Here is a 1,051,782-nt window from a genome sequence, read left to right on the forward strand (position 1 = left end):
AGACTACACAAATGGGTTCCCTCAAAACACTGGCATTCTGTTATCAGAAGAAGAAGAGGAAAAGAATTATTGGCCAGACATTTCCCTTGCCAATATATGTGGGTGTGTATAAGTATACATAAATGTATATATAAGAATGTATATACACACACATAGATATATATATGCATACACACATATATATGTATGTATATATACATACATATATATAATTTTTTTTTGTCTTACAGAAGGTCTCTTTAAACTCTCTCCAAGTGTGAGGATTTAAAACATGGCAATTTCTTACACTTCTCTGTTATCCATTCCAATATTTAATAAATTTCCAGCTTTCAGAATTATCTCCTTATTTCTAATGAAAATCATTCATGTTTTAATTTATAAGCACATTTACTTTGTCATAATCATTTTTTAAAAGATTTTTATTTGTTTATTTGAGACAGACAGAGAGCACTAGTAGGTAGAGAGGCAGGCCGAGAGTGAGGGGGAGGCAGGCTCTGCGCTGAGCAGAAAGCCCGATTCAGGGCTTGATCCCAGGATTCTGAGATCATGACCTGAGCTGAAGGCAGAGGCTTTAACCCACTGAGCCACCCAGTGCCCCTACTTTTGTCATAATCTTGATAGAGAAGTCAAACAGCAGTGACAAACTTTGCTTTGATAACTTTATAACTTGGAAAAAGAGAAAATTAGAAAAAAAAAAAAAGAAAATCAAGAAGGAAAAGCACAAATACAAAAGATACAAAGTAACTCCAAGAGTAGAGAAACATGATTCTAAGATAATCAATAGCCTTAGTTATCACTGGAGTGAGTGCTGGAGATGACTGAAGTTAACACTGGGATATAGAGCTCATTATGGAAATTTTGCCAAGTTTGATTTCTTGTCCAGTTGAGTTTGTGGTTTGAGATTTTTACCCACCACATATCCCAAACTGAGCTCATGATTTCCATCGTCACCTAACCAATTTCTCTGCCTTGGTCTCCTAACTCAGGGAATGTGACCAACATCAACCCAAGTAACTAAACTAGAAAATACATTTAATATAATTAATTAACTGACTTTATTCTTGTCTTACCTTCACAAACATTTCAACACTCTTGAATCCGTTCACATCTCTCCCGGCCCATTCACTTACATATTCCTCATGAAATCTAGAGTCCAGGGGGTGAGATATATCCAATGAATAATCATGTGAATAACTGTTTAATTTATAACTATTTTCAGCAGGGAGCCTGCTGCGGGACTGGACCCTGGGACTCCGGGATCATGACCTGAGCTGAAGGCAGTTGCTCAACCAGCTGAGCTGCCCAAATGCCCTGTTATATTCATATTTTATTCATTCATTGTATTTAACCTTATTTCTTGTATGCATATTGGTTTTTTTTTCTTTAAAATTTTGGGATACAATTTCACCAACAGATCAAAATATATCCTAAATCTAGTACATGGCTTTGTTCTAGTCTCCCACCTGATCACATTCTTTCCTCTTTTTTTTTTTCAACCAACTTCTAATCTCATCAATTCCTTTTTTAGAATCTTTTAAAATTTTCATCTTTATAGCCATATTCCATCCCTTCATTGTGTTTACCCTTATTTCTGTGTGTATACACACACACACAGACACACACACAGACACACATATTTATTTCTTTAAAATTTTGGGAGATAGTTTCTTCTAACAGACTAAAATATACCCCAAATCAAGTGTGTGGTTCTGTTCTATTCACCAGTCTAATATATATTCTTTTTTTCTTTATTTCCCCTTTTCTTCTCTTCCTGGTCAGGACTCTTCTGATTTGGTTAGTGTATATTTTTCTGGGGTTGTTGCTACCCTTTTAGTATTTGGTCTCTCATTCTTCTACTCTTCTTCTTCTTCCTCTTTTTTAAAAGATTCCATTTATTTATTTGACAGACAGAAATCACAATTAGGCAGAAAGGCAGGCAGAGAGAGAGGAAGGGAAGCAGGCTCCCATCAGGCAGAGAGCCCGATGGGGGGCTCGATCCCAGGACCCTGGGATCATGACCTGAGCAGAAGGCAGAGGCTTTAACCCACTGAGCCACCCAGGTGCCCCTCATTCTTCTATTCTTAACTGGATAAAATGACAAGGCAGAAAAACTCACCACAAAAAAAAAAAAAAAAAGAACAAGAGGCAATAGTGACGGCTAGGGACATAATCAATACGGACATTGGTAATATGTCAGAACTAGAGTTCCCATTTACAATTGCACCAAAAACCATAAGATATCTAGGAATAAACCTAACCAATGAGGCAAAGAATCTGTTCTCAGAAAACTATAAAGTGCTCATGAAAGAAAATGAGAAGACACAAAGAAATGGGAAAATGTTCCATGCTCATGGATTAGAAGAACAAATATTGTTCTTTATGCTACCTAAAGCAATCTACACATTTAATTCAATCCCTATCAAAATACCATCAAATTTTTTCAAAGAAGTAGAACAAATAATCCTAAAATTTATGTGGAACTAGAAAAGACCTTGATTAGCCAGAGGAATGTTGAAAAAGAAAGCCAAAGTTGGTGGCATCACAATTCCAGACTTCAAGCTCTATTACAAAGCTGTCATCCATCAAGACAGTATCATATTGGCACAAAAACAAGCACACAGGTCAATGGAACAGAATAGAGGACCCAGAAATAGACCTTCAATTCTATGGTCAACTAATCTACGACAAAGCAAGAAAGAATGTCCAGTGGAAAAAGGACAGTCTCTTCAACAAATGGTATTGGGCAAATTGGACAGCCACATGCAGAAGAGTGAAACTGGACCATTTTCTTAGACCACTCACAAAAATAAATTCAAAATGGATGAAAGACCTGAATGTGAGACAGGAATCCATCCAAATCCTTGAGGAGAACACAGGCAGAACCTCTTTGACCTCAGCCACAACAACTTCTTCCTAGAAACATTGCCAAAGGCAAGGGATGCGAAGGCAAAAATGAACTGTTGGGATTTCATCAAGATCAAAAGCTTTTGCACAACAAAGGAAACAGTCAAAAAACCAAAAGACAACTGACAGAATGGGACAAGATATTTGCAAATGACATATCAGATAAAAGGCTAATACCCAAAATCTATAAAGGGCTTAGCAAACTCAACACCCAAAGAACAAATAGTCCAGTCAAGAAATAGGCACAAGACATGAACAGACATTTCTGTAAAGAAGACCTCCAAATGGCCAACAGACACATGAAAAAGTGCTCCACATAACTTGGCATCAGGAAAATACAAATCAAAACCACAGTGAGATACCACCTCACACCAGTCAGAATGGCTAAAATTAACAAGACAGGAAACAATAGGTGTTGGCAAAGATGTGGAGAAAGGGGAACCCTCCTACACTGTTGGTGGGAATGCAAGCTGGTGCAGCCACTCTGGAAGACCGTGTTTTTGGAGGTTCCTCAAAAAGTTGAAAATTGAGCTACACTATGCCCCAGCAATCACACTATTGGTATTTACCCTAAAGATACAAAATGTAGCAATCCAAAGGGGCACATGCACTCAAAAGTTCATAGCAGCAATATCAACAATAGCCAAACTATGGAAAGAACCTAGATGCCCATAAACAGATGAATAGATAAAGAAGAGTGATTGATATATATATATAGTGGAATACTATGCAGCCATCAAAAGAAATGAATCTTGCCATTTGCGATGACGTGGATGGAACTAGAGGATATTATGCTGAGTGAAATAAGTCAATCAGAGAAAGATAATTATCATATGATTTCCCTGATATTAGAAATTTGAGAGGCATAGTGGGGGGTTTGGGGGTTAGGGAAGGAAAAAAAATCAGGATGGAGACAATCCATAAGAGACTCAATCTCACAAAACAAACTGAGGGTTGCTTGGGGGAGGGGGGATTAGGGAGAGGGTGGTTGGGTTATGGACATTGGGGAGGGTATATGATATGGTGAGTGCTGTGAAAGTGTGTAAGCCTGATGATTCACAGACCTGTACCCCTGGGGCAAATAATACATTATATGTTAATAAAAATAATTAATAAAAAAATGGAAAAACAAAAACCAAAACCTCTGACAGTTTTCTGCAGAGGATATCAGGAAGCCAGGTAGGTTTTTTTTTTTTTTTTGGAAGCCAGGTAGTTTTTAGAGACAAACATAACCCGAGCCTTAACAACATTCTTTTAATCGTTGAATCTAGTCCTCCCTGAAGCAGTGATGGTCTCTGGACTTCACAGTAATATAAGCAAATGAATTCCCTTTATTGCTTTCCTAGTTTGTGTTGGGTTTCTGTCTGTTTCAGTCTAAGGAGTACTTGTGAATTTAGAATCATTGTCCTGTAAGGTGACTGATACTATGCAATGTTTTCTTTCAGCCATGATATTCAAGTCATTTGTGAAAGACTTTCCATTTCTGGTGAAGGAACTGGCCATTCGAAACAACCAATGGGGTAAGTGTAAGAATTCTGGTGTTTTTCTCTCCTTTTGTATCAACTCTATGACTAGCCCAAAGAAAAATCAAATCCACTTATTCTGTCTATAAATAAGTTTCTCTTGAAAGCAGGATTTCTTTTGTGGAAAGCAAATTGAAAAGGAAACAAGTTATCGTATCCAATTTTCCTCTATCATCCAGGGCAGATGCTCTTTTCACTTCAGCAGAATGAAAAGGGAATCTGGGAAGTCTCCTTACAGCGAGCCTTTTTAAATTTTTCTACTGCAAAGGATGAATTCACCCAAACTTCTAGAAGTGCAAAATGGATAGGCAGTGAAGAAAGGCAATCACTTTGTGGGGAAAAATAGTGGTGACTCAAAGAGTGTAAGAAAAGTAGAAATTCAATGAGAAAGTAAAATTGGTTAAAAAAGAAAACTAAAACTGGAAAATAACCTTACTCAGTATTTTCTTTGTTGTTCTTTCCTTTAACTTACATGAAGTGTGCTTTCCAGTGACATAGTCGTTCATCCATTAACCAAATAGATACAAAGTCTCCTCTGACCTAGGCACCAAGTGAATGCTGAGGATGCAACAAAAGAGGAAGATACCTATACAGTCTATCTGTTTATAAGAATCCAAATTTGATGGGGCACCTGGGTGGCTCAGTGGGTTAAGCCGCTGCCTTCGGCTCAGGTCATGATCTCGAGTTCTCGGAATCGAGTCCTGCATCGTGCTCTCTGCTCAGCAGGGAGCCTGCTTCCTCCTCTCTCTCTCTGCCTACTTGTGATCTCTCTCTGTCAAATAAATAAATAAAATCTTTAAAAAAAAAAAAAAGAATCAAAATTTGATTCTAGGAAGGAAAGGAAAGGGATATCAAACACCCACTTTACTATCGTAGTAATGTTCTCTAGGCTCCCCAAACACCCTGGGCAATGGGCAAGGGGAGAAGGGTACTTAGTATATCCTTAAGCCTGTGAGGAAGGAAGACTGGAAGACACTGGAAGACACAGGACACCTAACTCAGTCCTGATTCTCAAGACTGTGATGACTTGCTTTTATGACAACAGAGCTAAGCAAGGGGATTGTTGGGAAAGAGCTGCATCCAAAGTTTGGTGGGGTAGAGGATGCATGAGTTATCCATGAGCCAGTTCTGGACTCAGTGAAGGAGGCTGGTCTTACCCAATGAGACCCCTTGAAGGATGTGGTGACTCCAGCAGAGGTGTGGGTTACTGGAAATTATCAAAGATAGACAAAGCCAGACTGATTAAAATGGTAAGGACAAATTTTAACCAGTAATACACTATCCCAGTAAGAAAAAGAATTCACTGTGAACTGACCTCAACCTCAGTTAACAGAAGGGACTGGGCATTTTTTTTTTTTAAAGATTTTATTTATTTATTTGACAGAGAGAGATCACAAGTAGGCAAAGAGGCAGGCAGAGAGAGAGAGAGAGAGAGGAGAGCAGAGAGCCCGATGCGGGACTCGATCCTGGGATGCGAGATCATGACCTGAGCTGAAGGCAGCGGCTTAACCCACTGAGCCACCCAGGTGCCCCGGGACTGGGCATTTTATAATTTTTTTTTTTAATTTATTTGAGAGAGAGAGAGAGAGTGAGAGAGAGAATGAGCGAGGAGAAGGTCAGAGAGCGAAGCAGACTCCCCATGGAGCTGGGAGCCTGATGTGGGACTCGATCCCGGGACTCCAGGATCACGCCCTGAGCCGGAGGCAGTCGTTTAACCAACTGCGCCACCCAGGCGTCCCAGGGACTGGGCATTTTAAAGGAAGGATAAAGGAATAGGGACAGGGGGGAGCAGGGGCTCCACAGAATCAGGGAAATGAAAACTGACAAAAAGCTTGTCTGTGTGAAACACATCTGAGTTCATTAACGGGCCCTTATCAAAGTTAGAGTTCTACTTTTCCACAGGGTTTCTATCTTCAAGTGTTGCCTAGAACAAGTAGTAAATTCTGGCAGCGTTGAGTTTTCTTAGGCAGGCGCTTTAAGCAGGGAGGAGGGGTGGGGGGGTAGAGGAGTGAGGGGCTGGAGGGGGAAAGCTCTCATCATCCTACGAATGGAGCTTTGGAATGTTAGCAACTGTCAGTGTTTGTTCAAGTCTTTACAGATTAAGGTTGAAGCCTACTTTCTCCAGGCTCAGGGGCTCAGAGGAGCCTGGCCAGAGTTTGGTCAAGGAGAGACTCTTTGTCAAAACCAGGAGCTAAGGAAGGCTCATACGTGGCCAGTTGGAGGAGCCAGTAGGAGTCCACAAACACAGAAATTCTCAAAGTAGGAAGGGTTTTCTAAGTGTCTGGACCAGTACTCTGTGGAAGAGAATCATTATTTGGAATGTGTCCGATCTAGAGGGCACCAGAGCCAGATTACAACTGTGTGAGAGCTGTCTGCTCCCCATCCTTGTTTCTTCTCCCCATCCGCTGTCTCAAAGAAAGAGGAGGCAATGAAATCCACGGCAGGGAAATAGTAGGAAAAACACTGATCACACCCCCCCCCCCGAAGGTTTAAAACCTGAAACGAGGGCACCTGGGTGGCTCAGTGGGTTAAGCCGCTGCCTTCGGCTCAGGTCATGATCTCAGGGTCCTGGGATCGAGTCCCGCATTGGGCTCTCTGCTCAGCAGGGAGCCTGCTTCCTCCTCTCTCTCTGCCTGCCTCTCTGCCTACTTGTGATCTCTCTCTGTCAAATAAATAAATAAAATCTTAAAAAAAAATAAAAAAATAAAACCTGAAACGATTAAAGTTTGAGTGAAGAAAAAAAACATGAATTGGTGAGAGCCTAGAATATAGATGATCTGAAAGTGATGGTGAAAATAGTATGGAATATGCCCGAGATTTTTTCCTGAGAAAGACAAGAACCATTCTAGAGAGAGAGTTTAAATGCAGAACACTGAGCGGGAATAAAGTTGTTTTCTGTTTGCACTCTACAAGAACCATTCTGGAAAGAGGGTTTAAATGCAGAAACCTGAGCAGGAATAAAACTTTATTCCTGTTTTCTGTTTGCACCCTACCAAGTCTAGTTTATTTATTAAACTATTTACACACCCTCCTCTACTACTTCATCTCCCAAATATTCCCCTAAGAGAGACTCTATTTGCACAGGGTGCAAGGGTGCTGAAGCACAGGGTGCTTATGCAAATGTTTATGCTTATGCATGGGTGGGAGGTTTCCTGGTGTCCATTATATTTTTTTTTTTAAAGATTTTATTTATTTATTTGAGAGAGAGAGACAGTGAGAGAGAGCATGAGAGGGGAGAAGGTCAGAGAGCGAAGCAGACTCCCCATGGAGCTGGGAGCCCGATGTGGGACTCGATCCCGGGACTCCAGGACCACACCCCGAGCCGAAGGCCGTCGTCCAACCAACTGAGCCACCCAGGGAAGGGGTCTGTTGATTCCAAAACAGGAAGCTCTTACACTAGACCACTGGGTCTCAGCTCCACATACCTACATCCTTCTCCTTTTGCTAATCAGAAATATTTTATGTTGCCCTCTTTACTGTAATAAACTGGAAGTAGGTTAGAATAAAATGCAGTTCAATGTGTAAATGCTTAGTTCCAGTTTCACTGAAATGCATAATGGAATACCCATATGTTGTACTCATCTGTTTGTAGAGGAAAACAAAAAGACCAGCAACAACAACAACAAAAACCAACAAACAGGCCCCACATGGTACCCTAAGTCCCACCTCACCAGAGACTTAACTTGATTACATTTGACTCTCCCAGAAATGGAATCTTAAACCAGTCACTTGGGAGTTGTCGGATGAGCACTGGTTAGGTAATCTGCCTGATGCACCCTGCCAACCCCTAAGGGCAAGTAACCTTGCAATAACCAATCCCCTTTATTGTCTAGTATAACTTCCTTGTTCCTACTCCCCTTTGCCTGTACAAGTCTTCATTTTCTTCAGCTCTTTGGAGCAGTTCTCTCTGCTAGATGGTATGCTGCCCAATTCGAATCCATTTTAGGTCAGATAACTCTTAATATTTTTAACTATGCCTCAATCTTATCTGTTTACAGTCCCACATCTGGAAGCATTGACTGCAAAAACTACAGATGCAGTGTAAACCAAGTGCATTTTATTGACTTAAGTAATTTTAGCTGACGTGTTGTTAGCAGTATTATTTCTTAAAGTTCTGAATGTTTCTTGGTAAAGATTTTCCATGAAAGGAAGTACAGTTTTCTTTCAGTTTACTTGGTAATTGTATTCAATGTGCATTATAGTTGCATAGGAAATGGCTAGTTTCAGGCCCTTGGGTGGCTCAGTCAGTCAAGTGTCTGCCTTTGGCTCAGGTCAGGATCTCAGGGTCCTGGAATAGAGCCTGGTTCCCAGCTCAGCGGGGAACCTGATTCTGCCTCTCCTTCTGTGCTTCCCCCCTCAAGCTCTTTCTCTCAAATAAAGAATTAAAAAAAAAAAAAGAGGTTAGATTGATAAAATTTAGGTTTACTAAGTGCTATCTTTTTAACAAACAAAAACAGGCTCCCAGATTCCCAGGTCACCCTCAGGGCATGAGCCTGCCATTTAGTGTTCGGGGAACTGAGCAGGTCCATGAAGGTCATCATCCCACCTTTCCCTGAGGCCTTCTGGGTTCTTTCCTAGTCCACCTTCCTTTCTTTTCCTCTCTGAAGGGAAATTCGTGGACTGGATGGAAATCTCTTTACAATAGTTTTCTTTTAGAAATGCTAAGGAATTGAGGAAATTGTTAAATCTGATTACTTAATAAAGGGGTGTGTGTGTGTGTGAGAGAGAGAGAGAGAGAGAGATATCCTGGGTGGGCACAAACTAAAGAGAAATCTTGATTGAATTTTGGAAGCGCTAATACTCCCCAAGTCGCTGCGTACTCATCACTATAAAAGAGTAAAAGAGCATTCTCCACCATTCCTTTATATGGATTTTCTTTTCAGAGGATTCTCTCTCTATATTTGAGGACTCTCCTGTAGAACCATGCTGATTGGCCCTATTTATTGCAAGTTTACAAACATCTAATTTCAGTTCTTATGGATCTGTGTGCTTTCCTGGGACCAGCTTCTCCCAATTCACTAAGCCCTGGTTCCTTCTTTCTTCAGACCTTCTAACCAACCCATCACTCTCCTGAAAAACTCAGTTGCTTTTCTCACTTGTCAAGAAAACTTTCTGTATCAGCCTGCGTTCTGGAATCTCATTAAGGAGGAAAAATAACAGAGACCAGAGATGGAGTGCTGAATGAAAAGAGTTTTTACTGCTGAGCAAGTGAACCCCAATCCAGCTGAGTCTAGCCTCTAGGGGATGCAGTCTGGGGAAAGGGAAAATGGTGTCATGCTTTAAAGTCAGAAAACCACAAACTGACTCTTTCCTGTATTAGGACAGTTGCTGTGAGCAAACACCAGGCAAGGCTAGAAGGGATCACCGACTGAGACTTTGTGGGGTTCCTGCCTCAGAGGCATAACCTCCAAAGCCTCAAACCCCCATTTGAGAACCCTTCCTTCAGGTGAAATCTCCATGCCATTGGCTCTATGTAGAAAGAAATAGAAGTATAATTTTAACCACTCAAGAAGTCCACCTATGTCAGTGGGAATAAACAAACCAGCAGGAATTCCTGTAGAGATAACTTTATGACTTATAAGTTGGGTGAAGAAATAAATTTACCAAAAGCATTCTGCTACCTGCAGACCCAAAGGAAAAGTAAAGTTTTATGAGAGTGGATATTTTATAAGTGAACGGTTCTGCCTATTAGAATAGTGACGTTCTGAAACATGCTCACATGACATTAAAAGTGTTGCATAAATTATTACCATTGTGTTGTAATGTTGATTGTCTTCAAATGTTACCTTTCTGCCTTTGTGTCCAAGTATCCTTTTATGCTTATTTTGAAGGACCTGAGGACACTTGTTCTCAAGAGCAATGCTCCCTCTACTTTCCGATGCTACTTCCTTAACCTTTCTAAAATTTCTGGAAGATTGGTTCATTTTCCTCTTGTTAAGAAATGGGTACTGAGGGGCGCCTGGGTGGCTCAGTGGGTTAAACCGCTGCCTTCGGCTCAGGTCATGATTTCAGGGTCCTGGGATCGAGTCCCGCATCGGGCTCTCTGCTCTCTCTCTGCCTGCCTCTCCGTCTACTTGTAATCTCTCTCTGTCAAATAAATAAATAAAATCTTTCATAAAAAAAAAAAAAAAAAAAAAAGAAATGGGTACTGACATTTTCAGAGTAATTACTTCCAGGCTGTTAAATTATGGGTGATTGTTTTGCTATTTTGTATTTTCCAGATGTTGAACAACAAACATCTGTTTTTATCTTTTTTTTTTTTTTTAACTTTGAGAGCTATTAAAAGTACAGACAAGGGCTGACAAAAACATGATACGTGCATCCCCATAACCTAGAGCTCATTTATAATGTTTATCATTTACAGGGTAATACAAAATTAGTATATGTTACAGAATGGGATGCACGAGGTTTGCCTACAGGACAGCTTCAAATCTAATCTGCGACCCTTCAGCCTAAGCTTCATCTCTTTGTGCTGCTCATTTTTTTTTTTTCACTTTTTCTGATTAGAAACAGTATCTTGTAGAGTGTAAAGAGGCAGACTGATACTGGAATCCTAAAAGAGAAGTCATTACTAAATGTGTAAAAAGCAGGATAGGATTTTCTCAAGCTCAGCTGCTCTAGAGAGAGCAAAATCACAGGTAAGGGATAATTTAAAAAGATGAAGATGCCTTTTCTGTGAGAGGAGGCAGAGCCTGGAAAACTACTGCAATATTTGGGATGTCATTTGCAGTTAAATTAAATTTAAAAAATTATTCTATTTTTAAATTGGATGGGATATTTAATAGCATTATGAGTTGCAGTAGACATTCTCTAACTGGCAGCTCTCTTTCCTAACCCTGTCACTGTTCGATGTTCTGATTTCTTTTTCTTTGTCTATGCTGTTTAGTTTAAACTGAGATATACTTGACATTTAGGAATGCCCAAATCTTGAATGTATAGCTCAATGACTTTTTAACCTATGTCTACATCCATGTAACTACTACCTAGGCATGATATGGAATATTTCCTTCACCACAGAAAGTTCTCTTGTGTCCATTCCAGGTAACCACCAACCTCCCACCAGGGCTTGCCACTATTCTGATTTCTGCTACCTTAGAATAGGTTCACCTATTTGTCTTTTCTGGAACCTCATAAAAATGGACTCAAACCGTGTGTATTCTTCTATGTCTACTCTGCACAGTATACCCAAGTGTTGTCCACGCTGGTTGCAGCTGTTCTTTTTTTTTTTTCTTTTCATGTTGCTGGTGTTCTATTATACAAATGCATCAGAATATGTTTAGGGGCACCTGGGTGGCTCAGTGGGTTAAAGCCTCTGCCTTTGGCTCAGGTCATGATCCCAGGGTCCTGGAATCAAGTCCCACATCGGGCTCTCTGCTTTGCGGGGAGTCTGCTTCCTCTTCTCTCTTTGACTGCCTCCCTGCCTACTTATGATCTCTGTCAAATAAATAAATTAAATATTTTTTTAAAAAAGAATATGTTTATCCATTCACGTGCTAATGGACATTTGAGTTGTTTCCAGTGTGGAGCTATTATAAATTAAGCTGGTGTGAACACTCTTATACAAGTTTTTATGTAGACATTTGTTTTCATTTCTTTTGAGTAAATACTTAAGAGTGGAAATGGCGGGTCATATTTTACTTGAGTAGAAGTTGCCACAGCCGGCCAAAGTACTTACACACCACCAGCAATGTATGATAATTCTTTTCTTTCTCTCCTTTTTCTTTTTTGTTTTGCCCCCTTGTTTCCCAGCCTCGTAATCATTTCCGTATAATTGGAAGAGTGCTCCTAATTTAGGGTTGAACTGTATTCGTAGCTAGAATACAGAAAGAATTGAAGGTCTGAAGGTCCTAAGCAATTTAATTCCTAATAACATTTCAAAGAAAATGAGTGTGTGTATGTATGCATGTGTGTGCCAAGGGAATGTTCTTAGATAATTCGTGGGGCAAATGGGAAAGTTGGAACTTCAGGAATACTAAGTGTGTTCTTTTACTCTGCATATTTCTATTTACTCTAAAACCAAGCTGTTTCACAATAGTGTCAGAGATGATTTTTGTTTAAATTTTGAGATATTTATAAATGTCTATGATGTTCAACCTATATGCGACATTTTTGGAAGAGATGGTTTAACAGATAGTGCCAGATAATATTACCTATTTTTATTGAATTTACTTAATGTTTTACTACCAGAGAGGCCTTCGCATTTCTTTTTCTTCCCCCCCACAAAATCTTCCTTGTTGTTCATTTCTTAAAGGAAAAAATATATGTGTAGGTAAAATAACATTGCTAAGATTCTATGGAAGCAGAAGAGAGTTGTAGAAGCCGCTGCACCTGTGGTTACTCCACCTATCCCAGTTCAAATGGGAAGCTGGGACTTAGAGGGTTGCTGGTCAACAGCAGTGACTGGCTTAGGGACCTGATCCAGAAGAGGGCAGCCAAGAGCTGCCTTAACTACTGCAGAGAGAACCAGCTGAGACCTTCAGGGGTGATTATGAAAGTGTTTCTTGTCCCTTGTGGAAATTTCCAGAGAGATTAAACTAGTTTGGGGCCTGCTGAGCTCAAACTTGACTAGACTAGGAACTGCAGTTAATAGAGGAGGCTAGGAACCAACTCAGATACTCTAGAGTGAGATTAAGGAAAAGCAGAACGTTGCTGGCCTGTGTCAACGTCAGGAACAAGAGATGATGAAAGATCGAGATCCATGAAAGGAACAGGTTGGCTGGCAAGCTTTTTCTGTTTTTTCAAAAATATTTTTCCTTTAAAAATATTCATGATCATTAGGATACACTGGAAATTACAACAAAAGTTTGTTTTGGGGAGCCTGGGTGGCTCAGTGGATTAAGCCACTGCCTTCGGCTCAGGTCATGATCTCAGGGTCTTGGGATCGAGTCCTGCATTGGGCTCTCTGCTCAGCAGGGAGCCTGCTTCCTCCTCTCTCTCTCTGCCTGCCTCTCTGCCTACTTGTGATCTCTCTCTGTCAAATAAATAAATAAATAATATTAAAAAAAAAAAAGTTTGTTTTGATAATGAGGTTGGGGGCCCTACCACGGCTCAAAGCCAGAAGGAAGTTGTGATATACCATTGCACCAGGTCTTCAGTTTCCTTTGGAATATTTTCAGGAGTAAGGACTAATGCTTAAAAGCTCTCCAGATGCTACCTGAAGTCTCCTGTGTCATGAGATCCAGACAGGATTGGCCTGAATGCTCACTACTTGCTGTGAGAAGTCTAAAGCCCTCTCTGAGATTTTTGTGCCTCACTGGGAAAGAGAGGCAGGTGTTGGGTGTTATGTTCTCATGGTCACCATTACCTGCCGAAAGCTAAACATTTAGAACAAATTCTGGCACACTTTATAAGTGCTACCCGTGTCTCTGTCTTCATTCTTCTTTCTCCTTCTCTTTGTTACAGTTGTGACTTCTGGCTGCTCTGAGTTCCTGCTTCTACTGAACATGGTCAGTTAATGGATTATCTCACTATTTCTTACCCAGGTTGTCCCATTCCGCACCATGTGAATCATTTTGTCATTTCCATCCCCTTTCTCAATTGATGCGCACTCATAACACCATTACTCTCCTCCTTCTGCTCAATACACACAGATGAGTATATCTGTTAACACGAAATACTTTTGTTTTTCTCAGAACTCAATGAAAATTTGGGGAGACAACTGGGGTGTGAATATTTATAGTTCAACAATGTAACTGTATTCTACTTGAAAACTGGGCACTCTTTTTTTTTTTATGACTGAACTAATGCTTCCATGAGGCTCAATTTTATTTTTTAATTACTTAACTAATTAATAATTATTTATTTTAAGTAAGTTAAACTTAAATGTACGCCCAATGTAAGCTTGATCTCACAACAATGAGATCAGGAGTCGCACAGTCCACCAACAGAGCCAGCCAGGCGCCCCGAAAATTAGGCGTTTCTTAAAAGACCTTTCCCTGGGAGTTGTTCTACTCAGTTCACACCCATACAGGAGCTCAGCAATACGCTAGCTGGCTTGTTTCTGTGCTTGTTCTCTCCTGGTTCTCTTAGGTCATTATCACCCTCTCCTTCCTGGACTCTAGCCCCTAATGCAAATTCCTGTTCTTTATGCAGAGCACAGTGGTTCTTGGTAGTGTCTACTTCCAAGCTAATGTCCAGACCCACTTTTGCATATCCAAACCCATCCAAATGTTCAGCAGGACAAAAAAAACCCTTATTTACCATGCTCCATTCTCCTTCTAAAGACATGCTGGTTGTAAATTTCATTTTTTTTACCTTTTCTTTGAACAAGGCAGGAAGAGTGAGGGAGCTTTAGCAGGAAGCTACCTGGAATATAACAAAATGGTAGAGAAGTCACACATCCTAGGGAAGAGATTAACGTTAGGAGGACAAGAATCTGCAGTAAACATGGCAGTTTCAGTCAGTCAACTCAAAACCTAGAGGAATTCAGTTTGTAGGGAACTGGGCACACTAAGAATTATATCCAAAATAAATCAAGTCAGTGGGAGTATAGAAACAAGTCCTTTTCCACCTCCAAATGAGGCTAGTGAGATAATCAACTAACTCCATGCAATTACTAGGGGACTGATAAAGCTCACCCATATCTGTAAAGAACGTGGGGCCTCAAGAGGGTTAAGAAAGAAACCCCAAATGTGAAAAATCCATGTGAAAAAGATTTACATAAGCATCCTAGCTAAGCAGCAGTTATGGACCTAAAGATGCTCTGACACTCATGGTGTAATTAATAATTTTTCCATTCTTGGGGGAAACAAATGTGATTAAATACAAGTTATTGCTTCCTGTCACTATTAAGGGAGTCACACTAATCACTATGTGCCCCTTCCAGTAAGACAAATTGTACCAGTTGCTACAAGGGAAAAGAAAATGTAATGGTATTATAACTTCATTGAAAATGTGTTTAAAAATTGACCAAGTACAGGGGCACCTGGGTCATTCAGTCAGTTAAGTGTCTCCCTTGGCTCAAGTCATGATCCCAGCGTCCTAGGATTGAGCTAGACGTCGGACTTCCTGTTCAGTGGGGAGACTGCTTCGACCTGTCTCTTTTCCACTTCCCCTACTTGTGCTCTCTCACTCTTTCTGTCAAAATAAATAGATAAACAGCTTTAAAATTAAAGAAAAAAATTGACCAGTACTACACAAATGTAAAATCAGTCATGTTTATCCAAAGTCATGATAGTTACAATAGTATAGAGCTCATGTAGGAAGACAAACAGACCAATGGAACAGAATAGAGAACTTAGAAATATGTGGAAACTTGATATTTGATCAAGACAGCACCACAAAGTGATGTAGAAAGGATTATTTCTTAGATAGCATTAGAAAACTGGCTCACTATACAGGGAAAAATCAAGTTGGATACTACATTGTTACCGTATGCAAAGGGGATTCAAAATGCATTTTACAGTCTACTAAGGTAATAGAAAATACAGACTATCTTTATGAACCAGATGGAAAGCTTGGTAAGTAAGACCCAAAAATACAAACACGAGATGAAAAATGGTTATTGCAGCTGCATGAAATTTAAGGACTCCTGTTCAATAAAGTACAAACTTAGGAGACAGATGACTGACTAGAGGAAGATATTAGCAATGACTCAAATTTACAGGACATTTAAACTAGAATATACAAAGGGCTCCTGCAAATCACTAGGAATAAAACTGGACACTGAATAGAAAACTAAATGGAAGATATGAATAGGAAATTTGAAGTAAGGGAAGACCAGAGGGCTAACAAATAATGAAGAGGTACTCAACCTCACCAGTAAGTAGATAAATAAAACATTAAAGCAAAAATGATACACATTTTTACACCCATCAGATGGGCAAAATTTAGAATGGGTGATACACATCAGTTTGGCAAGAATATGGGGAAGTAGTATAAACTGATACAGGTATTCTGGAAAGCAATCTGGCAGAACTCAGTGAAAATGAGTTAGTGTGTGTCTCGGACTCACCTCAAAGCATGCATATCAGAGAAATTCCTGCATGGATCTAAAGGAGAGTTATACAATGATCTTCATTGAAGTGTTTTGGATAATTTTGAGCCAGACGCACATTAGGGATGGGTACATAAAATGTGGTGGATATAGGATGCTATGCAGGTATAAGCCGTTTTATACACACATAACACACAAACACACACACACAGCAATATGGGTGGATCATAAAAAAACATAATGCTTGAGGAGGAAAGAAAGGAATAGAGCAGAATATATAACATATATCATTTATGTGAACTAAAACTCAGAGACATGCAGTGGAAAACTACATATTTTATAAGAACATTAGCATGTTTTATAACATGTACCAAACACATTAGAGTGGGGGAAAGGAAAATGGGTTTAGGAATGGAGAGGTTTTTGCTCTTCTTTTTTTCGTTGTTTTGTTTTGTTTTGTTTTTAGTGATAGCTGTTAAAAGAAACTTAAATAAACCAGTAATCAACATTACATATCTGGTCTCAATATTAGGCAATGAATTGGGAGGTATGATGAACTAAATTTTCTACAACTGAGGTCTGATATGAAAGGTAATAAATAAGTAAATGAAAAAAAAACATGTATTTACTGGAGACCTGAGTGAGATCTTTGGGGTCTGCAAGACCTTTGTTTTAAAGATTTTATTTATTTATTTGACAGAGAAAGAAATCACAAGGAGGCAGAGAGTCAGACAGAGAGAGAGGGAGAAGCAGGCTCCCTGCTGAGCAGAGAGCCCATTGTGGGGCTTGATCCCAGGACCCTGGGATCATGACCTGAGCCGAAGGCAGAGGCTTTAACCCACTGAGCCACCCAGGTGCCCACCTTCAGGTCTTTTCTAAAGGAAAAAAATAGGTCTGCTTGAGGTCCTCTCATACAGAATTTAGTTTTGTAAACTGAATTTGGCAACTGAAGAGGTTTGTATGCTTTTGTTATGACAATTAAAAGAACCAACTCTATCATCCTTCACGAGATCCAGAAACAATGTTCTTTTAATTTTATTGCTTGGTTTACGCTTTTCTTTTTTAATTTAAATTCAACTAATTAACTAGAGTGTATTATTAGTTTCAGAGGTAGAGGTTAGTCGTTTGTCAGTCTTACATAAAATCCAGTGCTCATTACATCCCCCTCCTTAATGTTAATTGTTTTTTCTGCCATCCCCCCCACCCTGTTGTTAAAATCTGTATCTTTTTGTCTGGGTGCTGTATGAGTTGTATATGTGCCTTCCACAAACAGATATCATGGAAACATGTCTTCAGAGGAAGAAATGATAGCATCATGAACATCTCACAGTTCATGGCCTCTGTTTCCCAGAGGAAACTTCTCTGTGTAGTTAAGTTTGCTTCCAGAAGTAACTGCTTATAATTTTAAAATATGGAAAAGTAGAGATGCCTGGGTGGCTCAGTTGGTTAAGTGTGTGCCTTCAGGTCAGGTCATGATCCCAGGGTTCTGGGATGGAGCCCCACATAGGGCTCCTTGCTCAGCAGGGAGCCTGCTTCTCCCTCTGCCTGCCACTCCCCCTGCTTGTGTTCTCTCTCTTTCTTTCTCTGACATATAAATAAATAAAATCTTTTTAAAAAAAGATTTTATTAAGGGACGCCTGGGTGGCTCAGTTGGTTAAGCAGCTGCCTTCGGCTCAGGTCATGATCCCAGTGTCCTGGGATCGAGTCCCACATCAGGCTCCTTCCTCGGCAGGGAGCCTGCTTCTCCCTCTGCCTCTGCCTGCCATTCTGTCTGCCTGTGCTCGCTCTCTCCCCCCTCTCTCTGATAAATAAATAAAATCTTTAAAAATGCTATTTTTAAAGCTAGAAAGCTAAAAAAAAATGCTATTTTTAAAGCTAGAAGCTAAAAAAAAGATTTTATTAAAAAAATCTTTTTTAAGGGACGCCTGGGTGGCGCAGTTGGCTGGACGACTGCCTTCGGCTCAGGGCGTGATCCTGGAGTCCCGGGATCGAGTCCCACATCAGGCTCCCAGCTCCATGGGGAGTCTGCTTTGCTCTCTGATCTTCTCCTCGCTCATGCTCTCTCTCTCAAATAAATAAATAAAATCTTTAAAAAAAAAAAACTTTTTTAAGAAAAGATTTTATTTATTTATTTGACAGAGAGAGATCACAAGTAGGCGGAAAGGCAGGCAGAGAGAAAGAGAAGTGGGGGAGAAGCGGGCTTCCTGCTGAGCAGAGAGCCCGATGCGGGACTCGATTCCAGGATCCTGAGATCATGACCTGAGCCGAAGGCAGAGGCTTAACCCACTGCGCCACCCAGGCACCCAATAAATAAAATCTTAATGAATAAATAAATAAAGTATAAAGTGTGGAAAAGTAATAAATTTAACCAAGCAGTTTTCAGGTACTACTGAAATTGCAGATTTCAAAATTCTCTCTCTTTTTCTCTTAGAAGACAGATTAAAGTGAAAGTTTTTTTTTTTAAAGATTTATTTATTTATTTATTTGACAGAGAGAGAGAGAGATCACAAGCATACAGAGGCAGGCAAAGAGAGAGAGAGAGAGAGAGAGAGGGAAGCAGGCTCCCTGCTGAGCGGAAAGCGGGATGCGGGGCTCGATCCCAGGACCCTGAGATCATGACCTGAGCCGAAGGCAGCGGCTTAACCCACTGAGCCACCCAGGCGCCCCTAAAGTGAAAGTTTTGTGGTTAAAAACTAGAGCAAGATACAGTTGACCATGAACAGTGCAGAGGTTAAAGACTCCAATATCCTTCTCTCCACCCTATGCAGTTACAAACCAAGTATGGGGCAGCTGGGTGGCTCAGTGGGTTACAGCCTCTGTCTTCTGCTCAGGTCATGGTCCCAGGGTCTGGAGATGGAGCCCGCATCGGGCTTTCTGCTCATCAGGGAGCCTGCTTCCTTCTCTTTCTCTGCCTGCCTCTCTGCCTACTTGTGATCTCTGTCTGTCAAACAAATAAATAAAATCTTAAAAAAAAATCCAGGTATACTTAACAATTAATAACCTATTGTCCAGAAGCCTTACTGATAACATAGTCAGTTATGTGTCATATGCATTATATACTGTATTTTGCAATAAAGTAAGCTAGAGAAAAGAAAATGTTACTTGAAAATTACGAAGAAGAGAAAATATATTTATAGTACTGTACCATATTTATGGGAAAAAAATCCCTGTGTAAGTGGCAGTTCAAACCCATGTTGTTCAAGGTCCACCTGTAAAAAGAAGTGATTTGAATAAGATCAGTGAAGCTAAATCACACATTCACAGGGATCACAGCACGGTACTTCCCAAATTAAAATTAATGAAAAATGAAATTAGGTAGATTCAGAATTTAACAGATGAGTTCATCCACTTGTACAAATGATACGACAAAAGAAATTGTATACAAATACTAACTGAAGATGTGGAAAATATCTAAAATCTAACCAAGGAGACTTGTGTTAACTTCAGGGACGCATGTTAAATGCTACATCTAAGAGAGTGTCAGCGAGGGATCAGAAATCCAAATGCCCAAAGGGACCAGGCAGATGATATAAATATGTCTATCAAGCTGAATTTAAACAAACAAACAAACAAAGCCCAGGAACCTATGGGATGGAATAAAATATTTGCAAATCATAGATCCTGTAAGGGACTAATAACCAGAATATATTAAAAAAAAAAAACAAACCTTCTATAGCTCAACAATAACCAAAAAAAACAAAAATAAAAACAATCTAAAAATGGGTAAAGGACTTGAGCAGACATTTCTTTTTTTTTTTTTTTTTAAGATTTTATTTATTTATTTGACAGAGAGAAATCACAAGTAGACGGAGAGGCAGGCAGAGAGAGAGGAAGGGAAGCAGGCTCCCTGCTGAGCAGAGAGCCGGATGCGGGACTCGATCCCAGGATCTTGAGATCATGACCTGAGCCCAAGGCAGCGGCCTAACCCACTGAGCCACCCAGGCACCCCTTGAGCAGACATTTCTCCAAAGATCTACAAATGGCCAATAAGCACATAAAAAGATATTTAACATCACTAACCATTAGGAAAATGGAAACCAAATCCACATTGAGGTATTACTTCACGCCCATTAGGATGGCTACTATCTGAAAAGCAGAAAAAAGGTGTTGGTGAGGATGTGGAGAAATTGGAATTTTTGTGCACCATTGGTGAGAATGTAAAGTGTAGCCACTGGGGAAAACAACATGGTAGTTCATCAAAAAATTGAAGATCGAATTACCATGTGATTCTTCTTCGGGGTATATACCCCAAAGAATTGAAAGCAAGAACTTGAAAGATATTTTTACACATATGTTCATGTCAGCATTATTCACAATAGCCAAAAGGTGGTTAGAACCAATGTCCATCATCAGGTGAGTGGGTAAACAAAATGTGGTATATAATTTTTTAAGATTTTATTTATTTAGTTGACAGAGGGAGAGACACAATGAGAGAGGGAACACAAGCAGGGGGAGTGGGAGAGGGAGAAACAGGCTTCCCACTGAGCAGGGAGCCTGATGCTGGGCTTGCTCACAGGACCCCTGGACCATGACCCTACCCGAAGGCAGACGTTCAACGACTGTGCCACCCAGGTGCCCCACAAAATGTGGTATACTACGACAACATGAGGCCACTGAGATAATCCAGGATAATCTCTGTATTTTAAGTTTAGTTCATTAGCAACCAAAATCTATTTTCCTTAATTCCCTCTTTCCAAAGAATATAACATATTTATAGGTTCCAGGGGATAGGATATGGACATCATTGAGGAGCCATTATTTTGCTTTCCCACAGACTTAAGTTGATACCATGTCTCCCTATCTCAGCAGCAAAGAGGGCGCACCAGCTAGCCATGGAGAGGATCCCCATAGTGTCGACAGGTGGACCTGTCTTTCATATGCAGGTGTGTCTGTCTTTCATAGGGTATCTTTTTTACATAGATAGGTGTATCAGTCATTTTAATGATAACAGATATTAGAGCCATCTAATTTCCCCTGTCCTAATTCCACATTAACCAGTTAACTTCTGGTTTTACCCAGGTGTTTATTTTTTCAAGATACAGAGTACTCTGACAGGGCAATATAATGGCTTCTCCATTTGGCAGTTAAGTTTTTCTTCATAAATTAATACCTTTGGGATGCTGGTTTAAACTTCTTGTTGATTTTGTGGAGAATGAGATGCTGATTCTCTAGGTTGGTAGAGTTTTTTAACTTGAAGACTCAACTGTAGATAGTGGTAAACACAGTAAAATTCTATTTTCTGTCACCCTTCTCCACATGGCTTGTCTCTTTCTCACTAGGCATTTGTTTCTTTCTTTCTTTCTTTCTCTTTTTAAGATTTGCTTATTTATTTGACAGAGAAAGAGTGAGTGAGTGTGGGGAGGGGTCGAAATAAAGGGGAGAGAGGAACTTTAGCAGATTCCTTGCTGAGCTCAGAGCCTGAGGACTGGGCTTGATCTTAAGATCCTGTGATTATGACCTGAGCTAAAACCAAGAGTTGGACGCTTAACTGACTGCATCACCCAGGGGGCCCCTCCCTGAGCATGTCCTATAACCATAGCAAGGGTTGTCAGTCATCATAAATGGAAATTAAAATGAGTTATGACCTTTATACAGAGATGGCATCGTAGGCAAAAGAGAACCATGTCCCTTATGATATCAAAGCAAGAGCAAAGGCTTTGAAGATTAAGAAGGCTATGCTGAAAGGCAACTACAGCTCCCAAAAGGCCCAGTTGTTACCTGCCTCCCATGGTATTATGCACTGTGATTCCAAGGGAAACCGAAGGATCCAAGAATAAATTAGATCACAATGCCATCATCAAGTTCTCCTTGACTGTAAAGAAGATGGAGAAGAGCACATTGGTTTTTACTATAGATATCAAGGCCATCAATCCTCAGATCAAGCACTCTTTGGAAAAGCTGCACGACACTATGTGGCTGACCTCAACACCCTGGTCAGGCCTGAAGGAGCCCAGGAGACATATACTAAACTGGTCTCTGACTGTGGGGATTTGATGCTGCCAGCAAAATCGAGGTCATCTTAACAGTTCTAAACAATTTTATCATCCAAAAAAAGTTGCAGAAGTGCCCATCATGAACAGAAACTGTTATCCCCAAAAGAAAAATATCCAAACTCTTTAATATATGCAGCTGATGATAATTTGAATATTAGTTTCAAATTTCTACCCTTCTTTTCCACTTGTTCTTCCCTCATTCAAGCAGGCAGCTGGCTCTTTGCCTCTGCAACTGTGCAAAAACACGAGCTTTTCAGATTTCCTGTCTTTATCTCCTAAAGCTTAATCAATCCCATAGAAGAACTCTGACATTTTTTTAAACTTTTTTATTTTAAAATATTTTATTTATTTATTTGAGAGAGAGAAAGAGAAAGAGAGAGCAGGGGGAGCAGAGGTAGAGGGAGAAGAAGGCTTCCTACTGAGCAAGTAGTCCGAGGGGGCCCAATCCCAGGACCCTGAGATCATGATCCAAGCAGAAGGCAGACACCCAACCTACCACGCCACCCAGATGCCCTAAGAACTCTGGTATTTTTGAGCAGTAGAGAGCCTCATGGTTCACTTGGATAGTACTCAGAAAATGCAGCAAGCCCTCCAAGAGGAATAACACTGCATGGGACGTGTAGGACAGGGATTGCAAACTCAATACTTAGCTCTGGCCTAGACATGTCAGAAGAGAATGTAGATCTAGAGTTACCATATCTCTCCATTTTAAAAAACAAATAAATCTGTATGTTGTAGGATAAATCTCCTGATGTTACATGTTGCAATTCATTCACATGTCTGAATGCCACTATGTGGACCAAAATAAAAACATCTGCAAAGTCCTAGGTCTTGAGTGTGATGTGACTGCATAGAGTCACTGGACTGGATTGAGTTATATGGACAGAAGCAAGGGCCATCTCCACCAGCGCCTGCAGAGATGGACATGACCAGAGGACCCTATCCCACCCCTGCTTCTTTGACTGTGTTACAACTCCCTTTTTGGCATATCTGAGGGGAAACATAAAGAGTGAATGAGATTCTTTTTTTTTTTTTTAAGATTTTATTTTTATTTTTTTGTCAGAGAGAGAGAGAGAGAGCACGGCAGGGAGAATGGCAGGCAGAGGGAGAAGCAGGCTCCCTTCGGAGCAAGGAGCTGGATGTGGGACTTAATTCCAGGATGCTGGATCATGATCCAAGCTGAAGGCAGCTGCTTAACCAACTGAGCTACCCAGGCGTCCCTGAGATTCATTTCTTATCAGCCCAGCAGGATAGGACTCAAAGAAATAATTAAACTCATTCATAAGAAGTAACTGGTTGTAACGTATCTTTCAGATGTGAGTCTGTGGACTGAGACTCTTGCCTGTTACCCAGCTATAGATATCTACAACTTCCGTGATCAGGCCTATGTCCTATCTTATAACCTCTTTTTCACTTCAGTCCACCACATGCTAACTGAACTCAATCCCTCCATGTTCTTTGATGATAGAGCCAGAAGTGCCCAACTATAATCCATCCCCTTTCTGTGCCCTCATATTCCCTTTGTGCTTTGCTTCCTTAGTTCCCTCTCCTGGAATTGTAGTCAGAATTCTAGTCAGAATCCATCTTTCCCCTTGTGTTCTCAGAATCACTTTGCCTTGCCTGTGCTGTGGCTCTTCGCAGAATGCTCTTGTACTACCCGTGGTTATAAGTATGTTTCCTGCTGCTCGATGGAGTCTCTTTTCAGGATCTTTGCTTCTGCCGTGGTCTCAGCATATGGTTGAAAAAAAAGACAACTGACTGCATTTGACTGATGAAATGTGTTGTTGCCGAGGAGATTCAGTGATGTGACTTTTCTTAGAGTTTGAAAAACAAGCAGGGAGTTACATTTAACTAGTTTCTGTGCTGGACATTGTCACACGACACCTAGGTCCCCTTTCAGGAATGAAGACCTGATCCCTGCAACTGCCTGGAGCAGCTACGAGGAGTCAGCCCTCAGGTGTCAGCTCTCTTTGGTGGTTGCCTGGGTTTCAAGAAAATTCCTTACCTAAGAACACCTGTCTCTTCAGGGCTAGTCTGCTTCCAATGACTAACAAATGTGAGGAGATAAATGCCTGGTTCCCTCTCCTCAACTCAGGACAGTTCTGAAGAGTTCTCCGTCTATAGGACAACCTTGTAAGACTAGCTGAGTCCTTTGTTGGGCCTGCGTCTCAAATCGACTTCCTAATTCTGCCTTGCACCCCTCCTCCTCAGGTATTGGTCTTAAGAGCATTCATTCCCTAATGGAATCACAGGCTAACTTCTGTCACAGAGTCTATTTCTAAGAAACACAATTCGGAAAAAATGAAACAAGATGAAACTAGAGGGGGAGACAAACCATAAGAGACCCTTAATTTTAGGAAACAAACAGCATTGCTGGACGGGAGGAGGGTTGGAGAATGGAGTAATTGGGTGATGGGTATTGGGGATGGTATGTGTTGTCATGAACACTGGGTATATATAAGACTGATGAATCACAGACCTGTACCCCTGAAACAAATAATACATTATTTGTTAATTAATTGAGTTTAAAGTAAAAAAAAAAAAAAAGAGGGACGCCTGGGTGGCTCAGTGGGTTAAGACCTCTGCCTTCAGCTCAGGTCATGATCCCAGGGTCTTGGGATCGAGCCTCACATCGGGCTCTGCTCGGCCAGGAGCCTGCTTCCTCCTCTCTCTCTCTCTGCCTGCCTCTCTGCCTATTTGTGATCTCTGTCTGTCAAATAAATAAATAAGTGAATCTAAAAAAAAAAGAAAGAAAGGAAAGAAACATAAACTGGAAAAGGATTTCATATTAACTAATATTTTCTTATAAATTGATTGTTGTTTATACAAACAACACAAGTATAAAATTCACACTAACTGTGTTTATTTTGTAATATAAATTCAGGAGCATTACCTGGCCGGTGTAGTTGGTAGAGCATGCAACTCTTTTTTTTTTTTTTAAGATTTTATTTATTTATTTGTCAGAGAGAGAGAGGAGCAAGAGTGAGCACAGGCAGACAGAGTGGCAGGTAGAGGCAGAGAGAGAAGCAGGCTCCCTGCTAAGCAAGGAGCCCTATGTGGGACTCGATCCCAGGACGCTGGGATCATGACCTGAGCTGAACGCAGCTGCTTAACCAACTGAGCCACCCAGGAGTCCCGGGCATGCAACTCTTGATCTCAGGGTTGTGAGTTCAAGCCCTGCAACGGGTATAGAGATTACTTAAAAAAAAAAAAAAAAAAAAAAATCTAAAAAATAAATTCAGTGAAAGAATAAAAGGGGGAAAAGAAAAATGTGTAGGGTGGGAAAATAGTAATTACTAAATTCGGAAGAAACATAAATTAGTGTCATGAATTTAAATATGAGTTTGTTACTATTTTGGTTACATTAAATAACTTGTCTTAGCAGTTGTTTCAATAAAATTAAGATTGTGCCTGGCAGAGATTTGCAGACCATTCTAGCTTCTGTGCTGCTTGCTTTATATCTCTCTCTTCAAGCTTCTTTAATCAACAGCTCTTTGCCATGAAACTTTGGGTTTTGGTTTATTTACCAGGAACATCCATGTGTTCTGTGGGGAAAAAATAAAAAATAAAAAGCTGAACTGAACTCCCTTTCAACAGCTTCATCTCTAAATGTGCCTGACAAAGATAAGGAAGTAAGACTCATCTATGTCAAGCAGGTAGGCAACAGAGATTCTGGAAAGAAACTGTCACTTTGTTTTGCTCTTAACTGTCACTTGTAACAGCAGAGAAAACGTGAAGATGTCCCTTAGGCTCAATGGTGAGCAGGGAAGTGCAGAACTACAAGAGGTGGAAAGAACAGAAAAGGGCAGGGTGGTCATTTGGAAAATTGTAAGCTCTTCATTATTAATATTTGAGGGTACAGGTTCTGGATCACACTGCTTGGATTCAAAGTCCTGGCTTTCTCTCTAGCTGTGTGACCTTGAATGCATTCACTAAATGCTTCTGAACTTCAGTTTCCTGAAACTTAAAACAGAAATAGGATGATTTGTATCCCATAGATTTGTCATGACAAGTAAATGGTTTATTATGTGTAAAGCATCTAGAACAAAGCCTGACAATGAAATTGCTTAATACATGTTAGGCAGAGCCCTTCTAGACTGTGAGTTGGAGGCTAAGCATCCCAACCCCACAGGGAACCAAAGTACATTGGAAAGAGGCTCAGCAAGAGTAGAAGATGGCCTATTGTTTATTAATTAAGTCAACAAACATTGATTAGCACCCAAGAAATGGGTTGTCCTGTGGAGACACAAAGGTGATTCAGGCAGAGACTCTAGGACCCAAAAGTCTATTGGCAGAGAAGAGTCATATGGTCACCTGGTTCCCAGTGAGCAGAGACCCATTTTGGGGGATTCACAGTGGAGTGAATGTTAGGGTGACACTCCGTTGGCCAGTGTTCATTCCATGCAGAAAGCCCCTCTTGCATGAGGCCACTGGTATTGGGCAAGGAACGTATGTTTTAGACTAAAACAGGCCAGAGTCTCTAGTCTGCTTTGGGCAGGTTGGAAGATTGCTGAGCCTCAGATATTCTCATCTATAAAATGGGGATGATATTTACCTTATAAAACTCATGAAACAGGTGTTCTTCTCAGGGGCCAACCTCACTGCCTGTTACCTGATTTCTAATCACTGGTTAAATGATTCAGAGGTGGGATTATCAGCAAGGTCAGGTCTGATCTGGTTTCTGTAAGACATAAGCCAGTTGACCTGATACTATAGATTTACCCTTTCAAGACTTCACTTTTTTATTTCAGAGATGTGAAAAAAATCAGAAAGTGGAAGGCTGGATTGTAGTAGACAACATTTGTTGCTTCTGTCTCTATTAGACTTCCTCCAACCTTTCCTTTGGTTAGCACCTACTTGACAAATCCCATTGTTTATCCATAGACCTTCGCTCATGGGACCCCCTAATCTCCTCCTAAGACCAGAAATGGCCTTCTGGAAAGCCTTTGGCTTCACAGCTTATGTTTCCCTCACACTAGATATCTGCTGTAAATGGGACCTTTGAACACACTGCCTGATGTGGGCCAGCCTGTTTTGTTTCAATAATGCTGCAAGTGCTTACACACACCTAATGTATCTTTTTTTACTTTTTATTTTATCCCCTTCTGATTTTTAATTTTTTTAAAAAATGGTTCACTGAAAATATGAAAGTTGCCCAGATCATGGCTTCTCACCCCTACAGCATGTAAATCCTAAGAACAAAGACATTTAGATACCTAACTACTGAATGATGACCTAACTCAAAAAATTTAATACTGATAAAATACTATTATCTAATATATACACCATATTCAGTTTTCACTGATTGTCCCCAAATCATCCTTTATAGCAACTTTCCATCCCACTCCCCCAATCTAGGATTCTATCTATTGCTTCAGAGCAATAGGATATTCTTCAGAGAAGAAGAATCTTTTCTCCTCTGAGAAAAGACTTTTCTCAGTCTTTCATTGACACTAAGGTATACTAATAATTTTTATTAATAAAGAAACTGAATACAGGGTCCAAATAATATCAGTAATGAAACATATGTTAGGGGGTGAATATTTAAGTATCATTTCATTTTATAACAGGAGGCCTTTGCAAAAGTCCATGTAAGAGATGATGAGGAAGTTAAACCAAATGAATAGACATCACTTTCAAAAGAGGCACTCAGAGGACTCAATTAATTTTGTGTGGGAGATAGGTGAGGAGAAGAGGTCTGTGATGACTCCAAGGTTTCTAACGCAGTAGTCAGCACAGACGGGGTGCTGGGTATTGCTGGAGAGAATACCGTGAGCAACTGTGTTGAGATGGTCAGTGACTTTTGGATATACTGAGTGTAGGTCACCTCAGGGAGAGTTATTCAGTAGTAAGGTGTAACCTGTCCCAGTGTGCTTGGGCCCTGCCCAGTTAGAGCACTGAAAACCTGCCTCCAGAAAATCCCCTCATTCCTAATAAAATGGGACAGTAGGTTGCCCTATAAATTCGTAGGCCGTTGGTGATGTGCATCGGGCTCAGAGAGTGAAGAAGTTCATGACAGAAGGGCACACACTCATGAAAAGTGATTGTTTGAAGCTTTGAGAGAGATTGAAGCAACCCAAGAAGAAAAGCCAGGTGAGAAGGCCTCAGACCTTCTGCTGGAAGCTGAGACCCAAAGCATTTCTCTTTCTGGGCCAGCAATTTCCCTAGCTCAGCAATCCTAAAACAAGCATTGATTAACTTACTGTGTATTTCAAATTACTTTCCATGTCATTGTGAGCTGTTCATTAACTTGCTGTCTTAGAAACAGAAATGCAGTCAAATTCATCCTCCAACAAGGTGGTTATTATCACCCCTTCAGTCTGTGACTTCTTTACTAGACTCATTACTAATTTGGGAAATTTAACATCCTTTTTAGCGTTACTCATTTTTCATTCAGATTTTTTTTTTAAAGATTTTATTTATTTATTTGACGCAGAGAAAGAGATCACAAGTAGGCAGAGAGACAAGCAGAGAGAGAAAGGGGAAAGCAGGCTCTCTGCTGAGCAGAGATGCGGGGCTCCATCCCAGGACCCTGAGACCACGACCTGAGCCGAAGGCAGAGGCTTAACCCACTGAGCCACCCAGGTGCCCCATCATTTATTATTCAGTTTTTTACAATCACTTTCCATAGTGGCTTGTGATCGTTACTTTTCAATTTTCAGTTTCCCAATAGCCTTTTCTACAATATGGTCCATTTTCTGCATTATGAAGTTCAGTGGAGTGGAACATTGATTAAATAAAATGAGACTAAGTTTAAAAGTTTGTTAAGCTCTGGATCTATAAAAATGTAGAAACTATTCTTCTTTATTATTTTCCAAAAAAATGAGTATACTTGGATCTCTGTTGATCTACAGATTTACTGTATCAATGCCTTAAACACGGTTTAGTCATCTAATTGTTAGTTGGTCCTCGGTTGGTTAAAAATGTTTTAATTGAGTAAGTCAGGTATAAGTAGTTTGGTTCAAGGTCTTCATTACAGATCTGATAAGACCTCAGAGGTAATCTACACTGCCTTCCCATCCAAAGATGTTTCTGTCTTTGCTTCTGTACTTAGCCTTCTTGAAGATAAGCACATGTTAAACTTGACATATTTATATAATATAGTAGTTTCATGCTTCCACAGTAGTTTCTCATACTTACCTTATTTTTCAAGATTTTATTTATTTATTTGGGAGGGAGTGAGAGAGAGAGAGAGCGCGTGCACTAGCAGGGGGAGGGGCAGAGGGGGAGAGAGAAGCAGACTCTCCCCTGAGCAATGACCCAAAGCAATGCTCTATCCCAGGACTCTGGGATCATGACCTGAGCTGAAATCAAACATTTAGCCGACTGAGCCGCCCAGACACCCTTCTCAAAATTATCTTATTTGATTCCTATAGCTTTCAAGTGAATAGGTCAAGCATTGATATCAAGATAAATTGGTTATTTAAAAAATGAGCCACCTAAGACACAAAAGTAACTTGACCAAAGTCACAAGATGAAACACTGGAGATGCCAGTGGAAGGAGACAGAATTTCTAATTCTAAGCTGATAGTCTTCCTACAACATCAGGTGGCCGGCCCCCACTCTGCATTCATATAATATCACCAATGTTATAAAGCACACCTGAACTGTGGACAGATGGGCTTTCCAGCCACATTGTTCTCTCTATCATAATTTTATGGAAATCCAGCCCATATTAAAAAACCTAAAATTCCCAGGACAGAACTGGATCCATGAGATGCATGAGATAATGAGAAGCACTTAAGAAGATGGTTTCTTTCTCTTCCCCTGACCACTCCCCACCCATCACCTGTATGCTCAAGTCCTTGGGGATATCTCAGTGCACTCTGTATAAAACTGTGACAGATTGTATTTTCCAGAAATGGCCACAACAGTATCTCCCATCCTACCCACTCTTCTTACAATATGCCTTTTTCCCATGGAGATGTGGTACTTAGGGTTCTCCTCTTTGAATCTGGGTGACTGGGTGATGCTATGTAACATCTGAGGCTAGACCATAAAAGGTGACACGCTTATGTCTGGTTCTCTTGGGGTATTTACTCTTGAATTCAGCTACTATGTGGCAAGGATTCCCCAGCAGCCTCATAGACAGTTCATGTAGAGGTGTTTCAGTGAATAACTCCAGCTAAGTTCCCGGTCAGTTGTCAGCATCACCAACCAGATGTTTAATAAGTGAGCCTTTAGATGATTCCAGTCCTGAGTCAAGAGGGACTGTCCTGACACCACCACCCCGTCACAGGCAAACCAAGACAGTTGGTTGCTCATACCTCATATGGTAATGAGCCATATCCCCTCTTTCCTCAAAACAACTTCTGAGGATTTAGGATCCTCCACTAGCTCCAGGCAAAATACCTCCTTCAAAGTGAAACAATTCAGGAACAACCCAAACTCAGAGATATGATCGCAGGAGACTGAAGTGTCCTCCTCAGCCTAGCAGTCTGGCACTTAACTTCCATAGTAGGAAATTTACTCCATAGTCCAGTTGAAGGGCCTGGGAATGCTAACAGCCAAACTGTTGTCAGTCTTTTTATGCATTGTGATGAGGAACTGGAACATATGACCTCAAATGGTACATCCAATCCCTGGAACTTCCATGTTAATGTAAATGAGTTGATTATTTTGTCTTCTGGAAATAGTTTCCTATATAAGATCTGGGAGAGAGAAAATGTGAGAATTATAAAGATAATTTCCTAAATTACTATCTAGAAACTTTACTGTTTTGTCTTTTACACTTAGAACCCAAATCAATCTGGAGTTAGTTTTTGTGTATTGTGTGAGATGGGGGTCAAGTTTTGTTTTTTCCTATAAGGATATCCAACATTGAAAACACTGTCTTTCCTCCACTTCTCTGTATTTCTACCTTTAATGTAATGCAAGTGTCAAAATGCATATGGGTCTCTTTTTGGACTCTGCAGTTTTCTATTCTTGCACTGATGCCTTATAGACTTTGTTATTATAACAATCATTGATATCAATGATTGTTGATACAGCAAGGCCTCCAATTTATATTCTTCAACATTTTTTTTATTCTTAGCTGTTTGCATTTTCATGTAAATTTTACTATCACCTTCTCAACTCACAATTTTCTTTTTTTTTTTTTTTAAAGATTTTATTTATTCACCCGACAGAGAGAGATCACAAGTAGATGGAGAGGCAGGCAGAGAGAGAGAGAGGGAAGCAGGCTCCCTGCTGAGCAGAGAGCCCGATGCGGGACTCGATCCCAGGACCCTGAGATCATGACCTGAGCCGAAGGCAGCGGCTTAACCCACTGAGCCACCCAGGCGCCCCTCAACTCACAATTTTCTGTTGAGATTTTTAATGAGATCACATTGAACTGAAAGTCAATTTATAAAGAATTGACATTCTTTCAACATTAAGTCTTCCAATCTAAGAACATGTTTTAAAAATTTATCCTACTAACATCTTGTTTGCTAAATTTACTACTATGTATTTTATATTTTTGAAAGTATCAAAAATTTTATCTTTTTAAAAATTTATTTTCTATTTGTATCTGGGATATAGAAATAGAATTGTGTTGGGTGCCTGGGTGACTCAGTTGGTTGAGTGTTGGGCTTTTGGTTCCAGCTCAGGTCATGACCTCAGGCTCTGGGTCTATGCTCAGCATGGAATCTGCTAGGGATTCTCTCCTGCTCCGCCCCCTCCCCCATCCCAGCCTTTCCCTGCCAGCCCCTCCCCCAGCCTGCACTCTCTCTCTCTCCACAAATAAATAAATAAATAAATAAAATCTTAAGAAGAAATAGAATTGAGTTTCATATATTGTCTTTGCACCCATCAATTTTAATGAAGTCATTAAATACAGTTATCTATAGACTATTTTGGATATTTATGTTTAAAATAATATTACTTGAAGTTAATGGCACTTATATTATTTCATTTCCAATCTTTATACCTTTTATTTCTTTTTCTTGCTTTATTGTACTGGCTGGTACAATATTGAATGAAAAGCAGACATCTCTTTCTCATTTCTTATCTCAGAGGGAAGTCTGTCAACATTTTACTATTAAGTATATTGCTGCCATAGATTTTTTGTAGATATTATTTGTTATATTATATAAATTCTCTATTACCTCTAGTTTTCTGATTTTATCATAGATATATGGATTTCAAATCAGAGGCTCTACCCACTATCAATTGTTATAAATTACTTAAGAAATAATAGCGTTGGGGTGACTGTATTTACTGTATTTATTTGGTTTTGGCTCAGGTCATGGTCTCAGGGTCCTGGGCCTGAGCCCCATTTTGGGCTCTGCACTAGTGTGGTGTCTGATTTTCCCCCTCCCTCTGCTCCTCTTCCTGCTCGCTCGCTCTCTGTGTAGAATAAATAAAATCATTTTTAGAAAGGAAATAGTAGTATTTATTTTTTTTATTGAAACTTTACACAGAACTTCAGTGTGTAGAGGATAAAAGTTAAACTCCTAGGTGAGAGATTTGGAGCTCCACTCATACAGTTGTTTTTAGTTTTGTTTCATTTGTTTTTTTGCCACTAAGCAGCAGCCTCAGCTGCAGTACTGCACCAAACCAACTTGCTTACTTCGAACCATGTCCTTACGCTCCAAAGCTCTTACATATGCAATTCAATAAAAATGAAATAATGAATTGCTAACATCTATCAAACATTTACCCTGTGCCTGATATGTTTGTTGTTAAGTGGATTATCTTGTTTAATCGTCATAACCATCTTAGGAAGAAAAGAAGACTGAGTCTTGGAAAGTTTAAATAACTTAGCCCAAGATCACAGAGCTAGGAAGTGATGGATTTTATTTTATTTATTCATTTGACAGAGAGAGAAATCACAAGTAGGCAGAGAGGCAGGCAGAGAGAGAAGGGAAAGTAGGCTCCCTGCTGAGCAAAGAGCCAAGGGGGCTCAATCCCAGGACCCTGAGATCATCACCTGAGCCTCAGGCAGAGGCTTAACCCACTGAGACACCCAGATGCCCCATCTATTACTCTTATAGGTAATCTAATCTGTTTTCCAGTGCAGACATCTTTCATCTCTAACCAAGGTAGCTAGCCATGTTCGAAAACACCTCATGGCTTAAGTTCTCGGAGCATCTGTTACGTGTTTATTTCTCCCTACATAGCAGCACAGCTGGCTAATAAGTGATGAAAGACACATAATGGGAGGTGACAATAAGAAGTGCTGTTTGTTATTTGAAAATTTGTATCCAGAGTAACACATTCCTTCTGGAAATGTATTATCCAGGTTAAACATATTAATTATTCAGATGTCATCTCAGATGTTGTACTTGTCAAGAACAGAGACCTGTTTTCCCCCAACACCTCACACTTAATGTGTCTAGTATCAGAAGCTGTTTGTGTTGATTCTAGATTACCACAGTGCTTCACGTGGGGCCTTTTCTATTAAATATGCATTGCTTTGGTGAGTTATTCATTGTATCAAAGTATCTGGGGACTGAGTTACCAATTTATTTTATGTTCTGATATGCTGCCGCATAGGTGACATTGAGCCTGGACTTTCATTTCATTGATTTTTTTTTTTTTTAAGTAATCTTTATACCCAATGTGGGCTTGAGCTTACAACCCTGAATGAGTCACATGCCCTACTACCAGCCAACCAGGCACCCCATTAATATATTTTCTTGGAAATTTATGAAGGATTACTTCCTCTTTCTCTCTCTGATCTTTCTCTCTCTGAGTGTCTCTCTCTCTCCCTCTAAAAAAATCAGTTACTGTATTTTCTTACCAGAGAATTATTCTTCGATTTAACACACTATAGTTTGGAGCTATATGAAGCTGTATACTTAGACATTATACATCAATAGCCTTTTTCTATTTATTAACATTCATGATCAATATTTCTCACAAGAAAAGGCAGTAGCTCTTCCTTCTGAGACAGAAGTATGCTGATGGAAGCCCCCCAAAGGAAATTCCATTTGAGCCCATCTAGGGTGCAACCTCTCTTAACTGACATCCTGTCTCATTTCCTCCCCTCTTGGGACAGACCTGGCATTCCTAGTCCTACTGCCCCTCTTCTGCTCCTTCCTTTTCTTTACTTTCATGAAGTTTCTCTTGGTTTATCCTGCTCTTTCCATTCCCAGTGTAGATCAAGGCCAAGAGAAATCAAGACCATAGAAAATGAATCATGTATCCCTTGGTTGGAATAGGCAAGGTAGAAGTATATACAGAAATACAGAAGTATATACAGGCACAAATATTTCTTATTTATTTATTTATTTATTTGACAGAGAGAGAGATCACAAGTAGGCAGAGAGGCAGGCAGAGAGAGAGGAGGAAGCAGGCTCCCTGCTGAGCAGAGAGCCCAATGCGGGACTCGATCCCAGGACCCTGAGATCATGACCCGAGCCGAAGGCAGCGGCTTAACCCACTGAGCCACCCAGGCGCACCGGGGCACAAATATTTCTAATCCAAGTCTATATCAGACTTTAAAATTAGATTCCTTACAGACCATTGGCCATTCAGACCTTTATCCTAGCTTTAGAGGTGACTGTATCTTTACTGCTTAGATGCCTAATTTGTTGTGAATTTAATTCTTTTAATGTCCTCCATGAAAGGAAATTATTGCTTTCATTAACAACTCATGTGTCAAAGTTTAATGGTCTTTTTTTTTTTTTTTAAAGATTTTATTTATTTATTTGACAGAGAGAAATCACAAGTAGATGGAGAGGCAGGCAGAGAGAGAGAAGGAAGCAGGCTCCCTACTGAGCAGAGAGCCCGATGCGGGACTCGATCCCAGGACCCTGAGATCATGACCTGAGCCGAAGGCAGCGGCTTAACCCACTGAGCCACCCAGGCGCCCCAAGTTTAATGGTCTTAATGGTTCTTCTACTTCAGTCAGAGATAACTATCTTCATGAAACACTTGGATCTGCTTTCCAGTTCATGCATATGTGTGTAAGAGTCAATCTCTTCTATAGGTTGTCTGCCTTGGCTACACCTGGAGAATTTTTTTTTTAAAGATTTTATTTATTTTTTTGTGAGGGAGAATGGGGAGAGAGAACGAGCAGGAGGGAGAGGCAGAGGCAGAGGGAGAAGCAGGCTCCCTGCAAAGCAAGGAGCCCACTGAGCAGAGAGCCCAGTGCCGGGCTCAGTCCCAAGGCCCTGGGACTATGACCCAAGCTGAAGGCAGACACTTAATCAACTGAGCCACCCAGGCATCCCAGGGATTTTTTTTTTTTTTAAATATTGCACAAATACCTGGGATGCTAGCAAATAAGAGTTCTAGGAAAAACAAGGCAGATAAGAAATATGAAAAGACTGAGGGAAGTACTATTTGAGGGAAAATCAAACATGAAGCTAAGTTTATGAGAATGGGAATTGGATTATGTACGAAGGTAATGAACTACTCAACAAGAGGAAAAAATTGGGGGCGCCTGGGTGGCTCAGTGGGTTAAGCTGCTGCCTTCAGCTCAGGTCATGATCCCAGGGTCCTGGGATTAAGTCCCGCATCGGGCTCTCTGCTCAGCAGGGAGCCTGCTTCGCTCTCTCTCTCTCTGCCTGCCTCTCTGTCTACTTGTAATCTCTGTCTGTCAAATAAACAAATAAAATCTTTAAAAAAAAAAAAAGGAAAAAATTGGAAAACAATTGGGCCAGACCGAGGGGAAGAAAAATTTTTCCTCTACTCTCTTAGGATCTCTGGTTGGGACTTAGAATTAAGCTGACTTAAAGCAGAATAATAGGAGAAAAACATACAAGTTTCATTAGAATTTTACATGTACATGGAAATCTTACCAAAAAATGAAGACCCAGAAAAGTGATCAGAGCAAAAAGTTTATATATCTTTTAGATAAAGAAATAATACCTTTGAGAAGAAATGATGAGACAATGGAGTTTGGCCGAGGGGCAGTAAAATATGGAGAAGCGACTAGGAGATATGGGGGTGGGAGACTAGTGGAAGATAAGGGTTATTTTGGTAAGTTGTTTTGTTTTTTTTTAATAGATCTATTTCAGCATCAGCTCCCAATTTCTGGTGATAAGAATGTTCTTTTCTTCCTATACAGGGAGGGCACCTTTCTCATGGGAGATTTTATGGACTGTTTTTAGATAGGAAAGAAGAGGTCCTGCATCTGCAGTTCCTTTAGCTCAAAATAATCAATTTGCCAAAGTGGCATATTTTGGGATGGTGTGTCCTGAATTCGAAGATGTCTGTGTGGAAGTCAGAGGGTATTCTGAATATCTATTGCTATGTACCAAATCCCCCCAAACTTAGTGGCTTTATACAATAATAGTCATTTATTACTTTTACTGTTTCTGTGGGTCAGAAATCTGAAATGAGTTGACTGAAGTGTTCTAGCTTGGGTCTATCATGAGGTCACAGTCAAATGATGGCTGGGACTGGCATCATCTGGAAGACCTGACTCACTCACATCCCTGATACTGGGTTGGGAGGATTGTGAGTCTAGAATAGCTAAAGCTCCTCGGACATCTGTCTTTATCTCAGTGTGATGTCTGCTCTGTCTCTCCAGTCAGCTTCAGCGTACCAGAATTCTTATGTGATGATTCAGGGCTCTAGAGCATGCAACCTGAGAGAAAGAACCAGGAGGAAGCTGGATCACCTCTTCTAATTGGCCTCAGAGGTCATGCAGTGTCACTGCCAACAAACATTTTCTGTTACACGCATTCTATTTGTCAAGAGTCATAAGGCCAGATCATATTTAGGCAAAGATGAATTAGACTCCATCTTTGATGAAAGGATTGTCAAAGGATTGACAGACATGTTTTAAAACAATCAGAGAGGCCTGGGTTGGAAATACAAATTTAGGAGTCATCTGCATATGAATCATTGAAGAAGTATGAATAATTGAAGGTGCAATAATTGAAATGCAAGGAAGAGAAAAAGAAAGAGCAGAACGAGGAGGAAGGGAAAGCAGAACTGAAGTTTTGGTTTTTTTTTTTTTTTAAAGTTTTATTTATTGGGGTGCTTGGGTGGCTCAGTCAGTTGGACAGCTGCCTTCAGCTCAGGTCACAGGATGGAGTCCTGCATCGTGCTCCCTGTTCAGCAGGGAGCTGGCTTCTCTCTCTTCCTCTGCCTACCTCTCGGCCTATTTGTGCTCTCTATCTCTCTGTCAAATTAACAAATAAAACCTTTAAAATTTATTTATTTGACAGAGAGGACGAGAGACAGCGAGAGAGAGAACACAAGCAGGGAAAGGAGGAGAGGGAGGAGCAGGCTTCCCGCCAAGCAGGGAGCCTGGGAGCCTAATGCAGGGATCCATCCCAGGTCCTGGGATCATGACCTGAGCCAAAGGCAGATGTCCAATGACTGAGCCATCCAGGTACCTCAAAACTGAACCTTTAAAAAATGTCTAACACATAAAGATGGTTTGGCAGAAGAGAATGAGAAGCCCTGATTAAGGAGACTAGGAAACCAGCAGGAGAGTGTAATATCATACTAGCAGTGGACTAGCAGCGGTCAAGAATGGCTTCAAAGAGGATCTGTAACAGATGCAACTGACAAGTCAAATAAGATGAAGATTGACATATATCCAATTTAGTAATATGGAACTCAGTGGGAACTAATTGCACATTTAAATGTTGATGAGGACGATCCAGTAGAGAATGAGGGTTTGAAGATGAGGAGAGAGAATTGTCTGGAGATTCAAAGATTCAAGGATAAAGAAATTGGCCACTTAATACCTCAATTGTTCTGCCCAAATCTCTGAGCTAGTGCTGAAACACCTGAAATCAGGCAGGTGTTGATGTGGGGTGACAGTTTCTAGAAAAGCAGAGAAGAGAAGTTCTTCAAATTTTCTGTAAATGGGATCTAATGATTAGCAAGATTTACACTGGATTTTTTCCCAAGACAACTTCATGAGTGGTGCTGTGTATTCTTCTATTAGGTGGCACAGAAAGCCTGGTTGTCGTTCTTTGTGATGTTAGCACCCACTGATGATCACTGACTAGATCTGTTAATTTGTTATGGTTTACAAGATGGTGACATTGGAATTCAATATCGTTCCTTCTTTCTATCTGTAATTCTATAGAGAGAAACTTGTTCATCAAATAGTTGGTTATTCTGAACTACAGTGTATGGGAAATATAGGAGTAATGATTAATTCTTTGCTCTCTTCCAGTTTTCAGCTTAATGCATTAGTTCACTAGCACCCTCCAAAAGTGATCCTTATAGAACAGTAGTAGGTATGCTCTGCTTCACAGAATCTTTCAAGGCCTGCTGGACAAGGCCGGGTAGGAGCAGTTGGCCAAGTTCTATGTCCCCACCCCAATTCATTCTATGCAGCTTTTATGTTTTCCATATTGAGCATCAATGATCTTTTACTCTGGGGGGAAAAAAAAGGCTTGTATGGCTCAAAAAAAGGGGGGGAGCTGAAAATAATTGATCTGGAAGATAAATTGTATACCCAGAACATTATAGGCTCAATTAATGTTTGTTGAATGATGAATGAATGATGAACAAATGAGTGAATTAAAAAACAATGAATAGATTTTCAGAAATGAGGTTTATAAGAGAGTATCTGGTTCTTTCCATCTAAGGCCTTTGTTCACAGAAAGATAAGCTGCAGGAAAAGATTATATGAATAACAGGGATTTGTCTTGCTTTTATGTCTACTTTCCAATAATTCAGATAAGGACAGATAGCAAGTATGAGAGAGTAGAGGGAGAAAGAGGATAGAGAGATGAGAAGAAGGAGAAGAGGGAGGGAAGAAGAAAAAGGGTAGTCTTTTCTTCCACTAGTCAACTGCTTCCATTTCTCTGAGTTAGTTCCCACAGTACAGTCTGAAGACCAGGCAGACACCAGAAACTCTCCCTTCTCGGTCTCATCACAACTCAGTCCCTCCATCTTTGAATTATTCAGTTCTTGATGCTCCTTGGAAACCTGGGTTTGTGTTAGTCTGGAGAGCTTTGTCACACCCTCACTGGTCTCCCCAGGTGGCTTTTGGTAGGTCCTTACAACTCCCTGAAACACAAGCTATAAGTAGCTCCCCACAACTGGGCCACACTCTTCCTCAGGAGCCACGGGCCTCCAAGAAACTGTCCCTACCACTGATGTCCTACTTGTTGATGTCCTTCAACCACAATTAGCTTGTAGGCTCTTTTCTTTCAGGTAACCCAACTAGCCTGCTACATGCTTTCTTTTAAGTATTTATTTTAATTCTAGTTAGCTGATATACAGTGTTATATTAGTTTCAGGTGCACAAAAGAGTGATTCAACAATTCCATATATCACCCAGTGCTGATCACAACAAACGCTCTCCTTAGTCCCCATCACTGATTTGACCCACCCCCCACAAACTGCCTCCCCTCTGGTAACCATCAGTTCATTCTCTATAATTAAGAGTCTGTTTCTGGATTTCTCTTTCTCTTTCTTGTTTCTTTTTGCTCACTTGTTTTGTTTCTTAAACTCCACATATAGTTGAAATCATATGGTATTTGTCTTTCTCTGACTGACGTATTTCGCTTAACATTATACTCTCTAGCTCCTTCCATACTATTGGAAGTGGCAAGATTTCATTCTTTTTTATAGCTGAATAATGTTCCATTATATAAATCTACCACATCTTCTTCATCCATTCATCTATCAATGGACACTTGGGCTGCTTCCATATCTTGGCTATTGTAAATAATGTTGCTGTAAACATATGAGTACATGTATCACTTTGAGTTTATGTTTTTGTATTCTGTGGGTAAATACCCAGTAGTGGGGTTGCTGGATCATAGGGTGGTTCTATTTTTAACTTTTTGAGGAAACTCCATCAGAGTGGCTGTGCTAGTTTGCATTCCCACCAACAGTGTAGGAGGGTTCCCTTTTCTTTGCATCCTAGCCAACACCTGTTGTTTCCTGTGTTGCTGATTTCTAACCTTTCTGACAAGTGTGAGGTCCTGTTACACAGTTATATAATTCTTGCTGTTATGTCAACCAAAAAGGCAAACATTGGAGAATCCCAGCAGCCTTTTATTCCAGAAATGATTAACTAAACAGAATGTGATCTTTCTAATAATATTCTCCTGTCCTCATTTTATTCAAGGTGATTGTATAAATTAAATTCTATTCATAATGAGACTGATGAATTACCTGAAGATAATCAATACTATTTACTTTAACTTTCTTTTTAAGGCTATTTTTCTGGTTCTTTCACTTGTAAGTATAGACAGTTTCCAACTTCAATAGATGCCTTTCTTCTATTTAGAAGGTACCTAATTTTCTACCTAATTTTTTTAAAAGTTAATATTAATATGAAATTCAAACCCATTCATATGGTAATTCTATCATTCATGTTCATGGCTGTAATTGGGTATCTTACATTATTTGATCTAAGGATAATCAAAATGAATAAGGCTACAGTCGGATCAAAGTGGGTTTTCATCACCTGCAACACCAAAACCAAATAGGGTAATTTAATACTGCCTAATGTAATACTCAATATTCATGGAGTACTTCCTCAGATGAAGTTACTATTCTCTTTAAAGGACAAACATGAATAAAGAAACCACCACAGATGCGACGGCATATCAATTTTAACACCTGGAAATTCTTACCATATGTGAACTGCTTTTCAAAGACATTCATTCATTGATTCATTCGATAACAATTTGCAGAGTGCCTGTTAGGCACTGTGTTCAGTTCTGAGAATCCAAAAGCTAATAAAAACAAAACAGGAAATGACTGGTCCCTTATTGATTATTTGGCTGGCAAAGAAATGGGAATAAAGATACCGAGAAGAGATGGCACAGCAATTAAAATTGTGAAATTGTGGGGGAACATGTTATGATTGAGGTAGATCGAGGGTGCAGTGAGCATCGGAGTGAGGTGAACATGCGGAAATGAGGGTGAGATTCAAGAAAACTTCCTAGAAGCAACTGAATCTGAAAAACAGTAAGAGTCAGGCAAATGGAAATGGTTAGAATTGTGAAATATTAGGTGAAACTGATAGAACTTGATCACTGTTATTTATTTGTTTGTTTGTTAATTAATTAATTAATTTATTTTCAAGTTTATTTACTTAAGTAATTTCTATATCCAATGTGGGGCTTGAACATACTACCCTGAAATTAAGAGGTACATTCTCTTCCCACTGAGCCAGCCAGGCAACTCAATCACTCTTTTATAGATATGAGGATTTGTGAAGAGAGAAAGTCAAGAACTGACACTTGATATATGGTCTAACTTTTCCACAACCCCTTCAAAGAGAATCTTTCCATCTATAGATCGAGTTATGGTAGAGGACATGAGCAGACATGTTTGTACCACTTGACTCAGCTAAGTTGAGGCAATCTGCTTCTCCCTGGCTATGAACTGTGATATTCAGCGACCTCACTTGTGGGCTCGGCCTGGAAGGTCATATTGGATCAGAATTATAGTGGTCTTAGTGAACAATAGATTAGTAGAAACATCTAGTCACAGAAGGAAGAAATAGATAAAAGTCAAGAAAAGCAATTCAGATGAGCTTGGGAAATAGTTTGAGGAGAGAGATTCCTTTGAGGTCTAGTTGCATTTTTTTTTTTTTTTTATGTGATCTCTACACCCAATGTGGGGTTTGAACTCACAATCCTGATATCAAGACCTGCATACTCTACCAACAGAGCCAACCAGGAATCCCTGGTTATATTTCTTAAAATTGCCTTTTATGGGGCACCTGGTTGGCTCACTCAGTAAAGCAGGTAACTTTTAAATTGGGGTTGTGGGTTCAAGCTGGGCATAGAGCTTACTTAAAATAGATATATAAAATTCACACACACACATACATTTTATATATATGATTGCCTTTTATGAGATTATCCTTAAGCATATAATAAATCATCTTTTTACTTGCAATATTCAGAGGCTTTTCTGTTTTGTAATCTTACTGTCTCATTATCATGCCAGATCTCTGGCTTGGATAACTGGCTATGTAACAGTACCATACATCAAAAGGGTAGTATGGGAGGAAAAACAAGTTCTGAGGAAAAATTATGAGTTCAGTTTGGACACTGCCTATTGGCAAAGGCAAAGAGGACATCTAGGCAAGTCCAATGTAGACACAGAAGTCTCTACAAGAATGTTTTGGATGAGAGTTAAGCTCCAGAAGGCATCTCTCTGTAAAGATTAATTTATTTCTTATTAATTTGTTTTAGAAAAAAATTATTTATTTATTTGTAAGAGAGAGAGAGAGAGAGCACAAGCAGAGAGAACAGCAGGCAGAGGGAGAAGCAAGCTCTCCGCTGAGCAAAGGGCCTGATGTGGGACTCAATCAGGACCTCAGGATCATGACCTGAGCCTAAAGCAGCTGCTCAACTGACTGAGTCACCCAAGTGTCCCAGTAAAGATTAATTTATGCTATTTTCTTCCAGGGTAAGAGGGAAAAGAGAGTGAAGAACAGTGGGAAGTTTGATATTTGAAGGACTTCCCTGTTTTAGAAAGAAAGAAGAACCTGCAGAGGAGAATAAGAAGGAATAGAGGAATTAGGGGACAAGGGTGGGGGGAAGTCCAAGATACTAAGAAAGGAAAGCATTACAGGGAGGTCAGGAGCATCCAATGCTGTGGTGAGTCCCTTGGTTTTTATCAAGGAAGAAGCCCTGGTAACTTTGGCAAGAGAGATTTGGAGAAGTAATGAAAGTAGAGAAAAGGCTTTGGGCAGAAACAATAGCTTCTATTTCAGGGGTTTGGCTGTACTGGAAAGAAAAGACATAGAGGTAACTGAAAGGGAATATATGTCCATTTAACTAAGATGGGAGAGACACAAGCCTGTTTACCAACTAGGGAAGAAAATCAGTTGCTAAAATTTAAAGACCCTTGAGAAACATTAATTGATGAGTTGGAATCTCTAGGAATGTGGGAGAGATAGATGCAGTACTAATTTGGGTAATCACCTTCTCTTACTGTGGTAAGAAGGGATATGGTAAAAAAAAAAAAAAAAAAAGGCAAGAATGCAAATAAATTTGTAGTTTGACAAGAGAAGTAAAAAATGGAGAAATATTTTCCTGAGGAGTCCTAACTTGCTTCTTTGTAGTACAATGAAGCACTAGATATTAAATTTGTGTTAACTGGAGAAATGTAACAGTAAGGTAATTTGGAATTATAAGTTACTTAAGAAACTACCCCCAACCCCAGACTCACTCTGAATGTGAAACAGGTGTGAGTATTGGAATCACTTAGGAAGTGACTCATAGAAGGGAAAATCAGAAGGATAAATAAAACCTAAAACTGGTTGTTTGGAAATATAAATAAGACACAAACATCCTAGGTAATAAACAGACCTAAGAGTACACATATACACGCACACATATATGTGTGTGTATACATATGTGTATAAATATACATGCACTTTAGGTTTGATAATGGAGGGCGCCTGAGTGCTCAGTCCTATAAATGTCTGACTTCGGCTCAGGTCATGATCTCAGGGTCCTGGGATCAAGGCCCAGGTTGGGCTTCCTGCTGAGTGGGGAGACTGCTTCTCCCTCTCCTGCTCCTCCTGCTTGTTTGCCCACTCTTCTCTGTGGGGGATTTTTTTCTTTAAATAAAAATATTTTAAAAAATATTTTTTAAAAAATATTTTATTTATTTATTTGACAGACAGAGATCCAAGTAGGCAGAGAGACAGGCAGAGAGAGCAGGGGGGTGGGGGGAACAGGCTCCCTGCTAAGCAGAGAGCCCGATGTGGGGCTTGATCCCAGGACCCAAGATCATGACCTGAGCCAAAGGCAGGGACTTAACCCACTGAGCCACACAGGTGCCCCAATAAATAAAATATTTTTAAAAAAGGAAAGGGAGATATAATAGATGTCAAAAGAATTATACAAGAATGCTTTGTGCATTCTAGGGTAATAAAGTGAAAATCTAGAAGGAAAAATTTTTTTTAAATATAAATGACTAAAAGTTTTTTTAAAACCCCAAAGACCAATATCATTGAAAATATTTGAGAAGTTAAATCTACTATTTATAAAAAGACAGCAGCTTGCATTTCCTATATGAGCTGTGTTTCAGTGTTTCTAAATAGCTGTAAGGGAAGATTGTTTTTTGTTGAGGAATTTCAGCTAACAAAGGGAGAAAAAATGGTAGAAGAAAAAAACCCATTTTAATAAATCCTCATGAAACAATGGCTGAAAGCAAAGTTTATTAAGGGATGCTAAAATTATTAAATGAAAGGCTGATGGTGAACTTTATAATGAATGGATTAGCCTGGTAATACCTGAAGTCAACCATCAATCTCAGTATCATTACTAGTGGGACAATCAGACCTTAAAGGCAAAAGAATGACATGGGTGCAGTATAAAGTATATATCACACCGTCTATGAAGAATCTTCAGCCAAAAAGTAATTCAACTTCTTTTTTAAAAAGATTTATTTATTTATTTATTTTCAGAGAGAGTTAAAGAGACAAAGAGTTAAAGAGACAAAGAGTCAGATGCTTAACTGACTGAGCCAACCAGGCACCCCCAAAATAATCTAACTTAAACATAATCAAGATTTTATCTAACTTTCAGCCTATTAAAAAAAAAAAAAGACAGAAAGGAGAAACAAGTTAAGTAACACTACAAGGAAAGAGATAACTAAATCCTGATCTAGAATATACTGTAGGACAAACAACCTGATTTTTTTTTAATATAATTAAAAAAATTTTTTTTAAACATATAATGTATTATTAGCCCCGGGGTACAGGTCTGTGAATCGCCAGGTTTACACACTTCACAGTGCTCACTATAGCACATACCCTCCCCAAGGTCCAGAACCCCACCACCCCAACCTGATTTTCAACATATAAATGGCATACGGAGGGCAGAGTGGGAGGAGATAAGAGAGTACTTTATTTTTTTTTAATTTTTTTATTTTTAATAAACATATATTTTTATCCCCTGGGGTACAGGTCTGTGAATCACCAGGTTTACACACTTCACAGCACTCACCAAAGCACATACCCTCCCCAATGTCCATAACCCCACCCCCCTTCTCCAAACCCCCGCCCCCCCAGCAACCCTCAGTTTGTTTTGTGAGATTAAGAGTCACTTATGGTTTGTCTCCTTCCCAATCTCATCTTGTTTCATTTATTCTTCTCCTATCCACTTAAGCCCCCATGTTGTATCACCACTTCCTCATATCAGGGAGATCTTTTCTAAATTAAGAGAATAGGGAGACAGAACAACAAAAAAGCAATACACTAGATGTTTGGATCCTGATTTAAACAAACCAAAAGTAAAAGGGTATCTTTTAAGATTTTATTTATTTATTTGAGAGTGCATGCTTGCATGAGAGAGAGATAAAGAGAGAGAGAGAGAATGAACAGATGGAGGGGCAGAGAGAGAGAGAAAGAAGAAGTAGACTCCCTGCTGAGCAGGAAGCCCAATGTGGGGCTCAATCCCAGGACCCTGGGATCATGACCTGAGTGGAAGGCAGATGCTTAACCAACTGATCCACCCTGGCGACCCAAAGAATATTTTAAACAATCAGGAAAATTGTTTTTAGGTATGATGAGGTGACTGTGTTTAAAAAAAAAAAATGGGGGCACCTGGGTGGCTCAGTGGGTTAAGCCGCTGCCTTCGGCTCGGGTCATGATCTCAGGGTCCTGGGATCGAGTCCCGCATAGGGCTCTCTGCTCGGCAGGGAGCCTGCTTCCCTCTCTCTCTCTGACTTCCTCTCCATCTACTTGTGATTTCTCTCTGTCAAATAAATAAATAAAATCTTTAAAAAAAAAAGAACCTTATCCATTAGAGAAATAGAGTGAGCTACTTTGAGTGGAAATGATAAGAAATCTGAATTCCTTTACCAGTCCATCACCTTAACCACATGGCCACCTCCTCCCCTTAGATTTGCTTTAGAATATTCCAGCAAAATAAAAGTAGAAAGATGGGTGAAGCAAGAATGGAAAATTCTTGTGGTAATTGTCAAAGCTGGGTGGTAGTTACATAGGATTCATTATAATATTTTCTCTACATATATATATATATATATATATTTGAAGTTTTTCATAATACAATTGTTTTCAGATAATGAAAGAAAGCAACAAGTATGGGCAATGTTACAACTAAATTTTTTCTAACTTTCAAATCCAGATAATTCCTTTGCTTGCCAAACTATTCTGGAATACACAAAAACATTGAACTCTTCACAATAGTTTTACAAATCCAGCATAGTCATACAAACACAAAAAGTGAAATAATAGAGTAATTTCATTTTATAGGTTCAGAAAATTTAAATAAAATGCTAGTTAATCAAATTTGGCAAGGCAATTTTTAAAAGGTTTATTTATTTGAGATAGAGTGAGATTGAGAGAGAGGGAGAGAGAGAGCGGCAGAGGAAGAGGGAGAAGCAGGCTTTCCACTGAACAGGGAGCCGGATGGAGAGTTTGATCCTAGGACCCTGGGATCATGACCTGAGCCAAAGGCAGATGCTTCATCAACTGAGTGACCCAGGCAGCCCTGGCAAGGCAATTTTTATTTTATTTTAAGATTTTATGTATTTATTTGACAGACAGAGATCACAAGTAGGCAGATAGGCAGGCAGAGAGAGAGAGGGAAGCAGGCTCCCTGCCAAGCAGAGAGCCCGATGTGGGGCTCGTTGCCAGGACCCTGGGAAGGCAGAGGCTCTAACCCACTGAATCACCCAGGTACCCCAAGGCAATTTTTAAAAATATAAGACATAATGAAACAAATGAAAATATTTTCCTCAATAGATAATGTATCGTTAAGTGTCAAATTTCCTAAAATTATTTTGTAAATTTAATTCAATACATTTTTTTTCTTTTAATTAGATCCTAAAATTTGTATGGAAGAATAAATATAAGGAAATAGCCATAAAAAGCATTGAGAGAGAGAGAGAGAGAACTGTTTTTACATGTTACATGCCATGTCTGTCCAGGGACTGCCCAATGGGAAAACTCACCTACTCAATATTGGAATACATTACAAAGCTAACATAAAATTAAGTCCAAATTGTACCAGTGAAGGAACAAAATTTAAAAATTTAGAAATAGATACAGTATAAATGAAAATTTAACACATGGCAAAGGTGATAATTTACCGAGGAAAGTCTGAATTTTTAAATAAATACTGTTGGTGTAATTGGGAAGAAAGTAGAATGATTTCTATATTTTATAATTAAAATAAATTCTGGTTGGATTAAAGGCATAATTGTATATGTCAAAATCTTATAAGAAGCTAATAATACATTATATGTTAATAAAAAAATAAAATCTTATAAGAAAAGATAGGAGTTTACATGAGCCATTGAAGGGCATGAGGTACTTTAACCAAGTCCAGAATTGCAAAAATAACAACAGAAAAGGTAAACATATAAAAATAAAAAAAATTTTGTAGCACGAAGGTAGCATAAATAAATGAAAAAAATAGTAAATCTGGAAACATTTGTAAAACATCATGAATCCAAATAACCAACAAATAAAGTGTTTTGATTCATTGATATGAATTGCAAATTAAACAACAGTAAAGAATCACTTTTCACTCATCTGATGAGTGAAACATTAAACATTAAAAGAATCAATAGTGTTCTTTACTTACGGGAATTAGTGGATAACGTTTCATGCATTGTTGGAGAAACATGAATCTCATACTCTGGACAACAATCTAGTAACATCTATCTTAACAAGTTGACTCAGAAAAAAATTAAGTAGTGGGATTAGGTGAGTGGGAAGCTATTGGACTTTGTGAAATAATATATACCATTAATACCTAAACTTAATAATAACAGTGTACTGGCTTCCTATTGCTACTGTGATAAATTACCATAAACTTAGCAGCTGAGAACAACCAGACCTATTATCTTGTAGTTCTTAAGGTCACAAATCTGAAATGGGTCTTGTGGATTTAATCAAGGCATTGGTTGGGCTGTGTTTTCTGGAAGCTCTAGGGGGAATCTATGATATAGTGTCATAATTTGAGGAGTATGACCAGTTCAATTCAGTATACTTGGTGTCACAAAAATATAAATACCTCGTTCTTTGACACAGCAATCCTACTGTTAGTAATTTTTTAATAGAAACAAATGTATTAGTATAGAGGATCTATGAACAAGAATGTATTAGTATGGAGAATCTAAGAATGTATTAGTATAGAGGATCTTCTTCTTTTTTAAGATTTTATTTATTGAAGCATTTTTTTTTTGTAGTAAAAAATTAGGACATGACTTGTACATCTATCAACAGAATGGTTGAATAAATTACAATCTGCCCATTTGATGGAATATTATGCATCTATTGAGAAAATTAGAGTTATATATACTGACCTGGAAATGCTGTCCCTGAAACATTAAGTGAAAAATGCAAGTTGCAAAGAATGGGCGTTATCCCATTTATTGTAAAAAATACATACATAAATAAGGAAAATGAAAAAATTCCAACATATGACCATTTCTGTGTCCATGACTAGTAGGAAGAGAGAAATCGTATCAGATTTATGAAGTGGAGAAAGCTAAATATAAAATAACGATGAACTGGGTATCAATCAGTTAACTAGAATGGGCCAACTAGATAACGAAGAGAGAACTTGAAGATCTCTAAGTGAGAGGGTGTGATGAATCTGTTTCTGCAATGTTTCTGTTTCTAAACTGTTGAAAAAAACTGCAAGCCTTATTCAGCCACTGCCTGGGGTCACAGGTGCAGCTGCTGGAGTGAAAATACTTTCCGGGGTGATGTGAGAGAACCACATCCAGTTAGCTAGCAAACTGGAAACAACCAGGGTCTTAACAGGAAGCCAGAGAGCAAAGTTACAATCCCATCATCACAAAAAAAAAAAAAACCCAAACAATCCCATCATCACAAAACAGGGAGCAGCCTGGAGCTAAGAGACAAGCACATACTAGCACCGTATGTTTGCACATAATTATGTGGATTTGAAGAAAATCTTTGAATGATTCAAATGAACTTGTTCATGTGAACAGCAGTCACCTCAGAATTAAGTAGAGCTCAAGATCCTTCAAAAAAGAAAAAAATAGTAACGATTCCCATGTAGTGATTGATGGAATACAATGTGTGCATACTATTTACGTAATAATTTTTAAAACTGCAAAGAGCCCCACCTCTGGCTTGGGCTCTGCAGTCATCAGAGTTTGCTTAGGACTCTCTCTCCATCTGCACTTCCCCTCCCCACCCCTCACCCCTGGTCGCAAATGAAATAAATAAATCTTAGAAAACAAAAACAAAACAAAAAAAAACCCCTACAGAACCAATGAAGCATAAGAATAAAAAGTTTATTTTTTTTGACAATTTTATTTATTTATTTGACACAGAGAGAGACAGTGAGAGAGGGAACACAAGCAGAAGGAGTGGGGGACAGAGAAGGAGGCTTCGGGCTGAGCAGGGAGCCCCATGAGGGGCTTGATCCCAGGACCCTGGGATCATGACATGAGCCAAAGGCAGATGTTTAACCGACTTAGCCACCCAGGTGCCCCAAGAATAGAAAGTTTAAGTCTTCTAGAAATAATTACCCTGAGGTGTACCCTGGTGAGATAACAGCTCTGTCTGTGCAGTGGTAGATGCCTGAGCTGTAGTGCCCTTGGACCTAAGAGGTAGCTGCTCAGGGGACCAGTTTGCACTGCTAAATATATAGCTAAATGTATTTTTTTGTTTGTTTGTTTTGCTTTGCTTTTACCCTGAGTGCTCACAGCTTCACTTCAAAACTCCCTTCAGTGCTCACAGCCCATCAGTGAGGAGGCTGGGCAGTGGGTCAGGGCTGCATACTCCCCTAGCATGGGTATACTATGAGAGGCCCCCAGAGAAAGGCCCACCATCAATCCATCCCTGTGTGCTTGCACTGGCTTTTAAAAGCATTTCTACAATTGTGACAGTTTCTTCTTCTTCTTTTTTTTTAAGATTTTATTTATTTATTTGACAGAGAGGGATCACAAGTAGGCAGAGAGGCAGGCAGAGAGAGAGAAGAAAGCAGGCTCCCTGCTGAGCAGAGAGCCCAAAGTGGGGCTCGATCCCAGGACCCTGAGCTGAAGACAGAGGCTTAACCCACTGAGCCACCCAGCCGCCTCTGTGACAGCTTCTTGATGATTGTCAAATCAGAATGATGGGCACATGGCAATTCATTTTATTGTTCACTTTACTTTTGTGTAGTTGATTTTTTTTCACAATAAATACTAAAAAAAAAAAAGATTCTGTTATATTCATAGCTTATTTTACAACTGCAGCCATGAAAAGAAGAAAATAGATGTATTTTTCCTAACTCTGAGAGGATCTGACAATCCCTTTGTGTTTGTTTGGATTAATTGCAATAAGATCAGTTACAGTGTTGAAGAAGAAATTCAAATTGAACTTCCTGTAACAAACAATGAGGAAATAAAATTTCTCAAAACAAACAAGCAAAATAAGCATCATCGTCTCAAAATTAAGGGTAATATAACAATAGACCATTGTAGCTAAAGGTCAAGATGTAACTGTTGAACTTCTTAAATGCCCACTAGCCAGAAATCAATTTCATCATGATGAGAAACATAATCTGTCAAGAAGGACATTCACCCCAACCTGGCTAATGTTTACATTTTTAGTGTCCTCAACACATCTCAATGCTTAATGGAGTCCATCTTTGATCTTTATCTCTGTAACAAGCTGCAATGGCCAGTCCAGAGTTTTAAAACCTTAAAATGTCGGGGCGCCTGGGTGGCTCAGTGGGTTAAGCCGCTGCCTTCGGCTCAGGTCATGATCTCAGGGTCGTGGGATCGAGTCCCGCATCCGGCTCTCTGCTCAGTAGGGAGCCTGCTTCCCTCTCTCTCTCTGCCTGCCTCTCCATCTACTTGTGATTTCTCTCTGTCAAATAAACAAATAAAATCTTTAAAAAAAAAAAAAAAAACACCTTAAAATGTCTATGTCAACATCTCATCTGCCCAAGATTCCTATTATTAAAACATAAGACACCTCTGGTAACAATATGGAATTCAATTTGATCAAGGCTGACTCAGATTTTACCTTTTATACATTTTTTCTTTCTTTTTTAAAAAAAGATTTATTTATTTGACAGAGATAGATCACATGTAGGCAGAGAGGCAGGCAGAGAGAGGGAAGCAGGCTCCTTGCTGAGCAGAGAGCCCGATGTGGGGCTCAATCCCAGGACCCTAGGATCATGACCTGAGCCGAAGGCAGAAGCTTAACCCACTGAGCCACCCAGGCTCCCCTGACCTTTTACACATTTTTCTATTTTCTCTGCTCTAAGTCTGTAACGTGGAAAACCTAAGAGTGGGAAGGCTTGGAAGAGATTAATACTAGGTGAGGGAAGTTTCCCTGTCTTGAATATTCCACACAGCCCTTACAGGATCATCAGGAGAGCTGGCAGCAGTGAGATTTTGTGTCAATAATACATGTGCCAGTAAGAAGTGGGTTCTGATCAAACTCCAGAGCCATCTCTGCTTGGGTGTGGAAGGCAGACTGTGAAATTCTCTAGGACTTTCAGACAATTCAGGAATATGGAGGTAGTCTTCAAGAAAGAGGTACTGAAGTTCCTGCTAAAAAGGCCTATGGACTGTGGGCTCTGCAGTGCCCTGATGCCCCAAGTATGCAAAATGCATTTGTGAAATATAGTGAAGGTCTTCTGAGGTTCAAGAGACATCTGTATGGCAGGGGAATCAAGGAAAGTGGTAAAAGTTTGAAATAGTTTCTGTGAGGAATAGGAGAAAAATGTGACAAAGCATTTACCAAAGGACTGGGGCTATGAGGAAGAATAAGTTGAGGTTAGAGAATTTTGCCTGATATTCTCAGCAACTTGCATTCAAGGGCTGAGAGGATGGATGGAGGAAGACTAAGGGACGATGGGAGGCAAAGGGGCAAGGGTGCTGAGAACACTGATGAGACAGGGAGTGAACAGATAGAACACAGGATCTAGGCTGAGTTAAAAAAGGAGAGAAGATGGAAGGGTAGGAAAATTGATGGGAAACACAGAGGCAGTGCCTGGGGGCTTAACTAGATCGAAGGTCAAGTGAAGGACTAAGATGTGGGAGAGCTAGAAGGTTTTGGCCAGTGAGCAATTTACTGGAATTCTGTGTATCAGAGGTGGAGCCACATAGACGTGCAAAGATCCCCAGGTGTGGCTCTGGGAGGAGGTAGTTGTTATGGGATAAAGGTCATTGTATGTATCAAGCCACCATGAAGCTACAGTGTGGGATGACTAATCCATACGGTTGTTAACCCTGACGACAGCAAAGAAAAAGACTGGCATGAATTTTGGAGAATACTGAAATGTTGACAGCTGACTGGCTGCTTTTGTTTGAGAGTACGGGTCCCAGCCTCTACTCTCCACCTGTTGCATTCTGGCATCCTGTTCGCCTGTTCTCTGAGTATTTCCTACCACACCTACTCCCTCATACCCCACCCCATCCAGAAGGAAAGTCCTCCCCCAAGAGGCCTCTTGTCATTCTACGGAAAACCAGAGTATGAGGCCTCTTGTCATTCTAAATTAGGAAAGAGCAATTGAAAGGACCTGATGTAAATATCTCATATATTCAGAAGAGAAATAAGTGAAAATGACAATAATTTATAAGGAAGATGAATAGTTTATCATCATGAGTCAAGAAATCGGGACATTTATTGCAGGTTTACTTTGTGCTTAGCTTAGAGTTTAAATGTATGGGCTTTGCAGTTCAGCAGTCCAAAGACCAAACCTGCCACTTAATAGCCACATGAGCAGGACAAATATTACTTTACCTCACGAAACTTGAGATTGTTGTCTTAAAGTTAAGATAATACTTCCTACTGCACAGAGTGGCTGTGAAGATTAAACTAGAGGTTTCTTTTAAAGTATAAAGTACTGAGAATAATCAGTGCTCCATTTTGGCTGGCTATTATGACCATTCTTCTCCTTCCTCTGCCCTGAAGCATTTTTCTCACAGCCTCCTCTTTCCTCATTCGAGAATGAAGAGAAATCCATCCACATCTAGTGTTTGCCAAGGCGTGTGATGGATCCAACTTATTCCAACTCAGGCTTGTACGCTGCTCTTCCTCGCTTGTGGTTCAGTGATGTTGATGGCTGAGATCCACCATCACAGGAGTGTTCATACCATGGCAATTGGACATACTTACAGAGTGGGGGAGGGATGGTGATGGTAGTGGTGGGGGAGTCAGACTCCATTTACCAGCACGCTACTGCCCTTGGTTTTCAACTCATGTTTTCCCTTCTCAGGTCTGAAGCTGATCTGCTGGGCAGCTCCTAGCCCATTCCCAGCTTCTTGCAAGTTTTCATCTAGTGAGACTCCCCTGGCCTGAGAAGGTATTTTTCCTGGCCCCCACTATCTCTATCGCCCTTGGACTTTGGTGGGCTCTGTGAAAAACTACAATTGCCAGACCTCTATTTTCACAGCTCTTCATGTCTCGGTGTCTCTACAATGTTTACAGAGGAGACCATGAAACCTCCAGTATTACCCCCAGTTCCTGCCTAGTTTTTATTGTGGAATTTGAATGTTTTTATTTAATTTTTGGAGGGAGGGGCAGCAAAAGCAATGTTTATGGAGAGTACAAAACTCCCAAAGTTGGCGGGGGTTGGGGGGAGACCCAAGAGGGTTGCCCAGAATTTGAATGTTTTTAGAAAGAGAAGGAAGGCAGAACTAGGAGAGAAGATTTTGGCTTCCTTAACCCATGAGGCAGAAGGCTGGCTAACGTTTCTTGTTGCTGCAGCCTTTTCTTTCTTCATTCAGGACACGAGGAAGGGTTTTTATTGCCTGACTTCTTGCCCACAAGTGACACTCTTTCCCTGGTGTCATAGGAGAAGGGAGCAATTGATTAAATTTTCCCATTTTCAACGGACTTATACTTAGTGGAGTTTTCCCCTTGCTTCTGCCCATAGGTAAATTATCAGTTTCTTATTTTGATCTTGGTATTCATCTTCTTTCTTCTTAAGTATTTCATTTGGAAGTTGAAAAAGTTTATGCCAGGATCTGCTAGTTAAATGCCATTTTATGTTGGAAATCATCCTAACAGAAACTCAGTTTTACTTACGAACTCTATTATTTTTTTAAAAGATTTTATTTATTTATTTGACAGAGAGATTACAAGTAGGCAGAGAGGCAGGCAGAGAGAGAGAGGAGGAAGCAGGCTCCCTGCTGAGCAGAGAACCCGATGCGGGACTCAATCCCAGGACCCTGAGATCATGACCTGAGCCGAAGGCAGTGGCTCAACCCACTGAGCCACCCAGGCGCCCCCCACAAACTTTATTTTTGTTCCTTTTTCATGCCGCACCCAAAAACTGTTATTAAATAGGATTGTTTTGTATTATTTTTCCTTATAGGAAGTACAAATGGCGAAGACAAAATCCAATTTAACCTAGAATTTCTAGGAATTTTTTGTGCCCTGAATAAAAAGATTCCTCTGACATACCCAATTAATTAATAGAATTATGAACTCTGCCTGGAAGGAGAGCTGAGAGCTAGGGAATACTCAGGATCTATTATAATTATGTTTTCAAAAATTACCTTTTAATCAGAATAGATAAAATCTACTTCCAAATTGAAATTTAAACCGCCCCCCCCACCACAAAAACTAATAGATTTAGGTAAGGAACAAAATCAAGTATTTTTTGGCTACCGTCTCCCAGAATAATTCCTGGCAGAGAACAATATTATTAAAAGCTATGCCATAAAGTCCTGTATTTTAGGGACACCTTTAGGAATGATTATTACACAATTGATTGTAAACTTTTTCTCAGTCAGAACTCGTGATTAGATAGTGAACAGAGAAGGCAACCTTATTTAAAGATAGGTCTTGTGTTATGGAGTTCTGGGAACTATGTTTGGGAGCCGGAAACAATAGGAGTGAGAGTCTACACTTCTCTCTGAATTTCTCAGCATTGGGCAGTCTAGGAAGATAAGTTATGTCAGTTTGGTTTACTTTACTGTCTTGCTGCCAGGTTGTGATTAGCTGTCAAGAAGAGGAACATTCCTCCCAGGGGTGAGTCACCAAGTTTAATTGTTCCTAAAGGAGTAACTAACCTTCCCTTAGATTGGGGGAGAGCCAGGGGAGTGTGAATGCTCAGCTTTGTTAAACAAATCCGAATCCTTTTATATGGCAGTAAGTGCCAGTTTGGGTTCATCAGGAGCTTGGCAGGCCAAAGTAAACTCATTTTCATCCTTCCAGGAGATTGGTAGAAGAGAGGGAAGCTATTGATAGTTATTTTTGGTTTAATGAGATGTGACAAAGATAATCATGATATTCTTCCAGATGAATCTAGGAAATGTGATGTGGAAAATAATACAGTGGATTATATGGGTTAGATTCTTATGTAATTTATTTATTTATTTATTTTAATTTTATTTATTTATTTGACACAGAGAGAGAGAGAGATCACAAGTAGGCAGAGAGGCAGGCAGAGAGAAGGGGGGAAGCAGGCTCTCCACTGAGCAGAGTGCCTGATGAGGGGCTCCATCCCAGGACCATGAGATCATGACCTGAGCTCAAGGCAGAGGCTTAACCCACTGAGCCACCCAGGCACCCCAAATTCTTAGGTAATTTAATAACAGTGGTCAAACCTCTCTGATTAAGCAACCCATGTTGACTTGGGGGGTGATTTTTTTGTTTTTGTTTTTGATGAGGATTCATGAAATTCTCATATTTTTATTATCTACCTTCATGAAGACCTAGAAGAGAGGCTTACCAAATAGATGACTAAAAACTGGAGGAATGGATTACAGGTTGAATAATAGAATCAAGATCTCCACAGACTCCATGATAGACTCTTTTTTCTTTTTTCTTTTTTTTTAGTAAAATATATTTTCTTATGGTGACAACAATATATATATACATTCACATGTAATATAAATTATATATATATATACACACATGAATGTACACACATACATGTATATATGAATGCGTGTAGTATACATTATATATCATTATATTCATATTATATACCACATATAACCTTTATAGTTTGTTATAGATCACTATTGAATTTTTATTTTTTTCCTTTGTTTAAAAAATTAACATATAATGTATTATTTGCCCCAGGGGTACAGGTCTGTGAATCCATCAGCCTTATGCAATTCATAACATTCACCATAACACATACCCTCCCCAATGTCCATAACCCAGCTACCCTATCCCTACCCTCCACCCCCAGCAACCTTCAGTTTGTTTCCTGAGATTAAGAGCCTCTTATGGTTTACTCTCCCTCCCGGTCCCATCTTGTTTCATTTTTTCCTTCCCACCACACCCCCTGACCCTGCCTCTCAAATTCCTCATATCAGAGAGATCATATGATAATTGTCTTTCTCTGATTGACTAATTTTGCTTAACATAAGACCCTCTAATTCCATCCTCTTGTTGCAAATGGCAAGATTTCGGGGGTTTTATGGCTGCATAGTATTCCATTGTATAAATATGCCACGTCTTCTTTATCCATTCATTTGTTGATGAACATCTAGGTTCTTTCCATGGTTTGGCTACTGTGGACATTGCTGCTATAAACATTCGGGAGCATGTGTCCCTTCAGATCACTACATTGGTATCTTTAGGGTAAATACCCATTAGTGTGATTGCTGGGTCATAGAATAGCTATATTTTCAATTGTTTGAGGAACCTACATACTGTTTTTTGGAGTGTCTACACCAGCTTGCATTTCCACCAAAAGTGTAGGAGGGTTCCCCTTTCTCCTCATCCTCACCAACATCTGTGGTTTCCTGACTCATTAATTTAAGTCATTCTGACTAGTGTGTGGTGGTATCTCATTGTGGTTTTGATTAGTATTTCCTTGATGCCAAGTGATGTGGAGCACTTTTTCATGTTGGCCATTTGGAGGTCTTCTTTGTAGAAATATCTGTTCATGTCTTCTGCCCATTTCTTGATTGGATTATTTTTTCTTTGGCTGTTGAGTTTGATAAGTTCTTTATAGATTTTTGGATACAAGCCCTTTGTATGATATGTCATTTGTGACATTTGTCAGGTGTCTTTTGGTTTTCTTGACTATTTCCTTTGTTGTGCAAAAGCTTTTGATCTTGATGAAGTTCCAATAGTTCATTTTTTTTCCCTTGCTTCTCTTGCCTTTGGCACTATTTCTAGGAAGAAGTTGCTGTGGCTGAGGTCAAAGAGGTTCTGCCTGTGTTCTCCTCAAGGATTTGAATGGATTCCTCTCTCACATTGAGGTCTTTCATCCATTTTGAGTTTATTTTTGTGTGTGGTCTAAGAAAATGGTCCAGTTTCATTCTTCTGCATGTGGCTGTCCAATTTTCCCAACACCATTTGTTGAAGAGACTGTCTTTTTTCCATTGGACATTCTTTCCTGCTTTGTTGAAGACTAGTTGACCACAGAGTTGAGAGTCTATTCCTGGGCTCTTTATTCTGTTCCATTGATCTCTGTGTCTGTTTTTGTGCCAGTATGATACTTTCTTGATGATGACAGCTTTGTCATAGAGCTTGAAGTCTGGAATTGTGATGCCACCAACTTTGGCTTTCTTTTTCAACACTCCTCTGGCTATTCAAGGTCTTTTCTGGTTCCTTATAAATTTTAGGATTATTTGTTCCATTTTGTTGAATAAAATTGATGGTATTTTGATAGGGATTGCAATAAATGTGTAAATTGTTTTAGGTAGCATAGACATTTTCACAATATTTGTTTTTCCAATCCATGAGCATGGAACATTTTCCCATTTCTTTGTGTCTTCCTCAGTTTCTTTCATGAGTAATTTATGGTTTTCTGAGTACAGATTCTTTGCCTCATTGGTTCCTAGGTATCTTATGGTTTTGGATACAATGGTAAATGGGATTGAGTTCTTAATTTCTCTTTCTTCTGTCTTGCTGTTGGTGTATAGAAATGCAACTGATTTCTGTGCATTGATTTTATATCCTGATACTTTACTGAATTCCTGTATGAGTTCTAGCAGTTTTGGAGTGGAGTCTTCTGGGTTTTCCACATAAAGTATCATATCATGCAAGGTGTGAGAATTTGACTTCTTTGTTGATTCAGATGCCTTTTATTTCTTTTTGTTGTTTGATTGTTGGGGCTGGGACTTCTAGTACTATGTTGAATAGTATTGGTGATAGTGGACAGCCCTGCTGTGTTCTTGACCTTAGGAGAAAAGCTCTCAGTTTTTCCCCAATGAGAATGATATTTGTTGTGGGTTTTTCATAGGTGACTTTGATGATATTGAGGTATGTGCCCTCTATACCTACACTGGGAAGAGTTTGATCAAAAAAAGATGCTGTACTTTGTCAAATGCTATTTCAGCATCTATTGAGAGTATCATATGATTCTTATTTTCTCTATTATTATTATTATTGGCTTCCTTTTTTTAAAAGATTTTATTTATTTATTTGAGAGACAGAGATCACAAGTAGGCAGAGAGGCAGGCAGAGAGAGAGGAGGAAGTCGGCTCTCAGCAGAGCAGACAGCCCGATGCGGGGCTCGATCCCAGGACACCGGGATCATGACCCGAGCTGAAGGCAGAGGCTTAACCCATTGAGCCACCCAGGTGCCCCTTGTTTTCTCTATTATTAATGTATTGTATCACACTGAATTGTGGATGTTGAGCCAACCTTGCAGCTCAGGAATAAATCCCACTTGGTCATGGTGAATAATCCTTTTAATGTACTGTTGGATCCTATTGGCTAGAGTTTTGGTGAGAGTTTTTGTATCCGTGTTCATCAAGGATGTTGGTCTGTAATTCTTTTTGATGGGGTCTTTGTCTGGTTTTGGGATCAAGGTAATGCTGGGCTCATAAAATGAATTTGGAAGTTTTCCATCCATTTCTATTTTTTGGAACAGTTTCAGGAGAATAGATATTAATTCTTCTTTAAATGTTTGGTAGAATTTCCCTGGGAAGCCATCTGGCCCTGGGCTCTGGTTTGTTCGGGAATTTTTGATGACTGCTTTAATATCCTTACTGGTTATGGGTCTGTTCAGGTTTTCTATGTCTTCTTGGTTCAGTTTTGGTAGTTTATACGTTTCTAGGAATGCATCCATTTCTTCCAGATTGTCAAATTTGCTGGTTTATAGTTGCTCATAATATGAGCAGAGGAGTTGAGAGCTCGGGGCCCCACTCTTCAGTGCACCCTCAGAGAAAAGCAGTCAATCCCTCCCATCTCCCTGGTCTCCGGCGCACTCCGTGCTCACTTGACCTGTGACCAAGCGTTTCTATCTCTGGTGCATGGCTTTGTTTGGAGTCTCCAAACCCAGAAGATTCCTGTAGTGTGCTCCCACACCTCTCCTCCTGAGGAGGAAGGAGGGTGTCTCCCCAGATCTGTCACTTGTGGAATCCCAGCTCGAAGATCAGTGGCCCGATTGTGCCTTAGATCATGATTTAAGATAACTCTGAGCTGAGAGCTCACTCCTCAGCTCCATCTCTGCTGCCAGCTTCCCTGCTCTGATACCTGGGAGCCCTGCTACATTCAGGCAACCCTGGTCTTTCTGTGTCCCCACATGTCCTGAGACCACACTGTTCCTGTGAGGGCTCCACCCCCTGCTTAGCTCCTGGGGTAGCGTCCCTCAGTGGAGCAGACTTCTAAAAGTTCTGGTTTTATGCTCTGCTGCTCTACTGCTTGCCAGGAGCCGGCCTCTCCCACTGTGGTCTATCTTCCTGTATATCACCTCAGATTTATTTCTCCGCATGTCCTACCTTCCAGCAAGTAGTCACTTTTCTGTTTGTAAAATTGCTGCTCTTCTTCTCTTTGATCTCCTAAGTTTTTCTCATCTAAGTTTTTAGATGTTCAGAATGGTTTGATAACTATCTAGTGGAACTCCTGGGACCTGCTGATATTTAGGCCTCCTACTCCTCTGCCATGTTGCTCCTCCCCTCCATTATAGACTCTTAAGAGAAAATTTGTCCTGGATAACAAGTCTACTTAAAGTTTACAGATCAGCTTCACAAATAAAAGTCAAAGGAGACCTAGCTTAGAAAAAAACCTTCTTAAAAAGAATGAAGGGGTTTGTTGTTGTTGTTTTTAAGATTTTATTTTTTATTTGACAGACAAAGATCACAAGTAGGCAGAGAGGCAGGCAGAGAGAGTGAGAGGGAAGCAGGCTCCCCGCCGAGCAGAGAGCCCGATGTGGGACTCGATCCCAGGATGCTGAGATCATGACCCCAGCCGAAGGCAGCAGCTTAAACCACTGAGCCACCCAGGTGCACCATTTTTTTAAAGATTTTATTTTTATGTAATCTCCACACCCATCAGGGGACTTGAACCCACAACCCTGAAATCAAAAGTCACATGCTTCACCAAATGGGCCAGCCAGGTACCCCAATACCAAAGGGTTTTGCTGATTTTAAGTATATGTTACTTAGTAGTTTACCAATAAGAAAAATCAAGTGCAAACTTAGGTTCTATTAATAAAAGGACAGCAAAAGAAGAGCCCAGTGTTTTCTGTAATGATCAGACCACAATCATTCATGACTATTTATTACCATGGATCAGGACATCATTTTAGAATTTACTGAAATTCAAAGATGGGTCAGTCTGGGTTGCTTGAGGATGTTTAGTCATTAGATAAGTCTTTGATCACTATAGCAGAAGGTAGGAAGTGTAGGTAAAGTCATGTGTAAATTTGGAGGAGCCAGGGATTACTTCTTGGAGTAGGGATCAAGAAATGCACATCGAGCAGAGGGAATTAGAGTAGAGAACATTGTCAGATCTCTTGTTTAGTAGATGAGTCTTATAAGGATCTTGGTGTCTGTGGCCAGAAGAAATTTGGCTCATGACTGCAGAGGACCAACTTAAAGTGTCAGATGCAAAGCATTTGTAAAATACAAAAAATTTGAAATCCCAAGTACAGCAATGGTACAGAAAGTTAAGTCTGATGAACTTTGTCAAGGGTAAGATGGGAAAGGTAAATTGGAGCCTGATAATTGTACTTTATTAATATCAGTGACAAAGGACTTCAGAATCTCAAAGAGGTCCTTCTCTTTGAAACAAGAGTTGCAGTTCTCAGTTTTGCCTCTGTTCTCTGACAGTCACAGTCCTAACCCTGCATCACTATTCTCCAACTCCAGCCACTGGGGATCTGATGTGTCCTGCTATGCAGATCTCTGTATGACCCTGATTTCCCTTATCTCTGCTTTTTAAAAATTTTTATTTTTTAAAAGATTTTATTTATTTATTTGACAGAGATCACAGGTAGGCAGAGAGGCAGGCAGAGAGAGGGGGGAAGCAGGCTCCCCACTGAACAGAAAGCCTGATGTAGGGCTCAATCCCAGGACACTGGGATCACAACTTGAGCTGAAGGCAGAGGCTTTAACCCACTGAGCCACCCAGGCGCCCCTCTGCTTTTTTAAAAAAAGTATTTATTTACTTGAGAGAGAAAGAGCACAAGTAAGAGAGAGAGCACAAGCAGCAGGGAGGGGCAGAGAGAGAAGGAGAGAGACAAGCAGACTCCCCGCTGAGCAGGAGCTCAACAGGAAGCCCGATCCTAGGACCCTGGACCATAACCTGAATTGAAGGCACACACTTATCTGACCGAGCCACCCAGGCGCCCCTTTTATCTCTGCTTTTGCATCACACCTATAGTCTCTCCAAAACCCAGTGCCAATCCATTTATGTCTTATTAATACTTGTAACAACTACACCTTATGCACAAGGTGTCACATGCCAAACAAAGGTGTTTGTATTTTATAGGATATACACAGAAGTGATTAAAACAATTTTATCAGCCATGAAGGGTAGATAGAGTGGAAAGAAGATTAAGGCACAGAAAGAGGTAATGAGGGTCAGATTTAGGATTGTACTTAGAGGAATATGGAGGAGAGAGAACTTGTAAAAGATATATGTAGTTCTCTCTAAAGCAGGATATCACTGGCGAAACACTGTAGACACTCTTGCTCTTCACAACAAATTAACTCTCTGAGGCTTTAGCCTACATAAACACTTGGTGGAAAACAATTAGAAGATTAAAAATGGAAACGGAAGAGGCACAAGTGCCGTTCTTCCCAGATGTGATAGTTAACCTGAAAAAAAAAAAAAAGAAAAAGAAAAAACCCTCCAAAATTGAAAGTAAAGTGACACAGTTCAATCTAAGCGTGTACCAAATTGGTGATACAACCAAAAAGAAGAAAAAAATATTTCACTTGTCTTTACAAGATAGGAGTATGCCTGTATAGTCTTAGGGCAATATATCATAAGAGTTGAAAAAAAAAAAAAAAGGCAAATCCTGTGCTTTACTTAGTAGCAACTTTGGTATTGAGAACATAATTTTGAAAACATTGCATCTACATCACAGCATAAAACAACAACAAAAAATCATCTTCACATGATTAGGTATCAGTGTTTGTTGCACAAGAGAAGGGATACAAATACAAGAATCAAAGAAGCTGAGAGAAGCTTATGTCATTCAGGAAAAACTAGGAAGGGATCTTCATCAGTTTGGTAAGGAGCACACCCAAAACACCAATAACAACAACAGGTAATGTCACTTTAATGGTGAACTATTTGAATGCTTCTCCACTAAGTTAGGAACAAGACAATGATATCTATTCTACGACTTCTGTTCACAGTGTATCGGGGAACATAGCCAGTGTAATAAAATGATAAAAGGAAATAAAATGCATACAATTGGAAAAGAAGAAATAGAAAATTTATTTTATTCACAAGTGACTTGATTTTTTTTAAAGATTTTATTTATTTATTTGACAGAGAGATTACATGTAGGCAGAGAGGCAGGCAGAGAGAGGAGGAAGCAGGCTCCCTGCTGAGCAGAGAGCCCAATGTGGGACTCGATCCCAGGACCCTGGGATCATGACCTGAGCTGAAGGCAGCGGCTTAACCCACTGAGCCACCCAGGCACTCCAAAAGTGACTTGATTTTATAGTTAGAAAATCCCATTGAGTCTGCAGTTAAGTTTCTAGAATAGTAAGTTGAATTTAGCAATGGTATCTAGATATAAGATCAATAGGAAATATGTTTTTATATATTAACAACAGTCAACTAGAAAATAAAAATGTTAAAACTGCATTTATAAGAGCACAGAATGGCATCAGATACCGCAGAATGAATTAAAAGTTATATAAGACTTCTATCATGAGACCTACCAAACATTGCCAAGAAAAGTTGAAGACTTAATTAAATAGAGAGATATACATCATTTCAGGATTTGGAAGACTTGATATGATTAAGATGTTTAGTTTCCCAGAAATGACCTATAAATTTAATTAATTCCTTAAAAATCTTAGCAGATTTTTAAAAATTGAAACTAATGAGCTGATTTTAAAAGTTATGTGGAAAAAAATAAAAGGTCTGTGATAGTAAATCTTGAGAAGAATGGATTTGAAGGACTAACCTACCGATGCCAAGAATTAATTTTAAAACAGTCTAAAACAATAATTAAGGGGCGCCTGGGTGGCTCAGTGGGTTAAAGCCTCTGCCTTTGGCTCAGGTCATGGACCGGGGGTCCTGGGATAGAGTCCTGCATTGGGCTCTCTGCTCAGTGGGGAGCCTGCTTCCTCCTCTCTCTCTGCCTGCCTCTCTGCCTACTTGTGATCTTTGTCTGTCAAATAAATAAATAAAAATCTTTTTAAAAAAAAGAGTAATTAAGACACTTTTCTGTTAGCATAAGCACAGACAAACAGATCATTGAGTCCAGAAATAGACCCATACTTTTATGGTTCTTTGATGTACAACCAAGTCACCAATGCAATTCATTGGGAAGATAATGACGTTTTTCAATGAATGGTATTGGAAAAATTTAATATTGATATGGAATAAAAAGACCGTAGTAATATGCTTCACCTTATAACATGCACAAGTATTAATTTGAGATTAAATCATAGATTTAAATGTGAAAGACAAAACTATTATACTTACAGAAAATTACATAACGTAATATATTCATGGAATTAGGTTAGGTAAAAAATTCATAACTAGGAAACAAATGAATTAACCATTTAAAAAGTCCACAAATAATACTTCATCAAAATCAAAAACTTCTGTTCATCAAGAGTACTATTAAGAGAGCAAAATAAAATTATTTATCTACAAAGAGAGTTGTACTACAATATTTATAGCAATTTTACTCCTGGTAGCCAAAATGGAAAGGTCCCAAGTGTCCATCAACAGAAGAATGGATAAACTGTGTGTGTTTGGATGATCCCTGGACAATCCTTTAAACTTTTATACATTTTGAAATTTTTTTATGATAAGATTTTTGGTCAGGAAGGTACAGGAGAGAGACACAGTGAAGTACCAAATATGCTGTTTAATTATCCCTGGGTGTTTAGATTTGGAATGAATTTATGAACTTTCATTTCTATTTTATGTTTTTTTTTTAATATTTTATTTATTTATTTGACAGAGAGAGATCACAAGTAGGCAGAGAGGCAGGCAGAGAGAGAGAGGAGGAAGCAGGCCCCCTGCTGAGCAGAGAGCCCGATGCGGGACTCGATCCCAGGACCCTGAGATCATGACCTGAACTGAAGGCAGCGGCTTAACCCACTGAGCCACCCAGGCGCCCTCTATTTTATGTTTTATATAGCATATCTGGGTATTTTTACACTTAGTGTATGTATTCTAATAAATCATGAATCTTATTTTGTCAATATGGTGTAAAAGAAAAAAGAAACATATGTACATCCTGTTATTACAGCTGCACCTATAATGATCCTATGCCAACACGATGTTTACAGTGAGATTTTTAGAGGTATACAGAATTGCTTGACTTTCTCATAATTCCTCTTTGAGTGCCTGTCACCAAATAAGATAGCTGTTTTAAAAACATGGAAAATATAGAAATAACTACAGTCAGTAGTAATTTGGATATACTTCTTTGCTATTTAAGTTGGAAAATTTTTTTAAAGATTTTATTTATTTTAGAGAGAGAGAGATGGCAAGAGAAAGCATGAGCAAGGGGTGGGGAGAGAGGGAGAAGTAGACTCCCCACTGAGCAAGAAGCCCAACACGGGGCTCGATCCCAAGACCCTGGAATCATGACCCAAGCTGAAGGCAGGGGCTTAACTGACTGAGGCATCCGGGCACCCCACACCCAATTTTTTAAAAAGATAATAATATGAATTGGTGGGTGCCTGGGTGGTTCAGTCAGTTGAATGTCTAACTCTTGATTTCAGCTCAGGTCATGATCTCAGGAATGTGAGATCAAGCCCGGAGTAAGGCGTGGGACTGGTCATGGAACCTGTTTAAGATTCTCTCTTCTTCTCCCTCCCTTGCCCCATCCCCAACCTAAAAAAAAAAAAATATGAATCATCCTTAGGGGATAAGGCACCAATACAGTCAAAGATAGTACCGAGCTTTTAATTTCTTTTTATTTATTTCTTTATTTGTCCAAGGGAGAGAGAGAGAAAGAGCACAAGCAGAGGGAGCAGCAGGCAGAGGGAGAAACAGGCTCCACAGTGAACAAGGAGCCCAATGCAGGATTCGACCCCAGGACTCTGGGATCATGGCATGAGCCAAAGACAGACGCTTAACAGACTGAGCCACCCAAGCATCCTGAGATAGTGCCACGCTTTAAGCCTGAGTGAACAAATGTACAGGTCATGGACCATTGCTCACAGTGATAGCTTTACCCCCACGTCCCTCTGATGAGTTCGTTCCCTGAACCCTCACAGAGGGGAGCAGCCCCCAAAGGGGTGCTCTTGACTCAAGGGACTACAATAAGTTGTCTCAGAGGGATTGTGCTGTTTTTCCTGGACCAATCAGAATCTCTATTGTGGGGATTTTGGCACGTTTCAAGAGGTAGCTGAGCAGCTGGAAGGTCGTAGTAGAAGCCAAACTCACACAGGAAGAAACAACATGCAGATGCCCTAAGGGAGTGGAAGCCTTGAGTAGGCCAAAGCCATCAGTGAGCAGAAAGGACGAGCATGAGAAACAAGTGCACATAGTTGGTTGACAGGAGAGGGAAGAAGCAGAAATGAATTTGAGCTCTGTTGATAATGCTTATGTAATGCTTCCTGCTTGCCTGGCAATGTCCTAAGTGTTTCACAAGCACTAACTCATCTAATCATCCTTTTAAGGTAGATAGTTTGATTATTCTCAGTTTTACAGACAAGGAAACTAAGGCAGAAAAGCAGTAAGTGTCTTGGCAGTCTGGTTCCAGGGCTCTGCTTTCTGCCACCATGCTGTGTTGCCGATGGCCCTGCAGGAGAGGGCGGCCAGGCTGCTCAGGCAATTCCTGTGCTGGGTGGCAGAGGGTCAGGCCCAGATCCAATGCTGATCCTATTTTTCCCCTTAATGTCTGCTTGTGCAACTTGTCCTGGTTTCTGTTTTGTTTTGTTTTTGTTTTTTAAAGATTTTATTTATTTATTTGACAGAGAGAGATCACAAGCAGGCAGAGAGGCAGGCAGAGAGAGAGGGAGAAGCAGGCTCAACCCAGGATCCTGAGATGATGACCTGAGCCGAAGGCAGAGGCTTAACCCACTGAGCCACCCAGGCGTCCCTTGTTTCTTCCTCTTTTTTTTTTTTTTTTGCTTTGTTTTTTTGTTTTTTGTTCTTTGTTTTTATTTATTTATTTATTTAAAAAAAATTTTTTAAAGGTTTATTTATTTATTTATTTGACAGAAAGAGAGAGAGAGATCACAAGTAGGCAGAGAGGCAGGCAGAAAGAGAGGAGGAAGTAGGCTCCCTGCCGAGCAGAGAGCCCAGTGCAGTACTCGATCCCAGGACCCTGAGATCATGACCTGAGCCGAAGGCAGAGGCTTCAACCCACTGAGCCACCCAGGCTCCCCTATTCTTTGTTTTTAAAGGTTTTATTTATTTACTTGAGAGAGAGAGAGCATAAATGGGGAGGAAAAGGAGACGCAAACTCCCCGCTGAGCAGGGAGCCGGATGTGGGACTGGATTCCACTACCCTGGATTCCTGACCTGAGCCTAAGGCAGACACTTAACTGACTGAGCCACCCAGGTGCCCCTGTTGGACTTTTGTTTGTTTGTTTTGTTTTTAAATGAAGTCTGGCTCTATGCCTGAGGATCCTATCTGCTATCAAAGACAGAGGAGAAAGAACCTCCACCAGGAAACCAAGGGGAGGAGTAGTGAGTTGAAACTTTACAAGCAAGCAGGGACCTCATCAGAAAGGGCCTTTAAGCCATGTTAAGGTGTAAGATCTTTTCCTAAAAGCAGGGGGTATCATTGAGGTGTCATAAGCAGGGAGAGCAGGGGTAGGATCAAGATGAGAACCACATGTTTATTTTTAAATAATCTCTCTGCCCAAATTGGGGCTCAAACTCACAACCCCAATATCACGTATCCCATATCCTACCTACTGAGCCAGCCAGACACCCTGATATCCACGTTTTTAGGATAATTATCCTGGCTGCCTTTGTGGGGGAGTGAGATAAGACCCAGTGTGAGTGGTGAGAGGCCAAAGCAGACTTGGGTGAGCAGTGATGATAGCCTGAGACAGGGAGGTGGGCACGGGGGATAAAGGGGTGTGGACAAGTCTGAGAGATATTTAAGTAGGAGAATTCAAGATGAGGGAAGGAAAAGTCAATAGTGATAATCCGTGAAACTGGGTCAGTGTGGCCAGTTACTGAAACATAGGACAGTAGGAAAGAGTCCATCAGGTAGGTAGGATCAGCTTCAGAGCTGTGTGATACACGCGCCCTGTGATCAGAAGGGCCCCATGATTGGCCTAATGCTCTGCTAATGCTGCTCCCAATCATTTTTTTTTTAAAGATTTTTTGTTTATTTATTTTTGGAGGGCAGAGGGAAATCACAAGTGGGGGGTGGGGGTGGGGGAGGAACAGAGGGAGAAGCAGACGCCCCATTGAGCAGGGGAGCCTGACACCAGGCTCGATCCCAGGACCTTGAGATCATGACCAGAGCTGGAAGGCAGACACTTAACCGACTGAGTCACCCAGGTATCCCTGCTCCTAATAATTTTTGAACAAGGAACTCCACACTTTAGTTTTATACTAGGCCCCACAAAATATGTAGTTGGTTCAGCCATCAAGCATTTGGAAATGCAGCAACAGGGTTCAGAGAAATAAACATTTGAGTAGTGTTCCCAAAGTGTGTTTCCCAAGTGTGCTAAAAGGTATGTGTGGGGAAAATGTAGGGTCCATGAAATGGGGCTTCATGGCCAAGTAAATTGAGGAAATACCAGGTGAAGCAAGTTAAATCTCTTTTTAAAGTACAGAATATCCCAGAATTATTAATATGTTAACTATGGTGTAATACAGAATATCTGGTCTTTGTCCCCAGTTCTGGTGCAGAGCTTCATCAACCTTTGGAATTTCCTGAGTTGTAGGAGTATCCTGGTTATGCTAATGACATAATCTGGAGGTGGAGATACCCAGCTGGCCTCAGGACTCGGGCTGAATGATCACCAGAAAGATCAAACATGTTATTAGAGAGTTGGAAATTTCAGGCACCTGACCTCTGAAGAGGAGAGAGGGTCCTAGAGATGAGGTTCGATCACGTGGCTAGTGATTGAATCCATCACGTAATGAAACCCCAGTGACAACCGAGAGGATCTATAGAGCTTCCTGGTCAGTGAACACACTAATGTACTGGAAGGATATCATGCTCAGATTCCACAAGGAGAGGGCATGGGAGTTCTGTTTGCCACCCCTTCCCCCAACATCCTCTACCTTACCTTATGTGTTTCTTCCTTTGGCTCTTCCTGAGTTCTGTCTTTGAGAATAAAACTATAATCATAAGCATAGCATGCTTAGTGAGTTCTGTGAGTTGTTCAAGTGAATTATTGAAACTGAAGGGATCATGGGAACTCCTAAATTTATAGTCAGTCAGAAGTACAGGTAGTCCCTGAGATTTGCAACTGGTGCCTGAGGGGGAGACAGTCTTTTTTTTTTTTTAATTAACATAATAACGTATTATTTGCTTCAGGGGTACAGGTTGTGAATCATCGGTGTTAACAGCATTTGGTGAAGCATTCGGTGTTACGGAAATTACTCATGTAATTTCCTGGCACTTACCATAGCACATACCCTCCTCAATGTCCATAACCTAACCTAACCCAACCCAACCACCCACCCCTACCTACCCCCCCACACTTTGGGAACACTACTCAAATGTTTATTTCTCTGAGCCCCATTGCTGCATTTCCAAATGCTTGATGACTGAACCAACTACATATTTTGTGGGGCCTAGTATAAAACTAAAGTGTGGAGTTCCTTGTTCAAAAATTATTAGGAACAAGGACACTGGGTTTCCTGAGATGAAGAGTCTCTTATAGTTTGTCTCCCTCCCTGGTCCCATCTTGTTTCATTTTTTCCTTCCCAACCCCCCACTACCCCCTACACTGCCTCTCAAATTCCTCATATCAGAGAGATCATATGATAATTGTTTTTCTCTGATTGACTTATTTCACTCCGCATAATACCCTCTAGTTCCATCCACATCATTGCAAATGGCAAGATTTCATTTCTTTTGATGGCTGCATAGTATTCCATTGTATATATATATATATATACCACATCTTCTTTATCCATTCATCTGTTGATGGACATCTGGGCTCTTTCCATAGCTTGGCTATTGTGGACATTGCTGCTATAAACATTTGGGTGCATGTGTCCCTTAGGATCACTACATTGGTATCATTAGGGTAAATATCAGTAGTGTGATTGCTGGATTGTTGAGTAGCTCTATTTTAAACTTTTTGAGGAACCTCCATACTGTTTTCTGGAGTGGTTGCATCAGCTTGTATTCCCACCAACAGTGTAGGAGGGTTCCCCTTTCTCCGCATCCTTGCCAACATTTGTAGTTTCCTGACTCGTTGATTTTAGTCATTCTGACTGGTGTGAGGTGGTATACCACTGTGGTTTTAATATGTATTTGAAGGGGAGACAGTCTTGAGGAGGACTGTAAATTGTGGGGTCTTCACTAACTTCAGCTTGTTAGTACTGGATTCAAATCTAACTGTAGGACACTCAAGCGATGTCAGAGAATTTGTGTCAAATAGTTGAACTGTAGTAGATAATTGGTTGTACCATCCAGCCTAGGGTCCCCCTTCAGCACTGAAGTGCTCATTCTTGCAGCTGAAGGATCAAAACAGCCAGTTGCTGATGGCTTACACCTCTCTCCCTCCCTGAGAGATGTCCTCTGGCAGAAGAGAGATGACTTGCCCATGGTTATTCTTCTTCATTCTTGACACACCCTGCATCCAATGACTAGAGAAGCCTGACCTCTCTTGCCCCAATGCATGACAACTCTGACCGGGTATCCCAGCTCCAAAGCTCCCTGTGGCATCAGCCATGGGCTCTATGGCCAGTGTACCACAGTGAAACTTCTCCTTCCACCCAGTCTTACTTCCCTCCCTCACAGTTGATATTTCAAAAGGCACCCCAACTACAATACCTGCACACAAATTTCCATTTCAGTCTGTTTCCTAGGGAACTGGACTGAGGATAGAGCCACTGTAAACCTCTAAAAAGGAGATTAAATATGCAGCCTTTTACCAAATTTATTTGACCATGGAATACTTTTCCTAGAGCATCATGTGGAGTGGGAGTGTTCCTGATTGGCTTGTTTTCAGAAGTGTGGGGCTGGCAGTGATTGATTGGCTTGCAGAAGTGCATTCGCTGAGGCAAGTTGTCTTTGATTGATTAAACTTGTAGAAATATGATAATCATGGCAACACAATTCTATGGCTACAGAAAAATCAGGGTTTTCCCCCTGCCGGGACTGTAGAAAGTTATTTTTATAATCTCAAGGAGATACTCTTTTTACCATCATTGAACAGAATAAGAAAACTAAAAACAGAAGTTTAGTAACTTGTCCAAGGTCAAAGTAGCAGGGACAAGATTCACATTTCCAGATTTTAAAACTTGTTACAAAGCTACAGGTAATCAAGGCAGTATGGTACTGGCCAAGGGAAAACATATAGATCAATGTAACAGAATGGACAATCCAAAAATATACCCTTTATGTCTATGATTTTTGACAGGATGTTGAGACAATTCATTGGGGGAAAGAATGGTCTTTTCAGTAAATGGTGAAACAGCTGGATAGCCACGTGCAAAAGAATGAACTTGCTGAGATACCATACAAAAATTAATTCAAAAATGGAATATAGACCCAAATGTAAAAGCAAACACTATACAATTTTTTTAGAAGAAAACTAAGCAGGGCACCTGAGTAGTACAGTTAGTTAAGTGTCCAACTCTTAGTTTTGGCTCAGGTCATGATCTCAGGGTCCTGGAATGGAGTCCTATGTCAGGCTCCATGCTCAGCATGGAGTCTGCTTGAGATTCTCTCTCCCTCTGCCCTTCTTACTCATACTCTCTCTCTCAAATAATAAATAAACCTTTTTTTTTTTTTAAAGAAGAAAACTTAAGGATAAATCTTTATGGATTCAGATTAGGCAAAGCCTTCTGAGATGTAACACCAACCACCTGCAACAAAAGAAAAAAAACAGCTTTCATTGGGCTAAATTGGATTTCATCCAGATTAATAGATTTTGTGCTGAAAATGATATCATCAAGAAAGTGAAAAGACAACCCAAAGAATGATGGAAAAATACTTGCAAATCATATATTTGATAAGGAACTTGTATCAAGAATGGATAAAGAACTCTTATAATTCAAGAATTAGAAGGCAAATGGCCCTATTGAAAACATGGACGAAGGACTCAAATTGGCATGTTTCTAGATGTGGTCCATATACACTATGGAGTATTATGCCTCCATCAGAAAGGATGAATACCCAACTTTTGTAGCAACATGGATGGGACTGGAAGAGATTATGCTGAGTGAAATAAGTCAAGCAGAGAGAGTCAATTATCATATGGTTTCACTTATTTGTGGAGCATAACAAATAGCATGGAGGACAAGGGGCATTAGAGAGAAGGGAATTTGGGTAAATTGGAAGGGGAGGTGAACCATGAGAGACTATGGACTCTGAAAAACAATCTGAGGGGTTTGAAGTGGTGGTGGGGTGGGAGGTTGGGGTACCAGGTGGTGGGTATTATAGAGGGCACAGCTTGCATGGAGCACTGGGTGTGGTGAAAAAATAATGAATAATGTTTTTCTGAAAATAAATAAATTGGAAAAAAAAGAAAAACACTGTGAAGACAATAAAATAAACATCAGAAAAAAAATAGGCATGTCTCTAAAGAAGATGTGCAAATGGTGAGCACATGAAAAGATGCTAAGCATCGTTAGCCTTCGGGGGAGGATCCAATGAAAGTGGAGGCAAATCCACATAGGAGAGTTTACAATGAATGAGGCAAAGTTTTGAGAGAAAGAAGGATTTTGAAACAAGGACATGAATGGAGGATTTGCTTTGGGAAAGCAGGCAGGAGATTTCTTTAAGACAATAGGAAAAGCCAATCCATTATGCAAACATGTTTGCAGGTGATACAAGAAAACCTGATGGATTCCTCTTCGCATGGTTCCTACCTTCACAATAAGTCATGGAGCAAGGTGACCCAAAAGAAGTGAAAAGTTGAATATTTCATTTACCTCTGAATAATGAAGATTTTTAAATGAGATCAAAGTTTTAGTGGAGTACATAGAATTCTTTTCTTTAACCTTCTAACTAAAAAGTTATATAGCCCCTTTATAGAAAACTTTAAGGCAATTAAAGAAGAAAAAAATACTTGTGGTCTTATGACCTTAATGTAACCACCATTAGCATTTTGATGAATTTTCTTCTGGTCATTGTAATGCATTAAAAAGAAATCTCAAGTGCTTGAAGTATACAAGTAATTAGTATCTTAAAGTTTTGGTTTTAGGTTTTTCTTTTCTCATGAGTTCCCCACCCCTTCCTTCTGCCCTGCCACCCCATATGGCATCTAACCTTAATATAGCAGCCATTGGGGGGGCTGTATAAACTTGATAAAAAAACTTATTATAATTAAACAGTAGGTTCCCACCAACTGAACTTCATTACAATTTTCCAGCATTATAGTAACTCCAGAAAAAATATTTTTATACCTAGAATGGATTATTTCTTGAGAATAAATTAACAAATAGAATTGTTTGGTCAGTAACTATAAATAATTTTATACCTATGATAAACAGTGTTGATTCAAATACATACGTGAGAAACCATTTCAGCTCAGCAATAATTAAAATGAAAACAAGGTATCATTTTTGGTCTACCATCAGTTTGGCCTACCACATTAGCCCCAAAAAATTAATAAATGAAAACATTTACATTATTAAGTTGTTACAAAGTTTTTCATAAAGTAATTTGACAGAGAGTATCAATGATAAATATTTTTACACCCTGATTGTAACATGTTTTAAGGACATTGCCAAATTAGAGCATCTTCTGCAGAGGTATTCAAGATTTCTAAGTTTGGAAAGAGGTGGTCTGCTCAAAATTTTGAAAGTCAAAAATAAAAAAAAATAAGTAGCCTTCAATTTAGCAAATAGGATATTACAATATAATTCTATTTTAATTACATATCAGAAACAATTAAAATGAGCAAGAAACTTATTATCATCAAATATGCAACTTGAACAAATAGATGAAATTTCTGCAACTTCAACTTTTGTAACAAATGAAGATTTTAACTATTGATTAAAAAAATGAAAATAAAGGTAGACTCCATTTGTACTCTTGCCCTAGTCTCTGCAGATGTCAGGGATGGGCCTGTGAGGGCAGAGAAGGTGTGTTGAAAGGAAGACATTAACCAGCGGGTCAGCATCTCAGTGGTGGAGGATCTGTTTTTTTAATTTACTAAGCTCTACTTTTGCATTTTTCATTTCTAAATCAAATATAACAGTATTGAAGGAGCACAAACCTTAAATATATTTATAAAAATATAAATTAATAGAAAATTTAAAATAAAACATATTTTTTTGTATTTTATACAAATTTATGTATTTTATGTATAAAAATAACGGTTTGTCTTAATGTGTCAGCTTAGCTAGTTTATACTACTCAGTTATTCAATCACACTAATCTAGGTGGGGCTCTGGATGTATTTTGTGAATGTAATTAACCCTTATCATCAGGTGACTTTAAATAGAGATTACCATTAAAAGGCTTTCAGACAAAAACTAGGATTTCCCCAACAAGAAAAATTTCTGCCTCAAGAACACATCAATTCAGGGACGCCTGGGTGGCGCAGTTGGTTAAAACGACTGCCTCCGGCTCAGGGCGTGATCCTGGAGTCCCGGGATCGAGTCCCACATCAGGCTCCCAGCTCCATGGGGAGTCTGCTTCGCTCTCTGACCTTCTCCTCGCTCATTCTCTCTCTCACTGTCTCTCTCTCTCAAAAAAAAAAAAAAAAAAAAAAAAAAAGAACACATCAATTCCTGCCCATGAACTTCTAGCCTTGCTGGTCTGTCCAGTAGATTTCACTTACCAGCCTCAACAATCACCCAATCCATTTCATTAAAGTTAAATCTCTCTTTTTCTCTTTCTCTCTAATCCTAACTAATACATTGTGTTTGAAAAGTAAGATATTTTTCCTTCTAAAATATTCAAGATTGTTTATTAAAATTAAAATGTCAATATACATCATAATTCATTAACATAAAAATTAAAACTCAAAGTGTTTAAATAAATTGTACTTCAGTTTTTGAAAGTTTATTTAAATTCCAGCACTCGATGTCCATCCAATTGCCTTGTAAAGAATTGTTATGCTTCATTCCAATCGATTGTGTTGGTTAGGGTCAGTTAGGAAAAGAGAAACCACACCAATTGAATTTAACAGCAAATATTTAAGGAATTGGTCAAACCGGTATCAGAGAACTAAAACACTGAAAGAGGTCAGAGAGGTAGCACTGAAGATAGTATTGGTAGAAGACACCATGCCTAGGGCGGGGAGAAAGGAGAATCTAGAAGTTTGGAGGAGGGCAGTACAGAACTGGGGTGGAAACTTCTGGACAGGGAGAGCTTCCTAGCTAGTGGATGCTGTGATTCTGGTTCTGGGGCCACCACAAAAAGCTGGACACAAACCAAGTATCACTGCCGAGCTGACAGGGACACCCAGCAAACAGGAAGGAAGAGCAAGCCCCCCATCTCTAGGCTTGCAGCTGCACCCCTCTCCCCATAGTGTTCCCTATTGGCAGAAAATAGAAATGTAGTTTGCAGGAATTTAATAACTGCCTCAGAGCAAAATACAGAAGGTGGTTTAGTATCTGAGCGTCAATACAAATTTAAGAGCACAACAATTTGTGTGATGTTATAAATGTTCCTTTGCTACCATATGCAACTGTTGTAAATACAACATCAATTTGTCGCTTCCTCTGGAGCCACGAACTGGAACACAAAAACAAGCAAGAATGCTTGGCACTACTGGGAAATACTTCACTGTGAAAGAATCTGTTGCCTTCCTGCTTTCTGAGAAGAATTTGACAAGTTAACAAATTTGTCTTTTTCTAACCTAAGCACTTCTGCTTTTCAAATCTGCCCTCAACTCCAAAAGGGTGTTGGCCTCCAGTATTGGCAGCGGAACAACCCACAAATTTTCATGGCGTTTTGACACAGTTGCCTTTTGTTTTGAGGATATAGGGCAAGCCATGTGAAGAAGGATTCCCCTGGGGTCCGAACAGGAGCAGATGTTTAGGGTTACAGGTTGTGCTGTGCCGGGGCTGACGGTAGGATCCCAAGTGGCAGACACGCTCTCTAATATTTGGGGGTGTGTGTGTGCATGTGTGTGTGTGTGTGTGTGTGTGCGCGCGTGTGTGTGTGTTATGCAGGGTTTGTGTTATGCAGGGCAAGTCAAGAGTCTCAAGTCCAAGGCAGAAGTTCTTCTTTTCTGGATTTAAGAATAGTACTCCTCAAGGGTATGCTGGCAATGTGGGGGAACTAATGCCTCACAGGGAGAAATTTTGACCAATGAAAGATGGGAACCTATGGATAAATCCTTCCCTTTCCCCCACTGCCTTTCCCAAGATGATGCTGAGATGACATTTTTGTGGTTTCTCAGGGGCACAATATCATGGTTTTGAGTGATCAGTTATTGGTGGCTAGCTTGCTAGATCTTCTTCATGTTGGTTCTTTCTCTTTCTCTGCCTCACTGTCTTTGAGGCTCACTCTTGCTCCCTGGGACTGAATTCCCTGGTAAAATGCCCACAAATAAATCTGTGGCCTCAGGCTCTTTTTTCTGGGAACCTTGACTAGGACACTGTTAGCCCTCCATGCCTGCAAGCCATAATTGGAGAGTATTTGAGTTCTGGTAAAGAAGAGTGAGACGAGTTCTGTCAAGGAGAGGTGGGTCTAGGGTGAGGCATTCACTTCCAGGGGACACCCAGGTGGGCTGGCCTCAACAAGAGGAGTCTCATCTTTGTGTCCCAGGAGATTTTCTTCCTCATATCCACCTGGCCTTGCTGGTGGAGGTTAGAGCAGAGCCATCTGTCACTCCTGCATTAGGAGTCCCAGTCAGTTGGATGTAGCTAAAGAAACAGCAGAAGCCTTCCTAGCAGCTGGCCAGTGTCCAGGAACTCCAAAATATAGAGGTTTGAGCAAATTGTGTTGGAGTATGTGGAACTTGCAATGTTACTGATGTTCTTCTCAATTCTTTTGTATAAGTAGATGAACAAGTTCATCATTGTTTTCTAGCCAAAATGATTTTCCTATGGTTAGATTTCAATTGCAGAGAACCAAGTTAATCATTCTCCATGTGCAGCTCACTGTCACTGTTGGTTGTGGGACTCTTTTAGGCATTGATGCTTAGCTTTCTTTTAAATGACATTTTATTTTATTATTATGTTCCTTTTCAAGTTTTCATGTAAATTCTACTCAGTTAACATATAGTGTAATATTGGTTCCAGGAGTAGAATTTAGTGAGTCATCACTTCCGTACAACACCCAGGGCTTATCACAAGTGCCCTCCTTAACACCCATCCCCCATCTAGCTCATCCCCAGCCCACCTTCCCTCCAACAACCCTCAGTTTGTTCTCTATAGTCAAGAGTCCTTTAAAATGTCATTTTAAGGGACTCCTGAGCCCTTCAGCTCAGGGCATGATCCCAGGATCCTAGAATTGAGCCCCATATTGGGCTCGATGCTCAGCAGGAGGCCTGCTTCTCCCTTTTATACTCCCCTTGTTTGTGTTCCCTCCCTCAATGTCTCTCTATCAAATAAATAAATAAGATCTTTTTAAAAATGTCATTTTCAAAACACTTTTTCATTTACAAGTTAATTTCTTTTAGGGGCACCTGGGTGGCTCAGTGAGTTAGGCATTGGACTCAGGATTTCGGCTCAGGTTGTGAGACTGAGCCCCACATGGGGCTCTGTGCTTAGTGGGGATCTGCTGGAGATTCTCTCCCCTCTGCCCCTCCCCCCAGCTCACTCTCTCTCTAAAAACAAAAAGTAATTTTGTTTAATTATAGAAAATTTAGGAATTTTAGTAAAATAGAAAAATATCCAGGATGCTGGTTGGCTCAGTTGGTTAAGTATCTACCTTCAGCTCAGGTCATGATCCCAGGGTCTTGGGTTAGAATCCCACACCAATCTCCTTCCTCAGTGAGGAGCCTGCTTCTCCCTCTGCCTGCTGCTCCCCCTGCTTGTGCTCTCTCTCTCTCTCTGAGACAAGTAAATAAATAAAATCTTTAAAAAAAAAAGAAAAGAAAAATATCCATAGCCATACACCTAAGTGGTACCATTGTTAACATTTTGATAAATGTTCTAGACCTTTCTCTATGCATTTTACGTTTTAGGATACATTGTAGTATACTTTTAAATTTTCTATCATGCTTTTTTTTTTTAAAGATTTTATTTATTTATTTGTCAGAGAGAGAGGGAGAGAGAGCAAGCACAGGCAGACAGAGAGGCAGGCAGAGGCAGAGGGAGAAGCAGGCTCCCTGCCGAGCAAGGAGCCCGATGTGGGACTCGATCCCAGGACGCTGGGATCATGACCTGAGCCGAAGGCAGCCGCTTAACCCACTGAGCCACCCAGGCGTCCCTCTATCATGCTTTTTTACTCAAGGTTATACCATGATCATTTTGCAATGCCATTAAAAACTTTTTGTAAAACGATAATCTGAGAATAATAAATAATAAACTATATAGGCACCCAATGCTATGTTCATTTTAGTGTTATGATATATCGATACCATAATTTATTTCAGTAATTCCCTAGCCATGAACACTTATTTTCTACTATGCAAAAGCCCTTGGGACACTTGGGTGGCTCAGGCTGCCTTCAGTTCAGGTCATGGCTTCAGGGTCCTGGGATGGAGCCCCCATCAGGCTGAGCAGGGAGTCTTCTCCTCTTCTCTCATGCTCTCTTTCTCTTTTCTCAAATAAATAAAATCTTTTTTTAAAAAAGCCCTATAGTTGCATTTTTGCAAATTTGTGCTACTATTTCCTTCAATTAAGATTTTAGAATTATTATTATTTTAGAAGATTTTGTTTTTAAGAAATCTCTATACCCAACACGGGGCTCAAACTCGTAACTCTGAGATCAAGAGTCACGTACTCTATCGACGGAGCCAGCCAGGTGCCCCTGGAATTACTGGGGTCAGAAGCCATGTATATTTTTAAAGATATTAACATGTTGCTAAACTGCCCTCTGGAAAGCGGACACCGCATTGCTAATTCTGTTCTTTATTGTCCCCATTATGGATTTCAGTTCTGCTGTTTCAGAGTTGTTTCACCCCCTCCTTTTCCTTTTCATTCCATTGTTTCTCCATCTTAATCCATCCTATGTTTTTCTGAATCTGTTTCAAAGAGGTCAGTTACTGGGGCGCCTAGGTGGCTCAATGGGTTAAGCCTCTCCTTCAGCTCAGGTCATGATCTCAAGGTCCTGGGATCGAGCCCCGCATAGAGCCCCGCATCAGGCTCTCTGCTCAGCGGGGAGCCTGCTTCCACCTCTCTCTCTGCCTGCCTCTCTGCCTACTTGTGATCTCTGTCTGTCAAAAAAAAAAAAGTCAGTTACTTTGCATTCTTTTGAGGAGGTAAAACTTCCCAAACTGTTTTTGTTTTCTTCTCTGATTCCTGTGGATTATCTTCATCTGAGATGATACCCCTTCTTTTGTTTGGATATTTTTCCATGGGCTTTATTTTATTATTTGTTGATTATTCTCAATATCCTCTGGGGAATAAGATTCACCCAGAGATCTCACTTGGTGTGTTTTTTTGCCCTCATGCTGCTCTCTCTTCACCCAGGGGATGGTACGGTCCGTGAATCAGACCTACAGCGAATGGCTGGTGCATGCATGCTGCTCTGGCCAGTTCAAGGAGTCTTCCCCCAAATATGTCTGCTAGAAGGTGGCAGGATCTTCCATTTGTTGGCCATCACACCTTCTGAACAGATGTGGTTCTTCAAAGATTATCATCTCAAGCATGCAGTTCTCAAAGGCTCCTGCTCTCTCTCTGCCCTCACCTTAGAACTATCCTTGAGGGGCAGTCACATCACAGCTTAGCTGAGCTTTATGTCAAATGGATCTCTAATTAGGTCATCATATAAAGACATTTGCATTGGATTGCCTGGGTGGCTCAGTTAGTTAAGTGTTGGACTCTTGGTTCCAGCTAGGGTCATGATCTTAGGGTCCTGGGATTCAGCCTCACGTTGGGCTCTGTGCTGGGCATGGAACCTGCTTGGGATTCTACCCCCCCCCCCGTGTCCCCGCTCACCCTCTCCCCCCACCCACATGCACACACTCTCTCAAAAATGAAGTGAAGTAAAATGAAATGAAATAAAATAAAGACATCTGGATTAAAAAGTGATGGAAACAATGCCCCTCTGTCTCTCTAGGGCTCAGTGTCTGCTGGGACTTGACAACCCATTTGTGCTTGCTCTCCAGCGTCACTCCCCATCCTAAGCACTTGGCCAGCATTCCCTACTGTCCTCCGAAAAAACTTTACAAGGCAGCTAGGAGTCAGATTTTCCTGTCCCTGAACTTCATGGGGGAAACAGAGGCATGGAGGGACATGGCGATTCATCTGCCTAGTTGATGAGCATCTATGGTTCCTTTACTTCTCCTCCAGTGCTTTCTGCCATGGCATTATGCTGCCAGTTTTGCCCATCCCTTGAGGTTAGTTGGGCTGCTGTGGAAGGTCAGTTTAGATGAGTCAAATATTCAAATATTTGAATTGCCTTGCTGCTGCTTAGAAAGTGCCCGGAATGTAGGCTTCCCTGCTGAGCATTTGAGGTGTGGTGCAGAATAAAACTGTGCACACCTAGCGCCCCCCCACCCCCGAAGCTCTGAGTCATGTGTTTACCATTCAGGCTCCATCGGTCTTAATCCACTCCATCCTCAGTGACAGCTTAGTCAGTATGAAGTGCTTCTAATAATAGCAGCGGAGGAACATACACAATACCTGTAATCTTGAAGGTGCTTTAGAAAACTATGCTCTGCCATTTCTGTGTCTGGTCATAATGTTAACATTACATCTGGAACTTTCTTCGCATGGTGACATAGACAGACATATTTAGTAACTGGGAAGTCATGGGGTTATACTTGAAGGGTCTAGCGGAGAGTTTAACCAGCCCCAGTTAACCACCTTGGACACCTCACCTGTCATGAACTTGCACTTCTAGGAGAATGGAAACCAGCGTTTACTAAGCATCTTTTAAGAATCTTTTGGTTTCCATGGAATTTAGAACGAGAATGGTCCAGCAGGTGTAGAGGGGAGCCAGCTGTGAAAGGGTTAATAGGTCAGGTGGCCTAAGGGCTAATATTAGAAACTCTGAAGGTGATCATCTGTTGGACTTACAGAAATAGAAGCTGGTAGGAAAAAGAAAGAAGGAAAGAATGAGAGGCAGCGAGATAGAGAGAAAAAAAATCTCACGACATGTTTCAGGAAAGGGGCCATTTAAAGTATTGATTGAAGAGATCCTGAGGCTGGTGGGTTCCCAGGGGGGGAGGAGAGTAAATAAGACAATTTGCTGGCAAAAGAAAATGCAGCTACACTGTTGTGGGATACAGAAGGACTGGGAAGCTAGCTTTAGCCCTTCACCTCATTCTGCTGTTGAGATGTGGTCCTTTGTCCAGAGCTACCTTTCAAGTATGAAAGGCTGAGACAGACACAGTGGGGTTTAGAAGGAGGATGATGACAGGGAGAGAGGAAGAGAGAATCTGAGATGGGCTAATTTCTTCAAGTTCCTGAAACAGAAGTACACGTGAACATATGCATCTAAACATCTGTGACCCTTTCAGGAGAAAATTCTGATTCCATGATGTCACTCCATGAATAAATCCACTTTGTCATTTATTTTGATGAATAAAATGTTATTCATGTACTCAAATCTATTTAGAAACCTTTTACTATTTTACAATCTCATGGATTTGAAGACAACATAAAACCTGTTCTCTGTAGAAGCTTCTCATTTTGATCTCCACATGATGACAGTTCAGTTGCTAGTCAATCATGCAAAGAGGGAAAATCTTTTGAGAATGTGCCTAAACCATCGTAACGTTTAGTATACTGGTCATACTTCTGCAGGGGAATATACTCAGCATCAAAAGAATTGCAGAGGGTAGGGCAGTTTTGGATTTTATTTTTATCTTCTTCAGCCATAATTTTCGAGTAGTGCCATGCTAAGTCATAAAATCATAATTATACACTAAATTGTACTCACAGACTTGGGTATGATTACAGAGGTTTCTGGAGTGACTAAATATTTTCATTAAGTGGCTAAATTGTGTATTTCTTTTTTTTTCCTTCACATTTATATTATAAAAATTTGCAAACATCAGAAAAGGTGAAGGACTCCTCCAATAAACACTCATATATCTTCTTTTTAGATTCAGTAATAGTTAATATTTTGCTTTATTTGCTTTTTCTTTCTCTGGACATTATATATATTTATAACCTTTGAAATTAAGTTGTACTTATCATGATATTTTGCTCCTAAATACTTCACCAAGCTTGACACTTTGTCATGCCATTAGAGAATGAGAATTTTTTTTAATTTATTTTTTTTTATTTTCAGCATAACAGTATTCATTATTTTTTCACCACACCCAGTGCTCCATGCAATCCGTGCCCTCTATAATACCCACCACCTGGTACCCCAACCTCCCACCCCCCGGCCACTTCAAACCCATCAGATTGTTTTTCAGAGTCCATAGTCTCTCATTGTTCACCTCCCCTTCCAATTTCCCCCAACTCCCTTCTCCTCTCTAACTCCCCTTGTCCTCCATGCTATTTGTTATGCTCCACAAATAAGTGAAACCATATGATAATTGACTCTTTCTGCTTGACTTATTTCACTCAGCATAATCTCTTCCAGTCCCATCCATGTTGCTACAAAAGCTGGGTATTCATCCTTTCTGATGGAGGCATAATACTCCATAGTGTATATGGACCACATCTTCCTTATCCATTCGTCCGTTGAAGGGCATCTTGGTTCTTTCCACAGTTTGGCGACCGTGGCCATTGCTGCTATAAACACTGGGGTACAGATGGCCCTTCTTTTCACAACATCTGTATCCTTGGGGTAAATACCCAGAAGTGCAGTTGCAGGGTCATAGGGAAGTTCTATTTTTAATTTCTTGAGGAAAAGCCAAGTTTTGTTTAGAAAAGGTAGTCAAGAGGAATTGTCAGCATAACTTTTGGTAATGGAGGTTTCTAGCACTTAACTAATTCCCACATTGATTTTCTCACACATGGTGCCATTTTATGAACCATGCATAATAAATTCCATCTTGGTAGTTCTGGTTTCAATAATTTCAAGAGACAAAGCAAATCTACTTTAGTTCTGTACCTTTATGTCCATTTTCTTCATTGTTTCCTTCAAAAACACATCTCGGTTACAATGTTCTCTTGCACACACTAGAAGACGGAACTTGCTTTTTTCCTCCCAATATAGGAAGTACTAGAATTATTTTGTAATATGTATTTGGGTATGGTAAAAAGAAAGTTAGAGATCTCTTTAACAGAGTTAAGATCTCCTTTAAGATTTTTCCTTATTTTGCCCGGGACTCAAATCACCTTGCAAGGTGGAGGATTTTAAACGTCACGTTAATACTTGCTGGTGATTATGAGACATTAATGTATATGCTACTTCACAATACTTCACAACCTTCTGCAGAAAAATAATTATATTCCTTTAATGTACTCATAATATCTCTGCAATTTCTTTAAAAACTTATTTATTTATTTATTTCACAGAGAGAGAGAGAGAGAGAGAGAGAGATCACAAGCAGGCAGAGAGGCAGGCAGAGAGAGAGGAGGAAGCAGGCTCCCTGCTGAGCAGAGAGCCCAATGTAGGGCTCGATCCCAGGACCCTGAAATCATGATCTGAGCTGAAGGCAGAGGCTTAACCCCCTCAACCACCCAGGTGCCCCATGTCTGCAATTTTTAACTGCTGTTTTGTTCCCAGCTCATCTTGTACACAAGTGCAAATCTTCATACCAGTTAATCAGTGGCTAGATTATAGATTATAGAAATTATTCATTACAAAGCTATAGATGTCCTGCATTTGTTTCAGAACAAACCAGAGAATTTAATTCAAAGTTCTAAAAAAAAATAGTTTTAAAAAATTTTTGACAGATTGGACACCTGGATGGCTCAGTCGTGGGCGTCTGCTTTGGCTCAGGTCTTAATCCTGGGGTCCTGGGATCAAGCCCCGCATCATGCTCCCTGCTTGGTGAGAGGCCTGCTTTCCCTCTCCTGGTTCCCCTGCTCATGTTCCTACTATCGCCGTGTCTCTCTCTGTCAAATAAATAAATAAAATCTTTAAGAAAAATTAAAAAAAATTTAGACAGATAGATGGGATATGAACGTAATGAACCGGCTATAAATGACACTCTTGAATATGTAAAAGTACTCTCTGGCACTTTTCCTTCTTTTTTTTTTTTTTTTTTTTTTTTTATTTGACAGACAGAGATCACAAGTAGGCAGAGAGAGGGGAGGAAGCAGGCTCCCTGCCGAGCAGAGAGCCCGACACGGGGCTCGATCCCAGTTCCCTGGGATCATGACCTGAGCCGAAGGCAGAGGCTTTAACCCACTGAGCCACCCAGGCACCCCGCACTTTTCCTTCTTTTTATCAACCTCCTCTCCTTCACAACAGGTCAATGTGTGGCACCCATGACAAAGCCTCAACAATATTGGTCTAAAATTGGACAAAAGCTATTGTAATTGGATAATAATGATCTATAAAACAGTGAGAGCTAGCTGTTTTAGGTACAAAATAGTGAAACTATGTGTCAAGTCCCCGGGAACCTCTATGTCCTGCTGCATTTCACGTAGGCAGACATTCTAGTCCAGTGGTTCTCAAAGCTCAGGATGCCCAAGGTTGACATTGTGCCTGCAAACATGTTTATTTCTTGATCCTGATCTTAGAGGCTCTGATTTGGCAGATCAGGAGTGGAGCCCAGGAACCTACATTCTGTTCCCTTCCCTACGTGATTCTGATGCAGGCCATGATGGAACCTGCTTTGACTTACATTGTTACTGGCACCTAACATGCCAAGAGGATGGGTCACAGCTAAGCCCAAGCCATTGTATGTAAGCTGACTTAATACTTGTCTTCGCTGGTTGACCAGGGCTAATGGTCCCCATTGCATCCCAGATCAGTCACTGCTCAGAAGGAACAAAGGACTGGTATGCTGTAAATAACAGTCATTGTGTGGACAGACTCTGAAAAGGATGACAGGACACCTGGGCAGTAGTGTTTAAACAAAACTCTGTGTGTGTGTGTGTGTGTGTGTGTGTGTGTGTGTGTATGCACACGTGCATGGGCATAGCTATTAGACCCAAGGTTAGTATTTCAAGGGACTACCCCACACTTCTGATAAAGTTCAGCTACAATGTGACATGTGCACTCACAAAAATCATCATCATGCTATGCACAACAGTGCAAGAAAAACCACAGGGTTTATGGGAAAAGATGGGATCAGAGAGACAATACTCCAAAACTTTAACAGTGACACATTAAAGAAAAAGGTATAGGAACCTAATAAAAATTCTAGCACAGTTTTATACGTGTTAAATGATCAAGAAATTCATAAGTAGCCTCATAACTTAAGAAATTCATAAGCAACCAGAAAAAAGGGTATAGAACTGGAGAAAAGGTTCCCGCTGTGCCAGAAATCATTAAGACGAAGAAAAGGAATATTGCTGAGCTGAAGATCAAGCACCTGAGAAATTTGCCCGAAAGATGCCTCAAAATGCAAGAGGAAGCTTATCTATGAAAAAGCTAAGCACCATAATACGGAAAATTGGAGCATTCACAGAAGAAAGATTTGAATTGTGAGGATGGCAAGAAAAGTGAGCAATGTCTTTTTTTCTTTTTTCTTTTCTTTTCTTTTTTAAGATTCTATTTATGGGATGCCTGGGTGGCTCATTTGGTTAAGTGTCTGCCTTCAGCTCTAGTTACGATCTCTGGGTCCTGGGATCAAGCCCCACTGTTCAGCAGGGAGCCTGCTTCTCCCTCTGCCCCTCCCCCTGTTTGCACTTTCTCTCAAGGAGAAAGAGAGAGAGAGTGAGCAGGGAGCAGGCAGAGGGAGAGGGAGAAGCAGACTCCCCACTGAGCAGGGAGCCAAGATTATGACCTGAGCCTCGGGCAGATGTTAACCGACTGAGCCACCCAGGTGCCCTGTAAAGTGAGCAACTTCTGTGTAACTGTGGGACCCGAATGGGCATTTGTTTTTAGGATCAGAGGTATCAATGGTGTGAGCCCAAAGATCCAAAAGGTCTTCACCTGCGTCAGCTCTTCAGGGGCACCTCTGTGAAGCTCAGGATCTTATTCATGACATCTGTACTGCTGGACAATGCTTCAGAGAGGGAAGGAACTTTCTGTGGCCCTTCTAATTATCTTCTCCATGAGATAGAATGAAGAGAAAGATTACAGATTTTGTAGAAGGTGGAGATGCTGCCAGCAGGGAAGACCAGATCAATCGTCTTGTTAGAAGGTTGAGCTAAGGTGTCTGCCATGACTATAATCTGATCAGTTAATAAACAGTGACCAATTTCACGTTAAAAAAAAAAAAAAAGGAAATTCACAAGTAACCCAATAAACATGGCCTTAAAAATACTTCAAATTTGAAAGGGTTGCAGCTTGTGATTCACTGTTAAGTGGTGGGAAGGTGGGTTATCTAAGCTCAGAGGAAAGAGTGTAAGAGCAGATGTGGACGGGCACGACGTAACACCTGCATGAACTGAGATCCATGGTAGGTACTTGGCGTGGTGTGTGTGCGTGCAAGTGCGTTTTGGGTATCCCAGGCCACTTAGTTCAGCTGAGTGCAGTATTCTGCTTTCATCCACTTTCTCACTCATAAGAGCTCATCTCACACAGCAAAGGTAAATGTGCTCGGTACTCATATTGTTTCCTAACATATCAGTCACAACTGGGCCAAATTTGTGTTTTTAGTATAAGCATTACTGCAGAATGGACACTGCCTGTAAGGAATTCACCTCAGAAGTAATAGTTTCAAGTTGCCTAACTTTGAGGGTAGCCAGGAGGACATCACCGGCCTACAAGGAACGGTGTCTGTCTAAGAAGGGTTACGGACTGAAAATATGAGGGTAGAGGTTGTGCTGTTCCCTGCTACCTTCTCGGCTGTCCCCATGACCACGAAAGATTCTCGTAGGTGTTATCTCAGAGTCTCATAGCTGTTACGTTTTCCCATATTTTCTTAGACTAACCTAGATTAACAAATACCCAAGGGTTTAGGATATCTGGGTATAGAAAACAAAACAAAACAAAAAGCACCAGCATTAGGGTAGGCTTCAGAGGGTTCATATTTTATGCTTAGCTCTGCAAGCTATGCGACTTAACGCAAGGCCCTTCATTTCTCTTGGATTCATTTCCTCATCTGAAAAGTACAAAAACTTAACTGCATTTTCTTTCTCTAAGATCCTTCCTGGCTCCAATATCTTTTGACTTTGAGGCCTTCTATGTTGATTAAATGTAGATAAAATGAACACTTTTTGACCTCTTCAAAACTTTTCACATTGCTCAGCAATATATTTTTTTTTTTTCTCATCACTCATTGTCTCCCTTGGTCATTTCCCAAAGTGAAAATTCCTTATTGTTATGCCCCTCAATCTCTGCCTCCACTAACAGATGGAATTCACTGAGGCAGATCAAGTCTGAGCTTATAAAACTCCTTTATTTATTTTGTTAACAGCTTTATTGAAGTGAAATTGACATACAATAAACTGTATATATTTAAAGTAGACAATTTGATAAGTTTTGACATATGCATACACCCATGAAACCACCCCACCAAGATAAGGAATATATCCAACACCCCTCGATGTTTGCTCATGCCCCTTTATAATTAATTCCTTCCTCTCCTATTCCAACTTGTTCTTTCTTTCCATGCCCAGGCAACCACCAGTCCGCATTCTGTCATTGTAGATTAGTTTGTAATTTCTAGTATGGTGTGTAAATGAAATCCTACAATAGGTACTATCGTTTTGTCTGCCTTCTTTCACTCGGCGTAATTATTTTGAGAGCTATCCATGTTCCTTTTGTTAATAAAAAGGAATAATAAAAGGAGGGAGGTAACAGTCTATCACATGGATACACCACATTTGTTTATACATTTACTTGTTGATGGACATTTGAGTTGTTTCCAGGGTTTTAGCCATTACAGATAAAATTGCCATGAATATTTTTTTATAGGTCTTTGTATGGTCATATGCTTTCATTTGTCTCGTGTAAATACTTAGAAGTTGAACGGCTGGATCATATATGGTAAATGGATATTTCCCTTCTTTGGAAACTACCCAACTGTTTTCTGAAGCAGTTGTACTGTTTACGTTCCCATCAGCATTATATGAATAATCCAAATTTTCCGTATCCTTGCCAGAAGTTAGTACGGTCAGCATTTTAAATTTTTGTCATCTAATAGGTATGTAGTGATCTCTCATTGTGGTTTTAATTTGCATTTCCCCAGTGACTAACAATGTTGAGCATCTTTTCATATGTTTATTTTCCATCTGTATATCTCCTTTGGGGAATGTGCATTCAAACATTTTGCCCAGTTTAAAAAACTGGTTTTTCCTCTATTTATTGAGTTTGCTTAAAATTGTGATAAAATACATTTAAAACAAATTTTACCATCTTAACCGCTTTTTTTGTTTAAAATTCAATGACATTAAGTACTGTTGTGTACTCTCGCAACCGTCCTTTTCCAGAACCCTTTCATCTTGATAAAGTGGAACTCTGTATCTTTTAGACAATAACTTAATTTTCCCTCACCCCCAGCTATGGCAACTACCATTCTATATTCTGTCCCTATGAATTTGACTACACTCAGATATCTCATTATCAGTGGAATCACATGGTATTAGTTTGTTTGTGACTGGCTCATTTCCTTTAGCATCATTTCCTCAAGATTCCGCCAACCTATAGTTTACTGAAATCAATGAAACAGTCAAGAAAGGATTTCTTTCCTTTTTAAGGCCAAATATTTCATTGTGTGCACATAACACTTTTTAGAATTTTTTAATTTTTTAAAAAAGATTTTTATTTTTATTTATTTGACAGAGATCACAAGTAGGCAGAGAGGCAGGTGGAGAGAGAAGGAGGGGAAGCAGGCTCCTTGCTGAGCAGAGAGCCCAATGTGAGGCTCGATCCCAGGACCCTGGGATCATGACCTGAGCCGAAGGAAGAGGCTTTAACCCACTGAGCCTCCCAGGTGCCCCAACACATTTTTTTAATCCATTCTGCCATAAATGGGTTGCTTTCACCTTTCAGTTTATTGTGAATAATGCTGCAATGAACAAGAGTACATAAATATCTGAGTTCCTGCTTTCATTTTATTTATCTTTGAGACAGAAAGAGAGAGAGAGAGAGAGAGCATGAGCACAAGCAGGGGGAGGGATAGAGAGAGAAGCAGACTCCCCACTGAGCAGGGAGCCCAACGTGGAACTTGATCCCAGGACCCCGGGATCATAACCGGAGCTGAAGGCAGGCATTTAACCAACTGAGCCACCCAGGTGTCCTTGAGTCCCTGATTTTAATCTCATTACTGGGTTCTGAGAGTTCTTTATAGTAATCAGTATAAGACATTTATCAGGAATAGGATTCACAAACATTTTCTCCCAGTCTGTTACTTTTCTTTCTTCTTCTTCTTCTTTTTTATTAAGATTTTATTTTTATCCACAACCAATGTGGGGGTTGAACTCACAACCCTGAGATCAAGAGTTGTGTTTTTCCCCAAATGAGCCAGCCAGGGGCCCCATCTGTGGCTATCTTCATTTACTGAAAAATATCTTTTGGAGACCAGAAATTTTTAATTTTGGTTTAATATAATTTATCTATATTTTTTTCTTCTTGGCTTTATATCTAAGAAATTTTGCTTAACCTGAGTCACAACAATTTGGGAATTTCTCCTATTAGCATATAAATTTTATCGTTTTAGGTTTTACAATTCTATCTATAATCCATTTTGAGTTAATTTATTATTGACCCAAGATATTGATCAGAATTAATTTTGCAGTATATGAATACCCACTTGCACCAGCACTTGTGAAAAAAAGCTCTTTTCTCCACTACATTGTTTTTGCGCCAAAAATAAAAAATCGGCTGTTCATATATGTGTAGTTCCTTTCTGGACTTTGTAGTATGACTCCTCGATCTATTTGTCTCTCTCAATGCCACACTATCTTGATTATTGTAGCTTTACAAAAAGTCTTGACATGAGGTAGTATAAGTCTTGCAATTTTGCTTTTCTTTTTTTCAAAGATATCTTGGCAACTTAAGTCCTTTGCACTGCCATGTGAATTTTACTTTTATTTTATTTTATTTTATTTTTTTGCCATATGAATTTTAGAATTGACTTATCTATTTCTACAAAAAGTCCTGCTGGGTGTTTTGTTGGGATTGTGTTGAAGCTATAGATGAAGTTTGAGAGAACTGACCTCTTCACAACACCAAGTGTTCCATGAACACTACATATCTTACATTTATTACGGTCTTCCTTGTTTTTTTCCCAGCAATATTTTGTAGTTTTCAGTATATCTTGCATATCTTTTGTCAGATTTAATCCTATTTAATATATATATTTTAAAGATTTATTTATTTAGAGAAGGCAAAAGGGAGAAAGAGTGGGGGAGGGGCAGGGGAAGAGGGAGAGAATCTCAAGCTGACTCTGAACTGAGCACGGAGCTGGAGGCAGGTATTGATTTCACAACCCTGAGATCATGACCTGACTCAAAAGCAAGAGTTGGACACTTAATGGACTGAGCCACCAAGGTGTCCCAGTATTTCAGATATTTTTGGATGCTATTTTAAATGTCATTTTAATTTCAATTTATAATTGTTCATTGCTAGTGTATAGAAATACAATTGATTTTTATGTATTTATGTTGAATCCTGCAACATTGCTAAACTCCTTTATTAATTCTAGTAGCTTTTAAGCATATTCTATCTCCTTTTCTGTATAGATAATCATGTCTTCTGTAAATAAAGACAATTTTATTTCTTTCTTCCTAATCTGGCTACTATCTATTATTTTAGCCTTATTGCACTGGTTAGGCCCACCAATATAGTGTTGAACAGAAATGGAAAAGTGCTTGTTCTCATCTTATTCCTGATTTTATGGAGAATGAATATGTAATTTCCTCCATTAATATGATGATGTTAGCCATAGGTTTTTGGTTTTTTGTTTGTTTGGGGTTTTTTTTGTAGATACAATGAAAGGCTACACTTTTATCCCCCATTTTCTCAGTTTTTTGTTTGTTTGTTAATTATTAGGGAACAATTTTTTCTGGATGTATTTACATGTTTACACAGGTTTGTTGTTGTTTTAATTTTTTTTTAAAGATTTTATTTATTTATTTTACAGAGAGAGATCATAAGTAGACAGAGAGGCAGACAGAGAGAGAGAGGGAAGCAGGCTCCCTGCTGAGCAGAGATCCCGATGTGGGACTCGATCCCAGGACCCGGAGATCATGACCTGAGCCAAAAGCAGCAGCTTAACCCACTAAGCCACCCAGTCACCCATTTTTTTAGCTAAAAAAAAGTATGGTGAATGATGTTGATTGATATTTGAATAGTAAACTAATGTATTCTCTGTATTCTTTAAGTCCCACTTTATGCAGAACACAAGAAGATAAATACCATTAAATCATAATATTTTTTCATTTTTATGTATTATTAGATACAGTTTACACTTACAATATTATCTGGAATATTTGCATGGGTGTTCATGATGGATATTGGTCTGTGGTTTTCTTTTCTGTCTGGTTTTGGTATCAGGGTTATGCTGGCCTCATAGAATGAATTGGGAAGTGTTCCATCTGCTTCAATTTACCAGAAGAGTTTGTACATAATCAGTATTATTTCTTCCTTAAATATTTGGAGGAATTTGGTAAAGCCACTGGTTCTGGAGTTTTCTTTGGAGAAGGGAGGTTAACTATAAATTCAATTTCTTTATTACAGAGAACTATGTTCAAGTTATCTATTTCTTCTTGAATAAGCATTCGTAATTTGCAGAATCTGTCCCCTTTCTCATCTAAGTTGTTGAAATTATTAGCACAAATTATTCATAATACTTTCTTATTACTATGTTAACATTAGTTGTATTTGTAAGGATATCACTTCTCTCATTCCTGATATTGGTAATTTGTGTCTTCTTTTTCTTTTCCTAATCAGTCTGGCTAGAGGCTTATCAGGTTTTCATGATTTTAAAGAACCAGCTTTTAGTTTCACTATTTTTTTGCTATTGTTTTTCTATTTTATATTTCATTGCTTTCTGCTCTGATTTTTATCTTTGTTTTCTTCTGCCACTTTGAATTTGCTTCTTTTTTCCTAGTTTCATAAAGCAAAAGTTAGGCATTTATTCCTCTAAATTTCCTTCTAAGTTGTATTTTAAGGGCTGCATGAGTCCTGTCGACTTTGTAACAAATTTCCCCAAATTTAATGACTTAAAACAATACAAAATTGTCCTTTTACAATTTTGAAGGTTAAAAGTTCAAACTCAAATTTATTGAGCTTAAAGTCCAAGTGTTGACAGGGCTGGTTGCTTCTGGAATCCTTGAGGAAAGACTATATTTCTTTGCCCTTTTTAGTTTTTTTTGTTTTTTTGTTTGTTTGTTTGTTTTAAGTAATCTTTACACCCAATGTGGGACTCAAACTCACAACTTTAAGGTCAATAATCACATGCTCCGTCCACTGAGCCAGCCAACACCTTTTCCAGCTTGTCTTCTCCTCAGATTCTGACCCCTCCTTGGTTCTCATATAAGGATTACTGTGATTGCGTTGGCCTACTCTGATAATGGAGGATAATATCCCTGTCTCCAAGTTCTTAACTTATCACATCTGCAAAATCTCATTTGTCGTATAAGGTAACATTCACAGGTTCTAGAGACAGAGATGTAGACATTTGGAGAGCCATTTTTTAGTCTACTACTCAGGCATCCCATACAGTTTGGTATGTCATGTTTTCATTTGTACTCAGTTCAAAATATTTTAATTATTCCAATCCAGGAGCATGGAACATTTTTCCATTTCTTTGTGTCTTCCTCAATTTCTTGTGAAAATGTCTATGCTACCTAAAGCAATCTACACATTTAATGCAATTCCTATCAAAGTACCATCCATCTTTTTCAAAGAAATGGAACAAATAATCCTAAAATTTATATGGAACCAGAAAAGACCTCGAATAGCCAAAGGAATATTGAAAAAGAAAGCCAAAGTTGGTGGCATCACAATTCCAGACTTCAAGCTCTATTACAAAGCTGTCATCATCAAGACAGCATGGTATTGGCACAAAAACAGACACATAGATCAATGGAACAGAATAGAGAGCCCAGAAATAGACCCTCAACTCTATGGTCAACTAATCTTCGAAAAAGCAGGAAAGAATGTCCAATGGAAAAAAGACAGCCTCTTCAATAAATGGTGTTGGGAAAATTGGACATCCACATGCAGAAAAATGAAATTGGACCATTTCCTTACACCACACACGAAAATAGACTCAAAATGGATGAAGGACCTCAATGTGAGAAAGGAATCCATCAAAATCCTTGAGGAGAACACAGGCAGCAACCTCTTCGACCTCAGCCGCAGCAACATCTTCCTAGGAACATCACCAAAGGCAAGGGAAACAAGGGCAAAAATGAACTATTGGGATTTCATCAAGATCAAAAGCTTTTGCACAGCAAAGGAAACAGTTAACAAAATCAAAAGACAACTGACAGAATGGGAGAAGATATTTGCAAACAACATATCAGATAAAGGACTAGTGTCCAAAATCTATAAAGAACTTAGCAAACTCAACACCCAAAGAACAAATAATCCAATCAAGAAATGGGCAGAGGACATGAACAGACATTTCTGCAAAGAAGACATCCAGATGGCCAACAGACACATGAAAAAGTGCTCCATATCACTTGGCATCAGGGAAATACAAATCAAAACCACAATGAGATATCACCTCACACCAGTCAGAATGGCTAAAATCAACAAGTCAGGAAATGACAGATGCTGGCGAGGATGCGGTGAAAGGGGAACCCTTCTACACTGTTGGTGGGAATGCAAGCTGGTGCAACCACTCTGGAAAGCAGCATGGAGGTTCCTCAAAATGTTGAAAATAGAACTGCCCTATGACCCAGCAATTGCACTACTGCGTATTACCCTAAAGATACAAACGTAGTGATCCAAAGGGGCACATGCACCCGAATGTTTATAGCAGCAATGTCCACAATAGCCAAACTATGGAAAGAGCCTAGATGTCCATCAACAGATGAATGGATCAAGAAGATGTGGTATATATACACAATGGAATACTATGCAGCCATCAAAAGAAACAAAATCTTGCCATTTGCGACAACATGGATGGAACTAGAGCGTATCATGCTCAGCGAAATAAGTCAAGCGGAGAAAGACAACTATCATATGATCACCCTGATATGAGGAAGTGGTGATGCAACATGGGGGCTTAAGTGGGTATGAGAAGAATAAATGAAACAAGATGGGATTGGGAGGGAGACAAACCATAAGTGACTCTTAATCTCACAAAACAAACTGAGGGTTGCTGGGGGAAGGGGGGTTGGGAGAAGGGGGGTGGGGTTATGGACATTGGGGAGGGTATGTGCTTTGGTGAGTGCTGTGAAGTGTGTAAACCTGGCGATTCACAGACCTGTACCCCTGGGGATAAAAATATATGTTTATAAAAAATTAAAAAATTTAAATTAAAAATATATTTTAATTATTTTTCTTCTTCCCCTTTGTTGTTTAAAAGTGTGTTAGTTTCCAGTTATAGTTAAATGAATTGGAAACAACAGAAGTTTGAACTGAGCCGGTCCATTTTAACAAAGATTTAAAAAAAAATAAATACAGAATAGGGGCTCCTGGGTGGCTCAGTTGGTTAAGCAACTGCCTTCGGCTCAGGTCACGGTCCCGGAGTCCGGGGATCGAGTCCCACAGCAGGCTCCCAGCTCCATGGGGAGTCTGCTTCTCCCTCTGACCTTCTCGCCTCTCATGCTCTCTCTCACTGTCTCTCCCTCAAATAAATAAATAAAAATCTTTAATAAATAAATAAATAAATACAGAATAGTACTGTAAGTGTATTTTCTTTCTTGCAATTTCCTTAATAGCATTTTCTTTTTTCTAGCTTATTTTATGAAAATACAGTACAGAATGCATATAACATACAAAACATGTGTTAATAGGCTGTTTATGCTATCGGTAAGGTTTCCAGTCAACAATAGGTTTTGGGGGAGTCAAAAGTTATATGTGGATATTTGACTACGTGGTGGGTCCAAGGACCTACCCTACCACGTTATCCGACATCCCCACCATCTTATCCAAGGGCCAATTATATATGGAGATTTCCCAAATATCTTTCTATTATTGATTTTTAATTAAAATTTAAAAATTTCAGACTTCAGAAAATATACTTTTATTGCTTAAATCATTTAAAATTTATCAAGACTTGTTTTATGATTTAAAATATGATGTATTTTGGTATATTTTGTGTATGCATTTGAAAAAAGTACATTTTCTGCTAATATACATTAGATCGTGTTGCGTGTTGGTTGACAATAGTGTTCAAGCCTTCTCTGTAGACTTACTGGCTTTTTCTTTATGTGTTCTATTAATTATTGAGAGACAGTTATTGAAATCTCTGACTATAATTATGGATTCATCTACTATTCCTTGCAATTCCATCAGTTTTTGCTTTATGTTTATTTTGAAGTTCTGTTACTGCATAAATGTTGAAGACTGTTGTGTCTGTATGTCTTGAGGTTCTGTTACTGCATAAATGTTGAAGACTGTTGGTAGGCTGATGATTGTTAATTGTTACAATTTTTCTTCCTCTACTGTGGCTTCCATAACAAAGTGACATAGACTAGGTGGCTTAAATGACAGAAATTTGTTTTTCACAGTTCTGAAAACTGAGACGTCCAAGACCAAGGACCCAGTCTATTCAGTCTCTGGTGAGGGCCCTCTTCCTGACTTGCAGATGTTGCCTTCTTGCTTTTTTGGGTGCAGCCACACACACACACACACACACACACACACACACTCTCTCTCTCTCTCTCTCTCTCTCACACACACACACACACACACACATACATACATACAGGGAGAGAGAAAGATAGTGACAGATATTTCCTCTTCCTCTCCTTATAAGGTCACAGTTCTATTGAACTAGAGTCCCACCCATATGACCTCATTTAACCTTAATTAGCTCTTAAGCACCTATCTCCAGATATAGTCACTCTGGATAAGCACTTTAACAAAGGAATTTGGGGGAGGGGGACAAAATTCAGTCCATAACACAACTGATGAGCCAAAATTGATACATTATCATCTTTGTCTTTTAATTAAGGTGTTTAACCCATTTACAATTATGATTATTGATATAGTTAGATTTAAATTTATCATCTTGCTACTTGTTTTGTATTTGTCTTGTATGTCTTTTGTTTCCTCTTTGCTCTTTTATCTGAATAATGTTGTGGGTTTTTTTGAGCCTAAAAGAATTTACTGGGTTTTGCCCTATTTTCAGTGACCAGCCTTGGGTCTGGAATATGACTCTCTAGCTCTAATCCATTCCTCATCTCAGTTACCCACTTTTCTCCCCCCCAGCTCACACAGGTGATGGTTCAATATGTCCTGGCTTTAAAAGTGACAGAAATCTGACAAGGATAATGCAAGCATTTTGGAATGTCAATTTAAGGTTTTTCTTCATTTTGTTTTGTTTTAGAACATGGTTCTATCTACTTATCCACCTTAATTTCCCATAACCGCCTTCAGATACTCTCCCTATTTTATCTTCAACCTTACATGTAATGGTGCTCATATCCTAATTAGTTTATCTTCAGGCTTAGCTTCCTCCTACCATACATTTTATCATGTCTCTTCCTTTAAATACAATTCTTGTCCTCTGTCCTTTGTATGATGAAATCTTACTGACCTTTAAAAACTCAGTTCATGTTTTGTTAGTTCCTTGTGAAGCCTGACCTGGACCAGGGCTTCACTCAAGAGGGAAAAGATACCCCCCACTGGGTGCTCAGAGTGCTTTGTAGGTGTGTCTGTTACAACACCTTCTGTGTTATTTATAGTCAGGTCTCTATGTGAATGTTTTTCCCATCAGGTGCCAAAATCTCGAGGCTCTGGAACCTATATATTATTTTAAAGTATCTTTCAGCTTCTTCCTTTTTTTTTTTTTTAAATATTTACTTGTTTATTTTAGAGAGAGAGAGCTCATGCACATGTGGGGGGAGGGGCAGAGGGAGAGAGAATATCAAGCAGACTTCCTACTGAGCACAGAACCCCACGTGGGGTTTGATCCCATGATCCCAAGATCACTACCAGAGTGGAAACCCAGAGTCTGTCGCTCAACCAACTGAGCCACCCAGGTGCCCCTCTTTCAGACTGTTCTTATATACATCAGGGTTCTTGGTTGTAACCAACAGAAATGGATTTGGGTTTTGCTTGTTGGTTTGTTTGTTTGTTTTTACTTCCCCTCCCTCACCCTCAGCTTTATTGTGATATAACTGACAAGCAAAATTTTAATGTATTTAAAGTGTACAATGTGATTCCTTTTTAAAATATTTTATTTATTTATTTGTCAGAGAGAGAGAGAACACAAACAGGGGTGGCAGGCAGAGGGAGAAGCAGGCTCCTGGATGAGTAAGGAGCTGGATTCGGAACTTAATCCCAGGATGCTGGGATCATGACCTGACCAGAAGGCAGACGCTTAACCAACTGAGCCACCCAGGCATCTGTGCAACCTGGTGTTTGATATATGTGATCCTTACAATCATATTATGTAACATACCCATCCCATCACATAGTTAGCTTTTTGGAGTGTAATGAGAATATTTAAGGTCTCTCTGGTTCTATACCTCATACTTAGATTTCAGAAGTGGTCCCACTATTATTGATAGTGATCAGAGTGGCTCTCTCTGCTTAAATTATACAATTGGGTTTATGATGAACGCTTACTTTCCTTTTCCTTTCGAGAGTCTGGGATCTGTGTATTAGATAGTCAGAGGATAACTTCCTGACCAAGTGCCTGATTAATATCCTAGACTTTGAGTCTCTAATGAGCTTCCCTGGTACACAACATTTCACATCCTTTCTGGGGGAAGTAAGTGTGTTCTATGTGACTTTACTGGAAGCAGACTCTTGGAGAATTATAATTAGTTTCCTGTGAATTTTCCCCATGTTATGCTTTGCCAGTTGTGCTTTGTATCCTTTCAGGGTAATAAATCCTAGGCATGAAAGTGAGTATATGCTAAGTCCTGTGTATCCTCCCAGGAAATCATTGAACCTGGGCATGGTGTTGGGGATTCTCAACATGGAAGAAATCTCTTCAAGATAGCTTTATGATGCCTCTTCTAGAGCCCTAAAGGTTTCATTGGTTCTGGAAAAGTTTCCAGATTAATCTTTTGGCTTGGTGTTCACACTTCCTCAGGGTAGTCTGAATTTGTAGCCTCCCACACTCATGACACATATTTGGGGTCCTGGTTTCTGATAGATGCCACTTTCTGTTGGTGGATTAATAGCTTCATTGACCCTTTTCTGGACAGCAGGCAATGTCCTTGCATTTCTTCATCACAAGCAGAGCAGCCTTGTGAGCCTGGTTTTTGTGGGAAGCCCAAATCCTCACTTCTCATTTCAGTGAAACCACGAATATTACAGTCCTTGAACTTTGAGGCTAATATTGACTTATCAATATTTTGACAAGAGGTTTGGCTCCAATTCCTGTCTTGTGTCCCTACACCTGGGACTTTCCTTCACTTTCTTTCAAGTTTAGTTATGTATTACAATTTCTTATTAGACTTTTTTTTTTAAACCAGCACTATTGTTGTTTGAGGGTGATCTTTTTATTTCAGCTCAATTCAACCTATTGCTTAGAAATTGGAGCTACATCCTTTTCACATTGAGTCTTCTTTAGCATGCAACCCAGAAAAGTATGCAGAAGAGGTGAACAAATGTTGCACGTCTGAATAAATGGGTTGTAAAGAACTCTGGTGATCCCCTCATCCCAAGTTTTGCTTCTCCACAGACTGATGTCCACAGTCATAACATCTTTGGTCACACTAGGTCTCCTTGTTCATGATCTAACAGGGAATTAGAAATTAATATAAAAATCAAGAACTTTCCCCGTTTGTGGGCATTGTCTTAGATGGTCAAGATTAGAGATACTGATGAGTAAATATGCCTGAGCAGTACCAGTTCTTCCAACCCCCAAGAGACAGCAGACACAGAATCTGGCTGTGAGCATTTCACATGAAGTATCATCTCACAGAGGCTATTGTGACACTCCCAAGAGAGGGCTCTTGGAGGGGTGAGCCATGGATTACTCTTACTTAATGTGGGCCTCTCACACTGCATTGTGTGGAGAATGCAGATTCTGTTTTAGAATGATAGGGATCTGAAGAATCTTGTCTGGGATCATCCACAGTGATAATTTTTCTGATTAGCTCTGTCCAGACTAGGATACTATGCAGAAAATAAATGTTGGTTTTTCCAAATTTTGGATGCATAAAAGTGACACAAGTGCAATGATTGCCAGAACTCTGGAGAAGGGAAAGCTGAAATACATAAAACTGACATAATGAGTAAAAGGAAGAGCGAAGCAAGCTGGGGACTAACAGTAGAGGTATATATTGAAAGTCTGGAGGCCAATAGGTGAGTTGGGTTTGGACTCCTGTTATACAATCTCAGACTACACTGTGTGCATCTCCTTTGTAGTGACTGTTTCCACCACAGCAGGGTAATCATCTGTGCAACGATTTGTTACTTATTTCCTTTACTGAACAATAAATTCTATGAGGAGAACAACTATGTCTTACTTACCCCAAGACCTACAGTGCCAGACATGTAGTAACTACTTGTTGAATAAATGAATTAGTCATGCAGTCATCCTATGTGGAGTGTTCTTTCACAATCCTTTTCTGAATCTGGATTGAATTCTGGATGGAATCTCCAAACACACTCACAATTCCATTAATAAAGGGCTTCCCTACACTTATTTCACCTCTGTGTTTATATAGTTCTGATCTGCTGCCAAGTCAAAGTAAAGGAGTTAAGCTCTCTGTTTTATTTTTCTATTTTCATTTTGGTTTGACTTGGTCTTATAACTTGCAAACAAAAGGGGCAGGAAACATTCAAGATACAGAGAAAAATGAAAGCAAACACTACTTTATTTATAATTTGACAATACTGCTGTCTAACATAAGGTGACTACAGAAACTTCCAAAACTTAATCCTTCTTCCTTTTTTTTTTGATTTAAAAAAAATTTAAATTCAATTAATTAACATATAATGTATTATTTGTTTCAGGGGTACAGGTCTGTGATTCAACAGTCTTACATAACACCCAGAGTTCACTGCAACACATACCTTCCCCAATGTCCATCACTCAGCCACCCAATTCCCCCACCCCTTCTCTCCAGCAACCCTCAGTTTCTTTCCTAAGATTAAGAGACTTGTGGTTTGTCTCCTGATCTGGTTTCATCTTGTTTCACTTTTTCTCCTCTCTTCCCTATGATCTCTGCCTTGTTTCTTAAATTCTGCATGTCAGTGAGATCATATGATAATTGTCTTTCTCTGACTGAGTTATTTCACTTAACATAACACCCTCTAGTTCCATCCATGTCACTGCAAATGGAAGATTTTATTTTTGATGGCTGAATAGTATTCCATTGTAGATATATACCACATCATCTTTATCCATTCATCTGTCGATGGACATATGGGCTCTTCCTATAGTTTTGCTGTTATGGACGTCAGGTGCCCCTTTGGATCACTACATTTGTCTCCTTGGGGTAAACCCCTAGTCGTGCAATTGCTGGGTCATAGGGTAGCTCTATTTTCAACTTTTTGAGGAACCTCCATTTCGTTTGCTAGAGTGGCTACACAAGCTCATACTTTTTGACCACATAACATTGTGCCAATCAATCACTCCAGGCCTTCAGACTTTGACCTGAGAGGTAAAGGAACAACCCTTTCTTTGTGTTCAACCTGTTAAAAAATATATACTTGGTTTTTGGAACTTTCTATCTAAAATTTACTGCTGTGTATTTACAATACAGTATTTATCTCCTGGCTACCATCAACAGTATTGATCCTTATGTAATATTTGTTATAAGTTAATAGACATTCCTAATTTTAGCTTTTGAGGGCAGGGTGTTATCTATGTAAAACATAGTTTCATTGGTATTCAATTCATTGTTAAGGTAAGCAACATTTGTAGTTGAGGAGACTTAGTGTGGTCATCCATTCCTTTGAAAGATTCATAATCTATAAACCTGAAAAAGAGACTACTGTTTGGGATAACAGAATTTGTGGCAAGCTCTGCCCCTAGTTGGAAGCATTGTTCAGGGTTAATGTACTTTATAGATCTGGCTGGAAAAATTTCTTAGATGGGTTTTGTTTATATATTTATTGAATATCTACTATGAATCAGATACTATTCTCTACACAATAGGTGATGCAAAGATTGTTATCTATTACTATAAATACCATATATGACAAAAATCTATATCAGAGTCCTAATATCGTGTGTCAAAAGAGAAATGTGTCAGAGAAAGCTGAGAAGTAATTAAGGAAAACTTGTGGTAGAGGTGACCTGAATAATGAAGAGTATTTCAGCAGATAAAGATAGGAGCAGAGCCAAGAGGCATATCAGCAGAGCCATGAAATGATCAAGGCAGTTCAATGGGGCTGCTGTGTTGGAAACATAGAAGAGAAAGGAAGACATGTCTGGAAAAAAATGGGATAGGGACAGAGAACCTGTGGTACCGAATGCTAGTCTAAGGAATCTGAACTTAATTTTCCATAGGTAATAAATAGCCATTGAGGAATTTTGGGCATGAAACAAACAGGAAAGTTTTGAGCAAAGCATAACACAATTAATATTCCATATTTAAGTAATTGCTACCCAAATCAGGGGATCTTTAAAATCACCTTGGGGATCATATTTTAAAATACAAGTTTATAGGCTATACTTCTGGAGGTCCTGAATCATTAGGACCTTTCGTTCTGATTCATCCTGTTCTCAGGAGAGACAGCTTCTCTAGTGATGTGGACAGCAGTGACAGCCCTCAGGGTTCAGTGGTAGCTGAGCCATTGGCAGAGTTCAGTTTATAGCAGTGGTAGCTGCAGCAGCAATGGCACCAACCAGGTTGGCGTGACCTTGGCAGTGGGCCTAGCTGCTTGGCCCACCATGGTTCACGTTCCTTTTCTGAGCTAGATTCTTCAAGTTTCCTGGTGATAAATTCCTATTACGCTTAATTACCCCAAATCTTCATCATGTAAAACCAAACCCTCTGGCCAGTACAAAAACCAAAGATATTTGGAATGTTCAGTCCCTGTTCATTCTTCATCACCTGCCTCTAACAGAGAGAAGAAAACATAGAGCTTATCTCATTGTCCCCCAGGAGAGAGTCTAATAGCCTGATAGAAGAGTCTACACTTGGCCTTGAAATATGCTGGAAAAGGTCTTCAAGTGCTAGGATGTAAAAGTATATCCATTCCCCTTTCCCAAAGCCATTGCATTGCTCCCCTTTTGTTTGTTTGTTTGTTTTTAAAATATTTTATTTATTTATTTGAGAGAGAGAGAGAGAGAGAGAGTGAGGAGAGAGGTCAGTGGGAGAAGCAGTCTCCCTGCTGAGCAGGGAGCCTGATGTGGAACTTGATCCCAGGAATCCAGGATCATGACCCGAGTCGAAGGTAGTTGCTTAACCAACTGAGCCACCCAGGTGCCCTGCTCCCCTGTCCTGACATAGATTTATTTAGTGTGAATTACTTGCCTAGTCAATCAAAATTCCTCTCAACTTTCTAATGCTTTGGTATTTTAAAGTCTTGATTCTTTAGCCCCCAACTTTCTCTCTGAATCTGATTCCTCAGATTTCAGAAAACTTGCAGCTGTGATCCTGCCAAGACATTTCGGGAAGCAAGCAGCTGTCTAGTGCAGGTTTTAATTCTTTCCATTTGATACCAGAGGTAACCTATGTGTCTTTTTTAAATCCCTGTTTGCCTTAAATAGATTTTTAGGAGGAAATGCTGTGAACCCCTCGCTTAGCTGTGAACCTTTACTCCAAGACAAGAGCGTGTGATTACATGGAGTCCAGAGCTTTTGTTTTGACAGGCCACTTTCTTCTCATTCTTTACCATTTGCAGGAGACAGAACTGTAACAATAGGAGTTTTATTTCAAAATCAGAACATCTGTACTTTTCAAAAGACCTTCATTTTGACCGCAAGACTCTCAACGCCGTGTTTTCCCTCCATATGAAACTGCATGGGTCACCAGGTACAGTCTGGAGAGGTGAGCGGAGATGAAGGTGTTAGGCACACAGGAAGCGGGAGGATATGTGTTCCAATAGGCAGGGTGTCCTATGAAATAGCAGGAGCCAGGCTTCATGGGAAGATGTTTGCCTAGAAAAGCTCCAAGACTTTTCTGTCCTACCACTGACACTGCATGGTCACTTAGAGGTGACCTTGGGATATTAATTTAGATTGATAGGGAAAGATACCAAATTTCACCTAAATAAGTATTTTAGTGTGCATCAGAATTAGCTCATTGCTAGAAATATAGATTTCTAGGCACCCCACTAGACCTGCAGAGGAGGAGTATTTAATATCTAGATAAATGTGTGAACACATGTGTATATGTATGTGGGGTGAAGGTAGGGAGATTGGTTATACTTTTAGCTCAGTAAAATGATTTTAATAAAGGCATAACAGGTAAATTCAAAGTAACTAATGGTCAATACTGGTAGATTTTTCCAGTATTGAACAATTGGTGAATTTTAACTAGTACTTTTCCATTATTAAATTAAACTTTTTATTTTGAGATTAGAGATCTACATACAGTTGTAAGAAATAATGCAGAAATTCCATAATCCTTTAACCCAATATTCCCTACTGGTAATATCTTATAAAACTATTACCACCAGGATATGGACATTGATACAGTCAAGATACAGAAAAAAACATTTCCATCACTACAAAAATCTCTCATGTTGCTCTCGAGTAGCCAAACTGCCCTACCCTCTATCCTGTTCCTTGACTCCTGCCTACCACTACTCTTTGTTTCTCGAATCTGCCTTTCAAAAATGTTAGATAAATGGAAGCACCTATTCTGTAACCTTTTGGATTGTTGTTTCCACTCAGCATAATTTCCCAGAAGCTTATCCAAGTCGTGTGCATCACTAGTTTGCTTCCTTTTGTTGTAGAGTGGTATTATATGATATGGAGGTACCACAGTTTGTTTAACGATTTACTCTTTGAAGGACATTTGAACTATTTCCAGTTTGGGGCTATTATGGATAAAACTACTGTAAACATGTGTACACATTTTATGTGAACATCATTTTTCATTTCTCTGGTGTACATACCCAGGACTGCAACTGCTGGGTAGCAGGGTGGTTGCATCTTTTGTTTTTATTTATTTATTTTTTTTAAGATTGTTTGTTTGTTTTAGAGAAAGAGCGACAGAGAAAGAGAGCTCACAAGTGCATGTGTAAATGGAGGTGGGGGTGTTGGAGGAAGAGGGAGGAGCAGAGGGAGAGGAACAAGCAGACTCCATGCTGATGGTGGAGCCGAGGGGGGATTGAAATACCCCTGCCCCCTGAGATCAGGATCCAAGCTAAACCAACAGTTGGTCACCCAAGTGACTGAGCCACTTTAAAAATGTTTCATTTTTAAAGAAACTGCCAGAGTCTTTTCCAGAATGGTTATACTATTTTACATTTTCCACCAATATTGTATGACTGATTGGGTTTCTCCATATCCTTGACAACATTTGGTACTGTCAGTGTTTTGGATTTTAGCTGTGTGTAGTGATATTTCATTGTGGTTTTAATTTGCATTTCTCTAATGGTTAATGATGTTGAACATCTTTTCTTGTGCTTATTTTCCATCTGTGTATTTTTCTCATGGAAATGTCTCTTTATGTCTTTTGCTCATTTTTAAATTGGATTGTTTGTTTTCACTGTTGAGTTTTGAGAGCTCCTTATATATCCTAGATACTTTTCATTTGTAAAGTTTGAAAATATTTTATCCTACTTCACAGAACCTGGGGACTGTGCAAATAAATCAGTCTACTGCTCTTCTCATTACATTAAAATAAAAAACTTGATCTGTGTAAAAGAGCCCATTTCTGTGACCTGTATCTGACGGCTTCAGTTCTGGTGGCTAGAGAGACCTGAGTGCCCCTAGAGGCCATGCCTGGTAGTGCCAGCAGCTCTCCGGCCTGCCAAAGGCTTAAGTTCAGGTGGCCCTAAGGAAGTTATGTTGGTGAGAGATTGCAGGGTTTGAATCAGGGACAGCTGCAATGGTTGGCCCATTCCTGCTTGGATATGTGTTTCTCAAGGACAGAGCAGAAGAATATTGGAAACCAGAATAGTCAACAGCTTAGCTTGGCAGGTGATAATAGGATTGAGACAACTCTTACCACAGCTTCTCACAGAGGAACCCAGATACAAAGTTAAAAAAATGTAAAATGAGAAAGAAGAAAGGCTGTGAAAGTAGGGCTCTAGTCATCTGGAAGCAGTAGAGAAAGCCCTTCAGAATCACTGCTTAAGAATTTAGAACAATGGGGGCGCCTGGGTGGCTCAGTGGGTTAAGCCTCTGCCTTCCGCTCAGGTCATGATCTTGGGGTCCTGGGATCGAGCCCCACGTTGGGCTCTCTGCTCAGCGAGGAGCCTGCTTCCCCCTCTCTCTGCCGGCCTCTGCCTACTTGTGATCTCCCTCTGTCAAAGACATAAATAAAATCTTATTTAAAAAAAAAAAAAGAATTTAGAACAATCATATCAGCCATCATCTCTGACTTACAAAATAATAAGTACTGTATAAGTGCTTTTTTTGGTGCCAGGATTTGTGTCACGCATTATAAATACGTTATTGATAATCTTTGTGTAACAGTAAAATATCGTGAGCATATTGAACCAATGTATTTTTGTCCCAGGTAACGTATGGGGCTAACTCACTTTATGGACCCCATTTCCGGTCAGATGCTCAGTCAGTGGAGCATCTGATTCTTGATCTTAGCTCAGGTCTTGATTTCAGGGTTGTGGTTCAACCCCTACATGCTGGGCATGGAGCCTTCTTTTAAAAAAAAAAAAAGGAAATACGTTTTTTAAAAGAGAGAGAAATAGGTTTTTTTTTTTTCTCTTTTCTCCTCAAAGCTGACACTTGGGATAGGATTACAAACATCCAGTGAGTATTAAGAATATCCAGTGATCCAAAGAATATCAGGCTTGGTGAGCTCCTTCCCAGGCACTTTTTTTTTTTTTAAGATTATTTATTTATTTATTTATTTGAGAGAGAGAGACAGTGAGAGAGAGAATGAGCGAGGAGAAGGTCAGAGAGCAAAGCAGACTCCCCATGGAGCTGGGAGCCTGATGTGGGACTCGATCCCGGGACTCCAGGATCACGCCCTGAGCCGAAAGCAGTCGTCCAACCAACTGAGCCACCCAGGCGTCCCTCCCAGGCAGTTTCTTGGGCTGGGATTCTTTCCTCACACCTGGGAAAGATTGTGGGATGAGAAGGAGTGATTGAAAGGAGCTGTGGCTCACTGGACACAGAACCAGGGAGTAAGGTCACCCTCACTCTCCTATCTCCCTCCAATGACCTTCTAGAGCTTCTCAGTGGCCAAATAACAACTGGTAGCCGGTAAGCAAGGAAGCCACAAAAACAGTCCATAGAAGTTAGCCTCTGGACAAAGAGCAGAGTGGAGGAGAGTATAAATAGGAGGGACAAATGGAAGACAGGTGGCACACCTGCTTACCTTTATCATCTCTCTCCATAGCCCTCCTATTTCCAACACACACACACACACACACACACACACTACAACCCAGCAACTCTAACACTTTTCCACCGTGGATCACTGTCAACTGTGCTGTGGAGCTTTGCACACACAGTTCCTGTCTAAACAGCTTTTCCTTCACCTACCATCATCCTTCCAGTATCAGTTCAGACATCATTTCCTCTAGGAAGTCTTTCTTGGTCCCGAAGGCTAGGCTGGATACCCCTCCTCTGGGTTCCACAATAATCACGGTTAACATATTTAAATTTATATAGTGGCAGACACTGTTCTAAGTAAGCCTTAACATGTGTTAACACATTTATTATTTGCAAACTTATCAGAAATGTACTATCATTAAACCCAAGTTACAGACAAGAAAACAGAGGAACAACAACAACAACAACAACAAAATTAAAAAAAAAAAAAGAAAACAGAGGAACACCACAGGTCACTGATCAAGGTCATATAAGTAATGAGTGGTGGGGCCTACATTTGAGTTCAGGTGAACAGGAGCTGGAGCCCATGCTCTTAACCACTGTGCTAAATTGCTTTCAGTTCCAAACTGTATTTATCCCTAGACCATTCACAATGCCTGGTACATAGAAGGTACTCAGTAAATACTAGAGGATTTAGTTAGTTAGTTAGTTAGTTAGCTAATTAGTTATGTAGGACAGAAGTCCTAAGTCATTTTTAAATTTTTTAAAAATGTCTGGGTGAGAAGGATTTGTTACCTAGCTTTTGCTTTGTCCCTAGCAAAAGCTTACACAAGATTGTATTTTAATGCCCAAGATCTGGCTAAGAACTTCTGATACACCAGAATTTATTATCTTGTTTGCTCTTGGGGAGCTCATGTGTCCATATGATGGAGGATCTTATAGTATGATTTCTGCAAAAACCATTAATGGTATCCACTTCAGCAATTATATTTATCATTTCCCACCTGGGGATTCAAGCCCTAGCCTTCGCTCACATGGATGTGCAGTAACTTATGGATCTGCTGCTGTGTCTGACGCCACAGTTTCTGCAAAAACCATTAGTGGTGTCTGCCTCAGCAATGAGGTACAGGAATTGGCTCATGGAAGAAATCAAAGAAAAGAGGAAGGTAGCTATGTGGATGAGTTGTGGGAAGATGGTCTAATATGCAGGAAGGAAACAGCTCTAAGGGGGAAACAATGAAGATGGCATATCAGATTCAATTAGATGAAGTGTTAAGCAGAGATCTGGCAAAAGTGAAGAGAATCAAAAAACCTGGAATTTTAGGCACTGTGTTTTAGATAATGATCCACTCGATATTTACAGCAATCCAGAGGGATTTTTTTTTTTTCAGTTTACAAATGAGAAAACTGGAGGTTAAGTACTTGCCCAAGATTATCCAGATATAGGCCTTGGTAAAATTCAAAGCCTGTACACTGTTCATAGGCCGTGAAGTACTTAGCTGAGAGCTCCAATGTACTAAGTCCTGGGGATATTCCAGTGAAGAAGGCACATTCATACCCTGAAGGAGCACATTAATCTTTGTGAAACATGCAATGGTAGGATGTGATGGAATTGGTGGAAGTGGAGACATTGACCTTAAGGAAGGTGTACAAAGGAAGTGAATTCAAATGGTGCCTTGAGAGACTGGGGACTAACAAGGAAAGGAAGTAGGCAGTATATTCCAGGAAGAACTCAGAGCTGATACAAATGCCTAGAGATCTCCCAGAATTTCAAGTAGCTCAGCAGGAGGTAGGATGCTGACAACACTTAAGACAGGGGCTGATAAACAAAGGTCCAAGTGTGTATGGCCTTGTGTAATATCTAACGGATTTTGTACTTTATTTTGTGAGCTATGAGGAGATGATAGAGCGACATTGTATATGTTATGGAAGGATGTGTGTGTTATAGAAGGATCCATATGTGTTTTATGGAAGGATCACTCAGCTGTGGTGTAAAGAATGAATTGGAGGGAACAAGAATGGGGGCAAGAATGATGGATTGAAATAACAGAGTGACACTAGGGAAGAGAGAGTTAGTCAAGAAGTATCAAGAGGACAGAATCAACAGGACTTGGTGCCTAAGAGGTGGTGAGGAGTAAGGGAAAAAGTAGTCAGTCATGATGTGATGGCTTTTGGTTTGGACCACTGAAAGGTGGAAGTAATTGGCATTCACTGACATAGGGAATGCAGAAAAGAAACAGGCTTGGGGCAGATTATATTGACTTTAATTTGGGACATCCAAATGGAAAGACCCAGTAGGCTGTTGATTATATGAATGTGGACCTCAAGGTGAAAACCTAGACTAAATAGAGCAATTCAAGCCATCGACTTGAAGATCTTTGTTTCCAGACTTGGCTAAGAATCTGAATTGCCTATGGAGCTTTTTGCAAAGAACATGTTTGACTTCATCTAAGACTAACTAAATCAAAATTCTCAGAAGGCAAGATCTAGATACATTTGTGTTTAAAGAGCTCCATCAGGATTCTGGCAGGTGGCCCTGCCAAGGTTGAAATTTACTGTCATGGATAATGGCCATGCAAGTACACTGCTCAGACCTCCCTCAAGAGATTGTGCTTTGAGAAGCTGATAGCCCCAGTTGACTCCTCCCATTTGAATCTTACCTTGGGTTCATACCAAGGCCACACTCCCTAGCTAGCTACAGGACTACTTAATAGGCAACTTTGGTTCCAAGATTCCCCTGAATGAAACTGTCTTAGAACTCCATGGCAGTCTGAGACTCTTCCAACTCGTCTTTCCTTCACCCACTTCTGTTACATGTGTCAATATGACATCATGATCTAACTGATTTTCCTAACCTACTACTGCTGTCTCCCCTTTATCCTTCACAGATGTTTCCCTCAATAAGTCTCTTACACATCTAATCACATCTTGATGGATGCTTCTTGGAAAACTCAGCTGACACTATATGGATGATAACGTAGGCTTAGAAATAGCAGAGGACATCCAGAAGAGAAGAGAAGAGGACCCAAAGAGAGCTCTGAGGATCACCTATATTCACAGGCTGGGCAGAGGAAAAGATGCCTAGAGAAAGAGACAGATAACAAGTGGCCAAAGAAGCAGAATGGAAACCGAGAAACCATGGCCTCACAGAAAAGCAAGAAAGAGATCTTCAAAAGGATGACATGGTTAATATAGTCAAATGCTACAGAGCTCTAATACAGACTTGCAAGTGTCCACTGGATTTGCCAATATGGATTGGACATCTCAGTGAAAAGTCCAGTGAAAAACCAAGATTGCAGCAGCTCAGGAGTAAATGACAGGTGAGGAAGAGGAGATATTGAGCAGACACCTCTTTAAAGAAACTTGTCTGTGGAAGAGAGAGCCTGGGTGGATGTGGAGTTGAAAATGGGTTTATTTTTTTAAGATGGAAAATACTAGGGCCCATTTAAATACTTTCAGGAAAGAGATAGTGTGAGGCCAAGAATGAAGATACAATATTGAGAGGTGCTAGAACCAAATGAGATCAGATTACAGGTAGAGAAAATAGATTTAGATAAAAAGGCAGGCCGTCTTTTCTTGTTTGGCAATGGGAAAAAGAAAAAGGAGGAAGTACAGACAAAAGTAAATCTGTGCATTGAGTAGAACAAAGTTGAGGGAGTTCCTAAAAGATGAATTCTACTTTCGTTGAGATGAAGTCTCTTACAGAGAGTAAGAAGTAATGGAATATAGGCTGAGAAAAGGAGGGAGAAGTTTCAAATGATTTCTGCAGAGAGTAGGAGTAAAGAGCTACTCAGACAATAGAAGGATTACCGTACAGCCCTTAAGGATCTGTTTGGAGGACATGTATTCATTGTGGCCTGACTAGATGATTTTGTATAATTGGGGTTTTCTTTCTTTCTTTCCTTCCTTCTTTCTTTCTTCCTTTCTTTCTTTCTTTCTTTTCCCATCATGCCCAACAGACAAGGTATGGGGCACAAAGGCAGGTGGTTGCATTCTCTAGACATGGAGATTTGCTGGGCATATGTGATGACAGGATCAAAGAGAAAGGCAGAAGAGGAAACTGGATGGAGAACGGTAGAAGTAATGGGTTACGGGGTCTAGATTAGATACAAAAGGAAATACAGAGAGGATGAAGAAACAAGAGTCAAGAACATACAGTGGGAATTCAAAATGAGAAAGGAAAGACAAAATAGTATGGGGAAAAGTCTAGGAGAGAAGGGATGACAAAAAAATTGATATGGAAGTGAACCATGTTGTACTAAAAGTAGGGTATCTGGGAGACTTAGTCCCCAAAGTGAGTTTATGAATAGGAGGGACTTGGTTTTCTGTACCACAGGCATGACCCAGGTTGATTATAGTTTCAAGGGAACTCCAGTTTAGAGGGCTCCATGAGCAGTAACAGTACAATAGTACATTTTAAGACAATACAAATCATGAGAACAAGCAATGAATAACAGCTTTTAAGGGAGGGGGGTAGAAGGAAAGAATCTATTAATCACATATCCTGATTTCAGGAAACATTATAGTATAAAACACGCATGCCTTAGAGTTAAAAAAATATGAAAGCTGGTTCTGTATAACTTTGTCACATTCCTGGTTGGTGGAGGTAGGAGGCACAGGTTTTAAAAGAACATACTTTGCTTCTTACATTAAAAAATAAGGAAGTTGTTGAAAAATGACCATTCAAAGATAAGAAGAGGAAAAGAGGTGAAAGTGAAGTCTGCATGTTAGCCAGACTCTCCTGTCACTGAACATTCTAGTTTGGTCTGCTCTTTGTAATTACAGTACTGTTTTTATACAAAGATTTGGTATCTCCTCCTATGGGATTCTAAAACATGGAGGGTTTTCAGTCCTTTGAAATGGGTATCCCAACTTAAGCCAAAATCTTGGTAGTCTCTCAAATTCTCTATCCAAGTTGACATCATATTTCTTCTTTAATGCTTGTTTTTCTCTTCACCCACCCAGTTGGGTGCGTTTTTTGAAAATAAGTTTTTTGCAAATAAGGTTTCATTTAGTATTTCTCTGAACCTTTCTTCTTTAAATCTTAAAGTAAGAAATTTCCTGTTTTTCTCTGCTTTGATATTTACATATCAAAATGAGCATAATGTTAGAGTGATTTGTATGCTCTAAGAGGCAAAACCAAACCCCTACTTGGTGTAATTTACTCAAATGCCAGATTCTCCTGGGGAAACTGGGCTCTCTTTATAACTTGATTCAAATAACTACTCTGATTCTCAATAGCTTTTATGAAATTACCATGTAGAGCCTAAATTGGTGCAGCTGAATTAAATAAATATCAGAGCTTAACATTCTTAATCGCAAACCTTCAATTTAACCAACCGTTTATTATAATCAAAAAGCAATCAATATGTTGATTGTGGTGACATGCAAAATGGAGATAGAATTATTAGTAATTACCCTATATTTGTAGTTCAGTGTGATGGAGAAATAACTGGAAAGAAATTTTAAAGCACGCTACAGTTGAAGGACTGGTTGCCATGTTTTGGAGCAGCATGATATATTGATTGTAGTCTTTAAATAAATTGAATAACATAGGTTGCTGTCAAACATGTGAATTATTCATGAAACAGAGTTTGGGAACACTAAAACAGATCCTGTTTATGAATATTCAAATGTGTTAATGTATGAACAACTGACCCAGCATTCACCAATTCTTGCATAAAGATAAGGTCTCAAAAACAAAGTAGAAATCTGTTAGGCAAACTCACTGTCTTGGGTCACTCACTTGAAACATAATCAGCCAGTCTGAGAGATGGATAATGAAGCCTGAACCCCAAGTCAGAGAGGCATTGGGTCAAGGAGGGAGGCACTGGGGCCTTCCTTGATTGGGAACACTTGGTGACATTAAATATTTTGCGTGTTCCAGGGACCTTGGAGTTTCTGTGATCACATCTCTGGTGTGACTCTTGGATCCCTTCCTATCCATTTTTGGACATATGAAGCAACACATCTTTGGTTTACTTTTTCAATCCTATTTATGAAAGGATGCAAGAAGGTTATAGAGCATTCCATCTCTGAGAAATCCTAAATGAGGGTTTTCTTCTTTCTGAATAAGTCTCCACAGTGTCCCGTAAGTTATGTGTTTTAATATTTATGAGATCTCATTAGGAACAAAATCCTCATTTCCTACAAACTCTGGATATCACTGAATGTTGGGAAGATATATTTTAGTAAATGATAAAACATAGAATTTGTCTGAGGTTATCAGACTACGCAGAGTCTCATAGGGAGGCAGTGGTTTGTGACCAATTAGGGTAATCAGCTGAAACAGTTTGCCTGGTGTTGGGTCGGCGACTTCGGGAATGCAGGAGAAACAATAGAAATGACAGCCAGGCTGCCATCAAGCCCTCCCCCCCACCTTCCTAACCCTTGACTCTCCTGCCATAAGGATGTATGCCCAGGTCACGGCTCCACATGTAACCCGATACCTATGCAAGAAACTGGAACATCAAGACTCCTCCAACCCTCCAATCCCCAAATACCACACCTTATATGGCTGTGAACCTATTCCCTGTCTTAACCCAGATAAAAGACCCACTTGACCCCCTCCCGGTGCCACTTTCCCGACTCCTCTCTGGAGTCCCGGAACCTTGCCCAAGGGTGCCCACCTCCTCCCAGCGTGACTTTCCTGGCTCCCTTTCTCCTGAGCCCTGAAACTTTGCAGGAGAGTGCCTTTAATAAATCTTGCCTTGTGCCTACCTTGTCTGGTGTCCTGTTTATCTCGCCCGTAAAACCTTACACCTGGGACTTAGGAGATTCCCAAGAGGTGGGACCTTCAATCTTTTTTTTTTTTTTTTTAAGATTTTATTTATTTATTTGACAGAAATCACAAGTAGGTGGAGAGGCAGACGGGGGGAGCGGGGGGGCGGGATGGGGAAGGGGAAGCAGGCTCCCTGATTCCTGAACCCTGGGATCATGACCTGAGCCAAAGGCAGAGGCTTAACTCACTGAGCCGCCCAGGCACTCCTGGGACTTTCAATCTTAAAACAGGGGGCATCCTCAGGCAAACTCGGATGAGCTGGTCACTGTACTAACTATACCAGTTTGACTGGAGGAAACTCCTGGGATGTGGGACTTCCCGTGTTAATACCAGGAAAGCTTTTGGACTATTGGTCACCCTCCAAAACCACAAAGTGAAATGGACAGATTTGGAAGGATCTACTCATGTTGATCAAGTTTCTAAAAGATGAATTTACAAAATTAAAAGCTAACCTTTTAATTTACAAAAGAGTAGAAATTTTACTGTGAATGGACTTTTATGCAAAGCATTGAGAATACCCTGTCCCATCATCAACATGGTTGTATTTTTAAATAGAACATTTCAAGTGTATGAATCAGTGCCAAGGGAGGGAAATTCTGGAATATGAATTTTGGAATTTTACTGCATATCAGAAGCATTGTAGGAGATTTGTAAGGAAATAGATCCAAAAACCCTACTCCTAGAGGTGTTCTTTTGGTAAGGGTTGGGATAGGGTTTGGGAACTAGAGTTTTACAGGCTCACAGATAATACCAGCCATGTTTAGGAACAAGTTATTGGGGAAATACTTCATTCAGGTCAAGGTGGGACTTGATGAATTATTCCTGCCTTGCACCTCTTGAGCAACCATGGTTTTCATGTCCCGTGTGATGCAGCGAGGGGCTGGATCTCATCCCCTGTGATGCAGTGAGATCACGAACTCTCAGCTTCTGGTGTCAGAAACCATTGGTCACCTCTGACTCTGAGGCTTAGAAACTGAAAACTTAAAGCAGGTCATTTGCACTCCCTGACCATCTGTTTTCTCATTTGTTGGAAGCCTACAACAACAGAAGCTATTTCATAGAGTTGTTATGGAATTAAATGATACAATATGCCTGAAATATTTAGAAATATGAGAGCCACGGGGTTCAGTGAATCTGATCTAACGTCTCTTCCTGAATAGTGATGCAGAAATTGCCGAACTCTTCCTGTTTTCTAGCTCTCTCTTTTACTGAATTCTCTGAAGATCATTTTATATGAACACACTCTTTCTTCGGATAGAGTGCTTCATCTTGTTAGGTTTTAGGTTAAAATGTTGGACTCTATTACTGTTTGATGGTGTCACAATTTCAGGTGTGTTGGTTCAATCATGTTTCTGAAGGGTGGACGAATGTCAACCCCACTCGTTCTGGGTGTTAACAGATTGTCAGTCACCTGTATCTAGCCAATCAGATCTCTGTCAGGGATCACACAAAACATTCCATTCTGGCATCGTGATCATGAGTTGGCAGCTGAAAAAAGTAAGTCCTGGAATAGAGGGCATAGGTGGGAATGCCCGCCTATCTATGTATCTATCATTTATTTATTTGACAGACAGAGATCACAAGTAGGCAGAGAGGCAGGCAGAGAGAGAGGGAGGAAGCAGGCTCCCTGCTGAGCAGAGAGCCTGATGGGGGGCTCAATTCCTGACCCCGAGATCATGACCTGAGCTGAAGGCAGAGGCTTTCACCCACTGAGCCACCCAGGAGCCCTGGAATGCCCTCCTTTTTAACATCCATTTCATTCACTTCTGTTCATTGCTCAAATAGGTGGGAATTTGATATATTTCATGAATTCGGGTTCGTGTCCGTAGGTTTATTTTCATTTCTTCATTTTCTACTTCTTGGAAGGATGCCTCACTCTCATCTCCATATACCGAGTAGGGTTACCATTTAGAAGTTGTGCCCATCTTGGTGATGGTAGTGTGGCTGCAGCTGGAGGGTTGCTTATCACATTATTTCCCTTTTTCTTCCAGTCACATCACTAGATTTTTCTCAGTCTTCCTCCCCATTAGACATGGTAATATGACTGAGTTCTGGACAATGGAATTATGTGTTATATCTGGGACTGGCTAGGAAAACCTCCTGTGCAACCCTACAAATCCTCTCTTCCCTCCCCTGTTGACTTAATATAAAGAATCCGGTGAAGCCAACAGATTGAAAGAGACTCGGTTCCTGGATCACTGCTCAGAGAAGAATTGCTTAAAGGAGCTGTCTAGGGACAGCTGTATTGGACCATTACATTTATAAAAACCAACCTCTCTTTGCATTTAGTCACTGAGTTGTGGGACTATCTGTTTCATTCTGCTAGGCCATCCTCACTTTTCATGTAGGAAGAAGGACTTGTGGGTATCTAAGACAAACATCTGGCAAATAGCATTTTTGGTTTCTGACATTGTTATTCTTTTCTATAAAATGGGTTTTTAAAAATAAATTTATGTAAGTCTTTGCATATTTGTTCTAGAAAACTTAGAAAGAAGGAAGAAAGTTAACATAACCCATAATTATACCATATATTCTTCTGGACTATTTTCTCTGTATATAACTTTTTTTTCCTCAAAATAAGTTCTTTTGTCCTTAGTATTTTACAACTGTTTCCATAATTCAATGTTTAATGTAAACATTGTTACATTTCAATAATTTTTTATTACAGATTTTTTTTTTATTTATTTGAGACAGACAGAGAGAGAGAGAGAGCGTGAGCATGGAGGGGAGGGGTAGAGGGAGAGGGAGATGCAGACTCTCCGCTGAGCAGAGAGCTGGACAAGGGGCTGGATCTCAGGACCAGAGCTGACTTGAGCTGAAGGTAGACATGTAACTAACTGAGTCACCCAGGTGCCCCTCAATCATCATTTTTTAGGCAGTATCATGGTCTAGTTAGTGACCTAATTTTGAGCATTAAAATTTACCTCAAGTTTTTCCTTATAAGACAAATCCTGCCATGAATATCTTTGTATATTAATCTTTGCTTTTATCTTTATTTTCTCAACATAAATTCATTGAAGTGGAATTGCTAATTTTAACTTTTCTTTCTTACAGCTAGTGCAAGGTTGCCTGATTTCATTGGCCTTGACCAAACCACAGCCATATTTTAATGTCATCGATTGTGTGACCAAGGGAGGGTTTGCCAGCTTTAACTATTATATCATGGGCTATAGAAGAAAATGTCTCATTACTTAGAATTACAATCTCTAGGGGCACCTGGGTGGCACCTGGTCAGTTAAAGCCTCTGCCTTTGGCTCGGGTCATGATCCCAGGGTCCTGGGATTGAGCCCCACACCGGGCTCTCTGGTCAGTGAGGAGCCTGCTTCCTCCTCTCTCTCTCTGCCTGCCTCTCTGCCTACTTATGATCCCTGTCTGTCAAGTTAATAAATAAAAAATCTTAAAAAAAAAAGAATTACAATCTCTCACCACAAAATATTTTTAGAGAGAGTTTACTACAATAGAAATTCCTTGGAAAATGAGATGTAAACCTAGGACAAGCTTCTAGCCATTCTTCCACATATTCCTTTGTCAAGGTCTGTGTGGAAGGATGCAGTTAAATACATATTAACCTAAGTCACATGGACCCATGTTAACCTAAGTGTTGCATTTAACATTCTGTGGAAATCATTCTGGTCAAGAAACTTTTTATTTTCAAGTTTGCTTAAGTACTTAAATGATTTTTTTAAGTCATTAAAATTTGATTATTTTTACTATTAACAGCAGCATTAGATGAAAATATGAGGGATGAGGGATGATTTTATCTTAAGATAAACTCATAGAATTTGTATATATTGCAATTCTTGCCTTCTGAAGGTTTTTAAAATCTTAAAAACTAGTGGATTTCAAAATCAGTTCTTTCAGGGAAGACAAGGCAGTAGAATGCATTTTTTAATTTCAGAAAGGATCCATGGTGGCTTCTCTGCTCTCAATGATACTGTGCAATGGGGCAAGGCCACACACCGTTACAAAGACTATTATCTTGTATCTGCAGATGACTTTGTGTAGCATTGTCAAATGATCCTCTTTGGAGGCTAAGTGACCTCGCTCTTAATGCCCTTTAACAGCTGGCTTCAAAGATGAAGAACAGTGCAAGTGGTTGAAGGCACAGATAACACAGGTTGTTGGTGCATTGTTGGCATATGTGAGAGATATTTTTGGAAATATAGAGGTTAAGAGCATGCTGCCCTAAACATTTTTAATCAGGATCATGCACATATTTTTAAGATATTTTGTATGGCAATGCTTGATTTTGGCTTAAACCATTTGGATTGGATGAATAAAATCCAAAGACAGATGATGGAACTTGTTTTTGGAGTCCAGTTTCATGAAGTGCTCCTACTGTCAAAGGACTGGGCCATTTGTTTGACACAGTTGTACTCCTTTTACATCACTGTTTCCTTCTGGTATCTCAGTCACCAAAGCACAGTCCAAGAAGATGATTGTGCCTCATCATTACCTTCTCTAGGTGGTGTCTTAGTGGACCCATGGGAAGTGTCGCTCTTGATGGTGTTTTTGTTTAAAATAACATTCCACTCTCTGACAACCTAAAGCCAAGTAGACTTATGTACAGATCCTTGGACTGTGAAGTATTGAAAAGAATTTAACCTGCAAGCAGAAACTGTGGTTTTTATTTTGGCCTTTGCACAATGAAAGAAAATGTGGTTGTTTTAGTGTTGAGTGATTTCTTGGCTCATCACAGTAGACATAAGTAGATTTTCCTCTGAAATTGATAGCCATCTTCTTAACACTTTGCTGTTCCTTCAGGAAAAGACATTTCAATGGTGCTGAGGATTTTCGTAATAGAGATCATATGTCTTGAAATGGAATCTCATCTAAATCACTCCCAATTAATGAACATCTCTTTAAGACTCTTTTTTGAAGCACTGAATTGGCCTGTGACATTGGTTCCTTTTCTCTTGCTAATGGGGATGCTTCCCTGATAAACCATGCCCATCTGCCATACTTTGTAGGGTTAGGGTTGTAGGATAAGGCTTGGTTGGCAGAGGGCTTTTCAGACTGTGGAGGGGAAGAACCTAAAGATAGGACAACTCCATGGCCCCTACAACCCACATTTGATGTGTGATCCTAGTATGCTTTTTTCCCCTGTCCATCAGACCATCTGACTAGTTCTCTCAAGCTAGTGCTTTGCCTTTTGCAGGAAACGGTTATGTTTGTCTTTTATACTAACTGCTTGGAATGCTCTTGTAATTTTTGTAGCCATGCTAAGTATTTAAATGTGTGATATTGGGCAAGTCAGTTCTGTCATTTCTGTCATTAAATAAGATGTCTGGCTGAACTCTAAGGTCTCTCCAACTCCAGATTCTGTGGTTATAAAAATAACTAAATTGATTTATCTATCCATTTATTCAGGAACTACATATTGAGCCGAGACTGAGTGGTAGGCTTTGTATTGGACACAAACAACTTCAGCTCTAGTTCCTTGATCTCTATCTAGTAGCTGTTGTCTCAGGCAGAGAATAACAGAGTCAGGGCCAAGACTCCTGGGGCATGTGCAGTTTGACAAAGCTCCCCAGATAATGCTGGTACTCACCCCCTCTATCAGTTTAGAACTCCACATTCACTCTAAAAAGGTCAGCCACAAAGGTCATTAGGACACATTATTCCCCTATGGATTTGCTAGGTAAAATCCAACTGGAGGTCACCCCACTCTGTATAGCCTCAATTTCACCATTCATCATGTAGCACATGTGTAGAATATCAGTGTAGCCAATGGTAGGTAGCTGGTCTTTCAGAAGCACAGGATTTCTTTTGCATGAAAGCATTGTTTATATGCTATGTGAGTGATTCTGTTTATCTCATATTGTCAGGGAGTTAATATTAGGGACTGTCAGAGGAAGGACTGGGTGAGTGGTAAGTCCTTTGACTTGGGCCCCTCTGTTCCACACCCTATGGTTGGATGGGGGAAAGGGATAGTTGAACATGACAGCTGCCAACTATGAGAATGCACCTGCCACACACGTCTGTCACCATCCTAGGGGGTAAGGGTTTCCAAGGAACTTTGGGGCTTGTCAATCTCCTGTAATTTGTCACCAATTCCCCTGTCAGGGCCTGAGTAGCCCCTTCATGTACTGATTACACCCATTAACTCTTGGATCTTTTCCCTCTGCTTACACACACACACACACACACCCCTGTGTAATGATGGTTGCTCATTGCCATTGTCCTATCATCATCATTAATTCATTCATCAGTTCATTGATTCTTTGATTCATTCACTGATTTATTCGTTTTCCTATTCATTTATTTGTTTCTCTTTAGACAAGCATTGAAAAGATTTATGCATAGGGTGACTCAATCCTACCACAAAATGCCTTGGAGCACACCTGAATTCTCTTTATACTACTTCCCTTTTAGTGTTCTTCCATCTCAGACCTCACTTAGAGCTGGTCCTTTTCTCTTCCCCCTTCTGTTCGTCTCACCCTCTTTCTATTTAGATATCTCTGATGGGCTTTGTTCAAGGAGATTGCTCACACATTAGGAGGTCAGAGCTGTGTGTGTAGAAAGAGCTCCATGCATTGGTGCAGGTGCAAGGTGGCACAAGGGAATGGAAGAAATGACTAATCAACTGCAAAAAATACTATAAATATTTAAAAATCTCAACTGAGAGAATTTTCCAAGTTTTCCCTTCTCTCTTTAATAATAGCTCTGTGGTATGACCTGTGACTCTGTTGCAGGGCAGCCTGTGGGAATGGAAGGTTCTGGAACACAGAGACTCCAATGTGCTTGCTACTGTGCTCACAATGGGGCAACAGAAACCATCAGAGATCCCACAGCCTCCCGACAGTTGGTAATCCCCCATCTCCTTTTGTCCAGTCTGAAGCCTGGTTTCTTCATTTCCCTCTCCCCACTGTTTAGTCTTTCTACTCCAGGTGAGCTATGACTGACCTACCTAGGGATCCTTCAGCAGCACCTACTTGGTTTCTGAATTCTCCATCTACTTTCAAAGGCTCCATTTCTTGGATGTGGGCTTCTGGATTTGGGCCCATTGTCAATAACCTGGCTGACGTCCCATCTCTTAGAACAGGAGCCTTCCTTGGCCATGCCAGTCCAGCTCCCAGGGATCAGAATCAAAGATATCCCCCAGGCTGACACACTGCTGGCTTGCAGTCCTGAACTTTTAAGGGCGATCCTCTTTGAATGCTCCATTCCTGTGCTTCACACACCTGCTGGGCTCCTGTTCCCTCTCCACTGCCTGCTCAGGCTGTCTGCAGTTGTGCTTGCCTGCCCTCATGTAAACCGGAATTCACTGCTGTTGCAGCTGCTTCGTTTCCTCTCCCTCCCTTGTGTTTGACCCAGGGAGACCAACCGAGATGCATGCAAGACCTACTGCCTCTCCCCTTCCACCCATCCGTGAGTATTGCCAAGCCTGGTTGAATCCCACAGAGTGACACAGGCGACAGTCATGCGTGAACTCAAGTTTATGGCATTTGCTGTTGTGTAGATTGGTGCCATAAAAAGAAGAGCCAAACTTGATGAACAGAGAAATTTTAGGACCACATACAAAACTTCTCTCTGTGACATGTCTCCAAGCAAAGAAAAGACAACTTGGTGTGTACGTTGATGATTTCCCAGTTTTACATTCTGGAATGTGAGCATAAAAATGTCTTTAAGATGTGTGCTGTGCAGTTCCCTTTCATGCCAACCCTCTTTATAGTGTGATTATTTTGTATAACTTTATCAAAATCATTTTCATGTGTCTTCAAAGAACCTGCTCAGTAGTAGGGTGTCCTAGTGGAAACAGTACTGACCTGTACTCTGGTCCAGCCTCTCTGGAACAAACTAGCTATTTGTGTTTTGTTCCATGTTGTTTTTATTGAAGTGTAATTGAAAGACAATATCCTATTAGTTTCAGATATACAGCATGGTGATTCTATGTTTTTACACATTATGAAATGATCCCCACAAGTCTAGTTACTGTCATGATACAAAGTTATGACAATATTATTGACCATATTCCCTATGCTGTACATAACATGCCCATGACTTAATTATTTCACATCTGGAAATTTGTACCTCTTCATCCCCTTTACCTATTTCACCCACTCAACCCCTCCTCCCTCTGGTAACCAACAGTTTTTTTCCTGTATCTATGTCTGTTTCTGTTTTGTTTTGTTTCTTTATTTGTTTTGTTTTTAGATTCCACATATGAGTGAAAACATATGGTTTTTGTCTTTCTCTGACTGACTTATTTCCCTTAGCATAAAACCCTCTAGGTCTAACCATGTTGTTGCAAATGGCAGGATTTCTTTTTTTTTTTAATGGCTAGATATATATATGGTGTTTATGGTGTATATATATATACCACATCTTCAAAGATATATATATATATACCACATCTTCTTTATTTATTCATCTGTTGATGGACACTTAAGTTGCATAAATGGTCTGGATTAACTTTCTGGAAGTCTTAGAGCCCAACTATGAGGGTGTACCCACACTCATCTCAAAAGGCTTTCACCCATGTAGCCAGTTTGCATGAATGTCACAACACATATTTACTGAATATTTACTCTAGACCATGAGGTGTGTTAGGTGCTAGAGATACAATAGTGAATGAACACCTGTATGGTTCCTGTTCTTGTGAAGGGGTCTTCACCTGGGCATTTTTGACATTTTGTTTTGAGACTGTCCTGAACACTCTAGCATGTTTATCGGCATATCTGGCTTTCCCAGTAAATCCTAGTACCACCTCTCCAGCCGAGACATCCAAAAAGGCCTCTAGCCATTGCCAAATGTTTTTTTAGGGGAAAGGGGAGGAGGGGGTGCAGATTATCTGGGGCTAAGAACCACTGGTCTAGTATTATTAATGATTAACAATTACTGAGCTCTTACTAGGTACTGTGTTCAGTGTATAGCACAACTAGCCAAAAGTTAGACAGCAGTGGAAACTTGTCAGCAGACCCTACTCAAACACCTATCACAACAATATTTACTAAATGTGAGAACGTATGCATAAAAAACAGTAAGACTCCATATGCAAGCATATACATACAAACCAAAAGGTATTCATCATGCCCATCAGAAAGGTTGCTTGGGTAGGTTTTGGGGGTAAAAAGGAGTAAACATAAAGGAACATAGAAAAAAAGGCCTTACATGGAATCAGTGAAGGTAAGTGTCTCAAACTGGCTATGTGTACTCAGATTCCAGACTCTGAAGACCTAAGTAAACAGATCAACGTAGTATCCACCAAATGCCTCCTAAAAAAAAAAAAAAAAAAAAAAACCTGAACAAAGAGGCAGCCTCTTTGGAGTTCTTGACTAGCAAGTATAGAAGCAGTCTTCTTTTTTAAAAACAGTAGATGCCCAGCCCACCCTTGGTCCTTTAAATTCAGCTCAACCTATCCTTGCCCTTGTGTTGCGGCAAATACAGACCACCAGCAATAACATTTCCCAGTACCAGCCTAGGAGAGCTTACTTAGGCTCCCCGGCCTGCCTACTCTCTCTTTCAACCTTCCCTCTGGCTAGCTCCTGGGCTTTCCATTCCTGCCCTGGTCCCATGGTTCTTTTTTTCTCCCTCCTTAAATAACTTAATTGAAATGTAATTTACCTGTCATACAATTCACCCATTCAAAATGTACAATTCAATGGCTTGTAGTATATTCACAGAATTGGGCAGCCATCACCGTAGTCAATTTTAGAATATTTTTATCACCCCAAAAAGAAACACAGCAAGTCCCAGGGCCACCTCTTCCCTGCTCTAGGCAATCACTATCCAACTTTCTGAATGAATAGATTTGCCCATTCTGGAGATTTCATACAAATGGAATTATACAATATGTGCTCTTCTGTGACTGGCTTCTTTCACATAGCATAATGTTTTCAAGATTCATCCACATTGTAGCATGTTTCAGTGTTTCTTTTTATTGCAGAATTATACCCCGTCATATGAATATACCACATTTGATTTGTTTTTTCCTTCAGTTGATGAACACTTGGGTTGTTTCCAGTTTGGGGCACTTATATGTAATGCTGCTATGACATTTGTGTAGAAGTTATTGTGTGGACATACGTGTTCGTTTCTCTTGGGGGTCCATCTAGGAGTGGAATTGCTGGGTCATATGGTAACTCTCTAGTCAGCCTGCGAGCAACTGCCAGACTGGTTTTCAAAGCAGCTGCAACATTTTCCATTCTCACCAGCAGTGTATGAGGACCCCAGTTTTCCACATCTCTGTCAACACTATCATCTCTGTCTTTTCTTGAAAGTTATTTACTTATTTATTGATGAGACAGAGAGAGAGAAAGAGATAGTGTCAGAGATAGCAGGAGAGATCCCAAGCAGGCAGGAGAGGGAGAAGCAGGCTCACCACTGAGCAGGGAGCCTGACAAGCAGGGAGCCTGACCTGGGGCTCGATCCTAGGACTCTGGGATCATGACCTTAGCAGAAGGCAGACACTTAACCAACTGAGCCACTCAGGTGCTCTCATCTCTGTCTTTTTGATTAGGGTCCCATCATTCTCACTTTTGGTTCCTGGCTCCTGTTTGGCTCACTGACCTGAGGTGTCCTGCATTTCCTTGATCTCAGGGATTTTTTTTGGTTTCTTATAAAAGGTGTTCTCCAATACACTGGCAGAATTAGCCCTTGACTTCCCCCACTAAGGAAAAAGGGATGCAGATATTGGAGTTCTCAAATGCTACCCCCCCAAATAAAAGAATATAGAAAGAAGAAGGTTGAATATGACTGACAGTAATGCTTTTCTTTCTTTCGTACTCCAGTTGTTGGACTGACCAGCTGAGGGGCTGAGAAGGGTCTGATCTGGGGACATCAATCATTTTGGAATTCTAACCTGAGTGTGCCAAGGATGATGGTATGGCCAGAGCAATTATCAGTTTAGAGGTAATCTCTCATTTCCTTTGTTCTTTTTATTTTCTGCAAAGGGAAAGATAAGGGAGAGGAGTCTCTGCACTACATATGGTAATAATAGAGAACTGTTTTACTGACAGTAACTTACAACTGATAATGTTAATCATTTCTCTTATCAGTGACTTCTCTTTTATGACTGGTTTATTTGGAAACAACTGTTGGCATTTGTACCATTTCTATGTGTTCCAGGCTGAAGAGTCCTAGTTCAGGGTAAGACAGATTTCAGCATTATCACAGTTAAAGGAGAAGATGCTGTCAGCACAAAGATGAAATCCATTAGAAAAGTCATGGATTGTGTTTCTGTTTAACCCCCTTTACTTAGGCGGGATAACTTAAGTAGTGTTTTCTGACTTGGAAAATTGACTTGAGTTTGGATTTCTCAAGCGTCCTTGAATTTTACCCTAGGAAACCAGGCTCAGTGAATGCACTTAATTTCATCAACAATTCTATACCCAGCAGAAGCCTTTACTTAACAAACATTTAGATTCATGAATAGATTAAATCCATTAACTGGGCCAGTGTTTTCTCCGTCACTGTGGTTATTAACCAAATTGCTAGGTTAGTTGTAACACAGATAACCATGTTTAAAGATAATCCAGACCTACTCTTTGCATTATTATTTTAATGGTCATGATTAGGTATCAATTCTCAACCTATATAATTTTATAGAACTCAAGTATAAACTTCTATTTTATTTGTTTAAGGGAGAGAGAGAATGTGCTGTGGGGAAGGGCAGATGCAGAGGGAGAGAGAGAATCTCAAGCAGGCTCCACACTGAGTGCAGAGCCCGTTGTGGGGCTCAATCTCACGACTCAGAGATCATGACCGAAGCTGACATCAAGATTCTTTTTTTTTTTTAAGATTTTATTTATTTATTTGACAGACAGAGATCACAAGTAGGAGGCAGAGAGGCAGGCAGAGAGAGGCGGGGAAGCAGGCTCCCTGCTTGAGCAGAGACCCCAATGTGGGGCTTGATCCCAGGACACTGGGATCATGACCCGAGCTGAAGGCAGAGGCTTTAACCCACTGAGCCACCCAGGTGCCCCACAAGAGTCAGATTCCTAACAGCCTGAATCACTCAGGCGCCTCTCAAGGATAAACTTTTAAACATCAACTCTCTTGAGATATAATGTATTTACATCTAAGTTTACCCATTTTAACGGTACTGATCAATGAGTTACACATTTTGGTAACCACTACTATGCTCAAGATATAGAGCATCTCCATCAGCCTTTCCTTCTGTCCTTTGCTGTAGATTCCTACCCACTCTCTGACCCCAGGGAAACACTAACATACTTCCTGTCACTAGATTAGTTCTGCCATTTTGTGAATTTTACATAAATAGAACCAGAGTGTTTTTGAGATTCATTCATGCTGCTGCATGTATCAGTTGCTCATGGCTTTTTGCTGCTTGATATTTCTCAGTGTATAGATGCACCGAAATGATAAATTAAAGTTTATCCTAGGAATGAAAGGTTGAAAAGACATTGGAAATCACCATATAACTGGAATAAAGTTGAAAAAGAATATGATTGTCTCAATATATGCAGAAAAAGTACTTGACAAAATTCGATACCTGTTGACAACGAATACTCCCAGCAGACTCATTATAGAAGGAAAATATCCTAACTTGATAAAGGACATAAACAGGAAACCAGATACTTAACACCTGTATCAGTTACCTATTGTTGTGTAAAAAATTACCTCCAAACTTAGCAGCTTAAGCAATAAACATTTATCATCTTACTATTTCTGAGGGCTAGGAGTGGAGAGAAGGTTAATAGAATGGTTCTGACTGAGATTCTTTCATGAGGTTCCGTTCAAGATATCAGCTTGTCATTTGAAGTCAATTAAAGCTTTGATTAGGGCCTAAAGATTTTGCTTCCAAAATAGCTCATACACAAAGCTATTGGGACAAAGCTTCACCTCCTTACTCTTTATTTGATGGAAGCCTTAGGTCCTCACCATATGGAACTCTTGTGTTTTCCCATGGTTTGGCAAATGGCTTCCCCCAGAGTAAATTATCCAAGAAAAATAGAAAGCAAGAAGGAAGCCACAATGCCATTATGTATGATCTGATTCTGAAAGTCACAGTCCTTTCCACCAGCACCTCCATTAGAAGCAAGTCACTAACTACTGCTTACATTCAGGGAGAGGGGAAAAGACTGCACTCTCTGAGGAGAGGAGTGTAAGAGAAATTGTGACTATATTTCAAAACCACCACAAAGGTAAAAGATGAAATGTTTTGCTTCTGGGATATCAGGATCAAGGAAGAATAAATACTCTCAACATTTTTATTCAGGACTGCCCTGGAAGTCCTAGTCGTGGCAATACTGCAAGTAAAAGAACAAGGCATATGGATCAGAAAGGCAGAAGTAAAACTGTCTTTATTTGCAGGTGACATATTTGTGAACATAGAAAATTCAAAGGAATCTACACAAAAGCTCCTAAAATATAAATAAATTTTGTAAAGCTTTATGATAACCAGACCAATACACAAAATTTAATTAAATTTTTACATACTAGCAATAATCAATGGTAAAATGAAAATTTGAAGTGCCATTTAAAATAGTATCAAAAATACATAAAATATTTAAGCATAAATTTAGTAAAAGGTATGTAAGACATGTACACTGAAAACTATAAGACATTGCTAGGAGAAAGTAAATAAAACCTAAGTAAATAGAGTGATATGTCATGTTCATTGGATGGGAAGACTCACTGTTGCTCAGATGTCATTTCTCTCCAACTTGATCTATAGATTCAAAAAATCTCAAGCAAAATATTAGCAGGAATTTTGTAGAAATGGATGTACTGATTCTAAAATTCTTAGAGAAATAAGGAATATTGAATAGGCAAAATAATTTTGAAAAAGGACAAAGATTAGGGGTTTAAATTGTCTGATTTCAAGATTTATTATAAATATTATGTCATCAAGATTTATCTTATAAAAAAAGAATTATCTTATGACACACATATAGAATAATGAAACAAAGCATGGAACATAGTAATAGGCATTATATACATAGTTTTTCATATATATGAATAAAAAATAGATTTTGTGACATATGTGTATATGAACCATCAAAAATCTATCTATATCTCTGTCTATATTCAGGTGATTTTTTTTTTTTACACGTGTGCCAAATAATTTCATTGGGGGAATGCTTTTCAACATATAGTATTGGGACAACTGGTATCTCTATTAAAAAAAAGGAACCTTGACCCTTAGATCACACCATATATAAAAATTAACTCAAAATGGATCATTGATCTAAATGTTAAAGCTGACACTATAACATATTTTGAAGAAAAAAAAAAAGATCCAGAGAAAATCTTGGAAAACTTGGAGAAGACAAAAAATTACAAGGCCACAATAAATACCAATCATGAGAGAAAAAAATGGATACATTGGACTTCATCAAAATTAAAATCTTCTGTTCTTCAAGTATAAATGCAACCAGGAGAATAGCAGGGTAGAGAAGGCAGTGTGTATGTACACTGGATCCTCCGTTGGTGAAGAACAGTGACCAGGTAGTCAGTAAATGACAGTGACCAGGAATGAAAACAGTATAATGAATATTAGGATTCTCAGAGTTTGGAGCATCCTGGCTTTCTATCAGAGCATCAAGGACATGGACCTCACTTCCTGATCCCTAGGTTTGTGCAGTCTGAAGGGTGGTGTCCTGGGTGGGCAGGGCAGGAAGAATCAAGGAGGAGAGCAGGTCTCAGTGAAGGCAGGTGGATCAGGAAAATGCCCAGGGAACTGGTTCAGGTTGTAAGGGGTGTGAGATTACAGAGTAAGACTTCCGGGGGCTTGCTACAAGATTTTGGGAGGACTAAGGAGGGGATGTGTGGGATGACCTCTGGGTGTTATAGGCAACTAATGGGTAATAAAAATTAAGTAATTAATTAATTATTTAAAAAGGATTTGGGGAGGAAAGTGAGACATGTTAGGAAGGAGAGGTCCTGAGGATAGAGGACAAGAGAGATGTTTTAGAACATGGCTTTAGGCAAATTTAGTCCTCTCAGTTTCCTACAGCTGTGGTCTTCAAATTTTTTGCTTGAATAGTCTTCCAAAAGAACTTTGAAAGCACCCTTTACTTTTGTTGTTGTTTTTATTAAAATATAACCTTTTTAAAGATTTTGTTTATTTATTTGACAGACGGAGACACAGTGAGAGAGGGAACAAAAGCAGGGGGAGAGGGAGAAGCAAGCTTCTTGCTGAGCAGAGAGCCCAATTCGGGGCTCGATTCCAGGACCCTGGAATCATGACCTGAGCTGAAGGCAGACGCTTAACACCTGAGCCACCCAGGTGTTAAAATGTAACTTAAATGTTACATTTAAGTTACCTAATAGTCAAAACTGTAACTTTTCTAAGATGCACAAAATTTTTAAGTGTACCAGCTCAGTGAACTTTTCCATATTTATACACACTCTCATTATCACCACAAAGATGGAGATGTAGAACATTTCCAGTACCTAGCAGGCTCCCTCCTGCTTCCTTCTTAGAGATAACCTGCCCTCTCCCTCCTGTAGGTAGCCACTATTCTGACTTATATCACCATTCTCTCACATTTTTAAGTTAATGTGAAAATTTTTCCATTATAAATCTAAAGAATTGCAAAGGATGTCATTTTTGGCATTTTTTATAGTAGCGTACCTTGGCCTGCAGACTTAACCAGTTTCACGTATGGAAATGTCTGCTGTATAATCTAAATGGCAAAGCCAGTCTTCATTGTCAAACCAATTAGCCATATTGAATTTGCAGTCAGAAGTTGGACTTCATTCATCAATTCATATAAATGTATTCCTATGTCTCCCTGTGATGGATTTATTTTACTTTCTATATAGATGGGGGCATAAAACTCAGAGACGTGCCAGACGGTTGTTACCTGCATGAAACAAAACACTGATGCTTTCATATTCTTATGAAGCTCTTTTTGCCCCCAGGGACTGCTTCACTGCTTCTCCACACAGGAGAGAGCCACACGTTTTCCAACTGTCCTTTTCTTAGGTACCTCCTAAGTTTTTAGACCTGGTGGTGATGCATATTTGGGATTTGGGGAGAAGGGCCACCAAGAACAGGAGGCTGGAAAGGAGAACTGGCTGGCTGTTGCAGATCAAAGTTAGGAAACAGTACAGATGGAAATTAACCAGTAACTAGTTTATTAGTCCCCTGCCAACAGTCCTTGCCCACTCACCGCAGGGAAGACCATACGCACTGTTTGGGCGCAGTTTCTCCCTAGAACCATTCTTGACATGTTGGGTCATTTCACTCTGTTACAGCAGGCTGTCCTGTGCATTGCACGATATTTACCAAATCCTAGTAGCATACCCCTCCCATGCTCTGTGACAACCAAAAAGGTCTTCGGATGTTGGCACAAATACCCCTGGGGAACAAAATACCCGTGGTTGAGAACCACTGCCTCAAGGTTCTCCCATCTGAAGACCATCCTGGAAGATGGTAGCTTCACACAACTCATCTGCAACCTGGACACCAGAGTCGTAGTGGGGACCCAGTTTTCCTTCTCTTTTTAGTTTGCAGAAGGGGAACTTCAATCGCATTTCCACTAGGCTAGATGGCAGTGGAAGGAGGAAGCCCAGGAGTATGGGCCAAGTGGTCCTTCTTATAGGGATGAGGGGAGGGAGTGGTTTTCGCCCTTGCTTCTAGCCATCAGCGCTGCGGAGAGAGTGGGGCACCTTCTGTAAATGCAGTTTGATGACAGCATCAGAGATGCTCCTCAGGGACCCCAAGAAATAATTGAACAAGACTTCGGAGGGCTAGGGATCTTTTAAAACAGAAAAGGGCAAATGTTAGAAAACGTCTTTTTGACTTTTACAACCTATCAATCAACATACTGCTTCCTTCACTGAGAGTATCTTCCTATGAAAAAATGTCAACTGAATTTAGTGCTTGATGACTGTAGTATATAGTGACATCGTTTATTTACATTCTGGCTCCAGTTCTTTAACTTGTCATGGCAGCAGTCCACACTTTGCCTAGCTAGGTCATGAACCAAGGGTCTTTAGAGGGTCATGAAATCAATCAAGACTTGCAAACTTTGTTTAAAAAAAATCTAATGAAATGGAAAAATATCAGTGTATATGCTATTTAGAGTAAGTATAATTTTATGAATCTTTTGTTTCGGTTGTATACTTGTATATTTAAATGCACACATGTGTGCTGAGTCACAATGTCAAATAATATATTTCTAAGTGTGGAGATTGGTCAGTAAAGTTGAAAAAAGTACTGGTCTAGGAAAATATGAAAGTGCAACTATGCTGATTTAAGGCTGGATTATGGTCTAATATGATCTCCAGAGCTTTTTCAGCAACCCATCAGCAGTAGATACTGCCTATGCTTGATCCATATTCCTCAGTCTGTCTTGAAGTCACTTTCAGACAGCACCTTACACACCTGGTTCCTGTGTTTCTCTGCCTAAGAATGTTACCTTGTTGAGACAAAGGGCTGGGCCCTTGTGAAGGTCAGGACAAAAGTCCCTGAGAGGTAATGCTAGGAATTAGCTTCAGATGGGGATAGGAGATGGTGGGTATAATTCCAGCTTCCTCATCCCTCAGTGGGACAGTTCTAAAGTATTATACACTCTTTCTAAGAGGGTTACAACACAGACTGAAAAGAGGAAACTGAGGTTCAGATAAATTAAATGACTTACCCAAGGTCACACACCAGTGACTTTTAGACTCATGTCTGTTTTATTCTGATGTCCACTATGCTATATCTGTGTTGTACTTTTTCTCCCAAGGTACACTTCCCTGCTCAATAAAGTTATTGGCCTCTAACAATTTCTCCAAGTTAACCTACTTTGTTTTCTGGGCCAGTCCTGAACCTGTGCCATTAATTCCCTTGAACTCCTCCATATGGCAGGGGCAGCAATTCCTATAAGGTCCATTTCCCAGGCTCTTAGGTCAGCTGGCTTCTTCTTGGCTTCAGGTAATGGGAGACACTAGCCGAAAATCACAGAGAGATACCAGGATACTCGTCCCTCTTTCTCTGTCTCAGGTTACATCTCCAGCACAGTGCATATTAGGCAAGTACACCATAGTTCCAGCTTCCCCCACTTACTGGGCCCTGGACTGTGGTGACATTGATTATTCTTTGTCTTTCCAACTTAGGAATGGTAGCATTTTCTGCTTTTGCAAATCTCCAGATAACTTGACAGCCCTCTGTTTGGAAACTCGGCTCTTTTAGGACCTCCATAACCAATTCATGGTTTAATTTCCTCTATTTTATTTTTATTTATTTATTTGGATTTCCTCTTTTCAAATCTTAGAATGGCTTCTGTTTTACTATTTGGAACTGATGTACTTTCTAATCTTATATTTCATTAAGAGTGATGGTGAAACTTCTGAACTCAACGTATGTAATGCAGGGCCATGTTATGGATTAGCTGATACTGCATTCAGAATCGGGCCCAAGATTCCTTGTCAATGTTTGTCTCTAATTACCACGATTTTGGGGGGGGGGTGTCTCATTTTCCATTTGCCAAGTGTGCCAGTGTTCTAGACAAGGTTCCCTAGAAAACAGAGCCTAAGGCAAGGATTAAATGATGATGTATTTGGGAATAATTGGGCAATGCAAAGTCATGGCAACAAGAGTGAGGAAAAAGGGAAGTCAGATAGGGAAGGACAGGGAGCAATGCAAGGTGGTGCATAATTATGTTGGTCATTGTTTCATGACAAAGTAACAGGAGGCCCAGCAGGTTGGCTGAGCAGGTGCATCTACTCAACTACGCTGGACATCTCAGGACAGGTTTCTAGGGTTTGAACTAGTACCCCAGAGTCATGCATCCAAAGGAGGGAAAAGAGGAAATCTAACTGCCTGACACTCTTCAGTCTCCTGTATCTGCATTCATCAAAATTTGCTTCATATAGAATCAAAACTTTCATGTTTCTGCCTTACACCATCCAGACCCTCCAGTAGTTTACTCAAGAAGCTAGATTTCATGCTCTGCAGCTGGTGTATTGTCTGAGTACAGAAGGGGCAGGAGAAGCCAGATACCAGCATACAGTTCCCTATACAGAGTTGGTCATCCATGGCAGAAGCTGTGAGTCTGAGAGGCAGATTGGGTGGAAAGAATCAGAGGGGGCCACATGTTATGGCTTGAATTGTGTGGATCCCCCAAACTCATATGTTGAATTTCTAATTCTGCAGTTTCTCTCATGTGACTGTATTTGGAGATCAGGACTTTTAAAAAAGATGTGATTAAGTTAAAATGAGGCCATTAGGGTAGGCCCTAATCCCTTCTGACTGATGTCCTTATAAAAGAACTTTTAGATATACAAAGAAACATCAAGGATACGTGCATACAGAGGGAAAGCCATGTGAGGACAGGACGAGAAAGTAACCATCTAGAAGCTAAGGGAAAAGGCTTCAGGAGAAACTAGATCTGCCAACATCTTGGTCTTGAACTTCCACTCTTCAGATCAGTGAGAACAGAACAGAAAATAAACAGAACAGAACAGAACAGAGAATAAATTTCTGCTGTTGAAGTCATCCAGTCTTTATACGGCAGCCCTAGAAGACTAATACAGCACATAATGCTTCTGATACAAACAATTCCAGAAAGTCCTTCTTTCTACATCTAAAAGTTCTGCCAAAGAATAAGCTTGTTCTTGGGGCACCTGGGTGGCTTAGTTAATTAAGGGTCCGAGTCTTGATTTTGGCTCAGGTTGTGATCTCAGAGTCATGATATCGAGCCCCATATGAGGCTGTGTGCTCAACGAGGAGTTGCTTGACAATCTCTCTCTCCCTCTGCCTCCCTTTCCTCCGTGCTTCTGTACTCTCTCTCTCTCTCTAAAATCAATCAGTCAATCACTCTTAAAAAAATTAAAGAATAGACTTGTCCTTGTACAACTCTGACATGGTCATTTTGGCTTGAAATCTACTCAGTGGTGGGGAGGATTCATTTGTGTGTAAAGAAAGGCTAGGGTATAAGTATTTCAAAAGCTGAAATACAAGTTGGTGAGTGAGGAGAGCTGTTCTGCATTGTAGTTTTATAGTGAGTCCCCTTACAGATTCCAGCACAGTGAGCTCAGTATGTCCCTTCCTCTCCCAGATGGAAGGCCAGGTAGAGCTGAGATGGCTTGTGTGAACGAGGAAAAACTTGCAGTTATGGGTGAGTGGAGTTTGCAGAGGGTGGAAGCCAAAGAAGCATGTTCCAGTGAGTCATCAAGTAAGGGGACCTTGAGGAACGTGACTCTGTGCTGCGACATCACGGGGAGTTAGGTGTCTGAGGTGGGGGAGGGAGATGGACCACAACAAGTCAGAACAGGGGAGCAATAGGGCTGCCTGAAGGCACCGTGAAGTCAGAGGGCCCGAGTCCCCGGCGGGACTTCCTGGTACATCGTGCATTATGGGCAAGACACGGGTGGGTCCAATCCAACCAAAGGCCAGGCACGGATGTGATTTGTAAATGGATTAACAAGTGAATGACTGCTGCCTCTAAAACAGCATTCCAAATGATGCAGGACACATTGCCTATTATCATCATATTGTACACCTTAGGTCATTTGGAAGTGGCTATAGCTGAACTAGATCCTGATTCATTCATTCAGCACATATTTACCATGTCTGTGTGCACTATGTGCCAAGCAGTGAAGCAGTGTGCTAGGCCAAGTGTAAGCAAAGAGGGACTCAGCTGGACATGTTCTGTGCTCTCTTGGCTTACTATCTCTTAAACACCATATAACTCAGATTATTTTACCTAACTGAATGATCATTACAATAAGTTGATATGATATACATATTTTCTTTTATCCAGTTTCAAGGGTTAATCTCAAAGGGGCCCCTTAGTTTAGCATGTTTTTTGCTCCAAAAAGAGTTTGCTTAGTCTCATTCATAATTACCAAGATTTCAACCAAATGCTTTTTTTTTTTTTAAGTAGTTCTTGGTTTCCTCAATAACATCTTGTTATGAGGAAAAGAGCTCAGGCAGATTTGTGCCCAGATTTAACTCTATCATTTGCAAACTGGGTAAGTTTTAATTTCTGTTAGTTTCTATATCTATGATATAGAGAAGATACCCACCTCCAAGGTGGTTGAGAGGATTATATGAAATAATATGTACTTAAGGTACTCAATAAATGCTTATAATGTGGAATCATACTGCACTTACATTCAGATGTGGAAACTAAATGAAGAAAAAGGAAGATAAAATGGCATACTTTTTGATATTCCTGAAACACTTCTTATTTATTTATTTATTTAAAGATTTTCTTTATTTTGAATTAATCTCTATACCCAACATGGAGCTCAGACTCACAAACCAAGATCAAGAGCTGTGTGCTCCACTGACTGAGCCAGCCAGGCATCCACTTAATAATGACTTTACATTTTTTAAAATTTATTTACTTTTTTTTTTTTCTTAAGAGAGAGAGAGCACAGGGAAAGGGGCAGAGGAAGAGGGAGAGAATCTTTTTTTTTTTTTTTAAGATTTTATTTATTTATTTGACAGGGAGATCACAAGTAGGCAGAGGGAGGTAGAGATGGGGGGGAAGCAGGCTCCCTGCTGAGCAGAGAGCCCGATGCGGGGCTCGGTTCCAGGACCCTAGGATCATGACCTGAGCCAAAGGCAGAGGCTTTAACTCCCAAGCCACCCAGGTGCCCAAGGGAGAGAATCTTAAGCAGACTCCCTGCTGAGCTTGGAGCCTGACAACTTGGGGATTGTTCTCACAGCCCTGTGATCATGATCTGAGCTGAAACCAAGAGTTGGATGCTTAACTGACCAAACCACACAGGTGCCCCTACAATAATTTAAAAAAAAAAAATTTGAACTGAGAAAAGAAGGGTTAGAAAACTACCACATTGAGGGGCACCTGGGTGGGCTCAGTAGATTGGGCCTCTGCCTTCAGCTCGGGTCGTGATCTCAGGGTCCTGGGATCGAGCCCCATATTGGGCTCTCTGCCTGCTTCCCCCTCTCTCTCTGCCTGCCTGCTGGTGATCTCTCGCTCACTATCAAATGAATAAAAAATTTTTTTAAAGATTTTATTTATTTATTTGACAGAGAGATCACAAGTAGGCAGAGAGGCAGGCAGAGAGAGAGGGGGAAGCAGGCTCCCCGCTGAACAGAGAGCCCGATGCGGGACTCGATCCCAGGACCCCGAGATCATGACCCGAGCCGAAGGCAGAGGCTTTAACCCACTGAGCCACCCAGGCGCCCTATCAAATGAATAAAAATTTAAAAAAGAAAATCTAAGAAAAAAAAAGGAAAAGAAAACTACCACATTGGGGCGCCTGGGTGGCTCAGTGGGTTAAGGCCTCTGCCTTCGGCTCTGGTCAGGAGGAGCCTGCTTCCTCCTCCTCTCTCTCTCTCTCTTTGCCTGTCTCTCTGCCTACTTGTGATCTCTGTCTGTCAAACAAATAATAAATAAAATCTTAAAAAAAAAGAAGAAAAGAAAACTACCACATTGAAAGTAGGCATAAAGCCTTTCAAAAAGTCCAATGGAGTCAATTTTCTTTCAGTACTAGATATCTCTTTAGATGAACACCAAGTGAAGGAGTTGACTTCTATTTTTGGGCCATGCTGTAGCCCTGCCCCCAAGATTGTACCTTTAAAAACCAGAATTGCACTCAGTACAGCAAGATGCTCACATTGTGAGAAGCCAAGCAAGAGTATAGAAAGTTCAAGTGTTCCATCTCAAGCTAACCCCAGAACATAGTCATAGAGGGGATAGAGAGCAAAGTCACTGGCATTCCTTAAATTGTGCATTTTCCCTTAAGATAATTTATAAGTCTAGTTCTGCTAATACCCTGGAAGATGACGATGATCCTCCATCTAGAGAAGACCCTCTTTATCCATTCCCTGGGCATTCCATTGCAGTTAGAGTTACTAAGATATAAGAAGAAATCTTAACAGTGTACTTTTAGAAATATACATTAAAATGAAGGATATATAATAAGCTAATAGAACTTACTGAATGTGTGTTTGATCTTCCTGTCTCATATCTTTTTAGGTTAAGCATGGTATGAAGAACGGAGTATTTTGGTCCTTGTTAGGATTTTTTGGTATCAGACAGTACATTGTGGAATGTAGACAGTGAGAGGCAGAATAATTTTCATTTAATGACTTTCTTTCTTTTCTCTCCTGACCATTGTCAAAAAATGCATTGCTCTTGAAGGAGGGTTCTGGAAAGAACAAAATAAAGAAGCCAACATTGATAGGCAATAGTAATCACTATTTAAACAAGGATTTTCAACTAGTTTCAATACATATTGTAGGCCATATCTCCAAGAGGAAACTGAATTTTTTTTTCAGATTTCTACACTTCTATGAATACTAGATAAAACTCAAGGATAAAAATCCTTATGTTACTTCATCTTATGATATTTTCCCACTTCCTATTAAAAAACAAAAGAAAAGCTAACTTCTAGACTGGTTATTTTTAGCAACACATATCTTTCTCTATCATCAAATATTATATTTGAACACAAATGAAATTAGTGGAATATTTCTGATTTTTTACTCATAATTCTTTTATTTCCAAAGCAAATACCAAAGTTTAATACATATATGTACACATTTGCCAAAAAATTACTATGCCATTTACCACATCCTTTGCAATATAACTTATCAATTTTAGCTACACATTACATTGAATGAAAATAAATGAAGTAATGAGGAACTGCATATTGATTACTCTTGTTTTTATAACTTATGTTACAATGAATAAACTCTATTAGATGTTACATCATTTTAATCTTGAATTGCCTGCTTTTAGTAACCTGTTCTATAGTAACATGTTTTGTGATTTATTTCCCAATGGTTTTTAATATGCCTCAAAATAAGATTTAACACACTCATTAGAATTGGAAAATGAAGTCATACTTTTTCTGAAAGCAAATCTGACCTGGAGTTTGGTTTGACAAAAGGGAGAGTCTTTGCTAGTTGGGTTGTCTGGCAAATATTTTCCACAAACTAAATGGGTTGAATATACAGGCTCATGGTTTTGACAAAAATATATTTAAAACGTGTGACAAGATAAAAAGGATTTTACTTAAAAATACTGTACTGGGACACCTGGGTGGCTCAGTTGGTTAAGCGGCTGCCTTCGGCTCAGGTCATGATCCTGGGATCCAGCCCCCCATTGGGATCCAGCCCCCCATTGGGCTCCTTGCTCGGAAGGGAGCCTGCTTCTCCCTCTGCCTCTGCTGCCACTCTGCCTGCCTGTGCTCTCTCTCTCTTTGTCTCTGACAAAAACAAACAAACAAACAAACAAAAAACTTAAAAATACGGTACTGAAGAGAAAGTATGAAAATTAAGAATATTTCCATTTTCCCTCCCTTTTCTGAGTATGTTGGCTTAAACACGTGCCTCTAAGAGAAAAAAAAAAAAAAAAGCAACTAGTACTTATCAGTTGATAAGTCTTGGCAAAGTCTGTTTTGGTATTCATCAAGATGGAAGTGAATTATAGTGAAGGACCATAAGGACTGGGTAACAAATCCTTTTGCAATCAGGTAGCTGTTAAGTCTTTGCTTTCAACAAAATTGAAGACAATCAGAATAACAGTGTAAGATTAGCAATAATGTTTGATGGAGATCACATATGATATATTACTAAGGGTTCAAAGAGTTCAGTGATGGTTTAACAACAAAACTCTTATTTTATGAATATAGTTTCTCAGAGTTTACTTCTATACATAAAGAATAAGAATGGAACCAATGTTAAACTTGTTCTCATTCTAGTATCCTGTAAAATTTGTCCACAGTACATGATCTAATTTTTTAAAGATCTCATTCATCTTAATAAGAGATTGATTTCAGTGCAATTTTGATTTCTGATCAATAAGCTTTAATCAAAATTTGTGATACATGTATATAGTTTTGATCAATTGTGAATTAATAATAGGACTAAGAATAATTGGACTGATAACTTAATCTAGAGGGAAATTATTGAGTGTCAATTTACAGAGATATTTTTGTTGCAGAAAAAGATAGCGGGGCATCACCAAAAGACTTTTAGGCTTAAGCATATTACACTGGGATAAAATTCTTCGGATGAAATAGAATGGGAATATGAGATCAGAGAGAAAAAGGAATTAAAAATTTTCCAACTGTTAAAGAAGAAATATATTCTCTATTTTTTTAAAGTTTTTATTTATTTATTTATTTATTTAAAAGACAGATCACAAGTAGACAGAGAGGCAGGCAGAGAGAGAGAGAGAGAGGAGGAAGCAGGCTCCCCACCGAGCAGAGATCCTGACTCGGGGCTTGATCTCAGGACGATGGGATCATGGCCTGAGCCTAAGGCAGAGGCTTTAACCCACTGAACCACCCAGGTGCCCCTATATTCTCTATTTATAGAAGAGAATGATGGACATATCAAATTGCTATGGTATTTAGATTCCATTGCATACATTTTGCTTTATTTTTTAAAAAAGATTTATTTATTTATGGGGGTGGGTGGCAGAGGGAGAAGGAGAGAAAATCCCAAGCAGACTTCACTCCAGGCTTGATCCCATGACCCTGAGATCACAACCTGAGCTGAAACCAGGAGTCAGATGCTCAATCGACTACACCTCCCAGGTGCCATCCACCACTGCATACATTTTAAAGTGTTAGATAAAGACTTTATTTTTAAATGACCACCATTACAATACATTGGGAAGTATATCCTTTGCAACTCTTTAAACTTATAATGGAAAAATTAGATGGCAAGTTGGATATATGCAAAGGGTTATAAATATTTACAATGCTTTTGAGAATATCCCTTAAATTTAAAGTCACTGAGCTGAAGATCTAATTTGGATCATCTTACAAAGGTGTGTTAGCCTGATGCATTGATCATATTTTAAGGACAACCTTGACTCATGGATCAGAAAGATTCTCATGTCTGTGGACCAGGTTCTCTTCTTCTTTGTAATGAACTAAGGATTCACTCTCTTTTCATCTCTGTGAGTACTCTTTTCTTTTTCTTTCTTTCTTTCTTTCTTTTTTTTTTTTTCCTGAAGAGAATCTCCCTTTCGTTAACAATTTTGGCTTAGTCAAAACGTATTATAGGGGCCCCTGACTGGCTCAGTCATTAGTCATCTGCCTTCAGCTCAGGTTATGATCCTGGGATCCTGGGATTGAGCCCCGAATTGGGCTCCCTACTCAGTGGGGAGCCTGCTTCTGCCTCTCTTACTCCCCCTGCCTGTGTTCCCTCTCTCACTGTGTCTCTCTCTTTCAAATAAATAAATAAAATCTTCATTAAAAAAGTATTATAATGAATTAGGCTGCTCAGAGACTAGTCATTCATTCTAACAAAAAAATTTTTTTTTACTATCTCACAGATGTGGATATATTTAGAAAAAATGCAAGTAGTCTGATCCAACAGAGCTGAATTGTTAGCATTGCAGTCTTATATGAAATCATTTTGAGAGGTAATATTAATTGGATACTCTAGGTTAGGGTCTGCAAACTGGAAGTTCACAGCATGATTTACTTAATGTGACTTACTTGACCTAGACTGTGTTTAAAAATTTAATTAATTGACAAGTTTTTATTTTTTAAAAAAGATTTTATTTATTTATTTGACAGACAGATCACAAGTATGCAGAGAGGCAGGCAGAGAGAGAGGGGGAAGCAGGCTCCCCGCTGAGCAGAGAGCCTGATGCGGGGCTTGATCCCAGGACCCTGGGATCATGACCTGAGCCAAAGGCAGAGGCTTTAACCCACTGAGCCACCCAGTGGGTTTTTAAAAAAGTTTTTAAAAAGACAATTGACAAGTTTTTAAAAAGACTTCATAAAGATCCAACTTTCTAGTTGTTTTTGGAAAATTGAAATGTCGAAGCAGTGGGCCCACATCCTTACAATGCAAGAGTCGGTCTGAGATTAAGTTTATGGCTGCCCCATTTAGGCAGGATTATTATCTATTGGTTTGCTATTGCCCCCATTTTTGCCTTCATATTAGCCTATTTCACCCATTCATTATGCCTGCCTAACTACCATAGACATTAACATTCGATAGCCTATTATTTTCCCTTGGGTTAGATGGAATCTGTAGAAAGCTAAATATTTGCATTTCATTACCATGGCCCTAATAAAACTGCTTTCAGTAGGTCCTATGGCCATATAGTACTCTCATCTTTCGTAGATGGTCACTAAAAGAAACAGTGTTGTAAAACGTGCTAATGCTTTTGAGGATCTGGTAGAGGGTATGTCCCTCTAAGTTACTATGTAGCTCAGGCAAGATATTTCTTTTAAAGTGTGCTGAAAAGCTTTGTTGCTCTTGAAGAATTTGTATATCTCTTTTCAAATAAGATGAGAATCAAACAACTAATTGCATTTATTTTTTTATTTGCTTTTTCTTCCGAAAGCTGCAAGCCATATTTACGATTTAACACTCATATAGTATTACATCTCATTACCTGAATAGTCTTGTAACTTTTTCTCTGGTGTTAACCTCCTGGTCCTCATTTTTCATATTTACATTTTCTTATTTTATTTTACCTATTTTTAAAAGATTTTATTTTATTTATTAGACAGAGAGAGACATAGTGAGAGAGGGAACACAAGCAGGAAGAGTGGGAGAGGGAAAAGCAGGCTTCCTACTGAGCAGGGAGCCTGATGCAGGGCTCAATCCTAGGACTCTGCGATCATGACCTGAGCCGAAGGCAGAAGCTTATTAACTGAGCCACCCAGGCGCCCTATTTCACCTATTTTTTGTAAAATGTCTCGAAGTATACATTTATAAACTTTTCATTTCTTTTCAATTTTTTTTATGAGAGTTCGTGTGCACACATTGGGGGAGGAGCAGAGGGAGAGGAGAATCTCAAGCAGACTCCTCGCTGAGCAAGCAAGGAGCCCCACAACAGGTGGGGTTGAGGGGAAGGAGAGCTGCAGTCTCACGACCCTGAGATCATCACCCGAGTTGAAACCAAGGCTGGATGCTCAACCCACTGAGCCACCCAGGCTCGTTTATTTCATTTCTAAAGATGGCTGGAGAACCTATTACATTTTGGTTCTCCTTGAAGGCTTACCATGGTTTCAGTTTTGAGTTTTCCTTCCTCTTGTTCCCGTCCACCACATACAAGAATACAGTTAGTTACGTTATATGCTTTTGAGAGACTAGGAATCTTATGGTGATCCTATAGTGCACAGTGTCCTGCTTGGACTTGTTCTCTACATAATGCCATATGTTGTGTAGTGACAGAATAACAAAAAAAACCAAAAAAACAAAACAAAACGGTAAAAAGCAATTTTTTATTCCACTCCCTGGAATGAGGAGACATTTTGTCTGTACTAACTCCTGGAAGTCTCGTCATCAAAAAGATTAAGAGATCCATGTACATAGGTAGACTTTACACACTCTATCATAAAAGGAATGTGTCATGTAAGACTGGGCAGTAAACTTTTCCTCTACTAATTAGAAGGTGAGAAAATAGCTCTGCTTCCTTAAACTGAAAATTTATTTAGCTTCACTATTTTTCTATGAATCCTTATTTAGTACCCTGGACACAGATTACATAAACTATGAGAATATAAGCAGTCAAAATTACAAATACCTACATGGAATCTTCACAGTTTATTAAAAAAAAAAAAAAGAATCTGCAGAAACTCTACTAAGTTCATGCAAATACATGAGTCTCTATACTTCTTGGACATGGCAAAATCAATCTAAGACTACATTTATAGTTTGGATTAGCCAAGTTTTGCTATGAAGAAAATATTTTTCCTAGTATTAAGTACAAGGCAGGCTGTTGGAGACACTTTCTTCATGATTCAGATCCCTGACTTGGTCTGTGGTGGCTCATGTTGTGGTCAAGCAGATCAGGGAACTGTTTAATGGCCTGTCCACTGGACATGCTCACTGCATTTCTAAAGTTAACCACTTGCACTTAATTTCAAGCCTTTTTTTTTTTTTTAACTTTGAAAACTCTAAACGCCTCATTGAGGACAGTACATATAACATGTGCCAAGCCTCTGGTTTCAAAGTTCAGCTTTGGCTGGACAAAAGGTCGAAAGATATCTTTCACAGCAGGGAAAGTGTAATTTTCCATGTCTTTACGATGTTTTGAAATGGTTGAGGTGATTTTTTCCTAAAATTTCCATAAATAAATAAAGTTTACCAGTGGAGTAACTTTAATTTTTAAGATGCCTTGGCAGAAATGTTGAAAGTAATTCTTTCCCCTGCTATTCATAATCCAGTCTTCAGCCTCAGCCTCCATATGTGCTCTTGGAGGGGAGAATCAAAGGTGACCCCAGCATAAAAGCAGACCTGTCATGTGTGGACTAAAAGTATGGGAGGTTCTCAACTTGTGAGCAAAAACCTCAACTCTGTCATATAACATGCCATGTTTTAGCAACAATTGGAAGAACTCTAATGTCTGAGATCACTGTCCTCAGCAAGTCTCTGTAGGGTCCTGCCATACTACTCTGAGTATTTGCATCTGCCTTATCCATGGAGCTTACAAGAGACTTTTCTCTTTCACGTTTTTTAAAGAAGATTTTATTTATTTGACAGAGAGAGAGATATATACCACAAGCAGGCTCCCTGCTGAGCAGAGAGCTGGATGTGGGGCTCAATCCCAGGACCCTGAGATCATGATCTGGGCCAAAGGCAGAGGCTTAACTCTCTGAGCCATCCAGGCGCCTCTCTTCCACATTTTTTTAAACTTTGTTTTCTATATATGTTGTTATTTCTGGCTTCCGGCCTCAAGACAATCCTGTACCACAGGACTTGGCATAATGACTTGAACTTGCAGGATTTACTTCTGTGGGCTACCTGTGACTTGTTAGTAAATATTTCTGCGTACTTGCTTAAAGTAGTTCGGTGTGGATATGGATCTGTCGGGAGTTAGACTTACTTCTCCCAATGAAGAGCGAATGGCCAGAAGGCACGTGTTAAGGATAGGTATATCTGTTAAGCCTTGTCCTCCCTTCTCCATCCGTCCACTTGCCTATAGGACTAGTTTTCTTTTTGACCATAAGCAAAAGTTTGGCCTTTTGGGGTGGAAGAAGAGTTTTTGAGACTCGGTTCAGGGCCTCTGATATACTGTTTTGCTCTTCCACAGGTCTATCAAGTGTGTACCCCTGGGTCATCCCCTGGACTATTTCGTAATTAACAACTCTTAGGATTGTTCTAATTTTGGGGGTACATGCACGGTTTATATTTTATGAACGTCTCCTCTGAATTGCGCAAGTCTCTTCAAATTCTTTGCCTTGATGATCTTTTTGTCCGTTCTTCTGTATGTCACTATCTCTGAAAGCCTGTATGGCAAATGACCACTTCCACCAGCTACTCCAAGAGCCAAGATATGCCGGTCTGCCCCTTCCATTCCTCAGGTCTCTTCGAGGAAACTGCAAAGTGCGTGGTCGCTGTCCTCTCATTCTGGACTGACCCGGCCGTCCATCAGTCACTTCTCCCATTTTCCAGGGATTTCTCTTGTCCGTCAGTCTACTGCATCGATCACCTTCTTTCTTTCTCACTTGGGGACGTCCGTCGAGTTGTCCCTCCACGTCTCCTGCCCGCCTCCTCCACGTCCTACCAGACTAGAGTGTCCGTCCAGCGATTCTCCGCTGCCCCGGCCGGCTCTTCGGCCTCGATTGCCTGGACGTGGGTCCGTCCCATGCCCGAGTTTCCATTCGTCCCCCACTTGCCTCCAATTCGGCAGGAACTTTACTCCTAGCCGAAAGGCGAAGGGCGGGTGAGCGCCGGTGCGCATCGGCCGGTCCGCAGGGGGCGCGGGGTGCGGCGTGGGGCTCCCGGCAGGGTGGGCGTGCGAGCGGGCCGGGGGCGTCGTGGGCCGCCCTGCCCTATAAGGGGCCGAGCCGCCTCCGCCGCCGGGCGGGTGCCGGGCGGACCGCGGCGGCGGCGGCGGCGGCGGCGGCTGCGATTGGCTCAGGCGCCCCATCCGGGGACTGGGCTCGGCGCTGCTCGTTCGCCCTAAAGGTACCAATATGGCGGAGGTGAGCAGAGAAACCGGGCAGGAGCGGCCGGGCTACAGCGGGCGCCCAGCGGCGCCCGGCGCCTCTGGAGCCGCTCTGGGAGACCCGGGCCCCTTCCCGCGGCTCCACGGAGGGCGGCGCGGCGGGACGGGGGCTGCGGGGAGGCAACGGGCCGTGGCGGGGCCGGCCGGGGGGCGGGAGCGGGCGCGGGAGCGGTCTGCCTCCGGGACTAGGCCGCGGCGGCTCCGGCCCCGAGCCGGCTGCGCGACGGGGCCGGACCGGAGGTGGCGACCGGCGGCAGCGAGCCTCGGCCTGGGGACGGCGCCGTGCCGTGCTCCAGGGTAGCTGACGCGGGCCGCCGGAGCCTCCGCGCCGCTTTCTAGGGCCAGGGTGGGTGGAAACCGGCCGAGCTCCCCCCCACTCCGCGGCCGGATTGCAAGGCGGGGAGCGGGCTGCGCCACTGTCCTACGGGAGGAGTGCTCTGTGCCCCCGGCCCACTGGGTCCGGGCTGCGGCGCCAAGGAGCTTTCTCTCTCCACTTTGCTCCGGGCACCGAGGCAAGCGGGATGTACGGTCGCCGGGCTTCGCGGTAGGCGAGCGGGACTCCTCGCCCCGCAGCCCTGGAGGTGCGGGAACCCCTGGGTGTAAAGGGGGCAATCCAAGACTCTCGACCTTATATCTAGGGGCTCTCGGTAACCCCACTTTCTTCTGGCCTGAAGGAGGGAGGCAGGGCTAGCAAAGCTGCCCCGGCCGTGTCCCCCGGGACTGGTGATCTGGGGGGAGGGGGTGGCGCAGCAGGAGCCCCTTCGGCTGGAGCTCGCTGGGGTGAGGGGCTCGCTGGCGGGCCTAAGGAGAGACTGAACACCCTGGAAGGAACTAGCATCTCTGGGACTGAGGGGCCGCGCCTCCAGTTTCGGGAGAGAGAATGGGGGGTTTGCGCTTTGGTTTGGGGGCGGGTGTCCAGTTTCGAGCTGGCCTACGCACAGGTCCGAGGACAGCCTCGGAATTGGGGCTCTCGGGCCTCAGGGGTAGACTAGGTGATCGGAGGACGATTCCCTTCCAGGAAAGGGTCTTGCTTTGGAAGGTGGTGTTTGGGTCCGTGGAGAGCCGAGTGGGATGGGGGACTCCGCGATGCCGGGGAGTGGGGACCGATGCCGTGAGTCGACTGCTCTGGGTTTTGCTTCTCCGCTTTGTAACTTGCTGAGCTCCAAAGAGCGGCTTGGAGTTGCCTCTTAGACTCTGGGCTTCGTCCCGGGTCTGCGAGTTTGCACACTGGGGACTCGGGGAGGAAGGCGAGGCAGCCAAGAGGGGCCCGAAAGGGGCTGGGAGCGATTGGAGCGAAGCTACGTCTTGTACTTTTGGCAGCTGCGGAGGAGCTCTGGGCTCCGCCTCCTCTGCGCCCTGTTGCCGGCGCTGCCTCTTCCCCCCTCGGCTGCGCGATCTAACCGCACGTTTTCTTCTCTCTCCTAGGCTTCTTTTGGAAGTTCGAGCCCAGGTTTGTCCTATTTTCTTACCTCTTGATGGGTCCCAAAGGGTAATGGGGGGGGGAGTGGCTCAGAGATATATTACTAAAGGTTTTTGCACAAAAAATTGTCCTGCGAGTTTTTTCATTTGTTTTTTAGAGTTTCAGCGTACATTTTGGTAATTAAGTTGTTTGAGGACAGAGAAGTTACACTTTTCTTTTTTTTTTCTTGCATGTTTAAAAAAATAGCTTGTTACAAAGCTGCTAACAGACAAGTGTTCTTTTTAGTAATATATCTTTAGTTATCGCATACCGGTTTTTTTCTCCAAGCCTGAAACAGTTAATCCCGAATTAACTTTCCACTAACTTTTCCAGATTAGTTTAGGTTTTAATTTTTTTTTTTTTCCAAGAAATCAGCTCTTTAATTTGTTGAAACTTTGGGATTGCTTACATCGCTTCGTAACTAGCCATGACTCCCCATCTCGCCTTATTTTGTCTCCTAAATTTTTTCATAATTGAGAAATGACTATAGATTTATTGAAATTGGAACTTGAGTGTTAGGTAAAGCTACCCACCTTAAAAGAAACATAGAATTACAAGTTTGTCACGTGAAAGTGGTGATACAGAATTTTTGAGGTGAGACAACCTTAGATGATCTAGTCGTGTTTAACCTTTTAGAAATGGGAAACATTGTCAGGTTCTGATGAAAGCAAGGGACTGTCTCCTGAACTGTCTATGTAGCATTATTGCATACAGTTTAGGGTTTCTGGCTCCCTTGAATACCATAATGGAGAGGACAGTTTTGTTTCAGTTTCTCACCCCCTTTCCAGCCCTTTTTTGGCTGTCTCTTTTCCCTCTAATAGTCTCCAGGAAAAGTATCTCTGAACTACTCCAAGTCCTTACTTTACACTTGAGAAGACTTTTAAATAACTCTACTGAGAGTCACCTAGTTAATAGAGTCTGTAAAAGCTCCCTAATCTTCCCTTGCAGCATGTTGCCTTAGTGAACAGCCCATTTCCTTACGTATTACTTTGTGTATTTAGTTGACTTTTAAGGTCTCACTTGATTATCCTTCAAGGTATTAGAAAATAATTAGTCACAGAGTAGAAGAAATTTGTGGTTATTTTTTAAATAGCTGTCTATATCTTTACATTTAAAAGATTGTTTTAAAAAGTTTTTCTAATTTTTAGACAAACATTTCTTTGTCATAACTGATTTCAGGAAAAGAGTATTTATATACATGATGCCAAACATCTGGATGATAATGGAATTTTTCCATTTTGCATCACTGTCTGCTTTTAAGAAGTTGCAATCCAAATAAAGAGCAAGAAGACATTGTGGCTTTGGTGTTTAAACAAACTTTTATAACCTGTTTTTAATCACTTAGCCAATTTTCAAGAAAATTTTAGAACTTAGAAGAGGCTCTTGAGGTCATATAAGCCAACACTATGCATTTCACAAATGAAAAACTGGACTTGGGCCCAGAAAGTTTAAATGACTTGCCTCAGGTCTCAGCAGGCCAGGGACAAAGGCAGGAGTAGATCCTTAGGCCCTTTGATTTCTGGCCCTTAACTGAATACCTTCCACTTTAAGAGGGAAGAGCACAGTGACCAGTGATATGGGAATTACAAAAGAGGACAGGGTTCTGCCTTAAAGAGGTAGAAGAGTTACCATCTATTTCATCCCTGAGACTTTGGGTACCACAGGGGTTTCCAGAAATTCCTCAAAATAGGAAATTGATAATGGTGGATGATCTGCTTTTGAGCTCTTCAGTAACTATTCATTTTTCTCCTTAAAATTAAGTTAAACCGTCTGTATTTCAACAGGTTTGAAAATGAACTGATACTATCTTTCAACATTAAAAAAAAAACACCATAATGTAAGCTTCCTAAATAATTGAGTTCCACAGAAATTGTGTTATTTTTAGGACTAATTAGAGTTCTCCAAACTTAGAAACAAGATCATGGAATTACGTCTGTATTTTTTCTCACAGTGAAAAATCTTTGCAGTAGGTCAGTACTTTGGGATGATCTCATACTGTCCTTAAATGTTTGAAATTCAAAATATTAAATAGCTTTATTAAAAACAGACTAAACTTTTCATGTTAGATGTATTTCCTTCCACTTTCCCCTTCCTCTACCCCAAGATTCTGGTACTTCTTTGCTTCCCTGCTCCTATGTTAACTGGTCTAATTGAATTAGATACTAGAGAAAACCAGAGAAAACTCTGTTTTTCATAGATTCAGTTTCATTCTCTTGGGATTGTGAATTTTACTCATTTCTCAACTTCTTTTTCAGAGTATCCTGTAGACTTCACATTTGCCTTAGAAAAGCATTGCAATTTCATAAACCAGTATGAATTGGCCAGAACAAATTGCATCTTTCAAAAACCTATTGATACGATTTTTCTATATTTCCTTCACATTATTTTAAAAACTAATTACCTTATTAGTCGTCCAAAGAAAAGCATGCTCTTATAATTTAATGCCTGTGTGGAGAGTTTGAAATACAGTTCTGGACATGAAAAGTGACACACTACTTTTAGAGACCGATTAGCTGTATAGTTGCTTTTCAAAAACTTGAATTTTTTCCTATGAACCCGATTTCTATTGTGTTTTGTACCTTTGAGGGTTGTAAGTAGGGTAACATATATATTCTCTTTGCTTGAAGTATTGAGCTTTAGCGTATAACAGTTTCTTATGAAATCTTCCATTAACAAATAGTCTGTCATTTTTCTGTTGCTTTTAGACAAATGCATTAAACTGACAAGTTTGACTTTTAGAACATTTATTTTTAGGACTCCTCTGTTTAAATCATTTTGCTGCCAATATAGGTTCTGTTCTCATGGACTGGACTTTTATTAACATGTTTTTAAATTACTCTGCCTTGTTCTTTTGCTGATATAGATATCTTTTCAGAACTATATGGTCTTTATAACCTGTTAAGTATATAGTAAATGCATTTAATAAAGCTCACACATAAACATTAAAAGGAAGTGGCAGAAGAACACAAATTATTTTTTCTTGTAAGTAGTGTTGTGAATATGTAAAGTGACTCAGTTTGTTTCATTCCAGTTGGGTCTTTGTCTTCTGAGGATCATGATTTTGACCCTACTGCTGAGATGTTGGTTCATGACTATGATGATGAAAGAACTCTTGAAGAAGAGGAAATGATGGATGAGGGTAAAAACTTCAGTTCTGAAATTGAAGACTTGGAAAAGGTAAAGGATTTTACTTTCATATTTTAATAACAAACTTAGAGTAAAGATTTTGATATTGTATTATATATTATTTTACCATCTACCTGAGATAAAAACAGGTTCAGCGTCTTTGTTTTTGACCTTTTATGGACTGTCACTGATTTTCTCATTATTTTGAAGGAAAGCCTAATAAGTAAATTTTCACTTAATCTTTAAAAATTATTTTATAGCTCTTAATCTAATTTTTAAGTATTTGAGGCACAGTGAAGTAGGTATGTGTTGTCATCTTACAGATGAGAATCTTACATAATGAGATATAGAGAACTGTGGGTCCTAGACTTGTTGCTGAATTGTAGTCCAGCCCAGTGCATTAAACCACATTATTCTACTGAGGGTAACACTTGAGTTTAATTAAACACCGCAGTGGATACAGGGAGAAGTCTCTTCCTTTTTTTTTTTTTTAAAGATTTTATTTATTTATTTGATAGAGAGAGATCACAAGTAGGCAAAGAGACAGGCAGAGAGAGAGAGAGGGAAGTAGGCTCCCTGCTGAGTAGAGAGCCCAATGCAGGACTCAATCCCAGGACCCTGAGATCATGGCCTGAGCCGAAGGCAGTGGCTTAACCCACTGAGCCACCCAGGCACCCCAGAAGTCTCTTCCTTTAAATAGCTTGTAATCTGGTAGAATACTGAAAGAATGTTGAAAGAGAAAAAGTTTTACTCTATTTTTTTTTTTTACGATTTTTTGAGAGAGAGAGAGAGAGAGACAGCGAGAGAGGGAACACAAGCAGGGGGAATGGGAGGGAGAGGCAGGCTTCCCATTGAGAGGGGTGCCTGATGTGGGGCTTGGTCACAGGACCCTGTGGGATCATGACCTGAGCTGAGGCTGATGCTTAATGACTGATTAAAAAATAGAGTAGGGGCGCCTGAGCCACTCAGGTGCCCTACTCTGTTTTTAATTGTAAAATATGTCCCATTTTCCACCCCTCAGTCATCTTTTAAATAATGTCCCATTTTCCACCCCTCAGTCATCTTTTAAAAAGTTGGCAATAATAGTAGTTTGTAACTTCTTAAACCTAAAATCAATAGAGATGGAAATGAACTGGATTTTATTTATTTTATTTTTTTAAGATTTTATTTATTAATTTGACAGGGATCAGAAGTAGGCAGAGAGGCAGGCAGAGAGAGAGAGAGAGAGAGAGAGGAGGAAGCAGGCTCCCCAGGAGCAGAGAGCCCGATGTGGGGCTCCATTCCAGGACCCTGGGATCATGACCTGAGCCGAAGGCAGAGGCTTTAACCCACTGAGCCCCCCAGGTGCCCCAAACTGGATTTTAAACACATATTTATACCAGGACTATAGAGAGAGGTCTCCATAGGGGTGATTTGAAAAAATGTTGGATAATTATCTATAAATTAATCTTATTTGCACATTTCTGATCAGCTCAGAATAACAAAAGCTTTCAGGAATAATATTAAATAATAATAATCCTTTGTTTTTTTTTAAGATTTTATTTATTTATTTGACAGATCACAAGTAGGCAGAGAGGCAGGCATAGAAAGTTGGGGAAGGAGGCTCCCTGTCAAGCAGAGAACCCGATTCAGGATTCGGGACCAGATCCCAGGACCCTGAGATCATGACCTGGGTCGCAGGTAGAGGCTTAACCCACTGAGCCACCCAGGCGCCCAATCCTTTGAGTTTTTATACCTCTTTTTCTTCACGAAGACAAGACACATTCTTTTCTTTTTTTTCCTGTTTTTTTTTTAATATCTTATTTATTCTATCAATATCAAAAGAGGTGGTTTAATATCACCATTTTTTTTTTTTTAAAGATTTTATTTATTTATTTGAGAGAGAGAGACAGTGAGAGAGAGCATGAGCGAGGAGAAGGTCAGAGAGCGAAGCAGACTCCCCATGGAGCTGGGAGCCTGATGTGGGACTCGATCCCGGGACTCCAGGATCACGCCCTGAGCCGAAGGCAGTCGTCCAACCAACTGAGCCACCCAGGCGTCCCCATTTTTTTTTTTTTTAATTTCTAAAAATTTTTTTTTACTTTTTAGTAAACATATAATGTATTATTAGCTCCAGGGGTACAGGGACAAGACATATTCTTATATAATCTCTTCTGCTGTCTTTGTAAGGCAGAGATGAATTCTTATTGCAAAACTTCCTTCATGTTCATATACAGGGAAATAGAGGCAGTCTTGAGGATCTAGATCCCAGGCTTGCTCTGGTAGACCTGAAAATTTCTAAACGTGTTCATTCACTTGACAAATTAACCCAAAAAAATTGCTGTTAGATTTAATCATTTAAAAAAAAAAACAAACCAATGTATAGCTAAACAGATTTGAGAATATGGAGATAAAATGGTTGGGAAATAATTAAGAAAAGTTTAGGGTATTGCTGCTCCTTTCAGGGGTGATGATTAAATGGTGTCTTTTGATAAGAAAAGATGTCCAAGAGTCTTGAGCTCTGCCTTGGCTTTATTCAGGCACTTCCTTCCCAGCTCTTATGATGGGTAGCCTAGAATAACTGAGAATTATAATCCAGCTAACATTATCTCTCTGTCGGGGCGCCTGGGTGGCTCAGTGGGTTAAAGCCTCTCCCTTTGGCTCAGGTCATGGTCCCAGGGTCCTGGGATCGAGCCCTGCATTGGGCTCTCTGCTCAGCAGGGAGCCTGCTTCCCTCCGCCCCGCCTGCCTCTCTGCCTGCTTGTGATCTCTCTCTCTCTCTGTCAAATAAATATAATCTTAAAAAAACAAAACAAAACATTATTTCTCTGTCAAATAAATAAAAATCTTAAAAAAATAAACACTGGCAATTAATTTTTTGCTTTGTAGTGGTATCTATCACTGAATTTGATAATTCAGAAAAATTAGGTCTTTATTTCAACTTTTCTGTACTTGGACAGTTTTGCTTCTTGGCATTTTATGACATTTTTGGAAATTTCAGAAAACTATAAGTGATCTTTTTTTTTTTTTTTTTAAGATTTTATTTATTTATTTATTTATTTGACAGAGAAAGAGAGAGAGAGAGATCACAAGTGGGCAGAGAGGCAGGCAGAGAGAGGGGGAAGCAGGCTCCCCGCCAGGCAGAGGGCCTGATGTGGGGCTCGATCCCAGGACCCTGGGATCATGACCTGAGCCAAAGGCAGAGGCTTAACCCACTGAGCCACCTAGGTGCCCCACTACAGGTGATCTTTAAACAGATTCAAGTGAAGACCTAAGAACTATGTCTCCACTTAGAAGCCTAATCATTCTCTTATGGAACAATGGACAAGAGGAGCTATTTCTAAGAGTGACTGCCCACTTCCTCTGAACTATAACTCTTATCTGTGGTAAAGCTTAACTATGTAGATGTGGTCTCTATTCTTTGTTGATGTTTAATGAAATGAGAAATTGAATAAACAGCAGATAAAGTCACAAATACAAAGAGTAAAGATCATTTATAGAAGAAATTTAAAATTATTTCTATATCATTTAAAGTACTCTTGTTAATCTTTTATTATTGGAATACTGATTTAGGTGTTCTTACCTGTTCACAGTCTTAGGGGCTTGATGTTAATGTTTGATTTTAGAAATTACAAGTAGTTTTTATATTTGTTGTAAACTTGATAGTTTATAGACTATAAATATGGCTGTATTTTAGTGCTTACAGATTTTTGGTACAGTATGTATTAAAAATAAGAGATAAAAACAGATTTTGTATAGTAGAACTTTGGTATAGAGAATACATTTTGTGACTAGATATATGTTATGAAACATATAAAATAAGGTTTACATTGTGTCTTACTATAGTTTATTCATGTTACTGTTTTATGAAGTTTTAATTTAATAGTCTCCAGCTATAACTTTTAGAGAATTTCTTTACAATAATTTGTAGATTTCTCACTTGATATTCATTGTGAAACGAGAAAGTAAAAATCACCTTTTCTTCCACTTACACTTTGGTATAGATCCTTCCTGTTTTGTGGGTTTTTTTTTTATTAAGTTTTTAAAACTACAGGTATACTGTTTTTGCAATGCACATTTTAAGATATTAGACTGGTGTTATATGAAAATTGTTCTACACTTCACTTAGACAATTTCTTTTGATCAATCCAGGAACACCATCAGGTGTATCAGGTAAGTATTAGCATTATTTCCTTGGTTAAGAGTCCTTGTTGATTGTGAAATCTACAGATGTAGAAATAATATAGATGGGGCAGGGAGGAACAATACTATGGGAGATGTGTACATTGGTAGTGGGATGCATCCTGATTTCTGGTATGTGAGGTTATGCATCATAGGATCAAGGAAATTATGATACTTTTTTGTACAGTTGAAGAAATGTAGGTGAGAGGAGTTAGGTGATTTGCCTACAGTAACGGTTAGCAGTTAGTCCTCTGCCTCTAGATTTTATATTCTTCTGATACAAAACCTTTGAGTTAGAAAATAGTTCATTTATAAGGATGACTAGACTCAAATACACCCCTTAAAGTTTAGGGTCAATGAAATGCCTGAGAAAAAGGAGAAAAATCTTCCACCTGGGATAAGGTGCTGGATCAAACTTCTAAGCTGTTAGATCTAGCCACACAGATCTCAGAGATGGAGATTTACTCATTCCATTTTTTAAAAAAAACTTTTGTGCTTCAGAGGGTTAAGTCCTTTATTAATAGGTCTAATAGAAACCTCATTTGTGAAGTGTTACAGAGATTGGATTCACCTTTCCTAGTTTTGCTACACAAGTTTTAGTACAAGTAATTTCTATATTTTAGCATCCCCTCCCTTTAGGTAACTAGTGTCATTCCTTGAATGTGTCGGTGAAGTTCCACTAAGATAGTCACCATCTTCCTCAATACATGATCATACTTTTGTCTTTATAGAGAAAGTAGGGTTTTCATGAGTCACTACCTGGAATCACCTGTGTACCCCACACATACAAATTTAACTTTTAAACTCATTCTTTCTTCTCCCCCTACTGTCCCAAGAGTATATGCCACATCCTAGGCTAACTCGTAATTCCATCCCTCCCGCCCTGAGCCTGTTCTTCCCACTTATTCTTTTATTTCAGTATAGAAAATCCTACTCATATGTTTCCTAAATTTGGGAGAAATTTTTTTTAACCCTGTGTTGCCTTTAGTGATTCTTGTTTTATAGTGTGTATACTTTCTCCCTACATTCAGTCCATTCAGAGTACCTTCTCCCCTCCATCAGTTCAGCTTTGTTTCTCCCAATAGGCTGTAGGGTCACCAATAATTCCTGCTTGACAGGTACAGAGAATTCCTGTCTCTCTTTATTTTCACTTGATTTTTCTTTGATATTTGGCCTAAGTGACTGTCTCTGGTATCCACACTTGCTTCTTCCTTAGCTTATGTAATTCTGCTTTCTCTTAGTTCTCCTCTCTGGTATCTCCCTCTTTTGTATTTATGGGCCATTCTTTCTTTGCCCGCATTTTAATTGATGGCATTTCCCAGAGTTCTAGCTTTTGTCTTCTCACTCTATATGCCTTTTCTGGGTGACCTCATTCAAGCCCATTGCGTCACCTTTGCCTTGAATTGTTATTTACCCCCCATTGTCCACCTTCAAGTTTGTCTGATGTTTCTGTCTCATAACAGTACTATAGGTATTTAGCCTTCGCGGGTCAGAAACCGGCAATCCATTTAGACTCCTCTGTCACTTTGATTCATTTTATCAAGTAGGTAAAGAAATAAATTCTTTTCTCTTAATTTCACTCAGATAATACCCTTCCTTAATTGGGGCTCTCATTCTTCTACTCCCCCCTAGAATGTTATTTTCAAAATGTATATTGTACTTAAAATTTTTCAGACATAGCCCATCATCTTCTAGGGTGATGTATCTGGAAGTTCTTCTGATACTCCCTTCTCTTTTCTGTCTGTCCTCTCACCTTTGGCTTTAGGTATCATCTAGATGCTAACAAATGCCAGATTTATATCTCTAGCCCATCCTGATCTGTGAACACTAGGCTGCTGGCCAACTTAACTCTTCTACTTAGATGTTTCATAGTCCTCTCCAACTTAACTTTTGTCTTCTGCAGAACTCTTGTTTCCTTCAGAAACCCTTCCTTCAGTCCTTTGTTTTTGTTTTTTTTTCCAAAGGTTTTATTATTTGACAGAGAGAGAGAGAGAGCACAAGCAGGGGGAGCAGCCGGCAGAGGGAGAAGGAGAAGGGCTCCCCTCTGAGCAGGAAGCCCAATGTGGGACTCAGTCCCAGGACTCTGGGATCATGATCTGAGCTGAAGGCTCGTTTAACTTACTGGGCCACCCAAGCACCCCTTCTTCAGTCCTTTCTATCTCAATAAAAGTTACCACTTTTACTCAAATAGAGTTGCTTAAATAGAAATCTGGAGAGGCATTGTTTTCATTCCCACATCCAGGAGCTCATTTCATTCCACCTTAGAATATATATCATCTATTTACTTTTCTCCATGTTTATATCCTATCTTAATCCATCATGGAACCCTTAGGTGGTCTCCCTGCTTTTCTCTTCTCTCTCCATCTCCTCAACCTTTTCCTTATGTAACTCCCCAACATTTAAGAAAAAATAAAGTCATGGCACTCCTCCTTCACCCCCCCCCCTTTTTTTTTTTTAGTTTTCATTCACTTCCCATTGCCCTGGGAGTAAAGGGCACTCTCTATCTTCCCTTTGACCTTGTGAAAGTATACATTATTCTGTATTTCAGGACCCTGTTTATTTCCTTTGGATTCATCATAATTGACAGTTTTGTATTTGGGTATTGTCATTATCCCCCGCCACCCTCTTCCCCTACCACCCTGGTCCCCCAGACTGTGCACTGTAGAAGGGCAAGACCTCTTTTTCATACCAGCACTTGGTACAGTGGCTTACTGGTACCCAGTAACTGCTCAGTCGGTGTTTCTTATGACACACCAGAAGGCCCTAGTACATAGCTCTCATCTGTCGAATGATGCTTAGCTTGGTCTTTGCCCCCTATGTGGCACCTCCCTAATCTCATGTATGCCATTATTCCTACAGTTTAGTTCTTCACTTCTCTTATCTATCAATGTATCTACCATTTTTGGAATTGATTATTGCAGTCACCACATTGTATTGTAATTGTTAACTTACCGGTTTCTTCCATCAAGACTGAACTCATTGAGAGCAGGGATTTTCTATAAATCTCTGTATCTATAGCTAGCAACCTCTGCATAGTACCTAGAACCCAGTAAATGCTGTGTTGATGGAAAGGTGGACTATTAGTGTATGATGCATGAAAATTGACATAGAAACTTTGAGGTTTTGAAGAAGTACTACAGACAGGTGCGACGCAACGCAATCTCCTCTTAGAACTGATATGAGCCAAAGGGAATGGGCTGCATGGAATCTGCAAGGAGCAGGGTTAGAGAGACTGAATCTGGTTCTGGGCACATTTGAGGGGTTCTTTTCTTTGGTTTGAGAGAAGAATAATTGATGAGGTTTCCTCATGGCATGGATGACCTTCCAACTCCATTTCTGCTGACTCCATGCTACTAAAACAGCTTTTTAACTGATTTCAATCCCAAGCTGAAAGGATTTCATGAGTGACATGTTTGGTATGGTCACTGGAAAGGCATAGGTCTCCTACTGCAAATTTACAAAGTCAAATTCTGTTATAAACCTTATTCTAAGTTCATTTAGCATGAATCTGTTTGAATCAGGCACAGTGAAAAATACAAGTTCTAGACCTGTAAAGGTGAAAGTCAGATTCTTGGGTACCTCCCTGAGCCTGGCAGGCAGTATGTTTCTAGAAATCACAAATGGCTCATTTCAACTCACTTTGTGATCTGCTGAGGACATGTTTTACATACTCCACTTTAGCATTTTCATGCTTTTGCTTCATTACTTTGGCATTTTGCCTTAAAGGGAAAACTAAACCTATAGGCAAGCTTAATGAATTTCTTAATAGATGAGCATAAATATTTCCTAAAATGTTGAGCAGATTAATCTAATCTATAGATATATATTTTGTATTTATATATTTAAATAATTATGAATAGTTGTATACACTTTAGTAGTTGAATTTTTGAAAAGGTGATACACCACTTATTTTCAGATGGATTAGTTGGGGGAAAAGTGTACCAAAATGTGGCATAGCATAGGTATTCATAACATAGGAAGCACTGCAGCCAAAGTATTTACTTTTATCAAAGCATTGCTGCAAGTAAGTGAACTGGCACTGGGATTTGAACCCAGAACTAAACCTCTGTTTTGTCACCTCTAAGATGGTGCAATGATACTAACTTCATTAGGTGTTTATAAGATAGAAACTTAAAACAGTTGTACAGAGTACAGATAAAGTGTTAGTAATATAAAAGGATAATTTTGAATAGTAATGTATAAGTATTATTAGTATTAGTGTATAATGTATAAGTATTATTAGTATTAGTGATTGCTTAGCAGTGATTGCCCTTCAGCTATCATCTAATTAACATGAAGAGTAAACCAAGTGATCAGTTGTTAAGTCCAAGGAAACAAGCTGAATATTACATGAAGTTATTGATTGATTAATTGTGACTTCTTTCAAGGTAAATCTTTATACTAATGTGAATGTTTTAAAAAAAAAGATCACTAAAGCAAATATTTGAGGAATTTTTTAAAGAGTAAAATGCTGCTGGAAATAAAAATGAAGATATTAATCATTAGGGTTTTTGTTAATATATTAATAATACTCTTAAGTGTTTGAGCCCGTTTTCTAGCAATAGTACAAAAAGAACAACTAAAATTTGGCTTTGGTATGATACTGCTGTTTTTTTGAAAATGTGTTTTATGAACATTAATGGCATCACAGTTTATCTGTGCTTCTGTATTGTGACATCTACTGAGCTTATGTTTGTGTCCTGGCTTGAATAGGAAGGAAACATGCCTCTAGAAGATTTACTGGCATTCTATGGCTATGAACCTACAATTCCAGCAGTGGCAAATTCCAGTGCAAATAGCTCCCCAAGTGAACTTGCTGATGAACTACCAGACATGACACTAGACAAAGTGAGTACAGGCGTTTAGTGAGTTGGGGGAAATTGGAGGGGGAGACAAACTATGAGAGACTGTGGACTCTGAGAAACAAACTGAGGGTCTTAGGGGGTGGTGGGGTATGGGTGAGCCTGGTGGTGGGTATTATGGAGGGCATGTATTGCATAGAGCACTGGGTATGGTGCATAAACAATGAATTTTTGGAACACTGAAAAAAAAATAAGATAAAATTTTTTAAAAAAAGAAAAATTCCAGATTTATTACCATTGGATGTTTTTATTAGTTTCCTTTTAACTGAAAGCATTTTATGTTTCTGAAATGTAAATTTCTTATTGACCCATTGCTCTTTATCATTATTGTGACCGATTTAAATATTGTTTGGTTTTGATTACACTGCTTCAAAAGTGTTAATGGCTTCTTAATACTTCGTATGTTTGAGTGTTCTCCCATAAAGTTTATCTTTCCTATGTTGACGTATTGTATCTAAACTTAGATTTTGCCCTGTTTTTGATCTTCTGAACTCTTGGATCTATTGATTAATAAATCCCCTCCAGAAGCCTTCAAACCAAGCTGGCTTAGATGTGGCATGGTTGGAGAGAAGTTCTGTTTTCTTGGGCTCTGTGAGTGGCAGCAGCCACAGCAGCCAAGGTCTTGGTGATATATCTGTAACATTGTTGGTTGCAGGGAAGGCATAGTCCCTGCTGAGGAAAGTTCATACAGCCACAGTCTCTGCTAACTTTCTATGGTCTCTGGAAAGCTTTCCTTGCCTTTCAGATCTCAGACAGGGAGAGGAATCCACATCTTGGAACCTCTTCCTGTGAGTTTTGTTGTTCCCCTTTTTCAGTCAAATGTGGTATTAATGTACCACATCTTAATGACTGCAGTCACCCAGGAAATATTGAGTGCCTACTATGTACCAGAACACAGATGACTATATCCTTAGATAAAAGTTAATTCAAACCTGTTTCTTTTAAAATTATATCACTAGTCAGAGTTTTTCATTGGTTAGATTTTTTTTTTTAATTATTGGAGAATTTTTTGGTTTTGTTTATTTATATTAGTAGAAAGTGAGTTTAATTTTTACTCACATAGAAATAAGATGATTTTTGGGGTGCCTGGGTGGCTCAGTCATTAAGTGTCTGCCTTTGGCGCAGGTCATGATCCCCGGGTCCTGGGATCGAGCCCTGCATCAGGCTTCCTGCTTGGCAGGAAGCCTGCTTCTCCCTCCCCACTCCCCTTACTTGAGTTCCCTCTCTTGTTGTGTCTCTCTCTATCAATAAATAACATCTTAAAAAAAAAAAGATTATTTTTGTTGTAAATTCACTAAAAATTAGCCTGCAGGTTCAGATAAGCTTTCTGCTCCTCTGTGAGTTAGGCAGACTTAATCTGTTAATAAATATTATACATAGTTAAGTACCAAGTGTTATTAAGTATTTATATACATGAAGTAAATTATAGGAGCATTTCATACTTACTTTTCTCAAAACTAAGGGACTTTAAACAAGTTTTTTGTTTTTTTTTTAAAGATTTTATTTATTTATGTGACAGACAGAGATTACAAGCAGGCAGAGAGGCAGGCAGAGAGAGGGGAGGAAGCAGGCTCCCCGCTGAGTAGAGAGCCCGATGCGGGGCTCGATCCCAGGACTCTGAGATCCTGACCTGAGCCGAAGGCAGCGGCTTAACCCACTGAGCCACCCAGGCGCCCCTCAACAAGTTTTTAATTGTATCATAATACATAGTGTTTATAAATAGTATGAAGTTGATGAAGTATTATTCTTTTTTTAAATGAAAAATTTTTTTTATGAGATGTAGTAATTTCTAACTCCAGCACTGCATTCTTATTCTTATAGGAGGAAATAGCAAAAGACCTATTGTCAGGTGATGATGAGGAAACTCAGTCTTCTGCCGATGACCTGACACCATCTGTGACTTCCCATGAAACTTCCGATTTCTTCCCTAGGCCTTTACGATGTAAGAAACTCAGTCGTTACTGATTAATAGTAGCACCGATGCTCTGGCTCAAGTATGTTTTATGGCATTCACTAGTTTGTCAGACATAAAACAAAACAACAAAAGAGTTCGTCAAAATATTCTAAGTGTTTTACTTAATGGAAATATAATTCTGTTATAATCCAAATACGATTGTAACTTTTTATTGGGGTAAAGTTGAACTAATATGTTGTTTTAAAACTTAAAACATTTGGTTAGTTTTGCAAAGCTGTCTATTTTCTTTCCCAAGATTCATCTGTTGCTATGGTAACCAATCTTAGTTCTTCAACCATGAAATTTTATGGACATTTCTTGGACTTGTTTTAGAAGGCCCTTTACTCTCCTGGTTTTGAAAACCATCAGATGCTCAATAAGTATTATTTATCTTTTTAGTGATTTAATTCTTTTTTCTTCTTTTTAGTTCTTGGTGTTACCCCTTAATGTATATCAGTAATATTTAAAACGTCTTTGAAGTAAAATAATTTCTTACCTATAGTCTTGCTTATTTTTTTAGGTATTTTGATCATAGAAGAACTACCCACTTAACAAATAAATGCAAATACACATACAGTTGTATGTGCGCAAAAACAGTTTTGATGGACTTAATATGCACCTCTTTGTTTGTGTCCCATTCTGGGTTAGCATAAAAGAACTCTACTGCTTTCTGTTTTTTTTAAAGGTGAACATAGTGGTTTTCCTTTGCCTTCGGAAACTGTTTGACAGTAGACCAAAAAAATCTTAAGGATACTATACACTTTCTTAGTATTTTCAGTGTCTTGTTTTGACTAGTGTTAAAATGTAAATAGTACAATAAGTTGAGTATATTTGTGCTGATCTCATTCATTCAACAGATTTTTTATAAAATACCATGTGCCAGGGACATGTGCTGCAAAAACAAGCAGTAAAACTCTTTTTAAAATTTGATTTTTTTTTTTTTTTAGCAAATACTACATGTGATGGGGATAAGGAATCAGAAGTTGAAGATGTTGAAACAGACAGCGGTAACTCACCTGAAGATTTGAGGAAAGTAAGTTGAGTTACCATCATAATAACTTAGTGGATAGTTTGGACTAAAGTAGCTTTTAAAAACATTTCTGAAGTAACAAGATAATTTTGCTGTTGTGAGATGAAAGTTCTTTCAACTTGTAGTAACTCATTAATGAGTTGGAACTGGTTTTTTCAGTGTATTTTTAATAAGTTGTTTTTACTTCTGAATTTTCTTGTAGGAAATAATGATTGGTTTACAGTATCAGGCAGAGATTCCCCCTTACCTTGGAGAGTATGATGGTGATGAGAAAGGTAAGATTCTTGGTTTTGATTTTGATACTATTTGGTAGGTCAAACTATCCCTTAATATGTTTGTTTATTTGTTTATATATCAACCTAGGGAGTATACATCATTTTGGGGGGAAGATTTTATTTATTTATTAGAGAAAGAGAGAATGTGCAAGTAGGGGGAACTGCAGAGGGAGAGGGAGAAGCAGACTCCCCACCAAGACAGGAGGCCATTGTGGGGCTCAATCCCAGGATCATGACTGGAGCCAAAGGCAGATGCTTAACCAACTGAGCAACCAAGGTGCCCTCAGCCTTGGCAGTGTAGAGATAGATTTGGAGTCAGTGAAAGTTTAGGCCTGACTCAGGAATAATATATCAAAATTAACAGATTTAGAGAACCAGTTCTGTCTTTATACAGTACTTCTTAGCCCTACGGGTATGCTAAGGCACCAGGTAAAGTCATGGAATGCCTCTGCAGGTACATCTGATTGACCTACATCCCACTCTAGTAGAAGTGGGTAGAATCTTACAACCTGAGATAATGAGCACATTAGAGATAAAATGGTCTTGCAAAGAAAACTCTTGATGAATAAAGACTCTAGAAGAAATTCTTCTGTACAAGCCCTGAAAGAGAAGGTGATAGAACAATTCTGTTTCTTTTTTTGTACACCCCTACTTAAGTGTAATTGGTTTTTCTTCACATTTTTGGTAGATCCCAGTTATAATTGGTTCTGAAAATACGGTGGAAAATAAAAATACAGATACATTTCCCTAGCTGAACTTGGGAAGCCTGGAGATTTGACTGTGCACATTTGACTTTCCCTAAGGAGTCAGTTTGTCCCTGTGACATCATGGGGCCAGAGCAGCACAGCGACACAACTCTTCCTGAGTTTTTCTTTTTCCCTTTGCTCTGTTAGGTTATCCTTCATTTAAAGGAAGGGAAGAAGGTGCCTCGTTAGCGCAGTAGGTAGCGCATCAGTCTCATAAAGGAAGGGAAGATGGGCTACCCTAAGGTTGTTACCATTGGCAGCTTCAGTAACAATATTTTTCTAAATTGCTCTCAAAATGCTGTTGTCTCAGGGAAGCAAAAACAGTAGTTGATCTTGAGATGGCCCAGCCTCTCCATCCCCCCGCCCAAATGACACACCCTTGAAGTCAAGAACATGCTCAGCCACTGTCAGTTCTTAGATTAACGTAACAGAGGTGGTCATCTCTCAGTTGTACACATTCAGAAGGGAAGGTATACCTTCTCTGTCCTTGGAGGGTATAAACCCAAACTGCTTTACCTATTTCAATTTCGACAAAGAGGAAAGGAATGCACATCAAAAGTCAGTCTTACTGGTTCATAGGCATATTTTGTTTTTAACTTTCCTGCTCACCGGGAGCAATGATGCCTGCCTCATATAGTTCTGAATATAAAGCACTTATCCTGTCCATGGTACATAGTGAGCTCTCGGTAAATCATTTTATTAGCTATGTTTAGTGCTTACTATACACTTGAAAAGTGCATTGTACTTGAAGCAATGGGATAAATATTTGTGCCATCTGTGTTACTTTATTGTGTGAAGTAGAAGCTTTAAGTATGGTGGCAATATGTGCATTAATAGAATATACACCTTGTTTTGGTGAATTCTGGTTATTTTTTTTTTTAAGATTTTATTTATTTATTTGACAGAGAGAGATCACAAGTAGGCAGAGAGGCAGGCAGAGAGAGAGAGGAGGAAGCAGGCTCCCTGCTGAGCAGAGAGCCCGATGTGGAACTCGATCCCAGGACCCTGAGATCACGACCTGAGCCGAAGGCAGCGGCTTAACCCACTGAGCCACCCAGGCGCCCCTGGTGAATTCTGGTTATTAATATATCAGTCTCTTTAAGAGATTTTGGCAAGTTTAGTTCTCTTACTGTTAATCATTCTTTTCCATTTTTGATTGATGTGTATTCTCCTTTAAGTAAAATTCATTCTTTGGGAGGAAATTAGTAAAGTAAAAAGCTACCTTTCTTAGGTATTTCATTTTTGGCAGATATTTTGGTTTTTATTTATTTTTGTTTGTTTTATTTGCTTGCAGTTTTTTTTTTTTTTTAAAGATTTTTTATTTATTTATTTGACAGAGAGAGATTACAAGTAGGCAGAGAGGCAGGCAGAGAGAGAGAGGAGGAAGCAGGCTCCCTGCTGAGCAGAGATCCCGATGCGGGACTCGATCGATCCCAGGACCCTGAGATCATGACCTGAGCCGAAGGCAGCGGCTTAACCCACTGAGCCACCCAGGCGCCCCTATTTGCTTGCAGTTTTTAATCTGTATTCACATTATGGAGGCATAGAGTTCAAGAAAAACTCTAGTGAAGCTATTACAGAATTTATACAGGTTATTTTTTTCCCCTCATTAGGAGAATAGAAAACACCCTTCTGAGTTTTACATTAGATTGCACTAGGCATAGAATACCTTCTCATTGGATAGTGAATCCTATCAGCAAGAAAGCTACTTGCTCTAAGCATTGGAACACTCAGCCCTCAATAAAGTTAAAAAAAATTTTTTTATACCTTTACCAATTAAAGAGTCACCTTGTGAGACAATCAAATTGCTGCCTCAAAGTTAGTTGTGTGTAGTGTGTAGCCTATCAAAGAAGAGAAAGGACAATTAATATACATCTAGGAATATGTTTACTATTTTTAATGTGTTAATGGAATTTTCTTTGTTAGTGTATGAAAATGAAGACCAGTTACTTTGGCGTCCTGGTGTGGTTTTGGAGAGCAAAGTTAAGGAGTATCTTGTTGAGACCTCATTAAGAACTGGAAATGAAAAAATAATGGATAGGATATCTGCAGGAACGCACACAAGGGACAATGAACAGGTATACTTCCACTTCTGTTGAAACAGCAGCTAATTAATCTCTCTTGGTTTTCTTTTCTTTTTCTTTCTTTTTTTTTTTTTTTTAAAGAAGGGGGACAGGGGTGGAGGTCAGAGAATTTTAAGCAGGCTCCTTGCCCAGCCGGGAGCGGATGCGGGGCTTGATCTTTATAAGCCTAAGATCATGACCTGAGCTGAAACCAGGAGTCAGATGCTTGACCGTCTATAACACGTTCTTGACTTTCTTATATATGATTCAAGTATTTCTTACATGTGAACTGGATATCTCTTTCGCTATAGATTTTTAAACTTGGAAAACGCTGGTTAAGGAAAAGTCCCACGACCTAGTGATAACCACTCCATACTGTTTCACATTTTTTCTTCTGGTCCTTTCTTCTGTGTGTATGTGCATATCTTAATTTGAATCACTTATTTTCCTTGCCATTGAGAATTCTTTAGTATCTCTTCCTGATGACTGTATATTCTTCCATCCTGTAGCTATAATATAACTTATTTAAACATTCTCTATGGTTGGACCTTAGATTTTATAATAAAGGTATTTTTTAGATTATTCTTGAATTCTGTTCAGGAAGTGTTGAAAAGTATTACCTATTAAGATTGTATAAATATGCTCTAGGAGCATTTTTTAGGCACTGTGTACCTATAGTTGCAGGATACTCTTGATTATATGTGGAATGGGACTGGGAGTATTGCCTAGTAAGGGTCTTTTTTTTTGAATGCCCCTGGTATTGCCGTCTGACATCATTTTGCCGCTCTTGTATATTTTTCACTCTGTATCTTTAGCCTCAATAATCCTAACTGAAATGAATATCCAGAGATAGTTGGACTCGGACTTGAATTTCCAAGTAACATACAGAAGTCGTTGTAGCTGAATTTCGGAGTAGCTTTGCAGCTGTCAAAAAGAACCCCCCCCGGGTTTTTATATTGATAGTCTATTAAACTATAATTTAATTTTGGAAGAATTAATACCTTTAAAACACTAAACCTTCCAGTTCAAGAACATGGTCCGACTCTCCATTAATTTTACCTTTTTTTAATCACTCAAATGTTTGTGTTTGGGTATCATGTAGATCTAATTAACTTAATTTGACAATATCTTAAATATTTATATGTATTGAATACTTTTGTTAATAGGAACTCTATTATAATTATATATTGTTAATATAGAGAAATAATCAGTTTTTTCAGAATGTATTTTTTCTCAAGTAAAATTAATTTTCAGTTTTTATCAGGCTTTCTAGTCTTAAAGTCATTATTGAATTATATATTGGTTCCTTCCTTAACCATTTATTAGATCTCTTATTCCTGTTAACTGTCTTACTGCATTAGCCATAATGCTCCTCTCAGAGACTTTTGGTAGTGATAGTGATTTGAAGTCTTCTTTTGATGGAAATTCATATATCTAAGGTTTTTACATTAAGAATAATAACCAGTGCTTGGTTTGATGGAGGCTCTCTTTATTATACTAAGGTAGTAACCATCTACTTACAATGGTTTTTGTCTTTTATAAAATTAGAAATGGATACTGATTTATCAGATGCTTTTTTAGCACCTGGATTGTTTTTTAATGATTATGTTCTGATTATTAACCTATTGATGTATTAATAGATTTACTAATATTGAGCCCTCTTTGCCTTTCTTGGAAATGACTTGGGAAGGTGGATTATTATTTAACTTTCATTTAAGTTCTGTCTGCTATTATTTTGTATATTTGTAATTCTAAACAGATTTAATGAGAAATTCTAATTTTAAGAAAAATGACACCCTTCATAGTAGACCATGAGACCATTATAAACCCCGGTACTCAAGTACCCATACTTCTCTTCTAGGTCTGCTCCTGTTCCCTCTTATTAACACTCTAAAAGGCAGGAAGTAGGTGATGTCAAGAAATAAGACCATAATTCTAATTTTTCCGAACTAGAAAAGAATCATCTAACATAAGGAAATTGCCCAGCTCAGATGGCCTGGCAATTAAAAATAAATAAATAAAAATGATACTGGCAGGTGACTTCTGAGAGGTAGAGTGAAAATGAACAAACTTTTGGGATACGAGAGTCCATCACCAGGATAGTTAAGTAGACTAAATGGGCAAAAATATCCCTAAATGTCTTGCATTTAGATAGCATTTCAGACAGTATTTGTTAGGACTTTTACTAGTCTCCCCCGACCCCTTTTTTTGTGTCTATTTGTTTTAATGCTCTTAAGTGTGAATTTCTGGTAGTTTTTATTGGATAGGTTTTTTTTTTTTCTTTCTCTTGTAGGCATTATATGAACTTCTCAAGTGTAACCATAATATAAAGGAAGCAATTGAAAGGTACTGCTGCAATGGAAAGGCATCTCAAGGTAAGGAACACTTGGGATGAAGAGAGGGAAGTGATAGGGGATGCTCATTTGGGGATTAGAATAAGCAAAGTATTGTAAAGGATGGAGCAGTCCTTATAACACTTTTGTAAGATCTCTGTTCATCTTCATAGCCAATAATTTTTTCCTTTTCTTGCCCTCTATTTTTAGACGTACGAGAGATTGTTCAAATACAAATTAGTTACCCCCTGTCACCTCCACTTTCTTGAAGAAATAGTTACAGAACAAAGCAGACCCCAGAGATGACAGTATACCCAAAGTAATTAAAAAGAATGATTTTCTGATTTCATTGAAAAGAAAAGTTGTTTTTTCTTTTTTTTTTTAAACCAAACAGGAAATGAAAAGGAGATTAAAGATTAAAAAAAGTATTATAATATATTCCATAGAATTTATTACAAAGAAGGTATTTTTAGTAATCATGTAATAAAATTTTTATAGTACTTAGGCTTTGTTTTGTGTGTGTCAGGGAAAATGGTTACCTTTAATTTCAGTAGTTTTGTCACTATATAAATAATTGCATGCACCATAGCTTTCATTAAGTAGATACAGAGTGAAATAACACTCAGTAATATTATATAAATGATTTGGAAGAATAGAAAAGCTGAAAACAGTACATTTAAACTTGTAGGTTGAGATAGTCTGTAGAAATGTTTTCTTGTAGAAGTTGGTTTTTTGATAAAATTATTTTTAAGCTTTCCTAATCTCAAAAACTAAATACTGTTTTTTTTTCTTTAGTTGAAACTATGTTTTATCTTTATGGTGGACTACTCTTAGGGAGGACCTGGTCCCCAGTGTCTTCAAGTGAAGAACTTCAAATTTCCTCTGCCCCAAACAGATTTGAGGTCACACTCATATTAGCATCTTCTGAGCAGTTGAATGAGATTTAGTCTTTTCTTGAGAGCATGGGCTGTTTCATATTCCCATTGGGTTTCCAGAGTGAAGCACTCTGCAAACTGACTTTAAATAAATATGTATTGGTTACTTATGGTCTTTAATTAAAAGCACTATCATTTTGATATAATACCCAAAATAAGGCGCTTTTTTTTCCCAATAAAGGAGATAACTTTTTTTAATTTGAAAAAATACATGCTCATTGTTTAAAAAACAGCATAAATGATAGAAAAACATTATATTCTTATCCTCCCATGTAGAGAAAAAGAACCCATTGTTTATATTTTGGTGTTGTTGATTTTTAAATAAGATTTGTATTGTGCATACTTTTGGTAATCCTGATATCTTCTGTGTACAGAACTGTGTGTATGTGTACATGTGAGAGAGAGATTGAGAGAGAGAGGGATAGTTAGTTAATGGCCTTTTATAGGAGAAACATACTGAAAGTGTAAACTAGCAATTCATGTAAAAGAGCTCTGAAGCCATTAAAGTTTCTCTCTAAATCTCTTTAGAAGGAATGACCGCATGGACGGAAGAAGAATGCCGGAGCTTTGAACATGCACTCATGCTTTTTGGAAAAGATTTTCATCTTATACAGAAGAATAAGGTAAGGTAGGCAAATTAGTATAGATCAGTTAGTATAGACAATGAATAAAAAGCCTGTAAGTTTTAAGTCACTTGGGTTCGTTAATGCTTTCCTATCATTAGCATTTCTTTTCTTTTTTTTTTTCTGTCATTAGCATTTCTTATGTTGCTCTACACATGACTGGGATTGGCTTTCACGTGGGGTGGCTGATAGAGGACTCGCCTATCTTTTGACATACATAGTTGTTACATTCTACTCACGGAGAATGGATTGACTATATTTTCTACGTCGTCTAACTCTTCTGTTTGCCTTGACTTTGATTTCTTTCTAAGCTCTTAAGAAGTTTGTGGCCTCAAAAATGTTTCTCTTTAGCAGCCAGAACCGTAGTTGCTGAAAGAAGAATCATTGGTTAACTAAAACCAACTATAAATATTTTAATAACATCAAATGCTGGCAAGGATGTGGAGCAACAGGAACTCTCATTCATTGCTGATAGGAATGCAAAATAGTATGGCCCCTTTCAAAGAGACAGTTTAGCGGTTTCTTACAAAGCTAACCATATTCTTACCATACGATCCAGCAGTTACACTCATTAGTATTTACACAAAAGAGTTGAAAACTTATATCCACACAAAATGTTAATAGCACATTTAATCATAATGGTCAGAACTTGGAGACAAGTAAGATGTCCTTTGAGGTGGATGGATAAATACATTGTGACACATCCAGACAATGGCATATTATTCAATTCTAAAAGGAATGAGCTATCAAGACACAAAAAAACCTTGGGGGAACCTTTAAATGCATATTATTAAGTCAAAGAAGCCAATCTGTAAAGGCTATATTACAGTATGATTTCAACTATATGACATTCTGGAAAAGGCAAAACTGGGGAGACAGAAATCAGTGGTCACAAGATTTATCATAGCGGGAGTGATGAATAGACACAGTATAGAGGATTTTTAGGATAGTGGAACTATTTTGTATGATACTCTAATGGTGGATATATGTCACTATATATTTGTCAGTAACTATATAATGTTTAGTACCTGAGTGGACCCTAATGTAAATGATGGACTTCGGGTAATAAAGATGTGCTGGTGTAGAGTCATTGTAACATGTACCACTGTGGTGGGAAATTGATAGTGGAGGAAGCTCTGTGTGTTTGGGAGTAGAAGATGGTTATGGTAACTCTGTACTTTCTGCTCATGTCAGCTGTGAACCTAAAACTGCTCTAAAATATAAAGTCAATTTTTTAAAAAGTGTATGTGCATGTGTATATCCCAGTAGTCTGGAATAATTAAGTTTCATTAAAGTATGGTTTATTTGTTATTACCGCTCTACATCATAAAGGAACATAAGATTTGAAGTGGGTGGGTAGGTCAATATTTTATTCCTTTTTCTTTTCATTATAATAGACTTTATTTTTTAGAGCAGTTTTTGGTTTATAGAAAAATTGATCAGAAAGTACACAGAATTCCCATATGTCCCTTTATCCCCACAAACATAGCTTCCTCTATTATGAATATCTTACATTAGTGTGATACATTTGTTACAGTTAACGAACCAATATTGGTATATTATTATTAACTGAAGTCCATGGTTTACATATTGATTCACTTTTTGTGTTAATATGGTCCTGATAGGTATGTAATGACTTGTGCCATTACATATATATTGATATCCACCATTATGGTATCATACAGAATGGTTTCACTGTCCTAAAATCCCTTGTACTACAACCAATTCCAATCTATTCCTCTCTTCCTTCCTCCACTCCTTCCCCAGCATCTGGCTTTTTTTTTTTTTTTTTAACATTTTTATTTATTTATTTGATAGACAGAGAGAGATCACAAGTAGGCAGAGAGGCAGGCAGAGAGAGGGGGGAAGCAGGCTCCCCGCTGAGCAGAGAGCCCGATGTGGGGCTCGTTCCCAGGACCTTGAGATCATGACCTGAGCTGAAGGCAGAGGCTTAAACCACTGAGCCACCCAGGCGCCCCCCCAGCATCTGGCTTTTTACTCTCTCTATACTTTTGCCATTTCAGAGTGTCATATGGTTGGAATCATATAGTATGTAGCCTTTTCAGATTGGCTTCTTTGATTTAGTAGTATGCATTTAAGGGTTTCTTTATGTCTTGTCATGACTTGATAGTGCATTTCTTTTTATCACATTTCTTTTTATTCCATTGTATGGATATACCAGTTTATCCATTCACCTTGAGGCGCATCATGGTCCCATTCAAGTTTTTATAGTTATATGCTGCTATAAACATCTGGTATGAAGGTTTTTGCATGTTACTTGAGTTTTCAACTCCTTCAGCTAAATGCTAGTAAGTGGGATTGCTGGATTCCATGGTAAGATTATGTTTGGTTAGAAACATAGAAAATCTTTAAAATGTCTGCTAAAGTGGCTTTACCATTTTGTATTCCCACCAGCACTGAGAGTTCCTCTTGCTCCACATCCTTCCAGCATTTGATGTTGTCAGGGTTTTAGATATTGGCCATTATAATAGGTGTGTAATGTGTCTTGTTTTCATTTGCATTTCTCTGATGACATAAGATGTGGAGTATCTCTTCATTTGCTTATCTGCCATCTGTGTCTCTTCTTTGTGAGGTATCCATTAAGGCCTTTAGCCCACTTTTTTAATTGAGTGGTTTGTTGCCTTATTGTAAAGTTTTAAGTGCTCTTTTTTGATACTTTGGATAATAGTCCTTTTTTTTTTTTTTAAATATTTTATGTATTTATTTGACACACAGAGAGAGGATCATAAGTAGGCAGAGAGAGGGGGAAGCAGGCTCCTGCCAAGCAGAGAGCCCGATGTGGAGCTCGATCCCAGGACCCTGGGATCATGACCTGAGCTGAAGGCCGAGGCTTTAACCCACTGAGCCACCCAGGTGCCCCTGGATAATAGTCCTTTATCACATATGTGTTTTGCAGTTATTTTTTCCCTATATATGGCTGTCTTTTCATTCTCCTAACAGTGTCTTTTGCAAAGTAGAAGGTTTTAATTTTAGTGAATTTCAACTAATCAGATTTTCTTTTGTAGATCGTGCTTTTAGTATTACATCTAAAAAGTCATTGTTATCCCGAAGGTCATCTAGCTTTTATGTTATCTTCTAGGAGCTTTATAGTTTAGTGTTTCACATTTATGTCTGTATTCCATTTTTAGTTTATTTTTGTGAAAATTGTTAAGATCTGTGTCTAGTTTCTTTCTTATCTTTCTTTCTTTCATGTTGTTTTGGTTTGTTTTTACATGTGGATGTCCAGTTGTTCTAACACCATTTGCTTAGAAGACTATCCTTTATTGCATCACCTTTACTTTTTGTTAAAGTTAGTTGACTGCATTTCTTTGGATCTGTTTCTGGGCTCTCCATTCTCTTGTGTTAATTTGTATTCCCCCTCCCCCTCCCCGGTAGCACACTGTCTTGATTACTGTAACTTTATAGTAGTAAGTCTTGAAGTTGGGTAGTGTCATTCCCCAACTTTGTTTTCCTCTTTCAATATTGTGTTGGCCACTCTGGTTTGTTTTTTTTTTGTTGTTGTTGTTGTTGTTTTTTGCCTTCCCACATAAACTTTAGTGTTAGTTTGTATATTTCCCCAGTAACTTGCTGGGGTTTTGGTTGGGATTGTCCAGAATCTATAGGTCAAGTTGGGAAGAACTGACATCTTAACAATCATGAGTCTTCCTACCCATGGATGTGGAATATCTTTCCATTTATTTAGATCTCTGATTTCTTTAGTCATGGTTTTATAGTTTTCCTCACATAATATCTTGCATGCAGTTTGTTATATGTATACCTAAACTATTTCATTTTTGGGGTGCTAATGTAAATGCTATTGTATTTTTAAATTTCACATATTGGTGGTTTATTATTGGTATATCGGCAAGGAGTTGATTTTTGGATATTAATCTTATATCCTGCATCCTAGCTACAATCATTTATTAGTTCCATGAGTGTTTTGCTGATTCTTTGGAATTTTCTATGTAAACAGTTATGTCATCTGTGAACAGAGACAGTTTTTTTTTTTTTTTTTAATTTTATTTATTTATTTGACAGAGAGAGATCACAAGTAGACAGAGAGGCAGGCAGAGAGAGAGAGGGAAGCAGGCTCCCTGCTGAGCAGAGAGCCCGATGCAGGACTCGATCCCAGGACCCTGAGATCATGACCTGAGCCGAAGGCAGCGGCTTAACCCACTGAGCCACCCAGGCGCCCCAACAGAGACAGTTTTAATTCTTCCTTCTCAGCTCGTATACCCTTTATTTATTTATTTATTTTTTTGTCTTACTGCATTTGCTAGAACTTCTAGTAAGATGTTGAGTAGCTGAGAGCCTTTTTGTATGTATGAAAACCTAATGTTTTCTTAAAGACGAGATGAAGTACTTAATTTACTGAGTAGATAAAACTTTTTTCAAGGGGGCGCCTAGGTGGCTCAGTGGGTTAAGCCTCTGCCTTTGGCTCAGGTCATGATCCCAGGGTCCTGGGATTGAGCCCTGCATCGGCCTCTCTGCTCAGCAGGGAGCCTGCTTCCTCCTCTCTCTCTGCCTGCCTCTCTGCCTGCTTGTGATCTCTGTCTGTCAAATAAATAAATAAAATCTTAAAATTTTTTTTTCAAGAAGTCTTGGTTGTTTAAGTCAAAATAAAACACAAGTTTTTCAATGACTAGTGAAATCTGTCCATTCATTCCATAAATAATTAAGTTCTGCCATTTACCAGGCATTTTAATTGCTAGAGATACATCAGTGAGTAAGACAGGAAAGGTATCTCTCCCCAGAAAGCCCATGTTCACCACAGAAACTTAAAGTGAGTGATGTTTATTGAAATATGTACTTTATTTCTCACTTAAAAAGCTTGTTCCTTATGTTATGAATTTATTATATCATACTCATTAATCAGGATAGATACTCTGAAACTTCTTCATTTGATTCTGATTAAGTAATAGAGAAAGTGCTTATTAGATAAGGATACAGAATTTTGTCTGTATGCCTGAACTCATACCTGTAGCTGTATATCGTTTGACCAGCCCCAGTCTGAATGTGGGGCCAAGTTGGCAAGGCTCTTATTTTTTTTTATTGTTGTTGTTATTTTTAACCAAATTCTGTTGGAGCTATGAACCAAACCCATGGTGAAGGAAAATACCCTGCTGTTAGCTAACAGATCATCTTAAATCGCAGATGCAGTTGAGTGCTACTCCCTTTCCTAAGGGTTCTGTGTCTCTTTTACATTATGGAACCCTTTGATAATCTGATGATACTGCAGCTCTTCTCCCCAGAAAAGTACAGCTGCATATTATTTTGGAATTTAATGGATGCCAGTGAATATGATTCATGGACCCCTCAGGGTTAGGAAGGACTGTTGGCTTCAGTCAGAATCATAGTGAGAGTTCAGTGTGGAAAAAGTAAAGGTTGCCATTGCTTTAAGATTTTCAGGAAACATGTTAGATCATTCCTGGATACACATTTATTTTATAAATGAATACATTCTGATTTAAATAACAAACTTTGAGCTTTTGAAGGTATCCTTATTATTAAATAGTTTAAATGTAACAACATTTTACTAGTAAAATGTTCAGAATTTATAATAGGGAGGATAGAAAGTAAGACCCATAGATTGAAGTTACAGTGTTGTAAAAAAACAAGCAAACAAGAAAAACCCAACATGGTGGGGCGTCTGGTTGATTTGGGTCATGATCCCAGGGTCCTGGGAATCAAGCCCAAGTTGGGCTCTCTGCTCAATGGGGAGTCTGCTTCTCCCGCTACCTCTCTTCCCACCCTGCTTGTGCAGCTGTGTGCTCTCTTTCTATGTCAAATAAATAAATAAACTCTTTAAAAAAAGATGTTACTGAAAAATGGGTTGGGTCTGTTGGTTTCTATTTAAAAATTTTAACTTTTTTTGTTAGGTGAGAACTAGAACAGTTGCTGAATGTGTAGCATTCTACTATATGTGGAAGAAATCTGAACGTTATGATTACTTTGCTCAACAGACAAGATTTGGAAAGAAGCGATATAACCATCACCCTGGAGTTACGTAAGTACTATGGGGTTGATTTGAGAGACTTCTGTTTTTAACTGTGATAGGCAGTCTTGAAGTTACTGGGCTTTGTTTTTCAGGGACTATATGGATCGTTTGGTAGATGAAACAGAAGCTCTGGGTTCGACAGTAAATTCTTCAGCCTTAACTTCTAATCGACCTGAGCCTCTTCCTGATCAACAACTGAACATTCTCAACTCTTTCACTGCCAGTGACTTGACAGGTAAAATGGCATCTTTTTGTGTTCGTTAGCTTAGCAAAAATTGGGTCATCTTCGTTTCAGGACATGGGACCACTTACTTAAACCATTTTCCATTTCTTTTTAGCCCTGACCAACAGTGTGGCAACGGTCTGCAACCCCACGGATGTGAATTGTTTGGATGATAGCTTTCCTCCACTGGGCAACACACCCCGTGGACAAGTCAATCATGTGCCTGTCGTAACGGAGGAGTTACTCACCCTGCCGAGCAATGGGGAAAGTGATTGTTTTAATTTATTTGAGACTGGATTTTATCACTCGGAGCTAAACCCCATGAACATGTGCAGTGAAGAGTCAGAAAGACCAGCAAAGAGATTGAAAATGGGCATTGCTGTTCCTGAATCCTTTATGAATGAGGTTTCTGTAAATAATTTGGGTGTGGACTTTGAAAATCACACACATCACATCACCAGTGCCAAAATGGCCGTCTCCGTGGCTGACTTTGGCAGTCTGTCTGCCAGTGAGACCAATGGTTTCATCAGTGCCCATGCTCTGCATCAACATGCCGCCCTTCACTCTGAGTGACAGGAGTGAGGGGCCCAGAAACAGTGGGTGTGCAGTACCAGTAAACTTGAGGAAAGGATCAGGTTTGCTTAGTCTTTCACTGGAAGTTTGAACCTTTTTCAGTATGACATCAGTGATGTCAGTATGTATAGAACTATATCTTGATTTATCAAGAGTATTTTCATTTTTCAATCCATAAATGTGGAAATGAACTATGATCAGCAGAGTTGGGAACTAAGATTGAACTCTGTGGTGCAGCTTTAAGCTCTGCTTATCTCTTCCTCATTCCCCAGTACCTCTTCTCCACTCCCTTCTTTTTCTATTCTTTTCAGTTCCCCACTGCCCTCACTCCCAGTTTTAAAACCTGTAGACAGAGGCCACCAGCTCAAAACCAGCACAGATGTTCTGAACTGAATGGAGTGGCTTCTTTTCGTGTAAATTCCTTTTGCCATAATGGATGCAGTGGAATAACAATGTTTACAGGTACCGATCCCAATCCCTGCTCAATGTAGCATTTTTTGGTTTTATTTTCTTAATTAAATAAAAGCAGGGGTAGGTTTCTTTAAACTGCACAAACATGCAAGGATTTTTTTAAAATGGAAACTTCTCTCATGTTATTCAACTAGAGCACTTCAGTTTACAAAACAGCAAGTCCATCTTTATGGAAGCCAGCACGAGGAACTGCGTGCAAATTATGAAGACGCTTGCTTGGATCCTGTTTCAAAATTCTAGACCAGGGCTACCTTACACAGAATCAGTCATTTTACTGTGGGAAGAGTACTGTGTACCTTATTTATTGGCTAAAAATTTGGCATTTAAAGATGTGGTATTCAGATGGGGTTTTGTCCACCATTGTCAAGATTATAATTGTAAAAATCATACTGGTCATTGATAATTAGTTTATCCTGAGGCAACTGACATGCAGGACACAGTCTGCAAAGTCTAGGATGTTGCCACGCAATGGTTTACGTTTTGGGACACTTCTTAAGTTGTTTGTAGCACTGCAGTTCAAAGTGTTAATATTTTGGAGGGACTTCTAGATTTTACACTTAATGCAGTAGAACCTTGAAGTATATTTAAACTTTTTTGTTCAGCTTGAACAGTTGGTGAGAAAAATGTGAGTTTCTATCTGCAATAGCATGGTACCTTACCACTTTAAGTTTCAAAAGTGATAGACGTTCGGATGCATCTCAGACTTTTATTTTTATTGCAGACATTGTGAATGAGAAGCCATTGTCCTAAACTTTGGCCATTTTTGCTCTATAGATATGCATCTCTAAGTTAAAAGGTGAATTCAAACAATGTGTATGTAATACAGTATTAGGGTGTAATAAGCCTCGCTTTTATAGTTCAGTTAAGACAGAATTTTGCTTTTTTTTTTTTGTTTTTTGTTTTGCGCACCGTCTTAATTTCCAAATTCTACTAGTTGTCTTGCTTTGCAAAAACCTGAAATGTTTGGCTGCATTGCTCATATTTGTAAGAGTAGGTTGCTTCAAGGTTGTGCTGAGGAGTAGATAGGTTGTAGTGACCTTAGTAGTGATGGAAAGGGAGGGTATTTATTATACAAACTGTGAACTGCAATGACATCCTTAGTTTTGGATGATGTGTATTCTTATTTTTCTTTGCAGCATTTTAATGAAGATTGCTTTGAAGTGTTTACGCAGTAGCATATTTACTATAAAATTTAGTTTAGCACAGTGGACAAAAGTAGTTAAATTAATAACTTAAAATCAGTCTCTAATTTATACATCTAAAGTCTAGCATTCCTGTGTGCACACAGTAAATAATGGGTAGCCTGGGCTCTGTGTTGCTTTCAGATATTTTTATCCAAGTTATCAGCTTCTTATTGCTGTGGTGTTGTGCTAAACTTTGAACCTTATTTCTTCTGTTAAAAATCAGTATACCTTTTATAATTTAGTAAGATACTGGCCATAATCTTCCATTGTTTTAACTTTGATTTTTACTCTGGGTTTACAGTGGCTGGTTTGTATAAAGTAATTTACACAAAGATGACTGAATGCTAATACCAGTTGCACTTAAATGAACATGCCCATTCTCAGTAGCTGATGCAGTAACATACTCAGTTTATCTATGCATTGCTGGGATCTTGATATAAGATGGAAACAGTGTTTCTTATCTAAAGTTTTGATTATCAGCAAGTTGAATGGACACTTTAGTTATTTAAATAAAGATTTTTGACCAAAATCCAGTAAATGATATGAGAGAAAAATAAATTCCAGCTAGTTTAATAGATTTTTAAATGTCAATCTGATTTTAGCCTCTTAGAGAGCGCTAACTAGCTGGTAACGTTTACTTTTAATTCCTTGTTAAAATGAGGCAATAATTTGCAAGATTTTTGTATATATATATGTAAATTCTTCATATCTTTTTAGATCTAATTCAATATTTTCTGACTGCTTCCGCCATGTATAATACCATTTTTGTGCATGCTTGATGTGACATTCATAAATTGTACCACTATGACTTTATCCATGTAAAATAGCTATTTATTGAATTTTCTTTTGAACGCTGGGTTTACTGGTTTTTTTCCCCCTCCAGTTAAGCATTTTAACAGAGAATTTGTTACCGTTTATTAGAAGAATTGCGTTTGAGAGCATGAAAATTACTGATTTGCGATTTTATGAAGAAACAATAATGCCTTTATTATCAAGTGTTAAGCACAATTCTTATAACAAACTGTGATAAATTCTTTTTTTCCTTTTGCCACATTATTTTCTTATGAACAAACCAAAAATCCATGGTGAGCTGTTGCATTGTTGGCTGATGTATCTTTTATGTACAGGGAATTTGAAGAGGACCTGGATTCATTTAGAAGTGTAACTGGTGCTGTGATTATAGCAATACTTTACTTTTGTTAGTTGTACTTCATCTTTTCCATGCTAGCTTTTTAAGTGTTTAGTTTTCCTCTTGTCATGGTCAACTGCTGAATTTACTTGAAGGATGTAGAATACTGTTTAAACAATACTAAAGTGTGTACAATTAGGTCAAAGAATTGTGCAATTGTTTCCTTTTTAATTTTTAAAATTGAGGGTCATAAATATTTGAGAACTTCAGATCTAATAGAGCATAGTGATACTGTTTAATTTAACCAAAGTCTCTAGTGAATATTTCAACTTTGAATGTAAACTAATGAATAAACCTGACCACCAAGGAGATTGTTTGCCCAGAGTTTCAAAGCACATTGTCTACAAATGGAAATTGAAATAATTTATAAAAATATTGACATTACTATGTTTTTTAAAAAGTTCTTAATTTTTTCACTAAAAGGAGGAAACTATTAGTTTTATTGTTAGGTAGATATTAAAATTCCTCTTAGATGACCAGTGATTCCAATTGTCCCAGTTTGAAATATGTACCCTGTGAGTATGAGATTAATTAGTGACAATCACAACAAGTTTTAGTAACAGATGTTCAAGAGGAAGTTGCTATTGTTGCATTGATTTTAATATTTGTACATAAACACTGATTTTTTTGAGCATTATTTTGTATTTGTTGTACTTTAATACCTGGTGTACAGTTCCAGAAATAAAAATCTGGAAATCTTTTTTTTTTTCTTGGTTCGTGTGAGTATTTGCTGCAATTAGATACTTATTTAATAAATCTTAAGCTATAACACATGGGTGGAAACTTAACCACTTTTCAGCTGGGATTTTTCTGTTGTAAATAAGTATGTGACAAAGTTAGTATATAAAATAATTTTTCTTTAAATCCTCTATAACAGATTTTCATTTTTGCTAAACCAGCCATCCCAGAGTGAGGCTTATTACACTTTTAGTTTAATTCAGGAGATATTTACTGAATGTCTTGTGTTTCAAACACTCTTCTAGGTAACTTTGTCTTTTAGGAAGACATGGTATCTGAAATTTGATCGGATGTTACTACTTGACAATATATTTATGGTAAACTCGTCTTTATAGTTTAGTAGACTCTAGAAATTTTTTTTTTTTTTAAGATTTTTTTATTTATTTGACAGACAGAGATCACAAGTATGCAGAGAGGCAGGCAGAGAGAGAGGGGAAAGCAGGCTCCCTGCCGGGCAGAGAGCCCGATGTGGGACTCGATCCACCGACCCCGGGATCACGACCCGAGCCGAAGGCAGAGGCCTTAATCTACTGAGCCACCCAGGCGCCCCTAGAAATATTTTAAACCTTCATCTTTTCAAGCCAATGATCTCATCTTAGTCTAATTTCACAAGTTTGTCCCCATATTTCATTTGCTCTGAGTGGAGCTTTATGTAGTCCATTCTTTTTTTAAAGATTTATTAGAGAGTTGGGGGGTCAGAGGAAAAGGAGAGAGAATCTAGTCCATTCTTAATATGCAGTGATCAGATTGCACACAAGGTTCAAATTTTGTACAAGGACACGAAGAGGATAAAATGAAAGCACATACTCTGACTCTTTTGCTTTGATTACTTGTCTAAAACCGCATTCCTCCAAGCACAGACACCACAGAAACTTAAATGTGCAGGCCTCTGGGGGGACCACATACACAGAAGTGCCTTCAGGTGGGGCCGAACACCAGTGTCTTGAATCCTGCCAAGAGCAGCTGCATACCATGTGAGAGCTACAGAGTACTTCAGGCTTTTAGGGGAGGGAGGAGAGTCTTGGAGCAGAATTTCTCGTGACTTGTAGACCTTATCCTTGTTGGCCATAATTTCCATCAATGATAGGCTTTGAGCTTGCTGCTTCTCTGACTTCTCAAAAGAATCTGTAAGTTGGATATTTCATTATATACACTTTGTCTTCATCCCTAGGATAGGATGGTTTACCACTTCCCATCTAGTAAATGTTCTCTAACCCTTTTCCTCTCTTTCCGTGTCTATGGGGATTCTCTGACAAAGCTGGGCACGGGCACTGAATTTGTGATTTTAGATCAGGAGTGCTTATGTGTTCCTAGGTTTAATACACTAGTTGACATGTACTTTAGAGAGAGACACAGCTGTTGGGTAACTCGGTTTTGATGAGGCAGTTATACGGAGGCAAAGCCTCTATTTCCATGAAGTTGTTTCATGGAACTCATGAAATGTTAGAACTCATATAAGCATTTCAGAAGTATGTCAGAAATGAAACCATCCATTTATAAGTCTAAACAATTATTTCGGTAAGAAAAATAGATGTTTGTTTTAAAATGCCTATGTTACATTAAAAAATTTTTTTCACTCCTCCAGTGCAGACCAATTATACGAGGCAAGCTTTATTCTCCACCATGAGCACTTTATGAGCAGAAACCATATTTTATTCTTTGACTCCCCCAGAGCCCTTCACGTAGTAGACATTTCCTAAAAGCTTGATGACATCGTCTACCCTTCAGCTAATGGTGACTTTGCCCCTAGCTTTAAAAGAAAAAAAACTTAAGACAAAAGCTAAAAGAACAGAATAAAGAAAAACCCAGATTGAGCAGTTGACATTTTATCATATTTGATCTTTTTCTATATAACATACCTTTCTTTTCCTCCTGAAGTAGTTTTAAATTTACATTGCAAGAGTTCACTCCTAAATACTTTAGCCCACCAGATACGTCCACAGGAGTTAGTATTTCTTTCTTTTTTTAAGATTTTATTTATTTATTTGACAGTACAAGTAGACGGTGTGGCGGGCTGAAGGAGAGGGCAAAGCAAGCTCCCCACGGAGCAGGGAGCCCAATGTGGGGTTTGATCCCAGGACCCTGGGGTCATAACCTGAGCCAAAGGCAGCTGCTCAACTGACTGAGCAGGAGCCTCAGGAGTTAGTATTTCTGTATTTTACTTAAGGGTCTGTGTAACAGGATCTTCTTTGGTCAAGTGGTCAAGTAGATTGGTTTTGTTTTTTTTTTTTTTTTTAAGTAAAATTAGTCTCCCTGTTTTCCCAGCATCTTGGTGACACAAATAAAGGACAAATGAGGCTGAGAAAAGGAATCGGATGCTGTCACAAATATACATTTAGTATCTACACGAGATAAATCTAATAGAGAAAAGGAAAGCGAAATGGGAATTTTCAGGGCTTGCAGCTGGGGACTGTCAATTCCAGTAGGCTGGTTGGGCAAGGTGACTCTCTGAGGGAAGACTTTTGCAGGCACAGAAAACTAGAAGTGTGAAGTGCAAGTGTGCCCAGCAGGTTTCGGGAGTGGTGAGGAGACAGATGCACCTAGGGTAGAATGAGCAGGAGATAAGGGAAGAGGTATTGAGTGGCTATGTCATATATGTGAAGCACTTGGGCATTTCTTCCACTATATGAGGAGTAATCAGAGTTTTGAGCAGAGGCTGGTCAAGATGGGAGTTATATTTATAAGAACCTTTCTTGGTGATCCATTCTGTAAAGGCAGCAGGAGTGGAAACAGGGAAGGCAATTAGGAGACTATTGAAATTACAATAAATGAAGTGAGAAAAGCTGTTGATGTAGCAGTTTAGGTGGTTAGAATATGGTTATACAGGTTCCATGTTAGAAATCAAGGAGTCCAATAAAAAATATCCTCTTCATCCAAGTTTGGAACTGAGAGTTAAATGCGGGAGTCAGGTCAATGCAGATCAAAGTAAGTATCACGAATGAAACTCACTGGAGAAGGTTGCTTCAGAGCTGTGGGCAGGTCAGCTCACTAATACTCTACCCCTGGATAGACTCACTGGCTGGGTAGAGAGCCCACAGAGAAGGAACTAGAGGGGTCTGGGCCGTGGGTGCCTAGTTCTCCAAAGAGAATCTCATAAAATCACTCTTCCTATAACAGACGCAGAGAGAGGCCAGGAGCATCACTAATGTCAGCACTCCCCACTGAAATAAGAGAATGGGAATAGGTGTCCCTCCCACCACCACTATCTTTTAACTGTATTTCTATGCTAAAACCATCTCTATGTGTGTGAACATGCAAATAAGAGTAAATTCCAATTCCCCCATACCTAGCTAAAACAATCCTTAAATCACACACACACCTACCTACACACACACACACACACAAAATTCATGACAACACATACATTTTTTGCTTTGTGTTTGTTACACAAAATATTTACATAAATATTTTATGTCAATTTATTTTATTATTTTTTATTTTTATTCATTTATTTTTATTTTATTTATATTTTTATGTTTATTACATAAAAATAAGTTTTTACACAAGTTTGTACAAATCAACAGTGTAAGAAATGAAAATTCGCTGGAATTTTATAAAGCACCACAGAGATATACAAAATAAATGAAATTGAATTTTAAGTTCAGACGGTAGGTTTTAACTTAATAAGCTACTGTATATTTAAGGGAAAGCCAATTAAAATTGGAATTGTATTCCAAATTTGAAATTGCAATGAAGCACATAGCTTTTATCATAAAAACAAAAATACCCCCTCCAATTAGGCCTCAAAATATTTGTCCTATAGGTTAAACAATGAACAAAAAACATTAAGAGTGAACTCAGTAGCTGGGTAGAAAACCTAATTTCTAGCTCACAGTTAGCTAACAATTGTATAGTAGTTTGAAAAAAGCTCTTCTCCTTGTTTGATGTCCCTTAGTGCTACAAGAATGACACATCGAAGTGGGCTGAAAACAAAAAGAAAAATACACAAAAGTCGTAAGTATTAACAGATCCAAGCTCATATTTTTAATATAACCATTATAGATCTTATAATTTTACTCAAATTTCTTACTATTGTCTTAGTTATTTGGTTTCCACGAGGAAACAGCTCTTATCCCTGATGGCATTATTATCTTATTTACTTATTTAAAAACTTACTTATTTACTTATTTTCCCTGATGGAGTTTAAGTACCTATGTCTATTCCTTAGCATTAAAAAGACCACAAATATGTTGTTTTTATGTTCAGGCTCCCCAAACTGGTTATCATAAAAAGCATTTTAAAATGACATTTATTATAGTTTAACATTTTAAAATTAATCTTTATCTTTGTATTCTGCAAAGCCGGAAACATTACTTAAAATTAATTGGAATTTTGAGGCACCTGGGTGGCTCAGGTGGTTAAATGTCTGACTCTTGATTTCTGCTCAGGTGTTAATCTCAGGATTGTCAGTTGGAGCCCTGTGTTGGGCTCTGTGCTGAGCATGGAGTCTGCTTAGGATTCTCTCTCTCCTTCTCTCCCTCCTCTATCTCTCTCCCTCTCAAAAAAAAAAAAAAAATCAGAATTAAAAAAAATACTTTTATGGATACCACAAGACATATGTAACCTTCAATGTTCCTACTCAGTTAACGTTTCCTGTACTTGTTGAACAGTAATGACATTGTACTCCACCGTATATGGCTAAAACACTCAAACTGTTAGCTATACAAACACACATGAATAGAGACAGAGAAGTTACTGAGTTTTACGTAAAAAAAATAGTCTTAAGTTTTAAATCTCATTCATCTTAAAAGGATAATTTAATGGGGTCCATATAAGAGTTTGCTAGTAGTTGGCAGCTCACTGTCATAATGATTATATCTTCCTATAGCATTGCTGATAAAAAACTCTACAGAATTACTTACATCTAGAAATTGTTACTTGAATTCTTTCAGCAGACTTTCCACTTCATGAATAGAAAATAAACCTTATATTACAAATATGTATCTTCTGAATATTTATCTTTTTTTCTTTTCTTTTTTTTTTTTTTTAAAGATTTTGTTTTATTTATTTGAGAGAGAGAGACAGTGAGAGAGAGAATGAGCAAGGAGAAGGTCAAAGAGCAAAGCAGACTCCCCATGGAGCTGGGAGCCTGATGTGGGACTCGATCCCGGGACTCCAGGATCACGCCCTGAGCCGGAGGCAGTCGTCCAACCAACTGCGCCACCCAGACGTCCCTATGTTTTTTTTCATTGTTAAGTTTCCAAACCTAATACTGAAATGGGCAAAAGAATTAATAGTGTAATTTGGCTTTTTTCTTTAACTGGGTACTCTCAAGTGAGATGAAGAACATGATCCTTAAAATGATTAAAGTAAAAAATGTATTTGAAGAATTTGTAAGAAGAAAAATAACAGAATCACTTGAAAAACATTTTAAGGTTGATACTTTTAAAGTACTATACAGTATAAAAATGGGTAATAAGCAGAATGAGCTAGGTTAGTGGAAAATTTTAAATTTCAAGTAAGTGTACATTAACACATTCAGGTATGATGAAAAATCAAAATTTGTCATAATTTTTCACTAAAAAAATTTCCCCTAATTCTATAGAGCTTTTTCTTGGAAAAAAAAATTTTTTTTGAGGTTTATTTATTCATCTATTTGGGGGGGGTTACATGTGAGCTGGGGGAAGAGCAGAGGGGGAGAGAGAAAGACAAGGAAACTCCTCACTGAACAGCCGAGTGTGGAGCCCCATGCGGGGCTTCATCCCAGGACCCTGAGATCATGACCTGAGTCAAAACCAAGAGTCAGTAACCAACTGAGCTACCCAGGCGCCATAGAAAACATATGTTTTTTAAGTATAGCATAAGACAGGAAAGAGGAGAAAAAAAAACTAACCTTTGTTTGTCACAGCTATAGGCAATGTTTGGAAGATACTGCTTCAGCTCTATAGGGAAGACTGCAGGCACATCAAATTCTTGATAGCAGACATTAGCTGCTCTGTCTAGGAATAAGTATATAGTTTTTATGAACAACCATTTTATAAGGTCGTGAAAAACAGTACTGAATTATGACACTTGTGTGATTTTCCAAATTATAAGAACATGCTCAAATAAGTAATCACTATTATGTTCCAGGCATTATTAGATTATATATAAATACATACATATATATATACACATATTTATTATTTACTTTTTGAAGAATTTATTTTATTTTAGAGAGAGAGTGCATATGTGTGAATGGGGGGAGGGACGGAGGGAGAGAATCTCAAGCAGACTGCCTGCCTAGCTCAGAGACCGACTGGGGGCTTGACTTGGGGCTTGGTATCACAACCCTGAGATCATGACCTGAGATGAAATCAGGAGTCACACATTCAAGGGACTGAGCCACCCAGGCACCCCTATTACTTACAGAGGCTCAGAAAGGTTAAAGGTTAAGTAGAAGAGTCAGGTTTCAAGTTCACATCTCCATAACACCAAAACCTATGCTAAATACAGCCAGATCAAACTTAAACTTTTGGGGAAGTCAAGCCCTATGAGAAGGTAAGTGACTCATGCACATAGCAACAGAAAGGGATACCAGTCTAGTTCAACCTACCAGGCTCTACTGAGGCACTGAAAGAATGATCTCTAAGTGAACTATTAAAAAAAAATGCTACAATCATGATGATCAAAAGAGCAGTTATCAATTGCCTATATTTATTGCAAAACCAGAAGAAAAACAATAAATTATTCAATTAATGTATATCATCATTTCCCCAGATTCTTTGATATCTGCCCCCAGAATGTTATAGTTTACTGATGGGCTTTGAATAGCTGAGATGTTAAATAGCTGAGTGCCTTTGGTACTCAGTCATAGGGCAAAGGAGGAAAATGACCACTGCTGCATTTTTATCTTGTCTCACAGACCCAGGATGCCAACTTACCATTTGAACAATTGTTGACATACTGTCCTACAGCCAGTGGATTACAAATTTCTGATGTTAGCCATGTACTATCACTCATTTTGAAAGGACCAAGTCGATCTCTCCCATTACAAGATCTGAAACAGGTGAAAAAATTACCTAAGGGACTGTTCTTTTATATCTTACAATAAAATCCAAAAGTATAAAAGTAACCCTAAACTGAACAAGTCCAGGTTCTCTTAAAAAAGTTTTTTTTTTCCTCAAAAAAGTTTTATCTAGTCAATAGGGCAACTGAGTGGCTACTTAGCAACTGCTTAAACAGATTTTTACTTAAAGTAAAAAGGCAAGTGGTCATAATCATTTTGTGGTGATCCCATATTAAGTTTGAACATGAGTACCAACTTACCTATATACAACTTTTGATATTCCTTTGTCATTTCCATCAATGAGTACCCCATCCAGGCATCTAAAAATAAATGGATTTCCAATGGACTGGAAAAAGATTGGCTCATACTTCTGATATACTGTACCTATTATACAATAAGATAAAGATATAACATGTAAATATCATAAACACCTGGAAACATAAGTAAAACATGAAAGAAATTGTTTTAATTTATCTACCCTTTTTCTAATATTTTTATCTCCAGTCTAGATGATCACATTCTCTTTGGTTACTTTCCTCCTTGGAAGAGTGCTGAGTAGTAAGTGGAGCAGAGGACCAATTTGTTCACACAGCCAAATAAAATGTGACTATTCTGGTTGATTAAAATGTGAACACCACATCTGAGGTTCAGTTTTACAAAGTCGTGGGTTTGTTTTGTTTTGTTTCGGCTTTTTAAAGTAGGCTGTGATTTGACATCTATTAAAAAGTCTTTTAAGAAATGTACTTTGTTAAAAACTGATTTAATAATGCAGAAAAAATGGGAATGAATGAGTCTGACATTTAGGTTGTTTCTCCTTTCATTGGCAATGGAGGAAAGGACAAAATATTTACTGGGCCTGTCCTATGTTCCAGGCATGCTATTTTATTAAAATTTGTTGCTGACTTGTTCTATTTAGTCTTTACAGGTTAGTTGTGTAGGAGGAAACCAACTTTCTTGCTTAAGGATATAAAATCAGAAAATAGTAGAATGACTTTTTGAAAACATAGGTCTACTTAAGCATTCACACATATTTTGTACCACACCAAATTATATCAACTTAATTCAACAAATAACATACTCTCCTGAGCATTCTAGTCAATGGTCTTTTTTCAAAGCAGCTGCTTTACTTTCAAAGTGTAGAAATGGCAGGAAGGTCTTCATTCAATGATTCATGGGTTTAAAATCTATCTTTCCTGTTTTAACCCATACTATTTTATTTTATTTTATTTTTTTTTTAAAGATTTTATTTATTTATTTGACAGAGAGAGATCACAAGTAGGCATAGAGGCAGGCAGAGAGAGAGAGAGGAGGAAGCAGGCTCCCTGCTGAGCAGAGAGCCCGACGTGGGACTCGATCCCAGGACCCCGAGATCATGACCTGAGCCGAAGGCAGCAGCTTAACCCACTGAGCCACCCAGGTGCCCCTAACCCATACTATTTTTACCTTTAGTTACCAATTATGTAAGCCAACTGACTTATTCTCTAGTGCTTTCTAAGTAATTCATCTTATCAAAGTAGGCTATACTGTATCCCACATTTAAATATTTCACATTTAAACATTAACTACAAAAATTTCCTTAAAAGAAAAGAAATACTCAAGGATGTTTTCTAACACATAAGATAATTTATGGTTAATTTCTAAATCAGAATTTAAGAATCTATGGAAATTTGAGTTTTCAATTCAACCCCTTAACTCGAAGTATTACGGAACTATATATTTACTTGAACTTTTATTAATGGATAAATAGGAAACTCTTGGCAAAGCACTAATTGTGTGATTACCAGGATACATAGATACAACCGCGCCTTTTGGTACCCATCCTCTGGTAATGAAGACACCTTTTCCAGCAGATATCAGTGAGCTAGTTGCTCGGGCAACACTGAAACCCAATGTCTTATAAAGAATTTCTTCTGGTTTAAAGGTATTTTGCTGTTGATGTCTGTATTCAAGCAGTTTCACCCTTGGATGTTGAACTGACAGTAGGTTGTGGTATTTTGATTTGACAGTTTCTGGAAGCATAGTCAAGATATCTGATTGCTTATTGAAATCATTTATGAATAGAGCCTGGAAAACTTTCAGTAATGTTCCTAGGACATCTTCATCTGAGATAACTTTGTCTTTGGATTCCTCTGGAACATATCGGAGGGTCCTGAAAATGGGAAAAATTTCTGTTCACTACCCTTCAACTGACAAAAGCCACACTTCATGCCTTCTGAGTCACTGGCCTTAATGATGATGATTCTTATGTGTCTGAACAGCATAAAACTGAGAGGTTCAGGGAAGAGTTGTTTAGGGGTAGTTTCAGTGACCTAGCTCCGGACAATGCCTACCCATTAACAATAGCTAGTATTTGTGAAGGTTATAACTGTACCAAATGCTGTTGGGTCCTTACATTCATGACCTCTTTTTTTGCAGATGGGGAAACTGAGGTTTGGACATGTTGGGGAATTTGCCCAACATCCTAAAGCTGTTAAGTGAGAGAGCCAGAAGCTGAAACAGAGCTAGTTCTTTTTTCCACCACACACAGAGCCATTATGTGAACATCACATAAGAATCCACATATTGCAATGGCTCTTTTTGTAGGCGTGTAATTTTAAAGACAAGTTTAACATTATACACTGTCACATTCTTTCCTGGGAGTACTGACTTCTTCAATGGCTGCATCATTTTTATTTGCATAATGGTATTTTTACTTCTTAACAAAAAGCAATTCCCGCTTCACAGTTCTATAATAGGGATAGCCCTGAATTCATGTATTCGCTGACAGAAACTTTGGAAAGGTTCTTTGGTTATTAGCCAGCTTTCAGCGGAGCTAGTGTGCCCCATTTAAGTGAGCATTACTGAACTGCTTCCAGATCACTAGCACGCCACTTATTAGAGCCCGCAATGACACTCACTCCACAGCCACCCTCTCAGATCCCTGTTTCAGGCATGAGCCAATTTAAACCCAAGACTCCAATGTGCTTTTCGTGGCATTTTGCTCGTTTTTATGCGTGAGTCCAAGCTGCTATCCTCACAGCCAAGCTGGGCTGTTTTCACCAGGTAAACTATGGAGCTGTGAAAATAAACCTCGATTTGGCTTTTTAAAGGATTTTCAAACTCCTGACTATGCCTTGGCGGAGAGAAGACCACGCACCCTCTGTCTTCGTTCTTTTCAAAAGTCTCTCTTTTCCGCCAGCACAGAAGCCGGAAAGAACACGCGCCTCCGCACGTGGGCAACGCCCGCCTTGCAGACCTGGCAGCGCGGGGCACCATGGGAGATTAGGCCAGGCCCCACCCACCACAGGCTCCCCGCCCCCGTCAGTATCCCAGCTCCCCTCCGGACTCCACCAGCCTCGGCCTCGCCCTCTTCGGGCCCCGCCTTCTTCGGGTTCCACCAGCTTGGGGCCCCGGGGCCGGCCTAAGCTCCGCCCGCCCGAGACTCCGTCTGCCGGAGGCTCCGCCCATGTAGGGCTCACGGGCCTCGGGTCCCTCGGCCCGGGTGGCGTTGCGGTGCTGAACGAAGGCGCCCCTGGTCTGCCGGTCTCGCCCTCTCACCTAGGGTTGTGGTTTAGGTTCAGCGCGATCCAAGGAACGAAGCGGTACTTGTAACGGCGCCATCGCTGCCACAGGCCCCGCAGGAGGCGACCCGGCATGGCTGTCCCGCGGCGCTGTGACGAGGGCAGCGCGGAGAGGTGGGTCGCGGTCTCCGGCCCGCCCCGGCCGGGGGAGGAGCGGGGGCCTCGCCGTCCCGCCCCTTCTGCGTTTCCGCCTTCAGTTCCGAGCTCTGTGGCCCTGGTACTCCTTTGGATCCTCTTGCTGGTGTCGTCTGTGCCTCTCCTTTATTGTCCCCAGCTGGCTGAATCAGAGGTGCGTAGAGCTGAGGCAAGCTCTCTCTTCTCCGTTACTTTCCTCATTCGCTCGTGTATTTACACACACCCCCACACACCCACTTAGGACAAGTTTAGCCCACGCTTAGTTCCAGTGGAGGCAAACTTCAAGAATCTTGCAACTATCTTCAGATCCCCAAGTATTTATTAAAAATTAAATGTGTTGGTGCCATTTCCTCAGGCAGGAAAATGCTCTCCTCTTCTTTGGCGGAGAATGAAAGCGAAATCCTAAGCAAAAGTCTAAATAGAACGCATGAGACCTAGTGAAAATTCAGGTAAAGGCAGGTGGCTTTAGGACTAATTTGTTCAAACACAAGGAGAGAAAGAATATCTGCCAAAGTCTCCATTTCACTCTTATCTAATACAAAATGTTGGCAAACTCTAGAGGCTCAGGTGTTGTGTTTGGTAGATTGGCATCCTGCAGATTTACCGGATTTGCTAAATGGGGTCAATTCAGTTCCAGGTTGTATTAATAAATGACCTTCAAAGAAAGTGATTTTGTAAAAAAGATTTTATTTATTTATTTGACAGAGAGAGCTCACAACTAGACGGAGAGGCAGGCAGAGAGAGAGAAATAGAGAGAGAAGCAGGCCCCCCGCCGAGCAGAGAGCCCAATGCGGGACTTGATCCCAGGACCCTGAAATCATGACCTGAGCTGAAGGCAGTGGCTTAACCCACTGAGCCACCCAGGCGCCCAAAGAAAGTGATTTTTTATGGTCTCTAAACTTAAAAGGAACCGAAGAGAACTAGTAGTATGTTTGCTTATAATAATATACTTTTCAAAAAAAATTTTTTTTTTGACAGAGATCACAAGTAGGCAGAGAGGCAGGCTCCCTGCTGAGCAGAGAGCCCGATGCGGGACTCGATCCCAGGACCCCCAGACCATGACCTGAGCCGAAGGCAGCGGCTTAACCCACTGAGCCACCCAGGCGCCCAAAGAAAGTGATTTTTTATGGTCTCTAAACTTAAAAGGAACCGAAGAGAGCTAGTAGTATGTTTACTTATAATAATATACTTTTCAAAAAAATTTTTGTATATATTTCCAGTGTTTTTAAAATTTTTATCATGTAGTGTAATCATCTTTGTTGTCCATCCAGTTAAGGGGACCATTTTGCATAGACCCTATTTATTATTGATTGATTGATGTTTAATGGTTTATAACATTAGTTTCACATGTGCAACATGATTCCATGTTTGTACATATTGCAAAATGACCACCACAATAAATCTGTTTAACATTGGTCATCATACATAGTTATAATTTTTTTCTTGTGATGAGGACTTTTAAGATCTACTCTCTTAGCAACTGTCAAATATACAGTATTGTTACCTATAGTCACCACACTGTACATTATATCCCCAGATCTTACTTCTCTTGTAATGACCCCCTACCCTCCAACCCCTGGAAACCTCTGGCAACCATCAGTCTGCTGTCTCTGAGCTTGTTTTATTTTGTTTTGTTTTTTAGATATCACATATAAACGAAATCATATGTTATTGGCCTTTCTCTGTCTTCTTTCCCTTAGCATGATACCCTCAGGGTTCATCTTTGTTGTCCCAAATGGCAAGGTTTCCTTTTTAAGGGCTGGGTAATGTTCCATTATATGTGTCTCTGTGTGTGTGTGTGCGCGCGCATATACACATATACACACATATACATACCTTGATTTCTTTATCCATTCATCCATTGATGGACACTTCAGTGGTTTCCGTGTCATGGCTGTTGTAAATAATGCTATAGTGAACATAGGGGTATATATATCATTTCTAGTTAAGTGTTTTCATTTTTTGGGGGTAAATACCCAGCTGTAGAATTGCTGGATCTTATGGTAGGTCTCTTTTTAATTTTTTAGAAAAGACTTTCCTTATTTGTCAGAAAGTGAAAGAGAGAGCAAGAGAATGCACAAGCGGGGGAGTGACAGACTGAGGGAGAAGCAGACTTCCCGCTGAGCAAGGAGCCCCCTGGGGAACTCAATCCCTGCACCCTGGGATCATGACCTGAGCCAAAGACAAATGCTTAACCGACTGAGCCACCCAGGCGTCCCTATTTTAATTTTTTGTGGAACTTCCGTACTGTTTTGCATGATAGCTGCACTGATTTGCATTCCTACCAACAGTGCATGAGATTTTCCTTTTCTCTACATCCAAGCCAACACTTGTTATTTCTTGCCTTTTTCAGAATAGCCATTCTAACAAGTGTGAGGTAATATTTCATTGAGGCTTTGGTTTTAATTTCCCTGAAGATAAGTAGTGTTGATCATCTTTTCTGTGTCTGTTGGCCATATGTATATCTTCTTCAGGAAAAAAAAAATCTGCTTGGGTCTTCTGCCAATTTTTAAAATTGGATTTTTTTTTCTTTTGTAGGATTTCTTTATATATTTTGGGTATTAACCCTTTATCAGATGTATGATTTGCAGATGTCTTCTCCCATTCCATAGGTTGCTTTTTCATTTTGTTGATGGTTTCATTTGCTGTGCAGAGGCTTTTTACTTTGATGTAGTCCCACTTACTCATTTTTACTTCTGTTGTCTTGGCTTTTGGTGTTAGATTAAAAAAAAAAACAACAACCACCAAAAAACAGTTATTGTTAAGACTGATGTCCAGGAGCTTACTGCTTATATTTTCTTCACTGTGTAAGAGTTTTATGGTGTCAGTCCTTAAATTCAAGTCTTCAATCCATTTTGAGTTCATTTTTGTGTATGGTGTAAGATAGTAGTGCAGTTTCATTCTTTTGCATGAGGCTGCTCACTTTTCTACCACCATTTGTTGAAGAGACTATCTTTTCCCCATTGTATATTCTTGGCTCCTTTGTCATAAATTATTTGACCATGTAAATATAGGTTTATTTCTGGACTCTGTATTCTCTTACATTTATCTGTCTGTTTTTATGCTAACACTGTATTATTTGGTTACTGTAGCCTTGTATTAGACTTTGAAATCAAGGAGCATGATCCCTCTACATTTGCTCATCTTTGTGAGATTGCTTTGACTGTTTGGGGTCTTTTGTGATTCTATATGTATTTTAGGATTACTTGTTCTAGTTCTGTGAAAAATACCACCAAAATTTCAAAGGAATTGCATTGAATTTGTGGGTTGCTTTGAGTAGATGGACATTTTAACAGTATTAGTTCTTCCAGTCCATGAACATGGAATATATTTCCATTTATTTGTGTCTATTTCATTTTCTTTCATTAGTGCCAGTTTTCAGGGTACAGATCCTTCACTTCCTGGGTTAAATTTATTTCTATGTATTTTATTTTCCCCCTCCGCCCCGCCCAGAGTTAGGGGGCGGGGTAGAGGGAAGGAGAGAGAGAGAGATCTTTTTGTGTGTGGGGGCAGGGAGAGAGAATCTTAAGCAGGCTCCATGACCACCAGTATGGAGCCCAATGTGGGGGTCCATCTCATGACCCAAAGATTATGACCTGAGCCAAAATCAAGAATCTTACACTTAACCAACTGAGCTACCCAGGTGCCCCTGTATTTTATTCTTTTTGATGCAATTGTGAAGGATATTGTTTTAATTTCTCTCTCTGTTAGCTCACAGATGTCTCATCTGTGTAGACACAACAGATTTTTTTTTAAAGATTTTATTTATTTATTTGACAGACAGAGATCACAAGTAGGCAGAGAGGCAGGCAGAGAGAGAGGAGGAAGCAGGCTCCCTGCTGAGCAGAGAGCCTGATGTGGGGCTCGATCCCAGGACCCCGGGATCATGACCCGAGCCGAAGGCAGAGGCTCCAACCCACTGAGCCACCCAGGCGCCTGACACAACAGATTTTGTACACTGATTTCATAACTCTGTAACATTACTGAATTTATTAGTTCTAACTGTTTTTTGGTAGAGTCTTTAGGGTTTTCTAGATGTATTATCTGTATATAATATCATGTAATGTGCAAATAGTGACAGTTTTACTTCTTTTTCAGTTTGGATGTCTTTATTTGTTTCTTTTCTAATTGCTTTGGCTAGGACTTCCAGTACTATATTGAATTTAAATTTATGGTATTAAAGTTACTTTTTAGTTACCTAGGCTGTTTATAAAAACAACATTCTCCTGGTAACAAATAGAAACATGGTAGATAAAGCTAAAATCTCCTTTAATCAGACCCTGTGACTTGTACTTAGGCCAGTCCTGGTCCTCACCTGGTCTCCTCAGAGGTTATCAGGCTGAGTTATTATGCTGAGTGAAATAAGTCAAGCAGAGAGAGTCAATTATCATATGGTTTCACTTATTTGTGGAGCATAACAAATATTATGGAGGACAAGGGGTGTTAGAGAGGAGAAGGGAGTTGGGGTAAATTGGAAGGGAAGGTGAATCACGAGAGACTATGGACTCTGAAAAACAATCTGAGGGGTTTGAAGTGGTGGTGGGGTGGGAGGTTGGGGTACCAGGTGGTGGGTATTATAGAGGGCACGGCTTGCATGGAGCACTGGGTGTGGTGAAAAAATAATGAATACTGTTTTTCTGAAAATAAATAAATTAAAAAAAAAGATATGTCTGCAAAGGCAAAGGAGACAAAAGTGAAAATAAACTTTTGGGACTTCATTAAAAAAAAAAGAAGAAGTTATCAGGCTGATGTGTTTTCTGTAAGTCTTATTTCTGTGTATTTGTATACCTGTGTATATTCCTACAGAAAATCATAGAAATATGTGGAGTTTTTTTAAACTACTGTAAATACCTGTAACTTCTTTAATTCAAAAATATATTTTGGAGTCTCCTCATATTAGTCTGTATAATTCTACTTTATTATTCTGTTTATTTCTAAGGTTTGCCATCAAGTTTAATATTTACTATAGTTTTCTTTAGGTATTCTTTTGAGTTTAAAATTTCTCTAGTTTTAGTTGGTCAAGAATTTTTGTCCTAATTTTAAATGGTGAATATCACATGCTTTTCTTTGCCATTTTTCTCTGTTCTTCTATTAATGTAATGAATTACAACGACACATTGTTAAATCTTGCACCATCCTTAAAGTCTTTATGAGTAATACTTCGGTTATATTCTATGGGTTTTTATATGCTTTTTTTTTTTATTAAAGATTTTATTTATTTATTTGACAGAGAGAGATCACAAGTAGGCAGAGAGGCAGGCAGAGAGGAGGAAGCAGGCTCCCCGCAGAGCAGAGAGCCCGATGTGGGACTCCATCCCAGGACCCTGAGATCATGACCTGAGCTGAAGGCAGCGGCTTAACCCACTGAGCCACCCAGGCACCCTGCTTTTGTTGTCTTACATTTATTTTGAAGTGTGTTTTAACTTTTTAGTCTCATGGTTTATTTATAGTTTTGTTTTAGGGTTTTGGTGTTAGGCTTATGTTGACCTCATAAAACGTGTTGAGAAGTATTCTCTTCTCTACTTTCTAGAACACCAATAAATTTGTATATAAGTACTGTTATTCCTTCTTTGAATGTTGATAGAATTCACCAGTGAAACCATTGGGCTTGTCATATTCTGTGTTAATGAATTCATTTTTAAAATTGAAGTAGAGTTGTCACACAGTATTATTCTTGGGTGTACATAGTGATTCAATATTTATATACATTAGGAAATGATCACCATTATAAGTCTAGCTACCATCTGTCCCCATATGGAGTTGTTACATTATTATTATATTTCCTATGGTGTACATTGCATTCCTATCTTATTTGTTTTATAATTGGGAATTTTGTACCTTTTATTCTCCTTTCCTTATTTTGCCCATCTCTCCTTGGCACCACAAGATTGTTTTCTGTATCTATGAGTCTGTTTCTGTTTTCTTGCTTTATTTTTAGGCTCCCCATATAAGTGAAATCATTTGATGGTTGTCTTTCTCTGACTTAGCACAGTACCCTCTGGGTCCATCCATGTTGTTCGAAATGGCAAGATTTCATTTTTTATGGCAGAATAGTATTCCATTGTATGTTATTTATTTATTTATTTGACAGAGAGAGAGATCACAAGTAGGCAGAGAGGCAGGTAGAGAGAGAGGAGGAAGCAGGCTCCCCGCTGAGCCAAGAGCCCAATGTGGGGCTCGATCCCAGGACCCTGGGATCATGACCTGAGCCGAAGGCAGAGGCTTTAACCTGCTGAGACATCCAGGCACCCCCCATTGTATGTTTTTATACCATATATTCTTTTCTTTAAATTTAATTTTATTTTTTCAGTGTTCTAAGATTCATTGTTTATACACCACATACTCTTTTTTTTTTTTTTTAACACATAATGTATTATTTGCTTCAGGGATGCAGGTCTGTGAATCCTCAGTCTTAACACAGTTCACAGCTCTCACCATAGCACATACTCTCCCCAGTGTCCATCACCCAACCACCCTATCCCTCCCTCCCACCCTCCAGCAACACTCAGTTTGTTTCCTGAGATTAAGAGTCCTCTATGGTTTTTCTCCCTCCCCAGTCCCATCTTGTTTCATTTTTTCTCTCCCTACCCTCCCGACCCCCACCCTACCTCGCAAATTCCTCATGTCAGAGATCTCATATGATAATTGTCTTTCTCTGATTGACTTATTTCGCTCAGCATACTACCCTCTAGTTCCATCCACATCATTGCAAATGGCAGGATTTCTTTTTTTCTTTTTTTTAAGATTTTATTTATTTGACAGAGAGAGAGATCACAAGTAGGCAGAGCGGCAGGCAGAGAGAGAGGGGGAAGCAGGCTCCCTGCAGAGCAGAGAACCCAATGTGGGGCTTGATTCCACGACCCTGAGATCATGACCTGAGCCAAAGGCAGAGGCTTAACTCACTGAGCCACCCAGGTGCCCCAGGATTTCATTTTTTGATGGCTGCATAGTAATCCATTGTATATCTATACCACATCTTCTTTATCCATTCATCTCTTGATGGACACTTAAATTGTTTCTATATCTCTGCTGTTGTAAGTAAAGTTGCAGTGAACAAGGGGATTCATATATCTTTTCTAGTTACTGCTTTTGTTTTCTTCCAGTAAATATCCAGCTGTGGAATTGCTGGATTGTATGGTATTTCTATTTTTAATTTTTGGGGGAACCTCCAGACTATCCATTGCAGTTGCACCATTTTGCATTCCCACCAGCAGTGCCCAAGTTTCCCCTTTTTCCTACATCTTTGCTGACCTTGTTATTTCTTATCTTTGATACTCACCATTCTGACAGGTACGAGGTGATATGTCATCGTAGTTTTGATTTGAATTTCACTGAAGATTAGCAATCTTGAACATCTTTTCCTATGTCTGTTCTCCATCTGTATGTGTTCTTTGGAGTAATGTCTGTTTAGGTTCTTTACCATTTTTAATTGGATTTTTTTTTAATTTGGATAGTGTGTTGTATGAGTTCTTTATATAGTTGGATATTAACCCCTTATCTGTTTTATCAGTTGCAGATATCTTCTCTTATTTAGTAGATAGGGTGCATTTCATTTTGTTAATGGCCTCCTTCCAGTTTTGAAGGAGTGGCTCTATGCAGAAGTTTCCTGTCAGGTCCAGTTGTGCAACCTCATCCCCCACCCCTCATTACTTGAGCCAGGTGCCCTAGTGGTCTCCCCTCTTTGAGTTGCAGGTACCTTCCTACTATAGCTGGGTTGCACTTGGTGATGGATTCACTGCTGTGAGGGGCTCTTCCCCAGGGCAGCTTTCCGTGCGGCTTAGCCATGTTGGCTGTGGATGTGCTGGTGAATGGGGCTTGTCCCCAGCCTGTCTGGCTGAGAGTCGAGGCCATAATTACTGTTAGTGTGCTCATGTGCAGGGTTGGCCCCTCATGCAGTTGGCTGTGAAGTTCTGGACCAATAGCTGCGGGCATGTGTGTGGATGGGGTTGGCCTTCGGTGTGGCTGTGAGGCCCAGCTGTGACTGTTCTAGTGTTTGGCTCTTTCCCCTGGGTTGGAGGTTGCTTGGTAGGGATGGGGTAATGGGGAGGCTGGGACTCTGGTGCAGCTGCCTCCACCTGCAGGTGTGGCCAGGTGGGGAACTGCTCTGCAGGGGGCAGGCTGGGGCAGGTAAGTTGGGCTGGTGAAGTCTGCAGAGGAAGGCTGCGGCCCAATGATTGGTGCTAGCACAGGAAGTCGAGGGTTGGAATTGGCTGCTGCTGAGCTGCACCAGCTAGTCTGTGAACGCTGTACTCTTTGGAGAATGTCCTAAAATTGGTGAATGGATCTTTCCATATAACCCAGGTGCTTTTCCAACTGCTGCCTCTTCTCTCGAACTTGGAGTGAGTGAAATTATTCACCTGCCCTTTAAGTTTCCTACTGCCTTCTGGATCTCCCAAACAGAAGCACCGCTGGTTTGCAAACACATTTGTTACGAGCCTCATTTTTCCCATGTGTGTTTGTGTGTCCCTTGACTGGGGCTCTAGATGTGGGGCTTGGATCCTTTGTTTCTCCTCAAGGGCCTGTATGTTTGTGTTACCTCTCCTGCAGGCGATCACTGTGCAGGGGTGTTGGATCCTGGCTAGATCACATCTCTGCTCCTCCCACCCATCTTGATGTGGCTTTTTCTTTCTATCTGTAGTTGTGTACGATCTGTCCTGGTTGTCTTCAGTTTGTCTTCAGAGATAGTTGTTTTGTATGTAGTTATAGAAGTTGTTATGTCCTCGGAGGAAGTGAGCTCAGGATCTTCCTACTCTGCTGTCTCCATCCCCCCTCCTAAATTCCATTTCTTTGAAAGATACAGTGCTATTGAAAATTTCTGTTTCATCTTCTTTCAAGTTTGGTAAGGTATTTTTCATGGAATTTGTTCATTTAGTCTAGCAAATTGGTTGGCATAAAGTTTTCATAAATATAATCTTATTGTCCCTTTAATGTCTAGATGAGCTATAGTGAGAACCCCATTTTCATTTCTGATTTTGATGGTTTGTGTTTCCTTTCTCATTTTAACTGGGAGTTTCTTGTTGTTGTTGTTGTTGTTTTCAAAGAAAGAGCTTTTGGCTTTATTAATTTTCTCTTCTGTTTGCCTAAAATTAAATTTTGTTAATTCCTGTTCTGTATTATTTTATACATTCTACTTTCTTTGGTTTTACTCTTTTTTGACCTTCATAAGTAGATCCTTACTGATTTTAGATCTTTCTTTTTTTCTTTTTTCATTTCATGTTTTTATTTTAATTCTGGTTATTCACACATAGTGGAATATTGGTTCCAGGAGTAGAATTTAATGATTCATCACTTACATAAAACATCCAGTGCTCATCACAACAAGTGCTCTTTTTAATAACCATCACTCATTTTGCCCATCCCCCTGCCTGTTTTCCCTCCAATGACTCTCAGTTTTTCTGTAGGTAAGAGTCTGTTTTTTTGTTTGTTTTTGTTTTAAGATTTTATTTATTTATTTACTTTAGAGATAGAGAAAAAGAGAGTAAGAGGAGAGGATGGGAGGCAGGGAGAGAGGGGGGAAATAACCTTAAGCAGACTCCATGCTGAGCACTGAGCCCAACGTGGGGCTCAATCTCATGACATTAACTGAAACCAAGAATCCAACACTTAACTGACCAAGTCATGCCCTAAGAGTCTGTTTTATGGTTTGCCTCTCTCTCTTTTTTTCTCCCTGTGTTCTTCTGTTTTGTTTCTACGTATGGGTGAAATCATATGACATTTGTCTTTCTCTGATTGGTTTGTTTCACTTAGCATGATACACTGTCACTCCATCCACATCATTGCAAATGGCAGGATTTCATTCTTTTTTCAGTAATATTCCTGTGTGTGTGTGTGTGTGTGTGTGTTTGCGTGTGTGTGTGTGTGTGTACACATATACCACAGCTTCTTTATCCATCTTTCTGTCAGTGGCCATTTGGGCTTTTTCCACAATTTGGCTATTGTTGATAATGCTGCTATAAACATTGGGATACATGTGTCCCTTCAGATCAGTATTTTTGTATCTTTTGGGTAAATATCTGGTAGTTCAATTTCTGGATCGTAGGGTAGGTCTATTTTTAACTTAAAAAATTAACATATAATCTATTACTTGTTTCAGGGGTATAGGCCTGTGATTCATCAGTTTTACACAGTTCACAGTGCTCACCATAGCATATACACTCCCCAGCCATCACCCAGCCACCCATCCTTCTTACTCCCCTCCACTCCAGCAGCTCTCAGTTTGTTTCCTGAGATTGAGAGTCTCTTATGGTTTGTCTCCTTCTCTGATTTTGTCTTGTTTCATTTTTCCCTCTCTTCCCTTATGATCCTCTGTCTTGTTTCTCAGATTCCTTCTGTTGCTGAGATCATATGATAATTGTCTTTCTCTGATTGACTTATTTTGCTTAGCATAATACCCTCTAGTTCCATCCACGTCATGGCAAATGGCAAGATTTCATTTTTGATGACTGCCTAATATTCATGTGTGTGTGTGTGTGTGTATACGACATGTGCATACATGTCACATCTTCTTTATCCATTCTTTACATCAATAGATGGACATCTGGACTCTTTCCATAGTTTGGCTATTGTGGACACTGCTGCTATAAACATTTGGGTGCATGTGCCCCTTTGGATAACTACATTTGTATCTTTAGGGTAAATGCCAAGTAGTGCAATTACTGGTCATATGGTAGCTCTTTTGAACTTTTTGAGGAACCTCCATACTGTTTTGCAGAGTGGATGCAATTTTGGTAAGTTCTTTATGGTTTGGAATACTAACCCTTTTTTTTTTTTAAACTTTTAAAAAAGTTTCATTGATAGTTTCCTTCACTTTGCAGAAGCTTTTTATCTTGATGAAGTCCCAGTAATTCATTTTTGCTTTTGTTTCCCTTGCCTCTGGAGACCTCGCTAGTACGAAGTTGCTGTGGCTGAGATCATAGTGGTTGCTGCCTTTGTTCTCCTCTAGGATTTTGATGGTTTCCTGTCTCACAATGAGGTCTTGAATCCATTAAGAATTTATTTTTGTGTATGGTGTAATGTAGTGTAATCCAGTTTCATTCTTCTGCATGTGGCTGTCCAGTTTTCCCAACACCATTTGTTGAAGAGACTGTCTTTTTTCCATTGGATATTCTTTCCTGCTTTATTAAAGATCACTTGACCATAAAGTTGAGGGTCCATTTCTGGTTTCTTTATTCTGTTCCTTTGATCTATATGTCTCTTTTTGTGCCAGTACCATATCATCTTGATGGTTACAGCTTTGTGATAGAACTTGAAGCCTGGGATTGTGATGCCACCAGCTTTGGTTTTCTTTTTCAACATTCCTTTGGCTCTTTGGGGTCTTTTTGGTTCCATATAAATTTTAAGATGATTTGTTCTAGCTCTGTGAAAAAAGTTAATGGTATTTTGATAGGGATCACACTGAATGTATAGATTGCTTTGGGTAGCATAGATGTTTTCACAATATTTGTTCTAATACACAAGCATGGAATATTTTCCCATTTCTTGTGTCTTCCACAATTTCTTTCATGAGTATTCTATAGTTTTCTGAGTACCGATCCTTTGCCTCTTTGGTTGGATTTATTCTTTGGTATCTTATGGTTTTGGGTGCAATTGTAAGTGGGATCGACTCCTTAGTTTCTCTTTCTGTTCCCTTGTTGGTGTATAGAAGTGCAACTGATTTCTGTACATTGATTTTATATCCTGCCACTTTGCTGAGTTCCTTTGTGAGTTCTTGTAATTTTGGGGTGGACTCTTTTGGGTTTTCTACATAGAATATCATGTCATCTGCAAAGAATGAAAGTTTTACTTCTTCTTTGCTGATTCTGATGCCTTTTATTTCTTTGTGCTGTCTGATTTCTTAGACTACGACTTCTAGTACTATGTTGAACTACCATGCTGATAGTGGACATCCCTGCCATTTTCCAGACCTTAGGGGAAAAGCTCTCAGTTTTTCCCCATTGAGAATGATATTTGATGTGGGTTTTTCATAGATAGCTTTTATGATATTGAGTTATATACCCTGAATCCCTACACTGTGAAGAGTTTTAATCAAGAAAGGATACATACAGTACTTTGTCCAGTGCTTTTTTTGCATCCACTGAGAGGATCATATGATTCTTGTCCTTTCTTTTATTCATGTATTGTATCACATTGATGGAATTGTGGATGTTGAACCAACCTTGCAGCCCAGGAATAAATCCCACTTCATTGTGGTGAATTATCTTTTTAGTGTACTGATGGATCCTATTGACTAGTATCTTAGTGAGAATTTTGGCTTCCGTGTTCATCAGGGATATTTGTATAATTCTTCTTTTTGGTGGGGTCTTTGTCTGGTTTTGGGATCAAGGTAATGCTGGCCTTATAGAATGAGTTGGAAAGTTTTACTTCCATTTCTATTTTTTGAAACAGCTTTGGGAGAATAGGCATTAATTCTTTAAATGTTTGGTAGAGTTTCCCTGGGAAGCCAGCTGGCCCTGAGCTCTTGTTCGTTGGGAGATTTTTGATTACTGATTCAATTTCCTTGCTGGTTATGAGTCTATTCAGGTTTTCTATTTCTTCCTGTTTCAGTTTTGGTAGTTTATACATCTCTAGGAATACATCCATTTCTTCCAGATTGCCCAATTTGTAGGCATATAGTTACTCATAATATGTTCTTATTATTATTTGTATTTCTTTGGTGTTGATTGTGACTGCTCCTCTTTCATTCATGATTTTATTTATTTGAGTCCTTTCTCTTTACTTTCTGGTAGGTTTGGGTAGGGCTTTATCGATCTTATTAATTCTTTCAAAGAACTAGCTCCTAGTCTCATTAATCTGTTCTACTCTTCTTTTGGTTTCCATTTCATTGATTTCTGCTCTGATATTTATAATTTCTCTTCTCCTGCTGGGTTTAGGCTTTGTTTTCTGGTTTTTGTCCATCTCCTTTAGGTATAAGAATAGGGTGTATATTTGAGACCTTTCTTGATTATTGAGAAAGGCTTGTTTTGTTATATTCTTCTCTTAGGACCTCATTTGGTACATCTTAAAGGTTTTGAACAGTTGTGTTTTCATTTTCATTTGTTGCCATGAGTTTTTTAAATTCTTTTTTTTTTAATTTTCTGGTTGACCCTTTCATTCTTTAGTAGGATGCTCTTTAGCCTCCATGTATTTGAGTTCTTTCCACCTTTCCTCTTGGTTGAGTTCTAGTTTCAAAGCATTGTGATCTGAAAATATGCAGGGAATGATCCCAATCTTTGGTACTGTTTGAGACCTGTTTTGTGACCCAGGATGTAATCTATTCTGGAGACTGTTCCATGTGCACTAGAGAAGAATGTATATTCTGTTGCTTGGATGGAATGCTCTGAATGTATCTATGAAGTCTGTCTGGTCCACTGTAATATTCAGAGCCCTTGTTTCCTTGTTGACCATTTGCTTAGATGATCTGTCCTTTGCAGTGAGTAGGGTATTAAAGTCCCCTACTAGTATTGCATTATTATCAATGTGTTTCTTTAGTTTGGCAATTAATTGGTTTATATAATTGACTGCTTCCATGTTAGGGGCATAAATATTTACAATTGTTAGATCTTCTTATTGAATAGACCCTTTAATTTTGATATAGTGTCTTTCCTCATCTCTTATTATAATCTTTGGATTAAAATCTAATTTGTCTGATATAATGATTGCTACCCTTTCTCTTGATGTCAGTTATCATGATAAATGGTTTTCCACCCTGTCACTTTCATCTGGAAGTGTCTTGGAGCCTAAAATGTGTCTCTGGCAGACAGAATATCAGTGGGTCTTGCTTTTTTATCCAATCTGGTACCCTGTGTCTTTTGATTAGGGTACTTAACCCATTTTCATTCAGAGTAACTATTGAAAGATAGGAATTTAGTGCCATCTTATTTCCTGTAAAGTCACTGTTTATGTAAATTGTCTCTGTTCCTTTCTGGTCTATGTTACTTTTGAGCTCTCTTTTTGCTGAAAGGATTCCCTTTAATATTTCTTGCAGGATTGGTTTAGTGATCATAAATTCTTTTAGTTTCTGTTTGTCTTATTCTTGGCTGCATATTTTTCTTACTTAGCACCCTGAATATATCATGCCAGTCCTTTCTGGCCTGCCAGGTCTCTGTGGATAGATCTGCCAGTGTAATGTTTCTACCCTTGCAGGTTATGGACCTCTTGTCCAGAGCTGCTTTAAGGATTTTCTCTTTGTCTCTGAGATTTTCTTTTTTTTTTTTTTTAAAGATTTTATTTATTTATTTGTCAGAGACAGAGGGAGAGAAAGCAAGCGAGCACAGGCAGACAAAGAGGCAGGCAGAGGCAGAGGGAGAAGCAAGCTCCCCGCCGAGCAAGGAGCCCGATGTGGGACTCGATCCCAGGACCCTGGGATCATGACCTGAGCCGAAGGCAGCTGCTTAACCAACTGAGCCACCTAGGCGTCCCTGTCTCTGAGATTTTCAAGTTTCACTGTTAGATAGCAGGGTTTGACCTATTTTTATTGACTTTGAGGGGGATCTCTGTGCCTCCTGGATATAGATGTGTGCTTCCTTCCCCAGATTAGGGAAATTCTCCAGCATAATTTGCTCCAGTATACCTTCTTCCCTTCTCTTTTGCTCTCTCTTTCCTCTTCTTCTAGGATCCCAGTTATTCCAATATTGTTTCACTTTATGGTATCATTTATGTTTTGAACTCTCCCCTCGTGGTCCAGAAGTTGTTTATCTTTATTTTTCTCAGCTTTATTCCCCATCATTTGGTCTTCTGTATCACTAATTCTTTCTTCTGCCTCATTTATCTCAGCAGTTAGAGCCTTCCTTTTTTATTGCATCTCATTAATAGCCTTTTTTATTTTGACTTGATTAGATTTTAGTTCTTTTATTTCTCCAGAAAGGGATTCTCTAGTCTCTTCTATGCTTTTTTCAAACCCAGCTACTATCTTTATAATCATTCTGAACTCGAGTTCTGACATTTTACTTCTATCCATACCGATTAGGTCCTTGGCAGTCAGTACTGACTCTTGTTCTGCTTTTTGAGGTGAGTTTTTCCATCTTATCTTTCTTTTAGAAAGTGGTTGTTTTTCTATTTGTAGAGTTGCAACAGTTCTTTACCTAGATCTCTGGTTGAGTTCACAGGTGTTCAGAATGATTTGGTAGCTATCTAGCTGAATTCCTGGGACCAGATGAAACTGTGGTCTACTACTCATCTGCCATCTTGGATTTTTCTTCTCTATGTTGATTTTGTGTCTGCAGCTTTACTGAATTTGTGTATCAGTGCTGGCAATTTTTTTATAGAGTCTTCTAGGTTTTCTTCATAGAATATCATGTTGTCTACAAATACTGAAGGTTTGACTTCTTCCTTGGCAATTTGGATGCCTTTTATTTCTTCTTCCTGTCTGATTGCTGAGGCTAGGACTTCCAGTACAATGTTAAGTAACAGTGGTGAGAGTGGACATCTCTATCTTGTTCCTGACTGTAGAGAAAAAGCTCTTAATTTCTTCCCATTGAGACTGATATTAGCTCTAGGTTTTTCATATATGACTTTTATGATGTTGAGATATGTTCCCTATATCCCTACTTTTTTGATGGTTTTTATCAAGAATGGATGCTGTACTTTGTCAAATGTGTTTTTCAACATCTATTGGAAGGATCATATAGTTCTTACCCTTTTTTTTATTTAGGTGGTGTATCATGTGATTGATTTGTGAATATTGAACCCCCCTTGCAGCCAAGGAATAAATCCCACTTAACTGTGGTGATTGATTCTTTTCATGTATCATTCAGATTTGATTTGCTAGTATTTGTTGAGAATTTTTTTTTTTAAAGATTTTATTTATTATTTATTTGAGAGAGAGAGACAGTGAGAGAGAGCACGAGCGAGGAGAAGGTCAGAGAGCGAAGCAGACTCCCCATGGAGCTGGGAGCCCGATGTGGGACTCGATCCCGGGACTCCAGGATCACTCCCCGAGCCGAAGGCAGTCGTCCAACCAACTGAGCCACCCAGGCGTCCCGAGAATTTTTACATCTATTTTCATCAGGGATATTGCTCTGTAATTCACTTTTTTAGTGGGGTCTTTGTTTGGCTTTGGAATCAAGGTAATGCTGGCCTTGTAGAATGAGTTTGGAAGTTTTCCTTCCATTTTTATTTTTCAAAACATTTTGGAAGAAGTGGTATTAACTATTCTTTAAATGTTTGGTAGCATTCCCCTGGGAAGCCATCTACTCCTGGAGTTTTGCTTGTTGGGAGACTTTTAAAAAAGATTTTATTTATTTATTTGAGAGAGAGAGAAGGTGAGAAAGAGCATGAGAGGGGAGAAGGTCAAAGGGAGAAGCAGACTTCCTGCCGGAGCTGGGAGCCTGATGTGGGACTCGATCCCGGGACTCTGGGATCATGACCTGAGGCAAAGGCAGTTACTTAACTAACTGAGCCACCCAGGCATCCCTTTGGGGAGACTTTTGATTACTGATTCACTTCCCCTGCTGGCTATTGGTCTGTTCAAGTTTTCTGTTTCTTCCAGTGTTAGTTTTGACAGTTAATATGTTTCTAGGAATATATGCATTTCTTCCAGATTGCTTAATTTGTTGGCATATAATATTTCATACTATTCTCTTAAAATGGTATTTCTGTGTTGGCTGTTTTCTATTCCCATTCATTTATCATTTTAACTATTTGGGACCTTTCTTCTTTACTTTTTGGTAAATCTGGCTAGGGGGTTATTAGTTGTATTGATTTTTTTTTTTTTTTTTTAGTTGTATTGATTCTTTCAAAGAATCAGCTCTTGGTTTCATTGATCTGTTCTACTGACTTTTGTTTGTTTGTTTCTATATCTTTTTTTTAATGCTCTAATCTTTATTATTTCCCCTTTCTCCTGGCTTTAGGTTTGATTTGTTCTTTTTCTAGCTCCTGTGGGTGTAAGTTTAGGCTGTGTATTTGAGATTTTTCTTGCTTCTTTAGGTAGGTCTATACTGGTATATTCTGCCCTCTTATGACTGCTTTTGCTGCATACCAAATGTTTTGGACTCTTCTGTTCTCAATACTATTTGTTCCCATCTATTTTTAAAATTTCTTCTTTAATTTCCTGGATGACCCCTTCATTCTTAAAGAAGGTAGGATATTCTTTACCCTCCATGTATTCGTGGTCTTTCCACATTTTTTCTTGTTAATTGACTTCAAGTTTCATTACATTGTGGTCAGAGAATATGCACTGTGTAACCTTAGTCTTTCTGTACTTGTTGAGGTCTGATTTGTGACTCAGTATATAATATTCAGGAAAATGCCCCTGTGCACTCGAGAGGAATGTGTATTCTCTTGCTTTAGGATGAGATGTTCTGAGTATGTCTGTTAAGTCCGTCTAGTCCAACATGTCATTCAAAGCCATTATTTCCTTGTTAATTTTCTGCTTAGATGATGTATCCATTGCTGTAAATGGGGTGTTAAAGTCCCCTAATATAATCATATTATTATCAGTTAGTTCCTTTGTTATTAACTATTTTATGTATTTGGGTGCTGCCAAGTTGGGTGCATAAATATTTACAATTGTTAGATCTTGTTGAATAGATCCCTTTATTATGATATAGTGCTGTTCATCTCTTGTTACAGTCTTTGGTTTAAAGTCTAGTTTGTCTAACATAAGGATGGCTACTCTGGCTTTCTTTTTCTTTTTTTTAAGATTTTATTTATTTATTTGACAGAGATCACAAATGGGCAAAGAGGCAGGCAGAGAGAGAGGGGGAAGTAGGCTCCCTGCCAAGCAGAGAGTCTGATGTGGGGCTTGATTCCAGGACCCTGAGATCATGACCTGAGCCGAAGGCAGAGGCTTAACCCACTGAGCACCCTGGCGCCCCTGGCTTTTTTTTGATGTCCGTTAGCATGATAAATGCTTCTCCGTCTGTCCCTTCACTATCAATCTGCAGGTGTCTTTAGGTGTAAAATGAGTCTCCTGTAGGCATCATACGGATGGCTCTTGTTTTTTATTCATTTACATGTAGAATGATTATTGATAGGTATGAGTTTAGTATCATTGTATTACTTGTTAAGTAGTTATTTCTGAAGATTTTCTCTGTTTCTTTCTAGTTTTTGTCACTTTCCCATTCAGAGTCCCCTTTAAAATTTCTTGCAAGACTGGTTTATTGGTCAGCAACTCCTTTAGTTTTGTTTGTCTGGGAAACTCTTTCTTTGCTATTCTGAATGACAGCCATGCTGGATAGGATATTCTTGGCTGCATATTTTTTTCCATGCAGTACATTGAATATATCCTGCCACTCTCTTCTGGCATGCTAGGTTTCTGTAGAGAGATATGCTGCTAACCTTATTTGTCTTCCTTTGTATGGTAGGGATTTCTTTTCTCTTGCTCCTTTTATGATTTTTTCCTTATCTGTGTATTTTGCACATTTTACTACTATATGTCTTGGTGTTGGCCTGCTTTTGTTGATATTGATAGTTCTTTGTGCCTCCTGGATATGGATATGTGTTTCCTTTTCTGGGTTAGGAAAGTTTTCAACTATAATTTTTTCAGGTAAACCTTCTGCCCCTTATCCCCTCTTTTCTTCTTCTGGGACTTCTATGATATGAATGTTATTACACTTTATGCAGTTGCTGATATCCTTAAGTCTCCCTTTGTGATCCAATATTTTTCTTTCCCTCTTCTTTTCATCTTAATTATTTTCAGTAATTTTGTCCTCTACATCACTTATTCATTCCTTTCCTTCTTCCATTCTTTTTCTTCTTTTTTAAAGATTTTATTTATTTATTTTGACAGACAGAGATCACAGGTAGGCAGAAAGGCAGGCAAAGAGAGGGGAAAGCAGGCTCCCTGCTTAGCAGAGAGCCCAATGTGGGGCTTGATCCCAGGACCCCGGGACATTGACCCAAGCCGAAGGCAGAGGCTTTAACCCACTGAGCCACTCAGGCGCCCCTCGTTCTTCCATTCTTGTAGTGAGTATGCTTGGTTGTTTTTTTTTTTTTTTTTTTTTAATTTATTATTTTTTTCCAATTTATTTATTTTCAGAAAAACAGTATTCATTATTTTTTCACCACACCCAGTGCTCCATGCAAGCCGTGCCCTCTATAATACCCACCACCTGCTTGGTTGGTTTTGAATCTCAGTTATACTGTTTTTTTATTTTGGCCTGACTAGTTTTTAGGTCTTTTATGTCTGGGGTGAGAGACTCCCTAGTGTCCTTTCAAGTCCAGCTAGTATCCTTATGATTGTCATTTTAATTTCTGGATCATGCATACTATTTATATCTGTTTCAGTTAGATCCTTGGCCATGACCTTTTCTTTCTTTGGGACAAATTCCTTCATTTTGTCATTTTTATATAGGTCTTTGTCTTCTTCTCTGTGTTAGGAAAGCCTGTTATGTTTCCTACTCTTGAGAGTAATGGCTTTATTAAGAAAGGGTCATAAACTGTTCAGGACCTGGTGACTCAGGAAGGGTTTCTGGTATATCTTCTGTGAAGTCTGGTGCTATGTTTTGGATGCTCTTTCCCTCCAGTCAATCCTCTGCAGTTTGTTCTTTGCCTTTAGTGGGGAGTGTTTGCACCTTGGCCAGAGTGGTTAGTTTTAACTAGGTGTGCTCTGGGCTGCTTGTTAAAAGAGACCTGATGCTATTTCCATTAGAACTGAAGCTTGGCAGCACTCTATGGCCAGTAGACTTCGTGCATGTGGGGAGTTTGTGTTGGCCTTCTGGAGGGGGGCCTGCTGCTCTGGTTCTCATGTACCCTTGTCCTAGTAAAGAAGCACATGCAGAGTGTAGAAGGCAAGACTTGCTGTAAGCAGCTAATGCCTCCACTTTTGGTGCTTTGCTGCTTCCTGATGTTAGTTTATACTGGGAGACTGGAGAGGGAAATGGCACCACCCCTCTCCTTTGTCCTTAAAGAGGGGAATTTGTCCCCACCAGTTTCCCGGAAGCCCTCACAGAAGAATGAACATTCTCTCTACTTGTGTCCCAGGCCTCTCTACTGCTTCTGTGTTTGGGCTCTCTGCCTGCCCTGCAGCACAGTGCAACTATGTTCTATCCTAGGGAGGCCGGCTGAGTTTTAAAACTACCAACCTTAGGGACTTAGTATTTGTTGCCACCTGCACTGGTTCTCTGGGGAAGGTGTTCACTGTTCTGGGGCTGGTGCAGGTTTGTCCAAGAAGGGAAGTTGCACCAAAGCACAGGTGCTCGGAGTATGGAGTAAAATGAAGCAAGGAGTCAATGTCCAGGTTAGCCACCCAGGTTAGCAGGTGTCTCTGCATCTGTGCTGAGAGTCAAGGAGGGTAATGGTATCTGCGGGCTCTTTTGTCCTTGGTGAGGCATGCCACCTCTTCCAGATGGGCTCCAAGAAGGGGGGACCATCTCTCCCAGTGTGTTCCAGGGGATCCTCAGATCTTTCTGCCCGCTACTGGGTTCTCTGCCCTCCTTCACAGGAGTACTGTACGGCCCACTGGGTTCCATACCAGCTAAGGCGAGGACCTTTAAAGCTCCAGTCTTTGAGCTCCACTGGTTGTCAGAACTCACCATAATCAGCTCTTCTCATTTTCCCCATGAATGGCTTTGGGGAAATTTTTCCTATGTGATTCTCTGTGCACTCCTCTCTTTCTCTCTCTTGCCTCTCTTGGTGATTAACATTGCCTCTCCTCTGCAACATGCACAATCCTTTCCTCCCCAGAATCTCATCTCTGCACCTCCTACCTTCCACAATGGCCGCTTCTCTCTGCCTAGTTGTATAGTTTGTTCTTTTACTCCTCAGATTGATTTCTTGGGTTTTCAGAATGATTCAGTAGTTATTTAGCCATGTTCGAGTGATGAGGCAAGCCTAGGACTTGTTTTCAAAATTGATATTATTGTAGCCAAAACAGTGAAATTAAGTGTACATATAAACTTTTGCTAGTGTGTATACACACACACACACACACACACACACACACACACATACTTGAAGTTTATTTGGGGAGATAGTGTTAAATAAAATTAAAGTTGTATACATTAGTTACATAAGTCAACATCCTTAATATGGTATAAGTGTGACACATTTTCTTGTTTTCCTGTGTTCTGCTAAATCACCATAACCTAAACTGCTTTATAAAACTGATATGTTGAAATTTATCTTTATCTTACTTATTTATTTATTTGACAGAGAAAGACACAGCAAGAGAGGGAACACAAGCAGGGGGAGTGGGAGAGGGAGAAGCAGGCTTCCTGTAGAGCAGGAAGCTCAATCCCAGGGGCTCAGTCCCAGGACCCTGGGATCATGACCTGGGACAAAGGCAGATGCTCAGCAACTGAGCCACCAAGGCACCCCTAGCTTTACTGTTTCTTCTTATGCTCATAAGGTTCTTCTGTCTCTGGGTCCATCTCATCATCAGTATCATCCAAATATGGGTCCTCCCTATATTTTAGGTTTATGGTGTAAGGTATATTTTATATCCTTTTATTTTGTAAGTTCCTTGATTGATACTTTATAGAAACACTAATTTTTACTGCTTCTGTGTTTCCTCTGTTCATACTGTCATTTTTGGTCTTTACTTTCCACTCAAAGAGTCCCCGTTAGTATTTCTTGCAGGGTTGGTTTAGTGGTCATGAACTCCTTTAGTTTTTGTTTGTCTGGGAAACTTTATCTCTCCTTCTATTTTGAATGATAGCTTTGCTGGATAGATTATTTTGAGGTGCAAGTTTTTATCATTCAGCACTTTGCGTCCCACTGCTTTTTTTAAGAAAAAGATTTATTTATTCATTAGAGAGAGAGAGAGAGAGAAAGGGTATGTATACATGCGCACACAGGAAAGGGCAGAGGGAGAGAGAGAGGCAGAAAAGCAGACTCCACGCTGACAGTGGAGCCTGATGAAGAGCTTGATTCTAGGACCCTGATATCATGACCTGAGCCAAAAATCAAGAGTCAGATGCTTAACTGACTGAGCCACCCACATGCCCCATGTCTTGTGGCTTTTAATATTTATTCATTATCACTGTATTTTGCCATTTTCATTACAGTATCTTTTGGTGTTGCTCTGCTTTTGTTGTTTTTGTTGGCAGTTCTCTGTGGCTCCTGCATCTGGATATCTGTTTGCTTTCCCAGGTTAGGTAAGTTTTCAGCTATTATTTTTTAGAATAAATTCTCTGCCCCATTTTCTCTTTCCTCTTCTAAGACTTCTATAATAGGAATGTACTATGTTTGATGGAGTCACTGAGTTCCCTACGTCTCTTCTCATTTTGCATAATTCTTTTGTCTCTCTCTTTTGTTTAGCTTGATTACTTTTATTACTCTTCCAGGTCACCAGTTCATTCCTGTGCTTCTTCCAGCCTGCTGTTTATTCTGTGAAGCTGTTTCTCATTTTGTTTATTGAGCCTTTTATCTCTTCTCTGTTATTCTTTTTTTTTTTTTTTTTTTTTTTTTTTTTTTTTTTTAAGATTTTATTTATTTGACAGAGAGAGATCACAAGCAGGCAGAGAGGCAGGCAGAGAGAGAGGAGGAAGCAGGCTCCTCGCTGAGCGGAGAGCCCGATGCGGGACTCGATCCCAGGACTCTGAGATCATGACCTGAGCCGAAGGCAGCGGCTTAACCCACTGAGCCACCCAGGCGCCCCATCTTCTCTGTTATTCTTTATCTTTGTGTTAATAGTCACTAATGTCCTCTACTCTTCTCAAGCCCAGGGAGTATCCTTACAATCATTGCTTTAAATTCTCCATCAGGCATTGTTACTGATCTCTTTCACTTAGATCCCTAGTGTGGCCTTGTTCTGTTCTTTTTTTTTTTTTAAAGATTTTATTTATTTATTTGACAGAGAGAGATCACAAGCAGGCAGAGAGAGAGGAGGAAGCAGGCTCCCTGCTGAGCAGAGAGCCCGATGCGGGCCTCGATCCCAGGACCCTGAGATCATGACCTGAGCCGAAGGCAGCGGCTTAACCCACTGAGCCACCCAGGCGCCCTGTTCTGTTCTTTCATTTGGGACAAATTCCTCTGTCTTCATTTTGTCTTAAGTCCCTTTTCCTGTTTCCTTGTGTTAAGGAAAGTCAACTCTTGAGAGTAGTGGCTTTATGGAGAAGAGGTCCCTGCAGTGTCATGTCACCTATTCCCTAGGGCCTGGTGCTACTGAGAGTATATCCATTGTGTGCTGCTTAGACTCCTTTTGTGTCCTGGTTGCTTTATCTTTCAGGTCAGTCATCTGCAGAGGCTCTTTGCCTCTCATGGGCAGTCTTTGGCTCCTGGCCTGAATGTGTTGAGCTTCAAGTAGGTGTCCTCTGATCTGCTTGTGAAATGAGACCTGTTGGTGCTGTACCACTGCCACCAGAACTAAGGGTCCCCAGAACTCCCACATTAGGAGATGAGGTGTGAGCATGGGTTTGGGCCAATCTTGTGGAGGAAGGGCCCACCATGCTGGGACTGAGGCAGGTGTAACTCAAAGGGGCAGCTCCAACAGATCGTGGGGGTGCGGAGCTTGGTGTAAGTTAGGTAGCAAGTGTCTGTGCTGGTTCCTGCAGGTGGCCCTGTGATTATGCTGAAGGGCAGGTGGGAAATGGTGCCTGGAGTTCCTTTCTTCCAGGAGGAATTTCATCATGAATGCTGACTCTCTGTGATTGCTCTGAGAAGAGCAATTAACCGCACCATGTGTGCCCCAGGTGCTCTTCAGATCATTGTTTTTATGTTGTAAGTCTGCAAGTTGTTTGACCTGCCTTTTCTCTTAGTGCAGCCCCATTGTCTTCCTGAACTCTTCTAGAGCCAAGCATGCTGACCTTTAGAACTCCAGTCTTTAAGCCCAGCTAGTTAGAAGAACTCAAGAAATTCGGGCCCTCCTTCTTTCTAAGCCAATTGCTATGGGGATTTATTTTCCTCTTGCCCTCCCATGTGTTAGCTTGTCTCTGGTCCTTCTCTGTGACCATGGCTCCTTCCCCACTGCAGTGGCCACAGTCTGTTTCTCTCCTAACCACTGTCTCTGCATTTCTGCCTTCTTCAGTGTGGCCTCTGCATTTACTTGTAGGGTTTGTTTTGCCAGTTTAAAGGTCAATTTCTAGTGGATTTAGGATGACTTGATAGTTACCTAGTTATATTCATGGAGCGAGGTGAGACTAAGGTCCTCCTACTCTGCCATCTTCCTCTGTCTCAAGAATCCAGTTCTTGGGGCTCCTGGGTGGCTCAGTCAGTTAAGCATCTGCCTTTGGTTCAGATCATTATCCTGGGGTCTTGGGTTCAAGCCCTGCATAGGGCTCCTTGCTCAGCAGGGATTCTCCTTCTCTCTCTTCCTCTGCTTGTGCAGTCACTCTCATGCACACATTCTTTCTCTCTCTCGCTCTCTGTCAAATAAGTAAAATCTTAAAAAAAGTCTAGTTCTGGAAATAAAATAGTTGTGCAAAAATTAAAAAATGCCATTCTTCTCACTACTTGGGAGGGAGTGTGAATTGGCTGCTTTTCTTAAAGGTATGTTATCTATATTAAGATGTAATAGATTTTGAGTTTTGATTTTTAATGAATTAATAGGTAAATATTTTAAAGCATTATTTTTCATACAGTATAGGAATATCAGTAGATATATCCCATATAAACAAAAGCTCCTTGAAGACTCTTGATAATCTTCAAAAGTGTAATGGAGTCTGAAGACAAAAATGTTTTAGAATCAAGTGTTAGAACCACATACTATGGTGCAAGATTTTGAGGAGGGAAGTATGTGATAAGTCATTGCATTAGATATTGAGTTAATGCCAGTTCTTTCAATTACAGTGGTATATCGCATATTGACAAAATTAGTCACAAAGTATTTGGAAGTTATTTTGTGCTGTAGGACCTAAAATACTGCATGAAAAGAAGGAGAAAAAAAAGCTATTAGTGTTTAAAGTAGCAAAAGCCACAACCTCTTTTGGACACTTCACTGCCATCTAGTGGAAAGTAATAAATACATAAATCCGTTAGTACAATAGTGTGAACGATGCCCCATAGAATTCTGTAGTACAATGTTGGTTGTGCAGCTATGATATCAACTGGAAGATTCCATGCAACTGGTTCTCAGCTGCCTCTCAGACCAAATTATGAGACAAAAGAGTTTGAGAACTACGGGTATTAGCATAGATACAGAGATGGGATTGAACACAGTGGGTTCAGAGAACAAAAATACAATGATCCAAGTAAACCAAAAATTTGCATTAGCAGTAGTAGGAAATAAAGTTTTCAGTCAGAGTAGAATCATACCATTGGAAATGTTGAGGTCTGAGGTAGTACATGTTAGGGAGTCTTTGAAGGTTCCAGAGCACTAGCATATAGAAATAGTTTAGGAAGCTCAGGGGAATAGTGGTTACCAAGATGGATGTGGGGGTGTGTGAGTGGGTAGATGAATGGTGGATGGATGGGTAGGAGTGTGGATGGCCAGCTAGGAGGAAGGTGGTTTTCAGAACAGGAAGACCAGAAAAGAAGTTATCAAGTGTCTTGATACAGCCACTCGGTTGTAACTGGCTGTCAGAGGGGAGAATAGGAATGTCCCATCAGATAATAAACATTGAGTCTAGATTTTAGATGGGAAAAATTGAAGTCTCAGAGACTGCCTTTTGAGTTTTCCAATTTTCTAAGAGAAACACTAACACAACTGCTTTGTTCACGAGAGGGAGGTGAAGTAAAGTCTGATTTTCAGATAACTGGCAAAGTTTAACACACCATGATCATCCTTTAAAAAAAAGTTTTACTCTGCTGCCCTCTTCTGGATATTATGTAATTGCCAAAATATTTCTTAAAATGGTGGTCAGTTAGTGAGGGTAGAATTGCCACTGAAATGCAGGAACTTAGCTGTAAAAGAAGGAAATCAAGGTAAAATGTAAAAAAAGAAATGGCAAACCAAAAATTGTACAAACTTAGAAATATTTTACCAACTTTTTAAAAAAAGATTTTATTTATTTATTTGACAGAGAGATCACAAGTAGGCAGAGAAGCAGGTAGGGAGAGAGGGGGAAGCCGGCTCCCCACGGAGCAGAGAGTCCCACGCAGGGCTCTATCCCAGGACCGCGAGATTTTTTCTTTCTATTTAAACAGTTTTACAAGAATAACGTTTTTCTATGTAATCCCAGTATTATATGCAATATCATGAGTATATAGTCCACATTTAAATTTCTCTTATCTCAAAAACGGCTTGTTTTTTAAATTGGATCAGAGTTCATGCATTGCATTTTGTCTATTTTATCTGCTCTAACTTAGTCTACCCCTGCTTTTGTTTTTCATGACAAAACATTATTTATTTATTTGTTTGTTTAGTTAGTTATTTAGTTGGTAGGCTCCACACTTAGTGTGGAGTTCATCATGGGGCCTGAATTCATGACCCTGAGATCAAGACCTAAGCTGATGTCAAGAGTTGGTTGGACACTTAACCATTTGAACCACCCAGGTGCCCCAAGACATAAAACATTTATGAGGAGATCAGACCTGGTGTCTTATGTTCACCATTTTTTTTTTTTTAAAGATTTTATTTATTTATTTGACAGAAATCACAAGTAAACGGAGAGGCAGGCAGAGAGAGAGAGGGAAGCAGGCTCCTTGCTGAGCAGAGAGCCCGATGCGGGACTCGATCCCAGGACCCTGAGATCATGACCCGAGCTGAAGGCAGCGGCCCAACCCACTGAGCCACCCAGGCGCCCCCTATGTTCACCATTTTTCACATTGTTCGCCATAATTCAACTAGGACACTTTTGGCAAAAGGTAGATGTCTAATTTTGATGCTTCTGATGTATATTATATATAATTTGTGCTTACTGCATCGCTTCAGGAGTCCCATCATTTCAGTGTGTCCTGGTAACGCACTGCTACATGCAAGCACTTTTGAAAAGTGACAGCAGACCTCCCCTGGAAGATAATGGTTTCCCGTTTTATTTTTAAGTCATCTCTAGAGTGATGCTCTGTGGCTATGAGATGATCCCTTTCTCCAGCCTTTCACTCAGTTGTTTCAGCATCAATGAGGATTTTTGTCTGAGTCAGTTACTACATTGGAATTCATGAAATGATGTGTTTCTAATTTGATCCCCCTTTCTGTATTTATTGGTTTATTAGTTGGTATTCTTTTATAAAGAATAGTTTTCTTTTTCTCATTCTCTGCCCTCTCATAATCACTGTTAGCTCTAGCTAGGGCCTTTTTTTATTTGACGTATTAACATGATTATCCCATTGGATGATCAAATTGCCCCAAATTTGTTCTGTAGGAGCCCTGTTAAGCTGTATCCTTTTGACTTGCTGCATTAAGGCTTGTGTTCTAGGTTCACTTTCTGTATTGTTCCAAATCTGGAACTAGTTATTTATATAAGGAGCCCTGTTTCTTCTCATCTAAGGTGTCAGCCTTAGATGCCAAGTTTGAGGAGCTAGGTGTGCTCATTGTTACTAGAAACTATATTTTAAAAACCAAGAGTTCATGGCCAATTGAAATTTAATAACATCTGATTTTCCCCTACCTTTTCCCATTCATATTTCTATCTTCCTTCTCCCACAGTGAAAATGCTGTTTGTCAGTGGCATCAATATATTTACTTATGCACTCTGTCCTACAGTATGCAAAAATGCTTTGAGAATTACAACACACTACCGAAACCAAATATTTATTTGCTTTCTTTTGTTCTTGAAAATATCCCATTAGGAATATACAGTTAGAAAATTGTTCTTATCAGACACTTAAGCTATAAATATTTTAATTTAGAGATCAACTGTATTTTTTTAGTCAATAATTTCTCCTTGCCATTTAGTTCAACAAACCAAGGTTAAGTCCGTTTCAGCCCCTGCACTAGTTAGTGAGGGCACAGAAATAAATAAGATACTCTTCCTACAGCTGCAAAACACATAGTCTCTTTCAGAAGAAAGGTAATTAAAGGATTATAGCCCAGTGGGAGAAGGATGAAAAAGTGTAGTTATGGTTGCCAAAGCATTACAGGGAAAATCATCTGACCCACTATGGGTAAGAGTACCTTCCTAGAGGAACCAAGAGTAAGTCTTAAATAATAAGGTGAAGTGAATCAGGTGAAAAGAGGGATAGCATGTCCTAGTAGAGGAATGTGATATTAAAGAGACCATTCCCCATGCTGGGAAATAGCAGTGGCTGAGGAGGTATCTTGGTCTTAAGATGGTGATAGTCCAGGAGATGAGAGAGTTGAGCAGAAGTCAGACCATGAAAAGAACATTTTAAGCCATCTACACTACTTTCCTTCACTTCTATGTAAGTAGCAGTGTGTTAGTTTTACAGCATAATGATTTATGTATACACTGCAAAATGACCAGCACAATAAGTTTAGTTGATATCTGTCACCACACAGTTACAGTTTTTTTCTTGCGATGAGAACTTTTAAGATCTACTCTCTTAGCAACTTTCAAATACGCAATGTAGTGTTGTTAGCTATAGTCACCATGTTGTACTCAATACTGTACATCCCCAGGACTTATAGCTGGAAGTTTGTACCTTTCAATCACCTTTATCCATTTTTGCCCAACAACAGCCCCCAAGCCCTGGCGACCACCAATCTGTTCTCTATGAGGTTTTTGTTTGTTTGTTTGTTTTAAAGTTGCTACATATTAGTGGATCATACCGTCTTTGTTTTTCTCTTATTCACTTAACATATAATGCCCTTGAAGTTCATTCATGTTGTTACAAATGATAGGGTTTCTTTTTCACAGCTGAATAATACACAAGCACACACACACACACACACACACACACACCACATCTTTATCCATTCATCCAGTTGATGGACACTTGGGTAGTTTTATGTGTTGGCTGTTGAAAATAATGCTACGGTGAACATGGGAATGCAGATACCTTTTTGAGATAGTAATTTCGTTTCCTTTGGATGAATACCCAGCAGTGGAATTACCGGATCATGTGGGGAAGTTATGTTTTTAATTTTTTGAGGGAACTTCATACTCTTCCACAGAGGCTACATGAATTTGCGTTCCTCAAGGTGATACCTCCTTGTGGTTTCAGTCTGCATTTCCCTGACAATTATTCATGCTGATCATCTGTTCCTGCATCTCTTGACCATTTGTATGTCTTCTTTGGAACAAACTATTCAGATCCTCTGTGCATCTTTTAATTAGATTGACTTTTGCTATTGAGTTCTGGGTTCTTAATGTATTTTGGAATATTAACCCCTTATGAGATACATGATTTACAAAGGTTTTCTCCCATTTAGTAGGTTTTTCATTTTGTTGTTTCTTTTGCTATATAGAAGTTTGGGTTTTTTTTTTAAAGATTTAATTTTTTTTATTTGACAGACAGAGATCACAAGTAAGCAGAGGCAGGCAGAGAGAGAGAGGAAGGGAAGCACGCTTCCTGCTAATCAGAGAGCCTGATGTGGGGCTCAATCCCAGGACCCTGGGATCATAACCTGAGCCGAAGGCAGAGGCTTTAACCCACTGAGCCACCCAGGCACCCCTGCTGTATAGAAGTTTTTAGTTTATGTTCCTCTTACTAATTTTTGCTTTTATTGCTTCCACTTTGGTGTCTTATTCAAAAATTGTTGCCAAGACCATCATCAAGAGTTTTTATCCGTGTGTGTGTGTGTGTGTGTGTGTGTGTTTTTCTAGGAGTTTTACATTTTCAAGTCTTATAAGTCTTTAAACCATTTTGAGGTGATTTTTATGAGTGATGTAAGATCAGTGTTCATTTTCATTATCTGGAAAATTGTTACCCAGGTTTTTCTAGCACCATTTTTTTAAAAAAGATTTTATTATTTATTTGACAGAGAGAGATCACAAATAGGCAGAGAGGCAGGCAGAGAGAGAGAGAGAGGAGGAAGCAGGCTCCCTGCTGAGCAGAGAGCCTGATGCGGGGCTCGATCCCAGGACCCTGAGATCATGACCTGAGCTGAAGGGAGCAGCTTAACCCACTGAGCCACCCAGGTGCCCTCTAGCACCATTTCAAAAGAACTTTTTTTTTCTTACTGAATATCTTGACTCCCTTGTCAAATATTAGTCGACTGTATATGTAAGGGTACATGCCTAGGCTCTTAATTTAGTTCCATTGGTTATTGGACCTATTTTTGTGCCAGTACCATACCATTTTGGTTACTGTAGCCTGATAGTATAGTTTGAAATCAGGAAATGGGATATCTCCAGCGTTGTCTGCTTTCTCAGGATTGTTTTGGCTATTAGGTGTCTTTAGCGGTTCCATAGAAATTTTGGAATTGCTTTATCTATTTCTTTGAAAATTGCCACTGGAATCTTGATAGATTGTGTTAACTCTATAGGCGGCTTTGGGTAGTATGGACATTTTAACAATACTACTTCAGTTCTTTGATCATAGTTTTTTAGTTTTCAGTGTCTAGATCTTACACCTTCATGGATACAATTATTCCTGTCTTTTATTGGTCTTGATGCACTTGTAAAGGAGAATGTTTTCTTTCCTTTTCAGATATTTGATTGTTAGTATATAGAAACTACTGACTTGTGTATGTTAATTTTATATCCTGCAACTGGAAAAAAAATTTAAATGAAGTTATTTGACATGTAATATTGTATTAGTTTGAGGTGTATAACATAGTCATTCAATAGTTACATATATTTTGAAACACTCACCATGATAAGTATAGTTACCATTACTCATCAAACAGTTACTTTAATATTATTGACTGTATTCAATTAACTTGTATTATTGACTGTATGCTGTACTTTCAATCCCCATTACTTTTTTATTTCATAACTGGAAACTGGTACCTCTTAATCCCCTTTACCTTTTTTGCTCATCACCTTCCCCTACCCACACAATCTCACTCCCCTTTGGCAACCACCAGTTCGTTCTTGGTATTTATGGGTCCATTGGTTCATCGTTTTGTTTTTTTGGATTCCACATATAAGTGGAATCATATGGTATTTGTCTTTCTCTGACTTATTTCACTTAGCATAATATACCTAAGTCCATCCATGTTATCACAAATGGTTAAGATTTCATTCTTTATTTTTATGGCTGAGTAATAGTCGTATGTGTGTGTCTGTGTGTGTATACACATCTTCTGTATTGGACACTTAGGTTGCTTCTATATTTTGGCTTTTGAAAATAATGGTACAGTAGACATAAGTGTTTAGTGTTTTTGTTTTCTTTGGGCAAATGCCAAGAAGTGGGATTACTGGATCATATGGTAATTCTATTAATATTTTGAGGAAGCTCCATACTGTTTTCCATAATGGCTTCACCATTTTGTATTCCAAAGAAAGAAAGGAATCTCTTTTTTCCACATCTTTGCCAACATTTGTTATTTCTTGTCTTTTTTATACTAACCATTCTTATTAATATGGGGTGATAGTCATTGAGGTTTTGATTTGCATTTCCCCGGTGAGTAATGATTTTTGAGCATCTTTTCATGTGTGTCAGCTATCTGTATATGTTATTTAGAAAAATAACTAATCAGGTACTCTGCCCATTTTCTAATCATATTGTTTGTTTTTCAGTGTTTAGTTGCATGAATTCTTTATGTATTTGGATATTAACCCCTTATCATATATATCATTTGCAAATATCTTCTTCTCTTTAGTAGGTTGCCTTTTTGTTTTGTTGATGGCAGCCTTTAGTGCAAAAGTTTTTTAGTGTGATGTAACCCCAATAGTTTATTTTTACTCTTGTTGTCCTTGTCAGAGGAGAGAAAACCAAAAAATACTGCTAAGACTGATGTCCAAGAGTTTACTGCCTATAAAAAAAAAGTTTCTTTTAAGATTTTTATGGTTTTAGCTCCTGTGTTTAGGTCTTTAATCCACTTTCAGTTTATTTTTGTATATCGTATAAGAAATTGATTGTTTTATTCTACTTGTAGCTGTCCAGTTTTTCTAACACAGTTTGTGGGGGAGACTGTCTTTTCCCCATTGTGTTTTCTTGTCATAGATTAATTGACCATATAAGTGTGGCTCTACTTCTGGGCTACTCTCTATTTTCTTCAGTTGATCTTTGTTTTTTTTTTTTTTTGGTGCTAGTATCATACTGTTTGGATTACTATAGCTTTGTAGTATAGTTTAAAATCAGGGATTGTGATAACTCCAGCTTTTTATTCTTTCTTGGGATTGTTTTGGCTACTCAGAGTCTTTTGTGGTTTCAGACAAATGTTAGGATTCTTTGTTCTTGTTTTGTGAAAAATGCTATTGGTATTTTTTTTTTCTTAAAGATGCATTTATTTGAGAAAGAGTGAGAGTGCACACATGTAGGGGGAGGGACAGAGGGAGAGAATCTCAAGAAGACTCCCCCTAAGTGGGCAGCCCAGTGTAGGGCTCTGTCTCGCAACCCATGAGACTACGACCTGAGTCAGAAGCTTAACCAACTGAGCCACCCAGGGGCCCCTGTTAGTATTTGATAGAGACTGCACTGAATCTATAGACTGCTTTGGATAATATGGACATCTTAACAATATCAATTCTTCCAGAGGAGGAGCATGGTATATTGGTATATATTTTCATTTATTTGTGTCATCTTCAACTTCTTTTTTTTTTTTTTTTGATTTTTTTTTCCAATTTATTTATTTTCAGAAAAACAGTATTCATTATTTTTTCACCACACCCAGTGCTCCATGCAAGCTGTGCCCTCTATAATACCCACCACCTGGTACCCCAACCTCCCACCCCCCCGCCACTTCAAACCCCTCAGACTGTTTTTCAGAGTCCATAGTCTCTCATGGTTCATCTCCCCTTCCAATTTACCCAAAAGCACATACCCTCCCCAATGTCCATAACCTCCCCCCCTTCTCCCAACCCCCCTCCCCCCAGCAACCCACAGTTTGTTTCGTTTCAACTTCTTTCATCAATGTTTTACAGTTTTCAGAGTACAGGTCTTTCACCTCCTTGGTTAAATTTACTCCTAGGTCTTTTATTCTTTTTGATGCAGTTGTAAATGGGATTGTTTTTCTAATTTCTCTTTCTGCTAGTTATCATCACTGTATAGAAATGCAACATATTGGGCACCTGGGTGGCTCAGTGGGTTAAAGCCTCTGCCTTCAGCCCAGGTCATGATCCCAGGGTCATGGGATCGAGCCCCGCATTGGGCTCTCTGCTCAGCAGGGAGACTGCTTCCTCTCTCTGTGCTTGCCTCTTTTCCTACTTGTGATCTCTGTCAAATAAATAAATAAAATCTTAAAAAAAAATGCATCATATTTTTCTACATCAATTTTGTATCTTTCAACTTTACTGAATTCATTTATTTTAACAGTGTTTTGGTGGAGTTTAGGATTTTATGTATGTAAGCCTACATCATCTGCAGACAAAAAGAGTTTTACTTCTTCCTCTCTGATTTGGATGCTTTTTGGTTTTTTTTCTTATTGTTCTGGCCAGGAAATTCCAGTAGTATGTTGAGTAAGACTGATGAGAGTACGCATTCCTGATTGTTCCTTAGAGGAAAATATTTCAACTTTTCTACACAACTGAGTTATGTAAAGCCCTCATCCTGGTAGCATATTTACATAAAGATTGGGAAATCTCCCTAAGCACAGTGACCTTAAGGGAAAATAACAATTACGTATATGAAAACTTAGTTGGGTCTGATGTTAGTTGTGTACTTGTCATGTATGGCCTTTATTAAAATGTTGTAGTATGTTCCTTCTATACCCCAGTTGTTGAGCGTTTTTTTTTTTTTTTTTTTTTTTTTAAATCATAAAATGACATTGCCTTTTTTTCAAAAGCTTTCTGCATCTATGTGGCATATCACATTCTTTGATTGTATATGTGGAACCATGCTTGTATCCCAGGAATACATTCCTCTTGTTCATGCTGTAGGAACCTTTTGATGTGCTGCTGAATTCAGTTTGATAATGTTTTGTTGTGATTTTTCGCAACTATATTTATCAGAGATTTTGGCCTATACTTTTCTTTGCTGGTTGGGTGCTTATGTGGCTTTGATATCAGGCTAAGATTGGCCTCATGAATAGAGTTTAGGAATGTTCCCTCTTCAGTTCTTTGGCAAAGCTTGAGAAGGATATTAATTCTTTCAATGTTTGATAGAATTCACCTGTGAAACAGTGTTGTCCTGGGCTTTTTGTTTTTTTGGAGGGGCGTAATTTTTTGATTACTGATTCAGTCTCCTAACTTGTTACAGTTTGTTCACATTTTCTGTTTGTTCATTATTCCATTTTGGTAGGGACCTATTATGCTGCCATGATGTCACTCTCCCTTCACAAATTTTTTTTTTTTTAAAGATTTTATTTATTTATTTGACAGAGAGAAATCACAAGTAGTCGGAGAGGCAGGCAGAGAGAGAGAGAGGGAAGCAGGCTCCCTGCTGAGCAGAGAGCCCGATGCGGGACTCGATCCCAGGACCCTGAGACCATGACCCGAGCCGAAGGCAGCGGCTTAACCCACTGAGCCACCCAGGCAAGTAGACTCCAAGTTCAGCTTGGAGCTCAATGTGGGACTTGAACACCCTACCCAGAGATTAAGACCTGAGCTGAGATCAAGAGTCAAATTTTTTTTGTTGTTGTTTTGTTTTTTTTTTTGTTTGTTTGTTTTAAGATTTTATTTATTTATTTGACAGAGAGAGATCACAAGTAGACAGAGAGGCAGGCAGAGAGAGAGATAGAAGGAAGCAGGCTCCCTGCTGAGCAGACAGCCCGATGCAGGACTCGATCCCAGGACCCTGAGATCATGACCTGAGCTGAAGGCAGCAGCTTAACCCACTGAGCCATCCAGGCGCCCAAGAGTCAGATGTTTAACTGGCTGAGCCACCCAGGCAACACCCCCTTCATAATTTCTTAACTGGACACTACAGCTGTCTTCTTTGTCTCAACTTCTTGTACTACTGTTTCTTTCAAGATGCTACTAGAGTGATCTTTACAAAATATAGTCATGCCACTTCCTGCCAAGGATTTCTCAATGTCTACCATCCCGTGTTATTGCTCCTCCTTTCCCTTTCACCCTAGTTACACCCTTATTCTCTCAGTATCTCTCTCTTTTTTTTTTAGGATTTTATTTATTTATTTATTTGAGAGCAAGCAAGTGAGCAGACACAAGCAAGGGAAGCAGCAGGCAGAGGGAGAGGGAGAAGCAGACTCCCCACTAAGCAGGGAGCTCAATGCCGGGCTAGATCCCAGGACTCTGGGATCATGACCTGAGCTGAAGGCAGATGTTTAACTGACTAAGCCTCCCAGGCACCTCTCAGTATGCCTTTATACATGGTGAGAAATCTTTAGCAAATTGACTTTAAAGGAAAATAGCACTTAATTATCTCTAAACTCTAATAGGAATTTCAGCATTGTTGGAAAGGTGCTTTGGGGTGTGATGACTCTGCCTCTTACATCTTCATTTTAGCTTAGTTTTAGCCCTGCATGGGTGGCAGAGGTATGAAGGCCATGAGGCATGGGTTAGAGTGATTCCAGGATGACTATAAAGTGGTGACGCTGTTTCAATCATGGATGGAGTTCTCTAGTCACTAATACAGAATATCTGTTGTCAAATAAAATTCACAAAGTTAGTATCACAGTGATGGCATATTTGAATGTTACATATGCATAATATGCTACCTGATAATTAGGATTTAATGGTAAACATTTCACATTAGTGCATATAGTTAGACATTAATTTTATCCTCAGAGGTTTATTCTCTAGCATCTGTAATCATCTCCACTTTCCCCTCTTCTCACAGCTCTTAAAAGACAAAAGTCCTGGATCCACTTTTCCAAAACTGAGATTCTCCTCCAGTAGTCTACCTTCTTTTGTTTTAAAAGACTGGACGAGGGCGCCTGAGTGGCTCAGTGGGTTAAGCCGCTGCCTTCGGCTCAGGTCATGATCTCAGGGTCCTGGGATCGAGCCCCGCATCGGGCTCTCTGCTCAGCAGGGAGCCTGCTTCCTCCTCTCTCTCTGCCTACTTGTGATCTCTCTCTGTCAAATAAATAAATAAAATCTTTAAAAAAAAAAAAAAAGACTGGACCAAATCAGAGAGATCAGAAAGTGGCTAGCCACAGGTTAAAACTAGCCTAGGAGTTTTGTTTAGCCTATAGTTCCTAATCCAAATTTTGAATTAGTTTCCCATATTTAAACAACAGGAAGTTGCAGATAAAATCCAGATTTCCAGCTTCTTTTGAAAATTTAGAGGATTTTATTTATTTTTTTCTTCCCATTCCAGTATGGCAAGCACAGACCCCTTCTTGAACACGAATTCGGCATGAACTCTTAGGTTGGCCATAGGCCCTGCTAAGGACACTTCAAGCCACATAGGTATTTGAATCTATAACCTTTGGATCACTCATCTATTCATCCAAACATACAGTGTGCATCCAACATGCCTGACAGTGTTCTAGGCCATTTACATAGGTTCTTTTACTTTGCACAACACTGTTACTTTCATTCTATAGAGGCGGAAGTGAAGGTTCAAAAGGTCAAATGGCAAGTGGCAGAGCCAGATTTGAGCCAGGGTATGTATGTATTCATGGTTTCCAGATCCCTCCTTAAGACCTACTACTGTTCCTTAGAAACCTAAAAATTGTCATGGTGTAGAAAGGTGACGGATTGCAAAAGTTTCTGTTTAGTCACTGCTTTCCCCAGTGGCATCAGTATTTCATGCATTTTATAACAAGTGAATTACTATATTAATTCACATGTGCATTTATTGGCATTTCTGGGTAAGCATGATACCCCAACGTTTTTCTAGATTCTCTCTATCCTATATATACAGCCCTTTTACACAATTATTATTGCCATTTAAATAGATGGCAAAAATCTGTTCTCAAAGGTAATATTTTCTGGAAATGACTTAAGTGTACTGCTTAACAGTAATAGGTAAAGCCTATTTAAAAGATGCACATTTAGGGGGGCACCAGGTGACTCAGTTGGTTAAATGTCTGACTCTTGACTTCAGCTCAGGTTGTGATCTCAGGTTGTGAGATTGAGCCCCATGTCAGGGCCCACACTGGGCATGGAACCTGTTTAAGAATCTCTCTCTCCTGCCTGCTCCTCATCCCTGCACCCCTTGCTTCCTCTCTTAAAAAAAAAAAATGCATATTTTCATATTATACAGAGTCTTTACAACAAACGTAGATACAGAAAATGCCATCTGAACCACCACTTAATCCGTGACATCACCTATTTTGCAGGCTTAATTCATCTTGTTTCTGATTGTTTGATCCTGTGAGAGATGACTACTGGCAGAAAAATGAAGAATCTAAGTAGAAATGAGTACACAACCACAAGGTACAATCTAAGACTAAAACTGTGGGGCAGGCCAAGGGAGTTCCCTCGTGTAGCTTGATTGCAGAATGATTGCAGTTGGCTGGTTTCTGCATTTGTGAAATGGAGCGTAATCACTGTTCCAGGGTATGCCTGACAAATACTTCTGGTGAGTGAATCTTCATTCCCATACAATATAAAAAGAATCAACTAAATTTAATCTGTGCTGCTAGGAACAGATCTGTGCTGCTTAACCCACTGAGCCAACCATTCTTCTAAGTGAGTAAAAAATAGGAGAAGAGAAAGCTCTTCTTATAGCAAAATGTCTATTAACAAAATACAGAAAGAATGCAAGAACTAGAAAAATCACCATTTGGCATCTATCAGAGTAATAATTCAGAATTCAAGAAGGCTAAGAGCAGAGAGTGAAAGTTGAATGAAGAACAAACTGTAGGGCGCCTGGGTGGCTCAGTGGGTTGAGCCGCTGCCTTTGGCTCAGGTCATGATCTCAGGGTCCTGGGATCGAGTCCCGCATCTGGCTCTCTGCTCAGCAGGGAGCCTGCTTCCCTCTCTCTCTGCCTGCCTCTCCATCTACTTGTGATTTCTCTCTGTCAAAAAAATAAATAAAATCTTAAAAAAAAAAAAAAAGAACAAACTATGTAATCTCAAAGTATCACCTCTACAAAATACTTAACATCCATACTAAGCTGGATATTAACTACAAAGGGAAATGGTAACTTTACAGTGGTGAAGCCTACTCAGATGATCACTGTTAATATCACCAGCATTGGGACAAATTGGCTTTGAAGTGCCTCCTGATAAGACACACCAGGAACAGCCGGCTTTGGGCTCCCTGTTCAGCAGGGAGTCTGCTGCTTCCTCTTCCCGTGGCTCCCCCTTCCCTCCACTCTTGCTCACTCTCAAATAAATAAAATCTTAAAGAAAAAAAAAGACACACCAAGAAGAGCATTGCATCACCTCTCTGATATTCCTGTCACAAATGCATATGCTGAATCCAGTCATGAGGAAGCACCAGATGAACTCCAATGGAGGACCTCTATAAAACAAAAACCTGTAATCTTAAAAAATACTAAGGTCATGAACATAAAAAACTAAGGAATGATTCTGGATTGAATGAAACTGAAGAAACTTGATGACTACGAGGAATACGTACTCTTGGTCTGGATCCTTCATCTATAAAGGACATAACTGGGCAGCTGGCAAAATAAATAAAATTACCAACCTTTGTTCAAAAACTTTTATTTACTATAAAGACAAACACCAAAATAGGTACAAATACTATAAAATTGGTTCAATGGGGTAAAAATTTTAATTAAAATATCTCGATATATTTAAAATAACAAAGGATACATTTAAGCCAAATTTTCTTAACCCAGAGATTTTTTTTTTTTTGTAACATTTGCTTACACAGTAAGGTGCTAATAGAAGTTAGCCCTTAAGCCCTGGAAGTCTTAGGAATCATAGTCACACAGCAAATATAATTTCATTGTGAAAGTGAACTTTGGTAGAAGAAGAACTATAGGACACCTGAGGTAGTAGAACCTGGAATAAACAGCAGTAGACATTATTTACAACTTTTGAGTACCAAATAACATTAAGAACACAAAAATAATTACACAATACAATTTTCAGTCCAGCTTTGATCCAAAGAAAATAAGAATATTATATCACATTTGCATTCAAAACAAAACAAAACAAAAAACAAAACACCACAATTACCAGCAAGCTGAGGGAACTGCAAACAAACTCAAACAATGGATTTGCATCTAGAGGCAGTTTGAGTTTGAAATGTGGTGGGCATGGTGATCTACAAAGTAATACTGATTAGCTGAGGTTCCTCAGTTTATACAGTTTACATTTCTGTCAGACACAGTATTAATCTGACCAGTGATGATCTTCCAGTACATAAAATGGCAAGAGTGCATCCGTTAAAGCTTGCACATGAGAAACTCGGAAACAATCTTATTAGGGTTGTGAAAGTTCTAAGTAGTCACACACACAGAAAAGATAGAAAATAAAAAAAGGAAGTCAAGTACAACACATTTAGAGCTACCAAACTTCACATTTCGGTACTATTTTTAACTCTTCAAATATTGCCAATCTTCCAAAAACAAAGGAATGTAAAATTTCACTAAGAGACACATTCACGTAAAAAAAAAAAAAAAAAGAAAACTGCCTTTTAAAAATTATATGCAATATATCTCTGTAAACTTATCTTGAAACTTATTTTACTTCCAATTTGTGATGTACATTTAAAATGTACTCTGTATAGCTTATTTGCTTATTTAGTTTATCCTGAGTCTTTGAGAATAACCAATTCTGTTTCACTCTGCAATAATTCAACTGGCTTCTGAAGAGTTAAAACTTCTCATCTCAAAAAGTTGTATTAAGTATTTAAAAAGTCACAAAAAAAGGATAAAAGAGCTGCCATTTTCCTTCAGGATTCCATGCATCTGAATTCAACTCTGATGAAAACCATTAGATAATTGAGCAAAAACCAAGAATTAGGGTATAAGTCAAATTCAATTTCACTTTTCTTTCTGAACATGTTTTCAGAGTTCCAAGAAAATTTATTTTGTAAAAACACTATTACTCATTGATAGTTGAGTTATTAGTTAATTTCTTTAATTAACAGCCAGGCCTACTATAAAGAGATAATGCATGGTAGAAGGAAAATAGCAGTTTAATATTATTAGTGGTGATGGATGATGAATGATGGATTGTTACATACAAAGTTAAGACTTCAAAGGTGTGATGTTTCCTATAAAAGAAACCAATACATTAAAAAAAATCAAATTTCAAGGTCATCTTGATCTTGGTTTTGAGCTGCATCACAGAGAATAGTTGATTTTCACTTAATTTATATTTAACCTGCATGAAAAAAGCAGTGACTGACTCAGTGAAGGTAGTATTTTATTATATTCCAATTTTAAGAAAAAACAAAATTAAATCTGAATTAAAAAAAACAAACCCTCTTGCAATAGCAAGATATTTAATAAACTCTAGTTCACACCTAGTTCTATTTTTTTTTTCTGGTTTGAAAAAAATCACCTTTCCCTGAATATTAAACAAAAGTGAAGGTGAAATGAAAATACAGAACCATGATTTCCAAAAACGAAATGAATGGGCCAACAGTAAAATGCACAGTGAACCACAATTGCCCAGGCATTTAAAAAATAAAGGTCAACTGTTGTTCATAAAGAAGTTATCAACTTTTAAAAATATATTTACTGCTACTTATAGCATATTCTGACCTAAAAGAGGCAGATACTGATTGGGAGCCAGTGACAAAAAAAAACTGAACGGAATTGCAGAACCCCCTGCTTGTGATCACAATATGAAATGGAAGAATAATTCAAACATTAAAATAGATCCTGAGCCCCTCAGCTGCTAATATTGCTGAAAAAGTGCTCCAAAAAAACCCCCCAAAATACGCTTCTGTTAGTCATGCAAACTTCAGTTTTCCTGTTTACCTATGGCCAGTTCTTTGAAAGGCACGGTTTACAGTTTCTGCACAAATTGTGGGCTTTTGCATACTAAGCTTAGGTACAGATCATGATTTGTCAATCACATACTTAGGTAAGGGTTCCCCCACTGGTCCTGTTCATAGCTGTTCAGTGGCATGAAGGCCAGCAGATTATCAGCATGGTTCCCCACAAAAGTTTTGCCTTGTTGAGCAACCTGTCTCCATCATAGTCTGTAATTGGCTACCAAGTAGTACGGAAGACTGGATGCTTCAGTAGCTCTCTTGATGGAGGTCTGTCCTGAGGTTGAAGTTCTAAACACCGAAGAGCCACATCTCGTAAACCAGGAGACAAATGTGAAGGGATCGATGGAGCAGTAGTTGCACTTGCAATCTATAAGAAAAACCACCAGTATGTTGACACCTTGCATGGTCGGAACTCTGTAGTACACATGGATCTTGTGCACAGAACGGAAGCTTAAGTGTGTGGACTTTCTTCTGACAGAATTTATGGGAAAACTCACCAGCCAGATGGGAGGCTTCCTCCAAGAACCTTCAAATTTTAGGATTTTTAGAATTTGACCAAATACATCCTGAGCAGATGGATCTATGCGTTTCCCTTATTGTCTCGAACACGGCTGAGAGCATCGAAATGGTTAGACAGGTAGGTAAAGTATTTATACTATACGCTCTCCTACATTTTCTATTATGCAGCACAGAGAGCTATTCGAAGTGAGAAAGACCACACCTACCCATTTTGTATATGAGACACACAGCTGCACCAAAGGAGGAAGGTCTCTAAGTATGGGAAGAACCAGAGGCAGTTATGGCAGCTGGGAGGTGCTGGGGTGCCAATGCAGTAGACTTTGCTTTACTCGGGCCCAGAGATAATCCCACGAAGTAGGTGCTGTCATTACACCCATTTTACAACCCAAAAAACAGAGGGTAGATTGAGTTAGTCATTCCCCTAGACAGGGCTATTAAAGGCTAGACCGTGGTTTGAAACCATGTCTGTATTACTCCAGAGTCCAAGCTGCTTTTTTTGTTTAACGTAAATTCAATTAATTAACACAGAACGTATTATTTGTTACAGGGGTACATGTCTGTGATTCATCAGTCTTATATAGTACCCAGTGTTCATGACAACGTATACATACCCTTCCCAATGTCCATCACCCAGTTACCCCATCCCCCATCAGAGCCCAAGCTTTTAACTAGCACATGTCAGAGCCCAAGCTTTTAACTAGTACATGTCTGGATCAAAAGCTAAAAATCTCAACTATGATACTCTTCTCTGCTGGAAATGGACAGAGTGGATTTGAGCGTTGTCAGAAAGGTAGAACAGATAGGATTTGGTACCTGATTCAGGTGTAATTTTTTAAAATACACCGAAGAGTAAATCTGATTTTAAAAATTGGCAGATTGTGTACATAAAAAGCTCTATGTTCTTACCTTTGAAAGTTGGATACATCCATTTATGTATTTCACCTAGGAACAATGATTTATCATTTGCTAACTCATTGTTCCAAGTGACTTTATAGAGCCTTACTATTGTGAAAAATGAGGACTGACTGTATTTGCTGCCCATATTCACCACACCATATAAATTCCTGGAGATGTACACATGCATATTTATTTCAAAGAGGATATGCTTTCACCTGAGATTGAGAGTTAAGGAGAATCCATGAAAATCTGCCTCCTGCCAATTTTGGCAGAAAGAAGTAATTTTTATATCAGTTACCTTAAATATCAAAGCAAGATGATTGGAGTGTTTTTCTGCATTCCAAGGTGGTTTAGCACAAGCCATTTCTATAATGGCACAGCCAACACTCCATACGTCACAGCTTCTACCATACTGCTGACCTCTTAGTACCTAAAATGGAAAGTTAATTTGGAAATATGACTCATTAAAAAAAGAGAAAGATGTTCTGTAGTTAAAGATCCTAGCTTTTTTATTTCAGATCAAAACAATGGTAACTCCACGGACTACCCTGATGTCTCATTTATTTCATCAATAAACTTATTAATCTCCTATGTGGCACAAAAGTATTTTGGAGAATTCTGAGATAATGAAAGAAAGAATTTCCAAGCACCCCCAGTGCACTTAAGTAAACCAAGTGGCCAGAGGACAAGTAAGTGATCACCACATGTAAACACCAAGAGTTCGGAACACAACAGATGAAGCCTGATTCAGAACAGCAGTGCTTAGTTACACTTCTTCCACTTCTACTAAGACCAGCTTCTCTGTGCTCAACTCCCTTTGGAACAGGGAGAGACCAACTGTTGAGATTCCTATTATGTGTGCTTTGGGTGTACTACAAAACAGTAGTACAAATCACCCCAAAATTCTTTGTTAGAAATAGTCTTATAAGCAAACTATTAAAACCTGCCTTTTAAAATTTTGTCAAGACAAAGATGGAAAGGCACGGATTAAGGGTTCTGAAATCAAGGATATAATTAAAACCTTATTTTTAGAGCTATACGCTTCTAATTTGTAAGCATATACTGAATAACACTGCAAACTAATTTGCTCTAATTCTGTCACCTAGAACTCCAGGTATTTTCTTTCATCACACTCAAAGCTGCTTCTCACCTCAGGTGCCATAAATGCAATTGTCCCCAATAACTGTCCCTGAAACTCTCCTGCACCAGTTCCTTTTGATGCCAACCTGGCTGCAGCTCCGAAATCTGCAATTCTCAGTCTCTGACCTGTGCTGTCAATTAGCAAATTGGCACCTGTCAAAAGAAATAGCAAATGACCTTGTATGTTAAAAACAAAAGAACAGATTAGAAACTCAGTAAGATACTAACAAAATAGGACCGTAACAAAGGAAGTGGACATGGAAGGGTTCAGAAAAATCTCCCCTCTGAATTCATTTCATTCTTGCTAAAGGCACAGAGGTATCAACAGTGCAAAATAAATAAAATCCAAATCCTCAGAGGGAAGATCAAAGTAACGAGGCAGAAGGAAATAAAGGTAGACATTTAATAAAATGTTATTACTAAGTGCTGAAAACCTTTAATATAATGATTCCCATCAAAAATCTTCCCTCAAAGTTAAAATTTTAGTGTAGTTTCCATTTTAAGACAAAGTTCTACTGAAACACACTCACTAGACCAACTGAAAATATACAGGAATTTCACAATTCTAACTTACAAAAAATTAATGTTATAAAATTACTTGAGTATGTTGTATCAAATACTAGCCATAGACATTCATGTCAGAAAGCCAACGTTCTTAATAAGATGAACTGCAAAAGATTTGAAAGGATTTTTCTCAAAAGAAGTACATGACATCCCAATTATTCTAAATAAAGCCATCCCAATTATTCAGGAACAGGAACTTTTGGGGAGGTAGGAGGTCATGAGACCAAGATAGGAAATCAGAGACCTGATTTTTATACCTGATTTGCCATCAATTAGCAGTAGGACTGGAAAAAGCAGTCTCTCCAAGGAAGGCAGATTACATGACTCCACAGGTTCCTTTCACTTCTATTCTAGTGATTTGAGTTACTCAGGAGAAACAACCCCAAGTTTCTAACTTGAAACCCCATAGTTTCAAGTTAGAAACTATCAACAAAGGTCCAAGTTATAAAACTACATGTATTTTCTATTTATTGGTACTAGGTAGTAATTAAAAGAATACCTACCTTTGACATCTCTATGAATGATCTGGTTTTCATGGAGATATGAAAGGCCACGAAGTAACTGTTCAGTATAATTAATAACTACTGATTCCTTGAAGGCTCCATATTTACTGAGCAAATGAGCCACAGATCCCCCTAGAAGACAAACATAATAATTATCATAAACTCAAGCCAAAATGAAAACAATTTTATTACACTTTGGGTTACATATTCTTGTGCCAGAGCTCATGTTCAATATGAAATATTAAATTTATACTCTGTACCAGAAGTGAAACGGATTTTAAAACTAATATATTCTAGGGATCTCAAAACCTATCAATTAGACATTTTCATCCAACTTTCATGACCTAGTTTTTTGGAAGGTCAAGATTTCAGAAAGCTTTGAAACTTAACAATTTTGGATGGACCTATTTCTGCAATGTACCATTCACCTCTCTTTTTGACCAAGATATACAAAATACCTTTCTTAGTAAGACTTAAGTCAAGAGTGCTAGCATGTTATTTTGCAGAAGGCAGAGAGAAGCCAGACCAGAGAGGAGCCAGAAGAGCTAGCAAGAAGCTTCATACTCTACTATTTACTAGCTCTGACCTGGGACAGGTCACAAGCTCAATAAACCTCACACTGAGAAGTATTTAAAATAGTCAACCTAAAAACAACAATCTACACAGCTACAACCAACATCAGAGAACATACCAAAGAACAGATATGTAAACAGAAATACACTCCTTCAGATGCAAAAAAACTAAGATGTTAAACCAAGCATTTGTTCATTCATTATATCCCAAGTTACTTGTTCTACTATATGTACAATATGATACCACATAAAATTCAGTTTTTATTTGTTCAAGTAGATGACAAGGTTCAACTTTATGCTTCAGTGCTAGTTTGCCTACAATAATTTTTCCAAGTTATATCTTAATTTCATTTTTATACTGTCACATTAAAACATCTCAAATCTGTCCAACTGATGATGGCTATCTGGAAAAATATGGCTCTTACACATAAGCAGGTCTTTAAAAAATTATTCCTGTAAACAGTGCTACACAATCATTTAAAAAGAAACATTGAAAAAGTCTGAAAGGTAGAGACAGTGAATATCTTATTTATATTTAAATGTAAGACAAAATGGGCAACCCAATCCTCTTGGCTCCCCTCCCTCTTTGAGAGCTTTGTACTATTACTCGGTACATTTCGTTTTGCTGCCCACCAATCAAACAGTGTAAGATAAAACAAAGTATTTCCGGTTCATATTATGTTAGGGGTGATTTGCTTTTAGAAAAGCAACTACTTACTAAAAATAAGTGTTTTAAAATCAGCTGTTTTTCTTAAATTTAGTATTAGCCAGAAAGGTAAATTCATGTGCTATTACTGGCAATTTAAAACAGGAACATACCTGCCATCCATTCGATGAAGAGATTATAATTGCTTTTCTCACATGTGGCTCCCAACATCCTAATGATGTTGGGATGATTCAAATGGCTCATCATTCTGATCTCTTCTCTTAATGCTTCCACTACTTCCTCTTGCTCAGAAGATGTATTTCTGACATATGTCACCTGTTTCAATAACCATGTTTATAAAGTTTTGAATTCTGACGAATTTCTATTTACAAACTTTATTAACAATCTGATCTAAAGTGGACAATTTCAAATCAGTTATAGATTAACAGGAGTTAGCATTTATGCTAATAAGTAGATACTCCATTAAAAAAAAAAATCAAACTCTTAGAAGAGTCTAGCTTAAGAAGCAATGAAATATCAGAAAAAGGGAAAAAACTGGGATGTAGCCAGTCCTCCCAAACTGTCCAAAGATGGAATAAGAAAAGCCCATTCATAGAAGAACCAACATAATTTAAAAATGAAGGCTTTAATTTTCTTCTTTTGATCAGGATGTTCATAAAAAGTAAACTAGAGATCCCAAGATGCTGCTGCACAGGTTACATGAGTAAAAGGAGTATGAAATCATAACTCTTGTTTATAAAAAGCACAACCAGGGGCAACTGGGTGGCTCAGTGGGTTAAGCCTCCACCTTCAGCTCAGATCATGATCCCAGGGTCCTGGACTGAGCCCTGCATTGGGCTCTCTGCTCAGCAGGGAGCCTGCTTCCCCTTCCCCCTCTGCCTGCTTCTCTGATTTGTGATCTCTGGTCTCTCTGTCAAATAAATAAATAATCTTTAAAACAAAAAAAAAAAAGCACAACCAAAAACCACCTCTATGATGCTCATCGTGGTGCTGCATTTTTAATAATCATGCCTTAAGACTATACTTTCAGGAGTACCTGGGTGGCTCAGTTGGTTGAGCATTTGCCTTCGGCTTGGGTCATGATTTCAGGGTCCTGGGAGCGGTTCCCTATCGGGCTCCTTGCTCATCAGGGGAGGAGGCTGCTTCTCCTTCTCCCTCTGCCTCTGTCCCTCCCCCAACTCATGCCTCCTCCGCTCCAAAATAAATATATGAAATTTTAAAAAGAAAGAAAGAAAGAAGACTATCAGGGGACATTTCTGCAGCTCATTAAAATAAATCATGCTTCAGCTTTCCATTAGAATTCATGACGCTTTTGGTGCTTTGGCGGTATTTACTTTGAAATTTAGGTTTCTGAAAAAGAACTAAAGCATATACACACTGGAACATATCCTTTATTTTTCTTATTTGCTCATGCTTCATTTCTATAATTTAAGTCACTTATGTGCTCACTAGGTATTTACCTGTTTAACAGCCATTAATGTTCCAGTTCCCACATCTTGAGCCTGGTAACAGGAAGAAAATGCTCCAAGGCCTATCTGCTGACCTTTCAGCCATTCAGTGTCTTCTCTGTAAGGTTGTTTTGCTTTGGTATGTCCTGGTAGAGTTTCTGGTGTCTACATATTAAATGAAAGCAATCTTTTTACTGTTAGGTTAAAAGAGGAAGAGTTTGTGAAATCAGCCTGGCAAAATACTATTCTTGCTTGGTCTGGCTTCTCAGACCATCTATAAAGTTAACCTCTGTAGGGACAGTGTCGGTGACCAATGTCAAATGCAAAAGGGATCACCATTACAGAAATGCCTTTGAAATAGGCAAGTAGTGTTTGTGGTCAAGCAACAATTAAAAAACTGCTGTATAACTCTATGTGAAAAACTGCTTCTCACAATTAACTCATGTGAAAAGCATCATTTCTGAGTTAGGTTTCTTTTAGCTTGGTGCAAGGAAACTCTAATCACTTCAAGACTATACTTACATCCTGTTGAATAATGATGATATCTTCTCCATTTTCAACTTGTAGTTGAGGAACTATGGGGAGGGCATCCTGAGACGCTGACATTGCCATGGCAATTGCTAAAGCTTCTTCTTCTTCAGCTTCCATCTTTTCTTTGCATTTTTGATTATGATTCACATCATCTTTGTAGGTATCATCATTTTCATCCTTTTCAGGGGAGAGCACAGCAACTTCTGACTTAAAAGTTACTGTTGTATCACTTGAAGGCATAGATGCTTCAAGAAGGTCCTCAATACTGGAGTTGAGCTCTGTATTGACATCTAGTCTGCATTTCTCTTCTACTGGGGTGAACACTGTCTCATCACTGGGTATGACAGCATTACTGCTATTGCTGCTGCCAAAGCTGTCATCACATTTGGCAGTACTGTTCAGATCAAGTGTCATGCTATTCTTTGAGGCCTCTCCCTGTTTACTTGTATTACCTGGGGAAGGTCGAGATGGCTTTGGCCTATGTATATTACTAGAGGGCAGGGGTCTGGACTGAGTAAAGATGGGGGAAGATTTATCTGAGTCTCTGTTTTCCAAACAGTTTCTCTGGAACTGTAGAGAAAATTTGCGCTGTGTTTGAGGAGATGCGGAAGGTATTTTGCAGGGAATGAATCCCTGAGGTCTATGCTTAGAGACATCCGTTCCAGTGCCAGTTGGTGCAGAGGGGGCAGATGAAGGAGTTGACAAGGGTGGAAACATTAATGGGGAATGATGAGATAAAGGAGAGGTGTTCAAACACTGACTGTGGGGTCTGCCTTTTGTTTGAACCATTGGCTTTGGTTGCTCCATTGTTGTTGAGCTGGGAAGTCCTACTGAAACGCTGCCCAGTCTGTCAGTAATGTCCTCTGAAGTGGCACTCAGTTTTGTAGCACATAGTCCTTTTCCAGTTTTCTCTAAATGGTCTGTGCGCTCAAGGGAGCTGTTCTCTGTGGTTTCTGGGTAACTGGTTGGGACAGCCGCCTGTAAAAAGCTGTCATGTCGACCCTCCAAAGCGTCTCCTACGCCTAGCTGGATGGCCTCAGCAATTTCTACCTCATCTGCAATAGCCATCAAACGACGACGCATCCTGGTAAAATGAGTGGAACTGGAAACATTCAGCATTTCTAATAGTTTTGAAAATACGTGGGGGACTGCAGTAACCATTCTTGCAGAACTCAGATATATCCTTCGGGAGAGTTTACCAACCATTGAGTGGGAATTATCAATGGACTGCAAAGCAAAGGTTAAGAGGGACAGCAGCTTTTTATACCTGAAAGAAAAAAAAAAAAATTCAGTTACTAGACAAGTCAAAATTACTGCAAACTATATGCAAATAAGAAAGGTACTAGAGTTTAAAGCTTATACACTGAAAAAAAGTCATTTCAGAACAAAGGATCTATTAAATTTTAATTAAATAGCCTAGACTTGAGTTTTTTTTAATCAATCAAAGATTAAGGTATTAGTAACCTATATATATGTTCTGTAGCTTCTGAGTCTTTAATGAATCTAAAATGTGTCCTTGGGGGGGGGTGGGGATGAGTAGAAAGAAGAACAAAATAATATATTTGCAGAAGAAATATTACCTGACATCAACAGGCTCAGCTTGTGAAACATCAGTACTGACAATATGAGGGTAAAATTCAGCAGGAAATTCCAAGAGCAGTCTGTCTATAAGGCAAAGGCGGCCCAGAAGTTCTTGCCAGTTGTTTGATTCAGTTTGGTTTCCAAGAATACAACTTAAGACATAATCAACACCACCAATACCAATGGATCCTGTGAAAAGGAAAGCAAAAATAATTGAAAAGCAGTGATATTAAAATCTAAAACAAAACATGGTCAAAATAGCACAATGTCAAGGACAATACTCTAATTATATTCATTTTAAAAATTTCTTAGGTGTTTCCTGGGTAACTCAGTTGCTTAAATGGCTGACTCTTGAGTTTGATTCAGGTTATCATCTCAGGGTCCTAGGATTGAGCCCCAAGTCTGGCTCTGCGCTCAGCAGGGAGTCTGCTCCCTCTCCCTCTGCCCCTCCCTCTGTGCTCTCTCAGATAAATAAATCGTTTAAAAAAGAAAGCATTTCTTAGATTAATTCATATTTCTAACGTTAGCTGACTCAATCAATTTACACAATTACTCTAAAATCCATACAACTGCCCTATCAGAGATTACAGAATTAGACAGTCGGCGAAGGAAAATGGTAAGATCTGCTACATTATTATTAAGTAAAAAGTTATTACCAGCTTTAAGTATTTCTCTGCCAACTGCCAACTCTCCTGCTTGGCCTTTGCATAATTCCAACAGTGTCGATATAGACAGCTGACTTGTACGACTACAAATGAAAGAAGCAACATCAGACTTGGATCTTAGATAAAATGCACATTAAAAGGACAAAAGTAATGTAATGCTATGTGAAAACGTGGGGAAAAAAGCTTCCACATGTGTTTGCTTTTCCACCAGTAAAATCACATTAATAAATTCCTACAAATAATAATATTCATCATTTAAGGTTAATTTCATTACCTCATTTGTGTTAAGCACAGAACTTTTACTAGTGGCTCTTGAAGAGCAAGTACTGATTTAAATAGCAAACCAGATAAAAAGCGTATTTTTGGTTATTTCATTAAAATAAAAAGTACTTGTTTTGATTTCTGAATTTTCAGTAAGAATCTCTTGCATTAAAAACAAAACCCTCCCATCCAAAACTTTATTTCTCTTATATAGCCTGAGTGAGTTCCAAATACCTTAAAATCTTTTTACTGTATTTTTTTTTAATAATGTTCTGTCACTGAAGGGACCAAGTAAACAATCTAATTTTAGTATTTGGGAAAGCACACAACACAACAAATGCCACAAAAGCAATGAAGTTCTCTGAAAAATATAGTCTGATTCTGAAAAGCAGCAATTTTTCTATGCATTTGCAAATTATTTATTAATCTGCCTAATGTTCAGGTATAATAATATTCTCTCTAAGCAACAAGACAATCGCTAATACTTTCAGTTCATGGGCTTATGTGGAGAAAACAATGGAGGCAAAGCACATACTTCATGAAATGAGAAGTCAAATCTAAGCACCTAGTTTTTGAGACCAGCTGCAAACCTAAAACTGCATCATGTGACTTAGGAAAGAAGACAAAAGTTGGGCTGAGCGAGCTTCAAATGGGTCATGGCAGAGGCACATGGGAGATCCAGTGCTTCCTCCCCTGAAATGGGCAGGACTGAAAGAGGTGAGAAAGTCCAACGACCTTTAGCACTAGCTATGCTCATTAAAGGAGCAGTGGGCGAACCACTGGTCTTATAAAAGCACAGTTAGAGCTTAGTTTTTACTATGATCGTGACTCATTTCTCTATCTAACTATCCTTACCTCTCCAATTAGCATTACTCTTGTTGCTTGCCAGTTTTTAAGGATACTACAGGATCAAATGGAATTTGTTGCTGTGTGGTTCTTTTTTTTTTAGCATAAATTGTCATAGAGTAAAATTCCAAAACACAGCACATATGGAACTGTTTGGTTTTTTAAGCAGATGCAATGATTTTATTGGTTCCTATCCTGTCTAACTCATTCTCTAAAGTAAGATTCTGTATATAACACCTACTGTTCTTTCAACTGGACTTGAGATTAAGAATATTACTTTAAGATCAAAGAAAATCAATCACAACACAGTAAAATGGTTTTCCATGCAGTTTGTTAGCCTGGTTTTTACTTGTCACTAGTCTTTCTCCCTAGTGTTCAACAGCTTTAAGTGTTAAATTTTAACTTCAAATCTCATATTAGAAAACAATATTCAAAGCCTCATTTAATAAACATGTATCAAATACTCACCAGGTGAGAGGCTTGTTGCTAGGCTTTTAATATAAGAGGGTTTGAAGCAGATCATCAGTAGGGCCTTACCTATTGGCATCTGCACACTTGACTAGGATGGTGTCTACAACTGGCCGGAGAAGTCTCTGCAGTTTGATTCTTTCTGCCAAACTATGGCAAGGAGTATATACTAGCATGGCTCTCAACGTTTTCTGGGAAGAAAAAACCGAAGGTCAGTTTAACTGCATTTGAAAAGCATAAGAGACCCTGGCATAATCTGAGACCATTTAATAAAATAAATTATGATAGGAAAGGACTGTAATCCATAAATAATCCATGATATATTTATAAATAAATAATCCATTATACACATACACACACACACACACACACACACAGGAAACTCGAACTATTTCTGCAATTTTTGAAGAATGAATTTTAAAGTAAGTTAAAAAAGAGCTTCTAATGGCCAAAGCTCAAATAATATAAGCAACAAATTAAATGATGATAGTACTGGATTATAATCTACAGATAAAAATAAATACCCAACAGTCTATATTGGTATAAATTTAAAAACTGGATAAATACATAAATGGGGTGAGAAGAGACAGTTTGTTCCTCTTGATAGAAAAATCCCAATTAATTCATATAGAAGAAATAAGGGAAATAGAAAATCACTGTTAGAACACCATTAATAATAACTGCTATAGGCAAGATCCACTGACAAATGCTAAAATCTGTGGGCAAAATTCTTAAGAGAAATAGAGGATATTTGCAGCCTCAAAGTATCTCCCCTAAGACATTTATTATAGTAATTTTATAGCAAGAAACCCAATAAACATCTCCTTAACCAAATGATGAAAGACAGCATCACCAATAATAAGACAGATCAACATCATATATCCTTTGATACAGTGCACTAAGAATGGCACATCGCCTCTTGTATTCCTTCTTTTTTTTTTTTTTTTTTAAGATTTTATTTATTTGACAGAGAACACAAGCAGAGTGAGCAGCAGGCAGAGGGAGAAGGAGATAGGCAGGTTCCCCGCTGAGCAGAAAGCCCAATGTGGGGCTCTATCCCAGCACCCTGGAATCTTGACCTGAGCCAAAGGCAAATGCCTAACCGACAGAGCCAACCAGGCACCCCAACCTCTCATATTCTTATGAAAATGCATAAACTCTATCAAATCATGAGAAAATACCAGATAAACCCAAAATGAGGGACATTCTTCAAAGTAAGTGGCCAGCACACTTCAAAAATGTCAAGATGTATCCAAGACAAGGAAAGACTAAGGAATTGTCACAGATGGGAAGAGATTAAGGGAGTACAGTTAACTAAATGCAATGTGAGTTTCTGGACTAGGTCCTGGAACAAAAAAGACATTAATGGAAAAATTGGTAAAAACTGAGTAAAGTCTGTGGCTTAGCTATAAAGGACACTGTTGCAACAACGGGATATCTGAATATGGACTTCATAAGTACATAATAATATTGTTATTAATGCTAAATTTCCCGAGTCTCTGCTGATTGCACTGTGGTTATACAGAAAAATGTATTTGTTCTTAAAAGCTACCCGCTAAAATATTTGAGCTAAAATGTAATGTCGTGATGCCCACAAATAACCCTCCAATGGTTCAGCAAAGAATTGTATATGGCAAGGGAAGGGAGGGGAAAACAGGAAGGACAAAGGGAAGGGAGAAAGAGAATGGAGAGCTTTAAGGGATGGAGCCATTTCTGCTTCCACTGTGCATGGCACACTAAGTAATTATAGAGAAATCAAGAGTATAGTCTGATTCTCAGAGTCCTTTCCCTCCACAGTTCACAAACTAGATGGGAAACCGTCTGAACTTAGGAAGAAACAACCAGACAGTAAGGCAGTACTTTGAACAGTCAAGTATGCCTGAAGGTTTGTGTTGGAAAACAGTAAGAAAAAGAGGTAAAAAGTTGGGCCAAGAACATTGGTCTTTATAGTATGCTGGTCCCTGGATATTCATTCTACATGAAAAAACCAGACCATGGTAAGATAGTTTGGGAAATAATGCATTCTACTTCTTGTTCTTATAAATTCCTAATGTACATTATTTTACTGAAGGTTCCTAGAAGCCTTGCAGGGTACAGACCCGCTTAACTTGTGTAATTCATTGCTCATCAATTTTAACTGAACAGAGAACTCTTCCTTCAGGGGAAGTTTTCATAATCCTGCCAAATTGCCATGGAATGTGCTTTTGGAAATGCTGCTCATCCTCTAAGGGTTTCTAACCCAGGGAATAACCAAAGTGGTCTTTAAGGAATACTGATGGCTACTATATAGTCAGTGTTCTTACAGTGTGCCACATTTTATGGCTAGAGGTTTTACACAATCTCATTTCAAACCTAACAGGTAATATTTTCATTATTTTATGTGAGAAAGTTGAAATTTAATGAGTCCTAAAGTGATATTGCCAGCAAATGGAAGAACCACAATTTCAATTAAGGTCTCTATAATCTTGATCTTATGTTCAGACTGCCTAGGCTAGTCGCAGTTTAACTAGCAGATTATTCAAGTACCCCAGTTAGGATGGTAAGTTATGAAATCACTCAGTTCTAACTCCAAATTCATGTTCATAACCATCAGGCTATATTACCTCTCAAAAAGAAGATTCACTGGGCATAGTTCTTACAGGATGGATTACAAGAAGACTGAGAGTGGAAGCAGAGAGATTAATGAGTTTTAAAAAACCCAAGCTTGGGAGCCTAGTTAAAAGAAGAAAGAACTAGGTAAGAATTATTCTAAAACAGTCGTCATGAAATGGGGCAATTCTGACCCTCAGGGACACTCAGCAATGCCTGAAGACATTCTTGGCTGTCATGAAGGAGATGGGAGGGAGAAGAGAGGTTTGCTACTGATACCTAGTGGGTAGAAGCCAGGGATGGTGCTAAACATCATACAGTGTACAAGACAGCACCCTTGCCCCCAACAAATAATTATCTGGCTCAATGTCAAGGGTGCTGAGGTTGAGAAATCCTGTTCTAAAGATATATATACTCAAAATGGAGAAAGTCAAGTTAGCCTCCAAAATTACAAATTAAACAACCTCCTCATTCCATCCCACTCATGAAAGACAACTTTTAACAGCTTCAACTAGAAAAACAACTCAGTTATCTATGTCATGGAACCCTCCTCTGTGAAACCGATCCTGAATTCCATACAACAATGTTTATTAATAATCAGTTCTCCTTAATGTCTAATGTCAAATTATTTTTAAAAAATCAAAGGAACTATGATCACTTGCTATCCCATAAAGCATTTTTAATTTGATCATGTGTAAGGTATTAGGAAGATTTAAAGACAGGAACAGCAAGACATGGCTATTTTAGGGAAGAAAAGTAACCAGCATATAAGAAAACCTGAATAGGTTAAAACAAGTAAAATCCAGGGGCGCCTGGGTGGCTCAGTGGGTTAAAGCCTCTGTCTTTGGCTCTGGTCTTGGTCTCGGGGTCCTGGGATCGAGCCCCGCATTGGGCTCTCTGCTCGGCAGGGAGCCTGCTTCCTCCTCTCTCTGCCTGCCTCTCTGTCTACTTCTGCTCTGTCTGTCAAATAAATAAATAAATAAATAAGATCTTTTAAAAAACAAAAACAAAAAAACAAGTAAAATCCAAATGAAGAGATTAAATAGAAAACTGCAATTTCTTGGGATTATGGAATAAAAATTTGGTTTTTCCAAAATTAAATCAGATAAAGTAGTTTTCACTGGATCTTAAGAGTGGTATCTACAAGTTCTAAACAAAACAAAAACCCACCCATAATGCTTTGGTTATGTAATAAAGCTACTTACTAAAGCAGCAACGTACACTTTGTAGACAGGGTCGGCACAGACCATTGACAAAACGTTGCAGCATGCCTCTACCACGTCTCCTGAGATACTGGTCTGGGAAGACCCGCTGGCCCCAGCACTTGGGCTGCTTCTACCGTTGCTCCCAGAATTTCCAGTGCTCTCCCCATTTGCCAATAGCAGAGCCCCACTAACATCGTGGGAAAGACGCCTGAGAGCCATCTCTCTTACATTCCAGTTTCTAGAAAATAAGCAGCCAACGAGTTCCATTCCAAATACCTATAGTCAAACAAACAATTCAATGTGAAGAAAAACTGGTAAGTCTCAAATATTTGAAAATAAGCATGATTTTTGAGTACTAAAGGAAAATTGTGTACATTTCTTAAATCTTCACCAATCTACAGTTTCAAATTATGTCCAGCCACTTAAAAATCAGAAGGAGGAATTTTATATTCAAGTTTAACTGGTAATTACCCAAACTCCTTAACATTCATTGGTGTAAACAAAATTAAGAGTGAACTTCATTAAGTAATTAGATGGGTATGTGTATGTTTTTGTACTGTTATACTTATGACAAAAAAAAAATCTGTTTAGAACCCCAACTTTTTATTAAGGTTAGTTACAGAGAAAAAAACCGAAGCAAGATAAAGGCAAATAAAAAAAGGCAATGGAGTGTCCAAAGAGATACAGAGTATTTCTCCTACAGATGACAGTGGTTAAGTCAAAAACTTTAAATGTGACTTTTGTCTTGCAGAAAAAGGTTAAGGGAAAAAAATACCCTCAACAAAATACACGGAACTACAACTGAGGAGTGGAAAAATCTCAAGAAAAAAACTTGTGTTCAAATCAGCAAATCAGGGAGCCTGGGTGGCTCAATGGGTTAAGCCGCTGCCTTCAGCTCAGGTCATGATCTCAGGGTCCTGGGATCAAGTCCCGCATCGGGCTCTCTGCTCAGCAGGGAGCCTGCTTCTCTCTCTCTCTCTCTCTCTCTCTCTCTCTCTCTCTGCCTGCCTCTCTGTCTACTTGTGATTTCTCTCTGTCAAATAAATAAATAAAATCTTTAAAAAAAAAAAAAAATCAGCAAATCACCGTGCCTGCAAAGAAAGGGTACATGGTCTTGACATTATGGGCCAATTAGTTAAAAGTAAACTTAAGACCCAAGATAACTTATCTTATGAAAAATTTCTGAATTTAGAGATGAAAATTTCTGAAATTTTAGGGCAAATAAATGATGATTTATTTAAATGTGTTCCATTAAAAGGTGACACTAAAGGAGAATAAATCAACCAAAATAGTCAACTTATGCCTGGCATGCAGTGTTAAATAGCATACCATGACCTAAGTCTTAATTCTGTCTTATGTCATATTCTTAATAAAAAACTAGTAGATAGCATAGTCCAGCCTAAAGCTTAAGCAAAACTGACTACACCACTGCCCTGAAAGAATGGCATCCATAAACAATGAATCTTGGAACACTGAAAAAATAAAATAAAAAAACAAAACACAGGTATTGCAAAATAAACAAAAACGACAACAAAAAAACCACGAAAGAATGGCATCCCTAGCTCCTGAGTACCAACTTTGAGAATTCTCTTGAGGACTCATGAAGGGGCAGGGTAAGGGCCTATGTTCAATACCATTAATGAACGAGATAAATAAGGTTATGTTTTTTAAGTTTTCAAATTTTATTAGATTCATGATAGGTTACTTACATACTAAGAAAAGAATTCAAAAGCTGCAGGACTATAATAGTCATTAAAAAGAAAAAGGAAATCCTAATGACATACAAACTTAATGAGTCAGTGTGTCTGTTTACAAATTTAATAGTATTAAAAAGAATTTAACAGTTTATTAAAAACATTTTACTTTACCACTGTCTACTGGAGACATTGTTTATAAAATATAAAAAATAATAAGCAGACAACAACAAAGAAAATCACTAGAATCCAACCAACAGAAATTCCAATTTACCGAGTAAGAAAAATGATTTCATCAGAAAAGAAAGTAAAAATGGAAACTGTCCTTTCAAATAAAAATGGCTAATATAAGGCAAAAGCTCTATGTTTTCTTTCTTATTAATCCACTCAGCAATTTAGCACCTACTATATGCCATGAGGATACAGAAAATAAAACTGGGTTTAAATGGTAATAAAAAGAAAAATGACAGAAAATTCTTCGTAGAAATGGGATTAAACATTTGAACAAGTTAGCATTGAAGGAGTCTAGCCTCTATCCTTAGATAATCCTGATGTCTGATGGTTCTGAAAGAGATTTTTCTAGAGATGGGAGGTGGGACTCCAACAATGTTCAAAGTTTAAACTCTTTAATAAGCAGATGAGTATTAATACCAGAGGTAAATTTTTCAGTCAAATTATCAGTCATGATGGAGGCAAGCAAAAGTACTTTCTTAAATTAGAACAACTGGGAGGTAGCTACATTAATTGGTCTATAAAGGTTTATTTGAGACATGAAGAATAAAAACTATTTACCTGAATCCATGGCTCAGCTAAATCTTTGTAAGCAGGGGGAATCTGCTGAGTTCCATAATGCGTAAGGTTAAAATTGCTCTCCTGACTCCTCCGTTGGGATCCAGCCAAAGGTTGCTGATGTACTGTTTGCTGCTGTGCAGCTCGCAGGGAAGAAGGGGAATCTACAGGGCTTGACAGCTCGTGGCTAAATGAAAAATTAGCAAAAGTTTGTTAAAAAATTTAGTAACACTTCCAGAACATTTTTATTTTTTATTAAACAGGTCTACATCATTAATTCAAAAACTGTTACCTGTAGAAATCATGCGATCTCCACTTAGACCTACAAAGAGGACATATCAAAGGTTCTCTATTTCTTCTACATTCTTCTGCCCCTGAAAAATTAGAGGAAAAAAACTTCAAAAAATATAAATACTTAACATTAGTTGTATGTAATAATTGCTGCTAATGGTTTGTACAGGTTTATAGCGAAGGAGCCTCAAAAAATACTTTGATGTATTTACCTGAAGCAGGCAAACACAAGAGGTAAAATTATTTTGATGCACGTACCTTTTGCATATGCTTTTTTTTTTAGTTACAGCATGTATTTTGCTGTTTTTTAGAACATTCTGCCCACTTGATTACCTGGTAAAGTCATTCCAAAACTTGCTTTCATGTTACCCTGTCATGCCTGCCCAGGTCTTCTACCTCCTCACCTCCACGTACACTTTCCAGATAAGAAATATGTTTTCAATCCTGTGCATGCCTTCCATTACTACATGTATCACCCCACATTACATTTCTTTGTTCACAAAGCTCATGTCCTAAGAGATCCTCAACTCCATTTCACTGAAAACTTTACATAAGTAGATATACTTCTTTTCTTCTCTCCCCAGTCTCCCCAAAAGTCATGTTAAAATCCTAAAGAATATAGTTAACTCCTAAAGTAACTGTGCTGAGTAGGCGCACAGGGAGAGAAAGAGCCACATACAGATTGACATGCAGTGATGATGCAGCTTGTTCCTGCAGCCATCTTCACACACGGTCAGACTCTCTTCATCAAGCATGCCCAACAAGCAAATAGGACACATCTGTTCCTCCTCATCTTTTATACTGTGAGGAAGGAGAAAGGAAAGCATTAAATGCCAAAGAATATACTGCAGAATTAACACCACAGCTAAAAACAATTTTGGATTCTTTACAATACGAAAAAAACTCATTAGAAATTCTTGTTAGGAGCATCTTCTATAGAACTATTAGAGAAATATTTATTTCTTCTATTGCTATAGAGTAATTTTAAGTAAGAGTCACACCACTAATATTTATAGATTATGGGTATGTGTTAACCTTTCCTTGCTATGAATACAATTCAAAATATGAAGTACAATCTTAGAGACCTATGTAGCCCCAAAATTCTGCAGTTGTACCTTTTCAACAACTACTATAAGGTTTGACTTATGGAAATGTGATATGCCATCAGATTCAAGATTTCGATTATTGAAAAGGACCTTAGAGCTCATTTATCCATGTAAGTCTGAAGGCCCATCACAGGTGCTTTTTGTGGGTCTATGAACTGGTCCAACTTTCCTAGAAACTAAGCTAAAACATACATCACATTGTTAATAAGCAAAACCCTTCAATTAGACTTTTAGGAATGTATCACAAGGAAACAGACAGAATAATGAATATCTCTATCTGTATCTGTATATCTTCACTGCAGTATTATTTAGCATAAAGGAAAAAAATAACCAAATGAACATCAAAAGGTTAAAAAAAATAGTACATCACACACTGTGAAGCTTTTAAAAAGGATCTAAGACATTCATAAATAATGACAAAAACATCCACAATATACTATATGGTGGGGGAAAACATGACAGAATTCTAATTTGTATAGAACAATTTCAATATATGGTAAAACTGCAACTTTACTGTGTATATTTAAAGTATACTGTATATATTCGAACACTCTTAATACACAAAGTGCTTATAAAAATCAGTAAGAAGGGGCGCCTGGGTGGCTCAGTGGATTAAGCCGCTGCCTTTGGCTCAGGTCATGATCTTAGTGTCCTGGGATCAAGCCCCGCATCGGGCTCTTTGCTTAGCGGGGAGACTGCTTCTCTCTCTCTGCCTGACTTTCTGCCTACTTGTGATCTCTCTCTGTCAAATAAATAAATAAAATCTTAAAAAAAAAAAAAAAGTAAGAAACTGTTGGTGGGAATGCAAGTTGGTGTAGCCTCTTTGGAGAACAGTGTGGAGATTCCTCAAGAAATTAAAAACAGAGCTTCCTTATGACCCTGCCACTGCATTACTGGGTATTTACCCCAAAGATACAGATGTCGTGAAAAGAAGGGCCATCTGTACCCCAATGTTTATAGCAGCAATGGCCACGGTCGCCAAACTGTGGAAAGAACCAAGATGCCCTTCAACGGACGAATGGATAAGGAAGATGTGGTCCATATACACTATGGAGTATTATGCCTCCATCAGAAAGGATGAATACCCAACTTTTGTATCAACATGGACGGGACTGGAAGAGATTATGCTGAGTGAAATAAGTCAAGTACAGAGAGTCAATTATCATATGGTTTCACTTATTTGTGGAGCATAACAAATAGCATGGAGGACATGGGGAGTTAGAGAGGAGAAGGGAGTTGGGGGAAACTGGGAAGGGGAGGTGAACCATGAGAGACTATGGACTCTGAAAAACAATTTGAGGGGTTTGAAGTGGCGGGGGGTGGGAGGTTGGGGGAACTAGGTGGTGGGTATTATAGAGGGCACGGATTGCATGGAGCACTGGGTATGGTGCAAAAAATAATGAATACTGTTATGCTTAAAATAAATAAAAGAAAAAAATCAGTAAGAAAAATACTAGGAATTCAATAGTAAAATGGGCAAAGAAGATAAAAAAGCAACTGAAATGAAAAACACCAATAGCCAATTAAGTATGAAAATTGAATTACAAATGCATATTAATGAAACTCTATCTTTTTTTAAAATAATCTGGTTGACACAAATTGTGTAAGTTGGTAACATCTGGCTTCATTTTGGCATAGGAAAACAAGTTCTCATATATACTACTGGTGGCAGTAAAAACTGAAATTTTTGAAAGGGAATTGCTAATATTTCTTAAATTACTTAATGTACATATGCATGACCTAAAAAACTATTTTCTAGGATGCTGTCCTACAGAGTCATTTGGAATATATAAACAAAGCAAATGTATTGCATTTAATAGGCAAAAAGTTGGGTGTACTAAGTGTCCATTAATTACGGCAATGGCAAAATAAATTGTCTCCTATCTACATTATCTTATACCGCCATAAAAAAAAAGTAGTGTGTATTTTTGTACTGACTCAGGAAAATCATCCTGGTATCTAAAATTAAAAAAAAAAGTTTCAGATCAAAATTTAAAGCATGAAATTTATATTTGTTTAAAAAACAAAGATGATAGAAGTACTAAGGAGTGTATGTATATAAAAGAACAATGCAGGAGAGAGTTTTATTTCAGTTTTTAAAAGTTGTATTAAACTGTTAACAGTCGTTATTTTGTATGCAGCTCAGACTGGAGAGAGGGATTTTGTTTTGTATTTTATAAATTGTTGTTGAACCTTCATGATGTCACGAGTGGCTTTTAAAAATCAATAATATTATTTCCATTACAGTATACAGACTAGGTTCTGAGATGTTAAATAAGCTGCCAAGGACCATTAAAATCAGTTTGTGCTATGCTTTAATTTGAGGAGAATATTTCATATTCTGCCTACCCCAACAAATTCGAGTCTCTACTAAGGCTTTTCTCTGGGCCTAATATTACACTTCTACAACCTTAAGCTATAGTTCCTGAAAAACAGTCTGGATGACAGAGAGCAAAGTAACAGTTTGCTTAAAAAACTTTCATAAAAAAGTTTTTATGTTACAGTGCAACAAAGTCATGATGCATGATTCCTGAGGTGAAGGCACACATACTAGTCTCTTCCCCTCCTGATTATTTGCCCTTCTCTTATCTCTTTTCATAATTATGGAGCTATGGGGAATGGGGAAGTGCTGTCAAAATATATATGTGGTAATGATAAAAATGAACAGATACATGGCAGAAATCACTTGCACAACAGTCTATAATAAACATATAAATGGCAGAGATGATCCCAGGTCAAGTAACTTTCAAATTACACCAAAAATAGCTTATTCAAATGACTTAGAAGAAAAAAATTAAATTCCACAATTTAGTCCAATTGCAAGTATAACTTATCACACAAATGCTTTACTTTTTTTTTTTTTCAAAGTTTTTTTTATTTTTAAGACTTTATTTATTTGACAGAGAAAGAGTCAGCAAAAGAGGGAACACAAGTAGGAGGAGTGGGAGAGGGCGAAGCAGGCCTCCCACTGAGCAGGGAGACCCATGCGGGGCTGGATTCCAGGACCCTGGGATCATGACCTGAGCCGCAGGCAGACACTTAACAACTAAGCCACTCAGGCACCCCTCAAATGCTTTTCTGACTTCAGCATCCTTTTATTGCTGGGCATGAACTGTTTCTCTATTTTCACCTTTTAAGAAACCAGCAGAAACATTTTTGTGCCCACTTCTTCTACATTATACATTTTCTTTTTACCATAGTTTTCTCAGAAATAAAGTCACTTGAACAGAGAGCAGGTATTAGCATACTACAAGGGGATCACATTAGCCTGTACCAACTTTTGTAAATAAAGTTTTACCAGAACACAGCCATACCCATTTATTCATTTATCCTCTATGGCTATTTCAGCTACAAGGTGATGAACCTTAAAGCCTGAAGTATTTAAAGTCATCCATAATAATGCCACCTGCTAATAACCATTAAAATTCTTACTCATTATGTATACACCCACAATACCTTTATATATAAAAATTAGATTCAGGGGGTGCATGGGTGGCTCAGTGGGTTAAAGCCTCTGCCTTCGGCTCAGGTCATGATCTCAAGGTCCTGGGATCGAGCCCTGCATCAGGCTCTCTGCTCAGCAGGGAGCCTGCTTCCTCCTTTCTCTCTCTGGCTGCCTCTCTGCCTACTTGTGATCTCTGTCTGTCAAATAAATAAATAAAATCTTTAAAAAAAATTAGATTCAGGCACAACACAGTATTATAGAACCTGGATTTGGTTTCATGCCATTCAGTATTCTTCAGACTACATAATTTAAAAAAAATTTTTTTTTTAAAAAACACTTTGTCAGAAAGAGAGAGAGAGAGAAAGCAGGAGGTGCAGCAGGTAGAGGGAGAAAAAGTCTCCCAACAGAGCCAGAAGTCAGATGTGGGACTCGATCCCAGGACCCCGGGATCATGATCTCCTGAGTGGAAGGCAGACGTTTAACCGACTGAGCCACCCAGGTGTCCCCATATTTTTTTTTTTTTAAAGATTTATTTATTTGAGAGAGTGCACAAGACTGCAAGCAACAATAGGGGAAAGGGGCAAAAAACTGGAAAGAATCTGAAGCAGACTCCCTGATAAACTCAGAGCCGGAGACCAGGCTCAGTCTCACAATCCTGAGATCACGATCTGTGCTGAAATCAAGAGTTGGATGCCTAGCCAACTGAGCCACCCAGGCACCCCAGAAGCATAATTTTAATAGCTACTGCATGAACTATTCCTAATATGGGTATACTTTAACCATTCCCTGGCTGGATATTTAAGCTACTCTCAATTTTTTCCATGATACCGTGACAGGGTTATATATATAAATCTTGTGCATTTCTCAGATTAAAACTATTTGTCAAAAAAGTACATTTACTACATCAACAAATATAAACGTTTTTTAAAAGAACGTATTTTTTTCCAGAAGGCTACAGAACTTGACATACGGTGAAGCAAATCCTTATACAAGAACTGAACTGTCTGACAAATTATCTAAATAAATCTATATAAATATCTAAATATCTATACACATATATAAATAAATCTTTTTTTAAATGACCATTTCCTTAGTATGTTTGTTAGCTTCTTGAAATTTTTTTGTGAATGTTCTCTTCACGCCCTTTGCCCATTTATGTACTAAGACCTTAGGTTCACTTTGTCCCAATTCTGGCTTTTGTTGTTTCTTATATAATTTAAAATTAATACAGTGCAATCAGGTCTCCAGAGTTCCTGTTTTTTTTTTTTTATGTAGTCTTTAGATATAAAAATTTGTGGTTACATGAAACATTAACCTACCTACCTGTACAGTATAATGTCAGTATATCAAGATGACAGCTTCAGTGGTTCCCCCCCATATATATATTAATCCAAGTGAATAAATAAAACCTCCACATTATGGCCAGTCCATATTTGGAAGTTATCTTCATTTATTTTAGAGAGAAACTTTCTATTTTAACTTTGGCTACCTGGTGTTAAACATTTTTTTTTTCTTTTCCAAAGCAAAAAGCTATAGCAATGTGAATCAAAAGGAGGAGGGTTCCAGGGACGCCTGGGTGGCTCAGTTGGTTAAGCAGCTGCCTTCGGCTCAGGTCATGATCCCAGGGTCCTGGGATCGAGTCCCACATAGGGCTCCTTGCTCGGCAGGGAGCCTGCTTCTCCCTCTGCCTCTGCCTGCCTCTCTGCCTGTGCTCACTCGCTCTCTGTCTCTGACAAATAAATAAATAAAATCTTTAAAAAAAAAAAAAAAAAAAAGGAGGAGAGTTCCAGAATAAGCTTGGGTCATGAAGTTCAAGAAATAAAACTCACTTTTTCACTATTTACAAGAGATAAGGAGTAACAGAAAGAGCCCTGAACTAGAAGTCAAGATACTTCCTTTGCTTAGCTGAGCTGCATGACCTCTTTTGGCTTCAGTTATCACTAAACCATGTAAACTAGAAATCTCTAATTCCCCCCAAAACTTGTAAAACTCTGCAATTCTAAAATCAATTCATTTAATAAAAAAATAAGAAAATCTAAACATTTACTTTTCCCATATATCTCTCCATTCTTTTCTTTACAAATCCCCTGATCTCATTACTTTCCATTCTTCATCAATTTTGAAGTAGTAATAATACTTAAAAAAATTGCTGATATGAAGATGGAACTTAATCACTAAGACTAGTGCTTCTCAAACAGGTGCCTCGGGAACATATAGGAGGTGCCCTTTTAAGAGAAGCAGCATTCCTTTTCTGGAGTAATTTTAAAAACTCATTTTTACCAGTGAAGGAACCAATGAAGGAACCCGATAAAGAAGTTAGAAAAGAAAGAAAATTCACATGAGAATTGAAAATTTTTTCACACTTGTCATTTTGGGCTGTATTTCAGATCCTCAGCATTATGTGTTCATTCTTATTAGCAGCTAGGCAATAGAAGAGTTTGAGCAGCACTGAAGATTTTAAATACCTGTGATTAACAGCTCCTGTATCACTTAATTACAAATGATTAATCTGTTTAGAAGAGCATCCTTGTGTTCTCACACATAAATAAAACAGCCTGTAATGAGGATTCTGTGAAAATATCTCTGAAAGAAGTAGTGATGTCATACAATTTAAGGTACTACATGGGAAACTGCTTTTGGAAAACCACTTTGGCTTGTATATAATTTGTTTATAAAAGAACTAAAGACTTATTTTTTACACAGTAGCTCAACTTTACTGTCTGCCAAAGAGTGGTAAAACCATGTAATGAGGTTTGTATAAGAACAGAATGAGAAACCATATTAGGTGCTTGGCAAAAAGTAATGACTGATAAACAGTAGCCACTTATATTTTATACTTGCCACCTGATTTTTCTTATGAAGTGCCTATTATATTCTGATTTTTATGGTGCCATTTTTCAACAGTGTAGTTCTTCAGGATGAAAAGTCCATATATATATGTATGTATATATGTATGTATACACACAAATACTCAGATGACCTTTAAATATTGTTTACCCTTGATTTTAACTTCAAAGCCAAGATTCAGTAATTATTTTCGAGCATCTTAACAAGTAAATATAAAAAATTACCCCTATAATTAAAAAGTAACACTGGATTAATGCTTTTAATTCCTTAAATTGTACTAACCTGTTTTCTGAACTAGATGTAGAAGTACTAGATGATGACAATGTATGAGAATTTGACATGCGTGAAACAAACTTCTGGATGGTGTTACGAGATGGAGCTTTGATCCTTGAGCTACGCCTACTGTGATATTTCTGGAACAAACTTTCAACCTAACATTGAAAAAAAACAGTAACAATGATATTCGCACTATAATATACATATAAAGAGTTCTAGAGGTTCCATTGTCTTTTATTTCATAAATTTTTCACAAAGCCAATCTTAAGAGCTTCAAAAATAAGAACATATATAGCTTACTAAGGACAATATTTAACATGTCAGTGTTTACTTTCTTTTGAATCTGGAAGAAAAAACTAGTCAATGAATTATACGAGATAAGCCTCAAATAATTCTTAAATATCTTTACACCTTCAAAATGTCTCTTTAAATTTATAGCTCATGGGAAATTGCCAGGAATGAGCCATAAGAAATTGTTAGCAGTTTTACTCTAAAGCATTTATTAAAAATTACCTCAAAATTCTTTAAAGTTTTTCTCCATAACATTGGGTCTGAAGGTTCTAGTTGAAACACCCGGAGCATAACAAACAACAGATGAATACAAAAAGTTCCACGGCCACAGCTGCAGTTCTAAAGAGTTACAGAGAATTTATCAGTAATAAATCTGTGGTTCCATCAGAATTCCTAAGATGATCACTTTTTTAAAATTTCCAAGTTTAACAATGTTTCTGTTAATTTGCTTCATTATTCTTACATAGTAAAGTATCTAAGAATATGTAAGGAAAGTCTACATTATGACTTAATCTCTTATTTTTGGTGAATTTATTAAATCAGATTTGTGGTCTAAAGTATATTGAGTCATACTAGAGACCTTCACAAATACATCAAATAAAAATGTTTATTAGCCCAAAATATATTTTAAATTCACTTTAGTTAACTAAGAGAATTAACTCATCTAAATTTAAACTGTTATAGTACATACATTTGAGTTAATACCAGATACTAAGAAAATGTAAAATGGTGAAAAATCCTACCTGAGGCCCAATAAACACCCGGTATTTGTTGTCTGGGCTGTCTCCTCCAATCAGGAAAGAGTTGGGTCCTATTTGTTGCAATAAGTACAGCCTGGCCCGCATAACTTTGTTTACACGGCGGTTTGTCTCCTCAGGGCTGTATGGTGAGAAGCCATCTGGTGAAGGGGCTCTTCGAGGTGGTGTGACTCGCCCACTCTGAAACTTCACAACGTTGTTTTTGTGTTAGGTATATTACTTACTTCTTGATAACAATCAATGACCTCCAAAAGGGTCATACCAGATATGGCCACGTGGCATTTTATATTCTGAAAAAATGCTCCAAAATATAATGGGACAAAACGTGTTTTGCAAATGCTTATCTGACATATGCATCACAAACAAACTTCTAAAATCTCAGTCATCCTTATAACTAATGACAAATATTTGGCCAAGTGAGACAACTATGTGGTAATTTTACAAAATGTAAATATTTGAGTTCTTTGAAAAGCATCAGGTAAACCAAGATTAAAAGCATAAAAATTCATCCATAAGCAAGCAAAACGAATTCTTTCTAGTGATAAAAATTAAACATACAATTCCCTGGCTTCCACTTAACATGTTACTAAATGTTCTTTGCAACTGGTAATTTATAACTACCATGGAGTTCCTCCCATATATTCTGTAGAGAACTAGTAAGTGACTTTCCCCAGATTAAGACATTTCACTGAAGGCAGACAAAATCTCCTGTGGTCAAGGTGATATATATCACTCATTCCACTCCACTGATTCCCCTAGAACTTGGACTTTCTATAATAATGCCCAGGGGGAATTCTAGTCCTTTTTGATGCCTCGTTTAATTGCTAAAGATAATAAATGTTAGTGAGAACATGAGGGATTAGAACCCTCATACAGTGCTGGTGGGAAAATAAAATGGCACAGCTGCTTTGGAAAACATAAACCAGCAATTTCACCTTCGGGTATAAACCCAAGAGAGGTGAAAAGATACAAAGAGATCTGTACACAAGTGTTCCAAACAGCATTATGCATAATAACCAAAGACTGGAAACAACCCAGAAGTCCAGCAACTAACAAATGGATAAACCAAATGTGTTTATCCATACAAAAGACGTTATTCTATAGTTAAAAATGAAGTACCTCCAAACAGAATTACAGAGAATTGGGTCAACTGGAAATTAGTTTTGAATGTTAAACAAACAAACAAAAAACCCCCATGAATATGGCATAGCTAATATTTTTATGTTAAAATACATATGTATGTGGCAAAAATCAACCCACACATTGATAAACATATTTTGTGTGTGTGGGGGGAAACAAAAACCAAAAAAAACCCAAATGGGGTACTGGTACAAGTTATACCATGGATGAACCTCAAAAACATGATGATAGGTGACAGAAACCAATGAAAAAAGAAAACCACATATACTGAATGATTCCATTTACTGTTTATGAAATAACTAGAACAGGCAATTATATATAGACTAAGAAAGCAGATTAATAGATTAATAGTTGCCAAGGGTTGGGCAGAGACTCCTAATTGGTCTGCGGTTTCTTTTTGGGGTGATAGCAATGTTTTAAAGTTGACTATAGTGATGGCTACAACTCTGAATAGACCAAAACCCAATGAATAGTATAATTTAAACAGTATAGGAATTATATCTCAATCCAGCCATTACTTTTTTAGTAGGCAGTTATTAAAAAGTGAAAGAAAAAACGAGTACACATGCACATGCTATATGACCTAAGTATTCAGACTATGGAAATGCTCAAAGATATGTAAAATGCCATATGCATAAAAAGTATGTTTGCAGGACCATTTTTTTTTAGTAATGAAAACAAGGAATATACATGTCCATTAATTAGTATGCAGTTCATTAAATAAAGTATGATTTATCCAGATAATGAAATGCTAAACTTAGTGTTAAAAAGAACAAGAGGTAATTTTGACTAACATATATCCTAAAGTGGGGGAGTGAAGGGGAAATGCAATTCTGTATATACTTGTGGTAGACTTTTATACTTTGATGGCCCCTATACCTCCCTGTATTTACACCCTTGTGTAGTCCCCCATCACACTGATTCTGGATATACAACTAGCATGTAACTACCTTTGGGCAATAAGGCATTAGGAAACAAGGCAGTTTGAAAAAAGCTTCCACACTGGACTTGCCCTCTTGATACACTTTTTTTTTTTTGGTCTCATAGTTCCAGAGGCTAGAAGTCCAAGAACAGGTGTGTCAGCAGGGTTCCCTCTGAGGATAGAGAGAATCTGTTCCATGCTCTCTCCTAGTTTGCAAAACTTGGTGTTGCAACCTAACTTCCATGCTTGAGGAAGAGATGCCAACAGCCTCCAACTGTTCTGGTATCCCAGCTGAAGCACCAGACACATGCGTGAGGAAGCATCTTGGATATTCCAGCTTCAGCAGATACCATGAGGAACAGACATAAGTCATTCTTGCTGAGCCCTGCCTAATTTACATGAACAAAAACAAGATTGTTCTTGTTTTAAGTTTAAAAATAATGGCTCATTTAAAGATGTGTCAACATAAAGCCAATAAACACTGTTAGGTAGTTTGGACTTTAATGTAAAAAAAATTATTTAAAATTTACTTTTGGAAGGATTTATATGCTGATCAGAGGAAAACCAGATCCCCCCCCTGTGGTCATGATCTTTGTCATTCTACCACCTACTCATTTGCTCTTTGCTCTTCAAGTTCAGAAAGTAAATTTTAACTTGCATTTCTTCACTAGAAATCTTTCTCTCTCTCTCAGAAAGTTAGCACCTACATTTTGCAAATCTCTCTAATGTCTGATTTAATACAGAAGACAGCTGGATTCTCATCCATACTTCTGCATTGCGTCTGCTGTGATAATGACATTTTGGTTAAAGTACATGAAGAAAATGTGGCTTCACAAATATATGCAGATGGAAAAGGTATTTCAAAAGACTCTTCCGGGCGCCTGGGTGGCTCAGTGGGTTAAGCTGCTGCCTTCGGCTCAGGTCATGATCTCAGGGTCCTGGGATCGAGTCCCGCATCGGGCTCTCTGCTCAGCAGGGAGCCTGCTTCCTCCTCTCTCTCTGCCTGCCTCTCTGCCTACTTGAGATCTCTCTCTCTCAAATAAATAAATAAAAAATCTTAAAAAAAAAAAAAAAAGACTCTTCCAATAATTATGAACACTCTTCTTTGATACTAGTCCCAAGACTGTGATATGAAATCTGAAACCAGATCAACAAACTTTTCCTACTCTTACACATGAAAATCCAGATGGTCTGTCTTTCACAATTTGAATGGATCATTTACCTAAGGATGATTTTGTTTCATCATGCATTGGTCATTAAGAAAATACTGGTTCACCAAGTTATGCAGATTTCCTAAATGTTTACGCATTTCGCTGTGCAATATATTAAAAAAAGGTCACATTTGGTAACATCACCAATCTTGTTAGAAAATTCAATTATTGGGAAACTGCCAAGTTTATAGTGGTGGATATGAGTTTCCTGAAATTCTAAACTCCCTAGTTAAAAAACATTTCAATTTTCTTTCTTGACGTTCCTTCCTTCACTTAACTTGTCTTAAGGAAAATATCTGCCAAAAATACCCTGATTCCTGTTGTCATAGCCTTAATTTAGGTGAATGCATCAGCTTTACCCACCACTGTAAATGTTTATGCAGTTAAAGAGGCAAGTGAGATCTCAGTTTTATTACAAAATTTGTTTTGATCTAATGGATCCACAGAAAAGGTCTTAGGACCTGCACTCTTCCCCCAACCAAGGGTCTGTGGACTACACTTGGAGAAATGTTGCTGTAACAGATGGATAGCCAATCTTTTCTGTGTTATAAATGTATCAAAAAATTATAGAAACTTAATATACTTTTTGAAACATTAACTTACAGGCACTGGAGAAACTCTTTTTCTCCGAACTCCTGGAGATTCCGACTTCACTGAGCGACCCGATGGGGAGCTGCCAGGAGAAGGACTACGTCGGCCTTTGGGAGCGGGTGACGTGGTGCTCGCCTGGCCCTCTCCTTGTGACTCAATTGCCAAGTTGTGAATTTCAGAACCATCTCCTTTAATAGGGATTGGTTTTACCACCTAAATTAAAATTCCCATATTCTGATTACTTAACAATATAAAAAATGAAGTAAATTTAAACATAGCAGACCAAAAAATGAATTCACGTTTTCATTACACAATGTTATACAAATATAACAATTTATCACCTTTTATTTAGTATTACTTCAAACAATCAATGTTAAGACTATTTTTACCCACAGATTTCATTCATTTAGGCTTTATCACTAGTTAAAATGTTACATATAATTTTAGAATTTAGTATTATCTATTATGTCCCCTAAATCACTTAACATTCAAAATCAATAATCATAGGTTAGTAAACAAACATGAAAAATAAGCACTTTTACCTTCTACAGTTAATTTATTCAACTAGATTCAAGGAGATGTTTTCTTTTTCATTTCTGTTGAGAAAATGCAGGATCTTGAAAACAATAATGGGCATAATTTAAATGCCCAAATAGTTTGATTAATATAAAACCATTTTGCCTTTTTTTATACCATGTTTTATTACAGTAGTTTAGACATGTATTTCAAAATCATCAAAGAAAACTACCCATTTAAAGAGCAATGTCTCAAGTAGAAAGGCAGCTTGCAAGACCTGTTGTTTCTCAACAGACCTAATCTAGCTCTGGCCAAAAGGCTAAACCCTGTAACCTTAGCCAACCTTCCCTGCCTTTCTCCCACTACTGTTTTTTTCTACTAGCCTGCTGATGTGCCTACCAAACATGACTAACCTGACATCTTCCTGGGCTTTCACTCCCACTTTGCCTGCTAATCACATCTCCAGCCTGTAGCACACCAGGCAGCATACCTTCACCTGGTAAAAACTCCCATCTTTTTTATTTTTATTTTTTTAAGATTTTATTTTATTTAATAGATAGAGGAGACACAGCCACAGATGGAACACAAGCAGGGAGAGTGAGAGAGGTAGAAGCAGACTCCCCTCTGAGCAGGGAGCCCGATGTGGGACTTGATCCCGGGACCCTGGGATCAGGACCCAAGCCAAAGGCAGATGCGTAACAACTGAGCCACCCGGGCATCCCAAAACTCCCATCTTTTAAGGGTCAGTTAAAATCCAGATGTGCATTTAACTTGGTCAGCTAAGTTGTTACTGTTCTCTGCCCACTCTACAAATTTGGCATACAGTCACATACTGTTCTGTGATATTTCGTGCTTTATTTTTAAGTTCCATTTTCATAACTGGGAGATATTTATACCTCACATTTTAAGAAGGATCTGATTTAAACTACATAAGCATAATAAAAACAAACAAAAGCAGAGTCCCCAAGTAGACTATAAACTTCTTAAGGGTAATATGAAATCTGTAAACTGTGAGATGTAGGGTAGCATAACTGAATTTAAGGACTGTAAGTTGTATGTCTTATTCCATACATTTCTTCCCTCTTTACCTCTGTCCTATACACAGATAACGTACTCAAGAATTTGGGTGGCTCAGTGGGTTAAGCCGCTGCCTTCGGCTCAGGTCATGATCTCAGGGTCCTGGGATCGAGGCCCGCGTCGGGCTCTCTGCTCAGCAGGGAGCCTGCTTCCTCCTCTCTCTCTGCCTGCCTCTCTGCCTGCTTGTGATCTCTCTCTGTCAAATAAATAAATAAAATCTTTAAAAAAAGAAAAAAAAAAAAGAATTTGTTGGAAAGGAGACAGTGAGAAAAAAACTGAATTTACCCTTAAAAACTGAATGTCCTTAGTTTATATGTCATAAAGGATTGGCTTTTTTGGCTTCTTTTCAAAAAAGTTGTGATTTCTGCTTTATGGTATTCTCAAAAGATCTGGACTCTCCATCAGCACAAGGAGCTCCAGAAAGCACATTCAAACTTCAGATGGATTTAAACTACTCAAATATTCTTTATATTAATTGGGTAGAAATTTACCCCTTCTATAAGATGTTTTTAATAGAACTTTCTCTTTTCTAAGATGAATCCCCAATTTCTTCATCTGCATCCTCTGACATGATTACTGCAACAGTGAGGGGTTCTCACCATACTACTTCATATGAAAAACAAATGAAAGGAATGTGGAAGCTTAGCTGGAAAGGAAAGGACTCATGGGTAATATGGTAGCATAAAAGCTGGTATATAAAGGAACAATTAAATATATTCTATATTAGCTCCATGGGTTAGCACCATTGGGTAAAGTGTGCAAGACAGAACACAGCTCAGTGATGAGGGAAGTCTATATGGCTACTGAGCGTTAGAAACATGGCTAATGTGGCTAAGGAACAAAATTTTTACTTATTTATATTTAACTAATTTATATTTATTTTATTTTTTTTTTAAGATTTTATTATTTATTTGACAGACAAGCAGGCAGAGAGACAGGCAGAGAGAGAGAGAGGGGAGAAAGCAGGTTCCCCGCTAAGCAGAGAGCCCGATGCGGGGCCTGATCCCAAGACCTGGGATCACGACCTGAGCTGAAGACAGAGGCTTTAGTCCACTGAGCCACCCAGGCACCCCTAACTAATTTATATTTAAATTTAAACTAAATAGGCAAGTGGGGAACACCTGGGTGGCTCAGCTGGTTAATCATCCAACTCTTGATTTCAGCTCAGGTATGATCTCAGAGTTGTGAGATCGAGCCCCATCCCATGTCCGGCTCTGCACTGGGCATGAAGCCTGTGTAAGATACTCTCTCCCTCTCCCTCTGCTCCTTCCACCTCCTCTCTAACCCTCTCTTTAAAAAAAAAAGGGGGGGGGCAAGTGGGATGAATGCAGGGCTAGATAATCATACAGCTGGAAGGTTTCAATTGTCAAATGAGTAGCTTGCCCAGTAACTTTTATGATTATACCCACCATCCCTTTGCCCTCCCCCAAATCTAATAAATCTTGTCTTTACTTATAAAGAACAAACAAAAAGCAAATAAAAACCTGCTGATATAAACGGATACTGGAAAACTTAAAAATCAAGATCTACTTCTTTTATAAGAAAGATGAGCACATTTCAAAGTATTTGTATACTTTAAAAGAAAATAACCATGGCAAAGGATAGAGAATGCCTTTCTTTCTTAACCCTAGCTAGCTAAGTTTTCTTTCCCCAAACATGCATTTCCCCAAATGCATCTTTTAAATTTACCTCAAACCCCATGAGTCTATTCAAACTTTTTGCTTTTCTGAATGATTTCTGGAACTTGGATCTTTGGATCCTACCTCGGAGAAAGAAAATCAAAATAAAATGTGGAAAAAAAAAAAAAAAAAGCTTTTCTTTTTCGAAGTACAATAGAAGTCTCTACTAAAAAGTTTTAGATACTGACAGTAGGGGGCAGTGTTGCTTTAAGCAATACCTCCCCAACCCAACCAGCTTAGTTTAACAGTTTAAGGTGCTTAGTGAGCATAGTTTTAGGTATATTTTGTTCCAAGTGGCTAGAATATCAAGCAAATGAAATGACTGTATTTAAAAATAAAGAAGAAAAAAAAACTTACAAGAGGATCTATTTATGATTCATTTCCCACTTCCTGCTATGCTTTCTTCCTTACATCAGGTAACCCACAGCCACTTACCACAGGGCCTCTCCTGTTTCTCCTTTCCAGCCACTCATGCTTCCAGGCTGGCATACAGGTTGCCTTCAGTTTCTCCCTGATCATTCGTTCTTCTGGGCGATCGTCCATCTTGTGCAAGCCCTTGAGAGTTTCTTTACTCTCCATCTCACGACTGAAATGGAGGGAGAAACAAGAATGAGATTAATATATAAAAAATAATTTCCAAGAACAAATAGAATTTTATACCTTCATTGGACATGTAGCTAAAAAGGTAACTGCAAACGCACCCCACCAATGATATAAGCCAAGAATTAAAGTATCACTGTGAATCATACATATTCTTGTTCAATGTCACATGATAATGTGAGTTTAATGCCTTTTTAAAAAGAAAGGTTCTATTTAGAAGGTACAGACTTAACTAACAATATTAATGCAGTCCTTGTTCCCAGGTAGTTAACAAAATGGATCCCAAGACATTAAGTGTGGCATTAACGAACACATTCATGAACACTGCATTGTTTCCAATTGCACCACTCTCACATCCTGAAGTATTTAACAGAGATTTAGAAGAGTATTTTACTACTATAGGATTTCCAGTAATTTAAGGATTTCCAGTAATTTATTCTAGCATTTCCAATAATTTAAGTCTTTATAGACTGAATCTGGTGGATATGCTCATTTTATGAAAAACAATAAATATTTAATAAGCTAACTGTAACCTAACCCATCTTCTGTGATCCCACAATATTTGTTCAAAGCCTAAATGATTAAATTTGTATTCTCCCAACAATAGTTCCATATCAAAGCATTGGGGATACTCTGTAAATAAAAAGTAAAAATTGGTAGAAACATCTGACCTTTACTCCATAATACAGTGTGGAGTTATTAGAACAAAATAATCTGGAAGCTAGTAACTTTTGAGACCTAATTCTACAAAGCCTAAATGGTAAAGCACCTGCTAATTTCTTTCTTTTTTTAAAAACATTTTATTTATTCCTTAGAGAGTGAGAGTGAGCACAAGCAGGGGGAGCACAGCACAGGGTGAGGGAGCAGCAGTCTCTCTGCCTGGCAGAGAGCCTAATGTGGGGCTCGATCATGACCTGAGCTGAAGGCTTAACCAACTGAGACACCCAGGCACCCCATCATCTGCTAATTTCAGATATACTTATATCCACATGAGGATATATATATCAAATGCAAAACACATATGCACATATGCATGGATTTTAAAAACCTGATTTATAAGGAAAGAGTTAAAGCATTTGTGCTCTGGAAGAATTAACAACTTAAAAAATACTAAGCTAATTTCAGTAAATATTTTGGATATTCTATAAAGTTACAGAACAGTTGTGTGTTTTTTTTACAGATTGGAAAAGGAAATACTCAAGGAAATACCACAGAAGATAACTGCAAGCTTACTAAAAAGTCAAATGCAAACTTCTCTAGGAACTTTCCAGCTAATTACAACCATGAAGCATCAGTATCTCCAGAGAACCAGCAAAAAAAAACCTTACTAAAATCTAAATATGCACTAGAAAGGAAGTGGTTAATTGGTTTTTCTGAAACATCAATTCTGTGAGGGCAGTGGAAATCAACAAGTTAAAAATCCTGTGTAGAGAGACTGGTCTAGTTTTAGGAATGTAGAGGGCACAAAACATTTGAAACTTGCAAGTGGGCATTAAGAGCATATAGTAGAATATTTCCACCACAAAGGTCTAAGAAAACTCCTGAATAGAAAGTGCCTATATGTAAAGAAAAAAGGTAAATAAAGAATGGAAGGAAGGAGATTCTTTTATCTGCTTACAAGTGCCTGGCTCTTTTTCCTGCTCTGATTATAGTATAAAATGTAACTTTTTGGGTGTCTAAGAGGACGAGTAGAGAGGGGAGAGGAGTGGGAAAAGAAGAGAGGGCAGGAAGGGAGGGGGGAAAGGTAGAAGGTAAGAAGAGAATGGGAGAGAAAGAGTTGGGCGAGGTTGGGCGAGGGAGGGCAAAGGGAAGGACAAGAAGGCAGGGAGAGTAGAGAAATGTTTTCCCAAAATTTCATCCTGTTCAGTTACTACTTACCCAGGGAAACTCGGATTTACAGGGAACCCAATTTATGGGCTGACTGCATACCAAAAATTCACTTACAACTCTCTCTTTTGAAAAGCAAACACTTTCCCCTCCAGTAACTATGTTGCAAGGCGTGGCTAGGTTCCCAGGCTAGTTCTCAAAAAATAGACACACTGCAGAAGCACAGTGCATTTTCACCCCAGAAGCTCCTGCACTCATGGACAAAGGAGCTTATCTTCCCTTTGGTCCTAAATGTCTCTCCTCCCCCAAATTTGTATTATGAGTATCTCTTCTCCATTCTGTATTTTCAGTGTCTCTCTCCCTGGCACTCACCCAAACATGAAGAAGACTCTACCTGTCTCAACAAATCTTCCTGAATGATGTGGCCTCCTTAAAGCTGGCATGATTTGCCTCTTTTCTTTACATCTGTTTGAAAACACTGTAATCACTTAAACCAGTTTCTTAATAAATAATAGGGGATATGCATACTAGTACCTCAATTTGTACATACATACAGGATTATTTCTTCACAACAAATGCTGTGAAATAGAATTGCTGGGTCAAACAGTACACAAATTAATGTTTTTGGTGATACTGGCATATTATCTTCAAGAAAATGTATCTTCGGGGCACCTGGGTGGCTCAGTGGGTTAAACCTCTGCCTTCGGCTCAGGTCATGATCTCAGGGTCCTGGGATCGAGTCCCATATTGGGCTCTCTGCTCAGCAGGGAGCCTGCTTCCTCCTCTCTCTCTGCCTGCCTCTCTGCCTACTTGTGATCTGTCTCTGTCAAATAAATAAATAAAATCTTAAGAAAAAAAAAAAAACTTAAAAAAAAAAAATGTATCTTCTACTCCAAAACCCCAGGTCAAATTGCCAACGTAGCTGGTCTGTATTAACAACAGACTCCTAAGGAGGCTTCTTCACTTTGAATCTTACTCCAATCCAGGCTTTACAGAGCAGCCAGGGTTACTTCCTCTATTAAAACCCTCCAGGCATCCCTCTGGGTTGGACTAAAATTCAAAATGATTAACAGGTCATATGTGGCCATGCATCATTTGGTCTTACCTCAAATGAAGTAAGTTAGACCTCCACCCGGCTCCTTGTGTTTTTTTCACTGCCTGAAAAACTCCAACATCTCTCCAGCTCAAGACTTTTGCACAGACTGCTTCTTGTCTACTTTTCACCTTGTTTATTTCTACTGACTTTTTAACTCTTCTTCTATACCTCAGAGATGGTCCCAATCTGAGTTAGGAATCTGTAGTTCCATTCCTTCACACCATTGTACTTTTTCTTTAAAGTGCTCACTGCAATTTGCAAACCTATTTCCCCACCATAAACTATAAATTCCATGACCAGTGTTTTTATCCATCATTCTATATCCAACAACTAACAATGTCTGGCTTATGATAGGTTTCAAAGCATATATTAAATGAATGCTCATTTATTAACATCTTTGGCAGCCCTAAGGACCTTCCTAGTTTTAAAATTGGCGGGGGGGGGTCAGTGCTGGGTGGCTAAATTGATTAAGCGACTGCCTTCAGCTCAGATCATGATCCCTGAGTCCTGGAAATCAAGTCCCACATGAGGCTCCCAGCTCCACAGGGAGTCTGCTTCTCCCTCTGACCTTCTCTCCTCCTGTGCTCTCTCTCTCTCAAATAAATAAAATCTTAAAAAATTATTTTAAATTTTATATATTTGAGAAATATATTTGATATAAATATTTGATATATTTGATATAAAATATATATATTTTATATATTTGAGAGAGAGAAAGAGCACAAGCAGGCAGAGAAGGGAGAGGGAGAGGGAGAAGCAGGCTTCCCGCTGAGCAAGGAGCTTAATGTGGGACTTAATCCTAGGACCCTGGGATCATGACCTGAGCTGAAGGCAGTCACTTAACCAACTGAGCCACCCAGTACCTCCCTAGTTTTACAATTTAATGACTACTCATGTTAATCTTTGTATAGTTTTGTATTTAAGACTACATTTGTAATTTAGATTTTATTCAGTGGAGCAATTTTTGTTGCTCCTAAATTAATCTGCAAATATAAACCAAAAAGTTATTTCTAATGTTTTAATAATCATATATTATTCAAAAATGTATATATTTTTTGCATTTTAGTATCTGTGAAATCTCAATACTTCTTACAACCAAATGTTGTAATTTATGGTAGGGTTTATATAAGATAATGGTTCAATTTATACTCAATGGGATCTTAGATTCAATGAAATAGTGAATTCTGTCTACTTGCTAGGAAAAAAGCCATGTGTGTATGTATATAGCAGTCATGTAACTTCTTATTCAATTAATATTATAGCCATAACAGGAAACATCTTTTTTTTTTTTAAACACAAACTAATCTAAACAGATAGTTGTTAAATCACTAGGAGATTAGAGGGCCTCTAATTCAATTTAGTTAAACAATGTGAGTGTCTTGGAGAGTTATTTTTGCATTAGTACCTACAACCAATACCTGTTATTTTACGTTAAGTAATAGCTTGTACATTTCTGACCCTTTGACAAAACAAACATACATATTTTGGGAAACTACTTTGAAGACTTTAAACATAAATGAAATTTTAGCCAGACAAATATGAGAAACTTAAAGATTGTTACAAATTAAGCTTTATCCTCCTTTCCTGTTTATTTAGGAAACATGTTTCTTGCTTTTTTTTTTGGTTCTAAACATCATCAGAATCTTTGATCAACCTAGAGCTTCAAAGAACCTTTTTCCTCTGAAGTTAGGCTTCTTGTTCTGGTCCCTTTCTAGACTTACAGAATTTACCTGCTAACAAATGAGATGGTTCAATGGTCCCTTCTTAATGAAGCCACCTGGTCCTCTGCCTGACCACCTGTGGCAGCAAGTACTGTTAACTGGACTGTCACTCTTACAGCTCTCCTCTCCTTAAACTTCTACGTTTAAGGTAGAAGTTAAAACTTCTAGGTGATTTTTTCCCCCAGTTCTGCTTCTAACTCTCTGACTGACCTCACTGGGATCATATACCAGACCCTCTTCCTGGAACCCCTTAAACACGAGCCACCACTTCTCAAAGCACTTAAATACTCTTCTTAAAGCATACCAAGGTATTTCATACCTCTCTGGTACTGCAGATGATTTTTTTTTTTCTTGACAAAATGACCCTATCATCTTACATGTCTTCAGTAAAGAATTTCCTACTATCATTCTATAGCAGTTGCCACTCCCTCCCCACTGAGTTAATATTAATTATAATACATTATAAAGTTGAGTATTAGTTTAAGTATCTGCTTCCCTCACCACATTGGGAGCTTTCCTGGGACAGGTTATACAACATCTTATTTATTTTTCTATCATCAATAGCAAATGTCCTTGACAGGCCACAAAATGCACCTGAACCCAAGCCAGAGTGTCTATCCAGCAATGGACACCTCCCCTTTCAATGGTGGTGCCTGATGCTTGGGAATACCATGCTTATACATCTGAACCCGTCCTGCACTCCACAGTTGGCCAGCGCAAGAATGTGCCCTGGTCCAAAGACCCTCTATACTCGATGGTACTGTACATTTTAACCAGATCTGCCCACTATGGGTATGTGACTGTAAGATACACAGATCATGTCACTGCAGGAAGAATGGCATTGAAATAGAGAAAAAGAGCAAAGTAGGAACAATAAGAAAAAAATAAAGAAGAAAGAGAAATTAGAAGATGGGGTTGGCAATAGAAGTAAGGGAAAAAGCAATTCAAATAAACTTAAGAGTTGTACCTGGGTCCCACAATATGCTGTCAGAGCTACTTTTAAACTTCCCTGGGTGATGAATAACCAATTCTCCAGAGGTCACATGTATGCACTGCAATGGAGGAAACTTCATGGCTCCATTTTACATTGCACTGAAATAAACCCTATTACGTCTCTCTTCCCACCATCCCCAAAGAGCTTGACTATAGCACTAACACAGCACATTGCTCTGGCACACATAAGACACTAGAAAAACACTTAGAAATAGAATTCTACCAAGTTAATTATGATTTTTAAAAGGTATTTCTTAAATGGTTCATCTTTAGCATGGAAGTATGTATGTTAGTCAACAACTAGTGATAATGGAGAAATAACTGCCAGACTTAGGTCATAATAGAAAAAATTAATGTTACATGCCAGGCAAGGTGTTAAGTGCTTTATAGGTATTTATATGTACTTCACCCTCTCAATAACCCTATGAGGTAGTTACCATCTGAGGCTTGGAGGCGCTCACTTACATGCCTGGGGTCACACAGTGTATAAGGAGCAGGATCAGGATTCAAACCCTGGTCAACCTGTCTCTTGACTGCTATGGCAGGTCCTGTCAACTCTGATTTTGTTTTTACAATGACTCAACATCAGATATCTGTGCTGTTTATCTACCTGATGAGAATACAAAATTTAAACAAGTATTTACAATGGTGACTATTTTAAGAATTAAAGAAGCATGTTCTCTTCATTAACAGAGCACTTCACTATAATAAGAGTATGTAATGATCACAAGAAACCTTCCTGGAAAGTAATGGGAGTTTAACTTTAGTAGATATATAAATGTTTCCAGAACAGTTCACATTATGGATAACTTTATTTCGAAAGAAACTTAATTCTTTCACTGTCCAAGAACTCGCAAGGAACCCTGTCTAGAATAGGTACAATTCAGAGCCACCCAACTGAGGTCCGCCTGGCCAAGGGGAGAGGAGAGCAAGCGAGGAACTATCTTCCAAGACAAAACTAGTCTGTTGTGGGACCCTTAAAATTTGAGTTTCCAGGTAAAAGTCAAGAGAAGGAATGACTTAGTTAAGAATGCGGAGAGTGCGTGGTGAACCATAAGGCTAACAACAGAGGCTAACAAACACTTACCATGGACAGGGCACTGTGCTAACAGCTCCACATGGGTCACCTCAGTCAATTCTCATGACTTGGGACTTTTACTGTCCCATTGGCAGATAAGAAAAAACAAGGAAGAAAAAGAAAACAAGGAAGAAAAACAACTTGTTTCCAAGGTGATAAGGTCTGTATGTGAAAAATACAGGCTATAAACCGAGATAAGAATGATTCCACAGTCTTTTTTTTTTTTTTAAAGATTTTATTTATTTGACAGAGAGAGAGACAGATCACAAGTAGGCAGAGGAAGAGAGGTAAGCGGCTCCCCGCTGAGCAGAGAGACTGATGTGGGGCTTGATCCCAGGACCCTGAGATGATGACCAAATGCTCACCAAGATCTGAGTCCAAAATACCCATAAAAACTCCATTTTCCCATAAGATAATTTCTTGAGTATAGGCTCTTTTGGGCAGCAAGAAAGAAAGAAAATCAATGGTCAGTCCAACACTTCCACCTTTGTAATACAACAATTATGACATATCTAATTTTACATATGAAATAATAGTATATAAAATGGCTCACGTATGTATGATAATTAGTCCCCAAAAGACTTTATTACAACTTGTGCTCGGTACTATTTGACTCTGAGAACTAATGATGGCATAATTCCTAGTTATTTACAATGAGAAAGAGGAATTGCTTTCTTCCCCCCCCATAAAGAGTAACCATCTTCTCTGTAGCACAACAAAGGACTACTGATTTCTTAATATGGGTATGGCCATGGACAATTAGTTTTATAATATGTGGAATCTCTATCAGAAGTTTTTATGGGGAAAGAGCTATTTCTAGTATTGTACAAATCTTCCTATTTAGTCCTTTGAGGGATATAGGCGCAGAATTTCACCCTCAAAAAGCCCACGTACTGGTTAACAACATCAAAGGTAAAATAGTATGGAGGCCAAATAACAAAGACAATAATATAACTTATTGTCAACAATTATTATTACAAGTAGTTTAATACCACCTTAGTGATTTTGATTGATTCTATTTATAAATTATTCCAAATTATCTGTACGTACTAAAATTCCTTTTATCTGATCTCATGTTAAAATGGCACCTCATCTGAGCTTTAAATTATTCAGTAAAAATTACAAAATTCTAAAAAGTTGAACATGGGATAGAAATGTGAAGAGTATATATGAAATTAGACAAAATGAAACCAACAGAATATATTAATGGGTAATCATACTGCAAGCGCTTGTTTACTCGCTGACTCAGGCCAACATAGACAAGGAAAGTGCAAGTGCTTTGAAGGCAGGGCCTTTCCCCTGGCGTGTCATGTAGCTACCAACAGAGCCCCCAGAGCAACAGATCCCATGGGCTTCATAAATAATTGCTGATTCAGAGTCAGAAGTAGCTGGTTATCATTTCTAATAAATATCTGGGAAATAACATTGGCAGATGTAGTATCCAGGAGACACACACAGCCTATTTAGCCCATAACTTCTATCACAAACTAGTGTCTCTGGGACATAAAAACAATTTCAAAGAGAACATGAAAAATATTCAAAAGGTTTTCTGACTTCTAAATTAGTAATTTGTAAAATATTAGCTTAACAATCATTATGCAAATGACTTTACAAAATGCAGAGAGCTACTAGACAGTATCAAAGCATCAAAGCATTAAAAAAAAAAAAAGATTTATATATTTTAGGGTGGGGGGGAGGCAGAAGGAGAGGGAGTCTTAAGCAGACTCTGTGCTGAGTGCAGAGCCTGACGAAGAGTTTGATCTCACAACCCTGAGATCATGACCTGAGCCAAAACCAAGAGTTGGACACTTAACTGACTGTGCCACCGAGGCGCCCCAGTATCAAAGCATTCGTAAAGGTAGCAAATCCACATGGAATTTCTTTTGACAGTCAATTACCTATTATCTAGTCTATGGCGTAAACTACATGCCTCAAAGGCTCCTTTTAGAGAATTCAAGTGAATCAAAAAGAAAAGTGTATTTTGGGACACCTGGCTGGCCTAGTCAGTGGAACATGGGACTCTTGATCTTGGGGTTGTAATTTCGAGCCCTACGATGGTATAGAGATTACTTAAAAATAAAATATTTTTATTTACTTAACAGAGAGACACACAGCAGAGAGGGAACACAAGCAGGGAATGTGGGAGAGGGAGAAGCAGGCTTCCCATGGAGCAGGGAGCCAGATATGGGCCTCAATCCCAGGACCCTGGGATTGTGACCTGAGCTAAAGGCAGATACTTAATAACTGAGCCACCCAGGCACCCCTAAAAATAAAATCTTAAAAAAAAAAGTGTATTTTAACTACATAGTTCTATGTTATATGTTCTTATATATGTGATAAATATGTATGGATATATTTAAAGAAACTGATACTCTACAGAATACTGAATAATTCTAATGGATTGATAAGTCAGTTATTACTGGTAATTATAACTATTCGAAAGTCAGACATCATTAAAAAGGTTTTGAAATGTACATAACATATTGTAATTACCAACTAGAGCAATATCATGATGAATAGGGGATAAATTGTTAAGTGAAGAAAGAAAAGATTTTAGGTTTTCTTTTATGAACTTTCTAATTTAATTCTACTCAAAACTGTTTTATGATTAAAAGGCACCTTTCTTGATCACAAATACCCATAATAATATTCAAATAAGAGTTTGATAAAAAATTGCTTTGCAGAAAAAGTAAATCGTGTGTAATTAACACACAAGCCTTTTGGATGGACTTCAGTAGCTTCCAAAGTGACTGACATGCTGAAGGTAAACATCAAGGTTAGACTTTCAGGTAGACAGGTTTATACACGAGTAAACATCATCAAACTGAAGGGATGTGTTTCCTGTGCCTAAGAACTACGCAAACCAAGAACAAGATACAGTGAAAAATAGTGTTCAAAATCACTCTTATAGGGGCGCCTGGGTGGCTCAGGTCATGAGCCCAAGGTCCTGGGATAGGCCCCGCACTGGGCTCCCTGCTGGGCCGGAAGCCTGCTTTCCCTCTCCCATTCTCCCTGCTTGTGTTCCTACTCTCCCTGTCTCTCTGTCAGATAAATAAATAAAATCTTTAAAAAAAAAAAAATCACTCTTAACACTTGCCTAGTCCCAGGGAGAATATAAAGCAGCAATGCAAAAACTTGGTTAAGAAGTTTCCTTGGTACATCCGTGTATCTCAGAAATGTAATGGCATATTAAAAACTACCAAACAGGGCACCTGGGTGGCTCAGTGGGTTAAGCCGCTGCCTTCGGCTCAGGTCATGATCTCAGGGTCCTGGGATCGAGGCCCGCATCGGGCTCTCTGCTCAGCAGGGAGCCTGCTTCCTCCTCTCTCTCTCTGCCTGCCTCTCTGCCTGCTTGTGATCTCTCTCTGTCAAGTAAAATAAATAAAATCTTTAAAAAAAAAATTTTTTTCTTTAAAAAAAAAAAAAACAAAAAAAACTACCAAACATTCAAGTTAATGAATTTACCACAAACAGATCAGTCTAATATGCAGTACTGATGACATCACAGGGTATGGAACTGTGATACTCTATCCAAATCTGGAAAAAAATTTGCTGTTCCTTCTAAATGTGCTGACAGATGAATGTGAAAATCAACAAATTTACATTAAATGAAAATAATTATATATACTTTATCAAGCCAGAGGATATTTAAGAATAATCACATGTACTAACAAGTGTGTAACTGTCTGGTCAAGAAAATGTCTATAAAAGAAGTTAAAACCTGCCAGGAGGCAAAAAGAATTTTAAGAAGAGAAAATTTAAATTCTATTTAGAAAATAAATTTTCATATTTATTAAAATAAATATATTTTATATTATAAATTTATAATTTATAGAATATATAATATATAAATTTTATATTATAAAATAGTATTATTTATATAAAAATTTTGTATTTATAAAATAATAAAATAATAAAGAACTTAAAGAAAATCTAAAGGAAATAAGGTGGCAAGCCAAGTTAGTAATCAAATTAAGTTAGGAAAAAAAATCCTACAAAATTAGCAATTTGACATCAGAAAATATGTTCATATTTCTGAGAGAAAGCAGAGACAGTGAAGGCAGACATCTTTTCAAGATAACACCCCGTATATACTGGCATAAAAGAACAAGTCACACTACAGTTAAACACATGCTTTCAGTTCTATAATGACTTTACTTCAGCGAAATTCACGGACTCATCACAAATTATGAACTAAAATGAAACGGTAGTATTTATGGTAGACAAGTGAAAACTATAAAAATGGTCAGAACTGAACAGAAATGACTTTTGTGGTTTTCTAAGATTGATCAACTCACAAAATATATGAAAATCTTACTGACAGAACACCAACAAATGCTCTTCTTCTAACAATGATGGACAAAACAAATGGACGGAAAAGTTAACTAGCTGCCAGTGGAATGTTTACTATGTATTTTTCGAAAATACTTTTTTTGCTCATCAAAGTAATGGCCTTTGTAACAATATTTCTAAATACTGCTATCCTGCCACCCATTTTCCAGAGAAAGACTCATAGTACTCTCTTCTTTGCACCCACAAACTTGGGAGAGCTACCAAGTTTAGTGTAAACTAGTTTCTCAGAGCCAGTGTTTACAAAGGGGGTTTAAGACCAATATGGTCCCATTTCTTATTTGTTCCTTTTCAACAAAAATCCATGAAAGCTTCAAATACTTTTAATCTTGAAGCTTTGTATTCTTTTGATATTCACTGCTAAAAATTCCACTGTTTATTCCTTCCTTTGTGTGTCCTTGATACTTGACGAAGAACTTTTAGAAACCTTTGAAAAAAATGGGATGTATGAGCATCCTCTTCCTTAATTGTTGAACACAGATCAGTAAGCAAGGAAAAGGATGCTAATATTTTATAGTATTTGGCTAAATATGTATTTCCTTTCAAGAATTCCCCTTTTGTGCTACATAACAAATCTAGAGTTGGGAATGTCTAAATGACAAATGATGCATAAGTATAGTAAGCTTTCATAATACATTAGAGAAGCAGATTGGAACTCCCTATACCACCACTGTGCGAGTTTTCAGCAAAGCACTGTGTGTCCTGTCCTCCATCTACTACATAATTCATGGTACAAAGCAGGTAAGGGGACAGGGGGTTGTTGGAAGGGATGGCTATTCCTTCACCATTTTGCTTTTCATGGAGAAGATCCCAAATCAATGTTATATGGAAACTCGGCTGTATGCTTTTCTTTGGAACTTTCTCCAGTGGGTATGCAACTGCATTTTTACTATGTCAATTGTTTTTCAAAGACCACAGCAGCTTAGTTTGAGTATTCTTTTAAGAGATCAAATGAATAAGGCTAATAATTAAGAAACTGGTCTGTTACTGCGCATATTCCCCTCTTTTAAGAAAAGTACGTTTACAGTTAAAATTAGAATATTTTGAGTGAATACCATCGATGTTAATAAAAACCCCTGGGCTGTTTTTAGTGTTCCCAGATTAATGGAGAAGAGAGTATAGCACAGGATTACAGCACAAAGCCCTCTTACAGCCTTTGCTAGGAGAATGATTTCTTTCAAATGCCGCAGAACAGCTGATACTATTTCTATAGTACTTCCTTCTAGTTGGTGGAAAGGCATGTTAACTGGGATGCTCAGAATGAGGAAGAATGACTTCCTGACAAATGCTGCTTTTCTTCTTTATGCTTTTAATACTAGAAAACCACTCTGTTCAATGAATGTTGGCACGTCTACTACATGGAAGCTCTGGGCTAGGCAAGAGACATAGAAATACAAAGTGGGAAAAAGAGACAAAAGATAAGTAAGATAGGATCTCTATTCCTCCAGGTGCTTAGTCTAGCACAACAGAGAAAATAGGATGCCATCTCTGCTATAATGAAGTATTTTAATATATCATAAATAGTTGCAAGGATGGAGTGGATATCCACCCTTAATTTTATCTAGGGGAGTCCTGGGGAGATCCACAGAGGAGGTCATACCTAAATAATCTTAAAGGAAAGAACAGGATTGGCAGGCATGGTGTTGATGAAGGCTGAAAGATTTTCTAGACAAAAGATATAACTTTGGTGAAAACAATGTTCTATAAAATACTAAACAGTCTATGATTCTGCTGTCAGAAAACATGAAATAAAATGAAATTAAACAGGTTATTTAAAAACCTATGTGCTGGGGCACCTGGGTGGCTCAGTGGGTTAAAGCCTCTGCTTTTGGCTCAGGTCATGATCCCAGGGTCCTGGGATCGGCCCCACATCTGGCTCTCTACTCCCAGGAGAGCCTACTTCCTCCTCTTTCACCCTGCCTGCCTCTCTTGCCTACTTGTAATCTCCGTCTGTCAAATAAATAAAATCTTAAAAAAAAATAAAAGAAATAAAAACCTATGTGCACTTAATTTTCCAAGGCAAGGGGAAGAAGGTACACAGCATTCCTCATGCTGTTGGTAAAGAAGTCCCTTTGAGCAGAACGCCTTTGACGGAGTAGTGGTTTGGGGGATATACTATGAGAAATCCGTACTAAATCATCTCTACAGTCCATTCTGGCTCCAATTAGTATGTCTAAGAAGAATTCAGGAAAGAAACTAATACTGGCTATCTTACTGTCTTAATATAAGACTTCTCAAGCTATCACAAAATTCAGCATGTTTTTTTTTTTCCCAATTTATTTATTTTCAGAAAAACAGTATTCATTATTTTTTCACCACACCCAGTGCTCCATGCAAGCCGTGCCCTCTATAATACCCACCACCTGGTACCCCAACCTCCCACCCCCCCGCCACTTCAAACCCCTCAGACTGTTTTTCAGAGTCCATAGTCTCTCATGGTTCACCTCCCCTTCCAATTTACCCAAATTCCCTACTACTCTCTAACGCCCCTTGTCCTCCATGCTATTGGTTATGCTCCACAAATGAGTGAAACCATATGATAATTGACTCTCTCTGCTTGACTGATTTCACTCAGCATAATCTCTTCCAGTCCCGTCCATGTTGCTACAAATTCAGCATGTTTTTAATGCAACTAAGAACCTGAGAATTCAAAATATGGGGGAAAGGATTACTTGATAGCCGGTTTCAGAAATGCTTAAATGAGTAAAATGTGTAAAATCACCTGATACAAACCGATCCTAAGAGATGGGGATGTCAGACTTTCACACTTCGCCTAGTCTATTAGCAGAGGCCAGAGTTTGTCACTAAGATTTGCCCCTTTCTACTCACTCTCTGCCAAGGACTTAGGTCTTGGGTGAAGATGAGACATCAGCCAAAGGAAAAAGAAAAACAAAAAACTAAAACCAAAAAACCCTGACAAGCCATTTTCTCTCATCTCCACATGACTCGAGTAAAGCCCCAGAATATGAAATAAAATAGGGACCTGGGGCACAGTCTTCACTTCACTGCAAACTCCCAGAGCTCTGGCACAGTGGGAGCACTCTTGTGTCTTTGGCACTGATAGCTGGGTTCCCAGCAGTGACTGGTGGGAAGGCGGTCAGAGCAGCAAGAGCATCAGTACCCAGCAGGAGCAGTGAGACCAATGTGGCCGGAGGAAGCAAAGGCAACAGACAGGGAGGCGGCGCTGTCCAGAGATAGCTACAGGGCAACAGACCAAATGCATTCACGAGCCATGTCAGACCCACACTGGGGAGTTTAAGAAATACTGCGGGGGGTGGCTTGGTGGGGTGTCTTAAGGGTACTGATGGGGGCAATAGCCACTCAAACCAGTAAAATCTGGGTTGTACACATAATAAAACCTAAAAAACTTCTTATTCACGAGAGATGACATAATTTGAAGGATATTATTTCTAGGATAGGGTAGAAACAGAAGTCATACCACACACGTAATTAAAAAGTATGGCACAGTGATAAGGGGAATGAACTCTGGAGCCAGACTGCCTACGTTCAAATCCAAGGTCTGACACTATTAGCTATGGCTTTGGCCCAAGGTATTTCCTACTCTGTACTTCAACTTCCTCACTGTAAAATGGGGATAAAAATACCTACCATGTAGTGTCATTAGTAGGGTTAAATAAGCTAATGTATATGTAGAATGCCTAAAAGGAAGTTAACCTCCCTAATTTCCTCCTATTAATTATATGATGCACTTTCCTATGCGCCTTTCACAGTTTTAAGCCCTTTGCATACAGTTCTCATCTAACAGAATTATAAAGTGAATGTACATGAATGAAGCACTTAAAAAGTGCCAATTACATGGAAGGCACCCAAATAAATTTATCTACTAAAATTACTACTATTATTGTTCATAATAATGATGTTGATTAAAGCTGCACTTTAGGGAGCACCCCTTCTGTACTAGGTACTATGCTAGATGTTGTCCATAGAGTGGCTCTAATTCTCACCACGGCTTCAAGGTGAAACACACCATCCTCATGGTGGGAGCAAAGAAACTCTTACAGAAAGATCAAGTAACTTGACTAAGAATTCATAGTAAGTGGATTTCTGAATTTTAAAACTGGGTTTATCTGGCCTCAAAGTCCCATCCTCCTCCTTGCACACTATGTTGATTCGTATTTTCTCTTAACAATACGTTAGTTGAAAAACAGATGAAAATAGTAAAATACAGCTATATTTTTCTAGTTCCAGGAGGTAACTGCTGTACAAGTCTACCAGGTGGTCTGTTCTCTGTGGGGTGCCGGAAGGGAGGCAGGGGGACAAACAACTATTTGTTTAATATTTGTTCCTGTCAAGTACATACACTCATGTACCCAACTGGAACAAAAATGATAAAATATTAACATTTACTAAATACAGGTGACGTTTTATGGCTGTTCATTATACTATTCTCTAATATTTTCCCTCTGTATTTTTCTATATGGCCAAAATCTTTAAAAATAAGCACATGGTACGAAACTACTACTCTCTACACTGTGGAAGGCTTCAAGAATCAAAAAATAAAAGGACTGGGGAGTTTGGAGATTCAGTCAAGTCCTAACTGCCATTAACCAGGTATGTGATCGTCAGTAATTCACAATCTTTCTGGAATTCCAAAATTTACCAAATCAGATCAGACTACAAGGCAAAACTTCAGGGTCATCCAATGTGAACATTATGACTCATTTATTAATTCCACTATTTACATGCTATAGTCCTAAAAGGGAAATATAGTATCAAAAAATATAAACCTCAACATGACTCCTAAACTCCCTTATTTGTTAAATTTGAAGGGTACCTCCTAATAGTTTATTTGTGCAAATTATTCTTTGCCACTCCTACGATTTAGTTGCTCCCAGTATTTTAAACTGTGAGAATCCTTTCTTAACATCACCAGCACCATCATCAGCAAGGTGTGGACCTGCAGACCCTGTGAAAACTTAGGCTAGAAAATACTAAACAGACTCTGTATACTTGACGGTCACTCTCATAAAAGCAATAAACCTAATTATGAAAAGGATTGAGTATTATATTAAAAGACTCTCAAAGCTCTCTCAGCGGTGTCTGGGTGACTCAGTGGGTTAAGCCTCTGTCTTCAGCTCTGGTCATGATCTCAGCGTCCTGGGATCGAACCCTGCATCGGGCTCTCTGCTCAGCAGGGAGCCTGCTTCCTCCTCTACCCCATCTCCCTACTTCCCCCTCTATCTGCCTGCTTCTCTGCTGACTTGTGATCTCTGTCTGTCAAATAAGTAAATTAAAAAAAAAAAATCTTAAAAAAAAAAAAAGAAAGCTCTCTCAGAAATGTCAAACTGTCAGGACAAACATTCAGAAAGGAGACCACAAAACATAGACTTTTAGGTTGTTTTACATTAGAAACTCTAGTTTCTTTTTAAAAATTGAATTAACCACAAATTTTCTTAAAAGATAAAACCATTTTTGCATATTTAAGTGCTATAAGTCAAGAAGATGTGAAGTAGTAGCTAGAAATGATAAATGAAGCATGGATACTTTCTGGCCAAGTCTCGGCTGCACTTGTGACAATGGCCAATCTGCATTCTAATTCCCATGGTTCCAGGGCTCTCTGCAGCCACACAGCCCCTTTTTGTCATTATCCGGTGTCATAATTTCAGAAATGCTTGATCTGTGTCATAAAAATGATGGTTTGCTTTTCTAAAACAAAGAAAATCTGGGATATGTTAATATTTAATGTGTCATTTTGAATACTAACCTGAAAACCCAAACACTGCTAAAAATATTTTCATTTTGTATTATTAAAAATTGTGTTTTTTGAGGGATGCCTGGTAGCTCAGCCTGCTGAGCTCCCAACTCCTGATTTCAGCTCAGGGCATGACTTCAGGGTGGTGGGTTCCAGCTCCATGTCATCGAGCTCTGTGCTCAGCAGGGAATCTGCTCTAAGAATCCCCTTCCCTCTCTTTCCTCTGTCCATTCCCCCACCAGCTTGTGAGCTCCCTCTCTCAAATTAAAAAATATATATATATTTTCAGAGAATGCGTGTCATTCATTCAGCCAATTATCATTCCTTACTTATATAATAAGAGTAGACATCACTACAATTTACTTTTTTTTTTTTTTAAAAAAAAGATCTACTCTCTTAGATACATTTATTCTTTAAACTGAAAGCGTGACTAACCTTTGGTTAATTACATCTGGTATTTAGGACACAAGCTTGACATGTTTGGATTAGACAACATAAAATTTTATTTATTTATTTTTTAAAAAGATTTTATTTATTTATTTGACAGAGAAACAGAGCGAGAGGGAACACATGCAGCAGGACTGTGAGAGAGAGAAGCAGGCTTCTCCCATAGTAGGGAGCTCGACTCAGGACTTGATCCAAGGATCCTGGCATCATGGCCCCAGAGGAAGGCAGATGCTTAACGACTGAGCCACCCAGGCGCCCCAATATAAACATCTTATATGGAACAAATTCTAATGCCCTATACTGTATGTTTTTCTATTTTTCAGTTCAGGATTTTAATACAAAACATCATTCCTCAAATGGGCTGTACTATTAATCTATCTACAACAGCCAGTATAAATCAATCTGTCATATAGTCTAGCTCCTCTTGAAAAAAATCACTCTCTACTTAAATAGTCCAATAAATAAGCGGAAAAAGCTGCAAATGTTTGATGCCTAGCAACAAATTAAGCCAAAACACCACAAATGTGCCAGTAAACTATAAATAATGGTCATGTAAAATTCTCAAATAAAATCTTTTAATTCTGTTACTGGTGTGTTTGCTAGTGTTCATGTTCTCAATCTTTCAACTGATGAGATAACATCTTGTTCGTAACTACCAAAAGTACCAAATGGATTACTGTGAAAGAGATTAGGGTTTCCAACTTGACTTCAGGTATCTCCCCTACAGCCAAGTTGTGATCAAATAATCTCCGTACTATTATTATTCGGGCCCGTATTATTATTCTTTAGGTGACTGAGGTCTTCCCACCAGACGCTGAGACCAATGTCATATGTTCCTTACGCCTCACGCCTCTTCAGTCATTCCTTGGAATAATTACTTCCCACCCATTTGCCCACCTATTCCCATTCAGTGAGTGTACACATACCCATCTTTTTTTTTTTTTTAATTAATATACAATGTATTATTTGCCCCAGGGGTACAGGTCTGTGAATCATCAGGCTTACACACTTCACAGCACTCACCACAGCACATACCCTCCCCAATACACATACCCATCTTAAAACAAAAACCTTTGGGCTAATCAGTACATTCACAGAAGGTTTTGAAACTTGCAAAGTGCTGAATCATGTTTATGTTTATGTTATGTTTTCTACAACTGCTTTTGGAGGCACAAACCTCCTCTATGCATACTAGCCACCTTATTTATTTAATCCATTGGATGATGAGATCAGGAGTGAACCTAACTTCTTTGTTCACTGGCTTGCATAAGCTACCTGTTTGTAGTTAAAAAAAAAGCAAAAAACAAAAAACCAACTAAGAATTACAAAGTGAAACAACATTCTAGAATGGAACAACAGGGAAGGAAAAAATCCTCATTCAGTAGGTGGCACTCTTTCCTTTGAAATGTAATTTAGGCGACTATTAATATCAAAGATGTCATCCACCCCCCTACTTATTTTTTTTCATTATGTTATGTTAGTCACCATACAGTATCATTAGCTTTTGATGTAGTGTTCCATGATACATTGTTTGTGTATAACACCCAGTGCTCCATACCATATGTTCCCTCCTTAATACCCATCACCGGGCTAACCTAACCCCTCAATGCCCTCCCCTCTGAAACCCTCAGTTTATTTTCTGTAGTCCATAGTCTCTCATTTGTCTCCCCCTCTGATTTTCCCCACTTCATTTTCCCTTCTTTCTCCTAATGTCCTCCATGCTATTCCTTATGTTCCATATATAAGTGAAACCATATGGTAATTGTCTTTCTCTGCTTGACTTATTTCAATTAGCATAATCCCCTCCAGTTCCATCCATGTCAATGCAAATGGTGGGTATTTATCCTTTCTGATGGCTGAGTAATATTCCATTGTATATATGGACCACATCTCCCTTATCCACTTGTCTGTTGAAGGGCATATCAGCTCCTTCCACAGTTTGGCTATTGCAGACATTGCTTCTATGAACACTGGGGTGTATATGCCCCTTCTTTTCACTACATCTGTATCTTTGGGGTAAATAAACAGCAGTGCAATTTCTGGGTCATAGCTCTATTTTTAACTTTTTGAGAAAGGGGAACCCTCTCACACTGTTGGTGGGAATGCAAGTTGGTATAGCCACTTTGGAAAAAGAGGTATCATTTTAAAGAAAAGATACATTAATTCTGATATCGTGTTCCAAATATAATCTGAATTATTACTTTCTGTCTACCTAAATAATGTCTTCCTCATTTCAGCAGAATTCTGGAGATGTTCATAAATATGCCATTTTTTTTTTCACTGTAGCAAAAGCTACAATTTAGAAGAGCCAAATAATTGCATTTATTTTAAAATGGCAGGTTCTGACTTAGCCTAGTATATGCTTCAAAAGACAGTCATTATAAACATTTCTAATTTTAATGAATTCAGTTATAAAAAGAATAATCTGAATGGAAATGGGGCAAAAGACTGTACTTACATAAATTACTATTTTCTTTATTGCTATTTAAGAATGTGGCAGCATCTCTTTTTCATGAGCATGCATGTGAATATTCTCTTTACTTGGAATAACTTTGACTCCATTTATTACCACTCTGGCTGATACTCAACCTTAAAATTTTTAAGTTGAATAATGGGAACAAAGTTAACAATAAAATGTAACTTATCTACTATACAGAAGAAAAAAATAAAAATAAAATTTGTCTAGTTTTCTTTAGGAATATCTCTTAGTCTCAATGCCCTGTAGTTGCCATCTTATCACTCAAGTTCTAGGATTATCTTTACCTCAGAGAAACTGTCCCAGATACTGCTGTTAGCCTTCCCCACTAGTCACAGCCCCTCTAAATCAGTCTGAGGTTGGGGTGAGGGATGGATCCCTCCATCCCCACTAAGTAAATAGTACTATTATAATGGCCTCTTATATATCTGTCTCCAACACTTGACTGTGAGGGCAAGAAATGATCCTTGAGGGCAGAAATGGGTCTCAACATGTTCCCCGCCCTAGCAGAAAGCTTGGCATATGAGAGGTACTTAATAATTAAGTTCTCAATAAAGGAACAGGATGATCATTTCCCTCATGCTGTATTTTTCTTAAGGGTAAGGCCCATGTCTTTCTCGTCTTCCATTCTAATATTATGGACCTTCTAACGCTTGGCACCTGGTACACAGCAGGCTAGGAAGAAGCAATGCCTTTTCAATATAAGCCTCTAGACCAGAAAGATCTCTAGGATGTAAATAGGCTTCACTGAGACCTTTGTTTAAACCAAGTATCCACCATTAGTTCTAGGGACTGCAGAAAGAGGGAAAAGCAGGGATCACACTCCTTGTGAAGTGAAAGATTTCATCCCCTGTAAAAGAAGTCAAGAACCATGAGCCTAGACATCTGTCTTTCAGTGAAAAAAATCTCCAGTAACTTTGGAGCTTACCCATGACTCTAATTTTGCTAATGCCTGTTGATTTTCCTATGGTTAATAAGAATAAAAAGTCTTGAAGAAAACCCCAACAGGTTTTGTGTCTGGGAGGGGAGAGGCAGAAGCCATGAGACTATATCTTACTGTGAAGCAAACTCAGAGGGACCTAGCTAAGGGGGCCAGTGAATGGGGCGTGTTCAGGGAAGGGGCAATGTTGGAACCCCAAATCCAGACTCCCCAAACCAGGGTTCTCCTAGTTTAGGGAGATATAGGTAGCAGGATGCATCTGAAGCCACAGCATAAGCATGAAAAACAGACCATCTATTTCTAGAATGCCAATTTTATTCTAAGATTTGGGAGAGGGGGACAGTGAAAGTTTAGTGTTAATAATACAAAGATGACTGAAACAAAATTCTAAAGAATTAATTAATGTAAACCCGAGGCTATAGTCTTGAGAAACAATTTTGTTCATTATTCCAAGTAAACATTCTTAGGATGGCAGACTGCACGGAACACTCCTGGGTTCTTTCTAACAGAACTGAATGGATGGCCAAAGTGTTCACCAATAAGCTAAAGCAGCTGTTCGCAACCACCTTCCAATCACATAAACACATGTAAATCATAAATCATAAATCACATGTTTACATAAACAAGATACAACAAAACTTAAAAAATTGTTTAGAGAGTGTAATTTATCGATGGCACAGCAACTAGCCATATGTAAGCAATAAGTCACCCTCTACCTAAGGCAGAGATAAGATAAACTGCATACCTGGGGCGCCTGGGTGGCTCAGTGGGTTAAGCCTCTGCCTTCAGCTCAGGTCATGATCTCAGGGTTCTGGGATGGAGTCCCGCAGTGAGCTCTCTGCTGGGCAGGGAGCCTGCTTCCTCCTTCCTCTCTCTCTGCCTGCCTCTCTGCCTACTTGTGATCTCTCTCTGTCAAATAAATAAAATCTTTAAATAAAACAAAACAAACAAACAAAAAGATAAACTGTATACCTGCCAAGTATACGCTACCTCTGTACCACTTTCCATCCAAGAAAGCCTACCAATTATGCAATGTACGTAATATTTACAGGAATATTTCTAAATATGTTCTGAAGTATTTTTCTAAAAATATGTAAAAACTTTGATACTTTATTATTACCAAGAAAGTACTCTTGGATCCCCTCCCCAGCTGCATCACTACACCACACCTTCAAAATCAAAATCTGATTGGCCAGACAGGTATGCATGCTGACCACGTTAAAAATGGGACAATGACACTATTTCTATGAGGTAACTACATGTGACAATTAGGAAGGGGTAGAGAAACGTAAGGAACCCCGAGAGGGCTGGGAAAGAAAGCAATCTTCTGAACACTTGGGGCACAGAAAGTCACTTAAAAAAAGTGTTCCTTGTCAGCTGTAGGCAAGTCCATAAAACATGAACAAACTGTGTACGTAGACACCATGAAATGGGTTCCAAGCACACTTAAAACAAAACACTTATGTTTTGTGAGAACATAATCTCTGTAAGAGCAGGGATTTTTTTGTCTGTTCCATTGCTGGTGTATTCCTAGCACTTGGCACACAGCCAGATGTGTTGAGTGAGTGAATGTTTTGCTACATCATGAACTATTAATAACTTAAACACAGAGAAAATGCCCATCTACATATTTCATAACCATGGCAAACTTTTAATCACAGACTGGCTTCCTATTCACCATCCAGTCAAGTGCCCTCCAAGCCTCCTCCTCAAGAAATGTCAGTGTTTCAGAAAAAGCAAGCTCGCTACTTGAACAACAAAACCTCCTCTCTCTGCTCCATCTCTTCAGCCTATAAGCATTCTTCCTTCTCCTAGCCTTCTATACAAACTAACCAAATCAATCCTGAAATGCTTCTTTGCCTTTGCTAACCCGCAGGCTTTCTCCCTCTCCATGAGCTTCTCAAGAGGAGCCTGTGCTTCCTCACTTCTCTGTCACTCCCTAATGAAGCACAGTGGCGCTGATGCCCACCGCTCCACTAAAACTGCTGGTCAGGAGACACACACCACCACCCTTGCATTCCTTGCTCAGCAGCACTGCTGCTGCTGACTGTTTTCTCCTTGGACAAAGTCCTCTCTCCTGCCTTCTGGGTGTCATCTGTCTTGTGACATCTCAGGCTCCTTTGCAAGTTCTCCTCTGCTCAATCGTGGCACTCCTGAGAAGAAGGTATCTGAGCTAGGATTTCCCTATTATTTCAGAGGTCCACATATGAGCCAGGGCCTATCTGTAATAGTTAAAATTGCCCCCCAACAACTCCCCATTCATTCCTCAATCCTCAGCAACTGTGAAAGATTCTGAGCAACCCAGGGTTCAGCTGAGCAAAGGGACCCTTTTTTTTTTTTTTTTAAAGATTTTATTTATTTGACAGAGAAAGACACAAAGAAAGAGGGAACGCAATGAGAGAGGGATCACAAGCAGGGGAGTGGGAGAGGGAGAAGCAGGCTTCCCACTGAGCAGGGAGACTGATGTGGGGCTTGATCCAGGACCCTGGGATCATGACCTAGGCTGAAGGCAGACGCTTAACAACTGGGTCACCTAGGCGCCCCTGAGCAAAAGTATCCTTACAAACACTCATGAGAAGCCATGAAATTTCAATTACAAAGTTGAAATTATTATAACTGTAACAGATATAAGATTAAGCATATCTTACTTTCCATAAGTTATTTTCTTAAAAGATGTATATAAATAAAACATACCTAATAAAATAACTTTTAGGAATTTGATGTATCATTCTTGCTTTTTTTCTTGGGGGGTGTGTGTATGTGTGTGCCAACTTACACTTTTTTAAGAGGCCTTTCTTAAGGCATAGCAGTATTTTTTTTTTTTTATCTTTTTTCTTCACTGCCTACATCATTTGTACACTTAATCAACAGGCAGCATTTATGAAGCTGTCCTCGTATCCAGCATAAGCATGAATACTGTCAAATCCAGGTAGAATGGATAACTACTCCTTTTTTCTCCAAGAGTTTTTCCTGAAACTAGCTACCAGGAGTCAATAGCTAGGGAACACAAGAAATGAATCATCTTTTTACCTCCTCAACTGAGTTCCCAGCACAGTATGCAAGTATGCCAGTAAATATGGACTGAGTTGAAATGATAATGTAAGTTTCTATAAGGAGCACATATGTAAGATTTATAGGTCAGCGAACATGTTACCATTATTTTTAAGAAAACAAAATAAGAGAATAACGTACATCTCTTGCCCTGAAGATTTCATTTTTACCTGAGTGGCATTTCTACAGTTAAACTCAAAGATAATCTCCTTTGTTTGTGGGGGTGGCATAGGGTCAGGGAGATTACTGAATTCTCTCAAAGCCACTAAGCTCTTTTAATTATCAAAGAAGATGCCTGCTGAACACAAACTAAAGATCCCACACTTAGTAGGCAGGCATTTGTTAACATATTACAGATAAGAACAAACATCAATAAGAGAATAAATGGACTAGAATTCATTTAGGCATACCTGTATATTGGATGGTAGCCTTAGAAATTAACATCCTGACTAAACAGGATGTTGACTAATAGTCAACAATTAAAATACACCTACTAAAAGAATGCTGAAGTCTGAACTGAGCTCTAATTTAAAACCACTGGACACGAAAACTAGTTATTTTTTTCAGGACTCCCTTACAAAGAGCTCTAATAACTACATTTAGGTATAAAGAAGTAAATTCCAAAATGTCTAAAACACCCAAGGCAGCTACCTTAGAGTATGCACTGGACACTCAAGTGTAAGTTGAGGAGGGAGTGTGTGCACATACGGCAGAGAGTCAGACTTTTCACTGTGCCCCTTCCTGATTCACTTGCTTGGGGAGGCTAACTGTTCTGAGGTATTCCCACCATCTGTAAAATGGGAATAATGGCTGTGTCCCAGAGTGTGGGAGAGATTAAGTCTGTGTGTGCACTCTCTGAAGGTTGAAGATTCCACAGTATTAACGATGACCACTTTCAATGCACATGTGCCCCAAGCACATCTCCCATTCTATGGACAAAGTTCTGTGTATTAAGGAATTCAACTAGATTTGCAGCCTGGAGCCTACTCTCTTCTCTAGCAGAGCAAACAATGAAGTCTAAATTTATTTGTGTTCACAGCTGGCCTTATTTTATAAGAACTTCACGTCACAATGAAAAATGTTAACATGGTTTACTGATGCTTCCTGTGTATTTTGGAAGACGTAAACATAATTTAAAAGTCACCACCAGATATGATTTTTACTTCAATAAAAGCCAAGACAAGGAAATAAATAACGGATAATAACCTGTGTGCTATTGTAACTCAAACCTATCCTGATTTAGTATGTATTTTTATAGATATCATATATATATACATACACGCACACACACATACATATATATACACATCGTGTGTGTGTGTGTGTAAAAGATTATTTAAAGCTTAAGGGCATAGTCAAATTATGAGGGTTCACAGCCAGGCTTCACTGCCTAGCTAGCTGCCAAGTTACCTCATCTCTCAGAGTGTCTGCTTTCTCACTTGTAAAATGGAATAAAACTGCACTTTATAAGGACAGTGCAAGGCTTAAGTGAGAGAAACTATATAATGCACCCAGTGGACCAGGCATGGAGGAAGCAAATTATTATTGCCAGTGAGACCAGCACACAGGAGTACGGGGCTGAACTATAATGAGCTGAGGGAAGTCAGCACTGGCCAGCCACTGCAGCCTGGCACTCCAGGGCTCTGCTCAACCCTGTTGGTGTAATGCCACTATGATATTTAGAGAGGCAAGTGCTTGCACTCTGGAATTCTAGAGTGCTGGGACCATAAATCCTAGTGCATTATTTCTACCCTTTGAGAGCACTTTCATTTACAATGTCTCATGTGATCTTCTCCAATACTGGCCGTAGGGAAGGTATTACTTCCAATTCACAGATGAGGACAAAGTCAAAGAGGTTGGAGTACTTGAGTCAATCTCTTGCAAAGTTAAGAAGACAGTACTGGGGACAGGCCAGATGGTGTGAGCCAATGCTAATACTTTATCTACCACAATCAGCTCCTGGACAGCAGGTCAAATACCTTTCAGTTAAAGACTCGTGAAAATTCCCTATACAATACCTGAAAGGGGAAAGATGGAATCAGATGTGTCCATAAGAAATTCTTGAATTTGAACTGCAATTTAATTAGGCTTTTCATTTTAACTGAAACAGGGAAGAAAGTCCAAGTTTTCTATCAGAATAATTTTGATTTTCAAAGTATTTTCCACATTTTCTCACCTTTAAGTTGGGCTATTTGATTCCTGAGAGGTCAAAGAAGAAGTGTCATGGAAATTCATTTGTTCCAAATTTTTTACATTAGTTCTACATAAGCAATTGTTAAGTATCTTGAAAAAGACTAGAATATTCAAAGTTGTTTTTAATGTTTAAAGTTCTAAGAGAAAGAGTTAATAACTCCAAATATCATTTAATAAATGCAGAAGTGAATATGCTACCAGTTTTTTGAAAGGGTAGTCCAAAGCCCCACTGACAGTCCAATTAAACTTGAATTACAAAATGAACCATTAGGAAAACATTAAGTTACAAATCAGGGGTTAACAAAAAATTAAGGCCTGAGTCTCCTGTGGTCCACCTCCCTCTGTCAGAGTCTAACTACCTTGTAATAAATACGCCTGATTTAAGTTTTGTAGTTCACTGGTTGTAAAGATTGACTCTAGTTGATGTGGCTACAGTGCCACCAGTAATGGTCCCTTCTTTTCTCCATCCACCTACTCCTGATCTAGTCTCCTAAAAAAGTTCCACTGGTGACTTCTATGCTCCAGCAAGGCAGAACAATAGGTCAGGTCAATATCCTGAGCGAGTATTATCCAAAAGCAACTCTGTGTTATCTGTAGTATCTTGAACTAGGGCAAGGAGTCCACCTCAGCCTCAGCTGCAGCAGAGCAGAGAACCGCTCTTTGCCCAGGATCCAGGGTGAGACCCAGTGATGTTTCCTTCCCAGCCTTATAGGAGAGACCCCAAAATAGCTACTGGGTTGCTGGGCAGAAAATGAAAGCCCCAACAGCTAAGAGTGCTGACTTCACAATTTCGTCCATGACACATAATCCTGGAGGAGAGGTGGTGATGGCTGTCAGGTCTTCACAGTGTCCAAACCCCAGATTCTTACACATCAGTCTAAAAACCCAGGATTTTATCCCATTTTCACAGGTAAAAGTGCTGTAGAAGAAAGAGCTGGAATGGTGAAATTATAAAATTTCCAAGGATATCTTCATGGTTAATGGAAAGAAGACAGAATATTGTATTTTAAAAGATTCGTTTCAAGTGGCTGAAAACGCATACGGAAAAAACTGAACATTTAAAATATATCCCTTAAGCAGAAACTTTTTATAAAACATTAAGTGCTATTACCAATGTTTTTATGCAGGCAATCTCCTTTAGTAAACTTAAAAAAAAAAAATCAATCCTAGATTAGGTTTTTTTTTTTAAATCAATTAACATGTACTTTTCTAGGTCTTTGAGCTAAATTCTGTGACAGAGTTAAAAATAATCTGACTTCAGCGAATATAAAATGTAGCTCCTGTGCTCAAAGTAACATATTAGGGCAGAAGTAACTCAACAGCATGAGGACAGAAAATCAGCCTAAGAGTAAAAGTATGGGATAAGCAACTCAAAGCATAGAGCAGATTAATTGCAAAGGCAACCCCCTATTTATTGATTGCTCAATAAATGATTTTTAAGATTTATTTTTAATAAACAACTGAGAAATACATGAAAATGTATGAATGCAATGGCATTATAGGAAACTCGCCATAGCAAAGAACTTAGTTCTTACTGAAGACCTTGTAATATCAAGTCCCAGAACAACTTGTTAGCATGAGTGAAAAGGCAACATGTGTGTTGGGGGCTGAGGGAGGGGTGAGGGATGTGTATGTGTTACAGGCGGAGACTATGAAACACAGACAGAACTCAGAAAAAATAATTTCGTCTTGGTTCAGTGTATGGTCAACCATATTATCTACTCAGATAAGAAATTTCTACTAATTTATTTTTAGTAATTAAAACCTGCAGCATTCACTATTTTAGCGAACCTTCACTAAGAATAAAGCATTATATTACACAACGTAATTCTGAGCACATTTCTTTACCAAGCTGCTGTATTTAGAGATAAGCTGACTTCAGACACTAATGGTTTTCTACCATTCTACCCAGGAAGTAAGCAGAAGAGAAAGCAAGAAGTTCTTGAGCATAAACCTTTTCTCTTTGGTGCCAAAACTGCCTTTATGGATCTAAGCCCCAAGAGGGAAGGCTTTGTTCTCATGCATCTTTGGCACTATTTAAAACTCCTAGCAAATCCTCCTGCAGTGGAGGGAATGTTCCACCATGCACTTATAAACCTGAAGGAGGAGTTCAGTTTGCATTGTGCAAATGACAGTCTTACTTGCCTTATCAGTGGTAACAAAAACTATCGCGAGTTATCATCATCAGTCACAATAAGCTAGAAGAATGGTGCTAATGCGATAGAGACTAAAAGAACTTGCTCTGCTTCTCATCACAGCTATGTCTGTGAATATGTCTGTGAATAAATCAGGTGTGTGTAGCATATAATAAGTGCTCCCAGATGTGTGAATAACTGATCCCAACATTCAGAACTAAGTGTATAGGCTGTGATGGAAACAGAAAGGGTCAAGTATTCTTCACGACCAGGAATCTAAGACAAACAATATTAGTGCTGGATGTGCTCAGCAATGAATTAGAAGCAGCTTTAGTTCTGTGTATGAAGAACAGCAATGGGCCAGAGAGTTCTCTGTGGATATGCTTCAAGTTGGTACAATCATAATGAGTAAGTCAGTTAAAAAGTCCTATTCTACATCTACTTGAAAGTCAAATTTTTCTATAACCTGAGCCCCAAATTCTTAGGTTAAAAAAATTCACAGTGAAATTCATACTTACTAGGAACTGCCAACTCTTTTCAAAGTATGTGAAAATAACCCCACCCATTACAATTAAATTTGAATTTTCACAACTAGTAAACAATATAACTAAGTGTTCACCAAACAGCACATTTTAAAGTTTTAAGTAAAAAGGAAATTATGTATGCATATGGCCATTTATGGGAAGAACTTTATAAACACAGGAAAAAGTCCAAGGAGAGCTTTGCTTATTAGAGGTTACCCCAGGTATATCCATCCTTATACAACTAAAGCTGAAGTAAAGAAAGACAATTTTTAACACTATAGTTAAAGGGGCGCCTGGGTGGCTCAGTGGTTTAACACTATAGTTAAAAAAAAATAAGCCTAGTTTTTGGTAAGATTTTATTTATTTGTCAGTGAGAGAAAGCACAAGCAGGGGGAGCAGCAGCAGGAGAGGGAAAAGCAGTTTCCCCGCAGAGCAGGGTTCTGATGTGGGGCTCAATTCCATGATCCCAGGATCACGACTTGAGCCAAAGGCAGCCAGTTAACAAACTGAGCCACCCAGGTGCCTCCCAAAATTAGATTTAAAGTTATTTTCAAAATTCCGCTCTAACAGAATCTATTAAACACAAACATGCTAACTACTCAGTCCTAATTTCTCTCCACTTTGCAAAATACTATTCTCCCAGTATAGTTACAGGCTTTAAAAAAGTATTTTCTCTTCATTTAATGTCACTTAACAAACATGATTTCTTGTTTCTGAGCTTTCATCAATTCTCCTTTGTATTTCTCTTTAGAGCTGATATCCAGTTTTAAAATTCCAAGAGTCTGTAAGTTCAAAAAACAAAATGTTTCAATAATTATTACTAAAGATATACGTAAGATGTAATTTTCAAATTAAATTAGTGGAAAGTTGCTAGAACTTTAAGGGAACTAAGAGATTATGTAAGTCAACCTCTTCTTTTCACAGGTGAGAAAACCAAACCCAGGAGACCAGCCTTATGTCCTCACAAAGTGATGAGATCCCTGATCTATGTAGTACCAATGATATGCTTTATCCCTCAACACATAGTTTTGAAAGCTGTGTTTTCTATTATTTTAGCAAATAATTTCAAAATAATGAAGAAAATAAACTGCTCTCAAGATGATGTATAATCTATACACACTACTTTTGCTAAACTAATGGCAACTGGTAAGGTAACCTTGAGTCTCTTAATTTCATCCTCATCTGTACAAAGTATTAATTAGTGAGTCTTCAGTTACTTGCAGTGAAATTATTGACAGTTAATGTTTACTGAGTAGTCTTCAGGGTCAAAAATCATGCTTCATTATTTCATCTGATCACTCCACTCACACCATTTTTGAGGTAGGACAGTGGAAGTTCAGAATAAGTGACTTGCCCAAAGTCCAGCAGTATTAAGTGGCTAACGGGCCTGACTCTCAGGATGCAGGTTCCCAATCGCTACACTGAGCCATCTCCAAAATATAAACGTGCAGTTCCAAAACCACATTCAGAATCAAAGTGGATGGAATTTGTTTTACAGGAGAACACTTCCCAATCTGTGAACCTCTGAAACTGTGGAAGCTGTCGGCAGTGCACAGAGCCACAGCTCCCAGACCTGTGGCTGCAGACTATCTCACACCAGCTCTGATGTAACTCCTTTGGCCTCCTAACCCAATTCCCAGCAACCTGTGATTACCTGTCAAACTACAAAAGCTTTTTATTTTGTCCTAAAAACAAAGATCTAAGGACCCGCCAGTAGGAGCAATACGGAAGCAGAGAGCATGACTCTCTGCACAGTGACAGAAAATCTTGTTCCCAGCTTCATTCCTGAGCCCCATCTACACCCTGCTCTCCACCCAGACAGAGCTATCTGAATTATACTTGCAGTTCTCCGTATCAGCAGAGAGGGCCTGCCCTCCCAAGCTCTGTCACCCCAGCCATGAAACCTTCCTGCAAGCCCCTTTCACCTGCTTAACAACTCTGCATTCTTTGGGACTTGCCACGGAATTCCCATTTCCCAGAATACCCTCCCTATACTGCCCCACTCCTGGCTAAGGCCTGCACACTCCTTGTCACCAGTACACTGTTACCTTGTTAAAGTCCTTCATACCTAGGCTTCATCCCTGCTGGGTTCCTAGCACCTTTGTGCCTGGCTCACAGCAGTCACTCAAAGTGCTCCTGAAGGCACAGGCAGCGGCGCCCTCAGGGGGGTAAGAGCACTGGCAATGGGCATTCGCCCTGGCATGTTTACTACTCTGCCCTTTGGGTTCTCTACAGAGAGTACAGACCAGACAAAAAGAGATTTCAAGTGATCCCACAACTGACATGCCTATCTTCTACAGCCCATCAGCTTCCTGGAACCTTGCCTGAGGAGGCCTGGAAGCCGATATAAACCTTGTGATGATGTGCCCACGACACAGTCAAACCCTGTGCTTGAAGCATTTGAGCATGTTTGTTCTCTGACTGGAGATGGTCTTGGATTATTTTCAAAGACAGCAATACGTTGTGTGGCACCAAAATATTTTCCTGATATTGCACCTTTGAAATTTTAGTACAAATAGAAAAATCTGACTTGTTTTATAATAATATATACTTTATAAACAACTCTGTAAACACTACTGTTCAATGAGACATGACCATGCATACGCAGTGACAGAGGCAAAACCGAAGAGGTTTAAAAGTGGCAAATCTAATTCAGATACTGAAGAACTCAAAACCAAAGAGTTCAGCAGTAATAAGTTCCCAATACAGTAATGACTTCTGCAAATAGCCACATTTATATTTAGTAAAATGCCAATAATTCTTTATGGCAAAGAGAATAAAAACATATTTAAAGACATCTCACAATGGAAATAAAATGAGTATTCCAGATAGGGGAAATGGCACACTGAGAAAAAAGAGGGGCGAGCTGGGAAAACAGTAATATGAGCATGGATGAACAAGGATGAATACGGATGTCTGGGGGAGGATGCCCTGAAAGGGGAGTGAAGAGGGGAGCAGAGCTGGTCACTAGAGGCTTCTGAGCTACAATAAAGAGTCTGGACTTCATTCAAAGGATGAAGGAAAGTTTTGTGGACAGAAGTGTCACGGTCCGACCTGCACTGTAGAAGCCCCACTCTAACCGCAGTGTAGGGAAAAGACAGGAAGACATGTCTAAAAGCAGTACGACGGTACAAAGGTACGAAGAAAGCTTTCCAAGAACTAGGATGAGGTGACAGAGGCGTGACCCTGCGTTAGCAACTACGGTGTAGATTCCAAAGCCAGCAGAGAACTGGGAACACTAGAACTAGAGACTGCCTGGATGCTGAGGCTGAAAAAGCCAGTAGAGTAAGAGCACAGTAATTAGGGGGATGGTGGCAGGAATTAACAGGCATCTCAAACAACCTGGAGGTCTGAGGGAGAGGATGGGAAAGCTGGGGAAGACAGAGGTTCAGTCTGGACAGGTGGCAAGTGCAGTGCCTGCCGGAGCTGTACCTTCGAGAGAAACTAACCTGGAGGCAGTTGGATGCAGGGTTTTGCCACTGAGGCTAAGACATTTCAAGAACCAAAATATTAATGAGTCAGCAAACATATAGTTAACAGTCTCGTGATATATTCTTTCTCTGAATTATACTATACTATAAAAGAAAGTCATTTAATTTTTGTACAAAACTTGAAATGTGGCTGTTCAGGAGTTTAGGCTCCTGGTGTTAAGAAAAGGATCTGGAATAAAGAAATGTATTTTGGGGGGGGGTGCCTGGGTAGCTCAGTCGTTAAGCATCTGCCTTTGGCTCAGGTCACGATCCCAGGATCCTGAGATCAAACCCCACATCAGGCTCTCTGCTTGGCGGGAAGCCTGCTTCTCCCTTTCCGACTCCCTCTGCTGTGTTCCCTCTCTCACTGTGTCTCTCTCTGTCAAATAAATAAATAAAATCTTTATTTAAAAAGAAAGAAAGAAAGAAAGAAATGCATTTGGGAACTTCCAAATGCTTGAAAATTAAGTGTATGATAAAGGGGATATTTTTTGTCAATTAACAGTGCTAGAACACCTAATCATTTGGAAAAAATAAAGTTGGAGCCCTCTGTACCCCTTAAATTTCAGATGGATCAGAGGTTAAAGTATTTCTTTTAAATACATAAAATTAGGGGTGCCTAAGTGGCTCAGTTGATTAAGTGTCCAACTCTTGGATTGGGATCAGGTTGTGATCTCAGGGTAGTGAGATCGAGCCCTGCATCAGGCTCCACGCTCAGTGTGGAGTCTGCTTGAGATTCTCTCTCCCTCTCCCTATACCCACTGCATGTGCTCTCTCTCTCTCACTCAAATAAATACATATAAATATATTTTTAAATACATAAAAATATTAGAAAACACTGGCGAATTGTGATACTTCTGCAATGAAGAATAATCATAGCTATTACTTACACAGGGTTTCCCATTCACCAAGCACTGTTTGAAGAACTATACAAAGATGACATCTATGCAACAACTATGAAGCAGTAGCTTCATATCACAGTTAAGAAAACTGAAGTGAACTGCCTGATTACCCTACCTGATAGTGGGGAAACTCTGATTAGAATTCACGTGTCTGTACTCTTAGATACTATGCAGCACTGCATTTCTAGGCCATTCTATAAGACCTAAACAGAAATAATGAAAAGAAAGAACTGAAACTTGAAAAAATAATTAAAGTTTCTCTACAGAAAAATACTGTAACTGAAATTCTAACTCACAACAGAAGTGGAGGAAAACAAATGCAATATATCTCAGAGCTAAAATTACAATATACCAAGGATGATTACAAACCAGTAAGAAAAAAACAAACAATTCTTACCCATGTGTGAAAGGAAATATACCAAAAAATAAGAAGCTGATGATAAACAGGACAAGTTGTACAATGATGCTAAAAAGCTAACAAACAAATTAGAATAAGAAACCATCTTTCTTCCACCAAACTGGCAAAAAAATGAAAGACTAATGATATGCAATGTTGGCCAAAATGTGGGGCCATGGGCACTCTCACATACTATGAGGTAAATATAAACTGGTACAGTGTTTGACAGGGCACTTCAGCTACACAATCAAATTTTAAATAAGCATGTCCTTTGACTCAGCAATTCCACTTCTGAATATTTGTTTTACAGAACTACAAGCACAAATTTATAAAAATGTATACACAATGGCAGTCACTGAAGCTTAATTTACAAATTCAAAAACAAACTATATAAATGTCTAAAAATAGGAAACTGGCTAACATGACATACATAAGATGGAGTATTATTCAGTCATTAAAAGACTCTCTATCATGATAACAAAATATTGTCAAGAAAAAAGCAAAGGACAGTCTACAATGTACAGTCCTTTTTGTTAAATGATAAAGATACAATTTTTAAAAAATAAATTGTTCTGTTGCTTTCAAAAGGACTGTATAAGAATTTTATTAATGAAGTTTAATACTATAAATTCTGAATCCCAGAAACATTAGGACCTCATACAACAGCCTGGAGATGTCAGCGTACCAGAGTAATTGAAACATATTTTCAAAAATTCAAACACTAAAACTTTTTCAGGAATCTTAATATCTACATTAATCGGCCACATCTTTTATAAAATCGAAGTTTCAATAAATACACAAGAAGAATTTAAGAATACTAACAGAAATCCAAAAAATAAGAGATGTAGCCAATTTATTATCTTAAAGGAGAAAAAAGAAATGTGAAATGTCTGTTCCAAAACACTTATCATCTTAGCGCATACAGACATGACGAATGTTTTTGCAAGTAATTAAACCAAAAACCTTGCAGTCATCAAGTAAATTGATCAATGTTACAGAGTTGGAGCTTACTGCCTGACTCTTCACAGCCTCACTAAGAAAAAGGTCAGTGTATACCAGGGGTGTGATTAATAAGTATCCTAAGGAAACTACAGGGTATAAAACGGCTCAGGCCAAGAAATAAAGCAAAAAAGATTTTCCCATACAGACAATCCACATGGCATTTCTAATGAGTACCCTCCAATTTTACGCAATTCTAAAGAGCACTTCATTTATTCAGTATCATCAAGGCCATAAGACTATCTCTTCTAGGTAACCTAGAAGCTTACCACTTTAAGGATCAAAATACATTCTACAACTATCTTGAACGGAAATCTTGCTTAAAATGTAATAAGCCTTCTAGCTCAGTTCAGTGAGTAGACAGAAACAAAACCTTGTAATAATAAGCCACACTCGCCATTATAAAAACAATCCTGATCACACTCATTCTATCTACATAAGGAAATTGGTATTCAAAAAGTAATGTGGGAAGTTCTGCCATTTAATAAATTTATAATCTGATAAGCTATCCAGATATGTGGAAATGAATGTTCTCACATCAGGTGTCCCCTGACACCAAGGCTATGATGTCCTCTTCTCCCTCCCTCTCTCCTCTTATGGTCAAGTTTCTCTCTACGCTGCGGCCATCAGGGAAGATGTCTCTTCCTCATACTGCCAGTCTAATTGGCTGCTTTTGATTGCAGTGTGTTGGGGATACCAAATGGGTAAGACTACAAGAATAATATCTAAAATAAGTGTCAGTGAATTCTGAGCCAATGCCCTTGAACTTTTGTTAAGCATAAAATCAAAGAACTTCAAAGGACAGATTTTGTTACAGGCCCTCTGGCAGCTGAGAGCCTTTTTTCCTTAGTTCTTAGTGCTAAACCATGTTCTAGATAAGGCAGGCTGTAAGATTTAGTTACCACCAGTAAACTTTAAAGTGTTTTCTGTTACGTGGACTCTTGGCTCCTAAGATTTCATACGGTATTTGCTTAGCAAATCTTTTCTTCAAAGCAAATGTGAACTTCTATTTACTCTAAGATGAATTAATAACAAATTAATAAATTTTGTATGACAGTAGGGTTATTGGGACAAGAACTCCGTAAGTAGTATTTTAAGTTTACATTATAAGTACTTGAAAGAGGAACAATTACATTAATGCATAACACCTTTTTGAGTATATTTATACTTAAGATGTAAATACACTCAAAAAATAAATACTTAAGGGACAAGAACTCTAAAATGGCATCTTAAGTTTACATAACATTCTGAGAATTTGAAAAATGAGTCATTACATTAATGCATAACACCTTTATGTGTATATTTATGTATATATGAATATGAACATGATTACAGATATAATATATACATAAATATACATATACACCCATTTTCATCTCCCTAGTAAGTGCAAAAGAATTACATACAGATAGTAAACTCCTCCAACCTACAGCAGAATATCACACAGTATAGCAGTCTCCCCTTATCCACTAGGGACATACTGCAAGACCCCAGGTAATGCCTGAAACCACAGACAGTTCTGAACCCTATATATACAATGTTTTTTCCTATACATACATACCTATGATAAAGTTTAATTAATAAATTAGGCTCAGTAAAAGAGTAACAATAACTGATAAAATAGAACAATTATTGCAATATATTTTTAAGAAGTTATATGAACGTGGTCTCTCTCAAAATCTTACTGTACTATACTCACCCTTATGATGATGTAACATGATAAAATGGCTACACAATGACATGAAGTGAATGATGTAGGCATTGTGGTGAAGCATTAAGCTACTAGTGAGTTTCTGATGACAGTGTCAAGAGGAGGATCATCTGCTTTCAGACCGTGACTGACTGCAGGTAGCCAAAGCCTCAGAAAGTGAAACCATGTAAAGGGGAGGCAGGGACTACTATATAGCTATTTCCTTCATGCCACATTAAGCTGTCCTACCTCACTCACAGCACCTGGCATGTCTTATAGTCCAGATACCTCCCAAAGAATCTATCACAAACTAAGAATTAGGACATACCAATCATCTAGGCCTTTGCTGTTTAATCCTGTCTCAGTTAGGTCCTAGACAAGTCTAACCAAAGGTGAAGAACAAACGATCTATGAGGTTGAGCTTGTCATGTCATTATTATCCTTACTCATTTATTCCACAAATATTTACCAACAGGCTACTCTGGGCAAGGCATTTTGCTAGATGCTGGGTTGCTATCCAGCCACAGGCACCGCCCACTCAGGTCTTAAAGTCTTCTGGAGTAGATATTAATTTATCAGATGAGATAACAAATGTAAAATCACAACACTGAGAGTAAGGACACTGTGCTATGAAGCCAGTCTGGGAGATGAGGGAAGAAAAGCTTCCCTGAGGAACTAACAGTGAGCTAAGATTTGAACAACGAAGTGCTGACTTGGGACTGGGGAAAAGTGTTCCCGGCAGAGGGAGCATGCAGTGCATGCCAAGGCCCGATGGCAGGAGGTAGTGTGCTGACTTTGAGGAAATGAAAGAAGGCAGTCTTGCAGAGAACAAGGGCAAGTGTGATCTGAGATGGGCCTAGAGAGGCACGCAGGGGCCAGACAGGGCAGGGACTGGGTAGGGCATGTTAAGGATTCTCTAGTCTTTAACCAAAGGGCAAGCTTTGGAAAGTTTTTAGACTTAATCTTATTTGCATTTCTAGAGGAACATTGTTATAATCAGGTTAACACTTTAAAATGATCACTCTGGTCATATAATATGGAGGTCAGACTGGAAGGGAGAAAGCAGGATACAGGGAACAAGTCAGGAGGCTACTACATTAGTCCAAGAAAGAGATCATGCAAGCCTGGCCTAGGAATGTGGCAAGAGGCCAAATCCCTAGCCTCTGATGGTGGACTAAATACAAGGAGTGCTCAAGGAGAACTCCTAGGTTCTGGTTTTGCTGTATCACTAGCAAAGAATACAATAGTAGGACAAAGTACAGGGAAAACCCTGAATTTGATTTTAGATACCTGAGTATGGCTATGTCACACAGATAGGTGTAGGTCTGGAGTTTAGGAGAGGTCATGGCTAGGAAAACAAATTGTGCAATCACTTGTGAATGGTCAATAACTATCTAAAGGCATTAATGGTGGGAATGGAGAAGACAGAATGACAAAAGCCCTGGGATCACTCTAAGGATCTCTTAATATTTACATTCAAGTGGGTGATGATGGGACACTAAAGAAAAACTGCTAAGGTCAAAAAGAAAATCAGGAGGAGTGCCTAGGTCGCTCAGTCACTTAAGCGTCTGCCTTCAGCTCAGGTCATGATCCTAGAGTACTGAGATCAAATCCTGCATTGGGCTCCCCACTCAGCAGGAAGCCTGCTTCTCCCTCTCCTCCCTGCTTCTGCTCTATCTCACTATCTCTGTCTTTGAAATAAAAAAATAAATAAAATCTTAAAAAAGAAAAAGAAAGAAAATCAGAAGGGTTACCCATTAGCCCAAATAACGAGTCATTTCAAATATCAGAAACTCAGTTTAAGCATGGCTCTAATTACTATGAAACTATACTTAGCTATTAAACTAAGTATGTTAAGTTTTATGTTATATAAAAGCAGTCTATATTATCAACCACTAATTGCTAAATACCACCTACTGCAACTATGTATCAACATAAGAAACAGATCTTGCCTTCAAAACTTGCCTTAAACTAGACCATGGTTAAAATCACATCAAAGTAAATTATTGTGATCTTCAGATATAGTAATATAAAAATTACCACTTCAGGAAAATTAATTCATCCTAACATTTATGGGCACCTAATATCCATGGGTGTCAGACACTAGTCTAGGTACTAGGCAGTGGTATCAATAGTAAAACAGAGTTTCTCATTTGCTAACAACTGATATTTAGTATTAGAATGCTGTAGAACAGTTGAAGATTTGATAATGTATCAGTTAAATGACTATTTAGGCAATAACAAAAGGTAATGATCATGTCTATTTGTTAAGAGTAAAGTCTCCACCCAGTATCTACTATCTCCTGACTCCATATCCACTCACCATCACTATTCTTTCATGTGATAAACTTAGTTAATGCACGAACTACAGCACTGTGTAAGCTTCCTCCAGTCTTCAAGAGGTCTGATGCCTCTATAAACCTGGGTGTCAGGCTATCCTCAGAAATATATACTTGGTGGGTATTAATAACATAACAGTTTTTGGCACTCTATGACAACTCAATCTATTAAAACCAAACTAACCAGACTGGTATTCCAAAGGACTCAACCATTAACAATACAGAACTCCCTTCCATACCTAAACATATCTAAACCAACCGTGACATGCCATAGAGTAAATGAAGATAAGTATTATTTTTATTATCTTACACTCAAGAGCTATGTGACATTTCCTAATGTTTTCTTTCTTTCTTTCTTTCTTTTTTTAAGATTTTATCTATTTATTTGTCGGAGAGGGAGAGCCAAGCAGGGGGAGCAGCAGGCAGAGGGAGAAGCAGCCACCTAGGCATCCCCTAACATTGTTTTCTTAACTAGCAGAGTTGCTGTTACTAATAATAAAGACTAAATTTTAAAACCACCATTGGTCTATGTTCAGTTTCTTGCTCTCCATACCCCCTTTTAATGTTCTCTTTCAAGAAAGGAAAAAAAAAAAAAATCACATTTGAACTTGCAGTTCTGTACATATTCCTCTTAAGAGTGTAGACAGAAATTGTTTGAAACTAATCTATATCTAGATTGCTTTTTCCATTACTCTGGAAATACAGCCTATACCTGTCCTAAGAAAGGCAAAAGAGACCAAAGGAAAGGAGCCAAAACTAAGGAAACAAATATACAAGCACAAAGAACAAAGCCACCACCCTTGACTACTAACCTGGAAGGCCAGTTAATTCCTCAATAAGTTAGGGAGATACCACTGTATTCACTACCCGACTATAGTGTGAAAGGCTGTGCATGAGACTCAAAGCACTAGTTTTTAAACTGGGAATATCTCTGTATTTCCATCTCTCTTAAAGCACTTAATATAGTACTGTTAAACATGTTCATACTAGACCTCTACCAAAAGAAACAGCAGCCATGCTTCAATGATCTTTTTCTCTAACACTCAGACCATCATCATACAGAGATTTGTAAACCTTGGATGAATGAAATAAAAAACAAAGGAGCAAGATACCACTATACTGAAACAGCTTCTTTCCATGTGTGATGATTAAGATTCATGAGTAACATTAACTTTACCTTATTTCCCTCCACTTATACTAAAGCACAAATTAAAAAAAAAAAAATCTAACACTCAGCCTAAATCAATTTTTCTCCTTGCCTAACACAATAAGGTGATTTAAGTACAGTCTACTTGTATTACACATACAAGGCCAGGTTATAGAAAGCTATGCAGTATATACATATAAAGAAACAAACATATTGGGAATGGCACTGGGTAGAGACCTATCTATTGTTTATTATGAGTCCTGCAGAGCAAATTCTTCCTAAAAAATTATCAATTCATTTAATTATTAATTTGGAAAAATAAAACCAGCACAGATGGTAGAAAGAAATGAACTATGGAGTCAGAAAGACATAGCTCTATCTTCTAGTTATGTGATCACAGATGAGTTTCCCACCCTTGAAAACAGAAATTATAATATTGGCCTTAGAGGGCTGTAGTGGTAATGAAATGAGATACTACATATAACTGGCCTAACCTGCAGAAGGCAAGAAAGGTGACTACGTAAAAGGAATCCAAACATATCTATAAACTCAATGAACATATTTTAGCCAGGGCTAAAATCCACTTACAATCTTGCTATAAGAAGAGCACCTGAATAATCTCATTGTTTTGCAACATTTACTTTAATTCTATTCCTGATTACTTCTTTTGTGCTTAAAAATGTTCTTAAAATGGGGCGCCTGGGTGGCTCAGTGGGTTAAGCCTCTGCCTTCAGCTCAGGTCATGATCTCTGGGTCCTGGGATGGAGCCCTGCATCAGGCTCTCTGCTCAGCGGGGAGCCTGCTCCCCCTACCCTTTCTCTCTGCCTGACTCTCTGCCTGTTTGTGATCTCTCTCTCTCCGTCAAATAAAGAAATATAATCTTTTAAAAAAGTTCTTAAATTCTTTGTTAATGACAACTTGGGTCTGTTCCTAAAACTGCACATTTCTTCATGTTAATCTTCTATCCATTTACATTTTTAAGTAGCTCTAACTTTTGACTTGGAATATAAAAAGAGGCAAGGACTGAGGAAGACCAACAAGTCTAAGGAATATACTTGGTATATCTGATATAAGCAGTATTCTCCAGGTCAGAGGTGCAATATATGCAATATAGTGTTGTTCTTCAGCAGCCTCTGGAGACCATTACTTTTCCATGCCATGTTTTCTACTGCCTCCTTTACAGAGAGTTAACTCTCAACCCAAGAAAATGGGTTACAAATGCAAAAACTGTGCTTTCTCAGAGTACTTCTGAATGCTCCATATTTTCCCTCAGGGGAATCCATTCACCATTAACTGCTTTGCCACCCCATTATTTCTTCTTCTGGAATGCTTACAGCCAGTGTCAAAGACTGATGAGCAGACAGCCTAGGCAAGCTGTAGCTGGTCATTTTGCTCTCTTGAAAACAAAGAACACTCCTTTTTTTACATGTTTTGAAATCTTCAAGTCAGTAAGTCAATGGCCATTTTTAAGACATGCAACATATGTTCGAGGTGCTACAGAAGACAGGAAAGAGTATCAATGAACAGGGCTACTTCCTGGTTTTTGTATCTAACAAAATGGAGTTATTATAGTGTATTGGAAATCATACATTAAGGAATGTTGGTTAACCAGTCACCCTTGCCAAAATCAGATATGAAAAGAAAACAAAAGTTGGCAACAACGATAGCTCTGATATTTTTCTTTCAGAATTACATTTAATAAGGTTAAATATAATAAAGAGTGCATTAATGTTCCTACCTGATTTAAAATAGAATCTGTAGAAAATTCATAACTATAAAACTTACAAATTCATGTAACTTATGTAACTACTTCTATTGTTTCATAAAATCACCAACTTATTATTTTACAACTTATTTTTAGGTAATAATGTTCCTATATCTCCTCTAGTAAAAAGGTCACTAAACTGTATTTTTAACTTAACAGCTTCTAAAAGGAAGTGAAAGCTGAAGGCTATATGAGGATATAAAAGCAGCCTATGAAATGGTTTTAGTTTTAAACAAAAACTAACATTAACAAGTACAGCATATCTTGTTCTTTCATGGGGCCAGCAAATTGATAGTTAGGGATTTTTTAAGTTACAAAAATAGGATAGAGTAATTATATCTACCAAACACAACAGCCTTTTCAATGGAAAGCAACACTGTAATTTTTCTTAAAAAATAATAGGTAGGAAAAAAAGTTCCTAATTCTATAATATAAGTTAAAATTCCAAACCCTTGGGTGCCACTTACAGGCACAAAACTTTCATTGATTTCTATTATTACACTAAAGGAGAGGGACAGACAGAAAATCTTTTATTTTTAATGAGTATGACTTAAACAATTTATATTTCACAAATATGTTTCCCACATTTTCAGTTTCTACATGCAAAGAGCAAAAAACCTGAAGGAAATTCTGAAATTAAAAATCATAGAATTCTCTTTTAAAAATCCAAAAGGTCTTTAGACAGAACAGAACTCCAGACCCATAGTACTGGAACACAAAAATACTTCAAAATCTCGATGCCCCATTTTCCTCAAGAAAGTACAAATAAAACTACTGTCAAAAAAGTAAAATATAGGGGCGTCTGGGTGGCTCAGTGGGTTAAGCCGCTGCCTTCGGCTCAGGTCATGATCCCAGAGTCCTGGGATCCAGTCCCACATCGGGCTCTCTGCTCAGCAGGGAACCTGCTTCCTCCTCTCTCTCTGCCTGCCTCTCTGCCTACATGTAATCTCTCTGTGTCAAATAAATAAATAAAATCTTAAAAAAAAAAAAAAGTAAAATACAAAGTTCACTGAACTCTTCTTAGTCGGTGTTTATACCAATAGATGCAAATGAATTTCAACTCCACAGACAAGGAAGTGGAAGGAAAATCACTGTATTTTCAAATTGAGGAAATCAACATTTTACTATAAATGAAGTCTGTAGGTATTATATATGGGGTGAACAAACAGCATTCTGGCTAGTGAAATTCATTTTTTTTAAATGATTATGCTGATTAGCTCATTATTTCATACACTGCAATACAATCCACTCCTTCAACAAAGAAGGCAAAAACACCTACCTTACAACATGCAAAAATTAAACACGAATTATTCAGTTCCTGAATTCTGCCTCCATCTTAGTCCTCTTATTTTGTGTGGAGGCAACTCTGAACAACTTCTATAATTATTTTTACAGTGGTCGCTCCTCTACTATATTCATAGCTCATTAAAAGGACTAGAATGCTGACACTAAGTTATTTACTGTATTCAAAAAGCTGCTCTCATAAGAACAGACAAAATTAACTTTTAAAATTAAGGTTTAGTATTTTTATATGGAGCTCATTTGTAGTACCAACTGTCTTCAAAGAATTAATCTAGTGAGGTTTTAAATCCAATCTTTACAGAAGCAGAAGGTGTACAGAAACGTAGCTCTTGTTACACAAAGTTATATTTTCAAGTGCACACAGAAAACTATCACAGCCACAAATCTCCTTTCCTCTCAAGACTGCCATGGCAGTGCTGACCAAAATTTTTAGGGTTTTTTTGGGGGGTGGGGGTGCAACTTCCTGGTAATAAATGAACAATGATTTTAAATAAATAAAAATTTAAGCTCAAAAAAGTGCCAAAGCACTTTAGATAATTAACCCAAACCAAGGATTCCTACTGTCAAAGTCGTCTCACAAGGGGAACAAATATAAGACACAGTCTTTAAAATACCCAGAATAAAGGTCAGGAAACTCTACAGGGCAACGGTTAACTATCAGAAAAACATTTCCAGCAACTCAAAATACTCATCAAGACTATGCTGTGCAAACACTAGTCAGATTTCCTAAAAAGAAGGATTACGACTGTCACACTTAAAAGAATTTCCTTTAACATAAATATTTCCAGTTGCCAAAAAAGGGTCAGGCGGAGAACGGCTGGTCTGTTACCTTACACGTACCGTAATGCATAGGCACGTAGGACTCTCTGAGCCGAAGCCCACTGCACTGTGGTCCCTGAAATCCCGCAGCCGGCGGGTAGCCCGCGCAGCTAGCTGCACGGAGCAGGAAGCACCGCACCCCAGCCACAGTCCCCAGCCACGCCGGAGAGGCTGCGGGGAGCAGTCACCACTGCTTTGAAACTGAATGGCTGACACATCCGGTCCTGGCTCTTACACCACTCCGCCAAATGCAAACTTCAAAGGCCAAATTCAAACTCCAAACAGAAGTCACTCAAGTCTTAGTGGCGCTGTGCGCATTCCCAAGAACATGTGGAGCCCCTTGAGGGACGCAGTGAGAGAACCCAAGTCCTAAAATATTCCAAATCCCCGAGTTTGCAGCCTGCCCGCCCACACCGCTTTGACAGGCGTTACGGAGCCTTGCACCCCGACAGCCCTGCGGTCGTGCTGCCTTCTGCCGATTCCCGGCCCGAGTACCTGACAAGGGGCTCTGCCTGTCAACGTCCGGTATACCTCGCGGCGTTCTCCGCGCCCCAGCACCCCCACCCGGCCTGGGGCTGGGCTCCGCACCCACTCCGCCCCCTTTATGACCACCGCTCGCCTGCAGGCTCGGGCCTCACCCCCAGCAATCCCGGGACTCTCTTCTGGGGGCGCCGCCGCTGGGCTCTTGCCCGGCCCCCAGCCCAGTCCCGAGGGCAGCGCCAGGGTCCCGAGCCGGGTCACTTCGGAGAGTCCCGATTCCGGGAGCCCCACAAAGCCAGCCCGGGGCTCCACACCTTATCTCCACGGGTCCCTGCAGCGCGGCTCGCACGCCTGTCACATGTCTGCAAACAATAACAAACTCTCCGGCACGTCCCCGCCCCGGGTCTCCGTTCCGTCCCCCAAGCCAGGTCCGGGCCGCCGCCCGACGCCGGAGGGGTCAAAGGGGGTGCCCGAGGGCTCGAATCCCGGCGAGCGGCGCGCAGCCTTGCTGCGCGGAGCCCCGAGACGCAGTGCGCGGTGCCCGGGATTCATTCATTGCCCTCGCCCGCCCGCGCCCCAAGTCCTCGCCGCGTTCCCGGCCGCGCTACTCACCCGGCGGGGGCCGCTGCAGGAGGCGGCTCGGCGGCGGGCGTCCGCTTCTCCCCGGGCTCGGCCCCCGCGGGGCTCTGGGCGCCGCTGTCCTGGGCGGCCGCGGGCTCCAGAGGGTGGGCGCCGCCACAGTTCGCGACTCCGTGAGGCTGCGGCACCGCCACAGCCTGGAAACCGCTCCCGCCCGCCGCCGGGTCCGAGGACTCCGGCGACGGGGAAGTGGAAGAGGACGACGGCGAGGAGGAGGCGAGGAAGAGCGGCGGCTCCGGTAGCTGGTCCAGCTCCACACTCCGCACTTTACGCAGCTGCCGCCGCCGCCAGTCAGCCCGCTCGCGGCCCCCGCTGCCCGCCTCCCGCAGCAGTCCCGCGGCTGCCGCGGGCGCGCTGCTCGCCTTGAGAGCCCCTCCGCCGCCGCCCGCCTCGGGGCTCGCCGCCCCGGCGCCCGGGAATCCCGACGACGAGGCGCGATTCCCCGCCGCCGCCGCCATTTTCTCTCGCGGGCTACATTCGCTCGGCCCCTGCGAGGGAGGGAAGGGGCGGGGAGAGTGCAGGGGGAGGGCGGACCGGCGGGCGCTGCGCCGCTAGCGTAGGGCCGCCTGCGCCAACTGCGTGAGCAGGGCCCGCGGGAGGCTTGGCCTGGACGGTCCGGCAGGCGCACCGGATTCCGCTGGGCCGGGTTGGTGGGGAGATGGTGGGGCAGGGTGGGGAACAGGTGGAAGGTGTAGGCTGTGCGCCCCGCGTCGCGCACGGGCCGTCGAAATGGGCTGGGACGTAACGCCGCAAGGCGCCCTGGGCTTTCCGTGTTGCACTTGCCGGGCGCCAGGTAGTCCCGGGTTGCACCGGCGAGAGAAGGAGTCTCGGCGACAACAGCTTGCGGCTTCCTCTGCGCCGCAATCTCGGCCCGGCTCGTCGGGAGTTGCAGTTTGAATTTAGGTGTGTAGTGCGTTGAAGGGGATGCAAGCGAGAGGGTTTGCGGTCTGTCATTCTCACTGCCCTTTGCAGTGGGCGTCGGGGAACCCGGGCAAGGGCTAACCCTCCTCCCCCACTCCCCGCGGGAGGCGCAGGTGGCGCCCAGGGTTGTCGCCTGATGCAAAGCGAAAGAACCCCAATATTTAGCACACGTGCAGCAGCGGAGCTCCCCCCGCCCAAGTTTTGTTTTTGTTTTTGTTTTAAACCTTTCTCCTCTTGTCCTCCTCTCCCCCAACGCGAGCTACAAATACAACCTCAAAGTTTCCTGGGATATCTTGTTCACAACCTGAAGTCACGGATTTGGGATATCCCCTCTCACCTCCTTCTCCGTCCCCGCTAGATAGAGACTTGAAGGGGCGGAAGTCCTTGTACATCTTTATTTTTGACTCCGCTGTTTTTGGGAAAGGCAGCAGTATAACAGGACCACAAAGAGCTTGTTAGGGGAAGGAACCTAGGCTCTGCCGGAAAGTACTCGATAATGTCATTCTCGGCCAGGTTTTGGCCCTCCTCGAATCCGATGCCTCTGGCGGCACGTCCCTGTTCCTGGCAGGGTCGGGCCACGGTCTGGGTTCCCTCCGCCCCCACCCGCACCCCGCCCTCCTCCGCAGTCCCCGAGTTGCCTAACCTGACGTTCGGAACCGTTCTAGTCTTTGGGGAGGTCTCGGAGATTAGGAGCCTTGGAAGTGAAAGAGCACCATTTACATGTTAATGATTTTCGACCTTTCTTCCGACACGTAGAGCTTCTGCGTGGCGTTTATTTCTCCCCTCCCTTCTTTTCCTCGAGCTGATTTGTCCGTGAGGGGAAACCTCCCACACCCGGGGACCTGTATCCCTAGATTTATTTTGTGAAAACGTTAATTAAGACAAGAGGGTGGGTGGGAGGGGGAGGGTTCTTCAGGAGCAGAAAGAGCGCGATCTTGTCAGTGTTCCTAGAATTATACGTTAAGTCAGTACTGTCTACAAAATAATTCATTTGACTTCTTAGAACTCGAAAATCTTCCCGACTTTAAGTGTTAACCACAAAAGGTGGTGATATTCGAGGGATTTTTAAAATGTTACTGATTTTATATTAGTTCAATGTTTTGAATACTGCTGCTTCTGCCATAAGATAGTTACATTCAACGGTACAAATTTTGAAGTTTAGATAAATCTGTTAAAATTTATAAAATATATTTATATTTATATTTAGGCTATAATTATACAGTATTTTAATGGTTGCTAAGTATATCATCTAAACTAAACACTAGTTATCTCCCGTGTCTTCCAGGGTGCCACACCCACCAAATCCTAAATTAAAAAGAGTCAACTTTCCTCTTTCCTATATCGAAACACATACTCAGGTGCCTGTAAAGGAGAAAAGCAAGTGGATGCCCTTAGCCTTTCAAGATTGCTCCAATTTTGAAGTTTGGCCATAATAGCAAAGTAGAACAGGATTCCAGCAAAACTCCTTATTTGTACCAAATACAACACTGTCAACTAGTCCCCACACACCACCATGGAGAAACCCCAGTACTGGTCTTTTGCCTAGTTTTGATGCTTTAAGTCATTTTGCCCTTGATCTTTTATGTAAATATTCAGCTGTCATCATGCATCTGTACACTAACAAATTGAATTTTTTTTTTGAGGGATAGAGAAATAAAGGACATGCTTGACTGCAAAGGATGTTCTTCCTCTGCCATATGTTATACAAAGTCTCCTTTGAAGAGGAGTTAACTGGTGGGATTGCTACTGTAGTTTCTCCATCTTAAGCATGGTTAGGACTCTAGCATTGGTTTTGGTGCTATTGGATCCTGCTTTATGTTACTGCTCAAATGCATATCTTGAAGTGCCTTACTTTGATTTCTTTAATGGCATAAAGTAGACTTGTGTCTTTTCAAAGATTGCTTATACACTGAAAATTCCAGTTACTATTCCCAAGCTCTTTAGTTCTATCCTTTCTTAGATACAAGCATTGCAATGATTACATTTATGCCATGACAACTTTACTAACCTTTATGCTAGTGCTTCACAGATCACTGCTTCTACACAGTGCTTCTGGGAATTGTCACATTTCAATTCCTACACACATTCATTTGGAGGATCTAGTTTAATACTGATGCATTTCTTGGTTGTGCATAAATATCGCTGACCTTAAAATGAACAGATTGAGTAGGCACTGCCAGAAATACTTCATACTGTACATCATTCATCATGTATTTATTAAGCACCTAGCAGCTACTATGCTCATGCAAGGGTTTTTCCTCTTCCTTGGGATATTGTTTGTTGTTTTTTATATTTACAAAATTAAATGAAACATTCTTATCTTCAGATATTTTTATTAGGTATTTATCAGGCTGACTCTATGATTTCAGGGGTGTGTGTGTGTGTGTGTGTGTGTGTTTTCATGCTTGTCTGTAAGATTTTTATGTCTTAGGTTGACAAAGAGTAGGAATGTAACCTGGAGAATGGAGCAAATGCTTGTGTTCTATTATAGATAGATAGATAGATATAATACTTGCAAGAGAGTTGGGCTAGAATTTGGTTTTTCCATACTTTCCAGACACCATATTTCCAGGTGCTTCTACATGTTCTAGGTCAGGAAATCTTGTCATTTGTGGGGTAATTGACCCCCCTACAAGGGCAATGTAGGTGACATTATAGTAGAAAGTTTCTTAAGCAGACTTCACTTAGCTGACTCATCCAGCAACATTCCCAGGGTGGTGTACAACATACAGAGGGATGCCAGAGGACAATGAATGCTCATGGTGCCTGTTAACTTCTCCCTCCAGGTGAATTGTGGGCCCCAAGAAAATCTGTCCTACTTGTTCCCAAACCTGATTATACCTATTATAACAGTCCTTACAAAATTTAATTAAACACTATTAAATTAATAAAACAAAGGTGTATGATTACAAAAAGAATGTTGTTCCAAAGAAAATTTAAGTTTCAGTTTGGAAAATGAAAGAAGGTGAGACACTGAAAAAAGTCTCTATTGGCCACCTGGGTGGCTCAGTTGGTTAAGTGTCCGACTCTTGATTTTGGCTCAGGTCATGATCTCAGGGTCATGAAATCAAGCCCCTCGGGGGTCGGGATTCATACGCAGCAGGATGTCAGCTTGAGATTCTCTCTTCCCTCACCCTCTTCCTTGCCCTTCTCAAATAATAGATAAATAAATTCTTAAACAAATCTCTATCAAATTAGTTGTGGATGGGATAACTGTAAAAGATAGGGAAAGCAAGTATCTATCAGTTCCCACTTTGCTTTAAAACACTAAAAAAAAAAATGTAGACAGTGAGATATGTGACAATGATACATGAAACTCTAAATAGCAAACACACACTCAATAGACCAAGGTCCTACAGCCAAATACTGGTTAAAAAAAACCCCAAACCATACAAAACAAAACTCTTTTATTTATGTTTTAGGCTAAAGTAAGATATTTAAGATATGTGTATCTTATAAAGATATGTAAACATACACATATTTATGATTCCTTTTTATTAACCAGCCATCTAAATATTTGGATATATTTGCATGTACTTAAAATCAGAAAGTAAATTTTGTAATAAAAAAAACATGAATTGGGCTTTTCTACTTCAAAATAAAACTACAGCTTATGAAATTCATCTCTCTCAAAGTTAGCAAAATTCTGCTACCTTTACAACTGCACTGATTCTTTGAATTCTTTGAGTCATGTTGATTAACATTTTTGAAGTATGGTGAGGTGTTCTTTCTCCATTTGACTTTTGTGGTTTATTTGTGACTATTATTTTTGCAAAAAGTATTTGAAGACTTCATACATTACCCTAAGGTCCTCCTGTAATATTCAGTTACTTTCTTTGAATTGATGTCCCTTTTGGTTTTCTCTTCCTTTGTGGTCTGCTAGTTCAACTCTGTTGAATCTTACACTGAACAGGCTTTCCATGTGAGCTAACTACCACTTCCAGTGGCTTAATTAGCTTCTGCATCTTTTGCAACATTTGCACCTTTACTTGCAATTGATTTGCATTGTTTTGGGGTGAAAACTGCTAAATAGGTATACAAAATTGGCATCTGCTAGAGCAGTGCTAATAAAATATAATGCAGGCCACAAAGGCAAGTCACATATGTAATTCAAAATTTTTAGTCTGCATTAAAAAAATAAAAAGTGACATTAATTACTATATTGTGTTATTTTTATATAGTACATCCAAAATATTACTATTTCAATATATAAGCAATATATAAAATATTGATCATGATAACTTTTCTTACCATTTGTTTTGTGCTATATCTTTGAAATCTGGTGGGTTTTTTTTTTAAAGATTTTATTTATTTATTCAACAGACAGAGATCACAAGTAGGCAGAGAGGCAGGCAGAGAGAGAGGGGAGGAAGCAGGCTCCCTGCGGAGCAGAGAGCCTGATGCGGGGCTTGATCCCAGAACCCTGGGATCATGACCCAAGCCAAAGGCAGAGGCTTTAAGCCACTGAGCCACACTGGCGCCCCTGGTGTGTATTTTTTTTTTTTTTTGAAGATTTTTATTTATTTAACAGAGATCACAAGTAGGCAGAGAGAGAAGGAGGGAGAAGCAGGCTTCCTGCTGAGCAGAGAGCTCGATGCGGGGCTTGATCCTAGGACCCTAAGATCATGACCTGAGCCAAAAGCAGAGGCTTTAACCCACTGAGCCACCCGGGCGTCCCTGGTGTGTATTTTATACTTCAGAACATCTTGAACATCATTTTAGACTCACCACATTTCAGATGCTCAAAAGACATATGTAGCTAGTAGTTGTGATTCAGGCAGCCCAGTCCTAGAGCCACTGAACCTAACACTTATGAATTAGATGTACTCTTAACTGCCTGGTTAGGCCAGATTGGGGTATAATTAAAAATATCCACCTCTATGTGTTCAGGAAATAAAAAATTACAACAGATAGAAATTGGTAACATATAATAAGTCAATTACTTTCTACCTCCAGTGGAGGTAGTCCATTGTTTAACCTTACAAATAAATTTTAGGCACGATTATCAGCTATTTTTCTAAACTGCAATTTCGATTCTGTCTCTTCTTCTCAAACTTTTTAATGGTTCCACATTACATAGAGAATAGAATCTAAATTCATTCTTTCATTCATTCAACAGATATTAAGTGCATTAACTCCTACCTGCTAGTTACCATGCAAGGCCCAAGAGCAGACATGCTTTCTACCCTCCTGAACCTCTCAATCAATCTCCTCCTTCTTGTTTCCACCATTAACTGTTTTCTGCTCTACCATTCACCTTGTCCTGAGGCCTGGGCTCCAGTTACAAGTATCTATTCCTTAGGTCACCCCATACAGTTGTAGCTGGAAACAGCTGACCAGCCAGTGACTGTTTCCTAGCCATCCCTGCAGTTAGATATGGCCATGTGACTGGTTCTCACCAATAGAATGTGAACCATGGCTTTAAAGAAATGGTACTGGCTGGATACAGATGACTATGATTCCCCATGGGATAGCAGAGTCACAGAATGAAAGGGTCCCTAAAGGACTAGGTAGAGAACAGCTCCTCTTGATAACCTTAATTCATTCCCTGGAATAAAATGCTATTGCCTTGTGCCATCACTTATTTAGACTCATGTATTATAACAATTTAATCTACCATAAATAACACAATATAATTTTCTTTGTTCACTAAAGCATTGTGATACTGCTTTTGATAGGAGAAGCACCAGTACATAGACACAAGAAGACTTCAGTATCAGCCAGTTTGATACTTCAGTATCAGCCAGCCACGTTGGTGTTTGAATCACAGTTCTTCCATTATTAGCCACATGACCTTTGGCAAGTTGCACACACTTCAGTCATCAGAAACATGGGGATTTTCTGTTGAAGCCTCCCCTTCTCCTCTCACTGTTACCATTACTTTGGTCTATACCATCCAGATTTTTATGCCAGCAACTACATCTCTCTGGCCTCTGAGGTCACTTTGCTGACTATATAGGCTGCTGGAAGGGGACCCCATACCCCTAACCTGAGCATTCCTTAACCAATGATGAGGATTGCAATGGTGTACTGCAGATGGTTCTGCACCAATTTATAAGAACCTGGAGTGCATGTGTCTTCCCAACTTCACTTTGGTAAGCTTAAGATTGGCCACACTGAGTGTATTTACACCATGGGTATTATTAGCAAATGCTACAAATTAGAACTCTATCATCTTCTACCAGAGCTGTTAGTTAAACACTGACCAACATGCCAGAATTTCTTACCCTTGGGGTGGGATAATTCAGGAGTGTGCTCCACAGTGATTTCTAGATTCCACCCCCCCCCCCAGCAGGACTGATCTCCAGTTACCTATAGTGATTGCCAGCTTGGAAATACAACCTTTATTAGCTGTCTTTCCTGTCTCAGTTCTCCACTCCCCTGCACTCCCTTCTCTAACAACTATTTACATTAAAGTCCTGTCTCAAGGTCTGGTTTTAGGGTAATTCAAGGAAAGGAGCTAGCAATAAATCAAGTTGAAATTATGTAAAGTGAATAGTGCTTAGCTGATGCTCCACAAATATTAGGAATTCCCTTTACTGAAATAATATATGGCTAAAACCTACGGAGCAGAATTCTTATCTGTTGATTAACCATAATAGGAATTGGAAGTATGCATTTAAAACTCAGTTGGGGGGTGCCTGGGTGGCTCAGTGGGTTAAAGCCTCTGCCTTGGGCTCGGGTCATGATCCCAAGGTCCTGGGATCAAGCCCCATATCGGGCTCTCTGATTGGCGGGGAGCCTGCTTCCCCCTTTCCCTCTGCCTGCCTTTCTCCCTCTGCCTGCCTCTCTGCCTACTTGTGATCTCTGTCAAATAAATAAATAAAATCTTTAAAAAAAAATAAAACTCAGTTGGCCTAAATATATAAATCACATCAGTGACTTTTTAAAATTAATTAGTTAATTAATTTTGTGGTGGTCAGCAAAGCAAGTTCATTAAGCAATAGCACAGTGATAGTAAATAGCTCCCAACGAGGGAGGGGATCCGAAGGGGTTGCCCTCCAATAACTTTTTTAAAGCTTTCATTATTTTAAATGGTTTTATCATACATAAAGAAACTATACATGTGAAAACTTAAGGTAAATGTCTAACATATCCAAAGAGACAAAGATAATTCAGGAATGTCATCTTTAGGCTCCCTTTACATGCTGGTATCTATAGGCTTCTAATAAATTTAAAATCTCTGATCCCTTTATTCATCGATTTTGATTTTTCACTAACAACTGTCTGTTTTGTCTTAGTTGTTTTTTATTTTAGATTCCTATCTTGACCTCATATTTTATGTGACCTTTTAACAGTGATGTGTGCTAGGATCCCAGTATTCTTTCTAGTATTTATAATTGTAATTTTGGAGCCATTAGAAATCTCTTTCAAGAGGTCACCATTACAAAGCTATAACCACTCTAAGAATACAGCTATCTGCCGTTTTTCAAAAGTTCTCTTTACAACTTTTTGCTTCTGCGAAGGACCTACATTAGTACCTGTTTTCACTAACCAGAAGAAATACGAACTCACACACCACACTCAGCATCTCAGTGCCAAGCCGCCATAGCTTGGAACTGTGTCTGTGAGCAGCTGTGCCTTATCTTGATTTGTTTTGGCATCTGTTAGCAAGATATGTCATAAGGTATCAGAAAAGCCTGAGAGATTATTATTACTATTATTGCATCTGGGAATGCTCAAAAACTTTTCCATATAAATTAATAGTTGTTACCTCTTTGTTTTATGCCATTTGGGCTTATGACGGGTTTCACAGGAAGGCTCTACTTTTGTATAGCAGGGGAAACCTATAGGCCTTTGTGATGCCCTATGGTGATATTATGAATAACATTTCTTATTATATTTCAATAATAAATGGGTCTTTTCAGACACAAGGACTGAGGATGTTTTGGAAAAGCCAAATGATCAGTTTCTGGAGAAAGGAAAGCATAATTTAGTAAGAAAAACACCAAACCCAGAGTCAGGGGTTCCAGATTATCACTCCCTCTGTCTGTGTCATATTGGGTGAGTCATTCACTTCTTTTCCTTCCATGAATTTTAGTGTCGGCATTTTCAAAGTAAGGATCCTGAACAAGATGGTATGTAACATCTATTTCAGCTCTACTATTTTATAAAAATCTAACATTTTATCAGAGACTGACACATATGGACAAAGGCCCCAATATGGGGCACCTGGGTGGCTCAGTGGGTTAAGCCTTTGCCTTCAGCTCAGATCATGGTCTTTGGGTCCTGGGATTGAGCCCTGCATTAGGCTCTCTGCTCAGCAGGGAGCCTGCTTCCCCCCCCCACCGCCTGCCTCTCTGTCTCCTTGCGATCTCTTTCTCTCTCAAATATATAAATAAATAAAATCTTAAAAAAAAAAAAGGTCCCAATATGTAACCATCATTTGCTAGGCCTGTCTTAATATGTCAAGGGCTATACGGCAGTATGAAATGACTTATGTGCATGTTATATACTTGGTATTGTCTTGGTTGTATCAATTACTATGTGAAAATCAGAAAGTACTGCCTTCATCTGGGGAAAAAAAGGGCCAAGGAAGAGTTTTTCCTTAGGATTTTACTGTTAGAAGAGATGGCAGATTCTTGATTATGGTTTACTTACTGATGTTTTAAAGTGTTTTTTATATGTAACTTACTATTATTCAGACTTGCAAATTAAACCAGTGAGATCTGTTTTCCCCCCTATAACATTGACAAGATTTAAAAGGGTGGACAATGCCTGATGTGACTGCAGATAAGAAGAAACAGTCACCATTGGTAGAATTTAATCTGTATCTATGTTAACTGAGGTCCCCCCAAAAGCAGAGCCTGAGACAGGGGAACAGGAGTGGGGTAGTGAAAAGGGAGGGCTAAAGACAGTCCAGGGGAGCCTTTTCTACCTGGTTTCCACCCTTATAGGCAGTCTGGACTAAATCCTTCAGGGATCTTCTGAGGAGCTATGTGGATTGTGCCTCACAATTGCACATGGGGAGGAGGAGGGGAGCATTTACCCACCAGCTCCTGTCCTCATTGGATAAGAGTTGCACCAATAAGTGTTATGTTAGCCTGTCACATTTCAAGGTGTGCACATGTGCAAAAGCTGATCAGTGTCCCCAGGACTTGAGAGACCCTGGGGAGAAATGAGAGATAATGAGGTCAGGCTGGAATGAGGCGCTGTACCACTACAGACAGCTGCACATAGCTGTAGCAATGACAGAAATAAAAGGTGGTTGAGATGAGAGGTGGGCACAGGAGGCATCCAGTATAGAACCATAGAGGACAATGTGAAATAGCTTTCAAATTTTTAAATGAAACTGTGTTTTGAAGCAGCATGGTTTTCTACACTGCAGAGAACCATTTCTATTTTATGGAAAACTGAGAATGTCCTTTAGAGTGGTGTTTGTGTTCATGACAGTGACAGTGCACCAGATGCTAATTAGTTGTGGTTGGATTTTCAAAAATTATGCTACCTAAGCATGAATATTCACTCATGGAGAACAGTGAAGTAACTTGTACTTATTTATTATATTGACAGAGATGTACAGAAGTGCAAAAATGCAAAAGCAAGTACCAGAATAGAATAAAATTCCATTTTTGTAAAGCCTATAATTATTATGTATACTATATATAATGTTAATGTAATATGACAAATTTTTATATATTTAAAATACATATAAGACAGTTAATAGCAACTCTTGGGAGTTGAAGGAAATTTCACTTTTTACTTCTATGTTGTTTGTCCATCTTAAAACAGTCATGGATCTTTTCTCAATAATAAATTTAAATAATACATACAAATATGAAATAATAAATCTTTCAAAAAAGTTTGCCTTATTAGTGATTTTGTTTTGGCTAAGTTTTAGTTAGAGTCCTGTAACTTGCCTAACTTTCTGAAAATCAGAGTGTTTCTATAACAAGGCTTTAATTTACATATATTATGAAGTTTACATTTTGGGAAGAGGAATAGTCTGGGTGACATTAAATGCTAGAATGCCAGGTTCCCTTTGGAGAACATAAAACTTTACTGACTTATTTTCCCCAAACTCTAGTGGTGAAACTTTGAGTTGGTTATGAAGCCTTTGCTCTTCAGTCTGAAATTATAACCCTGAAGGCCAATCCTTGCAATATATTCAGTGTATGCTGTGGACAAAGCCTATTTTTCAGCACAGTAAGTAATTTTAAAAAAGTGTTTTTGGTTAACTTAAAAAAAAAAACTAAAAAAGAAATACAATTCATGAGATGGGGGAAATAATCTTCATTTTTGGATTTAGTTTAGTGCCTCTCTGCATTTCCTTAGCAGACACCTATTACTGATTTCCATCTCTAATTAAATTACAAAGAAAAATAATTTCTGAAATGAAAATGCCATTGAATCAACAGTTCTAAAACACAGGCTGTCTTTCTGGAGAAAACCCCACCTTCACACATTTTGTTGGCAATTCCAGGATACATCCGTTGTCTCAGATGATTCTTAGCAGAGAATCTGCTGGACCAAGCTGCAGGAGAACATGGCGAGATGAAGAAGCTAAGCAGAAGCTTTTACTCTCTTCAGTTTATAGACTACAAAGCAAACTGGGTCATATGCCCATCTAAGAGAGAGGCAAAGGTAAACTAAAATGGGGTTTCTTTGAGAAGTACTCCAAATCGTGGCAAAAATCACAACTATTTCTTTATTGCTGAAGAGATCAGTGTAAGGCGGGAGGCCATAACTGTTGTAGCTTATTATTACATAAATGAAAACTTTGGAATGCCAACTTATTTTAAGATAAGAAAACACTGGACTAGGCAGAGTAAGACCGTGGAAACAAACTTTTCGTCTTATTTTAAATCACTTTTCATATTGCAGAGGGTCTCAAAGTTATGTTTTAAAGATTCATCTCCTTCTTTAGAAATAAGGTCTTGGTAAAATGAAATGAACTAATTTGAAAAGTTAAGTTTTTAAAATTTTTCAAATATTAAAATGACCAGGGGTGGAAATTATATAGAAATATCAGTAGAGATCAAAAGCTTCTGAGATATAAGAACATTTCTAAGCTGATTTTTTAATTGCCAGATTTTCCTAAAAGCAATTCTTTATCTTCCTGAAACAGTTGACCCTATGTTGGAACTTAGATTGTGTATTAAGGGTTGAGGAAACCCCGGACATTTGCATTTTTTAATTCTCCAACTGCTTTGCAGGCTTGTTGGCTAGGACCAGTCAGTGGGACCTCACTGCACTTTTCCGGCCAGCCCCAGCTCTGCCTATTCATGTGACAGTTACTGATCATCGTGTCTGGCAGAAGCAAAAGGGGAGCTCCCAAACAGTCTGGCCTGTCTCATACTGGAGCTGTCAGCCTCCTCAGAAGCAGAGCATATGTTCAGAGTGGCCCCTTTTAACTCGGGTGATTTTTAGCTTCTTCACTTGTTATCTCTTCACTTTTCCTTGGATTCTATTTTCATTTTATTTGAAGGGAAATATCCCAGCATCCATCATAACTTTTCATATAATCTAATCAACAATAATAATGTCAGCTTAGGTAACTGCCAAAAGGCCGTAATTGAGGAGAGGATGGCATAAAATCACCATCAGCTCATTTCTCTGTGAAATGCTGCAGCTGTCCTTAACTAGGGAAGTTACTTTTGGATTCACTGACTCCTTTACCAACGTACACACTGTGAGCTTGCTAATACCTAAAAGTCAGTCTTAATCCTTTATATTGGCATTGTAATATTTAATATTCCTATTATTTTTGCTTGCATCTCTGTACTTTGCCCAAAATGAGTTGGTTATTTTTAAGAGAAGAGGAATACTACATAATCCAGAGAACAAAATAAATAGATTAAAATTATTGGTGGAAAGCCTAGCATTAAGGACAAACTCATTCATGATAATGAAAATGTAGGATTCAATTCAACCAACATTTACTCAGGGCCCTCCCTTGTCTGTCAGGTGTTTTTGCATACTGTCGTCCACTTAATTCTTCCACAGGTATTTTTGGAGACAGTCCTCCTGTTTTACAGACTGGGAAATGGAATCATAGGGAGATTTCTTTTTTATCCTGCTGCAAATCACTTAGCTGGAAAATTAGCACGATAGGATGCTAACTCTAAACTTGGTCTTCTAACCATAATACATCACTGCTCCCAGGAAGAATAAATGTACTCTTTGTGTAATATCAGGCATCTCTAATCAGTTAACAAATGTTTATCAAGTGCCTATCAGGCACCAGGCACTTGAAGGTTTTCTGTATAACCATAGTGAAATCAATCAAGGTCCTCAACCAGTCCTATTTTGAGCAGTAGCACAAAAGCAGGTCACTGGGGCTAAAAGTTTAGTGGGTGGTAAAAGTAACAAAATTTCTTTTAATGATGCTGAGTAACTCAAACAAGGACCATGACTGTCATTTTGGCTAATTAGCATTATGTTGTAACTCACTGAGTTATCAGCTCTCCAAAGTGGGCCTGGAATTCCATAACAGATTCTTAGGTATTTCAGTAGAGTGATCCAACACTAGCTGTTCAGGATACGCGAATACTGATATAACACTCTCAGTTTTGTATTTTTTCAGTTTTGCAAATTGAGTACGTCACATTTACTCTCTTAGTAAGTCTATTTCAAAGTTTAGCTCCTTCATCTTTTTCTAAAGATGCTCACATGGATAAGGAAGAAAAAATATCAACAAAAGATGCCAAGAAAACACTTTAATAAAGGCCTCATAACTGAAGGAATGCTAATCACTTATTCTTCCTAAATTGAGTTTTGGGCTGATTTCAATATGGAAAGCTCCAGTGAGAAAGGATGAGTCCCAGAAATTTGCAAATACTTGAAAACAGGTAGGATTTTATTTATTCTTCATCTTTGATTCTAATCTTTTCTATTAGCATTCAGTAGGGCTAACACAAGTCCAGTGGAGATGGATACACAGAGATGGTTAAAAACAAAAACAAACAAGCAAAAACATTAGCTGGCCAGCAGTGAACAATAGCAGATAAAAATATCATTGTTCTTCGACTCTTAATTTTACAAAAGCCTTTGGGTGAAATGTTACCTCTATTTTCCGAAGTGCCTCCCTTTACCAAGTAATTAAAAATTTAATTGAACTCAAAAGGGCAGAAGAGGCCCTCAGCATTTTACACTTGAAGTATAATCAGCATCTAATTTGTTTAAATGCATGGCCAAATGATGAGACATTATACAATAGCATATGGCATATGTTTTTATCGTTTTCCCCTCTAATATTTCTATGTCACCGAATTAGAAACAGTATCATAAAATAGTGGTTGTAGGCAGATGATCTGAAAGCCCAGTCAAAACAACCCAAGTCCGGTTTTTCTTAAAATGGTGATAAATTAATGCTGCTGCACTTGAAAATCTCAGAAGTATCTTGTGTGCAATCCTGTCTTTTCCTTCCCCGCACAAGTGAAAAAGAAAAGGCATGTTTTCTAACCCATCTGTACATTTCTTATGGCCAGCATGATACCCTTTAGGAAATCTCTAGGGCTGCTGACAGGCCAGAAGAGGAAGTGAATGGCTTAAGATTGTGTTTGGTTTACTAGTGGGAAAAGGGAGAGAGCAATTCCTATGAGTAGCAGAAGGTTAAACCAGTAGTTTTGGTAGAGGAGAGGGAAGGACTCCATTAGTGAGGCATCTGTGACCAAGGCATCTCCCTTCTCCCTTTTAACTAGCTCCTCTGTGACCCATGAGGCCAGGGCTGCCATACCTCCTGCAAGATCTCCTCCCTACAGTCCCACAACAGGGTTTGGGCTGAAGCTGCAATATCTCCCTACAGTCCCACAACAGGGTTTACAGTAAATAGAACATTCCCTTGCAGTGGGGAATTATATCCTGGAACACTGAGTTGGGACTGCGATGCTTTCCAAGGCACTGGCCCTCTCTGGAGGGTGAATCCATTCCAGGGAGCCCTGCCTTTCACAAAGAAGAGAGAACTATCGCTGGGGCTCCCACCAGCTTCTCCAGGAGCTGAGCTGGAATTACATCCATTTTCTCTAAAAAAGTATTAGACATGTTAGTTTGGTGCTATAGGAGTATTAATCTTATACTATATATTGGAAGTTACAACAGATTTTCTGTTCCAAGATTTTATAAACTGCAGGTCAAAACCAATTAAATGATTAGGAAATCATGTTATTGGTTTGTAACCATTATTAAAAAAAATCAAATAGGATAGAAAATATGAGAGTGCATTTTTTGAAGTGCAACATCTTGTGTGTGTATGTGTATGTGTGTGTGTGTGTGTGTGTGTACTCATGTAGTTACACTGTAAAGCGTATTCCTTACCATGTGTTACAGTACAGTAGGATTAAAGATCATTCAAAATAGGACCTAACCTACATTTATACATTTCACTTCTACCTGTTGAATCAGGCCCATGTAGCAAAAGTCAATTCGGTGACAATAAGTGAATTTACCTCAAGCCAGTTCATTGAAAATCCATTCCATGAATGATTTAATCACAAACTCATACTTCATTGCCTTACGGGGGACTTTTCCTATATTCTAGCTTCCTTAAAGCTTTGCTATAGTCTTGTAGCTAGATTTGTTAGACTCGTCAAATTATCAGTTTTGGTTACCATTCTCACAATTTAGATACCTCTGTCCCTTTTGCCCCTGGCCATGTGGATGTCTTGTATGGTAACTGTGATGAGTTTTCTGACAAATTTCCGCAAATCTGTCATTTGGCAAATAAATCATTTGGTATATTGACTTATAGAAAACTGACCTATGATGCACTCATATTGTTTCTCCTTAGGAAATTTTCTCCCACTCATTTCCATTCACCAGGACCTCTCTCTCTGGTTGCTTGAACAGTCTCTCTCTGAATCACACTGTGCATTATGATATGCTGTGCTATTCTCTAGTTATACTACATCACAGTGTCATAACTTATTGACATATATATTTGAATGTAAACTTGGAGCAAGACCACCTGGGTTTGAACCTGATTCTGCAACTTAGTAGCTGTGTAATTGAATAAATTACTTAATCTCCATGTGCACTGGTTCCCTCATCTAGAAAATGGGCGTAATAGTGGTACCTATCTTATGGGGTCTGAGAGAGGGATGAATGAGTTAAAACATATGAAGCACTTAAAATAGTGTCTGGACCACAGAAAGTACTACATAAGTGTTAGTTGTTCTACTTTTATATAAAATAACATATAAAGTACTTATAAATAAAGTAACTTTAGAATCATAGATTTGGGTTTCTTTTTTCTTACCAGCTTCCAAAATTTAAAAACCTGTCTTTTCGGGGTGCCTGGGTGGCTCAGTGGGTTAAGCCTCTGCCTTCGGCTCAGGTCATGATCCCAGGATCCTGGGATCGAGCCCCGCATCGGGCTCTCTACTTGGCAGGGAGCCTGCTTCCTCCTCTCTCTCTCTCTGCCTGCCTCTCTGCCTACTTGTGATCTCTCTGTCAAATAAATAAATAAATAAATAAATAAATACCTGTCTTTTCTACCTTACATCATCCATTAACCATGGATTGTTCCCAGAGAATCTATAATATCCTTAGCTGTGTGGAACCACGAAGGCATTTGAAAGTGATAAAAAGCAAAGAAGTTTATAGTGTTGTTAAAAAATGATACGAACATGAAGCTGTTCATGAGGATGACAGTCCTGTACAAACAGGCACCAGATTCTACAATTATGTAATTAGAAAACATCATAGTGTATAATGATGCACCAATCCTAAGAATTGGACAATATGTGCCAAATAATATAGTTTATTTTCCTCTAGGTACACACTGTTCTCCCAATAAACTGAGATTTCAGCCATCTCAGTGTCTCTCCTCCACACAAAAGCGCTAATTCCTAAGAATTTTCTGAAGAAGGGGCACCTTGGTGGCACAGTTGGTGGAGTGTCCGACTCTTGATTTCAGCTCAGGTCATGATCTCAGGGCTGTGAGATTGATGCCCCAGGTCGGGCTCTACACTCAGTGCAAAGTCTGCTTGAGATTTTCTCTCTCCTCTTCCTCTGCTCATCCCCTGCTTGTGCACTCTAAACAAATAAATAAAATCTTAAAAAAAAAAAAAAAGAATTTTCCTAAGATACTTCAGTTCTCTCCCTCTTTCCCCCCACTTCTATCCTTTCTCTTAGAGTTCAGTTTTTCCTGGAATATTGTGGTGGTTTACTGATTTATTTTCCAAGCACCCCTCCCCTCTTCCTCCTCTTTTAAAAAAAAAAAAGTTTTATCAATAAAAATTATTAAGGGACTCAAATAGTTCCACGAGTTTTGTTATAAAAGCAGTGGTTCTTTGGCTCCCTTTCCATCTCTCAGGTCATGAGACCCTCTTCAGAGGCACCTGCATCAATGGTGTCAGGCAGTGACTTGTCCTGATCTCAGGGTTGGTGGCACATCCAGTGTGGTGGCACCAGGGGACCGATACTCCTCTCAAGACAACAATAGTCAACAGAGGTAGCCTAATGCCTGGTAAGGGAAGGTCTGTTTTTAAATTAAAATTTATACTCTACTCTAGCAAGGGAGTGAAACCAAGTTTGTATTTGGTCATTACAAAAGTTGTGTTTGGAAACTTATGTGAAAAAAAGTGAGATAAATATCTCTCTATATATACATTTATCACAATATCATTTGTATAAGTTAAAAATAAATGTACACCTGTACCATTATGACTCATGCTTGTCTCTATGTGCATGTTTTATATACACATGCTTTAAAAAAAATATACCCCCAAAAGCCTATTATTAAGACATTTGCTCAGTTTCAATTTGAGCAGTTCAACTGGAATTGACAGAGATAGAGTACTTGTTCAAAAAATCTTGAGAGTTTTTAAAAAAACAATGCAAAGAGATGAGACCTGGTCTGAGAAACTTTGAGGGAGAAGGAAAAATGGCCAACCTCACATATGGGCTTTGTTTGGAAACATTGCCTTAGTTTCAGCAAGAGGAGCCTTGCCATTTAAACAACCCAGAGAAGAGATGAGGAGAGCATCTCCACAAAGAGGAACAGGCAGTTTTACATGGAATTATTACTAGGACTTTGTTTCAAAATTGATTATAAAAATGATATATGGATAAAAATGAAGTAAATTTAAAAATATATGCATCAAAACGATCTAGAAAAAGAATAAAATTGAAATATTTATACTTCCTGATTTCAAAATTTACTATAAAACAAGAATCAAGATATTATGGTCCTGGCATATAGAACAGGCATACAGGTCAGTGGAAAGAACTGACAGTCCAGAAATAATGCCTCATATTTATGGTAAATTGATTTTTGAACAAATATTAAGACAATTAGATGGAAGAAAGAATAGTGTTTTTGACAAATGGTTCTGGGACAACCAGATAGCCACATGCAAAAGAATGAAGTTGGATCCATACCTCACAGCATGTATAAAAATTTACTCAAAATGGATCGAAGGCCAATTGTAAAGGGTAGAATTATAAAACTCTTGGAAGATAGGAGTAAATCTTTGTGACCTTGTATTTCATAATTATTTTCTTAAATATGACACAAAGCACAAGAAGCAAAAGAAGAAATTAGACTTCATCAAAATGATTAACTTTTTAGTTTCAAAGGATACTATAAAAAAGTTGAAGGGACAACCCTGATAAGATTTTTTTCTTTCATCTAGCCATTTATTCAACAGATGATTTCCAGATACCAGGCACTGTGATCAAAGCTGATACCAGGCACTGTGATTCAAATATAAAAGTACTTTAGTCCTTGAGCTCAAGGAGTTTTCATTCTAGTGGGAGAGACAAACACTCAAAGCAACAGTTATAATATGGTAAGATACATGCCATTATGAAGGTATTATGGAAACTAATGAATTGGGGTCCTTTACTTAGAGGTTAGTATGATAGTAATGTGCCAGGCATTCAGAATTTCAGATTAGCTAAAGTATAGCTCTAGATTGCCTAGACTTAAATCCCATCCCTTCTCCTCTGAATTGTGTGGCCACAGACAAGTTAGGTGACTAGTGAGTTCCGTGATTTCATCATTTTGAAGTGGAGATAGTAATTACACTTCTTGCATTAGGCTGATACCAAGATAAAACAACTTAATATATGTAAAACACTAGAATTAGTAATATTTAGCAATATTTACATATACTATATGTTAATTATAATTATCACCCCTTATTTTCAAAATAGACTTGACATTCCATTAGAGCAGTAGTTTCCAAAGATAATCCATTGAGAGCAGGAAGAAAATACTATAAATTCTTTCCTATTTATTTATCTTTAGATTATGTATTTATTTACTTATCAGAGAGAGAGAGAACCAGAGAGCACAAGTGGAGTGAAGGGCAGAGGGAGAGGGAAAGCACACTCCCCACGGAGCAGGGAGCCCGATGCAGGGCTCCATCCCAGGACCCGGGGATTATGACCCAAGGCAAAGGCAGACACTTAACCAACTGAGCCACCCAGGTGGCCTGTCTTTCTTATTTATTTTTTTATCCCTTTTCAATTCTATTTTGTGTGTCTTAGAATATGTATAATATATTAGTAGAGAAGTATACATATATAGTTTATTAATCAGTGAAAAAACACATATAGGTTTTATGGTAAATGTTAATTTCTTTTAACTGGTACTCATTTAGAAGCTTAGAGATGATCACATTACTGAACTATATGACACCTCTGTCCACAGAAGGGACTTAGAATTTATAATTTACAAAGCACCTTTACATACATCACCTCAAGTGCCAAGAATATACTGAGCATATTAGTAACTACATGCTTTTCATCACGTTCTGATTCTTGCTACATCCAAGTGGATGGAAGTGAATGATGCAGATACAGGCATACCAGAGTAAATGACTTCAGGTCAGTTCTTAACACCCTTAAGGAGGCATCTGCTAGGCTTTGCAGGGGCTCAGAGAAATTGTCTTGTATGTGCTCATCAGACACACTCAGCTATTGCGTGGAAATACACGAGAAATACAAAAATCCACTGGAGTATAAGTTGCGCATATCATTGGTTAACATTTTTTCCAGTGTGAGGGTTAATGTATGACTTTTTTTGGTGTTTACTTTCTTGAGATTTTAGAAGTTCTATGAGGCAAGCATACAAAAACATTTACTATGTAAAGCAATCTGGTCTTCTTGTCTACATGACTCATTTTCAGAATTTTTTTGTGTAAAAGAGACTGAAGACACCACCAAAACAACAGCTGCTTAGCTATAAATTACAAAAACAAGACTCTCTTGCAAAATTATTTTTGAAGGGTTTTATTTAAAGTAATTTACAAATTCATGAAGGATTTCGATTAATATATTCACACTTGATATGGCTTTTGAAGGCATTTAGGGAAGGTCTGGGAATTACACAGGAGCACCCCCTTTTTCCTTCACTGATAATTTGAAGGAAAGGAAAGCCATATTTGTTAGAAAGGAAAGTCATATTTGTTAGAAATTCCATAAGCTCACTACTTATTTAATTGGGGTTCCATAAGACCCTGTTCATTAAAAAGGAAAGCTTCTCGAGTCAAAAGAGAGTTATCATCAACTTCTCACTTACTAGAAAGATAACACAGAGGAGATGGTGATAATTAGTGGGAAACTTTGGCACATACAAATTACTAGCTTTGGAAATTCTGTTCTCAGTTGAAAACACACACACACACACACACACACACACACACACACAAAACTATTCCCTTTACCAAGGCTCATTTTCCTAAAGTGAGTTATTTTCTCCTTTGGTTTTGTTTTGTATTTCTCGATTTTTTAAGAGACAAAAATCCAAAGCATTTTCCTTAACCTAGAGTCTACTCTGCATTTGAAGCTGACTCATGCCTGCCTTGGACAAGTCATTACCTCCTCCTTCCTCAGTTTCTCCATCTGCAAAACAAGGATAATAATGACTACCTCACAAACTTGCTGTGTGAGTTTATTAGCTAATAATGTTGATGAAGCATTTCTAAAGATGGAATGTACTGATTATTGTTACTTTTGATATACTTACTTAGATAATTGGGGATATGCACTCTGAATTTTTTAATGAGAGTAAATGACCCTCAGTTTCTCTTCTTTTGATTGTGTATGTGTGTCAAAGTGATTTGGTCGTATTTTTTTTAATATTTTATTTATTTATTTGACAGACAGAGATCACAAGTAGGCAGAGAGGCAGGCAGAGAGAGAGGAGGAAGCAGGCTCCCCGCTGAGCAGAGAGCCCGATGCAGGGCTCGATTCCAGGACCTTGAGATCAAGACCTAAGCCGAAGGCAGAGGCTTTAACCCACTGAGCCACCCAGGTGCCCCGTGATTTGGTCTCTTAAGAAAAACGAATATTGGAGCACCTGGGTGGCTCAGTGGTCAGACTCAGTGGCCTCTGCCTGCTACTTGTGATCTCTCTCTGTCAAATAAATAAATAAACTCTAAAAAGACAAAAAAAAAACCAAAAAAAGCAAATATTGTGAACTTCTGGTTAATTTGTTAATGAAGTATGACTTACCTTGACTGTTTAATTGACAGACTACTCCTATGATATTCATAACAATCTGTAAGTGTTGGGAAACACAAAGAGGACTGTTTCTTAATTTTTGAAGATCCAAATGTCTCCTCTTCTTGAACAAAACAAAAGAATGTTGGGAGTATGAATTTCAAATGCTATTTTCTTTACGTGGGTACTTCCTTTGATAATGTCCAGATTTAATAAATTTCATCCTTTTTACCTGATGAGCTTCTTTTTTTAAGGATTTGAGAGCTACAAAACACACAAGGCATAGCCTATTATCAATGAATCAATACAAGCTTAATGAATATCTTTTTTCTACTAGTCCTAGTATAAGTAATATGGGCTAGCTGATCTCAAAGTGTAGTCTCAGGACCAACATCACCTGGGAACATGTTAGATAGGTAAATTTTGGATCTCATGGAAGACCTCACCAAAGACCTCTGAATCAGAAACTCTGGGGAGAGAGTTTAGCAATCTGTGTTTTTAGTAATTTTTTTTTCTTTTTTTAAGATTTTATTTGTCAGAGAGAGAGAGAGAGAGAGAGAGAGCGCACAAGCAGGGAGAGCGGCAGGCAGAACAAGAAGCAGGTTTCTGCTGAGGAAGGAGCCCAGTGTGGGACTTGAACCCAGGACCTGGGATTTATGACCTGAACCAAAGGCAGACATTTAACCAACTGAGCCACCAGACATCCCAGCAATCTGTTTCAACAAATCCTCTTGGTGTTTGCTGAAGTCCAAAAAGCATACTGCTCTAGAGGATATAAAGTTGGTTAGATTGTTTGTAATTTATAAACTGTCCCCATCTGTGTTTGCTGCCAGCATTTGGACTGATACAGTCTGTCAGTGCACACCTTCCAAATAAGTGCATCTGTTTACTATTATATACTTGCATTTTGGGGTTTAGTTTAAGAAACACTCCGTATTATTACTTCTTGTATCTCTACTCTCTATAAGCAGGAGTAGGTATTGATGTTGCCCTGGGAATATAAGATTCTCTTACCAAAATTCAATTTTTCTAGGACTGATGGTCAGTCCTACATTGTAGGGTTTAGACAAGGGCCCACATCTGTGCAGAAGGATAGTTTAAGGCTGTGATAAAGGCAGCTCAGCGTTGGAAGTAAGACCGACTGGAGTGGTGGCAATAGGAGGGTGTAGCCCTTGCTTTGTTTTTGTGCTTCTGGCTCTGTTTTTTTTTTTTTTTTCTTTTTACTATTTTTATTTTGTACTACAAACAACAACAACCAGTTACATGCTGCTTTTCTTCACATTCATATGGATTTTAGGGAATTACTGCTTTTACCCTTGAAGAAATAACCTGCAGACAAAAAAGTAATACCTGTAAATTCCAGAATTTACAGCTCCAACAAACAGCTCGAAGACAACCCCTATGGTCAGGGAAGAAAACACTTGTTCTAAGAGATGGGACAAACACAAGGACAACTAACCAGGGGAGATGACTGTTTCAGTGCCACCTGACCTAGACAGTAGGTACTTTTGTTCTCCCGCACCCCCACCCCGGTGCTACCACCTCAAAGGCCTGATTAGGTATAAGATCTGAAAAACTTTTTTCAAATGACAGAAAAGATGTTTTGAGGAGAGGTATGATAAGAAAGTCTTGAGTATGAATAAGAATTGTGTAAAGTCCAAAGTCAGGGAAGAACACAGGACACAGGACACCCAGAAAGATCAATATCTCACTACTTCAAGCAATTGCTTCCACTGGGCTCAAGGAGTCTCAAAAACATCTGAGATTAGAAATCAGCACACAGACTGTGTCCCTACAAACACTGTTGGGTTATTTTCCTGACTGGATGATGATAAGCTTATGCCGTGAAGCAATGGAGACAGAGTCTGAGATTGTCAAAGTTAAAGTAAGGTGGAAATTATATTTCCTTTAAAATGAATGACTTCATAACTGCCTTTTCTTTTTAAAAGATATTATTTATTTATTTGACAGACAGAGATCACAAGTAGGCAGAGAGGCAGGCAGAGAGAGGAAGGAAAGCAGGGTCCCTGCTGAGCAGAGAGCTCTATCTGGGGCTTGATCCCAGGACCCTGGGATCATGACCTGAGCTGAAGGCAAAGGCTTTAACCCACTGAGCTACCCAGACGCCCGCTTTTTCCATTTTTCTACAGGTTATCTATTGCCTTAAGCTTGAAATGAAAAGGTGAACTAGTCAGCATACAGAGAACTGCAGTCTTGAAAAGGCACCAGGTCTGGAAGTACAGTAGTCAACACATGCTGTGCTTTCATAATAGCTTCACCTTCCTTCAGTCCCCAAAACCCATCCCTAAGGTTGGTCTGAAGTTCATTTGCAGGTCTGGTGACTACTCACTATCACTCATAGTGGGAGACAGTGAGGGTTTCAATATTACATGAACTGTCTGAGTTTAAAAATAAAATCACAGTTGTTGGGGTCGAGCTAATTCCCCTAGCCCAGTTTTTGCAGGATGTGACTGTAGTTGTGGGGTTTCTGCTGAGCTCTGAGACTGCTGAATGTGTAGGGACTGGAACCAGCACTGAGATAGGGAATGTGCAGTAGGAACCCTGCATCTTAGGGCTCAATGTTTGCAAATGGGCCATGAATGAAGAGCTGGCTGCCTTTCCTTGGCAGGAGGGAGCCGGGGAGTGGGTGTGGAAGGCAGGATCTCAGACTCATACCTCAAGAGCTGCTGGCGCATGAAGCCAAAGTTGGACATGCTCCTCCTTTGCTTGATGTAATCGAAGGTATCCTTCAGGCAGAACTGCTTGGTCTTCATAAGGCAGGCCATGCAGATGGTGTGTGAATAGGAGAGCCCAGCCTCACAGTGAACCAAAACCTTGCTTCCCCTTTCCCTGGGGAAAGCTTACTGCTTCTTTAAAGTGGGAGCTAATGTCAGTCATGTGACTGTTTTACACGGGTTCCATCTGTATTGCCCGTGGGTCATGCAGGATTCCAAGGTCTGCTGTGAGGCATTCAGCAGGGCTGTGATGTGGCGGTTGGCCAAGAACTCGCTCTTGGATGCATGATAGGCTCTTCCAAAGTGGAAGACCCGGGCCCTGGGCTGCCCGGGTCATAAGCAGGCCTGTAGCTGATGTTGCGCATCGGTTTCCCACACTGGCTCATGAGGGCTTTCTCGGTTTCAACTTTCTCTTGTGAAATGGGTATTTCTATCCATGCAACACTCAGAATATTCTGAATAGAAAGCCTCTTACCTCCAGAGAAAGGATATCCACGGCCCGCTGGAAAGCAGGTGAGGAAAGAGGAGCGTGGGACGCCCACGTCGCTCTCTTCCCAAAGCCCCGGGTCCCACACAGGGCTTTCGAGCGCAGCAGCTGCGCGTGCGCACACCGGCTCTCGGCCGCACGCAGCGTCGCCACCGTGCTGCCGTCTCTGACGCAGCACCACCCAAAAAAGGCTGGTGTGGAGCGATGGGCTCTGGGTTTTTGGTCCTGCGTTTTTGCTGGGTAGAGCCCTTGGATTATCTCAGCTGGATTCTGTCTTCCCATGTGAATGAGATCTTTTTTGCCAGATGACGTGGCTTTACCCACAGGTCCACTAGTCAATAGCTGCTGCTTCGGTCCCGGTCAGGAATGTTCCAGATGCTTTCTGGTAGCATTCATGGAGCTGGTGGGGTTGTGGAATGTAAATGACCACCTCGTCTACCCTGATGCCCCTAAGTATGGGCTGTGGCTATGACGATGTCCACCCTCCTGTCCTTTGTTCCTACAAGGGCCGCTCCTGACTGTTCCTGGCTCCTCCAGGCAGGTATGTCGTCTCTGAAGTCAGACTTTTCTCCTTGATGGTCTAGGATGGCAAACGCAAGATGTGTGTGTACCACCTGAACACATGCCTGACAGGAAGGTGTGCCTGCTTTGGAGATACTGGGGGGGCTTCCACTGGCTCCGTAGCCGCACAAGTCTCAGGACTCCAGCTAGAGACTGGGATTAGTCCTTGTAGTGGTGAGAGCTCTTGGGAGGGAAGGTGAAATCTGGTTTCTGTTTCTCTAAAATGGATGGATTTATGGGAATATCGCCTCCTTGGACACTTGTCTTTGATACGGTGGAGGCCCCTCTAGCTCTGATCGCATCATCCCCCTCACTTTGGGGAGCTGGGCCTGTTCTGTCGGAATGTCTGAATATTGCTCTGCTCTAGATTGTGTGTTGGCCAGGCTCACCGCCACCTTCAAGTCACTTAGGTGGGAAAAGAGGAGCTGGAATGAGTGGTTTTTTTGCTCTTGAGGTGAGGGTAAAACTTATATTGTTGTTAAACAGGTCTCTGATTGGGATACAACCTATTCCCCTGTTCCTGTCCTTCTTTGTATCATAGGCCTGGGGCTGGCCGAAAGCTGACCTGTACCTTACGATGTCAGTTCCTCACCATCTGGCATTCCTCTTTGGAGTACTGTCATGGGCTGGCTTGGATGCAGGACATGAAGGCATTAGTTACTGGTCTGTGTCAGTTGAGAACCTGGGACCTTCTGGGTATGGAGGATGTTTCTGGATGCTGACCCTTAGTTGAGCGTTGGGCCTTTGGTCTCATAGAAAGGTTAAGTTTCTCCTTGTCATTTAAGAAGCTTTCTGAGTAATGACTGCTTAACTTAATTATAGTGGGTTTTTAATTATCATTAATAACACTCTTTGACCATGGTGCTAGAGCTGTGTTCTCTTATGTTGGATATGTATCTCTTAGGCAACACTACATAAATAATATATTATTCTGCTTATATGAGGTACCTAGAATAGTCAAATTCATAGACAGAAAATATAATGGTGGTTGACAAGAGCTGGGCATATTTGGGAGAGACTGTTTAATTGGTATAGAGTTTCAGTTTAGGATGACGAAGAGTTCTGCAGGTGGAAGCTGATAATGGTACACAACAATGTGAACATACTTAATGCCACAGAGCCGTACACTTAAAAATAGTTAAGATGGTAAATTTTATTTTGTCTATTTACCACAATTAAAAATATTTATCTTTAAAAAAGCAAAACTGATACTGTTAGGATAATGGTTACTGTTAGCTGACAGGTGGGCAATAGGGGAGAATGATGGGAAGTCACTAAGATGGGGAATGTTCTTGATCTGGGTGGTGGTCCCATGGGTATGTTCAGTTCCTGAAAATTCATCAAGCTGTTAACTGCCGTGCACTTGTGTCTGAACACTAAAGTACAAAGTCACCGTGGATGAAAAAGAAAGCAGTGTCAAGTTTTAAAGCACATTAGTTTGTGCTATACTACACTACTGAGTGCCATGTGCAAGGCATTCTCCCACTCACTTAGCACTATTACTACACTCTGAGAGAGGTGCTGCTTTATGAAAGGAAATTGAGGAATGGTGATTCCCAAGGAAAGAGTAATCATTGACAAGTTTGTAGTATGAGATATCAGCTATTTCAAATCTTCTGGGTATACATCTTTATGGGTATATTCTCTTGTCTACTCAGTTTAAAGTTTTTCAATCTTCAAAATAGAATTTGTAATTCTTAAATAAGACCTGGCGTTAAATTACATGTGTCTCAACCAGAAGGAAAAAAATATCCAGTTTAAACTAAGCAGAAACTTTCTCACCCATGTCAATTTCAGGATAAGCAGGGATCATAGGATGGGTGCTAGCTCTGGATAATTCAAAAGCAATCATGATAGCCCGATTTTTTAAAATCTAAGTGATTTTTAAAAATTTATGATGTCTCTAAAATTTGTTAGAGGGTGGGGACCAAATTAGGAATTCATTTGGAAAAGTGTACATTTAAAAATGTACAAAGTGTATTATTTTATATTAAAATATCCTTTTCTTTCTTCATCCCTACTTATTTTACAGGAGGGAGAAACATTCTGATGTCTTCCCCTCTAGATTCTACTTTCCTTTGTCTGTCTGCTATCCCCACCCTTCTGTTTCCATATTTGTCTAAGGCATGTTTGTCCTTCCCTGTTCAGATTTACCGAGCTTTGCAATAGTACCACAGCTACCTTCAGCCTCAGCCACATCTACTTATCTCCGGCTGGCTGATCAGAACTCACAGCAGATCCCACTGTGGGTGGGATCCTGCTGCAGTACAGAGGCATGTGCCCTGGTTGGCTGCTCTGGGCCTTGTTCTCTTTCATAGCCCATCAGATTTTTGATACTGCATCTTGCCCCAGGGATTGGATCTGGTTAAAATAAACTGTTCAGAACACTTTCACAATTGTTATCTGGAGAGATTGGAAAGAAGGCAGAGAAGGACATTCATTTTGGAAAAGATAAAGAAAAGCAGGACAGGAAATGGGGACGAGATAGGGGTAGAAGTTAGTTCTTATCACAGCCAAACTGGTGCATCTTGCTATATATCTTCCGAAATATCTCCTTTGATCAGCACTTTATAAGATGTCTGCCGGTAACTCCTACTTATTTCACAATCCTGAATTCAAGGGTGCCCATCGGAGAAGAATACAGTCTCTATTGAAAAGACTCCCACATGAAGCCCATTGTGCTATTCCCTAATTTTAGCTTGAATTCAGGCATGCTAACATATTTTAAATGGGGGATCTGTGTTCGCCCTCACTCACTGCATACAAGCCATTCTCCCGCTATGTGGAAACCTCCCATTTCTTTTCCCCACTGTATCTTTGGTCAACAGTTATAAACTCTTTCTCAGACAGCTGGTTGTATATTAAAGTCTATTTATAACAGTCAACGGACAACTGCTTGTTTATGGGGAATCATGGCAATTTTTGCTTAGGAAGGACAATTGGGGCATTTCTTCTGTTGTGGAGCGGGTTCAGCCACTGGAGTCCGCAAACATTGCCTCACTTGTCTTCTTACATTCTGTGGACCGAGGTTACCCTGGGTGCTAATGATGAATTCAAACCCGGCACAGACTGCTGGTTCTTCAGTCAAGGTTTTTGGAGGCTGGACAATAGAAAACATGAAACAATTATACTTTGTGAGGAGCAAGGAAGTATAAAAGTACCCATAGTTGTGAGGAACAACATACTATACTCAAAATCTGAGTACAGTTCATGAAAATGTAGATCCTTCCCCAACCCATTCCCCCCACCCCCACTCCCATGGCGCTACTTAAACTAAGACCATATAATAACTTGTTAGCGTTGGAAACAAAACAAAATGGAATAAAAACTGCCTGTTCTGGTACGTCTTGAGTTTTTTTTTCCCCCAGAACTTCTTTTTTTTTAAACTAGAATATAATACAGAACTAAAATGGATGTGAATGGACAGTGAAATAAATATATGAATGGGAAAAAATCTTGATTCCTAGAGGATGTCTTAAATCATGTTTTTTTAAACCAGCTCTAACTTTAATATGATGACTTTGCCCTCTTCCCCAATTGTTTTGATAACAGAATGGGTAATGGTATTTAATTTTAAAATAGCATATATTCAGTTTTTAACATAAGAAAACAGAAAAAATTAAAATAGGCTATATCTTCATTATACAGGTAACCCTTGTTTTATTAAAAGGAAACTGTCACTAGAATATAGTTAGAAAGCTCAGCTGGACAGTTTTAAACTAAACTTGAAATGAAGACTAAACATAACTGTTCATCATTATCACCAGAAAAAAATTGTGTATGTGTACCTTCCATACATACAGATATATCTGTATCCATGGAGAAGTTTTTTGTTTGTTTGTTTTTATGATTTTATTTCTTTGGGAGAGAGAGAGTGTGTGCATGTGTGGGAACAGGTGAGGGGTGGGGGAGGAAGAGGGACAGAGGGAAAAGGAGAAGCAGACTCCCCCTGAGCAGAGAGCCCTCCATTACAGAACACTGAGATCATGACCTTAGATGAAGGCAGATGCTTAACTGACTGAGCCACACAAGAGCCCCTCCATGGAGAAGTTTTAAACAAGTATATTTAAATGCTAAAATGGACCTTGTCCACCTCCTTGCTAACTAATTCTGATTTCAATTTATTTTACATCATTATAAAACAGAGTATTGTATTCATTTTATTGTCTTTTCTAAAAGATGATAATAATTGCAATGAACATGATTTTGAGTGACTTTATAGTTAATAAGTCATATAATTTATAAATTGGGTTTACAGAATTCTTGGAATCACTTTGTTTTTCAAAGCAGTATGTTATCCTTAAGTAACTACTTATCCCAGTTTAGATAGTTTTATTTAATAACTTTTTAAAAGATTTCATTTATTTGTCAAAGAGAGAGAGTGTGTGAGAGAGAGACCACAAGTAGGGGGACAGGCAGAAGGAGAAGCAGGCTCCCTGCTGAGCAAGGAGCCTGATGTAGAACTCGATCCTAGGATCCTGGGATCATGACCTGAGCTGAAGGCAGCTGCTAAACAGACTGAGCCACCCAGGAGCTCAATTTAGTAACTTTTTGAACGACTATTAAACCCTTGTTTTCCTGTGTCTGTGTGTGTGGGTGTGTTTGGAGACCAGATTCAACAAGAATCAACCTTGTGTTGCTGAAACAATTTGTTCTTAATTCTGTATCTTTTGGAGCTCCTTTCCAGAAACAAGGTGGTAAACCCCCCCCCTTTTTTTTTCTCCAGTATTGCCTCTTGGAAATTTAGTCCCTGTGCATTTTCTCTCTGCAGCAAAGGGTAAATTAATAATGAGGTATACATGAATCAGTCAGAGTCCTGTCAAGAGGAGACTGTACAGCAATATCATGGTGTCTGTTCCTACATTCTTCTTAACATCTCAAGATTCTTCTGGGATGCAAAACTGCAAAAGCTTTCTGTAGAGGTTGGAATCAGTTTCAGGTTGTTCAGACAAGGCCATCATTTTCTCTTGTCTTTTCTTTCCCCCTCTTTTTTTTTTTTTTTTTTTTTAAACCGCAGAAAGAGTGGTTCTCCAGACTCACTGGAAGAAAAGAATAGCACATGTTTTCACCAAAACTTTCTAGGAAACTTTGGAAGGGCAAAGGGGGAGGTGGAACATTTAGGGAAGTGGCTTAAGGCGACAGAGCAGAGAATGACTGAAAGAGACAGAAGAGCAAACCTAGGGCAAGAGCTGTAGGTGCTTCTGGATGGAGTAAGAATCCTGGGATGCTGAGGGGATGGGGAAAACACTTGAGAATCCGTTCAGGTGCCATGAGTGTTCTTGGTGCCATTTATTTAGTGTAGTTCTTCTCCATGCTGGCTTAGTTGGGTTGAGGTGAACTTGGGGTCACCCAGACACAGTGCATTAGAATCTCTCTAGGGGTGTTTGCTGTATTTAAAGTCCTGTCTAGGGGTGCCTAGGTGGCTCAGTTATATAAACATTTGACTCTTGATTTTAGCTCAGGTCATGATTTCAGCGTCTTGAGATCAAGCTCCCTGTTGGGCACTGGGCTGAGTGTGGAACCTGCTTGGGATTCTCTCTCTCCTTCTTCCTGTGCTCCTCCTCCCTGCTCTCTTTCTCTCAAAAAAAAAAAAAAAAAATCCTGTCCATGTAATTTTAATGTGCAGCCATGAAATCAGCTTCTGATCAGGGAACTAACATCTAGTTTTGAGGGCTTTTTTATTCCAGGTTTTTCTATTCTAGAAAAGATCATATAAATTCCAGCATGGAATGATTTTTAGGTGTTAACCTTGGGTAACACTCCAACTAAATGCCTACTTCGTGCAGTTGTTGGGAAGAGTATCCTTGCAGTTGAGCTCAGAGGTTTGGAATCAAATACTCTGGGTTCAGGTGTGTGTTCTTAGGTTGTTTAATTTCCTTAAGACTCAGTTTCCCCATTTGTAAAATGGGGGCAAAAATACTTGTAAGGAGCATTTAGTTCTTTACCTGCCCAGACTATGCTACTTGACATATGGAAAGCATGCAAAAATTGTAGCTGCTCTCTTCCTTCCCTTCTCCTCTTGTTGCTATTATGATATCTAATGCCTAACAAAATGTATAAAAACCTAAATGATAACCTTTCTTTCCATTTATTTTTAAAAAACATATCTACTTATTTTAGAAAGAGAGCACACGTGCACCTGTGCATGCACATGTGTTGCACATGTGCAGGGGGAGGGGCAGAGAGACAAGTAGAGAAAGACTCTCAAGCAGACTCTGTGCTGAGTGAGGAGGCTGACATGGGGCTTGATCTCACAACCCTGAGATCATGACCTGAGCCAAAATCAAGAGTTGGATGCTTAACCAAGTGAGTCACCCAGGCGACCCTGTGGCACATTATTTTATTATATGTATACTTTATAATGTGTAATGTCTTCTGCCTTTTGATTTTTTTTTTCTTTTTCTTAATGTTGGCGAAATAGTGGAAGGACTAAATGCTGTTTGCCTTGGTGGGGTTTAAGCCAGATCAAACGTATATCACCACCAAATAGATAACAACTGACTATGCTGAGCACCTCACATGGACTGCTCAATTCAATCTTTCCAGGAACCCTTTGGGGTCATTCATAGAATTGCCTGTGTTTTTCGATAGGGAAATGAAGGTTTGCCAAAGTCAAATCATTTGCCCAAGGTCCAAGAGCCAGCCTGAGGAGGAGGAAGAAGAATTCTAACTTGGGCAGGCTGGCTGAGCATAGCTCTGCTTGTAACCTCTTTGCTAAATAGGCCTTACTTGCCATGGGTCAGTGTTAGTTTCAAGGTCTTCCAAGGCAACTCTAAGGGAAAAGGGAGAACCAAGAAGTCGTTTTCTCTGGGCTGCTAAATATCGGTTTTCCTCATATACAAATTACTACTTAATGGCATACTTTTTACACTGCTATTTTTGGGCATGGTGTGTTATGTTCCTGTGGTTACATTATTTATGTGTATCTGCACATATCTGAAAACCTATATATAAGAAGAGCGATAAAAAGGCATGAGAAGTCCTGAGAAAAATAATACTGATCTTATGTTTTAAGATTTATTTTCTTGTATAAAACAGGCACAAAAATCAGAATATAAGGCAGCATGTACAGTATTGTTGACTATTTTAAAATGCATTTACACATGGAAATGTACAGAGGAAAGTAAATCCTAAATGTTAATGCCAAAATGTTGACAGTGGTTATCTTCTACAAGGTGGGCTTGGGTTGATACTGCTTTATTTTTATGAACTTTTGATTTTTTTTTCCTTAAAATAGGCACATGGTACTTTTATGATCAGAAAAATAAAAAAAATGTCCATTCTAGAAAATTTGGAAAATCCAGAGAAGTGTAAGGAAGAAAATAACAATTATCCCATATCCACCACTCAGTTAAAAATGCTAATGTTTTGGCCAGTTTACTTTCAGTCATCCTTCTTTATATGTCTATTATGTGATCCTAGGGTATGTATAGCTTGGGGAACTCAGTTTCTTTTTTTTCTTTAATCTTTTTTTGGATACATATGTTTTACGCATTTTATGATACGAAAAACTTCTTAGGCATTGAATGGCTACATAATAAGTTATATATACAGTTTACTTGACTATTGTATTTTATTTTCTTTTTTTTATAGTGAGCATCAATGATATACTAAACATCTTTGTTCATGAATCTTGGTCGATATTTCAGAATTTTTTCTGGATTCACAGAATTACTGGAAAAATTGAATGATCATAATTTAGTTATCTGTTGCTATGGAATAGACTGATCCGAAACTGAGAGACTTAAAACATTATTGACATTCACGATTCCATGGGTTGAATGAGCTGAACTTGGAAGTTCTAGTTTCTGATCTCATGCAGTCAGGTGGAGGCAGGGGCTAGCGTTATCTGAGGGCTTTAGTGGGCTGAACATTTAACAGGGCTTCTTCATGCATGTCTGGTATTTCTATGCTGTTCCACATGGCTTTTCCCCAGTGAAGTGGCTTAGATTTCTTCCATGTCACTCAGGGCTCCACAAATAGGGAGGAAAGCTATCAGTCCCTTCAAGGCCAGACCCAGAGCTGGTACAATGTCACTTCTACCATATTCTGTTATTGAAAGCAGTAACAGCTAGCCTAGATTACACCTCCTGATGGAATAAGAGTGGCAGCTACCTGCAGGGAGGGTAGGAATTGATGCCAATCACTTTGCTGTTAAGCTACCACAGATGACTTTTGAAAATGTATTTAAATATAGTTTGGTACAGTTTAAGGCAAACTTGTGAAGTGGTTGAATACTTACAGAATTACACAGAAAAATAAATTTATGTCAGAAAGAAGTTTCAGTAATGCCCCTAAATGAGGATGAGGGAGAGAAGCAGACCTATCAAGATTGGCTCTCCTTAGCAGCCCTAAATATACAGTGAGGGCACAGCTAGGATGGAGTACTAACTAGTATGAGGTTCTGTTAAATGATTTGTCATGCCTCAGGCAAACATGGAACTTTCTCATTATCTGTAGTTCATCTAGGGCTGTCCCTGGCCAGTGTAGACCTCCAGGGCCAAACCGCAACCTGAAGAGAGGTGCCAGGAAAGAGGGTCGGGGATGCTGGCAGCGTATTGTCCTGGGGCAGCCCTGGAGGGGCAAGGACAAGCTGTCACTGAGAAGAGATTTGAGATAGGGCTATGAGGGGAAGAAAGACAGAGGCACAGGACAAGCTGACTGAGACAGAGATACTCAACTCTGGCCTAAATATACAGTATATCTATAGTCTTATCTTACAGTGGTCCTAAGTCCACTATGACTCTTTCTGGAAATGGTTGTCATTTTGCTTGGTGTGAACCCTCCACCCAAGGATCAGAAATCTAGCTTTCTGCCCTGGTAGAAATGCTCTCACAAGGTATTGGGAGGCTCTGAAATACTTGAGGAACAAGAAACTTGAGGACTTCTCCATCTGCTTCAAATGTTCCTCTGTCCTGCTTATACCACTCTAGAGCTCCCCTCTTCCCTTCACCCCACCCTCCACTGAAGCAATCCCACCATCCTTAGCTATCTCAAGTCTTCATGAAACAGGGGACAGTAGTGATTAGGACCTTCTGGAGCTCACTGCTCAGATTCAAAGTCTGCCTCTACCATTTAATAGCTGTGAGTTTTGGTAACTTACATAGTTTTTCTGTGCCTTGGCTCTCTCATCTATAAAAAGGGGATTTAAAGGATAATCTTATCTATTTGGTTGTATTGAGGAGTTCATTCATATAGCTTCTTGGAACTATATGTGGCACACCATAAACATAATTCATTAGTCATTTTAACTTTGTATCAATTTTTCAAACTAAATTTTTTGAGTTTTAAATAGATTTTATTGTTTTAGAGCAGTTTTAGGTTCCCAATTGACCAGAAGATACACAGATTTCCACATTATTCCCCACCCCCCAAATAGACATGGTTTCCCTCACTATCAACATCCCTCAGCAGAGTAACACATTTGTTACAATCATTGAATTTACAATTGACACATCTTTATCATCCAGAATTCATAGTTTTCATTAGGGTTCATCCTTGGAATTGCACATTCTGAGAGTTTTCACAAATGTCTATTATAGAATCACTCAGCCTAGTTTTGTGGCCTTAAAACCCTTTGTGCTCCATTTGTATCACTTTTAATAACAGCTTGCCTAAAATTGTAGATAATGGAAATTTCTTAGGTGTGCTTTAATTCCTTTTCTAAACCAGAGCTGAGTTAGTTTATGTGACTTGTACAATTAATTGCTCCACAGAGCCAGACACAGCACAATGCAAAAAGTATGCTGAATAATTGGTAGGCCACATGCACAGATGAATGAGCAAGATCTGTGGATGGGTGTAAAAGACTCAAACTGACATGACATTTTCATTTTTTTTTAAAATATTTTATTTATTTATTTGACAGAGATCACAAGTAGTCAGAGAGGTAGGTAGAGAGCGGGGGAAGCAAGCTCCCTGCTGAGCAGAGAGCCCGAAGCGGGGCTGGATCCCAGGACCCTGAGATCATGACCCAAGCCGAAGGCAAAGGCTCAACCCACTGAGCCACCCAGGCACCCTGATATTTTCATTTTTTTATACTTGATATTTTCCACATTTTCCTCCTATGAACATATCCTTTTTATAAGCAGTAAATAAACAGCACTGAAGGTGACTTTTGTGGGTTTTTTAAAAAAGGCCTTAAACTTGTTCTTTGCTCCTCAGCCTGTTCCTCACTCACTAATTCTTAGCCCTGGCTCATCTTGTGGCAGTGAGCACCATGTTGTCTGTGGCAGAAGTTACTGGGTTTTTCCATTAGTGTTCACTTATATAGTAGTTAAGGGCATAGACCAGAGCCAGATGCTTGGGTCTGAATCTCATTTCTTCCTATCCTAGCTGTGTGAACTTGTGTAAATAACTCATTTCTCTGTGCCTGCTTTGTCTCATCTGTAAAATGGGTAAAATGATGGTAACATACTTACTGGGATTTGTGAAGATTACCTGAGCTAGTGCATGTAAAGAACTTAGTGACCAGCACCTAATACCTGCTTGTAAGTGGTACCTCTGCAGCTCGTTAGGGTATCCCAGGATCAGCTCAGCGAAATCTCTGTTCCAGTTAAGTGACTGTGAGTTTCTGTGCCCCACCCTATGCACTGCCACACCCAGACAATGGCCTGAAAAAATAAGATTCTGACGAAAGAAACTGCATTTTCCATTTTTATATACATTTAATGTAAGATTCGGTTACATTTTGAACTAAAAGTGTTTTGTAATATAATAAACACATCAAGAAAATAATTAGAGATTAGATTGCAAGGCAGATTATAAAGGGGGAATCTGCTTGCTCCTTTGATCTCCCTTTCACCCTTTAGTAGCAACAGCAAGATGTAACAAGACCACAATGTGAGTTGAGCCACTGTTGAAATTGTCTAGTCGGAGATGGTCCAGGCAGGTCTTATTACTCTGTATCAGCTCATCTTGGCATGGGGTATGAGAATTTGTATGGTTGGAGGTTATCACCATCCCAGCCAAAGTGCCAATTGCTAGGTTCTTCATTGTTAGAGAAATGTTCAATGTTATGGCTTCTGCCAACTGCAGTCAAACCTGAAGTCCAAATCCAGACCTTTTTGGTTATTATTATGCTTCTGTTAGCCTGGGGTTTCCCCAAAGTTCCTACAGTGATTTGATCAGTATAAAAAAAATCTCCAAATAAAATGGTCCTATTTGCAAGTAATGGCCAATATGTTCCTTTACAAAAATGACCTCATTCAACAAATAGTTTTAAGTAGCTAGTGGTTCCAGGTACTGAGGTGGGTGCAAGGTTACAGTGATGCATAGGCCAGTGCAGATTTCTTTTTTCATGGAGCTTGCAATCTGGACAAGAGCCAAAGACTGACTTGTGAATCAATGATATTCAGTGCCTCAACAGAGAGATAAAATAAAAGCTCCATTTTATCTCTGTACAAAAACATTGTACAGTTTTTTTGTTAAAGCCTCAGGATTGTTTCCTTTGATTCCTGGTCAGATCTCAAATAGGAGGGTCTAATCAACTCTCTCTTTTCCCTCCCTTTCTCTTCACCAACCCCTCTTTCTGGATTCTTCTTCCTGTTCAAAGTCTAGGGATGGCACTTTTGATTGGTGGATGTATTAGTCTGGATTTTTCAGAGAAACAGAACCGATAGGATATATATGATTTATTGTAGGGAATTAGATTATAAGGAATGTTTCATATAATTATAGAGGCTGAGGAGTCTCGAGATGTGCTGTTGGGGGCACCTGGGTGGCTCAGTGGGTTAAGCCTCTGCCTTTGGCTCAGGTCATGATCTCAGGGTCCTGAGATCCAGGCCCGCATTGGGCTCTCTGCTCGGCAGGGAGCCTGCTTCCCCCCGCCCCTCCCTGTCTGCCTGTCTCTATGCTTACTTGTGATCTCTCTCTGTCAAATAAATGAATAAAAAATTCTTAAAAAAAAAAAACCTTAAAAAAAAAAAAAAAGATCTGCTGGTGGCAAGTCTAGAGACCCAAGAATGCTGGTGGTATAATCTCATTCCAATTCAGAGCCCTAAGAATAAGGAAGGTCAATAGTATGAGTTCTGCTCTGAGCCTGAAGGTAGAGAGAAGACAGATGTCTCAGCTTGAGAAAGGTCAGGGAGAAAGAAGAAATTTTTTCTCCTCTGCCTTTTTGTTTTATTCAAGCCTTCCGTGGATTGAACAAGACCCACCCATATTGGAGAGGGCAATCTGCTTTATTTAGTTAATGGATTGAAATGCTAATCTCATGCAGAAACACCCCCACAGGCACACTACATACCCAGAATATATTTTTTTAAAAAAGATTTTATTTATTTGACAGAGAGATAGAGGGCACAAGTAAGCAGAGTGGCAGGCAGAGGTTGAGAGAGAGAGAGAGAGAAGCAGACTCTCTGCTGAGCAGGGAGCCCGATGTGGGACTCGATCCCAGGACCTTGGAATCATGACCCGAGCCAAAGGCAGAGGCTTACCCACTGAGCCACCCAGGCACCCCAGATTCTGTGTCTTAAGACAAGAGAGCCCTTAAACCTGTAAAGGAAGGTCACTACAAAGAATGGCAAATGTTTACTGAAGTTTAGAATCTAGTTTTCTTGATTCCAAGTCTCATGCTTTTTTTTTTTTTTTTAACTACGTCTTGGTTGTTGCTTTTTTCCCCTTTATTTTCAGAAAACAGGCTTGTGGGGTGAGAGAGCATGGAGAATTCCATTCTTGAGTGTGTACTTAATTCTTTCTACACTGGAGCAAATGCCATGGATTGATTTCTTTTTTTTTTTTTTTTCATGGGAATTCAAGCTCCACTCTCTTTGGCAGAAAGTCCTAACTATTTTTGGAAGTTAGAAAAAAATTCAGAGAATCTGGTTCACTTTTGGTCATGTACAGTAATGTTATTTTTGTGTATTTAGGACAGTTACATGGTCAGTGCTTATTTTTAATTGGCTTTCTGGGGACACAAGGGTGGGCTGTGAGGTCAGGAACAAGACAGGGAAATCACTCAAAATTGACTGGAATCCTGTCCCTTCGGTCTGTACTTTCTATCCCAAACCCTTTTCACCCTGAGTACCTGAGATTGTTCCCTTCAGAGACTACCAGGCCTCTCTGTTTGGTCTTCCTATTTCCTTTTGATTCCAGCTAGAATATTCTCCAAGGGTTGGGAGAGAGTGCTCTAGTCCAAGAATCAGGAAAGCAACATTTGAGTTATTGCTCTTTCAGTTAATCACTGCTAGTGTTGAGCAAGTTACTTACTCATTTGGAATCTCAGTTTATCTGTGAAACAAAGTTACTAGATTAGATGATGCCTAAAGAGAGGACTTTTGTCTGAAAATCATAAGGTTTAAAAATCATAAAGTTTAAAAATAAGGGATGTATAATGTCAAAATCAAAATTCTGGATTTAAGATTATTTCATGAATTGGTTCAGCAGCTCAGTGTTATAACTAAGGACATAGACTCTTTTGTCTTATCATGCTGTCATCTTTAGTTTAATGTCTCTCGTGATGGTTGCAGATGGTTGCCATGGTTTTAGGCATCAATAGTGTACTTCCTTGTAAGGTTTTGTGTGTGTGTGTGTGTGTGTGTGTTGTCGTTGTTTTTAAATCGGAAGAAACCTTTCATAGAAGACCTCAGCGGACTTCTTAGGTTCCTTGCTGTAGTCACAAAGGAAGGTAGCAAAATGACTATTAGACATTTGGAGCCTCCATAGTATGATGCCAGGGTTTACCAATGAGAATAAAGACCACAAAATCCTTTCAGTTTCCAACATTCTTTGATGTCTATCAGGATCAGGCTTTGGCCCTGCTACTTGAGTGTTGGGTCTTTTGTGACTTTGGAAGAACAGTGGCCTTCTCCTTTGAAAGGTACATGGAGTGAATCTTGGCAATACTCTTCAAAAAGTTTTTCATGGGGGAAATAATGACTTGCTTGTTTGGGGTGTAACTTCCTTTTTTAAATACAGAAACAGAGATATACTCAATGTATGCTTATCATGAAGTTTTTTTTTTTTTTCATATTTCTTTCTGTAATGCATCCTCATTGCATGGCAAGGTTGTAAGCATTCCATTTACCCTGACCATAGATTGGGTTCTCTGGAAACAGACCCTGAGACAGGACTAAAACCTATAATTCTCTGTAGTAGTAGTAGAGTAGTAGAGACTTTCCATCAATTCAGATGGCATCTTCTCCTATTACTGATAGTTCCAACACCACAGTGTCTACACACCATATGGCCTTAGTGACAGGGCTGCCTTTACCACAGCCTGAATCTGCTATAGATCACTTTACCATCTAGGCCACCCAGAAATCTGGCAGCCTTTTTTTATCAGTATGTGGGATGGAAAAGTATCCTTGCATGTGGGTATGTTGTCTCCAGAACCTCAAGAGGTTTACGAGGTTTGTGCTTCTTGCTGATGGTGTAGCATGGTCCTTTCTCCTATGAACTTGTCCACATCTTCAGTCTTTGGGTTTAGATCTGAAAACTGGCTTGGGTCCAGAAACTGGGCAAGAAGTATGACATTTTATTGGAATGAGTGCCTTCCAGCTCCCAGCTATCTGTCCTTAATTTTCTGCTGGTACAAGTAGAATAGTATTTTTGTCTGCCATTTATTATTTTGCTCCTTTGGATACTGTACTCTGAGTTAGGCACCCTAGACTGCCATCTCAGTGTTGCTGATTCCTGCAATGACTGTAAACTGCTGGGTTCTGGCAGTTCGGGCTATATGTTCTGGAGCCCTATTATTTTCTTTGCTGTCCATCAGCCCAGTTCTATAATGGTATCTCCTACCCTCGTCACCCCTGACCTGTGAAGAGGAGCCAACACTTTTTTTGTTTGTTTATTTTTGTCCTTCTCCCTGGTGTATACCTTATGGCTTTACAAATGGTGTGTCTTTTGGGCTTTTCCGTGGAACATAATATTCTGATGGGTCATCTGGCCATAAACAGTATATCCATTCCAGTAGGTGACCTTCCTGAGACTTTGAATCCCTTTGTCCACCATCTGTCATGGTAGTTCTGGCATTTCAGCTTTATTTGGCATGTCCATCCTTTTTCCATACTTCTGGGAGCTATCATAGTAGTGACTTTACCATTTCCTAAGGTCTTCTCCAAGGTGTGAAATCCTACATCTCAGAAGAAGAATCCCAAGACCACATACTCTTCACTACCTAATTTTATGTAGTAGCTGAGAATCCAGTCCCACATGCCCTCTCCTGGACCTGCTCAACACACACAGGTAGTTCTTGGCAGTCCTTTGTGGTATAGTCCCTTTCATTCCTTTTCAGTTTGGCACCAAGGGTGACACAACTCCTTGTCTCCCATAGTCCCTAGCCCATTGTTCGTTATCCTAAATATCAAACACAGTGATATTCCTGGGGGAGGGGGGCGGCAAAAGCTCTTGATATATACTTAGAGTCCTGGAGCTTTCACTAAGGGGCCATATCAGTTAGGATAGATTAAGCAACGTTTTGGTAATATAATCCACCAAATCTCATTGGTTTAATGGAATACAGATTTATTTCTTGCTCCCATGAGTCTAATTCAGGTCAGGTAGTTTTTCTTGGCAGCTTGCATTGGGGCTATAACTCAAGGATCTTATAGAACTTTCTTCATTTGACTGTGTTATCTAGACACATGGTTTCCCAGGTAACCATGAAGTGGAAAGAGAATGCTGGATTATCAAGGGAGATGTTTTTGATGACCAGTGTAACAAGTGGCTTCAGTACTTTCATCTCTGTTCTGCCAGTTCCCAGCCTATCTTCAGAGAAAGTTGGGAAATCCATTCTGTGTGCTCACAAAAAATGGTGTAGTGAGCATGTAGTACTGTCTTTGTAACAGAAGTCAAACACCCAGTTCTCTGTTACAAAAAAAGCACAACTTCTTCAATTGCATATTTGCATATGCTTGTTTCTGATTCAAGCTCCAGACATGACCCTTTGAATGCCCTTAGTAATGACTGAGAGATTTAGGGGACCAGGTTCAATCTGTCAGTGTGTATGTGCAGGATCACATCTGAGGGAATCCCAAAACTAAGTATAGAGTAATGAAATTATTTGTGAGTCCTTTAAACATCATTGTAATGGCCAGTTGAGACTCTATTTCCTTAATTCTATCTAGGGTAAGATTCTGGGTCTAGAAGCTTTAGTACTAACTCTTCATGTTCTGTAAAGCCTCAGGTTGGTGCCTCCTGAGGATGTTAGCTGAAAGAGTGGTTTGTGAACACATGTAAGACTGCAGCTCACCACGTGGCTCAGAGTCTACAGTCTCTCATGGTTCATCTCACCTTCCAATTTCCCTCAACTCCCTTCTCTCCATCTCCCTATGTTCTCCATGTTATTTGTTATGCTCCACAAATAAGTGAAACCATGTGATAATTGACTCTCTCTACTTGACTTATTTCACTCAGCATAATCTCTTCCAGTCCCGTCCATGTTGATACATAAGTTGGGTATTCATCCTTTCTGATGGAGGCATAATACTCCATAGTGTATATGGACCACATCTTCCTTATCCATTCATCCATTGAAAGGCATCTTGGTTCTTTCCGCAGTTTGGCGACCATGGCTATTGCTGCTATAAACATTGGGGTACAGATGGCCCTTCTTTTCACTACATCTGTATCTTTGGGGTAAATACCCAGTAGTGCAATGGCAGGGTCATAGGGAAGCTCTTTTTTTAATTTCTTTTTTTTTCTATTTATTTATTTTCAGAAAAACAGTATTCATTATTTTTTCACCACACCCAGTGCTCCATGCAATCCGTGCCCTCTATAATACCCACCACCTGGTACCCCAACCTCCCGCCCCCCCGCCACTTCAAACCCCTCAGACTGTTTTTCAGAGTCCATAGTCTCTCATGATTCACCTCCCCTTCCAATTTACCCCAACTCCCTTCTCCTCTCTAACACCCCTTGTCCTCCATGCTATTTGTTATGCTCCACAAATAAGTGAAACCATATGATAATTGACTCTCTCTGCTTGACTTATTTCACTCAGCATAATCTCTTCCAGTCCCGTCCATGTTGATACAAAAGTTGGGTATTCATCCTTTCTGATGGAGGCATAATACTTCATAGTGTATATGGACCACATCTTCCTTATTCATTCATCCGTTGAAGGGCATCTTGGTTCTTTCCATAGTTTGGCGACTGTGGCCATTGCTGCTATAAACATTGGGGTACAGATGGCCCTTCTTTTCATGACATCTGTATCTTTGGGGTATATACCCAGGAATGCAATGGCAGGGTCATAGGGAAGCTCTATTTTTAATTTCTTGAGGAATCTCCACACTGTTCTCCAAAGAGGCTACACCAACTTGCATTCCCACCAACAGTGTAAGAGGGTTCCCCTTTCTCCACATCCTCTCCAACACATGTTGTTTCCTGTTTTGTTAATTTTGGCCATTCTAACTGGTGTAAGGTGATATCTCAATGTGGTTTTAATTTGAATCTCCCTGAGGGCTAATGATGATGAACATTTTTTCATGTGTCTGATAGCCATTTGTATGTCTTGATTGGAGAAGTGTCTGTTCATATCTTCTGCCCATTTTTTGATATGTTTGCCTGTTTCGTGTGTGTTGAGTTTGAGGAGTTCATTATAGATCCTGGATATCAACCTTTTGTCTGTACTGTCATTTGCAAATATCTTCTCCCATTCCGTGGGTTGCCTCTTTGTTTTTTTGACTGCTTCCTTTGCTGTGCAGAAGCTTTTGATTTTGATGAAGTCCCAAAAGTTTATTTTCGCTTTTGTTTCCTTTGCCTTTGGAGACATATCTTCAAAGAAGTTGCTGTGGCTGATATCGAAGAGATTACTGCCTATGTTCTCCTCTAGGATTCTGATGGATTCCTGTCTCATGTTGAGGTCTTTTATCCATTTTGAGTTTATCTTTGTGTACGGTGTAAGAGAATGGTCGAGTTTCATTCTTCTACATATAGCTGCCCAGTTTTCCCAGCACCATTTATTGAAGAGACTGTCTTTTTTCCACTGTATATTATTTTCTGTTTTGTCGAAGATTAATTGACCATAGAGTTGAGGGTCCATATCTGGGCTCTCTACTCTGTTCCACTGGTCTATGTGTCTGTTTTTATGCCAGTACCATGCTGTCTTGGTGATCACAGCTTTGTAATAAAGCTTGAAATCAGGTAACGTGATGCCCCCAGCTTTATTTTTGTTTTTCAACATTTCCTTAGCAATTCGGGGTCTCTTCTGATTCCATACAAATTTTAGGATTATTTGCTCCAGCTCTTTGAAGAATGCCGGTGGAATTTTCATCAGAATGGCATTAAAAGTATAGATTGATCTAGGCAGTATAGACATTTTAACAATGTTTATTCTTCCGATCCGAGAGCATGGAATGGTCTTCCATCTATTTGTGTCTTCTTCAATTTCTTTCATGAGTGTTCTGTAGTTCCTCGAGTACAGATCCTTTACCTCTTTGGTTAGGTTTATTCCCAGGTATCTTATGGTTCTTGGTGCTATAGTAAATGGAATCGATTCTCTAATTTCCCTTTCTGTATTTTCATTGTTAGTGTATAAGAAAGCCACTGATTTTTGTACATTGACTTTGTATCCTGCCACATTGCTGAATTGCTGTATGAGTTCTAGTAGTTTGGGGGTGGAGTCTTTTGGGTTTTCCATATAAAGAATCATGTCATCTGCGAAGAGAGAGAGTTTGATTTCTTCATTACAAATTTGGATACCTTTTATTTCTCTTTGTTGTCTGATTGCTGTTGCTAGGACTTCTAATACTATGTTGAACGAGAGTGGTGAAAGTGGGCATCCTTGTCTTGTTCCTGATCTCAACGGGAAGGCTGCAAGCTTTTTCCCATTGAGGATGATATTTTCTGTGGGTCTTTCATAGATAGATTTGATGAGGTTCAGGAATGTTCCCTCTATCCCTATACTTTGAAGCGTTTTAATGAGGAACGGATGATGGATTTTGTCAAATGCTTTTTCTGCATCAATTGAGAGGGCCATGTGGTTATTCTCTCTTCTCATATTAATTTGTTGTATCACATTGATTGATTTGCGAATGTTGAACCATCCTTGTAGCCCAGGGATGAATCCCATTAGATCATGGTGGATAATCTTTTTAATGTGCTCTTGGATCCTGTTGGCTAGGATCTTGTTGAGAATCTTAGCATCCATATTCATCAGTGATATTGGTCTAAAATTTTCCTTTTTGGTAGGGTCTTTGCCTGGTTTGGGGATCAGGGTAATGCTGGCTTCATAGAAAGAGTCTGGAAGTTTTCCTTCTGCTTCAATTTTTTGAAACAGCTTCAGGAGAATAGGTGTTATTTCTTCTTTGAAGGTTTGGTAGAATTCCCCAGGGAATCCGTCAGGTCCTGGGCTCTTGTTTTTTGGGAGGTTTTTGATCACTGCTTCAATCTCGTTATTAGATATCGGTCTATTCAGGTTGTCGATTTCTTCCTGTTTCAATTTTGGTAGTTTATATTTTTCCAGGAATGCATCCATTTCATCTAGGTTGCTAAGCTTATTGGCATATAACTGTTGGTAATAACTTCTGATGATTGTTTCTACTTCCTTGGTGTTAGTTGTGATCTCTCCCTTTTCATTCATAATTTTATGAATTTGGGCTTTCTCTCTTTTCTTTTGGATTAGTGTGGCCAATGGTTTATCGATCTTATTGATTGTTTCAAAAAACCAGCTTCTAGTTTCATTGATACGTTCTACTGTATCTCTGGTTTCTACCTCATTGATCTCAGCTCTAATCTTGATGATTTCCCTTCTTATGTGTGGAGTTGGTTTGATTTGTTGTTGATTCTCCAGTTCTTTAAGGTGTAGAGACAGCTGGTGTGTTCTAGATTTTTCAATTTTTTTGAGGGAGGCTTGTATTTTCCCTTTAGGACCGCCTTTGCTGTATCCCATAGGTTTTGGACCGAAGTGTCTTCATTCTCATTGGTTTCCATGAATTGTTTCAGTTCTTCTTTGATCTCCTGGTTGATCCAAGCATTCTTAAGCAAGGTGGTCTTTAGCTTCCAGGTGTTTGAGTTCCTTCTGAACTTTTTCTTGTGATTGAGCTCCAGTTTCAAAGCATTGTGATCTGAGAATATGCAGAGAATAACCTCAGTCTTTTGGTATTGGTTGAGTCCTGATTTGTGACCCAGTATGTGGTCTATTCTGGAGAAGGTTCCATGTGCACTTGAGAAGAATGAGTATTCTGTTGTTTTAGGGTGGAATGTTCTGTATGTATCTATGAGGTCCATCTGGTCCAATGTGTCATTCAATGCTCTTGTTTCTTTTTTGATTTTCTGCTTTGATGATCTGTCTAATTCTGAAAGAGGCATGTTAAGATCTCCTACGATTAGTGTATTCATATCAATATGACTCTTTATCTTGATTAACAGTTTTCTTAAGTAATTGGCTGCTCCCATATTGGGAGCATAGATATTTACAATTGTTAGATCATCTTGGTGGATAGTCCCTTTAAGGATTATGTAGTGTCCTTCTGTATCTCTGACTACAGTCTTTAGTTTGAAGTCTAATTTATCTGATATGAGAATCGCTACCCCAGCCTTCTTTTGAGGCCCATTGGCATGAAAGATGCTTCTCCATCCCTTCACTTTCAGTCTGCGTGTATCTTTAGGTTCAAAATGGGTCTCTTGTAGACAACATATGGATGGGTTCTGTCGTTTTATCCAATCTGCAACCCTGTGCCATTTTATGGGTGCATTCAGGCCATTCACATTGAGAGTGATTATTGATAGATACGTTTTTATTGACATCGAGTTACCTTTGAAGTCTTTCTTTCTGTAGACTGTCTCTATATTTCTGTTCAATGCTATTTTTCTTCTTTTATAGAACCCCCTTAATATTTCCTGCAGTGTCGGCTTGGTGGTTGCATAGTCTTTTAAGCCTTGCCAGTCTTGAAAACTCTTTATCTTTCCATCCATTTTGAATGTCAGTCTTGCTGGATAAAGTATTCTTGGCTGCATGTTCTTCTCATTTAGTGCCCTGAATATATCTTGCCAGCCTCTTCTGGCTTGCCAGGTCTCTGTGGACAGGTCTGACGATATTCTAATGGGCTTCCCTCTGTAAGTAAGGAGCCTCTTTGCCCTGGCGGCTTTCAAGAGATTATACCTCAATTATAATTCCTCAGTTTGACTATCAGGTGTCGTGATGTTTTTTTGGAATGTATAATCTTGGGTGGAGACTGTTCAGCCTCTAGTACATGAACGCTGGTTCCATTCGCGAGATTGGGAAAATTTTCATGAAGGACTTGTTCCACTATATCTTCTAGACTTCTTTCTTTCTCCTCCCCTTCAGGGATTCCAATAATTCTGACGTTGGAACGCTTCATGGCATCATTTATTTCCCTGATTCTGTTTTCGTGGTTTCTAAGCTGTTTGTTCCAGGCTTCCTCCTGATCCTTTCTCTCTGTTTGTCTTCCAGATCACTAATTCTATCTTTTGTCTCAGTTACCCTAGCTTTGAGAGAGTTTAGATTAGATTGGAACTCATTGAGAGCATTGTGAACCTCCTCCCTGGTAGCTTTAAGCTCCGCCCTAACATTGTGAACATCCTGTCTGGTCGCTTTCAGTTCGGCCCTAATCAATTCTGTTTGGTCATCCATGGCTTTCTCCAACCTAGCTATTGCCTGGATAATTGTTAGCCTGAATTCTCTTTCCGACATATTGTCTATGTTGATAGCCGTTAACTCTGTTGCAGAAGGTCCATCCTCTGTATTTTTCTTCTGTTGGGCATTCCTCCTCCTAGTCATTTTGGTGGGAGAAGACTGAACAGATGTAGCTGGATGTATCAACTCTGGTGCAGTCAAGGTGCACCCTGGAACACTTCGAGCAGCGCCTGCAGGTGCTTCAGGAGTGTCAGCTCATCCTTCTCGGGGTCCAGCACCTTCTGGGTGGACTTCTTCGCAACCCCGTGGCTCCTTCCAGGGAACGTCCTGCCGCCTCTGGAAACCGCCCGCTGGTGGGGCAGGGCTGTTTTTAATTTCTTAAGGAATCTCCACACTGTTCTCCAAAGATGCTGCACCAACGTGCATTCCCACCAACAGTGTAAGAGGGTTTCCCTTTCTCCACATCCTCTCCAACACACGTTTCCTGTCTTGCTAATTTTGGCCATTCTAACTGGTGGGTGTTATGGAGGGCACGTATGGAATGGAGCACTGAGTGTGGTGCATAAACGATGAATTCTGTTACGCTGAAGAGAAATTAATTAAAAAAAAAAAAAGACTGCAGCTCCTTTGTGGTTTCCCAGAAATAACTAGGGAGGAATGTACATTTCAGAGAGTCAGCCAAATACTGCATGGGTGCAGGTGGAGCAAAAACAGGATTTGTGCATTCTCCCTGGTGTATTTGCCCTTCTCCCTGGTGTATACCTTATGGCTTTACAAATGGTGTGTCTTTTGAGCTTTTCTGTGGAACATAATATTCTGATGGGTCATCTGGCCATAAACAGTATATCCATTCCAGTATGGTCACCTTCCTGAGCCTTTCTTTCTTTCTTGGTATCAGTGGACTGATAAAGTGTGGGAACATTTCAACTATATTAAATTGATTTTTTTCGGTGTCTTGTTTTCCTGTTTAAAGTCTTTGTACTTTTTAGCATTGTAGTTATGTGTTAAGGTTTTGATATCAAAGAGGCATGAGTTAATTATACCTCAGGCACTTAATATCTTTTGGTAACTCCCACTTCCTGAGCCTCAGTTTCTTTGTTAGTAATATGGGGATACTAATATCTACCTCAGTGATTGGGGAGATTGGGGAGAAAATAAGGTAATATACAGTTCTTAGAACATTATTCTCAACATACAGTTTAATAATGACATACACATTATAATTATCTTCCCACCTCTCTTTTAGGGTATAATAAAGTATGGACCAGGCTTTATTCATTTTTTTATGTCACTTATCATGGCTAGCATAAGGTTATGAACTTTATACACACTGAGTATTTAAGATAATTTGAAGTAACTTCAGTAGTACTTTGGTTTCCATTCGTTGAAATGCCTTGTACAAATTCAAGACATAATAAGAATTACATGCTAATTTTAGATCATGCTTTTGATTCCCTATTATAGAATAAACATTTTGGAAGTTATTTGACAGCATTGTTGGTTTTTTTATTGAGTCAGCTCTTCATTTGCTTGCTGAGTCCCCTTTGTGAACTTGGTGGAAAGCATGATGCAAGATAGTGAGCTGAGGTTGGGACAAATGGAGTGAAACCATTCGCAGCCATGAACACACAGCTGCAATTTGGCCTCATTAGCACAGTGCCCTAATTAAGTGCCAAGTAGTTATTATCAATAATTCAAGTATCCATAATGAGCTGATCACCTGAGCAAGAGATGGAGGGTCCATTGACAAAGGTAGAAATAAGCAATAGTAGAAACTGCCACCATTCTAATAAAATGGTTCACCTAAAACGAATGCTCTCTGTACTGCAGGAAGCTTCTTAATTTCATTTCTACCTATAATTGAATGAAGACTTAATAGCATTGGGGTTTGGGCTATGCTTCTATCAGAGTATATTTAGTTCTGTAAATCAGGATCCAACAGAAGCTTTTCTTATAGAACAAAGACAAGGAAAACAAGACGATTGGGGTCACAGATCAATTCAAAGTAGCACATTTAAAAAAATACTATTAAATTATGAGCACTTTCTATAATACAAATATAGACCCAACAATCAAACTGGAAGAAGATAAGAGTTCTGCTTCCAGTCATTAATTATAGGTGATATCAGCATATTGCTGGGTAGGGTAAAATGGGCAAGTCAATCAGTATCCAAAATTTATTTTTAAAAAATGACCAAGTACATGTTTAAAATATATTTTTGTAACTAAAAACCACCATGGGAAAACATTTATAGTAAACTTATTTTCTTTCTTTCTTGTTGCTGGTATTTACTCAGTATTCATTGTCATTATCACTGTTCTCATTAACTTCCTGATATTAACAATAATATGGATAAAAAATGGCCTGTTTTTTTTGTTTTTTGTTTTTTGTTTTGGGTTGGGGGGTATGGTGCAAGGTTGGTGGAGGATAGAGAGGTGGAATATGAACCTGAATGCTGAAATCTCACAGAACCACTGGCCTAGAAGAAAACACATCAGGTTGAGGGTATTCAAATCTTGTATTTGTCCACTGATTTAACTAAGTTAGCTAAACATTGGGTGCCTCATTTTTCCATCTTAAAGTGGAATTACTTGCAGATATTATTAATACCACAGGAATTGCTGATAAATAGATCAGTAGGGTATATGGAGAAACTTTGTTACAGTGCCTCTTAAATATTTTCTGTACACAACACAAAAGACCTTGTATATTCCTTACCCAGGTGTTCCTTCTTACTATCCAAACTAGCACCAACAAAAATCTTACCAGAATCAACAGAATGAGCATTTCTACTTCTGAGTAGTAAGAATGAGGGTTTTTCTTTTTTTAAAGATTTTATTTATTTATTTAATGGACAGAGATCACAAGTAGGCAGAGATGCAGGCAGAGAGATTGAGGAGGAAGCAGACTCCCCGATGAGCAGAGAGCCTGATCTGGGGTTTGATCCCAGGACTCTGTGATCATGACCCGAGCCAAAGGCAGAGGCTTTAACCCACTGAGCCACCCAGGTGCCCCAAGAATGAGGGTTTTAAAAATACAACATAACAAAAGAAATTCACATAAAAAATGAGAAGTGCAAAGTTAAAGTATAAACGTGAATTCTTGGATCCATGCAATGAGATGTTTATTCAAAATCTGGGGGCCCAGTTTTGGAATGTGGGGAAGTCAGGAGCTACTAGCTCCTCTCTTGAAACTTCATTGTATATATGGGATTGAAGCATGGCTGTATGTGCTGAAAGAGATCTAAAAATATTTTAAAAAAGAATTCTTGCCAACTAAGCCACAGGACAGGTGGGGGACCCCCAGTGGTATGTGGCACAACAATGTCCTCATTGGAAATACCTAACTCATAGATGCTAGCAATATCTGCCCTAATTCCCTTTTGCCTGAGGCTATCTTGAATGCCAGATACCAGGTCTCTCTTCCTGGGGCTATGTTCCTGGGGCTCCTGGCATTTCCACTGCCTACCAGCTGTGGTAATTGGGTGACTGGGTGATGGGGCACTGGTTCCAAATCAACAAGGTCAGGTATGTCATTGAGATTTCTGGGTTCTTCCCATCTCATCTTCCTAAACTTCTTCTGCAACTACCCCTCTCCACAGTCACGATTGCTATCATCTACCATATGACATACAAAGAGAGTAGAACAATTTTTTAAATGAAAATGACATTTCAGCACATAACGTTTGATCCTCGGTCAAGAGTCTCCATTCTGGTAGGCCTTCTGCTCAGCAACCACACTCCAGAATTGTATAGATATTTTCTCCTAAAGAACGCAGTTCACACATGATGAGTTTTTATGTGAGCTATAGTGTACTCCACTAGTTTTCAAATTGTAACCCACTATTGGGGTCTCTGAGACTTCTTCAGGGGGTCAGCAAGTTCAAAACAATGTTTATAACAGCAAGAGCTTACTTTTTATCTGAGTTGATGATTGCACAGATGGCACAAAAACCATAGTTGGTAAAGCTGCTAGTCACTCAACAGAAATAGAGGCAGCAGCACCAAACTGGACTAGTTGTAATTATATTTATTTTTCATCACCACACTGTTGACATAAATTTTAAAATATTTTTATGATGAAATGGAAGTTTTCTTCATGAAGTACTAGGTCATTAAAATTGAAGTATGTCATATTGAAAAAAGGAAATTATACAATTTTTTTGAATTTGGAGCACCATCTTTACTTGAAGGAATGGCAAACCATGGATATTTAAATTTGGGTATTTGGCACACATTTTCTTTAAAATGAACAAAGATAGACTGCCACTTTCAGAAGAACAACTGGCAGTATTTTTGCCGGTGTTAAAACCCGAGATTACCAACAAGAAAGAAATCCTGAAAACTTGTGTCTGTCACTGTGAGCTTGATAGCTGCACAATGTTTAAAGATTTTTTAATGAGATCAGTGTTACATTAATGAATATTATATGCCAGGGTGATTATAATCAACAAATGACAACATCTGCTTTTGTGTGAAGAATTGTGTCAACATTTAGAAGATTTTTATAACTCCAGTGAACTAACACTTTCCAAATGACAATGCATAGTTTTATGTTATAACGTGGGTAAAAGACCCATTAAAATGCGTAAGACTAATGGATTTTAGTATAACTGTATGAAAAAATTTTTTAAGATTTATTTTTTTGAGAGAGAAAAAGAGGGAGGGAAAGAGTGTGTTCTTATTGGGGGAAAGGGAGAAAGAATCCCGAGCAGACTCAGCGCTGACCATGGAGCCCATTGTGGGGCTTGATTTCATGACCCAGAGATCACTATCTGAGCCAAAACCAAGAGTAAGATGCTTAACCAATTATACTATCCAGACAACCCAACAGCATGAAACATTTGTTGATGGGGTTTTGTTTTAGATTCTACATGGCAACTAATTTTTAAAAAATATTTATTTATTTTTTTAAGAAAGATTTTATTTCTTCATTTCTTAGAGAGAGAGAGAGAGAGCATGTACACACACGCACACACACACACAAGATGTGGGTGAGAGGCAAGCAGAGGAAAAGCAGGCTCCCCTGTGAGCAAGAAGCCTGATGTGGGACTCAATCCCAGAACCCTGGGATCATGACCTGAGCTGAAGGCAAATGCTTAATGACCGAGCCACCCAGGTGCCCCAGAGTGTGTATCTTTTTCATATATTTTAACAAAACAATGTATCAGAACAGATTGAATATAAAAGAACTCAGTTGTCTATTAAGCCAGACATTAAAAAGATTGACAAACATTTAAACATTGCCACTCTTCTCACTAATTTTTGTTTGTTTTGAAAAATGTACTGTTAGTTAAAATATATTAACTTACAATGGGTTTTTTTAAATGAATAAATATTTTAAAAATTTCTCTCTCTCTCTCTTTTTTTTTTTTAGTTTCCAATACAGTAAATATTGGTCTATAAACCTGTATAAAAACAAGTTATTTGAGGACCTCATTAGTTTTTTAGCAGTGTGAAAAGTTCCCAAGCCTGAAATATTTCACAAGCACTGGTCTGTTAGATAGAATAATTGGTTGAACTCTATAGGGCAGTCCTTAAGTTTGGAAATATGGCAAGTATATATAATAGATAATTTTTGTATTATGATATATCATGTTATTTCTCTCTTTGTATTGTTTCTCTTCAGCAGTACATAGTCCAGTGCTCTGGGCAAAACTGCAAGGAACATGTGCATTAACCAGTTATTTAGGTAAATCTCTGCACGTACGTCTCAGATGAGTGGCCTCAAGTAATTTGTGACTCTGCTTTTAACTAAGTAAACCTATGCCTTTAGCATAATGGGAAAGAAGTAATCAAGGGAATTTAGTGTGTGTGTGTGTGTGTGTGTGTATGCATAAAGTATGTTTCATACTTACTGGCCATCCTGTAGTTCTGACCCCACTCATGATGCAATCTTTAGCTTTGCCATTTTCTCCCTATGTTTGTGAGGTGAAAGAAGAGTTAAGAGAAATGTACTTTAGGTCCTTTATAACTAATCACTTTGATTGATGACCTAAGTGCTTTTCTTTTTGATTCTTTCCTAGTGTTTAATTTGCAATTGCTAATTTTAAAAGGACCATCACTCCTTCTGTATCTTGAGGAAGCCTTGTGGTCTTTTGATTTCCTCTCTCAATTAAATATATCTTTATTGCCTTCAGGTTCTGAGGAAAATGTGCTATGTATGCTTGTCTGGAAGGATAAGATGGCCATTTGGCCTCTGGGAAGCAAATTGCCCTTGAATTACATTTTATTGAGAAATGTCTTTTTGAAATAGTGAATTGTCAGTAAAAGTTGTGATTTAAGTCTACAAATGAGATTGAAATAGATTGGGCTTTCTGTTTTCAGACTTGATAGTGTCAATATCCTTCGGCCCTTTCTTCCTCTGACTCACCTAGAGTGTGAGCTTTCTGACGCAGACACAGTAAGTAGATGATTCTTGAATCTATGTGACCTCCTTTGGGGCTATTAATATTTTGTATGTATACAGAGCTTTTCTCAACTTGCTGATGAAATATCAAGCCCAGAACCCAAGATCCTAGTTTTATGGAGGGAAATAAGTCATTTGGGAAGAAATTCAAGTCACTTTGGAAATGAAAATGTGCTGATTGGCTTGCGATGCTCCCAAGGGACATGTCAGAGGAAACATTTCCCAGCTTCCAAACCCAAAGAGAGTGGATCCTTCTGGAGGAGCTGATAGGATCGGCCCAGCATGGCAGACAGGAGCCAGAGCTTGGGGACTGTTCAGCATTTCCAGCTGTGTGACTTTATCCTTGGAGAGTACTGTTACATGCCCATGATCCGTATCAGGGCTGCCCCGACTCTGAAAACTGTTCACAGGTTTATTTCAAATTAAAAACAAAACCAAATGAAAAAAAAAAAAAAAAAAAAAGAAAATGTGCTGATATTTTCCCAAACCCAGCTTTTTATTTTTGGGCTTGCATTACGACTAGCCATCCTTCAAAAAGAAACCTCAGCAGGCCCCTAGATTTTACTTCTGTTGCTCGCTACTCTAAGTGTGCATACTGAACTGAGTGATTCAATAGAGGCATTAGTGATCTTCCACTTAGATATTGCAGCCTTTCTGCCAAATATAATGATTTTTTTTTCTTGGCAGTATTAGCCATAGACCTATAGGCTTCTATTGATTACTCTAAATGATACTGAATAAAGACTTAGAGGAGGATACTTGATATCAAGAAAAGGAGTTCTTTCCAATTTTTACTGTAGTTCTGTTAAGCAGTTTGGAGCGGACACATGACAACATTCATTATGGGAAGTAGCGCCAGCAATTAAAGTTTACAAGTGAGCATCATGGTTAGGAATAGTATTCCTGAGTCAGAAAGTGCCACTTACTTTGTGACTTTGGACCTGTTACTTAATTTTCTGAGTCTGTTTTCTTAACTGTGAGTTAGAGATTATAATATGTGTTTTACAGGGTTGTTAAAACGATTCAAGTAGATAATCCATGTAAACAAATCAAGTAGAATAGGCCTTGGCACAAAGTTAGGGCACTGTAAAAATGAGTGGGATCTCTCTCTCTCTCTCTCTCTCTCTCTATATATATATATATATGTATATATATTATTGTAACTATTACTTTGTTAGCAGATTCCAAAGAACAATTAACCTGGTAAATGTGTCAAAATTTTCAGTTTGGACTAAAGATAATTCATGCCTCTGAAATGATAGGCTGATGAAAAGCAGTGAATGCTGCAAATACTGTAGCCTTACATTATTTAAAAACAAACTCAGTAGCTGGGCTCATTAGGCCTGAAGTCTGCTTATTCTTAATCAACTATACTTATTTAGAGAACCATACTATTTGATTTTAAGGAGGAATTTGATCATCTGTTGGTTAACTGGGAAATATAGAGGCTTTCTTTGTTTTTGGCACTGGGGTGGATCTTATTTGTGGCGATTCTGGAAACACTGTATCTCCTGAAGCTTTAATTCATTTAACTAGATTGACACCTTGGGGTCCACCAGATGACCAGATTCTAAACCATTCTGGCAAGAAATTTTGTCCTAGAGGCTTTTTAAATTTTAGGCAATTAATTAGTCATTTTATAGTAGGTAAAATTATTAGCTCCCAACCTAGAATTATACTGGAATTTACAAAGTAAAAAGAGACTATTTAAGGACTGTATAATTAAGTGAAGTAACTTGCCATCAGTGGAAATTTGTGCTGTAGAAATTCCTATTTCACAAGTTGGGGAAGAGAGATTAATATATCCTAAACTATGCATTTATTATATATTTTGATAGCTGAGTCAAAGTTTCTAATTTAGGATTTTTGAAAGAGATGTAGTCTTTCTGAAATATTTTCAGTGATGTTTAGGTTTTAATTGTTATTTTGCTTTATGGTAGCCTTTATCAAACAAAGTATAAGATGATGAATTTTACATTGAAATGTACTTAAGACTGGCTTTAGCCCTTTGTCATCAAGAAGTACATAATTAAGAAAATTTCAGATGAAAGTAGGTAATATGTGACAAGTACTATCATTCATTAGATCCTTGTTATCAAAGTGTGTCTATGGCCTGGCAGCCTGGGCATCATCTGGGAACCAGTAAGCAAGGGAAACTCTCGGGCCTCGCTAGACCAGCTGAATCACAATCTGCATTGTGATAGGATTTCTAGGTAATTTGTATGCACTTTATATTTGAGAAATGCTGTTCTGTAGCCCAGAAACTAATCAAATAATTTGAGGGGTGGTCTTCAGCCTTCAGTACCCTGTCCCAGAGTCTCATTGTTCTACTTTACAGTTGAGGGTCAGAATAATTTTATTAAAACTTCTCTTCAAAACCTACAATAAATTAACAAAAATTAAGCTGAGACATTTCGGGTGCACGTAAAGTACAGAAACTAATGGACTATTTGTAAACCTACCACTACCACTGGATTTAAAGAAATAGTAAATTTGGCATTTTGCCATATTTGATTCACCTCTTTCTCCCTCCTGAAGGAAAATTTTTATTAAGATGTAAGATATATAACATAAAAATTAGCCTTTTAACCTTTTCTTGAGTGTACAGTTCAGCGACATTAAGTACCTTCACATTATTGTACACAATCACCACTATTCATCTCCAGAACTTTTTCATCATTCCAAACTGAGATTGTCTATCCATTAAATAATAACTCCTAACTCCCCGTTCCCCTGGGGCTTGTTTACCACTATTCTACTCTCTTTATGATTTGGCTCTTCTAGGTAGTTTATATAAGTGGAATAATACAATATTTATTGTTTTGTTTCTGGCTTATTTCATTTAGCATAATGTTTTCAAGAGTCATCCATATTGTAACATGCATTAGAATTTCATTCTTTTTTAAGGCTGAATATATTCCATTGCATTACATTTTGTTTATCCATTTGTTTGTCAACAGACATTGGGTTGTTTTGGTCTTTTAGCTATTGTGAATAATGCTATGAATGTTGGTCTACAAATATCTATTTAAATCCCTCCCTTGACTTTTTTTGAGTATATGCATAGAAGTGGAATTGCTGGATCAGAATTTCTTTTGATGAATTTTTTCGGGAACCACCATATTGTCTTCTACAGCGGCTATACTATTCAGTATTCCCAACAGCATTGCACAGGGGTTCCAGTTTCTCCACATACTTACCAACATGTATTTTTGTTTATTTGTTTTCTATAATAATCATCCCAGTGGATGTGAGTGGTATCTTATTGTGGTTTTGATTTCCATTTCTTTTTTTTTTTTTAAAGATTTTATTTTATTTATTTGAGAGAGAGAGACAGTGAGAGAGAGAATGAGCGAGGAGAAGGTCAGAGAGCAAAGCAGACTCCCCATGGAGCTGGGAGCCTGATGTGGGACTCGATCCCGGGACTCCAGGATCACGCCCTGAGCCGGAGGCAGTCGTTCAACCAACTGCGCTACCCAGGCGTCCCTTGATTTCCATTTCTTTAATGGTTAATGATGTTAAACATTTTTTCATGTGATTGTTGCCCATTTGTATATCTTCTTTGGAAAATTATGTATTCAAGTCCTTTGCCCATTTTTAAGTTGGGTTGGTTTTTTGTTGAGTTGTAGGAATTCTTTATATATTTTGGATATTGATCCCTTACCAGATACATGATTTATAAATATTTTCTCCCATTCTGTGGGTTTCCTTTTCTTTCTGTCAGCAGTGTTGTTTGATACATAAATTTTTAAATTTTAAAGTCTAATTTATTTTTTATTCTGTTGCCTCTGTAATTAGAGTCATATTCAAGAAATCATTATGAAATCCAATGCTATAAAGCTTTTCCTTCTATTTTCTTCTGAGAGTTTTATGGTTTTAGTTTTTATGTTTATGTCTTTGATCCATTTTGAACTAATTTTAATATATGGTATAAGGTATGAGTCCAGTATCATTCTTTTGCCTGTGACTGTCCAGTTTTCCCTGCAGCATTTTCTGAAGACTGTCTTTTCCCCTTTTGAATGGTGCTGACACTCTTGTCAAAAATCATTTGACCATATATGCAAAGGTTTATTTCTGGGCTCCCTGTACTACTCTACTAGTTTATATGCTTGTTGTTATGTGAGTACCATACTATTTTGATTATTGTAAGAAAAATGTAAATCTATCTAAAGGTTTAAAGAATTACAGGTAGAGCAAAGCTCTCTTCTCCATCTCTTCTCTTTCCATCTGTAGAGGTAACCATTTGTGAAGTTGATATGTGTAATTTCCATGAATGTTTTCATACATTTATTATATCTTTGTATGTACCCATTTATAGCTTCTTTTGTATGTTAAGTTTTTGCTTAAATTCTGGTGCCATGGTTAGAATATATGTGTCCCTTCCCGCATTCATATGTTGAAATTCTAACCCCCTATTGATAATATTAGGAAGTAGGGCTTTTAGGGGGTAGTTAGGTCATGAGGGCACTCGTGAATAAGATTAAAAGAGACTCCAGAGACTCTTGTCCCTTCTACCTGTGAGAACATAGCAAGAAATTTGTAGTCTGAACCAGAAAGAGCTCCTTTACCAGAACCTGATCATGCTGACATCATGATGTTGGATTTTCCAGCTTTCATAACTGTGAGAAATTTCTGTTGTTTATAAGTTACCCAGTCTGTTATAGAAGTCCAAATGGACTTAGACAACTAGTATACTATAGATAAACTTTTCTAGTTTGCTTTTCAACTTCAACAATATATTTTGAGATTTATCCATCTTGATGTGTACATACAATTCATTCCTTTTATTTGTTACATATAATTCTGCTTTATTTACATTAACTATAAATATCTAAATCATTTCTCCAATAAGGGTGGCTAAATTGTTTATTACCTTTTGAAAAATGTCAAACAGCGTTGCCACAAACATTTTTGTATATCTCCCATGTGTAAGAATTTTTTACAGTAGAAAACGAGAAGTAGAATTTCTATTGTTAGAGAGTAGGTTGGGAAATGATAACTATTAACAATATAACCTAAACTTTTAGGACTAAAGTGGATATAAGTTGTAAGGGACTATTTTTTTTGAACTATCAGTAGTTAATTGGTTAGATTATATATGTCATTTCCAATAGATTTATTCTAAAGGATGCTGTATTTATTGTAAAAACGTGAGCATGGATGAGTTTGACCATCTGGTGTCATCATTTGGTCACGTGGTTGAATCTTTTCGGAAGCAGTTCTTCTAACAGATCACTGCCAGCCTTGACCTTAAAACCTCCCAAATGATTTTGTCACTTGTTAGACAGCTTGAGACTCTGATACTCAGAAGCTAAGCACATTGGTTTCAAGACACATGCAATTATAAGTACAAATGTATCCTTAATTTTTAAATGTAGTTCTTTATTTTTTAAAAAAATAGTTTTGCATTTTTAATCAGGAATCTGCATTAGAACAGAGAGAGATAGGGTGTTAAAGAAGTAGATAACTCGGAAGCTGTTATTAACTGAAATCAGTTAACATTCTGACTTCTCAAAAAATGCATTTGGCAAAGGGAGTGCATGAAGAAGAAATCTTTAACAAGTAAAATAGATATTTAAAAGTAAGTCATTGAGATTATTAGAATAAATCACTGCTGATCCCATCACCACTCAGGCTAACTAATGTCATCTTAGAAATAGGTAGACTTGTCCGTGATGCAACAAGCTATCATGAGATGTTTCCATTTGAACCAAAGACCCAGTATACTGGGAGGATCATTGCTTTGAGCCAGAAGGCCTGGGATTGAGTCTTGGTTCTGTCACTTACTATTGAGTTGGTCTCAGCTTGTCTGAATTCCCAATTTTCTCATCTCCAGAAGTTGATGATGAAACCATACTTACTTCTATGGCCTTTTTTTTTTTTTTAAAGATTTTATTTAATCATTTTAGAGATCGAGAGTGAGCATGGGAGAGTACAAGGGGTAGGGGGAAAAGTGAGAGCAGAGGGAGAGGGACAAGTAGACTTCTTGCTTAACTACCTGAGACACCCAGGTGCCCCACTGCTAAGGACTTTTTTGAGGATTCAGTGAGATGGTGCATGTTATAGTTGTTGAGGAACTATAAAACCTGTAAATTGTTATAAATATTAATGGTTTCTCTTATAGTCATTGAATGCCCGGGTCCTGAGCAAGAGCAAGAGTGGCACATTTGGTATATACTGATTGTGTTTTAATATTAGGTATGTAATGTCATATTTACTGTTTCTTCTTTGGTTCTCTGCTTTCTGTGAGATTATGATTTTTGCCCATTTCAGTTTTGCTATGATGCAATTCATGGACCTAACTGAAGCAGATTAATAAAGGATTATATAGTACAGATTGAGGCCAGGACCTTGAAAAAGCAGTCTGTCTGAGTGGTGGGGGTAATTATGTTTTTATTTTGGCTGAAGCCTAACCAGTTGTTTCAATAACACATTCAAGAACTTTGAGATCAAGGCAGTTAAGCATCCCCAAATTTCAACCTGTGAACTGTGCTCATCTTTAACAAGTTCCAGCAATTTGTGTTAGAATTTTTCTATTTGCCTAGATCTTGACAAATAAAAATGAATTGTATTAATCATGGAAGATATTCATTAGATGTGATGAATGCAAACCTCTCTTAAAATGAATAATACATGCATTGTATGAAACATAACAAAAGATAAAACATTCTACTGAAATGTTTTGATACAGTTAGTTTGCAGAAATCAATTTTTTTTTTTAAAGATTTTATTTATTTATTTGAGAGAGAGAGACAGTGAGAGAGAGCATGAGCGAGGAGAAGGTCAGAGAGCGAAGCAGACTCCCCATGGAGCTGGGAGCCTGATGTGGGACTCGATCCCGGGACTCCAGGATCACGCCCTGAGCCGAAGGCAGTTGTCCAACCAACTGAGCCACCCAGGCGTCCCTTGCAGAAATCAATTTTACCAACCATCCTCCCCTACCCCTACTCACCAGCAGAATTGTTTGATTCAAAACAGGATTTCCTCTATGCTACCAGAAGCATCTGCGCCTTTTTTTTTTTTTTTTATCAGTTTGTCTAAAGTTCCGCATTTGTGTCTTTCAGTCTCCTGCCCACAGTTTCCCCCAGATGTGGTATGGTGTAGTCTTTACCTTGCAGAAAGGCACCTGTCCAAAGGGAAGGAAGAGTGAGGGCTGAAATCCAGCCATGCACCTTCACATCAGTTTATGTGTGCTCAAAAGGGTTGCTTTTCCTAATCTGCATAAGATACAACAGGCTCTGTCATCTTCCTCAATGTCTTACTTCTCTCTGTTCTCCTTCCTACCCTATTTTCCATTCCTTGGCCTTTAAACTGCCCATCATCGTGTACTGGCCAGATCTCCTTCTAGTAACCTTCTCAGCCTCTGTGCCTCTCCAGCTGTCCCACAGGCCATTTTAAAGCGCTCTCACTGTCTTGTTCCCCAAAACCTCTTCTAACTCAAATATGTTTTATAAGATAGATTCAAGTGTATGGTTTTATAGTGTCATTTGAAGCACATGAGATCAAATAAACTTCACTGGTTTGGTGCATTGACTTTTGTGACTATAAAAAGAATAAAAAGGATGAAAGCTAGGTTGAGTTGGAATGTAAAATTATAAAAAGCAAAACAGGAAACAAATGTTTGCTTGGCCAACCATTTCCTACTGAGGCTCTCTGTGTAATGTGGTCTATGAAGAGTTCACTGTTCAGCCTTAAACAGATTGAAATGATCCGTGGGGGGAAATCGCACCAAACCCAAGGGCTGTGTTGAAGTGATGTGTAGCGCCAGATCCCTGAGCTGCTGTAGAAAGGCGGGTTGTGAAGGCCTATGTGTCTGTGTTAAAGGGAAGTCTTTGAAAGCTATCTTTCTAACAGGATAAATGTGAAAGCCACCGGGGAGGGGGGGCGGGGAGCAGCACAAAACGGCCACTTGAGCATTGCTTCCTGCCCATGGAGCTCTAGCTCTTTACTGACAGTTATTCTTAGGCCTTCTTTGGCTTCAAAGGTTTCCTCTTTTCTATTTTTGGTAGCAGAATATGGATTTAGATCTGCGTAGTCCCTCTCAACTGCTAATCCATGCCTAGAAGAGAGTAGGACTGCTGTGTTCTGTTAGCTATCAGTTCTCTTTTCAGCACCTCCAAATGATTTTTAATATTAAGGACACAGATTTATGGGAAGGAGTCATTGAGTTTTCAAACTGATTTGTAGTCCTCTAATTTGCACATTCCTTTCTCCAGCAGGGGCATCTCAGAGATCATCTCAAGTAATGGGGCCTGACTTCTGTGATGAGTGAAAGAATCCAGGTTGGTAAAACAGATGGTCATCAAATGACCAAAAAGTAAGCAAAGATGATTTGCATTGGAGTAACATGTAACAGACTAAGCACAATTCCATTTTGGAAAGAAAGAATTTATGTGTGTATAATCTAAGATTAGCTTAATATATATAAACTGCAACAAAAAGATACAAGCATGCCGGACTAGAATACTGAAGACCTTGGTCTCTGTAAAGGAAAACCATTACCTAGAGCAAGCATTTTTAATTTTACAGGTGTTTAATTTCATGCCCTCTAATTCTTTTTCTTGAGTTCTTTCTGTTTTACCTGATCTCATGACTGTCTAACTTTGTTGGCCTACTAATAATAATTACCTTGCAAAAGTTTTCTGTATCGAGATACCATAACAGTGGGTTAGAGCCTCTGCCTTCTGCTCAGGTCGTGATCCCAGAGTCCTGGGATCGAGCCCCACATTGGGCTCTCTGCTCGGCAGGGAGCCTGCTTCCTCCTCTCTCTCTGCCTGCCTCTCTGCCTACTTGTGATCTCTGTCTGTCAAATAAATAAATAAACAAAATCTTTAAAAAAAAAAAAAAAAGAAAGAAATGTTAAGTGCTTATGTCCTCCCATGAAAATATGGGGCTATCCCCTTTGCTGAATGCAGAACTGGGGAACAGAAATGCCACCCATCAGACCAGCTGCCTCTGCCACGTGCTCTTAATTAGGGTCTCCCTTTGTGGCTTAAAAAGTGTAACAGTCTTATACTTGAGAAGGATTTTTGAAGGAAGGTATAAACTGAAGGATCAAGGGGTCACCCCACATTTCTGAGGGTTATACACACATTTCTGTCCACCATTGCACCTGGTTTGAACTTCATAACCCTCTAGAAACCATGAACCCACACTACAAATATTATATGTATACTATTTTCTATTTTTTTGCGAAGACCAAAATGAACAGAAGCATCTTGGGATTGGGGGAGGGATGGAACTTTGAGAATTAATTCTAGGCACTTTGCAGATGGATAATTGGCAAGAAAAAAACCCAAATCTAGGGCATATATATTGGGTTTTCAGCAATGGGAAGGTGTCTTTAAATATATTTTACATAATGGTTTTGAACAGCAGACAGCATTGTCTGGTAAGTGGAGGTTTTGACAATGAGCTAAAAAGCTATATAATAGAGTTAAAAAGAAAGCCTCCCTTAACTTTTCCCCAGAGCATTTTTACCCTGCTGAATATTTTAGGGGTTATTTTAAATGTGTCCCAGTATCAGACTTGTTCAGAAAGAGAGCATTATATTTCCCAAGAGAATGATGAGTTGCTTTTTTTTTTTTAATGGAGCAAAATGCTAACTTTTAATAGACTAGATTTTCCCATATAGAATATATTCCCCCTCAGAATTCCTAGGCAAATATTCAAACTTGGGTTGGGAAAGGTTAAAAGGAACTGAAAAAATCTATAGTGGCTCTTTCTGAGATGCAGTCCCACACTTGGCAGGATGAGGTGTTCATAGCAGGTGCTGGATTTGCTATAAATGGACAATTTATAAACAGATCTGACAACTGGGAAAACAGAGCAGTGGGGAATGCTGGCATTCCAGGGGCCTGTGGTTGATTTCCTATCAGATGGTCCTCAGCATGGAATTATTGATAGCTGCTGCTCTGAAAGAAGGCCAGTTGGCTGACGCTTAAAAGGACTGTACCTCAATTCATGCCTGATCTGCTGCTAGGTATTTTAAACAGATCAGTGCAAATTAGCTTCTTCAGGTTGGTACTTCCTTAATTAGAAGTTTAATTGCAAAGTCTTCTTCTCAACCTCGATTGAACCCAACTCTCTTACTTGTCTGAAATGCGGAGAACAGAGACCTGGGAGAAGTATAACCAAAACAAAAGAGGAGCCTGAGGGCAGTGGGGGAGGATTCCGAACAGCCTATAGTGCCTGGGACCAACACAGAACCTAGCTAAACCTAAACTATGTGCAACTGAGACTAGCATTTTTGGCTGTGTATCCTGGGGGAGAAAGAAACAGGACCTTTGTGTGCTAAGCCCTGGGGGAGAATCCAAAATGTGCAGCAAATGAATCTCATTTTTCTTTTGCTTTTTTTGTCAAGGGCTGCCAGTACACTGGGATATTCCTAAGACCCCTAGGTGAGGTCTACTTTCAGAATATTCTCCTGGAGCATTCTAATGATCACATCTACAATTTTCATTGTTTTTATTTATTTTTTTAGATAGGCTTTTCCCAGCCTAGAAAGTTTAGTGGTTCTAGTATGGATGGTATTGGATAGCATTCCTCCATATTTGTCTGCAGCCTTGCATTGGCACAGTTCTGTTTAAAGCTAGTGGAATGGCCATACCTGTTTGTTCTAGCTATATGAATAGTTTTTCCAGGAGACATTTGTTTGGCTGGGTCTCTGCTTTTCTCCTGACCACACCGTATTGTTTTTCTCTTCAGAGGAACAGACTGAGGGCCTGATCCTGAAAGGAATTTTGACTTACTTCCTTATGAAGACTGAAAATTGGGCAGACCTGACAATTAGGGTATGGAAGTGGATGCACACCCTAGCACAAGGGTTGGCTGGGAATGAGGACTCTTAGAGTATAATGCATAGGGCTTTGAGCAAATCCAGAACAGGGATGGTTTGTTGCCATGTAATGGCTAACATAGCAGGAGTAGAAAGGGTTCTGAGGCATTGAGACAACTGACACTTTTGTTAGTTGTGGGGAAGTCTTGTCTGTGAGTGGAAGCTCCTGAGAATCTTGCCCATGGGAATCTCTGTTTCAGCTGAGTGAGTTTTCTGGTAAACGTGTGATGAATCTTACTGCAGCATCTTTCATTTGCATAGAACCGAATTTAGTATAGGAGGTACAAGAAAATATAGGTACAGTACTGCCACACCAGGAGTTTATGATGTAGTTAGAAAGATATACTATATTCTTATGAAAAGATGACGGGGGGGAGCAGCAGAACAAGTAAAATTTGGGGAAAGGGAAAGCTCTAGAAGTACCCAGGAAGGTGTGGTGGCTGGAGGATGAGGGAGTTGTTGATGAGGAATATTGGGCTGAAGCTGGGCCTTGAGAAGAGTGGGAGAAATTCAGTAAGGGAAATGTGCAAGGGAGACTGTTCCAGGTGGGGAAATGTCATGCTGATAGCCCTGATGAAGAGGTGACCCCTGAGTTTGGGAGGACAGAAAAGAAAATGTCCTGGCAGATAAGGCTGAGGAATTATACAGATCTAGAGGTCACACAGTTTGGAGTTCATCCTGGTAGACTTTTCTGATCAGGAGAGGGAGATGAGAAAAGCAGGATGTCAGGAAACTGAAGACAGAAGAGGAGAGTGGCAGTCAGTGCAGGAGGACCTCACAGGGTCCAATCTCCCATTGACCAAGTTTTAGGTCTGTGGAATTTAGCGAACTGTGTAGTGGGTTCTAGTAAGCAATTCTATGTAAACAGAGCCCTCCTTCTTTGGTGTCTTTCCTCTTCCCTTATAGTCCCTGCCCACCATCTGACTAAACTAGGGCCACACAAGCTTCTGCTTATGGAGTTTCCCCACAAACACAGAGCCAAAGTGAAACAAAGGCAGATTCATTTTTTTTTTTAAAAGTTCACTGTTTTGACTCTTAACGTGCTCACTCTTGGATTCCCATTAGTGTTTTCCAGATTAATTTGAGACCTTACTAGATATTTGGACAACTCCTTATTTTCATAACTCAGAAGGTCATCTCTGAGCTCTGGGAACATCTGCTCAACTTCATAATTAGGGCAGAACCACAGGCTTGGGTGTGGGGTTGTGTTCTGCCTTGGTCAGGGAGGGCTCACCTACCAACACTCCTGGGAGAACATGATTGTGGACCCTCTTTCCTGACACTTTCTCCCCCATTTTTTAATGTCGCATTGTGTGACCTGCAGACAGCTTGGGCATCACTAGGAAGCTCCAGCTCAGACCTACAGAATCAAGATCTGCTTATTTTATAAGATCCTGTGGGATCCATTAGAGTTTGAGAAGAGCTGCTTTTAACCTAGCTATTCGGAAGGATCACCTGTGAGTTTTTAAAACATTCTGTGGCATATTGTCTATCCCAGATAAATTAGGTCAGAATCTCTAGGGGTGGAGCCCTGACACTGCCGTTTTTTTAAAAAACGTTTCCAGATGATTCTATGTGCTGCCTGAGTTGAAAACCACCGGCCTGTGGTCTGTGTTAGCCACTCTGTTTCCAAGGGACCAAATTCTCCTCGTGTTGTAAAACAGAACACAACTAACCTTTTAACCACAGATCTAGACAGAGTAAAAATAATGTTAAGTAAGCATTTATCCAGATGCTGGTTAGGAAACTCCTGGCTGGGAGCAGATGCAACCACTGGATTCACTTATAGTGTCAAGATGATAGCTTGTTAAGATTCTTAGTCTTGGGGTGCCTGGGTGGCTCCGTGGGTTAAAGCCTCTGCCTTCGGCTCAGGTCATGATCCCAGGGTCCTGGGATTGAGCCCTGCATCAGGCTCTCTGCTTGGCAAGGAGCCTGCTTCCCCTTCCTCTCTCTCTCCGCCTGCCTGCCTCTCTGCCTACTTGTGATCTCTGTCGAATTAAAAAAAAAAAAAAAGATTCCTGGTCTTAATTATTCTCTTCTGGCTTTGGAGGGTGGCTCCACGGAGAACCTGGAAGACAGTTGCCCTTGCCTCTAATCATCTTGATATCTAAGGAGATGTTACCCAGGCCTGTGCTCTGAGGAGTCATGTTCTTTGTCTATTGTAGCAGAAATGTACTGGGGAATTCAGAGTATTGGTTTCCACACAAATGCTCACTTTTAGGAAACATGAAAGGTTTAAAAGCAGTTATCCACCTATCCTTAGGCTAGGGTAGATGTCAGATTTTAAGAACTATATTATAGTTATTTCAATACATTTTTTCCCATTAGGGCCTTTCATTTACAGATTTCCCTCAGTTCCCCTCGGCTCTGTTACAATATCAGGAAACTTCTACCAACACATTCCAATTCTGAGGCAGTCTTGGTCAAGGCTTTGAAGGTATTAACCACTGTGGTTCTTCTTGCCTTACTCTGACTTTCCGTGCCCTCATTATGGCCATGAGCGTAGGCATTGTTATATGAGCTTTGGCCTTCTCTTTCCTTACTTTTTGTCTTTTGAGAATTAGGGTTGAAGTGTAGCCTGCTTACTTAGCTGCAGTCTACACATCCTCAACTCTTTATAGAGACTTTTTTCTTGGGCAAGGTTCCGCACTGAGCTAAGATATCCTAGAATCCTGTGTTGAGACTTGTCTGTCTGGGGTCTCCGAGTGTTGCATCCACTCAGCATCTCAGAGCACCTTTCTTTTTTTTTTTTTTTTAAAGATTTTATTTATTTATTTGAGAGAGAGACAGTGAGAGAGAGCATGAGCGAGGAGAAGGTCAGAGAGCGAAGCAGACTCCCCATGGAGCTGGGAGCCTGATGTGGGACTCGATCCCAGGACTCCAGGATCACGCCCTGAGCCGAAGGCAGTCGTCCAACCAACTGCGCCACCCAGGCGTCCCCAGAGCACCTTTCATGCTGCTCTGCACTGAGCTTAAATTACCTTGCTCCTTTGCACACTGTGGTTTGGACTGTTGGCCACTCCCCTTAAGGGCTCACATCTTACATGGTCTTGTCTCTTAGCTTTGGCTCCCTCATTTCTTGGTTTTCTCTCTTTTACCTTTAGCTTGGAATTAGGGTCTCATCACAGCCCTCACTCAAGATACTGTAGTAGCAGTACCTGTTCAAATGTGACCATGGAGAGGAATAATGTCACCAGGACCATGACCATTCTCAGTAACAATGGTAACATTATTTTTTGCTCATGAGGATATGGATTTGGAGATGAACTAGACAGTGGTTTTGAGAAGACCCAACTGTCTCACTCCTAGCTTCAAACATCTAAGACTTATTCAGTTCTACATTATAACATTGCAAGTCAAGATGACCTTGGAAAACTGAATAATTAAACTGATATTAACACTGATGCTAACCTGAAGTGACATTTATGTTTGGCTTTGTGGTTGGTTCATGGATTTGTATGTGTATTATATATATAAATATAAATAAATATATATATATGTGTATATATACACATAAATACACACGTACTGAAATTATATTTATTTACTGAAAACATAACAAGGGTGTTTGTGAAGTGGACACCAAGTCCAAAATTTAAGTTCTGTTTTACTGAAGGTAAAAAAGATAATTTGCTAATTGCCTAGCAAAGTTCCTAGGCTGCCAGTCCTTGCGGCTCCTTTGGGGACAGCAGAATACTTACTCCTCTCTGGAAGAAAATTCAGGAGGGAGATCAGAGGCTTTTAGACATTGTTTCTGTCCATAAACAAATTTATAATTTGCACCTTCCTGTGCCCAAGTTGCTCCTAGGCACTCTTGCTCTGGTGCTTGAAGTTGGTATGCCTTCTGTCCAGACAAGTAGCTTTTTGGGCTATTAATTATGTAATTAAAAGTCTAAACCTTTTCATTTTAAATGATAATAAAATGTTTGAAGGTATGTTTCTTGTAAACCTATTTTATTTTTTGTTTTTCCATTTTATTGCTTTTTATTGAGGGCTGCTAACTGACCAAGCCAAGCTAATTAGTGCCCTGTTGTTTTTGGAAGACTAGGTGACACCAAAGCCATTAATGACTCAATAAATTGGGGCTACAGAAAAGCCTGACTGCTTTCTTCTTGTTCTTCTCTTGTTAGTCACATTGTTCTGCTTTGGCCAAATCTGAGAGGATATGCACTGTGAAGCTGGCTCTTGAGGGGCTGAAAGCACTGGTTGATTAAAAAATAATAATAATAAAAATTTTATAAAAAATCTGTGTGAACAGAGTCTCCAGGGACCAGGGGAATGAGAGGGTCAGAGGGACCACCAGAAGGGGGAAAAAAAAGGGGGGAAGGATTCCAAACTGAAATTTTTACTCAATTTATTGGGTAAAATGTCCAGCTTCTGATTCCATGGCTTACTCTAGAGTTGAATCAATATTAAGTAGACTCTTCAGGTGAATTAAAATCCATTGATCACGTGAATTACAATGAATCCCTAGGCAGTTCTAAGGTGTTTATGGAAAAGGTAAATGTTAAAGGGTCAGAGTAAGAGGCCAAGTCCCTTTTTTCCCTATCTTATCATTAAATTTACCCATTCATAAAATGGAAACAAATCTAGCAAAATCTTTTATCCTGGACTCTTGGTGTTACTACACTTTATAAATTAAAGACTGATATTCTTTTTTTTTTTTTTTGAGGAATACTACAGTGCCTATCACATAATGATATTTAATAAATTATAGAATGAATGAATTGTTGCATTCTTGATAAAACTCCATTTGTCTTAAAATTATGTCAGATATACCTTTATTTTATTTTTAAATTTATTTATTATTATTTTTTAAGATTCTATTTATTTATTTGACAGATCACAATAGGCAGAGAGGCAGGCAGGGGGAGGGGAAGCAGGCTCCCTGCTGAGCAGAGAGCCCCATGTGGGGCTCGATCCCAGGATCCTGGGATCAGGACCTGAGCAGAAGGCAGAAGCTTACTCCACTGAGCCACCCAGTCGCCCCTTTAGATTTCTTTTTAAGATAAGCTATAGTTTTCTATTACAAAGGTAATTTGGTAAATATAGAAACATGAGAAGAAAAAAAGTCATTACTGGTCTCAAATACCCACTCTGTTAATATTTTTTGTATTTTCTTGTAGACTTTTCTATCAAGAATTTAAAAAACATTATTTTTTTGGCACAGAGGGGCTTGGGCATGCAGAATTTGGATATAACATACACAGTTATTTTAAAATTATAATTCAATTAAAATTAATTTTGATTAGGAGGCTTCTGCCATCATTTGGAATTACTGGGGATTCTTTAGCACATTGTAAATATTTGTTCTAAGAATTTAGAATAATAGAGTTAGACCTTAAGCAGAGAGAATACTTGTTGCTGATGAAACAAGATGTAGAAAAGTTCAGTAACCAGTTAGCTAGGCATAGAGCCTCCTCTAGGATCCCCAGCCCATGTGTCCTCTTTTGTTCAAACAAATATCCTTAGAATGTAACTACCACAAGGGGAGAGGAGGCAACCAGAGAAGATTAAAGACAGCCTGGAATTCTTGCAAAGTATCTTAGTGAAGTAAGCTGATTCCTTAGAGAAAATGAAGTAACCTCAAGTAACAGCAAAATGGTTCAAAGTGTGTGCTTGAGAGTTATAGGTCTAGGTCCAAATTCTGAGTCTACTAGTTACTAGCTCTGTGGCCTGGGGCAGGTTTCTTTGATAACTTTTTACTCACCACATATTTATTTTATTTTATTTTATTTTTAAAAGATTTTATTTATTTATTTGACAGAGAGAGATCACAAATAGGCAGAGAGGCAGGCAGAGAGAGAGAGGAGGAAGCAGGCTCCCTGCTGAGCAGGGAGCCCGATGCGGGACTCGATCCCAGGACCCTGAGATCATGACCTGAGCCGAAGGCAGCGGCTTAACCCACTGAGCCACCCAGGCACCCTCACCACATATTTATTGAGTACCAACTATGTGCCAGGTACTCTCTGTGCTGGGGATATAGCTGTGAACAAAGCAAAGCCTATTTTCCATGAATCTCATATTGCTAGAAGGGAACATAGTGAAAATATAAATGTGTCAGATAGAAATAAGTGACAGGAGGGAAAATAAAGCAGAATAAGAGGGAGAAGGAGTGTCAGAGAGATTGTTGTCTTACAAGGGGAACACCTCACAGATAAGATGACATTTGAGTGGATATCCAAAGGAAGTCCTTGGTCTTCCCAGCCACAGTTTTCTTGTCTCTAAATGGGATAATGATAGTATCTGATTCTCAGATTGTAGCACTGGGAATTCAGTCAGAGAATGCATTAAAGCAAAATGCCCCTCTGATGATAGCTGAAGTTATAATTTTCTTCCTTCTGTGTCAAATGGAAAAACTAGGTAGAACTGTAAGGACCTTGGTAGTAGTAACACTCTTGTGATGAGTAGTCTGACTTGCATGATGATACACGCTTCTGATGGAATCTTGGACCTGATTCTTACTCCCTGTTGATACTTAGCCATATCTGCCCAAACTACTAACCCGTTTCACATCAGATGGAAATCTTGTGCATAGCTGAGAACAACTAAGCCATACTGAAAGAATGAGAACTCAAGGTTGAATTCCCTACGCAATATGACTTGTCATTGTAGCCTTTGAGCCAGGATGCTATCTAGTGGGTAACAGTAAATGAGATACTTCTGTTCAGATTCATAAGAATGTTTCTGTGGATGTAAGACTTGCCCTTGCTTGAAGGGATAATATTAAAACTCATTAAAGTTTGAGTACAATGGTGCTTATTATGGAGAAACTGAAAAAAGCACTAAGAGCTTTACCTGGTTGGCATTTCTAAAGTTAATGTGACTTACTTGAAAAACAGAGCTTTTCAATTTCCATGGTTCCATGAGGTACTTTTGTCTTTGTGTTCATCACCCAAGGTCTGAGAAATGACTTTAGCTACATTTGTAAATTGTATAAAGTGCTTCTGTATGAAATGGTCATGTAGCAGGAAATATTTTTTTTAAGTGATGGGAAGTTGTTTTCTAAAATAAGCATTTGGAGAATTTCTCCCATGATTTCTGAGCAAATTTCTTTCTTTTGATAAGAAATGTTTTCTCTGAGTCCTGTCATGTAGGGATTTAACTAAGAAACATGGGTCTAGACCTCACTGAACAGCACTGATATCCAGGGATGTTTTGACTTGCCCATTGACTTGATAGATCTGTTTTTTTTGTTTGTTTTTTTGTTTTTTTTTAAACCTGGTTTAATTCAAAGTTCAGAGCAGTTCTCTGTGAGGCTTTGTCAAGTAGTCTAGACTCTTGCATGCTCCTGAGGGCTCTTGATAATCTGGAGAGGAGTCTGCAGATCATTGCAAGAGTCCAATTTTACCTGACTGTTTTAGCTTGGCATTGTAGAACTTATTTCTGGCTACTTCCAGATCTATAAATGGATTTGTATTTATTGAATAATTTGACCTTCTCACTTTAAAGACATTTCCCATTTTAAAGTTACGTGTTGGCTAGTGTTCCTTTTTCATTCCTTACAAAGGTGCATTCATGGTGGTCTGAAAAAAATTACTAGAATGAGGGAGGCTGAACCATTTGTCAGCAGTGTGTATATATAGGTTTATGCACTGCTCTTTCACAGTTGATGTCTGATTGTTTCTGTGCATTTCCCCCATTGTATTTTCTTGGGCCTCTTCACCATGAGCCCTCCTGGAGTACCACAGGGTCTTTAGTAGCTATAAATGATTTGAATGTAAAGGTCCTTCAGTCTGTATTTGTAAGAATTTCTCCCAGAAGGAGGGCTAAGTTTCAATAGCCTTACTATTGGGCTACCTCTCCTCCTTGTTTTTTTTTTTTTTTTTAAACAAAAACTTCAAGAATTAAGGGAAAAACAAGATAAGTGCTGTTTTCAGTGGTAAGAGAAATACTCAGCATGCCTAACCTTCATCAGGGAGCAAGAATCTCCAAAGACAAGAAATAATATGTGAGAAAGACAAAAGAGAGATGTGTAAAGATGTGTAATTTTTTATTTTTTTGGTTGTTTGATCTTAACATTTTGCCCATTTTATTGGTCCATGTGCAAATAAAGACTGTTTTCACAGTGAGGGACTCTGATATATTGCCTTTCTTACATTAATGTTTGTGGCAATGGCAGATTCATATGACACTTGCTTACTTAATGCATACCTCTTTGTGATCTACTAGCCTTAGTCATGAACTTGATACATCTAGGACTTACTGATTCACAGTAAATGCCAAATTGCTTTTCCATCCTCAGCAGCATAGCCATAAATTACTTAAAAGAGGCATATGGCTAAGGATAGAAGTCCCCAGTTATGTGATTGTGAGGCCCATTATGCTTCAACAATTTTCATTAACATATGTCTTTTTAGTATCTGTGGATTGAGAAATTACAAAATGTAAACAAAAAAAGCTTTTGTGAGTTCAGGTACATGGTATCTGTTTGAATGTATTTATATATAACTGTTCATTGATTTTTAGTTATATAATTAATACGCTTCTACATTTTTGTTGAGTAAATTAGATACACCCATAAAACTGTACCTTCTTTCTCACTTCTTACCTGTGCCCCATTTCTTGTCTTCTCCCTGGAGGAAACTGCTTATAGCACTATAGTTCATATCCATCCATCTCTGGTACCTTATTAATATATAAAAATATGTATATATTTGGTGCTGCTTTATATGTATGGTACATTTGTTCTCTGAAACATCCTTTGTATGTATGGGTCTCCTTAGGATTGTGTAGTCAACTGTTCTTTGGGATAGGTACCAAGAAGAGGACTTGCAGGGAGTTTTCCTTTTAAATGAACTCATATTTATTAATCACAAAATCTAGATATATTTGAATAGTAGAAAATATACATTAAGGCATTATTTATTCAGTGTCTAGAGTCAAAAGGCTCAAAGTATCCCCTGAGGAATCTCTAGCAGAGTGGAAAGAAGGAAGGTCTAGATGTTGTAGGCCTTGTTTCATCATGCACTGGCTCTGTGACTTAACAGGTCTGAGTGTCTTTCTGTTCCCTCACCTATAAAATTGTGAGTGTGAATTCTGTTTACCTCACTGGCATGATGAAGAAATGAGAAAATTACATTAAAGTTCTTCAGATTTTTGGTGCACTTGAATGGTACAGTCGGTTAAGCATCTGACTCTTGGTTTTGGCTCAGGTCATGATCTCAGGGTTGTGAGATCAAGCCCTGTGTTGGGTTCAATGCTCAGTGTGGAGTCTGCGTAAGGTTCTCTCTCTCTTTCCCTTTCCCCCTCCCGTCTGCATGCATGCTTTCTCTCTCTCTCAAATAAATAAATATATCGTTTAAAAAAAAAAAGTTCTTTGAATTTTTGGTTCCAGCATCATGACAGTCTATTGTAGAAGACCTGTGCACAATAAACACATAGAAATAATTAATTTTTAAAAAACTTATAAAATATTAAAAATAGAAAGTAGTGCTCAAAAGAAGAAAGTGAAATCTCTACCAGAAGCAAAGAGGAAACACAAACCAGAGTGGTAAGCTAATGAGCAGATGTCACCATGGCTCAGAAGAGAATTAAACATTGATATATGACCCAAATGTTTAGATAGATGGTGGGGTTTTAATGTCCAAAGATCTGTCCTTGGGTTACTTAAGTTTCCTGAGATCCTACTATGAGGCTAAGCTCATGCCTGCTCTTTCAATAAAAGGTACACTTTAAAAACTCTCCACTGGTTCAGCAAAGCTCTGAGACAGCTCCTGAGTATCCTGGGTTCTGGTAGAAAAAATAATATCCACATGAGTGTGCTGCACTTGGGTATAGAACCCAAATTTAACCTACCTGCATCTTGGGAAATCCCAAACTGAAAAATTAGTATAAAAACTGACTGTGGAGTAATGAAACCCCTGGGTCTTCCTTTGTAGGAAAACTCAAAATCATTCTCAAAGTATTTTCTGCACTTCACAGCATACAAAATTCACACACACACACACCCCATGTGTCATAGAATGAAATGAGAGGGGAACTAAAATTTGGAAAAATTATATCCCAGGAACTTAATAAAGCGATATGAAATTTAGGATATTATAAAATTAGTATGTTTAAAATAATGAAAGAAATGGGAGGTGGGGTATAGGAAACTTGGATGAAGGAGGGTGGGAGATACAGACTTCTGGTTATGGAATGAATAAGTCATGGGGATAAAAGGTACAGCATAGGGAATATATTCAGTGGTATTGTAATACTACTGTATGGTAATAGAGGTGGCTGTACTTTGGTGAGTATAGCATATTGCAGACTTGTCAAATCACTATTTTGTACACCTGCAACTAATGTAACATGTGTTTCAACTATATTTCAATAAAAAAGTTATGAGGAAAAAAAAGGTGTACATGGGAGATAAAATTATGAAAAATAAAATTAAGGGAAAATTAAATAGTGAAATGAATACTAAAACAGAGAGCTTATTCATTTGAAAAATATCACATAAAGCTTTAGAAAGAAAAACTATAGCTACTGAAATTGTGCACAATGAAAGGTTGGGCTTATTAAGATATAATTATTAGTGATTAAAGAGTAAAACTAAAGCAGTGGTCCATATTAGGCTATTACTAATGTGCTATAAATACTTGTAATGATTTCCTTTTCACCTAATTATTTATGTTTTTTTATTGAAGTATAGTTGACATACAATGTTATATTAATTTCAGGTGTACAACATAGTGATTAAACAATTATATATATTACAAAATGCTCACCACAATAAGTGTAGTTACCATCTGGCACAATACGAAGTTATTACAATATTATTGACTACATTCCCTAGGCTGTACTTTTCATCTCCATTACTTATTTATTTTATAACTAGAAGTTTGTTCCTCTTAATCCCCTTCACCTATTTTGCCATTCCCTCACTCCTTGTGCTCAGCTAACCATCAGTTTGTTCTCTGTATTTATGTCTTTCTTTCCGTTTTTTTTTTTTTTTTTACATTCCACATGTAAGTGAAATTATATGGCATTTGTTTTTTTCTGTCTGATTTATTTCACTTAGCATAATGCTCTTGAGGTCCATACATATTGTTGTGAATAGCAACATTTCATTCTGCTCATGGCTGAAAAATATTCCTCTGTGTGTGTGTGTGTGTGTGTGTATATACATATGAATATGAATGACATCTTTATTCACTTATCCATTTATCTAAATTTTAGAACAAGTTCTGTTTATTCATAATAACCTAACTCACATAAATAATCACACCAAGGGACAGAAAACATAAATCAAATCCAAAGTGTTTGTAAGTCTCTGGACTGAAGTTTCTGAGCTTTTTCAACATCTTTTATTGTTTTACTTCTTTTATAGGAAATAAATTTGCCTGTGGAAATTAAGAGATTTCACCATGTAAATATAAAGTAATTCTGAAGGCAAAAGTAAAGTGCCTGTAAAAATTGAACTCTAAGCCTCAGAAAGACTTTGTGTCCCATGATAACAATGAAGAAAATCTTGTTTTGCCTCTGAGATTTGTCATGGCTATGACCCAGGTAACTAGAGCATTCTTCCCTTCAACAATGAAGTGTCCCCATGCTTAGATTGCAAAGAACTTCTAACTGCTGGCGGTGTTAATGAAGCAGTTGCTTATATTCCATACTGAAGGGACAGCTGGACCCAGGAAGAAGCCCAAAGAATTTTTGCTTTATAATGGACAGTCCAGGGACTCTTCTTATATATCCCTTTTTGTTGGCTTTACTGCCGGTAAGAACTATACCCTCTTCCTGTTTCACTGCTGGAGTGTCTAGACCTTTTCTGCATGATTGTCAAATGTTTTCTTGCTCTTTGAAAACAAGACTTTCCCAGGGATGCTCATATTTTTGTTTCCACAACATTTGTAATGCCACATTCTGAACCGAGCAATAACATGGAATTGGCCAAGTATGAGAGAATATTATCAGTTTTTGCCTGAGCTTTCCAGTTCATCTCCTTTGCTTAGGAATGGTTTTGTGGTTGCTGTCTTTGTTGCTAATATTATTCACCAATGAGAATAACAACAAATGCTAAGTGATTTATTAAAGTGAGAAGATAAAGTTCTAAATTACTTAGGAAAGAGAGTTTTTCTAGAGACCGTAAGAAAAGGGTCTACAACTTTGATTTATTGGAGAGCTTTAGAATAAAGAGGTTAAAACATTGGAAAAAAAGCTGATATAACCAGCTAAAGGGAAAGGAAAGAAATGAAATTTAAAAATGAGTGATCCTTGAAAAGGAAAACAAATTCCTGTTAGTTCATGTAAGAACAATTAGAAAGTAAGACAAGCACTATTCTATTTGAAAATAATAGAATTCATGTTTAAATTGCAATTTATTTCCAGCATTGAAGACTATAGACTAGACTGGGATTTTGCAACCAAATTCAGAGCTTGACAGTGCAGGTTGGAGAGAGTGGGGTGGCTGTCTGCTTGCCAACATTAAGCTGTAAATAATTTCTTCTGAGGGTTTTTTGTTTTGGTAGAAACTGAAACATGCCATGGTGGTGTGTACACGATGCCAGAATATCTGAAAGGAAATCAGAATACAAATGCATGCCTTACATCTATTCCATATGTAAGAATAGTCTTCAGGATGGTGGCCCCATTTCAGCCAGGGATCAGGAAATGGCAGTCAGGGAACAGAGGGCTGTTTTCTCCTCCCAGATGACACTCTTTGGGACTTCCATCCCTCTTCCCTTTTTTCCTGCTTCCCTTTGTCCTTGTTTCTATTCTAACTTCTTTGAGTCTTATTTCTCATTTGTATAATCCCAGTGCCTGAACCCTGATAAGAATTTGAGAAATACTCATTACTGTTTTAACATACCCTATTTCCCATCCACACAAGTGGTAGAAATGCAAATAACAAAAAGGTGGAAAAGAGGACCAGAGACTGATTCTTATGTAGGTTTTCTCCCTTTGCTATTCATGAGGTCTCACGTGGAAGAATCCTTATCTCTACCTTATCCTCTCATTCTCCCTCCTTGCTCTGCAGGGGCCCCAGTGATCAAGGGAGTCATTGGCTTAGAATGGGCTCTGAAATGTAGATGCCTGTTTTCCTTTAGGCCTCTGTGTACTCTGAAGCTTCCCTAATTCCTTACTGTTACCCTTGTCTTTCACTATAGGGTATTCAAATTAATATCTTATATTAATGAATTTAAGAGGGAGGTAAATTTAGGAGGAAGCTTTTAACTTTCTTAGTATTCCTAGCAACACATGCTCCTAGAAAACCTCAAAAGAGATTTTGAACTTGCTTATAGGAAAAGGAAGTCTTGAGAGAATTTGGGAAGTGGGCAAAGCCTGAGCTGGGGCGGGGGTGATGGGGGTCACAAGATAGTTATGGTAGAAAGTTGAAGCAGTGCTCAGTGCTGAGTGTCTGAAAGCTGACCCACACTGAGAAAGAGACAGGTTTCTTGGGAGCCCCTGAACTGTCCTGTCACCACTCTGCCTCTCTGAGTGTCCCCGAATTGCCTTCTAAATCTTCACTCCTGCTGCTGGGTAGCTGAGGTGAAAAGTGAGAAAGCCACTGATCCCACTGATCCCACCAGTATTCCGCCAGTATCACGGTGACACTGTTACGTGGTACTTGTAGCATGGCATATTGTGACCTCAGGTCCTGGTCAGCTCTTTACCACTTAGAGCTTGTTTCTTTGGGATCGTGTTTCTGAGAGCTCCAAACAACCAGTTTGAAGCCAGACATTGGGAATAAGAGTTGTTAGAAAGTTTAATCCTACTAAAATGCAGTCACTTATCCAGATTTTTCTAAAAGTCTAGGTGGCGTGAGGCTAATAAAGGCCATCTGATGGGATATAAGTTTTCAGATGTTTATAAGTGGATGGCCAATAGTGGGGGATACAGTGCTATCACAGGTCACAACATAAGTAAGCCAGCCCATTTTAACTCTTAAAATCATAAGAAACAATCTCTTATTCCTAGGAGGTGAACTTTGATTGTAGATATATAGGGCTGTTTTGAGACATGTAGCTGGCTTAGGTGTCGTTAGTATTATACCATCAGTGAATCTTTCCTGGTGTTCTTAAGTGTTTTCAACTTAATTGGCTGCTCTTAAAATGTCTGATTTTGAAAAACAATACAGAAGTACATCAAAAGTGAGTACAATCAAATATAAATGGTTCATAGTTATATTAAAAAGGGAAAAAATCCATGTATTATTCCATTTAACATACTGCACTCAGAATGTCAAAGCCTGAAAAAGAATAGTAATCATGTAATTATTTAAAGAAATGTATTTTCAAAGAGTATTTAATAGCTTGAGAATATGCTGCCATCATAATTAGCAAACAGATCACAAAACTGTGTTTTGGAACAATCCCAGTTTTGTAAAATAACTGAATATATGTACAAACACACACACACACACACACACACACACACACACACACACACAAACACAAAGAAAAAGGAAAAGGCCTGGGATTAATAAAGAAAAAGATTGCGATCATCCAGGTGGTGGGATAAGAAATGATTTTATTTTGCTTCTTTGTATTTTTTCTTTATGTCTTATAGTAGAAAACTTTTTTAGTAGACAACTTTTAATGTGTTTTCATAGAAGTTTTTTAAAAAGAACATTATAGAAGAAAAGGAGATTGAAATGAATGAAATCTAACTCTAAGTTGAAAAATATGTTGCAATGGAAAAAAATAATTAGAAGTAAGGAAAGAGGCTCCTGAATAGTGGGTAGGGGAAAAGAGAAAGGAAGATTGTAACTGGGTCAAGTGCATGTACAGCTTTCTTTCCAAAGCTCAGGCATTTTTTTTTTTTTCCCTACAACTGCATCTAACCTCTCCAGAGCTGATTTCTTCTAATCTTAAGAAGGCAAGTTTCTGAAGTAATTGCAAGAAAGATCACATTTGCTCCCAGCACAGTGGCCCAACTGGCACTGTATTTGCAAGCAGTATTTGTTTCAGAGTTGCTGACTGTACGAGTTGCTTTATGGGCCACTTTTTGGACAGCTGTCTGGAGCTGGTATTGTGTGGTGCTGCCACAGACTTCCCAGGTTTTCCTGGTATACCAGGGGGCACAGTGGAAAATCCATGCCTGATTCTCTCGAGGTCCAAGTTGTCACACTATAATGCTCTGCCTCCCTGCAGCCTGAACTGGCCTCCAGAATTGACAGTTGTTTCCCATTAAGCTATGGTCAGGCTCCTTTTTTTTTTCTCTTCCTTTTTTTTAGTTGTTGTTGTTGTTCTGAGATATTCTCTTATTCAGCACCTCAGCTTTCATCCTGAGATTTGGATGAGATCCACATGGTGACACTGCTCTGAGGTTGTCCCAGAAACTGATCCCCAAAAAGAAATGCACACGTCTCATGTGTGGGCATGCCAGCCACACCCAACAAGGTTGGCCTTTAATGTAAAGGCAGGGTTTGCAAATAAGAGCATGCCATTGAAACAAGGACAACTTCAAGGTTGGGTTTAGGGTACTGTGTTTGTTCTTTTAGCTTGTTTCTGAACCAAGATTTAAAAAAAAAAAAAAATCAGGGTTTGCAAAACAGCTGATTAAGTGACTCTAATTATTTTGGGAAATAATTTCTCTGAACAATAATCTCTACCTATGGATTCTGTGCTCTAGGCATGAAAGTAAATTTTGTTGTAAATATGATTTTCAAAAGAGATAATGCATGGAAATGCTTAGCCCGTCCAGTGAACATTCAATAGATGTTCATTCCTTGTAGTTAGCTGAAGCAGTAGGGCAGTAAGTTGGCAACACTGGATAGTATTTCCTCTGTGTTAAAAAAACAGTTTTAACTATAGCAGTGGTGGTTTTGTTTCTAGACTAGAAATTTGTCTCAATTCTAATATTTTTATGTTATTCACATTTTGAGCCCCTTATGAACAACATTATCTCTCAGAGGAATGGGTTACGGGGAAAGAACGGTGATGAATAACATGTCTCATCATCGCAGCCTACTTTTTCTGCTGCTCACAACTCCTACCCTACCTTTATGGGATGGCTCAGCTATGCAGCTATCCAGAAAATTTCTTAATTAAGAGATGGGCTTAATTCACATTTCTTCTGGATGGCCAGAGGGACGTGGCAAATGACCTGGTGAGATGGGTACTTTATTTAATCAACAATCCTCTTTCCCACTCAGTTGGTTATTTACTCAACTTTTCTTTCTTTCTTTCTTTCTTCTTCTTCTTCTTCTTTTTTTTTTTTTTTTAAAAATCTGGAGACTTGGAGGTGATCCACTAAAGACAGAATCTGAGTGCTGGGAAAATTTGGAGGACTCCTATCTCTCTTGGAAAAAAGACACTCATTCCATTCTATGTGGGGTGGGGAGGATTAACATGATGAAGTTTGGTAAATTCCTTCATTAATGTAGCTGTTATCTAACAGTTGAAAAGCAAAATTCAAAGAACCATACATCCTTGGCAAAGCTGCTTCTCAGAGCCTGTCCTCTAGGGCATGAAGAATCTGCTCAGGGAGCCTCTTCCAGCCCATGAGAAGTAGAGAAGTGAACAGTGTCTCCCTTTCTTAGGTATCCCATTATATCATGCTCTTTCTTGAAATCTATACTCTTTCTTCCTTTTGTCTTGCAGTGGTTTTCTCCAGCTAATGGAATTAGGTACTTCCTTTCTCTTTTCTTCCCTCCCTCCTTCTGTTTCTTTCTTCTATGCATTGGTTTGTATTTTCTTTTAAAGGAACACACTTTTCATTGATTCATTGCCTTTTTTAAAAATTATTATTATCCATTCTGTGGTTGCACTTTATTTCTTATCATACGGAACAAAAGTATTCTGTCTCCTTGTTTGGTTCAGTATCTCAGAATATGCCCACCTATTGGTGGAAAAGACATGTGCAAATCAGTAATATTCCACAGTATACAATTTCTTTTGGGAAGACCATCAGATTCTCTGCAAACTCCTATATTCTTTCTCTTTGAAACAGAGTACTATCCAGGAGGAAAATCCATCTAAATGGCACCATTTTTTTCCTTTTTTTGGGGGGAAAAGGAACAATATTTTGTCACTTTTCATTTTAGAGTAGTATTATAGAAATACCATCTTTCTAGCTTTTCTTGTGTCTATAATAATTTTTTTTAAGATTTTATTTATTTATTTGACAGAGATCACAAGTAGGCAGAGAGGCAGGCAGAGAGAGAGGATGGGAAGCAGGCTCCCTGTTGAGCAGAGAGCCCGATGTGGGTCTTGATCCCAGGACCCTGGAATCATGACCTGAGTCGAAGGCAGAGGCTTTAACCCACTGAGCCACCCAGGCACCCCTATAATAAATTTTTAAATTAACATATAATGTATTATTTGCCCCACGGGTACTGATTTGTGAATCAGGCTTACACATTTAACAGCACTCACCATAGCACATACCCTCCCCAATGTCCAAAATGCCCTACCCCCTCACCCCCCAGCAATCCTCAGTTATGTTTCATGAGATTAAGAGTCTCTTATGGTTTGTCTCCCTCCCGATCCCATCTGGTTTCATTTTTTCCCTCCCTATGCCCCACAACCCCCCACCCTGCCTCTGAAATTCCTCATTTCAGAGAGATCATACAATAATTATCTTTCTTTGATTGACTTATTTAGCTTAGCATGATACCCTCTAGTTCCATCCACGTCGTTACAAAAGACAAAATTTCGTTTCTTTTGATGGCTGCATAGTATTCCGGGGTGTGTGTGTGTGTGTGTGTGTGTATGTATACCACATCTTCTTTATCTAAACAGCACTATTTTTATAAGTGTCAATTTTTTTTTGTTTTCATCAAAAAGCTTATGTTTGTCCATAACAGAATATTTATGTGGTCACTAAAATTTTTTTTAAAGATTTTATTCATATATTTGACAGAGAGCACAAATAGGCAGAATAGGAGACAGAGGGAGAGGGAGAAGCAGGTTCTGTGCTGAGCAGAAAGCCAGACCTGGGGCTGGATCCCAGGACCCTGGGATCACGGCTTGAGCTGAAGGTAGACACCTAACTGACTAAGCCGCCCAGGCACCCCTCACTTAAAATTTTTTATGAACTCCCATCTTTTTAGTAAAATATGTTCTTCTTGGCATGGAGTTTTGTTCTCCATTAAATAAGGTGATTTTGTTATCTCTGGCTCAGAGGAAAGCACTTTACCACTGAGCAGAACCCTGGGTGACATAACTATAAGGGAGACAGCCTTTACAATGCTCCTTTCTTTATAGGAAAGGCAGAGATGTGAGGTTTGGTAAAAGTAGAAGGAAATGTGGAAGGGAGGTTGGGGATGAAGGGATATTGTTTTCTAAATGAAAAATGTATATTAAGGGACATAAAGGAACATACAAAGGACGTAAAGATGATTCTTTTTACAAGGAAAGGCTGAGAGAAAACAAAAACATTATTTATGGATGGATAGGGACTTCTGATTATGGATGGATAATCAGTAATTATGGATGGATAGGGACTTCTGAGTCAAAAGCACAGGATAGCAGTTTCAGGAATCAAGATATTTCTATTCTTTAACCTAGTGGAACCTCAGCCTACTTAATTGCTTCAGCAGTTGCTCACAGTTCTATCCTGTTTGCCCTTCAATCTTCATTTGTGGGTGTTGAGCAGTGGTTCTCATACTTGAGTATGCATAAGAATCACTTGTGGGGTTTATGAAACATGGAGCTTCAGGAGCTCCACCTTTGGACCTTCTAATTCAGCAGGGCTGGAGGAAGGCTCAGGAAGTTTATTTATGACAACACTCCACATAGTTCAGATACAGGCGTCCATAGAATGAGCTGTGAAAAACGGGGCTTGGGATTTATGTAGTTTTGATGAGGGAAGAAATATATGAGGAACAACTGGGAAGGGGTTGGGAGGGGCTGCCATAATCCCATAGAAAAACCACTTGAAAAATTAGTCCACTGATTTATCATCTCACTAAAGCAAGATTATACACATTTTATCATTGTTCAATAGATGTTAGACAAGTGCCAAGGGTCTTATCCCAATTATTATTGAAATAGTTTTTAGTAATAGTTGGCTGATTGCTTCCTGGGAATTTCTAGAATAGTGATGATTTTGAAAACTTTGTTACAGTGTGTTGTTACATTCAAAATTTGGATGGGGGCTTTGAAATGAGTAGATCCATTGGTGTCATCTCACTTTAATTAACATTTACTACATTTTCATAATAAACCATGTCCTAGGCCAATATACAGGTTAGTACCTGGCCTAGGACATAATACCTTCATGTCTAGTGGTAGGAAACAGAAAGAAAGTGTCCCTGCTAATTATAGAGCAATTAGATGTAACTTGTGCCATCATAGATGAACTTGTAAAGAGCATGGGAAGCAAGATGAAGAAGCTAGTTTTTTGACCTTAGAGATCATTCTTTTTTTTTTTTTTTTCATCAAAAAGTTCTTTCACAGAGAGAAAATTGGAACTCAGAGTTAGGACTTCAGTATGTTCATTTAATGAAAGGCCTTCAAAGTTTATATTATACTTTCTATCCCAAGCATGCAGACTCTGTAAAGGTACTCCAGGATGTGTGTGTGTGTGTGTGTGGTATCCAAATGAAAGAAAACTGTAAATATTACTTTATTACATTGTCTTCCTTAATCATCCTTTGGACCTTCTGAAATATCATGGTCACTGGGATTGTCATATTCATCCTGTTTTAACTTGGATTGTTTATATAGTTGTATTGATCAGCTCATACATGCTTCCCTCAAACATGATTTCCCAGGTCTTAGGGACTAGCTCTGTAGAGCTATAGAGATTAGTGTTAGAGCTCAGATGTCAGGTTTTACTTCCTGAAACGTCACTCCTTAATGAAAATAAATGTATTTAGAGAAAGGATTTAGTAATATTTTGACGTGTGGCATGTTTTAAACCTGAGTACCTAAAGCAAAATAATGAAAACAAACAAACAGAATGAAAAAAAAGAAAGAAATGCTCTACACTTCCCACTTCTTGTAAGTCTCTAACAGTGCTAGAAACAGGCAAGGAAAGATCTTCTGAACTGCATATTTCTACAGATGGAGCCCAGTTGATTTCTGAGTAGGAAGCTATCTGAATAAGGTTACACTAGCAAGATAAGCAGGAACAGAAGGTTTCCTTTTAGGGGTTGGAGCAGTTACCAATTGTTAAATCTTTTTTCTGGTAAACTCTAATCTGGGTCTGACAGGGAATAAAAGGTTTTCAAGTTTTATAGCAGAGCCATTGGCCATATTGTTTCTAAAACAGACCAGCTAACAAAATTTAGACTGGATAAAATGGGCAACTACATGATTTTGCTTAATCCAAATGTCAACATTTAATTTGTGACTTGATGAAAGAGCCGAAGTGTGATAAATGTTGATAATCTACCTCCCCAGAAGCCCCTTTATTTAAACTCAACAGGGATCATCTGGCTTTGCCTCTCTGCTTTCAAAATGAAAAGGGGATTTGCTAATTAGCTAAATATTTTCTGAGAGATTCCCAACTTCATTTTGGACTAGGCCAGTCATGAACTATTTGGAGAACATCTCACAGGACAGTAGATAGAATAAAACATCAAAATATTCCATCTATGATTTAGCAGTTATGGAATGGGCCCAAACAAGGAGGCCTGGGTTCAAATTCTTGCAGTGTGGGGGTGGGTAAGCTTTCAACATAAAGCTTTTAGAATTACATCCAGCTTTAAATAATACCTGTTACTTCCTAGCTGGGTGAACTTGAAGTTACTTAGCTTTTGAAGCTATCGATTTCTTATGTACAAAATGCCAGGTAGAGAGTGCTTGGACAGTTGTAAGGAATGCTTATCTCATAGGTGGTAAAGAGAATTAAAGGAATGAATTCACATATAGCATTTAGGACAGTGCTTGGCTCATATGTAGCATAGGCTCAATAAGGGATAGTTTTTTTCCTATTTCAAGCCACTGGATTTGTACAAATCTCTTACTCTGTCTTTATGTCTTTTTCTTTTATCTGAATCCTATACTTCATGGACTTTTTGGTGAGAACGAGTGGAAAGAATTATATGAAAATGCCTATCTCATAGTAGCCCCTCAATAGAGAGAGGGGAAAAAAAAAGAGAAATGGAATCTGCCCCGGGTATCTGGAGTGCTTAGAGATTCTAATCATGGAATTTTGAATTACTAACTCTTTGTGCAGTCCTTCAGTTATCACTACTTGAAAGTGGGCAGGAAATGCAGAGTATGAAACACTTCAAGATGCAACACAGGACTGTGACCAAGGGCGATCAGACATATTTGGGGAGATTAGGTGAAGCCACTCAGAGTGAGTAGATGAGAAAGGAGGCCTTAAAGGCTCTGGTTTAGTTACTTGGCAGGGACTAGCAGGAGTAGTCTTCGTTCTAAAGATGCCAAGTAAACAGGACCTTAAGGACAAAGAAAATATCATTTGTTCTTTTGATGGTTTCTACGGTTTTAGTAGGAGCACCATCTGAGTACACAGTATGCAAAAAAATGAATGCTTGCTGATGACATACACTGTTGGTTGCATACCCAGTGACTATTCTCTTCTTTCCTTCAGTGATAGAAACGTGGTTTTGAACATGCAGCTAAAGTCCCAGCCTCAGAAAGTGACTCATGGCTGGTCTAATCAATCACAGTGATTCTATTCTTTCTCAGTGATTGGTCTAGAAACGGTCATGTGATCAAGTTCTGGCCAATAAGACATGAGACATTTGTTGGCAATTTCTGGGAAATCTTTTTCTTCTGAAAAGAGGAATATTTATCAGCAGAAATTTCACTCCTCCTTCTTTTTTTTAGTTTTGCTCTCATCCCCTTACCTTACTGTTGTCAGAAGAAGTTGTAGTTGAGTGGCCATCTTGTAACTCTGTCGGAAAATTTTGCCAGTACAATGGGAATGGCAAAGCAGAAGGGTGGGAGGTCCTTCATGACATCTTTGAGCTATGAACCAACCCTAGGGCCAACAAGTGTCATATTAAGTAAGTAACATATGTTCTTATGGTTAAAGCCACTGTTAATCAAGTTCTCTCTTAATTGCCAACTAACCCTGATAATAATAATAGGAATGATAATATTTAGAGTTCTAACTATCTCTTGGATCTTTTCCGGTGCTTCATATGTATTGGTTTATTTACTACTCACAACAATTCTAAAAGGTCGTTACTAGCACTGTCCCTATTTTATATGTGAGAAAACTGAGGCACAAATGTTAACTTGCCCATTGTTACAAAGATAAAAATTAAGAATTAGTATTTATATATTAACATCTGATTCTATCACTATATTAAACTATGTCAATATAACTGAATTATAACAATGTATAAAGATAGTTAAATTGAGTTGCTTTATTTTTGGCCGGAGAGCAACAAGAAAACACCTGAATGGTAATTTAATATAATAGTAATATCATTAACATATTGATGATATTACTATTATATTAATGGCCAAGAGCTTATGTAATGGCTATTTTGTAAATCTACCAAGGGAATTAAAAATAAATTTTCCCTACATTTCCAAATCTATGTAGACAGAAAACCAAGATACCAGGAAACATGTAATGAAAATATTATTTTATGAGGCAGTGGTGACTAGTGAGCAATGATTTCAGCTGGCTCCAAAATTAAAATAATAAAAATATAAATTATGATAGAATAGAAGATTGGATTTAATTTGATAATCATGTGGTCAGAAGTCTTGGTAGGAGAAATTGAGGATCTATCATTGCTTTGGGAAGTAATAGTCCTCTAAGTGAAGTAATACGGGCTTGCGAAAAGCTATTATCTTTTTGATAGAGCTTGTACTGAAAACTTACCTTCATTTGTTAATTTGTTTATAAGATTGGTTTTTCATGCATAAGACAAGCCAATAGTAAGGCATTTTACTAATAAACCTAATAGATGAGAATGAGAAAGAGTGTTTCTTATGAAACACTTAGAACAGGGCACATTGTTAGCATTCAGTAAATATTAGCTACCATGATCTCATTGGCTAGATTTATGTTACATGTCCATACCTCTACCAGTCATTGACAAAAGGAATGGCATTGTCATGATTATCTTAAATTCATCTGACTTTTTTTTTTGAGCTAATGAACTGGGGATAGGGCGAAATAGTAATCAGGGTTTTATCAACAAGGAGTTAAGAGAATGGCTGCTAGTTGAAAATAAACAGTGCTAATTCAGTTGTGTTTAATGCTATTGGGAGATATGCTATTAAAATGCTTTATTGATTTAGGTGTAACGATTGTCTTGAATCTATGGGAAGCCATTAAAACCAGTAGTAAATTGGAAGAGGCCCTATGGACGTAAGGTTCTGACCTATCCCAAAAACATGGGAGTAGCAGAGAGCTCAGAAGGATGGTAGTTCGTGGTCAGAAGAGCAGCTTGTGGGAAAGGGAGTATATCCTTTCATGTTCCCAGATTAGGTTCTTTTATTTCTCTGCCCTAGAACCACGAGGGCAAGTCTAAAAGAGGATAGGGGCAGGAAACTCCCCATTCAAAATCCATACATTTGTAATACCAAGGTACTTCTAAATTGACTTAAGAAGTTAGAGAGGGATCTCAGCCTCTTTTTTCCACACAAGGACATTTTTAACCACAGCTGGCATTTGACTAAGCTCGGTTTTCTGCTTTATTCTAATTCTTCATGCTGATTTCAATGGCTGTTTTTATTATCCCATTATTCAACACCCATTTTCTTTTTATAGTTGGGTAGTTAATAGTAAGAGGAGGAAAGAATCTTCTCCCTGGGCACTTTTTGTTACAGGGAAGAAGAATCTGCTTAAACTAGTTCAAGTAGATTGTTTGAGGGATATTGTTTTAAGAATGTAAATAAGCTTCATGAAATCCAAATATCACTAGGCCCCAGAAGAACTGGTCTGGAAAAGTGAGACTCAGGCTATTTTCCGTTTTTTAGGGGTTCTACAGTAATTTACCTTATGTTATTGCAAATATCCAATGTGGCATCCAGTGTTAGCTTTGTAGTTCAAGTACTTTCCCCTGAATTAGTTTCCCATCATCCTAATTCTAAATCCCTGAGACATAAATTTGATTAGTTTCACTTATTTCAAGCTAGGAGTTGGTTGTCATGGGAATGAACTAGTGACTCACTATATGAGGATACTTTATTGTGATTAGGATAGAATGTGAATTATTCAGAAAATGTTACAGATTGTGGTAAACCAACTAAGCACTGAATTAAGAGTTGAGAAACCTGGGTCTGTTGCCTATTATGTCTCTGCTTAGTGGTAAAGTCTTCAGCAAAAGATCAAATCAAAAGATGAATTGTTTTCTAAGATTCCTTTTACCTTAAAATTCTATAAATCTTCATTTAATAATCTATTTATAACATGTTACAGTTTCTGAAGTTATCTGTCATTTTATATTGAGTATGTTGTACCTAGATTAATTCCATACAGCATTCAAGAACCTCAAACTCATCAACAATGTGTTTTGTACATCTCACTGTGGAGTTGCTTACTTCTGGGACTGCTTTCTGTAGACAATAAATTTATGATCTTTGAATTTTTATTTTATAACTGACATAGAAGATTCTAGAGAAAGGAGTATATAAGATACCTCTATATGGGGGTGCAATAGATCAAGATAGGCAGGAGGAGTCTTTTAGAGTATTTGTTGTTATTTTGTTAATGAATACATAGTAGGTGTTTAATATTTATATCTTGCTAAATTGATAAGCACTTATTAACATACTTATCACTTATAATATTTAATAAGATGCATTGTAACCAGTTCAATAAAATTTTGAATTTTATGTGTATGGATGCTATTTTGAGCAGAGGAATAATTCTAGGGATTTTTTAAAATTAAAATAGGGTAAAAAGAAAAAAAATAGGGTTAAAAATGAATAGCTTAGTGTACCATATTTTGAGTTCTCTCCTTCTATAATGACATAAGATTAAGAAACGGATCGAATCTGAGAGGTTTAAAACAGAACAGTTTCATATGTTTAGTTCTAAGTGGACAATTTGGAGCTAGATAGGGTACCTTGAGAGGGGGATGGTGGGTATGGGAACAGTTATGGTGGAAGAATAGGAGGTGCTTTGGCTGTCTCCATGTATTTGTCTATAGAGGAAGGAGAAAATGCATTTCTTGCCCTAGTCAGGGAGCTGGGTGAGGATGCAATACAATGTAATGGAGAGGAGTATGGCCCCTTGGGTGGAGATACTACTCTGGGTGTGTTCGTGAATTTCATTCCTTTCATTTACTTATCTTTCCTGGATTTCTCTAGAAGGAAACCCCAGAGATCAGGTTTTAAGTGTAAATATTGGGAGATGATCCTAGGAAACACTAGTGGGGAGTGGGAAAGTAAGCTGATGAAGGAAAGGCCAATAAAGGATGAATTATCAGGCATGTTACAATTGTGGACAATGGCAGCTCCATTACTGGGGAGATCTGGGAGTCAGTGTAGACCATATATGACAAATCAACTCACTTGAGGGCCAGTCTTCTCAGTCACTGGTTGAGGAATGTTTCTGGGAATGTTAATTCTCTGACACTTCTGGATAAATATACTTCAGGAAGGTGTGCAGAGATGGTTTCTGGCCCAGAGAAGCAGGTGCAGGCAATGGGGAGTCCTGCCAGCATGCACTAAAATGGGGGATCTGAGCAGGAAATGATCAAGGCACTGGCAGCATTTGCTACAGCCTTTACGTAGAAACTGGAGATGATGATGATTGTATTTACCACATAAGGTACTTATGAAGATTAAATGGTACATGCCAAGCTCTTAGTATGGTTCTTGGCATGCAATAAGCAATTGAGAATCTTATTATTTAATTTTTAAATATTATTATTAAAATTGGATCAATTTATCTTTTTTTAAAAAGATTTTATTTATTTATTTGAGAGAGAATGAAAGAGAGAGAGAGATTGAGAGAGAGAAAGCATGAGAGGGGAGAGTGTCAGAAGGAGAAGCAGACTCCCCACCAACCGGGGAGCCCGATGCGGGACTCAATCCCGAGACTCCAGGACCATGACCCAAGCCAAAGGCAGTTGCTTAACCAAATGAGCCACCCAGGCTCCCTGGATTAATATATCTTTGGCAGAAATCTCAAGCAATGAGCTATGCAGTGATATAATTTGCCCATGTCAAGTGGTGGGGTTGAGGGGGAGTCCATCTGTCAGTGATCTGTAAAAGCATCCCTGCATTGAGTGGGAGGCTGGACCAGGGGGCCTCTGAGGTGCTTTAAAAGGCTTTTAAAAAGGAATACAGGGGTGCCTGGGTGGCCCAGTGGGGTAGGCATCTGCCTTTGGCTCAGGTCATGATTCCCGGGTCCTGGGATTGAGTCCAACCTCAGGCTCCCTGTGGGGGAGCTCTCTTGCTTCGCTCTCTCCCACTCCCCCTGCTTGTGCTCACTCTCTCTTGTTCTCTCTGTCAAATAAATAAATAACATCTTTTTTTTTTTTTTTAAAGAAAAGAACAAATAATTGAAACATATTTGCTGTATTTGAGGTGTGTTTGGGGTACACTGAATCGAGCTAGGGGAATGTTAGAGGTGAGCTTAATCATGAAGAATAGAACTCAGAAAGGCAGAGAGGAAGGAAAGTTTTCCATTTGGAGAGACCAGTAGGTGCACAGTTGTGGTGAAGAAGAGCAAGGTCCAGAGTGCAAGAGGCAGGGAACCACCAGAAATGGGGGAGAAACTGAGAGCCACCAGGACTTCTAGTCAGTAGAGGAATCAGATCTGTGCTTCACTAATTTGCTCTGATGGCAGTGGAAAGGATAGTTTGGAGGGAGGGGGGAGTTGCCCAAGGTAGGCAGATGAATTCCGAGGCCATTCCAGAAATGGAGGAGAGGAATAATGATAGCCTGAAGCAGGCATTTGAGCACATGGTGACTTGCAGAGTGATTTGCATAATCAGTACTTTTAAGGGACAGGATTAAGGAGGCCAGAAGAGAAGGAATGGAAGTGGCAACTATCCTTCTGATAGACCACAACGAAGTGTTTAAGGGAGAGCTACCCTGTCAGGTGCTTTCTTAAATGACTTGTAGATGAAACAAATCTTTTTTTTCCCTGTCCCTTGAAATGGGCCCTAGAAAGTCTGTATTCCTTTTTATTCTATTTTGTTTTAAGATTTTATTTATTTATTTGACAGAGCAAGTAGGCAGAGAGGCAGGCGGCGGGGCGGGGGCGGGGGAGCAAAGCAGGCTCCCCGCTGAGCAGAGAGCCTGATGCAGGCCTTGATCCCAGGACCTTGGGACCATGACCTGAGCCCACCGAGCCACTCAGGTGCTCCTGTATTCCTTTTTAAAGTCTCACTGCCAACTCACACCCAGATTTATTTTTAGAAGACTTTGGTTCAAGTGAACCAACACCAGTATCTCCTTCACAGGTCTTCGGACAGATTATTAGATTCCTTGGGTGTTTCTTCTTTCTTGTTGTGGATTTTTTTCCTACATGGTACATGAAAAGATATATTGGAACAATATGCATTGGAATGGGAGGGAAATAATGTGGACTCACACCAGCCATTTTCAAAAGTGATGAATGATTTGAGCAAAGATGCTCGCCAAGTTCATCCTTATCCTTAGAGAGTGGGTAAAATATCAGGTGTAATATAAATATAGTCCCATAGGGAAAAGTCATGGAAGAGAGTCTCACCATTATAGATGAGTCAAAAGCTCCTTAGTAGCCAATGCTTGTAGTTATAGGAAGACTGAAAGACAAGGCAAGGGATATTTTCATCCTGTAGAGATGGCAGAAACACATCTGTCCCAGTTTATGATTAGAAGAATACAGAGACACCAACACTTGGAAACATCCATCTGATACATTCCCAGAACTATAATGTTATATTTTATCCTTAATAAAATAATGAATTATTATGCAGTAAAGGAAAACTTATCCTAGCAATGTACTGATTTGTGCTTAACGACTATAACTTTATTTTTAGAACTTACCATCCCCAGTTTCCTTGGATTGTGCTGTTTTATCTACAAATGAGCACATCATTTGCAAACACATTAAAATAAATAAAATGAATGTTTGACATTTGGATACTATTTTGCAATACGTGCTTACATATGTTTGTAATATAGAAAGCATTTTAATCACTTTTATATATCTCACTAGTTATGCATTTGATGAAGAATAGTGTTGTCTGTCACACTGCTGCATCTTTAATTCCCTACCGACTCTGGTTCTGGTAGTCTGCTAGTGAAATTCTGCAGACTTTTGACATTTTTCTTAAAACTGGGGGGATTCACGGCATTTGGGGGGATGGCAAGAAAAGTTGGGCCATAAACAAAACACATCTTCCTTTAGTGTGTTTCTTTGATCAAAATTGAAAAATAAATAGATATATTGTGGAATAAATGTAAAATGTGTATGTATTTCAAAGATAATATAAAATCATGAAGAATTTTTTTTATCTAGAGCTGATTGCTTGGAAATAATTCCTGGACTTCTAAATCTCTGTACTCCCTCACATCCTTCTCCCACATTTGCTTTCACTCTGTCTTGTTGCTGGTGCTTCAGAGGAGTTATTAAAGGACTAACCTTGGAAAGACCCTAAAACTGGAGTCAGTATAGCCTTGTCTTGTCTTTGCTAATTGGTAACCATATTACCGTAAACAAGGACATTAACCCTTCTGAGCCTTAATTTTCCATCTGTAGAATGGAGATTTTCTTACCTATCAGTTGAGGTCATTAAGATTGAAATATAATTAGATTGTTAATATTAAACTGGATTTTGGTCTCCTCTCCAGTGAAATGATTATAAAAATCTAAAATATCAATATTTAAAAAATCATTTGAAAAGCAGGCTTCTTAAAAACTGGACCTCAGTTTTTCTGTGTGCTGTTCCATAGTTTTTACCTTGGTTTATTTCATGTTGGTGTCTTAGGTTCTTCTGACACAAATGCCCCTTGCGTATCAAATACTTGGAATGATTTTTCTTTCTACGAGATATACTTTCTCAGTGCTCATTCCTTCAGACCATTCAGGTTTCTGTTCAAATGCTGCTTCATCCCAGTAACCTTCCCTGACCAATATATCTAACTCTACCCCATCTCTACACTCCTGCCTTAACCCAACCCCTCCTTTTTAAAAATTCTCATATTAACATATAGGTCCCTGAAGGCATATTGTACATTTGTGTACGATCTATTCTCACAAAGAAGGAAATAGCTTTACAAGGGTAGAAACATTTTCCACCTTTCCCCACTCCTGCTGTATCTGTTGTGTTTAAAACAATTTGTGATACGAGGAATTTGAGAAACAAGACAGAGGATCATAGGGGAAGGGAGGGAAAAATGTAAGAAGATAACCAGAGAAGGAGACAAACCATAAGAGATTCTTAATTTCAGAAGATAAACTGAGGGTTGTTGGGGACATGGGGTGGGGAGGGATAGGGTGGCTGGATTATAGACATTGGGGAGGGTATGTACTATGGTGAATGCTGTGAATTGTGTAAGACTGATGATTCACAGACTTGTACCCCTGAAACAAATAATACATTATATGTTAATTTTAAAAAGTATATATATTTATATAATTATAAGACGTCCTCCCCCCCAAAAAAAGTCCTCCTCAAAGGATAGTAAAGATATGACAAATCAAAAAAAAAAAAAGAAAAAAAACACAAACAAACCCAATATGTGACTTCTAGTAGGCTGTCAATTAATACTTGAAGAATGAACAAAAGAATGATTTTTTTTTCTTGAAAGGTATATAGTTTCTTAGGTCTTTTATGTTCCCATATTTGATAATTATTTCGGAAGAAGTTATTTCTTGACTATAAAATACCAATATTGTCGTCATAAGAAGTGGCAACTGGGGGGCACCTGGGTGGTTCTGTAGGTTAAGCCTTTTACTTTGGCTCAGGTCATGATCCTAGGGTCCTGGGATTGGGCCCTGCATCCAGCTCCACTCTCCTGGGGAGTCTGCTTCTCCCTCTCCTCTCCCTCTGCTTCTCCCCCTTGTGCTCTCTCCCCCCCCAACTCATATAAATCAATAAAATAGTTAAAATAAGTGGCAACTGATGGGTGTGTTTAGATTAGGGGAGGCTGCAGGAAGTGGTGGAGAGTGTGTGGGGGCTGCAAGGCCCATCTACCCAGAAGGGTGGGGTGGGGGCAGAAAGCTTTCCAGCTCTGGCCTCTTACTGTATTTCAGTAATGTAAACCCAGTGTTACTATATCTGCTTGCTTGCTTTATTTATTTATTTATATTTTTTGAAAAAGAGAGCATGAGCGTACACAAGCAAGGGAGACAGAATCTTCAGCAGACTCCATGCTGAGTGGGGAGCCTGACTTGGAGCTGGATCTCACGTCCCTGAGATCATGACCCTGAGATCATGAGCTAAACTGAAACCAAGCATCAGACACTCAACCAATTGAGCCACCTAGGTGCCCCTTCTACTTTCTTCTTAAAGAAGCTGCAAATTTCCATTTTAACATGTGAAGTGTTTTGATTTTAAAATGTTGGCAAAAAATTATTTTTCAAGTAATTTGCAGATCAAATGAAATAATACTGTGGGTTGCTTTGTGACCTCTGAGGTACATAATTTTCAGTCCTTAAGAAAGCCTGAAGTACAGAGTCCTGATAGCCTTTAGACCCTACTTGGGCTCCAGACTTGATAGGTTCTGGCCCCCAGTAGCTGGCTAACTGGATCCAACAGGAATTTATTGTAGATTATGACAGGAACCTGGGACTAAGAGCCTTGAACTCCTGATTCAAAATAAGCTTAATCTAAACTTTCTTCCCGGGATGGCCTCACTTTACCATACTTCCTTCTGTTACTCCTTAGCTCTTCTCAATTTGGGCCAGTTTGGTTTTGCTCTTGCACGTTTATTAGTCTAGGACCACTTCACATGTGTGCATACTTCTTTGAGTCCTAATGGTATCCTGGTAAAGTTCTTAATGTGGTGTTGGTATCTCCCTCACTAGATGTAAGAGAAGTAAGAATTTCTTAGTGGCTGTGAAGTACTGATCTCTGTGTCCCTGCAATATCTCTTGAGGAGCTTTGCTTGTATGGATTGTACAAACATTAGTTGAACATGAGCTCTATCAGGGCAAGGTGGTTGTCTGTTCTTAGCACAGTGTCTAACACTAGAATAGTTTCTTACAGTGGCATATCGCTGGCACTCAATGAAGATTTTTTGATTGAATAACTACTTTCCTCACTCACATTTTCTAGGTCTTCTGTCAAATGAACAGCCTTTATTGGCCCTGAATATCCATTGCCCATTGCCTCTTTTGTACAGTTTTGACTTCTCCATGATAATATGGAGAACACCAGTTAACAGTGATAGATAAGAACATAAGCTTTGAAATTCTTTTGCTAGCAGAAGTCTAGGTTGAAGAACCAGTTTTTTTTAGGTTGTGCTTTTAACTGTTGATATTTATTAGATATGATATAATTGTATGCAATGCTGATGTCTCATGAACCAAGTTAGAAGAAAGTCTTCAGAGCTAAAGACAGGTCTTAATTTAATATCGTCCATTCTCATGATAGGAAAGCATCAGCATTTTCCAAATTTTGTTGGTCTGGTGGCTTGGTCAAGGTAGCCAGATTCCTGAGTACCATCTACTGTAGCAAGTCATACACAGCACCTGGAGGAACCACAGAAGAGTTTTGCCCCTGAGGTGGTTCACCCAGTAGTTTACTTAGCCTGTGGACATTTGCTTTGTCCCTGACAAGATTTTCTCCTTCTCTACTGGTCTCCACCCTGCTCCCCACACAAATCCACTTAGCAGTGACTTTCAATATCAATTGAATTGGGGGAAGGGCAGTTTTCCCTTCATGAAAAAAATCAGCTTTGCATGGGTACAATGATCTGCCTCGATTGAAGAAAGGCTACCTGGTTGCCTACAACAGAACCCAGTTTTGCACAATAACCCTGGGCTACAGTGTGAGGCTCCAGGTAATGTGATCTGTTTTCACATAGCCTAGTATTAGGGTGCTGCTGCTACTCACTGTAAAGGTTACTATCTCTCTTTTATTGTATTCACAAAAGCTAACTGCAAAACCCGAAACCTTGCTGGGAAATTGCCTACCTACACAAAGAACACAGAGACCCTATCGTTTCAGAGTTCACTTCTTTCCTAGCTTCTTTATAAAGGAGTTTTTGTCTGTCTTGCAAGGCTCCAAACACATAGGAACTGCAAATCCAGGTTAGCCAATGGCTTGTTTTAACGGAGGGAGCCTCTCTTTGGAGATTGCGCATAGGCGCTTTACAGGTAGCTCACAATAGTTGAGTAACACTGCAGCCTTGATACATCTTGTGTAGAGGGAGTGGGGAGGGAGTCAAAGACCTAAAGAGAGAGACAGAGATAGACACATGGTGGTGGGGCGTATGCTATCATAGAGGGAGAGTTTTCTATTAAATAATGTCTCCAGTTTTTTCAGACCCTATCAGCTTTCCTTAAGGGAGATGTTACAAAGAGTTCATTTTCCCACTGTTTGCCTTCACAACTCTTGCGCTCAAGGTTTGAATACTATAATCACAGTGTGGAGGGTGTTGGGAGGTACTTATTTTTATCCTGACTGCCAGCATCACCACAGTCTATGTGATCCAAATTTACACTCTGTGTATAAGTACCATGTGGCCCTGCTGTCTGGCCAGCTGCTTTCTCCAAGGCAGAGATATGGTTAAGTTTCATGTTTTGCCTCATCAAAAATGTGATAGCAAAAATATGTGAGTGAGGTCTACTCTCACAGTAGCTTACTTAACACATATTGAAATGTGTTCCAAACATGTTCTGAGTTGTTCAGTGGAAGCCAAGAATGGCGTAGGGCGGGGGAAGACAGAGAGAGAGAGAGAGAGAGAGAGAGACACTGTGTGTGTGTGTGTGTGTGTGTGTGTGTAGTCCTGTGTTGCAGACATAGCTAATGCTTTAAACTGACACAAACTCTTCTCTCCTTGCCAACAAAAGCTTGCTTTCCCAGGGCAGCAACTGGCTCAGCAAAGATTGGGTTTCCCTTGAGATAGGTGTGGCTGTGTGTCCTGGCTTTGGCTGACTAGACTTGGGCAGAGTACTCTGTGGAACTTCCAGAAGGGCTTTTTCTTTCTTTCTTTTAAAGATTTTATTTTTAAGGAATCTTTACACCTAACATGGGGCTCAAACCCACAACTGATCTACAACTCAGGATCAGGAGTTGCATGCTCCACTAATTGAGCAGGCCTGGGGTCCCCCAAAAAGCTTCTTAAAAAAGAGGGAGGATACTTTTTCCCTTAGTACTTCCTGTCTCCCTGCTAGCTGGAATGATGTATGAGGCTAGTGCCCCAATTAGCCATCCTGGATGTGGAGGTGATCTTGAAGACAGAGCATTTTGTGGAGACAGAGCAGGTAGAAGGATTCTTCTTCTTTGGAGACTTGCTGAGTCATCACACCAGCCCTGATCTGCCTCCTCCAGAATTCCTTTTTTTTTATGAGAGAAAATACTTTTGTATCTTTGGACTGTTTTTAGATTCTCTGTCATGAGTAGCCAAGTGCAACTTCTTTTTTTTTTTTAAAGATTTTATTTATTTTATTTGACAGATAGAGATCACAGGTAGGCAGAGAGGCAGGCAGAGAGAGAGAGAGAGGAGGAAACAGGCTCCCTGCCGAGCAGAGAGCCTGATGCGGGGCTTGATCCCAGGACCCTGGGATCATGACCGGAGCCGGAGGCAGAGGCTTTAACCCACTGAGCCACCCAGGCACCCGCCAAGTGCAACTTCTAACTGATAGATCAACCTGAGGTTTTTCATTAATTGAAGACTGATTTAATGAGTATACACTGAAGACAGAGAACAGTGCCTGGCATGGAATAAGTGTGGATAGACTTATCCACACTTAGATAGATAGCTGTTACTGCCCCTTGGGGAGTTATTAGATATACCAAGCATCTCTGAGTTTATACTTAAATGTGCAAATTAGGTTTTGTGTTGTAATTACAGGGCCTTTGTAAAAGTGTCCTCTGAGCTTGGCTATCCTCAAGTCCATGAGATTTGAATGTGCATTAGTTTGGTTCTTCATTTATTCTTTCAGAAAATCTTTATTTAGTACCTGTTATGTGTGAGGCACAGTTTAAAGGGTCCTGAAGGTGGTTACATAAAGTAAAATGAGTGGAAGACTCTGGTTTCAAATTTACAGACTAGGAAAAGAGATAATTTTTTTTTTGTCTTAAAGATTTTTATTTTTATTTATTTTTATTTTATTTTTTTTTAAAGATTTTATTCATTTGACAGAGATCTCAAGTAGGCAGACAGGCAGGCAGAGGGAGAGAGGAGGAAGCAGGCTCCCTGCCGAGCAGAGAGCCCGATGCGGGGCTCCATGCGGGGCTCCATGCGGGGCTCCATGCGGGGCTCGATCCCAGGACCCTGGGATCATGACCTGAGCCGCAGGCAGAGGCTTTAACCTAATGAGCCACCCAGGTGCCCCAAAGATTTTTGTTTATTAAATAGAGCAGGAGCAGGATGAGGAGGGAGGGAGGGGCAGAGAGAGAGGGAGAAGCAGACACCCCACTGAGCAGAGAGCCCTACAGGAGGCTCCATTCCTGGACGCTGGGTTCCTGACAGGAGCCAAAGGCAGACACTTATCTGACTGAGGCCCCTCCTGCCCTCAGCCCCTTCCAGGAAAGAGAGAATTAATACATGATAATAACAGCCAGAGTTTCTGGAATAATATCAAGTGCAGTAATTTACATGTGTTATCTCATTTAACATTGATAGTAGCTTTTGAAATACAGTATTGACCTTAAAAAACAAAAGCCAGGGCGGGTAGGGTTATGGACATTGGGGAGGGTATGTGCTTTTGGGTAAATTGGAAGGGGTGGTGAACCATTAGAGACTATGGACTCTGAAAAACAATCTGAGGGGTTTGAAGTGGCGGAGGGGTGGGAGGTTGGGGTACCAGGTGGTGGGTATTATAGAGGGCACGGCTTGCATGGAGCACTGGGTGTGGTGAAAAAATAATGAATACTGTTTTTCTGAAAATAAATAAATTGGAAAAAAATAAAAAATTAAAAAAAAATAAAAAATAAAAAAAAATTAAAAATTAAAAATTAAAAAAAAAACAAAAAAACAAAAGCCAGCTATTTTATAGGCAAAATGAGTTTCTTTAGGAGTCGTGTAGAATTGCAATTTGAGACAAGCAAACCGTGGTGAACCATAGGCAAGTCTAGAGAACAGAGGAGAGGGGCTTGCTTTTATTGGGGAAAAGAGGAAGCTGGAAGGGGCTGTTATGGGTTCTCATTGGTTGATTGTGGCAGTTCCCAGTGGCTGGGCTGTTCCTGGGCACAGAGAAATTCTTCCTTCCTCCTGCTGGGATATGTAAACTAAACTTCCTTTTGGGGAGTGTGAGGTATGCTTTTTACTGCTGGTGGTAGTATATGAGAACTCTCCATTCAGGACTTTCTGACTCCATTTTTTTTTTTTTTAAAGATTTTATTTATTTACTAGTCAGAGAGAGAGAGCGCGCGCAATTAGGGGGAGCGGCAGGCAAAAGGAGAAGCAGGCAGAGGGAGAAGCAGCCACCCAGGTATCCCCTAATGTTGTTTTCTTAACTAGCAGAGTTAGGAGCCTGATGTGGGACTCGATCTCAGGAGCCTGATGTGGGACTCGATCTCAGGACCCTGGAATCATGACCTGAGCTAAAGGCAGCCCCTTAACCGACTGAGCCATCCAGACATCCCTCTGACTCCATTTTTTTTTTTTTTTAAGATTTTATTTATTTATTTGACAGGCAGAGATCACAAATAGGCAGAGAGGCAGGCAGAGAGAGAGGAGGAAGCAGGCTCCCCCCGAGCAGAGAGCCCGATGTGGGGCTCGATCCCCAAACCCTGGGATTATGACCTGAGCCGAAGGCAGAGGCCTTAACCCACTGAGCCACCCAGGCGCCCCCCACTGACTCCATTTTTAATGAGATTTCCTTTATTTATTTTCACAATGGGTTCTATTATTTTTCTCGTTACACAGGCAAGGATTTAGATGTATAGGGAGATTTAGTAACTTGTGCGAAGTCCTAGTGAGTGGTGAAGTTGGAATTCACAAAAGTTATTTGTATGCTCCTAATCTCTATGCAATGACTACAATAATTTGACAATTTCTTGAACCCATTTTATGTGGAAGGTCCTACATTGTGTTGAAAGGCATTGATTCTCAAAGTGTGATCCTAGTTTTAGCCACTGCAGCATTGGCTGGAAAATATGAGAAATGCAAATTATTGGCCTCACCCCAGATCTACTAAATCAGAAACCGAGGGTGGGGCCCACTGATCTGGGTTTTAACAAGGCTTGCAGGTGATTCTTATACCTAATGATGTTTGAGAACCTCTGTGGTAGGGGTTGGACAGATAAGTGACACTCATTTAAGTTTGTAAAAGGGAAAATCAGTTTAAAAAATAACTGTAACTCAAAGGAGATAAGATAATATGCAGAAAGGAGGATTAGAATCTTACTGAGTTTGAGTTTGCTGCCAGATTTTCTGATTTTTCAAAAGAAGTTGGGGATCCAGATTTTAATGGGAACTCTCATAATTTTAAATGTGAAGTTAATATAAAATTAAAAAAAAAACCCAACGGGCAAAATGTAACCTGTCTGCAAGGCAGGTGCCAGCCTGCAAGCCCTATTGAGAACAACAGAGAGGTACAAAGGCTCTTAGTGGTCTGCCTGGAGTGGCATGGGAGTAAATTGACCTAGGACACTGAACTAGGGCAGTGAAAGACTAGTTCACTGTATTAGTTTGCTGGGGCTGAAAAGTACCACAAACTGAGTGACTTAATTAACAGAAATTGATTATCTTATATTTCTAGAGGCTGAAAGTCTAAAATAGATCTTTCTTTTTTTAATTTTCAAGAAGTAAGCTAATTAAAATAAAGATACTGAGTGGCTTATAGCACAGGTCATATGTAGAAATGGCAAAAATTATGACGGTAGTGCTAGTGATCACTAATCATGGGGTCCTTAATAAATGTCTTTAGAGTTGAAATGTGGGAAAAAGCAAAAGTTTATGGGTCTTTTTTGTTGAGGGCTGGAAAAAGGAAGATGTGGATCAGCACAGAATGGTGAGGTGGATCAAAGGAGAGGGGAAATAGTAGTAAGGTTACAGGAGGTTGGAGTGAGGCATGAAAGCTGGAAGTGTGGTATATCAGAGCTGTGTGAAAAGAGAAGGAAACGAATTCGTGTTTTTAAGTGCAGAGTCAAACAGTGCACTAGATGTTTTATACACTTTATTTAATATGATTGAGGGTGATGTAAAGAAAGAGAGCTTCGGGGGATGCCTGGGTGGCTCAGTGGCTTAAGCCTCTGCCTTCAGCTCAGGTCATGATCCCAGGGTCCTGGGATAGAGCCCCACATCGGGCTCTCTGCTCAGTGGGAAGCCTGCTTCCTCCTCTTTCCCTGCCTGCTTCTCTGACAACCTGTAATCTCTATCAAATAAATAAATAAAATATTAAAAAAAAAAAAAAAAAAAGGAAAGAGAGCTTCGGGCTCTGAAAGGATTTTTGGAGGAAATGGGCTCTAAAACTGAGGATCGAATGAAAAAACCCAGAAGAGATGGCTTGGATTTGTCTAGAGGGGGATCTTATTTGGGGCAAGGGCAGATGAATAGTGGGTATGGAACAGCTTTATTACATAACGACAGTGATTTATGAACTTTGTTTGTTTATCCACAAGACACTTGTCATAGAGGAGTTTCCTTCTAGAGGATTTGTAAACTGAGGTAAGACTGTTATTCATTGAGATGTCAACTTCCACACCTGTATTGTGTATAGCATTGTAGGGGGCAAGAGGAAAGATTGTTCAATTCTTTCTCTAGAGTTTACATTTCTCCTTTGACAATTTCTTACCTGCTCTATATCAAATAAGGGCAGCCTGAGAACTGGTGGTCACGTGAATGGGTGCTGGGGGTGTTGGTGTCGCTCGTATAGAGGTTAGACTGAAGATAGCAGAATGATTTTCTTATTCGTATTGTGAAAAGTCAAATTAAGTTCATATGTGTGAGATAGAACCATAATAAAAGCAAAAAAAGAAAAGCATTAATGACCCTTTTTTAAAAAAATTTTTTTATTTTTTAAATTTCTTTTCAGTGTACCAGAGTTCATTGTTTATGCACCACACCCAGTGCTCCATGCAATACGTGCCCTCTGTAATACCCACCACCAGGCTCACCCACCTTCCCACCCTCTGCCCCTTCAAAACCCTCAGATTGTTTTTCAGAGTCCCTTTAAGCCCTTTTATGGTACTGAAGATGTAGTTGGCCCTTTAAGATTTGTTTTGTCTTGATTCCAGATGACAATGAACTCTTTTCTTTACTATCACTGCAGGGAAGGCACTTGTCTTCAATAAGTTACTTAAGAAGAAAGGTGAGACTCAATCTACAGAATCAGAATTTCTTGTTCTTTAGCATCTAAAACACAAAACATCTTTTTAAGTTGTGTTTTAGAAGATACTTTAAACACAACAGCAAACATTTTTAACTCTTTCTCTGGGGAGCTTTAGTGATGGGGAAATCAGCAGCAGCTATTTCAACAGTTTGACATTCCCCCTCTCCCATCCCAGGAATCAGACTGCTGGGCTTAGCCAAGAGTAAATGGAACTTGAATTTCAAAACCTTCCTACCCAATAAAGTTTAAAATTTGTAACCTTTAAGACTGAGAAGGTATGGGGCGCCTGGGTGGCTCAGTGGGTTAAGCCGCTGCCTGCCTTTGGCTCAGGTCATGATCTCGGGGTCCTGGGATCGAGTCCCGCATCGGGCTCTCTGCTCAGCAGGGAGCCTGCTTCCGTCTTTCTCTCTCTGCCTGCCTCTCCATCTACTTGTGATTTCTCTCTGTCAAATAAATAAATAAAATCTTAAAAAAAAAAAAAACAAAACTGAGAAGGTATGAAATATAGCATACTACCTTGAATTTTAACCAATAGTTGTTTGGAAAATTCTCTTGTCTCTTTGGGCATATTCACAGCTATAGTTGCAGGAACCCTCCTTTTTATTCTTCGCAGTAACTGAGACTGCTTAATATCTGACGCTCTCTTATCTGCCTAGACATTCTTTGATCCACCCACCTTAAACAGAACAGGAAAAAGGTTTTGTTTGGTTTTGTTTTTAAGCATTGTCACACCCTAAATGGAAATTTTTTGGGTTGCGTATTAGACTAGACAAATTAAAAACATCTAAAAATAACACCTGAGAATGTGTTGTTTATAATTTGATGTGGAAATGAATAAAAAGTGAATTCAATCTGGGGTTAAAAAAAGGTTTCATTAAGACTTGTCTTGCTGAGGAAACTCCTTTCTGGCAATTTGATATTCTTCTTGTCATGTTAGGACTTTAAAAAACAATACCAGTTCAGTTATTTTGATATTATAGAGTTTTTTGGAAAGGGAGGTTTGGAAATGATTTGCCAAAAAAAGGAAGAAACTCTGTAAGAGATCACTTAAATTAATTTCCATCTGTATTGTAGTCATAAAAGAAAGCAAAATGTATCTCCTAAAGAAGTTACTGTCATATGTCCAACCAGTTTGCTTGGAATAGAATAAAGTAGTAAGAGAATCTTTGTTCTCTCCTGATCTTTCATATCCTTCCATGGATATCTTTTTTTTCAGTCCCATTCTTCCTGCCTCAGTCCTGCATTCAGTCTATATACTATTTAAACCTCCCATCTTGATTTTTTTCCATCCCACTGCATTCAGTCTATATACTATTTAAACCTCCCATCTTGATTTTTTTCCATCCCACTGGACTTCCTTTTTTTTTTTTTTTCTTCCCTGCCACTAAATAAGTAACTGCTTTTATCCTTAGTACTTTGTCATTCTCTGAGAACAATTCAGGTATGTATGTTGTAAGAATATTGAGGCATGACACTTTTCAAGGGAAAAATCTCCTCATATGCTCCCTTTCAGTTCCTGTCATATATTTACACTGAAAAATGCATTTTGTAAATAGCCAAGATGAAGATGTCCATGGAATAGTGTGGTGCAATGGATACAGTAGATGAAGAGGGAAGTCAGTTCCTCTTCTGCTCTGATGACCATTGGTGGGTCCATTTATTTCTCAAGATCTCAATTTTTTCATCTCTAGAATGAAGCAGTCAAAGAGATATTTCCTGATGTCCCTTCCAGCTCTGAAAATAGTCTAAGAGTTAGTATGTTTATAAAATGGGAATGTTCTTCTGGTATTAGCTAGCGTGACAGTGCAGCTGACCACAATATCATCATTCAGGTTTTTTGTATCCTCCTTAGTTCCTCTGTACAAATGCAGAGAATAAGCAGAAGGTAGTACCCTGTAGGTACAGATTGGACTACTTTCTGCCAGATGGGTAACTACAGCTTGGCCTTCTTTCACCAGGCCCTGCCATTTGGGTATGTTGATCTTTAGCCACACTGATGCCCATGGATAGCTCCATGCCCTTGATCCCCCTTGTGAGAGACCTATAACTAATCTATAACCCGGTTTGTAAAATGGCTAGACAGGGTTAAAGTTTTAAGCTTTGACCCTGGAAGACAACAAGTAAAAATATTCTCTTTTGGGAACAGACTTCAAGTATCTCTTTGCTGCAGCAAGAAGCAATAGCAGAATTTCAGGAGTGCTGGTCCAATCTGATGGGTGTATCAGCTTTAGAGGGGTGGGGGTGGGGAGGGAAGGTCAGAAATAAACACGTTTGGAAAAATGTTCCTCTTTATCCACTTCTCAGTTTAGTTTCTTTTTAGAGTATGGTCAGATGTTTCCCTTCCCCCTAATGAGAGTAAGCTGAAGTGCTAGCAGGACAGAGGTTTCTGTGTTAAGATGTTAATGTGAAGTCCTACTGTATTTTCAGTGTTTAAGGAAAAGCTAATGGGAACTTTCCAGGGAAGATGGTGGGTGTTATTAATATGAAAATATGTATGAGAATTCTTTTTTTTTTTTTAAGATTTTATTTATTTATTTGACAGAGAGGAATCACAAGTAGGCAGAGAGGCAGGCAGAGAGAGAGGGGGGAAGCAGGCTCCCTGCTGAGCAGAGAGCCCGATGCGGGACTCGATCCCAGGACTCTGAGATCACCACCTGAGCCGAAGGCAGCGGCTTAACCCACTGAGCCACCCAGGCGCCATGAAAATATGTATGAGAATTCTTAAATGAAGGCTTTATGGGATAGAGTTGAGGCTAATAAGACCCTTGCTGGCTGGTGGTGGGCAGGATGTGAGACCAATTGGGGGTGGGGGAGAAAGGGTAGGGAAGAAAGACTTCTTTTGGACTCTGGGGATTCTGGGCCTGTTGAAGGGCCTAGAATGAAGGCTGGAGGGGAGACAGAACAAAACGGGAAGTATGAGAGAAACTTAAATGACTGGAAGATAGAGGACAGGCAGGAAGCCACCAGCCAGGGCAGGAATGGGGACCTGGAATTGGAGGTAAAAAAAAAAATACTAGGAGTTTTACAAAACAACAAGAACAGCAAGAAGTAACTCTTAAAGGTAACGGCCACCCCAGGAGGAACATTCTGAGTGAAAGGGAAGTGGTCCCTTGGAGTCCCAGGGATGAACTTGACTTTGAACCTGTGCCAAGCCAATCAGTGTAGTAGTTGGCTTGGTGCCCTTGGCCTTGAGACCTCTAACTTTGCAACTGAGGCCACAGGTGGCCACTTTGCTGAAGACTCTGGAGCTAAGCCTGTTTTTAAAAAGATAATAGAATCAAGAGTTTTAGTTCATTGCTATCATGGTGAACTTGTTTCTCAGCTCCACTGTAGGGCCTTGTCTGATTTGTAACTGACCTTTTGCCCCATTTCCTTTTGACTAAACCTCTTTCTTAGGTCCTAGGAGCTACCTCTTTATCTCATAATAATATGACTAATATTTGATCGAGTACCAGCTATTTGTACTGAGACTGATGTGGTTTTGTTTGTTTGTTTTTTGATGTTTTTCCCCCTTGCCCCAAATCATGAATCATAGCCAATGTTCAATCCAGACAGCTTACTACCAAAGCCCAGTTGCATTAGGTCACACGGCTTCCCTGCCCTGCTTCTACATTCAATCTCTGCCTTGTTTTCTTTGTCTGCCCCGCTGCCTGTATTGGACAAGCCTCCTGCATGTTCTTCTGTTTTCGGTGCTGCTGTTGAATATCCTCAGCATGTCTGCTTCCATCTTTTGTTGATGACACCCTCACTTTGTGGTCTGCCTGCTTTCTGGGTCCGGAAAATTTCATATTTACTGCTCCTGCTGCTTATAGAGAACCCTGCCAGTGGCTCCTGGGGTCTCCTATAGAGCCATGACAGTACAGGGTTCTCTCCAACTTTGCTGACTCTGCAGTGAAGTTGAGTTGTGCTGGCACAGTCTCTGCAGACAGGCTGGGGACAGAGTTCAGCCAGGTAAGATGAGCCCACACAGTATGATATTGGCTAGAGTGTGAGATCAGGCCCTCAATAGTCCCAGGTAGAAATGGTTTTGCCGGTTTGACTTCTAGATGGGCTGGAGAAGGACTTTTTCCCTTTCAGTGGTGAACTGGGGTTACTAATTGAAATCTTTGGTATGGCTGAAGGATTTTTTTTTTTTTTCCCAATTTATTTATTTTCAGAAAAACAGTATTCATTATTTTTTCACCACACCCAGTGCTCCATGCAAGCTGTGCCCTCTATAATACCCACCACCTGGTACCCCAACCTCCCACCCCCCCGCCACTTCAAACCCCTCAGACTGTTTTTCAGAGTCCATAGTCTCTCATGGTTCACCTCCCCTTCCAATTTACCCAAATTCCCTACTACTCTCTAACGCCCCTTGTCCTCCATGCTATTGGTTATGCTCCACAAATGAGTGAAACCATATGATAATTGACTCTCTCTGCTTGACTGATTTCACTCAGCATAATCTCTTCCAGTCCCGTCCATGTTGCTACAAAAGTTGGATATTCGTCAACCTTCATCTTGAGCCTGACCTGCTTGGAGCTCAGTGCCTGACAATGTACTCTGACTTCCTGTTTTGGTTTTTGGTTATAGCAGATGTTCTCGACTTCACTGTGTATCACATTCACCTGCAGGGCTCCTGAGAACTGCTGGATTCTCTACTCCATCCTTAGAACTTCAGTTTCAGATGTTCTTGGGTAACATCTATGCATCCACAGTTTTATAAAAAGTGATCCCAGGTGGGGCGCCTGGGTGGCTCAGTGGGTTAAGGCTCTGCCTTCAGCTCAGGTCATGGTCTCAGGGTCCTGGGATTGAGCCCTGCATCGGGCTCTCTGCTCAGCAGAGAGCCTGCTTCCCCCTTTCTCTCTCTGCCTGCCTCTCTCTGTCTACTTGTGATCTCTCTCTGTCAAATAAATAAATAAAATATTAAAAAAAAATGATTCAGGTGATTCTAATGTACAGCCAGTGTTGCTATTCACTCTTGTGCTGGGTGGTTCTTGGGCTAAGTGTATCAACAGTGAGCAGGAGCAAAGCAGAGTGGCATGAAAAAGAAAAAATCGCTAATATTGCTTTGCATTGTGAACCCTGGATATCGTGGAATATCTTTGATCAAAGGAGGAGGGCCACATATGTTCCTTAACTTGTCTAAGACTCCTAGAGGAAACATACTTTGTACTGACAGATGCTATCTATGGCCCAGAGACTTAAAGAGGATACTGGAGCTAGGTGGCTTTTTATTTATTTAATTTATATTAAAAAAACAGACAGGGTGGGAGTCTATATGATATATGCAAAAGGTAGTATACCATGTTGATTCTAGAACAACTGGAGACAGGGACTACAAAGGATGTTTTAGGCTGGGTTTTATCAGCAGTTGGCTTTCCATGGAGGAGGCAGCACAGTGTGGGGAGGCCTGGGCTATCTTTCTAGTTCTTCTTCTTCTTTTTTTTTTCTTTCTAAAGATTTATTTATTTGGCAGAGAGAGAGAGATCACAAGCAGGCAGAGCAGCAGCCAGAGAGAGAGGAGGAAGCAGGCTCCCTGCTGAGAAGAGATCCTGACGTGGGGCTCAATCCCAGGACCCTGGGATCATGACCTGACCTGAAGGCAGAGGCTTAACCCACTGAGCCACCCAGGCGCCCCTATCCTTCTAGTTCTTACTGGCTTGTGGGATGTGGTACACAAGTCAAAAATTTTCTCAGCAACTATCTTTTCTCATCTGTGAAAGTTAGGGCTGTACTAGTTGAACCTGTGTCTCTTATCATCTTGTCCTTACTCCTTCTTTAGACTTCCAGGGATTTCTGGGGACTGTCCTTAGGGTCATAGGTATGCCCCTAGGGTCACACAATTAGGAAGGGCTTGGCCTTAGAAAATATTACTTGGATGAAGAGAAGCTGTTAATTGTACTTTAAAGTCTGTCTGGTTGGACACATGCAAATGAAAATATGAGGACCAGAATGGTCTCTTCTGGATAATTTAATACAGAATTGTGTTATGCCTTCTATACAGATTAGTGAGTAAAACAAGCCTTTCCAGACTCTAGGTGGAAATGTAGATCTAGTTCTTCACATCCTGGTAAATTGTAACGTGGGGGAACTGTTCCATGATTATGTTTCCACATTTCTACAATAGCTGTAACTTTTCTTGGAGTGTTTGCCTTGATGAGCTTCATTTGGGGCTGAGTGTAAGATTTTTGAAAATTTCCATGCGATTTAAAGTCACTGAGTAATAGATTAGGAAGGACAGCCATAAGAAACTGTCTAGTTAATCATGCCAAAAAGGTCAGATGTTTTAGTTTGGTTCCCTCAAAATCGGGCCTGAGAGAAAATCTTAGGTGCAAGTAGTTTATTTGGGAAATGAACCTCAGAAGTATGAGTGAGGTAATGTGGAGAGAGTGTCAGGAAGGAGAAAAAGCCAGTTTAAGGTGTACTGCTCTGGGCAACAGCTCAGTTACACTCGTATTCAGAGAAGCAAATGGGATGTCTTCGGCATTGTTACTTGGAAGACTAGAAAGCTGAGGCATTTTTCCTGGTTCCCATGCCCCACTGCTTGAAGATTTTCAAGCCAGTTTGAATATGGGCTGAATGGGCTCCTGCTCTTTCAGAAGAGATCTTGAGGCAGGAAAGCAAAAAGTCAACCTGAGATTTATGGAGCTTTCTGCCAAAACTGTGGCTGAAATCAGATATGGGCTAAGGGGATTTGGGGACCAACAATTTGGGGACCAACAATTTGGGGACCAACAAATCACTAGTGTTTCTTTCTACTCTTTGTCCTTGTGACTTACACAGGAGAGGCAGTGTGGTGTAATGGTTAAGTGTTTGAATCCTGATTCCACTAAGTTTACCAGACACATGTTCTTGGCAAGATATTTAAAACTCCCTAAGCCTTAGTTTCCTCATTTTTGAGAGGGGGCTTTTGAGGTCTTTCTTGAAATGTTCTAAGGATGGACTGTATCAGTAAATAGAGCACTTAGAATCCAAGTTGGACTTTCCTAAAAGCTCAGAAATATTTAGAATGAGTTCATCAGAAATGTTGTATAAGCTTTGTAGTTAAAATCCTTAATAAGCTCATACTAATATGTCAGTTCTGGAAGGGATTAATGATCTCAATTGCTGACATAGAAGTAAGACTTTTCACCCACTCATCTAGGGTGGATTTGGTAGATTCTATAGACAATGAACCGGATGATATGTTTTTTACTGAATTTTCTTTCTCACCTTCCTCAGGAATCCGCCAGTTTTCACTGTCAACAACATCCCTTTAAGAAACCATATCTCAGTGAACCATATGACATGAAGAGGTGTCTTGAAGGTATGGCTGCAGGCCCCTTCAGTGTAATCTCCAAAATCATTAGCCCTATGGAGAGGAGCCATTATATCTTAAGAAGATGTACCCACCCTCTCTACTGGGTTTTTGGTTTTGTTTGTTGAGCAATAAACATTATCCTATGCTGGTGGAAAAAAGTGAATCTCAGGGGCTGATTGAGAATGGGCAGAGTTAATATTTCTGTGGTCATAGACACCTTTCAGAAATATCACAGATACAGCCCCACAAAGTCAGTGATTGATATGAAAAGCCCAAATTTAATTTTGAGCCTGAAGTTCAACCATTTTTTCCTACATTAGAAGTTTTCATAATGGTGATGAGACATGAGGTATTCTACTAATTAAGGAGCATCTTTGCATTATGCAACTACTTTTAATTATAGTGACTACTCAGGGACTAGAACCCTAAGGAGGAAGAGAAAAGTCACAGCCTTGCAAAGCCTGGGAAGATGCTGCTGTGTGTATTCTTGGTGAATTGTTCTGAGGATTGACTTTTATTTCTTTATTCTCTATTTCCAGATTAGAGGCTCAGCAAACATAATCATGCAATAAAAGTCAAAGGTCTTAGAAAAGACTACAAAATTCCTGAGTGTGTGGAATGAAACATTTGGGTTTGTTTTGTCCACTTTGATCTGTGGATCTATACTTTTTAGATTATGATAATAATATATACTTATAACTATGAAATGCCTCTTTTGTTGGCTGTAATGTCTGAAATGCTCTAATCCTAACCTTAATACCTTCCCCTTTCACTAAAACAACTGTTGTAATATCACAGTTTTTGACAAACCAGATAATTTTTAGGAATCTACATATTACATTATAGCAGAACAAATAATACAATACTCTTAAAATATTTGAGAGTCTGATTCCAGATTACTATGAAAGCTTTAATCTATTCCCTGCATTTGTTTGTTATTCACAGTGATCCTGTCCATGTTTAGCACCCATTTATGAACTTGGTTATGATCATGGTATGTTAAATTTCAGTGGTGATCTGACCCTTTCTAGTTTGGAGAGAACCATTGTTTTCCATAAAATACACACTCACTGACCTGGATTTGTTTTTAATTTCTGTCCATCATCTGCTTAAAGCCAAATAAAGAAAAGACATTGAAATAACTGAGGTAGGGGAAGCTTTGGCTGCCACAATGATGGTGTTGTAGGGGAATTTATTTCTGGTGACAACCTTGACCTCTGAAGAGGAGGCAGCATGGACTGAATGAACCCCTGGGGAAGGTTTGAGCACCTACTATGAGTACAGCACTGTTATAGAGGATGGATAAGAAAGCTCAAGAGGTGTATCTTCCATGACCTTTGAATCTGGGTGGGAAAGAGTCATACACACTGAGGGAGGGGTTAAACTCCTTTGCAGTGCTCTATGAAATTAAGTCTGAATGAATGATGCATGGTTATTGTCCTAGGAATTCAAAGACCAGAGACTCTTGCTGTGGGCTGCTGTGCTTGAGGAGCACCATGAAGGGTGAGTAGAGTACAGCTAAGCACAGATAGGAGGACTAGAAAGCAAATTTCCTGGGAATGACTTTTTTAAAGAAGTGATACGATCTGGAATTTTAACTAAATGAGTTCATACCACTGAAGATGCACACCAGAAGGCGCACTGAATCATTGCATGTGGGGTTGTTTCAAAGAAAGGAATAATCACCCTTCTTGCTTTTTAAAATCTGCTACTGGCATAACACCAATATGACACATAGAGTATTTTTACTTCTTCAGGTGTTTTTTGTTACATTGGCCTCCTACTGATAAGTTGGGAAATTGGAAATACTGCTGTTTTTCTGACAAAAGCCTTTTTTTCCATGGACACTTTTTCTTGAAATGATACTTATTTCTTGTTTATTCATGGCTGGAATATACCTACGTGGATATGGGCTTCTTTAAGAATGACAGCAAGCTTATTTGGAGAGAAGTTGTTTGTGGCCTAAGAACTCTATACCTTTATTTGGATTTTTTGTAATATTTTTCTTTTGTTTCCTACATTTTTACTTCTTCTTCCCTTCTCTATTCTTGCTCTGCTTGGTGGTATACACTATCTTAGATTTTTGGCTTCTTCTGTAGTTCCATTTTTAGGAGAATTATCTTAGAGTTCCTCACAAATGGGACATAGATAGGCTTTTCTACCTTTCTACTGACTTTTCTACCAAAGGTCATAGAAGAAAGACCTACCTTGTCAAGTCTGAAATTTCTAGTCCAAAGCAAAATGGTATAACCACTTTGGAAGACAATTTGGTTGTTTCTTTAAAAACTAAATACACTCTTCTTTTATTTTTTATTTATTTTTAAATATTTTATTTATTTATTTGACAGATAGAGATCACAAGTAGGCAGAGAGGCAGGCAGAGAGAGAGAGAGGGAAGCAGGCTCCCTGCTGAGCAGAGAGCCCGATGCGGGACTCGATCCCAGGACCCTGAGATCATGACCTGAGCCGAAGGCAGCGGCTTAACCCACTGAGCCACCCAGGAGCCCCAATACACTCTTATTTTTAAAAAAGATTATTTATTTATTTGACAGAGAGAGCACAGTAGGCAGAGCGGCTGGTAGAGGGAGAGGGAGAAGCAGGCTCCCCGCCGAGCAGGAAGCCTGATGTGGGGCTGGATCCCAGGACCCTAGGATCATGACATGAGTTGAAGGCAGCACTTAACTGACTGACCCATCCAGGTGCCCCCCAAAACTAAATATACTATTAACATACAGTTTAGCACTTGTGCTCCCTGGTATTTACCAAAAAGAGTTGAAATTTATGTCCACAAAAAATCTGCACATGGATATTTATAGCAGCTTTATTCATAATTTTCCAATCTTGGAAGCAACTTAGATGTCCTTTAATAGGTGAATGGATAAATGAACCATGGCACATCTAGGCAATAGAATATGATTCAGCACTAAAAGGGAATGAGCTTTGAAACCATGAAAAGACATGGAGGAAATGGAAATTAATATAAGTAAATGAAAGCAGCCAATCTGAAAAGGCTACATACTATATGATTCCAACTGTATGACATTCTGGAAAAGCAAACCTGTGGAGACAGTAAAAATATCAGTAGTTGCCAGGAATTAAGAAGGGGAGGAAGGATGAATATGTGGAACACAGAGGATTTTTAGAGCAATGAAAACACTCTGAATGATACCCTAACAATAGATACATGTCATTACACATTTGTGTGGATCCATAGGATATACAACAATAACAATAAACCCTAATGTAAACTATTGATTTTTGATGATAATGGTGTACCAACAGAGTTACATCAGTTGTAACAAATGTACCATTGCAGTGTGGGACGTTGATAATAGGTGAAGCTGTGCCTGTGTGGGCACAGGGGGAGGTGGGAAATCCCTGTGACTTTGTCTCAGTTTTGCTGAGAGCCTAAAACTGCTCCAAAAAATAAAGTCTTTAAGTAGGAAAAAAAAATCCAAGAATGCCTCTGAATTGGAGAAATCTAGTAAATAGACTCCTGTATAAGCTTTCGAAATCATATTATTCATATCTCCATGTGATGTCTTTCCCAAATGTCTCGTGGAATTTCTTAAGTCCTAGTTTTACTTTCTAAACAAAATTCTGGCTAGATGTTTTCTCAGGAGCTGATTTTGTTTTTAAAGGAAGGGGATAAAAAAGATACTAAAAGAAAGCTCCATTATAAAAGCAATATATCCTGTGCATGCAGCTCAAGGAGTAGTTCAGGAAGAGATAACCCGCCTCTCCACTAGTGGCAAGTCTATAATTCACACTGCCACTTCCACTTTTTATTGGATGGGTTGTTGAAAAGTATTTGTAGAGCAAATTTAATATTTGCTCTTAATTGACTTGATTTTGGTTTTTAACATCTGTAAAATGCAAAGTATAGTAGGTTTTGGGTATAGATTAAATATTACATATTATCTACATAGGATTGGCAAGCCAGGTTGACATGTAATGAGGAGAGGGTACAGGATACAAGTAGGCATGTGTATCTATCTGTGGATGCATATATAGTATGTGCATTCGTCCAGTGGGCCTCAGAGGAGGACTTTGGCTGTGGACCCACAGGGAGACATATTAGGGGCTGGCCATTATGGGTGTGGGTGGTAGGGTAGAAGGGAGAGGAATGGGTCAGTTTGCAAGCTGCACTGAAGAGCCCTGTGGGACAATGAGAGGCTCTCTGAGCCTCCAGACTCAGACCACTTAATGCACTAGAGAAGAAGCTCTGTGGCAGCCCCAGACCTAGGAGATGCACATTAGGGTGCCAGGAAAAATGGGCAATTGATATAATCTCCCTGGTGTCCAGTTTCTTACCCTTCTCATGAAGAAGTTGGGTTGAAGCAATGAGTTTCAAACTTTTCTTTTTTTAGCAGTAGTGCCATTGTTTTTTCTTTGCAGTTTTGAAATGAAAGGTAGAATATCAAGCTTAAAGGATGAGAAACAGAATTAATGAATTCCCAGATATTTCCTCTCATTTACATTCTGAGGCCTGATTACAACCTTCTCTTACCCCACAAGGAAATTTTTAATACTTTAGTGAAAATCATATACTTGCTTTTCTTTCTAGCTTTATTGTCTATGTGTGCATCTCTAAACAATAGAGTTTAGGAGCTACCCTATGACCTAGCAATCGCAATACTAGGTATTTATCCAATGGTCACAAAATAGTGATTGGAAGGGTTGCATGCATCCCAATGTTTATAAAAGCACAATTCACAATTCCCAAAATATGGAAAGAGCCCAAATGTTCATCAGTTGATGAATAGATAAGAGATATAGCGTGTGTGTGTGTGTATGTGTGCGTGCGTGTATATATAATGGAATATTACAGCCATCAAAAAGAATGAAATCTTGTCATTTACAATGACATGGATGGAACTAGAGTGTATTATGCTAAGTGAAATCTGTATATATATATACACACATATTTATGTATATATATATATATATAATGGAATATTACAGCCATCAAAAAGAATGAAATCTTGTCATTTACAATGACATGGATGGAACTAGAGTGTATTATGCTAAGTGAAATCTGTCAGAGAAAGAAAAATACCATATGATTGCACTCATATGTGGAATTTAAGAAACAGTATAAATGAACATAGGGGAAGGGAAGGAAAAAAAATATCTATAAATAGAGAGGGAGGCAAACCATAAGAGACTGTTAACTCTAGGAAACAAACTGTGGGTTGCTGGAGGGGAAGTGAGTGGGGGGGATGGGGTAAATGGATGATGGACATTAAGGAGGGCACGTGATGTAATGAGCACTGGGTGTTATATGCAAGCGATGAATCACTGAATTCTATCCCTGGAACTAATACTACACTGTATGTTAACTAACTTGAATTTAAATAAAATCTTGATAGAAAAAAACAATATAGTTGAATATTGCCTATTTCTAAATTTTATATAAGTAGAATAATTCTGTTTTCTTTTTTGTCTTGCTTTTTACATACAGCATTGTGTTTGTAGGATTCATCTATGTTATGACACAAACCTCTGGTTTATTAACTTCTACTGTGATATAGTTTCCCATTGTGTGAATTCACTACAATATATAGATCCATTGTGATAAGGATGGACATTGGGTTGCTTCTACTTTGGAACCATTATGGACAACAGTGCTGTGACTGATATACAGTCAGTCTTGGACGTATATATACAAATTACTTCAGGATAGATATCTAGGGGCAGAATTGCTGGTCACAGGGCGTGCATACCTCAATCTGTTGTCCAATGTGGTTATAGTAGCTCTTTTCCTCCTTAAATAAAACCTGATGCATAAGACCAGGAAATAAAGTAGATGACAGCAGAGCTGCTATGTTTGAAACAGGGGTGACAGTCCTAGGGTTGATCAGCTCTGTATGGTGTTCTCTTGGTGCTTTTTTGTGGGGTCTAACACACCTTGTTCTCCAATATTCTTTTTGCTTCTATTTTCTGTATGTTGCTTTGGAAGATAATGGTTTCCAGTGATTTACCATTTCAAGGGCAAGAAAAGATCCTGATCTTCTGACCCGCAAATAGCATCTCTACTTAGGATGACTTTAATTTGGAAACCCAAGATTCTACTTTTAAAATAGGTATTTCCTTAGACCCTCCCTAAGGAAATTCCTATTCCATGAAGAAGTAGAAAAATTTTTTAAAAATGCACAAATACTCCCTCCTGGGCCTATCTGTCCTTATTATGATCCTGAATTAGCTTGGCTTGGGTCTTGGCTAGAAGTAGAAAAATTATATCCAATAATTATGTAAAAAATAGCTGAAAGCAATTGGATTAAAATATTCAAGCAGTTTAAAGTGAGAGGATGAATCAAAATATTGAGTATTGCTGGAGGTATAAGGGGACTATTTGTATAGCGTCTGATACACTTGAATGTCATTTGTTTTGTGGTTATGAAACCATGGTGGTGGTTTAAGGTTAAGAGGGAATTTGTGCTGTTAGGAGTTATTATTCCAATCAAAATGACAAAATATTGAAATGGGGACTTTCCCCCATGTTGTCTTTTGCCAAAAAGCACAACACATAAAGCAGGATTGATGCTGGAACAGTCTGTGCAGTAGACGGGCCAATGCATGTAATGCATATCATTAAAAATAGTTAGTACAAAGAAATGGTTGTTATTGTGCTTCGTCCGTCCAAGTCGGGCTTAGGAGCTAATTAAGTATAATCTTTTTTTTTTCCATGACCATATGCAGTTGTTGAATTCTTACAACACAAATTGTTTTAAAGAAGAAGTTAAATACAGAATGCATTGAGTTTGGTAGAAAAAGTTTAAAGGTCTGCATTTTCCCACCAAAGCTATTTAATATCAGCTGCAGAGTGGGTGTGTGTGTGTGTGGAAAGGTTGTGACCTCCCTTATTTTTACAACCATTGCCATGATTTCATAATACTGGCAGCAGTCACCCAGAGTGAAGAAGCAGACTTTATTACAGTAATTATATGCCAGAATGTGGGTATTAAAACAGAAAACTTTTCTACTGATAATAAATGTCAAGGGGAAAATGACTTTACCCAACAAATAGCCCTTCATCGGTGTTATATTAATGGCCCCAGTGAAGACCAAGCTGTGTCCATAGGGTAGAAGCTCAGACTCTGTGTAGCCTTTTTGCCTGTTTGCAGAATGGTAAGTAGAGCAGTTGAGGGATAGAAACATGTCTTCGCAAGCTGGGTTTATTTTTCTCCATGCCATAAAGTCAGATATATTTTCATTTGAGCAGATACAGCTATTGTTTTTGCAGATAGGTTAATTATGACCATAACTGAATTAGTTTGTTGTTTCTGGATCACTTTGTTGCTTTCCTCTGATATATTTTGGTGGGTTTTTAAGAGCTGGGAGAAGTAAAGCAGCATGAGAACTTATGGTAGTTTTCTGACTATTGAAAAACCTCAAACAAGACAATAAAAAATCTGAATAATACCAGATGGTACAACTTTTTTTTTTTATTTAGATTTTATTTTATTTATTTGAGAGAGAGAGACAGTGAGAGAGAGAATGAGCGAGGAGAAGGTCAGAGAGCGAAGCAGGCTCCCCATGGAGCTGGGGGCCTGATGTGGGACTCGATCCCGGGACTCCAGGATCACGCCCTGAGCCGGAGGCAGTCGTCCAACCAACTGCGCCACCCAGGCGTCCCCAGATGGTACAACTTTTTGAAAATGGACATATTCTGTACTATGGGCTTATGGCTACTAAATTATGTTCATTGAGTATTAATTATAGGGTTTATTAGTACATCTCTGAAATAATAAATGTCTAATTTACATCAGGAAATCATTGAATTCACTCTGCAATTTGAATTTAGTGAAAAGTTTACTGATCCCAAGAAACACTAAAGTTATAGAACTTTTTAATCTTTGATATACAGCTTGACCTTTTTCCAAAGTACCCTATTAGCTGGGATAGATAAAACAGAACACACGTAGAAAGTCAGTAGCAACAATCAGAGCAAGATGTGGGTTCCCTGTCTTCATCATATAACAGTGTAGAAATCACACTTTTCTTGGATTTTTAGCCAGTTGCTTGAGCCATATACACGATTTGAAGGTGACATTAGACGTCTCTCTGAAATCCTGTGTTTGCTCCTGCATATAGTTAGTGCTTAACAGATGTTTGGGGATAATGAAGATGATTTTCACTTTGGGGCCTGCTCTCTTGCTCTGCTTGGTCATATGGAATGACTTGGGTTCAGAATCTCCTGAAGTGAGTTGACTGATGGTGACCTAGGTAGCATCTCAGAGGAGCTCCAGGAGTCATCAATCACTGACTCAGAGCAGCCTTAGGTGCTTGCCATGCCCACTCAGTTTCATTGCTCAAACTCCAGACCTGTCCTCAGGACATGACACTGATTTCTCTTCTGTGTTTTCTCTGTTCTCTGCAGTGGGTTTGTCTTTAACAATGAGCCATTCATGGGCACCCAGCGAGCTACTCAGGACCAGGGAGACGGCTGCAGGCCCTGCAGGCAGCTGGCTATGCTCCAGTCTAGATATTCTTGGGAATGTGGAATTATTTGAATCAAAGGGAAATAAATCTTTTGCAAATGTTAATACAAATGACTGTGGGAAGGGCTTGGTGCTAAAAGAGAGGCTGAGAATTCTTGGTGCCTACAGAGTTATTTTTTGGCAGAGATTAATACTAAGTTGCCATGGGAATGAAGAAGACAAAATAATAGTCATGTTTTTAATGGTTATTCATACAGTGTCATCTTCAGCTGCCCTAGGTTGAAAAAACTCCTGTTTGAATCATTTGACTACTCTTGTCTCATGTTTTCTTTTTCTCTTGTATTTAAGTTTGCAGACATACCTTCCTAAATCAGTGTGTGAATCAGTTGTACCATATTTTTTTGAGCATTAAGAAACCATTACTTTTGAAGTTTATACTTTTGATTATATGCTTTCCATGTCATAGGTTTAAGTTGGAAAAGGTACACCCTGCAGATCTGAAATTCTGGATAATTTTCTAATGAGATGGGGAGAGAAACTGTACAAATGTGGGGCAAAGTCCAACTGGCCTGTGCTGAGTCTCCCCTTTGCCACATCTAATTGTGCCACTTCGGGGTGGGTAGTAAACTTCCCTGAACTAGGTTTCTCCATTTGTAAAATGGGGCTAATTACATTATCACTGAGGTGCTATGAACCCTATTGATAATATATGCAAAGTCCTATCACAGGAATCATGAATACTCAGCCAATTCCTCATTCTGTGTTGAAGACAGACATCATATACAACCTAATCCTTTTCATTAAGCTAAAAGGTAGCCTCAGACTCCTCAACACAATGCTCTAGCTAGCCACTTTCAATGCATCAGAGTTGGCATGTGAGATTTGCCAAAGCACCATCCTGCCAACTTGAAAGACACTCAGTGGGTGGTTGTTCTCCATGATTACTATTCTTGCTAGTATTATTACCAGGAGGCTGTAGGTATGATAACAGGAGAGACAGGAAGCTGGGGTTTTTTTTGCTTTTCCCATTATAATTCAGATTTAATCCAGAATTCCAAATCTTATGTGTAACTCTGGATATAGCTGCACACTCGCCTGACTTGGGAATACTGGTCTCTCATTTTCATATACCTCTGTGAGTCCTGTCTCCACTTTCTTTGTTGGTTTCCTCTCCTCTCCATGACCTGCAAACATAGGATTCTTCTTTTCTTTTGTTTATCTACTTCTACTAGGTGACCTTATTTGGTCCCATGGCTTTCAGTATCATCCTTATGCTAACAACACTAACATTTATATCTCCAGACCAGATCTCTGCTCTAAATGCTGTTGCATATTCAGCTGCATTCTTGAGACACATCTCTAGCAGGATGTGTCTGTAACAGAATGCCTCGATTAACTGGATATCTAAAACAGGCATCTTCAGCCCAACTCAAGTAGGGTTGGACTCCTGATTAATAACCTCTTCCCCTGCAACCCAAAACTATTCCTCCCATATTCTTCTTCATTCTTGCAGATGGCAATTCCACCCAATAGCTGTTCAAGTGGAAAACCTTGAAGTCATCAGTTCTTCTCTTGTTTTCACACCTCAGATCCAGTTCACCAAGAAATCCTGTGGGTTTTACCTCGAAGAATCTTACTACTTCTTATACCTGTACCACTGCTGTCATAGTCCAAGCCACCATCATCTTTCACCTGTATTATTGAAATAGCCAGTAATAGGCTACAGTTGTTTTTCAACACACAGGCAATGTGATTTGTTATGTGGGAATCAGAACATGTTGCTTCTCTGTTCCATTCCTTTGATTGCCTTTCCATCTCATTTGAGTATAAGTCAAAGCCCCTCCAATGCCTTATAAGACTCCATACAATTGATTTCAACCACCTTTCAGACATCATTTCCTTTCACTGTTTCCCTAACTTACTCTGCTCTAGGCATACCGGCCTTCTTGGTGTTCCAAAAATATGCTACTCCTGATTCAGGCCATAGCCCTGCTGACTCTCTTTAGAAAGCACTTCCTTCAAATGTACACAAAGCTTGCTTTCACATTTCTTTTATCTCTTTATCAGCAAGGCCATCTTAAATATAATACATAGCAGCCACCCCTCCCATACCTCAACCTGGCACCCACTGTCCTACCTCCCTTGCTTTCTATTTCTTCTATGGCACACATCAATATCTAACATAGGATGGCTTGACTTGTTTGTTTATTAGAGGGTAGGAACTTTGTTCCCTACTGTATCTACAGTACCTCAAAAGTCCTAGGTACATGATAATCAGTTTTTTATCAAACTATTAAATGAATGAAACAAATGGTTCTAAAGCATGAGTTTTTCTGAATTACTAAGAAAACAGTTTGCTACAGGACCACATAGAATTTATACAACTTTCTTTCTTTCTTTCTTTTTTTAAAGATTTTATTTATTTATTTGACAGACAGAGATCACAAAAGGCAGAGAGGCAGGCAGAGAGAGAGGAGGAAGCAGGCTGCCTGCCGAGTAGAGACCCCAATGTGGGGCTCGATCCCAGGACCCTGAGATCATGACCTGAGCTGAAGGCAGAGGCTTTAACCCACTGAGCCACCCAGGCACCCCTTTATACAACTTTCTACTTTGATTAAGTGTCAGTAATCTTATCTCAGTCTATTTACCACTGAAAGCAGAAGGTTAACACAGCCACTGTAACTGAGGATAAAAATATCTTTGTTTATTTCAATACCCTAATTGTTTATTTTGGTGAATAGATACAGACTACCACATGGGAAAATGTTGATCTCCTAATTGATCTCCTTGAGGCTGACCAACCTTGGGTGGTTATAAAACAGACATGTATTTAAAATTGCCTGGACGCTACCTGAACTTGTCTGCGCTGGGCCGGACTTAACCGGTGATTCCTGAATTCCTACAAAGGAATGCTAACCTGGTTGGAGAGGAGATATAGGTCTTTAAACCTTATTGATGTGTGAAAAACATCAGTTGCCCATCTCATAGAATGAAAGAATGGTGAAGGCTGCTGCATGGGGTTTGGGATAGGGGAGGGAAGGTATCAAACCTCTCTGTCTCTAAGAAGCATAAATAAGAGATTTAGTCCTACTAAGTAACCAGATAACCTTAAAGTAGATATTTTATTTCTTTGGGCCTCAATTTCCTCACTAGTGAAGTGAGTAACTTAGGATACTTTATTTATTTAAAAGATTTGTTTATTTGAGAGAGAGAGAGAGAGAGAGAGAGAAAGAGCGAGTGCATGAGCAGGAGGGGCAGAGGGAGTGGAAGAGAGAGAATTTCAAGCAAACTCCTAGCTGAGCACAGAGCTTGATGAGGGGCTCAGTTTCAGGACTCTGAAATCATGACCTGAGCTAAAACCAAGAGTCGGATGGTCAACTGACCCAGGTGCCCCAGAATACATTATTTATAAAGTTAATTCCAGGGGCGCCTGGGTGGCTCAGTCATTAAGTGGCTGCCTTGGGCTCAGGTCATGATCCCAGGGTTCTGGGATCGAGTTCCGCATCGGGCTCCTTGCTCAGCAGGAAGCCTGCTTCTCCCTCTCCCACTCCCCCTGCTTGTGTTCCCTCTCTTGCTTTGTCTCTCTGTCAAATAAATAAAATCTTCAAAAAAAAAAAAAACCCCAAAACAAAAAAATGTTAATTCCAATCCTGTCTTAAACCTCCCTGGTGGTCTAGTGGTTAGGATTCAGCACTCTCCAGTCCTGTCTTTGAGTGGTACCTTGGAAGGTCTCAGATTCAGACTCTCAAGTGTAATTTCCATTTAAATTAGAAATCTCTCTGAGGTCCAATTTATATTCTGTAAAATAGAGAGGTTTGGCTAAAATAGACTTGTAAGAGTTTCCCCAAGTCTAACATTCTTTTCTTCCAATTGTACTTTTGGATTTTTTCCCTTACCTTGGTGAAATTAAACATCTTAATTTTTTAAAAAAATGTTGGAGGGGTGCATTTTTTTTTTAATTTTTTTGAGGTTGTGGTCACACACGCACACATACACACACACCCATGAGTCTGTGTCACATACATTTGTAGATGTAGTGTATGTATTTTGCCATTGCCATACTAACTGCCTTGAGTCAGACAGAGTATGGAGTAGAGACATATCCTTGTGGTTTGCTTTATGCTCTAAACCAGCAGTGAGAGGAAAGGAAATTACCCTTTTTTTGTGAAACAAACAAACAAAACAAAAAACCAACCAAACAGAAAAAACACAACTGAAATCTGTCTTTAAACCTGAATTTTGGTCAATTCACATTGGAACTACAGTATTTTTAAACTGTATTTCCTCTTTTCTTACTTCCCATTCCTTTGGTTTGTTTTTGGGTATCTAGGTGATTGCTTCTGGCCCGGAAGCAATTCAGTCAGCTGAACATCTCAAAAGACCTGGTCACACCTGTGGCTTAACTTTTTGCCTCAGTTTCTACAAGTACAGAGAAATGGAGGAAATAGAAAGTACTACCTCCTTTCAGCACCATGGTTGAGATAATCCTGATAGAAGCTTCACAAAAGGGACCCAATGTTAAGTCTTAACAAATGTGTGTGTGTTGGGGTTAGGGACAGGGCTTTTGATAGATTCTTATCAAATCTGCAGTGCTTTCTAACAAACTTCTATAGGTGGAAACTCTGAAATTATTGCAGTGGACAAAAATGATGGCATAGCTGACTAATTTTGGGTTCAAATCTGATTTTTGACCAATTTAACATGATTGTCTCTTCACAAAAAAGGTTCTTCTAAATTCAATTTGACAGATATGTATATTGAGCATCTATGGAAGGTCAGCATCCTCTCCCTGAGCTCTTTATACCTACCGTTCTGTTTCAGTCTCATATCAACACTTTGAAGCAGCTATTCTTTTCCCAACCTATGTATAAAGAAATGGAGGCTTGGAAATGTTGTGAGACTGTCCCAAAGTCACACAGTACAAAGTTGGAATTTGTTTGTTTATTTTTCAAAATTTGAATTTAAACCCCCGTATTCTCTTTCTATTTCCTTTGCTCATTCCCCAGTAGGATAGTTGTATGGTACACTGGGGAAATGGGGGGAAATATATTAATATTTTTTAAGATTTTATTTATTTATTTGACACAGAGAGAGAGATCACTAGTAGGCAGAGAGGCAGGCAGAGCGAAAGGGGGAAGCAGGCTCCCTGCTGAGCAGAGAGGCTCAGCGGGGCTCGATCCCAGGACCCTGAGACCATGACCTGAGCCGAAGACAGAGGCTTTAACCCACTGAGCCACCCAGGCACCCCAACATAGGCTTCTTTTTAATGCTGGATTAGGGCTTCTTTAGAAAAACTAACATTCTCCCATGTGTGTCCTTTGGGAGTACTCTTGTAATTGAGATAACCTTTTTGAGTAGTGAGATCCTGCTAATGTCTCAGTGGTCCAGTTTGATGAAGTAATCTATCCTTGCTTATGAGATGTTAAGGCGGACTGAGGTTGATTTTCAAGGAATTCAACTTTCAGAATTTCCCCTATAATAGTGAGTAGAGTATTTGGGCACAAGTTCCTTCAAAGAACTCAGAATCAAAAGGCCTTTTACACATGGAATGATGCTTTAGTGTTGAAGAATTGTGAACAAGAGTGCTGCTTTAATCACTTGGTGTTACCTGTCCAAAGTGGTCTCTTCCCTTCTTGCATTCCTCAAATTTTACTTATTCTTCCAGACATATCTGAAATCCCACTTTGTGAGACCTCTGCCCCCACTGCTGTTAGAGATTGTATGTTCTTTCTTAAATTCTTTGCTTTTCCCCCATTCATTTGTCAGTTCACTGTTCATGGAGCTTGGATGCCTCTTCCACTGACATATGAAACAATTATCTGGATATTTTATCATTTAACTTTGTGTGAGCCTTTATTTTTTCTCCTTCACTAGACTAGTTTGGGGTAAAGAAACTAATTTAATTTCTTGGATCACTTAAGGGCTTGAAGATATCTAGTACTCAGTTAATGTGTGTTTTTATTAGATTTGATTAAATTACCAATGAGAAAAATGGACAAGACTCATGAATTCTACCCCTAGGAAGTAGATTTACTCTGCTTTTTTAGTAATTGTTTCTTTCCTCAGAAAAAGTTAACTGTGTAGACCATAGTAACACGTGTTCTTTTGTGGGTGTGTGTGGCTTGAAGATTTTCAGGGAGAAGAAATCAAGTTGGAGAGGAGCAAAGAAGAGTATGTTTTGAGAGTCTTAAAGGAAAGTGCTTAAGAAAGCCAACATTTTAGGGACGTATTTATATTTATATTTATGATGGGTAACAGAGTAGTGAATCTAATGAAAGAGTCACTTGTAATCTGTCCCTTACTCCCAGAGTGGCTCTAGAAATCTATTTCCCCATTTCCTTTGGGATTGGATTAAATATCTTAATTCTGAACCTGCTCATTTTATGTTATTAAGAATACTGGTAATCAGAGAGCAGAGGTGTACATAGTATGATTAGAGACCAACTGCTCAAGTAGGCAGGTAGCCAGCCTCCCAGGAAACCGGTTTCTGACAATTGTGTGGAGGAAGATGAGGCCAAAAGTGGGGTGGGGTTCTGAATGTGCAGAACTTATGTCCTCTTCCCTTGAAGGCCTCAGGCAATGATAAAGTAACTAGTCACCACAAAGCACCATCAACTTGTTTGCTCAAATCAATGAATTTTCCCATTTCCACTGACTCACTTAATGGGAAAAAAGATCACATGTCTAGAAAGAGGGAATTTTGCAATTTATTAGAGTGTTTTTTTTTCTCCACTATTTTATTATGAAGATGTTCACACATACAGAAAAGTTGTAAGAAATACACAGTGAACACATATACCCACTTAGGTTCTACAATAAATATTTTGCTATAATTATTTTATTACCTATTTCTCCAGGCATCTGTCAATCCATCTTAAGAGTAGCATTCTGTGAGTTTTGACAGAGGCTTTTGCATGTGTGATCCAAACCCCTATCCAGATATATATAAACTATAATATCTGTATCACAAAGTTCCTTCATGCTCCTTTTCAGATAACACCTGCTGCCACCTTACCCCCAGAGACAACCACTTTCCTATTTCTTTTATTGTAGATTAGTTTTGTCTGTTTTAGAACTTTGTATGAGATTTCTTTTACTCAAATCATATTTTTGAGATTCATTCATGTTTGTTGTATATATCCATTTTTTGGAGGGCTCGATTTCATGACTCTGAGATCATGACCTGAGCTGAAATTGAGAACCAGATGCTTAAATATCTGAACCACCCAGGCACCTCTTGTTTTGTTTTTAAGACTAACATTGGGCTTAAACTCATGGCCCTTAGATCAAGACCTGAGCGGAGATTGAGAGTAAGACCCTTAACTGACTGAGCCACCCAGGTGCCCCTCATCTATTTTTTAAACCAAAGTAGTCTCTGTTAGTATTTAGAAGTTCTTGGATTAGCATCTTCTTTGGAAAGCAGTAGGAAAAATAAAGGATTTTTTTCTTTGTCTCTTTGGTTTTAAAAAAATGCAAGTTGAAATGGACCCTAGTGACAGCTATGTTGGCCCCTAATATTCTCAAAGAAGTGGTTGAGGACCAGTGATTGCTCAGGGTCATGTAGACTAAGCTGAAACTGGAACCCAAGTCTTCTGACTAACTGCTCAAAACAGTTAGAAAGGCAGCTGAGTGGAGGAGTTGTTTTGAGCTGAAGCCATGTGAGACTAGAGAGTTTCGACAGAGCTTTGCTTTAGAGGATGTGAAACTACACCAACCTCATGTGACAAGGAATCCTCTGAGGCCTTGGTGAGAAGCCAGGGGAAAAAGTTTGATGCAGCTTCTGGTTACAGCTCCAAATGAGAACTCACTGGCCCTAGGTGACTTATGAAGAGCTTTCTGATTTGCAATAAAAATAAGACATGGGGCAGGGAAGGCTTTTCTACACTAGCATATATAGACAGGGTAATGCTGAAGGAACAAAAAAAAGCCAAGAAAGGCACTTTCAGCTACATGGCCTTCCCATAGGGACAGACTAGGAGCTGCAAATAAAATACGGAGGGAGGGATGCCATGGTACAGACAGAGCCTTTGTCTCCTATTCAGCCCAGGATGACAATGACCTGGCGGTGCCTGCCTGCCAGCTGTTGGCTGGCCTTTGTGAAAGTCCCCAATCTCTGGGCCAATGCTTAGTGGGCAGGTATCCATTTCATGAAGCCAACTGGCACTGCTGGCACCTTTGTTGGTGAAATGAGCCCAGTGACAGGGAACTAAGGCTGCTGGGCCACTTTTGCTACCAGCTGGCAGGTGCAAACCCCATGGGCAGGTACCCTGCAGAGAGAGGGTTGGTGTTGTCTTGGTAACTAGTCAAAAAGGATATTTCTTCTTCAAGGTCAGTTTGACCTCTTCTCTGCCGGGGGAATATTGTGAGGAAGAAGTAACTCTGTGGCAGCTCTGACTTGTGTTGAATGTGTGCCTCGTCTGTTTTGAATGCATTATTTCTAATTGGATGTTATTAATGTCACCTGCCGGTCATATCTGGGGGTTGGTAGCCTTCTTGGGGGAAGTTGTCTTGGACAAAGATCAGGTCATCAGAGGAGTCGCTGGAGAGACCATCCAGTGTAAACCAAGTAGGACTACACAAAGAATTCGAAAGGCGTTTCTAAAAGGCAGCCAGTCAGGTTAGACGGGTTTGTTGGTCTATTCCGGGATAAGAGATTAGTGCTGACTGTTTGAGGCATGTCACCCTAGATGTCCTTTGGCCAAACTGTCCTGGGCACAGGGGTGAAGGGACTTTTGTCAGCTCACTGGGTGCCTCACAAGTTTGACACAATGAGTTCATTGTAAAGAAGCAAGCTTTCCTTATCATTGTTGTCCTTCTCTCTGTAAATTTTTCACTCATGCCTTTACCTTTAGCAAATACATTTTTCGGACTTTGATTTAAAAGTCCAGTTTCTCCTTACTATTAGAGTTTCTGTATCTGGCTCTGATAAAAGCTGTGTTCTGACTTAGGTCATAGGTTGGGTGTCAGTGTTTTCCCTATTTTGCATCTCTTGTATGTGTTCATATGGAACACACACACACACATTGGAAGGGAAGCACCCTTCCAATGGCCTGAGATATCTGCTGGTAGAAATAATAGCATTATAACAGTATGGGGAATTTTACTCTGTTCTGTCCACTGGGATGCTACCAAAATTATTCAGGTGTGCCTGGGTGGCACAGTCAGTTAAGCCTCTGATTCTTGGTTTCTGCTTAGGTCTGCACTCAGTGGGGAGTCTGCCGAAGTTCACTCTCCCTCTGCCCCTCCCCCCTGCTCATGGTCTCTCTCTTTCTCTCTCTCTCAAATAAACAAACAAATCGTTAAATAAATTATTCAGCTGGGATGGCACCCTGACAGTAATGTTAATTATTCTGGATAAATTCTGAACTTGCTTGCAATTATAACCATGGACATATTCCTTAGCCTCCTAATGTATAAAATGAAAAGATTATAGATTACATTATCTGATTGGGCTCTTGCCAGCTAGTTTTCTAGGACTCTGGATTTTGACACAAAAAAGAAAAGCTCTAAATAGATTCAACATTTTAAAAAACTGACCTTGCTTTTGAGTTTTTACACTAGACCCTTGTATTCAGTAAATGTTTTAATTCATCCTCTAAATCTAGGCACTAGGGATATAGAAATAGATTGAGCATCATTTTCTATCCTGAAGGATCTCGTGGTCCAATGGAGGAGGGATAGCAAGAAACAATTGTTCTCAGAGTTGGCAAGAATTTGAAGGGAAAAATTGTGCTTAGGAAAAGAAATTATCTTTTGGTTTGAAAGTACCTTTAAAAGCATATTTAATGTAGAGAGACGAGGCCCTGCCTCTTCCCCTCTGATTCCAAATTGCCCTCCCTGCCCCCTCCCACCCCCAAGAATAAGCTAGGACTAGGGTGATGTGAAGCACTTGCCTTGGGTACAGAAAATGAGGGAATGCCAGAAACCTTAGTTGTTAAGGTAAATACTACTATAATATTTAAAATCAAAATTGGTGAAAAAAATCCATGGTGAACAAAGTATGAAAATAAAAAAAAAAGAAAGAGAAGATCTGAACCTGCATGTATATAATCTTGCCTCATTTTCCTCACCCTAATTCTGGTACTGAGTACAATAAAACTATAAAATTTGGCAATTTTGATTTTTTAAATACTAATGCCCTAAAATATCTAAAGGTTTAGACAAAGAATTTTATAACAGAGCTTAGGGTTTAGCGGGTTGTCATTGGAGAAAGCCCTTGGGGGAGATGGAGCTCCTGGAAGATGATAGTGAGCATAGTCAAGAAATTCTTTTTTTTTTTTTTTTCCAATTTATTTATTTTCAGAAAAACAGTGTTCATTATTTTTTCACCACACCCAGTGCTCCATGCAAGCTGTGCCCTCTATAATACCCACCACCTGGTACCCCAACCTCCCACCCCCCCGCCACTTCAAACCCCTCAGATTGTTTTTCAGAGTCCATAGTCTCTCATGGTTCATCTCCCCTTCCAATTTACCCAAAAGCACATACCCTCCCCAATGTCCATAACCCTACCCCCCTTCTCCCAACCCCCCTCCCCCCAGCAACCCACAGTTTGTTTCGTGAGATTAAGAGATTCTTCATGGTAGAGAATGGTTAATGAATATTTATGAAAGAGATGACTAATAAAGGTTTTGAAGTTGTTCCTAATGCTGTGCTGTAGTTACCTCCTTTGCTCTCTGCCCTTCAGTTAAAAGTGAGATACATACAATAATCCTTGAATTCATGCTGATTTGAGAAAAGGAAGGAAGCAGGGTGGTATCCAGCATGGGAGGAAGTGGTCTAGTGAGAGGAACCAGGCAGGGTGTAGCAAGGCCTAGCTCAAGAGAAGCCTCACCCTCTGAGTTCCTTTGGAAAGTAGATAGAAAGGGTGTTGGGTCTCGATTTTGCAGGGCATGGCAAATTGACTTCAGGCAATAGATGCTGGGGCCACATCTATTGATTAATGATTATGTTACTGTCCTGGATTTTAGGTCCATTCCTCATTCTTCGCTCTGCTTTCCTCTTGGGAAACTGCTCTCTATGTACCACATCAAAGGACTTTCTTGTCCTTTGGCTTCCAGCTGGAATGGCCAATATTGACCGTCAGTAAATAATTGGATGGAGGGAGGAGAGAGCATTGGCTCTTTCCCTGAGGGTTTAATAGGCTAGTTGCATTCCTCTAGTGATCACTGCAGCTTTCTCTCATCCCTTATCCAGGTTCTGGGAACCACTTTCTCCTATTACTTTTTCAGGCTGAGGGTGGTAACAGAGCTGCTCTTATTTTCTCTGGGGTAGGCACTGTCTTTTGTCATTTCCTTATACTTTGCTTATTGGTAAAGAATCTCTGTAACAAACTCTCTTCAATATAAGAGTGCTCATTGTCTCTTGCTGAGACCCTACTGATAGAGAAATGAGAAGTACTAAGAAAGGTTGTTCAACGTGTTAGAGGTTGACAGTGGGGAAAGCAACAAATGCCCAGTGAGAAGGGAAGATGGGTAGGTTAAATGGTTCCATGGGTGATATTTGGGCTGATTGTTATGGGATATTTCTCTGGGAGGAGGGTAAGCCCCAACATGAGAACAGCCAGATAGGAGTCCATGTAAGTAAACTCAATGGTCTGCACGGTCATAAAAGACAGTGATTATCCAGTGGGCTTTACGAAGCATAGGGAAGCTTACACAATAACATAGCAATCACCCAGGTTCCTATAATCCCTGTTGATAATCTGGCTTGCTTTCCACCTGCCATTTTACAGTTGATATCATACTCTATTTAGTTTGGGATCCTGATTTTCTTTAACATTATGTAATAAACAGCTTTCCCACAAGTGAAAGAAGCAACAAATACTTATTCCTTCTGGATGTAGCAGAATAACTTTAAAGAACAATGTGCTATTACATCATATGGATATAGTGTGATTTTTAGAAAAATGCTCCAGGGTGCCCAGGTGGCTCAGTGGGTTAAGCCTCTGCCTTCGGCTCAGGTCATGATCTTAGGGTCCTGAGATTGAGCCCCGCATTGGGCTCTCTGCTTGGTGGGGAGCCTTCTTCCCCCTCTCTCTCTGCCTGCCTCTCTGCCTGCTTGTGACCTCTCTTTCTGGGTCAAATAAATAAATAAGATCTTTGAAAAAATGTTCCAGTAATTTTGCATCTTTGTCATTAAAAAATTTTTTTTTTGCTTGCTGAATTTAAAAAATGGCTACTAAAAAAGCTGGCAAAAGATGTATCTGTGCTTCAGAACTGCTGAATTATTGTAGGTTTTTGGTTGGTTTATTTTTTAATTTGTTTATATTTTTTAATGTCAAAGAAGATGGAGTTTTCCCTTCATGGGTGAGGAGGATAAAAAACGATGCTTGGGACTCTATTCTGGGGGCAGGCCCAGTAACTTGACCAGGAATGATCTCTTTATGGATAGATATTAGCAACAGTGATGTCTGAATTAAATTTTATGCTGTGGTGTAATCCCTCTCCAAAATTTCCCGAAGTATTATACAACAATGGTCTTATGTCGGTAATATCTTGTGTAAGGAAGGGGCAAGACCAGGGTATGTGTGAAGGACAAAAGGCTGTGAGGCATGGACAAAAGGAGCAGATAGATTTGGAGGAGCCAGAAACAGGGATCTGGGGAAATAGATTACTGAGAGTCGCCAGGAGAAGCATCCTGAAGTACTGAGATGGGTACTAGACTTCTTGTGGTTCTAAGCCTTCTATTTGGATATTAATGGAAAAGGTGATCCTCGAGCTTGAAAGCATTATTCCTTCCAATGGGAAGTAATAAACGAAGGAGGGAATGAACGAGGAAATATTCTAAAGGGAGGATTTGGTGACACGTGGGAAGGTGCTGAGCATTAGAACTGGATGAGGGAAGCAATATTTCATCACAATAGAACTGCAAAATGATTGAGTAGAATACAAGATAATTTGAACAGGGTTTTTGGAAAGAAAGAGGTAAACTTCTTCTGGAGAGAGGTAAACTTCCTTTTGTTAGACTGAAATGTGGCAAGTTAAGCTATGGTCCGAGTTATGATTTGTAATAGGACTTTGTAGGGAAGAGCTTACTATGAGCCCAAAAAGCAATAGAATTGCTTGAATTTCCCTTTCGGTTGTTCCTCCCATGATTGGACTAGCTCAAAACCTGAACTTAGCTGTGAATTTTTTTTTCCATTAAAATCCCAAAATAAGTGACTTATTTGTTCTCATGTTATGATCCAATTCATTTTTCAGCTCACACTCAACCTCTTTGAGACATGAAGCTAGGGAATGGCTTAGGAAAAACATCTGATTTGAGATGTGCTTGCATTTTTCACATGACTTTGTGAAGGGGTTTTTTTGAAGGGGTTTCTGCATTCAAATGGAAGCTTTCAATCTAGAGCTGCCTTAGCCGAAAATTCAAATCTACTTTGTAAGAATTTGGATATGGGATTCATGCTATTATCTGCAAATAATTTATAGAATGGCTCTATTTTTCCCTGGATAATGAGCACATAGTGCCTCTTTGGGGAGGCTTTGGAGAACCCCAGCACAATTATGGGTAAGGTTTTGGTGTGGCTTTTACTGTCATATTTATTGGGTTGGCTTTGATTTAGAAGTCTTAGAAAGGAGGGCAAGGATTTTGGCATGAAGACTGTTTTAATAAAAGTAATCTTTTTTTTTTTTAAAGAGATAAGAGACCCATTACCTAATGCATGAGGTAGATTAAAAGGCCACTGCTTCTGCTGTCTTCATAGAATTTTGTGTTTGTATAGTATGAAAAACAATACTGACCATCTCTATCCAAAGTCACCTTAAGAAAAACACAAAAACATTACCTTATGTTCAACAGTAAGATACTATTTTATCTGAGGTTTCTCTGGGTTGGAAAGGACAGAGCTCTCAGGGTGCTGGCACATGTTTTTTGTGTACTGATACAGTTTTGAACATGGCATTGAAGGGTCTCTAACATTAGGTTTCAGGGCTCTTTATTTGAGCTTCTCAGTTTTGCCTTCACTTTTATTAATAATTTGAATGAAATTATAGAAGATATATTTGGGTATTTATATAAATTTAGGATCTAATAACTAATAACTGAGTCAATATTCTTAAAAGATCTCCCTATGTTAATTTGTTGGCTTGAAACGAAGGGGATAAAGTTTAATAAGAAATTAATACTTGATCTTAGATTTAAAAAAATTAATTGACTGGAGATGATTAGCTTAATAGAGGTTCATGTGAAAAGTCTCATGAGTTTTATCACTAGGAAGTTTAATGGGAGTCCTGTGTCCCATGAAAAGCATCAACCCAAGAGTACATTCATGGAGGTAGAATCCTCCCATTAAGGATTGCTAATGGTCCTGTATTTTAGTCTTGGCCAAACCTCAGCCAAGTTCCTTATCATTACAGGGTCCAAAACAAATTAGAGTTTATTTAGACACAGTCAACCAGGTGGTAAAAATCAGTGAAGAGGTGACATAGGAAACTGTTGTAGGAATTGCAGGAGCCATGATTTAGCCTACAGAGGAAAAGCTCAGGAGGAGGCATGAGTGACTGCTGTGTAGAGATATTTATCTGAAGGGTTGTGGATTTCCTGGATTAGAGTATGTACCACTGGGGCAAGACCCAGGTCAATGTATGGACATTGTAAGGAAATTGTTTATGAAATTGGAAATTCTCCGATGAATAAGATTTTTTCTAAGTGGAATGGACTGGCATGGGAAGAGGGGAGACCCCTGATGCTGAAAAATGTGGCCAGATATCAACCTGTCAGGGAGGTTATGGTGGGATTGAAATATGAAGCTGTATTGGATTACTCTTCAGATTCTGTTCATTGCTAACTAGTTAAAATTTGTCTCTGGAGCTGTCCCTTCTCCCCTTTATCCCAGCTATTACTCTGGGAAAGGTAGGCTCACCTGCAAGTATTTATCACTTACAGGGCTTGATGTTTGGAGCCCAGAGAAATTTATGCTTTGGTCAATTTCCACCAAATAAGCATGCTTCTATTCATGCAGATCACTGCTTGCTTCAATTTACAAACCAAAAACATGTTACAAGAATGAGAGATTTTCATAGTAATAACAAGCTGTTAGAGGGAGAGTTTTGGGTAGGAGTCAACTTGTATCTCTTCATGAGAACATATGGGCACGCTTTTATATTTTATGGAAGTAGGAAGCCAGAGACAATGTATTTTCACCTGTGCGTTCTGGACATACATACGCATGGTGTCATACTCATGTCCATTTTCCCAGGGTGGTAGCGATCATTACCTAATAGGCACAGAAAAATTACAATCCGTCTGCTGTCCTTTTGTGGTCTTGTGGGATTAAAAGATCACTTAAAACAGAAGCTGTGATCTTGGTATTTGATGAGAATTTTTAGCCACCACGTTTTACTCTACTTGAGGTCACTTTATCTCAGTGCTGGAAGTGGGTGATAAAGATACAAGTTTGAATATGGCTGCAATTGTAAACTTTCAGCTTATTTCTCCTCTCTTTTCTTTCTCCTAGCCAGCAAGGAGGGTGGAACAGAAAGCATATTTATACCATAAAGAAGGCAAGGTATCAAATATTTTAGGGGTGAAGAACCATCATCTTAGGAAATGAGAGAAAGGCCTAGAAGAGAATATTTTCTCTCTCATCCAGGAGGCTCCTAGGGACCCCTTTCTGAATCTGGCATTCCTCCTTTTAGTGTCTTTGCAGAGAAGTACAGGGACCCTGTGAAGTTCCTGATGATTCCTGCAGCTGCTGGGGTCTTGTAGAAGATGGGCAATGTGTCTCCCTGTTCTTGTTAGTCCCACAAATAGCCCATTGAGGGGAGCAGGAGAAGGGAGAGGCATCCAGGGCTGTCCCTGGGGTCCCTCAATGGGGGCACTGTTCGGGCTTGGATGGAAGCCAGCCCTGACACCATGCTAGTTGTTAAAGCTTCATTCTTCGCAAAGAGGCGGCTGGAAAGGCAGCAGAGCAGCTGAGGCTCTAGAAAAGGTACTTCTCTTGTTCTTCACAAGGCCCGACTGACACATGAGAGGAAGCCACTTCCTTTTCAGTTATTTTCTGTTGTTCATTACATTTACATCCCAAGCATTTTTCCTCTTCCTTCTCACTCTCATTTTACTACTCAAGACCCAAAACTGATGGGTTTTTCCTTTCTCTCCCCAGTCTCAACTGAAACTTAGAAATGATGTCAGATTTTTCTGTTTTGTACCAGTCTCCTTGGGCAGCCCAACAGAGAAGTACCCTGCGAATGGCTGCAGTTTTACTATTGCTCTTGATTCTCTGAGTAGTTCAAAGTCTCTTTTAAAATGAAGAGTAGGGCTTTCGAGATAGCACAGTATTGGATGCCCACTACAGGAAATGTGTTATTTTTCCTACCCACTATCTATACTCTTTCTTTCTCATAACACCACTTGATTTTTCCTTTCTTTCTTTATCCCTTCATCCTTTCTTTTCTTTTCTTTTCTTCTTTTTTCTCTTTTCTTTCTTTTTCTGATTTTCTTAATATGCCACCACCTTCCATGCTTAGCCTATGGGCATTGGTGAGGTTATCCAGACCATGAAGGTGCCTGGGTTTCAGGGTGGGCACATCTTCTGTCTTTCTGGCTTTGGGTTCAGGATAATTGGGACCCAGACTGGGCTACATCAGAGTCAATCTTGAAAGACTTTGGGAAATATTGGGTAAGAGACCTTCTGTTTTCACTGAGGTTGCTGACTGTAAAGAGTAGAAGTTGGGAGCTATGATGATCACCTTTGCTACCACACGGGAAGAATCAGTGTTAGAATATTAGCCACAGAGGAAAACTGAGCCATGGTGACAGACCGCCTGATGACATATAAGATATAGACTGGATCCAGCTGTGCCTAAAGCCAGGACCCTGACCTTTCAGTTATGCTGGTGAGTACATCTACCCCCCAGCCCCAACTTTTTAAAAAACTCATTTGAGCCGAGTTTCTGTTAGCCCAGCTAGTTTTTGTTAGCTCAACTCTCAATTGCAATGAAGAGAATACTAACAGATAGTAAACATTTTTTCTATCTCCTACTCCCTTTTCAGGCTATCCCAGAGTCTTGCGATTGCCCCAAACTATACCAGAGCTAAGATGCACAAACCTTGTCCAAAATTTCAGCCTTCATGAAAACAGAGGACTGACCCACTCACTCAGTTCTCTGATTCAGTAGAATAACGGGCACTGCTGGAATCACCACCTGCTTTTGCCAATTCAGTCACCACCTAGCCTTGCCAATTCATTCAGCAGTCATTAATTCTGCTATATGCCTGCTAATTTCTACTATATGCCATAGAATTTCTTTAAAGAGCTGACCATTAAGTAGAAAAGCTGGTATGAGTAGGAAGAAGTATGGCAGGCATCATGTTGAGAGTCTGTGTCTGCTTCCATGGGACCCAAGCACAAAGACCTCATGGAAGAGGCAATGCTTGAGCTGTATCTTCAATGATGAATAGAGGTTTTGCAGCTAAAAAGAAATGTAGGAAAGGCAAACCAGTTCATCTGAAGAGAGAAATGTCAATTATGAAGTATTGTCTGACTTAAAAATCTATCACCTGCAGAAGTGAGAAGGCAGTTCAGCCTTCTGTGTTTAGCACATGGCTGACTGGTACAGGTCACAGCAATCTGTGGCCACTGTTATCCTCCCCTTCTTCCTTTTCCAAGATATGGAAAGTGCCTAAAGTTCTTTTGCTTGCAAGCAAGCCCATGTGGATATTAGAGTTGATTGTGGTTGGTAGACTAGGCATTCCATACTTCGTCTCCAGCTCTGTGGCCAACTGACTTGGGGGAAGATAGAAGTTTCAGTAGCTGCAGCATCTGTCTTACTTCAAGATCAGAGTTTGAATCTCATGCCCTTGAAATAAGTTGTCCAGTGGTGGCCCCTTGACTTCCTCTTTAGCACATCCAGTGGTTTTGTAAGCACTCCATTCCCTTCACTAACTCCATTTCAGTTGGAAATACCTTGAGTGAGTTCTCTTGTCTGCACTGAATTCTCACTGATAACAATTCCACACTGTGAGGTCAGGAAGGGCCAAGACCTGCTTATCTTGTTTTCCATGGCATCTCAAGTTACAAGCATGGGTTTGGCAATACCAAACTTAATAAACCATTCTTAGTAAACCATTTTTGAGTAAGTGCATTGGAAGTTATAATCTGTATATGGACATATGTATGTATATGTATGTATATGCAAATAAGCAATTCAAAAGATGTTACTGGGTTGCACATGGTCCAGAGCCACCTTACTAACAATGAGCCTATGTTGTCATAGGCTAGTGGTTATTGTGGGGTAAAGTGTTCATAGAAGACTTAATAGAGAAGTCTTGGTGGAAAAGAACTGGATTCTGACAGAAACTGGATAAGAAAAAAAATAGAGTGAACATTTTACATATTAAGACCTAGTGCTAATATTCTGCACACTCATGACAACGGTGCAGTTACTCCTGAAATAAGGGCTAAGTTCTCTTTGAAATGTGTACGGGCTGAAAAGTGAAGGGAAAAGGTCTTGGCATGATGTTCTTGGGTTTTGCCAAACCCTAATGTTGTGTTTGGAACCCTCTTCTGCCCTGTAGTCCACAAGAATTCCCCTGTCCACATCTCATACCCACATCAAGCATGTTTCCGAATCTTCTGGGAAGCCACACAGTGAGCAGTCAGATGTTTGATCCTGCTTCAGAACAAGCAAGGCGAGTTCTGAGTTAGACCAGCAGAAATGGCCCAGGATGTTGGCTGACAGCCTCTGGTCCTCCTGAGCTCTAGGACTGGGTGAAAGGTTTGGTGGACAAATCTCTCTTCGTTATACATTGATTACAAGGGAAAGGATGTGATTGAAGACTTCTCTATCTGCCAGTCAAGCTGATCAGTGTCACCAGAAGGCCACCAAGCCTTTGAGGCCTTCTTTACATGGGAACCAGCCCAGCCACTGCCAGTTTCTCATTTCATGGTTTAGCTATAAAAATAACTCGTAATTGCCTTTTAAAAATTAAATATAAGAAACTTTCAGAATTGTGTTAAATAAATGAACAAGAGTTTGCCACAGTGTTAATGTATTGTAAGACAGAAGTGTCTACAGAAACTTTGCAAGACTGCCAAATCTGTCCTCACACCGCCTTCAGCTTAATAAAAGGGGTGGGTGGTGGGTGGGACAAAAGCTCTATAGCTTCTAAACATTTTGTAAGAAGGGAACTAAACACCCAAGAAGATGAACATCTGAAAGCTGGGCCATTGCTCTGGACCTTCAGGCTTCACTTAGTTGATGCGAGTCCTCTTTCTCCTATGTTTAAATGAAAGAGTTTGGGAACTAGGAGTTTAAAATTAGGAGACTCTTAATTACGGGAAAGAAATATGAGCATCCAAAGCTTCCGTATTTGATATGCTCAGAGACCTTATTGCTTTGTTGTTTAACCTGACCTCCCATTCTGTAGAGATACTGATTACATTTATTAGTCTCTTTAAACGTCAGTTTCCTCATCTATAAAATACTTGTTGTGGGGATTAAATGAGAAAATGCATGTATACTGGTTAGCCCAGGGCCTAACACAGCATAGACTGTAAGTAGCCATACTTATTATTATTTTGGACATATGGCCATCAGTTCAGAGAATTGTGGATAGATGAATCGCTGAACCATGCTAGATTAGAAATCATAAATCTTGAGATGTCTCCTGGTCTCTGCCCTTGGCTTGTTGGGTAACTTCAATCACTTGTGTTAAGTCTAGGGATGGTGACAGATGGGACCTGGCATGATAGTAGGTCATATGATAAGGACTTGGAGTGGGTGTGGTTGACCACAGCACCACAGGACCTAGGTAGGTAGTTCACCTGAGTGACTCAGTCTCAGGCTGCATATTTGTGGGATCCATAACGAGGGAGGTGCTGGTGGCTGAACTTACCGTTGAACACCAGGCTTTGAGAAAAATAGGAATAAACTAGAGGATGTTATGGGATAAGGAATATTCTCTGAGCCATACCTCCTGAGGTCAAGTGAAGGGAATGGAGAGAGAAATTTGGGGAAGTGGGGGAGAGGGTAACTGACGCAAGCTTCTAGTAATCTAAACTAGGTTAACAACTTAAGTTGTTCTAGGGTAAAAGCTATGATCACTGGGTGGGAGGTCTGGAAAGGCTTTTTCAGTTCTCTTGCCAGTTGGGATGAAGATGACAGAACATTTTAAGAAATTAGCTATAGAATGGACTACCTTGCAATGCACGGTCTCGAGAACTGTTAAAGCTGGGAAGGCTGGTTCCCAGCAAGGCAAAGGAAGGTTTCTGTGCATGAGTATATGGGAGAGAATCTTAAGTCAGCCTTGCAGGTAGAAGTGATGGCCAGACAATTTTCCCAAGGAAGAATAGACAGACAACGTTGGAGGCAGGGGTGGGGAAAAGAGGAACAATGAAAGACAGAGTTTGATGACTGCTAAGAACTGCAAGTGGCTTGGTATGGCAGGGTCATAGGTGTGATGGGAAGTGGATAGAGTAAAGTGAGAAAAGAAAGAGAGAAAAGAGAAGTTTTCGGGGCCTTTTATGTTATCCTGAGGAGATAGGACTTTATTCTGAGGTTTTTTTGGGGAGCCACAGAAAGGCATTAAGCAAGGGAGTAACACAGACAGATGTTGTTGTAGAATGATTAGTCTCACTCCATCAAGAATTGGATAGAGGAAGAAGAGAGCATTTTCTGAGAGCCCACTGTGAAGTGATGCTTTAAGTAGATGAGAGTGTCCCACACTCACAGCCATGTTCCTGATGGATAATTATCTTAATTTCATAGACAAGGAAATTAAGAACCAGAGAGGTGCCTAGCCGTGAGCCATTCACCTTTCATGTGACCTGCTGCTGTAAGTCCCTCTTTCTCTTGGCTGCAGATAATAGGACCAATAGGACCAATCTGACCAACTCTTTCCTGGGAATTTGGGATGGGAGTCCTGAAGCAGGCAGCCAGTTTATCTTACTATGTAGCTGGTCACTTGGTAACTGGGGTGCAGCCATGTACCCCTATGTGGATGGAGAAGCAGAGAAAAGGCATTGGAGAGAGAGCACATACAGCACATGGATAAGCGGAGAGGGGAGATACAGATACAGCCCTGCCCAGGGCTTTCCAGTTCTTACTTCCCTGAGACTCCCTATATCCTTAACATAGTTCTTTTGGTTAAGTTAGCTAGAATTAATTTGTATAAAAAATGGGAAGAAATGGATTCATTAGTGTTCCTAAGGGGGACTGAGGAAGGCAGGCAGGGAGATAATGTGTAATTCCACTCCCCACCAGGCTGAAAATTCTGGGGAGCAGATACTGGGAGATAACTCCCCAAAGAGTTATCTCTCTGGGGACCTCTATCAAGCTTCAGAAGGGGAGTTCAGGCTGAGTGTAACAAATCCAAGAGAGTAGAAAGGCTTAAGCAGACAGATATCTGACTTATAATTGAAATCAGAGGCTTAATTAATACAATATTGCAACATTCTGTTTATTTTATTTTATTTTATTTTTGTAGAAGCAATGCATGATGATATTATTGTAAAATTCCAAGTTATAAATATATGTGGAGTGAAAATGAGAATCACCACATTATCCCCAAATGTTTACCAGTGAAATTGCAGGTGGATCCTGGCCAAACCCTAAAGAGTCCAGTTAAGAGTGAAAATTGTCCTGAGCTGTAGAAAGCCCGGACAGATGAGAGCACAACACTGTCTTTCCTCCCAGTGGATGTGGTAACAATGCCTGGGGCAGGACTTGCTTTTACTTAGCATCTAACAAGCATACATTGAACGGTATCTGTTTTCTCTCTCTCTCTCTCTCTCTCTTTTTTTTTTTTTTAGAGAGGAAGGTACAGAGATTTCCTGTATATCTTTTGTGCCCCTACCTGTACAGCCACCCCTGTTATCAACATCCCCCACAAGAGTGGTACCTTTTACAATCCACAAACCTACATCTGTAATTCATAATCACATGTAGTTTACATTAAGTAAACTAAGTTCACTCTTGATGTTGATTCTGAGGGTTTGTGCAAATGCAAATGTTTAATGACATGTAGCACCATTCTAGTGTCATACAGAATAGTTTCACTGCCCTAAAAGTTCTTTGTGTTTTTTTTTTTAATTTACAGAAATTCTTTGTGTTTTACCTATTTATCCCCTCTATCCCAGCTCCTAGCAACCACTGATCTTTTTTACTCTACAGAATGTCATATGGTTGGAATGTTATTTCTTGGGGCAGGATTCTAAGCCTCCTTGACTCTTCCTGACAGTATGTACAATAGAGAGCGGGCCACTTGGTGTCAGAGTGGTTGGTGCCCTTGGTACTACCCACCTCCCTGCTGATCTGTTCCCAGTTCTACCCTGGCCAGCCCCCACCACGAGGATGCAGGATGAAGCTAATGGCTGCTTCCTCCAAAACCCCACTTGATTGCCTGTAACCTAGCCTCTCTCAACTGTTTCTGAACCAGTCACTAGGAAAGAGACCATCAAGAAATTAATTTTTTGGTCTTTTGTCAACTGTTCTGATACAGAGTATTTCTGTCAAAGGTTTTGCTCAATTGGGACTGGTTCAGTGAATCCTATGTTTGTCTTGGGGAATTTGTGGGCACGAGAAAGGAGTTAGCAGCCAGCAGGTATAGCTGGAAGGGTTTTCTTGTTTTGTTTTTAATTGATTTGAAAATGTATGTTGTTTTAGAAAAATACACTTGGTAAAAAATTAAGATAAATGGAAAAGTTTTGGTGAAAAAATAAAAGCCTCTCATCTTACCTCAAATCCTAGTGCTGTGGTCTGAATATTTGTGTCACTCCAAAATCCATATGTTGAGGTCATAACCTCCAAAGATTTATAGTATTAGAAGGGACTTTTTGGAACTGATTAGCTCATAAGGGCAGAGGCCTTACGAATGGGATTAGTGCCTTGTAAAAGAGGCTGCAGAGAGACCCCTGCCCCTTTCTCCATGTGAGGACATGACAAGAAGTTGCTGTCCTGTGAACCAGGAAATGGGCTCTAACCAGAACGTGACCATGCTGTTGCCTTCCTCTTAGATTTTCCAGCGTCCAGAACTGTGAGCAATAAATTTCTTTTGTTTATAAGCACCTAGTCTGCTGTATTTTAGTATAGCAGTTTGAATGGACTAAGACACCTGCTTTTTACATTTTCTTCCCTAGAATTAAAAAAAAATCAATATAATAATGGCCTATATGTGGATAATTTCTTAAAATTGCAAGTGAGGTTTCATTGATCTTTATACATGTTTTTTGGGTGCTTTTTTTTCTACAGAATACATTTATCGGACTTCTGCTCGGCCCAGGTGAGAAAGGCCCACCTGAGTCCTGGGTGAGAGTGTTCCTTGGTTCTTTGGGGCTAGAGGAATCCTGAAATTGTGGATTACCCATATATACTTTGAGACATGCTTTAGATGTTTTTTCTGGAAGCCTTGCAGCTGCCCTAAAAATTGAATGTATTGTAGAACAGACCTATGGCCAGTGGTGGCAGAGTCTGCATAGAACTATGCTTCGTGGTGTTCTGGGAAAAACCTTTCGACTTATTGGCTATACTATTCAATATGGCTGTATAGCTCATTGTGCTTTTGAATACGTTGGTGGTGTTCTCATGTGTTCTGGACCATCAATGGAACCTACAATTCAAAATTCAGATATTGTCTTTGCAGAAAATCTTAGTCGACATTTTTTATGATATCCAAAGAGGTGACATTGTCATTGCAAAAAGCCCGAGTGATCCAAAATCAAACATTTGTAAGAGAGTAATTGGCTTGGAAGGAGATAAAATCCTCACCAATAGTCCATCAGATTTCTTTAAAAGTCATAGTTATGTGCCAACAGGTCATGTTTGGTTAGAAGGTGATAATCTACAGAATTCTACAGATTCCAGATATTATGGACCTATTCCATATGGACTAATAAGAGGACGTATCTTTTTCAAGATTTGGCCTCTGAGTGATTTTGGATTTCTCCGTGACAGCCCTAATGGCCACAGATTTTCTGACGATTAGCAAGCATTTATTCTTTTGATTATTCTCTCCAAGTGAATTTATTATTACCACTGAATCCATGTACTTAACTAATAACTATTTGCTACTTATTTTTAGTCATTTGTAATTGTTATATGGAAGAATAAACAATACATATTGTAAGTGCTATTAGTTCCAAATACATGGGTAGAAATGTAATCCAAGAAAAAAATCTAAAGTTTATGATAGATATAAAAATATTTTTAGGGAAAAAACCTGGATGACCACCTCACTTCTGGATTTTTGGTTTAATAGTTATAATAAAAGTAATCTTTTCTTAAAAAAAAAAAGAATACATTTATCATAGTAGGATTTCTGGGTCAAAGTATATGTACTTTTTTTAACTTTGCTAGGTGCTGCCAAATTTACTTTTGCAAAGGTGTAATTATGGAGACTCCCACCAATAGTATGTGACTCTCTGTTTTTCCCTATCCTCATCAACACTGGAGATTACCAAACCTTCCCAATTTGATAGGGAAAACAGTGACTTGTTTATTTTTATCTTTTTATTTTCTTATTTTTTAAAAAGATTTTATTTATTTATTTGACAGAGAGAGAGAGAGAGATCACAAGCAGGCATAGAGGCAGGCAGAGAGAGAGGAGGAAGCAGGCTCCCTGCCAAGCAGAGAGCCCGATGTAGGGCTCGATCCCAGGACCCTAAGATCATGACCTGAGCCGAAGGCAGAGGCTCAACCCACTGAGCCACCCAGGCACCCCTGATTTTTATCTTTTCAATGTTGAGTGATGTTGCATACATATTGTATATCTCTTTTTTTTTCTTAATGAGCAGATAGTTAATTTCCTTTGCTCTTTTGTCTCATTAGTTTAAAAGGATTGTTGTGTTTATTAAGAAACTAGACCTTGGGGTGCCTGGGTGGCTCAGTGAGTTGGGGCCTCTGTCTTCAGCTCAGGTCATGATCTCTGGTTCCTGGGATGGAGCCCTACATCGGACTCTCTGCTCAGCAGGGAGCCTGCTTCCCCCCCGCCCCCCACCTGCCTTTTTGCCTACTTGTGATCTCTCTCTCTCTTTGTCAAAAAAATAAACAAAATCTTAAAAACCAAGCCAAAACAAAACAAAACAAAAAACAAAAGGAAAAAGAAAAAGAAACCAGACCTTAGTCAGATAGATATATTTCAAGAAATTTTCTTCAGTTTTTGTGGTTGGACTTCGTTTATGATTTGCCTCATATTTGCCATTTTTTAAAATCTAATTTTTATTTTTTGTAGGCATATTCATTAGTCTTTTCCTTTATGATGGCCTGAGTATAATGCCCTATGCTGGCAGTAAGAACACAAAGATAGCCTTCAGAAAGAGGGAGAGGTACAGATTAGTTACCATTCATTATGATGGAAACAGTGGGTCACCTGAGATTTCTCTATAATCATAAGGAAAAGTAGTACAAAGAGACTTATTTTTTCTGCATTGGGGTGGGGGTGAGGAGGTATTAGAGTAAAGGATGGAGAAGAGTTGAGAGGAAGAACTTCTCCAAATACAGCCTGGTAAGGGAGTAGGAAAATAGAAGCTAAGTTAGAAGTGAAAGGAGTAGCTTGTTCTTACCTTTCCAAGCTCAAATTTGGGGTGTGAAGATGGCTATGGGTGGGTGCAAAGGAAGGTAACTGCAGGTCTGGCTTAACTACCACTTCTGGTTCCACGATCTCTGATAAGTTGGTCTTTCCTCTCTTCTCCATCTCTGTCCTCTTTTCCCTGCACCTTAACTCTAGTCTGGACAATAAAAATAATCGCATTCCAAAGAAGACACTTTGCCCTTGCCCTGGTATGGGTCTTGCTCTGAGGACCAGTGACTTTGGGGTTCTTGGGGAGGGAGGTTAATGATCCTTGGAGATGGACATTGATATTGTTATGCCTCTTCCATTCTGGTCTTACCAAATGACACTTCTCACTGAAATGCCCAGAGAGAGAAGGAGAAACATTCAAGATATAGAGAGACTATGAGAAGGGGTCATTTGGAGCCCTGGCAAAATCCTGCATTTGACCCTGTCCTTTCCTTTTTAGAAGATGATTTCTTAATTTGGACACCACCCTTTGCTTCTTGTTTTTTTCCTAGATTTCTGATCCTTGGGCATTTTGTAGCTTAGGCTCACTCTACTAGAGGAAAAAAGAGAAGGTACATTTCACACCAAGCACACTTGCCACTTTACTAATCACTCAAGAAGTCAATGTGTGGCAATAAGCCAATGCTAATGCCTTAGTAAAGGTTTGGGATTACGTGTGAATTTGGGATCAAGCTAACATCTGGGGATAGAGGTGGAAATAAAGGCAAGAAGGAAGGAGATGGGTATGGCAAAGCAATAGTGGATGGAAATGAACAGAGGAGCTTGGGAGGTGGCAGCCTCTCTGCTTCAATCATTAGAATCACACTGGCCATAGCAGTAGTGAGGTTCCTTGAGAGAAGAGAGGTGTCACTTCCTAACAGTTGACTTACAAAACTTGTGGGGCAGTTCATTATCCATTTTGAACATAGGGGTTAAAAAGTAAGGGCCCAGTGAGTGAGAGAAAATCCCTGCTGAAGAGGGCAGGAGGGCTCAGCGTGTCCTGGGGACTGTTGTGAATGCAGACTTTTTCCAGGCTGATTAAATGGAATTAACTCCATGGTCTGGGATCTTACAACCTCCTGTTGCTCTCATCTCTCCAGACCCTTGTTTTACCTCTTCAGAGCCTCCTGGAACCCTGAGGAATTTATTAATGAGGTCCAATTACAGGAAATTTCAGGTTTTTAATCAACTCTGGATGCAGGGCTGAAGGGTTCAGCTCAACCCCTTTGAGAAAATGTACATTAAACAAGATTTCAGATGAACCACACATTTGATTTCCCTGCTGTTTTTCCTTGTCTAGCCCACTTCCCCTTTCCAATCATCTGTAGCCTCTCTACCCCGCTCCCCCATTTCTCTTCTGCCCTCATCTTCCCACCCCCAGCTTTCACACAGACAAGTGGAGTTCAACTGCCCCTCTTATTAAAAATGCAGGACAAACAGAGCAAAGCAGACTGATAGCTGATTTCTGTCTAAGCCCTCCCCAACCCTAATTTGTGGCTTTCATCTAGGTATGCTGGAAAAACTTTTCATAGCCATTTCCACCCCATTCAGTGCTAGCAAACAACCTTTGTTTCCTCTTCAAGGATACTTTTGAAGACAGACTAGAGACTTGAAAACACTTGGGATAACTCTTTAAACAGGTTTTTCAAACACTGGTGGACCAAAACAAAGGAGGTGGGTGGGAGCATCAGCCCTGAATAATGTTCTATTTATCATCCTGTGTTGCCTCAGGCCCTGTGCAGCTTGGATTCTCCTGGCAAGTCTGTGAAAATTTTGTAGACTTCCGGGGCTTCGTCTCTGCAGAGGCTGCTCCTCACCCTGGGAGAGGTGGGCCTTCCACCAGCTGTTGTGGGAATGGCATATCTGGCATTTCAGCAGCCACTTCCTCCCCAGGGAAAAGCCAGGACTCCACCCTGTGCAGTTTCACAAAGTGATGCTGTGGCCCCTGGGAATGCAGGAGCGTTGTGAGCTGTTAACATCCTCCCAACTCCTGTGGGGCCTGTAGGCTCTGCTCAGCTGATTAAACATTCTTCATCTGGGGAAGACATTTAAAGGGACCATTGCGTGGCGTGGCCAGGTTTTTCATAGTTGGAAATTCCCTTTAACAAGGTGGGAAGCCCAGTTTAAAAAAAAAAAAAAAGAAGAAGAAGAAGAAGAAGAAGAAAAAAGAAAAGAAAAGAAAAGAAAAAAGCCAAAGCAACCTGGAAGTTTGGCCTTCAGAGGTGTCAGCTTCAATCCTGCCTCTTAGATGAAGTCATCCTCATCTGCTTAGCTGTCAGGGATCTCTTTAATAAGCCAAAATTCTTTTGGTTGCAGGTGACTGGAAAACAACTTGATCTATATAGATTGGACAAACAAGGGCATTTGTCAGCTCCTGAAATCAGGATGGGACTATAGGTGGGTCTCAGGATAGAATGGAACCCATGTTGTGTTGAATCTAGCTCATACTGTTCTTGAGAGCTGATTGTTCAATTTGTAGGAATTTTGTGAGCCTGTTAATTACAGCCATTATTGAAAGTTAAATTATATAAACTCATTATTAAAAATTTTACTAAACATAAAGATAATACATTCTAAAAACTCATCACTTCCAAATTATTTTACTGCATTTTGAAATTTCTGTTCTTTTGAGATTGCTTAAATCTTTTGTATCTGTGTGATAGAAACATTGTATAGTGGTAGGTTGTTTCTCATCCCTTCCCAAGGTTTTCTTTCTCTCTCTATATATTAAATGTTTTATCTATTTGACAGAGAGAAAGACGGCATGCACACAAGCAGGGGGAGCGGCAGGCAGAGAGACAAGCAGGCTCCCTACTGAGCAAAGAGCCTGATGTGGGGCTCAAGCCCAGAACCCTGGGATCATGACCTGAGACGAAGGCAGATGTTTAACCAACTAAACCACCGAGGGGGCCCCCATCCAACTCTTTTTTCAATGATGTTGTATTGAAAGCTTGAAATTGGCTATGGTTTAAGCCACAGATATTCACAAATGTTGCAGATTGGGGCTTGATCTAATGCTTTGCTGATTGTCCAGAGTCTAGACTTTAAAAAGTGATGGGTAAATGTTGATCATGCAAATCCAATGGCAAAGTATGTCATGTCTGTTTTATTACATTGTGGATGTCAACAAAGAATATGAGAAAATATTCTTTCATTTTTTTGAAGACTATTCTCTGCTATCTTTGATCTAGGACAGATTTGCAAATGGCCACTTACCTGGAATTTGTATGTCACTAGTTGTCTCTGGCTGGTAGGAACTTTATTGCTTTTATTGCCTGTATTTTACTTGGGGAAGAAATAACTGTAATCTGCTCTTCACCATACTGCATTGCTTTTCTTGTGGGTGGGAAAGAGATTTAATTGGGGATTATCTTGGTGCCCTTCAAATCCAAGCCAGCATCTATTTCCAAAGAGTCAGGCAGCAAGTTTGGTGTGTGCACATTTGTCCTTCTTCGGAGTCTTTGGCCCATGGCCTTTATCATCATTGTTGTCCACTGATGCTGGCAGACAGACTTGGCCCTCTTTCCCAACCTGGGTCATGAATAGAGCAGTTCATGAAGTTCTTGTTCAGAATCCTGATTACAGATTATGATCTCTGTGAAACTCCTTGAAGGAGAGCCGTTGCTGCTGGGAAGGTGTTAGTGAGCCTGTAGTTTGGCAAAGCTGGTAGAGTGGGGCAGGGGAATGACATTACACAGGTCATGCAACCCAGCACTACTGAATGGGTCATTGCACCCATTACTCTGCCTCCATGGTATTTCACTGAAACCATTTAAAGAGCAGTATATAACAGGAAGACTTAAAAAAACATAATTGTTTTTAAAAATACACATCAATGCCTTATTGAAGTCTTTGCTTCTGTACTAGAAGTTGATTTCTTCTTATTTGGTTTTCTAGATATACACACTGTGTATCAAAATCACTGTGTTTGAGACTTGAAACTTCCTAATTCTCCCTGTTTATCTTTTTTGAGCAAGATGAATAAGATTTTTTTTTTTTTTAATTTTTAAGTGTCTCCCATAGTGATTACAAGGCATCCCCTTTCAGACATTTGTTTTTTGTCTTTCAGATACAGGGTTTGTTCTAATTTTTCTAATATGTTTTGTGTGTCCTTTTTTGAAAAGTTAAAAAAAAAAAAGATTTGGCTTCAGTGAAATCTTTCGTATTCTCTCCCATGCTGATTTCTCTCTTCTCTGAAGTTTTAAAAACTATTGTCAGTGCTATATAATTTATTTGTTTCTATTTGTTTCCTATGTGGATCTCTTTTCTACCCTTAACCGAAGTGTAAGCTATGGAGGGCAAGGATAATAACTTCTACTTTTCTGTCCCTTAGAAACTACGGAAGTGCCAGAAAACAGTTACCATTCAAAAAGAACTTCTTGGTTTGTTGGATTATTGGCTAATAGCTATAAGAAGTCTTCTTTCTTTTAATGTCTACACACTTCTGATTTGCTTTTTATCTACTAACAATAGGAGAAATCAAATGAAAACTTGATAGAATTGTGGACAAAGTAAGGGTAACAGCCCTGAGTGATATTCTGAAATATGTCTTGAATGAAATTCATGACTATTAGACATAAATGTTCCTAATATCTACTTTGCCTACTCAGAAGCTCCTCCCAACTTTTGTCCTTACTCTTTGGTAAGTACCATGTTTTGAATTGATTGAGGTTTCTAGACAAGTTCTGAGTAAGTGGTGTCACTGTCATGGCCAAAGAAGTAAATTAATAACTTAAATTTTTAAAATTAATTTTTTTTAAAGATTTTATTTATTTATTTGAGAGAGAGAGACAGTGAGAGAGAGCACGAGCGAGGAGAAGGTCAGAGAGCGAAGCAGACTCCCCATGGAGCTGGGAGCCTGATGCGGGACTCGATCCCAGGACTCCAGGATCACGCCCTGAGCCGAAGGCAGTAGTCCAACCAACTGAGCCACACAGGCGTCCCTAAAATTAATTTTTAAAATTCAAGTATAATTAATATACAGTGTTATATTAGTTTCAGGTGTACAATATAATGATTCAGCAATTCTGTACATCACTCAGCGCTCTTAACTGTACTCTTTTTTTTTTTTTTAAAGATTTTATTTGTTTATTTGACAGAGAGAGATCACAAGTAGGCAGAGAGGCAGACAGAGAGAGGAGGAAGCAGGCTCCCCACTGAGCAGAGAGCCTGATGCGGGACTCGATCCCAGGACCCTGAGATCATGACCCGAGCCGAAGGCAGCGGCTTAACCCACTGAGCCACCCAGGTGCCCTCTTAACTGTACTCTTAATTCCCTTCACCTATTTCACCCATCTCCCTTCTGGCCACTAGTTTGTTCTCTATATTTAAGAGTCTGCTTTTTCATTTATCTCTTTTTTCCCTTGTTTTGTTTCTTAAATTCCACAAATGAGTGAAACCGTATGTTATTTGTCTTTTTCTAACTGACTTATTTCACTTAGCACTATACCTTCTAGAATTTTTTTTAACACTTTGAAATCCAGGGAATAGGGATTCCTTTTTTTTTTTTTTTAAGATTTTATTTAATTATTTGACAGACAAAGATCACAAATAGGCAGAGAGGCAGGCAGAGAGATAGAGGAATGGGTCTCTCCGCCTAGCAGAGAGCCTGATGCAGGGCTCGATCCCAGGACCCTGGGATCGTGACCTGAGCTGAAGGCAGAGGCTTTAACCCACTGAACCACCCAGGCACCCAGGGATTCCTTTTGATTTTAGGGATTCTTGATTGATAAATGGTTTGCCTGCGTTTTTGATCAGCTATGAAAAATCTAACAAAAATTTGATATTTATAATGGAAGGTATACAATTTTGTCTTCAGATAGCTGAAAAGACTAAGTATGTGCCTCCTAAAAATAATCCAAACAAATTCAAAAGGATAATAATATATTAAAGTCTATACAACATTAGATTTTTTTAAAAACAAATCTCTGTAACTAATAACTTATCATTTGGTATTTTTAAAAGTGTTAAAATCCGTAACAGTATGTCTTTATATACAGATAGAGGATGTAAGGGACTTAGATAATCAACCTAGGTTTTCTAGAGGGTTACAGTTGTGCTAGTATAAATCTTGCATACCAAAGGATTAGCATTTATATGAGATTATACTGGACTTGTTTTTATAGGCAAGCTAAGGTGGTTTGGTTAGCGTGGGCATTGGATATATACTTCTTCCATAACAAGACAACTCCACTAACATTTATTTGGTGTCTGCAATATTCTCATGCAGACTTTCAACCAAGTATTAACCAGATAAAACATTGCTTAGTTTTAAAGAGCCAATGGAAAAAAAAAAAAAAGATCCAATGAAATTAGGAGTATGAAGAATGACATGGTCTTATACTCTGAAGCAGGCATTTACTGAATGGCTACTGTGTGACAGGACGTATAATATTATCTTATATTCTTGATTATAGATGAACAAATTGAAGCTCAGAGAGGTTAAAATAATTTGTTTATTTTATTTATTTATTTTAAAAGGTTTTATTTATTTACTTGACAGACAAAGATCACAAGTAGGCAGAGAGGCAGTCAGAGGGAGAGGAGGAAGCAGTCTCCCCGCTGAGCAGAGAGCCTGACACAGGGCTTGACCCTGGGATCATGGCCTGAGCCCAAGGCAGAGGCTTTAACCCACTGAGCCACCCAGGTGCCCCTAAAATGGTTTGTTTAAACTTTGGTGTGTAGTCATGTCTAACTCCAAAGGCTGAGCTTTTCTTTTCCTTCTACTGCCTCTAATGGGACTGAAACTAGTATTTCCTGCCCTGATAGGATCCTTCTTCTGTTAATTGGGTTGGGAGTGGAGCTGTGCTCTGGGCAAATAATGTCACCCACAACTACATGGGATAGAGACTGAGGGCTCAGATCTCAGGAATGGCCCAAATGCCTTGTAGATGGGAACTCTAGCTCTCTAACTTAAAATCATTTTGAGAGAATTGGCACTGGTATTAGCAAGAAGTGCTTTGAGCTTTTCAGATGAAAGACTCTAGGTGAGTATAAAGTATGGCTATTAAAGACTGTCATGGAATTTTATATGAAGGAGAGTGCTTACTAATTATAAGATAGCTACTCATTTGTAGACTTGCTTTTTAGTTTAATCTCTCATTGATGCTATTACAGGGGCTAGAAAAGTGCCTAAAGGTTTATGATCAAGACTCAAAAGCTAAGTTTGCATGTCTTGGTTAGACCTATCTGCTTAAAATAATAAAAATAATAATGGTCATTATAATAAATCCTGTTTACACCTTGTCTTTGCTAGATGGCTTCAGAGTCTCTGCAAACTTTAGCCTTTAGTAACTATATTAGTTCACTGGGCTATGACTTATCTGAGAATTTGAGAACATTTTAACAATAATAGGAACTGACAGGACCACAGAATTAGTTAGGCTTCATCTCTATTTGGATCATACCTGTTAGGGGAGTAGGAGAGGGGAAAGCTGAGTATTATTTTTATGTAGCCTAGATGGCCACAAATTTTCTAGCTCCTTTTATCTTCCTAGCCAGTGCTGGATCAGTCCTGGAGGTTGTTATTATAAAGTACCCCCAAGTTAATGTTTCCCTTTGTCTATTGTTTATTTTTAAATGACCCAGGCAGTGGCTCAGAAAGGAATGCAATTCCCATAAAACATTTTCCCACATTAAACAATTAAAAATTGGGGGAGGGGGATAAAGAGAGAGAGAGAAAGCAAGAGAAAGAACTTGGGAGTTTTTCCTTTATGGAAATTTGGTTGGTATTTTTCTTTTGTGGCTATAAATAGAAAGCCAGTGACAGGTTAAATGCCATGGTCACCGTCACAGAGTAGAGGAGAGCCAATAAACAGGGATTGATATGGACTGACTGGGTCATGATGTGCAGATAGCACATGTTTTATTAAAATCATTCATTAAAAGCCACAGTTTGATTTTTTTTTCCTGGACTCTGGCTTCAAAGACCATCCATATATGATCTGCCATTATTTGTTTTACTCCCAGCTGTTTCCACTTCCTTTTCTTATAACTCTCACTTGAATATTAAAAGATGCAGCCAGTGTGCTCCTCAGTCACTTACCAGCCTTGCCCATGCTGTGTTAATTAAGATAATGATAGCTCTTGCAATAAATTCACCTCCAATTGTATATTGGCTTGAATACAGTACACTTGTTTTTTTCTTGTTAATGTTGAGTCTAAAATAGATGTCTTAATAGTTAAAGTAGGTATCCTAATTGATAAAGCTCTATCCTCCGGGCAGTGTTGTAGGAGACTGAGCTCCTTTTATCTTGTGGCTTCATTATCTTCCATAAGTGGCTTCCTAAGTCACCCTGGGCATGAGCAACCAACCTTCAGATGGGAAAATAGCATGGAGGAATACAAGTGGAAGATTTTTATGTAACTGCCTGTGGAAGTGACCTATAACATTCTGTTCACGTTAGTTTGGCGAAAATCTGGTTACCTGGCCATACCCAACTACAAAGGAATCTGGAAAATGTAGTGGGTTGCATGTCTAGGAAGAAGACAGCCTGGCTTGGACGTTTTCTTCAGCTTTTGGTTTCCTTTTCCTTTCGTCAGTTCTTCAGGGACCCCTTTACTGCTCCTGTTCTTATATTCTCTCTGTGGAAAGTACAGTTGACTCTCCTTAAGTTTCATTTTCTTTTTGTTTATTTATTTACCTATTTTAAAAACTGTGGCAAAATATACATAACATTAAAACTTCCCATTTTAACCATTTTTAAGTATATAGTCCAATGGCGTTAAGCTCATTTACATTGTTTTTCTGCTGTCACCACCATCAGTTTCCAGAATCTTTTTCATCTTGTAAAAGTGCAAAACTCTGTATCCATTAAATATTAACACCTGTTTTCCCCCTTCTCCAACCCCCACCATTTTCTTTTCCATCTCTATGAACTGATCTTTTTTATCTTATTCCATAAAACATCACACTGGCTTACTATATTAATGATGTTATACTGACTGCATCTGTAAACAGGAAGTATTGGTACTTAATTTTTCCCCAAACTTTATTGAGATAAATTGACATATCACATTGTGTAAGTTTAAGATGTACAGGTCCACTTTCTGTGGGAGGCATTTGGTACTCAGCCTTTTCCCATCCCCTAAATGCTGCATCTGTGTTATCCTGGATTCCCTCTCTTCAGTCTCTTCTCGTATGTATCTTCTGTCTCACAGGAGAAAAACTAAGCACCTGTCCTCTTACATCAGCCTCCCCAGTGCCCAGCTGTCCCCTTTCCTTGGGTATTCCTCTCACCTTCCCCTGAGAACTTTCTGGTGTACTTTATGCCTCATTCATACTCTATTTAGTTGCTCCTTCTGCCTCATTCCCCCACATCCTTCCTCATATTCTGCCTACCTTCTCCCCACTTAACTTTTTAATCCCTAGTTACTTTAGGGCTGGGGATTTAGGGGCTTTAGGCTGTTGGTCCTTTTACTATCCTGATGAATCATAAGCTTCTGCCTGTGATCTCCCAGACCCTCTGAGCTGTTTCACTGCAGTTCTTGGTCCTAACCACCATTTAGGTGATACCATTTACATAACACTTTTGAGCTGACAGACCAGTTTCTCACTTAATATTGTATGAATCCTGTAAGGAATCTGAAAGATAAGTATCATTTGTGTCATTTCACTCAAGTGGAAACAGATCTAGGGAGAAAAGTGATTTTCCTAAGTGGCACAGTATATACAGGATAAAGACTTTAGCTCAAAGCCCATCACTCCCTTGAGTTTCTTGGAGCTTAATAGTTTTTTTCCACCTAAAACATTTGTCCTGGTACTTATTCCTGCTGTCTCCATTTTTGCACTGATCCAGCCTCTTAACCTCTTCTGTTGTCTCTGGCCAAAACCTTGTAAGTCCTTCATGCCCTGCCTTCACATCTTTAAACTCAAGACTTCTCAGAACACAATGGAATGGCCCTGGAAGGAGCATATGCTACACGGCTGAAACTCTGAATGCTGAAAAGATTTGTTGACTGGTTAATTTCTTTTTCTTTTCTTTTCTTTCTTTTTCCCTCTTTTGCTGGAAGAATGTGAAATTACAGACATTTAACAAACAAACAGATGAGTACATAAAAGATCTATCCATCAAACAACAGGTTTTGAGTCCCATCTAGTAACTTTTATGATTGAAGTTGTAAATGATGTAAAGAATGAATGAGAGTCCCTGCTGTCAAGGAGGCTTAGAATAACAGACGAGATAAGACTAAGATCCAGATAGTGCTGATGAAACATGGAAAATGATAGTGCCAACAGGAAGTACAACATTCACCTGTTACTTCAGATGATGACTAACAAAAATATAATCAGGTAGAGAGGTTAAAGGTCCTGCTTATGAAGAAGTAGAAATTTTAACTGGTGTTTACCTTCGTTAATATAGTTATTAACTTGACAATTAATATAAACACCTACTACTGGTTTGCTGCTACATATATGTCAAAGAACATAATACATGCTGTTCCTGTCTTCAGGGAACTAATTGTCTAGTGAGGAAGAAAGTCACCCTACTGATGACTACACATATAAGTATTTTATAGCCTTAAGTGTTATGAAGGAAAATGACAAGGTGTATGCGAGTTTATTATAGGGAGATGCAAAAGGGTTTGCCACAGAGGGACAGGATTTAAAGGGAGAGGGAGTGAGTAGAACGAGATGTCTAGGTGGGCAGAAGAAAGGAAGGACTGACACAATAAAGCACTGTAAGTAGGAGTGAAAGGGGAGGTAGGCAAAGTGTTACGACCAGCCCCCAGAAGAGCCTCCTCAAGTGTCAGGAATCTGAACTCGATTTATTGGAAATTGAGGAAACCCATGAAAGTTAAGGTAATCAAAGAGAACACTTTGATTACTAAGGTAATCAAAGAGAATAAGGGCACGTGAGAATAAATTACACAACCCTTATTTTTGTATGTCCAGCCATCCTGGTCCTTGTAAGAGGCAAGATGAGCTGAGTTTAGCACCATAGCAGTTAGGTTCATGGTACCTTTCCAGGGAAAGCCTTTCTGTAGTTTATGACTAAACATCTTGGTCTCTTTGCTTGTCTCACATTGTGAAGGGCAAGAGGCAGGAGCTTAGAAAATGGATCAGGAAAGAGTGAGGAGGAATGGTTTTTTTCACATCCCTGCAAATCTGCAACATGAAACAAACATAAAAGGTGAGTACTTCCCAGCAGATCCAAAGTCAGTGCAAGGACAGTCAAGGGAATGCTTTTTGTTCTTTTAAAAACACTTTGGAGATGACAGAAATGAGAGCTTTCTCTGGATCCTGAGAGTTTTCCTTTTGTTTTCCTCAAGTGGGAGGGTTTGGCTGGGCCCAACCTACCTGTGTTCTGGCACAACTCAGCATAGCAGTTTTAAAGTGAGACTCCTTACCAAGTGCAGAGAGATACACACACCACCGTTGGGCACATCACCAGGTCTCCGTGTGTACTTCCTCCTGAATGTCTTCTCTCGTTAGGTTACACGGTGGCCTATCAGTCGCTTACTGCATTCGGTACAAAGCTATCCCCATTGGTGGAGAGAGTGGTAAGATGGCTGGCCACCATCTGGATGGTAAACAATAGAGGCAATTACTATGCTGTCCTTAGCTTATCGATTACATATTAATCCAGGTAGTGTATAAATGGGAGGACTATCCACTATTTTTCTTCCCCCTCTTTCTCTGCTTTTCCCTCCTAGAAAATAAAAAGAGACTGCATTCTACCACTTTCTCAACATCATCACTGCTTCTACTATTCCACTTATGGAAGCAATCACACCATTATGGAAAATTTTTTAACATGAGTATTTATCTTTCATTTTTTTGTGACTCCTAATACAGACAACACTCTAGTGGGTGCCTGGGGAGTGGAATTTTCTGTTTTCTATAAATCTGTGATTCCTTTTCAACTTTTTTTTTTTAAGATTTTATTCATTTGTTTGACAGAGAGAGATCACAAATAGGCAGAGAGGCAGGCAGAGAGAGAGAGGAGGAAGCAGGCTCCCTGCCGAGCAGGGAGCCTGATGCGGGACTCGATCCCAGGACCCTGAGATCATGACCTGAGCCGAAGGCAGCGGCTTAACCCACTGAGCCACCCAGGCGCCCTCCTTTTCAACTTTTAGTTTCTTAGTTGAAAGAACCATGCTAATATAAAATATCATCCTGGTTAGGTAATACAATTAGATATACAAAGTATATTACATGTTTTAAAATCTCTTTGTAGCATGGATAATTACAAGAACCTATTGCCCATTCATCTTCATCTAGATAGATGCCACCCAATGATATCCTTGTCTATTTGAAAACCAATAATAGTTGCCTTTGTGGTCAAAGTTGATTAAGAAAATAAAAGTGAGGAGCATATCTGGAAGCAATTAAACATAGCATTATTCAGGGCAGATGGTGAAGTGGACAGACTTTCTTTTTGAAGCCTCTAGCCTTTCTTTTTTTCCTGTGTTCGTTCTCCCTTTAGTGCCCTTGACCTCTCCTTTTCCTCCTCTTTTTCCAAAATTAGCTCTAGGAATTGACCCATGTAGTCATTTATTCTTTTATGAGCATTAGTGAGTCCAGAGAGCACTTAGTTCTGCTGTGTTTACCCTGAATGCCTTATCTTTAATTGTGGAATGAAAGGAATTTCAGGTATCAAATCACAACTCAAAGTTCAAGTTTTCAAGTTCTATTCACATAGAGGTCAGAAAAAAACAATTTCTTACTGGAAGGAGGGCAGTTTTAGCAGGCTCCCTTCCTAGATTCCTACTCATCTCTACTTTCCCATCTTTGTGGAGTCTTCCTTAGAGGAGAGGGTATGAGTCTGGAATACACAGGAAAAATAGCACAGAAAGATTTCTAAATACCGCTTGATAAGGTGTTTGAGACCTATTCCAGTGAACCCTACTAAAAGTAGAAATAAGAAGTTATGTAGATCAGGAATGGGAAAAAGATCTGTCAAAATGAGGTATTGACCCTCTCGTTTCTTGGGACATAAGAGGAAATTCCCTAGGAGGCATCAATGTTCACAGCAACTCTGCTCCTTCATTTTGGTGGGAAACTAGAGTGAAGTCTTGCTTGCTTGGGAACATTTTCATGCTGCTGGGCATGAACTCATGAGCTCATTTTCTCAGATTTGGTTTATTACAGTAGAGTAACACAGTGTATTCATTAGAAAGGTTACAGAATTGATGTTTCCTCTTGAATCTGTCTATAGATATAGGCTACAGCATTTATTCGGGACCTCAGTTTCAATACAGTGGAGTTGACTAGTCAATCATTCAGATTCCTTCTAGCTCCAAAATTCTGATTAGTTGGTGCAACTTGATGTAATGCCATTTAAGCCAAAATACTTGGGGTCAGAGTGCTGGTAAAAAGTAAAAACCAAGAATGTAAGGAATAGTGGAAATTTTCCAAGGATCCTCGCCTCCCAAACTGGAACAGTTTTAAGGTCATGGAACAATCTTAAAGTCAATGCTAACTGCATCACCAGTAAGATTATTCAGGACAATATGCTTACAAAGGGTAGGGAGGAATAGACTGGGTCAGGGAGAATAAAGGAGAGGCCAGTTTTTCTTAATGAAAGTGTTTTGAGCTGACAAATGGCACAGCCTCTTCTTTGGTGAAATAGTTAAACTGAGCCATAGGAGAATTCCCTGAAAAACCCAAGTCACAAGTCAGCAACTATCGGATGATCAGGAGTGTTTATTTCACAACTGACTGACTGTTTCAAAAGGCTTCAAAAGGCTTTCAAAAGGTTTCAAAAGATCTGGGCTGCTCAGCAGCCCAGATCTTTAGGTTAAAGGTGTCCAGTAAGCCCTTGACTTCATAAATAATTGGAAGGACAATAGAAAAATTTAAAGGTAGGTCATGATTTCAGAGGGTGGTGGTTTTTTTTTTTGTTTGTTTGTTTGTTTTCTTTTTTGTTGGTTTTTTAAGGATTTCTATTTTGGCAGAGTGTTTCTGTCTTCACTTCACATACTTTCTTCAGTAACACACCTGATTAAAGACTAGTGTTAGTGAAGTCCTGGTCCAGTGTTGAAATACATGGGCCAGTCATATCTAATTCAATAATAATTGACCAGATATGTTATGTCCTTAGTACTTTGCCAATAAAGACAGAAAAAAAGACAAATCACATTCACAGCCTTGGAGGAATGTAGAGTTTAGCAGAGAAAGGAAAAAACTTTTACAGTGGTTAACAAAGTTGGAAATCTTTTAACCTTGTAGCTAATGAATATGTGACCAGTCCTTCAAGCTCTCTCAGGAATAAGGGTCATGAGAGGGGATGAATGAGTTATTTGGACCAGGGTAACCTCATCATTCCAGAACTTGTATATTTGGTGTCTTCATTCCATACATGAAGACTTATGTATTTTCTAGTTAGAATGTTGATGGCTATTTATTTTCTCATTTTTTTTTAAAGATTTTATTTATTTATTTGACAGAGAGAGATCACAAGTAGGCATAGAGGCAGGCAGAGAGAGAGAGAGAGAGGAGGAAGCAGGCTCCCTGCTGAGCAGAGAGCCCGATGTGGGACTCGATCCCAGAACCCTGAGATCATGACCTGAGCCGAGCCGAAGGCAGCGGCTTAACCCACTGAGCCACCCAGGTGCCCCTATTTATTTTCTCATTAATAAATATATGTATTTAGTGATGAAATGACTGGCAATTGAGTTCAAGTTCCTCCAACTTTTTTTTTTTAAAGATTTTATTTATTTATTTGACAGAGATCACAAGTAGGCAGAGAGGCAGGCAGAGAGAGAGGGAGAAGCAGGCTCCCTGCTGAGCAGAGAGCCCTATGCAGTGCTTAATCCTAGGACCCTGAGATCATGACCTGAGCCGAAGGCAAAGGCTAAACCCACTGAGCCACCCAGGTGCTCCAAATTCCTCCAACTTTTAAAGGAACAAAGTAAAGATGAGGAAGGTAGTCTATGACACATAGGTAATAAAAATCTGTGAATCCGCCAATGTTTATTGAAAATCTATTCTGTGAAAAGCTCTATGCCAGTTTGTGGATTCCTTTGTCTATTCTCTACTCTCATAATCCTATGCGATTGATGAGCCATGTGTCTTGATCCTCAAAACAGCTGTGCCTATAGACTGAAGCACAGAGTTTTATTGGCTCTTCAGGCAAAATCTGGTTTTAGAAGCCAGAAGATTGATGGGTACCTGCAGACCCTCTCATTCCACACTTGCCTGTAGGCAGGACTGTTCCTTCTGCAGACCTGGTGCAGACTCACTGAATAAGAAAGGAGGGAATCCCACCTCATCCCATTTTTTTTTTTAAAGATTTTATTTATTTATTTATTTGACAGACAGAGATCACAAGGAGGCAGAGAGACAGGCAGAGAGAGAGGCAGAGAGAGAGGAGGAAGCAGGCTCCCCACCGAGCAGAGAGCCCGACGTGGGGTTCGATCCCAGCACGCTGGGATCATGACCGGAGCCGAAGGCAGAGACTTGAACCCACTGAGCCACCCAGGCGCCCCCTCATCCCATTTTTTAAGTGTAAATGCTTTTTTTTAAGAGGTGAAATCATTTTTTGGTTGTTTATTTTTTGGTACAACCAGAAAATAGTGGGATATTGAATGTGGGAGGCTTTGATTGTCTTGGGTGTCAGCTCAACATTCCATAGATGGGGTAGTTTTTATATCCTGTAATACCAAGCATACTAAATGGCAATTTGGAGTCAGTCGTGTATTTAATATGTCTTGAATATTTTAAATTACTCCTTTTCCCATGTTGTTTTTGTAGAATTATTGCCTAAAGAAAACCACTCCTAGATCGTGGCTCTCCCTGTCAGAATTCTTGTGCGCTCTGTAACATCTTGGTTGTGGTAGTCCAGTTTTTCTAGTAACTCTGTTAATGTGCTGTGCAAGATTGAAAATTTGAGTATGTAGTGTATATGATATTAAATTGTGAATTAATGGGACTTAACACTGTTAACAGTGTATCAGCATTTGAATCTATTGGTACTTGATACACTGTTAAGGAAAAACTGTCTCCAAATTTTAAGCTGGAAGGTCACTGGAATTACTTTTAGAAAAGAATCACAACTACGTGATTTTTTTTAGATTTTTGGTACGTACGTTAGGAATTGTGTGCAAATTGAAATGTCTGTACTGATCCTCAGAACAACCAATAAAAACTCAGTTATGAAAAAAAAAAAAAAAGAAATGTGCCAATATTCTTTTTGCCTTTAGGAGCTTTGGGACATTTAAATGTATTTGGTTTTTCTCCTGATGCTCCCTGCTTAGTATCAATGAGTTTTTCTGCCTCTAATCTTCAGAATTTTTGTAAAAAAGAAAAAAAAATCTTGTTTTTTATAGTTTGGAAAGTTTTAAGTTAATAGATTAAGAAATTCTTTTAAAAATTATGATCAAATTCCATTTATCCTAAAAATTCTGTTACTCTGCAAAAGTTACTACATTAAACAAAGGAGAAAAATCATATGATCATATAAATAAATGTGGGAAAATAATTTACAAAAAAATTGCATTCATTCTTGACGTAAATTCTACAGGAAACAAGGAATAGAAGGGAATTCCTTATAAGCAACATGTAGAAAAACCTATGGTTAAGGCCATCATTTGTAGTGAAATGTTGAGTGTTTTCATCTAGGTCCTCAAAAGCAGAGATTAAGAAAGGGAATCTTGAAGGAGAGATCCCAGGTGAAATCTGTAAGAAAGGGAAGGAAGTAAGCCAGGACAGGGGAAAATATAAGGCAAAGATGTAACGGTCACCAAACTGTGAAAAGAACCAGGATGCCCTTCAACAGACAAATGGATAAGGAAGATGTGGTCCATATACACTATGGAGTATTATGCCTCCATCAGAAAGGATGAATACCCAACTTTTGTAGCAACATGGATGGGATTGGAAGAGATTATGCTGAGTGAAATAAGTCAAGCAGAGAGAGTCAATTATCATATGGTTTCACTTATTTGTGGAGCATAACAAATAACATGGAGGACATAGGGAGATGGAGAGGAGAAGGGAGTTGAGGGAAATTGGAAGGGGAGATGAACCATGAGAGATGGTGGACGCTGAAAAACACCCTGAAGGTTTTGAAGGGGCGGGGTTTGGGAGGTTGGGGGAGCGAGGTGGTGGGTATTAAGGAGGGCACGTATTGCATGGAGCACTGGGTGTGGTGCAAAAACAATGAATTCTGTTATGCTGAAAAGAAATAAAAAAAAAAGGCAAAGATGTAGATTCAGAGAACTCCAAAATATGAATAATACTACTTTTCTTACTCTTACAGTCTTTCCTCTCCATTCAGAGAGTCCCCTTTGACATTTCATGTAAAGCTGGTTTAGGGATGATGAATTTCTTTAACTTTTATCTGGGAAACTCTTCATCTCTTCTATTCTAAATGATAGCCTTACTGGTAGAATATTCTTGCGTAAGGTTTTTTCTCTCCAGCACTTTGAATGTATTATGCCACTCTCTTCTGGCCTGCCAAGGGAAATCAGCTGATAATTTTATGGGGTTTCCCTTGTATATAACTATTTTATTTTCTTTTGGTGCTTTTAAAATTATCACTACTGTTTGCCATCATAATTACTGTGTCTCTTGGTGTGGACCTCCTTGCGTTGATTTTGTTGGGGACTCTCTTTACGATCTGGATTTCTGTTTCCTTTTCCAGATTTGGGAAGTTTTTATCTATTATTTCTTCAAATAAATTTCCTTCCCCCTTTCTTCTCTTTTCTCCTGCTGGGATCCCTATAATGTGAATGTTATTATGCTTGATGGTGTTACTGAGTTCCTTCAGTTTTATTATTATTTTTTCTCTCTCCTGTTCAGCTTGATTACTTCATACTACTCTGTCCTCCAGATTGCTGATCTGTTTTTTGCTTCTTATAGTCCACTACTTATACCATCTAGTGTACTTTTTAAATTTTAGTTATTGAGTTCTTCATATATGATTGATTCTTTCTTATGTTTTTTGTCTCTTTGTTAAGGGTCTCACTGAGGTCCTCCACTCTTTTCTCAAGTCCAGTGAGTGTGTTTCTGACCATTACTTTAAATTCTCTGACAGACATATTTCTTGCCTCTGTTTCATTTAGCTCTCTGCTGAGATTTTTGTCTTGTGCTTTTGTTTGAGACATATTCCTCTGTCTCCTCATTTTATCTAACTCTCTGCTTCTGTTTCTTTGTATTAAGAAAGTCAGGTATGTCTTTTGCTCTTGAAAGAAGAGGTCCTTTAGTCCCCTGCAGTGCAGTGTTCCTGTTCACTAGAACCTGGCATTTCATGGGTGTTGCCTGTGTGTGTTGCATATTCCCTACTGTTGTGGCTGAGCTGTGTTTGCCAGTCTAGTCATCTGCCATGGCTCTCTGCCTGTGTGGGCAGCATTTGGTCCCTGCATTGTTAGTGGCTAGTTTTGAGCTGTGAGTTGAATCAGACCAGGAGGTTGTTAAGAGATTGAGTAGCACTGGTGCTTTCCCTGTCTTTTCCCTGTGGTAATTTCTTTGGTACGTGGGACCTGAAATCAGACCAGATGTCTGTCCCCAGCCCACTACAGGGGCTGCAGCTGGACTGATGTGTATGAATTTCATCTCTCCTAGGTCTGAGTCACACTGGAATGGTGCTTATCCCTGGTTGGGGATTGCTCATACCCTACCAGGCTTGTGGCACTGCTTTGGAGTCTCCAACCATGGATGTATTGGAGGGGACAGATTTGCTGGAGAATTTGTGGGGACAGGGAGGGAGCTCACAGTTTTAGCAAGGTTTGCCACATCTGCTATAGGAACCTGGGACTAAGGCCTGGCTGGAGGAGGTGTGTCCATAGGAGAACCAGGGGTTGGGACAGGCTGCTGGCAAGTTACATAAGGAGTGTTGGCATGAGGCATGATGCTGATTCTGATAAGTGTCTATGTATCTAGGCTGGGGGGCAGTGGAAGGAAAAGGCAGCCCCCAGCTTCTTTGCTCTTGGAAAAGTTCCCCTGCAATCACCTGCTCTTCCATTACATGCTCTGGGATTAGGAAAACAAATCTCCCTCTTGTATACTCTATGTGTTCCTCAAATTGCTGTTTCTTACTTTATCTCCACAGGGCTGTTAGTTTGGCTGTCTCTTTAGGGACAGGGGCTCATACTATTGCCCTCACTGCTAGTCTTCTGACCTTCAGAATTCCAGTGTTAAGCCCTGTGGATTGTAAGAACTAGAGAAATATGCCTCTTTGGTTTTCTTGTGTGTTCCCTGTGCCTGGAGTGCTTGGTGTAAAGATATGCTCTCCCCTCTTTACACTTGCAGCGTCCCTCTTTCCCACAGATAGTCCTGCAGGTCTTTTTATTTTCAGACTGAATCTCTGTCCTTCCCATCCTATTCAACATGGCCTCTTCTCTACCTTTAGCTGTGGAGAGTCTGCTCTGCCTTTGAGTCATTTTCTGGGTTATGTACCCCAATGTGGGTGTTATTTAGTTGTATCTGTGATTCCAGGTCCTCCTATTCCACCATTTTCTCTGCAAGTCAACTTGCAATCAGTTATTTTAATTTTAATCAGTTTTAAAGTTTCTCAATGATAGTTATAACATCTAGTTTATCTCTCAGTCTTTTTTGTTGGTTGCTTTGTCTTTTGAAAATGAGTTGTTTTTTCTTGACCCTTTATGTATCTTCTAATTTTTGTTTGAATACCTTAATCTAATGTGTAGAACAGGAGAGACTGTGGTAAATCATCTTTATGCCTAGAAAAGGACATGTCCCTTCTTCTCCTAGGCCATTAGTGGCGCAAGAGGGTAGTAGCGTTGAGTCAGTCCTGTCAAATGTAGACCTGTAATTGTTTTTGTTTTTAATTTATTTTAATTTTTTATTAACATATAATGTATTATTAGCCCCAGGGGTACAAGTCTGTGAATCGCCAGGTTTACACACTTCGCAGTACTCACCATAGCACACACCCTCCCCAATGTCCATAACCCAACTACCCTTTCCCTACCCTCCTCCTCAGTTTGTTTTGTGAGATTAAGAGTCTCTTATGGTTTGTCTCCCTCCCGATCCCATCTTATTTCATTTATTCCTATCCTACCCTCTAAGCCCCCCACATTGCCTTTCAACTTCCTCATATCAGGGAGATCATATGATAATTGTCTTTCTCTGATTGACTTATTTCGCTCAGCATAATACCCTCTAGTTCCATCAACATCGTCGCAAATGGCAAGATTTCATTTCTTTTGATGGCTACATGGTATTCCATTGTATATATACACCACATCTTCTTTATCTATTTATCTGTTGATGGACATATAGGTTCTTTCTATAGTTTGGGTCTTGTGGACATTGCTGCTATAAACATTTGGATGCATATGACCCTTCGGATCACTATATTTGCATCTTTAGGGTAAATACGCAGTAGTGCAATTGCTGGGTCGTAGGGTAGCTCTATTTTCAACATTTTGAGGAACCTCCATGCTGTTTTCCAGAGTGGTTGCACCAGCTTGCATTCCCACCGACAGTGTAGGAGGGTTCCCCTTTCTCCGCATCTTCGCCAGCATCTGTCATTTCCTGACTTGTTAATTTTAGCCATTCTGACTGGTGTGAGGTGTATCTCATTGTGGTTTTGATTTGTATTTCCCTGATGCTGAGTGATGTGGAGCACTTTGTCATGTCTCTATTGGCCATCTGGATGTCTTCTTTGCAGAAATGTCTGTTCATGTCCTCTGCCCATTTCTTGATTGGATTATTTGTTCTTTGGGTCTTGAGTTTGGTAAGTTCTTTATACATTTTGGATACTAGACCTTTATCTGATATGTTGTTTGCAAATATCTTCTACCATTCTGTGGGTTGTCTTTTGGTTTTGTTAACAGTTTCCTTTGCTGAGCAAAAGCGTTTGATCTTGATGAAATCCCAGTAGTTCATTTTTGCTGTATTTGTTTTTATTATTGTTATAGTTACCTTCAGTATATCACTGACTTCAAATTCCTCTAATATTACCTTGTGCATAGTAGTGATGGTTGAATTACTGGAGGGTTTTTTCAGTGTTTTTGCTCCATCTTCAACTTTCTTGTGCTCCTATGCCACGGAGAAAGTTTCTCTTTGTGCTCTTGACCCTCAACCAACAGCAGACTCCTATTTCTTGTTACTTGGTACTTGCTAGCCTGGTGGTGGGAATGGGGTTTCTCTGTTGTCCTGGTTCAGTTCTTGTCATAGGTAGGCCCTGTATCCCCATATCTCTGGGAGCGTTTGAAAAAGCCTTTCTGTGTGGGAAATATGTTCAAACTAATTGCACAAGTGGAGCCTTGGCCACTAAAACCAAAGGATACTCCCCACATTAGCACTGAGGTGAGATCAACAAAAAGACTTTTTTAAAAAGCCAGAGAATACTTCTGTCCTTCTGTTTTTCATTTTACTCTTATATAAATTTGAAGAAATAGTCTGGAGCAATACTGAAAAACTCAAGGGGAGAACTTTATACAGAAAATAATACAAATGGTAACTTTGGGGTTGTGCAACCCAGTAGTCCTGGGCAAAAACATATTCTAGGTCTATGTTGGGACTTCTGGGAAGTTGGTTGAGGGTTCTAGTGTACAGAGACATTTCTCAATATTCAACAGACCTCTCTGACCAGTAGACTTTGAATTTTCTTGGAGTGATGGGAAATGGTAGCTGATAGTGAGATGGGCAAAAAGAACTACTGGACAACTTTCATGTTACTACTGAGGTCTCCTATACTATTAATCAATATGCCATATCTAGGGAGATTTTTTGGTCTATCCTTCTTTTAATTGCTTTATGACCCAGTTTGGGGGATGCAAGTGTAGGGGAAGAATACCACTTCTGCTTGCTTATTCATGGCATTAGAGCTACTTTATTATTTTTTTTTAAAGTAGTGTTGTGATGTCATTAATATTACATTTTCAGTGCTTTTTTATAATAGGAAAACATTGGAAGCAGACTAAATGTTCAAAAATAGTTAGAAATGTAGTATTTTATAATTATTAATATTTATGAAGAATTTTTAATGACATGAGAAAGTACTTATGGTATAAGTCTAAGTGAGAAAACCAAGTTTAACAAAGTATACATATAGTTGTTTCTTAACTGTGTAAAAATATAAAATTTGTCTAAGAAAAAAGCTGGAATGGAATCTATCAAAAAAATTATGGTCATTGATGCTGGATAGTGAGATAATGGATCATTTCTCTTTTCATTTTCTTAATCTACTTAATTTCCCAGATTTTCTTTAAAGTGAAAAGGTAATAATGTAAATGTGACATTTAATGGTTACTAAGAACTAGAACAAGTAGCATTATTGTTTTAACTGACTACTTTCATGTGAAAGCCCTTAATTTTTAAGTATTGAGAAAAGGCATACTATTGTTGCTTTCAATGTATTAATAGCTTTCTTACATAATGACCTTAGCTATATGATTCATCAATTCCTATTATATTCAAAATACACCATTTATACCATTTACATGTAATAGAAAGAATTAAATGCTTTCTGCATTTATACATATTTTTTCCCTTCCCTTTTTCGATTGGAGGCTAAATCTGTGTGACTTAATGATATATGTTTTGTTTTTTAATATTTTTAGCATTAGGAAGCTCTTATTTCTATCTAGACTAAATCCTCTCAACACTTTTTTGGGCAGAGAAGCAGAACAATCAAGCATCATTTTTATTTAACAAGTTACCCTAATGCAAAAATGTTTCTAGTGAGTTCCAAAGAACATTGCAGAGATTTCTTTCACTTTTGGCAACCCATGTCATTAGTAGATCAAGAAATATCTTCATCCTTAGGAAAAGATCTAGAAGCAATTGACATAGGGTCTGACCTGCAGGATTCCCTCAACAAATATTGTTGTTATTGTTGGTATTTTTATTACTACTGAATCCTTGTGTCTGCAGATCATAACGACATCCTGTAGTAGGTATAATTTGGGCAACCTGTTTGTTGTAAGAAACAGATCAAGTATTTCAGTATCACTTTTTTTTTTAAGTCATTGAAACTCAAGGTTTTATTTACTTGTGTTTTTCCAACATCTGCAAAATTACTTCTCTCTATTTCATTAAGGTTTTTTTTTTTTTAACTCCTTTGAGATTTTGTCTTGTTCTGTCATTTGGAACATACTCCTCTGTTTCTTTGTTTTGCTTGACTGTCTATGTTCATTTCTATGCATTAGATAAAACAGCCACCTAGCTGAATCTTTAAGGTGTGGCCTCCTGTAGGAGATGAAACTTATTGTTCAATCCTGCCCAAGTTCTTGGTTATCTCTCAAACTTTTATGATTGTCCATATAGCCTATTTTATTTTTAAAAGTTCCCAATAGTTGAGGGTGTGTTGAGACCTGTCAGTGTCCCTGAGGGGAGGATCTCACTCAGCACACAAATGCATGCTGACTCGAAGTGAGACCCTCAGGCAGCAGCTTTTAAAATATACAAATATAGACAGTCCTCTGGAACCACAAGTGCAAGCCTCATGAAGCTAAAGCCCCTTGCCACCAGAGCCAGCTGATCTAGAGGTGTCCCCTGAGCAGCATTCTCAAAAATCAGGGCTCCAGACAAATGTATAAATAAGCTCCTTCCTGGGAGATACTGGAGAGGTGTAGTGAGGCAGAGGAGAGTGCATAGATGGCATCTCTTGGCTTGTGTTCCTTGAGAGCATTTCCACATTCACCTCAGTGTGTGCCAAACCTACAGCTTGCTCCTCGAGCCAAAGCTACAGGACAAGTGAATAGGCTTCTTTTACAGAAAGATGGGATGTATTTCAGCCTGCTGTCTGTGTAGTTCTCTGGGAGTGGTAGACTGCCCTGAACTCTCTCTCCACTTGTTACAATTCTGTGTGACCCAAGAATGCAAGCATTGCCTTCTAACCCCCAATCCCTACCCCAGCCCCCAGCCAGGCAATTAAGGGGACTCTCCCAGGTGGTAGCCATAAAAACTGGGGTACCAGCCACATGTGAAAACACCACTCTACTCTCAAATGAGGGAGAAGGACAGCATATAGATGGTACCTGCAGGAAAAAAAGAGTGGGGAAAAGGGAAAAAGGGAAAAGAAAACCTTGCAATAATAATAATAATAATAATAATAATAATAATAGTAATAATCAGGTGGTATGCATTGGCTAGAGGAAGGCAGAGGAAAAGCAGGAAGCTGGTACCCACCAACAAGCAGCCACCAGCTATGAGCTAAAGTTGCCTGCCCCTCAGCCTAGCGTTTTAAGACTAGAAAATGATCCTCTTTCATGTAAGGTCTAGGGACCTCTCTTGGCTGTTTCTCTGCTAGGCCCTCGGACAGGTGAGTTTCAGAGTAAGCCCTTTATTTTTTTATTTATTTATTTTTTAAAGATTTTATTTATTTATTTGACAGAGAGAAATCACAAGTAGACGGAGAGAGGCAGGCAGAGAGAGAGAGAGGAGGAAGCAGGCTCTCCGCGGAGCAGACAGCCGGATGCGGGGCTTGATCCCAGGAGCCTGGGATCACGACCCGAGCTGAGGGCAGAGGCTTTAACCCACTGAGCCACCCAGGCACCCCCAGAGTAAGCCCTTTAGATGGTGGTCCTCAGATCATTGAAGCCTTGTGGGTGGGTTATGAGCCCTACTGGGTTATAAAGCTAGATGTTTTGGGAGCTTGTCCCTCATGTGCTTGTCTTAAGAGTTGAGTTGCCTAATGTGAAGTTCAAATCCTTTGCTCCTCAGGGAGAAACTCCAGGTTTTGAGTTCCCTCTTAATAGTGAGTTGCTGAATTAGGGGTGGAGTTTATGGCAATACTGTGTCCCAGTCTCTAGTACCTGCTTCAATGTGGCCTTCTCTTGTTTGCTCAGTTTTTAGTTTTTTTTCCCAGAGGATGTTGTTCTATATATAGCTGTCGATTTAGTTTTTCTATAGCAGGAAGTAAGCCCAGGATCCTTCTACATTGCCATCTTGAACAGTATCTGTTTCACATGTTGGACATAGGCATTACACATTATTCATTTGACTTGAGCAATTGTAGGAGGAGGATGGGAGATGCATGTAGATGATTTCATGATGGATATATGAATGCTTATGATTACTTGATCTTTTTCCCTTCATCAGGGAACTGAATCATGTATGCCACATTATTTATTCCCCCTTATGCAATGAAATTTGAGTAATAACCTAATCAAAACCTTTGCTTTTTTAAACAATAATTTTGGCAGGCTGAGTTTCCCCAGTGTAATAAGGAGTCCCTAGACTCCTATAAAAACAATCTGAGGGGTTTTAAGTGGTGGGGGGGGTGGGAGGTTAGGGGAACCAGGTGGTGGGTATTAGAGAGGGCACGGATTGCATGGAGAACTGGGTGTGGTACAAAAACAATAAATACTGTTATGCTGAAAATAAATAAAAAATAAATTAAAAAAAAAAAGAATTCCTGCACATTAATTCTTCTGGGCCATATATTAGAAGGACAGGAAAAAGATTCTCTGGGTAGAGTCGGCCTTGTTTTATTGATAGCAGTTGGCACTAGTCAGATACATTCCATGGAAGACACATTTTAGGGCATTTCCACATGACTGAAGACAGTGCAAAAATGGAATTTTTTTGCTTTGCCTTTTTTATGGGCGGGGGGATTGGGATATGTTGACAGGTAAGTTAACTGCAGCAAAGACTTGGAAGTTTAAAGAAAAAAGGGGGAAGACACTGTTTATTAGCTGGAAAGTTTTCTACCAGATTGACACTGCTCATTGACATTGTCTAACCACCATGGAGTGGGAGAATATAATGGGCTCTAACTGTGACCAAATTATAGAACAGATAAGTGACCTGGTTCCCTCCTGTGTCCTTTTTCCTGAAAGAAGCTTTTCTCTGCTTCCTAGGAAAGGCTTCTTGATCTCCCTGCTTAACTTCCCTACAATCCATTCTCTATACAAAAGCCAGAGTGATGTTTAAAAAAGATATATCTGGTTATTTCACTCCCCTATTTAAAACTCTCCCAGGACATCCCACAATATTTGGAATAAGATCAGAATCTTTACCTTAACCTTCAGAAAGCCCCATGACCTGTTCTCTGCCCTCCTTTTGGTCGTCTTCTTCTGCCATTTTCCCATATCTGCTGTGCTCCAGTCACAGTGGCCTTCTTTCTGTCTTCCACAAATTTGTTCCTGTCTTAGGTCCTTGTCTCTACTTGCTCTCTCTGTCACTAGTGTTCTTGCCACTTCCCTTTTCCTAGCTGGTTCCTTTTCTGCAGTAAGATCCCATCTTCTTAGAGATACTTTCTCTGATTGCCTGATTTACTCAGTGACTATTCTATTCCTTTAGTTTTCATTCTCTGCATAGTACTTTTCACCCTAAGTGACTTTTCTTATTTATTTCTTTGTTTATTGTCAGTCTCCTCTCTGCTAGAATAAAAGGTTCATAAATCCAGGGACTTTGCCTTGTGTTATGAACCTTTAATTCCATGGCCTAATAACAGTGCCCTAGAGGGCACAGATGTAAAAATAATCGTTAAATAATTAAATGTTCAGTCGAGGTGACAATACTTATTGTGGAACGTTATTATGAGGATTGAATAAGATAATGTTCATATAGTGCTTAAAATAGAAACCAACATATAATATACTAAATAATTGGTGTTATTATTGTTATTACTATTTTTGTCATTTCTTTGGTGATTTTTTTCTCTAATCATTGTGATTGGCAGTTTGTTTCACTTCATTTTGTTTTGTTTTGCTGTAATTCAACTCTTTTTGCCACACTTATCTAATTTTCCTGTTTATAAGCCACAGAGAGTTGTACTTCTGAGGTACTTGAAAATAACACATTTAGCCCTTGGCATTCTCTCTTCTTAAGTTAAATAATTCTTCCTTATTAAGTTAAAGAATTCTAATTCTGTTCATTTTTTTAATACTTGGAGAAATGACTTTAATAAATTCTTGTGTTATCCCCATTGGAGCCTTGTGCCAGGGCTACTGAGTGGAGCTATCACCACATACTAATTAGCAAATTCCTGCACAGCTCTTATTTGTCCAGACATAAAAGAAACTGCCCACGTAATTTTCCCTTTAAAATGACAATGTTGCAGTAGCAGTTCCACCTACTCTAAAGGGGTAAGGGTATCCTTGCATGCACATTTTCATATGCACTTTTAAAAATATATTGACAGGGGCACCTGGGTGGCTCAGTGGGTTAAAGCCCCTGCCTTCAGCTCAGGTCATGATCTCAGGGTCCTGGGATCAAACCCCACATCGGGCTCTCTTCTCAGAGGGGAGCCTGCTTCTCCCTCTCTCTCTCTCTGCCTGCCTCTCTGCCTAGTTGTGATCTCTCCCTCTGTCAAATAAATAAATAAAATCTTTAAAAAAATTAAAAATATATTGACAGATAAAAGGTCTGGTGTTTATTGAAATCTCAGTTTGCTAGCTATTTTTAGAGAGCTCCCTCCACTGCACCTTGGCTTCCCCATTCTTAAATAAGATATAATAATTGAAATTAGAATCTGTGAAATTATTTCATATCTGAAGTACTGTTCTATTCCAAAGGAATGGGAGAAGTGATCTGTTCTGGTTCTTTCTGGGATTTCTTTGTGTTTCATTTAGACCCTAAGGGTAGAAAACACTATGACTGCCATATCTGTCTTTTGATATTTTGGACAGGATTCAGTTGGGGGGGGGTCTTGAATATGATAGAAAACAGTGGTTATTTAATTAAAAAAGAAAAAAATTATATACAAATATCCTTGATATGTCAGAGTTGATGAGACTTTTTAACAATCTGAACAGTATATGGTATAGAATTGTAGAATGTGAAGGGAATTTGTCAGCTCAATCTGGGTACGGCAGAACTTATTCATGTTTGGCTATTTTCCTAAATTCTTCCTTAAAATGGAATGTGCATTTGGAGAAAAGAAACTAAGAGCATGTAAAGATATTATACATGCCAATATATCCTTTTACATTTAAACTTTTCCTCCTTTCCCATAAAGCTAGTTATACTTTTTCTTGCGTTAAACTCCTCAATGAAGTTTAAAAAAATTGTAAGATTTTTAGGACATTTTAAATCTGAAATAATGTAGAATAATCATGACTGTGGCCTGACCAGCACTGTCATTTTGTTACAGAAATTTAGTTTACATTAGAAGCAGTAAAAGAACAATATTGATACTGTGAAGCACCAAAATCAGTGAAATAAAGGATGGGATTGAGAAAAATCATAAAAATGGCTAAAGGAAAGGACTGACTTGTAAGAGATTAGAAAGGAATTATGGATATAAAGAATAGCCATTGGAGATCTAAGACATATGAAATAGCAGTTTTTAAAAAAGATTATTTATTTATTTATTTGACAGAGAGAGATCACAAGTAGATTGAGAGGCAGGCAGAGAGAGAGGAGGAAGCAGACTCCCTGCCAAGCAGAGAGCCTGATGCGGAATTTGATCCCAGGACCTCGAGATGATGACCTGAGCTGAAGGCAGAGGCTTAACCCACTGAGCCACCCAGGCACCTCGAAATAGCAATTTATAGACAAGAAAAGATAAGGGAAAGAAGATATACTATAAGAAAACTTACTTAAAATTTAAAAAGACCTGAAAAATCCAGATTGAAAGGGTTTCTATTGACTTAGGAAAATTTAATAAATAACATCTCACAACAAGTTGAGTTTTGGTGAGGGCACCTCAGTTACTCAATCAGTTAAGCATCTGCCTTCAGTTTGGACCATGATCTCGAAGTCCTGGGATCCAGCCCCCACCCCCACTGCAGGCCCTCTGTCTGTCTCCCTGCTTAGCCTGCTTCTCCCTCTCCTTCTGCCCTTCCCCCTGCTTGTGCTCGCTCTCTCTCTCAAATAAATAAAATCTTAAAAAAAAAAAGATGCTTTTTGGTGTAGTTAATAACATCACAAAAGAAAAAAAAATTATGTCATCCACAAATAGAAACTGAGACAGGTCACTCTGACTCCATTTCTCCCCCTATATCCATAAACCTCCATACACAAAAACAAAAACAGGTAAACAGTTCAGATTAATGTCAGACTCTTTGGAAGCATTTTCAAATGGAAGATGAAGGAATAATCCATAGAATGCCAAGGGGAAAATAGTGCCACTCAGCCAAGTTATATTTTTTATGTGAGGCCAATAGTAAAATACTCTCAGGAAAGAACTTATTCATGAACCCTTCCTAGAAAATTTCTTGCAAATGTAACTCAGCCCATAGGAATAAAAATAAAAGATAATAATAATGTAAAAAGAAATGAAGAGGGGCACCTGGGTGGCTCAGTCAGTTAGGCATCTGCTTTTGGCTCAGTTCATGATCTTGGGGTCCTGGGATTGAGCCCTGCATCTCGGATCCCTCCTTAGTGGGGACTCTGCTTCACCTTCTCCCTCTGCTCTTCCCATCCTTCCTGCAGACACTCTTTCTCTCAAATAAATAAATAAATAAAATCTTTAAAAAGAAAGAAAGAAAGAGAGAAACCCAATTTATAAGTGAAATAAAAAGAACTAGAAAAAAGGATAGAATTGATTTAGATTTAAAGTTAAGGGCAATATTTTAAATTGAAGGTGTGGAGAAATCTGTTATACTGAGATACATATTTATAAAATTATGACTGAACTGGTAGTAAAGTAAGGAAAATAATTAGAGGCCAGAAACAGAAGAAAGAGTAATTCCACAGGGGGATGTGACCTCAGAGTGTTATCTGCCTTGTGCAACATCTGATGCTTCTCTCTGGTGGACTTTGCCTGGATTTTAATGGTCCAAGTGTCCTAAAGGGATAAGAGCAAAAATTGGAGTTTAATCAAGAAGAGGGTGGGTTGAAGAGTTCTGCATAAATCTGGGACTCCTAAAATATGTCACCTTCATTGGGCACAAGATTAATGAGGCAAGGAAGGACTATTCAGTTAAAAGTCAGGGGACAACTGGTTGTCTTTGTGAAGGATAAAAAATGGAAAATACTCTTTGCATCTTAAACAAAAATCAGTTCCAGATGGATTCATGACTTAAAAATTGAAAGGCAAAATTTAAAACCTTTTAGAAAAAGTAGAGATTATCTCTGGGATGTAAGGGTAGTGAAATATTTACTATATGAGACACGAAAAGAAACTAATGATAAAGGAAAAGGTAATTATGTTTGATTACATTAAGATCAAGAATTTTAACTCATTAAAAGACACTATATTCATAAAGAAAGGGAAGACATTTGTCCATGTAACCTTTGGCATTAACCAAAAGGATAGTACCCAGAATACGAAAAGAACTCTTTTGAATCATTAAGAAAAAGTTGAATAAGCTAAAAGAAAAATGGGCGATTGTCATGGACAGTCATTTTGGAAGAAGAGGCAACAAAAATACCCCCCCAAAATGTGAAAATATTAACTTCATTATGTGTCCAGACAATGTAAATAAAAACCACAATGACATTCTTTTCATATCTACCAGAATAACAAAAAATAAAAGTTGTTTAATATTAAGTGTTAGCAAGGATATGGAGTAAAAGGAATTTTCAAAGAATGAAAGAATATAATTGGTACATTTTGTAATACAATCTTCCATTAACTCGTATAGCTGAATACGTGCATACCAGTGATCTAGCACATTGTCTCCTGTGTATAAATCTTAGAGAAGCTTTCACACACAATCTAGGAGATGTTCAGGGAAGCATTATTCCTATTAAGAAAAATCTGGAAGTAATGCAAATATCCATCAATAATAGAATGGATTAAAAATAAAATAGAATACTACAGGGGCGCTTGGGTGGCTCAGTGGGTTAAAGCCTCTGCCTTCGGCTCAGGTCATGATCCCAGGGTTCTGGGATCGAGCCCCACATTGGGCTCTCTGCTCCGCAGGGAACCTGCTTTCTCCCCTCTCTCTCTCTGCCTGCCTCTCTTCCTACTTGTGATTTCTCTCTGTCAAATAAATAAAATCTTTAAAAAAAAAATAAAATAAAATAGAATACTACAAAAAGTAAAAGCTAAGTGACTATACTGTGCACATCAACATATGTAAACACACACACACACACACACTCATACACACACACACACACAATATAGAGCCACAAAAGAAATTTACAGAAAAATACAAGAATATATATGGAATAATTTCATTTAGAAAAAGTTGAAACAAGGCAAAACTAAAAACTATATTGTTTAGGAAAATATACAGGTAGTAAAACTATAAAGAAAAGTAAGAGAATACTTAATGGTAATTCAGGACAGAATTAACTCGAGGGAGTGGAAGGAGGATAGTTTAGGGAGGAGCACAGTGGGTCTTCAGAGCCCAGAGCTTGGTGGTATATGCATATCATTTTATTATAACTCATTCAGTAGTGTGTATATACTGTGTACACTTCAGTACAAATTATTTTTAAATAATAAATATTTTAAAAAGTTAAACTAAAAACTATGAAATGCGATTGCAAATTGATTGTATAATAGAATGATAATAATACAAGTACATATCAAGAAGAATAATTTAGAGTAGAAAGCATCAGTAGGAAAAAGATGAATGATTTTATATCTCGGCCCAATATGAAATTAAAAGACCAATTATGAGGAGAATATCTATGAGGCAAAAAAAGAGGCAGATTTTTAGAACAGGTTACAGAAACAGACTAGAAATTACCTAGAAACAGGCTCAAGTACATATAGAAATCCAGTATGTAAAAACAATAGTTTACATTTATGTCATATTGCCTATGGACATTTTTACTTAATGCCTGATGGATAGAAGTATTAGATGGAAAGCTAAGATCAATCTACCTACTTACCTACCTGCCTACCTATATTTGAGGAGTTAGCTTAAACCTTATTTCTTCTGGGAAGCTTTCCTTGAACTCCCTGGAAACCCTTAACTATTATAGGCTTGCATAGCAACTGCTACTTTCCCCCACATCACAGATAACATTCTTTATAGCAGTTCTGTGTTCAAATTCTTCTCCTCATCCCATAGGAGACTATTAGCTTAGTAAAGGCATGGTCCTGTTCTATTTTATTCATACTGTATACCTAGCAAAAGAGAGGAGTACTCAGTATAGGCTATGTACTCAGTATTTGTTAAATTAATACATAAATGACCAAATAATATGGTTTTGATGTGGGGCAGGCCTATGAAATAGCGTGTGGAAGCAGAAGTCATAAAAGCATATAATTGCAGTATTTGACCACATCAATATAAAAAAACTAAACCTCTGTGCTGCAGATGAAAAGCAGATAGCAAAAGAGGGAAACTGTATGGTATTGAAATGTCAGGCAATATCTTGAGTTAATATTAGCATTAATATCCCTAATTTACAAAATCTCATATAAATTGATAAGCAAAAGATAAAGGAGTTTCATACTTGGTGTACACACACACACACACACACACACACACACACAGTTTATTCTCTCTCACTGGTCTGTAGGTTAACTCAGCCCAGGTGGGCAATTCTTGCTTAAGGCCCTTCATAGAGTTGCAGGCAGATGTTGGTTGCCATTGTACATCCAAAATGGCTCACTGTCATTGCCAGCAGGTGCTACTGACTATTGGTTGGCGTTCTAGCTGGGTCTGTTCACCAAAGTGCCCACATATGGCTGTCATGATGTTTGGGCTTCTCCTAGCATGGAGGCCATGTAGTATTCAAGAGAAACATCCCACCAATGAATGTCCCAAGATACCGAGGGGTTGTTGCAAGGTTCTAATGAACTAGCAAAAGTCATACAGCTTTATTTCTGCCATATTTATTCTGCTGTTCATTAAGTCCAGCTCAGATTCAAAGATTGAATTAGACTGTACATCTTTTTTTTTCTTTTTTTTCAATTTATTTATTTTTAGAAAAACAGTATTCATTATTTTTTCACCACACCCAGTGCTCCATGCAATCCGTGCCCTCTATAAGACTGTACATCTTGATGGGAGAAGCAGCATGCGTGTGTAGAAAGAGAAGGCATTTGGAGAGTATCTATTTGTTGCCTGTTTGCTGAACTTTTTAGGGGGACAGCAGGACTCAGATTTCAGCTTGAAAGGTGCACATCTCTTCTACTTGATCTTGGTTTTCAACTACTTAGTGTTCAGTGGTCATGTAATTTGTGCTTCTAACTTATTTTTTTAGATATACATCTTTTTTAAAATCACCTTATTTTTTTGGCAGTCTATACTGATTTGCCTTTTGCAAATGACTGGTTTTGGTATTCATCCTTAATCTGGATAGTGGAGGGTGGTGTGTGAGAAATGACAGCTAGTACCTATCCCCTCTAACCCTCCATCCCCTTTTGAATTATACCTTGCATTTCTTCAGTGACAGGGAATTTTGCCATGATCACTTGCAGGATGTGTGTGTGTGTATGTGGGGGTTGTCACTGTAGTGGGAAAACTCCTCGAATTTGAAAGACAGTTTTGCATTTATTTGAAAGCTTTTATTTGTGAGCTTGAGCAGTCCAGAGTGTCCTTGTGTACAAACCCTACCTTTTCTTAACTCCTATTATTATCTTGCTACAGAAGGTCATGCCAACTACTTAATTACATGGAGAGTTATGAAACAGCCAGGGCACCAGAACATTATTCAGCTGTGGGTTCCTAAAGGAAAATAAACTCTTATTGGACTGCACAGCTGCCAATAAACCAGGCATGTTTGTTTATTTGTGGCCACATGTATAGCTCCCTTGTAGAAAGGGATTCTATGGCTGGGCAAAACTCCTGGATTCACCTTTCCTAACAGCACTAGCAGCTATAGTACAATAGAGCCATTTTAATTCATAGCAAGATTAAATCTGAGTACTTCAAGTCAGACTCTTCTTTCATTGAATGTAAACCAAACCTCTCTGTGAAAGCTTTCTTGCTTTACTCAGAAGTAGGCTAACACCTTTAGTGGCGTACCCCTAATCAAACATCAGTCTCAATAAAAATGTGTTTATTGAAGAGATGATTATGTAGCTTAAGGTTCCTACCTTCCCCTCAACCATCTGCCTTCAGGAGGGAAGAATTAATGCTAAGAAAATTCGTGTTTCAGGGAGGCGAGGGCTTTTTGGTTCATCCTGTGTGGTTCCATTTTCAGTGCGACTCTCACCTTCAAAACCTGTAGACTTTAGCATTTCCTGCATTGCCTCTGCTTTAACTGCCTTTATCCAGAAAAACCTGCTAATTTTAAACAAGCTTTTTGCAACTTAGATGCTCAAAGAGAAACAAAAACAGACCTCTGGAGAAAGAGGTACTCTCCTTGAAGTGTTTTTCAGTGTAGTAAATGAGGTAGCCACTAACTCTTCTACAGGAAACAGCTTGCAATCTTTTATTTCTCTAAAGACTTTCAGAGAAAAAAAAAAATCAGGCTCAAATGCCAAAAGACAGACAACTTTAACCCTCAAATCCCAGAGCCCAAGGTCAATCAAAGGTCACATATGCAGTACTTAAGTCAGAAGATTGGCAAGCTCTCTCTCAAGGCAGTGTCTGGTCCTTCTGAAATCTTTAGCTAAAACTGAAGCCATGGAACGCTGATCACTTGTTGTAAGTCGGAGGTACCTATGATTTATTAAGTGGTCTGAGGTGCTGGTGAGGACATTAAGTTAAATATTGAAAAAGACTCTCACGGCTGCTCCTCCTTCTTGATACCTAATTTAGACCATATCAAAGTTTTTGTAAAGACATTCCTTTAGCCATTGTGGTATAAATCCCGTCTGATCCAGCCTTCAAATATTTATGTAAACTGAAATATATCTGGAAAGAAGTCAAAACAAAACAAATATACCATACCATTTCTTTCCAGCAGTTCCTCCCACCTCCCTCATTCACATTCAAGCACAAACCTCTCCAACTGGCTCCCAGTTGTTAGAGCTGGTTAATTAGTGTTAATTGCAGAGACTATTTCTTTGAATGCACTGATGGCTAATATCTTACAACCAATTTAGTCTGGAGTTTGCAGCACTTGTGAAGCATGTTGGTAGCATTTTCTAAAAAAATCATAACAGATAAGCACAGTTGGTTTAGTCTCCCTACGATCTGCCACAGCAGTCAGTAATGAGTGCTTTTAAAACATCTACAGGTTGGTCATGATGTGTTCCTCAAGCTGTGAACTCAGCCTTTATTGTCATTAGAGTGGGTGGCTTCTCCTGGGATTTTTTTGGGTGAAGTGCTCTCAGTTTCAGATGCAGTTTGCTAATATTAATTTGCGTCACTTGCAAGTTGTAGCAACATCAGAATCTCATGGTCTATCTTTTGGCTCATGATACCATGTAATTAGAGAGAGTGGAAATGGGAAAGAATTTTAAAGTGACTATGTACTTGTATTACAATTCTGAAACCCAAAGAAAGAAAAGAGGAACCATTATTTGTGTTAATAAAGAAAAAAATCTTATACTCTTTGGAAGGTACTTTGTAACCTTTTGATATTGGGATAGAAAATGGATGTGGGGTTTGTCCTCACAAAGTTGACTTGTTACTATGGTTTTTGGTTTTTCTTCATTCGTCTGGCATTTTTTTTTTTTAAGATTTTTATTTATTTATTTGATAGGCAGAGAGAGATCACAAGTAGGCAGAGAGGCAGGCAGAGAGAGAGGGGGAAACAGGCTCCCCGCTGAGCAGAGAGCCCGATGTGGGGCTCGATCCCAGGACCCCGAGATCACGACCCGAGCCGAAGGCAGAGGCTTAAACCACTGAGCCACCCAGGCGCCCCCGTCTGGCATTTTTTGAATACTTCCATGTACTGTGTTTAGAGAGGTAAAAATGAAGAGTAATGAATGTGACACAGGTCTGGCTTCAAGGTTTTTATATACTGTGTCTTACCTGAGACTTGCTGTAATCATGTGAGGTGGTAGGGCAGATATACACTATCCCATTTTACAGGTAAGGAAACTGAAGCTTGTAGAAGTGATTGCTCTGGGTCACACAGCGGTGACAGCCAAGATTAGGAATCAAGACTCTAACCCTAAGCTTAATCTCCTTACATCTTGAGGTTTCAGTGATGGGCAAAGGCAAATAAGCTTGTAAAAACAAAATGGCAACCACTGTCACAATTCACATAACTGTTCAAGCATACACACCAGGGCTAGATCTTCAGGGCAGTGGAAAGTGCCAGTAAATAGGGAAAATACTGGGAGGATGGGAGTCCCTTGAGAAGGGGCCTGAAAGCTTTACCTATAAGCACATTCCATGACTCCGATACATCCTTCTCTCACCCGACACCTTTAATATTCTGACATAAGCAGAAAGAGTATCCCCTTCTGCCCTTGCCATGCCCTATCTAAACTGCATTGAGTAGATCTTTGAAAAGACTGCGGTTTAGATGACCAGGACACTGAAGAAGAACTTAACGGCATATTAGACTTTAGTGGAGGATGATGATGAAATTATTTTCTTGTCCTGAGCAAACAGCACTGTAGCAAGATGGGGACAGGTTTAGGAGTATTGGACCAGAATGGTCATGGTAGGGGTGATGGCTCTGTAACCAGGAGCAGGGCTTGCTTCATGAACATGCAACCTGTATAGACAATACTTGGTTTAATGCTCTGCTATCACTATCTTGAAATTCTTAAGTTTTGAATGAGGAGCCCCACATTTTTATTTTGTACTGAGCTTTGCAAATTATATAGCCTGTCCCAATCAGATGTGTTGTGTTGTTGTTTAGGCTGCTTCAGTGTTTGAGTATTAGACCAGTATTAGTATTATTGGGTGTTAAACCAGTTTGAGTACTGACCAGTACCAAAAATTAGCATTAGATCACTGATACTCTTCAGGTGGAGTGTTTGATTGACTGAAAAAGGCAAAGGATGACATAAAATAACCTTAGCTTGGTGTAACAACAGGAGGGGAAAAAAACCATTTAAAAGTACTCAACATTTGGGGCTCCTGGGTGGCTCAGTGGGTTAAGCTGCTGCCTTTGGCTCAGGTCATGATCTCAGGGTCCTGGGATCGAGTCCCACATCGGGCTCTCTGCTCAGCAGGGAGCCTGCTTCCTTCTCTCTCTCTGCCTGCCTCTCCATCTACTTGTGATTTCTCTCTGTCAAATAAATAAAATCTTTAAAAAAAAAAGTACTCAATGTTTGGCTTTCTTTAAAGCTAAGAAGCAGTAGCAGTGAGTCTCTGTATAGGGAGAGAAGCACTGAAATGATTTATTTGACCAATGTTATTTTTATTGTATGCTCAATAGCCAATATTAATAGTTTTCTTATCCTGAATCTCTTGAATTTTTGAGGTGTCAGAGGAATTGCATAGTATGCCATGTTGGAGATATTGGACTTTAGAGTTTTATAGTACAGACTTACAGACCAAGACAAATGTAGAGAAAATTTGTGAGATTTAGTCACATATTGGGGAATAGAAGGTAGGGTAGATGTTGCTTATCTTCCTTTTTTTTTTTTTTTAAAGATTTTATTTATTTATTTGTCAGAGGGAGAGCGAGAAAGCAAGCACAGGCAGGCAGAACCAGAGGGAGAAGCAGGCTCCCCACTGAGCAAGGAGCCCGATGTGGGACTCAATCCCAGGACGCTGGGATCATGACCCGAGCCGAAGGCAGCTGCTTAACCAACTGAGCCACCCAGACATCCCGATGTTGCTTATCTTCACTTGACAGATATTGCTTCAAGTTTGTAACTTTGTCAGGAAAGTGTTGGCTGATGGCATTGACAATGAACATGGTAATGATATCAATAACAGCAGCAGTTGCATCAACACTGACAGGATACATTTGCTGAGTGTTTACCATTTATTAGGTAATTGTCTAAGTAATTTTCAAGAATGAACTCCTTTAATGCTCACACAGAGAGGCAGGAACTCTTTTTGTCATTCTCCTCATAAGACAAATGAGGAAATAGGCAGATACAGTTGAAGAATTTCACTCAGGGATGCATAACCGGTATGCATTGGTGTTGGACTTAAAAGGGCTGTCTGTCCCTAGCACCTAATCTTTTAACTGACCTGTTTTGCCTCCCAATGAATGTCCTTCTATTAGTGTTTTTCCCAGTAGGTGAAAATATATTTTAAATATATTAAAAAAAATATATATATATTTTAAAATATATTTTAAATATATTTTTAAAACATTTTCCTATGGTTTCAACTCTTAGATCTGAAGTCTTCATCAACACTTGCCCTACCACTGCTTTTAACTCAGATGGTGCAGGGAAGGGGTAAAAAAAAAATTAAATTTGGGTATATGCTGTTAGTAGTGAGCGACTTGGGAGAAAAAGGTCAGGGCTAAATGGGGAGCTGTGAGTTGTGGTCATCATTTTTTCTAATTGACTCTCTTCTTCAATTAAAGTTGTTTGGGGTGGTGAGGGTCATACTGCCCTTGTGCACAGTCAGAAGACAGTCATTGCAGACATGTCCCAGGTGGTCAAGGAGGGGTGTATTGAGGTCTTTATGACTCATCAGTGTTCTTGAAATGGGACATCAGGAAGTAGCAGGTGCATCCAAATTGGTGAGGCCCACCTAGGAGTCAGAGCTCTCTACTTGCAGATTTCTAAGAAGCTGCCCTTTACTCTTTTGTTTTAGGACTATGAGCTTTGCTGTATAAGTCTTTTTATGGGTTAATGTCCTTTAAGTGGTGTACAATGTTCCTCCATTGATTTTTTTGTTGACGATTACTCTATCATCCTGTTCAATTTAGCCTTGCACCATTCCATATAAAGAAACCAGTATTGAATTTCACTGAGAGTTCCATTTTAGGCTTATCTTGAGCCTTATCTGTATGGTCTCTTAACTTTGAATAAATATTCATCATTAAAATGCATGCTTTTAAATGGAATGTTTATTCAATCTCAGCAGGTCCAAAGGAAAGATTGGCAGTCAAAGTAGATTAGGGGAGTCAAAACAAATTTGAATAACTATTTGTTTGTGACTAATGTCTTTGAGTTTACACACTGTGAAGAAATCATTCTGATTTCTTAAGAGGTTTCCTGTTTGAGTTTGGTGGTGCTTTTAGGTAAAATGGTACTCCAAGCTTCTACCTGAGACCTAGTTTTTTGACCTCTTCCAATGCTGTTTAGAGATCAATTTGTTTGTAGTATAAATTTAGTGGGTGTGTCAGTCTGATTAATCTAAGTGGGTAAAGCCCCTTAGGTCAGTTGTGGAAGTAAACTCTGGGCAGAGGATTGAAATGCAAATGGTTTAGTAATAAAATGTACTGAGGAGAAACTAGGAAAGGAGTGTATAGAAAGCAGGAGAGCTGAGCGGAAAAACCCAAACAAGTGTGTGACTTTGGGTTAGGTCCCAACCTTAGTCTGATCCCAAGAGGAGCCCTGACGTCTAAATTATACTGCAGAGTTGTCCTAGTTTGAGGCAAGAGAGCTGGGCCTTCACCCTCTTGTACCAGGCAGTCATTAGCCATGTGTACCTGGGTGGTAGAAATGTAAACCTCCCCCCAGTCACTTCTGGCTCTGTCTGCTTCCAGGCTAAGTGACATGGATAGCTCAAAGTTGGTGTCTTGAGAAGACTGCAAGTGAGGGCATTTAAGAGTGAAGCATGCAGAGTTGAGGATGAGCACATAGACCGGGGTGGAGGAGAATTTGCTGCACACCTTAAAACTCCAAGTGCAGAACCTGGAGAAAGAGGACAGGTTTGTCCCTAAGTGCTCATGGGCCGGGGCGGGGGTGGGGGGTGCGGCGGGAATCAGTGAGAGAGTTCTGGAAGGGGAGGAATAGGCAAGTGTGCTTGGAAGCATGACAGTGAAGGTTTCCTCAAACCACAGAGGTGACAGAATTTGGGGGGCATCTCCAAAGTAGGAGGATCAGATTCCTGGCATTTCAGGGAGGTGGTAAGATCTCTAAGGGAACTGGCTGCTTGTTTTCATCAAGCAGCCAACCTTGGCACAGAAGCAGGATAGCCACTGGTTTTCAGTGGCTAATGAACATCTCAGAGCTGACCACAATGAGGAAAATTAGAAGGTCTTCCAACATTTTCTGGGCACAGATCAAATCTCTGATTGCCCTGGATGGAGACCATGGATGGAGATGAAGAGATCTAAAATAGGACTCCTGGTCCCATTCTGGAAATGAGAATTTTTGAGGAGTTCATGATATGTCTTAGAGAATCTCAGTTGAACCCCTTCAACCATAACTATTACTTTCAGGCAAATGAAACTACAGAGTTTACACAGAACATAGCTAATTTCATTTCTTCCCACTGTTTCTTAAAGCCTGTTCTGGAGGCTGGACCCTTTCATACAAGTTTTATGGTCACTTCTAGTCAGAAAAACAGTCTGAGTTCAATAATTATTATGTCTAATTCAATGTAATACTGAAAAAATGTAACTTTCCATCAGAGTTAAAGTTTTCACGCCACCCCAAACTCAGACCTGCAGTGGAGAAGGGGGACACTTGACTTCACAGTCCTGCCTTTGTGTTTCTCATCCCTTCTCACCTACTTTCTAGGCTGCTTCTGGCTCCTTCTGTTTTGAACCACGGGGAAGGAGAAGAGAGAAGTAGGAAAGTTCTTACTTAACTAACGCTGTGAGATGTATCAGAACCTGCTGGTAGTTAAAGCCAGCTCTTCTGGGAGGATCTTTGTGAGCTCTGTAGGGGTAGTATCCACATGCTGTTGATGACTTATGCATTTCTCTACCTGGTAGCTTAGAGTTTCTCCCGTTGGGACTCTGGTGACTTTTCTTCCTGTGGCATCACTCTGTCCTACCAGACGGTCCTCTTGTTTAGGATCTAAGATCATCTCAGGCCAGATATTCTGTAAGCTGATATCTGATCCCTAGGAGACAGTCAGGCTCTTCTAATCTGTCTATAAGCACCATCCGGTAAAGATGTAGTCATCCCTCTTGTATTCCATGTGACAGTAGCCTTCTTAGTACTTGCCTTTTACATGTTTCAGCCATAAGAGACAGCAGTCTGCTGTGGCTTCTATATTCAGGCTACATGTATCATTATCTTAGAGTGGACCATTTATGCCCCCTTCCCTTGACTTCAGCTAAGGGAGAAGAACCCACAACCTCTCCTCATTGGGGAAGGACTGCGACACATGGCACACCTACAGGTGTCTCCAAAAACCCACCTCTCTGAAATGCCCATTCACCTTTTAATTTAGTAGGGTGTACTCTTAATGTGGTAAAGGGTTCATGGTTTTATTTACTTTTTATTTTTGGGGGGGGTAATGCTTTTTAAAAAGTGGTTTGTAGATAATACCTTTGCACACCCAGTTTTGTAGTCTCACATCTCTTTTGGGGTGTGTTGTCACTTGTCAGGTCCCTCTGCCCGAATTAGACTAAAAGATTTCTGTCTTAATACTTAATTACATTGTACAAAAGATAAGTGAAGAAATATTGCATGTATTAATTCTTTCATCTATTTACTGAACATCAAGTATTTTCAGTATGCTGTTATGTTTAGAATATGCTAAGGGGTATATATAAGGATACATATTATATAACTATGAAATCCCTTATATATATAAAATGCATAAACTACTGTGAATGGTATAGTTCTCATATTGAGTAGTAGTTTTGTGGGTATTTAATATAAAATAAATACATTAATTAGTAAAGATGGCCATGCCATGATTAATGATGAGAATGTGCCATACACCAAAGATTATAATGCATTTAATTTTGTGCACCCAAGTGAAAAAATAAATGAAACTCATCTTGGGGGACCTTTGAGTATAGACACTAAAGATAATAATCACTGGGGCGCCCAGGTGGCTTAGTTGGTTAAGCAGCTGCCTTCAGCTCGGGTCATGATTCCAGGGTCCTGGGATCGAGCCTGCTTCTCTCTGCCCCCCTCTCCCTGATGCTCTGCTTACTTGTGCTCTCTCTCTCTCTGCCAAATAAATAAAATAAAAAAAAATAATAATCACTAACATTTTTTCAGTATCTTGAAAAAAAATTTATCCAACATGACTACGTAGTTAAGTATTTATGCTAAGTGTTTAACAAAAATGTATCATTTTGTCCCTTTAACAACCTTATGAGATATGATGATCATATGAGATAAGTAGTTAATATTTTTTTTCTTACTTACAGATGAGAAAACTGAGGTCCGAGGGGCAAAATACCTTAGCCAAATTCCCATGAAAGACTATGGAAAGTGATGCTGGGCTGCCTGACAACCAACCTCATCTCTGCTTCTCAGACATAAATGTCCAAATATTTAGTAGTATGTGTTCCAAGCCAGGGAAGATGGTGTGTTGGGAGTAGGAAGAGCTCAGGCTTTGCAGTCAGTCAAAGCTTGTTTTAGATCTGGCTCTACCATGTATTGGCTGTGTAGTTTGGGACAAGTTCCTTATTCTTGATCTCTAGAGTCTACCTATAAGATAGAGGATGATAATATTTATCCTTTAGAGTTTGTTATGACCCTAAGTAATGACTTTTAAGAGGCTGACACATTAGAGGTCTTCACATATCATACATACTATCATTTTCATTCCTATTCTTCATCGTAAAGTGTTTTGTGAATGCAGAAAAGGAGACAGGCTAGACTTGGATCTTAAATTCCAGTAATCTAGAACTTTTCTGTTTTGGCAGTCAAGCTCCAATGATCTAGAACTTGTCTCTACTAAGGAGGATTCTTTGTGGTTGTTAAGAAACAGTAGGCATCTAAGTCACAGAACAACCTTTGGGAAGTGCTCAAGACCTCAAATTTCTTTTTAACTTGGATTTCTCATATATGGCATTCTTTTTTACTCCAGAATAATATGTAATTCCTTCCCAGGACCTCAGCATCCCTGAACAATACATGATAGTATTTGACAAAACCTCCTTTTGGCAGTGGAGTGCTTGGATTGTGGCTGGCTTGGCTATGATAATGCTCTTGAGTCACTCTGCAGGGGATCAAAGGAGAGAAGCTCAAGGAGTATCCCCCTGAATGTTCTCCGCTGACAGCTGAAGGAGTAACAGTAAGAGATGGAAGTTAGAGTCTGCTGTTTTCCCATAGACACACACAACACTGTCTTCCCTGTTGTCCATTGGCATTTCCTTTCTGAGATAGTGGCAGGAGTGTGGCCACCTAGAACTTGAGCTGTGATTTGGAGGTACAGTTATTGCTTCTAGCTATGTCCCCAAACCTCCAACTGCATACCCAAGTCTCTAGTTTAGAGTCAGGTGGCCAGAAGAGATAGGGAAGCAGGACCTCCTCCCTATCCATACCACTCCTCTCCATCTGTAGTACTCCAGTATTGGAAGTGGGGTGTAGAATCCCTGGCATCTAGACAGCTGGCAGCTTCCTGAGGCCCAAGAAACTCGCCTCTCCTCCTATTCCTTCTCCGCACTTCTCCCTTTGTTCCTCCCATTTAAGAACCTCTTCCAGATCTAAGGAATTGTGAAATACCTTCACAATGACAGTTTATACATTTAATTAGAAGCTGGGAGTTAAGCTCCCCAAAACCACAAAATGAAAACTTGAGATTCTTCTAATAAAATCCAAGCTTTCCATGAATGTGGGCTGACTAATCCATCTGCCTTCTACTCCCCACCCTTGCTCCTTCCCCTGAGCCCTTGTGTTTCATGCTGAAGTCATCCACTTTCTTCACCTGGGTTTGGAAAACTGCTGAGGTCTAGTTCAGCCTCATTCCAAAGTTGTCCGTCAAAAGTGGGGACATGGAAAGTAACTGCCTCTTATAGGTAAAACAGGAGAAGGGCATACTGGTTGAGTTTGGGAGCCTCACAAGTACAGCAATAACTACTATGAGTAGCCATTTTGGAAAACAGTATGGCGGTTCCTCAAAAAGTTAAAAATAGAGCTACCCTATGACCCAGGAATTGCATTACCAAGTATTTATCCAAATCAAACAAAATGCTGACTTGAAGGGGCACATGCCCCCCCCACTGTTTATAGAAGCAATGTCTGTAATAGCCAAACTATGGAAAGTTCCCAGATGTCCATTGACAGATGAATAGATAAAGAGGATATATGAATTCATATATATATATATGAATACACACACACACACACACACACACAATGGAATATTATTCAGCCATAAAAAAAATCTTACCATTTGCAACTGTGTGGTTGGAACTAAAGGGTATTATGCTCAGTGAAATAAGTCAATTGGAGAAAGATACCATATGATTTCACTTATATGTGGAATTTAACGAACAGAACAGAACATAAGGGAAGGGAAAGAAAAACAAAATACAATGAAAATAGAGAGGGAGGCAAACCAGAAGAGGTGCTAAACTCTAGGAAACAAACTGAGGGCTGCTGGAGGGGAGGCGGGTGAGGAAAGGGATAATTGGGCGATGGGCATTAAGGAGGGCACTTGATGGAATGAGCACTAGGTGTTATATGCAGCTGATAATCACTAAATTCTGTCCTGAAAGCAGTAATACACTATATCTTAACTAAATTGAATTTAAATAAAGAATTTTAAAAATTATTTTAAAAAATAATTTGAAAACAGGCTTAAAATGCACAGTTAAATATAGAACAGAAGGAGTTTCTTGCTTTTGTGATTTGATTTTAAATGTTACATCTAGAAGACTGGCTGATACTGAAATATGTGACTCATTTCTTTCTATGAATTGAGGTAAAATGGTCCCAATTTTCTTGCTGTTTTCTGGCTTAGAGGCTCTGTGAAAGGATGTTTCTTTGCTTGTTTTTGGTGGGAATTGTATGTTTGTTAATTTAGCATATGTTTAAAATATTTTGGCTTTGGAAAACTGCGCTGATAGCCTTTTCCCTCTAGTTAAAATTAATCTCGTCTTCCTCCACCTCTCATATCATATAGTACTTACCATATTCTACTGTGGCTTTTATTTCTGGTGTCTCCTACATGAGATTTAAAGTTTCACAGGGGAAAGAACTATGTCTTGTTTACTTTTTATTTACCTGAGTTTAGTGTAGCACATTATATATTGTAACCATTCAATACATTTTAAATTAGATTGAATTTACACAAAGGGGGGCTATGAGTGATAGCAACAACTATCTTTGTACAAGGTACCTCAGGGTTCAACTGTAGACAACCTGGGCACAAACTGACCATTTTTTTGCTTCTCTCTCTGAAAGCATTCTCTGATCATACACATGAGCTGGAGGCATCCAGGAGAGGCTTCAAATGCCAGGGAGTTATTACCTGAGGAATAACCTTTGGCCAAGGAGGGATAGGCCTACCTGGACAAATAATTCAGCATCCATATCCTCACTCTGAGGAATGATCTACACAGTCTCCTAGAGTGTTCCTATAGCAGTAAATCTAGTTACGCATAGCTCCTTTTTTTTTTTTCTTTTCATTGATATATAATGTATGTACAACATTGGATTCATTTCAGGTATACAACACAATGATGTGATATTTGTATATATTGTGAAATGATCACCACAATATATATTTGTATATATTGTGAAATGATAACCACATCTTTCACCATATAGTTACAGAATTTGTTTTTCTTGTGATTAGAAATTTTAAGATTATTCTCTTAGCAAACTCTCCAATATTCAATACAGTATTATTAACTATAGCTGTCATGCTGTACATTATATCCCCATGACTTACTTATTTTATAATTGGAAGTTTGTATCTAACTCCCTTTACTCATTTTGCCTACCCACTGACCTCCTGCCTGTGACAATCACCAATCCCTGTATGTATGAGCTTGGATTTTTTGTTTTGTTTTAGATCACACATATAAGTGAGATCATATGATTTTTGTTTTTCTCTGTCTGACTTATCTCACTTAGCATTGTAGATTTCATTCTTTTTTTTTAGGGCCAAATAATATTTCACTGTGTATATATACCAGTTTCTTTGTCCATTCATCCATCTATGGATACTTAAATTGTTTCCATATCTTGGCTATTACAAGTTATGCTACAGTGAACTTGGAGGTGCATATACCTTTTTGAGTTTGTGTTTTCATTTTTTTTAGAATTAATATCTAGAAGCTGAATTGCTGGATCATGTAGTCGTTCAGCTTTTAATTTCCTAAAGTCAAGTCTGTACTGTTTTCCATAATGGTTACACCAATTTACATATCCACCAACAGTGCACTTGGGGTTCGCTTTTCTGCACATCCTTGCCAACATTTATGTCTTATCTTTTTGAGAACAGTCATTCCAACAGGTGTGAGATGGTATCTCATTGTGGTTTTGATTTGCATTTCCCTGATGATTAGTGATGTTGAGCATTTTTCATGTACCTGTTGGTCGTCTGCATGTCTTTTTTGGAAAAACATCTTTTTATATATTCTGCCCACTTTTTTATCAGATTTTTTTTTTTTTTGCTGTTGAGTTATAAAAGTTCTTTATATATCTTAGATATTAACTCTTTGTCAGAAAAGTGATTTGCAAATATTTTCTTCCATTCAGTAAGCTGCCTTTTATTTTGTTACTGATTTCCTTTGTTGTATAGAAGCATTTTAGTTTGATGTAGTCCCACTTGTTTATTTTTACTCTTGTCGTTTGTGCTTTCGGTGTCAGATCCAAAAAATCATTGCCAGGATATAAAAGGGCTTACTGCCTATATTTTCTTCCAGGAGATTTATGGTTTCAGTCTTTTTTTTTTTTTTTTTTTAAGATTTTTACTTGTCTCTGTGTGAGAGATAGAACACAAGCAGGGGGAGCAGCAGGCAGAGGGAGAAGCAGGCTCCCCATCAAGCAAGGAGCCTGATTGGGGACTATATCCCAGGATCCTGGGATCATGACTTGAGCCTAAGGCAGATGCTTAAGCAACTGAGCCACCCAGGCATCCCTATGGTTTCAGTGTTATGTTCAAGTCTTTAATCCATTTTTGAGTTAATTTATGTGTATGGTCTAAGATAGTGATCCAGTTTGCACATTGCCATCCAGTTTTCCTAGCACCATTTATTGAAGAGACACTTTTCCTTATTGTGCATTCTTGTCTTCTTTGTCATAAATTGACCATATACATGTGGGTTTTTTTCTGGGCTCTCTATCCTGTTCCATTGACCTTTGTGTCTATTTTTATGTCAATACCATACCATTTTAATTACTGTAGCTTTGTAATATAGTTTAAAATCAGGGCACATGATTCTTCCAGTTTAACTCTTCCCAAGATTGCTTTGGTATTTGGGGGTAACTACAGTTTCCTAACACACTCTTTATTAGTTTTTTTCTCATTTCTGTTTCACATTCCCTCTCTATGCTTTTTGGGATCAACAGTCAAATAACATACTTCACCTAAATCCATCTCTTAGAGAAGTGCTAGAGGGGAACACAAACAAGAAGTCTGAAACATTAAAAAGTGTAGGAGATGGTGACTAGGCCATCAAATAAATATTTTGTTTTGTAAATAAACAAAACCTGTCCCCTGTGCTCTTTAAATGAATAAGCTAGAGAGGTGCATAAGAAATGAAACAGGATTTTGTAGGTGAACCTGAGGCTCTGTGCAGCTTTTGAATTGGGAGAGAATGAAATCCCACTTCTGGCTAGGAAATGGAGCTTATACCTTGTAGAAAGGTTCAAAGTAGAGAAGTAGAAATGCAAGCTTAGACTTATAGGTGAAGGAACTCATTTAGAACTAGAAACAACCCATGTTTTAGACAGACCAAATGACCAGAGAGAGAATGTGATGTGGAGGAAAGGGCTTCCAGATTCCCAGCCACAGAAAACTTCTAACTTCAGGAGAGGGATGAGGAAGAGTCATTGATACCTGGCGCACAGGAGGGCCTAAAGCCTGGATTGGTTGGGGGCATTTGGGCCATTTCTAGGCAGGATCCAAGAGAGGTGGGGGGCAGAGGGTAGGAGAGAAGCTTGGGACCCCATGCCAATTCAGCCAATTATGAATTTTAGGTTTGAGTCTCAAGCTTCAGTGATCTAGAACTTGTCTTGTTTTAGCGGCTTTATATTCATTTCTTATTTGAAGGCTGTGTGTGTGCGTGTGCATGTGTGTGTTGTTGTCACAACTGAAACATAGTGTAAAATACCAGATGAAACTAGTGCTTTTCTACTTATCTGTCAACACAAAGTCTAAGCACATCCTTAGTCTTATGACTGGATGTGGCAGTTTCCCAGAGCCAGGAGTCCTGTGATAAAGAGAGGAGAAAAGTCAGATGGAGGGGATCTGCTATGTGCATACTGTCTCTTTCTGGATGGGTTTTATTTGGTTATGAGATCCATTTCTGGGATGAATTTTTTTTTTTTAAGATTTTATTTATTTATTTGACAGAGAGAGATCACAAGTAGGCAGAGAGGCAGGCAGAGAGAGAGAGAGGAGGAAGCAGGCTCCCTGCTGAGCAGAGAGCCCGATGCGGGCCTTGATCCTAGGACCCTGAGATCATGACCTGAGCTGAAGGCAGCGGCTTAACCCACTGAGTCACCCAGGCACCCTCTGGGATGAATTTTAAGGTGTTCTGTTAGGTGCTGTAACAGAGGCATTGTTGGTATACAGATATGAAAAACAATTATGGCAAATCCCTTTCCTGGGTTTGACAGCTTGGAGAAATTTCTTTTGAAAATGAATCCAGCTCCCTCGGAAGACAAAAATAAAATAAACCAAAATATTGTCCACTGATTTTTGCCTGTAGGAGTAGGTAGAAGATATTGAAAGATCTCAGGTCTAACTCACCAGCACAGAGACTTTGAGCAAGTCATTTCACCTTTTACCTTTTTCCTTACCTGTAAAACTAGGTCTGTGCCAAACCATTTCAAATTTAAGGTGAGATGACTGGGTTTGGAGAGGTTGGATTCAGAAGCTGGCCAGGAGGACCCTGCCTATATGAACATACTCTATAGGGCAGAGCTTGAATTCAGCACATTTGGTTGTCTTTGCCTCCATAGAGATGAGGAGGTGAGAGTCTTTCAGTAAATTCTTTTGATTGGAACTATTTGGGGTCTGACTTTATTTCTATTTCTATTTTCCCTTGTGTTCTCTTAAGTTGTTTCTTTTTCTGCATCCCCCCTCTCCAAACAGCTACCTTTGTTCAAATCTAAATGAATATATTTGGTTTCAAGATAATCCTCTCCTTTTTTAGATAATTTCCCCCTTTTAAAGCAATTTCCCAATACTTGGTCCTGTGGAAAATGGCAGAGGGGAAAAGTAAAAGCTGTGCTTGAGTAACAAGAATAAGTGGCCTATGTGGGCCAAGTGTTTTACCTGACCCTCTCTGATGCTCCAGTTTTCTGCACTTTGAGAGTTCTGCTCAGACACTGTCATCACTTTTAGTGCTAAGATTGCAGGGCCAAGAAAAAAGGGTTCTTGGTTGATACTTTCACACATGCAACTGGGTTTCTCTGTTGATGGTAGTAGGAACACTTCTTATGAGGAATACTTAGTCTGTCCTGAGCTCAATCCCCCAATTACAGGTATGTGTTTCATAGTTACACACAGGGAATTTCATTGTGGCCAGCTTCCTACTACTGCCAGCCAGGTTCTTGGACTGTTTCTCCAGGTCAGCAACCCACCCTTCCTCCTGATCGACTGCAGTTATCACCCCAAATGATCTTTTCTAACCCCCAACTCCCCTTTTGTAATGACCTCTAAGGATGTTTGTTGTAGTTGTGTTTGTGGTATATTGAGAATGGTGGTATGTACATTTTACAGGTTTGGAAAATGTAGATGAAAAGATTTAAGCTATTTGTCCAAGGGTCGAAAGTGGAAGCATGTTCACTACAACTCCATTTATTGTCATCCTCTTTAAAAATCAGTGCCCCATCATTTGATGTGTTTCAGGCCTTTAGCTAGGGTCCTACACATCTAGACTCTGACACTGAATGCTCTTCCTACTCATTCTTTGTACCTTTGAAGTTGACTTCCAATTATTGAAGAACTCTTGGTTCCGTAGTTTTCTTAAACATTGTCTCTAAGCTACCTACTGTGATTTTATGGTCTAGGTAAAACTTAAGCAACAATCATATCTCCCAGCAAGAAGTCTTGTGGTCATGAGAGAGGAAGGGAGGAATCTCTTATGACTAGTCTGTGGTAAACTATTACTGCTGACGTATTTGCATGATTAAATAAGAACAGTTGATTAATTAGGACTATGAAGATGTATGGTTCTTGACCACAGTTTTCTTATTAGCAGTGGCCATAGGAGCCCTTTTGGTTTCCTTTTCTTTAATCCAACTGTGGAGCTACATAGCAATAGCAGTTCTGTCTTTTCAACATTTTTTTGAGTACCTCCTGTGCTCTTGGCCCAGGGCCACACAAGTGTCTATAAAACACTCTTCCCTTTGAAGGAAAGCAGACTTGCCTTTCTCATGTGCTGATATTTAGGGGATTTAGAAAATGGAAGTTGCATGGTAGGGTTATTGTTTATGTAGTACCATTGTTTTTAGAACTTTTAATAGCTCTTTCATTGTAACCCGCTATTATAATAATGCTCACATTTGCATAATTCTTTGCAATTTATAAAGAGATTTGCATGCTTAATTTCATCTGGTCTTTACAACAATCCTGTGAGGTAGGTTGTCAGAGTATCATTATCTTCAGCTTATAGGAGAAGAAACTGAGGCATAAAAAAATTGATTGCCCAAGGTCAATAACTAGCAAGTTATAAAACCAAATCTCAAACTCATCCTGTGACTCTTCTAATTCAGAAGTCTTGTTGCAATTTTGCTTCCTTTAGAAAAGAATGAGTTGTACTCTGAACCCATTGAGGGTGGAGAGCTTGTCTTGATTACCTCAGGTGCCTCCCTGCTCCCATATCCCTTAGCACAGTGTCTGGTACACATCAAACAATAATGCAGGTTTATTGGGTGAAATTAAAGGCTTTCAGTGTGAGAAGATAAAGAAATGGCCATCTTCCCACCTTCACATTAGCAGACTGTAAAGATTCTGATAATCCATTCTCCTTTGTTCCTGCCCACTAACCTTCATGGAATGGCTCAGAAATATTTGTTTGTATGGAACGTTTCATTTCTTAGCAGTCTAGGGCGTTCCTGGGTAGACAGCCTGAAAGTGACACTACCGAATCTGTAGTAGTCTTCATTCACATTATACCCTATCTTATCTTCAGTCCTGTGACAACTTTGAGGATTCCACTGGAGAATTTGGACTTTGTGACTTCTCCAGAGACCAGCCAACTAACTGATTTTAAAAACCACTCTCTGAATGTCATAAAGGCAGAGAGAGGAGGGGGTTAGGAAGTTGTTAGTGCTATCTTTTTCACAACTGCCACTATAGAGATAAATCCGATACTTGTGTCAAAGTTCAGGGATCCAGAAACTGCTCCTCTTGTTACTACCTTCTGAAAACATCCTCAGCAAAAGAGAATTTATTTTAGGCTAAAATAAGGACTTATTCCAGTCTGAAACCACAGTTCCTCAACTTCAAGAATTCTGGTTAACCTTAAGCAGGTGACGTTTGATGGTTTTCCCTTTTGTATCTGATGTTTTTAATTTTTCTCTAAGGTCAACAGGCATCATGCTGAAATCCTTCAGTGGGTGCCCATTGACCTGAGCTATCCAACTTGTATTCAGCCAAATACAAAATCTATTTCAGATGAGTCTCTATTCCTTTTCTGCCCTGTCAGCAGGGAAGAAAGGGAACAATTATTTGGTGATAATTACTCTGATGGCAGTAATCTCTGGCAGCTGCTCGAGAAGAGACATAATTGCCTCCTACCACCCTCTAACCTTTTAGAATAGAGCTCTGAAAGCTTGATAAGAGGGGCTGAAGATAAGTGAACAACCTCAAAATAACTTTTTTCCCACTTCTATCAACCAGTCTTTAATTAAATACAATTCATACCTCTTCAGAGTATTGAGATGATGCATGTTAAAAGTGCTTTATAAAGGGGAAAAGCCATACACATGGTATATGTTATACATTGTTTGGTTCCTTTTATCAGATCAGGAGACTTTCAGGGCTGCTGCCCTGGGACCCTGGTTTTTCCTTTGGGGATGAGGCAGAATTGGAAAATTAAATTTTCTTCTGGAAATTTTGGGCCTGGATTTTGAAGTTAAAGATATGTGAGTTCATATGGAAGATAGAATTTGGTAAGTACCAGTGATTGGCAATCTTAAACCTTAAAGTCCTTTTCCTCATGTAAATGAACTCCTCAAAAAGTAAGAACCGCCATCAGCCTTTTTAAAAAGGAATTTTCAGTTATTTCCCAATTTTCTGTGAAGTTTAGTTATCTTATTATTGGGTTTGGAAGTAGAATGATGTTAATGCAGTCGACTATTGTAAATTTTCTGGCTGTTTTGAGAGAGGCAGGACAAAATGGGGGCAAAGAAGCACGTTGAAGGTGGGCTTACTGGTGACATACATTGAGTTAGTATGCACTCACATAAATAAATATGCCTATTTTTATATGTTATACACAAGCCTTGGGTGTATTTTAAAAATATGAAAAAAGTGTTCTGGTGTAGACTTTTTTTTGCTCAGTTTAAAGTATTTCATCAAAGATTCTAGTCACTAATTATGAGAAATTTTCAGAAAGTCAGAGGCCCTTACGAACACACTTGAATTTATTGAATAAAAATCAGAAACCAGTTTTTGTTGTTAATCCCTCTCTACTTTCCTCTATCCCCACTCCAAGCCTGAAGCTCCACACATTATACTGGTCATGGCATGATTCTTACAGAAATTGTATAATACCCACTCTACCTCCCTCCTCATCCTTTATCCCATGCTTTATTCTGTTATCATTTCATTTTCCAGCACATATGTTATGATATTGTTGATGGTTGAATGTTAATGAGTGTGGCCATAAATAATGAGAAGAACAAGGCAAGCTTACCTCCTAGGACTTGTGAGCCCTTGAGCACAGTTGTGGACTTCTTGTTGGGGCCATGTGGATCCTTGGGTAAATTGACATGTAAATTGATTGTTCCTGCCTCAAGAGTCCCACTGAGTTGGAACCATAACTTTATCCAAGCAGGAGTGTGTTAGGAGATCTTTGAACAAAGGTATCATTCTTCTGCCTTGGTGAGTAATGCCACAAAAAAGCACTGTCCTTTTATAGTTGTTTCATGGCTGTGACGGAGTTAATCTGTCTTCCCCTGACTACCCCAGAGAGTAACCTGATGCAATATCCCTTTATATTTCTGGAATTTTGAAACAGTCCTTCTCAAACTGTAATGAGCACCTAGATTCCCTGCAAATCTTGTTAAAATGCAGATTCTGATTCTGTAGCTCTGGGGCCCGAGAGTCTGCATTTATAATGAGCTCCTGGTGATGTTATACTTTCTGGTCCTTGGGCCACACTTTGAGTAACTCTATGAGATAAGCTATGGGTAGGTTCTCTTTCTGAGACCTACATTAAATGCTCTTGAGGCCCATCCTCAGACCTGGATATAGAAATTGGGCTTCCTTCAAGTACTTTAGGAAACTGATCATTGTTGCTGAATTTAAAAAAAATCACTTGTTGGCTATTTATAGTGATTTTTAGAGCATATTTCAGAAGAAAATCTTATTGTACATTTTTGCCTGCGATGCATTTAAGCATATGACTTGCTCTTTAGAAACACCAGTTATCTTCAGCTTGTTAATATTGTTAATATGTGTGCTCTCTGTCCCCAGAACAAGTTATCTCATCTGGAAAACACTCATATCTGTGATGATTAACAATAATGATCCTTTGGTGAGTGAGCCCATAGTTAGATCTGGAGCAAGCATCAGTTAGTGGCCTGTGGTCTTTTTCAACCTCAGTGTACATGTCAGAGTCTAGTTATCTGATGGTCATACCTCTGTCTGTTATCTGTAAGGGATGGTTGACTTACAAATAATTTTCCTTTTCCCTCCCTAAAGTGATTTCAATTTCCATTGTGTGTGCATGCATGTATGTGTGTGAGTGTGTGTGTGTGTGTTGGGTTCCCAACCACCAAGCAATTCTTAGACACCAACTGAATGCTCTACTATTTGACTCCATTCTGACACTTTTTACTTGGATATAGCATCAGATTCCACAGATTAAGGGCTCAGTACTGCAAGGCTGCCCCTCACTCCCCGCTTTCAGACACGAGTCACAATCCCAGGTTATCACCTGTGCTTCTAATAGGCTATAGATTGGAGACAGCAGTGACCCTGCCTTGGGTTCAGGTAATTTGCTAGAGTGGCCCACACGATTCAGAGAAATAGCTAGATGGAAGAGATGCATAGGGCAAGGAATGTGGAAAAGGCACAGGATTTCCTGCCCTCTCTGAGTGCTACTTTTTCCATATTATCCCTGTTAGCCAACCCAGAAAATCTGAGCAGTGTCTTTTTGGGTTTTTATGGAGGCTTCATTACAGAGGCCTGATTGATTAAATCGTTGGCCCTTGGAATATTGATTCAACCTCAGCCCCCCTTCCCTCCCTGGAGCCCTGGGGAGGGGGGTTGAGTGTGTGTGTGTGTGCATTGGGGGGTAGAAGAACTGAAAGTTCTAACCCTCTAATCATGAGATTGGCTCTCCCAGCATCCAACCCCTAACCTTAGATTACCTAGGGGCTTTCCAAAATCACAGCTAACATAAAGCTACTGGTAGCTTTTAGCTCTCTGATCTGAGTAAGTTCCCTAGCTGCATCCTGGCTAACCAGTTTTAGTAGTATCTCCTAGGTGTACAAGGAGACAGTGGTGTGGACAGCACTTCCTTCAGTGCAGGGCATCAGGGACTCCCATAGGATATTTTAAAGAAGATCATAGAAGTCAGCTCAGCTTCTCTGTGGCCAAACCGTAAAATGCTAAGGTTTCCTTAAAGTTCCAGAATTCCACAGACACTCCCTGGGAAAGATTGCTGAGCTCTGTAAAATCCCAAGGGGAAAGGGATGAAATCCCCTGGGAGTATAGACATGTTTATCTGGTAAAGGGGATTTGGGTGTGAATTGAATTCCTTAAGTGTTCATTACAGGGAATTATAGTTTGTAGGTGTAGAAGTTATCTATGCCAGTAAGGGTCAAACTTTATTGTGTATAGGAATCACTTGGGGATCTTGGTAGACTATAGATTTTGGTTTTCTGAAAACCAGAAAACTTGGGATAGGGCTTGAGATCTTCCATTTTCCAAGCTCCTGAGTGACTGACCATACCTTGAATAGCAAGGATCTTATGTTATGCCTCCCCACATTGTCCTTATTCCTCTGCCTAAGCCCAGTTGAGATTCATTTGCTTTGGGATAATTTTATTTAGGGATGCAGGAAATAAGAAGGAAGTATGAAAAATCTTGGGAGTAGATCTTGTAGAATTGTAACATATTTTAGTTGTGACAAGATGTTGGTGTATGAGGACAATTATAAAAATGTGGTGATTTATAGTCAAATAAGCTTCAGAGGTTGTTGGGTTGAAAATTCAAATTTCTTTATTTCATTAACTTCTCAAGCCTTTGGTTAGCTAATATGCCTTGTGCTACTCATAGGGGAATTTTTCTCAAATTTGTTTGACTAAAGAATACTTTTTATAAAAAAGATTTTATATATTTATTTGAGAGAGAGGGAGCACAAGCAGGGAGAGGGAGCACAAGCAGGGGGAGGAGCAGAGGAAGAGGGACAAGCATGCTGAATGGGGACCCTGCCATGGTGGCTTGATCTTAGGACCCTGAGATGATGATATGAGCCAAAGTCAGCTGCTTAACCAACTGAACCACCCAGGTGCCCCCAAAGAATACTTTTTTTTAAAGACTTTATTAAGAGCATAATGTTCACCAAGTCTGGCTATTTTAGACATTGACACAGGCAACCTCATGACAGAAAGAACTCTTCCCTGAAATATTATATAAACATAAAATCTAGAGAATGAAAGCAATTTCATGTTTATATAGAATTTTAGAAATTTATTTTCGATCAACAGGAATATGGGGCAGGAAGGAGTCACCTAGAAAATGCTTGTATGTGGGGAGCAGTTAGTTAGGGGGCTTAGTCCATAGGCTAGCAAGGGTACAGTGTGGAGAAACCCAGGAGACAGGAATTTGCCTGGGCACATTCCAGGCAATTATCATTCCTTTGGGATCACAGTGACTGAGTCCTCTCCTTTGGAGGGAATTTCCCCACCTGATAAGGCAGAGCCTTCTCATAGAGAAGCTAAACCCTGTAGACTTGTGTTTTCTCAGCCTACTTTCACAGCTAGGTTCTGGGCTCCACCAATCAGAAATACCTTTCCTAGACTTTGACTCAGAGTAAATGATGGATCCCATTCGGGTGAGGGTGGGATGGCAGTGATACTATATTTAGCTTCCAGAGGCAACAGGAGCTATGGTTTCAGAGCTAGCACCCAAAGTCTAGAGCCAACTATGTACACAGTACCTGTTATAGGGTCGGTCTGTGCTCAGTATTGATGATAGCACTGCCTCACTGGACCAGCCTTGTGGCCTAATTTGGGGCATTGTTTTTGGTAGATAGCCTCTGAGCCTGGTTTCTCACTATCCTAGGAGCTCTGGGTTTCCATGCTTTTCATAAACCACTTTTCTGCTTAAATGAATAAGAGTTGTTTTCTAAATGTCAGGTTAGAATCCTGACAGACATAGAGGAGGAATGGAACCTCTTGACTCAGCTTCAGGTAGCCCCGGAGAGCATTTTTTAATCTTTAATTTTAGGGTGGGATTTGGGGTTTATGAGGAAAGATCTGCATGGTCTGAGGGCCAAGGTCAGAGTACCCTGGGAGCTATTGCGATCTAGTTCAGTTGATAAAGCCCGTGAAGAAATTAATATTACTGGGGTCACTGACAGAGTTCTAACTAGATGCTCTTATATATATTTTTTTCTCATAGTAATTGTATGAAATGTGTGTTGTTATCCTCTTTTTATAGAAGGGGAAGCTGAGGCATGTGCAATATAATTAATTGTCTGACTTGTAAGTGTGAAGCTGACATTCCAACCAAGGTCTGTCTGCTCCATTTGTCACTATGTCAGGCTGCCACTCAGTAGTTTGGTCCACAATTATTTGTAGATTACCTTTCATGTGACTGACATGATGATAATTTTAGGCAGGACTTGCCTTCATGGAGATTAAGATTTGGTGTAGGAGATACACACTAACATATATCTATATAGTAGCAAAGATACCTAAAATGAGACTATTTAATAGGGAAACCTGACCTAGATACAGATGTGTGGAGGGGAAGTGGTTTCCCTGAAAGGATGCTTTTTGAGCTGTAGTTCAGGGGCTAGGTATGAAATAATTAGACTGAATGTAGAAAGGAACAGGGGCTTTCTTAGGGAGAACTAAGTACAAATCCGACATATCCCATTATTGGTTGGTGCCCTCAGTTTCCCCCACGGTAGCAAACTGGTTTTATGGATTTATGGTCATCTGCTCTGTTAAAGACAGATACAGGAGGGGTACATGGCTGGCTTAGTAGGAAGAGCATGTGATTCTTGATTTGGGGATCATAAGTTTGAGCCCCCATGTGGAGTGTAGAGATTACTTAAATAAAAACTTTTTTAAAAAAGTACAAGACCAATGCAGGAGATCCATGAAAGAGAAAGAGAGTTGCAAAGTTATAGTAGAAGATGGGAGGAAAAACCTTGCTCTTTGAGGGAAATGGTCCTGGAATCAACTGTCAATACAAGGCCTTCTTTGTTCTGTCTTAAGAAATGAGTGCCCTACTGATTTCACAGCCCTCCACAGCAGTTCCAAGCTTTTATGGGCTGCTGTATGTAGGCAGGCATCAGACAGTGAGAGAAGAGAGGATGGTACATGTGTGAAGAAGACTGTCACCTGTTTTTGCATGGGTTTAGGATAAAGTCAGATGAACCGGGCTGGTGGGTTCTATTTCCCTGGGTATGGTACTTTTTCTCTCGAGAGATGCTTCTTGTCAAGAGACATGTTGCAGAATGATATTGAAAATACTGTTATTATTATTTATATTAAAATTTTGGGGATGGGGGTCAAAATCTGAATATAGTGTCCAATTGGATGTTTTTTTTAAAAGTGAAAATCCTCAATTTCTATGAAAATTCTGTGTGACAGCTAAGGCTCAGCTTCAAATTTATCCCTCCAGAAATCCTTCCTTGATTATGTCAAACAGAAGTAAAGTCTTACCCCTTGGACATCTCATTCCCCTACGGGGCACCATTCCCTTGGGGCCCAAACCACACTGCTTAGTATGGTAGTTGTTTGGCTCCATGTCTTATCTTCCCAGCCCTATTGCAAGTTTGATGAGAAGAGGAACTATGTGTCATGGCATTGTAATGGCCAAAGTGTTCTGTACATAAGCAGTGCTCTCTGCAAAAATTTGCAGAAAGAATGGAAACTGAAAGTTGATGTTCAGTAAGAGCTCTCTTTCATTTTGTCACTCATCTAAATGCCTATTAAAGTGTAGAGGACATTATATAGGCAGCTAAAAAGAAGAATTTTAAAGATAGGGCTTGGCCTATATACCTTGGTTCATTGTATGGAATAATCAAGAAATGGAACTCCCTTTCTGACCCCTTCAAAAACTGTGGGAGTATAATGTGGAATAGGAAATCTGGATTTAAGTCTTGGTCCTGCAAGTCACTTAGTCTCTCTGAACTTTGATTTTCTCATTTGTAATGTGTAGGAAATGCTATATCTAATTTGTGGGATTTCAGAGAACTAAAGAAATAGCATAGAGGTACCCTTTTCCCTCATGCTCAGGATAATTCCTGTGGTAGATCCTAATAGAATGAAGGGAAGGATCCTGGTATCCAGTCTCACAATGCAGCATGAGATGCTCTGTTGCAGCCTGAGGGAGGAAATGAGAGCCAGTCAAGCACACTGTAACTATGGTTTTGAGGCTGGGGCTCTATACTTTGCTTCAGAGCAAACGTGTCTGTGGCTCATGGTGCCCATTTGTGAATTAACAGTCATGACAAGTTGTTTATCCCCCCAGGCACTTTCATAACAATAGGTTGGTGTCATAAATTACTGTAAATCTCTTGTCTTCTGAGACTAGGACCTTCCTTGTATGGAATGAGGATACTAATTCCCTCAAAAAGGGCTGAACCTTTAGCCCCAGTGACTCTCATGAGATGGAATTTGTTAGTAAGGGAAGTAACCAGACCCAGGTGTGTTGTGGCACAAACTCTGGGTCTGCAAACATGGCCGCACCTAGGGAGGCTGCATGTTTGGCTTGGATTTGGACTGAAGGAGCCTGTGCAGCGGTTCCAAAGAGGAGCCTCCAGGGAGCCTTCCCTCAGACAGACATTCTGCTCCACGCCTAGATCCAGGCTTCCACCCTCTCTCTGGGGTCTGGGGATCAGAGAAACCCAGGCATGCCAGGGAGAGCACAGCTGATCAAGCCTTGAGAACAATTTCAGCTTAGTGCAAGGACTGGGTGAGTTCTTGGTATCAGAGCAGAGATGTGTAAGTGGGTGGGAAAAAGGGAAGAAACAGGATGCAGAGTTAGCTTCCTTTGATCAGGGTCAGCCTGAGCTGTGGTGTTAAAGGGATTTTAGTAGTTACTGTTGTTTTTGTCACTCTGGCAACCAGAGGAGAAATACGCTACGCCCAGTGCAGGTGCACTCGGGTTGAGTGGGCCCATTTCCTCCAAATAGCACTCACTGGCCCTTAGACAGCAAGCTCTGGGCTCCTCCCAGAATGGCTAGCTGAAGCTTTCGGGGTGTGGAGACCAAAATGTGCAAAGTCTGAATTTCAGGAAGCTTTGCCTACAGGGACTACTGGCAGCAGCTGGTGGTGCCCTCCCAGGTTCAGCAAAGCTGGGGTTGGGTTTGGAAGGGTCACCAATATCTCTCTGCAGCCTTTGCCCAGTAGGCTTTCCCACCACTGACACTTGAAGCCCTAGCAACTGCATCCTGAATCCCCCTGAGGAAGCTCAAGGCTGGGTCACACTCTGGACTTGCAGCTCCACCCTAGAGTTCTGATGAGAAGCTGCAGCAGTCAGGGAGGATGTCAGGTCTCCCTAAGTCTGGTGCCCACTCCTGCTGAGCTCATGGATACCCATCAAGCCTTCTGCTCTGCACTCCCCAGGGGCTGTCCCTCTCTAAGGGGATCAGGGTGATGGGCTCTGGGTTCTGTCAAACACTGACTCAGTTCTCTATCCCTTTCCACATCTATGAAGTGGAAATACTCACACCTACTGTAGAGTTATAAAGAGGAAGTTTCTGTGAAAGTGCCTAAGGCTACACCTGGCACATAGCAGGTACTAAGTAAATGGAAGCTTTGCCCCTTGCCTAAACAGCAGAATTCAAGAGGCCCTCATTTTTAATGTTTCAGTGCCAAGAGCATGTAGTCAACCCAGTATATCAGCAAATCCTGTCTTCTCTGTCTTCTCATTATATCCAGAAGCTCTCCTCTCCTGCTACGTTATCACCTTATCCCAGCACCTATTGCCTGGATTACTTCAGTTACCTCTGAACTGGGCTGCCTGTTTCTGTCCCTGCCTACCCCATCTCTTCCCAGCCAGTGCCAAAGAGATCTTTCTAGACCATTATTTAGGTGGCATCCCTTCTCTTCTCAGAACTTGCCAGAGACTGCCAATCTCACTTGGAGCCTACCCTAACATAGCGTCCTCATCCATGACCTTGTTTCCTATTTCTTTCTCCTTGTTCCTTCTACTCCAGCCACAATGGCATCCTTGCTGTTCCTTGAATGTACTAAGGTTACTCTCACCCCAGGACATTTACTTTTACTTTCCCCTCTGCTTGGAGTATTCCCTCAGATATCTTTATGGCTCATATCTGACTTCCTTGAGGCCTCTGCTCAGTTGTCCCCTTCTCAGTGAGGGCCTCCATGAATTCCTATCTAAAACATTTCCAGTCTCCATCACTTTCTGTCTCCTTCTTTACTAACTTTTTCTTCATATCCCAGGGCAGGGAATTTAGTTTCTTTCCTGCTGAATCTCTAGTGCTTAGAATAGTGCTTGGCATATAATATACTCTAAGTAGGTATAAATGGAATGAATGAATGAAAGAATGAGTGAATGAAAGGGATGAGGAAAGGATAGGTACACGTATATTTAAATAATTTATATTAAGTGGAAGCTTTTATATGTTTAGTCACCTTTTAAAATTTTTTTTATTAACATATAATGTATTATTACCCCCAGGGGTACAGGTTGTTTACTCACCACTTAAAAAAAACCTTTTGCAGGAATATTTTCCTTGGAGAGGATTTTTTTAAAATTTTTTCTTTTACTTTTTTTTTTTTTTGGCATGATGAATATGGGAGCAATTTCTCCACCATAGCCCGGAAATATTCAATATCTACCTTAACCCTAGGGGTAGTGGCCTGGGTGCAGGGGTTGGAATGGGGTCTGTGCAGACTGTTTATGGAGATCTGTCTTTTAGTTGCAGGAATACCATTGAGAGCTATATTTGTATTTGTTGCTGATGGGTGGCTGAGGCAGAGCTGTGGGAGGAAGGGAAGGAGACAAAGAGGCTATTGGAATAGGCAGGAAGATGGAAAGGAAGTAGTTGAAGTAATTTCCTCCATCAAGCCCCACCATGGGTATGAAAATTAATATCTGCCTATAGAGAGGTAAATTAGAGGCACCCAGTGGGGGGAAGAAAATGTCTCTAATTAGGACATGTTCATATGGTTTGGCAGCTTCCAGCTAGATGCCAACTGCCCCTGGTAACACTCTGACTGTTTTGTTCACTGCCTTGTATTTTTCACGAAGACCTGGTGTGCAGATAAGGGTAAGATTCCCTTAAAGTAATGTGAGAAAACCATGAGAAAAGGAAGAGAGTGAAAACCCTGCCAATGGCAAGGAAGCTGCAAAGTTGAATCTTCTCAAACTAAATAGACTGAGACTTGCATCTGGAATTGTGTATGCTTGGCAAACCTAAGGTGGAACCCCTCTGAAAAACATCTGACAGGAATCGCCTCTTTGTCAAATGTGAAAAGAAGCTCCCACCCAATTATTAAGAGGCTGCATAAGAGGAAAGGAAAAGTTTGTGCAGCTAACATAACATGAGGCTTGCCAAAATCATCCTGCCCTAATTCTCTTGTTAACAGAGCTGCTTTTCCAAAGAGCAAGTAACTCGTGATTGGGTTTCTTGATTTTGCCTGCAACTCCTGCTGTACACCCCCCACTCCATGCAGGACCCCCTTCCCAGAGCTCACCCTCACTCTGTATTTTCACTGGTGGGGTATTCTTCAAGGCTTGAAACGCCAGAAATTCCGTTGAAAGCACAATGATCTACACTCAGGAAGCAGTGTAGAATGGCCACGAATGTCATATTGCTTATCTTGGTCTGTGCTACACCCAGCAGCTGCTGGTGCTTGATGAGGAGGCTGCATAGGGCTCTGAAAATTGTACTGTGCGTGCTTTGTTCATGCATTTTGCAGCTGATTTAAGAGCAAGAAAGGAACAAAACCAATCCGATGCCTTTACTCCAGAGATCATCCACATCCTTCCTAGGGCAGGAAGAGCAGGTGACTGGGACACTGAACATTTGGCAAGCTGGTGGTTTTCCTGCATTGGCATGCTTTGCCGGGGTTTTCATGAAAAGACAATGACCTTTACAGAAACAATGACCTTTGCAGAGATCTCTAAACCCTGGCAACTCAGCAGCAAACTCAGTTCTGAAAGCATTCCTTTTGCCTTTTCCAACAGAGTTGAACAACTGGAAAGAAAGGAAGGAACTTTAAAAAAAAATCCCTGAAGATTTTGGCAAACTTTAGGTGCTCTTTCCCCCACCCTGTAATTAAGACCGAAGTAAACAGTAAGAGAATATCAAATTGCAGCTTGCTTCAGTAATAGGTGCCCAGGTGGAGCTGCTGCTTGTATGGACCTGTGTCTTGAGACAGAAGGGCAGCCTCTCTGGGGAACACTCCAAAGGGTCCCCAGACCTGACACATCAAGATTAAGACCTGAGGATTTGGAGCTGAGTGATAAGAAAGGGTGAGTCCTCTGGGGCATTATCTGTAAAAAAGAAAAATTTTCTTCCTCCTTTAGTTACCTCCGCCCAAACTCTGAACCCCTTCTTGTTTTTGGAGACCGTCTCCTGGATGTACAGCTTCACCTGGAAGAGGTTGATGGGTTGAAGGAACCAAAAGCACTCTTTGCTGAGTAAAGTGTGTGTGAAGACTTTCAGTCAGACTGGCTTGGTCTGTGTTCAGCTGTATGAGCCCAGACAAGTTGCTTACTTCCCTAAGCTTCAGTTTTCTCAACTCAAGAGAGTAGTACTTAGCTTATAGGGTCCCCATGAGGCTAAAATCAAAGAGTGTAAAGTTCCTGGCCCATAAGATCCACTCAATCACTGATATTACTTGTATTACTAGTTCCTTCTTTTTATTGTTGATTAGTACTCCATGGTACAACTCTACCACATTTTATCCATTCACCTGTTGATTTGATGTTTGGGTTGCTCCCATTTTTTTGACTATTACAAAGCTGTTACTGTTGTGTGTAAGTCTAGTATGGACATAGTTTCCCCTTTTCTTGGCCAAATACTTAGGAATAGAATGGCTAGATCCTACGGTTAGTGCATGTATAATTTTTTAAAGAAACTGTCAAACTGTTTTCTGAAGTGATTGCTTCATTTTATAGTCTCACCAGCGGTGTATGAGAGTTCCAGTTCCTCCACACCCTTGCCAACACTTGGCATGGTCAGACCTTGTAATTCTATCCATTCTAATAGATGCGTAGTGGTAGGTGATTCACATTTACTTTGGGTTGCAGTGAGGAGACCTAGGTGAATGTTCTGTGTAGGAATACTATTCATTTATTGTGTAGTGCGCAGAACTCAAAGTTCAAATATTATCTGAAGATGAACACTTAGTGAAATTTAATCCTTTGTACATAGTTGGTTGCATCTGACTCAGGAGATTAAGTGGTTTTCAGGCATTAGCCTAATGATTCAGTGCTGTAGACCCCTTAATTTTCTTTCCATCCCTCCTACTAAACCCAAATGATTGCTGTGATTTCATTACTTCACCTATGAAGCTGGTTCATATCACCTTTAGTTCTTATCACTAATAATAACTAACATTGTAAAATTGGCAACTCTAGGAAGTTTGCCCCTGTTTAGAATAATGAAGTTAGTGAAAATGTTGACTTCTTTATAGGAACCAAAAGAGAAGACCCATAGGAGAAATTTAATTCTAATCATGGTTGTAGGAGAAACAGTGTTTTCCCTAACAAATGGTTGGTTTTCCTCTGATGGGTGCTGGGAATCATGGAATTCCTTTCTTCACACTGGTAGCCAAGGACATGGGGCCAAACTTGCCTTCATAGCAAATTGATGAGATTGTGCTATATATTTTATTTATTTTTTTTAAGATTTTTTTTTTTAAATTCATGAGAGACACACAGAAAGAGAGAGATGCAGAGGCAGAAGAAGAAGCAGACTCCCCGCAGAGGAGGGAGCTGGATGCTAGACTCAATCCCAGGACCCTGGGATCATGGCCTGAGCTAAAGGCAGATGCTTAACTGACTGAACCCCCCCAGATATCCTGTGCTATACATTTTACAAACTAACTTATACCTGGCTCCAGCTTACTTTTCCATTTGATTTTGTTTGCTTGTTTTCCTTATTAGTTAAAATATTTTGAATTTAAATGATTTTATTTTTTAAATAGATTACTGACTGCATCAAAGTCACGTGATCCCTTCCCCAGGGGCACCTGCTATTATGGATTTATTATGTGTTTTCCAGAGCTAAACTATGTGATTAAAAGCAAAAATTTATATGGGATATGTAGCACACATGTGTAAGCAGTTTGTTGAATGCATTGGAATTGGAGGGTATGAACAAGTAGCTCTATTTCTGCTTATCACCAACTCTTGAAATTTACTCTCTTGTTTCCTAGCCTGCCCCTGGATGAAACTCTGTGGTACATCCCTTAGTTTTTTTAGTCACTTTCAGGTATTAATAGGTAGTCTCACTTTCATTTAAAGAGTGTAGATTCATATAGAATCAGAATATCATGGAGCACTGGGTGTAGTGCATAAACAATGAATTCTGGAACACTGAAAAGAAATTAATAAAATAAATACAAATTAAAAAAAATTTAAAAATATATATGCTTCAACTCCTCCTCCCCCTGCAAAACAAAACAAAACAACAATGACAACAAAACATCATTCTCTCTTCCCAATGGAAACGTCTCCCCTTATCTAACTGGGACTTGGCTCTGGCTCAGACAGGGTTTGGGGCTTAGCCTACCTTCCCACATTTCCCAGCCTTGCTCTTCTGCTGCTCTTCTACACCTATCCTATCTTCTCTGCTCCTCCAGGATTGGAGGGCTAGGGTAATTGCCTCTGCAACTTTCTTTATAGGAATACCCTTGGGCTACTATAGCCTCATCCTCCAGAAGTGTAGAGATCTATATGTTCCTGGTAGTCTGGGAGTTTATGTCTTCCTTCTTTCTCTCACAGCCAGTAAGTGACTGGAACAGGGGAACAAAAGAATTGTTAATCCCTTGCTACAAGAGGGGACAAACCCTTGAGATGTAATTTATGCTCCAGGGTTCCCTTCAAGATCAGCATGAGGCTGAGACTATGCTGAAGATCGCATCCTCCCTTGGCTTCTTCTCTTTCCCTTTCCTATCTACCCCTCCCCTCTTGCCAGATTCTCCCAGTGCACTTCCTTAATAAATCACTTACTTGTACATGAGCCCTCATTTTAGGGTCTGCTTCTCAGTAATCTGTCCTAAGACAGCAGATGTCCGAACACTGACACTCTCCTGGGACACTGTTGAAAGTTCCTTAGTGTTCGTTCATGAGACCCTCCAACCACAGTTTTCTTTTGAGGGCTGAGGTCTTTTCCGGAAACAGTTACAACTTTCCCCTTGTGTTCTGGCTTCCAGGGTCCCACCCCTTGGATTTGTGGTTGGGGTCTTTAATTCTGACTGTATTAGAGCCAAACACAGTTGTACTGAAGTCATCATACACCTTCCCTTCTCCTTTACTTTAAAAATGTTATTAATTTTATCACATATACATTCCGAGGTTATATAACATTTACCTTCTGTTGTATAAATAAATACCCATATTTGTTGTAGTTATTCTCCTTCAGTAAAAAAAACTATAGCCCCTGAACTCTTCATTTTCAGAAGTGTTTACCCATTGTTTTTACACTTGTATTGGTGGATATTAAAATTCTTGGGTCACACTTTCCTTTCTTGTGGACTTTGTTGGCATTGCTTGACTGTTTTCTAGCACTGATTATTTTAACCCTAAGTGACTTGATATTTTTTTTTTCAGGATAGTAAAAGGATTCTTTTTCATCTTTGAAGTTGAATAATTGTTCCAGTATTTTTTCCTAGGGATGAGATGTATCTTTTAATTTTAATTTGATAAATCTTTCCTTCTTTTGGAAAAAATATATAGCTTATACCTGAGAACTCAATTTTATTAACCAAAACATTGTAGTCCTGGGATTGGCTGATAGAACTACATTTGAAGAAGAGCTCAATTTGATCTAACTCTATAGAGAGTGGCAAAATTCCCCTGCAAGAACTAACTTGCCCTGGGAGGGTGCTACCTGAGATAGTGAGTAGAAGTCATTTTGAACTATATCTTGAAATATTTTACTGATCTATTATCTGGGTTTTCTTCTTCAGGAATGTCACTACCATTCATGTTTTCTTACTTTCTTCCATATTTATCATCATCTTCTCTGAACTTTTTTTTAACCATTTGTTTACTTTCATTTTATTTTATTCAGTTTTCTAACCACATCTTCCATGTATTTTACTATATCTGTGTTAGTGTTTACTCTCCTTATTGCTGCATTTAATGTAAACTTCATTTTTGTGATACTATAATTTTTTCCTACTTCTTTTTATAGATTTTTCCAGTTCTTGTTTCATCTACTTCTGTCTTTTCATATCTCCTCTCAGTGCTTGTATCTCTACTCCCACGTTTTTTGTTTACAAAGGGGCAACCTGGATATTTTCTCTGCTAAGGAGCATATCACTATATTATCTCTGCTCTCTTCCAATTCCCAGGAGCTCCCCTGATAATTAAACTTTCCTACGATGTTGGATTACAGTTCAACTTGGGAGCAACAACGACCAGTGGGCTTCGGAATTAGACAGACTTCTTTTTTCCCAAATCCTTACTCTGCTACTTAAAAGTTGGGTTATCTTGAAGAGACTGGTCTCTCTGAGCTTTAGTTACCTCATTTATAAGGCAGGTATGATATTACTTCATAGTATTTGTATGAGGAGTAGATGAAATAAATAAAGCAAAAGGTCTAGCTCAGTGTCTGGCTTACAAAACATGCTTAATAAATATTCTTTCTGTTCCATTTTTCTTAATTAAACTGATAGGTAAGTGTAAACAATATGACCTTGTTAAGAAGAGATTTTGTCTTAAATGCTAGTTAACCTGTGCTTCTAAAGTACCCACCACAATAATGATATTAGAAAATATATATCAAAAGCTTTCCTTTTTTAATTTTTAATTTTAATTTTATTTTAGAGATAGAGAGTGCTAGTATGCCAGTGGTGGGGGAGGGGTAGTGGGAGAGAGGGTATCTTAAGCAGGCTCCACACCTAGTGGGGAGACTGATGTAGGGCTTGATCTCACGACTCTGAGATCATGACCTGAGCCAAACGCAAGAGTTGGATGCTTGGGGTGCCTGGGTGGCTCAGTGGGTTAAAACCTCTGCCTTACGCTCAGGTCATGATCCCAGGGTCCTGGGATAGAGCCCCACATTGGGCTCTCTGTTCAGCAGGGAACCTGCTTTCTCCCCCTCTTGGCCTGCCTCTCTACCTACTTGTGATCTTTGTCTGTCAAATAAATAAAAAAAAAAAAAAAAAAAAAAAAAAAAGAGTTGGATGCTTAAATGACTAAGCCACCCAGGTATCTCTATCGAAGGCTTTCTATATTCTAGGAATTTTGCCAAGTTTATTACATATATAATTAATTTAATTGTATGAGGTTTGCCATATCATTATATCCATTTTATAATTGAGGAAATTGAGCCATGAGTTAACTTCTTGCTTAAGGTAGTAAGTAACAGATGAGAAGCAAAAAAATGTGAGTTATTATGCTTGGCCTTGGGAAGCTCACAGTACACGTGTATATACACATTATATAAACAAATTCATAAAAATACAATTGGGTTCATAGGCCTAGCACTTAAAGTAAGGACTCTCATTTGCAATTAGACAGAATGAAATTTGATATAGTACTTAGAGGATGCTTTCTTCCCTAGTGATTAGAACCTTGAACTAGAATTTTTCATCCTTGTCCCTCTATTTTTAGGGGACCTAGTGAAAGTGAGTGAATTCTAAAGCATTTAGGTTATTGGGTTTCTCAGAATGTGGATATGTTAAAAATGCACCCACGATTTGTTCTTATCAGGTATGGTAAGACACATAGACCCAGAAATGATTGTTACAGAGGATGAATTTTATACTCACAGATCCCTGGAAACATAAGGCATAGCATACCAGCCATGCATAGCCATACAGGGAAACAACAGAATTAATCAGGAGCCAGAGAGGGCTCTGAACCTTTACTGGGATTTCTGTGGGAAGAAATGGGTGAGGCAGGAAAGATACCCCAAGTTTCAGATTAAATAATTTATATAATTCGGGTGGGTTTGGGGCTTTAGGGGTGGTGCCCAGTTGTCTGGTACCTGGCCCTGGGATATTTTAAGACAAGACAATTATTGGCTCAGTGTTTGAGAATTTGATGAAGGAGATGGTTGGGAGTGTAAACTTTGATTGGTTGGTTTATTCATCAAAGGCTTCACTCCCAGGGAAGTAATGTGTTATCTCTAGGAATTAGTCCTGGGAGGGACAGTCTTTCTAAGATCAGCACCTCGAATGCCAGAGTATCAAGAATTAGAAAATAAATGTATTCAACACAGTGGGTATGTATGCTTGTGTATGTGTATGTACGCATGCTGTAAAGAAATGGTTGGCGTTTCATGCTTCTCTTGGGAGGGAAGCAACAGGAAGGTAAGGGGAGGGGAAAATTGGATAGGTATTGAGGACCCCCCAAAAAGAATAGGCTATGCTATGCCATTTTTCAAAATAGTTTTTCATTTGAAAAATGGGGGCAAGTGTTATCTGACTGAGTTGTTAAGGAAATTCCTGTAAGTACCCAGAAAATTAATGTTGTGCTCTGAAGGAACTACAGAAAAGCAACACAATATTTTAAATCATTGTTTGGTGTGGGCTGGCTCTAAGTTGTTCTAGAAATGAGTTTTGTACTTTGACAGTTTTTTGGTGCATGCAGCATACACAAAGGCAAAGTGAAAAAGTACAGAATCTTAAGAGCTGTATGATTTGGATTTCTTCAGACTAAACAAAGAGTTCCAAGTATGGCCAGATAAAAAGATTTTTCTGAACCTCCCTGTCCCTCACCCAACCTTCCAATTAGAGAACTGAATTTGTAATACAGTGTGAGTCTTGGATCAAGTGCCTTAAACTGTTTCTATTCATGGTACATGTCTTGGTTTTGGGCAGAGTGTGAGAACTCAAACATATCATGGAACAGGTTTGTTGGAATTCAGACAATGAGTGTTTCCTCTAGATTACAATAGATTCTTTCCATAAAAAATATTTTTCTGGGCAAGTAGTTCTATAATTTATTAGCTTCAAGGACCTACAAAGTCAAGTGGAGATAAACTTTGGCTGGGAAAAAATAAGTAGGAGTTTTTAGATGATGCAGATCACAACCATTTGGAGAGCTATCATTTGCCATCGTGCAGAATCCACCAACAGGGCAGTCTGAATGTCTTCTGAACCAACACCTTTTTGCTCTCTTTTTTGCCACCTCATAGTCTTATCTCCTGCAAATCACTTTAAGTGGAAAATTGTAAACACACATTTATCTTGCTGCTTATTAAGTCTTTTGTGCCTTCTTTTTAGTATGGAGCCAGTTCAGTTCCTAAGATCTATTTTATTGCTTTTCCTTTCAGCAGCCTCAAGAACCAGTGAAGATGTTTTCACTTCAGAAGGTTTGACTTCACTGATGTTACCACTAAAATAGCTCAAGCACATGTAGAAGCATTGGGTACTCTGAATGGAAATAGGACTCTGTTCTGGAGGCTGATTTCTTAGAGTTGACCTTGAGTTTCCTAAGCAGTAATGGATATGCATTGAAATATTCTATATCCAAGCTTCTTGCTCTGCTTCTTTTGGTTCAGAGTCACCACAGTTCTGTTTAAAACAAGCAGGTTGGAGAGGGAGTCTGTATGGAAATATTACCCCTTTGGCTGGTTTTCTCCTTCCTGTCTTCCTAGTTTCACTCCATCTCTTCCATTTCTTCCTTCTTTTCCACTTCTACCCTCTCCTTCTTCTGCCCTCTCTTCTCAATTAAACATCTGCAGGGTGCTAAAGAAAACCCAAAGATAAACAAGACAAAAGTTCTTACTAGTGAGATATTTAATATAAAGGAGATCTTTATAACAAATAATGATAATATAGTATGCATTCAGAATACAGATACCAAGATCCGTGCCCCTGTTCCTTGCTCCCTATTTTTTTTAGTCACCATGTCTTTCCAGACTTCAAGGGTTCCTCAGGTCTCCATTGTGGTCTTTCCCTCTTCTTACTCTACATACTCTTCCTTGGAGATGTGAGCTAGTCCTATTAGTTCAGCCTTAATTGTGTGTTAGTATCTCTGACGTCTGCCTCTCCAACCCAGACTGGTCCTCACTTTGCTCCAGATTCATAGAGTCAGCACCTAGCTCAGGGACCGAGATACAGAGGAAGAGCATCAGAGTGGTCAAAGGAATATAGGAAGATGGTAAAGAGGAAATCCTCATTCAGCTGGTTTTATATGGACTTCTAGTAATATAGATGGAGGAATTCAGGTGCCATATACCTGGTGGCTCACAATTACAGTAGTTAGTAGTAAACTTGGGTTTACACTTCAGGACTCTGGAAATTCTTTGTCAAGAATACGTTTTTGCTTACTTTGGTCATTGTAGGTAAATTCAGGGCTCTTAGGAAGAATAGAGCCCTTTGTTTCTGAAGTCCAGATGTTGGCAGGGTTGTTTGGATTTGACCATAGCTAGTGGATGAAATGTTTGAGTGGCTTCGATTATATCAAAAAAGCTGATAGTACCTCCTGTTCTGTTTTTATTGATCCTAATTTGCTTGAAAAGACAAACACCTCTTGGCTTGTTCCATTCTGTGAGACACAGCTTTCTGAGGTGAGAAAGACACTACTTTTTCAGATGATAGGCAAAGAATTCCTAACACCAAAGGCACTCATATGTTTGGCATTAATTACTTGAGGACTGACTTACAGAGAGAATGTTGTAACTTTCCCCCAGTGTTTTTTCCCCCAGTGTTCATCTTTCACAAGATAATTTATTCCCCCAGTGTTCATCTTTCCCCCAGTGTTTTTTTTCCCCCAGTGTTCATCTTTCACAAGATAAATGCAAATTTTCCTGAATAGTAACTCTCAACTAACTGGGCCATCTCAGCTTCATCCTCATCCTTTTTAAGCTAATATAAAAAACTCACCTTTAAAATTATCAATCTGTTGGTGGTGGGATAATAAGTGATTATATTTTCTTCTTGATACTCTTCCATGTTTCCCTGAACACTTTGATTAACATATTAATTTATGAACAGGAGAATTTTAAAGATTTATTTTATTTATTTATTTGACAGACAGAGATCAGAAGTTGGCGAGAGGCAGGCAGAGAGAGAGGAGGAAGCAGGCTTCCCACAGAGCAGAGAGCCCGATGCGGGGCTTGATCGCAGGACCCTGGGATCATGACCTGAGCCGAAGGCAGCAGCTTAATCCACTGAGCCACCCAGGCGCCCCTGAACAGGAGAATTTTAAATTTTATTTTAAAAAACTAAAAAGTTCCATTCATAGAGTGATGGTAAGATACATGGTACATATGTATACTCATTGATAGAGGAATGATAATGCTAAAATGAGATTGGGTGGGTTTCTCTCCTTTTAAGAAAATTTCACAAAAGGTCTTATTATAAAAAATGACTATCGTTTCCAGTAAAGAATAGCTTGGGAGGGTTGTCACATACCTATGCTGCCATGTCACAATGCTGCCATTGCCTACCACACTTTTTTTTTTAAAGATTTATTTATTTATTTTAGAGAGGGAAGGGAGTGGCAGGGGAAGAGGGAGAGGGAATCCCAAGTAGGCTCCCTGCTGAGCATGGAACCCAATGTAGGGCTCAGTCTCACAACCCTGAGATCATGGTCTGAGCCCAAATCAAGAGTCTGACACTTAACCGACTGAGCCACTCAAGCACCCCCACAAATTTTTTTTTTAATTATACTTTTGAACTGTGGATATTTTTTAAATTGCCTCAGTTATAGTGTATCATTCTCTTTATTGGTGGTTTTGATCTTGATTGTAAGCTGGACCAACATCTTTCTTAATTAAAGGAAGTTGTAATTATAATGATTTTCATCTTATCTGTCACTGTATTATGTGCCCCTGATAAACTAGATCTAGGAAGAATTTCAAAGAGGAATTTTTGTTGGAATAAGTATCTTCCAAGGTATTAATTTAAAGGAATCAATATTCATTAAAAATTGATATGTGTTTATTTAATCTCATATTTTTTACTAACTCTAGGGTGTTCTATGTGCGTACTTCTAACAGTTTGTATTATAAGCTGATCAAAACAATTGTGTGTATGAGTGTCTGCTCCTAAAAGTCTTAAACAGCAAAATACATCATTATAAAAATGCCACAAACACATAAGATCTTAAAAGTCATAGGTATTTCTGATATAAGTTTATAAATATTGAAAGTAAGAGAAGATACAACATCCTTAGAAGTTGAGGATAATGAGACTGGTGAACAAAGAGCAATGGAATGGGATTCACCCATTTTTAAGATTTTATTTATTTATTTGTCAGAGAGAGAGAGAGAGAGAGTACAAGCAGAGGGAGAAGCAGGCTCCCTGCTGAGCAACGAGCCTGATGTGGGACTCAATCCTAGGACCCTGGGATCATGACCTGAGTCGAAGGCAGACACTTAAGTGACTGAGCCATCCAGGCGTCCTGACCCATGTTTTATATTTAACATTGCTTCTCTACATTAACAATTGTAATTCCTGAAAAAACCCTTGGTTTTTTGGCTCATTTAGGGAAAAAAAAATGAGTACAATCCTTGGTGAACACCAATGAGATGCTGATTGTGCTTTTAGCAATAGCAGTAGTTTGATTCTGTTTCAAAGAATAGGAACTTAGAAGATATTTAGGAGAATTTTGCTGAAGACTTTAGTACCAAATACCCAAGCTGGCACGGACTCTAGAGTCACACCAAGCCACCTCCCCACCTTATACTCCTGTGTGCTTGGAAAACCTGTCTTACTAACCTCCTTTCCTTTATCTTCAATGTTGGCTCTGACTCAGCTCTCAACTAGACAGCCACCCTCGATGCTATTAGTTCTTGGTATTCCTTGGGGAAAAAACTATTTTTGTTGAGTTATCTCAGCACCTTTGAAGGTGGTTTGGAAACCTTCTGTTTGTCGAGATTAACCACCTCTCTTAATCCCTCATCACATGAAAAAAAGGACAAGGGATTAAATGGAGGCAAGGAGCTCCCTCTCTGCACTCACCCACCTGTCTGTATGTAAGGTGCCTGCCCCTGAATTTCTAGTTGAACCAGAAGTCTGTGTGTTTGAGTAGGAGTTGGTTCTCATCCGGTTCCACTCACAAGCCCAGGCTGCCTGTCCTGAGCCAATCACTGAGGCAAGTGTACTCTAGGGATAAAGTAGTTAGTTCTTCCTGCAGCTGTGGCTCCTCAAATCCAGTTCTGCTCTATAGAGGACATAGTGAATGCTGCATAAATAGCAGTTGAATAAATGAATTGCATAGTAGTTCTCAACAGGGAAAGATGAGAGGATATACTTCTCCAAACAAGACATGGTAGAATATTGAAGTTTATCTGGGTGTTCTGTGGAAGTGAAGTAGGGGGTTCTGCCTAATTAGAAAAAAGCATTTTTAGTATTTTAACTTTATTCAGTGCATATTGAAGTATAATTTCTACATTACAAAATGCAGACATCTTAAATGTACAGGTCAAAACATTTTACATATTTTTATACTAGTATGGCTATCACCTACATCAGGATCTAAGACACCTCCATCACTCCAGAAAATTACCTCATGCCCCTGTCCACTCTAGTTTCCCAACTCCCCCTGAGCGTAACATTTATTCTTACTTTTATCTCCATGGACTAGTTTTGCCTATTCTTGAAAGTCATGTAAAATTCTAAAGTTTTACTTTGTAATGTCTTCTTTTACTCAACATAATTTTAAAAAATATATCCATGTTGTTATAGTCTAATGAGTTTCTGTTCATTGCTGTATGCTCTTCCACACATGGAAGCCAGTCCCATCGTAATATTACAATTTAGTTATCCATTCTTCTCTTGATAGACACTTGCTTTTGTTTTTGTAGTGTCAGGTATGATCTGGAAAGAGAATTGAAAGAGCCAAAAAAAACTAAATTGCTCTCTGAAATCAAGTAACAAAATCTCCCTGGTGCTTTGAGGAGTGAAGAAAATGGGATATTTACAACCTGGGGTGAATTGGGAAGATAAACAATAGCCCCGTCCCATTAGGAACCAGAAGACAGCAAGAGGTGGGCTGTGACTTAGATGGAGTCAAGTGTGGGACCACCTTTCTTTGCTATAAGAGGAAAGTGACCGTGAGAGCTGAGATGGTGCCTAAATTCCTCAAAAGTTAGTTAAGGAGTATCTTAGAGAGCAGAGAGTTGGGTTATATTGGAAAACAAACAGGAAAAAAAATATCTTTTGTTTTTGTTGTATAAATACTGAAGAAGACTTCTGTAGCACCAACTCTTTCCCTTATGTTAGGTCTCTGTGAACCCTATCACCATGTTAACTGAGATAGTAGTTCAGGCAGAATGATCCATTAACTCTAACTAGACTCTTTGAAATCTGTCTGGGTTTGTACAAGTCTACTAAAGTCATACAATATACTTCTCAAGTGTTAGTATTTTCTTGGAAAAGCTTGAAAATTATATGGTAGGCTATTTCTAAAATGGCTCCCAATGATCCCTACCTCCTTGTATTCACTTCCTTATGTAATTCCTTTCTCTTGTTTGTAGGCAGGGACTAGTGACTTACTCCTAAGGATTAGAAAATGGGATAAGTAATGGGCTATCCCATCCAATATTAGGTTATCAATGTCTGTGAATTCTATCTTACTTACACTTTCCCTCATGCTGGCACTCTTTCTTGCCCTTTTACTTGTTGTTTCTGATGAAGTAAGCCGCCCTGTTCTTAGCTAGCTTATTGAGAGGCTCATGTGGCAGGGAACTGAGGGCCTTCTTACTGAGAAACAGGACTTCATTCCAGCAGCTAAATCTTGCCACTTCAGTACCTTGGCTGAGCTTGGAAGTGAGGGAAGTGGAATCCCTCCTTACCACTCCCCCCCCCCCCCCCAGTTTATCAGTAAGATGACTGCAGTTCCAGCTGACACCTCGACTATAGCTTCGTGCAAAGTCTGGAGCCAGGAGATCCAGCCAAGCCTTCCTCACATTCCTGATCCACAAAACTGGATTAATTTCACAGTAACAGATAATTAAGACAAATGATGGTATTAATGACCACATCCATGAGTGTTAGCTACTTGTCAAGTACTGTGCTAAGTGCTGTATATGTGATTTCTCCCATCCAAAGAAGAAGATATTTATAAACTTATTGTATAGGTATGGGACCTGAGGGTTAGCATAATTCATCAAAGTTACAGAGTTAGTAAGTAAAATTTAAATCTGTGCAACCTTTTTCTAAAATCACAGCATGCTCCATTTGCTGTGCTGTATCAACTAAGCTCTGGTCCTGAATACATTTTTTTTTTCATTGAACTGAGTGATTTCTTAAATGGAATTACACTGCTGTTCTTGAATAAATTAACCCAGGCCTGGGCCCTTGGTCACCTCAAAGATGGGCAAGCAAAAGTTGGAGAAGTGATTAATAGCCTTACATGAAAAGGTTATTCCATACAGTTGGATTCTTTGATTTGGAGCTGAGTTTTGTCCTAGCAATAGAAAAGTAGGTAAGGGGGCTACAGTTCCTGGTGAGGGTTGGGAAGAAAGAGTCTGATTCATTATTTTAGCTTTTATGTCAGAATATCAAACTGTGAGGATGAAAACAAATCATGTTCTCCTAGAGAGAATATTGTGTTGGAATGATCTCAAATATGTCTCAGTTGGGACCTTCAAGAAAAAAGGAAGTAATACTTAAGATACTGTGATATGAAATGGTTAGTGTGAAAAGCTGTATTGCTTTGAAAAAATCATTTTGGAAATAGCTTTTATCTCTTTTAATATAACAGTAGTTGTTATTACATGCTTCATACAATAAAAACATGAATGGAACAATTGAGAGAATTATAGAGTGAATATCAACCCTCTCTCACCCAATGACAATAACCAGATTCATAGTTTTTACTGTTTTGTCTCTTAATTACAGATAGCTTTTTCACATCAGTAACTAAATCACTGTTTGTGGTATTCTAATGTATGTGTGTTTCATCATTTATTGAAAATAATCCCCTGGATATTTAAGTTGATTCCAGTTTTCTGTAATAAACAACTGCATGAGAGATAACTTTATACAGACATCTTGTGCATTTGTTGCATGATTTCTTTAGAATAAATATCTAGATGGGAAAGAGTTGGTCAAAGAGTTTACCTGTTTTAGATTTTTAGGGGTCTTGCCAAATTGCCCTTCAGTAAGGTTGTACCAAAGTTAATCCCACCAACAGTTAATGAGAGTGCCCACTTCCTACACCCTTGGCAACAAAGGGTGTTAGCATTCTTTTAAACCTTTGCCCATCTGATCAGAGAAAAAGAGCTTCTTGTTTCACTTTATACTCCTTTGATTCCTGGGAGATCAGGGGCAGCTGGGAGGCTGAGTAGGTTAAGTGTATGCCTTTGGCTCAGGTTGTGATCTCAGGATTTTGGGATCCAGCCCCAAACCCTGTGTCAGGCTCCCTGCTCAGTGGGAGTCTCCTTCTCCCTCTCCCTGCAACCCTCCATGCCACTTGTTCTCTCTCTCTCTCTCTCAAATAAATAAATAAAAATGTTAAAAAAAAAAAAGTTTCTAAGGAGATCAGGTATTCTTATTTGTCATCTGTGTTTCTTCTCTTATGAATTATCTTTCTATGCCATTTGACCATACTTGCCATTGTATTGTTTATAATTTTTGTATTAAAAACTTATAAATGCTGGAGTTTGACACTTTCTCTTTTCTGCTTGCTACATTTTACCCTACTTGTAATCTGTTTTTCAACTGTGCTTTATTTTTTTGGTTTCTTGTTCTGTTGACATTTAGGATTTTTATGTCATCAATTCTATCCATCTTTATATTTATACTTTCTAACCTTACTATGCCGGGAAAGACCTATTTTTTTGGCCAGATAAAATTTTACAAAGTATGAATGGCCATGAGGAACCAGTATTTTGAGGCAGATTTGGAAAACAAAGTATGAAAGGCAATAAATTATAAAAATACCTTTTACTCTTTAGTCTTTATGTTTCTCCCAGGGCTCTTTCACTTGCTGTATGATATTAAAGAAAATGTCTCAAGAATTTTCCTATATGTCAATTGAAGTACACATTCCTGCCTAAAATCTAATGATACCCCTTCATTATATTCTTTAATTATAACAATAAAGTAAATAGGTTGTAAATATATTGGTTTATCCCATTGAAACTCTAATAACAGAACTGTATCCAGAATGACTTATATTCATATTGTACTCAATACCTCACAGTTATTTCACACGAACCATTTTGCTTAATTTACACAGCAACACTGAAGGTTAACTGTTGTTATCTTCCCTTCATTGATGAGGATACTAAATTTCAGAGTGGTTAAATGATTTGGCCAATGTCACACAGTTGAATGAAGGCAGAGTCAGAACTCAAACTAATGCCTTTTATGGAGCACTGGGTGTGGTGCAAAAAGCAATGAATACGGTTACGCTGAAAAGAAATAATAAAAAAAAAAGAAAAAATATTATTCAACAGTAAACAAACAAACAAAAAAACCCATTGTTCCTCCCAGTTATTAAAATAACTATTACGATCTTCTTAGCTGCTAAACAGAGTCAATGAGAAGTTTGGAATTTAGTTGCCTTTTTGGAATCTCACCACCTTTGATCTTATACAAGGAGCTACTTGGGTTTTAACCTCAATTTAGTCACAAAAAGTAGTAGATTAACATTTGTTAGGCTATGATTGCTGTCTTCTGAGTTAAGACTGTCCACAATGCAGGGCAGCTACTTTATTTTACATCTCATTCAATGGAAACACATATTCTTTAGTTGATGATTATCTACAGATAAATTCTTTAGTTTCAATAGTAGTAGAACAGGTTGGTAAGCATTTCTATAAATGATCAGAAAGACCTCTTCTGGCAAGATCAAAGGTAGTATATGGTTTTACAGGTGAAGCACTTGCCTTTATGGACTCAAAGTGTTGGAAGGCACATAAATCTTTGTTCTGAACACATGGTTTCCCATATAGCAAGGTTTGCCTGGCTTTCCCCCTCTTTCCCTTACCCTCTTTCATCTCCTTTCCCCTTCCTTATTTACCCACTCATGTGTTTGTTCAGTGCACATCTATTGAGCATCCACTAAGTGCCAGGCATCTTGACTGTTGGAAGAGAAAAAAAGATGGGTAACCTGCCTTCTCTGTTCTTGAAGAATGAGGCAGAGAAACCAAAAATGACATAACCTGTGAGACCATTCTTATAGGTATTGGTCTGTTGATGTTATCCACATCAGTGGCCTAAAGTTCAACAATCCTAAACCTCTGTTTGTCCCTCAGAGTAGGAATTCTAGCCTTCCCCAGGTTTCCTCCCCATAGATGCCCAAGAATCTCCAAGGTATTTATTGTAGCAAAAGGGTTGCATAGTACTAGATACCCTCAAATCTTTCTAATAAATCTGGAACTTAGTTTCCCTACATACACCAAACAAAACAAAGCAAAACAAAACAAAACTGTGGATGTTGGATTGGAAGCTACATATCTAAGAAACAGGCTACTTTCTATGCTTCATTGCTGTGGTTATTGGGGGAGGGGTGGGGGGGAGGGCCAGAAGCCATCCCCATGGAACAGATAGCCATCCAATTTGGCTTTGTCTATTTTCCTCATTGATAGAGGAGCAGCTCTCCTCACAGTACTCGCCTCAGGGAGCAGAAACTTGGTTCTTTTCACCAATTCACTCTAACAAGACAAAACTGGCCCACAAACCTAGAAGCTCAGTGGGCCAACTGGCCCACTACCTAACCCCAGTGGCCACGGTCATCTCAGCTCCATCTGGTGGAAAGTTCAGAGCTTCCATGGGTGAGTGTCTAACCCAATTTCCTCAGTCCCTAAGAAATCTTTGCCCCCTCTGGTTTGCCTCTTTCTACCCCAGAAGTGACCTCCTCTCTGATGAAGGACACTAGCAGCACATCTTATCTTAGAGTGGCCTACCTCTTCTACCCCAGGGATATGGTATCTCCTCCACAGCAACAAGCAGGAACAACATTTTTTGAAATTGATAACTTTCCCCCCAAGTCTGGATAATTTATTCTCATATATGGTCATCTGTTTATACTCCAATATAGTGTGATTCATTTGAAGAGAAACACTGTGTGTCCTTCGCAGAAGAGATACTATTTAAGCTGACCCTTAAAGGATGAGTGGGTGTTTCCTCAGGCATACAAGACAGAGAATGTCACTTGTGGCAGAATAATGGGTGCATTCCAGGCATAGAGGCAGAACACCGTCGAAGAGGATGCATAATTCACTGTAACAGGAAATTTGGGTGCAGTGGCAATAGCAAGCAGTGGAAGTGGGAAGCTGGGCACAGATATATACACACGCCAGGAAGGACCTGTGGCTAGTCAGGGTACTGATAGGATGGACCCAGAATTTCTCCAGATCACAAGAGTAGCAACTGGGTCATTTTAAAGACAAGGGCAGAAGGTAGGAGATTGTACTGAAGAATCCTTATGCTCTTGCTGTCCCATCTGAGCTTTGATCCATTGGAAATGGTGTCTTTTTATGTCCTTTTTTTTTTCCTCATTGGCTGTGTATTCTCCTGGTAGAACTTTGGTTCTCAGTCTTACTGTGGAATCACTGTGATTGAGTGGGGCTACTGAGAGTCACAAAGTTTAGCAATAAAGATCATATCTTAGCCATGCCCAAATGACCTCCCTTTCTCCTGGAATGAAATGCAAAATCCTTACCTGATTCTTAGGTGATTAGGTATTTGCCTTCCTTTCTGATGCTGATACCATCTTATTTCCTCTTTGCTTGGTGTATTCTAGCTATACTTGTCTCCTTGCTGTTCCTCCTGCATGCTGAGCCTGGTTCCACCTTCTAGCTTTTGTACTTTCTATTCCTACTACCATGCTATTCCTGGACCATGTTTCTCCTAGGTGTCCACATGGCTTGATTACATCATTAGGTTTCTGCTGAAATTCCATCTCCTTAGAAGCACTTTCTCTGACCACCCTATCTGTAATCTGAGTCTCTTTAGCTTGCTTGCTTTATTCTGCATGCTGCTTATCACTGCCTAATATTAAATGATGCATTTACTTACTTGTCTTTTATCTTTTCCCTTACTAGAATAGAATCTCCATGAAGGGAGCAACTTTGTCTGTCTTGGGTGTGCTGTATCCTCTGCCCCTAGAGAAGTACCTGACACATAAGTAGATGCTCAATAAATATTTGAGGAGTGAATTAATAAAAAGAAGAGTCTAGCCCCCAGCTGCTTGAAGGAAAGAACAGGGTGCAAAATAAAAAGATTTTGGCCACAGGAAGAGAAAACAAAGAGGATACTCCTTTAGAGCAATGTCTTTCAGCCGAAGAGGCAGAAATGATCATTTGCAGGCTCTGGGAACTTCCCAGCCTGTATTGCATACAGGGAGCAGGTCATTGCACAGACCTTTACAAAGGTCGACTATGTGTGCTCCACGTAGTCAAAAGATGAAACATTAGTTTTTGCACTCTGGTTTGTCAAGGCACAAGACCCAAGTGGGAAGATTGCCAGGTCCTATTGTATTCAAGCTGAGATCAATGCGGGAAGAGATTACGAGCTGTGGATTTAGATGTCCTAACATTCTCTTTTTGGAAGTGTGACTTTTCTCTTGTTCAGACTTTTCTGAAGTCTGAAGTCAAGGCAGAACTTCCTGAGCCATGCAGAATTCCTTGCTTAATCCTGGCTGCTCCTTGTTGGCACCACAAAGCTCCTGGGAGTTTGCTTCTTGCTCATTTACAGGAAAGAAAGAACCTGGGGCCACTCTTTCAGTTCACTGCACACTAGCTGCCCTCTCTGGACTTGGGTTTCCCTGCAAGCACTCTGCACAGCCCCAATCAGCTTTTCGGGGTGGGAAGTCCTGTTTATTGCTTACTCCCATTCACTGTTTATGATAAATAGACTGGGGCCCTCAGGGCCAGTCATGCTCCATTAGCTATGTGGATTTGACGCAAGGATGGGTAACACTGGTTGGATAGCATGGAGTTGGGTAACAGGAGATAATGCACCCCTTTTCCTCCCCTGAGATGCAATTTCAGTTGTTCCCACAGTATGTTTTCATTGTACAGTAGATGCAAGAGCTCCAGCTAGTGTGAGAACTGAGCTTGGATAAGAAAAACACAGTGATGGCACAGTTCCTGCAGGGCTCCCATGCTATTTTCTCAGCATTAAGAAAACCCAACAGTGTCTAAACAGCTGAACTTGTGATGTGTTGGTAGGTTTGCACAATTCCCCAGAGTCATATTAGCATGTGCATTTCAAGGGGGAAATCAAATTGACTTCGGAAAAAGCAAACGGGTGTGTTTAAGAGACGATTTCCAAGTACATTCTCCCTGAGCCAGAGGAGAACAGTGGTTGAAGTATCCCCAGGCATACTTACACATGCCTAGGTCAAAGCTCAACTCTTAGTAATACAAGGAAAAATCCTTTTTTTTTTTTTCTCCCCTTACTGTCACTGGTCCCTTTGCTTGTGGATATTCTAGAAAATGTTTGTTGGAAGTACCCCTCTTCACTGTCTTGTATCAGCCCCTTCCTTGCTCTGGAAAATATTAGTGAGAATTTCTCAGTTGCTTGTCATTGTAGAGCAATCATTCTTCATCAGCTGGGGTGGAATTCCCTGATGGCCTTTTTTTTCTGTCCACACAATATTCCCACATTTCCCATCTCATGTTGTAATCTCTCTGGTTACATTAAGCCTGCAGACTTTTCTCAAGTTTTTACTTATAAAGACGGTATTTAGAAATTGTTTATAGAGTTATTTTTAGTGTGAATCCATGCAATAAGCTCCAGTTGTCACCTTTCCAAAATTCCAGGAGGCTCGAAGGGCATTCTGCTTTAATTCTAGGGACCAAAGTCAGGGAAACTTCTCTCTGAGGTGTTTGTCCCACCATAGGCATTGCCACTGAGCCTGTTAGCTATTACCAAGGCCATTGGGCAAATCCCTCCACTCTAAATTGACTGTTAGTTGCTGAGCTGGGCCAAAGACTAAATGCTGTATGAGGCAGGAACCCTGTCTGTTTTTATCAGTGTTGAATATCAGTGCTCACTGGTATAGTGCTTGCCATAGAGTAGGTGCTCAAAAAATACATATTGAGGGAATGAGTAGCTTTCCTACCTATTGATAGTCCATTTTACTACCGATGGATTTGAGACCACCAGATAGCTATTGCTCTTGCTAGAAGTGTGTTTGTTTTTTTTCTCTTGGTTACAAAGATGTGATTTTCTAATACTGTCTTCAGGGATAAATAATGTAGTGGTTAAAGTATATGCTTTACCAAACTATAGTGTTAGAAATCAGCATAGTTGATAACCTTATTTGATAGCTTATTTGAGCAGTGACTGAATGGGACAGTGATGCTGGAAAAATTCTGGACGTGATCTGAGTATGTTTACTTTGTGAAAATTTATCAAGCGTACTTTTGATTTGAGCTCTGCTCTGTATGTGTATTTTTATTCATTAAAAAGTTTGTTTTCATTTTTATGAAGGCAGACTCTGGAGTTGATTATCTGGGCTCGTATCTTGGTACATCCATTCATTTCTAGTTGGATAGCCTGGGACAAGTTACGTAACATTTCTTTGCCTTATTTTCTTCATCTGTAAGTCAATAATAGTAATAATATATTTGGATAACAGGTTTATTTATTTATTTTTAAAATATTTTATTTATTTATTTGACAGACAGATCACAAGTAGGCAGAGAGGCAGGCAGGGTGGGGGAAGCAGGCTCCCCGCCTAGCAGAGAGCCCGATGCGGGGGCCAATCCCGGGACTCTGGAATCATGACCTGAGCTGAAGGCAGAGGCTTTAACCCACTGAGCCACCCAGGCACCCCAGGATAACAGGTTTATTGTGTGAAATGAGTTACACTATAATAAGTAATGTCAATTAATACTGACAATTGTTTTTCAGAAAGTGAGTCTTTCAAGTCTGGTACTGTCAAGAACTTGGAAAATATCAGGGGGACAGGTGTCATTAGAGTACTCCACCCTCTCCAGGCAGAAGTGCTCTTACCTTCTCAAGACGTGCGTTCTTAAAGGGGTCCCTTTTTATATATTCTCTTTAACCACCTTCCAAAGTATACAGATCCTAGAGACTGAGTAGGTTCTAAGATCCACTGTAATAATACTTGTTTTCCACAATTTTTTACCTAGAGAATTCTATAAATCACAGAATGCTAGAACCAGAAAAGATCTTTAAAAATACTCTATCTGTGCTAATGATAGCCACTACGCATCTGTGGCTATGTAAAACTAAACGTAAAGTAATTAGAAATAAAGTGAAAATTAAAAACACAGCTCCTCAGTTGCATTCACTACACTTTAATTGCTCAGTAGCCACACGTGGCTGGTGGCTTCCATACCTAACAGTGCAGCTATAAAACATTTTCATCATAGTAGAAAGTTCTGCTGGGTAGCATTGCTAGATCAAACTTCTCATTATATGCATGATTATACTGCAGTTATACAGCTAGTTTAAGGACAGAGCTATACTACAATTTGAATTTCTTTAAATTGGTACATCAGTATATTTTCCATTTGGTCACCAGGGCCTGCAAATCCACAGGACATTCCTTCTGGTGGTTAGTTTACAAGAGGTATAAAATATTTATCAGTTATTTCTGAGGACACAACTTTTATGGCTCCAGTTTATCCATGTTCTGATACCATGTCCTTGAGTTTAAAGAAAGACTCTTTCTCTATTACTAATTGAAAGCTGCATTTCCATTCTAGAGTCTCTTCTTCTAGGAAGCAGTCAGCGGGTCACTTGCACACAAAGGTTAGTAAGTTGTAGTTAGTTAATAATTGCCAGTATTTACTGAGCATTTACTACTACCAGTCACTTACTCTAAATGCTTTACATTTAACTAAGGAATCTTAGCCACAGAAGGGTTATGTGGTATGCCCAGGGCCACAGCTGGCAAGTGTTAGGCTTGGGATTCGAACACCAGGAAATCTGACTTGCTTTTACCCATCGCACTATATTGCACTTACTGAGCAGCTGCCTGGGTAGAGTATATCAATAAAGTCTCAGTGAAAACTGAGTATAATGGCAAAGAATGAGAAGGCAATGTCCTAGCTCTCAGGAAATCAATAATCATGTTATGGGCTGGCAGTGGAGGAAGCGTAGTATATCTATGTAATTGATTTATGTATATATTATAGTATATATAATCATGCATATCCTATGGATTTGGCTTTATACATCTCTCAATCCATTCCTTTTCTTCTCTTCCTTTTTATGAACAAACAAAACCCCCAAAGCAAACATCTTTAATGGTAAATGCCCTTTAAAAAGTTGATAATGGTTTCCCAGGCAGTCCACCTTTACTTAGATCTCCCCTCAGTGTCTCAGATCCATCTGAATGTGCTCCTGAGAATCCATCTTGTTGACTTGCCATGTGTGGAGGTGAATGAAGAAAGGGGAGTAGAGATTGCTTATTGCTTTGATTATACCTCTAAGCTCCCCACCGTGAGATTCTCACCTTGAATTAAGTACATTTGTGACAAGAATGGTTTTTACACAGAATCACTAAATATGAATAAAGGTGTTTCTTTGTTTGTTTTAGGAGTTGATAGATTTATCAGTTGATTTCATGGTTTGGCAGAAATTATTTTCAGTTTCTAAAAAAATATCCTTGCCCATACTTGCAAGTGAAACCACACTGGCACCCAGCTAGCAACAGCAGTGTTTCAACATGCTGTGGCTGGCACTACTGAAACAACAGAAAGGGCTCCAGACTCTCAAAGCCTCTGAACTGTGCTGTGGAGTCTCTTCCAAAATTTCAAATAGATGAACGAATAACGTACCAGGCTGCAATTACCGCTGTGATTTGGTCCAATCATATGATGCTATTATTGAGTTACTAGTGAAACATTATTTTTTTATTCATATTCCATCTGCTTTGAGATTTGAATTTGAATTGTTTGTGCTTAATGTCATCTGCATTTGGCAGAAGTTCTCAGTCAGAGTAACTGATAATTTTTAGGTGTTCTGAATCACAGGTGAGTGGAACAGAGCTTCTGAAGAAGCCAGTTCCTTGGACCTGCATCTCCAGTGAATATTGTAATAAGATCAAATTGACTGTTTTTAACATAAATTGTGCTTTATTTTTTAAGCTAGGAGGTAAATTTTGGTGAGTGTTATAAAGAAATTAAGGATTAAAGTGGAGGCTTTATCAACTGACCCCTGCTTAACTTGCTCACTAACTTACCCGGAACTCATCATTCCCTCTTGTACAAGAGACTCTTACCTTCTAAAAGCCAAAAGCTCAGTACTTCTGCTCTCTCTGAGTTTTAATCGACTGACCAATTACCTGATCCTGATTGTGCTAAATAAGAAAGCCCCAACTCCTCCTTTACAACTTGTTAAACCTTTAGTTTTCCTACTGTGTTTCATTTGTTGTATCAGGGAGAATATATGCTGTACCTAGAAAGTGCCTCAGGGAGAATATATGCTGTACCTAGAAAGTGCCTCTGACCTAGGAAAGTACCAAGCTGCCAGGAAAAGCAAGGCAGGCATTACCTAAGCAGTGTGGATGATGAAAAACCAACCCAGTTATTGGACTGAGCCAGTGTTGCAGTCACGAAGATGGTGCTGTGCATCAATTCTAAAGGATAGACAGAGGATACAAATAAGAACATGCACAGGGGCGCCTGGGTGGCTCAGTGGGTTAAGCCTCTGCCTTTGGCTGAGGTCATGATCTCAGAGTCCTAGGATGGAGCCCCACCGGGCTCTCTGCTCGGCAGGGAGCCTGCTACACTCCCCCCACCCTCTGCCTGCTTCTCTGCCTACTCATGATCTCTCTCTCTCTGTGTCAAATAAATCAATAAAATCTTAAAAAAACAAAAACAAAAACAAATAAGAACATGCATAGAAGGAATGACGGTTGCAAGAATCCAGAGACAATGGAATGGAGTACTAAAACTGGGTCAAGGCAAGTGACTTGGAACTAAGCTTATAACTGAAGTGTCCACTAAGTTGAAATGCCCTTTGTGGGGGATGCCTCACATGGGAAGGGCTAAACAGTGTGAGCTAGTACATTGACCTGGAGGACCCATGTCAGGCTGCCATATAGGGTGTGCTGGTTGGAATGTCTCTGAAGCCTGATGGTTTGGATTATGTCCAGGCCATAGAAAGTACAATGTTGGGTGTATACATAGTGTTCAGTCCTATAGATGTTCAGAGGAGACAGTCTCAAGATCATGGAGTACAGGAGTCATTGTTTCCATGGAGGGAAATAGAGGACAAGAAAAATGATTATGTAGAGATAAAAGAATCAAAGTTTGGTCCTTCATCTTCGATTAGGTTTGGATTTAATAATAAATCAGGAAACCATCACATAATGGATAAATTGTTCCAGAAAGAAAATCTGTTCAAGAGTCTTGAAAGGGCTTGAGTTAAAATCCCATAGATAAGTCCACAGAGAGATAAGAGAGCCATCAGTGCCTTTGTAGAGAAGGAATTCAGCCCAAGGGCGTTCCCTTCTTCTTAGCCTCCCCAGGTGAGAAAGGCAAGCCACCAATATGTATTCATATCTTCTGATCAAATTCTGCACTTTAGCCACTAGCAAACTGACAGATCATTCTGGTTTGTATTTCTCTAACTAATGTTAAGGATTAGATAATCAAACTTTATCAAAATCATTAGTTTCTCTAATAAATAGTAGGGTGTGAATTTCTGCTACATTTGAATTTTACCTTTTTCTCCTTTTAAAGATTTAATTTATTTATTTGAGGGAAATATCACATGTGCGTGTGCTCTGAGCAGGGCTCCGCACGGGCCTCAATGCCAGGACCCTGAGATCATGACCTGAGCTGAAACCAAGAGTCAGTTGCTCAACCAACCCAGCCTCCCAGGTGCCCCTACCTTTTAGCTTTTAGCACAGTTCTTTGAATATAGGAAGACTTAGCTGAGATTTCACAGATGGTAATTTCACACTGGAGACCTAGGCTTAAACAATGCCTTTTCTCCACTGGTGCTTGTAGAAAAGCCTAATTTAAGTCAGTGATTAGCTTTCTCAATACAGGTAGGAACAAATTATTTATTATTTTCTTGGTTGGTGATGAGTTCTAAGGATTTTGCTGAAGACATAGAAAACCTGAAAAACTCACTTTAGGACTTATTCTTTAAAAACATAATTAAAAATTAGGGAAACCAGTGTGGCTCAGTCTGTTAAGCATCGGACTCTTTTTTTTTTTTTTTAAAGACTTTTATTTATTTATTTGATAGACAGAGATCACAAGTAGGTAGAAGGCAGGCAGAGAGAGAGGGGGAGAAGCGGGGTCCCCGCTGAGCAGAGAGCCCGATGTGGGGCTTGGTCCCAGGACCCTGAGATCATGACCTGAGCCGAAGGCAGAGGCTTAAACCACTGAGCCACCCAGGCGCCCCAGCATCTGACTCTTGATTTAGGCTCAGGTCATGATCTCAGGGTCATGAGACCAAGCCTCATCTTGGGCTCCATGCTGGCTATGTAGCCTGCTTAACATTCTCTCTTACCCTCTCCTTCTGTCTCTACACCCAGCACTCTCTCTCTTTAAAAACACACACACACATATAATATATAATATATATAAAATTAAAAATTTGGAGACTCATCTCTGTAGATAATTTGGACCCTCTGCTGTAAATCACCTAGCAGCCATATTGTTTACCAAACTGTATGTTTCTACTTTCTTATTTCCTTATCTCATATATTACCAAAGGATAACCTGTAGGGACTGTTAAAAATTTATGTTTTACCGTCCAGTCTTTGATTAGGAAAATGGAATTCCTCTAAAGGAGAGAACCACAAGGAAAGCACCTATCTTTCTCAAGAGAATGGAAAACAAGCCTTCAGGCTTGCAAGGGTGAGTCATTACAGAGAAGAGCAGTCTTAATTGGAATAAGAATGGAAGGAACTGGAGGGGAAACATCAAATAGGGCTGGAGGAGAAATTGACAGGCTTTCCTTGCCCTGATGGAGAGTATGATGAGGAAAAGCAGCAGAGATGTAAGTGAAGAAAGAAGGCTCTGGATGGGCTGCTGGTCAGAAAATGATGCCCAGAAGTAAAGCAGTTGCAGAACCTAATGCTGATGCTTGTGGCTAGGCAGAGTGTGAAAATCCTTGTTACTTTGATTAGAGTGTTACTCAAGGTTGACTTTTTTGTAGGCACAGTACAGGCTTGATGTTTATTCACTGAGTTTTCTGTTCATTTAACCTCTTTCTGCAATGCTTTATTAGTTCCTGGGCTGACCAGGTAGAAGTGCTTTGGTGAATGAAAGTCCACCCACAGTTCTGAGGGAGGAGGGAGTGTTTTCAGCTCATTTGACTTGATGGCTTTCTGAGAACTGGGGCTTCATCAAATACTCCACTAATTTCTTCTGAGTCTTTCACATGACCTTTCCAAGGGCATGATTTTAACTAAACATGAGACCAAAGCTAATTGGACTGTTTTAAAGTAATTACTCTGCAGTATCACTAAGGTTCATCTAGCCATTATGTCATTCATACAATATGGCTGGTAAGCAACTGCTCAGAGTCCTGAGAAACGGAAGAGAGACTGTGTCTTCACCAAGGCTACTTTATTAGCTCAGACCACCCAGACATTCAAGCACATAGAGAATTAAAAAATTTAGGGCAGATTTTGACATAGTGAACCATGTTTAAGCATCACAATCTTACTTGTGTTTATACTGATCAGAGACTTCCTTTTTACTCTGTATTCCCCTTATTTTCTAAAATGCATCATTAAAGTGACAGAACTTGGCTCAGCTTGAAACCAAGGCTAGACTTTCAGAATCTTTGATTTTGAACCAAAGTTGAATAAAACATTTTAAACTTCCGTTTAATATAAACATGATGTTTTGCCTCTGCTCAAACCCAGAGCTTTCCTCCTTTTTAAAAGTCTTTATGGATGAATTCTCACTAGCTTTATCCATAAATAGTTAACACGTGGGTGTCTCAGAAGGCTGTGTGTTGTTGTACTTGTAGATACAGGTTTATAAGGAGTCTTTGCACAGACTGAGATTTGTCTTATTAGAATGTCACTCCTTAAGGACTTTTTCGTGTGTCTATACCAAAAGTTCTTTATTTATCTATTTATTTTTAAAAGAGGGAGAGTGAGAGAGGCAGAAGGAGAGGTAGAGAGAGAATTTCTTTTTAAAGATTTTTTAAAAACATTTATTCATTTGAAAGAGCAAGCAAGCAAAAGAACCAGCAGGGTGAGGGTCAGAGGGAGAGGGAGAAGCAGACTCCCAACTGAGTAGGGTACCTGACATGGGGCTCAGTCCCAGGACCCAGGGATCATGACCTGAGAAGAAACCAGATGCTTAACTGACTGAACCACTCAGAACCCTGAGAGTGAGAATCTTAAGCAGGCTTCATGCCCAGCATAGAGCCAAACATGGGGCTTGATCTTATGATCATGAGATCATGACCTGAGCTGAAATCAGGAGTTGGATGACACTTAACTGACTGAGCCATCCAGGTGCCCCTACACCCAAAGTTATCTTGATGAGGAAGGAGGGGAAAATGGGAAAAGAAGAAGGTGGTTAAGTATGATGTTTCAAGTTTTTGATAGCTTTTATTGCTCTTCTGCTCCCTAGACAGATTAAGATCAACTTTCCCATGATCTTTCTCCTTCCATGATTTCCAAGACTGGAGACTGTCAGAGAAGAGAGGCAGTTAGAGTTTCAATATTGGGGTATAGGTTTTTTAGAATTGTCTTCTGGTTCCTTCCCCACTGACCCTAACTCTGGATTTATTATTATTTTTTATTTTCTAAAGATTTTATTTATTTATTTGACAGAGAGCAGAAGAAAGCATGGGCAGGGGGAGAGCCAGAGGGAGAGGGTTAAACAGACTCCCCACCGAGTAGGGAGCCTAATTCAGGGCTCCATCTTAGGATGCTGAGATTATGACCTGAGCCATAGGCAGATGGTTAACCAACTGAGCTACCCAGGTATCCCTGTTTTTAAAATCAAGGCTCACAGTGGTTGCTGTATAGATCTGGAGACTAATTGCCTCAGCAGAAAAACTCCTTGAATGAAAAGCACTGGAACAAACTTGGGCTTCCATTCTGGCTCAGAGATAGTTCCTATCTCCACTTTCCAAACAAGTATAAAGCAGTGAGGAGAAAGATGACTCAAAAGAAGCCTCTTTGTCCTTGTCTCTCCACTGGTGATTGTGGGACAAGTTCCCACCCTAATAAGAGGAGTCTGTTGAGGATTTATGTAAATATAAATATAGGTAAAATAAGTCCTTTAAGAACCTTGAAAGGTGTTTTAAAAATAACATGGAACACTGTAAAAACAAAATATTCTCATGACTACAAAATGTTATAGTTTCCATGTACTAGACAAAAATGTTTCCCTGAATAAAGTAGATTGTTTTTATACAGATTTATAGGCATGGACCAAAAAAAACCCCAAAACAAACAAAAAAACCCACTGCTATCTAAGGGTGTCTGAATTCATTTCTTCTCTACATTCCTACATCATTTTCCCAGTTACCTCCAATACCTGTGTTGAATTATGATCACTCATGTAGGTCTGTCTTACCCACATAATATGGAGGGCTAGAATCTTGTTTGCTTATTCCTGTAGTCTCAGTAGCTACTAGTCCAGTCTAATTCATGTACAGTAGATACTTGTCAAAGTTTACAAAACTAAAGCAGTAACTTCTCTGTTAATTCTCTGGCTGGTTAGCTCAAGTGGAGAGCATGGTCTGCTCCTGATGCAAGCAATCAGATTTGCTATTCCAGCCATGCTGAACATCTAAAGCACAGATGTTCCCTTCACTTATACATTTACTCATGCATTCAATAACATAAGTGTAGAATCACGAAGAACCAACAGCTTTAAAAGAAAAGAAGAAGAAACAATAGCTTTGACTCACCTTTGCATACTTTTAGCACTTGTTTGAGTTTACTCTTTCCTCTGATTTTTAAACTTGAAATTATTTTTATTTATAGGAATATAGCTAGTGTTAGAATATATAGAAAACATAGAAATGTATAAAGAAAATAAAAATTAAAGGAGTCCTTCCTGTAAATATTTTTGTTTGTATTTTCTTTGTTGTATTTTCTTCAAGTCTCTTGATATGCACATGCAATATATATTTTCGCACTCTGCTCTTTTTACTTAATATTTTATCATAAACATTTTACATGTCATTAAAAATCTTGACCATTGAATGTTTGTGGCACAATTTTTTAAAAAAAAATTTAAGATTTTTTTTAGTTTATTTATTTGAGAGAGGGAGTATCAGCAGTGGGGAGGGGCAGAGAGATAGTGAGAACTAGGCTCCACACTGAGCAGAGAGCCCTGTTACACAGGGCTCCATCCCAGGACCCTGAGATCATGAGCCAAAGTCATACGCTTACCTGACTGAGCACCCAGGTGCCACATATTGAGTGTAATTTACTGGAATTTCCCTATTTGTGTACATTAAGATTGCTTTTAAGCTTTGGCTAATATAAATAATGCTGTCTTGCAAAACTCTGGGCTTAAAACTATTTTTTGGTCAATTTCCTAAGGATGGTTTCTCAGAAGCAGAATTGCTGAAGCAGGTTACATGAATATTTTTAGGACTCTTGATGTATGTTTCCAAAATGCTTTCCAAAATATGTATGCCCATTTATGTTGCTGCTAACCATATTATGTTCTAAAACCACCATAATACTTAGAAGTTTTAAAAAACCACACTGGACTTTCATTAAAGAATTAGAGAGTGCAGTTGCTTATGCAGAACTCTGTCCTGAATCCTTCAAATAAGGGACTGGTCCTGGAGTCTATTAGTTAGCTATTTAGTAAATAATTTAGTAAATTTATTTAGTAAATATTTAATAAATAAATCCATCTACTTTTTTCATCCATTGTATTAAATTTAAAAGGGAGGAGTTTCCTGTGTTGTTTAAAGGTTTGCCTCAAATAATTGAGGATTATAAGAAAAAATGCTCTTCGTGAAGCTGTGTAGTACACTGTACAGTGCTAGGTACATTGCAGGCATATTTGTTTCTTCCCCTATAATCATTACAGAGATTCAATTAGTCCCGAAATTAAAAGGCTAGAAAAAAATTCTTCCCTAATCACATTCTGCTTTAAGATCCCTGGGAGGACAGTCCATTCATACAAATAAAGGTTTCTATTTATTCCTGTTATCATCCAGTGAAGTATTGAAACTTTCCCACAGGGCATGAGAAAAGGCCTCGGATTTTTTTCATCTCCGCATTTTTTGCCAAGGTAGGTAAGTCCATCAAAGATGAATAGCCAGTTCCAACATTGTCACTGGAGATTTTATTCAAGACCCTTTCGGGAAGACTTGAGTGTCATCAATTCTAAGGTGAAGTTGATGCACCTGATGAATATTTAAATTCCTCCCAACTTAGTAATGTTCTAGTTCTTTGATCACTTTTCTGATGGAGATGTTTCTGGAGATTTCAGATTTGAGATTTAGACATATGACATCTGAGAGAGGACAATGTAGTTCAAATCTGGAAAATACTTGGTTTAACTAGCATCCTCACAATTAAGAACAGTAGAATCTGGGCTCCGAGGTAGTATTCAAAGAGGTAGAAGAACTGGACCATCTTCTCTAAAGTTGGGAAGATTGGTTTATCTTACCAGTCTGGTTGAAGATGGAGGACATCCATGCAAAAGATGAATGACAATGCAAAGCATCATGTGGTCAGTGTTGTTCTGAATAGGACTGCAAATTCTACAACTCTTATTTCTATGCACAGCAAAGGGGCAGATGAGGGCACACATAGAAGCTCAGTGTCAATGGCAATGACATCATCAAGACTGTTAAATAAAAGATAGCCTTTGAGACTTGAAATGTCCGTTGGAGAGAAGAGCATACTCTAGGATATATGGTGAAAGAATAGTCTATCATCTGACAGTTTAGAATAGTGTGTACACAGACAACTTCATCAAAGTATTCTCTTGAAGCTTGAAAGAGAATAAACGCTGGACCATTAAAGAAAGTGCTGCTTCATATATGAATCCCCCAATTGTTAAGGTGTGACAAGGCAAAATTACTAGATTCAAAATGGGACAATAACAACATAGAGTACTCTAAAGGGAAATGGAGAAACTGTGAGTTTCCAGTTCTTTCTCTGAGAATAATATCTCTAAGGTCAGTGGGTCCCTTCTCTCAGCCCCACTCTTTTCTATTCATACTCTTTGTCTTTTTGGTGGTACCGTTAGAGGCAGAGCATTTGCTTAGAAAGACTAAGAGTCTGATCTCAAAAGACAAACATTTTTAAAAATATTTTATTTATTTGAAAGAGAGAGCATGTGCACAAGAGCAGGGGTGGGGGGGTAGGGGGGAAGGGCAGATGGAGAGAGAGAGAAGCAGATTCCCTGCTGAGCAGGAAGGCTAACGCTGCCCCATCCCAGGACTCAGAGATCATTACAGAGTCAAAGGCAGATGCTTAACTGATTGAGCCACCCAGGGGACTCTAAACGTTTGTTTTTAAACCTCTAAGCAAAAGGCGTCACACATGGTAAGTGTCTAATATTGATGTAATCTGGAGAAGGAAAACACAAAGAGGGTCATTTATTATGGCTTAAGCTCAAAACACAATAAAACTGCCTATCAAAAATGAACATAAGTAAAAATATCTGTAAGAACTTAAAGTCTGGTATTTAAAGAGTTTGGTCACTGATTCAAAACAATTTGTCTTCTCTTGAGTTTATGAAAATTCCATTAGCTTCCTGATATGGTACTTCCTTATCTCCCAGAGAACACCTCTATAAACATGATTTTAGAGAAAATCACCACCTTCCCACTTGAATAGAAATGATTTGAGTAGGCTAGGAGCAGGGCCAATTTCGTGTCTTTGTGACCCTCCACATAAGCCAACTTTACACTGGATGACTCTGAATAGACCCCAAAATGATTTGATTTGAGTGAGTGTGCTGTAACTGGAGGCAAGGCATAAGGTTTACATGTCAGGACTTGTTTCAGGGGTCAGTGCCAACTTCACTGGGTGCATTGGGGATCTTGTAGCAGGAATGGATTTACGCTACAACATTTGACAGGTGTGGCACCAGAAGGTAAACAAAACTATAAGATCATTTATGAAAGTTGGTCTTGCAGGAAAAACAGGAGAACATGTGGCTGGCCAAGATGTTTCAAGATCAGGCAGGTACTGCCAGTGGCTTCATCTTGGATGTTCATGCCCCTCCAAAATAGCAGCGGTCAGGTGCAATCACAGCAGCAGTCTGGGCCAGTCAACCCTGACCGTGTGTGTGGTTTTCTGGTACCTTTCAGGCCTAGCTTATCAGAAGGCTGATGGCTCATCAGCAAGGCAGAATACTCATGAGAAACATGGCAGTGAGGAGAGTGAGACCTACTCTTGGTATACTCTTTGATAGAAGAAAGTGTTGGCAGTGAACTAGAATGAGAAATATGTTTGCTAGTAGGAGGGAATTTGTTAAAATAACATGCATCCAAGGTTGACACGGGTTACCAAGAAAGGCTATTCTAGGACAACCGAAGAAAGGTTTAAATTGGACAGAATTTCATATGGAAAAGATTTAGAATTTTGAGGCTTAAGGAAAGAAAGCTTTCTTTTCTTCTGTATAATCTGTGCAGATACTGCTTTTTCAGATTTATGAAGTTACTAATTTCACATTTACACACAAGTAATTTGGTCCTCTTTTTTCTTTTATTGCTATCAGGCAGGAAAGAAGACTTTATGTGAGTATTGGCACCATAAATGTCTTTCCTGATTAGTTTGAGAAGTTCAGAATTTGAAAACCAATTTCTTTTTTCTCTCTAGATTTGACTGTATGGAAAGAGGAAGGCTCCAATTTCTGAAAATTGGATTCTTGGGTTTTCTTGACTGTAGTTGACCAACTTACTTCATCCATATAGTAGCTAACAAAGCCAAGTTCACATGGTCAGAACCACCTCTTTGTGAAATCTCAGTGACCAGTTTAATTGGCCTTTACCTAACTCTGTGTGTGTGCAAGGAAAATCATGCTCCCAGAAGGGCCAGACTGGACTGTCTTATGGAACATCTTAGGCAAGTCTGTATTTGGCTTCCTTGTCCACACTGTCCTTGCCACCCTGCTCCTGGACAGCCTCCAATCTATACCCGGCCAGTCTATAGGTTTTTTTGTTACTGACTTTGTAAAGAGATAGCTTAGGGGAGTCAAAAGAGTAGAGGAGCCAGGGCTCAAGTTCCAGCCTTGGTACTACTTTGATTATATGATCATGAGCATATCAGTTCTTGACTTGGAGTCTTAGTTCACTTGTCTTTGAAATCAGGAGGCCCAACTCTATACTTTCTAAGGAGCTTCAAGTGCAAAATTCCTCAGATATAATGCTTCTAAATTTGTCTCTGTGTTCATGGGCTGTAGCCTGTTCTTCTTCATACCCTTCTCTCTATTGTAGAACTAATGTAACTTTAAAGATGCAGTTTTGGAGGCAACAAAAGAAAAAGTGGGCAGCCAGTGAGGTGTACTAGAGATGACTAGACATTCAGAGGTGATATTGATTAAAATTTCCACCATCACACAGATCAGAGGCTGTCAGGGCTACTCTGCCCTTTCACATCCATGCCTTGTGCTACCATTTGTGACTTCTCCCCTTCTAGGCTGTTCTTAGTGCTCATTCTAATTTGATTCCACATGGATAAAAAAATGTTGAGAAAAGGCCAAGTTCACAGCAGGATTTTAGCCAGCACTTGAACCGTTTTCAAAAAATGATACATATTTCTGCTTAGGCTTGTGGGTTAATATAAACTGTATTATGCATAATTCTGTTTTCAGGAGTGTGTAGTCAAGTTGGGGAGGTAAGACAGATACATAGGTTTTAGTTTTACCTTCATGTTTCAAATAAAATTATTAATCACTGAGTCTAATTTTTTCAGGCTGATTAAAAAAAATTCGTAGCAACCTTGCTGCCCCCTAGGTGGTTTTTTTTTTTTTTTTTTTTTTTGGTCTTGGAATATTCATTATACTTTTTTTTTTCCCAATTTATTTATTTTCAGAAAAACAGTATTCATTATTTTTTCACCACACCCAGTGCTCCATGCAAGCTGTGCCCTCTATAATACCCACCACCTGGTACCCCAACCTCCCACCCCCCCGCCACTTCAAACCCCTGGTTTTATTCTGTACCATGGTTCAAAAGAATTCAGTAAGGGCTGATGGGAGTTGTAAGGGTGATATGGATGTTGACATCCAGTTCTTCTGTTTTTCTTCTGGAAGAAACAAATTCCTTCATTTGTTAAACGTTAGAGTGTACTATATATCCAGCATTTTTTTTTTTTAAGGCTGAGGTGTAAAATCTTTAGAGCCAGACATAGACTCGGATTCAAAGTTGGCTGTATTCAAGATTTATGTGAACTTGGGCAAGTTACTCACCTTCGTAAGCCTTAGGTTTCTCCTCTTCCCAGTGGGGGACAACAGTGCCTTCCTTAGATGTTGTGAGTATTAAATGCAAAAAATTAGATATACATATATGTATATGCCTAGTACTTGGAAGGCTTTCACTAAGGGGCTACTGTTAAAAAAAAAATTATCCTGTCATACTTAGGATCCCTGGGGACCAGGGGACCTAAGTATGACAGACACACAACATTAAAGCTCATGGAAATCATGGCCCATTGTCAAAGGCACCACACTGGTCATGCTTGGTGCCAGGTGAACATTGGTCCTTCTTGCTTTTCTGGATCTTTCATGTCAGGGGTCATCTCAATGGTTGTTTACTGCCTATAAACATTCATGCAGGCTGGCTGAGGTCCAGAGCAAGGAGTGGTAGCCCTTTCATCATCTTGCATGACTGCCAGTAGGAAGAAGAGAAGGGGAAGAATTTTTCTTTGCCTCAGTGTGTAATTCTTTTTAATGTATTCATTTAAAGTGGCTATTTCAGGACACTTGCTTTCTTCCAGGAATTCACAAACTCAATTGATGGGCAAGATAAGATCAAGTGGCACTTTCTCTTCTCCAAGAACTTCCCCAGCACTCTGCTGCACCTACTGGTTCTTTTTTGCCAGTGCAAACCTCACTCTGCAAAGGAATGCAGTGACAGTCCATATAGGGAGGATGGACCTGATGTAACCTATCAAGTTTTAGGCTAAGTTCTTTACATGCATCATTTACTGTATTATACTATTGTAATCCCTGCTTTACAGAAAAGGAGACTGAGGCCCAAAGGGGAAATAATGTGTCCATGGTCACACAACTTAGATTTAGAAATTCAGGCGTTAACTCTGGGACTATTTCAGTGAATTCTCACCCCTGACTTAGTTAGAAAAGCTTAGAAAACGCATATACATATACATAAATACTGACAAACTTTCATAAACTTAATCCCAGTCCTAGAGATTCTGATTTGTTAGCTTGCGTAGGGTCCTGGTGTCAGCATTTTAGGCAAAACTTCTTGTATGATCAGTTGGGTAAGAACCTTTGGCTTAACTCCAAAGTCACATTACACCATATTTCTACCCAAATAGTAGATTTACTCTCTCCGAAGTATCAGAGGTGCTTCCCAACCCACATTTTAGAAACAAAGTTTTTGGACAGTTTTGAATGTTTGGGAAATTTTGAGCTACTACTCCCTGTGCTCTGTTCAGTGGACAAGAATTTTTATGCTTCTGTGGTCTATCAAGCTGAGAGGGATATTTGTTATTACAAATTCTAAGGGAAGAGAGATCAGAAAATATCTTCTTGGACCTTCATATTTCTGAATCCCAGTCAGTCAGAAATGCTCTCTGACTGCCCATCATTCCTGGAGGAAATTTTCGTTGATGGTCACCCTCTCCTCACCCACCCTGCTCGGTGATTTCCTCTTGGGTCTTCTGAACTTTGGTTCAGACCCTGGCTCTTAACATCTGGCTCTTAAGGTGCATGAGGGCAGGCTATGCTGGTTATTTATGTCTTTTGACATGTCTAAGTATGTTTTGACATGTCTAAGTATGTTTTTTTTCTTCTGTATTTAACAGGAAGATTTTGAAAAACCAACTGTTTTTAGCTACAAGGCAGTATTTCCATATCTTTGGAAGATTATTAAGTGAAGCACACTCTGGGATTAGAGGTAATTTTAATCTGAGTTGGCAAATTACTATGGGCATCAACTTATCTATCAGGAAATCTCTTGGAATTGAAAAAATGTGTAGTATTTTTTTAATTGACATAAAGAAACACAAGAAATTATTAACAAGTTTTTGTAACTAGGAAAAGGATGAGAAAATGTGGGAGATGTCTATTTTCACTTTATATTTTCTCGTAATAATAATAATAACTGCAACAACATTGAAAGTAGTATTTATTAATTTTTTGGTGCTTGATTGTGTATACTATTTCCCTTACTGCATTTGTCATTTACTACTCACAGTAACCATATATGATAAGTACTACTGTGCCATTTGGATCCATTCAATTTTAAGTAACATAAGACTGCCTTGAACAACAAAGAAATTTATTACTTTACATTGCAAGAAATTCCATGGTAGAGTAGCTGCAGGGGTGATAAATTCAGAGATATCAGGATCTGATGTTTCTGTCTTTTTGCTCTGCCAATGTTAACATGGCTGGTGGTCCTCAAGCAAGTTCCTCTCATGGTCCTGAGATGGCTGCTGCATCACATTCACACGTGGCAACCACCTGTTTCTTCCCCACTGGGTCTCTTGTTATAAACCTTTCCCAGAAGCCCTCCACTTCTCGAGATAGTACACATAATTGCTTTCCATATCCATGTCTAAACCAGCCATCATTGCAAGGAAAGGTACCACCATGGTTGGCTTCCAGGCAGACCAAGCTTCATTGCTTTCCTGAAGCATATAGAAGAAGGAGGCTGAAAACTGAAAAAATAAAAAATAAAACATTAAAAAAAATCTCTAAGTGTTAAGAGCACAGTTTTGAGCCAGAGGAAAAGCATTTTCAAACCCATACCCAGACAGGGCTATTGATTGAGAGTATTTATAAGTAATTTGCATTGGTACATATCAAAATTGCCCCAGGCTTCTTTAAGGGCCATAGTTTGGGAATTGTCCCCTTACTCTCATCATCAGGATCGGAGTTCTGTTATAAATAAGGAAGGGATGGGTTTGATTACTAATTGTCTTCTATACTGTTATTATCCGGATGTTTACAGATGAGGAAATAAATAGAGTGAAAGAGGTCTGATAATTTCCTCCAAGGATACGTGGTTAATACATTGTAGGGCTGAGTCTTAAAATTAGATCTGCTCTCTGCAAAGTCCCTGTATGCTTTAACCCCTGTTAAAAAACAAAATTCATGGGGTGCCTGGGTGGCTTAGTCAGTTAAGTATCTGCCTTCGGCTCAGGTCATGATCCCGAGGTCCTGGGATTGAGCTCCCCATCATAAGGCTCCCTGCTCAGTGGGGAGCCTGATCTCCCTCTCCCTTTGCCTGCTGCTGGGTCTACTTGTGCTCTCCTACCTCTCTGTCAAATAAATGAATAAAATCTTTAAAAGAAACAAAATTCATCTGAGTAAATTGTAAGGATCTTACTAGATTTATTCATTGGTTTGTGAATTGGCCAGTATCCACTCTAGCAGATAGAAAGGGGCTCTGAGAATCTACACAAAATGGAAGACTTTCACTGGTAGGTGGGAGCAGGAACAAAGAAGTTATGTTAGGCACAAAATGGGTTGGTTATTGCAAAGTTACTTTATTTAAAGGATGGTAGGGTATGTGTCAGTCAGATTACCTAACTAGTGCTGATTAGGAGATTCCTGATTGAGTGACTGGTTTAAGATTCTGTGTCTTGGAGAGTGGAAACTATAAGTCTCAGTGTGGTGCTTAGCATAAACATGAGTGATTTAGTATAAGTGACCCCATTTTGGAGTCTTGTTTTTAACACTGCTATGATATTCTGCCTTTTTCTGTGCTATCATTTATTACCTCTTTTTCAACATGTATTGCTTTATGAATAATTAAAATAATTCTTTTAAAGATTATGGTTGTGGGGCGCCTGGGTGGCTCAGTGGGTTAAGCCGCTGCCTTCGGCTCGGGTCATGATCTCAGGGTCCTGGGATCGAGTCCCACATCTGGCTCTCTGCTCAGCTGGGAGCCTGCTTCCCTCTCTCTCTCTCTGCCTGCCCCTCTGTCTACTGTGATCTCTCTCTGTCAAATAAATAAATAAAATCTTTAAAAAAAAAAAAAAAGAATAAAGATTATGGTTGTAATTTGTACTTAGTTATAACTGTAGCTCCTCTAGTCTGGAACTTGGGAAAACCATTTAAGCTTTTTGGGCTAAATTTCCCTTATTGTTAAAATGAGAGTGTTCAGCTGGATGAGAGCCAATATCTTTTCTAGCTCTAAATTCTGTAAGTATATTGTGCTCATATGAAAGTCATTCAGAGTAGAGATTTAAAAAAACTTCACTTGTACATAGGCAGTGATCCACAAAAAACAAACAAACAAAAAAAACTTCACTTGTACAAATAATGTTGTCTATAAAAAAAATAGAATTTTTAGAAACAGATGTTAGTCTCTGAAAAATGCACCTGCTTTTTGCCGCCAGTGCAAATGGTGGTATGTAACCCTTTACCACTAGGGATTTGGCCCTGATATCATAAGGTGTTTTTTCTTTTCTCTGCTCTTTATCATGGTACTATCTCTTCCAAGGCTTCAGCTCTTGAGGTGTGACTATGCCTGGAAGCCCTTCTGCTTGTAGTTGTGAGCTAACAGCTGCCCCACAATACCCACCAAAAAACCTCAGTTTCCACACTGTGTAGGGAAGGACAGTGCAAGTGAGCAGATAAAGGTTCTTCTGTCTAGGAAATATGCCCTCTCAAGCAAATGTATACTTCTTGCCCTCCCTGTGACTTCCAGCTGAGATCAACCTTCCCAAACCTTCCAGGGACTTGGAGTAAAATGAGGGTAAAGACAACTTGCCCACACAGCATTAAAGGATAGAGTAATGGGCATAGGGAGTAGGAGAGGAAAAGGAAGAGGGTTGAGATATGCACATGTGTGGTTTCATTTTTTTCTCATTTTAAGAGGAGAGAAAGTTTTCACAGTTTTTTTCAGACCAGTATGAGAATTTTAAATTGAAATTCTGGGCATTAGCAAAGCAATAGTCACATTTGCTGAGGAACTTCGAATGTTAAAATATCTACAGACTTTACCATTAGTCAAACATAATGTTGTTTAACTTCTTACCTCAAAATGTGGAAAATCTGAAGCACGTTAATTGACAGTAGAGATGTTTTCAGAATTGCCATTAATTGCAGAGCTAGATACACATTGCCTCTATGCCAGAAGTAAACATAAAGTTAATAGCAGATAACAAGCAAGGTTTAATGTAAACTCTATTGAATTTGTTTGCCTTCCTCCTGTTAGAACCAACAGAAGTCAGGGACATATTTTAGAATTAAAGAAGAAAATCATCCATGTTTGTTCATTCTGTCATTTATTGTGTAGGAAGAAGACCTGTGTATGGAGGGAAAAAATTTTAAAACATATAGCTGGTAGCAGCCGACAGTAAAATCAATATTGAAAATGCCATTAGAGGAGATAGTTCTCTCACTGTTGCTGACAAAGAAGGGGCTTCAGGATCCTTTGCTCTGGGCAACTGGGAAGGTTCTGGTTACCTTGGATGTGAGTTGCAGGTAGGCTTCCAAACTGGTACCCTGAGCCAGGCACAGCTCCCATGACATTCATTCACAGCGAGTTGATTCTTGAATAGTCATTCCAGAAGACTAAAGCAAGCATATGTTTTTGGATTACGTTACCCAGGTAGTGCTTTCATTTCCATTTTTCTTCTCCATGCAAATTAAAGACCAAGTTCTGAAGATAAGAACTGTGGTGCATAAGATATGTACCACATTGTCACCAAATTCTGTGTAAGATTTGTCTACATTCCATAGACAGATCAAGACTTTGGATTCTGGGCCTGTTTGAAAGTCATGCCCCATGACACATGCAAAGTCTTCCTTCAGTCAAACCAGGGTGGTTCTTCAAAGACTCTGAGAAGGCAGCTGCTACCCAGAAGGCCCTTTTGAATTGCAGAATTCCAGGCGCTCACACCTCTTAATACAGCACCAAAGACAGCTTGGCTGCCTCACAGCCTCCAATGTGCTGGTACAGCTGTGAAGGAGCTAACTTTGGCAGCCATAGATCATGGACTCTTCGTCTTAGTTTCTCTCAGAATAGCTTTTCATCAAGAGACTTAACATCTCTCAAAACAAAAGCTGAAAGAAAGGAAAAAAACATAAATAGGTACTTTAAAGAGAGATACTATTTTGAATCTTTGGGTTTTGATATATAGCTACAGTTTGTGGAATCCGTCATTTCTGGTTTGTGAACAGGTTGATGTGGTAAAAAGAGCAGTAGATCTGGAGTCAGAGCAATTTGAAATTTAGGTCTGGCTTTGTCTACAGCGTTTCTACACTTAGTTTAGCTTCTTTGACCTTGGTTTCCTCATCTATAAAATGCAAACATTTGGCCAGATGATCTTTGACCTAGTGATTCTATGAAAAGTGAATGTTGGAAGCACATGTTCACCTTCTCCAGTTACCAGCTGTGAGTGTGTGACTGGACCAAATGGCACTAACTGTCGAAATGTTTTAGGCTGAAGGGAAAGCATTCTGAAATGGGACAAGGGCACCTCATGTTGAAACCTGGAGCTGGTTAACTCTCCAAGGCCTGGGCCAACCTTTGCTTCTGTCTCCCATCCCTATTTGTTTTAGCTGGACCAGGAGGCACTCATCCCAGAATAAATATATCTGAATCAATATCTTCTGATAGGTAGCTTTATTAACAGTTATAAATCAGAAGCTTGACAAAAAATTTTAACTATATTTCCTGTAACTGAACTAAAATTGCTATATAGCTTATAGTCTCACAGATAAAACAGTCTTTTCCAGTTTACATCTGTCTGCTTTGGGTAACTATTGGGTTGTGTCAGCATTCAAACTCCCCATGAGGACTGTGTCTTTCTTCTCAATGAAACCTCTTGTAGCTCTCCTTCCTCCACATGGCTTCTTGTAGAAGAAAGCTTACTCTTCTTGAACATGGCCATTGGGATATGGGCCCTTGGTTTGAGCAGTTCTCCAAGTCTTTTCTAACCTCTACTGAGATGTGCCTTGTCCTACCTGGTCCCCTGGCAACCTGTATTGGTTTCTAACAGGTGTAGTTGATTCCACTGGATTTTTGAGTCCTCATGTTAATATCTGACACTTTGCCATTTATTCTAGATATGAGGTACTAGAAATTTGTGAATTTATTTCTTTGAACTCCAGGCCTTGTTTGGTCCACCAGTTTTTCAGTACATGTCCCCACTTTGGGCAGTAGGAAATTCTGAATCTCCTATACCACCTAAGACCTGGGGAATCAGTGACATTATATCAGATTCTTGCCTTCGGCCAAATTCTTCCATGTTATAATTTCTAATCTCCTTTAGCCTTCCTCACCTAATCTCACATTAGTACAAGGCATCTGGTGGAGCTGTCTCCTCCCAGACTTCCAAATAGAAAGACTAACCCAAGGCTCCTGCTGCCCTGACTCATTGTGAGAATTCAGGAATTGATCAGTGGTGACTGGCACAGTGGGGGAAGATAGAAATGGTTCTCTTGTGCTCCATATTAGCCATAACTTCTGTCTTTCTAGCACTGTGGCTCTTATCTTTGAATTGACATATTTCTCAAGTGGAGCTGGTGAGTATACTTAGGACATGAACTGGGACAGTGGTTCTCAAACGTTAATATGTAAACATTTACCTGGAGTCTTGTTAAAACACATTGCTGAGCCCCACCCTTGGTTTCTGATTCTCTAAGTCTAGAATAGGGACTAAGAATTTGTATTTCTAACAAGTTCTCAAGTGATATTGATGCTGCTGGTCCTAGATCTAGGACCATACTGACCTAGAATCTTCAGGTTTAGAATATAAAGACTGTGGTAAAAGCAATGCAATTTCTAGGTACAACTTTCTGCTTGGAAACCTGGAGATACATAGTTCTTCAATCTGAGGGATGTTACTAAGATCTGGGTAGACAATAAGTATTAAAAAATTAATGGATAGGCCATCAATTTGTTTATTACATTACTTATTTTCCAATGATTCTTTATCCTTGATATATTCCAGATTACTATGCTGCAGTGAAGGTAGTTATAACCAAAGTAAGATTTGGGGTCATTGAAAGAACTTTCTTTAGATTTATGTCCAAAGTACCTAGCTTATCTTTGAGGTCAGGTCCAAGCCTCTCTACACTTGCTGCAAGAGAGAGCAGGGACCAGCTATCTGTGGCACAGGCTTAACATATTAAATTTTTCTTATATCCTGTTATAGTCTATGCTTCAAACACAAACCTCCCTACTAAACATTTTTAAGTTAATAACTTTATTTGTATACTATAAAATTCACGTATTTGAAGACATAATTCAATTATCTTCAGTATATTTACAAAGTTGTATAACTGTCATCACTATCTAATTTTGGAAAATTTTTAACAGCTCCTACAAAATCTCATGCCATGTACAGTCATTTCTCTTTCACTCTTGGTCCTAGGCAACTACTGATCTACTCTCTGTCTCTATATATTTGCTTTTACTGGACATTTCATGTAAGTGGAATTGTATGTATTCTTTTGTGTCTGGCTGATTTCTGAACACAATGTTTTGGAGGTTCATCCATGTTGTAGCATGTATTGGGACTTCAGCAATCACTGACTTGTGTCAAACTTTCTTTTGATGTGTATACCTCTTTCTCTCCATTTCTGCTATGATTCTTCAAGTCTAGGTCTTGGTTACTGAAAGTATAGTCCCTGACCAGTTACATCAGTATCACCTGGGAGATACTCCATGAAGTCATGCAAACAGGATCTTCATTTTTACAAGATTCCCAGGGGTTTTGGTACACATAGCAATTTGAGAAGCTCTGCCCTAGAAAAGATCTTCACCCCTGTTGGAAGGCATTTGAGAGCAACCTCCCAATGGCCTCCTTCCCTCCACTACCCCCACCAGAGCACCCAGCATGCTGCTGACTAGTCCTGAGATTGGTCATCAAAGGACACTCTCCCACTACCCATACCCTATTTATTAAACAATGTAAGTGGCTTTCTGTTAGCTGTTTTAAGTGCTGAGTCTCTGTTCCTCAACTGTGATAGTTAAGGCTCTCTAAATTAGCCTCTCTACCTACGGAAACTTCTCAACCTCAATGTTCTAACAAAACTTTTCATTCCTGACATGCCATAGAATTACTGCTAGAGGATAAGGATTATTTCTTATAGGTCACTGATGTTGGTTACTAGAAGAGTCCTGGCTATATTTTAGCCATTTTGTAAATTCTGCAGGAATGAGTACAAGGCCAGAGACAGGATGATAATGTTTTCCTAAAAGAGAAGAAGTGACTCCCATAGAGCTTACATATGGAAACTGTTAAGGGAAAAAATTATAATAGACATATGAATACTACAAACATATTGATTTTATTGAATACTGTATGAGATCTTTTGTGTATATTATATTGTGAAATTTCCAATAGAACTCTATGAAGTAAGCATTATTATTTAGTGAGGCACTCCTGTTCATTCCTATGGATAAGGAAATTGAGACTCAAAGGCATTGTGTAACTTATCTAAGACATACAGCTGGTTAAATGCAGAGCTAAGATAGAAACCCAAGTTTCTGTCTCTAACTATTATGCTTTCTCTCCATATTGATAAAGGGGAGTTCCACCAAAGGGAGTATTGGGACATGATGGAGATAACTAGGGTCTTAGAGGTCATAACTATTTTTCCAAGTCAGGAAATGTTTCCACAGGCAATATTCCTGTTTTCATTGGAACACCAGTGAGATTTAAAGTCACTCATGAATTTCCTCCTTTGCGTCAGAAAACATTCAAAGGGAACAACCCAACGGATACAGATGGACTCCACCAGCTTCCTAAGCCAAGTTCTTCTCTTTCTTGTTGTGAGTGGCCTAGGTGCGCTGACTCCTCGCTCTCAGTTTAATACCTTCATGAGATGACCAGGATAACAAAGGGTAAACTTCTCTGGCACTCTAAGATTAGAGATTCAGGTACAAGGTGAACTAACTCATCCAGTCAGCTGCCTGCCCAGGTATAATATGCAACTTGCTTCTATGGAGTACCAATGTCTTCAATATCATCAGACTATATGAACACTGAAAAATATTTATTCCCTGTTTCATGTTTATAAAGCTACTGGTTAGCAATTCACATGATTTTCTAATGGTTTCTAAGTCACTAGACCAAAAGATATGAAGACTTCCTATAGCTCACAGCTTCACATATGAGTTCCGTAAATATGCTCTCAGAATGAAGTAGAATGGGGGAATATAGGAACCTGGGGCCAGGAGATATGGTTGGGACAATCCAGTTCAGAGGTCTCCAAAGGGCTCCTAAGTAAATGGCTTTCTGTGGAGGTCTTTTTCAGTCACCATAGGATAAAGGGAGTGAATATGATGAGGGTGAATATGATGAGGATGAGGGGAGTGAACAGCTTAAAACAGTGTCCATTTTGGTTGCTCATAGTTCTGTAGGTCAGAAGTCTGGCATGGTATGAGTGAGTTCTCTGTTTGGGAAGTCATAGTTTAAATGAAGCTGTTGAATGGTTTGAGGTCTCTAGAGGCTCTGGGAAAAAGTCCACTTCCAAATTTACTCTATTTGCCATCATGGGACTAAGTTCCCTATTTCCTTGCTGGTGATCTCAGCTCCTAGAAGCCACCAGTATTCCTTGCCATGCGGTCCCCTCCATCTTCAAGCCATCAATGATGTGTTGAATCGTTCATGTGCTTCAGGTCTCTGTCTTCCTCTCTCTTTTTTTTTTTTTTTAAATCTCATGGAGAAAGTTTTTTTTTTAATTTAAAGATTTTATTTATTTATTTGACAGACAGAGATCACAAGTAGGCAGAGAGGCAGGCAGAGAGAGAAAGGGGAAGCAGGCTCCCTGCTGAGCAGAGAGCCCAATGCAGGGCTTGATCCCAGGACCCTGGGATCATGACCTGAGCCGAAGGCAGAGGCTTTAACCCACTGAGCCACACAGGCACCCCTCTGTCTTCCTCTTTGGCCATCAGCCAGAACAAACTCACTCTTGAATGGTTCATATCATTAGGTTATGCCCACTCAAATTATCTCCATATCTTAGTTTGGTGGATTTGGAATCTTAAATACCTCTCCAGAATTCCTTTACACAATACTCAGATTAGCATTTGACTGAATAACTAGGAGAGAGTGTGTGTATACTGGGCTGGAAATCTTGGGGTCCATCTTAGAATTTTGCATACCATAGAAGCAATCTAAGTGGGGTTAGACCTCCATTTTGCCTTAGTCAGAGTTGCCTCATTTTGATGGGTTTTCTGTTTTGTACCTTCATGTAATTTTTTTTCAGTAAATAAACATTTACTTTGATTTATTTTATTTTGTTATTTTTTAAAGATTATTTATTTTTTAAAGAGAGAGAGAAAGAGCATGTGAGTGGGGGTAGGGGCAGACAGAGAAGGAAAAGGAGAGAAGCAGACTCCCTGCTGAGGGCAGAGTCCAACTGTGCTGGATCCCACCACCCTGAGATCATGACCTGAGCCAAAATGAAGAGTGAGAGCCCCAACTGACTGAGCCACCCAAGTGCCCCTTAATTTGGTTTAAATAATGTACCCTCTCCTCGCTCTGCCTCATAACCTGTATTAATTCCTTCATTTCACAAATGAAATTCAGAGAGGTTATGGTATGTCATAGAGACCAATTTGGTTAGTGGAACTGCATGGTAGGCCTTCTGACTCCTGGGCCATTGCTCTATACCCTGAGCACTAGTGCTTTACCCTGAAAAGCTGCTCATCTTTTCTCATCATCAAATTATCATGAATTTCACATTAACTTAGTTTTCTTTATGATCCCAGAAAAGTGGGTATTATTTCCTTAGGTTCTGTCTAATGCAAACTAGCATGAATACTTAATCTGTGAGTTAGGCTCCTGCATGGAATAATTATGGACATTACTAGACGAGGTAATTAATTTATTACAAGGGGATAGGTAATCACCTAATGCTTGAATGCTTCTTAGCTCTGCCACAGGTTTCCTCTTCCTGCTCTGAGCCTTTCCTTATGTACAGTGAGCACTCCCATACACCTCAGGAAGTGCCAGGAGTTGAGTTGGAGATATGGTTTGGTGAGCAAGAAATATAAGAGAACATTGTGTTCTGTGTCTTCCTCTGAAGCCCAGCTGTGCCATACACACACAGTCATGGACATATCCTCACTGACCTTAATTGCCCAGGCATCACTCAGTGGTTCCACTAGTTAAAATGTACCATTAACGCTGCTCCCTGAAGAAGGGAGCAGTTTGAGAGCATGAATCTTCCCTAGACTCTGGGTTCCCATATTCACACTCACTGTTGCTCTTTCTTCTTGTCAAAGTATACAACCAAAAAGTCAGGAAAACAGACAATCAATGGTAACTATTGCTCTATGAAGACTGGGCAAAAGCTATGCCCATTCAAAAATAGTGTCTCTTAAAGTTTTTGGATTACAATCCACAGGAGGAACTATATAGCATTAAATTCAGTATGTTATATACATGCATGTATATGAATACACATAAATACACATAAATAAAAGGAAACACATTTTTTAAAGGTTTTATTTGTTTATTTGAGAGACAGAGAGAGAGAGTGAGCATGAGTGAGGTAGAGGGACAGAGGGAGAGGGAAAAGCAGACTCCCCACTGAGCAGGGAGCCTGAAATGGGGCTTGATCCCAGGACCCCAGGGTCATGACCTGAGCTGAAGGCAGAGGCTTAACTGACTGAGCCACCCAGGCACTGTGGAAACAAAATTTTACTGAATTAATATTCTTACTACTAGTATTCTTTTATTCAAAACTGTTTTTTTAAAATACTGGTTGATATCTATTAATAGTTGTAGCCTGGTCAGAAAAAGGGCTCCTGGATCCTCTTGAAGGCTTAGTGAGTCTGACTGCTAATCCACATTTTCCTCACAGTGAGCATTATACCTGGGTCCTGAAGATTAAAGTTATCCCTGAGAAGGGAGAGTAGAATGCCAGGACTTGGGTTCTAGAGCTCTGGTTCATGTGTGCAATGTTGATGATGTGATTTACCCTCTCTTAATGATTATTGAATAAATGTCTAGTGAGAATTACTATATTCAAGATGGTGGGTATGATGAACTCTATAACTCTAGCTTATTGAGAAACTGCTCTGGATTATACATTATCTTAACCAATCTTTATGATCTCTGAAATTATTACTATCCTTCTAATCACACAGATGAAAAAATTAGGGCTTAGAACATTTTTGAACTGCCTAAGATGGTGTAGGGCTTGGAGCCTGTTGGTCAGAGAGCAGAGTTCATATTCCCCTCTATGATTTGGGCATTGGAAGCAGAAAATAGAGCATTTGGTACTGACCCAAGTTTTAAAGTTTACATTCAGGCACCCCTGAAAATATTTTAAGAAGGCCCGTTCCATTGAAAACCCTGGAAGAAGATCCTCTATTCTTGCAGTCTAGCCTTTGGCATTCCAGGGACTACTTGGCCATGATTAATCAACAGCCCTCAAAAGGGCTATCAGGACTGGGTGGGACATGGAGAGAAGAGAGTTTCAGGAACCCTTCTGCCCTTCCCATTTCCCAGTGGCCTCTGTTGGGTCCTGACCTCAGAGTCACAGTGGAGTTGAAAGGAAGTAGGTGAAGTACCAGGAAGGGAATGAAGGGCACATAAGGGCAGAAAGGAGTAGATCAAATAGGCTAGGATTCCCTTGGAAGTTCTTACCCTCTGATTTCTACGTCTCTCAACCAACTCAAATCCTACGGTGACATATATTTTTTTAGTTGTGCGTAATTAACATCCAATTAACAAAAACCAATTTGTGCTACTTATCATTTTATGGACCTTTCTATTTGCCTTTGTCCTTTACAATGTACCATATCAATTTATTGTCAAGCCTCTGTCTGAGACTCAGCACTTAGAGGGAAGAGTATTCTACTCTGAGTTAAAAGGCTGGGTTCTGCCTTGGGACTCTCATTTAAATGTGGCTTAACTTTCTTTTGTTTAGATTTTCTCCCCATCTGTAAAGTGAAGATAATGATATTATCTACCCTCTGACCACACATGGTGTATTGCATAATGATGCAAAAGCAGTTTTGCAAGATCTATATTATTCTTTGAAGGAAGAAAACTTTCAAATAGTTTCTAGCTACAACTTGAGTGGCCTAAGGGTATTAGTTTACATATATATATTTTTTCTTTTTTTTTTTCAATTTATTTATTTTCAGAAAAACAGTATTCATTATTTTTTCACCACACCCAGTGCTCCATGCAAGCTGTGCCCTCTATAATACCCACCACCTGGTACCCCAACCTCCCACCCCCCCGCCACTTCAAACCCCTCAGATTGTTTTTCAGAGTCCATAGTCTCTCATGGTTCATCTCCCCTTCCAATTTACCCAAAAGCACATACCCTCCCCAATGTCCATAACCCTACCCCCCTTCTCCCAACCCCCCTCCCCCCAGCAACCCACAGTTTGTTTCGTGAGATTAAGAGTCACTTATGGTTTGTCTCCCTCCCTATCCCATCTTGTTTCATTGATTCTTCTCCTACCCACTTAAGCCCCCATGTTGCATCACCACTTCCTCATATCAGGGAGATCATATGATAGTTGTCTTTCTCCGCTTGACTTATTTCGCTAAGCATTATATGCTCTAGTTCCATCCATGTTGTCGCAAATGGCAAGATTTCGTTTCTTTTGATGGCTGCATAGTATTCCATTGTGTATATATATATTTTTAATTCTATTAGGGGGCTGGTTGCTAAGATAGGATTTCTGTTTTCAAGAAAAGCCTATGCACTGTAGTACTCTGATGTAAATTGACTAATTGAACCACTGCAGACATGTCTTATTGGCAGGCAGTACCAGAAAAATAGTGGCTGGTTCTGCTGAAATCATGAACATTCCCTTTTGTCAACCATGCCAGTATGGTTGGAACATGGATGGGAGGGAAGTGGAATGAATTGAGGTAGGAAATGTGGGCAGGAGTTTCAACTCGTAGGAGTTTGTGTAGATTATGGAAGGAAACTGGACACTGTCCAAGTACAGTGGGACACTAGGTAGATAAAACAAATAGGTGCTCTTTTTCCTGGTCAGAGTGTGAGGGTGGGGGACAGTTTGGAGGGAATGGGGCCTCTCCTCTATGTGAAAAGTCTTGCAGGGTAGACAAAGAAAATCTATGTACCCTCAGGCCACCAGCTGCTTGATGATCCTGACCTCCCACTCTCTTGCCACCTCCTCCCCAGGGAGAATGTGGTACATAGGGACAAGAAGAGACCTGGGTGCATCTACCCACAGCCTCTATATAAGAGTCTTTTCCTTTTACCCTCTCATGACTTATGGGATCTGTTTTGACTTGCTTGCCACCCAAGGGGAGAAGAAAAAGTCTGAGCAGAGTTGAAGGAGAAACCAAAAAGTACTTCCAGCAACTATTCCTGGTTCTCAAGGTAAATGAAGAATCCTCTGCAGTAGTGAATAAATGTCGCCCCCCCCCGCCTTCCCCCTCCCCCCACCCAAGATTTCTATGTCTTTATCCCTACAACTTATGAATACATTCTATTATCTGGCAAAAGAGAGTCTGGAGACATAAGTAAATTAAGGGCCATGAAAGGAAAACATTACCCCAGATTATCTGAGTAACCCCTAAATGTAACCACAAAGTCACCTATAAGAGGGCATCAAAGGAGCAAGCAGGTGATGTTGTGGACCGGAGCAGGAAGTTAGAGTGATGTACAGAAGTAATGCAGCTAGAAAACACAGGAAAATAGATTCTCCTCTCTAACCTCCAGAGAAAACAACTGTGTCCATACCTTGACTTTAATCCAGCGAAATTGATTTCAGACTTTTAGTTTCTAAAACTCTAAGGGAATAAATTTGTATTATTTTAAATCACTAAATTTGTGTAATTTGTTACAGCAGCCTTGGGAAACTAATATATTCCTTTCCTAGGCTTTTTCTTAAACTTTCAAATGGCCAGATCATATGCTCATTCATTCTTAGCAGGGCTCCAGTCTTTTGGGAACCGGATCATGGATATTGAAGTCTCCCAGAACTGGTTCTAGTCTGAGCTCAGCCACTGCCTACTAAGGTAGCCTTAGATCAGTTATTTGCCCTCACTCTCCTCATCAGCGAAGGTAATAATATGTCAGTTGTACATGTCAGTTGTAAGACATAGAAGCAGTGTGGTAAGGAACATAACATGTCCATGACACATAACTGGCCCTCACATGTGAAATAGGGATACACTCTCTCACCTTCATAATGCTTTTGTCTTAAAGAACATGGGCCTATTTGTGGGAGGGGAAGGGACCCTAGCTTTGGTTCCTGAATCTGAGCTACTTCTATGGTACTAAGAACTCTTGCAGCTGGACACATCCAGAAAGAAACCTCCAATGAAAAGGTTATTTGTGTAACAAAATAAAAGAAGATAGGCTGAGTGTCACCTGAAGAACCGACTTAAAATAAACTCCATGTCCAGGAACATGTCACCTGCCAGAAAAACAAGCACCATATAAGGAGTTGCATTAACCAGACACGGCAGGCAGGCACCCAACACAACTTGTCCACCATGTGACTCATCACCAGGAGGGAGCGCAACCTGAAACAAGAGCAGATTGTTCTGTTCTGCCTAGCCTAAGGCTTCAGGAAGGAGCATACCCCTTTTTTTCACACACACACCCCGCCCCCCCCCCATTTCTCCATGGATGACCTAGCTAATCTCTCCTAATGCCTGTGCAAACTTTTCCTTCTACCTTCAAAATGTAACTTCCCCATCAGTTTATTGTTTGGAATATCTAATGTTATAATCTAGAGTCTTGGAGTCGGGGGTGTCTTTGGAGTCGATAGACTTACATAATGTTATACCTAAATAAATTGTGTCCTGTCATATGACTTGTCAAAAGTTAAATAGACGGGCAGTGACGGATCAAGGGCTAGCTCTGAGCTCTGCTAAATCCTGCCTTTTGCTCATGCCCTGCAGCATGTGAGCAGTGACTTTGGACCCTTTAGGCATCAGTGCTAAAATGTCATAGTATTTAGTTGATCAGATTAACCATCTGTCTCCTAACAGAGAGCAGACCCAAAGAGCTGAATCTAATTTTTGAAGCTGAGGATGGGATTGAGAGCGGTGCAAGCTTCCAGGCACTGTGCCAAAGCCAACTTCTCCACTTTTCCTAAGTCTTGCCCTGAGCTTGGGTGGTTAAACTTCTTTTGTCCTTGTTCTTGGGCCATTTTTTCTATTCTGTTCATTAGAAAACCAGTTGTATTCTAGAGCTTCAGAGGAAACAGGCATAGATTCTAGACTTTCCAAAATTTTCTGCAGAAAGAACTTCAGGTGCCATCTAGTCTCACTGATTTGCTGCTCACAAATGAGCAAGTGGAGCCTCCAAAGAGGTGAAGTGACTTGTCTGTGGTGGTACTGTCTAAAAAACTTTCAGCAATGGTAGAGACATTCTCTTGACTCTGTCTATTGTGGAAACCACTAGCCTCATGTGGCTATTGAGCACTTAAATGTGGCTAGTACTGCTGAGGAAGTAAATTTTAAATTTTACCTAATTTTAGTTAATTTAGATCTAAATAGTCCATGTGACTGATGGCTACCATGTTAGACAACATAGGTCTAAGGTCACAGAACTTGGATGCAACACTAGGTCACTTTGACTTAAAATTCTTTCCTTTTTTCATTACTGCCATACAGAACTCTAGGTTGAGATAAACTTTTTCTGTGGAGCAAGAGCCTTATATGTCAGGTCCCTGGAAAAGCTTCCAAGTGAGCAGTAGTGGCTGCAGGTGGGATACCACTAGTGGGAAAAAGATAAATCTTCTATTATTAGAATATATGGACTTCCCCAGGTAGGAGGGTAATAGAGAAGTTCATTCATTCTTTCTTCAAGGAAATATTGACTGTCCACTATGTGTTAGGTATGTGCTAGCCACTGGGGACCACAGTGATTACTTGATATGTCCTCCGATTAAGTTTCCTAAAGACGAATGAGGAAAAGTGCCACATGAGTTCAGAGGTGAGAGAAACATTTGTTGCTGGTGAAAGTTCCCAGCTTCCTTTGGTAAATACTCCACTCATGTTGCAGAAAACACTTGCCTATACAACCTCTGAGTCAGTACTGATGAGGCCCGTGCTCATTCAGGCTTTGTATCTAACCTCTCAGGTAAACAGTGTACTTTATTTTAGACCTAGACTGGTTTATTTCCATAAATTCATCCCAGGAGGAGGTAGTAAAATCATGGTTGGGAGGATGACCTTTTTAGGTTTTAGTTTGGTTTAGGATTAGTTAGGTCCAAGCTCTATAGAGAATAAGCCACAGCATTATTCTGGCATTTGTATAATGTAAACTTGCTCCACCCTTTCTTGTGTGACAGTAAGTTCTCTATCAATTATTTTGAGGATAGTTATTATTTATAAGTTCTTATTAAGGACTTGTAACATGCCTCTGTGTGTGTGTGTGCATATGTGTGTATGCATATGTGCATTGGAGAGTGATGATGGTTAAGACATAGTTTCTTTAATGATCATAAAATTTAAATATAGTCTGAAAAAGAGACAGATATACAAATAACTAAAATTCACAGCAAAGTGGCACAAAAGATAGCCATGCCAGGCGGGAAGAGGAAGTAGCCACTCTTGCTGGACAGAATCAGGGATTAAAAAATTGTTATTGACAAAGTAGCCTTGGAAGTGGATCTTGAAATAGTCTGTCAGAGGAGGATGGAGAAGGACATTTCAGATGAAGAAAATGGGAGAAGCAAAGAACCAGAGGTGGGAGAATGCAGAGGGGATATGAGAAATAGATATGGGAAATTACACTATTTAATTAGACCAAGGAAACTTCAGATAGGGCAGTAATAGCCACTGAGAAAGGGAACTAAGGGCCTGATTGTCAGGCTAAAGAGTTTGGACTTTACCATAGTCAGTGGGGAGCCACTGAAAGTTTTTGAACTTTGGAGTCATACAGTGAAGCTGAGTTCATTTTGATTAAACAAGTGACAGAAGGATGAATCTTGGTGGGGAGAAGCTATTGCTGGGAATCCATTCAGTGGGGATTTCTATAGTCCAGGGAATAGGTGATATGGGTCTGAACAGGAGCAGTGGCAGAGGTAAACGGGTAGCTGTTGTTTAGCTCTTTATCTGACTGAAGGTAGAGGTTGAAAGTTAGAAATGATGCTAAGATTCTAAGCCTAAATGACCAAAGAGATAGAGATAGCATGTGAAAAGCAATAAGGAAGTCAGGAAAATAGCTGGTTTGGGGGAAATTTGGCCACCCTGATGGAAATGCTCAGCACAACAAAATGAGACATTGAGAACTGGATGTCCGCCACTAGAGAGTAGTGGGATTCAGATGTACCTCTCGGAGCTGATGAGGAAGGTTTTCATTAATGTACCCAGCTCCCAAGAGGAGTAGGGGTCAAGGCTTAAGAAATGGTGAAGAAACAGATGAAGGGGAGGAGTTTCAGGGGAAGAACAGAAGAACAAAACACCTCAGAGCCAAGGGAGAAGTGATACAGAGTGGGCTAGTCAGTACATCTCTATATTCAGCTCCTGTTGCTAGATCTTCTTTGATGAACAAGAAAGATATATTCCTTACCCTCATGGAGCTCACCATCCCTTGGATAAAATAGATGAAGCAAGGGAGCAAATAAACTAATCAACAATTTCAAATAACACAAGTGATGAAAAAAATAAGCTGGGTGCTGTGTTAGAGGATATTAAGAGTGGATGATGTGTGCTTTTAGAGGTGTGGTTAGGGAAGACCTCTTTTACCAGGTATCATTTCAGCTGAGATGAGCAGTGAGAAGAAACTGGCCATATGGAAAGGGTGGGGTAAGCTTCCTGGCAGAGGGAAGAGGTACTGGCAGATGGCCAGGGAGACTGGACTGGAGACTGAGGAGGAGAGGTTTATGAGATAAAACCAGAAGGGTAGGCAGGGCCAGATAATGTCAGCCCTCAGAATGAAATTTGAACTTCATTGTAAAAGCAAAGGTCAACAGCATGAAACTGAAAACAACTTAAAGAGAGTGCCGATAGAGAATAGACAATGGGAGTCAACCACAGGATGGGATTGGTGATCTTTGAGGGAGTAGAGGAGAGGATAGTAGTTTAAGATAGTCTACAGTATTGGGAGGTTTGAAGCATCTGGAGACCCTTTCTTGGAGAAGTTTGGTGGTAATAGGAGGCTAGATGATAGGATAGTCTCAAGGATGTCAGTCAAGACTGTGCTCACCTAAGACATTTAAGTAGTCATACCGAGAGTCAGAAAGGCTTGTTTTTACCACTGTAGCTGAAGTCATAGGGGAGAAATGGAACACCTGGCCCCTGTTCAAAGCTGTTCCTAAAGTCGCCAGGAAGGCATAGTAGACAGCCAGCATTCCTGACGGATAGGAAGAGGAGAGCAGAAGTCACAAGCAGGGCCTGCTCAATTTCTGGTGGAGTGACTGGCCTTTGCAGCTTGTAGCTGATGGCAAGGCCCTCAGGCTTTGGAGATGGATTGGGAAAGCCCCAGGCCTGGTTAGCCAGCTAGGGAACAGACCGTGCGATCCTATCTATCACTTCACACAGTGTGCTTGACTCATGGGTGTTGACAATTGCAGTATAATTTTAATTATACTAGGCAGAATTTCATAATACCTCTGTTAAATAATATTTTGTAAAAGACTATGAAGTTTTTTTTTCCAATTTATTTATTTTCAGAAAAACAGTATTCATTATTTTTTCACCACACCCAGTGCTCCATGCAAGCCGTGCCCTCTATAATACCCACCACCTGGTACCCCAACCTCCCACCCCCCCGCCTATGAAGTTTTAATAGTTGACTGTTTTAGGAGAGTTGTTAGCTTTTAAACCCTAGCTGAAGAGACTGAGTGAGATCTGGGTTATAATTATAAGGGTTGAGATGTGGCTGGGAATCCTATAAATACCAAATTAAAAAGAAACCAACAAGGTAGACCTGTTTAGGGAAAAGCACTCCGTCAACCCCATGCCTGCAGCCCTATGTCTTTAATTCCTGGGACAAAGGGCCAGAATCTGGTTTCTAGTTGTAAGGCCTCCTGAGGAGGAGGAATAACCAAAATTTGCCTTCCTTGCCTTTTCTTCAAGGCCCAGGTTTATGTGCTAGGGTCTTTGAGTAGAAATCCAAGGAGAAATCGGTGGCAAAGGGAGATGGGAGGCCCAGCAGCAGTGCACACTGGTCCACCTGGAATAGCATTTGTCAAAACTCCTATGCATCACCATCATCACCTTTTAATAGCCTATGCCCTGCCTCATTTCTAAACCAAACATATAAGAATTTTTACTATGGGGTCCAGGTTTCAAAATTAAAAACAAAGAAATTTTCTGTGGTAGGCTAAATAATGCCCTACACCCCAAAAGATGTCCACATACCAATCCCTGGAACCTGTGAATATTATTTTATTTTAGGGTTTTATCTAAATTCCAGTTAATATATAGTGTAATATTAGTTTCAGATGTACAGTATAGTCATTGAAAATTTCATAAAATACCTGGTGCTCATCACAAAAGTGCATTTCTTAATCCTCATCACCTATTTAACCCATTACCCACCCATCTTCCCCTCTGAAAACTCTTAGTTTGTTCTCTATAATTAAGAATCTGTTTCTTGGTTTGTGTCTCTTTGTCCCCTTCTTTGCTCATTTGTTTTGTTTCTTAAATTACATATATGAGTGAAAGCATATGATATTTGTCTTTCTCTGATTTGTTTCACTTAGCATAGTATTCTCTAGTTTCATCCACGTCATTGCAAATGGCAAGATTTCATTTTTTATGGCTAAGTAATATTCCAACATATATATGTACCACATCTTTTCTTTATCCATTCATTGGTCGATGGACACTTGGGCTAGTTCCACAATTTGGCTATTGTAGATATCACTGCTATAAACATTGGGGTGCATATATCCCTTTGAAGTAGTATTTTTGTATGCTTTTGGTAAATACTTAGTAGTATAATTGCTGGATTGTAGGTAGTTCTATTTTTAACTTTTTGAGGAATCTCCATACTGTTTTCCATATTGACTGCACTAGTTTGCATTCCCACCAACAGTGCAGGAGGGTTCCTCTTTGTCCACATTCTTGCCAAGACCTGTTGATTCTTGTGTTATTGATGTTAGCCTTTCTGACAGGTGTGAGGTGACATCTCATTATAGTTTTGATTCATATTTCCCTGGTGGTGAGTGATGTTGACCATTTTCTCATGTGTTTGTTGTCCATTTGTACATTTTCTTTGGAAAAATGTCTATTCATTTCTCCTGCCCATTTTTTAAGTTGGATTATTCATTTTTGGATATTGAGTTGTATAAGTTCTTTATATATTTGGATACTAATCCTTTATTGGTTGTGTCATTTGCAAATATCTTCTCCCATTCTATAAATTGCCTTTAAGTTTGTTGATTATTTCCTTCACTTTGCAGAAAATTTTTATTTTTATGAAGTCCCAATTTTTATTTTTTTTTATTTTTGCTTTTGTTTCCCTTGCTTCAAGAGACATATCTAGAAATAAAATGCTACAGCTGATGTCAAAGTAGTTGCCTGTGTTCCCCTCTTGGATTTTATGGTTTTATGTCTCACATTTAGGTCTCTCATCCATTTGAATTCATTTTTGTGCATGGTGTAATAAAGTGGCCCCATTTCATTCTTTTGTATGTAGCTGTCCAGTTTTCTCAACACCATTTGTTGAAGAGACTTTTTCCCATTGGGTATTTTTTACTGCTTTGTTGAAGATTAATTGGCCATATAGCTGTGGGTTCCTTTTTGCGCTTTCTAGTCTGTTCCATTAATCTATATACTATTGTTTTGATCACTTTGTAATATAACTTGAAGTCTGGAATTATGATACCTCCAGCTTTGGTTTTCTTCCTCAAAGTTACTTTGGTGACTTTGGGGTCTTCTATGGTTTCATACAAATTTTAGAATTGTTTGTTGTAATTCTGTGAAAAATGCTGTGGTATTTTGATAAGGATTGCATTAAATCTATAGATGGCTTTGGGTAGTATAGACATTTTAACAATATTTGTTCTTCCAGTCCATGAGCATGGAATGTGTTTCCATTTCTTTGTGTCCTCTTCAATTTCTTTCATTAGTGTTTTATAGTTTTCAGAGCACAGGTCTTTCACCTCCTTGGTTAGGTTTATTCTTAAGTATCTTATTATTTCTTGTGCACTTGTAAATGGGATCGATTCCTTAATTTCTCTTTCAGTGCTTTTCTACTGGTGTATAGGAATGCAACAGATTCCTGTATGTTGATTTTATATCCTGCAGCTTTACTGAATTCATGTATCCAGTGTAGCAGTTTCTTAGTGTGGAGACTTTTGGGGTTTTTTAATAGAGTATCATGTCATTTGAAAATAGTGAAATTTTGACTTCTTCCTTATCAGTTTGAATACATTTTATTTCTTTTTGTTGTCTGATTGCTGAGGCTAGGACTTCCAGTACTATGTTAAAAGCCGTGGTGAGAGAGGACATCCCTGTCTTATTCCTGAAGGTAGAGGAAAAGCTCTCAGTTTTTCCCCATTGAGCATTCTATTAGCTGTGGGCTTTTTCATTTATGTCCTTTATTACTTGTAGGTATGTTCCTTTTATCTCTCCTTTGTTGAGGGTTTTTATCATGAATGGCTGTTGTACTTTGTCAGTGATTTTTCTGTATCTATTGACATGATCATATTGTTCTTATCCTTTCTTTTATTAATTTGGTATATCACATTGATTGATTTGTGAATATTGAATCCCCCCTTGCAACCCAGGAATAAATCCCATCTTATCATGGTGAGTGACTTTTTTAATGTATTGTTATATTCAATTTGCTAGTATTTAATTGAGGATTCTTACGTCCGTGTTCATCAGGGATATTGGCCTATGATTCTCTTTATTTAGTAGAATCCTTGTTTGGTTTTGGTATCAGGGTAATGCTGGCCTCATAGAATAAGTTTGGAAATTTTCCTTTATTTTCTGTTTTTGGAATCATTTGAGAAGAGTGGGTATATGAATGTTATTTTATATGGCAAAAGAGACATTGCACATGTGATTGAGAATCTTGAGATGAGGGGATTATCCTGGATTATCTGATATAATCACAAAATACCTTATAATAGAAAGTGTCAGAGGCAGAGGGAAAACTGAGATTGAAAATGGACAAGGGACAACAAGCCAAAGAACATAGGCAGACTCTCGAGGCTGGAATAAGGGAAAGAAAGATTTTTTCCTTAGAGCCTCCACGTGAAACAAAACCCAACAGACATGTCTATTTGACCCAGTGAAAGGGATTTGGAACTACTGACCTCTTGGATTGTAAGAGAATAAATTCGTGCTGTTGTAAGCCAGCAAGTTTGTGGTAGTTTGTCACAGCAGTTATGGGAAGCTAATACAGTCTCCATAAGTGATGCTAATGATCAGCCAAAGTGAAGAATCAGTGATGGAGAACCTTGGTGTTGAAAGTGTGTCAAGGAGCAACAGCATCTGTAACACTAGGGACTTTTGTAGAAATGTAGACTTTCAGGACCACCCCAGACTTTCTGCTGCAAAATCTGAATTTTAATAAGATTCCCAGATGATTTGAATGCACACTGAAGTTTGAGAAGTGTCAAATTTTAAAACAATGGTTTTTCCATCCTAGCTTTACTTTTGAATCTCCTGAGGAACTGAAAAAATGTAGATCTCAGGCCAGGGCATGCTGTTTTGAGAAGTGCTGAGGTGATTTTAATGTGAAACCAGGTAAGAACTAATGATTTGGGACAGAAAGTTTTCAGACTGAATGACCAGGAGAGACTGTAAAAAATTGAAGACTCCTGAGCTCCATCCATCCCAGAGTTCCTGATCAGTAAGTGTGGAAGGGTCCCAGGAGAATGCATTTTAATAAGTGTCTAAGGGAACTCTAATAAAAGAAGTGACCATTTAGGTTATTTTGGTGGTCCCTTGTCTGCCTGGACCCATGTAGCTCTTTTGTGTTAGAGACCTTTTTCCTCTGCCTTATCCAGTGTTTGTTTGTTGTTAAAGGGTTCCTTTACCTACTCTACGGAGAAAAACTATATTATAGGCCCTTGGGGACCTCATCCAGAGGTGGTAGCTAGGTAGCAGACAGGAAGTACTCCTCCAGAAAGTAGAATCATTCTCAATTAGATTATTCATCTCAGGTCCTTAGAAATAGGTGTAGGTGGTGGCAGAGAACTGAACCAGTGATGCAGCCTGGAGTAAGGATGCCTCTGGAGATGGAGATGCTGTGAGCAGACCCTGCCTCAGCCCTGTTAAGGCTTCTAGAGTCTGCTATGCCAATGCCCTTTTTGGCAGTATGCTACAATATCTGTCCCCTAAGCATTTTTCTCTCTCAGTGTGTCCACTCATATTCTATCAAGTATTATTTTATTTTTAACATGAGTTCTGAGGACAGTGACTTTACCCAAAAGATCAGCTTTAATGCTGGTAATTTAGGGCACCTGGGTGGCTCAGTCAGTTAAGCCTCTGCCTTTAGTTCAGGTCATGATCCAGGGGTCTTGGGATTGAGCCCGGCATCTGGCTCCCTGCTTAGCAGGGACTCTGCTTCTCCCTCTCCCTCTGCCTGCCGCTCCCCTTGCTTCTTCTCTCTCTCTCCCCCTGTTAAATAAATGAATAAATATATATATATATATATTTTTAAAATCCTGGTAATTTTGTGCATTGTGGAAAAAAATCTTCCAAGTCATGTTGGTCCCAAATCCAGCTTACTCTTATCTAGCAAGATAGCTTCACTTTTGTTTTCTAAATACTTACTGTTTTTATAATAATATTATTATATTTGAACCTTAGTTTTGCCATGTCTTTGGATAAATCATCTAACCTCACTGAGACTATTTCTTCAATCTCACGTAGGGATAGTTCTACTTACTTCAAGGGCTGGTGTGAAAATTGAGAGGTAATGTACCTAAAACTCAGAGTCTCTTACCCCAGTAAATTGTACATATTATTATTAAGGTAGATCATTTCATCTGGGAATGAGATCCAGTCAGATAAACTAGAGGAAGATTAAGATCCTGAAGCAATTTTTGAAGTGGTTGAGGGGAAGGGAGATTTTTCTCCCATGTTAATTTTCGAGAGGCTGAATATATAATCAGAAATTTTATCTGAAATTTGAAAACAAGTGAAAGAGAATACCAGGGATTCTTTTAGAGCTGGGTTTGGCTTTCCATTGTTTGGGCTGTACAACTCTAGAGAAGCAGATGCTAATTAGTAGGCTTTTATCTGCTAGAGATAAAAATAATTTCTGTCAAACAGAACAAATAACCTAAAATCTTACAGTTAATGGCTCTGTTGGACATTGACCAGTTTTTTTAATCTGACCCAGCAGTCTTACCCTAACATTACTTATAAATACATAGTTTCCCAAATGTTCTTTAAGCAATGTTAGTTTACTAAAATATTTGATACACATTAATTTTGTATTTCCATGAGATTCATGATTTTGCCTTTTCGAAAATTACTGTTTTGAGAGTGTCTGCTTATAAGTAGTTTGTTCAAAGGTTGACCTCTTGGGAATATCAGTTTAAGAAGAGTCTTATCTGGGTTTTATGTTACAGGTCAGTTTTTCCTGTTGTAGCATGCACAGGCAAAAAGAAAGAGAGACCCATAGGGATAGGAGTAGTTGTACACTGATTCTAGCTATAATTTTATGTCTCACTCTCTTTGACTTTTGGAGTACTTTTTTCTTGTTGTAACAATACCATGTATATTATGGCTAGATATTTATGTTTCTCCTTCCTTCACTACATGGCGCGTTCTGTGAGGAAAGTGATTGTGTCTCATGCATCTTTGTATTCCCAGTGCATAGCTCAGAATTTGGCACTGAGAAGCAAATAAACATCTAATTGAAATGAACAGAGCCCTCTGGGTCCTTGCTACTCCAAATGTGGGTCATAGACAAAGAATCTGGGCATCAGCTGGAAGTAGTCAAAATGCAGAATCTCAGGTGCCCTTCCAGAGCCAATGAATAGGAATCAGCATTTCAATACACTGTGTAGGTGACTATGTGTATTGTTCCAGGCTATTGTCAGTTTTAGAGCAGTGACTCTGCTATTAATGATGAAGGACATTCAGGTGAAGGAAGTTGAGCTAACTCTCCCAGTTTCCAGCAATTTGGTGATGGACACAAAATTGAAATCATTGCTTCAAGAATATTATTTTTGAGATTAAAGGTGGGGCAGGTTGTACTCTCATGGTAGAATTCCAGTTGGGGCAATAAAACCTATGGCTTTTGTATGGCAGAGCCATTAAGCTTGGTTTGGCAGGAAGGATGTTGTATTCTTCAAGAAAAACTACTAGTGAAGATTCTTATCCCTTCTCAGTTCTAGCTTGGGTGCTCAAGCCTTTATTTCAAAGGAGGGTCTGGCTCAGTTTCTGTTGGCTCTAAGCCCAAAGCAACTAGAAGCTCAGATTATACTTTTGTGGAATCATGATGCTTAATTATATAATTTAAATCTCTATTTGTCACATATCTAAATTTTCAGGGATATTTGTCCAGTATCCTTAATGAGAGAGACAAAGACAAAGGAAGAAAGATAAACTTTTGGGGGGGTCTTATGTATAAAATCTTTAAAAGGAGAGATAGCTGTTGTCTGACTGAAATATATGATATCTTGCAGATAAGAATCTAGAGTTAAAGAGCAGGGGTCTTCAAAAATATTTGCAAAGAGTTTTAACTTCAGTTTACTATGAGAAAATAATGATTTTTCTTTTTGTCTGAGCCCATGTTTCAGTTGTTCCTGTCAAACCCAGAAGCCTAACTGTAGAAGAATGAGGATTTTATTTACTCTTCAGACAAAGAAATTAAGCAATTCAGCAACCCAATAGAATCAGCATAGTAGAGTTTCGTAGCTAGAGGAAGCCCTCTGGATCATCTCATCCAGGGTCTGCAGTCCAAATGCTTTCAGGAGCCGAGCAAGTGAAGCAAATGTGAAAAGGCAGTCAGCTGGACCATGTTAGGAGCGGTTAAGCTGTGGGAACTGGAAAATGCAGGCTTAGAAAAGTCATTCACATTTCTAAAATAATGTTGGCCAAATAAAACACATCTGTGGACTCAAGTTGGTCTACTTATTTATATTTCAGAAATCTGATATCCAGAAAAGCTAAATTTTCTGCCCAAGATCACATAGCTATAACTTAAGCATTGAAATAAATACTCCAAGCTGTGATAGCGCCTCATGTTTACCAGTGGAGGGACATTCAAATGTATTTGTATACACATCTCTCTGTGCATGTGTATTAAACTAAACAGGCTCAATTCTAATAATTGGTTATTTGGAAAATACTTAGTTGCTAACAACAGAAAGAAAGCAATAGCTCTAAACCACATGAGGTACCAGAGTGAGACTAAAACAAACTAAACCAGCAGTATTTTCTCTTCATCTGGCACATGTTTTTACAAGGCTATAAATAATTGTAGTTATACATCTGGGATGTTTTTGAAATAGTAATAAAAATCTGTATGTTTTAAGAAAAAGACTCATGGATTTATAGTTTAATTGGCCAATTACTTAGAAAAAGACTGCAGATTCTTCTGAGGGGGTGACAGTCAGTGGCCGGTGCTTGGTCAGCTTGCTCTGCCCCTAGTCAAGTCCAGAGTATGTCAATAGACTCACCTCCAACCTGAGTCTGGAGCAGAATGTACGTGGATCACTGTTTCTAGCTTCCCGGTCAGTTATGTCTAGAGGCCCTCCTGGAGCTGGCTTTTTCTCTAAGACACGTGACCGTGCTTCTGTGAGCAGGTAGAGAAAGGCAGCAACAAAGCCAGTCAGAACGAGTTTTTTGCAATTGGCCTCACACAGTACCACATTCATTCGGTGGACACAGAGTTCTCTGTTTTGCATTATTCTGTGTCTATATAATATAGTTTTATTACATTCCCTGTGGCAGGTACTTTCTGTGCATTTTTTCCCCATTTAATCCTCCCAACAAATCAAATATTAGTGTCATCGACACCCCCCATTTTGTAGATGAAGACAATGAAGTTCGAAGAGTTCAAGTAATTTATGTGTTCAATTTGGGTTTTGAACCCAGACCTGTCTCCCCCTAGAGCGCAAGCTTTTAGACACTATATTATCTCTCTGGACCAAGTGCCCAAAGGCAAACTTGACTTCCATGGTTTCTATTTGTCTGTTTGCTTGCCTCCCTATGTGGCCCTTACCCATGTATGAATCAGAACAGCAGACTTCAGCCCGGGCTTTGAACTCCAAATGTGGGGTTGCCTTGGTTCTGGTTATGGAGAAGTTAGGGTATTTTTTTTTTTTTTTACCAAGAACCAGTGTTTAAAAAAAAATTAAAATTTTCGGAGCTCTACTGGTGAGCCAGTAGAAATACGTGTTTTTGCAGGACTGGTGTCTGAAAAGCAGATTTTCAAAAAGCAAATCCCATTGTTCTACTGACTTCTGTTATAAAATCAGAGGTGTATTCCCACAAGCTGGAATGGAACAGGTCAGTCCTTGACTCACTGGGTTGAAAACATTTGGCAAGAACTGACCAGACCTGGCCAGTGGAGGACATAGCTCAGAAAATTACACAGTCCTCTCTTGACCCTGGAATCTGTGTTGTAAGGCGAGCCCCCTTCCTTCTCTTTCCCTTTCATCAAATTTGTGAGGGTCTCTAATGATAGTAACTGTTGCCACTGATTTCCTGTGATTTCATTTACACTAAAGCAGGGACTGCAATATTACACTTTAATGTGGGCATAATTGTCCAATGCAGGTGTATTCTATTGGGAAATGTTTAGATTGCAGATTCAGTGCCTTCTTTTATGAATTCTGTAATCTCAAACACCCATAAATTGGCCTAAAATATGTCTTTGAAACAAGTGGAGAATTTTCAGTAAAGAGTTAGAATTTTTCATTTCATTAGTTGCATTCAAACGCCATTTTCCTCAATTCAGGTTTTGTAGGATTAACTCTGAGCATGTTTTGAGGTCCCAGCAATTCAATAATAATCTAAATAGCAAATATCCAAAGATTTGGGGTGTCTTTTCCTTAGGCTGTCACATCTCCATAATTTCATTTGAACTCCCACTGTCTCCCCCATTTCCTAGGACAAACAAGTATGCTTTTTTTTTTTTTTTAAGTAGGAGAGGAGATTTTGTCCTTGCCTGTTCTTCCTGTAATGGCAATCATTATGATGGAGGGACTATATGGAGGGCTGAATCGCTCTCTGTTGTTCCAGAGGTCTGCAGCATAAAATTGGGAAGAATATAGTACATTGTACAAGGCATAGGTTTCAAAGCTGAGGGACCAGGCTTTGAGTTCTGCCTCTCACCACTTACTCATCTCTGGGTGTTAGTGTCCCCATCTGTAAAGTTAGGATGCTAGAGGGTGACTATGTGTATTAGAAACTGTCAGCACACAGCAGTTGCTCAGTGATTTTTGTTTTTTTAGATGTTAAGCAGATAATAGGAATAATTCTCAAAATTGAGATTGAGGCAGAACATGAAGAGATGTATTAATGAGTATATTTGAGCCCCTCAGGGAATTTTTGTACCCTTTCTCTCTGATTATTGTCATACTTCCAGGGTAAAGTGGGCCTGGTTCCTTTTTTCTCTATCACCCTACTCATGGGAGATTTGTGCGGTGGGCTGGCTCAAGGCCTTACATGATGGTGAAATAAAAGGGCTGAAGGGAATTTCCTTTAGATGGTGATGCATTATCAAATGCCAGAAGAAATGTGTTCATACTCTCTAGTGCACACCCATAGACTCTCATAGCAGCGCACATGACTAAGGAACATTTCAGCATTCAATATACTTGTTAAAAGCAGAAGGAAGTTTCTGGTCCTGTTGCCAGTCTCTGGAGAGTCAACATCCTTGATTCTGAGAGCCATGGGATGTTATGAGTCTGACCAGATGGAAGAGAAAGCCCTTCAAATGCCAGAGAAGGAGACATCCAGGGCTGCTGAGCATGGCTGTGCCTCATCTCAGAGTTGGCATGACCTCTTATAGGGAGGACAAGTAGTAGTTACCAATAGAGTGGGTGGGGTGTTGTAACCCAATGCCAAGAGTTTCTAAAACCCAAACAGTTGTCAAATAAGAATGACAAGCACCACAAAATGCAGCTGCCTCACCTTCCACCCACATCTAGCGTTGGTACCATGTCACAGCAGAGCTCCCTGGCAGAAGTAGCTAGGAACCACTCTTTGCCTTGGGCACTTCAGGCAGCAGAACACTGTTCTTCTTTCTCTCTTTTAGTGACTGAATGCTTCTCTGGGTGAACCACAACAACAGACTGAGCTGAGTAAAACAAACTAAAATTAGGATAGACATCTTTACAGCTGAAGGCAATATAACCACAGTCCATGGAGGAAATAGGACAAAGAAGGAAATTTCTTTCTTGATCTCACTCTTGCATCTCCCAAAGAAATGACTGATGGTGTTTTGTGTATTGTATTATTTTTTTTGAACTCTTTTAACTTTTTTAACTCTTTTAACTCTTTCTGTGCCTTTTTAGTCTCAAAACCATAATGATTTGAATGATAAATTATACCTTATTTATGGGTCATAAAGCATGGAATTTATCCTCTGCTGGTTGGTGGGGAGCTGGAGATAAGAAGGAAGTAGGCAGAACTTGGTATTAGGAACGAAGACAACTTTTTAGGTGAATAGTAACCAAATCAAAACTATACCCAGAGGGTACAATAAGCTCAGTTATAATGGTGTTACAGTCTGCCTCCAAGTAGGGTCTGGTGTGATGGTGGAGATGGTGGATCCTCAGGGGGAAGCATTGTACCCCATTGGGCAAATGACAGAATTGTGCTTTTAGGGGATCCCCTGAGTTTGTAGCAGGACATTAGCCAGTGGCTGGGGCTTGGGGGAAGAGGATCTCCCTTAGAATGAAGAATATTGACAGGAACAGGCTGGTGTCAGAGCAGAGAACTAAGGTATACTTCATATATGCAAAATGGGCAAACATAACTGAGGTAACTTGTAGGAAAAGGCTGTACTTTAATGGACATGGACATCCAGAGGGCTTAGTCCAAAGGGAGTCCACTGTGTTCATGCCAGGTACTTACCTATGTTATGTCACTTAATATCCATAGTACTTTGAGAAAATGAGTGTTATTTCCATTAAAGAGGCAGGGTAGCCAAGGCTTAGAATTTAAATGACCTGCCCAAGACTGTGGAGCCAGGAAGTGGCAGAGCCAGAATATAATCCTAGTCAATCTATATCAAGGACTGTGTTCTTGTCTCTATATCTTGCTGCTTGAAAGGTAAGCAGTTGTTCAGGCCAATAAGTTTGGAGTTGTAATCAGAGATCACAGTGCCTTCTGGATGGGGCAAGTCACTGGGTATGTCTGTGATAGAAGCATGTGGGAGAGTGATGTGAGATTAGGATGGGAGGACAAGCAGAGGTAGTACGTAAAGGGCCTTGGAAACTATGCCTAAGAGTTTGGACTCTAACCTGTAAGCAATGGAAAGAAACAGAAGAATAATAGCATCCAGAATGTATTTGAGAAGGATCATTTTGGCAACAGGGTGGTGGCTGGATTCTCAAGGAGTAGTGGAGGTTGGAGAGAATAGGAGACCCCTTAAGAGGCTAGTCTAGAGAATAAGTCTTTCATATGTGAGGATATGAACGTATCAGTCCCTGGCCTTAAATCATTAGATTCCCTGCTGCCTTCTCCTTGATAAATAGTCCTTGATAGTCCTTGGTACCTTTACAGCCATCCCCCAACCCTGTGCTCCCAACTTATTAAGTACACATTATTTCTTAAATAGTGCTGTCTTCTTTGCTATAGTGGCTTCCTCAAACTTGGAAAACTTACTCCCAAGCTTTAATTTCTAGTTCAAATATGATCCCACATGGGAAGTCTTCCTACATTACCTGGTAGAGCTTGATTTTCCCTCCTCACACAACTCTAACATGCCTTTAGTAAAATGGACTTCATCTAGTTTTATAATACTCCCCTTCTTGTATGTTTCTGAACTCCTTTTTCTAAAAAAAAAATATATATATATATATATATATATATTATTTTTTTATATGAGAGAGTGAGTACAAGCTGGGGGTGAGGAACGGAGGGAGAGGGACAAGCAGACTTTCTGCTGAGTGGGGAGCCTGAGGCAGGGCTCAATCCCAAGACCTTGGGATCATGACCTGAGCTGAAGTCAGATGCTTAACTGACTGAGCCACTGAGGCACTGAAGCAGTGATTATGTCTAGTTCATCTTTGATTCCCATTATTTAGCTTGATACATGTAAAACATGCTTCATAACCAGCATCCTCCTCCCAACATTTGTGGCATTTGTGGCACTCGGGGAGAAAGTATAATTAGAGGCCTCAGACTCATAGCTCGCCTCTATTCTTCCTTAGGCCAGAACCACAAAGGATTTTGCACATGTGTGTATGTGGACAATCCAGCCCATGTATACAACCTCCACCTACTCTCCTACTCTGCTGTAGGCAGCTATGTCTTGACCACCTTCAGGCTTTCAGATGTATACTCCAGTGACGCAGTATACTCTTGGGAGGATGGATCTACAGAATAATCCTTCGTAGACAGGCTTGGGTCATTTGAACAGGGAGTCAATCTACAGTCCTAGGTATAGAAACATGCCCTAGAATTAGGGTATGTGGGCCCATGGTGGCAATGTGTCTTTGGCCCTGGGTACTCCTTGACCTATTATTAGGGATGTGACCAGAGAAGGGATAAAGCAGATCCCTCTAAAGTATGACACCTAGGTGGTTCAGCTTCCAGGTAGGTACTATTCTTTATTCTGTGAAATGTACGAAATAGTAAAGGTATGAAATAAAGTAGTAAAATGGGAGAAGTAGGGCTACTTTTAAGAATTTAGTATTTAAGAAAAAGAAACCACTGATGAATAGTGGGTAGTATGGGATAGAAAGAAGAGTGGAGGATCATCACAGGCTCTGTCGGTGGGAAGAATAGTGTTGTGCTATTAGCTCAGAAAGGAGGAACATGTGTGAAAGGGAGCTCAGTGTTAGATAAGGTGAGAAATTCATGGGGAAACATTCAATATTTGGAAATATGAGGTTTAGAGCCCAATACAGAGGAAGAGTTTGGGGATATGGATTTGGGAGTCATCAGCACATAGGTGGTAGATGAAGCTGTGGATATGACCAACTTGCCTCAGGAGAGAGAGTGTAGATTGAGCAGAGGCTTCACTCACTGAAAAAGGAGGTCTGTGAAGAAGAGTGAAAAGGAATAGACAGAGAGAGACATAGAAGTCTGGCACAGAGAGAGTCATGGCTGCTATTGTAGCCGGGCAACAGTTTCAAGAAAGGATGGAGAAGGTCACACTGCAAACAGCCAAGTCAAGCATGGGAAGGCTGAAGAGTGCCCATGGGGTTTTGACCTCAGCAAAATGTAGAGGAGGAATGATGGCTAAAGGCACACCATATTGTATTTAGAAAGCAAAGTGGAGACAGTGTCAATTTAGTTCTTCAAGAAATTTGGATGCAGGAAGAAAAAAAACAGCCTTCACTTGAAGATGACACAGAATTTAGGAATGCTTATTGTGTTTTTTGGTTGAGTTTCTTTTAAACATGGGAGAGCCTAGAATATAGGTGCAAAGGGGAAAGATAAATGAAAAGGGAAGTTCAAAGATGTACGACATAGAGGGAAACTCAGTGAAAAAACTCACTGTGCAGTTGGGGTTCACTGGGAAGTAGACTGGACATTTATCAGGCAGTGCTCTTGGACTTGGTACCTGTGGGAGGAAGGAAAGTAAGGAGGCTGGGGCAGAGGGAGAAGTTGGCTGTCATGCAGCTGCACGGAAGATCTCAGCTGAGCTCATGGGGCACTCTAAAGCCAGGCAACCCTTCAGAGTTATCCAGAGTAAAAGCAAGGGAACTGGGCTTTTATACTTGATATCAACCTGTCATTAGATGCACGATTCCCTGGGACGGGAATATGACCCTGGGTACGATGAAGATGGCTGATAGCAGATAGCTTCTGCTAGCAGCACTCCTGATAGCCGAAGCAATAACTTCAGTCTCGAAGGGGCATCCAGGCTGTATATGTGTATCAGTCAGGGTTCATCTAGAGAAGCAGAGCCAGTGGGAGATATATATTAAGAGATATATTGCAAGGAATTGGCTTACATGATTGTGAAATCTGGCCAGATAAGTTCAAAATCCAAAGAGCAAGCCATCAGGAAGGATAGGCTAGAAATCTTAGGCATGGGCTGAAGCAGCAGTCTGTAGACAGAATTTCTTCTTCAGAGAAGCCTTAGTTCAGTTCTCACAGCCTTTCAACTGATTGATTGGGTCAAGACCACCCAAATTATCTAGAATAATCCCACTTATCCAAAGTGGACTGATTGTGGACTTTAATCACATCTATAGAAGACCTTCACAGTGACACTGACATTGCTGTTTGAAATAACTTGGGATAATAGGCTAGCCAGGTTGACATTAAAAAATCATCACACCATTAAGGTATTCACTACAGTTCCCAAAGGCAGAAGTGAGTAATGTAATTTAATTTCTCTTATACATGTAAGTGTAGTTTAGTGGGGCTCACTACTTTTTTTTGGTGCTTAAATTTGGCATTTCTGTAACCAAGCACTGACTTTCAAATAGGTGACAATGACCACTTATACAAGGAATGACCAAAATGTTAATAACATACCCTAATTTTTATAACAGAATCTCAGTGAGGGATGATAGTCAAAGTATTTAGCCACAGGTATTGCTATGACCCTAACCAATGAGAGCAGACAGCAGCCACGAACAGTTGCTAAAGCTACCAAAGTACATACTGCAGAACCAATTCTGTTCCCAATCACCTACAGAGCCAGCTCTGTCTGAATCCTTATTCTGACACGATGCATTCACCCAAGGTAGCAAATGTGTAATATCAACAAGACAACCAGTCTTGGCTTCAAGCCCCTTCAAACACAAAGGGTGACCTGTAGCTGAGACACCTGAGTGGTTTCTCACACATCTGCTGGCTGGTGGGGGAAGACTAAAGCTATGTTTTTTATACTTTTGGTGCCAAGATTGTCCAGCATTTTAGGATATTTCTTTTTAAGTTTCATCAAAAAGTTAGAACCTTCTTTTCCTATCAGCAAGAAGGATGATCTGATCTACTTTCACTAAGGTGTCATGATTGTTGGAGCCAGAGGACACACTGTGCATCTAGACTAGGCTTCTCTTCTCAGTGGCTTTGTTACTGCCCAAGCCTGAATGTGCAATGCCCACCTGCCTTCAGGGAACAATGTCCGTTACTTTCTCTTCAATGTTTTCTCCTCAAGAGTAGAGGAAACATTTAGTTGTCCTCATAGTATCTCCTCCCAGTCCTCCTAACTTCCCTGTCTCCACTTATCTCAGCTACCTGGGCTTCCCTCCTCTGCCTCCTACCACCCACCTCAACTACGCAGAACAAGAGGGCCCTATTTCCCCCCAGAACTGCTGTTCTAGAACTCTAACCCCTTTCCTTTTACCTTCAGCCCACCCTCAGAGTCTCTGAGTGGAGGTGAGAGAGATCTCAGCTGCCACCCAACCTTCACTTCGAGTCAGAATGGCTTAGCCTAGTGAGAATCCAGCTTTAACCAGAGCTGTGTGAGGAACAGAGCAACGTTCATTTTACCTTTGGGGCAAATGTAATTAAGAGCATATTGAATTTCTGTTTCAGACTTCATTTTAAGAGGTTTAAAATTTGTCAAAACGAATCTGCCGCAGGCTTGGATTTGGAGCACAAAAAAGGTCACTGTGTAGCAAAGTCTGCCCTGTTGTTTAATCACAGACTTTGGGGTTCCATCCATTTTGTTGATTTTTAGATCAGAAAGTAGGCCTCTGGTACCACATGCTTAAGGGGAAAAGCACTCCCCCACCCTGTCCCCCAATAATTAAAATGGCAAGCAAGCCAGATTGTGGAAGACTTGTTTACTTTGGGCAATTTTCCAAGATCAAAAGTAAAAACTGCTGAGATGCCAAACTTTAAATGTCATCATCTTTATAAGCAACTTCCCATACAGATGATGATTCTGCATGTAGGAGCTTGTTTGTATCATAAGTACTAATACTGGCATGAACTTATTTTTGGCAGCTTCATAAAATGGGTCCCCTTTCCCTTCCTTCTGTCCCATGTCCTGACTCTTCTTCCATCGGAGAGAAACCCACCTCATGCCCCACTGTATACAGAAAAGGGATTACAGAAAATTAGCCCTAATGGATTAGGGATCAGGATTTGGAAAGGAAAGAGTGAAACCTGATCTTGGTGATCTCTGGTTTGTTCTTGGTTTTAAGGCAATGTCTACTTAGAGAGCAAGTTCTCCAGAGTGGTTGAGGAGTTGAAGTTTTCTCTCTATCTTAGATTTTACTAGAGACATATTAACAGGATTTCAAAGCTCTTCTTTTAACAGGTGAATTATAATAGGTATAATGTAAAAAGAGCCAGCAGAATGGAACAAATCAGGAATCTATAGGTTATGTGGACAGATAACAAATTTAATGGTTAATGTGGTTTGAACCGTCTTGTTTTTGAACATGTGCTCTTATCTAAAATTGTGTTTTTCCTTGGAATAATCGTGATTTTTTTCTAATTAAAGTATAAACTTGGCTACCCTTTTTCTTCATCTTTCTTCTCCACACCTCTTTCCTTATTTCTCTGTATTCGTTCATCTGTGGTAAATAAGATTTAAAGTAAAATGGAATCTGAGACAAGGACTATTCCCTATTTAATTTACCAGTTTGGCTGAGCTTAAAGTTAATGTGTACTACTGTATCAAGGGCATAAACAAAACCAGCAGCTTCTCCATGGCAGCCTACTTCTGGAGGAGTGGCATGTGGGCACAGAGTCTCTGAAGCATAAGCCCTGGAGGCTGAAGGAGGTGGCAAAGAGCTCCATCTAAGTGGAGTGCAGGCCTCTGAGTAAACCACTTCCAGAAAGGGGATGATCTTTTGGTATCTTACATGTTGCTAAAGCCAGGAACAAGTGGGTGAGGAGGTCTGGCCCCGCCTTGAAGAGCTTCAGTGATTACTTAATTATACCCCAGCTTATGCTGCTCTGCCAATGCATCTAGTCTGCCTTAAAGGGCCCAGCACAGAGGCACTTGGGCTGAGCTGTTTGGAACATAGCTTTAGCCACAGGCTGGGGTGAAAGGGAATCTGGAGACATGCCTGCCTCTGTTCCATTGAACTAGTGGGGGACCTACAGCAGGTTATAGATCCATTTTGAGACTCAGTTTCTTCTCAGTGAAACAAGCTGTTGCCAAGGACTAAGTGGGATAACACCTTACTCAGATATTGTTTGAGATAGTGCCAAGTTTAATGTTATACCTCTTCCGCTGTCATGCCGACCTCCACGTGGTCTTGGGTCTTGTAGAGCCTGAGAACATAAGAATATTTCAGAGACCACAGAGGAGGGCATCATTTTGGAAATACAGACCTCAAATATTACAGACTGCCTTACTCTATGTTCTTTTGCATACAAGAAGTTACAACCAAGCTGTTGAAAACTCCATTTACAGAAGCATATCAGAACCAAAGTAACCAAATGAGGGTTGGAAAATGCCATTTTCCTATGATACTGAATTTTTCAGAATCATTTTAGAAATTTTCTCTGGGGGTTGTCTCCAGGGTCAAGTTATCAGACACCTAAGGACATTAATTACGCCTTATTTTTAGTGAAAACATTACGAACCAGTTGGGCTATTCACCTTAACAATAAATGAATTTTGAAAATTTCTGATAAACTTTTTTTCAAAAGAAGATGTTTTACCAGTGCTGAGGAAATTCAAAACAAGGTCATTGATCTCTGAAGGAAATTCCCAAAGAGGAATTCTGAATATTTTGAATAAAGATAGGCAGCTTCCCAGGAGAGGGAAAACATGCATTGTAGGGGTCTGGGGGCCAGAAGACTTCAGTTTGAATCTCAACTCCCTACTTTCTAGTGCTTGACAATCTTACCTAACCTGTCTGACCATAGTCAGAGTACTAGTACTGAGCTTGAAGGTTAAGGTAAGGATTCAGTAAAACCGTGTCTATGTACACATGCACAATATACACAATAACTTTACCTTTTCTTACTGATACTTTGTATACTACCACATTCATTTAGATGTATGACATAATAGTAATATTATCTAGCGATGTCAAATAAGAGCTATGTGCTGGATCCTGTTCTAACTGCTAAGTATTAATTTATTTAATCCTCACAATATCCCTATATGTTACGTTTATTATTATCTTATTTTGTAGAAGTGGAAACTGAGGCACTGAAAGATAAAATAATGTGTCTAAGGTAATAGGGCAAGCAAATTGCAGAATTAGGATTTCCACATCAAGGAATCTATATTCAGTGTCTCTATTCCAAGCACACTATCATATTGCACTTGTTAGAATATTAGGTATTACTTTATCCTCTTATATTTATCAGGGATGGGTGGGTGGGAGAGAGAGAGAGAGAGAGAAAGAGGGTGCGTGCGTGTGTGTGACGTGGAAAGAAGGGAATACAAGCAGGTGAGTTAGAACCCCAGACTACAGGACAGCTCCTCCTCTTACACCCTCTGACGTGAGGACAGAAGAGCTTTTTCTTGAGAACCTTCATGGCTGCAAATACAGACAAGAGTCAGCGAAAGGCCTTTGTTCATCACCCACAGCGTAAGCTGCAAACACTCCCAAGTGTCATTTAGGACAGGAAAGCATAACTAGTATTTGAACTAACCTAGTTATGTAGGCAGAGGGATAAGTAGTGTTCTTTACAGTTTGCTATAATTTTATACTAATTGTTTCACGTAATCTGATGTTGGTATGAAGGAAGAATGACTTACCAGATGTCACCCAGCTAGTATACAGAGAAAGCTGTCGAGTCAGTTTTCTTTCAGTCATATTGTCCAAGCCTTCCCTTCTTGACGGAGTGATGCTGTCATCTAATTCCTTCTCTCTGTTTTTATTTTCACTTACACCCTCTTTCTGGAAGCCAAACTGACTCCTAGGAAGGTGAAGAATGTGAGGCAGGGAGAGCTGCATGGCATCGAAAAGAAAAGTGGAGGCGCAGCAAGGCCTGGGGGCTGGGTGGTTGCTGTGGGTGGAGGCCCTGGCTACTGACTTGGGATGTCCTGTAAGCAGTTAAATGATCCATTTTTTTCCCCTGCTCTGCCCACATGGCTTCCATTGTTAATTCCGAGTGGCCATTGGCTGACTGCTGGAGCAGAGCTCCAAACATGCTCCTGCCGTGACCTTGATAAAGCACTGGAAAAGCGCTCAAGTCTCAGCTCTGCATGGTTTTTCCCCAGCGCAGCCTAGCACCGACCTTCCTTAGGAAAGGAGGTAAAAATATAATGCAGAAGAGTGCCGTTGGATTTCCCAGGACTCCAGGCATGTTTTCATCCTGTCTGACTCCAGGTCAAGAACCTATAACCATTCCCATGTTTATGCCACTGTTTTCTGATTCTTCAGCCCTAAGGTCTGTCTGTCTTCCCAGGAGAGAGAAATAGAGCTGGTATTTCTGCTTAATCCTTAATTTATAATGGGTTCAGTTCTGGGAATCATGCATCCTATTGATGACCAAGGAGCTTGTCTTTGAGCAGATGAACTTGGAAAATGGAACAGGGAGGATGTGCAGAAATATTCTAAGTGGAAATAGAGCTTATTTACATATATTCTGCTCTAGAAAAAAATCTGGTGAGAAAGAAGGGGCTTGGAGCTAGAAAGTACAAATATACTTTTCTCTAAGTCTGTTGATTATGTTCAGTATCATCCTAGTATTTTTTAATTAAGCAGTCAAATTTATGATGTTATTTTAAATTATCTGATTTTCTGATTGTCTCATCTGTTTTTCTTGTGCTGTTAGGTAAACTCTTTCAGAGGTTACAGAAGAGACTCTTTTGTATTTCCCTATAATCCATATAACAATATAACCATATATATATAATCCATATAACCATAGCTGACAATTGTCATTCTTTTTGCTCATCCATCATCTCTGTTTTTTTCTTCTCTTTGGGGGAATCCTTTATCTTGTAAGGCAGAGCTCAGGTCCTCCTAATGAAGATGAAAATGCCAGACACCAGATTTCCCAGTCTTCCTTGCAGCTAGGACATGGACAGATGTCCAGGTCCCACCCATCAGATGGTCCTTGAATCTGCTATTGGTAGGAAGAGAATGTGCAGAATCCATGCTGGCATGAGTGTCAGACACAGAGGCAACTATTCCAGTTCCCAGAGGTGGTAGGGTCAGTGGTTCTAGTGTTGACATCCATGGACCACTGTTGCTAGTGCAAGGTACAGTGTCTGGGTACAGAGTAGTGAATATGCTATCTTCCCTGGATGCATCGTGCAGTGGGTATCCAGTAGTGTTCCTGGTTGCACAGTCTTCAAGCCTTATTCTCTAGACCCCTCAGAAATTCTTAGAGTTAGCCAATGTCCTTTCAATAAATTCCTCTTCTTCTTAAATTAGCTAGAGCCTATTTCTGTTGCTTGCAACAAAGCATCCCAAGAGATACAGTGTTAAAGCAAACACTCAATAAATATTTGTTAAATGACTAATTAAGAACTTCTGACATCTCCAGTTCTAATGAAATTCAAGACCCTCCTAAAGAATATGTATATAAATAGGGAGGCAGAATTGGATGTAGACTATTTTGGGGAACAAAGAATAAGTGAGTTTTGTTAGAGCAGAAAATTCATGTAGAAGAAAAATGGGAAATGAGGCTGCAAAACTAGTTTGGCAGAATATTGTGAAGGACCTAAAAAGCCAGACTAAGGAGTTTGGGTTTAGATTCCATGTTCGAGGTTTGCGTGAGAAATTGGAATAGTGTCTTTTAGTTACTAAAGAGTGCCTTTAGCATAATGTTCCTAAAGTATGGTGTATAGAATATTAACAAAGAATAAAGGATCTATAGTCATGTATGTTTGGTATAGTAGGCCAATTAAAATTCAAAAGATTTTTTTTTTAGTCTCTTAATAGGATGAATTTCTAAGAGGTAGTATTCACTAAGCAGCACTTCTCAAACTTAATTGGATATAAATTCCACCCAACTAAAAATGGTGAAGGGAAAGAGGCCTGGTTTCCATTATCAATCAAATCAGTTTTTGAATGAACTTTTTGGAAATCCAAATGAAGAACATTTGAACTGAATGGATAAAACTGTAAAAGTCCTGCTGCTCCTTGTGGCCACATCCTGGTCCAAGTTCCTCTTTTACATAAGTATTTCCAAGCGCTTTATGACCTCAAAGTTGACAGTCAAGTGACTATCACAGGGGTGTATAGTGGTCAGCTAATTGCTTTAGTAAAGAAAAGAACTTGGCAAGGCTCTGAGTATTATATATTCTTTAAAGATTTAATTTTTTTGAACTGTTTTCAGGTTCACAGTAAAATTGAGAGGAAAGTATAGAGATTCCCATGCATCCCTGTATCCCATATACATAATCTCCACTATTATCAACATCCTTTACCAGAGTAGTATATTTGTTACTATTGATGAACCTACATTGATACATCATAATCAGCCAAAATCTATAGTTTATATTATGGTTCCTTCTTCCCATTGTACATTCTGTGGGGTTGGATGCTTCATTGTGTTAATCGTATAGAATATTTCCACTGCACTAAAAATTCCCTTTGATCTGTTTATTCTTTCTCTCCTTACTCCCAACTCCTGATAACCATTGATCTTTTTACTGTCCCCATAGTTTTGCCCTTTCATAGGAATCATATATTTGCCTTTTCTAAAGGGCTTCTACTCAGTAATATGCACTTAGGTTTTCTGTGTCTTCATTGTTTGACAGATCATTTCTTTTAATGATGAGTAATACTCCATTTTCTGGATGTACCGCAAGTTATTTATCCAGTCCCTCCTGGAGGACATCTTGGTTGCTTCCAACTTTTGACAACCATGAATAAATCTGCTATAAACATCCATGTGCAGGTTTTGGGGTGAACATAAGTTTTTCAACTCACTTGAGGTAAATACCAAGGAGTGTAATTGCTGGACTGTATGATAAGGATATGTTTAGTTTTGTTAGAAACTGGCAAATTATGGGCGCCTGGGTGGCTCAGTGGGTTGGGCCGCTGCCTTCAGCTCAGGTCATGATCTCAGGGTCCTGGGATCGAGTCCCGCATCGGGCTCTCTGCTCAGCGGTTAGCCTGCTTCCCTTCCTTTCTCTCTGCCTGCCTCTCTGCCTACTTGTGATCTCTCTCTGTCAAATAAATAAATAAAATCTTTTAAAAAAATTAAAAAAAAAAAGAAACTGGCAAATTGTGTTTCAAAGGAGCTGTATCATTTGGCATTCCCACCAACAATTAATGAAACTCTCTCTAGTTCTACATGCTTGCCAGCATTTTGTGCTTGGTATTCTCAACTTTGACCACTCTAATAGGCAGATAGTAAGTAGTCCCTCATTATTATTTTAATTTGTATTTCCCTGATGATATATGATGTAGAACATCTTTCCATATGCTTATTTTCTATCCATATGTGTTTTTTTGGTGAGGTATCGGGTAAAATTTTGGACCCATTTTTTAATCATTCATTCCGTACTGAATTTTAGTAGTTCTTTGTGTATTTTGGATGACAGTCCTTTACCAGAAGTGTCTTTTGCACATATTTTCTCTGGCCTGTGGCTTGTCTTCATTCCCTTGATATTATGTTTTACAGAGGTTTTCAATTTTAATGAGGTTTACCTCATCAACTATTTCTTATATGGCTCAGGCCTTTGATGTTGTATTTAAAAGGCATTACTATATATATAGTCATCCAGATTTTCTCTGCTATCTTTTAGGAGTTTTATAATTTTGCATTTAGGTCTGTGATCCATTTTTTAAAAGATCTTATTATTTATTTATTTATTTATTTGAGAGAGAAAGAGCACACAAGCAGTAAGGGAAGGAGAGGGAGAAAGAGAATCTCACAAGCAGACTCCATAGTGAGCATGGAGCCTGACGTGAGGCTCAGTCCCATGACCCTGAGATCATGACCTGAGCTGAAACCAAAAGTCAGATGCTTAACCAGCTGAGCCACCCAGTCACCCCTGTGATCCATTTTGAATTTATTCTTGTGAAGGATGTAAGTTCTATCTCTGCATTCATTTTTTTTTTTACACTTAGATGTTCAGTTGTTCCAGCATCATTTGTTGAAAAGACTTATCTTTTCTCCTTTGTCAAAAATTAGTTGACTATCTATATGTGGATCTATTTCTAGGTTCTTTAATATATTCCACTGACCTATTTGTCTAGTCTTTTGTCAGTACCACAATATCTCTATTGCTGTAGGCTTATATTATGTCTTGAAGTCAGGTAGTGGCAATTTTCCAGTTTTTTTGTTCTTTTTCAATATTGTGTTGTCTATTGTGGGTCTTTTGCCTCTCCTTATAAACCTTAAAATCAGCTTGTTAATATCCATAAAATAATTTTCTGGATTTTGATTGGGATTTCAGTGGATTTATTATAGTTCATGTAGGAATAAAAGATATCTTGACAGTTTTGAATCTTCCTATCTATGAACATGGAATATATTTCCATTTATTTAATTATTAGATTTCATTAATCAGAGTTCTATAATTTTCCTCATATAGATCTTATAAGTTTTTTTTTTATTAGGTTTATACTAAATATTTCATTTTGGGGGATGCTAGTATAAGTGGTCTTTTTTTGTTTTGTTTTGTTTTTAAAGATTTTATTTATTTATTTGACAGACAGAGATCACAAGTAGGCAGAGAGGCAGGCGGGGTGTGGGGTGGGGGAGCAGGCTCCCCGCTGAGCAGAGAGTCCAAGGTAGGGCTCCATCCCAGGACCCTGGGATCATGACCCGAGCTGAAGGCAGAGGCTTTAACCCACTGAGCCACCCAGGCACCCCTGGTCTCATGTTTTTAATATCTGCTTTTTTGTTGTTGGTGTATAAGAAAACAATTGACTTTTGTATATTAACCTTCTATCCTGTAAGCTTGCTCTCATTACTTATTAGTGCTAACAGGGTTTTTGTTTTTGTTTTTGCTAAGTTCTTTTAGATTTTCTGTATAGACTATCATGTCACCTGGATATAAAGAGAGTTTTTTTTTTCTTCCTCCCCGATCTGTATACCTCTTATTTCTTTCTCTTGTGTTATTGCATTAGCTAAGACTTCTAGTACAATGTTGAAAAGCAGTGGTGAAAAACATTCTTGCCTTATTCCTGATCTTAGTGAGATAGCTTTGAATTTTTCACCATTAAGTATGATATTACTTGAAGGGTTTTTTGGTAAATATTCTTTATCAAGTTAAGAAAGTTACCATTCCTAGTTTACTGAGAATTTTTTTTATCATGAATGGGTGTTAGATTTTGTCAAGTGCTTTTTCTGCATCCACTGATATTATCATATGACTTTCCTTTTTTAGTCTGTTGATGTGATGGCTTATCTTAATTGATTTTCTAATACTGAATCAGTACCACATACCTGAGATAAGTCCTACTTGGTTGTGGTTTTAAAGGAATATAATTCTTTTCTATTTTTTTTGGATTTTATTTACTAATAATTTGTTGAGGATTTTTACATCTTTGTTCATGAGACTTATTGTTCTGTAATATTCTTTTCTTGTAATGTTTTTGTCTCATTCTGGTAATAGGGTAATTCTGGTCTTATAGAATGAGTTCAGAAGTATTCCTTCTCTTTTTATCCTCTGAAAGAGATTGTAGAGAATTGGTATAATTTCTTCCTTAATGTTTGGTAAAATTTACCAGTGAATCCATCTTGGGAGGTGATTAATTATTGATTCAATATTTTTAATAGATATAGGTCTCTATATATTGTCTAATTCTTCTTATGTGAGTTTTGGAAAATTGTGTCTTTCAAGGAATTATACAGTTTCATCTAGGTTATCAAATCTGTGGGCATATTTTATTTTCTTATTAGTCTAATAGAAAACCTGGGAGCATGAATATATATACTGAAAACCAGAGAAGGGTGTCAGCCTTTGTTAAGTTAACAAAATCTGTGGAAGAAAGGAAGAAAAAATGCACATTACTCATGGTAGCAATTCACGAATTAACCATTTTCAATAGTTACTATGAAATTTATTTTGGATGACTCACATTATCCTAGAGAATAACTGGACAATAACCTGAACAATTCACAGCTCAGTAGTGCCTGGATATTTGAGAAGAAAGGGGGAGATGACTGGGAGTATCAAAGGGGACCTATTCACTGCCCTGTGCCATGTCTTTACCCTGAAGTTTTGCATAGAGTAGGGCCCCCAGGACTGGCCACACTTTCAGATGTGACTGACCTGACAAGAGGAGTGTGGGACCAAGGCACAAAGTTGATACATTACAGAAAATCTAATTTCAGCAAGACTTTAAATACAGGTTTTTATAACGTTGTTGTGGCTTAAATGTGAGGTATCCCAATGCAGGAGAGAGAGTTCTCCAAGTTAGAAGATTAGGGTTATGTTCTGATTTTGCCAACCTACAGTGTAATTTTGCTTAACCTGTTTCCTTAACCAACCACATAGAGAATGTATAATGTATATCTACAGGCTGATCTTAAGCATGAGGGATGATGGTTGACAAGAGTAAGACAAGGTTGATTGTGGCTTCCACTTATTTGTTATAAAATGATGATAATGATGTTACCTCCTTAGAAGGTTACTATGAGAAATAAATGAGTAAGTGTAAAGCACTTAGGGATAGTAAAAGGCACACATAAGTACTCAGAAATGTCTGTCATTCTTCTTTTTATTATTATCATGTATTAACTCATAAATGTTTTTTCTTGATTAGGAGACACGTTCTCTAACATTTTTCTTACAATCCCTCCAAATTCTCTTAAGACCCCAAATTCAACTTTCAGAATGATATTATTTTCTAAATTGTTTAGGTTTACATATTGGTTAAGTAGAAGATTGCTGACTCCCTTGTATACTCATTTGTTAAATCTTTCCCAGAGCATATGTTTGGAAAAATATTAGAAGAAATCATGAACTTTTCTTCCTCAAGTGGAACTCTACATCTATTTCTCATAGCTAGCCAAACCTGGATATTAAGTGTCTAAATACTCTCAGATATTTAAATCCAAAGGGTAGGTCTTGACTTTTCCCTTGTAAGCAGTAGCAGCTATTGGTTGTAACTATACCTACTGTGGACTTACCAGAGGCACCTTTGAAAGAATGCTCTGTTGCCCTTGGGTTTCTGTAATGGCCAAATTGCTAATCAGTCTTTATGTTTTACTGAGTTTTCTTTTATCCTTGTTTTTGGTGATTTAGCCAGGATGAAAGATCACTAGTTCTACTTCACATATCAAAAACAGAGAGACAACGTTAGTGGGCTCATAAGTGATTTGTCCAAATCACACATTTTGGTTCAGTAGTGGAATTTGGACTAAATCTGATTCTAGTGGCCAATCCTCTGAAGTACACTGGATAGTCAATAATAAGAGACTCCTCTGTGAGTTTTGTTCTTTCAAGTTTCAGGAGGTAAATCTGTAGTCTGCATTGAGGCTAGTCCAAGGAAAGGGTCATGTTCTCTCTATCTTAAAAAAGGAGGTCTTGGGCGCCTGGGTGGCTCAGTTGGTTGGACGACTGCTTTCAGCTCAGGTGATGATCCTGGAGTCCTGGGATCGAGTCCCGCATTGGGCTCCCAGCTCCATAGGGAGTCTGCTTCTCCCTCTGACCTTCTCCTTGCTCATGCTCTCTCTCACTGTCTCTCTCTCAAATAAATAAATAAAATCTTTAAAAAAAATAAAAATTAAAAAAAAAAGGAGGTCTTAAGACCTGTGCAAAAATAATGAAGGGCATTCATACCTGGCTTATAGTGTAATGGCACACACTTGCAGAAGCAAAGCAGAGCCTTTCAGGTAAAAATCCTGGAAGGAATGGCACATAATAGATTAGAGGTTTCCTTAGTATAATAGATTAGAGGTTTCCTTAGTATTCCACATATGTGAGTTTTAATCTGAAATGATTTGGCACCTGCTGTTAATCTCTTTCTCATCACTAAATAGTAACCTCATAGGGATGGTATTTTTCTCTGCTGCTGCTAGGAATGGCCAAGGTCACATTCCAGAAAAGGATACTTGCCTTGCAAGGCATACCATTCTTGGGGAGAGATTGAGGGAGTTAATGTTTGAAGACATTGTCAACTTCTTTAATAGCTAACCAACTTACCTATCTCTTACTGTTGCTGTAACTTTGTTCCCTTTCCCAGAAAGTGATGATAAGGAGCGGAATAAGCCTGCTTATATAATTAGAGAACAATGGTTTAGAGAATTCAATAATCTTTTCCAGACTACTGTTTATATTTTGGGGCTGTGTGGGCTTTATATGCCATCTACTGAGTGTCTATTTTTAAAATTCAGTGTGATTTATTAAAATCCTAGACATTCCTTGTTTGACAATGCTGGACATAAAGGGAGATGGCAAAAAAGAAAGAATGAGGAAGGATGTCACCTGTGGATTCCTTCTAGATTTGTTGGTACTGCCTAAGGCAAGGAATCCTTGAATTTTAGAACTAGATGAGAAGTTGAGATGCTGTCATCCAACCTACCCTCTCCTTCATTCAATCCATTGCAAAACAATCCTAATACCTAGCTATAGAACTCTGCTCAGATGTCTGCAGTGATAGGGCACTAAATATTGCAGGTTACTATGATGTCAGCATTAGAATAATTTAATTGTCACAAAAGTTATTTTTATGTTGATGCAGCTTGACTCTGCAACATCTCTCCCACTGGCTGTCATTCTGCTTCTTTAATTATATACGATAAATCCAACCCATGGTGGGTAAACACTATAGAAAAGTAATGATAATTGTGCTTCTGTAGCCACATGGCCTGAATTCAAATCCAAGTTCCTCACCATCTTCACTGAGTGCCTGTGCTTCAGTGTCATCACCTGAAAAATGTGAATTCCCCTTTTGCCTACCTCATAAGGTGGTTACCAGGAAGAAATGGGTTTATATATGAAAAAATTTAGAGCAATGTCTGGCATTTGGTAGGCACTCAATTGATATTAGCTATTGGCAATGTTATTTTTATCATTTCATCTTATATACCAATTCCTTTTTAAAAAAGTGTTGTTTGGAGCATTGGCCTGAATGTATTGTGAGGCTTTGTTTGGTGAGTGCCATGACTGATAAGTAGTGTCTGCTGAGAGTTGAAGAAGGGGAAATAATGTCTCAGGTCAAATATTTGTGATTTGTAATCTATTCCTGATTTTCTCATGACAGCCCTTTAAATATCTAATATTTTTCTCTTTTTTAAAGATTTTATTTATTTGAGAAACAGAGAGAGAGAGAGAGAGAATGAGAGAGCAGCAGAGTGGGAGAAGCAGGAGCCCCCCTAAACAGGGAGCCTGATGTGGGGCTCCATCCCAGGACCCTGAGATCATGACCTGACTTGAAAGCAGATGCTTAACCAACTGAGCTACCCAGGCACCCCTTAAATATCTAATATTTTTCTCTCTCAGCAGCCCCCTTCCAGGCTGAAGTACCTTGGAGAAATACTGAAATCTATTAATTCTGTAAATTGCCAGAAGTTGGGCCTTCAAGACATCATTAAAACAGGCTTAAAATCAGAGCATGGGAGAACATTTTATCTTTTCACTTATTACCCTTTTATTAAATGCTTCTGAATACTCCAGACTGTTGTAATTATTTGAAATCTCTCCAAAAACACTGATGTACCATTTTTCACAACTTAATAACAAAATTTCCTCTTCCCTACACTCACACCATTCTTGCATTGTCCTTCCTAGTGGCATGCAGTGTGTTATTATGGAAGTAAACTTAGACGGAGAATTAGAGTGTCTCATGGACTGAATTGTGTCCTGCTCCACCAAATCTATATGTTGAAGCCCTAACTTCCAATGTGACTGTATTTTGAGTTAGGGACTTAAGGAGGTATTTAGGTTAAATGAGTTCCTAAGGGCAGGGCCCTAATCCAGTAGGACTGTGATCTCCAAGAGAATACAATTTCCCGAGCGAACCCAATTTTTAAAAATAAGGCGGCAAAAAGAAAAACAAAGACACTCTTTCCTAAAGACCCTTAACCTTACCTTGTTTACGTTTTCTCAGGGAGAAACCTGGGACCAGGGGGATTTTTTTGTTAGAAAGAGGCTTAGAGGAAGCCTGGTTCAACCATCCATTCAGTTCATTGCCCCTAACATTGACTGGCATTTGTGAACATTATTATGTACTTATACCCATTGAGAGTTCAGGAAAGATTTAAGGTGGCTGTAATCACAACAACAGTAGCTCCCAATTCATGATCTACTATTTAATTATTCTTTACCATACCTCCCAGTCCGGGTGTCTTTCAGTCTAGACAAACATCTCAGCATTAAACATCCTTCTCTCTGGACCTTTCTGATTAGAGTCAGAACCTTAGAGCTGGAGGGTCCTTCCAAAATTATCTAGCTCATCAGTGCTGCTTTGAAAATGACAAATTGAATTCTAAAACAAAGCGTTGGTTGTCTCAGGTGTCACAGCTCATGAGTAACCGAGTTTGTATATAAACTCCCATCACCTGACACTCACCATGGGGCCCTAGGTGGGCTTCTTCAGCTTTGTCAGGACAACCAGCCCCTCATTACTCTCAGGTTATATCCAGACCCGCACATTTGGTTGTCTCAGGTATTGTGTTTATAACAGTATTAGAAACCACGAATGAGCCAGTTTGCTCAGAGGTACCCCAGGATATCCAGTGGTGGAAAGTAGGTCTAGTTCATAGTGGTGGCTTCTGTTATTAATACAGGAAATAGCTTTCTTCCCTCTTCCCCGACTTTGTTCCCAGTCCCACGATATTATAAAGGTCCCTCCTCTGGCAGCCTTTGCAACGAATAGGGCTAAGCCAGACACCAGAGGTTGGCTTAAGATGTAAGTAATGAGTTGGTGTGGGGAAAAGGAGATACTCCTCCTCATCCGCTGGCAGAGTCCTGAGTGACTTTTAGCCTAGGATTAGATCTATTTTAATACACTCTCCACCTGTGTATTCTCATAAACCAAAGCATTTCAAATTCAAAACTTACTCAAAGACTGATCTTCTTCTACTTAACTAATTTGTAAAAATATATTCCTAAAGTAACATGAGTGATTTTGTTCCAAAATAAAAATGGAACGTATTTAGAAGTGAACAAGTTTCCAGAACAGGATTAATGTTGAATAATGCCTGTGGCTTTGAGACCTAGCTACTTCCTTGAATCTCTGACACTCTCCCTCCACCTCACCCCCACCCCTCTAGACACTCCCATTGGTTCTTCCTGTTGATAGCATCTTTAAAAGAATCGACCACAGTATTGTTATCAGTCCCATAGTTTCATTTCTTATTTGTGTCTATATTTAGATTGGAGGAAAAAACCTTTTTCCATTGCCTAGCAAAGAGAGTGTTTTTAAATGAGCTAATGAATCTCTTACAGGGGAATACCAAATGTAGCTGATGTCTTCTTGCTATGAAGGAATAGGTGCTAAAGCTAATGAAGTGTGGAAGTTGTTAGCTGGTGGAGTAACCATTGACTTCGATGGTCAGATCACAGGTGTATGAACACTTAAATACTCTCTTATGAATTAGGCCAGGCTGTACAGATGGGGCAGGAGGGGAGTTTGGGTGCTTGTGGGTGGGAAGAAGCACCACTCTCATGTGCCAGTAAGAACACAGGTTCATTTTAGTCAGGAAGAATGTTCTAAACATAGTGTAACAGTTCTAACATATAGTGCTAAAGAGCAGGTGCTAAAGGATTGTCTATTCTAGATAAGAATCAAAGTCTGATATCATATTTAGAAAAAAATCCATGAATTGGAGAGAATCATGGATTCTAATGAATATCTAACCCAAATATTTAATTTTTTATATTTTTCCTTGCAGCCTTTAAGGAATTTTTTTTTTTACCATCTTTATACAATTTTCACTGAATAAGATCCCTCCAAGATCCTTCTTGGAGGAAGGACATTCTTATGTAGAAAGGAAAAGACATCCCTTTGCCTGACCTGTGAATGGGAAGATCCATGTAATGATTCAGAGTAGAATAAATCAAAATATGGAATGGGGAGGAAGCATCTGTAAAATGTTTTCGGGGCCATTCATTGGCCAGCAGGGAAAGAATGGAATGTGTCCTTCCTTCTGCCCTCCCACCCCCAACAGAGGCCTGCATGCTCTTAATTTATCTAATGACTGTCCAAGACTCTATACTGAGAACCCCATTAACCCTCCTCTTCCAACGTCCAGGGTGCCATAGTCTGACTGCAAAAACTCCGTAAAAGACTCTTTGTCTAGCCTCCACAATTTTGCTCCCTTTTAATATTGGTGATACCTAAAATTACTTCTTTGGGGGAGGATTCCATTCAGTTAGATAATCTTTTGTCAAAATAAATCCTTAGAAGTCCAGAGCATTAAGCCAAAAGCAGTAAACATTTTTTTAAGAGGCCGGGGTCTAGAAAAACTAGTGGGGCCTTTCTTAAAATGTATGTGTCTAGACCTTGCTTCAGACTTGAGCTACTGATTGCTTGTTCCTTGACCTGACTTTTATTTCAGATATTCTGGCTGCATGGGTCTGTAATGAATTTTGATTCTCAGAGACAATGTCCTTTGTTGGGGCTCCTTCCAAAGCCTCCTAAGGTTGATCTACTAATGTGTTCCGTGTTTGTGTGTTTTGCAAGAAATCTTATGTGAGATATTTCTACTCCACTTGGATGATATGGCTTCTGTTTCAAATCTAAAATCCCCTTATAATTGTCTTATAATTAGACAATAATTGTCTAATTGTCCTCCTGGAGGACAATTACAATTGTCCTCCTGGAGCGGTTGCAGTGGGAGTGAGGATAGGAAGTTCTAAATAAATATTCACTTGTAATTGAATTTATTTCTCAATAAATATTTATATAGTAAATATATAGTAAAATAATAAATATATAGATATATATAGGTACCTAACTATATATTTGGAATTCAAAATTACTTTTCTTACTGGAAGCCCCTATACTCTTCAGAGTCCACAAAACCTGGGCAGGTTTCCCAGGATTTTAGGCCTCCTGAAATTACCTCTCACATAATTCTTAATCTCATTTAAAATTTTCCTTCCATCCTGATATTCAGTTATTTCTAGATTTCATACAAAACCTGCTTTTCCTGGTCCCCCACCATAACCTGACACAAATCTATCCAGAAAAGGAATAGGAAATGGGGGAAATGAGAAAATACCAAATTAAGTGAAGAGGAAGAGAAAAATTATTGATAAGATAGATAAATTGCTAAGTTATCTCATGCATCTATTAGTATTGGTCTTCATGCCTAGAGATTGAGAGGAGGAGTTTCCCAAATAAGTTTCTTTTAACTGCTGAAATATAAAGCATTGCCATGCTGGTTGGGAAGCTAAGTGATGTCCCATTCGAGGTGAAAGTGGGGTAAAGTAAAGGGAGGTGACAGGATGGTGAGTTGAAATGAATTAATGAAAACACATGGTCTTCCGAAAAGGAAATGGGGTTATGAAAAGAGATGGGAAAACCAGTTCTTCCGGGATAATGCCTTTTGTTGGGCTCCAGTGGGAAGTTCATTTGAGGAAGCTGGAAGGATATGATGGGCGCCCAGGTTACCTGACAAGAGGAAAGAGGGCTGAAGGGAAAGGCAAACAGTGTGGGAGAAGGACCAGGGGTCACGTTTTTCTTGGCATTGAAATATTTTTCAAATGAGTAATTTTTCAAAAGTTTCCAAGGAGGATCCTCTACCAGTTTCCAACCTCCATTTGGGATTTGAAACCTACAGGAAACTAAGCCCCTTCCCATGACCTCTTTCTTCCTCCCTAAATTAAATTTGGATGCAGAGAGCTGCTTAAGCAGAGGCTGGAGCCTTTTGCTGTGCCTGAAAGTGTGGCCTCTCCCTAATGCTGTCTTAGGGGCTGGTTGTGCTCCCAATTAATTGTTATTTTGGCAAGTTCAAAGAAGTTGTTTTGGTTTTTGGCAAGTTGTTTAAAGATTGGCTTTCAAGTTCTTCCATCTGTAAAACAAGGAGTTTGGACTAGGATCACTGGTTCCTAACTTGGGTGGTGATGGCAGTGGGGGGCAGGGGAAGTGCTGGTGAGGGCTGGTGGTTAAAGTCCCTTCTCAGAATAGGATGAAAATTATAGAACTACTCTCCAAAAATAGGTACCTATGCCCGTTCACATATAATTTTGCATATAATTTCAAATGTTCACGGATCCTTCAGTAAACTGTTCTCCAAGGTAGTTTTCCTCGCAGGAAGGTTACACTTCTTGACCCCATTTAACTCAGGCACGGGTGGTTCAAATGTAAGCAAAAGTTCTGGGTGGCATTTCTGGGTTAAAGACTTAAGAGCAGTGCTTTCGTTTCTTTCTACACTAAAGCCAGCAATGTTCCTGATAGTGGCTTCTCCATCAGATCTAGGAATGAAGATGACAGTAGTGTAGTCGTTAAGTCTCCAGCCAGCCTTGGATTATCATGTGACATGAGGAAAAAATAAGCTTTGGTTCTTTCAGCCATTGAGATTTTTAGAATTGTTTTTTACCACAGCATTATTTAGCCCATCCTGAATGACATAACATCCTGATTGATGCATCCTGAATCTATCCACAGATGCTAGAGCTTTCCATGGGTCCTGGATCATCAATCCCAAATCTGAAAATATTAAAGTTTTTCTGAAAATTTATGAATCTCTGAGGTGAACTTAATAACACAATTGCAGAATCTTGAATCACCTGAATTCCTATCCTGGTTCACACAGAACGTTCATTTGGGTGAATAGAGTATTTCATTTTAAGGTTAAGTAATAAAATCTATGATTGTGTGGGTGATTGGAATGAAAGGCTCACCTGGCCCAGCTTCAAAAGGCGATGAAGGGTTGGCTGGGGTCTCATTAGGGGATCTGCCTGCAGGAGGGAGGTACGGGATTACTCCAGCCCTTGGTGTGCTGTGGACACTCCTTGGCTGCAGTCTAATGTGCAGAAGAAAAGAGTCAAGAAAACAAATAAAAACATACTTCTGAAAGCTTCAAATGACTAAAGAAGTCAAGAGGCAGGATGTCTGCACTTTGTTTCTATTTATGGAACACAAAGTTTAAACAGAGCTCTCCATTCAGTATTCATCTGGCTACGAAAATTGCCTTCCAAGTTATTATCTGCAAGGAAATGGACAGCATTCAAATCTTTCCCTGCAGTGAGTTTGTATTTAGAGATGTTTCACATGTGTTTAATTCACTGATCAATTTTACCTTGTCAAAACAGAATGGTCTGTCAAAAACAGGATGAGGCTCATTAGTGAGACACAGGAGATAGTACAATGGAGGAGAGAATAAACAGACTACCCAGAAATAAGAAAACAAGACCTATTCAGGAAGCAAGGGGGAATAGCAGAAAATGATACAGTAGTCATAGTAGACCAAAAGCTAGTGAGACAGCTATATGGTACTGCTACTTAGTAAGTGATACTGATGAAGAAAAAAAAAAAAGTGTCAGGAGAATTTAGGGAATAAAGGTTTTTAGCCTGGAGAAGAGTAGGAATTTAGCAACATTTTAATGTCTAAGAAACACCCTAGTATAGTTAGTTGTAAGAGTGCTGGACCTCATGAGTGGGAGTCAGGAAACTCAGGTTCTAAACCTGGGTATTCTTTGTCCTAATGTTCTGAGCCTCACTTTGCTTGCTCATAAAACGAATAGTTCAGATTAAGATGACTGGTCAAGTCTTACCCAGCTCTAGAATTTAGAGAGGTAGTTCTAGGAAAATGTTGTTCAGTGACCCTACTTCTTTACAATTCAGAAATTTCTAGTACATGAAAAGCTTCTTGATTAACAAAAGGATGATTAATAATTTACTTAAATAAACTTCTAGTGGAATTTGTAAAATTTTGGAAACTGCATCCTTAGAGGTTTTTAAAGTTCAGATAGAGTCCATCTCTTTGAGGGTTAAGAGATAGACCAGGAGATATGTTTGAGGTTTCTTCTAGCCATAAAACAATGTAAAAACATTTTATTGTCATCTTTTTTTTTTAAAGATTTTATTTATTTATTTGACAGACAGAGATCACAAGTAGGCAGAGAGGCAGGCAGAGAGAGAGAAAGGAGGAGGAAGCAGGCTCTCTGCTCTGTAGAGCAGAGAGCCTGATGCGGGACTCGATCCCAGGACCCTGAGATCATGACCTGAGCCGCAGGCAGAGGCTTTCACCCACTGAGCCACCCAGGCGCCCTTATTGTCATCTTTTGAAGGAGATTTTCCCAATAACCAGCCCCTAACAGGAGGGAAACAAAATTCCAATCCAAAATTGTTGATTTATTGTCCCTGTAACAAACAGGAGATGTTACCATCAGCCTAAATAAAGAAATAAACTGAGGCAAGCTCAAATGACCAGAAATTGAATTTATTTGGGAATAGCAGTGGACTGCAATTTGGGGAATATTCTGTAGCAAGCTGCAGGTGGATCTGCTGAGGGTCTGGGACAAGCTGTATTTATGGACAAGGAGTACAAAAAGGGGGAAGTCCAGTCAGAGTTCAAGTGGTAAGTTCATTGGCTGGAGGATAGGGAAACATGCTTGGCAGATATTCATTGGTCAGGAGTGAGTCTTGCCTTCTATAAAGAAGGCATTTATGTGAAATCAGTCTCTTAGATCTTAAGTTCTGTTCTTCTGAGGGCACATGCACATTTCATATCCGCAAGGTTCCATTTTAGATTGAAATCTTTTCACAGAACAAAGAGAAATCCAGCAAAAACAAGACTCTAAGTTCAAGCCATGCTATATTTTTACTTTGCAAGGCATGGTCATGTCTTACTCACAAGAACTTTGTAAAGGGTGGGGTCTTTACAGTGTCTGGGGCCCTCCCCCCTCACCACTGGGCTTGGATTTCAGAGGCTGGCCAGTGGAGAAGGCACCTTAGCCAGCCTGTATTGCTGCCAGCACCATGAGTGACCTGAGAGCAGCCAAAATTTTATTTTTCTCCAGGTAAGATTCTTCTGAACTCCTGGAAGATGGTGTGAGCCCTGTTCTACGTGCTGGACAGGAATATATCCAATCAAGAGTGGCTTGTATGTATCCTACTCTGCAGCAATTGCTTTTTTAAAAAAAAGTAGGAGGAGGGGAAAATCCCTTATTGCTGCCCTATTTCAATATGAGCGAAGTGTTGGGCACTCTATCAGCCACTGATTAGAAAATAATGTTCAGCCAAGGGAGCAGTTGGTTTGGCGGAAGTTGTCCTATGAAATGCCTCTGCAGGGTTAACTCTAAACTGAGAGAAAAGGAACTCCTCTAAACCATCACGGCTCTAGAATGATTCCTTTAGTCCTTAGGAGTGGCTTCCTTAGGGCTGGACTTCAGCCAAAGTGGGACATTTGAGGTCCCCTCTGCATTTAACTTTCTGGCAGCTGCTTCTCTCTGGAGTCAACTCTCACCATTCTTTGGCTATTTAGCATCATCTCCAGGTAGACTTCCCTTGCCGGAACTCATCATACTCATTAGGTAGTTCTAATGTCTTTGAAAGTGACTGTACTTTCTGAATGTGAAAAAAAATGTCAGTGATTGCCTTGTGATCATAGTTCATGGTCTAGGGCCTGGTAAGTGAGTATTTAGCTTAGGATTTCAAATTTTATTTTTTTTTTCTAGGTCACACCTCCATATAATTTAAAATTCAAAAGGTAGAAAAAGAATACATCAGAAGTCTCACTCTGTCCCCCATCTGCCCAGTTTGCCTACCTGGAAGTCATGTTACCATTTTATTTCATACTCTTACAGAGATGGTTTCTTTATGTGTCAGCATGGATGTTTGTAATTACCCCCTTATTTAGTCAAATGATAGGATTACTACACACACTTTTCCATACTTTTCATTTGATGCAACAATATACATTGGAGACTATTATGTTGTAGTACATTTAGAGTTTCCGATCTATCTTTTATAATTGGTAACATTCTATTTTATAGACATACACTGATTTATTTTATGTTTCCTAAAGTGAACATCTAGGTTGTGAGGAATCTTCTGTATTATAAACACTATTATAGAGAATTACAGTGTATCCATATCATTATGTGCAGTGTGAATAGGATGAAATATTTAGGGTGAATTTTAGAAGTGAAATTGCTGTGTCACAGGGCATGTGCATTTGTATATTTGATAGATATTGCCTATTTGCCCTCCGGAGACACTTGCCATTTTATATTTCTGTTAACAAGATGTGAGAATGTCTATTTCTCTCTATCTTGTCAGCACAGTTTTTGATCTTTGTTCATTCTGTTAGATAAAAACTAATTTTTAAAAAATTTAATTGATATATCATATATTAATAAACGTTTATTATCATAAGTGTACAGCTCAGTAAATCTTCACAAATTAAGCATATAGTATAATGAACACCCATTTCAAGAAACACACAGAACCTATAGCTCAGAAGCCCCAGAAGATTTAACCCAGAAGATTTTATTAATTTGAGAGAGAGAGAGTAAGCATGAGCAGGGAAAGGGGCAGAGAGGGAAAGGAAAAAGTCAACTCTCTGCTGAGCACAGAGCCCAACATGGGACTTGATCCCAGGACCCTGAGATCACGACCTGAGCTGAAATCAACTGACTGAGTCACTGAGATGTTCTAAGTAGCCATCTTTTAAAAACCATCAATTTAAAACAAAACAAAACAAAAAAACCATCAATTTTTATTTTGAAATAATTTTAAATTGGCTTAACAGAAGTTAAGCATCATTTCATGTGTTTAAGAGTCATTTATGTTCCACATCTTCCTTCTTTTCACTACATCTGTATCTTTGGTGTAAATACCCAGTAGTATAATTGCAGGGTCATAGGGAAGCTCTATTTTTAATTTCTTGAGGAATCTCCACACTGTTCTCCAAAGTGGCTGCACCAACTTGCATTCCCACCAACAGTGTAAGAGGGTTCCCCTATCTCCACATCCCCTCCAACACATTTTATTTCCTGTCTTGCTAATTTTGGCCATTCTAACTGGTGTAAGGTGATATCTCAATGTGGTTTTAATTTGAATCTCCCTGATGGCTAGTGATGATGAACATTTTTTCATGTGTCTGAACATTTGTATGTCTTGATTGGAGAAGTGTCTGTTCATATCTTCTGCCCATTTTTTGATATGATTATCTGTTTTGTGTGTGTTGAGTTTGAGGAGTTCTTTATAGATCCTGGATATCAAACTTTTGTCTGTACTGTCATTTGCAAATATCTTCTCCCATTCTGTGGGTTGCTTCTTTGTTTTCTTGACTGTTTCCTTTGCTGTGCAGAAGCTTTTGATTTTGATGAAGTCCCAAAAGTTTATTTTCGCTTTTGTTTCCTTTGCCTTTGGAGACGTATCTTGAAAGAAGTTGCTGTGGCTGATATTGAAGAGATTACTGCCTATGTTCTCCTCTAGGATTCTGATGGATTCCTGTCTCACGTTGAGGTATATTATCCATTTTGAGTTTATCTTTGTGTACGGTGTAAGAGAATGGTCGAGTTTCATTCTTCTACATATAGCTGTCCAGTTTTCCCAGCACCACTTATTGAAGAGACTGTCTTTTTTCCACTGTATATTTTTCCTGTTTTGTCGAAGATTATTTGACCGTAGAGTTGAGGGTCCATATCTGGGCTATCTACTCTGTTCCACTGGTCTATGTGTCTGTTTTTATGCCAGTACCATGCTGTTTTGGTGATCACAGCTTTGTAGTAAAGTTTGAAATCAGGTAACGTGATGCCCCCAGTTTTATTTTTGTTTTTCAACATTTCCTTAGCGATTTGGGGTCTCTTCTGGTTCCATACAAATTTCTGGATTATTTGCGCCAGCTCTTTGAAAAATACTGGTGGAATTTTGATCGGAATGGCATTAAAAGTATAGATTGTTCTATGCAGTATAGACATTTTAACAATGTTTATTCTTCCGATCCAAGAGCATGGAATGGTCTTCCATCTTTTTGTGTCTTCTTCAATTTCTTTCATGAGTGTTCTGTAGTTCCTCGAGTACAGATCCTTTACCTCTTTGGTTAGGTTTATTCCCAGGTATCTTATGGTTCTTGGTGCTATAGTAAATGGAATCGATTCTCTAATTTCCCTTTCTGTATTTTCATTGTTAGTGTATAAGAAAGCCACTGATTTTTGTACATTGACTTTGTATCCTGCCACATTACTGAATTGCTGTATGAGTTCTAGTAGTTTGAGGTGGAGTCTTTTGGGTTTTCCATATAAAGAATCATGTCATCTGCAAAGAGAGAGAGTTTGACTTCTTCATTGCCAATTTGGATACCTTTTATTTCTCTGTGTTGTCTGATTGCTGTTGCTAGGACTTCTAATACTATGTTGAACAAGAGTGGTGAGAGTGGGCATCCTTGTCATGTTCCTGATCTCAACGAGAAGGCTGCAAGCTTTTTCCCATTGAGGATGATATTTGCTGTGGGTCTTTCACAGATAGATTTTATGAAGTTCAGAAATGTTCCCTCTGTTCCTGTACTTCGAAGCGTTTTAATCAGGAACGGATGCTGGATTTTGTCAAATGCTTTTTCTGCATCAATTGAGAGGACCATGTGGTTCTTCTCTCTTCTCTTATTAATTTGTTCTATCGCATTGATTGATTTGTGAATGTTGAACCATCCTTGTTGCCCAGGGATGAATCCCACCTGGTCATCGTGGATAATCTTTTTTTTTTTTTTAAAGATTTTATTTATTTATTTGACAGACAGAGATCAGAAGTAGGCAGAGAGGCAGGCAGAGAGAGGGGGGGAAGCAGGGTCTCCACCCAGCAGAAAGCCCGATACGGAGCTCGATCCCAGGACCCCGAGATCATGACCCAAACCGAAGGCAGAGGCCCTACCCCTGCTAGAATCAGGCACTTGCTAGAATCTTGTTGAGAATCTTAGCAATCATATTCATCAGTGATATTGGTCTGAAATTCTCCTTTTTGGTAGGGTCTTTGCCTGGTTTGGGGATCAGGGTAATGCTGGCTTCATAGAAAGAGTCTGCAAGTTTTCCTTCTGCTTCAATTTTTTGAAACAGCTTCAGGAGAATAGGTGTTATTTCTTCTTTGAAAGTTTGGTAGAATTCCCCAGGGAATTCTCTTTTTCTTTGAACAATATATTCATATTCTTTGCTCATTTTTAGGTTAAGCTGTTGTGGTTTTTTTCCCCCTTGATTTGTAGAAACGATAAGGAAATTTCAGTGCAGAGTAGAAAATATATGAGCAGTATTCTGGAATTTATCAACTCTGGTTGACCCTTAAGTGGATATTCAGCATTTGATACTCTAGAAAACTAATAATGAATAAAGCAATTCAATAACTGGTATACTCGGTCCAGGGACCAGGACCTGAGGAACCCACTGCTTCATCTTTTGTTTAACTTGGGATCTTGGTGGTCCCCATCTCACCCTCCAAAAGAAGCCTGGCGCAAGTAGGTTCTTCTGTCAAGTAGGTGTTTTATCCTTAAACATCAAGTAAATGTTTTTCAGGTCACCGGTTGAACATTCTACCTGGTCAAGGGAAAGGCCTGTTATACAGGAATATCTGAGAATACTCTCTCTCCCAGGAGAGAGCTGCCACTCAGGGACGACCACTTGACCAGTGGGTTCCTGGAGTACCTTGTCCCAGTCAGCTCAGCTACCACATCAAACAAAACATCACGCTTGGCCTGGAGGCTCTAGTTCAGAAAGAACCTCCCAGGAAGTCTACACACAGGAGGGGAGTTTCCCTTAAAAACAAAAGCAAGTAGGAGTTTTCTGTTTTTTGGTTTTCGGTTTTTTCCCCCTTCTCCTCTTCCTCTGACTGGACAGTAACCTCACACCACATGCCTTCCAGCAAACACTCATCACCCGATAAATCATGTGACCCATTCTGTTTACTTAGAGGTGCTTGCCCAGCTGGACCTCTAATGTAGACCCTGGTCTGTAACCAACTTCAGAGTGGTTTTTACTGAAAAGGGAACTTCTGAGGACCAGATAAGGCAAGCTATTCATTTGCATAGAGGGGATCTGCTAGGTCATTCCCTGGGAGGCTGGGAGAACTGTGAAATGTGAGACAAGTTTTCAGAAGCTGCCAAAAAAACATCTTCTAGAGAACACCATCCCTGTTTACTTCTTACACACTGTGGAATAGCTATAGAAAGTCTCCTCTCAAAAGTAATAATGAGGGGTGCCTGGGTGGCTTAGTGGGTTAAGCCTCTGCGTTTGGCTCAGGTCATGATCTCAGGGTCCTGGGATCAAGCCCTCCATCGGGCTCTCTGCTCAGCAGGGAGCCTGCTTCCCCCTCTCTCTCTGCCTGCCTCTCTGCCTGCTTGTGATCTCTGTCTGTCAAATAAGTAAAATCTTTAAAAAAAAGTAATAATGGATTTGGGTTTGGACTCTCATTTAATGTTTCACGTTCTGGAATCAAGAAATGCTAATTCGAACATTTTTCACTGAGTGCTTTGGCAAAACCACTGACTGAACTATTTTTAAACTGATTAAAAAAAAAAAAAAAGGAACGAAGAAAGAAGGAGAGACAGAGACAGCCTACTTAGAAGAAGGTGGAAGCTGCTTTTGATCAGATGAACTGCCTGGTCCAGAGTCAGAGCAGTGCATCTCAGAGTGGACCTGTGAACTCTCCATGTCAGAATCACCTGGGCTTAGTCCGGAGGAGGTTGCCCAGGCCTGAGGAATTAGAACTGCAAGAAATTTGGCTCCAGAAATTTGCTGCAAACAAATGAACAAGACAATAATACAACCACACACATATACACACACACACAACTATTTGAGGGAATGTTATGCTTATAGACATGTGAAAACTCCACTTCTAAAAACACCATTTTGTAGAATTTGAAATGGTGCTGTTGGGCCATGAACAACCAAGCTGCAACAGGAAAAAACTTCTAGAGAAGACAGAATTTTCACCCTGTGATCCATATTTACAGGTCTTTTGGCTTCCCTTCAGTCTACTCACTGGCTAGTTTTTCAAGATAAACAGGCACTTAATTCAATTCTTTACAGAAAGTTCTGGGCCACTTGGAGAGTCCTTGGTGGGGAAATGTCTTGTGCTCAGACACCTCTCCATTCACCAGTGTCACAATTTTGTGCTGATCCTGAAAGGAGTAGGATTGGTGCAGGAATTGGAGAGGTGAACTGAGTCGTCTAGACATTTACGCAAACAAACCGTTACTTTGAATTCCTAGGTATCATTTTAAAGCCTATCTTGTCCATTCTCTCTCTCTTGTCCAGTCTCTCTCCTCTGAGTGAATGAATTGGGAACAGAATCCAGTTACAAGTCAGAGCTGCCTCTTACTAAAAACCTTGAGAGGGGTCTGGCAACATTAAACTGTACTTCATCAGATCCCGGCTTGGAAGCAAGGTCTGTGCACCATCCCTGCTACCCAGGAGCTTCTTGTTGGCTCCTAGAGGCAGCTGGGGATGGTGACACGCTTGTGGCCATGTGCTGCCTCAGGGACATTGAACACTAGAATTTGAGGAGGCAATCTTTGGCAGAGTCTCCTCCACCCCCCATGGATATACTTCCTCTGCTTTGTGCAGTAAAATAATAAGCCATCTTGGTGTGAGGGACCATGGAATCTTGGACAGTAACCATGATAACTAGTGTGGATGAAGGACCAAAAGGTTCTCAAGGACTTTTAATGTATTATGATTTAAGCTAGTATGTGAGAGAATACACAAAAGAATTTTGGAAAACAAGGGTTTATTATTGCACATGTCAAGAGGTTGCAGGGTAGGGAAAGTCAATGACATAGTGACTCAGGGGACCAGGTGGCTTGGTGATGCTCTCGCTTCTCTCTCTGAAGAACAAGGTGACTGCTGGAGATGCGTGCGTCATGCCTCACATGGACAGGTTCAATGAGAGGAAGGAATGGAGCTTTGTTTCACATGTCTTTATTTTGATTAAGGTGGAACCTGTTTCTCTGAAGATCCTAGAACTCACTGTCACTTGTGATCCCACACTATATAGGTAGGGAGGAAGGGTAGGTTTGCTGGGATACACTTAGACTAATTATTTTCCATTCACCTAGTTTTGGGGAAGGGTCCAACTTCCTTGAGTATATCACTGTCCAACTCTGGAATAAAACTAGGGTTCTATCAACAAAGAGGAAGCATGCAGTGGCTGCTGAACAGGCCATGGACTGGTGACAAGATTCCAGTCACAGGGATTGTGCATTATCTTTGGTAGGGAGTTCCTTCTGAATGGCAAGAATAAATGCCCTGTCATGGAGCAAAGAAGTTAATTTGGCTTTAGAAACTAAAAACACATTTTTCATCTGAGTGTTTCATTTAATTTTCTGGCAGTAAAATTCATATCTTCCTGTCCTAAAGGTAGAAGTTTAGTGTATGTGTTAGAAATTGGGACATCTGAGTAAACTCCAGGCTTGCCAAAAAGTTCCTTTCTTCTGGAAGTCTCCAGCAGGCTCTCCCTGCTTGTCTTTCTCCATGTGTTCCCCTGCAGCAGCAAATCTCCATTTGTCTTGGGCACACTATTGGAATTTTCTTCCATGCAGTTTCTAGTAATTTTTTTTTATTTTTATCAAAACAACCTTTATCAATAACTAGTATTTCTGAACAACTTTTTCAAAGTATATGTCTGTACAACAAAGGCAGATTTTCTCTTTTTTCACTATACCTTTCCTTTTTTTTTTTCCCAATTTATTTATTTTCAGAGTTTCTAGTAATTTCTAAGTGAGTTTCTGAAACCTTCAAGCCAGACTTCCTTTTTTTTTTTCTTTTCCCTGAAGCTAATAAAGCCCGAGTGGTGAGGCATCTTCGAAGAGTTGTGTGTACTCAGCAACTTTGGTTTGTTGGTTTGTCTTCCAATATGCCTTACTCAGGGTGCTTATCTCTTAGAAAGGGAGATTATTACTACACAGACAAGGCTGGAAACCGCTTCGCTAACAGGTTTAAGAGTCTTAACAAAATAAACAATAGAAAAGGCAAAACTGTGTGCAAAATGGCAAGCTTCATTCTTCCTGCAAGAGTCAGCTGGGGAGGGAGGGAGCTGGAATCAAAATAAACTTGAGAACCTTTCAGGCATGCTCAGAGAGGCTAGGCTTCATGTTGAAGGAGGTTGAGATGGGGGAGGTCATTCACATTTCTTTCTGACCAACCAGCTGTCTATTTGTGTAGAGACAACTGTTCAACTGACGAGTCATTCACCATACCTGTTGATCTGGTTTATGATTCATGCCTTAAGAAAGCCCTAGAGTTGTGGCGATTACTCTTCCTGTTTTTCTTACCCAGAAAGCTATACAAATAATAGAATCATGCCACTGAGTTTCTCCTGATCTTGGTTTTGGGACCCAGTTGGAGAGTTTTTTCTTTGGATTTGGTAGAATCAGATCTCTGACCAGTACATGCAAATTTGTAAACAACTTGAGGACAGGATAGTGTCCTTTACTTTTCTCTCTTTCTTCTCAGCATCCCCTAGCACAATACTAGGAAAATACTAGGGCCATAATTGTTTATCATATGATTAATGTTTGTGCCCATTGTGAGGCTCCGGCTCACAACCCAAAGATCAAGAATCGCATGCTTCACTGAGTCAGCCAGGAGCCCTAGTGATTGAAGTCTGAGTTCTTCCACTCTTTAAAGGGCATGGGAGATGGAGGTAGAACCTGCCATTTCCACTATAGTTCAAGAATGCAGGGTTGAGGGGTGCCTGGGTGACACAGTTGGTTGAGCATCAGACTCTTGATTTCAGCTCACATCATGATCTCAGGGTTGTGAGATCAAGCCCCACGTAGGGTGCCATGCTCAGTGGAGAGTCTACTAGAGATTCTTACTCCCAGTGTCCCTTCTGCTTGTGCTCTCTCTCTCAAATAAGTAAATAAATCTTTAAAAAAAAATAATTCAGGGTAGAATTTGAAGGAATAGATAACTCTGTCTCCTTTTAAAAGAACTGGAGTCCAGCTTGTCCCTTTCAACCTATATGAGACACCTCTCTCACACTTAGCCTCTGGCTAATAGGCCCTGTAGTAGTCAAACCCTTCCAAAGAGCACAGGGGCCATATGGCCTAGTGTTCGGATTTTAAATGGGAGTCAGGCAGGGCAGGAATTGAATCCTGTTTCCATGTCTTACTATGTGATCTTGAACTACAGATATTGCTCTTTTATTTTTTTTGTATTTTGCTTTTCTTTTTTTTTTTAAAGATTTTATTTATTTATTTGACAGAGAGAGATCACAAGTAGGCAGAGAGGCAGGCAGAGAGAGAGAGGAGGAAGCAGGCTCCCTGCTGAGCAGAGAGCCCGATATGGGACTCGATCCCAGGATCCTGAGATCATGACCTGAGCCAAAGGCAGCAGCTTAACCCACTGAGCCACCCAGGCGCCCTGTATTTTGCTTTTCTAAATATTAATTTCCTCCCCCATGAAAGAGGGCTGTAAAAGACAGTTGTGAGGATTAAATAATCTAATATATTTAAAGCATTTAGCACAGTTCCCAACACTTCACAAGCTCTTGTAACTATTTGTTATTTTTATTGTTGTTGTTATTACTGCCAGCTCCCTGTAACAGAACATTTAGAACAAAGAGGTTTGGGTAAAGATCATTTTGAAACTCTTCTCAGAGAGGGTGGGTCTTGAGTCGATGAAAATATATTTACTTGGTCGTGGACCTCATTCTGCTTAATAACCATAGATGTGGGTTGAGGTTAGGTTAGTCAAGGATAAACTCACAACAAAGGGGTGTATAGCCCAGCATGGCCACTCTTGGGTCTAGCAGCTGGTAAATGACCATATTTTTCTTCTTTAATTTTGTTTTCAAAGGGGCTTGTTAGGGTATATTTGCTCATACTCTCTTTAACTTTAACTACCAAGCTAACTGCCCCCACCACCAAAAAATTTTTAAAAAAATGAAAAGTAATAAAAAGACACTTACGTTGAAAGATGGCTTTGGCTTGAAACCAACATCCCAATCTTAGGGAAACAGATGAGCTGGTGGAAAGACCTTGTAGCCTAACTGACATATATTCAGACACTGCCTTGGCCACTTTCTGGCTGTATGACCAGGTACAAATCACTTGACCTTCCACACTCTTGGTCTCCTCATTTGTAAAATGGTTATAATAACGCTTATCTAATAAGGTTTCTGTAAGAGTTAGAAAGAGTATATATATAAAGCACACCTAGTAAAGGTATTAGGTGCTCATAAGAGTGGTAGCTGGTTCCAGGATTCTGGCTGTTTTTCAATCCTACCCAAGACGTAGAGGAAATGGCTCCCCAGAGCATTTTAATAGTGAATACCCACATATGGTGTGCCAGGAAATCCTCTGTGCCATATGTATATATAAGGTAATTTAGTTCTCTCAATAATCCTATGAGGCAGGTGGTATTTTTACCCCACTTTACAGATTACGGAAATGAGACATAGAAAGGCCAAGTGTCTTGTCCAAGATTCCGTATCTGGTAAACGATAGCTGATATTCATTTCAGGTAGTATGATGTCCGAGTTCCTGCTCCTTGCCACTCTAACAGCATCTCTTTTGGAAAACCCATTCAGTGAGAAAGAAGAGGGCAAGCCCACCACCTTCCCCTCCAGATGATCTGCTGAGTGCCTTAAAAACATAGATATGGCCCCAGGGTGTCTTAAATGAGGTCAGAGGAAGAGCCATACTCTCCCATAGGGATTACCTATTGGTCCTACTGACTAAATCTAGCAAAATGATTACTATGCCAATAACAATTTAAAAATTCCTCTTGGAAAACAGAGCCCACTGCAGAAGTTCAGGATTCTGAGATAAGAAGCCCTAGGCTCATTTGGGGGTAGCTGTATGGCTTAGTGGAAAATCTCCTAATCTTAGGGTCAAGCAAATCTGTGGGTATGGGGGGCTGTGTAAACTCTCTGAGCCTTAGTTTACTCATCTGTGAAAGGAAATTAATAAAACATGCATCTTAGCATTGTTCTGGGAATTAAATAAGGTGATACCCAGAAAGCTTACCTTCCAGTACTAGGACTACTCTGGGTACTCAGTGAAAGAGCACCATACTTCGTACCTTTAGCCATCTCGCGTGACTTCCAGAGCAATTATTCTCTTGAGAAACCACCAAGAATTTTGGGCCATGTGGCTCTGAAATTGGTGACGCACTGGATTGAAGACCAGACACCTTGCTTTATTACCCCTGCCTTGAGCCCTGGCCCTTCTGACTTCTAATGCCTCTGGTATCTGCTGCTAGCCTAACATCTGCCAGGCACACCTGGACTCCTTTAACAGTGCTCTGCTACTTTCAGAGGTTGCTTAAAGAGGAGGGTGGCAAGGCAGGGAAGAATTTCGGATATGGAACCAGAAAGTTGGCCAGGATTTAAGCTCTATGTCTACCATGAACTATGAATGTGACCATCTATTTGGGGCTCAAGTTTCTTATCTATTGACTAAGGAGGGGAATGTATTAGAGCAGATATTGCTGAGGCCACATCCAGTGCCTCCTAAGGCTAGTAGCCTCTTTCCCCAATTGGATTCCCAATACCCTGAATTTACTATGGGAGATTTATGGCTCTCTGGCACAGTATTACTGTTTTGGGGGGCACAAATAGTGAAGAGGGAGGAGGAGAGAAGCAAAAGGGCAATCTGAGATGAGTTTCCTGAGCCTCTATGAACACAATAATAAAATCGTGAATCAGTCTTCCACATTCATCCCCAAGAAAATGAATGAATCTTTTTTTAATAGAGAGATTCCTGCAGTAGCAAAGAAAAGCCTTTAATTTCAGAACCAAAGCTATTTGTTTCCTGTCTCAATGTCCTTTCACCGAGAGCTCATCCCACAAACAATAGCAAAGGCAAACGAAAGACAAATGTAGGAAACATTTATATTTATATCCCAAATGAAGGAAACAGCATGAAAATATTGTTAAGGAAACTCAGTAAGTCTCTGCTCCAGGGTCTGTATATAGATTTGGTGCCAAAGGCAGCATGGCCAGATGTTAGAGGACATGATCCTCCTGCAAAGAACAAAGGAGAAATATGCTGGAATTTCACTGGGGAGGAGAAGAGCCTGGAGTAGTCATTCAGGTGCCCACACAGCAAGCTCTGATAGAGACCTTGAGGCCAGCAACCCTTTCTTTGAGCGTCAGTCCACACAACATTGCCTGATCTTGGGCATTGCCAGGATCTTGGACATGATTATAATATCTCTGTTCTTCAGTTTCTTCATCTGTGAAATGGAGATACCAACAGTGCCTAGCTCATGGGCCTACAGTGGGAATTAACAACTTAATATATGTCAGAAATGTAGATTTGTGCCTGGTATGTGCTAAATACTTACTGATTGCTAATATTCTTATTACATACAGGTCTAGGGAGAAGGTCTTCTAATGATCCCAGAGCTGTCATGATAATTATCTACCACCACTTTAGGGAGATGCTGTAGTATAAAGTAGTGTTGGCTCGGCTATTGGACAAACACAGATGAAGATCCTGGTTCCATTGCTTACCAGCTCCGACTCTGGGCAAGGCTGCAGAAACACTGGGGGCACAGTGGCTCAAGGTTCAGGATGGCTGAGGAATATGGTCCTGCTCCAGGCAAGCTGTGGGTACTGTATTGCCCTGACTTGTGGAAACTGTTTTAAGCCTCCTTTCTTCATTTCATCATATATTACCATTAAGGTTGTCATCATCATCACTATGATCAACTAGACAGAAGAAAAGTGGACATCTGTCCTTTTCATCCTCCTAACTTCTCCCCATTCAGTCTTCCATTATCCAAAGAGTGACCATCAGGATGGGAAGGAGCTGAATACACTGATCCCTCAAAGGTGGAGGATTTTTTTAAATTGAGGTAAAATTCACATAATGTAAAATTAACCATTTAAAGTGATCAATTCAGTGCCATTTACTACACTTCCATGTTGTGCAGTTATCACTTATATTTATTCCAAAAGATTTTCGTCACCTCCAAAGGAGACCCCATACACATTAAGCAGTCACTCCCTATACCTCAGCCCCTGACAATCATTAATCTGCTTTCTGTCTCTATGGACTTAGCTGGACCTTTCATATAAATGGAATCATACAATGTATGGATTTTGTTTCTTGTCTTCTTTCACTTAGCATATTTTGGAGGTTTTCCCATGTTGTTAGCATGTACTTCATTCCTTTTTAAGGTTGAATAATATTCTACATTTTGTTTACCCATTCATCCATTGATGGACATTTTGACTGTTTGTGCATTTTGGCTACAGTGAATAGTGCTGCCATGAGCATTGGTGTACAAGTATTTGAATACCTGTTTTCAGTTCTGAGTATGTACCTAGGAGTGGAATTGTTGGGTCATATGGCAATTCTATGTTTAGCTTTTTGAGAAGCTATCAGAGTGTTTTCCATGCTGCTACTTTACTTTGTAAGCAGTAGGAAGACTTTGATGTTGAAAAATAGTCCTGGTGGCTGGAATTCTATTTTTGCTGATGCAGATTGGTCTGTGGGGTGAAGAGACTGACCAGTGGGTTGGAGGAATGGTGAGTTGGGAACTGGACCTCTCTACTGCCTTTTTAATCCTTAGTTGTAAGAAAGACTAACTCTGCCCTTTGCAAATCTCATTCTGCTAAACTGAAGGGGAATGGGAGAGAAAAGAGGAGATGACTGTATAGAACACTGAAGATGACCAAGTCTAAGCAGTAGGCCATTCTGTAGACATACTATATGTAGATGGTTTTAGATCTTAATCACTTTCTTATAAGAGAACTGTGGTATTCTTGTGCATTTATTCATGGTAGTAATTGACCCCAATCTTAAAGTCACTTAGGTTTTAGCTGTCTGATGTTGTATTATAAGCAACTTGAAGGGCAGCATGTTTCAGAACCCTCTTCTGGGGGGTAGGAGTATGTCAGGCCTCCCAGGAGCACCTGCCACAGAGGCCAGTGGATATAACATGGGAGCTACTGAAAAGGACCAGACTTGAGGGAAACTTTGGAGAGTCAAGGCCAGAGAAACTGCATGTCTGCCATTAGATCTGAGGGTTGAGGTCAGAGTGGGAACAGGAGGCAGAGCTATTAGGAGTCAGGAGTCAGGTCTACAGTCTTAACAAAGGCAGAGACAAGGATACTAGATGAGGCATCGGCTATGAATGTGTTTAGAATTCTTAGAGCTCATTCTTCTTAGGGATTGTCCCATAGAGGGTGTAAGGATGGCCACATTCAAAGAATCTAGGAGGCAAAGAACAGCCTTTCTCAACAGGTTCCTCTGAGAGCTTATTAAACAATGTCCAGGGAATGGTTTAACTTTACCCAGATGTCTTTGCAAAGATATGGATACCGTGAATCGTAAAATTTATGACCTGCAAATGTGTAGTCTTTTATCTGAAAATAATCACCACAGTTCATATTCTTTTCTATATTGTCCAAACTTATAATATGAATAACTGGATCTCAAACAGGATTCTCACTGTATTCTTAGGAAAGAAATACTTCTCATTTTCTGGAAGCATTATAGCAAACAATTCCCCACAGTGGATAGATGGATATAAAAACCCCAAAGAAGTTCATTTCCCAGAAAGGTGACCACTGTTTGCTCCCCTCACATCTTTCTCTGCTGTGAACTCTACCAAACCTCAAGATGTGGGAAATCATGTGGGGGGTTTGGAAGAGTCCCAGGACCTTCAGGCTCACTAGAAGTTGGTTCCTGGTAGGTCATGAAAGCCTTACTTAGTAGGGCTAATGAAGTTAGGTCTCCCAAACACCCTAGAACATCAGGGGTCTTTATTGCAACTTCTTTGTTCCTCTAGGTGAAGAGACAACTTTGTTCCTTGGAAATAAGGGATGTTTATCGAAGAGTCAACTCAGAGACCTCGTGGCCTTAGGTGTGGAATACTTTATCCTGCTTTCCAAAGCATGACCCTGCAGGCTCTAAATTGGAGGAAATTCCTTCCAGAACTCAAGCCCAGAAGGCTGACAATGCTGTTGATGGCAGTATATTGAGTAAGTAAGAGAAGTTTAAGAAATGGAATGTGGGGTCCAGGATCCTTCTTGGAGGGAGGAGATGTGAGCTCCTTGGAGCCCTCTGGAGTAGGGCTTTGGTGAACTGATGATAAATAGTGCCTCCTGCTGCAGGCCATACAAACAACTAAAGATCTGACCCCTTCCATGCCTTTAGTCCCCTTTGGGAGTCATGCACAATTTGGAAAGCAGATCGAGGGCATCCTGGCTCCCAGCTGACCATTCCATTTGCAGCCTGGAGGTCTGGAGGCCTGAAGACCCCCCATCCCAAGCCAACAGGCAGAGGTCCCCAAGTTCACAGAGCTAGTTCCTCTTCCCCTGGGTTTCTGTTCTCTGGGGGACTGCCCTTTCCAGAACTTTCCCTCTGTAGGCAGTTCTTTCCAAGGCTTTCAAGACTCCAAACCAAATCGTTTGGGGAGTGAGAAAGTGAAAGCACACATCTTAGAGCAGCAGGGACCAGCTGCTGGGTCAACTCTCCCCAAAACAGAACTTCCTGGGGAGTGACTGGAGCATCTCAAAATCCTCCATCTGACCTCCTGCCCATGTTTTTAATTGTCTTTTTAAAAAAATGAAAATAAGATGTTATCACATGAAAAAGAAAAAAAGAAGAAAGAGAGAGGAAAAGGAAAGAAATTAACTATTAAGGTTCTTTGTCTCCAGGGAAGTTCAGGGGGAAATTTTAGGAACTTTCTGCCTGCTTTTTATAGTATTTACCCGGCCGCCCTGCCAAGGGGAGGATGAGAACCTTTAGCTCCTGGTGCACCACTCAAAGCACTGTGTGCTTAATAGGGTGACACAAATGTCTGTGTTTCTTTTTGCTTTTGACCACAGGCTGTAGGGAGGGGCCACCCCAGGGGACTGGCGGGGAGGGCCTTGCCAATTGGTTCCCTTTCCCCCCACCAAACTCGTTCCCAGCCTGGGCCGGAAGGGCCTATCGGCCGCCGCCGAGCCGCGGAGGGGCCGGACAGGGGGTGGGGGTGGGGACGCGGACGCCTTTCCGCCGCCTGGCCGGCTTGGAGAGACGAGCGATGCTTGGAGCCCGAGCGATGCTAGCGTGGGCTCTGCCGGAATCACGCCCTGTGATGCTTTTGCCAAAGGAAGCTGGGAAGCCGGGGATGCGGGGGTGGGGGTAGGCGATTCCCTGCCTCCTCCCACCCCTACCCCGCCGCTCTCCCTCCCCCCAACCCCTCTCTTTCTCCTCGGCCGAGGAACAGCTTTCGACCGAGGTCAGCTGGCTGCCTTTGTAGCTGTTTCCCAGGAAGGAAGAAGCGTTGTCTGCAGATCAGTTTATCAGCTGGCTTTCTTGTGCCGGAGCGCCGCCGTTTTCCGGGGACGGCTGCCACCCCCGTGATTCCCAGCCCGGGCTGCGGGTGGTGCGTGAGAGCCGGATAAATAGGCCATTGTGCGGCTGCTCAGAATCCAGGTTTCTTATCAAATTATCCACCATCAAGAATGAAATTCCGCCCCTGCTGCCTGTTATCTCAGCTTCTCTTTTCACTCTGCAATTACAGCCATTTCAGGATTTATCTCCGCCCCCCCCCCCCGAGTTTTGAAGGGAATATTCAGAGAGCAGTTTCCTTGTGTAGCTTGCTGTGAGGCAGAGACTTGGGGGGGGGCGTGTCTCCTGACAGTGTTTCCGTGGGATTTTGGCTTGCAACCTTGAATTTAGCTTCTTTGGCTTTGATGTGTGATGTTTCTACTTGACACCCCCACTCAGGCACATCATTCAACACCAACTGCAAATATTAGGAGGTATTTCTGTAGGACTAAAGATGCAGAGAGAGAGAGAGAGAGAGAGAGAGAGTGTGTGTGTGTGTGTGTGTGTGTGTGTGTATGCAAGCGCAAGCGGCGGGGTGGGGGTGGGGGATTGGGGGTGGGGAGGGGGCACGCTTGATACCATTTAATTCTTTGTGAACACTAAAGACTTGCAAGGGAAACCACTAGTGGAAACTGGCCATCTGATGGAGGCTGTGAGGCAGTGTGGAGAGGGATGACACTGCGGTTTTAATGGTGTCAGTTTTGTGTTATTCTGCTGCAGCAGCTGGCCTACTGTGGAGGAGTTGTATGTAGCTGGTGCTTGACTTAGGAAGTTGTCATTAGCAGCAAGGCTGGTTTTAGAGCCTCTGACCTGGACCATTGCCCATGCTTAGGTTACTGGTCTGCTGTTACCATCCTGAGACGCTTAGTAAGTTTTGGAGAGGATTCTGCATTTTCATTTTGTACTTGGATTTGCAAATTATATAGCTAGTCCTATTAATAGGAGCTCAGATTCATTTGAATAAGCTTGAATAATGATTTCAATAAGTTCCTAAGTTTCAATTTGAGATGATGGCCTGCCCTTAGTTGATAAACTGCTGAAACTGATTCTCGTACTTTTCGATATATCTGTGGCAGATGTTCTGATGGATCAGACAACGTTCTACAAACTGAACTGGGCCCCCTGGCATCACATCTGCGGTGAGCTGCAATAGCCCACTGCCGGAATGAGAGCAAGCATCCGGGCAAGAATTGCTTCACTCTGCTAGCTCCTAGTCCTTTAGAAAGCTGAGGGTGTTCACTCCTCAAAGACCCAGAGAGTTCTGTAGTAAGATGTTCATTTGTGCAGTTACCACCTTTCTTTCTTTTTATCCACTTTGAAATTCCTAGCTTCCACATCTGCAGGCCACAACTGGGTTGAAAATGAACTCATCCTATCAAAAATCTTTCGTGTATTTAGCACCTAAATAACTCTTGGCAAATTACTCTGAATCTAGGACTTGGTGATCCTGACAGACAGAGGAGGGAAAAAGTAAAACAGTTCATAATAAATAAGCAAAATGCTATTTTTCTGGAAATAATTTGTGTAAGAAACAATTGCTTTGGCTTAATAAGACAATTTTTTTCCTTCTAAAGAGTGTTCTTTCTTTTGTTTACTGTTTCATTCATTAATTTATGACTTGATTTTCTATTCACTCAACAAAGATTCTTTAGGATGTACTAGAGAGATACTGTGATAAAGTGATGAAAGAGAGGAGATTCAGAATAGCGGGGATACAAACAAGTAAACAAAGAGTACAATGACATGTTATAGGTGCTAAGATAGAGGTTATCTATTAGGATGCTTTAGGGCCAAAAGGAGTTAATAGGATTAGTTCTTTTGGTCATTTTTCATGAGTTCCCTGGCTATGACATTGTTCTTCATGAGCCCTATTATTATAGTTATTATTGTTAATAGGTAACATTCATAAAGTGGCTGGTGTTCAGAAACAGAGATAAAAACATTACGTAGGTTTTTTTCTCTTTTGTCTCAAAATATGATCAATTAGGTCCATATAGGAGCTCCATTGTATAGAAGCTTCTGAGCCCAGATTGTGATATGGGTGTCCAATGTCACACAGGGCCTAAGAGTAAAGTCACTATTTGATTCAGCTGTTCTCCTCCAGAGTGTGCCTTCTCAAGGAAGCCTGTGCTGCCCCAAGTGTCATAGCTGCAGCACCACGTGTAATCACAGTCTGAACAAAGTATTAGAAAAATGGACTCTACTATTTCTCAGGATGGCTTTTCTTTTCACAATATATACTGTAAGCAGCATTTCCAAAAGGGATTTTTTTTCCCCCTCCCCTCACTGGTAGGATCAGGCTTATTTGCTTCAACAACTTATGGATGCCAGTGCTACAAATGGCTCCCATGAAACCAGAGTAAATCCCTACAGTGGGGACTGGGCACAGACTGGTTTCCCATGGCTTCCTGTAGGAGATTTTGTGGATACTTTCATGCCTTCAAGGTAAAGGGTGAGTTCTTGTATACTCCCATGTCCCCACTCCTTAGTGGTCATGTTAGGTCAGTTTTAGACTTTTAATGTCACAAGTACGGAAGCCAGACTTTTGAGGCTCATTCCCAGAAACCCCTTTCAGCTCTTTGGTACTAGTGGCTTCTTGTAATGAAGACCACTTGGGTTTGAAGTTTTAGAGAATTTCCCCTAGTGTCACACACTTACACACCACACTACAGTAAGGAGAGAATGCTGGAGGGTGGCAGTTTGGAGCCAGGATGGGGCAGGGGGTAGGGCAACACTGATGAAGTGGCCAGGATAAGGTCAAGGAGCATTGGAGTGAGGGTCAGAACTAGAGTTCAGGTTTAGTACTTTCCTCTGTTCAAGGAACTGCAGCCTTGTAACGCTAAACAGGATTAGCCTGGGGCAAAACTGATACTTTCTTGAGGGAGGTTCTCTTGTTTTTTTGTTTTTTGTTTTTGTTTTTCTTCTCTGCCAGACTCCTTGGCTGGGTGCTAAGTGTTTTCAATGGGGAGAAGCCCTGGGTAAGCCAAATTCAGTTCCTCCCACCCTGAAATAGTTCCTTGCTCTGACCTTGACCTGGATGTTTAACAAAGCTGTGAAATCGAAGGCAGGACTAGAACAGACCGGCAAACAGAGAAAGAAAAGAATCATTCATTGCTACATTGTGAAGAACTCAGGTGTCTGATTACCAGGCTCTTCACTGTTGTTTGGGCCACAGCACATGGCAGGAGCAATCTTGGTAGGACTTTTTCAAAAGGAATATTTTTATTATTTGAGTAGAAATCATAAATAATCATTGTGGTAGAATCTGATCATATTTTTCATCCTACGATGCGGGTGAATATTAACCTCTAGTAGTCAAGTGGAAAATGTCAGATTTGGAGAGATCAGAAGCATAGTAAGTTGTATAAATAAAAACACATATGTATCAAAACAGTTGTTTTAGAGACAATGTGATGCCTCTCTACCACCTGTCTGGGAATGGTTAGGCCACCAAGGCACTGTAGTATGTATCTTTGTTCCTTTACTCATTCACTGTCAGGCAGTTAATAGCTGTAGTGCTCTGTGCCATGCACACAGAAGACACCAGCTCATCTGTCCTCAGAGAGCTTATGATGTCCAGGAAAGACCAAAAAGCACATGAACTTCATACTCAGACATGTCAGAGGCTGCATGAAGGACTGATGGGGCTGGAAGCCCAGGGAACCCTCTCCCTGAGCTTCTTTGCTTTGGGGGAAGATAGCCAATAAGGGTAAGGTTTGTGCTCAGTACTTGGGGCTTGCTGGGGGTGAAGGAGGGAAAAAGAGGTCAAGTCAGTGACTGTTCCCCAGGGTCACCATATAGAGTAGAGATTAGTCCTATGGGAAGATGACTCTCTAGCTTCTAGGAAATGTGGAAGGGAACTCTACTCTGCAGGTATGCCCAGGGTTTGATCCCAGGGAAGAACAGCCTGTCCATTAGGAAGAGTCACAGCCTGTGAAGCATATCCTAGGTGATGGCTCCCAGGACATGGATCTTAGCATTGTCCATAGGACCAGGAGCAGCAATGGAGGCAGTGGTAGTGTGGGGTACCAGAAGAGCCCTCCTAAATGAGGTCTAGAGGAGGAGTATGGGGAGCCTTCCTGAGGAACTGCTTGCTTGACTCGCTGTTGGGTGGCACTTGGAGGTGAGTTGAAACATGGGATAAACAGCAAGAAAGTTCAGATGACTGCAGTGTGGGGTAGTTCCATCGTCCCCACAGTCTGGTGCAGCCCAGTAAAGGATTATATACAGACTTGAATTCAAAGCAGTGTGAGAGAAACCTCTGGTGGTCTTTGCAGAAACTAGAAGAGTTAAGATCCCTTTCAGTTCAAATAATTTATCATTTATGAAGCAGGAACTATAGAAAGTCATGGAAGAATGTATTCAAATGGTGTGCCAGACATTGATGAATGATGGTGCTCTGTACATCCTCTCCACTTTATGCAGATCCTTTGGCCCCCCTTGAGGCTGGTTCTAGAGTCATATATTTTATCACAATTAAAAAACAAACAAAAGAATAAGTAATACTCTTTTAATTATGAGTGTGTACTATAAATTGATCTTAAAATTAAAATAACAGTACTGTCACAGAACTCTTAAGAAATGTTTACAGTTTCCATGTGGAGAATCACAAACATAGATCTTCTTAGTTTTCTTGAATGTTAATTTATTACTCTGAAGTTATGGAAAGAATTTTTGAAGTTAGTAGCACAACAATGTGACTGTACTTAACACTTACTGAGATGTACAATTAATGGTTAAGATGGTACATTTTATGTTATATATAGTTTACCACAACTAAAAAAAAAAGTTAAAAAAATACAAAATAAAAAAAAACAACAAAAAAAACTTTGCAGGCTCAGAAGTTTCACAACTATAGGGTCATGGGGAGAAAAAAAGATACTTAAATGTACTTGAGTACTCTGTATTGTTGCTCTGTGTATTTTAGGAAGTTAAGCATAGGACTTTGTCCCTGCCCTTTATTACATAATACAGCACACGTACAATTTCCATATTTTTCATAGAAGTTAGAAGGTGCTTCATTTTCTTTCATCACTGTGGTGGAGTCTGCTGGTACCCAGTGGTATCCAAGGTCCTCTCTTCTTGAATTTCCCACTCATGGTGGTTCTTACTCCCTGTGCATCAGGGTAAAACAGGGCTGGGAGATGAGACTAGTTCTCATCAGAGTCAGCATGCCTTACCGAAGACCAGGCACCTTTTCCAGAAGCTCTCTTTGCTTCTTTGCTGGCCAAGTGGAGATGATTCCAAAGACTCAGAGGAAGGTGGAACTGTAGGAAGGAATGAGCCTGGATCCCTAAATGACTGCATGGAACTTCACTGCAGTCTTGCATGGGACTGTGACAGCAATGAGAGTAAACCTCTTGGTTAAGCTGCTGAAATTTTACTCTTGTTAACATCTAGTCTACTCTGAGTAACACAACCATAAAAGGTATTACAGAGACAGGATAGGATATACAGTGCTGTACATGTAAGCTGAGGAAAGGTCAGACAGAAAAAGGGAAATGGAAATGACAGGTTTAATGATTCCCAGGTGTAAGCGTTTCATGTTACTCATTAATCATGTGGCAAATATGTTTAAATAAACAGACAAGCAATTCCTGTTCAACAAATACATCAAGGGAAAGGGGTTTTGTTGAGGCTTGGATCAGAACGTTGATGTCTTCCTTTGCACCTAGCACAGCAGTTGCAGCAGAGATCAGAAAGACTTCTCAGGGGAGGATGAAAATGCACCTCAAGGACAGAGAGGAGCTCCCAGTGCGGAGTTCCTTCTTCCTTTGCCTTGCCTTGCCTTGCCTTCCCTTCCCTTTTAAAAAATGTATTTATTTTAGAGTGGGGGAAGGGCAGAGGGAGAGGAAGGAGAATCTCCAACAGACTCCCTGCTGAATATGGAGCCCCACAGGGAGCTCGATCTCATGACATTGAGATCATGACCTGAGCCAAAATCAAGAGTCGGTTGCTTAACTGACCCAGCCACTCAGGCGCCCCAGAGTTCCTTTCAGAATTTTTGTTCTTCCAGGTCTTGGACACTGGAGACTTTTTTCTAAAATGATGATGAATGCTAACAGCAGACAAAGGAAATTAAGGCATTCTGACTGCTGAGAGTTCCCCAGGCAGTATCTATCTATCCTGTTCCCGGTCCCATCCCGGCTTTGTTCTAAGTTGTTCTCATGACAGTGTCTTGAAGACTGGATTCCTGCCTGTTGAGCCTGGCAGTACAGCCCAAGATAAACCATCACCCCTGCCCAAACTTGGAAGAAAGTCTTCACTTTGGGCCCCAGTATGGATCTTTGGCCAGTGGTACTGTCAACCAGTTTATCCTTCTCAGAGTAGCATGACTTAGCTTCATACCTGTGGTTCTTGGAGATTAGGAGGGTACATTTTTATGACCCTCTAATGAGTTCATATTCACTTAGAATATAATCCTGATCATGTCCTCCAAGGTTCTGCATGATCTGGCCTCTGTCCTTTTTACTATCACATCTTGGGTGCCTCACTCCCTTCCTTACCACACCTACCCTGATTTTTTGGTTCCTGAAAGATGCAAGCTCTTTCTCAAGGTCTTTTAATATGCTGTTTCTTGTGCCTAGAAACGCTCTCCTTCCAGATCTTGCTATTCTTAGTTCTCTGTTCCCTGATCTCAGCTTTGAATCCTCCTCCACAGTGGCCTACTCTGACCCACCCGCCTAATCAGATCATCTTTGTGCCTGTCTCAGACCCTCTCAGCCCACCTCTTCTTATTCCAGCCATTGTGGTCACAACAGCTTTGTTCAGGTGTCACCTGATAGCTTCAGCTGCACTTGGCTTCTCTCAGTTTCTGCTCCAGGGTTCCAGAGACTTCAGCGTTTTTCTGACGCTGCAGTAGGACCTTCACATGTGAAGCCTAGGAGTGGGCAGGAATAGACAACCCAGGACCAATAGAAGCTAATGGGCCAATGCTTCTTCCTTTTGTCCCTTGGGTAGACAGTTTCGAGGAGCATTCTACACAGTTCCTTAGTGTCCCAGGAGGATCAACCCCATGGACCACAGAAGTGACCGACTTGAACCTCTACCCTAGTTTCATCTTTTCTTCCTTCCTTCTTTTCCTTTCCCTAGTCCTCACTTCACTTCTCCGGGGTCACTTCCCAAAATAAACTACTGGTCTTGTAATCCCTGGCCAAGCTTTCCGTGGAGAACTTATGTAAAGAGAGTCCTTTCCATTATTTAATATCTTAGGGTCTTAATTTTTTTTCATAGCCTTTATCACAACTTACATTAATTTTATTTCTACAATTATTCTTTGTTTTATGAAAGCCTAATTCTAAGTCTTTAGAATGTAAACTCCAAAGAAGAGGAACCTGGTCATTTTCAACTATTTGTATCCTTAGCAACTAGTGTGAAATGCTTATCATAGACACACCATCACTAAATATATATGAATGAACACATCTCAAAAATGCTACATTTAAGAATATTCTAAGCATTGAGAGACAATATAACATATGGGTTAGGAGCATACAGTCCAGAGTCAGACTTTCTTGGGTCACCTCTGACTCTGCCATGTAAGTACCTCAGTGGCCTCAAGGCAGTACCAAACCAGGCTGTACAGCCCAGTTTATAAAATGGGACTAATAATAGTACCTAGCACATAGGAGTGTTAGGATTCTTTCTTTAATTTTCCCCTTTTTATAGTTATTGAGCAAAATTTAGACTTGCACACATACAAGGATCCATTTTATATCTTCCAAATTTGTCAGTCCTTTAGTTTTATTTTCCAAGTATGCCCAAGTTGAGTAATATAAATCAACCTAGTGACCCAGAGCTGAGAATCAGATTTAGGGGTGTGGTAGTATAAACATTACACATCTTTTGTTCCCCCTGAGAAGTGCTTTAAAACATATTTAGATTAATCAAAAGTAGATATAGACCAGTGCTAATGTGCAACATGTTAGTTTTCTCCATTTTTGGTCTTTTGCAGGGCCTACTTCCATGTGATTGTATTTTAAAGTTGTAAGCTAGAACCACTACTGAAAGATAATCATGATCATATTTTCCTAAATGTTTTGTGGAATTGTAGTAACTTTTTTTTTTAAGATTTTATTTATTTATTTATTTGACAGACAGAGATCACAAGTAGGCAGAGAGGCAGGCAGAGAGAGAGAGAAGAGGAAGCAGGGTCCCTGCAGAGCAGACAGCCTGATGCGGAGCTCCATTCCATGGACCCTGGGATCATGACCCGAGCCAAAGGCAGAGGCTTTAACCCACTGAGCCACCCAGGCACCCTTGTAGTAACTTTTAAAGCAATGATTAAATGTTATATTGAGAAATGCTGCTGGGGTGAGGGTTGGATGCCATTACTGTTATTAACATGTGCCTTGGATTGTCCACTCTCCTGCCTTCTCCCTTTCTAGCCTATCAGGGACAAGTCCTTTCTTTTCCAAGTAGAAAGAAAGAACTGTCCCATCAATATTGGCATTTTGTGGGTCACTCTGATAAGATAATTTGTGCCTGCCTAGGAGCAGGAGAATGTCAGTGCCTTGGTTCCAGCAAGCTCCTCTCCTACAGAGTAACTCCAGAGAAAGAACAAAACCCAGAAAGCTTGGGTCATAAGCCTTCATTCAGGTGATTCTTGAGAATACTTCTTTCTTCCCCACAAGTGTTCCTTCAGCTTGTGGGGAAAAGATGACAGACACAGTAGGTTTTAGTGCTGAAAGCTTCAATCCGAGACAAAGAGTCTGTGTGCCAGCACATGGAGGGAGGCAGAGACATGGACACCTGGATGTTGCTCTTGGGCTGCAGGACCACTCCTGTCATTGTTACTTGAGCCTCCCCACTTGCAAAGAGCATGCCCCACTCCTCTCCTGGCTTCCCTTTTAACTTCCCCTTCTTACTGATCCCAACCTGCAAGGACCAAGACAGGTGGCCAGGCCCTAGGGGTCAGAGGTGGGTAAGGCAGGTGGCAAGGCAGCATGATAAGGCAATATGAGGGTGGTGGAGAGAAAGGGATTGTGTCTCAGGACTTTCCCTCTCACGTGGCGTTGCAGTGTTCCGTCATAAAGTACCGGTATAGAACAGGGAGACCAGAAAGTATTGTGGAATGTTGAAGAGAAGAGAGCCGGGCCCTGACTCTGCTGCTGGCTAGGGTGTGATCTTCTCTTTGAGCCTGTTTCCTGGAGATTGGACAGATGGTTTTCTAACCTGGACAGCTCGTGATTCTCCGTCAGCAGGTTTTTAGCCTCTACTTTGTATGGTCTGGTTCTGCCCATATCTCACTTTCAGATGGTCCTTGACCCTACAGAAGTCAGCAGGGATGCTTATGCGGTGGCTCTTGCAACAGGAATCGGATTTTAGATGCTACTATTTTTCAAGCACATCAAAATAATATTTTTAGTTTGTTTTTTAGTTGTTTACTTAACCTAGAAGAATATGCTATGGAGTTGCACATAGCCTGAGACATGGTATGTGGTAAGGATGGCTGAGCTCCATAAAATTGGTAAGCTCTCCTGAAGTTATATATGTGTGTACATATTCATATATGTGTGTTTTTGAATATGTATACACATACATGTGCTTGTGAGAGAGAGAGTGGTTTTAAATAACATCACTTTTTCAAAAGTTTCTTCATGCTCTATCATGTGATTTCAACACAATTTTGTTATATTCTCTTTATCGCCATTATTTTCTTGCCTCATTCCATATTGCTGCTCAAAGCAGAATTTTAAGAACACCTTGAGGTGTTTTTAAATTAAGCCAGTAAACAGCTTTAGTCGACACCTCCAGCGTGTCACAGTGACACAAGCCAACAAAAACAGGGAGTAGGAGGTTTGCTGACAGTTCTGGGCTCTGAGACCTCAGGACTGGTTTGGTAAGTCAGACTCAAAATCAAGCAGTGACTTGTGGAGGAGCCAAAGAAGACTCAATCATGTTGTCTCTTGTACCAGCTACCCATACAAGGAAAGGAAATTCTAGAAGAGGCTGAGCCTTTCTTTACTCAAAGCAAGAGAAGAAACATGCACAACTGGGGCGGGAGAGCAGGTATACAGATGCTAACTCAGCACCTCCTATATAAGCTCCTAGTGTTGTGGCAGGGCTGGTTCCACATATCTTCTTTTGTGTTTGGTGTCTGGGAGCTGTAACTAAAGCTCCAGCATTATTGTCTGTGTTAATTAGGATATGGATTTGGGCCATTGTAATGACAAGATTCCCAAACACAGTGGCTTAAATAAGAGAAGAGAGTTTCTTTCTTACCTGGAAGCTCAGGTATCCTGTCTGGAGTTGGCTGGTACTTTATGATGTTGGGGATAAAGTGTCTTGCTCCCCTAAATGTTCTTCTGTTATCTTGTTTAAAAATGAAGTTGTTCCATAGCCATACAGTAAATCTTAAGCATGAAGTTGTTCCATAGCCATACAGTAAATCTTAAGCATCTAAGAGAGTTTGTAGAAAAACAAAGGCAGTAGAGAAGGTCAAGCATGCATTGCAGTGGGTATTGGTAGTATGGTATAGCGGTTACATGGAGGCTTACTGCATGGTTTATAATTTTTCCTCTGCCACTTGCTAGCCACTGAGCTTGGGCAGTTACTTAAGCTCTCTGTGCCTAATCTATAAAAAGATGATAATAGTACCTACCTTGTCTTGCTCTCGGCTTACATGTATGAATGAGTTAATACATGCACAGTGCTTAGAACAACACCTAGACCTTAATTATAACCCAATAGCAGACACTGTTGATGCCTTACCCGTGTTCATACTTACCACTTTGTAAACTCCAGATAATTTTATACTGTATGATGGTTTTATACTGTGCAAATTTGTGACTGTCTACCTCCAGGCTTTCTTTGGTTTCTAACGGTATGCTCTGCGGCAAGCAAGGCAGACCCTACATGCTTAGAAGTTGGAAGATAGCAAGCAGCCCTTAGGCAGGAGGTTGAATGGTCCTCAACAGCTTTCTCATTTATTGGGTACAACAACTCTGAGGTATTTTCCTATCCCCTCACAGAAATCCCAGGACAACTGAGACCTGACTCCTCGCACTAGCGACCTGCTCATTGCCATATTCTGTATTGCTTCCTTGCTTTCCATTGGTCATTTTCCCACTCTCCTGATCTTCCTGACATTACCACTCAAATTAACTACTCTTCAGGATAAGCCTTTAGGAAACCCCAACTAAGATACTTGCCCTTTACTATATACACTTCTGTCCAATTACAGTGGTCTTAGGATGAACTCTGATCCTTTTCATGCACCTCCATTTCCTGATGTCCCTCTTTTTACTTTAACAATTACGTCTGCACAAGATTGAGACACAGGCAGACTCCTCTGTCCTTCAACCACCGTCTTCCCCTTGCCTTACACTGACACATATAGAATCTCATGAAAACCAGGCTACAAAGGAAACAGAATGTTGTGGCAAAGAATATTCAATATCTTTGGGGCTGGCTGTCCTGCCTAACTTCCTTCAGGCTTGTTCTCATTTCTCTTGGGGTCTGCACATATGGCATATTGCTTAGATCCATGCCTGGGTTATGATTGCTCATTAAATCTGAGACATGGGGGGGTAGACCCAGGTACACAGCTCTACATCCTGTTGTGATGGATAAGCATTCTCTTTCCATTTCCTCCCTGGGGCACGGAGAGGATGGAAGTGTTTTTCATGAAGACAGGAAATATCTTCACTATGCTTTGTGAACTAGATGTTATTATCCTAGAAAAGCAGTTCCATTGGAGTGAGGAGAGAAGGTATGTGGGCTGGGTTTTCAACTGAATGATTAAACAATAGTGCTCTCTGTGGCCACACCCTACTATTTTACATATGTTGTTGGGACAGGGACAACCTGGAGAGATAAAATCAATGTTGCCTTTTTAAAAATATGCTATCATTTCACTTACATTTATGTAAGACCCAGTTCCAAGAGGCCCAAAGACAACACAGATAATCCTCATTTTGCAGGATTCAATATACGTGCATTTCAGTCACTACAGTTCAGTTACTTTAGTAAAATAAAAGCAGCCCCTTCCAACAACACAGTTAAAATTCCAGTTACCATGGCATATGAACTGTGAGTAGTGAGAAAGATTATGAACTTAGCTGCTAATTCGTCAGTATACAAATCACTTCCTAAATATGTGCGTTATGATTAGTTATTTACCAATTATGTCACTTCTTTCAAACTCAGCTGGTGATTGGTCATTGTGCATCTGTTACTCAATTTACCCACAGACAGCAAACCGTATAGTTGTGTTGCCTTCTTGTCTTCAGTGATAACCCGTGTGACAATTTACAAGATAATCAGTGAAATGAATTGGCTAACAAAAATGGAAAAGAAAAAAGAGGAAAAGTGATAAGGCAGGAAGTAAAATTCAAATTGAATGTAAATGGATTTTAGGAAATATAACTGAGCCTGGGAAGGTTAACCTTGGAGCCATTTTAAAGATTCAAGATAGGCAGCCAAAGGAACTTAGTAGAAGTGACCTTACCACCATAAATGAGGAAAATTATAAAACAGTGAAGATGTCCAAGAGGACATGATGCCAGCAGAAAATAATCATATCAAAGAGGCACATAGATATTTCACAGCATTAAAAGTGCAAAGCACAACATGGTGAAGCTGACCCAAATTTAGAAAGGAGACCAACAATTTACCAAGGCATGGAAAAGGTACTTGCTCTGTGTTGTAAGTTATATGACAAGAAGGCAGACACTACTCTAATTATCCTAGATAAAATTTTACAAGAAATAAAAATACTTTAATTCTCAATATTTCCAATTAATTAAATTATAGTGTGCTAAATATTTGTTTTACTATTTTTTCATTTCCCTATACATTTATAACTGACAGTGAGAGTGTTTTTAATATTTTGACAAAAATTTCTAAAGGTCATGGACCAATTGTAATTTTCTCCAGTGTTTCTTAAGATCATTTTGCACAGTTTCAGTCTGCATGTCATTTTTACAATACTGCATAACAGTGCAAGGACTGCCTGTACTTGGGGTTTTATCTTTTTTATTAGGAACGTGAAAACCACGTGGGCTTTAGATCCTGTGTGCCTGGGTTCACAGCCTTACTCTAACACTGAACTACTTGCTGTCTGCTGCTGGTATTTTCAAATACACCAACCTATCTGAGATTTAGTGTTCTTATTTGAAAAACAGAAATAATTATATTTACCACATTGAGTTCTTGATGCCGGAGAGGAGAAGGCCTCTGGAAATACTCTTGACATTTAGGAAACATTCAATAAATAAGTTTCAAGAAAGTGGAGACCCTGTCTCTTTTCTTCATTGTAGTATCCCTGGCACTTAGAACAAAGCTTGACATGGAATAGTTGCTCAATAAATATTTGGTGTGTAAAAGATTGAAGAGTAACATTTAGTATTCAAAACATATTAGTGACTTGGTTGTCTTCTTGTTTTCTTACTTTCTGGATGCTGTACAGCTTCAGAGAGTTGAAGAAATCATGAGACCCAGTTCTACTGAGAACATAGGAGGTTCGTTATTGACCTGTAATATTGTCTTTCTCTTATGGTCATTTCTGCCTTGTTTTTCCCTGCCTGTTTTGTTGAGGCGCACTCAGCAAGGTTAACATTTTTCGTATAAGTAACGAAATCATGCATTAAGGAAAATCATACATTATGATGTATGAGGAAATCATACATTAAGGAAAATCATACATTAAGGAAAAACATTAAGGCTTTAAACATGAGAAAGGAAAAGAACAATTTGCAAATCAACTTAAGAAATATTTGGAAAACTGCAACTGCACTAGTAATCAAGGAAATAGAAGTCAAAACCAGAAATTGTTCTCTTTGTGATCACATTTTCACAGATTCCCAGGGTGATGAAGGCAGAGAGTAGTTAGAGTGCAGACCCTCTTCTCAACTGCTTTTTGCTTGTGAGCATTGCTATAACCCTTTTAGAAAGCAACTAGGACCCAAGGATCATTGGCCGTTGACTTAGTAATTCTACTTCTGGAAATTGTTCCCAAGAATTCAATGCAGATGAAACTTTTTAGCATGAAGATTTTAATCCTAGCGTTATTTGTAGGAGTGGAGATGGGAAACCACATGTATGTTTGACAGTGGGAATTGTTAAGGTGGAAGACGGTATATGCACTTTCTATTCTGCAGTGTATGTCTGTAAAGTGTTTGGGTATAAACAGTATATGTCTGTAAATGTGATAGAACATTGTATATAAAAAATATTTTTAATTACATGAGTAAAATCCAAATAACCAATACCTTAATGCCCCCTTGAAAGAAAATATTCCAAATGTGAATAGTGACCATTTATTATGGTTCCACCGTATTCCAGAGGCTTTGAATATTTTGAATATTTTGTCTCTGATTCTCATAACAATCCTGCAACATAGATATTATTGTGCCTGTTTTACAGATGATCATATGAGACTGAGCGTGCCAGGTAGCTTTTCTGATGCCCCAGCTAGTTGTGTACATCTGCCTGCCAGTAAAACCTGCCCTTTCAGGCTAAACATGCCCTTTTCCTCGGTTCAAAGTTTGTTCTGTTCTGTTCTGTTCTGGTTTTTAATTATGAGGAAAAAAATTTTTAATTTCTCTGTTTTTATGTTTATTTAGAAGCATAGATGATTTTAATAATGATCATAAACCTGGGTAAAAGGAAACAGTGCAAACTTGCTAAGTTGTTTATTCACTCTGAGCCTCCATTGCTATCAAATAAAGAACCCCTATCCCTGCTCATTGGATAGGGCTCTATACTGAAATCTGTGTGAGCTAGCCGACTACATGTGTCAAACCTTTTGAAGTTCTAAAAGGCAACATGCTCAAGTTTTAAGTGCTTGTATCCAACTTCTTACATAAAAGTTTTTATCTACTTATTTTACTATCATTATTATTTTAAATCTTAAGAGAGCTAAAAACTTTCAATAAAATTCATGCTTCCTCAGTCACAGATATAGTATCTTACTTAAAAAATGGGGCCAGGAGTGGGGGGTGGTCATTGTTTTGCACGCTTGATATGGAAAATGTAGCACACATCCAGCATTCTTTGGGAAAGGAAGTAGAAGCTTCCCTATCAGATATTTTGGAAAGAAGGTAACTGCGGAATAGGCTGGAAGTGCCAATCGGGAACTTTCCAAAAGTACTTCCATTGATTCTTGTTGAATATTCATGGACTTGAAACTTTCTGCCTCTGATTGTCCTTTCTCTGAGTCTGGGAGGCTGCAGCCAACGGTTTTCTGGTTGTTTTCCTGAGGATTTGGTGGTGGTGTTTTTGCTGCACATTGCATTGTGTGAGTGAGTGAGTGAGCCAGTGAGTGAGTGCTGTGTGTTAGAGCACAGCCAGATCCTGGGCATTTATAGAGCATTGCCTTCAGGGGCTGTTTACTCTGGACCCTCTCCAGGATAGCAGACTTGTTCTGGATGATTCCTCCTGACAAAAGGACAAGGCTTGGCTCATCCTCAAAGATTATTCAGATTATGCACCTTGCCCGTTTATTTGCGTTTTGCCCTAGGGGGTATCCTGCAAGACCCCAGAAGAACTTAGAAGATGCATACATTTTTGCTTTTCCTGCACCCAAAGAGAGCCTCCTGAGTAGCTTCTAAGGAAGCAAGTAGAAATGTTTGGCTGGGGCAGCTCCAGCTTGACCTTCCCACAAAGTTCAAAAGGTTATTTGGTCAGTGACTCCCTCCTGCAACCTGCTTGCGTGCAGCCACAGATTGAACTGCAGGACTGTCTGCCACGAAGATCATTTAAAGGAAGGTGCCTTCAGAGTGCAGTGCATTGTGGGGAACTTGCTAAAAAGAAGTATCTTTTTCTTCTTAGAGAGGGAACAAATGTGGCAAGGAGTCAAAACATCAATTAAAATATACAATTGGCTCCATTTACATGACAAGCTTTGAGTCCTGCCTTAGTCACTGAACAGTAGCTTTCTCTGGGGCTCGGGAAGCTTCAGGCTGGCCTACTGGAGACTGCTTGGGCCTTTCTCTCTCAGCAGTAGTAACATTCACTGTGATGTACATCCCACCAACACCATTCAGCCCTGGAGGAAGTTTAGTTTGGCTGATTTAAACTTAGAAAAGGGAAAGGAAACTTTTTTTTCCCTTGCTTTTCTTCTAGATTAGGCTGCAGTTTTGAATTAGTTGTTGTAATCACCTGTACTTATTTTTTTTTCTAAAGGTTTTATTTATTTATTTGACAGAGAGAGATCACAAGTAGATGGAGAGGCAGGCAGAGAGAGGGAGAGAGAAAGGGAAGCAGGCTCCCTCCTCAGCAGAGAGCCCTATGTGGGGCTCGATCCCAGGACCCTGAGATCATGACCTGAACCGAAGGCAGAGGCTTAACCCACTGAGCCACCCAGGCACCCCTCACCTGTACTTACTTATATGTTGAAAAGGCAGTGTCAGGTGTGGATCATAACTTGGCCAGCACTGGTAAGATCACAGATGAAGTGGGAGATGATTGTAAATTGTTTCCATGAGTGTGTTATTTATTTTCTTATTGAACTCTTTCTCTCTGTATAGTATTTGGTGTATATGCAGGAATCTGGTCAATTTTACAAACTTTATGTAAAGAAGACAGTTTTCAGAGAAACTGGAAGAACTGTATGTAACAATAAAGGGATGGATGTATTCAAGAATGGCAAGAATTTGCAAACTTCTTTTATAGGGCCTGATAGCATAATTTTAAGCTTGTGGGCCATTTGATCTCCATCACAACTGCTCAGTTTTATTATTATATTGCAGAAGACGATAGCAGTCTATGAGTGAGACTGTGTTCCAATAAAACTTTATTTATGAAGCCAGGAAGTAGTTTTCAGGCCCACTGTTTGCCATTTTCTTAATTATGGTGTAGTCCTTTTTATTCATGCATCTGGTATGTTGCTTTCAGCTGAAAGTAAGGAAAAACCCAACTAAAGATAGCTTAAAATGCACATTATCTTGAGTAAGAAGAAACCTCATCATAGGAAAGTCCCAGGTCTGGTTAAGTAAAGCAGTTTGATGATGTTATCAAAGGCCCAAGATTTTTTCTCTCTTTCTACTCTCCCACCTTGGTTCATTGGCTTATTCTCAGGCTGACCTGCTTCATAGTCAAAAGATGGGTGCCACAGTTCTAATGTTATAAGTGGAGGGAACAACATCCAGTAGAAAAATTAGACTACCAACCCTCCCCCCATCTCTTTTTATAAGAGCAAGAAAATCTTTCCAAGAAGAGCCTTCCATTTCATAGACCATGTCTTATTGACCAGAACTGGAACATAACATTTCAAGAAGGATTTGGAGTAGGTCACTGTGTTAGTTGTCTGCAGCTTTTATGACATCAAACTGGGTGATATAAAACAATGGAAATTTATTCCGTCACAGTTCTGGAGTCCACAAGTCCACAATCAGTATCACTAGGCTGAAATTAAGGCATTGATAGGGCTGTGCTCTCTCTGGAGGTTCTAGGGGGAAATCCATTCCTTGTCTCTTCCATCTGGTGGCTGTTGTCATTCCTTGGCATGTGGCCACCTCAGTTGCATCTTCAACTGTCTCTGCTCTATTTTCATATCACCTTCTCCTTTGTATACCTGTGTGAAATCTCCTTTTGCCTCTCTTTCTCTCTTTTAATGTGGAACTTTTTTCTTTTTTAAGATTTTATTTATTTATTTGACAGACAGAGATCACAAGTAGGCAGAGAGGCAGGCAGAGAGAGGGGAAGGCAAGCAGGCTCGATCCCAGGACACTGAGATCATGACCCAAGCCAAAGGCAGAGGCTTTAACCCTCTGAGCCACCCAGGCGCTCCTAAAGTGAAACTTTTCAAATTTGCTTTGTGCGGGACCATACTGTCTTCTCTCTGGTAGTCCATTTTTGGCTTGTGTGCTGTGGAAGCTCTCTCTCTTACAAGGATGCTGATGATGGCAGTTAGGGCCACCCAGATAATTCAGCGGGATCCTTAACTTAAAACACGTCTGGAAAGACCCATTTTCCAAATAAGATGACATTTACAGGTCCAAGGATTAGGACCTGATAGCTTTGGGGTCCATTTTTCAAACTGCCTCAGTCATGGAGAGCTTTGTCAATGTAAAAAACATTGCCACTGTCTGAAAGACAGCCATCATGCCAGTTACCAGTAAGAGAGAACTACCTTGACTGTTCTGTATTAATGAAGGTTTACTTACATCAAATAAGGGAGGTGTGGACCAAAAACTACTGGATTCAGCCAGCAGGGAAAATCTGGAGTAGGACTATTAGGTAAACAGCAGTATCTGCTATAGCATATGTGTTTGGCTATTGTTGTGTTGAAGCTTACAATGACTTAAGAAAATAATGTGTATACAATAAGGTAGGAAAAAACTTTTATCTATAGTGTGGTCACAACACAGGAAAATACTCTTGAGCATAAAAAAAAGATGAAGAGACAATAGAAATAATACACTAAAAAATCACTATTGGTTGGGGTGCCTGGCATGTTCTGTTGGAAGAGCATGTGACTCTCGATTTTAGGGTCTTGAGTTCAAGCCCCACACTGGAAGTAGAGATGGCTAAAAAAATAAATAAACTCTCTCTCTCTCTCTCTCTCTTTTTTTTTTTTTTTAAAGATTCTATTTATTTATTTGACAGAGAGAGAGATAGTGAGAGCAGGAACACCAGCAGGGGAGTGGGAGAGGAAAAGCAGGCTTCCCGCTGAGCAGGGAGCCTGATGCAGGGCTGGATCCCAGGACCCTGAGATCATGACCTGAGCTGAAGGCAGATGCTTAACAACTGAGCCACCCAGGCGCCCCTAAATAAACTTAAAAAGAAATAAATCTTTAAAAAAATTACTAGAGGTTTTGTAGAGTTGGTGGGAATATGGATGACTAATTTTTTTTCCTCTCCTTTTTTGTAATTTCTAAAATCTTAATAAAAAGTATATATATATATAGAGAGAGAGAGAGAGCTTAAATTAAAAATACATTTTAATAATAAACCAATACCATTATATCATTAGGTTATAATATTGGGTTTAAAAAATATTTCCATTTATTTTGTATTATTTCACTTAATTTATCTCTTGTTTTACTGTATCATGAAATTATGCAGAATATCCACAGATTTTACCCAAATTTTTCTGCTTTCACAGAGACCCAAACCCTTCACCTATGTTGTCACTAGTTATCTTTCTGAAACACAGGTTGTGACATCCACTATGCATCTTATCAAAACATTTAATGTCTCTCTCTTGCTTTAGAAAATTTTTCCTTCCTTTTTTCCCCTCTCCTCCTCTCTTTTTTTCTTCTTTCTTTCTTTCTTTCTTTCTCTTCCCTCCCTTCCTGTTCCCTCCTCATCCTTCTCTTCCCTTCTCTTCTTTTTCTTGGCTCTCATAGTTCTCTAAGACCTCGTTCACATCCTTTTTCAAAGTCCCCGACACTGGATACCCACAACATTCAGCTCTGTGCCTCTTGCACCCGTCTTGGCCCATGCCATGCCCTTTCATGCTCTTCCCCAAGCAGGTCTCTAACTCTGTGCTCCCAGATGGAGGGGAAGCATCAATTTCCACCTGAAAACTTACTAGAAATGCAAATTCTCAGGCCCCACCACACACCTACTAAATCAGAAACTCTAAGAGTGAGCCTATGTATTGATGCGTGTCTTAACAAGCCTTCTAGGTAATTTTGAAGTGTGCTAGAGTTTGAAAGCCCCTGGGATACCTCTCTTTGTCCTACTTTCTTCATTATTGCATTCATGTATCTGTGGCAATCATCACTGCTAGAATAACCACTGTATTATTCTTCCTAGAGAATTAATTTGTAAACCAGTTATACAAGCATGTATAATGCCAGCCGTTAGCCTTCCAATGAATAACATAGCTGTATTACCTATATTCCTATGATTTCCTTGCTATCTCAGTCATTTTTTCTTTAGATAAACTGTTCTTGTCCAGTTTTTAGGTATTTTATCTATAGAAGTCAATAAACCTGCGCAATAATGAACATCCCTTCTTTATGACCTACTAGATCACTTATTCTAAAGTCTAAATGCCTGCTTTGAGCCTACTATTGCCCATGATTCAAAGCCATTCCTTCAGCTGTGGTCCATTGAATAGGCCTGGTAACACATGGCCATCCCTATGTTTCTTCTTTCTTCCTCAGCTAAACCAAAAATATACACAAAAGAATTATGGCCAGTGCGTCTAGACACTTAAGAGAGCTCCCCTTCTTCATTTGTAGTTTTATAATCACAGGCAATTCATCTTTTCTCAGAGTCTTGAATTCATCATTGGTAGAAGTAGATATGGTAAGGTTTTTCCCTTTTGCACACATGGACTCTCATGTGCTGGAATTTATGTGATTCTACAGAGCTCTATCATGAAGGAAGACACAGGTCCTATTTTTTTGTCCTCTGGCATCTGAAGAAAGTGTGTTTTGACCTCTGATCAGCACCTAACCCCATGCCTGGCACATAGTAAGGGTTTAATTAAAAATTATTGGATAAATAGAAGAAATAATGGAAAGAACAATTGAAGGATAGAATGGAGAAAGGAAGAGAAGGGAAGGAGAAGGGATTGAAAGAGGGAGGAATAAAAAGAGGAAGGGGAGGGAAAGTGGTGTAGGGAGAGAGGAGCAATGGAGATGGCCAAGTATAAATCAGACCTAGCTCTGGATGTGGCGAAGTACTTAAGAGAAACAGATAGCATTGGAATTCTGATACCTATCCTGAGCTAGAGAGAGAGAGAGAGAGAGAGAGAGAAGCTTTAACAGTAAATTAACTATTCAATTTGGTTCCTTCCCTAGAGGATGTTTTCAGCAGTACCTCCCAGGTGTAAAGGGCAAGGCTTCTCAGAGAGTCTGAGAAAAGGGCTTTCTGAACTGTAGAGCAAGAATGCAAATGGTGATTAACTAAGATACCACAGGCAAGGGCAAGTCTCCTGAGCAATCTCAGGAGAGACTCTTTTGCCTTCTCTTTGTCATTTGAGTTCTCAAAATTGTCCTCAGTTTAGACCAAATCAACCTCAAATGTCTATGATTAAAATTTCCACTCTGAAAATCTGAGCAATTTAGGAATTGTAGGAACTGGACCATCTGGAGATAATTTATAAATAACACTCGCATTTCAAATCGCCTGTCTTCCCAAAGAGTCCTCTGTCCTGTCAATGGGACTGCTGCCAAGGCCCAAACTGCTAAATTGGGCCAGTGACACTAAAGTTGCTGGTGAGAGCTTCTTATCTCTGATTCGTCTAAGAATTTGGGACAGTTCATTGAAACGTATGTTTTCCTCATGTAAAATGTAGGCTAAAAGTTACTGACTTTTTAGGTTGGGAAAGGTTTTCAGGATTTTAATGCATGTGATTTACTCAACTTTTACTTTGTCCATTACTAACATAAACAAAACTCAAATCAAATACTAAATAGAACCCAGAATATCCTGGATACATGGTAAGGTTTGGGGGCATTAAAAAATGACTAAGCCCTCTGTTTCTTTTTCATTAAATCCTGTTGACATGAAAGGGAGCCATTAATACCATCTCTTTTTCCTCTTTTCTTTCAGGTCAGCACAACCCTAGCCACTGCAGTGTGTTTCTGAAGTGCAGGTCCAGCAGCTGTGTTAAACTATACACTTGATGCTTTATGGGGCCAAGGCAGATTAGATCATGCAGAGATGACCAGCCTGGGTAATGATCCCTTATACCGTATGTCTGTGGAGTTGTCATATCACAGGGATTATGTTGTGTCTGTGACCTGATTATTGCTCAGGGAGAGGCAAAGTTTAAAAATGACCATGTTTGGGGCGCCTGGGTGGCTCAGTGTGTTAAGCCACTGCCTTCGGCTCAGGTCATGATCTCAGGGTCCTGGGATCGGGTCCCGCATCGGGCTCTCTGCTCGGCGGGGAGCCTGCTTCCCTCTCTCTCTCTCTCTGCCTGCCTCTCTGCCTACTTGTGATCTCTCTCTGTCAAATAAATGGATAAAATCTTTTAAAAAAAATGACCATGTTCAAAGAGAGCCCTACAACCTGTGATCTCTGGGATTCCACCAGGTCCCACATCCCATACTCCAAATACACACATATAGACCTTCCTTGCTCCTAGCTAGGGACTCTGAATTCATACATATGCCTTTAGCCAGGCTGTGTGGACTGAGGGGTCTTTGAATTGCTTCTCTACTAAAGGCAGTTGACAAAATTGATGAACCTCGTATAGGAGAGCATCATATATTGAACACATTGCATGAGAAACAAGAAATTTATAAAAGAGGACTTTCCTGGAGTTGGGGTGAAAACTATTTTCATTTGGCCAATATATTGTATAACATGCTGGAATGTGCCATTTCTAACCTAATGTGTATGGTATACAGGTAGAGACAGAACATATAACCATTTCTGAGAACACTGTTTGGCCAGAAAATCATTCAAAAAGGTAGTTTCATGAAGGGACTCTCTTCTTTTTTTCTCTGGGTCCCACAGAATTGTTCTTTGCATAGCCTTCACACCTTCCCTTTGTTCCCCTGACATTTTATAGCATTGGTTTTCAAATGGATAAAGTTCCCATGGATGTGTATCAGCATTTCTAGGAGGAAATGTATGTATACTTTGAAAAAAAAAAAGGTGTTTCATATTATCATAGAATTTCTTAACTTGGGAACCGATATAAGTCTGCTATTCCTGTAACGTAAGCAAACAAAGTAAAGGTTGACAAATTCTCATAGCTGGAGGGAGTCTGCATCAGTGAGTAAGCCTTCTAAGGGAGCACCTGATAGGGGCAGGGTCTCATTTCCTTAGGAGGGTAGTGTCAAGATTTTCCTGGGTGGTCAAGCATAGCATTTTTGTTTATACAAGAGGAAATGGATTTTTTTCTTAGAGGTTCAAAACACTTCTGGGCAAAACTAATAACAGGAAATGCCTGTATCTCTCCTATAGGATGAACTGAGACAGGGGTCTTGCTGCTAAGGTAGGAGCAGAATACTCAGGACCCATGTGAGAGGATCCAGAAGAGAAAGGTCAGTGTTGTGTGTGAATATAGCCATGGCTTCAACAATACAGACATTGCTTTCATTGCATGAATGTAGTTGTCCTTGGGAAATGGAAAGAGGAAGAGGATTGAAGACAGTGAACCTCAGAATGGGGTTCCTAGGACCTTCGGAGCTGGCAGCCATGAGGCTGCAGTAGCTTCTGTCAAGAAACATCTGTGATGCATGTGGGAAGGGATGGGGGACGAGGATGCTTCCTAATCCCCACCACTGGTGCCCTGGGTAGGGGATGGGGGCACAGGCCCCATCTGAACAAGCAAACAGCAGAGTTGGTTCCTGGAACTCTTAGTAGAGAGGGAGTGCTCTGTAGGTGACTTCATGATGTCAGTTTTCTGAACCTGCCCACGCATGCTAGTCCCATAGTCTTCATGAGCAGTGGTTCTGGGGAACAAAAAGAGTGAGTTGAATAAGAGTCGTAACACAGGAAACAGTATCAGAATCATAGCAAGGCAGAGCTAACAAGTGAGTTTTAACAGTGAAAGGAAGAGAAAGCCTGGTGAGTATTGCCAGATGTAACAAAAATCTCCACATCCTCACAACTGATGATGGGAAAAGTGAGAACAACTGGACATAATTTTGGTGGAGATATGGAAGGACCCTGTGATGATGAGAGGTTATGACCTTCCTGTTGTGCTATGGAGGGATAGGAAGCAGGATCAAGGAATACAAGAGGTAAAAAAGGAGGATGGGCACCTCTGGCACAGAAACCATTAGAGGTCCTGCCTGAGCCATCCCAAGGCCTTACAAGAGAGAGAAAAAGGATTTTGGAGAATTGCAGTCCAGAGAATTCCCTGGTGGGAGCTCAGCACTTAAGACTCCTAGATTATGGTCTCAAAAGCTGATGTACAGGAGGCCTACAGATGGAGATAAGTACATAGAAGGGGGAGAAACCCCAAAGGATCCCAAGACACTGGGGACAGGTTGGACAAGGAAAGATGTCCCTTCACTGCTAGGGGATCCAACAAGAAGCATATTCTCCAAAGATTTAGGGTATTGCTAAGGTGGCACAGAGCAATCAGACCTCTTCATTTTAAGGAAAACTGAGCCATAAATTAGAAATACCAATAAATATTTCAGAAACATCTTCCCACCTTCTTTGGATATTGATATTTAATGCCAGAATTGCTTGGACCTCAACTAGACTCTCTCCAAACCAAACCAGGCTGCCCTCAAGGCTCTGATTCCTTACCAGCAGCCTAAATAAGTTATGTAAATAGCAACCAGGAAAGAAGGACCTAAGAAAATATAGGCAGGGAGCACCTTCTTCAGGGTCCTAAATGCAAGGTAGAAAGTGACAACAGTCCAGGGAGGTGCTGTGACAGTGGGAGGAGTAGCAAGGAACAATTCTGGCCAAAATGCTAACCAGCACAAAAAGGTGAGAACCTGGGACAAATGAAGAAGTGAAGGTAGAGCACAATTAGTATTTTATTGGTAATCACAATAAACGGGCTTTTCCTGAGCTCTTATCAACCAACTTGGGTCATTTGGGAAAGTAATTGAATATCTTGAGACTTAATTTCTTCCTGCACATGAGAATTGAAGCAAGTGGTCCCTTGGATCCCTTTGTATCCTAACATTCTGTGAATCTGGGGTTCTGGGTAGTTTACAAACTGCAACAGCCTCTCCCAGATTTTCCAGAGTGAATACTATTTCTCTGCTATTGTCTCAGCCAATACTCTGATTCTTCCCATCATCCCAGGAAATATATCCACTTAGAAAATGCTGGGGATGGGTCCTTTAGTACTGGATAAGAGTTCTCACCCAGCAGTGCTACGTTTTTCTCTTTGGCCCAGTGTTTTCTATGCATTTGACTCATAGCATGGTTGACCCCATTTCCACCTCATTCATTTACCAAGAATGCAATGACATTAGATTATACTATGGCTCCATTGCCCAGCCAGACAAGCCAGCCAATCACTGATTCGAAGCCCAGCATCTGAGAGAGAGAGACTGCTGAGTTTTGCTTGGCTTTTTAGTCCAGTGGTCAGATAAAGTGTGCTGGGTGTACTTTAACTGTTACATAACCCTTGTAATTACGGTGGTTTCACTTTGGAGCCCAAGGAAGATGGTGCTCCAGTCTGACCTCTGGGCCACCTGGGCCTCCCCTCGGTCATGCCTGCTCTCATATTCAAAAGTGGAGTTATTCTTACTCTACTTACAGTAGTGGACTCTGTAGCAGGACTTTTGGGGTGCATTTTATTTCCTCAGTCTTTTCTGGAACCCAGTATTTGTTCATTCATGCCTTCATTGAATACCTTCTATGAAGGAGGCACTTTGTGGGATATTATGAAAATGACTCTTTTGGTGTTCCTGTAAGGTTTGTTTATCTGATCCTCTAACCCAGGGGTCAGAAAACCACAGGTCCTGTACCACATACAGCCCTCTGACTGTTTTTATACAACATTACAAATTTAGAATATTTTGTACATTTTTAAATGGTTGAAAATAGTTAAAAAATACAATACTTGTTAGATGTGAACATTTTACTCAGTTCAGACTTCAGTGTCTCTAAATAAAGCTAGAGTAGAACCCAGCTGTGGTAGGTAGAATCTAAAATGACTCCCAGTGATGTTCCCTCTTGTATAATCTCCTCCCCTTGAGTATAGGCAAAGACTGTGAGTATAATGAGGTTTCACTCCTGTGATTAAGTTACATTGTATGGTAAGAGGGATTTTTGCAGGTGTAATTAAGGTTACTAATCAGATGACTTAGGGAGAGTCTTTGGGGGAATTACTCAGATGGGCCTAAACTAATCATGTGAGCCCTTTAAAAGTAAAGAGTTCTTCCTGGCTGGGAGTAAAGTCATAGAGATGTCCTCCAGCTGGTCTGGAAGAGAGCAAACATTCATATTATGAACAGACTATGAGAGACCTGAGAGAGGCCTCTGAAAACTGATTATGGCCCCCAATGACATGTAGCAAGGATGCTGGGATATCAATCTTACAGCCCCAAGGAGCAGGATTCTTCCAATACCTTGAGTGCAGGTGGAAGCAAATTCTTCTTCAGGGCCTGCAGATGAGAGCCCTTCTGGCCAACAAATTCTATCAGGCCTGTCAGACCCTAAGTAGAGAACTCAGCTAAGCTCACCTAGACTTCTGATTTATAGAACTAGAATTAATAAATGAGTATTGTTTTAAGCCACTAAGTTTGTGGCCATTTGTTATGCAGCAGTAAAACAGTAATAAAACAGCCATGGTTATTTATATGCATGTCATTTATGACTACTTTTCTACTACATTAGCAGACATTAGTTGCAACAGAGACTGCATGGCCCACAAAATTTAAAATATTTACTATCTATCCCTTTATAAGGAAAGTATTATCAATCCGTGTTCTAACAAAAAATGTAACCTCACGTTAGATATGTTTACTCAGAGTTCTGTGACTGACCCAAGGTTTGCAAGAAATAGGACTTACATTCAGGACCATTCAACAAGCATTCCTTTCATCCAACTAAATTGGGCCAAAAAGCTAGTAGACACCAGGCTATCCTGCAGACCCACTCTCCATTCCAGTTCTTTAAAGGTTTGGGGAGAGAGATAGAGAATGTTCATATATTTAGAGAGAAAAGAAGAAGGCATACCATATTGGAGATTTATATTTTCTACATTATAAATTTCTGTAGTAGTTGAATTTGTGTAATGAATTTTTATTAAATTAATAATAATTACAACCTTATTTTTAAAGGCTATAGTGTGCTTTGCTTTGTTTTCCTTGAGGCAGTGGCCTGGAGAAGATAAGGTATGAAAACAATTGCTTTGTGATCAGAATTCGAATTCACTCCACTGGTTCTTGATTTTTCTTCTCTTCATGTTTCCTTTTTACCTTCACAGGGGAGTAAGTCAAGATAATTCAATTCTTCATAGACTAGTATTGGTTATCTAGGAGATTAATTTTCAACCATTTTAGAATTTTAATACCATCTAACACTGGTGTGTGCGTGAGTGCACACACACACACACACTCTCTGAGAGATTTGTTGTTATATGTATTTAGCTTTTTTTTTTTTTTTTTTGAGAGAGAGAGAGAGAGAGAATGAGTGAGGGAGCATGTGCATGGTACAGAGGCAGAGGGAAAGAGAGAATCTTAAGCAGGCTCCATGCTCAGTGCAGAACCCAACACGGAGATCAAGCTCATGACCCCGAGATCATGACCTGAGCTGAAATCAAGAGTCAGATACTTAACTGACTGAGCCACCCAGGTGCCCATACCGTTTAGCTTTGAATTGAGTTAAAACCCATATGACTCTGAGGATTCGGAGAAGAAACTGAGGAGGATGTTATTAGTGTCTTAGGGCTGCTATTACAAGTTACCACAAACTAGGTGGCTTAAAGACAAAAATTTATTTTCATAGTTTTGGAGGCCAGAACTTGAAATCAAGGTGTTGTCAGAGTTGGTTCTTCTGTTGACTCCAAGGGAGAATCCATTCCGTGCCTTTCTCCTAGCTCCTGGTGGCTTCTAGCAACTCTCAAAATTCCCTTGACTTTTGGCTGTAACAACTCCAGTTTCTGCTTCTGTCTTCACATGGCCTTTTCCTCTGTGTGTCTATATCTCAGATCTCTCTCTGCCTTTATCTTATGAGGACACCTGTCATTGGATTTAGGCCTACCCCAAATCCAGGGTGATCTCATCTTGAGATCCTTAACTTAATTATACCTGCAAAGACCCATTTGCCAAATAAGGCCACAATCACAGGTATGAGGCTTAGGACTTGTACATACTTTTTTGGAAGCCACAGTTCAACCCACTCCAGAGGTATTTAGCATTTTGCCAGAGATGATAAGGAAGACTCTTTCTCAATATCCTAAGTAACAATTAAAATCAACAAATCCATCCTATATTGTAGAATGTTCTTTTTTATTTTATAGAGCTTTATGGATACTCAGCACCTTCCCCTGTGATCCTGTGATTATAGATTGGACATTTCCTCAATGACAACGTATATGAGAGATGCAAAACCCTCCACACCATCCTATACAGGTACCCCATCTCTTCTTTCCCTTTTTATCCATCTGGACAAAACCAAAGAATGAGGCAACATTAGAACTGTCGAAAGTCAGAGTAGTTATCCTCAAGTGTTAGATCCAGGATAGAACCCCATGGAGTCTTTCTGTAAGCGGGGAATTGTGCTCTCTAGCAGAAGAGTTTGGGTCTCTCTGGAAATGAGTCCATGCCCCTTATTGTCCATTTGGCCTTGGGAAAATCTGATGCTGTGATCTGGTTTCTTTCTCTGTAAAGAAGGCATAACAATGCCTTGCTACCTTACCACGGTGTTGTGTGAATTTGCTGACACCCATAAAGCTCCCTGAAAATGAAGAGGCTTACATAAGTCCCTGGTATTATTCACACAGTAAATGTTTTCCCCTGAGAATAAAGTAATAAATGGTACCATTGTGAAGCTTGTGGAACGTGTTCAAAAGTTTCCGTTTGCAACTAGTAGATCAAGTTGTGTGTGGCTGTATGGACTTTCTGTGCTCATGCCAAGCTGCATCCAAAACAGCCAGCACAATGGCCTATCCTGGAATGAAAAGCTGTACTGTAAGGGGCAGCCAGATCATGGCATCACATCACATAGGACAGTCCTATGTACCCAGTGACTTTATACACACCTTTTCTTTCCCACACCTCTTCCAGCAGAAAGAAGCAATAGAGAGACAGTGGCCACATGGATATCTAATATGGCAGCAGTTGAAAAGCAATTCTTCTTTCCACCTCACTGTCAAACTTCCCAAGGCTAAGGATGGTCATGATTGTGAAGGATTATAATTATAGCTTTTTTTTCTTGCTTGCTTGCTTCCTTGCTTGCCTGCTTATTTTGGGGACCAGGAAAGAAATGTTAAATGTCAGATGGGGTACTCAGGTTAAGAACATGTTCTCTTTAAATACATTCATTTGAGTGGGAGTGTGTGGGAACAGTCTGGACAGAACACCGCTGGCTGACATAGGAGACAGGAGAGGATCTTCGTTCTACCATTATGAGCCCTGGAAATACTCCAGGACATGATAGAGGGAAAATGCCTTTCCTCTTTAATTTATTCATTTTTTTAAAAAGATTTATGTATGTATTTTAGAGAAGGGGGGAGGGGCTGAGAGAGAGAGAGAATCTTAAGCTGACTTCCTGCTGAGCGTAGAGCCTGATTTAGGGCTTGATCTCATAATCCTGAGATCATAACCTGAGCCAGAATTAAGAGCCAGACACTCAGCTGACTGAACTACCCTGGGACCCCTGCCTTCCCTCTTTTAGTAAAGTTTGGGACTCTCTGTACTCAGATGTCACATCTGAGGAAATGACAGATATTTTAATTAAATTAGAGGAAGATTAGCTACTGAAGACACTACACCTACTTTTAAAAAGAAATCATGTTTAATTAGAGATGTTTGGGGATTATACTAACAGTCTCACTTGTATCAAGGTTCTTCCCTGAATGGTGAATATTCTCACATTAAAAAGCTAAGAGGAATAACAGAATAATGGAATTTTTGTACTATGAGTGATATTACATTGATATTGAACTATTTGGTAACTTTTCAAATTTTATGAGCAATCGTGCTTTTTTCCCCCCTTTCTTTTCAATGGCAACCATGGACAAAGGATATTGAAGTTAATGAGCTTAGGTCAGCAAAAGTAGGAAAGAAAATCTAAATAAATTTAAAGTTGGGTATAATCTTTTCATTTTAATGCAGAGGCTATGGAGGAGTGCTATGCAGCCCACAGTGTACATGGGGTTCCCTCCCACCCTCTAGTCATATTCTGTTTTCCCACAATCTGTCATCCATTCTTCAGTGCCCATTTGTTGAGCACCCACCATGCTAAAGGTGAAAGTAATAGGCACAGTCACTATCCTCAAGGGTCCCCTAACCTAGCGCAAAGTGACGAGTGTAGTGAGAGAATCACGGTGAGACCTGAAATAACTGAAAGGAATTTCATCATGATGCCTTGCTTCAGGCCTCAACATTCAAGGTCCTGGTACCTTCTACTGACTTGACTTTTCTTCCTGGACTGCCTTCTGCTCCACATATCATGAGAACCATGGCCCAAGATATAAGATAGCACCACACAGTTCTTGCCTAATTCAAGCGAGTTTTCACTTACCTCCTGGAGAACGTAGAGCAGTGAGGTACACTGGTCAGAGGAAGGCTCTTATTTCTAGGGAAGCCATACAACAAGCCTGGAGGACATTGCATGAATATTTCTATGTGACTAGACCCACCTTAGGCACTTTAATTGTTGCCAGAGTTTCTCATTGGTGTACAGTATGGGGACCCAGAGGCTGGACAGTGCTGGTCATTGGTGACCAAGTTCAGAGGCTCTGAAAGCCAAGCATGCTTATGAGCCTGACAGACATAATCATTTAAACACTATAATATGCTGGCTATGTGGTAAGCTTCAAGGAAGCAGACACTAATATCCTGATGAACTCCCTGGGCCTTTGACCACACAGACTGCCTGCCCCTTTCATGTTAATCCAGTGGCTAGAGGCTAGGCCGTCTGGGAAAAGAATAGTTGAGATACAGAGGTGATTGATGGAGAAGGTGGTGCTTTTCTACTTTGTTCCTAAGGCTTGGGGTCTTCAACAATTTCACAGCAGACCCAGTTAGTTACTTACTCTGTATCCAACCCTCTACTTCTTCCCAGGTTTCTTCAGGGAAGCAATATGCCCACTTATTGCCTTGCTTTTCTAGCCTCTGTCACTGCTGACAGAAGCTTATGATAGAACCTGAGCCAGTGAGATGTAAGCTGGAGTCAGGCTGGGACTTTTGAAAAAGGTTTTGTTTTCCTGCTAAGAAGGGCATAATGTTGGGAAAGCAACAACCAAAGAGGAAACAAAGAGGAAGACAAAGCCAAGACTCTAAGCAAAGTGAAGAGGAAGATCCATTTATGTATGTATATTTGTATTTTAATTCCAGTTCATTAATATATAATGTAATATTAGTTTCGGGTGTGTAATATAGTGACTCAACAACACCATACATCACCCAGTGTTCATCACAACTAATGCCCTTCTTAATCCCCATCACCTATTTTACCCCGTCCCCCACAACCTCCCCTCTGGTAACCATGTATTTGTTCTAGAGTTAAGAGTCTGTTTCTTGGTTTGTCTTGCTCTCTTTTTTCCCTTTGCTTGTTTGTTTTGTTTATTAATTCCACATATGAGTGAAATCATGGTGTTTGTCTTTCTCTGATTGGCTTATTTAGCTCAGAATTCTACCCTGTAGCTCCATCCATGTCATTGCAAATGGCAAGATTTCATTCTTCTTTATGACTGAATAGTATTCCATTGTACATGTACACCACATCTTCTTTATTCATTCATCTATCGATGGAAGCTTAGGTTGCTTCTGTTTCTTGACTATTGTAGATAATGCTGCTATAAGCATACATAATGTATCCCTTTGAATTCTTGTTTTTGTATTTTTTAGGTAAATACCCAGTAGTGCTATAGCTAAGACTTCCAGTACTTTTCTTTCTCTACTATGTTGAGTAAAAGTGGTGACATTGGACATCCCTTTTTTCTGACCTTAGGAAAAAAGCTTTCAGTTTTCCCCCATTAAGGATAATATTAGCTGTATGTTTTTCATAGATGGTCTTTATTTTGTTGAGGTATATTCCATCTAAACCTACTTTGTTAAGGGTTTTAATCATGAATTGATGTTGTATTTTGCCAAATGCTTTTTCTGCATCTTTTGAAATGATCATATAGTTCTTATCATTTCTCTTATGGATGTGATGTATCATGTTATTTTGCAAATATTGAGCCACCCTTATAGTCCAGGAATAAATCCCACTTGATCATGATGAATGATTTTTTTTAATGCATCGTTGATTTTGGTTTGTTGGTATTTTGTTGAGGATTTTTGCATCTATGTTCAGAAATACTGGTCTATAGTTCTCCTTTTTCGTGGTGTTTTTATCTGGTTTTGGTGTCAGGGTAATGCCAGACTCACAGAATGAGTATAGAAGTTTTCCTTCCTTTTTTGTTTTTGTTTTTTTTTTTTGAAATAGTTTAAGAAGATAAGTATTAATTCTTTAAATGTTTGGTAGAATTTGCCTGTGAAGCTATCTGGTCCTGGAGTTTCCTTTGTTGGGGGTTTTTTGATTACTGATTAGGTTTCATTGCTCATTATCAGTCTGTTCAAATTTTCTGTTTCTTCATGCTTCAGTTCTGGGAGGTTATATATTTCAAGGAATTTATACAGTTTGTTGGCATATCGCCTTCATAATACTTCTTGTAATTGTCTGTATTTCTGTGATAGTGGTTATTTCTCCTTTCTCATTTGTGGTTTTACTTGAGGATCCATTCTTCTATTTTTTCAACTGATATTTATTGAGTGTCCACTATGTGCCAGGAACTGTTTTAGTTGTTAGAGATACAGAAGTGAACAAAACATATAAAATCCTTTGCCTCCTTGGAATTTGGATTTATTGGCGACAGGAGAGAAAGATTATATATACTATATGATAAGTGTAAGATATAGTATGTCACATAGTAATAAGTACTACAGAGAAAAGAAAAGCAGACATACACTGTGTGGGGCCTCAAATGCTGATGTAAGGGCTTTGATGTTCCTCTGATCAAATCATTGTAGGTTTGTGAATGAGATGTGATGTGGTCTGACTTACATTCTAACAAGATCACTCTGGCTGCTGTGTTGAGAATAGACTGAAAGAAGAAAGAACGAGCCACGGCCCCCAGTGGCATCTGTGTACACTGTTAATAAACACTAGTAATCACCTGCTTCCAGAAGTCTTGTTATCTGTGGAAAATAACTTATAATCTTTTCAGGGTTAACTATTAACTAGTTAACTATTCCATCACTTGCAGCCACTCATTTCTAACTGATACCTAAATGATTACCATCATTTACTGAACACCTAATATGTGCCAGATGTTGTGCTAGGTCCTAGGGACACAAATATGAAAATACATATAGTTCTTATTATCAAAAAGCTTTGTGAGGTCCCTATACCCAAATTTTGGGTGAACTAACAGGAAAACCATTACACTGCAATAAGGTAATTGCTTTAGCAAGATTTGTGGGGAGGATGGGGTGAGCATAGGGTAGATAGGAGAACACCTAAGCCAAGTAAAGGAATCAGCTTCATGAAAGCTCAGCAGGTGTTTCTCAAGTGAAAAAGTTAGTGAAGGGCTCTAGCCAGGAGGAACTAACTGCATGTGCAATACAGAACATGGAGTGTTTGGGACCTGAAAATAGATCAATATTCTTAGGGAACTAGAGTTTGGCATGGGGGAGAGAATGGCAAAAAGTGATAGGAAGTTAGGCTGAAAGTGGATGGGCGAAATGATGGTGGATTTTATATGGGCTACAGAAAAATATGATTTATCCTTTAGACAATAGGGAGACAGTGAAGCCACGACTCTGGCAGCAGGATTAACAAGTGCTTGTAAGGGAGTGAGACTGGAGAAAAGGCAAGTGCAGGAAGCCAGCAAACAAGCTGTAGAGCCAGAGTCAACTCAGGGTTGGGATAGAGAGGAAGGGATGCAGAGCTGGTAGTTTGTATGGGGTGAAAGACAATATCATCATACCACATGTACCTGCACATGAGTATCCAGATAGTATTTTTGGCATAGAGATTACACCAGGAGACAGTGAACAGTTTTCTTATGGACTAAATTAAAATATGACTGTTTTTGATATAGGCCCCTGAAGACTGTGTCTGCTAAGTTGCTATCAGGCGATTCCACTTAGCTAGCTTTGTGGAAGCTAGAGGGTAGCCCTAATACCTAGTCCAGGCTGTGCTTGCCTTCTTCCATGCAGCTTTGTGTTCAGTCCACCACTTGAATGTCTTTTATATTCTCAGTGCCGCTGCATAAGTAATAATACCAACAATGGCCATATTTGGGAATTAACACATGACGGACACATTACATATATTCTTATAAATTTTGTAATAACACTGCAAAGAATGTGTAATTAACTTGAGGCCCAGAGAGGTCAGAAGACTACCCTACGGCCACATGGCTAGTGAGGCTGGATGTGATTTGTACCCTGGACCACTTGACAAAGCCTATCCTGTTTCTGTGATGTGGCAAGGTTATCCACCTCATTATAACCCATTATTCAGTCATGATCCAGGGCTCTGCGTTTTGCTCACAATCACAGAGCAGGAAAAAAAGTATGACATTTACAAAATACTTTCATATTCATTAAAGACAAATTCTCCCAAACATGCTTTTTGTTTAGTTTCGTTTTGTTTTCCCACGAAAAGATTTGAGTCCCTCAGGGTTCCAAAGTTTCCAAAGCACTAAAAAGTACATATTGACAAAACAAATATAAGGAGCATATTACTTATTCTGATAAACCATACTTTACAAGACAAAATAATCCAGTTGATTAAAAAGAAAAACCACATAGATCCTTCACAGAGAAAGGAATCAGGAATGGGTGCTTCAGTTCATTAACCATAAGAAGCATGGAGCTTCTTAGGAAATGAGCATTCAAGAAGCTAAATGTGAGCGAGACGTGGAAATGAGTATTCCAAATCTGTTCACGAGCACTTCATTTGGTGGTACTGCCCAATCCCTTGGTAATTCATTTACTAAGCATCTACTATATTTGGAGTGTTGCTCTTGGTGCTGGGAGGATGAGAAGGATGGAGACAAAAGAAGAAACAAAGTCATGGGTCTCTTTCCTCTAGGTCTTTCAAATAGATTTTGTCTAAAAGGTTAAAGCAACATAAGATATCTCAGTGACACTACTCAGGACCACAGAGTTTAACAGCTGTGCGTAGGAGATCACCTTGTCTAACCCTTGAAGTTCACAGATAATGAAATTAATCCCAGAAGAGTTTGTCCCTTGCCAGAGGTCATGAAGATAGCTGGTGTGAAAACTACCTCTCCCGTGAATCTGTTTATATTGCTGTAACTTTATTCAAAATTTGATTTTAAAGTCCATATACATTCACTTGAAAAGGGGAAGAATTCCTTTCTATTTAATTCAGGAAGACAACAACAATAATAAAACAAAGAAATGCCAGCCTGTCATTTGGAAGGGGCCTGATCATAGAGGATTGGTATCTGTATGCCAGGATTTGCACTGCAGCTTTTAAAAAATAATAACAAGGGGTGCCTGGGTGGCTCAGTCTTGGTTAAACAGCTGCCTTTGGCTTGGGTCATGATCTCAGGGTCCTGGGATTGAGCCCCGCATCAGGTTCCTTGCTCAGTGGGGAGCCTGCTTCTCCCTCTCTCTCTGCTATTCCCCCTGCTTGTACTCTCTCTTTCTCTGTGTCAAATAAATAAATAAAACCTTTTAAAAAGTAATAGCAGAATATAGATAACAACCTCAGTGTCTATCATTAGAGAACTGTATATACTAGAATCCATCCACACAATGGAATATGATAGAGCCATTAATAAAATAAAGCAGATTAATGTGTAATTGATATAGGCATATTTTAAGTGAGAAAATCAAGACATAGATCAATTTTATATATTCCTTTAACCAGTATTTTCTACATAGTGAATTAATACAAAATAATTTTCCAATAATAGCTATAGTAGATATTCTCATTTACATTGCTCCAAATCTTTTAAACATTTTTCTTTTCTTTTCTTTCTTTTTTAAAAAGATCTTATTTATTTATTTGACAGACAGTACAAGTTGGCAGAACAGCAGACAGAGGGAGAGGGAGAAGCAGGCTCTCCACTGAGCAGGATGGTGATATAGGGCTCTATGCCAGGACCCTGGGATCATGACCTGAGCTGAAGGCAGCTGCTTAACCAACTGAGCCACTCAGGCGCCCCATTTTTTTTCTCCACATTTTAATACTTCCCCACTATTTAAATCCATTTTCCATGTAGAGTAATAAACAATACTATATTGTCATTTCCATGTCCCAAGTGAGAGGAGGTATAATATAGTTTCCATGAGTAAGATATATCTATGAAGACTTTGCTTTAGAACTCTTGTTTAAAAAGGCAGGAGCTGGAGCATCTATTTGGCCCCTCTCAGCAGAAGTGTCTTGGAGGTATGATAGCTTTATGATTTTTTTGTTTTCACTTTGTCTTTATTGTGGCAAAGGCAGAAACTCTTGAGGCCAGTTCTTTGGAGCTCAGCCTAGAGTTTCTTATTAATCTTATCAGTGGTTGTGTATGAGCTTCCTATATCCCTAAATAAATCTCTTCCTGATAAACCTAGCTAGAGTGGATTCTTTTGACTGCAACTAGGTAGTGTGATCGATACAAAGACTTCCAACTGTACTCTGTCATAGTCTCCTTCACCATTATTTAATAATACCTTGGGCAGGTCTCATAATTATAATTAAACTTTCTGTCTAGTTTCCTTTAGACCTTCCATTCATTCCCTATTTAAGTCCTGTATCCCATTGTCTACCACGTAAGGCTCACAGACAGGCAGGGAGTGAGACATGAGTTGTCTTTTCTTGTAGTCTGTCAAACTCTACCCATGGTTCTTTAAGTGTCTACTTCCCTCATTTGTTAGTTAGAAAGAAGTATTGGTAGAAACCTCCTCTGAGTAAGGATGAAGAAAAGACTATGGGAGTTGTTGGGTGGGGTCCAGAAATAGCCTCCCAAAATGAACACTGCATTCTTGGTAACTTTGATTTCTTTCCTTCTTTTCCTCACCAGTTGTTTTGTTTAGATTGGAAAGGGTGAAGCTAGAATGATGTTTGGGGTAAAAGATCCAATATTTCAGCCTTTTGAAAAATCTTGAGAGAGATCTCTAGATATCCTTAAAATGCAGAGTACCCTTTGTTCTCAAGTCTGGGTCTTTTTGACCAGAGGTATAATATCAGGAAAAGTTTAACTCATTTTCCTAATAATTTCCAGATCCAAATTTTTATGGGGAAATAGTGTTGTTGTTGTTTTTAAAATCATAGAAACTGAACATTTAAGCCAGCCACTCTCCCAATTACTTTTGCAGCTAGGATAGAGCCATATGGCCCAGCCAATCCATAAGCTGTGGGCTATGAAGAGGGATTTGGTGATACTAAAAAGTAGGAACAAAGAATAAGAAACATTCTAGTTATGGGTGGCAGCAGCTGGGGTGATAAAAGTCAATTTCCAGAGCTAATAGAAGCTTTCAGGCAGCATGGAGTGGTCAGGGGCTTTCAGCTGACCCAGTGGCACCTTGGAGGACTAATGGGAGGTGTGACATTGGCTCTGGGCCTAGTTACAGCTTCATCCTTTGTTTTTGCATGTTGAGACTGTTTCTTCAGTCTTCCTTTCAATTCCGAATTCCCCAGTAACCTTTATAATATAAGCATTTAATCCTATACATTTCCCCTAAGTGCTGCTTCAGCTACATTTATGAATTTTGATCTACTGTTTTTTCTTTTCAATACTAGATACTTTCTAATTTTCCTTGTGACTCCAACTTTGACTCAGGGTTTTTTTTTAAAAAAAAAAAAACATATTGTTTAACTCTCAAATATTTAGGGATCTTAAAGATATTTTTCTGTTATTGATTTCTTCTTTAGTACTGTTATGGACAGAGGACATACCTTGGATGATTTAAATCTTTAAACATTTTTGAGATACTGCTGTTGTTGGGCCAAGTGTCCTAAAAATGTCAGTTAGGTTCAAGCTGATTGATAGTGTTGTTTATGTCATCTACAGCCTTACTAATACTCTATTTGTTCTATTGGTGACTGAGAGAAAAATGCTAAAGACTTAATTGTGGATTTGCCTTTTTGTCCTTTTAATTCTGTCAATTTTTGTTTCATGTATGTTGATGCTCTCTTGTTAATTGCATATAAATTTAAGTTTGTTATGTATTTTTTATGAATCAACCTCTTTATCATAATGTCATGTCGATTCATTGCTGATAATAATTATTTTTTCTTAAGTTTACTTAAAAAAGATATTAAGAAAGATATTAATGTAGGCACTTTGGCTTCCTCTTTATTAGTGTTTGATTAGTGAGTGTTTGTTTCTCTCCCTTTACTTTAATTTGTCTGCCTCTTTAAATTTAAAGTGGGTTTCTCCTAGGTAGCATACAATTGAATTTTGCTTTGTTTTTATGGTCCAAACTGACAACCTCTGTTTTTTAATTGGTGTGTTTAGACCATGCACATACAATGTGATTATTGATATGATTTAATTAAAATCCATCATCTCTTTTGGTGCCTGCTTTTGAATTTGTGATTCCACTTTATCCTGACTTTGAAGTTTTTTAACCATAGACCTTTATTATCTATTTAGATAGATAGTTCTAGATAGATAGATAGAGATAATAGAATGAATGTCTGTGCCCCACCCATTTGTATGTTGAAGCTCTAACCCCCAGTGTTTGGTTATTTTGAGGTGGTGCCTTTGGGAAGTAATTAGGTTAGATGAGTCATGAGAGTGGGAAGTCCATGATGGAATTAGTGTCCTTATAAAAAAAGGAGGAGAGTCCAGAGTTCTCCAGTCTCTAAGGGCGCTGTGAGAAGAGGACAATCAGCAAGCCCAGAAGAGGGCTCTTTACAGGAATTGAATCTTTCAGCACCTAGATTTTGGACTTTCTAGCCTCCAGAACTGTGAAAAATAAATATCTGTTGTTTAAACCACTGAGTCTAGTATTTATTATGGCAGTCCAAGCTGACTAAGTAGATAGATAGATGGATGGATGGATAGATAGTTTTGATTATCGCTTTAAAGGAGAAACTATTACCCTTAAGTTTCCATATTTCACTTCACAGAACCTATACTAGACAAAACATTAGCACAGGTGCCCAAAAATGTATGTACAAGGGGATTTATCATAGCATTAAAATTTTTAAAATAATCCACATTTCCATCTTTTAGAAATAATCAGATAAACTACTATACATCAATTCTGTAGAAGATTATGCATCTCTAAAAACAATAAGATCAGTAAATGGATACTAATATGAAAAATATGTCCAGTTGAAGTAAGAAAAACTAGTTGTAGTCACCAAAGTATGGCACAATTTAAGCATTAAACAAAAACTCTTACCAAACAAAATATGTGCTTTCTTATGTTTGAATATGTATGTGAATGTATATGGTAAGAAAAATTCTGGAAGGATACGCAGTGGTTGGATAATTAGTATACACAATTGAGGAAGAATGTAGGTGACTAGGCACAGAGAAGTTTTGTTTTATCTGTATCATTTTAATTTTTAAAAGTTCATTATTATGATGAGTGGTGACTGGAATTATAGCCTGAAAAGGAGAGGAAAAAGAAAGAAAGATACATGTAAGTCAGGGAATTTTTCCTCTTAAGTCTGATGTTTTATTCATTTCACTGGGGTAGGAGATTTGAAGCAAAAACTGTCTGCTGCCTTTTGTCATACAACAGCAATACCAAAATTCACAGTGAGCGCTCCAGGAGTGCATACTGTGTCTGGGGTGTGTCCCTGTGTGTTTAGTTGTGCTCATTCATGCTGAGACATTATTTTTGCCCATAAAAGGAGGAATTACAACATCAAACCTGGATTATTCTCATTTCCAAATAGCCCCAGAATGTCAACACAAATCTGTCAATCTTTTGTTCTGTTCCTCTCTCACAAACACTCCCTGGAACCCATGCCAATAGTAGAAAACAGATGTAGGCAGGCACTGTTTTGACAACACTGAAAATGCCGGTGATTAGAAGTCAGGAGAGAGTAAAAGTGATTAATATGCTCCTAAAAGAACAGGGACTGCACCTCTAGAAGAGATTGTTGGATGGGTGTCCCTACTTGTATACATTTTCATACTGAAACAAGGGCACATGTTCTCACACAAGTTTCTCCTAAGCAACTTCTTGCTAAGTGGTTCATTCCTATAGCATTTTCATAATGGTAAGGTTAGGCGTGTGAAAAGTTCTTGGAGGACGGGGGGAAAGGTTGGAGGATGGCAAAAGGAATGAAAGAGTCTCTCTTTGACCATACAATATTCTTCAACTGATAAAGTGGATTTTGGTATCTTTTTAAACCAACAGACAAGGATTTTCTGAATTTAGCAGTAAGCCATGGGATTGTGGCACTTGACAATAAAATTACTAGTTTCTTAATTTATGAGACAGAAAATCTTTGTTTAGCTCATTGCACATAAAGTAAGTTTGCCCTTGAGTGACTTTAATTACGTACCCATCTCTTTACCAAGTGGTAAATATCCTGTAAATATCCTCAGTTGTGTGTAGTTTGAACTCCAAAGGGCTGCACCTCTGTGAAAAAATGAACCAGGAAAATACGCCACTGACCAGCACAGACAGGGATTTTGTGTCTACCAGAGCTATATCTGGGACCAAAAGTTTCCCTGATAATTTGTATTCACAGGCCTCCACTTCATGAGTTTGAGGTTAACTATTTTTATATCTCTATAGTCTCAGAAATGGATGAGAAATTATGTTAAATATTGGTCTTGGATTTGTGGTACACCAGGGTTGCCTTATAGAAGTATAGGCTTACTTTGGAGATATTGAGAGCTTGAGTCAGACCACTACAGTAGAGCCAATATCACAATCAAGCAAGGCAAATGAAATTTTTGGTTTTCTAGTGCATAGCAAAGTTTTATTTACACCATATCATATTTGGTGAGTGTGCAATAGCACTATGTCTTTAAAAAATAATGCATATTCTTAATTTAAAAATACTTTTTTGCTTAAAAAAAAAAAAACCAGCTAACCATCACCTGAGCTTTCAGCAAGTCATAATCTTTTTGGTGGTGGAAGGTCTTTGCAGGTGAAAGGACTGACCAGGGTGGTGGCTGCTGACGTTTAGGGCGGCTATGGCTATGGCTATGGCAATTTCTTAAAATAGGAGAACATGAACTATGTTGCATCAATGGACTATTTTCATGAACGATTTCTCTAGCATAAAATGCTGTTTGTTAGAATTTTACCCACAGAAGAACTTCTTTCAAAATTGGAGTCAGTCTTGTCAAATAGTGCCACTGCTTTATCAACTAAGTTTATGGAATATTCTAAATTCTTTGTTGTCATTGCAACAATTTTCACAGCATCTTCATAGATTCTGTCTCAAGAAACGACTTTCTTTTGTTTATCCACAAGAAGCAATTCCTCCTCCAGTCAAGTCTGACCGTGAGATTGCAGCAATGCAGTCACATCTTTAGGCTCTGCTTCTGATTCTAGTTCTCTTCATATTTCCTACCATATCTGTAGTTACTTCCTCCACTGTAGACTTGAACCCCTCAAAGTCATCCATGAAGGCTAGAATCAACTTCTTCCAAAGTCTTGTTAAAGTTGATATTTTGACCTCTTCCCATGAACTGGGAATGTGCCTTAATGGTGTGTAGAACGGTGAGTCCTTTCAGAGGCAATTTACTTTGCAGAGATCCATCAGAAAAATCATTATTTATGGCAGTTACAGCCTTATGGACTGTATTTCTTTAATAATAAGACTTGAAAGTAGAAATTGCTCCTTGACCTGCAAGCTTCAGAATAAATGTTATGTGAGCAGGCATGGAAACAACATTCATCTCATTGTACATCTCCATCAGATCTCTGCGATGACCAGGTGTATAGTCAATAAGCAATAATATTTGAAACGGATCATTTTTTTCTGGGCAGTAAGTCTCCACAGTGGGCTTAAAATATTTAGTAAACCGTGTTGTAAACAGATGTGGTGTCATCCAGGCTTTGTTGTTTCACTTATAGAGGACAGTCAGAGTAGACTCAACATAATCCCTAAAGGTCTTAGGATGTTCAGAATGATAAATGAGCACTGATTTTAACTTAAAGTTACCAGCTGTGTTAGCCCCTAAGAAGAGAGTCAGCCTTTTCTTTCAAGCTTTGAAACCAGGCACTGACATCTCTCCTGTAGGTATGAAAGTTTTAGATGGCATCTTCTTCCAAGAGAAGTCTGCTTCATCTACATTGAGAATCTGTTGTTCAGTGTAGTCCCTTTCATGAATGATCTTCTAGATAACTTGCCGCAGCTTCTACATGAGCACTTACTGTTTTGCCTTGAACTTTTTTTGTTGTGGAGATGGCTTCCCTCTTTAAACCTCAAGAACCAACCTTGGCTGGCTTCAAACTTTTCTTCTGTAGCTTCCTCACCTCTCCTAGTTTTCACAGAATTGTAAAGAGTTATATCCTTGCTCTGGATTAGGCTTTGGTTTAAGGGAATGTTGTGGCTGGTTTGATTTTCTATCCAGACCACTAAAACTTTAGTGGACATTGGGATAGGGGACATTTTCTTGTGCAGGAGACAAAAATCAGAAACCATAGAGGAAAGATGGATAAATTCAAGCTTTATTAAAATGAAAAACTTCTGTGGAAAAAAAAAAAAACCCCACGTAAAAAATGAAAGAAGAAAAAAATAGTCTGACGTAGAAACTTATACCCTATATAAAAAGGAATTTTATAACTTAATAAGAAAATGAAAGTCAGGGGCACCTGGGTGGCTCTGCCTTCAGCTCAGGTCATGATCTCAGGGTCCTGGGATCGAGCCCCACATCTGCTCTGTGCTCAGCAGGGAGCCTGCTTCCCCCTCCTCTCTGCCTGCCTCTGCCTACTTGTGATCTCTCTCTGTCAAATAAATAAATAAAATCTTGAAAAAATAAAAGAAAATGAAAGTCAATCCAATTATAAAACATATGAACAGTTTACATAGGAGGCAATATAGGTTGTTGATAAACATATGAAAAGATGCTCCAATTTATAAGTAATCAGGAAGTCACAAACAACAACAACAGTTGCCAAAGATGTCAGGAAGCAAGAACACTTATGCTTGTGGGTGGAGAATATGTTGGAACGACCACTATGGAGAGAAATTTGGCAATACCTAATAACGCTGAAGATGTACAGACCATCTTTCTCACCTGTCCACAGAAGGCAGGTAGTTGGTAAATACCAACTGACCAACTAACTTAATCTGAGAAATTAAAAAAAAAAATAGATATTTACATTGAGACAAGTGGAAAAATTGGTTTTTTTTTTAATAATTTAAGTACCTGCTATGCCTGCAACAAGAAGAGAAAGACAATTCATTAAAATTAGGTATTTCAAAATAAATGGGCATGAGAAGAACTTCTTTGGAAGTGAAGGCACTGCTATGTAGTCATTTGCATTTAACAACTAAAGATGACAAAATTTAGAGGTACAAGGAGAGGAGCCAAGTAGCTTATGAGCTCACTATGGAAAGGCAAACTAAATCGGCTCCAAAACTGCCTTACTCAGCAATAAAATTTATTCAAAAGTGCAATATTGAAGTCAGACTCTGCAGTGAAAACTAATCATACGGTTCTTGAGCTTTTAGCCACAAGATGAAACTTTCAAATGCTTAAATGTATTTGTAGCTATTGGAGTTCCTGAATCAAAAAACAAAAAACAAACAAACGAAAACCAAAACAAAACAAAAAAACACAACTTCTGCTTCTGTTGTAGGTTTTTAAAAATAATTGATTCCTAAGCATCTTGTTTTTCTTGAACTGACTCTGGTACAAAAAGTTTGTTCATTGCTGCCTTAAGTGTAACTGTGTTTAATTACGAACAAAGGCTTAAAGAGGGGATTCACCTAAATGAGCGATGTTGGAGACAATGGGAAATAGTTTTAAAAGCAGTGGACTTTTTCACACTGGAAAGCATCTACCCAGTATTATCCTGCAGGCTGCCTCTTCATAAGACCAATCATTATAGGGGCTCCTGAGTGGCTTACGACCTGTCTTTGGCTCAGGTCATGATCTCAGGGTCCTGGGATCAAGCCCTGCATTGTGCTCTCTGCTCGACGGGGAGCCTGTTTCCCCTTCTCTCTCTGTCTACTTGTGATCTCTCTCTCTGTCAAATAAATAAACAAAATCCTTAAAAAAAAAAAAAAAAGACCAATCATTATAGGCACACAGGAAAAAAAACCTGCCCCAGGGATTTTGAGAAATGACCAAAGGGAGATTATTTGTTCTGCCACTCCTGAACCTGTGCATATGTATACCTTGGGACGAATGCATCTTTGGGTTTATGAATGGGCGTGCCCAGGGTTTATTTTTTACTTTGTTTACCTATACTGCTCCTTTGGCCAGCAGTTTCTGGGTTGGGGGGTGGTGGGATGTAGCATGGTGTGGTTCTCAGCCTGGTGACTGATGAAAATTATTACCCTATTCTGGCCTAAATTAAATGGGGTTGAGGTTTTGGAGTGACAGCAAGGTGACAGCTGTCCTTTCAGACCTGGGTTTTCAGAGAGGACAAGAGGAGATAATTAGGAAAAGGGAACCTTATTATTATAATCATGTCAGACTTGGGGACAGGGAGGGAGATATTCATGGGCTTTTGAAAAGAAACCATGTGTCAAGTCAGGGTTTTCAGGCTGATAGCAAACAGAGGCATGTTTTCATAATATTAAAAGAGCCCTAGTGCCATATAAGGCACCTTTGATGATCCCTTCATCAGGGGTAGCTGCTTTGGACACTGGATGTGCTCAGGTGCACCTTAACACAAAAGGACACCTGGTGGGCATTCTAAGGGAGGAGAAGAATGTGCCCTTTTAAGCCCTCATCATCTGGTAATACTTTACAAATCCTTCCTGGTCTTACCAGATCCTGCTGCGTCAAAGTGCCTTTCCATCCAAAATGCCACAACTGTTCTGAGCCCTCTGAACACCCTCTAGGTGGATATTGACTGTTCCTTCTTACCAGTAGCTCTAGGATTTGCCTCCAGGTTGTGATATCAGAGCATATTAGAGCTGCAGTCTGTGGTCCAAGGAAGAATTTTGCAAATGAGAAAGTAAGGCCCAGATAGGTGAAGCAACTTGCTAGTCACTGGAAGAGCTAGCTTCCAAACTAGCTGCAGACTCAGTCTTGTGCTGGGTCTGTCCTCTAGTGTCTAGGGATAGAGGGTGTCCTGGATCTGGAGAAATCTTTCAGGAAAAGGGCAGATTCCTGTCCTTCCAGTCGGGTGCTCATATCCTCCACTGTCTCCACTCCCTTGCAATGCCCCAAGCCACTTCCAATTTGTTAGAGTGTACCAACAACTTTAAACCCCACATGGCAAGAGATCTAGAAAATCCTGGGGCCACGAAGAAGTCCTCGGCAGGAACAAAAACCAAGTGCCCAGCACTTCAGGTAGTGAAGTTCCATCTCTGTGCAGTTTAATTACAAAATACTCTGTGAGACTAGAGCATAGGGAGAGGTTATTCCTCCTTTTAAAGAGCCAGTTTCCCCCCCTCTTGCTTGGTGCCCCCAGGCATGTCAGGTTATGAACACTTGCAGGCAAAAGGACCTCTAAGTGTATGACAGGAGAATGCTCTTGGACTTCACAAACATTTTCACTGGTGAAGCTAGGAATTCTTAGAAAGGCCTCCTAGCACAGGGTCTGAATGGAGTTTCTTCCTGAAAGTGCTGGTTCTCATGTTTTTTTTTAGTGTTTGTTTATAAAATTTGCAAATTTTATGTGTTTTCAACTTTTAAAAAATGCATTATAATGGCCTTTAGAGGCCTTCAGTACTCTGTGTGTGTGTGTGTGTGTGTGTGTGTGTTCCTTTAAAAGGCATGTCTCTGAAAGACAGAGTTTTGCTAATTAAAGCCAGAGAACACACTGGAGGGAGTGGCTGCAGGGCTCCATGCATGGGGTGAGGAATTGGTTTTATATTCCGGGATTCTCCGTCTCCCTCTCCCTCTACTGTCCAGATGAGGAAGGAAAAAAAGTGGGAGATTATTTATGTATTCGCCTCGTGAAGAGGTATACATGGCATGTGAGAATGAAATCATCTATAAATACCTTCAGTCATCATAAGTTAAAAAGCTAATTAATACCCCTATATCCAACAATTGAGACATTTTGGTTAGAAGATACAATTTTTAGAGGTAATTGAATTAGAAACATTTTTTACAGGTTGTGCCTGCCCATGCCATTTTATTTCCCACTACTTCCTAGAGTTGGCCCTTGGGTTCTCTTGGTCAGGCCCCTTTGCTATCCACTTCTGCAATGTGCTTGTTCCTTCCCCTCTCTGACTTGCTTCAGGCCTCTCCCTTCTGCCTGGAATGAGCACCCCATCCTCTTTCTCCCTTTGCTCTGGCCCAGCCAACCCTTGCCTTGGCTCCAACCTGTTTCCCAGCTCATTTTCCCCCGTTGGATGCTCTCTTAGCTAACTCTGTCCTTGCATATAATCTGAGCCCCTCGTTACAGTAAACAGCTACTGGATGCTCTTCTATTTGCCTGATGGCTCTTTCCCTCTTCTCCTGATGATGTCACCTCCTCCTCCTTTGGGAGAACCGTACATCCCCATTCTGTATAGTTTCCATTATGTACGTTCCAAGAATCCTCCTTTCTAACACTTATTACACTTTTTCAGGGGTCTCTCAAGAGAGTGAAAGCTACTCAAGAGGGAGAGATTGCCTGCAGGGCTTACCACTGTGCTGTCCATGCCTCTCTTGCTTCCTGGCTCATAGTAGGAGCCCAAGGAATGCTTAGAGAAGGCAATGAATAACCAGAAGTCAGAGCATCTTGACTAGCAGAAACCACAAAATGCCCTATTCAGATAATTAAGGGAAAATGGCACTTTTGCACAGACAAGTCAGTACTGTTCTCATCTGCACATGTCAAAATTTTTCTATTCTATGCTTCATTTTGACTGTAATGATTAGGTCAGAATGAGACCTTCAGAGCTAAACCTCTTTGTAGACCAGACTATCTAGGAGGAAGCCACAGTAGGGATGCTGGGCAGAGATTCTGTAGGAAAACATAGAGAAATGCAAGGACGTTAGGGTTGCAGACAAGGGGAGAGAGGTCAGGGTGAGGAGGTATAGGTAAGCGGACTGTCCTGTTGTGCTCTGCAAGGGGAGTATTGAGACATTTGGAAATGCCTAACCTGAACCTTCAAGCCACAGTGAGACCACTCTCTGGCCTCTCTCTCAGTTGGATAACTTTTTGCTTACATTTTTTGCATAATTATGCATTTCTAGTTAAGGGGCTGGAATGCCAAGGGCTTCTCTTTTCCCCTTTGTTTCCCTGGGGGTTTATTTGAAAGAGCTATGAATAGCAGGATAGGCTTCTCTCTCCCGACCATCCTCTACTTGATTTCCACACTAGAGTGGCCAATTCAGTCTTTATCTGAAAACATCTCCACTCTTTGGGATGAAGTCTCAAGTCAGCATAAACCCAAGAAAAGCCAAGCCAAAAAAGGAATAGTCAGAAAAATCACAGATCATATGCCCTTTTAGGGATTACTGACCCTGAGCCAAAATACAAATCATCTCAGTGTCCCCCAGAACTCCTGTGGGTCCCCATTTTGTCCCTTCCACTTCCACCCACCTCCTTCAGATCCTCAGAACCTTCATGATGGTTCTAATTTTTCTCTTAAGGGATGGAAAAAAATAATGTATTGCTCTCAAGGGTACTTGGAATTTAGCAAGGGATAAATCCATAAGCCAAAGGAATAAGTCTCAAGGTATAGGATTTAGGTATCAGAGGGGATTTTTCTGGGGTAAGAAACTGTTTTAAAGTTTCTAAAGTCTTGCCATGTAGGTGCCTGCCAGTCAACCTATTCTTAAGGCAGTGCTTCCTTATAGGATATTGTTATATGTGATTTTTGTTATTTCTTAAGCATCCTTCCCAACCCTAGCACACTATATCCAGCAATTTAAGACAATGAAATCCTGTTTCTCCAGGAAATAAAATATGCCCTGAAAGTTTCAGGATTTTTCTTTAAATTTTACTACATAGGAATTATATAGATAAGAGACTATTTCTTTTTCATGTTCAGGTTCCCAGTGCCTAGCACAGAGCCTGGCACATAAGTGCTTAGTAAATTGAATGTAAGTGACTCTAATCACACTGGTATAACTAGCCCTTGTTCAGTTTAGAACAGATGCTGTATTTGCTGGAGATCTGTAAAAGCAAAACAGAATGGTGTTGATTCTTTATTAGTTTGTTTTCTCTTGAAAGCAAGCAATAGAATGCCTGCCTAGAAGTTGCTTACATAGAGGGGTTTATTTTTCTCTTCACCCAGCAAGAAGTCCAGAAGTGGGATCTGTTCTGAAGCTGATGAGGACATCAAGGAGCCAGACCTTTCCATTTTTCCACTACTTATTCCTCATCTGGTCAGATGTATCTTCCCGTATGGTCACAATATGGCTGCCACAGCTCCAAGTGCTACCTTCTCAGCAGCTGCATTTGATCAGTGTGATCCATCCTAATCTCTCTCTTATTGGGGAGGAAATATTCCCCAGAAAACTCAGTATACTTCCTCTTATACCTGATTGCCCCAAAGTAGATCACATAGTCCCTCTACGCTAATCACAGTGTAGGGGAATGAAATCACCTTCAGGTGCTGCCTCAATCTCAGTCTTTCTGACCGGGGTGAGTGGTTGCTTTTTCCTGACTGCCTTGGCCCAGTACCTGAGCCCTGTGGACAAAGGGGGAATGCTTCTATGGTAAACGACTAAGAGCGTCAGCCCAGACTCAGTCATAGCAATATTCCTCTCATGTTTTTTTCTGCAGATGTAAACCCAAATTGGCTACTTCTTAAGGTAGATAGCCTGTTACTATAGAAGGAGGAGACTTAAACCCAAGGCTGTACTATTATTTTTGTCAATACCTTCTTAGAATATATAGGAAGAGTTGAATGATCCTGCCACAGAGCAATTTTATTGTAAGGGAAATTGTCTTAAAATGTTTTCATAAGGTTAAATATCCTACTCAAATTTACTTTTCCTCTTTTTTTTTTTTTAAAGATTTTATTTATTTATTTGACAGACAGACATCACAAGTGGGCAGAGAGGCAGGCAGAGAGAGAGGGGAAAGCAGCCTCCTCACTGAGCAGAGAGCCCGACTCAGAGCTCAGGCCCAGGACCCTGAGACGAAGGCAGAAGCTTTAACCCACTAAGCCACCCAGGCACACCTCTACTTTTCCTCTTAAAAGAGAAACATCGCAAACTTTACCATGAACTATACTTAATCCATTTGCATGGGAGTACCTGACATTCTGACTGATAACAGATCTTTAATATTTGAGCTTATTGTTTTTGCAGTGTAGTTTTTAAAAAATCCTGTTCTAAATTCGATAGGTGGGTGTGAATGGGAAAACATTCACTATTTTGGTTTGCTTGGGCTGGGAGGGAAGCATAGGAATCCAAGTTTCAAAGTCTGGTTTAGAATGTAACTCGAGACCTGTGAGGCCACTGAGAAAACCACACTCTTTCTTATTTCTGTGTGTTGCTAAAAATTGTGGAAGGAAAGGAACATGGTTCTGTGCATGCATTAACAAAAGAATCTGATCTAGACACTGAGGACCAGGAAGGCTTCCTCCAGAAGTGATACCTGAGGTGATAGCTAAAGGAAGGTAGTTGAACAGGTAATGGGTGTGGTAAGGAGGAAAGAGGACATTGCTGGCAGAATGAACAGCACGTGTGGATGTCCTGTGGTGGGAGAGGGCAGAGTGCTTCTCCAGGAACTATATAAGGCCTGGGTGGCTGCAGTGCTGGATTGAGGAGAGAGAAGTAGGAAATGAGGCTGCAGAGGAGAGCAGGGATCAGACCATGCAGAGCAATTTCTGGTGTCCCTTCTTTTAAGGACATTAATCCTATCAGATCAGGACTCCACCCATATGATTTCATTTAAATTTAATTACCTTCTTCCTCATACATCGTATCTCCAAATATAGTCACACTTGGGGTTAGGGCTTCAACATATGAATTTGGGTGATGGGACACAATTCAGTCTATAACAGCCAGTAAGGGAATCCATATGAAAATATTTGGTCAGTGGGTTCTCAGGGTGGTTCTAGGCCTAAAATCCAATTCTGAATCATTTCCTGTGTGCTGAGCATGAATTTTGCTCTGGGATGTCAAAGTGAGTAAGGCTCTGTTTTTAATCACTGCACTTGAGGCCATCTTGAGTAAGGCTAGAGTTGAATGTGAGGACAGGTAATGAAATGGCTGGGGTGACCCAAGTAATCAGTGTGGAGCTGGAGAAATGTCCCAGTGGGAAAGGAATTCTCAGATATAACTGGGAGGTGACTGGATGCCAGTCAGTGCAAAATGGGGGCCAGAGTTGGTTCATTTCGTAATTGAAGAAAGAGGCAACATAAGAAGGTTTGAAGACCCGAGGGCAGCTGAATTAGAATGGTTTGATTTCTTTGCTTCTGTGACTGTTTTTTATATTTGCTGGAATGTACAGTTTATAGAAGTTATTTCATCTTGGCTGTGATATGCATTTGCTATTCTTTCTCTTTTGTGCATAAGATATATCTATGGAAAGGAGTTCCTGGTATAAAAAAGTGATGTGAATATTGTGGAGTAATTATTCTGAGCCAGAGGAAGAGGCTAATTAACCTTCTAAGAGTGACCTCTCTCAGTTATGGGACTAATAGCTATTAGTCATAAAACATCTCTGGAGAGAGCCAGTGATTGATGTCCCCAGAGGTAAAAAGCCATGCAGAATCAGAGAGCTGACCCTGGATGTAACCTTGAGACCATGGAGGGCAGCCTCCTCCTCTGGCAGCTAGGGACTATTCAAGAGGGATTTATGTTTGAGTCAGAGTCACACCAGTCACAGGCAGAGCAGTGACTAGGTTCCAGTCCCTGCTCTTTATTCCAGACTCTTTCTACCTGTATCAGGTAACTGCACAGGGGCTCAGAAATCCCCAAATACAGAGACTTCCTTCTTTCAACAGCCTTTTAAAACCTGGGGGTTTGGAGATTTTCCTTCCCTCTTCCAAACAACATAATGGTAAAATTCAAAAGTTGAACAACCTTGTGAAACCTAGAAAGAGAGAAAGTACAAATGGAAAAAGGATCATAGTAAGTCAAGATTGCTATAAATAAACTTAGGCTTCAAATGAAATCAGACACAATCATCACCCAGTTAAATCAGCCTTTAGGACAGTGCTTCACTCTACATATATAGTAGGGTGTGTGTGTGTGTGTAGATATACTCTATATACTTTTTTTTTTTTTTACCACAGAGGTAAATATATAAGTATATATTTTTTTAATTTTATTTTGTGTTTTTTTTCCAATTTATTTATTTTCAGAAAAACATTATTCATTATTTTTTCACCACACCCAGTGCTCCATGCAAGCCGTGCCCTCTATAATACCCACCACCTGGTACCCCAACCTCCCGCCCCCCCACTCTTAAAAATGTGGAATTAGTTCAAGATTCTAAGACAAATAGACACATGGAATGGAATGGTGATCTCAGAGAGAGAGATCGCAGACCCTATGTCAGATACCTGACCTATGAAAAGGGTGCTAATCCAAATCAATAGAAAAGACAAGATTGTTTAGTGGTGATGCTAGGAAATCTGGGTCACTACATTAAAAAATAAATAAATAAAATAAAAATAAATAAATAAAACAGGATCAATACTTTATACTAAAGGAAGACTTCAGCCACATCAAAGATCTAAATATGAAAGCCAAACCATACAGCTAGTAAAGTAAACCTTAGAAGAATATTTTTGAGGCTAAGAATGAAGGGCGCTGTAAAAAGACCCAAAACCTTCAACTACAGTGGTGAGAGATGGATGGCAGATTGAGGGAAGGATTATCATCATCAACAAAATTTAATTGACAATGGGTTTATATGGAGCATTTGCAAAGATTCCTGCAAATCAGTAAGAAAAAGACAAAAAATTTCAATAGAAAAATGGACAAGGTATAAAAAGTCCAAATGGCTAGCATATGTGTAAAGACATGATAAAATGAATAGTAGTCAGGGAAATGCATATTAAAGCAGCCATGATATACTACTTTATTCCCATCAAATCATAAGTTAGAAATGTGATAATGTGAATGAAGTGTTGGGGGAAGTATATGGTGACACAAACTTTTGTGTCCTGGTGGGAATATAGCCCAGTTCAGAAATTCTGGAGAACAGTGTGCCGGTGCTTAGTCAGTTAATGTGTATGTATCTTATTTTTTGCAGTAACAACACTCTTGAGAAATTCTCACACAGGTCCTTAAGAGTATAGATACATGTGTATCATTGCAGTTGTTGGGGTGGTCTGGAGTTGAGAAGCAAGTTAGGAGTCCATAACAAGCGAAATCGATAAGCTAAGAGTAGTGAATTATGGAATTACTTTATGTAGTTAGAAGCAACAAACTAGACACACAAACAAATGCTAAAATAATTAATGATGAATGAAAAATAAGGAAAAGAACAAAGTTTTTCTTAGCAATATAATTTAACTAAAGTGAAAATATACACCTATATAGAATATCAGACAATTTACAAGGAAACAGTTTCAAATATAGGTATCAAACCCATTCGGCGTATAGCTTAATGTGGGAATGGGGATGGGGTAGTTATCAAAGACTACCTAGAATGCATTTTAAAATGAAACAAGAGTGGAACAGTGCATGATTAATGGGGATAATATGCCATGAAATGGGGCTGATGATTCAATCAGCCCTCAGTATCTAAGGTCCAATACAAATATGTTACATAAAAATATATAATAAAAATAACCAGTGAAAGATTTCAGATGTTCACTTTAAGGACTGCAGAAAAGGTAAATATTTGATGACAGATTTATTTAATGCTTTCTCTCCTTGATTGTTTGTTTCTTATTAGTAATAATTTGAAAAAAAAAATTTAATATGAAAGACAGCAATTTCTAGCTCTCTTCTAGTATGGTTTATTCCTTCTTTTATAGTAAAAGTGCCTGTTATTATGGAATTATTATTATAGAACATGAGGTTATCTGAAATAAAGATGACATTCAAAGACCCCCTTGCAGTTAGGGAACCATGAGTTTAAGTTCTGGTCTGTGAGATGTGAGGAGTATGGTATCTCTCTCTCATCAGCTCTACACTAGGACGTTTTTTAAATCTCTGCATCCCATTCACTAACATCTAGCATTATCCATCTGTCTGGCTTTTTCAAGTCCTAAGATGTGTAGATCCGGACACAGACCAGTTCCTTAACTTTAATCAACAGTAAGCCTTTTTTAGCACCATAAATAGCACATATACACTTCACAACATCAAAAATACTATACATATGGCAAAACCAAAATTCACAGACTGATTAGAATGCATCCCTAGTGAGTTACCTCTACAGAGGTAGGGCAGGAGAAGAAAAGAGCCACAACAGGCTTGTCCTATGTGGCCAGTGCGTGGGACTTGGTCTAAAGGCACCAAAGTTGTAATTCCAGTTTGGATACTCATTCCCACTGGACCCTAAGCAGGTCAGTTCACTTCAGTCAGCAAATGAAGAGACTAATAACACCCTCTCCTTGGGGTAATGAGAAGTAAAGTCTGTGAAGCACTTTGAAAGGAATGCTGCTGTTGCAGTGTGCAGAGAGGGAAGCACTCAGAAACAGAGGCCTTGGGCTTAGCAAAGACAGAAAAGGTCAGCATATCCCAGCCCAGGCACTGACCTAATTAATCAATGGGCAACCCTCCCACTGGCCAAAATCAGATGACTCTCTCTATATATAATGTCTAGAAAGTACAGATGAATAAGAAAGAGCGAGATTAAAAGGCTGCTTTGAGTGTATATGTCTGTGTGCACGTGTGTGTATGACACACTTGAATGTATGAACACTATTATAGACTTGTAATATAGTCAGAATCTACCTCTTTAGGGAAATCTTCTGGGGCACCTGGGTGGTTCAGTTAGTTAAGCATCTGTCTTTGGCTCAGGTGATAATTCCAGGGTCCTGGGATTGAGTCCTGTATCAGGCTCCTGCTCAGTGGGGAGTCTGCTTCTCCTTCTATCCCTATCCCCTGGTTGTGGTTGATATCTATCTATCTATAGATAGATAGATAGATAGATCCAAAAGGTTTCTTAAATTTCTTCCTTTTTAAAAGATTTTATTTAATTATTTAAGATATATATGTGTGAAGCTTATGTGATTTTATTTTTTTTCACTTCTCAAAGAATTTTTACTTTCAAAAGTATAGTATCAGAAGGGAACAGGCAAGTGCAGGGGACTAGTCTTTACAGAGTCACATTTCAGTAGATTGGTCACCTTTCTGGTCAAGGAGCTTCTCTAATTGATGGTTGATATTTTGTAGGTGGTTTTCAGCTCCCAAAAGGGTTCTCGCTTTGACTAACAGTGCTGGAAGGCTGGATGAATCATATGTTTCTTTTACATGAGGTTCTTTTTCTCGAATATCTGAGTAATCTTGATGAAGCTGTCTTAGGTTAAACATGCTGCATTCCTCAGGGAAGATTTTCTCTCCTTAAGTTCGTCATATTTGACTTGTAGTTGTTTCAGCTGTGGTTCTAACCAAAGCAGTTCATCCTGGAGTTCAAGCAAATGCTGCCTTTTCTTTTTCAATATCTGAAATAATCTTCGTGTTCTTCCTTTTCAGAGTTTTTGACATCTGGACTTCTTTAAGCGTTTTGATGAGTTCTTCTTTCATATTAGAATGAAATTTTTTGATGGCTTCCTTAAAAATTTTAGATTCTACTTTTTGTTCATATTCCAGGATGGTCTTCTCAAAGGCAGACAAAACAACGTCTAACTCTGAGATGTCACTGGCTTTCTTTCCTTTCAGACATCAAATAGGTTCAGAGTCAGAATGACGTGAGTCTCTGGCTTCACTTTTTGATTTATATATATTTAGATTTATATATATATATATATATATATATATATATATATGTATGTATATATATACATCTCTCAAATAATTAAATAAAATCTTTTAAAAAAGAAGAAATTTAAGAAACCTTTTGGATATTTGCCTACCCTTGAAACACTCAGGACAGCAGGGAGCATGGTGTTAGGCCATAATAACAATAAGCTCTAATAAAAGCATAGCTATTTCAACTTTATACATAACCCCTGCCAGAGACAACAGTCTCTTCAAGCTTATGTGATAGTCCAGTGCTTTCTGGACATTGTACATTCCTTTTTTTCTTACTATACAGTTCCATTATTATACAATTATATAATACACAATTATATATTGTGTATATATATACACAATATATAATATACAATTATACATTGTACATTACTATTTTTCTTACTATACAGTTCCATCTTATTATTTTGTTTTCTGTGGGCCAGAAACATTTAATGGACTACTGGAGACTTCTTTTTTTCACTTTCACATCTTCTTCTTTTTTTTAATCATAACTTAAATTCTAGGTTTCCTACAATTCTAATGTCTGTGCTTTTCAGGACAAACTGCCAGGGTTTTCTTCTCCAGGTGAAAAACATATCTTTCTTTTACCTTTGCACATGAAGAGATTTGCCAAAGCTATTCTCTAGACAGAAAAATTTGAAGTCATGTGCAATCTGTTTCAAGGGACATATTCTATATCTTGTTAGCAGAATGACCTTTTTTCCTGCAGAAAAAAAAATGAATCCAAAGACATTCTGGCTTCATTCAAAGCATTTGCAAAAGGGAGACATTTATTATAGTTCTGTAGTTCTGCAGTATTGAGCAAAGTGCTTTAGTGTTCATATGCTTGTGGGTATAGTCCTATGAACTCTTAGAGGAAACTAAGTATAAAAATACCAGTAACATGAAAGTGCATTATAACATTAGCTGTCCCCAAAGTAAGGTTAAATTTGCAAAGTATACAAATGAGGATGGCGATCACTGGTTGTACCAGGAGTTACTGAATCTTAGTGGAAGATAGCTAACTTGTGATAAAATGAATGTTCTAAATATGGATTTTTCCTATATTTAAAAAATGCCTTTATTACTGACAGAGCAAGCAAAACCAGTTCACTCATATCGCAAACATTTTTTGGAAAAGTATTTTATGCCAGATCAGAAACTTCAGCGTGGAAACAAAAACTCTGTGAAAGGATCAAGTAGAAATTATAGAATTATGAACTACAGTATCAGAAGAGAATTCCTTCAATGTTTTTAACTACAAGACTACACAGATGAAGAAAGTATCAGTGAATTTGAAGACAGGGCAATAGAATGATCCAAACTAACCACAAAGAGAAAAAAAAAATGAAAAAAATAATAACCCCACCACTGAATAGAATGTTCTACATATGTAAAACCCTACCAAAAGGTGTCACAGAAAGATAAGAAAGACAAATATGAGGCAGAAGAAACACTTGTATATATAATGGCTAAAAATTGTCCAAAGTTGATGGAAGACATTGACCCACAAATCAAAGAGTCTCTCAAAACCCTTCAATAATTCCCTATTACCTCTAGAATAAATCCCAAGCTAATAGAGTAAAAAAGTACATATGATCTGGCTTCTGTCTCCTTTTTCAACCTTCTTTTTCTGCAGATTTTTTTTTTTTTACTGTGTTACTTCAGATAATCTTTTAATTCTTCTTCCATACTTTCTCCTTGCTGGGACCTCTGGATATTCAGATTTTAGTTCACATGTCAGCTTCTCAGAGAGATCTTATCTATTGCCTCCAAAGTTGTCAATCCCATCCTCTCTTCTCACCTTCCTATTACTGTCTAATTATTTTAAGGTTGTGCTAAAGCAAATACAATTATTTGAACTTGTTTTAATTTTTTTCTGACTTCATTATTTTATTTCTTACACTAGAATGTAAGCATTCTCAAAGCAGGAAGTATGTATTTCTCATCCAAGAGCATAATCTCATTCTTTTGAGAGGTATCTGGTACATAATGGGAGTTAAACATATATATACACATTGTACATAAAATGTGTGTGGGTGGGTGGGTGTGGGTGCATGTATGTGTAAAAGAAACACTGATGGCTTCAGGAATTATTGGGCTCTACCAAGACTCTGAGTAGCTCAGCTCACATTTACTGATGCAGTTCACTCTTCCATCTCATCTTCACTTCCTCCTTCTACTTCTCATGTTAATGGAGTAAAAGAACATGTTTTCACAATATTATTACCAAAGAAGACACATAAGTTTATCCCATCCACATAGATGCTCATCAAAGTCAAACAGAAAAGGGAATAGGAAGCTGAGGTTGTGTGGTTAACTTGTTTTAGACTTACTGCCTGACTGATGACTGACTCAGACTTCTCTTAGATTCAGAGCTGACTTTCCCAGAACTGACTTTTTCAGTCTTTTCTTATTGGCCACTTTTTCTACTTAGAGCGGAGTTTGGACCAAAAAAGAAAAAATAAACCATTTAAATAAAGTAGTATACATTTGAATAGGCCTCTTAATTTTTATAAGTATTTTAACTGTATTAACTCTATTCCTATAACATCCATATAATAAAAGATAAATAGGCCAATTTAAAAATAAAAGTATTTCTATCAAATTTAGAAGACTTAGGTTTAGAGAGTTTAGGTAACTTTTCTAAGATCAATAGGAAAATATCTACGTTCCAGGTATTTAAAATTATCTCAACTTTTTTTTTTTTTTTTGCCAATATTCATCCTAATGACAAGACACATTTTTAAATTTTTTTTTAGAGTGAGAGAGAGAATGTGTGCATACATTAGCATGGGTGAAGAGGCAGAGGGAGAGGGAGAAAGAGAATTTCAGGCAGGCTCCACAATCAGCAGGGAGCCTGATGTAGGACTCGGTCTCAGGACCTGAGATCATGACATGAGCCAAATTCAAAAGTCAGACATTCCACCAGCGGAGCTACCCAGGTGCCTCTGCAATTCAACCTCTGAGTCTTGGGTTATCTCCTATTCAGGTTTTGTACTCAAAGATAGGGCCTTTGAAAATCAGTGCATTTAAGATCTCTGATGGGGAAAGATGGAAATAGCAAGAAATTATCTTACCACAAAGTCATAACTAAGACCTTAACATTCTTGAAATTCATATCTGTTTTTTACTTCTAATATGGGTAATTTACAGCCTTGTTATCTTGCTTTCTTCCAGAAACCAAAATGCTAGACAGTTATACCTGTTGTATTTTACTTTATGCTCATTAGATGGATTAGTGTTTTTAACCAGCAGCCATTAATTTGGCATATATAAGAGAAAATAATTCTGAAGTCCTCTATGAAAGGGTGGAGTTGAAGAAGGCATGTTGATGAAGGACTTGCTTCAGACACCATCTTAGTATTTCTGTTTAAATATGTCTTAGTATTTCTAAAACCTTCATCATTGTCATTATAAAACTATCACCTCCAACATGAAACTTAGTTCTCTGATTTGCCCACCTAGCAACTTCGTGTCTTCACCAAGCTTTTCATTTTATAAATGATGACAGGAAATGTCCTTGGTTATGGCTTCAAGGAGTAATGATGTGGCTCGATAACATGGCATTACCCAGTTCATGCTCTAAACCCAGCCCGACTTTTTTCCTGGGTGAGATCCAGCCAAGTGCCTTGTCTAATGAGAACAGTACTGGGAACATGAAAAGGAAACAGTAGAAACAGTCTCCAATTACAAACCAGTAGGAGAAATAATTTAATACATGTAATGTGAAGATATTCATTCAAAAATCACTTACTATTTGCCAATTCCATACCTAGCCCTGGGCCAGATTCTATAGCTATAAATATTAATAAAACTGTCTTCACTCAAGGAGTTCATAGTGAGGAAGACCTTCTCAAACTACCCAAACCCTATAAGTAGATCTTTAACTACAGAGTGCTTAATGAAAGTCTTTTGAAGCCTGTAAAAATGCTAGGCAAATATTAAGGCATTTTAAATTCCATAATGAATGGAAAACAACCATAAACACTTTTTAAAAATCTCTTTATTAATCAAAAACTTATTTTGTGGTCTTTTATCCTCAATCCTTTTTTCTACTTAATCCTTTTAAAAGAGGTTTCAGATTCCTAAGATCCTATGAGGTTCTACCCAGTGGATGGATGGCCAGCTTGCATTGTTAGAGTAATACCAGAGACTAGCATACAGTTTCTGGATCATAACACACATGCAGTTTTTGTTGAATGATGAAAGGAAGGCATGACTTGAGTAAGAGACAGATGGGATGGATTAAAGGAAGGCAGAATGTGGCCATGGAGTTTTTTTGAGTGAGAGTTCTTCCTGTTCTCTTGGGACCATAATCTCATGAAAACAAGTGAAGCCCCATTATGATTACTCCAAATGTTTTAGGTATCAAGCAGAGACTTTATGCTATACAGTGGAAGCTTAATAACCAACCCTTCAGAACTGGTAAAAGACAACTTTTTCATCTGATCTTCTTTTAGGGGAAATACCTCTGATATTTTCTTTCTTATTGTTGTTGTGTCCTAGATGTCTAATTCAGTGTGCTTTCCATTCCTTGTGCATAGATATATTTAATTAGTTCAATAAATAAATCCAGAGGAATATCATCTTACTTTGGCAAAAGAAGAAAGGTAAGAATGACAGTGATATCTAGGGATGATGATAATAAGAAAGGCCTCAAGAAACATCCAATTTAACAAGTGATGGACATATCTGAGGAATTTAGCTATGAAGACAGAGATCCTCTTTTGGACACAGTTGCTAGAATCTCCACTAGAATAGTTATAGTCATTACTGGGTATTGATTCCCTAAATTCTAGAGATACATGGAAAGATTAGATGATTTCAAAAATAACCACTAAAGCAATGAAATCCTAGGAGGGATAAGGATTGGGTCTGAGAAAACATTTCTAGTTGTACAAGTTTAGATAATCAAGGACAAAAAACAAATCTATTTTACAGATCTGAAAAAATGAAATGCTCTGGAAAAAGGGTTAAAATACATCTTAAGATTTAAAAGTCCCCCAAAGCTAGTAGATTATAAACAAAAGAGTGAGTTGTCAGTGACAATCAGTTAAACTCCAACCTTGAATTGTAGTCTTAGGTCCCAGGAAGAGGCGTCACAGAAACTCTGTTCCTTTCTGGTTTTGAAATGTTGCAAACAATGGTGTAGGAAGATGTTCCTGAGAAGTAGAAGGTAATTGGCTATCAGATACAAAGTGGGACCCAAGGCCCAGGTCAGTGTTCGAGTTGCACAATCTACTTCTCTGTGGAATTGAGTTGGGGGTGGGAAGATTAGAGAAAACATTTAGAAGAACTCTCTGTCCACAGGGAGGCAACCGGCCCAGATTCTCCCATCAGAATTCCATGGCCCTAGGGTGCCTGGGTGGCTCAGTGGGTTGAGCCTCTGCCTTTGGCTCAGGTCACGATCTCAGGGTCCTGGGATCCAGCCCCGCATCGGGCTCTCTGCTCATCGGGGAGTCTGCTTCTCCCTCTCTCTCTGCCTGCCTCTCTGCTTACTTGTGATCTCTCTCTCTCTGTCAAATAAATTAATAAAAATCTTAAAAAAAAAAAAAAGGATACTATGGCCCATTGCTGCTTCCTTCTGTATGACTATGACTATGGGCGAGTTTCATCAGTCTGAGCCTTGCTTTTCTCTTTGGTAAATGTGGATAACCATTATAGTTTTGTCTCTCTCTGGTTGGGTGATTATTCTCCATCAGCAACTTAGGACATGATGAGTGCTCAGTAAACAGTAGTTATTCAATATTGATGTAACAGCTGCCACAATTCAGTAACATTTAGGTAATCAACATACCATTACTATAGGCTTAAGGAAAGTCAGCTTTAATAACAGGAGAATAAATCAGAGTGGCACAGTGACTAAAGAGCATCAGAGGCTCTCCAATAGTACTGCAGACAGAGGTCCACAGTGACCAGCCATGGGCAAAAGGCAATTCACTTTCATCACCAAAGAACCATGTCTAATCAGAGAACCTAGTATAAAGACTCACACTAGAAGCAAAGTTTCTCATGTACTGAGAGGCTAGAAATGATGACTGACACCCATATCTTTTACAGTCAAAATATTAGCAACAATTTTCTTAAAAGAGTAAGTTATAGATCCCTTGTAAGCAGAGCATTCTGAAGCTGGGAATCCTGTTGGCCAAAGGTGATTCTAAACAAACAGAGAAACTATAGGATTCTAAGACGTGATTTTTCAAAAACAAAAAAAACAAACCCAATATAACCAAACATACTGAGATTTCTTAGAGGGATGCTTAAAGAAACTAAACATACAACACTAACTTTTTCTCTGTTAGGAATAGCAGGCTATTATCAAAGATGGAAAACCATCTTCAGTAATGTTCTTTGTCTTCAACTCTGGGTTCAAACTCTGTATGGTATTAGGGGCTATCAATATTTGAACATATTATACCTTTTCAAGCTCCTTTTCTACCAATTTTCTCTGTTTTTAAAAAGTTTTTATTCAAATTCTGGTTAGTTAACATATAGTATTGTATTACTTCAGGTGTTCAATGTAGTGGTTCAACACTTGCATACAACACCTGGTGCTCATCACAACCAATTCTCTTAATACCCAAAGTGAGCTTCCCCACTCAAATCCCACATTGTTTTACCTCTGAGCCTTGGCACATGCTCATTCTCTACTTACAGAGTCCCTCCTTTCATCACCATGTGTCAGTATCCAACCCATGGAAGAATGGTTTTGTCCCAAAAGTGTTGCCTAATGCATCAACTGGAAGAAACCTTTGCTTTCTCAGTGCCCACCAAGCTCTCTATCTGTATCTCTTTCATGGAATCCACTTTATCCTTTGCATCACAACTATTTGACTAAATACAGCCTCTCTTACAGATTATAAACTCTCTGAAGGCAAGGTTCATTTCTAATATATATTTAATTCAATTTAGTGAAGTTAGTAAATATCTCTTACGTACTAGACACTTAGTTGATGTTCTTTGCCTCCTTTATAAGACCCATTATGGTTACTAAATGAATGAACAGTGAGATAAGTACCAATCTCAGCTTATTTCTTTGGCCCTTTTTCAATCTGTCTTTCAAATGGTCCCTATGAAAAATCAGTCCTATCCTAGAACACACACACACACACACACACACACAGGCACTATAGGTAAGAGAAGGCATACCATATTTTATCTGGCTATAGCCCAAAGATGATCAAGGTCTGCTAAAACAGAAATGAAATTCTAACTACAGCAAAAATGCACTTTTATGTCCTTTATAAAAGGATGTTATTTGGTTATTTCCTCTTCAACTAAATTGTAAGCTCCTTTGGGTAGTCTTTTTATCTGGATTCTTATATATGATAGGAACTTAACAATCTTTTTTTGGCTATGTGTGACAAATTCAAATTTTTATAATGCAATAATTCAAACTATAAGAGACCTACCGTTTTCTATAAAGAAAGAATAATTGGGCATAGGAAAAGTTTGAGAGGCTTAATTATTGTCATTGATTTTTTAAAGTAATTGGAGTTGGTTTATTGGCTGACTTTGGGTTAATTTTAAGGAAAAAAAATAAAAACTAGTTCAGATGTTTCAAGATTTCCATAAAGTATTGGTAGCTAATAAAATCCTGTCTACCTTAAACACTCTAGGTTCATTAGACCTCAACAAGATAAAATTAAATTTGCCTCTATAGTTGATGCTTTTCTATAAGATCTCAATTTTTCTTTGCTTTTTTAAAGATGATGCCATGAAAATACAAAGGTGCTGAAATGAATTATTTGTCCTTTGGGGTGGGGGGAAGGAAAAAAAAATCTTTCCCTAGGAATACTTTTTTTTTTTTTAAGTTCTTCTTTCTATTTGAAATTCTTCCTGATTTGACGGCTTGCAAGAATTTCATAATCACATGGGTGTAGGGAAGACCAGTTCTGCAGAATAGTGGAAGAACATGTCTTGCAAATTAGAAAATTATTTGTTTCTGTTGCTAATTTGCTAACCCTATTCAAGACTCGTTCAGTGGTTTACAAATACCACTTCCTCTTGGTTATCTTTTCCAAGGTTACTGTGTATGAACATACATAAAATACCCTGTATAAAATTATTGATGCTAATTATAAGATTCAGGGGTCCTTAATATTGCCAGAGGTAAATCACCAGCCAGGTGTTTGCTAATGAGTACACTAAACCTATGAAACCAAGTCAGATTTCTGAGTTGTCAAGTAATAATTTTCAAAAAGTTGAAAGCACATCTCTTATACAAATATATAAATAGTGACCATGAGTCAAAGATTTATTAAACCTTTTTATGATGGAATTAAAAGGATGACAAGGCTGACTCAAAAGGGAAAATGAAAACTGATACACAAACAGAAAATTTCTGGTATAAATTGCAAATTTAGACACCTAATAGGTTAACGGCATGTACAGGGCAATAAAGCCATAACCATTTTTTCCTTCCAGACAGAAATCACTTTCTTCCAGATAGAAATCACAGTGCGATGTATCAATTTTTTATAAGATAACATCTGACTTTACAGAGTTGAGACCTATTGTTAAGCAATGTCACCTTCTCCTAGAGTGTCAGATGACACTCAGGCAAGCATATTAAAAAGACACACAGTAATCTTGTTTCTGTTATTTCCAAGGTTTGAACCATTTTTCTTAATGAATTTTAGACAAAGATGCAGGAAAGCCCAGAATTATCTATCAAGAGTATCGTGTTCCTATTTTTATTTTTAATTTTTATGATAGAGACTCAAGGTAAAGATAAAAGAAATAGGAAAAATTTTGTTGAGAATTCCCTCACTTGACAGTAGCTTGCCTTAGAGGGAGATACTAAAGCTTTGAGTCAACTGATGTAAAATTAAACAGGAAATTGAACCCAGCCACGCTCCCAGCCAGGTGTTCTCTGAGGATCTCCTGCTGGTGACAGTGCTCTCAGGGACTGTTCCAGATTTGGAAGTGCTGCCTCCCCCAACTCACTCCACCCCCCAGTGCTTCTCCCATCCACTCTTGCTTCCCACCACACACAGGCCCCTCCTTCCAGCTCCTAGTCAGCCTGCTGCCTCTGAATTACCTTACTGACCCTCATTGCATATTCTGGCCCTGTTTTGTTGTTTCCTTCTGCTGTTATGGTTGCATTACACTGCAGTGTAACCAATATAAATCAATCCTTATTGACTTGGTTATGTTTAGAACACTGTCTTTGTACAAAGCCTATCATAGTTTTTTTATCTCTTTATTTCTCAGTTCACACAGGGACCTGACCTGATTGTCACACATTCATGGGACCTTAAGTTCTTATAAACTGCTCGTTTTTTTTTTCACTATCAGTCCCTTCAAGCTAAAGATCAGATCTGAACCTCTTCTCAAGGGGCTTAAAATAAACAGGATGAAGAAAAATGGAAAAATCAGAGAGACACGCTGGCGCATTCTTGTTTTTTTTTTTTTAAGCCTGTGCTAAAGAACATGCATTCAAGTCTCTGACAGAGAGAATGTTTAAGCCCAGGATGTGCTCACAGAGCTACAGGGAATCAGCAGCCACTGGGGTGGCCTTTTCTGGGGTGGGTAGCTTTTCACATTCACTGGGAATGTCTCTCCTCTTTTTTACACTATCTGAGTTTTAGTCTCAAGACTTAAATTTCAGTTCTTTAAAAAACTTCCCATAGTTTTTCAACCCACAAACTCCCATTCGTCACGTGGGTCAGCCAGCTGATACTACACACATGTGATGTGTTGTCCAGATCCCCTATGTGGGAAGCATGAATCATAGCTTCTGACTGCATCTTGTACTTTGCTTTATACAGCACGACATCACAGTTCTATGGGAGCTCAATATAAATTATTTATTTGAGGTAGGGCTGGGCAAAGAAGTGTGAGGTTTGGAGAAAAGAACTGAAAATAATGAAATAAAGGCAGAGAGATAGAGTATGTGGAGGAGGCTAGGAGCGACTGTGTGGAGTGTTGAGGAAAGGAGTACACTGTGGTGGAGGGGATGTGGGGGTAGCTTGAAAGGATCACATGAACTCAGGAGAAATGTTAGGCTTAATTTGATCATACACTGCCTGGTACTGTGTTAGTGAGCCCTTACTGGTGTTTAGTGAAGAAGCAAATAAGTGAGTGAATGAATTAATGAATGAGTAAATTTTTTTTTTAGTCTAGTCTTCCCAGAAGCTCACTAGACTTCCACTCTGAGATTTAATATTGTGTCTATCATCTCTTTTTCTCCTGTCTCCCAACCCCCTTTCTGTTGGCTTCATTTCAGTCTTGCTTTAGATGACGTTATAATCTCTTTCCAAAATGTCATGAAAAGCTTCATGACTTGCTTTTAAATGGCATAATAAACAGATTTCACCATATACCATAGCATAAGCATATGGTTTAAACTAACAGATTGATTGCTTATCTTTGGGTCTAATGTATAATGTGTGTACCAAAGTCCTTAGAAAATACTCTCCGGATCCCTCAAGCTGTAAAGCTGCCTGCCCAGAGTTCAGGCTGACCTAAAATGGCAATCTGATTAATTATGTTGCCTTGGAGAAAAGACGGGGCCAAAATAATGGTGAGTTCCCTTTATTCGAAAGATTATTTTAAAATAAAAAGTAAAATGAAATGAACTAAGTCAGAAAATGTTCTAAACATTATGAGGAAAAGACTTTAAAAAAATCTGTAGTTTTTTAAAATATAAGAATGTGATGGATTTTTTCTTTTTTTCTGGTTTTACTATAGAACTCATATGTTTAAACTTCTTGAATAGGATCTATACTTTCAGGAAAGGTCCCCAAATCTTCTAAAGTGGGAGTTAAACTACATAAAAATGGGCAAGTGTGAAAATGTCCATGTGATTGTCTGAAAATACAATTCAAAATTTGTAATTCATGGCATGGTGATTTTTTAAAATGGCACAGATGAAGCACATTATTCAGTCAATTAAGGTTGTAAAGAGGCCTGTTCCAGATCCTTTGAGCTCCTGTCTATAAAATTTACATTTTAATTGGTCAGAGTCAGCCTTGTGCACACTTCCAGGCAGCCTAACTAGTGAACTGTCTTTGACGAAACCTATCCCTAGACACCTGAAACGATGCAGACAATATAGGAGACCCTCAGTGAAAATCTTTGGAAAACTGAATACATGTAATTCAAACATGGAGAAGTAGTAGAAATAAGACTCCAGACCTGCATGTGGAGTTAGGCAGCCAGCCCCATGCCCTTGCTCTGCTGGTGCCCTCTGTGTGTATGCATTCCTACTCTGCCATGAATAGTTAGCAAGCATTTCACATATGCAAACCATTTCCTACCTCCTCAGCCTTCACCCCCATCCCCTGTTGCAGGATTCTTGAAATTGGGGTTGTGTTTTGGGGCTCCTTCCATTTCTGGCCATGCCCAGCAAGCCTGGACAAAAAATGACACCCCCACCATACCAAGCTTGGTTCTGGCCCCTGCCAAGCTGTTGGCCGCCCTTCCTTAAGTCTCTCTGTGGGCCTGTGATGGAGGATAAAAGGGGGAAAGAGTCTAGGAAAAAATTTAAGAAGTTGGGTCCACGTGGTGAGAAAGGGAGGGTGTGGTATACATTGAGAGGAAAGAGGTCAGGAGAGGTGGTCCTGGGAAGAAAAAGTCACCTGGACCATTAAGATATAGCAAAATGAAAGTCTTCATTTTTTTCAGCAGCTCTGAAAACGTGTTTTGAGAGCAACTATTCTTCCAGAAGTGAGAGGGGCAGCTCAAACTAAAAGAATCAATCTTCCTTCCTTCCTTCCTTCCTTCCTTCCTTCCTTCTTCCTTCCTTTCTTCCTTTCCCTCTCTGTCTCTCTTTCCTTTTTTTTTCTTTCCTTCCTTCCTATCTCCCTTCCTTCCTTCCTATCTCCCTTTCATTATATTTATTTATTTGACACAGAGAGAGAGCGAGAGCGCATGAGCCAGGGCAGAGGCAGAAGGAGAGAGAGAGAAGCAGACTCCTTGCTGAGCTGGGAGACCAACATGGGGTTTGATCCAGGAACCAAGGGATCATAACCTGAGCCAAAGGCAGACACTTAACCAACTGAGCCACTCAGGGCCCCCCAGAAGAATTTTTCTTAGGAGGATGAGGTCATGTGTCCTTTTTAAACAAACTGGGCCAACATGTGTTGGCATGTGTAACCTTGCAGTTAGAAAACAGCAGCTACCACACCACCCCTCCACCCCCCAAAAACAATACCCAGCAGTACTGATGGATTTCCATCCATGCATTCTTTTAGCCAGGCCCCTTGCATGACCGAGCATGGGCTGCCTGCAAGAGAAAACCTGGCGGAGTGGGTAGGGTCCTTCCCTTATTGCTGAGGACAAAATCACATGGGAGGAGGTCTGAGGTGAAGGCGTTTGCTTTATGTTCAAGCTCTGCCCTGCTCATCTGGTCCAGATTTTTGGTAAAGAGAACACCAGCCAGCCAGGACCTTGCAGTCCCTCCACTCAGCACAAAGCTTCCTTAGATTAGTGCCCAAACTAATTTTTATGACAAGTCATTCCAGTAAGGGCACTGCTGCATTTCACAGATGGGCTTCCCCCAGATAGAGACTGTTGATTGGCTGAGTGGGGATCTGGCTGGATTAGGGAAATTTAAACTGACAGCTGGTCTTTTAGCATGGAGCATAAAGCGCTTGTTGTTGGAGGAAGCGATGGGGGCTGGTCTGACCCCCTGGCCAAATAGGAGGGCTGCTCTTAGCTGTCGCCAACGCTTCCCAAGCTAAGATGACTTGAAAAACAAGAATTGTGCAAATACAGTTACACTGTACATGCCCAGATGATCTCAGGGCCCTGCCCAAAAGATCAGAGCAGACAAGAAAACAGCCCACTGGAACAGGATGTGGGAACACAGAAACAATTGAAAGAAGACCACTTGTAGGTGGAAATCCCAGAAGTCTTAATCACAGGGAACCTGGCTTCCCTGGAGCATGAAGTCCTATCTAAGTCTCTGCTGGAAGTTTAGTTTACATTATTAGTAGGAATAGAGCCGGGATTTAAAAGGTTTATTTGCCTGAGGAAAGACCTGGAAGTATTTAGAAATGAAACTACTAATAAAAGCGTGTGTGTAATCATGTGCCAGCCATTGTGCAAAGTGCTTAATGTGCATTAATTTATCCCATCCTCACAGTGACCCTGTGAGATGGGCACCGTTATTATCCTTGTCTTATAGAGGAGGAAACTGCAGCATAGAGAAATGAGGTAGCCTTCGAGCTAGTCTGAGACCCTAATCTACATTAATAACAGTGTTTTCTAAACTACAGGTCACAATCCATTTAAGATGATAAAATCCATCAAATAGGTAGCAACTAGGCTTTAGAAAAGCAGAATAGAAAAAAGAAAATCAACGACCACCAATGTATAGTAAGAATAAGAATTGTTTCCTTATCCTTTCAACTCATATATGTATGTGTTATGTGTTGTCAGTTGCAATATAAAATGTAGCCTAATATGTAACATAGGTTAGTTTTGCCTCTTTTTTGATTTTTGTGTAACTGAAACGATGTCACATGTGTTCTATTATGTCTTTGGTGTCTGACTTCTTTTCCTTGGCACTATTTTTGAGACGTATAATAATATAATATATAATGTAGCTATAGTTTGCCCATTCTCAGTATTGAATTATATGCTATATACCTATTATATATTGTATGACCACACATACATAGCTGTTTAAACCAGTTTCTTGCGGATGATTTTTGGGTCATGATCACTTTTTATTATTATTATTATTATTACAGAGAGTACTGCTATGAACTTAATACTATGTGTCTTTTGGTAAACATATGTCCACATTCCTGTTGGCTCGGGGATCTAGTGAGGAATGGAATTGCTAGGTCATTGGGTATGTGGGGATTCAGTGTTAGAAGATGCCACTGAACAGTTACTTCAAAAGAGTTGTACCAATTTAAATATGTTTCTTAGAGTGAATTATAATGAAAGAAGTTGGAAAAATGCTTTTCCGGGGCACCTGGGTGGCTCAGTGGTTTAAGCCTCTGCCTTCAGCTCAGGTCATGATCTCAGGGTCCTGGGATCGAGCCCCACATCGGGCTCTCTGCTTGACAGGGAGCCTGCTTCCCCCTCTCTCTCTGCCTGCCTCTCTGCCTACTTGTGATCTCTCTCTGTCTATCAAATAAATAAATAAAAATCTTTAAAAAAAAAAAAAAGAAAAATGCTTTTCCAGATACAAATACAGAAATGACTGTGTATCCCTCTGATCATCTTTTCCTTCCCGTTTGCACCCTCCATCTCCATTTGCAAGCAGGGCTGAGAAGGTGGGGGCAGAAGCAGAGGCAGAGACTGAAACAGCCTTTGAGCAGAACAGGAGCGTGCGCCTCTTGGGTGTGAAAGAGCCCACTTCCCAGTAATGTGTTCTGCTCTCTCTGAGTGGAAGGCCCTCCCCCACCAGTCAACCCTTGACTGCTAGGACACTAGGGAGACTAGCCCGGTCCCCTGACCACTGCCTAGCTTCCTGTCCTCAGAAGCTTACCTGGTCCATCAGAACATTCATTTCCCTGCAGTGCTCTCCTTCCAGAAGTAAGACTGCTGGTGATAAAGACTACTGAAAGATCCCCCCGGGGCTCCAAGCACCCCGGAATGGACCCCTTCTCAGGAGGAGACCCCCGGACCCAAAAACCAAGCCGAGTCCACTGATCAGATGCAAACAGCACGAGGTTTATTGAGTTGACACAGGTACCTGCGGGCGATCAAGTCTTAGGAAGACTCGCGCGCCAGCCCTTTGTTCAGGGCCTTTTTATGGGGTTTGGGGAAGCGAAAGCATAGGTACAGAAGCAGAAGCATGGTTACAAAGTTTTCATTGGCTGGTTTGAATGTAAAGGCATACTTGGCGCGCGGGAATACCCCTGATTGGTTCGCTCAGCATCCTTCATTTACATAGTGGGAAGTTACTTTCATTGGTCGTTAACAAAAGGGAAACAGACAGTATTGGCTAGATTTCAATCCTTCATTAGCATGTAGACTGACCATCGGCATTGGCCAGACTACAATCCCTTATTAGCATGTAGACTGACCTTTCAACATTCCTTGTAGTATCTTATCACTTTTTACAACATGGGAGGATTGTTTAAGGGAGTGGGAGAAGGGGGTGTTGGCTAAGCAAAGAGAAGGGGGAAGGAAGGGGAAAGGGAGGGAGAAAACCCTTTTCACTACCACCTGAAGGCAGACCAAGGAGGGAGTTTTTCATGATCAGAAAGGTAATGAAATAAAAGATAAACTAAGCCTGTGGCCCTAAAGAGGACAAATCTTCAGAAAGAGGGGAGAAACAGAGAAAGAAAATATAACTCCTATCACCCAGGGAGCTAAGGACTAGAGACGACCTCTCTTCCTTATTTATGCTGGCAGAGGTGAGCACAGGGAACATCAGCCTCTGTCTAGAACAGTTTCTGGCTGGCACGGGGCCACCCAGCACACACCTTCTGAGGGGCCTGCTCTCCCTTTCCAACAGAAACACCCAGGGTGAGCCCACCTAACCTCACTGAATGCACAGAACCAAGAACTACGTGTAGGGGCAGTTGCCCCTATTGCCCCTGTCCTCCCAGCCTAGTCTTCCCAGGGACCCCGCAGAGAGCTTGAGAAGGAAATGCAGGGCCGTGGTGTGTGGGTGTCAAGTTGGTGGCCTGAGGGGCGCGTGGGGCTGCTTCTGTCAGTCAGAGATGTTCTGTCATCCTAGAGCCAGGCCTTATTCTAGTATCCATAGGGGCTCCAAATAGGTGGAAGGGGTCTGATTCTTCCAGTTCTCCCAGAAACCAGACTAATCCCCTTCTCCACTACATTTCTGCATTTAGAAACTGCCTCCAGCTGAAGAGAAGAGTAATACTGCAGGGTGAAATACACCACTTGTAGTGAAATGAGGATATTTAACAGAAAGTTGATTCATGATCACTAGACCCTGCCATGTGTGGCATCAAGCCCTTGAAACATGTCTAGTTCAAACTCAATGTGCTGTGATTGTAAAACACACAGGGGATTTCAAGGAATTAGTTAAAAAATGTAAAATATCTCATTAATAATTTTCCTATAGTTATTTGTTGAAATGATAATATTTGGGATACACTGAACTAAAGAAAATATATTACTAAAATTAATTTCATCTATGTCAGTTTACTTTTTTTTAAAAAATATGCCTACTGATCATTTCAAATTACATATGTTCCTCACATGCACCTTTTAAGTAAGGCTGCTCTAAAGTCAGACCACCAGGGGTCTTGCTAATGGCTTGCTTTTGAGAAGTCATCTAAGTTCTTTGTGTCTCAGTCCCTTGTCCATAAAATAGGAATATTCATTTACCTCCCTGATATTGTTGTTAGGAATAAATGTGCTCATACTCATCAAGTGTTGAAAGTGGTGCCTAGCATGTAATAAATATTCCTTAAATGTTAGATACTGTTATTTTTAACATCATCCCTGGTCCTCTTTGAGAGCAAAATGTGACAGCTTCAGTAGTTCTATCCTTGTCTCTAGGGAAGCCCAGTGTAGCCACTTCAATCAACACAGATGGAATCAATCGTTTGCACTCCTGAGATGCCTACAAGAATAATGATTATATGTCTGGGAATGCCTGTGCTTTGATATAGATGCCATACCCAGACAGGATTCATGCTGTACTTTATGATAAGCTAGATCCTGACCCTTTGATGAAAGCAGATTGTGTCCTGTTCTCCCCAGCCTGGAGAACACTGGGAAGAATTTTCCCTACGGTGCCAATTGGGCCACAGATGAATAGCTGTTGTGGAAATATGCCCTTATTTCTACTTTAAATGATTACTACCAACGTTTTTAATTTATCAGAATACAGAGGTCTTAAAAAAGAAAAAGTCATGATTAAATTTGAAACTAGATATATACCTTAAGAAAGAAATTAGAATCCATGTGGAACCTAAGAATATTTAATCTAAATCTTGAGCTTACATATAATAGTTCGTTATGGATTCCGCCCCCCCCCCCCAGCTGAATGTAGGACCCTTGCTTTGGGCTACAATGGTGCCTGTTGTTCCCAACTCATTGAAAAACAAGTTCTGATCTTTTCCTTTTAAAGTATTCTGTTTCCAAATGCTTGTCTTGTTAAAAAAAAAAAAAAAAAAAGAAAAGAAAAAAGGGGGGTAGGGAGAAAGAAAAGGGAAAAAAAGCATATCCTGGTGCCATGAATTGGAGACTGCATTTTTTTCCAGTTAATAGCACATTATTTACTTTCTACATGTGTAAATGAGTAATGAGTCCCTCGAGGGAAAGACAGTATTGAAGAGCAAATAAATTCCATGGATGAGATCCGTAGAATTTTTAAAAAATGATTATAAACTCATGCTTTCAGCTAATAGTAGCCAACGTTTTGTTGAAGGATAAGAACAATGAATTGAATTACATAATTGGGAAAAAGAAATACATTTCCATAATTCACTCCGAATTACAGAGGTTTAATTTCTATGTTCTGTTGTTCTGGTTTAAAAAAAAAATCCAAATTATAAGGAGAATGATTCTACAGAGACGGTGACGTTCTTTTCCATGAGATTCATAAAGCTAGTGTGTTGTTTCTCCCTCCCACTCGGGGCATCACATATTGCTTCTGTGATCCTGTAAAATATCTCCAGAGACTTATTAGCAACAGGCATGGCTAATTAACACAGCCAGGGAATGTGGCGCCTTCCCTGGATTCCTGAGCCCTTTAATCCTGAGCATGACCCACACTTCTTTGCATGTCCCCAAAGCCATTAAGCACTTATCAGAGATCCAATTACTTTAGATCTAGGTCAAAAGGCAAAGCCAGACAAAGAATACTGAATTGGACACTCTTCTTAAAACTTTAAAATTTAGAATGTTTAGGAGCACTCAGAAAATGGTGTCGTTTATACAGAATTTTGAGGGAGACAGAAAAAGAAAGACCTAAGGGAAGTGAAGACAGACTTGGGGCCTGACGTACTCTGAGGCTCAGGAATGATGAAAAGACCTGTTCTAAATCCCATCCAACTCTGTACCATGAGTGGTTAGTGCCATTATCTTTGCTGATTCTTTGGCGTCACGCAAATTTAATTTCATCGTCCTAGACTCAGACATTTTGTCTCTATAAAGAAATGTAATAATGAGTCAGTACCTATGAGTTCTGGGTTATATATTGTTAAAATTCTTTGTGACATAATATTAAACTGCAAATAGAAACTGTAGATATCCCTGTTTTGATAGTTTTTGAAAATCAAAATGTTGTTGTTTCAGTAAAGCGTTAAATAATTTTTGGCAAAATAGAGAATTGTACCATTGTTGAATTTTATAGCTGATGGAACAAGCTAACCACAGGGACTGACAAATTTTGGGGTGGTCCCTAGGGTACAATCCCTTATTCTACACTCGATCACCTCTCTCTTCTCTGATATAGAAGGCAAGCTTAGCAAATTTAAGCTGTCACCAAACTGAGAGGGAAAATAACTATACCAGATCACAAAATCAAGGTTTGGTTTTTGAGGGGAGTGGAGAATTACAGAACTACATTTAGCAAATATAAATGCAAAAAACGTTTAGAAAGCTGTCTTCATAAATACCTGTTGAGGGTAATCTGCTTGGCACCACTGATGTGGAAAAGACCTGGGGGCTGTTGTGTTTTGGTTGAGAACAGCCCAGTATTCATGCAAAACGCCCTGTGGCTGAATTAATGTAAGAATAAAACTCTAGGGGCGCCTGGGTGGCTCAGTGGGTTAAGCCGCTGCCTTCGGCTCAGGTCATGATCTCAGGGTCCTGGGATCGAGTCCCGCATTGGGCTCTATGCTCGGCAGGGAGCCTGCTTCCCTCTCTCTCTCTCTCTCTCTGCCTGCCTCTCCATCTACTTGTGATTTCTCTCTGTCAAATAAATAAATAAAATCTTAAAAAAAAAAAAAAAAAAGAATAAAACTCTAGTGAGGTGGCAAGACTCCCACATCCTTTGTACTTGTTTCTATCACATCTGGAGTGTGGTTTTCCTTTTTGGGCCCCAAATTATATGAGATACAAGTTAGGGTATGAAGAGGAAGTGACGAGAATGAGATTATATAAGGAACAGAAAGCAGCAGAAAAGAAAAGCCCTTTTGGGCTGACATGAGAGCTGTCTTCATTTGAATGCCCTTCATATCAGTGCTAGGACCTCAAGTAGAACACACCCTTTGCCTTTCCTTTACTAGTATACCAGCCATGCCTGTCCACCTGGGGTTGTAAATTTCTGAATGGCAGAGGCCTCCTCTTTGACACCCCTGAACGTCTCATCTACTCACACTGGGCTGCTTTAAAGCCTTCAGGGGTCTTTATCAAAATAAGCAGTTTGATACCTATACATCTCACAGTAACTATAATTAAAAAAATTTTTTTGAAATAGTTTTTAAATAAAATAAATATGCTTATGAAATTATTTGTCCATGAAAAACTTGTTTTCTTTACAAGTAGAGTATTTGGGAATCTGAAAAGTGAGAAAAATTTAGGGGTGGTGAGGTGGCTCAGTCAGTTAAGCATCCACATCCTGATTTTGGCTCAGGTCACCATCTCAGAGTCACCAGATCAAGCCCCACATATGGCTCTGAGCTTGGTGCAGAGTCTACTTGTTCCTCTCTCTCTGCTTCTACCCCTGCTCACTCTCCCTCTCTCTCTCTCTGTATCCTTCTCTCAAATAAACAGATAAATAGATAAAAATCTTTAAAAAAAAAAAGCGAGAAAAATCTACCTATAAACTGCTTTTGAATGTAATGGGATTTTTAAATGTCCACAGCTTTAGGTTGATGTTGCTGGTGGACATTTAATTAACTTTATTAATTTTGTAACAGATATGTATGTTAGTAATTGCTATATACATATACTAGGTTTATTTTCATAATCCTTTTTGAAGCTCAGAGATTCCAGGCACAGAAGCCCTGATGACAAGTGAATAAAAGACCACTGCCTGCCCCAGTGTTACATAGTAAGCGTTCAGTAGGTATTTGCCAAATCAGTTAAAATACGCTGATTTATCGAATGGAACACAAAAATTTCTGGTTCACTTCTCTGCTAAGAGCTTTAGAGGGGGCATTAAAAGGAGAATGGGAATGGGAGGGAGGGCAGCAGCTGTCCTCAAATTTCTGGTGGATCTGTTTGCCAAGAAAAGATACATCCTAATTTGGTTGTTAATTGCAGGTGTGATTGTCCCCAGTGCTGCACCAGAGCCATTTCATGTTAATAGCAGGAAGTGTACTCTGATCAGAGGAACAAACTCTTATTTAGTTCAGGAGTTGAGTCACTGCTCTTCTAAAAAGAGAGGATTCTAAATATACTGAAAGGGGGAGCTCGTCACTGGTTATTGGAAAGGGTGTCTTTTTGCAGGTCTTTTAGAAAAAAGGCAACAGATTAAGCAGTGGATCAAAATATAAGTCAAAGACTTGCCCACCAAGTTAAAAAACAAAAAAGAACTGAACTAAAATAAAAATAGCTCCAACCCAAAGATCAAGAGGACTATTTTGTCCAAGGAAAGAATAGAAGTAGTCCGCTTACACTCTGCCAAGCCTCTAGCTTCAAGTGCATCTTTGTGCAGATAGTTGAGGGTCTGAAAGGCTTTATTATTAAGAAGTTAATGCTTGACAGCAGCCGACTCGACCACAGCAAAATTGCCCGCCTTCGAAAGCCAGCCTCCTATGAGTCTTGGGTTAATTACTCAAACCTCCAAATTATCCATCATGGAGCAAAATGAAGCATGCAAAATCAAAAGCCGATCTGTAGCTGAGATTATGAAAAGGGAGTGGGTTCCTTTCCATTTTAAAAAATAATTATTTCTATTGTAGGAACCACAAGAGGGGAAAGGGGGAAAAAAAAAAACCTGCCTATGGCTGACAACTGTGCAGCCCAAGAGGAAAACAAAATCGGCTCATGTAAATACTCACAAGGCAGTTTTCTCTCAATTTTCAAAACAAGTCGTCATAAATCAAATTGCATAAGAAGGAGGTGGCTGAGACCGGAGATACCCCAAGTCTTATTGCTAAAAAATATTTTCAGTGGCACCATTTTGTAAAACAGTGGAATGTGCTAAATCGAGCTACCCATGATCTACTGAAAATAAACTTCTCAAAAATTATTTCACCCTCTCTCTATACACATATCTACTTCCTCACCCTACTTCCCACTTCAGGACGTACATTCATTTTTAAAATAATTTGCTTTTGTTGAGAATCACCACCATCCCCAAAACCCTTCACTTGTTTCTCTGCTTTTTTCCCCCATCAGTCAGGTCTGTCAGAGACTCCAAAACTTTTTAGAAGTCTTTCTTAAACAGAGGTAGGACCTTGCACATGTTCTTGAACACGGTTGGGGGGAGGGTGTCCATGAATTACTAAAAATTTTTTTAAAATTTAATCTGGTGTTTTAATTACAATGACAATTTAAAATTATATTTTTATCAGTTCAACGAAACTTCCCTTCTGCAGTGGTAATTTACAATTGCACAGGAGTTTCTTAAAAGAAGGCTTCAGTTGTTTAAATCAATGTTTCTCAAACTAGAGTCTATGGATTTATTCTCAGGGGTAGGAGAAAAGTTTTATTCTTTTTAAAAGATCTTTATGCTTCAAAGTTTGAGAAAGTGAGCTACACTTTTAATACCTTTTTCACAACTAGCTGACCCAAATTCTCACCAACACACATCAGCTACTCTTGAAGCACATTAATCAGGTTAACTGAAAGGGCTTCAGGTATCATGGGCAAATTCTTCTTAATATCAGACTAATAGGTGTCTGCACAGTCCTGGGTTGAATAAACTATAGATAAAATGGTAGTATAATAAATAAATTGGAAAAAAAAAAGTTAAACATAAAAAAATGGTAGTATAATGTCTGACACAGAATATTAATACTACTTTCAAATTTGTTTTATTATTGGAATCTTTAGAGGTGGTGAGGTGGCTGATCTCCCATTTGATCTCCCATTCTTACCTTCTCCCCTTTCAAAAAGATGTGGGTTCTCTATATTGATGGTGGCTGAGAAAATCTGAGTGATGCACTGGGGGAATATATAAGGTATGCCAGATGCTAAAAGCAATATTGACCTATGAATTTTTCCAAACAGACTGGGGCCAACAGCTAATTAACTCATCCACATGGTTTTTCTTTTTTAAAAAAATGGTGGCCAAAAATAGTGGCAAAATATACACGACATAAAGTTTACCTTTTTAACTATTCCAAAGTGTCCAGTTCAGTGGCATTTAGTACATTTGCATTCTTGTGCAACTATTGCTCCATCCATCTCCAGAACTTTGTCATCTTCCCAAGCTAAAACTTCATCCCCATTAAATAATAACTCCCCATTTCCTTTCCCTGAGTCTTTGGCAACCATCATTCTATTTCCTGTTTCTATGAATTTGGCTACTCTACCATAGTTCTTTCTGAATCATTCTCTGATTCTTAAATCAAGGTGAACTAGGAACTCTCTCTAGTCCTTTCCCATTATCTCATATGGACATAGGACTCACCTCAACACCAGTTCTTAGGTGCAATTCATTGACACATTTGAAATATTCCCCCCACCCTACTCCCCACTGCCTTCTACATTCTTATATTAGCCCAGCTAGGAGGACTGATCTGTCTGCACGTCTGCCCAGGCTCTAAATGACCCACAAAGAAGTTGCATTGTATGCCAAGACAAAAATGGAGCTGATTTCCCTCAAGTCTGTGGAGCAGCTATTTATACTTGTTCTTCCCTGGAAGCCCTCTTTATGTCAAGGTACAATTTGATATGGGTGGACTAGAGATCCCAGTAGACTTTTCTTGCTGCAGCCTAGGTTTCAAAGGACTCCTCTTGGCTCATGCAGAGCTGAGAACTATAAGAATGGTTCTACCATGTTCTTTGTTTTGGAAATGGGCTATTGGATCGAATGTTCTTTGCTAATGGACAGGCAGAGAGCATCTGGAATAGCAGCAGGGATGAAGTAAATTTCACGTTTATTCATACTTCGCCATTGATTACTGAAGGTCATCCTGTTCTATGCTAAACTCTGACTTGATGAGATGGGATGACATAATCCCCTATCATTGTCAAGATACACTAGATCCAAAACAAGAGATGAAAAGCTCATTATTACAGTGAAAAATGAGGGAACACAATTTTCTTATTCTTAATGGGCTTTCATTACCTTTTTTACAGCATCTGTTTGAATATTCCTCTAAAGACCCTATGCTTAATTTCTCCTATGCCTACATTATTGTTTTCATTTGTCATTGATTGATATGGGAAGTCTTAGACTAGATTAACCAGACTTAGTGAGGGAAGTTAAATTGCTTTGAAGAGAAACCAAGCAGAGAAGGGCGATGGAAAAGAAACAGAACTATGTGTAGTCCCTTTTTCTTTATACATTTTATACATAATATGCCAGCCATAGGGAAAGAAGGGGAATTTTAGAAAAATAAAATGAACTATTATAGAAAAAAACCCTTGCAGGCTAAGAAAAAGGATTCTTTTAGTTATGTAAAGCCTTGGATTAACTATCAGGCATCCAAGCTTAATCCCAGCTTTATTTTAAAAGCAATAGACTAGGGTCTGCAAACCTGGTTCCTAGGCTATACTTGGTCACTAATTCTCTTTATTACTTTGGTCAACTAGAAGATCCTCTTTGAGCTTCAGCTTTCTTATATATGTAATGGAAAAAAAAAATAATATCTGCCTCTCTGTCTGCCTTGAATTAGTGTTATGTTACTTTGCATATAAGAATTTACAACAGTATACTTCCACTTATTCCTTCCTGTTTTTTATTATTCTTGTCATACATTTAACTTCTACATATTTTATAAACCCCATGATGCATTTTTAAAATTTTGCTTTCAAAGACTTTCTAAATTGTCCTTCAAATAAAGAGGAAAAAAAATACATCATTTATATTTACTGTTATAATCATCATTTCTGTCTTTTTTTTCCCCTTTCTACAGATCTGAATTTTCATTTGGTATCATTTCTTGGCCTAAAGACCTTTCATTAGTATGTTTTTATAGTGCAAATGTACTGTGACAAGCTATCTGAGATTTCATATATTCAAAAGTACCTTCAATTTACCATCATATTTAAATGATATATTCATGGATATAAAATACTGGGTTGACAGGTTTTGTTTTATTTCTTCTTTTCAGCACTTTACAGATATTATTTTATTGTATTCTGAGTTGCATTGTTTGTAATGAGAAGTTAACTATCATTTACATTGCTATTACCCTGTATGTAATATGCCTTTTTTTCTTTTCTGAATGCTTTCTAAATTTTCTCTGTAGTTTTCAGATATTTGACTATAATATGCTAAAGTTTTTGCTGCATCATCCATTAGAGATTTTTTTTGCATCATCCATTAGAGACCCCCATTCTTAAATCTGTGGGTGGATAATTTTCAAAAATTTAAAAACTTTCATCCTTATTTCCTCAGATACTCTTTTTGCTCAATTATTTTTCTCTACCCTTTTAGGGACTCTAATTGTTTGTAGAAGTCTTGGTGTTATCCCACACATTATTGACCTTCTCTTTTTTCCTTAATTTTTTCTTCTTTCATTTTTACTTTGAATAATTTCTTTTGACCACTTTCCCTTTTAGTATCAATTTCACCCAATGATTTTTAACCTTCAAAGATTCTAGATTTTTGGCTCTAGAATTCCACTTCGTTCTTTTTTTTTTTTTTTTAAAGATTTTATTTATTTATTTGACAGAGAGAAATCACATGTAGGCAGAGAGGCAGGCAGGTGGGGAGTGGGGGAAGCAGGCTCCCTGCTGAGCAGAGAGCCTGATGCGGGGCTCAATCCCAGGACCCTGGGATCACGACCTGAGCTGAAGGCGGAGGCTTAACCCACTGAGCCACCCAGGTGCCCTACTTTGTTCTTTTTTAGAGTTTTTATTTTTATCCATTTTTTTATTCCACATAATCACCTTTTCAGTTAGTGATTTAATATATTTATAATAGTTGTTTTAAAGTCCTTGTCTTCCTATTCCAATAACTGTCATCTGCAAATCTGTTTCTAATGACTGTTTTTTTCTTGGATGTTATTTGGTTTTTTGTTTTGTTTTGTTTCACCTTCTTACGTGTAATATAATTTTGCTTTTGGACTTGTATATGAATGTACTTATGTTGGCTCACAGCTTTAACTGTTACCAAGTTCACGTGTGTTTAACCCCACCTCCGTCATCCCAAATTACTATTTGATCTTGTCAGTAGTTTAGCTGGGTAAGGATTAGCTGAAATTTCAGATATTTTTAGCTTGCTTACCTTTGGATGAAACTCTGGCAGGACTCCAGAACGTGCAGAGTTGTACAGTTACTCTCTACTTACCAGTCAGTCCCCCAACTGCTGTTTTTTCTCAGCAAACCTCATGGTGGATTGTGGTAGTATCAGAAGAAGAATTCTTGGTCCAAGTGTTCTATTCCTGCTTTGGGGTTCTTCTAGACTCCAGACCCTCTAGTTAGAATACATTGTTTTACAAAGTTTGGTCATTTTCCCTCCATCCCTGAAAGGTCTCTCCATCTGTCCTCCATTTCTTTCCATACTTAGACGAGGTGCTCTCACATATAGAAGCTGTCACAACTCTCTACTTACCTAATAAAAGCTTATTTTCCTTGGAGTTAAGTTCATAACAGCTTCATTACATGCAACCCCCTTCCCCTGCCCTGTAGAAAAATATAATTTTTATTTTCTCTGGGACTTTTTTATTCTTACCAAAGAAGGGGTAGTCTTTAGCATCCTTCTATATCCTGACCAGGAGCAGAAGTCTCAATGGAGGAAGATTGTTATGAAGACAGATTGCTCTGGACTGGTGCATCACTGTATAACCCAAGTGTCTGAGAGGCACTCATTTGGAAAAAACATCTACTTTCAGTAGGAAGCTATTGTGTCCATGTACAGATCAGATTATTACTGCCAGCTTTTTCCTGTATTGTTTGCATCTCTGGCCAAAGCTACTCTTTATACCTTTTCATATTTTTTCCTTCATCTAGCCCTTCTCTGATTTTTAAAGTAAGATGATTTGTAGCAAGCACATAGGTTTGTCTTAGTTGTGAAAACCCATAGGAAATTTATATAGCTGTTTTCTGCTCTCAGAGAGGTACCTGGGTGACTTAGTTGATTAAGCCTCTGACTCTTGGTTTCAGCTCAGGTCATGATCTCTAGGCCATGACATCCAGCCCCAAGGAGCAGGGAGTGTGCTTGAGATTCTCTCTCTCCCTCTTCCTCTGTCCCACTCCCCTGCTTGCTCTCTCTCTCTCTCTCTCTCTCTCAAATAAATAAATAAATAAATAATTTTAAAAAGAGAAGTATGTTTATTGTTATAGTGGAAGAACACGTAGAATGTTTGCTTTTTCAAAGATACTGTACTTTTCCCCAGAAACCACTCTTAGGACATCTCACAAAACTTTCTAGGCTTCAGTCTTCTACTTTCTAATATAGGTTTGCAAAAATGATGACCAAATATCTTCCAGTTCTAAATTTCAGATATAGGCTCAGATATAGGATCCTCTCAAAGGAGGATAACTAAGTTGATAAAATTGACAAAAGTATGCACACCATGGCCCTTTAATTTGCCAGTTCTGATTCAGCTGACCTATGGCTAGAATTGGCCTGACCTGGTTAGACTGGTGAGTTGTTCCATCCTTCTATTACCTTTTTTCTCCTCCAGCCCAGTGGTTGCAGAAGAGGAAGCAGCCTCTAAGGCCTGCCATTAAAAAGCCTTGCCAGATCAGGGTCTAATTAGGAGGCATCCTGAGCCATTTTTCTCTTCCAATTTGAACCTCTTTATATCAGAAAACAGTAACTGTAATATTTTAGAATCTCTTGAAGATTTAGTAATGTCATTTTTATTCAAGTAGAAGAATTTTTTTTAACATTATAGTAGTTACTCTATAGTATCCCTGAGGTGTGGCACAAAAAATTAGGTAAATGCCTGGGTGACAGATTCATAAGCGGCTCTTTAGGAAAGACAGGAAATAAGAGTTCCACTCTTAATATTTCAAGGGGTTTGTCACCATGGCAATGGCTATGCTTTCCCACAGATTTCTCTTGCTCCCACAAATCCTCAGTTTTGCTGGGACTTGAAGCTCTTAATAATCAAATAATAGTTAAGTCTTCTGAGGTTGTCTTATGAGCTTTAGATTTTAACAAGCTCATGTATGCACCTTGTCTCCTAGACTGATGACAGCCTTGTGTGATAGGATACTAGAACAGGCTATGAATCAGGTCCATAATTATATCAGTCATGGAATTTAACCAACTCAGCAAAATCAATGTTCTGATTTGTGCTGGATTGAATATGAATGACTGAAACAAGCTTTCTATTAAAATTTGACTGGCTTGGTTCCTTGGAAAATGTGACATTTTTAGACATCCTCTGAATAAAGAAAAGTCTTCCAAGGTCAGATATTTTTGGAAGATGATCATCTACTCTTGAAGAATACAGTGGATACTAGAGTATTTAATAATGGCTTTTCAATAAAGAAAATATTTGCCATTTTGTTCAGTCAAGTGGTTCTACAAATTATTTGATTATAAACATTTTTTCCTACTTTGGGAGCACTGGAATCCTCTGAGGTTAAGTTAACCTGACAGATTCTGAGCCGGAAATCTGTATTGAAGTGAAGCCAAGTGTGTTCTCATAAGACTTCATCCCACATGTGGAGGTATTCGTTCAATCACAGGAGTAGACTTGGAATAGCAGAGTGGCTCTGGCAGATAGAAATATGGCCAAGAGAGAGTGTGGTCCCTAAGCTTGCCCTCATCTCTCTCTTCTACAGTTAACCTTGGTGACATAAGCTAGGGGCTGCATTTTTCTCAGATGTATGAACTAATAGAGCCAAAATAAGCAAAACTCCAAATGTAAACAAAAGAGCTCATGAGTTCACTGTTGCTCTGTGTCTACAGCAAGTTTCACACTTAATCCCTTCTGTAAGTAGCTATTCCTATGTCAGCTGCCCACAGGAATAGGAAGTCATTTTGTTAACTGTTGTACTCTATAATTCTGAAGATGTAATTTATGAGCTCTTCCAGAGCCCAAGAACAGAATTGTCCCCGGCAGAAGCTACAGCTCCTTAAGAGCAGTGAAATCCCCTCTGTATTGCAAAAAGGAAAAACAGACATTAAGAGTCTTGGATTCTATGAATAAAATATACTAAGTGCACATGTACTGAGGTGATGGCTACTGTTAATGTTGGTCTAAGTTGCCTCTTGATGTTTTAATGTTTGACTGGTTGGGCTCTTTCCCATGTCACTCTCTCACAGTTAACCTTGACTCTGTTGTTGACCTAACCTGAGCCTTGCATACTTTCCTGCTACATCAGGAAAAGGTTAGGAATTTATAAAGCAAAGCAAACAAGCCTCTGAGATTGGTTACTGTAATGGTTACTTTCCTGTTGGGAATTTTGAATCGAAAACAAAACAAGGAGATCAGACTTGTATATGGCAGGCAGCTTGTGAGTCTGCAGCTCAGTTTATGCACACGGCACTGCAAGAAAAGATGTGCAGAAATGGGGCCAGTTTGCAGTATTCACAGGGCCAATCTGCCTCTAACACACACACATATATTATAAAGTGAAACATACATACAGTGTATTAAGTTGCTTAGATACAAACAATTTAAACAGATGTGAAATGTATCCATAAATGTGGAACATGGAGAATGTATCGCTAATACTATAAACACTATCCTAAAAAGCACCAGTAGAACTGTTGCATCATTATATTGCACATCTGAAACTAATATAACACTTGTAAGTTAATTGTTAATTGTAAATTTGAGTACCTGGTTTAGCTTAAGTCCTGAACAAACTGCTATCATTCATTGGTACATTAGGGATTGTCTGTTTTGATGACAGGCATTCCCTTGCTTTGTGCTAGCTATTCTTAATATGTAGCATAGCTGAAGTACTACTAAATGATTAATTACTGGGCCTTAAATATAGACAGGTGAAGTAAACATTCTAATTCTGCTAGAAAGTATTATTTTCTTCTACAAAATTATCTTTTTCCATCTAACCGATGTCTTTAATTCTATGGTTAGAAATAGGTTAAGGATTAAGACTGTTAAGTACTTACTTACTATTAAGTAAACAGTACTCACTATTAAGTAAACAGAAGAGCTATTACAGTATATTAAAAATAGATTCATGTATCACGGTAAACTGAATTACTGAAATTCAGGGAAAGTGAATTTGTCAAATCTTTTTCTGAAATTAGACTTTGACAGGGAAGGTTAGGGTTATCTTCAGAATGGTAAATGCTGAGGAACTAACAACCGGAGGTGAGAACATCCAAGACCATTTTTCTTAACCTCAAGAGGGCTTCCTATAAACACTCTTTCCTTCCATTTAAAAAGTTGATTCTAAAAAGTCTCCAGAGCTGTGTTTACATTATTAGAACTCTCATACTATCAAATCTTCCCAAATAGCAGCAGTTTTCTCACCTAAGAAACTCTTTAGGTTTCATTAACATCACTAAGTGTCTAAGGTGTTCTGTACTGCTAGACAGTACAGAACTACCATTCATTCAATAAGCAGTACAGACTACCATTCATTCAGTAAACACCTGAGGATGATAAGATACTTCTGTAGTCCCCCTGCCTGGCATGGGAAGACTGGGAAAGACACAGCCATTAGCAATGTATCACTGTCTTTATGGATTCCATATCTAGTCTTCTCTGAAATCATCGCATGTGATCCTTTAATGTTTTGTTTAGTATTATTTGCTTTGCTTTTGAATGTGCATCATTTTAAATTAGACTTTTTGTGACTGAATGCAAAGGTTTTCCTAGGATTTGTTGAGTTTTCTTGTTGACCATCAAATCAATAAGCAAAGAAATGTGATTTTAAGGAACGTACTTTGAGATTTCATTGAAATTTGAGATTCATTTATACAAATTTAACTTCACAATGAGTTGTCCTATGTATATTATCTGTGAAAAAGTTTAGAAAGACCTGAAGAACTTTCTTGCCTTTTGACTGGGCTTAACCTTCTCTGGGAAGAAGCCACAGCCTTAGATTCTTCATTTGTGTTGCTAGATAGGCTGGATACAAGGGTCACCCAGAAGTCCTCTTGCCAAATTCCCTGTTTTAGAACTTACTTGACAAATGTGATTCCCATTTTTGGAAATAATTCACAACCATGCTGTATTTTTTACTTTTGCAAATGTTAAAAATCACGGAATTGAGAAGGAAGAATACATTTGAAGCCTGCTTGATTGTTGAGAAAATTAAAGTTCAGGTAATTGTAGAACCAGAACCATCTACTGGGCCCAGAAATTTAAAAAAAAAAAACAAAAAACTTGCCACAACTTTAATGGAAAGGGGTGCATGTGCCCCTTCAAATCACTATGTTTGTATCCTTTGGGTAAATATCTAGGAGTGCAATATCTATCTGGGTAAATATCTAGTAGTCCTAGGGTAGCTCTATTTGCAACTTTTTGAGGAACCTCCATGCTATTTTCCAGCTTGCATTCCCACCAACAGTGTGGGAGGGTTCCCCTTTCTCTACATCCTTGCCAACATCTGTTGTTTCTTGACTTGTTAATTTTAGCCCTTCTCACCAGTGTGAAGTGGTATCTCACTATGGTCTTGTTTGTATTTTCCTGATGCTGAGTGATGTGGAGCATGTGTCATGTGTCTGCTACCATTTGTATGTCTCCTTTGGAGAAATGTCTGTTCATGTCTTCTGTCCATTTCTTGACTGGGTTTTTGTTGTTTGGGTATTGATTTTGTTAAGTTCTTTATAGATTTTAGATAGTAGCCCTTTATCTGATAAGGCATTTGCAAATATATTCTTCTGTTCCATAGGTTACCTTTTAGTTTTTTTTTACTATTTCTTTTGCTGTGCAAAAGCTTTTTATCTTGATGAAGTCCCAATAGTTCATTTTTGCCTTTTTGTTTCCCTTGTCTCTGGAGACATGTCCAGCAAAAAGTTGCTGTGACCAAGGTCAAAGAGATTGTTGCCTGTGTTCTTCTCTAGGATTTTGATGGATTCCTGTCTTACATTTAGGTCTTGAATCCATTTGTGTATGGTATAGGAAAGTGGTCCACTTTCATTCTTCTGTGTATGGCTGTCCAGTTTTTCCAACACCATTTGTTAAGGAAAATCTCTTCAACAAAGAAAGTTTTAAGTCAAGGCCTCACTAATTCCTACAGTATTAGTAATGCATCTCAGTTTTCAAAACTAACTTATTTTTTAAAAGATTTATACTTAACTAAAAGATTTATAGTGAAAATAAACTAAAATGAACAAACATGAGAAATGTTCCTCTTTGAATTAGGGATGTAGGACCTTGAGTTTTCAAAAAAAAAAAAAAAGCACATCTTCCCAATGTATTCATGGTGATGTGGCATAAAAGATCCATTTAATTTATTTAAAACTACTTTATTTATTTTTTTTTAAGATTTTATTTATTTATTTGAAAGACAGAGATCACAAGCAGTCAGAGAGGCAGGCAGAGAGAGAGAGTGGGGGGAAGCAGGCTCCCTGCTGAGCAGAGAGCCCGATGTGGGGCTCGATCCCAGGACCCTGAGATCATGACCTGAGCTGAAGGTAGCGGCTTAACCCACTGAGCCACCCAGGCGCCCTAAAACTACTTTAAATCAGATAACATCACTCTGAAGTACACTACCAAAATGTTAATCGAGCAAAGCTGAAAATAGTTTTAGTTTACTCAGTATCAGAAGAACATTTGCATGGGAAAACACTGAAGAGATAATTTTTAAATAAGATTTCATAAACTTATGGTGCAAAATGGGTCCCACAGCTTCTTCCTCTAGAGTAATAATTACTTTTCACTGCTTGTTGGCTGCTTATGAAAATTTGATTGTAATAATTCAAATGCTCCTATAAAACTATTCATATCCACCCATGCTGTTCTGATTACCACAGCCAGCCCCATAACAGCAACTCACAAACCACCCCTCCAGGCCTCTGTAAGTGGACTGGGCCGCCACCCCCACGCCTTATATCATCCGACTGCTGTATTCCCCATTGCTGGCCCCAGTTGTGGAATTCAGGAAAAGGTCAACATATCTGGGTAGCATGTTGGCCCAGTCTTTGGATATAGCTGCCACACACAGCTTCTTTGGGAGTGGCAAACTCAACATCAGCTTTACCTGTCATTCTTCCAACAGGGCTAATCTCAATATAGACCCTCACAGGGTTGAATGGAGAGAAGAAGTTGTAAATGTTGTTTTCTGTGGCTTTTTGTGGCAGCCCTCTCATGTGGACACAGTGTCCAGTAGTACTCTGTACAGAGAAGCCGCTGTCTCCATTATCTGTGGTCATACATGTCCAAGAGATAGTAACTGAGGTGTTTTCCAAATAGATGGGTGGTGAAGCCGTAGCCATCACTGAGGCTGCTGTACTCCTCAGCCCCCATAGCCTGCACTATAAGCACCATACTTCATCCTCTCTAGGCCCACTTGTTTGACAGTGCCAGTATACCTCCTGGCTGTGCCAGAGTGGTCATAAAGCCCAGCCACTGCACAGACATGAACTTCAGAGAGTGATCTGAGAATGACTTAACTCCTTCCTGACTGCTCTTGAACTCTTCAGTATACCTATGCCCCTTTCTCTCCTTCTTCTTCCCTAGGGTCTTCTCACATAATTCCTGTGAGGCAACCTGCCCAAAGGCTTCCCCTATAATCTTGTCCGTGGGATCCACAGGCAATGTGATCCTCTTTGGCACAATTTCCAACCCCAAGAAAGACTGAAGAATTTCTTCCTTGTTGCATCTTGTTAGGAGTCCTTGAAGTCACACAAAGCCAACATTGGTTGTGTAGGCACTGTTTTGACCTCTGTCCTTCAACACTCAGTCCATCTTCGTTCTGTGGGACTTGAACACCTCAGTGTACTGGTATCCCATGCTTTCCTGGTCTTTTTTAAGGGCCATTTTTACATCGCCTTCTCATTCGAGTTCCACAAAAGCCTTACCACTCCGCCTGGCTTCTCTAGAGCCAGTGAAATGAATGCCTGCAGTCCCATCATGAATTGTGTAGTCAGAAAGGAAATTCTGCATATCTTTATGCAGGACCAGGGCATGCCATGGAGCTTATACCACAAAACTTATACCTCCCTGGGGACCCAGCGTCATCGACACTTGAGAGGACAGACGTCAAACAAGCTGGGGTGCAGCGTTTTGTGGCTTAAGGAACAACCCAGGGAATAGGGGAGGGAGATTTGTACAGTTAGAAACACTCCTAATAGGTAATGAATTGTACACTGAAGGGAGAAGGACTGATTCCTATTTTCATCAAACAAGCACAGTTTATAGCCAAAGGAGCCCCAATTCCATCTGACACTTAAAAACAGTGTGTTCTGGGGAAAATCCAGGTGCATTCTTTTTGTTATTAACCTTCAGCTCCAAGTCTCAAAGCTCCCATTCTTCTTCACATCCAGCACCTCCATTGTCCCTCTAAGTACCTTCTTCTCCAGAAAGACATGGAGCAGTCCAAGATAATTTAATTGACTTGAAGGGGAAGTTTTCCCAACATGGATAAATATTTAAACCAATGTTTGCATGCCATTTTTTTAAACTTCCATCAAATTAAGTTTGTAATCTCAACTCTAAATTGATTCTACTGCTGTTCAAAATGTCTTTATGGCAGAAGTGGACTAAAGTACCAGGCTGATTTGGGGGGAAAATAATTTTATCTGTAATGGAGAATGTGTAGCATCTTCTTCCAACATCTTTCATCCTGTCTTCACAGCCTGAATCATTCATCTCACAAATATGTTCAGTACCTAACGTTTGCTGCCTGGAAATTTATGCTTTTCTTAACATATAAAGATGACAGACAGTCATTAGTCTATTATCAAGATCTAAAATTTATTTTCTTCTAGCCTCAATGGTAAGCTCACTTAGTGTTGTTTTCAAGATGCCAGTTTGAGGCCATGGAAGAGAAAAAAGAGAGATCCATACAACCCGATCTGACCCTTGACTCATCATGATCCAGCCAATGAGTTTTCATGCAAAAAACACAGCCCTTTTATGCAGTGCCTTTAACTGTGGTTTATCGGTAGAGATTAAATTATGGAACCACTAGCTCCATTACCAAATTTGGTCAAAGCATTTGCAATGAACTTTCTTTCTGATTCAGCAGTACTGAATTTTATTTTGTTTTTCTCAATTAAACAAAATGTCTCAACCATGACTAGAAAAGGAGGGTGGGGGGAAATCAACCACTGAACCTTTCCAATATCTGGACAAACCTCATCTTTTCAGATTATATACTCTGTGTGTGTGTGTGTGTGTGTGTGTGTACATATATATGTAAATATATATATTCTGTGTAAGTAGTGTGTGTATATTAATGCCTGAGGACTTGGAGGAGGCAATGACAGAAAAGAAGGCATTGATTTCAGGAGTAGTCAACAGTACTCTCCCTGCTTATCCTGTATTGAGGTCTGGTTCCTGGCACTTCCCTCAACTATCACAAATTCTGATGTCTCAGGTTCTGACTTTACTTCAGAACTTTTACATTTCTTGTGTTGAAAATCTGCTTCCCTTACCATCTTCCTTTGCAGCTTAACTGGGCTTTGCAGAAGCCAGGTTGGTGGGGTATTCTCTAGACATCACTCACAACACAGGACCGCTGTGAGTGGTCACCTGCAAAGATTGGTTCTGCCTAAAATTAGCCAAAAGGTTTATGGAGTTTCGATGTGGCTTATTCACTTTTTTATTGTAGTAAAATTCATTTTCATAAAATACACCATCTAATCTGAAAGTGTGCAGTTCACTGGCTTTTAACACATTCACAATATGGTGCAACCATCACCACTATCTAGTTCCAGAATATGTTCTGTCGCGGCCGGCACAACAAATTGACCAGGGTCAAGAGGGTAAGAGGATGGTGAAAAGAAATTAAGAGACAAAGAGATGGGAGCAGGAGGAGCACCAAGGAGGATGTCCAATAGTGCTAATTTTATTCAAGGCTGTGAGGCATTATATAGCTAACAGAAACAATCGTAAGAAAGTATCTATTTTTAGCTGATTACTAAAGAGTTTGCAACATGCACAGAAAATCTTTCAAGCTTTCCCATTATCTATTTCCCAAGCACCAATAGCAGACCTTCTAGCGCCAGATGTACTGACTTCAAGGCCACTCAAGACATAGTTTGTGTAAGCACAGCACAGTCTTACAGTGGTGTAGTCCATAGCCCGTGCAAGGACAGCAAGCACCAGCCAAGAATTTCTGACCCCGGCCAAATCGTCTCTATCTGACTAGCAAACATGTGGGAAGTCATGTCGGCGAGCGCCCAACACACAGCACAGACCATTTCTCAGGGCTACTCGACTTTATCGACCTTAGCCTTTTGTGCGGCTATTCAGCCTTTAAAGGAGGCCTAAGTCAGGGCCTGGATTGGTCCTCGTCTCAAGCCTTACCATGGCCTCCCACAATGTTCATCACTCATAAGGAAATTCCAAGCCCCTTTACTCTGGAACCCCCTTCACCAGCCCCTGGCAACCACTTATCTGCTTTCTGTCTTTATGGACTTGTCTATTCTAGATATTTCATACAAATGCAGTTCTATAAAACGTAGCCTTTTGTCTGGCTTCTTTCACGTGCCATAACCTTTTCAAGCTGAGTTCATATTGTAACATTTGGTGGTACTTCATTCCTTTTCTTGGCTATATTATATGGATATACCATATTTATCCGTTCATTAGTTGATGGACATTTGGAGTGTTTAGATCTTTTGAGTACTGTGGTGCTGCTGTGAACATTCATGTACCAACTTTTGTTTGGAGATCTGTTTTCATTTCTTTTGTGTCTATACCTAGGAGTAGAATTGCCATGTCATATGGTAGTTCTATGTTGAACTCTGAGGAACCTCCATACTGTCAACAACAGCAGGTATACAGTTTTACTTTCCTACGAGCAATGTGTGAGGGTTCCATTTTCTCTGGATGCTTACCAGACCTGATTAATTTCCAGTGTTTTTTTAGTATATCTATCTTAGTGCATGTAAAGTGGTATTTTATTGTGCTTTTGACTTGCATTTCTTTATGAGTAACAATGTTCATTTTCTTCATGTGCTTATTGACCGTGTGTTATCTTCTTTGGAGAAATGTCTATTCAAGCCCTTTTGCCCATTTAAATTTTTTTTTTTGAGATTTTATTTATTTATTTGACCCAGAGAGAGTGAGCGTGCACAGCAGGGGGAGCAGCAGAGGGAGAGAGAAGAAGCAGACTCCCTGCTGAGGAGGGAGCCCAACATGGGGTTCTGTCCCAGAACCATGGGATCATGACCTGAGCTGAAGGCAGATGCTTAACTGACTGAGCCACCCAGGTACCCCATCTTTTTACCCATTTATAACTCAAATTTGTGGAAGTTCTTTATATATTTGGATGCTAGACCCTTATCAGATATACAATTTGCAAACGCTTTCTCCCTTTCTTTTTTTACTTTCTGACAGTGTCCTTTGATACTTGTGTATGAGTTTTACAGAGCTGGCCCCATGTGAAATTTGAAGGAGTATCTTTAGTCAGTCAGTGTCTCTCTCCTGACTTTGCCCTCTTTTTTTAAATTTTGACTTATTCTATTTCATTTTTTAAATTTCCTTTCAGTGTACCAGAATTCATTGTTTATGTACCACACCCGCTGTTCCATGTAATACGTGCCTTCTATGATACCCACCACTAGGCTCACCCGACCTCCCACCCCCAACCCCTTCAAAACCATCAAATTGTTTTTCAGAATCCATAGTCTCTCATGGTTCATCTCCCCCTCCAATTTCCCCCAACTCCCTTCTCCTCTCCATCTTCCCATGTTCCCTCTTTCACTTTTCTTCACTCACTTCCAGTTTCTTCATTTCTCTTATACTATACTCTCCAAAGACCAGGAAAAAAAAAAAAACAACAACAAAACAAAAACAAAACAAAACAAACAAAAAACCTTTCTGATAAATTCATTCACACTGGTGTGTAAATGACTAATAAGGCCTAATGACTTACTCTCCCACCAAAGGTGTTAGTGTGTTAGTAACTGAAAAGAAAGCAAAGGAATTCATAAAATATCGGACATTGATAAACATAGTAGGCTGAGATCATGGGACACCTTTCTGTTGCTCCTGAAATCACACTAAGTTAACACCTCCAGTTCTACGTAAAATAAGGATTGTAATCACAGATTCGAGGCTTCACAAAACCAATCCCGTCCTCTGTAAAACTCTGTACTAAGCCTATGGGGCTTCTGTAGGCATCCACTGTGCCAATCACATTAGTAATTAAGCCTCAACGCTGTTCTGTTCTTAAACAGTCTGTAGTTAAGATGCTTTTAGAAAATAGACACTTTCCTTGAGTTTCACCTGTTGGACCCCTAAGGTCACTTCGGAGCTCTCATCCATATATATCTTCAGAGCACCATGAACTGCACTGAACATGGTTGCATTTTCTTATTCCTGAACTATATTGTCCTGGGGCTGAAATGAATCTATATCTTCTTAGCCTTTCATGCCTGCTTGGGCACCCATTGAGTCTTCTCCATCATTCCCTGGACATTCTTCGTTTCAGTATCACAGAGGCTGTTGACAGCTCTAATGATTATGCTTGAAGACAAAACCTAAATTACCCTAATCAGCCTGCTCTGAGGCTGGCAGGTATGTGGTGCTGTCATAGCGAGTTGGTGATATACAATCTGCCATGAATAGAGTTTTCTTCCAGCTGCTCTGACAGGGCCACCTGCCGTCTGTGCCCCACTTCCTGCCAGGAAGCTCTGTGACCTTCAGTGGCCAATGCCAAGTGATTAGAAAGCTGGTAGCATTTGTGCCAGGACCTTTGTCTCTGGGGTTTTGTTTGCTGCGACAGAGAATCAGGAAGTTCCAGAAAAGAACTACAGAGACATTTTCTTCTTATCCAAAGATACAGAGTAAGGATTCTGTCTATACAAAGGGTAGACCCCTTTGATGAGAAGTAGCTCAGGGCAAACCTTTCCTTTCTCAGGCTTGTGCAAGTAAAATTTGGCTAACAAATCTCTCAAAATATGCAAGCACCCTTGAGCTGCTTATGAGAAAAGAGACAGGAGAATCTAATAAGATAAATCTAAAAGTTAAAAACCAGACCAGCTTAACAATGAATAATTGGAAAGTGAAATTTTTAAAAATAACATTCCAAAAATATGAAAGCACAGGAATAAGTCTGATAAAAGATGTATAAGATCTGTAAAACAAAATAAAAATAAAAAACAAAAACAAAAAAAACCTGAATAAAAATAAAAACGGAGAAAGATTAAAGAGGATCAAAGTAAGTGAAGACATACATCTTATTCATGAATCCGATGACTCAGCATTGTAAAGATGTCAGTTCTCTGTAAAATGATCTATAGACTCAAAACAATCCTAAACAAAATTCCAAGAGAAGTCTTTGTAGAAATTAATGAGTTGATTCGAAAATTTGTATGAAAGTGCAAAGGACCTAGAATAACCAAAGCAAATTTGAAAAAAGAAGAAAGTTGGAGGGCTAATGCTACCTGATTTCAAGACTTAGAAAGCTATGGTATGAAGATAGTGTGGCATAAAGATAGATCAGTAGAACAGAATAGAGTCTAGAAACAGACCTACTCACATATGTGACTTTCAACAAGGTCACAAAGACAATTCAATGGAGAAAGTATAGTTTTTTCAACAAAACCTGCTAGAATAGGGACGCCTGGGTGGCTCAGTGGGTTAAAGCCTCTGCCTTAGGCTCAGGTCACGATCCCAGGGTCCTGGGATCGAGTCCCGCATCGGGCTCTCTGCTCAGCAGAGAGCCTGCTTCCTCCTCTCTCTCTGCCTGCCTTTCTGCCTCCTTGTGATTTCTGTCTATCAAATAAATAAATAAATCTTTAAAAAAAAAAAACCTACTAGAATAATTGGATATCCACATGCAAAAATATGAATCTTGATCCACAGTTTGTACAATATGCACAAGTTAACTCAGATGGATCATAGACTTAAAGTTTAAACCTACAAGAGTACAAAACTTCTAGAAGAAAACATGGGAGAAAAATGTTTGTGACCTTGGGTTAGACAAAGATTTTGATCAATAAAAGAAGATACTGCCAAGTTAAACTTCATAAAAATTAAAACCTATGCTCTTTAAAGATATCATTAACAAAATGATCAGACTAGATACAGACTGGGAGAAAATGTTTAAAATATGTTTCTCCTAAAGGATTTGCATCAAAAACATGTAAAGAACACTCAGACTCAATAATAAGAAAATAAACAATTGAAAAAATGCATAAAAGATTTGAATAAGTCTAAATCCTTTAGAAAGAAGACTATTATCACAATCAGTGTCAAGAGATAACACACCCACACTCAGCCCTTTAGTAGGATTGTCTAGAACAGCTGTGGCAGGAATAGTAACAACAAGCAGCTCTGATGTGGGAAGAGTTTCCACCCAATTCATTGTTATACCTAAAGGTTCTCAACCTTTCCAAAGAAGATACAAAGATAGAAATAAACATGGAGGGGCGCCTGGGTGGCTCAGTGGGTTAAAGCCTCTGCCTTCAGCTCAGGTCATGATCCCGGAGTCCTGGGATCGAGCCCCGCATCGGGCTCTCTGCTCCGTGGAGAGCCTGCTTCCTCCTGTCTCTCTGCCTGTCTCTCTGCCTGCCTCTCTGCCTACTTGTCATCTCTGTCTATCAAATAAATAAATAAAAATCTTAAAAAAAAAAAAAAAGAAAGAAACATGGAAAAATGTTCAACATCCTAAGTCATTAGGGAAGTATAAAGTAAAACTACAGTTAAGGGCACCTGGATGGCTCAGTGGGTTAAGCCGCTGCCTTCGGCTCAGGTCATGATCTCAGGGTCCTGGGATCGAGCCCCACATCGGGCTCTCTGCTCAGCGGGAGCATGCTTCCTCCTCTCTCTCTCTGCCAGCCTCTATGCCTACTTGTGATCTCTGTCAATAAAATAAATAAAATCTAAAAAAAAAAAACCTGCAGTTAAATATCACTGCATACTTATAAGAATAGCTAAATTTAATAAGCCTGACCATATGAAATGTTGATGAGAATGTAAGAGAACAGAAACTGTCCTAAACTGTTCGTTGGAATGTAATTTGGTTCAACCATTCTAGAAAACACTTGGGCAGTTTCTTAAAAAGCTAAAATACTGAGAGATATTTTCACACCCTGGTTCACAGAACTATTTACAGTAGCCAAAAGTGGAAGCAACTCAGATATCCACGGGCAGACGAAGAGATAAAGTGTGGTCTATACACACAATGGAATATTAGTGAGCCTTAAAAAGGAAGAGAATCCTGGTACGTGCTATAATATAAAAGAAACTAGAGGATTTGTGGTTAGTGAGATAAGCCAGTCACAAAAAGACAAATTCTGAATGATTTTGGTTATCTAAAATAACCAAGTTCATAGATACAGAAAGTGGAACAGTGGTTACCAGAGATTGAGGGGAGTGGGGAATAGGAGTTGTCTAGTGGATATAAAATTTGAGATTTACAAGATGAGGTTTTGGAGATCTGTTTCATAATATGTGAATGTACTTAATACTGCTGAACTTTGCATTTAAAAATGATTAGATTTTAAGTTGTGTAAAAAATTTTTTTAAAGATTTTATTTATTTCTTTGAGAGAGAGACAGTGAGAGAGAGCATGAGAGGGGAGAAGGTCAGAGGGAGAAGCAGACTCCCCTTGGAGCTGGGAGCCTGATGTGGGACTCGATCCCGGGACTCCAGGATCATGACCTGAGCCAAAGGCAGTTGTTAAACCAACTGAGCCATCCAGGCACTCTAAGTTGTGTAAAATGGTAAATTTTATGTTGTGTATTTTTAACCATAATGATGAAGAAAAAGTTAAACATACTATATGATATAGTCATTCCACTCCTAGGTATTTACTTATGAGAAATGAAAGCACTTATTCATACAAAAACTTGCACAAAAATGTTCATAGAAGCCTTGTTTGTAACATCAAGAAGCCAGAAACAACCCAAATATCTATGAACAAATGGATGGAGACACAAATTGTGCTATTAATGTAATTGTTTCTGGACTCTTGGTTCTGTTCCTTTGGTTTATACATCTGTCCTTATGTTCATACCACACTGTCTTGATTATTGTAGCTTTGTAGTAAGCTTTAACATTGGGAAATATCAATTCTCCAACCTTGTTCTTTTTCAAGATCATTGCCTATTCTGGGATTACATTAAATCTATATATCAATATATCTCTAACAATAGAAATCCAGAAGTCTCTCCCAGAAACCTCTATAAATAGTAAATTGCCTTTACATATTTGATCATTTTACTAATACAAGCCATTTTCTTTTTACTTTGTTCCTAAATCTGTGTAATCCCTTTTATGAACTTTAAGAATTTTACTAAGTAGAATTACATGGTTTTCATTTGGTATTATTTATCTTTATTACTTTCATATCTCATTAAAAACCTAGTCTTTCAGAGGCACATGAGTGGCTCAGTAGGTTAAGTGTACAGCTCTTGATTTCAGCTTAGTCTGTATCTTATGGCTCCTGAGAACCAGCCCTGAATTTGGGCTCCGTGCTCAATGCGGCATCTGCTTGAGATTCTCTCCCTCTGCTCCTCCCCCCATACATGCTCTCTCTCTTTCTTTCAAGTACATAAATCTTAAAAACAAAACAAAACCTAGACTTTCACTTTGAGTTTCTCTGGATTTCCCTTAGAATCTGTCACAATAGGTCCAAAAAGATGATGATAGTATATGGCTTTGAAGCCCACTACTAGCATTTCTTCTTTTTTGCTGTGTTGCCTTCATTTGAGACCCTTGAAGATAAGGATACTGTGGGTTGAACTATAGCAAATTCAGCTCAGATCCTGTTATGTAACAAAAGAACATCCCAAGAATGCCAAATTTGTGTGTGCTAATCCTGAGCTTGCACAGGCTTGCTTTCGCTTCCTGGAAAAGCCTCTTGATGGCTTTGGACCTTGAAAGTCATTGGGCTGCAAAAAGGAATGGTGACACAAGGAGACAAGGACACGCGGAGACACTTTCTTAATAAAACATTGACCTTCCCTCACCCATAAGGCCTCAGTGTCCTCACTGTCAGCCCTGTGTCAACAAAGAACCCAGGACAAAGCAGTGTGCCTGACCAGGGGGTTGGGGTAGCTGAAAAGCAAGACCATGGGAGAAGACTGAAGGAAATTTCAAGGACAGAAAATTAGCCCTGTGAAGCATGTTTACTCCTTGCCTCTGCCATGTTGGATTCCAACCCAAGCTAAGAAACAACTCTGTAGAAATGAAAGGGCTTGTTGTTGGCTAGAGGTCATCAATAACAGAAGATTTAAGAATGTTAATGTGCAAGGAGTGATGATGAAGTCCAAAATATTTAAAAAGAGGACCATTATTATAGTCAGTCTCAAGAAAGAACACACCCACACTTGGTCCTTTAGTACCATTGTCTAGAACAGCTGCAACAGGAACAGTAACAACAAGTAATTCTGACTTGGGGAGAGATTCCCCCCAATCCATTGTTTCACCTAAAGGTCTTCAACCTTCCCACCCCAGAATCTCACTATCATGCACTTATTTTTACTGTCAGCCTTAAGGAAGGGAACTGTAGCTCAGGACATGGCTGACAGCTTCACTTGGAGAAGTCTTACTCAGAGCCCTCTAAAATATGTGGTCTTTGCTCTCCCTGAAGTGGTTTGCCTGATAGGCTTCTGTGGTCCAAAAACAGTGGCATCTGCTAACCCTATATTCACCTAAAAGGGCATGTTGTCTCTACTCTGGATCAGTTTCTGTGCCTGTCCTGCTACTCAGTTACATCCCCCTTTTTAAGATCTCCATTTCCTCAGTCAAGATGTTGGCCTAAGTTGGCTGCTAAGTTCTTTGCACATTGTATGTCCCATGATGTTTGGAAAGTACTTGGGTTGGGATCTAGCACCAACTATTGCCTGCCCTTACCAGAGCTTTCTCCACTTTAGGTGCCCAAACCAGAGACCTTGAAGCCATACTTGATTCTCTTCTCTCACACACACCTCTTGTCTAATCCAGCTGCTGATGCTGGCAGTTCCACCTTTAAAATGTATCCCACATCTAAAAAAAAAAAAAAATCCCACATCTAAACACTTCTGACCACCTTCATCCTCCTACCTTTATCTCTTACCTGCTATATTACACCAGCCTTGCCATTGGTCTTTCTACTCCTGCTCCCTTTGGATAATTTACTTTGCAGCCAGAGTGATCCCATTATAGTGTGAGACAGATCACATTACCCCTCCACTTAAAACCCACCAAGGCCCCCTTATTTCACTCAGAGTAGAAGCCAAACACCTTCTAGAGCTTTTAAGACTCCTGCCTCAGGGCCTCTGCACTTTCTGTTCTCCTTGGTTCTACACTTTATGCCAAATGTCCACATAACTCTCTCCTTTGAGAATTTATTCAATGATCACCTTCTCATTTCAGTCTATGATCACAACCCAACTTAAAATGGCAATGCCCCCTACATCCCCTGTCCCTAGGCCCTGCTGTGCGTCCTCCACAGTACTTCCGTCATGCCGCATGTTGCATTTGTTTTCTCCCTACCTCAATTAGAATGTTTGATCAATGAGAACAGAGATTTTTGTTTGTTTCTTTGCTGATGCATCCCCAATGCTTAAACCATAATCTGACACTTGGAAGGCTCTGAGAACTATTTAACTGGATTAATGAAATGAGGAACAGCAAGTTCTTTCTTGCATGGAAGTACGGAGGTAGAGTAGCATATATTTTCCTTCCCTCATTCCTCAGTCTCATTCCCTTATCTCAGCTTACATTTGCTGCTCATTTCTTAAACGTGATATTTCTTGGACGTAGCATGAGGAGGGACCACATTCCAACGACGGTCTGGAGGGCTAGTCCTTGGACTAGAAGTATACCTCATATTACATAACACTGCATTTCTCTACAGATAAATCCACTCCAGCCTCTTTTCTGTGTCTCGAGCTTCTTTGTATGGCTGGCATTCCTAGCTCATGTTAGAACTTGCCTATTTGAGAAGCCAAAATTGAGATTTGGGAATCAATATTTTGAAAGTCCATGACAAATACCCAGATAAGTCCATCCAAAACTGAGCTTCCAATCCTTTTTAGTTTTGAACTTCAAATCTAAAATGTCTTTTAAACTTCGAAGTGGAGTGGTTCAATAGGCAGATACATGTGCCAAAATCTGTGAGGAAAGAAAAAAATGGTTTGTTAAAAGAGTCATGGTGATGAGAGCCTATATGTAGAAACCTGAGGTTGAATCAGATGTAAAAAGTATCTCTCAATTACTCCCTCTCTCCCTCACTTACTCTTTCATTCATTTATTTACTCAATACCCGTGACACAGTTTCTTCATCGACTAACCTTCAAACACACATAGCACCAAAACTAAACTTAAAAATGATTTTTTAAAAAATTCAATTTAGTTAACATATAATGTGTTATTAGTTTCAGAGGTAGTGATTCATCAGTTGCATATAACACCCAGTGCTCATTCCATCAAGTGCCCTCTTTAATGCCTATCACCAAGTTCCCCCAACCCCCTCCTACCTGCCCTCCAATAACCCTTAGTTTGTTTCCTATACTTAATAGTCCCTTATGGTTTTATTAGAGAAGAGGAGCCTGAAGATCCATGAATCATCCCACCCCTCAGCTTCTCTCTCTTATTCCTAGGGAGGGTATCACACAACTGGAAAGTGAGTTCTTCTTTCACATTGGAATTTCCTGGTGAACAAAATTCCCCATTTCATTATATGTTATAATGACAAAGAATTACAGTGAACCAATAGTTGCAAGTAGCTCAGAACTCCTATGGAGATATAAAGAGACTTATGCTCTAAAACAGAAGTTCTCAACACAATCTACGCATTATCACCTGGGGCTATTTTTAAAACTATGGCTCTCCATATCCATCCTAGATAATCATATTTAATTGGTCCAGCATAGGCCTGATAATAAGTGGTTTTTAGAAGCTTCCCCAGTTTATTCTTTTGTGTAGCCAAGGTTAACAATTATTGGTCTAAGCAAAAACCGTAACCTAGTTTATTTATTAGGCCACCAAAATGCAGTGACTTTTTTCTTAATACAGTGACTTTAATTTGAGATTTAAATAATGATGAACAGATGAAGTAAGAAGTAGAAAGGTATGAGGGAGCATTCCAGGCAATGGGTATAGCCATGAATACCATGCTAGAATGGATGTTCTGGTTTTAGAAAGCCAAGAACAGCCATTTTAGCTGTTCTTTAACATGGAGAAGTGATGCCCAAAAGAAGAACATTCCTGATTTCCCACAGAGCCATATAGGAAATGACTTAAAGAATCTGGACTCTGGGGATGCCTGGGTGGCTCAGTTGGTTAAGCAGCTGCCTTCTGCTCGGGTCATGAACCCAGCGTCCTGGGATTGAGTCCCACATCAGGCTCCTTGCTTGGCAGGGAGCCTGCTTTTCCCTCTGCCTCTGCCTGCCATTCTGTCTGCCTGTGCTCGCTCTCTCTCCCTCTCTCTCTCTGACAAATTTAAAAAAAAAAAAAAAAATCTTAAAAAAAAAAAAAAGAATCTGGACTCTGGGAACAAAACTGAGGGTTACAGAAGGGAAGGGGGTGGAAGAATGGGGTAGCCAGGTGATGGGAATAAGGAGGGCACATGTGGTGATGAGCGCTGTGTGTTATATGCAACTAATGAATCATTGAACACTATGTCAAAAACTAATGACAAATTATATGATGGCTAACTGAAAAAATAAAAATAAATTAAGTACCTTCTATAACACATGAAAAAAAAAAAAGAAGAAGAGAAAAGAAAACACCATCATATAGAGCTGGCACTGCCGCAGGACTGATTAGGTATATACCTAACAAAGGAATAGGTCTTTTAACTTCCCTCAGTACAGATTTAGTTTGCAATTTTTGCTCATGTATCTACTGTGTTTGGGATTAATACCATAGGACCATACCTCAGGACCCTTCAAAAGGAATGCTAATGCATATAATTCCACCTTGACTTTATGAGTTTTCAGAGACAAAACCAAGAACCTCTGGGGACAGGATACTGGAACTATCCTATAAAAAGGTGTTCTTCCTGAACAGTTACCCTATTTGGTGAGGCAAGAGGTAGAAAATGTCACATTAACAAAGAAAATGCAGGATTTGAATTTCATATTTCTAAAAGGTACAGGAAAGAATGACCTTTATTGCACCTTACCCCATCTTCTGAGGAGCAGGGGCCAGCAATCATTTTAACCCTCACAGGCTCTGAACAGAGTTTTGTTCATAGTATAATCATGTCTGGGGCACAGTTTGATTGGTGTGCAAATCTCCATTCCCCTTGTTCTGAACATTTTTGTTTATCTTCAGCTTTTGTCCTTGTCTTCCAATTGCTAATGGTTTGGGAGAATTAATGACCCAGGAGATAAACAAACAGGTTTTGTTTCTAAACATAAAGTCTTTATGGTCCTGCCAAAGATTTTTTTTTCTACACTATGTATTTCCCTCTTTCGCTGAGGACAAAAATGATGCTCGCAGGAAATATTTATCTTCTCGTATGCCTTATTCAAGTCATGAGGGAAATAGAAATTAGAATGACCTTAAATCCTTGCACCATATTGTGTCTTTACTTCAGCCATTATGGTATCAGGGGACAGGGGAGTGGGAGAGGAATGATGTTAAAATAAGGTGAACTTGGGGTAGAAGTTTCCAACGTAAACATCTTCTGAATTTCTTCTTTACTCTGAAATGAATTATTTGAAACAAATCACTCTGTCATAACACATTTTTTGTTTTACCAGGCCAAAGAGAAGAGATTTATTTTCAAACTGTAGCAGATATTTGGGGTCATAAACAAACCTTAGTGGTTAGTGCTCCCAGAACATTTGATGCTACCTCTTTGAATTCATATAGTCAATAAAATATATATATTCAACTTATATTGTCAGTATATTCTAAAGAAGCTCACTTTTGTATATGCCTTAGTATATACATATGCAGCTTCTAATCAGTTGCCTGGAGGATGGATGGGATACAGATGGAGCTGCTTTCACTAGAAAATATTTGCAAGGTAGCTTTGGAAGTAGTAGAAAGAGAAAGTACTTTTATTTTGTAAGTATTTGGTACTTGTTATGAAATAGATACTGTGCTAGAGATTAGAGATATGGATAAAACATGATATGTGGCTTTGAAAGAGATTTTATCTGAGCTGGGCCTTGGAGTATGTGTAGGAGCTAGCTAGAAGGAAGGAAGAAAGGGTATTCCAGGTTGGAGGCGGGGGGTGGAAATAGCATGTTCAATGACACAGAATGTGCAAGCTCTAGGAAGTTCCAAGAGGAAGGAGATCTTCAGAGTAATTGGAACACTTGATTCATTTGGAAAAAGATGGAGTCAAGTCCAAGATGATGAATCAGGAGGCAGCAGAGTATAGCAGTTGATGGCACAGAGTCTGGCCTCAGGTCAACCCCTGGCCTCTTCATTGAGTAGCCTTAATGTCCTTCATCTGCAAAATGAGAAGATAATAAGATCTCATGGGTGCTGAGAATAGTACCTGATATGATTTGCCAAATTAAAGCAACAATTTATCCTAAGATGATGAGGACTAATGCTAAAATGATGTCAGTGGGAAAGAAAGGAAAGGCCATTGCGACAAATGTTTCAGAGGTGTATTTAAAGGGCTTGTCAAATGATTGGATTGGGGTCAGTGAGGAATAGAAGAGGAAGGAAAAAGGTCAAGAATGGCAATTGTGGTTTTAACTTGAGAAACCCTAGATGGGTCTACGGCCATACCACCCTGAACGAGCCCGATCTCGTCTGATCTCGGAAGCTAAGCAGGGTCGGGCCTGGTTAGTACTTGGATGGGAGAAACCCTAGATGGTAGGGCCTGTGATTGAAGTCAGAATATATAAGGTGGAGATCTATTTCTGCCATGCTGTGTTTAAGGCTCCCATATAACAACAAGGTAGAGACCTCTGTTAGAAATTAGCAATAAGAGTTTGTAGTTGGAGAAATAATAAAAATAATGAATTTGACAATTGTCAGTATAGAAATGGTCACTGAAGTCGAAAAGGAAATTTAAAATGTGAATATGTAGAGTAGGTTTTCTCAATTTTGGTGCTATTAACATTTTGGGGTGGCTGGTTCTTTGTAATGCAGGGGGCTATCTTGTACATTCCAGGATGTTGAATAATATCCCTTACCTCCACCCACTAGTTGTCAATGGTTCTTTCTGCCTTCATCATCAACCAAAGATGTCTCCAGATATCACCAAAATCCCTCCCCCATCCCCAGGGCAGGGAAGGTGGTGGAGACTAGTCCCTTCTTGAGAACCTCGGGTGTAGAGTAATGACAGTGGAGGGGGAAGCTTGGGCAAATTATGTTCAGTTTCTGAATATGTTAATTGCAAATAATCATAGGAATAACACAGATGTTGTTGTAAGAGGCATTCTGAAGTAGTCAAATGCTGAGCAAATGGTACTTATTATGATTAGCCAAAGTTGAAAAATCCATGTGTTATAGGTGAAATGGTGGGATTTTTTTTTATTAACATAAAATGTATTATTATTTTCAGGGCTATAGGTCTGTGATTCATCAGTCTTACACAATTCACAGTGCTCACCATAGCACATACTCTCCCCAATGTCCATCATCCAGCCACCTTTCTCTCTAGCAACCCTCAGTTTGTTTCCTGAGATAGAGTCTCTTATGATTTGTCTCCCTCTCCTGTTTGTCTTGTTTCACTTTTCCCTCCCTTCCCCAATGATCCTCTATCTTGTTTCTCAATTTCCTCATATCAGTGAGATTATAGGATAATTGTCTTCCTCTGATTGACTTATTTCGCTTAGCATAATACTCTCTAGTCTCATCCATGTCGTTGCAAATGGCAATATTTCAGATTTTTGGTGGCTGCATAATATTCCATTGTATATATATGCCACATCTTTTTTATCCATTCATCTGTTGATGGACATCTAGGCTCACTCCATAGTTTGGCTAAGAAATGCTGGGATTTTTTGATAGCCTTTCTTGTTTTAGGAGAGGTTTGGGTCATTATAAAGGATATTCATCTATCTTCACTAGTATTGTCAGTTCCTCCTCACCTCACACACACATGTTCAATTTCAAATGGTAAAGCCAAGTCTCCAAATCCTAGACTGCTCTTACCTAGGGCTGAATTTAGCTGGATGAAGTATTTCAAGTTCCTCTTCTCAATTCTTTCTGTTCCTCCTCTATCCCCAGTAGGGGAAACTGATGTTAATGTCAGACAACATGTCCACGGCTGTTCATGAATCTTGGTTGTCATAGTTGCTGAACATGAGATTTGTGATATCATGTATCTTGGTATTACTAGGAAATATTTTTTTTTAAAAAGGCAAACAAAAACAAAGTCAGACCCTGGGTCTGGTTTTCAACAGCAATAAATAGTTCCCTGTATTCTCTTTTCACACTAGGCCCTTTGCCAAATAAAGTTCAGCTATATCTCAATGGAGGAGCCTGAGGACCAAATGGCTCCTGTAAATCAGGGAACTTGCAGTAGAGAATGCCATAATCTCTGTCTAGGAACTGTTCCCCACAGCCTTTCGCCTTAGGGAATAATGGTTAGTGAAGCCATAACATTGCTCTTCTTATTTTAAATCCTTTCTCCTCTTGGATGTACCTAAAAGTTGTTGGTGTTTTTGTGTGTTTTTTGTTTGTCTCTTTATTTTTCTCTCCCTACTTCCCAACCAAGCAATCTCAAGAGGCAAAGATATACTGCCTGGAACTGAGAGTCACTGTTCACTCAACCAACAAAATCTGGCCTCCAGCTAAGGTCGAAGGCAGCTGGCTGTGAGTGCCTCAACCTGTTGAACCTGCAAAGGCCCCACCTCCCACACCACTGGCCATCGCATGGAAAATTCCTGGGCACAGAAGGGTCAGCCTACGGACAAGGAATCAGCCAGCCATGCTTCTCTGGGCACAAGGACCTTGGCATCTGGCCAACCACTGTCATTAAAAGTGGGGGCTTTTATGTTGGTTTTTCTTAAGTTCATGTTTCGGGCAGCTTTTTATTATGATGTGATTTTTTTTTTCCCCCAAGGCCAGGCCTCCACCCTCCCATCTTTGGTGGAATGTGTTAATAATTTGCTCTAGGGAGATGAAAGCTTCTTTGATACAAGTAGAATAAACACATGGAACACTGTTCAAAGGTTTAGTTTCCACAATAGGAGCCCAGTTTGGGGACTGAGAATTGGATGGAGAGAATGGTCTCATTTCTGAATCACTTTTCTCCCGCAGTGTCCCTCCTTTGCCTCTGCAGCTCTTTCCTGACTTGTCCAGCTTAGGACAATGCCAGCATGTGGTCTAGGACTCTTCAGACAGTTGGCAGCCAACAAAGGCCATCACTAATTGTTGTGGTAAATCCCTACACAAGTCCTGAAACAGATTGTAAAGGCAATTTCCTTCTAGATGGGGTTACTTTGTGTGAGCCAAGGATCTTTCTAACTGCTTAACTAAGACTTACTTGCTTCATGAAATCAAAACATATTAGAATGGAAAAGACATCGAGTCCAGCCTCTTCATTTTATAGAGGAGGAGGTGAATGCCCAGGAAGAGTACGTGACTTGTCTAAAATCACACAGGTCTTCCAAATCCCAGCATGGATTTTCCTCAAGACCTGCACTGTTATAATCCTATGGTTCTCAAGGACTGGAGGAAGTCAAAACAAACAAACAATCAAAAACCCTTTTCAGGATTTCTCTAACTGTCTCTTTCTGTGCCCATCCCCATTTTGAGGTGCTTCTACCACCATCTCAGGAGCTCAGGAGCTCTCTACAGTCTCACTCAGTTGCATGGTCTCAGTGTCTGGCACACTAGGGGTAGCTTACCCATGGTTCTCCAAAGTGTTCATCCTACACCCTCAAGGCCCTGTTTTCTGAAGCCAATCGAATTCCCAAAAAGCCATCCCAGCAGACAATGAGTCAATGTACTACCCATCTCAGACCCCAGGCAATTCATAGAAATTCCTCTCCTTTCACAGAAATGCATTTAAACATCCCAAAGCTAGCCTGAAGAAGACTTGAACATGGCTATGGTTAGTATGTCTTGGTGAGGTTTGTACTAGAGGCCCTTTCAAGAGGCCCTTTTTTTTTTTTTTGATATTCATTCATTGGTAGGTTTGAGTACTTCAGAGGAGTTGGTCTGAAGGCAGTTCATAGTCCGGTGGAGAGTCCCAGTTAAGGTGTCCAGAAGCCAAGACCCAGGAAATGCTATCAACTTATGCTTGATCTTATAAAGATACGGAACCTCCTTGGGCTCTGCCTTCCCAACTATAAAATGGGAATAAAACCTGCTCTAACCATTCTCAGGATTGATGTGAATCTAATTGGACAATAGATATTAAAGTAGTTCTTTAAGTAATTGGATGGAAAAGAGTCTTATTATGTATGGTGGTGTATTTTTCATGTAATCATCTTATGGATTCAAAAGCAAAGGATAATAATCCTACTTAGGGTGCCTATTTCCTTAATGGCAGACTCCTACCTTAAGCTTCGTTCCATGCAGCATGAATTCATGTGTTTTTCTACATTATTATGATGAATTTCCTATGTAAAGGTTTGCAAGTTTTGGTTGTTTCAAATATCCACTTTTCAGCCACTTTGATCCAAAGGTTATTCCATCATTTCTTTTCCAAAATTTGAAACATGACAGTAATCCTCTTTTCATCCAAATTTTGTAGCTTTGATCTTCATTATCTTAACATTCAAAATATATAGATTTTTTTTTTAATCACCAAAGTCATAAAATGTGTTTCAGCCCAGACACCTCGGGAGATTGAGTTTGCTTCTTCAGTTTCTCTGTCAGATTTTTCCTTTGTAGCAATTTCCCTGATTGTCCTGAGGCCACATTCCTCAGACATGTCCTCCTCCTCAGCTGCTATCTTCCTTCTCCCCCTCCCTCAATGCTGTACGCACAGTCCTTTCTGGAACACAGAGTTCTAGGATTATTTGAGAAAAATCCCACTTATTGACCAATAGTTTAATTCCTTATGGTTTCATTTCCTCTCAAAAACAGCATTTAATTTGTGTTTTCAAACTGATACACTTTTCAAAATTGAAATGCCCCTAAGGAAAATTAGCAGTGCTTTTAATCCACCTGGAATTAGTGGCATCTTGCCCTTTAATACTTTGCAGCCATGACAGTTTGAAACTTCTGCCTGAAACTTGTTAATGAAATCAGCTCCTTGACCATTTATGTTCAACAAAGTAGTAATGCTTTTTATTCTATCCCCAAATCGTACCCTGGCTGCACGCGCTTTGAGAGTAAACTTCTTCCTCATTTACCCCCATGGAGAAATGACCCACAACATGCTGCTCTTCAGAGCCTTGGAAACCTAGGTGCTGAGGTGCCAAATAGGCAGGGAGAACAAAAATAAGTCACCAAAAGTGCACCAGAAAGAGAGATGGGTAGCTTCTTCTGACCCAGCTGTGGAGTTACCTTTGAAGCACTGGGAAAACCAGTCATTTTTATGTGTGTACCACCTCCACCTAAGCTGTCTCCTCCAACCTGCTAAACAAAATGCTGCATCATTTCTCAATCCAACTCGGTGAACCTCAGGCTACCAATTAGTTTGTGAATAATTAGTGATGTCCCACAGAAACAGAGAAATTCCACTGACCTCCAAAGATGCTGTGTGAATTCATTCTTGCTTTGTAGCTTGCTTAAAAGAGACAAAGCATTCTGTAAAGTGTTAACAAGGTTCAGCCTGGGGGATTTACAACTGTTTACCCAGCACTGTTGCTCCCACTGCTCGCCTGTCTCCTCACTTGCCCAAGTCCTGCCCTTGTCCCATCCTCCCCTGACCTGATACAATATGAGAATGTCAGTGCAATGTCTAATAATGGTTCCTTTGTGTTTATATCATTGCTTTTCACCCAAAGATCCTTCAGCACATAAACTCACAAGGCCGAGAGCCCATTGACATCTGCATCAGCCTGCCGTTCTTCTGGAACATGGAACACGGGCTTGTAAACTCATATGGGACTGATGACAGAATACATTTTTCTGCATGTGGCATGGCAGGAGTTAAGTGATTAGTCTGAGACCAGAGAGGGAGAATTCATCCTGTTTCACAACTGGCTCTGTCTGTGGAGTTATCTTCAGAAGTCACCCTCTGTTAAGCGCCGGATAAATTCTGTTGATACTATTAATTGATAACTGGCTGGGACTTTCCACTATGAGAAAACAATAAGCATTCCTTTGACCTGTACTTTTCTTCTGAATCACATTAACTCTGGTGGCAGCCCTTTGAGGCAGTCAAGTGCCTTCATTTGTTCAATATGAACTTATTAAATATCTGCTTCTTTTAGCATCTGATATATGGGAAAACAAAAGCACCTTCGTGCAAGAAACTGTGTGTCTCACTGGAAAGAGAAAAGATCCAAATGTGGAAATAATAGTTCCAAGTAGTACATAGTTAAATGCCAAAGCTAGTCGCTCACTTAATGGGTGTTGTGGGTCCCCAAGAGAGAAGATTGAATGGGAGCCAAAGGGGTCTGGGAAAATTCACAGAAAAGTGGACACATTTCTGGGTTTTAATGAATGATTAAAATTTACACAGTGAGCTGGGGAACATACCACATTTTACAACAGCCTAAACAAAATTAGGGTAAGGTGGAAAAGAAAAGACAGAGCTTAATGGTAGGGGTCACCAGACTGCTGGCCTGTGGCCAGGGAACTTGTGATCTGGTCTCTCTCTAAGTTGGTCAGGGCCTGGTGCATTCCAGGGCTGGCCCACACTCTCCTCGGCAAGCACTGCCTACCAACCCAGGAACCTCTGAGGCTCTGGAGCATCTTCCATCCAAACCTACCCTCTGCTTCATTGTCCTTCATGCCACCACAGAGGGCCCCAGAAGGCTCGCAGACTTTGCACACAGAAACTGAGGCACAGAACCTCAGGGCCTCCACTGCCTGAGTACTTCATGCTGCAGAATGGTCTAGTGGCAGTTGGAAAGTTAGTTTCTTTCAAGGATCCTAAGTGAAAGCCAGCTTTCTTTGCCATCAGTGCTCCCTCTACCTATTCAAATACCTCCTAAAAACCAGAGGTTGTTTTTTGTGGTTTTTTTGTTTTGTTTTGTTTTGTTTAATATGACTCTTCTCTGGCCCCCAACCCCTGTTAGGACAAGGACTCTCCCATGTGCCCCCTGCACCCTCTAACTCTTCCACATAAAACAGCAAATTCATGGGGCACCTGGGTGGCTCAGTGGGTTAAGCCTCTGCCTTTGGCTCGGGTCATGATCTCAGGGTCCTGGGATCGAGCCCCGCATCGGGCTCTCTGCTCAGTGGGGAGCCTGTTTCCCCCTCTCTCTCTGCCTGCTTCTCTGCCTACTTGTGATCTCTGTCAAAAAAATAAAAATAAAAATCTTTAAAAAAAAACAAACAAATTCATGGACTTACTGTCCTGGTAGAATGATTCTTTACTTCCCCATGGGAAAAACCAATAGTGTCCAAATCTTGGTTTCTTAAAGGAGACATGTAAGATTTTTTTCCTTGAAGATCTAATCTCAAGACAATAGCCTTAAAAACAGGTTCTATTTTGGACACCAAAAGCTGACTATTATCTGAGTTTTTGTAATTGGAAAAATCTATTCTTTTTTAATCCAGCTCTTCCCATTTCCCCACTCCCCCACTGAGGCTCACACACAGACATCACCACTTTTGAGCATGCCTGGTTAAAAGGAGAAAATAAAGAAGTCCAAAAGCGAGAAAATAGCACATTCATATTTTCCAAAGGTTTAAATGACATATGGAAAGAAAGTTAACAAGGCTTCTTAAACTAATCTAGCCCCAGTGAGATTTCAGAGACATGGAAACTTGTTCTACATAGTCACCAAAATTACCTAAGTGTTTGTTTTCTGTAACATGAAAGCTACATAGGAAATTATGCAAACCATTTGGAAAGAACATGTTCCTTCTGCAGAATGGGCCCTTTCCTTTCCAGATCTAACTTTTGCTTTTGGGTAACTTGTTTATGTTCCAAAATACCTTCAGTGTTAGAAGCACAATTGTTAACCATCAAGACTTATTTTTAGAAAGAATACCACCACCCTATATTCTGTGACTCTTTTCACTCTGCTTTATCAAGAGCTCTTACCTACTATTTAATCTGTCCGTGAACTATACAAACACCTGAATCAACAGACCTTTTCTAATTACTGGTTGAGTGGTGACCACAATCAATAGAAAATTGTAACGAATAATGAATGAGTCTCTGAAATACATAGGTCTCTACATAAAATTGAGTTCAGACTAACCAACTGCCGTGGACTGAACTGTGTCCCCCACAAAATTCTTACACTGAAGTCCTAACCCCCAATGTGACTATAATTGGAGATAGGGTTTTTAGGATGTGATTAAGGTTAAGTGAGGTCATAAGGGTAGGGGTCTTAATCTGATAATATTGGTAGCCTGATAAGGCTCTCTTCCTCTCTTCCACATGTACCAAGGAAAGGCCCTGTGAGAACCTGGTGACAAGGCAGCCACCTATAAGACAGGAACAAAGTCCTCACCCGAAGCCAAACCCTGCTAGAACCTTGATCTTGAACTTGCCAGCCTCTAGAACTGTGAATAAATTAATTTCTGTTGCTTAAGCCATCCAGCTTGTGGTGTTTTATGACAGCCAGACTAATACACTGATCAACATGCAGGAAAAGAAACTTTGTTCAGGGGGAAAAAAAGAGAGAGAGAGGGAGGGAGAGAGGGTAGGAGGGGGAGGAAGGGAGGAAGGAAAAGTTTTATTCACCATCTTCAAAGATGGTATTGAACACCATATTAGAGTCTATGTGTGTGTGTATGTGGGTTTGTAAAGAAGATATTTTATTTTGCTCTGAAGTATGCTCCTGGATTTGTAATCATCTTTACTGAGAGTAAAGTTTTAGTCGTTTCTACATGTTTATTTTGACTGATTGGCAGAACACAGCAGACTCTTGAGTAGAGCTGGGGAATACATAGTAGCCTAGTGTGTTGCTACAGCTTTTTTTGCAAATCATCTCTATGAACGTTGGATAATTTGGGTTAAAATATAAGGAATACTGCAGATTACTCTTGTGTAGGATGTTGATAGTGAAGAGACTTATTCATTTATTTTAAAAAGAAAGAGATAACAATTGGGGGCAATTAGAAAGGGAGTTCTCCTTTTTCTGTTTTTAGCTCTTAAAAATATGTATATTGTTGTACGTTTAGTTGGAACGAATACCTTTAGCTGTTTTACCTCTAGTAAGTCTCACAACAACCTGAGGAGACAGATACTACACTGCTTCTGCCTTTCTCTATTCCCCTGACCTTTGGCAAGTCCCTGAAACTTGTTTTTCCTCAGGCTCCACACTTAGAAAATGGGGACAATATTAATACCTTTCTGTAAGGTTGTTGTGAAGATTACATGAGATAATATATGTAAAGTCTGTAGAACTATATCTGGCATAGAGTACCAGCTCCATCAGTGGTAAACATGTTAACATTATCATTACTATGATTTTTATTATAATGGCTATGCTATAGATCTGAAAACTAAGTCTCAGGGCAGTCAAGGATCCTGCCTGAAATCACATAACTAGTAAGTGACAGATCCAGGTTTAAATCCAGATCCATCTGATGTCCAAGGACATGTTCCATATTGCCCACCACTGTCTCCAGCCAAGTAGACATGGGCACCGTGCTCTTACAAACACAGAACTGAAGAATACTCAGTTGGCTAGAACTCCCTCCTTTTTTTTTTTTAAGATTTCATCCACTTATCTGACAGAGAGAGAAATCACAAGTAGGCACAGAGGCAGAGACAGAGAGAAGAGGGAAGCAGGCTCCACACTGAACAGAGAGCCCAATGCGGGGCTCGATCCCAGGACCCTGAGATCATAACCTGAGCCGAAGGCAGAGGCTCAACCCACTGAGCCACCCAGGCGCCCCTAGAACTCCCTTCTTATTCAGGAGAGGAATCCTTGCTTATTAGAAAAGAGCTGGACCTTTCTTTTCAAGGGTCAGCACCTTGGGTCACTGCCTCAGAGCTGCAGTGCTGAGCTGCCTTAATCTTTCTCTGTCAGGTTTGCAGCCTCCCTTGTCCTCACCCCACCTCTTAGATGCTGATAAATCAAAGAAATAGCAACAAAATGGAAAGACTAAATAAACATTTCTTTAAGGAGCATATGAGAGGGGATTTTTATTTTTCATTAGACATTTGATAACAACATCTTGGGCTTTTTGATGTTACTTTCCCATATTTTGGACTACATGAAAGTATGTGACTCATAGAAATGACCATAGGAGGAAAAGCGAATGAGTCACCTTACCCAGCCCATCTGGAGCTTCCCATGGCCATGCCCCTGGGAGCAGCATCCCTGAAGGCCAATCTAGCCAGCACTCCTTGTGCAGCAGCGGGGGCTGCCTAGGACAGGGGTTTCTTCAGGAGACACTGGAATCTCGGAAAAGGAGTGAGTCAGGGAAAGTTAAACATCAGAGCCTGGAGGAGTTACCCTGTAACTTTTCCAAAAAACATTTGCTGCTATCAGCTTAGAAGTTTCTTGTCCATTTTTCATCACTTCCAATTCCCAGGGACACCCCCACAGCAGAACACTCTCTCCTCAGTGCTATGCACACTTCAAAGAGTTGCCGTCCATGGTACCCTCCTGCCCTTTTGAGCAAGCCTGAGGCACTTAGATTTGTGTATCTTTCCAACAGATAAATCTCTGTTCCCTTTATTGTTTTTATTGCTCTATTGGAATCTATCCAGCGTGTATCCTTCTGGTACCAAAGTGCCCTGGTTAGGCCCACATTCCTGGCCTCGGTCTCTGGGAGTTGGAGAGAGATTTGCTACATCTCTCGGTCCACTTTGCCTCAGGTCTTTGAAACTTCCTCCTTGTAGTCATCTAGTTGGTGAACCATACTTAAAACCTAAGCTGCTGTCCATTTTTGTGCAACCGGAGTCTCTCTCTCTTGGTGTGCTTTTTCTCTATATTCATGCCTTGTTTTTCTCAGTTCAGACTTTGGTGCCTGGAGAACTTGAACATGAATTCCTGCAGCCCCAATTATTTAGCTTTTATGGATTTGGGGCAAGTTGACCCGTCTCTCTGAGCCTCAGTTTCTTCATCTGGAACAAGAGGATAATAATTCCCACTGGGTGAGAATTTATAGCTGGGTAAGTTAGGACCATGCTGATCCTCTTCAGTGGGCTTCTTGCAGCCCATATCAAACAATAACTTCTTCTTCAGGGACAGTTCTCCTTGATAGTCACTCAAGATGATTATTTTTTTTTTAATTTCCACTCATGTTCTCTCAGAAGAGAGATTATTTTTCTGTCTTTACCAGGATTTTTAATTGTGCTCTTTCTTTATTCCCTGATACCATGGGCTGATTTACGTCTAAAATTGAACCAGTAGCTTATTCTTGTCATCCAAATCAGCAATAAAAATTAAAAACAATGTCAACTCTTCTGTGGGTGTTTTTATAAATCCACTTCAGACTTCTCTCCTACAGAATTTCTGTAACTTATATATAAATGCAGACATGCAAATTAAAAAGCAATAGAAAAGTTGTCTTAGGTATTTGTGCAGAGTTCTTCAAAGAAACAAAGCAGTTATAACTGTCATTTAAAATTCACCCAACATTCTCCCCCTCAAATTGACATCTCCAAATGTCAATTGTGGAACAGTTTCAAATTCAACTAAAAGAATCACAAAGGAGTTGTATTGGGATGTCTCTTTTATTTAAGGTGTGTTTTGTTGTTTTTTTGTTTTTTTTATAGATATACACCAAATCTACCCCATCTCACTTTCCTCCCCCAACTCGCCCTTGATCAACAACCATAAAGTAGATTATGTTTTTGTAAACTGTTCTGCTGTCAACCCAAGGACCATTCAGTTGCTTTGGCTTGCTTTTCTGTAAAGTGCTCTTAGTCCATAAAAAGAATTTTAAGATTACAAGCCCAGCAAGCATTAATCCTAGGAAGAAATAGGAAAGCGAAGTTTTCACATTCAACAACCAATGTTCCTGATAGATTATCTTCCTTATTCAGAATATGAATTATTACTAAACAAATGATTAGACTAAAAATAAAATATGTATCTCAATTCCTTCATAATTAGACCACTACTTCCATGGAGAAAGGGAGTTTCAGATAAAGTTGGCTAGTAGTTTTCACCATGATTAAAGCATAGTCTAACAACTGCTGACCCAAATCAATTTATTGAAGTCAGTTATTGTTATTAATATGTTAATGACAAAACACAAAATATCAAAAAGATTAAATCATTATGCAGCCTAGAGAAAGCAGGTGTAAGCCCATTTGCAGCTGAGTGAGTAAAGCACACTGGAGGGTAAACTGGAGAGCTGGCCTCTGGGTAATGGTCAGCTGCTACTTCATTCCAGCCACTTCATGTCAAGTGGAAATGTAGGTTCAGAAGATCTGTGCAATCTTCTGATTTTTTGAGAGAACCCCAAAATAAGAGATTTCTTTTTTTTTAGTGTGAGCCCTGCTCATATTCAGATTTTTAAGCTAATTTGAATTTTTTTTTTTTAAAGATTTTATTTATTTATTTGAGAGAGAAACAGTGAGAGAGAGCATGAGCGAGGAGAAGGTCAGAGAGCGAAGCAGACTCCCCATGGAGCTGGGAGCCTGATGTGGGACTCGATCCCGGGACTCCAGGATCACGCCCTGAGCCAAAGGCAGTCATCCAACCAACTGCGCCACCCAGGCGTCCCTGCTAATTTGAATTTTTAAAGGATTCACTATAAGCCCAAAGGAACCAGAGCTGGGGGTAACAAGTTCAGCTTCCTTGTTGCTAATGGCAGACACTGGCTAGTTACTGACTAAACTTGTTTCCTCTCCTTTCTGAGTACACAGCTAAATTATATTTCTCAGTCTCCCTTACAGTCAACCCAAAAGAATGTGGGTGGAAGCAATGGTTATCACTACCAGGCTCTATCCTCCACTCCCTCCCTTTCCTCCCTTCTCTGCCAGCCCAATGCAGAGGATCCAGGATGACCCCAGAGTCCCAGAAGATGGCATAACCTCAGTGTAAAGAGTCCAAATGTCCTCATGGAGGAGACCCTCTCTCCCCATTCCTCCACCTCAGAGAGCTTTGCATTGGACTGCAAGAGCAAGAAATAAATCTTTTCAATAGCCCTTGAAATATTGGGGTTTTTACAACATTTAGCTTATCTTGATTAATATAGTCAAAGAACTTTTCCATTATTTGTCAATAAGGGGTGTTTGTTAGCCCAATTGGATCGTTAAGCAGTAAAGTCTCAAAATTAACAAAACTATTTTTTCATGCTGAAGTGGTATGTGAAGAAGTAATGCTAATATTTTTAAGTCCACTTTTTTTTGAGATCATAAACGGGAGTATGTTTTCATAATGAAACTGCTTCCATTAAGAAGCTTTATTGGTAGACATAATAAGCTTTCTCTCTCTAAAATGCTCTAGAGCAAAGACAGGGTGAGTTAGAGATGACTGTATTCTGCAACCATAACCTCAAGCCCTTTTCTTCTTCAAGTTATCTTTCACATTTTTGGCTGACCTAAAATACTATCACTTCTTGAATAGCCTGAATAGCCATGTGTTGAGTAGAAATTATAGTGCCTCCTCTCTCTCCCTCCTACATTTAGTTTTTCTGTCTCCACCTACATAACTTCTATTTTTAACATTCACCCCAGAGAGAAATACTAATGCATTAGAATGTTTTAACTATTCCTATTTAAAATCATTTCTTCTTTTGGAAACTTGAGCAATTTCTAAATCAGTAAGGAATGTACACATAGCAAATAAGGAAAATATTGCAGAATGCAGTTTTATGACCCTTTTGCTTCATTCTCAGAATGAAGAATTCCATTCTCAGCAGTCCATTAGAACATAGTAAATTTTTAAAAAATAGCAAAGTAGCTTTTGTAATAATAATAGACAGTTTCTCTTTTTTTAGGATTTATTTATTTATTTGTGAGAGAGAGCGAGAGCATGCGTGTACAAATGAGCACACACAAGCAGGGGGAGGGACAGAGGGAGAGAGAAGTTCAAGCAGACTGCCTGCTGAGCAACGAGCCCAAGGAGCCCAACATGGGGCTCAGTCTCACAACCCTGAGATCACAACCTGAGCCAAAATCAAGAGTCAGACACTCAACCAACTGAGTCACCCAGGTGCCTCAATGATAGACATTTTTAAATGAATTTGTATACTGGGCATGTACATATAGACATATATAAATAAAATACTTGCAGAATCAGAAAGTAAAGTTTAGAACTCAGTAGTGATGAAGACTGTGATTAGATTGGGCACCAAGTGGAGCAGTATAGAGCAGTATTAATCTTATAATCACCATTAGTCAGATGTTGGGTAGAATACCACATCCAGGTGTGGGTCATAGTGCAGAAGAAAATGCAGTACTTGGTGAAAATTTAGGGGAGAATCATAAATCCGATTAAGAGAATGATAACAAGGTCTGCCTGGAGAAAGAAAACTTAAGCCACAGTTTCCAAGTATATTAAGGGCTTTGCTTCCTTTCTATGGAGAGGGGGAAAATCATAGAGGAAAAAAACAGACATAAAAGATACACAGATGGCCAACAGACATCAGAAAAGTTGCTTATTACCATCACTAATCATCAGAGACATGCAAATCAAAACCACAGTGAGAACTCACCTCACTGTGAGGTGACATCACACCCATTAGAATGGCTAAAATAAAAAAGACAAGAAATAATAAGTGTTGGTGAGGATGTAGAAAGGAGTACTCATATACTGTTGGTGGGAATGTACATTGATACAGCCACTATGGAAAACAGTATGGGGGTTCCTAAAAAAAGGGAAGAAAGACATGCCATATGATCCAATGATTTCATTATGGGGTATTTCCCTAAAATAACCAAAAACACTAAATCAAAAAGATACATGTTCCTTTATGTTTATTACAGCATTATTTATGATAACCAAGATATGGAAGCAACCTAAGTATCTATCAACAAATAAAGGGATAAGGAAGGTGTGGTGTATACACACACAGACACACATACACATACATATACACACAGTGGAATATGACACAGCCATAAGAAAGGATGAGAACTTACTATTTGAAACCATATGAATGGACCTAGTGGGCATTATGCTAAATGAATTAAGTCAGACAGAGAAAGACAAATGCCATATGACTTCACTTTTATGTGGAATCTAAAAAACAAAAATGAATAAGCAATCAAAAAAAATCAGACCTGGGGTGCCTGGGTGGCTCAGTGGGTTAAGCCTCTGCCTTTGGCTCAAGTCATGATCTCAGGGTCCTGGGATCAAGCCCTGCATTGGGCTCTCTGCTCAGCAGGGAGCCTGCTCCCCCCACTCCGCCTCTCTGTCTACTTATGCTCTTTCTCTCTCTTTGTGTCAAAGAAATAAATAAAATCTTTTTTAAAAAATCAGACCTGTAAATACAGAGAACAAATTGAGGATTGTTAGAGTGAAAGGGGGTTGAAGGATGGGCAAAATGGGGGAAGTGGAATGGAAGATACAAGCTTCTGGTTATAGAATGGATAAGTCATGGGTATAAAAGGCACAGCATAGGGAATATAGTCAATGATATTATAATACTGTTGTATGGTGACAGATGAGAGCTATGCTTTTGGTAAGCATACCATAGCATATGTTGTACACCTGAAACCAATGTAACATTGTATATCAGCTACACTCAAATAAAAAAAAATTAAAAGAAAATTTTTAAGAAATTTCATCAGTTAACTGGCTTCTTTTGAGGCTAAGGGGTAGAGGACCCTAGATGATGTATGAGGTAAAAGGAACAAGAAAAAGAAGAGGATTTTGGTTTTGCCCACACTGGAACTCTAGAGGGAAGAAAGAAATAGTAGGTTCATAAATGGTTATAGCAGAGGAGTTCAAAGTGGAAGAATCCCAGGATGTGGGAGACACTCAAATTAGAGACTGCCTGACTCAGAAATCATTCCATGAAAGAATTTCCCCTTGGAGTGGCACTGATGTGTACCAACCTTGGAGGACATTGAGTTTCATAGGGGAAGTTGTTCCTTTTACCTTCACATACACTCATCTTCTCATCAGAACTGAATATGTCACGAAAGCTGTGGAATGAAGATCATCTCCTTTACCTGTACAAACTCACTAAGGAAATGGGTCGTCTCAAGAAGACACGTCCTTAAAAGTCAGGATCGAGAAGAAGGAGGTTCAAAGTTTAGGAAAAATGCCAACCTGGTGGCAGGGCCCCAACAGTCCAAATTAACTTTAGAATCAGGGGCTATCAGTTCTCTAACACTGAATTTTTCCAGGTGGCCAACTTAAGTCTTTTGAATCTCCATATAAATTTTAGAATTAGCTTGTCAGTTTTTGTTTTTGTTTTAAAGATTTTTATTTATTTGTCAGAGAGAAAGAGAGAGAGAGAGCACAAGCAGGGGGAACAGCAGGCAGAGAGAGAAGCAGCCTGATGCAGGACTCAGTCCCAGGACCCAGGGAGCATGAGAGCCGAAAGCAGACATTTCACTGATTAGGCCACCCAGGTGTCCCAGCTTGTCAGTTTTTATATACCAAAAATGTCTGAAGGATTTTAGTTGTGATTATGCTAAATCTATAGATCAGGAGTTGGCAAACTTTTTCTCTAAAGGGTTTGGTAGTAAATATTTTAGATTTGGCAGGGTGGGGTTGGGGAGAGCAAAAAAGCCATACAATAGATAAATGAATAGTCATGGTCCTGTTCCAATAAAACTTTACTTACAAAAGCAGTCAGCTTTGGCCCATAGACCACTGTTTTTTGACCCTATAGCAGAGGAAAAAAGACTTTGGAAAAGCAACTGAGGAACAGAAAATATAATATTAAAATGGCAGTGAATCAGTTCTCTCCAAGTCACACTTAGAGAGTGTAAGAGCTGCTGCATATTTTATTTTGAATGACAAGTTAAAAAAAAAAAAAAGATTTGCCATTATAATTATATTTTGCTTAGAACAACCTTAAATTGAGTTTGTATGTATATGCTTCTGGGTGCCCATGAAACTAGGTCTGGGATTAAGATGTTGCCACAAAAAAATTCTCAAAGTAAAAAGCCATAAACATGAAGAGCACTTTGTGCTGTATGCGTATGTATGGTATAGTGGTAAAGAATGTGGGTTTGGAGGGATGCCTGGGCAGCTCAGTCAGTTAAGCAACTGCCTTCAGCTCAGGTCATGATCCCAGAGTCCTGGAATCGAGTCTGGGATTGGGCTCCCTGCTCAGCAGGAAGCCTGCTTTTCCCTCTGCCTCTGCAGCATCCCCTACTTGTATTCTCTCTCTCTAACAAATAAATAATTTAATTAATTAATTATTTATTTTAAAAAAGAATGTGGGTCTGGAATCAGAGAGCCCTGGTTTCAATCCTGACTCTGCTACTCCCACTCTCTGGTATGTTGGGCAAGTCATTTGAGTCTTCTAAGTTCCAGTTTCCTCATGTATAAGATGAAAACAGTGTTATTACCTACTCCATGAAGTTGTGGTGAATATTGAATGAGATAATGTGTGAAAAATTCTTTGACAGATCTAGGAACATAGTAAGTGATCAATAAAAGTTAGAGACTATCTTATTTATAAAGATGTTGAAATTGGTGATGAAGATGACGATGACTTATAAAATTTATGTATGTGACAAATTTGTTCTGACTTCCCCCACCTAAAACCTTAATATGATAAAAATAACTGATAAATGTCTTTAGATTTTGATAGCTGGAGAGGGGTAGGTATAGAGGGATGGGAGAGATTGATGTTATAGAAGCAAGCGAAAAGTAATTCTTCCCAACTGGACTTCAAACCTGAGAAAGGAAGGCCTGGAAAAGAGTGATGAAAGCCAGTCCTGACACTCTTTTTATTCCATAACAATAGAAAGAAACAGACTCTCTCTTAAGGGTCTTCACTTCTGGTCTTTTGGATCCCAAATCCACTATTCTCTGTTTTAAGTCAAAACCAAAAATGAACACTAAGAACTTAAAAAGAAAAAAAAAAGGCAGCCCAGTGGGCTTCTCAGGAATTAGGATTCCCCCAGAGAGAAGTGGGTCACCTTCAGATAAGACCAACAATAAGCCAATTGTTGATATCCAGTGCTCAACATACAAAGACTAGATAGAGGTTAAATCTGGAAGAGTTTAGAGAAGTCAATGCAAAAACCAGTGAACATGATCATGATTTATGTAGATAAATTTAGCCACTTTTAGTATAAAAGATGGTCTGCCATGCAACATAAACAGTCTTTTGTACAACTACTTTTTAAATACATCCATTTATCTTTCATCATATTTTATTACTGCTGCATTTTATTATAAACATTATGAACAGGATCATTTACAGGGAAAAGAGTCAAGAAAGTAGCGCTTATGAGAGGCAGTGATGAAATGCTCATACAAACTTTTGAGTGTGTGTGTGTATGTGCAGATTTTCACATCTTTTTTTTTTTTTGTCTGCCTTTGCATATTCTAGGCTAAGGGATTTCCTCGTGTAGAATTTCTATCAGAAATGCTTGTTGCTTTCTTCAGAACTCTCAGAATTCCTGAGTGAATTAGCATGCCAAGCACAGTGCCCGACACATCCTACACATTTATTTAAAAATTCTTTTCATTTAATTATGTTCACTTGAGCCTCTCTCTAGGAAAGGTAATTTTTGAGGTCCTTATTGTGGGAAATAAGGATTTCAAAGATGATCCTTCTGAGCATGCTGTGCCCAGGTTGTCTATGAGTAGCTCTACCTTCTGCTGTTAGCTGCTACCGGTGTCATTTCTCTTGATTCCTGGTTGCTGTATACCTTCCAGAGGTCTTTCACTCTCCTCCAGAAACGGAGATTTCTCAAAGGAATCCTGGCTGCTGGCTCTTTTATTTTTTTAAATTTAATTTAATTTTATTTTATTTCAGTGTTCCAAAATTCATTGTTTATGCACCACACCTAGTGCTCCATGCAATACGTGCCCTCCTTAATTCCCACCACCAGGCTCACCCAACCCCCCACCCCGCCACCCTCCCCTCCAATATCCTCAGTTTGTTTCTCAGAGTCCATAGTCTCTCATGGTTCATCTCCCCCCTCCTATTTCCCCCAACTCCCTTCTCCTCTCCTCCGAATGTCCTCCCTGTTATTCCTGGCTGTTGGCTCTTAATCTATTCTTTACCCCACCATCTGCCACTGGCAGTTTTTTACTGAATGCCTACCATATTGGAGACATTATGCTAAGCACCAAGCATATGATAAGACATATTTGGTGGTGGGGGAAATCAATAATATATCATAATATCAACAATTATAATAATGTAAATAGGTTTATTATATAGGAGTATGCATCTAAATATGGAAGGAGAAAGAGGAATGTGTCTCAGAGAAGGTGGGGTTTGAGAGATGTTCTGAAAGATAATTAGGAATTAGCCAGGTAGAAAAGAGGAAGGAAGGAAGGACGGATGGACATTACAGACTGGAAGACCAGCATGTGCAAAATTCTGGAGCCATTAACCAGTGGATTGGTTTGAGGAACTGTAAGTGACTGTACAAGTGAATGAAGAGAGATTTAAGGAGTCGATGGAGATGGGGATAACATGTAAGGTGCTAAGGTACTGACTGCATGACTCAGGGGCGGGGGGTAATCGGAGGCAACTTTATTCTTCCCTACCAATGACCCTTCCAGATTTATTTAGTGGGATAATTTTCACCTGCTTACAAGGGGCAAAAGGGCTGAAATCATCTTTTCATTGCCTGCATATTTCTAGAATGTCCAGTGCAGTACAAGTGTTTTAAGATTCATTGAGAGGTGGGATTTCTCCCCACTCACCATGCTCAGACCTGGTTAGTTGTTGCCTGTCCCTGGCAATATGTCTCTCTGCCTTCCCACTTGCTCCCCATTTACTAGCTATTCTTTCTGGTCCAGCCAAGATTGGAAAGGGTGTGTGAAAGAGAAGTGAAAGAAGAAGACAATTCTTAGCCTACCAGGTAACATTGCACTTTGGGGTTCAGCAGATAGTTAAAACTAACTCTCTCCATGGGACCTTTCCATGGTTTCTTGAGATCTGACCTCCCCACTGTGGTCTCTGAATTTAGGCAGGTGCATCTGTATTCTGGTGGTCATTTGCAGTTCCTTCCTGAGCCTTTAGGAATCCAACAGTGACACTGTCACTGACATGGGAATACAGGTCTGTAGACTGCGAAACTAGAGACCCAGAAATGACAGGTTATGTGATTTGTATGTGATTGAGGTAGTATTACAAACCAGTGGGAAAATGGTACAAGTGATTTTCATTAAGAAAAAAGTGAAGTTATATTCCAACTTAAACTATTCTCAAAAAAAGGATTCCTATTAGATTGAAAATCAAATGTGAAAAACAGAACTTTAAGACAATTGTAAAAAAAAAAAAATCTATAGGAGAATCTTGACATGAAAGTAGAGATAGATTTCCTAGGCCAGACACAGAAAGTATGACTCATAAAGAACAAATCTGATAAGTCTTCAAATTTAAAGCTCCTTTCTTTCAAAATATGTTATGGTTAAGAGATCCAAAGACTTGGGGTGCCTGGGTGGCTCATAGGGTTAAGCCTCTGCCTTCGGCTCAGGTCATGATCTCAGGATCCTGGGATCGATCCCAGCATTGGGCTCTCTGTTCAGCAGGGAGCCTGCTTCTACCTCTCTCTGCCTGCCTCTCTGCCTACTTGTGATTTCTGTCAAATAAATAAATAAAGTCTTTAAAAAAAAAAAAAGATCCAAAGACTTGTGGAAAATATTTGAACCATGGATAACAGACTGAGGATTAGTATTCAGAAATGTGAAGACCTGCTGAAGTAATAAGAAAAATATAAACAACCCAATGAACATGCATGGAGATTATGAACAGGAACCCACTGAGGTGGAAATCCAAGTGACCAAGAATCATACAAACATTTTCTCAACCTCACAAGTAATCAGAGAAGTGCAAATAAAATAATAATGAAATACTCTCATACTTTTTGGGTTGACAAAGCTTTTACACTCCAACAATACCAGCAGCTGCTAAGGTTGTAGGAAATGGAATAACATCATATGCTGCTGTGGAGAATATAATTTAGAATGCTCTCTAAATTCCTAAATAAAATAAAATATGTAACAAACCCTGTGACTCCTAAATGTAAATCCTAGAAAATGATTATACATAGTATAATATACAATGTGTTAGTTCTCTGTGACAGCATAACAAATTACCACAAACTTAATGGCTTAAAACAACAGAAATCTATTCTCTCATGGTTCTGGAGGCCAGGAGTTGGAAATCCAGGTGGAGGCAGCATTGTGTTCCCTTCAGAAGCACGGAGAGAATTCATTCCTTGTCTCTTCCAGGTTCTGGTGGCTGCTGCTGTTCCTTAGCGCTTGTGGCTGTGTGTGTGTGTGTGTGTGTGTGTGTGTGTGCTCTGTCTTCACATTGCCCTTACCTCTCTGTGTGCTCTTAAATTTCCTTCTGCCTCTCTGTTACAGAGATCCATGTAATTGAATTTAGAGCCCCCCTGCAAAATCCAGAAGAGCTTCCTCTCAAATCTTTAACTTAATCACATCTTTAGCTTTAACTTAATCACATCTTTATAAGGTAATGTAGACAGAATCAAGGGATTAGGACATGAGCAAATACTTGGGGATATCGTTCATCCCACTACAGGGACATATGCAATAACATTTGTTAGGAGTTGCTGTTAATACCAAAAAATGGGAAGCAACATAAATGCCCCCCCAAAAGATAATGGATAAATTGTGATCTGTCTGTATATATATATAGCAATAATGGAGCCTAGAGCCCATTTCCTCTTCATATCAAAACATGTAGATCTTGAAGGACTTAATAAACCAAGTTACAGGTACCATTTATTTAATTTTTGACACGAGAACACAGATATTTAGTAGAAGTATAAAAGCGCATGTTGAATAGCTACATGCAGATATATGATAGTGTTAGAAATGGGAAAGCATCAGTGGAGTAGAAGATAGGGAGAAGAACAAAGATTATTTCATCGTAGGTCTTTTTTTTTTAAATATACCAAGTAGAAATTCCAAAATTTGAATAGTTCTTAATTCTCAGTGATAGACTCATAGATGTTTATAATTCCACATGTTAAAATTATTTTTTAAATGTTTTTAATTTTTTAATATTAAAAAATAGAAAAAACATTTAATAGTTACTCTGGAAAGACTATGAAGGATAGATTAGAAGAGGAAGGAAATAGAGGAAAGGAGATCAGCTGGAGACTACTAAAAAGAGGTAAGGCATTCGAAGATTTGACCTAAGAGAGTGACCATGAGAATCGCAAAAAGAGGGTGATTGTAAACATCTAAAGAATCTGTAAGACCTGTGATGAGTTGACTGGTCGGGGTTCAAGGGTGATGCCAGGTTACTCACTGGAGTAAGCAGATGAATGGTGGTGGTATAGTCACAGGCAACTACTCATCTGCTTTTTATCACGAAATATTAGTTTTTACTTTCTAGAACTATATGTAAATGGAATGCAGTATGTACTCTTTTTGACTGCCTTCTTTATTTCAACGTAATTATTTTGATATTCATCCCTGTTATGTATAAAAATAGTTATTTTTTATGGCTTTTATTGATTGCCAATCAACCTAGACAGTCCCTTCCTTGCTGATTTGCTCCTCGACTTGTCACCACACAAGATTTATTCCCCCCTCCTACACCTACCCATTGCTCTACCATATCAACATCTGCAGCTTCCTTAAATCTTCTTGTCACCATTTGATGGGCAATGATAATACCAGAGGGGTTTCTTGGTAGATTGCAAAGTGTTGCATTAACAAAATATTAAGTGAACAGTATTCTCAAGGGAGTTGCATGAGGTAATCCTCAAAGTCCTATTCTCAAAAATTTTCTAATATTCTGCATTTCTGCTTATTTCATGGTCCTACAAATGAACCATCATTTGTAATATGGATTTGCTAAAGATGCAAAGACAGCCAGTGCTAGTGAGATAAGACTAAATGAACCCTCCAGTTTGGAGTTGCCCCCACATTCATCTTTTGGTTGGTCTATGAGGAAAATAAACAACAAGCAAACAAGTAAATACCAGGAGACCGAGTTCCACATAATTATCATTTTGTGATTCTCAGGGCTACCATATGGATCAGATTCAATTGGTATCCCAAGAACTCCAGTGCTGCCTTAGAAAAATAATCAGTCCAGCATACCAACATCTAGGCAGTCGGCCGAAGCCTGATTCCAGGAAATAGGCACTTTGACAGAGTAACAAGCACGGATGCACAAGGGAAGGAGAAACCCTCAAAGAGTTGTTTTAAGTAGCTGTTTAATGATTGAGCACCTTGAAATGCTTTCACTCGGCAGGGTGAAATTATACTACCTAGGGATGTCTGGGTGGCATTTAAAGTTGACAGTAATGAGTGTTGGTTAAAAAAGAAGAAGTGTTTTATTGCTCTAGCAATTGCTAGACCTCCTGAAATATATCCATTCTTTACACCTGTACTAAGAAAAAAGAACAAAGCAAAGAAGAGGAAGGAGGAAAGAAAGGAAGGAAGAGTGTTTCTACCTTGGTTGCTTTGTTTCCAAAGACTCCTGTAACAGTTTAAAAGCCAACAGCAATTGATCTCTTACAACTTGCCAGGCTTTGTGCTAAGTGCTTTACAAATATTAGCTAATTTAACCTTCACAACTGTGTATGAAGCATTATTTCTCCTTTCTTAAAGTGCTAAAACCAGAGAAATCCTAAGCAAACAGGTACAAGTTAGTTCTTCTACAGGACTGCAGAAAAATGAATCTTTCTCTACTCTTTCACAAACCTTCTCCAAGTTAAGCGAAGGGACATTCAAATGTGTAAGGAGACAGGGCTCCACTGAGTCCTCATTTCCACTGCTAATAGCATGTAGAAAACCTCGGACAAGGCACATGACCTTTCCAGGCTTCGGTTCCTTCCTTCTTAAAAGGATGGATAAACAGTCCCCACCCAGGCTGCACATTAGAATCATGGGAGGAACTTTGAAAAACTGCCAATGCCAACCCCTCTCCCGCCCTAATTCCTGACTAACTGAATCTCAGAAGATCTGCAGGCGAGGTGAAGTATCTGGTTTTTTTGCAGGAAACAAAGTATATAATATGTCCCTACCTCTTTGAGCTAACAATTTAGTGGGAGAGCGAAAAGGAAAACAAAAATCATTTATCTACATATATATAGAGAGAGAATACATATGAAACACTAATATTTCATATATGTGTATATAAAATGCTGGTGGCAAGTACTATTAAGAACAAGAGACAAGGGCACCTGGGTGGCTCAGTGTGTTAAGCCTCTGCCTTTGGCTCAGGCCATGATCTCATGGTCCTGGGATCGAGCCCCACATCAGGCTCTCTGCTCAGCAGGGAGCCTGCTTCCCCCTCTCCCTCTCTGCCTGCTTGTGATCTCTCTCTCTCTCTCTCTCTGTGTGTCAAATAAATAAATAAAATATTTTTTTAAAAAAGAACAAGAGACAAGAAGTTTGACAGAATGCAAGTGACATAATTCATTAAAAATCAGGAACTTGCTTGCACTGAATTTAGAGTAGTGTCTTTGACTTAATACATGCTCTTCTCTTCCTCGTAGGCTTATTCTGTTCCCAGACAAGCACCCCGAGTTGCCCTGCCTACATTCCTATTCTAGCTCCCATTGTGTTTCTTCTTCCTTGTCATTGTTTATATTCTATTCCAAGGCTTAGGGTGCCATTCAACCCTGTAGTTCCCATTTTTCCATCCTTGCAAGGGTCTCCATTGTGCACTAGAGCATGGTTGGAGGAAGACACTAATTGTTCAGGGTTTGGCCAAGTGCTGATTATGTAGCTATTTTGTGCCCTGCTTGAGTGGCTGGCCCACTGGCCACAGTCCATTTCCTATTAGAGAGGTGTCAGCTTCACAAAAACATCACCTCGATTGGCACTAATTACCACCTTTCAGAGCCATCATCACCAAAGGCTCAGGAACGAAAGGTCAGCAGGAAAATGAACTTTCACTCACACCTTCTGGGGTGGTCCCTGGCTTCTGATCATGCAGGGCACAAGGGCTTTTGGGGAACAAGTTTCGCTGCCTTTCTCTTCTTCCAGCAGATGTTTCTTGAGAAGCCAGCCTTATGACACGAATCTTCAGTTCACGCAATGACCAGACTCACAGCAGAGCTCCGTCTTGTTAAATTTCTGGCCCTGACCTAGTTTCCCGGTGATTCCCAGTCTCTCTACTCCCAGCCTTGAGAGGATTCAGACTGCAGATGGTCCTGGAGAAGGAGGTGGCAGGAGCGTGTCGAGAGCACCCACATCCTTACCAGGCACTGTGATTGAGCCATCACCCGAAGACTTCTTAAGTAAAAACAGCTCCTGGTCAAAGACAAATTTTCAGTACAGAAATTATGTTCACGCGAGTTCTTTCCCTTTGATCCTCTGACACCTTGTGAGGGGTGCAGGACAGTCGTTGTTGTTAGCCCCATTTTACAAATAAAGGGCTAGAGAACAGAGCAGCTGGCGACTTGCACAAGGTCTCACAGTCATTTTGTGGTGGAGCTGGCTCACCAAACTGAACTGTTATGAGGGGAGGGGTGTGGTGGATCATGTGAGATCACATGTACTAAAGCCCTTCGAAAGCTGGAAAGCACTATATATTTGTATTAGTTTCTTGAGGCTGCAGTAATAAATTGCCACAAAATGAGTGGCTTAAAATAACAAACATTCTCTCCCAGCTCTGGAGGCCGGAAGGCTGAGAGACCCAGCAGGACTTCTCTTCCCCTGGGGAGCTTTGGGGGCAGTCTGCTCTCTGCTTCTTCCAGCTTCCAGTGGTGGTCATTGTTTTTTTAGTGGAGACCACTTCACTCCAGTCTCTGCCTGGTGGTCACGTTCCCTCTTCCCCTTCTCTGTGAGTTCTCTTCTGTCTTAAATCTTCCACTTGTTATTGAATGTAGAGCCTACTCTCTAATCCAGGGGTATCTCCTCATCTCAAAATCCCTCATTTAATTCCATTTACAAAGACCCTTTTTCCAAACAAGGTACCATTCATAGTTTGGTGATTGGGACATGGACATGTATACAGTATTTAAGGCAGTCGCTGGTGATGGCACTCGTGGTAATGCTCCTGGAGGGCAGAGCCCTGGCATTGTCCAGTAATCCAGATGCTCCCCTTTTCCATCTCTGACAATCAAGTCAAGGCAACATAATCTACTAGTTAAGAACACAGACTGTAGAGCCAGCCTGCCTAAGGTTCAAATACTAGTTCTACCACTTGATGATTATGTGACATTGAACAATTTCCTTAATCTCTCTGGGTCTTTTCTTCCCCTGTAATATGAAGGTAAAAACGTCTTTTCTCACAGGGTTGTTGCAAGGACCAAATGATTTAATAACGTGTAAAGTGCTTAGCAAGTGTCTATACGGCAGAAATATTAAGTATAATTATTCCTTAGGTGGCACTATGACTAATGGTAAGTTCTCTCACCTCACCTGTTTATCATTCAACAATGATTTGGGTAAATAATGGACTTGCTCCTCTGAAGAAGCATTTTTTATTTTTTATTTTTATTATTTTTATTATTTTTTTAAGATTTTATTTATTTATTTGACAGAGAGAGATCACAAGAAGGCAGAGAGGCAGGCAGAGAGAGAGAGGAGGAAGCAGGCTCCCTGCCAAGCAGAGAGCCCGATGCGGGACTCGATCCCAGGACCCTGAGATCATGACCTGAGCCGAAGGCAGCGGCCCAACCCACTGAGCCACCCAGGCGCCCTGAAGAAGCATTTTTTAATCAGTCTCTAATTCTAAGTATTTCTGGGTATGTTTTCTAAAAAGGAACATTCTAAATTTTGTGGGGGCACCTGAGTGGCTCAGTTGGTAAAGCATCTGCCTTCGGCTCGGGTCATGATGTCAGGGTTCTGGGATCGAGCCTCCTGTTGGGCTCCCCGCTCAGTGGTGAGCCTGCTTCTCTCTCTCCCTCTGCCATTATTCCGCTTGTGCTCTCTGGCTGTATCTCTCTCTGTGTCAAATAAATAAATAAAATCTTTAAAAAAAAAAAAAAGTGTCACATACCAAGCCGGAGCGGCCTTAATTAATTAATTTTGTGTAGGAAAAAAACCCTAAATGCAATGAGAAGGAATCATGTCTTTTTGAATTCATTATTTGATCTAAAACTTCAGTGTCTCTTCCTAGGATTTAGAAGAGTTCTGCAGGCTGACAAGTCCTTAAAATATTAGATAGTGACATTTAAGAGAATGCAGTGCTTTTTAGAAAGGACTAAGTGTTTGAGCAAAATGTTACAAAGTGAAATGATAATAGATTGATTCACTGGTGTTGGTTCAACCCAAACAAGTAATGTTAGGTTTCCTGGACTAGAGCTGAGTACTACTGTGCTTCTCTTGGGTTTTATTTATAATAAACTCTCTTGCCTTTCCTAAATTTGACCAGTTTCTCCCATGTTAATCTCAGCCAGAAGCACATCAGAATAGAGGTAAAGAATGATGTTTTTGCTCCTGAAATTAGGCTTAACCAAGACAAGCATTAAGTCTGGTGTCTTATTAGTGTATAAAAGAAAATGATGGGGGAACCTAAGTGCTATTATAAAAATAAATGTTGACAGAGAATAGACAAGCTGGAAGGAAAGTTGGGTATCAATTTCTATAATGCCCATAACTTTATTATCTTTTTCATTGTGCAAGTAAAATATACTCATCAAAAATTTTGGAAATCTTGGAGAAGTACCCCCAAAACTAAATAAAACTATTTATAGTAGTCTTACTATCCAGAAATAAATACTACTAGTATTTTTGTTTTTCCCAATATAAGATGCAATTTTCTTTCTTTCTTTCCATGCTGCTAAAATTAGAAATGTTTCTCCTCTCCAAAATATACCAAAAAGGTATATTTTGATCCTTTTTTTATTATAACAAGGTGATAACTTTGATTATAAAAGACAGAGATGGATCAAAAGACTCTCCCTCTCCTTTGAGTCCTATCTCGTTGCAGTGCCAAGTGGTACCCAGTTGTCCACACTATTCTGTCCTCCGCCCCCAAACAGGACTGTGCACCTGTCCCCCCAGTTCCACCTAGCCCCTCGAGTGGATGAAGCAGGGTTGTCTTCTGCCAGCTGAACAGCAATACTAAAAGACAGTCACAGATGCATCTCATTTTCTAGGACAGTTGAAAACCTTAATAATAATAATTACAATTAACTGAGATCTTTCTATCTAAATACTTTGAACAGTAGCTCATTTAATCCTGACAATATTTCAATTGGGTGTTTTCCCTCAATAGGTGCAGAGTCTGGCTTGGAGCCCGCAAGAGTCTTGCCTTTAACCACCTTAGAAGAACTCCTATAGAGATGCTGACAGTGTGACGGTGACACCAAAGCTGCAGAACATTCTAGTGGTGAAGAGAGACCGGAGGAGTTTCCAAACTGAAAATCTGAAAGTGAGTTGGAAGTTCAGGATTTATTATTAAAATGTAAGATGTTACCATACATAGAGAAACTGAGTGGATTTAATGACATTGGGAAGTGTTTCGTTTTGTTTTAAAATTAGTCATCCATTCAAGTGATATTGTAGTATTATATATAATACTTTGGTTTATCTTCTTTTTTAAAATTTATTTATTATCATTTTTAATATGTTATGTTAGTCACCATACAGTATATATCTTCTTTTATATTTTGTGATTGAAAAAGAATAATCAAATAGAGAAGTCTGCTGATTTGCCTTGGTCTGCTCCTCCAAGGGAAAGCTATAGCTCAAGTCAGAGGCCACCACCTACTAGGGAGATTCAAGCAGTGGGAAGATCATGGGGCTTCAGATTCAAATTCCTGCTCTCTATTTGCTAGCTAAGGTATTTACTAGGTGATCTTTATTCACCCTTTTTACAAAATTTCTTCAAAAAAATTTTTTTTTAATCTTAATTTTAATTCCAGCATAGTTAACATAACAGTGTTACAATAGTTTCAGATGTACAATATAGTGACTGAGCAGTTCCATACACCACCCAGTGCTCACCATGACAAGGGCCCTCCTTTATCCCCATCACCTATTTTACCCATTTCCCCACCCGTCTCCCTTCTGGTAATGAAACACTTTGTTCTCTATAGTTCAGAGTCTGTTTCTTAAGAAAGACTCAAGAATCTGTTTATCTCTCTTTTTTTTTTTCCTTTGCTGCTTTGTTTTGTTTCTTAAATTCCACATATGAATGACATTGTATGGTATTTATGTTTCTCTGACTGACTTATTTCGCTTAGCATTATACTCTGTACCTCCACCCATGCCATTGGAAATGACAAGATTTCATTCTTTTTACGGCTGAATAATATTCCTGTGTGTGTGTGTGTGTGTGTGTCTGTGTGTGTATCTTATTTTCCTTATCCATTCATCTATCTTTAGACACAAGGGCTGCTTCTGTAATTTGGCTATTGTAAATGATGCTGCTATATGCATAGGGATGGATGTATCCTTTGGAATTAGTGTTTTTGTGTTCTTTGGGTAAATACTCATTGATGCAGTTCCTAGATCATAGGATAGTTCTATTTTAACTTTTTGAGGAATCTCCATACTGTTTTCCAGAGTGGCTGCACCAGTTTGCATTCCCACCAACAGTGCACAAGGATTCCTTTTTCTCCACATTCTTGCCAACAATTGTTGTTTCTGTGTTGTTGATTCTAGCCATTCTGACAGGTGTGAGGTGATATCTCAATGGGATTTTGATTGGCATTTCCCTGATGATGAGTGATGTTGAGCATCTTTCATGTGTCTATTTGCCATCTGGATGTCTTCTCTGGAGAAATGTCTGTTTATGTCTCCTGCCCATTTTTTAATTGGACTATTTGTTTTTTGGGTGTTGAGTTTTATCAATTCTTTATATATCTTGGGGACTAATCCTTTATTGGATATGCCATTTACAAATATCTTCTCCATTCAGTAGATTGCCTTTTAGTTTTGTTGTTTCCTTTGCTGTGCAGAAACTTTTCATTTTGATGTAGCCTCAATGATTTTGCTTTTATTTCTGTTGCCTTAGGATACATTTCTAGAAAAATTTGCTATCGCCCATGTCAGAGATCCTTGCTCATCCTTAATTTCCTTAATAGAGAAATGGAATAAAATCTCCTTTGCAGTGTTTTTGAGAGGATTAAATAAGACCCTGTATGTAAAGTGCCTGGCAGCAGAAGTTAGTTAAGAAATAAATAACTTTTTTTATCTGTGCTTCCTCCTAACAGTTCATTGTTTTTGAAATATTATATATCCAACAGGGTAAGAACATCATCATACATTCTACTCTTGACAATGCAAAACCCACTGTGGTGGATATGGTAACCAAGCAGGATGAATGCAGAGGTTAGAGAGAAGTAGTATATACTCCTCCCCCATACAGTGCCCCCACTTCCCCTACTTCCCCAGGCAGGGGCAGCAGCTGGGCCAGGAGGCTGGGAGCTGGCTGGCCTTCTGAGGCCAACTGGGATCAGATGAAAAAAGAGTGGAGAGGGAAGAGAATCTCTCCCAAATACTCTGCTAATCTGCCCCTTTTAAAGCCCCTGAATCTTCCCAGGCTCATCCAGAGTCTTCAGTCTGTGCTCCCTATGTCCCTTGGGGACACAGATGAAGATAAAATAGTTGGAAATATCAGCTCATTATAATATTACATATGAGAGGTCTGGTATAGGATGGTTGAGAATATAATAATTACAACCCCCACAGGATCTTGCCTTTGACATCTCTCCTTTGAAGAGTCCAAACAGCCTTGCCAATAATAGACTCATCCTTGCTCCCGATACTGTTAAGAAAAGGAAAAGGGACAAAAAGAACAGAGAGACTGCTCCATGGCCCTAGTCAGTGAACCCCAGTTATTGGGCTCTGAGGAGTACTAACAGCCTTGGAGGGGCTTACAAACTTCAAGTTGCTTGTGGGGCCAAAATTAATCAAAGAGCTAAGTGGCAGAAGCAAAGGAACATTGAAGTAGTTTCCCCTGAGAGTTGAGTTTTGACTGTAGCAGGGTGAGGTGAAGCTTGACTTAAAAAACAAAAACAAAACACAGAAAACTATTAAAAAGTCCTTGAACTCCTGTGAGAGTGGTGGGAGCAAATTTGTCTGAGAACTTCAGGGATCTTCTGTGAGGGAAGGAACTAAACCCCCAGTCCCTTTCCCTGTGATTCAAAGTGACTGAAATTTCTTGAGGTGAACTAAGGGTTAGTGGGTGACCATCGTCACCGCCCACAAACAAGAAAGGCAGGGAAGTCCCTGAAACAAAACTGCTTTGAGAGAAGAATGAGACAAGAGGGAGGGGCTGGGTCCTGCGACGAGCCAGCTGGTTGAAAGGAGAATAGCAGAGGAACCTGTTCTCCACAGGGCAGACTGGAGCCTGGGATGTGACTGTGAATGAATCGAAGCCAGTTTCACTGCAAGTTAGGCCAGGGTTGGTGTGGAAACCTCTCGACTGAGAATAGTGCCAGAGGGCAGTGGGTGAGGGTTTATCCTCTTTCCCTCCTCAAGAACTGTTGCAGCTGATCCCTGGAGAAGGCTCTGAATCGTGGGGGATGGGAGGCAGAGCCCAGCCATGCCACCACCAGGAAGTCTTCTTGGTCATGCTAGGAGAGACTCTCTGCAGACCTCCTTGGCTTCAGCTGCCTCCAGCTTCCATAGAAGCAGCTGGAAAGGTATTGGTTTCTGCCGGCAGGATGAAGCTAAGAAAAGAGATTGGTTTTCCCGTTGATCAGAACAGCAGTGGGCTTGAGAATTGTATTTTCCAAGGCCAACTGGGTGGCCATCATTTCTATCCCCTAACTGATGATGAGAGTGCCGTGGCTCAGAGCTTGGGCTTCAAGGTCAGACATACCTGAGTTAGAATGCTGCTCCTGTCACTCAGTAATAGTCCTTGGGCCAGTGGCTTAAAGTTCTTCAACTGGTTTCCTCATGTGTTCTTTTTTTCAAATGGGGGCAGTAACGATGCCTATCTCATACGGTTGTTGTGAAAATTAAAGGAGATAATGCATGTGACATGCTTGCCACCTAGGAAGCCTCAACAAATGTTCAATTAAACAAACAAAGACCAAATCAGTGCCAGGCGTATTGCCTGGGAAGAGAACTGCGTTTGGCAGGCATCTCGGAGGGATATAGCAAGTAGTGTGTGAGCAACGGCGAGCGGGTACTTCGCTAACACGGAGAGATTGTGCTGAGAAATAACGAGCACTTTGGTGAGAAAAGGGCAAGTGAGTTTGGGACAGGCCCAGAGCATTCAGAAGAAGGGCTTGGATGACGAGTGGATACAAACAAGCATCAAGGCATCCTGAATCTAAAACAACATCACCCTTTCTGATGTAATTTTTCATTCACCCTAAAGATTTTCAGATTTGTACAAGGAATTTCTCTATTTTAGTATTTCTCCACTTGTTTCTCTCTTCCCCCAAATTTTTTTGAGGGTTCTCTTTCTATCGTTTTGTTACTTTTTTATTTCAATTCTCATCTGAAAATAATACGTGTGCCATTATTCATTTGGTGTTTCTGTGAAACATGCTCTACGTAAGACATGAGAATGCACTCTTCTGAAACATGTGGAGGTGAAAAACAAATGGTGCCTCTTGGGATGGTAGTGGAAGAGTCCTAAAACTTCATATGTCAGGAATCTTCTTGACAGGCCTTCCTAGGCCTGAGTCCAAGATGAAGCTGAGAAAAATGAAAAGGGATTTGGCTGACAAAGCAGATGACAGCAGGGAGAGCCAGTGAAAGGGAATTGGCCAATGGCAAAAGGGGAATTGGCAAGGCTTTGTGAAACCCCTTGCTGGAAAACCATAAACCTCAGATTGTCCGTCTGGCGCATCAGTCCTCAGAGGCAAATCATTTTTGCCTGTGGAAGGTGCCTGCCAGGAAGCTGCACCTCAGGGGGTGCCTTTGGAAAAGGGGATCGTGTCTGGATCAGTGCCCAAAATTAAGTGGATGGGGATGAGAAGAAACGGCTCACAATGAGATCTCTGAGGGCTGGGAAATGGGGAGTCGCTACAGTGGCTGACACTTGTGAGTCACAACGATGGGAAAAGAAGTTGAGAAACAGAGGAAGAGGACAGGATGCTGGGGAGGGAGGAGGTGGGAAGCAGTTTTGTTTCTTCAGTCAGAGGTTGTCAGGGCCTGTCTTCTTCTGTGAAGGGCCTCCACTGGAAGTTACTCATCGACCCTTTCGAAACTCAAGTCTGTCTTCCTCCAGGTGAATAAGCCACTTATATGGGTCTCCCAAATGAGTGCGTCTACTGTGAAAAATCTCCCTCAAAATTAAAATGTGTGTTTATGTACATGATCTCAACATAGGGCAAGCTGACATCTGGGAGCCGAGCTGATCCTGGCCAGGTGGGAGAGCAGGGCCTTCACTGCAGAGCCCTCCCCATTCCTCAGTGTCCTTTTCCCTTGTCTTCGGGTCGTACCTCTGACTTCCAGGCCATCCAGAATCCTGTTTCCGACCTACTCCTGTGGCCTCCCACTCAATACTTTCCTTCCTGAGAGTGCTGGTTTTTGACATGCATTCCCCTCATTTCCCCTATCAAGATTTCCTTGAAAATACATTTCCTTTACTTCACGAATTAGAAAAAAAAAATACTCACACTAGGGGCACCTGGGTGGCTCAGTGGGTTAAAGCCTCTGCCTTCAGCTCAGGGCATGATCCCAGGGTCCTGGGATCGAGCCCCACATCGGGCTCTCTGCTAGGCAGGGAGCCTGCTTCCCTTCCTCTCTCTCTGCCTCTCTCTCTGCCTACTTGTGATCTCTCTCTCTCTCTCTCTGTCAAATAAATAAATAAAATATTTTAAAAAAAATACTCACACTAAAGGGTTAATACTGGTAATTATTCAGTATGACAAGCTCTGTTAGGCACACTGCCCTAGCCTACTTCTTCCCAACTCGTTTTCATGTCTGATGCACAGAGAAAATTTTTCCATACACTGTGATAAACGAAAGTGAAAGACAGTGGGCCATGAGGGCTCCAAGGGATCGATATTTCTGGACTTCTAAAACCCTTCTGTGCACATCAGCTGGGAAGCCATGTCTTAACTGAGCAGTTTCTCAAATGTGCTTCGGTGATCTGTCGCAGTCTGCACGTGTCTCAGAAAGAGAGTGGGCCTGCTCCAGTGGGTCTTCCCCTTCAGCTACAGCATCTCAGCTTTTCTGTTCTATTCATGAGACCTCTGAATAAAATTTTAAGGGAAGGAAGACTATTGGCAGCTTAAAGCAGCTAGAAAGTCACTATCTTAAATCCAATACATAAAATCTTTCATGATAGAAGGTCAGGCGACCGTAACAGAGTGACGAGGGAGATATTCTAAAGGCAGGGGTTTTCTACACCCTTCTACCATATCGTTCAGACAATGGAGTTTACTCCACACAGACCCCACCGTAGGCAGGCCCTGCATGTGATCTGTGCATATCTTGCCCCTCTGGCTTAAGAGAGGTTTTGTTCCTTTAAAAACTCTGATGCTGGGGCGGTTGAGCATCCAGCTCTTGGTTTCAGCCCAGATCTTGTTCTCAGAGGTCGTGGGATCAAGCCCCACATTGGGGTTTGTGCTCTGCACAGAGTCTGCTTGGGATTCTTTCTCTCCCTCTATCCCTCCTGCTTTTCTGCACTTTCTCTCCCTTAAATGAATAAATAAATCTTGAACAAAAATTTTTTAAAAATAGAAGCTCTGATGCTTGAAAAAATTATCCACATACCAGTGAGTAGATTAATGCCAGAGCTTGCTAATGTCTTAGCTCACTGAACCCAAAAACACAATCACTGTTCTTGCCTTTGGTACATTTTGTATTGCATTTTGATTTATGTCGGCCACTTTTTAGAAGCCATACAACATGTAGGAGATCAAAGGTGCTGGAAGAAAGCCAAGCAAAACAAAGTGCTTATAGGATGGCTGAGGTTTCCAAAAGTTGAGGCATTTATTTGTTTACTATTATAATTATATTATTTTGTTGTTTTTATTGTATGTATTTCCACCCTGCCTTTTTCCCAGAATGGGAAAGAGTCACTGAATCATGTTCTGTAGGAGAGATTTAATCTCAAATTTCAGGTTACTTGGTGTTTGATGAATATATAATTTCAAAACTATCAAGGGTTTTAAAAAATTTATTTATTTGAGAGAACACATGCATGCCAGAGAGAGAGCACAAGTGGGGAGGAGGAACACCGAGGGAGGGAGAAGCACACCCTTTACTGAGCAGGAAGCCCGATGTGGGGCTCAATCCCAGGACCCTGGGATCATGACCTAAGTCAAAGGGAGAAGCTTAACCAACTGAGCCATCCAGGCATCCCCAAAACTAGCAGGGTTTATTGTGAAATTATTTTACCAATTTCATTGCCTGATTTTCCTTTTAAATCTTGTATTAAAGTATCACTGAGGTTACAAAAGTGTGTGTGTGTGTGTGTGTGCGCGCGTGCGCGTGTGCACGCACGTGCATGTATTTGCCTCTGTGTGTTTCTCATTTATATTCCACATCCTATAATTTAATATAATTTAGGGTGAAGGCCTTAAAATACTGGCAAAGTTTTACCTTTCAGCCAGGATTCACCAGTAACATTTTCTATTTATCAGTAGAATTTGGATAATACACTTGAAATTTGCTTTTTTGCCTTCAGATGTTTTTCTACTAGAGATTTTTTTTTAATTGTTTTTCCAAAGCAATGGTGAGTGGAGATGTAGAATTGGTTAGAACTGATATGTTTCTGTGATCCTTGCCTCAAATTTTCTTTCTAAATTTCTAAAAGCTCTGGATGCAGTTGTCTGATTTGTTCTGGATACTTCTGGGCCAGTGAAATTCTGATCTTGCGCCTGGGTGGCTCAGTGGATTAAGCCGCTGCCTTCAGCTCAGGTCATGATCTCGGGGTCCTGGGATCGAGTCCCGCATCGGGCTCTCTGCTCAGCGGGGAGCCTGCTTCCTCCTCCTTCTCTCTCTACCTGCCTCTCTGCCTACTTGTAATCTCTCTCTGTCAAATAAATAAATAAAATCTTTAAAAAAAAAAAAAAAAGTTTTAGGAAGAGGCCAGTGAAGGTTTATTTCTTATCAAATAAATCTGTCTCAAGCCAAAAGAACCTGTGCTTTCCATGGGTCTCATCACTTACTGAAGCAGGATTCATGCTCTTGAAAACAAAGAAGTCAGCTAGTCAAGACTGTTTCCCTTGCTTCCAACTCTGGCCTACCCTCTGATGCCTTTTTCCTATTCTCATGTGTTATACAGTCTGTATGGCATTTTATTTTAAAATATTCCAATACAAACATTGTGATGTCATTGTATTTACAAGTTGACTCTAACCTATCCTCCAAGTACAGTTAGCTAGTCTTTAGAGTACCCTGTCTATCTTAGGGAGCTACCCTGTAGAAGTGGTTAATCACCAGTCGAAGTATCCTAGCTCGAATCAACATTGTCTAAGATGGTCTCAGCATTGTAAATATAATTAGCCAAACCTACACTGGAAGGCTTACCAATTAGCAGATGGGATGTTTAAAATAGTTTTTAAATGGTGAAAAGAGTAGTATTCAAAACAGGTGGTTGGTTAGAAGTGTCATGAATTATGTAAATGAATACAAATGGTTCAAATTTGAGGTCTAGACCTCTGGATTGGCCCCGCAGTCCTCCCCTTCACAGAGCACCTTGCACCTGGCACAGCACAAGCGGGTCACACCTCCCATCAGAAGATGCTTGCCTCAAATTCAGAGAAGACTTTTTATGGGAAATGCTGAGCAGGAGGCCTGGATAGGAGAGGACCCAAGGGTAAAGGGTAGGACTTCTCAGCTAAGGATCAGGCTTAAGATTATTTTTGAGTCTGCTTAAGTGGTGTCAGAACATTGTCTAAAACTTCTTTTCATTATAATACAACTCCTGGTAGCAAGACTGCGGAGAAAGGAACGCATAAGCTTCCCCATTCTCTCACCCTTCTGAACGGCTGGAGGCTATTGACATTTACCAGAAAAACTTCATATTTGCCAGGAGACCGGTTTGGCTTGGATGGATTGCTGTGCCGTGCAATTTTCAAATCTATGCTTCAAAGTCCAGAAAGGGCTCCACTTACAGATATCAAAGGTTTATTTAGATAAAGATGTTTAGCTTAAGGCTGAATTTTTTTTCTGGGAATTTTAGGACTCTGCATTCTGTAAATATCCCTTTCTCAATTGTTAGAGCTGCTTGGAGGTCTTATACTTGTCCCTGAACCCCACGTTACTGTAATTTCTGGGATATTTTCTGAACCCTTTTAAATTCTGGAATCCCGTGAGTTTCCTTCTTGAGCAGTAATTATGCTTCTTTTCTGTGGCATTTCCTTCTAAAACACTGGATCCTGAACAGGTTGCCAATCAAGAGCCACTGAGGAAAGGGGACAAGCTGAGTACAATGTTCCCTCATTCTGTGTTGGCAGTGATAGGCAAGCATTGCCCAGGGATCAGGGAGAGACCCACTGAGGACCCTAGGCTTCATGCCTGCAGGATTTCTTTTGAGATTTCATGCCTATCAAGTTCATCTTTAAAGAACACAATGCCTGCCCGTCTGATTTTTTATTATTGTTTAAGTGAGAGTCAACCACTGACTAATTGTGTCTGGAACATGTCAGGCCAGAGCCTGCCTTGGTGGGAGAAGTTAGACAAGATGATTGGGATCATGAGAGGGAATTGGGAGATACCCTTGTGGAAGGATCAGGGTAGAAAAAGGTAGCAGAATTTAGTATTAGTAATGGATTTTCTTTTATTCTGCTCTCTGAACTTTTTGGACCCCCCCGGGAGCCTTGGAGGTTCCCATTGGCCTACAGAGGGTCAGCATGCTCCAGAGGGCTGCAGGGCTATGCAGCAGGGAGCCTTTGGGAGAAAGCTCTCAGGGGGCAGATCTCAGGGAGACTCCTGGCTGCAGCAGTGGGGAGGCTTCCAGGTGCCACCCTGTCCTGCTTCTCACATAAAGATCAGATTACAGGCAAAGACGGGGAACACCTTCCAAGCAGTAATAAGTTCTTGAATACAAGAAAGCAGGGAGCCAGAGCACATCAGCATGAAATAAGGACAGACTGGGGTGTGCGAATGCAAGCCAGGTTTCACCCAATTTTCACTAACAAACTGGATGTTGATATGAGAATCCTAAGGTATAATAATCATAACTGGGCATTATAATAATTATTAGTGGGTCATTATGCTTAACATGTGGTCCTCAATTCATATGGGGATTCGGTTATTTTCTGTGATTCTATGTCTATTCTCTTCGTGTAATCTGGAGTTCTAGAACCATCCTGTTCTTATTAACCTGGTGTGGTTGGCTTCTCTCTGCTTATGGAAGTGACAGTTCTGAGGCCACTAGCTGAAGATGGCCTTACGTCATTTATTTCCCAGTCTCTTTCATATCCCACATTCACCAGCTTTAACTATACTCAAAAAGTGGCTGTCATGGTCCTTACCAGGCTGAGAAGTAAATGATCCATCACTTAAATATTGTGTGAATCTTAAATGAAGAACTGAATCTTTAGATTACCTTTGAGAAAGCTTCAAACTGGGTTATCTCTGACACAAATTGGTTCTCCCCACTGCAGTACCTGAAAACTATTCTAGAACCCAGCAGTGTTTCTGCCCTCACTTGAGTTGCCGATGTTTCAGAAGTGACCTGAGGCTCCCACGGTGTCAGTAGTCTGGGTGAATTTACCAGTTCCACATCTGTGGAAAGACCCATCCTGGCCCTGGATTTCTGATGATTCTCAGAAATCCTTACACTCTCCTGGACCTTCCTACCTCTGCCTTCTGGGACCATATATGCTGTCTCTGCATCAACCTCTGTTCATCCAGGTGCAATTGCTAGTTTAGGTATTTAAAAATTCACTCTGTAAGTGTTTCATGAATAATGCGTTGTACTGGAGGCTTAAGACTCAGGTCAGAGTACATAGATGGGTCATATCACCTAATAAGGCCTCACAGGTTCCTCGTGCCTCTCTCTCCTGTTTCCCAACCTTCCTTATTATCCCTGGGAGCTCCATGATCCTTTCCCTCTGTTAAGCAAATGAACCCAATTCCCTTAGCTCCTACCTATACCCTTCTATCAATGACCTCACAGAACTAAGTGTCCTCTATATAATGAGATCTGTGCTCCTGAGAAAATAGCTAGAAATATAAATAACAGCAACAGGAATTCAGTTGCATGTTTTATTAGTTGATCGAAATCGAGCCCGAGTCTCTGCCTCCATTCAAAGGCAGCACAGTATTTTAGAAGAGGGATTGAATTTAGAGTCAACCCGTTAGACTTTAGAACCAGCAGCACCCTCCCTAGCCACATGAAGAAGCCCGCAATCCACTTGGAGTCTCAGCTCATCATTTGAAGAGTGATGGTGTTGCTAATATTTTGCATCTTTATAGTGATCTGAGGAAATGATTTTTGCAATGCACCATGAAACCTTAGAGCAGTAGTTCTAAAGACATTTTTAGCTTGACCACAGCTGAGGAGTGCTGCAGGCATTTAGGAGTGCCGGCTGTCCTGCAGGGTGAGGAGATTCTGCTTAACACAGGACTGTCACGTCAGCAATAGCATCCCTCTGGAGAAACATTGTTTTCAAACACAGAATAAGCGAAAGGTGTGTCATCTCTGATCTTCTGCCTTTCACACAGAATGCTGATGGATTTATACATGGTGTAGATAATTCTTTAAAAAGATTTTCTTCATTCTGGATTATTTTACCACAATCTTTGTTCCAAGGTGATAACTCCTCTGGCATCTAGTATTCTGCCAACATTTTAATTATAATCTTGAGTCTTCTCTTATAAGGAGTGTTCCCATTTAAGACATCTTTGTTTAATCCCTCAGCTAAAACTATATTTTACCCTGCAGAAGACAAAAAGGAGGAGAATAAATGATGAGGTAAAAGCTGGGGGCATTTTGCAAATGGTGAAGGTACAAAGAAGCAGGTCATATATGCCTTGGGCAGCTACGCAGGCCACAGTAGTCGTCCTCCCAAGGACCATGTTATCTGGCATAAATAACTGTTGAGCTAAAGACAGGTCAGGTTTCAAATCTCTCCCATCCTCCCCCCTCAGTTGGCAGTATGCACAGTAGCCTGTAATAGGACCCAGTCCTCCAGCCCCCAGACCCCTGGGAGCCACACAGTTCTGATTCTTTGGCTCTCCATCTGCCTGTGAAGCTGTGGAGAGGCCCAACATCTATAGAGCAGGCTCCTGATGTGCTGTTCTGGCCACGGTGAAGTGCTGGGGTGACCCATCTACACTGTTCCCTTTATCTTCACTTGGAGACGTGGGGCTGCCCCTTGTGTCATGGAGGCCGACCGCGAGAGCGTGGTGCCGAGAATCGGTGTGTGGTGTCCTCGGGCCAGGAGCTAGATGAGCATTAGGGTTCCTCTCACTGACTGCATCCTTTGGTTTAATGAGCTGCTTTGGAAGATGCTTGACGAACTGATATTTCCTCATGGATATTTTGTCATTTATGTAAGCAGAAAACAAAACCCTGCTTTAATGGGCTTAAAAGGAATGTGCTTCAGATGAGAGTGGGAGGGCCTAGCTGGCTTGGGAAGTTTGGAACCTGTAAACTGGTTGTAATCCCACTTCCCGTCGGTAGGCTGAACCCTAAGTTTTTGTTCTTAGATCACATGTCTGATTACTTTGACAGTGTCACATCTCCCTCTGAAGCTTTCAGTGGCTTTGTTTGCTGATAGGAATCTCACAATTTCCTCAGCCTCTCATCCATAACCTAAGTGCAACCTACTTTTCTAGTCTTCTCTTATAATGCTCTTCACAAATCTTACACCTCAGCTCCCTTCAAAGAAAAAATATATATACTTGTTCTCCCTGAAAGCAGGCTCTCCAGCTGATTCAACTGCTAATTAATGAGCAGTGTGACCCTGGCTAATCATTAAAGTCCCCAAGTCCCCAGAGCCTGGTGTATAAAATCCAGGGGCAAGGCCCAGACTGATGAATTTTTCACAGATTGCCCAGGTGGATCTAACACACATCAAGGTTTACGAACATCTGGGCCTAAAACTCCCTCCAGCTCTGATTTTCCCACATTTTACCCATGCACTTCAATTGTGCGTCTCCATGTGTTTTAAAGTATCTTTTCCTGAAATGTTTCACTTTCCTTCTAGTTAACCCCTAAACACCTGTGTGTACATGGGCATGTACACACACGTGTGCACACACACACACACAAGTCAAAGTCCTTCAAGATCACTACCAACACCACATCCTCCAGACCTTGCCTGAGGGCTAACCTTGCCTTTCTAGGCTCTCTTTCTTCAAACACCTCTACCACAACACTTAACTACTATCAGTCTTAGTTCTCAGGGGATTTTGTTTAGCTCACCATATAGACTATAAAATTCCTGAGCATAAATATTCCTTCTTATTCATCTTGCATATTCCACACTACTCATGGGAGTAGCTCATGAGAGTTGGTAGAGTTGAGTTACATTGACTTGACATGAATTAACTGAGAGACATCTTGGTGAAGGTGACAAGTTAGAGGGTCTTGGGAAGATTGCTGATAGGGTGGAGGGCTTGTATCACTCTTGCTATCGTGGAACATTTCCTATCTGTCTCTACCCACAAGTGACTGTAGACTCAATAAGAAAAGCCACAGCTGTTTTTTGTCAAAATCAGATGATTTTATATCTGTAATCTTGCAGGCAGAGCAGTTGAGCTGATATATTTAATGACTCACTCTTGACAGACGAAAGTCTGTTCTTGAGAAATGAGGAGGGGGAGCTATTAATCTTTTCTAAAATAAACAGACTTGTAATGACTCTTTAATCTGAAGAGAAGAGATCCTGAGCTGGAACACAACACTCAAGTACCCGCCAAATTCCCTGAGAAGTGCAGAGCACCCAGATGATAATTGATTGTGGGACCATTTTCCCTGTGGTCTCCAAGGGACATTCACAGTACCACCAGTATTTAAAGGGCCTTATCAACATAGCTGCTCCGGCTTCATGAGAAAGAACAGCTCATCATCATCTGTGGCCTTTGGGGCACTTGCTTTTCTAAGCTTCCTTCAAAGCTTGGGGGTGCCCACTCAGTCAACATTTTGCTTTTGGTTGCCTATCCCTGTGTCCCATCCTACCTGGCCCCTCCCTTCCAGCCACCCACATCCACAGGAGCTCCTGCTCCTCCCAGAGGCATGGGGAAGAGAGATTCTCTTCTCTGCTTTCCCAGTACTCACTCTCATCTTTGAAATTGGGCCAATGCCCCCCTCAAGGTCATGGAGCATTGCCTTTCTTTGCTGCCAACCAGGCTCAGCAGTCTATCTCCCATGTAGCCTGCTTGACTTCTCAAGAACAGGTTGCTCCACTGGATTCTCTGTGCTGCCTTGCCTTACAACCTGTTTCACCTCCGCTTCTTTTCTGTAATTTTTTCACATGCTTCTTCCTTGCCTGTCACTTAACTAATGGCATCCTCAGACTTATTTCTCAGCTTCTCTTCTTCCTTTGTATTCTCTTCCCTGAAAACATCATTTATTTCTACAGAACTTGATGCCAAGGGGCTCTCAAGCCCCTAGCCCTCTCCGAAAACATTTCTTAAATACCCTGATGGATATTATTTGGACCTTTTATTGGTATTCACTCACCATTTCCAAATCTAATGGATGCTATCTTGTCCCCAGCTCCTCTTCAAATAAACTTGAGTGCCAATTTTCCATTTTCCCATTTCCTATAGTAGCCCCACAATCATCCCAACCACCTTGTCTCTAAATCCTGGAATAGGTGTGACTCTTAATCTCTTTTCCATTCCTCTCTCCGTGCATGTCACTATTTATCAGATTCTTAGAGTTCATTCTTACAGATTTTTTTTGTCTGTTTCTAGTAAGTCTCTTCTTTCCACATCCACAACCATGGTTTAGATTGTCACTAATTTTTGTCTCATAGTAGCCTTGTACTGGTGATCCTACTTCAAACACCATTCATACCTAGATACCAAGGCTTGGGGCAGACTTTGCATGTGTTCTCACACATCATTGCTGGAAAATGGAGCATGTCTCCATGTGACTCCATGAGGAGAGAGCATGTGGCAGCTTATATCTGGTTTCTCCTGGACTTTACTCTATGCACCTTTTCCTTTGCTGATTTTAATCTGTGTCCTTTCACTTTGATACAACTGTGGACATAACAGTTTCTGAGTTTTGTGAGTCCTAGCAGATTATCAAGCCATAGGGTAACCTTGGGGACCCCTGGCATAACACATCATTCACAGACTTCAAAACTTTCATTGTGAAGTTATCAGTTGCTACTGGTGATTCATAACTGACTCATAACTGATTACATATGATTACAACCCACCAGCAAATCCTAACACAAGAATTATACTTTGCGAGGGGAGGGAACATATCTTTCTCATCATTTCATCCCCTGCTATGCTTTGCACAGACACTAGGTCAGAAAGCTGCTCAGATAACATAGAATTGTAAATGTTAGGAGCAAGATGTTGAGCAAATATTACAAAGTATATCCCTGGTTTGTGTCATTCACAAGCCTAAGAAGCACTAGTTAAAGCTAACCTGCAAAACAAAGGGACTCAGATATACAGTGGCTTAAATAAGTCACACTGTTTGTTTTCCTCATAAACCAGGCTTGAAATAAACAGTCCAGGTTGTGGTTTTTCCCCATGTAGTCATTCAGAAACTCAAGTTCCTTTTCTGTTGTTACTTAGCCATCTCTTAAGGCAGAATTCAGCCACTTGCTGCCCTTAGGTCAACTCTGTCCTATCACCTACTTTGGTAAACAAAGTCCTATTGGAATACAGACATGCTCACTTCTTTATGTATTGTCTGTGACAGCTTTTGTGCTCCAAGAGCAGAGCTGGGTAGTTGTAACAGAGACTCCATGGCCCACAAAGTCTCAAGCATTTAGTATCTGGCCTTTCACAGAAAAAGTTTGCTCAGGTGACAGGAAGAGGGAAGAGTACTGGAAGAACACAAAGCTGATATTTTAAGGCTAAGCATAACGGTCACTTTCACTCATACCTCCTTGGTTGCCACCTAATCATATGATCTTGCCTAGCTACAAGGGAGGCTGGAAAATACTGTCCTCACTTCAGGAGTCAACAAGCTTTCTCTGTAAAGAGCCAGGGAGAAAATGTTTTCAGCTTTGAAGGTTGCATGGTTTCTGTCACAATTACCTGTCAGTGTAGTGTGAAAATGGACGTAGACAATGTGGAAATAAATGAGAATGGCTATGTTGCAATAGAACCGTTACTTACAAAATGAGGCAGTGTCTGGTTTGGCCCATGGGCCATCATTTGCCAACTCCTTCACTAGCTGGATGGCCATGTTTCTGTGTTGATGTATTTATGTTTAATGATAGGTGTTCCTAGTATTAAAAAGGAGAGAAGAAAATGCCTGGAAAAGGGGGAGGGTGTCAGTCTCTGACACAAATACTTTTTGTGCCCGGGCAAGTCTTAAAAATATTTATCCTTGATTTATTTGTTGGTGTGTATTGCATGATGGCTCTTGTTGCAAAAGTTATGTGTGTTGGAAGAGTTGATCCATTTACCCTTTTTAAAAAATAGTCTCCCACTGGCCTGAGTCCAGCTCCACACTAAAGAAGCATGACAGTCCTCTCTGCTCAGTGTTTCTAGTGGTTTTCAGCTAATTCATTCTGCTGGTTAAAATCCACAAAACCCAAGGCATAATGCTGCTGGATGTGGTTGATTGTTGCTCTGCATTGATTCTACCTCGTTCTACGTGCCTTTCTGTATTGGACAGTCAGAACGCTAAAGGCTGTATTGCCTAGACTTTTGTATCTAGGAGTTCTAGATGCAAGTTAGTTTTCACCAGCTGGACACATGTGAACACAATCTGTGCCATAGAGGTGAGACAGAAGCTATCTCCCTGCTGCCAATTCTGTTGGGAAGCAGGTTGTGGGGATGTGTCAGAATAACAGAGGCACTGGATTCAGTGTTCTGTGGTTTTTGTCACCAGCTCTCACTATGAAGAAGCAGTGTGGCTGCCATGCTAGGACCTGGAAGCCAAGATTGGGAAATTGCTGCTGGCCCTGGAGTAGGCAGAGAGTATCTCAGCAGACAGCACATCAGGGTTAGAGATGTAGGCTGGGAATATACCAAATGGGAACTCCAGGACTTAAGGAAAGAAGTCACCAGAGGCAAATGACTGATATGCAGGACTATAAGTAGGCCTTCTTCCATGAGTATAATTTCTGGCCAAAGGCAGACTGTGTGTTTTATTTTGGTTTTATAGGCAAGAATATGTATGCAAAGTCAGTTGTTTCTGACAAAGTTCTAACAGTATACCTCACCCTTGGATTATTTATTATTTTGTCTCACAATTATATAGGTTTGGGGATGTCATATCACATCTTGGGCCTCAGTTTCTTAATCTGGCAAATGACAGCATAAGATAAGATGGACTCTCCAAGGACCTGTTCTTTTCTAACATACTGCATGCTATTTGTGAAATTAAATCTTATGGCCTACATCCTTTTTCCTTTTCCTAGCCCTACAGCACGGAGCCAGCCACAGATTTGTCTTAGTGCTATTGGTGACTGTTATGGGCTGACATGTGTCCCATACCCCCAAATTCATATGTGGAAGCCCTAACTCCCAATACCTCAGAATATGAGTATTTAGAGATAGGGCATTTAAAGATGTGCTTATGCTAAAAGAAGATCATATGGGTGGGCCTCAGTCTGCTATGGCATATTTCCTTAGAGGAGGAGAGGAGATTAGGAAACATAAATACATAGACTGAGAGAAGAACATGTATGGACACAGAAGATGGCTATCTGCAAGCCAAGGACAGAGGCCTCACAAGAAACCAACCCTGTCAACCCCTTGGTCACAGATATCTAGCTTCCTGAATTGTGAGAAAATATATAAATAAATTTCTATTGCTTAAACCACCCAGTATATGATACTTTATTATGGCAGCTCTAGCAAACCAATATAGTTGTATTAAAATAAAACTTTGTAGAAGACTTTTGACAGGAGAATAGGATAGCACTGAGGAATTTCATAAGCCACACATATTGTGACCCAACAGATCTTAGCCTCTGCCTCTGTAGCCAGCAAGCCCACAACTGGAACCACTTAGCTTCTCCCTACAGGCCGCCATTGCCCTCACTAAAGGGTTAAGCTTATTTCGGGCCCAGGTGCTCTGGTCTGAATATTTGTGCTCCCCAACAAATCCTTATGCTGAAACCTAATGTCCAATGTGAAATTTTGAGGAGGTGGGGCCTTTGGAGGGTAGAGCCTTCATGAATGGTATTAGTGCCCTTATAAAAAGATGCCTTTCCCTTTGTGACGTTATAGTGAAAAGATGACTATCTTGTAGATCAAGAACCAGAACCCAGATCTGTCAGCAACCTTGATCTTGGATTTCCCGGCCTCCAGAACTAGGAGAAACAAGTGTCTCATGTTCATAAGCTGAGTGGTATTTACGGTATTTTTGTTATAATAGCCTGAACAGACTAAGACAACAAGTGAATATCAGTAAACTTGCTAGTTTAGCATCAAGTAAACTTTGGTCCACCTGTCTCAGAATATTGGGATACCGAGAGAGGTTAATGAGTAGTGGGTAGTGATCTGTCCAAGGCTGCTCACATGGCTACTGGTACCCTGACTTCAGGGCCATTACACTGCTCTAGGGGTCCCCAGCCTTTTTTATATTCTGACACATATGAGAATTATAATAGTTTACAACACACTGCTGTGGGGAGGGAACAACCCAAAGGCTCCAGCCACCCAGGACATGCTTGTGTTTGCAAGAATTTTGAGTTAATTACTTGAGCATGCCTGTAACCCATTCCTGTGGAGACATACAGGTTGAGGACCATGATACTGTATCCCACTGCAGTTAATGGCAACAGGTAGACCTTGTTGTCTATACTATACCTTGTTGTCTATACTATAGTAATTATCTATACTATACAAGTACTTGAGAGTGACTGTGAGAGATTTACTAAGAACGGAGAAATAAGGAAATGATGTTGCTTTCTGTACATTAAATGTTAAGATAAATACATATTAGGCCAGAAGAAGGATATGCAATCACTTGAAAAAAAAAAATAACATGTTGCCCAGGTACACTGTTGATTATAATTTGACTGAAAGCATAGAGGATATAAAGAAGTAATCACCATCACAGAAATCTGAAAAATGGTGGGATGAATATCAGCTAAGACTAGTTAGAGGCAGAGAGACTTTGTTATTAGTCTTCCATTTCTCCCCTTGTCAAGACCCTCCCAATAGTGAGATGGATATACCCAGCTAGCTCAGCCTCATGCTGTTAGTACACATTTATCTAAATCTCCTAGGCATCTTTCTCATTTTAATTGTGTCTGCCATGTGTTTTTTTTTAGGGGAGGGGAATGTACTTATTTTGGGAACTTTCAAGTGTTCTGGTCTCTGAGCTAGGGAGGTCTGTTGATGACTACTGATTATGACTTAGGTTCCCAGGAAGCTTCTTATAGGGAGAAATTTCTCCAAGCCAAGCTAAGGAGAGCTTTCTTGTCCATTTGATGACTACATATTATTTCATTTAAATTAATTTTTTGACATCCTTGACTCTCATGCAAACAAATGTTTATTTTTTTTAAAGATTTTATTTATTTATTGGTGAGAAAGAGAGAGAGGAGAAAGGGAGAGCAAGCAAGGGGAGCTGCAGGCAGAGGGAGAAGCAGTCTCCCTGATGAGCAAGGAGCCTAACGTGAGACTCAGTCCCAGGACCCTGGGATCATGACCTGAGTCAAAGGCAGATGCTTAACTGACTGAGCCACTCAGGCATCCCTAATGTTTATTTTTATGGCATGGATAACTCCTAAAGCCTGATGACCAGGCACTGCCAATGAAATTCTGAGTCTTCAGGGAAATGGATGGATCCTCACATGAAGTGGTTTAATTGAAGGCCAGTAATGTGAGGAGGTATTTGTCTGCAGTGGGCCCTCCCTTAGTCCATACTACTCTCTCTGTTATATGTCTCAATGTCTGTGTAATTCATGTTCCTTTATAAGATATAGTCTTGGGGCATCTGTGTGGGTGATTTGGTAGAGCATGTGACTCTTGATTTCGGGTCATAAGTTTGAGCCTCAAGTCGGGTATTAAGATTACTTAAAAAGAAAAAAAAAAGATACAATCTTGAAACATCTGAATGGTCTGGTCTCTGTGTTCAGATGACTCTGAAAGATTACATTTATTTATTCAGTAAATCTGGTCTACCCCAAATCTCTACTGCCAAAACAACAACAACAACAAAAAAAAAAAAACAATATGAGAAGTTTCCTTTGTAACATTGTGTCTTGCCAACTATTCATTTAATAGGAGATAACTGAGCTTTTTTTCTAACTCTAGCAATTCTGTGTCTTCTTGGAGTGGTGCTTTTCAAACCTGAATGTGAATATGAATCACTTGAAGATCTTTATTAAAATGAAGTTTCTGATTGAGTACGTCTGAGGCAGGGCATGAGATTTTTACATTTTTCCAAGTTCATAAGTGATACTAGTTCTGCTGGTGGGCCACATCCTGAGTTACAAGATTCTAGGAAACTTATATAAGTAGACCAGGTGGTCACTTAAACCTGGGACTTGAAGAGGCAGGAATCAGGGCTCCCAGTCCTCTGCAATGTATCAGTCCCACAACCTGTAATTCTACCATCATGGGCTTATACCTTTGTCTCAAGAAATTTTGCTCATCCCAGGAATCCTTTGTTAAAATGCACATACTCTGATGAAATCATGCCGTAAGTCCAGCTAATACCATGATCTGCAGGAATTAGCAGGAATTCCTTAGAAGCCATTTGGAAACAAAGATGGCAGTGGAAGGAAGGTGGTAGTATGACCCTTCAGAAAGGAATATCAAATAGGAATGCTTTTAGTTGCAAGCAGCAGAAAACCTAATGAAGAGTGATTTAAGCAATAAAAACATTTGTTTATCTCTCCTAATAAGAAGGGCTCTATCATATCACTGAGAATCCAGGTTCTTTCTGTCCTCTATCCCCCAGACTTTCCATCTTTGGTTATTGGCTTTCTTGTGCTTGTCTCATGACCCAAACTGAGTGCTGCAATTTCAAGCATCACTTTCACTTTGAAAATGGAAGGAAAAGGAATGAGCTTCCCAAGCCTTATCTGTGCCTTTTATTAGGAAAGTGAAATTCTTAGCAGAAGCTTCAAGAAGACTTCTCCTTGCATCTTATTGTCAGAACTGGATAACTTGCCTTCTCTTAAACCAATCACTGGCAAAGGGGAATGAGGTTACCCTAGGTTTAGAGTAACCATGACTCACTCTTCTGAGGTTAGGGGAGGGGCCTACCCTTCCGAATAACAAGGAAAATCCACCTACTGCAAAATCAGAGAGTGAAATGTGGAGTGAATGACTCCACTTGAGTAGACTATGAATATCTTCCGTAGGAAGAAACAACTTCATACTTGTAAGGGAGAAAACAGAGCACCAGAGACCAGTTCGGGCTGTGCATCTAGCTGATCCAGGTACAGCCCTAGCACCCACCTCCTGATTATCTCCCTATGACTTCTTTTCTTTAGAACAGAAACATGATTTGTTTACCTTGAGTTCAAGAAGGCTGGGGAGGTGGGCTGCAGAATGTATGATGGGTGCTTGATCAATATTTGCTGATTGGTCAAAAAGGGAATGGTGAAAGAGTAATTTGAGGTGCTGAAAGAGACATGGAAAAAGATGTTCAGAAGTAATGGGTCTAGTTCTTTGAAAGAAGCAGAGCTTCTAATAAAAACATTATTTTATTTATACCTCGAAACAATCCTATGAAGTAAGGACCATTTTTCACAGTTCATAGATTAGAACTGAGAGAGACTAAGAATCTTGGCCAAATCCACACTGTTTGTCATTGGAAGATTTGGGATTCCAGTGGACTTTCTGATTCCAAAGCTCTGAACCCTCTCACCACAACTTAGACACTCACGTGAGGGTCTTATTCAGAGTGGCTTTTACACTCTTGTCTAAGGGCTCTGCTTTGCTGAAAAAGTCTTTTTACCCTGCCACATGTGCAAACACACACAGAAAAAAACTATTGCTTTCACACAGTTACATCTCAAAATGACCAAGTTCCAAACCTACAATATTAAACATACATCTCTAATTCAGAACACATTTTACTTCTCTCTACCTCTGTCTCTGCTCCACCAGTCATTGTTATTATCTTCCTGTTACAAAATTGTTATAAGTTTATTGAAGGAAACAGAAATTTGGAACAGAAACAAAAATATTCACTCTAGGACTACATTAAAATTTTCAGGATTTTATTTGCCTTCCTCAATTATCTAGCAGTTTTTCTACACTGGATTCCTAGTCAATCCGGATACAGAAAGCATTCCACTATCTCATTGGGTATCTTGCCTGATAGATATCCAAGTCAGGCAATTAGAGAATTCTAGTGTCGGACGTCTCATTCAGGACAGCTTGTCTACTGATTTGTTTCTGCCTCCATTGACTAAATGTCTTTTGAGTTGCCTCTAGCAATTAGACATTCAGATCATCAAGGCAAAGATTAGTACTCTGAACCCCAAGAGAAACAGATGTCTAGGAAACATATCCTGCTCTTTTAACTTGAGGCCTCTTGGTTCTGCCTGGTGAGGAAATTCTGTGGCTTCTGTTAGTGTTTTTGATCTTCCTTGGCCGGCATGTCCATGGGCCCAGCTATCTATACCCTTTTCTGGGCTGCAGCAAGTGTTTGAATAGGATGAGGCTGTCCTGTTCCTTGCTACAAGCTTCATCAGTATTTATCTCCGAAGCATCATCAGCTTCATCATCAGCTAAATTTACACAGCCTTTTCATGAGAAATAAAAAGCAGAAAATGCCTTTTTTTTTTTTACAGTGCTAATATGAGCTATAACAAAAGGAGAAGAGAAGCAATGAGTATGAGGAGGACAGAGAGAGGGGAAGGAAACCAACCCTCACCTTGTGCTAAGGACCAGCCTAAGCATTTTGGCATACATTCTATCATTTCAGCCTCATAAGCCTGGGAAGGAAGCGTTATTTTCACATTTTACAAGGTAAAGATGTTAAAGCTCAGGGAGGCTGCGAACTTTGGCCAAGGACAAATTATAAGTGGAAAATATGGGATTTGAATAATCTCTCTGAGTCCTGGGCCTCTTGCCATAACAATTGGATGTTTTGGCCACATAGGGCACTTTTTGGAAAAGACATGGAAAAGGGAGATTCCTTCCCACTATTTCCGTTGTGGATTTCAAATTGTCTCAGTGTCTTCCCAGCAATAACATGTAGATGATGGTCATGGGATAAAACCATTGCCCAAACATACTGTAGAAAGCCAAAACATGGCATTTTAATCATTTGGCTGCAAAGATTTGAGCCTAGGAATATAATGTCCAGGAATACACAGGATCAAGAAGAATGAAGATAGCCCTGGAGATACCTTGAAATACTAACATCCATCTAAATGAACTTCCCAGGCTCCAAACTCTAAGAATCCCTTTCCCTTTAGCAGTTGACAGATGCAGTCTCTAATCTGGCCAGACCTCTGGCCCAGCTTCAGGCTCCTTCTTCCTGTATAAAGTCTAAAAGCTGGAGCTCCACTGGGCTGGAAGTTTCAAAGCTGGGAACAGAAAGCCTTTCTCTTCCAGCATCCTCTCACATACTTGGGGATAGCCTTGTCTTTTCTTATGTTACCTTCCTTTCAATTCCATCTTCTGACTTCTATGTGGGTATAGCCCCCATAAAGCTCTCAAAAACACAAAGAATGCAGATTCCATGGCGGGTACCCAGTTTTCTTTTGGGGGGAGCAAAGTGATACCTGCATAGCTGTCTATCAAAGTCTGGCACAGGATGATACTTGAGAAAGAGTGGGCGGGAAGGTGAGATCTCCTAGGGATTCAAAACTGTCCACTATTGATGCTACTAGAACTTTTTTTCCTGTCCCAATCTCCTCCTTCCTGTATCATTCCACTAAATGGCCTGGAAGGTGAAGTACAGCTCTGTGGGCAAGAGACAAAGAGACTTGGAGTAGTAATTGAGTTTAAAGCACCATCTGCACTCTTCCAACCCAGCACCGGCCATCTCCATGGTGATGGGGAGAGAAGGTCCACAGAATCCATATTCATGGCAAAGAAAGGAAAGAGGTTGCTGGTATGGACACAGAGGCGCTGGTGGAGACGGCAGACCTCGCCACGGTGTGCCCCATGGCCAGCCACTTTTAGGGACTCCTAATTCAATATCTGCAGAGCAGCTCTAAGATATCTGCCCAGAAAATACACAGTAAGCTCCTCCATGGTTCACCCGCACAAGACATGTGTAGCTAGCAGGGACCAACACAAACCAGTTACTTTGGCTAGGGCAGGGTTTACACCAGAGATCAGAGGACACATGCAGACACAGACAGCACTCCTGGCTGGAAGTCCATACAGGATGCATATGCCTTCTGTTCCCACCGTGGGAAGTATGGAAAGCTCCAAATTTCCAGGTAGGGGAGGCTAGGCTTTGTTTCAAGGAGAGAGAGTAACATCTGGTGCCTACTTCCCATCTTTTCCATACTGCCATTCTCTGAATTGAAAAAAGCAAGAGCAAGACAAAGAATAATGCTTCAGATGCATCTTTAAAACCATGCAGAAGCCCCTGAAAATAAACATTAGTCTTAATCCACTTAGGGACATAAAAATTACAAGACGTAAATGCCGCACGGGACAAACATTTCCAGTCAGACAATGAGTAGGGAATGCAAAATAGTAAGAGAAGGAACAAAACTTAGCCTCAACCTGTGCACACTTTGCTCTAAATTAGAGCAAAGTATGCTAACTGTTGAGTTGTTTCTTCAGTTCTTTTAAAAAAGAATAGAAACAATTGAGCAAATCAAACTGAGAGTCATTTTGCCCAACAATTAGCTAAAACACTTAAAAAATTTCAGTGTTGTGAAAGACAGCTGAAGGGTGTTCTAGGTTAGAGGAAACAAAGAACATGACAACTAAATGCAATACTTGGTCCTGTACTTGCTCCTGGATTAGAGGAAGAAGAAGAAGCAGCAGCAGCAGCAGCAGCTGCTGCAGGATTATTAGGACAGTATTAGCCCAGTATTAGGGCAAGTAGAGAAATCTGAATATAGAATGAATAGCAGATAATATTGTGTTGGTGTTAAATCTCTCCCATGTGATATTTATAATGTACCTTTGTAGGAGAAGGTCTTTAATCTTAGGGGAAGTGCACTGAAATATTTAAGGGTAAAATGTCACACTGTCTGCACCTTTCTTAATGGTTAGCAAAAAAATAATGATGATGCTAAGACACACAACATAAGAGAGGGAGAGAAAGAGAGAATTAAGCAGATGTATAAACCATAAAGGTGAGCGAGTGTTCATTGCTTTTTTTTTGCAACTTTTGTTTCAAGTGTTTCCAAATAAAATTAGGAGGGAGAGGACAGAGAAATTGTTATAGATTAAAACATGCTTGAAGACATAAACAAATGTAGTGTCTGGGCCGTATCTGAGTCTTAATTGGAACAAGCCAACTATAAAAAAAAGGATATTTTTAAGATAATCTAGAAACATTGAACATAGATTAGGTGTTAGATAATATTAAGGAATTTTTAATTCTGTTGGAGGTGATAATGGGGTATTGTAGCTATAGGGGGGAAAAAGCCTTTATCTGTTAAAGAAAGTAAACCTATCATGTTTTACAAGTGAAATGATATGTTGCCTGGGATTTTCTCTAACATAGTCCAGAAAAGAAAAAAACAATAGAGCTAAGTGAGATGAAACAACACTGACAGAATGTGGATAAGAGTCGAAGCTGGATAATGTATATGTGGACATTCTTTACTTTGTGTCCCAAAATCTTCATAATAAAAAGTTGTTTTCAAAAATTGAAATACAGGAGCACCTGGGTGGCTCAGTTGGTTAAGCATCTGCCTTCAGCTCAGGTCATGATCTCAGGGTCCTGGAGTCGAACCCCACATTGGGCTCCCAGCTCATTGAGAAGTCTGCTTCTCTGGCCCTCTGGCCTTCTCCTCTATTTTGCTCTCTCTCTTTCCTCTCTCTCAGATAAATAAATAAAATCTTTTAAAAAACCTGAAATACAGGGGCACCTGGGTGGCTCATTCCGTTAAGCATCTAACTTTAGCTCAGGTCATTATCTTGGGGTCCTGGGATCAAGCCCCATGTGGGGCTCCCTGCTCAGCAGGGTGTCTGCTTCTCTGTCTTCTTCTGCTCCTCCCCCTTCTCATGTTCGCTCACTCCCAAATAAATAAAATCTTTTAAAAAATTGAAATACATGCAAAGGAGTGCTAGAAAATAAAATCATTTAGGCACCTGGGTGCCTCAGTGGTTTAAGCCTCTGCCTTCGGCTCAGGTCATGATCCCAGGGTCCTGGGATCAAGCCCCACATCAGGCTCTCTGCTCAGCAGGAAGCCTGCTTCTCCCCTCACCACCACCACCCCCCTGCAACCTGCCTCTCTGCCTACTTGTGATCTCTGTCTGTCAAATAAATAAATAAAATCTAAGAAAGAGGGGCACCTGGGTGGCTCGGGGCATTAAGCCTCTGCCTTAGGCTCAGGTCATAATCTCAGGGTCCTGGAATTGAGCCCCGCATCGGGCTCTCTGCTCAGCAGGAAGCCTGCTTTCCCCTCTCTCTCTCTGCCTGCCTCTCTGCCTACCTGTGATCTCTCTCTCTCTGTTTCAAATAAATAAAATAAAATCTTAAAAAAAAAAATCTTAGAAAGAAAGAAAGAAAAGAAAATCATTCTTTGTAAAAGATAGGGCCAAACCATTTATATAGATTTGTGAATTGTAGCTTTTTTTTTTTTCTTCAGTGTACGAAGCGTTTTATTTTTTTTTCTCCCAATTTATTTATTTTCAGAAAAACAGTATTCATTATTTTTTCACCACACCCAGTGCTCCATGCAAGCTGTGCCCTCTATAATACCCACCACCTGGTACCCCAACCTCCCACCCCCCCCGCCACTTCAAACCCCTCAGACTGTTTTTCAGAGTCCATAGTCTCTCATGGTTCACCTCCCCTTCCAATTTACCCAAATTCCCTACTACTCTCTAACGCCCCTTGTCCTCCATGCTATTGGTTATGCTCCACAAATGAGTGAAACCATATGATAATTGTGAATTGTAGCTTTTATATCTTAGCTTTAAGAATTTGAGGAGCGGCACGCGCGCGCACACACACACACACGCACACACTTTTTTAAAATCCCTGAGACACTGTTGCCCACATTCCAGCCCCAGAGGTGATGCTGTGATAAGTAGTCACTTCCCATTTGCCAATGGATCACTTAGCAGGTCAACAACAGCCTTCCAAGCTCAATTTTTTCTTTAATTTACTTTATGTTAGAATCTCTCTTTGCCTCATTCCTGAATCTTCTATCTTCCCCACTCCTAAAAACAAAATAAAATACCACTCACCACAGGGCTCCAGCAAAGGTATTTTTCATTCCTGCTTAGTTAAGACAGGACTATAGCACAAAAAGTAAGTTAGACAGGCTCACAGTGAGTCTGTGGTTAGACTAAGATTAGGACCTTGGATGGACCTTAGACCTCTGCTCTAACCATTAGTCAACATGTCCTCTCTTGACCATCCATAATTAAGGTGACTCTAGTCTCTATAGTAACCAATGTGCCTAAAATAGGAATTATGTGAGGAACAAAGCATTTAAAACCAATTGGATCCATTCATACTCAAACAATGTCAATTTAAGGCTGTTAACCAAGTTTGTTGGCTTTTTGAATGTTCTCCCACCATGAGCTCAACGAAAGGAAGTGGAGCGGGGCTCTGTATGGTCCATTCCATACAGAAACTCACATGCTGTCACCCCTTTTCCGTCTTCAAACATTTCTTTATGTCCCTGAGTCATAAGCCCTTAAAACAAACTTTTCGTCAAGGCAGTTTTATGACCACAAGACTGAAACAAAAGTGGAACTCTGAGAATCCTTTATAGGCAAAGAAAGCTTCCCAAAGAAGAAATGGGACCGAGTCCAAATCCCTCACAGAAACCTGGCAACTTCATGCATTATTTTACGTTTACAAGGTGGGGCTTTGAACACTTCTCCTACTGAGTCAGCTCCCCTGGGGGTCTTTGGGGAAGAAGTGGAATAGTATCTGGTTCCAGAGCTAAAAGGGCACAAAACTGCAGAGTAAAGGAGTCCAGCCCCTTGCAGTGAGCACCTGCTTCCTGGGATTTGTAAGGATTCACTGGGAATGCCCTGGAAGTATACTAGTATGTGTTCCATGTAATCAACATGATTTCATCATTATCATTATTATGACTTCTATATGTTAAGCATAACTTCTGGCTTCCATACCAGATAGTATCAGTCTACCCCATCCCTATTTTTTCATCTCTCATTCTGGAAAAGCTTTTGACTTCTGAAACACTGCTAAATACAAGAAGCACTATGACCTGTCCTAATTAAGTCTCCCAAAGGTTGTTTTGTTTTGTTTTTTAATTTTCCCAAGTGGAAAAAGGCAAGAAGTAACATTTCTTTTTTGACCTTTATTTTTCTTCTTTATTCAGGAAGCATTTATTGAATAGGAGCTTGGTGCCAGGACTGGAGTCTAGCTGCTCACTTAGATACAAGTGCCTTCAAGGAGCTCACAGGGTGGAGAAAGGAAAAGACTCGTACACAGTTGAATTACGGCACGGCTAGACTTGCCAGATTTAGCAAACAAAACATCAGCGTGCTCGGTTAAATTTGAAATTCAAATAAGTAACAAATTGCTACAGAATATTGTATGGAACCTATATGTACAAATTATTCATTATCTGAAATTTAAGCATAACTGGGCATCCTGTCTTATATCTGATAATCCCAGTGTGCACAACACAACAGCTGCTGGCGATGAATGTGAGAAGAAAGGACTGTGGGAACACAAAGGCTTGAACAGACACTTGGGTTCTTCATAGAGGAGGTGACATAAAGGACACCTTTCGATAAGGAAAAATGCTTGCCAGGTAATAAAACCAGGGAGGACCTTCATCTACCAGTGGCTTAAAGAATAAGTCAGGCCAAATGGTTGGAAAACTACAAAACGTTTGTGAAAGCTGGAGCATGGGGGTCCATGTGATTAAGGAGCTTGAGGTCTGCTACATAGGTTGGATATCACACAATAGGCCATTTGGGTCCTCAGAAAATGTTATGCTGGGGAGTGACTGGGTCAGACTTGTTTTTAGGGTGAGAAAGGATGAAGCATAGGAAGAGACGAAGGTTCAAATGAGCAGTTAGACGGCTGTTAAAGTCATTCAAGGAGAGTTCCCGATAAGGACTGAACCCGAGCCAGTGCCTCTGCAGATAAGAGAAGAAGGCAAATTGGGGTAATGATTAATCAATTAGGCTTGTCAGAATCTGTTGATGGGCAAGCCAGTTGGCTGTGACACGCATGCCTCTGTGGTGTCTAGCATAGGAGCTGGGGAGAATAATGATGCTGTGTTTGGCTGCAAATAGTATGATGTATATATACAGGTTACTTCCAATTTAGTAGTTTAGCAGCAGTTGGTTAACATTTAAAGTATCTAATGAGCACTGTCCCCTTCAGAGGTCGTTAAAACATTTTAGAACCCCAATCGGGAATCAATATCTTTCAGAACTATTACTTAGCAGTTCATATAGCTGGTCTTAATCTACCCCAGCAGGTTTGTTACTTAGCGTAGGGGATAGGGGATCACTTAGGAACAAGACTCTGGCATGCCCAGCGTCAGATCTCAAGTCCCACTGATCTTTTAACTTCATTGAAGAGCATCTCTTACAAGACTGGCCCATTCTGCCTTTGAAGTATCTCTGCATTTGTTTTTCATACTTATGAATAAATATTAATATATCTGCCAAAAATTGATCTAAGACTCACTATCCTTTTGACATACCATACTCTTTGGTAGTGAGGTTGTCAATAAGGAATTATATACATCTCCCTATACCTGCCTCTTACCACTGGATGGTATAATAATGTTAATATATGCCAAAAAGAACATTAGATAATTTGCTGAGGACCAAACTGGCTTAAATCCATTCAAAATAGCTGCCATTGGAAGTTGACTTGAGGTAGAAGTGAGGAGTTTTCTTTAAAAATCATGGATCTCAACTTACATCCCACCCTGCAGGTTTTAGACTCATCCAGAATATACTATTAATGCCACATGTGGGGATGCCCCTTATCCAACCTTCTTTGAGTCAGATTTAATTGATGAAGTTCAGCTGAAGAAACATGATCATATACGATGACTTTCTCAAAAGTCTGAAAAGACTTAAAAAATAAATAAAATACACCCAGGCATCCCTTCACAAATGTGGGCTCCAAATAGAAGATTTTATTGTAAACCTTCCAGACATTCAGACTCCACTGTTATTTTTAAAAAGGCATTCCAATAACAGATGCCCCTTCAATTGGGGCATGGTTTAATACAAAGCAGCAGGCATTATTTAAAAGAAAAAAAAATAGGTCTCTTGAGACACATCAAAACAAATTAGCTGTTATGCTAAAATTGCTTCCTGTTGGGTTTAATAAAGTTAACAAGATAAGTAAAATGAAAAACAGCATTAGGAAGCAGGGAATAATTTCCTCCCAAGCATGGTGCTCTTGCAGACATTGATAACAATAGATAAGAAATTTCATTTGTCTATTTTTATTTACCACAATGCCCTCATTCCATTTCTGTTTTTCAAAATTTCCCTCAAGATTTCTTTTGAGATGAAGTTATTTATGATACTATGCCTCTATTTAGAAACCTAGTTAGAAACCTGTGATTCAAACATTTTGTTGGTTTTTCATGTGCTGTTGCCACATTGAATGTAGTTCCTCCAATAAATTGGTAGACTATAACTGAGGAAAAAGTTGAAACTGTTATTTAAATAGCCTTTGGATATTTTGCGTGCCTTTCATTTAACCACATTTCCTTGGTCTCAATTAGCATAAATAATTAAAATTTGACAGCAAGCTTAAAAGACATGGTGTCTTCCCCCAGTAAGGACCTAAAAATATGCTTCTCCAAAGACAGTTTTCTTACTGTTTCTTTTTTTTTTTTAAATGATTTTATTTATTTATTTGACAGACAGAGATCATAAGTAGGCAGAGAGGCAGGCAGAGAGAGAGGGAGAAACAGGCCCCCTGCTGAGCGGAGAGCCCGATGTGGGGCTGGATCCCAGGACCCTGGGATCATGACCTGAGCCGAAGGCAGAGGCTTTAATCCACTGAGCCACCCAGGCACCCTCTAACTGTTTCTAACCATTACTCCCTTAGCTTATGTATAAAGAGCCTCAAGATTTAGGAAGACACACAGGTCTGGAAGTCATCAGAACGGTTTCTAGTTCCAACTCTTTCACTATTATTTAATCACTTTATCTCTCTGATCCTTAGTTTCACCATCTGAGAAATGAAGGGGTGGAATCCTTGATAATAATCATCTTTCATTGAATATTTATAAGTGCTTAAGCCCTTGACTAAGAATATTACACACATCATCTAATTAATGCTGACAATAACTTTTAAAGGCACTGAGAAGTTAAGTAACTCCCCAAAGGTCACTCAGCAAGAAAAAGACTAAGCCAGTATTTAAATACAGATCTACTCAATTCCAATGACCATTTCTGTTCTTAGCCACAATGCCTCCAGTTATGAGATACCACCTCTAGATCCCTTCCCAGTCAAATTCCCATGGTCCTGTGATTCTTTTAGAGTAACTGTTACTTGTAAGGAAGGGAAAGTATGTTTAGCAAAAGAGTCCGATGGTCCAACGGACAAAAATATGGAACAGAATGGCCTAAAAAGAAAAATTCTGCATTCTGTCCTGTTTTGTTTTTCAAATTTTTGTTTAAATTCCAACTAGTTAACATAAAGTGTAGTAGTGATCTCAGGAGTATAATTTAGGGATTCATCACTTATGTATAACCAGTGCTCAACACAAGATGTGCTCCCCTTAATACTCATCACCCATTTAGAGCATCTCCTACCCACTTTCCTTCTATCAACCTTCAGTTTCTTTCCTATGTTTAAGAGTCTCTTATGGTTTTGTTCCCTCTCTTTTTTTTTTTTCCCCCTTTCCGTGTTCATCTGTTTTGTTTCTTAAATTCCACAGATGAGTGAAATCATGTGGTATTTCTCTTTTTCTGATGGACTTGTTTCACTTAGCATAATACACTCTGGGTCCATCCATGTCATTGCAAATGGCAGGAGTCCATTCTTTTTAATGGCTGAGTAGTATTCCACTGTCTATATATCTATATAATCATAACTTCTTTGTGCCTTCATTAGTCAATGGACATTTGGGCACTTTCATTAATTTGGCTATTGTTGATAATGCTGTAAATCTTGGGATGCATGTACCCCTTTGAATCATTATTTTTTTATCCTTTGGGTAAATACCTAGTAGGGCAATTTCTGGGTCATAAGGTAGTTCGATTTTTAACTGAGGATCCTCCATACTGTTTTCCACAAACTGCACCAGTTTGCATTCCCACTGACAGCGCAATAGTGTCCCCCTTTCTCCACATCCTTCCCAACATCTCTTGTTTCCTGTGTTGTTAATATTAGCCATTCTGACAGGTGTGAGGTGGTATCTCATCATGGTTTTGATTTGTATTTCCCTGATGACAAGTGATGATGAACATCTTTTCATGTGTCTGTTGACCATCTGGATGTCTTCTTTGGAAAAATGTCATTCATATTGACTGCCCATTTCTTAACTGGATTATTATTTTTAAGGTGTTGAGTTTGATGAGTTTTTTATAGATTCTGGATACTAACTCTCTATCAGATATGTCATTGACAAATATCTTCTTCCATTCCATATGCTGCCTTTTAGTTTTGTTGATTGTTTCCTCTGCTTAGCAGGGCCTTTATCTTGATCAAGTCCCAGTAGTTCAACTTTGCTTTTGTTTCCTTTGCCTCCAGAGACATGTTTAGTAGGCAGTTGCTGTGACTGAGGTTAGAGAGGTTTCTGCCTGTGTTCTCTTCTAGGATTGATGGTTTCCTCTCTCACATTTAGGTCTTTCATCCATTTTGAATTTATTTTTGTGTATGGTGTAAGAAAGTGGTCCAGTTTCATTCTTCTGCATGTTAGCATTCCATTTTGATGGAACTTGATAGTTGGCAGGTAATATCCCACAGGTATTTGGAAATTCAAACTAGAGCAAGGGACAAAAATCAAAGCTGAAGATAAAGAACTAAATCCCCTGCAAGAAGATACTGATTGAAACTATGCAAATGAAAGAGAGCGCCAAGCGACAAAGTGTAGTAAAAAGAAAGGGGAGACAGCTAAGAGCAGATTCTTGTGGGTATAAAATAAGAAGGCAGAGCCAGAGAAAGACTTATAGAGAAGGAGTTGGGCAACCTCAAAGGCGGTGTTCCTGAGGGTGAAATCAGGGGAGAGGATGGCCTCAGGTGCCATTCTTCCAAAGTTAGGAACATTAAGAGCAGAACATTAAGAAGTCCACTCAATTGGACCGCAGAGTAATCCATTTGTTGATGGGTAGTCTAGAGTCAAGAAATACATGATTACTTTAGTTCCCCACCCAGATACTTTATTTCACACCAAACTACTTCCATATCAGTAAAACCTTTTTCAACTTTATTTCAAATAATTAACCCATTAGGTTTTGTATAATGTATGAAGGAAGGGAAGATTTGTATTTGTCTAACTTTATGAGATTAATATTTCCATTTTCCTCATATACATGATGCTCATCATATTTTGCTTCGCTGTCACCTTGCTAAGGCTGTAAAGCCACAAATAAGAAGCTTGAATTCAGGAAACAATTTGCTAAATTAATACAAGACTAGTTGGACCCATTGATATTGCATGCCCTGGATCTCCTTAAGGTTAGGAAGTCTAATGATCTTAAGCTGCCCACCCACACGGCAATACTCTGGGCTCAGTCACCACCTAGAGCTTCCCTCATAAACCTCAGACCTTGCCCACTCATAGCCTTATCCTGATACACCTGCTTTTTCACTTCATGGAAATCACAAATCCTTCATCTTCTGCTTTTTCTCACACCCATCAGCCTCCTCCAGTCTGAACTCTTCTCTCGAAGATTCCTCAGCTCCCTTGCTCTATAGTCCTTCCATTGCATTTGCCCAGGAAACCCAAGAACTAACCAGAAACACAACAGCCTGCCTTGGCTGTTTTTTTCACCCTGGCTGCTAATGCCACTGCAGCGTCATGGTCTCTAGGGCTTCTCTACCCATCAGTCTTTTGATTTATCTGGTATAAGCTGCTTCATGATCTCCAAGCCACAACTCAGTCTATAGGAGCCTTCCCTCTTCTTCCCTATGTCCTACCTGACCTCCTACTGGACAGAGAGAAATCAAGGTAATCAGGAACGATCTCCTTCAACTTCCTGCCTCCTTCACTATAAATATATTCATATCTGCACTCATCCTTTTTTCCTTTTCCCTCCGTTGTAAGGCTGAGATCTCCCTTGTCTTATTCTGAGTTTGACCTCCTCAATGAACCACATACTGTTCTTTCCACCTCTCTCTGCTATACCCCCAGCCTCTTCCTCTCTCTGGGCTACTTCCCCTCACCTTCTAACTATGAAGGCACTTCTCCAGTCCTGAAAGACCCAGCCCTAGACCAGAGGCTCTAGTTTTTATTGAATCTATTTATTCCCTTTCTCACCCAAACTTCTAAAAAATGTGGCCTACCCTCTTCTTCACTGCCAGTTCCTCAGACCACTACAATATGCCTTATGTCCTCCTTCCATAGCTAAAACAGGTCTCCCAGGCCATGAAATGACCTCCTACCTCCCAACCCAATGCATACTTGCTGCTCCTTACCGGACAGCCCCTCTGCTTTGGCTATATGGATGATTATTCACTCTTCAAAACTCTCTTGACTTCTGTGATTCTACACTTTCACAATTCTTTTCCTAGCTTTCACTAATCCATTCATTCATTCCAAAAGGCACTTGTTTGGGACTTGCCATTGTAGGATTAAGCCAGGGGATTGCAAGTATCAAGAAGCAAGAGGACATGATGCCTACCCTCATGGAGTGTACTGTCCAGTGAAAGAGACTATTTAAACAGGCAAAAAAAATCCAAATATACAGTCAGTTCTCATGATTCTTGGTCATTATAGTCTATAAAGTCACTACAAAGACTGAATTAGCAAATATTAAGCCATTGCTTCTAGAGGAAATTAAGAGTCAGATTCCTACAAGCCTCTGGGCACATTTTTGTCAACTGATCAATACATAGACTTGTTTTATGTAGGTTCCTATTTAAAGACTCCTTATTCAATAATTCAGTGTGTATTTCTTGCTAATAACAAGTTCTATACAGTATCTCCTTAGAATAAAACACGAACTGAGAGGAGTTTAAGGCTTTCCTGATTCTGGTATTCCCCCAAGGCAGAGTCTCTTTTCATTAAAATAATTTCCTGAGCTTCTCCCTCATTGTGCTCCAGCATTTGGGACCACCGGCCCTACACTGATGCTTTTATTAATATGCTGAATTTGTTTATTTCTCTCTCTCATACACACACACACACGTGCACACACACACACACACACACACACACACTTAACATCTTTCAACTCAGGTCAAATTATCCAAGCTTATGTCTCATCCTACAAATCATCTTGACACATTTATTTCTGCTTCTCTAACTATAATTTATAAGATGTTGTGATTAAATTTGAACCTGACACATCAGATTTCCCTAAGCATCAAGATGACATTGCATCAGCCAGAGGTGGATGTGAAGATTACTTTGGAGTCAGTGAGGCGCTGGAGTGTGGAAACAAGAGTGAGCTCCAGACTCTAACAGACCTGGGCTAGGTTATGACTGTGATTTACTAACAGAGGTTTCAGCTTAGGTACTTAACTTCTCTGAGCTGTGATTTGCTCATCTGTACAATGGGAGTAAAAGTATCTTAGAAGAATACTGTGAAGAAAAAAATCTACATTGCATGTAAATTTCCTGGCCCATAGTCAGGGCTCAGTTGATGCCACTCTCTCTTTCCTAAGACTTGTTCAGTTTTCAGAACTATCTCAATGTCTGCTTACCAGGGGTGATTCACTGGGCCCACCAGAGTACAATCTGGTAGTACCACAGAGGAGGAAATCCTCATGGCTTAACTACAGAGGAAAGACTTAAGAGAGGAGGCAAAGATCTTGGGAAAGGAAGACATAGATGCAGAGGGGCAACGAGCCTGTCTTTAGCATCTTAGAAAGGTGAAGAGGAGGGGGCCTGGGTGGCTCAGTCAGTTAATGGTCTGCTTTCAGCTCAGGTCATGATCCTGGGTCCTGGAACCAAGCCCCGCATTGGGCTCCTTGCTCAGTGAGGCATCTGCTTCTCTATCTCCCTCTGCCCCCTCCCCTGCTTGTGTTCTCTCTCTTTCTGTCAAATAAATAAATACAATCTTAAAAAAGAGAGAAAGAAAGGGGAAGAGGAGGTGATGGAAGGGACACAGTGACAGGAAGAATGGGCTGAGAAAAAAGGAAGGAGTAATCCTAGCAAGGCCATCAACTTAAGTGGAATAAGCCAATAGACTGTCACCATGTGAATCACCATCCCTCGGCTCCTAGAGGAGCCACGTTCCCCCTCAGATTCGGCTCCCAAGAAGACTAACACTGAGGGGGAAGGCCCAGGCAGGCCTTATCACAAGCCCTCAGGCCCCAGGCAGAGAGGAAATATCTGCTCTGTGGTTTATTTCCATGCTGGGGTGCTGAACCCCAAAGTGGAGAGAGATGGGGCAAAAGAGAGTGTCTGGAGAAATGGGGACTTGGCTATCAGGCCTGGCAGCAATGGGTCTGAATCCAACTCATTTGAATACAAAGACCCAGATACAGTCCAAAGGATGCCTCCTCTATGAAAGCACTTGAACTTGTAGTTGCATGGTACACAAATGCTGCTTAGTACAAATGTAGATTTTGAGGGTCCCTTTCCATGATGTCAGCAGTCTGCCCAAAGATTCAGAGCCCCTGGTTCAGCATAAGGGGCAACTCTGAGAAAAAGTTGAAAAACCCCACATATCTTTTATAGTTCTCTCTTCCTCAGTTTTCCAAAGGTGGAATTGGGGTCACTTCAGCTCTTCTAAGGGAAAGGATCATCTTCTCCCCTCTTCCTCTGTGCCCCGGAATGGTGGAATCTGACCCTCATATTTACATTCTGGCTTCACTCAGTTTCATCTCATTCATTCCCCGCCCCCATCCCTCTTTTGCCAAATTCCTCTTCCTGATGAGTCAGGGATTAAAAATGCTTGGCATCCTTGCTGAGTAAATAGTATTTGTCCACAGTGATACTGGTCAGTGGCAAAATGCCTTTTGCTCTTTGATGAAAAGGTATAAGCACACAATTAGCAAGTTGACTCTTTAGGACTGACAGGGCAAGGACAAGGAGCAGGACTGCGGTCCCATATAAGCATCACACTTATGCCCTTGGCCCTGCTCGTACTCTGCTCTGACTAACTGAGCTGACTTGCACAGAAGAGAAGGAGAGAAGGAAAGAGGGAGGACAGGATGGGAGGGGAAATAAATGTGCTGATTTCCTAAATCTCCAACCATTTGATCATACCTGTGAGGCTGCTATGATCACTCCCATTTTACAGATCCAAAGAAATCAAGTCACTGGTCAAGTGTGCAAGTATCAGAAAAGCTAGAATTTGAACACTTGTATTTTTAGTGGGAGCCTATTGTCCTTTCCACCACATCAGGCTACTGATGGAAGTGAGCAGGCAATTGACTAAAATTGATTCTTCCTGCCTCGGGGCCTTTAGGAAATGGTCTGCCCCAGATATAATGGAAGTTGCAATGGGGATCAGACAGCATTTGCCTCTTACCCCTTGACCTGGTATCACACTGCCCGGGAGAGGATTTCTTTGTGTTTCAGGGGATCTGTTGTGTTTGAGCCAGCTGTGGACGAGGCATTTCCCCTGGAGTGGTGGACACAGCAGTCTCCTGCTGCCCCAGCAGATCCCACTGGGGTGGGGCTGGGAGGTTGGATGTGCGGCCATGCAGGAGGTGTTGACTTCCCTTAGCAGGTTCTGACCATCTCAAGGGGTCATGTTAGCTCAGGAAGCTGCAGTGTTCTCTGCCATGTAGGCTTTTTGTATTTTTCTCCTTTTCATAGTTTCACGTGCCTCTCTGAATGCTCTTTAGGACTCAGGAACTGGTGGGTCCTACACTCCCAAAGATTCCATTTGTGTTCAAGCCCAATGTTTTATGCACACAGTTAACCAAAGTTCAGAGAAGAGAGTTCCTCAAGATCACACAGCCAGTGAATGACAGAACCAGAGCCAGAACCAGGACAACTGAATATGACTTAGTCATTCAGCAGAAATTCCTTGAGTGCTGATTATCCGCTAGTAGTAGGCCCTGAACTAGGTCCTGGGTGCCCAATGTTTTAGCAGAAACATGCTGTGCTACTGGGGCTGGTGCTTCCCTGCTCCTCCCTTCTAGATGTTTTCCATTCCCAGCCCCAGGCTAACCCCAAGACTCCCAGGGCCACTCACCATGGCATTCCTAAAGACTTAGAGGAGGTGCCTTTGTGTGCAGCCTCTTCCTCCAAGACCCTGGAATGCGCATTATGGGACTTGCTGATTTATAGCCATGTTGCCTTTCAAAGAATTCCCTGGCCTGCGTTAAGTCAACAGATATGAGAAAAGGCTTGTTAAAAGTTCTGTCACGGGAGCCAGTTGCTCCTTGTGTTAGCAGGATGCTTTCTTTAACCCCGGGCCCCTCGGGCCTGCAGCAGCACACCCTGGTCCTACAATAAACTGCTCGGAATTTACATGGAAAATTTGGAAGCTCCTTGGAATATAAATGTATTCAATGCCATATCCAGCCTTGCCTTTCTTTTCCAAAGCCTGGGGCCTCTCTTCTCCCTTCGGCTGCGTTTTGATTTACACTGAATTGTCTTAAAGCTTTCTCTATTGACATTGACCTATTTTCTATTTTCATACTCTTGTCATTCTGCTTGTCAGCTGAGACGAGTGTCCACATCCTGTCTGCACATGCTGACCTTTTGGGAAAGGAATTCATTAATTCATTTGTTCATTCATTCATGTATTCACCAATCCAGTCAACAATCCTGGCCCTCTTCTGGGAGCTGGGGATCAGCAATAAACAAAGATCCCTCTCTAGTGGCTACTGCTAGGGTATACCCTCTAGATACCCTATTCAGGATCACACTGCTCATTCCCCCAGGTGCCAGGCATGGTGCCGGCTGCTGCCCCATGACTGACGACTCCTGGGAATTGCCCTTGGCCAAAAGGAGCTATGTTACCCAAGGTAACACCCCTTCCCTGGTGCACTCTGCGTCCAATGACTGGTTACTGTGGGGGTACAAAGACCCAGCCCCTTTTGTTTCAATTCAGGACAGCCAGAAGCACTAGCCCAGCTTCAGAACTCCCCTTGGGATCAGCTGAGACCTGTGTTCAACTGCACTCCACTCTTTGCCCAGCCCCTGCTTCCTCAGTCCCTTATGTCTGCTGTTCCTGGGAGCACCCCCCACCCAAGCATCCTGCACACAAACCTCCACCTCAGAGCTTTTTCCCAGAGTAATTGTCCTACAGTGTCTGCCTTTGTGAAGTTTATATCCTGGAAAAGGGAGACAGAACATAAACACAGTAAACAGTAACACACTATGTGAAAAGTGACATTGCTATGGAAGAAAGTAGAGTGGGGTTAGGGGGTCAGGGATATGGAATGGAGAGAGAATTAATTTTCATTTTTGATACAGTGATCAGAATAGGCCTCTATGAGAATGTGACATTTGAGCAAAAGTTCAAAATTGGCAAGCTGAATGGTCAAAAGCTTCTGAATCCAAACTTGTTGCTGTTATCAGTTAGGATTTTCCAGAGAAACAGAACCAACAGCATATGAGTGTGTGTATGTGTGTGTGTGTGTGTGTGTGTACATGTATATGCTCCTTAAGGAGATTTACTTCAAGGAAATGCTTCAATTTGGATTTGTTTGCTATTTCTTCATGATGAAATTTAAGTGAAATTATGCATTCTGGGCAGGAATATCACAGATGTAATGTTGTGGCATTTTCATGGCATCCCATAATATGACATATGATCTTGGTTTATCCTCTTACTTGTGATGTAGACTTTGAGCTCATCAGTAGCATGGTATCTACCAGGGGTCTCTACTGTACAGTTATTCTTTTTTCTCCTTTGCTATTAATAAGGGTTTTGTGGGCAGATATTTTGAGGCTATGTAAATACTCCAACTTTTATCCACTAGTTTTAGAATCTATTGGTACTTTTTGTCTGAAATATTGAGGGTCTCAATAATGTGGGTCTCAAACTGTGCTTTTCTAATTCCATCGTTTCTTGGACATTTATAAGCAGGCATTATACTATAGGGAAGATTATTCTTTTCTTCTTACCTGGTCATTTACTTATTAATGTCAGGAAAAATGAATGGATGCCTATTTTAATCAAGGGGACTTAATCTGATGCTATAATTTATATTTATCAAATCATCCCAAATTGGACCATTTGGCAGCCCTTTGAGCTATCTTCTGTGTCCTTTGGACATGTCTCCATCACTCTTTGATTGCTTGCTTATCTTCTGGAATTATGAGATGTTCTAAACATGTCTTATATTTTTCCTGTTCCAGACGTGAAATCAATGCTATTCCCTTTCAGTGGAGGCTGGTATTGAGAAACCAAGGTCTGGGCTTTAGGTAGACTCTTCATTGTTGAGGTCACTACTCCCAAGCTCTCTCAAGGGATAGAGCTAGGAAATATATGTATTAATATGTGTGATGTACATGTGTATGCATGTGCATACATGTGAAGACATAGATGTATTTGCATGAGTACACAGAAATGTCCATCAGTGTTTATTTCTATACCTTGCTCTACATACTGAGCGCTCTAAGTTTACACCGAACTTCCAATTGTAATTCTACGCCAATGATTCATTCCAGCTGTCTCCCTTTATTTATTATTCCCTTCTCTAGTGAGAAACCTGGTTCTTATCACCTTATTATATTGACTTACTTTCGTTTTTTTTTTTTTCTTAATTTATTTGACAGAGAGAAATCACAAGTAGATGGAGAGGCAGGCAGAGAGAGAGAGAGAGGGAAGCAGGCTCCCCGCTGAGCAGGGAGCCCGATGCGGGACTCGATCCCAGGACCCTGAGATCACGACCCGAGCCGAAGGCAGTGGCTTAACCCACTGAGCCACCCAGGCGCCCTATTGACTTACTTTCTAAAATCCTTCTTATATCCTGTTTTTAATCTATCTTCCAAATCCAATGAGCTGCCACCCCTGTTTGGCCATCTTCTCTGAGCCACCAGAATGTTTACTCTCATTTAAACATTTGGCTACAATGATAAAAATACAGACTTGTTCACTAATAGCCTAAACACATTTTCTTTGTAGAAAATGCTACAAAAATTATAGTACAACAGACACTTTGAATGTGTTTGTTTTTTCCAGGCAATTTTGTTGGATTGGCTAAGGTAAAAGTTAGTCTATGGCTCTGAAAGTGTTTTTTCTAAGAAAAGCTGACTGCTTTGTGGGTTTAAATCTAGGAGTTGTGGGGCGCCTGGGTGGCTCAGTGGGATAAGCCACTGCCTTCGGCTCAGGTCATGGTCTCAGGGTCCTGGGATGGAGTCCCACATCGGGCTCTCTGCTCAGCGGGGGGCCTACTTCCTCCTCTCTCTCTCTCTGCCTGCCTCTCTGCCTACTTGTGATCTCTCTCTGTCAAATAAATAAATAAAATCTTAAAAAAAAAAATCAAGTATCCTCATTTAAAAAAAAAAAAAAATCTAGGAGTTGTACAACGAATGTATCACATGAGCCATTGTCCAATGGCTCCCGGTGTGCCACAAAAGAGAAAGATGGCCACCGTTTTCTTCCAGATTTTTACTTTGTAGAAATAATGAAATGGATGTTGTAGACTTTCTAAGGAGGCTCACATTTTCCCCAAGGCCCAAAGTTAGAAAGGGAAAAAGAATACATGGGGCATGGGTGGGCCTCTTGGTATGCAGTTCAACAGTTAAAAATTATTTAGGAATGTGTTATTTAACTTCTTGGTAGTCCTTGGTAGGAAAGCTATCTTTTTTAAAATATATATTTATTTATTCATTTATTCATTTATTTGACAGAAAGAGAGAGAGCACAAGCAGAGGGAGTGGCAGGCAGAGGAAGAGGGAGAAGCAGGCTCTCCACTGAGCGGGAAGCCCAACATGAGACTTGATCCCAGGATCCCCCAGGACCCTGGGATCATGACGTGAGCCGAAGGCAGACGTTTAACTGACTGAGCCACCCAGGTGTCCTGATAGCAAAGATATCTTTATAGAATCAGTTGACTGTAGTTTCAGAAATGGTTCATACTGGAAGATCCTCTAGGCTAATCAGATATTGTTCCTTTTCTCTTTACTACATGCATTCTGGTCTGAGCATGATAGATGACAGTGCTAAATGATTTACTCTTAAACCTGCCCTGGAATCACGGGTGTGCTGACATGTTTAAGAAAGTCAGCTTGCTAGGAGACAGAGCACTGATTTGCAGTTTTCCTCATTTGCATTTGCTCATGAGATTTGCTCAGTTGTGTGGGGTAAATACCCTCACCATGGCCCGTGTTACACTACCAACCCAACATCCGTTAAGTACATGGTAGGAAGAGATGTACACAATCAGCTCTCATGAGTAAGCACTTCCAGCCTGGGTGTGTGGCCTATGAACCAGTCAAACCTACCCATCCACTTCAGCATTGTCTTCAAACTGCTGCTGACTTAGAAGGGAAAGTTCTTAGAAGGAAAGTTCTGTGCTCTGAAGAGATGAGGTTTAGGGATGTAGACTGGAGTCCTTCCTTGCTTCAGTGTGTTTACATGCTTGACCTTGACACATGACCGCCCTGTGTCTGCAAGCAGCAGGAGGGTTCTTGCTGGAAGTACTAGGGTGGGAAGAGAACAAGTGCAAAAAAACATAAAATAAGCCAATTGCTTTGAAGTCAGAATTAATCCTTATGGCAAAGCATCTGAGATCAGCCGCCTCCTATGTTTTCATGATTCTGCTCTTTCTGAAGACAAGGGTGAACTCAGAGGGAGTTCCAGCTGGGTTCCCGTTAGCAAGATTTGTGGATCTTGAGGTTAAAACTCACCAAGCAGTAGACGCAAGCCGGACTCTGTTTCATAGAGCACCTCTGACCCCCACTGGCTGCTGGCATGTGTTGCATCTTGGGGGCGGCCTGGGCTCGGGCGAACGCTGCCCTTCCCCTAACGGCACACCAGTCCTTCCCAGGGGTTGCCGGACCCATTTATTCTTTGCTGTATTATCAGTGTTTCCTACATGGTGCCATCTATTCCTCATCGGTTTTTTTTTTTTTTTTCAGTTTTTAAAACTCTTCATCTCTTTCTCCTCTGAAATGGCAGATGTGTCTTATCATTATATTGTATATGGATTTCCTTCGAAGTCATCAGAAAATGAGCCAAGAGAAGGTTTGAGCTGGTTACATTTGTGGGGGGTTTTGGTTTCTCTTGTTCTGGTCCTTTAGGTGACAAACACCAGGTGTTACTCCTTTGTTTATGCGAAGTCCTTCAGCTAGGTCAGCAACTGAGCCCATGCTCTCTTGTGCTTGCTGGGGGAGAGCCAAAGCACTGGCCACAAAGAACACTCCCTAAACCTCTGCAGGGAGCCAGGGCAGGGCGGTGAAGAGAAGCTGGGGCCACAGAGATCCGTCTATCATCAGGACACCCCATCTTCTGAGCACATTTGAATGTCTGATTCCATCTGCTCATTTTGGTATTTCTCTGGCATTTCTCACCATGACACCTTGGTAGTCTGTTACACGCATTAAAGCAAGCCCAGGGAAAGGCAGAGTGTTGGTGGGTAAGGAGCATACTTTCCAGTGGGTTTGCTCAAACCAATTTAGCAATTTCTACTAACTGCTGACTGCATGCTAAAAGGAAAACAATTGTACATCACAGGTATTCCCAGTAGGATATTTTTTTTAGGGCTCTGTATTAAACTAATTTTGATTTTTGAATTAGGACCTGAATCCAGTTGTTAATCCCCTTTTTAGAAGGAGATTTGTGTTGTCATTTCTAGCTTAGTCTTTTCTCGCTATTTGGAATCATCACCCAACTGTGACTGTCCCTGCTGACTAGCAATATTCTTATCTTTCTGTGTATTACTTTCAAAGATAAAATTCAGGGTTTCTTATCCTGAAGAACGGCTTTCTGTCTTGTTTCTCACGGCCAGCAGAGGGCGCCAGGGTAAGGCTCACAGGAGTGTGAGAACAGTGCACTCCCAAGAGGTTAAAGATCCCCTGCCTCTCCAGAGAAGTGACATTTCACCCGAGGGTTTCCCAGCACACAAACAAAAGGGCTGAGAAATAGAGCTACATCTCCTGGGACCACAGGTAAAATAATCTTGATCTGGGACTGAGAAGAGCTTTGCAACCACATCCACCCCTGGCAAGTGGGAGAGAAAGCAGGTTAGTGCTTCTTTGAGAATCATAAAAACAAAAGGAGGGAGTGGCAGAATCCTGGATCTGGGCCATTATTTGTCATCATCACCACAAAACTTGGGGCTAGGGGGTGGCAAGCAGAGATATTCATGAGATCAGGAACAAATCAAGCTCTATGGTGATAAACTTTATATGGATATTATTTTGTCACTTGTCACATTTTTTTTCCTGTTCTGTTTCTTCCTGTCCTGTAGATAATCCCAAAATTGTATAAAAGTAATCTCTTTAACTTAATAAGGTGTATATTATAGTTCTACATACTACTCTGTGAGTTTTGAATGGCCAGTGTCTGATGATAGAAAACTTATAAAGTTCCCTGGCACATTGCAATGGCATCATCAGCCAGCGTCTCTGTGCTAAAAATTAACTTGTGGGTCAGTTTTACTTCTTAATACTGGGTAAGGCTGAACAATAAAAAGCTATGGTATAGCTATCATTTTCAGGGAGCACACAAAGCAAACCAAGGACTACAGATAAATACAAAATTTGGTCCTTGAATACAAGAAGCTGATTGCCCTACTAGGAAGATGTGCATGGCCCAAAAATGTACCAAAGAAGTATCAGGTAATCTATTTAATGGTAATGATGATAACGATACTAACTACTGTGTATTGAGTGCTTACTCTTTCCTAATCACTGTGCTAAATCCTTTTATGTATCTTTTCTAACTAAATCCTCAAAACATCTTTATGAGGTAGGTACTATTATTATTGTCATTTTAAGGATAAGGTAACTGAGGCACACAGAGCTTAAATAACTTACCAGGATTTTATTCCAGGCTGTCTGACCCCCAAGACCATGCCCTTAGAGATCCAGTGATCTATACTGCCTCAGGAGAGCAGTGGGAGTTCTAAGGTAGGAGATAGGTGTGGCCTAGAGGAGGCCGTGGTTTTGAGGATAATGTGGAGGAGAGGGAATGAGAGCACACAGAGGCAGAGAACCGAAAATGCTCAAGGCAGTTTGGGCTTCCAGGAGTAAAACCACTGTCTGCTGTAAATTCTTTGCGCATGTACGTAAGTGAACGGCAGATGATTGCTTGGGAAAAGCAGGTTGAAGTCAGGTAATGGAAGGACCTCCTAGAATAACACCTTCCAGAAGCTAGGGTTGAAAAGGTAGAGCTGGAGCCAGGATAGACAGTAAGTAGATCACTTCAGTTATTCTCCATGTGAGGCCATGAAGGGAAGTCCTTGAGTGGTGGGCAGGAAATGACAACCGGAGATGAGCTGTCCCCAGTGGGACCTGGCTAAATTCTGGCCCCAGGCACTTTATATTCTAATCCCTACCAGGAAGTATCAACCACTAGTACATTTTACAACTTTGGCACTTTCACCTAAAAAACAAACTATATCTGACAGGTACTCCATATTTTTTAATGATTTTATTTATTTCTTTGTCAGAGAGAGAGCATGCACCAGCAGGGGGAGCAGCAGTAAGAGGGAGAAGCGGACTCCCCACTGAGCAAAGAGCCCAACGAGGGTCTCAATCCTGGGACCCTGAGATCATGACCCAAGCAGAAGGCAGATGCATAACAGACTGAGCCACCCAAGGCATCCATGATAGTACTTTATTACTTTTTTTCCATATACCTGTCCCTGTCCCAGGTGGGCTTAGAAATTATCACCATCATCATCATCATCATCATCACCATGTTACTGATGGGGAAACTGAGGCTCAGAGAGAACATGACTTACTAAGAACCTCCCAAATAGGACATAACTGAGACAAAGCTCAGATCCAGATCATCCCACCCCAGGACACTCAGGAATGCACTCTGCCAATGCTGACTGAGCAGCCACAATACACCATGTGCCTGATGTTGGGTGTCCAGAGATAAGTCACTCTACCCACTCCTTAGGGAGCTCACAGCGTTTAAGTGAATAAGCAAAACAGTTGCTAACAATAGGTGAGAAAGTCTGTTCCAAGCATCTCAACATTTGTAATTGGGATGACTGTGTATATAAAAATGAGAGCACTTTTTGAAAGTAAAAGGTTAATTCACAGGCAGTTTATTTCATCTCTCACTTCATGCCTGGGAATAGCTGAAAACGAACAGCTGCCCTTCCTACTGAGTGGGATCAAAATATGATGAGTCTGATCTGTACAGTTTGCCGAAAGTCACTCTCACCACTTCAGTCACTTCTTTCTGAGTAGAGGAGGCAAGTGCTGACTGTTACCAGGCCGCCACCTGCTGGAGCCAAGCAGAACTAACTCGAAATTCCAGGGAAGAGGCTCACCTAGGCAATCTAATAAGAATGTTCTCTTCTTTGGACCTTAGAGTGTGAGTTGACACCCCATAGTTGCTCCCAGCCACCCTTTTCATTGGTTAGCTTGGTGAAATGGGACCCTGAGGAGGCTTCTGGGAAAGGAAGTCATAAAGATTTTGTAAGCTGTGGCGTCAGACAGATCTAAGCACATGTCTAACTTGGCCACTCACTTGCTATGTCATTCAAAAAATACTAGTCAGCCTCTCTAGACCTGTTGTGCTGTCCGTAAGTTGAGGTTCCTAGCCATCAAATATGTGTTGAATGAATGAATGAAGAGAATGCATGAATACATTTTTGGTCGTTGGATTAGGGAAAAATAATAAATACATATATTCATAATATCAATATATATTTATAATATTATATATATATCAATCACCTGTTGTAGCATATGAAACCAAGGCAAGAATAAATGGTAGCTAGGAGGTATTATCAGTAGAGCAGCGTGGTAACCAAAACCAAGTTCATATGCCTGACATGTGGCAAAGCTGATCACTGAGACAGACAGGAAAGGGTTTACTGCAGAGAGAACTCGCTGTGGAGATGGAAGGGCAAGCCTCAAATCCACCTTCCCTCACTGGGATTACAGCAAGTTTTACATTTGTAATGGTTGGGATTATGCACATGTTGGAGAAAAAGGTGGGGAATTAATAATAATAATAATATCCATGACGAAGGATGGAGCATCCGCATTGAGCAAACATGTGTGCAACATACTTCCCATATTCACTTTGGGGTGGAGATTGAACATTGAAATGAGGCAAAATTTAAGGCCCTGACATCAGGAGGTGATTTGTAAAACAAGGAGAGTGTTGTGCTCATTCTCCCAAAGTTGGTATAAACTGGATGGGGTCTAGAACTCCTTATCTCTGGGAAGGAATGCAGAGCCTAGCTTGTTCATAGGCTAGAATCGTATTGGTGACCTTGGTCTGTGTCAGCCCAGGCCTCTGTGGAGACAGCTAGTGGATTTGTTAGTGGGGTCTGAAAAGAAACAATAGCTGATTAGGGAGAAACAAGTCTCTGCAAAACAAGCTTTAAACTTTCTGTTAGTCTCAACCTCCTTAATCCTATGGGGCACGATTTCAGAAGTTATATAGGAATACAAGTCTAGAGGGAATTTTTAGAGGAATAACCGATGGATTCTTACGTTTCAGCTTTATAAAAATTCCAAAAACCAAATTCTTCATGTTGCAGATGAAGAAAATAAGGCTCAGCAAATTCAAGTATAGTAGACACCAGTGGTTATCTACCTTCTATCCTCCTTTCCTTTGGGCAGAGTTCACTTTTATTCAAATGCCGGTATCTCCCCAGGTGGCTTTGGCTTAACTACAGTTTCTGTAGGCCAGTCACAGGAATCCCATCCTTCTTATTGGAGATTGGCTTAGGTGGGAACAAGGGACCTAGTTATGTTCAACAAATCATGAAATGAGGTGTGCTGGGGGGATCCTAGGAAAGGATTACTAGCTAGTAAAAAGAGATACATAGGAAGGAAATTATCCATTTTTTCCCTCAGGTATTGTGTCTGGATGTAACTCAGGAAATCAAATAGCTAAAGACAATACCAATACGTAAGATGGCAGAGTAGAAAGATAGACAGAACCTGCATTGTGATGTTATCAAGCTTTTGAATCAACCAATCCTATAGAATTTCTATCCAAGACTTCTTAATATACAAGATAATGAGTTATTCTTCTTTTTAAGCCTTTGAGGCTTAGTTTCCTATTACTTGCAATGAAAAGCTTCTTAACAGATTGATTAAGTAACTTGGTGAAGTTCACACATCTAGCAAATAGCAGATCTACCTCTTAATCTACCTCCTACCCACACCCTCACTCCCAGTTCAGGTCCTCTGGACAGGCCTGTGAGCACAGGAGTGGGAACCCTGAGCAGCATCAGGACCCTGGTGCCTGGAGCAATTGTCTGAAGTCTCTGGAGACAGCAAATCCAGCTAGTGACTGAAGAGTTACTAACTAGAAGAGGAGACAGAGAAAACTGGACTGAATCATTCCTGGGATGACTCTTGTAGCCATTCCTGTTCTTTATACCAACGTTCTTCCAGATCTAAGAAACCCACCTCCTTAAGAATTTCCTATCTAGTCTTGGGGTGGCTGGGTGGCTCAGTCAGTTAAGGGTCTGCCTTCAGCTCAGGTCATGATCTTGGGGTCCTGGGATTGGGCCCCGCATTGAGCTCCACATGTATGTAGCTCCGGGCTCTGCCCACCCCCCCACCAACATTTGTGCTCTCTCTCTCTCACTCTCTCTCAAACAAATAAAATCTTTTCAAAAAAGTTTTTAAAAAAGAATTTCTTATCTGTTCTTTTCCTCTCTGATTCACCCTCCCTACATTGCTTATAAAACTTTCTTGCCATGAATTCTTAAGAGAAGACTTCCCTAAATTACTCTTATCACAAAGTTCTAGGACAGTTATGGTTACAAATGCTTTTACTTTTGATCAATGTTGAACACTGCGGATATGCCCAACTAAGAAATAAAAACATGACAACTTATTTTATTTTTTTTTAAAGATGCTACAATGTATCTTTTTTTTTTTAAGATTTTATTTATTTATTTGAGAGAGAGAGACAGTGAGAGAGAGCACGAGCGAGGAGAAGGTCAGAGAGCGAAGCAGACTCCCCATGGAGCTGGGAGCCTGATGCGGGACTCGATCCCGGGACTCCAGGATCACTCCCTGAGCCGAAGGCAGTCGTCCAACCAACTGAGCCACCCAGGCGTCCCCATGACAACTTATTTTAAAAACAATTTTCAGGGGCACCTGGGTGGCTCAGTGGGTTAAGCCGCTGCCTTCAGCTCAGGTCATGATCTCAGGGTCCTGGGATCGAGTCCTGCATCTGGCTCTCTGCTCAGCAGGGAGCCTGCTTCCCCCCCTCTCTCTCTCTATCTGCCTCTCTGTCTGCTGTGATCTCTCTCGGTCAAATAAATAAATAAAATCTTTAAAAAAGAAAAAAAAAACAATTTTCAGAGGAAAATTGTTGAGCCATACATGGTTTCGGCTTTTTTCCTTCAAAAATGAGTAGGAAGCAGCATGAGTTCTGATTCATTGACTTATCAGGGTTCATCATTTAAATATAATCTTCAACATGTTTTCAAAGGTTAGGAAGCCATTTGTGCATTGTCAAAGCTCCATTTCCCAGCATAGTTCTTCCTGAATGAATAATAATTGATCTTTTCTTGTTTTTCCCTACATCCCATCCTGACCTCCAATCTTAGATGAGGTGATACCCTCTGGGGAAGGGACTTAGCACAAGTTTTGTTTTGTTTTCCCAGAAAAGTAGTTCTGCTTTACCCAGCTGTAGCTGGCATCATACTATCACTGTCTTCAAAAACAACCTAAATATTGCACAAAATATCTAAAGCAATTATCTGAAGTCTCTGGAGACAGCAAATCCAGACCAGACTTGAAAGAAAGTCCATAACATGAGTTCCACATTCTTCCCAGAAATTTTCCTACAGACATTTGCAAATTGCAGAATGGGGGCATACAACCAGAGTCTCCTTGGACTGAAGAGGCAGAAGTCAGAATTTGGAGCAGCTTGGAGTTTACTACTAGGGGATCCAAGTCTTGGAGGAGGGAGGTGAGCAGAGAAGGACACTGAAATTCTGCCTAGACATCCCCTCTAAGATCAGAGATCTCAGTAGTACTGGGGAGGCAGAAGTCATCACGAAAGCCTTACTAAGCTTGGTACAAATCCCAGGCTTTGAACTGAAACCTCAGAAGAGTCATTCCCTAAGAATCAGAGGCATGCTATATGAATAAGGACCAATCCATAGGAGTAGGAAAACACTGAAATGGACTCCAAGAAGCTAAAATCAAGTTTTCTTAAGATCTTGACTATCTACCTGCCAGAAGAAAACAACCTTGGAAGAGGATGACAAGTTTCAAGTCTCTAAAATTTTTCATTGATGTCTGGCATATAATCAGAAATGATGATGCATGTGAGAATATAGGGGATCAAACTACTAAAATCCAAGTTTAAAAATATGGATAATAGAAAAAGAGTTTTAAGTGATTCAGATATTGACATTAGCCCACAGATAGTTTAAAATAACCATGAGGGGCGCCTGGGTGGCTCAGTTGGTTGAGCGATTGCCTTCAGCTCAGGTCATGATCCCAGAGTCCTGGGATTGAGCCCTGCATTGGGCTCCCTGCTCAGTGGGAAGCCTGCTTCTGCCTCTCCCACTCCTCCGCTTGTGTTCCCTCTATCGCTGTGTCTCTCTCTGTGTCAAATAAATAAATAAAATCTTTAATTAAAAAAAAGATAATAATCATGATTAGTATGTTCAAGAAAATGTAGGAAATGGTAGAAGAGAAGTTGGAGAATTTCAACAGGAAAATAAATCTGTTTTAAAAAGAAGCAAACAGTGAAATTTTAAGAGCACCAAAAACAGATCTAATGAAGGATATATAGTAGTCCTGCACTTAAAATTACAAAAAAGTACTAAGAGAAGTAAAAGAAGACCTCAATAAATGAAGGAAGATAACATGAACATAGGATTCAAGGATATAACATTGTTAAGATATCAATTCTTTCCACATTCATCTCTAGAGTCAGTACAATCCCAACAAAAATCTTAGCAGCTTTTTTAAATTGGTAGAAACTGACAAGCTACTTGTAACACGTATATGGAAATACAGAGGATCTGAAAGAACTGAGGCAGTCTTGAAAGAGAAAAACAAAACCAGATATCAAAGCTAGAGTAATTAAAAGCGTGTGGTATTAGTATAAGAATAGACAGTAGACAGTGGAACAGAATACGGTTTAACAGATCCACATCCATATGAACAGTCACTTCCTTAATGACAAGGACACCACAGCAATTCAGTGAAAGAAGGACAGATGGTCTTTTCAATAAATAGCACTGGCTCAAATAGAAAAAAAGGAGCTTGGCCCTCACCTCAAACCATATATAAAAATTCATTCAAGATGGATCAAATTCTTAAAGTTGAAAAGTAAAACAACCAAACTTGTGGAAGAAAACATGAGAAACATCTTCAGGACCCCAGGGGAGGCCACAGTTTCTTAAATAGGACACAGGCAATTCCGATAAATTGGATTTAATTAAATTAAGAAATTCCATTCAATAAATGACACTGTTAAGAAAATAGAAAACCAAACCCTAGATTGGCATGCACACACACAGACATCTAACAAAGGATTTATATCAAGAATATCTTTAAAAAAAAAAAAAAAAAGATTTGGGACGCCTGGGTGGCTCAGTTGGTTAAGCAGCTGCCTTCGGCTCAGGTCATGGTCCCGGGGTCCTGGGATTGAGTCCCGCATCGGGCTCCTTGCTCGGCAGGGAGCCTGCTTCCCCCTCTGCCTCTGCCTGCCATTCTGTCTGCCTGTGCTCGCTCTCTCTCCCTCTCTCTCTCTGATAAATAAATAAAATCTTTTAAAAAAAAGAAGATTTTATTTATTTATTTGAGAGAGAGACCGTGAGAGAGAGCATGAGCGAGGAGAAGGTCAGAGAGAGAAGCAGACTCCCTGTGAAGCTGGGAGCCCGACGCAGGCCTCGATCCTGGGACTCCAGGATCATGACCTGAGCCGAAGGCAATCATCCAACCAACTGAGCCACCCAGGCATCCCTATATCAAGAATATCTTTCTAAGCGTTCTATAAATCCATAAGAAAACAATAGCACGATTTTTAAAACTGGACAAGAATCCTGAGTAGGCATTTCACAAAGATATCAAAATGGTCAAATTGCAAATGAGAAGGTGCTCAGCATCATTACCCATGAGGGAAATGCAAATTAAAACCACATCTTGAGACCATATGTTGTTCATAGTCCACAAACACCCGTATTTCTCCTGGAAAAAAACAATTGCAAAACCGCAGCTCTAAATACCAGGAAGTAAATTAAAATAAGTGTGAATAATTATAAACAGCCTGGTTTAATTCAAAGAGTGAGGTTTCTCTTAAAGGTTTTCATGTTGCAGTGAAATGAATTTTAATTCCCCGTTTTAAGTACATAAGAAACTTTCACCAGCCTACTGCAAAAAGTGAAAGCCTCTCACAGAAACCTCACTCTTGGAATTAAACATAACTGTTTGCAATTATTGAAATCTATCCAAATTCATTTCTTGGTATTTAAAACTGTGGTTTTAAAATTGCTTTTTGATGAAGAAATGTCGGAGAAACCTGCGTGCACAGCCTTTTAAAATCCCTCTCTGAGATGTGGGACTTGAGTGTCAGTGGATGTAATAACAGTGCAAAAATGTGTCTGTTTAGTGAGCCAGGAGAAAATCTGCTTATTATGGAGCAGTGAGTAAAACTAGTGTGTGGACATGCACGGCACAGTGAAAATACGCACAGTTTACAATCCCTGGGAATGAAGCCTAGGGTTGGGTGAACTGAAGAGGTGTGAGAAGCAGTTTGGGCCCCACATCCACTTGGTTCGCTGCCCGCTGCTCTTCCTCTCCATGTCACTGGTTCTCACAATGGTGATGTTCATGGTGTGTTAGTATAGAAGTTTACACACCACCATACAACAACATTTTAAAACTTTTGGTTCTATGTTGGTATGTAATTGGTTTCCTTTGCAATTCTGTGCTTTTTATTTTATGCATTTATCCTGATAAGGAATCCATAGGTTTTACCAGGCTGCCAAAGAGGTCCTTGACACACATAGAAAAAAAGATGAAGTTCCCACCTTAACTTATTACTGACTTATTACTTATTATGCATTATCACATAATGTGTTGCTAAATAGGTCTTCAGATGTCCAGACACCTCGTCAGGGCTAGAAGCCCCATCCTTCACAGAGCCTTGCTGAATAGCTTGCATAAAGTCAATGCTCAAAATGTTTTTTGGTTTATTAATAGTATAAGTCAGGGCTTAGGGCTGAAGTTAGACTACCTCAATTCAAAATCTAGCTCTTGAACTTTGGGCAAGTGACTTTACTTCTCCAAACCTGAATTTTCTCATCTGCAGATGAAGCTATTAATACTACCAAAATCATGTGGCTCCTGTAAGAATTAAATGAAAAAAAAAAATATATATATATATACATAAAGAGCCTGGCCTAGCATCTGCCTCATAGTAAACTCTTAATGCAAATTATCTGTTAATTATGAACATATTTTTATCCATGAAAGTTTTGTGTGAAATACTGTGGCCAGATAGCAACTAGGGATCATGGGACTTACAGGGAATTGGAAAGGTGAAGGGAGATCCAAAGGGCCAGGTTAACTCCAGAGGAAATTCAGATTTGAGAGCACAATGAGGCAATCAGTGCTGATAGGCTGACTCACATCTAGTCGTAGACATATCTTTGTGTTGAAAAGTGTGATCAAGTACTCCTGTCCCTCACATTGCCCAATTCTCAAAGTTGCAGGTCCTTGGCTAGGAGATCATCCCCAGAAGGCACCTGTGATAGTTAGCCAGTGTTGGTTTCCACCCACAGAGCAAGAGTAGGCATGGACCAGTGGAGAAAACACTGGCCTGGGTCATCATAACTCTGTGGCCTTGGTTTCTCTTTGGTAAAATCAGAGTATTATACTGGTTGTTCTCCTGATGTCAGGATATAAGAAGGAATCTGCTTATTTCAGAGGATGATTATGTTCTAACCGTAGAACTGGGTCTTAGAACAGCTAACCACTGGCACCTGCCTCACAGATGCTGGCCTTGAAGAGGAAGGATAACTTTCCAAGAGGCAGGAAAGTTTCTGAACACACAAGTCTTGCTCTGGAAAGTAGTCTAGAAGCATAATAATGTGAGAAGGGATAAAATGCACCCTTAGTTTATACCTATCCATACGGAGAAATTGGACTGAAAAATACTTCTCCTTTCTGATTATTAGGAGTTGAGGTATACAGTAGGTCTAAGAATAGGCAGCTCATTTATGAAGCATGTTGGGATAGTGAATAATGGCACCAGATATCAGGCGGGTGCTCAGTGAGTATCCAATACATACTTCCTTTTTTATTTTTAAGATTTTATTTATTTATTTGAGAGAGAGAGAGAGCATGAGAAGAGGAGGGTCAGAGGGAGAAGCAAACTCCCTGCTGTGCAGAGAGCCTGATGCAGGTCTCCATCCTACGAATCCAGGATCATGACCTGAGCTGAAAGCAGTCGCTTAACCAACTGAGCCATCCAGATGCCCCCAATACATTCTTCTCGATCAGTGGTCAGTGAATGATCTTCTCTAAAACATCAATCATTCTAACTCAGCTGTTTGGTGTTTCACTGAGAAAAACTTAAGAATTCTGATTTGGACCTCTATTTGTGCATGGTAAGCGTAGAACTTAATACACAAGAGTATGCTTGCATGCAAACAGAATTACATGAAAAGCACTTAAGCATGCTGATTTCCCCTTGTGGAGATTATCGTTGCCAGAGGGGGAATTTAGAGATGATCATAGCCACCTCTTATTCCCATCAATTATTAGTTGCCTGATAATGAAAATCACTTTTCTCACATCTCAGTTTATCAGGCAAATAGTGAAAGCCTCTCCCTGTATGTTCTTTCTCTCTTAAGTTATAACAAAGAGAATATATAATCAAATGACAACTCTATTCCTATGCCCATAGTATTTTGGTTTGTTTGTGTAACTGGTTGAGGCAAAGTTTAAGCCTGTTGTCTGCTTGGAGATTCAGAGATTAATTGAGATTTAGCTCTTAAAAGTTATTGTTTTGTTTCCTAAAACCTCACCATCCCTAAAATCTCATGCTGCAAATTAAGATCTCTTTTTTCCTTCTATTTCTCAATTTGGATTTCAACAGAATGTGTTTCCCTGAAGGAAAGGAGGGGCAATGTCAGAATAAAAACTCTGGAAGCTTACATCCTGCAGAGAGATGAAATGTTCCACCAAGCAAAAGTTGCCTAAAGGCTAATATATTGCTACATGTAGAGCTTCCACAGCACATCTCTACTGACAAACTGGACAAATCGGCCAAAGTAGGACTCAGGCATGGTTTTACCCAGAAACATGCAGCCTAGGTCCATATGATACCCCAAAGTTGGTTACTTTAGGGACCCAAAACCTACCAAACCAGTTGTTTAGCATAATTTAAATCAGATACAGTACATAACAGTTTGGTTAAAATTTTTAATTCTCTGCTTTGTGAGCTTAATATAAATCTGTTCGCTCCAATGCCACTTTCAGTGGAGAAGAAAACAGATATATTTTTAATTGTGTCTCACAAAAAGATTGTGAAATCCAAAAAGGGATTGCTGGATATCAACTCAGCATTTCAAAACTGTTATCTGGCACAAGCGCATGTGAAAACATCCTTTTGGACAACGTGTAAAGGAAACCCCCAAACCTTTGATGTCACTAACTTGTTGATGCTGTACTCATGCAACCCAAACGTCGGCTCGACCAGCAGAGCAATAATCCAAACTTCCTTATTTTTTCTTCCTACAAATGAAGGAAAATTATTTTCTCTGACAATTATTGGTTGAATTATCAACTCTCTGAGTGTGTTTGTAAAATGAGGAGAGTTAAGATAATTTTTTGCTCTAATGTATTATATGATTCTTGGAACATTCAGAATTTTTTTCAAGATGTATAACAGGAGGAGTTCCGGGGTTAAGATTCTCATGAGAGGAAAAAGAGATTAGAGGCAGAGCTAGAAAGAGATTAGATACATTATAGATGATACCAGAGAAAAACCACACTGGCTTCAAGCAGGAGAGGATTTCATCTAAGCCCCATTTCTTTATTTTTAAAGGGTCAGATCTGGGTCCTGTGAGCAATTTCATCATCCTGCCTTCATTCTTCCTTCAGGGACAAAATCCTTCCAAAGCCCCTTGGTTTACTCATTCTTGCTCATAAAAGCCTGACTTAGAGGCTCAGAGACACAGGACCTCCGTTCAGGCTCTGTCAGTGTCAGAACCAACCTGGATAACTGATATATTAGCATAAAAATAAGAAGGCATGAGTCCTGAGTGATTTGCTGGGAAATAATTCAGTGTAGTTGAATAAGTATTAGGGAAGCATCTATAATGATCAACAGTGTGTAGAACGGAAGAGAACTTGGCCCAGTTCTCGTGATAACAAAGTTCCCCCTTCTTTCCACCATACCACATTTCCTCCCACTCTGCCCCCAGAATAATCCTGGCTTCTTAAGGGGTAGAAGGCCTGAGATATGTGGAAAATATTATTTGAGCTTGTCTATTTTTCATAGCAAACATTACCGACCAACTCCACCCGCCATAGGTGCAGCCATAGGGGAAGTGAATCCTAGCCGTTCTGTCAGAACTGGTGTCCAGTCAACACAGTATCTGCCCACAGGGCCTTTGCTGAGCAGCTATAGAACTGAAATTTAAACAGACCAAGGAAAGACAGGGTGGTCAGGAAGGAAAGAGCAAATATAGGCTCCCCCACAAAGCATGCTGGGAAAGGAAAAGTAAACCTGTTTGAAGAAACATCACAGTTTTGTTTTATATTGTTTCAGTTTTTTGAGGATTGAAAGATGTGAGCCTACATGTAGGCTAAGGAAAAGGATCTTGGGGGAAAAGGATGAAGTTGCAAAAGAGGTGGAATAATTGATGGAAATAATAGTAAATGTATATAAGAACTACTATGTATTAGGCATTGCTTTAAGAGCTTGATATATTTAAATCCATTTACTTCACTTCACCTTATGGGAAGTCCCTAATATGATTCTGACTTTACCGATGAGGAAGATAAGGCATAGCTTAAACAGAATCAAGTTGCAAGACTGGGACTTGAACCTAGCCAGTCAGGCTCCAGTTGAGCTCTAAACGGTTGTGCAAAATCTGCCTCGGTAGGGGAAGTTTTTATGTAGAATGAGATACACTATCAGTAGCCCAGCGTTCTCAAGGAGAAAAGACATTTATTTCTTTGCAGCGGAAGAGATTGAGGAGAGACGAGGGGAAGGAACATAGATGGCGAGACTGATTCTTAAGATCTCTTATGTTCAGATCTATGTTGTTGGCACAAATACACAGGGAGACATTACCTCCCTACTTGCTAGGGCAGTTGCCATTTCCCAGTTAAGCTACCAGCTACAACTATTTTGATAAATGTGTGAAAACTTGTGACTGGGATACATACCTATTTTATAGCACTTGTATACATCCTTTCTCCCTCTTCTGATTTTCACTGAACAAACTTTGAAGAGACATTAATATCTTGGGAACTATCCTGATATCGTACAGCTTGGACTCTGATTTTTTCCTGTGAAAGGAGTCAAAACTCTTGGAGCAATGAACTCCAAAAATTCTGAAATTATGCTCAGTAGTTTCCTTGGAGACCTCAAAAAGCAAGGCTTTGATCAATCATGGGGTATGGCAGGATATGCATCCAGTTTCAAAAGACCCACTCTTGAGAAGAACCCGATTATAGAATTTATTGAAAAGGAAACTGGTATAAAATATGCAGTGCTAAAGGATGTGTTTCAGACCACAAGTGCTAGAAGAATTCAGTAAGGTAGCTAAGACAGTATTCATATATATCAAGCTCTTTAGGCACTGGGTAATTTACACAGTGGTATGCTGGTAAATTAGCTCTCTAAAAAACAAAAAGTAGTCCTCACTGGTAGTATTTGCCAATTTCCACGGTGTAAATATTCCCACTGTTGCTAATTTCAAGCTACCAAAGTACCTCATAAAATTCCTCAATACTTCACAGTTATCTCTAGAGAGCAGGTAGGTGCTGACTTCAGTGCACCACTGTTTTGCTATCCCATTTCATCCAACAGCCTTTTAAGATAAGGACCACTATTATTTCCAGTGTACATATTGGGAGAAATATAATTTGCCCAAATGCACAGGACTAGAATGGGGGCAGAACTCTGAAGGAAGCTCAGGCTCTATGACCCTAATAACATCTAGCCATAGGCTGTACTCCTCCTTTAACCTAAAAACCGTCACAGATATTCCAGGTGGTAACCAATCCCCACCTCTGGCTCACCTCTATTACGGATGCATTTTTTGTGGCCCCTTGGGGACTCAGTTAATATTTATAGGTCTTTACTGCCCAGGAGAGTATCTTGGTGTAAAAGCCCAATAAGTGTATTTTTACTTAGTACTCGAAATATTTTTTGGCCCCTTGCTACCTAAAAAATGGGCCAACCAGCAGCAGCATCTGGGAACTTGGTAGAAATCCAGACTCTTTCTTACTTAGATCTGCTAAGTCAGAAACTGTCCCGTAAGATGATCCCCAGATGATCTGTATGCCCATTAAAATTTAAGAAGCATTGCTTTAGACTACAGCAATCAAGGCGGGGCTCTCACGTGCCAAAAATGTGTCACATTGTATGTTGTTTTGCAGTTGGCAGTGACAGGCACTGACACAACACACTCTAACCTATCCCATCCCCTTTGTGGTGGTTAGGGGTACAGTCTGTGGTCATAAAACAGAGGATAGAATTTGTGTAACTGGCATATAAAGCTTCTCTACAGACTGAGACTCGGCCTCATTAGCACTATTCTGAGCAAACAGCCACAGACTTCTCTTGCGTTAACCTGCTTAGTAACCTCAGATTTTGTTTTTCTAATTCTACAAGAAACATTGGAGAGCCAAGTTCAGCTGGATTCCTCACAAGGATTTCCTCTCAGAAAAATTAATGCAAAGAAAAATAACTTCTAAACACTCGAGAGTCTGTCAGGAAGTGGTGGGGAGGAGTGAGCCGGCTGGAGCCAGACCTCTCTGACGTGCTAGCTTAATTCAAACCACAGGACTTCATTTGAACTTGGCCAATCATTCATGAGTTGAAAATAGAAGGAAAGGATATGTGGCCAAAGTTAGAACTTTTAAAAACACTTTTGAGATGTTCACTAAATTCGCCATCCACACATTTAAAAAGCACTGTGGGTTGGGTTTCTATTATGTTTCGTTTTCTGTTTTCCCAAGCCATCAGGGTGCTGAGGAAATGGCCACAACCCAGAGGCAATTGAAGGTAAATCCCTGTGGTTCCCAGTTGAGATACAAGTCTAGAAATGAAACAAATGCAGTTCAGAGAAAAAAAAATTAAAAGATCTATTTGGGATTTTAAAATAAAGGCCAAAATTATTCATGCTCATCAGTGGGTACCAGGCTATATACATTCCACTGGTATAGCAAGGTGAAAATTCCCTTCCCGTTTTTCATCTGACCAAGGTAGTAGAGTAGCAAGCGTGCCTTCTAGAGGCCAGAAGAGCAACATTATTCAACAGAAGGATAGAAGGAAAAGCGTTCCGTCTGCCCAGGTATGGGGAGGATTACTGTGATCTTACAGAGGGTGGTCCTTCAGAGATATTTCTTCAGGCTTCTAGTGACCAAGAATAGCATCCCAGGACTCTGAGGTGCCAGGAGGCCACAAAAGGTAGCCTCATAAATCATCCCTACACTGAAAGCTTCTTATTAATAGGGACCACATGCCTATTTTGGTCACCACCATGCCCCCAGTACCAACAGCATTGCCTGGTACCTAATTAATGTTCATTAAATATTTATCATATGATGGATGAATGAATAAAGCCATTGCTCCAGATTAACCTCAGCATGCTAGAAATGCCTGGTAAGTACTCACCATGATGTGCATGAAGGTAGAAGGTCTCCTGGTAGCCTGAGGCACCTGGGTAACTCTGTCTATTAAGCATCTGCTCCTTGATTTCAGCTCAGGTTATGATCTCAGGGTCCTGGGATGGAGCCCTGCAATGGGCTCCCTGCTCAGGCTCAACAGGAGAATCTGCTTCTCCCTCTCCCTCTGCCCCTTCCCCTGCTTGTGCTTTCTCTGTCTCTCTCTCTCAGATGAATAAATAAAAATCTTTTTTTTTTAAAAGATTTTATTTGACAGAGACAGAGACAGCGAGAGGGGGAACTCAAGCAAGGGGAATGAGAGGGAGAAGCAGGTTCCCTGCTGAGCAGGGAGCCCAACGCCGGACTTGATCCCAGGACCCCAGGATCACAACCGGAGCCGAAGGCAGACACCCAATGACTTAGCCATCCAGGTGCCCCAATAAATAAAAATCTTAAAAAAAAATAAGTTAACAGTAGCCTGGAAACTAAAAATAAAAGGAAAACATAGCACAAAGTCAGAAATGGGGGTGTGTGCACTAAGTGGCAATGGGACTGTGCAGACTGGGAAGGGAGAAGAGGGGCAATCTCTGCGGAGTCAGAACCCAATTCGCCATTTTGCCAAAACTTGGATTTGCCCATTTGGACACTTAGCACTGAGAGTTAAACAAACCAGTATCTATTACTAGCTACTGTGAGCATAGCACGCTTTTGGCACTGTGAGAGATGAAAGACCTATCATTCCGCTCAGGTTATCTGGGAACTTAGAATTTAGTTGCAAATGTAAGTGTAACATGATCATATAACAATTTTATAAAAACACCATGCAAAATATCAATATTTTATGATTAAGTGCCAAATAGGGTAATGAATGTTAAAAGGTCAAAGAAGTCTTTATAAAGGAGATACAGTTTAAACTGTAAGAGTCCCTGGCACGTAGTAAGTGCTAAATGTTTGTTTGTGTGAATGAGTAAGTAGATGAGTATTAAAAGGTACATGGTATAAGCTCAGAGCAACATGAAAATTATTTTAAGAATAATAAATATGTATATTATTATTATATATATTGTTTGTGTATATATATATATATGTGTGTGTGTGTATATATATTTTATAGGGATAAAGTTCATATTGCTGCTTCCTGAAATGAGTGGGTAGAATGTAAATAAATGGTTGGAGATCTGAAGTGACAGAGACCATCAATTTTCCATTCTTCAGGATTTCAGACAAGGATATGGTTCTGAGTAAAACACTGGGATCTCCTAAGTGTACGGGCTATCTATCTTTAGGAAAGGTCCAGATAATCTTCTGGACAGTGTCCACTTATTTAAGAAGTAGTTTAGAAACCCCTTGACTCCAGGGATAGCACCAAGGACGGTGGTGCTCTGGTCCACAGTTCTTTTCTGCAGCTGATAATGTTCTTGAGCAGCCACTGCTTCTTCATCCCCAGTTGGGCTGGTTCACAGATGTATCTAATCGAGGATCTGGTGGGGGAGTAGCATCAGGGAGATAAGTGGTGTGGGACCAGAGGGGACGAGGGGGACATGGGAGCACGGGGAGGTAGTAAAGGGAAACGCACTCCACGGAGAAGCAAGCCCACTTCCACAGGGACACAGGCAAAAGCAGCCTGCACACTGATACCACAGGAAAGTGATGCTTGAAAGGTGGGTGACTGACTTGTCGTATAACGATAGTGGTGATGATGAAAATGATGACGGCTTCTTGGGGCTCTTCAGGGTTCCGTGTTCTTCAGTGTAGCCCTGTTTCCTCTCTTCCTCTACCCTCTTCCAAACTGTGCCCCATCAGTTCTGCTGGAAATTCGTGATGCAGCTGAGCCAGTCAGCTAAACAACCTTTCCTTAAGATGACATGGAGGCCTATAAAATAGCAGGGTACGGTGGAAATAAAATGCAAGCCAAGTTTGTAATATTAACTTTTCTGGGGATGCCTGGGTGGCTCAGTCAGTTAAACGGCTGCCTTCGGCTCCGGTCATGATCCTAGGGTCCTGGGATCGAGTTCCGCATTGGGTTCCGTGCTCTGCGGGAAGCCTGCTTCTGTCTCATCCTCTGCCTACCACTCTTCCCGCTTGTGCTCTCTCTCTCTGTCAAATAAATATATAAAATCTTAAAAAAAAAAAAAAGAAGAAGAAGAAGAAGAAGAAAGAAAGAAAAAGAAAAGTCTTTATAAAAGCACTAATCCATTCATGATGGCTCCCCTTTCATGACCTAATCGGCTCCCAAAGACCCCCACCTCTAAATGCCATCATATTGGGGATTAGGTTTCAACATTTGGGGCAAAAACAAACATTCATCTACAATGAACACTGTGGAAAAAATTATAAAAGAAACTTGAATTATTTAAGCCGGTATTAATTAAAATTATAATTGAAACTACACATCATGCATCTTAATGGAAAGTTCTAAATAAAGAAGTTGTTGACCTAAGTACTTTAAGAATGTGAAGTGCTGGTTAGTTTTAGCCTTTAAGTAGATTTTAAAATAACAAGATTCAAAAAAATTTTGTGCCAATTTCCATAAATTTAAGTTTAATCTAGACTTAGATGCCATATTGGCATTATAAAGTTGAACTTGCTTACTAAGGGGGAGAGAGAAAATATTGAAAGTTTTGTTTTAGAAGCTCCAAGGACTTTTGGCTTCATGATATTATATTTGTTACAAAAAACTACAGGATTTAGCAAGTTTGTGGTAGAGAACTATATTTGTTCACTTAAAGTTATACCCATGTTCATTTTGAGAGATTAACTTTTCCCATGAGTATTATGAATAATTAACCTACTAACTGATTTCTTTAGCCTAGTTTTAATTAACTCAACCAGGAAAAAAGACTATGTGTATTCTTCTATAATCAGAAACAAACCTAATGGCATTTTTTAGTAATATAGATAAGTGACTTCAATACATTTCTTTAAAACCAGTGCATGATCTCAGTTTTCCATAATAGTATTTTATGTACATTATTGGGTCTTAATGCTTGCAACAACACTGTTGTTGTTTTGTTGTATTTTTTTTAAAGGATTTTATTTATCAGAGAGAGAGAAGGCGCACAGTGGGAGAGTGAAAGGGGGAAGCAGATACCCAGCTGAGCAGAGAGCCCAACATGGGACTCGATCCTAGGACCCTGGGATCATGACCTGAACCAAAGGCAGATGCTTAACCAACTGAGCCAACCAGGAGCCCCCACTGTGAGTATATTTTTTAAGATTTTATTTATTTATTTGAGAGAGAGAGACAGAGACAGAGACAGAGAGCATAAGAGGGGAGGTCAGAGGGAGCAGCAGACTCCCCATAGAGCTGGGAGCCCACGGGAGCCATATGGGACTCGATCCCAGGACTCCAGGACCACGACCTGAGCCGAAGGCAGTTGCTTAACCAAATGAGCCACCCAGGCGCCCCCACTGTGAGTATTTTTGATCTTCATTTGTAACTGTGGTTAAATGATTTGCTCAATATCATCAGTGTACTAGAAATGTGCTTGAGCTGGGACCTAAACTCAAGGCTGCCTGATGTCCGAGGCCCTGAGCACTGCTTGTGCTGCCCCTGTACAGCTCTCCCTGCCCTAGTTTGAGCACATTGCAGGATGAGCTCTGGTTTGGCCGGAATGAAATGTAGAGCTACCTACAATTTTCTGTGAGTTCTCCTCTGGTTTATAGCACAATCAAAACATCATTAAAATCTGAAATTCTCAAGTAGATGATTTCTTGTTTATATGGGAAAGTTTCATCGTAAGTTCTTACCAGAAGGTTCTTAGTATGGAATTACCCCAAAGAGTGACGGTTAATTGGGTCCTAATGTAACATTATCAGCTTTGGCAGGGAGAGTCATTCAGTGATGTTCATTCTCGAAGTATTCAGGGCAGTTCTTCATTCATTAGCACCTCCTTTGTGCCCTGCTCTGTGCTAGACTGTAGGGACACAGAGTGGACAAAGCAGACAAGGGTCGGGCCCTTAGGAAGTTTACCCTCTAGAGGAGAAGGGTCTTAATTTAGGTTTCTTTAGCAGCAGACCCCGAGACGATTCTAAAGCAAGTAGCTGGTTAAAAAGTGCAGGAAAATACTAGTAGGAAAGGGGGAAATCACACACGGAGGGACCAGCAACCCAGCAACTGGTCTTCTTTTTTTTTTTTTTTTAAAGATTTTATTTATTTATTTGACAGACAGAGATCACAAGTAGGCAGAGAAGCAGGCAGATAGAGAGGAAGGGAAGCAGGCCCCCTGCTGAGCAGAGAGCCCGATGTGGGACTTGATCCCAGGACCCTGAGATCATGACCTGAGCCGAAGGCAGCGGCTTAACCCACTGAGCCACCCAGGCGCCCCAGCAACTGGTCTTCTTAAGCCAGTTAACACAGGTGGCAACAGCTTAGTTTTAAACGGGAAACTTACGGAAATGGCATAAAACAGCACACTGCAGAATCATTACATCCAAAGACAATGCAGCTGGTGGGTATAGACCGGCTCCCAAGAATCACTGGTTGAGGGCTGCTATTGGTTGGGGAGGGCATGAGTAAGCCCTGAACTTCTGACCTACCCTGAGAACTAGCAGAGCGGTCTTCTGAATTCTGAAAAAATACCCTAGAACCAAAATACAGACATAGGCATTTGAAAGTTGAAAGTGAAGCTTTCATTGAAAAGTCTGGGGACTGACAAGATCAGCTAGAGGGAGACAAATAATGAGGACCTAACGAAGTACAATGACAGATAGGGGCAATTGTAAGAAGGAAAAATGAGCTCATTGTATTAAGTGTAACTGGGATGGGGCAGGGAAGTGGCTGCTGCTTGAGGTGGAATATGGAGATCAGTAAGGCCTCTGAGCTGCAACCAAGGATAAGAAGCAGCCTGGTGTGGAAGCCCACTGATCCCAGGGAAGAGGGATGTAGACCTGCACTACAAGAAGTCTAGTGCCCCTCCAGGAACTGCTTGTCATCAGTCAGAGACAAGGGAAGTACAAAACTGAGAGTACTTATAAATGTAATCATTTAGAATCGGTTACAGCAATTTGACATTGCCCCAGCCTTGAAGCCTGTGATGATGGATTTGTCTCCTTGAACATTGTGTGGACTTGTTTGGGCGTCGTCCAGCTTGCATGGAAATTCATAGTAGAAGAGTGTGAAATAGGTGATATTTTAAGGTTAGCTTGTCAACTATTACCGAAAAGTATATAAAAATCTGATATAAGCACTTATTTATTTTTAAGACTTGCCATTTTCAGTTTAATTTTTAACAAATGTACCTTTAAATTTAGGATAACATTGTTAGTTTAATTATAGAGGTAGAATTTGTATTGTTGACTCTTTCAGCTTTATTGAGATATGATTTATATAATCACCCATTGAGGTGTTGGGTTATACGAATTTGACAAGTGAACACAGTGTGCGACCATCACCATGATCAAGATACAGAGTATTTCTATCACTCCAGAAGTTCTCTCTGTATGCTTTGTATTCTGTTCCCTCCCCTGAGAAGCACTCCTTTGATTTCTGTCTCTCTACTTACTGCAAGAATGCCTTGTAAGGGGAGTCATGCGGTGTATAGCCCTAGGTGTCTGGCTTCTTTCCCTCAGTGCAATGCTCTTAAGATTCGTCCACATGTTGCATGTATCAGTACTTCTGTCCTTTTTATGGCTGACTAGTATTCCATCATCATGCGAATGAACATTTGTTCATGAACATTTGCACTGTTCCCAGTTTTGAGTCATAGTAAAGCTGCTATAAACAATCATATGTATTGTGAAACCACGTATTTTCATTTTTCTTCACGGAATGCCAGGGAGTTGGATCACTGAGCCATATTTATGTTTAACTGTCTAAGAAACTGCTGAGTTATTTTCCAAGATGTCAGTGGCCATCTGCAGCCTGCTGGAGAGCCCCCATCCTTTCCAGCACGCAGTGCGTTACTAGCTTTTTTAAAAGCTCTCCCAATAGGTGTGTGGTGGTATTTCGTTAAAAAATATGATTTTAATTCATATTTTTCTAATGATTACTAATGTTGAGCATCTTTTCATGTACCTAGTTGCCATCCATGTCTCTTCTTTGGTGACATGTCTGTTCAAATTTTTGTCCTTTTTTTTTTTTTTAAAGATATTATTTATTTATTTGACAGAGATCACAAGTAGGCAGAGAGGCAGGCAGGGAGAGAAGAGGAAATAGGCTGCCTGCAGAGCAGAGAGTCCGATGTGGGGCTCGATCCCAGGACCCTGAGATCATGACCTGAGCCGAAGGCAGAGGTTTCAACCAACTGAGCCACCCAAGTGCCCCAAATTTTTGCCCTTCTTAAAATGGGGTTGTTTTCTCTTACCAAGTTTTGAGGATTCTCTGTATTCTGGATACAAGTCCTTTATCAGATATGTTTTACAAATATTTTCTCCCTATCTGTAGTTTGTGCTTCCATCATCTTTCAAGCACTTCTTAAAGAGCAAAAGTTTTAATTATGACAAAATATAATCACAGGGGCCATAGTGATTGAAGAAATAAGTTTTTAGGGGTGCCTGTGTGGCTCAGTGGGTTAAAGCCTGTGCCTTCGACTCGGGTCATAATCCAAGGGTCATGGGATTGAGCCCTGCATCGGGCTCTCTGCTCAGCAGGGAGCTTGTTTCCCCTTTTTCTCTCTGCCTACTTGTGATCTCTGTCTGTCAAATAAATAAATTAAATTTAAAAAAGAAATAAGTTTTAAATTTCAATTAAATTTATGTAGCTGCATATGACTAGGGGCTACCACAATGGAGAGCACAGTATATTAATGCCTACAAGTACTTTGAGTGAACAATGTGTACATTTTTAATGATTTTTTTATTCTACATTTGTTTTGATTAAGATTTTATTTATTTATTTGAGAGAGAGCATGAGTCAGTTGAGGGGTGGGGGGTTTCAGCAGAGGGAGAAGCAGGCTCCTGGCATGGGGCTCAAGCCCCCGGACCCTGGGATCATGACCTGAGCCAAGGGCAGACACTTAACCAACTGAGCCACCCAAGCGTCCCTGTTTCGATTATTTTTATTGATATGTAACATTATGGCTACTGATCTAATAATAAAAACTGGGGCTGGCATTCTGTAAACTTTTTATTTTTCTGTTATTGATTTTTATCATATTTTATTAATGTATCATATCAGTCCATGACGTTTTGAAAATTTTAAAACTTGGTCCTTTGCCACAGGTAGTCTGAGAAGCACGGCAGCCCAATTTCCCTGACAGGGCTATTTTTTTCTTTTTCTTTTTTAAAGATTTTATTTATTTATTTGACAGACAGAGATCAAAAGTAGGCAGAGCAGCAGGCAGAGAGAGAGGAGGAAACAGGCTCCATGCTGAGCAGAGAGCCCTATGAGATGCGGGGCTCAATCCCAGGACCCTGGGATCATGACCTGAGCTGAAGGCAGAGGCTTTAACCCACTGAGCCACCCAGGCACCCCGACAGGGCTATTTCTTAACCAACTGAGCCACCCAGGCGTCCCCCGACAGGGCTATTTCTTATTGTAAATCCACTAACCAGCATTCTGGAGAGGAAAGTGACTGTTGGCAGGAAGGACTGGAGGACTACTGTAGATAATGGAATCAGGGAAAGCCTCTCTGAAATGGTGACCTTTGAACTGGAGAAAAACACTCCAAATGGAGGGACAGAACAGCAGAGTTTTGCAAGGCTAGGAGAGGGCATGGCATGTTTATGGAACAGAAAGGAGAGCAGTGTGGCTGGATGTGAGGGTTGAGAAAGGTGGTAGGTGATGAGCTGCAGGGGAAGCCAGTGGCCAGGTTTTGCAATCACAGAGACCTCTTCTGTACAGTACAGATAAGAGTTTATGAACTCCATATGCCTGAATAAGGGCCTTATTCAAAACGTACTTGAAGAAACACCCAAATGTTATCTTACACTTGGTTTTAGTTGGATAGCAAGAATTTTCTCTATGTTCAAAGCCTGGAAAGTGGACTCAACAATAGTAACTCTCCTAACAAGTTAGGAAATGGAGTTTTCCTGCCACAGATTAAGGCACCAGGGCCCAGAAAGTTCTTTAACTTGCTTAAATCACAAAGCGAATGAGAAACAAGTTCAAACTCCTATCCTTTCCACTCTGTTTGACTTTTCTTCAAAATGAGCCCCACATAGCCCTTTTACACACATGAAATTGTCTATATTTTAATTTGGTTTTTGGTAATGTTATAAATGGGTGCAGAAATGTAACAATTATAGAGACTTTGCATTTATTTTGAGAGTATGTCCTCTGTGTTAATTTCTTGAAGCTGCTGTGATAGATTAGCACAAACTTGGCTGAAAATACAGAAATTGTTCTCCCACGCTTCTAGAGACCAGAAGTTCAAAATCAATCAAGCAACGAATGTGTTATGCTCCTTCTGAAGTCCCCAGGGGACAATCTGTTTCTTGCCTCTTACAGTTTCTAGTGGCTACAAGGGTGCCTGGTTTGGGGCTGTATCATCCAGTCTCTGGTCACATGACTTCCCCTTCTCTTTGTGTGTCTCTTTTAAGGACACTTGTCATTGGATTTGGGGCCCAATCAGATAATCTAGGATGATTTCGACTCGAAATCCTTAATTTAATTTCATATGCAAAAATCCCTTTTCCAAATAAGGTCACTTCCACAGGTTCTGAGGATTAGGGTGTTTATGCATCTTTTGGGGGACCACCATTGAGCCCACTGCACCCTCCCTGCACTTCAGCCTGGAAACTCTAGGCAGTCAGCGGGAGACCCATCAGACTCAGCTCATCTGTTTCTCTTCTTCCAGGAATCACTACCTGCGATCTGAAAAACCAGTGTTTCAGATATTTTGCCCAATTTACTAGTTGTTTACACAATAGGCAAATTCAGTTCCTATGACTCCACCTTGGCCAGAAGCAGAAGTTGCACCCAAGAGTGTTAAGTACATTGAGTGTGGAGGCCTTGCTCATCCCTGCATCATCAGAGCCTATAGAAATGACTGGAATATGGTGATCCTTCCACAGAAATCGATGAATCAAGGAGCAAATGCGTGAGAAGGAAACTAATCTAAATCGTTCTGCCTCAGTCCTCTGGGCAAGCTTGAGCCATCTTTCCTTAGCTGAGGATGTGCTAGTATGAGTCACTTTGTCAATCCACTAAGCCTTCTCACTTCAGCTTTCATGGCTAATGCAAAAAAAAACAACACCGGGAAATGTAAGAGATTTACTATGGAGCGCATCTTGCATAATGATTTATAAGAAGTAGGTTTGCTCATGTTTTAAATAAACAGAACACAGGGAATTTGGGTGAAAGGGGCTGATGTGAGAAAGTGAGTGGCAATATTGCCATAGGGAATTGAGGCCAGACAATGTGTTTAATGGAAAATAAATGATAAGGCAGTGAGAAAATACGAGAAGCAAGAGCTAAGAAAGAAGCTTGCCTAGTGAAGAATATATGTCATAAGTTATATCAATCAATATCACAACAAATTATGGTCATATATGAAGAAAAATGGTTTCTGCTTTCATTTGCACATGCACAAAGTTAAAAAGAAAATACTACCATTTTCAATAGCATTTAGGCAGGTACCTGCTGTATGGCTCTGTGATTTACCCAAAAATCAAATTATTTAGAGTATAGAGCTTTGTTAGTTTGTTTTGAATTTACCACATCATATTTTTAATGACAAATATAAAATAATAGACCTTTGTTATAGTAAGACTAAAAACACAATGGTGAATGGAGTTAGGAATCTATTACTCTAATTGCAATCCCCTGAGATAACCAGTATTAACAGTTTAGTGGGTATCTCTCTGCATCTTCCTTGGTGTTCCTTAGTACATATATAAATATATTTACATAAACAGTGGGTGGTTTTGGTTTTATAAAAATGTGAACAAATGAAATATAAACTTTTTTTTCCATTTAACAATAGATTAGAGATATCCTACCAGATGAATAGAGAGATTTCCCTCACATCTTTTAATCTAGAGTGTGAATTTACTATCATTTATCCACCTCTTCCTCAAATGATGTATATTCTGATATATATATATTTTTTTTCCACCACAGATAATACTGCACTGAACACCCTTGTGATGGCAGACTGTTTTAATTTCCTTTTCCTGGGTCTCTTGAGCCTTGAAATCTAACCTTTCAAATGCCACTTGCTTCCCCTTACCCTCCCTGTCATTTGGAGAATGAAGCTAGCTGCAGATGAGCCAGGAAAGCCGATAATCACTCCATATAGCACATGGCCAGCAGCTTCCTGCTACAGTATTTACGTCCTATTCCATTGAGATGGCACTCTCTGCTCACATGACCCAAATGCAGCTCTCACTCCACCAAGAACACAGCTGAATCCAACTGCATTGGCAGCTTTGCACATGCTCCGTCTGGCCCTGTGAATCCTCACTCACCCATTGAGATTTCTTTTAGTTTAAAGCAACATCCCAGCTGCTGAAGCTCCGCGACCTCCAGTGTTTTCCTGGCTCTAATCCAAGGCAGGTGGCCCCCTGCAAATGGCGTTTTTTTAGAGTTTGAGCTTTTTTGTTTATTTGTTGGGGGTCGGAAGGTGTATGGTAATTACCCACAAGCATAGCTGATGAATGGAGCCATAAGAAGTAACTCTTTTTTCTGGCAGGTATTATAGGAAGAACATTTTACCTATTGCCATCGTTCGCCTTGACAACAACCTGCAGCTCTAATGCACATTTAATTCACAAACAGAGGTCTTGGCGAGTGATGCTGTATCTGACTGATACATTGACTGTAACATGTGAGGTGGTGCTTTTTCCCTCTCTAGAAACCTGGATGCTTTTTGTCATTCTGATGGTAAATGATGAGACAGGCAACCATGGATTTCAGCACTCCATCTGTGTTTGATCAGCAAAAAGGTAAAACGCTGCTTTCATACATCCTTTGGTTCTTTGCATCTTTAGTTCGGTAGTTGAGATTTTGCAATTCTAAGGGGAAAGAGGAGTGTGTGTGTGTGTGTGTGTATGTGTGTGTAAAGAGGATTTCACACAGAAAACCTGTTCTAAATGCCCACTTCTTATTTGATAAGCATTTGGAAGGGAAAAATAAGCTTATGGTGTGTTTGTCTTGTTAAAATATTCCGATCTACAAATTTTAAAAATAGGGTTTCAAGCACACCAGCTATTTCAGATAGGATCATCTTTATTCTCATTTGATTTTTTTTCAAATCTTCTCAAAAAACGTTATAGTAAGTTATATAAAAAGAATAAATCACATATCTCTTTTCAGTCTATTAACCCAGCATCTCATTTGCTCCAGTTTCAGAGATACTTCTTGATTCCCTTTTAGGAATAGATGTTACCTAGATTTACATTATAGTTGATATATTATCTCATCCAGGGTTGTGGTATGACTTATCACTATGTTATTATTTGTAATGACAGAATATATCTTTATTACTCACAATTTGCAGAGTGGAGGTCATTTTCCACATGAAAAGATTGCTGTGGAATCAATCCATCTTCATGAAAAGCATGTATTCAGCCATACAGTTTATATGTATCCATTTTGCTTATGAAGTGTTTACATATACGTATACATAATACCTTTGTGCAATTATGCATCTTTTCTATGTATGTACAGGAAATTTCCACTCTGCAAATGTCATAGATTTTTTTTAGAATATTTTAAAAAAATATGTGATACACTTCCAGCCACCTGTGAGTATTTTTCAGGATCCTAAAGTTCTTTGGTCATTTCCTTGATTTGGCTACAACATGAAAATGGTGATTGGTGAAAGCCTCATTCAGAAAATTCATTGCTTCTTTCTTTTTCCCTTTTCCTGCTTTAGGCCATACTGTGTTTACTATCCTTCAAGCTACATATGGTTTCATGGGTGAATTATTTTAGTTTGGTACTTTCTCAAATATTAGTTTTACATTTACATCTCTGAGTAACTGTATGTACAGGTGTCCACACACATATACACACACACAGATTGATCTCCACTTCTGAACTCATTTTGAATTGTGTTTAGGTGTGCACCTTCAGAATGTGCTGTTTCACACTGCATTGGTTGAGGAACGCCATAGAGAAAGTGACTGATACAGCTGTGCCCACAGCCATCCCCTCCCCTGTGTCCGTCTTGTATCACTGAAGACAATCAGCAAAAGTGAAAATATGCCTAAATCCAAAGACCTAATACTGGCTTAAAAAATGACATTGCTGAGCTATGCAATGCAAAGAGGAGCACAGTGGGTTTATTTTGTAAGGTGAATTTGAGGAAATTGGGACCGACTGAACAGCTGGCCCTTCATGATGAATTCATCTGTTCCAAGGTTGTGTCTCCTTACAGGACTGAGCCCCAAACAAAGTTAACTAGTTAACATATTAAATTGTAGCATTCGTTTTCTTTTAGCACCTTTCATGTGAGCTATTCACTGCATTTCCTCCACCCTAGTCGTGACTCTCCCTCATTGAAGTTAATCTTCTCCCTGCCAACTCTATCTCCAGTTCTCAATCCTTTCTTTCTAGGGGTGATATGGTCCAGTGGAAATAGCATAGGTTGGAATGGTAGGTTGACTTCTTAGCTGTGTGACCTTTGCCAATTACCTAACCTCTCTGGGTCTTATTTTCCTCAGCAATAAAATGGAGGCAGTAATGCTGGCCTAACAGGGTTGTTGTGAGAATGTAAACTAATTTGTAAAAAACACCAGTCCCATTGCCTAATTTGCCATAAGAACCTTTAAATTGTGGTGCTTTAGTTATTATTGTTGCTATTATAATTATTACTACCTTGGACTGTGAGTACCTCAAATGTGAAAGGCTCTTCCTTCTCTATCTCCAGCTTGAATTTAGCAGTTCTCAGAACAAATGCTTAAAAGCATGCAAGGCCATAATGGTTTAGACCATCAAATAGATTTTAAATACCAATATTGTGTAGCTGGGCAAACCACGACAAAGTGACCGTCTCTCTAAAAGTTAAATGTTGGCTTTATTTGAGGGCTTTCCGTGAATTCTGAAGATTTAGAAAAATAAAAACTCTAGTAGATGCAGATGTTGAGGAAAGACGGGCTATCTGGAAGGATCTTAAAAGTCATGTAATCCATTGGTTCTCAAATGTAGCCACACATAGGAATCACATGAACAGGTTTTGAAAATGCTGATGCCTGGATCTCCAGTTTAATTGGTGTGGGGTGTGGCCTAACAAAAGCTCCCCAGGAAGATCTCTGTACAATGAAGATTGAAAACCATTCATCCAACCCATCCCCCTGACATCTCCGATGGGAAGAATGAAGCACAGAGAGATAAAAGTCAGGCCCTGTTTGTATTAAGACATGCAGCTAATGAGTAATAGAGGGGACTGAGACCCAGGTGTTCACTCTCCAGACAACAGAACAATAAGAAATTTCTCTTCATGGGTGGTCTACTATGGGGTGGTGGTAAGGCTCAGGCTGCTCTGGTTTATGGGGTTCCCAGAGAACGGTTAGCACTGTACATTTGAAAAATATGACACAGAATGACCTTCCGGGCTCAAATGACGTGGATATGCTAAATCTGAATCCCTCCAATGGCATTTTTCTCTATTTTCTCTATTTCTCTTTGGTAGAATGAGGCCTCCTTATGCTAGGGGCATGGGGATGGAGGGCAACTGCTCATGTCCTGTCTCAGTTTTCTTCCCATTTGCATGCACCTGGGCAAACTGATCTCTGTGTCTGAAAAATGTGCAGGGACAGAGCTGCTGGGAGGCTTGAAGATCTGGTTTTCTGACTGGCCAAAAGAATTAGAGCCGTGTTTCTGGCTTGCTTTGTGAAATTGTGACGCAGGAAGCCTGGGTCTTCAGAGCTCTCCACTCCTGCTTTGTGCTTCTTGCTCTCACCATAGCAACATCACTTCTGGTCCCACGTGCTCCTTCTGGCTGTCTTCCCTCTCAGAGCCCACATGCAGGAAAGGACCTGTAGTAAAATCATTTACTACAGAACACAAAGGTTCTTCCTGCAGTGGAGATGTTATATAACTGAAGAGATTTACGTTATAAGCTTGTCTCTAATTGTGGAAAGAAAAGGTTTGTGATGCCTGAAGGAGGAACCCAAGGCCTCAGAGAGAGAACAGGAGCTGGACAACTGGTCCCAAGGGTCTTGCCTATACCCAGCCCTGAGCAGGGCCTGGGAAGTTAAGCATTTGATGAGCAGTGTGTCTGTGGGCACCTGAGGGGGCTGGGGCCCACCCCACAGGCTTTTCACTGGTAAGGGTGCTGAGACAATGGGAGGAGGGCCAGGCACTCTGGTGCAGATTCAATTCCTGCAGTAGAATCCTAGAGCTACCTGGCAAGTACCATAGGATGGGTTGCTTAAAACAACAGAAAGGCATTGTCTCATAGTTATGGAGGCCAGAAGTATGAAATCAAAATGTCAGCTTGCTCCTTCAGGAATCTTCCTTGCCTTTTCCCTCTGCAGGTACTTTACCTCGAATACATTTGATAAGAACAAAGGTTTACTGAGCACTTACCAGACCCAGGCTCTGTGCCACATACACGTATCCTGGCTCATTTAACCCTCATATCTGCCTCACTATTATTTTCCCCCCTTTTACCAAGGAGGGAATTTTTTATTATTATTATTTTTAATTTATTTATTTGACAGACAGAGATCACAAGTAGGCAGAGAGGCAGGCAGAGAGAGAGGGGCAAATAGGCTCCCTGCTGAGCAGAGAGCCTGGTGTGGGCTCAATCCAAGGACCTTGGGATCATAACCTGAGCCAAAGGCAGAGGCTTTAACCCACTGAGCCACCCAGGTGCCCCAAGGAGGGAATTTTTCCAAAAGTAATGACTGACCCAAGGTTACAACAGACAAAATGGCAATGCTGAGATTCAAGCATAAATCGTCTGGACTTCAAAACCCATGTTGGATCTAGACAGTACTCTTCCTTCATCAACCCTACATTTTAAGGAAGAAGTAGAGATTAATGAAAATTCAAATTAATGAGGCGGTATTTTCATAATCAAGCTGTTCTTCCGTTGTGTTGTGGATTTTTGAAGCTCCCACACACAGATGTGACGGTTTTCATTTCCAACTTTTCATCCAAAAGGGGAATGCTAAACAAAAAGAATTTAGAGTATACAGATTTGCACTTTGCTGAAAAAGCAAAAGTGAAAATTCTGGGTGACATCCAGATGCCCCCACAGGAAGAGTAAGCAAATTTCCAACGAGTTTTAGGAAGAGAGCAGAGCAAAGTCAGGCAAAGGAGACAAGACAGAGAGGGAATGATATGGGCTCACATGATGATTTTAGGCTTAAAAACCTTGATTGGGTGCCTAGAGTGAAACCCAGGAACACTGAGGAGAATGCTGTGATTAATTTTCAGACTGATAAAGGAAGATAGGCCGGTAAATCATCAATCCATAAGTTTAGAAGCAGAATATCTTGGCCTCTGGAAAATGCTTAGCCTTCTCCCTCTTTTGGTGAAGGAAGAGGAGCAGAGGGAAAATGAGAGTTGAGCGAATTCTTTCTCCAGTGTTGTTGCCCACTGGAGACCAAGTTTCATCAAACAAGTTTGCTGGAAGCCTGCCCTTCGCCCTTACTTGTTTCCCTGCTGTCCCTTTGGCACAAGAACCTCCTTCCCATTAACCAACTCCTGGGAGAAGTTGTAATAGTCCAGTCTTCTCCTGGCACCTCTTCGGAGCCTAGCTGAAAGGAAGCCCTTGCCTAGTTTTATCCAAACAATTACCATTCACAACCTTAGAGAGCCATGAAAAATGCAAGCAATTCCGCGGGTTGGGAATTAGAAATATGGTGTCATTGTCACGATTCTCCTCTAGAGGACAGCCCTACCTGGGGAATGGGACCTCTTACCCTGCGATACATCCCAAGGCAGATCCAGGAATGGTAGCCAGATGGAGGTAACTGGGTCCCGTATGTCTCCTGCATTAACCCTGATATTATGTCCCACATCGAAGCCAGATCAACTCCAGAAGGCAAATCCTCTATTCAGCCCCTTATTCAGAAGTCAGCTGGGGCCCCACACTGAGCTTTTCTTACCATCTCTATTCATTAACTCCACATTTCTGTAACAATTATTAAGCAACTGTGTTGAGTAACTGATACTCACATATTTTTCTCTTTGATCCAACCATTTGGATGCAAGGATATTTTAATGGAGTGTGAAAGAGAAATGACTGACTACACATGTAGCTATGATTATTACCAAACACATATGAAACAAACATCTCACCTGTCCCCAAATATGAGACAAGGTGAGAAGATGAGGGTCTGGATGCATGTACATGCAATACTGGTATAGAAGAAGTATGCAGATACATACCATCTTGCAGAACGACCACATCCAACCAGGAGTCACACCTAACACTTCTATCAGGAAGGCTGCTAGTCAGTCAGTGTGAAGTGTTGGGTGATTCTGAGAATCCACCTATAGAAGGTGGATGATCTCAGCCCTTCTGATTTATCTCCTAAAATCATGGTGGTTTAACCTAAAACTTACCAGCTTCCAACTAATAGATAGATTTGTGTGCTTAATAAGGACCCTTAGTTTGTTTTCTCTTTGTGAAACTTCAAAATGTTACTTGCTCATCAATGATCTGCTTTTATTGGATTTATTGGGGAGGAGGAAAAGGGAAGACTGTCCTTTTACACAGGAGATATTTCTACTTCAGAATGTACCTCAGAATTTTGAAATATACATGTAAAATATTTAATAACATCCTAATCCTTTCTTAACTTTTTGCTTAAAAATAATTTCAAGCTTAAGGAAATGTTGTAAAAATAGTATTAAGAACACTTGACTGTCTTTTACACAGATTCACCTCACATTAACATTTTGCCCAATTTGCTTTATTGTTGGCTTTCTTCTCTATCTCTCTGTCCCCCATCTCCCAGTCTCTGCCTCTCTCTGCCTCTACGTATATATATATATGCATGTGTGTCCATATACTTTAATCTGTCTGCATTCCAATTTTGTCTAGTGAGCCAGTAATGTCTTTCATATCATTTCCTCCAGTACTTGATCCCATCTAGGATTAAGTATTACATTTAGTTGTCAGGTGTCTTATGTTTCCTTTCTTTTGGAACACTTCTGCATACTTCCTTTGTCTTTTATGACATTGACATTTTGAAATTAGAGTCTCTCTCTCTCTCTCTCTTTTCATAGTGAGTTCCTCTTTCTGGGTTTGTCTGACACTCCCTCATGACTAGATTTAGACTATGCCTTTCCAGCCAAAGTGCCACAGGGTGATGTCTTCATCTCAGGTTATCACAACATCATTTAAATCTTTTTAAATGGTAATTGGAAGTGACAGGTGTTGTACTTCTACATATCAAGAAGTTCTTAGTGTTTTTTTTTAATATACTAGAATTTTTTTTCTGTTGTAAAATTAACACCACCTTCTTCAAAATAGTCAAGCAATACAAAAAGGATTTCAGCATAAAAATTGTTGTATTCTAGGGTCCCGGGGTGGCTCAGTGGGTTAAAGTCTCCGCCTTCAGCTCAGATCATGGTCCCAGAGTCTTGGGATCAAGCCCCACATTGGGCTCTCTGCTCCACAGGGAGCCTGCTTCCTCCCCTTCTCTGCCTGCCTCTCTGCCTACTGTGATCTCTGTCTCAAATAAATAAATAAAATCTTTTTTTTTTAAAAAAAAGTGTTGTATTCTAGCAATACAAGTGTTGTATAGCTCGCAAATGGCTCTGTTCTTCAGTCTGTGAGCCCAGCCTGTCCTCAGCTTCTCAGCCACCAAGATGGACTCATAGTAATTCACCCTTCCTGCTAGGGCTGGGAAGTAGCTTTCAAAGGGAGATAAAGGAAATCAGGCCAAGCATATTAATCAGCATCATTAATCAGAAGAAGAGCAGTAACTGGTATATTAAGCAGCTCCCACGTGCTAGGTGGTGTGCTTAAATCTTTACTCCTGTTAATGTCACATGAACCTCAATATGTCCCATCTTTGGTTGTCTGAGGTCACATGACTTACCTGGCACCCCATAGGACAAGGGCAAACCTGCCAGTTTAACTTCAGCTTCTGAAACCCAACCCCTCCTCACACTTCCCTTCACCACAAAATTAAACTTTGTGGTCTCTGATAGCTCACTGCATCCACCACTTCATGACTCCTAGCACAAGAAGGAAAAGAAAGGTAGTGGCACCTCAAGTGGGGCTGGTGGGAGCTGACAGCCCTAAAGTGGCTACCCCATGCTGAATGTCCAGTTGCAATGAACTCTGACCAGTGGCTTTTGCTCATGTGACAGCCTGACCTCTTCTAGGGTATCAGTGGATCCACTGATCCAGTGGCTCCACAGCCAGCTGCCTTGGGAGCAGAGAGGGGCACCAGCATCCTGGGAGACGAGTCTGCAGCTAAAAGGTTGGGATTACACTGGAGTAAGACCTAGGGAGCCGAAGTGATAGAAGTTGGGTATTTGCAAAGTCAAGGCTTGGGTTCCATCACAGAAGCTTCAGAAATCAGGTTTTTTTTTGTTTGTTTGTTTGTTTTTTTAAGATTTTATTTATTTGGCATAGAGACAGACAGTGAGAGAGGAAGCACAAGCAGGGAGGACGGGAGAGGAAGAAGCAGGCTTCCTGCTGAGCAGGGAGCCTGATGTGGGGCTTGATTCCAGGACCCTGGGATCACGACCTTAGCTAAAGGCAGACACCAAATGACTAAGCTACCTAGGCACCCCAAGAAACCAGTTTCTTTTCTTTTCTTTTCTTTTTTTTTTTTAAGATTTTATTTATTTATTTGACAGACAGAGATCACAAGTATGCAGAGAGGAGAGAGAGAGAGAGGAGGAGGAAGCAGGCTCCCCGCGAAGCAGAGATCCCAATTCGGGGCTCGATCCCAGGACCCTGGGATCATGACCTGAGCTGAAGGCAGAGGCTTTAACCCACTGAGCCACCCAGGTGCCCCAAGAAACCAGTTTCTTTATCATAGTCCTACTCAGCACATTTGTTCTGGGCAGCACACTGTTGATGTTTCTCCAAAAGACAGTTTAGGGAGCCCAGCTCTGTAAACAAGGTCACACATAAATAGCATTTGATAGAAAGAAAAAAAGAATTTTTTTGACATCAATATCCTGTGGTTTGATTGTGAATAACCCTGAGACCATTTCTTTGTTCTTTAACTCACCATAGTAAATCAGAACACAGTCTACTGTAAGGTTTTTTTTTTTTTAACTTATTTTTAAGAACTGTGAGAGAGACACCTGAAATTCATCTGAATTGACATTTTTATTCTTCTGATTACTTAGTGCTATTTAAAAAATGCTGTGCTAGAATTTTGGCTGCAACTTGACTGACTCAGCATGACCACTGAACACAGGAGTCAGGGCGGGCTCACAGGTATCTGGTTTCAGGTAGTCAGAGTGGAAATCAATTTCAGGATGGATCCTGGAAGTGTTTTAACTTAGAACAGTCGTATTTTGGAATTGGAAGGAACCTCAGTGTATAATCCAACTCCCTCACTTTTTATATGTGAAGACTGAAACATAGAGCTATTGATGGGGATAAAGTATAATGCTGTAATGGGTCCTAGAGCCAAACTGAACAAGGCCAGTACCAGCACTTACTGTGTGACCCAGCTGTTTAACATCTCTACGGCTTCATTTTCCTACCTTATAAACTAAGATGAAGCTACTACGAAGGACTGCTTATCTAGATTGAATTAATGAATACATTCAAAGCCTCTGTAACCATGCTTGGCTCATGGTAATCATTCAGTGAGGGCTAGTGGTGGTTTTAGGATTGTTGTAAAGATGGTTATAACGAGGATTGTTCTAAAGATTTAATGAATACATACTAAGCAGTTGGACTACACATGCCCCAGAGTCACTCCACAAGTGCCAGTGATTCTTACAAATGACTTCCATAAAGTCACATGGACAACTGGTCTTCCCAGGTCAAGAGAACATCTTAACCTTTAAGCTGGCTCCTCCTTAGTAATGAATACATGGCATAGCACCACTGTATTTTTGTGGAAATTGGAAGGTGCAGAATTTTCCTGGGCAGGAAAACCACATCAGAAGGAAATGAATTCTCTAGGAAAGCTCACACATCTTGGACTACTTCTACTTTGCCTGTCCTCTGTTACCGGTGTTCTGTCGCCTTCCGGATTAAACTCTTCCCTTCGCTCAAAAGCCAATCTACCTACTAGCTTTCACTGTTCATGCTGGTGCAAAGCAGGTTTCTGGGCTCTCGACGCAGTTCTGGGAATCTATCTGATTTTGAGGCAGAATGTTATTTATTTATTTATTTATTTATGTGCTAGATTTTAAAGATTATTTTTATTATAATATAATATTATAATATAAATAATATAAAATATTATAATATAATGTATTATTTGCCCCAGAGGTGCAGGTCTGTGAATCATCAGGCTTACACACTTCATATCACTCCAGAATGTCATTTTTTAAAAACTTAATAGTTTTATTATGTTGTACTATTTGATAGAGGAAAACTCCCTCAGTACTCTTTTTTTTTCTTTCAATTTTATTGAATATTCTTACTCATTTTTTGTTTTCTTTTTGCTTTTGGAAGAATGCTGCATTAATACAAGTTCAAGGTATAAAGCCGTAACCAATGAAGACTTTCCCACCCTGCCAAACTCTCCTAGCCACAAAGCAAAACCATGTAAGCAGTTTCCTATGTATTCTTTTAGAGAGATTCTGTGTAGATGAGCCAATAGTTAAATATATTCTTTTTTTCTTCTTTAAAGCATAGAGTTGGGGTACCTGGGTGGCTCAGTGGGTTAAAGTCTCTGCCTTTGGCTCAGGTCATGATCTCAGGGTCCTGGGATTGAGCCCAGCATCTGCATCCAGCTCTCTGCTCAGCGGGGAGCCTGCTTCCCATCCTCTCTCTCTCTCTCTCTGCCTGCCTCTCTGCCTACTTGAGATCTCTGTCTGTCAGATAAATAAATAAATAAATCTTTAAAGCATAAAGTTATCCATTTGTTCTTACAAATTAAAAGTAGTATCATTTTACTGACCCTGATCCCCCAGAAAACTATTGTAACTTTTATTGAAATGACATTAAACTTACAAATGAATCTGTAATACTAATTAAAATTTATCATCCTATTTTGCTTGCCCTTTCTGGGAATATGGCATATATCTCCATCAATTAAACTCTTCTGTTATATGGCTCAACAAAATTCTGTAGTTTTCCTCAATTAGATTTTAAATATTTATTCCTGGGCATTTCATATTTTCATTATAATGAGTTATTTTCTGTGTAAGGAGGACTGATTTTCCTGCTTATATTATTTATTACAAAGAACTATCTAGTTTTATACTGATTTTAAAATCTGCTAATTTAATCAGTTATTATTTTTTTTTTTTTTAAAGATTTTATTTTATTTATTTGAGAGAGAGAGACAGTGAGAGAGAATGAGTGAGGAGAAGGTCAGAGAGCGAAGCAGACTCCCCATGGAGCTGGGAGCCTGATGTGGGACTTGATCCCGGGACTCCAGGATCACGCCCTGAGCCGAAGGCAGTCGTCCAACCAACTGCGCCACCCAGGCGTCCCTAATCAGTTATTATTATTACCTCTAATAGTTTCATCATTAATTCTCTTGTGCCATCCTTATGTACAGGATGAAATCTGGCGCACTGTTTTCAAAACCTGTTTTGCCATTTAACAGCTGTACAACTATGGGGAAATTATTAAACTTCTTCATGCTTCAATATCCTTATCTATAAATTGGGATAAAGATACCACCTACTTCATAAAATTGTTGAAGCAAATAAATAGCGTAATTCAAATGATACTGCTGGGATAGTACTTGAAACATGAGTCATCCATAAAGTTAGCTATTATTAAAACTATGTTAATTTTGCTCTCCCTTTGTGATTATTGTATCTTTTTTTGTTTCATACTTACTGTATTAGATTACGTTTGTCTTCCTTCTTTATTGTTTTACTTATTTGGAACTGATTAGAAATAAATTCACTTAGCGATACTTAGAATGTAAGCTTTTAGTTGTAAAAGCTTTTTTAGATTCTTTACTCAAATTGTCATATATTTCCCCTTTGTTCTAGTGCTGTGATGTATTTTATTAATAGACATCAAGAAATCAAAATGATGTAGTTTTGGAGTATACGTGAGGTTAGGTGGGGTGAGGTCCAGAGCCTAGGACCAAGAAAAAAATTCTTCAGATGTCTTTGGTGCAAAATGGTGGTTTTATTAAAGCTTGGCAGGCACCTGTGGGCAGAAAGAACTGCTGCACTAGGGTCCTGAGGAATGGAGATTACATACTTGGGAGTTAGGGGAAGTAAGGAAAAGGGAGGTTTCAAAAGAAACCTCAAGAGGACCGGGGACTGACCAACAAGATACTGAGGAGATACTGGAGGCCTTGCCATTATTTTCCACTCTAGCAAGGTATTAACATTCAGGTAGTTGGGAGATCCCAGGAAGAATGTCACACCTGTCCCACCAAAGAGTCGGGGTATGGGGGAGGTTGCAGGGTGTTAGCTTACGCTTTGTCTTCAGCTGGCCTTCTGCTCCCTCATTACAAACATCTTTATAAATGATAAAGTATTTGATAAATGATAATTTATAAATGACTTATAAATTATAAACTTTCAATATCCAACTGAATTTTATCTGGTAAAATTTAATTTAAAACTTAGAATTCTGTGCTCATAAACTGAATTCTTCTGTAGGTGCCTCCCTGTGTGTTTGTGTGTGTGTGTGTGTGTGTGTGTGTGTGTGTGTTATCAGTTTTGTTGCCTTAGAAAATAAATTTGAGGGGGTGCCAGGCTGGCTTAGTTGGTAGAGCATCGAGCTCTTAATCCTGGGGTTGTGAGTTCAAGCCCCATGTTGGGTGTAGAGATTATTTTAAAAGAAAATCTTTTTTAAAAATAAGCAATTAGCAAAATTTCTCTTTTTCAGTGCTTCAGTTTGGGAATTATTCATTCCTTGGTCATTTGATTTTTACCTTAACTTAAAGAATTCAGTCAACCTCACTTTAGAATCTTTATGCTATTACTACTAACTTTAACCCTCTCCCTGGTGTACAACCGACTCTTCATAGATACATTTCCAATTTTCAGTTAACGTGTGAATTTTATTTTTGCTACAAATGAGTTTAAACTCCAGGACAGTGATGTCTGTCAGGCAGAATGCTGAACCACGCCCTGGTGCCCCAGAGAGGAGAGCAGGGCAAAAGCTCTGTTAGAGAGAATGGAACGTAGAATGACCATCCAGCACAAAAGAAAGGTCACAAATTCACATTCATATGTGAGAGCTTTGCCTCCTGAGAGAAAAGGCTTTGAGTATGTGACTTTGAGTAAGTCACTTTCCTGCCCTATGCCTCAGTTTCCCCATCAGTAAAATGGGGCTAATTTGTAGTACCTACTTCATAAGGTGAAAATTAAATGAACTGATTTACAGAAAGGGTTTAGTACAGTGTCTGGTACATAAAAAACATGAAACTGTTAACCATCCTTATGACTCCTTTTCAGTGACAGAGACATGAAGAGCACAGTAAGACATGATAGCACAGTGGATACTATCACAGTGACTGGTAGACACTGTTGTCCTGTAAAAGTGACTTTTATCATAGTTTTTGCTAACTTTGGGGTTGTTCTAAGTTTTTTAATTCCTTCCAATATGCTACCAAAAATTCAGAATTCAGAACTCTGGTGGAAACGCAAAAAAGCTCAGAACCTTGACTGTGTACTAACCACAAGACTCTATGGAATGTGCCTGAGGTGCACTTTGGCTCTGTCCCCAAGTTCATGTGTGTACCACTACAGAGAGGGCAGGTCAGGGCTTCTGCTTGCCAAGCCACAGTTTAAGGGAACAGGAGGTAGGAAGAGCCTCTTGTGGGGAGTTAATAATGATTTAGTTTATGATAAGGTTGCCTCTACAAAGCAGCAAGGAAAGGGACCAATTATCCACTAATTGGTTATTTGGGACAAAATTGTAGTATACAAAAATTTAGTTTAGAAATTCTGTATTAATTATAGTTCAATATTAACATGTAAGTTAGGACCTTAGGCTTAAGGTCCCACAAATCCTGACCTCTCTAATCATAAAAGCAGTGCAGTAAATTTTGTAAATGCAGTATCCATAAATTTTGAAGATGTATTTTTCAAAAACCAGCAAAACACTTGAAAAGTTGAGTAGCAAACAGGGGAAATAACCGCAGCATAGGTAACAGGTGAAAAACTGGTGTCCTTACTATATATAAAGGTATTTAAAATCAACTCAATAATGATAAATGCCCTGAAATAGTAAAATGTAAGGACACCAATAAATAATTCATAAATGGCCATAAACAGATGGAAAAACTTTTCTCTCAGGGAACAGAAGAACCATTGATAATTACATACTGTTTTCCTTCTTTCACATCAACATTAATTAAAAAAATAATGTATAGTGTCATTAAGAAAGATGAAGTATGTGCTCTCAGGCCCGGCTTGGGGAGGGTACGTTGGTTTAATTTTTCTGGAGGCCCTTTGACAGACTCGAATGCACTTACTCTCATGTTTACTTCTAGGAATATGCCCAGAGGAAATAGTCAAAGATGGGGGAAAAGACATATAAGCAAGAATATTATAGCTTTATTTGGAGTGGCCACAAAACTTAATGATTCTTCAAAAAAAGAGAAAACATTTAAATGTTCTGTAATAAGAAAATGATCTAATTTGTTGTGTTAAGCTCAGTCAATGGAATCCTTTGCCACATTTTATAAACAACATTTTAAAATCTCACCTTGTGACATGGGAAGACATTTATGATCATATATTAAGTGAAAGGGGGCAAAAATAAGAATTATATGTACAGCATGATCTTATTTTTGTAAAAATCAAATAGGTATTGTAATTTCAGCACTATGCTCAGAACTGTCATCGATTCTTACAGTATTAAAATAGCTCTATACCCTCAGGTCAATAAGACCACCCATCTTCCTATACTGATCATTCCCCAGGAACACATACACATTACATACAATTTAGCAGCTAAAAAGTTATAGATCCCACTCCAGCTATTAGGCCTGCCTCCATTTCGATGGAGGCTCTGGTAAGCCAGTTGTTAGATTCGCTTAACTTCACACTTGACCTGGCCCCTTATTATGGAAGGGGATTTTGGAATGAGGGGAGACCCAGAGATTCACTTAATAAGTAAGCAACGAAATGCCCTCACTATTGAGCCTAACTCACACGGGATCTTAGGAAATTTTACTCATTTTTTCCAAGTTCTATCACTGTATTCTAATCCCTTAGCTTTGCATTGCTCCTGAAGCCCTGTTGCAGACATTCTGTCAGCTGGCCTTCCATGGATGTCTTGTTGTCTTGACTCTTCTTCCTCCCTCTTCATCAGTAATCCATTCCGAGATTGGACACCGATCTCTTACCTTTCTTACTTACCTTTTTCTTTAAAATTGTTCTGATCTTCAAAGTGTCCGTATTTGCTCTCTGTCCATAGCCACCAATTGACATTAAGTTTCCTAACAGCAGTCTCATGTGTTTCTAAAGATGCCTGAAGAAATTGAAATGGAATTGTGGCAGACTTCCTGCCATGGTTTCTTTGCTATTGTTCATTTGTTTTGGTAACTATTTTTATTCTTTATTTTTATTTAAATTTGGTTAGCCAACATATAGTATAAAGTATATACTTTAACATGTACCATTCAGTAATTGATCAGCAGCCACAGGCAGGAAGCCACTGTCCTTATCCTGAGGCTCAGCACATCAGGGGGCTATAGCACCTTCGAGAACTTTTTTGTCCCATGGCCTTGAGGTTGTCATGTCTTCTCCTAGCTAACAAACTCTGCCTCTTCACCTATTCTTCACCTTCCAGAGTCCCCAGTTAAAATGGCATATACTTGATGTGGAAAACCTGTCAATTCTTGGAAGTGAAAGAGGTAGGTGGAGTGATATATTTGGCCCAGAAGAAAGTCAGGGAGATTGGAGGAAGGGTGGTTGAAATAACAGTACTTGACTTGTTTGGCAATTTCCAAAGACCAACGAGGCTAGTACAGTCCTTTACAAAATTCATTTAAAATTTATACCTGCCTAATTTCCAAAGAACTTAAAGACACAATATTTTAACATCAAGGAGATTTCCACAAGACCTCCAGTAGGCGAGAAAACCCACTGAATATGCAGGCTAAAACACTCCATTGATCCATTCATTGTACGTATCCTCAATGCCCTATGCATTGAAGATTGAGATCTAACATTTTAAGAATTAGTATTATTAAAATGAAGTTCTTTCCATGAAAATACATTCTAGAGAGGCAACATTACTGAAGTTCAACACAGACATGCTTCTTAAAATAGCAAGTTTCATTTTCCCAGCCCCCCCACCCCTCATCCCACTACCACCCCAGGTTCAGTAGAGATGCCAACTGTGGAATGGCATTCACAGGTCAGAAGCAGCAGCCCGAGGGACACAGTGATGCTGAGATTCAAAGAAACACAACATGTGCCACATCACAAATCCAGTTATTAAGAAAGGTCTGATTGTGGCCAGGTATTTGCCCTTGAGATATTATTGCAAGACTTCCTCCCCAGAGAATGAAATCCCCTTTTCCACTCCCAGGGCATGAAAGTTCCTTTGAGTACTTGCTCTCTCAGCTGGTATATACAGAAAGCTTGGAGCTGTTTTTCTCTTTTAAAATGTTAGAAAGAGACTCTTTTTCCTCCTTGCATATGACTGGCACTTTATAAAATACTTTTAAAGCCTCAGCCAATATACCCTGAGGAACTGGAGGAGAAAACAGGAGAAATAACAAAATGTTTCAGCTCACAAGATCTCTGCAGCCTGCTCAGCAATGCGAAGGGTCTCATTAAGGGCAAAGAAGACAGAGAGCCCTATCTATGTCAGAGAAGTAATATTCATAATAATTGACATGGTTTGAATACTCATTCTGTGCAGGCATTGCCTGAAGCACCTTGCATGGATTAACTCATTTAGCTCTCAAAACAGAGCTATAAGGTAGTTATTATTCTTATCCCCTTTCACAATTGAAGAACAGGAATAGAGAAGTTAAGCAACTCCCCTAAGATCCCATGGCTCGCAAGTAAGTGGCAATGCCAGGATTCAAACAAACTCTGGAGGTTGGGTCTGTGCTCTGAGTGTTTTCCTACCTTGCCTCTGAGTATGTATGCAATGTGTCACATGATATATATGATGCGTCATATGAAACTACTTTTTTTTCAATGTCACCCAACTGTATCAATGATCTCAAACTTGTTTCTGCACTGTTAGAGATTTCCAGACTGGCTTTTAATTCTCTCCAGCAGAACTGGTACGTACCATCCTGGTTCAGGGACCAGGTCAAGGCCCACAGGGACTCTTCATTGCCAATGGGAGGCAATATTGTCACATGGAGCCATCAGGGTACAGCGTAGGCTTGGTATCCTCCCTAAAAGTGGAAGGGTCTCACCACCTTATGGATAGGTCATTCCATACAACCCCTGAAATGGAGTTTCTTACTGTCCCTGAAATACCCAGGATAATCCTGCAGGAGGAGAGAGGGATCTGAATCAAGGGAATGCCCAGGGAACTATTCATTTGAGTGATTCTTCCTCTGTCCTTCCATATCCCTGGTATATCTCAGTTGTCATTTACACACTCGTCTCCCCACTAGGGCATGTCTTTCTTAAAGACGGAGACTCTGCAACATTTGTCCCCACAATTTCTAGGGTAGCCTAGGGTAGATGTCAAGTAAATGGATGAATCATTAAACTTCAGCTCTTCACAGGCAATCAGTTCCTCTGTGAGGAAAAGTCTAAGGAAGATCTACAAAGTCAGCCAAAATGAATCTGGACTTAGGGTGATTCTAGAGTGGGTTCAGCCACCCAAGGAGCCTCAGAATAGTGTGAACTAAAGAAAGCCCCCTCAAGACCATTCTGGTCGGGACTCTTGAAACTGCAATACCCAATCTATCCTTACATTGATCGAACTCTTCCACAAAATAGTCACAGCTTAAGCAGAACAAGTGTCAAGCTGACCTCTGAGTAAATTTCAATAAAATAGGCCAGTTATTGCTGTAGGCAATGACTTTCCCAAGCAGCTCCGCAATAACTCAAGGGCAGAATTACTGTGTGAAGCTTTGGAAAAGAGGCTTACATTTGTGTAAAATGTGAGAAATTCTGAGGAAGTTCCTCTAATCTCAAACATTTCTAAAAGCCTGTCATTATGTCTGAAATTCCACTATTAAAGAGCGAGGCACTTGGGATTAGGTACATAATTTATGGCACATCCAGAAAACTTTTAGGGTTTTTAACCATGAAAAATGAGGGAAATCGATGGTTGCAAGAGTGTCTATCCTTCCAATTTTTAGGTAAAACCTAACAAAAACTTAATATATGTACCTGTTTGTTTAATCTAGGGAATTTATAAAGGTCAGAATTAGAAAAATACATATATATTTTTTCTTTTGCAGAACTTGGTCAAATATCCAGGACTTGTTTTCTCAGTTACAGACACACTAAGCTTTGTTTATCCTTTTAGTAGTAGCACATCAGTATAAAGCTTGTAAGACACTTTCCTCAGCATTTAAGAAAAAAACTTGGTTTAATTTGATGATTTTTAAAAATATAAACACAGTATAGAAAACTTGGAAAATATAGAAAGTTCTAAAGAACATCTAAGAGATGATCTCTATTGACTTTTTAATGCATGTCCTTCCAGTCTTATTTCCTGTTTATACCTATACATAGATAACATTTTATAAAACATGATTTACATCTAGTCACATGATTCTTTCTTCCTACTTCTTTGTCTCTTTTCCATTTTCTACTTTCAGCCTCTCCCCCTCTTTGTGAATTCTGCAATTTCTCTTTATGTACCCGTACATAAGTCTACCTGTTTTACTTTCACACAATTAGAGAAGCTAGAGCCATTCAAAACATGCTCTAGATGGTGGTCAGATAATACTAGATAGAAAAATAGATGATAGATATATACAGAGATGGATAAGAAAAGAAGGAATGAGAGGAAGAACGCATATATTGTTTGTTTATTTAAGCCTTCTGTTTTGTGACCTTTGGTTTCATGACCTGCGGTAGAAAAAATTTTTCTTGTTTGTTTTAGATTCTTTAGGGACCATCATTCATCCTTCTCTTTGTACATGTCATTTCTACATCACACTTCCTCATTTCCAATTCTTTGTATAGTCTTAAATTTATACCTAATTATTTGCATTGACTTCAACTTAAATTAGCTGTGTCTACCCATCCTCTGTGGAAGCCCCTTCACTTCCTATTTCTTAATGCTCCATTGTTTAGTATGATAGTTCAGGGCTAGAAGGAACTCTGAAGGAAATTCTGTTCTGCCTCACACATCTTCCTGTCCCTTTATGCTGTGCCTCCTGCTGTGTGAATTCCTTTTATAATACATTTCCTTAGTGGCCATCTACCCAAGATTGACCACCTTCAATGTCAGGAAACTCACTACCTCTTAAGTGACCCAGAATATTTTTCTTTCTTTTTTTTTTTTTTTTTTTAAAGAGGGAACACAAGCAAGCAGAGAGGAAGAGGCAGGTTTCACACCAAGCAGGGAGCCCGATGCGGGGCTCAATACCAGCACCCTGGGATCATGACCTGAGCTGAAGGCAGATGCTTAACAACTGAGCCACCCAGGCACCCTGACCCAGAATATTTTTATAGTGCCTTAACACTTAAAATACCCTTTCTCTGTCACTCTCACTCACTGCTATTTCTAACTGCTGGAGTTCCACAAAACAATTTAACCATAAAATTGTTTAAAAAGTTCTTTGAAAAACAATTCTATTTACAAGCAGCATCAAAAAAAAAAAATTTATGAATAAACTTAGCCAAGGAGGCTAAAGACTTATACACTAAAAACTATAAAATATTGCTGAAAGAAATTAAAGAAGACACTGATAAATAGGAAGACATCCTTGTTTCATGGATTAGAAGATAATATCGAGATGTCAGTGCTACCCAAAGTAATCTACAGATTCAATGTAATTGCCATCTAAATTCCAATGATACTAGATAGAAAAATGGATAATAGATAAGGAAATAAAGAAGAGAAGGAAGAATTTATATATTGTTTATGTAGATCTTCTGCATATAAATGGTTTTGTAACCTTCTGTCAAAAAAAATTTTGTTTTTGCAAAATAGAAGAATCCATCCTAAAATCCAAATGGAATCTCAAGGAGCCCCAAATAGCCAAAACAATCTTATATATGAAAAAGTTGGAGTTCTCAAGACTTCCAGATTTTAGAATATACTACAAACTTATGGTAATCAAAACTCTATAATACTGGCATAAAGATAGACATATAGATCCATGGAACAGAACTGTGAATCTAGAAATAATCCCACACATTTAAATTAACTGATTTTTAACAAGGGTGCTGTGACCATTCAATGGGAAGGAGCAGTGCTGGAACAACTGGATAGCCATGTGTAAAAGACTAAAAATCAGACCCTTACCTTAACACCATATATAATAATTAACTCAAGATGGATCAAGGATCTAAACATAAGATCCAAAACTATAAAGCTCTTAGAGGAAAACATAGGAGAAAAGCTTTTTGACACTAAATTTGAATATGACAATGATTTCTTGGGTATAATGACAAAACAGCAAACAACAAAAGAAAAAATAGCCAAATTGAGCTACGTCAGAGTTAAAAACTTTTGGGCATCAAAGGACATGATCAGCAGAATAAAAAGGCAACCCACAGAATGGGAAAAAATATGTGTAAATCATATATCTGATAAGGCGTTAATATCCAGAATATATTAAGAATTTCTGTAACTTAACACCAGAAATTCAACAACCTGATTAAAAATGGATAAAGGACATAAGGAAACATTTCTTCAGAGATTTACAAAGAGCCAACAAATACATGAAAAGATACTCAACATGACTAATCATTGGGCCATGCTAATCAATACCATGAGATATCACTTCCCCCCAATGACTACCTATTATTAAAACACACACACACATAAAACAATAACAGGAAATACCAAGTGTCTGTAAGGACATGGGAATATTTGAACCCTTGTGTGCTGTTGGCAGGAATATAAAATGGTACAGCCACTGTGGAAACATTATGGTAGTTCTTTTTAAAAAAAAAAAAAAAATATATATATATATATATATATGCATATATTCCAGCAATTCCACTTTGAAGTTTATGCCAAAGAATTGAAAGCAGGGTCTCAAAGAGGTATTTGAATCCTGTGCTCATGACAGCATCATTCAAAATTGCCAAAAGGTGGAAACAGCCCAAGCATCTATTGATGGATGAGCAGATAAACCATGTAGTCTAAACATACAATAGACTATTATTCAACCTTGAAAAATGAGGCTATTATGACACATGCTACAACATAGATGAACCTTAGGACAGTATGCTGAGTAAAAGAAGCCAGTTGCAAAAGCACAAACACTGTTAATTTCACTTAAGTGATTCCTTAGAGTTGTCAAATTCATAAAGACTGAAAGTGGCATGGTGGTTTCCAGGGGCTGTAGGAGGGATGAATGGAGAATTACTATTTAATGGATACAGACTTTGAATCCTGGAAGATGAAAAAAGTTCTGAAAATGATTTATGGTGAGGATTACTCAATAATAGGAATGTACCTAATTCCCCTGAACTATATATTTTTAAAGGGTTGAAATGATAAATTTTCTGTTATATATATTTCACCACAATTTTTAATTTAAAAAGATCTTCAAATATCTGAAAGCTGCTGCTATAATGGCCCCATGGAACAATCTCTGGAGTAAACACATAGACACAGACATAAGTGGTGGTCATCATCATCTCCATTTTATTATTATTATTTTTTTTTTAAAGATTTTATTTATTTATTTGAGAGAGAGAGACAGTGAGAGAGAGAATGAGCAAGGAGAAGGTCAAAGAGCAAAGCAGACTCCCCATGGAGCTGGGAGCCTGATGTGGGACTCGATCCCGGGACTCCAGGATCACGCCCTGAGCCGGAGGCAGTCGTCCAACCAACTGAGCCACCCAGGCGTCCCTATTATTATTTTTTTAAAGATTTTATTTATTGGAGAGAGAGAGCATGAGTGAGGGAAAGGGGCAAAAGGAGAACAGAGGCGGACTCCCCGCTGAGCAGGGAAGCCAGCCATGGGGCTCAGTCTTGGGACCCTGGGGATCATGACCTGAGCCAAAGGCAGACACTTAACCAACTGAGCCATCCACGCAGCCTTCATCATTTCCATTTTAGGAGCAAAGAAACAGAGAGGGTCATTTTCAAATTCACAGACCTAGTTAGTATAAATCAGAACTTGAACCCAAGTTGTATGGCTCCAGAGTCCTCACACTTACCACAGAAGGGGCATCTGACATTGATATCTCTCACCTCCTACTTCCAGCCCCCAGGCAAAAGTGCACATGAGTATGCTTTTAAAACACCCATACCAACAACAAATTTACTGTGGATAAATTAGGGAGCAGCTACTCACTTTACAAAGCAGCCTGTTGTCATAAGTGAACCATTTTCAATAACAAGCTCCTCCTGGGACAGGTCAACTAGTTAAAAAATCACTAATGACTTCCCAGAAGTACTGGGGCAGAGAAACCCAGCCAACAGGTTAGGATTACTGCCAACTACAGATTAGAACTGTAAAGTATTTCTGGTGTAATGTCCACATTCACAGAAAAACATGATTTTAAAAACTCTATATGCACACATGTATTTTCTCTGAATAATGGCTGTGTGTGGGAGAAACTGTAGAAGCAGAGCTGCACAGTGCCTCCCTAGGGGTCTCCACATGAGCAGAGCTTGCCTCCCAGCCCTTCAGTGCTCCCCTGGCATCACCTGACCTGAAGTTCTGTTGTCACCTTTGGCAGTACCATTAGTTGGTTCAAAGGTATAATACAGGTGACTACCAAATTCCAAGGAGTTGCATATAGGTCTGGTCCTTCTGGAAACAGCATATCATGAAATCCCAACTAGTTTTGTAAAGGGACTACATACAGAGATGAGGCAGGGTGGAGAGAAGGGTTCCAAAGGGAACCCAGAAAGAGCTGGTTCTGGGGAGGAAGAAACTCCTGGTGGAAGAGAAGCAGCTACTGTTAGACACTACACCAGGAGAAGGCAGAAAGGAATTCCTTACCTATCTTCTCCCCATCAGTCTCCAGCTGGTGTCTTCTGTGGGCAAGCCAGAGAGTGAGGGGGCCCGGGTGATACAGTCAGTGTCAGCCCCTCGGGGGTATACAGCAGGGTGGGAAGGGGTAGAGAGTACATCAGGAGAACAGGAAATAGAGAATGCAGTATCTCTATCAGAGTTGGGTAAACGGAGTCATTGAAAGGAAAAGTTTAACATGTTTCAGATCAAAGAGGGAAACCTAGAACCAAAATAAGGGTCCCTTTTTCCACTCTGGCCTGATTTTGAGTAGCCTGAAGGCCTACAGAGAATCGTAAAATCTCAGAGGACATCTAATCCCTCAAACTCCTTCCCTGTGTATGGTGATGTTACAGCATGGCCCACAGGAGTCCACCTTTCTTCAGAAGCACTGAGGGTGCTTGTGAGGAGGATGACTCAGCATCCTGCCTGGATTCATCAGAGAAGTTTTCATGAATCGCTTGTATGGGCGATGCTGTGGGTGTTATTCTTTCAGTGAGTTTGGTACACACACTAAGTGTATCTCTGTTTGATTCATGAAGGTGACTCATCTGAAGAAGTCGACCTGACCATGGTTTATCAGGCAGCTTCTAATGGAGATGTCAATGCTCTGACTTCAGTAATTCGGGAAGACCCTTCCATCCTAGAATGCTGTGACAGTGAAGGTGAGCTATTTATGCATTTTTAATCTTGCAGAATGTTCTGTCCTATTGTTTCCAGAAGGCCTTCAGAGTGAGCAATGTTAATGAAATTATATATGACAGACCACTGATACTGGAGGGACAAGGAGTCTATGGCTGAAGGTCCTTTAGTAGTTCTTTAAATAATGGTCTTGGACACAAATCTACCAATTCTTTTATATCACCTTGTATAATGAAGCCATTTGGTTTGGGTTTACTTACAACTTCTTTGTATAAATAACTGAAGTAGATAGGCCAAGTAGTTAAAAAGGGAGTATGGAAAGAGGGCTATTTTTGGTAGCACTGGATGTTGGGAAAGTGTGACTATTAAAGCCAGAAAGCAAAGATTTGCTTTTTAGAGAATGGAGTAGACGTACTTTTATTCTATTCCTACTGCTAAATATAACTAAAAATCTTAGATGTAGTATATAATATAAACATAAGAACACTCTAGAGAGTGGAAAGAAAATGACAGACTGGCTAGGACCATGGGACCCAAGGAATGACATGGTATAAGTTTCCTTGGTTTTCTTTTTCGCCTCTTATGTCCCATACTTGGAGTTGAAGAATCCAACAGCCCAGAAAGGCTAATAATCACAGACCAAAAAAAAACACCCCAAACCCCACAAACAAAAGTCTGCTCTCTAACCAAAGAACCAGGAAAGGGACCACAAAGCAAGACAGAAAACTTTTAGACAGTAATGAGTCTTCTCCAACCAAACATCACACAAACACACAAACAAGCAAACAAAAACTTGTCACCCTAGCCCTGTCATTCCAGCAAAGACCAAGTAGAGATCTTGAACCTCCACCCCAGCTACTGAGCCTCCCTCCCCCTGCCTGGCGGGGTGGTGTCAGAGGAAGCCTTTTTGAGAATTAGTATTTTTACCACCACCTAGTAATGAAGATTCTTTTCCCTCAGATGTCAATGGTAGTAAAGTAGGAACCTGGACTTTTAATATAACCTGGCAATGATGAGGTGCACACACACACACCCTTACTTCCCCTGCAGAGCAATGTCAGAGAAAGCCAGCTAAAATAGAGGGTTTAAATAGGATTAGGCAACTCAACACAATACCCCAAATGTCCAGGTTTCAACAGAAAATCATTTGTCATATCAATAAACAGGAACACCTCAAACTGACTAAAAAACACAATCGATAGATACCAACACTGAGGTAACAGATGTTAGGATTATCTGACAAGGCGCCTTGCTTGACAAGGTGGCTCAGTTGGTTAAGCAACTGCCTCCAGCTCAGGTCACAATCCCAGGGTCCTAGAATCAAGTCCTGCATCGGGCTCCCAGCTCCACGAGGAGGAGTCTGCTTCTCACTCTGACCTTCTCACCTCTCATGCTCTCTCTCACTGTCTCTCTCAAATAAATAAATAAAATCTTAAAAAAAAAAAAAAGAATTATCTGACAGATTTTGAAAAGGCCGTGAAAAAAGAAATGCTTCAATGAGCGATTAAAAATGTGCTTGAAACAAAAGAAAAAATAGGAACCCTTAACAAAGAAATAACAGATATAAAAAAACAAATAGAAAATTTTAAAACTAAAAATAATCACAATTTAAAATTCAATAGAAAAGCTCAGCAGCATAATGAGGAAGCAGAGGAAAGGATCAATGAACTTGAAAATAGTACGACAGAAATGAGAAATAAGCCAGTCTAAACAACTGAAAGAAAAGAGGCCTAAAAAAAAAAAAAAAAAAAAAAAAAATCAGGGACCTGTGAGACTGTAACAGAAGTTCTGTCATTGTTTTCTTCTGTTCTATTACTTGTGGAAACTCAATAATGATTTTTAGTCAGTGTACATGCCAACACAGAGCTTGGGAGTTCCTTATCATGACAGCAAAATGTTTTTAAATGTATATAAAATGTTTTGTAAAGTGAGTAGTTGCCCCTAATTATCCATAGTAGTTTTGGGTTTTTTTGTTTGCTTATTTTTAACTCAGACTTACTAGTACATCTGCTTTGGAGCTAGAAATGGAAAATGAGGAGAAACAAATGTTGAATTCCACTTGTGTGATATTGTAAAACCCAGACTCTTTGGGTTCAATCCTAGCTTGTACTGCCTTTGAGAGGAAATGTACATATGACATCTTAAAATTTGTGGGGCACAGCTAAAGCAATACTGAAGGAAAGCACTAAATACATTCTTTATAAAAGAGGAAAGGTATCAGTCAATAATCTAAGTTCTTACCCAAAGAACGTAGAAAAAGAAGAACAAAATAAACCCAAGGAAAGAAATAATAAAGAAAGAATAGAAATCAATGGAATTGAAAACAGAAAGCAATAAAGAAAATGAATGAAGCAAGGAACTGATTCTTTGAAAAAAATCAGTAACATTGACAAAATTCTAGCAATACTGACAGAAAATGAAAGAAGTCACAAACTACCACTATTAGGAGTGAAACCAAAGATACCACTACAGACCCTGAGGACATCTCACCAATAAAAAGGAACTACAACAAAAAAAACTCTATACACATAACTTTGACTATGTTGATGAAATGGATGAATTTCTCAAAAAAGATAAAACCACCACAATTTGTCCAGTAGGAAATAGACTATTTGATTTCCCCTTATAACCATTAAGGAAAGTATATTCAAAATTTTTAAATTCCCAGAAAAAGAAATTATCAGGCCTACCTGGTTTCTCTGGAAACTTCTACAAACTTTTAATTTTTTGTGTGTGGGTTTTCTTTTTTTTAATTTAAATCCAATTAATTAACATATAATTTCAAAGGTAAAATTCAGTGTTTCATCAGTTGCATAGAAAACCCAGTGCTCATTCCATCAAGTGTTCCCCTGAATGCCTATCACCCAACTACCCCATACCCCCACCCACCACCCCTCCAGCAACACCCAATTTGCTTTCTATGCGTTAAGAGTCTCTTAAGGTTTGTCTCCCTCTCTGGTTTCATCTTGTTCTATTTTTTTCCGGGTTTGTTTCTTTTACTAACCAGAATCATGCTGCATGTTTTGTTCTTTGAAGTGCTTGTTGGTGATGTTCTCAGCCTAGCACACTCCTTTTATCCATTATATATTCCACAGAATTAGTGTCAGTCTTTGGGTTGCTTCATTTGCTGTTATAATCATGCCCACTTTCGTGCACAAACATGACCACAGGAGCTGGAATTTGAGGAGAAGAGTGTCAGTTTGAGCCCTTGGCAATCTGAGGTGAAGGTTTGTTGTCTTGGCATTGAGCAGGTATTAGGCCATGCTTGCCACTCGGGCAGGAGGGCAGCTGAACTGTGAATTTGGGACCCATGGGTGACAGGGATGTAGCTGGTTTTGCTTTTAACTTTTGTTTTTCTTGGAAACTCTGTCTCTCCAATGGATGGCCCGATAGAGTGTTCTTGGCTGTAGATTTTTTTTCCTTTTAGCTATTGGAAATGATCATGCCACTTTCTTCTGGCCTACAGGGTTTCTGCTGAAAAACCCACTGATAGCCATATGGGGTTTCTCTTGTATGTCACTGCTTTCCTTTTTCTTGTTGCTTTTAAAATTTTCTCTTTATCACTACTTTCGGCCATCTTATTTACTTTGTGTCTTGGTGCAGACCTCTTTGGGTTGGTTTTGCTGTGCCTCCTGGATCTGGATTTCTCTTTGCTCCCATTCAGAAGTTTTTAGCTATTCTTTCTTTTTCTTTCTTTCCTTTGTTTTCTTTCTTTCTTTTTTTTTTTTTTAAGATTTTATTTATTTAACAGACAGATCACAAGTAGGCAGAGAGACAGGAGGAAGTAGGCTCGCCGCTGAGCAAAGAGCCCGACTCAGGGCTCTATCCCAGGACCCTGGGATCGTGATCTGAGCTGATGGCAGAGGCTTTAACCCACTGAGCCACCCAGGCGCCCCACAGCTCTTCTTTCTTTAGACAAATCTTCTCTCCCCTTTTCTTGCTCTTTTCCTTCTGGGATCCCTGTCATGCGACTGTTACCCTTGACAGTGTCGCTGAGTTCCCTGGGTCTATTCTCATTTTGTGTACTTTTTTTCCCTCTCATCTGTTTAACTTGATCACTTTCCATGACTCTGTCCTCCAGGTGGCTGATCCGGGTTCTTCTACTTCCTCTTGTTTGCTATGTATTACAGGTGATCTATTTTTATTTCCATTTAGTGAGTCCAGTAGATCTAATTGGTTCTTTTTTTATGGCTGCTATCTCTTTTTCTTTTTTTTAAAGATTTTATTTATTTGACAGACAGAGATCACAAGTAGCCAGAGGGGCAGGCAGAGAGAGAGTTGGGAGGGGGGAAGGAGGCTCCCTGCCGAGCAGAGAGCCCGATGTGGGGCTTGATCCCAGAACCCGGGGATCATGACCTGAGCTGAAGGCAGAGGCTTTAACCCGCTGAGCCACCCAGGCACCCCTAGCTGCTATCTCTTGATGGAGGGTCTCATGGAGGTTCTGCACTCCTTCTCGATTCTAGGGAGGATCTTTATGAGTGCTACTTTGAATTCAGTATCAGACATATGTCTTATCTCCATTTTGCTTAGGTCATTTGCTGTGATTTTGTTCTGTTCTTTCATTTGGGACATATTCCTCTGTCTCCTCATTCTGTCTATTGCTGTGTCTGTTTCTCTGTGTTAGGAAAGTCAGCTACATCTCCCACACTTGAAAGTAGAGGCCTAATAAAGAAGAGGTCCCGCAGTGCCATGTCCTACTCACCAGAATCTGGCACTTCAGGGGTGTCTCCTCAGTGTGTTGGCATAGGGGTGTCCTACCATTGTGCCAGAGCTGTGTTTGCCTTCAGTCCAGGCTGCAGTGGCTCTCTACCTATTGTGGACAGAGTCTGGTCCCTGTGGTGTTAGTGGTCTGGTCAGGGGCTGCCTTGGGCTTGAGATGAGTCAGACCAGGAGATTACCAGACATGAAGTAGTACCAAACTATAGGCATTTTCCCTGTGTTGTCCCCTGAGAAGCTTTTGGTGGTAGGGGAGGGCCTGCAGTCAGACTAGCCTGTGGTTCTCCTCCCCTCTGCCTGGGGCAGGACTCACTCTGGAGTGGTGCTGGCCCTCCTCTGGGCTGCTTGCACATTGTTAGGCTTGTGGAAGTGCTTTGATGGGATCTTGCCAAGAGCGATCAGAGGGGTACATCTGCTTTGCTGTGGCCTCTTATCTATATCAGGCCACAGAGAATCTGTTCTCCCAGCTTTCCAGTTGCTTCCTGGGTTATTTATGCCGATGCGGGTGCTCTCCAGGCGACCATGCAGCAAGAGGTGGGCCCACAGTCCTCCTACTCCGCCATCTTCCCAGCAACCTCTCCAAACTTTTAAATAATAATATCAATTCTAAATAATCTCTTCCAGAAAAAAAATGAGAAGGAAACTTTTCTTGGTTACACTTATGAAGCTAATATTACCCTAATACTGAAACCAGATGGTATAAAAGATGATATAAAAAAAAATGAATCTGAAGACCAGTACTCCTCATAAGATACAGAAAACCTTAGCAAAATATTAGCAAATAAAAGTCAGTGATTTGTAACTAGAATTATGTACCATAACCAAGTGGAATTTGTTGTAGGAATTATGTGACTCAGCATTTCAAAACCAATGTAATCCATCATATTAACCAGCTAAAGAAGGAAAATTACATGATCATATCAATGAATGCAGAAAAGCATGTGAAAAAATTTTATACACAGTAGGGATTAAAAACTCACAAAAATAGGAATAGAGGGGCACATCCTCAATTTGATCTATAAAAAAAGAAAGAAAACCCCAGAGCTAACATTTTACTTAATGGTAAAAAAATACTGAATGCTTTGTTCCTAAGATCAGGAACAAAGCAAAGATGTTCACTCTTACTTACTTCAGCACAATGGCAGAAGTTCTAGCCAGTGCAAAAATGCAAGAAAAGGAAATAAAAAGCATATCTATTGAAAATGAAAAAAATAAAACTATTCCCTTTTGTACAGCTTGATTTTCTACATAGAAAATCCTAAGGAAGCTACCAAAAAACCTTCTACAACTAGGTGAGTTTAGTGTAGTCAGAAAAACAAATTGTATTTCTATATACCAGAAATGAACACATGGACATCAAATTAAAACTATAATACCCTTTGGGATGCCTGTGTGGTTCAGTTGGTTAAGTGTCCAGTTCTTGATTTCAGCTCAGGTCATGATCTCAGTGTTGTGTAATCAAACCCTTCATCTGGCTCCATGCTGAACTTGAAGCCTGCTTAAGAATCTCTCTTTCGGGTGCCTGGGTGGCTCAGTGGGTTAAGCCGCTGCCTTCGGCTCAGGTCATGATCTCAGGGTCCTGGGATCGAGTCCCGCATCAGGCTCTCTGCTCAGCAGGGAGCCTGCTTCCTCATCTCTCTCTCTCTCTCTGCCTACCTCTCTGCCTACTTGTGATCTCTCTCTCTGTCAAATAAATAAATAAAATCTTTAGGAAAAAAAAAAAAAAAGAATCTCTCTTTCTTAAAAAAAAAAAAAAAGAATCTCTCTTTCTTGAGGCACCTGGGTGGCTCAGTCGGTTAACTGGCTGCCTTTGGCTCAGGTCATGATTCTGGGGTCCTGGGATCAAGTGCCCTTCAGGCTCCTTGCTTGGCAGGGAACCTGCTTCTTTCTCCCTCTGCCTGCTTCTCTCTCCCTCTGCCTGCCACTCTGCCTGCTTGTACTCGCTCCTTCTGTAAAATAAATAAATAAAATCTTTAAAAAAAAAACAAAAAACCTTTCTCTCCCTCTGTCCCTCCCCCTGCTCTCTCTTTCTCTCTCTCATGAAAAAAAAAAGCAAACAAAACCAAACAAAACAGAAACCTGTAATACCATTTAAAATCACTCAACAAAGCCCCCAAGTCGGGCTCTCTGCTGAGTGGGGAGCCTGTTCCTCCTCTCTGTCTCTCTGCCTGCCTCTCTGCCTACTTGTGATCGCTGTCAAAAAAATAAACAAAATCTTTAAAAAAAAAAAAAAGATTTATATACTCAAAACTATGAAATGCTAATGACAGAAATCAGAGGAGATCTAAATAAATGGAAAGGCCTATCATGCTCATGGATTAGAGGACTCAAGATAGTAAATATGCAGTGCTTTTCAAATTCATATACAGGCTTAATGCAATTTCTATCAAACCCCGGCAAGATTTTTTTGTAGAGATACACAGAATTATCTCAAATTATATAAAAAGGCCAAAGAATTAGTAGAGATCAATTCTGAAGAAGAGTAAAGTAGGAAGGAGAACTTAGAAGATAGAGGTGTAGGAGGAACCCGGGCTCACACCATCCCATGTTTACTAGGTATTATCCATCATCAAGTAAATAAACTGGAGAGTGACCCAAAGATTGGCAGAACAAACTCCACAACTAAATAGAGAATTAGCTGCCTCTGAAAGTTTAGGAAGGTCAGGAAGGTGAGGTGGGGGAAAGCTACCTGAAGGAGGGAGGGAGATGCACATGGAGTGTGAACAGAAACAGGCCCCTTACACAGTACCTCACACAGGGAAGACCAATTCCCATAATGTTTTTTATGAAGAGGGGCTGAATTCTTTGAGTTTTTAAAACCAGTGGACTTGGAGCCTAATCTTTAAAAGTCAGCTGACTCAGCACTGGGTGAGCCCAGGAGGGCAAGTGATGGCTGAGTTGATACCCTTAACGAGACAGCAGACTATGTGGAGGCAACACAAAAATGGCAGGTTACATAACAGCAGGGGCAAGTGGGAGACAGATCTGCTCATATTGATTTCTGAAAATGAGGGAACTGGCAGGCACCATTTTCCTCCCCTATCCCACATCATAAACACAGAGCCACATGTGGGAGTTGGGGCTGCACAGACACTTATAGCCTTGGCCCAGAGCTCAAGGCACATTTTGTTAAAGCTTTGCACATGCCCTGCCCAGCAGCCAGGAGCACAACTGCCCCCTGTGCCCCGCCCAGCCACAGCACCCAACCAGAGTGCAGCCCCCAGACAGCCGCATGACCCCTGGTGCCGGGGTACAGCTTTCAGCCACCACAGTACTTCAGGAGATCCAGCATAGAATTAATGGCCCAACACACTCCCCCCCCCCCACTCTGAAGTTCCCCAGTGGGCATTCTCCCTCAGAGCTCCCTGGGTCCCATTAACACCACAGAGCAAACACAGCCCACAAAAGGCACAGAGTCAGTGCAGAGGACTGCACTGAAAGGAAAAGTGACTCAGATGCCAATAGCAGGGCATAAGCAGCACACATAGGGTGTTCTTCTCGAAGGGCCACATTCTAGTAAACAGGGGGACACCACACTGCAGGGCACGCCAGGATCTCCTTTTCATAAAGTTACTACTTTCAAGAACTGCTTCCATTGAACATAATATTGGAAATCCCAGCTACAGCAATCATATGAGAAAAAGGACTAAATGTGTCCAAATCAGTAAGGAAGTAGTAAAACTACTATTTGCAGATGACATCATACTTATATAGAAAACTGAAAAGACTCTACCAAAAAACTGTTAGAACTGATAGATGAATTCAGTGAAGTTGCGGCACAACGGACAGAAATCTGGTGCTCTTCTCTCACCAATAACGAAGCACCAGAAAGCGAAATTAAGGTAGCAGTCCCATTTGCAACTCCACCAAAAACTGTGAGACACTTAGGAATGAACTTAACCAAAGAAATGAAAGACCTGTGCTCTGAAAACTATAAAATACTAATGAAAGAAATTGAAGAGGACACAAAGAAATGGAAAGCCATTCCATGCTCATGTACTTACTGAAAGAACAAATATTGTTAAAATGTCCATACTACTCAAAGCCATCTACACATTTAACACAATCCCTATCAAAATACCAGCAGCATTTTTTACAGAACTAGAGCAAACAATTCTAAAAATTTGTATGGAACCACAAAAGACCCTGAATAGCCAAAGCAATCTTGAAAAAGAAAAACGACGCTGGAGGTATCGTAATTCTGGACTTCAGTTATATTACAGAGCTGTAGTAGTCAAAATAGTATGGTACTTGCACAAAAGTAGACATACAGCTCAACAGAACAGAACAGAAAAAGCAAAAATAGACCCACAACTATATGGTCAATTAATCTTCAACAAAGCAGGAAAGAATATCCAATGGGAAAGGGATACTCTCTCCAACAAATGGTGTTGGGAAAACAAGACAGCAACAAGCAAAAGAAAGAAACTGGACCAGTTTCTCACACCATACACAAAAATAAATTCAAAATGGATTAAAAACCTAAATGTGAGAACCGAAGCCATAAAAATCATGACAGAGAACTTCTTTGACTTTGGTTGTAGCAACTTTTGTCTAGATGCATCTCCTGAGGCAAGGGAAACAAAAGCCAACAAAGGGAAACAAAAACCAACAAAACTGAAAGGCAATCTGTGGAATGGGAGAAGATATTTGCAAGTGACATCTCTGATAAAGGGTTAGTGTGCGAAATATATAAAGGACTTATAAAACTCAACACCTAAAAACAAATAATGCAGTTTAAAAATGAACAGAAGGCATGAACAGATATTTCTCCAAAAAAGGCATACACATGGCCAACTGAGAACTGAAAAGATGTTCATCATCACTTATCATCAGGGAAATGAAAATCAAAACTACAATGTGGTATCACCTCAGACCCATCAGAATGGCTAAAATCAACAACACAAGATACAACAGATGTTGGTTAAGAATGTGGAAAAATAGGAACTCTCATGTATTGTTGATGGGAATGCAAACTGATGCAGCCATTGTGGGGAAAAAGTATGGAGTTGCCCCAAAAAGTTAAAAATAGAACTACCCTATTACCCACAAAAATACAGAAACACTAACTCAAAGGAATACATGCCCCTATGTTTATAGCATTATCGACAGTAGCCAAGATATGAAAGCAGCCCAAGTTTCCATGAATGTGTAGAGAAGATGTGATTGATTTTATATATCTATATCTATTTCTATTTCTATTTCTATGTCTGTATCTATATCTATATACAGTGGGATATCATTCAACCATAAAAAAGAATGAGATCTTGTCATTTGCAACAACATGGATGGAGCTAGAAAATATAATTCTAAGCAAAATAAGTCACTTAAAGACAAACACTGTATGATTTCACTCATATGTGGAATTTAAGAAACAAAACAAATGAGCAAAGGGGAAAAAAAGAGAGATAAACCAAGAAACAGACTTTAACTTATAGAGAACACACTGATGGCTACCAGAGGGGAGGAAGTTGGAGGGTTGGGTTAAAAATGTGATGGAAATTAAGGAGGGCACTGGCTGTGATGGGCACTGGATGATGTATGGAAGTGTTGAATCACTATACTGTATACCTAAAACTAATATCACACTGTTTATTAACTAACTGGAATTAAAACTTAAAAGGTTGGGGCACCTGGGTGGCTCAACAGGTTGAGCCTCTGCCTTTGGCTCAGGTCATGATCCCAGAGTCCTGGGATTGAGCTCCGCATCAGGGAGCCTGCTTCCCTTCCTCTCTCTCTGCCTGCCCCTCTGCCTACTTGTGATCTCTGTCTGTCAAATAAATAAATAAAATCTTTTTAAAAAATAAAAATGTTTTAAAAAAAAAGAATAAAGTAGGAGGAATCAGTCTGCCAAATTTCAAGATTTATTCTACGGCTACAGAAATCAAGACTGTGGTAGTGGCTGAGGGATGCACACATGGATTAAGGAAAAGACCAAAAAATTCAGAAATAGACTCACACAAATATACTCGACTGATCTCTGACAAAGGTGCAAATGTAATTCGGTGAAAGCCAGCCTCTTCAACAAACAGGCGCTAGACCAATTCAACACCCACAAACAGAAAAAGGAATTGAGATGGAGGGAGGGACAGTAGGGATTAACGAGGGAAGACAGAAGGGAAAGAGGAGAGGGAGGAAGAAATAAAGAAGGAACAATTGCAACTATTTAAGACATAGCGCTTCACTGCTGCTTTTACCCAAAGAGCATTGGAAGGGAGAGATCTGCAAAGCAACTGGGTTGCCAGGGCAGTCTTTTGGTGAGAACAGCAGTCCCTCCATTTGTCCGTTCTCTGGGATCTCCTAGGTTCATAGCTTGTAGTTCACTAGAAGAAGGTGTGAATCGCCAACAAAAACACCTGTAAACACGTCTCAGGTTGGCAAGGGACTGTGTCTGAGATTTGGTTTCTTCACCTGAAGGAGTGTGAAGCACCTGGATTCTGCCTTACCAGCCTGGCTTGTCCCCACAAACCTACAGGTTGTTTACAATGTGTAATTTCATCTCTGTTTTTGTTCAGAAAGAAAAGACATGAAGAACCAAATGCCTTGGCTTAAATTAATAACCAAAACAGAGAAGTATTTCAATAAGGGTGGACCCTTTTCTTTAGATTGCGTGCAAGCTAAGGCTAGGCTGCCCTTTATCACCCACCACCTCTAATAAAAGTGGGCTAGACCTGTCTGCCTGGCTGGAGTTGCTTTCCAGACACTTCCAGATTCTACATTGTTCAAACCAAGTCAGGATAAACCTGCCTATTATGTCCCAAGTCATGCTAATTTTCAAGGTAGTAATGAGGAATTTTTATTATTGGCACAAAATGTTTTAATCACCCATTACTGCAAAATAACAGAAGATTTAACAGAACCAGAAAAAAAATACATAGTTTGTATTAATGTAGCAATAATGATCTTCATTTCTCTCCTGTCCCATGTAGCTCAACAGCTGCGTCTGTGTTGAGAGCAGCTCGTTTATCTGCAAAGAGCACATATATGGGCAAATAAAGTTTGCCCATAAATTTCACAAGTCAAATATTATTAAAGACTGTTGAAATGTCTCCTTCCAGGATGTACACCCTTGATGCATGCGGTTTCTGGACGTCAAGTGGACACAGTGAAGCTGTTGTTGAAGATGGGGGCCAATATTAACATGCAGGATGCTTATGGTCGCACAAGTCTGTGCCTGGCAACCTATCTGGTACCAATCATGTCTTTGGTGACTGTCAGGGGAATGGGGAGGGCTAAATGTGTTGTTATGGGATCCCTCTTGCAGGAGAAGTGTCTATCACAGCTCCAAACTCAGTATACAAATGTATTTACTATGGATGTATATAAACTTAGGCAAATGACTTTACCTCCTTCCTCATTTGTAAAATGTAGTAAAAAATAGTATCCTACATTTATCATAAGTGAAAGAGAAACACATGTGTAACCACCCAGAGCATAGTGAGTAAAAACGTACTTGTTGGTTCTGAATAGTGACCACTGGTTTCAAGTATATTCAGTGATTTTCTGATTTCTTTTCCGAAGAAAAAAAGAAAACCACATACACACAGTTCCAGGAAATGTTGCAAAATGATAAAAACGTTTCAACCCCTCCCCCACCAGAAGGTCTGTTTTCAAAAACTAAAACTTAGGCAACTGAAAAATTTGTCCAGCATGCCTTTCTTTTGGGTCTCCCGGTCATATTTTTTCCTTTTAATCAGAGATTTTGATGACTTGGACATTAGGAACTAAAACCAGATTTAATACTTTAGGAAACTGCAACATTTGACTGAACAACATTTGCTTCTACTTAAGACATATATTATTGGTCACCTCAAAACGATGTTCAATATTAGAACCTATGAGTGTGCTCTCACTGAAAGAATTCTTTCCAGAATTTCCAGAACCAAAAGGTTCTTTTTTCATTATCTTTCTTTTCCATTCATTTAATGACATTTTGATTTTCACTGCTTCCAGTATTGTTAGGGGAAATCAGTCATTCTCATTGGACCAGGTAGTCTTCAAGTTTAACTATACAGGAGCGGAGGAAGGCAGGAGAGAGAGTTATATATATTACTCTTCATAATAATAGTTTCATCTACTTATATGTCTACTTATAATTGAATGAGTAACCCCAATGGCTCTGGATGAATGTAGGAGGCGTTCTCCTTAGCCAAACTTTGTTATCAGTAGAGTTGAGTCAGTTACTTAAAGTAGTGTAGAACAGAAATGGAGGGAGGACTAGCTGGCTATTTTATTTGCCCTCTGAAATGAGAGATAGTGGGGAAATGGCCCAGTTCTAAGGACGAACCAGGAAGGCAACAAGCATGAGGTGCAGCAGTATCACTCCCAATCTGGAGGATGAGTGGACAGCAGGGAGTTTACATGAAGTTTCTTGGGGGAAATTCATAGTAGGTGAAACACAGCTATAGGGAAATCTTAGAGGGTCCTGGTAGTAGCCCTGTATTCAGCATCCGAAAAATCAGCCAACGAGATGGCGGGGTCCCACCCTTTGGGTTAGGGCTCAGGTCAGGATTCTAGACACTGGGAGAAGACAGACTAGGATAAGCAAAATATTACCCTTGTAGTTCCTAGAAAGGAAACTTAGAAAAGTGGACCAAAGCTTGCTTATCAGATATAAACTGAGGCACAGAGTAGAGGCTGGAACTCAAGAGTGACATAGGAGCCCAATTTCTGGAATTGGACCATGGCACCTGGGTCAGACCATTGACAAGCATGATTTGGAGCTAAGCCCGTAGAATGAGAGGCTACAGTTACCATGCGCCACATTTAGCCCTAGGAATTCAGTATTAAAGTGGAAAACAGCAAGAAAGAAATGGGGAATGGGAGACAGAGGAGAGAGTCTAGGAAACTCAGGAAGCCACACCTCAAGACCATCAGCCTTACGTTGAAGTGCTGAAATTAACCACTTAACCACTTCAGATCAGTAAGACATGGCTTTAGCCACACTGAAGAAAAGAAAGAAGATTGGAGAAAGTTTGTTGGTCTGTGTTATACCAGGCTGTGTTATATAATGACACAGTTGCTCCTGTATTTCAGGGTTGGCTGGAAGGCTGTGTGAGTCTGCTTCGAAATGGTGCCAAGCACAATATCCCAGATAAAAATGGCCGTCTGCCACTGCATGCTGCCACTGCTGAGCCCGATGTGAGGTAAGTAGCCAGGTTCACACAATGCTCACGTTGGCAAGGAACTTAACTTGGATTAGAATGTCACTTAATCAACCTCGGTGGTGAATAAAAACAAAACCTGTCCATTTTTTTTTTTTTTGAAGTTGTAACAGATAGGACCACATTTCAGTAAATCAAAATATCCTGGAAGAATCTTAAACTCTTATCTCAAATCCCCTCCTACTTCAATAAAACCCTTTTCTCCTAATCTCTGATTTAAGAAATGCTAATTTTTTTATTATCTGAATTCACTTATTCATTCAACCAGGCAGTTATTGATTCAATAAATCTTGAGTACTTAATGATAGACCAAGTGCTATTCTGTGCCGTAGGGGTTCCCATTAAGCAGACAGGGTCTCTGACCTTAAAGAGCTCATATTCTAGTGAAGGTGCTAAGTGGCATACCAGTAAACAAATAAAGAGGGTAATTTCAAAATAAACAGGATAATTTCAGATAGTGGGGAGGGGAATGGAAAAGCACTGACTGGGCATAAAGATTAATGTCTAAAGTCAGAGTCATGCCAACATTCCTCTTTAAGATTTCTTTCTTTCTTTCTTTCTTTTAGAGGGAGAGACTGAGCAGGGGGAGGGGCAGAGAGAGACGGAGAGAACCCCCAAGGAAACTCCCCACTGAGTGCACAGCCTGATGAGGGACTCATCCCAGGACCCTGAGAGCACAAACTGAGCCAAAGTCAAGAGTCAGACACTTAACTGAGCCACCCAGGTGCCCCAGAGTCATGCTTAATGTTTATGGGTTGGAAGGAGGCAAGGGACCCAGCAAAGTAGAGTGAGTCAGAGAAACAAGTGGGTTAGAAAGAGAACCAGGGGTCTAAGCCGCTGGGAGCTGTATGAAGAAATATACTCAAGTAAGCTGGATGATCAAAAGGGTCACATTTTTGTAAGACAATTGAGCAACAAAGGAAAAAGTTTTGTCCAGACCAAGTATAGCTTCCCCAATCCTCTGTGTCTAAAGGCCTCAGTCTATAATCTTTTGAAAGCCCTTGGAGCACCTAATAACAGCATTTTCCACTGTGGAATCAGCAACATTCTGGGCACTTCCTTAACTTCTGCAGAACAGAACATGCCTCTGACAGGAATTTAGCATTCCCCAGAGGTAGGCGCAGACCAGCACCACAGGGGGGCATTCTGGGAGACTCATCCCCTAGACCCTGTATCCAGAACTAAAACTAAAGCTCTGTTGGGGGGTTCATGAGACCAAGGTCGAGAGGTTAACAGGATTTCTTCATTTCATTCTGTTTTACACCAAAAGGATTTGGGAAATTCCAGAACTATTCCCAACCAAGAACTACCTCTTGTTATCATTGGATTATATCCAGGAATAATAAAAAAAAAAAAAAACCTAGGATTTACTCAAAGCCCAACAAAACAAGGAAGTTTAGAGAAGAAACAGCAAGCTCAGAGCTAACAATCAGTAGACATCATAAGGGATGACTCTTTTTTGATGAGTCGGGAAAAAGAAAGAATGACTTTTCTGGACAACCCACAAAAATATTTAGTTACAAAATCACACTGTTTTCCTAAGAATAATCTTAAAAATATATATATTTAAAATGTGCCTTTAAGACTCTTCTGCCAGGGCGCCTGGGTAGCTAAGTGTGTTGGGCCTCTGCCTTTAGCTCAGGTCATGATCTCCGGGTCCTGGGATGGAGCCGCACATCGGGGTTCTCTGCTCAGTGGGGAGCCTGCTTCTCCCTCTCTCTCTTTGCCTGCTGCTCTGTCTACTTGTGAGCTCTCTCTCTTTTTCTGTCAAATATAGATATATATATAGATATATAATTTAAAAAATATTATATATATCTATATCTATATCTATCTATCTATATAGATATACCTATATCTATATAGATAGATATATATATATATTTTTTTAAGACTATTCTGCCTTGATTGGCTCTACTTCATTCTGCCTGCCTCACCCAGTGGTCATTTCAAAATCTGCCTGACTCTGGAAGAGAAATGACTGCTTTTTCTTATCATGATTATAGCTTTTGTAACACATTAAACCCAAAGCTTCCAGGTTTTAACACAGGAAGAGCTTTGTCCAATGTAGGCATTCCTGGGTTGGGAGGGTTTGCTTCTGCATGGTAACTCAGGGATCTAAGTTACTTCCATTTTGTGACTCCATGATCCTCTAGGATCAAAGAATTCTTCTTTATTAAGCCTGGGAATGGGAAAAGAGTAATGTGGAGATAACCCTCTTATTTCTTTAAAATCTCAGCCTTTGATACAATTCACGTCTGCTCACATTCTTTTAATAAAGAGTAGTCATTTACCGTACTGGTCCCATACCACACATAGGTATAAGGAGCACTTGGGAATATAGAATAGAATCCACCTCCTGGCAGTAACTCCAGTCCAAAAAAGGAGGTCATGAATTTTGGTGAAAAGCTCTCTCCATCATCATGCCATTGCACCTGAGGGGCGAACCAAGACTTGTCAGTTAAAATCACACTCAAGGTGAACTTGGTCAGTTGATTGGGCTCACCATCTCAAATCACTGCAGTAATGAATTGAAAACCAATCCAACTGTACTTCCTCTTTCATGGACATATTAGTCTATTTCTTATTATGCCCAGCAGTGGCTCTAGACTCTCTAGGATTTATATTACATCACTATAACAGATAACACAGAGTTGTGGCTTCCCCTTCTCTTGAAATTATACCTAATGACCCAATCACCACCTTCGGAAGAGGAGAAGCCAGAAAAATAAACATCCTTCTGTGTCCTGATGATACAATGTTATTATCCTAAATGGACACTTAGCTGATTCTGAAAGATGAAATCCTACTTTGATTATGATAATAGTAGCTGTGGTAACTAGGAAAACCCAAAGGTTAAGATTAACTACTGCAAAACCAAAACATCATTTCTGGTAAATGTTCTTGAGAAATGAATTGGGTTAAACTTCAACAATCAATATAGCAAAGCAACTGGCTTTGTTCCCTAGAGAACGTTTAGAAACTAGTTTGCCTTTAAAAATTCTCTATGGAATTATGTTGCTTAAAATTAGGTATTTTATCATTGTTTTATGAGAAAAAATACAGGCACAGAGTGTTTGATAGCATCTGCATTCAGTGTTTTAAGCAGAAAGTAGCCAAGCCATGCTCTCTGGCATGAAATTTGGCCTCTCTCTTTCTTCTATCTGTTTGTGTGCCAGCATGAAACTGTAATTGTTTTCTGGAAAAAAGAGAAAAAAATTGGTCTGGCTTGTGGGTACTTTCTAATCCTACAGACATAATGTAGAAGTAGTGACCTTCCATTAGGCCATGCAAACCTGTTTGCTTAATTTTCCTAAGTGGATACAACTTTCGGCTGGTTCAGGCTAACCACTAAAGTATATAAATCTGCATTTATAATATGAAGAAAAGGAGGACAACCATCACTGATTATTTACCATATTCTGAGCAAGGTTCTGAGTGTTTTCCATGTATTATTTCATCTAATCTTGACTACACCTTTATGTAATAGGTATCTCTATCCCCATTTTATGGCTAAGGAAGCTGAGGCACTAAGAAGATAATTTATTACCTAGTGCATGTGTAAGGATAAATAACCTGCCCAGGGGGCCTGTTATGTTCTGAGAATCCACTGCTGCAAACCCTAAAGGATGTATTTTAACTGCCACATTCTGTCATTAAGCCCTACCTTAAAAAACTTTACAAAATTCCTTATTGTCTCAGTGTCAGGAAATACTTTGTCACAGCATCTAAAAAAATGAAAAACCACAAAAAGGATTTCTACTAAAGAAGGAACTGCTGTGCTTCTCCTGATAAATTATTGATTTTTACTATATGGAAGCTGTGACTTGTGTTCTTCTCTCTGTGTGTTTAAAAAACCCATAGCCCAATTTGTGTCCCACCTTTGGCACACATGTAGGACCATAATTGCATCATCTTTTCTTGCTCTCTCTTTGCCCTTGTTTTCACTTTGCTTAGTTTCTTCATTTGTAATCTTGTTTTACTATTATCTGAAAACCACCTAAAATCCTTTTTGGATTGAGGTAAAGGGTGGCCAGGCATGGAAGATCTGGAGTTAGACTAACTGGGTTTGAATCTGGTCCACCTCTTAATGACCATATTAACATGACAAAGCTCAGCTAACTTGCTTTCCTACAAGGTATAAATAATACAATATTTATCTCATAGTAAAAAGGTAGAAGTAAATGAGAAAACATGTGAAAAGCACTGAACACTGTCAATCATCAGTGTTCAGTAAGTGTTGGTTATATTGATGATAGTACTAATAATTGTGATGCAAGATGGATAGAAATAAAGAAATACTATAGATCAGTGCTAAAGAACAAATTCCTGCTATTGTCACCTCACCAGTTCTCACCCCCGTCTTCTTTACCTTAGCACACACAGGTCCACAAAAAATATACCCATTTTTGCATTGGGGACGAGTTGTTTGCTCTACCCTTCAGAGTTTTTCTAGCTGGGCTAAGCATCAAATTGACATGAGACAGATTCACAGGTAAAACTAAAAGTTAGTAGCATGTGTACTGGGAATCCACACAGACATGGAAATTCCAAAGACAGTCAAGTAACATGAAGATAACCTAAGGAGAGGGGTTGGGATCTGAGCATACAAGGGGAAGAAGACCATGAGAAGAAAGATGAGAGGACATATTTGGAAAACAAAGATTGCCCTATTAGACAGGATGTTTCTTAGGTGAAAGGGAATCTCTGTTAATAGCTCTCTTCAGGTAGAGGCAGGCAGTTGAAGGGGAGCAAAAGAGCTCTTTCTGAATCTACTGAGTTTTGATTGCTTTAAACTCAAAGTAATGTCCATGCCAAAGTAGACCATCTTGGGGTGGCCTTCCCTTGGCCGCTGCAAGACTGTTGCTAGTCTTTAGAATCCAAAGAACATCAACTCAACCATTCAGCTCCCCTGCAACTCCCTTCCCTACCTTGCTGGTGCACATTCATCTCTACTTGTCCTCTGATCATAAAACATATATGTACGGGCCACATTGTGTCCTTAAACTCAGGTATTGATACTCATTTTAAAAATCTGATAACCCTAATAGCATGCTGCTTCTACTCAGTGCTCTACTGGAGGTTGTTTAGAGTGAAGCCTCAGACTGTAGCTGCTTATAAACAAGCCAAGGGGTCACCTCCATTAGCCCTGTGTTCCCAGCAAGATTCTGTGATGGAAACAACTCACGAACAAACCAACAAGTTCCAATACACAGCCTTAGCTAAGCTGCAGCTCAGTGGGGGATTTAAACTGATGGAGGAATAAGGGATTTATAATTATGAACAGGAAAGCAAGGTGGTGGACAAAAGCAAAGGAGTGCAGGTTTTATCTCATGGTTCCCTTTTCTGCTTTGAACCCTCAGTTCTCAGTAGGTTCACGTTTTCTCCCTTTCAGCTCGCCATGGCTTTTCTTGCTTCTTTGGCTTGGAGATTCAGAGGGCACTGCGTGAAAGCAGGTTAAGATGAATCTCCAAAGAGAAAGGAGCTGTGTTTGTACAGCGCTGCACATACTAGCATTGGAAGGCGAGCAATGATTTCTTCTGAATGCAGCCACAGGGCTCACAGCACAGTCTTTTTCATGGTCTCCATGGTTACTGGCACAATCTTTTTTCCCCCTGCCGGAGTGCCAGAGGCTCTGCCTCTTTTCATGGCTCTTGATGACAGACAGAGGGAAGAAGGAAATTATTTCTTTGGGGTCCTTTCTCGAGTTGCCAGGTGATGTATACTAATCTGTGGGTGGGTGCTGTATTACAGCATACTCCCCACGTCAGCAGATTTAGGAACAGGAGGACAGACAGCTAACTTAGGGAGCCTTTTCCCCAGCCATCACTGTGCTGTTCAGATCCAGGGCTGTGAGCCCAAGGAGCCAGCAAAACAGAGAAGCCCAAAGAGGCAAGCCGCTCCCACTTGAACATACATCTAGTTGATCTCTGGCCTCCCAATCACCTCATGGAGATCAGGGGGTTCCCCAAACATAAAGAGTAGGAATTTTTTAAAAATTATTAAATTAGGGATGCCTGGGTGCCTCATTTGGTTGAGAGTCCAACTCTTGGTTTTGGTTCAGGTCATGATCTCAGGGTCATGAGATCAAGCTTCACATGGGCTTGACGCTGGGTATGGCACCTGCTTGAGATTCTCTCTCTCCCCCTCTGCCCACCTACCACACTCTCTCTCTAAAAATTATTAAATCAGGGGCGCCTGGGTGGCTCAGTGGTTTAAGCCTCTGCCTTCGGCTCAGGTCATGATCTCAGGGTCCTGGGATCGAGCCCCATATTGGGCTCTCTGCTCAGCGGGGAGCCTGTTTCCCCCCTCTCTCTCTCTGCCTGCCTCTCTGCCTACTTGTGATATCTATCAAATAAATAAATAAAATCTTTTAAAAAATAAAAATAAAAATTATTAAATCATAGAGAACTTGTAAATGTCATTCTAAGTGCTTTTTATGTATTGACACACTTAAAATCACAACAGATCTTTAAGTAGTAGGTGTTATTATTACTTCTGTTTCAAAGGTAAGAAAATACGGGCACTGAGAGTTTCCTAGCTTGCCTAAGTTTACTGGCTGGCTGGTAATGGAGCAGGGATTCGAATGGAGGCAGTCTGGCCCTAGCATCTGTTGTCTTACCACTCACCATGCTGCCTGTCTGGGAGTGCTTCTGCTGGGCGTTTACCTACTATCCTGCTACCTGGGATGAGGGAGGCTTTGTGCTGCTCCCTAGAGAGTTGAGAATAGGACAGAGCTGGTGCTTAGAGGAGACTAGTTTGGGGGTTCTGGGAGAAGTACTCCTGAGCCACCTTAGCACAGAACGAGGGCTCTGAGAAAACAAAACTAAGAGGTCTGCAAGTCCTCTGGTAATTAAGACAGATGTGGGACCTGCTCCTGGCAGATTACCCCTGTACCATGGAACATCATGGAAGCCCCAGGCTGGGAACAAAATACCTGCTTTCTAGTCTAGGCTGGATCACCACCAAGGCAATGCAGGATGGCCCTACAAGGTTGGGGCTCAAGTCATCTGCTCTGCCAAAAAGAGAGAGCGAGCGAGCATACTTATCTGTAAATTTGTGTCCATCTTTGAAAATCAATGACTCTGTGTCCATCTTTGAAAATCAATGACTTGGGAATCAAACTGTATGAAGCAAAAATAGATTGGCATGTATCTATCAAGGTCCTAAGAGGGAAGTTGTGGAATAGGAGAAGGTAACTGTACAAAGCTTCATGGAAGACTACTGAAAATTAACTAATGGGAAATAGTAACATAATTCCCCACTTCACCTTCCCCTCCACCACCATCCTGCCCCAAAACAGGAAAATATTCCACCCCTAGGCCAGAGGGGCAAGAAAGGGAGCTGTTATTGGACCTGCTGAGAGCTCTGCCTGGAGAAGAGGGTTCACCTAGCAGGAGCTCTGGTTTTTGGTATAAGAAAGAAGTCAGAAGAGGAAGTGGCTTCCCTCCTCTCTCCTGTCAGCTCTCCTGGCCAAACTCAGAGAGAAGTCAGAGCCTGCATGATAAAGACATTGCAGGGTAGCAAATGGATTTGAGAAGCAAACAGAAATATCCAGGTAGAGGATTCATCCCATGCCCTCTTGGAGGCATCCCCAGGACGTGACAAGAGGTCTTGCCCTCCCTTCCCTCATCCCCATCTGGTCAGAGCCTAACTTCTTTCAGTGTGATCACTGCTCTGGGGCAGTCCTAGGAGATGCTGTCTAGCTACATACGATCTCAGTTTGCTCAGGGTTAGCTGAGGACAACCAGACTGGACCACAGCTGACCTCTTGCCTTTCCCTCCCACTCTCCCCCCACACTTCAGACCAAATGAGCCATAGAGCTTAAACAATGGCCAGTAAAGAGAGAGAAGAAAGTCAGTTGCCAGTTGCCTTCCAGCCTTATAAAGAAACTATAAGAGAAAATATATCCAGGAATGAAATATAATTATGAAGATAAAAACAGCATTATCCATAAGTGCAATTATTTTTATAGCCTCATCCCATTAGATGGAGGAATTTTAGAATTTAGAAAGCTTGCATTTAGAGACATTGTTCAAGTCACTGTACTAAGAGCTTTATGCCTGTTTCGTTATTCAGTCCTTACCACGTGATCCCCATGCCATTATCGCCGTGATAAACGTGAGGATACAGAAGCTCAGAGAGGTCATGCAGAATTAAATCACAGCATTATCCCAGCTCCCCAAAAGACAGTGATAAGACTAGATTTAAACCTTGGGATTCTTGATTATTTCACCTCCACAGCAAATAACTAGAAGGGTATCCCTAATTAAGCTCTGTTACATTTACCACTAATGGAACATGGAACTTTCTCTTCTATTGCAGATAGCAATTTAACACTCAGGACTACATGGCATCTAAGCTGAGACACAATGAAAATCTGAGGGAAAGCCTAAACCATTTCATTTCTTCAAATAATTCTTCCAAAATTAATTACCTTCACCGTCTCCCCATAGACGATCCTTTATCATCTTGACTGGGTATATTAATTTGGTAGGACTTCCCTCTCAGAGTAGCATAGACTGGATGGCTGAAGCAACAAAAATGTATCTTTTCAAATTTCTGGAGGTGGAAGTCACCCTTGGCTTGCAGAGAATCACCTTCTTGCTGCCTTTTGACATAGTCTTTCCTCTGTGATCCCCTACCCCTTGGTGTGTTTCTGCTGTGCCCTAATCTCTTCTTCTGAGAATATCAAGTCAAATTATGAGTCCCTAACCACTACACTCAGTCACTTCTCTCCCACAGTGCTGACCTGGATTAGGATCCGCCCTAATGGCTTCATTTTAACTTAATTACCTCTTTAAAGGCTCAGTCTCCAAGAACAGTCACATTTTAAGGCACTGGAGGTCAGAGCCTTATTAATTTGGAGGGGGAAGGGACAGAATTCAGTTCATAGCAATGAGTATCCATTGATTAATTCATTCAGTACCTGTCTCAGTGGTTTTCATTCCTGTTTACCAGAATTTCCTGAACAAGCCCTTTTCAACTGTGAAAGCTGAGCTCTCCAGACCTACTGAGTCAGAAACCCTGAATATAGAATCCAGGTATTTGTGGTTTTAAAAAAATTTCCCATGGTGATTCTGAGATGGAGCCAGGGTTAAAAAATCTAGGGTCGGGGTGCCTAGGTGGCTCAGGTGGTTAAGAGTCTGCCTTCAGCTCAGGTCATGATGCCAGGGTCCTAGGATGGAGACCCGCATTGGGCTCTTTGCTCAGTGAGGAGTGTGTTTCTCTCCCTTCCTCCCCCTTCACTCCTGCTCTCTCTCTCTCAAATAAATAAATAAAATATTTTTTAAAAATTTTAGGGTTAAGTGTACTAGAAATAACACTTGCTGTGTTCCAGGCATGCTATAAATGCTGTATGCATTAACTCATTTAATCTGCACTCTGAGCTCTAAACTAGGCACTTGCCTGGGGTCACAAAGCTGGTCAGTAGCAGGGCTGGGATGTGAACCCACACAGTCTGGCTCCAGATTATGAGTCCCTAACCACTACATTCAGTCACTTCTCTCCCACAGTGCTGACCAAGGTCATTCAAGTGTGAGACCCAACTGCGATAAAAACTTGAACTTGAGAAACACTGATAGTTGTTTCACACTGAGTAATGTCATTTCATGCTTAGATATGTGTATGTTTTGCAAAAAATACGCAAAGTTGTAAATGCTGTCAACTTTTAAAATCTATACATGTAAAAGGCATGACCCATGTAGCAAGTGGTGAAGCAATTTGAAAGCATTGTATACAGTTGTAAAAGAATATGTAAAAGAATAAAGAATAAGTAGTGGAGGGCTTTAGTTCTTCAAGTGTCACACAGAACAGGTCTGGTGAGTAAAACAAGCCTGAAAATTCACCTTCTCCGTGCCATTTGCACCCTACCCCGACCTGAGTCACTGAGATGGAGAAAAGGTTGGAGGACAAGAGGCAGAGGAATCCCCCCAGGTGCCTTCTCACTGATCACACTGCCTTTTCTAGGGCTCTTTCCCCTAGGTAAGCAGAAGCAGCCCATCTTCATTTGGAGGCGTTCAGTGGACTGTCTTTCTAATTTTATGTCCTCATACAGATTGTTCTTTTGAGCCTTTCTATTTTTCTTCACAGGCTCCTAACAGTCTTGGTGCAACAGTCAAATCTCAGCGAGATTAATCACCAGGACAATGAGGTGAGCCTGCCCTCTCAAGAACAGTTGGCCATTGCACCTGTCAGGGTAGAAGGAAGGGCTTTTCTCAACCTGTGCTTCCTATCATACAGGTTCAGGGAGGGGATGGAGCACATTTGTGGGCTCCCACCCTGAGAGGGGAGCTTGTGTCTCGACTAGTAACCCTCAGGCAGAAATTTATCCCCACCCTGGTTATGGGTAGCTTCTACTGGGATAGGATTTTTTTGCATTAAGTACTTAAGCATCTATCATACCACTGAAATTTTGTAATTTCCCTCTGGATATTGAGAAATAAATGTTGCTCTTTCCTGTCTTCTTGAGCCAGAAACTTCAAGGGCAAGCTGCCATTGCTCTCCCTTTGAGAGAAAGATGACAGATAATTCCAGGCTCCATGCTCCAGAGGCCACATCATTAACACCAGCGATCACTGTTGCTGTTTCCTTTATGTGGCAGACACAACAGAAGTCTTCCAAGACGACAATACAGTACTCGCAAACAAAATCCCTGCCTGAGTGTTACCAGATACCAGGCAGAGCTGCCACAGCGTAGCTCAGGGTCTTATTCTAGCTACTTAACTCTTTAAAAATGGGACTGATTTTCATTACCCAGCCTGTTTTCTTTAACAAGCTTCTTTAAACAGATTTAAATGTTTTAATGTTGTTGTTTTTTTAATATATTATGTGCTTGGTTTGGCTTCACTCTACTAAGAGTGTCTGATAACTCTGAGAAAGTGTGATAGCATTGAAAATGCATATGCGTGAAAATCCCAAATTACACTGTTTTCAAGGAAACCAGGTTGGCCATAGACAGCAGTTGTAGGAGGACGTGCCCTAACGGGGGCTGGGCCCCTAGCCTTTCTTGAGTTTTCTGATGACAGGGTTTCCTCCCAGCTGGCTTAGCATTAATGACCACACTGAAAAACCCCTTCTTCACCACCTTAGTCTGAGGTTGGACACCACCCTGACTCAGTGGTCACACGCTGCTTTCACTCCCCATGTCTTCAGGGACTTAAAGCAAAACCCTAAGAATGAGAGGTTTACATTGTTCTGAACTTCTGCTTTAAAAATGAGAACCAGCGATGAGAAAGCACACTCTGACCACTCTGCCCATGGTGTGAAAGCAGGCAGCTTGAGTGGTGCCGTTTTGTTTTTAAGATTTTTATTTGTGAGAGAGAGAGGGCACGTATAAGCATGGGGAGCGGCAGGCAGAGGGAGAAGCAGGCTTCTACCAGAGCAGGGAGCCCAATGTGGGACTCTGTCGCAGGACCCCAGCATCATAACCTGAGCCAAAGGCATTGCTTAACTGACTGAACCACCCAGTCATCCCAAGTGGTGCAGTTTTCCTAACTCATCACGAACTTCTGAAGTTTGGGAAAGTTAACAATCAACTTCCTCTACCTCCAACTCGTACCCCCACCCAGCAAAACCGACTTTTCTTAGGAAGGGGTCAAATTCACTCATTCGTACCCTAAAGCTTAGTTCCAACTCCGTTCAGTCTTCAGCTAAAAGAACATCCTCTGGCAAAGTGATGGTTCCCTATTCTTCCCCACCCTGCAAGGCCCCTGGCTGCTGGGAACAGTGAAAGCAGACCCAGGTATTTCTAACAATGGTAACTGTTACACTTCTCAGATAATATGTGCTAAATATTGGAAATGTCTCCACTTCCTTCTCATGCAAAGTAACCTCTCAGAAGAGATTCCTCCCACTGTGGCTTTTATGTGCAGAGAACAGGACCTCAAAAGGACACTTAACAGCCAGTGTTGCAGCTTCCTCTTTGGGACGTGTCACAGCATGTCTGAAATCCATCTAAGCCAACTGCTAATGCTTGTCTGTGTTTAAAATGTGTGTGTGTATACACATACACACACACACACACACACACACACACACACACAGAGCAATGATATTATGAGTCAATCCATATACATTTGTAAGGGCTAGAAGCTCTTAACCACTAGGAAATGAGGACACTTCTAACATGGAAAGAACACAGCAAAGGCTTTTTTTCATTCACCACCTTAGGAGATTTCCTACACTCGGCTTCTCAGTGTTCTGAACAGCAATGGCCCACTCTCCCCCTCCCCCAATCACTTTGCCAGCGAGCTCCAAGCACAGTGATTCTCCATTATATATGACGGGACAACAATTAAAGCATAGGCACATGCACACAGCACCACCCCACTCCCCGCATCTGCTAAATAACAGGAAGGAGAAAAGATTAAAGGCAAGAGAAATGAGGGAAAAAGTAAGTTACCGCTGCTAGTGAAGCATTAAGGTTGTCTAATACAAGTGGAAAGAGCAAGGCATTCCTCTGCAGAGTCTGAATGAAATTATTCTCCAAGAATAACTCAAGGACCCCCAAGCTTGTCACAATAACGATTGAAAATTAAAAGGATCACTTAGTAGAAATCTAACTTCATTAGGAGATAGGTTATAAACTGAAACTACCAAATAGAGAAAGCAAGCACCTCTCCTGTTCAGGTAAAATAAAACATGAGGTAAAACTTCATTATCAGGCAAGTGATTATCACTTTAGTGGCTGTCTTGATCTGAGCTCTGGGGCTTAAAACAATTTTTTTTTACATTATTAGTTTTTACTTGTGTAATATGTAAACACATTTGCTTTTTTACAAATTTAAATATTACAAGTAATGATAGTCCTCGATTACTTCCACCCTACCACCTTAGCCCCTAGGTAATCACTGTCTGATGCGTCTCTTTCCCAGTGTCTTCTATATACCCACAGACCCCGTGGACTGTAACATAAAAGGTATCACACTCCATATGTTGTCCTACAACTTTGGTTTCTCACCCAACAGAATGTCTTAGAGCTCTATTCATGTCAATAATGTACGGATCTGGCTCATTCCTTCTAATGGCTTCATGATGTTCCGCACTATGAAAATACCTCCGTTTATGTTGATATTCCCCTGTGAATGTATATTTAGGCTGTCTCCGGTTTTTCACCATCACAAACACTCCTCTAAAGAGTGTCTCAAACAAGCCTTGTCGAGTATTTTACACAATCATTTCTCTAGAAAACCAGTGGTGGGAAGCGGGGTGTACATTTTTGTTTTCTATACACACGCCTGGTGCTTCTCCAGGCTGCATCAATTTAGAGCTCTACCTGCGGTTGAATAGCGTGCTGGTCGTATTTTCTTGTTTTAATTTGCATTTCCCCTTGCAAATCTGCCAAGGTGGTGAATGAAAAAAAGCCTTCCCCATGAGACTGAGTACCATTACATAGGCATAATGGCCATTTTTGTATCTTTTTATGACTTACCTCTTTTAGATTTTTTTTGTCCGTTCATTTATTGGGCTACTTTGTCATTTTTGTATGGATTCATAGTTTATTTTCTATTCTGAACATTAACTCTTTTTTGCTGTTGGATTACAAATAATTTTTCGCAGTGCATGACTCCTTTTAGAACTGTCTGTGGTGTCTTTTCTAGTACAGGAATTTTAAAATATGATATAATCAAAGTGATCTTCTTATTCCTTACTGCTTCTGCTTTTGAGGCCTTTTTAAAGAAGGCCCACCCCGAAGCCCACAAGGCATAATTACATTATGCTAAGTTTTTTTGTAATTGTTCTCTTCTAATGATCTGTTTGTTTTTCCTGTTTCATTGACCACTGAGCTTAATTGTAAAGTGACTTATTTACAACGGGCTATCTACACTGCAGAGTTTGACACTGTGGGAAAGGCAAAATGGGTCAGACTGTCCTTTGTGCCTTTATTCTTCTGGACCTCAGAGGAATCACGGACATACAGAGTAGCTGTCTGTTGCAGTTAAAGGGAGCTGACAAGTTGCTAAACTCCTGGAATCTAACCTCTCTTGCTCTCATTTTAGCTTTGACAGGAAAAGCACCTCATCAAAAGGGGCTACAGACTAATTTAATGGCAGCTCATTTAGAACTTTTAATGCATTTATCCAGAGAGGCACTGTTTTTAACTGTATTTAGGGTACATCGTTAATCCTACGTTGAACGCACATTCTGATATAAGTAGATTTTTGTAAGTGACCTGACAATGACCAAACTTTCATTCTAACAGTGCTCTGAGAAAAAAAAATCCAAATTGCAAAAACAGATGTGAATCTTTGGATATAATTCTTAGCATTAAATTCACTTAAAACATCCTTAAGACATAATCATAAGCAGAGACTGTGCACTGTCAAGGCAAAATCAACAGAAACAGTGCCTGACTCTAGAAATCATTTTACTTTACAGTTAGCAAGAGGGAAAATAATGAAGTGAAATTTTTTTAATGCTCCAGAATTTTTATCCTAAAAATGAATACCTTAAAAAAAAGTGGAGTAAAGTCTCTGCAACTTAGGAACCCTCACCTTCTCCTTTCCCTGTCTAGAGGTAGGCTTTTTTATTTTTTTTCAGGCCTATCTTTTTTATTTTTCGATCCCTAGACTCTAGCTCAGTAACTTGCACATAGTAGAGCCCTCACCTCAAAAATATACTTACATATGTAGATAAGGAATTATCAAATTTTTGAAGAATCCATTTTATTGGCCCTTTCTCTTTGTTTCATTGACCCAACTCAGTTACGCATTTTATGTATCAGATTTGACTCCCCAGGTGACTTTTAATTATTGCCAAAAATCTACTCTCAAGAAAAAGATGTTGTATCATTTGGGATCTTCAAAAAATGTGCTGTAGACGGTAGGCCAGGAGTCGTTGTCCATTTTTATGATATGGACACCTCTGGTGCACTGGTGAAGCTGATGGATCCAAACACAGAAAAATGCTTAACTATATAAAATAAAATACATAGGATTACAAGAGAAACCAGTTATTTTGAAACAGCATTATCAAAATATTATAAAGATCAAATTTACAATGGTGATATGCAAGCTTACTTGTTAATACATTAAGATTTAGTGGTCAGACAAGTAACACTGTACTAGTGATGCATAGAAACAGTATTTTGAGATATCTGTGCTAATTAAGGCAATACAAAAGCATCTGTGATTTGTATCATTGGCAAAGTCACAGGTGTCATTAACAGTGGTTGCCTGTATCCATATTTAAAGATGCTAAATTTCCATTTGAAGTTAGTGATCGTAAAAATGTAATTTATTTCTTTATCTAAGCACACAAAGCCTGTTTTCTATCCATGGCTAGAACCCCTGCTGCAGTGGGTATTGCAGAATATTTTTTGCAGGATATTGCAGAATATTCAAAAAAGATCTTCCAAAAATACTTTGATCAACAAGTGGAATAACTGTAGGCCTCCCAAAGTGATCTGCTTGAAATGAGAAAGTTGTCGTGTTATTCATTAAAAAATATTTATGTACCTACCTTGTCACATGTAGGCTTGATTCCTGCTCTAATAGTTCACAGTTTAGTGCAGAATGTAGGATGTTCTGTTTAGCTGAAAAATAAATACAACTTAGGTCTCTATTCTCAAGGCTTTACTTTAGAAGTTTGTTCTTACTAAAATTTGCCCTTTTGCTTCCATGGCCTGAGTTATTCTTCATAGCCTTTCTTCTGTTAGGGTCTCTTTTAAATTACAAAACTCTCTACTTTAAGGATTTTTAGGTTTTTGTTGGATACACAGTTTTTGTCATTACAGGGAGACGGTAAGCATTTTTTATTTTTTAAGATTTTATTTGTCAGAGACACAGTGAGAGAGGGAACACAAGTGGGGGAGTGGGAGAGGGAGAAGCAGCTTCCTGCTGAGCAGGGAGCCCAAGGCAGGGAGCCCAATGCAGGGCTCCATACCAGGACCCCAGGATCGTGATCTGAGCTTAAGAAAGACCCTTAATGACTGAGCCCCCCAGGTGCCCTGACAGGGAGAGAGGGAGCATTTTAAAAGAATATCATCAATAGCAGTCATTCTTACTGTCCTAAAACCCACCATCTTATTTAGTCTTTATAATCTTTTGATCGTTATGATAAACATAACTTATCCAGATTGGAAAACTCTAAAACATAGATGATGAAATAATTTATTAATTTTTGTGATCTATATTTTTAAAATAAAAATGAAAGGAAATGGCTTTCGTCCTCCACTTCTAACCATCTATTTTTTAAATTCTTTTAAAGCACATAGTTTTTTCCCTTTTTTTTTTTTTTTGGTCTAGAAGAGACAACTTTTGTTTGAGTAGTCATGTGTGATCGGGAGATTAATAGTATGTAAATTTTAGAAAGTCAAGCAAAGCCAAGCTGGACTTCTGTGAAGTTCTAGATCCTTTAGGCTTTGCTGACCTCTCAGCACTTGCTAGAATTTTACCCCCCAGAGCACCAAGTTGAGGGGTGTAGCAAGTGCCTGGCCACATCGAACCTCTGTGCTTCTCGGAGTCTGCAGATTCCAGTTTAAAGGTGCCATCCTGAGCACTTAACCAGATTTCTGGTTCAGAAAACACAGAAGAGTGGTTTTGGGGCCGGGGGTGGGGGTAGTTCGGAAACATTGATAAGACTTGTAAGCCTTTAAAATGTCAGTGACACAGGCTCAAGGTACAGAATTCACCTGTATGAAAGTGCTGGTTCAAAGCAACCTGCTCAACACCCAATACAGACCCATCAACAATCTCGAAAAGGATTCAAAGCCAACTAAAACTGAACATGTCCCTTTGAAACATTCTGGAGAGCTATGCTCTCAAGTGGCAGTTACTTTTTAGTCTCTGAGCCAATACTTTTTCAAAAAATGTGGAGTTCTACTCTGACCTGGACCATCTTCGGTGTTTGTTGCAACGTGTCTGCAGATGACCCTGGGTTTTCAGCCACCTGATGCTTCGAAGGTCCAACTGAGTCCTCAACGAAATTGTAGGGAGTATTGATAGAAAAGGTCTCCACAGTTAGGACACAGAGGGCTGGACTGCATCCAAGACACTCTGGTATTTTCTACTCTGAGACCAAGGGAGCCTTGATAACCTGTAATTCACTAATTCTTCCTGTATTTCTTTAACACTGTGTTCGATGCTGTGGGCTTACCATGCCCAAGAAGCCACAACTTCTGCCTTTAAGTGCATCACAGCTTAACGCAGACTCCAGTCTGAGCCTTAAGTCAGCCCCTTAAATGGCCACCAGCCTTCACATAACAAAACTGGGATGCCTTCTGGCCTGCCCAGAAGCTGGAGACAGACAGTTGTAGCAAAAAAAAAAAAGTTGTAGCAACACACTCCTAAACAGTGTGTTGTGCAATGCCAGGGCCTGCACTGAAGCTGATTTTGCAAGTTTTGGTTTTCATATTACTAATTCTAAGGGGATTTATTTTTCTCACTAGCCCAATTGAAAAAACAGCAATGTCAAAGTTCCCTTGACTTGTTTGCAACTTGTATTATAGTGTAATACATACAACGTATGTGTTTATGATTATTTCAAGAATGAATGGAATGATTCAAGTCTTGATTTAGGGTCAGATGGTCACCCAAATTCTAGGGTGGGGGATGGGAGAAAATATATGGTTCAGTACCTTCCAAAGTATGTGCCAGCTGTTTTGAGAGCCTAGAAACAATGCTAAATGCAACAAATAACAGGATGGCAACCCTTACACAAGTGAAAATCATTTCAGAAAGTTAGATCTGAATCCAGTTAATATCACACAGGAAAGCATTCTCCAGCAGTTGAGCTCACTTCCAAAAGGAAAGCCTACCAGCATGTGTGGGAAGAAATGTTATTCTCCAAGGTTGAAGAGACCTGGATTTGAATCCCAACTATGGCACATACCCGTACCATAGGCAAATTACTTAACCTGTGTTTTGGTTTCTTCACCTGTAAAATGGGGCTATGAAAGCCTACCCCTTAAGGACTACGTCTATAAGTATGGTTAAGGTAATATAAATTTCTTGGCTGCAAGTAGCTATACGAAAAATGCTAGTGTTTCTCCCCACCCTACCACTTTACCAAAAGACGCAGAAGTTGGGGTTTTAAGGTTTTTTTGGAAGGGAGTGGGGTTTTTTTAAGGAAGTAACTCTAGAAGTTTAACGGTTGTGTTTAGGAGACAAGGATTAGCAGTGCATAACCAGAATTTAATTCATAAACGTTATTTTCACATTGAGTTCGTGTATCAGTAAATCATACCTATGCACAGAGTGATAGCCATATACCTATTTGGAGAACTGATCAAAAATTCTACTAGATTTCAGTTGAAGAGTTGGTAACAATGAGGTATCAGACAAACTGATTTTCTATAAAGGAGAAGTCAGGTTTTGCTTTTTATTTATGCAGTTTTTAAAAGCAAAGCTAAAATTCGCAAAAGCAAAACAATTTAATCAAGGATGGTTAAGAAGTCATTCATTTTAAATAACTTATTTAGCACCTACAATATTCCTGACACTGTTCTAAGCTCTAAGGCTTCAGACAGCAGACAAGGACCTATCCTCAGTTTACACTGCAGTGACTTCCAGTTTTGATGTCTAACACTGAATACTGGTAGCTGAAACCAGTATGAGTCTGAAGCAAACAAGACTAAGCACTGGGAAAGGAAAATCCATGAATGATAAAAATAATCAAGATTCCCGCTGAGTCTAGATTTCTACCTCCAGTGTGCCACATTTATAATGAACAGGACTTACTGAAATGCATGGAGTTATTCTGAATCCTCAGTAAATACTCAGCTGTCAGAATACGAAAAAGAAGTTCCCCTGCGTTTGTATAAGGTCACCTTTGCAAGGCGGGTATCCTGGTGATCACAGCCGAAATGATGGGGGGGACCGTGGGGACTAACGGTATCAGTAGACACTTTTCTTACTATCACTTTACATAAAATCCGGTTACAAACAGGATCTAGATTTAAGTGCAGGACATGAACTGCGTATAAGATGTGAGCTGTATCTGGGAGGTGGGCTACAAGCAGGCAATGAAGTATGGTATGTGAAGGAATCTCTTAGCTTTTTTTTTTTTTTAAGATTATTTATTTATTTATTTGACAGAGAGAGATCACAGGTAGGCATAGAGGCAGGCAGAGAGAGAGAGGAGGAAGCAGGCTCCCTGCTGAACAGAGAGCCCGATGCGGGACTCAATCCCAGGACCCTGAGATCATGACCTGAGCCGAAGGCAGCGGCTTATCCCACTGAGCCAACCAGGCACCCAGGAATCTCTTAGCTTTAAATAACCAGGCCAAGTTAAGGATTCTCCACACTTATCAGATCTAGGAGGAGGCCATGAAAGTGCTCTGGGGATCCTCCCATATTTATTCTGGGGGTCATTGGCCCAGGAAGACTTTTGCCCTCCATCTCCTGGAGTTTTCGCACAGGATCCTACTCCATCCCAGTCACATTGCCGAGGGTCCAGGTTGGTCCAGTGATTCTTTTGTTTTTTAATTGCAGTATCTTAAGAGCCAATTCCGAGCTAGACACCTATTTGTTCACTCGTTGTTTGAGGTCACTTGTCGTTTGAGACATCAGTACCCTTTAAGAAACCGACATAAACGGTATTAGCAAGCTAACTCCTGCTCCCAAAACAATGCATAATACTCTGAAACCAAGCTCAATGGTCAAGGCCCTGCAGTGCCTCAGCAATCCCTGTAGCAAGATTCTCACAAGGAAAGCCTGGCAATTTGTTTCGAAAGGTTTCAAAAATCTCCTGCTGGAGTCGCTGGTCAAGAGATAGAGTCCCTCGTAAATCTTGTAAATGATATTTGATCTTAGCCCATTCATAATGAGTACTATTATATTTTGCAGGGGTAATACATAAGGATGTCACAGTCCAATCACAAGTGATTCTTCTGAGTGACCACCTCTGTCTCTTGTCCTCCAGATCTTTCTCAGAAATCAGGGGTGCAGTGGTTATCAGCAGGGCCATTGGTTTTCTGGGGCCTGATGAGCCAAAGAGGAAGCCATAGCGTTTCAGAGGCTCCATCACCATATCTGAGGAAATAAGAGCAGACCATTTGCCTTTCCTTAATAGGAGGCCAGGAAGCCATTCATTAAAAGATTTGAACCAAATAGGAATAGATGCTTCAAGGGATTGCTGTGATTGTGAGAAGTTTTTCTGTGGCTGCAGGACTGTCGCCTTGGCATAAATTCAAAAAATTAAGAGTAAATAGAGTGCTAAAACATCCTTGGGGTTTCCCCCTTTTTTGTTTAATAATTGCAGTTTTAGTGTACAATGAGCTCGTTCAACTCTACCTTATCCTTGTGGGTTTTAACTGTAATATGATGAATCTGCCAAACAGAACAAAAGGCACCCTGGAGGAAGAGGAACACATAGTGGAGTTCAGCACAGTACTTAATTCGGAAGATTGTTTAGAGGATTCAGTGAAAAATCTACATAAGAACTCATAAAGACCATGGCATTGATAAGTATTAGACTCTCAGCTTTATATTATGTGCAGAGATGACTATGAAAAGAACTTTAAAGCTGCCCATACTCTTTGCCCTGTTTACCAAGCATCTTAATCTAGAGTCATTTCAGAAATACTTTGTGTACTGAGAGTGTGGGCAAGAAAAGAGGCCATCTTTTCACGGTATACTCCCAAATAATACTTGTCCTCATGGTTACCTTTCCCATTCATTGTATTATTAAATGATGCCTAAACTGTGTGACTTCAAGCTCTGAAAGAAGCTGATATTCACCAGATGGACTCATCCAAGCTGCCACAGAGTGATCTTTTCCAACAGTGTAAATCAGATCATGTCAACATGATCTTAAAACCCTTCACTGCCTTTTCATGGACCTCAGAATGAAATCTAAATGCTTTATACAGAGTTTGTATCCCCCATCCTACATCCCAGGATCAGCCCTGCCTCCCTCTCCAGACTCCTCTCCATTCATTCCTTCAACAACTATTTATCCAGTCTCTGTTGTAGCCACTGAGGATACTGTAGTAAAACAGTGTCCCTCCCCCTGTGGGTGGGATATGGCAGTTTAGCGTGACCCCAGTCACAAGTGGTTGCCTCTGTGGCTTGGCGCTTGCTGCTCTGTTCCCCCAGCCTGGCTCCTAGAGGCCCACGTAGAACAGTCACTAAGCCTGCAATTACTCTCTCACAGCTCCCCATATACATTCTTTATAGCACTGAACAACTTGGAAAATCCTTTTGCTCATTTCCATTTGTTGTCTGTCTTCCTCTACTACACTGCAGTTCCCATGAGAGCAAGGGTCTTGTTTAGGTAATTCTCTGTAGTATTCTCCATCCCTGTTTTCCTGGCACAAAGCAGAACCTCAGTAAGTACCTGTTGATTGAATGGCTTAAGGACTGATTGAACTGACAGGCAGCAACCAATGTATCTGGTGATGGCCCTTGGGTCTGGGGAGAAAGTGGGACCTCCCTTTTCCTTCCTGATAGCCTGTGCTCACCTCTCCCCTTTCTGACTGTGGTTTTGTAGGGAATGACACCGCTCCACTGGGCCGCTTTCCATAACCAGCCTCAACATACTCAAATGCTGCTGAAGAAGGGAGCAGACCCCACACTTGTGGATAAAGACTTTAAAACAGCCCTCCACTGGGCAGTCCAGGTGAGAAATTGACCAGTAAATTTGTCTCAAGTTTAGATGGTGTAAAGCCATGTTACAAGTCTCTGAGTTTATCAGACCTGAAAGATGGAATTATCAAAGGTGCAGCCACTGCACTGATATGGAGGTTAAATGTGTGCTAGAGCAAGGAAGATTCACGCTGCCCTCTTCAATCCCTTCATGTCTAAAGGGCCTGACCACAAACCTGTCACTTTGGAGGATTTGAGTGCATCTGTGGAGAAGAAACCCCTCCAAGATACAGAGGGCGAAGAGAGCCTGCTTTGGCTGTTATACACACAGGCACACGCGCGCGCACACACACACACACCCCCCACCTCTCTTGCTTGCTCTCTTACTCTCTCCATCTGCATGCTTGCTAAGTAGCTCACAATGCACCAGGATAAACCTTCAAAGTTTTATTGGGAAAACTTGCTCTTCAAAGTCTTTTGACCATAACTCTCTTCTTCCAAATTCTCCAAAGCAGAGTTACTCCAAGTGACCCTGAGTTCTGGGCTGAGCAATGAAAATCATGCCTCTTAACGCTATCCCGTGATCACAAAAGGGAGTCTGTCTTAGAACACATGACCAAAGAAATCAGAATAGGCCCAAGAAGTCTACAGCCCAAAGAGGGGAAAGTGAGAATAAGGTGAGAGAATGCCCATAGCTAACATTATTGGCGTGCTTTCTATTTTAGAGGAATAGATTAACTCAGAGTCATGTACTCTGTCCTTCAGAGGACAGTAGTATTATGCATCATTTCAACCAAGTTGCCAGCCCATTCTTTTGCTACCCAAGTAGAGACACTGTTAACCTTAATCAGCACAACAAAGGCACCCTTGCCGAGCTGCTGCCAGGACACTTTCCAGAGGGGGTTTCTGCCTGCCCTGCTGGCTGTTTCACTTAATGGTTTCACGTGCCAAGCATGCCAGAGACGAGCACCTGGCACTTTCAGGCTCGAGGTAAAATTGAAACTGAAGTGATTTGGAAACTTCTCTGCTTTTGTAACTCCAACTTTGGTTCTAGTTACTCTGTACTAAGACGAGCACTGGGCAAAACTGCAAAGTGAGCAAAACTTGTTTTGTCCTCCCCACCTGCTGTCGCATCTTCCTACATACTTTCAGTATCTAATCTCCCACCCTGCCCCCCACCCCCATGCCAGTCCCTGCCGGGCTGGTCCTCTGGCTGAGCAGCCCTGTGTGCGGGTCCTCAGCTGAGGTGGGAGTGGTATCCAAATCAAGCATTTCCTGTATTCACCCTCATCACCCTGGCATTCTGATTCCACAGATCTGGGATGGGGCTCACACCCCTGCTCCCACGTCCTCCACCCCACCCCCGCAATTTTGAGCTGCTGCTGGGGTCCCAGCCTTGCAATGGAATCAGCCACAGTGCTTGTAAAATGATAGGTTCCCAGACCCTACTTCTGACCTTCTGATTTGGACTTTTCAGGGGTGGGAACCCCTGCCTTTTTTTTTTTTTTTTTTTTGACAGAGAGAGATCACAAGTAGGCAGAGAGGCAGACAGAGAGAGAGGAAGGGAAGCAGGCTCTCTGCTGAGCAGAGAGCCCGATGCGGGACTCAATCTCAGGACCCTGAGATCATGACCTGAGCCGAAGGCAGCAGCTTAACCCACTGAGCCACCCAGGCACCCCGGGAACCCCTGCTCTTATCCTCAAAGAGGCCATTTGGCAAAATGAAAAGAACACCCAGTACTCAACTCAAAAAATCTGTTTGCATTGACAGACCTGGTTATTATCTGAGAAAAATCACCAGTCCCTCTTGGATTAACTAACTGTCTGTGTGTCATTGGGGTATGAACGAGAGTTTGTATATGACAGCAACGTATAACGTGCTAGGTAATTAGAATAGATAACCATTTTTGTTATGGTAACTGATTTCCTCTACAACAGCTTAATTATCATACCCACATCTTCTTCTTTCTCTCTACCAAATGATAGGGCTTTTAATGTGCTACATTGATTTCAGTCCTGTCTGCACTTTAAAATCATCTAAAGGGCTTTTAAGCAATACTGTTACACAGGCCTCACACCCTAGATTTTTAGCTAGTTGTTCTGGGATAGAGCCCAGGCATCCATACTTTTTAAAGCTTCCCTTCACCCCAGGAGATTGAAATGTGCACTGAGGGTTGAAAACGGCTATGATAAATGAATTCATAGTAATGGGTACTAAAATATTATCTACTCATACCTAAGATATTTGCATCTTGATCATGATTTGGTATAAACATACTGCACCATCCATTTGTTTACTCAATTGCCTAATATATATTTCTTGAGCACCCACTGTGTATTTGCCTTTGGGGGTAAAAGGATTAACTAGACAGGTCCCTTCTAAAACCCCTACAACTGTATGAAACATGCTATGCGTGAAGATGTAAATATGTTGGCAAACTCTTCTGAGGAAGTCATCCACAACTTTCTTCAGTTCCTCCCTCAGTGCAGATCAGTGACTATCCCTAAAAGGTGCAGAATCACACTTGGAGGAGAACCATGCTCCCTCTCTGTCCTTGTGGTTAGCAGTGAGATTCAGAAGTGGTGTGTCTTGCCCTTTAATCTGCCAAGAATATAAGGGTAATTCCAAATGTCAGCTGAAACCATGATTACACTTGTCCCCTTTAGCCTTCTGGTTCATTTATAGCACAGGACGAGCATTGTGCTCCTTTTACAGTTTTTCCACATGAGTGAGTCTATTTCCCGTTGTCATTTATTTCTTTCTCCAAACTTCCTGCTTTTCTTTTGGACCACATGAGCCCATGTTTAAAGCCATGACACTTTCAATTAATAGAGCCTGTGTATTTCACCCAGATAACCAAGGCAAGAAAGATTGGAAACATTAGGCCCATGAAGTGGTTTGGGGTTAGGCTTCTGCCGCATCTCTCAAGTGCCTTGGTAGCTGGTGAGGTCCTCCTGTGGGCCTGTTGCCCTCCTTCACCTCCCCTGTCTGCCCAGGAGACCCTCCAGAAGTTCAGTCCTCAGTCTTTTTTCTTCCTCTCTTCCTCAGAAAGCCCATCCCAGCAACTGTCATTCTACTCAGAAGATTCTCAAATCTGACCTCTCTCTGAAACTCTAGACTCACATTTCTAGCTCTCCTTGGCATCCCCACATCATTTCCCAGACCCTTCAAACTGGACACGTCCAAACTTAATCTGTGGTCTTCCCTTCCCATCACATTCTTGTCCTCCTAGTAGCCCAGGCCAAAGAGCTTTGCGTCCTCCACGCTCCTTCCTTATCAGCCTTTGTGTCTAGTTGGTTGTCAAGACCCCTCAATTCTACCTCCTCAGCTCTCACATCTCTGTCATCTCCTTTCTCTCCCCACTGTACAGGTCAGAGTCACAGCAGGAAACATAGCCCAGTCTGGATGGGATATATTGGGCAGAGATTCCTGAAGAGGCTATCATATACCACAGCCGATTGCGATTAGGGCATCTGGCTCTAAAAGGGCATGGGAGGGAGTGGTTACTAAGACACAACAAAAGCTAGAGCTGTAGGAGAGGGCCTAGGACAGTAGGTATAACCTTTTTTTTTTTTTTCCAATTTATTTATTTTCAGAAAAACAGTATTCATTATTTTTTTCACCACACCCAGTGCTCCATGCAAGCCGTGCCCTCTATAATACCCACCACCTGGTACCCCAACCTCCCACCCCCCCGCCACTTCAAACTCCTCAGATTGTTTTTCAGAGTCCATAGTCTCTCATGATTCACCTCCCCTTCCAATTTTTTTTTCCAATTTATTTATTTTCAGAAAAACAGTATTCATTATTTTTTCACCACACCCAGTGCTCCATGCAAGCCGTGCCCTCTATAATACCCACCACCTGGTACCCCAACCTCCCACCCCCCCGCCACTTCAAACCCCTCAGACTGTTTTTCAGAGTCCATAGTCTCTCATGGTTCACCTCCCCTTCCAATTTACAGTAGGTATAACCTTTGATGGAATGACCGAACTGTGGCCCAGCAGAGAGAGAACTGAATGATAAACACCCCAATTTCTATCCTCATACTCCCACCTCTGGTCAGTGTCACTCATTGGCCAAACCCAACCAGAAGCCCATAGGGCAAGGAAGGCTAAATGGAAGAGCAAAATGGAAAAAGGTGGGAGCAGGATGGAAAAAAATGGGAGAGTATACCCTGAAGAGCAAATGGAGACAATTTTTCACTTTCTTAGATCAAGCTTCTACCATCTCTCATCCGAACAGTTTCACTATCTATATTACTACCTTCAGCCCTTTCTTCGCCCCTTCTATTCTTACATTGCCACCAATGGCTCTTTCTACAAATCCCAAAGGAATATATAAACACAACTGTTAATCCTACCAGAACAGTTATGGTCACTATTGGTCCTTGGCTCAAAAACCTTCTGTGAGTTCCATTTTTTGGTACAGAACAAAATCCCTGGCCTAGTGCCTACTGTTGTAAACAACCACTCCCTAGTCCCCACCCACTCCTTGACCTCTCCTCTTCAGCCCATATAGGCTTTATTCCAGTCATACCAAAATACGAATGGTCCCTCCAGTACGTCATGGAGATTCAGTCTGTCTCCATCTTAATCACCCTCTTCCTTTTTGTTGAAACCCTTCTTGCACTCCCCACATCATTCCTTCTGCCTGAAGAATCTCTGCTTATTCTTTCTTATTCCTGAAGACCCAAAGGAATGCCACCTTCTTTGTTGAACTCCCTTTCAGAATTGTTCCCTCTGAGTTGCTCATCTAGTACTTTCTTATGTCTAGGACTGGTGTTGCAAGCAGTGGGATGGCTGATTCTTCCCTTATAGACTGTATGCTTAAGGACAATATGCCTTATTCATGTAGGTGTCTCTCCAGACCCAGAACGGATCTTTGTGAATCTTAGTTCCTTTAAGAAGTGTTCACTGAATTCAATCCAATAAATTTACCCATCTCAAATCAGCGAGATTAATGGCTTACTGAGTTCTCTTTGTAGAACACCATTTGTTAGCTCAACTGAGACTTGCAGGAGAGTAATGCCTTAATACTAGGAAGGTTTTTCTAATGATAGGAATTCTAGAATAGATATGATGGCAGGTCAGTGAGGGGACAGGTATCTAGTGCTTCTCAAATCTCACCAGTAGCTCCCTCCTCTATTTATTAGAAGATGTGTTTCTTTGGAATCTTCCTCAGAAGTACTTCCTTTTCGTGCATTTTTAAAGGAGAGTAGAAAGAAAAGAGCTGCACTAATATAAAACATCTATTTCATGTTTGTTCATTCAGTATGTGGTTATGTGGTTAAGGAAATTAAACACACACACACACACATACACACACACACACACACACACTCACCCTTCGAGCTCTTTTAATATAACCTTTGAGCCTCTAGTGTTTGACCCTGGTTTGGTCCAGCATGGTCCTCCTCCTTCCTGTGGTGAAGATCCATGGTCAACCTTTTGGACTGTGTCAAAATCTTAGAAATATACTTTTACCCTGAATATATTCAGAGTGACAGTGGATAAATGTCATATACCAGAGGGTCCAGTTCATACAGGGAAAGAATCATAGACCCAGAAGTGACTATGTTAATTCATTTAGTCCCACCATCCAATTCACGGGTAAAGAAACTAGTGTACCAGAGGTTGTCCTCGGAGCAAGGACACCCAGCACCCACGGAGGCACCCAGGCCTTATCTCCCAGCGCTTGATAAGAGGAAAACTACAAAGCCACTAAGCCTAAAGTAAACAAAAAGAAAGTCAAGTTTTCTAAACCCATACCCGGCAGGAAAGGCTGACATACTTAGGGAAATTGCAAGCTTGAGGGGCAACCTGAATTTAAGTGGCCACGTGGGTCAGCTCCCCAGCACCCGGTTATAGAGAGAAAAAGAGTGCAGGAGAAGATAACGGGGACTCACCTAAGAGTGAATACATATTAAAAAAAAAAAAAAAGTGAAAAGAGTAAAAGGGGGAAGATAATGAAGAAAAGGGAGAGAGGCTAAAAAGGATGGGTTTTCTCTTTGGCTTTGCTCAAAGTTCGTCAATATTTTTTTCTCATTTATTTACTTTTCAGCAAGTATTTATTGAGAGTGACTCTCTGCTAGGCTTCATTTCAGCAGAATCCCAGTCAGACATTTAGCAAGGACAGATAGGGCCCTCCTGGAGATCTTCATCTTGTCAGACACCCAGAAGCAGAATGCAGCCCCTTTCTCACACTAACAGAGCAAGAAAGGAGATTTTTTTTCCCTACCATATTAGAGAATCTATGAAATGATGAGGCTCAGAAGCTGAGGGTCAGCATGCCTCATCCCCCATTCCCTCCTTTTTGTCTTTCCCCTAGCTTTTCAGGATAGTCAGCCCCAAGCTTTGGGGTACAGTGGCCTCTGGAGTCAGGCCAAGCAGTAAAGCTTGTATCCAAAGGGACTAACCATGAAGATGGTTCAGACTTCAGGCTATTAGGTACTTTTTATATCTGGTAAGTCCCAAGCTCTCAACTTTCAAATATTCGCCTAGTATAGACTGGTAGATGTTCCCTCACAGCTACATTCCCAGCCTGATACATCTGACTCTGACTTACGACCTAAAATCCTAGCCTCCTATTTATCTGGTCACCATCATGAGACAAAGTGTTGCAAACGGGCCACTGCTTCCAAAAGAAGGGAGGAGGTTGGAGATTCCTCTGATAAGCCACGATAGCACTAATTCCCCAGACATGTGTTAGCAAATAACCAAGTAGTCCTAAGTTGCCCACTAAGACCCTTTGGAAAGTCTCCTAGAGTAAAAAGCACCTACAGTCAGAACATTGGAATCTTGTTTTTTAGCAGTCTTCCTGCAGCAAAATTATTGTACATTAGTTCAACTTTTGTGTGTGGGTGGCAAAGTTTTTCAGGGTATTTGAGAATGCGAGTCAGTTCAGACACTGTCTCTCTGGAGATGGCACCAGGTTCCACAGGTGAAAGGCTCAGTCCCACAAGGCTGCACCTCACTCCCCAGTTCAGACACCAGTCTCAAGCTCCAGGCTGTTACCTGTGCTTCTGACTGACCAGCTACAGGTTGGACGTTCCAGTGACCTCCTTAGATTAATTTGCTGGAGCAGCTCACAATACTTAGGGACACACCAACACTTAACCATTTTATGAAAGGATATGATAAAGCACAGGAATCAACAGCCAGTTAAAGGGATACATAAGGTGAGGTCCCAGAGTAAGGAGCTTCTGTCCTCATGGATTTTGGGTTCTGGCTTGGTAGCAGATGGAAACCTTCCAGTTCCCCAAGCATGGAAGCTCTCCAAGAAAGGCCTAAAGAGTGCCCTCTTGTATTTTAATGGAGGCTTCACTACACTGTCATGATTAAGTTATCGGCCACGGGCTGAGTCAACCTCTAGCTCCTCTCCCCTCCCTAGAAGCTTTGGGTGGGGGTACTGACAGCTCCAACCTTCTAATCCCACGGTTGGTCCTCCTGGCAACCAGCCCCACCCTTGGGTGGGGTCCAAAAGTCACCTTTTGGACCCATAACAGGACACCCATTTCACCTTTTTGTCCTATAATAGGACAGCCATTTCACCTTTATGGCTCTGAAGCATTTTCAGGAATCTGAGTGACCATATATATATTTCTTATAAATCATTATATCACACAAGGCTTCTTAGGAACCCTCCCTTATGACGAGTAACGTGACAATGACTAACATTCAGTAGTTCCCAGCAGCTCTCAGAGCACATGAGGGCAATTTCATGAATTATCTACAAACAGAAACAGAACAAATACAACAGAAGACAAATCCACAATGCTCATCAGGTCATCCAGTGCAGAATTCCAGAGCTCCGTAAGAATAGGATCTGTACAGTAATACTGCCCCCCCCCCATTTAATGACATTTCTCCCAAGTAGAAACCCACTCTCCAGAGGGCTCTTCCAGGCACCATCCCATTCCTTCTGTCCTGGTGCTTCTTGGTCTCTGTGACCCTTGCTGGCCTCCCAGGCCTGGAGCCTACCTTTGCCTGACACAGCCAGCTCGCCTAGAAAGAAATGCGGTTACCAGGAAACCAGAAAGCCAAAGCCCCAGCTCACAGCCTAGTGCTCTCTCAGGCCCCTCAGATTCCTCTGAGGGTACACCATGGCAACCCTCAGAGTAGAGGCTTTTAAAGACCTCATGTTTCATTTGGCTGGGCACACATCCTTGCTACTGATGTAGCAGCCTAAACAGGAGTTCTTTACTTTTTTACTTTCGTTTCTCCAGTATGAACATGAAGGATCAAATAAACAGACAGGGTTCCTTTTATCAGAAACAGCATGGTGTAGCCATGAGGTGCAAGGGCTCTGCAGACAGGCTGTCTCTGTCGTGCTGTGTCACTTCTTGGCTGTCACCCTGGGCAAGTTACTTAACCCCCGGGGTGCCAAATTCTGCTCTACGAAATGGGAATCAAAGGAGGATCTACCCCCACAAGGTTGTTGTCTGGATGAAACGAACTGATACGTGAAAATGCTTGGAGCAGTGCCAGGCACACAGTGTTCACTCGGTAAAGACAACTTTCCCCATTATTCCTGGGAGTTATCTTCCTTCAGAGAAAAGGAGATAGAGTAACGCTGCTGTGTTAAGTAAGAGCTAGATGTAGAGACAAAGAAGTTCCCTGGGAAATTCAGGACAAAGGGTATTTGGGAGGAAAAAGACACCAAAAAGAAAGGAATAAGCTGGAGCGCCTGGGTGGCTCAGTGGGTTAAAGCCTCTGCCTTCAGCTCGGGTTGTGATCCCAGAGTCCGGGGATCGAGCCCCACGTCGGGCTCTCTGCGCCCCGGGGAGCCTGCTTCCCCCTTTCTCTCTGCCTGCCTCTCTGCCTACTTGTGATCTCTGTCTGTCAAATAAATAAATAAAATCTTAAAAAAAAAAAAAAAAAGAAAAGAAAAGAAAGGAATAAGCTTGTTCCCTGCCATGTGAATAGGGGACTCCACACATGATATATCTGGCCCTGGCTGTTGCGGGAGGCTCCTGGCCCTCGGTCCTGCAAGAGGTTACGGGACTGTCAGAAGCTGTCGCCTTATGCACTGGAAACACACCCCAGGGTCCACAGTGTAATGGCTCATTGTGAAGCCAGCAGCAAGCTGAGTCATGGGAAATCCGGAGAGCCAGAGAGCCCAGAGTGTGAACAGAAACAAGGGAGGGAAAGGAAGAGGAAAGGTGAAATGAATGAGTGCTGTTCCATGGAATTGTGGAAACTGACCCAAGTTCTAATGCAAACTTGGGATTACATGAACAGGGTAACAAAGCGGGAAGAAGATCAACAGGAAATTTTACATGGAAAAGTGTATCCAGGAAGTAGCTGCTGAACAGCGTTTAAAGCTTATCAGAATTGCTGCGTTTTAAAAAATCCAACTCTCTCTCTTGCCTGGGTCTCTGACCTAACATGTGGTCCAAAGCTGCGCTTCCAGAATAACAACTTGCCTCTCCCATTTCCTTAACTTGGCTTTGCATGCCTCCAAGGGACCTCCATTCCACCCAGAAGTCCTACTGGGTGGAGTTCCAGGGTCTCTGTGGATTCACTGAGAAAATTAAAATGCTGGGACGCCTGGGTGGCTCAGTTGGTTAAGCAGCTGCCTTCGGCTCAGGTCATGATCCCAGCGTCCTGGGATCGAGTCCCACATCGGGCTCCTTGCTTGGCAGGGAGCCTGCTTCTCCCTCTCCATTTGCCTGCCATTCTGTCTGCCTGTGCTTGCTCTCTCACCCTCTCTCTCTCTAATAAATAAATAAAATCTTTAAAAAAAATGCTAATGAATTATTTGGATTGTTTTATGATCTTCCCAGAGATATCAGGAGAAATCTAAAAGATAAGACTTTTTATTGAGTGATATGAGAATTTCTTTCACTTGCCCCTGAAGATTTATTGTCATCTTACATTGCAAATGCTCATGCAATTTTTTTTTATTTTTCAATTTGATAGAAGGTATTCAATAGCAGTAATATGCACAGAGTTTACTCACCTATTTGTGCAAGCTGGAGAAATACAGGACACCTCAAAGAACTGGTGGCATTTAAGGCTGGGACAGGTTACTAAAAAGAGTGTACAATAGCCTCCCTTCGAAGATAAGATAAAAACTTTATTATAGATCTACACAGAGAGATAGACCCAGTTTATGGTTGCCTGAAGTTCTTTCTTATACTTGTCGATTTCTTTATTGATTAGCTACTTAATTATGATCCATTTCCTTTCCCCAAGGATTTTTGGAGATTAAATTTCATGCCATTTGTAGCCATTTGACCAATACTGGATCCTCTTGGTCATCATTATGCCACCAGTCAGTACCTGTCATGGTCATTTTGTTAACATGAGAATTCACTGTACCAACTTCTCAGCGGTCACCTCTGCCACAGTTGGGGAAAGAAAGCACAGAGATCTGAGCAGCAAGTTGCTGTGTCAATGGCCCCTGCATGGGCCCGCTCCAACGTTAGTCAACTAGACTTCTGTATAACTGAAGTCCTTCTTAGCTGGCGAATCATATAGAAGACAATTTAGCTCTTCTGGGAAACAGAAATCCTGGCAGTAACAAGAGATAAGTGGGGAAGGTGTTGGAGGGTTTGATAAAATGTGTTTACTTCCCTTTTTCTTTTTCCTTTTCCTTTTGCATTTGTTTTCCCCTTTGTATTTTATCTGAACATGCATGGGCAGGGAAGAGCCCCAGGCTGGACCTCACGAGCTCCTTTTGACCTCTCCTCCCCAGAGTGGAAACAGAATCCTGTGTTCCATTATCCTGAGCCACCACCAAGGGCCGTCCATCGTCAACTATGATGATGAGAGTGGGAAGACGTGCGTGCACATCGCAGCGGCGGCGGGCTTCAGTGACATCATTAATGAGCTGGCCAGAGTGCCTGAGTGTAACCTGCAGGCTCTGGATGTGGATGACAGGTATTCGGGCCCACTCAGGTTGGGTCGGGGACTACCAGTCATCTTCTCTGAAAGTTAATCTTAAAGAACATGGTTAAGGGGTTATTCTATATGACTATATCCCCACTGCCGGTAATGTTGACACATGTGCTGGTGACAAAAAATAAACTGCTCTGTTTCAGGGCAGGAAAAATCATTGTTATGGAGAGAAATGCTGTGACTGAACAGTCTTGTCAGATTTTCCACTTTTTGGTAAACGTTTTCATAAAAACTTTCTGTATGTCAGTTTCCTGCTATATGTTCTTTTTTATTCTTAACAGTAAGTCTTATTTTTTTTTCTAAATTCCTGGATTCTGTTATAAAGTCAAAAAGTTCTTGCTATCCAGACAAGAGCGTAATAGAGGTTTTATATTCAGAACCAGATAGGACTTTATCAAGCCTTTTTTTCCCAAGCATTAAAATAATATTAGCATAGAAAAGGAAGCTGGATCAGGAAAGGGGAAGAGACTTATCTCAGAGGTAATTAGCAATTAAAGGAAGACGTATACCCTCCTCTTCCAAACAGAACTTTTCATCCACAGTGCTTTTCTTCCTAATCAACTATTAAGAGCTTTTCAATTACACTGTTTATCTAATCTTCCTTTTAGTTAAGCATTGACTCAGTGGAAATGCAAGAATAATATAACAACAAACAAGACTTGGAAAATAAGTAAAAGGCTTACGCACTATTTATGGGGTTTTTTTGTTTTGTTTTGTTTTGCTTTTTGTTTGTGTGTGTTTAAGCCTCTTGCAACTTTAGCCACCTATTTATCCTAACTTTAGATAACTTCCAAGAAGCACCTCCTACTACTGAATCCCGAAATCCTTGTAATGCTGGAGGAAAAAATCTTAGGTTGCACCTTAGTCTCAGGAGCTGGGCATGGTTAACATGTTGACTGTAAAATTAAAGCATAAAGCATTGAAAGTAGACCTTTTCCTAAGAGTAGATGTTAATCCTGAGCAGGTAAAACAGTAGTAGCAGGACTAAAGTTATATGAAGAGAAAAGGTGAATGATCTAGAAGGACCAAAAAAAAGCGCAACACATTGAGGAGAGGAGGGCTGGAGAAAAGTTTGCCTAATTCAAAGTAGTTTTAGAAGCAGCTCTGAAGAGGGTCTTCGCCATTCTGCATTATCACACACTTAGCAAAGAAAAGCCAGTTCCACAAGCGTCAAAAGAAAGTAGAGCCAAGCAGAGAAAAAAGGTACAGAAGATAAAGGCCATGGAGAGTTTAAGTTCAAGTAAAATCTCAAGGAGAATCTAGTTCCTGCCCCCGAGCTCAGCTCACAGGTTGCCGGCGGTGACAGATCCTGCCAGCCCTCTTGTTTCATGTTTAGTGCATCATGCAGCTGTGCCTTCACACAAACTATGAGCTCCTCTTCGTGGTAGAATTTTTTCAAAATTTTAGTAGGTGTAAGTGCCTTAAGCATTTGTAGTAACTGTGATTTCCTATCTTTCTTAGCAGAGGGAAAGTGTTTGAAGAAAAGGGAAGAAATAAGACAGTGATTTTTTAAAAAAAGAGAAAAGGAAAATGTGGAGGTCCTAGTTCTCCTTGATACTAAAATTTTACAGATCTGTGACATTTAGAACATGGTGTAAATTAGCCTAAGAGTGATGGCACAGAACACATGACCCAGAAGTAGCTTATGTAGCATAAATGTCCCAAGTTTCATCAACCCGTGGGGTCAGATTGACATTAATGTCCAACCCATCTATCATCAGGAAAGACCATCTTCCATCAAGTTCCCCTCCCTACATGTTTCTGGGAATGGGAATCCTCTAGGGAATGTTTACATGTCCTATAAATCATTCCCTAGCTGCCGATTCCTCAACCAATGCTTCATGCTTAGAGTCATCATTTCCTGCCACTCAGAGACTACCTCCTCAGCCATCTCTAATGACTTTCTTCTGATCATGGGCTCTGACCCTCCTAACTCCACACTGTGATGGCTGAAACCAGTCTGCTGTTCCTGTGAAACTGCAGGAAGTTTAGAGTAAGAAAGGAATTACAGCGGGGATAACTTGCGATTGGACACTACAGATTGCCCACAAAGTCTCTACATGTATCAGTTAGGAGTTGTCTATATACTTCCCTTGTTTTTCTGAAAAATAATGTCCGTTTCCCCCCATTCTTCTGGACCTCTTTTTCTGTGTTGGTAGTCCAAACAATTAAAACAGTCAGCCTTCACAGTTGTTGTGAAGAAATATTTCAAGCTGCTCCAGAGTGGATTGTCATGGTTTAGTAAATTGCCGAAATTGATGTCCAACCCTTCATCTACCGAATTTATTGGCAATATATTCTCTAAACAGGATGGCATAATCTGGCTGCTGCCTCATCCTATTTCATAATAAATAGTGTCTGGAGACCGCTCTCAAGTAGAGTGGAATGAATCACATCTGCCACATATTCAAATAAGCTCTGTGATTGATCACTATATTGAAGAAGAAATATGGTCCTATTAAGTGGTCTCAAAGTGCTACCCATAGCATAACTTGAGGTGAAGGATGCTTGATTGACAGGAGATATAATCCATACCTCGGGACACTGGCCACACTGGGGAAAAGACTACTCTCCAAATGTTAAGGCTCATGTACCTTCACAGATAGCCCCAACTGAGCCCTTCTCTGTCAAACCCTTTAGTTGCCTCCATGTCTGAGAGACCACTTGGCTGCCCTTCTGCCCAAGGTTGAGGCCCCACCACAAAGCCAAGGAGAAGCTGGTCATGCCCTCCTTTCCTGCCTCAGGACTGAGCCTTTCCCAGGGCAACTGATAAATTACAGTATTTTCTCCCATTCTTTTGCTTTTTTTTTATCCTAAGAAAATACTGGTTTTACAATTTAATAAAGGCTTAGATACTGGCGAACATATACCTACCTTCTGGCTAATGGAGTGCTTTCTAAGCATAAAGTTATGAAAAACAAAAGTGAAGAGATAATTAAATGTGTTTTTTCAATTGTATGGAAAATCACTAAAAAATTAAAAGTCAAGTAACAAATTAAAGAAAAAGACCGATACCTTTAATTCATAAAGAGCCCAGATAAATAGTAGAAAAAACCACCAATCTAACAGAAAAAGAGTCAAAGGGCATTAAGAGTCATTTCAGTGAGGAGACACAAATGACAGAAATGTGTTTCAAAAAGTTCAACCTCACTGTTAAAAAAATGCAAAAGGAGACAACACTGAAATATCATTTTACCTACCAAATTGGCAGAGATTTTTTTTAATATTATTTATTTATTTGAGAGAGAGTGAGCAAGAGAGAGAGAGCACGCGTGGGGTCGAGGGGAAGAGGGAGAGGGAGAAGCAGGCTTCCCGCTGAGCAGAGAGCCCCATGTGGGACTCAATCCCAGGACCTTGAGATCATGATCTGAGCTGAAGGCAGACACTTAATTGACTGAGCCACGCTGGCACCCCAGCAAAGAGTTTAAAGGTGCTAGTAACACTCAGTTTAGGGAAGGAATAGGCACCCAGCTGGTAGGTGGCTAAATTGAGTCAGTGTTCTTAGAAGACTGTTTGGCCCTGGGTATATAGAGCCTGAAAATTATCTGCAGCCTTTGACCCACTGCTTCTTCTTCTAGGACATTCTCAGGAAGGCCAGTGAAGGCAGAAGGCCAGGGAATGCTTAGAACTAGAGGACAGGCTGCAATGGGCACAGTGTCATCCTGCAGCCCCATCTAAAGCTTAGCATGTCCAGGGCATGCATAGCAACATATGTCTCAGGCAGGGCCCAGACTTTAAACAGGACCTGTCGCTGGCTAAGCAACCTGGGCCATGTCTGTGCTCTGACCCTTGTATTGCTCCCCTGTGGTCCCCCAGGACCCCACTGCACTGGGCTGCTGCTGCAGGGAAGGCAGACTGTGTCCAGTCACTGCTGGAGCTGGGCATGGACAGCAACCTGCGGGACACCAAGGAGAGCACACCCCTGGCCTATGCCCTGTACTGCGGCCACGCGGCCTGCGTCAGACTCCTCTCCCAGGAGAGCAGGTGAGTGCACCGGCAGGCCCTCATTTTCTTCCTCCCAGCAGTGCACAAAATCCCTTACAATTGTTGAATTTGTTGATGCACCAGGCCAGCACTACCTTAATACTGTGTTTGCTGTTGTCTAACAGAGGGTGACATGTTCTCAATGCAGTGAAGCAAAGTGATAGTCATGGGCACGAATCCATCAGACCCAGCGCCCTCTGGACTGGCGCTTCTCCTTTCTTTCTTCTCCCTTCTTCCCTTAATGCCATGGTCTCTTCATATTCTTTATTCTGTAATCAACAATTTCAAAATTTTGTTCTCAAGACCCTTTTGCACTTCCAAAAATTAGGAACCCCAGAGAGCTTTTATGGATATGAGCTACACCTATTGATATTTATGGCATTAGAAATTAAAATAAATTTTTAATAAAATATTTATTTCGTTACTCCTGTAAAGCAATAATAACCCCATTATATTTGAATGGTGACCTAAATACCATGTTTTTAGTTAAACACAACCTGTTCTCCGAAACCAAAAACAAGTTGTAATGAGAAGAATAGCCGAGCTCCACCTTGTTTGCAGATCTCTTTGCTATCGTAATAGACGCCTGGATACAATGCCGCTGGATTCCCATATCTGCTCCTGCCTTCCCTCTGTTGCAATGCTTTGTTTGAGAGTGTCTGGAAAAAATCTGGCTTTGCATAAACATGTAGTTGAGGAAAGATATTTCAGTGGCCTTTGGAGATGATTGTGGATACTTTTTCCTTTGATATTACATCAAAACTTGACAAGTGTTAGTTTCCTAAAGGTTAGTTGCAATATGGACTGCCAGCATATCAATGAACCTTTTATACTCTGTTGTATCAAAATCCATTAGTTCTATCTTGCACTTTAAATGGGTTTTATACCCATGCATGACTTTATAACATCTTGTTCTGGTCCTTTGGAAAACACTGGTTCAGTTAGTTGTGAATATCTTCCAAATGACACACTTCATGATAGAATTTTTTTAAAAATCACATTCGTTAATATGATCACTGATCTTATCAGTAAAGCTTTTATGTGTCAGGAAGCTGTCAAGCTTACAGAGTGCCTGTAGGTTGTTCACAATTCTAATATTTCCTGAAAAACTGGACTTTTGTCATTGGCAGCAATTACTGTCAATTGTTTACCTTCAAATAGCAGGCTTATTTTATTCATTTTTGAGAAAATTTCTGTAAATAGCCAACTCCAAATAACCATAATTTGTTTATGAGTCATAAAAATGGTGTTCCGTGAAAAAAAAGGTGTCTGGGTTAGCTGGCAACTCAATTACACAAGTGTTTTGCCTCAAGACAAGGTCATACTTCATTATATAGTGGAATTGCTTACAAGCACTTCTTCCTGTTTTGTCAAAAAATATATACCTAAAGGTTAATATTTAATAAAGTTAATCCCTTTTGCTGGACATTAATAAATTAAATGACGATTTTTTTTTAACGTAAGTCCATTGACGCTACTGTCTTGATTTGTACCAAGGAGCCCAATACTTTGACCCCCTATCTCTGTTGTACCCTTACTGCAAAAAGCAGCACAGTGAAAAAGGCACCTTTTTTTTTTTTTTTTAAGATTTTATTTATTTATTTGACGGAGAGCGATCACAAGTAGGCAGAGAGGCAAGCAGAGAGAAAGGAGGAAACAGGCTCCCCACCGAGCAGGGAGCCCAATGCAGGGCTCGATCCCAGGACCTGAGACCATGACCCGAGCCGAAGGCAGAGGCTCAGGCCTCCACTGAGCCACCCAGGCACTCCCGAAAAAGGCATCTTTTTATTATTATATTTAATATAATATAATATATATTATATTATATTATGAATATGGTTTTAACCTCATGGAACTCCTGAAGACTATTAGGGACCCCCGCCCTCAGGGTCAATGGGCCACACTCTGAGACCCCCTCACCCCCAAATCACAATGTGTGACAGAAGGAGGAAAGACTGTAGAAGATACTAAAGTAGGATTAATTCACAGGGCCATATTCTCTACAGGTCAACTTGAAAGAACTTTAGAAATCCCCTGGGGCTCTCTCTGGTAACATCAGGGGTCCAGAAGTTGTGTTCAGTAGTTCAAAAAGCCTAGTGGAATGTGAAAGAAGGAAGGTAGAAATACATCATAGAAGTAAAGATCCAATTACACACTGCGTGACCTATTAAGATAAACATGAATTATATGCAGTTAAGGGGTGATGTTTTCCAAATCACAGATTACAATATCTCACTCAGAAAAGTTATGTTGCAATCTGGCTTTTAGGACACTCACATGGGTCAGGTTTCATCATTAACTCATACCACAGAAAGCACTAAGTCAGTTGTGGCCTCAAAAGAGAGTAACAGAATTTTCCAAGGAACAAAAACAGAATAGTGCCTCAGGGAAACTCTCCACAGAAAAGGAGCCAACTGGACAACTTTTTTTTCTTTAGAATTTGCCTGTCCATTGGGCATTGCTCACATTGCTTCTGCTGCCACGCCCAATCTCTGGCTTACATACTTCCTCTAGAGCAGCTGAAACCCAGACAAAATTTTCTTCCCTTGCTTTCCTTTAGCAGACTTTTTTTTTTAAGTATTTTTTCAATAGGAAATTTAGTAAAAACTGAAAGGGAAGTGAAGAACATCTAAATAGCGTAAAACAGGCCAGCTTCCTAAAGTAGATACTGTCTGAGCTCTGCCCAGATCTGTTGGAATCCCTTGCAGAGAAAGCCCCAAACCACACTTCCCCCACCTCTACGAGCACACCCCACTTCCACTAGTTGAAGCCTCAACTCAGGCCTGGCCTTCATCTCTGTGACTTAAAACTTACACTCCCTATTGACTGCCCTTGAGAAGTGAGAACCATAGTGTTTTAAGCTCTTTTCAGCTTAGGTTATCCCTTGGTGAAAATAGATTCTCTAGCGGTAAATTTTGAAAGGATAGCTCCCGAGGAACTAAGAGGAATCTAAGAAATAACTGGGCTGAGAGGTGACCATGGCAAGGAAGGGGGAGAGACAAAGGGTGTTGCAAGTTCCTCCACATCACCTTTGACTTGAGACGGCTTTGGGGTCTCTTTGGATGACCTCAGACAACCTTCTCAAGAAGATGGAACAGAGGGAGGTTGTTTTGTTTTTATTTGGTTGAGGATTGTTTCCATTTTCTGTCCTCTCATGGCATCCTTGTTATTTTATATCCCCATAGAACAGAGCCTGCTCGACCTCTTCCTTCCCAGAACAGTAGACCCCAGAAGAAGGAGGGACGATTCAGCATGCTCAACCAAATCTTCTGCAAAAACAAAAAAGAAGAGCAGAGGGCCTATCATAAGGATCACAGCAGAGATCGACACAGGGGGGAGCACACCTCGGAAGTCGATGACATCATCACTACCTTTGACAGCATCACGGAGACCAACTGCCAAGAAGAGCCTGGTGGTCAGGTGGCTATGATTGACTTTAAGAAGCGGACCTTGGAGAATTCAAAATATCTCTTGCCAGAAAAGAAGCCTCTGGCCCATAAGGGGCTTCCACCAATCAGAACGCAGAGTCTCCCACCCATCACCCTGGGCAATAACTTCCTCACGGCTTCCCAGGGGGCCACTTCCCAAGCCAGCCTGAACTCCGGTACTCATCAGATGGCCCCGAGATCTCAGAAAAGCCGAAGTGAGCAGGACTTACTGCACAACAGAACTGGCTGCCAGACATTGCTAGATCACCCCTGGAGAGGTGATTCCAACCAGGTGTTCTGTAAAGCCTGGACTGTGTCTTCTTCTGATAAGCTGCTAGACAGATTGCTCACCAGCAAGGCTGGTCACCAGGAGGTCTTGGGGCTGCCCCAACTTCCTCACCTATACAATCCTTCATCAGGTATTGTCCTTGCTTCCTTTTCCCTCATTCTATTCTGGGCAGGGTCTCTCTGTATAGTTCTGGGTGAGGAACTGGACCAACAGTAGTAGCCTTGAGGGCAGGGCCAGAACAAAATGGATGGTTAGGGCCAACTTCCACTGGATTCAAGATCTCCAGGCTATGGAAGCATTCTGCTTTTCCACCCTGAGGGCAGTCAGCAAGTTAAAGTATGTGCCTTCTCATCTTCCCAGCAAATACCTGTGGCAGATTTGAACAGGAATATTAGTATTTCCAGTAGCAAGACTCTTAGCTAGGGGTAAGTGGCAGAGATCAGTCACGAGGTGTTGATCTGTTTGTGTGCCAGCTTGGTTTTAAATCAGGTCCCTGCTCCAGACCTACTGAAGCAAAATCTTGGTGACAGAGAAGGGGAAGTGGCAGTGCCTTCTGCGTATCCACATAGAAAGGAAACACATTCACATCTTAATGGTTCATGTCTCCACACATTCCAAAGGCTCACATTGCATTTCTCCCTCCTGTCTCTTCCCCCAGCTGCAGGGCACCCCACATCCAAAACTACTGATGCTGTTTTTTGTTTATTCTTCCAGAGATGTCTTATATACATGATACACACACACACACACACACACACACACACACACAAAACATTTATACATAAGTATATATCCCCCTTTTAAATAAATGTATCATACAAAGAATTTGTTTTTATATACATACCATATATATATATATATATAATTCCCCCCCCCTTTTAAAATAAATATATCACACTAAAACATTTATTTTTATTTTGTAAATGGTCCACAGGGGATTCTGAGGCACACCTGAGAAAGGAAACCATTGTTCCAAAGCGGAGGCTACAAAACAGCTTCCCAAATCTATTCATTACCACAGTGTCTTTTGTTTTCAAGTGAGTTAATCGCTAATATTCAAAAATCATGAAGTTTCACACAAAAATGGAAAATTCTAGCTTCTCTTGAGAAATTAACAAGTTGGGCAACCCTGAACCCAAATCGCACAGGGTCATGACAGGCTGGATGTGCATACCCACAGTCCCCTTCAATCCCAGTTGGACGTCACTGACCCCAGTTCGGCGTAGTCCACCACGCGCCCTAGTATCTCTCCGTGGAATGTCAGTTGTTCTTTATCCATGTGTTTCTGTTGTTTTTCTTACGATAGGGTTGAGAGGGAGAAAAAATGATGTATCTTGAACTCTGTTTCTGTCAAACACAGAGGAAGGAAAGACCAGGAGAGCTATGGGTATTGTAAGAAAAGGAGGAGGAGCATGTGTTTGGAAATAGAAAATATTCCTTCCTGTTTACTATGCAGCATGAGTCTGGCTCTCTTCCCTCATTTCTGGTGCGTGGTGTCTGAAACACGTGAGGTGGAGTATGGCTGCCCTCATACGTGTCTGTTGTGTATTGAACCACAGGATAAATATGGATGAGCACAGGAAGGCTTTTGCCTGGTATCCGAGGAAAACTCCACCCAACATTTTACTTCTTCCACAAAGCGCGAAAGTATGTGGTTAGTGGCATAGCCCTGGATTTGGTCCTGTCCTGGCGAATACCTTCTCTTTTGAAAAGCTTTTGAAATTTGTGAAAATCCTGTTCTTTTTCTGTTCCCCAGATAGCCTTGGTCTGTCTTTTCTCTGTCAGTTACGACTGGGCTCACCTGTCTGGAACAGAAACTCAAGTAACAGCAGCTTCAACAACAACATTGAAGTAACTTGAATAGTCCTGGGGTGGCAGAATAGCAGAAAAGAAGCAGCAAAATTCTCCAAGGGAATCTTAAATAATTAGCTGTGGCACATTGAAGCATTTCTTTTTTCAACCAATGTTTTTAAGCACTGATAATAACTAGGAGCCATTGTAGGCAACTAAGTTGTGATAAGATAAATCTCCCAAGAATCTTCAGCCTATAAATGAGTTTGTTTTTTTTTTAAGACTTAATTTATTTATTTGACAGAGAGAAATCACAAGTAGATGGAGAGGCAGGCAGAGAGAGAGAGAGAGGGAAGCAGGCTCCCTGCTGAGCAGAGAGCCCGATGCGGGACTCGATCCCAAGACCCTGAGATCATGACCTGAGCCGAAGGCAGCGGCTTAACCCACTGAGCCACCCAGGCGCCCCTATAAATGAGTTTTTAAAGATAATGGGTTTACTAAAATGATTGTGCAACTGACTTTAATTTTCTTCTCATGTTTAGATAGAAGATTATATGGTCTTTATAATGGTTAGAGTCTCTGTCATTCTAATTTGTCAAGAGGCAGAATACTGCGGTGGTTAAAACATCTGGCTTTAAATTCTGGCTCTGTCACTTACTGTTACTTAATCTCTCTGGGCTTTCCTTTTTTTTTTTTTTTTTTTTAACCTGGGAGGAAAAAAAACTGGGAGGAAATACCTTAATATAAAACTTTGAGTTGCTGTTAAGATTAAAAGAGGTGGTGGATGTAAAGTACTTAGAACAGTGATTTGAATATAGTATTATACACACACAAAAGTGTATGTTGTTGTTTTTTTTAAAACAATGTGCCAGACCCTTTACTAAGCACTGTGCTTTAGATACAAGCTAGAAATGACCTTGTTTTAAAGATGATGAAGTTTAAGTAAATATACTAGTCACCTGCCTCATTGCTCTCACATAGTCTTTTTTCTTCAGCTCTATTCTGTCTCTCAGGGAACGATGCTTCCTAGGCTCCCTTGCAGCTGCTTCCAGGTACTTTGGGCCAAGTACCGGTAGGCACAGCAGCAGCAGAAGAGTAGGAGAATGAGGGAAAGCAGTGTAGTTGCACACAGTGTCCCTCTGCTTCCTCTGCTTCCCAACAGCAGGTCCACCTCCTCTTCCCGCTCCCCCCACACAGCTGCTCACTGTGCCTCTGGCCCCCACTAGCTTCTACCATCTCTTCCTCTCATCTCACCAGCCTAGGGGTGGTTGCATTTTAAAAATAATAATAATAATAATTATTATATATATATAGCTAATCTCTGGATTGTCCTCCTACTTTCTCTTCATTTGGTTTCTTAGCTTTTCTATTCCAGACATAACCAACTGTATGAAATTCCCTCTTTTTGAAAGACAAACAGAGGTCTCTTTTTTTCCTGGATGAGCCCTGATTGATAAAGCAAGACATGTCATCTCTCTGAGCGAGTTTCTTATCCAGAGGCTGGAGCTATTATATCTCATGAGGCCTTTTCAGTTATAACTCACATGGCCTAAAATAGTTAAAGCGGTTTGGTCAGAGTCTTACAACCAATTAACGACACACTCAGCACTTGAACCCAGATTTCCTAAACAGCAAGGGATCATCGTGGCAATGTGTTCGTCTCCTGAAATCTCACAGTCCAGTTTGTTAGTATACTTGCCGCTTTACCCACAGTGCAATTTTCTTGGAAATTATGTTGTCCTTCCCCAAATAAAAAGATTTTCCTGCCTTACAGATTTTATTTTTGTGGACATTTTTAACCCACTTTAAAATGTTGTTTTTAAGGACGCCTGGGTGGCTCAGTTGGTTAAGTGGCTACCTTCAGCTCAGGTCATGATCCCAGTGCTGGGATCAAGTCCCACATCGGGCTCCTTGCTCGCTGGGGAGCCTGCTTCTCCCTCTGCCTCTGCCTGCCACTCTGCCTGTGCTCACTCTCTCTGACAAATAAATAAATAAAATCTTAAAAAAAAAAATAAAAAAATTGTTGTTTTTAGAATTGCTGAGGCTTCGGGACTACAGTTCTGAGGGTTCACTTAAGTGGTTTAAGCTGTTTATCTAGCAGATTTCAACACTGATCCCCTATATTTGATGTGAAAGTCCAATACGATAATGTAGTTGGATGCTGTAAATCACACCACTGCACCCACCACTGACTGGTTTGAACTTGAATAGCCCCTTTGGCATTGGAGTTTGTCTTTTCCTGCCCTGGGTTTAGTAGAAATAAGAGGGGCTAACAGTGCTGCCGTTTGAATTCCTGGCAGCCAATATCCTGTGCTTGCATCAGCAACCCTGAACATTTAGCTGCAATGATTATTGTTTAACATTCATTGAGACCTGTCAGTGGGCTAGATGGAGAGAGAGATGGGATGGGGCACTTAACCTAATGAGGAAATTTGGAGCACATCAGCTTAATTCATTGCAAGCAGCTTTCAGAGAAAATGGAATAGAAAGCTCTGCGGTGTTTGCTACCAGCCTGGTTATTTACAAGCCATGACACAGAAAGTAAAAAAGTGCTCACTTCCCCTCTCCCTCCAGAGAGAACTCCCTTCTCCCAGTTTTCTAGACTATCACAGCAGCAATGTGCTGTGTTCCCTGATCTTGTAGGATCTGATCCCGTGACCCCTGTGTTTCAGCTCACCAGAGGTGCTGCATCTTTTCCAGGACAAAGGTCAGATTCTTTGGCTGGTAAACAGAATGTTCCCAGCGTGGTTGGGCCTCACTTCCCATTCTCAGTGTCTGGGCCTCACATCTCCAATCCTTTCCCGTCCCCTTGAACACTTCCTTGACTATCTCTCAGTTCCCTGATAACCCATACCTTTCAGTCTATGGCATCTGTGCCCCTGTTATTTATGCCTTCTGTCCACTGTGTGCTTGGCAGATTTGTCTAGTCTTTTGAGAACCAGCTCAAAAGCCACTGTTGTCTGGAAGTCACCCTGACCTCCACAGGAGCTGTGGCTCTTTCTCACCGTGAACCATGGAAGAACAGCTCCACCTTAATGAGCCTCCTGTGGGGCAGGTAGTGAAGTGCTACTTCCCCTTTGACAGCGCTGCAGGAGGAAAGTTCTTAATCCCTATTCTGGAAATGAGGAAATAGAGGCACAGACAGAGTAGCCCACCTGCTTAAGGTCACAGAGCTAGGTAGGAAGTAGGAGAGCCCTGTGAAATTCAGGACACCTCCACCTTTCAGGACCCCTCTTTCCTACGTGATGCCCTCACACCTTTACTCCTGGGCTTGAAAAGAATAAATTAACCTGCTTTTCTTCCAGCATACACTATAATCCCCTCCTGAGCACACTGCCTTGTCCTCTTTGTGCTCTAGGCTCAGGAATATGGTGAGTACACAATAGAGTGCTGAACTTCTTCATTTGCTTAACCAAATTCCTTAAAACTGTGAAGACCCCTCTTGCCATTTGAATCTAGGACAGTGGTCCTCCACCCTGTCCCCACGGGCTGGATGCTCCCCAAGGTGCCCACAGGACAGGTAAAAGAGCTCTGGGCTGTGCATAACTCTATCTTGTCCTTCCAAACTGAGCCCGATGCCAGGGCAGAATGAAGTCTAGCTCCCGCCCCCCCCCTCCCAAATGACTGTCACGTCCCCTTTCGGCCTATCTCTTATCTTGTCAAAATGGCTTTGGCTGCTCGGGAGGCGGGATGAGTTTTCTGTCAGACAGACCTAAGTTGGAGCTTTGTTGCTTTGCATTCTGCGACCTTGAGCACATTTGAGAAGTCCTCCAACCCAGGATCCTCATTTGTAAAGTGGGGATGATAATGGTATCTGTGTCACAAGCGAAAGTGATTGTTAAGATTCAATGAAGTCATGCCTATAGGGTTCAGCCCAGTTCCTGAGAGTCCTAAGTTCTCAGTAAACATTAACCATAATTATCATTATCTCATTTCTTGGTTTTGTAAATTTCTGCTTAAATGTTCATAGATAAGTAAGGTATGAGTTGATGTGGGTACTTGGCTATGATCACTTTCTGTTATTCTATTCAGGGATGCTTTCTTTTTAAATAGCTTATAAAGTTGTTTGACCTTTAGAATACAAAAGAATAAAAATATAATATCCACCAGAGAGACTGGAAATTTTGCTCAATTTTCATCAAATGGCAGTGCTCAGATCTCTGCCCTTAGAATATGTCATTGGACTCCTCTACGCAGATGGACAGTGGATCTTGGCTGATGCTTTTCCCCCCTTATTCTAAGGACTTCTTGACCCAAGCAGAATTAAACCTATGAGCAGCTCTGTTAGTGTTTTGATTCTTACAAGACTATGAGGCAAAAGATCAAAACATTCCCCACTCTCCAGGAGATCATGTTAAACACTCCACAGAATAAAACTGTAATAATTACTAATGTTTTGTGAGCATTAACCTTGTAAGCTGAATGCTTTATATTTGTTCTCCTACTTAATTTGTATGACAAGTGAAAAAACCAGATACAATTATTTTCACAATTTTGTAGGTCAGGAGATTGAGGCTCAGAGAGGGAGCAGCTCTTGCCCAAGCTGGCAAATGAGTCTAATTCTGTCCCACTTGGTCAGCTATTTAAAAGGACCTAAATACCCTGGGTATTCTTTATACTTTAAGAGATTTAGATCACTCTTTTACAATCGGTAGTGTGTTGATAAATATTTAACAGCTGGCTCTCCAGGAGAGAAATCAGTGTTTGCCATGTCCATAGTATAAATATTTCTACCATGACCGACACCAGGCTGCCACTGTGATGTCAAGCCGATCACTAAATTCCTGAGATTTTAACCATTGGTTCCCAACAGGCAGTACACAGGGCTCCTGGACAAAACTGCTTATGGCCTAACTTAGAGAGTAGCCATCTCCCGAGTACCCTCACCCAGATCCCATCTTTTAGGGCAGTGATGCTCAAGCCTATTGTATTTTAGAATCCCTTCAAAACTGATAAAAATCTGATGCCCCATTCCAGCCCCAGAGATTCTCTTTTAATCTATCTCGGGTTTGGCTAGGGCAACGGTGTTTTTTTTTTTTAACTCCTCAGATAATTCCTATGTGCAGCCAGCATTGAGAAACACTAATATAGAAGAATATATCCTGCTGATTTGTATTTTTCAGCACAGATTTGATTAAGATGTTATACTTTATACCCTATTTTATTTTTTCAAACTTTAAAATTTTATGGAGTGGGTGGTCAACTGTGCTGTTTATAAAATTTTATTTCAACTAATTTATTCAAGAATTGACTTCTGATGTCTTTTTCTTTCATTGAAACAGTGACTTTGCTATAATAGAAACTTAGTAAAGTGTAGCTGTTATGATTTTTGCTCTTGTTAGCATCTTAAACTCTGCGATCTCTAACAACTTCACAATTCTCTAATGCAGTGGATTTTGTAATTTGTACTTGGTTATGTCTCAAATGATTGAAACAATTCTTTTTGTCCCCAGGACAAAATTTTCAGCATCTGTCCCCAAACAGACCCCAGATTAGGGACCTTCCTATCACCCGGAACAACCTAGCTCCTCTGCCAGACCAAAAATGTAAGTATTCTGAATCTTCTTCGGCTGCCTTTGCAAGTGTTAACATGTCTAGATGCAACTGTTATTTCAGTTTACTTTCATATTTTGAGGGAACATCAGGTGCCAAAACTTGTGAATTACAGGAAAATAGAAGAGAGACTGTGTTTAAAGCTTCATCCAACTTGGTAATGCTTGTTTAGAAAGAAAAAAGAATACTCCCTCCCTTGAGGAATTTTTGTGTTTGGATTATAAAAACAATGACAAGTTTATTTTGCTATGTACTATTTAATGTGTTTAAGAAGGTGCTTTAAAAATTCTTAAGACTGGTCTCTTGACATTGCTTTCCTTACTCTGATGAACAGATACAAATATGTGTTATTCCTGTACTCAGAAGCTATGCATCCCTAAACAGAAAGGAATAATCATGGAGATGCTTTTGACATAATACTTTTGACATTATTGATTTATTTTATAATCTGTACAAAAATTTTTAAAATATAAAATATTAAATATATTCTATTCAGCCAGTGACCTTCAAGTTTGAGTGTACTTAAAGTATTGCCTGGGGTGCTTGTTATAAAGTAGATTTCTGGGCCCCATACCCAGAAATTCTGAGTTTATATATCCTCATATCTGTATGAGGAGGCAGGTTCTATTATTATTCCTATTGTACAGATGAGAAAACTGAGTTCAGAGAGGTTACATGATTTGCCCAACATTACTTAGGTAGTAAGTAGCAGAGCCAGGAGCAAAACTATAAGACACTGAGTCAGACGACTCATGCAAACAAGCAATACTTAAGAATCCTAATTTCCTTCCTTCCTTTTCTTTCTATCCCAGCCCGGTCATTTATAACATGTATGCAAGCATGCAGGTACTTTCTCATGTTCTCTCTCTCTCTCTCACTCTCGCTCTTGCTCTCTTTCTCCATACCCCCTTTATTGCGGAGATTGGATGATTTTAGAGCTGCCCTGTTTCAGACAGGTTTCTTAACCTTCACTGCCAGCCTGACAAGGTTGTTGGGAGGATTACATGAGGTAACAGGTGGAAAACCCTGGCAGCACTTTGCACAGAATAAATATCCAACATGTCGTTTCTGCCCCAGGATGGAAGGAACCAATCAAGGGTTCTACGATTCCTTAGGTAAAAACAGTGACCAGGGGGTCTTAGTATAACCCTGTCCTTCCGCAGATAAGGAAAAGGAGAGGTGGAGATAATATGTCCAAACTCACACCAAGAGTTTGTAGCCAAAACCAAAATCTCAGATCCATTCCAGCGCTTTTCCTGATCCATGTGAAGTGAGAGTTTGAGATGGTGTGAATTCAATCACTAGATGAAATTCAAGCCTCACCTTATCTTTAAGCAGAAATGACTCACAAAGATACCTAATTAAGTAGTCACTTGGCCTTGAATCCTGGTGGGGTTTGGAGAAGCCAGAGAAGGGATTTTCTTTGGCAGAGCCCAGGAGCCTTTTGTTCTCCACAATTAAAAATAAGGAGAGAAGGGAAGATAAAGATATTTGATCAGCTTTAGCTCAATGAAAAAGAAATGGAAAGATACAGAGGGCTTTTCTTAAGAGAACCCTGAGAACATTTTGAGGTTCGTATAAAATAGCGGTACAGATGTCTTGGGGCTCATTTAGAGCATTATGCTGACTTGGCCATCAACAGCTACTCCACCCCAGGAAAAGAGAGCTCTGCCAGGCACGCACGGCCTGATGTGTTTTGAACAAACTTGGCTCCGTCTTGTGTTTGTGCATATTTGACATCGCTGATGACACGTGGTAAGCCTGAATGGATAGAGAGACATAGCTTTTTCCTGCAGCTGGGCTCTCACCAAGACAGGCTCCTTAGAAATTCCTCCACTCCTCATTCTGCCACCTCCATTCTGAGAGAAGCAAACCTTGAAAGACTCCCGTTCTGTTCTTTCTCTGCAGTTCTGTCTGGAGAACCTCTGCGGACAAACCGAGTGCTTCCTGCTATTCCAAGCCAACGGGGACACAGCACAGCAGCCGAGGACAGAGAAAGCTTGGCCAATCCCGCCACTGATGAAAATTAACTGCGGGTCACCAGCTGTAAAAATAGAGATTACATATATTTTCAGCCGTCAAAGAATGAGATTACCCTATAGTTTGTGAGAACAGAGTGATATAGTAAATTGCGTTCTAGAAGCCATTCACAGTTTTATAACTCCTTATTCCAATGATGCTTCCCAAAGAAGTGCTTGGAATCTTTGATTGTATATATGTTTTAAGTCTGTGAGTTTCTGTGGCGTCTCCATGCCAAAATAAAAAGTCACAATATGTTATCAGCAGGGAGATTTTGCTGTGTTTCGTTTGCATTGTGGCATCCCCATATTTTTTTTCCTAAATGATTTTGTTTTAAAAATACATGCTTTGCTGAATAAAAAACAACAGAAAAGTATATTCCATACTTTTTCTTCATATTTATTGCAATTCTATCTTATGTTGATGAAACTTAATTAAAATCATAGTAGCAAATTCCTTTATAAACAGTCAGTTTATAGCTTTTAAATGTACAGGCTTCTGTAAGATATTTTCTAACATCTTCTGATTCTGGCTATAGCCCAAATCATTTGCCAGTGTTTATGTATCTTCTTTGCTGCTTGATTATTTCCACTTATTGTCATTTTTAGATATGATTGTTGTAATAGTGGGAAGATCATGTGAGTTGGAGAATTTCTCTGAGAATAATGGTCTCTGCCTATTCAAGACATTCTCAAACGTATGATTTAGTAAAGTTTGAAAGACTACTGCTAACTGTAGGTCTTACTAAGATGTTTGTGTGTTGTTTGGACTGATTTAAACTTCAAGGCCTAGGTGTATAAGATCGTAGTCATTCTGTGTTATTTCTTTTTATTTATTTATTTATTTATTTATTTTGGGGTCTGTGTGTGTGTTTGACAAAAGAGAGGGTTTTTTTGACAGAGAAACAGTGAGAGAAGGAATACAAGCAGTGGAAGTGGGAGAGGGAGAAGCAGGCTTCCTGCTGAGCAGGGTGCCTGATGCAGGGCTCTATCCCAGGACCCTGGGATCATGACCTGAGCTGAAGGCAGACACTTAACAACTGAGCCACCCAGGTGCCCCAAGTCTGTGTTATTTCTAAGACTATATGTTATTCTGTAAATATCTCAAGTACAATACTACCATTTTATATTGGCATTATTTGTTGAGAGAGGTCAGACTGTGCCATTAACTAAATAGAAACTCCTCTGGGGCCAAATCATAGTGTTTTGGCTTTGCACTTCTAGAAATGTATATAGTGCCTGGCACACAATGGGCACTCAGTCTCCCCCTCCCACCCCCAGGAAAGAAGGAAGGGAAGGAAATAGGGATGTAGAGAGGGAGGTGGCAAGGTAGAGAGATGTAAGAAGTGATGATAAAGAGGTTACTAGTCTACAGTCTCATTTTGCCAATGATAGTAGTCTGAATTAGGGATTATAGAAGAGAAAGCCTTTGATGGTCACCCAAACTAATGGGAGGGCAAATGGAAGAGCTCTCAGGACATAGATTCCGAAGGGTTTTCTCTTACGTTTTGTTCATGGGCTGCATCTTGGAAGAATCCTTCTTTGTTAAGTATCCGTTAGGTGGTCCTATAATGTCACCGGTTACTTCTGAATCTATGTTTGTGCAAGTAGATACCCAGACATAGCTGGCTTAGCTTAGTCAGGACAGGCCAGCCTCTGCTGCAATAATAAACCACCCCCAAATCTCCTTGGCTGACAATGCTCATTCACAGTACATGTCACGTACCAGCTGGCAGAGTTGGCAGGTGTACATTCTACTTCAGCACGCGCCTCATTGGTGATAAAAATAGAGGAAGTGCCAGGAGAGTCTCATCACTTCCCTTTACATTTCATTTGCCAAATCAAGTCGTGTGGGAACATGCCTAACTCCAAATGAGGTAAGCAGATGAAGGTAATTCTTCCACCAGCAGGAAAGGGGAGAACTGGAATATTAATGAATTATCCAAAAAATTACCACACTAACCAAAGCTCAGTCCCCAAGTGCTCATTTAAGTTCCCTTTACCAAGTGGATAGCTAAACGGCTAAAGCAATTTAAAAAACAGGGAAACCAGACCACCTGGGTGGCTCAGTGGGTTAAAGCCTTTACCTTTGGCTCAGGTCATGATCCCAGGGTCCTGGGATTGAGCCCCACATCAGGGTCTCTGCTCCACAGGGAGCCTGCTTCCCGCCCCCCGCCTGCCTGCCTCTCTGCCTACTTGTGATCTCCGTCTGTCAAATAAATAAATAAAATCTTAAAAAAAAAAAAATCTTTTGTCAGCTATGAAGAAGTATTATGCTGCCCACTACCAACTTTTTAAATAGACTAGTTAACCTTTTGTCACCAAGTAAAGTGGTTTGTTTGGCGTAGATTTATCCTTTTACTGATGAAATCAGATATTAGGTATTTGCTGGTTTGTGCCCAACTTAAAAAATGTCAAGTAAGTTTTTCTTCTAAAATGACTATTATTTTACCTCTTATATTTCCCTTCCTTGCTAAGGACATATCATTTATTTACATAATAAAAATCATAACTGTTCATACATTATTTCACTGGGATCATTACATCAACCTGTATTATCCAAGTACAGACAAGGAATCCAAGGCAAAGAAAGAAGTTGACTAATTCGCCCACAGTCACACAACTGATGGCAGAGTCTTCCTAGTCCCATAGTCCATATACATAATTCCCAAATCATTGTTTTCCTGTTCCAGAAATATCATTGGTGCGATACACCTTTGGCAAAGCATCCCTTTCTGAATTTATTCATTCAGCCTAAAAGCTGTATAGGCAGAGTAGAGCTAATGTTAATATTTGTGGAAAGAGTCCACCAATTCAGTAATTTGTGCTAACCAGTTAGGGTTGTTGGAAAGGTAGGGTTCCCCCCCATTTTTCTTATTTTCCTTCGGTAATCACCTGGGGTAACACAGGTGTTCTTTCTCCCCATAAACACTAAACTCTTAACGCTCTCATTTCATAGGACTCAGCCAATATAAAAAGCTTCTGTGACTCCAGCTTATTATCCTTTCCAACTCTTAATAATCACAGCTTGATAACGCAATTTTAGAAAATGTCACCAAGTGACTGATTAGAAACATTGTGCCTTCCGGAAAGACAAACATAATCATTGATTTTGCTTTTGCCCTACTCTTTGAAGTTTACCAATGCATGTCTCTAAGCATCTTGGCGTTTTAAAGGCAGTCTTGAAAACAAACTTCAGAATCTACTATAGGGTTTAAATGGGGTAATTGAGAAGGAACATATCTGAACTTAGCATAAAACATAACACTCAAGTGAAAAACTAAATTAATAATAATAAAAAGAACTCTCAAGTGTGGTAGTTAGCTTCTCTTATTGCCTTCAGGGAAAATTATCTTTCTCCTTAGAGGTGCTGGGGTGGCTCAGGCAGGTTAAGCTATCAACTCTTGATTTCAGCTCAGGTCATGACCTCAGTGTTGTGGGATCAAGACCTGCATTCCAGCTCCACAATCAGCACAGTCTGCTTGTCTCTCTCCCTCTGCTTCTCCTCTCATGCACTCTCTCTCTCTCTAATAAATAAATAAAATCTTTTTTTTTTTAAATAAAATCAGGAAATTCCATCAGAGTTACATAATTCCTAGACATTGGCATAGAAATATTAATACTGACAGATGAAGATTGTCACCAAACTTTATGTTTCTATCAAAACTATTGTTTTCAAAGAAAATGCCTTCCCATTTTGACCTCTATTTTAGTCCATCCAATCTTGGTCTTTTAGGCAACTGAGCTTCAAGCTTCAAGAAATCCCCAGAGACCAACATGAAAAGTCAATGAATCAGCATAGTATATTAGCACAACGGTCATCAGAAGGACAAAGGTAATTTTTACACTAACGTGTGAAAAGTGGGAAATAGCTTGTTAATTTTTAAATCCCTAGTAAAAATTTTATTAATGGTGAATGGTTAGTCACTTTACAATTTCTAGTGGTCCACAACTGGGAAAAATGAGAACAAAAGAAACATTGCTGTTTCCCTTAGGTAGACTCTAACATGTTGTGTTTACTGATGGGAAGATAGAGTTTGGAGATTTGGAGATGAGAGGCCAGCTATAAGGTGAGAAGGTGGAGGGAAGGGGGAGAGTAGTTGGCTGCACATGGTAAGTGAATGCAAGAACTGAGCCCAGATACAGATGATCATGAACAGTATCTTTGGTGCCCAGAAGGTGAATCACCACTAGAGACATAGCAGTAAGTGACATAAAGGGACGAGGAAAGGAAATTCTCTCCATTATTTCCATTTCACGTGGTGCATAAAAGTACTCCCAAAGAAGCTTTTAAAGAGAAATCAATTATATTTACCAACTATTTAGATGCTGATAATAAAAAGACCAGCTTATGAGGAAGCAAAGCCACATATTAGAGCCCAAAGAATAGTTCTCTGCGATAAACAAAATAAGAACAGGTCTCACCTGCAGAAGATGACACCCATTTCCCTTGACTAATACTGAAGACATTGTTCCAAGATGTCCCAGGAGATACCAACTATAATTTCTCTACTTCGTCAGGGTTCAATCCTACCTACTGATGAGATACAGAGAAGACAGGCATTATGCTCAATCAGGTTAAAAAAAGAAACTTAAAACCCTAAAAATGGACTTCGGGAGCACCACTATGGAGCCAAACACTAACCATATTTGAAAAAGTAGAACTTATTCAAGCTGCAGAGCTAGATGAGAAGTTTCTGAAAGTATGTAGGAGAATAACAAACCGCCAGTGAGGCCAATCAGCACTGTGGTTTACGGCTAGAAGGAGGCTGCCAGAGGACTTTTCTCAAATCTCTATGACAAAGCTAAGTAAGCATTTGAATTCCAGAAAAGCTAAAAACCAAAGGAATGTTCTTATGTGTTGAAATAGCTCGCTCTAAGATACCTACCCCAGTGTTCTCTGAATAAGTGACTTTGAGGAGGGAAAAAATAGAAAAGCAAAGGAAAAAGGAAAAGATTTAAAGAATCTCCCTTCCGTTGAATGTCTAACTCCTGAGTTCCAGAGAGCTTGCCCTTTCAGTCTCTATTAGTGGAGCGTTTAGGGCGCATCCTCTCCCCTTTGCCACATTCTACTAGCTCAGGATGAAGAGTCAAACTTCCATAAAGTCCTTTCTCCTATTCTAACAAAGGCTTATATAATAAATAAAATTTTGCTTCCTCGGATATGCTCGGGCCAGCTCTTACCAGCTTGTAAGAGTTGATTGTTAAATCCAGTATGCAAGAAGTCTGAACCACTGGTGGCTTGACCTTGGCCCCATGGACTCTGGAAAACACTAAAAATCAGGACTTTCTTATCTTTGAGATCTGGTTTACCAGCATACCACTAGGTATAACATTTTGGGGAGTAATCTTTTAGATATAAGAGCACTTTAATGTTATGTTCTGTAAAAGCTTTGTTTGTTTCCGTTTGGCCTACAGCTTGGTCTATAGTGTTCAGGGTGGCTGAACAGAGGCCCGGTGGCCGCAGGAAGAGTCTCGGGCAGAAGCCCTGACTTCAGGCCAGCGCCACGGGGCCCCACGGAGCAAGACTCCCGGTGACGCCCGAAGGGGAGCTGCGTGAGGAGACGACTGGGGTCCGCCCACGGAATCAGACAGGCGGCGGCCATCTTCTCGGTCGGCGGCGCCTGCGCCACGAGGCCGAGCTCCGGCGGGCGGCCCGCTGACCCTGGGCGGCACCTGCGCGCTAAGTCGGCGTCTAGGGTTCAAGCGCTCGCGTCAGTGCGATCTCCGCACGCACGTCCTGGAAGGGGCGCCGGCGGCCGCTTGGTTGGTTGGCGTCTTCAGGCGACGCGGAGGACCGGGATCTTCTCCTCCGCCCGCTGGCGGGAGTGGCGCCGACGGAGCCACGTGCTCCCCGCCGAGCCGCCGCCCTGAGAGAGGTCAGTGCAGGGGGCGCAGAGGGCCGGGCGTCCACGCGGCCTCCCCCTGGGTGGGGTCAGGCGACGGTGGGAGCTCCTGCTGGGGCGCCGGGGGCCACTGCAGGGGCTACGTTCGCCCCGCGGTATTGGCTTTCCCGGGAGGCAGACCGAAAGTGGTTGCCCGGTGTGGGAGGCCGGAGGAAGGGGCGTCCCGGCGCCTGTTCCTTCCAAACACTGTTGAAGAGACCGATACCTGGAACTATGTAGGAGATTGCGATATTTTAAAAATAGATCCTTTTGCAAACACTGCTGAGGCACAGGAATCATGTGTAGGTTTTACTGTATTAAACTGTAATATTTTGTGGGATAGAATATGATCCAAGCGTCAGTGAAACCCATATGATAAATGAATGCGTGACTCAACATTGCACTCAGAATGCGGTTTGCCCTTAGAGCTCATCATGAGCCACATCACACCGCAATGAGTACTCCTGGATGAACAGTTTCTCCGTGTTACCCTGTGAGTCTTAATAGCTCACAGCTCAGTTTAGGCCCTTTTTCTGTTCAAGATAGGTAGCCTGGTGGTAAGGTAGGCTCTGTAACTTCACGTCTGATCTTGTAGTTACCCCCACACCCATAAAACTCAGGAAAATGCCTGAGTTTCCGCCATAACTGCCCACCTAGTTAAGAGATCACTACCAGCCCTTGGGAAGGAGTGGAAGGCAGGTAGGACATGAATGTGACAGTGCCTTTCTTCAGGCCACTTGTCAGAGAATCAAGGAGATAAGCAGGGTTCTCCTTATATGTATAAGCCAGGCAAATCATGGGTATCTGTGAATCTGAATTGCTTGGCCGGTTGCATAACCAGTCACTGTTTGTTGTAAAGAGAAAGGTTGATTTAAATCTTGTGACCCAAGAACTCAGACATCACTCAGAGAGGCAGGGAGGCCTCTTACGGATTCAGATCTAACGTCAACATCTGGAAATTATCCCCGTTTCCAGCATCTCTTCTCTGTTCTTGCGTTAACTTGTTCTGGATCAGAAGCGGATGATTGTACAGTATTTATGCTGTCATTCCTTCTCTCAGGAAGCATTTATTGACTGTTCACCCTGTGGTAGATGCTGTAGCTTACAAAGTAACTTACAAAGTATAAAATAACTTACAAAGTAACTTACAAAGTATAAAGGACAAAACAAATTTATATGAGGTTATGTTATGAGGATTTTCCTATATTTATTAGAAGAAAAAAGTCATTTAAACTGTGTACTCTCTGTTTTGGTCCTTTTTTAAAATTTGAAGCCAATAAATTATCTTATAACATGTGAACCTCAAAAAATAAACTAGCCAGTTTACCAGTTAAAAGAGTTTATTTGGGAACAGGGGAATAGCAATACTGGACATGCAAACTATAGCAACCATTGGAAAGTCCAGATCACTAAGGAGAGGAGTGTTCTTTTATAGGGACACATAGGCTATTGTGGGGGGGGGGGCTGTAGGAAGCAAAAGTCCATTGGAAGAGGACAAGAGTTTGGGGTTGTGGCAGCTTCTCATTTGCTGAGTTGGCTGTAGTTGTCGCTGGCTGGACTGTTCCTGGGCAAGGAGAAAACTTCCTTACTTTTGTGGAATGGTAAAGTAAGCTTCAGCCTCCTGGGAGTTTTGAACTATGCTTCTTCCTAGTGGGATCTGCAAACAGGGGCAAGAAGGCTCCCCCTTTAGGGTTTCCCAACTCCCCTTTAAATGAGGTTTCCTGTATTCATTTTCCCAAGTAAAACCAAATGTTAACTCTTAAATTGTTTCTCTACTTTTATTGGTTTTTAATTATTATTATATGGCTATTTATTTATTTATTTATTTTTAAATAATTTCTACACTGAACGTGGGGCTCGAACTCACAGCCCCAAGATAAAGAGTCTCACACTCCACCAGCTGAGCCAGCTGGGCACCTCTATAGCATTTTATTTTAGAAAAAAAATAAAGAAGAAGAAGAAAAAAAAACCTTCTATTTTCCTAGAATAAATTTTCATGTTAGAAATTCCCACAGTGGGAATGTAACAATTTAGTGAAATGATAATCCAGAGTATTAACATTATAACTTGAATGAACACTCAAGATCCTGAAGATGAAAGCCAGAGGTACAGGGTCAGAGTATAAGGAAATCTAGACTAGTTCTTATAAAGTGGTAACCGCTACCCAAAAACCAGAAACTTGACATATTTGGCAAAGCTGTGCCACTCTCCAAAATGTTGACATTGCTGTGTATTTCTTTCTCAAAATGATACTTCGTGCTAATTTGACCTCATTTCCTTATCAGTAGATATGTTCAGGAAAGGATGGCCAACTGCTGAGACACTATAGGAAGTGGGGGTGGGGGGAGCCTAGAGGGAGGAGGAGTGGACATGGAAGCTCATGCTTTCACCAGCCATAGTCCCTGCCATTCCCAGTCCAACCCAGGGGCCAAGGAGAGAGTTTCTCTGGGTGGAGCAACAGAAGAAGCAATGGTAGTTACCCCTGCAAAGAGGAGAGAGGTGTTTCTGGTACTCCTGAGGCACAGCTTTTTTTTTTTTTTTTTTTTTTTTTAATTTAAATTCAGTTAGCCAACATATAGTACATTGTTAGTTTCAGATATAGTGTTCAGTAATTTATCAGTTGCATATAACACCCAGTGCTCATGATCACATGCCTCCCCAGTTACCCCATCTTCCCACCCACCTCCCTTTGTTCCCTATAGTTAAGAGTCTCTCATGGTTTTTCTTCCTGTCTGATGACTTCCCATTCAGTTTTCCCTCCCTTCCCCTATGATCCTCTGCACTTTCTTATATTCCACAGAGGAGTGAAACCATATGATAATTGTTTTTCACTGACTGATTTATTTTGCACAGCATAATACCCTCCAGTTCACAGCTTTTTTAATGGAGTATCCATTACCTTCTCTCTCTTGGTGCAAACTTTTTTAACACAGTGGCTCACAAGAGGCAAAATAAACTGACGTCTGTGATCCAATTTCTCTTAACCTCTTAAAGATTCTTTGGGTGTGCACATGAACTCTGGAAGAGGGAGGAAGAAGGAAAGAGGCCTGAAAGATCTGTCAGCTTTGAAAGCAGCCCCCCAATGATAGAGAATTGGCTTTAAGTCTCATAGACCTAAGTATGTGCACATGCAGACATCAAGCATAAAGTTAAAAATCATCTATCTTTTCTGTGTTTTCAATGTAACGCTGGTTGTTATGAGAAGGGAAGCAGAATAAAATGTCAGGAAGCTTCTCTAGTGTGTTTTATCTTCAACATTTGAAAGGTAACTATACAAATCATTTTAAAATCAGGATTAACTCAACAGAACTCTGAATTTTTTTTATTAGCTTAAAATTTCCCTGGCAAGAATATATGGGTAATTACCTTTTTTCAATTAAAGTGAATGTGGAGAAGGTATCTTTTTGACAGTTTTTAAGAGAAAATGAATAATGAAGAAGAATGGCCATTTAGTTTCTAAGACATATATTTTTATAAAATGTGCTAGCCCTTCTAACTACAAATATACTACTAATATACTACTACTACTAATATACTTAAAAAAAAAAGATTTTATATATTTCTTAGAGAGAGAGCAGGAATGCAAGTGGGGGAAGGGGCAGAGGGAGAAGCCTGCTTGGCAGGAAGCCAGGCGTGGGGCTCCATCCCAGGATCCTGGAATCATGATCTGAGCTGTAGGTAGCTGCTTAACTGACTGAGCCACCCAGGCACCCTGACTAATACTCTTTTTGATGTGAGGAACAATACTTCTTAATAATGACTTTAATCTTAAAATTAAAAATTTTATAAAAAGTTATGGCAGAGACTACTAGAAGAAACTAAGCAGTCTTTCTTAAATGTTACCTTTTTTTCATTTACTACTTATCTTCTGCTGCTAACTCTCCCTTCTTCAGACAAAGATTGATTATTTTAGCAAAAAAGTTATGAATACCTATTATGTGCATTGGTCCAGGGTGAGGAAGCGACAGTTGTGAATAAAACAAAATGTGATGATGAAGCCAGCCAAAATTCTCCAGGTTGCATTTACATAGGTAAGGCATGACAAAGACTCTTGATTACCTCCTGTTCTATTTTCTGACTTTGTCCCATCAGTGTCCAAGGAACTCCATGAAATCTGATTGATTGCCAGTTACTGGCATTGCTGCCTCTAATAGCCCGGTTTGCCTGGGGTCTATTTCCTGTGAGAATTGATAAAGTACACGGAGAGAAAAGTAGAAAACCAGAGGGGACCATGCCACTTACTTTAGAAAAAATGGGCAATAAAGACAAAGTCTCATTAAGAGGAGGTTTTCAGAAGGTATTTGATGGTGGGGAGGGAACTGGATGCCAAAGGATAGAGCATAAGCAAAGGAGATTTTTACAACCAGAGGGTGTGTAATGGAGAAAATTAAAATCCAGAACAGAAATAGCTATCCAAAGCTGCTGCAAAGAAGAAAAATGGGAAAGAAAAGGAGAAGCAGATGGAGGTCCAGGAAGGACCTCAGACATTAGAAAAGAACATTTTAGGGGTGCCCAGGTGGCTTAGTCAGCTAAGCACTTGACTCTTCATCTTAGCTCAGGTCTTGATATCAGGGTCATGAGTTGAAGCCCGGTGTTGGGCTCCACAGTGGGCATGGATCCTACTTAAAAAAAAAAAAAAAAGGAAAGAACATTTTTAGTTGAAGCAATAAACGAGAGAGAAGAATACAAAAGCAGCTCATGTTCTTCTCTTGGGCCTGGTATAGGTGCTTCCCATTCATAAACAGCTACTATCCCTCAGTCATTTACTACAGTGCAGTTGTGGTTTTAAGTCCTGTACTCATGGGAGTCCTCTTGTGGAACCCTCATAACCGTCCCATGAGATCAGGACCATTACCCTGCCTTACAGCTGTAAGTGGCAGGACCAGCCTCCTTGCCCAAGTTGTGTGGCTCGTAGTCCCTGCACATCCTGCTTCCTGTGCCTCCCCACCACCCCGGAAGCTCACCTGGTTCCGCTGAGACTGCCGGCGCCACCAATACCATGGTGACCTCTTCTTCCTGGGAATATGGCAAAACCACTTGTCCCGAGCCCTTGCAGCAGGGTGAGACATGGGCTGATTCTGAATGTGAGTGGCCCTGATGTGTCCAAACTCTCTAAAACCTCTCAGAGGACCTTTCATGCTCTCTCGGTTCCGTCACCAAGAGTAAGACGCAGAGGCCCCAGGGGAGAACTCTGAGGCCATAGAAGATGGCGAAACCACTCCCTGACATGGCCTGAGTCCAATTGCCAAAGATGGACTTCAGTGTTTTCAAGAAATAACTTGTCTCGTCTTAAATCACTGAGATTTAGGAGTTACTCTAGTAGTAGCTTTTTGCTGTTAAGACTTCCACTTTTTTCCTGGAAAAGCTCTTTGTCATCTTGTATAGGGTATCTCAGCAAACCAGTGGAGTGGTTCTTGGCTTTGCCTATAGAGCCTATGCTTCAGAATTCTTGGTGACGAGCAAGCTGGGCAGGGTCACTCTGGGGACCTGTATACTCTGGAAGGCTAAGGAGGCTGGTGAGCCCAGAGCTGGTACAATCTGCATCTTCTTGTAGGTCAAGCTGAACTAGGACACCTCAGGCCACAAGAGAGGTCTTGGTGTTCAGGACTCCTGCTCTTTCTGTCTGTCAGGCCATTGAGACACCCCTGGGTTCTATCTGTGCATCGCCTAAGGGATTTCTCAGGTAAGTTCCACACATTGCTCACTGTACTCAGTATTTTTCCAAATATCCAAGGTCCTGACACACAGCTACAGATAATTGCCTCTTTCCTCTGACATTTTAACCACTCAGTCACTGCATCTACTTCTAGACTTTAGGGGCCCAAGAAGAGAAGGGAAGGGGGATTCAGATTTTTGGTGCTCTGTCAACCGCAGAATGCTTGCCAAGCTGCAAAAGAAGAGAGCCATCTTTTCCCACACCCACCAATCACCATAATAGGCATGGTAAGTGGTTCATGAGCTATAACAGAGAGAATTTGGTGATGTTAAATGGAGAACTCAGAAGGAATGAGATTAATGGAGTATGGTCATTGTCTACTTCCATTTTCCTGCTTTAAGATCTTTGATATATCCTCCCATCTTTGTGCCCTTGGGGTGGGGAAAAAAGGTCAGGGATACAGAACCAAGGTTCTCTGGAAGGACTGACATCTTGTAAGCCTGCAAGCCTGAATCTCTGGGCAGGTGGGGGACCCAGATGTTCTCTGAAGGTAAATAGAAATAATCTTATCTAAAACAAGGGCAATGTTGGACTCTATTTTGGACTTCCAGGCTTGGCTCTTGGTCAAATATTGCAGTTACTTAGGCTGGCAGATCTCTGGTCTATTAAAAAAAAGCAAAAGCAAAAAAAAAGCAGCAAGCATCCTTGGGTCTCCTGCAAAGGCAGTCACTGCAGAGGCAGTGAGAAGCAGTGAACAGTTAGTATCTGGAGCACCTCTCTGACACCAGAGGTTACTTCACTCTGTTTGAAGATAACCTAGTACATATCCATAAGAGAAAAGCGTGGTTTATTTCAGTATCTTTTATGAGTGGCTATCCATATTATAAAATCGCAAAACATGGACACTGAAAGAGAGCTTAATGAAACTTAATTTTCCTGATTTAGGAAATGAGTATGTTGGACTAGAACAATTATAAATATGCTTCCAACTATTAAAGTCATACATACATACATATCATAGAAATAGATCTATGATATGTATGTATGTACATACCCATGGACACATAAAAAGAAGCCATAAAGTATCAAGCTGCATTTTTTTTTTTTAAAGCAAACATGTCAAAATGCCTACGTGATACATTTCTTTCAGGAAGTAAGTCTCAATTGACGGTAAATATGAAAGCAATTTTAATGTTGCCCATCATTCCCTAGTAGACAGAGACCATTTTTCCAGGCCCTAGATAAAATCTCAGGCAGATCCAATAGCTTTTCAGGCCCAAGAACATAAGCTTTTGATGTTCAAAATTCAGAACAGTTTAACATCTTAACTCCAACCTAATTCTCATCTAAACACAAGTTGGCTTCCGGCTTGGAGGCTTGCTGTGGAGAACTGGGTGTTGTTAGCTTCCTCTCTCCTTTATTTACCTCTTCTCCAACATCCTGGCACTTGTATTGGGCCTCTCAGGATCACCCTATGGAGAGAGGGGAGGAGGGAGCCAAAATGCATCCCCAAAAGTCTGATGGAATCTCCTTCTGGTCCCCTGCCCCCGGCCCCAGGTGACTGCTGTGCCATCAAGGCCTCTCTCCAGTGGAAGGTAGCTTCAGGTTTATCTCCCTTGGTCTCTCTTGCTGAGAACAGCTCTCCTCTGGTCAACAGCTTATCTCTTCTCACCACCCCAAGATCCTAACTAGTTGCCCACCTTTCTTTTGGGATCCCCTCTCTACTTTAGGGCAAGATCCATTTATCTTAGTCTGTTTAGAATAAGGAAGTTGGAAGAACTAAATTTCTTTTATTATAAGCCACCCAGTCTGTGGTACTTGCTATGGGAGCCCAAGAGGACTGAGACAACACCTTTCCTCCCAGTCTGAATGGTGGGGTAGGGAAGCATTAAATGCAACAGTTCTTCTCTCTGAAGATGAAATGGAATAATTTCATCCAGGAATTGTCTGTCTCTTCCTGTTAGGTCTTTGCAAACTGTTTTATAACAAATGTGGATAAAGACTCTGGAGATGGCAGTGGCCAGTGTCAGATATGTAAGTTACAATATTATTTATAGCCTCTGTTAGATATGCTCAAAGCCTCACATGTAGAAACATCTGTTTGCTCTAGGAAGTCATCAAAAATTCCACTAACTCAGAAATAGTGACTTTGTTGTGCCTGACAATGACTTCCTTTCCCCCAAATTAGCAATTAATATTAGCATATCATATTAGCAATTATATTTCTACAAGCAACCCAGAAGATGGCTTTAGCTTATTAATGTTTTAATTATCAGAACTAATTAGAGATGGGAAATGTGGTCCAGTTCCACCCACTCAAAAATAAGCCTTAAACAAGTATTTTTTAAGTGGTAATGATTTGGCCTTAACGTTTCCAGGCTTCTGATGCACATGGTCAAAATATATCATGGATAATGGGGAAATCTATCCCCCTGAGGTCAGTGTTGCTCAAGGTCAGTGATTAGTTCTTGGGGCTTCTATACACCCTCCCCCACAAGAATGATCTCAGTTGTAATCACCACAGGGATAAAGAAAAACGAAAGTGACTTTATTTAAATGCCATGTCAATGGAGTAAATAAGGAAGTGGTCTGGCTTTTTTCCCTACCCTTGGAAAAATAGCATGACACACAGTAAGCACTCAGTGAAGTATTATTCTTGATGACGAAAGGAACATGAGGACAATAATGGTAGTGTTCTCAGGACGGGCCATCTCATGGAACCACTCTTGCCCACAGGCGTTGGTTGGAATCACAGTTGTTTATTCAGCAAGCATTTGTGTCAGCACTGTGCAAACTGTTAGAAAGGGTACAGTGAGCCAGAGATGGGCTTACCATCAAGGTGCTTATCACTACCAGGCAGGTAATAGTGTGGTAAGACTCTTAATGGAGTTACTCTTTTGGCTCTGGAACCACCTAAAAATCAGAAAAAACTTTAGGCTGGGATTCGTATCCCTAACCAGGGATCTGATAATGAGTTAGAGTGGGCCAGGAACAGGAGAAGGAAAGAGAGCCTATGGAACTGCTCAGACAAAGGTTAAGAGATGAGAAAGCATTCAGGACAGCTGACAGTTCACTATGATGGGGGAGTGGAAGGGATGACAGGAAAAGAAATAAGAGAAGCAAGCAAAGAACTCAAGATGAAAGTCCTTGAAGGCATGTGGGGAAATCTGGACTGTGTCCTAAGGGTAATGAGGCACAATCAGAGGGGTATAGAGTGGAGGAAGGGGGTTGTGTGCTCCGATGGGAATGCGAAGAAAGAGTGCTGTGGCCCAGTGGGAAGAATGGAAGGAAGGGAACAAAAATAGAGTTGAGGAGACTATTTAGGAGGCTGTTGGATTAACTAGGTGAGAGAGAAAAGAACTCAAACTAACATAGGGACAATTAGGAAAGAGAGAAATACATGGATTTGAAAAATTGAAAAAGTAAAACTGATAGTAGGCCTCAGTGACTGACTAGATGTGGGGAATATGGCAGAGGGAGGAGCCGGGGTTGCCATGGAAACTCTGACCCCACAGGGCAACAACAGGGATGACAGGTGCCGTTCATGAGAAAGGCAATACAGTGCGGGAGTGGGCTTTGGGGGAGCTACGATCGCAATTTAGGATATCCCCATTCCAAAATGCTGGTGGATAGCCATGTGGAGGCGACAAGCATACTGTTGAATTTTCTGTGGATTCTGCAATGAAGAGATAAACAAATGGAACCCACAAAGGATTCTAAGAAATTGCGGTAGAAAAGATAAGTATCACTAAAGCCAAAGAAAAGCAGTTCAAGAACGCAGTGGTTACCAGTATCAGATGCCGTTGAGAGCTGAAATCAAATAATGCCAGAAAAGCCACCTTAAATTTTAGCAACAAGGTTTTAGTGATCTTGACAGGAGCAGTATTAGAGAAATGCTGGGAGAAAGGCCAGATTATAGGAGAGCTTCAGAGTGGAGAGTAAGGGAGTGGTGATGGTGAGTGTGGATACCTGTTTCAATATACTTGACTGAAGCCAAAGGTAAACAGATAAGGAAGTAGGTGGATGTTTTAAAATTAGTTTTCATTATTATTCCAGTAATGGGAAGCTAGCAGATCAGAAGACCACTGCCATGGAAAACATAGTTTGTTACAGTTCCCAAAAGGAGGGGCAGATGGGCCACACTGGGCCACACTGGGGAAGCACCAGGGTCAGTCAGGAGGCAGAGGAAAATGGGGGAAAATACAGGCAGAAGACTTTCTTGTGGATTTTATAGGAAGGCAAGGCAAGGCGGGGTGAGTGGGCTTAGAATTGGCTAGCAGGACTAATTCTGGTGAGCTCTGGAGCAAAGGGCCTGTCTGTATTGTCTGGTACCTGGGCCTGGGAAAATTAGCATAGGAGGAGAGTGGACCAAGTGCAGCAGTCCTGTGAGAGCCACGTAAAAGAGGTGGTTGAGGTATGGGTTCCGAATTGGCTAGTGTACACAGGACAGGTGAGTTGTTTTTTGTCTCTAGAAATTAGCTAACTTGGAGAGAGGTGGACCCTCCCTAGTCAGCAAGGCCTCAGATGCCAGAGCATCAAGAATACAGAATGATGAAAGTATAGTTAATCCATAAGGAAGGAACGTGGAAACAAAGGAGGGCATTGTTTTGGGTTGGGAGAAACTTGAACTGGTTTAAATGCTGATGGAATGAAGCAGTAGCAAGAGAGGCAGCAGGAAGGAGAAGGGACTAGAACAGAGCAAAGCCCATCAGGCTGAAAGGGAAATAGCATTAGCATTGAGTGTGGCAATGAGCAATCTCTTCAACTAGAATGGAGGGAGCCCATGAAAGGATGGGTGGAAGAAAGGTATGTGGCAAGAATTTGAGGGCCTTTCTCTCCAGTGGCTTTTATTTTCTCTTAAGAAGTAGAAGAAAAATTCCCCCACAGAAGACTGATGAAAAATACAGATAGATGGATGTTAACTTTATGGTCACCCATTTTCCCCGAATGTGGTTTCACTTATAAGTAGAAAACACGACAAATCAAACTTTGTCATTCAGTCATTCGCTTTCCTTCCTTTAAAAGGTTGGTCTTAACCCCCCAGCCACGAACTGTAGGCCCAGGGCAGGCCTTAGCCGAGCTCCCTGAGCAGCACGGGGGCCGTCATGGCTGTTGATGAGTTCTGGTCACCTCAGATCATCAGTGTCATGGTGAGCTTAGAGGGCCTCCAGTCACCGGAACATTTGGGAAGGACAGACGAAGGAGTGTTTCCTGAAGCCTGGGAGCATCTGGCGGCCCGAGGAAAGGCTTATGGAAGAAGTGGGGCTGACCTCAGGAAGCAGAGGCCAAGGGGAAGGAACAAAGAACCTAGAGGTGAAAGTCCAGAAAGGGCCAGCGCAGGCTGCTCTTAGACCAGCACAGCAAAACAGGGCAGTGTATTTAGAACTCGAAGATGCACACTTGTCCTCTCCCCACCCCCCTTGTCTCTCAGGTTTCTGTTTTATGATTTGTTAGACTATTTCTGTCTTCACTGGCTTAAATAAAGCACTAACCTGCTTTATAGCCCAAGTGATTATTTCTTGTTACTTAGTTGCTTTCGTAATATAGTCTCAGAAAGCTGAAGCTGCCTCAGACCCCCCAGTCCTCACTTCCCAGTGTAGCTTTATGCAGGAAGGGTCTGTCCACCCCACACAGCTGATGAGAAAAGACTTCAAATACCCCTGCATGCACGGGCGCCCCAGAATCCCAGAGTGTGCATCAGGAGGGCCCTCACCTAAAAGCAGTTCTCAAGGTTCTGCTTTGCTTTGACATTCTCAGCAATCTGCTTTCCAAATCAACCACGTAATAAAGAGGCGGCAGTGAGCCACCGTTATTTGCCAAAATGGCCGGGCCTCCCGCTGGATCTCGAGGAGGAAGCAGAGAAGCTTTTCCCATTTTCATGCTCTGCCCCTACTCTGGGGATCAGGTGTTTCTATACCAGGGGGAGGGGTCCTTGAGAGGCCACCTTCTCTGTCACCAGCACCAGGCCCTCCCCCAAGACACATGGGCTCCCTCAACTGTCACAAAAGAAGAAAGACTCAGACCTTTCCTTGGTAAAACCTTTAGATAAAAAGATTTCATAAATTTCTGCAGTGACTATTTCAAAACCAAATAACGTTCTGATTTTGTCAGCCTCTGAAATGAAAGTAGAGAAAGAGACTGGAGGGTGGTGGGGCACAGAGGGGCAAGGAGGGGAGTATCACTGCCAAATGGGAAAACAGGAAACAGAATAGAGAGGGAGAACCAAACAATAAAAAAGTTTTAACTGGGGCTCCTGGATGGCTCAGTGGCTTAAGCCTCTGCCTTCGGCTTGGGTCATGATCTCAGCATCCTGGCATCGAGTCCTGCATCAGGCTCTCTGCTCAGCAGGGAGCCTGCTTCCCCCTCTCTCTCTGCCTGTCTCTCTGCCTATTTGTGATCTCTCTCTGTCAAATAAATAAATAAAATCTTTAAAAAAAAAAAGGTTTAACTGACCCTTAAATGAAGAATTTTGTATGAAAGTACAGAGCTGTCTCTTTTCTCCCCTTTAATACCTATTAACTATGTTTGGGAAGAATGAAATGGGACCTACTGCAGCACTAGAAATGTAGCTGTTGGAGAGCTGTCTCCTTGTTGAAACACACACACACACACACACACACACACTACACACAAACAGAAATCTGATGAGCCAAAGTCAACAGATACTCATATCAGACTGGAGTAGACTGTACCCTCAGGATTTCCAGCTCACACCCACTGCTCTCATGACTACTTCTCCATTTCTCTCTTTGCCTAGAGAGGGGTCAACACTTTTAGGAATCCTCTCAGTGACTGCAATTTTCACATTTCTGTTTCTGACTGCCCTTGGCCCAAAACTTCCCACCAACTCCCTTCTCTCCCTGCTCCAAGCTGCCCACCTCTTTCTCTCTGAAATGAAAAAGAGATTCTGCTCTTCCTGGCTGATTTGCTGGAGTGGCTCAGCCAGGACAATTCTCTGTAGACATTACGGCAGAGAGGATGGCCAAAATCCCTCCTATTTCTTAGTCAAATCAATGGAAATGTCTTTTTTCTTGTACTTCTTTCCACGCCCCCTACCTTCCACCACCCTGTCGCAGCAGGAGCAGCCGCTGTGAATCTTTTACTGCCTTGAGATAGACCATCTGCCTGGGACAAGTGGGTGGGGAGTGGTATGTTGGACTTTATATCACTTAGGAAACAGAGATGAATTTGAGACGCCATTGAGTTTATGGAAGTTAGGAGAAGAGAGTTTTAATTTCATTCAAAAATGGTGGCCAGTGGGTGCTGCTACCCAAATGAAGCATCCGAGCGCCAAGACCAAAGACTTTCCTCAGCATATTTTATGGGCTCTGGGGCTTCATGTGGCTGTGCCGGCAGCCACAGGGAGAGCTGTGCAGGTTCCCTGCTTTACTGAAAGTGTCAGGCCATCTGGGGGTGTGCCCACACTGAGGCTGGAACACCAGGAGAACAGTGGTGGGCAAAATCACCCACTGGTCAGCCGCCCTTTTCCTGCTCTCATTTTTCCCTAGTGCACATAAGAGTTGATTTTCCAGAAGTTAAGTATGCTGATGACATAATTCCAGACAGAGATTTGAAGAGTTCGATTTTCATGAGTCCAGTTTCTTGTTCTGCTTCGAAAAGTCTCACTGGGATTTCTACAACCGCTCACGTGGACTAAAACATTTTTTTAAAAAATAATAAACCAATTGTTTATTACACACTTAATGTTTGCCAAGCATTTCCTAAATATTACAATCCAGCATTAAAAATAGAGTCTTTGCACTCTGAGAGTAACAGCAAAGTTGGAAGAGAAGAACCTAGAATGCTAGGTTCTAGGTTCTAGAAGAGAAGAACCTAGAATGCTAGGTTCTAGGTTCTTCTCTTCCAACTTTGCTGTTACTCTCAGAGTGGCAAGAGAGGACGACTTGGAAGCAGATGCCATCTTGGTTTGTGACAGAAAGGGCTAAGGCTGTCCCCAGAGGAGTGAAGTCACTGCAGGCTGGGGGTCTGGGAGGACTTTGCGGTACCAGTGTGTCCTAGCTGCAGGGCAAGGACCTCAGATGAGGCTGTCCTGGTTGAGTGTTGCCTTGGGCACTTACTATCTGTAGAGCTTTCGAAGTCTCAGTTTCACTTCTGTTAATGAGGACCATAATAGCAGGTACCTCGCAGAACATTCGTGAGGATTAAAGATCAAGTGTACAAGAGCCTGGCTCACGGTAAGCACTCAGGAACTGCTAGTAGGATTATTCTGTGTGGGGGCCCTGAAGGATGGGTGGGATTTGGACAAGCAGATGGGGGAGAAGGTAGAGCCCAGGCTTTGAGGCCATCTGGAGTGAGGATAATGGGAAGGAAGTGCAGCCGTGATAAAGCGGATGTGAGTTCTGATCCCAGTTCTCCTATTTTCTTGTGATCTAGGGCAAGTACGCCCTGTGCCACAGCTTCCTCATCTGTTAATAATAGTAGTTGCCTTGTAGTGTTGTAGTGAGGACTAAAAGTGGTAATGTATCCTAAATGCTCAGCACACTCTCTTGGAAGGCAAACAGTGGGGCCGCATGAGCTGACTGACTCTGGGCAGAATGTTTAGGGAAAAAGAATGGAAGACTTACTCTATGAACATCTCACTCTGTGCACTTCAGCTTCTTTTAAATGTTTTAGTGTGTGGAGATTATTAATTCACACACACACACACACACACACAAATCCCAAAAAGCATATGCAGAAAGAGATCAGTACAGAGCCTGGTATGGAATAAATACAAAATGGGAACCAGTGTTACGTGATGATTGCTGCAATATACTAACATGTTCCACACGGGATGAGACCACATTCTTTATCACCTGCAAAAAAGAGAGTGCAGAATAAGCTCAAGAGACAGACTCCATCAGAGCAGTATTATGCAAAATAAATGCTGAAATTACGTTCAGCCTTCTGAAGGAAACAAACCGTGTTCAAGTACTTAAAGTAATTTTAGCATCTATTTTATAACACTTAATTGACCCAATTATACTACCCCCCCCCATCGCCATCCACAAGCATTTAAACACCCCCAGGAGGGGCGCCTGGGTGGCTCAGTGGGTTAAGGCCTCTGCCTTCGGCTCAGGTCATGATCTCAGAGTCCTGGGATCGAGCCCTGCATCGGGCTCTCTGCTCAGCAGGGAGCCTGCTTCCTCCTCTCTCTCTCTGCCTACTTGTGATCTCTCTCTCTGTCAAATAAATAAATAGAATCTTTAAGAAAACAATTAGGTAGAACGTGGTGGAACAAGAGAACTAGAAGGCTTGGTGTATCCCAAAGAGGGGAATTTTAAAAAGAAAAAAAAAAACCCAAAACACCCCCAGGAGGTTTTCTACTTGCTTCCTCAGCTCTTTAACTATTAAGGAATATGCCTTAAAATAATAAATTTACATTTACTTTAAAAATTAACACATAGTTTGTGTTTTTATGCACCTCAGATCCCTTTGACATTATTCTGAGTTACTGAGAGTTCACTATAGTCAAATGCTTCAGAGCTGTCAGTGTTTCTTCTCCATACTTTAGGCTTGAACTGATATTTACTTTCCTTTCCTGCCTTTTTTTCCTTCTTCTGCATCATCTCCCATTCCTTTCCTACATGCTTTGATCCTATCAAAGGATCAAGGGTCAGCTTGGTAGGGTCTCATTCGCAGCTCTACAGCCTTCTAAGCAAGGGCGTCAATTCTAAAAGGCTTCCCTGATTTCTCCAGAGCCCCCTGGGTCAGAAGGTTGGAAAATGAGTTCTGAGAAGCCCTGGATTTGCTTTCCAGGCCTGGCTCAGAGCCTGGCCTCCCCCTATGCACTGACACTCACCTAGTTTCCCATCAACACGCCACTTTCCAGGGACCTGGAGGAAATCACTGACGTTCAGCCACTGCCAGTGGCTCAGTGACTCTGAGGCACTGTTGCAGGCACGTAAAGGAATCTTCATGTGTTAAACCATTTGTTGAGTTCTTAAAAATCTGACTTTATTTATTAAAAATTTTTTTTCATTTTTAATTTTTTATTAACATATATCATATTATTAGCCCCAGGGGTACAGGTCTGTGAATTGCCAGGTTTACATACTTAATGGCACTCAGCATAGCACATACCCTCCCCAGTATCCATAATCCAGCCAATCTTCCCCTCCCCCCCTCCCCTGGCAACCCTCAGTTTGTTTTGTGAGATTAAGAGTCTCTTATGGTTTGCCTCCCTCCCAATCCCATCTTGTTTCATTTTTTCCTTCCCTACCCTCCAAGCCCCCCACATTGCCTCTCAGATTCCTCATATCAAGGAGATCATATGATAATTGTCTTTCTCTGATTGACTTATTTCGCTCAGCATAATACCTTCTAGTTCCATCCACGTTGTTGCAGATGGCAAGAGTTCATTTCTTTTGATGGCTGCAAAGTATTCCATTGTATATATGTACCACATCTTCTTGACCCATTCATCTGTTGATGGACATCTAGTTCTTTCCATAGTTTGGCTATTGTGAACATTGCTGCTATAAACATTCGGGTGCACATTCCCCTTTGGATCACTACATTTGTACCTTTAGGGTAAATACCCAGTAATCCGACCACTTTGTGTTTTGTATTAATCATTAGAGGGCCTTGCCTCCCTTCAGTTAAACTCAACCTATGACTCTGTCCTCTCACCACCGGAAGTCTATTGTGTAGCGACTGTGCTAACACAGCTTAAATTCCAGAGTAAAAGTACAGAAGCAAAGAGAAAACAATCTCAGCAAAACCTGTGTCCTTGAGGTTTCATTTTTAAATTCTAATTTTTCTGAGTCATTGGCAATATTTTTCTAGAAGTAGATTTTACTTTTTTAGATTGGCAATTGTTTTCCCATCTGGCTTTTCCACTTTGAAATTCATCAGGAACAAAGCTGAAGTCAAAATTTTCACAGCTCTTTGGTGGCAGCTTGATTACCGCTCTTCATACAAGAAATACAAGTAAAATTGATTTGAATAGAGGACAAGATGTACAGAAAATACACTCAGAAACATCAGACTTTCCCAACTTCTTGCTGTTTGCCTCACAGAGGAGAACAGATCCCACATTACGCCTCATTGGCCCCAAATACTTCTCTGGAAATTCTCTTGCATGAGAGCCGTATTTAGAACCTGACATGTGAATAAGGGCAAATGATCACTTTAAAAAGAGCAAGACAAGGAGCTATTATTTCTTCCAGATGGATAGGGAGTCATTTTCAAAGAAATAAAGACATTGATTTCTTCGGGGTCTTGTCAATAATAGTTCAAAGTTTGCATTATCAGAGGAAGAGAGAAGCTTCCTCTTCTAGGAAAAGCTGGTAGACTTAGTGACGGGAACTCAGAAGGTTTCTTTGTAAAGCCATGAATTAATGAAGGTTAAGCTGCAGGGCCTCTCACTTGCCCAGGCCCCTGCCAATGCTGGGAGCTCATCACTGGTGGGAGGGGGAGGGCAGGTTGTAATCAGGAAGCTTTTCTTTGTAAGCATTTCTGGTAAATTACCTAATCTCAGAAGGAAAGGACTCAAATCTCCATAGCACCAATAATTTGTTGTGACTTATTTTCTTTTTAGGTATATTTATTTTTATACAATTTTTACATTCATAATTTTGTATTATTTTCCTTAAAGAGAGTGCCCCAAATTATATAAGCTCCAGGACCCACAAAATCTATTTACTATTATATAAGAGTGAATCATTTTTCACTATAATTTATTGCCTGGTTTCCTTAACTGGTGGCTTCTTTTTAATTTTAAAAACAGTTATTATAGTATAATCTTTCCTTCATTCAGCCAAAACATGGAATGTGAACTTAGAGAAAAGTGTGTGGGGGGGGGAGGGGGAGGGGAGCAGTGATATGAGGGCTTCTGAAGACAGGAATTCATTTTTCTTCTAGAAGATGGATCCTTAGGGTTGTTTTTTTTTTTACCTCGCTGAAACATTGAAATGTCTTAAATTGGCAGTATGTTTCTGGCTTTCCAAAGTTATGAACACGCACTGACATTTCAAAGAAATCACAGCCCACCCACCTTTGCCCTGAGTAGAATTGGCTATAATGAAAGTTGCGATTAGAAAGAGTTTATCATTGGATCTCCTGTAAAGATACGGTTGACCATGTTGTTCAGCATTTCACACTGTCCCATTACAGGGGACTCTCTAAAGCATCTGTCTGGTCTTAGTACCAAAAATGATTTACTTATTTTAGGCCGCTGGAGTCTTTATCTTATCAGCTAAGTGAACTGTATAATTAGGGGCACTCACCACTTTGAGTTGGCTGCCGGTAAGCCCAGAGTTGGGTTTGCAGCTGAATCATGCCTAGTGCTTATGGTGTGCTCTTATAGTCATGTTCCTGGCTCTGCTTTATGTTATCTTTTTTCCCCTTTATTTCTAATAATTATTCATGCTATGCAGTTGGATTTTATATCTCCTTTCTCAAGATAATAGGGATATGAATTAATAAAACATTCTTTAAAAAACATTCTGGGTATCGTTTATTATAGGTGTATGGATTTGAAGCAAAAATTCTTTTCTAATCAAACCAAAAACTAAAAGGATTTTGAAGGGAAAGTAATTGAGCTATCAAGCATCCTTCTTGTTAATTCCCACTTCCCCTCTTAGCATTCATACTTCCACTGGCTCATCAAGAGTGTTAGGTATGCCTTTAGCATCATCCCAGTGTTATTCATTTAACATCAGGGGGCAGTAATGGTGGCACTTCTAACTTCTCCTTGCCATACTCAGAATTTATCCTGCCCCCCACCCCATACCCCCATTCCTGAAAGGTCCCTGGCACTCTGAGAGTAGTTATCAAGATCCAGATGGTACTCAGGATATCAATCAAATGCACTCAGGGCAGATGGATGCAAAAGAAATTTCAGAGAAGGTTCTCAAAAGTCTGAAAAAGGCTGTGAGGACCTTCTGGCTCTAGGGAGAACATCACAGATAATTCAGACAGAAAAGAGGTCTAACTGTGGGAGTGGCAGGCCCAATGTCCCACAACGCTCTGCAAAACTCTAGCTATTATTGCGGGGACAATGGACCTCTAGTAAGAAGCAAGCAGAGTGATATATCCCAGGGGTTAACTCTGCTAGGGTTAACTCTGGCTGGGACAGTCTTCTTCTGGACTAGTCTGAGGAATTTATTAGCCTTCATTTTTTTTCTTTTCCTTTTAGAGAGAAAGTGAGCAAGAGAGCACGTGTTTATAAGCCGGTGGGGAGGGACAGAGGGAGAGTCTTAAGCAGGCTCCATACCCAGTCCAGAGACTGACATGGGGCTCTGTCTCATGACCCATGACCCTGAGATCATGGTCTGAGTTAAAATCAAGAGTCGGATGCTTAACCAGTTGAGTCACCCAAGCGCCCCTAGTAGATTCCATCTTAAAAATTCCAATCCCCTAGGATTTCCGATTCAGGTTAGAGTGACAACTGAGTCTAAGGGAGAGGCATTACCATTACTCCACATTTCTGGTTCTGATGCCCTTTGCCCCAGATGCCTCTCCCATGTTTGTATTCAGCTCCCAGACTGCCCTCCTATAGCATACCCACCCCTCTGACTTCACTGTCCTAGAAGCCTTCTCATTGATAATACTGACCTCTTTCCTCAGTTTCATTCAAAGATACCTTTCTCAGACTTTTCCTCCTATTCCTAAAAAGAGGGGGTAGGTTGACTTTGGGTAAATTTGAAATTCTATGTGAATCAGGATGATGTAGGTGTTTTATTTCCACCCACAAGTTGAGATGACTACTACTGAGTTATGTCACCTAAGAAAGGAAAGTCAGCATTCAAAAGTACATTAAGACTCAGATGGAGAGCAATACTGAATGGCGTCTTAGTCAATTTGAGCTTCTATAACAAAGTCCCATAGACACGGTAGCTTATAAACAACATAACTTCATTTCTCATAGTTCTGGAGGCTGGGAAGTCCAGATCAAGATGTTGGCAGATTTGGTGTCTGGTGAAAGCCCACAGACACCCAAACAATGACTGTGACAGACATACTTGTTGCCTCCCAGTATTTATTCCCCTACATTTTCCTAGTAAAGTCCCATTTGGTTCACATATTAGATGACCATGTGCTTCGGAAACACAGGGCTTTTCCCTACTCCAAGGATGAATCCTGTTTAGCATAGGCTGGTCATGGTATTCTCTTCTTATCAAGGCTAGCATAAGATTGTGAAGCAACTGAGGAAGGGAGTCTGTCAGGGAACTTCTGCAAGAGTTCACATTACCCTTACAGTGGCACATGCAGAAGGGACATGCCTCTTCCCCTCTTCCAACCTTAGGATGCAGTGAGCTATGGCAGCTGTGTTGAGAACATGAGGGGGTGTACCTGAGAATAAACTGAGGACAGCAGAACAGAAAAGTGGAAAGAACCTGGCTCCTTGATTACATTTTTGAGCCTTTGAACTAGTCAACTCTGGAGTCCCCTTGTTTCTCACATTTTAATGAAAGGAAATACAATTTTCCTATTATTTAAAATACATTCGGTTCTCTTTTCTGTTTCTTAAATCAAAGGTATATTCATTAGTATAATAACCAAAAATATAAGAAAAAAAAAAAGAAAAAAACCCCAACACTCAACTCACCCTAGTGAGAACAGCTAAGAGTATGTCTGTTGGGAACAACTAAGATTCCCAGCAAGGCCACATAGCACCGACTTAACTCTTTATAAATATCACCCTTGACAATTTATCGTTTTCCTTATGATTCAATTGCTTACGGTTATTCATGTTATTCAGTAGTTTCTCCAAGTTATTTTCTTCTTGCTGCTTTTATTTGGAGGTGGGGACAGCTAATTATACTCTAGAACAGGAGTCAAGAAACTTTTTCTGTAAGGGACTAGGTAGTAAATATTTTATGCTTTGTAGGCCATATGTCTCTGTTGCAATTTTTTCTTAATTTTGCCAGGATGGCTACAAGAGTAGACATAGACATTACATGAGTGTGGCTATGTTCCAATCAGACATTTTTATGGAAGATGAAATTTGAATTTCATGTACTTTCACCTGTCATACAATATTATTCTTTTGATTATTTTCAGACATTTAAAAAATGTAAAAACTGCATAAATTACTACATGTAAAACTGGAGAGATCTGAACAAAATCAATGGATTATAGCAATGACAACTTCCTGGTTGGTTACATAATGTGTAGTTTTTAAGAGGTCACCACTGGGGGAAACTGGAGCATCCATGGAATCTCTCTGTATCCCCCCCCCTTTTTAAAATCATGGTAACATATTCATAACATAAAATGTTTATAAGTTTTTTTTTTTAAGTTTATAATTTAGTGGCATTACAGTGTTGTACAACTCTCACCACTGCGCATCTCCAGAACATAATTATTCCAAAACAAAATAGCATGCACTTAAAAAAAATTCCTCATTTTTCCCTTCCTGCAGCTCATTTTTAGTCTTTATGAATTTGACTGTTCTTGATAACCTAGAATAAGTGAAACCATGCAGTATTTGTCTTTTAGTGTCTGGTTTATTTTGCTTAGCCTGATTTTTCTAGGTTTACCTGTGTTCTAGCCTATATCAGAATTTCATTCCTTTTTAAAGATTTTATTTATTTGTTAGAGAGAGAGAGCATGAGAAAGAGCACAAGTGGGGGTTGGGGCAGAGGCAGAGAATCCCAAGCAGAGCTCTTGTTGCTGAGTAGGGAGCTGGACGCAGGGTTCAGGGCTGGATCCCATGACCTTGAGATCATGACCTGAGCTGAAATGGAATCAGATGCCTAACCAACTAAGCCACCCAGGTGCTTTCTGAATCCTTTTTAAGTTTGTTTTTTTTTTTTTTTTTAAATTTATCTATTTGACAGAGAGAGATCACAAGCAGGCATAGAGGCAGGCAGAGAGAGAGAGAGGAGGAAGCAGGCTCCCCGCTGAGCAGAGAGCCCGATGCGGGACCTGATCCCAGGACCCTGAGACCATGACCTGAGCCGAAGGCAGCGGCCTAACCCACTGAGCCACCCAGGCGCCCCTCTGAATCCTTTTTAAAGAGGAATAATGTCCTGTGGTATGTATATCCCACATTTTATTTATCTTTTTATCCACTGATGGATAATTGAGCTGTCTTTGCTATTGTGAATAATACTGCTGTGATCCTAAGTGTACTAATAATGGTCAAGTCCTTGCTTCTCATTCTTTTGGATATATAACTAAAAGTGCAATTGTTGGATCATATAGTAACTCTGTTTTTAATTTTTGGAAGAGCCCGCATAGTGTTTTCCATAGGAGCTACACTATTCTCCATTGCGATGGCCAGTGCATAAGAGTTCCAGTTTCTCCACGTTCTTGCCAACACTTGCTATTTTCTGAGTTATTATCTCCTGATTTTTCATAGCCATCCTAACAAGTGTAGGTGATCTCTTGCTGGGGTTTTTTTTTTCCTTTTTTCTCGCTACGGTTTTGATTTGTATTTCTGATTACTGATGTTGGGCATCTTTTCAAGTACTTAGTAGCCATTTTTATATCTTCTTTGGAAAAATGTCCATTCAAGTCCTTACTTTTTTTTTTTTTTTTTTTTTTTTAAAGAGAGAGAGAGAGAGTTGGGGAGGGGCAGAGGGAGAGAGAGAATCCCAAGCAGGCTCCACCTAAGCATGGGGCCCAGTGAGGGGGAGGTGCTCAATCTTGAGACCCTGAAATCATAATCTGAGCTGAAATCAAGAGTCAAACGCTCAACTGACTGAGCCACCCAGACACCCCATTCCTCGCCCATTTTTTAGTAGGATCATTTGGGGATTTTTGTTGTTGAGTAGAAATATATATTTTAGATATTAATCACTTACCAAGTACATACATGATTTGCAAATATTTTCCATTTCTGTGAGTTGCCTTTTCACACTTCTGATAGTCTTTTGATGCACAAAACTTTTAATTTTAATAAATCCAGTTTATCAACTTCTTTTCTGTGTTCTTATAACTGTGTGACAGTTATCTCAAATTTAAAAGTTGAATCAGACAAAATATGCAAATCATTCTTAACTCACAGATCACACAAAAACAAGCAGCATTTGCCCCAAAAGCAGTTGTGTGCCAATCCATGCTACACAGTAGACATTGGAGTTATTCCCGCTGTTTCTCTCAAGTCAGAAACACCATCCAACTAAGACTTCATCCTGCTCCTAACCCCCTACTTTGGGAGCTTAAGTACTCAAAATACTTAAGCCACATGCATTGCTATGTATATAATACATGTACGCACATGGTTCCATTTTATTCCAAATATCAAGGGATTATCAAAAAAGTGGCTGCACTTTCATATTTAACTTTGAGAAGCCAACAAGGTTGGCTTTTTTTTTTGATAAAGGTTTTTAAATGCCTTTTGAAAGATTTTCTCTCAATATATATGTTCTATTCCTTGCCTTGAAATTTTTAGGATTTTTAGGATTTGAAAATTTTAGGGTTGACACCTTTGACAAGTCACTACCAGCTTTTTCCCTTCCTAGGATACCCCTCCTCCCTGCCCCACATCCTTATCCAGACTGCAGCCTGGTCTCCTATGGCTTCCCCAGGCAGCCTCTCCTATTGTGTAAAAGCTCTGATTGTTAGAAAGTCCTAGTATCACTGCATTCCAAGGAGAGTTTTGAACCCCTTTTTAAAATTCAGCAGAGTGGGATTCCTGGGTGGCTCAGTCAATTAACTGTCTACCTTCAACTCAGGTCATGATCTCAGGGTCCTGGGATCAAGTACCACATTGGGCTCCCAGCTCTCCTTCTCCCTCTCCCTCTTCTTGTGTTGTTTCTCTCCCTCCCTCAAATGAATAAATAAAATCTTAAAAAAAAAAAAAAGAATAAAATTAAATTGAGCACAGAGCCTTGTTTAAATGAGGTTTTTATAATGGTAATGTTCTAGTCCTGAAATAAGGAGATGATTACATACTTTTCTTTATGTGTTAGAATTTTCCTTAATGTTACATGAATTCTTTTTTATATATTGTATATTTTTATAATAACAAATCTGAAAAAGAGCAATTCATCATTCTTGTTTCTATTAGAAATATTGTTATATAAAAGGCCTCCACACAAACTAACTCAGGGCTGTCTGGGGCATAGAAGAGAATATCTCCAAGACTACAACCCAGACCCCAGCCCCTGGGGAGTTTTCCCTGGCAGTCCAGCAGGCTCCCCACAGTCATATGCGCCCCCCCCAATCTCTTCTCCACAGGGCAGCCAAAGTCATTTTTTTCTGAAAGTCCTATCTGACTATGTCCCTCTCCTGCATAAAGCATTTTAATAGTCTCTCAACAGTCTGAGTAAAGAGCAAGCTGCCTACCACAGGCCACAAAACCCGACACCAAGTATGTCTGTCACCTTGTCTTGTTGTCTGCCCCTGCCCTCCATGTTCCGTGTTTTAACTCCTCCCACATGTCATGCTCTTGAAGGTGCCATTTTGTCTGCCTGAACACTGTTTCCACTGCACAAACCACTCCTTGTCAGGGGTATATGTTTTCTTTTCTCTTGGGTAAATACCCAGGAGTGAGATTGTTACGTTATATGCTAAGTATATGTTTAACTTTATAAGAAACTGCCCAGTTGTTTTCCAAAGTAGCCATACCAGAAATGGACAGCAATGTATGAAAGCTCCAGTTGCTTCAAGTCCTTGCTAGCACTTGTCATTGGTAGTCTCTGTTATATGTTATATTTTTAACAAAGCATAGAATGATATCTGATGATGAGGTTCTGCGAAAATGCATAGAGGATGAGTAACTCCTTTGAATTCATTTCAGTGAGAGCGCTTGGTCTCCCTCCTAAGCCTTTATTGTAATAACCTTTCACCAAGCTGCTGTGAAAACACGGGGATTTAACATGCTTAACCACAGAGATTGTTTTTCAGACTGAATTGTTGAAGTACAGCAGCTTCAAAGTCTTCACTTAACATTTCTATAAAGCCCTGACCACGACTTGTCTGTTGGAATCAACGTGGTGAGTGTGAAGGTCACATGTGTGGAAATGTCACAAAGGGTATAGTCACAAAGGGTGTGAAGACTTCCGGGAACGGAAATACTTTTGAAGGTTGGTTAACATATTTTCCAGATCATCTTCTGGTTTAACTCCTCAGAAGACTACCAGTGAATTCTTTTTTTTTTTTTTTTCCTTAACACAAAATCTAAATGTTCGTAAACACTTTAAGATGCAGGTACCTTTGACAACTCTAGTTTGCAATGCTGAGTGTAAGTGTGGCTAATATTATACCAATTAAAAGGCTGACATGCACATTGCTTGGGGTGTTTTATAGATAATTTGCTTTTTATGTCATCAGAATATTCCAGTGAGAATGTTTTTGACTCAGAGGTAATAGAAGCCTGGCTCTGGAGCTAGCCTTTGCTAAGGTAACATATTAATGAGTCATCAGAAGCTATAAATAGAATTCAGCATGAACTTCTGTCCACAAGTACACCACTGTTCCCACAAAAAGAGCTTTTACTAATGACAGGACATGGTCTGCTTGCCACTGTTGCAGCTAGGGGAGGGGAGGGTGGACGTAGATAACCACAACCTTGTGGGAAATGTGCCTTGAGGTATGATTTGTCAAGATGTCATTATGTACTTTCTTGATCTCCCTTACAGGCAGTGAAGAAGCACTTGTATTTTTTTCCTTAGGTATCATCACTGCATAGGCCAGCCAAGATTTTCAATCTCTCTCACATGGTACATCCCAGGCGATAATCACCTTAAGGCATTTATTTATCTTCCTTCTCTTTGTCTCTTCCCCCCACCCAGCATATAGTATAATAATCATATAGAGCAATAACGTGTGCCCAGGAGGGCACCATAATTATTTATTGAATGCATAGATGGATGGGTAAGCGTGTTAGCTTTATGCCTCCATATAATACTCTGGAATTTTGACCTTTTGCATATACAAGTCAATAGAGTCAAGTCAGTTTCCTATGTAACACACATTATGTTCCCCCATTCAAAAATATATCTCCACAAGACTTCTTACCAAATTTTCTCACACTTCTGCCCTGCTCGTTTCTTCAGGTAGTGGGGATAGGATATAATATCACCTGCAAGTAGAGAGAGGGTGAACATGTTAAGATTCTGCCATTCACCACACCTTAAGTCCAATTTCACACCAGTTCTTAAGGGAAGATAGGATATAGGAAAAAGAAGATTGAGGAAAGAGGAGTGGTCAGAAATGATCAAGTACATAGTCTTGCTGAGGTGGACAGCCACAGAGCTCTACACTCTGAGAGTCTAGAAAGGCACCAAGCTCTGGGGGAAGAAGTCCTGGAAGGAGGTTAAAGTCTCCATACACACCCCCGCCTCCCAGTTGTCCCTCCTCCTCATGACTAAGTCTGTAGTAGCTGCTCCTGGGCCTGCTCCTGCTCCTCAGCCTGAGGAAGCATGGGTGACAGGAAAGGCAAGGTGTATGTGGAGGGCTGTAAATCCCTTTTTGCTCATGATCAGATGCAGTCTAGGTGGACAGGAAGTTTTAGTCAGTGATTTCTTCCTTACTGGTTCCAGTCTGAACTGTAACCTCCTTGTGGTCCAACCCCCAGTTCCCACACTTCTCCTTTCCTCTTCCCAACATCATACAAAATAAACTTCCTCCAGGCCTTCCTTTACCTCTACTTTATTTTAAGTACAGTCTTGTCTGCCTTTCTTGTCTTCATGTTTCAGCTCATGAAACCCAATGGGGAAAAGGCAATGATGGCCAGGCAAGTGGAGAAGACAAGTGTCAGAAATTCTGCAATATTGACACCAATTTATCTAAAGAGGTTTCCATTAGAGGGAGAAAGGAAAGGTAGAGAAAAGACTCCCCTGACAGACTGGGGCAGGATCCCCTGGAGCTGGTAATAAGAAAGCTGAAGTATGTGTTTTTCATTTCTTTTTTTTTTTTTTTTTTTAAAGATTTTATTTATTTGTCAGAGAGAGGGAGAGAGAGTGAGCACAGGCAGACAGAGAGGCAAGCAGAGGCAGAGGAAGAAGCAGGCTCCCCGCCGAGCAAGGAGCCCGACACGGGACTCGATCCCAGGACACTGGGATCATGACCTGAGCCGAAGGCAGCTGCTTAACCAACTGAGCCACCCAGGCGTCCCAGTATGTGTTTTTCAGATTCTAAGACTCAGTACTCCCAGAGATTCTCAGAGCTTGGAATGACACATGCCTTTTTTTTTAAAGATCTTATTTATTTATTTGCTAGAGAGAGATACAGTGAGAGAGGGAATACAAGCAGAGGGAGTAGGAGAGGGAGAATCAGGCTTTCCACAGAGCAGGGAACCTGATGCAGGGCTTGATCCCTGGACCCTGGGATCATGACCCGAGCCAAAGGCAGATGCTTAATGACTGAGCCATCCAGGTGCCCTGACACCTGCCTTTCAGAAGGACTCCTTACAGCCCACTGGGGTGGTGGTTGAGGGAAGGGTCTGAGCTCAACTCTGAGCTCCACTTCCCAACTACCTTCTTCTGTTGGCTTGTTCCTTCATTGACAGAGCAGCTGGGAACACCTGAATCCTGGAAGAGGTTCATGTAGGAGTATCCTTTGGTTTCAAATTGGCTAGAAATACAAGAGACACAGAAAAGACAAAAACAGAAAGCATAAAGATATAGGGATGTCAAGGAGGGAAGCAGTCTAAGGCAGGATTTGAATAGGGAATGGAGGACCAGAGAGACCCAGAGAATCCTCTCTCTCCACTTCAGTGTTTACAGTGAAAGATAAATCCAGAACTAAGGTCACACATTTCACTCTCCTATGCTTTGGACATAGCACTGGCGGGATGGTTTGGTTCATATCTGCAGGGCCAGCCATATGTTGGCAGAGTCAAGGTTATGAACATAAGGTCATCTGTGGCACATCTTGTGCCAATGTAATGAGGTGTGATCTATTCAAATGTTGCAAAAAGCGGTTTTATCTCTACTGGTGAAAAGTAAAAACCCCAGAGGGGTAGGAATTGATAGCCACGCAATCCCAAGCACCCAAAATTATTCTGTATAGTGTCTTAACAGACTTTGGGGTTGGCATGTCCTTGGTAGTCCTCCTTGAGAAGAATCTAGCCACACTGCTCTACTCCAGGAGAAGCTGACCTGGGCTTGATGTCAGCTCCTTAGAGCTCTGGTTAGACCAGAACAGAATTGTGATGACCTAGAATTCTAGGTCCATTTAAACCAGGAACAGTCTCCAAGAGGGTGCCTAAACTACAGGTTTACCTTCTAACCACCAAGAAGTATTAAGACTCCCCAGACTTTCTAAAGAGAATTCAGTCTGTTACAGATTCATGAGTTGAAGATGGGGCCCAAGTCTCAGTCTGTTACCCAGCCTCTAACAAGTAAGACATCTTGAGCATGAAACCCACCCAGATACAGCCTCCCAAGATCAAGACTTCCAAACTCAGAAACACCTGGGGAACATCCTTCTTAATTGAGGTAAAACTTACATAACATAACATTAACCATTAATTAAAGTATACAGTTCAGTGGCACTTTGTACATTCACAGTTTTGTGTATCCATAATGTGTATCTCCTTCTAAGACATTTCCATCACCCTAAAGGGACACTCTGTAGCCATTAAGAATTCATACCTGGGAAGTAATCAGAGAGGGAGACAAACCATGAGAGATTCTGGAGTCCAGGAAATACACCGAGGGTTGCAGAAGGTGGGGGAAAGGTGAATGGGGTGTTAGGTATTAAGGAGAGATGTGTTGTGATGAGCACTTGGGGTTATATACAGCTGATGAATAGTTGAGCACTACATCAAAGACTAATGATATACTATATGTGGGCTAACTGAACATAATAAAAAAATAATAATTCATACCTGGGGAGCATTTTAAGAGTCTCATGCTCTACTGACTGAGCTATCCGGGCACTTCTGAGGAGCATTTTAAAAGTACATATCCCAGGACCCCACATCCAAGAGATTATAATTCAGTGAACATAGAAATATTTTCCACAAGATTCCAGGTATCCCATTCCTAGATATTCTCGTCCCAGAAGAAACAAAAATGTGTGTTTACCAGAGATCATATAAATGATTATAGCAGCTTTATTTACAGTCATTCAAACTTGCAATAACATAAATATCTCTCAGTTGGAGTTATAAAAACAAACTGTGATAAATCCCTGTAGTGGAAGGGTTCTCAACAATTAAAAGGAATAAATTTTTGATCCAAAAATAAGGATGAGGGCAGCCTGGGTAGCTCTGGCTGTTGATTTCAGCTCAGGTCATGATCTCAGGGTTGTGAAATCAAGCCCGGTGTTGGGCTTCAGGGAAGCATGGAGTCTGCTTAAGATTCTCTTTCTCCCTCTGCCCCTCCCCCTGCTTATGTGTGCACTCTTTCAAACAAAACAAAACAAAAAAACCAAACCCAAGGATGAATCTTTAGTGCATTATACAAAGTGAAGGAACTCACTGGCCCAACTATATTCCATTTATATGACATTCTGGAAAACACAGATTAGTGGTTTTTTAGAGTCTAAGAATGGAGAGCAGGTGGTTTTGGGTAAAAAGAGACAGCACAGGGGAATTTGGGGAGGGGTAGTTAAACAGTTCTGTATCTTGACTGTGATGGTAATAACAAGTTTTTGTCCAAATGCATAGAACTTAACACCAAAAAGTGAATTTTATTCTATTTAAAGATTTTTATTCAGGGGCACCTAGGTGGCTCAGTGGGTTAAGGCCTCTGCCTTCGGCTCAGGTCATGATCTTGGGGTCCTGGGATGGAGCCCTGCATTGGGCTCTCTGCTCAGCAGGGAGCCTGCTTTCCCCTCTCTCTCTGCCTGCCTCTCTGCCTACTTGTGATATCTCTCTCTCTCTCTCTCTCTCTCTGTTAAATAAATAAATAAATAAAATCTTTTCTAAAAATTTAAAAATTTTTATTCATTTATTTTGAGAGAGCATGCTTGTGAGCACACACAGGAGCAGGGGTGGGGGCAGGGGCAGATAGACAGAAAATCCCAAGCAGTCTAGTCTCTAGGGCAGAGCACAGAGCCCCATGTGGGGCTCAATCTCATTACCCTGAGATCATGACCTGAGCTGAAACCAAGAGTTGGATGCTTAATCAAGTGAGCCACAAAGGCACGCCTTACTTTCTTTAATTTAAAAATAAATTAGAGGGGTGCCTGTGTTGATCAATTGGTTAAGTGTCTGTCTTCAGTTCTGGTCATGATCTCAGGGTCATGGGATCCAGCTAGGTGTTGTGCTCCCTGCTCGATCGGGAGCCTGCTTCGCCCTCTGCCTGTGGCTTCCCTTGCTTTTACTCTCTCTCTGTCAAGTAAATAAATAAATTCTTTAAAAAAAATAATAAATTGGGTAACATGATGTGTAGCCTGTTTGGGAAATGAGTACATAGATAATGCTGGTCAACCAAGTTATTCTATAACCCAATCGAATTGCACTTTGGACACCTGGGACCAGCCAACTTACCATTATATTTCTCTGGTTCTCATCACAGTATTTGGACATATCGAGCAACTAGAAGTACAGGAGTATATTGCCATGCCCAAGAGTGTGGTATGTATCTGAGTATTGACAAATCACAGGACATAGGCTATGTAGTGGTTCTGTTGCATGGTTTGCCAAACTAAAATCCCCACATCAAATGTGGTGACTTTAGAACTTTCTTTAAAAATATAAGTTGTACTTTATCTCCTAGATTAGTTGTAATCAGAGTAATATAGAAATCATTTCCAGTAATGGAGATTAGAATGCAATCTATGGGTTTTCCAACAACATCATACTTGACAACTGAGACATTATATTTAACAAAACATCACATTTAACAATATATTTTTAAAATTAACCCAGAACCAGAAACCAAAAACAAGTTTTTATATGATCAATCCCATGATCCTAACCAACTCCATGGTAGGCCATTTGGTTATTTTCCTAAAATTTGATGCCTGTTTCATATAAAGGAAAACAATGACAAGCACACTGTCACAGAGTCCTGGATCCCTTTATTTGTGAAAAAATCTATGGAAAACAAATGAAAATCATGGGCAGATGTTTATGTAGGACACCAGCCCTATTAGTTGTGGGACTAACCTGTGCTCAGTTTCACTTGAAACACACACACACACACACACACAGAAAACCCATATCCTGCTGTGGCTGATCATCTACTCAAACAAGGTGGCTAAAATACAAATAGAAACTCCTGGGTATAGGAAGAAAAGAAGCAAAAAGTAGGCAATGGTTAGATTAGAAGATAATGCTAATTGCAACTAGGAGACCAAAGGGGGAAAAATACCACAAAGCAAAACATGTAGTGAGTTAGAGCCTATCTGGTATGTCTATCCCCGTAGAATATATTTTCTAATTTGCAAATCTCTTTGTCTGCCCTAATCTCAAGCTATTTCTAACACTATTGCTTCCTCATCAGTTTGCAAACCCTAGCTATAGCTCTCTCTGAGGCATTCTGTTCACATTGCTTCTTTTTTTAGAGCTGCTTATGCCCGAGAGGGAGGAAATGGAGCTACAAGTGTTTCCTTTCCATTTAAAACTGGCACTTTCTTGTAGTGGGGGAGGTAGCTGAGACTAGCAGCTTAACAGCTTGAGATAACACTGAGTTTTCTTTCCTATAAGCCTCTCTTGAAGTCCTTGTGTTATAAATAATTTATAAATTTTATCACAACCTCCAGGAAGCAAGTTGGACCAATGTACCTGATGCCAGATGGCTCAGCAGACTTTTCAGATGTTGCTACTCTGTTGTACATACCAGCTTCAGTTGCTCCACACCCCAAAAGTACATCCAGCTAGAAATCACATGAAAAGGTCATTATTTCACGGATTCCTCAGGCAAAACTTCCTCCATGAAGAAGGAGTTTGACCCTTCCCCAGACTGAGAAGAGGGAGTGTTCCTTCATTTTTGCCACGTAAGCACCTCTAAGTGGGGAGGAATATGTACAGGTCTGGGCACCTCGCTACAGGTGGGTGTTCAGTTATATATGATCCATATGTATATATGATCCATAGATACATGATGCAAAATAAAAATAATGTTGGATAGTTGTACAAATTTGATGGTAAACAATGACTCCTCAGGAAAATTGCCATGTGTGCTATTTAAGCCAGAATTCTTTTGGGTGTAAGTGACAGACATATGTGAACTAGGTCAGAGAGAGAAGGGCATCTATTGGTTCATATAACCAGGAAGGATGAGGAAAGGAGTGACTCAGAGGCCTGAAACCCCCAGTTCACTTTTCCTCTCTGCCTCTTGTTTCTGCTTTTCTCTTCAAGTGGAGGGCAAGGCAGGATTTGGGGCCCCACAGTTCAGTTTCACCAGCAAAGAGGAAAGAAAGAATGTAACATGCGTGTGTACACACACACACACACTCCAATCGTATTTGGAAGATTTATACAGCATATTGGAGCAATAGGGTGCAAAGGAACTCTTCCCCCAAGAGAAGAGGGAGAGCACACACATGGCTCTTGTCGGAATTGTGCTGAGCCAGAAATAGATTATTTTCTCTTGAGGCTCCATATTCTCCAGAATACATTAACGTCAGTTTGAGAAGCACAGACATATGTCATATGGTATCTCCGATGGCCTCAAATTTTAAGGCCCATAAAGATTTCCATGGTAAAACACTCTTTGTTCTCTGGTGGGACATTTTGATGGATGGCAAAAGCATCAGGAATTTGTGGGAGAAAGAGTTAAAATCCCTTTTTAGGAAAAAAAATTAAACACTGTTGGGTTTTGGGAAGAGAGAAAAGGATGAAAGGAGTAAAGTGAGAGAGAAATGTTGGCATGAACCTGGGCATCACATTAAAATATCCCCTATAGTGAAAAGACCAAAGAATCCCTAAAATTAGAAGATGTAACATTAAAGTTGAAATTTTTTGTGTTTCTGTGGTATAGATCCTATGACAATGAAAAATTAGGTGTTCTATAAAATACCATTTTCTTCCTGGGCGCAAAACTAGACTACATTTCCCAGCCTCTTTTGCAGTTAGGTACAGTCATGTGACTAGTTCTAGCCAGTGGAATGTTGGCAGGAGTGATGCCGCCACCTCCGGGCCTGGCTTACACAGCTACCACCCTATCCTCCACACTCTTCCCTCTCCTGCAGGCTGGCTGCAGAAGATCGGGTAGAGGGCTCCATGACCCCAGCATATGTTAGAGCTACCAGATGAAGGAAACCTCTGTGAAAGACTGTATGGATCAGACCCCTTGCCATCTGCATGGGACTATGATATGAGTAAGAGACTATCCTTTCGCTATTGTTAAGTTTTTGCAGTAGAGACTTGTTTGTTATAGCAGTTGACTTATCCTGACAAGTGCAGACTTCATCCCCTACCCCCCTCAGATCTTCAAAATACATTCAAATGTCCTGTGAGAGTGGGAGTTCTGTGGCAGTCATAAAGGAGGCTGAGTTTCACATGAGGGTTAACATGGCATGGAACAGAAACTGCATTTACAGGAAGCAGTATATTCCATAATGGAAACCCATTGCAAAAGCAGGTGTTTGGGGCCAGAGGTGACCGTGAAAGCATAGACTCCCTGTGAATTTGCAGAAGTGCTGGAATGGGCTTTTACTTCCGCAGAGCATGAAATGAGGGAGGCTTTAGGAAACTTACCAAGATCTGAAGGGAATAACACGTGGATTATGTTGTTATTTTTTTGCGGTACAGGGTACTAGGAGTGAAAAAGTTTTTGAATCACATGTCAAGGATGAAAACTGGGTGGATGGAAGGAAACTGGATGGATGATTCTGACCACAAAATCCTGAAATAATACTTAAATCACTTGGATGCTTACAGAATCATTTTACCTAGTGAAATCCCTGATAGATAGCTGATTGGGGTCTGTTTAACTGGCTGTGAAACAGCTCTCAGAATCTATACTTCCCTGGCTGTCCAGCCTAAATTAGAAACTCCCCATTTTTGTCTCGCATTGTATGCTGTGGTTTTCCCTTAAGACATTAATTGGGTATTTATTATGGCATTAACTTTTTCAGTGTGTCTCCCCTGCTAGACTCTAAGCTGCATGAGGACATGGACTGTGTCTCTTTTGTCCCCCAATATATACCTGGTACCTGGCATAGAGCCTGGCAAACATTCACGAGTATTTGTTGCAACAAAACGAAATCTGTACCTGTGAGATCCTCAGATAAGCACCTGTTAGCCTCTGAGAATTCACCTTCTAACTTAGGTTGACAATCAGATATTTTTTAGCTATTTGATAATTTGAAAATGTATTATTATCTTTATGTAAAGAAAAAATGGCATTTATCAAAGATGAATATGATAAGAGTTTTCATGTGAATTTTGTAACAGTGATAGCTATGTAAGTTATTATTATTATTGATAATATCTGCTTCTCCCTAGAAAATATGTGAATCCTTTTCCCATGGTTATAGTCTAGTCTGAGTTTCAAACTTAGAATGTCTCTTTCCCTTCAATCCTGGCAGCACATTGTTAAGTAAATAGCCTTTCTGGCTGAACCTCAGCTGACCTGCCTACTGGAACCTTTCTTATCAGAGTTCCAGGAATGATCACTTTTGTTTTTTAAGAATAAGATACTGAAAGAGCATAGTGATATCCTTTTTTTTTTTTCCCCCCTGATGGCTTTGTGTAAGTCTGGCAGTTCTTCCTCAAATAGTACAGCTTAAACTCATAATTGTGTTTTTCCTCATCATTTCCCACCTTCCCCCAGCCACTGGACTCCAATGTCCAAACTCCTACCTTTGTACCTTTGTAGAAGGTTTTAATAATTTTTGTGAAAGTTTATGTTGAATATACACTTACCCCTTTTCCTTTGTTTGCTTATAAGTTTTGGGGGCAGATTTCAGCAAATACCTACCAATTTTCTTTATTCCTTCATTCTGACATTAAGTCCCCAGGGTAATTATTGTTTTTTTTGGAATAGGAGAAAACAATGAAGAAGAGTATCTTAGTTTCTGACACAAAGAAGAAGACACAGATCTGTGGTTGGAATGCTTAGGATTTAATTCCGAGGTGACATTGATCAAATGTTCAGCACAGTTAGCCCTCGGTAAGTAGTAGCTTCTTGTTAACTTGATGACTTTCCAGAGCCTAATAATGAGGAAGATTATAAAGACATTTCTAAGCTCAAAGGGAAAAAATGCCGTAACCTATAATCCGTATCACTGTGGGTCAGAGAAATGGGACATCTTGCTCTGGATCTACAGTCTAATAAACTTAAGCAAGCTCAGAATATCTTACTGAGTTGGTGAAGTTCACAGTGAAGCTGAACAGAAGTGAACTTTTGATGACTTTAAACATTGGTAGAGTCTCCAAATGTCATTTACTGCCAGTAGTGGCACTGTGCAATCCTGGAGCCCCCAGCAACATGTGGCAATTTTAATTAATTAAAACTAACTGAAATTTGGGGTGCTTTGTTGGTAATCATAAGAGCATGAGACTCTCTCTTGATGTCAGAGTCATGAGTTTGAGCCCCACGTTGGGTATAGAAATAAATAACTTAAAAAAAAAACTTAAAAAAAAAACTAAATGAAACTTAAAATACAATTCCTTACATTTTAAGTACTTGGTAGCCATGTGTGCTATTGGCTTCCCTGTTGGATAGCACAGACCCAGAACATTCTCATCATCTCAGAAAGTTCTACTGGACAGTGATGCTCTCTAGGAACAAGTAAGTTAGAAAATTGTGCTAATGCTTAAAGTACATAAACTTATATGTAGCCCACAGTATCAGTATTTTACAAATGTTTAATTAGTATGTACACTTTTTTGTTTTGTTTAGTGTGTACACACTTTTCAGCCCTTGAAGAAAAATGTGTTGAACTGTCCCTGTGCTAGCCACTGAATATTTAAAGCGGGCTTTGTGGTTGAAAGACTATGGCTGGTTTCACTTGCTGGGGAATAAAGTGCAGAAAGATGAAAATCAAAAGATTAACTCTTATCTTCTAGCAAGTGATAAAAAGAACTAGTCATCCTAGTTAGGGTTTTTGAGGCTGAGTAGGTATTTAGGGCTTGGGAGCTAGTCACTACTATATGAGCAACATTGCTAGGAAAGATTTGCCTCACAGTGAACAAACTGGAGCCATTAACCACCCTTTCTCAGTGTTCTGTGCGTAGAAATGAATGAGGCTAGTAAGCAAGTATTTGTTGAGCTCTTTTTGTGTGCCCAGCTATATGAAGATACTAAGAAATTTTTAAAACACTTGCAGCTGTATGTATTGCATGAATAGACTTTCAATCCAAATTTCAATAATTAGAAAAATTGTGTTCAGCCTATTCTGCTCATTAAGATTTAAAATAACAGTATTAGCCCCTAACATTGTTCAGTACTCATTATGTGCACCGTGGTCGGTACTTGACACACATCCATTTAACCCTGGAGACAACCCTGTAAGGTATTTTTATCCTCTAATAAATAAGGCAGCAGCATTCAGAGGCATTGTCTTGTCTTCTGAGATCACACAGCTGGTCAGAGACAAGTTGGCACTTGAGCCCAGATATGTTCAACTCCGGAACCTGGTCCTTTAGCTGCTCCTGCATGTTATCCTTCCTATCCTTAAAGGCAGAAATGCTTCTAGCTAATTATCAGTTGATCAGAAAAGTAAACCAGCCCTTCCTTCCATGCAGTTTGCTCCTTGGGATTGCTTTATGTTACAGACTTACTATCTCAATTGATCTTCTCAAAGGTTCATGTCCTCTGACCAAGCTGAGAATATACTCCCATGTAGACTGTCTACTTTGGTGCATATACAATATATGTAGGAATAATGAAAACAGTGTTGCCAGACTTAGAAAGAAGAAAAGATTCCCAGTCACATTTGGCTTTCAGATAAACAACAAATAGGTTTTTAGGATAAATAAATCTCATGCGGTATTTGTGTTTTTTCCAGCAACCCTAATTAAAGATACATACATAGATAGATAGATAGATAGATAGATATAGACAGATAGATATAGTTATAGACACACACAGAGAGAGATTCTACACTAAAGGAATGAGTCACTCTATCATGTAATTTATAATAAATTTTAACAAGAACATGCCAAATTAAAGATGGCCACAAATGCTTTGCTTTTCCTCCCATTGAGAAGACCACTTTATTCCCCTCCTTTTGAATCTATGCTGGCCTCAGCGACTCCCTTGACAAATAGAATGTGGCAAATGTTACATTTCTGTGATTTCTGAAGCTAGGTCACAAGAAGCCTTGCAGCTGCCACCTGGGTCTTTTTTTTTTTTGGTCACTGTTCCAAGATTTATTGTTTATGCACCACACCCAGTGCTCCACGCAATACTTGCCCTCTTTAGTACCCACCACCAGGCTCACTCATCCCCCTACCCGCCTCCCCTCCAAAACCCTCAGTTTGTTTCTCAGAGTCCACAATCTCTTATGGTTCTTTCCCCCCTCCGATTTACCCCAATTCACTTCTCTTCTCCATCTCCTAATGTCTTCCATGTTATTCCTTATGCTCCACAAGTAAGTGAAACCATATGATAATGGACTTTCTTTGCTTGACTTATTTTCCTCAGCAGAATCCCCTCCAGTCCCAACCATGCTGATACAAAAGTTGGGTATTCATCCCTTCTGGTGGCTGCATAATATTCCATTGTATATATGGACCATATCTTCTTTATCCATTCATCTGTTGAAGGGCATCTTGATTCTTTCCACAGTTTGGCTATTGTGGCAATTGCTGCTATGAACATTGGGGTACATATGGCCCTTCTTTTCACCACATCTGTATCTTTGGGGTAAATACCCAGTAGTGCAGTTGCAGGGTTATAGGGTAGCTCTATTTTTAATTTTTTGAGGAATCTCCACACTGTTCTCCAAAGTGGCTGCACCAACTTGCATTCCCACCAACAGTGTAAGAGGGTTCCCCTTTCTCCACATCCTCTCCAACGCTTGTTGTTCACAGTCATGTTGATTGTGGCCATTGTAACTGGTGTAAGGTGGTATCTCAATGTGGTTTTGATTTGAATCTTCCTAAAGGCTAATGATGATGAACATTTTTTTGTGTGTCTCTTAGCCATTTGTATGTCTTCTTTGAAGAAGTGTCTGTCATGTCTTTTGCCCATTTTTTGACATGATTATCTGTTTTTTGGGTGTTGAGTTTGAGGAGTTCTTTATAGTCCCTGCTGAGCCCAGACTTCTAGTCAACCCTGTTAAGACACCAGACATGTAAGCAAAGACATCCTAGGCCTTCTAGACCAGCTTACCCAAGAGGTGAATAGCACCAAGTGCCTCAGTTGATACCACATAAAGTAGAAAAAACAACTGGTCAAGTCCTGCCCAAATTCCTAGCCACAAGATCATGAACTATAGTAAAAGGGAATTGTTTTAAGCCACTAAATTTTGGGGCCCTTTGTGATATAGCAATAAGTAACTAGAACAGAAGAAAACAAAACTATTTTATTATTTAATATTTTAATAATTAAGTGTACATAATGCTACGAATAGGGTATTTTCTCACATTAATAAGTGTGATCTCATTTAAATCAATGCCAAGACCATTCTTAATGGTGAAGCAAAAGAGATCTATCCATTACTATCAAAAATGAAAGAATGATTACTCCCCAAATTACCATGTAGGTTTTCTAGAATTTTAGGCATATCTCAGTGAGAAGCAACACCAAAGTCATTTACTTGTTTGGGGTTCTGATACCTCTGGTGGCCCAGCCTGACATCCTCTTCCCTCACCTTTTGCCCCAGCCACTGCTGAGCAGTCTGTTTGCAGGTGAAACCTGAGAGCACCTGCTTCAGCTGCTCCTCACCACTCTAGCTCTTCTGCTCTGGACCTGTGCACACAGCACAATGCCTGCAGCAGGCTGCTCGGTTCCCAGGCTTGGTACTGAGGACATGAAGTCTTGGCCATGAGACCTATGCTGTGGCACAGGGCCTGTGCTCAGAATGCCCCAGGCTTGGTGTAGGCTCATGTATCACTACCTTGAATTTTTTAATACGTTTCCAACAAGGATCTGTAATTTTATTTGATCCTGGGCCTCACAGATTACGTATCTGGTCCTGCACCGTACACCCATGGAAAGTAATCCCTTGACTAGAGCTGCAAATCATATCTGGTGGGTAGACACCCCTTTCTCTGTCCCTTGAATGGACAGTTCTGAGATTTATTCTCCATAGTTGCATAGAAGATGTCCATCACCATGATCCCTAGTCTTGAATGGTCCCCTACAGTGGCCACATGAGAACAGTCATTCGTATCAGTGGCATTCCTCCTTCCCTGGGATCATTTCCCAAAATGCATGCAAGCCGTGGGAGCAGACTCCATTTTCTAGGAAGAAATCACGTTGTTCATGTCCCTTCCATGCCACCATCCTAGATACCAGGGCTTCAAACAGAAGCACAAAATGCCCTGACATCTTAGAGTTTACATTCCAGGTGGCAGACACACAGAAGATAAGTAAAGGATAAACAAAATTAATGTAGATTGTTGTAAGTGCCATGAAGAGCACAAATAAGATGCTGTGGCTAGGGCAGGGTAGGGATTTACGTATTGGATATGAGGCCTGAATAATGAGGAAGTGAACACATGCCAAGGACTGGAGCAAGAGAGTTAGGCAAAAGGAGTAGAAAGTCCAAAGGACTTGAAGTGAAATGCTCTTGGTATGTTCTACGGACAGAAAAAAGGCAGAGTGATGGGAGCCCAGAGAGCAAAGGAAAGAGAGGTGGTACAGGATATTGGAGTTAGGAAGGGACCAAGCACATGGGACCATGTTAAGGAGTGTATGTTTTATTCTAAGTGGTACAGAGAGCCACTGAAAGGTTTTTAATAAAGGAGTGCATTCTGATTTTGGTTTTTAAACTATTAGCCTGTGAGGAGAATGGATTGGCAGGGAGCCATTTAGAAGGCTATTGTAGGAATCAAAGGGGGTGTTGCTGGTAGCTCCAAGGAAGGCGGGAGCAGGGAGGATGGAGGGGAGGGAGGAACTGCATCAAGGAAGATGCACTAAGGGCCCTAGCACATGATCCAGGATTCTACCTTTTGACCAAAGACCAATAAGTTCTTACTGGAACAAGAAGCATGTTAGCAACTTCTCTCCCCACTGCAGAGACTTTGGCCACTGCCTTATCCTCAGGGAGGGAGGAGGGAGAGAAGGAGCAGGACTCAAGCAGAGGGAAAGGGAACAAGGAAGGTTGCAGATTACTGACCACAGTCCATCTGGAACCACTCAGGACCAAAGAAACTGCTACCCCGAGGCCTTCTATGCTGTTCTCAGAAAAGCACCATCTCTCTCTGTGCTCCCCTCCCCTCCCCCACTCTGGTTATTGTCAGAGTGGAGGGAACAAGGAAGGACAGATTGCTTTAGACATTGTGTCTTACACATATTTTCAGCAAGTGACAATATCCATAAAATAAAAATAGGAGATAAGTTTATTTGAAAAAAATTAATATTATTTCCAGATGATCTGATTATGTACCCAACTAACTCAAACAGAAACCATAAACCTTCTGCAATTCCTAAGAAACTTCTTCAAAGCTATCGAATACAAAGTATCCAGAAATCTGTCTATGCCCCATTTACCAGCAACAAGTTGGAGCATATGGAGGAAGAAACAAGTCCATTTATAATACAAAAATATTAAAAGCTATAGAAATAATCCTAGCAAGAAACATATAGGCCTATGTGAAAACAATCACAAAAACAGCAAACCTGTAAAATTTTTAAAATAAAATCGTAATCAATGAAGAAATATTCCATGTTCCTGAAACAGAAATTAATTGATAGGTTTAATAAAAATTTAATTAAAAGGGTTTTTATGTGGGAACATGATAACATGATATTAAACTAAAAGAATAAGCATTCAAAAACTTCTAAAAAAATGGAAAGAGAAGAGCTATCAGGTATTAAAAGCTAGAATAATTAAAACACTGATGCAAAAAATGGAATATTTAGTGAATCTCAAAACAGACCTTAGAACATGTAAAAACTCAGTTTATGAATGATAAATTATGTGTTACAAACCATTGTGGGAGGAGGGCTGGATTTCTAAACATAAAAGCAATAGAAGAAATGTCAGAGAAAAATATTGTATTTGATCACATGGAAGTTTAAGCATTTAGATCATGAAAAAAAGTCATAGACAAACATTAAAAGCAACTTACAAACAGGGAATAATATTTGCAGTATAGATGACATGCACGAGGTTAATATCCTTAATATGCAAAGGACTCTAACAAATCTCTAACAAGAAAACACAAACAAGTAGGAATAGACAATTCACATACACACATACAAATTGGCCAATAAGCATAAAGAACTTTATCATCATCAGTAATCAAAGAATATAATTTAATGCAGCAATGAAATAGTTTTTCACATATCAAATTGGAACATAATTTTTTAAGATTTTTTAAAAATTTATTTGACAGAGAGGAAGATCACAAGTAGGCAGAGAGGCAGGCAGAGAGAGAGAAGGGAAAGCAGGCTCCCTGCTGAGCAGAGAGCCTGATGTGGGGCTCGATCCCAGGACCCTGAGATCATGACCTGAGCCAAAGGCAGAGGCTTAGGCCACTGAACCACCCCAGTGCCCCAAAGTGGAAGATAATTTTATTTATGATAATAGACCAGCATTTATTGAGTACTTACTATATGACAGGCACTCCTGTGTTTACTTGTAATATATCATTTAATTCTACAAAATAAGTACTACTGCTATCCCCACTTACTGGAAGAAAAACCAAGTCACAGAACAGCTAAGCAAGTTTTCTCAGTCCACACAGCTAGGAAGTGGTCCATTTGGGGTTTAGTTCTAAATAGTTTGATTTGGGAGCCTATATTCCAGTGAGATACGATTAGGCAAAAATCACTCTTGAGTAGATGTGTGGAAGAGGCACTCTTGACACCACCAATGGTGGAACGAACTGGTAACTCTTTGAAAAGCGATTTGACTCCAAATATCAAAAATCTTTAAAAGTTTTGTGGTCTTGGTCCAGTAACTCCACTTCCATGATTCAATTCTAGGAATATTAGAGATAGAAATAGAGAATCACGTTAAGAATATTTGTTACAGAATTCCCCCCCCAAACCCTTTACTATGGAATATTTATAAAACTGAAAAATTGGAAGCAAACCCAAGTGTCCAAGAGCAGAAAATCATTTAAATAAATGGAATGGAGCCCTGGGTGTTATACGCAAACAACGAGTTGTGGAACACTACATCAAAAACTAATGATGTACTACTGTATGGTGACTAACATGACATAAGAAAAAATAATAGGTAAATAAATAAGGTAAGTAAGTAAATGGTAGTACATCCATAAAATATGGATAAATAAATAAGTGTGTGTGTATAATCTTTTAAAATTCCAAATGACATGGGAAAATGGAGTAAAATAGAATGTTAAATGAAAAAAGTAAGGTATAAAATATTGTATATATAGTATGGTCTGAGTATTCTAAATGTAGGACAGACAGACTTGAGGAAGCACATCAAAATGTTCACAGTGATTATCTCAGAGAGGTGAAATTACAGGTGAACTTGATTTTCTCTTTATACTTTTCTGCACCTTATAAATTTTCCACAAGGATATCTGTAGAACTTTTTTTTATAACCAGGAAAAAGCCAGTGGACATTAAACAATGTTTTAACAAAATTATTTGGAAAATTATTTTGCGTACTTTTATTCCTTTCAGGAGATAAACTGGATACTGGTTGAGACCTTGTCTGGTCAAACCTAAGAGCATCAGCTGTTGTTCTTGATCATTTCTGTCAAAGGAAGAGCTGCAGAAGGAAAAGGACCACAACTCCACTTCTGGAAGTTAAAGTGAGAGGGCCTGGAACTACTGGATTGCCCAAGCTTTGAACAAGGGATGCCCACACTTAGAGCCCTATTGAGACAAAACAAAATAGATTTATATTCCTAAGCAGCCAAGGTCCAAATAAGATAGATTCATACTCTAGCTGTTTTCTTTTTCACTCAAACTTCAGAGGAATTGAAGCCAGAAGACATGAATTCAACCCTTCTTTTATCAGCTGTATGACTTTGGGCCAAGCATTTCATTAGGCTCTCTGAATCTTAAAATTGTCACTTCTCAAACAGGAATAATAAAAGTGCATGGCCAGTCAACTCAAATGTTTTCCACTGTGGGGGAGTCATTTGAAATTGAAATTACCCAGATGAAGGGAGATTATAATATAATTAGACCTTTCTCTCTGCCTGGAAGGACTGTCATTGTGGATTAGATGGTCTCTTGTCATAGGAAACACAGAAACTATAGAGAACTACAGGTGTGCTAGATACCAACACCATGTCCTTAGACTGATCTTCTGAAGTCCCACCACCCCTTCTCCCAATCCCTTGGGCCCTCAGGCATGTGAGAGAATGTGAACACCGTTACTGAGCTACAGCTTGGCCACCTCTGCCCAGTTTCAAAGTGCTTCCTTCATGTGATCTGAATAGAGTTTTTTTTTTTAAAGATTTTATTCATTTATTTGACAGAGAGAGATTACAAGTAGGCAGAGAGGCAGGCAGAGAGAGAGAGGAGGAAGCAGGCTCCCTGCTGAGCAGAGACCCCGATGCGGGACTCGATCCCAGGACCCTGAGATCATGACCTGAGCCAAAGGCAGCGGCTTAACCCACTGAGCCACCCAGGCGCCCTGAATAGAGTTTTAATGCAAATAAACATAGTGTTTGAACCTCATCGGACTATGTTTGCTGTTAGTCATATGTTTGTCTCATTGGGGTGAATAATAGTTTGTAAATATCCAAAGCCTCACCCTTGAAATGTTGTTATGCCCTTTTTCTTTAGTTAATAAGTGTGAAGAGAAACTACTTAGAAGGCAGCTGAGTATGTTTTTTAACCAAATGATTTTGCCCTATCAAGCCCAGATGGAGCAGGATCTAGGCTGCAATGGGCAAGGATTCTTCAAGCATTCTCCAAAGTTGTCCCAGCAAATTCAGGAGGCCTCTACCAGTTAATACACAAATTGAGAAACTTAACCTAATAAATGAAAGGGTATATGCCTAAGATTTTAGGGAGACAAGGTCTAGGCAAAGAGTTATTTAAGTCTGAGACCTCAGTTTCTCCAGCTATAAAATGAAAGCTAATGACCCTTAGGGTAATTTCTTTTCTTTTCTTTTTTTAAGATTTTATTTATTTATTTGACAGAGGGATTGAGAGAGAGAGAGAGCACAAGCAAGGGGAATGGGAGAGGGAAAAGCAGGCTCCCCACTGAGCAAGGAGCCTGATGTGGGACTGGGTCCCAGGACCCCAAGATCATGACCTGAGCCAAAGGCTCATGCTTAACTGACTGAGCCACCCAGGCAGCCCCCTTTAGGGTAATTTCTAAAAACTATCAAGGTCCACTTAGTTTTTGGCCCAAATTCCCACACTGAGTGTCTCTATCTAGTCAAGTACAATAAAATTCAATTTCTCCACTTTTCCCTGAGCTCTTTCAGGGAAAGGTGATCATCATTGGGAGCTCAAGGGGATCCTTGCCCTAAGGATGTCTCTTTAAAGGGGCTGTAGCTTTTGTCTGCCTTCCTCCACACCGGTCAAGGAGTCTGCAGGCCAGAGGGTGCACCCACCAGGAGCCCACTCCATGCTCCCTTTATTAGTCAGTTTGGACTGTCACAACAAAATATCACAGACTCAGGGGTGCTTAAATAACAGAAATTTAGTTTTCCACAGTTCTAGAGATGAGAAGTCTGAGATAAGTAGTGTCCCAGCATGGATAATTTCTGGTGAGAACTCTGTTTCTGGTTTACAGATGTCTGCCTTCTGTCTATGTCTTCACATGGTCTTTCCTCTGTGCAGAGAGAGGGAGAAAACAAGCTCCATTGTCTCATCTCAGAAGGACACTAATCCCCCAGGGCCCCAGCCCACTATCTTGTTCTACTGTACTTTCTTAGAGGCCCCACTTCTAAATAAGCCATAGTAGGAGTTAGAATTTAATCTATGGATTTGGGAGTTGGAGGCGTGGGACACAAATACTCAGTCTTTTTTTTTTTTTTTTTTAAATACTCAGTCTTTAACACTCCGCCTCCTGAATGAGTTCCTGGTACCCAAGACAGTGGAATGTCTGCCCAAAGAGTTCAGGCCACATTGCAGAATATCTACCTGAGATTTTCTTGAGCCAGGTGGCACACTGCCATCATTGGGATGGGTATGAGGTGGGGGTTCTGGGGTTGACCTTGGACACTGAGGTAGAAAGAAGAAGGAGAAGGGGGAGGAGGCTAGAGGCCAGGGCCTGGGGGCCAGGGGCTGGACACTGGCTCTCTCTGTGCCTCCAGGTTCTTGATTTTACCCGTTTTAATGATACGGAGCTCTGAGAATTCTGGATTCCAACCTGAACTTCCAGGTTGTTAAGAAGGTATATTTCTCAAGATAGGAGGATAGAAAATTTTTAACAGTTTTTAGCCTGATAACTTTTAAGTATTTAAAATATGGTAGGTAGGCTGCATAGTTTTTTTCTCCCAGTGCCCTACAGATGTGAGGGGCAGAGCTGATGGCAGGTTGTCCCACTTCCTTCTGGACTCCTTTTACATCTGCAACTCTGATTAACTTGCCAGTGTTAATCAGGTAATGAAGTTAAGGAGAGTATTATTAGTCTGATTCTACTTGAGATCAGGTTCTTACCTCACTACTTGTTCTTACAGGAATCCTATGTCATGATACTTACATCATACTATTAACTAATAGTTAATCCAGGCTTGCCATGTGCCAATTACTGTTCTAAGCATTGTACGTGTGTTAACTCATTTGATTCAGCAACCCGTAAAATAATATCATTACTATCTTCGTTTCATACAGAAGGATATAGAAACACAGAGAGATTAATAAACTTGTCTATGGATTTGAACCAGACAGTTTGGCCTTAAAATCCTGCTCTTAACCATTATGTTATAGCTTCCTCAAATAAGAGCTAGTATTTATTGAATACTCCATGTAGACCAAACCCTGTGCTATTGCTAATACTCTGAGGTCAGTACTGTCATTTCCTCATTTTATAAGTGGAGAAAGTGTACTTTAGGAAGGTGAAGAAATCCCTCCAGGTATACACCCCTAACAAGCCATATTGGTAGACTTGAACATGGGTAATCTGGTCCCAAACACATACTCTTAAACAGACCCATTCTGCTTATTTGATGACCTTTCCTTGAAGAACTCACAGGTAGTGAGGAAAGCCTGGACATATTATTGGGTCAAATGGTGACAGTTACCACAGAAGAAATTCATCTATGCTCAGTGAAGAAATAGACTGTAATACAGCAATTTGAGGAAGTTAAATGGATTAAGATTGCAGGTCATGTTTCACACTGGGAAATATACTTGCATTTTTAGTTCCTGTGGCTTTGATATGAAATCTCAGAGTGAATCATTACCATCACATTCTGACTCTAAGCATGTCTTCAGTCCTAGTAAGAGTGATTTATTTCTCAGGAATTTATGACCTATTTGAAACAGGTAGACTCTGAAGCAACCTAACCTTTGGGTCTCTGATATAATGGCTTCTTCCACAAGAAAGAATTTTGAATCTGCCTTTGAGTTTATCAACTAGGAGGCTTTTCTTATGATACCACAGTTTTCCTACTTTGGGACATTGCTCACACCTTCATTGATGTGACTGAAAGCTGGAAATAAGATGATATGGAGAATGTTCCAAAATACATATCATCCCTCCTCAGTAGACTCATATCTAAAGATTCTCTCAAAGCCACAAAGGTCATTGAGGGTCAAAATGGATGACAGCACCTCACTCTTCTGCCCCAACTCTCGTGACCACAGCAGTCTGGCATGACATCATTTATGTTATTGTTGTAATTGAGAACCCAACGGATTCCCACAAGACTCCCATGAGACATCTTGGGTCAGGTGGCTTTCAGTGTTTTCCAGTCACTTTGGCTAGTGTAGAGCCTTGTTTGTTGATCTTTATTGTCTTTGAAAACATTATTTGATTATGGGCAAGAGCCTGCCTAGAGTAGGTTAAAATATAAACTTATTGTCAATGCAAGAAGAGCGTTAGCTCAAGGTGAAAGGATGGCTGCCTGTGTGATGTGATTTCCTGAGAAGGAGTCTATTTCACAAAACAAACAAAAGTACAACCTCTTCCCTCACACGCAGAGTCCTTCCTGGTTAATGTCTGACATTTCTATTGCCACACTTAACATCTTTAGCTAAATGGAGCCCTATGTATACTCAGGTTTATACCTTTCTTTATCAGAAAGGACAGGTATCTAAACAGTTATGTTCAAGTTACAAGTTTAGAATGATATAGGTTGTTAGGATTGCAAATTTTACTGTGCATCAGAATCACCTGGAGGGCTTTTTAAAACATCAATTCGTGGACTATAACCTTGAGAGCATGTTTAGAGTTAGGCCTGAGAATTTGAATCTCTAATAAGTTCCTAGGTGATACTGATATGCTGCTGGTATGTGAAACACTTTAAGAAAGACTGGACTGATGGCTCTTATGCTTCCTTCTCCACATTAACACTCCTGGTGGAGGATGCTGTCTCCTAGATCACCAGGACAGTGGCTCTGGCTGCATATTAAATGCACATGGAGATTATTTGACCGTAGAGTTGAGGGTCCATATCTGGGCTCTCTACTCTGTTCCACTGGTCTATGTGTCCGTTTTTGTGCCAGTACCATGCTGTCTTGGTGATCACAGCTTTGTAGTAAAGCTTGAAATCAGGCAACGTGATGCCCCCAGTTTTGTTTTTCTTTTTCAACATTTCCGTAGCAATTTTGGATCTCTTCTGGTTCCATACAAATTTTAAGATTGTTTGTTCCAGCTCTTTGAAAAATGCTGGTGGAATTTTGTCAGGATGGCATTGAAAGTATAGATGGCTCTAGGCAGTACAGACGTTTTAACAATGTTTATTCTCCTGATCCATGAGCATGGAATGTGCTTCCATCTTTTTGTGTCTTCTTCGGTTTCTTTCATGAATGTTCTGTAGTTCTTTGAGTACAGATCCTTTACCTCTTTGGTTAGGTTTGTTCCCAGGTATCTTATGGTCCTCGGTGCTATGGTAAATGGAATCGATTCTCTAATTTCCCTTTCCATTTTTTTTTTATTGTTGATGTATAAGAAAGCAACTGATTTCTGTACATTGATTTTGTATCCTGCCACATTTCTGAATTGCTGTATGAGTTTTAGTAGTTGGGGGGTGGAATCTTTTGGGTTTTCCATATAAAGTATCATGTCACCTGCAGAGAGAGATAGTTTGACTTCTTCTTTGCCAATTTGAATATCTTTTATTTCTTTTTGGTGTCTGATTGCTGTTGCTAGGACTTCCAGTACTATACTGAACAACAGTGGCGGAAGTGGACATCCTTGTCATGTTCCTGATCTCAAAGGAAAGACTGTCAGCTTTTCCCCATTGAGGATGATATTCACTGTGGGATTTTCATAGATTTTATGAAGTTGAGGAATAAAATATACAGTGGAAAAAAGATAGTCTTTTCAATAAATGGTGCTGGGAAAATTGGACATCTATGTGTAGAAGAATGAAACTCGACCATTCTCTTACTCCACACACAAAGATAAACTCGAAATGGGTAAAAGACCTCAACGTGAGGCAGGAATCTGTCAAAATCCTAGAGGAGAACATAGGCAGTAACCACTTCGACATTGGCCACAGCAACTTCTTTCAAGATATGTCTCCAAAGGCAAAGGAAACAAAAGCAAAAATGAACTTTTGGGACTTCATCAAGATCAAAAGCTTCTGCACAGCAAAGGAAACAGCCAACAAAACAAAGAGGCAACCCATGGAATGGGAGAAGATATTCACAAATGACACTCTAGACCAAGGGCTGATATCCAGGATCTATAAAGAACTCCCTAAACTCAACACACACAAAACAGATAATCATGTCAAAAAATGGGCAAAAGATGTGGACACTTCTCCAAAGAAGACATACAAATGGCTAAGAGACACATGAAAAAATGTTCATCATCATTAGCCATTAGGAACATTCAAATCAAAACCACATTGAGATACCAACTTACAACAGTTAGAATGACCAAAATTAACAAGACAGTGAACAACAAGTGTTGGAGAGGATGTGGAGAAAGGGGAACCCTCTTACACTGTTGGTGGGAATGCAAGTTGGTGCAGCCACTTTGGAAAACAGTGTGGAGATTCCTTAAGTTACCCTATGACCCTGCAATTGCAGTTTACCCTGTAAATACTAGGTATTTATCCCAAAGATACAGATGTAGTGAAGAGAAGGGCCACCTGTACCCCAATGTTCATAGCAGCAATGGCCACTGTCACCAAACTGTGGAAAGAATCAAGATGCCCTTCAACAGACAAATGGATAAAGAAGATATGGTCCATATAGACAATATCAGAAAGGATGAATACCCAACTTTTGTATCAACATGGATGGGACTGGAAGAGATTATGCTGAGTGAAATAAGTCAAGCAGAGAGAGTCAATTATCATACGGTTTCACTTACTTATGGAGCATAAGGAATAACACAGAAGACAATGGGAGATTGAGAAGAGAAGTGAGTTGGGAGAAATTGGAGGGGGAGACAAACCATGAGAGACTGTGGACTCTGAGAAACAAACAGGGTTTTGGAGGGAAGGTGGAGAGTGGGATGAACCTGGTGATGAGTATTATGGAGGGCACATGTTGCATGGAGCACTGGGTATGGTGCATAAACAATGAATTTTAGAACACTGAAAAAAATAAAATTAAAAGAAAAAAAAGCACATGGAACTTTAAGGAAATACTTTAGTCAGGATTGTGTCTCAGACCAAAGAACCCAGAAACCTGGAGGTGGGACCCAGGCCTGTGTAATTTTTTTTTTAAGATTTTATTTATTTATTTGACAGAGAGAGAGAGAGAGAGAGATCACAAGTAGGCAGAGAGAGAGGTGGAGGAGGAAGCAGGCTCCCTGCCAAGCAGAGAGCCCAATGTGGGACTCGATCCCAGGACCCTGAGATCTTGACCCGAACTGAAGGCAGAGACTTAACCTACTGAGCCACCCGCACCCGACCTGGGTAATTTTTTTAAAAATTCCAGGTAATTTTATTTGATTATTTTTTTTAAGATTTTATTTACTTATAAGAGAGAGAGAGAGCACTAGCAGTGGGGAGGGACAGAGGCAGTGGGAGAGGGATAAGCAGACACCCTGCTGAGCAGAGAGCCCAGTGGGTCTCCTTCCTAGGACACTGAGGTCATGAGCTGAGCCAAAGGCAGAAACTTAACCAACTGACCCACTCAGGTGCCCCTCTGTAGGTATTTTTAATGTGTAGCCAGGGTTAGGAATCTTTGCTCACATGAGATCCTTTGGTGAGGGTGGGTTTGGGGGGGTGTTGAATGGAGGAGGCAGAAATTCGTGTTTTAACACCCTTCCCACACATATTTTTGATACATTCCCATGCGGTAATACTCCTGCCCATTTTTAAACCAGGTTGAAAATCTCCAGATGAAAATGTCCCAAAAGTTAAGACCTGGACATGGCATTCCCAAAAGTGAAATGGTAGGGGTCACATATCTAGATTTCTTTTGTGATTATCATTTTCTCCCCCCGCCCTCTACGCCCATAATTGTACAGGAGAAGGTCACATAGCAAGTTGCAAGTTGGGAGCTGCAGTAAGATAAAGGAGTTGAAATAAACATGGTTGATTCCTTCTGTGGCCTCTTCTCCTGCCCCCTTACCCCTTCTTCTGTACTTGCTGGTACCTGGACCAGATGGAGAAACTCACTGGCAAAGACAGCCTCTAGCTCCCTGAGAACTACTCATATCTGAGGCCTTTTGATGTCAATGACATGAACCCCAGAAACAGGTGAGGTCTGAGTGGGTATGATAGTAAAGGCCCCCTTGGGTCCCAGGGAGGCCTGGAGACAAAGGTGTGTGACCTCTTATAGTAACTGGATCAGAGATCAGATTTTGCTAGACAATGATGCTAAAACCCAAGGTTTCCATTCCGGTATTAACACTTCCTAAGTGACTAAGGGTAAGCCATCTGTCTTCTCAGAATTCCCCCACATATATGGTTAGGAAACATGCTAATTTATCTACTAGAGAGATATTGTAAGATCAACCTACATGTTCTTACATAATCATAAAGCAAAAAAAGAAAAATGCTCATATTCTTTGGATTAGAATATTGGATCAGCCATATTCTTTGGATTAGAAATACTGCCATTTTTAACTTCATGGTGTTTCTAGATGTCTAATTCCACCTTTGTAAACACCCAGGAATTCTAGAGTTCGTAATTCTGTAACTGTACTTGCAATACATGTACATATGATTAGATTTCTGCATAACAAGCACTCCATAAATATTTGTTGTCTAAATGGTGGGTGATTAATTAATTGATTAAATGAAGGCATTTTCAAAATCAGATGTACCACTAATAAATAAAATCACAAGCTGATTTTCTAAATGAGTAACTCACTGAATACTTCCTCAGCTGAATTAATTACCACAGTCTACAACAACTCTACATTAGAGATATTAAATATGTAAAATACATAATAAATTTCCAAGTTAATCAGTTTACCATTCATGCCTAGACTAAAATGGTTGCGGTCATACACCTAGAGTTGAGACCGCAGAAACTGAAAAAGCGACAGCTATGTTGGTGAGACCCAGTGATTCCTGCTGTGTTGTGACTGGAAGAAGGTAGTCCCAACACGCCTTTCCCTGCTCTACTTTTTCTTGTTTTTTTTAATAGCATTTAATGCCTGCCAACATAGTATATAACTGATTTTATATTATATAAACCAACTAGTCCTTAGAGCTCACATTTGTATAGTGAAATATCAATTTTCTTTCGTCTTCTACATTTTCCCATATGTTCTCATACTTGATAATAAGAGCCTTCTGAAGGGCCCAGAAAAAAGCTCATCTTAACAAAATGCAAATTTTAGGTGGCCTTAAGTTTAACTGGCATACAATGTGTTTCTGAAAAGTTAAAACCAAAATTGTGTTACGTATGGCCCATGAGGACATATGGAATCTAGCTCACGGAAAAAAGTGTTTCAGTGTATTCTGCATTGGTCAGAATGAACTTAGAATATTCTGTGTTCTGTTCTAGACAACATTATTTTGATGAGATAGGCACAAGCTGGAGTGATCTCAAAATGGGCAGTCTAGACAGTGAACTGGAAATGTTCTCACTTAAAGAAAAATGGAACTCACTGTGAATTTTCATTTTAAAGACCGTGTTAGAATGGGCATGATAGTTGATAGCTCTGGTATAGAAAAGGCAAGAACATGTAGTCTTGGCCAGCTCAGGCTTCTGTAACAAAATACCATAGACTAGATGGCTTAATAGAAATTTATTTATCACAGTTATGGAAGCCAGAAGTCCAACATCAAGGTGCCAACCTATTCAGTTTCTGGGCAGTGTTCCCTCCCTGGCTTGCAGATGGCCCTCTGCTCACTGTGTGCTCACATGACCTTTTCTCAGCACTTGCAGAGGATAAAGACACCAGCCCTACTAAACTAGTACCCCACCCAAATAACCTCATTTGTTTTTAATTACCTCCAAAAATCCCTTTGTCCAAATTCAGTTACATTGTGGATTAGGGCTTGAACATACAAATTTGGGGAAGACACAGTTCAGTCTACAGTACAGTCTGTTGCTCTCTAAAGTAAACATTTTGGGAGGCATGTCGTAACTCACCATAAGAAAGCTTTCTAACTAAAGCTGTTCAACCTTGAATCCAGTTGCCCACCCTCTGAAGCCGTGACCTTCCTATCACTGGAAGTCAGAATTCAGTTCAAAGAACCATTCTTGCAGTGATATTGGGGAGGAGATTCCTGTAGTGAATGGACGTTTAGAACAGAAGACTGCTAGGGGCTCTGCAATTCAAAAATTCTAGTATTTAAACTTTTAAATGTTGCTGTTCTACTAGATTTACCCCAAGTTGTCCTTCTCTCAAGGGATTGAAACCATAGGTGGTAATTTTGGCATAATAAGAAAAGTTCAGTAAAAGGCTTAAAATAACAAAAGTCAAACAATTTTGGATTAAGTAAAGTTTCACAGTTCTTGGTTTTGCAGAAAGCAACAATATATCTATGATCCTCATCTGGATTAGGTGTGGATTTATGATTTTGTATGGGGCTGGGAGGAAGTGATTTAAGTAAATTCTTAAACTGCATCCCAAACACTGAGAGTTATCAGTTTCTTAAAGATTTTATTTATTTATTTGTCAGAGACAGAGGGAGAGAGAGTGAGTGAGCACAGGCAGACAGAGAGGCAGGCAGAGTCAGAGGGAGAAGCAGGCTCCCTGCCGAGCAAGAAGCCCGATGTGGGTGGGACTTGATCCCAGGACGCTGGGATCATGACCTGAGCCGAAGGCAGCTGCTTAACCAACTGAGCCACCCAGGCGTCCCGAGAGTTACCAGTTTCTTAAGAAACTCAAAGAGATCATTAGTGGATTCCTTAAATAAGCTTAGAGGTGTCTAAAGTGTAAAATCATTTCATACCTAGTGATTGGTAGCCTTTAGGCAGAAAAAGCCAAGAAAAAGAAACTACATTAAGAAAGAAAAATAAGAATATTCTTTCACTGCTTTTCTTCCAGAAATTACATGGCCTCTTAGTATGACTGCCACATGTAGTAAATTTTCAATAAAAACTTTCAGTTCTGGATGAGCCAAAAATACTTGGCAATCAACACTATGTATTAATTCAGAACTCTGTTTTACTATGAGCTGCATTATGGTCAAAGTTTATAAAATATGGTATTTTACCTTAATGTAAAATATGTTTTGTGTTTTCCTAAAAATTGTGTCAGTGAGCATAAGACAAATGAGTTAGTTGCTGTCGATGCCTTACTGTTTAGTAAAATGAGTTATACTCTTAAGAATGTTTAGCAAAACATTCAAAAAATATCCAAAAAAGGATATCAAAAGTTGTATTTATCATGAGGAGAGAATAGTTTCCATACAAATTAAGAGCAATGCTTCCAACACACATCAGTCAGGATCCAACAGCATAAAACATGGTTCATAGTGATAGGTTTTTTTCCTCTCTCTCTCTTTTAGGTCCTTGGATGCGGGACAGAGATCTCCAAATTGGTACACATATTTTATTGATGAGTCCTAGTTCATTAGCCTGTGCTGACTTCTTATAAAGAAGAATCTTTGACTTGAACTTGATCTCATGGCCTCCAGTAGTAAGGTAACCATGTAATTTATATGTGAAAATGACCAAGGCACTTTTGAAAGTGAAAGGGGACATAATTACACTAGTTTAACAGGGGTAAAAAGAAAATGTGTGGGCAAACCAGAATATTGGGTAACCATATCATAGGACACATTACAGGATGATACCGCAACCTCTATTCTACCCCAAATGATACTCTAAGATAGTAGTCCTCAGTATAGTCCCAGACCAGCAGCACTTGCATCACATGGCAACTTGTTAGAAACGTAACCCCAGACCTTTGGAATCAGAAACTCTGAAGTAGACAGGGCAGCAGTGTGTGGCTTTTAGGATTCCTCCCATTGATTCCAAGGAATGTTAAAGTCTGAGATCCACTGGTGTAAGTCAGTCATAATATTCATTTCCTTCATCAGGGTTTAGAAACAGGAAGGTCTAAAGCGAGTTTGAGCCAATGAAATATAAAAAAAAAAGGCCAGCTGGAGAATTCTGGAAAAGATAAATCAATCTATGTCTTGCTGAACAAGGGATTATATTGCCTTACGGGTTGAAGACAAACGATCTGGGAACTGTAGAGGAGACACTTGAAAAGACACTGGCTCTGTTTGGCTGTTGGATCAAGCTATCCAGAAGTCTATCCAGCCTCTGGGCTATGTGGAAGAATTCACTGGTTGAAGCCATTTCTGTTTCAACGAGGGAAAAGCATCCTTCCACACCAGCACTCATTCCCACTTGTCTTGAACTAGCCTTTGCAGGTTCTTCTCCTGCCTTTGCAGATTATCTTCTCCCACAATGCCATCCTTTCTTTCTTTTCTCCTATCTCTCCCTACCCCTTTTCTCATGTCAGACCCCACCCCTCCTTCAAAGTCCAGTTCACTGCCTCCCTCATAAAGGCTCTACCCCCAACTTGTCTCTACTTCAGAATTCAATTTCACTTGCTTTCCGAAAACACTGATCTGTTTTGTCTCCTCTTACTGCTTTGTCTCCTGTCAAAGCTCCTTATCATGTGCAAGTAATGACCCCTGGCATTGGGTGTGACACTCCAGGATGCTCAGGAAATACTCAATGTAGATGGTGATTCCTCTGGTCAATGGAGATGAGGGACTGGCACCAGTTTCTGCCTTTGTTAGTAGCTGCCATCCCCAGGTCACAGGTGTTCCTTGATTGTGACCACCACATCAAACCCTGCCTTGATTACAACTTGATTCCTACCTTGGCTAAAGCTAGAGTTGGACACCTTTATGACATCCATGAGTCAGAAACCCCAGGAATGAAAAGAGATAGGTTACCAGGTGAATGCTTGGCTACCCGCACAGAAGAGGACTTGAGGTCAGGTCTATGCAGTGAGTAGAAAATGGAGTTGCTGGACCATCCTTAGCATTGTTCTCGGGATTTGCTCTCTTCAGAAACTGGATACCACCAACTGAGTTGCATTGGTGGCAGGAAGCTAAGAGTGAGGACGGATGTGAGCCAGAGATTACTCTGGCTCCTAAGAAGGCAGCATAGTTTACCGTGTGAGGAGGTGGGTTTTAGAATCAGAGCACCTAGATTTGACTCTTTGTAGAGCCTGCTGTCTACATGTAATCTTGGGCAAGTTATTTGACATCTCTGTCTCTCAGTTTCCTCATCTGTAAAATAGGCATACTAATCATACATTTTCTGACATGAGAAATACAAAGGATTGTGTGTCTAAAACACTTAGCCTTCCCCTTGGTATACAGAAAGTGCTCAGTCCATAGTAATTCTTAGTGAGCCAGGCTCTTCATGGCTCAGTGCTGGCTTCCCTCCTCCCTGTGAGCATGGGGGAGGAGGGCCTGACACTTCCCTGTTCAGAGGCAGGGCAGTGGGTGATAGGTGAAGAGAGGAAACTGGAATCTCAAGTGCAGTTGGAGAAAGCAGGCTTTGCCCTGCCTTTCTGCAGCGCTGAGGCTGTGGTTTAGCATCTGAATCTAAAACTGACCAGTATCCTCAGCACAACACTTTTCACCCTTCACCCTCTTCCCCAGAGGCACTGGCACAGAGAGTCAAGGGCAAAGGGAGGAAGTGCTGGGGTTGCTACTCCTTGCACTTCCCAGCTTAGAAAGTTCTTTCCCATCTTTTCTCTCATTTGGCCCTCAGCCGTCCTCATGCTGTAGCCAGGGATCTCCCTTCTTAGGCCCATTTTACCCATGAGGAATCAGAGTGATTGTGTGACTTGCCAAAGACAGCACAGTCAGGAAGTTACAGAGCCCAGACTCAGAGATGTTCTGACTCCAATTTAGTCATAAGCCCACCCCCTGCCCATATGCCCTGCACATGCAGTCAGGTTTTCCAAAGAAAACCAGAATTCGTATGTTCTGCAGGTAACATTATTTGAGCCAGATTGTTGAATACCAAAAAGCTTCTCACCTCTCTTTCCAGGATCCTTTGCATAATGTTCGAATATGAATCTGGTTCCCAAGAAAAAGAGTGGACAGGTCTGCTTTCAGTTACTTAGTTATGCAGAAAGTATTTACTGTCATGCCTTAACCTGAAGGAGGAACCAAATCCTATTTCGCTTGAGTGTTTGCCCAGATCTCTATTTCTTATGTAAGAATTCATAATTCTTAAATAAATTCATAAATTCATGAATTTCTTATGTTAATTCAAACACAAGTCCCCATATTTGACTGTCATGATTCTTTTCTTTCCCTTCATATTTAAGGAAGGAACCTGAAGTGTTTATGAAAATTTTAAGAGGACAAAATCAGATGGAAAGGTTTAGAGATCTAGGGTCAAAACAGTGTGAATTCACTGCAACAGGGAAGGATTCTAATAGAGCTCTCATTTGAAACAGAATCTTGGTGTGTGAATCACCTTAAGCAAGCAACTCTGGTTTGGGACAGCTGATTCTTGTGCAGCAGTCTTGTTCTCAGACTGGCTAGGAACTGAAAATGTGGCCACCAATGGAAGAACAAGTCTTAGTCTCTGAGCCATCCATACCCACTGCTGTAAGTGGCATAAAGAGCCTGGACTTCAGGATATTACAGACCTGACTTAGAATCCTGCTTCTGAAATTTACCAGTTCTGTGGCCTTAAGTAACTTCCCTAGCTTTTCTGAGCTTTGATTTCTTTCTTTCTTTTTTTTTAAGGACTCTGTTTATTTACTTGAGAGAGAGAAAGAGAGCAAATGCGAGCAAGAGTCCAAACGAGGAGAGGGCCAGGGGGAGAGGAAGAAGTAGATTCCCTACTGAGCAGGGAACTGGATGTGGGCCTCATCCCAAGACCCTGGGATCATGACCTGAGCCAAAGGCAGATGCTTAACCAGCTGAGCCACCCAGGCACTCCTGAGCTTTGATTTCATCTGTAAAATGGGAGAATAGTACCAACCTTCCAGATTGGTGGGAGGATTAAGTTAATCAGTTTAAGTAGAATACCTGGCACATAATGGCTGATTGGTAAATGGTAAGGATGACTTGTTTGTGTAAGCAGTTAACAAGAATTATACCATGGCAGTGGTTTCTAAACCATATCCTTACAGATAATACAATTGAATGATATCAGAAAAATGACAAAAATCCACTGGTTACACTCAGCCTGAACAATAATCCCTCTCTGGCCTGATGCATCAGGCTCGGCCAGTTACTCAAGAACCTCCTCACTCACTTGCAGACAGAAGATTCTGCGTCTTAATGTGACGAGATCACTTCAGGATTTAACATCAGATCTAGGCTGTTCCAAGGCATTCATTTCTGTCTCACATTGACTTGATGTGATCAGCTCTTGTCATCCCTCTTCTGGCATTGACTATTTGTTCGAACCAAGGACTAATTGGAACTAATCGGCAAGTTCTAATTTTCTCAACTGCAAAGAAGTTTGGATATACAGTAAATTTTCTTTTTCTTTTTTTTTTTGTATTTTTTATTTTTTATTAACATATAATGTATTATTCGTTTCAGGGGTACAGGTCTGTGACTCACCAGTCTTACACAATTCACAGCACTCCCCATAGCACATATCATCCCTAACATCCATCACCCAGTCACCCCAACCCTTTACAGTAAATTTATTGCAGTCTCTACCAGTTCTTTTAAGCTGTGATTCTGAAATCTAAAGAGAGCCCTGCCTTGACTACTTGCCCAATAGGTGGCAAGAACTAGAAAGATGAAAAAAATCTCCTCATCTTTACAAAGGGCACCTACTAAAAAAATTGCTGTGTGTATGTCTGTATCTCTGTGTTTGTGTGTGTGTGCATAAAGATCTGACATTTATGTTTTCATTGTTATTTTGAGACCCTAAACTGCAGACTCCTGCTTATCTATCATAGTTTATTAATCAGTATGTAGGCCATTCCGTGACTGAATTTAATAATAGTAATAATCATATAGCAATAATAACATATCTTCTCATTTATATTATTTTTCCACATAAAGCAACTTTTCATATATATCTTACTTAGATTTCATAATAACTTGCTGAAATAAATTGTATTCCCATATTACAGATAAGGAGGTGGCAGTTTAGATGAGACAAGTAACCCACCTAAAGTTATAGAAGGAATAAGTGGCAGAGCCATGTGGTCTTCTATCTCCTCATCCCGGGATTCCTCTCCAACCCATCGTCGTAAGCAACAAATCGTTACTGATTGTCCAGTGTGTACAAGGTGTCATGACTGCCTCTAGTTGCCTAACTGGTTGCTTCCACCAGAACCAGCAGCCACCCATCCCATGATCAGTGCTGTGCACTCTTGCACATAATGTGATGACTGGGAGCCTCAGAGACTGACACAAAATGTGAAGTCATCGGAAGGCATAAAACAGTAATTAAGAATTCTCTCTACTGGTGTTATTCCTTTTCTTCTGGAATGTTAGCTTTATAAATGCTTTCATAGATTTTCCTTTAAGGCAGCTTTAATGATGTGATCCATTTCCTTATGTAAGAAAGGCTCAAGAATATTGGAACTCATTACTTGCCTCAAAGAAGAAAATATTTTGTTTGGCACAATGTTGACTGTTGGCCCACAAGTTCAACTTGACTGTTCTACTTAGAAGAAGCACAAATGAGTTTAGATCTACAAATTCAGGATCTAAAATATTTTGGCCAAATGCTACAGAAATTGCCCCCTTACAAGTGAAAATTCCAATCAAAATGAAAAACACTTTGCATAGAGGCAACACTGTACATTTTTAGAGATGATTCCAGGGCGTGCTGAGGGTTTTCAAAGCTGTACAAGGGCAGCTTTTTCCATCCACGATCTGCCATACTTCTAATTAATTTTTCCCATTGTTTGGTCTTTTAACCCAAGGTAGCAAGTTTCTTATGTCATGAGGGAACATGTGTTGGTGTCTGAAGTTTTTCTGTTGGAGAATGTGGAGAGAGGGCCAAGTGGGCCAGATACTTCTGGCAAGTCTGAGCCTTCTGTCCCCTCTTCCTCTTCTTCACAAGCCAAACCCCAGAAGCCACGCAAAGAGGGGCTTGAGGCATAGCTGTAGGAAAAGCAAGAGTACTGAGGAGCAGTCTGGTATCTGACTCTTTCCAAGACCAGACCCAGGCTAATGTGAAGTTATCACATTCTCCAGCTATGTCTACTGCCACAATCTGTATCTGTGGAATCTGTTGGAAGATTTCATTGAGCTAATAAAAGCATTATGAGTGTAGTCAGTAAAATGAGCTTTTAACAACGTGGGAAATTGCTTAGGCCATAATGGTAAATGAAGAAACAACACAAAAGGAATCTAGAAGTAAACAATATTCTTAGAAAATAAGATTTGAAGAGAACACACCAAAATGTTAACACTTCTGGACTGATAGTACTGTGGGCTACTGCTGTATGCTGCCCAGGATACATTCTCCCTTCAGGAAATAATCCCCTATATTTGCTTCAGTGAACCAGCCCCCCCTCTTTCTCAGACAAGTGTCTTGGGCAAGCTGCAGAGGTGGGATCCAATGGACTAAAACTAATCATCTTATCTCATTCCCCCCACCATGGTTTGCACATGGACATGTAGCTGAATTCGATTCAATGAGACACGAGGAGGATGTTTGCTAGAATTTGGGGGAAAGGCAGACTTCACTCTTCTCTTATTAAAATGGTAAGTGATGCTGAATTTCAAACTGTACCAGTCATTCTGTTACTGTAGAGTGAAAGCATGGTAATAATGCTGGTGACCCCTGTGTAGAGCCCAAGGCTCCAGCTATACTGTCCAGTCTGAGGAAGGAGATGGAGAGAAGCCAGGTTTTTGGTGGCATCATTTGAGCTCATGGATCAAAGCTAGCCTAGAGTCTCTGGAGTTCTCAGAAGTGGTATTGGGTTATTTTGTCACTTATAGTATAAGAAGCTCTAATTAATACAGAAATTGATACTGTTTTATTTTATTATTTTTTTGATACTGACAGTAATTTAAATTATAAAAGTAACTTTTCACTTTGTTTTTATAAATAGCTGTTCCCATAGTGTTTTAAGAGCACAGTCTCGGGATTCAAACCCGAGAGTCTTTAGTAGCAACAATGAGACCATGGGATAGTAGCTTTACCCACTCTGGGACTCGATCTTCCTCTTTGAAAGGGGGCTGGTATTTCAGCTGTGCAATTCAGTTGCACAGAATTGTTGTGAGAATTGCTAATTAATCTATAAAACACTTAGAAAATTGCCTAGCATGGGGTGAACACTTAGTGTTTGTTATCACTCTGATTTTCACACACAGTAATCCCCAGTGGCCGAGTATGATGGATAGAAAAGATTTTTCTTCCAACGCTCTCTATCCCATTACATTTTTGACAAGCTCAAAATATCAAACGTCATTAGAAGGTATTTGTGAAACAGGTGGTGAGGTGACAGTGTGGCGTAGTGAAAGAGCATGATTTTGAAAGCAGTTGAGACGAAGGTACCAGTCCCAGGAAATGAATTTCTAGCTGTGTGGCCTAGGGCAGCTGTTGAAATTCTCAAAGCTTTTGCTTCCCCATATATAAAATGGGAATGACAGCACCTTCTACACTGGTTTATTGCAAAGATTAACTGGGATATTAAGTGCCTATGATAGTGAGTTCCTGTCACACAGCTGGCACTCAAGGAAGGGCAGTATGATGAGTAGTTCTTTAAGCACTGAAAGTTTGTCTCTGATCAGTTAGAGCAAATGGTGTAAATTATTCCTATCTGGAAAAAAAATCACTTTCTCTTCTTAAAATCAAAATCACAGTCAAATGATTTGGAATCATTTTCTGTATATAAGGTTGGATCATTCAGTCCACTGGGAGCCAGAGACCCTAGAGGTTTAAATATATACTGGATTTCCCTTCTCCCACCTCCTGCCATTACACGTAGACACATGAGAGGAATTGTCCATTCTTTCATTTCTTGTTTGGCCTTCATACATGCAGAGAATGACAATGGCTGAATTCTAAGAAAACTATTTAATAAAATAGGATGCATGCTAGATTTGGTCTGCAGACCCTCTGTCACACAGCTCTGCAGGCAGAACCAGAGCTGGACACACAAAGTTCAGTGCCAGGCAGCTTTTAAATTTTTTTTCCCCTTTATTTACCACAATCAAGAGTGTGGGCTGCCTTGAATGTCCCTGGAAATTTTCTACATGACCTCTGAGACTCAGTTCCCAAGTCACTGAACCTTTGGGGAAATGCTTTGTTTTAAGCTCTGGCCCGGGTACTTGAAAACAAGTTTTCATTGGGTTGATCTCTCCCCTCTTCTCATTCTTTACACAGCAAAAATCACGTTAAGGACAGCAGATACTCTGTATTCTAATTTAGGGTTTCTTACCTATGACTGTAATGGCAGATGTGAGAAGAGGGAGCATAGATTTGGGAGAGCTAAAAACTTCCTTCTAGTATTCAACTCTTTTAGTAAAGTTCATTCCAGATTATGTTTTTTCTCTTTGTACTCCCCATTTACTAACTTTTCCCCATTGCTTCAGAAAAATGATCACAGTATTTGTAGGGAATAAAGGTTTCAAACTCTTGGCTTTCAAATTCCAAAGGCTTGGTCAGGTACAAGAAGGATTTGGGAAGAGTGTTTGCTCACCAGTGTTCATTGCCCCTTCTGGTAACACCAGCCTCCTACCCATATCCCCCTGCAGGCCAGATAAAGACTTCCCTAGTTGGGGAGAGCATAAGTAGATAAATGAGTGTAAGCAAGGGAAGTAGAGATAGTGAAGAAAAAAAGGACCCTCTACCATGTCCTTTACCTTGAGGTTAGTTCTCAGGTGGGGGAAAATGATGGAACCTCATGATGATGTTGGAGATCTGTTACCCTATGAAATCCTGGGAAGCAACAGCCTTGCAGTGTTTCCTAGCACACAGTGTTTTGACAGTAGTAAGTTAAAGATGGCCACATAGAGTGCCATTGAGTAGGAAAGCTTAAGGCAGCCCATCTGAATCTCCAGCAGCCCCAGAGAGGCACAGGTGAAGAGCTGAATTGCCCCTGGACCGTCAGGAAGGGCACAGGATTTAGCTGACAAAGGGTGCGAGGGGTCTTATAACACTGAGTCACGAAAGTAGAAAGTGGCGTGGACTATGCACACCATGAGTCCAGGTGGGTCAAAGACAGAATCTACTGTGGTGGCCATGACACCCAGAAACCAGAGTCATTGTTGGTCATCTCAACAGATGTCAGGCCTTGTCAAGACTGAGGACAGAAGCCCTTTCCTACTGCCCCAGAAGTTAGCTCACTCGGGAGAAAAGAAAGTAGAGGAGATCATCTGGAATCATTTGCATTCTTTTGCTGTGAGTTTCTCATGGCCCAGAGCAGGGAGAAGAAGTCAGATATATTTTTGGGGGTGGAGATAATTCCCAAGATGAATATTGAAAGATGGTAATCAAGTTGGGCAATGAAAGTAAAGAAGGCAATGATAGGGCAAGGGAACAGAGTAAAGCTGTCTTTTCTTGGCATAGAAGCAGGAAACAGTATATTGGAAACTGGCCCAGGAACCATTAGCAAATTGGTAATATGACAGCCTGGAGTTGGAGGTTATGATAAAGATAAGTTTGGAGAAGTAAGTAGAGGGCGGGTAATGGAGGACTTTTATGACACACAAAAGTGGCTTAGATGATAGAAAGGCATTGAAAGAGATGATCAGATTTTCAGCATTGTGCATGATGGGTTTGAGGGTTTCATTCTGGTTGTTTATTCCTCCCTGACAAAACTTAATAATTTAAAATAACATTACGTATTACAGTTTTGGAGGTCGGGAGTTTGGGCAGGGCTCAGCTGGGCAATCTTTCTGCTCTGTGTGGCACTGATTGACACCACAGTAGTATTCCTCTGGCGTCGATCTGGTATGGGTGTTACAAGATGTCTTTATATTCATGCCTGGTAACCGGGTAGCTGGGCCCCTGTCCCTCGCTATGTCATCTCAGCCCTTGCCATATGGTCTCACAAGGAAGTTGGGCTTCTTCATGGTGGCTCAGAACTTCCAGAGATCAAGGTGAAAGCTTCTCTTAAAGGTCAGCCCTTGAACTGGCATAGAGTCACTTTTTCTGTACTGTGTTGATCCGTGCCATACTCAAGCTTAGCTAAATCTACTAGACTTCACCCCATCCACAGAGAAGTATCAAAGAATATCTGGCCTTTATTAACCCACTGCAGTGTGAGAGGATATGAGACTGGGGTAGAGAGAAGTACAAGAGTTCTTAGAATCCCCAGTTCCTTAAGTATTCTTGTGCGAGCACTTCCAGATGTTCTCTTAACACCTTTCTTGTGGCACTAGGACATGGCTGTAATTGCTGGCTTATTCACCTCTTTCTCTCATTAGACTGACATTCTCAAGACCAACACATGTTTCTTACTCAGATCCATATCTAAGTGCCTGGCACATAGTAGATGTTCAGTAATTATTTATGGAATAAATGAACTGAATAAATTGGACCAGTTGGGGTCCTCTCAATTCCTGGGTCTTGGAACACCAGAGCAAGCTCCTATTTGATATACCCCCTTCTCCAGATCCAGATCTTCTTATTGACTTAAGAAATGCTGGATTTGAATGTATAAAGATAGCATTCAGTATGAACACATATGTAAATAGCTTTCAGCTTTTGCCTCCTGTGTTAGTTTTCTTTTGCGGCACAACAGATACTACAAACCTAGCATCTTAAAACAACACACATTATCTTCAGTTTCTGTGGGACAAGAGTCTGAGCACAGCTTGACTGGGTTCTCTGCTTTGGGTCTAACAAGGCTCCAGTTTGTTGGCTGAGGATGTTATCTTATCCGAGGTTTGATGTGGCAGGATCTGCTTCTGTTGGCCAAATTCACTTCCTTGAGTTGTGAAGACTTCAGTTTCGTACTAGCTGTTGGCCAGAGGCCATCCTTCATTTCTTGCTACATATCTAACAGCTCACAGTATGGCAGTCTGCGTCATCAAAGCCAGCAAGAAAGAAAGAGTCTCTTCCCAAGAGAAGTATTATAATTTCATACAACATAGAGGCCAGCACGTGGCAATTTGATTTGTCAAAGCTACAAAAGGGAGACACTGGTAAGATGGGCACTGTCATCTTACATAACATGGTCCTGTGCATCTCTTCTCTCATGGAGAAGAAATCACAAAAGAATACTGAGAAGCCAGAGGTCATAGAATTTATACTAAGAGTCTGTCTGTCATGCCCACTTAAAGCAAACTAAGGATTCTCATAATTTAAAACATGAGCTAGATTAGCTTTGTTCCCAGTTTCATTTGACTCTGACACTAAATTCCATTTATTATTTGTTGATCCTGGAAAATGATCAAACCTTAAAATTCTAAAGGAAAAACAGGAAGGAAAATTTTCAAGAAACTCCAGCTATCTCAAGAAGTATATTTATTTAATTTTTGCCTTTTCAGTGGGTACTGCCAACTCCTCTTGAGGAGACAGACACCCATTTGCCTAATCCAGTATTTAATACAATTAGTACCAAATCTCTATCCAAATTCTAGGCAAAAGCCTGGGAACTCTTGGCCATACAAGTCCATAAAATAAAATATTTTTTTTAGAAGTTCATGTTGGTACTTTCTTATCTGGTTTATCTGGTTTTAGTATAAGTACCAGACTTGGAGCCAAGGAATCTATTTTGTAACTGAAAAGTATTCTTGCATATGAGGGTCAACAAAGGAAGAACCTTTGCTTCTCTAAAAGTTGTGTGAGAGTTAACAAAAGCAAAGTATGATGAAAATCCTCAGGATGACACTCTGAAGCTAGCCTGGGCTATTGCCCAGTTACAGTCCCAGTACCTGACTTCCTTATCCTGTGTATGTGTCTGGGAAAACTATTGCATCTCACTGCTGCTCACACTTCTGCACCGGCCTTTCCTGCTCCCTGAAAGCCCAGGGCTATCTGACAGGGTTTCCCAGAGGTCTAGTGTAACAAGAAGCTAAAAGCCCTCTGCTTCAGTTTGCATCTATGTTTAACCTTTATTCAGAGTAGTATTTATTTCACTTCTAACTCTCTTGCTCTACTATAGTTGTCCATTACAATGAAATAAAATAAGCAAATACTTATAACATTGAGAAGTTTCTGCTTAAATTCTCAATTTTAAAATAATAGCCATAAAACTGTTGTGTTAGAAATCAGAATATGGGTCACCAGCGGCTTTGTAATAACCAGAAGGAAGCAGGAGGGGTCTTTGGGAGGTGTTGGTCATGTTCTTTTTCTTGATCTAGATGCTCATTATATGGCTTTCTTTGGTTTGTGAAAAACCTCCAAGTTGTGTTCTTACAGTATGCACAGTGATTGTGTGAAATTTTTGAAGTGGGGTCACATTTGTTTAGTTTCGTTGCTGTGAAGTGAGTTTGCCGTGTTTTTGAGCTTGGGAATTTAGTTACAACTTGATTTAAGTTCATATTTCATCCCAAACTTAGTAAGTAGATTATATAGTATGGCTGAAACTGCTTCATTTTGAAATTTATTTTGAATGACTTTTCATTCTGCTTAGTGAATTAGATACTATTAGGTTATAAAGATTTTAACACATACAAAACACTGTCCCCAACTCAACATTGATTAAATATTTAATTTAGAAAATTTTCTAAGGTATTTTATGCTAATAATGATAAATATAAAACTAGGGGACTGAAATTGGTAAAGAGTGGGACCAAGAATGCAGAGGCGGAAAACTTTTAAAAGAATAAGGCAGTGGGAAAAGAAGAAAAAGGTATACACTTGCCTCCTAAGTTGGAGAAAAGTGAAGATTGCTCACAAATGATGCTACTGGGTTTTTCCACGGAATAATGAAACAGAACATCTAGAATAGATTTTGGGGTGGGGCCGATAGTTCAAGGACAAGGAAAATAGTTAGGAAATAGCATTGATAAGGTAAACATGACTGAAAGTCAAGGGAATTGAAAATACTAGTGACAGTGCAGTTTAAAAAGTTGATAAAAGGGTTCCCACAATTTAGGGAGATAAGCAAAGGTAGGAAATAACTGATAAACTTTCAGAACAAAGACTGGAGGTCACACTGAGGACAAACCATAGACTCAGTGGGAGAGAACGAGTAAAAGAGATACAAGAGTAGGTAGTTGTGGGTAGAGAATCTTAACAATTGAAAATGTTGCAGGCGGAGTAATTTCATTTGAGGACTGGATTCAAGGAGTGACTACATCTATGGGCTTCTGACAGAGATGAAGATGATTGGAAAAGAAAGATGAGAAATCGTGAGGTCAGGGTTCTGAGTCATGATCATGGATGCTGAAATCATTAGGCTGGGGCAGGACATGCAGATCCTTCCAAGGCTGACACAGAGTTTAAGAAACACAGTAAGGCACAGGCAAGGAAGTAAATGGCTGTCTTGGTCACTGCCAACTGTATGCAAATAGTGAGCAGGGAGAATTGGTCTTCAGCACAGATTACCTTTGTTATGTAGCATTTTTTTCCTGGCTCTGTTCACCTGCTCACTCACTGTCCTCATATTGCTCTCTCACTGTACACTTCCCTACTCTCTGCTTTTGATATAAGTGAAATCCAAAATGATCCTAAGGCATACATGGAAAGTTGATTGATATGTCACTTTTTCCCACTTACTGTTGCATCTTGACAAGTTTTCTCATGACAAATCCTTAACTGAAAAGTGGTCATTTGAGGGCCAATACCCTAAAGAGGTGCCTGCAAACTAATAATTCCAGCCATGGGGGGAAGGGCTCTTTCTGTTTTGAAAAATCTTTCTCCAATATTGATTCATCCTTTTAGCCCACGACTTTAGCCATCCCCACAAAACGTCTTTCTTAGAAGTTAGGCTGGGTTAGGCCAATACATAGATACCCACAGAAGGAATGACTCAGTCGTTTGCTCTCTTGACCAGCGCACAAGGCAGACTAGTGTGCTGTGAGATATTGATTCCCTCCATCTTTATTCCCTGTACTGGTGAAATATCATCATTTTCATTATATGCTTTGATGCAAAAGGTTTGGGAAGCACTGACATAAGTCATCCACAAACAGCTGATATTTATTGAGCACCTACTATATACTGAGAGTCTCATGTATTTTAACTCATTTAACCTTTGCAGCATTCCCATTAGGTTGAACCATTATTCTCATTTTGCAGATAAAGAAACCGAGATGACCTGCCTGCCATCACAGACATAGGAAGTGGCAGCACCAGGATGCAAACTCAGGGAATTTGCAACCAGAAAGTTAAGTACACTTAACCACTATACATTCCTCTAAATAAATGTTTGCTAGAACTAAATAAACAATTTAAATTTTATACGTTTGTTTTAAACATCCCTGTAAATGGCCGACCTAGAATACAGTCCTGTCACACTGTAGGTTAGCTGTAGCATGACAGGGAGCACCAAGAGCTGAATACAATGTAGCTTTGTCTGTCTTACAGCACATCCCCAGGTTTGCTTAGGACTCCTTTATCACTAGACCCGCTTTTCCGTTTCTCTTCAAAAGTACTTCATCAACAACTAAGAGATCATAATTTGTTGTGTTTTCCCCTTTCTGAATCCTCAATATAATGAAAAACTTTGTAATTTTGTAATTGTTTAATTTATGGGTATAATTTGTTCAAGTCCATTAAGCCATTATTGCCCTCCTACAGCCTGCCATTCTTCCACAGAAGGCCCTGGCCTCGGGTTAACTGACACTGACACACACACACACCCCACCCCACCCCCGACCCCCCCACCCCTTACAAGTTTGTCATCTTGCTTTGGGAAAAAAAAAAACCAACCCCACAGCGAGCCTGAAAGTCCATTCTCAGGCAGGGGAGGTATGTAATGAAATTAGTTTTGCTAGGTATTTTTATCACAGATTGGGAGGTACAAACCGCAAAGAACTAGTTTCTTGGCGTGTCACACCACCTCTGGGGTTCACTGATCAATCGCAAACAAACTCATTTAGTAACTTAAATATATATATATATCCTGGCAAGGTTCATTTATGCATGCCTTGGACTGAGGCCGCCGCCACCACGATCTGCAGGCATCTCGTGTGAAGTTACGACCATCGAGTCCTTCACTTCCCCCGAGAAACTCCCACGCCTCCCCTGTCCCCGAGGGAGCCCGGCGGTCCTTCGCGGCTCTGAGTCCCTCGGGGAAGGCCGCGAACCAAGGCCGCGGGACCACAGCGAGAAGGGAGAGCGGCAGGCGTACAAAGTACCCGGGCTCCAGTTCACGACCCCGTTATTCCACGGAAAAATGGAACATTCCGCTTCTTCCGCCCGCGGAGGAGCGGTGGGGGGAACCCTTCGATCCGGTCTAGGAAAAGCGACGCGGGCGCCGCCGCCGGAATCCCGGACGCCAGGAGCTGCGTTACGGGAATTGCAGCAGACTGGAATCCCGCCCCTTCGCCGTCGGGTTACCGCCTGGCCAATATCCTAGCGCGCCAGGTCTCGCTGGAGCCAATCAGCATACAGTCCCTAAACCCGGGGGCGGGGCGCGGCTAGGGCGCTGCGGGGCGGGGTCGGGGGCGCAACGCCCCGCCGGGGGAGGAGGGCCGCGTGCCGCGTCTGCTGGAGGGAGCCGGGAGCGAGCCGGAGCCGGAGCCGGAGCCGAAGCGAGGACTGGAGTGGCCCGCTGTTTCGCGCGGGGAACGCCCGGGCGCAGCTGAGCCAGGGGCCGCGACTGGGCGGCCGACTGACCCGGCCTGGCCTGGGACGGAGGGAGTCGTCGCTCTACAGACGCGGATGAGCGAGGCGCCGCGGCCTGAGGTGAGGAGATCCCGTGGCCGAGTGAAGGGCCGCGTAGCGGGAGGGTGAGGGCCGGGTCGGAGGTATTGGGGCCTGGAGACCAGGCACTCGAGGGGGCCTCCCTTCCCCGGAATGTGCACGTCCCAAACTTGTTAGTCCAGCCTGGAAATCCCCCACGTTCCTCCTTCCTTTCCGTGTTCACACACCTCTGAATTTGATTTCTACAAGTTTGTCACCTATATTTCTCAACCATAAGCGCAGACCTTACTTAAGCGCGCTCACACACACCCACACTCCCTTCTTTGGCCCACGCCCCCACATCCCCACTTTTTGCCCTTTTCTATCTCCCCTTAATTTGCACTGGCCCCGCACTTGATTCTTCATTTTTTTTCTACCTGGAAATCAGTATCTCTTTACCAAAGCCATCTTTTCATCGTGAAGTTACGGTGTTTCAACATGATTGAAAGTTCATTTTAATTAAAATATTTTAAACTAAATGGCGTTTTTTTCTATTTTTATCTCTTACATGTATCCCACATAGCGCTGTATTTGAGAAGCACCAAATCCATCTTTAAAAGTTTACCCCTCCCCCTAGCTTAAAGGTTATTCCAAGTGGCAAGGTTCTTCTGTTTTTCAGTAGATGAACAGCATTTTATTCATAACTCCAGCTGAAAAAAATATCGCAGGTTAGAATTAAGACTTGCCATTTTGGTTTTTTGGGGATTTTTCCCTTCAGAAGAACACCCATTTTGGTTTAATTTGTGTAGTATTGGCATTTTCAGCAGTTACGCTGCTAGGAAATAATTAGTGATTAGAATGCCAGGGTGACTTCTAAAAGATTGGAGTGTTCGGTTAAGTCACTGCTGTAAACAAACCCTTTAGACTGTGTGACTGCCAGCTTCAAGTTGGAACAACTGTTAATTTGAAATTCCTGGCTCAGATCATCATCTGAGCTGTTCGCCATTATCTTAATTTCTTAGATTACTGATAATTTTCACTTGGAAGAATTTTTTTTTTTTTTTAGCTATAAATGGAATTACACGTTTATGTAACCAACTTGATACTAAGTTGAATGGTGTTTTCCAGCTGCTGCTTTTGAGGGGTTATTTTGAACACTTGTTTTTAATCACAAGTGGAAGACAAAAAGCACAGGATGGAGAAAGTGAGAAAAAGGATAAGTTTTATAGTGGAATTTTTCCCTCTTCTCAAGTCTCTCTAATTGGCAGTGCTGTCTGTACATGTTTAAGTTTCTTATAGGTAATTTAGAATATTATAAATACTGCCAGCTAAGTTAATATATTTTCCTATGTAATGAAAAACATGCAGTGTTCTTTCACGTTTTCATTTATGAGTTGCAGTGTTTTCAGTTTATTTAAAATTTTTTTCCAAGGGAATTTGAGCTTCAGTTAATGTTAGGTAAGTGTTGATTATTACATATACCTGTGAAGTAAAAAGTTGTAGTATTCTTGATAGAGAAGGAAACTGAGGGGCTGGGTCCCTGTGATACTTAGATCTGTGTAATTCTAAATCCTGTAATCTCAGTTGGTCATTTTGTCATGCTGATGAAATTCTTGAAAAGGATCCACCAGTACAGTGTGGGAACTTGGGGACTTGATGACTGATCCTCAGAGAGGGTTTTTTTCCCTATAGAAGCTAGAGTTTTCCATTTTAACATATCAGGACTCCCTAGTTCTATTACATTTGCAGTCTGGCTCCTGGAGAAGTGTGGAATGTTCTCACAGCCTTCTCCATTTCTTTGATTGCAGAGGTTGTGTGATCAGAATTGAAGTTTCTACTCTTTTTACACAACAAATACTAAGTACTACTGCGGGCTACAGGAATTCACAAAGACATATAAGGTATTCCTAGGTCGTTTATAGAGTTTACAGAAATTGGACTGGCAGATATATGAAAAATTATGCAAGGCAGTTTTAATTAGAATGATGCAGAAATGTAGAATGTAGAAATGTAGAATGATACAGAAACTGCTATAGATAATTAAATTAGGGAGTGATTATTTAAAGGTTGGAATAATCAAAGGATTGAGCAGAAGTCAAACTTGAAACATTCGTGAGATTTGGATAGAGAAAAATGAAGGAAACTCAAGCCAAATAGAGGTCTATGTAGAAGGTATGTTAATTAAAATAGCCAATAGGTATGTAATACTTAATTTGTGCCAGTCATGGTTCTGAGCACTTTGCCCATATTAATTCTCTCAGAAGGCAAATGCTATTATCTTCCTTTTACAAAGAAGGAAGCCAAAACAAAAAGAGGTTAATTTGTCCAGTGCCACACAGTTAATAAGGGGTCGATCTGGAATTCAGGCACAAATAGCCTGGCTTCAGAATCTGAGCTCTTAACTGTGATGCATGTGTTTTTTTTCTTCATATAGTATACTTGAATGGTGGTGACTAGAATAATATGGCAATTCCAGGAGGTCTCTTTTTTTTTTTTTAAAGATTATTTATATATTTATTTGACAGAGAAATCACAAGTAGGCAGAGAGGCAGGCAAAGAGAGAGGAGAGGAGAGGAGGAAGCAGGCTCCCTGCTGAGCAGAGAGCCCGATGTGGGACTCGATCCCAGGACCCTGAGATCATGACCTGAGCCGAAGGCAGCGGCTTAACCCACTGAGCCACCCAGGCGCCCCCAGGAGGTCTTCTAAAACACTCTCAGATGTGCTCTGTGTGCCTCAAAGTATCTGTAGATCTGAGAATCTCCAAGACCTAGAAACAAGTAATTCCAGTACAAGGTTAATCAGACCTGTTAAGAAACTGTACACAAGTGCATTGGGAGCAAAGGTGTTTGTGGGAACTGGGAAATTCCACAGGAGAGATGATGTTTCATCGGAGTTACACAGTTAAAAAGCAGAGTTGGGATAGTGTATGTAGAAGCACAGACTCTGAAATAACAAAACATGTTACAGAAAGTCTAGTAGTTTATTATGGCTTGAGCTTAGTCTGTAGGAGTGAGTTTAGTCTACAGGTGTAGGGAATGATAAAAAGGAGACCAAAATGTGAAATGGCATGATGAGTTCAAGGCAAATAAAAGCTTAAATACTTGCTTTGCATTTGGGAAGCTGCATAAATAATTTCACTGGATTGTTTGCTATTCTCTTTAGATGTACAGTGGAGGGGTAGCTTGAGGAAACAATAGCTGAGTAGAGGGTTTTTTTAGAATAGACTTTATTGTTCATTGGTTTGTTTGTTTGAAGTGCTTTCTACACCCAACATGAGGCTTGAACTCAAAACCCCAAGGTCAAGGTCACTTGCTATATCAGATGAGCCAGCGAGGCCCTTCTAGAATAGAATTCATTTTTTTCAAAATTTTATTTTATTAACATATAATGTATTACTTGTTTCAGGGGTACAGGTCTGTGAATCATCAGTCTTAGACAATTCACAGCAGTCACTATAACACATAACCCTCCTCAGTGTTTTTTTTTTTTTAATATTTTTTTTTATTTTTTATAAACACATATTTTTATCCCCAGGGGTGCAGGTCTGTGAATCGCCAGATTTACACACTTCATAGCATTCACCAAAGCACATACCCTCCCCAATGTCCATAACTCCACCCCCCTTCTCCCAACCCCCCTCCCCCCAGCAACCCTCAGTTTGTTTTGTGAGATTAAGAGTCACTTATGGTTTGTCTCCCTCCCAATCCCATCTTGTTTCATTTATTCTTCTCCTACCCACTTAAGCCCCCATGTTGCATCACCACTTCCTCATATCAGGGAGATCATATGATAGTTGTCTTTCTCTGCTTGTCTTATTTCACTAAGCATGATACGCTCTAGTTCCATCCATGTTGTCGCAAAGGGCAAGATTTCATTTCTTTTGATGGCTGCATAGTACTCTATTGTGTATATATACCACATCTTCTTTATCCATTCATCTGTTGATGGACATCTAGGTTCTTTCCATAGTTTGGCTATTGTGGACATTGCTGCTATAAACATTCGGGTGCACGTGCCCCTTTGGATCACTACGTTTGTATCTTTAAGGTAAATACCTAGTAGTGCAATTGCTGGGTCATAGGGCAGTTCTATTTTCAACATTTTGAGGAACCTCCATGCTGTTTTCCAGAGTGGTTGCACCAGCTTGCATTCCCACCAACAGTGTAGGAGGGTTCCCCTTTGACTGCATCCTCGCCAGCATCTCTCATTTCCTGACTTGTTGATTTTAGCCATTCTGACTGGTGTGAGATGATATCTCATTGTGGTTTTGATTTGTATTTCCCTGATGCCGAGTGATATGGAGCACTTTTTCATGTGTCTGTTGGCCATCTGGATGTCGTCTTTGCAGAAATGTCTGTTCATGTCCTCTGCCCATTTCTTGATTGGATTGTTTGTTCTTTGGGTGTTGAGTTTGCTAAGTTCAGATTTTGGACACTAGGCCTTTATCTGATAAGTTGTTTGCAAATATCTTCTCCCATTCTGTCAGTTGTCTTTTGGTTTTGTTAACTGTTTCCTTTGCTGTGCAAAAGCTTTTGATCTTGATGAAATCCCAATAGTTCATTTTTGCCCTTGCTTCCCTTGCCTTCGGCGATGTTCCTAGGAAGAAGTTGCTGTGGCTGAGGTCGAAGAGGTTGCTGCCTGTGTTCTCCTCACAGAAAGGATTCCTTTCTCACATTGAGGTCCTTCATCCATTTTGAGTCTATTTTTGTGTGTGGTGTAAGGAAATGGTCCAATTTCATTTCTCTGCATGTGGCTGTCCAATTTTCCCAGCACCATTTATTGAAGAGGCTGTCTTTTCCATTGGACATTTCTTTCCTGCTTTGTTGAAGATTAGTTGACCATAGAGTTGAGGGATTATTTCTGGGCTCTCTATTCTGTTCCATTGATCTATGTGTCTGTTTTTGTGCCAATACCATGCTGTCTTGATGATGACAGCTTTGTAATAGAGCTTGAAGTCCGGAATTGTGATGCCACCAACTTTGGCTTGCTTTTTCAATATTCCTTTGGCGATTCGAGGTCTTTTCTGGTTCCATATAAATTTTAGGATTATTCGTTCCATTTCTTTGAAAAAGAAGGATGGTACTTTGATAGGAATTGCATTAAATGTATAGATTGCTTTAGGTAGCATAGACATTTTCACAATATTTATTCTTCCAGTCCAGGAGCATGGAACATTTTTCCATTTCTTTGTGTCTTCCTCAATTTCTTTCATGAGTACTTTATAGTTTTCGGAGTATAGATTCTGTGCCTCTTTGGTTAGGTTTATTCCTAGGTATCTTAAGCTTTTGGGTGCAATTGTAAATGGGATTGACTCCTTAATTTCTCTTTCTTCTGTCTTGTTGTTGGTGTAGAGAAATGCAACTGATTTCTATGCATTGATTTTTATATCCTGACACTTTACTGAATTCCTGTACAAGTTCTAGCAGTTTTGGAGTGGAGTCTTTTGGGTTTTCCACATATAGAATCATACCATCTGCAGTGATAGTTTGACGACTTCTTTGCCGATTTGGATGCCTTTAATTTCCTTTTGTTGTCTGATTGCTGAGGCTAGGACTTCTAGTACTATGTTGAATAGTAGTGGTGATAATGGACATCCCTGCTGTGTTCCTGACCTTAGTGGAAAAGCTTTCAGTTTTTCTCCATTGAGAATGATATTTTTGGTGGGTTTTTCATAGATGGCTTTGATGATATTGAGGTATGTGCCCTCTATCCCTACACTTTGAAGAGTTTTGATCAGGAAGGGATGCTGTACTTTGTCAAACGCTTTTTCAGCATCTACTGAGAGTATCATATGGTTCTTGTTGATGTGTTTTATTTATTGATGTGTTGTGTCACATTGACTGATTTGCGGATGTTGAACCAACCTTGCAGCCCTGGAATAAATCCCACTTGGTTGTGGTAAATAATCCTTTTAATGTACTGTTGAATCCTATTGGCAAGTATTTTGGTGAGAATTTTCGTATCTGTGTTCATCAAGGATATTGGTCTATAGCTCTCTTTTTTGATGGGATCCTTGTCTGGTTTTGGGATCAAGGTGATGTTGGCCTCATAAAATGAGTTTGGAAGTTTTCCTTCCATTTCTATTTTTTGGAACAGTTTCAGGAGAATAGGAATTAGCTCTTCTTTAAATGTTTGGTAGAATTCCCCTGGGAAGCCGTCTGGCCCTGGGCTTTTGTTTGGAGATTTTTAATGACTGTTTCAATCTCCTTACTGGTTATGGGTCTGTTCAGGCTTTCTATTTCTTCCTGGTTCAGTTGTGGTAGTTTATGTGTTTCTAGGAATGCATCCATTTTTTCCAGATTGTCAAATTTGTTGGCGTAGAGTTGCTCATAGTATATTATAGTTTGTATTTCTTTGGTGTTAGTTGTGATCTCTCCTCTTTCATTCATGATTTTATTTATTTGGGTCCTTTCTCTTTTCTTTTTGATAAGTCTGGCTAGGGGGTTATCAATTTTATTCTTTCAAAGAACCAGCTCCTAGTTTTGTTGATTTGTTCTATTGTTTTTTTGGTTTCTATTTCATTGATTTCTGCTCTGATCTTTATGATTTCTCTCCTCCTGCTGGGCTTAGGGTTTCTTTCTTGTTCTTTCTCCAGCTTCTTTAGGTGTAGGGTTAGGTTATGAACCTGAGACCCTTCTTGTTTCTTGAGAAAGGCTTGTACCACTATATATTTTCCTCTCAGGACTGCCTTTGTTGTGTCCCACAGATTTTGAACTGTTGTGTTTTCATTATCATTTGTTTCCATGATTTTTTTTCAATTCTTCTTTAATTTCCCGGTTGACCCATTCATTCTTTAGAAGGATGCTGTTTAGTCTCCATGTATTTGGGTTATTTCCAAACTTCCTCTTGTGGTTGAGTTGTAGCTTCAGAGCATTGTGGTCTGAAAATATGCAGGGAATGATCCCAATCTTTTGATACCGGTTGAGTCCTGATTTAGGACCGAGGATGTGATCTATTCTGGAGAATGTTCCATGTGCACTAGAGAAGAATGTATATTCTGTTGCTTTGGGATGAAATGTTCTGAATATATCTGTGATGTCCATCTGGTCCACTGTGTCGTTTAAGGCCTTTATTTTCTTGTTGATCTTTTTTGCTTGGATGATCTGTCCATTTCAGTGAGGGGAGTGTTAAAGTCCCCTACTATTATTGTATTATTGTTGATGTGTTTCTTTGATTTTGTTATTAATTGGTTTATATAGTTGGCTGCTCCCACGTTGGGGGCATAGATATTTAAAATTGTTAGATCTTCTTGTTGGACAGACCCTTTGAGTATGATATAGTGTCCTTCCTCATCTCTTGTTATAGTCTTTGGCTTAAAATCTAATTGATCTGATACAAGGATTGCCACTCCTGCTTTCTTCTGATGTCCATTAGCATGGTAAATTCTTTTCCACCCCCTCACTTTAAATCTGGAGGTGTCTTCAGGTTTAAAATGAGTTTCTTGTAGGCAACATATAGATGGGTTTTGTTTTTTTATCCATTCTGATACCCTGTGTCTTTTGATTGGGACATTTAGCCCATTAACATTCAGGGTATCTATTGAGAGATATGAATTTAGTGCCATTGTGTTGCCTGTAAGGTGACTGTTACTGTATATGGTCTCTGTTCCTTTGTAATCTACCACTTAATAGGCTCTCTCTTTGCTTAGAGGACCCCTTTCAATATTTCCTGTAGAGCTGGTTTGGTGTTTGCAAATTCTTTTCAGTTTTTGTTTGTCCTGGAAGCTTTTAATCTCTCCTCCTATTTTCAATGATAGCCTAGCTGGATATAGTATTCTTGGCTGCATGTTTTTCTCGTTTAGTGCTCTGAAAATACCATGCCAGCTCTTTCTGTCCTGCCAGGTCTCTGTGGATAAGTCAGCTGCCAATCTAATATTTTTACCATTGTATGTTAACAGACTTCTTTTACCGGGCTGCTTTCAGGATTTTCTCTTTGTCACTAAGGCTTGTAAATTTTACTATTAGGTGACGGGGTGTGGGCCTATTCTTATTGATTTTGAGGGGCGTTCTCTGAACCTCCTGAATTTTGATGCTCATTCCCTTTGCCATATTGGGGAAATTCTCCCCAATAATTCTCTCCAGCATACCTTCTGCTCCCCTCTCTCTTTCTTCTTCTGGAATCCCAATTATTCTAATGTTGTTTCGTCTTATGGTGTCACTTATCTCTGATTTCTCCCCTCGTGGTCCAGTAGCTGTTTGTCCCTCTTTTGCTCAGCTTCTTTATTCTCTGTCATTTGGTCTTCTATATCGCTAATTCTTTCTTCTGCCTCATTTATCCTAGCAGTGAGAGCCTCCATTTTTTGATTGCACCTCATTAATAGCTTTTTTTATTTCAACTTGGTTAGATTTTAGTTCTTTTATTTCTCCAGAAAGGGCTTTTATATCTCCCGAGAGGGTTTCTCTAATATCTTCCATGCCTTTTTGGAGCCCGGCTAGAACCTTGAGAATCATCATTCTGAACTCTAGATCTGACATATTACCAATGTCTGTATTGATTAGGTCCCTAGCCTTCGGTACTGCCTCTTCTTCTTTTTTTTTGTGGTGAATTTTTCTGCCTTGTCATTTTGTCCAGATAAGAGTATATGAAGGAGCAAGTAAAATACTAAAAGGGTGGCAACAACCCCAGGAAAATATGCTTTAACCAAATCAGAAGAGATCCCAAATTGTGAGGGGGGGGGAAGGGGATAAAAAGAGGTTCAAAAAGAAAGAAAGGAAAAAAAAAAGACGAATAAAGAAAAGTATAAAAAAGAAAAAATACATATTAGATAAACTAGTTAAAAAACGTTAAAAAGGAAAAGGTTAAAAGTTAAAAATTTAGCAAAAGAAGAGAAAAAAAATGAAAAAGACAAAAATTACTTTAACTGCAAGACTAAAAAATCACAAGGAGAAAGCCATGAGTTCCGTGCTTTGCTTTCTCCTCCTCTGGAATTCTGCTGCTCTCCTTGGTATTGAAACCGCACTCCTTGGTAGGTGAACTTGATCTTGGCTGGATTTCTTGTTGATCTTCTGGGGGAGGGGTCTGGTGTAGTGCTTCTCAAGTGTCTTTGCCCCAGGCAGAATTGCACTGCCCTTACCAGGGGCTCGGGTTCGCTTTCAGGAGCTTTTGTTTCCTGAGCGCTTTCCACAGAGTTCCGGAGGACGGGAATACAAATGGCGGCCTCCTGGTCTCTGGCCCGGAGGAGCCGAGAGCCCCGGGGCCCCACTCCTCAGTGCGCCCTCAGAGAACAGCGCCCAGTTATTCCCGTCTGCCTGACCTCCGGCGCGCTCCGAGCTCACCTAGCCTGTGACCAGTTCAAGGTAACCCCAAGCTGCGAGCTTACTCTCGGCTCTGTCTCTGTAGCCGGCTTTCCCGTTCCAATACCAGCAAGCTCTGCGACACTCAGACACCCCCGATCCTTCTGTGACCCTGCGGGACCTGAGGCCACGTTGACCCCGCATGGGCTTCGCCCTGGTTTAGCCTCTGGAGCGATGTCCCTCAGCGGAACAGAGTTTTAAAAGTCCCGATTTTGTGCTCCCTTGCTACGCTGCTTGCTGGGAGCCGGCCCCTCCCCCTGGGGTCTGTCTTCCCGTCACTTTGGATTCACATCTCCCAGTCCTGCCTTTCAGAAAGTGGTTGTTTTTCTGTTTCTAGAATTGCTGTTCTTCTTCTCTTTGATCTGCCGATGGATTTGCAGGTGTTTGCACTCTTTAGATAAGCTATCTAGCTGATCACCTGCTAGCTGAAGTAGTCTCATCCTGCTACTTCTCCGCCATCTTGACTCCTCCCCCCTCCTCAGTGTTTTATCACCCAGTCACCCTATCCCTCCCCCCAACCCAGCAGCCCTCAGTTTGTTTCGTGAGACTCTCATGGTTTGTCTCCCTCCCAGGTCCCATCTTGTCTCATTTTTCTCTCCCTCTCCCCTCCAAACTCCTCATATCATAGAGATCGTATGATAATTGTTTTTCTGTGATTGACTTTTGTTTAGCATAATACTCTAGTTCCATCTGCGTAGTTATAAATGGCAGGATTACGTTTCTTTTTTATGGCTGCATAGTATTCCATTATATATACTTTTACATACACACACACACACAAACACACACACAAAATAACCATTCATCTGTTGGGCATCTAGGTTCTTTCCATAGTTTGGCTACAGTGGACATTGCTCTTACAAGCATTTGGGTGCACGTGCCCCTTGGGATCACTACATTTGTATCTTTAGGGTAAATACCCAGTAGTGCGATTGCTGGGTAGTAGGGTAGCTCTATTTTCAACTTTCTGAGGAACCTCTATACTGTGTTCGAGTATTCCAGAGTGTCTGGACCAGCTTGCATTCCCACCAACAATGTAGGAGGGGTCCCCTTTCTCTGTATCCTTGCCAGCACCTGTTGTTTCCTGACTGATTAATTTTAGACATTCTGACTGGTGCGACCTGGTATCTCCAGGTGTTTTTGGTTTGTAATGCCTTGATGCCAGTGATGTTTATCACTTCTTCATGTGTCTCTTGGCCATTTGGTTGTCTTTGCAGAAATGTCTGTTCTTGTCTTCTGCTCATTTCTTGACTGGATTATTTGTTCTTTGGGTGTTAGGTTTGATAAGTTCTTTATAGATTTTGGTTACTAGCCCTTTGTCTGATACATCATCTGCAAATACCTTTTCCCATTCTTCAGTTGTCTTTTGGTTTTGTTGACTGTTTGAGTTGCAAAAAGCTTTTTATCTTGATGAAGTCCCAAGGTTGCCCTTGCTTCCCTTGCCTTTGGCAATGTTTCTAGGAAGAAGTTGGTGCCGGTGCTCTCCTCAAGGATTTTCCTGTCTCATATTGATGTCTTCCATCCATTTTGAGTCTGTTTTTGTGTGTGGTGTAAGGAATGGTACATTCTTCGGCATGTGGATGTCCAATTTTCCCAAAATCGTTAGTTACAGAGGCTTTTTTCCATTGGACATAGAATAGATTTTAAGTACTGGAGAAGATAGGTTAGACAGGCACATGAAGCCAATTTTTTAAGTTCTAAAATAGCTAAATATTTGGCATTATTATTGACCCTTTAAAAGCTTTAGAAGATAAGAGTGACAAGGTAGGTAGGTTGATCCACCTGTAACGTCAGACTGATTTGGAGGATGGAAAGAGACCGGAAGCAGGAAGGCTATTAAATAGTAAGGTGATCCCATGTGCCGAAATGATGATCGTCATGGTAGAAGGTAGAAAAGAGGCAAGTAGGAAAGACATCATGAAAGATGATTAGATAAACTAGAATAATGGATAGCTAAGAGGCAGTGGTGGACCCCATTGATTTAGGTGGTTCAAAAAGGTGACCTTAGGTGGGGGAAAAGATAATTTTTTTCTTCCAAGTGAGTGCATTTGTGTCTATATGTGTATAGCATGTATGTTATTTGTGTATTGTTTTTAGACCTTTCTATTTGAGTCAGAGGCAGAATATCCAAGACAAGGATAAATAACTGGAATCAATGATCCCAGCCAGAATTTTTTGTTTTTTAAAGATTTTATTTATTTGTTTGACAGACAGATCACAGGTAGGCAGAGAGGCAGGCTGAGAGAGGGAGGAGAAAGCAGGCTCCCTGCTGTGCGGAGAGCCCTGATGCAGGGCTCAGTCCCAGGACCCTGGGATCATGACCTGAGCCGAAGGCAGAGGATTTAACCCATTGAGCCATCCAGGCGTCCCCCAGCCAGAATTCTTGAAATTATTTTGTTAGAAATAGTAATAGTTGAAGTTCTATATCTTCATATGTTGGTATTTTTAAAAAGCAGTAGATTCCAAATACTTGGGTACTTCCATAGCCAGGAGGTACACCCTAGGAGAGAATTCAGTGAAGGAGACATAAAGTAAGATAGATGAACGAATTCAGCCACATGATACCATTAATATAGAAAACAGGAGAAAAGAGAAATTCAAAAACACACCTGGTCAACCATGTTCAGAAACACGTTATGTTACAATGTCTAGAGTCTCTCTGATTCTCTGTCTTGTCTAGTATATCTTAATGAGATTAGTGAGAAATTAGTTAGCTAATTGATCATGACTAACTAAGATAGCTGTGTGTGTTGAAATGTGGCTGTAGTATAGGTTATTATTTTAAAGCTGCTTGTATACATATCCCAGAGCAGGAGCTTTTTTTCTTTCAGCACAATAAATCTGTTGGCTCTATTAAAAATTTGGATGTTCTGCCTCCAAGTTTTCATTTTTCGTTTACTCAGTTTCATTCTTTGCTCGGAAGTGGATTTGTTTCATCATTACTTCTGAAGAGTGCATTTCATATTGGTTGTCTCCACAGTCTGTTTTTGTTTGGATGTTCTTTGTATTCCCTTACCTCCATTCCCTAACAGAAAGTAAACTCATCAGAGCTGTGTTTCAGATATGGCAGCTCTGGTTTGTACACTGGCCTGTGCTGGAACTTTGCCATTGATAATCTTCATTTGACATGTAGAGTCAAAGGTGACATATAGCTCATGTGTATGCTATGTTCTCTGTTTAGAAAGGCCTTTATTCGCGTTTCATTTCTGGGCCTTCCTGGGTCCTTTGTGGATTGGGCTGTTCCGTGCTTCTGTAGCATTCTGTGCATGTTCTGCCTCTCTAAACTTGAAAGATTTTTTTTTTTTTTAAGATTTTATTTATCTGTCAGAGAGCGATTGAGAGCGAGCACAGGCAACTTAAGAGCAAGACCTGTTTATTTGGCTTCAACTGTATGAGTTAATTTCTTAAGCTGCGGTGAGAATGTAAATAGTCATCAAAATATTTTTTAACCTTTTCATTTGTCTGAAACAAATCAGTGATAATTTGTAGGAGGACTTGCCTAACTCTGAGGTCTCTATTTCTTCCAATAGTCAGAATCTAAAGATCCTTAATCTGGAGTGTATGTATGTGTAATGAAGTAGAACTCTTTCATCTTTTTGCTTGTGGAGCCAGTTTTCCCAGTACTATTTTAAATGGTCCTTTTCCCCCAGTGATAGGCGCTTTTTTTTTTTAATCGGATGATTAAATTCTTAAGTATTTATGGGTCTGTTTCTGGACTTTTTTTGCTTTATACTGTTGATCAAAATATTCAGGTGCAGTGCCCCGTTTAATTACTATAATGTTGCATTATGCCTTAATAGATGAATAGAGAAGTTTTCTCTTCATCTCTTGAAAATTGGCTTTTGGTCATTATCTAATATTTTGTGTGACATTTTAAATTGGATTGTAAAGTTCTATAATAAATGATTTCTTTGTAGTTTAAGTAAAAATTGTGTTGCATTAATACAGTATTTCGTGAAGAACCAGTGCCTACCATGTATATTTTGTTTTCCATTTCATGGTATTTGACTAATGAGCTTTTAGTAAGGGTTTTTGGTTTTCTGTATCAGGTTATTACATAGCTCTGATTAGTTTTTTTTTTTCTATTACAGTTTTTGCTGCTGTTGTGACTAGGATTTTTTCTTTTAAATTTCTAACTGGTTATTACTGGTATGTAGGAGAACTATGTTTTTTGATGATTTTTTAATTCCAAGTAGTTGTGGTAGTTTGTCATTTGGTTCCCATTCTTTTCCTTAATAGATAATATCATCTGCAAGTTTTTCTTTCTCCATTTTTATATCATCATTTGTTCTGTTTTTGGTTAAGCCATGTAGAACAGTGTTGAGTGAGTGATGACTCCAAATACCTTGTTTGAATTCTGACTTCAATAGGACTGATCCTAATTTTTATTTTTGATTATGATGTTTTCTGTGGGTTTCTGATAAAAGATAGTGGCAACAGCAACAAGAGCTGCACTGATAACAGGTTACTATTTATTGAGTACATACTGTGAGTCAGGTAGATTATAAGTGCTTTATATTTATTGACTTAATCTTCACAAAAGCTCTGGGTAGTATGTGGGGTAGGTAGTGGTGGTATCCTTATTTTATAGATAAGGAGAATGAAAGGGAGGGATAGTAAATAACTTGGCTAAGATGTTTTACAAAAAGAGTTGGGATTTGAACATATTGGGGATTTGAACATGGGCTTGATTCCATCATCTTTGTTACACTTCATGAAGGTAAGGACGGTCTCTTTCAGTCTTCATTTTTTTACACTTTGTTACTTTCAAATTTTAAGTGAACAGTTGTTGAATATTATCAAATAATTTTCAAGCATCTTTTGGAATGATTGTATAGTTTTCTTCTCTTAATCTTAATACAGTGAGTAATATTGTTAATTTTCGCTTAATGGACCATGCTTACATTTTTAGGTTTTTATTTAAGATTTTTAAAAAATTAATTTATTCAAGAATAAAATTAATTTATTCAAAAATTAATTTACTCAAGAACATGAGCAGGATGGGGGGAGAGGGAGAAGAAGAGGGAAAAGCAGTCTTTCTGTTGAGCCTGACTGGGGGCTCCATCCCAGAATCCTGGGATTATGACTGAGCTCAAGGCAGAAGCATAACATACTGAGCCACCCATGTGCCCTTTATTTTAGGTTTAGTACTATTGGTATTTATGGAGTTTTTGTTGTTGTTTCATGTATGTCAGGAAAATTAATTTGCAAATGCTTTGGTTAGGATTTTTCACACCAGTATGCACAGTAGTTTAACAATAGTCTTACTATGTAATTCCTGTTTGATGTGGTGTCCAAATGACTCTGCAACTTGCACTTAGGACCAATAACGGGATAAAAGGAGGTAAGATTTACTCTCTTGCCTGATAGAACCATAAAACAAACAAACAAACAACCACATGAAACAGTGATAATCAAGACACTTGACACTGGATAATGAAAAGCAGTGGTCTTGACAGATGGAAAACAAGTTAGATGAACCCTGTGATTGCCCTAGCCTACTACCTTGAGAAAGTTTCCAATCCCTGGCACAGGTAGGGGGAATCCAGGATAAGATCCATGGATTCTCTTTGACCTGTGGAGATGGCTGGGATTACCAAAGGAGCTAGAATTCACAAAACAGTACTAGAGGGCTCTAGAAAGCTTCAGAGGTCCTGCTTAACTATTCATCTGAGTACTGACTAGTGCATGCATGTAAAGAAATTACTACAGACCAGGGAAAGAACCTCCTGGAGGGGATGAAGATAGCAGTGCTTGGTGCTTCCATTGGCTCAGGAAAGGTTCCTGTGCTCACCAGCCAGGTTTGGAACCATTTGACTCATGGGACGTTGGTTAGAGACACAGAAGGATCCTGGCTCAGTAGTAAATAAATTGGCCTGGAATAAGTGCTGCTCCAATTCCACCTAGGGTATTTTCTTTTTTTTTAAGTTTTTTGTTTAAATTCCTTTTAACATCCAATGTGAAATTTAATTTCAGGTATACAAAGTAGTGATTCAGGACTTTTATACTATACCTGGTGTTCGTCACAAGTGCACTTCTTAATCCCCATCACCTGTTTCACCCACCCTCCCCCATGCATCTCCCCTCTGGTAACCATCAGTTTGGTTTTTATAGTTAACAGTCTGGGGGGGGGGTGTTGGGGTGGCTCAGTCAGTTAAGCGTCTGTGTTTGGCTCAGGTCAGGATCTCAGGATCCTGGAATCAAGCCCTGCATTAGGCTTTTTGCTCAGCAGAGGGGCTGCTGCTGCCTCTCCCGCTGCTCACGCTTTCTCTCAGATCTTTTTTTTGTTAAGAGTCTATTTCTTTGTTTACATCCTTTCTTTTTTAACCTTGTTTTGTTTCTTAAATTCCATATATGAGTGAATACATTGTCTTTCTGTGACTTATTTTACTTAGCATCATATTCTCCAGTTCCATCCACGTCATTGAAAATGGCAAGATTTCATTCTTTTTGATGGCTGACTAATAGTCCAGTGTGTGTGTGTGTGTGTGTGTACACATAGATAACACATACGTGTGTGAGAGAGTATGTATATATATATATATATATATATATATACACACACACCCATCATCTTTATTGACTAATCAGTTGATGGACCTGTGGGCTGTTTCCATGATTTGGCTATTGTAGGTACTGCTAATATAAACATCAAGGTGTATGTATTCCTTTATATTAGTAATTTTGTATTGTTTGGATAAATACCTACTTAACCAGTATATCTTAAAAGAAAGACCTAAAAGAACCATATTATTTCCAGGTACTTAACTGTGTTCCTAGAATAAAGTTCAAAGGTACAGACATAACAGAGACACCTTCGCTTGAGTTACTGGGTTTTGGCTCAGGTCTTGATCTCAGAATCCTGAGATTAAGCCCTATGTCAGGCTCATGAGGTGTCTGTTCCTCTCCCCACTGCACTCATTCTTGCATGCTCTATCTTGCTTGCTCCAATGATAAATAAACCTTCAAAAAAAAAAAAAAAAGATTTAGAAATACAAAAAAAATCCAGTACAGATCCAGTAGCAAAAAAGGTGAAAATCAGTGTCCAGCATCCAAATAGAAATTATCAGGCATGTGTAAGAAGCATGAAAGTACAAAGTATAATAAGGAGAAAAATTAAAAGTAATGCAGAGCTGATACAGATGTTAGAATTTTACCAAAGAAATTAAAAGTTACTTTAACTGTGTCATATATTCAAGAAGTTAGTTACAGAATACATGCAAAAGACCCAATTGAACTTCTAGAGATAATAAATATGTGTGAGATGAAAAATATACAAGTTAGGATTAATGTCAGAATAGACATTGCAGATGAAAAATCAGTAAGCCTAAAGATAGAGCAGTAGAAATTATCATAAAACAGAAAAAATGGACTGGACATCAGTGAGCAAAGGGAACTACTTCAAGCATCCTAATAATACATGTTAGTAGAATTCTCAAGGGTAGGAGCAAGAGGGTCAGAGATAAATTCAAAGAAACAGTGGGCTCAGTCTTCATAGATTTGATGAAAAATATTTAAACCAGCAGATGCAAGAAGTTCAACAAACTCTTAAGCACCAGAAACAACATAAAAACTTGACCAAGGTGCTTTCTAGTCAAGATTGCTCAAAATTGGTGAAAAATAGTTACAGAAAACTGACATGCATCCACAGGAGAAAAGAGACCTTTCATACAAAAGAAGAAAGATAAGAATGATAGTGGATTTCTCATGAGAAACAGTGCATGCAAGAACTTAATAGCTACATTTTTAAAACACTGAAAGAAAAATCTGTCAATTGAGAATCTATACCTAGTGAAAATACCTATGAAAAATAATAATGAAGTTATTTTTAGGTACGTAGAAACTTAAAGAACCCATCACCAGCAGACCTGCGCTACAAATAATAATAATCCTTCAGACAGAAGGAAAACATCAAATAGAAATGTAGACTTTAGATAAAAGATGAGAAGCTCTGGAAATGGTAGTAGACATAGGTATATACACAAGATATTTGTATTATAATCTCTTTTAAAGTGATTTTTAAGGGGCGCCTGGTGGCTTGGTGGGTAGAGCCTATGCCTTCAGCTCAGGTCATGATCCCAGGGTGCTGGGATCGAGTCCCGCATCGGGCTCTCTGCTCAGCAGGGAGCCTGCTTCTCCGTCTCTCTGCCTGCCTCTGTGCCTACTTGTGATCTCTGTTGAATTAAAAAAAAAAACAAACACAAACTTCAAAGTGATTATTTAAGCAAAAACAACAGTAGGGTTTACAACATGTATAAAGTACATCTGAAGTTTATAAAATATGTAAAAGTAAGTTGTATGCCAAAAATAGCATAAAGATCAAGAGGGGAGAAAGAATTTATACTCTGGTATACTTCAATGTGCATGAGGTGCTATAACATCACTTGTTACAAAGATGGGTAAGTTTACGAAGTAAACTATAAATCTTAATCACTAAGATAACAAAACAATTAATAGCTTATAAGCCAAAAAGAAGACAAAATGGAAATCCTAAGAAATGTCACCTAACACAGATGACAAAAATAGAAGAAAAGGGAGAAAAGAGATAAATAGGTAGAAAAGAAATACAAAGCTGTTAGCTTTACCTACCTATCAATAATAATAAATGTTGGTGGCCTAGATTACCAATGAAAGCAGAAATTGTCAGATTAGATAAACTATATACTACTTACCAAAAGAAAACACAACAACAACAAACCCACAAAGCTTTAAATATGAAGAAAGAAACAGGTAATATACAAAAGAATAGGGAAAGAGTATACCATAATAACACTAATGGAAGAGAAGATGAGAGGTCTATAATGATGTCAAAGTAGATTTCAGAGTGAAGAATATTACCATTGGTAAAGAATATCATTGCACAGTGATACAAGAGTTCATCAAGACCTTACATTTACGTTCCTAATAAAGCTTCAAAATAGGGCAAAATCTGAAAGAACTGCAAGAATAAAGGGATTATCAATACCCCCAATAATTGATAGAGGAAGTAGACAGAAAATGACTAATGATATAACAGAAGATTTGAATAACACTATCAACCAGACTTGATTGACACTTAACACTGCATCCAGGAGCAACTGTGGTGTGTTTTATTTTTTTATTTTTTTATTTTTTAATAAACATGTAATACTAGCCTCAGGGGTACAGGTCTGTGAATCACCAGGTTTACACACTTCACAGCACTCACCATAGCATATACCCTCCTCAATGTCCATAACCCCACCACCCTCTTCCTAGCCCCCTCCCTCCACCCCCCCCAGTTTGTTTTGTGACATTGAGTCTCTTATGGTTTGTGTCCTTCCCGATGCCATCTTGTTTATTTATTCTTTCCCTGCCCCCCAAATCCCCACATTGCATCTCCACTTCCTCATATCAGGGAGATCCTGTGATAGTTGTCTTTCTCCAATTGACTTATTTGCTAAGCATAATAACCTCTAGTTCATCCATGTTGTCCCAAATGGCAAGATGTCATTTTCTTTTTTTTTTTCCCCCAAAGATTTTACTTATTTATTTGAAAGAGATCACAAGCAGGCAGAGAGGCAGGCAGAGAAAGAGGAAGGGAAGCAGGCTCCCTGCTGAGCTGAGAGCCTGATGTGGGGCTCCATCCCAGGGCTCTGAGATGATGACCTGAGCCGAAGGCAGAGGCCTTAACCCACTGAGCCACCCAGGCGCCCCAAGATTTCATTTCTTTAGATGACTGCATAGTATTCCATTGTGTATATGTCCATCTTCTTGATCCATTCATCTGTTGATGTAGGTTCTCTCCACAGTTTGGCTATTGTGGACATTGCTGCTGTAAACATTTGGGTGCACGTGCCCCTTTGGATCACTACATTTGTATCTTTAGGGTAAATACCCAGTAGTGCAATTCCTGGGTGGTAAGGTAGCACTATTTTCAACTGGTTGAGGAACCTCCATGCCATTTCCAGAGTGGTTGCACCAGCTTGCATTCCCACCAACAGTGTAGCAGGTTTCCCCTTTCTCCACATCCTCACAAGCGTCTGTCATTTCCTGATTTGTTAATTTTAGCCATTCTGACTGGTGTGAGATGGTACCTCATTGTGGTTTTGATCTGTATTTCCCTGATCCCCAGTGATGTGGAGCACTTTTCATGTGTCTGTTGGCCATCTGGATGTCTTCTTTGCAGAAATGTCTGTTCATGTCCACTGCCCATTTCTTGATTGGATTATTTATTCTTTGGGTGTTGAGTTTGCTAAGCTCTTTATAGATTTTGGATACTAGCCCTTTATCTGATATGTCCATTTGCAAATATCTTCTCCCATTCTGTGGTTTGTCTTTTGGTTTTGTTAACTGTTTCCTTTGCTGTGCAAAACCTTTTGATCTTGATGAAATCCCAGTAGTTTATTTTTTGCCCTTGTTCCCTTGCCTTTGGCAATGTTCCTAGCAAGAAGTTGCTGCCTCTGAGGTGGAAGAGGTTGTTGCCTGTGTTCTCCTCAAGGATTTTGATGGATTCATTTCTCACATTGAGGTCCTTCATCTTTTTGAGTCTGTTTTCATGTGTGGTATAAGGAAATGGTCCAGTTTCATTTTTCTGCATGTGGCTATCCAATTTTCCAAACACCATTTGTTGAAGAGGCTGTCTTTTTCCCATTGGGCATTCTTTCCTGCTTTGTTGAAGATTAGTTGACCATAGATTTGAGGGTCTATTTCTGGGCTCTCAATTCTGTTCCATTGATCTATGTGTCTGTTTTTGTGCCAGTACCATACTGTCTTGATGATCACAGCTTTGTAATAGAGCTTGAAGTCCGGAATTGTGATGCCATCAGCTTTTGTCTTTCTTTTCTTTCTTCCCTGGTTCCATATAAACTTTAGGATTATTTTTTCCATTTCTTTGAAAAAATGGATGGGATTTTGATAGGAATTGCATTAAATGTGTAGATTGCTTTAGGTAGCATAGACATTTTCACAATAATTTATTCTTCCGATCCATGAGCATGGAACATTTTTCCGTTTCTTTGTGTCTTCCTCAGTTTCTTACATGAGTACTTGTAGTTTTTGGAGTATGGATTCTTTTCCTCTTTGGTTAGGTTTATTCCTAGGTGTCTTATGGTTTTGGGTGCAATTGTAAATGCGACTGAGTCCTTAATTTCTCTTTTTTCTGTCTTACTGTTGGTGTAAAGAAATGCAGTTGATTCCTGTGCATTGATTTTTATATCCTGACATTTTACTGAACTCCTGTACATGTTCTAGCAGTTTTGGAGTGGAGTCTTCTGGGTTTTCCACATAAAGTATCATACCATCTGCAAAGAGTGATAGTTTGGATTGGATATTTGGATGCCTTTAATTTCTTTTTGTTTGATTGCTGAAGCTAGAAATACTTCTAGTATTGCTAGAAATACTTCTAGAAATACTAATAGTATTTCTAGAAATATTCTACTAGAAATACTTCTAGTACAATGTTGAATAGCAGTGGTGATAATGGACATCCCGCTGTGTTCCTGACCTTAGCGGAAAAGCCCTCAATTTTTCTCCATTGAGAATGATATTTGTGGTGGGTTTTTCATAGATGGCTTTCCACCTGTGGTTTTTAACTACACACAGAACACTGATTTTCAAGACTTTCTTAAGGAAATATTTTTAATAATAAATATTTTTAAGCAAATAGATCAGTGGAACAGAATAGAGCAGAAATTGGGTAGTTAGAGCTCCCAGGTGAAATCAGGGTGCCTCCTAATTTTGTAAAGTATTGGTAGAACATAGCCACACCCATTTGTTTATGTTTTATTTATGGCTGCTTTTGTCTGCAACAGCAGATGGTGTAGTTCAGCAGAGACACTATGGTCTGCAAAGCCTGAAATACTTACTCTCTGGCCCTTTACATAAAAAGTTTTCCCAAGCGTGGAGTAGAGAGTATATAAATAGACCCACATATACATGGACAACTGATTTTTGATCAAAGTGTAAAGGCAATTCACTTGAGAAAGGACAGTTTTTCTACAAATAGTTCAGAAACAATTGGCTATTCCTGTGTAACAAAATGAACTTGAATACCTACCTTTACACCATATATAAGAATTACCAACATAGTTGATTGACTTAAATAATCAAACCTGAAACTAAAACTTCTGGCTAGAAAACATAGACCTTTGAGACTTGGCATTCAGCAAGGATTTCTTTGATACAGTATCAAAAGGAGTAGTAAATAAATTGGACTTGATTAAAATGAAAATTTCTGCTCTTTAAAAAAGCATGGTTAAAGAATGGGAAGATAAGCCACAGATTGGGAGAAAATACTTGAAAAGGATTTTCTAATAAAGACCTTGATCTAGAAATCTATTTTTTAAAACTTCTAAACATAATGAGAAAACAACACACCCAATTTAAAAATGAGCAAAATATTTGAACAGACCAACATCACCAAAGAAGAACATGAATATACACCTACCATAGATACAACCTGGCTTGTCTATTAGGTATTGTCCCAAGAGAAGTGAAAGCTTCTATCCATGCAGACTTGGGACTAGTTAGATTACACTATATTTATTCCACTAATACATCATGCACCTGCTTATAGCAAGAAAGTCAGTTTATTTAGCAAAGATACTGAGGTGCTCACTATGCTGGGTGTGATTCTTGATGCTAGGAATATAGAAGGGAACAAAGCAGACAAAATTTCTTACCTAATTTGCTAACATTCTGTTTTAGGTACACAGATAATGTATTGACAATGTACTGGTTTCTCAGGGCTGCTGTAACAAAGTGCCACAAACTGGGTAACTTAAAATAACAGGAGTTTATTTTAAGGTTCTGGAGGCCAGAAGTCCTTCTGAAATTCTGGATAGAATCTGTTCCTTGCCTCTTCATAGCTCCTAGTGGTAGCCCTTAGTCTTGACATTTCTTACCTTAACTCCTATATTACTCCAGTGCTTGCCTGTGTTGTCACATGGCATTGTGCCTATGTGGTTTTTTTTTTCATAATTTCATACTGTATTAAGGGCCCACCCTACTCCTTTATGGCATCTTAACTACATTAGCCACAGCCCTATTTCCAAACCATCATACTATGAGATAACTGTGGATTAGGACATCAGTATATCTTTTGGGAAGAACACACAATTCAACCCATAACAGACAATAAGATAAGTAAACTATTTTACTATAGTCTGCAGACCAAATCTAGGATGCATCCTATTTTATTAAATAGTTTTATTAGAATTCAGCCATGCCATGTGTTCACATACTGTCTCTAACAAAGTCTACTAGTTACAACAGATACCTTAATTGCCACAAAACCTAAAATATTTATTATCTGGCCCTTTACAAGAAATGTTTGCCAAGTCATTTTAGAAATTGTAAAGTGCCATTGGGAAACGGGGTGCCTGGGTGGCTCAGTGGCTTAAGCCGCTGCCTTCGGCTCGGGTCATGATCTCAGGGTCCTGGGATCGAGTCCCGCATCGGGCTCTCTGTTTGGCGGGGAGCCTGCTTCCCTCTCTCTCTCTGCCTGCCTCTCCATCTACTTGTGATTTCTCTCTGTCAAATAAATAAATAAAATCTTTAAAAAAAAAAAAAATGGGAAGGGGAGATAAGCAGTACTGGGTGGTCAGGGAAGACCTGTATGAGAAGGTTGAATTTGAGCAGATGCTATAAGGAATTCATCTTTATGTATTAACTTAGAAACACGTCCAGATGTAGTAAGTGAAAAAAGCAAGTTACAGCACATTTTTGTGATCCCATTTTTGTAAAATAAGAAAGTATGTATTTATGCAGTATAATGTAATACATGAATAGAAAATTTTCAAAATTACCTACCAAATTGTTCACATTAGTTACCATGGTGGGATTATAGGGGACTTCTACATGATATATTTTCAGCTTCTGTTCATTTGAAAATTTAAAAATTACTTCCTTTGCATTTTAATATCATTGTAAACTTAATTTCTTACATATTATTAAATTACATCAAAGGCTTAATATGTATGAAACAGTAATGGAGGATTCAAAAGGAGTTGAACCCCCCTTGCCTGTTTGGTTTTTTGTTTCATTTTTTGTGGTTTTTTTTTTTTTTTTATATTATGGTAGTCACCATACATTACATTATCAGTTTTTGATTAATTCATTGATTCATTGTTTGTGTATGACACCCAGTGTTCTGTGCAATACGTGCCCCCCTTTAATACCCATCACGGGGCTAACCTATCCCCCTAACCCCTTCCCCTCTAAAACCCTCAGCTTGTTTCCTGGAGTCTATTATCTCTTATTAAGGTCTCCCCCTCTGATTCCCCCTTCATTTTTCTCTTCCTTTTCCTAATGTCCCCCATGCTATTCCTTATGTTTCAGAAATAAGTGAAACCCTATGATAATTGACTTCTCTCCTTGACTTATTTCACTTAGCATAATCTCCTCCAGTACCATCCATGCTGATGCAAAAGTTGGGTATTCATCCTTTCTGAAGGCTGAGTAATACTCCATTATATATCTAGATGATATCTTTATCCATTTGTCTGTTGAAGGGCATTTCAGCTCTTCCCACGGTTTGGCTGTTGTGACATTGCTGCTGTGAACATTGGGGTGCATGTGGCCCTTTTTTTCACTACATCTGTATCTTTGTAGTAGAGCAATTGCTCGGTCATATGGTTGCTCTATTTTTAACTTTTCAAGGAACCACCACACTGTTTTCCAAAGAGGCTGTACCAGTTTGCATTTCCACCACCAGTGTAAGAGGGTTCCCCTTTCCCCACAATCTCTCCAGCATTTGTTGTTTCTTGCCGCCTTCATTTTGGCCATTCTAAGTGGTGTAAGGTGGTATATCAATGTGGTTTTGATTTGAATTCCTTGATGGCTAATGATGACTACTACTTCATGTATCTCTTAGCCCTTTGTATGTCTTATTTGGAAAAGTGTGTGTCTTCTGTCCGTTTTTTGACTTGACTATCTGTTTCGTGTGTGTTGAGTTTGAGGAGTTTTTTTACAGATCTTGGATATCAGCCGTTTGTCTGGAGTGTCATTTGTGAATATCTTTTCCCATTCCATAGGTTGCCTCTTTGTTTTGTTGACTATTCCCTTTGTTCTGCAGAAGCTTTTGCTCTTGATGAAGTCCCAAAAGGTCTGTTTTCTATGCCTGTACCATGCTGTCTTGATGATCACAGCTTTGTAATAGAACCTGAATTCACGCATTATGATGCCTCCAGCTTTGATTTTCTTTTTCAACATTTCCTTGGCAATTCGAGATCTTTCTGGATCCATACAAATTTTAGGATTGGTTGTTCCAGAACTTTGAAAAATGCCATTGGTATTTTGAGTGGGATGGTGTTGAAAGTATACATGGCTCTGGGCGGCATAGACATTTTAACAATGTTTATTCTTCCGGTCTATAAGTATGGAATGTTCTTCCATTTTTCTGTCTCTTCTCCAATTTCAGAACGTAAGTGTTCTGTAGTCTTCCTTCACCTCTTTGATTAGGTTCATTCCAAGGTATCTTAGGTTTTTGGTGCTATTGTAAATGGAATCGCTTCCCTCATTTCTCTTTCTGCAGGTACATTGTTGGTGTATAGGAGGAGAGCAACTGATTTCTATGCATTGATTTTGAATCCTGCCACATTACTGAATTGCTGTGTATGACTTCGAGTAATTTAGGGGTAGTCTTTTGGGTTTTTCATGTCATTTGTGAAGAAAGAGAATTGGATTTCTTTGCCAATTGGGATGCCTTTTAATTCTTTTTGTTCTCTGATAGCTGGGGCTAGGACTTCTGGTACTGTGTTGAAGTTATCCTTTACATTTCAAAGGGGAACCACCATTAATTATACTAGAATTTAACTTAGTACTGAAATTGAAGTTCAATTTTTATAATGCCTGTGTGCATAAAATAGTATGGCAGTTGAAAAGCAGTAGCCTTAACTGCTAGTGAAAGGTAAAAGTTATGATTCTCCTAAAAATTTGCTTTGATTACTTTCGTCAAATTCAAAAAATGTCCCATTGATGTTTCTGTGACATTACATGAACATCAGGAAAGTTTGGAGTAGGCATGGGAGGGGCTGATAATGTTTCTAAGTATTTTTCAAAACATCAGTAGGATGTTTAAATATTGTTATACTAGTGTTTATGGGATCGTTTTATACTGAAGGTCAGAAGGTACCTGAATGAGATACTTTCAGGAAGGCTTTTAGCAGGCAAGGATTTAAGAGGAATGCATGTAATAAATATACCAAAGTCAGCTTTCTGAACAAGGATCTCCTTTCTCTATAGTGAGACTTAATGAAAAGAGCATGACTTTTGAAGGCAGAAGACTTAGTTTCAAGTCCCTGTTTCTTCACTTCCTAATTTTGTGATTTGGTAAGTAACTTCACCTGTCAGAATTCTTCTTTTGTGAAGTTTCAGTAATTAATCCTTGCCATTCGAAACCTAGTGTATATATACAACACAATGAGTGGACCCTAAGGTAAACTACAGACTCAGTGGGAGTTAAAGTGTGTCAGTGTAGGTTCATCCTTGGTAAAATGTACTATTCTGGTGAGTGATACTGCTAAATAGGAGAGGCTATGTAGCCTCTGTGTGGGGGCAGAGGGTGTGTGGGAATTCTCATACCTTCCTCTCAATTTTGTTTTAAGCCTGAAGCTCTTTATTAAAATAATGATTCCTGCCCTACCAACCTCCTTTTCTAGGATATTAGGATGATCAGGTGAAGTAATTTATATAAAAGCAGTTGTGTAATGTAAAATAGTATATAGTGTACAAGTGTTACTATGAATTAACAATTAGTAATAATGGAATAGAGCAGAGTTGGATCGATTTTAAAATAATAATATAAATGTAGGTATAACTGTCTTCTCTGAAAATTTATTCAGAGTATAGTATATACTCTGTATATAGTACATATATACTACAGTATATATATAGTATACTATAGTATATAGTATAGTATATAGTATATAGTAACACTATAATGTGTATGCATCCTACCATATTGGAATTTTCTTCATCCTGATCCCTGCCCAGCTTACTTATTCAACAAACATTACTTTGCCTTCTTTTTGGCAATTGTAGTTCATCTACTATTATTATAATTACAAGAGCAATGTTACTATGGTAACTTAAGTTTATATTGACATTCTTCCCTCCAACGAAATCTGTACCTAAATGTATTACTCATGCCTTTTGTTTTGTTTTGTTTTGTTTTGTTTTGTTTTTATTTTACTTATTTGACAGATCTAAGGTAGGCAGAGAGGCAGACAGACAGAGAAGCATGCTCCCTGATGAGCAGAGAGCCCCATGTGAGGCTCCGTCACAGAACCCACCCTGAGATCATGCCCTGAGCAGAAGGCAGAGGCTTAAGCCACTGAGCCACTCATGTGTCCCTACTCAAGCTTTTTCATTTTGTCCTTGGGTCAAAGTAAAAAGAAAAAGACACTCAAAGATCACAATCCATAAGTAACAAAGAAGTATCAAATATTTATCAGTTATAAATCCTGTACATTTTTTCCCACTTAAGAAATCCATGGGAATGAAAATGAACAAGAATGATAAACTATAGGGATAACCTTGATCTGTTCTAATTTTTAAAAATCATTTGTAAATTTTATTCATTTAATAATAGTGAATTAGTTCTGATGTGCACTTCTCAGCACATTACGTGTTGAACCACCATAGTTGAGGAATTGCCACTCTAGAAGAACCACTCATTGTGCTTGGAATAAGCCTTGCCTATATCTGTGGTTAGCAGTTTCATAGAATCTTCTTTGTTTGACAGATCAGAAGTAGGCAGAGAGGCAGTGGGGTTGGGGGGGGTGGTGGGAGCAGACTCTCTGCTGAGCATGGTTTCATAGAATCTTCTAAAATAAGATGCAAATTTCAAGAAAAATTGTATGCCATATGTGGTTATAATAACATGCATGGAAAGTTCCACCAGAGATGCAGGAGAATAATGCTAATAATGGAATTTTAAATTTAGTATGTACTGTCAACAAAATGAGAGGAACAGTATGCAGTGTACTATCAATTCTGTCCATTTTAAAACAAGATAAGCCCCAAAATGAAGTTGACTATATTGCATTTAATATTTTAGGTAGTGCTACTGTCTCTTAGGTTGGGACTATGATATTAAGTTCCTGAAGAGATGTTTCTTCATCTAATCTCAATGACAATCCTTTAAATATTGGGACATTACTTTAAAAAAAAAAAAAAAAAAAAAAAAGAGAACACAAGCCCGGGTAGGGGCATAAGGAGACAGAGAAGTAGACCCCACTGAGCAGGGAGCCTGACTTGGGGCTCAATCCTAGGACCCTGCATTGTGACCTGAGCCATGTCTGAGGCAGATGCTTAACTGACGGAGCCACTGAGAGGTATCCCAGGAAACGTTCCAACTTCCAACTACTAAATTGTGAAACCTATCTTTGCCTGTTACCTACTGTGTTTCATGGCCCTGCTTAGATAAATGTAATCGCTTTGTGGTAACTATAAATACCTTTATGGGACCCCTTTGTCAGTTTTGTCCTAAGAATATAGTGCATTCATAGAAAGATTGACAGTCTCTACAGTGTGAACAAGGTACTTGGTTGGTATGGGTGATCAGTGTGTGATTGCATACTGCTCTCCCAACATGATCAGTTACTTTCTTCATTTTGTTTTCATGAGCAGTTGAATGATGTGGATTTTTCTAATATGGGACTATTGAAAGTTAGGAAGTAAGAAATAAAACCAGTGGAGGAAAATGGTTCCTCTAATTTCATTCTTTTATCATTTACCCTGTAACAGTTGTTTAAATAGTTCATGAGCAGATTATTATAGAGTGACTTAACATTGTTAGGGAGTACATAAAGTCAAGTTAGTACTAAGATTTAATAAAAGAACACTGTATCCCAAATGCAGTACTGTGAAGCCCTGTTAAGAAGTTCATGGTTTTATTTGGGGGAGAGAGTTTACACATCAAGTATTTTTTAATGCAAATTTAGTTTTTGACTAAGTACTGAAGTCACATGGTACAACATTGGAAAGGTACAGAGAGTATATGGTAGTGTCTCCTTCCTACTGTGGAATCTCATCCAGTAGCAACCAGTCTTTGAATTAGTATCCTCCTTGAGGTATTTTATGCATATATAAGGAGATGAGTGGTTGTTTTTTTTTGTTCCTCCCCACAAATAAATACACTGTTCCCTACTTTAACAGTATTTTATTTATTTATTTTTAGATGCCATTACACATCTCTAGGTAGTGATCTAGAACTTACTTATTTTTTTTGGAGCTACATGTAGGCTGTATTTGGATATACCATAATTTAACTAGTCCTTACTTGTGCATTAACCTTTTTTATTAAAAACAAAGCTATAGTGAATAACCTTATGTGTGTGTTGCTTTGCTCAATTCTGTAGGATAAAATACTGGAAGGATTATTAGATTCAGACATAAAATATTTTTTTGATCGATAATGCAAAACTGGGCATACATCTTGTCTGGGTTCTTTTTTTGTTTATAATTGAGCTCTGATTTACAAAGAATTCAATTTTTAATTCCTAGTTTATTTGGAAGGTTATGCCGTTTACACTGTAAGTGCAGGAAATAAGAATGCCTTTATGTCATAGTCTCAAAATACTGTGTTGATAATTTTTTATTTTTCATTATATTTTTGCCAAAACTAGAAATGATACTGGGCTCGTTTTTGTTTTGTTCACTGTTTTTACTAAGTATCTACTAACTTAGATGCAGTAAAGTTGATAGATCACAAGTTTATAGCTCATTAAATTTTTAATGACCATCTAGTTTATAGAACATGTCCAGCATTCCAGAAGTTCCCTTCTGCTCCCATAAAAGATAAGAACTGTTCTCTATCACCACAGATGACATTTGCCTGATTTCGAACTTTTATGTAAAGGGAATCAAGCATACTTTGTGTCTCATTCTCTTCTCTCTTAATAGGAAATTCAGTCATGTTGTGAGTACCTGTAATTAATTGTGATTGACTTACTTGAATTTTTCTGTTCTACTGTGTTTGTGTTTGGTTGCTTCTGCTTTTCAGTACTTAAACTTGTATGAACATTCTTCTACGTGTCTTTTAGAGGAGTAAAGCACTCAACTTTCTTTTTTTTTTTACTATACCTTGCCTGGGTAGATTTTGTTGGTTTTTAATCGAGGTCTAATTTATAAAGAATAAAAGTTGATAGTTGGGTCGTTTTTAGTTTGAGACTGTTAGGAATAAAGCTGCTACATGAACATTTGAGTGTAAGTCTTCATGAGGACATGTATTAGTATTTTTAGTTCTCTTGGACACATTCTTAGTGAAAACGTATTAACTACTATTACGTACATTTAACTTGGTAAAGAACTGCCAAATCATTTTCCAAAGTGTCTGTATCATCTTGCATTCCTTTTGGGGGTAGTTTTAATTTGTATCTCTCATTATGAGTGGGGTTGAAAGTACCATTTTTTATGTTTTAAATAATTTGTATTTTCTTTTTTAAATTACCTATTCAACTCACCTTACTGGTTCTTCTAGGTGTTTGAATATTTTAGTGATGTGTAGGTATTCTTCATATAATAGGGGATATTTTTTTTGGTCATGGTATTATGAATTACAAACTTCCTTTTCCATTTTGGCAAATAACCTTTTGAGATTGCTTTTGGTGGGTTTGCCGTATGTGTCTCTGAAGTACTGTCTCACACAGTATTTACTAATAATTTACTAGTAATGTAAGTCTTTACATAATAAAGAAACAAGATTGCCCTTTTAATTAACCTTAAAGTATAAATTGTGTTCCATCACTTTTTTATGTAGCCATGACTCCGGTGGGAATAAAGAAAAACATTCTGATGACTTAGATTTGTTTTCTGCATGCACATAAAATTTTACTACCTTTAGAAGAAGACGCCTATCCGGTGAAAACAAGAGCTTTAGGAATTGTGTCTTTACTTACTATGTGTAATAAGAGAAAAAAATAATAAAAATAATACTATGTGTGTCTTTTACAGAAATTAATGCAAGATGTTGACATTGCAAACTTGGATAGTGCACGCGTTGTTTATTTTCTTCACCACTGAATCTGTAGGTAAGGTTCATGAAATACACTACCTCCCAACCTCATAAATTTGTTCATGTATTTTTGTATAATTACATAATTAAGCTTATGCTTCATAATTATGTAATTATATTAATGTTTCTATTCTTTCTAGGGTCATTATTGGGAGAATAATGCTGCCGTAACCTAAAATGATTTTGAAATGTAAAAATATTCCTGATAAATTACAGTACGAGTTGAAACACTCTCCCAGTAAAAATGCTGTTTAAGTATACTAACGATAACTTTAAGGTGGTGGGGGAATACATTGCTGGGTTTTTGGGCATTTTTTTTAATACATAGGAGAAAATCTATTAACCTTCAGCACTTCACTTTTTAATGGCCAAAGGTGTCACTGAACAGCGCTGTGTTAGTGATAGGTCTGGAATCCACAGCCTCATCCTTGAACTGGTTGTTACTGGTAGATAAGTACAGAAATTAAGAGTAAATGTTTAGAATCTTTAAACAGTTTGATGTAGCTGTGACATCCAAGCATGCCATCACTGGACTTAAAGATAACGGTATAGAGCAAAAGTATAAGTCTGTGAAAGATTGGGGGTAAAAAACCAAACCGATCTTGAACCACCGGCAGTTTGAGAAGCACTGCTGTAAATCAACCCCTTTCAAAATCTAGGAATGCAACTTCTTTTTGAACACTTGAAGTGACCTAAGACTTAACTTTGAAAATTGTTGTTATTTAGAAAATCTTTTCCTTATTCTTGAGCCCAAATTTTCCTTGTAACTTTTTCCCATTATCCCTAGTTCTGGAGTAGTTCCACTTTCTCTTCCCACTGTTCAGCTTTTAGAAAATACTGAAGGACTGCTTTCATGTGTCTCTAAGGCCTCTTGCCCAAACTAAACTTACCAAGTTGTCCTAATAATTCTTCATAGGACTTGGCTTCTAACCCTGTACGTGTTGATTACCCTCCTGATTCTTCTCTTGGTTGCCCATAGCACATTGCAAATACAAGACCATCACACCTCTCATACTTACCAGCTATAGGACTTGGGCCAGTTACTTGATCTGTGTCAGTTTCCTGATGAGTTAAAAAATCACCATAATAATTGTTCCTCTTTCCTAGGGGTATTGTGAGAATTAAATGAGTTACTATACACAAGCCATCTGAACAGTGCCTGGCCCAGAGTAAACATTATAAAAAGGATAGTAATTATGTAATTGTTACTGAGGTTTTAATGAAAACGCACTTAAGAAAAAAAATTAGTTTATGTACCAGAACTGGACATGGTCTGAGTAGAGTGATTTTATTTTTACTTTGATCTGAGCATCATTCTTACTCAGTCAGCATAGTATTTGGCCAGCTAAGATAAACTGTAGTTTCAGTTAAGTTACTTGTCAGTGAAAAGTCTTAGGTTTTCACATGAATTACTTTCAAGCCATTTCTCCCTTACCCTATATTTAATCTCAGCCTGAATAAGAGAAATTTTGCTCTCTAGCAAATTTCATTATATTAGTTTTGGCCTTTTGGTCTAATCTTCTAAAATAATTTTAATTCTAATATTAACATCCAGTGTTAGTGATCTTTCATAGCCTTGTCCTTTGCTATTTGGGGTGTGTGTGTGTGTGTGTGTGTGTGTTCTGCCAGATTATTGAAAAAAATGTTCAAAATAACAGAAGTAACGTTACTGCTGCCTCAAATTACTCTAAAACTTCATGGATTTAAATGACAATAATTATTACTTTCTCACTTTGGGAACAAAGTTGGGCACAGCTGGATTATTTCATCTTTGCTCTATGATGTCTGGGGTGGGGAGTCACTTGGAATATTCAAAGATTGGGGACTAGAATCATCTGAAGGCACTCTCATTTATATGTCTGGTATTGATTCTGTCTGTAGGTTAAGGGCTTTGCTAGGCTTATTGGCCAGGACACCACATGTGGTCTCCCCATGTGGCCTTGGCTTCCCCTTCAACATGTGACTGAGGTCCATGGACAGATGTCCCAAGAGAAAAACAATGCTGGTTGAAAGTTGTATTCTTCTAACGATCTAGCTAGTCATGTAGCACATTCCATTCATTGGCTGGGGCAGACATAAGCTCCCACACAGATTTGAGGGCAGGAAGGGAATATTGAACCCATTTCTTTGTGGAAGGAGTATCAGTCACATTGTAAGAAAAACGTGGGATGGGATAAATACATAGGTGTGACCATATTTGGAAAATACAGTCTGCTGTAAGGACTGAAAACAGGTACTTCGGCATACTCCAGTGAAGACCTCTGTCTCACTGACTTCTTTTTTGTAGAAGTTTATATATGAGTAATCAGTTAAGGATGTCTTTTTTGAACCTATGAAATTTCTGTGTGTGTAGATCAGTAACAGTCAGATACCAGCAGTTCTGTGATGTTCAGCTGTACCTGTTAAGGTATATTCTAATCCACATTTCATCATCTTGTCTACATGGTTCCAACTAAGTTTATCAAATGCCTTTTTAAAATTAAAACATTTCTCTTTCTACAATTCAATCTCAAATAGCCTGGTACCCCTGTAAAAATGGGATTAATTTGGCATAGGACGATTTTAGTGAGTCTGCGTTTTCACTCTGGAACATCTGCTCATGTCTAGTATCTCTCTCATTCTGTGTGATTAAAAATTAATAGTCTGTAGTTACATCTTAGGTTATTTAGTATTCTAAAATATATTTCATATTTACTATTCTTTATTACTTTAGAGAAAGTAAGTGAAACAGGAGTGATTTTACCAAGGAAGAAAGTGAAGTCCAGGGAGTTGGAAGGACTGGCCTAGTATCACAGGGTAACTTAATAATATCCCACAAGATGAAGCTCCATATATTTGGAAGTGTAAAGTAGTTTGTGCCCTGGGCACATATTAGACATACTGGACATGTATAATAATAGCATGGTCATATAAACAGCCCACCTTAAAAGTTTTGAAACAAAGAAATCCACATTCCTACTCTGGGCATTATAGATTTGATGAGATGTTCCAGGATTCCATTTGAGAGTAAAGTTTTGACTGCAAAGAAAAAAAAATTTTAAAGTACAGTTTTTAATTCTTCCTGCTGACTTTGAGAGAATCTTCCATACCTGTCAGCGTGACTTGATTGTCTTTGGAGATAGTAATAATTGTGATAGGCTTATCATTACTACTGGTGGACTTTTAGATACCAGGCATTATAATAGGTGCTTTATGTAAGTAATTTTAATCTCAACTCTTCAAGATAGCTTTTTTATTATGGGTGCCTGGGTGGCTCAGTCTGTTAAGTGTCTTCCTTTAGCTCAGGTCATAGTCTCAGGATCCTGGGATCCAATTGCACATCAGGTTCCCTGCTTAGCAGAGAGTCTGCTCCTTTTACCTGCCATCCCCCCTGATTGTTCGTTCTCTCTCTCTCTCTCTTAAAAAGATAATAACTTCATTTTCCAAGTGAAAATACTGAACCTCAGGATAGGTTACCACCCAGAAACCCATTGGCAAAAGGATTCACTAGGGAAAGTTGCCTTGTGTTTCTGGGCAGTGAGGCTATAGTCAAGCCAAGTAGTTAGGATTTTATCTTGATGGTGTAGGCAGCCATTAAATAATTTAAAATACGGAAATAGTATGATCATTTTGAATAGTAACTCTGATAGCAGCATGTAAGATAAGCTGGAAGGAGGTCAGACCATGGTATAATGGCCTCAGCTTCAGCAGGCAAAAGGGACTGGTGAGAAAGAGGTTGACAGACATCTTAAGAAATAGAACCAACCAGACTGAGTGCAATACTATGAAGTTGGAAGAGGTATTGAAGGCGACTATAAGGTATCTGGCCCGGATGACTGGATATAAATAGTGCTGTTAGCAGAGGTAGAGAAATAAGAGTACGTTTGAAAGGGATTGTGATACATAGAAGTTTTAGATGTATTCATCTTTTTTCTGTTTTTTAAGATTTATTTGAGAGAGTGGGTACCTAGGGGGAAGGGCAGAGGGAGAGAACCTCAAGCAGACTCCCCACTGAGTACAGAGCCTGACCTGGGGCTCCATCCTGCAACCCATGTGATGACAACATGAGTCAAAACCAAGAGTCAGACACTCTTAGAGTTGGGCTGCTCAGGTGCCCTTTAGATGTATTTATCTTAAAGTACTTAGGAAGGATTTCAAGTGGGTATGTCTTGCAAGTTACTGAAAAGAAGAGGAAGTTAGAGCTGGAGATAGGGATTTAGTTGCCATCAGCATGGAGTTAGGTGATAGTTAAAGCATACACTTCTGGTATAGTTCTTTTTATGCAGGCTGATTCTGTTTTGTTTTTAATACGGGATTTTATCCCTTTTATTGTTAAAACTAATTTATTTGGCCATCTTGTTCTATATTCTTTATGTTCTTTGTTGTTCTGTTGCTCTATCCTTTGTTGTTTGGAATTTTGATAAATGAACATTGTCTACTACCTTCCCTGACCCCATCCATACCCCCAACACCATTCGGAACTGGAGAGAACCAGAGCCTACCACTGCTGCTTTGCTGGAAGGTGTAATTTAGACCCTGAGTCTGAATCAAAGAATGGGATTGGTGGTAGAGTAAGTGTGAATCACGCTGCAGGCAGTCTGTGTTTCCTAAAGCAAAGTCAGAATGTTACCAAAAAAAAAAACCAAAACGCTGAGGCTCACACAGGTCTTTTTTCCATCAGCCTTGTAATTTGTATATTTCTTTACAAATTGAGGCACTGAATTCTGGCTATATTATTTTTTCACTGTGTAATTCTTCTTCACTGTCTTTAAGAGAGATTTTAGTGAAGATTGAGGACTGCGTTGATAAATACCATTTTATACCAGAATAATTCAGTCCATTTTTCTATTTTCCCTTGTTCCTTTTCAGGTGAACTTCTAGAGCCATGTGGTTATATCAAACCAGAATCTCCAGTTGTACAGCTTGGTTCTAATTTCACTGCGGTCTGTGTGCTAAAAGAAAAATGTATGGATTATTTCCATGTAAATGCTAGTTACATTTTCTGGAAAACAAACCACCTAACTGTTCCTAAAGAACAATATACCACCATAAACAAAACAGCATCTAGTGTCACATTTACAGATACATCTTCATTAAATACTCAGCTGACTTGCAACATTCGTACATTTGGACAAATTGATCAGAATGTTTATGGAATCAGAATAATTTCAGGATGTAAGTTTCATTTTGTTTTTGTCTTATTTAAAACTTTGTTATGACTGTTGAATTACATTTGTAATGTCTCTTGGCCTTTATGAAATGCAGTTATTTGTTGGCTTTATTGACTTTGAACGTGCTTTTTTTAAAAAATAAGTTTCGAAGTGGAAGTCCCTTTGCATTACTGCTGTACAAAAAGCTTGAAGAGTAGCATATCCTGAAAGTCAAGTATCTCAGTTTCCTAGAAAAATGTTTTTACATGAGACCCACAAAAAACAGTTCTTGAATCGAAATTTGTCAGTGTATCCATAGTAATTTTCAGTACTCTTTAATTGGTGAGGAGATCACATACAAAGCAACTATCTGAAGGTGAGTAAAGACTGGACAACGTCCTTTTGTGTCAGAGTAAACTTAGTCTGATCCAAGAGTAGCTTGTCAAATTTGTGGATCCCCAAGACCACAATTTTGGTATTTGCTTTTCCTCCAACAGAGTTTAAGAAAACAATAGGAGGAGAAATACAAGTAAATCATTTGGTTCCATTTAATCGCTTCTTACTAACATGCAGTAATACTTAATAAAATACACTTCATGGGGAAATCAGTACTCTTAACTAGTTAGAAATGAAAGTTGATTTTGTGTAGAAAATTAATTTGAAACATGCTAGTTACAGTTACAGAAAATGTGTATTAATACAAAAAGTATGAGTTTAAATAGAAAAGGTGAATTTTTAGTCCCTAGTCTTTCATTATGTTTGGGGGTATTTTGTTCATTTTTCATCTAATTTAGTTTGCAAATGTCTTGGGTAGTATATAAATTGCATGTTATTTGTGGGTAGAAAGCTTTTGAAAATTGCACATTTTTCTCTTTTAGTGCCTCCAGAAAAACCTAAAAATTTGAGTTGCATTGTGAATGAAGGAAAGAAAATGATGTGTCAGTGGGATCCTGGAAGGGAAACATACCTGGAAACAAACTTCACTTTAAAATCTGAATGGCAAGTTTTTAAGTTTTTTGTATGTTGAACTCAGCAATTTGTCATTTGTGCTAGAGTTTCTATTTCTTAAGGTGGAAATAGTAAATGCAGATTTTTGTCTAAGCTTTTATTTTAGAGCATCTGAAACAAAAAAGTGGAAAGAATAGTATACATTCCCATGTGTTCATCATCCAGCTCATGACCAGTCTTCTGTATAGCCCACCCCAAATTATCTTAAAGGAAATCTGAGACATCATATCATCTTAACCATAAATACTGTAGTTCATACCTCTGAAAGATAGTGATACTTTAAGACACGTAACTGTATACCATTATTATACCAAAATATAACTGAAGAAACTTCGATAGATTGTCCCATTTTCAGTTAGTTTCATGTTTACTCAGATGTTTCATGAATATATGTATATACATACTTTTATAAAATTTTTTTTATTTGAGTATTTTATTTGACACATAATGTTAAAACAGTTTCAGCCATACAGTGTGGTGATTGAACACTTGATCTTAGGCAGTGCTCACCACAAGTACAGCTTCTGTCATCATATAACACTTTTAAAATGGCATTATATTCCCTATGCTGTGACACAAATATTTGTATATATTTTTACAAGTCATCAAATCACAATCTCCATGCATTACAAATTTTTTTTTTTAAAACCATAGATTCTGCCTGGTTTTCTTTTACTTTGCAATTCAGTCATTAAAGTAACTATTAACACATTGTTTAACATAGTCCTCTGTCCTTTTTTTTTTTTTTTTTTTGGCCTTAGAAATTTCTATTCAGTTTAGACACTTGATCAGATTTAGGTTTTTTGTTTTTGTTTTTCCAAAAGTAATTCATTGAGTTCATTTTTGTGACTCATACGAGATAGGGGATAATTTCATTCTTTTGTAGGTAAATAATCCAGTTACCCCAACACTGTTACAAATTCCCCTGGGCCCCTTGTCAAATATTTGGCATAATCAGTTGAATTGTGCTTGGGTTTATTTCCAGGCTTTTAGTTCTTTCCACTGGCCAGTCTATTTTTAATGCTAGTACTATATGTTTTGATGACTCTAACTTCATAGTATAGACTGAAATCAGGAAGTGTGATATTTTCCAGCTTTATTCTTTTTTTCCTCAGGATTTTTTTTTTTTTTTTGACTGTTCAGTCATTTGTGTTTCCACATAAATTTTTGAGTGTTTTTCTTTACTTTTGTAAAAAGTTGCCATTACAATCTTGTTAAAGATTGCATTGATTCTGTAGATGGCTCTTGGTGGTATTAATGTTTTAACAAGATTAATTCTTGGAATTTGTGGGCATGGGGTACCTTTCCATTTATTGTGGCTTTGATTTCTTTCATCAGTGTCTTAGAGTTTTCAGAATAGAGATCTTTTACCTCCCTAGTTAAATGTATTCTGTTTTCTTGTTTCTGATGCTTGATAGTTTCAAACATTTTGATTTTTTTTTTTTTAGAAAATTCATTGTAAGTATATAGAAGCACTACTGATTTTTGTATTTTAATTTTGTATTGTGCAACTTTACTAAATGCACTCATTAGATCTAACATCTTTTGGTTGAGAGCTTTTGTTTTTCTGATACTAAGATGGAGAAGTGGTTTCAGGTACTGTTGTCAGCTTGATCCATTCTTTATAAAGTTTCCCTTTTTTTTTGTAAAGACAGGTTTTGTTTATTGGACTTGGCTTTGATATGACTGACACACTGCAGTACGTAGTACAAATTGATCTTAAACAGTTCTTGACTGCGGTTTTTATCAAAAGCTGAAAGAACTTTGCAGTGAATGCTTATACAGATCCATCTTTAGATCCTATAATTAACATTTTACTGTGTTTGCTTTATCACATATGTGGTGTTTATGCATACTTCTCTCCACCTATCCATCTTTTTTTTTTAATGTATTTCAAAGTGACTTGCAGGCGTTAGTATATTTCACCCTTAAACACTCCAGCATTTACATTATTAAGTAGATGTAATTATACATTTACAGGTATATTTTTGGTTTTTGGTAAAATTTATGTGCACCTTTAAATATAACTTAGATACCTGAAGCGTTACCAGTCAGTGACCTTTGACTAGTATAGTTACGTTAACTTAGACCTCACCAAGATACGAAACATTACTCATACCCCAGAAAGTTCACTCTGCTCCTTCCCAGTCAGTCCTACCCACCACCCTATCTCACCCCGTCCCACAAAGCAACTACTGCAGTGATTTCTCCACTGTAAATTTTTGTTTGTTCTTACTGTCATGTAGATGTAATCATCCAGCATGTATAGTCCCTAGCATCCTCCAAAGATGAGGGTTCCCCCCCTTCATTACGAATTCATACTGAAACACATTTTACATGTTTCAGTCCATTACTATTACTTTCCTTGATACTTAATATTGTCCCATCTTTGTTTAGGAACCTACTCAGGTTGGCTTTTCCTTTTGACTTCACTCACTAGTCTTTGATAGCTGTCTTCGACAGCTTCCGTCCTTTTTGATATGACTCCAGATTCATCTTAGTATATATGTCCTGTATATATGTCCTTCCCCAGGCCAAGAATCAAACCATTTCCCAGGTAGCCATGGTTCCATTTAATAGAAAATACTGTTTAGACTTCAGTCAAGCTAGGGGAGCTTACTGCTATGGGGTTGTTCTAGGGTTTTACAGTAGATAAGCTAGGAAATGTTTTTAAGGTAAAATACCTCGTGCACTAATACTGATATTTCCAGTTTAAAATCTGGACTACCTGTTTTTACTTAATTTCATTCATCTAACATACATCTTCTGTGCTGAAAACCTTAGTCTCCTGCAGCACCAATATAATAGTTCTTTATCTCATAGTAAGCAGCACCTGCAGAATAGCAATGCCAATATCAGCATGAACAATGAATACTAAAATGAATTTTAAGATTGTTTTTCTTCCCCTAAGGATATAGTTAAATGACGTGTTTGTTGTGTGTGTGTGTTTTTTTTTTAAAAGATTTATGTATTTATTTATTTGACAGAGATCACAAGTAGGCAGAGAGGCAACCAGAGAGAGAGAAGGAAGCAGGCTCCCCGCTGAGCAGAGAGCCCGATGTGGGGCTCGATCCCAGGACCCTGGGATCATGACCTGAGCTGAAGGCAGAGGCTTTAACCCACTAAGCCACCCACATGCTCCTTAAATGACGTTTTAAAGCTACTTAAAGGGGTGCCTGGGTGGCTCAGTCGGCTAAGCATCTACCTTCGGCTCAGGTCATGCATGATCCCAGCAGCCTGGGATCACACTCTGAATCAGGCTCCCTGCTCAGCAAGGAGCCCGCTTTTTCCTCTCCCACTCCCCTTGATTCTGCTCGCTCGCTCGCTCTCAAGTAAATAAATAAAATCTTAAAAAAAAAATTACAAAAATTAAGGCACTTAAAATAGTTTGTGTGTTAAAGCACCAACTCAATACAAGAGTTCATATGTTTCATTTTGCTTTTGATTTTTAGGAATTCTTTAATTGAGACATAATTGATCTACAATATCCTGTTTATTTCAGGTATACATCATAGTAATTCATAAAAGTTAACCTGTTCGTGGTTTTGACTTAACCTCCTACTTTAAAAAAAAGTGTGTATATGTCTTTTTAATTGATGCATAATTTAAAATTAAGTGAGTAAATAGTACCACTTGAAACTTTTTTCATGATAGAAATCAGAAAAGGTTTGACTGGAAAGAGACTAAGGGGATTTTCTGGGGTTGACAGAAACTCTGACCCTGTCCTCCTATCACCTCCTAGTATATTGTGCTTAGAATAATTGTAACTGCTTGAAGAAGGACATTGAGGGTCCAGTAAGGATTGTTTCAGGAATGGAAAGAAATAGTAGTAAGGTCACAGGAAATAGATGATTTTTAGAGATGGGTCATCGGGGATAGAGCATATTATTCTAAATGCAATGTTCTTGGAGTAAAATTTTGAAAAAAATGTTTTAAGATACAGCTCAAACTCCATTTTAAAGGAACGCCTAATAGTTCTTAAGAAATTTTATTTTAAGCTGTAACAGTCTGGGCCTCATCCGGTAACCTTTTTCACAGTAATTTTTGCTGTAAAAGTCTGGGCCTCATGAGGTAACCTTTTTCACAGTAATTATTTAAAGTCTCTCTTTAATGCAGTTCTTCCATTTTTGTATTTAGGGCAACAGAGAAGTTTGCTGATTGTAAAACAAAACGTGACACCCCCACCTCATGCACTGTTGATTATTCTCCTGTGTATTTTGTCAACACTGAAGTCTGGGTAGAAGCAGAGAATGCCCTTGGGAAAGTTACATCGGATCATATAAATTTTGATCCTGTAGATAAAGGTAGTTATAAGCCTGAATTTGAGAATTTACTGGGGTATATACAGTGGCTTATTAATTTAGTTTTTTATTTAATTAATATAGAAAAAGCACTTACTCTTTTAATGATTTTTATAAATTCGCTTTAATAACAACATTAAAAATCTGGAAAAATATTAATAATACAGCTGTACTACAGTGGTTTTGACTTAGAATGTTACCTGCTAGTATTTATGCAATTATCAAACGTTTTACAACATAGCAGTTATAGTATACATGTTTTTGTTTTTATTGTCTCTGTCTTTACATATATCATAAATCTTTGTCTCTTGAGAACTGAACCTGAAAAGATTAATAGGCACATAATAACTTGACAAAACTACAATTTCTTTAGAAACCTTTTCATTATAATAGTATGACATTGCATTGTTTTCAAAAATAATAGTTCATTTGGTAAGAATAAATACGAAACAAAAAAAAGGTAGTACATTTTGAGTTTGTATAAGAAGTTGTAAAAATGAAACATGATAAATATTCGGATTTATTTTATTCTTCAGTGAAGCCCAATCCACCACATAATTTATCCGTAAGCAACTCAGAGGAACTGTCCAGTATCTTAAAATTGACATGGATCAACTCAAGTATCCAGGATTTTATAAGACTGAAATACAACATTCAATATAGGACCAGAGATGCCTCAGTTTGGAGCCAGGTAAATTGCAAGTTACTGTTTATGCAAATAGTCTCGCAGCCCTCTAACCTAAAAGTCTGAATATCCTAAGGTTGTGGTTACATGAAATACTTTGCTTGATACCTCTTCTTGATCTGTGTTTCACGTAGTTGCAAACAGGAAGACATTCAGATTGAAAATACAGTTTTGCTTAGTACGGTAGCTTTGAAGTATGGGAGTGATAGCGGGTGGTAAGGAATAGTACTTTTGATGGGAGGTGAAAGGAACACAAAAAATGAGCAAATAAAGTGGGGAGGGAGTATATAAAGAGATTATTTGGCTAAGGTAGAGCAGGGGTTGGCAAACTAAATCTGCAAGCCAATTTCAGCCAGACATCTGTCTTTAAAAATAAAGTTTTGCTGGAACACAACCACACTTTTTTTTTTTTTAAATATTGTCTTTGGCTATTTTGTGCTGCAGCGGACAAGTTGAGCAGTTGGAATGGAGACTGTCTGGCCCACAGCCTAAAATATTCACTATCCAGTTAGTGCTTTTTAGAAAGCATGTCAACTTCTTAGTAGAGGAAGTAGTAGTTGGGAAACTTAAAGACTGAAAAGGAACAGAAGAGTATACCAAAGATGATGCTGCCACCAAAAGAAGTACTTGGAACTTTTAAAAAAGACAATCACTATAGCTTGTGCTCCCCGTAATAATTTGTTACAACTTCGTTTGTCACTAACACCGTGCTTTTTCTTTCTCTTGTTGCAATAATGAGCTCATAAGGATTTGAGCTCATGATCTTAATACTTCTGCTCTCCATTCCACTTACAGAAGGACTGGTCAAAATAAAATTCGAAAAAGCAACAAATGAAAATGGATTAATGCTTCATGTTAGACAGGATACATACCTGAACTTAAAAATATTTTTTAATATCACAGAAACTTAATTCATTAATAATAACAAAAAAAGATACCTGCTTTGTATTCACTATTGAAATATCATAGTAATGAAATACCATAGTATAGAATTAGTTATCATCTGTATTCTCTCTTTCTGAAAACAAGTTTTGTTTTTCTTGATTGGGCTAGATATCTGCCTTTTTCCTATCCAGAGTTGCACTCTGCTCTTCTCTACTGTGCTCACTCTTACCTTGGAATGCTGACCTGTATGGATTTCATCTGTGGGTTCACATGCTCTCTGGTTTCTTGGTGAATATGGTTAAAGGAAGCAGGGGATCTGGCAGGAGAGAAAAGTGAGATGAGCATATTTATTTTCCCTGCTTCCTCCATTCTCTCAGCCTAAGGTCACTGCTCTACTAAAGTTAATCCTGTCTGACCCTCTTCTTTTGTTGCCAGCCCTTTTGGCCTGGAGGTAATAACAGTTCCAAGCCCCTGAGTAATGACCACTAAGGTTTCCCTATACTCTGCCCATACTTCTTTTAAAGCCCTTCTTGAATTGAATTCTAATTGGAGTATACTATCTTTCTCCTGCTGAAACCCTAAGTGTTACAGGCCCAATGGAAGAAAAATAAATGAAGGATTAATAATAGATGTTTCCATACTTTCCAAATATACTAACTTCACTAACTTAGACAGCTTTTTGATTTGCATTTATATCTCTCCTGAGCTTAAAATTAATTTATTAGTCTAGTTTCATTAAATGAGTTTCCAAATGTTAGGGAATTTAGGACAGTTACAATAAATACATGGATTTTTTTAATTAGTTGATCTGCTTTGATTTCAGATTCCTCCTGAAGATACAGCATCCACTCGATCTTCCTTCACTGTCCAGGACCTTAAACCTTTTACAGAATATGTATTCAGGATTCGTTGTATGAAGGAAGATGGTAAAGGCTTCTGGAGTGACTGGAGTGAAGAAGCAAGTGGTATCACATACGAAGATAGTGAGTAATTAAGATACATGAGGAAATAAAGGTTTTGGAATTAGGGCTATGAATTGTATCTGGTTTTAGTAATGTAGACCACTCCTTATTTTATGACCATTTTATTCAAACTTGTATTTTACACTTCTGTCCTAACATCCAAGATGTAAAATGTGCATGATTGTATTAATATATGATTCCTCATAAAGAAGATACCCGGGAATGACCATGAGAAAACCACTGAACTAACAGTTAAGTCCAGAACACTTTATAAAGGACGGTAGTTCAAAGATAACCCCAAAAAGAGAATCATATCCTAACTCATTAAAGTCATACTAACAAAATACACCATAGTCCCTCACTGTCAGAAATACATGTGTACTATTACTTGTTCGTTTCTACCAGCACTTAATAAACCCCTGGAAAATAATCCTAGAGTTTTGGTTTATTTTCATTTTCCTTTCCCTACCCCCCACGATCATACGGGGCATAGAATATAGAATTCAAAAGTTACAAAAGGGTATATAGGATCCAAGGTAAGATCTTCTGCCCACAACAGTTAAAATTAGTAATTTCTTTTGTAGCAGTCAAGAAATAGTCCTGTGGCATACAGATTTTTTTCTTTTTGAACAGTTTTATTCCATAGTTTCATCCTTCAGGTGTCAATGGCAACAGCTCTGGGTTTAAAACCTCCTGTACCACCACTGTCCCTTCACTTCAGCTTCACTAGAGGGTTAGATAGTGAAGTGAGAGTATCAAAGGCAGAAAAGTAAACTGCCTTTTCCTCTAAGATTTTCTCTTATTCTCATAAGTGACATGAAAGAAAGTAGTTCTGCTATTGCTGATTTGAGGGTCTTTAACTGGATTTCTTTGTCTTGGTTAGGAATTCTTAAACTGGGATCCATGGGGCCTTGCAAGCTGGTGGTCAGTTGCAGAGGGGAAGTGAGGGGAAGGTGGTTCCTGAACTCAAGTGTGGGCAAAATACTACAGCTAGTGCCTATGTGTGTTTTTTTGGAAGGGGAGATGGTGGAAATCATGAACCATTAGATTAAGCAATTCTTCAATTTAATGAGTGATTCCTCTAGGTTCTTTTTATGTTAGGAAGTCTTTTTGGACTGTAACACTTCATTATAGTTTCTTGGTCTTTATTTTGTATACTCGTGTTGTGTATCTGTACTGGCAACCTTGTCCCCAGCCTTGTGTCCTTTTCTCTGTTTTGTCCTCCATAATTATCTCTTGATAGTAAATCACATCACTGCTTAGATTTATTCAGATCCTTTCTTACTCTGTTGAACCATAGCTTAAACTTGAACCATATTGCACTTAAAAAATTCTAAAAAATCGGTTGATTGTATAGGAATTTTTAGAACCTAATTTATTAGCATTTGATACTTGTTTTATAAAGTGGATTTTCATTTCTCATGTTGGTGATTATGACGGCAACACTGCGAATTCATTTTTATTGTATCTTGTCAACAGTCCTAACATAAGGTAATAAACTTAGCCCACATTTATTCCATTTTTGTTGTTTTATATTCATACATATACACACAAACACACACACATTTAGGAGTTTAAAGTATTTAAACATAATTTTTCAGTTTGAGTTTCAGCAGTAAGAAGTGATCCATCTTTGGTTGTACCTTAGGATATGTATGTAGTTTTACAATTTCAAGATTAGAAGAAAAATCCAGTATTATCTAAATTACCAAGTGATACATTATCCTGACTAAAGGAAGACCCAGGCATAGCATACTAGAATGGGGAAAATGATAGTTTAAACAGTGACTAAAGGGCAAGAATATTAAGAACAAAGTAAGAGAATAATTTCCAAGATAATACTTGTTAAAAACTTCTGTTTTAAAAAGTTCATGTCATTTTTTTAGGACCATCCAAGGCACCAAGTTTCTGGTATAAGATAGAGCCATCCCATACTCATGGCTATAGATCTGTACAACTCGTATGGAAGGTAAAAAAAAAAAAAATTGCATGTTTATCTTTCGTCACTTAACGTAAATATATTTTATATGGCATATGAGTGTAGTTTTTTAACTTAAATTTTGATTCATCTCAGTATCAGGAAAACATTTGACAAATAGAAACACAAAGATTTGTATATATTACATAAACTGCAGGTTATATCTGTTAAATAAGCATTTGTGAAAAGTTCTAAGGAGGAGGATTTTGTCTGTCATTGAACTTTCCTGAGTGCCTCATAGAAAACAGTTTTTAAAGGTTTTGAGTAATCAAAATGTATTGCCAATAATAATTGCTCTCAACTCTGTAAGGCTGCAAGCATATCCATACTAAAAAAACAAAAACAAAAACAAAAAAAAACCTCAGCAATAAAATAGAATTTAGAGCCAGATAGCCACAGTGTAGGTACTATATACAGAACTAAAAGCTAATGAAATCGTGCTACTTTTCTTCCTAGTCAAAGTTACAGGTTGACTCTTTTTACTATGTAGCAGTTTACTTAAGGTAGTGAATTGTAAATGAGGTTGCAGGTACCTTTTTTTCAGTTAAACATTTAGAGGTTTTACATAACAGCAGAATATGTGAACACAGAGAAAACTGATTAACTTTTATTAAATTTTTAAAATATTTTATTATAGACATTGCCTCCTTTTGAAGCCAATGGAAAAATTTTGGATTATGAAGTGACTCTCACAAGGTGGAAATCACGTTTACAGAATTACACAGTTAATGAAACCAAATGGACAGTAAACATCACAAATGATCGTTACATAGCAACTCTCACAGCGAGAAATCTGGTTGGCAAATCAGATGCAGCTGTTTTAACTATCCCTGCTTATGACTTTAAAGGTTTGTGTCTGTGAGATGGCATCGACTTATGGATGGGAAAAGGTGGTTCTTAATGTAGAAGATATTTTGAGGCATAGTACATAGTTAACTTACGTGAACAGCCAAGTAATTTGTTTTATTCTTAGGTGGCTCACTTAAACTTTGAAGTAAACTACTTAATTCATTTCAGTCTTTTCTGATTACTTGGTTTTTAAATACTTTTTAATAAAGACTCTGGGATCCATATATTAATATGACTTAAATATATTGTTCATAGCTTTCAAAGAAGGAAAAGGCCATTTACATATAGAAAACACTTGAATTTTGAGAAAGGAAGAATTTTAGTTGCATAAATGGTATGTAAATTATAATGTGCCTTTATTCATGGAAATCCATATTATCATATGCTATAAAAACTGATACGTAAAATACCAAAATTGCAGATTTTTAATGCTCACTTACCATATTGGTATTCAACCTTTGTTTTAAAGCTACTCGCCCTGTAAGGGATCTTAAAGCGTTTCCCAAAGATAATATGCTTTGGGTGGAATGGACTGCTCCGAATGAATCTGTAAACAAATACATCCTTGAGTGGTGTGTATTATCAGATAAATCGCCCTGTATCCCAGACTGGCAACAGGAGGATGGATTAGTACACCGCACCTATTTAAGAGGTATTCCTGGTTAGAAATAAATTAAGTTGATACCCTTACGTCTTACTCTTCAGACATACTTTTCTTCTATGTATTTTTTGTGCGTTACAGATGCTGTGGTCCCCTGAAAAGTTACATCTAGTTTGCCACATGTGTGACTCTCACCAAGTCACATCAAACCTTGTTCAGTTGCAGGGTCTTTCATGGACAGAGTGGGGTTAATAGTATTTCTCTTTATAGTTAAGGAACACTTAAACTGTAAAGAGAAATATTATATGACCTCTTCCTGTAATTAGTTGCATTCTTTCTGTACCTGATTTAACTCCCTCATCCTGCAATGAGAAAATATTTTTCCGTAGCATCTGAATGACTTAACTCTTAAAGCTGTTGAATAGGGAAAGCGGAATTAGAACTCAGATTACTTTATGTCTTTTAGCTGGAAGTTGTAATGGACAGAAAGTAATGATGTTGTAGAGCTCCAGAATGGTGGATTACCCTGTGTTTTAAGGTACAACTTAACTGTGTGGCTTTGAAGTGATAAAACAGCTTTAAAGAGAAAACATTCAGCTTGTATGTGCCACGCCTCCCCCTGCAAGTACGGCAGGATAACCATTAGAATTCAGCTGTGAGTAATATGATTAATTAGAGAAAAGCTGTAAACAAGGACATACCTGCCATACGGTTTGTGAGTTTGATTTATAAAACAGGCTATTTGGCCCTCCTTACCTCTTACTCAATAAACAATTTTAATAAATTTGGTTTCTTCTCAGCCTTATCAAAAGCAAGGTAGAGCTAAGAGGGAAGACCGGCATTGGTAATAACTAGACAATAGAAATGTTTTTAAGATAGCGTAGCATAATCTCCAGAGACAGGTTGCATAGGGAGCCGTAATAGTTCATAGCTCTGATAGCAGAATATAACACTCATCATCTTGATAATACTGAGTCATCAAGAAAAAGTAAAGTTACTCTGTTTAAGAAAGCAATGGAGCATATAATAACTTTATAACTTTACAAGTAATATTTAAGGAAATAAAAGTTCCTATTGAATAACAAACTTCAGTAAAATAAATACTTGATTTTCTGATGTGGACAGGTCAAATTCTGTAAAAGAGAACTTAAAAAATTTTTAATATTGTGTATCGGGAATAGATTACTTTGTTAATTTGAAGAGATCAAAAGAATTTATAAATAATAATTTTTTTTAACTTTTTAGGGAAAATAGTACTAATTCTTTTTATCCCAGTGACCTGACAAACCAGGGCCATTTCCCTAGCTCTTAACAGTGGGTCTTCAAAAAAAAAAAAAAAAAAAAAAAATTGTTAAAACAGTGGGTCTTCAGGTAGTTCTCCAAGAATTAGTTAAAATACACAAACACGGTCAAACTATAAGACCAAGGATAAATGTTTCATTGTAAGTCCTGGATAATAATACAGTAATTACTTTAACAGTATATTTTTTATTTCCATGATATTGGCAATAAAAGTAAGCTTTTATTTAACTTTTACTCTGTTATGCTTGAATCCAGTACACACAAATCAATGCTTGCTTTAAAAGCTGCAGTTCTAAAAGTTGAATAATCATGAAATTATAATGTAAAAATAAATAATGGAATTACACTTTTATTATGGTGAAAAAATGTTTCTCTCCTTTTCTTTATTTAGGGACCCTAGCAGAGAGCAAATGTTACTTGATAACAGTTACTCCAGTATTTGCTGATGGACCAGGAAGCCCGGAGTCTATAAAAGCATACCTTAAACAAGCTCGTAAGTCCAAACTCATTTTCTTTAAAATGTGTTGTTTGCTATTAACAAAGATGTTTTTTCTTCTTAAAATAAGGGTATGTGTTACAGTGTTCAAATAAAACAACTAAATTCTAGTGAATTCTAGTAATATACTGAATTGTAATGATTTTCAGTTATCAAATACTTTTCTTCTATTATAGCACCTTCCAAAGGACCTACTGTTCGGACAAAAAAAGTGGGGAAAAATGAAGCTGTCTTAGAGTGGGACCAACTTCCTGTTGATGTTCAGAATGGATTTATCCGAAATTACACTATATTTTATAGAACCATCATTGGAAATGAAACCGGTAATAAAATTAACAGTTATTAAAAATTACTGGTTTTTTTTCTTAAGCTTTCAGATATTAAGTCTTTCTTAATTATACATCTTATAGAGGATATTATCATCAGAAAAGAGGCACCTGAGAATTTGTCTAATGGTTGCTTTTGTTGTCCTATTAAAGAAATACTGTGTTGTGCTTATTGGAGAAGAGTGTGTCAGAGATATGAAAGTTATTTTCTGAATATTTTTTGCGTTTTTAATACTTTTTCAAAAGCTAAATCAGAAACACTGAGCAGTTGAATAAACCACACTTTCAATTTCTTCTAGCTGTGAATGTGGATTCTTCTCACACAGAATATACATTGTCCTCTTTGACCAGTGACACTTTGTACATGGTACGAATGGCAGCATACACAGATGAAGGTGGAAAGGATGGCCCAGAATTCACTTTCACTACACCAAAGTTTGGTAAGTAATGTTGGCTCTTCCCTTCTTTTTTGTTTTAAAGTTTGATCAGACTAAAAGCAGACTTAGATTCATAGAAAAGCATTTTTCATAAATTACGGTTTTTGTCTTTATCTGATTTTGATGGTTTCTTTAAACTATCAAAGCTCAACCTCTGTTACTTCATTAACAGCTTCTCACTCCTTTCATCTATATACTCTCTAAATGCTGAAAGAATTTTTGTATCTTCCTAAGTAGGTTCATACTTCTACTGGCAAAAATCCAGTGTGGTCTTTCTTCCTTCTCTTAATCCTTTATATAGGCAGATTGCTGGAAAGATGAGTCCACCCTTCCAGACTCTACTTCCGTTCCTCCAGCTCAGTCTTTGACTTCCTTAAAACCAGGCTGCCAGCCCCGCACTGAAATCTCCCTCACGTCCCTCAGGGAAGTCTTCTTAGTTATGATCTCCCTGGCATGCTTTTTAGTCTTTTTCCTATACTTCTCAGCATTTGAGTCTGTTGGCTTCTCCATCCTTGAAACTGTTTCTTGGTCCTTCTATGGAATAGCGCCCTTCTGAGTCTTCTCCCGCTCTGGTACTTCCCCTTCTTGGCCTCCTTTTCACTCTTAAAAACAGTATGTATTTTCCAGAGCTCTCTTCTCTGCCCTATTTTTATTATCTGCCTATTCACATTCCCTGTGACTTCAGCTGTCCTCTCTCTCCTTCACAAATAACATCTCTTTTCCCTGACAAAACCATCCAGGTCTTTGCCAAAGCCAGAAATTTAGGTAAAAATGTAGTAAATTTTTTCCTATCTTTTTTGCTTACATAAGCCAAGTATAAAGTCCTGTTGATCATGCCTTCTAAATTACTGCTTTTGCATGCCCTTTGATAATCTCTTCCTTGACCCTGAGCTTCTCAGGATTTTCTCCCATCTTTTTCTGTCTTTTCCTAATGTGAGCTTTTCCCATGTGAGCTTCCCTAATGCAGACTGAAGCTGCACTCATTCTTTTTCCTACTACATTTTGAATCAGTATAGAAATTACTTACTATAATTGTATTTGTAATGTCTACCCCCAAGTACCACCACAGTGATTGATAAATAGAAACTTAATATTCCTGATTGATTGCTGAATGAGAAAAAGAATAACTACATAAAATAGATAATAAAAGATCGGAGCTTTGCTATGATAATCATAGTTTCTGGAATAAGATTTGTGGTGACATGTTAATAAAATACATGTAACAAGTAATAATTGAAATTGATCTTCAAAAAAAAAACTTCAAATACTATCCTGTTTGTGAAAGTAACATTCTGTAGAGCAGAAGAAAAATCACTCCTAATCTCTTTTCTAGAATAATATTCTAACATATTGTGTATCCTTCTAGTATTATCTGTGCATACATTTTTTCCCCAAAATTTAGAGCATAGAATTTACTTTATCATCTCCTTTTTTCACTGATCTATTTATTGTTTTGATTGTGGAACTATTGTGGGTTCTTACTATAACATGTGCCTTGCTCCCAAAGCACCTTACAGTGTATTTGAAGAAATGCAGCATAAGCTAAGTAATTGAATGGAAAGGCATTTGGGCCATGTAGGCAGTAAACAGAGGAGGAGGTTAAAGGTAGTTAGGGTGACTTTTATCATCAAAGATTTTATAAAGAAGACAGTACTTGAGCCTCAAGGTTAGGATGTGAACAAATAGAAGAGTGCATCTTAGGACAGAATGAGCAAAGGCCCAAGACATAAAAACATAGTAAGTTTAGCAGCAGTACAGAAGAGGTTCTGCCTGAATTTGATTTGGTATAGATACGAATATATGAAACCTGAGCATACAAGTAACTAGTATTTGCCAGTCTACGGTTTTTTCCTGAGCATTGATCTGACTTACTGATTTATGTTAGGCTTCATAGAAAATAAAGTTACTTACAAAGGGATATATGTGGTGCAAAGATTAGACTAAGTCAATAGTATGTGACTGCAGTATTTTTATAAAGTCTTCCCATGAAAGACTAAATAGGTGGAGACTGGAGGAGTTAACCAGAAATAACTGTAAGGTAAATCATTAAAAAGTAACTCTAATATAAACTATCCAATTAGTGATTCATTTGATTAAGTAAGCCCTCTTTAAAATGCAGATTAGGGATCATCTGCTGTTTAGAAATCTTAGGCTTACTGATTTTTAGGTGATAACTATTCCTACTACTGCCACTCCTTGTATTTAAGATCCTTTAAAAATTCTGGACACGGGGGTGACTCGTTAAGTGTCTGCCCTTGGCTCTTACCATTATCCCAGAGCCCTGTCAAGTCCGGCCTGCTCTAGCTCAGGAGGGAATCTGCTCTCTCCCTCTGCCTTTCCCCATTGCTCGTGCTGTCAGAAATAAATAAACAAGATCTTAAAAAAAAGAAAAAAAGGTACAATTCCTTAGCCATTTATCAGATGTGCCTTGTTTTTTTTGTCTTGTTTTGTTATTTATTTATTTATTTATTTGAGAGCGCACACAGCGGGGGGAGGAGGGCAGGGGCACAGAGGGAGGGAGAAAATATCTCCAGCAGACTCCTTGCTAAGTGCAGAGCCTGACTTAGGGCTCAATCCCAATGCCCTGAGATCATGACCTGAGCCAAAACCTAGAGTTGGATACTTAACCAAACCATACAGGTGCCCTGATGCCATTTTTTTGAAAATAGTAAATAGCTACTAAAATTTTTGCCTGAACCTTTTATTTTTATTCCTTACAGAGGAGCACATCTGTAGTTCAGTTATTAAGATCGTTTTACAACTTCTCTTCTTCTCCCCAGTACTCAACAGATCTCAAAGATAAGCTTTTGTTAAGATTGTGCTGAGGGCAGATCATAAATGTAATAAATGGTTAGGTTTGGGAGCTCTAACTTACTGGGTAGATGATCTGTCCACTAAACTAAACAAGTCATTTTATTCCCCTAACCAACATCCAGTTCATGCTTACCCTGTGGCCAGGTTACTGTGTAAGGTATAAAGGGCTAGAAAAGCAGGGAGAAACCAGCCTTTTAAGTTAAAAACACTGTAAAAACCAGATGGTATTTCATCTGTTCAACAATCGGCTGGCTGGGAAGTTGTATTATTTGTGTCAACATAGGCATTGATCATTATTTTCTACCTTATCCCTTTGTTTTTAGCTCAAGGAGAAATTGAAGCCATAGTTGTGCCTGTTTGCTTAGCGTTCCTATTGACGACCCTTTTGGGAGTACTGTTCTGCTTTAATAAGCGAGACCTGTAAGTACCTGTTTTTATTTTTATAGTTTTTCTGCTGGATTTATGCTCTGTTCTCTCCCTCAACCTCTGGCCCCAAGTAATTACTGATTTGCTTTCTGTGACTGTAGTTCTGTCTTTTCTAAGATTCCATATAAATAGAATCAAATAATACATAGTCTTTTTATGTCTTGCATTTCACCTGTTCTTGAGACTTAGTGTTGAATATACTCCTTTTTCCTATTTATTGAATAGTAGTAATGGGTCTTTTCATGTGCCATTGCTATATATTCTTTGGTGCAGTAAATTTTCTGAAATCTGCCAGTTTTTACATTGGGTTGTTTGCCTGAATGCTGAACTGTAAGAGTTCTTTACATACTCTGATTACAGAATTATTCTCAAATGTGTTTTGGAAAGTCTGGTCTTGTGGCTTTGCCTTCTCATTTTCTTCATTGTGACTTGAGAACTAAAGTTTCTAATTTTGATGAAGTTTATGTTCTGCATAGGAAATCTTTGCCTAAGTCAAGTGTCATGAATGTGTGTTCTTCTAGAAGTGTAATCACTGTAGCCAGACATCTATGATTTGTTTTTGTGCATGGTCTGAGGTCGGGGTCAGGGTTCATTTTTTTCCCCCCATAGATTCCAGCCTTACTTACTGAAATTTACTTACTTTTTGCCCCATTGTATTGCCTGGATATCTTTGCCAAAATCAGTTATAACTCCATGTATGTCTAGATGTATTTATGGACTCCGTTCTATTCCACTGATCATATGTCAATTATCCTAATACCGTACTATCTTGTTACTGCTCTGTGGTAAGTTTTGAGAGCAGTTAGTGGAATTCTTCTAATAATCCATTTTTCAGAATTATTTTGGCTAGAGTAAACTGATACTGATCTGAAAAGGAAATTTCCTGGGGGGTGGGGATGGGGAACCCAGTACATGTTGACTGAGATTTTACTGAATCTGTAAGTCAGTCTAGGGAAAAACTACAATCTGAACAGGCATTTACATCTGCATAAATCACATGCCTTTCAGGGGTATATTGGTTTTAATTTTCTTTTGCAGTATGTTATTTCCAGTGGGATAGGCCTTACACATCCTACATTACATTCATTACTAAATATCTTTTATACAGTTGTAAATGGCATTTTTATCTTCTAATTCTTCATTGCTAGAAATAGAAAGCAATTTTTTAAAGAACTTAGGTCCTTGTGTACGAACACCTGGATACATTCAACTACTTTAGGACCTTTTTGGATTTCTTAGCATTTTTGCTGCTCACCAGTGAAGATAGTTAATTCTGATGTTTTCAGTTATTTTTCTTGTTATACTGGTTAAGTAAAATTTTGCATTATCACTGGTTTTGGGGGGTTTTTTTGTTGTTGTTGGTTTTTTTTTCATTATCACTGGTTTTAAGGGAGAAAGCATTCAGGCTTTTAGGATCACATGGGATGTTGGTTTTGTCAGATGCTTTTTTTGTCATCTATTGATGATCATACGATTTTTGTTTAAGATCTTAACTTTATTGCTTTTCATATTATACCCATATTTTATAGTTGTTTCCACAGGAGAGTCAGGACCTTATTACTCATCTTTATTTTTATATTTGAACTTATTCTCAAGGTGACTCACTTCCTGTGTACTTAAATATACTTAGGGATCTCTCACTTAGGGTTAGGAACTGTATTAAGGTAAATAAATACTCTGGTGAAAAATCAAGTTTTTTCTGGTAGCTATGTAAAAACTTAGTATGTGGTTTTAGTTGGAAATTGAACATTAGCTTTTGTTGTTGGGGAAGGGGTATACTGTAAAGCTTTGTGGCTTGCCTCAACTTTTGTTTCTTTAAATTGAACACTTAACAGTTTTTTATTACAGCTAGATTAAGATCATGTTTGCATATATGCTTAAAACATACGGTTTTACAAACAGCATTATTTCTTTTCTCTCTAGAATTAAAAAGCATATCTGGCCTAATGTTCCAGATCCTTCAAAGAGTCATATTGCCCAGTGGTCACCTCACACACCTCCTAGGGTAAGATACAGTGTCTCTGACTTGTTTATACATGGGCATGTTAGGGTATGTTTCTAGAGTTAAACCAAATGGTGAGCCCAAATTGAGAAATAAATGGTAATAAAGTATTACACAACATATTCTTATACTCCCTACTTCTGTTTACTTGGTGGAACTTTGAAAATAGAAAAGTTGATGTGTAAATACTGCTCTCTGGTAACTGTGTTGTAAGGCAAGCATTTTATATAGGCTATTAAAATGAAATTGAACAGTATACCAGTTTAATAACTGCTGAAAAGATTTCTAGACACCTGAATTCTTCTAACTACCTTAAAGTTGAAATGACTTAACTTGACTACCTTCTAATAATTGTTGAATTTTATGTTAAGATCTAGAATACATTTTACGAGATTTAAGTCATTTGAGTCTTTCTATCCTGGTAATCCTAGGCTCCATAGTCTAGTAAGAGAAGTAATCTTTGTACACCAACCTGTAGCTTACCAAAATTGAACAACTGTATTAATTAGGAGTTCTGGTAAAATACATTGATGCTTGTCAGAATTATTCCCACAGTACCTGCAGTTCAGCTAGTTGACAGGACCTAGTGACCCCAAATTATGTCTGTACCATGGGAATTAACTGAAGTTTCAGAGATACATTTCTCTGTGGCTTTAACTAGACTTTACCATATGTTTCAGAGTTTGAGTAAACGTATGTCAGAGTTACTAATACAGTTTCTTTCTTTCTTAGCATAATTTTAATTCAAAAGATCAAATATATTCAGATGGCAATTTCACTGATGTAAGTGTTGTGGAAATAGAAGCAGCAAATGACAAAAAGCCTTTTCCAGAAGATCTGAAATCACTGGACCTGTTCAAGAAGGAAAAAACTAGTACTGAAGGACACAGCAGTGGTATTGGAGGGTCTTCATGCATGTCCTCCTCTAGGCCAAGCATTTCTAGCAGCGATGAAAATGAGTCTGCACAAAACACTTCGGGCACCGTCCAGTATTCCACAGTGGTGCACAGTGGCTACAGACACCAGGTTCCATCGGTCCAAGTCTTCTCAAGATCTGAGTCCACCCAGCCCTTGTTAGATTCTGAGGAGCGGCCTGAAGATCTACAACTGGTAGAGAACACAGAGAGCAGTGCTGGCAGTTGCCCCAGGCAACAGTATTTCAAACAGAACTGCAGTCAGCATGACACCAGCCCAGATATTTCACATTTTGAAAGGTCAAAGCAAGTTTCATCAGTCAATGAAGAAGATTTTGTGAGACTCAAACAGCAGATGTCAAATATTTCAAAGCCCTTTGAAGCTGGGCAAATGAAAATGTTTCAAGAAATTTCTGTAGCAGATGCTTTTGGCCCACATACTGATGGGCTGGTAGAGAGATTTGAAACAGTGGGGATGGAGGCTGCAGTTGATGAAGGAATGCCTAAAAGTTACCTACCACAGACTGTCCGACGAGGTGGCTACATGCCTCAGTAAAGACTAGGCCTGTTACAGCTTCAGCAGTACCTGTAAACTAAAGCTGATTTTATCTGTTACTTCAGGTAAAAATAATCTTCACTCACTGAAGATGATCATTTGCCCTTGAGGACAACAACAAACTGTCCTTCCCCCTGGGCAGTTTCCCTTCCAGAATATCTGGGATGATTCTTCAAGCACTACATAAACTGACTTCATCCTCTGAATAGCTGAATGATACTGTGCTGTTTCAGGATGTTTGCACTGAAGAAAAACAGAAAGCTTGTCTCAAATTTGCAAAGTAAAACTTTGTTTTGGTAGGTAGGAAACAGAGGGTATTTAAATAATAAGCAGTGATAAACTTAGTACGGCTATACTGATTCTAGTGAGAACAGGCACCAAATAAAGTGGCTGAGATAAGATAAAAAAAAATTAGAAGAGAGATCTAGACACAAATGACAGCGTATGGAGAGCTATGGGCGGCATAATTATATGAAGCCGGCTTTTTTTGTCTGACCAAAACCAGTCAAAATAGTGGGTCTAATTAGAATATTGCCAACAGGAAGTAACAGACATTCTCTTCCATTGGTAATGTTGCTGCCTATTATGAGACAAAGGGAGTACAAGTCTGAATATTTATCATTAAGCAGTCTAACAAATTTTCAAGATCTGCTTTTTATCATTCATAAATTCAGCAAAGTGCCCAGGTAAGAGCTACAAATGAATGCCAAACTATGTTAGCCATTTCAAAAATTCTTTGCCATTTATTAAGACCTTAATTGTTTTTTTGTAAAGACCTTCATTATTTAACATTCTTCCATATATATGCAAACATTACCCTTTTTGTTAATACTAGAGAACTTGGTTGATGAAGCGCTTCATACAACGTTACATTAAAACATATTTTAAGGTGAAGACACATGCTTTGTTTTTATTTTTAAGTAGGCCAAGATTTGAAGGGTTTTTTTTTTCTTCAATGTTGGAAGCAAACTAAGAGGAGATGGGCACTACTTACAAAATAAAGCATCATCCAAAAACATAACATGTTGATGTTAGTTAGTATCACAGAGCATACCCTATTGTAAAGGCACTTAATGAAGGGACAGTATTTTAGTATCTGCCAGTTCTGAGGTAGATGGGACTGACTTCCTTCTACACTGTGATTTAGATATTAAACCTGCTTTCTGGCAAGTTCTGTTCTTCCCAGAGCAAGGTAAGCTAGGGCTCCAGATTTTAGCACTTAACCCCACTTTCACATTTTTGCCATACCCTGGCCACCACATTTGACAAGGAGGCAGGACTAAAGACAGGAACAAGAAGTTCTGAAGAAATTTTCATAAATCATTAGTGGTCGACTAGTGGTGTGAAGTACATTTTCAGAAGGTATGTTTGGTTTTCTGTATTTATGTCACCAAAACCAGGCTTAAAGAGAAGGAAAGTTGCTATACATTGACAATTGAAATCAAATTCTACTCATTATGCTCGGAGAATATTGTTCATAGTAGACCTACTGTTCGTTAGACGTTATCTTTGTATTCTTGCCAGCTGGGTTTCAGAGCACTTGCGCGCACACGGTGTTTTTGAGATGGGGGAGAAAAGACCTGAGATTGGCAGAATGACAGGATGAGAAATACATGAGGAAGACGGAGAGAGGCCGAATAGGGACAGAGGGACCCCAGAGTCACACTACAAGATAATGGCACCACGACCATTTAGATCTCGTCAAAGCCTGATCCCATCTAGGACTACATTTATCTTGCTAAGAATCTGTCAAATTTATACCAGTTTTATTTTTCATTCCCTCCAAGTAAATAGTCCTGTTGTAAAATTGTCACCTCTACCAGTTTTCTGGTGTGATGTTTGTATTTGGGGGCACAGGGGCCATTAGAAAACGTAAGCTTATAATCTAAGGGAGTAAGAATGAAGTCCTTGCAGAAAGAACACTGACTGTAGAAGCAAATCTGTTGAAACTTGCATAGAACGTGGTGCCCTGAGTGCCCCCCACCCCTGCCAGGTACAAGAGCATTTTAGACAGTTAAATAAACCTTGAAGAAATAGCCCTATATTTGATTACGAATATGTGATGTACATGCTTGCCTAACGAGAAATGCATTCATGAAACTTGTTTACAAAATTAACTTTCCTAAGCCAGGTCTTAGGATGATTGTGGGTTTTTTTCCTTTAGATAATTTGTTTTGTTTGGAGACATAAGTTGTATTTTACTTAGGCAGAGAGAAGTCCAGTTTATATGAAAACGAGTCTATATATAAGTTAGTGGATGTGATTCCCACTAAATCTTGACTATCCAGAAATATCCATTAAAGTAATGCTGGCAAATCCTCTCTCTGGACAAAACTAATGCACTGCTTCTGATGCTCTTGGCCTCACAAAGGAGTAAAAAACAAGCAAGTGTGCCACAGGTGTTGCCATTGCAGTCTGACTATTAACTGGTGTGTTTGGTCCCATACCCTCATCCTTTAGAAAGGCATAATGGTGAGCAACTGTGGGAAAACTCCCAAACTTAAAATGCATTAAAATACTAACAAAAAAATAAACTTGGATCAGTCAGCACTCAGGAACATAATCCAATATGTAAGTAGAAGTAAGGAAAAAAGCAAAACCATTCACACATTGTGTTCACATCAGTTCTTTACCTAGCTGTTGAATTAATTTCAACCTTACACATGAAGTTGCCTAATCTTCTAACTCACTGTGAAGTTCAAGGTTCGTGAAGTAAAAATGTAAGACATTTGTTTATGAAAGCTCATCCTTTAAGAACATTTAAATAGTTTCATAAATAGAAATCAAAAATTTTTAAATGTATTATATCCACAGGGCTAAGTAGTTAAAATCAGGAGAAATAATGTAGAAGTAGGATAATTCTATAGTTCTCTAAAATTTGTTAACTGGCATTTATCAACCAAGTATAAATCAAGTAGGAGAACTCTTCCTCCATTCTGTTACATTCTACGTCATTGTCCTATGTTTGGTTTTAAGAAATTTCCAAACTATATGTTACTTCGTTGAAATGGGTAATATGTCAATGTAATAAGCTATATAAAATTGTTAAAATTGCTGGGATAGCTTCCTGTTGCAGGTCATGCTCAGTTCTGTTGCCTTAAGATTGCTTTTAAAAATTCACTGCAATTTGCTATAGAGAATATGATGCCATCAAATGGCAAGATGTTTAATGTAAAATTGGTCATTGTTGGCGGAGCCTTGCTGGCTCAGGTGGAAGAGCATGCGACTCTCAATCTCGGATCTCTGAGATCTCAGAGCCCACGGGCTCAAGCCCCATGTTGCATGGAGATAGTACTAAAAAAAAAAATTAAATTAAATTAAATTGGTCACTCATGGATTTCAAAGATGATGTAAACTAGCAACTTATGGCCTCTTTCTAATGGTCTTCTGCCAGCAGAAAAAGTACTCCTTTTCAGAATACTTACAAACAGAATTCAGATATAAGTCAAAAAACAAGCTTTCCAGAGCCAAATGTACTATCTCTTCAATAAATCTTTTTGTGTGTGCTACTAGGATGCATTAGTGTGATATTCTAGTATACACTGCATTAAAGAGAAAAAGGGAACTTGGTGTGAGCTCTACTGTGGTTTTTTTTTCCTAAATTTTTAGGAGCTTTTTTGCAGTCAGCAGCTCCTACAGGTGGATTAGTTTGACTTCATTACCCATGCTTAACAACATTGATCATGATGAAAATGCATTGAAGACCCCTTAAAGACAAGATTTGTCTGAACGGTAACTACACGTTTCAAATACTGTAACATGAATGCCAAAACACGATGTCAAATGGACATTTTAAAGGCAGATATTTGAATATTCTGTAGTCTTAATATGTTTATTGAATATACTCTGAAAGTGTGCAATTTGCTAATACTACAATACAGTGATTTAGCATTAGGTGTGTATCCTCTGTGTATCTTTTTAAGTGCAATCCTTCAAAGTTCACTTGCTGTTTTACTCCCACCTCGTCTACTTACATAGAAGGCTTGTGTAGAGAGGGTATTGTATTTTTACCTCTGTAGTGAATTGCATGTGCTAGTTGTTACCATGGCTATTGGTCTTTAAGTTGACATAACTCTAAATGTTACTGTAAATGTTCTTCTGTATCAGCTCTAATCTTTCAAGTAAATTTAAGAACTAAATTCTTGTTTAAATTTTTTTCTGTGTGTGATCACTAGTGTGATGTCATTATATGTGTTTGAGGTAACCGTATTTGTCACTACTGCTGTTGGGTCTTAGTTAAACCAGATGCTTTCAGAGTTCAGTGGCTTTTTAAACGTCCATTTAGCACAATGGAATCGGTTCAGAAGAAAAGCAATATATTATCTTAATAACATAGAACGGACTGAGATTATAAATCAGAAAACTGGTTTATTTTCCAAGATGAGTTTGGGAATCCTAGCACCATACCACCCACCAGTGGATTATTTTTTCTTTCTCCTCCCCCTCTTGGGGCTGCCAAGGCACCAGCCAAGTACAGGGGTACTGCGTCATCTAGTGGCTGGTCTGGAGCCACAATGCTGAATCCCCTTAAAACAGACATGGAGCCAATTGAGCATCCATCGGCTGCTACTCTGAGATTACTTAGTCTATGAAACTAAGTACACGATTCCACTTGGAAGAAAATTCTGAACTATCAGATTTGCACATACATAGGGAATTTATCTAAAATAACGCACTGAGTCAAATGCACAAACCAAGTTAGTTAACTTTATACCTTCACATAATGCACTACAGGTTAACAAAAATAATCTGGCTTTGGACTCAACTGGTCTATGTTTAAAATTCTTCATTTGGCTCTGACAGACTCAGCTTGACTTGACTTCTTTGTGGTACCTCTGGTCTTAACCCTGATTGATAGTCTCCCAGGATATCCTGCTTCCAGAAAGATCATATGGGTTCATATGGTCATATGCTCTCAGAGCATTGTTTCCCTAGCCCAGGGGCAGAGAAGCAGCTTTAGCTTTCGGTTTAAGCTTTTTTTCTCTGTAAAGTTACATAAAATATTGCAGCTTCAAAATACAAAACAGTACAACAAACTGTGAGTGCGTGCACGCACGCGCACGAGCTTATTTAAGTACACATTTAAGCTCCATGCTTTGGCACATTCCCTTGAGTAAGCAGAAGAGCGGAACCCAAGCAGACAAGAGTGCAGGGAAGCAGAGGGGAGCACAGCCCACCAAATCCGGGTCAGCAGTTCATGGCCCTATTGGTGCCTGGTTTCTCAACAGCTTAAAATAGTTCTATCTCCACTGAGAAAATCTGCCTTGAAATGCAAAGTTCACTTATTTTTAACGGTTATTTTCTCCCAATGGCTACAGATTAAAACCAGATGAGACTGGAAAGCTGAGTTCCAGAAATCTTTGGTCATCCAAAACTTCAATCCTTGAGATTCTTTGTCATTATGGTTATATCCCTTAACATAATAGAAAAATCTAACTAGACCTGTGTCATTCTTGAGCTTTTCCAAGCAAGACTTACCTCCAACTTGAACAGTGTTTATTGATTCCTTTATGCATTTGTATGAAACTGCATCCTTACTAGGAAAACATGGTGAGATACAAAGGGGAATCCTCAAGCATGAAAGTTAGAGGGGGTAAACCCCATCTCAGATGAAGTGTAGCATTCCAAGGGCCACCTCATCCAGGGGCATGTCAGAACAATCCTTTAGAGACAGAGTAGCCAGAATAGCCCACTGATCACTAGCTTAACCCCCACAGCATTCGTTCAGATACTGAGACCCACCTTTGGACTCAGTCCACACCTCCTTTGACAAAGAGTCTTAATGAATGTGTCCATATGCTACAACCATTAAGTGTGCATCTTCGTCTCATCCCTGTAGGAAACTTTTCCGTGCAGTTTTGGCTACATCTGTGAGAAGCCTGTGGTCTAGTAACAGCTTTGACATGAATCACTATAAATTTCTCTGGAGTTGGTTCTGTAAGCTTCCAAGAAGGGGGATCATGCCTTTAAATGAATGGCCTAAAGGAATACTTAAGTAAAAAGGTGCTCAAAGGCACTGAGATTCTGACAACAGAAAACCTAACTGCATGAGGACTCAGAAGACCAGAAAGGCAGCCATTCTTACTCTCAGACAAAGTCAGTGTCGATTTGGCCCCTTGTTCAGTCGAGACTTAGGAACACCTGGATTCCAGCCAGCATCAGAGCCTAGCTAAGGACCCCTGAGAAAGTAGAAGCTCCACGTTGAGAATTTTGACTGGGTAGTACTGCCTGCTCATGTTTGCTGGGCAGCGTGTTCGCTGCACTCCCAAGGTAGTTCTCATTATTTACTGGGGGTCACAGGCTGGTGCAGGTGTATAAAGGTGACCACATATGTACCACCTATGAAATACTCATTTGGGTCCATAAATCCTTAAAAATTCCTATGACGTAAGCATCAGAACTACTGACAGACTCAGGTTTAACAACTTGTTCGGGGTCATATGGTAGACAAATAGCTCAGTGGGGGTTCCAACTCTAACTTGACCCCAAAGCCCATATCCTTTGCTGTGTTTGCCATCTGTCCTCAGTGGTGTTTAGTGAAAACCTTGCTCATCAGCACATCCGCGGCCAGCGTGCACAGTAACTTGTTCCTGTCTCATAGACCTTGCCAACTCTTTGGAGTTTCTCTCCCCCTCCTCACCACTGCCTCCCCATCACCAGCTACTGCCCCCAAGCTTCTCTGTCCCCAGCAGTGAACTCAGAGCAGTGTTTCTTCATCAGGATCCCCTCAGGCCCTCGTCTGAGTCAGCTCAGAAGCCACCTCACACCTCAGCTCATGCATTTGCTCTAAACACATATAGTAACACCTAAAACAGAAGTAGATGTACAAAGGAAAAAGAAAAAAACAGGAAGAAAGGGAGGAGGGAGGAAAGAGGGTAAATATATCCCTCCTTCCTCAGCAGAATGCCTTTTAACACAACTCCTACAGTTTCATCTGGCCCAAGAAAAGTCCTCTAATGGTGGAATCGGGCCCACTGCAGCTCTTGACCAAAAAGGGTCTGGGGGCAGGACACCTCCTGAGTGCTCAGATCACACACATCCTATTCCAGGCTGTTCTGCCACAGAATGCCCACATCTGCTGCCATGTGCACCGATCCGTCCCCACTTGTCAACCTCTGGGCCCTCCCTCCATGGTGGCTTCCAGCTGCTCCCACCCATCTCCTGCTGATCCACTAGGGGGCAGCACTGGCAGCATGAACCGCCTGCTGCTGTCCACCTTCTCTGAGCCCATGGCCAACATTTGCATTTCTGGATGCATCATCTTCCTGGTCCTGCAGTGCCTCTCCTTCCAGAGATACACTCACTGGTTGCTGGAACATACTATCTTCTCTTACCTCCCAGCCTATGCACATGAATTTTTCTTCTAAGATATTCTCCTAATCCTCGTCCCAGTCCCTTGTTTAGCTAGAAAATCCTGACTTATTAAGAAAGAGAAACTCCAATGATCATCCTGGGAGAGATCTTTTATTCTTCTTCTCTTTCTCCCCAGACTTAAGGGTGGTCTGTGTCTCAAGACCACACTGCTGGCCAGTGTTTGACTCCCTCTGACCTAGGAGCCACACGTCCTAAAGGAAGGCTCCTGCTTTTTAGCCCTACACACCAAGGGCTTAAAAGCTTTCTTAAAGCAACACAGACACTCGGTAAACCAAAAAACAAAAACTCAAAAAAAAAAAATTGTAGCCAGGATGGATCCTTACAGATCACCTTGTTTCACAAGGACCATGAGAAGACAGACCAGTGGCCGTTCCAACACCACAGGAGGGGAAAACTCCATTTGGGAAGGGTTATAGCAAAAAGACAACAGTCCTGTCCTCTAAAGTTATTCTAGAGAGAGATGAAGTCAACATGATTAGCCTCAGCCTTAAAAAAGAATGCATCAGAAAAGGCATGTTAAGTACAGAGTAGGGAAACCAGGTTTTTGGTTATCTCGGGGCTTGAATATAAGGCAACCCCACATACAGAGTCATCTCCAATTTTCTGGTGAGAAGATCTAAAGATTTTTAACATGAATGTATACATTTTATAAATGTTGATTAAACAGTTGCATCATTAAACAGCACCCATCGCTGATATTTTAAACCAGACAATATCCAAAACACAAATACAAAATACTGATTTTTCACTCATACGTATGAAATAATTCTATCCAAATCTTTGCATGCTCGTGGCTGACAGCATTTTTCCTTATCATCACTAGTTCCTCTTTTGAATCATCAGCACTGTTTTCCAGGGCTCATCCCTGTCACTGCCATGTAGTCGTCAACGACACAGCTCTACTGCAGTCTCCCAAGTCCTGAGTACCCACTTGCGTCAACACTAAGTTTCTCCAACTACCTCAGAAGTGCCTGTATAACTGTTTATCCATCTTTCTTTTTAAAAGGGCCGTTAAAAAACTTGTTTAAAATGAAATCATGTCTGTTTCACAGTGGGCTCAAGCCATGGGCATCATGACTAAATCTTTGGGTTTTGCCTTTGGCTCCTTTTATGGCAATTCTTCTGGACATCTCCACCACAGCTCCCAAACTATGCCTAATTGAGGTCATTTTTATGAATGGGTCTTTCCCAAACACTCCCATATTTAAAGTAGTTGAGAAAGAGTGTGTAATGAGAGAAACTTTGCAAGGAAGTTACTATTAAGGGACTCCTCCTTTTCTGGGAAATGATTGTAGGGAAAATACTCATTTGATATTCAGGCAAAATTCTGTCCATCAGGAAAACTTTCCTGGAAAAAAAAGAAAAAAAAAAAACTTTCTATAAAACTTTCAAGTGATAGATATGGACGAGTCAGAGGAGAGAGACCAGTATAGGCACACTGTTCTCAAGTTAATGCTGCCTCACTGCTCTGGGTCAGATTCAACTATAATTCTTTTTGTAATATGAGATTTAAATTTCAAAACCATAATAGGAGATCAAAATTTCAAAGGAATTTTGTTGACCTGTCTAGAAACACCCAGATATTACCTGCCCTACCTCCAGCTCACAGCCAAGAGTGTGATTTTCTCAAGCAAGCAAGGACCTTCGGGGTCCTGACACCATTACTCTCAGGCCAGCCACCATCAGACTGATCTGCAATCCACAGTCATATGCCAGGGGGGAGATTATCCTGTACTTTTTCTAGTCCCAGGACAAAAATAGGAAGGTCTTCTAATCATAGATCTCTGACCTCAATTGAGGAAGGCTAAAAGAATATCCAATTGCAACCTTTTACTGAATTCAAGTCAACATTTGAAAGGGATTCTCTCTTCTCCAAAAGAGACATGGAAAGCAAACCAGCCGCATTTCAAAGCAACAAGGCTCTACAAATACTTCTGCAGGTTAGAGTCTCCGCTGATCCCATGATAATCCAAGGGTCAGGATTTAATGATGTTGGACATAGGACAAATGGGGTAGTCAGAAATAAAGTGAGCAGGACAGACAGGAGCTTGGGGACAGGCTGTGGCCTGCGGCCATCTTGACACTCAGGATACATGAGTAAGGGAGATAGTGGGGGTATGTGCATGGCTCTGGGGGTAAGCTGGGGACGCCCTTGTTCCTGTCCTCCTTGGAGATGGTAGAGCTCTGGGCTTTCTGTCATCACACGAGACAGGGAGTATTCCAGACTCTTCAAATGGGCAAGTGGGGTAACCATGACAAGGTTATTCTAGCTCCTGACTGAGGAATGGACAAGAGAGGGTAAACTTGGGGGGGGGGGACAAGTGGAGATAACAAACGGTTACAAAAAGTTTCGTTCATGGTGATGAAGACTAACGTAGGCTGCTTAGTCCTGGAGGAAAACAAGAAGGTTAAGACAGCTCACCAGACATCCCAGAAGCACACTACCCATCAGGAAAGAGGTAAAGGAAGTATACGTGGTACATGAGCCAATGAGGTAAGGGACAGGTTAAAGGCTTTTTGATGCTGTGGATAATGTGTCCAAGGAGATACACCCTGCAGATAATGAATGAAGCTTAAGGATCTAGGTTTATGACACCAGACCCTATCTCCCCTCTTCAGTACTGGCAGGTTTCTGTCTTGGGGAGGCAATTTTATTGATTTCTGGGGCTCATGTTTATGCCAGGTCTTTGGCTATGCCCACTAGCTGGTGAGGGTGAAGCCAACAGGAAGGAAGGGTATCCTGGGTATGACTAGATAAGGAATCTCACAAGGGGGTCTTCGCATAACCACTAATGGCAAAGAGCTGAGAAAGAGCTCATTTCCTTTTTCAACACAATTGTAGTCTATATCCCTGCCCAGTCAGTATCTGCCTTTACCCATCCTTCCTATGTTCCAGCATCAACCACCTAGCCTTTGAGAACACTGTACTGACACTATAGGTCTCACCTGAGGGTCTATTTGTGGAAAGCATCAAAAAAGGGGGATAGGAACCTGGAACTCCTGCCCCATCTTCTCCCCAGGTTTTCAGTCACAGCTAGGTTCATACCCCATCCAAATTCAGCCATCCCCAACTACACACACTCCCCCACAGAAATGAACCAACAACGCAAATTTACCCATTAGGATCAGCACGGACTTTGGAGGCACAATAACTTGGGACCACTTCACTGACCCTCATTTACCTTATCTATAATAACAACAAGAAGCATACAGCAACCAACTCGATAACCTCTAAGACACGGATAAATTCCTAGGAACACAAAACTACCAAGACTGAATCATGCATAGAAAAAAATTTTACACACTGATCATTAATATGAAGATTGTATCAATGACCCAAAACCTCCTAAAACAGAGAAGTTCAGGACCAAATGACTTCCCTAGTAAGTTCCGCCAGTCATACAAAGAAGACATACCAGTCCTTCTGAAACTTTCATAAAAAAATTGAAGAGGAAGGAGCACTTCCAAACTGACTTCACTAAGGCCAGTATTACCATGAAACTAAAACCAGACGATGACTCTACAAGAAAATTAGAGGTCAATATCCCTGATGAACATAGATGCAAAAATCCTTAATAAGTCTATAGCTGTACCACCCTGAACATGCCCAATATTGTCTGATCTTGAAGCTGAGCAGGACCAGTTAGTACTTGGATAGAAGTGCTGAATCACTATACTGTACACTTAAAACTAACATTACACTGTATATTAAGAAATTAGAATTTAAGTAAAAAATTTTTTAAAGCTCTTAATAAAATATTACCAAATCTAATTCAACAATACATTAAAAAACCATACACCATGATTGAGTGGGATTTATTACAGAGATGCCAGAAAGGATCAACATTTTGACAAAAGTCAACATCTACTTCTGGTAATAAACTTTCAACCAAGTGGGAACAGAAGACACACTTCTCAATATAATTAAGACCATATATGACAAGCCCCCAGATAATATACTCAACAGTAAAAATCTGAAGGCTTTTTTCTTTAAGAATAAGACAAGGAGGTCTACTCTTGACATTTTTATTCAAAGAAGTATTGGTAGTCCTAGCCAGAGCAAGTAAGCAAGAAAAAGAAATAAATGGCATCTAAATCACACAGGAATAAGAACTGTCACTATTTGCAGATGACATAGTTCTCTATATAGAAAACACAAAAGATTCTATCAAAAAACATAACACATTTAGTAAAGCTGAAGGATACAAAAATCAGTATAAAAAAATTCCTACACACCAGTAACAAACTAGAAGAGAAACTAAGAAAACAATCCCATTTACAATTGTCATAAATAAATTTAACCCAAGATGTGAAAGACCTGTGTTCTGAAAACTCTAAGACACTGATGAAAGATAATGAAGACACAAATAAATAGAAAGATATTCTATGCTCATGGATTGGAAGAATATTGCTTACAAGTCCATACTAAGAGGAGTCCAACATGGCAATGTAACAAGACCCTGACCTCCTCCAATGGTCCCCAAATCTACCTACATTTAGAACTGTTCCTGTAGAACTCGCGGCTGACTGAAAAAGCTTCTGCATAAAAAAAGATAGAGGGACCACAAAGAGAACAGCAGGAGACATGGAGAACTAATAACAATATGAACCTCAACCCCAGTGCTACAGATTCCAATAGGGAGTGATATCACTGAGGGGTCCACATACAGATTCACCTGACCAGGGGCAAAGCAACAAGAAAAAACAATACAGAAAAAACAAAACACCTGTTTAATGCTATCGGACTGTTAGTGAAGGAAACCTGCACTAACCCTAGAGCACACCCTAAATGGTGACAGTCTGCTGCAACTTTCCTCAAGGTTGGCGGTGCTGGTGAGTGCTACTGTTTGCATTCCCCCTCCACCCTTTGCTGGCCTGCTGCCTCAGTGGGCCTCAGTCACCTAGCCCACACCAGCCCCAGTGATCTCCTCAAGGCAACACTCCCACTCATGCCACCTGAGCTACAGCCATCCCATCAAGGCTGCCATGGTGCAGCATACACTGGGAAATCTTTAGCTTCTGCCCACTACAACTCCATCCATTCTGCCAGATGTCCTCTGTGAAAAGGATGTTGGCCAGTGTCTTTCCTGGTTCCAGCCTTCCTGCCACGGTGGCCCAGGCATGGAGCACCCCAGGATCTGCAAGGCCACATCCACTTCAGTTCCAGCCATCTCAAAATGACCCCTCTTGTGAGGTATGCCCTAGGACATACTTGCTGAATCTCTAGTCATCCCAGCAGGATGGCCCCAGCATGGAAAGGCCCAGATCCAACCAACCAGCCAAAGCTGTCAGGCATATGCAGTCTACACAAGGGAATTCCTACACAAGCCCACTCCTTTAAGAAAGAGGTACAGGTTTCACCTATTCCATAGGAACAAATAAAGTAAAATAGAATAAAAAGGCAGAGGAAGAGGTCATACACACACACACACACACACACACACACAACCCCACAAAACTTCCATAAGAACTAAACAAAATGGAGATAAACAATCTATCTGAAAAGAGTTCAAAGTATGGTCATAGTCATGCTCACTCAATGTGAGAGAAGAGTAACTGAACTCAGTGAGAACTTCAAAAAAGAGAAAATATAAAAGACAACCAGTTAACGTTAAAGAATACAATAACTGGAACAAAAAAAATAAACCAAAGGGAATCAAAAGCAGAATAGAAGATGCAGAAGAGATCAGCTATATAATAGGGAGTAGTGGAAAGCACCTAAGCTGAATGGTAAAAAGAAAAAGAATTTCTAAAAATGATAGGGTAAGCAAACTCTGGGACAATAACAAGCATGTGAATGTTCACATTATAGGGGTTCCAGAAGGAGAAGAGAAAGATTAAAGGGCAAAAAAAAATTATTTGGAAAATTAATAGTTGAAAATTTCTCTAACCTAGGGAAGGAAACAGATATCCAGATCCAAGTAACACTGAGCCCCCAAAAATATGAACCCAAGCAGAGCCACACCAAGACACATAGTAATTAAAATGGCACAAATTTTAAAAAGAGAATCTTAAAATCAGCAAGAGAAAAGCAACTGGTTATGAACACGGAAGCCTCATAAGGCTATCGGCTGATTTTTCAGCAGAAATTTTGCAGGCCAGAAGAAGTAGCAAGATACATTCAAATGTGAAGAGGAAAATCCAATTATCAAAAATGCTCTAACTGGCAAAACAGTCATTCAAAACTGAAGGAGAGCTGGTTTCCCAGACAAACAAAAGTTAAAGGAGTTCATCACCATTAAACAAGCCTTATATTCTATGCAAATTATGTGGAGGGGAAGGATTACAAATGTATTACTTTCATAATGTGGTCAAATTTAAGTGACTATTAATATAGATAACTACGTATTTAGGACATAATATATGAACATTGTAACCATACAACAAACCTATTACAGATACATAAAATAAAAATAAAGCCAAGCATAACACTAGAGAAAGTTATTAATCACAAAGAAAGAGATTAAGAGGGAAAAACTATGAAAACAACCAAAAAACAATTTTAAAAATGGCAGTAAGTACATAATAATTAAGTAAACATACTTCAAATGTAAATGTTGTAAATACTCTAGTCAAAAGACACAGGTAGATGTAATGGATTAAAAAAAAAAAAGACCCATCTATATGCTGCCTACAAGAAACTCACTTTATACCTAAAGACAAATACAGACTAGAATGAAGGAAAGGATAAAGATATTTTACTCAAAATGAAATGAAATAAATAAAAAAAAAAGCTGGGGTACCAAGAGCTTTATTAGATAAAATCAACTTTTTTTTTTTTTAAAGATTCTATTTCCTCATTTGTCAGAGGGAGAGAAAGAACACAGGCAAGGGAAGTGGCAGGCAGAAGAAAAAGCAGGTTCCCTACTGAGCAAGGAGCCCAACGCAGGACTTGAACCCAGGACCCTGGGATTATGACCTGAGCCAAAAACAGATGCTTAACAAAATGGGCCACCTAGGCATCTCCAAAACTCTCTTTTATACAGACTGTAGAGGAGGAGTTAAGATGGTAGAACATCAGGTAGCCCCTAAGCATCAGGCGTCTTGTCCCTCGAGCACAGTAGATAAATACCAAATCATTCTGAACACCCAAAAAATTGTTCTGAAGACAGTACAAACTGCACACTAGAGTTAGAAACAACAGCCACATCATTGAAGCCAGAAACTGTGCAGAGTTGACCTACGGGAGAAAAGAGCTATGGGTGCTGCAGAGGGGAGGGAGCCTTGATCAGAGATAGAGAAAGTGTGAAAGTGTGTACAGGAGATTGCACTAGGGAAACTCTACCCCAAAACTACTGCCTGGGAAAAAGAGAGGAACTGACTACCGCAAGCGTCGCAGCCGCCGACACATCTTACAAGCATTTATAAGGCAGATCACAATAGAAGGAGTAACCGCAAGTTCCTATAACAAGTTTTACATTAACTACAAACAAATCTCCTGATGCCAGGTAGTCAAGGCTAATGCCATTAGCTACTATTGATACAAGAAGTTACAATCAACCAGGGAGTGGATTATGGGAAGTACAGGAACAACAAGGACCAACTAAGCATTTATGACCCTGACTACATTGCGTGTGGGAAGTCACGTAGGCGAGCGCAAGACACATAGCACAGACCCTTTCTCAGTGCTACTCAACCTTTCCTGTCCGTAACCCTTTATTAAGGCATTTGGACTTAAAGGGAGACACAAGTTAGGGCCTGGTTTGGTCCTCATCTCAAGCCTTATTGTGGCCTCCAACGTGCAAGTTTTTATAAGCAGTGAAGAGCAAAGTCTGAAGCTCTGCCATCATCAGGGTGATGCCTGGGGGGTTTAGTGGCATTCCAGTGCGGAAGATGGGTAGAAACCCAGGAGTGGGCAGCCAGGTGAATCACACGGGCATAAAGATTTCCCCTTCCTGGAGTGCATTTGGGAGCACTGGAATGGCCTCTCCGGGGACAGAACAACTGGTGGTGCCAACGTGTCAACCTGTTCCATAGCACAGGAATTTAGGCACCTTGGTGCTGGCTTTTTGCTGTGCTTTACCATAAATTATGAATCACTACATGGTCATGTGACCATCTTCTGAGATGCTCCCACCACAGGGTAGCAAGACCCTCCCACAAAGGATCAGTGCTTGTCCATGCTACCAGATCCCCCAAATTTGGGGAGTTTTGAAAACCAGCTTCATTCAACACAGGAGAACTGTGCTGCCTGGCCAGGCACATAGCTCAGACACAAATTGGACAAAAGCAGGGA

The 1,051,782-nt window shown here is 39.7% G+C and overlaps 6 protein-coding genes, 1 long non-coding RNA gene, 1 other non-coding gene and 3 pseudogenes across 20 annotated transcripts; 5 read left to right on the plus strand and 6 right to left on the minus strand.

Annotated features, from left to right (window-relative positions):
* Positions 1–49,906: 49,906 nt before the first annotated feature.
* On the minus strand, positions 49,907–50,041 carry LOC122898305. The gene has a single exon (XR_006382974.1). It is a non-coding gene; the product is annotated as a small nucleolar RNA SNORA42/SNORA80 family (small nucleolar RNA).
* A 93,636-nt stretch (positions 50,042–143,677) lies between these two features.
* On the plus strand, positions 143,678–177,628 carry MIER3 (MIER family member 3). 2 transcript variants are annotated; one of them, XM_044224462.1, is made up of 13 exons: positions 143,678–143,694; positions 145,143–145,167; positions 148,208–148,353; positions 157,177–157,311; positions 159,147–159,267; positions 160,227–160,312; positions 160,512–160,584; positions 163,257–163,408; positions 165,687–165,768; positions 167,190–167,284; positions 173,164–173,291; positions 173,375–173,517; positions 173,621–177,628. In XM_044224462.1, the coding sequence occupies exons 1-13, from the start codon at positions 143,686–143,688 to the stop codon at positions 174,076–174,078; spliced, it is 1,653 nt and encodes a 550-aa protein (XP_044080397.1). In that variant the 5' UTR covers positions 143,678–143,685; the 3' UTR covers positions 174,079–177,628. The 2 variants fall into 2 exon arrangements, with proteins under 2 accessions (XP_044080397.1, XP_044080407.1); XM_044224472.1 differs by having other exon boundaries at positions 167,193–167,284.
* Positions 177,629–181,172: 3,544 nt separating this feature from the next.
* On the minus strand, positions 181,173–188,314 carry SETD9 (SET domain containing 9). Of its 2 annotated transcripts, none has more exons than XM_044224495.1 (6): positions 188,186–188,314; positions 186,430–186,797; positions 184,909–185,032; positions 184,524–184,639; positions 183,494–183,599; positions 181,173–181,583 (listed from the first exon to the last, which is right to left on the minus strand). In XM_044224495.1, exons 1-6 carry the CDS (start codon positions 188,281–188,283, stop codon positions 181,496–181,498), a joined length of 900 nt encoding a protein of 299 aa, XP_044080430.1. In that variant the 5' UTR covers positions 188,284–188,314; the 3' UTR covers positions 181,173–181,495. The 2 variants fall into 2 exon arrangements, with proteins under 2 accessions (XP_044080430.1, XP_044080436.1); XM_044224501.1 differs by lacking the exon at positions 188,186–188,314 and adding an exon at positions 187,785–187,903.
* Positions 188,315–188,388: 74 nt separating this feature from the next.
* Positions 188,389–265,068, plus strand: LOC122889412. The gene is made up of 3 exons (XR_006380898.1): positions 188,389–188,497; positions 225,275–225,371; positions 263,728–265,068. It is a non-coding gene; the product is annotated as an uncharacterized LOC122889412 (long non-coding RNA).
* Positions 226,592–307,498, minus strand: MAP3K1 (mitogen-activated protein kinase kinase kinase 1). The gene is made up of 20 exons (XM_044224486.1): positions 307,014–307,498; positions 262,383–262,533; positions 258,688–258,888; positions 254,797–254,997; positions 254,276–254,392; positions 253,769–253,917; positions 246,768–246,889; positions 246,090–246,171; positions 245,801–245,984; positions 243,315–243,590; positions 239,590–239,711; positions 237,937–238,028; positions 237,280–237,469; positions 235,691–236,966; positions 235,181–235,333; positions 233,873–234,035; positions 232,482–232,613; positions 231,425–231,567; positions 230,573–230,704; positions 226,592–229,225 (listed from the first exon to the last, which is right to left on the minus strand). Exons 1-20 carry the CDS (start codon positions 307,496–307,498, stop codon positions 229,076–229,078), a joined length of 4,521 nt encoding a protein of 1,506 aa, XP_044080421.1. The 3' UTR covers positions 226,592–229,075.
* An 817-nt stretch (positions 307,499–308,315) lies between these two features.
* Positions 308,316–331,856, minus strand: LOC122889748 (annotated as a pseudogene).
* Positions 331,857–368,318: 36,462 nt separating this feature from the next.
* Positions 368,319–906,071, plus strand: ANKRD55 (ankyrin repeat domain 55). 8 transcript variants are annotated; one of them, XM_044224520.1, is made up of 20 exons: positions 368,319–368,373; positions 416,343–416,427; positions 417,866–417,924; positions 617,836–618,028; positions 640,821–640,944; positions 642,186–642,265; positions 647,164–647,275; positions 748,848–749,003; positions 819,414–819,504; positions 829,125–829,217; positions 842,220–842,342; positions 854,094–854,224; positions 856,072–856,181; positions 866,293–866,353; positions 877,633–877,761; positions 888,429–888,613; positions 892,448–892,615; positions 895,801–896,462; positions 903,577–903,669; positions 905,585–906,071. In XM_044224520.1, exons 9-20 carry the CDS (start codon positions 819,447–819,449, stop codon positions 905,704–905,706), a joined length of 1,935 nt encoding a protein of 644 aa, XP_044080455.1. In that variant the 5' UTR covers positions 368,319–368,373; positions 416,343–416,427; positions 417,866–417,924; positions 617,836–618,028; positions 640,821–640,944; positions 642,186–642,265; positions 647,164–647,275; positions 748,848–749,003; positions 819,414–819,446; the 3' UTR covers positions 905,707–906,071. The 8 variants fall into 8 exon arrangements, with proteins under 8 accessions (XP_044080455.1, XP_044080505.1, XP_044080464.1 ...); XM_044224570.1 differs by lacking the exon at positions 829,125–829,217; XM_044224529.1 differs by lacking the exon at positions 647,164–647,275.
* LOC122889453 (mitochondrial inner membrane protease subunit 1-like) lies at positions 448,079–448,835 on the plus strand. The gene is given in 2 exon segments (XM_044224605.1): positions 448,079–448,465; positions 448,467–448,835. Coding segments are annotated over 2 exon segments (501 nt in total). The 5' UTR covers positions 448,079–448,288; the 3' UTR covers positions 448,791–448,835.
* LOC122889818 lies at positions 673,095–673,719 on the minus strand (annotated as a pseudogene).
* Positions 705,517–706,685, minus strand: LOC122889448 (annotated as a pseudogene).
* A 74,016-nt stretch (positions 906,072–980,087) lies between the features above and the next one.
* On the plus strand, positions 980,088–1,040,311 carry IL6ST (interleukin 6 cytokine family signal transducer). 4 transcript variants are annotated; one of them, XM_044224619.1, is made up of 17 exons: positions 980,088–980,294; positions 1,005,728–1,005,814; positions 1,010,441–1,010,517; positions 1,015,350–1,015,655; positions 1,016,509–1,016,629; positions 1,020,776–1,020,942; positions 1,021,476–1,021,630; positions 1,023,333–1,023,492; positions 1,025,358–1,025,440; positions 1,026,087–1,026,297; positions 1,026,768–1,026,950; positions 1,028,593–1,028,694; positions 1,028,874–1,029,020; positions 1,029,323–1,029,463; positions 1,032,598–1,032,694; positions 1,034,624–1,034,705; positions 1,035,435–1,040,311. In XM_044224619.1, the coding sequence occupies exons 3-17, from the start codon at positions 1,010,454–1,010,456 to the stop codon at positions 1,036,170–1,036,172; spliced, it is 2,757 nt and encodes a 918-aa protein (XP_044080554.1). In that variant the 5' UTR covers positions 980,088–980,294; positions 1,005,728–1,005,814; positions 1,010,441–1,010,453; the 3' UTR covers positions 1,036,173–1,040,311. The 4 variants fall into 4 exon arrangements, with proteins under 4 accessions (XP_044080554.1, XP_044080569.1, XP_044080560.1 ...); XM_044224625.1 differs by lacking the exon at positions 980,088–980,294 and adding an exon at positions 982,024–982,132; XM_044224634.1 differs by lacking the exon at positions 1,005,728–1,005,814.
* Positions 1,040,312–1,051,782: the final 11,471 nt, after the last annotated feature.

This window comes from Neovison vison, chromosome 1, assembly GCF_020171115.1.
Source record: "Neovison vison isolate M4711 chromosome 1, ASM_NN_V1, whole genome shotgun sequence".
NCBI lineage: Eukaryota > Metazoa > Chordata > Mammalia > Carnivora > Mustelidae > Neogale > Neogale vison.

Coding starts and splice junctions, on each gene's coding strand:
- ANKRD55 (XM_044224520.1), top strand. CDS start 819,447: ATGATGAGACAGGCAACCATGGATTTCAGCACTCCATCTGTGTTTGAT. Junction 866,354..877,632: donor TTAATCACCAGGACAATGAG/GTGAGCCTGCCC, acceptor GTGGTTTTGTAG/GGAATGACACCGCTCCACTG. Junction 903,670..905,584: donor TCCTCTGCCAGACCAAAAAT/GTAAGTATTCTG, acceptor CTTTCTCTGCAG/TTCTGTCTGGAGAACCTCTG.
- SETD9 (XM_044224501.1), bottom strand. CDS start 187,903: ATGGTGCCCCGCGCTGCCAGGTCTGCAAGGCGGGCGTTGCCCACGTGC. Junction 186,798..187,784: donor GAAAAGAACGAAGACAGAGG/GTGCGTGGTCTT, acceptor TCCCATTTTCAG/GACCCTCCGATATGTTCCAG. Junction 184,640..184,908: donor ATATCAAAAGTTGTATATAG/GTAAGTTGGTAC, acceptor CACCTGTTTCAG/ATCTTGTAATGGGAGAGATC.
- MIER3 (XM_044224462.1), top strand. Junction 159,268..160,226: donor CTTCCCTAGGCCTTTACGAT/GTAAGAAACTCA, acceptor TTTTTTTTTTAG/CAAATACTACATGTGATGGG. Junction 163,409..165,686: donor ACACAAGGGACAATGAACAG/GTATACTTCCAC, acceptor TTTCTCTTGTAG/GCATTATATGAACTTCTCAA.
- IL6ST (XM_044224619.1), top strand. CDS start 1,010,454: ATGTTGACATTGCAAACTTGGATAGTGCACGCGTTGTTTATTTTCTTC. Junction 1,010,518..1,015,349: donor CTTCACCACTGAATCTGTAG/GTAAGGTTCATG, acceptor GTTCCTTTTCAG/GTGAACTTCTAGAGCCATGT. Junction 1,032,695..1,034,623: donor TGCTTTAATAAGCGAGACCT/GTAAGTACCTGT, acceptor TTTTCTCTCTAG/AATTAAAAAGCATATCTGGC.
- MAP3K1 (XM_044224486.1), bottom strand. CDS start 307,498: ATGGCGGCGGCGGCGGGGAATCGCGCCTCGTCGTCGGGATTCCCGGGC. Junction 239,712..243,314: donor AAGTGTACGTTGCTGCTTTA/GTAAGTAGCTTT, acceptor TTTTCTTCCCAG/AAAACGTTGAGAGCCATGCT. Junction 236,967..237,279: donor GCTGAGCCTGTTGATGTCAG/GTAATATTTCTT, acceptor TTTTTCTTTCAG/GTATAAAAAGCTGCTGTCCC.